The sequence below is a fragment of the Ambystoma mexicanum genome, chromosome 5q, assembly GCF_040938575.1.
Source record: "Ambystoma mexicanum isolate Mex_15411 chromosome 5q, UKY_AmexF1_1, whole genome shotgun sequence".
Classification (NCBI taxonomy): Eukaryota; Metazoa; Chordata; class Amphibia; order Caudata; family Ambystomatidae; genus Ambystoma; species Ambystoma mexicanum.
This window is the reverse complement of record NC_090933.1, coordinates 877,022,955-878,021,034: the sequence shown is the minus strand read 5'-3', so window position 1 is coordinate 878,021,034 and position 998,080 is coordinate 877,022,955. Positions and strand designations below refer to the sequence as shown.

Genomic DNA, 998,080 nt, shown 5'->3' with positions numbered 1-998,080 from the left:
CGTTAGCGCCAGAAAGCCCCACCCTACAGCAAGGTTAAGCAGCACCTCAGGGAGATTGAGTGCAGAGAGTGAGCCCAGAAGGCCATTGAGAGAAGACCTCCCCGAGTAGGAAGGGGCGGAAGGACCTGGGAGCTTAGGCTCAGAGGAACCCAGACCCACCCGGAACAAATGGAAAAGCTGAGAGGTCACAGTACACAGGCAGAGAGGAGAGGAGAGGAGAGGAGAGGCGCAGGGGCAGACAATCCTATAGAGGATCCCCAGAGAGACCTAGCGACTCTTGAGGACAACAATCCAAAGGGCGACACAGAAGGAATATCTACCAGCGGAACTATAGAGTCCCTAGACACAAGTCCCAGCCAGAAAGGGGAGCAGCGCTGAGAGACATGGCAGTTGGCAGCGGGAGAGGCTCCAACTTTGGAAAATTAATTATTGGGGCATAACAACGGGGGCTACCCCCCAAGAATATGCAGGCGAATGTCCAAGCCCAAACTGAGGGCCTCAAAGCAGGCGTGGACGGCAGGGAGTGTGCCGGGAACCCGACCAACCATGTGGGCCTTGAATGAAGGGCGAGAATCGGCCACAGACCCCCCCCCCCCCCGTCGCTGGTGGACCAGAGGGACCCTATGGATTTGGAGACTAGGCCATCCTTAACAAGTCAGGACTTCCACAACGATTTAATGACCCTTCAAACCACTCTCTCAAAGGCCTTTGAAGACCAGTTTCAATTGATGCGTTCTGACTTAACTTGGCCTTGGTGGAAATGAGGCAGGAGGTAGGCCAGCTGGGCGAAAGAACGGACCTACTAGAGAGAAGCCTACAGGATGTCGACAAGGACATCATAGCAACTCGGAAGCTATAGATCGTTTTATTGTGGCCACCCAGAATTTAGAAATAGAAATGGAGGACATGGAAATCTGATCAAGGGGAGTTAACCTACGCATTAAAGACCTCCCAGAAACCGTGGGGGACAGAACTAAAGGGGGTATCCCAGAATATATTTGCAAGCCTGCTAGAAGAGGTAAACCTGGAAAAAATAGAACTGGACCGGATACACAGAACATGCAGACTGGCAAGAGGCTCCAACTCAAGAGCAAGAGATGTTTTTATGCTGGTCACAAAATATGGGCAAAAGGAACAGGTATTAAGGGCTGCTAGGGTAAAAGAGCTAGGGATGCATAACGGCCTCCAGATCTCCCTATTTCAAAACCTGGCTGCTAGCACTTTCCTCAAGAGACTACAGATGGGCCTGGTGGTCAGAGACCTTGCTCGGAGGGGAATCCGATGTAGATGGACCTTTCCGTTTGGCCTGCTTTTTGAATGGGAGGGAGTTTAGAAGAGGATTACTTCACCACAGGAGGGCATTGACCTACTACAGCTGGACGCTACCCTGGACCGGTAAGCAGAGGGCCGCAACCCCAAAACGAGAACCGGCCGAGACCTAGGCCATGGGAATGGTCGACTCAATGGGACAGGCACAGGAGGAGAGCCACACTGCAGGCCCACAACCTAAACTGGGACGAGAGGCTTGGGGCGGAGGACTAGCGCTTGGATGAGGAGACTGAACATCGGAGCCGGAACACACACACGTACAAAGGGGTGGTGGACCATAAGGAGTGATCCCGAGCGGAGGGAGCACAGGAGGACGCTTCATCTTGGTTTCAGTAAGGCCGGGGAGGCCTGAGGTGGGGGGAGCTCCCGATAAACCAGGGAAGGGCATGGAGGGGGTATCCCAAAGTTGGGGACCGGCATCAGGATGGGGGGAGGGGACTGTGGAGTGGGAAAGAGGGGTGGGGTCCACAGGTATAGGGGATGGAGACACAAGGGATAAGAGTACATGGAAGGGGTAGAGAGATGGGAGGCATCAGGGTTCGAAAAAAGAGGTGAAGGGAGGAGAGATGAGACAAGTCAGTATTTGAGCCCAGCTCCTACGCAAGTGGTCAACACATAATGTGAGGGTGTTCTACAGCTCGCTCAAGAGGAAAAAACGGATGCAGTTTGTTAGGTCCTCTGGACCTGATGTCCTGCCAATCCAGGTAACCCATCTCCTAAAGGACCAAATAAGACTAGGATTGCGTGGGTTCACTCAAATTTTCCAGGCATCTGGACCAACTAAGACAGCAGAAGTCGCCTTGGCCATTCGCAATGAGGTCCAATTTAAGGTGAAAGAGATTAAGGCTGATAAAGGAGCTAGATATATATTAGTAAACAGGGACTTAATGGGAACATCACATACAATGGCTTCATTTTATGCACCAAACTCTGGACAGGAAGCATTCCTGAGGGAACGCCTAAATATATTGGTAGAATTCGCGAAGGGGGACACAATGCTAATGGGAGACCTCAGCTTAGCTTGGGAGAAGGCCCGGGATAGGTCTTTGGGGGGTAGACCGCACGAGGGGTGGGGGCAATTGCCTCGGCCAGTTTACAAGAGAGGTTTGAGTCCCTGGGACTACGAGACGTTTGGGGAGGGTCATGGGGGACAAGAGGGCTATACCTTTCTGTCCAGTGTTCGGGACACAATCCCTTATAGATTGGATATGGGTCTCAGCCCTTCTGATGGGGGCAGTCGAGGGAATTGATGTAGGACCCCTGGGGATAGCGCACCACGAGGTGGTATCAATGAAAATCCATCAACCGGGGCATTGGTGGGGGCTCTGGAAATGGAGGTTCCCAAGGGAACTGAAGCGCAAACAGATTGTCAGGGAGGAATTAGGGGATTAGATCGAAGCCTTTTTTGAGCTCAATAGGCGCTCGAACATGGGCGAAGGCATCCCCAGGGATGCTTTTAAAGCATCAATAAGAGGGAAGTGTATAGCAGCAAAGGCACAGAGAGACCAGCACCTGAGGTTAGCAATTAGAAGAAAAGGTCACAGAAGCAGATGGAAGCCGCTGCAACGTGGAAATCAGTTGAGGAGTATAGGCAAGCGGTGGGTCAACTGGGAGTCCTTGGAACAAAAAGAGCAGAAGGGGCACGTCTATTCGTCAGGCAGAAGTATTATGCAAAGGCCAACAAAGCGGATGCACTTATGGCACGCTTACTAAGAGGGGCCACGAGTAGTAGTACATGTGGGGCAATAACTGACATCCATCCTGTTTTACCCAAACTGAGGAAATTCAAGATTGCCTAGCTGATAACTATAAAGACTTGTACTCATCCCAAAATCATCAGGCCCAAATACAGATGGACTTTCTAGAGGGAATTCACCTCCCCTCGGTAGAAGGGTATGACTAGGAATTGTTGGACCGGGAAATCGCAATGGAAGAGGTTTGGAGGGTCGTGGCAGCCCTCCCCTCAAATAAGTCCCCCGGCCCGGGCAGATTTACAGCATCCTTTTATAAGACTTATGCAGGGGAGTTGGTCCCCACCTAACATATCTATACAATCACTTCAGGGACACGGGTAGGATCTCTCCTTCAATGAAGAAAGCTAAATAACTCTCATCCCCAAACCCAATAAGGACCCCACTATATGTACATCATACAGGCCAATAGCCCTGATAAACGTAGATGCTAAGGTATTTACCAAAATCTTGGCTAACAGACTAGAGGGGCTCCTCCCAACTCTCATTCATCCAGACCTCGAGCCTTTATTACATTTGATAAGGGAGGCAGATGGGGTGAGAGGCATACCCTTTTGGGGGTTACAGCACAAAATCGCTGCATTTGATGACATGTTATTGTCACTGACTAGGCTGGAAGACTCACTTAGGGTATGTTGGGAGATACTTGAGAAAATTGGAGAGGCGCCGGGTCTCCGGATCAATCTCACTAAGTCAGAAATGCTTAATCCATCGGTGAGGGGAAGAGAACTGACTGCTTTGAAAGCATCCTAGCCCTTTCAATGGCATCCGAGTGGCATCAAATATCTGGGGGTACGAATTACACCCTCTCTCACGGGATGGTATGCAGCCAACTATCCCATCATGTTGAAGGCAATCCAGAAGGACTTCCAGAAATGGATGAATCTCAAGGTTTCCTCGGTGGGCAGAATGGCAGCTGTCAAAATGGTGACCCTCCCTCGAATATTATATTTATTTCAAGCGATCCTACTGGCCGTCCCGGCCAGCTTCTTTAGAGAGTTGGCAAAAGTGAAAGGTAATTTTGTCTGGGAGGGCAGGAGACCAGGTGACCAAGCGTTAGCAGATTCCAGTTGACATCCCCGAAGAGGGCGGGTGGGACGGCACTTCCCAACTTTCAACTTCATTTGAGGCAGCTCAGCTGCGGATCATGAGTGGTTTACACCCCAACACATATACTTGAGACCTGGGACGGATAACAACCTATTCGTCTCCCTTCTCCCCCATTCTTAATAACCCAGAATTCACTCCGGGAAGGAAGGAGGGGCATTTGGACAGTGGCGGGAAGGTGGGTGTCAGATTATTCGGGATATGTTCACGGGCCCAAACATTAGATCATTTATAGAATGTAAGCAAGACTTTGGAGTAGAGAAAAAAGAGATGATATATTCCTGTTTACGGCATTGGCTCCAGAATAAGGAAATAAATGCAGCAGCCACCCGTCAATTGACCCCATTGGAACAATATCTGACCACCCAAGATGAGTCCAGAGGCCTGGTGTCGAATCTATACAAAATATTGAACAATGCCATCCCTCGGGCGGCATGCCCTTACATAACTCGATAGGAAAAGATCATTGGGAAGGAAATTATTAGGGAAGAATGGGAAAGACTATGGAAGTTGATCCCAAAGGTAGCCAAAGCTGCTCAACTAGAAGAAGCCCGGTACAGGATACTATATGGTTGGCACTACACCGCATCTCGACTGCCAGGCCTCCAGATAAGGCCTTTTTACGCATGAAAATCATGCAAGTACGACAGCTTTATTATTTTCCTGTTTACACTTACATACAGGTTTAGAGCAGAGGGCAGTGCAAAGGTCAGGTTACTTGACAGAAACCAGAAGGCTGCTTTTGATTTTTATCTACATGGATGTAATTGCAAGCCACCTCTGAAACGGAATGTATTTCTCTTAAGTCTTCCAAAAAATAAAACTGCAGACTTTGATAAAAGGAATGTGTTCTTTCCATTCAGCTTCTGCTTTGTTGAGTGTAGATGTTCATGGAGCAAACAGAAGCACTGTGCATATTTACTTTCTTAGTTTTCCATCTTATTAATTATATAAGCCTAAAATTCTAAGTTCCAATTGAGAATTAATATTTTGAAACAAATTATGCTTTTTTCCAGTGAAAGCAAACCAGTATTGCACAATAGTATTTTTCAGAGTTCCGGTGCTGTGTGCATAATCATGCGGAGGCACATCATTTTTACACTTACAATTCAACTTACACTATAATTATAAAAACCGTGTGTTAGAAAGATGACTATGCAGAGTCCAGTTTACATACATTCAACCCAGCCGTCAATGGGGTGCATTACTATAAATGGTCAGTGGTAGCAGAGTCTTTGCTCAAGGGTGAGTGATTGGTGTAATGACAATTACAGGTGTTCTAGCCTCTCAAATTTTCAAGACTACAATTAAAACATCCACCTGACTCTCTAGGAAGTGCAAGCGCTGTTCAAAAACAAACAAATGAAAGTGTCATTGTTAATTGCAATAGAAACTCTGCAAAATGTGTCCCTGTGATAATCCAGATGGTAAACTTTATGTAGCGCTTCATGAATGGGTTGTCCAACATCTAGGTACTGTGATTATTATACCTCAGTCGATACTCAATTAACCGACCTCTGACGGATGTTAGCCAATAAGATAGCTCAGCGAGTTGAGCACTCGTTGCTGCAATCTGTGCGTGATCTGTAGGTTGCAGGTTCGAATCCCGGCAAAGCCAATTCAGCCTTTCATCCTTTTGAGGTCGATACTGACTGGTTTGGTGATAATTGTGATAAATAGGTTCCATGTACAGCGCTTTGCCAAAAGCGCTGTATACATAACCAATTGACCATTAGATTAGATATAGAATTTAGCATGGAGTCCTTGCCTCTCTGCACTGTTGTAGCATAACATTGGCATACCATTAGGTAGTAATAGCTCCAGGAAATGAGGACTTTCATTAAAACATCAAAAGACAATTCTGCTATCGAACCTCAAAACACACAATACAATTCATGTTTGCTTTACTATGTAATTGGCTAGGTTTTTGTGATTTCAACATTTAAATCTATACAGGAGAGATCAAATGGCCAGACTTTACAGAAATAATGAAAGGTGTATTCTGTCAAAATGCAGAAAGCTGCTGCATAGTAATGATTTAAATACGGTTTTTGCACGCGTTGACTGAATGTCACATACATTTTACTCTCTTGCAAAAGAGAAAAATCATTTTTACTCTTAAAATCACATTTACTCTCAGAGTTTAAAAATAGGGAGTAAAATACCTCAAAATCTTATCTGGAGCACTGCCGACTGCATAAGATCTTTGCCGAGACCTTGCCGGAATGCTGGAGGGGCTGTGGCGGGAAGGGCACTGGGTTCCATATCTGGTGGAGATGCCCGAATCGAACCCTTCTGGAAAGAAGTACAGGAGGCACAGGCTTAAGCATTCGGGGAGGCAGCAAAGAGCCCCCCAGAGAGGGTTCTGCTGTGGTTTGAGGGAAGGAGGAATGGAGGGGAGAGTGGGGCCCTAGAGCTTGCACAAAAGCATGAATACTCCTCACATTGGCAGGGATGCTATTAATAGCACAGAGGTGGAAAAGGATCAGGGGTCCCTATTTTTCAATATTGGATACGTAAAATCTGGGACATGGTGGCATTGGAATGGGCTATATATGCTATGAAAAATAATCTCCCTAAATTTACAGAGGACTGGGGGGAGAGCCTGGCATTCTTAAAGGAAGACTATAAAGCCCAATGGTGCCCCCAAAGACTGAATCTCTTGGACGATAAAAGACCCTTCGTGTGTCCCCATATACCTACCTTGAGCAACTGTGCGAACCACCGCGGGGGAGGGACGGAGGGAGTGGGTGGTAGCGATGGGGAGAGGGGCAAGTTAATTTCTCCTCTAAACCAATCACTGTTCTCTAGGTCATACTGCCCCCATCCAATGACGGTCCTCTTCCTAAGCTCTACCCCTGGTGGCCATCTTCAGATTTGTACTGCACGCTTCAGTGTTGGGAGTGCTCTTAGTGCTCTCTGAGCTTTTTCCCCCTAATATTTAGAGTTTTTGGTGAAATTTAAAAGTTTGAACGGCTTTTTATATTTATCGTGCGACCGGAGGTCAACTACCGGCAGCGGGGATCCACTGTCAGTGAAAATCATACAACATCGAGGATCTTTCATCGGATCAGATAAGGCCCAGGCGTGGGCCGACTTCACACCTTTTCAGCATGACCGAAGAGAAGAGATGCCTCTTCAAACACTGCACAAAATGTGGACTAAAGAATGTTTTTGTGAAGGATCGACACCACAAATGTCTTTCCTGCCTGCATCTGGGCCATGATGGGGAGGGATGTAAGGTTTGCCGTGTTTTTTTTCAAAACAGATCAAGAAGGATCGCTAAAGCAGGCTGGCGGCATTAAAATCGGGTAAGGCCTCCGGGCATGGTCATGCTTACCCCAGGACTGGCCGGTCCCACGATCAAACTCCCTCAGAAGAGATTGAGGTCCTTTGATGACGCCCCCCACATCTGCCCGCGGGGGTCCACAAGAAGGCAAGGCTAGGCTGCATGACACTGATCCCACTGTGTTCACCGCCGCTACAGGTTCTGGATCAGGAAGGACACCGTCGCCATCACCGACCACATCCACGGTCAGCGTACCAGTGATGGGCGCCCCCTCTAAGAGAAAGTCTTTTAACTTCGAAACTCTGCTTGCCATTGGCGGACAAGGCGACGAAGGAGAAATCCAAGGTGGGCCCTTCACTGCCTCCATCGGCGTCTCGTAACCTTACTCAAGGCTAATTGCCTCCAACAAAAACTCCTCTCGCACACGGTCAGAGGTAGACCCAACATATTTGTATATAAAGGAGAAGGAGCACAAAATCTTTTTTCCAGATTTTACAATTTCACTGATCTATACCCAAAAAGACATGTGGTTGAAAGCCTCCCTATACTTGTAGTCCTGAAAAAAATAGACCAAGTATGCACACTATGTACACAATACTAAAAATATTTTAATAAAGATTATGAATGAATAAAATACTCATAAAAATGTTCCGAAATGAACATGACCCAACATTTAACACATGGTGAGAACACAATGAAAAACAAATGACCACGAAAATACTTGAACAAAAATAAACAGATTAGTACAACATAAATATCATAATACAATTAATACACTATTTGAGCATGTAACTCAAATGACATAAAATCCCGACATGTTTCAGTTCTTCAAGGCTGTAATTGCATGAACTTTCTTCAGGGGAGAAAAGCACATAATTTCTTGATTGTCGCCATGCAATCCAGGGCCACATGTAGGTTTCCAAATTCGAATCGAGGATTACTCCTAGAACAACAAAAGAAGGGGGCCATCACTAGACACCACTAACCAATATCGTATAGTCAGTACTATGCTCAAATCGTAGCATCACATTACTGTCCCTCTACCCCCAAAAGTGGAGTACCAGAACATGGTCCAAAGATTGTGTTACAACCCTGCCAGCCAAAATATCAAAATGAAATACCTCTTAATAAATATTTGTAGTGCTGATGCCTTCAGTACATCCACAAATAGCTCCAAACTTCCTCAGTCAAGTTTATTTCTGTTTCGTAAAAGCTCTTAAATAGCTCAGTCTCAATTAGATCTGCAAACAAACGCAGAACAACAAAACACGTGTAACGCTCACCTGATTCCCGCAGAGGCGCCGGTCTTGACTGGGTGAATGCCGTATCTTCAAAGGTGATGTGTAACACACGGTTGGCTCTTTGGGCTGGACCTCTGTGCACTGTATGTCTGACTCGAAGAGTAAGATGTCTGCAGATAGAAAATATGGGATTAATGAACTGGGGTTATTGGGTGCCTCTCTCCTCTTCCCTTTCTCTTCTCCTGTAGAACCCCAAAGGTTAACACCCTCACCTTAGGTAAGTGAACGCCGAGCTCTCCATCTGCCTCGGGGCAGGGTGCCGTAACCAGTTTCTTCACTGGATAAGGGTGCAGGCCTCTTGACCTCAGAGGACTGCTGTCCGTCGTTAACTGCACGAACGGTAAGTTCTGGGCACTTCAAATGTCTTAAAAGTCTTTTGTAATGATATCTCTTGTTTTGCAGGGTTCCGGCGATGGCGGGCTGATGAGAGTTGAGGATCGAACCCGCGTGAGGAATAGAAGCGCCTGGAAGCACGTAAGTAAGCGCTTGTAGCCTGCTTCACGATGCGCACTAACTGTCCCTTTTATCTTGCAGGTACAAGTTCGGAGCTTTAGCGAAGCTGAAGGGTGCTGGAATACCCACTGGATTCGGCGTGGGAAGGAGTAATGGCACGTGAGCAATAAAGTTGCCCAATGTCTTTAAACGCACCTTCTTTTGTCTTTCAGATGCGAGATGCAGCGCCGAAGGCCTCCGGAGCGTGCGAAGAGCTGGTAAGTTTTTGTCTTTCAGATGCCGGAATGCAGTGCGAAGACCTCCGGAGCATGCAAAGAGTAGGTAAGCCTTTGTCTTTCAGATGCCGGAATGCAGCGCGAGGCGTTGGTGACAGCCGATGGACCAGGTAAGAGATGCGCTGCCACTGAAGACCGTAGTGCTAACCTGTTCTTTCTTTGTCTTTACAGGTGCTGCTGAAGACTGGATTCCAGGATGGTAAGCCTTTGTTCCCTTAGGCCCAGGATCAGAAGCAGAAGACACGATGAGCGTTCTGCTGCAGAGAATGCAGAATAACGCAAAACAAGATTCATCCATCGGGTGTGGTTTAAATAGCCTCCTGTAGTGCTTAGGTGTCTCCTTCCACAGCCACGCCTAGGTAAGAAAAGAGTTCCTGCTTTCCAGAAGAGTTCCAGTGTTCTGAACCTAGGGAGTGGCTCCTGCCCCACCCAACAGGAAAAGTAGTCCCAAACAGAAGAGGATCAGGGGTTCAACTGGCAGGTAAGTAAGCAGCATGGTCTACTGCAGGTAAGTCCACCCAAGCATTATGAGCCCGGCGCTTCCAGCGCTGGGACTGGGCATCTTTATGAGCCTGGTGCCACTGGCGCCAGGACAGGGTCCAAAAGGTCCCAATTGGGACTGGCTGGCACTCGGAACCGGGGTTATGGGTCTGCTTCCAAGGGAGTCGGGCAAGTCCTGATCTTTTGGAAGCAGAGATCATGACAACACGTTGCCTGTGGGAGTGTGTAACCAAAGGTACAATGGTACAAAACCCATCACCACTCATGGTGACCTACTATTCTCTAACGTCACCCGTGTAACCAGAAAAAAGCCTCATAGGCTGCTACTTCCACACTGCCCTACTAAGTGGTTAAAAGTGTGGCTCACAACCAGTAACAGTGAAACACCCACCTCCAAATACTCAGTGTCAAACTCCTTTCTACCATCACCAAAGTGTACCAGAGAGTCCAAAGGAATACCTCATAAAGGCTTCTAATATCCAAAGACTTCAAAGGGATAACCTGTCCGTCATAGTCCGGTATGTGTAACGTGTTTGTACTTCCTTGATGTAATACAGCTGGAAGTGAAACACACGGGCATGAGAAACTGTCACCACTCAAGATGGACTCGAAGCAAATGCGTGTCGCATCCTCACTTGCTAAAAACACTTTATATTATATAAACACGGCGGTCCATATGCACATTACATGCACGGCAGTGAAAAATCACAGATTAGGGCCAGGAGGAGCTCCGATACATCCAGCATCCACAGCGCGTATAGACTGAGAATGCTATGTGCTTCCCATAGATGTAACGGGAGAAAGCTGTAGGCTCGTGGATAAAAAAAAAGAGGACTGCAACGGCCGAAACTGTGAAGTCTCTGCCATAGTGCACGAAATTACTGAAGGATTGCCTACAATTATGTGGCATCCAGGGAACCACAAAGATGTAATTTACACAGAAAATAGCGCCTATATTAAATGACGCCGTCTGGATAACTAGACCATCGTGGACATGGAAAAAAACTACCCCTACAACGGGCTCCCTTCGGATGTTGGACAAGAAATTTAGGCAGTACCCATTGAAAAAGGTCCTGGATTGCATGTCAGCAAATATGTTGATAAATGCGTTCTATATAAGGGGGTGTGTGTAGAGGGTCACAAACCAATAGTGTGTGACACTCCTGATGATTTCACCCCATGAATGTCTGGTCTGTACCAATGTTATTCTATCTACACATTGCACTTCAAACAGACTAGCAAGGAGCCCATTGGATAACAAGACATGGCATAATATCACCTTTTCATCAGTGTAACACCCGACAGACACAATGCAAACAATTTATATTCAACAAAGGGTGTACTTCAAAAACATGGAGCTACTAACACTATTCTTTACATTGTGCATATACATTACAAATGGTATATTTCACAGGTGTAGATCTACTCGCATTGTTTTCTACATTATGCATGCCTATTACAAATACATCCACAGGAATCTCTTTTCTCGCAGTGAAACAGGATAACACCAGCAACCAAATGTACCAATTTAGACGTGTGTATTGCCACTCAATTTCTTCATTTAAACCAAGGACATGGCTCTGACATTTAAAGATCATTCTTTGCTCAAATAGCACAAGTTTTTGATCAGTATCTAACTTGCCATTGCCCGGTACGTTTTTGAGAATGACCCATCTAAAATCTTCATGAGAATGTTTCATTTGTACCAAATGTCTAACTAAAGGAGCTGTCATTATTTGATTCATGATACAGCTACGATGTTCCACCAACCGAATGCGACATTTCCTGTTGGTCTTCCCAATGTATTGTAAGCCACATGGACATGTGATTAAATAGACCACATTTTCGGTGTTATAATTAGTCATTTCATTCAATACCCATGTGGTAGTTGTGTTTAATATAATTTGTTTACTCTTTAGTGGAGGCACACATTACGCAATGTCCACAGGGAAAATGACCCTTGACAGCAGGAAGGCCCCATAGGATGGTTTGTCTGGGTTCTGCTGTACGTTTGATAGATATATCATTCCTAATGAGCATCTCTCTGATGTTCTGACTTTTTTTTAAGGCAACCAAAGGCGGGGGGGTGGATTTAACATTATGCACTTTTTCCATGCCTTACTAATGATGTCCTTGATTTTATAGGACAGATTAGAGAAGGTATTTACGAATACAATCCGATTCTCATCTCTTTTATTTTTTTCCAGTAAGGCATCACGATTATTGTTATAGGCTCTTTTCGTCTCAACCAGCCAAGAAAACCGCATCATCAACCACATCCTCAACGGCCACGACCTAATCTACAATGACTGCTGTTACCACCCCGTCGACAACTCCATCAACTGTCTCGTCAACAACCAATACTTCTCAAAAGGAGGGCAGACCACGAGGGTGCTGCCCACAGTCGCAGCCACGGCTGCGCCGCGGGTGTCACTACCAGCTTGGCGTGAGGTAACTGCTGCCACTTCGGCAAAGACCCCTCGAAAAGGGGCAGCAGCCGCTTCCCTACAGAAGTGTCTGGAGAGGGGGAAGGAGTAAGGCTCTGAGGGCCCCTAGGGAAGGGCTACAGAACAAGGGGCTGAACCAAGTGTAGCGGGGCACATTTATACTAGCTCCAATGAGGCTGATGACTTTCCCAAGGGCTACTATTCGGACCTCAAAGGGGGCCAGGGACCCTTGTTGGAAGGTGGGTCCCCACAGGATGAACCCTATCATCTACCTCTCCAGAAGAGGCGTACCAGCCTGGAGCCTAGGCCTCTCATTCCGCATACTCCTCAGCCCAGGGATGTTTCGTTGGACATTCTGACCACGCTGGTACCAGAAGTTCAGCAAAGACTGCCGCCCACACCGGGCCCTGCTCCGTCTAGATGTCCTCCAAGACCACTTTCCAGAAGCCCTTCTAGTTGCAAATGCAAGTCAAAGGCTGGTCTAGGGCGCCAAACCAACACCACTGCCACTTCCACCTCGGGATTTGACCCCAACATGAGATCCTGCCACGCACACAGGCACAGATACGGCGGCGACGGACACAGACGAGGCTGATGACTTCGTGCCAGCGGACGGCGAGCCAGCCGGTACGAATGACCCTCACAGGGCCTCTCCGCCGGATGATGTCTGCTCCTTCCACTCAATGATATCCAGGGCCTCTGAACGTTTTCAACTGGTGCCTTGAGGAAACCAAAAAGGAAGGATTCCTTTATCAATGTTTCCAGCCCAGGCGGAGGACCATCATGTCCGTCCCCTTGTTGGACGATATCTGGGATGAAGGCCTAGCACTGCTGAAGAATCTGAACCCTGTCCAAGCGGGAAAGGCTCGAGAAGAAATAGAGAGTCCTGGACTTGGCCCCCAAGTGCCTTCACCTGACTCTGTGGGATCAGCCGTGGCCAGGAAATGCTCTGCAAACCCCTCGTCCATGGTTCCCCAGGACCAGGAGGGGAAGAAGCTTGACACTCTGAGGAAGAGGATTATCTATACGGCTGCCAGCACCATTAAGGCCGCTTACGCCTTGGCCATTTTGTCCTGCTACGACTGGGAGCTCTGGTATAAGCCGGGCCCTATTCTGGACTTCTGTCTGACGACGAGCAGACAGAAGCTCTAGAGCTGTTCCAGGAGGGGGGGGTAGCCTCAGACCACACCATCACAGTGGCATTGAAAATCACAGACACCGAATTCCATCAGATGGGAAACAGAGTGTTTCTTTGTCAACAGGAATGGCTGAAAGCCACCAACTTCAGGCCAGACGTTAAATCTAAGGTGTTGGACATGCTATTCGGCGGGAAAAACCTGTTTGGCAAGTCGGTTGACGAGTGTCTTCAGATCATCAAGACTGACGCATAGACGGCACTTTCGCTGGGTACCGTGCAGCATCATCGATTGTTCTTTTTTTCCTCAAGGGGAAAACCCAGCAGGTCCTCCAAAGGGCTACACCACCGCTTATCAGCAGCCTTCCCGCTCCACGACGCAAGCGGTGTACTGAGGCCGCTCGCAGGCATACAGCAGCAGAGAACAGTGCCGGCATGGCCCGCAGTGCCCCGGCATCAAAACAGGCATGAACCGGCCATGGACTCGGGGGAGAGGTGGGGAGGGGGAGAGGGAAGCCACATGTGCACCCAAGTGGGAGGCAGGCTGGTGAGGTCCTTCACCTCCGATAGATGGGTGCTGGATGCCCTTGGACAGGGGCACACTTTGGAGTTCCAACACAGGTGTCCTTGTATTCCCCCTGTAGCTCAACAAGAACAGCACATGACGTAGCTGCTGCAGGAGGTCAAACCCTTGGACCCTTGTAAAAAAAAAAAAGGATGCGATGGAACCCATTCCCCAGCACCTCCAGGCTGTACTCCTGATACTTTCTGGTCCGAAAGAAGACAGGAGGTTGAAGGCCGATCCTGGACCTGCAACGCCTAAACAAGTACTTGAAGTCCCAGAGGTTCAGGATGGTCATGTTGCAGCACGTGCTTGGCCAACTGAAGGAAGGCGACATCCTGGCGCCTCTGGACCAGGAAGATACTTACTTCCCTGTCCCCATCCATCTAAAGCACTCCCAAGTTCCTGCGGTTCTTGGTCGAGGGGTGACATCATCAGTTCAAGGCACTTCCGTTCTGCCTGAAATCGTCCCAGAGGGTCTTTACGAAGTGCTTGGTTCCAGTGGCTGCACATCTTTGTCTTGAGGGCATCCATGTCTACCCTTACCTGGACGATTGGCTAGTTCGATCCTGCTCCAATGCTCTGGCGAACCAGCACACGGTGAGGACTATGCATTTGCTGACGGATTTGGGATTCTCCATAAATTGTACAAAGTCCTACTTGGAGCCATCGCAGAATGCTCTGTTTCTGGGCACCCGACTCAACACAATGACTAGTCTGGTGGCTCCCTCGGAAGAGAGGGTGGTAGCCATCGTAGGGAAGGTGCAGCGTCTGTCGTTGCTGCGGTCGGCTACTGTGCAAGCTGTCAAGTTGCTGTATGCATTCCTAGTGGAGCCTTATCAAAATAAAAGGGCCTATACTAAAAACAAATATATTCCCAATCCTTACTGCTAATTTACAAATAGTGTGGGGTAATGCTCATGAAACGAAAGAAGTGTTCACAAAATGATATGTCAGGATGTTCGGGCCATTGGCCTCCCTTCCCCACGTTGTCAGTACGGGGCAAGACGGTTTACTCGAGCAAAGCACACGCTCTGACTTCTTTGGCACAAGGATACAGTTCTTTTTCCAGCAACACGGCCTTCTGTGCCCAAGTCTCTTTTCTTATCAAAGTCTGTTGATTCAGAGGGCCTGATGTAAGATACACAGTTTGGTTCTTCTTACAAGTATCCAACTCGTGTGCTTCACCCTGGATCCCCCTCAGCCAGGCTTAGATCCCTGTTATTTTACGATTGTTACTGCGGATCCCCCTCTTCCGGGCTCAGATCCTACTTTTTACAAAGTTCAGAGAATATTTGTTTTCTCGGGTGACTCACGGTTCACCCCAGGAACCCCCTCAGCCGTGCTCAGATCCGTCCTCTTTGCCAATTAGTCTCCCTCAGCCGGGCTTGGAATAATTGTAATTCACCTTGGTTTATTGAAGACTTTCGAATGTGCACAGGGTTTAGCTTGACCCATTGCAGAACCACTATCAACGTATTAATTTCTGCGCCTGGAAGTTTTCTTAAGATAGCATAAAACCTTCCAGTCTGATTAGTTTAGCCGTTATATCAGATAAAGAGTGCTTCATTTGGCGTAGCTCTGTGTGTCCGTTCATGTCCCTTATCAAGTAGATTTAAAATCCTAGTTAACACTGGGAAGCTATAAGTCTGAAGTTCATTAAGAGCATATGACTTAGAGCTTGAAGTGTGCAGTGGGGACACTTTATCCTTCGGACTAGCTTGATGATTGTCCTAAAATCGTCGGATGCGCCGTCTAGATGTGAATGTATCTTTGGGCATGTGCCGGATGCAGGCTGATCTGTAGGAAAGGTGGGAGAACTGGTTGAAGGGCGGTGCATATTACCGACTTGTTCGTTACCGTGCTGCTCGTGTTGTGCGCAGACATGGTTTTTGAAATAGTTGTGTAGGCATACGTCCTCAACCTCAGAGGGGAGGAGAGAGGCGGGAGAGGACGGCCAAGCAAAACTCTAAAGCGCTTACCGCACTCCACCTTTAGTGCTGGTGCTAAAATCGAGACGTCAGATATTTCGTCACCAAATTACCCCAGAAGTGGAGTAAATGAAGCCGATCCTGCGGGATACTCCACAGGAATGTGGGGGTCTGATGTTCTATTCGACGCCCCCCTCCCCCGCAACCATCTATGGTGTGACAAAAGAGTTCAGCAGTTTCAGCAAAGACAGATGGCGGGGCATGAATCTGTGCACAGAGAGGTTGTGGTAATATGTCACTGCTGTAGTTTGGTTCCACAGCATAGATTGCTTGCTATATGATGCAGAATGAGAATCCATCGCTCGTTCATTTAGCATGGGTCCAAGCGGACAGTTATTCGCTATTAGAAAGCTAGATTTTGTTAAACTGAATATGATTTGTTATGGCAATTTGTGAGGGAATATTAGATTTGTTCAGACATTTCCCACTTTTTAGCCTGCCTACCATGGTCAAAAATGAGGTTTATCGTCGGAGTAATCTATCGGGTAGCAGGTTAAAGAAGATGCAGCATCACAATAATATGAAACCTATGTTAATGATTCAATCTTGAAGAGAAAAAAGAGAAGGGGAAAAAAAGACATGTAAGGTATTTTTGTGCTCAAGGAACAGCCCATTTACCACACTTTGAACTGCTTCGCTCAGATGATTGTAGTAAAATCTAGTACACGTGGATGTTCATAAGAGAGTAACAAAAAGAGTTCACAAGCAGGAGTTTGCGTGTGCTCGACGAAACAGCCCAAATGCACACTTTGAACTACTTCACTCTGATGATTGTAATACGGTCTAGTACACGTGGACACTCGTAAAAGAGTAACAGCCAAGGGTTCACAAGCAGGAGTTCACGTGTGCACAAGCTAATACAAGCATACCATAACAAAACTTAAAACAAATAGCATCTATAGAGTGAATTATCACAATACACCAATGAAGTTGGTAATGCACCTCAAAAAAGTACAACCCACAGAGATATGTCCCGCAGGCAGTCAACAGCCTTGCACGTCTCTCAAGCCCATCAGGCACTTCCGAAGGCACTTTTCATGGGCGCGCATTCCCTTTTGTAGGGCAGCAATTTCTAGTGGGCGTGGCTTAATGATGCCGCGTTCCAGTGCATAGGGGAAGTCGATGCAGCAGGGATGGAATAGATGAGTCAGCGGTCCTCCCAGGCTTATCAGGCACTTCCGAAGGCACTTCTCATATTTTTCTCCTTTCATCTGTCTCTTCCTCCTGCACCTCCCACAGCAGACTAACTCTCAACTCTTTCACACACAGATACCTTTTGACTACTTCTTCTGGGTTCTCTTGGGTTTTCTCCAAAGACCAGCTCGTCACCAGTTGTTACATTAATTTAAGAAGGATACTCGGGTAGGCCACATGTGTATTCATCAGGTTACTTTATTTAGGTTACAAGGTTGATCAGGTGACATCAGGTACATAAGGAGATAAGAGGAACAGAGGGGAGCCCACTGGCTCCTACCACCCAGGCTACATCTTCCAACTACCCTGGGTGCAATCACATTCAACCTCAAATCCAAACGCAACGTTGCAAGGTTACAGACTTGGTGAGGGTCCACAGTACAGTGGTCGTGTCCTGGTCACCAGAAGCAATCCTGAGGTCCGTGCTGCGGCTGCAGCACCGAAGAACCGAAAGAAGGTAAACCACGAAATCCTGAAGCCCAACACCTACTTCTGACATAGCACCCGTCGTCACTGAAAGTCATCCACAGCCACAGTCCTATCTTCTTCAGCCAAGCCTCCTCGATGTCCACAGTAAGTTTAATCTTAGCAGGACATCCACAGCCGGAGTGGCAACATGACATCGGAAACCACTGCAACAGACCTGCATTGCTGCCTTTCCTACACTGCTTGGTTCCCTTCTCCTCGACACCAATATCGCAGTGAATCCTTGTTCTGGTGGGTGAGGGGGTCCATTCTTGAGGGGTCTTGTCGAGTAAAGCCAAGAAACACCATCACTTTCTCCAGCATGGGGTCTGGAATGGATTCACATGCTCATGAATATTCCCCGTCGTCAGGCTGGGAATCCTCGGTAAAGAAAAAAACAGTATCAGTTTCGTTTCTGATCTGTCTTTCGTAGTAGTAACCAATCACTGGTCTCTGCGTCATACTGACCACAGCCAATGACTGCCCTCTACCTAAGCACCGCCTCTGGCAGCCATCTTCAGATTTTTACCGCACGTTCATGTGTTGGGATCCTCGTGCTATTGCTCTCGAGCGTTAGTGCTATTTTTTCTTCGTTTTTTTGGTCAAAAGAGCCTCAAGCTCCACCGACTCTCCATCCGATCAACGGGGACCCGTGTCGGATTCGTCTGCGCCCCTCAAGGGTGAAGATTTCGTCGAGCTACGCTTTTGGAGGACTCCAGAAGCTTCTCAGGCCCGGACATGGCCCAGGAGAAGGGAAGCTCGACGCCCGGAAAGCTGTTCAGGGTCTGCCCTGGATGCCAGCTGCAGAACGTCTTTAAGGAGGACGAACTCTCCTTTTGTCTCTACTGCTTACATGAGGACAGGACGCACGTGGAGAAGGACTGTGCGTTTTGCGGCAATATGTCGGAGCGGACCATGAAGGACCGCCATCAATGTCTCGCCAACTGGCTGGAAGGGAAGAGCCCGTCAGGCGAGAAGAAGAGGAAGAAATCCGAGCGGTCTTCTAAGACCTTTGAGGACGCCCCGGCGACGGGGGTCCAACACAAGGCCAAGCACCGCGAGTCCGCTGGCACCGGGAGCGCCGAACGGTCGGGCTCTACGGGCGCCAGGCAGGGCGCACCCTCCCCGGCACCTTCAGCCACGAGCCAATGCTCTGGGTCGGGTAAGAGGAAGGGCGAGCACCCGGCAAAGCTCCTGGAGAGGCCCCGGTCGAGCTCGAAGGCCCCATCGGAGGGGGAGCGAGGCAGTGTCCCCCCCCCCCTCAAGGATAAGGCGGTGAGCGCACCTAAGGTGGTGAAAGCCTTAATCCATCCGGCCAAGCCCTCTATCGATACTGTCGCGGCGACCCTGGCTCAGCCTGTGGAGGCTACACCAGTGGTGGCGACCTCGGGGCTCAGAGTCTCCCTGCCACCTCGGAGGGAGTCCTCTTTTGTGCCCATCGATAGGACCCCCGTGAAATCCCCGGCGGGGAAGAAAAAGGGGGGGCAGGGCGTCGTCGTAGATTCGGCTTCAACCTCGGAGGAAGAGCTGATCGAGGTCTTAAGCCACGGCCTTGGCGTGGAAGAAGACCGGCCCGTCGGGATGGATCCCGACGCAGGTGACGACATTGTCGAGGGTGCCGACGGGGCCCCTGATCGCCCGTCGGATTCTCCTCTGCCAGCGCCGCAAGACAACTCGGCGGCCATTTTGTTGGCTATACAGTCCTTATGCTCAGAGATGAGGACGAGACTGCCGTTGCCGACGGAGGAACCTCTCCCGTCGGGGGATCCTGAGCCGGGACCTTCTGGTGTTCCCCCGCCCAAGAAAAGAAGGATTCACCCTCCACCTCCTTTTCAGCCGTCGCGCACCGTCCAGCCCTCCTCCCCGTCCACCCGAGGGGATGATACGGGGACTGACACGGCAGCGACGGGTACGGACAACGAGGTATACGACGAGGATCTACCGTCGTCACCTCCCACCAGGGCTTCTCCGCCCGACGAGATTGGTTCGTTCCACTCCATGATCGCCAGGGCATCTGAGCTTTTCCAACTCTGCCCTGAGGAGAAGAAAAAGGATTCCTTTATCAACGGCGCAAGGCCAAGAGGAAGACGGTCCTCGCAGTGCCTCTACTGGACGACATTTGGGATGAGGGCCTCGCCCTCCTCAAGAACCCTTCCACTACGCCAGCTAGAAGAGACCGGTACGAGAAGAAGTACCGGGTCCCGGACGCGGCCCCCCTGTGCCTCCGGGCGCAGCCTACCCCAGACTCCGTCGTCTCCGCGGCGGCCAGGAAGAAAGCGGGGGGGGGTGCGGCCTCCACATCGACTTCCCCACCGGACGGCGAGGGAAAGAAATTGGACTCTATGGGACGCAGGGTCATCTCGTCTGCAGCGACGACAATTAAAGCGGCCAACGCCTAGGCTATCGTGGCCCGCTACGACAGGGAGCTATGGTACAAACTGGCTCCCCTGCTGGACTTCCTACCGGACGACAAGAGGGCAGATGCCCTGGAGATCCTACAGGAAGGTGAGGTGGCGTCGGACCACGCCATCACTATTGCGACGGACATCGCCGACACTGGGTTTCACCAGTTGGGCAACGACGTGTGCCTTAGGCGGCGTGGATGGCTCAAGGCTACGGACTTCCGTCAAGACGTACAGACCAGAGTCCTGGACATGCCGTTCGATGGGAACAACCTGTTTGGGAAAACAGTGGACGATTCCCTTCAGGCCATTAAAGCGGACACTGAGACGGCACGGGCCCTTGGGGTTCTGCAGCAACGACGGACGCCCTTTCGGAGCAGCGGAGGCAAGGGCGCCTCCAAGGGTTCTGGCGGCGGTTTCTCCACCTACCGTCAAGCGGCCCGCTCGTCGTCTCAGGAGGCCTACAGAGGACGAGGCAAGTCTGGCGGACCCCGCCGTCGTCGCCAAGGAGGTCAAGGCAGCAAAGCCTCGTCGGACCAGGATTGAACCGACCGTGAGGTCGGGCCCCCACCGAAGCACCCCGGTGGGAGGCCGTCTGGCGAGCTTCGTCAGCGTGTGGGAGTCCATCTCCACCGACCGTTGGGTGCTGGACGCCTTAGCCCGGGGCCACGCGCTCGAGTTTCAAAGAAGGTGCCCGCGCGTCCCCCCCGTGGCCAGGAAAGAGCTTCACGTCCCTCAGCTTCTCCTGGAGGTAAGGGCGATGCTCAGGAAGGGCGCCATCGAACTCGTCCCAAAGAGGCTTCGGGGCTCCGGAGTTTACTCGAGATACTTCCTCGTGAAGAAGAAGACTGGAGGATGGCGCCCCATCCTAGACCTGCGACGTCTGAACAAATTCATCAAGGCGCAGAAGTTCCGGATGGTCACCCTCCAGCACGTCCTGGGTCAGCTGGAGGAAGGAGACTTCCTGTCGTCGTTGGATTTGGAGGATGCCTACTTCCATATTCCCATCCTAAAGGGGCACCGAAAATTCCTCAGGTTTGTGGTCCAAGGGCGTCACTACCAGTTCAAAGCCCTCCCCTTCGGACTACGGTCGGCACCCAGGGTATTCACCAAGTGCCTTGCACCGGTGGCGGCGCAGCTGCGCCGCGAGGGGATCCACGTCTACCCCTACCTGGACGACTGGCTCATCCGAGCCAAGACGAGGGAGCTCGCCGTGGAGCACACGGCAAGGACCGTCCAACTTCTCACGGACCTGGGATTCTCCGTGAACTACGCCAAGTCCCACCTGGTACCCGCGCAAAACGCATTGTTTCTGGGAGCGAAGCTCGACACAGTGTCCCTTCTGGCCTCCCCGTCGGAGGAAAGGACCAGGTCCATCCTGGGCAAGGTACAGCGGATGTTGGCTTCCGACGCGGCCAAGGTGAGGTCCATCAAGTCCCTCCTCGGAATGATGTCTTCTTGCATCTACCTCATTCCCATGTGCAGGCTCCGGATGCGCCCGTTGCAGGAGTTCCTGGACGCGCGCTGGATCCAAACGACGGGCGGCTTCGAGGAGAGGATCACACTCGACGAGAGTTTCCGCCGAGCGGTCCGGTGGTGGGGCACCCGCGCGCATCTGACGGCGGGCATGGACTTCCAGACCCCAGACCACCAGGAGACAGTGACCACGGATGCCTCCCTGGAAGGGTGGGGAGCGCACACTGAAAATCTGCACGCGAGAGGCCTTTGGCTCCCGACGGAGAAGTCCCTCCATATCAACGTCCTGGAGCTCCGTGCAGAGTTCTGGGCCCTCAGGTCCTTCCTTCCGTCCCTCAAGGGCAAGGTGGTGAGGATCTTCACCGACAACACCACCACCATGTTTTACATCAGGAAACAGGGCGGAACCAGGTCCCCAGCACTGTCCAAGGAGGCGCAGGACCTGTGGCATTGGGCCGTCGCCCAAAGGATGTTTCTGGTGCCGTTTCATCTGGCAGGGATAAACACCATCGCTAACTCACTCAGCAGGGTGCTGCGCTCGTGCCACGAGTGGGAACTACGGCAGGATCTAGTGGATCGCCTCTTCTGACGGTGGGGCACACCCCAGATCGACCTGTTCGCGACGGCGACGAACTCCAAGTGCCGGAGGTTCGCCAGCAGGTTTCCCCAGGCGAGGAGCATGGGCGATGCTTTCTCGTTCCCCTGGGAGGGCCTGTTCCTCTACGCGTTCCCTCCTTTGCCACTGCTAATCCGGCTCGTCAACCAGCTCAAGAGGTCACGGTGCAGGATGATCCTCGTCGCACCTGCGTGGCCAAGGCAGATGTGGTTCCTGGACCTTCTGGACTTGTCAGCGTCCCCGCCAATCAAGCTGCCGGTGGACGCGGATCTACTCTCCAGGGAAGGAGGCGCCATCCTCCACCACGACCCGAAATCGCTGAACTTGCAGGCCTGGCTCCTGGAGCGCTAGAGTTTGGAGGATACGACATAACGGCCGACTGCAGAGAGGTTCTTGCAAAGGCCAGGGCGTCCTCGACTCTTAAATGCTACGGACACAAATGGAAGAGGTTCTCTGTCTGGTGCCACGCACAGAAGATTAACCCTCTACGGATTACGGCTCCTCAGGTACTGCCGTACCTGCTGACGCTGGCCAAAGCTGGTCTGGCACACGCGTCCATCAAGATTCATCTGGCTGCGATCTCCCGATACACCAGAACCACGGGGCGGACGTCCTTGTGGTCTCATCGTCTGGTGAAAGAGTTCATGAAGGGACAGTTCAGATTGTTCCCGCCGGTGAAGGCTCCGGCCCCGGCGTGGGAGCTCAACGTGGTGCTGACCAAGCTCATGGGACCTCCGTTCAAGCCTCTGCACTCGGCCCCGTTGAAGTTTCTGTCGTGGAAAACAGCGTTTCTTGTGGCCATCACCTCCGCACGACGGGTGGGAGAGATCCAGGCCCTTTCCGTACTTGACTTTTCACGACACGAGGGTAGTGCTCAGGACGCACCCCTCCTTCATGCCCAAGGTGCCGTCGGACTTCCATCTCAACGAACCCTTGGTGTTGCCTGTGTTCTTCCCGTCGCCTTCGTCGCCGGCTGAGAGGACTTTGCACTCGCTGGATGTGGCTAGAGCGCTGAAGTTCTACGTGGACCGCACGAAGTGTTTTCGGAAGACGTCACAACTCTTTGTGAACTTTGGACCTGTCAATCAGGGGAAGGCTCTTTCGAAGGCTTCCATTTCCAGATGGCTCTCCGGCTGTATCATGTACTGTCATCGGTTGGCAAACCGACCGCTGCCTGGCCGTCCGAGAGCCCATTCCACCAGAGCGATCGCAGCTACCACGGCGTTCCTTTCTGGTGTGCCCCTGCTGGACATATGTAGGGCTGCTACGTGGAGGTCGACGCACACCTTCACGAAATTCTACTGCGTCGATCGGGATTCCAGGGAGGAGTCCAGGGTCGGCCAAGCAGTGCTGCGCAACCTGTTCGCCTAAGGTGAGCCTGGTGAGGAGGTAAGATGCTTAATGTTGAGTTTGATGTGATGCTTAATGTTGAGCCTTTGCCACCTCCCGTGGTTGTGCATGTGTGTACTGCTATGTATTCTTTATTCATGAGCATGTGAATCCATGCCAGACCCCATGCTGGAGAAGGAACAAGTTACTTACCTGTAACTGTTGTTCTCCAGCATGGGTCTGGCATGGATTCACATGCAAACCCTCCCGCCTACCCCTCTGCGGCTCTTCACTTGGTCATACTGCCACTTCACGTGCTTCCAAATCTGAAGATGGCTGCCAGAGGCGGTGCTTAGGTAGAGGGCAGTCATTGGCTGTGGTCAGTATGACGCAGAGACCAGTGATTGGTTACTACTACGAAAGACAGATCAGAAACGAAACTGATACTGGTTTTTTCTTTACCGAGGATTCCCAGCCTGACGACGGGGAATATTCATGAGCATGTGAATCCATGCCAGACCCATGCTGGAGAACAACAGTTACAGGTAAGTAACTTGTTCCTTGCCTTCCAAGGCACCCAAAGTACTGTGACGAGGAAGAACATTTTCCATCCTCAGGATTCATCCAGCGGTCCCAGATTCATCTTGGATCCTGTTCTCCTGTGGCTTCCCAGGTACTTTGGAGTAGTGGGATCTGTAGAAAGTGAAACAGACTATTAATGAACATATTTGGCGATACTGTAATATGAAACAAAGTACACCTTACCTTTTCCTTACAGGTGGCCCAGGTGGGGGGGATCCTCACAGTACAGCATTTTTACACTAAAGAAAGCATTCTGCCTATGTTTTAATTATTACCTGCCTTTCTACAGTAATATTTTATGAAGTTAACCCCTGCCTAATTTGCCTAATAATTTAAATGCTTTTTAATAACTGTCAGCAGTTGGTGCATTATGATTGAATTTAAAGGTAACAGTGGCACCACATAGAAATTTAGTTTTCTAGTACAAAGTGAGTCTTATGTATTTGTATACACCTACCTGACTGTTTATCCTTTATGGTAGTAATTAAAGGACTATGTTATCACCTAACATAGTGTGTGGGTTTCTATTGTGGGGAGCTTGGGGATTCACTGCATTTTAGAACCAGCCTGCATCACCTACCTTGAGTCTCAGCCTGGCTGCTTTCCCAAAGTTACCAATTGAGTGTCTTGGATGGGGTGCTCTGTGCATCTACCCCAACTATATAGTGGGCAGAAGTACAAATACCCCTTTCCAGTCTTTACAGCTTGGCACCTGCAAACCTAGAATGTGGCCATCAGTCATTGCCCACAGAATGAATGTGAGGCGTGCGTGCTATTGGCACAAATGGAAATGTTTCTCACTGTGGTGTGGTTTGCAGGGGATTTCTCCCCTTTGCATAAAAGCTCCTCAAAGTCTGCCATATCTGCTCTCCCTAGCAAAAGCAGGACTTGCCCACACATCTTGAGACTATTTCCTGGTACACTCGGACGCGTGGCAGGCCTTCCTTGTGGTCTAACAGACTTCTTAAAGAGTTCTTAAATGCTCTGTTCAGAGCACTCCCTTCTGTGAAGGCTCCAGCCCATGCGTGGGAGTTTAAGGTAGTTCTGTCAAAATTGATGAGTACTCCTTTTGAACCTCTTTGCAGTGTTCCACTAATGTTTTTGTCATGGAAGACTGCTTTTCTGGTGGCGATCACTTCTACCAGATGTGTTGGTGAGTTACAAGCTCTATCTTGTAAACCACTGTATTTGTCTTTTCATCAGTCCAAGGTGGTGCTACGGACTCATCCATCCTTCAAACCAAAGGTTCCATCAGACTTTCATTTGAATTAACCTTTAGTTAAGCCGTCTTCTTCCCCAATCCTGCTTCTCCCGCAGAACAGGCTTTTTATTCACTGGACGTGTTGCATGCTTTCAAGTTCTACGCTGAATGCACTAAGGCGTTTCGCACGACCTCTCAGTTGTTTGTGACACTTGCACCTGGAGGACAGGGAAGGCCAGCTCCAAGGCTTCCATTTCCAGGTGGCTATCTGGCTGTATCATGCAATGCCATTGACTTGCGAACAGGCCGTTGCCAGGAAGGCCGAGAGCTCATTCCACCAGAGCCATGGCTTCTACTACGGCAATCCTGTCTGGTGTTCCGATGCTGGACATTTGCAGGGCTGCTACGTGGCGGTCGACTCATACCTTCACTAAATCCTACTGCGTCGACAGGGATTCCCGAGGGGAGTCGGCCAGGCAGTGTTTCGCAACCTGTTTGCTTGAGGTGAGTATGTTCCCGAGGTGAGTCCTTGTATTGCTTCTGTAGAGCCTGTGCCACCTCCCTTGGTTGTGTATGTACTGCTGTATAATCATTCTCATAAGCATGTGAAACCATGTAACATCCCATGCTGTAGAAGGAACAAGTTACTCACCTGAAACCTGTCCTCCAGCATGGATATCTTCCATGTATTCACATGCAACCTCCCTCATAACCCTCTATGGCTCTTCATTAGCTCCATATGCCACTTTACATGCGCTTCTAAATCTGAAGATGGCCCCTGGGGGTGGAGCTAAGGAGGACGAATGCCATTGGCTTGGGCAGTATGAATCAAAGTGACAGCAATTGGCTATATAAGCAGCGGGCAATTTTTAGCTTTAAAGCAAAGTTGCTTTAATATTACAGAGGATTCCCAGCCTGATGGGTAAATATTCATGAGCATGTGAATCCATGTAAGATACCCATACTTGAAAACAGGAGTTGCAGGTAAGTAACTTGTTCCTAAACACACATTTTACTTTAAAGTAAATGTCATAATGCCTGTTAGTTTGCCAATGTGCACCAGCTGTCGTAGATGCCAACTCAGTAACAGTCTTCAAAATTATGCCTTTTTAAGGCTTCTATTTGATTCTTGATACATTTTTGTAACTTCCCCCGTGCTTCCCGAACCTTTGTCTACTAGAATGTGGAGGAATGCAGTCTCTCCATTGCAGGTTCACACTAGAATTGTTCGCTTGTTCATGTACTCGGTTAGATTTCCGATCTCAGTCTCCTGCTAAATCCTCATTTTTTTTTTTCAAACTTGTTTTTTATTGACGTTTTGCAGTTAAACATGTAATCAACAGAAACTCAACAGAACACCCCCCCCCCAGATTCCAGGATTCCACTGCTGTCCATTTCCCTCTCTGATGAGCGTCCGCCGGACCCCGCTGAGGTGCAGTTCATAAGTCTTTGGATATATTTGCTCTTGATTGCATCTGCATGGCCTCCTTTTCATAGCTCAGAGTCTTCTTGAGGGTCGATAATTCCCACTAGTGTCATCACTTTAGGGCACCATGCTCTGCACGCGCCCTCCTTAATATATGCCAGAAGGGTCGCCCAGTCTGTTGCAAATTGCATGTGTTGGCCTTGTATTGAATATGAAAGCCATTCCATAGCGACCACTGACCAGATTTTTGCAACCCACTCGTGTTCTTGTGGGGGTCCTTCTTTCTCCACCTTCGCGCCAACACCATTGCCGCAGACATCATCATTATGACATACAGCTTGCGGCCAGCTTTTGAGGGAATGTCAAGCAGGGTTCGGTTCAGTCCTATCATATTGAGCCCCCTATTTCCACTTCCCCCAGATCCGAGGACTCGCTCAATGGCCTGTTGAATCTGACCCCAAAACGTATTCAGTTTCGGACATTCCCACCATATGTGAGCCCATGTACCTGTTCCCCCACACTCCCTCCATCAAGCTTGGGTGGTCTGAGGAAACCTCTTTTTCAGCTTGACCGGGCTGAGATGCCACTGAAACATCAGCCTTAACCAGGTCTCTCGGATCTGGAGGGATTTAGTTAATTTCTGTATCTGGGCCCATAAGTGTTGCCACTCCCGCTCATCAATAGCGGTACATCTGGCTGTTTCCCATTTCTCGATGTATGTTCTAATCGGCGGGATTGCCCCCTCCTTCATGTATTTATATATTTCGGCCATCAGGCCCTTATCCCTCGCATGCGTGTCTAGATATTTTTCAAACTGGGTTGGGGGGCGTGAGCCTGCCTGCTTCATTGTTGGGTGGGATAGCCAATGCCTCAGCTGGATGTAACCGTATCTGTCTCTCCTCCAGGCCGAATTCCATTTTGCATTGTTCAAACTCTTTGACCTTACCAATCGTCAAATATTACCGTTTTGCAGTCTGGGGTAAATTGTGGGTTTTTGAATAAGGAGGTGAAGGGGGGGGGGGGCAAGGAGGTAAGATGCGCCTGTGAGACTGCTGTATCCCATGCTTCCCCTGTAGTCGAGGTGATTTTACTATGGTACGTTTGGGGAGATCTACCTGTCCTTGGTTTCCACAACACTCCCGCCAATTGCTCAGCTACAACCGCCCTATCCATAGGCCTCCATGGTTTATCCCGGTCATCCCTCTGCCAATCCCTAAGAACTCTTATTTGAGCTGCTAAATAATATGCCCTGAAGTGTAAGTAACTCCAATCAAGCAATCCCACTAAGTCAGTGCCTTGTCTGGGATGCCCAAGGGAAGCCCTTATTTATATATTTTTATGGCAAGTTATAATCTGGATGATCCCTTGTAGAACACCCCTCTCTTAGAATCCCCCTGACCCCACTGAGCCAAGAAGTAGATTTGTTTTGCAAATGTAAAAGGTTTATTTGAAAATTAAACAATATATATCTCACACTTTTATAGTAGATTAATATTTGATAGCACACTTGTGAGGATAATAATGATCAACAATGGATAATGTTACAGTGGTACACTCTTTTTGATGGCTTAGAAGTGATATAGAGAGGATAAAATAGCTGAGAATGCTTTTATGGCTTCAAGGACAATGCAATGATGAATGAAAATGCAGTACAGAAAATAAACTTGATATGACATCAATAAAAGACAATGTAATCACTTTTCTTTGACAATTCATCCCCCCCCCCACCCCTTTATGCAAGGTAAGGAGATGAAAAAGGAGAGCATACAGTCCTCAGGAATGCAATCAAATATAATTCAGTTCAGTTCCCCCCCCAGCAAGCTTAGAGGAAAACAGGTAGAAGTTTGAAACACAGGCCCAAAATGCTTTGAATGTGATGACAATGAAGTGAGAAATGTGCTAAAAAGGTTTTTAATTCCCTCTAGTGGTTCAGGGTGGGTGATATCTAGTTTATATTAGTTCAGGCTCACTTTAGCAATGCTCTATGAGTAACTAGCAGGTGAAAACGAATTTTAGCAAAGGAAAGCAAGGAGCTGCTGATTTTTACACGTGGCTGAAATTGTGCAAAATGTCAAATCGCGGCAAATTTAATCGCGCGCGTCGAGCGTAATTACGGAGGCCCTATAAGGAGTAGCAAGTCGGTTCTAGGTTCGTTGGAAAGCCTAGAATCTCGCTCCTAGCACAAACGGTTCCGGAGATACGGACGATTTTGTGAAAGTAGTTTTTCGGATTTGAAATTTTAAAGCTCAGATGACAGTTTTCAGTTTTAAAGATGACAGAATGACACGATTCTAGGAGGCAGTTCTAATAGGCTAAAGTAGTTTGGATTAGATTATTTTAAACTAAGAAATTGGTTTTGCACAGTGAGTACTCACACTATATTTTTGAAATAAGCCGTCAAGTTCTGGTCAGGTTGGACGGAACTTCCGGCGGGTGGTTCTGAACAGCGGTCTGGTCTCTGGTTCTGCTCTCAGCACTGCACAGTTCTGGTCTCTCTGGTCTCTCTGGATCTCTGGTCTCTCTGGATCTCTGGTCTCTGGAGGTTGATGGATTTGAAGTCTGGAGTCTCCCGGCAAAGCGTCCCGCAAGAAAGTGGAAAGTGAATGTTTTGCCTGTCTTTCAGTGGTCCTTTTTATATCTTTAGAAAGTGGGTGTGTGCGTTGGTCATAACTAAACCTGCCCCTCTCACTTATCATTGGCCAATTCCTCCTCTCTCCCTTGATTGGGGGAAGGAAATGGATTGTCATCATGATGAGGTCTGTTTATGGGTCAGAGGATCCTCCCCTGGTCAATTTGCCCACAAATCTATATTTGATTCAAATACATATTTCCCAGATACACAAGTGGTTGACATTACATGTACATATTACAGATGAATTAAGACCGGTCTCTGTTCAAGCCCCATGTTCCTGCGAGCTGGGATTCAGAAATGACAACATTTTGCGCTTTTTGGTCGGTTTACCAATATCGGACATTTACCAAAAATTACACAAATGTGCGCAAGGAGTATGGACATTAATTGATGAAGTGTCAGATTTTTAACTTGCAGACATTTGGAGTAAGACCCTATTTTCCGCTAGCAACCCCCCAGAATACACCACAGGGCCCTAACGCCTCTTAAAACGTGCACAGAAAAATCACAAGAATAATGATATTATTTATATAATTTTGACCAGTCCGCACTATGAGTTATCTATCTTTTTAAAATTATGCCCTGGTCAAAAAAGGGGTGTGGCTTCCCACATCACATGGTGGAATAACTGGTTTATCCACTTCCCCCAAGCTCAGCTGAATCTCACAGGCACTGCCCCTCCCAGTTTCTTCCAAGAGGAAGCCATTTTACGACCACCCCCCAATATAACATTTGCCTGAGCCCAGGACAGGGCTTTGTTCAACTTCCTGCAGTCTGCAGGTACCCCTCCCTTAATTCAATCAGAGAGGTGTGATCTCCTTTTGGTGGGGGCAGCAAGATGCAGCCAGGCCTGGGAAGAGTGGCTGAGCCGGTTTCTCCTGTCGGGGGTAGTTGTCAGGCAGAATTCAGCTAAATGTCACTTTAGTTCCCAGTTTTCTACATTCAAATCCAACTTACATGCAGCTATTTTTTATATATACATTAAATAATTACTTCCTTCAAGTCATTTCAGAATATAGTTTTACATTGTATCCACCTCTTAGCAAGTCTTTCCTTGGCCTGGTTTCGGTTCATTTGTTCAGTTTTACACAAAAGTCTGGTGGTTTTAAAACGCCGGCTTTCTGATAGTGGTGAGCACCAGTACTGCACCCATTTTTGACATTAAGAAAATTAATTCCCCACAGTTCTGGGTTGCTTTTGGCAATCAGCATTGCCATTCCCAATGGTTTCAGGCTACTGTGTGTGTAGCCCAATGGTGGTTTTAGGCAGTGCCCTCCTGTGCTCATAACATAGGCAGAAATGGGTGGCAGCCTATTCATGTTTTCCCTGTGCAATCTCTGGGGAGTTCTGGCCATCATGATGTTTTCCATGCCAGTACTGCACAGTTTTATGGTAGGGCTTGGATGCATGGGTAAAAACATCCCACAGAAGTCAGGCTCTCCCATGCCGCCCCGGGAGGTAGGTGTTCTCATAAGGGCTGCCGCCACTCTGGGGCGCTTAAGGTTGCAGATGAAGTGGGTTGTGGCTTTCTGTAAGGCTTTGAAAAAAGGGTGCGGGACCTCTACTGGGAGGGCTGCAAAATGGTACAGGAGCTGCGGTAGGACCTCCATCTTAAGGACGTTGATCCGCCCCACCCAGGAGATACATAGAGGACCCCAGTCAATCAACTTCGAATAAAGCTTCTTGAGAAGGGGTGGTTAATTTGCCCGGTATAATTCTCCTATGGTTTTGGTGAGGAGGACCCCTAGGTACTTTATGCTCATACTTGCCCACCCGAAAGCATATGTCCCTTTTGATTTATTGCTCTGAGGACGTTTGCAGATTGAGGCTAAAGACCTCTGATTTATTTATTTTTATTTTATTTTTTTGTATTTGTAAAGCGCATGTACAGCCCACAAGCATCGAGGCGCTGTTGCAGCAGTTGCCTTATTTGCACATATTTGTCTTAGTTACGTGAGTATGCTTGGCTCATTGTTACAGTGAGCAGGAGATATGAAGGCGTTATTGCGAATGGAGATCGTCATACAGTAGACATGATTTGGCTCTCGGTTACTGTGAGCAAGATACATTTTAGGTGTACAGAACACCCGTAGGCTGGTATGACAAATCAGCTATATTGAGATCCGCAAATCAAGGTTTTTAGATGAACAGCATTGTTTTGATCGATTTTCTTGAAAGCAAGATGTGATTCAAGTTTTCTGGCTGGGTGAGGGATGGCATTCCAGTGTGAGGCTGCCAGTACCGGAAAGCTGGAGCCTCCTGCTCTCATTCTCTTAGATTTAGGCACAGAAATCATGTTCGTGTAGGCTATTCTGGTAGGTCTGGTGGGTAACTGCTTAACAGCTCTTTGTGCTAAGTATAGGGGTGCGCGGTTGTTGATGCACTTGTGTGTTAGAGAAATGGCTTTAAAGACTATCTTCTCTTTAATGGGTAGCCAGTGAGCTTGCTTTCTGGTCTCTGAAATGTGTTCCCTTTTAGAGATGCCAGTAGCTGCCCTAAGGGCGTTATTCTGGACTATCTGCAGTTTGGAGAGGTTTTTGTTGGAGGTCCCTAGGAAGAGGGCATTACAGTAGTCTAATCTGGATCCGATTATGGCTCTTGCAATGGTGAGGCAGTTGGTCTTTGAGAGATAAGGTCTGGCTGCGTTAATTAGTTTGGAGTGATCCTATTATCAGGAGCTTGGTTTTCTCCCCATTGAGGCATAACCAATTCTCGGCCATCCAGGTTTGGATAGTGGAATAGATGGCCTCGAGGGTGGCCGAATCGGCTCCATAGTCACCTTCGAGTGGGATGAGGACCTGTGTGTCATCAGCATAGTTGGTATATGTGATGCCCAAGGCGTCCAAGATTTGGAACATGGGCCTTGTAAACAGGTTATAGAGGGTGGGAGAAATGCAGGATCCCTGTGGGACTTCACATTTGATGAGGCTTGGGAGGGCACAGGCTGAGTCCGAGAAGACTTTCATAACCCTTTCCTGAAGGAACGAGGTGATCCAAGCAATGGCTGTAGTGGAAAAGTTGGCACTAGTGGAAAAGTAGTGGCAGAGGGTATTATGGTCCACTAGGTCAAATGCTGCTGATAGATCAAGAAGCAGGAGAAGAGCAGGTTTGCCGGCGTCTCTCAGGTCATTCATTTGATTCTTTAGGTCTAGGAGGGCAGTTTCGGTGCCGTGTCCTGGACGGAATCCCGACTGCCTAAGGCCAAGCACATTATTTTCCTCCAAGAACTTTTGGATTTGCAGATAGGCTGCTTTGTCCAGAATTTTTAGAAGGAAGGGGACTGTCGTGATGGGTCTATAGTTTCCTGGGATGGTAGGGTCAAGGGTCGGCTTTTTAAGGAGAGGGCGAACCCATGCTCCCTTGAGACTAGTGGGGACATGGCCGGATTGCAAAGAGGCGTTAATGAACGTTGTGATGAAGGGGGTAAGAGGGAGGGCGCATTCTTTGATAAGTTGACCTGGGCAAGCATCCCCCTTGCAGGATGATGGTTTAATTGAGTTGAGGAGAGTGATAACCTCTTGTTCGCTCATGTCCTTGAACTCAAATAAGGGGGACACAATGCTAGCAGAGGTCCGAGAATGAGATATCTGGTGACTCGGGGCTTGTTGATGGGCTAAGATTTTGTTCTGGAGAATGTTGAGCTTGTCCAACATAGCCATTTGGATTTTGTTGCACCAATCTTCATCCTTTTGGAGTGTTGGTGGGGGGGTAGTGGGAGTTTCCAGCTCCCTGAAAATCGCAAAGATTTCCTTGGTGTCGGATTTTGCATTTTCTATCCTAGAGTTGAAGGAAGAGGCTTTTGCTTTAATAATTGCCGCTTTATATTCTTTGGATATAGCCTTGAAGGTGGACTTGGTGGCGTCATTGGTTTTTGCTTTCCAATGGGAGAGCGCTTTCCTTTTTTGGCTCTGAGGTCGTATAGCTCTTTGGAGAACCAGGTGTTGGAATGCTTGGACCTCTTGGCTTTTTTCAAGGTAAGGGGGGCGATTGCATCCACTGCCTGAGAGATGACCTTTTTAAACACTTCAGCAAGGGTTTCTGGGTCATTGGAGCCAGGGGCCTGGAGGGCCGGAACTAACAGATAGGTTGTAAGCCTTTCTTTAGTTAGTTGCCGGGCACTTCTTGCCATAGCAGCAGGTGGGGGGGTCGGTTTGAGTTGGTCCTTAGAGACCTTAATTTCAAACATGATAGAATGGTGATCAGACCATGGAATGGGAGAAACGTCCATGACTCTGATGGAGCAGTTGTGATGAGCAACCTAGTCGAGGGTGCATCCTTTGCTATGTGTGGGTACTTTGATGGCCTGAGTGAACCCTAGGGTGGATAAGGCTTTGCTAAGGGAGGCTGCCTGGGTATCATTAGGGTCGTTGAAGCCCAGATTGAAGTCTCCTAGGAGAATGGATTGGGGTGTTTTCTTTAAATTGTCTGAGAGAGCATGGATTAGTGAATCTTGGAAGTCTGCCACAGGCCCAGGTGATCTATAGATGATGTGGATTGCAATGGTGGAGTTTGCGGAGACCTTAACTTTGTGAGGAAGGTAGTCACAGTTATGGCTAAGATCCCCTTCTAGTTGTTTTATGGCAATAGAGTTTTTTGCCATTAGGGCTAACCCTCCTCCTTTCTGGAGGGGGCCGTCGTGTCTAAAGATATTGTAGCCTGGGGGAATGGCCAAGCCGAGGGCAGGTCCTGAGGAATCAGAGAGCCAGGTTTCGATAATCATTAGAAGGTCAATGTTGCTGCTTTGGATGAGATCTAGAACATCCAGTGCATGTGCGGGTAGGGAGCGTGCATTGATGAGGGCACATTTGAAGGGAGGAACAGGGGCTGCCCTGTAAGAGGGGCTAGGTATAGAGCTGCTCCCTATAGGGGCAGTGGGCAGGTCAGGCTGTGCAAAGGTACATTCAGGCATAACAACAACACTCCCCGTAGGGGCAGTGGGCATAAGCAGGTCAGGCTGTGCAAAGGTACATTCAGGCATAACAGCAACACTCCCCGTAGGGGCAGTGGGCATAGGCAGGTCAGGCAGTGCAAAGGTACATTCAGGCATAACAACAACACTCCCCGTAGGGGCAGTGGGCATAGACAGGTCAGGCTGTCCAAAGGTACATTCAGGCATAACAGCAACACTCCCCGCAGGGGCAGTGGGCATAGGCAGGTCAGGCTGTGCAAAGGTACATTCAGACATAACAACAACACTCCCCGTAGGGGCAGTGGGCATAGGCAGGTCAGGCTGTGCATAGGTACGATTAATCTAGTCAAGTCAATTGTTTTGCTGGGTAGCACTGAGAGCCAGGTCCTGCAAGGAAAGGCATGCAAGGCAAAGTATTTGTTAGTGTTTACTTTCAGACCGGCTACTTGGCCAAACCTGTTCAGTTCCTTGCATGCCGCTGGTAGGGATATCTCGGGGTGGGTCAGTGTGAGAAGCATGTCGTCCGCAAAAGCGGCCACTTTGTGGACTCGTCCCCCAAATGGAATACCTCTTATGTTCCCGGTCATTTTTCTAGCCTCCAGATGGAGTGCATAGAGCAGTGGGGATAGTGGGCATCCCTGTTTTGTGCCCTTCTCCACCCTCACCGGGGCTTATATTTGACCGTTGATAGCCTGGCGGAGAGTCGGGGTTCGATAACAAGCACCCGCCCGAGCGATGTATTTTGGGCCGAACCCCATCTTAGCCATAGTAGCAAAGAGGAACCCCCATTCCACTCGATCTAAAGCCTTTTCGGCGTTGACCGCTAAAATGAGGGCAGGGATCCCCTTCGGCTGTGTTTTCTCGAGTAGGTGGGTCACTCTCCTGACATTATCCGCCATCTGCCGGCCTTTGATGAAGCCCGCTTGGTCAGAAAATATTAATTTGGGCATGATAGTGTCTATTCTGGTCACCAAAATCTTCATTTGGATCTTAGCATCCACATTTATAAGCGCTATTGGGCGATAGGAGCCACACTCTTCCGGGTCCTTGCCCTCCTTTTGTATGAGGATGACCTTAGCCTCGTCCATAGACCTAGGTAAGCTACAAGAGGAGCCAATGTGATTAGTTTGATGAGGTGGGGGATCAGGAATTGTTTATGGCGCTTATAAAATTCGCCCACGTAGCCGTCTGGGCCAGGAGCTTTATTCAGAGATAGGGAAGATATTGCCTTCCTAACTTCGTCCGTAGTTATGTCTCCTTCCAATTGTTCCCACTCTCCCTGTGACAAGGTCTGAAGGGTCAGCTTATTTAAGTATGACTTTTGTGCGGTCGGGTGTGGCTTGTTTGAGGAGTAAAGAGCGGTGTAGTATCGGTGAAATTCCCTTACTATCTCTGGAATGCTAGTATGTGTCATGCCTCCATCTCTCTTAATTCTTAAAATAGTTTTGTCCCCCTCCTCCTTTCTCAGTAATGTAGATAGCAGGCGATCAGATTTGTTCGCTTTGACATAATACTTTTGGCGCAGGCGGAGAAGATTCCGTTCTGCCGCCCTGGTCTGTATAAGAGTCAGCTGACCTCTCACCATTCGGACCACCCTTGCTAGTGCCGGTGTATTTTTCGTGGCCATTTGCGCCATCGCCTCTTTGAGTTTTTTGCCCAGTTGTTCTTCCTCCAGCCTTAATTCCCTTTCTCTTCTCGCCTTTATTGCAATGATTTTCCCTCTTATCGTGGTTTTTAGGGCATCCCACCATATTTGTGTCGAGGTATCACCCTCAAGATTGTTCTCCGCAAAGTCCTCGAGTTCCTGCTCAATTTCCTTGGTTAAAATAGGGTCTTTGAAAAGCGGGGACGGATATCGCCAGTTCCACAAACTTGGGGCACCCCTGGTCTGGTTATCGTCAAGGTGATGGGGGCATGGTCCGAGATTGCGATGGGTCCCAGTGTGATCTCAGTGGTGTTGCCCAACAGTGAGGAGGACACCCATATATAATAAATTTGTGAGTGGGTCCTATGCGCATGTGAATAGAATGTGTAACCTATCTCACTCCCCTGGGTCTCCCTCCAGGCGTCCACTAAGGCCAGATCCTGGATTTTCTTCTTCAGGTCCCCACAGGGTCCTCCCTGCGGTGCCCACAGTGCTCTACTTCTATCCTTGGAAGGATCCCAAGCGAGGTTGAAGTCCCCTGATAGGACAATGTGGCCCTTGGCGAATTTGCCTAGTCGAGTTGGGCCTTCTGAATGAAGGCATCTTGGCCTGAGTTGGACGCATAGATTGTCGCCATCGTATAGCATTCTCCCCTGCCCTCCATCACCGCCGCCAGATACCTACCCTGGTCATCCATTTGAGATGCCTTGATTTCCATGTCGAACCCATCTCGTAGCGCTATTATCACTCCTCCCTTTTTAGCTGGCTGCGTGGCCTGGAGCAGTCTGGCGTAGCCCCAGATCTTAACTTTATGCCTATCTCGAGTTTGTATGTGGGTCTCTTGTAGGGTGACTGTGTGGTTTTTCTTTTCGGATGTACAACTCCACCTTTTTCCTTTTGACCGGCGAGTTTAGGCCATTCACATTTAGGGACAATATCTTAAACTGTGCCGATATTGACTATTGGTGTGGTATGTGTGGTGTAGTCTGGCCTGCTTGGTTCTGTGTTTGCTTAGGGATCCCGTGATGGCGGCTGAACTGTTCACCTCTGGGGGCCTCTGCCACGTCCCCTTCACCTGGAAATCTGCCCCCTCACCTGTGATCTCCCCAACCCTTCCCCCCTTCAACTTTTCTAGTTTCCCCGTGGGTGGGCTCAGCTGGCCATCTGCCTCCCTCGTTCCTTGTGTATGAGAGCCGTGCCCTATAAACTACCCAAGCCTTGTCAACGCAGGATTTCCCCATCCCATCCCAAGAAGCCCTCCCACTCCCTTCTCTGCAGCAAATATTTGCAAATGCTTCTCTACCCCTACCTCGGTACCTTAGCTTCAGGTAGCAGAGTGTCGGGTGAGCTTTCCGACGACCCATTTTGGCTGTTTGAACGGCTTCTTCCCTGGGGGTTGCGGTCTGTCTTCCGTGAAGCATCCGTCCTTGATCGTTTTGACTTGACTGTAGACCACTCCCAGGGTTTATGCTTGTCGTGTCTGGCAGGAGGGCCTGCGGGGTGTGCTGATGGATGCTCCTCGATTCCCAGCAGATCCAAGCCTTGGTTGCATGTCTCGATCTGTGCTATACTATACTTGATTTGTTTCTCGTGCAGGTATTTCAGGACCGGGCCCATCCGCCTTCTTTTATTCAGAGTTGATTGCGACAAGTCCTGATAAAGAGCTATCTCAGAGCCGTTGTATGATATGTGGCCTGTCTTTCTCGCCATCTCCATTATCTTTTCTTTCGCGGCATAACTATGAAAGGCCACTAAAATAAATAAGGGTAGTGTCCATGCGACGGGCACACTCTGGGAAGCGTTCAAAGTGGTGGTGAGGGGGATAGCCATAGCGAAGTCTAAAGGGTTGCAATGTGGGATTGTAGCAGAACTGCAGGCGATGGAAGTGGAGATAGAAAAAGTAGCAAAAAGGGGAGGGAATACCACAGATACGGAGGTAGTGATTGGTTGCAACAAAAATGTGTGGGGTGCTGGGAGTGATTGGCAACCTAAATTATAGGAAGTACATAGAGAGACAGCACGAAGGGGGTGACAAACCCCGGAGAGTGCTAGCTTCGTTGTACAAAAACGAGACCCCCAGACCCACCATCAGGACGATTGAGAGGGGGATGGGAGCATAGCAGACACCCAGGAAGAGGTTAACCAGGAATTTGTAGAATATTATAGGGCTCTGTATGAAGACCAAGCGGTAAGTAATAGCCAGGAAATAAGGGAAACATTGGAAGATATCGGGTTGCCGCAGATCAGTGCAGAAGAAAGGGAAGAACTAGACTTCCCGATTACACTGGAGGAGGTGGTGAGACAATTACCTACTAGTAAGATCCCGGGAAATTACGGGTTGCCAGGGGAGTTTTATAAAACATATGGGAAAGAGGTTCTCCCCCTGCTTTTAGAGATGCTGAACGAAGCGTACGAGATGGGAAAACTGCCAGAGTCCCTGAGAGAGGCAGTTATAATACCACTCCCCAAACCCAATAAGACAGGTAGCGACTGCGGCTCGTATAGGCCCCTTTCAATGCTAAATCAGGATAGCAAAATATTAACGGCAGTCCTGGCAAACAGATTGAAGAGGGTCCTAGACAAGCTAATACACCCTGACCAGACAGGGTATGTTCCCAACAGGAATATATCGCATAATCTCAGGCGGCTTCACCAAATTATTGAGTACACGAAGGAAGATGAAGAGGAGATTGTGGTAGTGTCGCTGGACGCGATAAAGGTGTTTGACTCGGTCAGATGGCCCTGGCTGCTTGCAGCGCTGAGCGGCTATGGCATAGGACCGGGATACCTTTGGTGGGCCAAGCTCATATATAGTACGCCTTTGGCCAGGGTCAAAACTGGGGCGGTGATATTGCAGAGGTGGCAACTAAGTAGAGGTACTAGGCAGGTATGCCCGTGGTTCCCTATGCTGTATATTCTGTCACTAGAGCCCTTGGCCATATACCTGAGGCAGCAGTATGACGTGATAGGTATCCCCCTGGGAGGTGAACCGCATTTAATCTCCCTGCACGCAGATGATATGTTATTGTACCTACGCTACCCGGAGTCGAACCTCCTATATATACTGGAGGTGATGGAACGATTCGCTGGGCTCTCTGGCATAGCGGTGAACCCGGGAAAGTCCTGTGTGTTCCCATTAGGCAGGTACAGGGGGGTCCCCGCACAACAGCTGCCAATTCTGCAGGTACCGTGGGAGGCTAACACCTTCAGATATCTTGGGATAAACATATACCATACGGTGGAAGCAGAACATGAACATAACACAGAGATCGTGGCTAAGAAAATAGAGAACATCATGAAGTTTGGGTAAATCTCTCCCTGGCAATGATGGGACGGGGGTCAATGCTTAAGATGGTAATATTGCCCAGGTTGTTGCACTGCTTTCCAAACATTCCATATTTGATATGTAGAGGGTTTTTTGCTCAGTGGGACAGTGTATGCAGGGAATCCCTATGGCACGGGACGAGGCACAGAGTGGCTCTATGGAAGCTACAGAATCCATATGACAAGGGGGGCATTCAATTACCGAACTTTGAGGCATACTATACTGCCAGCCAACTGCAATTTGTAGCTAAATGGCTCTCTGATGAGCCGACCTCGGAACTCAGGCTATTCAAAAGGGAAAGCGCCTGGGGATGATGACGCTCGGGTGTGAGATATGATGGAAGGCCTGTCAGTTAATGGGAAACCCATCCCCATGCTCCCCGCCGATCCCACTGGTCGTCGTGGCGGGTAAGGACAGGCAGCTGAGACAGGCTATTAGGAGATATTGGGAAATGGTCGGGGTATCAATAATGGGGGATGTATGGCAGGAAGGGACTTTACAGGACTTTGAAGTACTGGTGGAGGACACAGGGCTGCATGCGGGCCAGTACATTGCGTACCATGGGATGGTACGGTGAATCAGAGAGACCTGGTCAGAGATTGCTCTAGCAGAGGAGCTGGACACCATCATAGACATGATATATGACATAGCGGAAGGAGGACACGAAATATCTAGATTATATGAGATGATAATGACGAAAGTGGGGAAAGAGGTGACGCAACTCAGGCTGGACTGGGAGGAAGATGTGGAGACCCAGATGAGTGATGGGATGTGGGAGCGAGCTCAAGGGTACCCCAAAAAAGTGTCAAACGACAGATTGCAACAGATACAATTGTATGTAACCCACAGGGTGTATATGACACCCCAGAGGATAGCCAAATTCAGGAAAGCAGGGCGCCAAGCATGCCCGAAGTGTAATGAAGGAAACGTCGGAATGACGCACATGTTCTGGTCGTGCCCGTTAATAGAGCAATTCTGGGGTGAAATCGCAAAAAAGATGGATGGCAAAGGAATTAAAATGGGGGTAGACATAGCGTGGGCTTTCCTAATAGGAGGGTTCCCCAGGCCATGTAAACTTCAGCATGTGAGGAAGCTGAAATACCTGGCATATGTCTTGGCAAAAAGAAGAATTGCTATGGGGTGGAAGGCGTGCTATAAACCCAAACTCAAGATATGGTGGAAAGATCTGCAGCAATGGGCAGAGGCAGAGACTGTGGTGTGGCAGGAGGCAGGCGGGGGAGGGGGAGTAGGAAGAAGCGGGCTCTCTGGCGAATTGGAGGCAATTGATAACAGAACTTTTTGGGCCCACGTATGAGGAGTCTAGCAGCCAGGACTCAATGTGCACAGAAGATGAGGAACCCCTAACGCAGGAAGCAGAGGCTGAATAAATAGGGAAGTTGGCTGGGGGGCTGGGGTGGGAGAAGCAGTGGACCGGGATGTAACAATGTATAACTGATTATTAGTCTTTCTTGCACTGTTTGTTTGGTTTGTATTGAGTGTGGAAAAGTTAATAAAATGTTTGTTAAAAAAAAAACTATGAAAGGCCACTAAAACATCTCAAGGCCTGCTCCCTGGCTCTGTCCGAGGCGGTCCCACTCTATGGATTCTGTCAAATTGTAGGTCAAGGCCTGAGCCCGCGTCTAGCAGATCCATGAAGTCCGTTGTGAGGACTTGGGCGAGATCTTGGGACTGGACAGACTCAGGTAGAGCTTTGACTGGGATGTTGATTCTTCGCGAGAGATTCTCCAATTCTTCGGTCTGTAGCTCCAGGTTCTGAGTGGCCTGTGGCATGGTTTCCAAGAGATTCCCTGTTTTCCTTGCGTCCTCTGTCAGCTCCTGGATGGCCCGCTCATTAGTGTCCACCCTTTCTTCCACCTTGCAAATATCTCGCTTAATCTCCCTTATTCCTTCGACTAGTTCTTCCCTCAGCGTGTCCATCTGCTTCTGCGAAGCCGACGTTATTCTGTCCATCGCCTCGCCAAGGAACAGTTTTAAAGCTGAGTAGGTGAGTGGTCTCTCTCGTTGTTCCTGTGTAAGTCGCCCCCACCTGGTGGTCTCCCTCCGATTCAGGGTCCTTGGCCCAGATTTTGGTCAGGGAGCCATCCTGGGTGGTCTTCGCGGTTTTAAGGGCCGGGGACGGGTCTTTTGATCTATTCCTGGACATATTGGGCCACGGTTCAGGGGCCTAGGACCAGTCAAATACCCGACCGCTTAGGTGGTGGTATGTAGGGAGGAGGCAGGATCTCTAGATTAAGTGATGGTGGTTGCTTCTGCTGGAGTCGGTGAGTGCCTCCTCCCCCTCCGGCATCGCTTGGTCATGCTTGGGGGTCAATCCGGTCTCGTACCCTCCTTGCTCCTCGGTGAGGTCAGCAACTGTGACCAGCAGTGCACTCTTTCACGATGTCCTGGTACAAGCTACACTAGGTGCCAGGTCCTGGGGTCCCTTGCGCCTTAGCACCCCATGGAGGGCTAGTGTATCAGCAAGGGTGCGGGGGGGGACCCCTGACAGAGGCAATGCTTCTGCGCGGCCCCTTCCTGCTGCCCGGGCCAGTGTGGGGGGTGTCAAGGTCAGCACTTGGCGCAACACTGATGTCTCTAGGGCCTGGCTCCCTGCGGCCCCACCCAGGCCCAGCGCTGCCTGGGCCACCCGTGTCCCTGACACTCCACCTGAGAGAGGGGCTCTTGGTGGTGCTGCATTGGCGGTGACTCAACCCACTGGGCTCCGGCGGCAGCGCAGACTGGCACCAGGAAACTAAAGTCCTCCTGCCCGGTGTCGGTAGGTCTCCTCGGTCCGTCCGGAGAGTTGATGGTCAAGGGGAGGGGGTAGAGGTCGCCAGTGTTGAACGTCCCCCCCGAAAGACCGAAAGTTCTCGGGCCCCCTCCTCCAGTGCTCCTTTGCAGCTGATGTCACACGGGTGTCCCAGGGGATGTGCGTTAATTCGGTTCATCGAGCCTCTGTGTGCTTGGGGTCAGGCTACGGTTGGAGCTGTCGGGGAAACGGCGGCGCGGGCCCTGGGTTCCTCTGGGCCCCCCCGTTGGTGGTGCCCGCTCAGGCTGTGCTCCCCACAGTCCCCTGACTCGTGGTGAGCGCTGGGTTTGGATGGGGGTTGATGATATGCTCAGCTGCCTGCTGCCTTGCCCAGTGCCCAGGTCTCCATTACTCTTCCTGACCTCTGTGCCACCTAGACTGCCTCAAATTCGAAGTTCCTTTCCTCAACTAAGCTTGTGGAGCTCGCGCTGCACTCTGCTCCTCTTCCAGCATCTCTATGCAGCTTTGCAGCTTCATCAGAATATTGCTGCAGCCCAGACTGGCCACCACTTCGTTCCTCATTCCCCTGCAGGCAAACGCAGTTCCTCTTCAACACGAGACTGTCAATGACTCTCCCAGTGGTCTCCCCCTCCCACAGCTGCTCATACAGTTAGAGAGCTCACCCTGTGGGCCTTGGTCAGAGCTCCTCTGACCCATCTGCGGCTTCGCCAGGCTTCTATGGTCAATGGGCTCTACCTGTGGTGGTCAGAGGAAACCACTACCTGTGTCTGCCTGTGCCCCACCAGCCACAGTGCAATCCGCTCTAGAGTTACCTTGTCTCAACGTAGGATGTTTTTTCGTTGGTTTTTTCGCTGGTTTTTGTATGAAAAAACTCATTGAATGTTTTTTTTGGGGGGGTTCATTGTTCTGCACTTCTGTCAGTGAACTGCTGAGGTGGGGTGGCGAGGCCAGTCTCTTCAGCACTGGTGAGGCTCTGGTAATGGAAACTGTGCATAACGGGCACTCAAATTCTCCCAGTGCAGGATATTATGAAAGATATCAGGGCTTCCTAATGGAGAGAGCGACTACTCCATGTCGCTGCTGGCCACACACCCCTTAAAGCCTCATTAATGAGGCAAAGGTTTTGTTTTGGCTTACACGCTTTCACATGTTTTTCTTACTAAGGCACAGCTACAGTGTATTAAATTACTTAAATTGAACATGGCAAGCATTTAGAGAGGCATAATATAACGTTTTATAGGTTGTTTGCACAATATTGTTTGTATTTGTTTTGGATCATAGCAGTGAACCTGCCTTGATTTCAGCTGTCAGTTTGACAATACTACCTACTTTTAAGCCTCCATGCAAATAGGATTTGTCCTGGGATCTTTTCTGAAACTCTACAACCAACCTAGGAGTGGTGTTCCTGAAAGGTCAGTTCCCAGGAATAGTCTTTGCAGCGTTTGAATCTGTTTTAGATTAACATGTTATGCATTAGCTTCCATCTAGAGCAGAGGTCTGCCACCTAGCATCAGCCATAGCCATCATAGTTAGTGGTGAGGGATCATGGGAGTTATAATGCAAAACAATCATGAGAGCCACAGCTTGCAGACCCCAGATCTAGAGGTCGGTCAACAATATTTCTCTTTGTTTACTACATTGTGAAGAGAGCACCCACACGGGTAAATGGAGTAACTCGATGTCAGTATTCTGCCCATATTTGTCCCATAGTAATACTACCTGGCGTAGATGCCTTCTTCAGAGTCTTCTTTTTCTTTTTATTCATTCATGAGAGGAGCAGTGAGACTGAAAGTTACCGTCTACAGGCAGTATTAGTCAACCTCATCTGTTACCAGAGAATATCATCTTCAATATAAATAGACTGTGGGCTCCAAATAAGTGATTTTCTCTGTCTTTTCAGCGCAGACAGGTGGTACGTAAGAATGCGTGTCATGTTTTTGTGAATGGCCAGGTTCACTTGGTTGCAATATTTTGGGACCACAGATAAAACACCATTACACATTTTTCCCAGTATGTGGTCATCAGTTTCTGTGGATTTTAAAACACTTTGCAACAGTTGCCTCCTATGTGGTTTGACAAAACTGTGCGACTCTTGTTGAAATTTCCAACCCAAACCACAACACAGAAACATGTTGGACAACGTGTGTAAAGAACCTGAGCTATCAACCACCTGTTGGACACCAAAGGTATGAAGCCCAAGAGTGTGCTGCAGGAAGATGAATTGTAAGAACTGATGCTGAAAACAAATCCAACAAAGGAGACTTTGATACCCCAAATACATGTTGGCTACTAAGGTGAGGATAATCGTCCTAAGCGCATAAACTTCCCCTAAGGCTCACACAAGTTAGAGAAATTCAAACAAGAAGCAAAGTACCATCACACGATGCCCCAAGAAATGTGTGTACTCTGGGCCAGGTGGGCAAGAGAGGCTAAAGGAACTCTCATAAGTCTGTGTTTAAGAGCCAGGAAAATTTTTAGAGCTTCATACTTCATAGTCCGAAAAACTAATTTCACGTTAGGCACTGCAGTGCCGAAGGATGGTACACTTCAGACCTGTGTGTGTGTGTGTGTGTGTGTGTGTGTGTGTGTGTGTATATGTATGTATGTTTATTGGGCTGTGATAGCCGCTCCATAGTTAAGGCGTTGGCCTTTCGTCAATCCGTAAATTCTATTGCTACGCTCCTCTCTCCCAAACCCCTGATTGGAAAGTTTGGAAAAGTTATGTTAAAAAATGAAAAAAGTTATTAAGAAAGCAAATAAATGCTGTTTTTGCCGTGCTCCCATTCATTTATGCGAGCAGTTACCGGGGTAATGTGAAAACGAAAAGTGCTCAAAAACCTATTTGTAGGAGGAACAGGATGCACTTGTATTAAGATAGAGATGTAGAGTGGGAAAGAGAATACCATGTGAAATTGGAGAGTTTGGGGCTGGTCTGGGGAGCCAGTTACAGTACCAAGGTTTTCAATTTATCTGGGGAATCTCGCAGGATTCCCGCGGCTACAGCGGAAGGCGTTCTCAGAAAAGAAAATGCATCACACTAACAAAAAGGTGAACTGGGTAATTGGAAACGGCCCAGGAGAGGAAAAAGTAGCTGAGAGGAGTGGGCGGTCCATGGAAAGAGGAGGGGGACACTTAGTGTGTGTCTGCGTGGAAGAGGTTTTGATTTTCAAAGGTTTCCGGTTAATCAGGGGAATATCGCAAGCATGGGCAGTTTATTGCTGCTGTATGCATAGTTCATTCCATTATCGGGGTAAATCCTGCGGGAATTGGGAGAGTGAAAAAAGGGCATTTTCCAGCTACAGTGATTACATCTACTAGACAGGTGGTAATGGGTCTTTGTACCACTGACCATGGCCACAGGCCATGGCTAGTGGGCCACAAAGGAACCTTTTGGTGCAGCAATGTACAGTGACCATGACTGAAGGCCATGGCTAGTGGGCCCCATAGAAACCTATTGGTGTAACATGTATAGTGGCCATGGCCGAGGCTAGTGGGCCCGAAAGAAACCTATTGGTGCAACATGTACAGTGACTACGGCCGCACACCGTCACTATTGGACCCAAAGTAACCTCTTGGTGCAATGTGTTGGCCACTTGTCATAGCAGAAGGCAATGACTATTGGGTCCCAAAGAAACGTATTGGTGCAAAATCTACAGTGGCCACGGTCGAAGGCTATGGCTAGTTGGCCACAAAGAAATGTATTGATGCAAGATTTACAGTGGCCACGACTGCATTTCTTTGGTTGTGTGCCCCAAAGAAACCTATTGGTGTAAAATGTACATTGCCCATGGCCAGTGGGCCCCAAACAAATGTATTAGTGCAACATGTACAGTGGCCACGGCCAGAGGATGCGGCTAGTGGGCCCCAAAGAAACCTATTGGTGCAGCATGTTGGCCACTAATCATAGCCGAAGGCAATGACTACTTGGCCCCAAAGAAACTTATTGGTGCAACATGTACAGTGGGCACAGCCGAAAGCCATGGCCAGTGGGTCACAAAAACATATTTGTGCAACATGTACAGTGGCCACAGTTGAAGACCATGGATAGCGGGCCCCAAAGAAACGATAGTATAACAGAACTCTGGAAATTCTGTGATGCCATCATTGTGGTCATACGCTGCGTAACGGGGCACAAAGTTAAGGTGGACTTGGTTCAAATGGGAGTGGTGAATTTCAAGGGTTTTATTGCAATAAATATGATCACCTTAATTCCCTCTTAACTAAACGTTTTTTTCATGAAATATTGAGTGTTTTGTTATACTATAAACAGCAGAATTAAATGCTGCTTTTGTCTTGAGCACAATATTTACTTTCTTGAAGGGAAGTATTACAGACACACCATTGGCACTGCAATGAGCTCTTGCATGGTCCCTACGTATGTGTAAAGCAAGACCTCCAGACAATAAAAAAACACTGCTCTAAGGAAAAAGGTTTGGTGCACCTCTTTGCAAGGAAAACCAGATTTAGTATGTATACAAAAAGGAAAAAGGTGACATAAGGTCCTGTAGAACCAAACTGACAGAGCTCTCAGTTAGTTCAAAGCAGGTATGAGGTTTTTAAGGAAAGAAATAATCACTCATGATGTGAAGATTATGCAGTGTTAATCCCCCTTTCTCATTGGCTACCACCTATATACATACTATCGGGTGCATGACCAATTGGCCACATCCTACTCTACTTCTGCACACTTATTGCGTGGTTCGTCTATCCTGTCACCTTGGTTCCCAGCTACTGGATTGGCGATTTACCTGCCCCATCAGCCTAGTCACATGGTGTGCACTGTGAGCACACTGAATAACTATGAGGCCAAATTGACCCCTTGAAAAAATAGTGCACTTCTCTGGATACCAGACACGTGGGCACCCCAATCATGCCTCCCCATTGCAGGACTAGGTTTGTTGCCATCACCTCTTGCTCCTCGTATCACAAATCAAGAGATGTTCTGGGGGCTCTGTTGCGCTTGCAGAAGATGGCCGCCTAAGGGAGAGCTCCGAGCTGGGAGGCACTATCTGTTACGCTCACCTGGTATCAATGGAGACGCCACCCAGCCCTGGTTGGATGATTTGCACTCTCGAACCCTCTCCCGGTCCCTTGGTAAGGCCTCTGGTTAAAGATGAGTCTGCAATATAGGAGAGCTGGATTCAATACCAGATTGTCTTTGTTTTCCCACCCCCTTGGCCTCAACTCCTTCCTCCCCCTTGGGCCCTCTCCTCACCTTAATATTGTAGAAGGTGGATTCTCCGTCCCGCTCCTCGTGGCAGGGGCGCGTAGATGTGGGGGACGAGCAGCGACCAAGTTACTTCACTGGTGCAAGCCCCCCTGTGGGAATCCAGGCCTGCTGTGACTCCATAGGTTTGCTGCTTTACAGTCTTTATATGCAGTTCTTATGTTCCTCTTAGTTCAAATAGTGTCTTGCTTCTTTCCTTTTAGGTATGGAAAGGTATTTCGGAGTTGTCATGCAGTTTGAAGATGAGCATGGGCCGGTAGGCGTAAGCATGATGCTGTCCGGTGGGTAATGTGCGATGCGCGGCGCTGTTTCTCCTTTTATATTGCTAACCTGCGTCTTCTCTCCTTGCAGGTTGCCAAGCGCCGTAATGTTCCAGCAATGATACTGACCCGGAGATGACTACCCAGGTAAGAATTGTGTGGCTTTCTTCTTTGGGAAGGAAACGTGAGTAAACGCTTACTAATGCTGTCTTTTTTTCTCCTCTTTCCAGGTTATGGTATTCCAGGATGCATGGGTCCCGGATGATGGAGTTCGTACCTTCAGGTGAGTGGAACTGAAGTCGGCGATGGATTGAAGACAGGATACTGTTCCAGGTAAGTTTCGTAGTGTTCTTTCTCTCTCTGCAGGTCCTTGATTTCAGGTAAGCTGGCATCAAAGAACTGGACACAGTGAGCGTTACACTGCCCACAGCAGAATAACACAAAGCATGTTCTGCTGTTTGGGTGTTGTTTAAATAGTCTCAGGTAAAGTAGTCCAGGTAAAATAGTCTCAGGCCTGCCACACCCAAAGTAGTCCAGGTAAAGTAGTCCCAGGCCTGCCACACCCAAAAGTCTAGACCGCATAGCTCAGTTCCTTGTAACTGAGCTATGTGTATGCCTCCATGTTGGCTGAACCCCCCCCCAAATTAAATAGTCCCAAGTATTAAGGATTTGCAAGGGATAAACGGTGCATTCCGTGAGTACTATAATCAGTTATACACATTGCGGCTGCTGCCGGGCCACGATGCTCTGACACGGTATCTAGACGAGGTTGACCTGGGCTGGTTAGAACGTGAGCAGGGTGGTTTGCTTAACGACCCCATCACAGAGGAGGAAATTCGCAAAGCTATAAAATCTCTCCCTCCTGGGAAGGCTCCTGGGCCGGATGGGACAACGGCTGAATTTTATAAAGATTATGTTGACCTACTGCTTCCCCATCTGCTGAGCATGTACGATAATGCTTTCTCTAGTGGCTCCCTTCCCGAGACCACTAGATCAGCCTTAGTTACTGTGCTATTGAAGCCCGGGTGAGATCCCAGGCAGTTGTCCTCATACCGCCCATTATCACTTATCAATACTGACAATAAAATCCTTGCAAACATTCTTACTTGTCGCATCCTTCCCCACCTGCCAGCGCTGGTCCTCCCGGATCAGGCTGGGTTTGTCCCAGGCCGCTCTACCCAGTGCAACCTGAGGCGCTTGTTCACTTTAATGCACAACATCAACCCAGAGATTCCAATAGCCGTAGTGGCACTGGACGCAGAGAAGGCCTTTGATTCCATCGAACGACCCTTCCTCTTCGAGGTGCTCCGTCATTCCGGATTCGGGTTGCAATACATAAAGTGGATAAAAATACTATATACAGCCCCCAGGGCAGCCATATGCACTAACGGTATAATTTCTGCATATATTCACCCTACACGTGGCACTCGCCAGGGGTGCCCCTTCTCGCCTGTCCAATTTGCTCTCGCTATGGGGCCCTTGGCGTGTCACATTCGGGAACTACATGCACATAGGGGTGTGTTGGTGCACAAGCATCGTGCTGTGATCTCCCTCTATGCTGACGATATCCTCTTGTTTGGTAAACACCCACGGCTGAATTTAACTCCACTGACTGAGGAAGTGGTCCGGTTTGGGGAACTGTCCAGTCTCAGAATCAATTGGTCCAAGTCAGAAGTTCTTCCACTGACTCCTGCTGTGCAGCGGACAGAAGTGGAGGGCGGCTTCTGTTGGTGCCCACAGGGGATACGCTATCTAGGGGTGAGGGTCTCCACCGTACCAGATACCCTGTACAGGGACAACTACATACAAGCTCTGGAGGAGCTGGAGCAGAGGGTTGAGGCATGGATACTACTTCCCTTGTCCCAGGCAGCTTGCATCACATTGGCCAAGATGGTCATACTCCCTAAACTGTTATATATTTTTGATAATGTCCCGTTGTGGCCCCCAGTGCGCTTTTGGATGTGTGTCAGAAAAATGATGACCAAACTTGTTTGGGCAGGTAAACAGCCTAGGGTATCGTACGAGACGCTTACCAGGCCATACGACCAGGGTGGACTAGAGTACCCAGATATGTTTTTATATTACCTCGCAGCAGAAGCACAATACATTGCCGGGTGGTGCTCTCCTGGCCTTGACACTCCTCACACCCATCTCGGGACAGCAGTCACCTTTCCAAACATGCTCTTGGGGTTGCTGTGGGGTTATAGGGATTCGACTCCGAGGGGGGAGGTTAAACCACTAGCTGTGACATGTAAGGCTTGGGATAAATTGTGCTAGTTGCTCGAGTCTTGGCCCCGGAATCAAGCTGCCCTCCCAATGTTTGATATAGTTGGGGTCCCACTCACTCACGAAAGATCCTTTAAGGAGCTCTTTTCGAGGTTGGGGGTACAAACTCTTTCTGATATCGTTCATAATGGTCAGATGGTGCCTTGGGAGGAGCTCAAGACCGGGGGGAGCATAACTCAGTGTCTTCGCTTCATTACTATAGGCTCAGAGGTGAACTTAAAGCTATATGGCCGGAGTTTCCCCGAGCCCCCTCTTCTCACCCAGCCCTGAATTATATTGTTCAACCACAGTCACCCAGCAAACTGGTGTCTACTATTTATAAACTGGTCAGGACTGGGAGGCAATCTGGTAATCACAGGTACAAACATTTATGGGGGATTGCCCTTGGGGGGCCTTTGACCGAGCATCAATGGAAGGCTAGCAGCATGTAGACTCTGCACATATCCCTAAACGGCCGATACAGGCTGACTCATTTCAAATTCATCCACCAGGCATACTACTCTCCCGCCTCCCTCTGTAGGTACTTCCCTGGGAGATCTTCGGCATGCAAGAGGTGTGGCGGCATGGATGCTGACTTCTACCATGTTGCTTGGTCCTGCCTCCGCAGAAGGCCCTTCTGATCCAGCATAGAAGCGGCAATGAGCATGATGCTACCTTCGGTACGCTCTTTTACCCCAGAGTTTTGGTTGCTAGCTCTGACGGGCAGTGACGGCTGCGCAGAAAAGAAATTGAGTATGGCTTCTGTGTTGGCTAGGTATCTTGTTGCCAGGAACTGGGGGAGACCCAAACCGCCTACCTTTTCTAGATGGCAGGGGCTTATGAAGACCGCTGAGCGAAGGGAGACTGAATATGCCTCTACACTCCTCGGGCTCCTGTCGCCCCCTTGACTACTTGCTACCTTTGAGACAATATATGTCTGAAGTGCGCTCACTAGCTCGCTCCTCTACATCTGGTCAGGGGCTTGATCACTAGCACAATCTCATGCTGGGTATGTTAGCCGCTTTGTGGGACTAGGGACTGGAAACTTTTAATTTTACCCTCTCTTATTGTGCACTGATAGCATTACTGAATTATATGGGTATCCATGGTTTCAACGCTCTGGGATGGGTGCGGGAGGTGGGGTAGGAATGAAGGGCTGGAGGTCAGACGGTGGCCTGTTGTTGTTGCTTGTTTGTTGGTTGAAACTTAATAAAGAAAGTTTTTTTTAAAAAACAGTCCCAAGTAAATAGTCCCATTCTAATGTTGGCCTTCATGATGGTTATGAGCCTGACGGCAAAGGCGCCAGGACTGACTCCAAGAGAGTCTTGGATGAGGTTTTAAGGCCTTTGACCTGGCCCTAACTGGAAGGCTGACTTGCCAGTGAGGGCCAGGGGCAAGGGTCATGACAGCACTCACACCCTGCCCCCGCAAGGCCCCTCTCACGGTGGCACTTCTGCCTGGTCCTGGTTTGGCTGGGTAATTCTGATGGAACTTTTTAATTAAGCGAGGTGCATGGATGTATTCATTAGGTTCCCATGATCTGTCTTGAGGGCCATATCCCTTCCAATCAATTAAGTAGTATAGTTTGGATCTGGTGTATTTTGAGTCTAGGATATCCTTTACTTCAAACTCTGGTTCTCTGTCAACTAATACTGGTTTTGGTGGTGGTGTAACCCGAGTACCGGGTTGTACCGGTTTCAGGAGTGATACGTGAAACACAGGATGAATCTGCATAGTGGGTGGTAGGGCTAATTTAACTGCTGCTGGATTTATTATGGATTCAATAGAATAAGGTCCCAGATATCGGGGATGAAGGGTTGAGTCCCTTTTATGGGCACATATTTGATACTAACCAGACCTTGTCTCCAATTTGATAGTCGGGGGCTTTACTACTATGTTGGTCAGCAAATTTCTTTTGTCTGTTCTTGGCTTGGAGTAAATGTTCTGCTGCTTCTTTGAAGGCCTGGGAAATAGCGTATGTAGGGCTTTAACCGCTGGCATTTCCAAAGGGGTTGGGAGATCCAATTCTGAAGTACGTGGATGTCTACCATATATAGTGTAGAAAGGGGTTTGTCCAGTGCTGGTGTGTAAAGAATTATTATAGGCATTTTCAGCTATCCATAATAAGTCCTTCCAATTTCTTTCCACTTGATGTAACATGCAACGTAAGTATTGCTCGAGCGTTTGGTTTGTTCTTTCTGTTTGGCCATCTGTTTGAAAATGGTGACTTGTGGATAGTTGAATGTCAATTTGGGCCATTGAACAGCATTTCCTCCAGAAGTTGGATATGAACTGACTACCTCGATCTGAGATTAAGACCGGTGGAAAGCCATGTAGCCGTACAATTTCCTCCAGGAATACTTGTGCTAAATTGGATGCATTTGGAAGACCCTTAAAGGGAATAAAGTGTGCCATTTTAGAGAACAAGTCTACAACTACTAAGATGGTGTTGAATCCTTGACTGGGAGGTAGATCTGTAATGAAATCAAGGGACAGTGTGTGCCATGGTGCGGGAGGAATTTCCAATGGTTGGAGAAGACCAGCTGGTTTCTGCTTTTGGGACTTGTTTTGTGCACACACCGCAAGATTGGATAAATTGTATGATGTCTTTACGCCATGTGGGCCACCAATAGTTTTGTTTTACTTTATCCTGAGTTTTGGCAATTCCAGGATGACCTTCAATCAGGGAGTCGTGATAACCCGAAATAACCTGCTCTTGTAAATCTTTACTTGGCAAGTATAGACGGTTCCTAAAATATGGTAACTGGTCTTTAATGGTGTAATGTTCTCCTTGAGTACACCACTCTTGTGAGAAAGTGGGATCCATTAAGATTTGGATCTTGTTTTGGAGTTCACCCTATGTCAATGTTGTCGTAAGACCCAGGAGTTTGTCTTCTGGAATGATGGCTACTGGATCTGGAGTTATGTATACCTTTTCATCAACACCCATGTGGGAAAAGGCGTCAGCCTTTCCGTTTCGGACTCCTGGCCAGTAGGTTATCACATAGTCCTATTCAGCGAAGAAAAGAGCCCACCGCAGTTGACTGGATAATTGAGCCTTTGCTGTTTTTAGGTATTGGAGGTTTCGATGATCAGTTATGACCGTGACAGTATGTCTAGCACCAAGGAGATAGTGTCGCCATGCCTTGAAAGCTTATTTTATAGCCAAGAGTTCTTTGTCTGTGATAGCACAGTTGAGTTTGGGAGGTGAGAATTTTCATGACTCGAAGGCCACTGACTGTAACTGGCCAGTTCCTGGGTCCCTTTGCGAGAGAACAGCTCGCAAAGCCATGCTAGAGGCATCTGTTTCAACTATATATGGGAGGTCTGGGCGAGGATGCCGTAGAACTGGAGCAGAAGTGATTTTTTTCTTAAGTTCTTGAAAGGCCTTCTCTGCTTCTTCGGTCCAATGGAACTTTTTATTGTTTTTTCTCAATAGTGATGTAATTGGATGCACTATTTGGGGAAAAATCTGGGATGAATCGGCAGTAAAAGTTTGCAAAGCCCAACATACTCTGGATTCCTTTAAATGAAGTTGGTGACGGCCATTTAAGAATGGCATCTACCTTGTGCCTATCCATTCCGATACCTTTTGGTGGGAGGATAAAACCGAGGAACTCCACTTCGGTGACATGAAAAGAGCATTTTCCGAGTTTAGCATACAGTTTATGTTGGCGGAGTTTAGTAAGGACTGAGCGGACATGCCTGACATGGTCTTCTTTTGTAGCAGAATACACTAAGATGTCATCAATGTAAACCAGGGCGCAAACGTCGATGAACTCCCACAAAATATAATTCATAAAGTACTGCAATGCAGCGGGAGCGTTGCAAAGTCCAAAAGGCATTACCTGGTACTCATACAAGCCATATTTGGTACGAAAGGCAGTTTTCCATTCGTCTCCTTTCTTCACTCGAACAAGATGGTACGCCCCGCCATAAGGTCCAGTTTGGTAAGGATTTGGGCATCTTTGACTTGATCCAATAATGTGGGAATAATGGGCAGTGGATAATGTTTTTTTACTGTGATCTGGTTTAATGCGCGATAGTCGATGCAAGTCCTCAAATCTCCTTCCTTCTTAGGTACGAAGAATAAGGAACTGGCTCCCGGTGATTTAGACGGGCGGATACATCCATTTGCCAGGTACTGATCAAGATAAGATTTCAAATGGAGGTTTTCTGGTTCAGTAAGTGCATAGATTCGGCCACAAGGAATTTGCGCACCAGGTATGAGTTCGATCTGACAATCGTAGGGCCTCTGCGGTGGTAGAGTATTTGTTTGTTCTTTCTGGAACACGTCTTGAAAATCTTGGTATTCATTTGGTAGAGTACTAGTCACACCTAGTACAATTGTCGCCATACTGGGCATAGCAGATGTACATAAGTCTGTTTTCCCCTTTTCTTTGTAATAACTGGTGCAAGCACAATCATCGGAAAAGGCCAACTTCTTGGCACGCCAATCTATTAGAGGGTTGTGAGCTACTAACCAAGGCATCCTTAAGATTAGTCGAAACTGAGGAGCTTTGATGAGATTGAATGCAATAGATTCTCGGTGTCCATCATGGCACAGTAGGGTTAGTGCTGCTGTACATTGGGTTACTGGTCCGGAAGCTCTTTCTGTCCCATCAACAGTAGTAACTTCTTCAGTAGTCGATTTAGAGCATAAGGGAAGCCCCATCTCTGCTGCCAGATCTTGGTCTACATAATTCCCAAATGCTCCGCTGTCTATGTATGCTTCGACAGCATGCATCCGAGACGGTTGTTGGTGATTGATCAAAATTACTGGTAATGCAAAGTGTGAGGTCTGTGGCTCATCCTTCTCGCTCGACAAGCGGACCTCTACGCTTGCCGGGCTTGGTAGTTTTCCGACTCCTTGTTGTTATCTTCCTTCTCTGTGGCTCCAACAGTTCTCCTTGGTGGTTTCACTGAACATTTTTTGAGGAAGTGGCCTGATTTCTCACAATATAAGCATAATTGCTGTTGCCTTCTCTTGTCTCTTTCAGTTTTAGTTAAAGGGGGCCGTACACCTCCGATTTGCATGGCTTCTACCTTGTTTCCCAATGTACGTGGAACATTATCCTTTGACCGAACATACATAGCTCAAGTGTCTAACCTTATCCGGTCCACTTTTCGGTCTTGTAATCTGTGATCTAATTGCACCACAAGGTTGATGAATTCTACAGTCTTTAGGTGGGTTAACCACTTGAGCAAGGACAACCTTTAGTTCCTCTCGTAGGCCCCAATGAAATAGTGTGGTCTTTTTTTCCTCAGGCCACCCAGCTTCAACAATTAGTCTGTTAAATGTTGCTATATATGTAAGCAAGTCTTGACTTCCTTGACGGAGTGACAAAAGTTTATTGTCTAATGCTTGGCCTTGGGTATGATGAGCAAAGAGTTTTTCCATTTCCAAAAAAGCAACCCGCGCTTGGTCGCTAGGAAAAGCCCCAGGTCTGCAAAGGAAATGAATACGACACTGGTTCATGAACGTTGCGTACTTCTTGGGGTCCCTTGTAAATCGTTCAGGTGGAGCTAAAGGAACTGCCCCAGGAAGGGTTATTTGTACTGGATTGGTAGAAGTTGGTACAGGTGCTGGCGGAAAGTTACCAGGCAATGGGGTCTGTCCTGCCTGTGATTGGAGCAATTGTCTACTCATTTCGTTGGTACGATCCTTAGTAACAATCAAATCCCTAAGAGCATTGGTTTCTTGCCTGGCTGAATGTACTTCAGCGCGTAATTGTCCCAACAACTTAACTAACTGGTCAGTCACTGAAGTCTCCATGACGCCCAGGTGGATAATATTATTGATGCTTTGCGTTCTGTTACACTCACCTGGTATCCACGGGGACGCCACCCTGCCCTGGTTGGATGATTTGCACTCTCGAACCCTCTCCTGGTCCCTTGTTAAGGCCTCTGGTTAAAGATGGGTCTGCAATATAGGAGAGCTGGATTCAATACCAGATTGTCTTTGGTTTCCCACCTCCCTTTGCCTCAACTCCTTCCTCCCCCTTGGGCCCTCTCCTCACCTTAATATTGTAGAAGGTGGATTCTCCATCCTGCTCCTCATGGCAGGGGCGCGTAGATGTGGGGGGCGAACCGCGACCAAGTTACTTCACTGGTGCAAGCCCCCCTGTAGGAAACTAGGCCTGCTGCGACTCCGTAGGTTTGCTGCTTTACAGTCTTTATATGCAGTTCTTATGTTCCTCTTAGTTCGAATAATGTCTTGCGTCTTTCCTTTTAGGTATGGAAAGGTATTTTGGAGTTGTCATGCAGTTTGAAGATGAACATGGGCCGGTAGGCGAAAGCGCGGTGTGCGCGATTCTGTCTGTTGAGTAATGCGCGATGCGCTGCGCTGTTTTGCCCTTCATATAGCTAACCTGTGCCTTTTCTCTCCTTGCAAGTTGTGATGTTCCTCGCCGAGCGCCGTAATGTTCCAGCAATGATACTGACCAGGAGATGACTACCCAGGTAAGAATTGTGTGGCTTTCTTCACTCGGAAGGAAATGTGAGTAAACGCTTACTAATGCTGTCTTTCTTTCTCCTCTTTCCAGGTCATGGTATTCCAGGATGCATGCGGTGCCGGATGATGGAGTTCGTTCCTTCAGGTGAGTGCAACTGAAGTCGGCGATGGATTGAAGACAGGATACTGTTCAGGTAAGTTTTGTAGTGTTCTCTCTCTCTCTATGTAGGTCCTTGGTTTCAGGTAAACTGGCATCAAAGAACTGGACACGGTGAGCGTTACGCTGCCCACAGCAGAATAACGCAAAGCATGTTCTGCTGTTTGGGTGTGGTTTAAATAGTCTTGGGTAAAGTAGTCCAGGTAAAATAGTCCCAGGCCTGCCACACTCAAAGTAGTCCAGGTAAAGTAGTCCCAGGCCTGCCACACCCAAAACACTAGACCGCATAGCTCAGTTCCTTGTAACTGAGCTATGTGTGTGCCTCCATGTTGGCTGAACCCCCCCAAGTTAAATAGTCCCAAGTAAATAGTCCCATTCTAATGTTGGTCTTCATGATGGTTATGAGCCTGGCACCAAAGGCGCCAGGACTGACTCCAAGAGAGTCTTTGATGAGGTTTTAAGGCCTTTGACCTGGCCCTAACTGGAAGGCTGCCTTGCCAGTGAGGGCCAGGGGCAAGGGTCATGACAGTATCCTTCTCGAATCCTGCTGTGGTGTGTAATAAACTCCTGCACCAACAACGAGAGTCCGCTACTGGAGACCCGAGCTAGGTTCTGGCTGAGCCTCGGGCTGTGAATCGGCTTCATTCCTGAGATCCAGCCCACATAAATCGGACCGGAGTACTGAATTGACCCGATCCGCCCCTCTCTTCCAGAGGGGACTGCCTCCAACTCAGAGGATCTGGGAACTACTGTGGGGGAGGGGCGCTGGGCCCACTCAGTTGTTGCCTCTCTGCCTCCCTGCTGGAGACCGCCGGGCACGGCAGAGGAGTGGCATCCTCCCCCTATCCATTGTGACTGCGACCACACCGGCTCCTACAGTCGGATCCCGCGATTCGACCTGGACACCGAGCTGGCCCGCTCCGCTGCTTCTCCTGAGGTGGCGTGCTGAGGCGGGGGGCTCCCGCTGCGGCCCCTCGGTTGCTGGCGGACTTGATGGAGACCGTAGCTGCGGGCCCGGCCAGGTGGTGCACCGGGCTTCTGGCAACCATGGTGAGTCCGCGGGGTCTCTGGGACCTTGATCCTCCCCGCCACCCGTGACATCCCACCCATTTTGGTTGTTCCCCTCTCCGGGAACGTGGCTAATTTCACCTGTCTTCACACTCTCCTCCCTCACAAGTCGCCGCACAACGGGGGCTGTGCCTTGACCCAACCCTACACTGCCTAGCGTCCATTTTAACACCAAGGGACCCGTGTTCCCCACAGAACCTGACAAGCGTTGTCGGGGGGGGGGGGGCACGTGGATCTCATGCAGTACGGCAGTAAAAACTAAGTTTCCCTAGTTTTATGGGCATCCTAACATCGGCGTACGAGGGAGACCACACCCACTCTGGTGGCACAATAGCCTTTCATAACCCTCAACCCAGCTTAACTGTTACACTACCTACAAATCCCTACCTCACCATACTGGCCCAGGTGGGGTATGCTGCTGGGTGTCTTTGGTTGCCAGATCCCCTATCTTCACTCACTCATTGGGAGCCCGCTATTCATAGCTCAACAGAGTAGCAACAGTCACGCAGCGTGAGACATCACCTTTCCACAACGCGCGGCACCTAAACTACTTGTATCGCCTACTCTTCCTGCAGCTTGGGAGGCGGGTACTGCCGTATCCAACTGGCGCTCACTGTGGGCACCTGTCTGCTGGCGTTCCAGGGGCACCCTAACTGACTCCCAACTGCCTACACTTCTTCAACTGCCCAGCAACTTCCGAACCACTGGGATTCCCAGCTGCCCTGCTCTTGGACTTAGAGTCTCCCCTTCTACCCCGTCAAGCGCTCCTGAGCCCATAAGGCCACGGCTTGCTCTACTCCACTGCTGGCCATAGATCTCGTGCCCTCATACTTCACTAAGTTGCACCACTTGTCGTTTTCCATCAGAGTGTCTCTTCACCGGACCCCCGGTACATTTGCATAACTGCCACCTGGGCTGGTTCCTCTAGCTCCAGTTCGTGGTTGTTCCTTGGATGTTCCGCGGCCCCGCAACCTACTAGCGGGTGTGAATCCCATAGCTCACTCAAGAACTGCAGGCACCCCGAGCACCCCTATTTGTTCTCCGGACTACTGCCTGTGACCTACCTTCCTTCCTGTATGCCTCAATATCCCCTTTGCCAGCCTAAACCTGCAGGATCACCCCTGGTTGGCACCATGACTAAAGGAGCAGGGAAAAAACAGTGCTCCATTAATATGTTCGCAAAAACACTGTTGAAACCGGCTGAGGGGGCACCGGAGCATGAACTGACCACTTCAAGTCCCCCGGACTCCATAGACTCACAGAAAATGTTGGAATACATCCGCGAGGGCTTTCCCACGCTACATACCAAACTAGATGACATGAATGGCACCTTATCCTCACATCGAGAAGACCGACAGCTGGGTGGCTGAGCTTGAGACGGGGGTGAGTTTCACCGAAGATGACTTGGGATCCCTCTGGGCGGAAGTCTCCTCACTCTGTAGTCGAGTACTCGAGGTGGAGAAAAAGAACGAGGACCTCGAATCGCGTTCGAGACGTAACAATCTCTGCATAATTGGAGTACCAGAGGACGGCTTTAAGGGACCCATGGGGGACTACGTCGAGCACACATTACTAACACTCCTTGACTCCCCAAGGCTCTCTCCGGAGTTCACAATAGAGAGAGCCCACCGTGCCTTAACAAAAAAACCCAGGCTGGGCGCTCCTCCACGCCCCATCATAGCCTGGGTCCTACATCTCTGTGATCGAGACGCCCTCCACAGGGCAGCAAGAGCCAAAGGTGAATTATTCTTGGGGTCCGCCAGGATCCATCTGTACCCTGACTTTTCTGTGGCTGTCCAACAGGAGCGCACAACCTTCCTAGCAGTTAAGAAGAAACTGCGCGACCTGGGGGTCAAATATTCCATGCTGTACCCCATCAAGTTGAGAATCGAACACTCCAACCAGGTGTTGTTCTTCACAATCCTGGAAGAGGCCTCCAAAATTAATTGATGATAATTTACCCGGTTGACCACTCCTTGATACGCCTCTTCATTAGTGTTACGTTTCTCTGTTGAATTCTTACTGGTCGGGACATCTACCTGGCCCAGATGTATAGGAGATCTACTCTCTGTCATGTGCAAATTGTTTAACCTGCCTCAAGGACGTGCTGATCTCCCCTTTATAAGGTCCTACGTATGTTACGCAGGATCTTTTCTCCAGGCCCCATATTTATTCTTAATTGCCCCCCAGTGCGAAGCATCGCCGCCAGGCCAGTTCACAGGCCCCCAGGCGTTGATGCCACTGGTTTGGATTTGGTTATTAGGGTATTGGGTTATCATTCCTCTGTTTGTGGGAGGGGAGGGGTGAGGGTGGGATGGGTTGGGCGTTATGTTAAAAAATGCTTGATCTTCACGAAGGAAGTAGAGCATGAGACAGTGCCAGGTCAGTTTCATACTGGTTGGTGCTTGACTGGTATCTCGGGCTTGGGAGCCCCCATTTCGCTACATGTTAAAGTTTAATGAGTACCTCTACACTGATGGGTGATGACAGTTTAACGTTCATAAGCTGGAATGTGCGGGTGTTGGGTAATTACAAGAAAATGAGACAATTACAACTTCATGCTGAGTGTCATGGCGTTAAAATCCTTTTTCTACAAGAAACGCACGCTTGCACCGAACACTGTGAAAAGTTTGCTAAATTGTGGGTCCCCCAAAGGTACTTCACTAGCAATTCCACCCAAAGCCGGGGAGTTATGATCCTGATCCATAGAAGCCTTAAATTCAGATGCAAGTTCTCACTGGTCAACCCTCAGGGCAGATATGTGATGCTCCAGGGCACCCTGCAAAATAAAGAGGTGGTTCTATTCAATATTTATCGGCCTAATGTTGACGATCCCGAGTGTTACCTACACCTAGTCTCCCTCTTAGACAGCTTCCCTCTGTTACCGATCCTATGGGGTGGCGATTTTAACACAATATTAGAAGTGAACTCAGATAGATCGGGCTCCAGACCCGTCAACTCTCCAAAGCAGCCCACTCCATTTTAACATCACTTCCCCGACTTGTGATCATTGATGTATGGAGACTTATTTACCCGACTCCCATACATACTCCTTCTACTCCTCAGTACACGACTCACACTCGAGGATCGACAGATGGCTCATATCAGATATATTAATAAGGAATGTGTCACACTTGACGATTCTCCCTAGAACCCTCTCTGACCATTCACCGGTGACCATCTCCCTTTGCTGGGGTCAAGATCAAGACCGAATTAGGCATTGGAAAATGAAACCTCACTCCCTGCTTGACACAACCTTCAGTTCCGAACTGGAGACCGCCATTGATGATTTCTTTGAACTCAACATTAATTCGGTATTGTCAAAGGCCACCCTCTGGGAATCATTTTAAGCCTACGTCAGGGGTATTGCTCTATCCAAAGAAAATGGCATCCTGAAAGTGATTCGGGGAAATATCACGAAAAGTGAATCAGCACTTGCCATCCTCGAGTCCCAATACGCACTACATCAGTCCCCCGAAACCCTAGCATCCTTAGGCATGGAACTAGACATGTTTCGCTCCCTTGCGGACCATGAGGTGAAATTCCTTGACAACCCCAGCCTCGCAAGGAAATACAGGGAGGATGAACGCCCAGGTCGTATTCTAGCCAGGCTTCGCCGCCGTGAGTTTGGATCCCCAAATATATCAGCAGTCGAAAGACCCGATGGCACCCTAGCTACACTACCGCAGGACATCAACTCCGAATTCCTGGCCTTCTACAAATCCCTTTATTCAAATGCTGAGAGTGTTCCGACAACAGAGATCGATTCCTAACTAAACAGCCTTCCCCTCTCGGTCCTCTCTCCCGAAACCATTAGTTCTCTTGTGAGGCCGTTCACTACTGAGGAGTTCTCAGAAGCCATCGACTCACTGTCGTCAGGTAAATCCCTGGGCTCAGACAGCCTCCCAATCGAATTTTACAAACATTTCAAATCCCTCCTAATCCCTCATTTGATGGCCCTGTGGGAGGAAGTAGGTGAAGTGGGCAAGCTTCCCCCCTCTCTCCGAGAAGCCATAATAACGGTCTTACTTAAAATCTACGCCAAACTATTAGCTCTATGCCTAGCCTCCTTCATGCTACACATCATCCACCCAGATCAAGCGGGATTTATTCCGGGACGCTCCACCTCTCTGAACTTGAGACGTCTCTTTAACATAATAAGTAGAATTAACCCCAATGTACAAACAGTGGCTGCCATGCTGGATATGCAAAAAGCATTCGACTCCGTGTCATGGAGGTACCTCTGGCGGGTCCTCGAAAAATGTAAATTTTGCCCCAGTTTCCTCTCCTGGGTTAGGCTGCTGTACTCTGATCCGGTGGCTAGGGTCCGCGCTGAGGACAGATGCTCACCCATCTTTCGAATCGCCAGAGGGATGAGACAGGGCTGCCCCTTCTCTCCCTTAATCTTTGCCATAGCGATGGAACCGTTTGCGGACATGATGCATCAATCCCATGTACATAGAGGCCTGCGAACAGCCGGCCAATCGGGCATCATCTCTTCAGATGCCGATGATGCCCTGCTCTACATTCAATCCCCTGCTACCAACCTCGCCCTGATACTGGAAGATGTTGTCGACTTCGGACGCATCTCCGGACTCAGGGTAAACTGCTCCAAATCCACCCTTTTCCCACTTACTGACTGCACACGTCCCCCTCCTGACCTTATGGGGTTCACATGGTCCCAATTGAAATTCTCTTATCTCGGTTTAGAGGTGGCTCGCCGGTCTGAGTTGTTATTCGAGGAGAACTACCAGAAATACCTCACGAACCTTGCGGTAAAGGCATCGGGCTGGGTGAGACTCCAATCTCCCTAGCGGGCAGGATAGGGGTATTAAAGATGGTTGTACTACCCCAACTCCTATATAGGTTCATCAACATCCCCCTGTGGCCGGGTGAGGGCTTCTTTCAAGCATTTACCTGTACCGGCAACACCTTTCTGTGGCACTCAGGCACAGTTCGACTTAAACTAGGGACGTAGACCACCCCCATGGAGTGTGGTGGCTTCAGCGCCCCTGACTTCCTCAGATACTGGTTAGTGGCGCAAGCCCAATTTGCCTCACACTGGTTCAATACATCGGACCCTCCCCCCACGTCAGACTTGAGAGATTGGCAGTCAGTGATCAAGATATCCGCTCCCTAATTCTCACGCCCATGCCGGCTGTCGTACATTCAATTGAACCTGTAGTTTGCACATCACTCGCCCTATCATAAACCTGAAAACTATTAGACACGTCCCATCCTTTCCATGGTGACCTACCACTGTGCAACATGACACAACTAAAGACCATGGGGTTAATTTAAAGGCCAAGAGATCCATCCCCATTCATGACCTAGGTTTGTTTCTAGACTCAAAGAATCTCTAATGTCTGGGTGTTGTAGTACCTTGTGGTCAAAAGAACCTCAAAACAGAGCATTTATTCAAGTACGAGACTATGTAAATATGTACCGAAACTTATTTTAAAAAATTACACAATTTTATTAAGTCACTCAGACAGCATTGTTTGTAAAAAAAACATCATATTACAATTTTAAAATCACTTTAAGAAGAATTGAAGAATATAAAAAATTGATCAGTTATTCGCACATCAGAATAATAAAGTGCATCGCAAAGTTTCTTATAATTCACTTTCAGAAAAATCACTCTATTCTGATATTCTATTACTATGTCAACTACTTAATTGCTGCAGTCAGGTATATGGAGACGACACCCTGTATTCAGGTATTAGTCGCTAACATTACTCATTGGACTTGTTTCGTGAATCCTATTTATTAATACAACTAGGTTCTTGTATTGCTACTTTGCACAAATTCTTAAACACTGTTTGGTTTACAGAGTTATAATACCCAACATGTTTCGTTCTATCTTAATGATTCTAGATTTCATAAGAACTTCTTCAGGGGAAAACTTGACTTAGCAGTTTGTAGATTCTAACGTTCTTTTAAGTCTTGAAAAATTCCAAGATTTATAGGATCTTCTTGACCCCGTAAGAATAAGACTTTTTCTATCGTTCTTCGGTTGAGTAGAAGTGTCTTCTATGTAGACATCCAATTCGTTGTCATAGGGCTCTTTGTTAGCTGAAGGAATAACAATCCTTCATCATGCACAAAGGAAATGTGTGTGCGCTAGTCTGCACGTAGTGGATATGGGATTATTCCGTATTGCCTTAATATCATGGGCTTCTCCGTACTTCACTGGTTTAAATTAGGATAGGCAACGCTGGTATTGCTTGTTTTCTCTCTCGTTGCAGAGCGTCTGGCATGCAAAAGAACAGCGTTCGTCTGTCTCTCCCTACCACTGTGAAACTTCATCCGAGAGGTCCCACGTGTACCACCACCCATCATGCGCCGAAGCAGGCTACAAATTTATCCGGGACGTCTTTGAGCTGGGAAACTTTATTGAATGGCCAGACCTTCCACTTTCCCTGAGACGGAAACCATCTGCATGGCTCCAATACTCGTCTCTCCGGGAAAACCCTTAAAATTAAATACCCCAATTTCCCCACGATACCACCTGACGACCCTGTAGTCGCACAGTTATTCACCTTCAACTCTTCGAGGGGAAAGGTATCTAGACTGCATGCCCTGCTACAAACCAGATCTACCCCCCATTTACTAAACTGAAACAGGCATGGGAAGAAGACCTGGGGTGGAAATGACCGACCGAGCGTTGGACCTTTATGTGTGCACGCACTCATAATGTATCCTTCAACTCCCGTTTCAAGTTAATCCAGTTCAACGTATTGCACAGATACCACTACACCCCGAGCAGACTCCACCATATGTCAAAGGATCACTCCCCAAGATGCCCCAGGTGTAGCTCCGATAATGCTACTTACATCCATATGATTTGGTCCTGTACTCATTTTATGCAGTTCTGGAGGGAGATATGCTCTACCATGTCATATATTTTAGATCAGACTATCACCCTGTCCCCAACACGGTGTCTCTTCCAGGACTTCCCCGAACTGGGCCGCAACTCCAAAAAACTAGCTGGCCTCTGCGTGCTACTCGCAGTGCGCTGCATCCTACTATGCTAGCTCGGCCCGGAGCACCCACACACGCGCAATGGCTCAGGGCGGTTACATGGGCCTCAGATACAGAAGAATCTTGGTCTAATCAGCAGCCAACACGTTCGAGGCCCAGAGACATTTGGTCGAAGATTCGATCCTACATGGCCTCTACATATACTGACTCTGATTTTGAATCTCCCATCTCTCCACACCATATCCCCTAGAAACCGCCTCTTGAACTCATGGTTCCCCAGTGCCTCATTGTTCTGTTGATGGTCCCCATGTTTATAATCATAAAGCATATGTATATTCTGTACCTGTACTGTATGCAATGTATATGATTTTACCTACCTCTAATGGTACTCGCTTCTCTTGGTGTTGTCAAGATAAATAAATAAAAGTTTTTATAAAAAACAAAATCAAGAGATGTTCTGCTCTTCGTTCCCCCATTATTTATTTATTTGTATTTATAAAGAGTACTTGCAGCCCTGGGGCATTGAGGTGTAACATTAGGGTAGCTTGGTTACATGGTGGTACAGCATTGGTTGCATTAGGCGTAGCAATGTTGTAGCAGGTTACAGGAGTAGGAGGCAAAGTAGGTACTCAAAAGTATACAGTGTTGGAGCAGGATACAAGAATGTAAGGCATAGTAAATACATGGCAAAATTGGAAAAAGTTACAGGAATAAGTGAAAAAGTACATATATGGCAGATTCATTGGGGTGTGGGGGGAGCCTGCCAGGCAGTTTGGTGCTTGAAGGGCAATGATGTGTGGGTATTCGGAACATTCAGATAAACAGACTTGTTATCAGTTGCCCACCCCGGTACACCTCCTGGCTCTCTCGAGGACCACATTAATTAACCTGATTTTGATGGATGTAGGTGCCTTATTTTCCAGCCATTTGGCAGTTCAAGTGGGATCGCCATCGTTCCGGGGGCGCTGTGCCCTAAATCTACACCGAGCAGCTCAATAACTTTAACCTGGTTCCCATAGGTTTGTCCTTCAGGACGGGCGCAGCCTTACCCTTGCTCTGCTGTTCACATTCCATTCTGGTTTCTCAGGCCTACAGCTTGATACAATTAAACCATTATCTGTTTGGCATGAATGCCACTATTCTCAGCTTTACTGCTGGGGCTTGGAAAAGGAAGGATGATTCAACCTCTTTGTTGTGCCGCGCTGCTACACGTCGAACAGGGAATGAAAAATGCTCGGCCTCACTTATGGCGATACTTCAGTATTTCCCGCACCCAGGTCCTGAGTCTACATCATCATTGTTACATTTCATATTTAGGGCTTCCTGTTTTAGGGGTATATATTTTTATTTTTTACTTCCGGGGTGTTTTCCAGTGGTTTACATTTTTTCCCAGAATCTGTGTTTATCAGTGTTTTCCTTTTTTCCCCTTTTCATAAAACGGGGAGAACTGTTTTTTCCAGTAAACACAGAAATATGTTTTGAAATTGGTAAGGCAGGCGCTCTGTTACCAGCCATTAGCTTCTCCTCCAAACGCATGCTTTCATGACTCCATCAATCTTCAGGGAGGATGAGTTTCTTTGCTGTTTCAGATGTGTCTTCATTTCTTAGTTAATTTACTCTGAGGATTCTGGTACTTGTATTTTTCGCACTTGATTTTACTGGCAGGTGACTGGAAACAACTCCCTCCATAGCACAAATCCGGGGCGTTGCTAGGGGGGGGGCTAAGGGGGCTATAGCCCCTGATCTTTTGGTTGTAGCCCCCGATAGCATCTCAGTAGCTACAGCCAAAAGACTAGCTAACCCCAAGTCCCAACAGTTCTGACATCAGCTTAGCCCCGGATCTTTTCCAGACCTAGCAACTCCCCTGGCACAAATGTTCCCTTGATGGGGGCAAGGGGAAAGCCATGGTTGTGGCTCTCCACTGTAAGGCATGATGGCCCTGCTGCTACTGCCTTTGAGCCCGGGACTCCTGGAACAATGTTTAGAAATTGGTAAGGCAGGCGCTCTGTTACCAGTCATTAGCTTCTCCTCCAAACGCACGCTTTCATGACTCCATCAATCTTCAGGGAGGCTGAGTTTCTTTGCTGTTTCAGGCGTGTCTTCATTTCTTTTTCAAGTGTGGCATGTTAATTTACTCTGAGGATTCTGTATTTTCGCACTTGATTTTATTGGCAGGTGACTGGAAACAACAGAAATATGTTTTTATTGTTTCATTGCGTGCATAAGTAGGGTAATATCTCTAAGTGCAAGATGTTATAAACTCATGGTAATCCAGTAATATGAAGCATTTCTACAAGTCAAAATGATTGTAATAAACCATGCGAGAAAGGGCACGCGCACATTTTTTGACAGCATTACCTGTCCTATGGCCTTAAAATGGTAGTTCCTGCATATGGCCCACATCACCCACCTGGTTATATTTTTGTCGGGTGATCGATTTGGCCAACCGCATTATAGCAGTGATGGTGTGTGTGGCTGGGGCGGTGGGGGCCTGGATGGGTAAAGCTCCCTCGCGTCACTCAGTAAGTGAACATATCTTAAAGTGAAATATATAAATTTAGTTCAATTGACCTTTCCCCTTAGAACAGGGGTCTGCAATCTGCGGCTCTCTTGATGTTTTGAACTACGACTCCCATTCCCTCACCACTGACTATGCATGCTAGGACTGTTGGGATTGGTAGTCCACAACATTTGGAGAGCCAAAGGTTGCAGACCGCTGCCACAGAAGAAAGTGCACAAGACAAATTAGCATTTGCCTTGCAAAAAAAGAATCAACCTGGAAAAATAATCAGAGGAAGGACAATTTTTAATAACTATGCAGTCAAAGTATAAAAGGTGCCCCCCCCTGTTAAATCCAACAATCTAAATATTGCAAGGAAAGCAAAATCCAAACATGAGACGTGTATCCGACACCTTTTTCTGCAATATGCTATTTGAATTGTGATATGTGAGTCTTTGCCGAAAGGGGTGCTGGGATATTTATGGCACCCCAACAAGAGAATAGGTCAACCTGTATGCCCCTTCCTCTCCCCGACAAGTTCAAAAGGCACCAAAATGTAATAATTTAACTGGTATTGCACACAACATCTGGTGCTACAACATTAATGTAGGTGTGCCATGAAGAAGTGCCAGCCATTAGCAGACACTACGTGAGGGGTGCAGCCTTAATGCAGTGTATACGGACGGCTGTATCCAGTGGCGGACTTAACGGTCGGCAGACAGACAAAAGGCGAGCGGGCCCCTGTGCCCTGCCCCACCCCTTCTCTTCCCAGTCTCTCTGAGACACACGTTGCAGTCAGACCCGAATTTCAGCAGATGGTCACAGCACACTGTAATGGAGGCAATGAATCTACTAATGGGCTTTAAACGCCTGCCGCTCAGTGCACAATGCCCACTATTACTCTGTGTTAATCACCTGGCAGTTGTTCTCTGCAGCTCGGTCCAGGGTGCTCTGACTGGGCAGTTTACTTCTCGCCATATCCCCTCTCCAGAAACGCACGCTCCTCTGCTCTAGCAAGTGTCTAATGTATTATAGTTAAGAAATAATGCAGATTTAAGCAGACCTGAATTCTGCTTGTTGTAATAGTAGTTCAGGTCTGGATGTCTGCGCTCGGGCCTTAAAAATCACAATTTAAATAAAATTAATCATGTGTCCCTAAAGTTCATCTTTGCGCAACACCGCCCACTTTGGGGTCCCACCTCCAGGACCCGCCCACTTGGGGGCCCTCTGTAATTTTTGCCCACGGGTCCCTTTGCCTTAAATCTGCCACTGGCTGTATCTTTGTTGCTCCTCCAGTGCCTAGTCCAGCATTGGTACCAATTGCCTCCTTTCTTTCTGGCACCAAGAGCGTGCAAAACCTTCTGGATGACAGCTGTTCAGCTGGGCAATAACGTTCTGAAAGCAGACTATGGTGATAATCTGATCAGATCTATTCCAACCTTATAACGAAAGAACAAAAGCACACAGACCTGTCAGCATCGTCACAACCAATACTGAACTCTGTAGATGTTAGTCTCTGAAGCAGGCGCAGTAACGTGATGAGCTGTCTTTCTTAGGCTGGGCATTGAACTCACTCGCAGCTGCCGGCACCAGGAATAGTAACCCAATGAGCTGCTGCAGTGAGTATGCCACTTTGACCTGCTGCTGCAGCGGATGAGGGTTGGAACCACCAGGCATGTTCAGTGGGGCTGGGCTCAGTGACCCACAGCAGACACACAGGGCAGGAGCAGTGACTGGCTGTTATGTAATTTAAATGCATCCTCCCTGCTGTTTTAAACATTTTATAATATAAAGTGTGCATGTCTTCTTTTTACCCGCAGGAAAGCCTTTACTCCCATTTTTTTTTTTTACAGCTTGTCTCGGGAACGGCATGCTGCGTTTGAACAGGAGTCTTGTTTTACAAAGAAACGGCATGGAGAGAAATGCTGGCATTGGACTTTTACATTTCCGTCTCCTTCTATCCCTTTTTTTCACGATCCGCATCAGAGAGGACATGCAGTCACAATGTTCTAGCGCGCTCGTTACTAAGCGCTCAGGAAATACATACATTAAGACATACAAATCTTTTATACATGTGCAAACGGAAAATAAAATCTGACCCTGGCACGATGGCATCTAACTAGTGTGCCTTTGATTTAATGTCTGTGTTATCGGTGGTCTCTGTTGTGGCCTTAAAGGACGACAGGAGGCTGTGAGGGGTTCCAACTGTCTTTATTGTAAGACAAACGGGTGGACCTTAAACTGCCTTAACTCGGGACAAACATTTACTCACAGTTCAGTTCAGTTCAGCTTCATGGCTTCCTAGTTAACTCACTGTAGGAAGGGTGTGCACAATGACGGCACGCTGCAAGCTTCTAGGGCCTCCATGTAGCCTCCTGTGGCTGTGGACTTATGCCCTAGACGCTGTGAATGGAGGCTGCTCGAACCTCCTGTTACCGCCTCCTTATCTGGAGCAGCGCTGTGGCATGACCTGCTTGGTCTGCCACTGCATGAGCACTGGCGGGAACGTTTTCCCGCTGAGCGTGGGCTCGCAAGATCACGTTATGCCGAGATATCGCGAGAACATGCTCCCGCGATCACGTGATGTCCCCACCCACCTCCTTTGCTGGGAAAAGGATGGATGGTCATTCCATGACAAAGTCTGCAAACTTGCTGGGCTTCCTTCTCTCTCTCTGAGGTCTGCTTAGATCTGTATCTGGGGCAGGATTGCTGGAGTACTCTTGAGGAGGTGCGGGTGATTCGAGTTCTCCTTGTCTTGTTCTTTGCTGTGCCTCCCTGGGTGTAGCTGGAGAGTTGAGGCTTGAGAACTCGCTGCCGTGGTGTGGCTCCAAGGCACCTCTTTCTGAGGGGCGAGGGTTTTCGAATGTCCCCTGGCGGTCTTGATCTTCTCCGGTATCCCAGTGTGGTTGTTCCCTGTCTTCCTTCCTGCGGTACATGGCCACTCTCTCTAGATTCCATTTCCTTCTGTCGCTGGTGCAAATGTGGTTTGACCCTCTCTCCATGACTTCTATGGGACTGCTGTATTTGGAGCCAGTCGAAGTGTCTTTGTGGGGAAGGCGTATTTTCACCAGGTCACCTCTGTTAACTGCTGTGTATCGAGCAGCTCGACGCAAGTCCCCTTGGGTCTTCATGGCTTCTTTGTTGCGCTGCATGTGAAACGCTACGTCATCCATGTCCACGTCTTCGTCAGCCCTCACTTGATGGAGCCAGGGTGGTACCAGTGAGGATGCTGCCCTTCTCCCCCTCAGCAGATGGAATGGCGAAACACCTGTGACGGCGTTGGGGGTGAGGCGGTGGGCTGCTACAGCTTCCTTGACTGTCTTGTACGGGTCTAGGCCCGAGGCATAAGCCAGTTGTAGCGCCCCTTTGATGAAGCGGTTTGCCCGCTCAACCAGTCCATTGGCCTGTGGATGGTATAGGCTTGCTCTCCGCTGTCGAATGTTGTTGAGCTTGAGAAATTTCTCCATTTCTCGGTAGACTAGCTCGACTCCGTTGTCCGTGACGAGTTCTTCTGGTAGACCTTCCCGCTGGAATATGGCGGTGAGTCCTTCAATGACTGTGCTTGTGGTGATGTCTGAGGTGAAGTCAGCTTCCACCCATTTGGAGAAGTAGTCGACCATGACTATCCCGTATCTCTGTTCTGGGGGCATGTTGTCCAGGGGCCCAATGAAATCCAAACCTAGTTTTCGCCACACCCCTTTGGGGACTTCAGTGGGCAGCATGGGGGCTTGCCTCACAGCTAGGCGCTTGTCACTGTTGGTGCTCTCATGGCACCTTTCGACCATTTGTCTTATGTCCTGGTCCATGCCTGGCCACCAGTAGGTGTCGCGTATCCTGCGTCTGGTCATGTTGCATCCCAGGTGGCCTGAGTGTGCTCTGCACAGTATCACCTTGAGGATTCCGCTGGGCGGGATGATTTGATCGCCTCTGAGGATGAGACCGTTCATGGTGATGATTTCCTCGTTCATTTTCGAGTAGGGACGAAGGCCTTCGGGGATCGCTCTCTCGTTGGGCCATCCTTCACAAACCCAGGTACTAACGTGCCGTAGGGCATCGTCCTGTTTGAACTCCTCCTGCCAGTAGCGCTCACTCAGGTCCATATACTCGCCGTTCCTTAAGTCACTGATGGAGGCTACGACACACTCATCTTCCAAGAATGTGGTACCGAGGGCGCTTTGGTACAGGAGTCTGGACATGCAGTCCGCTTGTGCGTTTTCCAACCCGCAATGTGGGCTATTTCGTATGTATATTCTTGAAGCCTTGCGGCGATCCTGGCCAGCCTCGGGGTGGCAGTCTTGGTGCCGCCCGGGCTCAACATGTGAATGAGGGGTTTGTGGTCGGTAATCAGCTTGAATCTCGTCCCCCATACGTACGATCTGAAGTAGTCGACGGCCCATGCGCATGCCAACATTTCTTTCTCAACCGTGGAGTAATTCTTCTCCGATGATGACAGCACTTTGGATGCAAACGCCACAATATTCTCAGTGTCTCCCTTCTTCTGGGTCAAGGTGGCCCCAGGCCATACGCGCTGGCGTCTGTGGTAATGCAGGTGTCCTATTCAGGGTTGTATGGTTTCAGGCACGGCGCGTATAGAATTCTCTTTTTGATTTCACAGAAAGCTTCGTTCTGTTCCTGGCCCCAAGAGTAGGCTGTCCCCTTCTTCAGGAGCTCCCTCATGGGAGACGTGGTCTCAGAGAATCTGGGGACGAATTTGGCATAGTACTCCGCTAGGCCCAGGAATGAGCGTAACTCCTCTTTGGACATCGGAGCCGGGGCTTCTGTTATGGCCTGCATGAGGTTCTTCTTGGGACTGACGCCGTCACTTGAGATGCAGTACCCAAGGTATTCTAGGTTCACTCCGAAGACGCATTTTTCATGGCGTAGGTGAATGCCCTCCTCTTGAAGCCTGCTCAAGACTGTCCTGAGTGCCTTGTCATGGGTCTCTTTGTCTTTAGCATACAAGAGGATATCATCTTGAAATAAGGAAACGTTTGTGAGTCCTTTAAAGTAAGGAGTTCATCATCCTCTGAAATGCGGATGCTGCCGACGACAACCCAAATGGCATGCAGGTATATTGGAAGGTGCCGAAGGGAGTGATGAACGCTGTAAGGGGGCGAGAGGATTTGTGCAGGGGGATCTGGTGATAGGCATCATGCATGTCCAGCTTAGAGAAGATTGCCGCCTCTTTCATCATGAGGACGATTTCGTTGATGCTGGGGAGTGGAAAGCTATCCGTGATTACCTCTAGATTGAGGCTTCTTAGGTCGATGCAGATCCTGAGGTCGTTGCTGGATTTCTTTTTGACCAAAACTACTGGACTCAGCCACTCTGATGATTCCACGGTCTCGATGGTTCCTTCTTCAACCATCTTCCGAAGGTGGGCATCCAATGCGGGTCTCGCTGTGGCACGTACTGCCCTGACTTTGTGTTTCACCGGGATCGCGTTGGGTTCCAGGCGAATCTTGTGGACAAAGTTTCTCACCTTCCCTGGGTTCTCGGAAAACCGGTTCGGGAACATCTCCTTGAAGTTTTGCGCTGCTCCTGAGGAGACCATGAGTACCTGTTCCGGAGTGCTGGGATCTAGTTTCATGGTGAGTTTGTGTTGATCGTCCCATCCCAGCACGGCTGGGCCTTTGGGTGAGAAATACACTTTGGTGGTGGTAGACCTCCCTTTGAAATCGATTCGGGCTTTGATGTAGCCTAAAAGGTCAACAGTTGCACCACCGAACACCGTCGGTTTTTTCCTGGTCGTTCTGATCTCTACTTTTGCTTGTCCCATCATCTCCTTGTATGTGTTGATGGGGAGGATAGTGAGGTCCGATCCCGAGTCTGCCATGACGCGCGTTTCCATTCCGTCAACTTTAATGGTGCAGTGGGGCTTTTCCCTCCTGGCATGGGGGGCGTTGACCATGACGACCATGGGTCTGTCCTGTAGATCGTCATCATCGCTCGAAGCGCAGTCACCATCGACACGGGAAACAGTTTTCTCCCGCCACGTGCATGCCGGAGCCACGTGACCAATGCATCCGCACTTAGAGCACTCCTTGTTCCTGGCGGGGCAGTCGCGATCATTCGCCATGTGCTTGGTGCTGGCGCATCTATAGCATTTGGGTGCCTCCTTTTGCCTGGGACCTTTGTCTCTGGGGCCGTCGCGGGATTGCTTGTCTCTGCGCCCTCTCCATTGTAGTGCCGCAAGTTCGGGCACGGGCAGGTGACTTCCCGCCTCTTTGCGTCTGCTGGAGGTTTCTTCCTCCGCCCTGACAATTTGGATGGCCTTTTCAAGGGTGACCTCCTTTTCTTGTATGAACTTGTCCTGCACTTTCCTAGAGTTGGTGTGAACGACGAGCATGTTGCAGATGACCTGTTCTCCGTTTTCGCCAAAGGCACAAAGAGAACCCAGCTCCCTCATCCTGGTGATGTAGTCGTCCACGGGTTCGCTCCCTTCTTGTTTGCGGGTGTAGAACCTCAGCCTGTGCAGTACAACGTTCTCCTTATTGGTGAATCTCTTCACAATGCGACGAGTCGCTTCCTTGTAGACGTCATCATCGGCCGCAGGTATTGCCTTCAAACTGGCAAAAATGCGCTGACCTTCAACCCCCAATGCATTTAACAGCATCGCCCTCTTCCTGACGGGGGCATACCGCGTGTCGCCCACTGCTTCCAGATAGGTGGAGAAGAGGGGCTCCCACTGCATCCATGGAATTTCTAGTGTCCCTGGTGAAGGGTGAAAGGCGCCTTGCATGGTGGGCCTGTGGGTATTTAGATATCCTCGTCGCCAGTTATGTTGTGGCCTTAAAGGACGACAGGACGCTGTGAGGGGTTCCAACTGTCTTTATTGTAAGACAAACGGGTGGACCTTAAACTGCCTTAACTCGGGACAAACATTTACTCGCAGTTCGGTTCAGTTCAGCTTCATGGCTTCCCAGTTAACTCACTGTAGGAAGGGTGTGCACAATGATGGCACGCTGAAAGCTTCTAGGGCCCCCATGTAGCCTCCTGTGGCTGTGGACTTATGCCCTAGAAGCTGTGAATGGAGGCTGCTCGAACCTCCTGTTACTTCCTCCTTATCAGGAGCAGCGCTGTGGCATGACCTGCTTGGTCTGCCGCTGCATTAGCACTGGCGGGAACGTTTTCCTGCGGAGCGTGGGCTCGCGAGATCACGTTATGCCGAGATCTCGCGAGAACACGCTGCCGCGATCACGTGATGTCCTCACAGTCTCCTAATGCAGCCGGCGTCTTAGCTGTGCATTTCTCGTGATGAATGGGCCCATTTAAAACTACTAAGAACCTTCTCCTAAACCCTTGAATGCAGCCACCATGTGAACAGCACATGCTAGATTTCCACCCTGCAACCCACACCAGACTTACCCATGGCGCTTGTATCAGGGTCAGCCGACCTGAGGCTAGTCCCTCCCTAAGCGGGAAGCTATTCAGAAACATGGGCTACCCGGATTTCCTGGATTTTACGTAGAACAGTCGGCCCCTGTAATTTTAAATCCTGCCAGGAAAGAAGTTCAGCCTTTGGAAAGGAAATAAGCCCAGCGACGGGGTCAGCCTTGTCCCACCTTGGATCACAGCTCTGCCTGTGGTTGCCATATCAATCAGGCATGTTTACACACCAAGGACAGGCTGCTTATTAAGCCAGGCCTCGGCCATCTGTGAAATACTACTGGGAGAGCGAAGTGAGGCGCAAATACAGATCCTGCCCTGGGGGGGGGGGGCAAAAAGAAATCCACAAGTGCCCTCACCCACCCACCCATAGGCCAAGATACTCCAGGCTTCCCACAAAATAAAAGCATTTTGCAGGATTTCGAAGAACCCTATAAATACACTTGCGCCCATCAATGTCATGTTAACTGATAACATTTGCAGTTCCTGATTGGTGGCAGGGGAGTCAGTGCCCCTCTCGACAGAGAGACACGCAACTCAGGCAATGACACATGCCCCCCGCTGGGCTCCTAATGATCTCTAGTGACCTAATCTGTGCACCGCCCCTGCTGCAAGCTTTACTCTGCCAAGAACAATGGCAGATGGGTCAGCACAGAGATTTGCGCTCACTGAAAACCCGTGTTTTCCGGATTCCCCCAAGGAAGACAACAGCCTCGGGGGTCTTTTAACTTATTTTTTGGATGTTACCGAAAATCGGAAACCCTAATCATATTTCACTATTGCTGCACAATATCACCCATGCCCTATACCTGGGCCTACCCACACTTGTATGACTACTATAAAATAAATGCATTTGTTAGTCCCACTTGCGCTCTCCACGCCCTTGCAGCTGCTCAATTCCGTGTTCTCATGCGCTAATAGGTTCAGATCTTTCGGAGCCTGAATCGCTGGGGAAGGCATGAGAGCTGTAAGTGCATCCCAACATTCCCAACAAAGGGAATCGCCATCACTAGCTAAATTTACCTAGTGCTCTACATAGTTTTCTGGATCCGGTGGAGTTGAGGTTAATGTTCCCGGTGATCTATAGGGTGATCAATTCTCACCATATGTTGTCTATTTGGACTGTCTTTGTGTATACTGGTGTTTTGTGATAGGAGGAGCGCCACCTTCCCTTATCGAAACCACCATCATGGTACTGTTTGGGAGGGTCTTGGTGCCACATCGAAGGACCATCTGGCACGCATACAGAAAATGAACAGCAGGAACACCACGATGGGGATCAATATCTTCACCGCTATTCCTAGCCAAGTTGAGGCCTAAGAAAACATGTCGGTTCATTCATAAGCTTCCACTCCTGCTTTGGTCTCCATGCCGATCTTCAGTTTGTGTAGGGTCCCTATTATGTACGACAAGGACCCATTATCTGCATCATTTGGGGGTAATACATGCAACATGACACCCCGATCATCTTGTACAGGCACTCTTCCATGGCTGTTAATAAGTCCAAGACATACTTATTCTGCAGGGTCACCAGCCATATCGCTCGTAGCTCACTTTTATCGAATTCAGACCCTGTTCTGTGTCATTCGACAACTAGATAATTTCCCACTTTGCTATCTGCAAGCACTTAGCATTGGCTACAGCCACACTACCTTTATGTATTTGTATTTTTAAAGAGCTCACACAGCCCGCGGGCATCAAGGCGCTGTTACAGGAATTTTTTTTTTTTTTAAGTTAATTGTTGTCTTAGTTGCATATTTATAACGCGCTTAAATACCCAGAGGTTTCTAAGCGCGGACCGAACCTGTGTTGCTTCGTGTCGTCTTGCTTCCAAGGCGAACACGTTGCCGCTGAGCTATGCTGCCGGGACGAGTTTTCTGGGTCCGGTGGAGTTGGTGATAATGTTCCTGGGGATCTATAGGGCGATCAATTCTCACCATATGTTGTCTATTTGGAATGTCTCTTTGTTGTCATGATCTCTGCTTCCAAAAGATCAGGACTTGCCCGACTCCCTTGGAAGCAGACCCATAACCCCGGTTCCGAGTGCCAGCCAGTCCCAATTGGGACCTTTTGGACCATGTCCTGGCGCCAGTGGCACCAGGCTCATAAAGATGCCCAGTCCCAGCGCTGGAAGCGCCGGGCTCATAATGCTTGGGTGGACTTACCTGCAGCAGACCATGCTGCTTACTTACCTGCCAGTTGAACCCCTGATCCTCTTCTGTTTGGGACTACTTTTCCTGTTGGGTGGGGCAGGAGCCACTCCCTAGGTTCAGAACACTGGAACTCTTCTGGAAAGCAGGAACTCTTTTCTTACCTAGGCGTGGCTGTGGAAGGAGACACCTAAGCACTACAGGAGGCTTTTTAAACCACACCCGATGGATGAATCTTGCTTTGCGTTATTCTGCATTCTCTGCAGCAGAACGCTCATCGTGTCTTCTACTTCTGATCCTGGGCCTAAGGGAACAAAGGCTTACCATCCTGGAATCCAGTCTTCAGCAGCACCTGTAAAGACAAAGAAAGAACAGGTTAGCACTACGGTCTTCAGTGGCAGCGCATCTCTTACCTGGTCCATCGGCTGTCACCAACGCCTCGCGCTGCATTCCGGCATCTGAAAGACAAAGGCTTACCTACTCTTCGCATGCTCCGGAGGTCTTCGCACTGCATTCCGGCATCTGAAAGACAAAAGCTTACCAGCTCTTTGCACGCTCCGGAGGCCTTCGGCGCTGCATCCCGCATCTGAAAGACAAAAGAAGGTGCGTTTAAAGACATTGGGCAACTTTATTACTCACGTGCCATTACTCCTTCCCACGCCGAATCCAGTGGGTATTCCAGCACCCTTCAGCTTCTCTAAAGCTCCGAACTTGTACCTGCAAGATAAAAGGGACAGTTAGTGCGCATCGTGAAGCAAGCTACAAGCGCTTACTTACGTGCTTCCAGGCGCTTCTATTCCTCACGCGGGTTCGATCCTCAACTCTCATCAGCCCGCCATCCGCCATCGCCGGAACCCTGCAAAACAAGAGATATCATTACAAAAGACTTTTAAGACATTTGAAGTGCCCAGAACTTACCGTTCGTGCAGTTAACGACGGACAGCAGTCCTCTGAGGTGAAGAGGCCTGCACACTTATCCAGTGAAGAAACTGGTTACGGCACCCTGCCCTGAGGCAGATGGAGAGCTCGGCGTTCACTTACCTAAGGTGAGGGTGTTAACCTTTGGGGTTCTACAGGAGAAGAGAAAGGGAAGAGGAGAGAGGCACCCAATAACCCCAGTTCATTAATCCCATATTTTCTATCTGCAGACATCTTACTCTTCGAGTCAGACATGCAGTGCACAGAGGTCCAGCCCAAAGAGCCAACCGTGTGTTACACATCACCTTTGAAGATACGGCATTCACCCAGTCAAGACCGGCGCCTCTGCGGGAATCGGGTGAGCGTTACAGAACGCAAAGCCTACCGCAAAACTCCCACCCAGGCGCTGTGGAAACCTCGGATACCGACCAGCTAGCCCAGTTACTTGGGGAACTAAGAGCAGAAGTGCATGCAGCCCGTCAGGAAACGAATGCTCTAAGAAGGGAACTGATTATTTCCAAGGAGCGAACAGACGATCTCGCTAGAAAATTGCTACAGTCACAAGCCGGACAAACTCCGTTACCCGCATCAGGGGCAAATCTTCCTTCAACATCCTCTACGAACCCAGTGCAGATCAACCTACCTGGGAATGTACCTCTGGCTCCGCCCGAACGATTTTCTGGTGACCCAAAGAGGTTTGCAGTATTTATTAACCAGTGCCGGTTGCACTTCTTATGCCAGCCAGCAGCCTTTCCAACTGATCAAGCTAAGGTAGCTTTCGTGCTTTCGTACCTTAGTGGCAATGCGGCAGACTGGTCGATCCCTCTAGTTAATCAAGATGATCCGGTTCTCCCTGATTTTCAAGCTTTTCACCTCAGTATGGAAAAACTGTTTGCAAGACATTCACAGGGGCAGGCCTTGGACAATGAGCTCCTTTCATTGCGACAGGGTAATCAAGACCTTTTGGCTTATATTGCGTCTTTCAATAGACTGATAGTGGAAACTCGATGGCCTGAGGACAAAAGGATTATGCTGTTTTATAGAGGTCTACGTGGAGAGCTCAAAGATGTGTTAGCCCAAGTAGTGAATCCCCCGCGAGACTGTTCGGACTATATTGACTTAGTCGTTCAAATTGACCACAGACTGCAGAACAGGAAGGCCGATCGTTCCAAGTTTGATGCTCAAGTATTTTCCAAACCACCAACTCCTACCAAAGGAGTAGACTCCGGGGAACCCATGCATATAGGGGGCCTGAAAGGACCACTAACACAAAAGGAGCGGGAAAGGAGAAAACAGCTGCAATTATGCCTCTATTGCGGAAACTCGGGGCACTTTCTTCGAGACTGTCCGGTGAAACCAGCCAAGAAGGCAGTAGGAGCTGCAGTAACCAGGGTCACAAACTCTGAGCAGGGAAACGACCTCGCCCAACAAGAATAGAGGTCCTCTTGCCGAGCGTTAAAACCAGTTCCGTGACCTCACATTTCGTGATACCTATGGTCCTCATTAGCCCTGAACATCCGGATCGATTACATGCGATTGAAGCTTACGTCGACAGCGGTGCCATCGGCAATTATGTGGATCATGAAATGGTTTTGAGGATGAATCTGACTTTGTCCAAAGGCTGTAAAGGACGTCATTACTACGGTGGATGGTACGGAGATAGCCTCCGGACCAGTAAAGCATACCACCCAAGAAGTGACGCTAGTAAGTCAAGATGGACACCATGAGAAGATTGTGTTCGATGTGATCAAGGCCCCTCAGTTCCAGATTATTCTAGGAATTCCTTGGTTAGAGAAGCACAATCCTCAGATCGATTGGCGAGCAAGAACGGTTCAGTTTCCAGAATGTGTCTCTACTTGTCACCCTCGACCTCGTGTTGCACTGGCAGCAATTTCCTCGGAGGCTCCCCAGTTACCTCCTGAATACCTAGAATTCCAAGATGTTTTCCGGAAGGATCAGGCTAACTCTCTACCTCCTCATAGGTCTTATGACTGCCAGATAGACCTGATACCTGGTTCTACTCCTCCTTGTAGTAGAATTTATGCCCTCACCGAGCCTGAGAATCTTCACCTCCGACAATACCTGGATCAATACCTAGCGAATGGGTTTATTCGTCCTTCCAAGTCCCCTGCTTCCTCAGCTTTGTTCTTCGTTCCAAAAAAAGAAGGGGACCTTAGAACTTGTATAGATTATCGCGCCCTGAACCAGATCACCGTTAAGAATAGATATCCGTTACCTTTGATCCCTGAACTCCTGGACCAAGTCAGAAAAGCATGCATATATACAAAGCTGGATCTTAGAGGAGCCTACCACTTGGTACGAGTAAAAGAGGGCGATGAATGGAAGACGGTCTTCCGCACCAAGTATGGGCTATTTGAATATCAGGTCATGCCCTTCGGACTTTGCAATGCCCCGGCCGCCTTTCAATATTTTATGAACAATGTCCTCAGAGAGCTCATAGATGTGTGTGTTGTTGTTTACATTGACGACATCCTCGTTTATTCTTCATCGGAAACTGAACATCGGAAACACGTGAAAATGGTCCTCGAGAGATTGCGTCAACACAAACTTTTCGCTAAGTTGGAAAAATGTGTTTTCAACGTGACTGAAGTTGAATTCTTGGGATTCATATTATCACCTAGCGGAGTGCGTATGGATTCAAAGAAGGTCGATGCAATTCTCAAATGGCCATCCTCCGTAAAAGGTGTTCAAAGCATGTTAGGCTTCGCTAACTTTTACCGCAGGTTTATCCCCGAATTCTCTCGAATAGTCCAGCCCATCACCGCCTTGTTAAAGAAAAACAAACGTTTTGAATGGTCTACCGAGGCGGAACAAGCTTTCCAGAATTTGAAGACTAGATTTATCTCTGCACCGATCTTAAAACATCCTCGCCCAGAACTCCCCTACATCGTTGAAACTGATGCTTCGAGCCTTGCCATGGGGGCAGTTCTATCACAAAAGGACCCAGTAACCAATCAGTTGCATCCCGTGGCATTTTGGTCCCGCAAATTCTCGCCTCCTGAAATCAATTACACTATTACTGATAAGGAACTTCTAGCTATCAAGTCCGCCTTTAAGGCTTGGCGGCATTATCTTCTGGGGGCCCGACACACCGTTACTGTGATTACAGAGCACCGAAACCTGCAATATTTGAAAACCGCAAAAGCTCAATCCTCTAGGCAACTCCGTTGGGCACTATTCTTTGCCGAGTTTGACTTCATAATTACCTATCGACCTGGTACAAAAAACGGTAAAGCTGATGCCCTTTCTCGGATGGGAGTGGAAGAACATTTGATCAATCCTAAACCTGTACCTATCATTCCCGAACAAAGAATTCTAGGTGTAATCGCCACACAATCCATAGAGGAAGTTAAGGATAAAGCCAGGCTACTGGTAACTCCAGCAGACATACAGAATTGGCATCTGCAGGGAAAGGACTTTACAGTGAAGGACAACCTATTATATTTCCAAGAACGGTTATACCTGCCCAGCACAGATTTACAGAAAAAGGTAATCTCTTGTTATCACGATTCTTTAATGGAAGGACATACCGGTATGACCAAGACCTCGGAAAAGATCAAGCGCTACTTCTGGTGGCCGTCTTGGAAAAAAGATATCAGAGACTTTATAATGTCCTGTGGAGTATGCGCCCAAAACAAGAGTCAAAAGGAAAAACCAGCTGGCCTCTTACGCCCTATTGACATCTCGCCTCGCCCTTGGCATACGCTTTCTATGGACTCCATCACCGATCTACCTCCATGCTCCGGATACAATACGATCCTAGTAATCGTGGACCTATTCTCCAAGATGGCGCATTTCATTCCACTCAAAGGCTTACCAACAGCAGCAACTCTGGCCCGAGAATTTCTCGAAAACATCGTCTGACTGCACGGTTTTCCTTCAGTTCTAATTTCGGATCGAGGTAGTCAATTTATTTCTCATTTTTGGCGAAGTTGCTGTCGGTCGGCTCAAATTGATGTGAGACTTTCGACCAGCCACCACCCTCAAACCGACAGACAAACCGAGAGGACCAATCAAACTCTGGAACAGTATTTGCGCTGCATGCTACAACAAACTGAAAAAACTTGGAAAGATATCCTTTGGATAGCCGAATATGCCTACAATAACTCTGTCCACTCGGGAACTGGGAAGACCCCGTTTTTTCTTTTATACGGTAGTCACCCTCGAACCTCGGATTTGGATCCACTCCAAGATCTTGGAACACCAGCAGTAGACCACCTGCATTCTACAATCACCCAAGCCTTTAAGGAAGCCGTTTCTCACCTTCAAAGGGCTAAAGAACAATACAAGAAAGGAGCAGACCAACATCGGAAGGAAGCCCCCCAATATCAAGTAGGAGATCAAGTCTGGTTATCCACCAAATATCTACCTCTAAAAGGACCACGCACATTCAACCCAAGATACCTTGGTCCCTATTCCATCACTACCATAGTAAATCCAGTAGCGGTCAAGTTGGACTTGCCCCCTCACATGAAGATACATCCGGTCTTCCACGTCTCTCTATTAAAACCTGTGCAACCTCAAACCCGACTAACTACATCTCCAAAACCTATTCTAGTTGATGGAGAACTCGAGTTTGAAGTCAAAAGCATCCTGGATTCCAAGATCTCCAAATCTAAACTATTTTACCTGATTGACTGGAAAGGCTACGGTCCCCAAGAAAGATCCTGGGAACCTGCAGAATATGTCCACGCGCCTCGTCTAATCAAAAGATTTCATTGAACATTTCCTAACAAACCCAAACCCCCGGAGAAGCCCGGTTTGGGAGGGGTTCTTGAGGGGGGGTGCTGTCATGATCTCTGCTTCCAAAAGATCAGGACTTGCCCAACTCCCTTGGAAGCAGACCCATAACCCCGGTTCCGAGTGCCAGCCAGTCCCAATTGGGACCTTTTGGACCCTGTCCTGGCGCCAGTGGCACCAGGCTCATAAAGATGCCCAGTCCCAGCGCTGGAAGCGCCGGGCTCATAATGCTTGGGTGGACTTACCTGCAGTAGACCATGCTGCTTACTTACCTGCCAGTTGAACCCCTGATCCTCTTCTGTTTGGGACTACTTTTCCTGTTGGGTGGGGCAGGAGCCACTCCCTAGGTTCAGAACACTGGAACTCTTCTGGAAAGCAGGAACTCTTTTCTTACCTAGGCGTGGCTGTGGAAGGAGACACATAAGCACTACAGGAGGCTATTTAAACCACACCCGATGGATGAATCTTGCTTTGCGTTATTCTGCATTCTCTGCAGCAGAACGCTCATCGTGTCTTCTGCTTCTGATCCTGGGCCTAAGGGAACAAAGGCTTACCATCCTGGAATCCAGTCTTCAGCAGCACCTGTAAAGACAAAGAAAGAACAGGTTAGCACTACGGTCTTCAGTGGCAGCGCATCTCTTACCTGGTCCATCGGCTGTCACCAACGCCTCGCGCTGCATTCCGGCATCTGAAAGACAAAAGCTTACCAGCTCTTCGCACGCTCCGGAGGCCTTCGGCGCTGCATCCCGCATCTGAAAGACAAAAGAAGGTGCGTTTAAAGACATTGGGCAACTTTATTACTCACGTGCCATTGCTCCTTCCCACGCCGAATCCAGTGGGTATTCCAGCACCCTTCAACTTCTCTAAAGCTCCGAACTTGTACCTGCAAGATAAAAGGGACAGTTAGTGCGCATCGTGAAGCAGGCTACAAGCGCTTACTTACGTGCTTCCAGGTGCTTCTATTCCTCACGCGGGTTTGATCCTCAACTCTCATCAGCCCGCCAACCGCCATCGCCGGAACCCTGCAAAACAAGAGATATCATTACAAAAGACTTTTAAGACATTTGAAGTGCCCAGAACTTACCGTTCGTGCAGTTAACGACGGACAGCAGTCCTCTGAGGTCAAGAGGCCTGCACCCTTATCCAGTGAAGAAACTGGTTACGGCACCCTGCCCCGAGGCAGATGGAGAGCTCGGCGTTCACTTAGCTAAGGTGAGGGTGTTAACCTTTGGGGTTCTACAGGAGAAGAGAAAGGGAAGAGGAGAGAGGCACCCAATAACCCTAGTTCATTAATCCCATATTTTCTATCTGCAGACATCTTACTCTTCGAGTCAGACATGCAGTGCACAGAGGTCCAGCCCAAAGAGCCAACCGTGTGTTACACATCACCTTTGAAGATACGGCATTCACCCAGTCAAGACTGGCGCCTCTGCGGGAATCAGGTGAGCGTTACATTTGTGTATACTGGTGTTTTGTAATAGGAGCTGCTCCACCTGCCCTTATCGAAACCATCATCATGGTAACTGACACTAGAAGGGAGGCAAAGAACCCTTCTGTTTTCTTATAGAGCCGATATTTGTCTGGAATTGCTTTCAACAGTTTGGAGGATTCCTCAGACAGATCATTTGATCGATTCTTGTGTATTCTTCTGATTGAGCGCTTCTTTCTTTTCACTTGCGGGGGTGGCTCTGCTCTTGGCGTGTTTACTAGAGACAAGTGTGCATCAAGAACCACTAAGACAGCTGAATGCAGGGTCATTAGTGAGCAGGTGCCGCTCCATGATGGCGGTAGATGCATGTATGTTGGCTGATCGAAACAACCAAAAGATGTCCATATGAGCAGCTGTTCCTTTAAGGTCAGGGATGAACAATGTATTGGTGCACTTGCTGTTTGTTCCTACAGGAACTGTGCCATTTCCTCAAAAGCAAAGCTCATATTCCGCTGCTGCTTGTACCTTCACTGGGGTCTCTCTTGCTTCGATCCATGTTAGCTTTGACACATATGTGCCCCATACAGCAAGACAGCTCTTGTTCACCTTCCATATCACTTCTTCTAGGGTTATTAACATCTTGGCTGGCCTTGACGCATTAGGCATGAGAGAGCAAACAGAACCGCTCCCTTCTGATCTCTCTTTCCCCACTGAGCACATATGACTGTACCATAGATTACTGAATTCGGAATGGTGCACATCAGTCACTGTATCAAACACCACCCCTTTGTATTGGTTGTATTCACTCTGTTGGGAAGGGGGCAGCCCCCCAGGTGCTTTAAAGTAAGACGAGATGGATTCAAGGATCTGTGATGAGCCAGGGAGGAGGGGGAACAGTGAACGCCTTCCCGTCCAGCAGTACCCCATGTTAATGTAACCAATTATAGTTTAACTACATGGTGTGGCCCAAGGCGCAGGTGGCATTGCTATTTTGCATAGATATTAGTAATCCTAGGTAGAAGGGGAAGGCCTGCGCAGTAAATGCGGCATTGCATGCACTAGGCCCGAATCCATGGGGCCACAGAAATCTCCAGTCATATCAGAGCTCCCATGAGGACAGGTCGCAGCCACACCGTCTATTGTTCCAAAAGATTTGCAAAGATTTGTTTTCCACCTGAGATGAATGTGCCCTACATGGCCGTGATCAGAGACTGACGCCTCGTGTGCATGCTATCTCACACTGGCCAAAGCAGGACCTGGCCTTCCCCGGGTCACCAAGAGTTATAGCCAATACAACTGACTCAACCCCAAGATCTCTGAATTCTATGGCACCAGATGCCCTTTGACCACCAACCCCAAAGTAACAAGTCCTGAAAAGGTCAAAGAGGACAGACCGGGCATATCGTTGAAGCGTCAATCATGTGATTTGTATTGCGAGGTGCTGGGAGGGATACATTATAGTTCAAAACCAGTGTGGAGACCTTGGAGCCAGATGGTACGGAGGGAGGGAGTGAAATAAGTGTGTGAAGGTTAGCGCACCCCAGAACTTCCTGTGTGTCCCTCCTATGGCCTGCAAAGTACACCGTATGAGTGATAAAACAAGCTGTATAGTAGGAAAATAATTCATTTGTTTTCTGACCTCCGTTGTGAGAAGACGAGCCCCCGCAGCTCCCACGTGATGCAAGACGGACGGACGCATTTGGTTGGGACCAATAAACTGTCATCCCTTATGGCTAGAGGTAGTATATGTATAGGGTCCATCCAATCAGCCTTGCAGGTTTTTACTGTATGTATTGTGTCAGTTATGACAATGTTTTCCTTTATAAGATTCTGCATGTACTACTTTTCGGCAGAACGTTCTTTGCTGCTGTTCTCATCTGCGTGTGAGATTAAACTTGTTATCCTTACAAGATCGACTTGGGCCTTTCTTCCCCAGCGGGTTGTATTCTCTCTGGTGTGAGCGTTCAGGGGTGTGCCTTTAATTGGTGACCCAACGGGATCCTAGTGCCCCCCCTTACCTGCAGAGGCTTCCAGGCCTTTTCTCCAGAAGGAGCCGAGCCCACCTACAGCGACTGGATCCGAAAAAAAACATGTGTTTCGCGTGGTTTAGGGGTAGCAATTTTAGGAAAGTCCTTTCTGCTCTTTGAAGCGGGGTGCAGCTCCGAGGAGAGTGCAGGCCGGTGTTGGAACCCCATGACGGAGGAGCTACGGTGAGCACGCACATGTGAGTAGACTCTTGTAAGAGATAACAAGTATGGGACAAATGCTTGGGGAAGTGTGAAAGGTGTGGGTACGTGGAGAGCAAGGTCATCATTGTGACGTGGATATGGTCGGGGTTATTTGTTTGTTAAAATGTGTACTCTGAATAGCGTTTCGGTAAAGCATTATAAGGTAAGGCACGGAAAGCCGGTACCGCAAGGCAGTATAGTATTTAAAGGAGGTTTAAGGAAATAAAAAGTAGTGGTCTTGTATAAGAAGTAGGCCTGGAACAAGTAGTGGTTGTAGTTTACCAGGTTATTTTAATTTATGATGGTTGTGTTTTTTGGGTGAAAAACAGGCCCTAGAAGGGGCAGTAATTGTGTGCGTCGCGGTGTGGAGCTGTCCCTTTTTTAAAATGGTGTGTGTGTGCGTATGGAAGGGTGAGAGATTGATTTTCTTTGTTTTTGTTGTTACAAGCAAGCTGCAGCGTTCGAGGCGCGTTGGAGGGATTTTGCGGGGTCAGTAAGAGATATTCGTCACTAGTATGGGGGGAGGAATACCAATGGAGCACATGTACATGGCCCTGCCACTGTATTGTGACAGGGTGGAAAAATACCATAAGCAGTGGGTGGAGGGGGGATGCTCTGCCCATGGCCAGGGCAAGGCCCACACAAGATTATTTTGGAACACATGTCCACATTTTCAGTAGCAAAATATAACGGGAAGCAGCTGCAGAAGAGAAAAGAAATTCTCGATCTTTGGCGTATGTTCGAAGACGCAGCAGATCAAGGGAATGGCGTGGAGGTGCAGAGTCAGAAAGATGGTAAGTGTAGAAAGGGCGAAGAAGGCAGGGCGCCATTGGAGGGTAGGGGATTATATCCCTTGACAACATATCCCGCAGAAGGGTACACTAATCCAAGCTATGTACCTTCTGCAATAGGGACCCCTTCTGCTGTTGTAGGGTCTCCTTCAGTGTCAGTAACACCATAGGCTTCCTCTTCCCCACCCACCTGAAGTACCAGCATCGGCGGGTTACAGATCTAGGGAGTTCGAGGATAGGTTGACAGGATTACTAACAGAACTGAGAAGGATACAGGCATCCCCATGAACTTCGAGGGATAAAAGTGAATCGAGAAAAGACTTAGGAGAATGGAAGTCAGGGGAAGTGCTGCTTAAGATGGATACTGAAGGTATAAGACGTGTAGGTGTTGAGAAAGAAAGGAGCCCGGATCGGTGGATTATCCTGGGAGAGGAGAATAAGGTGTTGGGAGAGAATGTGGAGGAAGGGGATGCTGATATGTTTACTGAGGATCAGAGCGAAGGAGAAGGGATGGGTGAAGAGGCAGCTGCGAATACCCCCAAGGAGGAGGTTTATGGGCGGGGGCAGGTTGAGGAATAGGGTCGGCCAGATGGCGTTGGTAAAGAAAAGAGGAATCATGAAGACGGGTGTGGGAAGTAGGGTAAAGGTGCAAATGCGAAGTTAGGCAAAGATGCAAATGCCCCATATACATAAGGGGGCAGGGAGGACACAGTATGTACCCTGGCCCCAAATGGATAAGAATAATTTAATTAAGGCACTCCTGCAGCTCACAGCAGGGGCAAGCAAGTGGATATACGAATTTGAAAAGCAAACAGAAGGGGTGCACCTGGCAATAGGGGATCTTAAGAGCCTGTTGATTTCTGTAATTGGAGACCATGCTGGGGATGTGTGTGTTAAGGCCGGATTCCCGGGAGTAACCCTGGGGGGCGATACACATGATGGAGCACCATTTAATGGAGATAAGGCAATGGTATGGGACGCACTATGGAGGGCCTTTCCCGGATACCCCAATTTACAGTCTTTGATGCAGTATACCATGGGTGATGATGAGGACCCAGCTAGATTTATTCTTAAAATGCAAGAGAAGTGGAGAGCTGAGACGGGAGGGCTGTGAGATCAATCAATACCATTCTTCTATTTTATTATAAAGAGTGGTTTGCCGAAGGAAGTGAAGAAGGCGCTGGATAAGATTGTGGGTATTGAGGTGAAGAGATGGCCATAAATACTGAGTATAATAGTGCATCATTGTAAAAGGATTAAGGACCTGGAGAGGGAAACGGCACAAAAGCGTCAGGGGGATGAAGTGAAATTGGTGGATACAAAATTGGCAATGATAGCATTTCGGGGGCATGTATCAACGCCAGTGCAGGTAGAAAGAACATAAAGCACCCAGCAATTCGGGAGAGCCACTATTGCGGCGTTCTGGCCCGAATGAGGACAAGGACAGTGGGGTGGGGGCAACAGTACCCTAGCCCACAGTGGCAGCAAGGGCGGTTGTAGTGAGGAAGAGGGGGATTTCGAGGCGCAAGAGGAGGAGGGTTTGGACCCAGGGGAGGTGGGATCAGACAGTCTCAATGTTGGAATTGTTTAAGGTGGGGGCATTTTGCAAGGGAATGCAGGAGCAGGTCTTCAGTAGGGTATTATTATGGGCCACAGCAACATGGCCAAGGATCCCAAGGACTAGGGTACCAGCAACAGGGTCAAGGGTACCAGAATCAAGAGTATCCACAGGGGTAATACCAAACCTATAATCAGCAGCCCCAAGAACCGGACACACAAGCGCGGCACCTGCCACAACAACAGCAGGGTGGTGCTGCCCCGGTAAACAGGGTGCTGGGTGGCACTGCCGCTCCCTTTGGGGGAGCAGCAGTAGTAGAATGTAGCCCCTTTTTGTTCCCCGGAACGAAAATGTATCCTGATTAGGATGGCCCACAGAGAGCACCCGTGTGTCCGGTCTTGTCGACGACTACCCACCCTGAAGAGGAACCTTTGGTGGGGGTGGAGATAGGAAATAAGAAATTCCTATTCATGGTGGACTCTATGCAACTAAATCATGTATCATGGAAGGAAACTTTCCACTATCAGGCAAATATCTTAACATGCAGGGATTCTCTGGGCCTATTGCCAAGGTTCCATACACTGAGGAGCTGGATGTACAGGTGGGAGGGAAGGTACTACGGGCGCGCTTACTATATTCTGAGAGTTCCCCTGTCAATTTACTGGGTAGGGACCTGCTCAGTAAGTTAAATATGACTATATATTTTAGAGATCATGGTGTAGTCTGTTCCACGCCTGGGATGTGCGCCGTGAGGGCAATGTTGATCATACATACAATGACAAAGGGAGGTGGTAGTCCATGGGATTCCCGTAGCCCAGGACATGTTTATCTATAGTATTAAAGTGCTTGTGAAGGCAGTACCCCAGATTGCCAAGCAGTGCTGGTGAAAGCCCATTGATTTTTTTTTCTTCACCCAGCTGTTTCACCCGAGGTGGTGGCAGGAACAATATTATTGCTGGACCTGCAGGGTTTCTTGGTTTTGGACAAAAGTGTTATCCTATTGGGAATGGAAAAGGAGGGTATGAGTGCCGCGCAGTGCTCTGTGTAGATCCAACAGTGCAGCTAAGGGAGATGAAGGATGAGGATAACAACAAAGATGGGGAATAATACTAGAGATTTGCATTCCATATGACATAATGATAGAGTAGATGTAACACCTGTGCGTATAACACCGAAGCCAGGTGCAGTGCTGCCCAGGGTGAGACAATATCCAGTATCAAGAGAGGTGGAGGAGGGCATTAGAAAAACAATACAGGACCTACTGGACCAGGGGATATCGTCATCTACATCCCTGTGTAAAACTGCAATATATCCTGTTAAAAAATCAATGGGGTGGGCAATTGGAGAATGATCCAGGACTTGCACCCCCTAAATTATATGGTGCAGAAAGAGTTTCCAGTAGTTCTGAATCCTGCAACAATGTTATGCAGCATCCCCAAACAAGCCACGTATTTTACTTTAGTGGATTTGAAAAATGCATTCTTCTCGATTCCACTCGATCCGGAGTCGAGGTAGGTCACGGCATTTACGCAGGGCAAGATGTTCGAACACACTAGATTACCCCAGGGTACTGCGAGAGCCCGAGCATATTTAACAGAATACTGCATGCCGATCTAGGGAATATTCAGGTGCCTAGCATGATTATCTAGTACGTGGACGATCTGCTAGTATGTAGTGAGGGCGTACAGCACTGCCGAAGGGACTCCATTGCACTGCTACAATTGCTGGCATGTAAGGGGTACATGGTCGATAAGGCCAAATTAAAATATTGCCAGCAGGAAGTGATCTATTTGTGGCAGTTCCTACCAGCGAATGGGAAGAGGATACTATCCGACAGAGCAGTGTCAGTACGTGCCACCCCCAGACCCACCTCTGTTAAAGAGATGCAGATGTTTCTGGGCTTATGTAATTACTGTAGGGCCTGGATTCTAGATTATGCGGCATGCATGAGACCACTTCTGCAGGCCCTTAGGTAAGCACAAAAGACAAAGGACCACAAGTTATAGTGGACTGCTGAAATGATTAGACAGTTTGACGACTTAAAGGAAGTGATTAGTTCCACGCCCATACTGGCCACCCCGGATTATACACAGGAATTTTATTGGTTTTCACATTCTGATAGTCAATTTATGACAGTGGTGTTTTGACGCAAAAAAGCACTATGGGCCACAAGCCATTGGCCTATTATGGTGGCACTTTGAAGGCAGTGATGCAAGGGCAGTTCGCGTGCGGTTAAGCTTTAGCAGCTGCTGCCTTTGCAATAGAGAAAAGTTCTACAATTGTAATGGGGTTTTCAGTAACGTTGTATGTGGAACATTCTTTGTTTGCTATTCTAGAAAGGTCAAAATCTACCCTGACTATGCAAAGATTGTCAGCAAATGAGATCATCATCTCTAAGCCCCATATTTACGTGATTAGGTGTAAGACAGTGAATTCTGCCACTTTTTTAACAGACATGCATTCTACAGACGACCTGACAGCGCACGACTGTGCCACATATGTGGGGGCACAGGACGACATTCCCAAAGCAAGGGACTGTGCATTGACAGAGGGTAAGATACTTTTTGTTGACTGGTCAACCACACTTGATTAGGAGGGTGGGCAGAGACAGGAGCAGCAGTGGTACGACTTGAGGAAGGGGAGTATGAGACGGTGGTCATGAAAGGGTTACATACACATTATTCTACACAAGGGGCATAACTTGTGGCGCTCATCGAAGCACTGAGAGCGTCACAAGGGTGCCATGTCACAATATATTTTGACTCGGAGTAAGTTACAAAAATGGTACACTCCGGTCTCTCTCGCTGAAAGAGGGGGTTTCGGAGGGCGGATGGATCCCCAGTGCAGCATGCAGCGCTGCTTGACATGTTGATAGAAGCGTTATCGCAGCCATTTGTTGTGCCGGTCGTTAAGTGCGCAGCCATTTCTCCTGGGACAAAAGAAATATTGAGGGGGAACGCAGCCGTCGACGTGGCAGCCAAAATGGTGGCATATTTGCCAAATGAAATACCCATTGAGTACGTTATGACTGCCCCACCAACAAGCGAGCATTCAGTACCTTACACAGCATTGCCCCTTTTCCAGATTATCGAACTTTAAGGAAGGGCATCACCTGAGAGGGAGGAGTTTGTGGTTACAGTGAGGGTGTAGGCAATCTCTGACAGATCTGTTATGGAGGGAGAGGTCTGGGAAGGCTGTAATGCCCCAGGAGCTTCTAGCAGTAGCGTTTGAACAATTACACTATGCGTCTCACAGTTCGAAACAACACATAGCTGCAGGAATACAGGAGGACTGGTTCATAACAAACATCCAGGAAAGCATTGCAGAAATGGTCCTACACTGCACCACAAGTCAAGGTTTTAGTACAGGGATGACACTACAAACGTTATGGGGAACCTTCCTCCGCCCTACTGGGCCGCTCCGTGAATTACACATAGACTACGCTGATATGGGTGAGATTTGTAATGGATCTAGGTACCTCATTGAGGTGTCTGTCCTTTCTCAAGGTGGGTGGAAGCAGGGCTATGTGTGTACCCGGATGCCAAGTGTGCTGCAAGGTTCCTAGTGCAGGAAGTTTTCCTGTGCTGGGGTGTGTGCAAGGTTTTAAGGTCAGATAATGGCACACATTTCTTCAATTTGTTATTCTTTTTTAAAATATGTTTATTTTAAACCAAGGCAGGACGATTTACAAACAACATTGCACAAAGATTTTACACCTTTTGGCAGTTCCCTTTAGCTTATATTCTCCCTCTCCCCTCCCTCCGGTCCCCAGACTCCCTCCTGCTTCTGCACCTCGTGGGACCGTCCGAAGCCCCTGCCCATCAGGCAGGCTCTTGATCCCTCAGAGCCCATCGAGTGTTGAGCGGTTTAAATGTTAAAGCGGGGAATCGCTGGTCGTAGTCCAGCACTGGGGCCCAGACATTATGGAAACGATGCAGGACTCCCGCCCTTGCCACGGTCACTTTTTATGCGATCAGGATGTCCCAAAGTTTACCCCACCAGTGGGACATGCATGGGCCATCCGGGGACTTCCAAAAGCGGGCTAGCACAATTTTGCCAGCCAAGAGCCATTACGTTACTAGCTTCGCTCTCTTTCCGTAGCGGGGGTATACCCCGGGGGTCGGGACCCCCAGAAGGACTGTTTTGGGTTCCAGGGGGAGTGTCATCCCAGTAATTTGTTCGATCGTCGCCAGGCATTGTTCCCAGAATTGCTGGATCTTTGGGCAAGCCCACCACATGTGGAAAAAAGAGCAAGGCTGGGAGCATCCTCTCCAGCAGGAAGGGTCTACCCGTGGGTTCATGTGGTGTAGTCTAAGGGGGAGGTAGTACCATCGCAGCATGAGCTTGTATGCGCACTCTTTGTTGGTCACACAGGTCGATGAGGAGTGGGTACGTGACCAGATGTCCACCCAGGACTGGTCGTCAATCGGGTGACCCAGGTCGGCCTCCCATTGGGCCATGCATCGCGTTCTTGCGCTTAGGAAGTCCCCCAGGAAGCGTCTGTACAGGGTTGAGATCCTGCTCTGGGATGGAAGGTCCTTGAGCGTCAGTTCAAGGGGGGCAAGGGGGCGGGCGGTAGCCCAGAGGGTCCGGGGGTGCGAGCACCAGTGCCGGGGTTGGCAGTACGTAAATCTGTCCCTTTCCTGAAGTTGGAACACCGCCTTACATTGGTCAAAGGTGCGAGGTGTGTTCCCGGCATATAGCTGTTCCAGGGTCCCAAGGCCACCGTTGATTCAGTTCTGGAAGTTTCGGGGGGTTCGACCCCGGCGAGAAGTTTGGGTTATGGAAGATAGGGGAGAGTGGGCTTTGTCCCCTTGGGATTCCTTTTTGTTTCAGGGCCCAGTCCCATGAGTTAAGCAGAAAAGTCTTCCAGTGTTTTCTCAGCGAGGGCTGAATATGTGGGAGGAATCGCAGGGGGAGCGGTAGTTGAGCTTGCTCCAGTCCCATCCATCTAGGGTAGTCTGTGGTGATCTGTCAAGCATGGATGTGTGCTAGCTGTGCTGCTGCCCTATAGGCCCGGAGATCGGGGACCCCGAGTTCCCCCAATCTAGAGTTGCCAAGCAGAGTTTTGTGGGGGATTCTGGCTTTCTTGCCTCTCCATATGAACTTCAGAATTTTCTTCTATAGAACCTGGAGAGCTGGCTTTGGGATGGCCACTGCGAAGGAGGAGCAGGCGTAGAGGAATTTCGGAAGTAGGTTCATTTTTGCAGCTGTGATCCATCCCATTAATGAGATTTCCTGAGTGGACCAGCGCTTCAAGTCTCCCTCCAGTTCTTTGAATAATCTGGGGAAATTTGCCTGGTATGTGTCTCTTGGGTTTGCTGGGATATGGACTCCCAAGTAGGGGATAGCTTGTCTCTTCCATATGATCAGGCATAGCCTGGTTAGTGCCTCTTGTTCCTCCCTGGGGATCCCAATGCCCAGGCCCACTGTGTTCTGATCTTGATGGTCGTGCAGATTATTGTACCTCCGTCCCCAAGTACCACACCGACAGAAAGGATACACTGTCTGTGCAATCTTTGAGGCCACAGGTGTGTTGAGCCGTCAATCAGGTAGCAGGAACACCAGAAGGACCCCTGACCGTTGCAAGGCAATGGTTAATGGTCAAACAGGAGCAGTGCAATTGGTACTGATAACGGGTAACAATCAGAATTAACAAGGCTTACCCTGGAGTGTTGTAAGGGGGTCCTAAACATGGTGAGAGCCACAGATTGTTGATGATAGTGAAAGAGGCGTTCTGCACGGCTCGTAGGTGAGTCACACCTGGGTCTGATGTAGATGGACCAGTAAGGCAAGAAGTTCAAAACCAAGTTCCAGATTCTAGGTTCAGAGAGGATAATCCAAAGGCAGTCCAAGAGAGAGTTCCAAGGTCAAGGAGCCGGGGAAACGAGGTGGAATCCAAGAGACAGAAATCCGAGGGGCAGGCAAGACAAATCCGAAGAACAGTCCGAGGTCATAAACAGGTAAACCAGAGCGCTAAACATTCCTCAAGAGATCAGCTGTGAAGCGCTGTACCCACGTTGCCAAGATGCTTTTAAACTGATTAAGTAGTCACGTGATGTGTCCCATGGACGTGTGAGACGTGACGTGATCATGTGGTCACGGAACGCTGGATGTTCGGGGTTGCCGTGGGAGTCTCCGTGGGCGTGACCAGCCGTGAGTGCACCTCCATGGCAACTGCCAGCGAAACAAAGGACGGTAGACGCCGGGGCTACAGGCTGGTGTCCTCCTATGCCAGGCAAACTGCTGGGTCTTTCTATGTGCCGGGACTGCTCTTGTGGTTAGGTGTGATGTGGGGTGTGTGATCGTGTGATTCTTAATGGGGCGAGCAAGGGGAGACGTGACACACTGACTTAGAGAAGTTGACAGCAAAGCCGGTGACCCTTCCAAAGTTGGCTATTTCCGCCAGGGCATGTTTAGCTGAGGAGTTGGGATCTGAGAGCATCAGAAGAACGTCGTTGGTGTATAATGCAATTTTGTGTTGAGATGGACCTACTTGGGGACCCTTGATGAGCTTGTTCCGTCTAACTCTTTGGGCAAAAGGCTCCATTGTTAGTGCGAAGAGAAGAGGTGATAGTGGGCAGCCCTGTCTTGTCCCACAGGTCATGGGAATCAGGGTTGATAAGGAGCCATTGATCCTCAGGAGGATCTTGGGGGATGTATAGTTGGCCATTACCATAGATTGGAAGGTTGGACCAAAGCCAAAGGCCTCCAGGGTGAGCTTCATGAATAACCAGTCTACCCTGTCGAATGCTTTGGTAGCATCTAGGGCCATCAGTGCAAGTCCCTTGGCGTTTTGGTGGGCGATGTCTACCAGGTTCAGGGTTCTCCTGATATTGTCCCCTGCCGCTCTGTTCAGGATAAAGCCCATTTGGTCATGGTGGATTAAAGTCGGAAGGATGTGCGACAGCCGGTTGGCCAGGATCTTGGAATAAAGGTTAGCATCTATGTTCAACAGGGCAATTGGCCTGTACGAAGCCGGGTCTCTCGGGTCCTTCCCTGGATTAGGGAGGAGGATTGTTGTAGTCTCCCTGCATTGAGGGGGTACCGAGCCAGATTCCGTAAATAATTTGAAGAGTGGGGGGGGGAATCAGTTGGGATTTGAATACTTTGTAAAATCTCGAGGAGAAGCTGTCTGGGCACGGGGCCCATGTTTTGAGGGCTTCAATGGCTTTGTCGACCTCCTCTTCCGTGATCGAAGCTTCTAGGGTCTCTCTCGTTGCGGCGGGCAAGCGTGGCAGGGATGCCCCCCCATAGGTATTCCTCCTGTTTGGACCGGTCCCGTGAAGGTGCAGTCATAACTTGGGTTAGGTGGTCCACTGCCAGCCATTGTTTCTCTGATTCAGAGTAGTGCATCCTCCCTTGTGGGTCGCGGAGCCCCGTGATGGTGTTGGTTTGTCTCGTTTTGGCCAGTTTGGCTACTAGGAGCTTGTTAGCTTTGTTGTTCTTGGCATAGTAGAATTGCCTAGTCTTGGCCATTAGATGCACAGTGTGTTTGGCGTAGTGGGCCTCTAGTTTCTTTCTGGCTGTGCGGAGGGCTCGTTGAGTCCTGGGGGACCACCCCTTCTTTTTCTGGGCCTCCTCTGCTGTTTGTAGTTCCTCTTCGAGGGCTTGCCGGGTTTGTCGATGGTTTTGGTGGAATGCCACCCCTTGCGCTATCAGGGCTCCCCTGATCACTGCTTTCATTGCATCCCAGTTATTTGCAGGGGAAGTGTCAGTGGCAGGGTTTTCTTTGAGGAATTTTTTATTCGTGGTTGCGATCCTGTCCCTAACGAGCATGTCATTGAGTATCAGGTCATAGAGAGACCATCTGCGTGTGGGGTTGGCTCTGGGGTCCTGGGTTCGGAGCTCCATGACTATTGGTGCGTGGTCCGATAGTATTATTGGGCCGATGGAGACTTTGTTGGCATAAGCAAGGGTTTGGGGCGAGGTTAGGTCATCGATCCTCGAGAAGGTCAATGAACATGGGTGAAAAAGGAGAAGTCCCTCTCGGTAGGGTGGAGCACCCGCCACAAGTCCACCACCTCTAGGGTTCAAATTTGTTATAACACGTCACAGCACTACTTGGTATCAAGCATATGGATCTGTTCGATTTATCACCCACAGGCCAATGGTGTTGTGGAGAGAATAAATGGCCTCCTTAAAAGCAAGCTATCCAAACTGTGAACCACGTTGAAGAAAAATTAGGTGCACCATTTCCCCCGGCCCTTTTCAGTCCATGCACGCAGCCAAGCAAAGATCACCATCTGTCACTTCATGAGGTGGTCACTGGCCGGCGTATGCATACTCCCATATCCCCTGCAAGAAGATTCTTCTAATGCACATAGGGCTGCAGTGGTTTTAGGAGAGGAATTCAAAGAATATTTGACTACACTAACTTGGGCCATTAAATGGGTCTCCTGACAGATTGCACCTCCCACGATTGTGACAACAGAGACTCCAGATGCTGAACTTACTACGGTGACAGATCCTGAGCATATAACCACTCAACCACTGCTGCATGGGGACTATATCTATATTCGCAATTTTGTATGCAGATGAAACAACCCTCGGTTCCAGGGACCGTATGAGGTGGTGTTTTGTACTCCCCTCGCAGTTAAAAGTAAAAGAATGACGCTACTGGATTCACCTTTCTGACGTTCGTAGGGCACCTCCAGAGAGCACATTGGTGCATCAGTTATCTTAAAACAAGGGGTAACAGTACTTGTACCCCGACTATCTCACCGGCCTGTCCAGGGGCGATAAGGGTGTGGTGGCACGTCCAAGTGGCAGGCCAAAGCTCAGCTGCTAGCTCCGTATTTTTCTTTTTTCTGGGAGCGCATTTGATTCTTTCTTTCTCTTTTCTCTTCTTTTCTCTTACCCTCTAGTTTCTTCTTCCTATGTGTACAGAGTACATTTTATATGTTTTTCCCTTTTCATTGTCTTGTGTGTCTGTGCTTCTATTTCAGGAAAGAAGATGATGGATGCAACTAATGTACATAGTTTAAGTACGGACTCGAGGCGTAGACACACGAATGAGAGCTTGTGGACATATATCTATTATTGTGGGTCAGTAATTGCTGGAGGACTTTGTGTGATATTACTAGTACTAATGGGAGTGTATTGAGGGGAGGGTATTATAGGGGGTGGTCCTATAAAGGGGGAAAATGGGGGAAATAGGATTGTATATTATCCAAATGGAACGAGACATATAAATGTTAATAATACGAGTGGATTTACATATATCAGTACTATTGTGAACACTAATAATAATGGAAATGAATTTAATGACTCAAATATGCAGGTTACATCAGTGGAAGAAGCACAGAATAGGTTGTTTACAACAAGTAGAGGATTGTCTACCACTATGAAATGGTATGTTATTTCTGGCAGTGCTGCTAAAGCGGCCATCCTTGAGAATGTATATAGAAGAATGAAAAGAGAAGTATGGCAAAAGTATGATGCGTATCAAGGGCTGGGTTTTGATTTGATTGAGGATATTCATCACCCCGAGTTCACAAATTCATGGCACTCTGATATGAGTGGTGTGGGGAGAAACACTGTGAATGGGAGTGGTTATGTGTGTTTACTCATTCCACATGCGTCAGGGGCTCCCAAGGTGTTAGTATCACATGCAGTCCCAATTATAGAGGCACAATGCCTGGTTCATCTTGCACATTGCAGAATAAAAGGAACGTTCCAGGCACATAGTGTGCAACTGCAAATGTAGGGCCCAGATTTTGTAAAAGTGCACCGAAGACCCCAAAAACATTTAGTGAGTGGAGCTACCCTATCTGATCGTGAAAGGGTGGAAACATGTCAATAACTGGCAGGACATCACACTACCTTGCTTGGCAGAGGGGCTGGTAACTTATAGCAAGGAAAGGATAGCACGAATGGTCACCTTCTGTGCTCAAATCTGCACAGAGCATATCACAAGGCTGACATGGATTGCAACAATGTAAAAGATGGTGCGAGTGCACAAGGAAGAAGAATATAGACTCTGTTTCCGCAGCAAAGTTACAGTCTTTGTCAGCACAAACGAACACTGTAAAAAAACTCTCTTGATCACAGACATGAAGAAAGGAATGGCAGCGCTTATGGATTACTACTGGGTCTGCGGCTGACAAACTTACTTTCACCTCCCGTCGTCATGGAGGGGCTGTTGTTCGCTGGCCACATTGCACTCAGCGCTATTAGCTATCCCAGAACAACACCTGAAGGGGGGAGTAACGCCTGCAGAGGTGCCAACAAGTTTCCCCAGAGTGGAAAATGTGCTCTGCTTAACTTTGAATTTAGCTGTACCCAGTGGCCGCATTGTGTTTCACTCTGCTCTGTCTAATTTTTTATTTGTCTGTGCCCAGTGGCTGCACTGTGTTTCATCCTGCTCTGTCAAATTTCGAATCTAGCTGTGCCCAGTGGCTGCATTGTGTTTCACCTTGCTCTGTTTAATTTCAAATTTAGCTGTGCCCGGTAGCTGCATTGTGTTTCACCCTGCTCTGTCTAATTTCGAACTTAGCTGTGCCAAGTGACTGCATTGTGTCTCATTCTGTCCTGCTGTTCCCGTCTTGCTCTGTCTCTTCTGCTTGCACCCTGCCTTGTGTTCTCCCCCGCTGTCTCCACCCCCCCCTTCTGCTCATCTCTCATCCCTCACCCCCCACCCCTCATTCTCCTCTTCTCCCTCCTCCACATCACCCATGGCTTTCTCTATTTCTCCCATCTTCTCCAACTGTTTCACCATCAACTACCCTACCCTTCTCACTAAGTCTGGTAGGAAGAAGTTCAAAAAGGATAACCTGATCTCCAACCCTGGTCTCCCTATCGCTGACACCTACACCAGCACTTCCCCCAGACAGACCCTCACTGACATCCTCTTTGGCATTCCTTCGCAGACCTATGGACTCTTCATATGGTCTCTGTGCTCTCTCCTTTCCTCCCATTAATGGTGGAACCCATTGGTAGGCCCTCCTAGCTTTCTTCCACTCCTCTAAGGTCATCATTAATGTTTACCTTAATGGCACCGTCTTGGTCCAAGGCCCTCAGGCAAACCTCCTCCTCTTTGACAGACGTTTCCCGTGACTTATCAATTTCCTTTCCTTTCCTGCTGTGCCCTCTTGCCTCCACCCTCTGCCACCTCCCTGGTGCCCTCTCTCTCAGCTACCTTGCCCTCTCCTCCTACCTCCTCTGCCCTCCCTCAGGCTCCTTCTTCGCCTCCGCAGGGAGTACCTCTAATTTGTACCCCTCCACGGAAGTCTTTCAAGAATGGCAACCTTCTCCACCTCGCCACTCTTAATTCTCGCTCAGCTGTCAAACACTCGTCTGACATCTACTGGATGAACTCAACCTTGATGTCCTTGGTCTCACTGAGACATGGTTCACAGCAAGCTCTGTCACAAGCTTTGACACTCTCCTTCCTGATGACTCTCTGCGCCCAGATCCAACCATCCCGGTCGGAGTGTAGCCTTGATCTTTCCGGAATAGATCCCTGCCTCTATCATTCCTACGCAGGCCTACTCCTCCTTTGAATGTCTTGTCTGTAGACTTTCTCTCTCTCCTGGCCACTCTCTCACAGTTGCCACCATCTACCGGCCACCTGGCCTCAACCACTCAAATCCTCCTCCTTGGAGACTTTAATATCCATCTGGATGCCTCATGTCCCGCCACGGGACTCTTTTGCGACCTTTGTGACTCTCTCTCTCTCTCTCTATATATATATATATATATATATATATATATATATATATATATATATATATATATATATATATATTCTTCCCTTTGGCCCGACTCACTCTGCTTGGAACACTTTGATGTTCTCATCTCTTCAGACCTCCCCCTCTCCAACCCTCTCACCACTCCTCTCTCTTGGAGTGAGCACTTTCTCCTCTCATCTCATCTCTCTCTCCCTACCCCCTAGGCCAATCCTACCCCCAAACTGCCACCCACCTTGTCAGTCATTCGACCTATGAAGCATGGGTCAGTTGAGGCTTTCACCGCATCTTTCTCTCCCCCTCCTGCACCTCTGGCTGGGCTGACTCACACCCTGACACAGCCCTCTCCATGTTCCATTCTGCTATCTCTGATTCTCTTGATGTACTTCCCCTGTCATGAGGATCCGCTTGAAGCCTAAAATCAAGTGCAACTCCTGGTACGACACTGACCTTGTCACCTTTAAACGCAAATGAAGGCTGGGTGAGAGGAAATGGTTGGCATCTTGTAAATCCTCTGACAAACTGGCCTGCCGCCTGTTCCAAAGGCAATACCAACTCTCTGTCCTTACCAAGAAGAGAGCTCACATCGAAGACCGTGTTTCTGCGGCATCTAACAACTTGGCCGGACTCTTTAAAATCTGAAAGGAACTGGCCAATGCTTCCACAATCTCTACCTTCCCTGCCCCTCTGTATGGCTCTGGCTTCTCACTTCATCTCTAAAACCCAGGACATCATGTCCACCCTCTCTGCTTCTCCTGCTTCTCCATCCACTCTTTCCTTTTCCTCTTGCACCATTACGGCCACCCCCGCTCCCTTCTCTGCATTTCCTGTCTTCTCCCATGGCAAGGTTTCTAGTTAGGTCTGATCTATGAAAACCTCATCTAAGCAGGTTCTTCCCTGTTCTTCCAAAACCATCAAGGATCACATTGACACCCTCGCTCCAGCCTTGGCTGACTTCTGCAACCATACCTTCACCTCTGGACCTTCCACTCCCCCTTCAGCACTCTCTTGTGCACCCTCTCCTCATGAAACCCTCAGCCGACCCCTCCTTTCTGGCTAATTATCCCCGATCTCTATCACTCCTTTCCTGGGCAAACTCCTGGAAAATGTAGCCATCTCCCAGCTTAATGTTCACACTGAATCTGTTGGTTGTCTCCATGACCATCAGTCTGGCTTCAGAGCAGCCAGAAGCATGCAACCTGCTCTCCTGAACATCCGTGAAGACCTGCTCTCCAACCTTGATTCTAACCTCCCCTCCGTCCTCATCCTACTGGATCTCTCTTCTGCCTTTGACACGGTCAACCATGCCATCCTGCTCAACCGGCCAGTGATAATCTGGGTATCACTAATCAGGCTCTGGCTGACTTCTTTCTTCTCTGACTGACCCTCCCAGGTCCAACTTGGGCCCTTCCTCTCCTCTATCTCTCTCCACCTGTGGTGTTCCCCAGGGGGTCTAACCCTTCTCCCTGGTTGTTCAACCAATACATGGCACCTCTCGCCCTCTGCATTGCTGCTCTCTGCTACAACTTCCAGTGCTATGCGGATGACACCCAGCTTGCCTTCAGGCTCCCCTCTGCCGCCTCTTCTCCTTCTCTCATCCCTGACTGTCTGTCTGCAATCTAGGAGTGGTGCACCGCCAATGATCTCTGCCTGAATGCCAGTAAGACAGAGATCCTCCTCATCAGCACACCTGCACGCCCCTTTCCTGCCACTCTCTGGCTGGCCTCCTTTGGCCCTCTTTCTGCTCCCACCTCTGAGGCTAAAAACCTTTGGGTTATCTTTGACTCCACCCTCTCCTTCTCCTCTCACATTTCCGACGTCTCTAAGAAGTCAAACTACCAACTGCACCTCCTCAGAGGTATTCTTCCTTTCAGTGCCTTCCCCCAGAGGCTCACTGTCTCCAGAGCTCTGGTTCTCTCTAGGCTTGACTACTGTAACATAGTCTTTTAAAATCTACCCTCCTCTACTCTCTGTCCTCTGCACCTCATACAGAACCGGACTGTGAGACTTGTCCTTGGCCTAAAGCCCAGGTATGTTATCTCTCCAGCACTGAAATCTCTCCATTAGCTCCCAGTGGCTGCAAGGATAAAATTCATGACCCTTTGCATTGTCCACAAGGCCTTCTGGGACCAAAATACCTCCAGCTGTCTTTTCAGAAGTATTTTCCTTCTGAAGCTCTTCGCTGTTCCACCTCCAACACCCTGAGGGTCAGTCGCTTTTCTGTGCAACGAGCTGGGGGCAGATCTTTCTTCGGCCGGTGCTTCTCTCTGGAACAGTCTCCCTGCCTCTTTGAAACCTGAGCAGAACCATTTCCGGTTCTGGAAGCAGCTCAAGACCTTTCTCTTTGCTGCTGCTTTCTCTCTCCCGCTTCCCCGCTGATCTCCTGTCTGATAATGCACTGGTTATCTGGCTACCCACTTAATCATGGACCCAGGTGCCTGCCCTCCAAGTTGCATGCTTGCACTGCTTCCTGGCAACCCTGAATCTGGGGGCTGTATCTGCATCCTTACAGTCCCCCTACTTGTACTTATCCAACACTTGTTGTCTGCAATCTTTTCCTATGTCTTGATCCTATGTCTCCCATTTCTCCTCATCCCCTTTCCCTAGCACTTTTCCCCTTCCCTCGCCCCCTCACTTGTGTGATCTCAGTGTCACTTGGCCTAGTAAGATCTTTGTCTTGTCCTCCCTTGTTTCCCCCCCTTGCCTCGTCACGCCTTGAAACACTTGTGTATAGACGTGTTGTAAATAAAATATATCATATCATGTAAGAGCTTGGTACCCACACAAGAGCCCCACATCCGGCTCGAAAAAGGACAGGTCCAACAACCGTTGATGATGAAAAGATCAAATTACATATCCAAAGACTCTTCCGTATTGCTTGCTGAAATACCAGAAGAATATAGGCTTTTCAGTTCAGCAGAATATTTTTCACCTTTCTTGCTGGGAGTGCAGGCTGCAGCCAATGTCTAATGCTTGTAAATAGTGAGGTGGGAACTGGTCCAGCTTGCGAACGACACAGAGAATGGGTAAAACGTGATCAAGGTCGAGTTGCAGCCGTTGAGACTTGTGACAATGCAAAATGCTACGTGCTGGACATGTTAACAGGGATGGAGGGTGGGGTTTGCAGAAAATTTGGCGATTCCTGCTGTACATTCATGCCTCCAGAGGACACGGAGAACACATCATTATCTCACATAATTGCAGCTGTCCATGGCCTGGGTGTTCGCATGAAGGAGGAGAGAGTAATTCAGGAGTGGCTGACTATGACATTTAACTGGTCCCTGTCATGGCTAGGAGGGATCGTGAAGATGTTAATGCCCATTCCTGGAGGAGGCAGAGCTTGGGCGCGATCACGTGCCTTATCACGTGACTTTCATCCGGTACAAAGTGCAGCACAAACTAGCCGAGCAGTGTGTGCTCATGCTCCTGAGGAGAAACGGTTTGTGAAAAGAATACTTTCCTACCTGCTGCCTGTAAAACCAGCGCTCCGAGACAGCAAAGAGCTTGTGCAGAACAACGCTCGCTTCCTGGAGGAGGCAGAGCTTGGGCGCGATCACGTGCCTTATCACGTGACTTTCATCCGGTACAAAGTGCAGCACAAACTAGCCGAGCAGTGTGTGCTCATGCTCCTGAGGAGAAACGCTTTGTGAAAAGATTACTTTCCTACCTGCTGCCTGTAAAACCAGCGCTCAGAGACAGCAAAGAGCTAGTGCAGAACAACGCTCGCTTCCTGGAGGAGGCGGAGCTTGGGCATGATCACGTGTCTGATCACGTGACTTTCATCCGGTACAAATTGCAGCATAAACCACCCGAGCGGTGTGTGCTCATGCTCCTGAGGAGAAACGCTTTGTGAAAAGAATACTTTCCTACCTGCTGCCTGTAAAACCAGCGCTAACAATGCTCGCTTCCTGGAGGAAGGCGGAGCTTGGGCGCGATCACGTGCCTTATCACGTGACTTTCATCCGGTACAAAGTGCAGCACAAACCAGCCGAGCGGTGTGCGCTCATGCTCCTGAGGAGAAATGCTTTGTGAAAAGAATACTTTCCTACCTGCTGCCTGTAAAACAAGGGCTCAGAGACAGCAAAGAGCTCGTGCAGAACAATGCTCACTTCCTGGAGGAGGCGGAGCTTGGGCGCGATCACGTGCCTGAGCACGTGACTTTCATCAGGTACAAAGTGCAGCACAAACCAGACGAGCGGTGTGTGCTCATGCTCCTGAGGAGAAACGCTTTGTGAAAATAATACTTTCCTACCTGCTGCCTGTAAAACCAGCGCTCAGAGACAGCAAAGAGCTTGTGCAGAACAACGCTCGCTTCCTGGAGGAGGCGGAGCTTGGGCACGATCACGTGCCTGATCATGTGACTTTCATCCGGTACAAAGTGCAGCACAAACCACCCTTGCGGCATTAAGCCCGGCGGGGTAAAGGGCGCTGGCTGTTGTGCGGCTGTTTGGCGCTGGGGCACATACTATCAAGGTAATAAGGTAACTGTGTGGCAGTTCCCTGATATTTTAAAAAACATCATTAGCAGCTAGTCGTTCCTTATTGCATTAACGCTGCCCCCAATCCAACCACTTTACTTAGTGTTAATCTATTCAACCTAGCCGATTTGATGAAAGTATATTTTCTTCATTGGGCTACTAATGAGACTGCAGAGTTCTCCCTTCTTGGAAGACATGGCTGATCAGGACGGTTCATATCTGGGTGGAGGGGGTGAGGCAGGGCCAATAGCACCCAATACTCCTGCCCCATTACCATCTCAGCCAGCTCTGGTGATTACTCATGCTCTTATCCACACGGATAGACAGCAAATAATGGAGGAAACTGCTCCTTCCTTTCTTATCCAAAAAGGATGGAAGCGAGGGTTGGAATATACAATAACGACAAAGACGATTCAGAGTAGAATAAATGATCACTTCCTCAGGAAAAGAAATAAGAGCACTAATGATTTAGCCGATATAATTGATACTACATGGCAGCCTCCTGATTGTGATCAAGAGGACGAAGAAAGGACTTCTCTCATAGAACAACTCCAGGCTAATCCATTGCCATTGGATAAATATCTGGGAAACAGGATAAGATTGCCCACATCTCAGGATCAACAAGAAGGGCCCACAGTCATGTCAGACTCCCAGTGAAGAAGGTCCTAATGATTGATAATTAATATTTGATGATACCCCGCTATCAGAATCAATTCTGGAAGAATTTAGAAGACTGGCAAATGTAGACATCGATGAAATAGAAGAGATTATCGATAGCCCATTAAAAGCAAATGCCAAAACTTCTCAGGATTCTTCTATTGGCGAAGTAAACCAGAGCCCAAGGGCCCCCCAAAGCCCCAAAGGAAGAAAGCAGAAAAAGGGGGCAGCGCTAAGGATATCATCTCACATATGCAGTCGAAAAAAGCTCATAAAAAAACCAAAGAATCAGAAAAACATAGCCATAAAGAACACAGGGACAAACTCATTCTTGAAAAATTTGGCATTAGCAACTGGTGAGAAATTATCCGAAACCACTGTATCTGCATTTTCAGCCACAGAATCATCTCAGAGATCAAATCCTACTCGATCTACTCCCAGCAAATGCGTCCCTGGGATAAATGGCAAAAAAAAGGTTCCTGTAAGTTATAATGTAGGCCCCAATGGCCCTAAGGCGCAAACTTCAAGTACTGGTATGCAAACCTAACCTACACATTTTCTGATCGCAGCTTCAAATAATCAAAACCAAAAATTGGGGCAAGCAAATATCAAGATTGCCCCAATATGTCTAAGAAATATGTCACAGAAGGGGAAAAAAGACAAGGCCAATTCAGAGATCCCAAAAGAAACCTCAAACATCACGGTCAAATTGGCCCCAATCTTTTTGAAACCAGTGGCAAAATTATTATCCTCAACAGCCACCAGCGTCCCCTTTTATCCCCCTCACATCCAAGAGGAGGTGTTATCAAGGCTTATACCAAGTGAGATTGACTGTCGGAATGGCCTAGGGAAATTTAGAAACCTAGAGCCCGCTCCCCAGGGGGGAGCAAGAGAGGGGCAAGATGGAATCCCTCCTAATACAGCTACAAGAAAAGCGGAACCTGAGATTGACGACGTCACAATCCCGAAGGCTTGATTTAGGCTTCTGAGGCAAAACAAGAATAAATCACTTTGCAGATCAGTGTTATTGTCGGAAATAAAAAAAAAACATAACTTGTTTCTCTTTGCTTCAGAGGATATAAAGTATGTCAAATTTCCGGCAAATGATGACACATTCTATGTGGAGATAGGATTTAAACTCAAGAAAAGCCCAACAGGCCCTCTTCAACAATATAAATGATCTCGCTAGAGAGGGCCTGCTGGTATATGAATCAGGGCAGGAAGGCAGACTTGGAAACCACTCTAGCATAAAATGGACGGGGACAGAGGATGCAGTCAACAATGATGGACCTGCCGGAACATCAAGAGAACAATCAAGCAGCATGGCATCTGGGTTAAATTTAAATGAGAATCTTATAACAAAACTCCCCAAGATTATCTCACAAATCATTTTGAAACTTGGAGAGGAGCAAAATAGTCTTTAGACAAAAGGGTTTAAGACTAGTCTCCTGGAATACGAGAGGTCCTCGTTTCTTGAAAAAGAAGAAATTAAAAGAGGATCTTCTGGAACAAAATGATATCTTGTTATTCCAGGAGACTTGGCTCGTCAACCCTATAGAGATAGAGGGTTTCACAGTTTTAAACCTCCGGTCCTCGCAAAAGTTGAAAGGGAGACCGGCAGGAGGATTATTAATTGTACTCAACAATTCCAGCATTGACGAGATTATACCTCTCTGCAATAATGAGGTGGGTATACAAGCCTGTAAAGTAGAGTTGGAATTGGATGTCCCTCGTTCCACTTTGGTGCTTGTTAACATTTATTGGAACCCTGCCAGTGCAAATCTTCAATATTTTTTAGAAATTTTGCATTCTACTCTTACGGCGGTGAAGATGGACTATGAGGGAGCCCACATCCTACTAGCAGGGGATTTAAATACAGATCATAACCCCGGGAGTGGGAAGTATGGGCAACCTAAGTCGAGTATACTGCAAAAGGGTAAATACTAGAGGGATTTTCTATCATCCTGGGACCTTGAAATGATATATGAAAAGAACAGGGGAGTGGAAAAAGTGGGATCAACTTGGCGTCAAGGGTCTCTTCAATCCACCCTAGATTACATCTTTGTCTCTTCCGGTCTCACAGCTCATCATCCCAGCCTCACTTTAAACTGGGAGGTGGGTAGTGACCATGCAAGTTTGGAACTTCTGTTCCCTGACATACAGAAGCCCCGTAATCAGTATATCTCCCAGGAATTTGAAGGCCTAAAGGGTAAACCGAGAGTCGTCAAATATAAACACAGAGGAAAAAAGCTGAACAAACTCCTTGAAGAAGTTCCATTGTCACTTTGGACCGATGAATTTCACCCGGAGAAATTTGGGAACTTTGTGTGGTCTATTTGTCATCCAACCGAAGTAAAGGCCGCAGGTAAACAAATACATCTTCATCTCTTCGACGAAGAAACACATAATAAGAAGAGAATCCTGCGACAAACATTGCGCTATATAAAAAAAAATGAGGCTGACAACCCTTTCATTTGCAAGCAAAAATTAAGGAAGGTTAAACAAACCTATAGAAATTGGACAAAGAACAATAAACACCAAAAATTGCAAGAAGACGGGGAGAGAATGCTCTATCTTCTCAATGCTAATAACTGTAGAAACTTCTGGGCGGTGCTAAACCAACTTGAGACCGGCCATAACAGCTCCCTTTGCAATCTGGTCCCAGAGCAACAATGGGTAGATTATTTGTCCAAAAACTTTGAATCAACGGGATCCAGAGATTTCATTCTGCCTAATACCAGTTGGTCCCTGACATTCAATGAACAGGACATTGAGGATCTTATAGCTTCTTCCTCTACATCGAAAGTGGCTGGCCTCAATGGACTCACTTATCAGTTGCTAAAAAATCAGCCAAAATTATGGGCAAAGCTACTATATCATCTTTTCCAGGAAATCCTTAAGGATAGGGTCTTCCCCCGCATCGTGGAAGAGTGCATTAGTTATTCCGTTCTTTAGGGGGGGGCGATAGGTTAAGCCCAGCAAGCTATCGTCCTATCGCCCTCCTGGATGTAGATAGCAAACTCTTCATGCGACTGCTGCTGAAAGAACTTACGGCGTGGGTGGATTCCAGGCAGATCCTCTCCAAGCATCAAACGGGTTTTAGGAAAGGACTCTCCACCAGTCTAAACGGGCTCATTCTGAACTTACTCAGTGAAAGATCTAATGAGAAAGAGGGCACCCCGATCTATGGGGCCTGGGTCGACCTGTCCAAAGCATTCAATCTAGTGGACAGATCTCTTCTTTGGCGGAAGCTCCATAGTTGGGGGATTCCAGCTCCCCTCCTGGCTATGCTTATAGAGCTACACAAGAACACCACTGTAAGGTTAAGGATGGATGATCTGGGCCATTTATCTGAGGTAATACGGGTTTTCAAAGGAGTATGGCAAGGATGTTTGGGTGCACCCCTATTTTTCAACTTATTCCCGTCAGATCTTGGAGACTTCCTTGCCTCTTCATCTATGGTCTGTGCTACGATTAACGGGAGGAGATTACATTGGTTGGCCAATGCGGATGATTTAGTCCTGTTGGATGGTTCAGCGATTGGTCTGCAGCAGATTTTTTCCAAATTAAGTGAATATGCCAAATTAAATGGATTTATAATTAATCCGTTGAAGTCCAAGATCCTCATATTCAGACATCCCAAAAAAAACTTGTCCTCCAGGAATTGGATCTTGGATGGCAAAGTAGTCCCTCGTGTTGATGAACTCTCCTATTTGGGCTATGAAATTCTAGCTTCTCCAGCCCTGAATAAGGTGATTACAGTTATTTTTGAAAAAACCTCCAAAACTATCGCGCAGATGAAGAAATTGAATGGAAAATTCTCAATACTTCCACTCATTAAATTCTATATAGGCAAAGCAGTCCCGGTTCTCCTTTATGGCCTGGAAGTAAAGCCTTTACTTTGGAACTATGATTGGAATAAAATCGAGGGTTTCTTGTGGAAAACATCCTTATATCTTCCAATGTGTACCCTACTTGTTAGTCTGAGATTTGAATTGGGTTTGACCTCTTTGGGCTACCGAGCGGATTGGAAACTCTTGTATCTATATAGTAACATAATAACAGCAAGTCAGTCCACCCTTTACTCCAATGTAAACAAACATCTTAAAAAACCAAAGTCGAAGCAACTTCTTGGTCTGAAGAAAAAAGTGGGAGGCATCTTGCTCAGGTTGGATTTAACAACAGAAACCCTTGCTCTAAACCCTATGAAAGTGAAAAAACAACTAGAAATGAGAGATTGGATCCAAACAATCGATGGAGTAAGGAATCTTAATCCACCAAATCTTTTCTTGAAGGTAGACAGAAAGCTTGGCACCCTTCCGCGCTATCTTCAAACATTCCCTGGACAAAGCATAAGAAATAACTTTCTCAGACTTGGATTGGATATAGCTCACACGGGGGAAATTCTGGTCTGAAGACACCAGGGTGATAAAGCAAAAAAACTCTGTAGAAACTGTGATTCTCCAAGTCTACAATCACTCAGACACTTGTTATTGGAGTGCCAAGGCACCTGGGATACAAGACTGTTGTTACTTGGGAGATTTGTAACTAAAGATGAGTTTATCACAGGATTATTTTTGAGATAGACTGATCACCGGTCAAGAAATTATGCTCACGGCTGAAATAGTAAAAGTTTTGGAAACATTTTCCATACTTTTGAACTATTAATCCATTGCACATTTAAATGAGCATAATAGAAGGCCCTGATTGGTCTTCCTTTGTTTCCTCTGGTTCTTGTTTCGGATTATCTTTCGGTGGCTTATTCTTGTTTTATTTTGTATGCATTTATTTTGTTTTCTATCTGTCAGTTTTATATATTGATTCTGGTTTTGTAAAGGTTTTTCATGTAAAACCAAAAACAAACAATAAAAAAAAAAGTTAATGCCCATCATTGTCTTCATCCTAGTCCTTTTCTGTACTTGTCAGCTTGTTCTTCGATGCTGTACTACCGTGGCACCTGATAGTGCAAGAATGATGGTATCAATTGGGGTTCCAAAAACACCTTGCAAAACTAAAATATTAAAGTACAAACTGATTTCCCACTGGGTGGCCTGAAATATGAAATGTTTTTCATTCTGGTATGGATATGAAGTTGATCCTCTATACCACACTATCATTTCCCCACCCCCTGATCCAGAAAATTACACAGCAGTTTGCATGGACCTGGCGGCGGCGGAGGAGGGGATGCATTTATATGACTTGTTCACCTGAAGAGTATGCGCGTAGGAGGGAGAGTTTGCGATCACTGTGTAGGGCTTGGGTGCCAGTAAAGAGGACTCAGCCATATGCGATGCAGAAACTGGGGGAACAGGAGCGCAGAAGCATTCCAGAATTAGTTTCTGTAGAAATAACTAAAAGGGGAATGCTGGGAAGGGGGCAGCCTAGGTACTTTAAAGTATGGTGAGGTGCATTCAAAGCACTGTGATGACCCAGGGAGAGGGGGAACAGTGAGAGGTATGCCTTCCTGTCCAGCAGGACCCCATGTTAATATAACCAATTATTATATAGGCGTGGATGGCTTCGATATTTTGCGTAGATATAATAATCCTAGCTAGAAGGGAAGGCCTGTGTGGTAAATATGGCATTGCATGCACTAGGCCCACAGAAATCTCCAGTCATGCCCAAGCTCCCATGAGGACAGTTAGCACGGCCACCCGCCACACCGTCTATTCATTGTTCCAAAAGTGTTGCAAAGATGTGTTTTTCACCCGAGAGGAATGTGCCCTACAAGGCCATGATCAAAGACCGGAGCCTGGTGTGCATGTTATGTCTCACTGGCCAAAACATGTCCCGGCCATTCCCGGATGACCACGAGTTATAGCCCATATAACTGACTAAACCCTAAGATCCCCGAATTCCATGGCACACAGTGCTCTTTGACCACCAATCCCAAAGTAACAAGTATTGAAATGTTCAAAGAGGATGGACAGGGCATATCGTTGAAGCGACAAATCGTGTGATTTGTATTGCGAGGTGCTGGGAGGGATACATTATAGTTCAAAACGAGGGTGGAGACCTTGGAGCCAGATGGCGTGAGGGAGAGAGTGAAATGTGTGTGTGAGGGTTAGAGTGCCCCAGAACCTCTGCTGTGCCCGTCCTAAGGCCTGCCAGGTGCCCAGTATGAGTGATAAAACAATCTGTATAGTAGGAGGATAATTGACTTGTTTTCTGACCTTCAACGCAAGAAGATGAGCCCCGCAGCAACCTCGTGATTGAAGACGGACAGACTGTGCTGGCACCAATAAACTGCCATCATTTATGGATAGAGGTAGTACATATATAGGGACCATCCAATCAGCCGTGCCGGTTTTTACTGTATGTATTGCGTTAGTTATGACAATGTTTTCCTTTATAAGATTCTGCTTGTACTACTTTTCTGCAGAACGTTATTAGCAGCAGAGTTCTTTGCTGTTGCTCTCATCTGCGTGTGAGATTAAACTTTTATCCTTACAAAATCAACTTCGGTCTTTCTTCCCTAGCAGGTTGTATTCTCTTCGGTGTGAGCGTTCAGGGGCCTGCCTTCACCGCTCTTCTTCAATCTCCTGTCTAATGCATAGTTTTTTTTAACTAGCTATTGTTATCTGTTATTTGAGGGTTTTTTCATGTTAACCACATCATTTTGAAGAATATAATTTTGAAAAATATAATTTTCTACACACCATGTACACTCCCCTTTATATGCCCCACCATATAACCTGACCCAAAGAATATACACAAAATCCTACAACCAAACCTAAACATATATATACAACCTAGACATTATTACACAACGCTTGTGATGGGACAACTGCAGGGGGTGAGAAGAATGAGACAACCACGCAGTGATCAGTGTTTCTCATGCTGTGTACCATTAGAACAAATGTGTAATACCACTCAATAAACATGGTCCTGAAAGGAAAACACATTCTTTACTGAAATTGCTGTCTGCAAAGTGTCAATTGCTGGTACCTAAACAGTTATATGTTCATCCTGACAGTTACTGCAAGTCTGGCAAAGGGGGAGCTGTATGAGATATCTTCCGGAAATCAGAAAGGTGAACCCAATACTGCCACTCCTTTACCTTGACAGCAAACAGGGTGGCATAGACAACAGTAAATGGACCATTGAATGTGGGTTGACACCAACACCGCACAGAGTTTCTGATGTAAATGGTGTCTCCAGGCAGAAGTTGCAGGGGCGATAAGCTTATAACATTGGGCGCTGTGCCGTCTTCCACTTCTTTTTTTTTTTGGTGCTATACTTTGAGAGAGAACTTTTATGCATCTGGTTAACTGACGCAGATAACTTGTTAACTCCTCCATCCAAAATGCCTGCAGCCCTATGAGCATTAGTTGCACTATGCATAGGTGAAAGTGGCATGTCATTCTCTTCACCGTCACAATCTTGTGAGGCGAGAGGTGATGATCTTTACAGGACTGCGTTCTCAAACTGAACAAAGCCAAGGGTAAACAGTCGACCCAATTCTTCTTTAGGGTCACGCACAATTTTGATCATTTCCCCTTGAGTACATTCATCCATTCAACAACTCCATTGGCTTGCGGGTTGTAAATGGAGCACTTGCCATGCCAAATGCCAATGATGCTGCTAGCTCTTTGAATAGCTCGTTAAAGAAGTGAGGCTCTGGGGCGTGGCCTGGAGCGCCATCTATGAGGCTGCTCCATTACTGGCCTCCGTGCAGTGCCAGCCGTTATTTCAATAATAATACTGTTCCCAGGTATGCAGCCGACAGATGAAAGAACTTTTGGAAACCGGAACGCCTAGGGCATGGATGGGAGAAGATTGAGCCCTTAACGCATTCTCACTTGCCTGACTGAAGCCAAAGTCTGATGCGTCCAGCAAAGAAACGCCTCAAAATGGCAGAGAGGCTCCGCGAGACGAGGAGAGGCCTGGACCTAAGCCAGCTGTTTAATCCTGGTTGGGACGTAAGGGAGCAGCTGCTCACAGCTACCACGCTGCTTAGCCGGTCGCTTGCTGCAGCCGGGGCGAGGTAAAGACCCCGTCAACCACCGAGTTCGCCAGTGAAGTCTCTTCATCGCCCCGGCCCCCCGGGTAGAAGCCGTATCTGAATCGAGCAGAGACCCCCGGATTGTCTCGGGGCCTCGGCCCAACAGTGATCTCCATGCCCCTGTGGCGACATCTCCAGCCCCGGCGGGCCTCCAAGCGCCTCCAACAATTCCCCTGTGGTGGCTGCAATATGGCGGGGATCCTTTGGCGACGCGGGCGGAGGTTGAGTTCTCTCCCCCCCGTGTCCCTCGCCACGCGGGTGGTATGCCCCGGCTCCTGGAGGTGTTGGGTGCATCGAGCCTGCTTACCTCAAGCCATCAGATCTCCCGCTCCAACGGGCAGCTGGCCCTTGCTGGGGGCCCCCCTCCCCCATCTACTTGTGCAGGCCTCGCCGCGAACCATCTGTGATGGCCGCCCTGCAGCAAAGGCTCCATGCATTTACATCAGACAGGGAGGAAGTCACCACATCTAACGCCATGTGAAGGTATAGACCCTGACCGCCGAACACTTGGAATGCTAAGAACTGTTGCTCTTTAATCGCCCTACACTCCTGCTCCTTGGCCCATCCAGCTCATCTAAAACAGACAGGGAGGGCCTAGCCCGTTTCAATTCCTCCCTACCTGCCGTTATCCTTTGCAGCCGGCCCCCGCCTGCCATGTGGCGTCAGCTATACATGATTATGCGACAAATACAACGATCCACCTAGGTCGTGGCCCTGGGTCAGGGAACTACCATGTGCTGAAGCACTCTGCCCCCATAAGGTACCATTGGACACAACCAACCTTAAAATTCAGACAGCAAAGCAGCCTTTTCCCTACCCCAGGTGGCCTCGATATGATGGAGAAGGCATAATACCTCTAGGGCAGAGGTGTACTGGGGCTGGGGAGCTGGTGCCTACTTCTACTCTGCTTGGTGTCCACTTCTAGGGGCTCACACCATAGGGGCCAGGAGAACAATCCAATATTTTCCCTCGAAGGCGTCCTCTGCTGCCCCAGCTTACCATATCTCAAAAGGACCACAGTGGTACCCTCCAGAACCCAGCAGAAATGGCTAAACATCTTAAAACCTCTAAGAGCGCTAACATCTCTACCATGCTGCTCCCCGCTGACAAGGAGAAAAAGTTGGAAACGCTAAAATCCCTGCCTCAAACTGCCTCAGAGGGTGCTGGTCAGTTGGCAACCAAGGAGGACATATAAGCCTTTATGTTGGACATCAAAGCAGAAATCCGATCCTGCATGGCGGGAATTCACCACTACGCTTGAACAGACGGAACAGAGCATCACAGAAGTGGAACAGAGGGTAGGAGAGGTGGAAGTCTTAACCCAAGAACATTTGGCGACGTTCTTGGAGGTACAACGCTCTTTCCAGACCCTACTCAACAGAAACAAAATCCTGGAATACAAAGAAGATCTGGAAAACAGGGCTCAGCGGAACAACCTACGGATTCGAGGGGTCCCTTCCTCAGTCCCGGACCGGAACCTGACGGAATATGTAGGAGACCTTTATCAATCCCTTCTGTCACACCTGGATTAAATCTCAACTCATACTGGACCGCACTCATAGACTCCGACCCCAACTGGGAGTAGATTCTGACTCCCCCCCCCCAGATGTCATTACGCTGGTCCATTTCTACACAACCAAGGAGGTTATTATGGTGATAGGTCGCTCCCAAGACGATGTAACCTTCCAAGTGTCCCCCCTTCAGATCTTCCAAGATCTAGCAATGTCAACCATTGAGAAGCCGAGAGTTCTGAGGCCCTTGACGTTATTCCTTTGGGACCAACACATTAGATATCGTTGGCTGTTCCATACTGCTCTTCAATTCTCGTATGAAGGGGTTTCCCGGACGATTGCTCACCTGGAAGACGCTGAGTCGATCCTGCATCCTAATTCGCCTGAAAAGAAGGGTGGCGCCTCCCCTGACTCGGCAGTGGATGGCTCTGGGGAACTCCCCCCGCCCCGCCAAACCAAAGCGCTCGACCTGGACGAAGGTCCAGAAGGGATGAAATGCAAAGTGACTTCCCGCTGCTAGGATCCAACCAACTGAAAACAAACAGTGACCAAAGCCTTGATGTTCACCCCTTTTCAAACTAAAGATCTCAATCTGTCGGTTCAGAGGATGTCGACATGCTCAGGAACACATAATTGCTAATTACCTATGGCGGGCTCCGCACGGCCCATGCCTGACTCCAAGGTAAATATCATCTAAATACCCTTGGAGTGAATCACAGACAGTTTTAGCTCAGTTGGCTGAGGGAAATGCAGACGGAGAAGGGTGGGTCGGCTTCCCATAAATTTAATGTTATGGCTTCATGTTGGAAGCCCAAGTTAAAACCCCGGTTGCACTGTGAAAACAGGAGGACAAAAGACCTGGATGGCGACTGAGACCCACCCGGCCCAGGCCCTGCAACTGCGGAATGTCGATGCTCGGGAGACACCTCCACCACATCAGAAATTGAATTTCATCTCGCTGCACATGAAAGATCTAAACTCCCCCGTCAAACGGAAATTGACACTGAAACGGCTCCAAGATATGGAGGGCTCAGTGGTCTTCCTACAGGAAACACATTTGCAGCCCTCAGATTTGACACTCCTTCGGAAAAGAAATTTCTTGGTCCAGTACTTAGCTTCAAATGGGACCAAAAAAGGGGGTACAGCTATCCTCTTTGCTGGAAATATGCAACCCAGAATACTAGAGACCCTACTGTGCCCAGATGGACGTTTTACGGCAGTCAAGGGCCTTGTCTACGGACAGCTTTATTCTTTCATCTCAGTCTATGCCCCCAATGAAGGACAAGAAGCATTCTATGAGGCACTGGGCGAGACCCTCCTCACCTTCGTTGAAGGCCAAATCATCATAGGAGGAGATTTCAATGGGGTCCCGGACCCTTCATGGGATAGATCGTATCCGCTGACCCCCAGAGACTTTAAGCTTGCCACAAGCCTCCTCCATCTGTTTCAAACTCTGGGGCTAGTGGACACATGGAGAGTGCTTCACCCTGGCAAAAAGGACTTTTCTTTTTTCTCACATGCACACAGGACTTCTTCCCGAATAGATCTTCTGTTGACCTCCCCACAAGTCTTCGCTTTTGTCGACAAAGTGATCATAGGAACTAAGATACTCTCAGACCATGCCCCGATTTCACTGACCCTTCGAGCTCACAACCCTGATCTGCCTCCTCGATGCCGCTGCAACCGCTATGACCCCATTCTAAATGAAATGCCATTAAGAGACTCCATTGCCACAGTGATCAAGAACCTCTTCCAAGAACATCCAACTGAAGATACCTCCCCAGCTAACACGTGGGATGCCATGAAGGCAGTAGTCCGGGGGGGGGGACTGATTGCACACAGAGCGGCATTTCATAAATGTAAACAACGGACCCGCGTGGAACTTGAGGAAGAGGTTCAGAAAGCCGAGGCCCGTCATAAGCAAAAAGGTTGGTCCCCGAGGACTCAGCACGCCCTACAGACAGCCCGGAGGATATTGGAGGCCCATTACACGGAGGAAACAGCACACCTAATGGCTAAATCAAAGCAAGGCTTTTATACTAGGAACAACAAAGCAAACAAGCTCCTGGTGGAGGAATTGGCTAAGGCAAAGTGGAAGAACACCATAGTGGGCCTCCGCAACCCAGAAGGCAAGCTCCAGTACGCTGACCACGATAAGCTTTGATTGGCAGTGTCCCATCTCTCCGAGACAATGTCAGCATCCCCCCCGAGATGAGGCAGAACAACTACGGTACCTGCGAGGTGCCGCACTTCTCCGACTCTAATAATCCGACGGAGAAGGACTGGATACCCCTATCACAGGTGAGGAGGTGGAGGCAGCCATCAAATCCCTAAAGCCCCAGGCCCAGATGGGTTCACAACAAGATTTTATAAAGTGTTTTGCCCTCAATTGGTAGCCCCGCTAACAGCCCTTTTTTACTCATTTGGTGTCTTGGGCTCCATCATCTGTCAATGCAAGGATCCATAACCCTACTGTTGCTTAAACCTGGCAAAGACCCCAGGGAATACAGCTCATACAGACCCATCTCCCTACTAAACATTGATGCTAACATTTATTCGAAAATCTTAGCTTAGCGCAGGTCCTGCCCAAACTGATTAACTTAGATCAAACAGGGTTTATAATTCACAGATCGACTGCAGACAACATTCGTAGAGCCCTGAATTTAGTGGACATTGCAACCCAAGACTCGCACAAATTGGCCCTACTGGCTTTGGACGCATCTAAACCCTTCAATAAAGTGGACTGGACCTTTCTACAACTCACCCTGGAAGTCTTTCACCTTGGCCCGAACTTCTGAAAATTAGTCCTGGCAACCTATCTGTGCCCTGAAACTAATCTCCGGCTTAAATGCAACCTGCATCAGTGCTGGGAGGGTAGCGGGTTTCGCCATCAATTTCGGGAAATCAACCGCCTTGGGGTTAGGCCTTGAATCCGGGGAGCGAGAGATCTTAGAACCCCTATGCCCGATCCAATGGAGCGAGAAATCGATCCCCTACCTGGGGGTCCAGATCCCTGCCTGTCCTAAAGACGTATATTAATTGAACTTCCTCCTGTGCTTTAAAGAGGTAGAGAGGGACCTTGAAAGATGGATCTCACAGGAGATCTCTCTCATTGGGCAGATTACCACCTGCAAAATGAATCTCCTTCCAGGATTCCTTTACACCTACTCCTCCCTCCCCACTACAATCCCGCTGCCCCCTCCTGCGTATGTAGAGGAAAATGCTTTGGTTTATCTGGAAAGGTAGAAAGGCGAGGATATCCCAAAAGGCCATGACGGGCAGTTCCCGATTGGGAGGCTTGGGGGTCCCCGACCTGCATAAATACCACATAGCGTCACAACTGGCGTATATCTAGCCGTGGATATTGACCCCCGGATGTCCGAAATGGGTAGAGCTAGAACAGTCCCGCCTCACACTCCTCCCTTTGTTTTGTTCCACACATTCTGGCCCTGTTGCGGAGAACCTGGACTGGGACCTTGGCTTCCACTAAACACAATTCAATACAATTGAAGTCCCACAGGTTACAGATTCTGTCTCCTTCCCCATTTACGTTAGCACATCATGAGCAGAATCACTTTTATCAATTACAAATTACTTGGACCTTTTGCTTCAGTCCTTACATCTAGCTGAATGTCCCTATACAGAACCACTGGCCCCTGGGATGATGATTCTAGTTATCTCAATGAGGGCAGTGTGAGGAGCTCGCCCTAGCCTAGCTCACTACTTTCCTGCTTCTAAAAGTTGCGCACTGTTGGGCAGTCAGCAATCAACTTTAATGGCGTTGCTGTCCTTCAGTGTGACTTATGTTAAAAAACACCATAGGTCTTCCACTTGTGGTGGAACTGCTCCCCCAGGGTTATTAAAAGTGTGTATGTCCTCTATTCCTGCTCACTTCTATGATTTAGTGGGATAACTATATAAAGCTCACTCGCTATAACTACATACCTCACTAGTTTTAACCGCAAAGGTTTTTCAACCGCAAAAGTTCAAAACCTGGACTACTGGCGAGGATGGCCAACCCCGCTTCTTCGAACAAAGTAAATTAGCCTTCCAATTAACTGAAATGGACAGGTTCTCGTATGCGTAACTTCGTCACTGGTGCTCTCATCCCCAAATCCGACAAGCAGCTACACGCCCCCACGCCCCCACTTGAACATACCCTAAAGGAACTGCCGTTAAGGGGGAAAGCCTCTACTCTTTACAAGCTGTTACAGGAGGATGCGCATACCACCAGAGCCCCCTACATGACACAATGGGAGGCGGACCTGGGTCACCCTCTGGAAGACCAAACATGGGTGGATATATGGTCTAGGACCCACCTCTCCTCCTCCTGCATTACTAATCGGGAATGCGCTCACAAACTGCTCCTGCGATGGTACTATCCTCCAGCTCGCCTACACCACTTTAACCAATCCCTCGATCCCCACTGCTGGCGCAAATGTGGACAGCTCGCATCATATTTCCATATGTGGTGGTCTTGTCCCACCTGCAATCTTATTGGGCCCAATGCATCTCTACGATAGAGGACATCACTCATGTGGTGATCCCCAGGGAGCCGGAAACTATTCTACTAGGCACCCCGGCACCAGAGGCTTACCCAAAACCAGGGAGAACGGCCAACCACCTCACGCAACTTCTACTGACGGGGAAGATCACGATTGCCCGTACCTGGAAGACTATCGAGGGCCCCTCGCTGACTCTCTGGTGGATCAAACTTTGGGACATCTTGGTTGCAGAAAACGTTACGGCAGCCAAGGCAAGCAAGCCTCTTACACCGATTTGTGGACATATGGGCTCTACTCTTAGACTTTGACCGGAACTTCCCGGCGATGATTCATAAACCCCGATCAGCTCGATCGGCCTTACGTTCGGACACTGAACCAACCGCAGACGTTCCCACTCAGCTGGGCCAGGAGGAGGTTTGAACTACGGGCAGTGAGGGGGGTGGGGTGTGGGAAAGGAATCGCAGGCAGCCAGGATTATGCATATTCAGCCTTACTCAACTGTAAGCTAAGGTCATTTTGTGTTGTATACATTCCTGTAATGTCTTCACTTGTGCAACCGGTTTTAATGTAAACATGTAAAAAAAAAAAAAGGGTGGCTCATTGTCAGACTTAAGTACTTCTCACACACTCCAGCGGGGAACACTTCTCCAACTAGAAATGTGGCCGCTGATTTAGCATCTGGATGTGAACATGGCCCTGCCTCAACCCACCAAAGGAACGGGCACACAATAACAATAAGATATGTTATATCCCTCAACCGTGTCAGCAAAGTGTATGTGGATCTCAAGAAATGGCCCACTGAGGCGGGGGAATGTGCCACACAGTATCAACGTGTGCCCCGTGTTGTAAGGGTGACATGTAATAAAATTAGCTACAAAAACATTAAATCTGCCTTTCTTCGTCTTGGGCCGGATCTCCTTAAATTATGGAAACTACTCAAGACTTTCCTCATCGCCTCCTCCTTCTCTCTCTCTCTCTCCCCTGCTAACCACCTCTTTCTGCGCTCTCGGTCTCTCCCCTCCACTTCTGCTCAGTTTCACTGACTGACTGCCTGGTCTACCTTCAAATCCTTACAGGTCCCAAGTTTTTTCACCAATCTCCTGCACTTGCCACAGCACTAGTGCACTTCAGTTACGACCCAAGAGAGTGGTATCTCTCTGCACTGAACTCATGTTTTGATGGCACTGGATGCACTTGGTCCCTATTAAGCACACTTCCTGTTCTGATGCATGATCTGAATGTACCTTGTCTAGTAAGATTGTTGTCTTGTCTTCCCTATGTCTTCCCCTCCCATGCATGGTTGCACTTTGAAACACTTGTGTATAAGCGCATAATACACAATCAATCAATCGTTCCTGCAGGTTCGGAATGAACAAATCCTCCTGGATGACTGCAGCAATATGCTGCTTAGACACGTGCGCTGAGTGATGCAGCTGCTCAAAGGCGACCATTACCAACTCCTGGGGCATCACTACTTTGTCTGTGATGAACTGTCTCCAAATAAGATCGGCAGGTGATTGCATACAACCCTTTTTTTGTCAAAACTCTTTCTCTTCATGGGGTGCCTGTCCCTGCCATTCAATTATTTGGGTGATTGGTACTGCAGTATATGGGACCTCTAATTGCACTTGCAAACTCTCTACTTCTGTGTAGGCTGCAATATATAAATAGAATAGGATAAAAGAAATCACTACACACCAACTCCTGGTTCACTGAAGAACTGCACTCAAAAGAGCAGCTTTAAAAAACTGGCAATCTAACCCATACTGCAGCACCAAAAATGATTTCAATTTAATCTCCAAGCAATACAAAACAGCTATCACTGCTGCCAAAGCCAACGCCTTCAACACACGAATCTCCAATGCCAAATCGCATTCTAAAGAGATCTTCGCCATCTTCAACAAGCTCATCTCCCCCCCAATACACCAGATGAAATAATTAAAGATGGAGCGTGATGTGCCAGCATTCAAACTGCCATGCTACACAAAATTGACCTCCTCCAAAAGAAAATCAAAGACCATTGCAAAGCACTACCTCAACAGACAGGTACCAAGCCTTCTAACGCCTCACCCTCCACCCCCAAGCCCACCATACCTGACTTCTCCTTCAGGGACGTCACTGAGACAGAAGTTGTCAATCTACTAAAAATTCTCAAACCCTCCCCTTGTAAAGGCGATATTTGCCCACCAAAACTCATCAAGGACTGCGCAAACTGCTTTGCGCCACTCTTTACGGCTTTCATTAACGCATCTTTCAAAACAGGCATTATCCCTGCTAGCCTCAAAGAGGCCTGGGTCCGGCCCCTCCTAAAAAAAAAAAACACCCTCGACCCCCTACAACCTAACAACTACAGACCAATTACCACAGTGCCATTCCTCCTGAAACTACTGGACAAAGCCGCACATTGCCAAATCCAGCACTTTCTGGAAACCCACTCCATCCTTCGGTCGAGGCAATCAAGCTTCCGGAAAGGACACGGCACAGAAACAGCTCTGGTGGATCTGAAAAATCAGATCACCCAAATCATGGACAAGGGCAAGCCAGCTCTCCTGCTCCTCCTAGATCTCTCAGCCGCGTTTGATTTAGTTGACCACAAGACCCTCACCTCACACCTCACACACTGCTAACTTTTCCAAAGAATCAGCGCGATGGGTCACCTCCTTCCTAGAAGGTAGAGCCATGAAAGTCTTCTCGGACATAGCCAATGCCACTCCCACGACAATCCACTGTGGGGTCCCTCAAGGATCCTGCACTGCACCCACACTCTACAACCTGTTCACTAAACCCCTTTTTGACAAACTCGACTCATACGGTATTACATACACTAACTGCGCGGACGACACACAAGTACTTCTACCCCTCTCAGGTTCATACCACGATGACGCTAAGGCACTCCACTCGATCTATGCCATCATCCAGGCCTGGATGGCAACAAATGGCCTCTGCCTTAATGTAGACAAGACTGAAATCATGGTATTAGGTCAACAGAGCACCCTAGACAAACTGGACATACTGTACGCTAACTTCTCCATTGACAACTCTATCATCCCCGTCTCCACAGCGGTAAAGACACTGGGAGTATACATAGACTCCTCTCTATCCATGAACAGACAAGTCAGCGCAATCACCTCCTCTTCTGCGCACACCACTGAACTCATAAATGCCATCAAGCCATACCTCTCCAAACCCAACTGCCTCTCCATAGCCAGAGCAACCATTGGAGCCAAAATGGACTATTGCAATGCCCTCCTAGCGGGCACTTCAGCAAAAAACATAAACAGACTCAGAGTCGCACAGAATAATGCTCTCCGGGCCGCCCTTAGCATCCCAAGAAGAGAGCATATCTCCCATGCCAGACTTTCAGCCCAATGGCTCCTGGTCAAAGAACGGATTACACTCATCCTCACCCTCACGCACAAATGCCTCTCCCTCTCCGCCCTGTCCTATCTATCAGAGACCATCTGCAAACCCTCCTCCGCCCGACCCACCAGGATGCAATACACCAACTTACTCTGCATCCCACGCATCAAAAAAGCCAAAGCCGGTGGCCTAAGCTTCCCCTATATTGCAGCCAAGACCTGGAAGACAGAGCGGAACACTTGCTCCCAATTTTTCATAGGAAACTGAAGACCTCTTTCCTTGCTCAATAATTTGTGACCCCCGCCTTGCCATGTAAATACACTGCATTGCTATTTGTACAAATATCATATTGCCATTGTAAATAATGAATTCTTTGTTAATATTGTATTATTATAACTAAGATATGTCTGTAACAAGCGCCACGATGCCCCCGGGCTGACGTGCACTCTACAAATTTGAATAAAAATAAAATAAAATATTTGGCACCAGGAGATACGCTGCTATTTTGGCCGCTTCATCTGCTGCTTCATCTGCCGCTTCATTACCAAGGGAAACTGGGTCTTTATTATAAGTATGGGCTGCGCACATGACCACTGCGACAAGTGTATGCCAGCAGAGAGCATAAATCAACGTGTCTAGTAGGGTCGCATGTTTCACTGGGGATACATCAGCCCTCCTGAACTCACTCCTCTTTCATCAGGATAGCCCTGAATGTACAGTACTGGTGAAATATGCTGAATCAGAGTATATTGTCACTCAGCACCCTGGTGATGGTTCCAGCGCTTCAATTAGGGCAATGAGCTCTGCAGCTTGGGCAGAGTAGTACATGGCCAATCTCTTTTGAACCAATTCCACATACTCTCCATCTACTAGGCGGACCACCACCACCCCGTGTGCATTTTGCCCGTCTCCGCGCTGAACTATCCAAGAAGAACATTTCCAATCCTTAAGAGCACAGTAACTCACCTTAGGTATGTCATCCTCGAGGCCCTCATAGGTAACACAGTCATGCACTTCGTCCACCTCAGTAACTGGTTCAGTGAGAAATGTGGCTGGGTTAACGTTCTTACACCTCACAATGTGAATGGATGGTGTGAGAAACCTGAAGGTGTCTCACTCGCTAGTCACTGGGGATCTGTCATCCAGGTGGTCAGGACAGGACATAGCCATTGCTATTGGATCCAGTCCCTAGGGTTGACCAGTGCGGGAGGATCACCGGATCACCTGGATGAGGGGTCCTCGGGGAGTGGAAGTGGGACACCGACGGGTGAGACTCGGTACCGCCTTCCCTATAACACCTTTTTTCCATTCTACTCCATAGGATATTCAGAGGTTCTACCCCCCTTTTCCAATACAAATACTTTCCTACACTGTGACAGACAACAGACTAACACTCGAGCCGTTTACCTGACATGTCCCTACACAAGGCTCAGGCAAAGTCAGGCAATTGAAAATAACTACGCACACTTAACGGCCCTTTCCCATCCCCACGGGGATGAAAGGCGGAGCACGAGAGCACACTTTGAGCCCGGGCGAAATGGAGGAGAAAGGCAAAGCGACCTGGAGGGCCGATGAGGAGGGAATTGCCCTTGCCCTTTTCAACTCCGACCCGTGAATCCTCCGAAGGGAAATCATAAAACCGGGAAGTCCAGCTGGCATATGGTGTGACAGGTGTCAAAAGGCACACAAGACCCTCCCTTGCTGATAGCCAAAGCTAGGAGAAATGCTTGCTGCTGTGGTGCCGTCCTTGATTCCCGAGACAAGAAACTCCAACAGTTCAGCACAGCCGGTGAGTCGGAGAAGACAGCTAGTAAAACTGAACTGCGCTGGGTCCAAGGTTGCAGGCGGCACCCTTGTTGAACAAAGAACCTGTGTAATTGAACTTTAAAGAAACCCTAGTAAAAGGTCCAAAAGCAGAGTGGTCAGGCGTCGTGGGGGGTGCTCATTCGAAGGACTCTGACTGAAGCCCTTTTGGGTTGTGCTGTTTTGTTGAAACTACAAAGACCAAGAGGACTTAGGAGAGGCTACTATAAAGTGTCAACGTGGTCCTACGAGGGTCGAGCAAAACCCCTCGTACACTCGAAAGTCTTAGACGACATGGGAGAAAATGGATTGAACTGTGAAACTGGTAAATGTGAACCCAACAGAGGGATGCCTGCAGATTGAAGATAAATAATGAAATACCCATGAACATTGTGATGACAAATCTGAACCCGGCTGAGGGTTGTCTACAATGCTGGCAAATGTGAACCCGACCGAGGGATGCCTACGAATTGAGGGTAACTACTGATATACCCGTGAACATTGTGAAAGGCCGTAGTGAACCCAATTGAGGGAGGCTAACGTTGCAAGAAGGATCAGAGCCCGGCTGAGGGAGATCCAAGAGGCAAAGAGCAGTCGCCCAACGTGAAAAGATTGCCAAAGGGTCTTTTGTTTGTTTGTTTTTGGTACAGCTGAAATTCAAAGGCAAGAGACTTTTGCAGGAGAGAGATTTGGCCGCGGAAGGTCTATGCATCGTTGAAAGGAACTGTAACCTCATGCTGGCGAGGCCCAGAAGTGTGCTGTGCTCAAAGGTCCTGCCTTGTCCCATGCTAAAAACATGGGGAAGGGAGAACCAGCCATACCATCAGGGTAGTGGGGGCCGGTTTCTGGCCATGCCTGGGCTGGTTTGGATGTCACTTTGGGGTGGGGTCAAATGACATAACTTCCGGTGATGTCATCAGAGGTCAAGGGTCATGAGGCGAGGGGTGGGCCACTTTGTTTTGGGTGACCAGGCTTATTTCTTGTCGCATGCCGACCCTGCATACCATCCTGACTTATCATTTGGTGAACACTTCTTTCTTTTCTTGAGAACATTATCCCACACTCTTTTGTAACTTAGTTGTAAGGATTGGCAGTAGGTTTTTTGGTATATCCCCTTTTTATTTGACAAGACGCCACTAGAACTGCTTTATTATTATTTGATGGTCATAACTTGCACCCATCTTAGATTTAGGTTTAGATTAGGCATTTTTCTCACCCATTATACAGTTTAATAAACACCCTTGAACTGTGATCACTTGTGTCTGTCTTTACTGTTGCCACCAATGAGTTCCTTACAATGGGCTTGATCAAATCACTTTGTATGCTGAAGTTCACTGTGTATTTGGACCTCTCAAGGATTGAAAATAATGCGTGTTCCACATATAAAGTTGCTCAACACCCCAATATAATGGTGGCAGATTTTTCAATGGTGAAAGCTGCTGCTGCTAAAGCCTGCTCACATGGGAACTGATCTTACAGTCTAATATCCCACTATAATAGGCCAAGAGCGTATGACCCACAGTACTTTCTGTGTCAACAACACAGTCATCATCTATCCATCTGAATGGGAAAACAAATAAAACTGTGTGTAGTGGGGGGTTGCTAAAACAGGGGCATTACTGATAACATCCTTAAGTTCTTGGAAGCATGTGACCATCGCTTCTGTCCAGGTGATGTTTTTTTTTGCCTTTTTGTCCTGTTTCAGTCCTTGTATTAATGTCCTTGTGTATGTGGTGTAGTCAAAGATCCATGCCTTACAATAATTGCACAAGCCTTTGAACTTCTGCATGTCTTTAACTGTCACTGGCTGTGGAGTGCTGCGCACTTGGGTGTAACCTGTTTGGCGTTAACAGAAATCAGTTATCCTTCCTGTTGACAGTGTTGCATTTTGGCCCTGTCGGCCTGGTACCCTTTGTCTGCTAACCATTTCAACAGTTTGATGGAGTCCTCTCTGTATTCCTGTTCACTTGCACTGCATACCAACAAATCATCAACTTATTGAATGATGATGCTGGGCACATGTATGTTCCCTAAGTTGTCATGGAGTACTCTATTAAAATACTGGGGGACTCACAGTAGTCCTGTGGGAGCTGAGCATGCTGGAATCTCATCTGGCAATAGGTGAACGCATTGAGGTACTGGGAATCGGGATGCAATGGGATGGAGAAAGGTGCAGTGAATGACAGTGAAGTGAGTCGCTGTGGTTGGTATGTTACAAATGATTATTGCTCGGTTCGAGACAACCAGAAACTCATCTTGTAAACTCATGTTGTATAGTGTTTAAGGGGTGTAAATCCTGAATCATCCTCCAACTAGACCCTTTTGATTTCTTGACAGGGTATGGCCATGTTACATGGGGATTCTGAGGGCGCTATAATGCCCTGTTGCAGTAATGCTGTTATGGTGTCATATATCCCCTCATCTGCCTCCTTGGACAACGGGTACTGTTTTACTCTTGGTAATATTGCTCCTGGTTTAAGGGTAATGTGCACTGCTGCCACACTCTTTAATAGTCCTATGTCATGGAGATTACTCATCCATAAACAGTCTGAAACCTGTGCTTTGTCGGCATGGGTAAATTATGGGATATTTCCAGCTAGCATAATGGGACATGGGACATGGGACATTGGTTCTTTATTTCACATGGGACTCATACTTCCAATATTACATGGTTGTGACAGGTCAATACACGGGACCGTGCACCACTCTCCTCCTTCCTCATCAGTCCCTATGAACACTATTTTATCTCCTGCAACCACCACTCCTTCAAAATCTAATGTGAGGACTGTCCCTGCTTCATGGTCTTGGGGGCAGGGCTGTCAGAACAAGAACTCAGATGGTGCCCTCCACGGCTTTCCGGTCGCACCTGCCACTGCATTGAGCAACACTGTAACCCCATACATATTTATTATTATTTATTTATAATGTGCCCAAAGCCTGCAGGTATCGGGGCGCAAAATCACGTACATGCTCAATATGAAAATAAGAGACAGGACAGTTGGATCCAATAGAGGAGAGGCCAAGAAGAACTTATTGGGTTACTTAAATAAGAGGGTTTTTAGTGCTTTTCGGAAAAACTTTAAATCCGCCTCTAGTCTAAGCGCAGCAGGCAGAGTGTTTCTGAAATTTGCCACTTTTACTGGAAAGGGTCTTCCTAGGCCTTTTTAGCGTTTGAAGCCGGGGCCAAGCACCTGCAGCTGGTTGGAGGAGTGTAGCGCTCCGGTTGGAATATAGCAGGGAATCCATGATTTTTGGTACGAAGGAGCTGTTCCGAAAACGCATACTTTGAATTGCATGCATTCCTGTATTGGAAGCCAGTGAAGGTCCCTGTGATCTGAGATGTTAACCCCTATTGGGATTTTAAAATTTTTTTTACAACACGCCCCCAGTGTCGTTCTGAAAGATTTGTAATTTTTTCAAGTTGGAAAGGCTGAGATCATCAACATGTTACAGTAATCGAGCCTTGAAAGAATGGTCGCTCAGGCAATAATTGCGTATTTATTTTCTATGATGTAGGGTGGTGGTTTTTAAGCAGGCGAAGGTGGTAATTGCAATTCCGGATCACATGGTTAATATAGGCATCTGCATTCATTGAGGCCTCCAACTGAAAGCCCATGGTTTTGACCTTGCTTTGCACTTGGATGATGCTATTCCCAATTTGGAAGCTTTTATAGTCTGTGCTTGGTTTGGCCAAGGCCTGGCGAGATCCAAAGGAGAGGAGCTCTGTTTTGGTGCCATTCAGGCATAGCCAGTTTTTTTACATCACTACATCAATTCGGTCGTAAACATTGGCTAAAACCGAAGAGTCATGAATGTAGTCACTGCTAATTTCCCAAACTAGCTGGCTATCGTCAGCGTAGTTTTGTGAAAGATACACCCACGCCATCCAGGAGCCTAATGTATAGGTTGAACGGGTGGCGTGGCTAAGTGGCCATGTAGCAGGACGTGATTCCAAGAGCTCCTGCCGATCCGGAATCATCCTGAGCAGAAACTGAGGCTACAGTGTGCGTTTGAGCACATAAACAAATCATCAGACAAATAAAGCGGTCAGGCATAAATGGGAGCGAGCTGAGGGCTGCAGACGAAGGAATTGTGGAATACAGGCTGACAGAAGTTTCGGATCTGACGAGACAAAGAGGCAAGATGGCGGATGCCAAGAGACAAAGTGCTGAGTTGGAACGGGATACTGCAGCACAGTGAAACCGTGTAGAGAAACACCAGTGGAGGACGGCGACGAAACCGGAAACCTTCAATTGGATCCGCAGCAAAAACAGATTCAGCCTGGACAGAGTTTGACGCGCTATACAGAAATAACAGGGTACATGTGGAGTGCTATGTGACAGCTGGGATATTGTCTAAAAACACAGTGGGAGGCGAGCGGCGAACACCCCACACTTGTAAGAGTTCCCAGGGAGACAGCAGAGGTGAAGGCGACTACGGAGGACACACGAATGCCCATTTCCGCGCGGAAATATGTTTCAAGTAAGAGCCGTGTATTAACGTAGCAGCGCTGATAGCAAAGAGGGACGCACCAAACGAATCCACGGACGTGTTGAGAGAGGTGGCAGTGTTTATGGGAGCGGGGACGGATTGAGGGCCAAACGTGAACGGCACTGAATACCGGAATACGGGACAGCAAGAGGCAAGCAAGCTACATCAAAGTGATAACGTCCCTGCAGTAAAGGCAAGGCATATCCTGAAACTGCAGTTACACACCAGCAATCCGATTGCGTACCACATATGAACAGTACCCTGTGACTGTTAAGCCCTCAGAAATACAAACACCGGACACTTATGGAAAGGTATGAGTGAAATGCTCCCATTCAGGTGAGGCAGGCAGTTCGTGGGACATCCACACAGTCAAGCCTGGCGCTGGAGCAGGTGCGCACTTCAAAGCACGTTCACTGGAAAGCCAATGTGACTGCAGTATCGGGCAGCATAAAACACGTGGGTGCGCAGCTGCGCGCACTGGACACCAACAGAAATATACACACCCAATTCAAACAACACAAAAGGCAAGGGCATACAATCAGCGAGCCCAAGGTGCAAAAGGGACACAAGCACACAAACTGAGGAGGCACTGCTGACCGGGGGGCTCTCCCAAGTGACCGAGACCCGCTGCGAGCAGGAACCTAGATTCTGCTCTGGTGGCAAGAAATACACTGCGGCTGCTGCCTGAGATCTGCCCGCTGCTGGTTCCTGAGCCCAGAACATTGTGGCTGCAGAAGTGCTAGAACGAGCACAGCTAGATGTCTGGACACCCAGGGCCAGTAACAGCCTAGCAAGACACTGAAATAAAGTGAGAAGGAAACACCACTGCAATTAACTGGCCCATATCTGTGGCGCTGGGCGGGAAGTAAGGCTACAGAATTGTTGCATAAGGAGCGGTGTTCACGAGAACTCTTACACCACGCTCAACAGTTGGCAAGAGGCTGGTGCACAATAATCCTTGTAGTATGGCCAGGACCATGCTTCCTCTAGGTGAGATCGATGGCCCCAACAGATAAGTGAACGCTGATGAAGCAGATGTGAAACGGACAAGACCTAAGCACTGGTTGCGCCAGCGCATGCAATCGCTGGAAAGCCTGACCCCAGCCATCCTGAACTGAGGCATACAGCGACACCGTGATGGCGTCCAAGCTGCCCAAGACAAAAGGGAAACAACCCACATTGGAGGATTTTGCACGGACCCCACAGCCAACGGAGGGGGCTAGAAGTAAAGAAAGGAACCTACAAATAGACACAACCTCAGCACGCAATGACCAACAGATCCTGGAGGCGATTGCGAACTTGAAAATAACATGGGAAACTAAACTAGAGGCAGCCATGGCCGAACTCAAGGCAACACTGGAACTTAAAGTTGGCGCAGTACAGGTGGATGTCAACCTACTTAGACAGGACATACGAACAATAGCGGAACGCACGGGCGAGCTGGAGAACACAGCTGCATGTGCACCTCACGCGTCGGAAATCCACATACTGATGCAACAAGTAAGCAACCTAGAAAATAGAGCAGAGGAAGCCGAAGGATGCGCCGGAGGAATAACATACGCATTGTGGGGCTCCCAGAAGGAGCGGAAGGACCTAACCCAACGACTGCGTTGAGACTATGTTGCTGCAAGAAATAGGAGGAGGGGCGCTCACCGAAGGGTTCGCGGTGGAGAGAGTACACAGAGCCCTGACAAAGAAACCACCTCTAGGGCGCCTCCTCCCCCGAGACCAATAATTGCCAAAATACTGAATTACCGGGACAGGGAGAAAATCCAGGAATACTTCCGGAAAGGTGGCACAATACAATGGGCATCCACGTCTATTACGGCGTACCCAGACAATACACTTCTGGTGCAGAGATGGTGTCTGAACTATGGAACGGTGAAGAAGAGACTGCGCGAGGCGGGCTACAAATACATGCTGATGTACCGGCGAAACTGAAAGTGTTCCACAAGAACAGGGCTCTGTTCTTCGAGACCCTTGAGGTTGCGACAGAGTGGTTGGATGACCATAATTGTCTGTCGGGAACAGACAGCCAGAAGGAGGGCAGAACAAATAAGTGAAGTAGCGATTCCAGAAGCCGAGGTGCTATATAAACAGTGACATTGGGACTTGAATATAAGATAGGGCAATGTTGATCAGGTAAAAATAAGCTATGTGTTGAGCATGTAGATTTGAGCGGGCATAGTGTAATGGTGCATAATTGCAGGAGACACAATGGACTCACTCTTACACCCCTATAGATAGTTTAGTTGGGTTACCAGTAGTGTGGTAACCCCCTGCTGTGTTCCTAGTACCGGCTTCGCCGAGAACGGACTAAATGCGGGATAGCCTGAGATCCAGGGATGGAGCTGAGCACCAGTTGGGAATGGGAAGGGAGGGGGATGGTAAGGGAGTTGGTGGCTGTGCAGTGATTGTAGTTGGGGAACGAGCTTACGTCCACACGCCGCTGTGCGAGATGCGGGAGACAAAGGGGGAGGGATGTGGGACTGGGTATGGATGAACGATGGGAGACCTTAAGATAGTCACCTGGAATGTCAGTGGGCTCAACAGCTACCTGAAGAGAAATAATATCATGATGTACCTGAGGAGGCAGAAAGTAGATATCACACTACTACAAGAAACCCATCTAACGAAGGCAAAACAAGTTGATAAAGAAGAAATGGAAGGGAACCACTGTGGGGGCAATGTATTCCGCATATGCCAGAGGGGTAATCACCTGGGTGGCACCTCATGTCCCCTTTCAGTTACTGCAATCTGCGGGAGAGTCGGGAGAGTCGGATGGGAGAGTGGTAGCAGTACGGGGACTGATAGACAATAGAGAAGTGTGTATTATTAATACATACGCCCTGAACCAAGATACTGTGGCCCACTTTGAGACCTTTTATAGTAAAATAAGCTCACTCCTGGGCGGTGCGGTCATATGGGGAGGCGACTTTAACTGTACGCTGGATCACAGGATTAATAGGTCAGATGGGAAATTAGACAAACCCACCCCTGCAGCCAAAACCTTGAAGACCCTGTTTAGAGACTTTAAGCTAGAAGACATGTGGAGGCTACACCACCCATATGATAGACAGTACTCGCATTACTCGGCCCCACATCATTTGTACACACGGTTGGATTATATGTTCGACTCCCCGGAGATGATAGGAGAGATAGTGCAGACTGAATATAAGGCGAGAGTCACCTCAGACCACTCACCACTGATCTTAACATGGCAGTATCAGGCCCCTAGAGCCAGGATCCCAACGTGGTGGCTGAGAGCCGAAGCACTGAGAGACTGTGTTTAGAGGGGACCTGAGGAGGGAAATTGTAGAATATTTCAAAAACAACACTGGAAGCGTAAAATCGGCCGGCACCCAATGGGAGGCATTTAAAGTAGTGGGAAGAGGATCAGCGATAGCAACATCCAAAGGGCTACAAGGAGGCATATTGCAAGCGCTGAAGAAGGCAGAGGAGGAAATAGAGGCAGTCATGCGTAGAGGAGATGGCTCCCTGGAAGAGGCTGACACTGTAACCCAGTTACGGCACAAATGCGAAGAGCATTGGGAAAGGCTTTGTAATTTAAATTAAAAGAAATACAGAGAGAGGCAGCACGCTGGTGGGGACAAGCTGGGAAGGTTGTTAGCATGGCTGTATAAAAGCAAGACACCTAGACCAACGATCAGAGCAATACAGGGGGAAAGAGGACAGATACTTGATACCCAGGAGGGAGTGAATGGAGGGTTCCTCGAGTTTTACAAACAATTGTATGGAAATACAGACGGGGGTGAATGGGCGATATAGTGGAAACACTAGGAGACATTGGCCTACCTAAATTAAGTGCTGAGGAGAGGGAGAAAATAAGATGCCCCAATCACACTGGAGGAACTGGAAGCAGTAATAGAGGAATTACCCACCTGTAAGGCCCCGGGGGTGAAAGGACTCCCTAGCGAGTTCTATAAAACATATTAAATGGAAGTGCTTCCCTCGCTATTGGCCATGCTAAACGAAGCTCTTGAAACAGGGATATTGCCAGAATCCCTAAGGGAGGCGATAATCATTCCAATTCTTATAGACCGCTATCCATGCTGAACCAGGACAGCAAGATACTCATGGCGGTGTTGGCAGGGAGATTGAGACAGTTCATAAGCAAACTTATACATCCTGATCAGAGCGGATACGTCCCGCACAGAAGCATATCCGACAACCTTAGAAGGCTCCACCGGGTCATAGAGCAAACAGAAGGAGATGCGCAGGAAGTTGCAATTGTTTCATTGGATGCGGTGAAGGCCTTTGATTCTGTTAAATGGGTATGGCTGATAGCGGCTTTACAAGAATATGGAATAGGGCTCGAGTATATGAAGTGGGTTAAACTATCATATAGCTCACCACTAGCCAGGGTTAAGACGGGAGCAGTTATCTCAGAAAGATGGCAATTTAGCAGAGGTACCAGACAGGGATGCCCTTGGTCCCCGATGCTATATATCCTTGCACTGGAACCCCTAGCGATATACCTAAGACAACAGTACGAGGAGGTTGGGATCTTTACGAAAGCAGGGCCACACCTAATATCATTGTATGTGGATGATATGTTATTATATTTGAGATACCCGGAGGAAACCCTGCAATACATCCTAGAAGTAATGGAGCGATTTGCGTTGCTCTCTGGAATTGCAGTCAATCCCAAAAAGCTGTGTATATTCCCCCTTGGGAGATATAAAGGGATTCTGCGGGAACACCTAACCACTCTACAAGTACCCTTGGAGACCGAAACCTTCAAATACCTGGGGATAGATTTCTATCACAAGGTAGGAGACAAACACAAACATAAGACGGAGAAGGCAGTAACAAACATTGAGAATAGCATGAGATTCTGGGCTAAGCTTCCCTTGGCCATGATAGGGAGAGTGGCTTTGTTGAAAATGGTTGCATTACCGAGGCTGATACACTTTTTTGGAAATATACCATACATGATACCTAAGCGATTCTTTGTTAAACTCCAGAGCATGTGTAGGGGTTTTTTCTGGCACAACACCAGGAACAGAATAGCCCAGTGGAAACTGCAGAATACGTATATGATATGATATGATAAGGCATTTATAACATGCCTATACACAAGTGTTTCGAGGTGCGACGAGGCAAGGGAGGGAGTACAGAGGGAAGACAGACAACGATCTTACTAGGCCAAGTGTCATTCAGATCGCGCAAGTGCATGGGACAAAGGAGGCATAACATTTCCCAATTTTGAGATCTATTACTGGGCCAGCCAGCTACAATATGTGGCCAGGTGGCTAACAGAAGACTCAACATCGGAGGCCAGACTGTTGAGGTTAGAATGCACTCCATTTTTCCTGAAAGAATGGACATGGCTGCCAAAATCAGAGCTAAACGGGTGTCCGAGAATGCTGGAATTGGGATGGCAAATGTGGCAAAAGGCTTGCCAGGCCATGGAGATCCCGGCTCCGTGCTTCCCGTAGATACCGCTAGTAGCACTGACCAAAGGGGATGTGCAATTGAGGAAGACGATACGCAAGCACTGGGAACCGGTGGGTATTGCAACAATGGGAGACATATGGCAAGATGGGAAAATATTGGAATTTAACGCACTGGTAGTGGAAACGGGTCTACATCCAGGGCAATATATTACATACACTAGACTGGTGCGACGGGTGAAATAGTGCTGGAAGACCAACCCGATACAATCTATGACATCGCAGAGGGAGGGCATGAGGTTTCCTGGATCTACAAATTGTTGATGACCATGGTGGGGAAGGAAGTGACCCAGCTAAAATGGGATGGGAAGAGGAAGTGGGAGAAAGCGTGAATGATGGGCTGTGGGAGAGGGCTCAGAGGTACCACAGAAAGGTGTCCAGAAATGCAAGGCTACAACAAATCCAGCTATACATAACTCATAGCGCATACATGACCCCCCAGAGGATGGCCCGATTTAAAATTGCAGAATTACAAACTGGTCCAAAGTGTGGAGAGGTAAATGCTGGGATGAGACACATGTTCTGGGCATGCCTGGAAATTGGCAAATTCTGGGAAGAAGTAGCCCATCGCTTGACAGAGAAGGGGATCACATTAGATGTGGAATCGGTGTGGGCATGTATGGTGGGGGGGTTTCCTAGACCACGCAAGCTAAAGCATGTGAGTAAACTTAAAGGCCTGGCATACATACTTGCCAAGTGCAGAATTGCCATGGGATGGAAAGCATGTAACAGATCAAAGGTAGAGTTCTGGTGGAATGATCTCAAGAAATGGGCTGAGACAGAAACGGCGGTATGGACTGAAGCAGCCAACAGAGGGGTGGGGGAGGAAGAGGCAGATACATTGACGGCCTGGAAGCACTTAGTGGCCACATTGTCTAGGTCCACCCAGGTATGCCCAAGCGAAAATGACATCTCCCAAAACACAGAAGAGGGTACTTCCCTAGTGGATATAATAGCGGAAGGTGAACTGGTGTAGGCTCAAGTTGGGGGGAGGGTAACGGCTAAGGAGCGGTTATGGTTTAATATGACACGGGATAATTAAAAATGTATTGCATGTACCGCTAAGTTTGTTTTCATTTTTCTTTTATGTGCTGATTGTATGTTGTAAAAGTTAATAAAAATTGTTTTAAAAAAAAATGTATAGGTTGAACAAAACAGTCGATAGGCACGCCCCCAGAGGTACACCACAGAGGATAGGTGATGTTGGGGAGGAAGCTGGACCCCACTGAATTTTAAACTCCGATTTGCTAGAAAAGAGCAAAAGCAACCAACGGTCTCTTCAGAACAGTGTCTTAGGTGACGTAGGGAGTGGAGGAGGCAGTTTTGATATTCTAAATCAAAAACTGCTGACAAATCGAGCAGAATCAACAACCCAGCTTTTCCCCCATCGATGATTTTTAACATGCAAGACTGAAGATCTACAAGGGCTGTCTCTGTACTGTATGAGCGCCGAAAGCCTGATCGCCTATTATGGTGGATACCATTAAGTTCCACATAGTTTTGAAGTTGGGAAATGGCAAATTTATGAAGAATCTTAAGAAGGAAAGTACAGTTTGTAATTGGTCTAAGAATGCTTGGTTCTTTTGGATCTAGGCTATGCTTCTTGGGGAGCGGAGTAACTAACTGCCTTGATTGAAACAGGGACCAAACAGTCTTTGAAAGAAGCGTTCACAAATCGGTGTTCACTAATCTGGTCCAGAAAGGGGAAAATCATTATCTGTATTCAAGAATTAGTTTTGGCGGGAGAATGTTTTCCAGACATGAAGTAAAACACATGGAAGATAAAAAACTTTGCATGTCTAATATAGAAATTGCCGACAGTGAAAAAGCGGGTTGTTTATGAGGCCTGGACTTAGGGATCTGGAGGTTATTGGGCATAGTGACAGTGTTAAGAGGGTTTTTGATTTGATCTCTTGTGTTGGTGATTTTAGCCTCAAAAGCGTCCTGGACTGTTAAGCGGTAATCGCTTGTAGGCTGAAAGGTAGTTTGAAGTGCCTTTGGCTTGTCCAATGATTTTAGGATATCAAAAAGATTTCCAGTGCAGTTAGAGGATTGACAGATCATGGTGTTAAAAACATTATTTTTGCTATCCACTATTTTAAGTTTGTATATTTTATCAGCCTCTTTCCAGGCTTTTCTATTTTCCGCCGATTAATATTTTAGCCATCGGGATTCAAGTCTGGGTGCACAGGTACTCCTTGTGTTGCTCCCACACTTCCCAATGCATGCACAATGACCATTGCCCTTACACAGCATATACCTGGGGTCCAACAAACTACACCTTCCTCTGTGAATGATACTGTCATGTTCAATTTACTTAGCAGATCCCTCCCCAACAAATTCACACAGGACGTGGCCGAAAACAACTATGGGGTTCGTACTTCTGTTACCTACATTAATGGTTAATTCGTCTGAAAATGGAATGATTCTGTTGCCCCAGAGAACCCTTTCATGTCCATTACTTCACCCAATAAGGGGAAATGCCCCTCCCTGTTACATGACTTTCTTGCTCTGGTGTATACCATGAAAACAAATTGTTTATGTCCTATCTCCACACCCACCAATAGTTCCTCTTCTGGGCTGGCAGTGAATGACAGGACTGGGCATGCTAATGTTCTAAGTGGGCTGTCCTAATCTGGGTAGGTGTTCATCTGGCAAAATGTAAAGGTGTTCCCACCTACCACACTGGTCACCTGATAATTAGTGACTGTGTCGTGGGGTACCATGTTGGTATTTGGCACCTGAGGCTGTGCTGGATGGGTAGCATAAGCTGGCATACTGTTGGAGGCTGGTGTGGGCATCTGCGAGTACTGGGACTGGGCAGTGGGTGGGGCCATGGGCAGTGCACCATAGGGATCGTTCGGAGGTGCCATGGCGTACTGCTGTGGGTATGGTTCTGGTCCTCCCTGCATGTATGGGGGTATGCGCGGGTCATATGCAGCAGCTGATTTGCTCCTACACTTGAGTGATAAAGGGCCCATCCTCCCACAGGTCCAACACTGCCCCACAGTCCCACACCTTGGGACCATTCCTCCAAATGCTCCTCTGCCCCCCTAAATCCTGCAAATCCCCCTTCCTCTGTGGTACCCTCCATGGGGCCCACCTTGGTTTTGTCCATGATTCCCAGCATTTCAGTCATATCCTCCGCCCCAAGTAGGGGCTGCTCGTACCTCTCCTGGTATTGCCCTCTGCTCTATCTGCCCTTCTTGTTGTGCAGTTACTACCGCTCCCTCCACCGTCAACTATGCTAGCGTCTTCTGTACTAGTTTTGCATCCTATTTTGGTGTTGTCTAAGCCGTTTCCTTTGCCTTCTCTCTCCTTTTACAATGGTGTGCAATTATTGACTGTATTTCCACCCCCCCCCTTTTAATTCAATGCCTACCACCTTATCTAGCACCTTCTGCACTTCCTTGGGGAGGCCTTTCTTTACAATGTAATAGGAAAATACTTTAGACCTGTCCCATGGCTCCCCTGTTTCTACCCGTCACATCTCCTGCGTTTGCAGTACATACTATGCTGGGCCATTATCATCTGGAGATCTAGCATGTCGGGGTATGAACGTCCCAGCACTGCCCAAACTCGGGCTCTACAGTCATTAAAATATGCCCGTTGTGGCTGTCATCCTCTGTCCGTACCCCAGGATACCTTGCCTTGACCCAAATGTCATCTGGTCCCCTACTGCTGCTGCGAATAAACTTTTCATGTCACCCACAGCAATGCTAATTCCGGCGGTTTGTTTCTCAAATGCATATCCATAGTTTCTCAAATGCATAGATCCATTTGCCTGCACCTGCGGTAAGAGACGGTAATGTCTTTATCAATTTATTCCTGTCCATGTTTGGCCAGGGTACATATTGTGCCCTCCTCGACCGTTGTGCAATAATGGGAACTGAGCCCCTATCTGCGTCCCCGCCGTCTTTCCCCCCTCATTTCCCTTTCACGAGCGCCATGCGCCTGGGATGAGTTCTCAACCTGGGCCCCCACAAACTTTCAACCCGCAGCAATATAATGGGTGGGACCTTGTCCTCCCACTGCTCTTGCTCTGTGTCCCACTCTTCCTCTTCTGCAACTGCAGCGATATTGGCATCAGACCGAACTGATCCATACATCAAACTCCCCGCCTGTGGCCTTCCTCTGTGCTGCCCCTCAGAATACTGTCCTTTACTTTCTGTCTCCACATGCACATCCCTTATCGCTGTACTATCAATTCTAAACAAGATGTCCCCTGCTCACCATTCATCCATTCCAATGGGGGCTCTCTGCCCATCTCTCTGTCCAACTTCAACCTGGCTAACTATTCTTCTGTCTCCCTTAAAACCTCCACTAAATGCTTCTGTGTTTGTAGCTCTGGTTCCCTGTGCGCTTGATCTTGAGCGGCTGCATATGCTATGGGGTTCAGGATATTCTCATACAGGACAGGCGCTGAATGAAGATCGGCAGTGGGATGTACAAAGGATTTGTGTACCCTGCCATTGTGTGTGTGGGATAAACACCCTGCTGGGGAAGACTGCAATGTGTGTTCTGTGTTCGGCAGGACGGGGCGCCCCAGGGTATTCTGGACAATGGTTGTGGATGGAGCCGGGACACACGTTCCTGATGTCCCACTCACTGTTTTTGTAAGGTCAAATGAACGTCATCCACCATTCTCCATACTTCTAGAATCTCCTTTCTGTTCTTCAATTCCTTATACTTGGCTGCTAAAAACGTGTACACATGACTGAAGATGAACTTATTGTTTGTTCCCTGTTCCGGCCACGGTTTATACATTTCCCCTCTTGTCTCAGCCACCCACTGCCGATGGTACTTCATAATTGTTTCCTTATACAAAAGGAGGGCCATACACATATAATCCAATTGAGTTGATGCTCCATTTTGATGGTCCCTACTCACCTGTAACATTAATCAACACAAGCCCTGATTCAATGGTGCCTTAACATCCCCACCGTGTTTGTGCCTGTCCTCCCCAATTGTCACTCTACACACTCGCAGCTCATTTCTCTGCACTACCATAATCCACACACTCACACTAACCATACACACCTTACCATCATTCCACAAAATAATATACACCAAAACTGAACCCCACATTGGTCCCTACCAACACAGTAAAACACCAATAAAAACAGAAGAAACTACTATTTGTCCTCACGCCCCTTTATACCGGGTAGAGGGATCCCAGGCCCTCGCAATACACTGGGACTCTATCCTTATTCCTCTTTTTCTCCTTAGTTCTGCAGTGCTGCCTTCTCCCCCCCAATCAGAGAGGGTATTGTTACTGTCTTATCCTTTTACCTCATATAATAAAAGAAAGGTATATAATGCCACATGGTCTTTCCACTCCACATCCACTTCACCATCAACACAGACACACACAGACTCTCTCTCTCTCTCTCTCTCTCTCTCTCTCTCTCTCATACTCTCACTCTCTTACACCCCTTCCCCTTATTGCGCCCGCCCGGCTCCAAAGAACAGACAGGAATTCAGGCAACATGGCTTCTGTAAACCTCTTCAATTTGTGCACACGGGACTGGTCACTGCAGGCGGACGCAGCCCCTCTAGATGCGCGGTCAGGAATTCTCAGTCACCGCAGATGGTCTGGAATCACATCAGGGTTACCAAATCTGTAAGGCAAGACATCCAGACAACTAAACAATAAAAAACACTCCTCTAAGGAAAAAGGCTTGGTGCACCTCTTTGCAAGGAAAACAAGATTTATTTTGTATGCAAAAAGGAAGAAGGGTGATAGAAGGTCCTGCACAACCAATCTGACGCAGGGCTCGCAGTTAGTTCAAAGCAAATACGAGGTTTTTAAGGAAAGAAATCGTCTCTAATGACATGAACAGGGTGTTATTCCCTTACCCTCATTGGCTACCACCTATATACATGCTATAAGTCCCCTATAGTCCCTTGACCGATTGGCCACATCCTACTATACCCCTTCCCTCTAACACATGATTCCCCTATACTGTCCCCTTGGTTCCCAGCTACTGGATTGGCTGGTTACCTAGGATAACTACCCCATTGGCCTAGTCACATCCTGAACAGAAGAAATAAGTAAAATACATTTGTTGCTAAAGATCTTCATTAATGTGAATAAGGCCACAAGCCGAGTATGACATTGCCAAATACTGAAGCAGACCTCAAATCCTTCTTCCCCCTGGTGGGTTTCTAAGTCACTGTGCCCATGAATAAAGTGGGCCTGGTAATACAGAAAATCCCAGTAATTATGCCCAAGGGTCAGGTCAGCTGCAGACGCTTTCTTCTTAAGAGATTCACTGCAAGATGAATAGTTTCGGTTCCATGGAATACTTATGCCATGCTTCAAATGGGGGCAGGTTGAGAGTCCTTTGGATTTTGGTTTCCGGTTCCATTGACCTCCCGGCCTTTTTGCATTGCAATGAAGAAGCTGTCTTTCTGCATCATATGCACATAATTATTGTTTCCTTGGGTTATTTGGAGTCAGAGGGATATTTCTCAACAAAGAGATAACCCTTGGATGAGCCGGCAGCCTATTCCAGACACAAGGAGCCCAACAATTAAACATTGTGCCCCCATATTTCTGAAGTTCTATAAGAGGCTGAAAGAGTTTATTATCTCAGTTGGAACAGAGTAGCCTTCTGCAAAGGGCAGCCTTCAGATGGGCACAAAGATACTGGGGTCCATTCACAGACCTGCATTTTGCTGTTTGACTGGTAACCAGTGAAGTACAACTCTAGCAGCAGTAACATGATCTTTCCTGCCAATACCCTTAACAGCACTTACTGCCCTGTTTTGGATGGTCTGAAGCTTTTACAGGTTGGCGCCAGATGTGCATGCAAGCAAACTATTGCAATAGTCCAGTTTAGAATTAACTAGAGCACAGGCAAGTAGGGATCTGTTATCAGACAAATAAGGTCCGATTTGTCGCAACAATTTTAATACATATGTGCAGGTGGACCTCAGATGGAGTGTGCTTCTGCATGGTTAACTGTTAGTCTAGATGCATGCCTAGCATCTTAACATAGGATGCTACTGGAATGGCACAGTCAGCAATGATAAACTGTTTGTAGCAAGGCTCAAGTTATTTCAGACGGGGGACTGATCCCAGAAATAAGAGCTTTCCATTAAGGGCCAGTGAATTAGCAGCCATCCAAGACTGTATAGTAGCATAGATCTGATTTATAGCCTCAGAATCCCTAGCATCGTCACCCCATGCGTTCGTGGAGGGGTCTGAGTGTCGTCAGCGTAGTTGGTATAAATGACACCCAGTTCATCCAGAAGATCGAACCAGGGATGGGTATAGATGTTATATAGTATAGGAGAGAGGCAGGAGACCTGACTTTGGTGCCATTTTTCCCTCTAGTTCTTTAAGAATCGAAAAGAGTTCCCTTGAACTATATTTAGCGCTTTCAATCCTAACATTTTAATCAGACTATTTTGCTAATAAGATAGCTTGTTTATAACGGATGGCTGCAGCTTTATAATTACATTTGTATCCAGAACTCTGGTTAATGCACCAAGTCCACTCACATGCCCTCTTTGCCTCAACTTAATGTTCTCATCAGAGAACAAGGTGTTCTTTCTTACCTGAGATTTTATTAGATTGAATTTCTCAGGTCCCATAATATTAACATCCACAGTTGTACAATGCTGAAATTGATCAACCAGTTCTTTTACATCAGAGATTGGAATAACGTTGTCTATAATCGGTTTAATAATACCAACAAAGGCCTCTGTGCATACATTTTTTAAGTTCCTCATTTTACACATTCTGGCATTAGCATCCATACGTTTAGGCTTAGAAGGAAGTTATAAATCGAAAGACACAAAATGATGGTCTGACCAAGGACGTGGAGTAACCAGAGGTGAGAAGATTGAGATATTTTGCGTGACGACCCAATCCAGAATATTGCCCTCTTTCTGTGTAGATGAATTCACATGTTGCGTGAAAACCATTGCCCTGAGAGAAGGCATTAAGGAGGTGGCATCCAAGTCAAGGTCATTGATGCCCCATAAGTTAGTCACCAAGGATGAGCATGTGAGAGTTGCAGCTTTAAGTTTATCAGTAAAGGTAAAAATTGTTTCTCGAAATGAGACATTTTTTAGCTGGCCTGTATAGAATAAGAAAGCCAGCAGAGGTAATATAGTCTAGACTCAAATTGATTACAGCATGTTCGCAAGTATCTAATACAGAAGTGCTAACAATCGCAAATACAATGTGTTCCTGTAAATAAGAGCAACCCCGCCCCATTTAGAAGAGGTACAGTCCACCCTGTGAATTTGGTATCCCTCTGGTGTAGCGAGAGCGGCAGCAGGTCAAGCCGCATCATGCAGCCAGGTTTCAGTGACTGCCAATACCTCAACCCCCTCCAAACCTATGCAATCAGCCAGTTCCACAGCATGCTGAACAAGGGACCATGTATTGATAAGTGCAATTTGTAAAAAGTGTGCAACAAAGTGGGCACTTGTGCGCTTGGTATTGTAGACCTAACAGTATCATTAACATAGGCATCAGTAACGGTATTAATGACATTGGCATCAGACAGCGCACAGATACGAATGTGGTCAATACCGCCAGTGCTGGGTTTAGCAAACCTAATATTATTTATCATTAATATTGGTATCAATAACGGTAACTGCATCATCAGTGACATTAAAATCTGACAGCACACAAACACGAGCGTGATCAATAAGGGGCAGCTCCTGCGTATTGTACAGCGATAGATCATGATTAGAGATTAGCTCGTCATTGCCCTGCAAAAGAGGGGCGGTAACTGCCAACGGCTGCAGCCCGCCAAGAGTCTTACATTGAGCAATTATTTCACAGAAGCTCTGGCTACTAATGGGCGGGGGTATCAGTGCTTCCATCTTAGTGGAAGCGTTCAGCTTTGTCCTTGTCTTATCAATTAAAGTGAGGGGATTGGCTACACTCATGTAAGGCATAGGGCACACATGTACAGGTTACAAGCAACACACACTAAGCAAAGAGCAATACAAGGTAGAATATAGTGTCCCCAATGCAAGCACAATAATCAACAATCGGAAAATACATGCATGTCGACAGGGACCAGAAAAGAGGGGTAAGTGTAATACGCAGACATGTCCAGTCGCTAACTGGTACAAACCAGCTTGCTGGTTCTCACGACAAAATACCTTCAACTCTCCCTTCCTAAATATCTTCCTTCTCGAGCACTTTGCTCTTCTGCCTCCAACTCCCTCAGGGTCAGCCGCTTCTCCAAGCAACGAGTTGGGGGGAGATCTCTCTCAGGAGCCTCCCTCTGGAACAGCCTTCCTGCCTCCCTGAAACTTGAGGAGAACCATCTCCGGTTCCGGAAGCACCTCAAAACCTTCCTCTTTGCTTCTGCTTTCTCTCCCCCTCTCCCTTGCTAAATCACTGAAACTGTACTGAATCAGCAACCGGGCCACTCACCAATCTCGGTCCTTGGCCCAGCCACTCTCCTCTGCACTGCCTCCCTTGCAACCCCTGCACTGCGGGACTGTCTCTGTATCCCTACAGCCCCCCTTCCCAGCACTTGTCTGCACTTATCTTGCACTTGCCACCAGCTGGCCCTTATTATTTATCTTGTTCATTACTAACCCTGTACTGCACTTTCCCCTCTCCCTTCCCCCTTGCACTTTTCCCGTCCCCCCTACCCATGCACTTGCGCGATCTGAATGACACCTGGCCTAGTAGGATCGTTGTCTGTCTCCCCTTGTTCCCCCCTCCCTGCCTCGTCGCGCCTTGAAACACTTGTGTATAGGCACGTTACAAATGCCATATCATATCATATCATATATCACGTGCCTCATTAGGTGGCAAATACAGCGCAGAGCACCCTGGGGGATGTAGTCCGTCCAATATCGGGAAAAATGTAAAGGAACAAAGGCCAGCCCCACTAGCATCCACTGCAGACGGCAGCCAAGAGAGCAGTGAAAAAAAGACCACATAACTTCCTAAGTAACAGCAATAGTTTCAATAATGCAAAACAGAGCACAGTTAGTAAAATCAATCAAGTGAAAGTAATTTAATGTGTTGTGTGAATATTTGTTTGGTTTAAAAAAAATGTCAAAATGTTTTTATTTATTTTTGTTTTTAACGTCTACTGCAATTGTGCCACTATTGTTAGTATTTGCATTTTGTCTTATTTACCAACATTTTGTTGTGTTATGTTCTTTGTTTACTAAACTATATATTGGCCATGAATACATGTACTTTGTAAATCTATGATATTGACCTGTTTATACATATTAGTTTAGCTTTAAATCAATAGTTAATTTACTTTTATTATTTAAAAAATGTTCTGTGTGTTTTTGTATTGCACTTTTTGGAGGAATCCTGCTTGTGTATATTATAATTTCAGTTTATTATATATTAATGTTGTATTACAAAAACATTTAATACTTTAGCAGTTATTATAGGTGTGCATTTAATCGACATTTTGATACTTTTACATTGTATACAATAACTTGTTTGTAAGAGTCTAATTATTACTTGATAATGTTGTTATATTATGCCTTTGTGCTAGCGCACGGCATAGTTATGGTTAAGACTGTCAGGTCTAATAATGGGAGGGGGGAGTTCAGAATAATATATGCATGTTTCTTTGGGAATTTAGTCAATTGGGGTTAGACTTTAACTATTCTTTTGCAGAGGGAGAGTTTCCCGAACCATCATGGAGGTGAAGATTCTGGGAGCTGATTGGATAGGATTGAATCCAGTTGCTGATTGGTTGGTTAGAGCTACTTGGAGCTGAATTAAACATTTTTTTTTTTTTTTTACTTTTGTTTATTGGCAGGAGGTTAGGACAGGTACAGCACAGATAGCATGTAAACAAGCAAACAACATAACAGCATGTATACGCATTGCATCACAGCTATTATCAACAGCACATCTTAGAGGGGGTGGACATTGTGGAATAGCACGTATGGGTCGTACATCAGGATGAGTCCGACTGGGCTGGTGAGGGGGCGGAGGTCAACTCGACCTCGTCTTTGTTATTCAGATAACTGCAAAATTCCGACCACACATTTCTAGGGCGGGAAGGCATGGGCAAGGATCCCATGCACTCCTCCTCGCATGTTTGTACCCACGTGAGGGCCCTCAACCACATGCTGAGGGGGGGGGTGGCGCTTCCAGCATTGTAATATACATCTATTGGCAACAATAGCACTTACATTCAAGAATTTTGACCTTTTCCTTACATTTTCTCCAGTCCAAATACCAAACAGCAAGGCTAATGGGTCCATCTCCACTGGGGAGCCAATTATCTCTGAGAGAGCCCCGTCACCTCCACCCAAAACATGTTCAGCACAGCACAGGACCAAAACATATGAACATGATCTGCCTCGTTCAATTTGCATTTCGGGCATGTATGTGCCGAAATGAGCGTGAATTTTGCAACTCTATACGGCGTGTAGTAAAGCCTATTGAGAAGTTTGTATTGTATGCAGCGGAACCTGGAGCTAAGTGAGACCTTGGGCGTGTGTGCACACATTTTGCCCCACATTTCGTCAGTGATCTCTGTTTCGAGCTCCCTGGCCCATGCTTCCCGTGGTTCCGGGGACATATTCTCTAGTTTGCCCATTTGTATTTTGTACAGGGAGGATATTATGCCCCTACAGCCTGTGGAGTTTGCTATGCATTGGAGTTCAGGTGAGTCTGGAGGTTCCTCTGGGAAGGAGGGCCACATTGCCCTTACCGCTGCTCTCAGCCTGTAGTATTGCAACAAGTCAAGCGCAGAGCTGGGGTGGCCGGGGCGCAATGTTCGGGGGGTAATAAATGAACCATCAGGATAAAGATCAGTCAGGGCCCAATATCCCAGGCTTTCCCAACGCTGAGAGAGATGTGGATCCTGTGTAGGGTTGAGGCCGGGAAATTTCCATAAGGGGAGCCACTTATAATATGGACGCTGCTCTTGACTGGAGGGAAGGATATTATTCCATGCCCTGATCGTGGTAGCCTCCGGGTCTAATGGGGCATCCGCACAAAATCCATAGTGTAGTAGTAAGGTCATGATGTGGGTGCCGTCCCCTGCCATTTTCCCAATTTAACAGGTGGGGGCGTATTTGGGTGTGTGTACCAATGGGTAGCATGTTGGGCCTGTGCAGCGTCCCAGTATAAACTTCTTGCGGACCGCCCCTCGGAGTGCCAGAGAAATTGAGCAAACGCTGTGTGCAGCCTCTTAAAATACTGCTTGCCTGGCCACACTGGCACATTCGCAAATATATAGAGAAGCTTGGGGACCGCAATCATTTTTATTAGGGAGAGTCTGCCTGCAAAGGATAGAGGGAGATTGCGCCACTTGAGCATCTTGAATTCGATGAGCTGTGCCATTGTTTCGTAATTGTCTGCCAGCAAGGAAACTTTAGCCAGTGACACCTGCACCCCGAGGTACTTGATTCCGCCCGGGGAACAGCGTAGGGGGAATTCGCAGGACGGTTGCTGGGTTGTTTTAGTGAGAGGGAAGATTTCGGATTTAGAGTAGTTTATGGTGAAGCCCGAGTATGTGCCTATTTTTGTTATGTCTCGAGTGATGGGGTCCAAGTATGTGGAAGGTTGTCTGACGTAGAGGAGTACGTCATCCGCGTACAATGAGATGATTTCCGGTGTATCCTGCAAACGAACGCCCTTACGAGTATGTCAATCCCTGACACGATCGGCCATGGGTTCAATGGCAAGCGCAAAGAGGATGGGGGAGAATGGGCAGCCCTGTCGGGTACCCCTGTGTAATTCAAAGGGGGAGGAGGGGATGGAGTTGACTAGCACCCTTGCCGACGGTCCCGTGTACAACAGCTTTATATAGGAGATCATATTCGGCCCTATTCCCATTTTTTCCAGGACAGCCCATAAATATTGCCATGAAACCATGTCGAACGCCTTTTGGGCGTCTAATGTAACTGCCACTGCGTCCGCATTCGGATCGATTCTAGACAGCACGTTAAATAGACGCCGGATATTAAGTGCCGTAGAGCGACCAGGGACGAATCCGCTTTGGTCGGCATGGACCAAGTGGGGCATGAATGGAAGGAACCTATTGGCAATTACCTTAGCAAAGATCTTCATGTCAGTATTGATGAGGGACAGGGGCCTATAGGAAACACATTTGTCTGGAGGTTTCCCTGGTTTAGGGAGGACGGTGATTAATGCTTCTCTTAAAGAGGGGGGGAGGGTATGTGAACGGAGTGATTCAGTCCAGACCCCATGTAGTATGGGCGCTAATATGGCAATATGCTCTTGATAGAACTCAGATGTGAGCCCATCGGGGCCCAGGGCCTTGCCCTTAGGGAGATCCCAGATCACATGGACTATCTCGTCTAAGGAAAACGGGGCATCAAGAAGTTCTTTGGTGCTTTGAGAGATCAAGGTCATAGGGATGGACTCTAGTAGGTCGTCAAGGTTTCGGGCTGTGTGCGCAGGCTGGGGACCGTATAGGTTGGCGTAAAAGCTGGCGAAAGTGTCAAGGATGGCCTGGTCTGACCAGTGTCTCGACCCCTTCTCATTGATAATACTATCTATCCGGGTCCTACCTCCCTCAGACCGCACCAGTTTAGCCAAGGTCCTGCCCGGCCTATCCCCCTCAACATACCTTCGGGCAGCCGCGGGGCGGGCATAGTATCTCACTTCACTTAGGGCATGTGCTTCAATTGTTCCAGTTCTGTCATAATCTTCGCTAGGGTAGCAGGTGCTGGATTGGAAGCGTACTCTTGTTCTAGGGTTTTAAGCTTGGTTTCGGAGTTATTTATAGCCTGCCTTATGGCTTTGAGGACCCCTGCCTCCCTAGAGATGCACATTCCTCTGATGTAAACTTTGAATGCCTCCCAGCGGGTCCCCTCGGGCGTGTCGGAGGCATTGTTGTTTTCGAAGAACAAGTTTATGTCCGCTAGTATCTCAGCCCTAAAGACGATATCTGATAGGGCGTCAGATTTGAAACGCCAGGCGGGACGGGCCCCAGAGGCATTACCAAGTTGGATCTGCAGCAGCACGGGGGAGTGGTCGGAGAGTGTGCGAGCGAGGATCTTAACATCAGAAACCCTGCCCATCCGGTCGCCCGACAGGAGGAATAGATCTATTCTTGAGGAACTATCATGTACCGTAGAGTAAAAGGTGTAGTCTCTCTCCTGTGGGTGAAGTGTTCTCCAAGCATCGTGTAAATTCAAAGAACCCATGTTAGTTAGAAGCCATTAGGCCGCTGGGGTTATGGGTCTGCGGGCAATGGTTGTTCTGTGCAGGGCCGTATCGAGTATAAGGTTCATGTCTCCACCCCATATAATGGGGACATCTACATATTTCATGAGAAAGGCAGATACTGTATCTATAAATTCGGGGCAATAAATGTTGGAAGCGTACAAATTCACAAGTAGGCATTCTTCGTTAGCTAAGGTACAATGTAGGATCACATATCTGCCTTCTGGATCGATGTGTGAAGTGTGAACCCTACCGATTTGTGGATGAGGGTGAGGACTCCCCTGGACTGAGTGGAGTACTGAGTATAGTATCTGTTGGGGCCCCAGGTCTGTGCAAGGTTTGATGACAAGAGTTTCTTAGTGTGTGTCTCCTGCAATAGGAGAACTTTGACCCCATGCCTCTGTGCATACGGCGTTATCCTACGAGATTTGGTAAAATTGGTCAGCCCCCGTACATTCCACGTCAACACTCTAATAGCCATACTAAAGAGTTAAGGAACATCCCAGATGTGGAATCTCACTTCGAATATCACCAGGAGCGCTGTGTTGAGGCAGACCTGCCACCTTTCAGTACCAGTCAGGACCATCGGCCATTTTGTGTAAAACAAACCCCAACTGTCCCTCCCCCCACCCTCACCGCCCAGTAATGACTAGCAGTGCATTGACAACCACCCTTAAAACAAACTGCGTGCCATCCTCAACTCGGCAGCGCCTGAGAAGTAGCCCAACCGGGGCTTGAACACAAACCCACCGCCGTAAACGGCATTGCAGCTGCAGTGGGAGCTGCTGCTGCCGTCTAGCCCACCAATGTTAAAGCCTTGCATGATAAGACATCATTTACATTTTTCAGCATTGTTTGAGTAGTAAAGTAGAGGTTACAAGAAAAGGATAACCATAGTTTTCAGGATAGCAAGGACGAAATTGGAACTACCACAGGTCAGTGCATGACAGTGTGGCCCAGTTTCCGGAGTGCATGCCCGGAATGTGGCAACAGATACATGGGATACAGGGAGACAACTCCTGCAGGAGATAAGGTACTAGATATGGCGCCAGAGGACCAAGGCAGACCAACAAATGGGATGTCCAGGGGGTGGGCAACAGTACGCCAGGTGAACAGTCTCCTGGTCGCCCCGTCCACCAGAGGCCAGCGAAGGAACCTGGGGGTTACAGCATCAATAGTCGTCCATTGGTTCCTCTGGAGGATTCAACAGTGGGATCTGTGCTTCGATAAACTTAACAGCCTCATCAGGGACCGTAAAGAAATAGCTTTTATTGCGATTAATGAATTTCAGTCGGGCAGGCAAAAGCATAGAATACTCCATTTTTCTATCTCTCAGCATCTTCTTCACCCCGCTAAATCGGCGTCTCTCCATCTGGACTCCCACCGAAAAGTCAGGGAAGATCCTGATGATTTGCGACTCAAGCCTCAGCTCCCCTCTCTCTCTGGCCAAACGGAGTATGTGATTCCTGTCTTTGTAGGTCAGTAATTTCGCAATGATTGGCCTGGGGAAATCGCCTGGTTTAGGCCGGGGTGCCAGATAACGATGCGCTCTTTCAACTGTAAAGAATGGTGAGAGCTCGGGGTTGCCAAGGAGATCTTTGATGAGTTGCTTGACCGCGAGTTCCATGCGTCCCTTCAGTGCAGATTCAGGAACCCCCACTATGCGAATGTTATTTCGCCGTGACCTCGATTCGAGGTCATCATTCTTGGCTTTGACCTGTTTCATGTCGCGGATGAGCTCTGTAACTGTGTTTTGAAGAGTATGAATGTGATCCTCGTTGGTCCCTATCCTTTGCTCCGTCTCCGTGAGCCTGGTCCCATGTTGGTCAATTTGAGCTCATAAAGAGGCTATATTAGCATTGATGTCGTCCAGCTTTTCGTGGAAGGATGCAAAGTTTTTTGCCATGGACTCCATCATGGTGGTTAGGTCCGGTTGCGGGGGGTCCGGCAGTGTCTCGCTGTCCTCCTGTGCTGCCGAGGAGGACGCCAGGTCCGCCCGAGGCGCCACCTTGGCAAACTTGTCCATAGCGACCATCTTGTTAGCACCTCGCGCTCTGTTGACATTACTATGGTGGGGAGTCCCACTCAACCTGGCAGAGTTGGAGGTGGACGGCGGCTGAGGCGTCGCGGGGGAGATGGTGGCAGAGCTGATAGAAGGAACTGAGGGGCCCCAGCGTATTCTGTGTGAGTATTGACTCTCTGGGGTAGGCTTAGGCCCAGGGCGCCGAGCCAACGGCCAGTCGACCCGGGGACCACATACAACCAAGGGAATGACACCGCAATCAATCGCACAATAAGGTGAGTGGGGCGCCTCCCCTTACAATGGCACCCCGAGGTATGTTAGTTCGCTGTAGGAGCCCCGGCATGATGATTTGTGGAGCAAGATGTGGCGGGGGGCGAGGAGGTTGGCGCGCGACCACCACTGCCAGGTAGGCCGCAGCACCAGTGGCAAGGTAAGACGCAGGAGCCACGTTCCGCGGGCAGAAAAGTCAGCCGGGAGCCGAGCTCCTGTGCAGGCAGCCTCACAGTGGGCAATGAGGGCACACAGGACGTGATACTAGCAGCCGGGGGGGTGGGGGCCCGCACCAGGAGGGAGCAGGGGGGATACAGCGCAGCCCCCAGCACCAACCTTGCAGCCTTTAGGGTGGCTAGACCCGCGTGACCTCTGGAGGCTAATGGGCGCAGGTCCGCAGTCGGCAGCAGTCCAGCGGCGTGATCCTCATGGACGAGGGAAGGTGGTAGGAGTCTCTGCACAGGTGCCTCTCGGATGGTGTCACAGGCACCCCCCCCGCCGCGGGGGAGTGACCGCCCGCCAGACGGTCCGGGTACCCGGCCCCCAAGCAGTTGCAAGCACAACCAGCCAGCACGGCCCGCACAGCCCCAAAAGCCGGTCGGGAGGTCCGCGCCCGTATGCGGAGGCAGTGGGCTACAGCCCAGCCCGCAGCGCACGGGGCCGATCAGAGTGCCGCACTGCCACGGCGGCCAGGAGCCAGCAGCGCCGGGGCACCCGCTGCAAGTTAGCGATCCAGGCGGCAAAAAGCCTCGGGGTACAGTCCCCCCGGGCACCAAAGAGGAAGCCAGTCCCGGCAGCAAGGAAGCACCACAGGTGGCCGCGGTACTTCCAGGCAGCGGCGGAGCCGTCGGCCACGAGCAACCGCGGAAGGCCGTGGCGTGGCCCCGCAGGGAGGCCGCACGCAGATGTCAGATGTGCGGGCGCCGGGCACCGATTCAGCCCCAGATTACAGGTACGCGTAGAGGGCGATGCCAGCAACAAGAACATGGTAGTGGCTGTAGCAAGCAGTCCGGATTAGCGCCGATGTTGGAAGGATTCTGGTGGGCCACGACGGAGCTCACAGGCTAAGCGGCCATTTTCCTTGGCTGCTCAACAGCGCCCCCCTCCTGAATTAAACATTTTAAACTGCCTTTCATTGTCCTTCCTTGAACAGGACCTGACAAGGACGAAGTCTGTATGCAGTTTAAAAAAATAACTTTTCTGAATAATTTTCGAACCCTTGCATAGAGAAATCTCAAGATATTCATCAGTAATATTGTGAGGCAGCTGCCTGTGCAATATCAGAGTTGTAGATTAATGCCTTCATAATTTAAAAAATGTTTACTTTGATCGCAATTAGAACAATTTTTAACTTGGGGTTTTCCCATAGGAAAACGAAAGAATTTCAGCACAAATACCTCAAAATTGTCAACTTCGATAGTCAGAATTTTTGGCATGTGCCTAGATATCATCAGGAATTGTTGCACTGAAAAAGAAATTAACTTTTCTGAATAACCTTCAAACTATTCCATTAAACTAATTCGATGCAGCTGCCTGTGCATGTACAATTTCAGAATTGTATATTAACAGCTTCATAGTTTTTAAAATATTTTCTTTCATCATGTTTTGAACAGCTTTGAACATGGGGTTTTTCCATAGGAAAGAAATAATAATTCAGCCCTATTATACGAGACATGCACCTTAGACTAACGTACCTTTGTCAAGTGCACCTATGACAAATACTCGACGAAAGAATACATCTCAACATGCGCTAATACAACACACGCTCGTACAACACAACCTCTTACCACAAGCACATAGTACACAATGTCCAATGACCCATGCTCCTGCAAAATATGCTACGACATGTGCTCCTACGACACGTGCATCTACGACACCCTCTTACCACACACTCCTACAACATGCGCTCCTACGGCACATGGTTCACCACTTAAATAGATGTGGCTCATTAGGAGGAAATGTGAAATGCTGCCAAGGTCACCTGACAAGGGGATTCCCTATATTTTCAATCATTACTTCTAACCAAGAACTCCAGTGGATAAAACTAGAAGATGAAACTTTCATCAAAATCACTTCAACCGTAGCAGCATTTCACATTTCTTCCTGATGAGCCACATCTATTTAAGTGGTGAAACACGTGTAGAGGATAACAATATGAGGACAACCCTAGAGAAGATGACAACGTTATGAGGATCATCGTATAATAACTAATGACAATCCATTTGAATTGCACACTATTTGGAATAAAGGATCAATCGTGTCATCTTTGAACACAACTGACTACTTACTATCTGAAGCATTATTGTTTCATTCTACAAACCACACACCCATGTGGACAAGTTTGTTAGCTGGCGCAGAGATTTGACTCCGTTTTTTCTATAATCATTCTTCGACCATTGGGCAGACACAATTCAAGGGGCCAACTAGCAACAGCTTTGCTATCTACAATATTGAGGTTATTTTTCGCCGCAGGATTGCAATATGTCTGCAACATGTTGTTAATCCTACGACACATGGTCCTAGAACACAGTTACAACACACACTATTACTACACATGCTCCTACGACATACACTCCTATGACATGTGCACCTACGACACGTGCGCCTAGGACACATGCTCCTATGACATACGCTCCTCCAACACAGTCTCCTATGACACACGCTCCCATTGCTCAGTCTCACATGACATGCTCCTCCGACACGTACTCCTATGACATGTGCATCTACACACAACAAACACTCCTACAACAAGCATTACTACTACATATGCTCTTACAAGACATGTTCCTACGAAACGTGCACCCACCACATGTGCACCTATGGAAAACACCACTACAGCAAGTGCTTCTGCGACATGCACTCCTAAAACACATGCTCCTGCAACATGCGCTCTTACAACACACTGTCTTACCACACACTCCTAAGACACATGCTTCCTATGACACACATTCTAATGACGCATGGTCTTACAACACGTTCTCCTACGACACAGGCTCCTACGACAGAGCTCTTCTCACATGAGCTCCTACAAAACACGCTTCTATGATACGCTCTTGCGACATGTGCTCCTGCGACATGTGCTCCTATGACATGTGCTCCTACAACATGGGCTCCTACAACACACCCTCTTATCACAAACTCCTACAACATATGCTCCTACGATACACACTCTTATGACAAGCTCTTAGTACACAAGGTCCTACGATCCACGCTCCTCAGACATATGCTACAGCATGTGCTCGTACAGCACCCTCTAACCACACACTTTTATAACATGCCCTCCTACGACGGATGGTCCTACAACACGCACTCCCACAACAAGTGCTCCTACACCATACACCAATATAACATGCGCTCCTAGGACACATACTCAGATGACAACATGCGCTCCTACGACAAGTGTTCTTAGGCGACATGCTCTTTCTATATTTGATGTATACCAACACTAAATGTGCATCTTTCATACAACTTCTATACTTAATGTACCAACATGCAACGTATGTACATTACACATTCTCAAAATAAAAGTACAGCTTCTATACAATATGTACATAAACATGTAGAGTATGCATGTTACACAGAGTCAGAATGAATGTGTAGCATTTATACAAAATGCACACGTATATGGGGAGTATATAAATTACAAATCAAAATAATTAGGTATTCGTAAAAAAAAAGTTCGAATTATTTGAAAAAATATAATTTACAAAATGGTTAAGGTTAACCCAACAAAAACTTAGTCTACAAACATTAAAATGATAACATTAAGGTAACAACATGATAAACTTTATCAATTAATTAAAAATGTTAACCTCAAATATCATGGTAAACTTAACTTACCCATAAACTTATCAGCACACAATATTATCAAGTAATAATTAGGTATATACAAACAAGTTATTGTATACAATTTAAAAATATTAACATTTAGATTAACTGCACACCTATATTAACTGTTAAAGTATAACATGTATTTGTAATACAACATTACTATATAATAACAAACTGAAATGATAATATTCACTAGCCGGATTCCTCCAAAAAGTGTAATACAAAAATAAAATGCATAGGACATTTTTTAAATAACAAAAGTAAATTAACCATTAATTGAAAGTTACAAAAATATGCATAAACATGTCAATATCATACATTACAATAAAATATCAATTTACAAAGTACATGTAATCATTGCAAATATATAATTTAGTAAATAATGAACATAACATAAAAAGTTAGTAAATAAGACTAAATGTAAATACTAACAAAAGTGGCACAATTGTAATACACGTTAAAAACATAAATAAATAAAAACAGTTGAACATTTTTGTTAAACCAAGCAAATTTTCACACATTACAATACTTTCACTCGATTGATTTACCTAATTTACATTGTATTAGCAACGTATATGTAATCATTGCAAATATATAATTTAGTAAACAATGAACATAACATTAGGACGCTAGGTTGCGCTTCACCAAAATGGCTGCACCATCATGAGCTCTGCGCTGTGACGAAAGGTTTCAGCCCGAATTAGCAGTTTGGTGATAAATTGTTGGCAGAAGAGCTGGTCAGCGGCCTGGGTCTGTGTGCGACGGGCACAGTGTTGATTGAACTCACAGCCGGCCCTGCCAGGTATCTGTAACGCTCACCTGGTATCCACGGGGACATCACTCAGCCTGTTCTGACCTCTTACGACCTCAAACCCTCCCCTGGAGTCTACTCGACTGGGGACTGGGCCTGAAACACAGGATTGGTAGAGTTTAACTCCCTATTGTCTGTGTGTTTGAACCCCTTTTTCCCCGGGGTTCAACCCTTCCCTTTGATCCACAGCTCACCTTGTTTTCTTGGAAAGTGTGCTCTCCATCCTGCTTTCAGCGCAGGGGCGCGTTGATTGATGCGGGCTCGTTGCTGCCTAGTTACTTCACTGGCAAGAGTCCGACAGGTAAGTATAATAAGTCTTTTGAACAGTTCTCTAACTTTGTTCCTTTCCTTCCTTAGATGATGGCAGGCGCCTGGGGATGGCGACGTGCTGCTGAGATGAGTAGCGCTGAAGGTGAGTGAGAGCGCGATGCGACCCTTTCGTATTTGTATTGAACTAAGTTCTTTTTCTGTGTCTTAAGTGCCGCAATGTTTTCAGCGTGGATGCCGGTTCTGAAGAAGAAATGCGGTGAGTAAGCGCGGTATGCAGCACCTCTAGATGTTTCCACGCTAACCTGGAGTGTCTTTTCCCTCATGCAGATGGATGAGAAATTCCGGAGACAGAGTTCCCTCAGAGCGGCTGGGATTCTGGTAAGCGGTTGAAGCTCGTACAGTCTTTAAAAATATACGAAGATTTGCTGAATGCTTACTAATGCCTTTTTTCTGTTCTTTTCCCTTTTCCTTAGGAAGCGGCATGCCGGGATGGGAATGACACTGCCGAAGATGCCCGTAGAACAGAAGAAGCGATGAATGATGTGCCGAAGTGCCGCAAGGTAAGGCTGTTCCTAACGGTGTTCTTGTTCTTGCAGGAGCTGAGCGCAGAAGAAAGATGCAGGCCTACTGGAGACCGATCCGAACACGGTGAGTGTCACGCTGCAGGTGCAGAAAACACAAAGCATGTTTCTCAGCCTGGGCGTGGCTTAAATAGTCTCTGGGTATCCCAGGTGTGTCTGGGCTGAACCACACTCAAAGGACTAGACTGCACATGCAGTTCTGGGAACTGAAATATGTGGGGGCATCCATCTTGTCCCCATCAATGCACTACAAGTCCAATCCCCAATGTTATCCTATGGGAGTGAGTGAGTCTGGTGCCACAAGCGCTAAGTCTGACTCCAAGTGGGTCTTTGGAGGGATGGAGAGGCCCTTGAGGGCCATGTAGGTGGTTGTGGCCTGGCTCCAGCCTGACATCTTGGAGGGCTGGGGACATGAGGGACAGGAATCATGACAGCATTGGAGCTGGGAGCTGTGTTGTCGGGAGCCACCCTGCATGGGAGCTGTGCACTGGATATTCCTAGAGGTGGATGGCGGTGGGAGGACCTGACCAAGGCATGTGGGCCCGGGGGTGGCGCTGGGTGCAGCTTCAACTCTGTGTGCGGCGTCCCACACGTGGCGGGCAGTAAGATTGCTTTTCATAATGGAGGGCACCAAGGAGTTGAGCGTTTAACTGTCGGAGTCTGTCTCAGGTCAGGGTGATCTTGACCTGACAGAGTATACAGTGGAGCAGTGAGTGTGTGCTCCCCACAGGGTAGGAGAATGACCATTGGCATCCCTCTTGAGGTGGTAAAGTCTGGCACGGACATCCGCAAACTGATTTGGTGGGTGCTTCCATATGAGACTTAAATATCATTGCAGGATACTGCCACATGCCATTGCGGGCCGGCACACTGTGAGCGACATCATCTATGGAGTGAATCTGCGTGGACTACTGCCCTACTGTGTGTAAGGGACTTTGGCCCTTTCGAAGGGGGGTAGGCAAGAGTATCCTGGAGTTCAGGCCCCTTCGGTCACGGCTTGGCATTCATGCTGAACGAGTAGATGTGGCGCTTTTGGATAACCTGCTCTCGACTGAGGAGGTGGTGGGAGTCCGTCCATTGTTTCAGAGCGGGAGGCTGCTAATTGTGAGTTGGTGGCTTGGTGTTTGGATACTTTCAGGTGTTGTGAACCCGGATAGGTTGTGCCTGTACGGACTGAGTTTCTGCGATTTAATGGCATCAACGGTGCTCCTTCGATTGGTCTCCCGGCGGGGACTGTGTGCAGTTTCTGGAGGTGGTGTTCTCTTATTCTGAGGGGCTCTTCGAGGCCGCAGAGAGTTGGTGGACATTCAGCTGGCTGGTGGCATAGCTTCAATGGTGAAGGGTGGTAATACGCAAGCGAACCTCTTCTTTGGGAATATGGAGACGCCCAGTAAGACCAGACCAGGGGTGTCAATGGGCCCCCGTGGCCCCCACAAAGACACTGGAGTGGTAGAGGCAGATTTAGCAGCATCTGGTTCCAGGGGAATTGCTCTGCAGACCTCAGTAGACATGACGGCCCTTTATGAACAGATGAAGTCGGCTTTGAATTCATCACCAGAAAGTGGGACAACCTGGTGGATCGAATGCAACAAAGAATTGAGAAGGAGAGTGGGAGGATCTCCTAAACTGAACATTGTATTGGAATGTTGGCGTTTAGAAATGTGTCAACCTATTAGATCATTGTAGCAATAGGTTGCTGGGTTGAAGGCTAGGAATGAGGACCTAGAAGCTTGATCTCAGCATAACAATGTTCCTATACTAGGGATTCCGGAGTCTGTCAAGCCGCACTAATTGGAGGAATTCATAGAGACTCTGCTTAAGGAAGTGTTGGCTGACCTGCCTCTTTCTCAACCATTGTTAGTGGAAAGGGCTCCGCAAGTCCAGAGGCCAGGTCAGGGTCCTAGACCTGTGATTGTCCAGCTCCTCAACTACAGGGACAGAGATGTCATCCCGAGAAAGGAGAGAGAGATGGGGGACCTGCAATACCAGGAGTCTAAGATTTACACCAGCAGTGCAGAAAGCCTGCATCAAATTTGTGGCAGTGAAACATCAGTTATGAGAGCGACGGCTGCAATATGCTGTGCTGTATCCATTTAAGTTAAGGGTTATTCACGACAATAAGACACTTTTTTATGGACCTGGCGGAGGAGCCCCTCCCTAAAGCATAAATCTTCTATACATTTGAGCTCAGCCAGTGTTTTTTTGCTGTGCCATGTCTGGACGACCCTGTTGTGGGGGTATTGATCCTGGGTTTCTGGGTTGGGCTTGAATTTCGTTCTTTAATGCGAGACCAGAGCTACGTAGATGGTAATGATTTAGTATATTCTTGTTCTTCTGTGAGGTTTGGGTGGGTGGAGCACGGGGCCTGGCGTCCTTGGGATGTTTCCCCTTTGTGTTGGGAAGGAGTTGGGTACTGGGAGGGGATTTCCCTCTATGTTCTGAGATGACAGTGTCGATAAGGGGGTGGATGTGGGGGTTGGGTTTGGGCATTTCATGGTTAAACTTGGTTTATATTGGATGTGATATGTAGTGAAGAGTCTGGCACATGTATATCATGTTCAGATGACACCTTTTCTGATGTTGAAATGGCAGGGACTAATAAGGAAGTGATGGGGGTACCAGTTTGTACAATTCTTAGCTGGAATGTGCGTGGCCAGAATAACCCAGCTAAGATGCATAGAGTGATGCAATACTGTGAACGACATAGGGTGAATGTGCTTATGCTTCAAGAAATACATTTTAAGGGGGCACCAAATTAGGTGTTTGCGAGATCTTAGGGGACTGTGAGGGCCTACACTTCCTATTGTAGACTCTCCAAGGGGGTGTCAATTCTGGTCCGCAGATCCCTCAAGTTCAGGGTGCTGAAACACGAGTGACCAGGAAGGGCGGCATGCGATTGTGTCTGGGATGTTGGGACATAGGCTTTTAACTTTTATTAACGTTTATCTCCCGGATCTGGATGACTCAGAGTTTTATCGGATCATGTTCAATGAGTGTCACCAGTACTCCCACACACAGTTGATACTGACTGCTGACCTGAATGTGGTTTTGGTTCCAGAGCTGAATATAACTGGGTGTGGGGAACTGCAGCACTCCCTTGCAGTGTGGGAAATATTGCATGGTATGTCCGAGTTGGGCCTGCATGACATTTGCCGTACAATATACCCGGAAACGTTAAAGTATTCCTTTTACTCTTTGGTACACAATGTATGTTAACGTATAGACTATGTTCTGCTCTCCTCTGCATTAGTACATGTGACAGTTGATAGTTGTCTGTTGCCAAGGAAATTTTGGCATTTTAAAGCGCAAGCTCTACATGACGTGTTGTTTGAGGAGGCTGTTTTAGATATGATCGTATAATTCTTCAGGACAAATTTAGTGCCATCTGTAGGTACGGTTTGGGGGACGTTCGAGGTCTACTTACGGGGCAGGTGCATGGCCCTTGAATACGGGGTGCACTTGGAAGGGAGCTAAAAGAGTTGCAAGCAAATCCAATGGAGCCGAGCGCAGACGAGGTAAGCGCCGCCATCAGGTCAGCATTGGATGTGTTCAAGGTGGAGGCGGACAGGGAGGTGCAGTATTTGACATTTCCCTGCAGAGCTTGTCAATATGGGGGAGGAAAGTAAGCCTGGGCGGCATTTGGCGAATCTTCTAAGAGGTGAATGTAATTCTGGAGATATTGTGGTCATTAAGGATGATAAGAGGCACGTGGTAGCTGACCCCGGACCTATCCTGGGGTTGTTCTGCATATTTTATTAATCCTTATGCAGCGAGAGGGGTGGACAGAGCCCAGAGGCACTTTGTGAGGTTGTTAGTTAAACCCTGCTGCCTGTTCTGGGTGAAGAGGCTCGGATGAGTCTCGAGCCACCAATAACGGTTGACGATATTATGTCTGCAATGAAGGACTTGCCTTCTTCCAAGGCTCCAGGGTCAGACGGAATTTTGGCCAAATTCTACCAGGAATTCGGCCCGATCGTGGCAAATAACTTACTACATGTGTGGCAAGAATTGCTGGTGTTGGGCAGGGTTCCCTCTACTATGAGGGAGGGCATTATATCTTTTCCACTAAAACCAGATTAACACGTCTCGGCGTGCACGTTGTATAGGCCCATTTCTGTGATCAATTTGGACACTAAGAATTTTCCAAATATTCTTGTGGATAGGCTTCTTTCCGTTTTTTCTTCTCTGGTCCATTTCGGCCAATCAGGCTTCATACCGGGGCATTCCAGACTACTTAATTTAAGGTAACATTTTGAAATCCTGGCACAGATAAATCCTAAAGTGCAGGCAGTGGGGGCTCTCCTAGACACGGAGAAGGCTTTTGATTCGGTTTCATGGGAATATTTGTGTGTGGTGTAATGGTTGGACTCCTGCAATATTTTCTGAGGTGCGTCGGGATTCTGTGCACTGATGTCACAGCGTGTATTGGGGTAATTTGGGTCGTTGGTCTGAGGCATTCCCACTGAAGTGTGGGATGAGGCAGCGGTGCCCTCTGTCACCACTTTTTTCACATTTGTTTTTGCGCTTGCTATGGAACCGCTTGTGGACCCTGTTAAGAAAGATTTCTCTTTACTGCACCTTTCCTTCCATTTTAATGGGCCCCCAAACTTTTGCTTTTATTTTGCTGACCTGTACTTTTTACAGTGCAGTGAAGCCTTAAGCTTCACTACACTGATTTTTGCTCATCTGTTATGGGGAAACGGACATGTCCTTCAGGCTGTCAGTATTGGGAAACATTTTTAAAAACATTTTTGTAAAGGATTTATAATATTTAATTTTCTATTTTGATGTAATGAATACTTGTATATGGATTTTTATTCTTTGCAAAGGTTCTGCATGAATTTATTTTTGTACATGAACTAAATGCAAATAAAAAAAAAAGAAACAGACCTGTCCTTCAGGCTGTCAGTACTGGGAAACATTGTTTCCCTTAGTCTAACTACTTTGTTACTACTTTTAGTAACTTGTTATCACTTTTGGTAACTTTTTAATTATTGTAAAATTCATCTTACAATGCAGTACAATGGGGTACACTTTTGTGTTTGCCCTAGACTAACACTCAGAGGATTTTTAGTTACTCTAGGTGTGCTAAATCAACAAGCTGGTGGCAGCAATGACTTTTTACAATTTTTTGGTGCTTTTCATTTTAGCCTTACTGCGTTTACCATGTTTGGCTACTAACTGATCCTAATGGCCAAACATGGCCATGCCACAAGGTTTTTCGCTTGTCGTTTGGCCATCTTGTCCTTTACCCTTCTTCCTGGCCTCTGAGGCCAGGAAAATCCTTATATGGACTTCCAGTGCCATGGGAAAGCAGAGACTTTTGGTGGGCTACTGGCGACCTGTGTGTGTTTGCTGGCAGGATGTGGGCTGGGACTGTCTGGTCCCAATCCACAACCTGGTGTCAGTGGGCCTGAGTGATATGCATGAGTGTTCCTGCCAGTGGTCCTGATTGTATGGTCCTGATTGGACCACTGATGTGGTGTGTGCGGGGCTAGTTCTACTATTGGCTGGTGGGAGTTTCTGCTCTTACCTGGCTTTTGGGATAAGAAGAGGACCCCTGCACCCACTCTAGAGAGATCCTGGAGAAACCTGAAGGAGCCAAGACTCCTGTCCAGCTGTGAGAACCGTGAGGAGACCGGTGACCAGTGGCGGTGGTGACTTTGAAAGCTGATGGGGCGTATATTTCTTGTTTAGAATTTTTGAGCGAACGCAGCGAGTGAGCCCAACTCACCCAAAGTGGGGTGCGGGAGGGTTCTCCCCCATGAGAAATGTTTAGAAAAATGGTTTCCAAAATTTGCAATTTACTGTCCAAACCCACAGAAATATGACTTAAAAAGCATTATGTTTTACATACTAATGGTGGTACATTATTAGTGTGCAAGTGTGATGGTGTATTTTACACACTTGTTACATATAATATGCATAAAGCAATTAATTACATAGATATTCAGTAATGATGGAAAAATATCATTTTGTCGTGCTGACCCTTTTGAAAAAAGTTTCCAAATGGACAATAAGTTTGCTTCTGTTTGACCCATATGCAGGTTTTTTTTCGAATGATGTCTTATGACTTTCCATTTTCACATGCCACTTTCGCAGCTAGCCATACATACAATTTTTTGTCTGTACGGTTCATCTGATTTTCCCCACCACTTTGGTCCCCAAAAACATAGCCTTCTTTTCTCATTTCTTTTTAAAGCTGAGCACCCAACCCTACAAAAGACTCATGCTTGTTCACCTTGCTTGTTGTTCTGAAGAATGGTCACTGCTTTAGTTTCACAATTAACCTGGACTGGTTGGATTTATTCATGCAAGGTGTTTTCGATGGTCTACAAAGAGAAATCGAAAGACTGAGCTGAGAAAGGGCAACATAGCCTCAGAGCAGTATGAAAATGGTTTCAGATGTGAAGGAGAGAGTTAACTGCTTGGAACATTGAAGCTGCACCAACATAGTCTCATTACAATGTGTGAAGAAGTTAGATAACCTGCACACAAGTTAGTTTGTCTTTCCCCCTAAGTCTCTGAGTTACCTGCTCTCCCTACATTTGAAGTGTTATCCCCCTTCCCCACTGAAATGTGTTGTCTTATAACTTAAATGTTATCCTAAACTCCCCCTTGTGCATTTCACAGCTTTGGCTGTAATATTTGTGTATGCACTATCATTGAATAGCATACCTTCACTTAGTAACAGGGAAGATGAGTGCTTGCAGATGATGTATTTTCTTTCCAATATTAATCCACGCACAGTCAGAGTCAGAGTTATGGTTTATAACCGCAACCAGAATTACTGAATTAATATTGGAAAGGCAAGAATGCATTTGTGGCATAAACATCCAGGCCTGGTTATGCCCGAGATTAGCATAAATTCAAGTTGTTTTCCAGCTCCGTGTGTACAAAGTCTGGAACGACGATGACCTTCATGCCTTTGGGAGATGTGGGTCACTCAGCTCAGCCACTATCGAGAACACCAGCTGTCCCACTTTTTCTGGTAGGAATAACAGTCCACGGTATTGACGTGGGTGAAAAGGATTTAAACCTTCCAGGCAATCGGCACAAGTCGATAAAACCATGTTGTGGCTGTGTTTAAACAGCTGTATTAACCGCTGCGTGGCACTATGGCTTAGCACAAAGGATGCGAGCTGTTGTTAGCCGCAAGAAAACACACGTCTGCCGAAACCGCCGTGACACCGCTGAGCAATACCTTTAAGCTAACGCGATTAGCCGCACTTTTGTAAGAACCATGTTAGTATATCCTTCTTGGAAAAGTGCGGCTAATTTGACCCAAACTTCACTTAAGTCACCTTCTACACCGCAAAGGAGACAGTGTGAATGGGAGACCACGGACGCCAAGAACCCTGCTGTGAGGAGCGGGGCCGGCAGCAGTGCATACCTAAGGCAAAATTGTTGGCTTTGTGAATGCTGGTTTTTACCTCTGTGCGTGTGTACAGAGCAGTAACAAACGTACTGGGTACATATAGTGAATTATTTTCCTGCTTTCGCAAACAACTGTTTTTGTCTGTCTCCCAGTAAATGGCATTGGGTTGCCTGACGACACCGTGTCACTGGGAAGCCATCAGCTTTCATTTAACACGCCAATGCATTCCGAGAGTTGTACTCTTTGCTGGTTTCAATTAGATTTGCACACAAGAAAATAAGTAACCCAAGTTTGAGGGAAGCAACGTTCCGATAACATGGAGTCTTCATTCTTCTGATCACCATAAAAAGGAGTGTAAACGAAATTGAGCCTGGTCATCTGCTACAAGACCATACATTAATACAAAATGGCCCTTTCGACATATATTATGTCGTCCTTTCAACCATGACTTTTGTCTCCCTCCCATCATGTTTCCTAACCTGCTTCTACCCCATGAAGTCTAACAAAAAGCAAAACATTTCATTTTAAATGTCCTTAGCACCCAATTACCTCAACTATGTTCTTTGCCGGAGCAGGCTAGCTTTTGCCCTCTTGAGGGGTGAAAGGGGGTGAGCCCTGCATACCCAGGGCAGGGCTCCAGAGGAGGACCAGGCCCAGGCCAGGATTGTCCTGGGCTGGGCCTCTGAGCAACCCCGGAGCCCTGTCCTGGCCGTGAATGAAGGCTCGGCGGGCTGTGGGCGCAAGTGAAGTCCTCTCATGTCGTGCTTATTGAAAATTGACTACTTTAAGTAGTCAATCTTCAATAAGCACGCAACGCGAGCCAACTAAATCGTGAGAAGACTCTTAATGCCTCGGTCTCTGCCTACATGTAATCTCGCACTTTAGTTGTCTCGCCTGCTTTAAGAGGTGAGTTAATTAGAAGTTAAATGACTTACCAGCAGATTTGGTGCGGGTTAGGTAGGTTGCAACGTACGTCATGAAGTGTGGGGCCATGCTGTTGAGGTTCTCGGAGTCACAGCAAGTGAAGAAGTGAGAGAACCCATGACCTGAACCCGCCCAAACTCATGAATGTCATTGGCCGGCAAACAGCCAATGACATTCATTCCATTAAACCTGTAACCTGGTGTTACCCATATCGATCATCCTGGTGCGCTGTTTGCGCACAGCTTGATACTGGCGGGACCATCCTTCTAGCGCCCCGCCAGCCTCCTGGATTGAGGATGATTACGTAGTGTGTGTGGAGCTACGAGCCCCACGCACTTTACAGTTGGGAAAAGCTCCGTAAATCAGGACGCGCCCCTCTGTCACAGGGTGGCACCGTGGCAGGGCCAGCCACATAAAGACTCAATTGCAGAGCGGCAGAGTAATTATTTATTTACACTTAATTAATCTGACGCTCTGCAACATTGATTTGCTGCCACAATCTGTTAATGTTTTTCACTTCTCTATGCAGTATGCTGCACGCTCCTGGGGGCTCTGGGTGTGGGGGCGGTGCCCCCCACCCTATGTAACCGGCCGCCACTGCCTGTTGGCCTAGAAGAGACCTGTCTTGCTATCGATCTTCAGTAGTCATGTGAGCGAGCTGCGACCTGTGGTGTGGAGGGAACATCCATTCCTGACATCTGCTCGGTACCCTATGAAGAAGCCATAAGAAGTGTTGCAGGACTGCCCTGTGGCTAACCAGCTGTGAGTTGGGGATACTGTGCTGCCGACGTTGCCGTTCTGAGTTGAGGCCTGGAACTTGGGAGATCCGCAACTTGTCCTACACGACTTACATCAGTGAAAATTCTGAGTTCTAGCATCAAGGGGACACGAGATAGGAGGGAAAGTCTGACCGGGAAAAGTGAGCCCCTTTGCATCGCTGTGCTGCGGTGACCACTGTCCGAAACAGCTCACCTGAGTCGACTTGAGTCCAGTTCTGAGAGGGGTCCTGCGTCGTATTTTGCTGCATTCTTCCACTAAGAGTCCTTGCAGCAGCCAAAGACGTCGACCGGAGATCTGCTCGAAACTGCAACCCCTGCAAATCAAGGGATGAAGTTGAAGGCAGGAAAAACGACCTCAGATCGTCTTCCATCGGCCTGCCAAGTCCTGTGAAGAATTGGAGTATGGGGGGTGAGTTACAGTGGTTCATACCTGTACCTAAACTCCCTTTAAAGGTTTTGCTAACTTTTATAACACTTTGGCTTTGTCAGTGCTTGTTTGTGCAAGCCTTCTGAAAGTTGGGGACACTTTAGTTGATTAGTATAGCTTGTCCTCTAATCCTTGGAATCATTCACTGGACCCCAGAGACCTTACCTTCATTTTTTTCCAGCATTACAAACTGTGTCAGAACATTTCCTGAATGTTTGGGCATGAGGCCCCAAACAAGTTCGGGAATCATTTTTGAAGCTAGGGCTAATTCTCTGTGCACCTGTAGTGCATAAACTAATCTGTACTTTCCTTTACAGGGGTTGATCTGTATTATGCCCTAGTCTAGTGACTGTATATATGTATTATATGATTAGTGTTGTGTGATACTTCTACCTGATAGTCATTTTTCGTAGTGTTGTTTGGCCATAAATAAATAACTGTATTTTTTATACTTACTGTCTTAAGTGTAATTTGTAATTGCCATTGTGTACTCATTGTGGACCCTTTACAGGCTCACCCCCTCTTGAGACTTCACCTAGACCCCTTGTCACTGCTACATGAACTGGTTTGGCTACGGCTCCCAGAGTTGTCCCTGTCACAATATAGGTTGAGCTTCTATACATCTGTTCCCCAGTCCAGAATATAGAAAATCAGTCCTAACAGGCCCTGTGATCAACTTGCTTACCCTCACAGAAGAGATTGAATGTTTTGGGAGGGTCTCTGGGTTACGCATCAATTGGTCAAAGTATGTCCTTTTCCCGCTGAAGGAGGGGACGCGTAGGCCACATGGCTTGTGTGAATATAAGTGCTAGCAGTAGATGGTTAGGTACCGGGAGTTATGATTAACAGAGACCATCTGTCTCTATTTATACACAATCATGTAATGTACTTGGACCAGTTATCTCAGAAAGTGGAGCATTGGGTTACCCTCCCTTTTACATTGTTGGACAGAATGGCTATAATGAAAATGGTTGTTTTGCCAAGCTTTTACATATTTTTTTTTAACGTTGCAGTTTGGCCTGGTGAGCCATTCTTTAAGATGATTTGGTCGCTTATGATAAAACTTGCTTGCAAAAATATTTGCGCTGGGTTTTGGAGGGGACTCAGCGCGCCAGACCTGGAGATGTACTTTTTGGTTGCCCAAGTTGCATTTGCATCGTACTGGATGCTGGGTTCTCCAGCGTATCCACATGTGAAGGTAGAAAAAGGGGCGGCTCTCCCCTATTCCCTTCAGGGGAACTGATGAGGATGAAAGTGGGTGAGTTGTCGACTTGATCCGGTGGCATGTACTGTCAGTGCCTGAGGGAGATTGATAAGTAGGTTGAAGGTCCAGTTTCCTTATACACATGAGCTGCAGGTATTGGATATCCAGGATATTGCCCCATCTTGCAATGTAGTGGTTGAGGCTTTCTGGTCCGGAAAGGAAGTGAACTATATGTATGATTTCTACCCAGACGGTAAGTTTGTAACAATGGACACGGTACGGGAAAAGATGGGCAATTACTTTTGGCTAGCCTTCTTGTCCTGTTGTATCCCAACTAGATTTTGGTTGTGGACCCCTAATTTCCCGATGGAGATTGTATCTACACCACTTCTGAAATATTTAGAAAATTCAGCAGGGGCAAGAGGTATAGTGTCCAGCTTATATCGTCAAGTGCATGCAGCATAGGACCCCGAAGGAGGATCTCCGATGTAGACGGAAATGGGCAGAGGATATGGATAGAGCTGGATGCGAAAATGTGGAAACATGTGTCGGTATACACGGAGGGTGGCTTTAAATGCCCAATTCAAGTTGATTCAGCATAAGATATTGCACCAAACATATTTAACCCTAAGGCGCCAGAGCAAGTTTGATGGGTCAGTGGACGGTTGCTGCCCACGGTGTATGAGTGCGGAGGCTGTATTTATACATATGATGTGGCTGTGTACTCGCCTAGTGGAGTTCTGTAATCAAATTCTTGGTATGATTTGATAGATGGTTCAAGCGGTAATCCCTAGGGACGTAGTGTGTTGCAAGTATGGATGGTGTCTGGAGTTGAGTAAGAGTGCTTGGATAGTCCTCTCCATTGGTCTACTGTTGGCGAAGAGGCGCATTCATATGTCCTGGAGCAGTTGTGAACCATCGACTGTGAACAGTTGACTGCAGGACTTGACCTAGTGTAACGATGTGGAAATGGAGTTCTGCAGGCTAGCACCAGCCTGCTCTAGGCCTATAGATATATGGGAACCCTTCAGGGACTTCCTCAGGCGTACATAACCACAGGAGGATGAAGAGAGTATAGGCTGAGGGAGCTTGTGGATTGGATTGCTGACATTTTGATGTTTGTAACAAACTGGTGATATGTTCTGTAGATGCTTGTTGCTATTCTTACTATGCTTTTGGGGCAGGGGGTCTGGGGAGGGAACCAGACCTTGTTATTAGTTTTCCCACTGTCATTGTGTTTTATCCAGACTAGAATGTATGCACTGGAGGATAGGTCAGTGGCAATGTGCTCGTCTTAGAAGCAAGAAGAGGTGGAGCAACACAGGTTCGATCCCCAGTCCGCGCTTGGAAACCTCTGGGTATCCAGCGCGTTATAAATAACCTATCATATCACATGCCTCTGATCAAATATTGTTGTACCTGAATTGTTGGTTGTGTCTGATGTGAACCAAATTAAATAAAGATTTTAAAAAACAAAACAATAAACATAGCATACAAATAAATGTTCTAGGGGGCGCGCTAGAGAGGCCGAAGAAAATGGCTGCCTCTCTGTGCAGCTTCAGGCTTAGCGTGATGTTTACACATGTGTGTCCCGCCTCTGCTTAACGAGGGAAGTAGCTAAAGGGATTTGGGGCGTCAGAAACCCCCATAGGAAGCGACTGTGAGGTACTGAGCATGACCCGACACCTGGAAGCCTGGCGATCGGCCTCATGCCTGCTGCGCTCTAGGAGTGCACATTCAGTGCGTGTGAGTGGACCTTGGGCTGACAGTGACAGGGAGACGGTGTGTCCGATGGCTGTGGTGATTGGCTGTGGCCTCCCTGCGATGTCGTTGCCCAGGCACACCTGCTGGAGCGCGGCAGGGATTCTAGAGTGAGGCCTGCTTCGTACGGGATTGTCCCAACATTGGAGGTTGGTGTGTCGGGGAGGGAAATGGCTGACGAGCCGGTGCCTTTGGAGTGGCAGTGAGGCTCATCGAACTGCCAACCCGCCAAGTTAGAAGCGTTGATGGCCCTGCTCTGGTCAGCTGTGGGTCACCCACCCCTCATACTCGAACCCTCCCGTCTGGAGTGGACAATAGAAAAAGTGGGTGAAATGGCTTCAGGTAAGTCTAGTAAAAAGACTAGTCCCAATATAGCTCCCCATTCTTCTTTGCTGTGCTACTTCTCCTTTTTTGTCACAATCCATCGCCTTTGTTGCAGCTCTTCTCCTGTGTCCAGCCCTTCTCCTTCATCCCGACCTGCTCCTCCTTCATTCCAGTACTTTTCCTTGTGCACCCCCCTAAACATGTTCATCCTTCATCACTTTTATTCTTCTCCTCCTTTGTCCTAGTCCACCTTCATCCCTATCCTACTCCTTTGTCTCAGTTGCTCATCACTCTTATTCATCATGCCAGTTTTTATTGTCCTTCATATCAGTCCTCCTTTCTTCTTCCTCCTTCCCCACATTCCTTTTCATTCATCTCATTCCATCTCCTTCACCTTGTTTGTTTGTTTGTTTCTTTATTGATTTATTGTGCGCGCCGGACCCTGAGGTAGTAGGGTGCATGTGACAAGAGGGCTTACAGCTTGGTTACAGAAGTTACAAGTTTACATTAGTTACAAGTTTACAGAGCATGGTAGAACAATTTTCTTGGCTCCGCAGGATGAAAGTTAGGCAATAGAGTACAAGTATAACGGTATGCTGACAAGTCAGAAGGCTGACGTAACATAATAGCAAATCTATATCAGGTACAATACATGCAGTAGGAGCGTGGGGAGGATGCGGGTTACATAGCATTCTCAGTGATCCATTTTATTGTGTTCTTTCTAAATTTGTTGAACGTTAGGTCAGATCTAAGTGCGTGAGGTAGGGAGTTCCACAATTGAGCTGCCCTAACTGGGAAACTGGACCCTCCAATAGTGGACAGTTTAAACCTGGGCACTAGAATGCAGTTGGGGCTGGTTATTCTTGTAGGTCTAGTAGAGTTTTTTCTAGTAAATCGTTCTGTTAGGTAGCTAGGGGCTTTGTCGTTTAAGCATTTGTGGATGAGGGAGGCAGATTTGAGGTTGATTTTTTTTTTGGGCAGAGAGCCATTTATGTTTCCGTCTTATTTCAGAAATATGTGCTCTTCTAGGAATACTTAGGGCCGCTCTAAGTGCATTATTTTGGAGCACTTGTATTCTGTTGATGGTTTGTTTAGATGCCCCTATGTAGAGGGAATTACAATAATCTAATTTTGAGAGGATAAGGGCTCTGGATAGAATTAGGCAACTGTCATAGGATAGGAATTGTTTCCCGGCTCAAATTAATTTACATGTTTAGGCCGTGGATGAGGCCAGTGAGTTTACCTGTTTGGTAAAGGATAAGGTCGAATCGAGATAGAAACCTAGTGTTTTTACTTCTCTGGCGACCTTGATAATGTTCCCATCGATGATGAATGCTGAGTAATTAGGGTTGAGTTTAGAGATGCGAGTAGTGGTGCCCAGGATAATGAGCTCTATTTTGTCATCGTTCAAGCATAGGCCATGGTTGGCCATCCATGCTTGAACGATGCTATAGACTCTGTTCACCAAAGCCAGATCTTCCACATAATCCCCGGTAAGTGGTAGGAGAATCTGGGTATCGCCTGCGTAATTGGTGTAGGTGATACCCAGATTGTCAAGATCGTCAAAGAGTGGCTTGGTGAAGATATTGTAGCGTGTTGGCGAGACAAAAGATCCCTGGGGCACTCCACAGGTGATAGGTATCGGGTCTGCTGCCGCTGTGGGGGAGAACACCCTCATGGTCCTGTCACTAAGGAATTACTGTATCCAGACTATAGCCTCCCCTGAAAAGTGGGCCGCAGAGTCCAAGTGATTGCACAGGACTTTGTGGTCCACCAGGTCAAAGACGGCTGAGAGCTCTAGTAGGAGGAGGAGTGCTAATTTACCCTTGTCTCTGAGTGAGTCTATTTGGGCCTTTAAATCGATAAGGGCAGTCTCTGTGCCATGTTGAGGTTGGAAACCGGATTGGCGGGCGCCAAGGAGATGGTTCACCTCAAGGAAGTTCTGAATTTGGGTATATGCTACCTTATCCAGTATTTTTAATAAGAAAGGCACCGTGGCGATGGGCCTGTAGTTTGTGGGAATGTTAGGGTCCAGTGTTTGTTTTTTCAGAAGGGGGAGTGCCCAGGATTCCTTCAGGTTACGTGGAATTGTGCCAGTAGTGAAGGAGGCATTGATGAGTTTGGTGATGAAGGGAGCTAGATCTCTATCAGCGTCCTTGATCAGTTGTGCTGGGCATTGGTCTCCTTTGCAATTGGATGGTTTAAGTGCAAGAATAGTTTTCTCTACCTCGAGTACTGACACCTTAGAGAAGTTAAATTGGGTGAGTTCTTTGGGTTTAGGTGTAGGTGTTTTGTTTGGGGGAAATTGGGTTTGGGCTGATAGTGTAGCTTTCTTTAGAGCAATTTTATTTTGGAGGTTGTCCACTTTGTTGGTTAGTGCCAGCTGAATGTCTGTGCACCAGGTTTTATCTTTAATAGAGTCATCCTGTACTGCAATAGGGGTTTCCAATTCTTTTAGAATAGAGAAGAGCTCCTTCATACTGGAGTTGGCTTGGGTGATCCTGTTGTTATACGTTTCTTGTTTGGCCAGGATGATATCCTTTTTGTATTCGGTTGAGATATTTATAAGATTGGATTTATTTTCTGCGGTAGGATGTAGGTTCCATACCGTTTCGGGTTTTGTTTTCTGTAGTCTTAGGTTTTTTAGGTGGGGTGTAAACCAGGAGTTGAGATGCTTTTTTGGTTTACTGTTCCTAAGTTTAAGCGGAGCAATGTTGTCGAGAGCATTGGTCATAGCATTGTTGAATTCCTCCACTAGGAGGCCTGGGTCAGTATGGTCTGGTACGGCGTTGAGATTAGGTAGGATATGAGGCAAGATATTGTCCGCTGTGATGTTTTTCTTGTTTCTGGTTAATGTGGGGGGGGGCGTTGGAGCAGTGGAACCTTTGGTATTGATAGTAAAGGAGATTAAGTGGTGGTCAGTCCATATTTGGGGTGTGATGGAAGTAATGGAGATGTTACAGTTGTGACTGGCAATCCAGTCAAGAGTTCTCCCTTTGTTGTGGGTGGACATATTCACTTTCTGCGTGAAACCTAGTTCTGTCAGGATGTTGGCTACGGAGGTGGCCTGGTAATCATTGATATCATTGTACCCTAGGTTAAAATATCCTAGCACTAGAGTTTGTGAGGAGTTTTTTAGCTTCTCAGAGATAACAGTGGTAATATCTTCATTGAAGGTGCTTATTGGGCCTGGGGGTCTGTAGAGGAGATGGATATTTAGTGTTTGAGAGTTGGCGGTGGGTAGTTTGATGGAAAGAGACTCGCAGGATTTAAGGTTAGGTGTAGAGGTGATTCTCATGGAGAGATTGGTTTTGGCGATGATCGCTATTCCTCCACCTTGAGCATCTAGTTGTCAGCTCTAAGGATAGTGTAGTTGTCTGGGACTGCTAACGTTAGTGATGGACCTGCTGCCTCATGGAGCCATGATTCAGTAATGGCGATGAAGTCAAGGTCATTTTCCAGGATAGTGTGTGCTATGTCTGTGGCATGAGCAACTAAGGATCTAGCGTTAATTAATGCGCCTTTAAGGTCAGGTTCTGGCTTTATAGTAGGACGCAGGTTGGCGGTGGTCAGTTGGTTGGTGGTGGGCTTGTTTCTTTTGGGGTGGGGTTTGCGGGTAGGAAGAACGGTAGTTTCCAGAGGTGGGAGTAGTCTCGGTCGAAGGTGATCCAGGTTAATGTTATATTTTATGACCGGTTCGAATATTTTGGGTAGGCGTGCCCGGAGTCTGTGGTTTCTCTGTGCTATATTGCACGGGGATTTGGAGATAGGTTGCATATGAGAGGCTCGTAGGCCCTCTGGGGGCTATAAGGAGGGCATGGAGATGTAGATAGTAGTAATAAATAGAGCTATCAGATTAAAGAATGATAATGGAGAGGCTGGGGTTGACAGGTGAGAGTACATAGTGTTGTGGCTAGTCGAACTGGGGCCTGCTATTGCATGCATCGATCGAATATTAGATAGCATAGGGCTAGATATTCGGCAGAGTAGGCTAGGTATGGGCGAAATAGGCTAAGTGTAACAATCAAGTATTGGGCAACATAGGCTGGTCAAATATTGGGCAAAAGAGGCTATCATCCAATTCCTTCTCCTTCATTCCAGTCCTTCACTTTCTCCTTCCACCAATTTCTTTGACCACTCTTTCATACCAGTATGTCTCCTTCTTCATCTCAGTCCTTCATCCCAGTTCTTCTCTTCTGTCCCAGTCCTCTTCCTTAATTCTAGTTCTTGCCCTTTGTCCTCTTACCAATCCTTCACTTGTATCCCCATCCTTTTCCTTCTGCTGTGTCTCAGTGCTTCCCTCTCTCCTTTGTCATAGTCCTTCTTTCTCCTTCATCCCAGTCCTATTCTCTCTCTCTTTCATCCCAGTCATTCTCTTTTATTCGCCGCAGACCTTTTTACGTTCCATCACATTTTTCTCTCCCCTTCATCCTAGTCTTACTCTCTCTTTCTCCTTCGTCTCAGTCCTTCTCTCTCTCCTTCATCTCAGAACATTTCTCCTTCATCCCAATCCTTATCCTTTGTCCTGTCCTCCTCCTCATTTGGTCCTGTCATCCTTCAGCACAGTGTTTCTTTTCCTTCATCCGAGTCCTCTTTCATCCCAGCCCTTCTCTTTCTACTTCCCTCGTGTCCTTCTACTCCCCATTCCTTCTCCTCATTACTTCTTCCTTTCCTTCCCTTTAATCCCAGTTGTTCTCCTTCATCTCAGTCCTCCTTCTTTATTCTTATTCTTGAACTTATTCTTTATCCTAGTGCATCACCTTCTCCTTAATCCCAGTGCTTTGCCTTCATTTCCATTCCAGTGCTTCACCATCTCCCCAGTGCTTAACCTTCTCCTTCATCCCAGCCCTTGTCTGTCATCCCAGTACTTCTCTTTCGTCCCAGTCGTCTACTTTGTCCAAGTTCTTGTCCTTCGTCTTCTTTCCAGATATTCTCATACCACCCATTAGTTTGCCTTCTCCCTCTGCTTCATCCCAGTCCTACTCTTTCTTCTTCATCTTAGTCATTCCCTCTCTTCTTCATCCCAGTCCTCCTCTCTCTTTTTCTCTCTCTCTCCTTTGTCCCAATCCATCTCCTTCTCCCCAGTCCTCCTTCATCCCGGAATTTCTCTTTTTCCTTTCTACAAGTTGTTCTGCCCATCTCTTCTCCTTCATCCAATTCCTTCTCCTTCATCCCAGTCCTTATCCTTTATCCTAATCCTCCACCTTCCTCCCATTCCTTCACCGTCAAACCAGTCTGTCTCCTCCTTCATCCCAGTCTTCCATCTTATCTTTTTTGTCATTCTCCTTCCTCCCAATTATTCTCGTAGTCTTTCTCCTTCGTTCTAGTCCTTGCACTTCTCCTACATGATATTCCTGCCCATTCATCCCTATCCTCCTTCTGCTTTGTCCCAGTCCTTCCCTGTAGCTTTCATCTCAGTCCTTCTATCGCTACTTTGTCCAGTCCTTCTCTCTCTCTCCTTGGTCCCAGTCCTTCTTACTCTCCATCCTCCCAGTGCTTCTCACTCCCCTTCAGCCTTGTCCTTCTCTTTTGCCAGCATCATAGTCCATCTATCTCCCCTTCATCACACTCCTCCTCTCTCCTTCGTCTCAGTCCTTCTTTCTCTCTCCTTTGCCTCAGTCCTTCTCTCTCTACCCTTCATCGCAGTACTTCTTTCTCCTTCATCCTAATTCCTCTACTTTGTCCTATCCTCCTTCTCATTGGTTCCTGTCCTCCTTCAGCACCGTTTTTCTTTTCCTTCTTCCTGTCCTTCTCCCCATTCCTTTTCCTTTATTCCTTCTCTCCTTTCCTTCTTTCATCCCAGTCATTCTCCTTCATCCAAGTACTTCTTGTTCTTGGACTTATTCATCTTATCGCAGCACCTTCTCCCTTATCCCAGTGCTTTGCCTTCTACTCCATTCCAGTGCTTCACCTTCTCCTGCATTCCAGTCCTCGGCCTTCTCCTTCATCCTAGTCCTTGGCCTTCTCCTTCATCCCAGTCCTTGTCTTTTATCCCACAACTTCTTCATCACAATTCTTCTCCTTGTCCATTTTCTTCCCAGTAATTCATCTACATTCCATTGCTTCTCTTTCACTCCAGTTCCCCTCCCTCTGCTTCATACCAGCGCTACTCTTTCTTCTTTGTCTGTTCTTCCCTCAATCCTTCATCCCAGTCCCTTATTCTCTCCTTTGCCCCAGAACCTCTTTACCCCGAGCCCCTCCCTCTTTTTCCTCCCAGCCCTTATTCTTCCTCCCAAAACTTCTCCCTCATCTCAATCCATCTCCTTTATCTCAGATATTCTCCATCATCCCAGTTTTCTGCTAGGTCCTATTCCTTCTACTTTGCCCCATTTCTTCTCCCTCTGCTTGGTCCCGGAGCTTCTTTCTTCTTCATCCCAGTCGTACCTCTAGTCCTTCATGCCTGTTTCCCCTCATCCAGAGTCTCCTGCCTTCATCCCAATCCTTCTCCTTCATCCCAATCCTTCTCCTTCATCCAAATCCTTCTCCTTTTTCCCATTTCTTCTCCTCCATACCAGTTCTTCTCCTTTATCCCACTTCTTCACCTTTATCCCAGTTCTTCACCTTTATCTCAGTTCTTCTCCTTCATCCTATTTCTTTGCACTTATCCCAGTCGTTCTGGTTGGTCCCATCCGTTCTGCTTTGTCCTACTTCTTCTGCATTGCCCCATTTCTTCTCCATCTGCTTGATCCCAGTGCTTCTTTCTTTTTCATCCCAGTCGTATTTTTGGTCCTTCATCCCAGTTTTCCCCCATCATGATCCTCTCTCCTTCAGCCCTGTCCCTTTCCTTCATCCCAGTTCTTTTCCTTCCACTTCATACATGTCCTTCTCCTTCCACTTCATATAAGTCCTTCTCCTTCTTCATCATCACAAGCCTTCTCCTGTATCTCAGGCCTTCCCATTCTCTTGTTTTCCAGTCCTTCTCATTCTCCTGTTCTCCAGTCCTTCTCATTCTCCTGTTTCCAGTCCTTCTCATTCTCCTGTTTCCCAGTCCTTCCCATTCTCCTGTTTCCCAGTCCTTCCCATTCTCCTGTTTCCCAGTCCTTCTCATTCTGTTTCCCAGTCCTTCCCATTCTCCTGTTTCCCAGTTCTTCTCATTCTCCTGTTTCCCAATTCTTCTCTTTTGTATTAGTTCTTATCCTTCGTCCGTGTCCTTCTCCTTCGTCGCCGTCCTTCTCCTTTATCCAAGTGCCTTTCCTTCACCCCAGTGATTTTCCTTCATTCCAGTTCTTTCCCCTCATCTCATTCCTTCCCCTTCTTTTCCTGTATCTCAGTCTTCCTTATTCTCCTGTTTCACGGGCCTTGTCACTCTCCTATTTCCCAGTCCTTCCCTTTCAACCCAGTCCTTCTCCTTCAGCGCCTAAAAACACTTGTGTACATGTGCGTTATAAATGACATATCATATTAATACTTCTCATTCTCCATCATCCCTGTCCTTCGTTCCTGTCGTTCTTCCTCACTCCAGTGCTTTTCCTTCGTTCCAGTGCTTTTTGTTCATCCCTGGGTGTTTCCTTTGTCCCAGTGCTTTTCCTCTGTGCTGGTGCTTTTCCTTTATCCCAATCCTTCAATTTCATCCCAGTCCTTCCTCTTCGTCCAAGTCCTTCACCCTTCGTCACAATCCTTCTACCTACCTCTACCACAGGATAAAGATCTCTCTCTAGAGTGGCACTGGTAATAAAGGATAATAGGACATTCTATGAGTAGCTAGATGTGTAGAGAGACTTAAAAATATGTGAGGGAGAAAAGAGAGAAGATATAGGTGGATACAGGGTGGTATTGGCTGAGATCCGAGAGTGCAAGAGTATCATTGATGGTGCTGTGGAGGGGGAGGTCAGGTTTACTGCTACACATGATCTACCTATGCAGTTCACCTAAGGCAGGGTTGATCAAGAAGGAGGTCAGGGAAACCTGCAAATTTATATTAAATTCTTTTTTTATTGGTAATATGTAAACATCATTGTACTACTCCATTAAGTAGATCACATCACAAAAATCAAATACAGTACCAAATAACATGTAAAACAATAACCCAAGTGTAACAGAAAACAAAATAAAAACAACAACAGAAAACGAGGCATCTTGGGGTAACATCGTCCAGTAAGTTGGCAGGGGTCAGTTTAGCCCTGCAAGGGAGCACATCACAGGTGGCCCCCACAAGATTAGCTACCATCCAGTCCAATGGAGTCCATAGCCTAACAGAAACGTCAGACATTAGTAAGAAAAACGTTTAAAGATTGGACCTTATGGAAATCCTTTTTTAATGTGTATGGTAATGGGGCGTCAAATGAAGAATGTGGCGATTTGGGTGATCGATTATTAATAATAGTACTTTTTAGTATTCGTAGTCATTTGAGTGTGTGTCGGTGTTTGTTGTGTTTTTTCTCTTGTTTAAATGTGGGGAAAGTAGATCATTTCTTTGTAGGGCTTGTATTGAGCATCATTGCCCCAAAAAGCCTAGTGTATGATAGTTTTGGGGATATGGTCGATGTTTAATGTATGTATTTGATAAGATATGTAGATATTGCTATATGTATCTGCTTTAGATTGATATATGTACTTGTTTGAAACCAATAAATAAAGATGCTAAAGAAAATAAAAAAAACTTTTAAAGCAAAATTTTTGTCACAGTCCAGTATTCACAGGGGTGTATCATCTGACGGGTGGAACATTGCAAGAAGGAGTGCGTTGCATGCCTCAACGTTCTCTGAAGGCTCTCGTTCACCATCTCTCAGGGCCCTATACCAAGCCATTGTCTCTGCTGTACTCCATAGTTCAAAATCTTTAAACCATTCATATTCATATACCATCCATATTCAAAATCTGTCCCCACCCTGCTCCCCCTTTCAGCTCTGGAACTCCAACCATGAGGGTTACCATCACCCACAAGACCTTGGCCAAGCAGATTTTGCTACCCAGGCTGGCCAGGAAAGGTGTGCAGGTCTGCGGCCCTTTCTTTAATTGTAAAAATGCATCTTTTCAGTTTAGTTCCATTCTGCTGTTTTCCAAGCACTTCTAGCGTGTGCACTGTCTGTAGCCCATCTCCCTCCCCGAGGCTGCATTCCCGTTCCGCACTGTTCCTGCTCTGTTCCCCCTTCCCATAGCTGTTGATTGGGCTTTTCAGCTCACGACCTCCATCCACGAGGGATACCATCACCCACAAGATCTGGTCCAAGTAGATGTTGCTCCCCAGGCTGGCCATGAAATGTGTGTGGGTCTGCGACACTTCCCTTAATTGTAAAAATGCATATTTTTCACTGTTGTTCCATTCTGGTGTTTTCCACGCACTGCTGGTGTGCACACTGTAGCCCATGTCCCTCACTGAGGCCGCTTCATGGTTCATCGCTGTTCCTGCCCCACTGCCCCCTCCCAAAGCGGTTGATTGGGCCTTCCAGCTCTCGACCTCCATCCACGAGGGTTACCATCACCCACGAGGCCTGGGCCAAGCAGCTGTAGCTCCTCAAGCTGACAAGGTAAAGTGTGCAGGTCTGTGACCCTTCCTTTAATTGTAAAAATGCATCTTTTTCAGTTTTGTTCTTTTCTGCCGTTTCCCACGCACTTCTAGCGTGCTCACTGTCTGTAGGCCATCTCCCTCCCCGAGACTGCTTCCCTGTTCAGCAGAGTTCCTGCCACACTCCTCCCTCCCATAGTTGTTGATTGGGCCTTTCAGCTGTCGACCTCCATCCACGAGGGTTACCTTCACCCACAAGACATGGGCGAAGCAGATGTAGCTCCCCAAGCTGGCCAGGAAAAGTGTGCAGATCTGAGACCCTTCCTTTAATTGTAAACATGCATCTTTTCCAGTTGTGTTTCTTTCTGCAGTTTTCCACACACCTCTAGTGTGTGCACTGTCTGTAGCCCATCTCCCTTCCCGAGGCTGCTTCCCAGTTCAGCACTGTTCCCACCATGCTCCCCCTACCCATAGCTGTTGATCGAGCCTTCCAGCTCTCGACCTCCATCCACGAGGGTTACCATCACCCACGAGGCCTGGGCCAAGCAGCTGTAGCTCCTCAAGCTGACAAGGTAAAGTGTGCAGGTCTGTGACCCTTCCTTTAATTGTAAAAATGCATCTTTTTCAGTTTTGTTCTTTTCTGCCGTTTCCCACGCACTTCTAGCGTGCTCACTGTCTGTAGGCCATCTCCCTCCCCGAGACTGCTTCCCTGTTCAGCAGAGTTCCTGCCACACTCCTCCCTCCCATAGTTGTTGATTGGGCCTTTCAGCTGTCGACCTCCATCCACGAGGGTTACCTTCACCCACAAGACATGGGCGAAGCAGATGTAGCTCCCCAAGCTGGCCAGGAAAAGTGTGCAGATCTGAGACCCTTCCTTTAATTGTAAACATGCATCTTTTCCAGTTGTGTTTCTTTCTGCAGTTTTCCACGCACCTCTAGTGTGTGCACTGTCTGTAGCCCATCTCCCTTCCCGAGGCTGCTTCCCAGTTCAGCACTGTTCCCACCATGCTTCCCCTACCCATAGCTGTTGATCGAGCCTTTCAGCACTCGACCTCCAGCCACAAGGGTTACCGTCACCCACGAGACCTGGGCCAAGCATATTTAGCTCCCAGGCTGGCCAGCAAAGGTGTGGGGGTCTGCGAACCTCGCTTAAATTGTACAAATGTATATTTTTCAGTTTTGTTCCTTTCTGCTGTTTTCCATGCACTTCTAGTGTGCGCACTATAACCAATCTCCCTCTCCGAGGCCGCTTCCCCATTGAGCGCTGTTCCCGCCCTGCTCCCCCTTCCCATAGCTGTTGATTGGGCCTTTCACCCTTTTTATGACTGACCCCAGGGCTGCCACTGCCCGGGCCGCCCTTCAGCTAAGGGCCCCAAGGCAAAGGGCAGCTTCCCAAGAAGCAGCTCCAGTCTATGTTTGCTCGTGTTCGGCTGAGGAACCTGCTGCAGTCAACCAGCTGCGACCAATAAGGTAAGTGTGGTGTGGGCGGGGAGTACAGCCATGATTGTACCCCATTAAAAACCACACCACTCTGATTACTTATTATAAAGATAGCCTATCTGTCTATGGTATCCATATTTTGCATTTATCCAAATTGTGTACGGCAGCCTCAACTCACACATAGCCGTTTGTGTTAGTCAGCCATATCTTACACTTAGCCTATTTGTGTAAAGCCTCACTTGTCCTATTAGCTAATATAATATGCCTACATGCAGTGAGCCCAACTGCGCTAGCTAGCCATATTCTGCTTTTAGCCTAACTGTGTCAGGTAGCAATTCTCTACTGTTAGCCCAATTGTGTTAGGTAGCCATCGTCTGCTTTTAGCCTAACTATGTCAGGTAGCAATTCTCTACTGTTAGCCCAATTGTGTTAGGTAGCAATTCTCGCTTAGAAAGAATTTGTGAAGATTTGCCATGCGTCACACCTAGATAGATCTCAGAAGATTTGCCACGCGTTACACCTAGATAGATTTATGAAGATTAGCCATGCATCACACCTAGATAGATTTGTGAAGATTAGCCACACATAACACTGGATAGATTTGTGAAGATTAGCCATGAGTTCCACCTAGATAGATTTGAGAGGATTAACCATACGTCGCAGCTAGATACATTTGTGAAGATTAGCCATGTATCACGGCCAGATAGATTTGGGAGGGTTAGCCATGCAGCACATTTAGATAGATTGAGAAGTTCAGCCATGTGTCACATCTAGATAGATTTGTGAAGATTAGCCATGGTGCACTTTTAGATACATATGTTGAAGATTAGCCACGCGCCACACTTAGCCTGTGAAAGTAACCATGCATATCACAATATAGAATCGTGTCGATTAGCCACATAAAAGAACTTGGAGAGTAGCCAATGTACTAACTACCCTGCTCCTGTTCCCTCCAACACACCAACAAACACTATACATGGCCACTGGGCTAGCCTACTATACACTAACACACACCCAACACAAATTACACAAGCTTACAACAACAAACCTGGACACTGCCCCATACCCATACGGACACAACAAGCCAGGGCGTAAAACCTGAAATACCATCCAATCTACACATAAAACACACAGACACACTCCTACATAACAAACAGTAACAAAGAAACAACCCAGGCATGGAACCATACCCGTACAGATACAATAAGCCAGTGCATGCAACCAACCATATGCAAGCCAACCCACACAGAGGCCAGTTTCACCTGGTTCTGGACCTATCTTATCACTCTTCCCTCACTAACCAACCCTGTCCTCTTTCTTGCAGAGGCGTGTGACCGCCTGGAGACTTCCCTTGGGTGGTAGCGGTGCGCAGTATAAATCAACATAACATAAACAGTATTGTGGCCCCTTCTTTAGCTTCCAGGACATTGCTATGCAGCTTTTTGCCAGGACACATGCTAGTTCCATACATTTAATTGCATGCCTAGATTTGTCTGGATTGAGATAAGCGTCCGGCAGGCATTCTATTGGGTGCCACTGATATTGCGTGACCACAGCACTGACACAAGCCAGCTCTACCTGGCGCCAAGAAGCGCGCACCAGCGCAAATTGACAAAACATATGTATGAGGTTCACTTAATCAGCGCCGCACCATGGACAAACAGGAAACACCTTAGAATCAAACCTGACCACTCGACTGGGTGTCATATACGTTCGGTGAAGCACATTAAGTTGTAGGAGACAAAACCTTGCATTGTGCGAAACCCTTTTGACAAAGATTAATGCATTATCCCATTGCCAATCAGTAAGCTCCCTTCTAAAATCCGCCTCCCACTGCACCCTCAGTCTAACGTTCCGGACACTGATCGTGATCAGCAAGCACCTATACAGCCAAGACACCGGGCGCCAGCCATCCTCCAGCTCATACATCAAAGTAAGCAGTTCTATAGATTCTGGTTCTCCAGGCCAAGTTGCCTATTTACTCTTTGCCACCTTTACCAATTTTAAATATCGTAGAAACTGATCTCTGGGTAGACCCTCTTTCTGCTCCAGATCCCCCAAATCTCGGAAAGCCCAATTCTTTTACAAATCTCCCCACGTGGACAGTCCCAGCTCATCCCACCACCTGGCAACCTCCAACTCGCTCACATAAGAGCATGCATCTGCTGTTATGGGGACATGCGGCGAGTAAGGATTTCGTAACTTCAGCACCCTCAGTGCTCTGCTCCACACCAGTCGACCTGACCTAACCAGTAGCGTCAGTTGACCTAGGCAGCAGTCCAAGACCCATAAGGCCTTTTTAATCCCTGCCGGTTGCAATAGTGTCAGCAGCAGCATGGATTCCATTGTCGGCTCATTCGACAGCCAGCTGGCCACATGCTGGAGCTGCACAGACAAGTAGTAGAGTTCTAAACGCGGAAGAGCTTCCTGTCCCATTAGAGATAGTGGTAGTTTGCCCCAAAAGTTCATGGACCTTCTCTAGAGCCCTAACTGTATTTCTGACGTGCATGTCCTCAGGTGTGTGCGCGTTATATGAATACATAAATAGCTGAAAGTGTGTACCTCCCACTTCAACCCCAAATCTGGCAGGTCTCTGACATCATATCCCTGCAGTCTAGCTAAACGAAAGAGGCACGACTTCTACTTGCTGAATGAGATCCCAGACAGCCTAGCAAAGTCATCTAAAACCTCTAGGATGATGGGTAAATCATGGTTCGGCTCACACAGGTACAGGAGAACGTCATCGGTGTAAAGAGATACTAGGTGTCTAGATCCCCCCCCCACCTCTATGCCGGCCTCAGAAAACAAGTAGCAGATACACTGCCAAGGGTTCCAATTCTAATATATAAAGCATGGGTGACAGCGGGCACCCTTGACGAGTCCCCCTCTGTATGTCTCATGAGCCCGACACCAGCCTCCCCGTCTTCACCCTGGCCACCGTTTCTGTATATAGTAGCATGACCCAACAAATAAAGCACTCTCCAATCCCAAAACCCTGTAGCGCAGCGCACATTCATTTCCAATAAACTGTATCGAATGCCTTAGTAGCGTCTAAAGACGTCACTGTGTACGGCACATCCAGGGGGTTAGTCTGGTCAATTGTGTGCCGCAAACAGCAAAGATTCAAGGCATTGCTCCGTCCAGGCACAAATCCTCTTTGATCCTCATATATTAAGGTGCAAATTAACTTCCTTAGCCGCCCAGCCAGCAGCACAGTTAATATTTTTGATATCTTTGTTTAACATTGCCAGAGGTCGGTACGACTCGCAATGTTCCGCAGACTTCCCAGGCTTCGGAATGGGGACCACCAATGTCTCTCGCAAACTGGGTGGGAGCAAGCCTTTTTTCACAGGCTTCCTCATACACTTTCAGTAAAACAGGGGTATGGGTGCGGCCATATGATTTATAAAACTCTGCGGGAGTCCATCGCCCCCAGGCATCTTACCGGTCCATCAAGGACGCAATCACCCCACTTAACTCGTCCTCTGTCAAAGGCATCTCTAGGCCAGCAGCCTGTTCAATAGTGAACCATGGCAACTGGATCTGGGAGAGCGCAACTCTTCCAGGTCAACCGGAGCATGGTGTTTATAGAACGTACTAATGATATTATTTATCGCTGCCTTAGACTGCCATATATAGCAGTGTGATTGCTCAGTCCTGCACAGCCACTCTAATTACCTCCCTGATTTTACCCCGTTATCCCCTCTCCCATGCCTCCGTACATTGGGTCTGCAGTGAGAAAAGGTCAGCCTCTACCGAAGAGCCCTCAAGTTTATCCTCTTCTATGGTGCAAATCCGGTCTTCTAGAGACCCGAAGTCTTCCTGCAATGATCACTTGATTCCCACGCACCAGAAATTACTTCCCCTCTAGTCACCACCTTCAGAGTCTCCCACACAGTACCCCAACTGTCAACACTACCCACGTTAGTTTCCAAGAAGGCCACAACGAAATCTTCTAGTCAGCCTCTGAAAGCGTCATCCCCCTGAAGGTCAGCTGACATGCACCACATAGGATTAGGAGGCCTAGGTGCCCTGTTGTCCCAACATACCATCAGCAGAGAGTGGTCTTAAATAGAGCACCCGATATAGTCTGCACCTGAGGATTCAGCCAAATGCGCAAACCCCACAAACAAATAGTTTATTCTAGTATACAGTCTGTGTGGGTCAGAATAATAGAAATATCCCCTAACTGGCGAGCTCAAGCCCCTCTTGTTTTTTCTAAAAGTTCATTTAGCAACAGCTTAGCAAAGTCCTTTGACTTTCAACAACTTCAGTAGCAACAACTTTGTAAAGTCTTTTAACTTTCCACAACTTCAATAATATACACTTCTTCTAGAAAGACATGAACCACATAGGTGCTGTTTATGCCACATGTATTGCAGACTATGTTGCTCTCCTCCTGAATAATGGATATCAGGAGGACATCTCTTCTGCCACACTTGCTTCCCCACTCTTACATCACTCAAAGTCTGAGAATGGCTTTTAATCGCCCTGGCTCTTCTTGGGTTTAGACAATGCGTGTTTGGGTCTCTCTTAATTTTCGCCTTTTCCTCTTAGTGACAATATGCTTTACAATTGGTCTTCTCAATTACTCTCTGTAGGCTTGAGCAATATTGGCTGCTGTTAATTGTCTTTTCCTATTTTATCAATAGTCGTTTGTCACCTTTAGAATTACAACTACTCCAATGTTCTTATTCTGCCACTTTAGCTGGTAAGCATTCTCTTGTATGCACAGTTATGCCCAATCTGCCACTTCTGCTTTTTAACATTAGTTTGGTATTCAAAACTACTGACACAGGCCAGCAGGCGATCACAGAGCGTTCCGGGGTCAGATTTAACTAGTGAACTCACTGGGTGCTGCCTAGGCGTCCGCTTGCTCCGCTGCCTTCATGTCTTCTGCCTTCATTACTTCCCGCTCCACGGTAGGTTGCTTTCTCTTGCTCTCCACGGCCGGTGCTGGCCAGGGAAAGAGCGATCATCGATCCACAAGTGCTCCGGTGCTCGTCTGCCACCAGAGCACACTTTACCTTGGGGAAAACGTTCTGTATTAAGGCTTTCCACAGTGCAGCCTCTGCACACGAGATCCTCATGGGGAAAGCCTTTATCCTTAACGATTCCCAGTGCGCAATCTCTGCATACCCAGTGCTTAAGTGTTGAGACCCTCACAAACCGACATCTGCTTCCCAATCAGCGGCAGTTCCGGCGTACTGCGGCCCCTCAATATCGGCTGCTGCTGCAACGTGGAGTCATGCAGAGTACTCCACACTCTGCTTCTCCTGCTGCCACAACTACTGCCACTCCTACTACTGCTCGTATTGCTGTTGCTGCTAATGGCCTGCACCACAGGGGGCCCTTTATAGTCCCTAGTCCCTCTCAGGAGTGGGTCATTGAAATCATTAGACTGTATCTTACAGTCCATTGCCTCCAAATCCCTCTTCCTCATCCCAGTACTTTCGGCATTGTGGGACTTGAAGTCCCCAATGTTACAATCAATCTTTTCTTCTACAATCTCCACCTTACAATAAGCCATTAATAGCATAGGGTCTTTGGGAAAGTTTGTAAAGGTATTATCGTATTCCACCTGACCTTTTTCCCCCATGTGATCCTCCCGCAGAACACCACCCCAGAGTGAGGAAGCATCTGCCTTTCCCTGGCCACAAGGTAAGGGTCCTAGCCAGGTTCTCTGTGGGAATCATCTCTGATTCATCACACCACCCACTCCACCAATTCTTCCACACTACAAGATCTATAGTAGTAAGCAAGCTCTGTGTGGTGCAGGGCTATGACAGAGCTGAAGCGATATGGTTGGGCATATCCACAGGTCCAGTGACTGCACTGAGGTCTTTCAGAGCAAACACACCAAAATGATGTCCAGAGAAGGTTTGCTAGGTAGAACTGCAATGAGAGCATTCAGACCCCCGCCCCCTTCAATGTCTAGGGTGAGGGGTAAAAGGGGCACCTCCTTCAGTTTACCTCTTCACACAACTGTGTCAATCACAGGAGTAGCCCCACCTAACTCCCTTCACACCACCTCCAGGTCCAGGCTTAGGCAGATACGTTCATGGGAACTCATCAGCTCCTGTCAACTGTGTGATCGTGGGCAGGAGGGGGGCCGGGATAGGTTAACTCTAAAAGACCCCTTATCAGTAGCTCTGGTCGAACCGAACTCCACCCCAGTGCAGCTCAAATCGTAGCCACCATCCTTCCACTCCACACTACTGCCACCAACTCAGACTCCAACCCTCCAGAGGCACCATAGATTCCACTGAAAGGGGCTCCAGGAATGGCACTGACCCATCCACTCTCTGCCCCGCCACTATAACCACATCAGTTCAAGTTTACTGCACCTCAAGGGTGTTGCCCTTTGCCAGGATCATACCTTGGGAGCTCCTTGGGAGCTCTGAGTCCTAACGCCATCTTGGTGCCCAGCTGGCCACAACCCCAGAATAACTATCTTTTACTTAGGTGTATACAGATCCGGAAAATACCCTTACATTCCCTGTAAAATTGGAAATGGTAGATATTGTACTTGGTGGTCATGATCATATGTTTATCTCTTGCATACTTTGTATTTGAAACTCTATTGCTCGGCTGTTAATTTCGAGAAATTGGAAGAAAAGCGCTCCTCACATTTCGCATTGTTTTAGGAAACTTGTTGTGGTATGCTTTTCGTGAAAGAGCTAAGCCTCACTAGTACTTTATGAAAAAGTGGACAGATTGTTCAGCCTTTTTAGATAACCATTTTTGCTGAAGAGAAATTGCGTTTAAGACTCTTTCTTTTGCTCCTTTGCTCTTTTCTTGCATAATGCATTTTGAAATAGGAAAGTGTGCGTTTTCCCCTGTGAATTTACAGACGTTTGTAAAAAAAAGTCCTTTTAAATGTTATGCATTGTTCTGATAATGTTGTAACGACAAAAATCTAAAAGCATTCTAATAAATGAAGCAGTTTGACCATCTCTGCTTCGTCCGCATTGTGCGTTGACGTGGCTTCCAAATGAGAACAGATCGCCACCATCAAAATGTCTGCAAGTTCATACATGGAGGTAGGTATTTGTCAAACAGGAAGTAGTTAGTGGAATGCAGGTTTTGTTGGTGCAAGAGGAAACCAGTGCTCTTAAATGGAGAACTTGAAAGATCTGCAAACAAACACTTCTCTTTATTAGTACAGATTTATGGAAAACATGGTAAACAATCATAGGTCATTGGCCATGTATGCTACTATTTATTCAGTAAAAGTAAACACATGATCAGAGAATAAGGCTGTGTAAAACAGAATAGCACCACAGGATAATTTTGTTGATGGCCAAACGCCTTTCTTCTGTTGAATGCAAATACATGTATTTCCCCCTGTGGAAGACTCACCAGACCAGTTTTGGCAGTGACAGTTGTATTGCAGCATTTAATTGGGGAACCACTGGAAGAAAATTGGTTTATAGTGACTTTTACGACAGTCAAAGTTTCGAAATACAAAAATCCCCCCCAATCCCCTGTTTTTCTTTTAAAAACACTTATTTTACTATACAAAACTAAACCCTTTAACATTAAAAAAAATGCATTCGAATTTTTTTGGTCAAAACTTTGTATTCGAAAGTTTTGTGTTTATAAACTTTTTTTCGACATTATAACTGGATACGAGAAAATTGAATATGCCCCTAGTTCATGTCCATAACAGCTGCACCATATGAGGCGAATCATTTTCATAGACATATTTACATGATGGGACAAAATACAGACATTCAACAAAAAATGAAATACAGCAAAGTATAAAATGCACAAGATACTGTATCTCAAAATAGCGGCAGGGTGACAATGTATACTGTGCACGCCTTTACAAGGGTCCCAACCACTGTATGAATTATAAAAGATGTTCTTGTAAGAGAGGCGATTGAGAAATATTGTTCAAATCGATAAAGCATCTTTTAAAGGGTGATGGGGAAAAAAGAAAATTATTCAACTGAAAGGCTTTGTAAAGCACATCTAGTTTTCAACCTAGATATCTGCATTTCCACAAAGCAAAATCTAAGAGAGACACTCGAGAGCCCTGAACAATCATTTACGTTTTAGAATTCACAATCTGATTACACATGAAAGCTAATGTGGTACTCCCTGATAGTGCTGCAGTATGGGTTTTCATTGACATTTATTTCCAAATTATACAAGTTCAAATCATGGTCAACTGCAGAATTGTGATAAACCATGCAAAGTGAAACACTGACGGGAATTTACTACAACTATTTCCAAATGCGACAGAGTGTGTGAAACTGTAATGAAAACGAAATATTTGCAACGTAATTAAAATTACTAAACAGTATTGCCATAAAATATTAAAGGTTATGCCATCAGTGGTTTCAATGATGATGTTCGGAGCAATAACATTTGTAAAGTCACATAGTATGCCACCTGAAATTCACTGTGTAGGGTTTAGGTTGTTTTTCGGTTGTGTGCCTACCTGGTGCATTTCACAACTTTTTCATTGATGCCCAGTGTAAGAAGCAGTCCGCCACCAGCAGCACTCCGGATCAACGCTCTTGATCTCTCACCATTGACTATGCTGGCTAGGGCTCATTGGAGCTGTATTCCAAAATATCTCAGAAGCCAAAAGGTTGCAGACCCCGGTGGTAAGCTATACGGCACTTCTAATGCAAACGTATCAGTTTCTTAAATCAAAATGCTAAGGACAATTGAGGGAGATAGGAGTGGGCACTGGTAGGAGGGAAGTGAAGCTTAGGGAGGAAACGGAAAGAAAGAGTTTACAGATCATTTGGCCCAATTTCAACAAGTGGTAGAAAGGATCAAACACAGCAAACAGTGTGACTCCTAAGGAATTGTGACCTAGGATGACAGGCAAAATTGAGGGACAGAATTTGAGCATGGATAAGAATAAAAACTGAAAGGAATGTAACTGAAGCTTTTGGCCATGTGGAGATGGAGGTGGGACACGGGAGGATTATTCAACATGGGTGAAGGGGAAACAGTGAGGTGAGTCGGTCAGAGTGTCGCAGTTTGGGAAGAGAATGCAAAGCAATCTTGCACCCATAATAATTCGAGAGCAAAGTGAGTGAGCAACCCAGTGCATGACGCCGAATGCCTTTTCTCACGATTCGGGAAACCCTTATCTTCTTTTTAACAGACATTGGTATTGTCTTTTTTGGTTCAAATCCAGCAACACCAGTCTAATCTGTAATGCCAATCCTACCAAGGGAGAGAGCGGAAGTGCTGGCATTGTGTTTACATGTGGCCACTGAGCGAAACAAAAAGTAATCTGATTATTGGGAATTTCGATCGTTGAAAAAACGGTGCAGATCAAATTAATAGATGAAAAGAACAATAGAGAACCTAGGTCTTAGAGTAATTTGCAAAATATGATACGGTTTCCTTGCAGACAGAGCATTGGAGGCATGAGCTCAATGCTGAGAAGAAGCTCCACTCTTTGATAGGTTTAGTTAAGCGATAACGCCAAGGTGAGGAGCATTGCTGCCCACTAATGGCTTCGGGCCATAATGTAGTTCCCGGCACAATCGGGCAGTAATGCCTCCCAACAAGGGAGTTTATTTATAATGCGCACCTTCACCAGCAAGGGCATCATGGTGCTAACCACGTGAGATAGGGCAGCAAAGTATCAGACAGAGGGTCTAAAATAGAAAGTCTTCAAAGCACGATGGAAAAGGAGGGACCTGAATGGCCTGTAGGGTCAGAGGAAGAGAGTTCCAGAGCCGGGCAGCCGCCACCGAAAAGGAGCAGCCCCCAGTCTTGGAATGTTTGAAACAGGGAATCTGGATACCAAAAAGGGAGGCTGAGCGAAGAGAGCAAAATGCAACACAGGGACAGCATTGGGCCTGTATGTACTCGGTCCCAGCTCCGAAAAAAGCGCGGTGTACAATGCACAGTGCCTTGATTTTGCCACAGGAAGCTAGTGGAAGCTAGAGAAGCTGATGCCCCGAAAGCAGACCCAGAGGCAAATCTCACTGCCATATTCTGGAGAACCTGCAGGTGACGGAACAGATAGAGGGGCTGCGCCAGATACAAAGTCGAGAGATCCAGAAACCATAGAAGATGCAACCAGAGTGAAGATTTGCCGAACAAAATGAAGCCCTTTGTGCAGAATTTTAAGTTTAAAGTAGACTGACTGGCAGACCGAGCTAACCTTTGGCTCCAAAGACAGAGAAGAGGCCAATATGATTCCAAGGATTTAAGCACCTGTACATGCTTAGGCAGAGGACCAAGGGCCAAGAATCTGCGGCCCACAAGGAGGAACTTGAATCAGGGCCCACCACCAAGACCTTGCTCGTATTGCCATTTAGAAGAAGCCAGTTGTCACTCATCCAGGTACTGACCGTGAGAAGACGCACCTGGCAACGTGAAGCTGTGGCCTGCTGCATAAGAGTTATAGCTATTAATGGCGTGCAGGGAATTGAGGGGCTTGCATTCGCCATAGCTGCTGAGGAGGTCATGGAGCAGCTGGAGGAGAAAAGGAACAATTGGCAAGCAAGCGGGAGAAAGAGGCGGGCGATTGTGGGGACAGACTGAGGAGGTGCAGGGCCAAGGAAGTGGGCAGCGTAAGAAAGATGAGGGGCCGAGTAGACATCCCAGTGAACAGAACAGCAAGGGACCGAATGGCATCATACAGCCGCAAGGCAGACAGAGAGGGAAGCAGCAGGCACTCGATGAGAGTGGAGAGGACGGGTGACCATAGAGGTAGCCAGTATGTCACAGAGGAGACAAGAGCGGGGAAGCCACTGGGAGGCTGATGTTCTTCAGTCACAGGTATTCATTTACATTTAGATATAGGACGACGTTTACCGTTAATTGATTTCAAGAAAAGAGAACTGATACATGTAGTAAAAATTGAAAGTATGTATTTGTTTTCCTTAAGGCACGTTGATGGCACATGATTTTTACCACCCCTCCTCACACATGCATTATTATATCTCATGTTAGATCATCGGCTTCGCTATGCTAAAGTTGTGTAAAGGATAGGCCTTCGTTTTCCATGGCTTAATATAGAATACTGCAATGCGCTGTTGGCAAATGCTGTTAAAGGAAGAATTCAGGATGGTAGCCATAGGTGAAAAGGGTGGACATTTCCACACAAACCAGTGAACTTATGCTGTTCAATAGAACACCTAAGACTCTCACCTCCAAAACAGGAGTTCCACCACAGATGAGGACCACTACACTAGCCTGTGCGACCACAGAAACAAATAAATGATGTGAATACATTTTGATACAGAAATAGGACAACTCACTGGGCAATGAATGTGGGACCATGGAAATGACACATACGTTTAGGGGAGATCAAGGGTAGGGCCAATAGATGACTACTACACTAACCTGTAGAACCATGGAACGTGGACATAGGGCCAATCCAAGCACCTCTGTGGCTCTACACTGTTATATAGGAGTAGGATAAGGGATTATTAATGTCCAGATGCCCACTGCCCTAATCTAAGGATGCATGGGTCTCTAACAGAAAGCATGTAGAGAGGACACCTAGAAATCTAACCGTGATACAGAAACAGTACATAGACGTATGCCACCTGCAGTAACTTGCAAAGATTATATAGGCTTCAAACAGAAATCCTACATCTCAGAGAGATGGCTTCACCTCGGTACAGGAACGCTAGACGGACTGACGGAGGACTCCTGCACTATAGAGAAAAGGGAATTGGTTTTGGGAGGGCACTTGGGTGTTTAATTTCTTCCTGTGAACTGTACAAGCACTGAAAAGATACTGTTTTATTTACGTATAGGCATAGAGTAAGGGGAAGCACCCCTACATCTATGAACTTTAACACAGAATTAGGACAAGACCCTTTGGATGAAGGACCAAACATTTGCTTAAAGATGCAGACTTCCATCAAATGTTGTGTCTGCCATCTTTTAGAAAATCAACAAAACACAATAAAGAAGTTCTTTTAAGATGCCTTGCAATATTTCAGATACTGCAAAATGTTGCTAAATGAACATACATTGTTTATTTGGCAAATACTTCCAGTAGCCTGATGGACATACCAATGGCAGTTTGTGGTATTTGAAGCACACGTGCACCTGTGATTACCCGCAACATACAATGTGTCTGGGATAACTTGCTGCATGCAGTTGGCAGGTGACTGAGCAGCTATGGCCAGACTGCCCCTTTGATGGTGCAGTGTCAGCTGTGTTAATATGATTGGCTCTAGCTGATGCCAAACAGATGAGTTAGGAAATGCCGGGATGCTGCTTCGCCTGCACAATGGAATTAGCCCAGCCAATCGGAATCATTTGCGCCACCATTTCCGCCATGTTTCAGTAGTGCGTCTACAAAGCCAGACAACAGTAAACACAGAGAAAAGAAGCCAGTGAAATTAGGAACACAGATGATTTCTAGACATCATGGTTTGCATACAGACACGGTACCATACCAGTTTCAGAAAATGATTCCAATACATGAAAAAACCTCCGAAATTGATTGCATGTAAACCTTCACAGTAAACTTGAAAAAACCTTAACAAAAATAATAGTATAAGTGTTTTTCTTTTTACAGACAAATCGAACTTATCAAAAATAAGTACATTAATTTAGTTTTGTTAGTGATCAAACGCAAAACTCTTATCCATACAGCATCCACATATTTTTAACAGTTTTCTAACTTTATTTCCTAACTGAAAAGGTCATTTTCTGATGCTTTATTCTTCCTGTGAATTACAAAACCTTACAGTATTCCACTGCGAAAAATCAGGTACCTGTCTCGGATCCCTTTCTCAAGCATAAGTGCTCCACCTGACTAGAATGTTCTATCTGTAAACTAAAGCAAACGCCAATCTGCCGCAGAGGCTGGAAGATCTGGAGTAACAGATGTGTAGACGTAGTACATTGCCGCCCATGCTTCAGCCTTGCACAGATCCACCGTGGTGCAGAGGAAATACTGAATCTGAAGCGGCCCTCAGTGATTACTAATGCTGCTGGAAGAGCAAACCAGCACCAGCAGTCTTCTGCATAGTAAACGTACAGAAACGTTTTCAAAAATAAAAACGTAAGCCATTGAATCCCCTTCACCAGGGAATAAGTCACTTGAGTTATTGGGTAGACTGGCTCCAAGGATCCCATTGCTAAACAAAGAAGAAACCGGCAGTCAGTCCAGTTATGGTTATGGGATGGGCTGCTTCAAGTACCCCACTGCTCAACAAATAATAAACTGGTACTCGGTCCAGTTATGGGTGGACTGGTTTCAGGGACCTCCACTGCTCAACAAAAAAGAAACCGGTTGTCAGTCGAATTATAGGGTAAACTGGTTCCAAGGACCGCACTGCTGAACAAAGAAGAAACATTCAGTAAGCCGAGTTATGGGATGAACTTGTTCCAAGGATCCCACTGCTGTGCAAATAATAAACTGGTACTCAGTCCAGTTATGGGTAAACAGGTTCCATGAACCCCATTGCTCAACAAAGAAGAAACTAGTAATCCAGTCGAGTTATAGGTGGCCTGGTTTCTAGGACCCCACTGCCCAACAAAGAAGAAACCAGTAGTAAGGAGAGTTTTGAGGTGTATTGATTCCAAGGACCACCATGCTTATCAAAGAAGAAACCAGTAATCCAGTCGAGTTTTGGGTGGACTGATTCAAAGGACCCCAGTGCTTAACAATGAAGAAACCAGTAGTCGGTGCAGTTAAGGATTGGACTGGTTCCAAGTTCCCCACTGCTCAACATAGAAGAAACTGGTAGTCACATTTTGTGTGGAACAAAGTAGAAACTGGTAGTAAGTCAAGTTACGGGGTAGACTGCTTCCAAGGACCCTACTGCTAAACAAAGTAGAAACTGGTCGTCAGTCCAGTTATGGAATGGACTGGTTCCAATCACTCCACTGCTAAACAGAGATGACACTTCAGTAAACCAGGTTATGGGATGGACTGGTTCCAATCACTCCACTGCTGAACAGAGATGAAACCTTCAGTAAGCCAGGTTATTGCGTGGTCTGGTTCCAATCACTCCATTGCTTAAAAAAGAAACCTTCAGTAAGCCAGGTTATTGCGTAGATGGGTTCCAATCACCCCACTGCTGAACAGAGAAGACACTTTCAGTAAGCCGGGTTATTGCGTGGACTGGTTCCAATCACTCCACTGCTTAAAGAAGAAACCTTCCTTAAGCCTGGTTATTGCGTGGACTGGTTCCAATCACTCCACTGCTGAACAGAGAAGACACTTTCAGTAAGCCGGGTTATTGCGTGGACTGGTTCCAATCACTCCACTGCTTAAAAAATAAACCTTCATTAAGCCCGGTTATTGCGTGAACTGGTTCCAATCACTCCACTGCTGAACAGAGAAGACACTTTCAGTAAGCCGGGTTATTGCGTGGATTGGTTCCAATCACTCCACTGCTTAAAAAAGAAACCTTCATTAAACCAGGTTATTGCGTGGACTGGTTCCAATCACTCCACTGCTCAACAGAGAAGACACTTTCAGTAAGCCGGGGTATTGCGTGGACTGGTTCCAATCACTCCACTGCTTAAAAAAGAAACCTTCATTAAGCCCGGTTATTGCGTGGACTGGTTCCAATCACTCCACTGCTGAACAGAGAAGACACTTTCAGTAAGCCGGGTTATTGCGTGGACTGGTTCCAATCACTCCACTGCTTAAAAAAGAAACCTTCATTAAGCCAGGTTATTGCGTGGACTGGTTCCAATCACTCCACTGCTGAACAGAGAAGACACCTTCAGTTTTTCGGGTTATGGGATGGACTGGTTCCAATTACTCCACTGCTGAACAGAGATTAAACCTTCAGTAAGCAAGTTTTATTGCGTGGACTGGTTCCAATCACTCCACTGCTGAACAGAGAAGAAACTTCAGTAAGCCGGGTTATGGGATGGACTGGTTCCAATCACTCCACTGCTGAACAGAGAAGAAACCAATAGTAAATGGGGTGGACTTTGTACTTGGTTATTATGCATTATGCTATTTTGTGTATTAGATGAGCCATTTCTGATGTCCTCCGAGTGATGCCGATGTGATAATGGAAGCGAGCACTTGAGAGCAAAGTAAATAAGAAAACTAAATGGATGGACCCACATCTTCTACTGACCTGCTGTGAGCGCTGCATTCCTGCAGAAAATCCAGGTCCTTTGAAACAAGCTCATGCTTCGAGGTCATGAACAAAGCTAGTCAAAGCTCACCAAAAATAACTTCCAAGTCTAGTCCCAATCAACAAAATACCTGGCCTAATAATGCTAGATGAGGCCTTCAGTTTTTAAAAATATACTTTGGTGATGCTGTCAAGTAATATGCTTAATTTATGACAAGGCACCTCTCTGTGTTGACAAACACAGTGAAAATCCATCCATATTTTTGCCACATTGAGGAGGTTGTTTCATAAACTGATGATACAGGCGATATTTAACTTGTGGTCTATGAACCCTTGTCACCTTTCCAGCGTAGCTGAGGGAAAGTACTTGCCTATCAGGGAAGGGATCCTGGAGACCATGCCATGTACGGTCATGTAAGATGCGTGTTCCTAAAGGCTCCCCTACAGTGATGGATGGGTGGTCAGAATCGCCCCTGGACCAGACGGGTACAACATATGAATAACAATGTTACAAACCATTCTTCTGGCTTAAAGCATTATGCGGTCAGATGTGTTTTCAATGGACTCTTGCCCCCTAAGCCTTCATCCAGCCTACTCAAGCGGCTTCTAACAGATCCATTAAGGCCTTCCAGAGATGGCTTGCGGCAGAAGATACCCGGGTTGCTCATCTGAATGGCGGCTGCGATTTTGCCAGCAGAGCTTGGCATGCACCAGAAGAGCAACCTGGCTGTTCTGCTGCAGTCTCACTTCCCAGAGAGCCGAGGAAGGATTTCATGGAATGCGACAAGTGCATCATGTCCACTGTGTATAAACAAAGTGCCATGGCCGGTGGTACCTGGCAGCTGCTCCTCCATGGCGTGTAATGTGGCCTTCTAACCTGTGCTTTCTTCAGTGGAAGCAGGAAGGTGAATTATTTGCAGAGCAGCATAGTGTCTCCAGTGATGCGGTCTCGCTGGAGTAGGCACAGTTGTTGGTCGTTACTGCAGTACGGCTGCATTTTCTGGGGAGCTGGAGCACAGTAAGAGTAACCTGTGGGTTCAGAGCAGCTGTTCATAGTACGGACGGTCACACAGGTGCAGAACAAAGGTTTCGCGCGGGAGCAGTTTATCTGAAATGGCGGTAAGGCTGTATATATCCTGCGGTGCGGCTCAGGCGCTTGACTGTGGGTGCAGTTCCCCAGTGCAGTGATGTATTCCGGGCAAAGGGTCATCTGTAATGTTCTTGATCACGCTGGCGATCACGCTGGGCTTACAACCTGGGCACTAGACCTGCTGGGAACGGGAGAAAACAATCAATGTTACACAGATCGTATACTAATGCAACAAACAGATATTAAGCGATATATGGAAAACATAACATAAGCACTGAAGTGTTTGGACTGCGTGCTGTAAATACAGCCCGCGTATTACTCAGCGCTGGATGCTGTCAGCAGTACGAGTGCACAGTGTCAGACACGTGACATGCCTGCACATCGGTGCTCTACTGCCGGTATGTCTCTGCATCGGCGTACAGCTCATTTTTATATACGTCTTCTGATTATGCATGTTATGGCAGTAGCAGGAACATGCAACTGTTGGCGTTTCCAGTGCTGATTTTTAACAGAAATTCATCGCACGGAACAGATTCAAGACGCACATATTGCTGGCTGAGGGCACGCTTGATTATATGATATGATAGGTTATTTATAACGCGCTTAATACCCAGAGGTTTCTAAGCACGGACCCGGGGATCGAACCTGTGTTGCTGTGTCGTCTTGTTTTCAAGGCAAGCACGTTGCCCCTGAGCTATCCACCCGAGACTAAGAAATGTTTATTACCCAAGGAGTTATTTACAGCTACAATTAAGCCAATTGCCGTATAGAAAGAAGACTGCCTAGAAATAACACTGGCATCCCCTTAAAGCTCGAAACGATACATAGCCGGTATTGACATACATACATGCATGCATACAGGGACATTTCAACTAACCACCTTCTTAAGCTTAAAGTGCCCAGATGCCTAAGGGTTTGGTGTGCTATACAAATGCCAAAATAAAATGAATAATTATTAAGTTATCTATTGATATGTGTCCTTGCATACACAGCCCTTGAGTAGTTGTCATCAATAAGAACTGGCATGTGCCATACATACTCCTTAGTGGTAGTAAAGATTGTTTCCAATTGTCCAATTGGCACTACTCAGAAGGCTAGCACGAATGTACCCCATATGCGATTCTGGTATATTATCTAATGGGCATGAACTGACTTTAAATTCTGTCCTTGTCCACATAGTTAATGGAACGTGTGATAGAGATATACTAAATGATATAATCATTCAGTGATAGTTCACCTGTGTAAATCATGGTGAAACTCCCATTAATAATAAAGAACCATATTGGTCTTTCCAGAAAAATGCAGGCTTCAGTATTCATTTATAGTGATCCACAAATGGGCCATGATCCAAGGTGTATATTACCTTCAAGATTCTCGTGCAGACGCTGTTCGCTTTCAAGGTACGTACCATCTTTGCTTTTTTTAGCCATGGCTATGCGGGCCTCCACAGGAATCTGAGAGATCGGGGCCGCCCTGTGCCCGCACATGGTATATGTAGCCTCCACTGGTTCCCCCACCAAGACCAGCCCCAGGTCCAGTGGTAGCTGTGCGCCAGATATGACCACAATGAGATCCACTACCTCCCGCCAAAAGGCCTGTGCCTTACCACACGATGGCCACACTTGGAAATAGCCTCATTCTGACCACAGTCCACCAACAGCGCAGAGAGATAGCGGCATCTTTCTTATGTACACATGTGGGGAACATATAACACCTATACAGAACCTTGCAAGTGCTTTCTTGGTTGACAACGCATTTTGATGAGGTCGTCGCTCTCTGCCATATCCGACTCCAATTCTCCTTGGGTTATCAGGCACCCCAAATCCCGCTCCCAGCGAATCTAGGCTCCCGGTCAGGCCACTCCAGTAATTTATAGAGCTTATAGATTCTCTTAGATGTACATGCCTCCTCCTGGTTAAGCTTTAGTACCAATAGGGCTCTAGTCCCCACCTTCCTTGTATCGGGATTAGGGATCCAGTGGTGAAGTTGGCAGTATCGAAATCGTTCAGCCACAGGTAGGTGAAATCCGGCCTTACACTCTTCAAACATCATTGGAGCTCCCTCCCGGTAGAGCTGATGTAATCGAGTGAAGCCTCCTCTATACCAGCGTGCAAACGCCCCCCGTCCGTACCCCGGAGTCAATCGTGGGTTACCCAGCACCTGCGAAAGTGGGCCTAGACCACTCTGCTCCCGTCACTGTTTAATCGCTCTGTCCCAGTATACCAGAGAGGTGTTAGTGATAGGCAAAAGGCGGCCCCCAGCCGTTCTATTCAACAACATGTGTGGGAGATCCCGCAGCAATATATCTTTGACGGACTGCTCCATTCCCACCCACTGGGCTCTCCCTCTCCTCCATGTAAAGATGTGTGCCATGTTGGCAGGGCCACATAATTCCAGAGAATGGGAAGCCCCCAGCATCCGCTGTATTTGTTTGCATGCATGAGCTTCCCTCCCTCTGACCCTAGGTCTAGGCCCTCCTCAATACCTTCCGGTGAAGTGTATGCAACAGTGGCAAAGGTACAGGGACAGGAGGAGCAGAGGTGAAAGAATGTAGTCTGGGAACGATATTCATCTTTACCACTGTTCACCGTTTGAGCCAAGAGAATTCTTACGAAGCCAATCGCGATCGGTCCCCCGCCATATCCCTAAACAGAGGCACAAAGTTAGTCTTATATAGAACAGCGAACAAAGGGGTCAATTGTATTCCCATATAATAGAGTTCTTTCTGAACCCACTGGAATTCAAATTCCAGTTTAATGAGAGCCATATTATCGCCAGTCTCAGAGATATTTAGCTCTTTGGACTCCCTCTGTATTGACCGTAAAGCCCAAAGCTTCTCTGAAGTCAGCCAACAGGCCCATGATTGCTCGGAGCATTTCCCGCGTACAGTTCATAAACAGTAGTATATCGTCCACGTAAAAAAAGCAACCTTATGTTCTACTCCGCCTACGATTATCCCCCTGATATGAGGTGTAAGCCTCTAGGGGCTCCATCATGAATGAAAGGGGACAACGGGCATCCTTGACGGGTGCACCTGCGAATGGGGACGGTGAGCAAGTAACAGAAATTGATCGTTATTCTGGTCCGGAGAGATGTATAGCAGGCCATCAGCAGTCCAACAAAACTGCCCTTTTGTAGCGCAAGTCTAATGAACTTCCAATCCACCCTATCAAATGCCTTTTCAGCGTCCAGCGCCAACAAGGTCGTCTGGGTGTTATTTGCCCTCCCAAATTAAATTGTGTTGATGGCCTGCCGGATGTTATCCTGTGCACAGCGCCCGGTTATAAATCCTGTTTGACTAGGGTGAATCAGGGCAGGGAACTCTCGCCCTTCAGCCCACTTCTGCTGATAATGGAGCTTCACAGGGAGTGGCTTCAGGGTAACAGGGGCCAGTTCTGCTTGAATCCTCTGACGCAGCCCTTATATTTGCGGAGTGACAAACTCGACCCAGGGTAAGGATGCAGTGCAACATGCTCCTGTTCGCTACCCCTTAGCAAGATCCTCTCAGAGATTGGCTCCTTAACTGTGTGGCAGGAACCCTGGCGGTAAGGCATTCTTAGATCTGGGGGTATTGTTCTAAAATGGTTCCCTTTTGGTTTGGGTGCAACATCTGTAGTGGCAGGTGAGACATAAGAGTTAATGTAGAAGGTCACAATGATGCCGTACCTTACGGCTCAGATTCACATGAGTGGGATCACGATACCGCTGCTCCTGAGTGGATGGACCCCTGCAAATTGCAAGGCCTGGTGCTGTGAGGGACAATGTACCCTCTCCCACCTCCAGACCTTCCAAATCGCTGCTCCACTCTTAATAGGGCCCAGTGAGTGAGGCCATTTGTTCCAGTGCCCCGCAAACACGTTGAGATCATGAGGGAAAGGTCTGCACTAGTCTACTAGGCCCTCCTGGGCTGGTGATGTTAAATCACGTGCCCGGGGAGGACTCTGCAATGTCACCGGGAGTGCCCCACCCTGAGCAGACCGCAGAATCCTCGATGGTATAGCCAGCATCCACCGGGGGCCTCAATTTACACGGCTACCACCTGGGCGTGCTGCGAGAGGCCACTCCTGACAGTCAGGGGCTTTGATTTTCTGCTTGCAGGGAACCTCTCCACGGGAAGCGCCGACCCGCTGTTGTTGGTGATCATGTGTCTGGCGCAGACGAACCAGGACGGCGATTTTCCACTTCTGTATGGGAAATTAGCAAGCCTCCATGAAGCCTGGTGAATGGGCAGTGTACACCATTTGTTTTCTGATGGTTCTGGACGGTCCCGAGCACCAGGCATTTTCCCCCCCAAACCCCTGGGCCTTCGAATCACAGAGCGATGAGAGACACGTCTGCTCTGGCTCCCGGCTTGGCCACGCCCCTAAAATAAACCGATTAGACCCAGAACAGAATCTCCATGGTGCTCATAGGATTAATTTGAATGTGTATTTATTTGAAGAACTGTCGATCAGACATGGCTTACAATAACACATTTACAGATGGTGGAGGCAGTCAGACAAATGATGCCTGTACAATAGCACAAAGATGAGAACAAGTGGTGAGCAACTTTATGAGGGAGTAAAAAAGTGGGACATATTCCATGGACAAAACAAACCGAAAATAAATATGTGTATAAGAAAACTGGTGATTTACAAAAGGTAACATTAACCACGCGTGAACGTGCTTCAAACTAAAGGGGAGTATTGTATAAATAAACAACATTAATTAAGCGTCACTGGAGCGAGTGTAGTGTCAGATGGGGAGGATGGGCAGTGGGTTCCAGTGGAGCACGGCAAGTAGGGAGCAAGGGTGGAAGCAAGAGTGGCACACAGAGGGCATGGGACAATGAGGTTAAGTGCAAAATTAGTCGGTAAGGAGAAGTGGGAGAGGATCTGGGTAGGTTGTAGAGAGTGCGGGTGGCAAAGCTGAGGACTTTGCCTAGAGGGAGGAAAGTATAGAGAGGAAGGCCAAGGAGTAGGCTTGAGCAGCAATCAAGTTTGCTGAACACGAGGGTGGAGATTACAGTTTTTAGTAGAGTGGTTAGTAAGAAAATGACGAGGCAGGGGGTAGCGATAAATTGTTGAAGTTGGATATCGTTATGAAAGAGGATCCCAATATTGCGAGCCTTGGGCTAGGGGGCACAAAAGTTAGATGGAAAGGAGATAGGAGGCTAGGGATGACATTGGAAGTCGGGAGACAGAGGACTTCTGTTTTAGAAGAGTTCAGCATGTGGCAGCAAGGAGCCATCAGTGGCTAACTGCAGTGAGATAGTTAATAATCCGTTCAGATATGGCTGTGGTGTAGGATGTAAAGGAGAAGAAAATGTGATTGTAATCAGCAAAAAGGACAGAGGTATAGAGGGTGAAGAGCAGAGATCCAACAAATGATTCTTGGGGGATGCCAACAGGGAGCGTGGTGGTACCAGAGGTTTGAGAATTCCAGTTGATTTGTTAAAGGATCAACCTTTTTCCGGTAGGAGGCATTCCAGGCGAGAGCAGATGTGTAGAACCCAAAATCCTGGAGAATGAGGAGGAGAGAGGAGTAGTTGACAAACTCCAAAGCAGCAGAAGGGGAGATAGCTGGTATTGTAGGAACACCATACGGATCACAGAGAGACACATAGACCCTGAGTGGGGGGTCAGGTCTACAAAGATAGTTGGTGCTTTCCTTGGAAATCCATGCCAACCACAGATGATGCAACATCTTCTTGGCAAGAGGAACATCCTCAAGCTGACCTAAAGGATTACTTGGAAGACTGGGTGTAGTGCCTACTACTGGGAAGGAAAGGACATAGTGACCGTGGGGTGTGGCAGAAGCACAGAGGTGCCTGAACACCAAGATTAGCCCACTGAGCCTGAAAAGGAGCCAGAGAGGAGAAAACGACGAGGAACCCTCAGTGAAGGAAACAGTACACCTCAGGGCTGTAGTCCTACAGCAATGGGTCTGAAGTAGATGACTTTGACGTCCCCTATAGCAGCAAGAGCAAGCCAGAGGAGGTACCTAGTCTATGGGATGAGGGGGCCCACTGAGAATCTGTGCCCTCTCCCCAGATACCAGGAGCTCTCCATTCAAAGTAGCATCGTGAGAGAGGAGCAAGAAAAACATTACAAAAGGACGCTCCTGCTATCACCATCTGTACGCCCAGGGTAATGTGCCTGAAGAAACCTTCTGGGTGCTGGTTCAGATCCACTATATGCCTGGAAGGGCGGGTAGGGCACCAAATGTAGGTGGATGAGAGTAGCAATAATGGGTGTGAGGAGAGGAGCAAGGAGGGGTGAGAGTTAGAGGGTGCTGTGGTACATGAAAAGGAAAGGCGAGAGGGACAGTCAAAAGTAGACAAAGAGGGAGGAGAGGAGGAGGTATTGGAGCTGGGGAGGAGAGAAGAGTGCTAAGATCAGGGAAAGGAGAAGAAGGGAGTGACTAAGGGAGAGAACTGACCAGAGTGTATTTTAATGGCACATTAAAAAACGTGATTACTTTTGAAATGATCTGAGGAGTGTAAAGATAGGGAACCCAAAGAAGAATCCTGGGAGGAGCCAGATAGATAAAGCTTTAGCCTTAGGCCCTCACCGCTAGCAAGCAAGTTATTAGATAGTAGCCGTTACCTATCTGTAGTTTACAGTCATCCTGAGGATTAGGAAAGCCTAGGCTACGGTGAAGGGAGCACACGGGTGACACGAGAAAGAGAGAGGAACCGCCCTTAAGGTGTCCCACCTCACCCACCCAGAATACCAGAGCAGCCCATTGTATATATTTAATAAAACCCCTTGAACTGCCTCCCAGTTTCTGTGGATTATTAACGCCATCTATGACAGTACTTGGTGTTGAAACCTATGTGATAGAAAATGTATAAAGGCCTTTTGAACTGTCAGGGAAGGGAGCATTCTCTTCAATTACAGTGGTTTCTCTGTTTGACTTGACTTTTTTTCTCCCACAGCCCTGTGGAATAAAGATTCTCTGAATGTGACCTGATCCAAACAATGTCTGTTTAGTTTACGTGAGAATCACTTTCGTCCTCATTTTCTAAGCAGTAAAATGCACAGAGGAAAACTATTTGTTCTCCCTTTCTATGTCATTTTGTTTTGTATTCCCTGGATGGAGCGGGGCAATCTGCTCTGTGGCTTTTCCTGCTCTGTGTGGGAAATTTGCAATCATCTCTGCCAACTTTGGGAGCGGGCCGCAGAGTGGAGCTGCAGAGTGGTCTGCAGCCTGAGCAGTCAAAGAGTCTGTTTGCCGTGTTTACTAGTGGAAAGGAGGAACTACCAGAACACACTGTTCACAGAGTTTTCTTTCTACAAAAACTCACTGCGGCCGCGGAGCGGGCTGTGGAGTGGAGCTTCAAAGTGGTCTGCAGTCTGAGCAGTCGAAGAGTCTGTTTGCCGTGTTTACTGCTGAAATGGAGGAGCTACCAGAACACACTGTTCACAGTGCTTTATTTCTACAAAAAGTCATTGGAGTGGAGCTGCAGCGTGGTCTACAGTCTGAGCGGTCTGGCGGTCGGCCGAGCCGGTTTAGAGTGACGAGTGCTAAAGGAGACATAACCGCTCCAAGGTAAACTGACATTTCAGCTTACTAATTAGTACACCACCTTCATTTCTCTTCCCCCCCCCCTTTTACTATATTTCCTTTTTCGAACTTTGGATGCCAACTGGACATTTTCTTTAAGCCGTATAATTTACGGAGTGCACTACAGGGGAAATATTCAGAACGATCGGACAAATATCACCAACTGTCCTCTCTGAAAACATTGCCTCTAGGGGCAGGTCTACTTTTCGACCTTATAAATCATGGGGGCGGCAGGTTCTATCCCCCGCAGAGCCTTTTTCCGACAGACACCCAAAGCCGACTAGCTCATGCCTGACAGACTCTTTAAAGATTAACTCAAAAGAAATTAGAGAATCTACTCCAGTTAATCAGATGTTAAAAGATTCTTTGAGTGCAAATCTAAACTACACCGTTACTACTACAACAATGAAAAATACCATCGGAGACCACTTCCCGCTGAGATCATCATGTCAACTTGAAGACACGCATTCTCAACAGCAAGTGAATGAACAAGTAATATTGCAACCTTAAGGGCTGGAGCCAGAACAAACCACCAACAACACTCATACCCTGTGGGGGACTTGGAGGTTGGAGAGAATCCACTCCCTGTAAATTCATCATATGAGCTTAACGCTGTGTCCGAATTGTGGGAAGATATGGAGGGTGAAAAAGGTGTTTTACCATAATCTACACAGATCAATAATTGCTTAACATCTAGGGAGATAGCTCCAGATCCAAATAGAGCACAGGAAGTGGGCCCCTCCAACAATAGTGGCCCTGAACTTTGTGCTGAGTTCCTTGGTAAAAGTCTATGAAAATCTGAAACAAGAAGTCCAACAGCACTCAGGGATTCTACTTGAGTTTACAAAAGATATGGAGACAAAAGAATCAAATATGGTTGCATTAAAATCTGCTGTAAATGAATCAACTGAAGAATCAATGGCAACTTCATCTAATATCAGGGAATCAAATGGAGAAATCTCTAACCAATCAATGGAAGGGGATAAAAGAAGAACTGGCAATTATGAACTCTAGATTGGATCAGAGTTTTACTCCCTGTCTGTACGGAAGCTCTCCGAAGTGCTTGCAACCATTTTGAGAGGACTGCCTGGAAAATAACTTGAATGACACACCTCTGTCAGCTTCTGTTATGGAAGAATTCATACTGCTGGCCCAACTAGTTGAGCAGGAGGAGATCCCCAGAACTATAGGTGAGGAAGCCAGTGTGAATGATACATCATCTCTAAAGGAAAAAGGAGAGAAATGGAGAAAGAAAACAAATGGTAAAACAAAAAAAACAGAGGAAAAGAATGAATAAAGATAAAAAGAGATCTCTTGTAGAGGAAAAGTTGGACCAGACAAAACAAACCAAGAAGAATCAAGGATTAACACAAATTGCTTCATTAAAAATCTGAAGGATGCGAACTCAGAGGAACATAAAACAGAGAAGTAAATATACCGGAAGTGATAAAGGCTACAGTGGGCAGCCAAATGGATATAATTCACCCTCCAAGGAATATAGCACCGATCTTCCTGAAGCTGAAGCAAAAATCTAAACCGAGCTCGCCTGTCATGATCACTGCTTCCAAGGAGCCAGGACCAGCCCAACGTCCTTGGAAGCAGGCCCCTAACCCTAATCCTAGGCACCAGCCAGTGCCCACTGGGACCTTTGGACCTTGTCCTGGCGCCGGTGGCACCAGGCTCATCTAAACCATCGGTCCCGGCACTGGAAGCGCCGGGCTCATAATAGGTGTGAAGATGCTTGGGTGGACTTACCTGCAGCAGACCATGCTGCTTACTTACCAGCCACTTAGAAGCCATCTGTGAACAGGAACTACTTTCTTACCTGGGTGGGGCAGCTCTACTCCCTGGATACAGCACTGGAACTCTTCTGGAAACTGGAACTCTTTTCTTACCTAGGCGGGGCCGTGGAAGAAGACGCCTCATCACTCCAAGGCTATTTAAACCACACCCGATAGATGAAGCGTGCTTCGCGTTATTCTGCATCTGCAGCAGAACGCTCACCGAGTCTGCTCCGGCCTTTCTTCTTCCGATCCTGAACCTGCAAGAATCCTACTTACCATTTCTGCATCCAGACAACATCAGCACCTGCAAAGACAAGAAACAACAGGTTAGCAAGGCGAACTTTACACGCAGTGCTTACTCACCTGATCCATCGGCTGCGGCCGTTTCATCACGCCGCATCTCCACCTGCAAAGACAAAAGCATTGCCATACTTACCGGCACGCTGTGAATTCCGGAATCCTTCATTCTGCATCGCCGCCTGTGAAAACAAAAGCATTGTACTTACTTACTGGCATTCCGCGAACTCTGGCGCTGCTGTCTAGCATCTGAAAGACAAAAAGAGGAGACAAAGACAGGTATTTACTTACGCGCCCTCCGCGCTCGTCGCAATAGAACGCCTGCGGATACTCCGGCGTCTCTTCAGCACGAACAAGGCTGCAAGGAAAAAGACCATTAGAGCGCTTGCCTTACTTACGAAGTTCCAGGCGCTTCACTCCATCTTCCATCTCGAGAGTCCTGCAAGACAAAAGGGGAAAAGTATTATACGAGTCTTATTTGATATTAAAGTGCCACGCACCAAAAGACTATAAAGACTAAAAGGTGTCCAGAAACTCACCGCTCATGCAAATAACGACGGTAATCATCCTCTGAATTCAAGAGGCCTATGTTTCACCAGTGAAGGAACTGGCAACGGCACCCTGCATCAGACGCAGATGGAGAGTCCAGCATTCACCTATTTAAGGGGAGCAAGTTGACCTGGGGGCTCTACGGAAAAGCTGGGAAGAGAGAGAGAGAGAGAGAGAGAGAGACACTCCACAATCCAGATCATTAACTCCCATATTCTTTCACCTGCAGAAACCTCACTCTTCGAGTCCGACACACAGTGCGAAGAGGTTCGACCCCAGAAGCCAATCGAGTCCTGCACATCACTTTTCGAGTCACAGACACCTTCCTGCCAAGACCCGCGCCTCCGTGGGAATCAGGTGAGCATTACATCGCCATTCTGAAAAATTGCCCCTATTTTCTTGAAAGCAAAAATTCAAAAGAGCACCACAGGGAAAAGAAAAAACTCTACAAGATGATTTGAGGGATCAAGTGGGAGACGATCAACAGATTTCCAGGGCTATAGAAAAATATCCTGTGATAAATACAGTAACAGGGCAGAAGTCGATAAAACACGAAAGACTGATCCTGTCTTCAAATTAACTCTGATGATTAAGGCTCCTGTCCATCAGCGGTCAAATAAGAACATCCAGGACGGGACCCTCGGCTTGAAAGTATTTCTGTCAAAAAGGTCAGCTGACAAAACACAACATACGCCTCTAAATCGACCAAGAATCCTAGCAGAGATGAAGTTAATGTCAGAATTGAAGTATCTTTTCACATCGGATATAGATTGAGTGAGTTTTCCAGCCAATCCCAATGCGAATATTGCCAAAGTATCGATGAAGTCAAAATTAGCTTTGGACACAATCATGTGGGCCAAAGAAGAATGGCTGAAGAGGGGTTTCCTAGTATCAAGAGAATGCCCTCAAATACACAAAATATCTGTCAATCCAGCAAATCAAGTGTTAACTCGTCCACAGCCAAATATGGACAGTTCCATCGTGGCTCCATCCAATAAGTGGGAAATGATACCGGAAACTATATCCCAAGTTTTTCTTAAAATGGGTATCCGGGAACCGACACTTTAGTTAATCAAGATATAAGGATCTTATCCTGGAACACAAGAGTATACCATTCTTTCTCTAAGGACACTAGGAAATCTTATATTTTCCAAAACTTTGATCTTATATCGTTCCAGGAAACTTGGTCAAATGAAGATTTGGGTATTGATGGTTTTTCTTTGTATCAACAGCCTGCTAAATTCTGTGGCAGGGCCTGCCCGAGTGGGGGTCTGCTGTTTGCCTGTAAAAATTAGTTTTTCCTAAAAATATTGCTATCAAATGTTACACAGGGCAGAGGCAATTTAATTGGGTCAAACTGGATTATAGTTACTATCTATTGGAATACTCTGATAATTCTGTTAATGAATTTCCTGCAAAATCTCTCAGATCTCCTGGTAGATTACTCTTTACAGTATCCCTCATATGAGTTAATAATAATGGGGGACTTTAATGCCCAATGCATCACTTTGTAGACAAATAGAAATCTATAATTGGGTATACATGGTGTGATTTTATGTCAGAATGGGATTTAAGAATGTTAAACGGCAACGTTGAGGGAGACATCTCCTGTGCCTCTACTTGGTGGGGGGGTCGTCTTTCTCGACAATTGATTATATTTTTGTTACAAAAGGAATTTTTGATAATTGTATAAAATTCACCCTAACAGAGGGAAACTCAAATGATCATGCAATGCTGGAAACTGTTCTCAGGCTTGGAGAAAATTCCTTGGCACCCTGTTACACACAGGAGCTGTCTGTAAATAGAGCTGGTAATCGGTTACAGAGGTTTGAAAGAGGAGGTCAAATTCTCACAAATAATTTGGATAAAGTCATCAAAGATTTATCTGACCAACAATTGATAAAATACTGCAAACCAAGCCCAAGTAACTAATTAAATCTGACTGGGAATAAGAAAGAAAAACAGAGATGAACTCAAGATCTGTGATGGATTGTTTTTTATTTTCTTCTTATTTTGATTTTATAATCAATTTTACTATGTTAAGATTTTATGATTTTGTTCTTTCTTCTGTTTCTGGCTTCTTTTTGATTGTTATAGGAGTTGTTTAATTTCTTTTTTCATTTTTCAAAAATGTTTTGTGTTAAACAAAACATTGCCTTTTGATGGGGCAGAGAGGCTGGGGTCCCTCGGGATTCTGTCTGCCTTTCTGCATATTCAAAGGGAAGGCAGAGTCTTGAGGGATTCATGTAATGCGACTGCATTGATTACCAAGCATCCAAGTGCACGCGTGTAAAAATGGGGAACACCCGGTTTTACGTGCCTTATGCTGCTTCATGTGGTTGAACAGAAATAGGGGAAGTAGTCAGAGACCTGATCCGCACGACTTTTGTTCCAATATTCAGAAAAGGAGCAAGATGATGAAAATATGTTGCTGCTGGAGTCTGTTTTAATAGTATCTTTTGTCTATATGAACATTTCACCATCATCACTAGTCAACTTCCTAGAATGAGTGCAGGTCTAGCTCAAGCAAAGGATAAGGGTGGGACCACACTCGTTAAACCAATAAATATATTGTTCATTAATGCCATGCGTCAAGGCGTCTCCAAGTAACCCGATAACACTGAACCAGGACAAACTAGAAAAAAGAATCTTCTGATGTAACAATTCAACAGAACTGGGGGCAGCAATTTGTAGTAAACACTATTGCAATTTAAACATTGTTAATCCTGTAATCAAAGTTTCATAATCCAAAATTCTTCACATGCATCTCTTTATTGTTGTAAAGCAGCAGTTTTCATTAAAAGACAGCCAAGGCTGTAGCAGATGTGTTTTGGACCAAATGGCCCATCCTCAGGGCTGCCTCCGTCCTTCTAAACACCAAATGCCAGCCCGCCTCCAGGGCCCGTTTATAGGAACCAGTATCCTGCCTTACCTTTCTTCTTCTCCCTCACTTTGACCCTGGATGGTCTACATCTCTTCCCGTGGCCTGGAAGCCCTAGGATCCTTGACCCTGTGATTCTTCAAACGGAAGGTAAGCCCACTGCGCTTTTATTACAATGAACGCTATGCTGGGAGCAACGCGCTCCGAAAATCATTTTCCACACCAAGTGATTTTATTATTCAATGTGAGTCTGCCTGCCACGTTATGCCCAACAGTATTTACCACGTGGGCTTTTTTGTGCATATTACCCATTGCCAGGATTGATGATCAGGCCTTTCAACATGGCCAATCCCTTCCTCGTGGTTCCAGCTGGCCTACCTGTGCTCTGCCTGTTTGCCTGTGATTGGTGCACTTCCCTTACACCTGCACCAATCAGGCGAGCCGGCAAGCGAATGCCAGCCATCCTCCAAGGCCCGTTTGAAAGGCCCCTGTCTGCTCTCCCTGTCCGCTACCTGCTTCCTCTGCCCCCCAGTTGCCTGTGATGCTTGTATGCCGCTTCCTCTGCCCCCCTAATTGCCTGTGATGCTTGTATGCCACTTCCTCTGCCCCCGCCTTGTTACCTGTGATGTTTGTATGCCACTTCCTCCACCCCCGGTTGCCTGTGATGTTTGTATGCCGCTTCCTCTGCTTCACTCCCCCCGGTTTCCTGTGATGCTTGTATGCTGCTTCCTCTGCCCCCCCGGTTGCCTGTGATGCTTGTATTCCGCTTCCTCTGCCCCCTGTTGCCTGCGATGTTTGTATAGCACTTCCTCTGCCCCCCTAGTTGCCTGTGATGTTTGTATGCAGCTTCCTCTGCCCCTCCGGTTGCCTGTGATGTTTGTATGCAGCTTCCTCTGCCCCCCCCTGGTTGCCTGTGATGCTTGTATGCCACTTCCTCTGCCCGCCGGTTGCCTGTGATGTTTGTATGCTGCTCCATATGCCCCCACCCTGGTTACCTGTGATGCCGCTTCCTCTGCCCCCGCCGGTTGCCTGTGATGCTTGTATGCCGCTTCCTCTGCCCGCCCCCCCCCCCGGTTGCCTGTGATGTTTGTATAGTGCTTCCTCTGCCCACCCCCCCCCCTAGTTGCCTGTGATATTTGTATGTCGCTTCCTCTGCCCCCCCGGTTGCCTGTGATGTTTGTATGCCGCTTCCTCTGCCCCCCCGGTTGCCTGTGATGTTTGTATGCCGCCGCTTCCTCTGCCCCCCGGTTGCCTGTGATGCTTGTATGCCATTTCCTCTGCCCCCTCCGGTTGCCTGTGATGTTTGTATGCTGCTCCATCTGCCCCCACCCTGGTTGCCTGTGATGTTTTGTATGCCGCTTCCCCTGCCCCCCCCCAGTTACCTGTGATGTTTTTTATGCTGCTTCCTATGCCCCCCCCAGGTTGTCTGTGATGTTTGTATGCCGCTTTCTCTGCCACCCCCCCCCCCGTTAGGAAAGATTTCTCCATTTATGTGTAATTTTCCCTCCAGTTGTGTACCCCCCAACTTTTTTGCTGCTGTTTAACACCATAGTGTGACTTTAGCAGGAGAGCCCAGCCTTCTTCTGCCCTCCCCTGGGCTTTCGCTCACTTATTATGGGGAAACTGACATGCTCCTAAAACAGTCAGTACTGGGAGACTTTGTTTCCTTAGTCCTTTCCAATGTTGCAACTTTTCTGTAACATGTAATGAGTGTACAATGTACCTTCCAGTACAGTAAGCCTGGGTCTCTTAATCATCTCTAAAGGCCCTAGATACTCTCCAAGGGTTTTTTAGGAGATCGGCAGGTGTGTCACGGACAGGGATGGTGGCAGCTTATCTTCTAATGTATTTTTAACCCTTTCCTGCCAGTTAAACCGTGATTACCGCATTTGGCACGAATAGGTGGCCTGGCTCCAATATGGCCATGCCACAAGGTTCTTTCTCCTGTCCTTTGGCCATCTTGCCCCTTTGCCTTCCCCAGGTCGAGCTGACCCAGATCAGTCCTTATTTGGGCATGCATTTTCCTGCGAAACGCCAAGATTATGCAGGCTTCTGCATGCCTTGTGTGTGTGCCTCCAGGATGTGGGCTGGGGTGTCTGTCTCCAATACACATCCTAGGTGCCATAGAGTCTGGAGTGCTGTGAATGCCTGGGGCCACCGTGGTCCGTGATTGGTCCACGTTTGGTATGCCTGTATGTGAGCAGATCTCCCATTGGGTCCCCTTCATTTTGGCGCGAAGGAGATTCTGGAAAACAGAAACCCCCAAACACCATAATATGTCGATCTCTGGAGTTCTCACTGAACGAAGGATAGGATCCAAGTATCCTGAAGCTAAGAAGCCGAGTCGAGGAACCGCTGGTGACCCTCTGGAAGGTTTGGCACTCTGAGCCCGATGCCGTCCCGTGGGATCCCTCTGCATTTGGTCGTCCTAGAAGGTCTGTGAAGATGCTACGCCCATTGGAATATTGGGACCAACTATTCTCGGCAGCTTCATCAAACCCTGCAAGTAAGCCTTCTCGGAAGTGTCCCTGAGCCTGAGAGGTAATTACCACCGGACTCGTATTACCATTCCGCCTCTGTGATTCCTGGAATTACCGGGGCATTACAACCCCGGTTTTCCAGGAATCACGGAGGCGGAATGGTGTTAATCCCCATTCCCATTGAGTCCTATGGGACTCAATGGGAATGGGGATCATGGAAACACGGGCAGCATCACCTCCCGCCTGCAAGAGTCGGGATCAGGCGGTCCGGAAACAACGGTGGCGGCGGGTTTACCGCCACTGTTATTTCCAGACCGCCTGATTTGTAATGAGGCCCCTAGTCTTGACCGCCGCCAAGCTACCTTGATTGGTTTGGCTTGTCCAGAAGGTTACCCTTTTCCAAGAAACTAGGCTGGCCTTCTGAACCTCAGCCCACCAGGTCAGAGTTCAGAAACCATTTTAACACCCCCCGGTTGCCTGTGATTCTTGTATGCATGTGTCTCTTGCCTTGCTTTATTTCTTTCTATCCTGCCTTCCCATACCCCTTGTTAGCCCTCTTCTTCTGCTCCCCTTACGTCATACCATTGCAGGAGTTTGTCTTGATACACTATTGCTTCTACCATCACTGTCCTGCTGCAAATGCTTGGATTTGACTTTGTGGACTAATTTTACTCATGGTGCTTCACCCGTCTCTATTCTCATGCTTGGCTTTCCCTGCATCTTGATCCTGAATCCTGGCTTGCATTTGCTGTTCCCTGCAAAATCATGTGTTATTACGGACTTCTGCAACTGTATTTGTTTCTCCCCTCTTTCTTCTCCACTCTTTTACACTGATTTACTCTGAGTCTCTCCTCTTCTCCCTTTCTTCCTTTCCCTCTCTCTTCTCCTCGTCCCCTTTCTTTTCTATGCACTTACTCTATCAGAATTGTCCCTGGATCTAGTATGATAGCCTCATTGTCTGTCTCCTCCCCCTCCCTCTTGTTCCTATTCCACCCCCTCCAACACTATCTGAAATGTTGTCAGGCCTAATACATTAGTTGCTTGTTTCGTTTATCTTCTTTTACCTGTTGACCCCCCTCGCCCCCCACCTCTTGTAAAATTCTGGCACTACCTCAATTGTTGTCAGGCATAGTAAGGTAGCCACTTATCTGTCTCATTCTCCTTCCTATCCCCCCTCCCCTCCTTATCATTGTTGAAGCTCTTGCACTACCTGAAAGTCGCCAGGCCGAGTACGGTAGTTAATTTCACATTTTTCTATGTATCAGGGACTTGTAAGAATGTCACTGTATTCTCCCTTGTTCCCTCCCTACCTTGAAGCGCTTTGAAACACATTGTGTATAGGCGCTATACAAATAAACTATCAATCAATCAAATACACTTGTGGACTTCAATGGGCCCTGCTTCAATGGCAAGAGCCCCTCTAGGTAAAGAAGTCGCTGATTCTAGTAGGCTGCTGTTCTTGATGCGTGCTTGATAAGGTTTTTACTCCTTTTTGAGAGGAAGAGCTTTTTTGAAATACTTGCAGAACCACCGATCAATTCATTACCTTTAAGGGTTTTTCTGACTCCAACACAGGTTAAGTATTTCCAACATGTCAATAGAATCAGCAACTTCGGTAGGGTAGAAGCATTCAGCCATCACGCCCAGGCTGAGAGAGCAGCTCTTGGAACGGGGGTCTTGCATGGCTTGGGAACACTTTAATTGTCAATAACACAGGGAGATGAAACAGTACATCACTCTCCTGCAGAGTTAAAAACATGAACCTACATGACGACATCCCAGGTCCCAGAGACGTCTGGAACAATGAGGCTAAGTGGTGGAATCATGGGACCTGAAGAAGATGGACCTCTCTTGCATAGGGAAAGAGGGCGAGAGGGTTTTCCAATTCACTCTCTATCAAAGCGCTCTCAGGAGGTACTAGGACTCACTGATGGGCCAGTTTGAAAAAAGCTGTGTGCCTTCTCCTAAGTGAAGAAATCATTGCTGTGGAGTAGATGGACGAACCAGTGAGCTATCAAAGCAGGAATGTAGATGTGGGTCTCCTTGTCAACGAAATAGATATTTGTTTTTATTTTGTATTAAGTGTACAGGTAAATTATAAACCTTAACACTATTAAAAATCAAGAGATACAATATAGTAAGAGTAAAAGAAAGAAGATGCAAACAAAACAATACATCAAGTAATTCAATTAATATCACTATCTACATACTAAAAATACTAAAATATTGTTACAAAATAAATTCAAAACCAGGAAAGAGATATAAAAGACAACAATTCATCAATTGGAGTTCAGATTGATGTTCAATACCTTGAGAATTTGTTTCCATACCAAGCATTCATTCACCATGACATTTGATTGTGCTGACATCACACTGGGCCAGAATTAATTACACAATATATCCTGCAGACGGCATGTCAAATTGTGATAATGTAAGGCATGAACTGAATATAAGAAAGGTCACTGAGTGATTAAATACCTGGTGGTCACCAACTCGATATGACAAGTTCTAGATTTCCTTTCCAATTCCGGGGTGCAATCTCTAGCGACAATCACCATATGGGAGGGTAACAGATTAAATCAAAGTAACATAATGAACCTTCTATAGTTGTGGTCCACTGTATGTAAGATTTACTCGCTGGGAACAAGATAAAGGAATAAGTGTCTAGAGTATTCAACCAAGGACTTCTTGACAGATAGCTATTCAATATTAGCAGCCAGGTCACAGAAATATGCTTTTCTAATCAACTCAATCTTGGCAATATGACATTCTATAGAAGTACCCACGTCCCATCCAATCTTCTCATGGAAGACTACATATGACTTCCATAAATCCTGTAAAGAATGGTACAAAGGAGCAGACCAATTGCGTACATCAGCTTGCCAGCTCAGGAGCAAGTCACCCTTCTCTGTCAGGATTTTGAACATGAGAAGAATTCTTTTCATCTTAACCATGGTTAGAAGTAACACCAAGCCCTGGCTCCATTCAAATGGCTTCCACGGGCGGCGACTGCGGGATTCCCAGACTACGTCTCCACAGCTTGCCCTCAAGTGGTTTCCGCCAACTAAGATCTTTATCTGGCCAGATTTCTAATCTGTATGTAATACCTGGGACAATACTCATTTTGTAGATATCCGCATACCATTCACTGAAAAAAACTAAACCTTTTACTTGAACAAATGACTTGATTATGTCAAATTTGCTCAAAGCTTTAGGAGCAGTGTGATGCAGGGTGGAGGGAGTGGAAGTTAGTAAAATGCCAAGATAGAGATAAGTGTTCACCACTTCTATGGGCAGACCTTCAAGCTTCCAAATAAAATTCTGAGCAAGGCGTCTGCTGCCAACCACCATGATCTTTGTCTTGGCTGGATTTATTTTAAGGTTGTTCCCGGACTTAGTACTCAGATATAGCCGACAACGAACACTGCAGGCCATGCAGAGTCTTATCAAAGAAAATGGTGTCATCGGTGTATGACAGAACCAAGATATTTTATGGCTCCTGAGCTTAGGAGGGAAGTTGTGAATACCCAAAAAACACTGGTCTCATGTATGCCACATATCTATATTTATAAAAGTGAAAATGTGTGGGTTTGTGGATTGGCAAAACGTTGGTCCTTATACAATTTTACACCGTTTCACCAAGCTACACCTAATTTTGCATAGTTAACTGTTAGGACCCTCCAGGCATTACTGGCTCCATGACATGTGGGCACCCCACCCCATTCCACAGATTTCAGCAAAAGTCCAAATTTGTTTGTGGATTGGCAAAGTGTTGTTCCTTATGCAATTCCACGCTGTTTCACCAATCTGCACCACATTTTGCATAGTTATTTGTTAGGACCCTCCAGGCATTACTGGCTCCATGACATGTGGAACCCCCACCCCTTTCCCTGGAATTCAGCCCAACTCAAAACATTTTTGTGGGTTTGTGTCTTGGCGAAGTGTTGTTCCTTATACAATTCCACATCATTTTCTCCAATCTGCACAAAATGATGCTTAGTCCTTGTTAGGACCCTCCAGACAATACTGGCTACATAACATTTGGACACCACAACCCTTTCCCCAGATGTCAGCACCTTCACACATGAGACGGTTGCCAGAAATCAGCAAAACATGAATGTGGTCATAGAAGGACCAGTCCACAACTCTAGAATGCACGCTTTCTGGGACATTTGCACTGCAACGAACTGTACCACGCCAGGGTGAGGCAACAGGTGGGGAGAGAGCAGAGTAGGTCCCAGTATACAGCAGCACGCCAACTCTCACCCCCCACCCTCCCAACATCTGCTCCAGGGTATGTCAGCCAGCCATATGCGCCCATTCGCAGTGCAGTTTACTTCAGAGTACAAAGCACATCAAGCGATAAGCGAATCGGAATAGCGACCTACAGGATCATTGATTTTCAACAATTGATGAGTGTTGTCTTGTCTGTCAACAGACCCCATTCGGAGAATGGGTACTTTTTGCTAGTAAGTTATAAAGGAGGGTGGCCAAGACGCACCCCTGCTTTAATTCAACAGCAGTGGAGATGTATTTAGTCAGTAACCCCATTTCATTTAATCTAACCTAACTGTCACCTCAGTATTTGTGTAGAAAAGCCTGAGCAAATGTAAAAGCCCTTGGTCAATACCCAACTCAGTAAGCATATCCCACAGCCTGTTCCTGTCAACCCTATCAAATGCATTGTTATAATCGATAAAGGCCATATACAGAGTAAACGTAGAATCCCTTTCACTGGACATCAATCGATATATCGTATAGATGTTATAGGTGGTATTCATTCCCTTTCTGAACCCCGTCTGCTGAGCGGAGAGCAACTCTCTTTCATGAGCCCATTTGGTGACCGCCGCCAGCAAAAGTTTACAAATCAATTTGCCTCAGGCAAATTTACCAATCAGATTTCCATCACTACCAAGATGTGTACGGCCGAAATCAGTTCAAGCAGAAGCAGTATTTATTGATGGTGCTTGCCTCAGACTGTGAAACAAACAACATCCAATGACGCTGCCGCAATATTAGAATGCTAAAATACCATCCTGGTGATTCATGACAATATGCCACTCCCCTTTTTGTAGAGAGGACATTAATTGGGCCAACTTAACCATACTTAACTTTTCTGCAGGAAGGACACGGCTGAACAGGTGATGGTCCAGAACTGCATATTAATCACCCACCCTTTATTTACCACAAACAAATCCGCATGGAAAACCAGCTTCTGCTCCGATTCCAGCACTTGTTATATGGTGCCACTTGATAGGAACCTCGCCGCCAGGAGATCGTCCATAGGTGGTTGTTGGAAAAGAAAGCAGCAAAAGATATACATCAACCAATGTCTGGAAGGTTCTGCTATAATATACAGGGGAACTGCCAACAGGTAGTGGAAGGCATCTGTTCACAAATAGTGCATTTTGATTTTTTCTGGTTTTTGCCAACGTGCCAAAGAACCCCAGCTGAAAGAATGTGTGTCCTCTGGCTGATTTGTCTGTTTCAGCACAAGGGTGTGCTAAGACGTGAAACCATTGCCCTGCAGCTCTAGAAAAAAGCTGGCTAAGGTGGATGTTATTTTCCCACTGGCTTGCCTGTGATCACTGCTTGTGACACGGAAAAGACAACCCTTCTCTGGGTCTCATTAGTAAAATGAAAATCCATACCTCTGTACACACAGGAGGTCGTCAGGTGTTTCAGGGCCACGCTGCAACAACTTCATGTCTTGTCTTTGGAGAGCATTCTTCCAGGCATTCAACTCCTGCTACATCTATAAATTACAACTGGAACGAATAGCGTCTTGGGAGATCCTTTAGGTCTCATTAGGCCTAGGCTAATCATAGTTCCATCCATTGGAGAACAAAACATCTGGATGCAGCTGCGCACTTGCTCTCCCTCTGATGTGTCTTTGCCAGGAAGAGGAATAGGAATGACATTGTGATGAGTTGCGTGAGGGATGAATGGACCGCGATCCAGGTGAAACCATTTGATCCTCTTGATTCATTGCAGGGTGCTGGAAGAACTAGGAAGCTTGGGGGTGGGCATCTGGTTGGCAGCTGCCAGACCAAATCATCTTGCAAATGGCACTTTGAAAATGGTGGGCCTCAAAAATGTCAATATTACTACCGATTCTGAGGTGGAGGCTGCGCTGGTGGATGAAATATGGTTTGGCAAGGACAAGTCTGAATTGTATTTTGAGAGGGTCATGGTTCTGAGTAACGAACCATGGGTTGCAGGGAGTGCAAGTCTATGGGGAGTTTTGTGTGAGGTCACTGTGTAAAACCATGATGGGTCCACAGGCTGGCTCTACTATGTGGCCAATCTCTACTTCATCTTTTGGTCCGGAGACTGAGCTTAGGAGACTTGAGATCTTTTTCTGTATTATAGTCTTCAATGGAGGATGCTTCAAATGGTGCAAAGTGGGGAGGTTGTAGCTGAATTCCAAAGGAATCTAAGTGTGTTTGAAGTATGAAAGTTCCTCGTTTCTTCCCCAGCAACACTTGCTTCTGCTAACAATAGCATATACATATGAAAGGCCTGCCCACGTCGAGACCTTGTGACTTGGGTATTAGGTGTCTTATTCTATGGGTATGGGCTCGGTGTATAGAGACACCAGGACTTCCACTAACCAGTTCCTCAGATGGAATCAAGGGATTGACTAACAGAAAAGGGGCATTTCTGAATGAGAAGTCCATGTTGGGGTGTTTGATGTCTTACGAGGTGTCAATGAACCTATCATCCCATTAGTTGTATATTAAGAATGCTTCTAAACCTCAGCACAAGTGCTCTGGCCCCAGCACGCAACTTTGGCAGCTTGATTTGTGGATCTTGACAATGCCAGTAGGACCCAAAAGCGCCAGGGTCATATCAGGCGTCTCATTCACATTCTTCTTGGAGGCAATATGACATGCCTGGCCTGCACTTAGATAATCCTTACAAGTCGCTGCTGAGCACATAAGCAAAAATTAAAGGCAAAAATCCATGTATTACATCTGTTAATAACTCAGGCGGAGTGGAGGTCAGTGGGCCATTTTTTGGAGCCAACACCAAAACATAAATGGAAGCGTACCAGGAAAAATAAAATGAATACATGTTAGACATAAATGCATCCGAGCATGGAGAGAAAGCCGGCAAGCAAAAGCAAAGAACCTTTCACAATGAAAACTATTTGAACAAATAATACTTTTTTTAAATTTTAAATTATTTAGTTTATACATAAAGTTTTCATTTCTTAAACATTTCATTCATTATAACATTAGCATTTTGTTTTTTTAGTTCGTTGTGATTATTTCCTGGGTTTCTTCTGTTTATGGGATCCTATCTGATGATTCCGGGAGAGGCTGATTTCATGACTTTTTCCCAAAATGATTTAATAATGAATATCGGCTTTTTATCTTGGCCCAGCAGTATTTGTGCCCATCGCTCTTCCGGGGAGTGCTCTTCTTTGCTGATGTTAAAATACGATCTACGTAGGGCTCTGTCTTTCTGTAGTTTCGGACATATCATTATGATGTGGTGTAGAGATTCAATAGTAGCTTTCTCTTCAAAAACCTACATTGTTGTTTTCCTTTATCTTGTTGTTTGATTACCCCCAATCTCGATCTAGTGGGCAGTAGGTTGAGGCGAAGACTCATGTAGAGCGATCTTATTCTTAGATCTGGAAAGATCTTCAGATACAAAGGTAGTTGTGTGATGGCCCTTGATTCTAGATCGCAGTTCAGGTTTCCTTTGCATGTATTGTTCTCCTCAATGGTCTTCAACCAGTCATTCGACCTAAATTTTTTCTTTGCATTTTCAGGCCGGTAAACCAGCATTTCTGCTGATATATCTTCTTGTTCCAGATAGTTCTTCTGTTCTTGGGTCCACTTTAGTAGGGTTTTTGCACTGATTGAATTTGATGTTACTCTCATTATTTCAATTGCTGCAATTTTTTCTTTTGAGATTCTCTTTCGATATAGGCACAGTTTTTTCCAGCTCACTATCGAGTATATGGATTGTAGTCCTAGCTCAAAGCGTATTCGTGCTGTTGGAAAACTCGATGGTAGGTTCAGTATTTTCCTCCAGAAAACTGCTTCTAGTTTGTCCCAGATTGATGGATCTAGTTTTATCAGTGTTTCTGCACCATACACTAACGCTGGGATAACTTTACTTTTGCAGAAGGTCGTTATTGGTGTGAAAGAAAATGTTTCATACTTTTTCTACAGTAGGGCTCCTTGTCTTGCAAACGCATAGGTTTTCTTTAGCATCATCTCAGCCCATTCTTTTTCTTTGTTGTTCTGGTTAATCGTGATCCCCAGATACTTATAGGACTGCACTACTTTTATTTGGTGTCCATTTATCCTTAAGTTTGGGCTCCGTTCTTTAGGTTTGAGCTTCCTTGAGGCCATGATTTTAGTTTAATAATAATACTTTATGTAAGGGGACCTTCCCAAGAAGAGAATTTCCATTTGTTGATGCACTACGACCTGAAGCTATTGAAGTGCATGACGTAACAAAACTGAAAGGAGGGATCAAAACATTAGAAAATAATAATCTTGATTTTTTTTCTGGAACTGGTATAGATCCTCGGTACAGTGAAGCCCGTCAACAAGAGAATTTCCATTCCAATGGAGAATGCTAAATGTTTCCCATCCTTTCAGTGGTGAAAAGAACCAAATAAACCTACTCATGCTGAAAGTCTGGCCTGGGAATGAGCTCTGCATGGGTTTCCACTTGGTCTTGCTGCTACAACAAAAACCCTGGTCTCAACTCCTAAAAGGGAAGAGGGAACTGGGAACATAACAGTACCGTCTTTATACTTTCACGAGCCATCCGTCTAGGAGACATTTGCCTAAACCTAATCACCAGTTAGAGACTTTGGGATCCTCATCAACCCAGAGTTCATGGTGCACCCTGTGGTGAGTCAGAAGAACAACACAGACTTATTGGTGCCATTGTAGTATTTTATTCAATAAAAAGGATAAGGCCTGTCTTTCCCTATCACTATGGGCGTTACCTGCCTATCTTATTAACTAAGGTGCTTGCAAGTCAGTCGAGATTTTCCAAACAAACAAGTCTGCTGTCCAAAAATGACTCTCACTGACCCTACCACTATGCAAACACGAAATTAAGTCAGGAGGATTAATCTTCTCCTGAAGGTACTTCTAGTACCAGTCTTCAATAGGTGATTCAAAAATAGTATTTCAATAGGTTGCTGGTGAATAGTCTCTTGTGACAGTTTCCATTAAACTCTTCAATTGGATTACTTCGCTTCGTGCCTAGAGTTTTATCCCTTAGGAATTCTCTTATTATTCTCTTATTAATCCTTGTTTCTTGGTTCAATTGCCAATTTTCTTTTTGCTCTTTTCCATATATTACTTCTTCTTCAAACTTATTTTGATTTTGTACAGGATGTTGAGTTATCTTCCCCTTTTTCCAGGGTAACTTTATTTCTTATACTTTTTTTGTGGTATTTCACCATTCTTATACCTAAAAGGGACACCAGGGGGAAAAACCAAGGCCAACCGTGGTAAATCAATACATGTCATACATTCAAAAGGCACTGTGTTGTCATAAATTGATACATGGGACAACAATGTCAAATTAAGGAGAGGAAAAATATTAATTTTACTCTCTTATACAAAAAGTATTAATCAATTTTTTCGGGCTCATATTTAGAACTGTTTCAGTTAAAAATATGTTTAATTCGTGCACCCCAATATGATCAGTGTCTAATAAAACAAAACATATTTTAATTAATCAGGGTAAACACTTGATTATTGCACAGAGATAATTCAACAGCGTAAATACAGTAGCTATACATATATTGATGTTCTTTTCATTTCTTAGTCTGAAAGACTAAATATGTCTCATTAATGACTCATGGTAATGCAGCCTTTTAAATTAGGCTGTATTATTAACCCGACATGTTTCGTTCCTTTCTAACTATTTTCTTAATTCAGGGGATTTCTCTTTTGTGAGTTCTTTTCACAACCCACCCTATTGGGTTAGGTCAGACGTATGCCTATATTAGAAGTCACGTTCAAGTTTAATACTGGATTTGTGTCCTTCTATACCTAAAATATGCAGCAGCATCATGTGGCTATAGTTGCTGCCTGTATCGTAAAAACACAAAAGCAGCCCAATTTAGATGCTGTTCTTGTTTTAGAGTTTAATTCTATTAAGGTCCTGAAATGAATACAAAGGTATTTTTGTAAGTGCTTACCTATTATATTACTGTCTAATAGGTAGTCGGGAAAAGTTCATTTTCTCTAGTATCTCATCCTGAGGCGACATAAACATGACGTCCCTTGATTATTGAAACGTATTATCAGCTGTGATAAATTACACTCACTCCCTGAGTTTCTTGATGGATACACTTACTTCTATTAGCCTTGGTTGTTAACTTGGCTTCTAGTTCCAGTGCATTTGATGATTCAGATTGTCAGTATCCTTGGAGCTCCCTTTTGTTTAAGGTTTGTCGTTCTCCTACAGTGGCACAACATTCTTTAATCAGTACACTACTTTGTTCCTAATTCTGTGGGTATATAACTTTGAAGTACTGATATTACTTTAAAAATGCTTACTTACTGAAAGCAGCTTATGACCTGTAATTAAGTGTGCATGCTTCTAAGGAGGACTCAGTTTGAGTGTGTCTACTTGAAAATTGGATGGCTCTAGTTCTGTGAAGACATAAGTAATATTAAGGTCTGACTACCTGCTGTTAAGTATTGTTCATCGCGCGTGTCTAAAAACATCTTGATTAGTGCCTGTTGACTTACTTGAAAACATATCGTGCTGGAGCTTATAGAGTCCTCCTGCTCCTTGCGGTCAATGTTACCGCTCCATAGGCTGTTCGCAACTTCCTTGTTAGTCGCATATTTAAAAGCTTGTCACGTGACTAGTGCAGTGTTGGTGAATGTTCAACTATCGTCTTACATGGCGGCCATCTTGCATTGGTGGACTAAGCTGCCAGACTACATGCTGCATCACCATATTACTGTTACTGTTTTGTTACTGGCGATAAATACAACTTCACAAGTGGTGAATGTTATCCCATACATCATTGCTTAATTTACTGCGCATCATAAACTCTTTAATAAGTTAATGATCGCATAATAAGTAACATTTGTAAAAAAACACAAAGGTGCATGTGAATGATGACTTTTGTTCATAATATGACTTGATTTTATCTGATTGAGTGCTAAAGACTCCACAATCTCTTATTGTATTACCTCTGTGTTCTACATATTGTGCGTAACGACCATGATTAAGTAGCTATCTTATACAGTGAAAATATATATGAATATCTATTCTATTACTAGAGAAGAAGATAGCCTTTTCATATTATAGAAGCTACAGTGTTGAGCAATAACGCTGTATATGTGAATACTTATATAGCGCTCATTTATACTCACTATTGCAGCCTAATTGCTGGTTGTGTTGAATACATCTGCCTCTCTAGTAGCATCTATGAACTCACTCTATCTGTTACGGTCATGACAGTCAATGTTTTTGTTTAATCCGGTTTCATGGCTTTTTGTTAAGAAGATCTGACGCAATTCTTTTTTACTCAATCTCATTTTATGCTCATTTTTGTAATTGCTTAAGTTCATTTTCACAAGCACTGACCACTTGATTTATTCCCATTTATGTCCTGCTGCCATAATGTTCCTACTATAGGGGCTGTCAAAACACAGTTCCTAATGCAGCTCTTGTGCTCGCTAATGCAAGTCTTAATTTTATGCTCTGTTTTACCAATGTAAATCTTCAGGCAAGGGCACCAAATTCAATATACCACCCATGCAGTAGTGCAAATGGTAAAGCGTCTTTGTTGCCAGGGATTGGTTAAACCTATGTCCACTTCCACTGTTCTTATAGTTTGGATATTTAACAATTCAACAGTTTGTTTAGACATTTATTATGCTTGGGTTCCCTTTTGCTCCAGTTCAACTCTATTTCAGTTTTTGTACTGGGACAAGTTAACTGGTTGGAATAATGATTCTTTGGGGTCTTTCAAGGTCTCCTAATTTGCCCATTACCTTCCTGGTGAAAGGAGAATGTCAGTGGGAGCCAACTTCATTGCAGACCCTTGTTCGACGAAAAGACTGCCAGCATCTCTCCTTCGGTGACACTCTCCTCATGGTTTCCACTTTCTTCACAGTAACGCGGCCGTTCACTGTTCAACTGTACCAACTTTGGTTTCCAATTGTCAGTGGTATCGGCGATGTGGTCTGGACACTTGTCCCCACCCTAGGATTCTTATCCCTGGTCTTGCCACAACATTCAGATGGGCTCTTGCTCCCCTGTTTTCTCGGGCTCTCTGCGTGCCTTGCTTTGGCGTAATACATTGCAACGCTGCGCAAGTTTGAAACTCGAAGGTTGTGGCATAGATCTCTCTCTGGTACGGTGTACACAGCTTGGGGAACTCCCCAGATGGCGTATGGGTCTCTCTCTCTTTCTCTCTCTCTCTCTTTCTCTCTCTCTCACACATTTGCGTCACACAGCTCTGGGCTTTTCCCAGCTGACGTGAGGTCTCTGGGTGGCTCTCGTTCTTTTCTCCATGGAGTTATGTTCATCCAGCTCTTCACGGATTGGATCTGGGATTTTAAAGTGATATGTCCTTTTTCTTTCTGACAGTAATATCTGTTATTTTTCTCCTCATCCCACTATGGATGAACCACAGTTTCTGGTATTATGGCTTCCTCGTCACAGTATGGATAATTCACAGTTCCTGGTATTATGGTTTCCTCATCACAGTATATATATTGCCCAGGATTTATTATTGTAGCTTCTACATCCCAGTCTTGATACGTTATGGAATATGGTTTTCTGAAACATCCCATGTAGGCCATAGTATGTATCTCTGGAGGGAATTCCTCACGGGAATGTGAGACTCTCCCCTAAGGGAGAGTCTCTCCCGGTGGGGTTCCCCTTGCCTCTACCCCTAGGGAGGATATGCAGAGTGGGATCACCTCCTTTGCCTCACAGGGGGGTTCCCCCTTGGGGAGAAGAAATGAATTCCCTTGATTCATCACACACTTTCCCCTTATGTCCTTGGCTCCCCCCCTTTTTTTTTAAAGTCCTTTTTTTTCCTGTCATTCGAGCATGTATTTTTGTTTTTTCTGGCTCAAGAACCCTACACTTGCCCCAGTACCAAATGGGAACATCTGAAAATCCAAGGAACGCTTCCCAAGAGTACAAAGGAGAATATTTGGGTGATCTTTCAACAGGAGTATGGTGGGAGAGATTTGAGACTGTGTTATCACCTAAATGCTTGTGATTGGTTTTAAGGTCCCCCTTAGCATTTTCAATCAGCCACTAAATGATGAAATTGTGGGGCGCTGCTACCTAAGATTAGATCGTCTGTTAGGTCTGGGATAACTGCTGCCTCTATCTGTATGGTTTCAGATGGTCACAGGTATTGGGACAAATTGGTATTCTTGGGTGTGTCTGTGAATACATTGGCCCGGGCCTTTTTGGGCTTCTCCCCCTACCGATGATAGTCTCTATGTCATGCTGCGGTCCTGAAAGTGTTGGCATAAGTGGAAGATATCTCATTGATTCCAGTTCACTGTCAGAGTGACGGTCCTCACCCAATATGGCAGCCGCTTTCTATATCACAGCGCACTGCCTTCCACTCAGTGCATTGTATCCGTCTACTTGGAGCCTCGTTGCTGTTACTACGTTCCTTGCTGTCTCATATGCAGATTTGTTTCTCTCTTGCACTCCTGTGCGCTCCCGTTCTCTAGCAGGTAGCTACTTTCTTGTTTTCCTGGCTCTCTTGCCCTTTGCCTTGCACAGGATCTTTCCACCACCTTCAGTTCAGCTTGCCTTCAGTCTATCCTGCCTCTTTCTATTTCCTCTGGAGCTTTGCCTTAGGCTCTCTCCCGCTGTTTTTCTTTCTTTTGCGGGTTGGTCCTTCTATCTTCAGGCGTCCTACCTTGCTGTCTTTCGCAGCGGTATCTTATTCTGTGCCGTGTACTTTCTATCTTACCTGCTCTTTTCCGTTTTCTCCAGAGCTCGCCTTCGGCTATCCAGGTAACTCTGTTCCTCCAGACCGGTTACTTCATTCATCCGTTCCGGCGCTCTAGCCTTCCGTCTTTAGCAACGGTAACTATCAACACTGTTTGCCTTCTTACCATCAGATCCTGTTTAACGCTCTCTGAACTCACTGACCGCCTTTCGGAAAACCCTGAAAACGACCCTGTTCATCTAACAATTACATGGCCTAGCCCTCATAATTGTATTCTATGATGTATTATGTGATATATCTGATCACAGGTCACTGCCTTACTGTAACCCAAGGCACAACCTGCTCACATTGTAACTAAGTCTTCCTTGCAAGTAACAGTGCCACAATGCCCCCGGGCTGCCTGCGCGCTATATAAATTTAATAAATAAATAAATAAATAACGCCCTTGTGTTTATTCTCCCTCTGACTTATTTCCGGCCATTCCACTTACCTGTTACGTTCACCTGTAACACTTCTAACTCCTTTAAGTATCTTCTGTAGCTTCGCCTCATAAGGTCCACAAGAGAGCTTCTTCCCGAGGACTCGTGTCTCTGAAGGATCCAATCCTTTGTTCTTCAGTGCTGCTCGGGTACTCTCTGTTCAGTACCTACACCTACATTACCTACCAATCTTGAGGACATTGGTGTTCCTGCTCATCTATTTGGTGGGGACATTTATTCTTCCAAATTGCACATTCCGGAATTCTACAAGGACTACATCATCGAATCCACCAGGGTTTTTTGGTGCCGGAAAGGATTTTTCCGTGGCTTTGGGCGGGCTCCTGAGAGTTCCCTTTAGAGTGAGTTTCGATCACAGCCCAGGTGGCCTCTGGGGGAGCTCGGCCCTATTTGCACAACAAAAAGCAGAAGACGACCAAGGTGAAGCCAAAGGAAGGAAGACGAACAAGACAAAGGACCTCTGAAAATTTCCGGAACAGCTCATCTGAAGACAGAGGTGAGGAGGGGTCTCGGAGGTTACGCTGGTTCAGGACACTCGGGTGGATGGTTCATTCCTTACTCCCAGGATCTAAACAAACCCAAACCTCCGGATGTTGAAGGGTTGTGGGGACCCGATAAGTGGTCTGGTTTCCTGCATATAGATACTGATTTTTGTCTTTATTCAGGGATCTTCTACCCTTAGAGGCAGAACAGGATGGAGCTTCTCTTTCTAAAGTTGGAAGTAGGGCTGATGTCTGGGCATATGGAGCAGTGGCAAAGGACAGCCTAGGGTTTTCAATATAGGTTGCCCTGATTTTCTTGGGACTCTGTCTGGAGGGTGACGTGGAAGGAGACATAAAATTGAGGAGACAGTATCTCGAAGGGTGTTTGTATTTTCTGCATAAATAGCATGCATGTCCCTCGGTGGGAGATGGTGGTAAAGGTGGTATTAGCCGACACCCCTTGATTTTTCTATCGGGCGTGTAAGTAAGTGGTTCACTATCTCAGGGAATCTCTTGTAGTTCTACCTGCTCCAGCTGCTTGGATATCTCAAACCCTTCGGAACAGTAACATTTTTTCAGTTGTTCATCCACCTCTTCGGTTTCTACAGAAAAACTATTTTGGTGGGGAGACATGAAAGGGTGGACTTGAGACTCTCTGGATTTTCGTTCTCTACTGGCAAGGGGTTTCACTGGGTACTTGGAAATTGGAGGACTCCAAGTTTCTATGAGAGGTGGTACATCCTGCCTTGAGTTGATTATGGTTAGGGTCTATCTCAATCTCTAACCCTATGTGGGTTGAAAGAGATTTCCAGGAGTTTTCCCTAAGAGGCAGACTCCCAGGGTTCTCTATACCTCTCTCTCCATTCTCCCAGTTGGATATATATTTTCAAGGAGGGTCTCATATGAGATATCCCACCAAGTCTCTTCTCTGGATCTGAATGGAGTCATGAGAGTAGTTCAGAAGGATGAATTTCAACTCTCCTTCACAAGGAAAAATAGGTAATACCATCAGACTGACCTTCCGCCAGGTTTTTGTAGGCAGGGTCACATATACTACTGAACCAGGGGGAACGGTTACCCTAAGATCTAGCGAGATCATGATCTTATCTCTCCTGGGTATCCAGTAATCAGTGGGACTGAAGAGTTGATAATTGTTCCCCTCTACCATTTTCCTGACCAGTGGGATGGCCTTGGAAGTTAGGGCCCAACCTCCTTCTGTGGGGATTTGAATGATAATGGAATTCTGGCCATTCAGGATGTTGAGAGCTTAGCTCTGCTGGGGAATGGGTCAACTCCATCACAGATGTTTTTGTTGAAGTTCAGGTCGGTGGATTTTCGTACATGGGCCAACTCTGTATGGGGCTGTCCAGTGTGGGAGTCAGAAGAAGGACACAGACTTATTGGTGCCATTGTAAATGAAGTCTCTCTCGGTGCGGTCCCTCTTGCCTCTAACCCTAGGGAGGCTATTGTAGAGTGGCTTCATCTCAGTAGCCTGATGGGGTTGGGGGGCTCCCCCTAGGGGAGAATGGACGAATTCCCTCGATTTGTCACAACCCACAAATAAACATCTAAGCTTTCTTTTTCCGATTTTGTCTTCTGCCATTCATTCTTGCTTCAGACAAATCAGTATAGGTTGAGATCCTTAGCAACTCTCCCAATGACTATGCCAAGGCCATCCATGCTGCTAGCCACAAAGGCAAATACTAAACAACACAAATTGTTCAGGGCAGACCCAAATACATTATGACTCCAGAAAAATAATTTTGAATGAGTCTTACTAATAGATTAGTTAGAGTATAGACATCACAATTCCATATGTCATAGCAGTGTAAGACATTTACTGACAATGTTGTAAATCAAATGTGTCACAGGAAATAAAAAATGAATAATAAAAACAACAATACAATGTGAGCACAGTACAATTTGACATGTAAAGAAAAATTGCAAGCATAAATTATTGCAAAAGTAGGAGGGTCCTGTTGCATTTATTGGGGACCATAGGTCATTCTATTTGCTGAAGAAACAGCTTAGTAAACAGTAGGAACATACAATGCTGTGTATCAATGTCGACACATTAGTGTTTCGGCCACAAGAAGCAGTTGGAAGATGCTGTTAGTAGGGTGGCCTTCATCAGGACGGGTACCATTGATAGATGTTCTATTAATGAGAATTCCTGTGTGTGTCTGCACATAATCAAGAAATTGTTCTGTGAGTGCCAGAGGAGAGTCTGTATTTGGGTATGTTAAACAACATGATAGCTCTACCTAATTGTTTTTCTGGAGTCATAATGTATTCGGATCTGCCCTGATCAGTTTGTGTTGTTTAGTATTTACCTTTCCACCTGGACATATCAGGGAATTGCCAGGAGCCCTTCAGTTTATACTGTAGCGTACAGCTCTGCGGCTGCGTGGCTTTGTCTCACTTTGAGAAATCATTTATTATTCTCAATAGTGAAAATGGAGAATGTGAATATTGTTACCTACACGGAGGAACACTGTCAAAGACTTTATGGGTGTACTGACCCTACTGGACAATGACCAAGGACTCGTAGCCCGAGGTCTGTCCAAGGATGAACTTGAAAACTTCAATCAAACAAAAGAAGAAGCTTATTAGAACGGAGATGCATGGCAAGTTTATGCTAGAATATTTGAAAGCTGGGATCATTCCAGAAGACCTACAAGTGAAAAATATCCCACAGGTTTTAATTGAAAACCTCAAATTTAAACTTAATTTCAGTGGCGTTAGGAACAAGTGTAGTCGTGACTGTCTCATTCTAGCAATCGACATGGCAGAAGAAGAATGTAAAACACAAGGTAGAAGAACTGGCAGAGATAGAAAAACCCTTTTCTCGAAAGTTTAATCATCCACGATGCAACAAAGAAACTAGAAAAACGTGAAGAAGAAATCGCTAATTTCAAGCTCATTACAGTAGACAAAAAGGTAAAAGAATTTAAGAAAAGATGTACAGAACTATAGCGAACCGCGTACCAGCACTGGCACCCGCGAGCAGAGAATGCTGCATGCACCGGCCCCATTCGCGAATGGGGCTGGTAGATCCGGCTTCCCCATTCCCATTGAACCCTACTGGGATAGGGAGCCCTACTGGGCTCAATGGGAATGGGGAAGAATATTTTCCCGTGCCCAGGAATGGACAGCTACCGGGTCCGGCAAGGCCATAATGACCCGGTAATTGCCCATTCCTCGGTGTCGGAAAAAAAATTATACCGGCGGCAGCCGTGCCTGTATTAGAGGCACAGCTACCACCAGTCTCATAATGAGGCCCATTGTCTTTATACACAGACGTCTTCATAAAACCTTTTGTCACCAAAATGACATAAGACATTAAGGATACTATCGAGACCTTAAACATCTTCGAGAATGTCAGGCTAACAAAAACCTGCATTCTAGCAGCTCTTGATGTTGAGGCTCTGTATACATCAATTTCCCAACGTGAATGTCTAGATGCTCTACGAACTGTTCTTTACACAAGTACTACCAACCCAATGGTTCCAACTGAGTTCATTCTGGAGTGCACCAGGCTGGCCATGACCGAGAATTATTTTCTATTCATGAAACAGATAAACAAACAAAGGGCCTTAGCATGGGGGCTACTTTTGCCACTGATGTAACCAATCTGTACATGGCTCAATACGAAACAGATTACATCTACACCAAATCCAACCCCTTCAAGACTCACATTTTGATCTAGCATCGATACATTGATGATGTGCTCTTAATGTGGACAGGGTCTGCAAATGAACTCATGCCATTCCACACTATTCCACGTTTGGTTAAACTCCTGTAACACACACATTAAGTCACGATCAACTGGAATCAACATTCCATCGATTTTCTGGACCTCCACATCTATAAATCCGGTACTGAACTCAAGACAGCACTGTTCCATAAAAAAACAGACCGAAATAGCTTCCTCCATTTTTCAAGCTACCACAATATAGAATTGAAAAACTATCTTCCTTATGGGCAGTTCCTTAGGATTCGAAGAAACTGTACCGACAAGAACAAGTTCTTACAACATGCAGAAGGTCTCCAAAAGAGACTCATCCAAAGGGGATATCCAAATAAAGCAGTTAAACAGTCCAGAAAAAGAGCAGCCAACATGTGCAGAGAAACATGCCTGATTCCAAAACCAAAGAACCATTAGAAAAATTGATTGGTCTGTGTGACAACATACAGCCCTTTGAGTACCATCATCAAGATTACCATCAACAAAAATTGGAACCTTATAAAGAACCAAGAAACACTCTCTAACCTCCGTGAACACCTAGTCCATGGGTGCACAACACATGGCCCGCGGGCCAGTTGCGGCCCACCATGCTGTTTTTTCCAGCCCGCGAGGCACAAAGACTTTCCTAATGGAGGGCAGCCCGCAAGCAGCATCGGCCGCCCTCCATTAGGAAAGTCTTTGTTGTCTTCCGGGCCGGTCAAAACACTGGCCGTCATTGGCTCAGCACACACGCACCACATCACTCCTACGAGCCACGTAGTGCGTGTGTGCTGCACCAATGGAGTGCCAGCACTACGGCTGGCGTGGCCAGTAAGGCTTGATGCCGGAAGGCATTTCAGCCTTGCTTGCCACGCCAGTCGTAGTACGATTCCACTTACCTCGCCAGCGTTCCAGCTTACCTGCCTTCCAGCACGTCTCCGGTAAGTGGTCTGTGTGTTTGTGTGTCGGGTCTGTTCTGCTGTATGTTTGTGTTGTGTATGTTGAGATAGGGGTCTGGGGGGCGTGTCGGATGTGTATGAATGTTTGTTTTTGTGTGTTGTGTATGTTGAGATGGGGGTGGGGGGGCGTGTCGGATGTGTATGAATGTTTGTTTTTGAGTGTTTGTGTTGTGTATGTTGGGATGGGGGGCGTGTCGGATGTGTATGAATGTTTGTTTTTGAGTGTTTGTGTTGTGTATGTTGAGATGAGGGGGTGGGGGGGCGTGTCGGATGTGTATGAATGTTTGTTTTTGAGTGTTTGTGTTGTGTATGTTGAGATGGGGGTGGGGGGCATGTCGGATGTGTATGAATGTTTGTTTTTGAGTGTTTGTGTTGTGTATGTTGAGATGGGGGGTGGTGGGGCGTGTCGGATGTGTATGAATGTTTGTTTTTGAGTGTTTGTGTTGTGTATGTTGAGATGGGGGGTTGGGGGGGGTGTCAGATGTGCATGAATGTTTGTTTTTGAATGTTCGTGTTGTGTATGTTGAGATGCATGTATGGGTGCATGCTTCAGAGTTTGTGTACTGAGCTGGGGGGGTTGGGTCTGTATGGGTGCATGCTTGAGAGAGTGTGTGCTGAGTTGGGGGGTGGGGGTTCAGGTCTGTATGGGTTCATGGTGTATGCTTGAGAGTGTGTGCTGAGTTGGGGGGTGGGGGGGTTCGGGTCTGTATGGGTGCATGTTTGAGAGTGTGTGTGCTGAGTTGGGGGGTGGGGGGTTCCGGTCTGTATGGGTGCATGTTTGAGAGTGTGCTGATTTGGGGTTGGGGGGTTTGGGTCTGTATGGGTGCATGTTTGAGTGTGTGTGTGCTGAGTTGGGGGGTGGGGGGTTCGGCCTGTATGGGTGCATGGTGTATGCTTGAGAGTGTGTGCTGAGTTGGGGGTGGGGGGTTCGGGTCTGTATGGGTGCATGTTTGAGAGTGTGTGTGCTGAATTGGGGGTTGGGGGGTTCGGGTCTGTATGGGTGCATGCTTGAGTGTGTTTGGGGCATAGTGTTTGGTTGGGGGTGAGGGGGCCATGGGGCATAGTGCTTGGTTGGGGGTGAGGGGGCCATGCGGCATAGTGTTTGTTTGGGGGTGAGGGACAGGGGGCATAGTGTTTGGTTGGGGGTGGGAGCCATGGGGCATAGTGTTTAGTTGGTGGTGAGGGGGTCATGGGGCATAGTGTTTGGTTGGGGGTGAGGGACAGGTGGCATAGTGTTTGCTTGGGGATGTGAGGGACAGGGGGTATAATGTTTGGTTGGGGGTGGGAGCCATGGGGCATAGTGTTTGGTTGGGGGTGAGGGACAGGGGGCATACTGTATGCTTGAGGCGTGGGGGCCATGAGGCATAGTGTTTGGTTGGGGTTGGGAGCCATGGGGCATAGTGTTTAGTTGGGGGTGAGGGGGCCATGGGGCATAGTGTTTGGTTGGGGGTGAGGGACAGGGGGTATAGTGTTTGCTTGGGGGTGAGGGACAGGGGGCATAGTGTTTGGTTGGGGCGGGGAGCCATGGGGCATAGTGTTTGGTTGGGGGTGAGGGGGCCATGGGGGATAGTGTTTGGTTGGGGGTGGGAGCCATGGGGCACAGTGTTTGGTTTGGGGTGAGGGACAGGGGGCATAGTGTTTGCTTGGGGCGTGGGGGCCATGGGGCATCGTGTTTGGTTGGGGGTGGAGCCATGGGGCATAGTGTTTGGTTGGAGGTGAGGGGGCCATGGGGCATAGTTTTTGGTTGGGGGTGGGAGCCATGGGGCAAAGTGTTGCACTCCAAGAGTGAACTCAATAATAAAGCTAAAACAGGCACAGTTAGGAGATGTACATCCTTTGCTTTTTTGAGGAAACCTGACTCAACGAAGGCCATACTCCTCTTGGGCAACCCAAACAGCAAACAGCAGTCCAAAATAACGGAACGTCCTTTCAAGGGTCAATAAAATATATATAATTTAATTAAACAGGCGATACACAATAACTAAATCGAAATAAATGATAACAATGGAAAATGTGTAGTACAAAATGTAAGTTTGAAATGCAATAAAAATCGTTACCCCTCAAAAACATATTCTTTTTCCATGTGTTTAATACAAATTGAGGGTTGAAAAAGCCTCCTGACATGTCCCGCCTACCGCCCCGCCCACTTTTACTTTTCGGCCCCCTATAGCCCTCATGTAAGGTACTTTCGGCCCTCTGTCAAAATCAGTTGTGCACCCCTGGCCTAGTCCATACTTACTTGGAACCAACAAAATCAGCGTCTATTGAAACACTATGGGGTTTGACCCCAGTTCATGGACACCACAAATGTGGCCTGCAATTCACATAAACAAAAAAAACCTTAGAGTATGGCAACATTCGGTGGATCCTTAGAACGCATACCAATTGCAATAGCAGAATGGTGATTTACATCAGAGAGTGCCCATGTGGCCTACTATACGTTGGAAAAACAATACAAGCGGTAAAACAACAGATCTGGTAACACCGGTTCTGCATCCGAAACAAAATACCCGAAAACCCTCTGGTGGAACATTACATTCAGAAGAAACTTTTAGACAAATACCTAAATTGGTATGTTCTACAAATGATGACCCCACAGATAAGAGGGGTGGATGCCAATAAACATCTGACACAACTAGAACAAAGGTGGATACACCGTTTGGACACTGCCAAAAATGGCCTCAACATCACAGTGGAGTGAAACCACTTTATAGTAGCACGATAACATCATGACCACATTTCTGCTCAAGCATATACACTACAAAACACAGAATCACTTCTGGTATAACTGCCTTTTGCAATCTGTTCATTATTTATGACTATGTGCGTCTTAGAAAATTGCTCTTATATATGTGAACAGTTTTGTATTAGCATGATAACACCATAACCACATTTCTGCTCAAGCAAGCACACACTACACAACACAGAATCACATCTGCTATTATTGTTTGTTTATTGCAATCTGTCTATTATGTATGATTATGTGTTTCCAAAAATTACTCTTGGATTTATGAACAGTTGTTTGAATCTACACTGTCACAGCGACATGCCTTGAGCTCTACACAATGTCAATATGCAAATGGCCTTTTGTCCTCCACTCGGCTGGAGCATAAGAGTTTTTTTCGCACACAACTCAAACAATGAAGCCCCAATTCCACTGTGTATCAATTTATTCTATTAGTAAAACTCATTCAAAATTATTTTTCTTGAGTCATAATGTATTCGGTCCACCCTGATCAACTTGTGTTGTTTAGTATTTACCTTTCCACCTGGACAGATCAGGGAATTGCCAGGAGCCCTTTAGTTTATACTGCTAGCAACACTGGCTACATCAGGTGCCTACACAAAATCTAAAGAACTGCAGCCCAGCTAGTAAACTATCTTAAGAAACTGTACCATGGATTGAAATAAAGATTTTCTGAGCAGGAGATACAGCTGCTCCTGGGCATCAGGGATCAGCAAGTAGACTGGCGTTGCCTCTGGAGGCTGAGGGGTAATAACAAGTGAGCTGCATATTTAACTTCTAAATGAGAAGCTAAATATAAGTTTGTGCCCATTATACATGTAAACTATGTTCTCATTATAATTTGGATGTGTTCTAATGCTCTATATACAGATTCCTAAATACTAAGGGCCTGATTCATAGAATTAAGTTGCGCGGAAAAAGGGGCGCTTGCGTGCAAAACATGCGCAAGCGCCCGTTTGTCGATTCATGGAACACAATGCGCTGGGCTAACCCGAGACATGCGCCGAAACCCTACGGGTTCAACACGTCACTGCGGCACCACGAACACCTTGCGCGAGACTCCCAGCGATGGCGCATATCGTCTTGCGCAGTCACCTAAAAAGGGGGGGAGAACATGTGGAATGGGGAACAACAAGCGTAAATGTGGGCGTTATGTGGGAAGTACCACAATAAAATACTTGCAATGTCCACATGCGCGCTAACACGTATTCATGGAATCGAACAGGGCTCACCGGCGTGTGGAAAAAGACACGCAAATCCAGAAACACATCCGCCACGTGAAAGCAGGCGTAAGCATCACTGCGCACAAAAAAAATGCATAAAAAGGGCGTGCAAAAAACCAAAGCACGTATACAGCTACGATGAATGTACCATTTTTCGCAGCAGTGATCGTGGAACACCGCAGAAGGAGGAGGAGGATAGCCAGGGCACGCATTTCTTTACCCAGGACAAGCCTTTTTGGGAGGCCTGATGACCAGGTCTATGGCAGGTATAGATTTCCACCTAATATCATATTAGACCTGGTCACGGAGTAGGAAGATGACCTCACATCACCCACCCTGTGCTCCCAGGCACTGAGCCCCTTGGAAAAGGTGCTCAATGTACTGCATTTTTTGGCCACTGGGTCATTTCAGCGGACAACTGCCATAGTCGGGGGCATTTCACAGCCCACGCAGTCAAGGTGCCTACACCAGGTGTTGGCAATCATGACTGCACGCCCCTCAGTCCGTAGGCACATATACATGCCCAGAACACCCGCAGAAAGGCAGGCTGTGGTCCAGGACCTTTACGGGGTGGCATACTTCCCTAAAGTGCTTGGGTCCATCGATTGCACCCATGTGGCCCTATGTCCACCTAGGGCCACAGAGCACATCTATCGTAATCACAAGCACTGGCATTCCAACAGGTTGTATGTGATGCCAAGGGAATCATTACCTCTGTATATGCAAACTATCCAGGTTCCACTCATGACAGTTTGGAAGTTGGGAGGCATGGCAACACATAGCTTATTGGTGAGTACAAATGGCCCTGCAAATGCATGCATGTCTCACACAGACAAAACCACACCACTGACAACCCATGTCACCTCCACAGGGAACAGTGCCTACCCTCTGAGAAGCTACATGATGATGCCCATACGGAACCCCACCACACCACCTCAGGTAAGATACAACGCAGCCCATATTGCAACTAGGGCCATAGTGGAGCGCACATTCGGAGTGCTAAAGTCACGCTTCCGCTCCCTTGACCACTTTGGTGGTGAGCTACTACATGCACCAGTAGTGTGCAGGATCATTGTGGCAGCATGTGTCCTGCACAACGTTCCAACACGGGGTGGCCTACTGGTGGACATGATGGTGCCCCAACATCCCCAACCACATGCACGGCGGCTGCGCATGGGAGGGCAAAGGGCACGTGGCGAGGCTGCCCGTACCCAGCTTGTGGCATAATGTTTTACTTAAAATGTAACCCTTGCGGAGTGCACACAGCCCAGGCACATTCCAGGTGACAATCGATGATGACAACGGGACAATGATCTGTTCCAACCTCACCACCCTGAAAATGTGTCCTTGGAAGTACCACCTTGTGTGCATCCCTTAGAACTTAAAATAACTAAATCTGGAACACATGGAAGATGGAGTATGCCACTAACACCATGCTAAAGCACACATCTAAATGCCGGTATGTCATCTAAACCCTCCCACACTGCATGTCACCTGGTTGACTCACCATGCCATGGCATGCAATGTCAAAACTGAGAAATAAATGGCCAACACATAACACTACTGTCACAAAGCGCTCAAGGATCAACTTAACTAGTTCAGAAATAACTCACTCTCACACATCTAAACAACAATGTACACATGAACATCAATTGGGCAGTACAACATACCAGAAACACATGACCCAAGAGTGAATCTGTCTGACAGTGACCAATCATAATTGCTTGAAGTGCCACAATGTGTCGTAACTTGAACATGGCACCCTTCTATTGTTTGTGTGGCTCTGCTAACTAAAGGGGGCAGGGAAGGAAGGCAAACAATAATTGAGATAGTCAAGCTAATACATGAAGATGGAACAGGAACAAAGGATGGATCTCAATGTCCAAACAAAAAGGGATGCTAACCACGCACTGGATAAACAATCATGAATCCCACTAGGGGTGTATACACAGGTTGGACTTGAGACTGCCCATAGACATAATGGAAGCCCAATGCCTCGGTGTAAGTTACTTTTACACGCTGCACTCCTTGCAAGGCCATGGAAAGGGGAAGCGGGAGTTGCATATGTGTCTGGTACCTTGGATGCCCTTGGCTGCCACACAAAGCAACACGTCACATAAATGAATCAAAGACAAAAAAACAAGTTAAAAAAATTAAAAATTCCCACGGAGGGTGTGCAAGGTGCATGTCAACACCCACATTTGTGGATGTTGATAAGAAAAAAAGAACACTCCATGGGTTAATGGGCCGCACAGCTAGCATGGATCGGGAGAACTGTTGCTGCTGTTGCCACCCTCTGGTGTAGCATCAGAGTGTGGTAGTGTGGTGTGGTAGCGAGGATCACCACGCATAGCCCTGGCCTGGTCCTCCATGGCAGTGGCCATGTGGGACTGAGGTGATTACACCTGCAACATGATGGCTCGGAGGTCCCCATGCAACACCTCACGGGATGCACGGAGTTCCTCCATGATGGCATGAGTCAATTGTTGTATCTGCTGTTCAGACCGTCTACTGCTGGCTGCCTCGAGTACAGCCAGTGTAGTTCTGAGGGACCTATACTCTAACCTCAGGGCTTCCCTGTGGGCTCGACCCTCTGCAGCTAAGGATGCATGCACAGCCCTCAGTTCTGCCCGTCGGCTCCTGTTTCTGGCCACCATGTTCAGTCTGTGTGAGCGGCATGTGGATGGCAATGCCTGCTGCTGGTGCTCCACCGGGCTCTTTGGGGGGATCATTGAATTGGCCACCCTATCCATGCCCTGAGCCAACATCTCATATGAAGCAACCTGTTGATGTGCAACAGCATACTTGGACTGCTCCACACAGTATCACCAGCTAACACACGGCCACCGCGTTGGCGGACCCCACACCTGCCTGGGCCAAGGGAACCTGGCCCTTGATGTGATGGCACTCTCTGTGGCTGCAGGACTGCATCCCTCCCTCGATCAGCTGGCCCAGGACCAGGAGTCAATACTGTGGAGCATGACCCTGCAGCCGTTAACCACCACAGACGGACGTGCCAACACTGACTGGCCCTCTGAGGGGTTGTCCCTCCCTTCAGACGTTTGGGATACAACTGTACCCACACTCGATGCACTCACCTGTGACAGCACAGAGGAATCAAATTCTGGTTCACCACCAGAGCCATAGGTATCATCAGAGGCAGACTCATACTGAGTCAGGGCTGGGATGGACTGTAGCACCTGTTTGCGGATCAGTATCCTGTTCCTCCTCCACCTCCTCCTCTGTATCCAGTGTCTCATCACCTGTATATGGACAGAAAAATACATGAAGACCCATGTAAATAGCATAGCCCACACACATAGGCATCATAATGTCGTCATGCAACACATTAACCTGCCATTTCACAAACTCCCGCAGGTACGCAGTGTCAATGGAAGTGAAGGGTAGCATGAAAGCAGCCATGGACGTGTGTGGAAGGGCTAAATACCACATGTACTGCATGGGGCATAGCACCTGCTTCACACACAAGCACCTGACTGGCATAGTTCAGTTACCAAAATCACTGATGCAAATACACAGATACCACGTAGCATAGCCATGCCTGATCTGTCAAACTGCATGGGATGGAACCTGCTGACTACTGTCCCAGAGCTATGTACAATGGATGTGACATGACATGTAATTCGCTAACTCAATACACACAAGTGTCACAAGGTGCTACGATGCAAGGGTGGTGGAACAGAGTGAAGCCAGTCACACCCATCCCATGTGGACAGGTCACATTGACATCACACAAGTGAATAGGCACAGTGAAGGTGAGACCTGGGGTTGGAAGTGGGAGTGGGCAGTGTAGTATATGGGAACGGCATCCAAATAAAATACAACTACATAATCAGAAATGAAAATGTGGCGGGCTGGTGGCAGTGGAAGTGCAGAAATCAGGTGTCAATTGCTGCTAGAGTGCAGGGTATGGCAGGGAGGCAGTGCATGGGTTCAACTGGTGACTCAGAGGCCCGTGTTGGAGATCAGAGTTTGGACATGTGACTAGTGCATTCTCTCAGTCATCCAGGACTCCAGCAGGGGAGAGGAGGAGGATAGAAAGCACAACACATGAGGAAGAATCAGAAGTGCCTCCAGACCCGGAGAAGGTTCCACTGAGGCAGGCAGGCTGTACCAGAGGGAGGCCCCAGCCGAAGTTAGACATTAACCACCAACTAATTGCTATGAGAAGTAACTGACGCTGAGGGAGTAGGAAAGGGATGATGAAAGACCATGAGAAGGAAGCAAATTTGGAAGATGGAGTTAAACGAACTGCGGCCCCAGGACCCATAAACCCTTGTGGACAACGCACAGGCATTGGAAATGAACAGTCATAGTCACTGGGAGCCAGTGCTATCATGATAGTCTTAGGGAGATACAATACTGTGTGGACAGCAGATGGCAATGCTGCTCCAGGACGCTGGGTGCTGGGGTCGCCAGCTGCATCTCCTGTTGGGTGGAGGGCATGGCTCTTCCTGCATGGCCCTGGGCACCTTGGCCACCGTGGCAAACTCAGCCACCTCGTCCACCTTTGCCTCCCTTCACACTTGTTGCCCTCCCAGTCATGGCACTGATGGATTAATGCAATGGGAGGTGCAGCTATCAATTGTCCTGAGCAATTTGAGTATGGGGGCAGTGTACGTGATGTTAAACGTACCAGTGTGCTCCAGCAAGGCTCAATGTAACCCCTGGGGAAAAATAAACGGGCCGCGTAATGCACAGACACCCCAAAAATGAAAAATGCATGTATGTGACCCCTCGTTAGCCCACGTGTAAAGGAAAAATGTTGCACAGTACGCTGTGGCAGCCAGCGACACAAAAAAATGCATACGCGAAGGACACGTAGGGTATTATGACCTCGAAAATGGGGGTACACGACACACAGGGGCGCCCACAGCATGCAAAATGCGTATGCAACTCACTGTCAACCTCAAAAGTACACGGGCGTGTGCGCGGAGGCGATCCCCCACCAAAACAAGAAGCTTGCACGGTCGTAGTAGTGAAGAGATTGCGTGGAAACGAAGTCCACACGTCCGTCCTCTATATCTCGCGCAAGCGTGTGATGGTCTCCTACGCACTACTTTATCCCGATCCTGAATGACACGCCCAATGTTCAGCGTGTGTCATGTAATTTACGCGCTTAGGCCCTTTCCTCTGATTCCATGCCGAGGCGTGCTTTCTGCACGTGCTGAGTCACTCTGTTTCCGGCTGCCCACGCGAGTAACACGGAAGAGCCATGCTCCTGCCTACCAGCCTATTTACCTGCCTCCAAGTGCCCCGTGCTGCCTCCTATGAGCCATCTGCTGTTGTCTGCCCACTGTGTGTGCCTGCTGCCAACGTGCCCTGCAATTTTGGTGCCTGCTATACAGCCATTGCCAGTGCTCCTGTTGTCGGACCTGTGACCACATCTGCTGATCCAGAAGACTCCCGACGTGCCAGATCACCACTCCAAAGCCCAGCCCCAGGACCACCTTGCCCACCCACACCTGCCTCGGGGGTTGCCATGTCTGAACCAACATCATCGGAGGCAAGTGGCAACACCCCAGCAACGAGGCAGAGCGCTGTCAACTTCTCAGCCAGGGAAGTTGACATCCTGGTGGAGCAAGTCCTGTGGCATTATGATGCCCTCTTCCACGGACCAAAGCAGGACGGGGAAGATCTGGGTGACATTGTGGGTGCCATCAATGCTGAGGGGTTGGCACCCTGCGACTACCACTATGTCCACAAGTGCTGGGAGGACTACAAAGCCAGGACCCACAACACACTGCCACATGCGGGTCCTGGAGCGGTTCTACCCAGCGCTGCATGCCCAGGTCATGGATTTGCAGCTCCGTCTGGAGTCGACTGGTAAGTGTCCATGTGTTGTTGTCCTCCATGGTGCATGTTCATGTTGATGTATGGTTGGAGTGTGCACCTTGGCCTTATGTCAGGTATGCCTCTTGTACAGAAGTCTGTGTACATGTCCCAGACAGTGCTGCATGTGTGTCCATTGAAGCATGTGTGACATCTACCGTGTTGCTGTTGCAATGTGTGATGCGCGACACCATGTAACGACGTGCACATGGTCGAATACATGTGTGTGGACATGGCCATGTAAGAGTTTTGACACATGGGTGCTGTCGGCAACATCATGGACATGCATGGTGTACATGTGCATGTGTCTGAGAAGTGAGTGCGTGACTGGCCAGCACTCTTGGATGGATTTCACTTGAGCATTTGAATGTGTGATTGACACTTGCTGCCAAGCTGACCTCGAGTGCACTCTGACGTGATAGCTCCATGGCCTGCCTCATGATTGTGAATGACATGTGTATGTCCGATTATACATGTGAGGGGAATGCACAATTTGGAGGTGCTAACAGTGCCTTGTCCAAGGATGTGATTGTCTGTTGTGAATGACAGACATGATTGTGCATGTGTGTTAATGGCACTAACCTGTGTGCTGTGGAGGGTGATGATGGGTATGACCTTTGACAGTGAATGTCATGTACATTTGTTTAGTGCCAAACAGACATATGCTCAGTACCCTGATGCTTGTGTTCTATGTCTCCCTATCCACAGCGAAGTTGGAAGAAGAAGGCTGAGAAGGTGCTGTGGAGCAAGGCAGCAGGGATGCCTCCACCAGGCACAAACGCAAGGCCCAGTCACGCTCCCAGGTCATCTCATCCTCGGGGAGCGAGGAGACTGGTGCAGCGTCCGAGACAAAGGTGTGGTTGCTGAGGGGAGGCCCAAGAGGGTGAAGTTGGTCGTGGGCTCCTCAGCAGTGGGAGGGACAGGTGAGGTAGCACAGGGGCAATCTGATGCGGAAGACGGTGGGGAGGCGTTCAGGTTGGCGGGGATGAAGGATATGATATGGTATGATATGATATGGCATTTGTAACGTGTCTATACACAAGTGTTTGAAGGCATGACAAGGCAAGGGAGGGGGAACAGAGGGAAGGCGGACACTGATCCTACTAGGCCAGGTGTCATTCAGATCGTGCAATTGCATGGGAAGAGGAAGTGGGAAAGTGCGGGGGAGGGGGACAGTGCAGTACATGGGATAAATAAATAACAATAAGTAAAAGTAAGGCCAGCAGGTGGTAAGTGCAGACATCAGGTGACAAGTGCTGGTGGTGGGACTTGTAGAATACAGACAGTCCCCAAGTGTGGGGGTTGCCAGGAAGGCAGTGCAAGTGTGCAACTGGCAGGGTAGAAGACCTAGGCCAGAATTCAGAAAGTGGCCAGGTAACCAGTGCAGTGTCAGATTCGGCTAGGAAGTCAGCAGGGGAGAGGAGGAGAACAAGCAGAAGCAAAGAGAGGTTTTGAGGTACTTCCGGAACCAGAGATGATTCTCCTCAAGTTTCAGGGAGGCAGGGAGGCTGTTTCAGAAGGAGGCCCTAGCAGAAGAAAGAGATCTACCACCAACTTGTTGCTTGGAGAAGCGACTGACCCCGAGGGAGTTGGAGTAGGATGAGCGAAGAGCTTGAGAAGGAAGATATTTAGGAAGAGAGAGTTGAAGGTATTGAGGCCCTAGGCCCCAGAAGACCTTGTGGACAATGCTAAGGAGGCCGTATCAGCCCAGTCCATGGGGCCGGCGGGGGTGATGAGGTGGGTGTGACTGGTGCAGTCCAAACTCAGGGGCCAGAGGCAGTGCAGGTCACTGTGGAGGTGCCTGTGCCTAATCCTTCGCCTGGGACTGCGACTGCGCCTGTATGCACCTGCAGGCATTCCCCAGGCCGGACCCATCAGCCAGTGGTGGATGTTTCCACACAAACAGAGGCACCAATACCTGCAGATGTCGCCATTCGGAACAGGATGGAACCGTTGCTAGCCAATATCATGAGGCATACAGGCACCATTCGTGATGATGTACAGACTTCCAATCGGGGCTTGCACATCACCACGATGAGGTCATGGGCTGGCCACTTCTGCGACCCCCCTCCTCATTTTCCTCCTCTGTGTGCCAGTCATCCTCCCTGCTGCCTTCCGGCCCAGATACCATCAGGGCCCCCTGTGTACCTGTCCCAACCCAGGCGGCAAGTCTGGTGGAGATCTCATCCCTGCCAGAGTCTGGAGTTGAAGTTGGATCAGCCAAGGCGGTCACCACGCAGATTCAGCCGGTGACAGGAGCTGTGGCAATGGAGGGAGAGCAGGCACAAAGGAGCAGGACATGTGCACAACGGCCCCAGGGGGTGTCATCATCCCAGAGGCTGTCCTTAAGGAGCAGGCACCAGGCTATTTGGTAGCAGCAGGCTCGGAGTAGGAGGCTACATTACTCAGGGCATACCAACTCAGGGAGGCAGGTATCGGCCATCAGGCAGGAGGCAAACGGGGACCTTATCCAAAGGATGTCTTCCGTGTTGGAGCGTTTCGGGCAGCAGATCGGGGCAGAGCGGCAGCAGGAACGGGAGACACAACTCACCATGACCAGGGCGGAGAGTTCCCTGCGTCAGGCAGTGAGGCGGGCTGAGATCCTTGAGGAGACTTGCAGGGAGTGGGAGAGCAGCATGTTGGAGTCCCTGCAAAGCCCTGAAGGGGAGAGCAGAGGCCCGCCTAGGGGAGGTGGACGCAGTGTTCGATGATGCCCTGACAAAGACTTTGAGGGAGCATGGTGAGGAGAAGGACTAGCTTGCTGCCATTTTATATAGTTCATTAGGTATATGTTTCATTTCTTTTTTCTTTTTTTGGAGTGTTTGGACTGTGCTCCACTTTTTGTATATAGTTATTTTTTGTGTGTCATTTTGAGGAACACTTTTTCATGGTTTGGGGATGCATTTGGGACATTGGACATGTTAGATTTGTTTTTTTGGCTACTTTTGTGTTCACCATGATGGAATGGATTTCTTTTGAATTGGATTTTATTTCTGATATCCATTTAAGGACATGGACCTAATTTGTGTCTTTTCAGTATTTTGTTGAGGTACAATGGATTTTCAGTTGAACATTGTTACATTTCACGTCCTCTTTTTTCCTCCATGTAAATATGTATGACTTAAATACTGCTTTTTAATATATTTAATATATTTTACTCTAAGTGATGTTTGGTCTTTTATTCTTTTTAAAAAGTTTGACGCTTCCTTACTCTGTTCTGTGTCCCTGATGATGACCAATGTTGTTCATGTGTGTGCACCCTTGCATGCATGTGTCATGTTTGACATTCATTTGCCTGGGGCATGTTCTGGTGTGCATGACCAGTGGATGGGTGTTAAGGTGGAGTTGGAGTGTGCACAGTGTGGTGGCATTTCATTTCACATGTGCAGCATCAATGTGAATTGGTCCTCAGTGTGTTTGGGCGGGTGGTGGGTTGGGTGAGTGATGGGAGTGTGACATTTTTCAATTTTGTGCCAGGATTTGCTTGATGCAGTGTAAGCCACATGTCGTGCTTTGGCCTTCACCAGCATGTCTTTGTGCTAATTTAATTGTCTCTCGTGTAGTTGGACATCCTGCTTTTTTCAATTGGTAAGGTTTTACACACAGACAGACCAATGCTGCAGTATTTGTAGTTAGGGGACGGTATGATTGCCATGTACTGAATCATGATTTGAGTCATTCCTCTGTGCTTGTGCTTTTGGTACTCCGTTGCCCAGATGAAGTCCTGTGTGAATCTGCTATGGTCAGCTGCGTCCCCTCTGTACTTGACAAAAGGTCCCCTCACGCGCCACTTGCACACATGCACTGGCTCAGCGGAATGCCCAATCTTTAGACTGCTTTTATGTATGCCAACAGACAACTACCAACAGCTTGCAACTCCTGACTGCACTTAGGCTTGGAATTGACACGGGCCGGGCAGATTTACTTTGTTGTCATTTTGGGTGTATTTGTTGAGATGTCCTTCAAATGTGCAGAACTGGCACCTCCACAACCCCATTTCATCAATCACCACTTCCCATGCACTGGCACTGTCTCAATGTCACCTGCCCTGACAAGTTTCTTGTGTCTGTCATCACTCTGTTCCCCCTCCCGGTACTCTCTGGCCCTTTGAACACTTTACATGTGCATTCTGAATGACATGTCATTTGATTGTATGTCTTGTCCTTCACACATGGGAAGGTCACTCGTGTGTTTTCATGGGGTTATCGGTTCGGGTGATGTGTGCTCATTGAGGCTCATGCAGTTACATGCCAGGCCAATGTCTTTTGATGTGACACATATCGAGGGTGCTTTGCGCTCTGTCACAGTGTGAGTATTTGTACATGTGGATTGTTGACAATACTTTGTCACATAACAGGCTGTGCCACACATTGACATACACTTGTGTGATGTGTATGTTGGGATATGGTTGCAGTCAGAAATTGCGTGTGATCAGCTGGGACACTGTGGAGCTTGTGAGCCAGGTGTATGGTTCTTTTGGTGTTCGCTGTATATTTGATGAAGAGGAGGTTAAGGGTGGATTCACTACACAGCAAGCAAGTTCCTGAACACGCCATTGATGGAGTGAACGTGTGTCACTATGTCAGCATCCATCAAGCATGTGGTGGCCAGTATGGGGGGGCCTGCCTGCAGGTTGCCGTCACGGGTGATGGGGGCTGGGGTGTCCCATGTGGTGGGGGCTGCCTGCAGGGTGGTGTCATGGGTGATGGGGGCTTGGGTGTCCCATGTGGTGTGGGCTGCCTGCAGGGTGGCATCATGGGTGATGGGGGCTAGGGTGTGGGTGTCTCATATGGAGAGGGCTGCCTGCAGGGTGGCGTCATGGGCGATGGGGGCCGGGGTGTCCAATGTGGAGAGGGCTGCCTGCAGGGTGGCGTCACAGGTGATGGGGGTTTGGGTCTGGGTGTCCCATGTGGAGAGGGCTGCTTGCAGGGTGGTGTCATGGGTGATGGGGGCTGGGGTGTCCCATGTGGAGAGGGCTGCCTGCAGGGTGGCGTCACGGGTGATGGGGGCTGGGGTGTGGGTGTCCCATGTGGAGAGGGCTGCCTGCAAGGTGGCGCCACGAGTGATGGGGCTGGGGTGTGGGTGTCCCATGTGGAGAGGGCTGTCTGCAGGGTGGCGTCAAGGGTGATGGGGGCTGGGGTGTCCCATGTGGAGAGGGCTGCCTGCAGGGTGGCAACATGGGTGATGGGGGCTGCCTGCAGGGGTGCAGAGTGGTGTGCTTCCAGTGCATTTGTGAGGGTGTTGCGTGTTGTTTTGGAGCGATTAGGGTGCAGCGGGGCTACGTGCTGAGATTTCACACGATTTGGCTGGGGTGCGGCTGGGGTACACACTGAGTTTTCACGGGATTTAGCTGGGGTGCTGACGGGGTATGCGCTGAGTTTTCACCTGATTTGGTCAGGTTGCGGACGGGGTACGCACTGAGTTTCGCACGATTTGGCTGGGGGGACTGTATGCTGGTCCAGGGATGGTGCAGGGGCTTGCACCGTGTTGGGTATTTCACTTGCTTTTTACTGCACGTGGGGGGTGTTGAGGGCGTTTCTGGCGCAGCTTGGTGTTCCTTGCGCCACAGCGACTGATGCCTCTGAAAATCCAGGGAAATGCGTGGCGCGCAATTGTTTCTATGCGCCACGGCTGGCGCACGTTCCTTCTCGGCGCGCAGCGCTTGCGCATTTTCCGCAGAGGATTCCATGAATCGGGCCCAAAGTGTCTAATTTTAAGAAAAACGGTTATCGATTACGACTGCTTGTGAATGATCCCAATATTGGGAACGTGGATTGTAAGTATGTTATATGTATTATCAATCATTTTGATCACAAAAATAATTGGATTGAAAAAATATTTGTGTTTTCTGTCTTAATATATCTCACAGGACTTACCGAAATATGGTGTTGGGTATCTGTGAGGGATTCTATCCATCGTCTCTTACTGCATCTCCCGAGTGATATACGGGGGTGAGTTAGAGACTATGCATATTGGAAATGCATTTCTGACAATAACAGTCTATTGTTAAAAAGAAATTGGGATGACACAAGACCCTGATAGGTTTTTATTTTTATTCTTCTGGATGTCTTTTTGACATGTGATTTAGCTTATTGCAGTCTTTGAGAGGCAATACACTTCCACTGTTGCTGCACGTCCTGAAGAAGGTCTTGAGAAGGAAAAGGACATAAATGGTGTCCATTGACCGAAACACGTGTCGACATTACAAAATGTAAAAAATGTTGAGCAACTGAATATGACACTATGATTAGGGACAGGGTCAGATATATGTGAATCAGTGAATAATGTACTATGAAGTGTAACGCTGAATCCTAGTTACACCAGGAAATAGGAAGCCGTGATAGTTTTATGAATGTATTATGAAAGAAGGATGAGAATGTGTGGAAATAAGGTATGACATTTTGTGAATTAGGATGTTTTGAGTAAACATCAATGGTTTTTTGGTATATGTTAGTGTGACATAAAGATGTATGTTTATTGATTTTTGAATTATTAAATAAAATATGAAATATTTATTAAAAGTGTTTATAAGTTCGTGTCATCCCATACCCGCTGGTCCAATCTATATAATTTTCTTGCTTAATTTACCTGAAGGACCAGGGTGCAGGTACCCCCTTTTGTGTTTAGTTAAATTAGCTTAACTGCTACCGCCAAAACGTAATGATGCTCAAAGAGTTGCCTTCACAAAGGTATGGTTGCATGGCACCATTTGGCCTGGGGGTTCAAATGTAGATTTTGGAGTCAGGTAGGAGCTAAATGTTTCCCAACCCTGCATAGAATGTGCCACTTATGAGCCTCCACATGTAAATATTGAGACAGGAAAGCTGTATACCTATTGGTGAACTCATTTTATACACGCATACAAGCAAAAGTCCCTTTGTACTGGAAAATCAAAAAAATACATCCTCAGAAAAGTCTTTTTTCAGCATCATCATTGCCATATGGTCCACAAAAACAGTTTGTTTTTCTGTAGTGCTGGGTCTAATCCGCCATGAAACAATAGTGGCCGACAAAGTTAAACATTTGGATTCTCTGGCAGTCAAATTTCAGTACATGGCCTATACAGTCAAATATTCACGTCTGAGCAGCTACCCATTATGAAGGCATCACAAAGTAGACACAGACGACTGAGGAAAGTTTGGGCTACACATTTTTATCAAAATCACAATAAGGTTTGAAAAAGGCCTAACTTGCCCTATGCTAAGGTGGGATTTCCATTTATACTTACTTATACTTTTGCAGCCTTTTCCAATACTTGTTTTGCCACCATTCACTTGTTAGATTATCAAATCATATGTCAGCTTTGCCACTACTTCAGCCTTCCATTTATACAGTCCCTATTTTCCTTATGGCTCTTGCCAATGCTTGTTTTCCTAAGATTATACAATTCACTGTTCCTTATGGTGCTTGCCAATGCTGGTTTTCTTTAGTTTCCATACTTCACAGTTCCTTTGTATCAGGGAACGATATACACTGCTTTCAAACCAAGTGGCATTTAACTTTCTTTTGGTTCGATATTCAAAAATCAAATCAGTCACATTAAATAAAGCAACTTCAAATGCCCAGTCCATTCTCCTGCTGGGAATTTTGTACCCTGTTCACGGACGTAGTCACACTGTCAAAGTTCACTGCTTTTCTGGCCCTTCCATGGCCTTGTCAGTTTCATTACAGTTCAGTATTCACAAATCGTTACATTAATTTATTTCAGCCTTCAAGTTATCGTAGTTATCAATCATCTGAATTTTAAACTGACCCAGCATTCCGATTGCCTATGCTGTCCTTTGCTCACTCGCGAGCGATACAAACTGCATTCATCACGCGGCTCGCACTGCAGTGTCCCAGAGTCATTCAGCATGCTTTGACTCACTGGGTATGCTGTCTCCGTGTGCTGTCCTCCGCTTCTGCAGGCTCTCTGTGGCTGTAGCTGCTCCTGGCTTGGCACACCTCTCTTCCAGGGTCTACACTGCCTCGGGTTACAAGGGAAGGAGTCCTCCTAACTCCAGGACATCTGCAGGCCAACCCTGCCACCAGAGACATGATGAAGACACCCACCACAATCTGCTTCTGCTGCAACGACTCTGCAGCTCCTTGGCGCTTTGGACACGCGTCTCCCTGCCTTCACCCCTGACTTCTTCTGCGAGCGTTCCACAGGCGAACTCCTCAGCCTCACCTGAGCGTGCCATTTATACCGCCCCTTTGGCCTCAGGTGCAGGCAATATTGTTCAACTGCATAACGGTTTTGGTACTCAGCATCCCTCTTCCTTGTCCCAGTACAAAAGTGGTGTTTGTGCGTGTCCGAGTTAATAAAGGAAGTATGTATGTGTCTATGTTGTCTCTTCCTCGTCTCAGTACCATATTGGTGTGTATTGGGAGATGGTTTTCAGGCAAAAAAGCAAAGGGATTCGTAACACCCCATAAAAGCCTGGGGGACATTTGACTCCTTATAAAAGGGTAATGGGGGATACCGCAGGGATGTCATTTGGGGGTCGCCAAGGTTCGAACCTCTGACCCCTGTGGTCTCTCTTGCTCCCCCTAAAAAACAAAAACAAATATATGTATATATTTGTGTAATTGAAGCTCATGACCTGTGGCCATGTGGCTCTTTGTGTCTGGAATGGCTGGCTTTCTTGATCAGGGGGTTCCACACGTGTAACACTTTGAGCAGTGACCATAAATAAGAAAGAATAGGAATAACAAATAATTTGCCTTTCTGGAATTAAAGGTTTATTTCAGGCACAATTCAGGGGGTGAGTCACTGATTTAGTCTGTTCTTTAACACCTGAAATTCACAATGTAAACAAAAACTTCCAAAAAGCATTTAGAGTAGAATAAGGATCCATTTCGAACTATGTATTTTGCTTTTCGCAAGTTGCAGTGATAGCATGTTTCTTTCTGCCGTTGTCCCTGTTACGATCATCACAAGACATTCCATCTCAGTGTCCTTGGTCACTTGACAAAATCCTTGTGCCTAAAAGCTTATGTACAGTGTCGTCATGTTTGACCAGAGCACATAAAGAGACCCTTGATTTCATTGTGCCACCATTAATGCTTTGTTTTGATGTGTCTATCGTTCCTATCTCCATGACATGCTGTTTAGAAGGCTTGTTTGCATGTATGAGGTAATGAGTGCCCAGAGGACAGGATGCCGTGTGAGTGCTGCTGAGTGCGCTGCTTGCCTACGCTAATCTACATTCTGTAATAGACATTTGTGAACCCTCCCAATGGTATGTATTTTGTCAACCTCTGAAGCCTGAAAAGTAGATCCACGCAGGCGCGACATGCAGATGAACTGGCCTGCTGTTAAATCTCAGTTACAAGTTTAATGGTATCCACTACAGAGTGTAATTTGTTTTCCTACTTTGAGAACATTCAGACATGTAATTGCTCCTTTCACTATAGCCGGTAAGATAGCCATAGCCAGTAAGATAGCTCAGTGGGTTGTGTGCTCGCTGCTGCGATTTGTGTGTGATCTGCAGGTTGCAGGAAAAATCCTGGTAAGGCCAACTCAGCCTTTCATCCTTCTGAGGTTGATTAATGGGTAGCAACACAGGTTGGATGATATTGTATGTATATTTGTTCTATATAAAACACTTAAGCCTAAGTGCTATAAATAAAACATATCATCATTTGGCCATGGACATCTGCTTCCATTCATAGTAATTTGGTAATATGGGCCTATACACACTGATATTAACAATACATATGATGATCCATTCTTGTATGAAATGCATATCCCATTAGTGATATCGTACCCATATTTTTCGTAGTGTACTTAGGAACAATGCTATGTGGTGCCACTTCCTGTTTTGTGAAGGGTCATGTTCCATCGCTTCCCATGATGTGACTTTGGGGTGGGATCAAATGACATCACTTCCTGTGATGATGTCAGAGGTCAAGGGCCATGTGATGTCACTTCTGCTACCCCTGGCATTTTGGTGAAATGACATCCCTGGGATACATGTCTCACCCAAGGGTGCCTCATCCCCATTCCACATGTCTCCTATGCCCAGGTGACCCTCCCTCAAAAATCCACCCCCAGGGTCAGGATCTGAAAACGACCGCCTTTCCCTGGCCACCATTCAGAAATTCATGGTGCTCTCAATAGTGAGAGCTCATACTACATATTCAGATGGCATGAAAACGGGAAACGCAATCAATCTTTGCATCATAGAAGAGTACACTACCATAGAGTCAGTCCACATTGGTTATTAAGACTTAAAGAACTCGGAGGCCACCAGGGGGGGCTGGCAAAATGGTAGCCTGAATGTCGTACTCCATCCCCTGCCCCAGAGTTTTGGGGAGTTACAGCGAAGAGTGAAGCCGAAACCCGTGGAAAAGGGGTTGCAGTGCCCAGGAATGAGAGGGGCATCATCCGCTCCCCTGGCAGTAGCTGGCACCCCCGGGAAGACCGGGAATGGAGCGGCAGAAATGCGCACTGCGTTGGCCGTGGCGGTGAGACCTTAATGTGAAGGAGCAGAGTGATGTCGGCACCCCCCGCTGTCACTAAGTGCTGAGCCCGGGCGGTGAGGTGAGGAGAGAACGACTCGGGACAGTCGTCGCCAACAGCTGCAGTATTTGTCTGCAACGGTGAAGCCCCAGGGAGGAGGAGCCGGCCGCGGGCACCAGCTCTAGGAGGCAACGGGAGCGACAGTCGGTGGACTAAATTGAGGAAAGAAGGTGGTGACCAGCAGCGGAGGACTGGTGAGGCTGCGGGAGCGAAGGGTCCCTTGAGGCCATATCGAGGAGAAGTGGACCGCCCGCAGCACCCCTGGCGGGCACCGGAACGGCATCAGGAGCCTGCCACGGAGGTGAGGATCTCAGGCAAGTGGGCAGCCCCCTCCCCCAGCAATAACTAGGTGGTTGCTTTTGATGCAAGAATGCTCCTCCTAAGATGACACCCCGCTGACACCAGGTACCATTCCCAGTGTCTCACCCAAGGGTGTCTCATCCCCATTCCACATGTCTCTTATGGACGGATAGAGAAGTAGGTGTTTTGAGAAGAGGTCCAGCATGGAAACAAGACCCCCAAAGAGGAGCGGGCAGGGGGAAAAGAAGCACATTTGACCACAAGACCCCCCCAGAGGGGTTGCAGGAGCTCAAGGACATTGTACACATAGCCCTTTCTGGGCCACAAAGGGGAGGGTGCTGCCCCAGCCGAGAACCTGAGGGTGCGCAAGCACCACTGGGATGCCTTGGAAGGGACATTGCTGGGCTGAGTGGAGCGCTGCCTCACCTCGGACAGGCCTTAGAGACCAGGGATGGAGAGTGATACTGCAGACAGGCCAACCCGACAGGGGAGGCGCTCTGGGACACTATAGTAGGAAAGAGTCAAAGACAAGGAGAATGGCATAAAGCCCCACCCAAACTGCCCCTAGGTGGGCCACGGAAGGAAGAGCTGAGGAACAAGGAGCCGGGTCCCTGCCAGGACTCAGCTCAGGCCCGAGGGTCCCCACACTATCCTGATCCCAGTAGGCCCGAGGGGGCCAGAGCACTGGTGGAGGTCCTAGGGAGGTGATAACACGTGCAGTGGGCCCAACTATGATGTATGGATGCAGAGGAGTGGAGGGGCGAGGGGAGTGAAAGAAACCCAGAGATAGGAAGAGGGCTCGTGGAGGGTGTACAGAGACGAGGGCTGGTAATGAGGACAAGGCCAATGAGGAAGTTTGAGAGGCTGACAAGTGACAGACGACGGAGGGCTCTAGGGGGGTGCCCTGCCAAGTGGTAAAGGGTTACGCGGCAGGGGACACCTGCGGAAGATCGAGCGGTGGGGCCGCAAGTGGGTGTCTGGACACAAAGGGGTGTGGGGTCAATGACCTGGAGAGAGAAGCTCTCCCAATACCACAGCCATGTCGGAGTAGAAATGGAGAGGGCAAAGGAAGCTACGGTACCCCTCCTCAGCTCTGCAGAGATAGGGACCATCAAGAGTGACATCCAGATGATCCTGGAAGAGATCTGAGGGATGTAAATGGACATTGGAGCCAAAGTGGTGGGCTTGCCATCGAAAGTGGACATGCTAGAAGAAAGGCTCTAAGGGGTGGAGGCTAATCAGGCTTCCAGTGGCATTCTTGAGGAGCAGATCGAGGTCTGATTTTGGGACATTGAGGGGTGAGAAATGGAGTTGGGCCTCAAAATGGACGACATTGAAAATAGGGAGAGGCAAAACAATCTCTGGTTCTTTGGCCTCAAGGAAAGGGAGGGAGAATCCCCAGCTGGACTTGAGAAGCAAATCCAAGAAATCATTGGGATGGTCCTAGGGTCAAAAGAAGGTACGCATGCGATCCTGTATAGAGTGCACCATGCAGGAGGAGGTAGTAGGGGGCCACACTCTGCCCTGGCAAGGTTGCACTACTACCGGGACAAAGCAGACATCCTGGAGAAAGCCAAACGAATGGGAATCATTGACTATGAGGACTCCAGAGTGGCAATATTCCAGGATATTTCGGCACAGACCCTCTTGAGGCGGAAAAAGTGTGCCCCGCTCACAAACTGGTTACAGGAGAAAGGAGTCCGATATCGGTGGGGATACCCCTTTGCGGTAATATTCGAATGGGAAGGCAAAATATGTCTCCTGGTGTCGGAAGAAGAGATCGAGAGAGCCACAGAAACTCTGGTGGCACCCCGGGGAAAGGGGACCACTCAGGAAGGAGAAGAAGGGACGTTGGAGAGGTGAGAGATTCATGGCCCGCACAGGGAACAAAGGCGTCGAAGAATTCTGGGGGCCAGGAAGTTTCGGAAAAAGAACACTCCCTCTCCCAGAAGGGAAGTGAAATGAGGGACAATGACTACCTGGCACGTGGTTTAATGGCTCTGAGGGGCGAAGGGGTTTGATATTGGGTCCCTACATACCCCGTGCATAACCCCCACAGGAGCAGAGTTTACCTGGAAAGGGGGGGAGGGTATGTGGAGCAAATTGGTTTTGTTTAACAAGGTTGGAGACAACCAGTGTTCGGGGGTAGATTGGATAGTCTTATGGGCATAAGGGGGGAGGGGGGATACGAGAGGGGTAAGTGGGTAGCAGGGGAAAATATTCCTCTCACTATTATGGTATGAACAGGGGGAAGTTGTGTTGTGCTGCAAGGGGGGGCACCGGGGGAGGGTTTGATACAGGAAGGGAACCATGGGCAGAGGTGATGAGAAAGATGACAAACACTGGTATAAGGGCAGTGGATGGCTTTCCCGGTGGTCCGACAGGTGTGACCAACATGTTGGGGGTGCACGGTCGGACGCCTCACTGTGGGGTTGAGAGGGGCTGGGGGAATGTTTTATGCAGCAGGTCGGGGGTAGGAATGAGTTGGGGGTACCTCTTGAGTGATGTTCAAGGGGACAGGAGAAGGGTAAAGAAAGGTGATGGCTGAGATTCGTATAGCCACGTTGAATGTTAAAGGGGTAAATTCTCAAAACAAGAGATCCCTCACAAGCAATATGTTTCGCAAACAGTGCCTGGCGATCCTCTTCCTCCAAGAGACTCACTATAGAAAGAGGCGGAATCGGCTATACAGGTGAAGGAAATTGATAAACTTCTGGGCCACACATAGAGATCGCAAGAAGGAGGGAGTTGGTATTATAATGGGACCAGCCATCAAGATGACAGAGATACAGGTTAAAAGGGGATTTGGAAGCAGATTTCTAGGGATAAAGGGGTTTCATGGGAAGCATGGGTCACTTTGACCACCTTATATGCTCCTAACACGGGACAAATAGGTTTCTACTGGCAGGTCTTTGGGTTCTTGGAGGGCTGGGTAGAGGGGGCCACAGTAGTGGGAGGGGACTTTAACTTGGGGGTGGATCCGATGCTGGACTGGTGGTTGACTAAGGACAAAGGCCTGAGAACGGTAAGCTCAGAGAACACCTACTTCAAGCACCACTTGCAGGACCATTATTGGGCTGTAATATGGCAGTGAGCTACATGTTTATTTCACTCCCACACCACACATATACAAGGATAAACTTGCTCCTGGTCCCGCTGGACCGGGAGGTCGAGATGGTATCAGGTAATATTATCCCCATATATATGGTCGCCGTAAATAATATCGCTGGGAAAAGGTTGCTGCGATATTATATGGGTGACCATATATATGGGGACAGGGGCAAAAGAAAACGGCCATTTTTCGGCGATATTTTTGCATGACGAGATTTTTGTGGCGACATTATTACATGGAACCGTCGAGATGGTGGCACCTAGGGTTGAGGTGATTACCTGGTCCGACCATGAGTAGTGGAGTGGAGGATAAGGATCCCTAAGCGGCAATTCAGCTGGAGGTGCAACAACACTTTAATGAGGAACAGGGTCTTTTGGGACTTTCTGGGGAAAATAGGTACAGGCATACTTTGAGGCTAATGATAATGGGGAGACCAGTATGACGATGGTCTGGGGAAGCTGCCAAAGCTACATTTTGGGGCCTAATCATAGCTGAAAGTGCACGGAAGAAGAGGGAGAAGGAACTGATTGAAGCCAGTCTCAGGGGGGAATTGAAAGTGCTGCAGTCGCAACTCCTAAGTACAGGGGCCGTTAAAGAAGTGCTCCTGGGAGAGATGAGGGACAAGAGGCAGGAGCTACACACAGCATTGAAAAGGGAAGTGGTAAAGAAGATGAGGTTCATGAAACAAAGGCACTATGAAAGGGGAGACAAAGTGGGAACACTTCTGGTAAACAGTGTAAAGGGGTGCAGGGTGGAAAGGAGTAAAGGCGCAATACAGTGGGCAGATGCGAGCAGAGGGACTACAGGACATGAGAAGATGAGATTTCCTCCCGGTTCACAGAATATTACCAGAAACTCTATTCCAGACCAGTGGAGCCCCTGGGGGAAAAACTGAGGGGGTATTTAGCAGATCGTCGGCTCCCCAAGTTAACGGGGGTGGAGAAGAAGTAATGCAGCAATCCAGAGACTGAAGGCAGGGAAGGCCGCAGGGGAAGATGGGTTTACGGCAGACTTCTATAAGCAATACCAGCCCTCACTCGCTACACCACTGGCTAAGTTGTTTAATTCAATAGTGGGGGAAGCTATGATCCCGCCGACATTGCTGCGGGCACTGATCGTGTTCATCCCGAAGCCACGGAAAGACCTGACCAGTTGTGCTTTGTATAGACAGATTTCACTGCTGAATGTCGATGCAAAAATCTTCACTAGGATCCTCATGTTACGTTTGGAATCCTACCTCCCATGACTCATTCACCCAGATCATGCGGTCTTTGTGATGCATAGGCAGGGAGCCGAAAACATGCGCCAGATGCTCCATGTTCTTAATGCCAGGGAGGTGAGGGAGAGTGGGGTCCTGTTGCTGGCCCTCGATACCGAGAAGGCCTTTGACCGGGTGAGTTGGTCATTTATAGGGAGGTCCTAGCAACCATGGGAATGGGCCAGTGGTGGATGGGATGGATGGGGGCCCTATACTCCTGCCCGACGGTGAGGGTAGTGGTTAATGGAAGTATATTGCAGGTTTCCCACTGCCGCGGGGCACGCGGCAGAGGTGCCTCCTGTCCCTGCTAATATATGTAGTGGTCATGGAGCCATGGGCAGCGGTGGTCCAGGAAGACACAGCAGGATAAAGGGGGTCCGGATGGGGGCTATGGAGTGCAAGATCGATTTCTTTGCAGATGATGCCCTGCTTTATATTACAGGGCCGGAGCGATCGGTGCCCCCATCTTGGGGAGCCTGGCGCAATATGGGTAGCTCTCAGGCTTCAAAGTCAATCTGGAAAATTCAGAAGCCTTTAAATGTGGCAGGGCTGTCAGACGCGGAGGGGGGCTACATTGGGAACCTACCGTTTCGGGCCCAGGAGGACTCTTTTAGATTTTTGGGAATCAGGTGATACGGAACTACCCAGTTCTCTTCTCTAGGAATTGACCCCATCTTGTAGAGCGTGGCCCAATATGGGGAGCTCTCTGGCTTCATAGTCAATCTGGAAAAATTGGTAGCCTTTAAGGTGTCGAGGCTGTCAGAGGTGGAGGTGCACTACATTGGGAACCTACCGTTTCGGGACCAGGAGGACTCTTTTAGATTTTTGGGAATCTAGGTGATACGGGCTCTACGCAGAGCTCTACTATAGGAATTTCCTCCCGCTGTGGGCGACGGAAAGGAAGGACATTGAGAGGTGGGCTAGACTGAGGATCTCATGCATGGCGCGCCTGAACGCTATTAAAATGGTGGTATTGCCTAAGTTCCTGGGTTTTTTTTCCAGATGATGCCGGTCATGATCACGCAGACCTTCTTCGCCGAGGTGAAGAAGGCAGACTAAAATTTCTATGGGCGGGAGCAAAGCAGAGGGTGGCCAGCAGGCCACTAACCCTACCAACGGAAGAGGGGGGGGGGCGATTCCCAGACCTAGACACCTACAACAAAGCAGTCCAGCGGGTAGATCACCTGAACCCGCTTTCTGAAAAACAGTGGTTTCCAATGGACAATGTGATACTGGCTCCTGTTTCACTGGGAGAATGGTTGTGGGTGCCCAAAGCCTGTATCCCGCGAAGGGTGCTGCTTCACCCAGTGTGGGAAGTCCTGTGGGCCATGTGGTGGGAAGACGGAGGGAGAAACAGGTGGCTGACCTCCTGGCCTTGCCCATTGAATTGTATATGGGCCCCCCCCCTGAGAGTCGAGAACCATTGGCGCTCCAACTCTGGTATGAGGGCAGGCTTTCTAGAGCTGGACAAATGTGGGACAGGGGAACATTTCTCCCGCTGAATAGGTTGGAAGAGGTTCTGAATGTGGGGAGATTGTCACCCTTTCAATACCTGCAGTTGAAGGGAGTGCCAACAGACCTGGGGAGAGCTATTGAGGATGTATTCTGGACACAGATCTGTAGAGGGGTTGTACGGTCAACGATCTCCCTGCAATACAGACATCAAGCAATACAATTGATACACAGGTGGCACTACCCTCCAGCTAGGATAGCATGGATGCGTAATGGGTATGACCCACCCTGTTGGAAGTGTAAAAAGGCGAAGAGTGACTACATACACATGTGGTGGGGTTGCCCCAGAGTACAGGCATACTGGAGGTAGGAGCTCTCATGGATTAAGGTGGTGGACAGACTCCAAAGGGAACTTTCCCCGTGGCTCCTTCTTTTTGGAGTGTGGGTGGAAGAGGAGGAGGAGGTTGAAGGTAGACATATGCTGCAAATCATGTTGGTCTCCGCCAGATGTTGTCTTGCCCAACTATAGAAGAATTCTCACATGCCAGAGGAAAGGGAATGGGTAGCAAAGATACGAGCGATCTATGATATGGAATACCTTACTCATGTCTTGGATGAGTCCCTGTCGAATATATTGAGGGCTTATGGCTTCCCTTCTTTGAGAAATACGGGCACTAAGAGAGGGCATGACAGGGATTATACCATGTCCGGCCTGATTCCGCAGAGGTCTGGGAGGAAGGAAGTACATGAACAAGCTGTGGCCCTGAAATAGTCCAGCGAAGCACCTACGCGCCTAGACCACCGGTCAGGTAGACTGTGGAGTGCAGAATTAACATGGATCTGTGGGCTTGGGAACAGTTTTTCTACCTCAAGTCTTAACTTTGTGAACTCAATGAGGGCTGGCAGCATGGGGTGTTAAAGGGGGAGCTGAAATGGAAGTGGTGAGAAGGGCTAGGGAAGAGGCGGTGGGGGTTTGAATCCCCTTTGTTGTTTAGATTGGAGGAGGAGGTGTAATGACGGTTTGTAACAGTTATGTGAAAAGGCTAATAAAGTTCAATTTGGAAAAGAATTAAAGAACTCCAAAAACCTTAATGTATGGCTCTTGGCGAGGGGTAGGGGCATACTACCATTTCAAGCCAAGAATTTGAAAGCATCCCTTGGTTTGAAGGGTTGCTTTTTTGCTCAGATGTGTAACTTTGAAAAACCTTGGACAAATCTTCGGCAACCAGTTCACTGAACTTGGCTTTTTATATTTCTAAATAAATAGAGTTCGGAAAATGTTAAATGGTACATTCCCAAGGAATACTTAAGGAAGATGCAACTGCCGCCTGGCGCAAACCCAGTCCAAATTCCACTGCTGTACTGAGTGCTAAGAAAGATTTCACATTTCAGAGTGTGGACTATTTAGGAAACACGTTTGCCTATTAATATTGCAGGAACATTATGGAATCCTTCCAGAATCTTTGCATGTGGCCATAACCACACATCTTAATTCATTAACAGCACAACCCTGACTGAGATGATATACCTGTGTATTTGTTTTCTCTTAAATGACTGTAACCTCTCTGGGCTTGCGTTTAAGGCTCTCCAGCCGCGTTAGTGGTCGGATGTTTGACGTTGGCTTCTTGTTCCCATCTGCACTGCTTATTCTGCATTCTTTCTGTAGACTCTTCAGAAGCTCCATCAATTCCTGCTTCTCTAGATCGGCCTGCTCAAGATCTTGCCGATGCTGCCTTTCTGCCGCCATCAAGGAGTGCACATCGGACATCATCCGTGACATCTGGCCCTGAAAAGTGGGGACCAAAAGTAAATAACATTGCTTTCAATAGAACAGAGAATGGTTTCCTAGGACTGCCTCCTGCACAACAGAAGGTTATGCCAAATCAAATGTTGACAATTGCACAGACCACCCACCTTGAGTATTATTAATTCCCATCCAGTGCCCCACTGCAGATTAGATCAAGCATTCAGCACAGTAGCTGCATTTATTTCACAAATAGGTCACAACCAAACACAAAGCTGCATCCATTTCCAGTTACTGAGGACTAACAAATTTCAATGGGAGGGGCTTCTGTGACAATTCTGATATTTAGTTTGAAGCTCTGCCTATGAATTTGTTTCTGAAGCTCTAAAGATGTATTTCAATACTTGGACATCAAGCCTGGTGGACATTATAGTCCACAGAATATACGTTCTCACGTTGATGTGGGCTCTGGGAGGATAGCTCAGAGGCAACGTGCTAACCTTGGAATCAAGACAACATGGAGCAACACGAGTTCGATGCCCGGGTCCGCGCTTAGAAACCTACGAGTATTAAGCGCGTTATAAATAACCTATCATATCATGTACTACTTTCCTAACTCCTCAAGATGGCATGGCCCAGTGTGAAATTATCATGAAGGAGAGGAAGAAAGCAGGATACAACACTATTGAGTCTGATGCAACTATTATTGCACAATCACTTTATCACATACAGCCTCTATCAGCAAAAAAGGCCCACATCTATAACTGAAAGGGCACAATATGTTGTTGTTTGGGAGAACAGAGGTGGTTTCACTGTTTTTCCTCAATAACTTAATCTGCACTGGTGAAGAATGCCAATGTGTTGGTGTCTTCTCACTACTCTGCGTTCATACTTGTAATGGGAGTGTACAGCAAATGTTATCCAGCATAGTGACGAGCACTAACTGCACAAAACCAAGGGATAGGTTTGACTGGACTCAAAGGATGAGATTGAGAAGAGTATAAAGGCAGGGGTACTTTCTCCAGGCCTTTCACTTCTCTTAGACCTCAGTCCTCCCCACTCTGCTTAAGACTGGCACTACCTCCATGCCCAGTTAAACAGTCACTCACTGTATGTGGAATTTTAAGTGACCCACACTTCTTTTTTCGATTGGTGTCTTCCTTGATTTGTGGCCAATGCCATCACAGTCACACTTTGCTACACCTGGGCTATCCTACCTGGTATTCCCGCCTGGTAAACTTAAGTCTTCTGACGGGGGAAGGTGTCCGGCAACGCTTCAGGAAATTGTACCTCAGGGAATTTCGGTTTCCTCCTCTGCTTTAAGCTTTACCAACTTGTTCCAAGTTGGTGCAAGGGCTAAGGTCTTGTGCCCTTTTTTTCTACTCTAGCCTTGCCTCTTGCAGCAGTCTCTTCTCCATCTGCCTGTAAGTTTTCTTAATTCTGGCTGGGCCCTTTGGTTAGTCTTATTTCTGTTCCTCCTATGCGAGAATTTATTTTATTTAAATATTTTATATTAAGGGAGCCTAACTTCTTGGTGCACAACATACGGCCGCAGCCCTTCACATCGTGATTTATAGCCCTCCAGGCCAGTGGAGTTCAAGAACAATGTGCAGCCCTTTTCTGGTCATTTCCTCTCTTAATGTTAGAGAGAAAATTAAGCAACACAGAAATAACACAAAAGAAAATCACCAAACCAAGTGCTTCATCACTGAAGCCATTACTCAAATTACACCATGAAAAAGAAACGAGGCCTTGCATTTTGGACTAACAGTGAATGTGTAGTGTTTGGCAAATGGACTTACATAAATTGACAATTTCATAAACTGCAAAGGCTTTTTCCAAACATTTTTAAAATCTCCTAAAGCAAACCCAAAATAAAACACAATCACAGTTAGGAGATCAGTACACCTTAGGAGTTATTTTGTCAGCATCCTTCTTTTGTTAATCACAGGCCTAAAGTACTTTCCTCTAGCAAACATTGTTCTCATTATGTTCCTATGAAATATCACAGGATTTTCTCAGAAAATCAAGAAATAGAAAAATAAAGTCAATAAATACATTTCAGAATGTGCCTTTCCTTTCACTTCATTTGAAATTTTTTCTGGCGTAGAAAGCCTGGAGGACCCCCATAGGCAGTTCGGCCCACCACAGAATGCTTGCAAATTACATCCGGCCCTCCTGCAAAGCCAGTTGTGCACCCTTGCCCTAGGGCATCGGAGCGCAGAACAACAAAATAAACAAATATGAAACATTTGTAGTCAAAACACACAATTATTTTGGCAACAGGATGGTCTTAAGGCCTTTATGAAAGAGTTGCAGAGATAGAGCCAAGTGCAAGATGGGGGGCAGTGAATTGCTAAATGTAGGTAAAGCCACACAGAGTTTATTTAGAGGTTTGGGTTTTCAGCACTTTCGTAAAATGAAGAAGTAAAATATATTTGCTGTGTTTCAATCTAGAAACACCTGCCATTTAAGGTTTTTCATTTAGGTAAGGTGGTTGGCATAAAATAAGAGCCTTATAGGCAATGCAGTGCTATATAAAAAGAATCTGAGCTTCTAATGGCAACCAATAGTAGTTATGCCAAGATTAGTGTAACATGGTTGTAATTCTGCTTCACAGCCACAAGTCTAACAGCTTCATACAAGGAGTACTTAAGAATATGAAGAGTACCATTAGATTCTTCTAAGAGACTGGCATTCCCTGGCCCGTCAAAATGGAAGAGAACTGGCAATTGAGGGACTTAATGAAAAAACTCAGCTGGGATAAAAGGCTTCATATTTGTAAAAGAGAATATTGTAAATAATGTGTCTGTGCTCTTTTTTAAAAAAGAATATGGGTTTATAGTGAAAGTTTATCCTCCAAAAAGAAGCTAAGAGATTTTACAACTAAAAGGATTGGTAGGTATAATTCCGTCTTTAGCAAGTTGGGATAGCCCAAAAGAAACTTGAGATTCTTTGCTGGGAACTGTAGACAAAATAAATTCTGTTTTTGGGCAGAATCCAACAATCTATTTCAGGCAAACAGTCTGCTAAATTATTAATGTTATTGGCTTAAAAGATCAAAAGATGTAGTTGGAGATCAGTGGCGTATTGATGGACTTTGAACCCAAACATATGAACAACATCACCCAATGTTTTAACAAGCATTAAATAAAATTGGTGACAAAATGGAGCTCTGTGGGACACACATGTCACTCGTACACTGTATGATTTGATGTATTTGACCTGCACTGTTTAAAAGCGGGACGATGGGTAAGAGATTAAGCAAGTTAGTGCTGAACCTTCAAGGCCCATTCGGGCACAGAAAATATTTCTGTGGTGGCACAATTAACCATATCAAAGGCTGATGATTAAACACACAGCACAAGTAGACAGGTGTCACCAACATCATTAATAGGAAGGATTGTGTCGAAGATCTAAAGTGTAACCGTTTAATTGTTCTAAAGTTTACAACATACTGATCAATAGGGGTGTAAAAGTGGATGTTTGTCAATTTGATTTGCTAACTGAGTAGCTACTGCTTTCTCAAGAATTTTACTCAGTAATGGAAGGCTGGTATTAGGAGGGTAGCTGTTCAGAATGTCTAGGGCCAAAGAGGGCATTTTCAAAAGCAGAGAATCAAGTCCAGCCTTGCGTTGAACTGGAAAAAATCCCTTGGGTCCATTATACGTAAACCAGAGAGTTTAACAAAGAGCAGAGGGTGAAAGATGTTGCGACAGCTTGGCCAAAGGAAAATCACCAGCATAAAATGTAAGCGTTAATGAATCAATAACAGCAGATAATTCCATTGGGGAAAGGTTTGAAAAGAGTGCTAAAGAAGAATTACATAGATGGGCTTCCAACATTTGTTATCACACTTAAACATCATCACGTCACTGGACTAACAGTGAAGAAAATAAATGCGAAGAATCCAGAACCAGCGAAAGAGAAAGAAGCTGATATGTAGCTTTTCCTTTTAGCACGTCTTTTCAAAAGAGACACTCTTCCTTGTGAATTAGAATACATGATAAAAAATATATACCTCTATTTATTCATTGAGCCTTTGTGCATTTAGTTAGTGGCACAACATGATAGTGATACTCGATAATTAAAAATACAAATGTACATTTAGAAATCTCTTGTATCTTCCAATGTGAAAAGATAGTTCCTTAACCAACTGAATAATGAAAAAACACTTAAACGCTATATACAACAAAACAACAGTACATCACATATATAGAATCAAACACATTTTTGCTTTAGTTTTTATTAACACATTGTATATTGAACTAATGTGGGAGTTCTGTCCATTTATTCAGACTATGCAAACAGCGATTCCAACAGTGGATTGCTACTTGTCTAAGCTGACTGAAGATTAAATCAAGTTGCAGGTCTATGTCAAGAATCAATAAAATGTCATTGTTTTGGGGGCATGGTATTGTTTTGTGCCAGACCCCATTGCACGGCGATGGCTGCTAGCCTATCGGTCTGTTTAGTAAGACGGTAGCGGTCTATGGCTTGACCGTTGCCTTCTTCAGGACGCTGTTCAATTTCTTTGGGGCTGCATAGAGACAAATTTTGATAGGTATGTTTCTATAAAAAAATTGAATTCGATATATTGTCAAAAGGTGGGAATGGTTAAGATGGAGAAGCATACTGACCTCTAGTGCTATTTAATCTTAAGGGGACAAAATGGTAAGCCTCATCAGGTGTCTGGATCCGGTGGACAATTATGTATGTAGCAGGCAATACCTACATGTAGAACAAAATGTGACATGCATGTGTCTATGTATGCAGAAAGAGTCAATACGGGTGGTTTCTTAGGGCCATAATGGCAAAACGGTTCAGCCACTTAATATTGGCGTCTTTCCCGTGTTAGGTCTTGAAGGCGGTGTGGGTTACAGCAGTTCTTCAAGGGGATCTTTCACCTCTGTAGTGTTTGGAGCTCCAGGAGGTGGCTCAGCCCGCAAAGCGTGCCATATCTTTATACACATGTGGAGGACATAAGTGTTATGTATGATTAGTGTTCTTCCAGGCCATAAGAGATCTTTAAGAAAAGATTGTCTCTTGGCGCGAGACGGCATCTGTCTGTGTCTCTGCTCTGATGCCGTCTAGCATGTGGGGCTGTGTCAAAGACAGAAATAGATAGAGCATGTGGTAATGCCTTAATGAAAATATGTGGGGCTGTCTCATTGTGCTATGTGCAACGATGTATACTGGAGGGGTAGGATCCGCTTACCACAGAATAGCTAACTACGTCTGTGATCAGTTGATAAGTCCTACGGCGCCCGTGGATTAGTCAGGCTGAAAGAGGGAATGCGGTGTGCGTCCGAGTATATACGTGTCTGTTTATCAGGCACCAAATAGCACCAAATAGTTGCCAAGGTAGCTGCATGGGGGCCTGGGGTTGCCTGTCCTCACTGATTGGTTGTCCATGCATGCAGCATAGCTGCGTCGTGGCGCCGTGGCCGAGGTGTCTATGCAGAGGTAAGTCTCAGTTTGTGGGTTGCTTGGTAAGTTCTGTCGGCGTCTCTGGGCGTGAACGAGCATGCGTCAAGCGTAATTACAGAGTGGCTGTCCTCTGTTGTGCCAGGTCGAGCTCCATGCTTTTTACATCGTTGGGCCCACAGGATTATAAACTGGGCCTAGGGGGTATATCCATGTCTGACAGCATTGTGAATTTTTGGATTTGTCTTAATGAGGGCATTTCCATGGTTATCGGGCTCAGATACATGGGTTCAGCCCTTTGTTATAATAAACTGTCCTTTAGCAGTCAAAAAATGTCATAGGTGCCTCTCTGCGAGAACGAACACGAACATAGCATTTCGGTGCTGGACTGCTCAGGTGGGCGGGACAGAGACTGATATGCAAATTGATATTACTGCTTTGTGAAAGGTACAGTGAGCTAAAACATGTGGCTGCAGAATGAGTAAATTTCCACAGAACAAGTAATATTGCTGTGTTCTTTCTTGCAGAGGGGTGCCCTGACCTCTTTTTGTATGCCCTTTAGCAGGACAGGTGTTGACAATGCGTGCCATCACTTGTGCAGTCATATTACATTATGTGCTTTACTGAGGCATTCCCTTAGCGTGTTCAATTTGTGAATCCCCACCCTATTTATGTTTAAGTGATGCATTTGTGTTGGGTGTGTTGTTAAACACCTCAAGTACCCACCAGGGTATATCATCCTGTGAGTGATGGTGGTGTACGAAGTGGGGGACCATCAGGGCTGTCAATGTCCTGCACCCAATCCTAGATCAGTGCTCCACAATCTTTTTGTGGACTGGCCTAGTTGTTTGGCCCACATACCTAAGACCACATGGGCATTGCATTTTACAGTTTGAAAGATGATTGAAATGCCAAGTCCTGCCCCTGATGTAAAACTTTGCATTTTGCTTGTAAATCTGCATACACTGCATGTGCCACATGGAAAATGCCCTATTATTGGTCTCATATTCCACAATGTGCTCCTGGTGCTAGGGCTGCGGAAGCATGTGTTGGTTAAGTAGTCTTTCAAATTCTTAAATCTTTTCAATGGCATCAAGGGAAAAGGTTAGTTAGGTAGGGCAGTCTGAACCAGTGGCCAGAAGTTTTTGATCGTGGCCTTGATTTTTGTGGCATGGTGATTGTAAGTATGTACACATACTAGTCTGTCTTCTGGTGGTTCTTGCACTTTTGGTGTGAGCAAAACCTCTCGCGGGGTACATCTGGCTTGCTTGCGTGCATGTTTTACAGCTTGCTTGGGGTATGCCTTGGCTCTTAGTCTGTCATCAAGTTTGTACGCTTGTTCTTGATAATAATCTGCTATTATAGAGCAGTTCCGCTGTATGCGTAGATACCGGCCATAAAATAAATTGTTCCTCAGGGTGGTGGGATGGTGGCTTGAGTAGTGTAGCAGTGTGTTAAGATATGTGCTTGTTTTATACACTGTACACTGTAGGGTATTGTGATTGGACCATATTGTTAGATCGAGAAGATTTATTGTCTCTAACTGAATGTTAGAGTTCCTGGTATTTAGCCATTGTAGGAATTCCTCAAGGTTCTCTGGGGATCCATGCCATATGAAGATCACATCATCGATATATTTTTTCCACTCATATCTTGTCATAGCATGGGTTGGTAGGGTTCATGATATGCAGTCTTTCAAATTGGGCCATGTATATGATTGCTAGGTTAGGTGCAAAAGCAGCACCCATTGCTGTCCCTCTTGTTTGAAGGTAGAAGGTTTTGTCAAACATGAAGACATTCGTGGTTACGGCCATGGTGTGTAGCTCTATGATAAAGTCAGTGGGGACTTGGATATCCTGGGTGTTTAGTTCTTACCAGGTTACTCACCGTAGTGACCACCTTACTCCTAGTCCATAGTCCCCTTTCCTCCATACTTGTGGGACATCTCTCCGTCCTGTGGGACGGGACCGGAGCACTCTGTAAAAAGCATCCACATTTTTTTCAAAAATGTGTCCCTCCTCTCTTTCCTGCACGGGGCCCGGCACGCGGCCGTAACCCCGCCCACCTTGGCTCCACCCCGCGCATCGCCCATCAGTCCTTTTCTATCGCTGGGTCAAAGACCCATTAGCAATAACAGAGGAACGTTATTAGAGGGGATGGCGGGCGGGCGTATGGAGGAAAGGGGACTATGGACTAGGAGTAAGGTGGTCACTACGGTGAATAACCTGGTAATACTCCTACATCCCGTCCCCTTTCCTCCATACTTGTGGGAGATTCCCAAACACTCCTTACAGGAACTACGGGTGGATGGAGATACCCTTTACTGAAACAGGTTCTGCAGCAGAGCCTGACCAAACTAAACGTCAGCTCAAGAGCTCATGTCGAGAAATAATGTTTACAGAACGCAGATGGGGAGGCCCAAGTAGCTGCCCTAGCGATGGACTCCCAGGGAACATATTGCTGAAAAGCAACTGTGGCTGCCTTGCCCCGCACCAGGTGTGCATGGATACCTTTAGGAGGTTTCAGCCCTTGGACGGTGAAAGACTCCGTGATGCAGGTGGCAATCCACCTGGAAATAGTTGCTTTAGACGCCGGCTTGCCCTGAGGGTTACCGAAGGTCACAAAAAGTTGAGAAGAACTCCTAAGCTCGGAAGTCCTGTCCAGGTAGAATTAAAGAGCTCTTCGGACATCAAGACAGTGTAGAACTCTTTCAGCCTCTGAGGCCAGGTTCGGAAAAAAGACCGGATGGGAGATCGACTGATTCAGATGGAATTCGGTCACTACCTTCGGTAGGAAAGCCGGGTTTGTCCGAAGGACTACCTTGTCCTTGTGAAAGACCAAGAAAGAATGCTCCACCGACAATGCCTGGAGCTCACTCACTCTCCTTGCTGACGTAACGCTGACCAGAAAGGACACTTTCCAACACAAGTACATGAGGTCTACCATAGCCATTGGTTCAAAGGGTTTATGGCACAGCGCCGTCAGGACTACATTTAGGTCCCATGGTGGGTGCGGATTACGAACCGGAGGGTAGAGGCGTGCCAAGCCAGCAAAATGCCTCTTCACCACTGGGTTAGTTAGAGAATAAGAACAAAGGTCTGTAGAAAGGTAAGCAGAAACCGCTGAGAGATAAGTCCTGCATGACAGAACATGAACCCCTGACTCTGCTAGAGAGGCACGAAGGACAGCACCGTGTTAATCGTGGCCACCCTCGGATCCAACTTCTTCTCCAAACACCAATGACAGAACCTGAGCCATTTACTCCTGTATTGAGATCTGGTCAAGGGTTTCCTGGCTGCCTGGATAATGCGCATGTTATCCGCAGACAAACTCAAATGCTCTAAAGACTTGAACTCAGGCACCATGCCGCCAAGCTGAGCGATTGTGGGGAGGGGTGCCACATCTTTTGTTCCCCCTGTTGAAGAAGATCAGGAGTTACTGGTAACCTGATCGGCGGAGACACTGACAGGTGTTGAAGTTCTGAGAACCAAAACCTGGCCGGCCACCACGGGGCTATCAGTAGAAGGGAACAGTTCACAGAGTTCTTCAACTTCCAAATTGCACGGTGAACTAGAGGCAGAGGCGGGAAGGCGTAAGCTCTCATGTTGTGCCATGGAATCTCGAGAGCATCCCTCAGAGAGGAGGCTCCCATGCCCCCTCCGGAGGCATACTGAGGAAGTTTCTTGTTCACCGCCATGGCGAAGAGGTCCACCTCCGGTGTGCCCCAACGCGAGAAAATCCACGATAGGACACTCTGCCTTCAACTCCCACTCGTAGCTGACCACTGTCCGCCGGCTGAGGGCATCCGCTGTGACATTCAGCTGGCCCGGATGTGCACTGCAAGCAGCCAGACACACGAGGATACCCTGGAGATGAAGATAGGCCGCAATCACCGACATCATCTTCGTGAAGACACGCGGTGCCGAGCTGAGGCCAAAAGGAAGCACCCGAAACTGGAAGTGCTCCTCTACCAAAGAGAAGCGGAGGTATCTCCTTTGTGGATTCCAAATCAGGATATGCATGTACGCATCCTGAAGATCCACCACGCTGAGCCAATCGCCCATCTGCAAAGAGGAGCGAATCTGGCCGGGCGTGATCATCTTGAATTTCTCTTGGGGTAGGAGAATATTGAACTGGGAAAGGTCTAGTATGGTGCGCAGGCCAGCCTGGTTGGTTTTGGGCACCGTAAACAGCCAGGAGTAGAAGCCCTCCCCTCGCTCCCCAAGAGGACCGGGTTCCACAGCTCTGAGGTCCAGAAGTTTCTGAACCTCGGCCTTGAGGGAGGGTGAGCCCGACAGCTGAAAAGGAGGGTTGAGGGGTGGGGTAGGGGGTAAAGGTAAGCGGAAGCCCGCTCGAGCGACTGACAAGACCCATCTGTCTTCTGTGATGGTCTGCCACGCCTCCCAATGAGGCGCAATGCGTCCTCCCACCGGGGTCTCGTGCGAGCGCGGAAAACCCTCATTTGGCAGGCTTATCGGTGGCGGTGCCACCTGAACCTGATGAGGAGGCTGAGGAGCGGGAGAAAAAACGCATACGCTGTTGTCTACGGCGTTTATTCCCCTCAGGAGTATCCACTCTGTGAGATTTGCGGTCGAGGAAGCCCTTAAAACCAGAGGAAGGTCAACTTTGCGACAACGGTCTCTGGGATTTGAAAGGAGCTTTAATCAGAACAGACAATGATTTAGCCGTCTGAGTGCTATCCTTGGTTTTGGTGAGCTCTACATCAGTAGAAGAATGAAAAAGCTCCTTACCATCGAATGGAAGGTCCAACACCTTGTCTTGCACTTCCTTAGAAAATTTAGTGGCATGCAGCCATGCCTGCCGTGAGGTATCAACCCCAAGCATCAGGCCCGGAGCCGAGGTGTCTACGTGATGAGCCGCAGCTTCCAGGAGATCCTGGGCCAAGACCCTGACATCGGAAAGGCCTCCTTCGAAATCTTCCAGCTTCTCGACCGGTTTATGCTCCTCAAACTCCGACAGACCTTTCCACATCCGCATGTTAGCTCCTGCCAATATCAATTTGGCGTTGGCCTGCCTGAGCTGCAAGGCCGAGTTGGCGAAGATTTTCCTCCCGAGGGAGTCGAGGAGCTTGTCCTCCTTTCCCAGAACCTGAGTAGCCGTCGTGGAAGAGGATGCTGCAGGCCTGGACTGCAAAGTGGCCGCAGCCACCACTGTGGAGGAGGGAGGCGGACAAGACGACAGGGCCACCTCTTCCGAAGAATGCAGCCTGTACCTCACGTCAATCTTTTTATTGACAAAAAGTCCCGAGTGTGGCTTTTCCCAGACTCTTCGGACCTCGGCCAGAACGTCCTTCTGCAGGAACAGGCCGGTACGCTCCAAAGGAGACAGGGTGAATGCCCCAGAAAGCATGCCCTCCTGTGGAGCGGGTGCCTCGGGCACCGGAACATCTAATAAACTCATCATGTCCAGTACCCGGTCATGAAAGGCTCTGATAGAGCGGGTAAGGTCCTCGTTGCCCTGATCGCCTTGAGGGTCATCTGACAGGTCAGGATCCTGCTGAGCCGTGTCAGGCACTGCTTTGTCCACTGGGGACAATGGAGGCAAAGGCGGGAGAGCAGGGGGGGCACCACGGGCAAGGGTGCGCCGGCGGAACCACTGGATGAACAGGAGGGGCCGGTGGACATATCTCCTTGAAAAGCCCTTTGAAATATTCCCTCATGGGGTCGGTGCGCATAAGCGCTTGAAATTTACCGAAAAAGGCATCCTCAGGAGATGTTTCTGGACCTGAGGAGGCCTCTCATGAGGTAGACAAATCCAGGGACGTAACGGGGAAGGGTACCACACCGGCCCCTCCACCGACGTATCCACATAAATCAAAGGTGCCGCCCCCGCAGGCGAAGCAAACATTGTGCGGAAGAGGCATCCGGGCGTTCCAATCATAAACCGGACGGTAAGGATGCGCACAACGGACCTTAGGTTCACCCAAGAGACCGAGCCCTACACCAGATGCCGATAGCATAGTTGTAGGGGTAGCACCTAAAATGGGCGCCGTGGTCGTGGCGGGAACGGGCGCCATTTTGTCCTCATCTGAGGGGAACTGCGGCACGTGAGGAAGTGAGGCAGGCGTCCCCGTCGATGGATCAGGGGTCTTATTCTTAGCCTTAACATAAGGAACCTCGGCCGAGCCGGTACTATGAGGCCTGGAATGTTTTTGTGACATACCAACTGCCAACTGAGCCTTCGAAGGAAGGACCTCGGCACTGCCGGTAAAAAGAAGAACTTTGCTTCTTGTGTTACCACAAGAGCGGGAACGTGCGCTTTCACCGACAAAGCCTTGACCGGCCTCTCAGAACTGTTGGTAGCTTTAGCCTCTGTACGAGGGACCTCGGACCCAGGCCCGGTAACAGCCTTTTCTGCGCGGGCCTCGAACATCCGTTCGGTAACTACAAGCCCAGCCAATGCCTCGGGGCGCACCCCAGTTTCGTTTTTGAGGGAAGCCGACAGAGAGGCCTCAGAGCGAACTCCGGTACCCCACGACTCAGTAGAACTGGGTCTACAAACAGCCCCCACAGGAGGGGCCTCGGAGCGTACTCCGGTGTTCACATGCCCCTTACGGAGACCCTCAGAGAAAACTCTGGTAGAATTATTAGGCCCAACGGGCACCTCAGGGCGAACCCTGGTAACGGAGCGATCAACGCCCCTCCCGGACCAAGAGGAACCCGGGAAGGTATCTACGTGCTTTTGAAAAACAAACTTTCCCCATTGTGCAGAGGCTGCTTTTTGTGTACCCGGCATTGCGAGCTACATTGGGCTCTTGCCGGCTTCGCTCACGCAACATCGCGCTTCCTGGAGGAGGTGGGGCGAGAGTGACACGTGCCCAGATCACGTGACTGTGGGCCTCTTCAAAGGAGGAAGGCTACCACCCTTGCGGCGTTAAGCCCGTCAGGGGTAAAGCCCAGGGACTGTTGAGCGACTGTTTGGCGCACTGGGGTCGCACCAAAAAAGTAAATAAATTCAGGGTTTATCACTCACTATCGCCACAAAATCTTACATATTACATCTGTAATGAGATTACGGAGCTCACCTTTTGAGGAAGAGATGAACGTCCAAGATGGGTCATATCTGGAGGCAGGGATGGAGCCTGGCAAGGGGGTTTCTAATGGTTCTGGCCTAGCCCCAGCACAGGTGGTTTCAATCAATACCCATGTTTTGAGCCATATAGACAAACAGCAAACCCCTGAGGGGAGGTTTCCTAACCTCCTCATTCAGAAAAGTTGGAAACCAGGGTTGGAGTATACTCTGACAACTGAAATAATCCAGACAAGAATCAATGATCACTTCCTTAGGAAAAGGAACAAGAGTGCTAATGATCTGGTCGACATTATCGACACCACCTGGTAGCTACCAGTTCACAATCATACCATTTTGGCCAGCACAACCCCTATAGAGGGCTCACAAATAAACTCAATATCCACAGACATTATTCAAGAAAATATGGTGAGTTCACCTATCCACCGAGACCAACAAGAAGAGCTAATAGCCAGCCCTCCAGAAGGGTCCCCTCCAACTCCCGAAAGTACATTGGCAGCCTTGAGTTATGTACTTAATTCCTTGGTCTCAGTATTCGAACTCTTAAAAACAGAAGTACAAACACAAGCAGGCCTTCTTTTGGAAATGTCACATGAAATCACTAAAAACGAATCAGCTATGGTAGCCGTAAATAACATCATGAATACTATTTTGATTCCAATCCTAAAAGAAACACAAATGGAGGGAGTTAAACAAGGGCTGGACATCGCCCAAATTCAAAACCTATTAAAAGAGGGGGCAAAAGGCAATGCCACAACCCATGAGCTTCTAAAGGAACTTGCTTAGGAAATTCAAAATCTCCAAAATTAGAACGAGATTTTGAACGAAGAGGGGGCTAAGGATTTTTTTGATGATACCCCGCTCTCGGATTCAATACTGGAAGAGTTTCGAAGGCTGGCAAATGTCGACATCGACGTGATTGAAGAAATCGGTGATAGCACTCAAAATGCTCATAAAGAAAGCCTAAAAGAAAACTCGACTGGTAGTTCAGGTCAGAGCTCTGACGCACCACAGAAATTTAAGAGTAAAAAGTGGCAGAAAAGGAATAAAGGGGTCAAACCAAAAGAGACTACTTTCTACACACAATTAGATAAGACCATGAAGAAACCAAAAAACCAGAAAAATAAGGCTAAAAGAAAACCAGGGAAAAACACATTCTTGAAAATTCTGACTACTCCCTCAGCTGAAAAGGCAGCTGACCCTACTGCAATTGCATCCCCAGTCATCAATCCTTCACAGACATCAAATCCAAACGATTCCCTGGCCATCAAGTGTGCCATCAAAAAAGGCATGTTCAATAGGCACGGAGGGTCCCAGTGACACCAAAGCTTAAACCTCGAACTTTGGTATGCAAACGGATCCTATAATTTTGCCACCTGCAGCTCCCAACAACCAAAACGGAAAATTGGCTCATACACATATCAAGATTGCCCCAATATTTTTGAAACAAAACGTACACAAGGGGCAAACAAAGGAAGCCAATATGAGCCCAGACAAGTTGCCATAAAAATGGCCCCAATCTTCTTAAAACCGCTAGGGAAAACTGTCTCTACATTACTACTAATCAACACATCTCCCGCGTCAGCTACCGAAGACGAGATGCCACTAAGTTCCATACTCAGTGAAGTTGACTGTCGGAATGGGTCTGGGAAATCCAAAAATCTTGAAATATGTCCTCAGTATGGAGGAAGAGAGAAACCTGAACAAAATCAGCATAACCTTGCTACAAGAAAAGAGGAAACCGTGACATCAAACTTTACAATTCCAAAAATATGGCTCAGACTTGAGAAACAGAATAAAAAGAAATCACTCTGTAGATCTGTCCTACTTTCGGGAATCAAAAAAAACTATAACCTGTTTCTTTTTGCCTCAGAGGACATCGAGTACCTTACTTTTCCGATTAGCGAAGACAAATTCTTCGTAGAGATAGCTCTTACTTCCAGAAAGGCACAACAGGCACTTATCATCAACAAAGATGACTTGGCCAAAGAAGGTCTTTGGGTATACGAATCAGAAGAGGAAGGCAGGGGCGGAAACCATTCGGGGTTAAAACGGTCAGGAGTGGAGCACGCACTTACTACCATGTGCTCCGCCGGAACGGCTACAGGGCCCCAAAGTAATGCATCACAGTACAAAACCTCAAGGCCTCACAAAACCCAAAGGGAAGACCAGCAGGAGGTCTGATAATAGCAACTAAAAATTCCAACGTCAAAGTTATTGTTCTGCTATGTAACAACATGGTGGGTATCCAGGCTTGTAAAGCAGAGATAAGGCAGAATGATTGTCGGTTCACTCTCATTCTGGTAAACATCTATTGGAACCCAGCCAGCTCGAAACTTCAAGACTTCATAGATACCCTTCATGAATTATTCTCTACGGCTAAGACTAACTACGAGGGAGCGCAGATCATTGTTGCGGGGGATCTGAATACAGACATATTAACCCAGGAAATAGGAGAATGGCCAAATCAAACAAAGCACCACACAGAAAGGCAAACAATAGTGGGACTTTTTTCAGTCATGGGATCTCGACATGATAATTGAAAAAAATAGGATTGTGGGAATGGCCGGACCAACATGGCACCAAGGGATGCTGCAGTCAACTCTAGACTACTTTTTCATTTCATCATCCCTCACCCTACACTGCCCTTGCCTTACCCTAGACTGGGAGGGGGGGAGTGATCACGCCAGGTTGGAACTCTCCTTCTCCGAAATTCAGAGTCCTTCCAATACCCACACTGTACAAGAATTGGAAGGCTCAAAGGGAAAATTGAAAGTAGTTAAATACAAACATGGAGGGAAAAAATTGAATGATCTTTTAGCAGCAGTCCACCCCGAAACATGGGCTGAAGAGATCCATCCAGAAAAATTTGGAAAGTTTGTGTGGTCCATTTGCCATCCAAGTGAAGTAAAAATCGTGGGTAAACAGATACATCTTCATAATTTTGACGAGGAAACTTTCAACAAGAAAAGAACCCTGCGACAAACACTCAGAATAGAGCAGAAGACCCTCTCGGATGTATGCAAAAGCTTAAAAAGACCAAACAAATCTACCGAAATTGGTCTAAAAATCACAAACATCAAAAACTCCAAGAAGATGGGGAGAGAATGCTTTCTCTTCTCAGTGCAAACAATTGCAGAAACTTTTGGGCGGCACTAAACCAACTTGAAACCGGCCAAAACAGTTCCCTTTGCAATCTAGTCCTGGAGCACAAGTGGGTAGACTATTTGTCCAAAAACTTTGAAGCAACTGGCTCCAGAGACTTTACCCCCCGCAACATCATATGGTCCCTGGCATTCACTGAAGAAGAAATTGAAGATCTTATAACTTCATCCTCTACCTCAAAGGCGGCAGGTCCTAATGACCTCACTTACCAGGTGTTAAAAAATCAGCCAAAATTATGGGCAAAGTTATTATTTCATCTCTACCAAAGAATTCTAAAGGAAAAAATCTTCCCACCATCATGGAAGAACGCACTTATTATTCCATTCTTTAAGGGGGGTGATAGGCTAAATCCAACATGTTATCGACCCATCGCCCTCTTGGATATAGATAGCAAAATATTCATGAGACTATTACTGAGAGAACTTTCCCAATGGGTGGACTCAAAACAGATTCTCCCCCCGCACCAAACAGGCTTTAGGAAGGGCCTTTCCACCAGCCTTAACGGTCTCATCCTGAACCTGCTGAGCGAAAGTTCAAATGAGAAAGAAGACTCTCCGCTGTATGGGGCCTGGGTTGACCTGTCCAAGGCATTTGACCTCGTGGACAGATCCCTCCTTTGGCAGAAACTTCATAACTGGGGATACCTGCTCCCCTCCTGGCCATGCTCATAGAGCTTCACAAGAACACCACGATTAGGGTGAGGCTGGATGATCTTGCTAACCTATCAGAAATAATCTAGGTCCTTAAAGGGGTACGACAAGGATGTTTGGGTGCACATTATTCTTCAATTTATTTCTATTGGACATTGGAGATTTTCTGGCTTCGGCGTCGCTAATCTGCCCTAGGAGCAATGGTAGCAGACTCCATTGGCTAGCCTACGCGGACGACCTAGTGCTCTTGGACGGTTCAGCACTAGGGTTGCAGCATCTTCTGACCAAACTCAACGAATACGCCAAACTAAATGGTCTGATAATTAATCCATCAAAATCTAAGATCCTGATCTTTAAACATCCGAAAAAAAAGGTGGCCTCAAGGAACTGGGTCCTGGACAGTAAGGCAATCCCTCGTGTGGACAAGCTCATATATCTGGAATATGAAATCCTAGCTCATCCAACCTCAAACAAGTTGATACCATCTATCCTTGGAAAGACATCAAAAATCATTGCACAAATGAAAAACCTGAATGGAAAATTCTGCAAATTCTCATTATCTCCACTCAAGAAGTTCTACATAGGCAAAGCAGTTCCGGTCCTCCTCTACGGCCTTGAGGCGAAGCCTTTGCTGTGGAACTACGACTGGAGCAAAATTGAGGGTCTCTTGTGGAAATCATCTATTCACCTCCCAATGTGCACTCCCTCTGTTAGCCTGAGATTTGAATTGGGTCTGACTTCTTTGAGTTGCCGTGCAGAGTGGAAACTTCTGTCCCTTTATCGTAACATAATTACAGCCAGTAGGTCCACTCTCTTTTTTGACGTAAATCAACACCTAAAAAAAGCAAAATCAAAGCAACTTCTTGGTCTAGAAAAAAAAATTGGACACATTCTGCACAGGCTGGAACTAACAACAGAAATCCTTGTGCAAAACCCCTTGAAAGTAAAAAAAAAACTAGAAATGGTTGACTGGATCCAAACAATCGCAGGAGTCAGAAGTCTTAAACCACCAAACCTCTTCCTGACAGTGGACAGGAAACTCGGCACCATGCCACGTTATCTTATAAAGTTCCCTGATCAAAGAATAAGAAACTAATTTCTCAGACTCAGATTGAATTTAGCCCACACGGGCGAAATCTTGGCTCAAAGAAACCAGGGAGAGAAGGCTCTAAGATTTTGTAAAGTCTGCGACTCTCCAAATTTGCAATCACTCAAACATCTACTGCTGGAGTGCGAAGGCACATGGGCCATAAGAGCGTCATCACTGAGGAGATTCGTAACCAGAGAGGAGAGCTTAGTCCAAGATGCGTTCTGGAATAGACTGATCTCCGGCCAGGAAATTATGCTCACTGCTGCGATAGTGAAAGTTTCGTAGAAACTTACCATACTAATGAATTACCAAAAGACAGCTTATGCCAGTGAGCTCCCTGGTTAATGTGAACCGGTCCATTCAGTTATTCCCTGGTTTCTGAGATCGTAATTTGAAATTTTATTCTGAGTCTGTAATTGACCATCTTTTGTGCTGTTAAGTATGAATGTATATCTGGTTCTTGTATGATTTGAATTTTGACCATAGTTTTTGTAAAGGTTTTCTTGCAAAACCAAAAACAAATAAATAAAAAAAAGAAGGTATCCCCCGATCGGGGTGATCTGAAAAGTAAAGAACTTACCGGGCGTTTTTTCTTCTCGTCAATGAACGCCTGAAAATGCAAAGGAGGAGTTTGTCGCAACACCTCCTCCCAAGGCTCCAACCGACGTTGAAGTGCCCGGACCGAAAGGGAGTCACAGTAAAAACAGGAGTCCCAACGCTGTTCCGGACCAAACACTCTAAACAAAGAGATCCGCCCTCGCGAAGCGACAGTGACACGATGAACAATCTGGAAAGTCTAATTTGAAAGACATACCTGTTGGCAGGTATGAATGTGAGTGTTGCCCTCTCTTGGTTGGTCTGATTATTTCAGGCTGTGGGTTTTTGTTTCTGTATTTGAGTACTTCCTGTAGCATACATTTTCAAGAAGCCAGGATCTCTCTTGGGGTTTGGTTGTCCTCCCGTGTGAATGTTGATTTTGTCCGGTGTCTTCATGTGGTCCTGATTCTGTCGGTCTTGAAAAAATATTTGTAGTCTTATACTTCTGAAAAATCTTCGTATTTCCAGTTCAAGGTTGAACCAGTCAATTGTGTGTGTGGGTACAAAGGACATCCCCTTGCTCAAAAGTGATATCTCATCATTACTCAGATCTGTGGATGTCAGATTGAACACTGGGAGGGTTCATTGTACATCCCCCATCTCCTTTGTTGTTGGCATCGCTGTGATCATTGTTATCTATGGCCTTGGAGGTATCTGTTGTTGCCAAAGTTTTCTGCACACCAGAACTCTCTGGGGTCCTCCTGTCCTAAACAAGGCCTCATTCTGCCTATGGATTGTTCATAAGTTCCTGTGTAATACTGCCTTCATTCCCTGATTTAAAAGCGTGCTAAGCAGTGACAGCATGTGCTGTAAATAGAGGGAATGTTTTGTAGTGGAATCCGGTAGTGTTTACATTGAATTTATACCGAGGTTCTATGCAACATCTTTAATGACCGTTCAAGGCAACTCCTGGAGAAGTCAGCCGTGGGGTACGATGCATTAAACCTACCTCCACATCTTGGCGACCGGATCTTTCTTGGTGGCCTCCACACATTGGTGACGTGCTGAGGCACCCCATGGAGCGAAGCAGACTCCACCATGTGCCAGGAGAATGCAGCACCATTCCCACTGACAGCAGACGTTGCAGAGCCGTGTGGTGGTGCAGACCCAGTACCCTGGCAGAGTCAGCATGGGGCAGATGGGTGCATGCAGGCTGAAGGTATGTGCAGGGAACGCAAATACCTGGCGGGAGGCTGCATTGAGGTTGGGGACAGGCGCAAGGAGCACTGTGCAACCTGACACAAGAGCAACAAGCACAGAAAATAAGTGGACAGTACCTTGTGCCGTTGCATGATGTGCGCGGCTTAAGGAAAAAGAAAAGAAAAGCGGGTAGAATAGAGACGAGAGACACTCATAAGCAGAGCACTGGCACCACCCACTGGGCACTTAAGATAAGATAACAGGCCCAATAAAATAAAGGAAAAGTGAGAAAAGCCCAGCAGGAGCAAGGATAAATACACAGATGCAGAGCACACATGCAAAACCACCCCCATGTTTCCTGACCAGCCCAGGGGAGCCACCAATATGTCCAGAATTGTGGCTAGACTCATTCAGAGAATACCTTCGAGCAGCAGGTGTAACCTTTACGATGATGAAGGAGCCTTATTGAAAAGGCCTGGACACTGAAGGATTGCGCCCCTTTATGCATCTGCCCGGTGAAGACGTCATCGGTACAGGCTGAGGGTGAAGGAGGAGTCAATGGTTATGAGACAGCCTTGAAGAAGTTTACTAGCCAGTTTGGAAAGAAGTTGAATGTTGTTCTTGAACGATATAATTTTTTCTCCAGGATACAAAGGGTGGACAAGTCCATGGACAGTTATGTCACTGCCTTGAGGACACTGATAGCCACATGCAATTTCACCAGGGTAATAGATGAGTACATCAGAGATTGAATAATGATGGTACTTGCAACACGAAGATAAGGGAAAGACTATGGATAGAAAAAGCTCAGACACTGGAGAAAGCCTTGGAGTTGGCAAGAGCGATCAAGAAGTCAACGAAGAGCATACAAGAAGTAGCTCACAAAGACACACAAGTAATTGGGGAGACGGTACAAGCTATATATCCAAACAAAAGAATAGACACCAACACGTTTCCAGGAATAGGATTGAGAGCCATACAAATTCAAGTGGAAAGGCAAGGCCTACTTGTAGCAAGTGAGGATGGAGCAGTCACAGATCTAGGGCTAAAGAATGCCCAGCCTTGGGAGTAGAGTGCAGGCATTGCAGAATAACAGGACATTTTGCGCGACAGTGCAGATCGAACAGCAGCAACAGAGCGAAAGCTCGGCAACAGGGAAAGGACTACAACTTATAGAGCTGGGGTTAACATGATAGAGGATCAAGAACGTTGCAGAGTACCGAATATGGAAGAAAGAGTGTTGTTGCACATTCAAGATTCAAGGGAAAAAGAAAGGTGTGCCATCGCACAGTGGTTGGAGTGGACATGGAAAGGATGGTGGATTCTGGTTCCCCCTAAACCATGATATCCTCAGAACTTCATGAAAGAAGTTTCAAAACATCTGTAAACACTCTCCCATCTGATAAAAATCCAAGAGCATATGGGCAACTCTCCATCACAGTGTTACGAATGGGCTTGAATTTAATATAAAGACCTAGAAGCCGAGTGTAAACTATATGTCGCATATAAAGGTGCCAGTGTCCTAAATTGGGATGGACAAGCAGCACTGGAAATACAAAAATGCCCATGGAGAGAGGTACCCATTCGGTGTGTAGATGTTAAAGCACAAATGTTGATCGAGAATCTCAAGAGTGACATATTCTGTGGTTTTCATTGATAAGCTGCACATGTTAACGGGATTTGCTCACATGATAATATTAAAAAAAGAGGGGCGATGCCCAAAGCCCACCAAGTGAGAAATGTTCCATATTATCCAGAGAGGCACTTAAAGCGGAGTTGGACAGACTAGTTATTTTCAGGGTGACCTATTAATATGGTGAACTACTGAATTGGAACATGATCAGAGGGTGCATTAAGTGTTAAGAGTACTACAAGAAAAAGGTTTGATGGTGAAAATGTCTAAATGTCAAGCGAAGATGCAAAGTGTCCCATATTTGGGGCATATTATTGCTAGCCATGGAATCAAATCTAGGGAGGATTTAGTGAGGGTCATGAAACAGACACATGCACCTGAATAAAAGGGACAGTTGAGGTTATTCCCAGGAATTGCTGAATACTATGTAAAATGTATCCCGAGGTATGCAGAAAAAATGATCCACATGAGGGAACTAGTTAAGAAAAAATTTGTTTTTGAGTAGTCTGGGAAGTGTCAACAGGAATTTGATATTGTAAAGCGAAATGTAGATGATGCTCCGTCTTTGTCCACAATTGATCTTAGAGCAAACACTGTGCTAACTATAGAAGCCAGTGTAGTGGATATCAGAGCTGTGCTAGCTGAAATGAAAGGAAGGGGTATATAAAGCAATAGCTTTGGCATCAAGAGGTGTGAGAGACTCTGAGACAAGATATTCTGTAATAGAAATGGACGCATTGGCTATATTTTGTGCATCCAAGCATTTTTGTAATCTTTTGTGGGGTTTACCCTATGTAGTAAGGACATACCACAAACCGCTTGTTTTAACCAATCCTATATGACACTGAGCGGGTTCAGTGTCACGTAGGATTGCCGGATAAATGGTGGATTTAAAAGACTAACATTTTGTAGTGGAGTACATGCCTGGTCAAAGAAACGCTGTGGCTGCCTGTATATCTGGAATACCTGTGCAGGAAAGTAAAACGCAAATTGAAGGGAGGCGCAAGTAGCATGTATGATACTGGCAGTAGGTAAGAGAGAATGGTGGGAGGAAATTGAAAGACCCAGAACTGGGATGGATTCGTAAGGATTTAGAGGAAGGGTGGACCAAAATAGAGGACTGTGTCAAGAGTAAGAAATGCACATTAGTCTGGGATGAGTTGGCAGAGGGCCTTTGGGGAGTGATGAGAGGGGACAGGTCAATACCTCCCATACCTGTAAGGAGTAGATAAGTTTCGCTTGCAAATGAAGGACATTTAGGAAGGACTCTTACCAAGAAAAGACCAAGAGTGTCATACTGATGGCAGCCCATGGACAGCAATGTGGAACTGTTGGTTATGGATTGTGTACCATGTGTTGAAAGTGAGAAAAGTCAGGTGGTGAGGGCATAACATACACATCCTATTTCAGTACTGGATAAAGGGGTTCATTATGAGTTTGGCGGTATATGTTAAAAGTGGAGGTAACGGAATTACCGCCACTTTTACCATACTGCCGAATTATGTGTCAGCAGTAATACCGTCAGCAGTAATACTGTTGTATCTGACAGTATTACGGCTGAATAGTCATTTTCAGCAGTAATATCACCAGATGGTATTACCGTTACTGACAGTGGGGTGCATGCACTCCCACCAAGTCATAATACAGCAGCAATTCCACCGGATATCACGGCAGTAAAGGTATCACTGAGACAGAATTACTGCCTATTTAGCATCCAACTCGTGCTGAGACCCAGAGTCTGGTGTAAAGTAGCATTAGACATTTTGGGCCCATTTGAAGTTTTGGGAGAACATGCCAGATATCTTCTAGCGTTGGTGGATTATACATCGAGGTGGATAGAGGTTGGTTCTGTACAATCAGTCATTTCGAGGTTATAGATTTTCTGCAAATGATTTTCGATAGGGAAGGAGTACCGGAGAGCGTGGTTACCGATAATGTTGTGCAATTTGTATCATGGGTGATGTCAGAATGTGTAAAGAAGAGGGAGATTGAACATCATACAACTGCATTATATAACCCTAGTGCAAATGGTTTGGTTAAGAGATCTGACGGATCGCAGGAATGTGTCCTTCTCCTCAAGGGGAGCCCCCCCCCAACCTGTGAGGTTAGAGAGAGGAGCCAGGCTCCCCCTTTGGTGACAATGATTCCCATTCCTGTGAGCAATTCCCTAAAACACATCCCAAGAACACCTCTTTGAAAATACCTTATAAAGATTGGTATGAAGAAAAGATCAGTATGAGAGGGCGCTCGAGAGTCCAGCCAAGATGTCCAGCCAAGATGGCCACTCTGGAGTGAGCTACCAACCCTCATAAATCCAGAGAAATATCCTGATATCGGCCACAACATTTATGTGATCACGAAGGTGATCTATTGCTGAACACCCCGAGAGACTGGTGGGGTGCATTTTGATGTGCGTGAAAGTGGGGATCCAAAAGCAGATTCAGGGCAGTACAGACAGAGGAGAAAGGAGGAGCGGGGGAGGCTCCTGTGGTGCAGACCTCGCTGCAGGGTTTTATAACTGCAGGACCCGCCGTTGAGGTGAGGCGGTCCGATTGAAGAGACTAACCGGAGTGAGCCCTGGCAGGGGAAGACCTAGGCCTGCGGCTATAGCAGGACACCAGATCCTGGAAAGGCCTGCACAGCGAACTGCGGTGGACATAGAGGTTGGCAGGCTGCTGAGAGGCAGATAAAAAAACGCAGAGGCGGAGCGGGCCTGCAGTGGTGTGGGTTTGCACCAGGAGCCTATGCCGCCCTCCTTATAGACACAGAGCCCAAATTAATGGATGTCCGCGCTGATCAAAAGTGATGGGAGGATAGCTAGGTCGCACAGGTCGGCTTGGCCCTATGCCTAATAAGGTGGCCCTTGTGTTGGGGCACAGTACATACTACTGGACACGTGATTTTGGGATAAGTCCATACCATTGAAGACCTCCGGTCGCTGCGCTCTGTGGCTGGCAGGTCATTGGTGGGGTGCTGGGCAAGACGAGCAGCTCGGATTGACAGGGGCGGCTGCATCACATGCCATATCTGTGGCACTGGATTTCAATAACATGACAGGAAAGAAGCCACTGCTGTGGTTTACAAGGAAGTGAATGCCCCTGCCCCTCGGCGCTGAGCGGGTGGCCATAATATTTTGCAGTGATCGTCCGATAAACTGGAGGAGCAGACTTACCTGAACACCTAGCACCAGCACATTTGAGCCTTCTACATGGCCAGCCATACCAAATACCTCCCTGGGGGATAGCGGTTACAGTCAGTACTATCTTCCAAGTTGGAAGTGAAACTCTGACTGCCCCTCCGAACGTTAATGTATTCAGTGTTTTGAAGAACACGAGTTGGGTCATAACACACCGAAGTGCCTGCAACAAGCCTCATAGGTGGGTGGAGGCAAAGAAGGAACGTGAGCTCCACGCTTGAGAACAAAAAGGCTCAGAAACACAGACCAGAACTGGAAGTCGAGGGTGGGACCAGTGTCACACTAGTGTGTGTGTGCGCTTTGTGACTGGAATTAAGGCAGTATAAGTGGGTTGACCAAGGAGGGGTACCCTTAGGTTGGAGGGGTCCAATATTCAGCCCTTTATGGTGTGTGATCAAGCTAGGTTGTCCATATATACGGCCACCCCTGGGTAAAAGCCTGTGGTTCTGAGAGGTGACATACCCTTAGGTGACTGGGACACTCAAGACTGAAAACGGAGGCTGAATCCTGCAGGATACTTACTACCTGGGTATCACTATGGACCACAATGGGGGGAAGACAGACAAACACCAAACCCAACTTCCAATCGAGACTCTGGCCCAAGGCAAGAAGGGGAAAGGGGTGGATCTGACCCCCACGGATAGCCAAGCAGTTCAACCCGAGAATGCACTGAGCACATACATGATATCAAAGAGATGTTTACGCAGTTGAAGGCTGGCATACAAACCTTGGATAACAAACTCGACACACTAACTTGCAAGGTGGATCACATGAAGGTCAGACTAAAAAAACACAGAGACAGACTGGATGAAGTAGAAACTAGACTGTCCACTGTAGAAGGAATTGTCAGACAAGCAGGAAGATTTGGAATCTAGATCACAGAGGAACAACTTGAAAATAGGGGGGATTAGCCATAAAGCTCAATGGCTGTTCTAAGCTCACCATCTCCCTGTTTTTGAGGTTCCCGTTCCCTCTCATGCTTGGCCTGCCTATACAGACTCACCTCCATCCAGTCATTGAAATCACTGCCAGGCGGGAATCCATTTCTGTAGTCATTTCTTCTTCAAAGAGGAGGGCAATTATGTTACGCACCACACGGGTCAGCTCCCTCTCCGTCTCCCCCTCCGTCTCCGGGACCCCAAAGATCCTGAGGTTGTTTCTCCGCTCCCTGTTCTCGAAGTCGTCCATCTGTCTTGACCTCTCCTCCTCCCTTTTTTCCAGGGCAGCTAGCCTCATGTTTACCTCTACTTCCAGGGTGGCCGCTGAAGATTGGTTGGATTCGACCTGAAGGAGTCTGTCCTCAACTTTATCGACCCGGTGGTTCATTTTTTCAAACTTTTGGGCAATGTCCGCCCGCATATCTCGGATCTCTTGCAATATGGAGGCGAAGCCCCGCTCCATTGCGGCCGTGGAGAGTGCAGGAGGTTCCAGATGGGCCATTCCCTCACCGTGGGGTGGTCCTGTAACGGGGGGGTCCGGGTCTCGGTACCGATATTTTTGCAGGTTCTGCTGCCAGTCCATTAGGTTGACCCCCCGGCACCTCGATTTTATTTTTAGAAAGTTAATTTCCCTCTAGTGTGGGGGAGGGGTGCTATTGCCTCCGCGGGGTGGTATGCTGTCTTCTTTTCGTTGGGGGGTCTCTCCTGGCAAGGTATACCCTCCTCACCCCTTCCGAGCGGTCTTACTGGTCCTTGATTGATGCCCCCCAGGCGGGCACTCGCCCCACCAGCCTCGGGCAGGGGCCTCACACCCAGGGTGGCCACCGCTTTACCACCGCAATACCTCCAGTACTCCTCGATTGTATTTTTGCAAAAAGATACTTCCCCTCTGGAATGGGTGAGGGGTGCTTTTGCCTCTGCAGGGTGGTGTGGTGATGTTATTTCGTTGGGGGCCTCTCCTGGGGGGTTACACCTTCCCCCACCCCTCCTGGGTGTTCAAGTTGCTCCTTGAGAGTTGCCCCCGGGCGGGCACACGCCCCGCCTGCCCACAGCGGGGGCCACACACCCGGGGGGGGCGATAGCGGGTCCTGCAGTGCCCCTTAGGCGCCCACTGGAGTGGGGGGGGAGGGGCGCTTTGTGCGACCACGAGGCGGCGGGTCGCAGCCCTCAATGGGACGGCGTGGGCCTCTGGTGTCCTGCCCGCGGCCCGCGCAGGGTCCCACTGGCGGTGAAAAAAGGGGGGGGGCTTCAAAACGGGCCCGGCCGCCCCCCTCCGTGTCTCGTACCTGTCAGGCCGCGGCTCCCCGAGCGGCCTCGCGGCTTCCCTCGGCGCCCCTGTTGAGGCGGGGGGGCCACTCCGGGGGCCGCTCCAGGCGGGAGTCCCCTGGAGCCCATGCCCATGAATAAAGAATACATAGCAGTACACACATGCACAACCACGGGAGGTGGCAAAGGCTCAACATTAAGCAGTACATCAAACTCAACATTAAGCATCTTACCTCCTCACCAGGCTCACCTCAGGCGAACAGGTTGCGCAGCACTGCTTGGCCGACCCTGGACTCCTCCCTGGAATCCCGATCGACGCAGTAGAATTTCGTGAAGGTGTGCGTCGACCTCCACGTAGCAGCCCTGCATATGTCCAGCAGGGGCACACCAGAAAGGAACGCCGTGGTAGCTGCGATCGCTCTGGTGGAATGGGCTCTCGGACGGCCAGGCAGCGGTCGGTTTGCCAACCGATGACAGTACATGATACAGCCGGAGAGCCATCTGGAAATGGAAGCCTTCGGGAGCGCCTTCCCCTGATTGACAGGTCCAAAGTTCACAAAGAGTTGTGACGTCTTCCGAAAAAACTTTGTGCGGTCCACGTAGAACTTCAGCGCTCTAGCCACATCCAGCGAGTGCAAAGTCCTCTCAGCCGGCGACGAAGGCGACGGGAAGAACACAGGCAACACCAAGGGTTCGTTGAGATGGAAGTCCGACGGTACCTTGGGCATGAAGGAGGGGTGCGTCCTGAGCACTACCCTTGTGTCGTGAAAAGTCAAGTACGGGGCCTTGCAGGAAAGGGCCTGGATCTCTCCCACCCGTCGTGCGGAGGTGATGGCCACAAGAAACGCTGTTTTCCACGACAGAAACTTCAACGGGGCCGAGTGCAGAGTCTCGAACGGAGGTCCCATGAGCTTGGTCAGCACCACGTTGAGCTCCCACGCCGGGGCCGGAGCCTTCACCGGCGGGAACGATCTGAACAGTCCCTTCATGAACTCTTTCACCAGACGATGAGACCACAAGGACGTCCGGCCCGTGGTTCTGGTGTATCGGGAGATCGCAGCAAGATGAATCTTGATGGACGCGTGTGCCAGTCCAGCTTTGGCCAGCGTCAGCAGGTACGGCAGTACCTGGGGAGCCGTAATCCGTAGAGGGTTAATCTTCTGTGCGTGGCACCAGACAGAGAACCTCTTCCATTTGTGTCCGTAGCATTTAAGAGTCGAGGACGCCCTGGCCTTTGCAAGAACCTCTCTGCAGTCGGCCGGTATGTCGTATCCTCCAAACTCTAGCGCTGCAGGAGCCAGGCCTGCAAGTTCAGCGATTTTGGGTCGTGGTGGAGGATGGCGCCTCCTTCCCTGGAGAGTAGATCCGCGTCCCCCGGCAGCTTGATTGGCGGGGACGCTGACAAGTCCAGAAGGTCCGGGAACCATATCTGCCTCGGCCACGCAGGTGCGACGAGGATCATCCTGCACCGTGACCTCTTGAGCTGGTTAACGAGCCGGATTAGCAGTGGCAAAGGAGGGAACGCGTAGAGGAACAGGCCCTCCCAGGGGAACGAGAAAGCATCGCCCATGCTCCTCGCCTGGGGAAACCTGCTGGCGAACCTCCGGCACTTGGAGTTCGTCGCCGTCGCGAACAGGTCGATCTGGGGTGTGCCCCACCGTCGGAAGAGGCGATCCACTAGATCCTGCCGTAGTTCCCACTCGTGGCACGAGCGCAGCTCCCTGCTGAGTGAGTCGGCGATGGTGTTTTTTATCCCTGCCAGATGAAACGGCACCAGAAACATCCTTTGGGCGACGGCCCAATGCCACAGGTCCTGCGCCTCCTTGGACAGCGCTGGGGACCTGGTTCCGCCCTGTTTCCTGATGTAAAACATGGTGGTGGTGTTGTCGGTGAAGATCCTCACCACCTTGCCCTTGAGGGACGGAAGGAAGAACCTGAGGGCCCAGAACACTGCACGGAGCTCCAGGACGTTGATATGGAGGGACTTCTCCGTCGGGAGCCAAAAGCCTCTCGCGTGCAGATTTTCGGTGTGCGCTCCCCACCCTTCCAGGGAGGCATCCGTGGTCACTGTCTCCTGGTGGTCTGGGGTCTGGAAGTCCATGCCCGCCGTCAGATGCGCGCGGTTGCCCCACCACCGGACCGCTCGGCGGAAACTCTCGTCGAGTGTGATCCTCTCCTCGAAGCCGCCCGTCGTTTGGATCCAGCGCGCGTCCAGGAACTCCTGCAACGGGCGCATCCGGAGCCTGCACATGGGAATGAGGTAGATGCAAGAAGACATCATTCCGAGGAGGGACTTGATGGACCTCACCTTGGCCGCGTCGGAAACCAACATCCGCTGCACCTTGCCCAGGATGGACCTGGTCCTTTCCTCCGACGGGGAGGCCAGAAGGGACACTGTGTCGAGCTTCGCTCCCAGAAACAGTGCGTTTTGCGCGGGTACCAGGTGGGACTTGGCGTAGTTCACAGAGAAACCCAGGTCCGTGAGAAGTTGGACGGTCCTTGCCGTGTGCTCCACGGCGAGCTCCCTCGTCTTGGCTCGGATGAGCCAGTCGTCCAGGTAGGGGTAGACGTGGATCCCCTCGCGGCGCAGCTGCGCCGCCACCGGTGCAAGGCACTTGGTGAATACCCTGGGTGCCGACCGTAGTCCGAAGGGGAGGACTTTGAACTGGTAGTGACGCCCTTGGACCACAAACCTGAGGAATTTTCGGTGCCCCTTTAGGATGGGAATATGGAAGTAGGCATCCTCCAAATCCAACGACGACAGGAAGTCTCCTTCCTCCAGCTGCCCCAGGATGTGCTGGAGGGTGACCATCCGGAACTTCTGCGCCTTGATGAACTTGTTCAGACGTCGCAGGTCTAGGATGGGGCGCCATCCTCCCGTCTTCTTCTTCACGAGGAAGTATCTTGAGTAAACTCCGGAGCCCCGAAGCCTCTTTGGGACGAGTTCGATGGCGCCCTTCCTGAGCATCGCCTTTACCTCCAGGAGAAGCTGAGGGACGTGAAGCTCTTTCCTGGCCACGGGGGGGACGCGCGGGCACCTTCTTTGAAACTCGAGCGCGTGGCCCCAGGCTAAGGCGTCCAGCACCCAACGGTCGGTGGAGATGGACTCCCACACGCTGACGAAGCTCGCCAGCCGGCCTCCCACCGGGGTGCTTCGGTGGGGGCCCGACCCCACGGCCGGTTCAATCCTGTTTCGATGAGGCTTTGCCGCCTTGACCTCCTTGGCGACGACGGCGGGGTCCACCAGACTTGCCTCGTCCTCTGTAGGCCTCCTGAGACGACGAGCGGGCCGCTTGACGGTAGGTGGAGAAACCGCCGCCGGAACCTTTGGAGGCGCCCTTGCCTCCGCTGCTCCGAAAGGGCGTCCGTCGTTGCTGCAGAACCCCAAGGGCCCGGGCCGTCTCAGTGTCCGCTTTAATGGCCTGAAGGGAATCGTCCACTGTTTTCCCAAACAGGTTGTTCCCATCGAACGGCATGTCCATGACTCTGGTCTGTACGTCTTGACGGAAGTCCGTAGCCTTGAGCCATCCACGCCGCCTAAGGCACACGCTGTTGCCCAACTGGCGAAACCCAGTGTCGGCGATGTCCGTCGCAATAGTGATGGCGTGGTCCGACGCCACCTCACCTTCCTGTAGGATCTCCAGGGCATCCGCCCTCTTGTCGTCCGGTAGGAAGTCCAGCAGGGGAGCCAGTTTGTACCATAGCTCCCTGTCGTAGCGGGCCACGATAGCCAAGGCGTTGGCCGCTTTAATCGTCGTCGCTGCAGACGAGATGACCCTGCGTCCCATAGCGTCCAATTTCTTTCCCTCGCCGTCCGGTGGGGAAGTCGATGTGGAGGCCGCACCCCCCCCCCCGCTTTCTTCCTGGCCGCCGCGGAGACGACGGAGTCCGGGGTAGGCTGCGCCCGGAGGCACAGGGGGGCCGCGTCCGGGACCCGGTACTTCTTCTCGTACCGGTCTCTTCTAGCTGGCGTCGTGGAAGGGTTCTTGAGGAGGGCGAGGCCCTCATCCCAAATGTCGTCCAGTAGAGGCACCGCGAGGACCGTCTTCCTCTTGGCCTCGCGCCGTTGATAAAGGAATCCTTCCTTTTTCTTCTCCTCAGGGCAGAGTTGGAAAAGCTCGGATGCCCTGGCGATCATGGAGTGGAACGATCCAATCTCGTCGGGCGGAGAAGCCCTGGTGGGAGGTGACGACGGTAGATCCTCGTCGTATACCTCGTCGTCCGTACCCGTCGCTGCCGTGTCAGTCCCCGTATCATCCCCTCGGGTGGACGGGGAGGAGGGCTGGACGGGGCGCGACGGCTGAAAAGGAGGTGGAGGGTGAATCCTTCTTTTCTTGGGAGGGGGAACACCAGAAGGTCCCGGTTCAGGATCCCCCGACGGGAGAGGTTCCTCCGTCGGCAACGGTAGTCTCGTCCTTATTTAATTTATTTAACATTTATATAGCGCTCACACAGCCCACAGGCATCGAGGCGCTGTTACAGGAATTGTTTGTTTTTCTTAGTTGTGTAATTGTGTTGTTTTTTTTGTCTTAGTTACGTATTTATAACGCGCTTAAACTCCCAGAGGTTTCTAAGCGCGCACCCGGGGATCGAACCCGTTGTTGCTTCGTGTCGTCTTGCTTCCAAGACGCGCACGCTGCCGCTGAGCTATCCTCCCGGGACATCTTATCTCTGAGCATAAGGACTGTATAGCCAACAAAATGGCCGCCGAGTTGTCTTGCGGCGCTGGCAGAGGGGAATCCGACGGGCGATCAGGGGCCCCGTCGGCACCCTCGACGATGTCGTCGTCACCTGCGTCGGGAACCATCCCGACGGGCCGGTCTTCTTCCACGCCAAGGCCGTGGCTTAAGACCTCGATCAGCTCTTCCTCCGAGGTTGAGGCCGAATCTACGACGACGCCCTTCCCCCCCTTTTTCTTCCCCGCCGGGGATTTCACGGGGGTCCTATCGATGGGCACAAAAGAGGACTCCCTCCGAGGTGGCAGGGAGACTCTGAGCCCCGAGGTCGCCACCACTGGTGTAGCCTCCACAGGCTGAGCCAGGGCTGCCGCGACAGTATCGATAGAGGGCTTGGCCGGATGGATTAAGGCCTTCACCACCTTAGGTGCGCTCACCGCCTTATCCTTGAGGCGGGGGACACTGCCTCGCTCCCCCTCCGATGGGGCCTTCGAGCTCGACCGGGGCCTCTCCAGAAGCTTCGCCGGGTGCTCGCCTTTCCTCTTACCCGACCCAGAGCGTTGGCTCGTGGCTGATGGTGCCGGGGAGGGTGCGCCCTGCCTGGCGCCCGTAGAGCCCGACCGTTCGGCGCTCCCGTTGCCAGCGGACTCGCGGTGCTTGGCCTTGTGTTGGACCCCCGTCGCCGGGGCGTCCTCAAAGGTCTTAGAAGACCGCTCGGATTTCTTCCTCTTCTTCTCGCCTGACGGGCTCTTCCCTTCCAGCCAGTTGGCGAGACGTTGATGGCGGTCCTTCATGGTCCGCTCCGACATATTGCCGCAAAACGCACAGTCCTTCTCCACGTGCGTCTTGTCCTCATGTAAGCAGTAGAGACAAAAGGAGTGTTCGTCCTCCTTAAAGACGTTCTGCAGCTGGCATCCAGGGCAGATCCTGAACAGCTTTCCGGGCGTCGAGCTTCCCTTCTCCTGGGCCATGTCCGGGCCTGAGAAGCTTCTGGAGTCCTCCAAAAGCGTAGCTCGACGAAATCTTCACCCTTGAGGGGCGCAGACGAATCCGACACGGGTCCCCGTTGATCGGATGGAGAGTCGGTGGAGCTTGAGGCTCTTTTGACCGAAAAAACGACGTTTTTGAGAAAAAACGTGAAAAAATAGCACTAACGCTCGAGAGCAATAGCACGAGGATCCCAACACATGAACGTGCAGTAAAAATCTGAAGATGGCTGCCAGAGGCGGTGCTTAGGTAGAGGGCAGTCATTGGCTGTGGTCAGTATGACGCAGAGACCAGTGATTGGTTATTACTACGAAAGACAGATCAGAAACAAAACTGATACTGGTTTTTTCTTTACCGAGGATTCCCAGCCTGACGACGAAAATATTCATGAGCATGTGAATCCATGCCAGACCCCATGCTGGAGAAACTGGACCTTTTGTTTGTGCAGGAAACACACTGGGCAAGGGGAAAGGAGCCCAGGCTGCGGGGGGGGGGGGAATCGAGGAGGTCTTTCATGCGTCCCATAGGACCAAAAAGAGAGGGGTGGCCATCTTGGTAGCTAGAGATGCAGGGTTTGAGAAGGAAGATATCCTAAAAGACCCGGAGGGAAGATACCTGTTGGTCAGGGGCACCCTACGGGGCTCCCCCCTCACTCTGGCTGTAGTGTATGGCCCCAATGAAGGACAGGCCCTATTTTGGGAAACTGTGAGAGATAGGATCAGATTATTTGTGCAAGGCCCGCTAGTGGTAGGGGGAGACTTCAACATGGTCCTTGACCCGACTATGGATAGGAGAAGGGTAGACCCCCTCACTCCCAGAACTGCAGATGAAGCCATGGCAAAATCTTTCCAGAGGGTAAACGAGGAACTGGGCCTAACTGACACAATTCCTCTTCCCAGAGGGGGAATCCCTTCCTTCACCTATTATTCAGCCATACACAACTCCTTCTCCCGAATAGACTACGTCCTGGTAGAGGAGACACTCAGTCCATATGTGTCAGGCTACAGAATAGACCCTGTACCCTGGTCAGACCATGATTTGGTTAAAGTTACAATTGCGTTGGGGTGGTGTAGGGAGCGCAGAGGGCGTTGGAAGTGCAACAATGCTCTGTTAAAGGATGGGGCCCTCTTTCAGGAGGTCTTGGACTCCATAACAGAGTTCTTTGACCTAAACGACAACGGGGAGGTCGCCACTCACACGCTCTGGGATGCCTTCAAGGCGACCCTGCGAGGGGTCCTCATAAAACTGGGGGCCCAGAAGAAAAGGGAGAGGGAGATACAGGAGAAGGCCCTGAGAGATAGGATATCCCGCCTCCAACCGGCGAGCTCTCCGGGGCGCCCATTAGAGGGTGACCGGGTGGCCGCCCTCGAAGAGTGTAGGCTACAGCTTAAAGATCTGCTCCTACATAAAACAGAAAGGTGCCTCCAACTAACTAAACAAAAATACTATGAGAAGGGGGACAGGGCGGACCGGATCCTAGCCTGGAAGTTGAGGGAGGTCCAGAGGAATAGAAGGGTGAGGGAGGTGAGGGACGCTCAGGGGCGCCTTGGCAACGACTCCCCCCATATCGGTGAGGCTTTCCGCCAATATTACACAGCCCTCTATTCCTCAGAATATGATGGAGATGATGGACAGATAGAAACCTTCCTTGACTCAATACAGATTCCATCCCTCTCAAGGGAAATGGCAGAAGGGATAGAGGGCCCGGTCACTGAGGATGAGGTGGACAAGGTGATCTCTGGAATGAAGGTGGGAAACTCCCCCGGGGAGGATGGCTTCACAGTTTTCTTTTACTAAAAGTTCCGGTCCTCTTTGATCCCATACTTGGTGCGGTTCTTTAACGAAGTGCTGGACGGGGGCATACTCCCCGAGTCTATGATGGGAGCCGTGATAGCAGTCCTGCCCAAGGAGGGGAAGGACCCCTCGGAATGCTCCTCCTATCGGCCCATATCATTGTTAAATGTTGATGTGAAGATCCTGGCCAAGGTGGTGGGGAAAAGGCTGGAAGGCATAATGCCGAAGTTAATCCACGGGGATCAGGTGGGCTTCATAAGCGGGAGGCAGGGCTCGGATAACATCCGCAAGACCCTAGACCTGCTCCACTTTGCCCAAACATCGGAACTTGACGCTTGTGTCCTCTCACTGGACTCGGAGAAGGCCTTCGACCGGGTCGAGTGGCGTTATATGGAGCTTCTCCTTCAAAGAATGGGCTTTGGGACCCACATCATGAGATGGGTAACTGCACTCTATAGAGCCCCCACAGCGAGGGTACAGGTAAACGGGACACTGTCTGGGTCATTCCCCCTCTCCCGAGGGACAAGGCAGGGGTGTCCACTCTCCCCCCTGATCTATGTCCTCACCATGGAGGCCCTGGCAATTGCGGTCAGAGCGCACCCGGGCATTAGGGGAATAAGAAGGGGAGAGATCGAGTTCAAGCTTTCCCTGTTTGCGGATGACATTTTGGCCTACCTAGTGGATCCGGGCTCTTCCCTCCCCCCCTCCTGGCCCTGGTGTCAGCATTTGGTCGATTCTCGGGCCTAAAAATAAACACTGCAAAATCAGTCCTGCTCCCAATGCGAATAATAGACCCGGTACTCGACCCCCTGAATAGGTTCCACAGGATCAAGGTGGAGAAGGTCGCTATACGGTACTTGGGGGTTCTCCTCACCAGAGATATGTCGAATCTGGGCTCCGCCAACTATGGTCCCATGAAGACGGAGATCACTGCAGACTTGAGGAGATGGGGTAAAATGATCCTCTCGTGGTATGGCCGAATGACGGCCGTCAAAATGAATGTCCTGCCACGACTCCTGTACCTATTCACAGCACTCCCGACCAGGGTCCCGGCACAGAACTTCAAAGACCTACAATCGGGGGTCCGTGACTTTGTGTGGCAAGGCAAGACCCCGAGAACTGGAAGGGCCGTCCTGACCCTACATAGGGAGGAGGGGGGATTTGGGCTGCCAGACTTTCATCTCTACTTCTGTGCTGCCCAACTGCGTGTTCTTCTGGAACACATGAAGGAGGGGCTGAGAACGTACTGGTCCTACCTGGAGGATATGGATGCCCATCCCCACAAAGTCCGCGACCTCCTGTGGACGCCTTGCAGGGAAATCCCAAGGCGCTTACGGGCTCACCCGACCCTGGGAGTCCTATGGGACATTTGGAAGGAAGGCCCTCAGACCGCTCACCTCACCACATGGCCGTCTCCAATGTCATCTCTCTGGGGACACCCCATCAACCTGGGAGGAAGAGGGTTCAGGCACTCCCAGATCTGGTCAGACAAGGGGATGGAATGGGTGGGGCAGATGTTCAGGGACGGTGAATTCTTACCCTATGAGGAGCTCAGGGAGGCACTGGGTCGTGACTCAATATCTATCTTTGAATACCTCCGCCTGAAGGGCATCCACTGTGACCCATCATGGGGCACCAATCTGCGAAGACAGTTGACCCCCTTTGAGAAGCTCCTCGATTTGGCGGCCTCCAGGAAGGGGGCGGTCTCAAGTTTGTACAGGGTCCTAAACACGTACAACCTTCAAGGCAGGAGGAGTTTTCGCTTGTTCTGGGAAGGCCTGGCAGGTGCCGAAATCTCTGATGATGATTGGGCCAGGATATTTAAAATTGCATTTCACGGAAATCTTTTCACTGCTGACATGGAGCATAACTTTAAGATACTGCAGGGATGGCACAGAGACCCCGCAAAATTGTCCAAAATGTTTCCGGGAGTGTCGTCAAGGTGCCCGAGAGGGTGTGGGGAGACGGGGACCAGAAGCCACATGTGGTGGCACTGTTCAAAGGTTCAAACATATTGGGAGCAAGTGAGGGACTGGATGGAGAAAGTGACCGAGGTCCGTATACCACTTAATCCCCTGACAATGCTGCTGGGCCTCCCCCCAGAGGACACAGAGGTGCACCGATACCCTAGGATGTGGGAAACTATGTTAAGGGCTGGAAGAGTGGCTTTGGCCCAAAAATGGAAAAGTCCGGAGGCCCCCTCGAAGGAGGACTGGCTGAAAAAGGTCAAAAATATGTTTTTGATGGACAAATTGACAGCCATGGTAAACAACAATACTAGCTCATTCCTCACGGACTGGTCGGGTGTCCAGCAATCCTGGGGATGGGACGTGCACTGAACCCACCGAAAGGCCCCCCACCCTGGAGACGACGGGATTGACTCTTTCTTGCAGGTCAGCCAAATTTGGGACCCTAGGATCTGGGGAATGGCAGAAGCCAGCCAACTGATGTCGTGGTTATGCATCGCAACAACTCTGTGACAAGGGAGACGGAGGCATCTCCGTGAGTCTCCCAAGAAGAGCACTCTGAATTGGACACGGGGAAGGGGGGGGGAATCCAGGGGTGGGGCGGGTGGGTGGGGGGGAGGGAGGGGGTTCCACTGTTCTTTTTCCTGGTTTGTTTGTAAAATTTAAAATGCCAATAAAAACGGAAGTTTAAAAAAAAAAAAGTTCGAGGCCCTTTGAGCAGTAGATGTCTGGTAGCTAACCACAGTTGATCCCCAATCTGATACGGAGGTGCTTCACTCCGATGTAGGTCAGCATTCTCCTTGTATTTTCTCTTGGCTTGTTGTAAATGCGTGGTTGCCTCTTTGAAGGCTCGGGTAATGGTAGAATGCAGATGTTCTACTGCGGGCACTCCGAGGTTCTGAGGTGAGTCGAGGTTTGAGGTTCGAGGGTGATGTCCAAACAAGGTATAAAAAGGACTATGGCCAGTTCCAGAGTGTACCGAATTATTATATGCGTATTCGGCTATCCAAAGAATGTCTTTCCAGTTGCTTTCAGATTGCTGTAACATACACCGTAAGTACTGCTCAAGGGTCTGATTTGTCCTCTCGGTCTGACCATCGGTCTGAGGGTGGTGACTGGTCGATAATCTTACGTCGATTTGTGCCATTTGACAACATTTGCGCCAGAAGTGGGAAATGAATTGGCTTCCCCGGTCAGAGATTAGTATAGATGGGAATCCATGTAGCCGAACAATATTTTCGAGGAATTCTTTGGCTAGGACAGAAGCTGAAGGTAAACCTTTCAAAGGAATGAAGTGGGCCATTTTGGAAAACAAATCCACAATTACCAGAATGGTATTGTATCCCGAACAAGGAGGCAAGTCCGTAATAAAATCCATTGATAGGGTGTGCCAGGGTGCTGGCGGTATGTCTAGAGGTTGAAGGAGACCGGCTGGTCTTTTCTTTTGACCTTTATTTTGGGCGCAAACACCACAGGACATCACAAAAGATTTAACATCTTTTCGCCAAGAGGGCCACCAGAATTGTCGTTTCACCTTTTCCATTGTCTTGGCCATACCGGGGTGTCCCTCTATTAATGTATCATGATAACCTGAAATAACTAGTTCGTGTAAATCCTTGTGCGGCAGGAATAAGCGTCCTTGGTAATAAGGTAAACCATTATCTATGGTAAAGTCTGATCCCTTTTGTATCCAATCCTGTAGGACTGTAGGGTCCAGAAGTTGTTTCACTCTGACTTGAATGTCTTCAAGCGTCTGTAACGAAGTCATGCCTAGAATTCTCTGTTCGGGAATTATTGGTACTGGTTCTGAGTTTGTATCAGATTCTCCCATTCCAATTCGGGATAAGGCGTCTGCTTTGCCGTTATTGCAGCCAGGTCGATAGGTAATCACGAAATCAAATTCAGCGAAAAACAAAGCCCATCGGAGCTGCCGTGATGACTGAGAAATACTGTAAATTCCGGTGATCACCGTGATGGTATGTCGAGCGCCAAGCAGGTAATGCCGCCATGCTTTAAAAGCGGACTTTATGGCTAACAGTTCTTTGTCAGTGATTGCGTAATTAATCTCTGGTGCCGAGAATTTTTTGGACCAAAATGCTACGGGATGCAGTTGGTTGGTTTCAGGATCTCTTTGAGACAGAACTGCTCCCATGGCTAGGCTGGATGCGTCATTTTCGACGACATACGGGAGATCTGGACGTGGGTGTTTCAATATAGGTGCGGAGGTAAACTTAGCTTTTAAATCCTGGAAGGCCTGCTCGGCTTCTTCAGACCATTCAAAACGTTTATTTTTCCTCAAGAGTGCAGTAATGGGTTGTACTATGCGTGAAAATTCCGGGATAAACCTGCAATAGAAATTGGCAAAGCCGAGCATGCTTTGAACCCCTTTTACAGAGCTAGGTGATGGCCATTTGAGGATGGCATCCACTTTTCTTGAGTCCATTCGGACTCCTTTGGGTGTCAGGATGAAACCGAGAAACTCAACTTCTGTGGTATGGAAAACACATTTCTCCAGTTTAGCAAATAGTTTGTGTTGGCGCAGTTTTTCCAGAACTGCCCTAATGTGTTTTCTGTGATCAGATTCCGAAGAGGAGCACACTAGAATGTCATCGATATAGACGACAACACAAACATCGATGAGTTCCCGAAGGACATCATTCATGAAGATTTGGAAGGCAGCAGGCGCATTGCACAACCCGAAAGGCATTACCTGGTATTCGAATAATCCATATTTTGTACGGAAGGCTGTTTTCCATTCATCGCCTTCTTTTACTCGCACCAGATGATATGCCCCCCAGAGATCTAACTTGGTGTATATGCAAGCGTCCTTCACCTGGTCAAGGAGTTCAGGAATCAGAGGCAGAGGATAACGGTTTTTTAACCGTTATCTGGTTCAATGCGCGGTAATCGATACAAGTTCTAAGGTCGGCTTCTTTTTTAGGCACGAAGAACAAAGCCGAGGATGCCGGGGACTTTGACGGGCGAATGAAACCATTGGCGAGGTATTGATCCAAATATTGTCTCAAATGCAGGTTCTCAGGTTCGGTAAGGGCATAAATCCTGCTACAAGGGGGTTGTGCACCGGGAACCAGATCGATTTGGCAATCGTACGATCGGTGAGGAGGTAACGTGTTGGCCTGTTCCTTTTGGAAGACGTCCTGAAAGTCCTGGTATTCCAGAGGTAATTGCATGGAGGCAGAGGTTACAGATGCTAGATTAATCTTCAGGTTTTCTGGGTAGCATGTTTGTGCACAATCCGGGAAGGTTATTCTCTTAGCTCGCCAATCAATTCGAGGATTATGTGTCTCTAACCAAGGAATTCCAAGAATAACCTGAAACTGTGGAGCCTTGATTACATCAAACACAACTGCCTCCCGATGGCCGTCAGGACCAATAAGAGTCACCCCAGTAGTGGAATGTGTTACCGGTCCAGAGGCAATTTCAGTTCCATCGACTGTGGTGATGACATCTTTGCTGGTTTTAGGACGGAGAGGGAGGTTAATCCTAGAGGCCAATTCACGATCCACATAGTTTCCAATAGACCCACTATCGATGTATGCCTTTATTGCATGCAACCGCTTAGGCTTTTCTGGATCTACGAGAACCATTGGCACAATGAAATGCGAGGTCTGAGAGTTAGTTTTCAAGCTCGGCAAGCGGACCCCTACGCTTGTCGGGCTGAGTCGTTTCCTGAAACAGAGTCTTCATGGTTTTTATCAGCGGCTCCTACCGCTTTTCGGGGCGGTTTTGCCAGGCAATCTCGTAGAAAGTGTCCAGAGTTCCCACAATAAAGACATAATTTTAACTGCCGCCTCCTATCACGTTCCTTTTGAGTTAAGGGTTCTTTAACCCCTCCAATTTGCATAGGCTCAGAGACATCGACTCCCTTGGGGTTAGCGTGGGTCTTGACCAACACCCGGGTATCAAACCTGGACCGATCTGTTTTTCTGTTTTGAAGTCTGTGATCCAATTGGACCACTAAGTCTATATATTCTGTGCATTCTTGGGGCAGATTTACAACTTGGGCCAAGACATCTTTAAGTTCTCTGCGTAGACCTCGATAAAATAACGTGACTCTTTTATCCTCTGGCCATCCCGTTTCCACAATTAGTCTATTAAAGGTTGCAATATAGGATAGGAGGTCCTGATTGCCCTGTCGCAGGGATAGAAGTTCTTCATCCAGAGCCTGCCCCTGAGAGTGTCGAGCAAATAACCTTTCCATGCTTGCTTGAAATCCTTGAAAATCACAGAGAATCGGGTCACCTTGAGTAACCAGTGGAACTGACCAATCAGCAGAGCAGCCGCTGAGATATGACAATACAAAGGCTACTTTGGTCTGATCATTAGGGAAGGCCCCAGGTCTGCATAGGAAGTGCAAACGACACTGATTCATGAATACGGCGAATCATTTGGGGTCCCCAGCAAAGCGTTCAGGTGGGGCCAGCGGCATGTTTCCAGGTAGATTAATCTGCACAGGGTTACTGGGAACCACAGGAGCGGGATTCCCTCCGGAACAGGGTAGAGGAGTTTGTCCAGCTTGACCTTGCAAAAGCTGTCTGGCCAGGTCATCAGTTCTTTCCTTTGATATTATTAATTCCCTCTTGAGGGCATTAGTCTCTTGACGAGCGGCATATACTTCGGCCCGTAATTCCCCCAGTAATTGGGCCAACTGATCAGTCTCAGAAGTTTCCATAGCGCCTGGGTGGGAATTTGTAGGAAGGCTTCGCGTTCTGTAACGCTCACCTGACTCCCTCGGGGGCGCTGGCCTGGTTCACGCTGCTGTGACCTCGTCTAAGGTGATGCGCAGGGTTCGGAAGACGGACTGGACCGGGCCCCAGATCTGGCTTGTCTGACTCGCAGAAGTATCCTTCTGTAGGTGAGAATAGGGGGTTAACTGTCTGCGGGGTAATGCAATCGGCCTCCCACTTACCCCTCTCACCCTCCTCAAAACCCTTCTGTGCTTCCCCGTAGCGTCTCACCTTAGGGTCTGGAAGGACGAGCTCTCCATCCTGCTTCTGATGCAGGGGCGCGTTGGTATCCAGTTACGTCACTGGATTTTCGGATGGGTGAGAACCAAACTTGCTTGGCTTCCAGGTAAGTTTTTCTATAAGTGGTTCCCCTTGTGTCCATGCATTAATGTTCTAATGCTAGTGTCTTTTTCCCCATAGGGGCCGGGCTACAGAATGCCGGGGAACAGGCACCGACCCGAGGTGAGCGGTGAAATCCTTGTGGAAATCAGGTAAGTCTTTAATGAGTGTTTTGGTAATGTCTTTTCATTCACTCATTAACGCTGATGTCTTTTTCCCCTTAGGGGCCGGGGTCCGAAAATGCCTGGATGCGGCGCGGACCCGAAATGAAAAGGGAATGACCCAACAGGTAAGTCTTGACATGGAGTTTTAGCTTCCCTTTTCCCTTCTTTCTCTCACCTTTCTTCTTGTCTTTTTCTTCCTAGGCGCGGGGGCGCGACTGCGAATCCGGATGGTCGCTGCTGAACATGGAGGCACCCTGTAAAGGTGAGTAGAATGCGGCGCTGCAGCGATCGATGCGATGTGCTTTTAAAAATAAATGTCTTCCTTTTCAGGATTGTCGGCGAAATGTCTCTGGGATGCAGATTTAGCAGGTGAGGCCTTTTCCTTCTTCTGTTCTATTGTTCCCTTCCTTTGCAGGTGATTCAGGATGCTGGCAGGTGTGGCAGAAGTCAAGATGCAGGAGCAGACACGGTGAGCATCCAGCTGCTAGATGCAGAACAACGCGAAGCACGTGTGGCTGTTCGGGTGTGGTTTAAATAGCCTTGGAAGAAGTTCCTAGAATGTGTCCTTCCTCCAATCAGGTATGTATCCTTCCCCGACCACGCCCGGGTGGTAAATGAGTCCCACAGGTAAAGTAGTTCCTTTCAGGCCTCAAGGAGGCCGGGGTTCTGCAGCAATGTCTGCATCAGGTAAGTGCACCTAAACACTTTCATAATGAGCATGGCGCCTATGGCGCCAGGACTGACGTTTTCTATGAGCTGTCCAAAGGGCCCCTATAAGGGGTTGCTGGGACCTTCCCCGGGGACTTGATGTCCGCTTTCGGAGACGCAGGGCCTGAGCCGGCTCCCCGAGAGCGGGCATCGTGACACTTGTTGACTGTTGAGGAGGCCCGCAAGAAGAGGGAACGTATGGTCATAGAGAAAGGGATAAGGGGAAAAATAGGAGCCCTGGAAAGGCTTGCTCAGCCATCACCCACAGATAGGGAGGGCCGTATTTTGGAAGCGAGGGGCCGGAGAGAGGAGTTAACATTGCTGGAAGATGGGAAGATAGTCTGTAATCTGTAGTTTCTTAAACAGAAATTTTATGAGAAAGGAGATAAGGCTGATGCTCTTCTGGCCGCAAGAATGCAGGGGCAACGGGCGGAGGGATGGGCCATGGAGGTGTAGGGAAGGGGGGACAAGAGATGGCACGGTGGAAGGGATCCAGGAGGTATTTGCCTCATTCTACGAGGTTCTATAAAAGGAGTGAAGGAAAGGCATCCATGGGGGAGGTTAATGAATATCTTCTATATCGGGGGTTGAATCGGGGGCCATGGATGCCCCAATTACAGGTGAGGAAATTTAGAACACTATAGGGCGCCTCTGCCCTGGGAAGGCACTGGGAGATGGCAGTTTCACCCCAGGATTCTATAAAACCTTGTCAGCGGTCCTGCTTCCCTTCTTGATATTACTCTTTAATGATATTATGGAGACAGGGAGAGTACCGGATTGCTTTGTTCAGGCCCTCATTACAGTGATACCTAAGGAGGCACAAGAGACCCTAGGCCCTGTGAATCCCATCGCACAATTTCACTTCTAAATATAGACACCAAGATCTATGCTAGGGTCCTGGCGGCAAGGTTGGAGGTTCATTTCCGAAATTGGTTAAATCCGACCAAGTGGGATTTATAGGTGGGTGTAAGGGAGCAGTCACCACGAGAAAGACACTGCATTTGATAAATGAGGCAGTAGTGATGCAGGGTGACCCCACTCTTCTCTTTATGGATGAGAAGGCTTTTGACAGGGTGGAGTAGGATATCCTAGAGGCGGTCCTCACTAAAATAGGGCTTGGCAAGAGATTTCTTCATGATATCATGCCGAATTACTGCGTATCGGTGAATGGGGGATACTCGAGGTGGTTTAACCTGGGTCAGGGGATGAGGCAGGGCTGCCCGCTTTCCCCTGCTCTTTTTGTGCTCTCACTGGAACCCCTTGCTCATAGACTGAGATGGGACCCACGGGTGGAGGGGTTTGTGGTTGGCGGTAAGTCTTACAAATTGGGCCTGTATGAAGACGTCATGCTCCTCCATGTGGTGAATCCGCTGACCTCTGTGCCGGCTGCAGTAGATGTGATTGAAGAATATGGTCTTATGGCAGGGTTCAAAATAAAACACAGGCAAATCGGTCCTTTTCCCATTGCATAAAAGCAGGGAACAGAGAGGAGGGGCGATTCTCATTCCTGGGCATGAAAGCTAGCATGGGGACATTGTGGTACCTGGGCATTAACGTCACAAGAGAATTAAAGGGTCTCTATGAGGCAAATCTCCCCCCCCCCCCGATGACTTGAGTGGAGAAAGATTTAGGAAAATGGAATAGGCTGTCCTTCTCCTGGATGAGATGACTGAACGTGATTAAAATGGTGGATCTCCCCAAGATTCTTTATCTGTTCCAGATGCTCCCAATACATATCCCAGACCCCTACTTCAAAGAAACCGGGAGTACTCTCTCACGATTCCTCTGTCATGGGAAGAAACCCAGGGTCTCTAAAGCGGCACTGAGTCTTTCAAAGGACATTGTGGGGTGAGGGTGGGGACACTCCCGGACATAGAATTGTATTATAAAGCCACTAAGTTTAGGATCCTAATCCCACATCTCAGACGGCGGGAAGATTTGCAATGGGTGGGCCTTGACAACTACCACTTATGGCTGGCGACATTTGGGGAATGGATGTGGGTTCTTAGGTCGAAGCTACCGCATAGGATAAGGGGACACCCCATTTTGGGCACTATTTGGAGCATTTGGCGACAGGAATCAGGATTGGGTGGCGTTACAGCTTGGCCACCTCCACTGGGTCATCTTTGGGTGCCAGGGATCAGGGACCCTATTCCGAACCCAGAGAGGTTCCAAGCTTGGTATGAAGCGGGTCTGGAAAGGGTTGGACAATTGTGGAGGGACGGCAGATTCATTACAATACAGTAGTTGGAAGAGGCATTGGGACTGGGCATGCGCTCCATCTTCTCATACCTACAGTTGAACAGGGTGATGATGAGGGAGGCCTGGAAAGAGAAATTACAGAGGAAGCTTACACTCTTCGAGAAGATTTTAGACTCCTCGGTCTGGTTCCAAGGGGCTAATTGGTGCATTATACAGGGCACTAGTGGAGACGAGAAGGGGATCCCCAGACAGACTGAGACAGCAATGGGAGGGAGATCTGGGGTTGGAACTTTCCCCCGGACTTGGCAGAGGATGTGCAGGGGTGCCTCAAAGGCATCAATTTCCTGCCAGTACAAACTACATGCAATAAATTGTTGCACAGGTGGCAGTATGGCCCGGTTAGGCTTTCCAAGATGTTCCAATGTGCTAGCATGAGTGTGGATCGAGAGCCGATTACTGCCATATGTGGTGGGGATGCAAGGTGGTCCAGTCCTACTGGGATGAGGTCCTTGGTTGGATCAGGGACCAGGATGGGATCACGAAGGGGAAACACTGATGCTGATATTGTTTGGCCTGCAAGAGCACGAAGGAGAATACATAAGGTTGCCGGAAATGGTCCATGGTTTGCTCCGGGCTACGAGGGCGTGTTTGGCTGCATACTGGAAAAGGGAGCCGCCCACTGGAAAGAAAGGTTGGGTCATCACGGCCCGAAACGTATACTGGATGGAACATTTAACAGCGGCCATTCACTGTGATGCTGGGTCTGTTGAAATGGATTGGTGGGATTTCTGTCAAAAATACATCCAAGAGAACTGAGGAGTACCTGCCTCATATGTTAGTGGGGGGTGGTGGGAGCCACAAAGTATGACATTCCCAATCTCGAGGCAAACATACACAGACTGGAATTGACACCTGCCCAGGAGACTAAGGATCCCTCCAGAAGTGTAACAATCTAAAGGTGAACATGGGAGAGACGTTCTTTTGTTAGGTTGACTAGGGAGGGGGGGCTTTAGGAGTGGAAGGGGTGCAGGGGAGGTATAGGCTAAAGGATGCATTTGCCTAGATTGGTCTTTTTGTATCTGTTGTAATGCTGTTGATCCGGGTATATGGATCTAATGTTTCATATGTGAACTGTGATCCTCATAAAAATGTAATAAAGCTGAAATTGAAAAAAACAAAAAGATGCAGCTTATGGAAAGGGTATTGTTTTTTGGGGCCCTAGTCGTGGAACCGTCCTTGCTGGGCTCTGTTGTTTGCAAAGCTCTTTTTTTCCTCGTTGATTCATGCAAAGTCACAGGGTAAGTGTTCTGAGGTGAAGCCCACACCTGCTTTGTCTGTATGATCAAGAAATATCCTGGATACCTCGCGGTTTTATTTGTTTAAGCCAATAATTGGATTTGCCACACCGTTTATTTGGTGAAAAAGTGCAAATAGCAATCTAGTTCTCTATTATTAACAGTTTGCACATGGGCTTGTGGTCCCAGTTGAGGTCAGCTGACACGTGTTTCGACCCGTGAGTCTTTATCAAGACTGATACATGTTAACAATAATATTTGACATATATGTGAATGCAGTAATGGTTTTGGCACTAGTGACATTTTGTGGTGTGCATAAGTGATTGTATAGCATATTCATCAATATGGTGACAATACAACATTATAACATATTTACATACATTACCATAGATTGGTACAACCAATGTGTTGTATAGTTCATGGTAGTCAGGAGGAAGAAGAGTGAGAGAAAGAGATTTGTCATTTTAGGTGGATGCCCACATATGGAAGATTGCTTGTAATGAGAGAAACAAATATATGGGGTAAGCTTACCTAATTAAGTAAGCGAAAATTGTCCCCTATGGGGTCCAGGGATGGTAGACGTAGTCCGTCTTGTCTGTTGACAGCTGGGCTCCTAGGTGGGTCCTGTGGATGGGTACATGCTTATGAGGATTCTAGGTACATGTTACCTAAAGGCTAAGTATAACCCTTTAGGGGTCGGTGAAGGGATCACCATGTGGCCCTTAGGGCAGCGACCATGGGTTGCCCGTTCGCGCATTAGGGTGAGCTTGTGATGCTATGATAATGGGGTGCGCGAGGGAGTGGAGGAAGGGGAGTGAACGTCCCTGTGGAGGTGGCGGCGAGTGCTGTACGGGCAATCCGTTGTGCTGTGGGTAAATGCGAGAGTAATTCCGGAAATGCCCTGTGCGTGTGGGCCGTGTTGGGTATCATACAAGTTGCGAGTTAGAATGTGTTTAGAAGGCGACCTCAGGGTCTAGGTTTGTAAAGCTGTGATATGAGGTGAGTAAGGGAATGGGGGAAGTGGAGTGAACGTCCCTGTGAGAGGGACTAGACAACACAGAGGCACTAGACACATTAGAGTGGATAGAGATGCAAATGACGAAACAGGCAGCCAATGTGATCATTTGGCCTAAACATTTTAATGTGGTGTTAAGTCTGGGCGGGATAGAACAGAGGACGACACACACAGACCAATCTTTAAAACTACACACAAATTACAGCTGCTCTGCTTGGTATATGAATTATGTGATGTGTGGAGAGAGAGACATCGAGACGATCAGGGTATCACATTCCGTTCTGGGGTTCAACAATCAGACTCACTTATTGGCTACGTCCTTGTCTCAAATAAGGAGGGTGGCTGGGTCACCAACTGCGATATATTGGCACGCACATTGACGGAACATGCCCCGGTGAGTGGGCGCTTAGTCGTGCTGGGGAAATTAATGAATAGATCAGGCTGATTATATTAAAGTAATAGTCTGTCAGATCCTGTATTTTGAGCATCTATACCCGAGTGTATTCACAACTTTCTGGGGGATAATGAGGGTACAGTTTCCTCGTGTTACGGGAGGCCTTTAAGTGGATAATAAGAGGAGAATGTATAGCTAACAGTGCAGAATACTGAAAGCTATTAGATGTGAATTGGAGAGCAGCGAGGTGACCCTTAGGTACCTAGAAGCTGATTGAGACGGTCTCAATGATCCCACAAAGCAGGCTCAGATACATCAAGAGTTGGGGAACTTTAATGAGGCAGCTCAGAGAGAGGTTAAGTTCCTGAATAGACAAGTAACTGTCTGCAGGTATGGCGAGGGACAAAACCCTGGTAGGTTATTGGCACGGGTGGCAAGAGTCGAAAACCCCAAAACACATATAACTGCTTTAAAAGACGAAGCAGGCGAGGTTAAATACACTGATATTGAAATTGTCTCAGTATTGGGGGACTTCTACATGTATTTGTATTCGTCACATATGGATGCTCTGCAGGATCTCCTTAACAGATTTCTGGATCAAATAGCATTATATTGGTTTACCCAGGAGCAAAGGGAATGGCTCAGCAGTCATCTCACACTGCAAGAAGTTCAACGGGCGATTCAAGCATTACCACCAGGGAAAGCACAGAGACCAGATGGCTTTACTGCTGATTTCTATAAAGCTTATTCAGCAAGTTTGGCTCTGTATCTTTTGAAGGTATATTAACGAGCCCTGGCCGATGCTACATTGCCAGAGTCAATGAGAGAGGCAGTGGTCACAGTGCTACTGAAACATGGAAAGGAAGCCACAGAGTGCTTGTTTTATCGACCGATTTCCCTTATTAACATAGATAATAAGATCTTGGCCAGGATTCTCGCTTCAAGATTGGCACAATTAATAGGTTTGTTATCATTCGTATCGCTTTTATACACTTCGCCAGTGGCACAAATCAGGTATCACGACCAGTTCTAATGGGCAGAGGTACAAGGCAGGGGTACCCCCTGTCCTCTCTTTTATGTGCTTTGGCAATTGAGCTGCTGGCTAAATTAATCTAAGAATTACATATGCTCAGGGGGATACAGTTATACTTGCATAAAATGGTCATATCGCTCTATGCGGACAATATGGTTTAATATGTAAAGGACCCAACAGTTAATCTGAAGCCCCTAATGTTGGATGTCCTAGATTTTGGAAGTTTTTTGGGTCTTAAAATGAACCCCAAAAAGTCGGCTCTATTTCCAGTTACTAACCAACAAGGGAATATCCAGACGGATTGGGGTTCCAGTGGCACATGACCAGTACGAAATATCTAGAAATAGAATTGACTGGGGCACATTAGATCCTTTGGAAAGGAAATTTATAGTACAGCACTTGAGCAAGCAAGGTGTGTAGCTGATCGATGGATGAAGCTACCGCATTTGATATATATGGAAGTATCTTGCCCAGATTTTTGTATATTTACCATAATGTTCCCCTTTTACTTTCGAGATACTTCTTTAGGGAGTTGAAAACTATAATAACTACGTTCATCTGGGCTGGTAAGCAACTAGGATTGCAGTGGGAGTAGTTGATTGCCCTGCTGTAAAGGGGACATGGGGGGCTGGCAATTCCTGACTTTGGGTCCTATTATTTAGTGGTGCAAGCCTCATTCTTGTCATATCGGTTTGCTCCTAATCCAGATAAATCTCATGTGCAAATTGATAGGGCTTTGGCAGCGCCGTAACTGGTGAGAGCGGTGGTCTTAATGGCTCCTCGCTGTTCGGTCAGTACGAAAAATATTGTGGAGTGCACATGTATAGCGTGGCTACAGAGAGAACAAAAACCGGGCGCAGAATTCTTGTATTCCCCCCACCTCCCTCTGATAGCGATCACTGGGGTACTGCACACTAGTGAAAAGGGTTACACACAATGCATGAAGAGACTGTACCTCCTGCGATTCCAGGATCTCTTTCCCCAAGAATCCTTTATTCCCTTGGACAAGTTTAAAGAACAGGGAGGCACGTCATTTCTGGACATATTTCTATATTTTAGACTCAGAAACACATTAAAGGAATTATTTACAACCTTCCCTAAACCACTGGATATTGCGCCGCTTCTCCATGGCGCAATAGTGGCAGAGGGTACTGGGAAATTGGCCTCTAGGCTATATGAGAAAATTATAGAAAAGAAAGGGAATGGTCAGAGGCTGCACATGTGAAGTGGGAAGATTCACTGGGCTGTCCGATTCCTGAGGAGGTGTCATGATCTCTGCTTCCAAAAGGTCAGGGTTTTCCCAACTCCCTTGGAAGCAGATTCATAACCCAGGTTCCGAGTGCCAACCAGTCCCAATTGGGACCTTTTGGACCCAGTCCTGGCGCCAGTGGCACCAGGCTCATAAATATGCCCACTCCCAGCGCTGGAAGCGCCGGGCTCATAATGCTTGGGTGGACTTACCTGCAGCAGACCATGCTGCTTACTTGCCTGCCAGTTGAGCCTCTGATCCTCTTCTGTTTGGAACTACTTTTCCTGTTGGGTGGGGCAGGAGCCACTCCCTAGGTTCAGAACACTGGAACTCTTCTGGAAAGCAGGAACTCTTTTCTTACCTAGGCGTGGCTGTGGAAGGAGACACCTAAGCACTACAGGAGGCTATTTAAACCACACCCGATGGATGAATCTTGCTTTGTGTTATTCTGCATCCTCTGCAGCAGAACGCTCATCGTGTCTTCTGCATCTGATCCTGGGCCTAAGGAAAAAGGCTTACCATCCTGAATCCAGTCTTCAGCAACACCTATAAAGACAAGAAAGAACAGGTTAGCATTACGGTCTTCAGTGACAGCTCTTCACTTACCTGGGCCATCGGCTGTCACCAACGCCTCGCGCTGCATTCTGAAAGACAAAGGCTTACCTACTCTTCGTGCGCTCCGGAGGTCTTCACACTGCATTCCGGCATCTGAAAGACAAAAGCTTACCAACTCTTCGCACGCTCCGGCGGCCTTCGGCGCTGCATCCCGCATCTGAAAGACAAAACAAGGTGCGTTTAAAGACATTGGGGAACTTTAATACTCACGTGCCATTGCTCCTTTCCACATCTAACCCAGTGGGTATTCCGGCACCCTGCAGCCGCTCCGAACTTGTACCTGCAAAATAAAAAGACAGTTAGAGCGCATCGTGAAGCAGGCAACAAGCGCTTACTTACGTGCTTCCAGGCGCTTCTATTCATCACACGGGCTCCATCTTCAACTCACTTCAGCCCGTCATCCACCATCGCCGGAACCCTGCAAAACAAGAGACATCATTACTAAAGACTTTAACGACATTAGAATTACTCGAAACTTACCGTTCGTGCAGTAAACGACGGACAGCAGTCCTCTGAAGTCAAGAGGCCTGCTCCCCTTATCCAGTGAAGAAACTGGTTACAGCACCCTGCCCCGAGGCAGATGGAGAGCACGGCGTTCACTTACCTAAGACATCTTACCCTTCGAGTCAAACATACAGTGCACAGAGGTCCAGCCCAAAGAGCCAGCCGTGTGTTACACATCACCTTTGAAGATACGGTATACGCCCAGTCAAGACCGGCGCCTCTACGGGAATCAGGTGAGCGTTACAGAACACAAAGCCTACCACAAAACTCCCGTCCAGGCGCTATGGAAACCTCGGATACCGACCAACTAGCCCAGTTACTTGGGGAACTAAGGGCAGAAGTGCATGCAGCCCGTCAGGAAACGAACGCTCTAAGAAGGGAACTGATTATTTCCAAGGAGCGAACAGATGATCTCGCTAGACAATTGCTACAGTCACAAGCCGGACAGACCCCGTTACCCGCATCTGGGGGAAATCTTCCTTCTACATCCTCTATGAATCCAGTGCAGATCAACCTACCTGGGAATGTGCCTCTGGCTCCGCCCGAACGATTTTCTGGTGACCCAAAGAGGTTTGCAGTATTTATCAATCAGTGCCGGTTGCATTTCTTATGCCGGCCAGCAGCCTTTCCAACTGATCAAGCTAAAGTAGCTTTCGTGCTTTCGTACCTTAGTGGCAATGCGGCAGACTGGTCGATCCCTCTAGTAAATCACGATGATCCGGTCCTCCATGATTTTCAAGCTTTTCAGCTCAGTATGGAAAAACTGTTCGCAAGACATTCACAGGGGCAGGCCTTGGACAATGAGCTTCTTTCGTTGCGACAAGGTAATCAAGACCTTTTGGCTTATATTGCGTCTTTCAACAGACTGATAGTGGAAACTCAATGGCCTGAGGACAAAAAGATTACGCTGTTTTATAGAGGTCTACGTGGAGAGCTCAAAGATGTGTTAGCCCAAGTAGTGAATCCCCCACAAGATTGTTCGGACTATATAGACTTAGTCGTTCAAATAGATCACAGACTGCAGAACAGGAAGGCCGATCGTTCCAAGTTTGATGCTCGAGTATTTTCCAAACCGCCAACTCCTTCCAAAGGAGTAGACTCCGGGGAACCCATGCAAATAGGGGGTCTGAAAGGTCCTCTAACACAAAAGGAGCGGGAAAGGAGAAAACAGTTGTGATTATGCCTCTATTGCGGAAACTCAGGGCACTTTCTTCGAGACTGTCCGGTGAAACCTGCTAAGAAGGCAGTAGGAGCTGCAGTTACCAAAGTTACAAACTCTGAGCAGGGAAACGACCTCGCCCGACAAGAATAGAGGTCCTCTTGCCGAGCGTGAAAACCAGTTCCGTGACCTCGCATTTCGTGATACCTATGGTCCTCATTAGCCCTGATAATCCGGATCGATTACATGCAATTGAAGCTTACGTCGACAGCGGTGCCATCGGCAATTATGTGGATCATGAAATGGTTTTGAGGATGAATCTAACTCTTTGTCCCAAGGCTGTAAAGGACGTCATTACTACGGTGGATGGTACGGAGATAGCCTCCGGGCCAGTAACGCATACCACTCAAGAAGTGACGCTAATAAGTCAAGATGGACACCATGAGAAGATCGTGTTCGATGTGATCAAGGCCCCTCAGTTTCAGATTATTCTAGGAATACCTTGGTTAGAGAAACACAATCCTCTGATCGATTGGCGAGCAAGAACGGTCCAGTTTCCAGAATGTGTCTCTACTTGTCACCCTCCACCTGGTGTTGCACTGGCAGCAATTTCTTCAGAGACTCCCCAGTTACCTCCCGAATACCTAGAATACCAAGATGTTTTCCGGAAGGATCAGGCTAACTCTCTACCTCCTCATAGGTCTTATGACTGCCAGATAGACCTGATACCTGGATCTACTCCTCCTTGTAGTAGAATTTATGCCCTCACCGAGCCTGAGAACCTTCACCTTCGACAATACCTGGATCAATACCTGGCAAATGGGTTTATTCGTCCTTCCAAGTCCCCTGCTTCTTCAGCTTTGTTCTTCGTTCCAAAAAAGGAAGGAGACCTTAGAACTTGTATAGATTATCGCTCCCTGAACCAGATCACCGTTAAGAATAGATATCCGTTACCTTTGATCCCTGAACTCCTGGACCAAGTCAGAAAAGCATGCATATATACAAAGCTGGATCTTAGAGGAGCTTACCACTTGGTACGAGTAAAAGAGGGCGATGAGTGGAAGACGGCCTTCCGCACCAAGTATGGGCTATTTGAATATCAGGTCATGCCCTTCGGACTTTGCAATGCCCCGGCCGCCTTTCAATATTTTATGAACGATGTCCTCAGAGAGCTCATAGATGTGTGTGTTGTTGTTTACATTGACGACATCCTCGTTTATTCTTCATCGGAATCTGAACATCGGAAACACGTGAAAATGGTCCTCGAAAGGCTGCGTCAACACAAACTTTTCGCTAAGTTGGAAAAATGTGTTTTCAACGTGACTGAAGTTGAATTCTTGGGATTCATATTATCACCTGGCGGAGTGCGTATGGATTCAAAGAAGGTCGATGCAGTTCTCAAATGGCCATCACCATCCTCTGTAAAACGTGTGCAAAGCATGTTAGGCTTCGCTAACTTTTACCGCAGGTTTATCCCCGAATTCTCTCGAATAGTCCAGCCCATCACTGCCTTGTTAAAGAAAAACAAACGTTTTGAATGGTCTACCGAGGCGGAACAAGCTTTCCAGGATTTGAAGACTAAATTTATCTCTGCACCAATCTTAAAACACCCTCGCCCCGAACTCCCCTACATCGTGGAAACTGATGCTTCAAGCCTTGCCATGGGGGCAGTTCTATCACAAAAGGACCCGGTAACCAATCAGTTGCATCCCGTGGCATTTTGGTCCCGCAAATTCTCGCCTCCTGAAATCAATTACACGATTACTGACAAGGAACTTCTGGCTATCAAGTCTGCCTTTAAGGCTTGGTGGCATTATCTGCTGGGGGCCCGACACACCGTTACTGTGATTACGGATCACCGAAACCTGCATTATTTGAAAACCGCAAAAGCCCAATCCTCTAGACAACTCCGTTGGGCATTATTCTTTGCCGAGTTTGACTTCATAATTACCTATCGACCTGGTACAAAAAACGGTAAAGCTGATGCCCTTTCTCGGATGGGAGTGGAAGAACACTTGATCAACCCTAAACCTGTATCAATCATTCCCGAACAAAGAATTCTGGGTGTAATCGCCACACAATCCATAGAGGAAGTTAAGGATAAAGCCAGGCAACTTGTCACTCCAGCAGACATACAGAATTGGCATCTGCAAGGAAAGGACTTTGCAGTAAAGGACAACTTATTGTATTTCCAAGAACGATTATACCTACCCAGCACAGATTTACAGAAAGAAGTAATCTCTTGTTATCACGATTCTTTAATGGAAGGACAACCCGGTATAGCCAAGACCTCAGAAAAGATCAAGCGCTACTTCTGGTGGCCGTCTTGGAAAAAAGATATCAGAGACTTTATAATGTCCTGTGGAGTATGCGCCCAAAACAAGAGTCAAAAGGAAAGACCAGCAGGCCTCTTACGCCCTATTGACATCCCACCTCGCCCTTGGCATACGCTTTCTATGGACTTCATCACCGATCTACCTCCATGCTCCGGATACAATACGATTCTAGTAGTCGTGGACTTATTCTCCAAGATGGCGCATTTCATTCCGCTCAAAGGCTTGCCAACAGCAGCAACTCTGGCCCGAGAATTTCTCGAAAACATCGTCCGACTGCACGGTTTTCCTTCGGTTCTAATTTCGGATCGAGGTAGTCAATTTATTTCTCATTTTTGGCGAAGTTGCTGTCGGTCGGCTCAAATTGATGTGAGACTATCGACCAGTCACCACCCTCAGACCGACGGACAAACCGAGAGGACCAATCAAACTCTGGAACAGTATTTACGCTGCATGCTGCAACAAACTGAAAAAACTTGGAAAGACATCCTTTGGATAGCCGAATATGCCTACAATAACTCTGTCCATTCGGGAACTGGGAAAACCCCGTTTTTTCTTTTGTACGGCAGTCACCCTCGAACCTCGGAGTTGGATCCCCTCCAAGATCTTGAAACACCAGCAGTAGACTACCTGCATTCTACAATCACCCAAGCCTTTAAGGAAGCTGTTTCTCACCTTCAAAGGGCTAAAGAACAATACAAGAAAGGAGCAGATCAACATCGGAAGGAAGCCCCTCAATATCGAGTAGGGGATCAAGTCTGGTTATCCACCAAATATCTACCTCTAAAAGGGCCACGCACATTCAACCCAAGATACCTTGGTCCCTATTCCATCACTACCATAGTAAACCCAGTAGCGGTCAAGTTGGACTTGCCCCCGCACATGAAGATACATCCGGTCTTCCACGTCTCTCTATTAAAACCCGTGCAACCTCAAACCCGACTAACTAAATCTCCAAAACCTATCCTAGTTGATGGGGGACTCGAGTTTGAAGTCAAAAGCATTCTGGACTCTAAGATCTCCAAATCTAAACTATTTTACCTAATTGACTGGAAAGGCTACGGCCCCCAAGAGAGATCCTGGGAACCTGCTGAATGTGTCCACGCTCCTCGCCTAATCAAAATATTTCACCGAACATTTCCTGACAAGCCAAAACCCCCGGAGAAGCCCGGTTTGGGAGGGGCCTTGAGGGGGGGTACTGTCATGATCTCTGCTTCCAAAAGGTCAGGGTTTTCCCAACTCCCTTGGAAGCAGATTCATAACCCAGGTTCCGAGTGCCAACCAGTCCCAATTGGGACCTTTTGGACCCAGTCCTGGCGCCAGTGGCACCAGGCTCATAAATATGCCCACTCCCAGCGCTGGAAGCGCCGGGCTCATAATGCTTGGGTGGACTTACCTGCAGCAGACCATGCTGCTTACTTGCCTGCCAGTTGAGCCTCTGATCCTCTTCTGTTTGGAACTACTTTTCCTGTTGGGTGGGGCAGGAGCCACTCCCTAGGTTCAGAACACTGGAACTCTTCTGGAAAGCAGGAACTCTTTTCTTACCCAGGCGTGGCTGTGGAAGGAGACACCTAAGCACTACAGGAGGCTATTTAAACCACACCCGATGGATGAATCTTGCTTTGTGTTATTCTGCATCCTCTGCAGCAGAACGCTCATCGTGTCTTCTGCATCTGATCCTGGGCCTAAGGAAAAAGGCTTACCATCCTGAATCCAGTCTTCAGCAACACCTATAAAGACAAGAAAGAACAGGTTAGCATTACGGTCTTCAGTGACAGCTCTTCACTTACCTGGGCCATCGGCTGTCACCAACGCCTCGCGCTGCATTCTGAAAGACAAAGGCTTACCTACTCTTCGTGCGCTCCGGAGGTCTTCACACTGCATTCCGGCATCTGAAAGACAAAAGCTTACCAACTCTTCGCACGCTCCGGCGGCCTTCGGCGCTGCATCCCGCATCTGAAAGACAAAACAAGGTGCGTTTAAAGACATTGGGGAACTTTAATACTCACGTGCCATTACTCCTTTCCACATCTAACCCAGTGGGTATTCCGGCACCCTGCAGCCGCTCCGAACTTGTACCTGCAAAATAAAAAGACAGTTAGAGCGCATTGTGAAGCAGGCAACAAGCGCTTACTTACGTGCTTCCAGGCGCTTCTATTCATCACACGGGCTCCATCTTCAACTCACTTCAGCCCGTCATCCACCATCGCCGGAACCCTGCAAAACAAGAGACATCATTACTAAAGACTTTAAAGACATTAGAATTACTCGAAACTTACCGTTCGTGCAGTAAACGACGGACAGCAGTCCTCTGAAGTCAAGAGGCCTGCTCCCCTTATCCATTGAAGAAACTGGTTACAGCACCCTGCCGCGAGGCAGATGGAGAGCACGGCGTTCACTTACCTAAGACGTCTTACCCTTCGAGTCAAACATACAGTGCACAGAGGTCCAGCCCAAAGAGCCAGCCGTGTGTTACACATCACCTTTGAAGATACGGTATACGCCCAGTCAAGACCGGCGCCTCTACGGGAATCAGGTGAGCGTTACAGGAGGAATGGCATTACTGTTGTGCGCAGAATAGGAAAATAACTCTCAATAGTCAATACAAATGATTAATTTTAAATACTTGGACCAAACTTACCACACTACAGGTACTCTCCACGGTTTATTTCCAGACAGGTCTGAAGAGTTTCGAGATGTGCGCATTCTCCAGCCACCTTTTTGCATTCGGCATGGCACTGTCCGCCAGTCATGGGTTTTTGAAATTAGGGGTTTCAGATGTTGGGAGGAATAGTCAGAGGGAGGATAGAACCTCACCATTAGTGGATCTCTTGGGGTACAGGAAGAACATATCTGGGCATGTGCAATTCTTGGCAGGGTTGGTGTTGGCACTGACAAAGCAGCGAGTGTCAATGGCATGGGGGAGAGGCTCTCCACCTATAGGTTCTCAATGTATGAAAGATATAATGTACTGCCACGATATAGAATCAGACTACAGACTCATAGCCCACCAGAGCGCCCTCATAAGATGTATTTGATAAGGAAATCACAGCAAACTTCTTTTTTTAAAACTCTTTTTATTGATGTTTCGTAAACAAAACAAAATCAACAAGTTAAAGAATACAGGCGGCAATACAGTCCCCAACCCCCCCCGCCACGCCCCGCAGCACCATAATACAGACCATAAACAAGAGGACAAAAGGGGGAAAAACGGGAGACATCAATGTCTGCACCTATGCATCAGAGAGAGTTCCAGATTCCACAGAGGCGTCACTCCTGGTCGATAATAAATAGGCCACATAGGGTCCCCAAATGTTCTTCGACCTTGATGCTGGATGCATAATGGCTCCGAATTCAGACTCGGTGTCATCGCAATACAAACTTTCAACCTTCCATTGTTTGAATTCAGGAGGGTGTCCCCTCCTCCACATTATGGTCACCGTCCTCTCCGCCAGCAGCAGCAATAGCCCCAAGAACCATCTGACAAGCTTAGGCAGAACGTGCATGTAACCCAATAAAGCCACCAAGGGGGGTGGTACCACCAGTTCTCCAGCTAGCCTCCCAACTTTGTCAAAGACTTGTGACCAGAACGATTGTATACATGGATAGAGCCATGCTAGGTGCAATAAAGTAGCTGTTCAGTCACTGCACCTCTGAGAAGAGTCTGGTGCCTCAGCGACAAAGCCGTGGATATCCACTGGAGTCCTGTAGTACTGGTGGATGAATTAGAATTGTATTAGCTTAAAATGACCATTGACTGCGATCTTCCATGTCTGTGCACAGCAATACCACCAGGTTTCATCCTCCCATTTCCCTCTGGAATCCCCTGCCGACCCCGCCATCTTATCTATTATGTTGGCATATAGCCGGGAGACCAATTTAGTTAGATTCCCCGAGCTGATCACTTCATGCCCGACAGGCACGATAGGGGGCTCCACGGGGAAGTCAGCAAGCCTGTTTTTCAGATCAGTGCACAGCCTGAATTATATAAATATGTCAAGCGCAGACAACCCCGCCCCCCTCGCCTTGAATTCTTCCAGTGTCATGAATTTTCCTGCGGGAAGAGATCCCGCCAGCACAAGAGACTCAATCTTTCCCTACATTGTGTGAAAGCTCTCTCCCCATTGGTGGAATTACTGGCACAAATTTGATGGGAAGGAGTGGGAAGTATAGGACCTCGCCTCATCCTCCCCTCAATGCGCCACCACGCCCGCATGTGAGCTCGACCATATTGCGTTTTCCCTACCTGCACACTGTGGCGAGGTGAGGATTACAGCCCTCAGAAGTAATGGTGCGAGAATCACCCTCTCGATCTGGATGTGCGCTCTATCGGGGTCTGGGTCTTACCAATACGCCAAAAATGACACATGTGCTGCCACCCAATAGTATTCAAGATCAGGGAGTGCAATGTCCCCTCTATCCAGCAGAGCCACCAGCTTGTTCCACCACACCTGCGCATGTTTCCCCTGCCACACAAACTTTGTTATGGTGTCCTTCAGTGTTTTAAAGAAAGCGGAGGAGACCACTTTGGGCACATTGAGGAAAGTGCACAACAATCTGGGCAGGATACCCATTTTCATTAATGCTATCCTACGATATAGGGACAGTGGCAGGTTCATCCATCTCCGAAGAGCCCTCTCGGTTTATCCAATTTCGATCCATAGTTTCCCCGATAGAGAACCTCAGGGGATCTCACCAAGTTCACCCCAAGGTATTGGGTAAAGTCAGTATGCCATTGGAAATTAAACTCATCAGAGAACCTTTCAGTACCGTCAGTTACTGGGAACAGAACTGATTTTACTGGGTTAACCTTGAGCCCCGAAATGCGCTCAAACTCCAAGATATCAGCCGTGAACGGTGCAAACTTTGCTTTGGGGTCACTTAAGAACAGAATCAGATGATCAGCATAGAGTGAGATCACCAGTTTGTGACTAAATAACGTCACCCCTTTGTCAATTTGTTTGGCTCGAACTAGCTCTGCAAGCGGTTCCAACGCCAGCGCAAACAGAAGGGGGGAAAGCGGGTACCCCTACCCATTGTGAGAAACCTGAAGATACTCTCACATCTACTCCCCATGGATCTTCTGTTCAGGTGGCCAGGGAAGGGCCATCGCTTTTGGCTCCCGATCCTTGTGGTGGACAAGTGAGGGAGGATCCTCTGGGCGGAGGGTCCTTGGGGATTGCAGAGAGGGTAGCTGAAGCCGAGACATGGTATCCCCCTTCACTAACACTGACCTACCTGACCCTCCCTCAGCCTTCATGGGATAGTGTCAATATTATCCCATCATTCCTTGAAGTTTCCCACCAAGTACTGAGAAGAGGAAGAGGCAGCTAAGAGTAGTGCACACTTCCTATTAAAATCCCCCACTCTAGTACTAGGACGAAGAAGAGGGGCCTGGAGGTATCCAGTAATGAAGATCAGGCATGTCATACTAACAGGCTTTTATACAAGGACAGGCAATAGAGTTTAACTCACTTCACCTGCAGCCTGTTAAGAATAGAAAAGAGTATAAAAGGTGGAGCCCAAAAGCTTACAGAGAGCAGCAGAAGGGAGAGAGAGAATCCGCCATCCTGGAGGACCAGGAAGCTGAGGCGCTGCCAACGATCCCGGGAGTCCTGCCAGTGGGACTGGGCAGGACCGGGGACCCATGCATGGGAAGGCAGGCGTTGCCAAATAGCAGAGTTGGAGCAGAGCACAGAAGCAGTAGTGTGCGTGGCAAAGTGCCTGGCGGGTTGGTTTCCAGTTCGGGAGGGCTGCCGCGAGGAGCTGCGAAGAACCAGTAAGTGTCAGAAGACACTGTGGAGACTGGAGCGCTCTGAGGGACTGAAAATAAGTAACAGTCCACGACAGAAAGTTGACTCTGCATCTATTGAATACCGAACTGAAAGAAAGGCACTATTTAAGGAGCATAAGTTAATGCTGCATATATAGAATACTGGACTTAAATAAAGCTGCTATTTGACTAAACTACACACTGCCAGTAAAACGCAATATGAATACAATAGAAGAGTTGTTTTGAGCAACACTAAGCAACAGCTTTAAGGCGATTTATGGTTGCGTGAGCTGTGATGGGTGGACTGTGCGGTCTGACAACTGCGCCCAGACCAGAAAGTCTCCTAATGTGAACGTTAGAACACTAAGCAACAAGCTAAGGACAAAGTATAGGGTTACGGGTTGTGTGACCTATGATGGGTAGACTGTGTGGTTTAACTGCTGCACCTAGGAAACCCTGAATGGTGAATAAGCTGCAAAGAATTGTGAGACAATGTGAATGCTCAGGTGAACTTTGAACAGATGAAACAATGTGAATGCTCTGATTAAGTCTTGGGGAAGGGAACAACGAAAGAAAAAGCAACCAAAGAACGTTATCTTGTTGAAAGGAGTCTCAGGACCTCTGTTTTGTGTGAACTGTGCTATATTTGAACTTGGGGAAGGGAAGCCCAAGTTCGTTTGGTGTGAATTGTGATGCACTCTAACTTGAAGAAGGTAATTTCAGAACTTGACCAAACTCTATTAAAGTGAACTTATATTGGAACTGTACTGAATGTGAAATAGGGAACTCAAGAAGAACCGAAGCTGCAAGTAGCTTAATCTTTCCTTTTTAACACTTATATTTTGCTGAGAAGATTCCCCCATCACGTTTAGTTATAGTTGTGAGGACAAGCATAGGTTTTGATGCAGGCAGATTCTTATTTTCTTTTGGTAGGGAAAATCCCATCATAGCATAGGGCAAGTTAGGCATTACACCATCCTGATTATTAATAAACTGTTGCTTAGGACTGTATATCGGTTGTCTGTGTCATCTCTCTTAATACCATGCCTGTCTCACACCATCTTAATGGGATCTGATACCCTGACATTTACCCCTAGATGCACCACAGGGCTCTCGTACAACAACAGGGAAACCAGATTTACAAACCTCTCTCCCATCCGCCTCAAAAAAGAAAAAGCCATTCGAGTCAAATGCCTTCTCTGCGTCGAGGAGGGCTACCACCACTTGAGATTGCTGCTCGAAGACCAAGAGAAAACCAAATACTCTGCAAAGCCTATATGATGTGGATCTACCTGGTATAAATCCTGCCTGATCTCCTAGAACACACTGTCATTATTGGAGCAAGCCTGCTAGCAAACGCTCTGGCAAGGATTTTATTGTCTAAATTTATCAGGGAAATCCGTTGGTATGATGCACAGCTCTCAGCGCTCTTCCTGTGTTTCAGCAATAGAGTAACTAATGCTTTGCGCATAGACGCAGGCAGGGAGCCCTCCTGTAGCGACTGCCGATACATGTTGAGCATATGGGGAACCAGGAGTGGCGCATATGCTTTTTAAAAGTCAGCAAACTCGTCCAGGCCAGCAGCCTTTCCCGCAGGGAGAGTGTCAAGAATCCTACTCCTGTGCGAGTAGCTGGGGCATATACTGTTGCCAAACTGCCTAACAGACATAAATGCCTTTATTTCAGGGCCCTCCTGTGTCCAAAGTGCAGGCAAATGACTTGGGACCAGCCCTTCTGGCATAGAAGTCCTCAAACACTTGAAAACAAACAGAAGACTACATTTCCCAGACGCCCCGCGCGACCGCGAGCTTCTGGGAAGCTTTGGGACCACGCCCGCTCAATCGCGCATGCGCGCAGAACCCACACGGATCCCCGCTTGCGCTACAGACTCTCCGCCAGAGAAGACGTGTCTCCGCGGGCTCCTGCAGGCTAATGTCAGTGGGGCCATTCCCCGCCTGCGAACACTGCAGGCCCCGCTGCTTGCTTGAGATAAGTGCTTTCACTCATTGGTTGGGAACGAGGGCGTGTGGGGAGTTTTTGTGCTACTAACCCGCTCCGACTCGGGGCCTTGAAACACCGCGGATTGGGCTCCGGCACCGGCACCATTAACCCTTGGTTGGCAGACTTGCATGCCGGACTCCAATATTGTAGTGAACCGAGGCACCCGGCATCGTTAACCCTTGCTTGGCAGAGCTGCATGCTGGATTCTATGTTGTAGCGAACCGGCACCATTAACCCTTGATTCTTAAAGTTGCACGCCGCATGCTATGTCTAACGCTGTTAAGCACCAAGCTCATAGGTGTTTTATTTCTTGTAGTGGCAGAACGCCGACTACGCGGCCTCGTTAAGGAACATTGGAGTGATCGGTCCATGACAGAATCCCGTACTTCTGAAGCTAAGTGCTTAAACCTTTTGTGTGGTCAAAATGCTCTCGTGTTAATGTTTTGGGGGCATTTACCTGTGTATCTGAATCCATAGGAGCTCTCTGAGTAACGCGCTATGGTAAAATCTATGAATCTATGAATGTATGAATGTGATATGGTATTGTCTAATGCATCCAAGCCTAGAGAAGTAATCTGGGTGTTGGAATTGGTAAGCACGAGAAAGTGCAAGGTGCATGAGTCTGGCAGTATCTGAGAGTCCACGGATAGCCCAGGAGGGCTGAACATTATTTTCCCTGAACTTCCCCAACCCTATCCAAAACCTCTCCCTTTCCCTCAACCCGGTTTACCTAATACCCCCTACCCATCCAAACCAGCGGACCCTAACCCTCTTTCCCTGGCGGGTCGCGGATGCCTGAGTGCTGAATATCTCAGGCGCCAAGACCCAACGGGGAGGCAGGTGTACGTGCTACCTCCACGCAAGACAACGTTCCTGACAGGAGCGCAAGCCCAAGTATTGCCAAGCGCCTGGGTAGCACGTCGCCATGGAGGAGATTTTAAATGCCTTACGTGATTTAAAACACGAATTGCAAACTACTCGGCATGATTATGCGAACTTGGCGGGTCAGGTCCAAGCCCTTACGGTGCAAGCCAATGCCCAAGCTATTCCGTTGCCTCCGGACCCAACTCCACCTGCCCCAGTCCAGGTATCGGTGACCACGGAAGCCCCTATTCCCTTGTCAGCCCCCAAAAGGTATCATGGGGATCCACATAAATTCAATCAGTTCATCATGCAATGCCAGTTGCATTTTATTACTAAGCCAAATGTCTTTCGTACCTCCCAGGCTCGTTCGGCTTTTGTGATCTCTTACCTTGGGGGGGACGCTGCATCTTGGGCTACACCGTTAGTGTCTAAGGACGATGAGCTTTTATACCAATGGGACATGTTCCTTGAGGAGTTTGGGAAGATTTTCAATCGTAGGGCGCCGACTCTGATTAAAGATCGAGAGCTTCTTACCTTGCGTCAAGGAGGCAGGGACTTAGTTTCTTATGTCACTACGTTTAATAGGTTGGCAGTAGAAACGGATTGGCCCCAAGAGAAACGCCTGGCCTTATTCTACCAAGGGTTGCGGGACGAAACTAAGGACCTCATAGCACAGGTTGATCCCCAACCAGAAACGTGTTCAGCAATGATTGACTTAGCCTTACGGTTAGACCAAAGGCAGAGTGACAGGAAACTAGACAGGAAGAAATGGGAGGCAAGGCCCCTACTACGACTAGATCAACAGGTCAAAAATACCAGAGTAGAGAAACCCTCCGAAGAACCTATGCAGGTAGGAACAGTGCGAGGCCCTCTCAGTAAGGAAGAAAAAGACAAGAGACGTCGTGAGAGGCTCTGGGCCTCATTACGACCCTGGCGGTAAGCGCCCGTCATTAACGCCATGGCGTAATGAGCGTTTACGCCGTGGGACGATGGCGTAAAGAGCGCCACATCACGACCCATCGCGCACGAGCATTACGCCATGGCGGTAATGCAAATAACGCCATGGCGGAAAAGGCCCCTACCGCCATCGCTAAGCGAGCAAGGTGCCCATCCGCCAGCGTAAGTAGCGGCCACCGTAATTTACGGCCAGCGTAATTTACGGCCACCGTAATTTACGGTGGCCGTAAAAGGCCAAACCGGAAATAGCGTCATCGCGCCGGAACGGGAAGCAGCCTGTCGGCCATCTTTAAAAACACAATCCATCGCCATCCTACCAAACAACACCAGACCCAACCCTGACACCTGTCCCGACAAAACACCCACCCACCCAAGTTCCCGAAAATGCCGAAATGCGTGAAAAAGGCCTGTGACCGCCTGCGCCAGGAGCGATTCAGCCGGGAGGAACTCTGCATGCTAGCGGAGACCCTGCAGGACAACGCAGGTGTTGTTTTCTCCCCTGAAATGAGCCGGACAGCAATCGGGAAGAAGAAGGCCATCTGGGCCCTGGTGGCTGAGCGCGTCAGCGCGGTGGGGACCGTACCCCGCACCCCACAGCAGTGCCGGAAACGCTGGGATGACCTGCGCATACGGGTCAGAGCCGTCATCTCGGCAAACCGCAACCTTGCCCAGGGAACCGGTGGAGGGTCAGAATCCCCCCTGAAACTCCAACCGTGGGAGGAGATCTGTGCTGCCACCATCGGCATGGAATCCATCGAAGGCGTTGGAGGGATGGAAAGGGGAGCCCCGACATCAGGCGATGAAGGTAGGTGCCTCATACAAGACACAGCAGTCCAATCATGTGTAGCACAAGGTTGCCCTAGAGTGTAAATGCAACACAAATCAATACTGCCCATAGCCACATGCGAGCACCACCCTGCATACACTGCTGGCACCCGCATACCTGCATCCACATGCCACACCAAAAGGAGACAACCTGCATGGCACTGCCTGAAATCTGCCTCATCCACTGGCCAAAATAATGTCAACCATTGTCATTCAAAAGTCCGTATACCCATCAATAACGCCCTCCCACCTTTGCTCCACCACAGGCACAGAATCACACCCAGAGGACCAGGAGACCCCTGCGCCGAAGAGGGCGAAGTCCACCAACAACCTCCCTGCACCCTCAACCTCAGCTGCAGTGAGGCAGACCCCACGACAAGCAGGTCCCACTGCAGGCATACCGGAGGTCCCACCGGCAAGCACCCCTGTTGGCAGCAGGCCAGCAGCTGCTGCTCCACCTCCACCGACATTGCCTGCCACAGAAGGCAGGGGGTCAGCGGCCAGCAGCAACATCGGGGAGACAGCTGCAACAGCTGCATGTTCTGACTCGGACATGGAGCAGGAGGTCAGAAGCCCCACTGACCAACTACATTCCCCCTGTTTCTCAGACGCCAGCCCCCATGAGGGCGACACACAGGGGCGCACTGAGGCAGAGGAGTGGCCTTCCACCCCATGCCCTGTCCACACTCCACAGGAGGGGACCAGCCCCTCCATCACTCCACCTGCACTGGCCATGGGCCAGCACGGCCAGCCGTCCCTCGAGGACATCACTCAACGGCAGCATCAACTGTCCGCAATGCTGGATGAGCATGCAGCGGAATGTGTGGGGGCTAGGTGTAGCATTGAACAGGCCACGGAGACACTAAGGGCGGAAGTGGCGCAGAGCACAGCCACCCTCAGGGATGCCATGCAGGCCATGTCCAGGGACATCTGTGCAGAACTTGCGGCCTTGCGTCGTGCGGTCATTGGCCTCACCCACACACGACAGGACGTGCATGCACAGGAGCAGCCAGGGACATCCTCCACTGCCAGTTCTGCGCAGAGCAGCCCCGTGCGCCGTTCCGGACGCAACCTGCGCTCCACAGCCAGGGGTGCCCCGGGTGCCGGGAGAGGGGGCTTGTGACGGCCTGTGGACACTGTCACAGGCATCTGTTGACAGCTACTTGGGGTGTGTTGGGGTGTGCAGGGGGGAGGGGGGAGGTGGGAGGGGGTGTGTTGGGGTGTGCAGGGGGGAGGTGGGAGGTGGGAGGGGGTGTGTTGGGGTGTGCAGGGGGGAGGTGGGAGGTGGGAGGGGGTGTGTTGGGGTGTGCAGGGGGGAGGGGGGAGGTGGGAGGGGGTGTGTTGGGGTGTGCAGGGGGGAGGGGGGAGGGGGTGTGACACGACAGTTCATGGTTCCAATACACTTTTTTCTTTCAAAAAAAGGAAATGTGTGGACATTTTCATTGCGTATGTGTGCTTTATTGGTGTACAGTCCACAGTGTGCATGCCCCAGAGACACACAGTGCCCCAAGTGCAGTCTCCATGCGATGAACACCAGCCGTGTGTGCTAGAAGCAGTGGTTGATGATACTTTGGCGCATGGCACGCCCCTCCTGTACATCGCCTCCTCCATGTGGTGGCGCCCCATCTGCACCCTCCTCATCCTCATCCTCATCGTCAGGTGGTTGCAGTTCTGCGTCAGGGGGCAGGGGCACATTCCGTCTGACGCACATATTGTGCAGCATGACACATGCCATGACGATCTTTGCCACCTTCTCATGGCCATACAGGAGTGCCCCACCAGACCTGCTGAGGCTTCGGAACCGTGCCTTCAGGAGGCCGAATGTCTGCTCTATGACCACACGAGTACGTGTATGTGCACGGTTGAAGTCCTCCTCGTGCTGGTTCTGCGGGTTCCGGACTGGCGTGAGGAGCCACCTCTTCAGGGGGTAGGCTGCATCACCTGTATGTAGGCGAGAATGTATGTGTCAGTCATGTTGTCTGATCAGGAACATGATGTTCCACCATGGCTGGCATGGAACTGTTACCTTGGCTCACTTCTACATGCACTAATTGATTCACACTATGCAACCAGTATATGCTCATTGCTGCCATGGCCTGTTTTGCATGCCATCACCCTATGTATGCAGAGGGGTTTTGTGCATTGTGAGTGCCCTTCCTCTGTATCCGTTCTCTGTGTTACTCACAGGCCAGTGGAGTATGCATCATCCCCCCCCCCCTTTCTGCCAGGTGGAGTATGCATCATCCCCCCCCCCCTTTCTGCCAGGTGGAGTATGCATCATCCCCCCCCCCTTTCTGCCAGGTGGATGGAGTATGCATCATCCCCCCCCCCTTTCTGCCAGGTGGAGTATGCATCATCCCCCCCCCCTTTCTGCCAGGTGGAGTATGCATCATCCCCCCCCCCCCCTTTCTGCCAGGTGGAGTATGCACTGGTACGTCATTCCCATGCCCACTTCCATGACATAGCACTCACCGAGTAGCCAGGATCTTGGGCCTGCATGTCGCTCCATGTAGCGTGGTATTGTGGAGTTCCTCAGGATCATGGAATCATGGGTTGATCCGGGGAATCGGGCACAACAATGTGTGATGATCTTGTTGGAGTCACAGACCATTTGCACGTTGATAGAGTGGAACTGTTTCCGGTTGCGGTACGGTACCTCCATGGCACGTGGAACCACCAATTCCACATGGGTGCAGTCGATGGCACCAATGCAACCGGGTATGCTGGCTAGTGCATGGAAACCCACTTTGGTGTTTGCAATCTCCTGGGCAGTCCGTGGTAATGAGATGTGGTCGTCTGTGTGCTTGAGGAGGGCATCGAGCACTTGGATGAGTGTTCGTGAGAATAATGGTTGTGAAATGCCATGCAGGTGCCCCACTGTGTGCTGGTAGGTGCCTGTGGCCAGGAAGTGGAGTACAGCCACTACCTTCAGTAGGGGGGGGGATGGCGGTTGGACTTTCTATCATGCTGACGATGTCGTCGTGTATCATGTCTACGATGGCGGTGATGGTGTCCCGGTCCAAACGGTACAGGGTGTGGATCTGCTCAGCTGTGAGGTTGTTTGGATTGGCTCTGATGCGTGGGATTGGGGGCTGCCTGCGTGGTGGCACTGGCTGTGCTGGTGGGGCTTGCTGGGCCTGCCTTGCCCTCCTTCTCCTCCTGCGTCTCCTCTGTGCTGCCTGTTGTTGTTGTTGTTGTTGCTGTTGTAGTAGCACATGCATTGCTATCAGGTCCTCCAGCCCCAACATTGCTAGTCGTATTGGCATCATTGTGGAGTGTGACTGGGTGTGGGTAGGGGTGGGGTGTGCTCTTTTTGTACTCCCCTGAGTCTGTATTGCCTTCACCTGTGCTGTTTCTGTGCACCTGTGGCAGCTGCATTCACTTGAATTGGCCCTTTACGGTTGGTTCGCGATGGCGTTATTTGCACCATGGCGCTAAGGTACTTTGCGGCCTCGGTGATGGCGTTAGGTGCATGTCCGCTTGGGTCGGCATTTGCGTGCCTTTCCGCCATGGCGCTAAGTACGGTGTGGGCGGTCGCGTGCGCGCACCCTTAGCGCAGTTAGCGGCAGCGTTAACTACGATGCCGCTATTGGCATCGTAGTTTACGGTCAGGAGTCATGATCGGACCTGGCGGAAAACGATGGCGGTAAGCATTTACCGCCATCGTTTGTCACTTAGCGCCAGGGTCGTAATGAGGCCCTCTGTCTTTACTGTGGAAAGGGAGGACATTTTGTTCGAGATTGCACCAGCAAGCCTAAGGGAGAGCAGTCGGGAAACGAAAAAGCTCGCCTGTAAGGGTGGCCCCGGCGAGCCAATCTGAAGACACCCCTAAGGTTCTCGCTAATATTCAGCAATCAAAATTCACACATGTAACAGTTTCCGGGCACATTAGTTGGGAAGATCAGCGTATACCAGTTAAGCTGATGATAGACTCAGGAGCTACCGGGAACTTCATTGACACAACCTTGGCACATCAATTAGGTATTCCTCTAACCCTTAAGAAGCATGAGGAAGAAGTGAAATCCGTAGATGGATCACCCCTAATCTCAGGTCGCATAACTCAGCAAACCAGGTGGTTACATTTGGAATGCGATACGCAGCATCATGAGGACATCAGGTTCGATGTCATCGCAGCACCCCAATTTGGAATGATTCTAGGGTTACCTTGGTTGGGTACCCATAATCCAGACGTAGACTGGGTTCAAGCGTCATTGTGTTTCTCGTCAAGCCACTGCCTTAAGACCTGTCTGCATGTTGGTAAGGTGTCAACGAAGGAAGAACAAGTAATAGGAAGTACCGAAACTACGTTACCCGCAGTGTACGAGAACTATAGGGATGTATTCAGTAAAACCGCTGCCGAGACCTTGCCGCCCCACCGAACCTTCGACTGCAGGATCGACCTAGAACCTGGTGCATCCATGCCTTGCAGCAGAATATATGCTCTAACAGAAGCAGAAAATGAACACTTAAAAGCCTACATCGAAACTAACCTAGCCAATGGGTTTATACGCCATTCTAAGTCACCTGTCTCGTCCCCCTTATTCTTCGTCCCACAAAAGACCGGGAACTTGAGGACATGCATTGACTACAGAGCCATAAACCGTATAACCATAAAGAACAGGTACCCCCTGCCGTTAATATCCACTCTGTTGGATCAGGTGCGAGACGCTAAGATATTCACCAAACTAGACTTACGAGGAGCCTACCATCTAGTGCGGGTGCGTGAGGGTGACGAATGGAAGACTGCTTTTCGGACCAAGTTTGGCCTTTACGAGTATCAAGTCATGCCATTCGGGCTCTGCAACGCACCGGCCGCTTTCCAGCACTTCCTGGATGAAGTTTTGCGGGGGTATCTAGACGTTTTTACCATGGTGTATATCGAGGACATCCTTATTTATTCGCACAACCTGGAGGAACATCAAAAACATGTGGAAGCAGTCCTACAACGCCTAAGGGAACACCAACTCTACGCAAAACTAGAAAAGTGCGAATTTCATCAGTCTACTATAGAGTTCTTAGGTTTTGTTTTATCCCCAGACGGCATCACCATGGACAATAAGAAGGTGAAGGCCATCCTGGAGTGGCCTTCTCCTACGTCAGTGAAGGAAGTTCAAACGGTGTTAGGCTTTGCCAACTTTTATCGACGGTTTATTAATGGGTTTGCAAAGATGGTGCAACCTATTACCCGTCTACTCAAAAAGGGAATCACGTTCCTTTGGGATGCAGCTGCAGAGACCGGTTTCCAAGCCCTGAAAAACGCATTTGCTTCGGCCCCAGTGTTGCTTCACCCAGACCCCGATCGCCCCTACATAGTAGAAACTGATGCCTCCAGCTATGCGCTGGGGGCAATTCTGTCACAAAGGGACAATTGAGGTCAACTACATCCGGTTGCATACTATTGGCGCTCGCTACTTCCTGCAGAGCGTAACTATGTGATAGCAGACCGGGAACTTCTTGCAATTAAGGTGGCCTTCGATGTGTGGCGTCACTACTTGATGGGTGCTCGTCACACTATCACCATATTAACGGATCATAGGAATTTACAATTCCTGAAATCAGCCAAGGCCCTAAGCCCCCGACAACTACGTTGGGCGATGCTATTTGCTGAGTACGATTTTATAGTGACTTATCGTCCTGGAACTGAAAATAAGAAAGCCGATATCCTATCTCGCTAACCCGAACCAGATCCTAAAACACTTAAGGAGGAGGAACCAAGGCCCATCGTGCCTTCCGCCCGCATCATAGGCAGCGTCACCGTGGATGATATATTCAATGACATTAGGAATGCAATGACTGCTCAGGAACTAGCACGATGGAATGACCCTAAGAATTCACGAACCATCAAAGAAGGACTTCCTTTCCAAGGAGCGACTTTATATTTACCTACCACAGCCATACAACTGCAAGCTATTAAATGGTGTCATGATTCGCCATATGTGGGACACCCGGGGGTTGCGAAAACCTGCGAATTATTGAGGCGTCATTTCTGGTGGCCTAAGCTACGACGAGACGTCCAGCGGTATGTACTAAATTGTGAATGTTGCTTAAGGAACAAAGCGGACCATCAAAGACCTGCCGGAATGCTGCAACCACTACCGACACCACCAACGCCCTGGCATACTGTTTCCTTGGATTTGATTGTGGACTTACCCGCTAGCCATGGCCTCACCACAATTATAGTAGTAGTAGACTCTTTCAGCAAGCTGGCTCATTTCATACCTTGTAAGGGGGTTCCTACGGCCAAAGAATTAGTCAAGCTTTTCCTCCAAAACATTGTAAGGTTACATGGCATCCCTCATTGTATGGTATCTGATCGGGGTTCTCAGTTTACGTCTCGTTTCTGGCGGGCTTTCTGTACATCAACTGGTATTGACATGAGATTGTCTACCAGTTACCCCCCAGAAACAGACGGACAGACTGAACGAGTCAACCAAACACTCGAACAGTATTTACGATGCATGACCTATGATAATAATGCTTCTTGGGCTGATACTCTCTGGTTGGCAGAATTGGCTTATAATAATGCTGTACATTCATCTACCAAAATAACACCCTTTTATGGTACTTATGGTTATCACCCACGATTCCAACCTGTTCCCCATGGGGCTGTTGACATGGTACCTGCGGCTCAAACACACAGAGAACACTTAGTAAAGATTTGGAAAAATATCCTTATGAATTTAAACAAAGCAAAACTAGCATACAAAGCGTCTGCTGATAAGAAAAGACGACCAGGCCCCCAGTACAGAATTGGTGATAAGGTCTGGTTGGCTACACGGAATCTCCACTTACATGGTCCCAAGAAGTTTCAGCCAAGATTTATAGGCCCATTCTTGGTAGAGAAAGTCATAAACCCAGTAGCCATCCGCCTAACTTTACCACCGCAGATGCGTATACACCCAGTGTTTCATGTGTCTCTCATAAAGGCGGCACCCGCGTCCATTCACCTGAAGAGACCTCCCCCCATCGACGTACAGGGAAACCCAGAATATGAGATACAGTCTATTTTGGATTCACGTATACAACATGGGGTACTACAATATTTAATAGATTGGCTGGGGTATGGGCCCGAGGAACGATCTTGGGAGCCAGCGACCAATGTCCATGCCTCTCGTTTGGTTCGACGGTTTCATGTCAACAACCCTGCCAAACCGGGACCTGTTGGGAGGGGGAGTACTGTCAAGAATCCTACTCCTGTGCGAGTAGCTGGGGCATATACTGTTGCCAAACTGCCTAACAGACATAAATGCCTTTATTTCAGGGCCCGCCTGTGTCCAAAGTGCAGGCAAATGACTTGGGACCAGCCCTTCTGGCATAGAAGTCCTCAAACACCTGAAAACAAACAGAAGACTACATTTCCCAGAGGCCCCGCGCGACCGCGAGCCTCTGGGAAGCTTTGGGACCACGCCCGCTCAATCGCGCATGCGCGCAGAACCCACACGGATCCCCGCTTGCGCTACAGACTCTCCACCAGAGAAGACGTGTCTCCGCGGGCTCCTGCAGGCTGCTGTCAGCGGGGCCATTCCCCGCCTGCGAACACTGCAGGCCCCGCTGCTTGCTTGAGATAAGTGCTTTCACTCATTGGTTGGGAACGAGGGCGTGTGGGGAGTTTTTGTGCTACTAACCCGCTCCGACTCGGGGCCTTGAAACACCGCGGATTGGGCTCCGGCACCGGCACCATTAACCCTTGGTTGGCAGACTTGCATGCCGGACTCCAATATTGTAGTGAACCGAGGCACCCGGCATCGTTATCCCTTGCTCGGCAGAGCTGCATGCTGGATTCTATGTTGTAGCGAACCGGCACCATTAACCCTTGATTCTTAAAGTTGCACGCCGCATGCTATGTCTAACGCTGTTAAGCACCAAGCTCATAGGTGTTTTATTTCTTGTAGTGGCAGAACGCCGACTACGCGGCCTCGTTAAGGAACATTGGAGTGATCGGTCCATGACAGAATCCCGTACTTCTGAAGCTAAGTGCTTAAACCTTTTGTGTGGTCAAAATGCTCTCGTGTTAATGTTTTGGGGGCATTTACCTGTGTATCTGAATCCATAGGAGCTCTCTGAGTAACGCGCTATGGTAAAATCTATGAATCTATGAATGTATGAATGTGATATGGTATTGTCTAATGCATCCAAGCCTAGAGAAGTAATCTGGGTGTTGGAATTGGTAAGCATGAGAAAGTGCAAGGTGCATGAGTCTGGCAGTATCTGAGAGTCCACGGATAGCCCAGGAGGGCTGAACATTATTTTCCCTGAACTTCCCCAACCCTATCCAAAACCTCTCCCTTTCCCTCAACCCGGTTTACCTAATACCCCCTACCCATCCAAACCAGCGGACCCTAACCCTCTTTCCCCGGCGGGTCGCGGATGCCTGAGTGCTGAATATCTCAGGCGCCAAGACCCAACGGGGAGGCAGGTGTACGTGCTACCTCCGCGCAAGACAACGTTCCTGACAGAGAGTTTTTAAAAAATATATATATATATATTTTTTTAAAACTTTATTTATTGATGGTCATGACAGTTACAGGTTACACATTCCAACAAGTTCATATCAATTTACTTCCACAAAGCTTGTATATATATTAACTATTACACATATAGTACAGATTCAGTGGAGGATTCAATCTTCGACAGCATATTACATAAGTACAATCTAAATGGTGCCCAGATATCCTTGGGGCGGCTGGTCTTGGATACCGTTAACACATATTGTTCCTCACTTTCATTTTCAGATGACAGTTCCCTTAAAAAAAAAATGTTTTTGGAGCCCATGAGTTTTTCCAGTTTAATAGAATACATGTTTTGGCTATTACACAGGACATATTAAAGAGTCTTCTAGTAGTTTCCGATACCTTCCCAAGATCTCCATCTCTCTGGGGAGAGGGAAGCTGGGATCTGTGTTATTTCCTCCACCACGCCCAAAAACAGGTACCCCCTGCCGTTAATATCCACTCTGTTGGATCAGGTGCGAGACGCTAAGATATTCACCAAACTAGACTTACGAGGAGCCTACCATCTAGTGCGGGTGCGTGAGGGTGACAAATGGAAGACTGCTTTTCGGACCAAGTTTGGCCTTTACGAGTATCAAGTCATGCCATTCGGGCTCTGCAACGCACCGGCCGCTTTCCAGCACTTCCTGGATGAAGTTTTGCGGGGGTATCTAGACGTTTTTACCATGGTGTATATCGACGACATCCTTATTTATTCGCACAACCTGGAGGAACATCAAAAACATGTGGAAGCAGTCCTACAACGCCTAAGGGAACACCAACTCTACGCAAAACTAGAAAAGTGCGAATTTCATCAGTCTACTATAGAGTTCTTAGGTTTTGTTTTATCCCCAGACGGCATCACCATGGACAATAAGAAGGTGAAGGCCATCCTGGAGTGGCCTTCTCCTACGTCGGTGAAGGAAGTTCAAACGGTGTTAGGCTTTGCCAACTTTTATCGACGGTTTATTAATGGGTTTGCAAAGATGGTGCAACCTATTACCCGTCTACTCAAAAAGGGAATCACGTTCCTTTGGGATGCAGCTGCAGAGATCGGTTTCCAAGCCCTGAAAAACGCATTTGCTTCGGCCCCAGTGTTGCTTCACCCAGACCCCGATCGCCCCTACATAGTAGAAACTGATGCCTCCAGCTATGCGCTGGGGGCAATTCTGTCACAAAGGGACAATTGAGGTCAACTACATCCGGTTGCATACTATTGGCGCTCGCTACTTCCTGCAGAGCGTAACTATGTGATAGCAGACCGGGAACTTCTTGCAATTAAGGTGGCCTTCGATGAGTGGCGTCACTACTTGATGGGTGCTCGTCACACTATCACCATATTAACGGATCATAGGAATTTACAATTCCTGAAATCAGCCAAGGCCCTAAGCCCCCGACAACTACGTTGGGCGATGCTATTTGCTGAGTACGATTTTATAGTGACTTATCGTCCTGGAACTGAAAATAAGAAAGCCGATATCCTATCTCGCTACCCCGAACCAGATCCTAAAACACTTAAGGAGGAGGAACCAAGGCCCATCGTGCCTTCCGCCCGCATCATAGGCAGCGTCACCGTGGATGATATATTCAATGACATTAGGAATGCAATGACTGCTCAGGAACTAGCACGATGGAATGACCCTAAGAATTCACGAACCATCAAAGAAGGACTTCCTTTCCAAGGAGCGACTTTATATTTACCTACCACAGCCATACAACTGCAAGCTATTAAATGGTGTCATGATTCGCCATATGTGGGACACCCGGGGGTTGCGAAAACCTGCGAATTATTGAGGCGTCATTTCTGGTGGCCTAAGCTACGACGAGACGTCCAGCGGTATGTACTAAATTGTGAATGTTGCTTAAGGAACAAAGCGGACCATCAAAGACCTACCGGAATGCTGCAACCACTACCGACACCACCAACGCCCTGGCATACTGTTTCCTTGGATTTGATTGTGGACTTACCCGCTAGCCATGGCCTCACCACAATTATAGTAGTAGTAGACTCTTTCAGCAAGCTGGCTCATTTCATACCTTGTAAGGGGGTTCCTACGGCCAAAGAATTAGTCGAGCTTTTCCTCCAAAACATTGTAAGGTTACATGGCATCCCTCATTGTATGGTATCTGATCGGGGTTCTCAGTTTACGTCTCGTTTCTGGCGGGCTTTCTGTACATCAACTGGTATTGACATGAGATTGTCTACCAGTTACCACCCAGAAACAGACGGACAGACTGAACGAGTCAACCAAACACTCGAACAGTATTTACGATGCATGACCTATGATAATAATGCTTCTTGGGCTGATACTCTCTGGTTGGCAGAATTGGCTTATAATAATGCTGTACATTCATCTACCAAAATAACACACTTTTATGGTACTTATGGTTATCACCCACGATTCCAACCTGTTCCCCATGGGGCTGTTGACATGGTACCTGCGGCTCAAACACACAGAGAACACTTAGTAAAGATTTGGAAAAATATCCTTTTGAATTTAAACAAAGCAAAACTAGCATACAAAGCGTCTGCTGATAAGAAAAGACGACCAGGCCCCCAGTACAGAATTGGTGATAAGGTCTGGTTGGCTACACGGAATCTCCACTTACATGGTCCCAAGAAGTTTCAGCCAAGATTTATAGGCCCATTCTTGGTAGAGAAAGTCATAAACCCAGTAGCCATCCGCCTAACTTTACCACCGCAGATGCGTATACACCCAGTGTTTCATGTGTCTCTCATAAAGGCGGCACCCGCGTCCATTCACCTGAAGAGACCTCCCCCCATCGACGTACAGGGAAACCCAGAATATGAGATACAGTCTATTTTGGATTCACGTATACAACATGGGGTACTACAATATTTAATAGATTGGCTGGGGTATGGGCCCGAGGAACGATCTTGGGAGCCAGCGACCAATGTCCATGCCTCTCGTTTGGTTCGACGGTTTCATGTCAACAACCCTGCCAAACCGGGACCTGTTGGGAGGGGGAGTACTGTCAAGAATCCTACTCCTGTGCGAGTAGCTGGGGCATATACTGTTGCCAAACTGCCTAACAGACATAAATGCCTTTATTTCAGGGCCCGCCTGTGTCCAAAGTGCAGGCAAATGACTTGGGACCAGCCCTTCTGGCATAGAAGTCCTCAAACACCTGAAAACAAACAGAAGACTACATTTCCCAGAGGCCCCGCGCGACCGCGAGCCTCTGGGAAGCTTTGGGACCACGCCCGCTCAATCGCGCATGCGCGCAGAACCCACACGGATCCCCGCTTGCGCTACAGACTCTCCGCCAGAGAAGACGTGTCTCCGCGGGCTCCTGCAGGCTGCTGTCAGCGGGGCCATTCCCCGCCTGCGAACACTGCAGGCCCCGCTGCTTGCTTGAGATAAGTGCTTTCACTCATTGGTTGGGAACGAGGGCGTGTGGGGAGTTTTTGTGCTACTAACCCACTCCGACTCGGGGCCTTGAAACACAGCGGATTGGGCTCCAGCACCGGCACCATTAACCCTTGGTTGGCAGACTTGCATGCCGGACTCCAATATTGTAGTGAACCGAGGCACCCGGCATCGTTACCCCTTGCTCGGCAGAGCTGCATGCTGGATTCTATGTTGTAGCGAACCGGCACCATTAACCCTTGATTCTTAAAGTTGCACGCCGCATGCTATGTCTAACGCTGTTAAGCACCAAGCTCATAGGTGTTTTATTTCTTGTAGTGGCAGAACGCCGACTACGCGGCCTCGTTAAGGAACATTGGAGTGATCGGTCCATGACAGAATCCCGTACTTCTGAAGCTAAGTGCTTAAACCTTTTGTGTGGTCAAAATGCTCTCGTGTTAATGTTTTGGGGGCATTTACCTGTGTATCTGAATCCATAGGAGCTCTCTGAGTAACGCGCTATGGTAAAATCTATGAATCTATGAATGTATGAATGTGATATGGTATTGTCTAATGCATCCAAGCCTAGAGAAGTAATCTGGGTGTTGGAATTGGTAAGCACGAGAAAGTGCAAGGTGCATGAGTCTGGCAGTATCTGAGAGTCCACGGATAGCCCAGGAGGGCTGAACATTATTTTCCCTGAAATTCCCCAACCCTATCCAAAACCTCTCCCTTTCCCTCAACCCGGTTTACCTAATACCCCCTACCCATCCAAACCAGCGGACCCTAACCCTCTTTCCCCGGCGGGTCGCGGATGCCTGAGTGCTGAATATCTCAGGCGCCAAGACCCAACGGGGAGGCAGGTGTACGTGCTACCTCCGCGCAAGACAACGTTCCTGACAGAGAGTTTTTAAAAAATATATATATTTTTTTTTCTTAAACTTTATTTATTGATGGTCATGACAGTTACAGGTTACACATTCCAACAAGTTCATATCAATTTACTTCCACAAAGCTTGTATATATATTAACTATTACACATATAGTACAGATTCAGTGGAGGATTCAATCTTCGACAGCATATTACATAAGTACAATCTAAATGGTGCCCAGATATCCTTGGGGCGGCTGGTCTTGGATACCGTTAACACATATTGTTCCTCACTTTCATTTTCAGATGACAGTTCCCTTAAAAAAAAATTGTTTTTGGAGCCCATGAGTTTTTCCAGTTTAATAGAATACATGTTTTAGCTATTACACAGGACATATTAAAGAGTCTTCTAGTAGTTTCCGATACCTTCCCAAGATCTCCATCTCTGTGGGGAGAGGGAAGCTGGGATCTGTGTTATTTCCTCCACCACGCCCGCTACTTCCCTCCAAAATTCGGAAATCACTGGGCACTGAAGTCTATTCAAAATCTTAAACTGGATTAGGTGGAGTCCTGCATTAAGTGACACGGATTTAGTGAGCTGACAGTACTTTAGCCATTTCTCCTCCGTTATTGTTACCCCTAGGTCCTCCTCCCATTTGGCTTTAGTGTCATTCAACGTCAGGGTGTGAGTTTGTATTAAAGAATATAATACAGAGACTCCATGTCTTTTCCCAGATGTGACTGCTTGTAGACATGCATGTGAGGGGGGGTCCATCAGGGAATAGAGGCCATCTATCATTGAACGCAGCTCTCATGCGATGATATTGGAGTACCTTTAGTGGTCCGCCACCAATCGTGTTCCTAAAATAGGCCATAGTGACAAACTTCCCATTAGGGAACATGTCACGCATCATAATCCCCTTATTAGGGTCCCAGGTTTTTGAAGTGTCTCATCAAATGTGGGGGAAATGTCAGGGAAGTTCCATAGCGGGACATCTGGATCATATGGCATTACTATCTGCAGTCTACTGTAAATTGCCTTCCAGGCCTGAACTGTTATGCTTACTGGGTAGAACTGGCAGCAATCTTTATGGGAAGAACTAAACAGGACTGATCTAGATCCAGCGGGGACGCTGCATATCGTTCTATGGGTATGTGAGGGGAGGAGTCTGACGGATTGTACGAGTGCTTAACAAATTGAGCCTGTGCTACCAAATAGTACAGTTCAAAATCCAGAGCTGCAAGGCTCCTAGTACTGTAAGGTTCCGTCAATTTCTCCCACTTCATACGAGCTGTCTTCCCACCCCACACAAAGCCAGAGACCATGAACCGTATTTTCACAAAAAAAAGTCTGCCTGACAATATGGGTAACCACAGGGAGATTTTAATGGCCTCATGCAACTCCTGTTCAGTCAGCGATCTGTTCAACCACTCTCTTTCCTCCTGTGCTACCCAAGACAACCCAACTTTATCCAAATATTCCTCTAATGCAGACGGCCACACATTGGTCTAGGGAGAATATAATGCCTCACAGTAGTTAACCAGTGCCCCCATTATATATTCGTCGGTCTGCAGCAGCCCCCCACCCAGAGATTCTATTGCCACAATGTGTGACCTAGCAGTCTCAAATTTTATTATGCGCACCTGTCTGCTGGCCTTCACCATACCTTTGCACTGCCGTGCAACGGTTGAGAAAAATCACCTCCCTCTCTGTGGCGTCCCTGAATACCCCCACTTCCTCTCGAAAACAAGCCTGGTGCCTGGTGTCAGTGAGGAACCCCGACCCTGCCTCCAGGCCTCTCATCCGAGCCTCACTCGTCTCCAGCTCCCCGCAAATCCCTCTGAGAATCCATGCCTCCTTGAAAAATCATATCCCTCGAATTACACATTTAAAGGCCTCCCAGAGTATGGAGTGGGATGCCACAGAACCTTTGTTCTCCTGAAAGAAGTGAATTATACCCTCTCGCACCGTCTCGTGAAATACCGAATCCTGCAGACTTTAACCAAGTCCTACCCCCTTGCCACTTCCCTGGAATACTGAATGTCGCAACTAGTGGCCTGTGATCTGAGAGTGTGTGCACCAGGATACTACAATCAGTAACCCAGCCAGAGGCCCTCAAGGAAACCAAGAAGCAGTCAAGCCTTGATGTCGATGCATGCACTGAAGACCTGAATGTGTACCCATTGTCATGTCTATCGCACTCCCTCCACACATCCACAAGACCCTCATAGTCACAGACCTGTTGTAGTTTAAATGTGGCCTTCGCTATCCCCGTGCTGGAATACCAACGTCTCAAGTGAGTGTTGGGGCTGTAAATTTCTGCCCTTGAATCAGCCCCATAAGAATCAAGGCCCTCCTTTCGGTGTCCCACATGACACCCTAGCATCTGAACCCCAGTGTGCTCTTTATGGCTATGCAGACCCCTCCCCCCCCCCGAGAGTAGCTAGAGTAAGAGGAGGAATATCTATAGCAGCCCCATGACCTTGCAAGTCCAGACGTCTCCTGCAAGAATGCGATGGCCACCTGGTGCCTCTGCATATACAACAGAACCTATCTCACTTTAGGGGGCCTATTCAGACCTCAAACATTCCAGGTCATGCAGGTAACACCTTTGCTAGCTATGCCGGGCTAGCAAAAACATCCAGGGAACCGGTGCTGTGCTGCGGCCCAATCCTCCCTGTGAACCAATTCTACCCCGCAGATCATAGGTCTTCCCAACTCTGTTATGCCTCCCCCGGTCTGACCCCTGGTTTGGGAAGTTGGCGTAGCAATCCGGACCCATCAGCCTGGTCCCCCTGCCTCCCACCTGTACAGTGTAGCTCATACCCTCTGCAGGGGCTGAGCGCACTGCTCCCCACAACCCTTGATTACGCCTCATCACCCCAGATGCCGCCCCTCCTGAATAATTGAGACCGAAGGAGTGTATGCGGTCAGAAACCAACTAACAACGACCAGATAACCAACTCGAACTATCCCTCCACCACCGGCAATCCCATTCTGCCAGTTAAACCTGCCAGATACATCCCAACAGCCATAGTATGTGTGCCTCTCGAGGCGCAGCTACCTCTACCCACCACAGCAACTATTCTAGGAAGCCAGGGTAAAACACCCCTGCACATTACCCGAAACCTTAATATATGAGAGTGCCAGTGTTGCTAAGGAGGCCTTGTCTGGATCCTTTGCCGGAGGCCTAGTCAGACCAGATCTGTTCTTCGATGCCCTAGCGCCATTGCCCAGGGTGTCCAGAAATACACTTGCCTCTTCAGGAGACTGAAAGAAGGCGGCGTTGCCATTATGCTCAACTTGCAGGCGCGCTGGAAATAGCCTGGCATATGTGAACCCATTTGACTGCAGCCTCTTCACCTCTATGAATCTTTTCCTTGACGCCTGCACTCTGTTGGAAAAATCTGGGAAGAGCCGGATCTGGTCGCCCTTGTAGAGGAGAGAGCCAAGCTCCCGAGAGCGATACAGTGCCAATTCTCTGTCACGATAATTGAGAAGCCTGGGGATGATGGGTCTTGGTGGTGCCCCAGGCACTGGTGGGCGTCCACCCGGGATACGGTGCACCCTTTCGACCACAAACGCTGTCGAGAAGCCAGCCTCACCAAGAACCTCCTTCAGCAGCAGTCTTCGGGGAGTGGAACACCGGATGGTGAGATGTGGTATCCCCTTCCCTGTGACACCTTTACCCCATCCTACCGGGTAGGATATTTAGGAACTCCCACCCCCTTTTACAACAAAACCACTTTCTCACGGACAGCCCGCTATGAAGGGAAACAGACTAACACCTGAGACGTATACCTGACGTGTCCCAATACAATGGTTGGCAATTATTGACCATCACACACACACCTGACTTCCATTAAGCGTCCCCACACAGATAAAAGGCGGAGCACGAGAGCACACTCTAAGTGAGGCAAGCACACGAGCAAACAGCAGTTCCAAGATGGCAGTTTAACGAGAGAAGAAAGAAGGCAAAACAAAAGGGGATTGTAAGGAGGGAAGTACCCTTGACCTTTTCAACAAGGAACCGTTACTTTTCTGAAACCTCCAGAATAGAAAGCGCAAGACCAGGAAACCAGGCTGAAGAATCCTGCATTGTGTGTTGGAGGTACTCGGGGCCCTTCCACGTCAATAATCAAGGTGGGGAGAAATGCCAGCCACTGTGGATTTGTCCTTGTCTCCAAAGAACAAAGCAACATCAGTAAAATCAACACAGCCGGTGAGTTGGGGAGACCGATACAAGACCGTCTGTGTTGAAGCCAAGGTTGCTAGCAGCAACATTGTATGGCGAGCGCTGGAACAAACATTGTTAAAACACGTCTGATAAAGGACGCAAGTAAAAGTGAACTGCTGATGAGTGGTTGAACTTTTCAAGCAAGATACAATACCTATGACAGAGTGGTCTGGCACCGCGTAGGGGCTCAATCGCAAGTCTCAGTAAGCTATCCAGCTGAGAAATGGCAAAGTGAAAGTGAGAAAGATCAAATCAAAAAGAGAGCGAGTAATTGTGAATCGAAGTGGTCCTGTGACGGGTTGAGCAAAATCATGAGCACAATCGAAAGTCTTCGATTTTTCAGTAACAAAAGCTTGGAAAAGTAGATGAAGTTGGTTCGATCCCGGCGGAGGGAGATCAATTGAAAGCTCTGTGTTAAAGTGAGTCTGAGCCCGGCAGAGGGGGAGCCGGGGTGAACTGAAAATCACCCAAGAAATTGTGCATGTGAAATCCTAAAATGAAGGGAACTTTGGTGTTTGTTTGTCGCATCAGGCCCTGTGAAACAAGAGACTTTGAATGGCAAAGAGACTTTAGCACAGAAGGCCCTGATGCTGAGGTTTTGAACTGCATCCTCGTGCCAGAGTGTGTACTAAGCTCAAGTGTGCCGCCTTGTCCCGTGCTGAAAACGTGGGCAAGGGAAGTCAACGGCTTGAATATCCTGACATATCATTTCTTGAACATTTTTCTTTTTGTATGACATTGTTTCCCACACTATTTTGTATTTAGAAGTAAGGATTGGCAATAGGTTTATTAGTATAGGCCTTTTTATTTTGACACACTCGACTAGGACTGTGTTATTATTTGATGGTCGTAGCGCTTGCTCCCATCATTAGATTTAGGATTAGATAGGCATTTATCAAACCCAATTGAAGTTCAATAAACACCCTTGAACTGTGATCACTTGTGTCTGTCTTACTGTTTGATACCATGACTTCCTTACATAAGAGAGTCCAATTTATTGTCTAGCGAATTGATTCCTGTTTGTAGCTGTGTCAGCATGCCTTTTATGTCACGGAGTGTGTCCAAGGAGGTCTCCACCTGTTGGTCTGTTGCCTTCTCCAAGTCTTGGGAACCTCGCAAAGTGGATTTCGACTGCGAGAGAGTAGCATAAGGGAGCTTGGTTTGGGTCTTGTCACTCTTCCCCATCTTGCCACACGTTGCTGCAGGTGCCAGGGAGCCACACAGATAGCTTATTCATCCCCGGACCAATCACTCACCATGTAGCCCACTGCAGCAATGAGCAGATTCTTCCTGTGACCAACAGAGGCCTCTGGCAGGTGGCAGCCCCAGCTATGATTTCTCTTAGCCCGGCGGCTAGCACACTATGTCAGGCCAGGGTCCTCTGCTCACAGATGACAGTGCCTGCCTGGAGGTTTTCTCCCTCTGCAGACTCCCCAGTTAGCCGGAGCGAGCCCTATTTCAGGACAGAAGGTGCATACATTCCAGGTGCACCATTAACAGCAGTGCCAAGTATTATACAGCAGGCCTCAGTTATTTCAAGGGAAAGCCGGGTCACTCCGGACAGATCTTAAACACTGGAGGACCGCAGCCCCTGTGCCACACCATATGCCTCCAGCAACTCCAGGTCTTCAATGCGCTCCCGCCGCCCCGTTCCTGTGTACCTAGTGTTATCCTCCGTGGCCCAGCAGAGCCCCAGAGTGTAATTAGGCCAGGAGGGGAGAAGAATAACAGTCACCAGCCACCTGGGACTCTGCCACCCCAATACCCCTGCACCAGTATTACAAAAACATGACAGAGCACAGTTATGCCCCCCGAACAACCGGGCCTCTTATTCTCACCACTGGCAGCTCCAGCTTACTGTCCGTGTCACCCTGGTGTCAGTGCAGGCAGCGCACTGCAAGGCGTGGGTGACAGCTCAATCTCGCAGTGTGGTTGCCTCCAAGTCGCTGGGTCCTCTGATGTCCTTGAGGGCTGGATGACAAGCACCAGTCTCAGTGCCCCTGGGCAATGATGTATGCCCGTTCAGGGCCTCGGTGTGGTGCAGTAAGCTATTTGTTGCGGGCAGATGGCTCTCGCAACAGGCCACTGTCAGTTCTCTCCCTATCCATGACACAGCAAGATCGCCGGTCCAGGTATGCCTGCACCACTCCCCCAGCAGGGGCAGGTCCAGATCCCCACAGGTGTTATGGCGGTGCACAGCTACTGATGGTCTGAACGACAGGGCCCTGTTGCAAGAGGCCATGGCTCCTCTGCCTTTTTCAGCACAGCTCTGAATATGCAGCGGCCCAAGCCGGCCCTGCAGAGACCACGTCTCAAGGCCTCCCGTTTGTCACACCAGTCTCCTCAGCGCTGCAGTCACCTCTGGTCCAGCTGGGCCCTGGCATTTCTCACACCAGGCACTTGTGCAGCACTCAGTTGGCTTTGTAGGGTGAGATTACCTTGATGCCACAGGATTTTAACCAGATTAATTTTGTGTGACCTGGGAGTTCAGTTCAGAGCGGCCATCTTTGCACGGCTCTCAAGCGCACCCCCAATCACAGGGAATTACTTATTACTCTGATTTAGATATTAATAATGGGTGAACAAAGTGTGAACCATCATAATGTTTTGCTGGAACATTTTTTATTAACCCGAATGACTGGAAATGTCTATGTTTGTAATTGTAAAAAATAATAGATAGAATTTATTAAAAAAATGAAAAGATCAGTTTGTGTTACAGAAGGGTTTGAAATTGAGAGGTGCTGGGGGCTATTTAGCGCCTGCTTGTAGCTTACAAGAGCCTGGTTAGCTTGACATCAACCACTGCCAGGAGTCACTTTTGGCTCCCCAGGCCAAGAGACGGCAAACAAACAAACCTATTTGAACTTAACTCTGTTTATTTGGAACACATTATACATAAACAATATGACACATTTATACGACATTTAAAGCATGATGGGTTAAATAAGGGACAATGTGATAAGTTTGCATCTCATGCGTAAGTTAGATTTGCGGAACGCTATGTACTAGCTCCTGGTTCTCCAGTGGTAACTCCTGGTCACTGGTTAATGCTGAATACCCAGGAGATGGTTTTAGCTCCTGCTTATCCAATCTCAATTTCGGTCCCTGCACGGTCATCAGGAATCTGTAAATATTTCTTTAAATGAAGAAGCCCAAGTGACTGGGTCAAAGAAGAGGATATGGATGGAGGGAGAAAAAACACCTGACGCAGAGAGAGAGATGTACTTACATGTGTTGGTAAATCCCACCGCTACATGAAAGGTGAGAGGGGAGGAGACTGGAAGCAGAACACCTCTGAGGTACAAATGGGTTTATTTGACACTTATATAGCATACAAAACCCAGAGGTATCTAGACGCTTTAACTTAAGAATACGGTTACAGTAAGTGCTTCAGGTTACAGAAAAGGAAGCGTAAGAGGTGAATTACATCATGGAACGTGCAAAAGGTAATACATCATACGCCAAGTGCAAAGGCGAAGAACATATTGATCACATCCATTGGGCCTGACCGATCCGATGGAGATCTGATGCGGAAGAGAAGCTGGACGTGCAGCTTCCTGTAACCAGAGAGGAGCGAGGAACTGAGTTAGACATGCTGCGTCTTGACAGCGGGAGAATGAAGGAAAGAAAATCGGACGTGTGGCACACCGAAGCGCTGAGAGAGGAAGAGAGAAAGAGAGATAGCGAGCGAGCGCAAAAGAGAGAGACGGAAAGTGGTTGCATGACCACAACAAGCCTGGGGTGGACCGGGGTCCTCTAAACAATGCCGACACCACTCCACAACAAAGGACGCATAACGTAACAGTATTTAAGATATCGCACAGCCATCCAGGACAACGACAAGAAGAGAGAACCAACCCAGAGCGAATGAAAGCCCCATTGACATTATACCTACAAACAGGTAATAGGGAAAACGGGAGACCTGTGAGGGGGGAAGAAGAATCAATGCAGGACCAATCATACTTGTGCCAGTGAAGTCCAATAGATTGTAATATTAAAGCCCAGAGGAGTGAGCGAGAATAATTATGGGACCAATAATACCCATTGAAGTTCAAGAGACTGTAATGTTAAAATCCAGAGGTGTTAACACTGGAATTCGTTATGGGACCAATCCGACTAGTGCCAATGTAGAAAAGGAGAGCACAACACGGAAACCTAAAGAAGTAAAAGAGAATCGTTATTGGAATACTCTTTGTCGTATCAGTCAAAGTCAACAACAAATCTCTCGGTGAAGAGAACCAAGAAGAAGGGAATAAATTAACTAAGAACACTTAAAAGAGAGAAGTCAAACCATTGAATTAGTTGTATGAACTAATCAAAACAGTCACTAGAGACTATCTGAAAATGAAGTATTGAATAAAGTTTGTGGAAAGGAAAATCCAGGAGAAGGGAGCCATTCTCCTGTCCTTAGTTATTATTTTAGTGGTAGGGCCTGTTGAGGTTAGTTTGGATGGTGGACAGATTCTGATAAGACATTCATTGACTACTGACGAGAAATGTAGCTAGTTCTTTTAGGTAGGGACACCTTATAGTATAAGGAGAGATAGGCATTGTTTTCCTTTGATTAACAAAGAAGATAGTGAAATGTCTTATCAGAGTCTGCGTCTTTCTTCTGACCCGCCACATATGGTGCAAGAAGTGGGATCGGTATCAAGTGATAAAGGTTGGGGACTCGTACAATTCACCAAGCTAAGTAGCAAGGCCAAAGCCCCTACTGTGGCTATAGCACAATCAGTCAGATTTGACCTACAAGGTACTACTGAGATAGGAATCCCATCCGGTGAAAGATGCCTAATCCCCACTGGTCTAACTCTAGCCCCTCCAAAAGGGACATACCGAAGACTAGCCTCAAAGTATGGCCTAGCTTGGTGACATGAGTTAGATGTAATGGCAGGGACTATCGGTCCCGATTATAGGGTGATGTTAAAGTCCTACTACATAATCACAGGAATAATCCATATACCGTGAAGCAAGGGAAAAAGATAGCACAAGGGATACTGGAAAAGCATTGTTCCCAATACCCTGAGAGGTAATAACCCAAGGTGAAAGAGACAGAGGCTCGCAGGGCTTTGGGGAAGCAGACCTTCCCAGAAAGGGGAAACCCTGCATGAGGTGGAAGAGGTTTATCGCCTTCCGGATCTAGCATTTGCCCAAAAGAATGAACCGATCCTTACAGAAGCCTTTGCCAAAATAGTTACAGAAGAAGAAGGACGAAACTAGTCTGGTCCCTTCTTTTTAAAGGAAGGGTTATTATATTGGGGCAACACAACGTCACAAGGAGTCCCTCATGCCCAGATAGGGGTCCCGAGAAGTCATTGAAAGGTGGTGTTAAAACTGGCCCACTCCCATTTCACTGCAGCCCATCAAGGAGTTGGATAATACCAAAATTCTATTGGTGCGGGGTATTTGCAGATGTGAAGAACTTCGTATTAACATGTGAAATCTGTCGAAAGACAGCCAATATCCCAGTGCCCATAGCTCCCCTCCAACCCCTCCCCATTATTGATGTCCCGTTTTCAAGGATAGCCCCGATATTGTGGGACCAGTACAAACATCCAAATTGGGAAATTGTTTCATTCTAGGCATAGTGAACTACACCACACGTTACCCAGAAGCTTTCCCGTTGCAGAATAACACCATGCAACAAATATTAAAGCATTTAGTACCTTTAGTTTCACAAGTAGGGTTTCCAAAAGAGATCATCACAGATCAGGGTACAACCTTTATGTCCCACTTAATGCATGAGATGAAAGAAATGTTCAACATTAAAACACTGAGATGCTTTAGTTGAATGTTTCAATCAGACACTGAAGAGGATACTACGTACATTTTTGGAGGCTGATGGAAAAACTGGGTCTCGATTATCCCCTAGGCCTTATTTGACACCAGGAAAACACCTCAAGCCTCTCTGGGATATTCCCCTGTTACGCTCACCTGGTATCCACAGGGACGCCAACCAGCCGGGTTACTTGCTGGTATGCTTCTCAGCTTTGCCCTGATGTGGTCTGCGGGGAAGGTTCTGCCTGAAAATACAGGAGGACTGTGTTCAAGACTGACCGACTGGGGTAAGTATCCTCCCTCCACCCACGTATGATTTCAGTCCCTCTGGCGCCCTCTCCTCACCTTGTGGTAGAATTAGGGTTTGCTCTCCGTCCTGCCTTCTTTGCAGGGGCGCGTTGTCTTTCATGGGCGAGTGCGGTCCAGTTACTTCACTGACGCCGGCCCATCTGATATTGTTCAGGTAGGTCTTATTGCTGTTCTTTAGTTTTGTTGCTATCCTGCACGCCTTTCTTTGTTTAAAATGTCTCTTTTTTCACCCTTAGGTATGCACAGCTTCAGCGTGGCAAACTGGCATGGTTGAGCCCCGCTGGTAAATGATGGCGCATTAAGAGCGCTATGATGCGGTAGGTAGCCATGAGGGCTTTTGAAGAGGATGCCAGGCTCTAGAGACCCGAGTCCCAATGGGTTTGCCAGAGGGGTTTTTGGGCGAGGGTCGTGACATCCCCATTTGAACTCCTATATAAGACATCTTAGATATGTTGAGGGAGACTTGGGAAGAAAGAGAAGAGGCCATCCTACCAATTTCTCAAAACGCTCAGAAACTACAATCTCATATGGCAATAGTGAGAGAAATTGTACGGAAACATCTGGGGTAGGCCCAAGATAATAAACAAGCTAATTATGATAGAAATTCCATTCCCCGTACATTCTCGGTAGGACAGTCACTCCTTGTTCTCTTACCCCCCTCCGAGAACAAGATGGCATCCAAATGGTTTGGACCCTATTAAATATTTCAACAGGGGGGCGTGGCTGCGTGGCTTGGCACCAAGGCTGGTGGCATGGCTCAATAGAAACTACCACCTCATACCAGCCACCAATGGCATTTTCACCGGCCTGACTCTGCAGGAAAGTCTACCGAGCTACATATGAAGTGAGGAAGGGGCAGAGTGCTAAATTCCAAAAATGCAGAGCGCATCCTTCAACGGGCTGAGACCGTGGGCGATCGAGAAGGAAGGAAGATGGTGGCCGCAGCGTCCAGGAGCTTCTTGAGCATTGCGATGGGAGGAGCTGCAGCGAACAGAAGGGCTCCTGCTTTCCATTGATTCTGAGCTGCATTAAGAGTTCAGATAAAAGCTACCTCCCAATGATCTGCAGAGCCAATAATCATGGTCCGGGGCTCTAACAACTCAGATGGGATCATGACTACAACATATAAGCGTACCTCACATTGAACAGCCCTTGTGGATCGGGACGACAGCTCCGCCTTAGGCTGGTGTTGACAACATGCAAGTAACTAATGGGGGAGCAGGAGGGGCACGGTTCCAACTATCTTTAACCATGGTCAAAGCAGTTCCTACAGCTGGAGCCACAGGGTGATACGCAGCGGACCCCTCTCCCCAGCGGACCGCTCAAAGACAGTGTACTTCTCGCTCGACGCCTATGGGCCCCCCGTCAACACCAAGATGAAGTAAACATACGCAGAGGTCCTGCGGAGCTGACGACTCTGCCCCATTCAATAGGCAGCACGAACCAGACTGCGGCGCAGTCCCTGTCTCCTCTCAATCCATGGGCTGGGACTGGCAGGAGGAGCACTGAGCAATCAAAGCAGTCTCTTGAAAGGGCCCAATTAAAGTGCCAAGGATGGTGAGGCTGAGAACCCCCCTTTCCCCCTCTCCTCTTTAAAGTTCATTCAAATCTGACTGCCAGGCAATAAACTACGTATACCAACCCTGTACTGCAACACCATATTAGCCTGGCCGACGCAGGGGGGAGACACAAAATTCCCTCAAGAATCAACCGCATCCACTCTCAGGGCTATTTTAACAGAACCGCACAAATCTCAACAAAGACTGGGGCACACAACTTCCATTAACCTGCTGCATTCACTCACAGCTCGGCAGGAATCTACGCTATTGCCAACCCTGCTCTCCAACACTGCCATAATTGTTCCAGTCTGGCCGACTCAGTGGGGGGGTCCGATTTACCCCTAAGGTACAACTGCATTCACAAACATTGCTGCCCATCCTGAATTGCACTAGCCTCAACAAGAAGCATGGATGCAGATCTCCACCTAACTGTTTTCATTCGCTGAACCCTATGACACTTTGGGGTGCTGGGGGAACTAGGCGCCCTGTTCGCCATCAGAACAACAGGACTGGAACTGGAGCAGGCTCAGAAGGCCCATAAGTAGTCAGTCTGCAGAAGGCCAATTATCAAAGGAGGAGTGAGAGTGTGAACCCCCTGCACTCTTGTGCATACCCCGAGGACCGGTATCAGAGGGCAGCTATGAAGGTCAAAGCTTTAGAAACCGGCTCTATATAGCTCCTAGTGCCTCACGTCAGCGACAAAAGCCAAGCCAATTCCATGACGACTCCAGGGAGCTCACTGAAGAAGTTAAGTGCTCCCACTGCACTACACTCAGAGTCGGGTCCCTTTGAAGTGCTATACACGAAGGAGTAAGAGCAAGGAAACCCTAGACTCCAGAGAAAACGGGGCGAAGCATGGGGAAAAGTGGGAAAAACTCCAAGCAGGTGTCTACTAGTTCTGTCCCTTGTGTATTTCGGACATCTCCACACTACTGAACCAACCCAATCCTGAAAAAGTGAAAAAGGGCGACCAAGCAGAATCACAACTCGCGGAACAATCAGCGGATCAAACAGCTCCCCACTCCCGCAATCTGTGATGAAATCAGACCTGCAGGACTTGCTAGCAGCCATGACAAAATAATTTCAAAAGGGGACTGAGGAAGTCATGAGCAAGTTATCTACTCTGGACAAACGGATGACGGCGGTTGAAAGTAGAACAACTAATATTGAGAATAACCTCTGCGAACAATCATTTGAAAATGAAGAAAGCAGGGACAGGATTGCCGCCCTAGAGGCTAGATGCAAGGCACTGGAAACTAAACAAGAGGATGCCGAAAACCGATCAAGACGAAATAACATCCGTCTACAGGGAATCCCTGCCGCGGTTGCTGATGCAGACCTAGAGAGCTACATGAAAGACCTATTCAGATGTATTATTACGCTACCGGATGATGCCTCACTCGAAATAGACAGAGTTCACCGCACCAGGCTCCACCAAACTTTCTTTACTCCTCCTGATTTATTAGCAAGAATGCACTTTTTTAAGGTGAAGGAGGAAATAATGCGGGAATCCAGGAACTCTAAAGACATTAAGTTTAGAGGTGCGACCATACTAATATATCAGGACCTGGCTAACACCACACTCTTCAAGAGAAAGGTGCTGAAACATCTTACTGAAAGGTTGAGAGAAAAGAAGGTTCCTTACCCCTCGGGCTTCTCATCTTCACTAAATTTCACCTGGGCAGGCAATCTAAGATAAATACTCTCATTAAAAGAAGCAGAGAAGTTCCTGGAGACAGGAGCAGAAAGTGGAGAATTTGAGAGAGAATCAGCCTCCTAAGAACTGACAGAAAAACCAACTAGGGACGCCTGGACGAGAGTGAACAGGAGACGCTGCATTCGGGGCCCTCTCTGGAAAAACAACAAGAACCGAGACTGAATGAGAAACAATAATTACAAATGACAAGTCTAGATCCCCCCCCAGGGCTCCTGCTGGACGGAAACCACTTGGAAGCAGCTAAGAGCAAAATGGAAGTAGACTCTTTGCCCTGCAACAGCAACACCCGGAGGGGCTGGTCTGCTCATGATCACGGCAGTAAAACATCAGCCTTGCCCCAGATCTGGGTCCCTAAGGTACAAAAATGACAGTAAACATCAACCCGGAAATTTGGGGAAAATAACTTTTCTTCCCAATGGAGTTATGCCGTTTAATCTACATTAGGCCCTGTTGGCCTTCAGTTTAGTCGGTGGTGGGTTTGAGCCGGATACTCCGTTGGTCGAGGGCTGCAGTCAACCATGACTATTGTTGGGCGAGGGTGCAGGGGGGTGGGAGGGTTAGAAGGGCGCAAGGGGGGATATTCCATGCAGGAGGACTCAGGTGATTAAATGGAACAAAACATCAACGCACAATAACTCAGACACACACACACATACACACGACCAAAGCATAATTGCCCCACCACATGGGGGTGTCCGCATTGACACAGTTAGAAGCACACACATCAATTGGGATCATGGGGGCTAACTGTGAACGCGAAGTACGTATGATCACATATGGAACATTCAGGGACTTAACTTCCTGGGCAAAAGGAGGTCAGTAGAACGGAGGTTATGCCAACTCTCAGGCGACATTGTATGCCTCCAGGAGACCCATCTTCTTCAAGCTGATGAACACCAAATTAAATTTAATAGGTTCAAGAAATCTTACTTTGCCACTTGGGGGGGATTGGTGGGGGGGGTCAAGGGTGGAGTGGCCACTTATTGAAAACATTCCCTTAACCCTGATCATGGTAAAAAGAGATACTCCGGGCAGATTTATTCTTGTTAAGGGCCATTTCCTGGAGAAACAACTCACCATAGCAGCCATCTATTGCCAAAACAACACACACGGGAGATTCCTGCTTGATCTAATCCCAACAATCTTAGCTTTCACAGAAGGCCGCCTCCTAATTGGCGGGGACTTCAATGTAGTCCCACACCCGCAAGTGGATAAATCACTTCCCCCTACTAGAGCGGATTTCTACCGGTCACTGTGACTAGCGGAATTTCTCAGGGAAAATGAGACTATAGATATTTGGCGGTTAGCTAATAAGGGGGCATCTGATTTCACCTTCTACTCGAATGCTCACAAAGGCTTCTCTAGAATAGACTTAATCTTGATGCCAAGTGTTCTTTACCCCTGCCTGGAAAAGGTACAAATTCACACAAGACTTCTGTCGGACCCTGCCCCGGTCACAGCAGATCTCTGTATACAGGGTTCCCCAGCCCCTCCCCCCCACAAAAAAATATTGGAAACTCCAGGAGAAGTTGGCGAGACCCTTACTCACTATTTCCAGGAGAACACAACTAGGGAGTCCCCCATAGCCAAGATTTGGGATGCCATGAAACCGGTAATACGGGGGGGGCATTGATTAGTGCAGTAGCGGAGCAAAGGAGGGTCTCACGACTCTAGGGTTCCAAACTTGAAGTGGCAGTGGCGGATCTAGAAATAAGTTATAAAAAATCAGCAAACTAGGAAAGGGGAGAGGGACCTCAGGAAAGCCAAGATGGCCCTGGAAATGCACTGGCCAGATATGTCAGCCAGGGCCCTGGCATACACAAAGCAATAATATTACGTTCATGGGAACAAAGCTAATCGCATCTTAGCGTAAAAAACTAAAAAAAGTGCACAACAGAAATAACATCTTAAAGCTTAAGGGGGAGGACAGTAACGGATAATAATGGAAATCATGGTAGAGCACCACAGAGAAATCATGGTGGGAACCCCTATAACACCCGAAAGGCAGGTGCATTATTTACACTTCATCAGCAACCCTTCCCACCAAGCCTGTCTGACTCCCTTAGAATTGCCGATCTCAGTGGAGGAAACTGCAGATGCAATTAAAACCCTGAAAAACTCAGCCCCCGGCCCCGATGGACTCACAGCCAAATGTTTTAAGACATACTCGCATATCCTTTCCCTGCAACTCATAGCCTTATACAACCCGTTCCTCACTACAAAGAGAATCCCTCCTTCCATGGCAGAATCACTAACTATACTCACCCCATCATAAAATTAGCCCCCACTTGGGAGGCAGGGTCATTTGGGGAGGGGACTTTAATTGCACGTTGCACCCCAGAATGGACAGATCAGATACCAAATTAGACAAACCCACCCCTGCGGCGAGAATATTACAGGCCCTGTTGAGAGATTTCGGGCTAGTAGATATTTGGAGGCAGCAACACCCAAATGACAGACACTATTCGCACTGTGCTGCCCCACACAATCTGTATACGAGACTGGATTATATGTTCACCACACTGGAACTTGTGGGGGAAATGACCGGCTCAGAATACAAGGCGCACATATTATCGGACCATTCCCCTCTGGTCCTGGCCTGGCGACACTAGCCTCCCAGAGCCAGAATTCCCATGTGGAGGCTTAGGGCAGAAGCGTTGAAGGACACGGCTTTCCGAGAGGACCTCAGGGAGGAAATAATTGGGTATTTTGACAATAACACGGGGAGCGTCGAGTCTGAGGGAACCCTTTGGGAGGCCTTCAAGGTTGTAGTTAGAGGGACAGTCATATCCAAATCTAGAGGGCTCCAAGGGGGGATAGAGAGAGAGCTGCAGGAGACTGATTGGAAACTAGAAGAAATTATGCAGAAGAAGAGCCCCTCACAAGAGGACGCTGAACAGGAGGGCCAGTTACGACAGGTGCGCATGGGACACTGGGAGAGGCTTTGCAATCTGAACTACAAAAAATATGTTGAGAGGCAGCACGCAGAGGGAGATAAACCGGGGAGGCTGCTCGCATGGCTATATAAGAATGAGACACTGAGGCCAGCAATCAGGGAGATACGGGGGGAAGAGGGCCAGGTCTGGAACACCCAGGAGGGAGTGAACGAGGGATTCCATAGATTCTATAAACGTTTGTATGAAGATGCAGGAGAGACCACAGCGCAGGAAATACAGGAAACTCTGGAAGACATGGGTCTGCCAAAACTGAGTGAGGAAGAAAAGGAGAACCTGGATGCCCCCATAACCCTAGAGGAATTAGAGACGGTGGTGTTACACTTGCCCACATGCAAGGCCCCGGGGACGGATGGCCTCCCTAACGAATTCTACAAAACATATAGGCTGGAGCTGCTGCCGGAATCCCTAAGAGAGGCAATAATCATCCCGCTCATTAAACCCGACAAGCCAAGCACGGATTGTGGGTCATACAGACCCCTGTCCATGTTAAACCAGGAAAGCAAAATCCTAACAGTGCTCGCAAACCGATTGAAAAAGGTGATTACCAAACTCATACACCCTGACCAAATGGGTTACGTCCCAGGCAGGAACATAACGAATAACCACAGGAGGATGGACCATGTCAGAACAGGCTAAGAATGACCCTGGTGAAATAGCGATAGTCTCACTGGATGCAGTGAAGGAATTCGACTCGGTAAGGTGGCCATGGATGCTGGTGGCCCTGAAGGAGTATGGGATGGGACGAGGGTACCTGGGCTGGGTAAAAATGGTGTACAGCTCCCCAATAGCCAGGGTAAAAACTCGGGCGATAATATCGGACAAATGGCAGCTCGGCAGAGGCACGAGAGGGGATGCCCATGGTCCCCGATGCTGTACATCCTGGCTCTGGAACCATTAGCAATCTGCCTAAGACAGCAATACGAGGAAATAGGGGTACACACCAAAGGGGGACCACACTTGATATCGTTATACACGGACGATATACTGTTGTATCACCGCTTCCCGAGGAGAACTTGCAATATGTCCTAGAGGTGATGGAGAACTATGCCACCCTCTCGGGCATAGCAGTAAGCCCAGAAAAGTCATGCATGTTCCCCGTGGGCAGGTACACGGGAGCCCCACAGGGTAATCTGCCCATTTTGCGGATACCATGGCAGACCAGAACATTCCGCTACTTGGGGGTAAATATATATCACACGATTGCAGATGAGCACAAACATAACACAGATAGGGCGGCGGAGAGCATTAAGAACAGCATGGTGGGGAGGGCGGCCCTGCTCAAGATGGTGGTCCTACCCAGGCTGTTACACTATTTTGCAACTATCCCGAGTATGCTGCCCAAACGCTTCTTCACCAAACTCCAGAGCCTGTGTCGAGGCTTCCTATGGCATAACTCTCGGAACAGAATAGCCCTATGGAAATTGCAGACTATGTACGATAGAGAGGGCATCAATTTGCAGAACTTTGAAATTTATCATCTGGCAGGGCTGTTACAATATGTTGTTAAATGGCTGTCGGAGGAAGAGACAGCGGAATCTAGACTACTCAGGGGCGAATGCAAATCTTACTTCCTGAAAGAACTCATATGGCTACCAAAATCAGAGCTACTGGGGCGCCCGGGATTGCTGGTGCTGGGCTGGGAGACGTGACGCAAGGCGTGCCGGATGGTTCGTACCCCGGCCCCTAGCTCCCCGCAGGTGCCATTGGTGGCGCTACGCGGAGCGGACGAGCAACTAAGGAGAGGGATCTGAAAATACTGGGAACCGGTGGGCCTGGCGACCCTAGGAGATTTATAGCAAGAGGAGAAGGCACTGGATTTTCATGCCATAGTGGAGGATACGAGAGTACATAGTGGGCGATACATCACGTACACCAGAATCATTAAAAGGGTAATGGAAACAAGGTCCGAGGCAGCACGAGCGGAGCCACCGGACGCTGCCGTAGAGACGATGTGTGACATCTCGGTGGGAGGGCACGAAATATCCCAGATATATGAAGTAATGATGTCCAGAATGAGCAAGGAGCTGCCCCAGTTGAGAAAAGAGTGGGAGGAAGAGGCGGGAGAACGCATGCTAGACGGACAGTGGGAGAGAGCCCAGAGATACCACATAAAGGTGTCCAGAAATGCAAGGCTGCAACAGATGCAGTTGTATGTCACCCACAGGGCATACATGACTCCCCAAAGGATAGCTAGATTTGGGGGCCAAGGGGTACAAAAATGCCCCTAGTGTGGGGAGGTGGATGCGGAGATGATCCATATGTTCTGGGCCTGCCCGGAGGTAGGGAGATTTTGGGGGGAGGTCGAGCTACGACTTTCTGAGAGGGGGATAAAATTAGAGGTGGAATCTGTATGGGCATGCATGTTGGGGGGTTTTGCTAGACCACAGAACTTAAAACATGTCTGGAAACTCAAGGACCTAGCATACATCCTGGCCAAGAGGAGAATAGCAATGGGATGGAAACGGGCTCATAGACCCAGATTGGAAGTGTGGTGGAATGACCTCCTGAAATGGGCGGATGCTGAGACCATGGCGTGTTACGAGGCTGTCAGCAGGGGAGGGGAATAGGAAGTGTGCCCACTTATAGCCTGGAGGCAAATGGTTGCCACACTGACGGGATCTTCCAGCGTCGAATCCAATGGAAGTGACGCAATCGAGAATGACGAGGGGGACTAGCCCCCGGATTAGAAACATCTGAAGTGATGAGGAAAGCTCGAGTTCATGGGGAGGGAGGGGGGAGGACTGTAATAAGTATTATGAAACAATTGCCATGTTGGAATAATTGCAACAGTCAGAGGTGTTGGTTATGTTTTGTGTGTTGAGAAAGCCAATAAAATATTTAAAAGAAAATTTAAAAAACTACTCACCCCCAAACCAGGTAAAGACCCAGAGCTATGCACCTCCTATAGGCCAATCACATTGATGAATAATGACGGAAAGATATTCTCCAAGATAATGGCTACTAGGTTGAGGAACGTCCTAACAAAATTAATAGATCCAGACCAGACAGGCTTTATCCCTGGCAGAAGCACCCATGATAATATTAGACAGACAATTGATCTGATAGAATCCACCACCAGGAAAGGGGAGAAACTAGCAGTTATTTCCCTAGATGCCCATAAAGCATTTGACCTACTGGATTGGGGATACATTAGGGAAACACTTTCTCTCTTTGGCATCGGACCTAACTTTGTTACTTGGGCAATGGCCAATTACCATAATCCTTCCACACAATTAAGAATTAACGGCACAAGATCAGACAAGATATACATAACCAAAGGCACGCGACAAGGTTGCCCACTTTCCCAGCTAATATTTGCCTTATCGATGGTGCTGTTCACCCTTAAACTCCAACAAAACTTGATCATAAAGGGCCTCCTAGTGGGTAAGCAGGAATACAAAACAGCCATGTACGTGGATGATGTCCTCCTCAGAATAACGCAAATAGACAAATCTATGGGTTCCCTATGGCAAGAAATCGAGGCCTTTGGAGAGGTCTCCCGATTCAGAGTAAATTACTCTAGCGATTAATATCTCACGCAAACAGAGAAAATATCTCGCCCCTACTATCCCCATCCCATGGGCAGAATCCTATTGGGTACTTAGGAGTACAGATTCCCTGGAAATTTGAACAAATATATCAATGCAACTTCCCTCCACTGTTCAAGGAGCTACAAAAAGACCTAGAGCAGTGGCAGAAACAGGAAATATCTTGGCTAGGGAGGATAACAGCGGTAAAAATGAATATTGTCCCACGGGTGATATATCACTGTGCAGCTCTCCTAGTAACATCCCAGAGGGAGACCTATCAAAATAACAGAAAAGCATATTGAAATTAATCTGGGCAGGGAAAAAAATGCATATTGCTAAACAAATCATGCTCCGCTGCAGGGGTCTGGGTGGCCTGGGGATCCCAGGCATGGCCAGATATCGCCGAGCTACTCAGCTCTCACATGGATTTGCCTGGGAAACCAGGGTAGACCAGCCCTACCAGAAGCAAATTGAGGAAGCATGGTCTTTACGGCCACTTTCCTCTCTCCCACACATAGTGCCTCCTCGGAATCCTACAAACTCAGGGCCCCTCACAGCCACAAAAAATACAGTATCAAACTGGAGAATTGCAGCGCGCCAGTGGGGTTGCACAGGCACGCTTGGTCCCCTCACACCGATCTGGAGTAATCCTGACTTTACCCCAGGCATTCCCTCCAATATCTTTATGGCCTTGAGAGTGGGAGGCTTGAGGAGGATTGGAGACTTCCTGCATAATGGTAATCCCCTCACATTTGTAGAGTGTAAAACAGAATTTGAAATTCCGGAATCTGAGTGCAATTAAGACACTGGATATCACAAGGAGTAATTAAGGGAAAGGTGGGAGAGAACTGACCGCGTTGGAGAGGACCTTAACTGCAACAGCGCCCAGGGGTAAAATCTCCACTCTATACCGATTACTAGATAATACAGATCCTTCCAGGAAGGAAAAGTATATGCTGAGTTGGGAAAAAGACCTGGGGCGCACACTAGAATTAGAAGACTGGGGCAGAATATGAGCAAGACTGCATAACAGTACCAAATGCATTAAAACAGAGAGGGGAGATATAAAGTATGTTATCGGTACTACATAACTTCAGAGCTGCTAAACAAAAGCAACCCAGCTATCCCCTCTGGCTTTTGGAGAGGATGCACAGATACTAGTTCCCTGTTTCCTCTCCTGTGGGACTGCCCAAAAGCTAGAGAGTTTTGGCAGGTGGTGTTGGAACAAATTGAACTGATCACGGAACTGGAAATCCCATGGGACCCAGGGATAGTATTGCTGGGCGACACCGGGGAGGGTGCATTCCCTTTAACAGGCCAGATAGCGAGACTATTCACCCACCTCCTCGCTGCAGCTAAGATCTCTACAGCACGGTTGTGGAAACACCCGGAAGGCCCATCATTGCCTATTTGGTGGACAAAATGCTGGGACATTGTAGTCTCGGAGAAGATCACCACTATGCGCTTGGGAAATATGGATAGCTTTCAGAACACTTGGGCCCCCTTTATGGATTACGCAGAGAAATACCCAGGAATGGGTCCTCCCATGACCCGTTGGCTCACATAGATCCTAAGACTAAAGGGAGCAATAGAGGCTCTCAGAAACTCCACAATAGCAGCCAGTGAGCTCACCCTGGAGAGGAAGACCTGGATGCTTATTAATGATCCCCTGTGTATGTGGTAATTCTATGGCGACAATGCTCTTATGTGATGTTGATGTACCTTTTCCTGAAAATAATGAATAAAATATCTTGTTGAAAAACAAAATATTTCAACAGGTGGGTCCCGTGAACTATTTGATATCTCAACCAGACAGGAAACAGAAACCCTAATTATACCACGTCAATCTACTGAAGGAGAGGAGGGTAGATCAGAGGGAAGACACTACTGTTACCATGTCGACTCTTCTTATAGACCCTGAGAGAGAAAATACATTAGTTTCCCCCGACCTGTCCCCTTCACAACAGGCAGAAATCAGGGATTTATTGATTCAATTCCCTGAGGTATTCGCAGACCAACCAGGTAGGGTTTCTACCGTTTTCCATTGTATCAGAACACCACCCGGAAAAACGATTAATTTGAAAACTTATTGAATCCACAAAGCCAGGAAGAAAATAATTGAAAAGGAAGTCAAAGGAATGTTTAAAGCAGATATTATTGGGCCATAGGAAAGTCCCTGATCCTCTCCCACTTTGTTGGTTGCAAAGCTAGATCAATCATGAAGGTTTTGCACTGATTTCAGAAAGCTTGACTCTATATCTGTATTTGATCATTACCCGATGCCACGGATCAATTAACTAATTGGAAACTGGGCTCAGCTAATTATATATCCACCACAGACTTAACTAAAGCCTATTGGCAGGCCCCATTGAACCAACCAGATCGAGAGAAAACAGCCTTTGCAATACCTCAAGGCCTGTTTCAGTTTAAGTTTTTACCTTATGGTCTTCATGGTGCACCTGCCACCTTCCAACACCTTATGGACAAAATACTGAGAGCATATGCAGCCTTCTGTGGGGAGTATTTGGATGACATTGTGATACACAGAAAAAGTTGGCCCAACCATATATACCATGTATATGAGATTACCCGAGCTTTGAGGACATATGGATTAACTGCCAACCCCCGAAAATGTCACCTTTCACAGTTGGCAGTTAAATACCTCGGCTTCTTCGTAGGGAACTAATCGAACCACAAAATGAAAAAAATCAAAGCTGTCCAACAAACACCGACATGAAGATCAAGAGGGAACGTTGTGATTTTTTAGGGTTACCTTGTTACACCTTAGGTTTATTCCAAACTACTCCGGTATAGCCGCTAATCTTACAGATAAACTGAAGAATGCCCAGTGTGGCAGATCAGAAGGGTGGAGACTTGTGTCTTCCATTTTAAAACTGTATTTATCAAATGAAAAGATGCAAACTCCTACATTTCTCTAAACTAAGGGTTTTGCCTACCTAACACAAACTAACTGGGGTGCTCGTCAGTCGTCGGTGACCCCAAAAGGAAGAACTGTCCTCTGTCCAAAACTAACCTGTTCCTACCACTGTCAAAACCAAATAAGGCACAGGAGAATTACTCCCTTCACCTGTTGTCTGCTTGTCAGCACATTCACTTTAGTAACATATTCGTAGGTAATTAGTTTGTACAGTTCAGGAATGGGGCACTTCAATCCCTCTATCATGTCCTTGGCACGTTGGTTCCCCTTTCTGAGGTTATTCTTCTGTCCCTCCTTGTTTAGCACACTTGCCCCTTTTTCTCTATACACAGTCCAGTCTTTTCCCAGGCTGGGCCAGATAGAAGCATTCTCAAAAGTATTTTTACTTTCCTCCAACACTTGATAGTTACTGGGACGAGTATGAGGGTTCCAGTAGTGATTCTCACTTCTCTCCACCTCTTCAGGCTTACTGGGATGAGTATGAATGTTCCAGTAATTATTCTCACTTCTCTCCACCTCTTTACTCTTTATGGGATGATTCTGAATGAACCAGTAATGATCCTCTTTGTTCTCTATTGTTCTTTCTTTATTAGTTCAGGTATCAGGGTTCAAATAATGATTCTCAGCTTTCTCCGTAATTCCGTCTTAAATGAGATAAGTATGAGTGTTTTCATATAACTTCCCACTCTTCTTTGGTAATCTTAACTTCAGGTCCTCAATGGGATGAGTATGCTTCTTCCATTCATTATATTCGGTATCCCTCCCGGGTCTCCCGCCTTCCCCATTATCTCTTTCTTTCTCTTGGGGTTAGCATCACTGGCCTGCCTTCAGGACGGGATCCTTTCCTTCAGTCGTCAGGTCGGCGTCTTGGTTCTCAGTTTCTCTCTCTCTTGATGTACCCGCTCCGTGTTGTGAAGGAGTCTGTGGTCTCGGCATCAGTGTTGGACTCAACAGTCCACTGCCACACGGTCATACCACGACCTAGGCTTTGGTTGATAGCCTGAGGCTTCCTTCCCTCAGCTTCAGGTTTCTCTCATGTCAGCTTTACATGCCAGCTTCCTTCCAAGCTTGGAAGATGTGTGTCCCAGTCCCTCTCAGCTATCCTCGCCCAGCTGATTGGAAACTTCTCGGCTTCTCTTTTTTCAGGTTTCTTACGTGTCAGCTTTACACGCCAGATCCCTTCCGGAAGCTGCATGTCCCAGTCTCTCTCAGCTCTCCTTGCACAGCTGATTCAAAACTAACTCTCAGACTTCTCTTTCTTCAAACAGGACTCCTCCTCCTGGATTTATGACGCGTTGCTGGGTCTTCCCCGGTGCAATGTCAAAGTCCTTCTTCGCTGTTTCCTTAGTAATCTGTCTTGCTCGCACAATCTTCTTCTCAGTATCACTTAAATATTGTCTCACATGTTAGTTTAATGTTTCTACACCAAAATAATAAACATTAGCATGTTCCTCATGTCTTCTTCTGGTAGGAGCTGTTAGTGGTGGATTGTAGGTGAGTGACTTAGCAAGTGCCTCTTCGGAATAGGAGTCCGTGTCGTGAAGGGGCAGTCTTTCCTGGTGAGGTCCTACTTGGCTCTCCCCCTAGAGAGCGTATCACGTAGCAGGCTCACCGCCCTACCCTCACAGTGAAAGACTCCACACTGGGGCGAAATGAATGACTCATGCGATTTATCACACCAGCCTCAAATTCCTATGGAGTAAAGAAGATCAAGCGAGTTTCGATGTGTTAAAGACCATCCTTTGTAACGAACCAGTCTTGAAGATGCCAGACTTCAATAGAGACTTCATTCCTCAGACAGACGCTTCCAAAACAGGATTGGGAGCCACACTCTCCCAGGAACACAATGGCATAGAACACCCATTCTTATATGCTAGTATGAAACATATTCTTAGGGAACAATCTTGTGCGACTGTTGAATTTTAGGTTTTGGTCATCAAGTGGGCCGTCAACCATTTAAGATACTATTAAACTGGCAGAAAATGTAGACTTCTTACGGATCACTCCCCTTAACATGGATGAATTTAAGGAAAGACACTAACGCCTGAATAATTAGGTGGTTTTTGGATTTGCAACCATTTTGCTTTACAGTTGAACATCGAAAGGGGCAAGAACAAGGGAATGTAGACTTCCTAAATCGGTTTCCAATGAATGGAGAGTTGAGCCCAAGAATTAAGGGGAAAGGTATGTGATTAATTGCTGGAATTTGTCTTTTCTCCTCAAGGGGGAGCCCCTCCCCTGTGAGGCTAGGGCGGGGATCCCGCTCCGCAACACCCTCCCTAGGGGTCGAGGCAAGTGGGACCTCACCAGGAGAGACTCCCCCTTTGGGGACAAGGACTCCCGTTCCTGTGAGGAACTCCCTAAAACACATCCCAAGAACACTGCTTTGAAAATACCTTATGAAGATAGGTATGAAGAAAAGATCAGTATGTGTTACTGTTATCCGGAAACTGTAAATGTTTATTTGAATGAAGAAGCCCATGTAACTGGGTCAAACAAGAGGATATGGAGGCAAGGAGAGAATCCACCTGATGCAGAGAGAGAGAGACAAGTGCGCTGGGGGGCGATAGGGGAGGAGATTGGAAGCAGGAGAAAACCTGCGACTTACAAACTGGTTGGAGATCCGTTGCGGAAGAGTAGCTGGACGTGCAGCATCCTGTAATCAGTGAGGAACGAGGAACTGAGTTAGACGTGCTGCGTCTTGACACCGGGAGACCGAAGGACAGAAAGTCGGATGTGTGGCGTCCCAAAGTGCAAAGTGTTGAGAGCGAGACGGAAAGTGGTGGTGTGACCACAATGAGCGTGTGGTGGACCGGGGTCCGCTTAACAAGGCCGACACCACTCCACAACAAAGGACACAGAACATAAAAGTATTGAAGATACCGCATGGCCATCCAGGAGAACGACAAGAAGAGAGACATGACCCCAAGCGAATGAAAGCCTGGTGACGTAATCCCTACAAACAGCAGGCAATAGGGAAAACGGGAGACCCGGGAGGGGGAAGAAGAATCATTACAGGACAAATCATACTCATCCTAGTGAAGTCCAAGAGACTAATCTTAAAGCCCAGATGATTGAACGAGAATCATTATGGGACCAATCATACTCATCCCAGTGAAGTGAAAGAGACTGTAATATTAAAGCCCAGAGGAGTGAACCAGAATCATTACAGTAACCATCATACTCATCCCAGTGAAGCCCAAGGGACTGTAATATTAAAGCCCAGAGGAGTGAATGAGAATCGTTACGGGACCAATGATACTCATCACAGTAAAGTCCAAGAGACTGTAAGATTAAAATCTAGAGGAGTTAACACTGGACTTTGTTATAGGGCCAATCCTACTAGTCCTGATGTAGAAATGTAGAGCACAATACTGAAACCTAAAGAAGTAAAAGAGACTCATTATTGGAATAGTCTTTGTCGTCTCAGTCAAAGTCAACAAAGAATCTCTCGATGGAGAGAAGCAAGAGGAAGGGAATAAAGTAACTAAGAACACTTTTGAAAGAGAGAAGGCAAACCATATTAAAGTATTGAAGGAGTTGCATGAACTGATCAAGAGAGTCACCAGAGATTATCTGAAAATCAAGTTTGTGGAAAGCTAAATCCCAGGACATTGAGTCATTCTCCTGTCGTTAGTTGTAGTTTTAGTGGTAGAGCCAGTTGAGGTTAGTTTGGATGGTGGACAGATTCTGTTACGGCATTCACTGATGACTGACGAGGTCCTTAGCTAGTTTTATTAGGCAAGGACGCCTTATGGTATAGGGAGAGGCATTTTCTTCCCTTTGATTAATAAAGAAGATTGTGAAATATCTAATTGTAGTCTGCGTCCTCCTTCTGACCCTCCAATGCGCACAAACAGGTTAATCAAGGAAGTAATATAGTTGGCGCTAGATGACAGATAGGACTGGACAATAGTATTTGCGGATGCTGTTAAGGCTCAGAGACACACCTAATAATCTTACTGGTTGTTAAATTCTTTAGCTGATGAGAGGCAGGAAGCCTGGGAGTAAGTTAAGGCCTCTTTGGCTTGGTGGGGGAGCGCAGTCTAATGTAGATTTAGGCAAAATTGTGCAAAGAACAAGAGAAAGACGAGGAGTTTTGGCAGAAAGGTACCACGGAAAATGTGAGAAGGAATGCCAAGTTCAAATCGGAGATGTAGTAAGAGTTAGGAGTCCTCAGTTTGTGAGGGAGAGTTTGCCAGTATTCTGAGCACCTTTGAAGGTTATAGGGATGGGACCAGGATATGTCAAATTGAGCGACAGGACTGTGTGGAGCATTAGAAGAATTGCTATTCAAGATTCCTAAGGTGCATGGTGGGTTGATGATGTTCCAAGTGTCAACTTAAAGCAGCAAAATAACATTGTCGCAAAACATGCTGTGGATGGGGTGGTAAGAGAAAACTTAGGAAGCCATGCGTATAAAGTACAGAAGGGAGGGTGAAGTGGGTGCATGCCCAACCAAGATAGACCCGGTGAAAATATGGAGATGGAAATGTTTAATGAGGAACACGAGGTGGTGCAAAATACTGGAAACATGGGAATAGGAAATGCTGAAAACATGGAAGCATCAAATGTTATCGGTGAAGAGAATATTGGGGAGGTGAAGGGAATCAGGTGTGCAAACAGGGTCAAACAGTTCCCCAAGAGATTTAGCGATGATGTTTGTGTTTAATATTTATAGTAGGAAATATTATTTCTTTTATTTATTTTGTTGTTATTCCATTTGTTCAGATAATAAAACAAGGGAGGGGGTGGGGGGGTGTTGTAGTGCAATACAGTAGTAAGTGTTTACGAAGTTTTACCACGGTTCTATGGAACATCTCTAACGTTCAGGAATGATCAATCATGGCCAGTCCTGCAGAAGTCAGCCGTGGGGTGCCACGCAATGTACCGACCTCCACATCTTGGTGTCCTGGTCTTTCTTGGTGGCCTTCAACAGCCTAGTGGGAAAAAACTTTAAAATGATTCCTTCTGAACGGTATCGATTTTTCGAACAAAGAATACATTGATTTGATTACATTTATCTTCAGATTAGCACAGACTGGGGGCTGGGAGTTTATTCAGGCAGAAAAGTACCAGGTTGCAAAGATCTTGAGACTGAGAAGACACATTTGAGATCTTTGTGGTATAAAAAACGAGATTTAACAGATTAAATAATTTTTTCCACTCAATTTGAGATGCACATAGTAGGAAAAGGAGCTATTAGAATGGTCTTGTTTCCATTGGCTTTGCATCCACCTCCCACCTTAAGCCTTTGATTTGTCCCTTTATTTGTTGTCCCTGTCTTCCCTTCCACCTCTCTTCCTTCTCCTCTTCTTATCTCTCTTATTCAGCTCCCTTCTCCTTTCCACCTCACCTCTCTCCTTTCTTCCCCTCCCCTCTTGTTCTCCCCTTTCTCCTTATCCTCCCTGACTCCTCCCTCCTCCAACTCCTCCTTCTTTTACCTCCTCTGCAACCCCCCTTCTCTTTTATCTTTTCTTCACCTGTCCTTGAACCTCCAACGCTCTCTTCTCCTCTCACTCTTGTCACAACCTACTGTCTGCTTTCTCTCCTCTCCAACTCTCTCCACTCCTCCTACACTGCACTCTCTCGTCTCTTCACTTCCTCTGCCCTCTGCTACCTTTTACTATTCACCTCCTCACCACTTGACAATGCTCCACTTTGGCCCTGCACCTTCGCACTCTGACTCCTAATTCCCACATCACCCCTCTGCTATGTTTCTCTTTTATAGCTAAGTAAGCCTGAGATTGGGCAACTTTGTGATCAATGTCACGCTGTTTGAGAGGCACAAGTCTGTCAGTGGATTGGATGAGATCTGGGTGAACAACCAGTTTCCCAGCTAGCTTGTGTTGTAAAGCAGACTGACCAATGCTCTGCTCCCTCACATTACAAAGTGTGTGGGACAGTGGGACATGCTCATGCAATTCTATCAGAATGCTTCCAGGTCTTCATTTAGGAATCTCTCTAGATATGATCTCCAACTCTCTACTGGTACTTGTAGGCTACTGCAAACTGGTAGGAGCAAGGCCCATGGGATTCTTTGTGAGCGCTGCTCTCAACCCCTTCTGTTTTTGACTCGCTACTGATGCAGTGCAGCCCAAGGTACGGGTCTGCAAGCGGCTTGATTCTTGTTCATGCCACGTACACATTCATCCTTCCGCATATGATTCCCAGGTAGTAAGTGTGTTCAGGTTAGTAGGGATTCTTTTGCACATGGGCTTAGGGAGGGGATGTTGGACCTTGAGTGTAACCCTTTATAACACCTGTCGGGCCTGCATCACAATGCGGGTAGTGGTCCCTGGCCGCCAAGGTTACCCCACTCCCATCCCCTTGCCTCTTACATGCGACTTGCCACTCAGGTATATGTGGCTGTAGTTTAACTACCATGAAAGGGGGCAGAGTGGCTAGCTAATGCAGGCACTTGCATTCCAAGCACAAGATTTAAAAATGGATTTGACAATTGACCTGTAGCCGGAGATGTGCACAAACAAGGGGAGAGACAAAGGCTCTCTTCCAAAGGCCAATAAAAGTTATAGAACCACATGTTATGGCTAGTAAATTTAATCCAGTCACCAGATCATGAGGGATCACACACTGGTTTGATGTTCCTCAACAGGGACAATAGACAGGAGATGCCATAGTTGCTGACACTTAAGGAAGACTTTATATGCATTGAAGCTGAGATTGAACTGCCATAGGTCCCCAAGATGTTTCACTTTGTCAGCCAGTGTTGTATTATGGTTGACAGAACAATTGGTACAAATGCACACTGAGGCCTTTGGAGAACAGGGCATGACCCAAGAGGCAAGACTTCTATCTTTGAGGACATTAATTTAAGGCTGCCCTTCCCCATCACTTGTCCTACTGCTTGAGGATTACCTGTCACTCCAGAGATTTGTGTGAGAGTCACTGACCTGTAGACAGATATGTGTGCCATAGGTATAGGGGTGATATTGATGTTTTGTGGAGCTAACAAGATCCAAGAGGTGTAGCAAATACATGTTGAAGAGCACAGGGGATAAACTAGAACCCCACAGGGCCAACCCAGCCTATTCTATTAGGTTAAACTGAAAGATACCCATCTCCCACCTCTGCTCTCAACCTGTAAGAAATTAACAGCACTGATCCTAATGGGATTCCCCATGCACCTAGGACGAGCAATCTCGTCATTGGCACTTAAGGGGTTAACTGGGGTGACAGTGCTAAGCCAGTCTATTAACGGAGAGTGATCGAAAGAGACAGATTCTGGAGTATAGTTCAGCATGAAAAACAAAGACAATGCAGCTCTGTCTGCCTGCACCAGGCGGATGACATCTCTGCTACTGCAGAACCGTACACCAGACAGATGAGTGTCAAGGAGCACATCCTCTTCTATAAAATCCTGAATTCTGTCAGCAATACACTTCACAGGATCCTCAAATGCTAAAGAAGACTGGCAACATGATGAAAATAATAAGGAACCATGGGGCTGAAGGGAGTAATGAGTAATGAATGCCTGTTTCAGTTCTTTATACACATCCCCAGAGCAAAGAGATAGATCAATGAATTGGGTGAACAATGGGTCTTCAGGGTCTTTGAACGCAAGAACAGAGATGGCATTATCAGGGCTATGGCTGTAGCCAGAAGTGAAACTTCAAAAAAAGTTGTACAGCCTCATGTTATTGAGGCCAGAATGACCAGCAGAGGAGACCCGGAGCTCATCCATCATAGTGGTCTACGTTCTCCAGGAAATCTGGGCCGTCCCCCTGTTTTTTGTGGCATTATACACCGTAGGCAGAAGATGCCTTGAATCACCATCGTCTGAGCATCTGGAAACATCGTGGCTGTCTTTAATGGGATCCCTAAGGATTCCACATGCTTTTTTGCTTAGTGAAAAAAATAGATGCAACACCAAGGGATCTCCGCCTCTTTGCTCGCATCAAAATGTGATGCAATTAGGGACACTGTTTATTTCCCTGCACGAAGTAGGAAAACACATAGCATAGATTTCCCGCTCTGTGAACCAATTAATTTAGGAAACCCAATGCAAAATGGCCCACAGCTAAAGAAACATGCAGGCAGCTTGTCTTCTCAAGCTTTCCACTCTTAGGCAATTTTCTGGCCACTACAAAATGAAGGACTCGAGTGTCAACCTCCTTTGTAACGAGACTCAGATAGAAATGGTGTTGTGGGCCCAAACATTTTACTTTGCTAAACTGCATACCAGACTGGCATAACTTTTATTACTTCATAAGGTCATGCATTTAGGAGTAAATAACTCTCACACTTTGGATTGAATTACATGTTACCGTACACAGTAAAAATGAGGTCACTCTTAGAATAAATTCACAGATCTACAAACAATTCCCAATTGGTAAAAGACCTACAAACCCAAGTCCAAATGTGCACATATCACACGTCCAGCATTTCCTCAGAAAACAAAATGTATTGAAATGTGTGCAATACAAATAGGTCTTACATTATCCTACTCCAACATTAATGCGCTAATATTTGAAAAAGTTCAATCCAAATGCTTCAGCACTGAAGGATGCCACTGTAAATGTAATATCCACGTTAGGTCATTGTTGGCTTAATCTTTCATCTCTAATGTCCAGTGTGAGAAACCTGAAGGCATCCTCACTTCTACTCCCCCGGGATTCACCTCTCAGATGGCTAGGGAAATGCCATTGCTTTTGGATCCCCACCCTGGGGGTGGATATGCGAGGGAGGATCACCTGGGTGAAGGGACCTTAGGAAGTGGGGAGATGATGTGTTTGAGTGAGACATGGTATCTCCCTTTCCTTGTCAGAATAAACGTTACCCTCCCCCTACCTTTGTAGGCTATTGTCAATCATTCCCTCTTTCAAACACACAAAACATCCCACAACCATTTCCCTTTAAGACTCGGCCGACGCAACTGGGCGTGATGCACACTCCCATTCATTCACACCACTTTGGTACTGAGACGAGGAAGAGGACTGTAGAGGAGTACTATTGCAAGAGTCAGGCATATCTAGCTAATACACTTGATTATGGTCAGGCAACTGAAAATAAGGATTTGCACCTGCAACCATTTAACAGGCTACAGGTACATAAAAGGAGAGACTGCCAGAGAGACTGCACTCTATGGTCCAAACAAAGACCAAGGCTAATTTCTCTGCAACCTTCTCCGGACCATCACCGCCTTCTCCACCGGACACTTGATAATCGGGGATGACTTTAACCTCTCCCCAGATCCGAATATGGATAAGACGCTTCCAGCCTCTAGGGAAGACTTCAGCAGATCCCTAGCCTTAGCCGAATTCCTCCGGGAAACCGAAACCATAGACATCTGGAGACTGCGCAAAAAGGGAGAAAGGGACTATTCCTTCTTCTCGCATGTCCACAGTGGGTATTCATTGATTGACCTCCTATTAGTCGCCAGCGCCATCGCTCCCTGCGTGGAAGAAACCCAAATTGGGCACATTGCGATCTCAGACCATGCGCCGGTCATGATGACACTGCTCCTCCACGGAGCGCCGGAACCTGTCCAGCGACAATGGAAACTGCAGGACTATGTTTTAGCCGACGTAGCGGCTAGTTCCGACCTCGCCGAGGTGATCCAAAACTACTTTGCGGAGAATACAACCCCAGACTCCTCGACGGCGACAGTGTGGGACGCCATGAAACCGGTGATCCGAGGGATGGCAATGGAAACCACAGGCAGACTCAGGTGGCAAAATCTGCTGAAGCAACGAAAACTGGAGGAGCGGCTAGTGGAACTGGAAAACAAGCTTAAACAATGCTACACGAAAGCAACGAATCGTGAGCTAAAAAAAGCAAAAAGGGAGCTGGAGATGCACCTAGCAGACCGGGCCGCCAGAACACTAACCTATACGAAACAGTTCTACTATCTTAATAGCAACAAAGCGAACCGGCTCCTAGCTCACAAACTGAAAAAACTCCAAACCAGGAACCATATCCAAGCTCTGCTGGACAAAAATGGCTCCCTACACCACCTAGACCTGGAAAAGCTCGAGATAATGGTCCAACATCACAAGGAAATCATGGCGGGACCTCCAACCCCAGGCCCCTCCATCGCCCAGTTCTTAGCCTCAATCCTAAAGCCGCAACCATCTCCCCTAATGCCCGACCTGGAGGGCCCAATATCAGTGATAGAAGTCAGCAAAACAATCTGCCAGCTGAAAAATACCACACCTGGGCCAGACGGGCTGACCACGAAATTCTATAAGAAGTTTGCTCACCTGCTAGCCCCCGACCTAGCAAGTCTATACAATTCATCCCTATCCACCGGCTCTACTACTGCATCCATGAATGAGTCCATAACAGTGTTAACCCAAAACCGGGGAAAGATCGAATGCAATGCGCATCATACAGGCCCATAACCCTCCTAAACAACGATGCAAAGATATTCGCCAAAATCCTGGAGAACAGGCTGGCCCCGCTCCTCCCAGGGATGATCCACCCGGACCAAGCAGGCTTCATTCCGGGACGGGGAACCCAGGACAATATCCACAGAACTATCAACATCATAGACTCAGCAAATAGGATGGGCTTAAAGATGACAGTCCTCTCCCTTGATGCGCACAAGGCTTTCGACATAGTGGATTGGGGGTACTTGAAGGAAATCTTAAGACATTTCGGCTTCGGCCCAAACTTCGCAAAGTGGGTCCTAGCCATTTACCAAAGTCCCCACACGAGATTGCGACTCAATGGAGCCAAATCCGACAAAATTAAAATAACCAGAGGCACGAGACAGGGATGCCCACTCTCCCCCTTTATCTTTGCCCTATCAATGGAGCCATTCTCGGAAAGGATCCACCTGAACCCATCAATACACGGGCTCACGGTCAAAGAGGAGTCATACAAAATAGCATTATGTGCAGACGACGTGCTGCTCACGCTCACTCGAACAACGGAATCCATAAGAGCCTTATGGCAATCCCTCGAAGAATTCCGAGCAGCCTCGGGGTTCACAGTAAATTTCCACAAATCCGTGGCCATGGGCATCAACATCCCAAAGAAGATTAAAACCACACTGGAAGGTGAGCTCCAAATCCCCTGGGCAAAGGGCAGTATCAGCTACCTGGGAGTCCAGATCCCCAACAAAACCGAGAAGGTGTATAAATCCAACTTCCCGGCACTCTTTAAAGAACTGAAAAGAGACATGAGGCGCTGGAGAGACCAGGAGATCTCTTGGTTTGGCCGGATCACAGCGATAAAAATGAACCTAACACCACGGCTGCTATATTTTGCTCAAGCTCTGCCAGTGGCGATCCGAGAGAAGGCCCTGCGTAAGCTGCAGGGGGAGGTGCTGATTCTTGTCATGGAAGGAAGGAAGTCAAGAATCCCAAAACGCATCATGCTCCGGAGTGCTGCGCTGGGGGGTGTGGGGGTCCCAGACGTGGCGAGGTACTGCCTATCAGCCCAGCTGGCCCCGGCATTCTCCTGGAGGCTCCAAACCAACCGCCCCCGGTTGCTGCAGCTTGAAGAAGACTGGAGCAAAACCCCGATCGAACAGCTGCCCCACAGCAAAGATGCCAAGGTGCCCCAAGACGAGGGCCCATTACCATCAACCAGGAACACGGTAGCCAGCTGGAGAAAGGCAGCCGCCTATGGAAATGCAGGAGCACAATGGGACCCCTTACTCCGGTCTGGGACAACCCAGACTTCTCCCCGGGAATCGCACCAAACCAGTTCGGGGCATGTAGAGCCGGGGGCCTGGAGACCTTAGCAAACCTCTTCGAGAGCGGCCGCCCACTAGACTTCGAGGAGTGCAAAACAAAGTTCAAGATCCCGGAAACAGAAAGGTTTCGTTACACACAACTGAGGCACTGGATGTCAAACGAGCAAGTCAGGAAGCATGGCAGCAGAGAGTTATCGGCACTAGAGCACACTCTGTCTGCAAGTCCCCCGAAAGGGAAAATCTCCACCCTGTACAAAATTCTGGACAGGACTGATCCCTCGATAAGAGAGCCCTATATGCTTAAATGGGAAGAAGACATCGGTAGACCGATTGAACCCGAGGAATGGCAGCACATCTGGTCTCGTGCACAAAAGAGCTTGAAGTGTGTGACTAATAAAGAAAGTGCGTTTAAAGTTTGCTACAGGTGGTACCGTAACCCCAAAATTCTAAACAAATGCAATGCAGCCATCCCCGCCCAGTGCTGGAGGGGATGCCCGGACTGAGGAACCCTGTTCCACCTCCTTTGGACCTGCCCGAAAGCCACCCAATTCTGGAGAAAGGTCCTGGACCAGATCAGGAGAATTAATGGACTCTCCATACCATGGGACCCAGGAATCGTGCTGCTGGGGGCGACCGGAGATGGCCAATTCCCCCTGTCAGGCGCCATGGCGGATCTCTGCTACCATCTCCTCACTGCCGCTAAAGTTTCCATCGCCAGACTTTGGAAAAATCCGGAGGGCCCATCTACGCAAATGTGGCGGGCCAAATGCTGGGACATTGTGGCAGCTGAGAAAGTCAGTTATTAGACTTGGCAACAAGCCCAAATTTGAACGTACTTGGGCCCCCTTTCTAGACTTCGTGCAGCAATTCCCTGGTTTGGCGAGACAGCCCCCGACGCTGCGCTGGATGGAAACCCAGGACTGAAAGGAAGGGAACAGAAGTGAGGGCCGAGAAGTGGTAAAGACCCCTGAACACCCCCAAGTCACCAAAGATTAAACAGACTGGGGTCACGAATTTAGCAGAGTCTCTATAGAGAGAATCCATCCTACACCCAGCTACAAAGTAATTTCGAAACCTCGTTGATTCGCCAACGCTGAATAAAGCAGTCTTCCCCCTATCACTCCCAGACATCCCCCCCCCCTAGTTGTTAGGACTGGTACTCTGATGAAATCTCATGATTTACGATAGCTGTCATGTTTTGTGATGTTTTTGTTCTGTTGCCTTTTCTTCTCTTAAACATTATAACAAGCGGAAACCCATGCAATGTTCGTAACTTGTATAGCTGGTTATGTCAAAACAATAAAAATAATGTTGGAAAAAAAAAGAAAGAGGAGTTGGCACAGCAAGTGGAACTCAAAAATAGGGATCTTGAACTCAAAGACAAGAACACTGAATGTCAACGAATCCAGCTAGAGAAAGCTTAAGCGGAGACTTCAGCGAAACCAGTTGAGAGTGTCAGGTCCCCAGCAACCAAGTTTATGAAAGGTTTGGTTGGTGTGTATGCGGAGGGTTCTGATATCCTCCAATGTATTGAAGCGTTTGAAATGGCTTGTACAATTCACGATGTTGATAAGAGAGATTGGGCTAAGTGTTTGTTAAGCAGAGTGCCTCAAACTGGGTATGACTGTATTCTGAAAGTTTGGCAAAACGCCTACCCAATATCTTAAACGGTTCAGGGATTTTAAGAAACAACAGAATGTGTCTTGGATTGGCTAGGTGAGTGCTGCGCACATGAACATGATGGGGTGGATTGATGGTTACAAAGTGAAAACGTTTGTTGAATTGTCTCACCTCTTGTTTTTTGAGCATTTTTCGGAAGCCTGTTCACCAGAGATGCGTCAGTATGTTGCTGACCAGAACATTTTGGACCCCTTTAAGCTAGCTAGTTTGGCTGACAAGTGGGTCTCCCACCGGGTGTCCCATAAGGACTCCAGTGGGAAGGACAAGGACAAAGAAAAGGGGGCCTCTCAGAAAGCTGAGGAGTCCCAAAAGCAATCACAGTCGGGTAAACCAAAACCTTCCTCTCCGAAGACCCAAAAACCTAGTGGGGATAAGTCTGATGTGGGTGGGAGTAAGAGTAGTGGTCCACCTGCTGCAACGCAGGGTCCCAGTGGTTCCAGTACCGTACCCCGCACTCCCGGCACATGTTGGGATTGTGGGGCTCTGGATCACCGAAGGGGTGACCCCAAGTGTAAGGGTAGGCACTTGGAGTCCAGGCTGTCAGCCTGACCTATCCCGACTCCGTACCTGAGGTGGAGGCCACCGTCCTCCCCTCCTCTACTGGGATCACCTTCGGTGCTCCCGTAGAGATTTCCTTAGATTAGATTTCCCTTTGGGCTTGGGACCAGTACGCAGAAGTACTGGCGACTATCCCGCAAAACACTCGTAGGTTTTTGAGAAGTGTCCTCCTGAATGGCCAGCCTTCTACTGGTTTGAGAGACACTGGGGCAAGCATGACAGTGGTGGACAGGACCCTGCTCAAGCCAGAGGACTATGTAGGTGCTCCTCTGAGAACCACCAGGTTAGCTGGTGGGCCTCCCAAATTATCGCCTGTAGCCTTAGTCAACATTACGATGGGAGACAAGACAGCAAAGCTTCCGGTCCTGGTTCAGGACAACGTGCCTACGAATATTTTGTTGGTAAGCGATTTTGGTCAAATTGGGGATGATCAGGGATGGTCTACTCATGGCTGCTGTGGCAGTCACCCGATCGCAGGTCACACAGGGTCCGGCTGCGAGCCCGGTATCCTTGCCAACGGGGAAACCCAAGGCACGAAAGAAACAGAGGAGTAAGAAGGCCGCCCCTGTGTAGGGAGCCCCTACTCCTCCCGCTGTTCCGACAGCACCCATTGGGATCCATGCCCCGGACGGGCTGGGTCCAGTACTAAATCCCGTCTCAACTCCTCTGGGAGACGGGAGACGAGACAGAAGACTTTGCTGTGGGAGAGGCTCTTAACCTGGATGATCATCCCGACCTTCAATGCTTGTTGGCCGAAGGGGGACCCTCCCGGGCGGACTTCTTTAAGGAACAGAGAGAGTGTCACTCTCTCGAGGGTCTGAGGACACAGGCCCTGTCCCAGGCACAGGCAGAAGTGCCTAGGACATTTCGGATTTATTGGGAGGGTGAGCTCCTTGTTAGTGAGCCCACTAAGCCTGAACCTGGTGCCCTCAAGAGGTTGGTGGTACCCCAGGTCTACCGGCCCTTCCTGCTGCAGTTGGCGCATGAGGTGCCCTTGGCTGGTCATCTTGGTACCAAGAAGACTAAGCAGAGGCTCTCTGCCCATTTCTACTGGCCACGGATGGGAGTAGAAGTGGAGTCCCACTGCAGGACCTGCCCAACTTGTCAGTTGTCTGGCAAGACTGGAGGCAGAGTCATCGCCCCACTGCAACCGTTGCCAGTGGTGGGCACACTGTTTGAGAGGGTTGGCATCGACATCATCGGTCCCCTTGACCCTCCCACATCGGGTGGACATCGGTTCATCCTAGTTTTGGTAGATCATGCCACCAGGTACCCTGAGGCTATACCCCTGCCGACGGTTACAGCCAAGGTGGTTGCCAGGGCTCTCCTGGGCAGATCCAACTTCATGTCGAGTTACATGAAAACCATGTGGAAAGAATGCGGGGTAACTTACAAATTCTCCACCTCTTACCACCCCAAGACCAACGGTTTGGTTGAAAGATTTAACAAAACTCTCAAAGACATGTTAGGTGCTTTGAAAGAGCCACTCAGGAAGAAGTGGTATCTTCTTCTGCCATGCCTGCTGTTTCCTTACAGAGAGGTACCTCAAGAGGGTGTTGGTTTCAGCCCCTTTGAGTTACTCTTTGGACATCCCGTGAGGGGGCCCCTCGCCTTGATCCAAGAAGGTTGGGAGGCCACCCCTCCAGGTCCCGCCAAGCAAGTGGGGGACTATGTGTTAGGCCTCAGACGGAGGATGACACAGATGATGGGTCAGGCAACAGCGAATCTTAAGACCAGCCAGGAATTGAATAAGTACCGGCATGACCTTAAAGCATCGCAAGTGGATTGGACTCCGGGACAGGAGGTCCTCGTGATGGAGCCTACCAAGCCTCGGGCTTTGGCGGATAAATGGACTGGACCCTTCAGGATAATCTCCAAGATGGGCGAGGTCAATTATCTGGTTGACGTGGGAGCCGCTGAGGTAGCCCCTCAGATATTCCATGTTAACAGGCTCAAGCCTTTCCACAGGCGGGCCGAAGTCTCATGTCTCTTGCTAGCTTCCGGGCAAGAAGAGGATGAGAGTGAGTCCCTTCCTGATTTGCTGCATAGCAACCCTCAGGATGTCTCAGTGGAGGGAGTGCATCTCTCTCCCAATCTAACAACAGAGTAGCAGAAGGCCTGCCGGGCTTTGCTCCGGCAGTACGCCTCTCTGTTCTCACTGACACCAGGCCTTACACCGTGGTGTAGGCACGAGATTGACACTGGTGATAGTGTGCCTGTCAAAAGCAGGTGCTACCGTATGTCAGATACCGTCAAGAACCACATCCAGGCTGAGGTCACCAAGATGTTGGATCTGGTTGTTATTGAACCCTCAGCCAGTCCCTGGTCCAGTTCCGTGGTCCTTGTCCCCAAGGCAAGTTCCCAGGCAGGACCAAGGATTGGAGGTTCTGTGTGGACTACCGAGGAGTCAATGCCGTCACCAAAACTGACGCGCACCCTTTGCCCCTGGCGGATGAGCTCGTGGACACCATAGGTGCTGCCAAATTTGGGAGCACCTTCGACCTTACCTCAGGCTATTGGCAAATAGCTCTGGCGGACCATGCCAAGGAAAAGACGGCGTTCTCAACACCAGAGGGGCTCTACCAGTTTAGAGTCATGCCTTTCGGGCTGAAGAACGCCCCTGCCACTTTTCAGAGATTAGTCCACCATGCGCTCAGTGAGCTGGAAGCCTTTTGCGTGACGTACTTAGACGACATTGCCGTCTACAGTTCCACCAGGGAAGAGCATCTGACTCATCTGGATAAAGTGTTGCAGGCGTTAAAAAGGGCTAACCTCATTATCAAGGCCACCAAGTGCCAGATAGCTCAGGGGAAAGTCACCTATCTTGGTCATGAGGTAGGAGGGTGTCAAATCCAACGTCTCCCTAGTGAAGTACAGGATGTACATGACTGGGAGACTCCCACTACTCAAACCCAGGGGAGAGCCTTTCTGGGCCTCACTGGGTATTATCGCAATTTCATGGCAGACTATGGAACCATAGCTGCACCCCTGACAGCGTTGACTTCTGCCAAACAACCTCGGAAGGTTAATTGGACTGAAGACTGTCAGAGGGCTTTTGATGGCCTGAAAGGAAGTCTGTGTCTGGCACCCGTGCTGTGTGCGCCTGATTATAGCAAGCCCTTTATCGTTCAAACTGACGCCTGCAACACCGGAATTGGAGCTTTGTCCCAGTTAGATGACAAAGGAAGAGAACATCCGATCATATTCATCAGTAGACAACTTAAGGGTAGGGAACGTAGGTTGGCTACTGTTGAAAAGGAATGTTTTAGTATTGTTTGGAGCCTTAGACGTTTTAGACCCTACCTTACTGGGTCTACCCTCATGGTCCAAACCGATCATAAGCCCCTGAAGTGGCTTATGCAGATGAAGGGTGAAAACCCGAAACTGCTCAGGTGGTCCATTAGTCTACAAAGACTAGAATTTACCATTGAGCACAGACCAGGGAAGAGTCACGATAACGCAGATGGCCTTTCCAGAAGGTATGTTGACCGTCTGGATGAGGGTGTCTATCCCGCGGGAGATTAGGCACCCTCCACCTCAGTCTGGGGGGGCGAGTGTGATGCTGGAAATGCATTGGAGGGACAGGGCCTCCGTATCCTTGTCCTTTACTGCTTTTTATCGTGTGTTCTGTTGTGTTTCCGCGCAGGAGTTCATGTGGGACTCCTGGCGGTGCAGCTCTCTCCTTTTGGTTTGGTGAACAGACCTGTGGGATACCCTTATGGCACCCATGGGTAGGGGTACAACCCTGTGCCCCTAGTGTATGTTTTTGGGCACCTGTGTGTGACCCACACAGCAGGGTACAGGCTGGTGGCAGCTCCGTGCTGAAATGACTGGTGCCCTGAGCATCCTCCATTTTGGGATGCCCAGGCCCTGTCATTGGAATTGGTAGATTCCTGATGGAGACAAAACGGCCCCCATGGCCTCTTGCCTTCCATCAACGGTTACCCTGATCTTCCCGAAGTGCCGGGAAGCCCTGCCTCTGTCCCTTCCCCCTGACTGTCTGTTGGGTGGAAGTTCCGTATATGGTAGTGTGGAGAAGTGCCGACCAGACTGGCTGGAGCCTTCTCTACGACCGTATGTTGCAGGTACACCTGTGGGTGGGACCTGGGTGAATGGAGTGTGTGACGAATATACATTCTATGTTGTGACTGTCTAGTATCTGGTCTTTGACACAATGGTTGAGAAAGCCCTGCCCGAAACCGATATGAATGCAGCTTTGAGTGTTGAATGGCTCGGTACTTGTCCCAATACACATAACTTGTTGTGAGTGTCTGGAGAGAAGTGAATGGCCTGAATACCTTGTGTGCCTGATTGGCTGCCTGCCTGCATGAATGCCCGTAGTCGTGATTGGATGCTTGAGTGCGACCCAGCGGAATGAATGGGAGATCAACAGTATATCTGGGGACCTCTCACTGCTGGGAATCGTGTTCAGAAGCTGAAGTCCACTACGACGAGTAACTGGAGTGAAGCCTAACCTTGAGCCCTGCTGGACGAGAAGAATTGCTGTTGCTCTCCTTCGCAATCTGAAAGCTGCTGTGCTTCAAGAACTGACCCAGAGAGGACCTGGTAAGGCGCCCTCTTCCCGAGCCACGAGGGACCATCGTGCACAGCAGATCTTTGCCTAAGCTCCCTGGTAGACAGACCTTCGACAGGCTGCCGACCCGATACGGGGACTGCTGCGGAACTCCAAGGAGAAGCACCCGGACTGTTGTCCGCCACTGTCGCCGACCGCCGTTGCCGACCGGAGCCGCCGTGCTCCCGTTGCCTAAGAACTTCATTGATCCAAGGATGCTCTCGTCCGCATCGTCGCCGCTGTATCCTGCTGGAGAAGGCCTGACCGTCGACGCGCCGAGGAGCATCCACCGGTGGGTTTCCCGCCACCCAAAGACCACAGAGACGCCAATGACTCGACACCCTTGCTGGGCCACAGTTCTTCAAATCTTTGCGGTCCAGAACTATCGACGCCGAGGTGCCCCGCACGCCTCTACCTGGCACGACGTTTATGCTTCCCCGTCAACGACCGCCGCTAGGAACGACGCGGCCACTTCACCGTCGTAGCTCGACCTGTTCTCCGTCGGACGTTCGACGACCCGTGACTCCTGCCTGAAAGGGAGGACACTCAAGAAGGGTTGTCGATTTCCCCGACGCGGAACGCTACAACACCAAGGTACTTTGGGGTTGCAAAACTATTGGGAAGTCTAAGGGTGAACAATATATGGACTGGGCTTGTATCTTTCTTCTACAGGTTGCCCAGGTGGGGGGATCTCCACACAGAACTGTGTCTAGGTAACGGGGCCAGTACTCTGCCTATTGTTCAACCATCTTGCTTTCCTTCCTCTCTCTACTGCTGGTTTCCTCTTTATTTTGATCTGTGTGTCACTCTGACCGTATGCACTTTAGTAATATCTAATAACGTTAGTGGTACCACTTTAGAATTGTACATATTTACCATTGTTGATTTTCGGAGTACAAAGTGAGTTATCGTGATCGTGTATATATGACTTTGAATATTAATTATATAAAGTCTGTGTTTTAACCGATACAGTGTGTGGACATTCCTTCGTGGGTGCTTGGGGACTACACTGTACTTAAGAACCAGCTCGCATCACCTCCTGAGAAGCTAGGCCTTGATTGCTCGTTCATTGCTACCGTAATAGAGAATCTTGGCAGGGGTCTCTGTTCCTCCCCTCTACCATATAGAGAGCGGAAGTGCGGACCTCCCCTCTGGTCTTTACACCTATGTACTGCACTGCCCCCTACGGATCCCCCCTTGCGTGATCTTAATTTCACCTTGCTTACTAAGATCGCTGTCTCTGTCTTTCCTCTGCTCCCCCTCCCTTGTCTCGCCGCCCCTTGAAACACTTGTGTATAGGCGCGTTATAAATGCCATATCATATCATAACCATTTACAGGTGGGGTTCCGTCCTGGCACTAGCACTGTGGACCAATGTCTTAGAGTATAGGAATTCTGGCCAAATATGTCACAATACAGCATTCAAGGATATATGTGGTCTTTGTGGACCTTGGCACACCCTTTGACAGCGTCTCTCGCAATAAACCTTGGGCAATACTGAGAGGCAAGGGCACCCCATAGCAACTTTTGCTTAACATCCAATCATAATACTGTAATAATAGAGCTTCTGTAAAGTGGGGGTTGGATGGGGAGACTACAGAGTACTTTGCAGTAGAAAGAGGGGTGCGGCAGGGGTGTGTGCATGCCCCGCTCTTATTCTGCCTATATATAAATGCAACAATAGAGGAGCTAATGGCGAGTAGTATGGATACTCCAAAGCTTGGGCCTGATACACTTCCAGCACTCCTCTATGCTGACGACACGGCATTGTTATCTACTACACACGGTGGATGTAAGACACAGTCTGAAAATATGTAAACAAAAATGTCAGGATCTGTCACTGACATTAAATATTGAAAAACAAAGGTCATGGTCTTTAGTAGAAAGAGGCAGAAATAGATCAAAATGAAAGTGCTGGTAGATAGCCATGAGTTAGAACAGGTGCCCTACTACGACTATTTGAGTTTAAGATTTCCGGAGGATCTCTCATGGTCTGCTCACTTTCTTAAGGCTACAACAACACTACAGAAATACAGTGGGGGAATTTGAAGTTTTTTTAACAGACTAGGAAGGGGTGCTATCTCTCTGGCCATTAAACTGTATCAGGAACAAGGTAGGGCAGCTGCAATGTACAGTGCACAACTGTGGGGTTATTGCCCCCTAACTGAGCTGTGTGTAGCGTATAATAACTTCCTACGCGCGCGGAGTCTGCTGCAGAGTCTTTTGGTTGCGGTTGTGAGAAGACTCTACAGTTTTTGCTCCTGTACCTGTGAGGACCTGCTTCCTGTCCTCTTTTTGTTTCAACTGGTGCCTTTAAAATACCCAGAAAGCCGCGGAGTCTGTTGCAGAGTCTTGTGGTTGCGGTTGTGAGAAGACTCTACAGTTTTTGCTCCTGTACCTGTGAGGACCTGCTTCCTGTCCTCTTTTTGTTTCAACTGGTGCCTTTAAATTACCCAGAAAGCCGCGGAGCGGCCGCAGAATCTGCTGCAGAGTCTTTTGGTCTTTAGGCTCTGCAGGCTCAGCGGCGCCTCCCAATACCTCCCTTCCGGCTTCTTGGATTCCAGATTGACTGCTTCTTATCACAAGCTGATTGTATTGCATTGTTGGCTGCCACTCTTCGACAATCCTAGGTGAAAGACACCCCCCCCCCTCGGGGGTAACTCCCCCTTCTGGACTCCGAGAAAACCCACAAAGCCCCCTCTCTCTCCCCTCCCTCCTCTCTGATCTCTCTTCACCCCTTCAGAAGTTACGTTCTCATTCAACATTGGCACGGACCCCCACACTCACCCTCTCCACTACTTGTGATCTTCGCAGATTTTCTACATTGCTTTCGGCTCTCTGGACTCCATCCCCCCTCTGTCCGCGCTCCACTGACCCGGCGTTCCGGCCTGCTGGTTCTTGGCGCCCGCGGCCCCGCGGTTCTTCGGCGTTTGTTCGCCTGCGGATCCGGACTCTTCTGCCTGCGCGGCTCCGGCGCGGCACGGCGCTTCAGCTTCCTCGCTTCTGGCGCCCGCAGCATTGCTGCTCTGTCGCATCCTCTCGGCAGTTCATCTGATCCCTTTCCGCGTCTGCCCGCGCTGCTCCAGTTCAGCGCTCCAGCGTGGGGACTCCTGGCACCCGCAGCCTCACGGCTACTCCCCGCGTCTGACTCCATGCTGGTGAAGCTCCAAAGAAAACAGCGAACCCGCGCCAGCACTGCGTCGGCTTAGCGCTTCAGCTCAGCGTTCACTGGCGGTCATCAAGGCCCACAGCCCCACTGTCTCTACGTGCTTCTACGTGTCTGCCCCTAGCAGACAATCAGCCCACGCTCCCCCTCACCGCCACGGACCAGAACCTGACTTTCCACCTACAATTCCAGCCAACATTGACACAAAAACATTTTAAGCTAAACTTCTTTTAATTAAAAAAAAGAAAAAAGAAAAAAAAAAAACTTCTTTCTTATGGAATAAAAGGAAAGAAATAACAAAAGACTCTCTGCTCTAAGGAATTCATTGGACCACCCCTCTATTGCGGCCTCAAGTCTGAAAAACGCTCCCACCAAGGACATAACAGTCCTGATCCAAAACCCTGAACATCCAACAACCCTCTCCTCCCTGATACCTACCCAAAGGTCTCACCCTGTTGACCTGAAACAGAGAAAACTCAGATCCACACGCCAACAGAAAAAGAAGATCTTCATTTTCTTCAACAATAAAGAGAGCAAAAGAACTCCCGACCTAGATACCGAACGTCAGCCTAATTTTAACCAGTGTAACAAACTGGGAATATTAAATCCCGATGATGGACTAAATGGGACAATGGGGTAGAGCTCATTAATTTGATACTATCACTGATCAGGAGACCGAAAGGGCCAGCCCCTTGGATCTTGAATACTACAACAGTTAAATTGCATTTTCAACCACTGCAGGAGACCGAAAAGAAAACATCCTTGACCCCTCTCGCTGACGAGGAGACCGAAAGGGTTTGTCCCTTGGATCCTGAACAGTACAACATCTTAACCATATTTTCAACTACTACAGGAGACCGAAAGGAACACAACCTCGGCTCTTCTCACTGAACAGGAGACCGAAAGGGTCCGTCCCTTGGATCCTAAATAGTACAACATTTTAACCGTACTTTCAACTACTGCAGAAGACCGAAAGGAACATATCCTTGGCTCTCTTCACTGAACAGGAGACAGAAAGGGTTCGACCCTTGGATCCTGAACGTAACACCATCTAAACTCTACTCTAAACTACTGCTCGCAGACCAAAAGGAACCCATTCTTGGAGCCCAAAGCACTCTGACCACACCAGTAATCAGAGGACTGAAAGGGCTCGCCTACCAGAACCCAAACTCTACAGAAATAAAACCTTACCTGTAAAAACGCATAGGAAACCGAAAGGACAAGCTCCTTGGATCCTAGACGAACACACAGTGACTCAATAACGATGACAACAATCCGTACCACTAAACAACACTCCATTCAACGTCCAAAAACAAGACAAACAACTAAACTAGCGACTGCTAGTACCATGGAGCAAGACTTATCACAGCTAACAATGGAGCAATCCTTTAAAAAAGCATCAATCCATAAAGGAAACCAAAAAGCTTTCGCACTGGACCCTCAATCCAAACAAGAATCTCAGTCCATCATAGAACACAAACCAGAAAATGACAACTCCACTCAGGAAACTCTCCGACTAGCACTTGAGACACAAATTACAGCAGTTAATCACCAACTCAACTCACATGAGCTGCTACCTCTAGAAATCAAAGCACAAGTCCACAATTCATGCTTTGAAACCCAACAAGACACTGTACCCGCGGCACCCTTGTGCACCTCGCGACCTCAACTTGAATGTCAAGAAGACGACCCTTCTGGCGACCCTAACAGAAAAGAGCGATATACAAATCATAATCTCCTCAGTAACTCAAAAAGTCAAGAAGACAACCCTTCTGGCGACCCTAACAGAAAAGAGCGATATACAAATCATAATCTCCTTAGTAACTCGACACAAGATGAACTGCCAAATTCCATGATCAACAATAAAGAGTCTATAAGATCGACAGGTGAACAGATTCAAGCAAGCGCACTAACTGAACAAGCTCCTGAAACCAGTGTCATGCCACATGAATCTATCAGTAAACAAAAAGCAAAAGACAAACCTAATCACAACGGTGACAAAGATACCCCACATCACCAATTGGGACAAGATTTAAACACCCGATCATCAGTACCAACAACATCTCAACATACGAAAAAAGAAAAAGCAAGACTTTCACGACTCGCGTGGCTTCAGACCCACAACTCCGTCAAATCCACACTTTCAGCGGATCATACAACCTTTAAATCAAGAACTAAAGTAGCAAGATTATCAATGGACATTACTGAAATTGAGTCACTAATGACAACCATAGAAAAAAGAAAAGAAATATTCGGAAATATAACAGAAGCAAATCAAATTCAACTAACATCAACACCGTGCTTTCTCCATGACACTCAAAACAAACCGGTGAAAAGAGAACCGCAATCTGATCTTGATGAAGGGAAAAAGGCCTCAACATGTTTCAACTACGACTCAGACGAATCCTATTACACCCCAGAGCCCACAACTAAGAACCCAAAACCAGGCAATCTTCAACAAAAAAACGCAAATAAAACGCACAATCATGATCACCCTGAAGAAAACGCAAATCAAAGGATTCCTACAACAATGTTAGACTTACAAAATATGCTCATTGCAACACTTTTTCAATCAATGATTCCTTTCCTGAAATTACACGAAGCTATAAAAGACACCATGAAGGATCAAGCAACTCTCCTAGCACGAATTCATTCGAAACAGATCGATATGGAACATTTTGTCTCGACAGTTGAATCCCGTCTGACAATTGAATCGGAGGAAACACATCGATGGCAACAAAGACTAGCAGAAATGGCAAGGGGCGACTGCCAAGAGAAAACAAAACTTACAGCAGAACTAGTACAGATGCTCAAAGAACACCATCAGCAACAATCGAACAGACCAAATGACCAAAGAACCTCGAGCCCTCCTCCTCCAAATCTACCACAACATCCAACGGAGACAATCTTGAGTGGTACACAGCGGATAACGAAAGAATCGGGCCAAAACATCACCACCCAAAAGCCAGAGACAATCAACTCAAACATTCTATCAGAGAAACCAACCGAACCCTTCCAGATTTTCACAAAGGAAAAAACAACAAATGATACAAAACCCACACAACAAAAAAATATCAAAAAACGACAGACGGGTTCGCGAGCCTTTCTAAGAACTGTAAATCAGAACACTCAACCTCCTCAATCATCAAAGACCAAAACCACAACCCGTACAATACCACCTTCCACCAGTACACAGAGAGACCAAGACCCCCTAACGGAGACACATCTTCAAATACCGCAAATGATCCCACCACAATTACTGATTGATGAAGAACTGCTTAACCTAACCACCCACGAAGAACAAGCATCAGAAAACAACCAACATTCATTACAATCAATAAACCAGGCGGGCATCATAATAATTGATGAATATTCCTCAGCTTATGATCATCAGACAAATAAAAATCAAGATAAAACGACAGAACTCTTTGTAGAAGAAATCTCAGCTATAGCGATGGAAAACGACCCAATAGACGAAACAAGAGACGAATCCTATGATCTAGTCTCATCGGCCTCGCTAACAAGAACACCAGACGATTCCATTGAACAGAGTCGGATCCTCCCAATATTTGTCAATCCATTACGACAGAATGAAGTATGTGAAATTCACATTGAAAATGAAACCAAAAGACTGGAACCGATAATTCTAAACAGAACCAACTTACTACGTCTCTTTGGTGTAATACCTCGCCTGAATAAACTTACATCAAAAGACATCGATCGCATAACTTTCAAAGATGACCTTAACTTGGATAAGATTGTCATAGAAATACCGGATCCTAAGAATCAAGAACTCATTTTATCAATGCGAGCCCAACTACACAAACTTGGATTCATATGCTGGGCAGGCATCAACATACACAAGGCTCCCCAATAAACCGAAGTATAAAGCGACCACAAAGAGTCAGAGAAAGATCAATAATCAAATAAAATCATACAAGGAAAAGCAGACACCTGATTATACTAGCGATGACAGATGCCTAAGTCACTTGCCACAAACACGCCAGTCACGCAGAAACGATCAACCAAGTAGAAGAAGCTACGACTCTGAGACTTCCTTTACAGACACCGCATCGATGGAAGACTCAACACGAACACGCCAACCCCACAGAGATGTACAACCGATCAGAAGAATTTACGAGCCTGAATCCACCTTTGCAGAAATCGTATCGACAGAAGACTCAATGATGACCAACTCATAACAATCAATTAATCCCAAGTTCACGTGGTCTCTATGCTCGTGGAACACTAGAGGGAACCTACACCTTTTTACAAATCCATCTACTGAACTAGAACAATATCAAATTATATGCCTTCAAGAAACCTGGCTCAGCGACTCACCGGCATGTGATGGTTTTATCACCTTTCTCAACCCAGCCATCGTTCAAAAACAAGGAAGACCCGCATCTGGGTTACTCACTTTAATCAAGATAAACCCATGCAGTACAGTAACAATCTCTGAGAACATAAACCCTTGGACCCAACTTATCACACTAACCTCCACAAAGATTGACAAAAAAGGAGAAAGTAAAAACGACTTAATAATCCTAATTGTAAACCTCTACTGGAACCCAGCAGCAATAACAACGGATGCCTTCCTAGATGGAGTGTTCCTCTCAATTGACAAAGCTACAACAAAATATCAGACATTGGAAATAATAATCTGTGGCGACCTGAATATTAAGTTATACAACAAGAATGGCTGTCTTGAAACCAACTCAGAACTCTCTCCAAATGCAAGGAGATGGATAAAAGAAACCATGACACGAAATTTAATACTTCTGAATCATGCAAGCACCTCTACACCCTACACTCCAACATGGAGTAGAGGTTCATCCCACGCAATTATTGATTACATATTTCTATCTGAAAGCCTACATCAATCAGTCACAAAAGTACAAACGGTACACACCGACAGGAGTGATCATAATCAACTCACTGTCCACTCTCAACCTTCTTACAACAAAGAGACCCAGCAATATCAAATCTGCTAGAATTAAATGGTACAACATCAAGATTAAGGATCCCACAACCAATCATAGCCACTTTACCGAAGAAATTCCAAGACGCCAACCTGACAGACTCTGCAAAACTTAACTATGAATGGATTTTAGTTCCTTTCCGACAAACCACTAAAAACCGTCTTCATAAAGACCACCATCATTCATATAATCAAGAAATTGCTGAAAGGAAAAAATCCCTAAATCGAACAATACGACAACTAAAGAAAACCTCAACTGCAGAGAACATTAACCAGATCAAATCAATGAAACAGAAGTACTCCAATTGGATGAAAGCTCAAAAAAGCGCCATTCAACAAGCTGACGCAGAAAACATATTGAAACTCCACAAGACTCACAATACCAGAGAGCTCTGGAATTTGCTCAACGAAAACCATCAAAAACAACATAAACTCACAGCCAATGTAGCACAAGAAACTTGGATAACTCACTTTGCCACCATCTACGCATCACGTAGAACAGATCTACAGAACTCACTGCCTGCAATAGAACCAACATGGAAAGTACATGCGGAATTCGAAGACTTCATTCAACTGATCAAAAAGCTTGACAACTCCAGAGCACCAGGCCCTGACGGTCTATCTAATGCTGTCATTAAACAAGACCCGATTGCCTGGGCGAACTTCTTGTGTCACATCACAACTTTGATCAATACACTACACCGAATACCAAACTCATGGAGATCAGCAATAATTGTACCAATCTACAAGCAAGGATCAAGAGAAGATCCCCAAAACTTCCGTCCGATTGCCCTCCTCGATCCACTAGGAAAATTATTTGCAGCAGTACTACTAAAACAACTAACCACGATGGCCACAAAAAACAACAAATTCTCGACTAGGCAAACAGGTTTTACAGCTAACGTTGGAACAAACCTTAATCTGATACTATTGCAATTAATCAAGCATTAAGCTATCAATTCCAACTCTAAAGTATATGCAGCATTCATTGACCTAAAGATGGCCTTCGATGCAATTTCACGCGAAAAACTATGGTTGAAACTTAGAGCATGGAATTGTCCACCGAACATTCTTGAACCGATTATTCTACTGTACTCAAAAACCACTATAAAAGTAAGACTATCAAAACAAGGAGCCACAACATCTGCCATATCAACAGCAAACGGTCTAAAACAAGGTTGTCCTCTGGCAGCAACACTTTACAATCTGTTCACTGCTGACATCGAAGAGCACCTAACATCCAATAAAACCAAACCTCCAAAAATCAATGCGATTCCAGTTCCGGCTATGGCATATGCAGACGATATCGTCCTACTAGATAAAACACCAACTGGACTACAAGCCACGCTGACAGCCCTGAGCCAATATATGGGAACAAACGTATTAACGATTAATACTGGAAAAACTAAGACAATGACCCTCACCAAACCATACGGAAAAAAATCATACCAACCAAGCTTTATGATCAACGCCTCCAAAATTGAAAATGTGACATCCTTTAAATACCTTGGCATCCCAATAAATCAATCGAAAGCAGAAGATCAATGGATAGACAAAATTGACCAAACAGCTCAAACTATATCAAGGCAAGGCTGTATACTTCACAGAAAATATGGCAAGTTCTCTTTCAAGCCCATTATTGCCTATTACAGACAGAAGTACATCCCAATCTTAACATATGGAACAGAAGCAATGCTGAATGCCTGCAAAATCAACTGGAAGAAATATGAATTAATCTTCTGGCGTAAAATCCTCCGACTTCCACAAACATACCCAATGCCAAGAATACGCTATGAAATGGCAACTCAGTCAATCGAATCCTTTGTACAATGGAAAAGATTAGACATCTTCCGCAAAATACTGACAGACGAAAAAACTCCAGCAATCCAAATTCTACGAGCTAAAAAAAACACCTTCAATACCACAATACTTCAAAAATGGAAATCTTCAATGAGAAATGAAATAGAGATCGAAGACATTACAGAAGAACTTCTCACGCTCCGCCCACAACATGCAAAAATGAAACTTCTGCACAATGATTGGATAAAGACCATTCAAAAAAAAATACTTACAAACAGAATCTCCAATGTACAAATGATAATAGGAAAATGCACGAACCACCAGCCTACTTGCAAATCTTCCCAGACCAAACCATTCGAACAACGTTCTTAAAAGTACGTCTGAACATTCTTCCCACAAAATCATACTTATCTACAACAAGACAGATTGATGCTGGAAACAACTACTGTAGGTTCTGCAAAGATCAAAAAATCGCTGAAACCATCTTTCACCTAGTCATGGAATGCAAAGAACTCTCCCCACAACGTAAACAATTTGGAACGTTTTTTCAACTTTCATCCAAACAAATGTCCACGGAAGAAAGGTGGGCCGCCCTTCTCAGTGGCCATAATAATAAGTACACCTACACAATTGTTCTCTTTCTAAGCGCTATATTGGAACTAAACAAAAAAACAATCACCGACTCTAAACCCTAAAGCATTAAACTCAAAGACTAACAAACTTTCTGTAAATGATGAAAAAGTTTCCAAACAAACTAAATCATCATAAAAAATAAAAAAAATAAAAAAATAATAATAACTTCCTACGGAACGTACTCATGCAGCCGAATGGAGCCCCAATGGCAAGCTTGAGATGGAAAACTGGCCTCCACCTGTTAAATAAAGTAATTGCTACCAAGCCATTGCTCTATTGAGGTAGGCTTTGGAGTGTTCCTGAACTGGCAAAATATAGGGAGGCTTTGAGTAGTCTGTTACTGGTGCCTGGGGCTAGGTCATTAGCCTGGCCTAAATTTGTTAAAAAGGGCTGCGAAGAAGTGGGTGGATGGACCACTGGTATAACCCGGAAGGCATAACATTGAGTGCTAAAGCCAATGCTAAATCTATTTGTCAAGAGGTAATCCTGGGTAAAATGCAAACAACCTGAACAGAGTTGAAAACAGGAGCCCCCTATGTTATGCTAAATGCGGTTGAAGGAATTGAAGCATATTTGGACTGTATAACCCCTGCGTATGCCCGGATGCTGTTTGTCCAGCTGCACATTAACACCCTGAGGGTAGCTGAGTTTACTGCGAGCTGGACAGCAGCGAGGGAAAAGCATTGTAGGATGTGTGGTAACACAGTGGAAACATTGAAGCATTTACTTTTGTTTTGCCGAGGGTATGACAGGCTGAGGAGGTATTATTTATTGCCAATATTCTGATTAAAGGAGATTAGGACAACAGAACTGGCAATAACTTTCTGTAAGAGTACCATAGATGTTGTTGGGGCTCCGCTTCTCACTGAAGCGTCCCCTGGGTAGGCCCTTGCCTGCGCAGCACTGACACGCAGGACCCGGGGTGTGCTGCAGTGGTTGCAGGTGATGTATGATGTAATTTATGTACGCGTCCGCTATGGACGGTTGAGACGCTGTCGTGGACATGGGATGCCGGGAGAGGTAATCTGCCGGGTTCTCCTCCTTCCCTGGGCGGTGCTGTATTTGGAATCTGTAATCCTGTAGGTGTAGGCCCCATCTGGCTATTCTCGGCGGCATCCTGGCCTTCGGGCTCCTGTATATGGTGAGCAGCGTCTGGTGGTCGGTGATGATGGTAAATTCCTTGCCAAATAGGAAGAGATGAAAGTATTTGCAGGCCCAGACGACCGCGAGGCTCTCTTTTTCTGCTTGCGAGTATGCCTGTTCCGTGGTTGTCAGGCTCCGGCTGGCATATGCTACTACATGTGTGATGTGTGGCTCCCTGGGGTCTTTCTGGGTCAGTATGGCGCCGAGTCCCACCGGGCTGGCATCCACGATTAATTCAGTGTCGCGGCTGGCATCAAAGTATGCCATGTCTTCGGCCTGTGCGATGCCCTTCCTTATTGCTTCGAACGCTGCTTGACACTCTTTTGACCATATGAATGGTGTGTCCTTCCGGGTGAGTAGGCGCAAGGGGTTACTGACTGTGGCGTAGTCTTTCAGGTATCTGGAGCAGTAGCTGGCCAGTCCTAGAAATGACCTTAGGTCTGTGGTGTTCACGGGGGGTGTGGCTGAGTTGAGGGCCTCTACTTTTTCCGGGTCGGGTCTCATGCCTTTATCCGAGAAGATGTGCCCGAAGAATCTCAGAGATCCTTTCGAGAACTCACACTTGGATTTGTTCAAGGTTAGCCCTGCATCGTCCAGCGCTTGGCATACCCTGTGCAGTGCCAGGTCGTGTTCTTCCTGTGATTTTCCGTAGACCAGGACGTCGTCCGAATAGTTCAGGCAGTTGGGGACGTGTCTGATCACCTTGTGAATTTCCTCCTGAAAGATCTCAGCGGCAGAGGATATGCCGAAGCTGAGTCTTTTATATTGAAACAGACCGAGATGGGTGACGAATGTGGTGATGTAGCGGGATTCCGGTGCAATTTCGATTTGGTGGTATCCTTTCGTAAGGTCTAACTTGGAGAAAACTCTCGCCCCGTGAAGAAGATGGATCATGTCAGTGATCCTGGGTGCCTGATGCCTCTCCCTTTCAATGGCTGTGTTGGCTCTGCGCATGTCTACGCATAAACGTATGGATCCTTCTGGTGATTTCTTGGGGACGGGGAAAATGGGTGATACCCATGGCGTCGGGCCCGACAGAGGTTCTATGACGTTCATTTCGATGAGCTTGTCCAGTTCTTCTTTCACCTGTCTCTGGATATTGAATGGAATACCTCGATAGTGTTGGGCCACTGGTTTGACCTGAGGATTGATGTGGAGGTGTACTTTCCTGTTTCGCAGTTTGCCTAGGCCAGTGAAGAGCTTTGGGAATGAGTTTTCGATTGCATCCGGTTTGGCAAAGTACTTGTGGGCCATCAGCTGGTATAAGATGTGCACTAGTCCCATGTCTACCGCCGTCCGGAAGCTCAAAATGCATCCGCTATTAGCTTCGGTGTCCACGATGTATAGCGGGACCTTTGCAGAGTGCCCTTTATGTGTGCACCAGGCTGTGATCATGCCTTTGCATGGCAGGGGTGTCGTGGAGCCATAGGGATATATGTCTACTGTGGCTTTTCTAATCTTGGGCTGTGTCGCTAGGGACTGATATGCTCTTTCACTGATGATGTTGACCATCGCTCCTGTGTCTACGAGAAATTGTAGTGGGGTGTCGTTTACTTGAAGTGTCAATATGGGGATGTGTTGGGTGGCCGCTGTGTTGTCCTGTAGGGCCCACACGTATCTTTTCCTCCTTTGATCCTCCTCTGATGACAGGGTGTCGCTGCTAGTGGGGGACCTGGTCTCAACATACCTTACAAAACGCTGTCTGTGTGATCGTCTCGTGTCCCCTGACGAGCATTTATCTTCGCGCGTGTATCGGCTTCTGCGGTCGCTGTCTTCTATTCTGGCGTGCCTTCTTTCGTTGTCCACCGCGGGTCTGGGTGGACTCTGGCGGGTGTGCCGACGCCTGTCTTGGTAGCGATGTTTAGGTGGTGTGTGTTTTGGGGCGTTTTTGCACATGGCCCTGTAGTGGTCCATTCCCCCACATGCGGCGCACTTTTGTCCTACACGCGGGGCATTCCCCTGTGTGTGGGTATTCGTATCCGCATTTAAAACATGTGGCTTCGAGATGTTTGTTGCCTTGATTGGGGTGGGTATACAGCTTGTTGATCGACTCAGTGTTCTCACTGTGTTGATGTATGGACACTTTTCCTAGACTGTCCAGTTGAGAGTCTACAGCTGCTTTCATGCAGGCCAGCGCTAGAATTTCTTCCAGGGATCTTTGTTTCTGTAGGAGCTGCTTGCGAAATGGCTGCGAGAGGCAACCAGCGATTACTTGTGACCTGAGTGCCTCTTCGTTGGAATATCTGTGGAATTCACAATGTTTCAGTTTGATGCGGAGGCGCATCACGAAATTGTCTATCGACTCCCCTTTTTCTTGTCTTGTTGTGTGGAACATGTGGCGTTCATAGTCGACGTTCGTATGTGGCGCGAAATATTCAGACAGTTTGGCGTGTAATTCCCCGTATGTGACTGTTTCTACGTTCAGCAGCTCCCCCGCAATGTCTCTGACCGCCGGTCCCACTGCCATAAACAGTGTGTTTTTCAGTCTTGTGTCATCCGTCAATCCTATGGCGCCCGTGTAGAATTTGAAGTCCCGGAGCCATATGTTCCATCTGGGCCCTAGATTAGATGTGTCTCTAATCTCAAAAGGGTTGGGCATGTGCATGACTTGAGATGCTCCTCCCTCCTGGTGTGCATGTTGGCTGTTATCCTGCGCTGTATCAGCATTTCCAGACGCCGTTGCCGCCATTCCCGCCCCTCCCGAGGAGGTTGCTGGCGTGCTCGGTGTGTCCGACATGGTTGCGGTGCTGTGGTGAGCCCGTGTGCCAGTGAGTGACTATGGCGTTTGTGACTGGGCTTGGGCAGAACAGCGTTTGCTTCTTTGCTGCATGTGGGGCGGAGTGTTCGCTCTAGCAACGCTCCTGCTGCGTGTGGAGGGACTTCTTTCTTCACTCTCCCCTTTTTGGCGCGGCTTCGGTTCCCAGAGCCCGCCCGGCCTCACATCGCTCTTGGGAGAGGGGGGTCGTGTTCCACGAAGTGGAGCGAGAGGATGGACTCCTCCGAGCGCTTTCCCCCGTTCGCCGGGCTCACCGGGCGTGCATGCACTCCCTCGCGTGACAGAGAGGTGAGCGTGGGGTGCCCGTGTGTTCTTCCCGGGCCCTTGTGACGCGGGAGGCGGGGCCGCACAGAATCACCTGCCGTGCCCGAGGTGTGCCGACGCGCTGTACTGCTCGACCGCAGACCTCGGCACGGCGCCAGCGGGAGTCCGTGCCCGCTCGTCGCCAGTGTTGGGGCTCCGCTTCTCACTGAAGCGTCCCCTGCGTAGGCCCTTGCCTGCGCAGCACAGACACGCGGGAGCCGGGGTGTGCTGCAACCTTCTTTATTAAATACATCGGCGGAACTGCCGAAACCTTCCCTGTCCCTCCCCCTTCCCCTGGCATCATGTCCGAGCCGTCATGTCCTTTGGGCCTCAACGGAGGCCCGCCCACACAACGATGTGGGCAACCTGACAGATGTGAGCCTGATTTATGTTATTGTAAAATATATACATAGGGCATGGTTGTATAGTGCTAAGTATATTTGATCTAACTGTTTGGGAATTTTATGAATTTTATATGTATTTTTAGAGTGTATTATCGACAGGTATTTGTAATAGTTTCTGTGGTTGAATGTTTTTATGTTTTGTTAAAATGCTTTTATGGTTGTCATACCGAATAAAGCTATGTACAACAAACCATTTTTAAAATTATGATACACATAATATAGAAAAAATAGTTATTTTAAAAACCAAATCAAATAACATATACAGGTACTAAATTGCAAACAAGCTTGCCAATATAATATCTAACTACAACTCTAAAGGTGGGAAGTGTGACGGGGTAATTAATCCTACTTATCCAGTGAATGCAGATAGGTTAAGGTGCAAATGGCAGCTGCTACCCATCCAATATATCTTCAGATATGGAGTAATTACCTTTTTTTTCCATATAACTTTTTATTACCATTTTCACCGTTTTTCCAAAACAATGAACCTCCCACATCCCCAGAAGTCCCATCATGAACGGAGAAAATCCCTTTCGGCTTTCTTTAATATTTGGATTCATATAGTCTTGTAGCTTGGTTTTTATTCCACCAGACCCAATAGTCTCTGTTTTTTCAGGCACCATTTTCCCCCTGGCCCTTTTTGAAGGAAACACAGGGTTCGGGACCAGTCATCCAGAAATCCTTGGTGATCCCCTTGTAACGAATAGGTGGCCCACTCCAGTACTGCAAAGTTCCAGACTCTTCCCACCCATTCATGCTTCATGAGGGGGAGCTTTGATTTCCATTTTTGCCCCAGCCCCAGTGCCCCCGCCATCATCAGTATCACGTATATCTTTCGGTCTGTTTTAGTGGGCAGATCTTTCAGTTGCCCCCGTAACCCCAATATAGACAAGCCTCTATTACCTACTACCATCAGACTTAAAACCTATCCTAATGCTTCGCCTATTATCCTCCAGTAATCCTGAATATGGGGGCAATCCCACCAAATATGGTTCCAGGTTCCCACCATTCCACATTGTCTCCAACAAAGGTTAGACACTGAGGGGTAGAATTTATGTAATTTTTTTGGGGTCAAGTGCCATTGTCCATGTTTCCTGGATTTGCAACGATTGTGTTAACTTTGGAATATTAGCCCACAGTTGCTCCCAATTTAGTTACCTCTATCTCTTGACCCGTTACCCCTTCCCAGTCTGTCATGTATCTTCTTTCCCCCGGTTCTTCACCCTGTTTGATAAATGAATAAATTGCGCCCACTAAGTGTTTATCTCTGGTGTCCGAAACCAGGTACTTCTCAAAAGGGGTTAGGCTACGCGTCGCTGCCTCCTTCATGGGTGATTGCATTAACCAATGCATTATCAGAAAGTATCTAAACCTCTCCTTTTCCACCAGACCAAAATCCACCTTTCATTGGGGGAATGTTTTGATGGTTGGGCCTACAAACATATCCCAAATCTTTAGACAGCCTAGGTTATGGATTTTTTCAACCCATTTATATGGAAACATTTCCTTGAGTCCTTCCACAATTTCGAACGGGATTGTAAGGTTCAATAGTTCCATTTTTTGGGGATTTATTTTTAGGCCTGCTACTGTCCCAAACCGTATTATCTCCCCCGCCATTGCCTTAATGGAGTCCATCAATGTCAACAGCATATCGTCAGTGGAAAAGCTGCTATTTTATGGCCCCAGCCCTCAAATGGTATCCCTACAATTTACCCATTCAGTCTTATTGCCTCCAGAAGTGGCTCCAGATAGATTGCATACAGCAAGGGTGAGAGAGGGCAACCGTGCTTCGTTCACCTCTGAACCTTGATGGGTTCCGATAGTTGGCCATTCCATTTATTGCTAGCCTTAAGGATGGATTTTGATAGTTGGCTCTGATTTTTGTTTAGGAACTTCTCTCCAAACCCCATTCGCTTCATTACAGTAAACAGGAACCGCCACTCCACCCTATCAAAGGCCTTTTCTGCATCTAAAGAGATTAAAATTGCTGGGAAACTTTTTTGTTGACCTTTTCTATGAGCTGAGCTATCCTTCTCATGTTATTGCTCGCCTGCTTGCCCCTAATGAACACTGACTGATCTGAGTTCATTATATTTGGGAGGATATGATCTTGGCAGTTGGCCAGGGCCTTCGTAAAAATCTTGGCTTCCGCGTTAATTAAGGCTATCGGTCAATACGAACCGCATGCGGTCGGGTCCTTACCTTCTTTGGGGAGGAGGACAAATTTCGCCTCTTCCGTAGTCTCTGTAATTTTTCCTTTATTCCCCATTTCGTTAAGGAGAGGGACCAAATGTGGGATTAATGTTTCTCTAAAAGATCTATAAAATTCTGCACTAAAGCCATCTGGGACGGGGGACTTGTTAGTAGGTAGGTTCATAAGGACCCTCCTCACCTTGTTCTGTGTAATTTCCCCATCTAAGGCTTCTCTTATCTGGACTGTTATTTGAACCAGGTCTCTTGCTCCTACTTATTCTTGTAGAGATTGCTCTAAGGGATTTGCAGAGCTGTATAGCTCTGCGTAGAATTTCAAAAACACCCATGCTATATCTTTGGTCTCTGCTCTGGTGCCCCTGCCTTTCCACCTTTATTTCTATAATAGTTTTTGCCTTTTCCTCCTTTGTCAGCAGTCTGGCCAAAGGTCTGTCTGACTTATTGGTCTTGATTTAGTATTTCTGCTTTAGGAACAACAGCGATTTTGCTGCTGCCTTTGCCTGTATGAGCTCCAATTGGCATTTTATAGCTCTATACTCCTTCCTTGGTTCCCCATTCGTTCACCCTCCCATTTTGGGCATTATCCTCTTTAATTTTTCCTCTAAATCTCTCTCTATCAACCTTAGCTCCCTATCTTTGCAGGCCTTAATTGTGATGATTTTCCTCCTGATTGTGGCCTTGAAAGTATCCCACCTCGTTAGCATTGATGTATTCTCCTTGTTATTTTCTTCGAAGAAAACCTCTATTTCGCCGTTCTGCTCTTTCCTCAGAACCTCATCCCTAAATAGATGCCCTGGATATCTCCATTTCCAAAGACCTTGGGGGGCCTATTCTCCTACTTATTTTCAGTATAAAGGGTACGTGATCTGACAAAGTTATTGCCCCCACCTCGACAGCCTTTACCCTTCCCAGGAGTTTCTGAGAAGCCCGTAGGTAATCTATGCGGGATGAAGAACGTGAGAGAAGAATGTAAATCCTTATCCACTACCTTTTCCCTCCATATGTTCACTAGCGCAATCTCTCGACTTTCTTCAGTAATTCCTTTGACTGGTTCCTCTGGGCGTTTCTAGTTTTCGTGGACCTATCCTTTTTCGGAGTAATTACTTTTACCTTTACGTGATACCATGAATTCAATTTACTGACAGATGATCTTAGATCTGCACACCAACAGGGCGGGCGAACTACTTTGAACCGGGATAAAAAGGCGGTAGACTCCTTGCCCATAGACTCGAGACTGAGGAGAGCAGTAGGGTCATCACGCCTAATGAGACAGCAAGGTCACCCTAATGATGACCCCAGGAAGAATCAATGGGGAGTTTGGGAAGTTCTATGAAAACCTATATAGCTCTGATGCCAAGTACAATTTTATGGACATAGAAACTCTCCCGTCTCAAGTTGATCTGCCCAAACTCACAGATGAGACTGCATATATTTTAGAGAGCGCAATCTCTGTGGAAGAAATTTGCTCACCCATTTTATGTCTGCACACGAATAAAACATTTGGCATGGACGCGAACTACTAAAAGAAATTCTACCATTTCCTTTCTGGCTACGTTATAAAGCTCCTCCATGAACTGTTTAGTGAATCCTTTGAATCAGGCTTTTTTACCGAACTCCTTAGGCATGCCTTAATTAAATACCGTCCTGTTGAATAAAGACAAACACCAAAACACTACACCGGCTACAGATCTATTAGTTTGATCAACACTAACTGTAAGATCTCAGCCACGGTATTGTCAAAGAGACTACAAAAAGTGATACCCCTGCTGATTCATGAAAACCAGACTGGCTTTGTTCCATGAAGACATGTTGGGGAGAATATGAGGAAACTGCTGTTGACCTTGTAAGAAGGACAAGGACAGCGTGCCTCCAATCTGGTGGCCGCCGTTACTCTTGATGCACAGAAAGAATTTCAGAGGATTCAAAACAATGGCATTCATATCCACAGTTAACCTTGCGTGGAGTTCACAATTGGACGGGTGATCGCTAGACCAGTAGTCCTCTGCATTTGGCAAAGGGTGGAATCATACTAGGTTTAAGGTTCATCGCCAAATACCGTCCTATTGAATAAAGACAAACACCAAAACACTACACCGGCTACAGATCTATTAGTTTGATCAACACTAACTGTAAGATCTCAGCCACGGTCTTGTCGAAGAGACTACAAAAAGTGATACCCCTGCTGATTCATGAAAACCAGACTGGCTTTGTTCCATGAAGACATGTTGGGGAGAATATGAGGAAACTGCTGTTGACCTTGTAACAAGGACAAGGACAGCGTGCCTCCAATCTGGTGGCCGCCGTTACTCTTGATGCACAGAAAGAATTTCAGAGGATTAAATGGGGATATCTCTTTATGACCCTGAAGATACTGGGTTTTGGACCAAGGTTTTTACAATGGGTGAAGCGTCTTTATGTAAACTATTCAGCCAGTGTTCTCACCAACAGACTAATTTCTAGAAAGTTTAGCCTTCAGATTGGTACTCGACAAGGCAGTCTATCCCCTATTATTCATTGTTGCAATGGAACACCTGGCTTTATGCTGGCTTTATGCTGCGGAAAGATGGACTAATCAAAAAAGAGAAAACCGTGACCCACATTATTTAATAATAAAGTGCAGATGGTACAGGTCACCCCCGGACTCAACCTACAAGAAGACAAAATATTGGCCTGTATCTTTTTGGTCTTTCACAAAAGTTGGAGTCCTACACAGTTTTTAATACATCATGTTTTTTTAAATAAACAATAGAACATTTATTCATAAATATTTGAACACTTTAAAAAGAAAAAGTACAACCAAATTTCATCAGTTCTCTCAAGTTGGACATTTCTCATTGAGTAACCGTATTGTACTGGATTATTAGTTGAAGTTGCCACAATTCATCATTTTCCTCCATGAACATTTAATTCAAAAACACTTGCACACAATCGTGAGTTTTCCCACAGCCCACAAAGATAATTAACATGCAACTACCAGAGGATTATTTATACAATACCATTAAGTGCATTTTCATCAAGGTTTCAGACTCCAACCAAATACTAAAGCCTATTGACATGAATACTTTAATCCTGAAAGCACGTCTCGATCCGTGCAGTTTTGCCCAACATGCCATGTTTCTGTTCCTAAGGCCATGAATGCGGAACATTAATCAGGTGCCACTTGGTACATGGAGGGACTGTGTTGAAAAAACAATGGCATTCATATCCACAGTTAACCTTGCGTGGAGTTCACAATTGGACGGGTGATCGCTAGACCAGTAGTCCTCTGCATTTGGCAAAGGGTGGAATCATACTAGGTTTAAGGTTCATCGCCAAATACTTTGGCATTTATTTACCAGAAGATGGCTTGTGTGGTGCAATAAACATCTTGGAAGAACCCACCATATTGATGCTCTAAGATTGGGTTTGCACTCTCTCATGAACTCCATGAAAAGTTTACTGTGGATATGAAAACAATCGTTTTTTTTTTAACATAGTCTCTCCATGTACCAAGTGGCCCTTGAAGAATGTTCTGCATTTCCTGTAGGGAAAAGTCAACAGCATGAAAGCGCCCAGAATCAACTACATTCTTTCAATGCTCCCCCTTAGCCGCAGAAATGTAATTTCAAGGAAATTGATGCTACGATGCAAACCACCAAGATTAGCGCTTTGGAAACTGCAACTGCCGACTCGAGCAGGGGGTATCAACGTCCCCAATTTCTCAAACTACCATTTTGCGTCCTCTGTGAGGCATATCCAAAGAATGGCTAAGCCTGATGCTGGTGTATGGACAGAAGCCGAACCGAGCTACATAGCTGGAGCCTAGAGCATAAATAACCACCAACTCCAGAAATATACCAGAAAAGAGTTTTCACAGAGTCTTCACGAGACAGCTGGTGTTTATCTCATAGACTTGATGCAGACACTTATGTTTTCCTAAAGGCACCACTATGGTCAAACCCAGATTCAAGTTTCAGGGCAAGAGCATATTTTAGCCCAATTGCTATCTGGGTGGCATCCGCTATGTCAAATCTATTCGAAGATGGGAGGTGGATCCCATATAGCAAACTCTGTTGGCAATATGATCTACAAGAATTGACCTATACACAATATCGGCAACTGAGAGGAATTCCAACTGAGAAAATGGGAAGTACACCTTGCTCAAGTCCCCAAATGAAGCTTGGTCACAAATGGAACTGTTAATGGCCCTCCAGCAGCCACATTTTATAGAATTCTGACCACAAAAGGCAAAGACGACACAGAAATCCTTTTGGGCTTGAGAATTAGGAGACAACCTGGGGCTCGGGGGTTGGAGGACAGTTAGCAATAATAATGCAATAATGTGCAGCCAACATCACTTGACTGCAGCTTGAGAGCCTGTTACATTAAGCTGCTGTACCGGTCAGACATACTGGACACTGTAGCAAGTGCATAGAAGGAACCTGTGCAACAGTGATTAATGATGGAAATGTCAGAAGAATAGAGGAACACTGAGCCATGTGGTAGGGTTCAGCCACAAGAACAACGTGGTTTGGAAAGGGGTATCTGCGAGAATTAATTTAGTGCTGGAAACTGATGGGCCAATGTAGACTTCCCGGTTTGTCTTGGCTGATGAAAAAATATTTAAAGACCTACCAAAACAAACAAAGCTTGGCTATTCAGGAGATGTATGCTGGCAAAGAACATTATTCTATGTGCCTGGAAGTCAACAAGTTGCTTAAGAATCAAAAAGTGGGGTGATGATCTACTAACTCTGTTAACCTCTGAGAGGGTCATCTACAATAATAGAGGAGACCTGGATACTTTTCTGGGATATCTGGGGCCCATTCTTAGAGTCCTATGGCTGAATGGGGTTCAGCCTGAAATGATATCCCTCTATACGGATGACGCAATGTTCTATATACGGGAACCCCAGCTACACTTAGCCCCAATTATGCACAACATTATCGCCTTTTGGGATGTGTCGGGCCTCTGTGTCAACTATACTGAGTCAGAAATCTTCCCATTGACTCATGGCACAACAGAGACACATGATCTAATAGGGTTCTCCTGGGCACCTGAGGAGGTTAGATATTTAGGGGTCAAAGTGACTAGAGATCACAATACTTTAATGAGCCGCAACTATAATGATGGTGGCGGGCGCGGGGGGAGGAGGGAGTTTGCAGCTCCTGACTTCTGGAGATATTGGGTGGTGGCCCAGGCACAGTATGCAGCCTTCTGGTTTCACAGACGATAACCGTTACCCACGTGTTCAAATTGAGAGAAATTCATATGTGGAGTGTTACGCTCATCTGGTCTCTGCAGAGGCATTGGGGCACGGTCGCAGACCTCCCAGCGATGAAACTCCTCTTGTCTGTTCCTCCCTCTGCGTCTGTGTGGAGAACTGCAGTGATGAGCAGTGCGGTTCCTGCGTGAATATAGGGGGGGGCTGTATGAGTATGCAGCCTGTGGTCCCTGACCCCTTCTTCAGACCTCTTCTCCCTGGATGTGCTTCCCTGGGGTTGCACTACTCTTGATGCTCACCTGCTGAATGATGATGATGAGCTCTCCTTCCTGCAGCTTCTGGCAGGGGCGCTTGTTGAAGGGAACCGAGTTCCTTCACTGGTCCCTTGTCGTGGAAGTCCAGGCCAGCTGCGACTAGTCCACTTCTCTTGTAGGTAAGGGTTTCCCTTGTTTCCACTTGCCTGCTTGTCTTCCGACAGTTGTAATTGTATTTGTAAAGTTTGTTCTCTGTCCTTTGTATGTAATGTTTCTTTTCTCTGCTCTCTCCCCTTCCAGGTGGTGTAGCGGTGCCTGCGGTAGAAGAAGCAGAGCCGGCGGTACGGAGGAGCGGGGCTGAGATGGTCCGACCGCTGGTAAGTAGCCTTTAATGGTGCCTTAGGAGGCGCGTTGTGTTTTAAATGCGGCGCAACCCTGGGTTGGGTGTTTTTGGGAGTTCTAACCTTGTTGTGTCTTCTTTTCTCGTTTCAGGACTTCGGCTTCGTGGGACAAAGAGCGCAGGTGTTGTGGCGTCGATTCGGGATCTGCCAAGAAAATGGAGCGTTGCCGTGAGATTCGAACCAGGGTCCAGATAAGGATGCTGTTGTTGCAGGAACACGAGGTAAGTAGCTGGTCCAGGCAGCGGTGAGAATCATGTTGCATGGAGGTGCAAAGAAACGCAAAGCGTTTGCTTGAGGGATCGGTGGCTTTATATAGTCTTGTACCCGGCCAGGCCCAGTAGCTCTGGCTGGCCTGCAGCCATGCCCTGCCACGCCCGATGAGTCAGCACCTGAAGACCAGGCCTAGGGAGCCACGCTCAATGAGTCAGCACATGGGGATGTTCTCTGGAATAAAGGCTTTCTTGTAAAATAAAAGTACTCCAACACTGAAGTAAAATAAAAGCACTCATGCACTGAAATAAAGTGTTCCTGCTCACATCTCTATATGAGCCTTGCGCCAGGACTGAGTCCAGCCAGTGCCCCTGTGTTTATGAGTCCCAAAGGGACATAAATTAATCAAGTGACCGATTGCCCACTTCACTAGATGGTGTGGTTTTTGTGTTCTGGGGCCCGTGGCTATGACAGCACTCCCCATCAAAGCACCTCGCAAGGGGGGGTCCCCCCGGCCCTGGTTTATTGGGGTTATTGCAGTGGAACTGCCTGATTAATAGTGGAGCTTGGACATGTTCACTGGGTGTCATGATCACTGCTTCCAAGGGGCTAGGACCAGCCCAACGTCCTTGGAAGCAGGCCTCTAACCTTCATCCTAGGCACCAGCCGGTCCCCATTGGGACCTTTTGGACCTTGTCCTGGCGCCGGTGGCACCAGGCTCATCAAAATCACTGGTCCCGGCACTGGAAGCGCCGGGCTCATAACATGTATAAAGATGCTTGGGTGGACTTACCTGCAGCAGACCATGCTGCTTACTTACCAGCCATATGGGAATCCTCTACGAGCCGGGACTAGTTTCTTACCTGGGTGGGGCAGGCTCCACTCCCTGGATACAACACTGGAACTCTTCTAGAACAGGAACTCTTTTCTTTCCTGGGCGAGGCAGTGGAGGAAGACGCCTCATCACTCCAAGGCTATTTAAACCACACCCGATTGATGCAACGTGCTTCGCGTTATTCTGCATCTGCAGCAGAACGCTCACCGTGTCGGTTCCAGTCTTCATTCTTCCGATCCTGAACCTGTGAGAACAAAAGCTTACCTTTCTTGTATCCAGCCTTCAGAAGCACCTGCAAAGACAAAGAAACAACAGGTTAGCACAGCAACCTTCACTCGCAGCGCTTTCCTCACCTGATCCATCGGCAGTTACCAACTCTTCGCGCTGCTCCTCCGCCATTATAAAAGCCTGTGAAGACAAAAGCATAATTATTCCTGTGGGGAATTTACTTACCAGCACCCCTCGAATTCCGGTTTTCTTCAACGCTGCATTCCTGCACCTGAAAGAGAAAAGGAGAGACATTAGGCAGGCTATTTACTCACGCGCCATCGCGCCCTCCACAATTAGGCGCCTGCAAATACCCCGCCGTTTCTCTTCAGCATCCGAACTCATACCTGCAAAAGAAAAGAGACAGTTGGAGTGCATTTCGAAAGCAGGCAACATGCACTTACTTACGCACTCCCAAGCGCTTAATTCCTATGCGCTGGCTCGAACTCCGGCTCTCTTCAAACCACCATCTTCCGTCTCAAGAGCCCTGCAAGACAAAAGGCACCATTTGAAAAGAACATTATACAGAGCCTTATTCCATACTAACGTGCCCACGCACCTAAAGACTGTAAGGACATTCAAGGTGCCCGGAAACTCACCGTTCGTGCAGTTAACGAAGGTTAGCAATCCTCTGAAGTCAAGAGGCCTACGTTTCAACCCAGTGAAGGAACTGGTAACGGCAACCTGCACCAGACGCAGATGGAGAGTCCAGCATTCACCTATCTAAGGTGAGCACGTTGACCTTGGGACTCCACGGAAAAGTGAGAGGGGGAGAGAGAGAGACACCCGACAATCCCAGGTCATTAACCCCATATGCATAACTGCTGCTGTCTCCTTTTATCCCTTTCCGCTTTAGTCAAGGGGGATCTGACCCCCCCGATTTGCATTGGTTCTTCTGAACCTTCCATTGTTCGGGTAGTATTGTCCTTTGAACGCACATACATCGGGCGAGGGTCCGGTATGGTTCGATCTGCTCTTCGGTCCTGCAACCTATGATACAGTTGAACAACAAGGTCAATGAATTCTGAGCAGTCTTTCGGGGGTTCAATGCTTGTGCGAGAACATCCTTGAGCTCCCCCAGCAACCCCCGATGAAATAACGTGGTTCTCTTCTCCACTGGCCATTTTGCTTCAACTACGAGTCTATTGAACGTGGCTATGTATGTTAATAGGTCTTGATTCCCTTGACGTAGGGACAGAAGTTCGTTGTCTAATGCCTGCCCATGAGTACGACGGGCGAACAGCTTTTCCATCCATGTGATAGCACAAAAGCGACCCGTGATTGGTCATTCGGAAAGGCCCCTGGCCTACAAAGGAAGTGCAGCCGGCACTGGTTCATGAACGTTGCAAACCTCTTGGGATCCCCCGTAAATCGTTCGGGCGGGGCCAAGGGAACTGCCCCAGGAAGGGTTATCTGAATGGGATTGGCTAATGGTTCTGGCATCGAGGGCACGCTTCCCGGCAATGGTGCATGCCCTGCTTGTGACTGGAGAAGTTGCCGGCTAAAATCATCAGTGTGTTCTTTGGCTACTATCAGCTCTCTCCTCAGGGTGTTGGTCTCCTGCCTGGCTGCATGTACTTCGGAATGTAGCTGCCCCAACATGTGGGCTAACTGGTCGGTTTCTGACGTTTCCATGACGCCCAGGTGGATTTTGATGTGAGGCTTTGCATTCTGTAACGCTCACCTGGTATCCACGGGGACGTCACTCAGCCTGTTCTGACCTCTTACGACATTGAACCCTTCCCTGGAGGCTACTCGACTGGAGACTGGGCCTGAAACACAGGATTGGTAGAGTTTAACTCCCTATTGTCTCTGTGTGCTTGAACCCCTTCTTCCCCGGGGTCCAACCCTTCCCTTTGATCCACAGCTCACCTTGTTTTCTTGGATAGTGTGCTCTCCCTCTGCTTTTAGCGCAGGGGCGCATTGATTTATGCAGGCTCGTTGCTGCCTAGTTACTTCACTGGCAAAAGTCTGACAGGTAAGTATAATGAGTCTTTTGAACAGTTTTCTAACTTCGTTCCTTTCGTTCCTTAGATGATGGCCGGTGTCCGGGGATGGCAGCGTGTTGCTGAGATGAGTAGCGCTGAAGGGGAGTGAGAGCACGATGCGCGATGCACCCCTTTCGTATTTGTATTGAACTGAGTACTTTTTCTTGTCTTTTAGGCGCCGCAACGTTTTCAGCGTGGATGCCGGTTATGAAGAAAAAATGCGGTGAGTAAGCGCGGTATGCGGCGCCTCTAGATGTTTCCACGCTAACCTGGACTGTCTTTTCCCTCTTGCAGATGGATGAGAAGTTCCGGAGACAGAGTTCCCCCAGAGAGGCTGGGATTCAGGTAAGCGTTTGAAGCTCGTACAGTCTTTAAAAATAAGCGAAGATTTGCAGAATGCTTACTAATGCCTTTTTTCTGTTCTTTTCCTTTTTCCTTAGGAAGCGGCGTGCCGGGATGGGAATGACACCGCCGAAGATGCCCGCAGAACAGAAGGAGCGATGAAGAATGATGGGTAGAAGCGCCGCAAGGTAAGGCTGTTCCTAACGGTGTTCTTGTTCTTGCAGGAGCTGAGCGCAGAAGAAAGATGCAGGCGTACTGGAGACCGATCCGAACACAGTGAGTGTCATCCTGCAGGTGCAGAAAACGCAAAGCATGTTTCTCAGCCTGGGCGTGGCTTAAATAGTCTCTAGGTATCCCAGGTGTCTCTGGGCTGAAACACACCCAAAAGACTAGACTGCACATGCAGTTCTGGGAACCGAAATATGTGGGGGCATACATCTTGTCCCCATCAATGCACTACAAGTCCAATCCCCAATGTTATCCTATGGGAGTGAGCGAGTCTGGTGCCACATACGCCAAGTCTGACTCCAAGTGGGTCTTTGGAGGGATGGAGAGGCCCTTGAGGGCCATGTAGGTGATCATGGCCTGGCTCCAGCCTGACATCTTGGAGGGCTGGGGACATGAAGGGCAGGAATCATGACAGCACCTGGTCTCAATGGTTTTAGGAGGGAGACAAGAAACACCGGGTGGATCCGCATGTGGGCCGGTAATTCTAATTTCATGGCCACAGGTTTGATCACAGCTTTAATGGAATAGGGTCCTAGGTACCTGGGATGGAAGATTTGTGGCCCCTTCAGAGAAATGTTTTTGGAAGCTAACCAAACCTTGTCCCCGACCTGATAATTTGGAGCCTCCTTTCGTTGTCTGTCTGCAAACTGTTTCTGCTTTTCTTTGGCTCTGGTCAAATGTTCTGCTGCCTGCTTAAGGACTCGAGTGATGGTTTCATGTAAGGTTATTAACGCTAGCATCTCCAGTGCTTCAAGCAAATCAAAGACAGATGTTTGTGGATGTCGACCATATACTGTGTAAAAGGGCGTTTGTCCTGTACTGGTGTGGATGAAATTGTTGTATGCATATTCGGCCAACCAGAGTATGTCCTTCCAGGTGTCTTTGGTTTGTTGTAACATGCACCTTAAGTACTGCTCTAGAGTTTGATTGGTCCATTCGGTCTGGCCATCGGTTTGGGCATGATGACTTGTGGACAATCGAAGGTCGATTTTGGGGATTCTGCAACATCTCCTCCAGAGAGCTGAGACAAACTGAGTTCCGCGGTCTGATTTCAATATTGATGGGAATCCGTGTAGTCGGACAATTTGTTCCAAAAAGACGGTGGCCAGAGTAGAGGCCGTCAGGAGCCCTTTTAGAGGAATGAAATGGGCCATCTGAGAGAACAGATCCACAATGGTGTTGTATCCGCTGCACGTGGGAAGATCAGTAATAAAATCCATAGACCGCGTATGCCAAGGCGCCGGGGACACCATCAAAGGATGTACAAGGCCTGCAGGACTTTGTTTTTGATACTTGCGTTGAGCGCAAACACCACAGGTCGCGATGAACTGGGCAATATCTTTTCGCCAAGTGGGGCACCAGTAATTTTTCTTTCTCTTTGCTTGAGTTTTACAATTCCTGGATGTCCTTCTATTAAAGTCATTTTCCGCAAAAAAGAGAGCCCAACGGAGTTGATGTGATGATTGTGCTTTTGCGGTTTTCAGATATTGTAGGTTACGATGGTCCGTAAGGACGGTGACTGTGTGCCTGGCTCCAAGAAGGTAATGCCTCCATGCCTTGAATGATGCTTTTATTCCTAACCGTTCTTTATCTGTGATCGCATAGTTCAATTCAGGAGCAGAGAATTTACGAGACCAGAAAGCCCCGGGATGTAATTGTCCTGTTTCGGGATCTCGCTGAGACAAAACCGCTCCCATTGCTACGTTGGAAGCATCGGTTTTGACGACGTATGGCAATTCGGGTCAGAGATGCTGTAAAATGGGTGCTTATGGGAATGCTCGTTTTAGGGTCTTGAAGGCTTCCTCTGCTTCTGTGGTCCACTGAAATCGTTTGTTCTTTGGCAGCAGGGATGTGATGGGGTGAACAATCTGGGAGAATCCTGGGATGAACCGACGATAAAAATTGGCGAACCCGAGCACACTTTGTACACCTTTTGTAGAAGTTGGTGAGGGCCATTGGAGGATGGTATCTACTTTGTGCCTGTCCATGTGTACCTCTCGCGGTGTGAGTATAAACAAGAGGAATTCAACCTCTGTCACGTGAAAGAAGCATTTCTCCAACTTGGCATACAGCCGATGTTGTCGAAGTCTTTCTAAAACAGCCCGGACATGTCTGACATGATCCTCCTTGGTGGTTGAGTAAATGAGAACGTTGTCGATATAGACGGGTGCGCACACGTCCAATAGTTCACAGAGCACGCCGTTCATAAAATATTTGAACGCTGTGGGGGCATTACATATCCCAAAGGGCATAACCTGATATTCGTGAAGGCCATATTTTGTGCGAAAGGCTGTGTTTCACTGATCCCCCTTTTTGACTCTTACCAGATGGTAGCCCCCCCCGTAATTACAATTTGGTATAAATTTGCGCGTATTTTACTTGATCCAGAAGTTCTGGAATGAGTGGCAATGGGTACCGGTTTTTTACCTTGATCTGATTGAGGGCTCTGTAGTCAATGCAAGTTCTCAGGTCTCTCTCCTTCTTAGGCACGGAAAATAAGGCAGAGGAAGCAGGGGATTTTGACGGGCGAATGAAGCCAGGCTAAATAATCATCCAAGTATGGTCTTAAATGTTGGTTTTCTTGCTCCGTTACGGTGTAAATCCGACTGCAAGGAATTGGGCTCCCGGTACAAGATCAATTTGGCAGTCGTACGTTCTGTGCAGGGGTAAGGTATTCACTTGCTCCATTTTAAAATACATCTTGGTAATCCAGGTATTCAGAGGGTAAAGAACTGGTGAGACCGAATACGATTCCTTTCTTTGAACTTGGTTTAGTGTGATCTTTCACTAAGCATTCTTTGTTGAAACAGGTGTTAGCACAGTCTGGGCGAAAGGCAGAACTCTTTTACGCCAGTCGATCTTGGGATTATGGGTTTCCAGCCAAGGCATCCCTAATATCATTTGGAACTGAGGAGCGCCAATGAGATTGAAGGTGATGTCCTCTTGGTGACCTCCCTGACACAGAAGCGTAACTTTTTCGGTATAATGCGTCACTGGGCCAGATGATAACTGAGATCCATCAACCGCTGTAACATTTTCCGATCTCTGCTTCTGTCGGAGAGGAAGACCTATCCGGATAGACAAATCTTGGTCAATGTAATTGTATCCCAGCTCTCCCTAGAGCAAATGCTGCTATTGTGCGACAGTGGGCTCAGGATGGGTTTATCTTGCTGGGAGATATTTATGTATCTGGAAGAACAAGTTACTTTCTTAACTGGTAACGTTCTTTCGATGGGATGGTCCGACGACGTATTCCATATCTATGACAGGTAATGGCCACAGCTGTGCTGCTTCGGAAAATCTTCGGCGTCTGTGTCCTGCGTCGATGATGTCGATGCGCCATCCCCGAGGACCTCCTCCGATGGCCGACGTCACCCGATGTGATAAGTAGGACGCACGACACCCGTAGCCTCAGTTGTAGTTTTTTTCCCCAGAACGGGTGCCACCAGTTTTCTGCCAGTCAGACACACAAGGCCTTGCGGGATGCAAGCTGCAATCGCAAAAGAAATTCTGCAGCGGGGAAGGTAGGGAGGGAGCGATATGGAATACGTCGTCGGACCATCCCATCGAAAGAACGTTACCAGGTAAGAAAGTAACTTGTTCTTCAAGGGGATTGGGCCCTCCGACGTATTCCATATCTATGACAGACTCCCAAAGCAGTACCAAGCAAGGAGGTGGGAAAAGAATTTAGAACACAAATTTAGCATGCCCAATCAAATTGCGGAATAAAGGACTGCCTTGCCAAAGGCCAGATCCTGCCCTCGGATGGAATCGAGGGAGTAGTGGCGTACAAAAGTATGTACTGAACCCCAGGTGGCTGCATCACAGATGTGACGAATAGGAACACCCTTCTGCAGGGCAGTAGACGCAGCCACTCCCCTGGTAGAATGGGCCCGCAAGCCAGCCGGAGGGTCCTTACCCGCCAAGTGGTAACACTCGGAGATAGCTAAAATAATCCAACGAGACAAAGTCTGTTTCGTCACAGCTTGTCCCAAACGCTTTCCAGCGTAACCAATGAAAAGTTGATGGTCCACTCTGACCCGGGACATGCGCGAAATATAAAAGCTCAACGCTCTCCTAGGATCTAGCCTATGGAGCCTCTCCTCTTCCTTACCAGGATGTGGAGGAGGATAGAACGCCGGAAGAACAACCTTCTGGCTCAAATGAAATTCCGAAACCACCTTCGGAAGAAAGGAAGGACGAACTCTAAGGACAACCCTGTCCTTATGAAACACAGTGAAGGGTGGCTTAACTGAAAGTGCCTGTAACTCACTCACTCTGCGAGCGGAAGTAACCGCAACCAAAAACACAGTTTTCAGAGTTAACAGTCTCAAAGGGCAAGAATGCAAAGGCTCAAACGGAGCACCCATAAGAAACTTAAGAACAAGGTTCAAATCCCAAACCGGGCACCAGAAAAGGTGACGGAGGAAACACATTAGTGAGCCCTTTCAAAAACGGAGAAATTAAAGGAATCTTAAAATAGGAACATTCTTCAGACGAGCGCTTAAAGATGGACAGCGCCGCCAGGTAACCTTTAATGGTCCCCACTTGCAAGCCCCTGTGGGCCAAAGAAAGCAAAAAAGACAGAACCATAGGAATGTCACACTCAAAAGGATCCACATTCTTAACTCTGCACCAGTCGCAGAACTTTCTCCAACGGCAACGGTACAGAGACTTTGTTGCAACACCTCCATCACATCTTCAGGGAGGTCCCAATCCTTATAGCTCAACCTTTCAGAAGCCAAGCGTGAAGGTTGAGGGATCTGACCTCTGGATGGAGAACCTGACCCCCCTCCTGTGAGAGCAGATCGTCTCGGTAGGGAAGACGACGTGGAGGGCAGATGGACAAGTCGAGAAGGTCCGGGTACCACGTCCTCCGGGCCCACGCCGGAGCAATGAGGATCATCCGGGAACCTCTACAGTACTTGTGGGATGACGGGGACTGGAGGAAACGCGTACAGCAGTGGGAATGACCACTCCACCACGAACGCGTCTCCTAAGGCTCCTTTTGGAGGAAATTCCAGCGAGCAGAACCTTTCGCACTTCCGGTTGACACTGGAGGCAAAGAGATCCACTTGAGGGGTCCCCCAAAGGGCGAAGATCTCCAGGAGAATCTCCTGTGCCAGCTCCCACTTGTGAGTGATCGCGCTCTGCCTGCTCAGAGCGTCCGCCGTCTCGTTGTCGTCTCCGGCCAGATGAACAGCCGAGATCAAAACTTCCTGCTGGATGGCCCAGAACTCGAGCTGCATCGCCTCCCTGCACAGAGGAAGTGACCCTGCCCCCCCTTTTGTTGAGGTAGTGCATGGCCACTGTGTTGTCCGTTAGAATCAGGACACTCTTCCCTTGCACAGTCAGCAGAAAAGCCTTCAGGGCAAGCCTGACGGCCCTCAGCTCCAACAGATTGATATGGAGTCTGGACTCCGACGGAGACCGACGACCGCTGACTGTCAACTCGTTGGCATGAGCTCCCCATCCCGTGAGGGATGCGTCCGTCACGATCGTCACCTCCGGCCAAGGCAGCCAAAATGGGGCCCCCTTCATCAGATTGCCTTTGACGGCCCACCACAGAAGGTCCTGGGCCACCAAGGGCGGCACCTGAACAGGGTCCGACAGCCTGCCGGAGGACTCAGACCACTGGAGCTTGAGTGCCCACTGCAAAGATCTCATCCGCAGACGAGCCTCTGGCACCAGAAGAATGCAGAATGCCATGAGGCCGAGCAGTCTCAAGAACTCGGACGCTGGGAGATTCTGGGCAAATTGAAACTTGTGCACCATCTGCTGAATGTGAAGAGCCCTCACCTGGGGAGGAAAACACTGCCCCAGGGATGTGTCGAGCACTGCTCCGATGTACTGGAGCCGCTGTGTTGGTGTCAAATGGGACTTCCTTAAATTGAGGGAGAAGCCCAGCTTGTGAAGGGAGTGGCAGGTGACGGACAGATGATCCAGGACTTGCTCGGGAGAGCTCCCCCTGATCAACCAATCGTCCAGGTAGGGGTAGACGTGAATCCCCCCTTTCCTGAGATGCGCTGCCACCACCACCATGAGCTTGTTGAAAACCCTCCGGGCGGAGGTCAAACCGAACGGCAGGACCCGAAACTGAAAGTGCGAGTCGCCAACCACGAACCTCAGGTACTTTTTGTGCTTGGGATGGATCGGCACATGGAAGTAAGCATCCTTGAGGTCGAGAGACACCAACCAATCCTGAAGTTGAAGGGCCTGGAGGACTTGAGAGAGAGTAACCATCTTGAACTTGTCCTTCCTGAGGAGTTTGTTCAAACCGCGCAAGTCCATGATGGGTCTCAATCCCCCGTCTTTCTTCTAAATCAAAAAATAAGGGGAATACCATCCCTTGTTCCTCTCCGCTACAGGCACCAGTTCTATGGCGCCTTTCTCCAGCAGGGCTTGAATTTCCTGCCCAAGGAGTGGATCAGGACTCTTCAAAGAGAGGTTCCCAGGTTGATTGTTGTGAGGCCTCTGCCGAAAGGGAAGACAGTAGCCGTGGGTTATGATCTCCAGAACCCACACATCTGAAGTAATGGCACGCCACTCTACAAGATGCTGCGCCAACCTTCCCCCAACCGGCGAACCATGGGACCTGGCCTCATGACTGAGTGGTAGCGGCTGCGGCGTTGCCTGAGGGCAAAGAGGCAACTGCCCGAGTGGCCTTGGCACCTCGAGTACCCTGTTTTCGACCTCTGGCACTCTTACGGTGGCCTCTTTGACTGCTAGCTCCTCTCGCTTTACTGAAGGATAATAGTGAAAGGAACCTCCCCTCCATTGTTGTCCCCTAGGACGAAAAGGCAGAGGTTGTCGAACTGCAGCGCCCAACGACTTTGCTGCAGCTTTGGAGGTCTGCAACCTATCAAGGCTCTCGTCAGCCTTGCTGCCAAAAAGATGTTCACCGTCAAAGGGCATGTTGAGGAGCCGGGACTGCACATCAGGAGCGAACCCAGACTTCCGCAACTAAGCAAACCTGCGTATTACGGTGCTCGCCGCCATGGACCGGCTGACACAATCTGCCATGTCCAAACCCGACTGAACGGCCTCACACATGGCATCCTTGCCATCCTGAACCATAGCAAGGAAACCATCCCATTCGTCCCCTTCGGGAATATGTTCAGCCGCTAATGCAACACAGTTCCACAGAGTGTGTGTGAAACGAGACAAGCCACATATGGAGTTGGCCGCCTGAAGCGCCATACCCCCTGAAGAAAACACTTTCTTCGCCCTGCTGTCAAAACGTTTGTCGTCCCTATCCGGAGGGATGGTAGGATACGACGCCTGCTTTGCCGGGCCGTAGCCGCCTGCACCACCAAACTCTCCGGAGTGGGGTGCCTGGACAAGTAGCAGGAGTCGCTACTGGCTGGACGGTATTTTCACGACAAAGACTTGCCCCCTGCCGGGAGACTCTCCGGAGCAGTCCAAGCCGCTGCCACCCTTCTCTGCAGAGCCATATGAAATGGCAGTACCGGGTCAGTGGGGGGACCAAGATCAAGGATGTCCGTGAGATCATCCTGAACGAACTCCCCTGGGGGGAGCCGAACATCCCAAGTACTCGGTGACCCGAGACATAAGGCTCCGGTATGAAGAATAGGCATGAGTGCCATGCTCCGGCCTACAAAACTCCACCTCCGGAGAGGTGTCCAGTCCACTGGCATCATGCAGTGACTGCCTGATGTCATCAAACTGGCTATGGCCCGGGAGCAGCTCATCTGGTACCGTAACCGGAACCAAGCCTTCATCAGAGCCTTCATCACCCTCTGAAATGTACTCCAGGTGGTGAGAGGAAGACACCTGGGGACCAAAGCTATGCCTGACCTTAGCCAGAGCCTTTCTAGGGGCTAACCCCGTGCCACGGGGCCCCTCCGACACCACCGCCTTGAAAGGCGTCGAGGGCGAGCGAATCAGCGTCGAGGTCAGCTGCAGCGCCACCAGCATCAACGGCGTCGACACACGCCTCGAAGCCGGAGCTCCGAGCATGTCTCTCGACGACCTAGGCACCGACAGCGTCGACGACCCTCTCAGAGGCGGAGCCTCGAGAGAAATCGTCGACGACCTCGGCGCCACAGGCGTCAAAGTCGTCTTCGAAGACGGCACAGGATCACGCGGTCTTGAGCGCTTCGAGAACGGCTACCCTTGTCCGAGCGTGACCTTTCCCGCGAGCCGTGCCGACTACCCGAGCCCGAAGGCGTACGAGCAGTGTCTCTCGACCGGTGCCGACCGAACCCACTCGGAGGCGCGGAAGGACCGGTGCCCTGCGATTCAAGAATTGCTAACATCTGCTTCCCGAAGGAAGCCCATTCCTCCGGTGTCGCTTGCATGGTGGTATAAGCGACCCGCTGACGGGCGGAGTCCTCGGAAGAGGACGGGGAAGGCGACCGATGCCAACGCTTCCTGGAATGCCTCGAAGAGCTGGAGGAGTGGCGAGACCGACTCCTGGAAGGAGACCCACTGGATTTCCGACGATGACGCAGAGAGTCGCCTCACGAGTCATCCGTCGAAAGCCCCGTAGACCTCGACTTCCGGGGCTTAGACACCCAACCTACCGACAGCTTCTTCTTGCGTTCCCGCAAGGCCTTGGCCGTGAGCGATTGGCAGTCGACACAGTCGTCTGTATCGTGGGCCTCCCCGAGGCACCAGAGGCAGGCGTCGTGCGAGTCCGACATCTTGGACCCACAGTCCCTGCATTTCTTGAAGCCCGGACGCGGGGTTGAAGACGAAGTAGACATCGCCACGAACAGGTCTTCACAAAAACCGAACAGGTTCAACGAACCGAGAAGAATACAGCAAACTCCAAAGAGTCGAGGCGTACCGAGATTCACGAAGCGAACACGTTCGCAGAAAAAACGGAACTGAGGCTATGGGCGTCGTGCGTCCTACTTATCACATCGGGTGACGTCCGCTGTCGGAGGAGGTCCTCGGGGACGGCGCATCGACGTCATCGATGCAGGACGCAGACGCCGAAGATTTTCCGAAGCAGCACAGCTGTGGACATTACCTGTCATAGATATGGAATACGTCGGAGGACCCAATCCCCCTCGAAATGTTATTACTGCACAAGTGGACTTATGCAGCGGCAGTCTATGCATTGGCTCCAGTACCGTGGACTGTGTAGAGCATTCAAGGGGATATGGGCGGACTTCCCAGTTATTCCGCCTAACGACTCTATGATTGACTTCATTATGAAGGCTCACGAGACCCGGGGTATAGTATAAACACTATATAGGTTGTTACAGAACCCCAGAGGGGGCCCCCACTAAGGTGGGCTCTAAATGGGCACAGGATTTGAACATGAACATCACGGATGAGATATGGGAAGATGGTATCTGGTCAATGCATCGAGTGCCAAACCGTCAAATGCCATTCCATTGAAATAAATGCATTGACAAAAAAAGCATTGAATGCATTTTTTTCAATGCTAAAGGGTTTAGTTGAATATTTTTGGGTTTTAAGGGTTAAAAAGGGGGGGTTGGGATGAACCCCCCCATTACATTTTTTTTTCAATAAATGCATTCGATGCTTTTTTTGTCAATGCATTTCTTTTCAATGGTATGGAATTTAACGGTTTGGGGGTCGCTGCAATGAATATGAACCGAGAAGATGTGTGCATGCAAACCCATAGGGTTTCCTTTAATTCTAGATTTAGCCTGATTCAACTTAAAGTACTCCACAGATAACACTGTACCCCAGCCAGACTAAAGCAATTCTATCAATCGACATATGTGCCCTATATGTGGCCTGGATGAAGCTGGGTTCCTGCACATGATATGGGGTTGCCCAAGGATAGATGGTTTCTTAGGGATGTATGTACAGCTCTCTCGGATATGTTTGATTGTGTACTTGATCCTACACCGATGAAAGGCTTATTTCACAGATTTCAGGATTTGGGGGATCGTTTTAGCAGACTTGCTGGTCTATGTATGTTATTAGTGATGAGATGCATACTGTTAAAGTGGCTTAAACCCATCAGACCGATGGTCAAGCAATGGTTGTGTGCAATTACCTGGGCCTCGGACACTGAAGATCAATGGTCCAGCATCCAACCGTTGGGGAACCGCCCTGGTGATATTTGGCAACCCTTTAAGTCCTACCTGTTGAGAACTCATTTCGTTTTTTTAAAACATATTTTTATTTGCATTTTGTTAAACATAACAATTAGGGACAAATAGTATCTTGAATGAATCAAATCTTTAGTGTCATAACAGGCCAACAAAATAAACATTAGAAAGGGGGGTATACAGGGAGGGCTACCAGACAAACAGGTTGGCTAATAACACCGGGTAGGGAAGAGAAAAAATTAAAATAAAAAATAAACGAGGAAAAGGAAAACACTGACCAACCAATTACGCTGTTGTAGTACGGGCTCACCTCAATCTCTGCCCGCATTGTCTCTTATACGGGTATAGGTACAAGTCTCTGGATCTATGTTGTCCATTTGGCAAGATGAAAAGTGAGATGTATTGATTATCTGGGGCTCATGGGGGTTTATCATCCGAGGGGTACAATGCAGAGTTAACCAGAGACTTCCATGCCTCGAAAAGGAGGCCCGCTTCCCCACCATGCACATCAATGGCCCGACCCCGTGCCGTTGTTTCGGTAGTGCTCCAGCATTGCATTTCTTTCAACCACACCTCAAACCCTGGCCCCTTATTTGACTTCCAAGTCATAGCAATACATCTCTTATCCAAAATGCAGGCCAGATCCATAAATCTGGAAATGGGTTTATATTTACCGGCCCTGGTGCAAGTCCCCAAAATGTATTCTTGCGGGGTCCATTGGTATCGGGTTATTCCAGTAGTTACACAGGTAAGTTTAATCACATTCCAGAACCCTTGCACATGCACGCACTCCCAAAACATATGCATCATATGTCTGCTCTGCCGCACCTAGGGCAGTTAGACATTGCATCATTGTTAAACTTAGCAATTCTAGCCGGTGTCAAATATGTGTGGTGCAGAACATTAATCTAAAGGAGTCTGAACCTTGCATTGCTTGAAACATGTTTACCGTGGCCGAGCACCCATTGCCATTGCTTGTCTGTGAAGGCTGTACCCAGGTTTGTCTCCCAACTGGTTCTAAATTGTGTGTGCTCTATAAGCGTGCCATCAATGAGGGCTTTGTACAATCGGGACACTGGTCTCCAGCCACTTTCCAGCTCATACATAAGCAACAGGAGTGCATTTGTTTGGGGATCTCTCGGCCAGTCTGGCCAGGCGTGCTTGGCGAATTTGGTGAAATTTATCTCAAGAATTGCCCCCTACGGAGACCCTCCCTCTGGACAAGGTCTGAAAATTCCCTATAGGTACCGCCCTCATACTAATCACCCAATGTTACAATGCCCACTTCTTCCCAGTGTCACGCAATCTTAATTTCATCTGGATCCCTTTTGTCAACAATCAATGTAGGTCTGTGCGGTGAGTAGGGATGTGGGATTTTCAGGATTTTCAATGTCCGATGCAAGATTTTCCTACCCACTGATAATAACAGCGGCTGTGTGCATTGCGTGCAGGGCGGGTGCCAAAGTGTTTCTTGTAACCGCACTGGACGAATCGGGCTCTCAAGCAGGGTGTGTTCCACATTGTGTTCATCAGCCAACCATTTGGTGAGAAAACTGAGTTGCGCTGCTAAATAGTAGAATTCTAGCCTAGGCAGTTGAACCCCACCATGTTCAAATGGAAGTGTCAATATATTTATGGCCAATCTGTGTCTTTTGGGGCCCCATAAAAAATCCCTCAGTAACGCTTCCAGCTCTCGGAAAAAGGGGACCTTGATGTAATAAGTGACATTAGTGAAACCATTTAGCAGCCTTGGTAGTATAATCTTCTTTGTAACGGCCACCCTGCCCATGAGCAAGAGGGGGAGGCGAGACCAAAACGCCATTGATTTTTTAACTCCTTCTACTTTCTGCAGTGTGTTCAGTATGTGTGTCCGTTCTGGAGTATGCACCACTTGTATACCAAGGTACCTAAGGCAATCGTGCTCCCATTTCAATCCCCAGTCTAGCGTGGAGGTTAGCCTGACATCAGCTCTGCAAGAGGAAAAATACATGACTTGTGTCTGTTAAATGTGATCCCGACAGACTGGCAAAATTATATAATATTTTCAGTAGGAGGGGCAGGTTGTGTTTTGGTTGTGTTTTGGTTGGCAGAGGTAAAGCAAAACGTCATCCACACACAATAAGTGAGTGGTATTTCCAATACGTATCCCGGCTTCCAGATATTCCTGCCTGAGATACGCTACAATGGGTTCGAGTGCTAATATGTATAACATCGGCGAGAGGGGGCACCACTGTCGTGTCCCCCTCTGTATGTCCCATTGTTTGGATATGTGCCGCCCTGTTCTGACTCTAGCAGTAGGAGCGGTATGGAGAATCCTAAACAACCTCTGGAAATGCTCCCCAAATCGAAAGGCCTTCAATGCTGCTTCCATCCCCTCCCAATAAACAGAATCAAAAGCCTTCACGGCGTCGAGTGAGGCCACTACATACTGCCCAGAACTTTTGTTTGTCTGTTCAATAATATGTTGTAGCATGCGCAAGTTAAAGGTGGTACTGTGACCAGACACATAGCCAGTTTGATCTGGATGTATCAACGTCGCAATACAATTCCGAAGACGGGATGCAAGCATAGCTGTCAGTAGCTTAACATCAGAGTTCAGCATAGCTAATGGCCTATACAAATCACATGTGTCCGCCGACTTTCCAGGTTTGACCATTGGTACGACCCACGTTTCCCGCATTGAGTCTGGGAGTGTCCCGGTCTCAAAGGCCTCCTCAGAGACCTTCAGGAGTGTTTGTGCCAGCTCTCCCCTGTATGTCTTATAGAACTCGGCCGGGAGGCCATCGCTTCCCGGCGCTTTGCCCGCAGCGGATGTAGCTATCGCTCCCTTCAGGTCTTGTAAAGTAAACAGTTGGTCTAGCAGGTCGCGCTGACCACTAGTGAGTGAGGGGAGCATGATTTTAGTGAAGATGTTTGATAGTCTTTCCGCTGAATTGTGTGAGCTATGACTGTAGAGTGTTGCATAGTAAGTGGCAAATATGTCATTAACACTGGATAGCGCCCTCCAGGGTTCCCCACATTCATCTCTCCAAAGTGTGATCTGTGTTTTGGGGTGTTCCTTCCAGCATAGCCACGCTAGGAGCTTTCCTGACCTGTCTCCCTCTGCATGCATGCACGCTGTTTTAGTGGCATAATCAAACATTGACAGCCGCTCCCAAGTGGCCTGGCAATTTGGTAATGCCTCCCGAAGGGGGCGTTCCACCGCCTGTTCTATCGGCAGCTTAACTTCCAGATCTCGTACTCTACTGTCATGCACCTCCAATTGTGTGTTAAGCTGTCTCCGAACACCCCCTGCTCTAGCGATGACCTCCCACCTGGTGACCACCTTCAAAGTTTCCCAGACCGTCACCCACCTACTGACACTGCCAATGTTCTTCTCAAGGTATAAGGACAGGGCATCTCGGAGTTGTTCATGAAAGGCCACATCTTGTAGAGTGTCTGTGTGTAGGCGCCATGTAGGCACCGGGGTTCGCGGTCTTCTACAATCCCATACCACTACAAGTGGTGAGTGGTCCAAAACCACATTGCCCATGTAGTCAGCACTAGTAAGGTGCGGCAACTGTTCAACCCCTACAAAGATATAATCCAGTTGTGTATGGAGATTGTGCAGTGGGGAATAGTAACAGTATTCAGTCTGATCTGGGTGTATCTCCCGCCATACATCTGCGAGAGCTAATTCAGTTAAAGCAGTGTTAAGCGCTGTACCCGCTGTGGCAGTCCCAGGCCTAGGTGGATTGGATATATCTTGCATGTTGTCCCGTACACAATTAAAATCTCCACTCCATATGAAGAAAGTGTCCTTATGAGATGCAACACATTCAGTTAGGCTTTGGACATATGATGGTATGGCATGATTCGGAAAATAAGAGTTGACTATAACCACCTCTACCCTTTCAATATACCCTTTTAGGATAACATAACGGCCATCAACATTGCTATCCCTGCTTAAATACTGAAATGGGAGTGTGCTGCTAATCCACGTGAGAACTCCCCGTGCACATTTAGAAAAAGGGGCCCCATATACTGCCCCACCCCAATACTTCACCACTGACTCCTGCTCTTTGGTCGTCAAGTGCGTCTCCTGTAGCAAAGCAACCAAGATTTTTTTACACTGGAGATAGGACTTAACTCTGTTTCTCCTCATGTATGTGCCAAGGCCCCTCACAATCCATGTGATGATGTTAACCTGCGTCATACTGTCGTGTGTACTGTGTTGTTAGAGTGCCCCAGAGACCAGCGTGCCGGCAGCTAAATACGTGTGCAAACACAGACAGTGAGAAACCCTCCTCGGACCACACATTCACCCGTATGTCTACAAATTTCAAGTAGCATGAGGAGTAATCCCCTGATGTTGAGAACTCATGATGGCGATATTCCTATGTAATATGCTTTTGCTGAGGGTTGTATCGTTAATGAAACCACTTCATGTTACCTGTGTCAGATGCTCCTGTTAATCCTTATACACTTGCACATCTTTTTGCAGTTTATATCTGTGGTCTACTACCCACCAGACTGGAATAAATTCTGATAGGCTGGTGATACTGTTTGTGTATACTTTGATATCAAGCGCTTAATAAAGAAACAATTTTTTTAAAAGTCGACAATCAAGGTCTCCCACCATTTCATGCTCCTGCTGCTTGCTTTCTCATGAGTTCGTAGATGACCCAGCTCATCGTAGGATTTTTAATTTCTTGTCCCCTTATCCAAAGAGGTCAATGCCACTTGGTTCCTGCTATAAATGTACTCTTTGACGAGAGCAGGTTTTAAACTCATATGCTATTCTTGCCATGAGACACTTACACTGGTCGTCAATAAAGAAAATTGAAAGTGAAAAAAAAGAAAATCTATTGCGATTTTGACTAATTCAGGTAGTCGGAGCATTATGACTACTTTCCACAGGATCGCAGTCTGATTAATTTTGAATTTTACTTTGTATGAGAGATGGGATTTTGATTCACATGTACTTTGTTATGTTATAGTTTTTTGTAGCAAAGTACAGTGCAAACGACACCCTGAGGCAAGACTGAGATCATAAGAGTCAAGAGAGAAAGAAAACTAATAAAGTAGAGTTTTCAGAGCCTTCCTGAATTGTAAGTGACCAGACACCGAATGGAGGGCGGCCAGGAGAGCATTCCACAAAGTGGCAGCTTTGACCGAAAAAGGTCAGTCTCCAGTTCTCGATCGACGGAGCCTAGAGATAGTCAGAAGAGAGCAGTGCACAGAGCGTAGCGTGCGGGCAGGAACATAGGGTCGAAATGTCTGCTGCAGGTTCTCCGGGACAGCAGCACAAAAGGCCCTGTGCACCAAGCATAAAGATTTAAAGTGCACACACCTTGCCACAGGCAGCCAGTGAACGGAATGGAGAACTGGCAAAATATGCTCCCGATAGGGAGTACCAGTGGCCAGACGGGCAGCAGAATTTTAAAAGAACCTGCAGACGCTTTATCAATAGTCTAACTGAGCCAAGTATAAAGAATTACAGTACTCAATCCTGCTGAGAACCAGAGCAGAGACCACTGGGGCTCGCAGGTAAAGAGGAATACATTGCAAGAACTTTCTAAGTATTTTCAATTGAAATTGAAAACTTAAGTGATACTAATTGCCTGTTTGTTGCCATAATCTTGTGGTTTATCCAACTTCGTACCAATATCATTGCTTACTGCCAGAATCTAACATGGCCCTAGTTTCTTGTTGTCCTACCTCGATTGCTATGTTGAAGGTCTGGCTTAAGCTGTTTCAAGGACAAAGATTACATAAAGATTCTGCTCCCAAAGACCATGGTTCCAGTCCTATACCCCACCAAGAGTATTCCTGGAAACGTCCTCACTTCCATTCCAAATTGAACATGTTTCATGCGTAGTTTCATAATAAGAGGCATATCTCTTCTCATACTAAAGCTCAAATATTTTTGGACATTATTGATACATCCCTATTAGAAAGATATCCATAGGTGATTTTGCTGCATGTGGCCCAGGTCTCTGCAAATGTAACATCTCACAGTTCCCAGTATTTGTAAAAAAGTGGCCACAGTTAGTCTTCTTGAGATATAGAAGATTCCTTTACAAATCTTTCTTTCTCCAACAATCAGTCTATGGTTTTCCCATCTGAAAACATGACTGGGCCCACAGTTTTTCCATAATAAGTGTGTGAACACAATTTTCAGAATCTTTTATCAGTATTCCAGCTATATGTATCTATTATAGACTGCAAAGTTTTACATCCCTGGAAAAATGTAGAGTGAAATTGGATTCCAAAGTCAATTTTTTAGGCTTATTAGCTTTGAACCCTGGGGACGGGATTGAACAAAACAATTCAAAAAGGTATATGTGATGAAGTGCATTCTATACAATTTAGTCGGAACACCCAAATAAATAAAGCTCGATCAGAGTTATTTTGCAAGTTTTAGTAAAGTTCCATTGGGAGAATAAAGTTATGGTGGTGCGATCCCAGGGCAAACCCTGCAAAATCAATGTTGGCTCCCATGGATGGAACAGCACAAAGCATTTCAAATGTATGTGTACTGTCTGGTATGCGTTTGTCCTGGACAATCTCTGGTTGACTGAACTTTAGCAGATTGGATGCAGGAAAAGGCTCATGCAACAGAGAGAAGAAGAAGAACCCGAAGAACACTGTTGTGCAGGAGCGAGTAGTAGGACAGTGGAAAATCCATATAGAGATTAGCCAAAGACAAGGTGGGGAAAAACATTTGTAACATCTCAACAAAACTACTCAGTCCAATACCACCAAACAAATCTGAACACAACTTATAAAATAGAAATTTTAATGTCTATGAACTACAATCACTTTCATCGTGCCTATCACATGTATAATATAGCCCAATCAGAATATTCCTGGAATGTTTTATGAAATTCTATCTAGGGGAGGCAAAGTTATACATAGGGATAGTCCAAATAACATCACATTCAAATTCCCAGAGTTTTTGTTTTGCCAAAGTGGAGCAGAGAAAATGTTGTACAGATGACAAAAATGGATGAGAAGTTTGTATCTAGCCAAAATTATAAACATTTACTTGGTTTGGGAGGAAATCCATTCAGAGGTTTTTTTTAAAAGCCCATAAAATATCAATATTGAGTACAGTAAAGGCATATGATGCTGCAGTGCATGTTCTAGACAAAATGACTGCCCTAGGAGCACAGTGGATATTTGTACTGCCTAGGTTATGGCCAGAGGACATACTGTAGTGCTGAGGCCATGCCCTATGTGTATTCCTGGGACTGATACTGTGACTGGGACTTTAGCGCAGGCCATGCCCCAGGGTCATACACGAAGTATAGAATCAGGCAAGTACACATATACACATATAGTCAATGAAAAGCTTCGGTTGAAATGATGCAACAAAATGCTTGAAATTCGTCTAGTGTTGGCAACTTCGCCACCTAAACTCTAAGCCACATCCCTGCAGCCCATGAGCACACTGAGGACTTCACTAATAACATTACATATTACATAATCAATGTATCTTGTTAAGAGCCAATACCCCCAGAGGTTTTCACAGTGCACATCTAATGAATGCGCCGTTTTGCTTATGGGAAAATTAATGGGCTCAGTGCAAACAACTTTTATTTCAACATGTACTTGAACTGGTGGGCTAAATCACTGCAAATGTTCTTATTTGGAGAAGTCCCTGACAGGCAATTGTTTTGAAAAATGCCAGTCACATATGTACAAGAAGTCAAAGGTTATTAGCATTAGGATGTTCCCAAAAGTCAACGATTAATAGGTTTCACTTTTATTATAAGGTGATGACCAACGCCCTATACCTTACCTTAAGTTCGTCAATTTCATTCTGAAGAAGACTTTCTTTCTGGACCATATGTCTCCGTTGTGAGTCCAGTCTTGACTCCATCTCGTGTTTTGATTCTTCTACTCTGCATATCATCTCTGACCTAGAGCAACAGGAGAACCAATTTTGTTCACTCTTCAAATCTTTTAAAGATTTTCTGCAAGTGAATTGTAGTACAGTGGGCAACTTTCAGGTACAGTTATACCGTGTGTCTTGGGGAGTGGTAGACTAAACAGTAAAGACAGTAGAGGTCAATGCCCAAACCAGTACATTCAGATAAAAAACAAATCAATAAAAGATACATTAAAGTTAGGTCAAAAGTGGATGATTTGCAAGGAGATAAAAAGCCCACAATAGATGAGTTTGAGTTCCAGGAAAATGAGGGATGCTTCAGTGTTATGAAGAACTTGAATGCAAATTCAAACAGGCTCTCTTACAGTTTGTCTCTCTCCACGTTTCACCATGGCTGGATACCATGATTCCAAATGATGCCACGCTTAACAGCAAAGTAAATAACTCAAACATGTACATAACAAAACTCAAGCATCACTAGTTCTCAAGAATGAAAGTCGTTTCTGAAAATACGTCTTGTAGCATTTCAACCAGAAACTCCCTGGTTAATCTGAGAGCCATGGAATGGGTGGAAACGGGGCTATTTAGTGGATCTCTGGTTAATCAGCAAATAACAATATCCTAAGTTCTCCCTATATAAAAGCACTAAAACCTTTTCAAATTTTGGCTTCAAATCCCTTGTTGGATGAATAGATGCATGAGAGGCTGAGTGATGTTTGGGTTCTGGTACAGTCTGTAGTGGACAAGACCGAAAGGAAGATTGGCTGAATCTAAAGCAAAGGATTTGGATAGTATTTTACCTCATTCACTTGTGTGGTGTTTTTCTTCAAATACTATGAAACTATGTACCTTCAAAATGCAGGTAGTTACCTTCTCGCCTAGGAGACAGCACTGATAGATGATGCAGATTTCTTCCCAAACTTTGACTCAATATTGGAACTGCATAGGTGAAGACGCGAAAACGTTCTACTTTCATCAGAAAAATGCAACCTTACTACATTGAAACAATGTACAGTAAATAACTCCACAAATAAGAAATATGGAGTCTGTGAAATGCAAAGCAGCATTACATCTAATCAGTAATAACACCGTTCTCTGCAAATAGTGGTGTGAAGAATACGGGAAATCCAAAAGAACCAGCACCAGTTCTTACATTACCTGGAAAACATTCAGTTTTAACAAGCTCACCTTTAATTTCATAAATCAAAGAGCCGTGTGTTTTAAAATGAAGCATCATAATGTGCAAGGCATGCCAACTTATAGTGCATTTTATTCAGAGTTTGTGAAATGTTTACCATAGAATTCATGCATTATAAATATATAATATAGAATCTTATTGTAGATATATTAAGTGTTATAGTTCTATGTGAGACTTAAAACAGGGAATACATTACTGCTTGAATCTGCATTGACAGAACAGTGTTCTAATGTTGCTTTGCCAATGCTAGTATTGCTGATGATTCCAGGGAACCTGACAACAATCTTGTTTCTGGTTTATCCCAGCATATATTTCTGATGGGGGGAAGGGTTCAAGTCCCGGGAGATTAGCTTTGCAATCCAGATATAAACAGACGTATTTATCTTGCACCAAAGAAACACGTTACATTCCATATTATAAAGACACATCTGTTCAAGGCCTCCGGTTAATGAGATGCCCCACTTACATGGGCTCATCTCAAGCGTATTATTCTTAGAAAAATAAATTTAAATACATTCCAACTATGCCTCAAACACAGTTCTCTCGAGAGATATAATGTAATCTGATCCCATTATATGGGGCTCTGCTCGCTGGGCCCAGAGCTTCAAATGCAGCTAATTACACTTAGAGTGTTACCTTTGTCACCAACTACACAATCAAATTCATCGAAGGTCAAGTTAATTACAGAACCAACAAAGGAGCCTCTGTCAGCCAACCATATAAATCAATGACTGAAGGTTTCACAAAGAAGCATCTGAGAGCTGTTCATGAAGTTTATTGTGCTGACCCCAACAGAAATATAATGGGTCATTTGAATTACCATTATTTAGGCATTTAAACACAATTTTATGACATAGGTCCCAATGATATGACCTAGAACAAAAGAGAACATTGTTTTGAAACTGTGAGACTCTACTCTACAAAATTACTCTACTCTGGAATCTGTAGATGTATTAATAATTGATAAAATTATAAATCATGAAGGTCATGGGAGTCTATAAATCTGTACTTCATTAATGTATCATGTTACTATGAAGAGTTATAGAAGAGATACAATTTTAAGTTCAGAATTACTCACAACACACCCCTATCATGTTCAGAAACACCATGATCACCATGTGAAATTAAGGGGTATATTCTGTTGGTGTGCTAGCCTGTTTATCATGCCATTGGAATGACTTAAGCAATCAGAAACTGTGAGATCGCAATGCCATAGTATATGAATAGTATACCTTATATAAGCAGAAACATAAAGGGAAATTGAGGGGAAGACCTAGGATCCTGAAAGTTGCCAAAAGGGGAATGCGTGTGACAAATGGATGAGTGCTAAGCTTGGATAATATCTGGAGTTGGAGAGGCTTTATCCATGAAGAAGCCTGAAGCAGATTTTACTTACGGCGGACCTTGTTTCCTAGAGGGAAGAAGTAGCCAGAAGGGGGCTGGATGACGGAGAGATTGATGAAAACTCTTGAGGGTCTTTGCCTGCTCTGTGCCTTAAAGTGTTATTCAAAGGTGAGTAGGAAAATTCCCAAATGTAGCTAGATATAGGCCCTCTAGCACTGTTTCTCTGCTGAGATGCAGGAATGGGTGGGGATAGCCCTATAGGGAGAGGCTCATTCAAAATAGAATGCTTTACTATTTAAGTGTGAAGTGCAACATTACTTTCTCACTATTTTTAAAGCCAAATGAAACTTGATTTATTGTTGAACACTGCAATTTCCTGGGCATAGCAAGCATTAGCTGATAAACTATCATCAACAACAAAATGAGAACAAGATATTGTAGAATGTTAGTGTGAAATGTATCCTGCTTTCGCTGTATTCAAAGTCGAGTGAGGTTACATTTAAATAAGAACAAATTTTATTTGGCCTTTGCTTTGCTGTGTGCATAGTGTAAAACAGATAGCATTTCCCTCCCACCAAAGAGACTGTAGCATTTGGTAAGTCATAGCTAAATAACTGCACCCTACAGTTTTCACTGATGTAGTTTGACACTGGACTTGTGAAATGGTGTGTAACGCCTGCATGTCCATGACTGATTGAAAGCTTGTGACCCGCAAAAGCATAGTGTGGTGCATCAGAAGAAGTACTCAGGCCTTCCATTTTGAATAAATCTTTATTGAAAGAAAATATGAAAAGGCCCGACTTACCCTACGCTGCGGTAGTTCCCTGCCTAACCAAACTAACTAGGGTGCCTGTCAACGAGTCCCAAAGGAAAGATCTGTCCAATCCAAAACTAACCTATGCTGACCCTACCACTATAAGAATAACTAAGGCACAGGAGAATGACTCTCTCCTCCCGTGCATGTGTTTCTGCACCGGTTCACTTTAGCAAAGTAGTTGAAGGTACTTCCCGGAGACTACTTTGAGGGGCTGGGCTCTCATAGACATTCCCAATATTCCATTTGCCACGGTGGACTCCCTAAGCTCGATTTGTATTGAGTCAACACCACTTTCTCCAAGATGATGAAACCTTGTACAACTTAGTAGATCCTTGTGTATTACTGATATACTGCCAAGCACTGCACGGAACAAATGAATGCTTTCATTAACAAGGACATCCCTAGTGTGAGGGTGATTTCCTAGCAGTTTTGGGACCTTGTCTAAAAGGCATATCTCTTCTCATACTAAAGCTCAAATATTTTTGGACATTATTGATACATCCCTATTAGAAAGATATCCATAGGTGATTTTGCTGCATGTGGCCCAGGTCTCTGCAAATGTAACATCTCACAGTTCCCAGTATTTGTAAAAAAGTGGCCATAGTTAGTCTTCTTCAGATATAGAAGATTCCTTTACAAATCTTTCTTTCTCCAACAATCAGTCTATGGTTTTCCCATCTGAAAACATGACTGGGCCCACAGTTTTTCCATAATAAGTATGTGAACACAATTTTCAGAATCTTTTATCAGTAATCTGGGACCTTGTCTAAAAATAGCACTCTCCCCGTGCATCCCCCATCCACCTTGCTTCCTTTCTTGTCCTGCCCAACCCGTGTGCATGGTCCGGTATAGTCATAAGGGGAAGGTTTCATTTCCATGTGGTTGACCCTTGTGGTTGGTTTACCGGCCTTACAAACAACGCTGGGTATGGGATCTACCCGCCATGCAGACATCGGGAGGGGTGGGGGAGCTATGGGAGTCTATATGCTTTGGTTAGGTACAGGGGGCCTGCATTAAATAAAGACTGGGACCCTTTTCCAGGCAAATCATACTTGGGCCCGGAACTGGCCCTGTTTTCCAGAGTGAGCCCTATGCCAGTCACATTCGTAAAACCTGTGCCGATGCAAGCATCACCACTGTGGCTGGTTGCAACATCCGACAAATGTAGTCTTCCCGCAGCACCCTCCATACTACTTGACACCTTCATTTCAGAACCTCCCCTTTCATGGGTTTCAAGTAGGGACACAAGTAATTTCTTTACCTCAGCTAACTGAGCTGCAGTGGCACCCACCAGCCCCAGCAGACCCCTTGCTAGCCTGGTCAGGGTGATGTGTTGCAGGGGTACCTAGGTTGGCCAATGGGAAAGGTGGTTTGCTACCTGGTTTGAGCTGGAGCAGTACCATCTTTCCTCTCTGTAGGGCAGCCATTACATTCCCCTGCCCCATTTTCCAGACAGAATCAGGGCTGTTTGGAACTCGGTCTGAGGTGCAAATTGCATGCTTTCAGTCCAGTCCCTAGAGTCTTTCTTTCGGCTGTCGCTGGACAACATCATCCCCACCACCACATTCCCTGTGATCCATAAAATTTGGCAGAGTTCAAAGAATTCAGACCAGAGGAGGCCAACATGAGCACTGCTGCAGTCTTGGGAGGATAACTCAGTGGCAACATGCTCGCCTTTGAAGCAAGATGACACGGAGGAACACAGGTTCGATCACCGGGTCCGCGCTTAGAAACCTCTGGGTATTAAGCACGTTATAAATAACCTATCATATATCATCCTCCCCTCGCTAGTTGGAGATGCTAAAATGGCAGGGGTGACGGCCTTGGAAGGCATGTCCTTTAACAAGGTCTGAGCAGGAGGACAGATGTCGGCCATCACAATGTCCTGAGCCTCACATGGGAGAGTTCATCAGGGGCGGACATGATCTTATCTGTTGTGACAACTGATAGAACATCTGTGTCCCGACACATGGGGCTACTGCAAATAACACTGTTCTTGCCCCCAATATGTGGATCATCTTTAGCAGTATTAACATTGGCTTTAACTATCCCACTTCGAGGGTCCAGTCCAGGGTCCAGATCATTAAAAGTGTGTACAATACCAAGTAACTGGGCGCTTTGAAACAGAATGTCACCAATGATATTTGTGAAGTCATCTTTGATGTCCTGGGTGTTAGTCTTAGCAGTGCATGGTGGTGGCGCGAGTTATGGTTGCATAGCTTACCATAACTGTTGAAGTTCTGAGTTTTTCGGTTTTACTTGTAACCATAACATCCTGTACCAATGTTATTTTATTGAATTTCATAGGTTTTTATTAGTGCAACCTAACCATATTGTCCCTTTAACAATGTTTTTTCAGTGCAACTTAACCATAATGTCCCTTTAGCAACGTTTTGTCAGTTGACTTCATAGGTTTTTATTAGTGCAACTTAACCATAACATCCCTTTAACCATATTTTTCAGTGAATTTCATGGGGTTTTACCAGAGCATGCTAATTTCCTACAACTTACTAATATCATACTTACCCCAATATAGCAACATTTTTGTCCAATTTACAAAGTTTCACCATAAAGCTCTGCCATTTCCCACCTTCTAGAATCATTTTTAACACTTATATACACATTTTTGCAGCTTTTCCCACTGTTTTTGTGTTTGTTGACGTTCGCGAATGTCTGACATCATTGCAGACTTTTCGGACAGTGTCATGTGACCGCAGGCGCGCGTGTGGCATAATGAACGCATCCGCTCTTCGTGATCAGGTCCGTGCTTCGCAGACAGTTCAGAACTGCACTTTCTACTGATCTAGGAACTTTCAAGCTCAAGATTTTCCCCTTGCACAGCTCCTACACCTAGTCTTACTCATTATCCAATAACAACATAGTAAAGCAAACATGCTTCCAAGAATATTAGCAAAACTGCTTTTTATCTAAAAAATGGCATCAGCTATTGCCATCCCTTCTCCCAAGAGCCACCACCACCAGCTGGAGGACATGCACAACAAAAAAGTGCAGTGTTTCCAAAGACAATGAAGAGGACCAAGAAGATGAGGTAGCGGAAATGCCTACCTCTAGCACCATGAGAATCATGGGTGTGGCAGTTATTTACCTCTGTTGGGAATGTACCAAACGCTAAAGCTACCAAAGTGAAATGCACTGAGTGGAACGTTGTACTCAGTCGCAGACTACCTGGACAGTACTCTTACGGGACAACCTCCATGCGCTGCCACACCCAATCCAACCACTGCAATGATCTCAGAAAGGCTGTTCCTTGCTTATCAAGTGGTAGGCTGTCTTCCGCCACCTTATCTTCCTCAACCAATACTTTAACCACACAGCCTACTTCTGTGGGAAACACAATCCCACCAGATACCTTGCAAGCAATAAAAGAGGTTGTGATCCATATCTTTCGAAGACAACATGTTCTGTATATACTGCAACACACCACTATGTAGGGGGGGAGCAATTTCAAAGTTCTTTTGAAGCTGTAATAAAGGAGCCTGACAAACACTGCCCCCTACCTTAGATGTAACACAGGCGCAACATCTTCCCCTGCCCACCTGCCCCTCCATTCCATATTAGTGCTTGGTGCCTCTTCCCTCATTTCCCTCCCCACCTTATGCCCTAACCTGTCCTGTAAAACAAAATAACCAAAAAACATCAATAAAAGGTTCCTTTTGGAACCACCTTTCACAGTTAAAAAATAGAACTAAAAAAATAAATCTTATAGACGCCATCTACTTTACATTTCTCAGTAATGTACATAGACTCAATAAGATTTTCCAACATTCCATTAGCATTTTGTGTTATAATGTGGCGTTCATCCCCCGTTCCAGGTAGAACGGGGGATAACGCCCGCCAGCCCACATTATCGGCCCAAGCGAAGCGAGGGCTGATAACAATGGCTCTGGACCATTATCCCCCGTTCCAGCCCCTGTAATGGGGGGTGAAGGACATTAGCACCCCAGGTTGCTAAAGCCGTAAACCGGGGTGCTAAACAAAAAATATATTTTTCTTCCTACACCGAGACGCACACAGCGTCCCTCTGTAGGAAGGAAAATCCTTTTCCAAGATGGCCGTCATGGAAAGGGAAGGCGGGGCTCCGTACAGAGCCCCTCTTCCCTTTCCATGGCAGACTGCAGAAGGCGAAGAGAGAACCCTATGACCGTTTTCCCACAAGCGCATTTTCTTTCCCTTCAGTCCCTCTGCCAGACATTAGTCCTGGTTACGAGAGACTTACCCAGAGTCTTTAGCTCACTATCTTTCACAAAAGAGAAATATCCTAAACATATCAGTCTTTGTTCTGCCCTGGGGCAGTCCAGCACCAAAATGCTAGGCAATTATCCTCTGAACAAGAGTACCAACAGCAACCCCAGACACGTGTTTCGGTCTGGTTGGACCTCATCAGTAGGGTGGAGCTCACCTTAGAGAGGCACAGCTCGATCCTACTGACTGACAAAGTTATAAGCCATCTAAACATTTTGAGACCCCCTCTAATTTAGCCCCTACTTGCAAATATACCACAAAACTTAGAAAAACATTGATATCTAGATCTAAAATCTTTTTGCAAACATTTGTGCATTTTCGTCAAATGGCACAACATTTATAAGCCCTTACATTATTTTGTGACCCTCCCCCCCTAATTTTGTTCCCTCTTGACAAAACAGCACCACACTTTCCAAACCCATTCGGATTCAGGTCTAGAATGGAATTCCAAACTTTGATTTTGATGCAGTTTCATTGAGTGGCGCCAAAGTTATAAGCCATCCAAAAACTGCTTTTCACCAACCCTGCAATGCACAAATAAGCATAGATGCCCCCAACATTACAGGGCTCACCCCGAACTGTTCGCGGATATGGGAGAAGGAAAACTCCTGTTTTTTTTGGATTTTTAAGGCCATATCCCATCTCATCTTCATCATCCCTCACCTCCCCAAAGATTGTTTGATAAATTAACAAGTGCAATGTTGTGTTTTTCAATATGCTTTTACCACAATGTTCGCGGACACCGGCACCTGTCCGCGAATCCAACATGGCCACGTTTCCAAAAAACTGTCACACTGCATGCTTTTCACCATCCAATCAGCGGGTGCGTCCGTTATCCGCGGACCTCACGGCAGCCCCTGGGCCAATCAGAGGCCTGTCCGCAGACCGAACCCAGATATCACTAATTTGATTTTATCTACCTTTTGGTCATTTAAAAAAAAAAATACTGGTTGGATTTACGCCAAATGTACACCAAGCCACTGCTCCTGCCGCAAATTTGGTGAAAATCCATCCAGCGGTTTGGGCTGTAGGTGTGAGCAAAATTTGGTCCCATTGCGTCTATGGGAAAAACCACACATTTTGGGATCTCTCCTATAACTCTGCCCCCTTGACGAAACCTCACCAAATTTTGTAGGATCGATCTGACAGGGCCATAAAGTTTCATGAGGATTCATCCAGGGAGGGTGAAGTTATAAGCCGCCTTCCTATGGCTTGAGCAAATTAATCATAACTAAAGTCCCTGTAAAATATATATATTCAAGGCAAAAACTTTAGTATCTAGCAAGATTAAAAGTCCTTCACAAAAACCGTGCCCTGTTCTTCGACCTCCCAGAAGAAGCACATGAGTGGATGAACAGAGAAAGAATCAGCCCTCTCACAGATAGCGGCACCACCCCGAATTAAAGTTGTGACTTTCCAATTGCAGTAGCACACACAATCTATAGACAGTGACGCGGTCTCAACGCCACCTGATCAAAATAGGAACATCTCTGACTCTGCCTTAACCGTCAACCCCAGGACAAGCGGGTTGTCGGCTGCACAGTCTACCTCCCAGGTTTGCAGTCAGTACATTGCTTATGCTAAAGAGCAGGACCCACTCGAAGCACGCTCCTATGTCACCTGCACGTGAGGGCCTGATCCCGGGCTGCTGTCTACTAACCCTCAAAGGTTCTTTTACTGGGTCACTTGTTTTTGCGCCTATCCGCTGCGCGATAGCCCCCAGAAAGCATACTGAGAGCTGTAGTGAAACGCAGACACGCCTGTGCATAGACAACAATGCTGGGCGATTGTTATCAGTTAATGAAGTTAAGGGCGTTATTGAGCACCCCGTTTTGCCTGCATCAGTGGATATCCTACTAAACTGTCCAACACTCCTTGCCCTTCGCTCAGAATACACTCAAGGGAATAGGCCTGCGGGCCCCTCATATGGAACTTGGTGATCAAACAAAAAATGCTACGTACATATATCCATGATTAAGAGTTGGCATGAAGTAAGTTACTGGACCAACATACAAGACCCTACCAAAACAAATTGCCTAAATGGCCAACAACTTGAGACTGCTTACCTGGAATGTCTGTGGATTGATCATCTACGTGAAAAGGAAGAGAGTCTACGCGTACCTCCGAAGACATAAAATAGACATTGGCCTACTACAAGAGACACACCTCACGGCTGACAAACAAGAGTTCATTTTGTTTTTTTTAAAACTATTTTTATTAACGTAACTGTAACAACAACCAATCAACATAATAACAAACCCAACAGTGCACGTCATGTAAGTTCAAGCATCATATGCAATCACAAAGTGTCCACTGTCTCCCCATTACCCCCCCCCTAACTCGAACCTACTCCACTACACCATCTTTCAGTATTTCATCTGGTGGTACCTCCTCCTCTGTACCCCCGGAGGAATCATGTTCACTCAAGCAGGCCTTGGTGGACCCAGACAGTGTGGCCACTAAGTGTCTCCAGGCCATCAAAGTTTCCGCTACCTCTTCTCTCCCTCTACTGACTGCTTCGTTCCATACATCCGTTTCCATTTCTGCCCATTTCTGGAGGTCATACCACCATACATCTACCTTTTGGTCTATTGTTTGCTTTCCAACCCATGGCAATTCTGTGCTTGGCCAGTATACAGGTCAAGTCCTTGAGTTTACTCACCATGCATGCCCACACAGATTCCACATCTAATCTGATCCCTTTCTCGGGTAAACGTGGGCTACTTCTCCCCAGAATTTTCCAATTTCCGGGCATGCCCAGAACATATGTATCATCCCTGCATTCACTTCCCCACATTTGGGACATGTTTGTATTCCTGCGTTCTTGAATCGAGCAATCCTCTGAAGGGTCATGTAAGCCCTGTGAGTAATATATAGCTGGATCCGCTGCAGCCTTGTATTCCTGGCCACTGTTTTGTGGAATCTCTGAACCCTCACCCACAACCCATCATTCATAGGTTCTCCAACTTCTTCCCAGTCCCGTCTCAGGTGGGTCACCTCCTTTCCCACCCTGGACATCAACAGTTCATAAATTCGAGAAACCTTGTGCCCCCCCTCTGAGATATAGTAAATTGTTTCTATGGTCGTGTCGGGTTGACCTTCTATCACTATTTCTGACCACATCTCTTTCACCCACTGCAGTAATCTGGTGTAACTGAAATATTATCCAGAGTGTAGACCCGTTTCCTCTACCAATGCATCAAATTCCAATACCTTCTCGTCATGCCATATATCTCCCAGCGTTGAAATGCCCATTGGTTCCCAATGCTTACAAATTATCTTCCTCAATTGTTTGTCCACTCCGGTCAATGCCACTAGCGGCACTTGCGGGGAACACAGGGTTGGGTTCTCCATGGCCTGACAAGCCTTCCGCCAAATTTTCCATCCCAGTTCAAGCATCCTCGTGCCTCCTTCTAGTTTTGATTTCGGCAGCCATATCCATTCTTTAAAAAAAAACGGAACACATTTAGACCTCAACAATCTAAACTCCGATGTCGAGTCTTCCATTAACCACCTAGCCACATATTGTAGTTGATTGGCCAGAGAATAAACCTCAATGTTCTTGTTTTCTTGCGCAATGCCCTTGGGTTCTGACTAGATACGTTATGGCAAGTCTGATCTAGACACAACGAGTTAATGTGTCCTAGCGTCTTATGTTGATGTAATCACCTATGGTAAAACAAATGGACATCATTGGCAAATGTTTTTTTTTAAGTGGAATACTTAGCTATATTCACAATGACAATACTGACAAGTCATTAATAAGGCACTTACAAGGCTACTATAATTTCACTTACCTGTCCTGTTCCCACTTTCTTTGTTTCTTCCTCCCTTCCCCCGCTTTGTCTCCCAAACAGAAAATGGCAGAACTTGGTGGACTGCAAAAGCTAAAAACTGTCGAGTTTCTTTCATAAATCTTATCAGTGCTTGAACTAATTATACTGCCAATGGAAAAACGAGTACAAATAGGCCCTGAGGACGACTCTAGAAGGTCGAAACATGTGTTGGCAAACGTTCCCTAATGTGGCAGTTGTGAATAACTCATATGTGGTACAACACTTTCTTTGTGGAAATTAGTACTTTGGAGAACTGTAATTACATGAGCAAATACAAGATGTGGGTATGAATTCATTGAATATAACAAATAACTTTACTTTATGAACACCACACACTGATGTTACCAATTGTGTTACCTAGAGGATGATGCACATGTTTGGCATGATTGCCTGGGTACAGAGTTTGTTTTTTGGCTTTTTCTGTTTGTCTTTGACATATCTAAATAAACACATTACTACAAATTGACCAAGACACTCGTTCTGACCTTCACTTCTGTAAGCTTGTGCAACTAGTGAGGACCATCCCTTGACAAATATTATCAGCATACATTCATATTAGAAGTGACCCTCCTGTCGTGTAGATCCCCACCTCCTCGTATTGTTGCCTCAGATATATCGCTAAGGGGTCTAGTGCTAGGATAAACAGCAATGGGGACCAAGGGCATCCCTTTCTAGTGCCCCTACTGAGTTGCCACCTCTCTGAGATGATTGCTCCTGTCTTCACTCTAGCTAGTAGCTTACTCTACAGAAGTTTCACCCACCTCAAATACCCAGGCCCAATTCCATATTCTTTTCGGGCTACCATCAGCCAAGGCCATCTGACAGAATCAAAGGCCTTCACTGCATCTAAAGCAATAATTCGACCTCGTGCGGGTCCCTTTCCGTTTGCTCTATGACATGGTCGAGCCTTCTGAGATTGTCGGATATGCTTCTACGCGGAACATATATGGTTTGGTCAGGATGTATAAGTTTTTTATTAACCTGTCTCAGCCTATTTGCCAACACTGCCGTGAGTATTTTGCTGTCCTGGTTCAGCATGGATAGCGGTCTGTACGAGCCGCAGTCCATGCTCGACTTGTTAGGGTTAAGAAGCGGAATAATGATCGCCTCCCTCAGGGATTCCGGCAGTATCCCTATTTCTAGCACTTCATTCAATATTGCCAGCAACGGGGGGAGAACTTCCGTATTATATGTTTTGTAGAACTCACTAGGGAGTCCGTCCACTCCCGGGGCCTGGCTAGTAGGTGATAGCTTGATCACTGCTTCCAGTTTCTCCAACGTGATTGGGGCATCTAGGTTCTCCCTTTCTTCAGTCCCTAATTTAGGTAAGGCGATATCCTCCAGTGTTTCAACCATCTCACGCAATTCACCCCCTTTGACGTCTCCATACAGTTGTTGGTAGAACTCAAGAAACCCACCGTTCACACCCTGTTACGTATCCAGTATTTGTCCTTTCTCTCCGTTGCTCTGATAGTTGATCTGGGTGTCTCATTTTTATATAACCATGCTAGCAATCTCCCAGGCTTGTCCCCTCCAGCATGCTGCCTCTCTATGTATTTCTTATAGTTCAGGTTGCATAATCTCTCCCAGTGCCCTCTGCACTCTTGCTGCAATTGACTTATGGTCTCGGCATCCTCAAAGGAGTTCTCTCCTCTACTCATAATTTCCTCAAGTTTCGCCTCTGCCTTTTGTAGCTCCTGTGTGATAGCTCCTTGCAGACCCTTGGATTTAGATATAGCTGCTCCTCTCACCACCACCTTAAACGCCTCCCATAGAGTGCCAGCCGATTCTACGCTTCCAGTGTTATTTTCAAAGTATTCTACTATTTCTTTTCTCAAGTCTCCCCTAAACACTGTGGCTTTAAATGCTTCGGCTCTAAGCTGCCACGTTGGGATCCTGGCTCTAGGAGGCAAATATTGCCATGTTAAGATCAGTGGCGAGTGGTCTGAGAGGACCCTCGCTTTGTATTCTGACCGCACTAGCTCTCCTGCCAGCTCAAGAGTAGCAAACATATAGTCTAGCCGTGTGTATAAGTTTTGTGGGGCCGAGTAATGAGAATAATGTCTTTCTTGTGGGTGGTGTAGCCTCCATACATCCTCCAGACAAAAGTCTCTCAACAGGGTCATCAGGGTTTTGGCTGCAGGGGTAGGTTTATCTATATTATCTATCCACCCTGGGGTCCAGTGTGCAACTAAAGTCTCCTCCCCATATAATTGCACCTCTGAGGTACGGGAAAACTTTGCTGTATAAGGTCTTGTAATAGGCCACAGTATCTTGGTTCGGGGAGTATGTGTTAATGATACACAGCTCCCTATTTTCCATCAATCCCTGTATCGCCACCATCCTCCCACCTGACTCAACGGTTGACTGTAATAGCTGGAAGGGGACATGTGGTGCTATCCAAGTGATTACCCCTCTGGCGTATGCCGAATACATTGCTCCAATGGTGGTCCTCTTCCATATCCTCTTTATCACCTCTTGTTTTTCTTTCTTGAGGTGAGTTTCTTGTAGTAGGGCGATATCTTTTCTCTGCCTCCTTAGATACATCATGATCTTATTCCTCTTCAAATAACTATTGAGCCCCCTGACATTCCAGGTTGCTATCTTAAGGTCTCCCATCTCTCATCCATACCCAGTCCCGCCTCTATCCTCCCTTTTCTTCCGCTCCATGCGCAGTAACACGTGGGTGTAACCTCTTTCCCTAACTGTTTTCACTGCAAACCCCCTAACTCCCCTCCAACCCACCCGACCCAACTCAAACACGAACTCCCCAACTACCAACCCCCTTCCTCCCCTCTCCCACCCCAACTGATGCCCAGCTCCATCCCTGGATCTCAGGCTTCCCCACATCTAGCCCTTTCTTGGTTACTACCAGTACTCGGGACACTGCATGGGGTATCACCCTACTGGTGATCCAACTAATATAACTACTGGGGATAAAGTTGTGCTCCTCTTGCATCTCCCGAATTAATATTATAGTATGCCACACTCGCTCGTCCCATGTGAATTGCTCAAATGTATATCCTAGTCCAACAAGTCCACATGATGAGTATGCAAAATGGCCAGTATCTACACCTTGCTGACACGCCCAACGCACCCCCACTAATTGTTCCCGCTACATTAGCATCTATCTAAGCAACCAGTAGGGAGACGCAGGTTCACTTATCCTGTCGCCCCGATCTGGGCCATCTGCATCCATCGGACAGCCATGGGCGTCCAACCAAATCCAAATCGCAGCCTCCTCTGGTGTAAAATAAAAACGCCCTGCCCTTGTGTAGGACCTTGAGTTTCGCAGGATACAAAAGCATGTATCTGAACCCAGATGCTCTCAGTCGTCTTTTCACAGCCAAGTAGTTGAAGTGTTGCCTCTGTACCAGCATGGTGCAGTCTGGATACACTGTGACAGTTGCTGATGCTCGGTCTATCGTTCTGCCCTTGCGAAAAAATTCCAGGTTTTTTCCCTGTCCCTGTAGTTCAATATTTTGGCAATAATAGCTTGGGGAGGAGTACCTGGCTAGGGTTTCCTGGTCTGGGCTCTGTGCGCCCTTTCAACCGCTAACCCTTGGGTGAGCACCCTGGCACCTATTTCTTGGATCAGCATGTTCTCCACGTAATTCGTCGGGTCTGAGCCCTCTTCCCCTCAGGTAGCCCCACCACACGGATGTTGTTGCGTCTTGCTCGCCCTTCCGCCTCTTCTGCCCAGTTTTCCAAGTGGAGCACCTCCTTGGCGTTGGCTGTGCTGACATCTGTATTGGTTTTCACTGCGCTTTTCAGACCACTTGTGCGTTCCGCCAGCACTCTCACATCCTGTCGTAAGAGGTTTACGTCCACACCAACCGTGTCGATTTTGAGTTCCAGCGCCGCCTTCAGTTCCGCTATGGCTGTATCAATCTTGATCCCCCATGAGGATTTCAGCTCCGTTATGGCATCCAGGATCACACTATTGTTTCACATTGAGGCTGACGCCCCATACGTGTCATTTTTAGCCTGTGTGGACAGGCTCGGGGATTGTGGTATTTTGGTGAAAATGTCCATCATAGACTGTTTCACTTTGACTTTGCCACTTTTGAGCGCCAGTACTCTCTCTGTCCGTCGGGCCGGAATGTCTACTTCACAAAGTCATGTGGTGCCAAATGTAGCAACAGTTTGCAGTCTTAGGCACCAGCTCCCTCTTAACGGTTGTCCGAAGCCCCCAGATGACACAACTTCATTTGTTCTCTTTCACTGCAGTAGATAATTACTTCACGGGCGGAATGTCTACATCACCCGTCTGTAGACTTACTTTGGCTTTGTGCACCCACTGATCCTGTTCCGTTTATTCCTTAGCGGGCGTCCTCAGTGTTCCTCAGTCCTTTCAACATCCTTTGTTTGTTGTCAACAGGGCGTTCCGCCTGTAACCATCTCCTGTATGCTCCCCTGCTTCAGCTACTTTGCGTGCTCAATGTGACCCGTTATGTGCATTAATTAGGTTAGGTCGTTTTTGTAGGGGTGCTCCTGCACACTACTTCATTACCGCCAGCCAGAGGGAGCTCTCCCTTTAAGGTGTGTACCCCCGAGCAATAAGCGGGTAATGTTGTTTGGGCTTCCTCTCCAGCTTCTCACCCCACATGAGGTTTAAGTTTAATTATATTGTCTTTCACTCTGCCACTACATTCAGGGCCATCCAGCCCACGGTATCACTTATGCACCAGGATCACGAGGGGTGCGTCTCTCACAGGGCAGTCACCTTCCTGTGTGTGGGCCCCACAGTGTTATGTGAATGTGCAATCATGCGCAATATGTGAGCGCAAGATTACTCTCTGCAATCATTGTAGCCTTTCCTCGCAAGCCTCTTCTGTGTGGCAGGATCTAACTGACCCGCCGTGCCTGAGCGTGAAACAATGTATCACACGCTGTAGCGCTTGTTCCTCCAGCAGTTCAGTTAAACTTCGGGCTCCAATCTACTTGTGTGCCACTGATGCCGCGGCCGCACAGGGAGACTTAATAGCCGTCTCCTTCTCGTCAGCTGGGGAGCAGCCACGGCTGAACAAAGCCTCCTGCGTGCAAACACGTCCTGTGACGGGAACAAAGGGGAAGCCCTTTTCGTTTGCGTGTTACAGCCCCATATTCAATTACAATCCGCACTGGGGTGCCGTCTCATAAACACTGCTGTTGCAGGGCATGCATCAGATGTTTCCCAGAGATAGTATGGGTGCTTTCAAACATGTCGGCAGCAATTTCTTTCCGTGTCGCTACAGGAGCCCGTCTAATCACTACGCGTTCTGGCATGAAGGGGCTGCCTCCATAATCATATCGACTTCGGTGTTGGGGCCCGGTACTGGATCTTCCCACTGCTCCTCCCAGAGCTTACATGGTGCGTAGTCTCTCACCAGCATGTACAGTTGCAGCCTCCTGCCATTATGAGGGGTTTGCAACAGTTCGCAGCCGTAGTCCGCTCCGGACGCGCTCTGTCGTCTCCCAAGTCGTTCCTTTGTCCTCTGTTGTTACAGGGGTGCCATTTAAGTGCCTCATATCAGAGCTTCTTCTGGGCAATTTCTTACGATAGTTGCAGTTCTGCCTCACTGTTCTGCATCAGAGTATGCTCAGCGTGCGCACCTCATGTTCCCACAGCAGCAGTTAAGTTTATATTCCACAGGCCTCAGATTTTGCGGGTGCCCATGCAGGATAATTGTAGGATCATCAGGAGCAGCATAGAAACATGACCTAGTCCATGGCTCCTTAGCCACGCCCCCCAAACAAGAATTAATTGCCAGGAAACGGGGCGGGCGGACTGTGGGCTCCCCATTTTCATCGTATACCCGTGGGGTGTTGATTTGGATTGCCTTTTAAAGTAATCCAGTATAAATCAGTAGACGAAGGCAAAGCGGTGCTGGTACGGGGGCTCCTGGAAAATGTGGACACTTGTATAATTAATACGTATGCCCCCAACCATGACACAGCCACCTTTTCTCAAACACTTTACCCACACCTTGGGCCATACCTGGAGGGAAAGATTATATGCGGAGGAGACCTCATTTGTGTTATAAACCTGCAAATGGATAGGTCAGACACAAAGTTCAATAGACCCACCCCGTCAGCCCGGTCATTGCCAGCACTTCTGTCAACCTTCGAGCTATTAGACATACGGTGCACGCTCCACCCGAATTCCAGACATTACTCGCACTTTTCTGCACCTCATGCCGTCCAAACCAGACTTGATTATTATTTTGTTGGAAAAGACCTGGCCCCTGAAATCATAGACGCTGAACACAAGTGCTCGGTTTTGTCAGACCACAACCCCCTCATGCTGAAGTAGCAATACATACCTTCTAGACCCCCAATTCCAACATGGAGACTCTCCCCCTTTTTTGAGGTCATATTCAAGACAGTATCACAGAATACTTCACACATAACTCTGGCAGTGTCACTAGAGCTGGCACCCTCTAGGTGTCTCTAAAAGCGGGCATTAGAGGTGCAGCTATAGCCAAATCAGGTGGTATACTAACCTAAGTAGAAAACTTACCTCCATAGAGGAGGCACTACAAAAGCTTGCACAGTCAGGAGACTGGGTACGCCAATGAGACAGCATTTTGCAAAAAAATGCACAGAATGCTGGGGAAGATTAGGCATGCATAGCTACACCAAACATATTGAAAGACAGCACGTTGAAGGCGACAAACCTGGCCGACTACTGGCATGGCTATACAAAAAAGAGGAACAACGTACACCTATATACGCGATACATACACAGCAAGGCAATACATGCTCCACCCAAGAGGGTATTAGTACGGTTTTTCAGGAATACTATCACAACCTATATTGCGCCGGACCTACGCCCCCAAGTGTACATACACAGGAAATACTAGAAGAGATACAACTTCCCCAACTTAATGATCTAGCCGTCAATGACCTGGACGCTCCTATTACTTTAGAAGAACCATCCGACATAATCCGGTCACTGCCATCAGGGAAAACTCCTGGCTCTGACGGCCTGCTCGGCGAGTTTTATAAAGAATTTGCAGAGGACCTTGCACCCTACTTCCTGAATACACTCACGAAATGGATATCCTCCCTCCTAGCCTTACAGAATCAATAATCATACCTCTACTTAGGCCACCCAAATCGCCACTGGAGTGTAGCTCATACAGGCCCATACCCATGCAAAACCAGACAGCAAAATTCTAACAGCTTTGCTAGCTAATAGGTTGAAAAAGATCATCCATTTCTTCGTGCACCCCGATCAAACATTATATGTGTCTGGTAGACATATGTCTTCAAACCTAAGGCGCCTGCACCCCGTAATCGACCGAACCGCAAAATTGGACACTCCCTGTGCGATAGCTTTGTTGTATTGTATAAAAGCATTCGACTCCATTAAATGGGAATGGCTATATGACACGTTGCGCCGGTTCGGTTTTGGGCAGACGTTTATTACCTGGGTGAGACTAATATACACCAAGCCAATGGCAAGAGTTAAAACAGGCAAACACTTCTCATGTGCATGGGAGCTGGAGAGAGGTATGAGACAAGTCTGCCCACTATCCCTGCTGCTCTATATTTTAGCAATGGACGCGATAGCAGCATACTTGCGGGCAGAATACATAAGTGCAGGTATACTCATTGATGGGACACCTCATGTAATCTCAATGTATGCAGACGATACATTGCTTTTTGTGCAAAACCCAAAAGATAACCTACCTGGAATGTATTATGGAAACCCGGGGGCTCTTTGCACAGCACTATAGATAAATCGTCCCTTTTCCCACTTGCAAGCCTAGACAAAACCCACCTTAACAGACTACCTGTTTTAGCTTTGCAGTGGAGCACTGACACTTTCAGATACCAAGGCATCAACATACATCACGACCCTGTCATAGAATACGCTACCAATACTCTAAAAGCTCTAGATTGCATAAAAAGCTCAATGAAGTTCTGAACCAGACTAACCCTCTCACTAATGGGCAGAGTCGCACTATTGAAAATGGTGGCGCTCCCCAGGCTCCTACATCGTTTTGTGAACGTCCCGTTTAATATACCGAAAACCTCCTTCAAGACCTTAGATTATCTATGCAGGGAATTCCTATGGCGTAACGGCAGATGCAGAATAGCATTATCCTCTCTACAAAGGCCCTACAACAAGGGCGGCATCAAGGCTCCACACTTTGAGTCATACCATATTGCAGGACAGCTGCAGTTTGTGATGGGTTGGCTAGCAGATAAGCCCACTGCAGACATCAAGCTGCTTCAGCCCCCAACACCTGATCACTTTCTCAAGGAGCTCTTGTGGCACAAGAAGCCTCGGCCCCAGGGGTGTTGCTGGGTCTACAAAAGATCTGGGGCTATGCTATTGTCTGGACTGTCAGAACTCAGGGCTAGATAGCTATTTGGTTGTAACCCCTGAGCTTCTATCCGGGGCTACAACCAAAAGACCCAGGGCTATAGCCCCCTTAGCCCCCCTTAGCAATGCCTCTGCTCGGCCCACTCTAAACCCACACCTGGTATCGCTGGGCATCCAAATATGGGACAGGGCTCTCACATTGATATGAGTGACAGACCCATTTTCAGTGCAGATACCTCTAGCCTCTCTTGTTCCATTAGAATCCCAGGCTCGGCTGGGCATAGGCACATAATGGGAAACTCACGTCGTCGCCACTATAGAGGATACCCTTCAACGAACTACAAACAATACTGGCATACCCCATGGCCAGTATTGGTTGCATCGCACCATTCTGAACATAATATTCCGCAGATGGCCAACATATATCCCACTCACGGGCGATTACCTAGCAGACACCAATACCCTCACCACTATCTATTCTACCATCCAATCATGGATGGCAGAGAACTGGCTCTGCCTCAATAGTGAAAAAACTGAACTCCTCCTCATAGGGTCACCCTTCACAATGGGCAACCTCAGAGATCAGTACGCCTCCTTCACCATTGATAACATTCCTATCAAGGTCTCCAACCATGTGAAGACACTCTGAATCTACCTGGACTCCGACCTGTCCATGGACAGACAGGTCAATGCTATCGCCGCCTCCTCAGCCTACTACTCCAAAATCCTCAAAGCCGCCAGGCCCTTCCTGTCCCGCCATAACTGCCTCACCATTGCCAGGGCAATTATCGGGTTGAGGCTAGACTACTGCAATGCCCTTCTCGTTGGGACCTCCAACAAAAACCTGGCTAAATTGCAGCTAGTTCCAAACCGTGCATTGAGGGCAGCCATAGGTACCGCAAGAAGAGATCATATCTCCGAAATCAGAGGGCAAGCACACTGGCTCCCTGTCAAAGAGAGAATTGTCTTCAAAATTCTTGCCCTCACCGACAAATGCCTTCATGAACTTGCCCCTCCCTACCTGACAAACAGAATTATCAAGCACACTGCCATTAGACCCTTAAGATCATGCTATGCCAACAGGATTGTCACACCCACAACGCGAAAGGTGCGCGCTGGTGGCTCCAGCTTCCCCACCCAAGCAGGCACGCACTGGAACGCACTGCCACCTCACTTAAGACTTATTGAGTCACACCTAACCTTTAGCAAGGCTATCAAAACCAGGCTCTTTGTCTGAACTGCCTCTTCCTTCACTATGAATCGGTATCAGTCATTTCCTGCATATGTGCTTGTTACTGTGTAACCATGAGACGATTGGGCACCTGCCTGTAAATCATAAGTCCGTTCATCTCCTTTAACAGCGCCTCGATGCCTTATGGGCTGCAAGCGCGCTTGACAAATGCAAAAAAATAAATTAAATAAATAAATATAGCGAAACAATGGAAACACATTCGGTAGTTAACACCCTGTATGACATAGCAGGAGGTGGCCACGCAATATCAAGGTTATATGACTTTCTATTGACTAGCGGGCACCCTGGAGCTTCAGCGATTAAGAGGAAATGTGAAGAGGACCTAGGCGCCCCTTTCCGGGACACAGACTGGACGAAGATAATGAAGTATCATAACAAAGTATCTCGCAACGCCAGATTGCAACTGATCCAGCTGTTGGTTATCCATAGGGATTATCCAGCCCCAGTTTCTCTCGGGCTGCCACACAACAGTGCCCCAGAAGCGATGCCACAGATGCTGGTTTACTACACATGTTCCGGCCATGTCCAACTATCGTGATATATTGGGTGAAGTAGAGGTTAGACTGAGGAAAGCAGGCCCGATTACAAACCAGCTATCGCCTTCTGCTTGCTTACTAGGATGCTTCAGGCGGCCCAAAACCACATGTTATGCATCTAAAATGAAAGATCTAGCATATATACTCGCCAAACGCAGAATAGCAATGTCATGGAAATCTCCACACGGCGCCAACATAACGGATTGGTGGCGTGAGCTTAAAAAGTGGTCGGCAGCTGAAACAGCTGCTTGGAGGAGTGCAGTACACTTGAGCTTCCTGGACACCAACGAAGATATTACACTATGGACCATGCTAACCCAATCATTATTTGCTCCAGAAGCAGATGGCCCGCAGCCAACCGATACTCTGCAACCACCAACATAGACAACCCAACACAAATAATCACCATACACATAGACCAGATGTCCACACTACAGCCAACTCAAGATGGGGGGGATACGGGTTGGGGAAGGGGGTAAGTTGGGTATGGGCTATTGTTTAACAATGGACCCCGTTGGGTTACGCAAACACGATCTTCAAAATGCTAATTGTAACTTTCCATGCTGAATGGTTGTAATGTTAATGAAAACACAGTAAAACCAATAAAAAGAATTAAAAAATAAAAATGGTTATATAGTTCTCTTCTATCAAACATACTGCGATGTGTACAATTGTTTTGTGCCCTATTACATTTGTTAACCATTTTTAAATTATGCACTTTACATTGTAGATTTTTACTTTGTTGCAATAAAACCCCTCAGAGTCATCTGTGTTATGAGGTGTATGCATTTAAGATGACAAGCCATGCACGTCATGGCATTGTATGAATAAATATAGGTCACGCTACATGAGAGAGATGAGAGCACGAGCAGATTCAGATGCTCAAGGAAGTCTGTCTCTCGCATGTTCATTTGGGGCCTTGTATCACACAATCATTATCAAAGGTAAGGAGCACTAATAGCACATGACCCTTGACACAGAACTCTTTATTCCTGCAAGGAGTGTCAAGGCCACCGAACCCGCAGAAGTTTGCTTTCACCGCGGAAAAGCGTCACGAGTGTTGAGGCCAGGAAGCGGATGGTATGCAGAATGGTGCATGCCACGCACCCTAAATTCAATGATGCACACTACGGATGTCTCCCGGGAGAAACTCCTGTTGGTCGTGCAGACAATACAGAGAATAAACAATGGGGTAGGTCTGCCCCAAGGTTGTGGCTCCGTGGGGAGTGCTTGTGCACTTTGTAGTGTCTATCCACAGTGATCTAGCACATGGGTGTTCAACCACAATATTGGAATAGACAGTTACCAGCCTCGGCACGCATGCATGGTTATCACCTTGTTTCAAAGACTTTGATCTGCCTCTGGCCATGTGAAGCACCACACCACAGTCTTCTTGAGGCTGCATCCCTGCTGGATTTTAATGGACCCTGGGCTGATTCGTTAGTACAATATTGAGCTGGTGAAGAGGATGGCCGATGAGGCAGGAGGTGTTCCAGGCCCAACAATGCTTCCTAGGCAACACTGAAACTGAGCTGGCGATTTTGAAACGTGGCCTCTCCTTTGTCCCTACACAGACCCCGAGTGCTATGCACCTTACTAATGAGGTCCAACAATTCCTCTGTAAGATTAGGCCTAGAGCCTTTTTTTCTGACAAAGAAAACACTTCTGAACTCAACAAGTCAGGGCTGGCCAGACCTTCTTCTTTCACTCATAATAGAGCGGAACTTCCTGCCAAAGTTCTTGTTTTTGAAAAAATTGTGCTTAAAGAACTAGCTAAATGTCTTGAGCTTCCCAGGAATAACATAAGGCCTAATGTACAACTAGCTTAATTCCACGCCATTGAATCTCTTTCACAAGATCCCTCCATTGTGATTAAGAGTGCCGATAAAGGCGGCGGTATAGTTGTTTGGGATTCAGGGTCATATGATCAAGAGGTTATTTGACTTCTTAACATTCCAGGTCATTATCAAAAAATCAGTGGCGATCCAACTGCTTTGATTAAAAAGAAGATCGTTAGCCTCTCTGAAAAAGCACTTGAAGAGGGAATATTATCTAAAAAAGAATTTGAGTTTATTAATTCCTCAGAGGAAAGAACTCCTCTTTTTTATATTATCCCTAAAATCCATAAAAATTAATCTAACCCGCCTGGTCGCCCAATAGTCTCGGGGTGCGGCTCTATTTTAGAGCCGTTATCCAAATATATAGACGTATTTATCAAACCCTTGGCGATGGCGACCCCTACATTTCTGTTAGATTCTAGAGATGTTATCAATTTGGTAGAAGGCCTCCCGTTTGATGCCTCTAAACAGATCTTGGTGGCCTTAGATATAGAGGCTCTTTATACCAATATTCCCCAAGATAAGGCAATCCAGTGCCTGCAAGCCATGTTAGAACGTCGACCACCTGTACATATGGTACCTACTAACTTTTTGACCACATTCATAGAATTGGTTCTCTCCAACAGCTTCTTTAAGTTTAAAGATGAGTTTTTTGTACAGACCAAAGGTACGTCAATGGGCTGTGCTTTTGCCCCCAATCTAGCTATTATTTTCATGGCCCTGTTCGAAGAGAATTTCGTCCTGAATGACAGTAATCCCTACATTACTAACATCAAGTTATACCGTCGGTATATTGACGAAATCTTACTGTTATGGGAGGGTGATATTGCCACACTTGAACTTTTTGTTCAGTGGCTTAATCAAGTAGATATTAACATCAAATTTACCTTAGAACACTCAACCTCTCATATCGCGTTCCTCAATCTATCCATTTACAACGAGGATGGGTTTCTGCAGACTGAGCTCTACAGAAAACCCACAGAAAGGAACATGGCGCTACAATTTAAAAGCCAACATCCCAAAAGTCTTTTACGCAATCTCCCTTATGAGATGTTTCTACGGTTACGCCGCAGTTGTTCCAACCTCACACAATTTAATACTCATGCGCACGTATTACAAGCTAGATTGGCAGACCGGGGATACCCGCATAAACTTATCAAACACTCAAGAAAAAGAGCGCAATATACCAATCGGGATGCCCTTCTTAGACCCAAAAACAAAACTGTCGATAAAGAACAGTTAGTTTGTGTGTCTACTTTTTGTCAACACAGTGAGACAATCAAAGCTATTGTTTTGAAAAATTGGAGGATCCTTAATTCCACTGATCTCCATTGTTACGCTCACCTGGTATCCACGGGGACGCAACCCAGTCCTGGTTGGATGATTTGCACTCTCGAACCCTCTCCCGGTCCCTTGGTAAGGCCTCTGGTTAAAGATGGGTCTGCAATATAGGAGAGCTGGATTCAATACCAGATTGTCTTTATGTTTTCCACCTCCCTTGGCCTCAACTCCTTCCTCCCCCTTGGGCCTTCCCCTCACCTTAATATTGTAATAGGTGGATTCTCCGTCCTGCTCCTCGTGGCAGGGGCGCGTAGATGTGGGGGGCAAGCCGCGACTAAGTTACTTCACTGGTGCAAGCCACCTTTGGTAATCCAGGCCTGCTGCGAATCCGTAGGTTCGCTGCTTTACAGTCTTTATATGCAGTTCTTATGTTCCTCTTAGTTCGGATAATAATGTCTTGCTTCTTTCCTTTTAGGTATGGAAACGTATTTTGGTGTTGTCATGCCGTTTGAAGATGCGCATGGGCCGGTAGGCGAAAGCGCGGTGTGCGCGATGCTGTCCGGTGAGTAATGCGCGATGCGCAGCGCTGTTTCGCCTTTTATATGGCTAACCTGTGTCTTTTCTCTCCTTGCAGGTCGCGATGTTCCTCGCCGAGCGCTGTGATGTTCCAGCAATGATATTGACCAGGAGATGACTACCCAGGTAAGAATTGTTTGGCTTTCTTCGTTCGGGAGGAAACGTGAGTAAACGCTTATTAATGCTGTCTTCCTTCCTCCTCTTTCCAGGTTATGGTATTCCAGGATGCATGTGGTGCCGGATGATGGAGTTCATACCTTCAGGTGAGTGGAACTGAAGTCGGCGATGGATTGAAGACAGGATACTATTCCAGGTAAGTTTTGTAGTGTTCTTTCTCTCTCTGCAGGTCCTTGGTTTCAGGTAAGCTGGCATCAAGAACTGGACACAGTGAGCGTTACGCTGCCCACAGCAGAATAACACGAAGCGTGTTCTGCTGTTTGGGTGTGGTTTAAATAGTCTCAGGTAAAGTAGTCCAGGTAAAATAGTACCTGGCCTGCCACACCCAAAGTAGTCCAGGGAAAGTAGTCCCAGTCCTGCCACACCCAAAAGACTAGACCCCATAGCTCAGTACCTTGTAACTGAGTTATGTGTGTGCCTCCATGTTGGCTGAACCCACCCAAATTAAATAGTCCCAAGTAAATAGTCCCATTCTAATGTTGGTCTTCATGATGGTTATGAGCCTGGCGCCAAAGGTGCCTGGACTGATTCCAAGAGAGTCTTGGATAAGGTTTTAAGGCCTTTGACCTGGCCCTAACTGGAAGGCAGATTTACCAGTGAGGGCCAGGGTTGAAGGTCATGACATCCATTTAGAGAAACCTTTATTTGCTTTTAAAAAAAAGCAAAAAGTTAGGGCAGAAACTCACTCGGGCCACTAGACTCCCCGTTCGCACTAATCAGATTAGAGATATTAACCTTAACCAGGTTAAAGGCCATTAGAGGTTCCATGCACTTCGTGCGTAGCTTGTACATTTTCTAAAAAAACGACTGACTTTTCTTACAATGGCAGGTCTTGGGCACTACGCACATTTACTACTTGCAAAAGTAAGAATGTAATTTATGCCATCCAGTGCCCGTGCCAGCTTTTGTATGTAGGTAAAACTTCTAGGGAAGTTCACTTACACATTAATGAGCATCGGTCCAAAATCAGAACACACAATTTATCGGCTCCACTAGTGATTTATTGTGTTGAAATGGTACACAACCCAGATACTTTAATCTGGTTTTGTTTAGAAAAATGTTTTGCCAACAACACAATTCAACTGGATAATAAATTGTCCTATAAGGAACACACTGGAGTCGTGGGCCTCCGCGTTTTTCAATTTTCAATTTTCCCTGTATGGGTATGACGTTTGTCCAGTATTCTAGCTCAAGTTACACAACCTTTTTTCTATATTAGATCACTGTGGCCAGTTGTTGTCAATTTTTTTGCTGGCTCCTGTGTTTATATATACCATTTATATCAGTCTCTGTCTTCTATAGTAATTTTATGGTAGCCTGGACGGCTTGAGCGAGCGGCCGTCAGTGCCTCTGTCTATTTTTGGTTTATTGACATTATTTTCACCAGAGTATTCCTGCTTTAGTCATTGTGCGGCAGCTTCGGAATTGCTTTGAGACACTGGGACTTTCTAACTTCTCAGGGTCATTCTGAAGCACTTCAGAACCTATTTATAAATTGTTGGTCTGTATACCGCGCCTAAGCTGGACTACGGCTCCCAGAATGCATCTGGTGTTCAGTCGTTAGCCCTTCATTTACTCATGCTGTTCTTTTAGTGTTATGGTTATTTCTTTGTTTCATTTTTGAATTTATTTTCTAATCAGCTGCGGCGATATTCTTCTTTGCATTATTCCATTCTAATATGGGCTGGAACATTTGTGCTTTGTCTTGGTAATTGGGTTCTTTTGTTCTGCAGCACATACAGACATGCGCAGTCAGACATCTCTCCTGCCTTTAAAAAGGCTTTGGTGCACCATTGTTTCTAGCAAGCCGTTCCGTGTAGGTACCTACACGCATGAGTAGCGTTCAGAATTCCATTCTATTCTGGGACGAAAAGACTGCCATCTGCTCTCCTTCGGCGCCTGACTAATGTCACAATACGGCAACCGTTTGGCAGGTAAGCTTGCGGGCAGTCTCCTCGCTTTGCAAATATCTCTTTAGCCATAGTCCTGTTTATAATTAACTTTGAGGCGCGGCCCTCTATACTGTTGCATCTTGCCTTTGAGCTCACTTTCACACCGAGACTGTGTGAGCAGCTCTAATTGATTGATTGTGCATGCCGCATCTCTACATTTAAACACTTCGTGGCTCCCACAGTTCGGCACGGCTGCACGCAGATGTTCCCCTATTTCATTGAGGCATTTTAGATACACATAATGTGGTACTTTTACATTCGGGTTAGCCGTGGGTCAGTTCTTGCCACTTAATATTATAATGGAGTTTCTTTGCGGTTGTTTCAGCGTTCCGCAGATGGTGTTGATTGTTCAGGCTAAGTTGTGCTGCCTCCTCAATCGTCCAACATATGCAGTTCTGGATTTCCCTAGATTGCATTGGGTGCCCTCCAGGTGAGCTACCATCCCCGCCTTAGATATAGGCATTCCTCTCTGAACCCAGGTTCCCACTTACCTAACCTAGTGCATTTTGGTTCTGCTTTAGGTTATGTTTGAGTTTTGAATTCTTTGGTGTGACTGGCCGTACTACACTGCATTGGTGGTTACAGCAGCTCGGTTCTTACCAGGTTAGTGTACAACAAGCGCTGTTCAGATATAGACACTGTTATTGGTCAGGCTCTTCTTATTTATAGATATATAATATTATATATATATTTTCTAGTGGCTGCTTCACCATGGTTCTGAAGGTCCTTTTTTCACGCTGCACGGTTCTCTTTTGGGAGTCACTCACCCACTTGTTCTGGTATACAAATCTGTTGTAGTGGGACCCCTATGTGCTACATTTTTATTATGGTATATATGGTCCTAAATTGCTTTTAATAATTTGTGCTGCTAGCAGCAGTCCTTTTCTTTCTTTTTTAATTATGTGTTGCAGACAGTCGGCAAAGATTTGGTCTTTTCATGTAGTATTTTATAGCCGTGTTCTTGTGTGTTCCTTTACAGAATGGTAACATCCACCTCCTGAGGAAGACGTTGTGTTTACTACCACTACACGTCGAAACCGGTCGAGAGATAAACTCTACAGGGATGCGATCTTTGCACTTGTTCCTCTGATCCATCCTGACAATAGATTATCCATGAATGATGTCTATTGTTTGTAAACATTACAATTATGTGTGTCATTATGGGGACAAGCTATGAATTCCTTTTCCCCACATGTTTTTAGTATGTTTCTTGTGTCTTTTAGCATTTTGGATGTGTGTCACGGTATGATGAGTTGTGTGAGAATGAATGCACCATGAATGGCTAGTATGAGTGATGATGTTTTAGCTGACTTTTGTCATATTGTTGCTGCTGTGTTGCTATATTAAAGTGATCAGTGTATAATTATTTGTGATTTATTCACCAGTTTTCAATTTTTGTATCACCTTAAATACATTTTGATACATTATTTCTAATAATATCCTTCTCTGGACACATCTTTTCTGGTTTTTTGATGCTATTATAATACTCTGGTCCAGAGGCTAGAGTCACCCTGCTCTTTGCAGTTTTTGTCCTAGGCAACAATGACCATTAGCTCATTTGACATCTTGGGAGCACAGTCCAGCCAAGGACCAAGGTGGGCTCTATGGGTGAAACGCCTTGAAATATATTTTGACGCCACAGGTGAGCTAAATGACAGTGCTAAGAACCCTACCCTTCTATACTTGGCTGGTTCCACTGTGCACAGAATTGTCAAGACTCTGAAACCTGTGAATAATTCTAATACTGCTGCTACGACAGCCCTAAGCAACTATTTCAGCCCAATGGTCAATGCAGACTATGAATCATTTTTAGTATGTGATACCAAATAGAAAGAGGATGAGACACTCAATACCTTCCATGCAAGACTTAGGTACCTTATTTTCACATGTATGCTCCTGAATGAGGAAGTCTAAAGATGGGCCCAGTTGATCCAATGCAGTTTCTTAGTAAAACTCAGAAAATAAATATTGCAGGAACCGGGCATCACGAGTTGGTGGAAGTGAGGGTGTCACAAATGGATTCTACCTTAAAAGCAATCAATCTTGAAGAGACGTTTGTTGTTAATAGAAATCCATCAAAATCATTCCTGACAGAAAAATCAACTGAGTCGACTGGTGTCTGCCATTATTGCAGCGATACCTGTGGTAGATGTGAGCGTATAAATCATTTTGCAAAGGCATGCAGAGCTCAACTGCCACCACTGCCATCACAGAGTAAAGGCAAACAACGGCAATAGTTCATGAGAAGAAGACAAAAGGTGGCTCAAGGTGATCCATCGATAACGGGGTGTGACACAAAAGGTGTGGATGCAGAAGATGGAGATGCGCTTTCTTGAGAGTTCCAACTGTGGGCAGAAACGCAAACACCAGCCCAGATGTGTGGTACACATACAAAGTACGAATACTCCTGTTCTGATCGATACGGGTGCATGGGTTAATGTGATGGCTGTATCTCACTATAAAAATCTGCGTAAGCCCTCCCCACTTCTGCGTACTCAAGTGTGCATTTTCACCTTTGGAGGGGTGAAGCCAATTCCTCTGGAAGGAGTGTTTGTGAAGACAGTTATGCATGGATCTCAGCAAATACAAGCAACATTGTATGTGACTTTGGTGAGTGAGGACACTCTGCATGGATGTGCTGTGGCTGAGGTGTTACAGATTCTGAATTTTGCTTTTGGAGTTTATGTGGAGGATGTTCACTCCCTAATTGAAAGGCTCAGTTCAATCTTTGAAGGGGTAACTGATTCGCTTACACATTAATGACACCGTCCAACCCATCACCCTGAAATACCACAAAGTGCCATTTCACCTCAGAAGTAAAGTGGAAGAGGAGCTTGACACTGAGCGTGTGGAAGGACCCACTCTGTGGGTCTCCCCAATAGTGGTGGCCCGGGAACCGAAACAAACGAACTCCGTTGTTCCAGCGCTCCATTTCTCAAGCGCTGGAACTGGTGGGCACGCTGCCATTGACATGTTCCATCACTCTGCTGCAATGTTTCCTTGCGCCGTCTAGTCAATTTCAATATGGCCACCACCATCTTATGAGTCCCACATACCCTGCAGCCAGCACGTTGGAAGCAGCTCTTTTCTTTCCCTTCCCGGGTCAGACGCTAGTTTTTTTCCTTTTGCTCCTCCGCTTCTACTTTGCTTCCTACCTGCCTCCTGCCACTGCACTACTCAGCCCTCGCATTCCGTGCCTGCTTGCCCGGCCCTGCTCTCCATTCCTTCCTGGCGCTCTCTGATGCTCCTGGTCCTGCTCTCCGTCTTTGCTTGGAACTTCCTTTAACCTGCAATCCTTGTTGATCCCTACCTCCACCTTACCTTGTGATTCTTGCTCGGATTCCGTCTTGAAAACCTGCAGTTGCTTATCTATTTGTGGACTTCTGTTTCAATCTGGCTCATTGTAAACCTGCATTTGGTCCACGTTTTTTTTTCCATCAATCCAGAAATACTGAAGGGGTTTTTCTTCCCTATGGCTTTTCCCCTTTTTTCCTGGGCTGTTGCCGGTAGGGGTTAGCCACTCCGTCCTACTGTATTATACTCCTTCAGACCCTATCTCTTTGAGAAGAAGAGCTCTTCCTGAAGCAAGAAATTGGATCCTGCTGCAGAGCCATCGGATTCAGACCTCGCAACATCTTCCTCGGGTGAAAGTGAGGTGGAAAAGACAGGTATTTCTGAAACTGTGTCAATGTGAGGCTACTGAATACATTTATCTGAAGAGCAAGAGATATAATGCCCAGAATTGTTAACATTGTATCTGATTTACAAGGTGCTGTGCTCTTTTTGAAGCTTGATTTAAGGCAGGATGTTAGTCCTGAATCAATCTTCTAGATACATTACCACTTTTATCACCCATAAAGGGGTGTAGCGCTGCAAGCGACTACGTTTCTGTGTCTCCTCAGCAGCTGAGGTTTTTCGACATGCCATCAGGGGAGTCCTGGCTCCATGCAGTGCTAAATATCAGTGGTGGCATACTGGTGTTTGTCAAAACAAAAGAGGAATGTCTTGATGCTTGGAAAAAGTCTTGGGGAGGATAAAAGGGATGGGGCTGACGCTCCAAAATGAAAAATGCATATTCCTTCCAAAGAAATTGAAATTCTTTGTGTACATTTTCCAAGAAGATGGCATATCGACTGATACAAAAAAAAGGGCAGAATATCCAAGAGGCTCAGGCTGTCACTAATGTGCCTGAAATCAGGAGCTTTCTTGGAATGGTCACATCAAGACCTTAGCAAATCTGTCGGAACCTCTCAGACACCTAAGAAACACACTCGTTAACAGTGGACTCCGCTTGAAGAGACCGTGTTCATGAACATCAAGGCTGCTCTCACATCAGACACCACCATGGCTTTCTTCGATCCGTAAAGGCATTTGGAGCTGGTGGTCGATGCAAGTCCACTTGTTCTAGGAGCTGTTCTATTAGAAGTTGACTTGAATGGTGACATGGGACCAGTGGAATATACCAGCAGGGTGTTATCGGGCACTGAGCAATGCTACTCACAGATTGAACGTGAAGAGTTGTCAGTTCTGTGGGTCGGTCACCATTACCACTTGTTCATCCATGGGAAGCCCACAGTAGTGGACGCAAAGCATAACGCTTTGCTACCAATCTTGTCAGGAGAGTCTTTGGGGACCCCTGCAAGAATAAAAAAATGGTGGCTTGCCCTGAAAGACTATAACGTGACACTTTCCTACCACCCTGGTGGTGACAATCCGACTGACTATTTGTTGATACACCTGCTTCCTCACAGTTCAGGTATGCAATTGGAGGAACAGCACACAGAAAATTATATTTTTTGGTCGCAGAGAATGCCATTCCCAAAACCATTTCAGTAGAAGAGATTGCAACGGCCTCAAGAGACGATGAATGCTTGCAAATCATGGGATAAGCTATAATGAATGGGGATGGGAAACGGGTCCTTCACCACATGGACAAGATGACGCAAGAGGCCAAACCAAAATGCATGCTTGAAAGGTTATGGAAGGTAAAACACGAGCTGACATTTGCAACTGATGGTCTGCTGCTCGAGGATAGTGATTCCTGCAAAGCTAATTCCTAAAGTTGTAGGGCTAGCTCACTATTGACACCAGGGTGAGGGGAAAACATAGGCCCGACTCAGACAAAATGTTTGGTTTCGAAGATTGGAAGAAAAACTAGACCAATATGTTAAGTACTGCCTTTGGAGTAAGGAGGCTTCCCCAAAATTGAGGGCTCCTACATTTCAGCCAATATCCAGATGCTGCAAACCGTGGAAAAAGGTAGGCAATGATTTTGGATTGAGTGTTTAGGAACACTTTCTGGTCATGATTGACCAGTGGTCATGATATCCTGAGGTAGAACTTGTATAATCTACAGCTGCAGCAGGTGTAATACCAATAGTAGAGAAAGTGTTTGTGACGCATGGCTATCCGACGGACATATACTCTGATAAAGGCACGCTGTTTCAAGGGGACACACTGCGTCAATTTATGGAAGAACAAGGGATCTGCGACAGAAAGATTACCCCTATATGGCCAAGCAAGAGCTAACAGTGATGCTGAGCGATTCATACACACTTTGAACAAAGTCTTGACAATTGCTCATGGTCATGGTACAAGCCTGGACTGTGCTCTGTATCAAATCCTGCAAGTTTATTGTTTGATACCTCATTCTTCCACAGCGGTTGCGCAGGCTGAGGCACTATTTGGACAGTGCCCCAGAGGTCACATGCATCATCATGATTCTCGTGAGCCTATAAAAAATGACAATGACACAGTGAGAAATGAAAGGCTGAGAATCAATGAAAGCAGACGGCGAGGATTAAGCAATCAAGAATTAGTAATTGTTGGTACTGTACTGGTGAGAACAAGCAGTTGAGCCTTACGAATGAGCCTCGTCCATTTTCTGTCGCCAAAAAAGGATCAATATTAAAGGTATATCCAATGGCCAAGAAATTGTAACAAGAAACTCTAGTTTCTTCAAGAAGGTTTGCTATTCTGCCACTGAACCTGCTGATGGTGTTGTATCAGTGGGTGATACTGATGAGGCACGGATTCCTATTGATAGATGTCAGGAAGGATTGCTATCCGAAAGTGTGGCTGATGCTAGGGAACAGGAATGTGCTGAGACGTGGGTGCCAGCCGATACAGGTGGAGACTTGCATATTGTGGCCAGCCCTGCACGTCAATATCTGCAAAGGATATCCAGGCAGTAGCCAATGAATTTGGAAGTTTATGTTTTGAACACCTAGTAGTAATCATAACATAACAATACAGTGTTCCACGTTATGAAATGATGTTGATTTGTTACATAAGGTAGTATCTGTATTGTTGTTATTATGATAACGTAGGAATGTTTTGAGGCCTGTGCCTTTAAAATGACTAGCCATGCATGCCATGGTGTATGAATAAATACGGGTTGCGCTACGGGAGAGAAAGAGGAGGGCACGAGCAGATGCTGATGCTCAAGCAAGTCTATCTCTTGTGTGTTCATCTGGGGCCTGGTATCACAGAATCATTATCAGGTGTAAGGAGAACTAATAGCCCATGCCCCTTGACCCGTAAAAAACTGTAGCTTCTTACCAACACTATACTACTGCCAAAGTATAGACCTTGCCTCATTTTTCCTCTTTAAACCAATTTCTAGCTTCTGTGGTCAGACACTGCTCTGCCCGCTACCCTGCAAAACTGCACTTTGCCTCTGCCCAGCATGCTGTATGTGAAGGGGCAGCTTTGGGGTCAAAGGCAAGGGGCTAGCCAAGAGATCCGGATACATCGCAGGGAGAGGGACATACGATTCTGTTTGGGTCGGACAGGTGTTTTTACTTGCAGGCAGTGGTGATGAAGTTTCTGGTGCCTCAGAAGGGCTCGGCCATGATATGAGCATGATGGGATGTAAGCAACAAGTTACTTACCTGTAACTGTTGTTCTCCAGCATGGGTCTGGCATGGATTCACATGCTCATGAATATTCCCCGTCGTCAGGCTGGGAATCCTCGGTAAAGAAAAAACCAGTATCAGTTTCGTTTCTGATCTGTCTTTCGTAGTAACAACCAATCACTGGTCTCTGCGTCATACTGACCACAGCCAATGACTGCCCTCTACCTAAGCACCGCCTCTGGCAGCCATCTTCAGATTTGGAAGCACGTGAAGTGGCAGTATGACCAAGTGAAGAGCCGCAGAGGGGTAGGCGGGAGGGTTCGCATGTGAATCCATGCCAGACCCATGCTGGAGAACAACAGTTACAGGTAAGTAACTTGTTCCTTCTCCAGCATGGGGTCTGGCATGGATTCACATGCTCATGAATAAAGAATACATAGCAGTACACACATGCACAACCACGGGAGGTGGCAACGGCTCAACATTAAGCAGTACATCAAACTCAACAATAAGCATCTTACCTCCTCACCAGGCTCACCTCAGGCGAACAGGTTGCGCAGCACTGCTTGGCCGACCCTGGACTCCTCCCTGGAATCCCGATCGACGCAGTAGAATTTCATGAAGGTGTGCGTCGACCTCCACGTAGCAGCCCTGCATATGTCCAGCAGGGGCACACCAGAAAGGAACGCCGTGGTAGCTGCGATCGCTCTGGTGGAATGGGCTCTCGGACGGCCAGGCAGCGGTCGGTTTGCCAACCGATGACAGTACATGATACAGCCGGAGAGCCATCTGGAAATGGAAGCCTTCGAGAGAGCCTTCCCCTGATTGACAGGTCCAAAGTTCACAAAGAGTTGTGACGTCTTCCGAAAACACTTCGTGCGGTCCACGTAGAACTTCAGCGCTCTAGCCACATCCAGCGAGTGCAAAGTCCTCTCAGCCGGCGACGAAGGCGACGGGAAGAACACAGGCAACACCAAGGGTTCGTTGAGATGGAAGTCCGACGGTACCTTGGGCATGAAGGAGGGGTGCGTCCTGAGCACTACCCTCGTGTCGTGAAAAGTCAAGTACGGGGCCTTGCATGAAAGGGCCTGGATCTCTCCCACCCGTCGTGCGGAGGTGATGGCCACTAGAAACGCTGCTTTCCACGACAGAAACTTCAACGGGGCCGAGTGCAGAGGCTCGAACGGAGGTCCCATGAGCTTGGTCAGCACCACGTTGAGCTCCCACGCCGGGGCCGGAGCCTTCACCGGCGGGAACTATCTGAACAGTCCCTTCATGAACTCTTTCACCAGACGATGAGACCACAAGGACGTCCGGCCCGTGGTTCTGGTGTATCGGGAGATCGCAGCAAGATGAATCTTGATGGACGCGTGTGCCAGTCCAGCTTTGGCCAGCGTCAGCAGGTACGGCAGCACCTGGGGAGCCGTAATCCGTAGAGGGTTAATCTTCTGTGCGTGGCACCAGACAGAGAACCTCTTCCATTTGTGTCCGTAGCATTTAAGAGTCGAGGACGCCCTGGCCTTTGCAAGAACCTCTCTGCAGTCGGCCGGTATGTCGTATCCTCCAAACTCTAGCGCTGCAGGAGCCAGGCCTGCAAGTTCAGCGATTTCGGGTCGTGGTGGAGGATGGCGCCTCCTTCCCTGGAGAGAAGATCTGCGTCCACCGGCAGCTTGATTGGCGGGGACGCTGACAAGTCCAGAAGGTCCGGGAACCATATCTGCCTCGGCCACGCAGGTGCGACGAGGATCATCCTGCACCGTGACCTCTTGAGCTGGTTGACGAGCCGGATTAGCAGTGGCAAAGGAGGGAATGCGTAGAGGAACAGGCCCTCCCAGGGGAACGAGAAGGCATCGCCCATGCTCCTCGCCTGGGGAAACCTGCTGGCGAACCTCCGGCACTTGGAGTTCGTCGCCGTCGCGAACAGGTCGATCTGGGGTGTGCCCCACCGTCGGAAGAGGCGATCCACTAGATCCTGCCGTAGTTCCCACTCGTGGCACGAGCGCAGCTCCCTGCTGAGTGAGTCGGCGATGGTGTTTTTTATCCCTGCCAGATGAAACGGCACTAGAAACATCCTTTGGGCGACGGCCCAATGCCACAGGTCCTGCGCCTCCTTGGACAGCGCTGGGGACCTGGTTCCGCCCTGTTTCCTGATGTAAAACATGGTGGTGGTGTTGTCGGTGAAGATCCTCACCACCTTGCCCTTGAGGGACGGAAGGAAGGACCTGAGGGCCCAGAACACTGCACGGAGCTCCAGGACGTTGATATGGAGGGACTTCTCCGTCGGGAGCCAAAGGCCTCTCGCGTGCAGTTTTTCGGTGTGCGCTCCCCACCCTTCCAGGGAGGCATCGGTGGTCACTGTCTCCTGGTGGTCTGGGGTCTGGAAGTCCATGCCCGCCGTCAGATGCGTGCGGTTGCCCCACCACCGGACCGCTCGGCGGAAACTCTCGTCGAGTGTGATCCTCTCCTCGAAGCTGCCCGTCGTTTGGATCCAGCGCGCGTCCAGGAACTCCTGCAACGGGCGCATCCGGAGCCTGCACATGGGAATGAGGTAGATGCAGGAAGACATCATTCCGAGGAGGGACTTGATGGACCTCACCTTGGCCGCGTCGGAAACCAACATCCGCTGTACCTTGCCCAGGATGGACCTGGTCCTTTCCTCCGACGGGGAGGCCAGAAGAGACACTGTGTCGAGCTTCGCTCCCAGAAACAGTGCGTTTTGCGCGGGTACCAGGTGAGACTTGGCGTAGTTCACGGAGAATCCCAGGTCCGTGAGAAGTCGGACGGTCCTTGCCGTGTGATCCAGGGCGAGCTCCCTCGTCTTGGCTCGGATGAGCCAGTCGTCCAGGTAGGGGTAGATGTGGATCCCCTCGCGGCGCAGCTGCGCCGCCACCGGTGCAAGGCACTTGGTGAATACCCTGGGGGCCGACCGTAGTCCGAAGGGGAGGGCTTTGAACTGGTAGTGACGCCCTTGGACCACAAACCTGAGGAATTTTCGGTGCCCCTTTAGGATGGGAATATGGAAGTAGGCATCCTCCAAATCCAACGACGACAGGAAGTCTCCTTCCTCCAGCTGACCCAGGACGTGCTGGAGGGTGACCATCCGGAACTTTTGCGCCTTGATGAACTTGTTCAGACGTCGCAGGTCCAGGATGGGGCGCCATCTCCCCGTCTTCTTCTTCACGAGGAAGTATCTCGAGTAAACTCCAGAGCCCCGAAGTCTCTTTGGGACGAGTTCGATGGCGCCCTTCCTCAGCATCGCCTTTACCTCCAGGAGAAGTTGAGGGACGTGAAGTTCTTTCCTGGCCACGGGGGGGACGCGCGGACACCTTCTTTGAAACTCGAGCGCGTGGCCCCGGGCCAAGGCATCCAGCACCCAACGGTCGGTGGAGATGGACTCCCACACGCTGACGAAGCTCGCCAGCCGGCCTCCCACCGGGGTGCTTCGGTGGGGGCCCGACCCCACGGTCGGTTCAATCCTGCTTCGACGAGGCTTTGCCGCCTTGACCTCCTTGGCGACGACGGCGGGGTCCGCCAGACTTGCCTCGTCCTCTGTAGGCCTCCTGAGCCGACGAGCGGGCCGCTTGACGGTAGGTGGAGAAACCGCCGCCTGAACTTTTGGAGGCGCCCTTGCCTCCGCTGCTCCGAAAGGGCGTCCGTCGTTGTTGCAGAACTCCAAGGGCCCGGGCCGTCTCGGTGTCCGCTTTAATGGCCTGAAGGGAATCGTCCACTGTTTTCCCAAACAGGTTGTTCCCATCGAAGGGCATGTCCAGGACTCTGGTCTGAACGTCTTGACGGAAGTCCGTAGCCTTGAGCCATCCACGCCGCCTAAGGCAAACGCCGTTGCCCAACTGGCGGAACCCAGTGTCGGCGATGTCCGTCGCAACGGTAATGGCGTGGTCCGAAGCCACCTCACCTTCCTGCAGGATCTCCAGGGCCTCTGCCCTCTTGTCGTCCGGCAAGAAGTCCAGTAGGGGAGCCAGTTTGTACCAGAGCTCCCTGTCGTAGCGGGCCACGATAGCCAAGGCGTTGGCCGCTTTAATCGTCGTCGCCGCAGACGAGATGACTCTGCGTCCCATAGCGTCCAATTTCTTTCCCTCGCCGTCCGGTGGGGAAGTCGATGTGGAGGCCGCACCCCCCCCCCCCGCTTTTTTCCTGGCCGCCGCGGAGACGACGGAGTCCGGGGTAGGCTGCGCCCGGAGGCACAGGGGGGCCGTGTCCGGGACCCGGTACTTCTTCTCGTACCGGTCTCTTCTAGCTGGCGTCGTGGAAGGGTTCTTGAGGAGGGTGAGGCCCTCATCCCAAATGTCGTCCAATAGAGGCACTGAGAGGACCGTCTTCCTCTTGGCCTCGCGCCGCTGATAAAGGAAACCTTCCTTCTTCTTCTCCTCAGGGCAGAGTTGGAAAAGCTCGGATGCCCTGGTGATCATGGAGTGGAACGATCCAATCTCGTCGGGCGGAGAAGCCCTGGTGGGAGGCGACGACGGTACATCCTCGTCGTATACCTCATCGTCCGTACCCGTCGCTGCCGTGTCAGTCCCCGTATCATCCCCTCGGGTGGACGGGGAGGAGGGCTGGAAGGGGCGCGACGGCTGAAAAGGAGGCGGAGGGTGGATCCTTCTTTTCTTGGTAGGGGGAACACCAGAAGGTCCCGGTTCTGGGTCCCCCGACGGGAGAGGTTCCGTCGGCAACGGTAGTCTCGTCCTTATCTCTGAGCATAAGGACTGTATAGCCAACAAAATGGCCGCCGAGTTGTCTCGCGGCGCTGGCAGAGGGGAATCCGACGGGCGATCAGGGGCCCCGTCGGTACCCTCGATGATGTCGTCGTCACCTGCGTCGGGATCCATCCCGACGGGCCGGTCTTCTTCCACGCCGAGGCCGTGGCTTAAGACTTCGACCAGCTCCTCCTCCGAGGTTGAGGCCGAATCTACGACGCCCTGCCTCCCCTTTTTCTTCCCCACGGGGGATTTCACGGGGGTCCTATCGATGGGCACAAAAGAGGACTCCCTCCGAGGTGGCAGGGAGACTCTGAGCCCCGAGGTCGCCACCACTGGTGTAGCCCCCACAGGCTGAGCCAGGGCCGCCGCGACAGTTTCGATAGAGGGCTTGGCCGGATGGATTAAGGCCTTCACCACCTTAGGTGCGCTCACCGCCTTATCGTTGAGGGGGGGACACTGCCTCGCTCCCCCTCCGATGGGGCCTTCGAGCTCGACCGGGGCCTCTCCAGGAGCTTCGCCGGGTGCTCGGCCTTCCTCTTACCCGACCCAGAGCGTTGGCTCGTGGTTGATGGTGCCGGGGAGGGTGCGCCCTGCCTGGCGCCCGTAGAGCCCGACCGTTCGGCGCTCCCAGTGCCAGCGGACTCGCGGTGCTTTGCCTTGTGTTGGACCCCCGTCGCCGGGGCGTCCTCAAAGGTCTTAGAAGACCGCTCGGATTTCTTCCTCTTCTTCTCGCCTGACGGGCTCTTCCCTTCCAGCCAGTTGGCGAGACGTTGATGGCGGTCCTTCATGGTCCGCTCCGACATGTTGCCGCAAAACGCACAGTCCTTCTCCACGTGCGTCTTGTCCTCATGTAAGCAGTAGAGACAAAGGGAGTGTTCGTCCTCCTTAAAGACGTTCTGCAGCTGGCATCCAGGGCAGACCCTGAACAGCTTTCCGGGCGTCGAGCATCCCTTCTCCTGGGCCATGTCCTCCAAAAGCGTAGCTCGACGAAATCTTCACCCTTGAGGGGCGCAGACGAATCCGACACGGGTCCCCGTTGATCGGATGGAGAGTCGGTGGAGCTTGAGGCTCTTTTGACCGAAAAAACGAAGTTTTTGAGAAAAAAACGTGAAAAAATAGCACTAACGCTCGAGAGCAATAGCACGAGGATCCCAACACATGAACGTGCGGTAAAAATCTGAAGATGGCTGCCAGAGGCTGTGCTTAGGTAGAGGGCAGTCATTGGCTGTGGTCAGTATGACGCAGAGACCAGTGATTGGTTGTTACTACGAAAGACAGATCAGAAACGAAACTGATACTGGTTTTTTCTTTACCGAGGATTCCCAGCCTGACGACGGGGAATATTCATGAGCATGTGAATCCATGCCAGACCCCATGCTGGAGAAACATGCAGCCATTTTCTTGTTCTGTTTTTCTTCCACCATTTTGTGTGAACTGTATTCACCTATTGCCTTTTTGAAAAGTGTTCAATAACAGTTGCAAACATTTAAAAAGTGAGTGCATGCCTGCAATTAGATTGCAAAGAGCAGAAGTACAAGAACTCACAAAGCGATACATTTATGAAAACTAAACTCATTTCTTACCTGCAGTGTAGACTTCTTTCACTTTGCTGCCGCTGCTACGTGAGGAGCAAGGATTGTTTCTACAGTACCTATTGGAGCTACTGGAGCTACGCAAGTCCCACCTACAACTTTTTCTACTTATCAGGTACTACCCGCAAAGCGGGCCACAAAGTGTTCAGTCTGCAGTCTGCAGTCTGCGGTGTGGCCGGAGGGTGTTGGGTACAACTCTATACTGTAGTGGTTGAGTTGGAGCATATTCCCACAAGCGGATATTTAACATCTCGCATCTAATTGAATTAGGTTTCCCAGAGACTGCAGGGATTTTTCATTCCTCTGACCTGGGTTATTGACCAGCAGCGCACACTGCCTGCTATGCGATGTAAGCCGTCAACGATTTGCTTGCCATAACGGAGTGATTTACTAACTGCTCTACTCACACGATAAGCCAGAATGGAGTGTGAACTACTGCTCTACTCACACAATAAATGTTGAATCACTCTACCGACACTGTACCTTAAAGATTGTGGGAGATCTTTGTTTCCTTTGTCCTATGTTGGGGCTGACCACCAGCAAACATGAGATCGGGCCTTCAAAGCCAGTCCCGCTATGAAACTCATTCAGGCCACGAAACCTTACTGGGACCTGTGGAACTCCAGGAAGTAGTTTTGTCCACAAGTTGCATTACCCAGGCTCCTCAGGCCCCAAAGGTGTCTACATCATTATGCAGGTTTTCGCCTCCTTTCACTAGGTGCCTGGGAAGGTGACTGGGGAGGATTTGTCTTGCAAATTTACAGCGCAAGTGGTACCCCAACTGATCCTAAACCTGGATGATCAGTTTAATCCACTCAAGTTGATACATACAGATACAGCTAATTCCGACTCAGCTCAATCTGGAACATGTGGGAATATTATTAGAAAACCAGCTGCTGTCTTCAAAACCCTAAAAACGAACTTAGCTTTCTCGCCTATTGCTGGTCAAGGTTTTTTGGACCATTACTTTGTGAAAGCGACTACCACGAGCACGGAACTTAAATCCGTGCCTCTCGTAAGACGAAAGGCAATGCTGGGTCACTCAGTGATGAAGGTGCATGACAATCCTGCTGGGCATAAAGATCTTATGGACCTCAGCATTTTTGACTTTGCAGGTTGTGGAAAATAATGCTCTACAGGGGTCCGTGCTGTTCGATAATGCGGGCAGTGTCATCCAACAAACGAGTGATGCGTCTTTGGCTAACTCCCCATCGGATCTTACCAATAAAATTGATAAATACTCAATAACAATCAAACCAGATGGCCATGCCCGAGCAGAATCATCAACTGAGGCAGGTGACCACTATTAAAATGCTCCAATGCACCATACTTTAAGGGAAGTTGATGAAAGAATTCACCTTACCCATCGAACAGTCTCTGCCTTAAATATGGTGAGCTCCTTTGTATCATTGTGTGATAACATTTGGAGCAAGTTGAAAACTACAAACTCCCCGATATCCGAAGTGAACGGCAAATTGGATTTTATTGGGTCTGAGCTGCGCTTCCACACAATAGGTTCTGGTTCGGGACTGTTGGAAGCGGTTCCTGGGCATCTTAATATGAAACCTACAGATGCAGATGAAATAATTGATATCTCTAATACACCGAACTCACCTGCTACGGAATTGGTTACAGCTATCTCCAGTGATCTACAGCCAAAGCAGTGCTATTCCTCAGACCAACTACCAAGGTCAGGCAGCTCCATTACTACCAAGGATGTTCCATCGATACATCTGACAGTGGAGCCATTGATGCCCCCTAGAGAGCATGAGGGCCCAAGGACTTTTGCAGAGGAGTCTCAGACCAACAAATTGGCCCATGGGAAGTTACCTAAAAATGTAAAGAAAAAGACTATGCATCGAACGAGTCAGCAAAGTAGTTTAGGACTCCTCTACAAACAATTTTTTCATTCAAGCATGCCTCAGTTCCTGGAAGAGGGAACCCCTTTGGAACTGGTAACAGCAAAGCCTTCTATGACCGACTCTATTGAACAGACCCACTTTGTTCCTTTGGACCTTTTCGTACCTGCTTGTATGACTATTCCCAATGGGGTATTAAATTCATTTCAGATGAGTGGTGTCGGGGGCTGTCCATCCCTGGTAGCCCAACCTCAAATCTGATCATGCACACTCTTTTTTTTTTAAAACATGTTTTTATTGCATTTCATTAACAACACCATTTGGACCAAACATTTCCGTGACAGTCCCCCCCCTCCCTCCCTCCCTCTCCCCCCCTACCCCACTCTGGAAGGTCTCTGTGTGCTTGGCTATCCAAGTGTCCAAGTCCATTGCTTTCTATGTGAACATGTCCAAAATCCTGATTTTGTGCGGGCACCATTGTTCCATGTAGTCGCCCTGTAGATAGTCTAGGGCAACTCCCCAATCTGTCCTAAATCTCTGGCGATCACCTTGAGTGTTGTAGGTGATGCGTTCCATCGCTATATGTGTCCATATCCTTTGTAACCATTCGATCACTGTTGCGGGGGTCCTCTGTTTCCACTTTTGGGCAATGGCCAACCAGGCCGCTATTAGCAGGATCATGAAGTTGTGTTTCTGTGTCATTATCATGGTTTTGTCCCTGGGGTTCCAGAGGCCGCACAACCACACCTCATCCCCTAGGTCTCCCGCTCCGGCAAACATTGAGCTCATTTGAGTTTTGACATCAGTCTAGAATTTCTGGATAGCCGGGCAGTCCCACCAGCTGTGTCTGCAGTCCCCTTCAGCACCACACTCTCCCAAGCACTTGTTAGGAGTGGATTTGTACATTGTGTGTAGTCTTTCTGGGGTGTAGTGCCATTGTAAAAGGATTTCCGTCCACATCTCTCTCGTCTGTACAGCCCTCGTCATTTTGGGGATTGGCCACCAAATGTGTTCCCATTGGCTTTTTGGAATTTCGCCCCCGAGCGTGGTTTCCCACCTTTTCATGTATAGCCATTTGATCTCATCAGATTGGGCGTTAAGAAATGTATAAGTGTAAGAGTCATAATGTATGTTTCAAATGGGGTCAGTTTTCTTGTCGCTGCATATTTGATCTGTGGGGAGCTGAGCCAGTGGTATTGTTGCTTGTACTTGTATCTGTCGTTGTTGGTGAGGCTGAATTGTACTGTACAATCTTCAAAGGATCTAATCTGATGGGTTTGGTACAGATCACCAATCTTCGTGCCTCTTCCCACTTTCGAAATGCGCCATTCTCCATACCCGGTTGGAACTCTTGGTTTTTAAACAAGGTCAGGATGGGAGTCAGAGTCTTTTTGTGGGTAGCGCTGTTCCATATATATCGTTAACGCTGCTTTCAGGACCTCGCTAACTTGTACGTTCGGGTGCCTGTACTCTTTTTTTTATCCAGAGCATATGGCGGAGTCGGGTCGTGGCCACCGCTCTGTCTTATGCCATCCACAGCTTCTGTGAGGAGTCCAGTATCCACTCTTTCAAGACCCATAGTTGAGCTGCCTCGTAATATTTGTGGAAGTGGGGGAGGGCGCAGCCTCCATTCATTCTATGGGCCGTAAGGACTGCGCTGGACACTCTGGGGGTCTTCTACCGCCAGACATACAAGATTATTGTTTTGGGTCATTTATTTAAATAGGTGGCCGGGACTTTAATCGGCAGCACCTGGAATAGGTAGACGATTCTAGGCAGTATTGTCATCTTTATTGTCGTGATCCAGCCCCACCATGATGTTGATAGGGGGTTCCACTTCTCTATATACTTCTTGATTTTTTCTTGTTGTTGGTGATAGTTCTCTTCATATAGTTTTTCTATGCGGTTGGCCAGAGTGACTCCCAGGTATTTGACCCCGCTCGTTGCCACCCTCAGTTGGAGAGCCGAAGCTTGCCTGTGGATAGCCTCCTTGTGTCCCGGCAATATAAGAACTTTTTGTCTGTTTATTTTTTGCCCTGAGATGGTTCCATAGGCCTCTACCTCCTGAAGGAGGGGCGGTAATGACTTCACCGGGTCTCCCAGGGCCACCAGCATATTATCTGCATATGCTGCCACTTTGTGGGAGGTACCCCCCATGTCAATGCCTTTTATATCTGGTCTGTCCCTTATTCGCGACAGGAGGGGTTCAAGGAATATCGCGTACAGGAGTGGCGAGAGAGGACATCCCCGTTTTGTCCCCCTCTCTACCCGGACCTTGTCTGAGAGCTCTCCATTTACAACGATCATTGTGCTGGGAGTGCTGTAGTTTGCCCGTATCATGTTTATGAAGTCCTCCCCCATGCCCATCTTTCCCAAGATATGAAATAACAGTGGCCACTCCATGCGGTCGAACGCTTTTTCTGTGTCAAGCGCCAATAGGACTGCTGGTGTGTGTGTAATTCCTACTTTCTTGATCAGGTGTGTTATTCTCCTGATATTATCGTGGGTCTGTCTGTGGGGAAAAAGCCTGATTGGTCCTGGTGAATCAGTGTCGGGAGTACCTTCGAGAGACGGTTTGCGAGTATTTTGGTGAACAACTTGCATCTAAGTTTATTAGCACAATCGGCGGTACGAGCTGGGATGTGTTGGATCTTTCCCTTGCTTAGGGAACACCACTATTTTGGCCTCATTCATGGATTGTGTGATGGTGCCCTTTTCTTTAAAAGTATTGAAGAGTTCAGTAAGTATGGGGGCTAAGTCATCTTTATATAGTTTGTAGAATTGTGCAGTGTAGCCGTCCAGGCCTGAGGCTTTGTTGTTGGGGAGTCCCGGATTGCCCCGATTACTACTTCTTCTATGATTGGGCTGTCCAGCTGAAGTTTTGCTTCGTTGGAGATTATAGGAAGGGTGATCCCGTCCAGATATGTGTCTTGCGCTCCTTCATTGGGACGGTCTGAGGTGTATAAACGTTGATAGAAGTCCTTGAAGATGTTCCCGATATCCGTCGTCTGTGACTTGATTTTCCCTTGCTCGTCCTTCAATGCTTTAACCGACTGTTTCTGTTGCTTCTCTTTTAACTGCTTGGCTAGGGGTCTGTCGGCTGTGTTCACTTTTATATAGTACCAGTGCTTCAGGTGTAGAAGGCTCTTCTCCGCTCGTTTGGTGCGGATGGACACCAACTGCCCCTGACTATGCCTTAAGGCTCTCTTCAGCTTGGTTGACTGTTTTTGGGCCAACTCTGCCTGGATAGCTACTAGCTTGCCTTCCAGCTCCTCTTCTCAACGGCAATTTTATCTGTCTCGCTGTGCTTTGAGTGCGATGAAATTCCCTCTGGTTACTGCTTTGAAGGCCTCCCATAAGGTTATCCTAGACATCTCCGGGGAGTTGTTTCTTGCAAAATATTCTGCTATGTGTTCTTTGATTGTGTTTCCTGTGACGGGGTCCAGCATTATTTCCGCTGGAATTTTCCAGCTCCATAAGCCGACCGACGGCAAGACAGGTTGATGTCTGCCCAAAGTGGGGCATGATCAGAGAGAGAGAGGTTGCTCCTATCTCTGCCTGCTCGATCTTCCCGAGGAGACCCGTGGAGACCCAGAGATAATCGATTCTGGATCTGGAGTTGTGAACATGTGAGAAGTGCGTAAAACCCTGGGTCTGGCCCCAAACCTCTCTCCAAACATCTTCCAATGCTAGATTTCCCATTTGTAGTCTTAGGGCCTTCAATGGTGTTCCCCGGCCCAGTAGTCTGGAGCTTGGGCGATCTAGATTAGGATCCCATGCAATGTTAAGGTCCCCCTCCAGCACCACTTCCGCCTTAGTAAATGTTTCTAATTTGTCGACACTGTCTCTGATAAAGCTATCCTGGCCCGTGTTCGGGGCGTAGATAAATGTCAGTGTTAGGGGGTACCCTTTGATGTGTGTGTTTAGGAATAGATCTCCCCTGCTTATCTGCTTGGATGTTGTGGATTTGCGGGTGTAACGATTTGTGAAATGCGATCATGACGCCAACTCTTTTCTCCTGCTCGTTGGCTTGATCGATTTGATTGGACCCTTTCAGTCGGAGTCTCCCGCTGTCCTGCCTTTTTATACGGGTTTCCTGGAGCATTATGATATTGTATTTTCCTTTTTGTAGAAAGTGCTCCACCTTTTTCCTTTTTACCAGGGAGTTCAATCCTCGGACGTTGTAGGTTAAGATTTTTAGCCCCATCCTTTCCTGGTGTGGGTATTCATTAACGGCGGAAGATAGTCACTTGTATGCTGGTTGTGTTTCCATCCATCCCCCCCGGCCCCAACTTCCCCCCTTTCCCAATCTTCGCAACCCCCGACTAGCGAAAGTTTCCTCCAAACCCCATAACTGCCCTGAGGAGGGCCCTGGGACCTATGACCGCTCAGGCGTAGAGCCATTCGCGCCATGCCATCTAAAGACTCAGGGAACACTTTGTGGGGAGTACTAAACCCCACTCGGATTACAATCCGACACCTGGGATGGTCCCTCCCCCCTCCACCACCTGAATGTGGATTCCAGTGCCTGTGGAGGCTATACCGGTCGGGGTTGTGGACGCTGGCTATACGCAGGATCTGATCAGATGCATGGGAATTTCTTGGGTCTCATATGCATTGTTTCTTTTTGCTAGGGCGCATGGACCACCTGTTGATCGTCTTCCAGCAGGTGCATTCCCTCTTCACATGTTGTTATTCTTTGTTGTTTCCCCTCCCATGAGAAGAGAAGACCGAATGGGAAGCTCCACTGTACCTGAAGTGTTTGGCCGCATTTCTCACCGTTTCTGCAGAGTCACCAGGGCCAGATCTTGATAGAGTTGTATGTTCACTCCATTCATTCTGATATGGTCTATTGTCCTTGCTTTGCGTAGGATCTGTTCTTTTTGCGTGTAGGACGTGAGGGCCACTAGCACGTCACGGGGACGGGAGCCTGGTTTGTCTGTCCTCCGCGGTCCTACTCTATGGATCCTATCTATTGGGACGTCCGCATCCTCTTCCGATGCCAGAATGTCTTTGAGGACTTGTTGTACCGCCTCTTTCAGGTCCTTGTCTTCTACGGATTCCACCATGTTTTTTATTCGGAAGTTCGACCTCCGGGAGCGGTTTTCTAAGTCCTTGCATTGCAGTTCGAGGTTGTGGGCCAGACGGACCAGATGTTCCTGGTTCTCTGCACTTTGCTGTGTTTCTTCCTCCATGTTTTGCACTATTTTCTCCAGGGTATCGGTTCTTTCCCCCAGGTTCACCACCTCTGCTTTTAGCTCCTGAACTGCCGTTTTTATTTCATTTTTCATTGTTTCGAATTGGGTGTTCATGGAAGCCATAAATTGTGCCTGGAATTCCCTGAACCATGCTTTCATGTTCTCTTTCATGGCCATTGCTGCGTTTGCGGTATCAGAGTCTATCCTTGGGGGACGTTCAGCCTTGCATTCTCACCTTAGTCTGTGTTGTGGGGTCTGTTCCCCAGAGTTGTGTCAGGCTTGGTTCCTGTCTTGGTTGTGGGATCTGCGCCACCACATGCTGTTGTTTCCCCCTTGTTTTTGACATATGTGCCTTCCTTCAGTGACCCGCTATCTTCTGGGGGGTGCTGCAGGCCCACCCTCGTTGTGGTATGCTGTGGGCGCGTGAGTAATCTGTTTGGGTTGCTGGTGGGGCGGCTGGTGATGAGGGGGCAGCTTCCCCGAGGGGGTCTGTTTTTTTGGGTATGTCTGCATTGTCTGATTCACTGCAGTTTATTAGTTTGTTGGTTCAGGCCTGGCGCCCGTTCTGGTGTGTATCTGACGCCTTGACGCTGGTTGGTTTGCAGGTTTCCCTTCCCTGGTTTCGCGGCTGGTTCTCCCCCTGGTTCTTGGGATCTCATATGCTTTCTGGCCTTAAGTGGAGCTGAGATTATGCCTTTCTGGCGCTTGGCCACGGAGCATCCGTTATTTGGGCTGCTTTTGAGGCCGGTGTTCAGTGGCAGGGCTGTGTCTTGGGTTTCCCAGTGCACTGGAATGTCTCTCCAATTGCTTTGCACCCCGGCTGTCGGGATGTCTGGTGGGCCTCAGGCATTTGGTGTGCTGTGCGCAACTGTCCCCGCCCCACCCCACCAGGCCCACGCCAGAGTATTGGTTGTGGGCCTCCCACCGCGCTGAGCTCCTCACCTCAAAGGCCGTCCGAGTCCTCTTGGCTTTCTGTGTTCGCACGGGGGGTGGCCGGGTCTCCCCCTTCTCCCTCCACTTGCGGGTGTTGGGCCTGCTGTCTCTGGATTCTGTCTCTGCCGCTGCTGGCGGCATCATGGAAATGGAGCGAAGTCTCCACTCCTCCTTGGCCCCCTGTCTATCTCGAAGGGTAGGGTGGTGGGGAGTGCGGGGGCCGGCGCGGCAGGCCTCCACTGTCCACGTTTGACTCTGGGCTGGTCCGCCCAGAGTCCGCCCGGGGGGGGTGGTCCTATTGCCGGAGTGGTGGCTATTGGTAAGGCTCTGCTTCACCCCCTCCTGCTGGGCTGTTCACCTGCAGCGCGGGCGCATACTGCCGTGTCTGCCTTACGGAGCGCTGGATAGCGGGCCGGCGCTGCTTCGCCCCCTCCAGCTGCTACTCTCACCGGTACCGCAGGCTGTACTTCCACATTTTCCTCCTGGTGTGCTGGCTGACGGTGTGGCTCTGCTTCGCCCCCACCTGTTGGTGCGCTGCCTGCTTCGCGAGCCTGTTCATCCACCATGGTTCTTCGTGGAGCGGACGGCCCACTCCTCTTGGGGTGGAGTGAGATGCTTTTCCGTGCCGGGGCTTCGTGGACCGGCTCACTTCCCAGAGGTTTCTGAAAGGTTTCTTCCTCAGTCTTCGTGGGGGTTGTGGTTTGCATGGCGGTTGGGCCCACGATCCCAGTCTGCAATCGTGGACCCTCCCCCACTCTGCGCATGGTAGCTCGTCCCTGCGATGCATCAGGGGTTTATCACCAGCCCTGCACTGGGGTGGTCTTGTTACTCGTCTGCCACACTCCCCTGCATGGTTGTACTGTTTCTGGGCTGAGAATTCGCTTTATTGTTTTCCTTTAATATTGCAGCTCGGGAGGGGAGACGGAGCTCTGCTCACGCATGTCTTCCCCTCATGGCCGCCATCTTGGAATCATCCTGCGCACTGTTAGTGGGGGCCAATGCGAGGTGTGCTATCAGCGAGGTTCCGCCCTTGTTACCCACTCAACTGGTAATCCAGCCCTCTACTCAATTTCCCATTGTTTGTAATCAGGTGGCCAAACCCTACGTGAGTGGCTATCAAACTGAGTGTGGTGGAGGGAATCTGGTGGACAGACGGGAAGCACTGCTGCAGTCGATTTGTTATCCGATCAGTGGTCTGAGACAGGATGTATCCCAACCACCTATTCCGGATCCTTGTTGTAGGGTCTTAGACTGTGGCACGGGGGTGGTGTGAGACCAAATACTAAGAAATCTGCCATCTAACCTCTATCCGTCACTGGCGGCTGGTGTGGGTCAACTTCTGGAATTATTGCATGTACCGACTACACAACCGCTCTTGGATTCTTATCCAAGACGAGTTGATTCACATCGGCCTAAATCTTACAGTATCTTGCAGCATGCAAGAGGGAATGATGCCTCAGGGGATAAATCCAACATTAGCCCAGGGGGTGGATGACGGAATCATTGTGGGCAAAGGGGAGCTCAGACTTAAAATGAAGAGTGCTCTGGGCCCTAACTTTCCAGTCTGCCTAAATCGAACAACTATTCTACAGATCTTTGCTGAAATTCCGGCTTTGGGACTTCTCTGTTCATCTGATATTGGTAGAGTGGCCTTCCCAGATAGAAATCATCCTAGTATTATTATCATCTACTTTAATTCACCTTTGCTGAAGGAGCTTGTCCTTTCCCAAAGATCTGGTTTACAGGCTTTGGGCTTTGAGATATGCCCAATTGTTCTGGAGGATGGTGGACCCTTAGGCTCTCTTGGAGGGTTGCATATTGTGGTCCGCCCCTACAGTGAGGGCACCAGAAGAGTGGGTAAGGCTGATGAACAGGCAGATGGGGTGTATATCGATTGGAATGCGGTTACATCAACACTCTGGTGAATAAAACCAGTCCCATAAACCACTGACAGCACTGGGTACGAGGAGGAGAGAGATCTCACTATGCCTTAAATCTCGGAACACCCGTGGGGGCCGACACCTTTTCACTAACCCAGTTGCTATTACTATTCTTAAAGAGGCAAATTGCATACTGCTACAAGAGACTTGGTTGCCTAGAGACCCAGTGCTGGATGGCTACCAAGTATTTATTCAAATGGCAAAGGCCAGTAAGGGTGGGAGAGCCTCTGCAGGGTTATTAATTGCAGTGGACTCAGTCTTAGGTATGACTGCTGTCCCTATTGCTGATCTTCCGTTTGGTGCTTTGGGGGTAGCTCTCTGCTCTGCAGATAGAGCACTGAATCTACTGCTAGTAAACATATAGTGGCATAAGGGAATTGCTGAGCTTACTAATTTTATGAAGATTGTTTGTGATTGGATTGGGATCTGTGTGATCAGTCATCGGATAGGATCCCGCAGAGCTCTAACTGCCAAGATGGTAGAGGCTGGTGCCTTGCTTTGGGGGTGCTTGGGCTGCAGCCCCTGATGGGCAATTTACCTAGTCAATCTAATGACACAGAAATGCATACATGGCACAGAGTAATTCTTCCATGCTGGACTACATTTTTGCTGATGAGTGCATGACAACTGCGGTTCTTCATATTCAGTACTAAGGAATGATTGGAGTGACCATGCCATTATTGGGGGAGACTTTGCTAACGCGTTGATTACGCGTTGATTACCAGAGAGTATACCCAATTGTTGCAGTTGAGTTCTACTTATTCAGGAAATTCAATCCGATGGTCGGACTCAAACATTGAAATCTTCAATCAATTTTGAAGTCCACAACATTGGAGTGGAAAATGCATAACTTCAATGTGAATGAGTCTCAGAGCTTTATTCTAGAACTGGTAACGAGGGTTCAATCTCGCCGTGGTTTTAAGCCAGTTAGATCATTTAGGCCACCACACTGCTATAATGAGGACCTTTCTGCAGCTAAATCTACCATAAGGAGGGAGATTAGTACAATTAGGGGGGCTAGTGATGACGCTATGGTAAAATCTAGCCTATTAAAGAAGATCAAGCAGAAATATAAAAATTACTGCAAATCGATTAAAGCAATGTTATTGCAGCGTAATGCCAAGAACATGCTTGGGCTGTTGTAAAATCCTATGTGGGGGCATTCTGGTAATTAATTAATGACCAAGATCCACATTTTGTCATATCCCAATTAAACTCTGTTCCGGAGTCGGGAATGGTCTGCTTCTTTGAAAATTTGCTTGGATCAACTTCCAGCAATATTGATGATGACCCAGGGCCTAGCCTGCCCAATACCAACCCCATTTGGCAGCCGGTTCTTGATATTAAAACTATATATCTTCTTTTAAAAAGATGTAAAAAAATCTCAGGCCCATAGCCCGAATGGTTTAACCAACAATATCTTTAAGGTTGACCAAACTAATTTGGCAAATTGGCTGTACATACAATTTGGCAGTATCATCCACACGGAGTTTTACCAGCCTCATGGACTACTGCACATGTAGTACCAATTTCCAAATGTGGTAGTGGGTCTGAGCCCAAAATGTATTGGCTGATTTCCTTTATCAATGCGGACTGTAAGATCTTCTCTGCCTTCCTTCTGATTCATTTGGAACAATGGGCTTCTACCACTCATGGGTTAAACAAACTGCAGACGGGTTTCCGCAAGGGGCATTCAACCAACCTAAATGGCCTTGTAGTAAAGTGCATTCAAGAATCAGCTTGGTCGTCGCCCGAGGGCTGCAACTATATGGCCTCAGTCGATTTATCGGCTGCATTCGACTGTGTTGACATGAATCGGCAATGGTCGAAGTTGGCCGGTTGGGGTATGCCTGTGGAAATTTTGCGGCTGGTTAATGGTGTTTATGAGAATTGTGGAATCCAGGTTCGGTTAAAACAACAGGGTGATCTCTCAAGGAAAATATGTTTGTATCGAGTTCTTAGGCAGGGCTCCGTGCTGACCGCCTGGCCCTTTAATCAATACATGTCTGATGTTGCCGATTGCTTGGGTGAAGGGGGTCTCATTGCTCCAAAGGTCGGCCTGTCTAAGATCTCATGGTTGGCATATGCCGACGACTTTTTGATATTTGATAAAGCCAGGGTTGGTCTGCAAAGACTGTTGAAGTTATTTGTAATTTATGCCATGGACAATGGGCTTATAATTAACCCTAGAAAGACAAAAATTTGGGCATTTTCAAAGAGAAGGCAGAATAGTAGTAATACCTCCTGGTCTGTTGAAGGGGTTAACATTCAAAACAGTCTTAGTGTTGTATATCTGGAGTTTCATTTTGGGGCGCATGTAGGCATAAGAAATATCACTGAAATCTTCTTGCAAAAGGCAGCTCAGCTACAGTGCCAGATTATTAAAATTGATCGGAAATTTGGCAGATTCTCACTCAGATCGGAACTCATGTTTTATGAAGGGAAAATTGTCCCAAAAGTAATATATGGCCTGGAGCTTTATAGCGATGCCATATTTAAACTACTCGACAGAATCGAGGGTAAGATGTGGCGAAAGATCTTGTGTATCCCTAATGCAATAACTCTAGCGGCCATTAGGTTTGAACTTGGGGTGGCATCTTTAACGGCCCGTGTTGAGTGGTGGTTGCTGACGTTATACTCACAATTAGTTTCACCAATTGCAGATTCCTTATATGAAAACTTAGGTGATTCCCTCAAGTGTAAACACGCCTCTCAGGTGAATTCCAAATATTTGGTTCAACTGCGGTTGAGATGTGAAGCTATTCTTATAAGATTTGGCCTGGAATTGGAGACACTAATTAATAACCCGATGAAGGTTAAAAGGGGTCTGTTTGATCTCGATTGGGCCATAACAACTGATGTAGTCCACTCTTTTTCATCTATGAGACATCTACCTCATGAGCATAAATGCTGGGGACCTTTATCAACACTGCTTTACCAATTCCCTAACCAACATCATAGGGGCCTTCGACTTACGGTTACGGTGGAACTTGCTCCCTACAAAGGCGATCCTGCTTAGGAGAAGCTTAATCAACGAGGCTGAGAGTGTAAATAGATTCTGTTATTCTGGTCTGGAATCAATAAAGTATTTGGTACTTGATTGTGCTGCATTGACTCCTTGTAGGACCAAATACATGCCGCCTCTTTTGAAGTATCGATTAGGATGTATAGATGAAAATGTATGGAAACGATCCCTAACCATCCAAAATGCTCATGAAGGCCTCGCTCTCTCTGGCTTTATCAAAAGCCTTAATCTGTTGTAATATTAGTGTGTTAACATTATTGGATATCAAGTCTGACATGTTTTGTTATTAGGCTGTATCTCTGTGGACTCCTACCTTGATTTTGAGTAATTGAAAAGATATGTAATGAAATTCCCTTTTGCTCTATTTATACTCTTTTTACTCTCACTCTTAATTAGTTTAGTAGTGGATATGCTTTATGTAAAATGGTGTACATTTCCTATTGATTTGTCTATTGATTCTTTTGTATGCCTATTTGTGATGGTTTGTTTTGTAAAGGTTTCATTTAAACCAAATACAATAAAAAAATGTTAAAAAACAAATTTCTTTCTTAAAAAATGGTGGACTTGCCTAGTTATCTACAAATGTTATCCAGAATGCAGGTGAAATTAAAACAATTAGAAATACATATGCCATCATTCACTGTCCGTTGCTGTAATATAGATGTATTTGCCCCTTACAGTTTGAGCACGCGCAATTCTCATTGCTTGCCTGAGAACCATGCACCACTCAAGAGTTAAGAATCTAGCCAAGCCTCACCTTTGTCTTGTATTTCCCTATCCTCATCAGTCTTTTGGAATGGGAACATAGATCTGATACAGCAAACTCATACATCACTGAAAAGCAGCAACATATTGTGTTCAGTGACTAATCAACTCACTGCCTCCAAACAAGTACAAATGCAGACTATGCACGTTGATAGTACAGAAGTTGAAAAGGAAACATATGTTTGTCCCTTGTGAGGAGCCAGGAATGAGACGCGGGCACAGAGGGCTCATCGTTTTGGCTATAAACCTTTATTCAAAATCAAAAGGGTTGGGCAAATGCCTTACTATCTAGGAAAGCTCCTAGAAGCGATTTCCCCACCTCAACCAAAAAATTAAGGGGTCTGTCCGTTGTCAAGATGTCCAAAGTAAAAGTATGACATGTGTCCAAAATCCTATTCTGGCCAGGTATACAAATGTTCAAATTCAACGAAAAGATCTAACTCCAACCAAAAGTTCCAAGTGGAAAATGTTCATAGTGCCAGGCAATGACTCCCTTCCCAGGTTCCTATTACCAATATGCAAGTTTCTTGTAGCCCAAGAGGATGGCATCTCCCTCTTGGTGCATACATAGTTCTCAGGGAAATAGTTCCCTTTCCCATATTCCTTTTTGCAGGTAATGTTCAAAACAAACAATCATGTTTCAAATAGTTCAAGATCCTAGGGCATGTGACTTCCTAAAGATTCTCCTGTAATTTAACACACACTTAATTTGGCCTGGTATATTCTTCTGTCAGAGAACAGAAATGTGTGTAGAGGTGCACACCTGAAGATAGTTGATTTTAGCAGATTATAGGAAAATTGTATTAACGAGAATCAAGTTTATTAAGGTGCTCCCGGTCAAACCCTCGCTTACCGGAAGGGGTGGAAACAATCAGTTACTACAACAAGATTTATTGGATTGATCGACTTGACTCAATGTCCCCACGTGGGATGAACGTTGATTGAGACTTAACTTGTCATTTATGTTTCAAGTATCACTTTAGTTTTATTCTTTATCTCTTTACTTCTGAGCTCAATGTTTTTCTGAATTAGTCTGTTTCTCTTAATTCTTGTGAATACAGCACCTTTCGTTTTCCTATTTGTATCCATCATGAGGCTATTCTTGGCAGCACCCCCATAAATCATGGAGTTCACTGCCGACATCCAAATGGGCTGAGTCATGATCTGTTTATTTAACACTTTCATGTGCTGGTTATTTCATCTAGCGAATACTTTTAGAGTCTGTAAAGTGTAACAGATGGAAATAATTTAGTGTTTGTTTTTCACTTTGTTCATATGCTTTGATTTTCTGTGTTACAATGTTATTTAAGAATTTTGCATGTGCATTGCACATTGCTTTGACACTTAGGAAGTTTCATTAGAATTGGCATTCCTATTGAGCCTGATTTGGAGGATTGGTGTAGTACAGTGGAAAAGTGTGTTCTAGCAAGGGCTTCATTTTTGTGTTTATTGCCACCGTTTTCATTGGATTTAATAGAGGTTGCTCTGCTGTTTGGCATTTCTCATCAAAAAAACACTTCTGGTGTTAAATCAGTAAATATGTTTGGCATCGTTTTAAAATATTTTAAGTGTATGCATGTGTGCGACTGTGTGTGAATGCATGCATGAAAGGCCACATTCACTTGTTAGTCACAGCAAGCAAGCAAGAAACTGCTGGAAGCGTGGTCTGAACGTTACTTTTACTACCCCGTCCCTTGTACTGAGCAGGTAAAATTCATACAGATAGGGGGATGAAAATCTACCAGCAATTCTTTGATGGACTTTTATATAATTTTAATGGGACATTAGCAGTCCTTCCCCCATCAGGACTAGCTATTATCTTTTTAAACGAGACCAGGTCAACATTTACAAACATTGCTGTATATATTTTTAGTAGGGTTGACTGTACTAGTACTTCTCATCAACTCTGCTATATATTTAAGCACAGTACCCTAGCTGCTCAGCAGAGCTGCCATATGCGACAATGTGAACTATTCACAACAGGGCTAAAGCACATTTAGTGGCTTAGTGGCATCTTAATCAGATTTCTTAGCAAGACTGCTACGTATTGGAACAGTACCTAGATTTTTCAACAGTGGTTTTGTATTGACGCAGTACTAACATGTGTTTGTAGTTTCAGTATGTAGCTAAAGCACTGAAGAGAAACAGTATCTAAGCTCTCCATTCTCTTGAGATGGTAGCATGCACACTGGTGTACAGTGTGAGAAAAATTACATTGCTGTGGTATGCTTCAAGCCATCCTTCTCTCACTATTGTGCTTTTCCTAACTTCTGATTCTCCCATGTTTGACTATTGGGTGACGCTGCCGATCTATAGTACCTCTATAAATCTCCTGCTTCATGTGTAGGATAGTTCACTGAAGGAGGCATGGAGCTTGTGACAAGCCAATTATGTCAGGTGAGCCATGCATGGGACGGCCAAACCCTACAACCCTTTCAAACAAGCTAGTTTCCTGATTAAGCCTGTCAGGAAACTTAGTTCAGTGGGTTGATAAACCTGCCGCACAGATCAATGTTTCACCTGAGAGTTCCAAACTTCCCAATAGATCAGTAAGCTCATGCATCTCCATGCCGTCATATGTGAAAGATGGAGATGAAAGTTTTGAATTGTAGCAGAACTGACTTCGCTTTCCAGAGGTAAAGGTTTGATGGACCAGAACTCACATCTCATCAGTTCTGCCATACTTGGTATTCAGTGCAGGTAAAGCATTTGCATGGAAACAAGTTCAGCATCTGCTGATAGGAAATTCTAAATCTGCAATTTCCAGCCTAACTTCAGAAAAAACGTTTGCATACATTTAAAAAGAACCACCCCTAATTTTAAAACTGAACTATATTTATAGAAGGAAATTGCCTTTTCAGCCTGTATCAATTCTCATTGCTATGCAAAATTCAAAATTAAAAAGGAGTGGAAGAGCAATTACGAACCTAGGAGTCACAAGACAAAAAAGGGCTGAAGTTGGGGCAGACAGAACTGAGAACGAAATGGAAAGGAGAGAGAGCCAGAGTAAAACAATGTGAGAGAAAACGGAGGAATTACAGATATCCCTTACCTGATGAAGGGCTCTTTAGCCCAAAACACGTCATACAAAATATAAGAAGACACTATGGGACACACCAACTTGTCCTGATTTATCAACCTTCACAACATAGATATCTGTTTGTATTAGTTATTCAACCCTGAATGTGATTTTTTAATGTACTATGTCATAGCACACTGACCAAGTACGCTTATGAAACTATGATGCATATGTTGTGCAAACTTTGTTAACCTTCATGCTTATTAATGAAATCGGTTGGCAATCTCTATATGTTTAAATTGATTATCTTATTACTGTGTTTTTCAAATACTCACCTATGATTAAAATATTGCACGTTGTCAAACATCTTTGATTTAGATTAAATGGAATTAGGCAACATTGCCATAAAGTGTGCCAAGGTCTTGCCCCTCAAGTCTCGAGGGGCCTCCTTTTCTTGTTTATATTCTTCTGTTGGGACTTCCTTATGGTCTTTTACACATTTATCTTCACCTGGAATACTCTCCTGCCAGGACTTACAAACCACAACTTTGTTGCACTTCTCTTCACCTGGTGTACACTCGTGCCAGGACTTTCATATCATAATTTTATTACAATTCTCTTTTACTCATGAAACAATGCCTGCCTCATGTTGGTGCATCATTTCTTGAATGTTCTCTCCTTTGTATATAGAGCTTTTGTCGCTCTCTCAAGTTCACCTTTATTCAGCATTGTCTTTCTGTCCCTTTAAGATGCGGATTCAGCGACTCATTTGTGGAATAGCTTATGGGTCTTTTAGCTTCTTCACATGCTTCACTTCACTCACTCGTTGTACATCTTTTATATTTATTAGCTTCTTCACATATTTCACTTTGTTTACTGATAGCTATTTCGAAGCAGCGCACACTTTCAGGCAAAGGGGTAACCTTCTCTGCTTCACTCGCTTTACGGGTGCTCCAATTGTGTCTTGTGCCTTGCTGCTTCTGTTCTCGTCAGATTGTGGGCTTGCCATGTGACTTATCATCCGCTGCACCTCTGCCCTGTCTGTCTTTGGTTTCTGCTGCCCTTCCCTCTTGGGCAACACGTCCTCTGTATTTGGTTCCTTGTCCTGCTGGGCAAATTAGCTTTGGCACGGTTTCCTGTGGCGTCTTCTCCCCAACGTTCCAGCCAGTGCACGTGCAGGTAACCGCGCAGCTCAGCATCTGCAGCTTTCTCTCATTGCTGTCGGCTGTTTGGGTTTTCAATCTCCCGGTCTGATTAAACATTTCCAAAGACTAGACGGCAGCATAGGCTTCCCGGCCTTAGTGATCTTTACTCTTCTTTGTCTCTGCCTCATGTCAGTAGTTGATGGATGATTCTTTATGTGTTGTTGAGGAAGCTGGTATGGGATTCTTTCAGGAGTAATCATTCCTGCTGCCTACCGCTTCCTCGTTGTAGTAATTAATGTATTGCTCTGGTTACAATGTCAGGGAATATTAATACTGGATTCAGTACATGGATGAGGATGAGTGGTGCAATAAGCCATTAAGGCCTGAGGAATGGGGGGAACATCCCCAAGAAGGAACAGGGTTATGTGACTGTTCCCAATGGCATCCTCCCTTCTCCCAGGGGGTGGTCACCCCCCAGATGATCCTCAGATAGCGGCTGCCGTCCCATGGCCACATAGGGAGAGACTACCTCAGGGAAAGGAGTGAGGACATCATTAGATTCATCACATCCTATATGCATAAACAGTACCTCTAAAGTATAGACATGGTACCATGTACATCAAAGGGTAAGAGAATTGCAGAAAAATGCTGGGACAAGCTGATTATTTGGATACATTTCCAATGCAGTTCTATATCATAATTTTTCCATTTTCGAGTGCAGAGAAACCAGCAACCACAGCAATATTTCAGCATCTTGCATCACTAAAAACAGGCAGCCCAATAGGTTTACAGTACCTCTTGCGTTGATAATACACAATTTACCGTTGATAATACACAATTTACCAACCATTTTATTATCAGTGCACAAAGAAAGATGTTGCTACACTCCAGAAGGACAGCCTATACCCTCCTGAAGCCCATTGGCCTCAATTTCGACTTTTCAATTGGGAAATTAGCGGGAGGGTGAGGAATAAAGGAGTGGTTTTGAAGCACTTGTATGGCTGCAGCATAGTAATTCTAGAATTAACTCTACCAGACTTAGCTTAGGTGGTGTAGTTGTGTGCGTGCGTTTGAGAGGGGTGGGGGGTTTGGGGTGTGGGGCAGAGGTTGCATGTGTCTGTTAGAGGCCCGTGGGCTTGAAAAAGCAAAAGTAATCAATGTAGGGCAAAAGCAAGAGTATGTAGGTGTGCTGCATTGTTCGAGATATGTGAGGATTGTGAAGGCATCATGAAGCAAGACATAGACAACAGATTCAAAGTTTAAACTAAACTGGTTTATTAAATCAAATGTCAGGATGGCAGAAGGCCTAACTTGCCCTATGCTAAGGTGGGATTTCCCTACCTGAACGAAACTAAGGAAAGTCTGATTAAAAAAATTCAAATTAAAACTATGTCTGTGTCCAATACCTGTGCTTGCCCTCACGACTACAGCTAAACAATGTGTAGGGATGTTAATAATCAAAGTAATAGTGTTCAACATAAAGTTCTGAGCTTCGCCTAGCTCTTATCTTCATCTTCATCTCCACTTCCCCAAGTTCAAGAAAGTTCCACAAATGTCTCACGATTACCTTGTTCAAGTTCAGACAGTTCCACACAATCCTCGGGATTCCCCTCCGACAAGTTCCAAGTAACAGCGTTCAAAAGAAAGGGGTCTTGAGGCTGCATCCTCAAGACATCGTTTTGCAGTTCATCAAGTCTCAGGGTTCCCTTCCCCAAGACTTCAACGTAGCAACCAATGTTTGTTTCAGTCTTTCAAAATGTAACTTAATTCTAGGTTCTCTCTCCTGGTTTGCGTCATCAGTTCACTTACAGTGCTCCTTCTTGGTAAATTCCACACTGTCTTTTGGCTTTCACAATGTAGGGCTCACATCTCTAGGCGCAGTTGTCAGACCACACGGTCCACCCACCACAGGTCACACAACCCGGAACCCTAGTTCTTCAGTATTTACACCTGCGTACAGATTCACTTTCACTTGGCTTTTCTTTGTTGGCCTCTTGGCTTTATATACATGTTCATACTCTCCAGGCTTCTCTGTGTCAGCCTCTTGGCCTGGCCATTATGTGTCACACACCTCTTTGCCAGTCTTTGGCCTTGCAACACTGTATTCTTTCATAAGATACACTTTGGGGCGGTCTCATTCATGCCCAACTTTTGGTGCATTCTTTTACATTTGCTCTTTTCCCCATAGGTTGCTTTTACATGGGCACTCTTCCTTTTGACTTTCGTTAGCCATTTACTTTGCCCGTAACATTGTATTTCAACTCAATATGCAATATGTTTAACTTTAGGTGTTTAGTCAATTCAGTATTCAATATGCATAATTTAGCGTGCCGTCAAACTTTCGCCCAGTTCGCTATCCAATATGCATAGTTCAGCTTTGGTTTTTGACTTTCATTCAGTTCGGTATTCAATGTGCATAGTTCAGCTTTCATGCATACAGCGCTTCATTATTCCTGCACAGCCAGCCTGCAGTGCCCTGGCTTTTGAGTGGCTCTCCCTAAAACTCACTGGTCTTTGACATTCCACTCTGGCAGCTCTTGTGGCTCTCTTTCGGCTTCTCCGGCTGGCGCTCCAGCCTCAGCAAGCCCTGCTCGCACACCGGTTGCTTCTGTGAGGAGGTGGACAGCGTCCTCCGTCTCTCCTGCTGACTCACAGCCCCAGCTGTTTGGTCTCTGCCACGGAGGCTTCCCCACCTGTGTTAGCCTCCCGGCCCAATTCGTCTTGGGCTTCACAGGTCCTAGGGGAGGTCGGCCGGCGTCCTGGCTCCTCCTCAGGTCCCACCACGGCTGCCTACTTGCGGAAAGGGTCCTGTGGTTTCTCCTACACAAGCCTCCCTGTTGCTCTCTTCCGCTGGTCTCCATTTATAAACCTGCAACCACTTGACAAGTTGCAGGTGTGTATACCCAATTGGGTCTGTCTGGCTCACATTAAAGGGACATGCCTGAACTTGCAAATAATCTGCAGGTATCTTCTTGGTCCGAGTATTAGAGCGGTTAAAAGAGGTCTTAGTGTTCATTACTCTTAGTCGCCCCCTTCTCGTGTCAGTACTATCAAAGGTGGGGAAATGAGGGGAGATGTTCTACAATAGCCCACAAAGGCCGGGGGAGGGGTAGGTTGGTCATCAATAGGGAAAGGGGAAACCATGTCTCTCCTGTGGGCACCCCACTCCCAATCCCCAAGGACCATCCACCCAGGAGATCCTCCGTTGCTTCTCCACCCCCAGGGCCAGGGTTCAAAAGCAATGGCCCTTCCCTGGCCACCTGAGAAGAGGTTGCAGGGGCGGTAGGAGTGAGAATGCCCTCAGGTTTTTCACAGGACACATACAAAAAAGGAGAGCCATGGAATCCAGACATCACCAGTGATAACCATGCAGACCACTTCAGAGGTGGTGTGCTCGACAGTGTTAGAGTTGGGCTGACTAAACACATAAATGAAAGAGATCAAAGTATGCTTGAAAGACATCAAAAGTCGGGACTGTCCTGGATGTATTGAAGCATGAATAACATAACCTGGTCGGAGGGATCATGTTTTGTTTTAAGCCTATGCAACACCGAAGACGTATATATGAAAGTTATGGAAGAAATAGGGGTGCATTGAAACCCAATTTCTTGATGGATAAGCGCCTTACAAATGCACAATAAATAAATAAATAAATAAATGACTAAATCACATCCATAGGCATGGCTCTGGGTAACCCTCCAAATCATTGTTTTTCAGTCTGCCATAAAATGACAGCAGGGGAATCACCATATGCAAATCAGGCTTGATCTCCAAGCCAAAAGGGGATGTTCGGCCTGGACTGCTTTGTAACATGCCTCTGCATGAGACCACAAGCAACCCCAGACAGGTTTCTGAATGTGCATGATCAGCGAGTTGTAAAGTATGTGTCCAGGCACAGAAGGCTTTTTTCAGCCAATCCAGGTCCACCAAAATCCTTCAGAAACCATGCACGAAAGTGAGTGACCATGCCAGTTAGCATAGTTCTGAGCCTCTAGATATCAACCGGGGCCAGGTAGGAACCGGAGAGATAGATGAACAAGGAAATGGGCTATGGAGATATCACAGACGGTCTGTGAGGCATAGTGTAGACTGCAGGGCTTGGCATGGAGAATTCATGCCCAGGGACTCTGAGATGGGTCAAGCTTTGATTTTCATGTAGGACTCCTTATGAGTTCAAGGGTCAGTTTCCAGACTGACTCAAAAGGTCCCTCCCTGTTAGTTTGGCGATGGGCTAGGCATGTGTTTGGCTATTGGGTGTATTACTGTGTTTCCTCGATCGCTGCCACTTACCCCCTCCCCCATCTCGTGATGCTCCCACTCGTAGTCCTAAGAAGTGGCTGGGGCTGCCACACTAGCTGGTGGGAGTGGGATCCGATAGCACCTCTTCGTGCACCGAAATACTCCCAGAGAATAAGGAAGGCTGACCCACACCCTTTGGAGTTGCAGAAGCACTGTGGTCCAATATATTTCAAAGTTATTTCCGGACCTTCTTTAGACGCATGATGCAAAGCCCTGCTCTTGTTCCGTTTGTTATTGTTGAGTGTTGCATCAAAGTGATTGGTGCGGAGCAGTTATTTCCACTGTCATTCAATGCCTTCATTTAGCAGCTTTCCCAGGGAAGTGTGGTCCACTGGTCCTGGATGACCACTGCCCGCGTGCTGTTGTCAAGTAGTATTATTCAATTAGCAGATGGCCAGAAGCTGAACATTCTTCCATCGGACGCAGTGCATCAAACGAAACAGTCCTGTTGTAGTAGAGCGGAGGAACACAAAACGGGCTTTCATTGCATTTATGAATGGAAAACGATTGTAATGCGCTGCAAACAGTGCAGGCCATAGGATTCTGCATTCCTCTCGGCAGGACAGGTTCACCCAGTCGCAGGAAGTGCCCAGGCAATAACCTAAGCATGTTTTGGTCACAAAGGCTTCATCATAATAGAAGTAATGACAGTGACGACGGAGAAAACCAAAAAATGGAGGAGGCACCCCGATAACCCGGGCGGTGTCCACCTCCGAGTATCCCTCCCCCTCCTCAGGACGGAGGGGAGGTACCCGCCAAAGCGCGGCAAAATGGGGGAAAGCCCACGAACAGACCGCACGGCAAAAGGAGAAAAAAGCCTAAGAAGGGCTACAACAATGGAATGGGGCGGGGCTATCCCCCTTTATAGCAAGCGGGGTCCCCAGTGCACTGCAGGCAGCATCCAGCCTTGGCAGTGGGATACCCGCCTGCCAACTGAGGACTTCGTTTTTCGAGTGGCTGTGACCAGGCGAGGAGGTTCGTGTTACCCCAGTGAAGGAAGAGGTCCGGTATGGAAAGTTCCAGATGTTCCAGAGAAGGTGTTGCCCAGTTCACGGGAGAGGGAGACGGAGATGGCGCAGCTTGAACAAAGAAAGAGGTAAATGGCTGGGCACTGAGTGGTTGCGGTTCGTGCAGCTTAATCCCACGGAGGGCGGACGTGGGATAATTAAGGAGACGTGCAGGCAGGACGGTCTCGGCAGTCAGTTACTGCTATACTCCCCAGGGAACTGGGGTGGGGAGGATGTCGGAAGCGAGAAACGGTGTTCTTTTAAAGGCGAAAGCAGGTTTGAATCTGTGGCTTCCTTTCCTCACATGCGGGTCCAGGAAGATTAGGAAGCGGCACGGAGAAAAGGCGCAAGCCGTTCAGTTGCATAAAGTGATTTAAAAGTAGATATGTTGGCTGTAAGTGTAGACGGTATGCAGAGGCATTTAGCGAGCGTCCGGGGAAGCAATGCAGTTAAGGTTACTGTTGGGGGGTTAAGATGCACGCCTCGTGGTTAATTGTTTCAAATGTTTGCATTGAAGAATGTCTAAGTAAAGTCAAGGAATGTGAATTCAGCATGCTGGGTGATTCGAAGGTATGCGGTTATGGCCGGCTGGGTTACGTGCATCGGTCTGGACGCAGGGAGTCGCAGTAATTTAAGGATGTGCTGGCTAGGGCTGCTTTGCCCCGCGGGTAGGCAGCCACAAAGGGGATGTGGGCCACAAGGGTGATAAAGGGGCAACAGGAAGATAGTCGTCCATGTGCAGTTACCAGCATGCTTGTATACACCAGGGCGCGAGGCGTGCAAATATGATGCATTTGCTGGGGGGTGTTTCCCATGCACGGGGTGCAAGGCGCATGCAACGGGCAAGCTAACAGAACGCACCTATAAAAAAGGTGTTCCTGGTGCACTTTTTTATGGTGATTTAGCCTAAAGGCTTAGAGCGGTGCATCCGTTGTGCTGGTTTATGATTAAGGTCGATAAGGGATTAGGTGGTTCCCGAATTTTTTGCACAGCACATTAAGAAACCCATAGGGCATTTGTAAAACGCCTATACACAAGTGTTTAATGGCGCACGCTTTTAGGATGATTTAGCTTACTGGTGTAGGCCGGTGCATCCATTGTGCAGGTATATGCTTAAGGTCGCCAAGTGAGTAGGCCGTTTCTCAATGTCACATTTCGCACATTAATAGTAGCTGCAGCAGATCTTGTGGTGTAAGTTGCATATTGCACCTTTGGTTGTCGGACTAGGGGTACTGATCGTATACCCACTCTGGTCACACAATGGGGGAAATGTTGCAGTTGCAATCGGGGTGTCCACACCAGGAACAGGGAGGTGATTGTTGTTGGCATAGCAGTGTGAAGGTTGGCCGATGAGGGTTTTAAAACTGCAGTCAAACTTTATAAAGAGGTGGAGGATAGCTTTGGGGACAAAGTGCTCGCCTTGGAAGGGCGACGGTACCAAGCACTCCAGGTTCGGTCCACGCTCAGAAACCCCCGGGGTATTAAGCGCGTTGTAAACAAACTATCATATGTCATACACAAATATTGGGGGGTCTAGAAATGCGGCCAGGTATCCTTACAAAGCGGTTGTGCTGTGTTGTATTTGTGGTCAGCTTGTTGGTTGCATGCACGGTTATGGGCGTCATGAAGGTGACAATGAGATTAAGCTTCTATGGTATGTGCAGCTAGTAGTTTTGACCAGTTTTTAGTGCATGAAGGTGCCCGCGGTGGTTCGAGTGCATGGGATGCGGTTCTGGGTTCGTAATGTGAATGGTACAAGGGAAATAAAAACATTTAAAGTAAGTTCAAGGACTTACTAAATTGACGGAACAGGCATCATGCAGGGTGATCTTTCGAATGGGGGTCATGTTCTGATTGTCACCTTGGATGTGATTTCAATGGAGGGGAGACCCGTGGTGCAAAGATTGATTAAAGCCTGGTAGAAGGTTGATTCTAAATCATAGACCGCATACGAGGAGGTATGTAGCGGTTTCAGGTGTAACAAGGCGGTATGGTTGTGACGGCTTTTTCAGTTGCACGCCATGGGGTTAGAGGTTATGTATTTACGAATGGATGGTAGTTAAAATAGTGCAAGTAGGATCCAAACTATTGGAGCAGTCAGCGGCCTGTGTGAATAACAATCAAAGGGGTTTTATGCAGCAACCCGATTTGTATTTCGGAGAGCATAGCCGGCTTTGTCCCAGGCATCGGCCGGAGGGGAGGTAGTATCATGGATTTAAGAAGAGTGCGCTAGGGCTTGGTGGCTACGTGGGTAGGCAACACTAGGGTATGGTGCATTGCAAAGGTGTTATAATAGGAAATGGAAATCAGAGAGCCATGTGTGGTGCTACATGCCTTAGGCAACATGGTGCGAGGCGGGCACAAAGAAGGCATGGGCTTGGGGGATGTTTCTCAGACAACAGAATAATGTTAACAAGCCAAGGAGTAGTAGGTTTCTTGAGTTAGCGCTGCACGTGATTTGAGGCACCCCGAGACACAGGGATTTCACGGCATAGGTTGCAAGGGTGAGGTAACTTACTAGTTGAGGCAATGCATCCATTTGGCTGGTTTAAGCTCGGGTCTTTTGATGGTTTGCAGACGCAGGCGCAAAAGTAATTTAAGAGGTGTCCAGGGCCTAGGGCAAAGTCAAGCCAGTGTGGTTCTGGACTGGGAGGCATGCTTCAGTGATGAATGGACTGGGTAGGGGGAGTGTGGTGTGACGGGGCTGGCAGGGGCTCACGTGGATGTCACAGGGAGTAAGCTCGGCACCGGTGGCTCGAGTAATGGGGCACTACTTCTGGGAGGCAGGAGACATTATTACGGGCGAGATGGTTAAGAGCAGGGTGTTGGGCTCCAGTGCCCAAAAAGAGGACAACACGCAGCCATCAGGGTTTCTGTTCGCAGCTGGTTGAGGTGCTTAGTAAAAGATGATGGTAGATCGCTCTGCGAAGGTGGAGTTACCACTATTTCTTACACAATTTGAAGGTATGGAGGGATTCATTGACCCGAAGTGTTGGTATAAAGGGTATATAAACGTGCAGGCCGTGGCTCTGTGCCTTGTTGTCTGCTGACCATTAAAGGGGGCTTGGAGAATAATCAACTACAACAGGTTCGCTGGTTCAACATCCCGCAAGGAAGGTTTGAAGGGGCAGTAAGGCAGGTAGAAAATGGGCAGTTAATTAGATGTCAATTAACAGTGCGCGGGCGCCGTGCACGATGATGAGCATTATGTTACACGCGCAGTGATGGGTTTAGTGCAGCGTGATGGCCAGGGTCAACGTATTCAAGGCTGGAAGACATTGATAGAGAGTCATTGCTTGCAAGTGTGCACGGCGGGGGCACGGGCAGCAGTGCTCATGGTTGGAATTGGAGTTACTTATCAGTACCGTACGTTGCTGAGCGTAGCATGGGAAAGGTACAAAGCAGGCAGTTACCGGCAAGAATATACGCCAGCTGGCAGCATGTTTCATTTACGATCGGACTGTGGGCGGATGGTAACAACATAGCATCAGGGGGACACGTTTAAGTGTGGGTCGCTTTTAGTACGTGGTTAACGGGTTAAGTGTTGAGCAACAGAACAGGTATAAAAGCAATGGCGGTTTCTTAGGTGGAACTACAGTGTCAATTCAAGGCTGGTAAAGCAGCAGGCAGCTTCAGATGACAGAGCCTAAGGGTCGTGCATGGTAGGGGCTGTTTGCAGGTAACTCGCAAGGGCAGGCACTGGTGGGGCTCGGGCAGAGGGCTGTCGGTAAGGGTGCGTAGCAATATATGTGATGGGAATTAGTATGGGACAAAAGAATTTGATATTGGTACCGGGATTAATTCTAGCAACAATGCTAGCACCGGCACGACAGGTAGATACTAGGCAGGCTGGGAGCGGTACTGGGCATTCAAACAGGTGGTATTGACGGCAAGTCAGCAGGAGATACCAGTGAGGGCCTTTGTGGATTGAGGCTGGCATGAGGGTAAAGCTAGGTCAGGGATGACTTACCATTGGGCGGCCATCGCCCATTATTACAAACAAGAAGGGAAAGGTGACCCTACAAAGGAGCACTGCATTGTGATGGCCATGAAAGGTTGGGCCAAGCAAAGAATACCTGAAAGCGACGAAAGAAGGCCCATAGGCATAGTCAAGCTTCAAAAGATAGTAGCATGCTTGGAGATAGTGTGCCACGGGGGTTTTAGAAGGGGCAGTTTTTTGGGGCCTACAGGGTTAGGGAACCGGTACCAGAAAACTATGATACCAAGGGGAGGGGCTTACGGCAGTTACAAGATGTGCATTGTTCAGGGAACAGCTGGTGTTATGGGTAAAAAGATCAAAAATTGACCAGGAAGGCAAAGGGTGCACAGTGACCCTCCAACCCACCAGTGGCAGCGCAGTATGCCCAGTCAGGGCAGTGGCAGGCTCATTCGCCATGACGGGGCAGCTCTAAGCTGCTTCCAATTCGGAAGGGTTTTGGAAATGGTTCTGGAGAATATTGGGGAGACAAGGGGAGTGTTCGGGACACACTCATTCCAGATTGGGGCAGCCACGTCAGCAGCATCCAGGGGCATGGGGGAAGGACCAATCATGCAGACTGGTAGATGGAGGTCTGGGGGTTGTAAGAGTTATATCAGGCCTGAAAAAGTATAAAGTGAACATGCCACCTTCTCTCCCCACCAGCAGCAGCCCGGAGGAGAAAGATCGGTCTGGGTAGTAGGACACTCTTTTGTGTCGAGGGCTGGTGCAAGCTGGACGGCGGAGCAGGAGGAATGGACAGACGGCAAATTCCAAATTGGGTGGCACTGGGTGCCAGGGATGAAGTGGGCACCGCTGCTGGGGCAGGTGCACAGATCGCTAGGGAAGCAGCAGAAGCCGGAGGTATTGGGCATATACTTGAGAGGTAACGATCTGACAAGCCTGGGTAGGGGGGCTCTAATGCTGGAAATGATGGGCCCTCTATAGGAGCTGGCAGGTCAAGTGGGAGAAACAGAAAGCATTTGGTCAGAGATAACCCCAAGGCCAGAATGAAGGGGTGCAGACAATCACGGAGAGGTCCAGATGAAAGCTAAAGGATGCAATGGCAAAATTCTGCAGGGGCAGGGGCTCTGGCCAGATCAGGCACGGCTTGATTAATTTAAATTTCCCAGAGTATTTTCTGAAAGAGGGGGTACATTTGTCACCACTGGGGTTGGAGCTATTCTTCGGGAACCATTGCTCAGAAATCCTAGAAATGTAAGGAAGGCAGCAGGGGGGAGCCACGCTGGGCGGTAACCTCATCTGTGGCGTGGCGGTGTTTGGGCAACCAAACACAAGAGACAGACTCCGGATGAGCCAGGTGAAAGCTGGGAGGGTCTTCGCTCTTCCCAGACCAACGCCCCTTGGGAGCCTAAACGGCAGGGGTGTCTGGGGGAACAACAAGGGCTCAGCTTCCCCCAAGGAAGCGGCACTCTCCCCGCCCACGAACACCTGCATGGGCAGGCGAGGCTCAGGTGCAAAGGGTTGGGAGAGTTGGGCCTATGATGGACTTTTGGAAGGAAAGGGGGAAGCAGGTTTTTGGACACGGAGCAGTCGCCGCATCTTCTGAATTATTTCCACGAATGTGTGCAGTGTGTTTTATGATATTGTGAAAATAAATCACAATTTATGCCAAAAAACAAGACTCATGTGACACTTTTCTGTGGGAAAAAGAGGAATGAGTTATTGCTATGTAATGGGTCCAAAATGGACGGATGCCCGGGTTATGACAGTGACGACGGACGAACCTAAAAATGGACGAGTCACCCCGATAACCTGGGCGGTGTCCTCCTCCGAGTATCCCTCCCCCTACTCAGGACGGAGGGGAGGTACCCGCCGAAGCGCGGCAAAATGGAGGAAAGCCCACAAAACAGACTGCGTGGCAAAAGGAGAAAAAAGCCCACGAAGGGCTACAACAATGGAAAGGGGCGGGACTATCCCCCTTTATAGCAAGCAGGGTCCCCACTGCAGGCAGCATCCAGCCTTGGCAGTGGGATGCCCGCCTGCCAACTGAGGACTTTGTTTTTACACCCACCCACCCTACAAACAGGACAAGCAAGGAGGCCTGATCGTCGACGTCGCAGGATGACGGGCGGTGTGGCAGTGTTTGGGCAACCAAACACAAGAGACAGACTCCGGATGAGCCAGGAGAAAGCTGGGAGGGTCTTCGCTCTTCCCAGACCAACGCCGCTTGGGAGCCTAAACGGCAGGGGTGTCTGGGGGAACAACAAGGACTCAGCTTCCCCCAAGGAAGCAGCACTCTCCCCGCCCACGAACACCTGCATGGGCAGGCGAGGCTCAGGCGCAAAGGGTTGGGAGAGTTGGGCCTATGATGGACTTTTAGCGTGGAGTACATTACAGCAAATTAGTGGTACACACACATTGTGGGAAATATATGTAAGCATTCTTAAAGGTGTTGTCAATAGTTCGCAGCATCTATTAGCTATTTTAGCATGTCACTAAAATATCAGCCATATTTATTTAATTATGCACATTACAACATTTGTTTCAAAACTTGTTCTCGAAGACTTAACATCACTATTTCACCTGAGTAGTTCCAGTTCTGTCCTCAGTTCCGCTATGCAATTGTGCTGCAAATCCTCTGCGCTGAGAATGGCAAGACCACAGCCGTTTGGACATTCACGGCTCCTATGCTCACACACTGCCAAGTGGGCTTCCAAATGACGCCGCTCCACCAGAATTGGGCAACCTGATTAAAGAACATGAAAGCCAGCATACAAGAGTCACCAGTGAGCATTTATCACGCGTGTAAATAGTAGCATTGGTTGCCTTCTTAGACAGCGAGGAGCTACTAGCGGATATGTAACGAAGTTGAACGCTGGGTGGCGTAAGGGGGAGGAATAAATTAGTAACTTGTTTTGTGCTCGCCAATAGACATGGAAAGTAAAGATTACAACCCAAATATTTCAATTTAAACATTCAATTCCAATAAGCCTGAACATACATATCTTCTGTCCCTTTTTAGAATGTCAGAAATATGCAATTCCAAATCACACATTTTAAGGTAATACTTCATATGTAGATGTTTCATAAACACAAAAGGAAGGCTTTCTGAAAAACAGAAGAACGACTTTCTCGTCCCTGTTTATACTCCACACAGGGTCACCTTATTTGGATAATCCTGGCTACAGTGCCCAAAATCATATTTTATGGTAACTGGTACAGATTTAGCTCTTTAGTAATGATCCGTAACTTATGTATCCAGTAGCTTTCATTTTTGTCCAAAACACAGCTTCCAATTGCTCGCTCTTGGGTACTTTCCGCATCTTAAAATCAAGAGGCGCTTACTTTTTTTGGCATCATTTTCTTAATTTACTTCATTAATTAGATTTATGCTTTTGTGTCCATGGACGTCATTTGGGGGTATAGCTATGGATACCAGATGCTACCCCAGGCAATATCTTTGGTACCGCCTCTGCGACCTCTGGACTAACAGCCCTCACACTTGGATGTCAAAGAGTGATTTATTGCACAGTGAAAAAACACTGTTGTCTGATATAAATCAGTGTTTACAGCACTCTGACTATGTTTAGTCCCATTCACGTTTAGAAAAGCAAGTGCGTTTTGTCTATTTCCATAAGGACGCTATACAATCTCCACAATAACACTTGAAATTGCATCTTCGGAAATAATATTGCATGGGAAGCTGTATTCCCATACGCCTCCCACTCTCCCAGCCCTCCCTGATTGGTGGTGTGCCTTCCTGGGCCAAGCTAGGCAGCCTAGCAGTTCACCGTGCTCGCCACTTCCATCTAGGGCTGAACGGGTGACTGCAGGCTCCAAACTCCAGGTATACAGCCCCTCCGTGGGCCGGGTGTAATTTCAAACGCTTTGTTCTAGTTCCTTTCGCCCTCGTTGTGTGCTCCCCTGCCCCCACTCCCCTTCCGTGTTCTTTCTGCTTGTCCACTCCCTCCCTCCCACCTCCCACTCTCCCCCCCTCCATGATTGGTGGGTTCCCGTCCCCCCTCCTCATTACCGTTGCTACCAGGGCAGCCCCTGCCCGGCAGCTCCACAGCTAAGGCCCCCTTATGCAAAGGGCGGCTCCCACGGTTGAGGCTCCTGTGATGTCTGCAGGTGTCCGCAGGGGAGCCAGTTGCCAGTCAGTCTCCACTGGTTAGTCCCACTAGCCTCCCTGCCTACCCTACCTTCAGACTCTTATACACAGCTGTGCTGTCCCCCGTGTTGTTGTAATACACATTGTATCAGTATTTAAAATTTTGAACTGTGAAAAACGAGGCCTTTTTCTCCCCTTTCAGGATTCTCAAACTTAGGTGGCTTCTCCACATATTGTTGTAATGCGCACTGTATCAATATTTAAAATTATGCGCTGTGAAAAACTAGGCCCTTTTTCTCCCCTTTCAGGATTCTCAAACTTAGGTGGCTTCTCCACATGTTGTTGTAATATGCACTGTATCAGTATTTAAAATTTTGTGCTGTGAAAAACTAGGCCTTTTTCTCCCCTTTCAGGATTCTCAAACTCAGGTGGCTTCTCACCGGTTCTTAAGTTGAGCATTGCGAGCTCTTAACCCTGAGAGTCTGTCCTATTGCGCAACCTGATTGCAGCAAGCTATCTTGTCTGCCTACTCTTGCCAGTGCCTCCTCCTCTCCCACCTACTCTATGGTGCTCTCTGTCTCTCCTATATTCTCTAACTGCTTCTCTACTGACTATCCTGCTCTCCTCACTAAATCTGGTAGGAAGAGGTTTAAAAAGGACATCCTGGTCTCTAACCAAGGCCTCCCTATCGCTGACACCTACACCCGTGCCTCCTCAGAGGAAACTCTCCCTGAAATCTTCTTTGTCGTGCCTTCACCTGACTTATGGACCCTTCATATGGTCTCTGTGCTCTCTCCTTTCTCCTCTTCTCCCATTAATGGTGGCACCCGTTGGGACGTCCGCCTGGCCTCCTTCCACTCCTCTAAGGTCATCATTAATGTTTACTCCAATGGGGCCGTCTTGGTCCAAGGCCCTCAGGCCAACCTTCACCTCTTTGATAGACGCTTCCTGCGCCTCATCAAATTCCTTTCTTCTCCGGCTGTCCCCTCTCCCCTTCCCTCAGCTACCTTGCCTTCCCCCTCCCTCTACGCCCCCTCTCGGCCTCCTTCTACACCTCCGCAGGGCGTACCTCTGATCTGTACCCCTCCCCGGAAGTCCTTCAAGGATGGCAACCTTCTCCACATTGCCACTCTTAACTTTCGCTCTGCTGTCAAACACTCCTCTGATATCTGCCGCCTTCTTGAAGAACTTGAACTTGATGTCACCCCTCCCCGGAAGTCCTTCAAGGATGGCAACCTTCTCCACATTGCCACTCTTAACTTTCGCTCTGCTATCAAACACTCCTCTGATATCTGCCGCCTTCTTGAAGAACTTGAACTTGATGTCCTTGGTCTCACTGAGACATGGTTCACGGCCAGCTCTGTCACCAGCTTTGACACGTTCCTACCTGACGGCTACAAGATCCTCTCCGTGCCCAGGCTCAACTGCTCTGGTGGGGGTGTAGCCCTTATATTCCCTGAGTGGATTCCTGCCTCTGTCCCTCCTACGCAGACCTACTCCTCTTTTGAATGCCTCGTCTGCCGGCTCTCTCTCTCCCCTAGCCATTCCCTTACTGTGGCTACTATCTATCGGCCACCTGGTCAGATGTCTTCCTTCCTCTCTGAGTAGGCGGACCTCTCCTCCTCAATCCTGGCCTCAACGACTGAACTCCTCCTTCTTGGAGACTTCAACATCCACCTGGATGCCTCCTGTCCCCCCTCTGGACTCTTCCGCGACCTCTGCGACTCTCTCGCACTCACCATTCTCCCCTCTGGCCGACTCATTCTGCAGGGCACACTCTCGATGTTCTGATCTCCTCTGACCTTCCCCTCTCTGTCCCTCTCTCCACTCCTCTTTCCTGGAGTGATAACTTTCTCCTATCCTTCCAACTCACCCTCCCTATCCCTCAGGCCAAGCCACCTCCATCACTGCCACCCACCTTCTCAGTCATCCGAGCCAAAAAGCGAGTGTCAGTTGAGGATTTCACCGTCACCTTCTCACCTCCTCACCTCCTCCTCCCCCTTTGGCTGACTCTCACCCTGACACAGCCCTCTCCATTCTCCACTCTTCTATATCTGATACTCTTGATATCCTTGCCCCTGTCATGAGAATCTGCCTGAAGCCCAAAGCCAAGTGTAACTCCTGGTATGACTCAGATCTCGTCGCCCTAAAATGCAAATGCAGGGTGGCCGAGAGGAAATGGCGTGCTTCATGTTCATCCTCTGACAAACTGGCCTGCCACCTGCTGCAAAGGCAATACCTGCTATCTGTCCTCACCAAGAAGAGAGCTAATATCCAAGCCTGCATCTCTGTGGCATCTAACAACTCGGCTGAACTCTTTAAAATCTGCAAGGAACTGACCAATCCTGCCGCAGTCTCTACTTCTCCTGTACGTTCCCAGGCCCTCTGCATGGCACTGGCTTCTCACTTCATTTAAAAAACTCAGGACATCCTGTCCTCACTCTCCTCCTATCGCCTCCCTCCCTCCATTCCCTGCTCTTCCTCTGGCCCCTCTGCAGCCACCCCCCTCCTTCTCTGCCTTTCCCCTTTTCTCTTCAGACAAGGTTTCTTGACAAGTCTGATCTATGAAAGTCTCGTCGAAACAGGTTCACACCTGTTCCTCCAAAACTATCAAGGACCACATCGACTCCCTGGCTCCTGCCCTGGCTGATTTCTGCAATCACTCCTTCACCACCGGAGTCTTCCCATTCCCCCTGAAGCACTCCCTTGTGCACCCTCTTCTTAAGAAACCCTCTGCCGACCCCTCATGCCCAGTTAACTATCGCCCAATCTCCATCACTCCCTTCCTGGGCAAGCTCCTGGAGAAACTGGCCATCTCCCAGCTTAATCTCCACAATGAATCTGTTGGTTGTCTTCATGACCATCAGTCTGGCTTCAGAGCTGCCAGAAGCACGGAAACTGCTCTCATGAACATCTGTGAAGACCTGCTCTCCACCCTTGACTCCAACACCGTGTGTGCCCCCATCTTGCTTGATCTCTCTTCTGCCTTTGACACTGTCAACCATGCCATCCTTCTCAATCGTCTCCGTGATACCTTGGATATCATCGGACAGGCTCTGGCGTTGCTGACTTCTTTCCTCTCTGACCGACCCTCCCAGGTCCAACTTGGGTCCTTCCTCTCCGATATCTTTTTCTCTACCTGTGGTGTCCCCCAGGGATCTAATCTCTCTCCCTGGCTGTTCAATCAATACCTGGCACTCCTTGCCCACTGCATCGCCGCTCTCTGCCCCACTTTTCAGTGCTATGCGGATGATACCCAGCTCATTTACAGGCTACCCTCGGCCTCCTCTTCTCTTTCCCTCATCTCTGACTGTCTGTCTGCTATCCAGGAGTGGTGTGCCGCCAACGACCTCTGGCTTAATGCCAGCAAGACTGAGATTCTACTCATCGGCACACCCACTCTCTCCTTCCCTGCAGCTCTCTGGCTGGCCTCTCTTGGCCCTCTTCCTGCTCCCACCTTCAAGGCTAAAAACCTCGGGGTCATCTTCGACTCCACACTCTCCTTCTCTCCTCACATCTCTGACATCTCTAAGAAGTCACACTACCAGCTGCACCTCCTCAGAGGTATTATTCCTTTCTTCTCCTTCCCCCAGAAGCTCACTGTCTCCAGAGCCCTGCTTCTCTCTAGGCTGGACTATTGTAACAGCCTCTATCTAAATTTGCCTGCCTCTACTCTCCACCCTCTAGGACTGAAAGACTCAAGCCCAGGGATCATATCTCTCCAGGACTGAAATCGCTGTACTGGCTCCCAGTGGCTTCGAGGATTAAGTTCAAAACCCTCTGCATTGTCCACAAGGCCTTCTGGGGCCTGGAGCCGCAATACCTTCAACTCTCTCTTCCCAAATATCTTCCTTCTCGAGCACTTCGCTCATCCACCTCCAACTCCCTCAAGGTCAGTCGCTTCTCCAAGCAACGAGTTGGTGGTAGATCTCTCTCTTCGGCAGGGGCCTCCCTCTGGAACAGCCTTCCTGCCTACCTGAAACTGGAGAAGAACCATCTCCGGTTCCGGAAGCACCTCAAAACCTTCCTCTTTGCTTCTGCTTTCTCTCCCCCTCTCCCCTGCTGAATTCCTGTCTGAAACGGCACTGGTTACCTGGCCATCCTTTCTGATCTCGGACCCAGGCCCCGCCAATTGCACACATGCACTGCCTCCCTGGCAACCCCCGCACTTGGGGACAGTTTTTCTGTATACCTACAGTCCCCTTTCAGCACTTATGTCTGCTCTTACCTTGCACTTGCCACCATCTGGCCGTTTTTAATTTTTCTTATTTATTCTACTATCCCATGTACTGCACTTCCCCTTTCCCTTCCCCCACACACTTTTCCCTTTCCCCATTCCCATGCACTTACGCGATCTGAATGACACCTAGCCTAGTAAGATCGTTTTCTGTCTTCCCTCTGTTCCCCCTCCCTTGCCTCGCCGCGCCTTGAAACACTTGTGTATGGGTGTGTTATAAATGCCATATCATACAACTCCTTCTAACCATGTCTGATCATTGGAGTGAGGAGAGCCAGGGAAGCCTAGGCGAAGACACAGAGCAACCTAGCGCTCAGTTTGAAAAAGGTGCTAGGCAGTTTCTTGGGCAGTAGAAATGGTGCCTCAGAGTCATGCAGAGACACAAATAGGTGCACTACTCATGTCACGATATCTGGACCATGAGTCTGGTTAATGATGACTGTCTAATCATACTCCTCTGGTCTTAGTACTACGCGTTTCGGGCCAGTTGCCCTTCTTCAGGTATTAGATATCGTTGATTTCCTACAATTTAAAATTAAATTGTATCAGTATTTTTTCAATCATCACTCTAATTGTTGTAAAGATAAAAGAAATAAGAATTTATCAAAGTTCCATAGACTAACCTGTGTCTTCTACAATCATCAATTGGATGTTTCTGCTGTTGTATGTCGGGTGCCTAGTTGGCCACCCTAGAAACAAATCAAAATAGTAGAATTATGTTTTAACCTCAGGGTTTCATGTTTGACACTGATGTATTGACTGCACCTAATGGCGGACCTGAGGCGGGACATCACGCTGAATTCAGCGTGATGTCCCGCTCAGGTCTGCCATTAGGTACAGGTAAATTGTAGGAAATCAACGATATCTAATACCTGAAGAAGGGCAACTGGCTCGAAACGCGTAGTACTAAGACCAGAGGAGTATGATTAGACAGACTCATGGTCCAGATATCGTGACATGATATGAAATTTTATTTAGGAGTTGCTTGTTAATTACAATTTCTGGAAACACATTAATCTATTTGGGTTGCTGCGTAACACTGTGAATGTGAACAGTTTTCATTATTTGAATTTGTTTTAAATGAATTATAAACTTGTGTAAGATTTTATGAGTTAAAGACTATTAACAATGTTGATGCTAAATACATCTGATTTGAAATTATAAATCTATATGGTTATGATTTATGTGTCTGACATTTGAATAACATTCAACGACATTAGCAATATGTAGTTTGCAGTTTTTACTGCATGAGTAGTGCACCTATTTGTGTCTCGGCGTCACTCTGAGGCACCATTTCTTCTTCTTTATGTTTGTCAGATCTGGTAGCACAGACCCAATAGGTAAGCACCTAGAATCACTTAATTACCTATTTAATTTCCTTAATAGAATTACTTTGAATTGTGACACACGAGTGCACCTCTACAACCAATTCTTGTCAGTTTCTTGGGCAGTGGCAGAAGGGGTGAGACCCGTTCAGGAGACACTAACCACCCTGGCGAGCTTCCTGTGGAAACATGTCAAGGGTACCCAGTTTTAAAAAGTTAAACATGTCTGGCAAGGCCCCCTAAGATGAGGGGAGTCAACAGGGGAGCACCAGGACCCGGAAGAGAAAAGGCTCTTCTACTCCCCCGGGTCAAAAGTATGGGGATATACAGAAAGCCCGAGTGGGTCCTGACACGTTTGCGAAGCTCAGCAAGGCTTTCCAGCAACGTGCAGCCATGTTGAGCCTCCTTGCCCCATCCCAGTGGAAGATAATATGGGCGACTTCTCAGGGGTCATAGATGAGAAAACCCCGGATACCGACATATCCTCACAGGACAGGGAACAAAGCCCTGAAGGAGAACCGGAACCCACCCAGGGGCTTAAAAGAGCCAGGAAAGAAAAGAACATCGATATACTGGATTCAGAAATCTCTGACATCTTCAACCCGGACGATATTCGCAATCCCCGATCCTCAGACTGGCAGCCCTCACCTAGGGTGGCATTGTACATGTCGCAGAAGATACGAAAACCTCTCAACAAGGAGACAATAATGTGCATGAAGGCTGAGTGTCCACGGCCTGACCTAACAGGGAAGGTGGACGATGCACCAGACTTGGTACCGCAGAGGATAACGTTTATAACGAAAACATCAAAAGACCTGGGAAAAGGGATGGGTAGGTTCTGGAAGAGCTGCCAGGAGAAACTGCTAGACCTCACTGGATTGATCGCAAAGATCATGGATCTGGTGGAGCGAGCCAGAGACATGGCGAGGCCGTGGATCCAGATACCTTAGAAAACTGGGCTCAGCGAGCGGTTTATTTGTTAGGAAACGCAAATTGTGCGATTTCCTCTGAGAGACGTAGAGGACTACTCGTTTAGATCGACTCTAAATTGAGCAATCTCGCATCCTACAAAGCGGGTGACGCAGCATACGTGCTACTCTTCGGAAAGGCATTTGGCAACTATGCATCGTTGGAGAAAGCCCAAGCCTCCATAAAGAAGATTTTCCCCAGGCAGAATATTTGGTGGGACCGGTCACTATAGGGGTCACCCAACCGGTAGATACACCTCTTCTCGGAGACCTCAAGGCGCCAGAGTCCAGTATTGGGAATCCCGGCAGTAAGATTCCTTTTTTCCAACTCGGGTAAGGAACTACAGAGGGCGCAGAGAAAGAGGTTCCATCAGAGCTCAAGGCATCACCACAGGTGAGTGCGAACCCCATAGTGTACTCCCCAGTGGTAGGGAGGGCATATCAACTGTTATCAGGCTGGCATGAGCTATCCAGCGATGTGTGGGTCCTGCAGACAGTTCAGGGGTTTCACTTAGAATTACTACAAGAGCCCATGCAGACTCAAGCGCTCACTCACATACACATGTCCTGAAGAGAGAGAGATCTGCTAGACAGCAAAATAGCGCAACTACATGCAAAAGGGACCATAAAACTGTTCAGGTGCCGCCATCCGAATTTTCCAGCAAGAGACTGGACTTCCAGGGGTTTAAAGTAGACATGAAGAGAGCGACGCTGGAGCTTCCAGCGAGGAAAGTGAGTGATATCAATAAAGAGATCAGGGCACGTCTCAGGAAGGCAGTAATCTCTCTGCAGACTCTAACAAGGATAGTGGGTCTGTTAGCGTCCTCAAATCACTATTCCCTGGCAACCGCCGTTACAGGGCCCTGCAAAGATTAAAAATCAAACATTTGCAGCAATGTCTCAGGCATCATCAGGCGTTTCCCATACATCAGGAATCGACAACAGAGCTGCACTGGTGGCAGAAGCATGGAACGGTCGCCCTATCTTCGGGGACAGGCTGGACCTAGTTATAGAATCATATGACAGCCAAGCACGCTGGCGCCTGGTGCGATACTGTAGAGAAAGGGGGCAAATGGGCTCCTGAAGAGTTATCGCTACATATAAAGGGGGTCATCAGAAGTTGGGCGGAGTGGTAAAAAAGCGGCAGTAACGGTATTACTGCCACATTACCGCTATGAGTTTGGGCAGAAAGGGGGAGGTTTACCTCCAGCTTTTTGCTGGAGGTAAAAACCTCCCCTTTCTGCCCATTTGTGGCACTATTACCGCCGCGCAAATTGATCTGCAGTAATAGCGCCCGCAATGTCCCATTGGGTCCTCTGGACCCAATGGGAATGGGGACTTACCGGCCCCTCCCTACCCCCGCAACTCGAGATCCGGTGCTAATAGTGCCGGCCAAGTTGCAGTAAGGCAATTTGCACTGGTGGTATCCCAGCGGAATTACCAGCGGGATACCGTCAGACTTGTGATAGAGCCCAAACTGTCTAGAACTATTAGCTGGGACATGGTTGACTGCTGCATTCCACTGAAAATGAACAATATCTCAGCAGTTCATTACATAAACCATGTAGGAGGCATGAGATCCAGACTACTGGCGGAACTGGCAAAAGATATTTGGCATTACTGCCATCAGGCTGGGATCTCGATCACAGCAGATTACCTACCGAGAGTTCTCAACATAGTAGCGGACTGGAATCCTGAATATCTGACAGACTCCAGCGACTGGAAGCTCGACAGGGGAGATTTCCAGCAGCTGAACCAGCTGTTGAGTCCGATACACATAGACCTCTTTGCCTACAGACTGAACTTGCAATTTCTTCAGCTGAAGGCTAGATCAAACAGCGGTACGGACAGACACATTTCTGCACAGCTGGAACAGATGCTTAAATTATGCTGTTCCCGCCTTCATAACTCTGAGCAGAGTTCTGGCGAAAATGTGCAGAGAAAAAGCAGAAGTGGTGGTGGTGGTACATCTGTGGACATCTCAAGCCTGGTTTCCAGTTCTGATGGAACTTTGTGGATTTTCCGAGGATTCTTCCACAGAGACAAGACCTGCTCATGGACCCAGCTGGTACGTGTCACCCTCTGAGAGTGAAGAAATGCACCCGGCCGCTTGTAGCTTGAAGCGTGATGAGAGTAGATGGGCTATGCCTGGCATTTTGGGCTAAGCTGCCCAGCTTATCAATGATTCGGGGGCATCCGATACCTGCAGTAGCTATGACGTGGTGTGGAGCAAGTGGGAAGACTGGTGTAGGGGACGAAGTCTTCATCCTATTTCTGCCCCTATTGCGACTGTCCTCAATTTCCTAGCCTTTCTCCTGGACGGAGGGAAAACTTTCAGGACATTAGGTGTCTACAGATCCGCAATATCCGCAGGGCATGCCGCAATCACTGGTCGAAGTGAGCGGGAGTGGTTGGGAGCGGTGCTCCTCTACTTTTTGAAATTACGTTTTACTGTTCCTATACTTTTATTTTTGAAAAGAAGCTGTTTTGGAATGGCTTTTAAAAAAAATAAGAGTGTAGGAGCAGGTGCGTTTGTTTGGGGGTTTGGATTGTGCATGGGAGTTGCGCAGCGATAGGGTTTGTGGGGAGCTGGGCAAGGCCAGCAGGGAACATAATTCCACTTCTTCGAATGGATTGTGTCCTCCCACGTATTCGTCATCTTAGATATCTTGACTTCCAGCTTTGCTGCTTTGGACATTTTTATTCACCAGAGGGCGCTGAGTTCGAGGCCGCAGAGTCGTAGTCCCTCGAGCATCGACATCATCCGCTGTATAAAGGGCTCGAGCCACGCCCCCGTTACCTCAGTTCCGTTTTTCCGAGCAACTGCTTCGTGTCACGAAACGGTGCATCAGGTTTTTTCTCGACGATGTGTTCGTCATCTACTCCCACCACACCCAAGACAGGGTTAAAAAAATGTGAGAAGTGTGGTAGGAAAATGTCAATAACCGACCCCCATCAGAATTGACTCTGGTGTCTCAGCCCAGATCATCGGGTTGACGAGTGCGGCTCCTGTCAGGCCACGTCCAATAAGGCTCTAAGGGAACGGAGAGGTAAGCTGGTGGTGGGGGAGGAAACCTACAAGCCTTTAAAAGACAAAAAGATTCAGGAGAATTGAGTCGAAAATCTCGACATGGGTCGAGATCGAAGAGTCGCTCGAGGAAATCCTCCTTGTCTTCATCTAAGAAGTCAAAAAAGCAACGTCACAGGTCTTCTTCCTCCTCTGAGAGGAGAGTGACTTATCCATTCAAGCACGATTCTCCTGATAAATGGGAGGCCTTTAGGGCTTCGATGTTTAAAATATTCGAGAAAGCAGCCTATACCCCCTCGAAGATGTCACGTGGAGATCATGCTCCTGCCCACTTTAAAAGTGACAGAGGGAGATCAAAGACTAAACATGCAAGAGCCGAAAAAGAGTCGAGAGTGTCATCAGGGGAAAGTTCTCCGACACCTCGTACTAAGGCAAAACCTCTGGTGCATAAATCGGTGGTAGCGTAATCGACATCCACATCAAAGTCGAAACTCGACTCGATATAGTCGACTACTACAGCGTCGAAACCGCCTACGAAAGTGGCGTCAACACCCTTGACTGTATCGAAGCCTTCTTCGACAGTATCGAAGCCTCCTTCGAAAACATTGAAGCCAGCGTCTTCTTTACCAACGCCTTTATCAAGGCATTCTTTGATCCCGATACCCAAGTCGATACCACCCCCTTTACCTGAAAAAGTTTTCCATCCTCAACCCAGACAGGAATTTTTCAGATCCATGTCATCCATCTTTGAAGAACAATCCTCTGATGAGGATGTTTCTTCAGCTGGAGTTAGGTTTGGAGCCAGAGAGGTTCCTGAAGAGCTAGTGGACCCGAATACCACGATAACAGATCTCTTTGACTGTCTCCAAAATGCCAGTGGCCTAGACAGTTCTCATGAAGTGGAATTTGAGAGACCAGACCCTACAGATCATGCAGATCCTAGTTATAGAAATCTCATGGGAAGGGTCATTGATTTCATAGGTTGGAAGGCAGCTTCCCCAAATTTCGACCAGGATGATATGACAGACATCCTGAGTAAGGCTCTTCTAAAAGATCCTGTCCTTCCTTTCCATAAGGCACTACAAAAAAGGGTGATGGTAAATTGTAATACTCCCGATTCGGTCTCAGCAGTAAAAAAAAAAATTTGTAGCAAAATACAGGACATCTTTATCAGATCCGGAATACCCATCTAAGCATCCCTCCCCTGAAAGTCTAGTGATACAAGCTGCAAACTCCACTAGGCAATCAGCTTTCCCCTCAAACCAGACAGGGATGATAAAAAAGTTGATGCTTGGGCCCGTAAGGTTTTTTCTTCCGGAAGCATGGCCCTTAAATCGACTAATTTAACTTGCACTTTAGCAAGATTTACATACACCCTGTGGGACTGTATGACATCAGCGGCTGAACACATCCTAGAAGGTGAGGAACGGGTTGGTTTCCTGGCGATAGTAAAAGATGGGAAAGAGGCTATGGAGGAATGCCTTCAGTCAGGACTGGACACTGCTGACAGTGTAAGCAGGTCCATGGCATCTAGCACGGTCCTATGCAGATTTGCATGGCTGAGGAAATCTGGCTTTACACTGGATGTGCAGTCTAGATTACTAAATATCCCTTTGACAGCTTGAGGCTGTTTGGCAGCAAGGCAGACGAGAGCTTGGAGAAGCTGCAGACTTCGAAAGCGGCAGCGAAATCACTCAGCGCCGCTATAAAACAGTCTCAACAACACTCCTACGCAGGCTCATCTTCCTGGCGGAGTCACCCCTTTCGTTTCTACTCCCCTTTTGGAAGAGGGACAGGGCAAGCCAGTCAAAGAGGCCAACAGAGAAAACCCTTTCCTTTCGTAGTGGAAAAGGGAGAGGTGCTAGATCAGCCCCAGCAGCGGCTACTACCTCCTCAGCCACTGCTGCAGCCGCTGCAAAGCCACTTTGAGGTCTTCACCCACAAGACCCCGGTGGGAGGCAGAATCACTCGGTATCTGACCGAATAGCGGGGCATTATGTCAGATGCCTGGGGCTGTTACTGCCTTCCTTTTCATGTTTTCATCAGAGACCTAAAAATCATCTACCGGGCGCCAACTATGTAAAAATTCCAGACCCGCTCCTTGTGCAGGAGATTTCAACCCTGCTGGAGAAAGGTGCAATAGAACATGTACCAGTAGCGTTAAAGAACAAGGGTTGGTACTCCCCTTATTTTCTCATCCTCAAAAAAGGACGGAGGATTGAGACCCATCTTGGACTTAAGAAATTTGAACAAATTCCTCAGGAAGGACAAGTTCAAGAGCGTGACCCTTTCTCAGATCCTTCAGGCTCTTCAGCTTCAGGACTGGCTGGTTTCATTGGACCTTCAGAATGCTTACTTTCATGTGCCAATCCATCTCAAGCACAGAAAGTACCTGAGGTTCGCAGTTGGCTGTTCTCGTTATCAGTTTCGGTTTCTACCATTTGGGCTGACCTCCACCCCGAGGGTTTTCACCAAGTTGATGGCGGTAGTGGCAGCGAGTATCAGGAAAAGGGGAATTCACGTCTACCCTTATCTGGACGATTGGCTAATCAGGGCAAGCTCACCCGAACGAGCCCAAGAACATCTGGCCATGACCTGCCACTTCTTACACAGACTGGGCTTCTCCCTCAATTACAAGAAGTCACAAATGATTCCAAGCCAAAGACTCCAGTTCATCGGAGCAGTCCTGGATACTTCCTCAGGGAAAGCCTTGCCTCCCGAGGAGAGAGCTCACCACATTCTGCAGATGGTAACAAAGTTTCAAAATGACCAACATCTGCCGGCATTCGATTTTCTAAGGTTGCAAGGCCTTATGGCATCCTGCATTTTTCTGGTGTCAGAGGCCAGATTGAGGATGAGATCCCTTCAATGGGCCCTCAGGACTCAATGGTCCCAATTTTCCAGGGAGATGTCAGATCTTCAGAAAGTCCCGGCCAGAGTGGCTCAAGATCTTCTATGTGGACTTGCAAGGAAAATATCCTCAAGGGAGAACATTTTTGGCAACCATGGCCGGAGATAACGATAGTGACGGACGCCTCACTCACGGGGTGGGGAGCCCACACCAACGATCTGACAATCAGCGGTCGTTGGTCTCCATCGGAGTCCAAACTACACATCAACCATTTGGAGCTGAGGGCAATCAGACTAGCGCTGAAGGCTTTTCTGCCCTCTGTACAGGGAAAGAATGTCCTGATAATGACGGACAACACAGTGGCCATGTACTACCTCAACAAAAGAGGAGGCGTAGGATCACTCCCACTGTGCAGAGAGGCGATGCAGCTCTGGTTCTGGGCAATGCAAGAAGGAATCTCTCTATCAGCAGTACACCTAGCCGGAGAGCTGAACACGGCGGCGGATGCTCTCAGCAGGCAGAGCACAGTCTCCCACGAGTGGGAACTAGCTCAGGAAGTCCTTCAAGAGATCTTCGCCCTTTGGGGAACCCCTTAAGTGGATCTGTTCGCGACTGGTGCCAACCGGAAGTGCGAACTGTACTGTTCAAGGGAATTTCCCCCAATAGGAGCTCTAGGGGATGCGTTCGTGGTGGACTGGGTATTTCCAATCCTATATGCGTTTCCTCCAGTCCCCGCGATTCCTCATGTAATCAGGAGGTTGAGAAAGGTCAGGAAAATCATGATCCTAATTGCCCCGGATTGGGCCAGGAGGACGTGGTACCCGGACCTTCTGGACATGTCCATCTGCCCTCCAATATGTCTTCCACAAAGAGAGGATCTTCTCTCGTAAGAGGAAGGTCGGGTTCTCCATCCAGAGGTCAAGACACTCAGTCTTAACGAATGGTTTCTGAGAGGCTGACTTATAAGGATTGGGACCTCCTGGATGACGTAATGAAGATCCTCCTTTCTGAAAGGTGGCCAGCAACAAACTCCTTTGAATTTAGTCTTAACATTTCTCATGTGTGCCCCTTTCGAACCTTTATATTCTTGCCCATTAAGACTCCTCACTCTAAAAACAATTTTGTTAGTGGCTATAACATCAGCCCGCAGGGTAAGTGAGTTGCAGACGCTTTCTTGTAAACCTCCTCACACTGTTTTCCATAGGGACAAAGTTATTCTAAAAGTCAAACCATCTTTCTTGACTAAGATAATCTCTGATTTCCATCTGTCACAGAAAATCACCTTACCTTCTTTCTACCCTCCTCCTCACGCTAGTAAGGTAGAGGAAAGAATGCACAGACTGGACCCAAAAAGGGTTCTCAGTTTCTACATTTCCAGATTGGCAAATCTTCGACAATGTGACCAACTATTTGTTGAGTATACTGGACACAAATTGGGCATTGGAGTGTCTAAACAAACTCTATCCAGATGGATAATTCTAGCAATCTCGGAGTGCTATAAATTGGCTGGAAAAGAGCCTCTGGATGGGTTAAGGGCTCATTCAACCAGGGGTATGGCAACTTCCACGGCTCTTCGGAGGGGTGTCCCAGTGCAGGATATTTGTGCTGGGCCACCTGGTCGTCAATGCACACCTTTGTAAAGGATTACTGCTTGGACTCTACTTCATATCAAGGAGGACTCGTTGCAAAAGCTGTCCTTCATTCAATCCATGATTGAATTTTCTGGTACTCCCTCCTCCAAATTCTTACTGCTTTGGGAGCCTATCTAAGATGAGGAATACGTGGGAGGACACAATCCATTCGAAGAACAAGTTACTTACCAACTGTAATGTTCTTTCGATTGGATGTTCTTCCCACGTATTCCTCATCGACCCTCCCAATTTACCCCTCCGTACAGTTTGCACCAGTTGCACTCGAACTTCCTAAGAGCCTGAGGACTTAAAAGCCTGATCAACTGATGTGACCGTGAACACCGTAAAAACAGAACTGAGGTAACAGGCGCAGCTCAAGCCCTTTAAACAGCAGGTGACTTTGATGCCCGACGGCAGCCCTCGAGTGACTATGACTCCGCGGCCTCGAATACAGCGCCCTCTTGTGAAAAAAAATTCTGAAGCAGCAAAGCTGGGAGACAAGATATCTAAGATGAGGAATACGTGGGAGGAACATCCAATCAAAAGAATGTTACAGTTGGTAAGTAACTTCTTCTTTTTGTACACTTAGACCAGTGGCCGCAATAGATGGCGCACCGGTAGGCGACCATCCGGCCATAGTCGGACTCATGAGAGGAGTGAAGCTTAGAGCTCCCCCTCTCCCAAGACATGCATGCCTGTGGGACTTGAACGTCGTTTTGCAATTTCTGGTGAGTTGGCCAGTGAATAAATACCTGTTGGTCACACCACTTTCAGGGAAGCTGGCTATGCTGCTTTGCCTAGTCTCATGCAGCAGAGTATCTGACGTGTAGTCTTTAAAGATAGATAGGAAGATATACGGTCCAGACGAAGTTACCTTTACCATAGCTAAGAGAACAAAAACAAACTCCCCTTCAATTTTGTACCCTTACTTGCCAACGCAACCTCAGTTGTATGTTGCATCCTGCATTAGGGAGTACGACCTCAGGACAGCTGATCTTATACCCCCAGGATTCGCACAGCAGCTTATTGCATGTAGGAAACCTTATAAAGCGGTGGCCTCCACCAAGATAGCTAGATGGGTGCGCAGAATTATGAATCAAGCAGGTATCGACTTGTACAAGCTTGGGGCGGACTCGGGGGCAATGGCTTATAAAGCATTCAGTATAGGGTTACCGCTAGCAGACATTCTGCGAGCTGCAGATTGAACAAATGACAGCACATTCATGAAATTCTATTTCAAGTCAGCAGCGTCAGTGGCAGCTGCCGTCATGCAGAGCTTTGAACAAGCATAATGCTCGCCTCCGGTCTTGACATAGAATGAAGATTACCCCAGGTTGCAGCACAGGGAGTATTGATTCTATTAAAGACATGGGGCAAGCATTATCTCCACCCAGATGATATGCGCAGTTCGTGTTGCTTCATATTATGTTGTATTTCTTGCATCTCTATGGTGTGCATGCTCCTGCCCTGGCATTATCATTTTGTTTTGCTCTCAGCAGATGAGCCCAAGAACAGCTGAAGGTGAAAAGCCCAGAAGGCAGGGGTAGTGGAAGAGCCTCGCATAGCGTGGCCTAAGTTTCCATTCGTTCTGTTCAGACTGAGAGACCGACTCTGGTTGGCAGATGTCTCTGAGTTGTTTTCAGGAGACTGATATTACGTGGGACCGTTCAGAGCATCCAAAGAAGAGGAAGGGACCTAGACAGGAAGTGAGGTGAAGGTCCCATGGACAGGAAGTCAGTCTTAAGAACTACTGGACTGAGAGACTGTCGGGGGGGGGGGTTGTAGTTTTTTCTACAACAAAAAAAAGAAATTTCTGTTTTAAAAAGTTGAAGTTGTTGATTAGTTTGAGATTACTTTAATAGAATCAAGACTCCCTGTGCTGTAAACTGGGGTAATCTTCGTTGTTTTACCCAACTGCTAGCAAATTTCAAAAACTATTTATTTTATATTTTCATATCTCATGTCTGCTTTATTAGACACAGACAAAATGGGATAAGATATGATGTGATGAGGTATTTATAACGTGCCTGTAAGCAAGTGTTACTAGGCGTGACAAGACAAGGTAGCAAGAAAAAGGGAGGACGAAACAAACAATCTTACTAGGGACTTGTGTCATTCAGATCGTGCAAGTGCAGGGCGGCTGGGGGAAAAAGAGAAGTGCCAGGGGGAGGGAAATGGGGAAAGGCGTTCAGGGCAGCATTGCTCCGAGTAAGTGCAACCGGAGGAGCCACCTCTGAAGGAGGCAGGGAATTGTAGGGTTACAGATTCAACCTCTAAGTGTGCGGATGATTGGAGATGTGATCTATGGGGTAAATTGGACACAGTAAAATAGGCAAAGGTTCTGACCTCTCCATGTGACCAGCATGTGTGAACCTCGGAAAATCACTTTACCTTATAGCGCATAATTTTCCCTAAATTCTCAAATTGAAAACACCAAAAATGATCCAATTTTGTTGGCACTATAATGTAAAAACAAGCAAAAAAATGCACCTAGAATTTCAGGTTTTACCTGGCACGCGATGACAGTACTTGGGCAACTGAGTCTGCATGTGGCAATGATCACAGCAGTAAGGCTTGTGATGCTGAAGCTGCCGTATGATGGGTGTTTGAGGTTTAACCTGGCAAGAGATGGCACTATAGGGCATATGAGGTTGCACTTAGCATGCTCTAGCAGTGCCTGGCATGTGAAGTGATATTTAGCATATTATGGTTACACTTGGTATGTGAGGATTTAACAGTTATAATATGCTAGTGACTGGTGTAAGGGTGCACAAGCAGGAGACAGACAAAGGAAAGTCATGTTTGTTGGCATAAACTTGTATTTAATGAAAATAAAGAGGGGTTCCCTGCCTCAAACAAAACTACGGAAACTGTCAGAATGTCCAAGAAATAAAACACCCTTCATGCTGTGTCAAATCCTATTTCCAACCCTTACTCTTCTAACTAAACTAACTAATACGCCAATGTTATTGTTCCAGGAGAATGGCTCCCCTCTTCTGGACGATGACTCACAGTTCTTGGGCTTCGAGAAATTCTTTGCTGAGGTTTTGGTTCCCTTCTCCAGGATATGAGTCTTTTCATCAAAAAGCGCAAATCAAAGGTCTCAAATAGTGCAAAGCAAAGTTCAACAGTGAAAAACACAAAGTTCCAAACAAGTGCAAAACAAAGTTCCAACTTCTGTCGTTCACCAGAGTTCAAGAGAACCTCTCCTTTCTCTTGATGCTAGACAGGACTCACAAGTACGAGGGGGAATGAGTCCCTTCCCCTGGCATCTCACGTGTTCCACAATGTTAAGAGGATGATCCTCCTCTCTTGGTCTTTCACAAGGTTTCCAAAGCACACCCAATGTATATGCTTCTCTTCCCTGGTCTTCTCAAGCTTCACAATATTAAGAGGAACGCTTCTCTCCCAGTGTTCTGGCAAAACCCTGGTTCACTCTCCTGCCAGGTCTTGCTCTGTCTCAGGCTTCACAATACCAGGAGAACATCCCCACTCTTGGCTTTTCTCACAAAGTTCGAGCAAAACCATGGTTCACTATCCTACCAGGTCTTGCTCTTCAAAACGCATCTTCAAATAAACAGGTATGGATCCCAGACCCTGATTTCCCCTCTCTGGGAATCTGGCAGCCCTGGAGAACCAACCTCCCAGGTACTGCCACGAGGTAGATGCATCTGAATATAATTTGGTTCCTCATCTGGGTCCCAGACCCTTATTTCCCTTCTCTGGGAATCAAGCAGACCTAGTGTACTAACCTCTCAGGTACTGCCACTCAATTTCACATGTGTGTCCCAGACTCTTACTTTCTTATCTCTTCACCTCTCGGGATCCCCAACAGCCTTTCCGGTCCTCCAGCTCTCTGCTGGGTGCTCACCGGTCTCTCGTGGCTGTCCTTGGAGCTCTTCTCCCGTTCTCTGCGTCTCTCACAGGTTACAGGGTCTGCAGCAGCTCTGCAGCAGTTCCCCGTCTTTCTGTAGGAAAACTGGTCTGCAACTCCTTCTCGTACAGCAGAGCGTCCCTGTTCCTTGAGGGAGGGTTTCACGTTGCTTCCACCAGTAAGGAACTCTCCAGCTTCTTCCAGCTCTCTGTACTTAGTCGGCTCGCAAAGTTTCCCCCTCTCTCTGGTAGTCAAACCGGTCCACAGCCCCTAGGTGCCAGATAGTCGTTCTCATGTAAAGGGGTTCCCCCTAGTGCACGGGTGCACAATTTACGGCCCGCGTGCCAGTTGCGGCACACCACGATGTTTTGTCTGGCCTGCCAGCAACAAAGACTTTCCTAATGGAGGGCGGCCCACGGCCTGGCCCTCTTTGGCTCAGGGCACACGCACATGCACCACGTAGCTCCTACGAGCCATGTAGTGTGTGTGTGCTGCACCAATGGAGGACCAGCACTATGGCTGGCGTGGTCAGTAAGGCTTGATGCCGGAAGGCATTTCAGCCTTGCCACGCCAACCGTAGTACCAGAGACCTCATCAGCGTTCCAGCTAGCCTGCCTTGCAGCACTTCTGGTAAGTACATATTTGAGGGGGTGGGGGTGTGTGTGTGTGTGTGTGTGTGTTTGTTTTCGGGTCTTTGTCCGGCCAATATATTTGTGTGTCGGGTCTGTCTTGCCTGTATGTTTGTGTGTGTGGGGTGGGGGGGGCCTTCGGGTCTGCCTGAGTGTTTGTTTTTGAGTGATAGTGCAATGTATGTTGTGATGCAGGGGTGGGGGTTTTCGGGTCTGCCTGAGTGTTTGTTTTTGTGTGAAAGTGCAGTGTATGTTGAGATGTGGGGGTGGGAGGGTGTCGGGTCTGCCTGAGTGTTTGTTTTTGAGTGATAGTGCAATGTATGTTGAGATTCGGGGGTCGGGGGTGTCGGGTCTGCCTGAGTGTTTGTTTTTGTGTGAAAGCACAATGTATGTTGAGATGCGGGTGGGTGGGTGTCGGGTCTGCCTGAGTGTTTGTTTTTGTGTGAAAGTGCAGTGTATGTTGAGATGCGGGGTGGGGGTGTGGGTCTGTATGGGTGCATGGTGTATGCTTGTGATTTTGTATGGTGAGTTGAGGGGTGGGGTCTGTATGTGTAACGCTTACCTGAACTCTGCGGGAACACCACAAGGACTTTTCTTAGAGAGCGATGCTGCTTCTAATTAGAGGCCTTCCTATTGCAATGGAATTCCTGTTAAAAAACAGAAGGCTCCTCTTAGAACAAGGATTCAATTTTTTTCAGGGGAAAACAATGGGCACTGACTCAATGTGAAAATATATGATTAATGTTCTTCCTATTTACCTTCTGTTTTTTAATGGTGAGCTCTCCATCCTGCATCTGCGCAGGGGCGCTTGTTCTGAAGAATGGGCAATGAAGAAACTAAAAGTTCATGTGTAGTAGTGATGGTAATAATGGAACTGGCACAAGGAATACTGAAAATACTGTGGAGAGTAAAACTTGAGTAGTATGACAAGATGGTAATCTACCCTGAGGACACGAAATAAAGGAGCCCCAACAGTAATGAAGCACCACCTAGTACTACACAGGTCACAAACAATACCCTGAAGAAAATGCCCAATTTTATGTAAATGCTACTTGACAATGTGAAAAGGTTAGAAAGCAGAACCTTATTTCTCTCTACCCAATGTTCCTGAATGAATTCTAATACGGAGGATAAGACGGAGGAATGCTAACAACAACTTCTGAGAGAAGGTTCAGGAATCAGGTTGCAAGCGCATAATGCATGTAACAGAGTTCAACAAACGGAGCTAAATGCCTACTCTGCAATATTTGCGCTCTCGTACTAACATCACACCATACTGTTACATATGCCACCTCAGAGCGTAAGACAGTTTTTGCTGGGCTGCCAAATGTACGAATATACTTGCTGTGAAATAAGTGCTGTGACTGAAATTAGCTCTGTATGCTGCAACGCACTTCATCGACCACCTGGAGCAATGCCGTGGCAACGATGACAGGAAACAGCTGACTGACAAAAACCCCTGACCAAAACACTGGGAACTGAAAACTAACTAGGACGCCTGAAGTAAACTAACAAGAAAGGGAACAATACAAAGACTTGGATACTGTGGAACTGTGGAAAGAATATAGCTGCTAATCTCCTGACAGAGCGGACCGCGATAAGCGTTAACTGCCGGTGCAGAAAAAACGCGAAGCGCAGAGCACTCGAGGGGCGGGGCTTAAGTAGGGAAAGAGTGGAGATGACTAGACCTACACTGTAACCTCTGGGAATTAGGAGGCGGCCATGTTAGGAAGTCAGGAAGTGACTCCTCGCTTGATTAATCATTATTGAGTCTGCCCTTAATCCAGGAATGATATGCCCCGGACCAGGTTTTCTTGGAATGGCAATTGGGAGTTTTGACTGTGATCATGACAGTATGAGTGCATGGTGTATGCTTGTGAGTTTGTGTGCTGAGTTGAGGGGTCGGGGGTTTGGGTCTGTATGGGTGCATAGTGTATTGGTGTATGCTTGTGAATTTGTATGCTGAGTTGTGGGTTGGTGGGCTCAGGTTTGTATGGGTGCATGGTGTATGCTTGAGAGTTTGTATGCTGAGTTGGGGGTTTGGGTCTGTACGGGTGCATAGTGTATTGGTGTATGCTTGTGAGTTTGTGTGCTGGGGTGGGGGTTCGGGTCTGTATGGGTGCATGGTGTATACATGTGAGTTTGTGTGCTGAGGTGGGGTGTTCAGGTCTGTACGGGTACATAGTGTAACGGTGTATGCTTGTGAGTTTTAGTGCTGAGATGTGGGGTGGGGGTTCGGGTCTGTATGGGTGAATGGTGTATGCTTGTGAGTTTGTGTGCTGAGTTGGGGGGTTGGGGTGGTTCAGATCTGTATGGGTGCATAGTGTATTGGTATATGCTTGTGAGTTTGTATGCTGAGTTGGGGGTTAGGGGGATCAGGTTTGTATGGGTGCATGGTGTATGCTTGTGAGTTTCTATGCTGAGTTGGGGGTGGGTTCGGTCTGTATGGGTGCATGGTGTATGCTTGTTAGTCTGTATGCAGGGGTAGGGGTGGGGAGGTTGGGGTTGGTTTGGGTATGTATGCATGGTGCATGCTTGGTGCCATGGGGCATAGTGTTTGGTTGAGGGGTGGGAGCCATGGGGCATAGTGTTTGGTTGAGGGGTGGGGGCCATGGGGCATAGTGTTTGGTTGGAGAGTGGGGGCCATGGGGCATAGTGTTAGGTTGGGGAGTGGGGGCAATGGGGCATAGTGTTTGGTTGGGGGTGGGAGCCATGGGGCATAGTGTTTGGTTGAGGGGTGTGTCAGTCCAGAAAAAGTAGACACCCCTCGATCGTAAGGCAATGTATTTTGTTGGCCGAAGACCAACTGCCTCATGTGTTTAGTATTAGAAATATATGGCCATAAGCTTGACTAAAGTGCAGCCATTTTAAAGGTGATTGAAATCGCCATTTTGTTTTCTCTAACGTTGTTTTTTGCTTTCTGTTAAAACTGCTTTGCTGAAATATTATTCTGCTCCACTGGTGCATAACGCAAGGCCGCGAGAGGCATGTTGAAACATAACTCAGTAACCCAGACAGAAATGCCCGGTCTCCTCCCTCGCATATCCCTGGAAGTAAGCAGCAAAGTATTCTAATCAGTCCACAGGTGCCAGTTAGTCTCGAAAACACAGTAGAAATGCTAGAAGCGAACATTAAATGACTTGAATTATGCTCTTCTTTGCGGCCCCCCTTTCCTGAGCCCTGTAGAGCAAGTTGACCCCCAGTACACGAATAGAAACTAGGAGATAGCAAGGCCTGGGATGTGTCTCTCCCCTGCACGCAGCTTGCTTGCAAGAACAGAAGCATTGTGCTCTTTTAAACAAAGACTTGTGTCTGTAGGCTCGCGAAAATTGCAAACTGTTGCTAAATGAATGTTCGAAGGTGTCATACTCGTCACCATTGTCAATCATCGTGCCCAATTCAAAGGAAATGTATTAGGGGCGGTATTGGATGTGTCACTACTGATTACAAGATGCTTGATTTGTAACAGTTGGGGGCCATGGGGCATAGTGTTTGGTTGGGGGCGTGGGGGCCATGGGGCATAGTGTTGCACTCCAAGAGTGAACCCAATAATAAAGCTAAAACAGGCACAGTTGGGAGATGTTCATCCTTTGATTTTTGTGAAAACCTGACTCAACGAAGGCCATACTCCTCTAGGGCAACCCAAACAGCAAAGTATAGCAGTCCAAAATAACGGAATGTCCAACCAAGGGTAAAAGAAAATATATAATTTAATTAAACAGACGATATGCAATAACTAAATAGAAATAAATGATAACGATAGAAAATGTGTAGTACAAAATGTAAGTTTGAAATACAAATAAAAATCGTTACACCTCAAAAACGTATTCTTTTTCCATGTGTTTAATAAAAATTGGGGGTTGAAAAAGCCACCTGCCCCGACGCACCTACCGACCCACCCACATTTACTTTTCGGCCCACTATAGCCATCATGTAAGGTACTTTCACCCCTCTGTCAAAATCAGTTGTGCACCCCTGCCCTAGTGAGAAGGGGACGACATCTACCTATTCGTCACACTGGCCATATGAGGCTGTACTGGCATAAGAAAGCAGTGCTCATGGCCTATGATGGCTCTTCTGGGTTTGCCACAGAATATCATGACTGTGCCCATTACGATTTGGGCTAGCACCGCAGTTAATAACTGGACATAAATTGTCTTTTGTCTGTTTTAGTACTTTTTGCCATTTCTTTCTTTTTTTTAAACGCTGTCTTTATTGGTACACTTAAGCAAAACATGGCACAGATACAGTATGATAACATAGTTGACATACAGGTCAGAGCTGGTAACATTTACATGTAGATCTTGTCAGGTACAACATGAAGAAAAAAAAACACCCAAAAAAAGGTAAATACACAAAAGGAGAAAAAGGGGAAGACGAGGGAACATCTATGGAACCAATGCATCAGACTCTGACGAGAGGGGCCGAGCCTCCAGGGCTAGTGATCACAAAAGTTGTGAAGCCACAGGTGAGTCAGGTGCTGGGTTTGTATGTAGGAGGCACGTCCTGAGCGGAGCCCATATGTCAATGGGACAGGATTGGGGTGGTTTCGTATATGTCATTTGGGCACACTAGATCCTTTAACCAGTGATTTTTGTTGAGGGAATGTGTGCTAGCCCATCGCAGTAAGATACAGTGTTTAGCCAAAAGGAGACAGAGACGTGCAAATGTACTAGCCCACAGTTCTCTAGTAGAACTAGCCAACCGTATTACTGCCGCTTACTACTTCCAGCCTATTGTATCCAATTAATCTCAAGACTAACTGTCACTCTGACATGGCATAGAGTACTCTCGCCTGACTTAGGCAGTTTTAAAGTGCAGACTACAACACTGTACATCTGCCCCTTCGTTGAGCACACAGACATGCTTGGCTTGCTATTTACCATCATGTTCTCATTTTGTATTATGCCAGATTGTGTACCCTGCTCAGGCAGTCCCTACATCACGCATGGAAACAGCCTCTCTAAACTAATTTGCCTCCGGCACCATCCCATCCCCTGTCCCAGACTGTTCCTACCCACTATACCTCCATTCTTGCCTACACAAAACAATGTCAATACCCCAAGCACCGCTGAAAGACTGAAGATAGCACCGCCTACCAAGCTCACATCCATGATAGGCCAGAATCATTACGCAAACAATTTAACAGAGTCGAATACCTATCCGATTCAGGGTACCATTAGACTACATATACTAAGATCACGTACCAACGCTACCACCATTAATTATAACTCAGCCGGCATCCTGCCCAAACAACCTAAGACCAGCCCACCGCCCATCAACAAACAAGTCAAGACTCCTTCGGAAGTCATCGATAAACACCCCACTATTGCTGTAGATGATCAAACCCCTATCACCACTCTAGAGCCACCCACAGATCCTTCTTGTAACATTAAAGGTGCCCTCATCAATGCCCGTTCACTAGGAGCACACGCCATCGAAATCCATGACTTCATTATCGAACAACAGTCAGTTGGACTTACTGGTAGTTACAGAGACCTGGCTGCACCAAGAATCTGGACCCCTACTAGCTCTGGCCATCCCACCAGATTATAACATCATCAGGACTGATAGCACTAATGCACAAGGAGGTGGTGTAGCCATAATAGCCAAATCCGAGCTGCAAATCAGATCATGCCCTATCGAAGAACTAGTAGGTTATGAACTACTTTTTAGCCAAACTCGCCACTGACCAGAAAATCACATTTAACTTTGTGGTCATTTACAGATCACCCAATAGCAATACCCATTCAGACCTAGACATAGCATTGTTGCTAGCTCCTTTCATTAAACCCAATACCAAATGCATTATCCTTGGCGATATCAATCTAGGTTTCAATAATAAGCAGGATACTAAAGCAGAAGCCCTACACACTTCACTCAAAGACATGAACTTCACTGAACTGGTGAATGCCCCCACTCATATCAAAGGTCGTACATTGAATTGGATACTAATGCTCAATTCCAAAATATCCATCGAGTCGATCATACCCCTTGATTGGACCGACCACTATAGCATACATTTCTACCGTACTAGAAAGGACACAAGTCCCTTAATAACCAAAGTAACAGATACTTACGAAACAAACAAGAAAACTAACAGCCGAGAATCTAGTCCCTATTATAACCAATGCACTGTCCTCCAATATGGTCATTTCTAATAACTCCAGTCTCCTGGCTGAGGCTTACCACAAGTGCCTTACCTCTACTATTGACACAGTAGCACCGTTAACAACCAAAACCCGACGTGCTACTAAACGTAAGAGTTTGTGGTTCAATGAGGAACTAGTCACGCTAAGACGAACTAAAACAGCGCTTGAACACATTAACAAAAAATCACCTACCACAGACTCTGCCAACGCTTTTAAAATTGCCAACAAAAATTACAAAACCGCTTTTATCACCCATAAAGCTATGGCATATAACACTCGCATTAGCAACGCCACCTCCAACTCCAAAGAGCTCTTCTCCATTCTTAAGGAATTGGAAAATCCTATTCCAGTTACTACTCCCACCAACACCAGCAAGGAATGGTGCACTACCATCCAAAATGCGTTAGCCTCCAAAATTGAACTACTTCAAAAGAAAATCCTCACAAAAAGAAAAATCCTAGCTGAAAAAAATGTAACTAGTACTAGTCTCAATAAAATTAAAGACAAGGTGAACCTACAATTCCAAGTGATCCAAGTCACAGTGGCAGACACTATTGCTAAACTAAAAGCCTCCAATTGCAAATGGGACAACTTCCCAGCCCATTTAGTTAACCTCTGCGCCCCCACCCCCCCTCGTCACCCCACCTTTACTAATTTTGTGAATGCTTCATTCAACACCAACACAATCCCGGCAAGTATAAAAGAAGCGTGGGTGACCCCACTGCTAAATAAAAACATCCCTTGATGAAACAGTACCCACCAACTACCGACCTATAACCACGGTACCGTTTCTGCTTAAAATTATTGAAAAAATAGCCTAGAATCAAATTCAAGCCTATCTTGAACAAAATCGGCTCCTTGGAGATGGACAATCTGGATTCAGGCCCAACCACAGCACAGAAACGGCTCTCTTGGACTTGAAAATCCAGATAGATACCATTAGGTACTCAGGTAAACTCTCCATTCTATTGCTGTTAGATATATCCGCAGCATTTGACTTACTGGAAAATGATAAACTATGTGCTACTCTGGCAAATGACTTCTGCTTCTCTAAAGATGCCACCCTCTGGGTGAAACCATTTCGAGCCGAACGCACCTCCAGAGTAAGCATTGGTAAAGAGGCTGCCGATCCTATACCAATCCCCATTGGGGTAACCCAAGGGTCCTGTCTCTCGCCCACCTTATACAACGCCTACGCTAAGCTTCTTTTCTCGGCCTTGGACGCCATGGGTGTCATCTACACCAACTTTGCAGGTGACACCTGGATCCTCATACCGATTCCAGGGGATTATGCCCAGGATATGAAAATCATTAACAAGATTCATGCAATAATCCAAAAATGGATGGCTTTGAATAGCCTCTGCCTCAATGATGAGAACAGAATTCTCATTGTGGGCTCCCAAAGTAAAATCAGTGCTCTCCATTCAGATTACTCAACTATCAACATAGATGGTTCTCTGATCCCAGTATCAAAACAGGTCAAAGCCCTATGTAAACGCTCTATCATCGTCTACATCCTACACTTCCAAATTGATTGCCCTGAGCAGACAGTACCTCATGCCCACTAACTCTGTTACCCTAGCCAGAGCATTAATACTATCTAAGTTGGACGACTGCAATGTACTCCTAATAGGTACCTCTAATTCCAACCTAGGGAAACTACAACTAATGCAAAATAAAACCCTACGAGCAGCATTAGGAATCAGAAAGTCCGACCATATCTCCAACATCAGGAGGGAGACTCACCGGCTACCTATTAAGGAGAGAATACTATTAAAATCACTGTGTATTACTCACAAATGCCTTACAAACAAAGCCCCCACTTATTTAAATAACTCAATAAGCAAAAAAGCATTGAAAAGAACCCTCAGATCCAACCATAAGTCGCTCCTTGGTGTCCCCTGCTTCAAATGTTCAAGAGCAGGAGGCAGCAGTTTCTTAGTCATGGCCCCGAAACTCTGAAATGATCTCCCACTCAACATCAACAACAAAGACTCATTCCTTTGTTTCGAAAAATTGTTAAAAAACTGGCATTTCAACCAATATTAGTCACCCATACACAAACTGATATATCCACCCACCATAGGCCATTATCCATGCCATTATCCATGCCTCCTTAGGGTAGACTGCTACTAGTAACTGTAAATAATGTAAGTGACCATGAAATGTATTACCCCATGCAACTTGTTGTAATGTTGTTTTTTTGAGGTATTTGGAATCTTGTTCATTGTATTATAAGATGTCTGCAACAACGCGTGATACCCGAGGGTCTGGGTGTTTAACAAATGTAATAAATAAATAAATAAATAAAGAGGGATAGGAGATGTGAAAAAGGCACGTCAGGGGGACAGGGTCAATAGTTTTACAAATCATTTCAGATAACATTGCACATACATAATTCCAGAATGGTGAAATTTGGGGACATTCCCACAACATGTAAAAATACCTGGCATTAGGGAACAGACAGCGTGTGCATGCTCCGGTACCTTCCTTAGAGAACGGATATAGTCGACCAGGGGTATAGTGAAAGCAACGTAGCACCTTTCGGTGAATTAGTCTAAATCGGGAGTTACATGAAACCTTGTTTGTTTGTGCACACATATCAGACCATAGGTCATCATTTAGTTCTAATTGGAGGTCTGTAGCCCATTTGGATTGTGTGTTGCAAAGTGGTATGGGAGCCTGAGACTGGATCAGGAGATATATCGAGGACACATGCCTGCAGCAGTTGCCCGGAGTCACCAAGTAGCCCAGTAAAGAATTATTTACAGGTATGGTTGGGAAGCTATCCCACAGTCTCTTACAGGCTTTGTGGAAACCAGCATTTTGCAGCCACTGCGAGGATCTGCCATGGGTCAGTAATGGCACATCAGCGGCCTGTATGATATTACTCTCCATGAACAATGACCCCAAAGTATTAAATCCCTGTTGTTTCCAACCCCTGCAGGAGCCCAGATCAACACTCTGGAAAGAGGGAACGCAGTTGCAAAGGGGGAAATTCTTGTGGAACGGAACAGTGACGTCTATCTATTTCCAGATTCTATGCCAGGCCCACGCCCTGACGCTGGCAGGGTCAAGGCCACCATTGCTCGCCTCCCCGCCCAGGAGTATCAGAGACCGGAGATCGCCATCTCAAATTGAGAGTTTCTCAAGCTGTACATGGAGGGAGGAGGGTCTTCCATGAACCAGGAAACCGCAAACTGTGCCTGCGCAGCCAGCCAGTACAATCAGAAATTAGGTGCAGCAAAGTCCTCTGTTAGGCAGAATTATATGCAGTACCCTTTGGGAACACCACACACAATTAAGATTACAAGTGAGAGTACAATTTCACCTTTGGTACAAGCCTGTACTACACAGTTAAAGTGGTAGCAGTAGCGGAGCAGCCAGACTTATCTCAAGAGTAAGTGAGCAGTATCAAATAGTTACACAAAGGACAGCAATTACTATGATTCAGGCAAACACTGACTCAAGGTTTTCAAGTAAAAGAATATACATTTATTTCACTCTTCAGTTGTATAACATTACACTATTATAAGCAGTTTAAAAATCACTCTCTTAATATACCACACCACTTATCTTCAATTCCAGACAAGTTAAGCTCACAAAATGAAGTGGCAGCAAAATGGCACTCCAGCAATTTAAAAGGGAGAGAAAGACAAAGTTATTAGAAATTAAATCAAACCAACAGGTAAGTACTCAGGGCAGTTGAACAAGAGGAGCTACAGTGATGAGATCAGTTAGAACAGGCTTAGGGCCAAAGTCAATAGGTCAAAAGTCTTTTGCTCAAGATCACACAGTTCAGGGTAGTTTGCGGCAATGTTTGTGGCACGGTTTCCGGACGACGTTGGTTGAAAGAAAAGTTAGTTCAAAGAGAAGAGAAGGACAAGCCTTCGGATTGGAGAAAGATTTCAAACACTTTCACCACGGCTGAACGAAACGGACAACCGGATTTGCACAGTAACTTAAAACGGAGAGGAAGCTGTAGCTGAGGCGGACGTTCTTGGTAGTTCCTGCAGGCTCACGGTTCCTGAAGTGACTGTCGGACTGACAAGAAGTAGGAAGACTGGAGGGTCCTGCACTACCCAGGGAAGAAACCAGCAGCAGAGCAAAGCAACAAATAAAAGGTGCGCTCCTTAAAACCCAAGCAGGGTCTGAACTTCCTGGCTATCCGGCCACTGTAGCTCTGTACAGCAAATTCGACCAGAGGAGGGGTCCTGGCTTGTAGTTTGGGCAAACTTGTTGGTCCCACCACTTCAAGGGAAGAAGTTTCCTGGTGGATCTTCTCTGTCGTTGGATTCTCAAGATTCAGACCTCCAGCAGGGCTTCACCGGGCGGTTCAGTCGTTGTAGGGGTCCTCTTCTGCCAGTTCCTTGTTGGTTCTTTCGTTCCAGTGGCGACTCTGCCTTTCCAGTACCAGGGACCTGCTTTTTATGCAGTTGTCCCCATTCATACAGCCTGGCTGTCAATCACACAGCAGGGTGGCTGTCCTGGCAAGGACAGTCCCCTCAGCCAATCAAACAGGAGTGCGACTTGGGTTACCAAGGGAACCCATGGCATGGGTCCGAAGATCCCTCCCTCACATCCTGCCTACCTAAACTTTCAGGCGCCTTAAGCAGGGCTTCTGTGCAGAATCCCGTGGAAAGACAGCGAACAAAGGAATCATCCCCGGTTTAGCGCGCAGACAAAAACAGGAGAAAGACTTTAACAAAAAGAAATGGCGAATAAACCCAGCCGGAGCCAAGATAAAATGTATTTGGTCAAGCGGGTTTATGTTCGAGGCTAATATAATAACCTAAAACATTACCATATTTATATAAAATAATCACGGTAGAAAAGTTGGGGTAGTTACCACTGCCACCAGCCAAGTCTTCATGTAAAGGGAGCAAAACAATGCTCCAAGAGACACAGACAAAAAGGGATAAGAGTTAACCCTTTCCAATACTCCATCTAAAATGGGGTGTACTGGGTCTGTGGTTTAAAGTGACTAAAATAAAATTAATGGCGACTTTACCTTTTCTGGGGGACAGTAGTCAGCCCCAGAAAAATTGAGTCAGGGGGAAGTCTAAAAGACAACCCTGTGTCACTGCCCTGAAGGTGCTGTGTAACACACATGAAACATTTGAGGCCCTGGAGTAGGTGAGGCCCCAGTGCTCAAGATCACACAAAAAGTAGAAATACACACAGCAAAACACATGTAAGAGTGGGAAAAAGGCTCACACTCTTACCAGGTGAAAAAAAATAAACCATGGAAATCCAGCAAAGCTGCTGAGGGACTCATTATGTAAGGGGAATCGGCCATTTATGAGAATTCTCCCTAACACTCCCCCCACCCACCACTAAGGGACAGGAGGATTTAATCCACTCCTGGATGAATCTCTACCTCTATAAACATCCTAGAGAGACCATCAGCATTTTGGTGGTGACATCCTTCTCTGTGCTCAATGGTAAAATCCAACCCTTGCAGGCAGATTGACCATCTTAGAAGTTTTGGGTTCTCCCCTTACATTTGCATTAACCATCTCAAGGGTTGGTGGTCTGTCTGAATCACAAAGGTAGGTAACCTCTTCAGAGACCACACAATGGCAAAACATTCATGCTTTATGGTTGCCAAACTTGTTTCTGGTTCCTTCAGTGTCCTACTGATGAAGCAAATGGGGAGCTCCCTACCTTTCTCATCCAGTTGATTAAGGACTGCACCTATACCTATATTGGACGCATCTGTCTGCACAATGAAGGGTTGGTGATAATCAGGCGCTCTTAGGACTGGAGCTTGACAAAGGGCTTTCTTCAGGTTTTCAAAGGCTTGATTGCACTCCTCATTCCATCTAACATTTTTAGGGAATTTTGTAGAGGAGATCACATTCAAGGGAGAAGCTTTGGACCCATAGTTCTCTATGAAATTCCTTTAGTACCCAGTGAGACCTAGGAAAGCTCTCACTTGGGTTTGAGTAGTAGGAGTGGCCCAGTTTTGCACAGCTTGTACTTTGCTGGGCAATGGCCTTATCTCACCTCCTCCTACCTCATGACCAAGGTAGACCACTTTACTCTGACCAATTTGACATTTGCTTGCCTTTATGGTCAGATGGGCCTGCTCAAGAGCCTGCAAAACATATCCCAGGTGATCAATATGTTCTTTCCATGTAGGGCTGAACACTGCAATGTCATCCAAGTATGCCATGCAGAAGTCCTCCATCCCATTCAGAACTTGATTAACCATCCTTTGAAATGTAGCAGGTGCAGTCTTTAGTACAAAAGGCATAACCTTAAACTGGTAGAGGCCTGCTGGGGTAGAAAATGAAGTTTTCTCCTTGGCATGGTCTGTCAGAACTAATTGCCAATAGCCTGAGGTTAGATCAAATGTACTGAGGTACTTGGCGGAACCAAGTCTATCCACCAGTTCATCTCTCCTTGGCAAAGGATGGGCATCAGTCTTAGTGACTGCATTTAGAGCTCTATAGTCCAAACATAATCTCAACTCCTTGGATCCTGCCTTTGGTACTAGAACAACTGGACTAGACCATGGACTTGTAGATGGCTCTATAACCCTGAGATCAAGCATTGTGTCGACCACTCCTTTGATGTGGGATCTCACATGCTCTGACATTCTGTAAACTCTGCTTTTCACAGGTAAACAGTCATCAGTGAGAATATCATGCTGGCCCCAAGGGGTCAAGCCTGGTGATAGTGAAAACAGGGAGGCAAACTGATTCAACAGAACTTTGCACTCCTCCTATTGTTCAGAAGTCAGCTGAGAAGAGAGATTAACTCATATCTGTTCATCTAAGGGTTGGCCTCTGAGGAGGTCAGGTAGAGGTTCACTCTCCTCTTCCTCTTGAGCTGAAGCTAGAAGCAAAGCTCCCACTTCTGGTCTCGAGACGTAAGCCTTTAAACGGTTGGTGTGAAAGACTCTGGGAGCCTCCTTAGGTTTGCCTAAGTCCACCAAATAGTTCACCTCTCCAACTTTGCCCACAACCTTGAAGGGTCCTATACATTTGTCCTGCAAGGCCCTCTGCCTTGTTGACACCATAACTAATACCAGCTGGTCTTGAGTAAACTCAACCATGTTGGCCTACTGGTCATGCCAATATTTGACCAGAGCCTGACCTGCTTTCAAGTTATCACTTGCTTCTGCCATCATGTGTGACATTCTCCTCCGTAGACCTATCACATAGTCAGTCACTCTGACTGGCTTGGGGGAAGGAGCACTCTCCAACCCTTCCTTGATCAGGGCCAATGGACCTCTAACTGGATGATCATAGAGAAGTTCAAATGGACTGTAACCAACTCCATCCCGAGGGACTTCTCCATATGTAAAGAGAAGGCATGGCAGTAGAAGGTCCCACTTTTTCTTAAGGGGTTCCTCTAAAGCACCTTTCATGCTCTTCATAGTATGATTAAACCTATCTACCAGTCCATTTGTCTGTGGATGGTAGGCTGTAGAGAACTTGTAAGTGACACCACAGTTTTTCCACATGGCCTGCATTTAGTGGGACATAAAACTGGATCCCCTGTCGGATATCACTTCCTTAGGAAACCCTACTCTGGTAAAAATATCAAGTAGAGCCTTAGCCACAGCCTGAGCCGTAACAGTTATCATAGGTATGGCTTCTGGGTATCTTGTAGCATGGTCTACTACAACCAGGATAAACCTGTTCCCTGAAGATGTGGGAGGGTCAAGGGGACCGACAATGTCAATTATCACCCTCTCAAAAGGAACTCCCACCACTGGGAGAGGCACCAAGGGTGTCACATTCTTTGCTCCACTCTTGCCAGAGGTTTGGCAAGTGTGACAGCTCGTACAGAATTTGTCAACTTCTGCACCCATCTTAGGCCAGGAGAAGTAGAGAGAGAGCCTTTCCTTGGTCGCCTTGAAACTCAAGTGACCAACCAAAGGTATCTCATGGGCTAACTGTAGGAACTGGAGCCTGCTAGCAAGGGGAACTACAATTATTTTGTAGTCCTCTGGGATTGACTCAGTTGGTTCACTGTAGAAGAGGCCATCTTCCCAGCTTAACCTGTGCTTCCCAACTTCTTGCCCATCAAGGTGGTTAGCAGCCTGTTGTCGAAGACCTTCAAGAGTAGGACACTCTCTCTGTCCTTTGCTTAAGTCTGCCCTGTTGGGTCCACCTTCTGCCAGTAAAGACTGCAGCTTAGGATGGTCAAGAGGGTCAAGTTATCCAACTAAGACAATGTCTTCTTCCAGATCTGACTCTTCAGATGCTGGCTCAACCACACAAGGTTGCACCTCACACTCTGCCTCAGCAGGTGGAGAAGTCACAGGTGTGACTTTGGACAATCTTGGGGATGTCCTTGTGACAATCTTGGGGATGTCCTTGTAGGTAGCACAGTGGTGCTGCCTGCCTTTTTTCTGGAGGTCTTGGGTTTCCCCTTTGCCTCATTCTTCCTAGAAATAGCAGTGAGCAACTCCTGTGGAGTGGGAGTGATAGTTTCCTCTCTCAACTCCTCTGGAGAGCCTCTCAAGGTTCTCTCCGTTGCAGACCTAGTGAGCTCCTGTTTCCTTTTAGTGGGAGGCCTGGGGGGTGCTTGACACAACTCCAAGAGTTTTCAGGTTATTACCCAACAGGACTCTCCCAGGTACTTCACTCTGCACACTAACAGGTATTTTGACAGTCATATCATTACACTGGATGAGAGCTGGTAACTGGGGAAGCATTTGCACAGGGCCTCCAGCTAACTTGGTGAGGCGTTTGGGTGCCTTAGCAATATCCTCCACCTTGAAAAATGATTCATCCACCACAGTTATGCTGGCTCCAGTGTCTCTGGTGGCAGAGGTTTCCCGACCATTCACAAGAACACTATCTTTATAATACTCTTTAGTTATCTGGGATGGAATTATAGACATCTAAATTATGTCGTTCCCATAAGCCCAGGGACACTAAAGAAACACTAGCTGAGACTCTCATGGGTTCATCAGCCAGTAGGTGAAAGTTTCCACTTGCCATAGGTACTTCTTCCTCTGGGGAGAGACAGTGTGGACCCCTGAAGGTTTACCCTTACATCTGGGATCCCCTTTCACATGGTCCGGTGACCCACAAACATAACATTTCCCAAATGTTTTGATGAATGGGGGTTTGTTCTGACCTCCATCTGGTTTGGGTCCAGATGGTGCACTAGCCTGATTTGGTTTCCTGTCACGGCACTTGCTCCCAGACAGGGGAAGAAGACCAACCTGCCCCAGGTACTAGCACCCATGGGGACCTTTAAGGCCCCACAGGACTACCCGAGGGCTTCCTGGACTCAGTCCTGGCGCCGTTGGTGCCAGGCTAATACTGCCCTCTCAAGCTAAACAGTCTGCAGGAGAAGAGGGACCATGTGCAGCCTAGTCTGAGGCATACTGGAGGGACTACTTTACCTGGAACTACATTGCAAGGGTGTGGTTGGAAGGACTATATTTTAGGCTATTTAAACCACACCCTTGGAACAGAACACGCTTTCCGTTATTCTGCACTCCTGCATCGTAACGCTCACTGTGTCTGCAAGCTCCGTCCTGGTCATCGTGATCTGTGCCTGCAAGGGAAGAGAGAGTAGAGAATAGAACAAGACCCTTACCCGAGTCTCCATCTCGATTGTCCGCGAGCTTCCGCATCTGCAGAAATGGAACACCAGGTTAACCGCGCAGAGTAAAGAACCACTTTAAAGACATTGAGCATTGCGCAGCGTGATACTCACCTGAATGCTGTTCGTTCTTGGGATCCAACGAGGCACAGGCACGCGATCGCTGCTCCGGAGCTGCCGCACCTGCTGAATAGAAAAGAAAACATCAGGTGCACTACGCCTCTTTAAAGACATCCAATCTCACGCAGCATAAATACTCAACTGAAGCTGCATTCGCTTGCAGTTTCACAAGTCACCTTCACACGGTCTTTGCTCCGGAGGCACCGCACCTGCAGAATAGAAAAGGCACAGCAGATTAGTTGCACAGAAGAACAATATTGCATGTTTGGACATTATCGCGTTGCGCAGTATAGAAACTTACCTTGGCATTCTACTCACCATTTCCGGAGAGGAGTCGCTTTTCATCCCAAAGGGGAATCTGCAAAGAAAAGGCACAGGAGTGAACTTTTGGCAACTTGAACGCTAAAGCAATCCATACTATCGAGTATTGGCATAAAGACTTACCTCAGAGTACTCGTTGTCTGGAACTCTACAATAAATCTACAGGATCAGTGAAGTTAACTGGATCCCTGAATCTCGACGCACCCCTGCATACAGTCGCAGGATGGAGAGCCCGCCATTCATAACATTAAGGTGAGACATAGTAGAAGGGTGCACAAGGAGGTCACGCGAGGTGGAAGTCGGTCCTCCTCCTTACGGCTAGTTAACATATCATTTTAACATTTTAGGCAAATCTTCCTTTGTGCCAAAAAGACGAAACTGAGTGGGCAGGTGCAGTCATTCATCACTTTGCTACGAGTCACACTGGTGGAGACCGCTGCAGTCCAGCTTCGTTCGGCGCCCCTGTGGAGACCAGGTGAGCATAACAGAACGCAAAGCCTCTACACAAACCTCTACCCGGGCACCATGGAAACCTCAGAGACTGACCAATTAGCCCAGCCACTGGGGGAACTCAGAGCTGAGGTGCATTCAGCTCGACAAGAAACCAATGCTCTAAGAAGAGAACTGATTGTGGCAAAAGAGCGTACGGACAACCTCGCCAGACATCTACTCCAATCCCAAGCTGGCCACACGCCGTTACCTGGATTGGGGCACCAGCCCCAACTCAGTCAAGCAACCCAGTGCAGGTGGTTCTACCGGGAGCAATACCTTTGGCTCCACCAGAACGCTTTGCGGGAGACCCTAAACCGTTCGCAGTTTTTATGAACCAGTGCCGCCTACACTTCCTATGTAGGCCTGGAGCTTTTTCGAATGATCAATCAAAAGTGGCCTTTGTACTGTCATACCTCAGTGGCAGTGCTGCAGATTGGTCTATACCACTAGTTAATCAAGATGACGAGACTTCCAGGGATTTCAGCAGAAAATGGAGAAGTTGTTCGCCCGACATTCCCAAGGCCAAGCTTTAGATAGCGAACTTCTGTCCCTACGCCAAGGGAATAAGGATCTGTTAACTTATATTGCAACCTTCAATAGATTGGTGGTGGAAACCAGCTGGCCCAAAGACAAAAGAACTATGTTATTTCATCGTGAGGTGAGTTAAAAAACGTTTTGGCGCAAGTGGTCAACCCACCTCAAGACTGTGCTGTGTACATTGACCTGGTGGTTCAGCTGGACCACAGAATACAGAACCGGAAGGCTGACCGAGCTAGATTTGAGAATCGGTGTTGGTGCGACCAAGAGACAACATCTCCAAAAGCACAGAAACTTCCGATCCCATGCAAATTGGAGGCGTTCAGGGGCCGTTATCCAAAACAGAAAGAGACAAGAGAAGGCAGCAGCAATTGTGCTTATATTACGGAACAGCTAGCTATTTTTTACGAGACTGTCCTGTGAAACCACCCAAGAAGGCAGTTGGGGTCGCTGACAAGATCGGTGCTGAATCAGAGCCGGAAAACTACCCCGCCCGACAAGCGTAGAGGACCGCTTGTCGAGCGAGAAGAAGGACTCCCAGACCTCGAACCTAGCTTTACCAATGATCCTTATTAGTCACCAGCAACCGTCTTGCATGCATGCGGTCAGAGCTTACATCGACAGCGGAGCCATAGGGAACTATATGGATTGGGAATTGGCTACAAGGATGAATCTTTCTCTTTGCGAAAAGACCACAACTTATTTAGTGACCACCGTTGACGGAACGGAGATCGCTTCTGGTCCTGTAACTCACTCAACGACGGAGATGACACTGTTGGGCCAAGATGGGCATCGAGAAACCATTGTGTTCGACTTAATCAAGGCTCCACAATTCCAAATAATTCTGGGAATGCCGTGGTTAGAAACGCACAATCCTTGCATAAACTAGCGTGATAAGAGAGTGACCTTCTCAGAATGTGCTCATACTTGTTATCCGGAAGAATCCCCGATCAAGAAAATTGCAACAGTCATGAGTCCGACAAATCTGCTACCTCAGGAATACCAGGATTTTCAGGATGTTTTCCAGAAAGACCAAGCTAACACTTAACCACCTCATAGAACATATGATTGCCAGATCGATCTTATACCTGGCGCTCAAATTCCATGCAGTAGAATCTACGCCCTTACTGAACCCGAGGATCTTCATCTAAATCAATACTTAGATCAGTACCTGGCTAACGGCTTCATTCGCGCGTCCAAGTCCCCAGCGGCCTCGCCCTTATTCTTCGTCCCTAAAAAGGAAGGAGATCTAAGAACTTGTATCGACTACCGCGCATTAAACCATGTAACAGTAAAAAACCGGTACCCCCTGCCTTTAATCCCGGAACTTCTGGACCAAGTAAAGGATGCTCGTATTTACACTAAGTTGGATCTCAGAGGGGCGTACCATCTTGTACGAGTCAAAAAGGGGGATGAATGGAAGACCGCCTTCCCTACCAAGTACGGGCTATTTGAATATCAGGTGATGCCCTTTGGGCTTTGTAACACCCCGGCAGCGCTTCAATATTTTATGAACGATGTCCTTCGTGAGCTAATTGATGTCTGTGTCATCGTGTACATTGACGACATCCTGGTGTACTCATCTTCTGAACAAGACCATGTGAAGCACGTTTGTGCTGTACTTGAAAAACTTTGGCAACATAAATTGTATGGCAAATTGGAAAACTGTTTCTTTCACACTACCAAGGTCGAGTTTCTTAGGTTTGTCCTGACCCCATGTGGTGTTCGGATGGATTCGCAGAAAGTAGATGCCATCCTCAAGTGGCCCTCCCCAACTTCAATCAAAGGAGTTCAGAGCATGCTTGGATTTGTGAACTTCTACCACAGATTCATTACAGACTTTCCACGTTTGGTACATCCCATCACATCTTTATTACGGAAGAACAAATGTTTTCAGTGGTCGGATGAAGCAGAAAGGGCCTTCCAAGACCTAAAACGAAAATTCACCTCAGCCCCAGTTTTAAAACATCCACGCCCAGATCTCCCGTACATGGTAGAAACTGATGCTTCCAGTTTGGCAATGGGGGCGGTCCTTTCTCAAAAAGACCCTGAGACAGGTCAACTCCACCCAGTGACCTTTTGGTCACGAAAGTTCTCAGCACCTGAATTAAATTATGCCGTCACTGATAAGGAGCTTCTAGCCATCAAGGCACCATTCAAGGCTTGGCGACACTATCTCCTCGGAGCCAGACACATCATTACGGTAATTACGGATCATAGGAACTTACAATATCTAAAGACGGCCAAGGCCCAGTCATTTCGTCAACTCAGATGGGCGTTATTTTTCGCGGAATACGATTTTGTAATTACCTACCGACCCGGTTGTCGAAAACGGCAAGGCAGATGCTATATCCGCATAGGGATGGAAGAAGCATACTCAAATCCGGACCCAGTGCCCATAATCCCTGGAGGGAGAATTCTGGGGATAACTATCTTGCTGACCCTGGACGACATCCACAAGGACATTTTGCATCACCTCGATTCCACAGCCTTACAAGATTGGTCGAATAAAAGCAAATATCATTCAATCACCAATCATTTACCTTACTTCCAAGGACGCCTTTACTTACCTAGTAAGGAACTGCAGAAACAGGTTATCCCCAATTACCATGAATCCTTAGTAGAAGGCCACCCTGGAATTGCAAAAACCGAAGCCAAGGTCAAGAGAAATTTCTGGTGGCCCACATGAAGATCCCTCCCTCACATCCTGCCTACCTAGACTTTCAGGCGCCTTAAGAAGGGCTTCTTTGAAGAAACCTGTGGAAATACAGCGAACAAAGTAATCATCCCTGGTTTGGCGCGCAGAGAAAAACAAGAGAAAGACTTTAACAAAAAGAAATGGCGAATAAACCCAGCCGGAGCCAAAATAAAATGTATTTGGTCAAGCGGGTTTATGTTCGAGGCTAATATAATAGCATAAAACATTACCATGTTTATATAAGATAATCCCGGTAGAAAAGGTAGGGTAGTTACCACTGCCACCAGCCAAGTCTTAATGTAAAGGGAGCGAAACAATGCTCCAAGAGACACAGACAAAAAGGGATAAGAGTTAACCCTTTCCAATACTCCATGTAAGATGGGGTGTACTGGGTCTGTGGTTTAAAGTGACTAAAATAAAGTTAATGGCAACTTTACCTTTTCTTGGGGACAGTAGTCAGCCCCAGAAAAATTGAGTCAGGGGGAAGTCTAAAAGACAACCCCATGTCACTGTACTGAAGGTGCTGTGTAACACACATGAAAAATATGAGGCCCTGGAGTAGGTGAGGCTCCAGTGCTCAAGACCACAAAAATGTAGAAATACACACAGCAAAACACCTGGTAAGAGTGGGAAAAAGCCTCACACTCTTACCAGGTGAAAAAAATAAACCCTGGAAATCCAGCAAAGCTGCTGAGGGACCCATTAGGTAAGGGAAATCAGCCATTTATGAAAATTCACCCTAACACCCTCCCATCATATGGCTGTGTAAGTGTTTCCCATTTCAACCGCACAGTGCCAGAATGCCATAAAAATCTACAGATTACACTATAACTCCCTCCCAGGCCATAGTGGGACGTTCAAAAACAGATATAGGAGTTTGGGGAGTATGGACATTTTCAGGAGTGCTATTCTGCCGGCGATTGTAATGGGTAGGTGGGTTCAGCATGCAAGCTTAGTACATAATTCAGACCCTCCAGTTTATAGCGATTTTGCGATCCCGCAAAATGCTGTGAAAACGGCTGTTTTGCGCAAAATGCTGCAAAAATGGCAGTTCAGCACAAAATGCTGCAAAAAACGGGAGTTTTGTGCAAAAACTACTTTTTAAAAAAAATAAAAATGTAATCTGTAAAAAATACTGTTAAAAAAAATACTCAGGGTGGCAGGTTCTCAAAACTTTTTTTTACGCTAAAAATGAAATGTGCTAATACATCTCATCACTTGTGCCCAAAAAAAGAGCAGCCCAATCCACAAGGGACACCGAATGGGCACATTTCATATTTGCGCCCATTCAGATGGCCTTTTTCACCTCCTTGAGCAAACCAGGGGGTGTTTCTGCCAATTCAAAAGCGCATCCCACATTTCCAAGCAAAATGCACTTTTAAAAGTGCAGAAATTGTAGGCAACCCTATGCGCACTGGATGTGGGGGTGCCACTGCATGACAAGGTCTTTCCTGACCATGTCATGCATTTCTTTTAAAGGTATGAACCACTGCTGTGTCGCTTGCATTTCAGTTCCTCAAACCGGATAAAAATATGTTTTTTGGGCCGCATTTTACAGTGGCAGGACCCCGAAGGGCCTGTCCCTGTGAAAGGCGCTGGGAGCTTGCAGAACACTGTCGGGCGAGCGCTTCTATTTAAGGTACTACCCATTTTGACCCACAAAAATCGATTGAATGGTACATTTTGACCTATTTCCGCCAGGACCATTCAATCAATTTTTATAAATACCGAACATGTGTTGCGGGGGTTTCACCCGCTCCCCATGTACAGTATTTGTGGGCTTGGGGATTGCAGGGGTGTCCCCAGCTTCCTCAAAATTGGTGGCAGGTAACTGGAAAAAAAAGAAAATGACTACAAAGGGACCCTGCTAAGTCGGATCCGACCCCCGTTAGAGAGACGGATCCGACACCGCCGGTTTGCAGGGGAAGCGGCAGCGACCAAGCAGTTAAGTAGGGGAGCGAGCGAGTGGGTGGTGGTGAAAGGTACATTTTGGGTTGTTTGGCTGAAGTGCAAATCAATTTGTGGCGAAATTGACTACGGTCAATTCCGCCACAAATAATTACACTTCGGTCAAACAATCCAGAACCCTATTCAAGGCAGCTGGCAAGCGCACAATTTGCGCTACAGCTCAAGCCAGTGGAAATACGCCGGTGCCCTGCTCATTTCCAAAAATGGGTTGCCTAAAAATAGCATATCCTCAGCTCTATTTTTAAATGCCCCATTTTTTGAGGATCTAGGTCAAAATCTACATTTAAAAAAAATACTTTCACACTATGAGAGGGAAAGGAGAGAGAGGGAGAGAGGGATGGGTGAGATGTAAAGTGATAGGCAAGAAAGCAGAGGGAGAGCAGTGGGTCAGAGGAGGAAGCAGTGCACAAGAGAGCAGAGGAAGCAGTGATGCAGTGGGACAGAATTCTGAGAGCGAGCAGAGGTACAGAAAGTAGAGGGAGCGTGTGGTCAGTGAGCCAGAAAGCAGAGAGGAAGCGGTTGGCCGTAAAGAGGCAGCGAGATGCAGATTGTAAAAAAGGATGAGGGAAGAGTGCGATAGAATGGGAGAAAGGATGCAAGATGCAGAAGCAGCACAAAAGAATGAAGGGCTGTATATTGCGGGAGGAATTAAGAGTGTAAGGTGTGGTTTGGGAGTATGATTTGGAGTGGGGCTGGGGAGTGCAAATTGTGACTTGACAGTGACATAGCACGTGAGTATTTGTATGACAGAGAGGTTCAGGAATGCAAGTTGTGATGGGGAGTTGGTGAGATGTGTGATGTGTGTTGGTGAGAGTTGTGTGGTTGTTTGGGGGTTTGGAGAACGTAGAAGGGGAATATTTTCAGCATTACAACTGATAATCAAGAATTTAGTTAATACTATTGAATAGGCATGCACATTAAACTAAAAATGTAGCCAAATCAACCACTGTTCTGCCAAGCCAGAGACATCTGGGACTCTTCCTATTAGATTAATACAAAAGATACATAATAATGATACCCTGGCTCTCTTGTAGCCTTGCACTCTGCCTCTTTCCTGCAATGTGGAAATCTTACACCCTCCAGTTAATAAAAAATGTCCTGCAAAAAGCCCGCAATAAAGATTTGTGCCGCAATATTTACCATTTCATGCCGCAAAATTTGGCATTTCACGCCGCAAAATCCTTGAAGGTCTGATAATTGCATCATATACGTTGTGTAGTCGTGGTTGTGTAACGCGAGACGGTTGTGTGCGACTGTCACCCATAAATACCGAATAGTTTCAGGAGCCCATCTGAAGCCGTGGAAATCTTGAGGATGGTTAGTGTCAGTGAGGGGGAAGAGCTCTGATTTGGAGCAGTTTACACGGAGGCCCGATAGTTCCCCAAAGTACGAGATGTCTTGCATAATAGGCGCCAAGTATTTCTGTGGGCCGCAGACGTACAGTAAAGGGTTATCCCTGTAGAGCGAGATTATTTGTGAGTCTCTCACCATTCTGACCCCCCGGTGCCTGTTTCGTAGTCGTATCATATATGCCAGAGGTTCGATGACAATAGCAAATATCAGAGGAGACAGGGGGCAACCCTGGCTAGTGCCTCTGTTGATCATGAACTATAGAGAGAGCAGGCCATTAGCACATACCATGGCCACTGGTGATGCATGAAGGAGGGAGAGAGCATCTAGGAATCCGTGGCCGAAGCTGCACCCCGATAATACAGCATACATGAATCGCCAGGAGACAGAGTCGAATGCCTTTTGGATATCTATGGTAGCAGCTACAGCCTGGACCCCGGTTTCTATTTGTGCTAGGACGTTAAACAGGTGTCGTAGATTTAGTGCTGTGGACCTGCCCGGGATAAAACCGGATTGATCTGGATGAATGATGTGTGGCATGGCTGACTTCAGTCGAGTAGCAAGTATTGTGGCAAACACTTTCACATTAGTGTTAATTAGGGAGAGGGGGGGCGGTAGGATCTGCATTGGTCAGCAGGTTTCTCTGGTTTCAGTAGGACCATGATGACCGCCTCTAACATGGTGGGTGGGAGCAACCCAGTCTTGAGCGACTCCTGCCACACTTGTAAAAGATAGGGGGCAAGGATCTCGTTGTAATGTTTATATAATTTGACGGTGAGGCCATCAGATCCGAGAGCTTTCCAGGAAGGTAAATGGTCGATAGCTTGGGTGAGATCATAGAGGGAAACTGGGAGGTCTAGCTGAGCTTTAGTGTCCTGGAAGAGTTAACTTAGTGGGAGAGTATTAAGAAACAAGTCCATCTCCTCTATTGTGCATGAGTCTTTATTTTTGTAGAGGTCAGTGTAAACGTTTGTGAATACCCTGTGAATACCCTGTTAATGGCAGCAGGAGTGGGTTCATGGTTGCCGGAAGCATCAGTAGAGATACATCCGCAGCCATTTTCTTGACAGGCAATGCGAGCCAGTAATTTGCCTGGTCTGTCGCCCTCCTCATATCTTCTAGCTGCCGTTGGGACGTCGAAGAAATGTACTTCACGGTCTGCACTAATTCTGAAGGAGTCAATGGCCTCTTTGATTTGGGTTAGGGTGGCCGAAGGGAGATCCGCCGTCAGTCCCTGCTTCAGTTCCCTAAACTTATCTTCGCACTGTCGAATATTATGCCTTATTGTTTTAAGGACACTGAACTCAGAGGCCAGTGCTATTCCTCTAATATAGACCTTAAATGTTTCCCACAATGTACCGGGTGAAGAAATGGATCCCTCATTCTCTTCAAAGAACAGACGTACATGTTTATCAATATTGGACGCAAATACAGCATCCTGTAGTGCTAGAGACTTAAATCTCCAGGTGTTGCGATGCCTAGAAAGTGACAGTAATGTCAGAGAGATGACGACTGGTGAGTGATCTGAGTAGGTGCGTGGTAACATACACGTTTCCACAACGCCTCCGAGGAGCGTCTCTGAGATGAGCTACAATTCGATGCGGGAGGAGGAGTCATGGACAGAGGAATAGAAAGAGTAGGATTGTTTCTCTGCATGTAATGTCCTCCAAGCATCTACCAGCTTCAGTGACTGCATGCCCTCCTTGAAAATGGTAGCTGCACGTGTAAGTACTCTCTGTGCGTGGGTGGATCTTTCACAGCATGGGTCCAGGATAGTATTAAAGTCTCCAACCCATAGTATAGGGACCAGTGGATACCATTCAAGCTCATCAATTATTTCATTGTAGAATTGGGGGTCTTCGAGATTGGGGCTGTATACTTTCATCCATATCAACCCTCTACCTGCTAGAGAACCATACACCAGAATGTATCCGCCCAAAGGGTCTACTTTTGTATATTTACACTGGAATGGGAGGGATTTGTGCACCAGGGTCATTACCCCTCTAGATTGTGAGGAGTAAGATGTATAAAAGCGATGTGCGACCCAGTTTTTAGAGAACCCCTCGCAGGTTGCAGCAAGGGCATGGGTCTCCTGCAGGAACAGGATTTTAGCCTTATGTCTGTCCACGTAAAGGTGTATCCTATGCAGTTTAAGGGGGTTGCCCAAGCACCGTACATTCCAACTAAGGAGGGTTAGATCCCCCATCATGGTATGACACTAGTAATGGCTTCACCCACAAGGGTTTGAACTGACCCGCAAGCCAACTCAGTGTTTCATTAGGTGCCCATATCTTACTTATCTGGGTGTATGATGTGTACCAAGCGTTTTTGTTTTTTTATTGAACAACCCCAACTCTCCCCCTCACCACCCACCCACACAGCCCGAGATGAGGTGATGTAGCCCCGTATAGAACACCCACAACAATAAACGCAACCTTGCATTGGGAGGCTGATGCACGGGCCAACCAGGGCCATCATTAGACTTCGATACAGTAGAAATAAGGATATGTACCAACAGGGTATCCCACCGTGCATCTCGAAATAGCAGAATAATTACCACCACCTCACCACACCGAAGTGAGGAAGTTGCTTTCAAAAGGTTTGAGAGGTGGAGTAATAGGAGAATAAGGTGATAGCTTCGGCTACTCAGGGAGATCCCTGCGAGAGTGCTAGGTTGAGAGTGGACAACCAACATGGAAAGGTACAAGAATTGAGTTTCGCCCCAGTCTAGGGTGTTGGCACTGACTCATCCAGAAACTTCATAGCATCGTCAGGTACAGTGAAGAAGAAAGTTTTGTTACTCCATTCGACCTGCAGTTTGGCGGGGTATTGCATAGCATACTTTATGTTGTTTTTGTAACGCTCACCTGATTCCCGTAGAGGCGCCGGTCTTGACTGGGCGTATACCGTATCTTCAAAGGTGATGTGTAACACACGGCTGGCTCTTTGGGCTGGACCTCTGTGCACTGTATGTTTGACTCGAAGGGTAAGATGTCTGCAGATAGAAAATATGGGATTAAGGAACTGGGTTATTGAATGTCTCTCTCTTCTTCCCTTTCTCTTCTCCTGTAGAACCCCAAAGGTTAACGCTCTCACCTTAGGTAAGGGAACGCTGTGCTCTCCATCTGCCTCGGGGCAGGGTGCTGTAACCAGTTTCTTCACTGGATAAGGGGAGCAGGCCTCTTGACTTCAGAGGACTGCTGTCCGTCGTTTACTGCACGAACGGTAAGTTTTGAGTAATTCTAATGTCTTTAAAGTCTTTAGTAATGATGTTTCTTGTTTTGCAGGGTTCCGGCGATGGCGGATGACGGGCTGAAGTGAGTTGAAGATGGAGCCCGTGTGATGAATAGAAGCGCCTGGAAGCACGTAAGTAAGCGCTTGTTGCCTGCTTCACGATGCGCTCTAACTGTCTTTTTATTTTGCAGGTACAAGTTCGGAGCGGCTGCAGGGTGCCGGAATACCCACTGGGTTAGATGTGGAAAGGAGTAATGGCACATGAGTATTAAAGTTCCCCAATGTCTTTAAACGCACCTTGTTTTGTCTTTCAGATGCGGGATGCAGCGCCGAAGGCCTCCGGAGCGTGCGAAGAGTTGGTAAGCTTTTGTCTTTCAGATGCCGGAATGCAGTGTGAAGACCTCCGGAGCGCACGAAGAGTAGGTAAGCCTTTGTCTTTCAGATGCCGGAATGCAGCGCGAGGCGTTGGTGACAGCCGATGGACCAGGTAAGTGAAGAGCTGTCACTGAAGACCGTAATGCTAACCTGTTCTTTCTTGTCTTTATAGGTGTTGCTGAAGACTGGATTCAGGATGGTAAGCCTTTTTCCTTAGGCCCAGGATCAGATGCAGAAGACACGATGAGCGTTCTGCTGCAGAGGATGCAGAATAACGCAAAGCAAGATTCATCCATCGGGTGTGGTTTAAATAGCCTCCTGTAGTGCTTAGGTGTCTCCTTCCACAGCCACGCCTAGGTAAGAAAAGAGTTCCTGCCTACCAGAAGAGTTCCAGTGTTCTGAATCTAGGGAGTGGCTCCTGCCCCACCCAACAGGAAAAGTAGTTCCAAACAGAAGAGGATCAGAGGCTCAACTGGCAGGCAAGTAAGCAGCATGGTCTGCTGCAGGTAAGTCCACCCAAGCATTATGAGCCCGGCGCTTCCAGCGATGGGACGGGGCATATTTATGAGCCTGGTGCCACTGGCGCCAGGACTGGGTCCAAAAGTACCCAATTGGGACTGGTTGGCACTCGGAACCTGGGTTATGGATCTGCTTCCAAGGGAGTTGGGAAAATCCTGACCTTTTGGAAGCAGAGATCATGACAATACCCCCCCTCAAGGCCCCTCCCAAACCGGGCTTCTCCGGGGGTTTTGGCTTGTCAGGAAATGTTCGGTGAAATCTTTTGATTAGGCGAGGAGCGTGGACATATTCAGCAGGTTCCCAGGATCTCTCTTGGGGGCCGTAGCCTTTCCAGTCAATTAGGTAAAATAGTTTAGATTTGGAGATCTTGGAGTCCAGAATGCTTTTGACTTCAAAATCGAGTTCTCCATCAACTAGGATAGGTTTTGGAGATTTAGTTAGTCGGGTTTGAGGTTGCACGGGTTTTAATAGAGAGACGTGGAAGACCGGATGTATCTTCATGTGCGGGGGCAAGTCCAACTTGACCGCTACTGGGTTTACTATGGTAGTGATGGAATAGGGACCAAGGTATCTTGGGTTGAATGTGCGTGGCCCTTTTAGAGGTAGATATTTGGTGGATAACCAGACTTGATCCCCTACTTGATATTGAGGGGCTTCCTTCCGATGTTGATCTGCTCCTTTCTTGTATTGTTCTTTAGCCCTTTGAAGGTGAGAAACAGCTTCCTTAAAGGCTTGGGTGATTGTAGAATGCAGGTAGTCTACTGCTGGTGTTTCAAGATCTTGGAGGGGATCCAACTCCGAGGTTCGAGGGTGACTGCCGTACAAAAGAAAAAACGGGGTTTTCCCAGTTCCCGAATGGACAGAGTTATTGTAGGCATATTCAGCTATCCAAAGGATGTCTTTCCAAGTTTTTTCAGTTTGTTGCAGTATAGCGTAAATACTGTTCCAGAGTTTGATTGGTCCTCTCGGTTTGGCCGTCGGTCTGAGGGTGGTGACTGGTCGATAGTCTCACATCAATTTGAGCTGACCGACAGCAACTTCGCCAAAAATGAGAAATAAATTGACTACCTCGATCCGAAATTAGAACCGAAGGAAAACCGTGCAGTCGGACGATGTTTTCGAGAAATTCTCGGGCCAGAGTTGCTGCTGTTGGCAAGCCTTTGAGCGGAATGAAATGCGCCATCTTGGAGAATAAGTCCACGATTACTAGAATCGTATTGTATCCGGAGCATGGAGGTAGATCGGTGATGAAGTCCATAGAAAGCGTATGCCAAGGGCGAGGTGGGATGTCAATAGGGCGTAAGAGGCCTGCTGGTCTTTCCTTTTGACTCTTGTTTTGGGCGCATACTCCACAGGACATTATAAAGTCTCTGATATCTTTTTTCCAAGACGGCCACCAGAAGTAGCGCTTGATCTTTTCTGAGGTCTTGGCCATACCGGGATGTCCTTCCATTAAAGAATCGTGATAACAAGAGATTACTTTTTTCTGTAAATCTTGCTGGGTAGGTATAATCGTTCTTGGAAATACAATAAGTTGTCCTTTACTGCAAAGTCCTTTCCCTGCAGATGCCAATTCTGTATGTCTGCTGGAGTTACAAGTTGCCTGGCTTTATCCTTAACTTCCTCTATGGATTCTGTGGCGATTACACCCAGAATTCTTTGTTCGGGAATGATTGGTACAGGTTTAGGGTTGATCAAGTGTTCTTCCACTCCCATCCGAGAAAGGGCATCAGCTTTACCGTTTTTTGTACCAGGTCGATAGGTAATTATGAAGTCAAACTCGGCAAAGAATAATGCCCAACGGAGTTGTATAGAGGATTGGGCTTTTACGGTTTTCAAATATTGCAGGTTTCGGTGATCCGTAATCACAGTAACGGTGTGTCGGGCCCCCAGCAGATAATGCCGCCAAGCCTTAAAGGCAGACTTGATAGCCAGAAGTTCCTTGTCAGTAATCGTGTAATTGATTTCAGGAGGCGAGAATTTGCGGGACCAAAATGCCACGGGATGCAACTGATTGGTTACCGGGTCCTTTTGTGATAGAACTGCCCCCATGGCAAGGCTTGAAGCATCAGTTTCCACGATGTAGGGGAGTTCGGGGCGAGGGTGTTTTAAGATTGGTGCAGAGATAAATTTAGTCTTCAAATCCTGGAAAGCTTGTTCCGCCTCGGTAGACCATTCAAAACGTTTGTTTTTCTTTAACAAGGCAGTGATGGGCTGGACTATTCGAGAGAATTCGGGGATAAACCTGCGGTAAAAGTTAGCGAAGCCTAACATGCTTTGCACACCTTTTACGGAGGATGGTGATGGCCATTTGAGAACTGCATCGACCTTCTTTGAATCCATACGCACTCCGCCAGGTGATAATATGAATCCCAAGAATTCAACTTCAGTCACGTTGAAAACACATTTTTCCAACTTAGCGAAAAGTTTGTGTTGACGCAATCTTTCAAGGACCATTTTCACGTGTTTCCGATGTTCAGATTCCGATGAAGAATAAACGAGGATGTCGTCAATGTAAACAACAACACACATATCTATGAGCTCTCTGAGGACATCGTTCATAAAATATTGAAAGGCGGCCGGGGCATTGCAAAGTCCGAAGGGCATGACCTGATATTCAAATAGCCCATACTTGGTGCGGAAGGCCGTCTTCCATTCATCGCCCTCTTTTACTCGTACCAAGTGGTAAGCTCCTCTAAGATCCAGCTTTGTATATATGCATGCTTTTCTGACTTGGTCCAGGAGTTCAGGAATCAAAGGTAACGGATATCTATTCTTAACGGTGATCTGGTTCAGGGAGCGATAATCTATACAAGTTCTAAGGTCTCCTTCCTTTTTTGGAACGAAGAACAAAGCTGAAGAAGCAGGGGACTTGGAAGGACGAAAAAACCCATTTGCCAGGTATTGATCCAGGTATTGTCGAAGGTGAAGGTTCTCAGGCTCGGTGAGGGCATAAATTCTACTACAAGGAGGAGTAGATCCAGGTATCAGGTCTATCTGGCAGTCATAAGACCTATGAGGCGGTAGAGAGTTAGCCTGATCCTTCCGGAAAACATCTTGGTATTCTAGGTATTCGGGAGGTAACTGGGGAGTCTCTGAAGAAATTGCTGCCAGTGCAACACCAGGTGGAGGGTGACAAGTAGAGACACATTCTGGAAACAGGACCGTTCTTGCTCGCCAATCGATCAGAGGATTGTGTTTCTCTAACCAAGGTATTCCTAGAATAATCTGAAACTGAGGGGCCTTGATCACATCGAACACGATCTTCTCATGGTGTCCATCTTGACTTACTAGCGTCACCTCTTGAGTGGTATGCGTTACTGGCCCGGAGGCTATCTCCGTACCATCCACCGTAGTAATGACGTCCTTTACAGCCTTGGGACAAAGAGTTAGATTCATCCTCAAAACCATTTCATGATCCACATAATTGCCGATGTCACCGCTGTCGACGTAAGCTTCAATTGCATGTAATCGATCCGGATTATCAGGGCTAATGAGGACCATAGGTATCACGAAATGCGAGGTCACGGAACTGGTTTTCACGCTCGGCAAGAGGACCTCTATTCTTGTCGGGCGAGGTCGTTTCCCTGCTCAGAGTTTGTAACTTTGGTAACTGCAGCTCCTACTGCCTTCTTGGCAGGTTTCACCGGACAGTCTCGAAGAAAGTGCCCTGAGTTTCCGCAATAGAGGCATAATTGCAACTGTTTTCTCCTTTCCCGCTCCTTTTGTGTTAGAGGACCTTTCAGACCCCCTATTTGCATGGGTTCCCCGGAGTCTACTCCTTTGGAAGGAGTTGGTGGTTTGGAAAATACTCGAGCATCAAACTTGGAACGATCGGCCTTCTTGTTCTGCAGTCTGTGATCTATTTGAACGACTAAGTCTATATAGTCCGAACAATCTTGTGGGGGATTCACTACTTGGGCTAACACATCTTTGAGCTCTCCACGTAGACCTCTATAAAACAGCGCAATCCTTTTGTCCTCAGGCCATTGAGTTTCCACTATCAGTCTGTTGAAAGACGCAATATAAGCCAAAAGGTCTTGATTACCTTGTCGCAACGAAAGAAGCTCATTGTCCAAGGCCTGCCCCTGTGAATGTCTTGCGAACAGTTTTTCCATACTGAGCTGAAAAGCTTGAAAATCCTGGAGGACCGGATCATCTTGATTTACTAGAGGGATCGACCAGTCTGCCGCATTGCCACTAAGGTACGAAAGCACGAAAGCTACTTTAGCTTCATCAGTTGAAAAGGCTGCTGGCCGGCATAAGAAATGCAACCGGCACTGATTGATAAATACTGCAAACCTCTTTGGGTCACCAGAAAATCGTTCGGGCGGAGCCAGAGGTACATTCCCAGGTAGGTTGATCTGCACTGGATTCATAGAGGATGTAGAAGGAAGATTTCCCCCAGATGCGGGTAACGGGGTCTGTCCGGCTTGTGACTGTAGCAATTGTCTAGCGAGATCATCTGTTCGCTCCTTGGAAATAATCAGTTCCCTTCTTAGAGCGTTCGTTTCCTGACGGGCTGCATGCACTTCTGCCCTTAGTTCCCCAAGTAACTGGGCTAGCTGGTTGGTATCCGAGGTTTCCATAGCGCCTGGACGGGAGTTTTGTGGTAGGCTTTGCGTTCTGTAACGCTCACCTGATTCCCGTAGAGGCGCCGGTCTTGACTGGGCGTATACCGTATCTTCAAAGGTGATGTGTAACACACGGCTGGCTCTTTGGGCTGGACCTCTGTGCACTGCATGTTTGACTCGAAGGGTAAGATGTCTGCAGATAGAAAATATGGGATTAAGGAACTGGGTTATTGAATGTCTCTCTCTTCTTCCCTTTCTCTTCTCCTGTAGAACCCCAAAGGTTAACGCTCTCACCTTAGGTAAGTGAACGCTGTGCTCTCCATCTGCCTCGGGGCAGGGTGCTGTAACCAGTTTCTTCACTGGATAAGGGGAGCAGGCCTCTTGACTTCAGAGGACTGCTGTCCGTCGTTTACTGCACGAACGGTAAGTTTTGAGTAATTCTAATGTCTTTAAAGTCTTTAGTAATGATGTTTCTTGTTTTGCAGGGTTCCGGCGATGGCGGATGACGGGCTGAAGTGAGTTGAAGATGGAGCCCGTGTGATGAATAGAAGCGCCTGGAAGCACGTAAGTAAGCGCTTGTTGCCTGCTTCACGATGCGCTCTAACTGTCTTTTTATTTTGCAGGTACAAGTTCGGAGCGGCTGCAGGGTGCCGGAATACCCACTGGGTTAGATGTGGAAAGGAGTAATGGCACGTGAGTATTAAAGTTCCCCAATGTCTTTAAACGCACCTTGTTTTGTCTTTCAGATGCGGGATGCAGCGCCGAAGGCCTCCGGAGCGTGCGAAGAGTTGGTAAGCTTTTGTCTTTCAGATGCCGGAATGCAGTGTGAAGACCTCCGGAGCGCACGAAGAGTAGGTAAGCCTTTGTCTTTCAGATGCCGGAATGCAGCGCGAGGCGTTGGTGACAGCCGATGGACCAGGTAAGTGAAGAGCTGTCACTGAAGACCGTAATGCTAACCTGTTCTTTCTTGTCTTTATAGGTGTTGCTGAAGACTGGATTCAGGAAGGTAAGCCTTTTTCCTTAGGCCCAGGATCAGATGCAGAAGACACGATGAGCGTTCTGCTGCAGAGGATGCAGAATAACGCAAAGCAAGATTCATCCATCGGGTGTGGTTTAAATAGCCTCCTGTAGTGCATAGGTGTCTCCTTCCACAGCCACGCCTAGGTAAGAAAAGAGTTCCTGCTTTCCAGAAGAGTTCCAGTGTTCTGAATCTAGGGAGTGGCTCCTGCCCCACCCAACAGGAAAAGTAGTTCCAAACAGAAGAGGATCAGAGGCTCAACTGGCAGGCAAGTAAGCAGCATGGTCTGCTGCAGGTAAGTCCACCCAAGCATTATGAGCCCGGCGCTTCCAGCGCTGGGACTGGGCATATTTATGAGCCTGGTGCCACTGGCGCCAGGACTGGGTCCAAAAGGTCCCAATTGGGACTGGTTGGCACTCGGAACCTGGGTTATGGATCTGCTTCCAAGGGAGTTGGGAAAGCCCTGACCTTTTGGAAGCAGAGATCATGACAGTTTTCGCATAGCCGTCTCTTCACCACTAGGAAAGTCTTCCTCTCCTGCTGAACGGCCACTGAGATGTCCGGGTAGATATGTATCCTGGAGGATCCCAGCATAAGGTTGCTCTGCTCCCCAGCTGCTCGAAGAATTGCATCTCGATCATGGTAATTGAGTATATGAGCAATGTTAGCCGACGTGGGGGCTCTGGGCTTGGGTTTAGGAGCGAGTGATCTGTGAGCTTGTTCGACGCAAATTGTGGGGACAATGAAGGGTTTCCTAGAAGCTGTAATAGGGTGGATTCAATCCATTGTTTGAGGGAGGATTCAGAGTTGCTCTCCGGGACGAATGTTGTTGCGGGGGGGGGACGCGATTCCGGATCATCATTCTTTTTCTCCACCTGGAGTACCCGCCTGGAGAGTGTAGCTAGTTCAGCTCTCATGGTTGACATGTCATCTTCCACCATTCTTCGTGGAGGCCTTCGCCTCGGCCTCCTTCAGATGTAGATCTGTTTTATCAATACATGTTTTGATGGAATCAATGGTGCTGGTCATGTTGTCCAGCTTACTGTCTACCTTAGCGAATCCCTCTTGCATACACACCATCATCCGCTGTGTCTCGGTAAGCTCCATCTCAATAGGTTCTGGTTCCGTATCAGCTGGCATCCCGTCGAAAGGTGAGGGTTTAGGAGTCGATTTGGTATAGTGGCTCATCGAGCGCTGGTTTTTGGACTCCCCCTTGGTCATCATGTGCAGAAGGAAGGTGATGCACTGAAGGTAGCAAGCGGTCAGTGAGACTCTACAGCGCAAATGTGTGTCAAGCACTGTGGTTCGTGGGCCAGGCAGGAGCCAGTGAGGATGTAGGGGAGTAGGACAGTAGACCCCCGGAACAGGCACCAGACAATGTTGTCAGTGGCTGCAATCAGTGCCAGGTGGTCAGCCCGGCCCACCCGCGGTCGGCGGCGGTCAGCCAAATGTGCGGCAACCCAGGATGTTCGAGGCCCTGACAGGGTTTGGCCACCGAAGTGTGTTCAATTTGTGCAGGAACTAGGATGGGTGGTCTGAGGTTCAACATTGCTCCAGTATAGTTGCAGGCAAGGGTACTTGGCCTGTCAGCAGGGGTTTAGGGCCAATGCTACTGAAGTGATCACAGAGTGGTTCACCCTTTTACAGCAGTGACGCGGCCTCCCTGCAGTCCGATGCTGTTGAAGTGGTCTGAGAAGGACAGAGGGTATGGCAGTAAATCACAGGCAGCAGCGTAGCATAGTCTCTCTGGGAAAGGGCTATGGCATCATAAGACTACAGCAATCTCGCTCCAACTGCACGGCAGGAGAGGCAGGAAAGGGCGTCCCGCGCAGGGCCTCACCTCTGGTGTAAACAGTTGTCCTTACTCTTTCCGCGGGCGGTCCGGGCTGAGTGCATGATGGGTGGAGGCGAGAGGAAGAGTGGGTCGGGTACACCGCACCTAGGCGGGGAGTGTACACCGCACCTAGGCGGGGAGTCCACCAACCCTCCGGCCCCCTGAGGTATGCTTCGACTAAGCTCCGGCCCGCACCCGTGGCTCCGACAGCACAGGCAGAGCAGGATCTCTGGTGTTTGCCGTCCCTCACTCGCCGCCTGAATCACGGTGGTCCACTCCGAGGCACACAGCGCCCCAGAAATGGCAGGAGAGGATCTCCTGGCAACACAAGATCTTAAGAATACTCCGGGCTCAAACCTGCAGTGCGGGCGCCAACAGCGCAGGCAGCCGAGCCAAGCAGGGTCTCCGGCGTTCGCCATCCCTCATTTGCCACCCGAACCACGGCGGTCTGTTCACAGGCACCCGGCGCCCTAGAAATGCAGGTTCAATCAGAAGCCCAGGGTATTGGGATTGCTCCGGCAGTCCACCGGTGTAACAGCAGCTGCTGGAAGAGGATATACCCGTCTTCAAATGGCACTGGGAGCGGGAGTTCTAGGAGAGAGTCACCATCTTTGACGCCGTGCACCAGCACCCCCCTTTTTGCCATTTTATTAACTGTACACTTATTGTAGGATTTTCTTTAACTTTTGTAATGTCACTTCCAGGGATGTTTCTATTGCCATATTGACGAAGAACCTGAGGTACCTAGTGTTAACTGTCCGGGCCCCGAGTTTGCGAGGGCCTTTAATGAGGGTCCCGGGACATTACCACCTGATATGGCACAGGTGCCTCGTCATTATAGCCATTAGCACCCATGTAGTTTAATACGCAGGTGCTAATGGTGTTTCATTCACACAAAAGAAAAAATGACTTATCTTTCGATGCTGTGCATCGTCGTAGTTTTCAAGTCGGTTTTTCATGGAAAACGGATTTGGGTGACTACGACGCTGCGCAGCACTGAAAGGGACCTTTCTGTTTTTTTATTCAACACTCTTAGGACTTGCGTAGGAAACTACACAGGTGCTAAGAGGTAAGGGTGAGTGCAGAAGGGAAAAAGAAGCACGGAAGAGACACTGACCAGTAGCACTCAGGCTGCTTGAAACGCAGGCTTATACCAGATAATCCAGCCTGCGTTCTGAGCATCATTTTAGGGTGCTAATAGGGTAAACGGTCATATGGTGAGGTTTTCCAGGCCAAAGATCACGTGATGTCACTTGCTGCAATGCCATTGGGTCCATGCTATCACTTCAGCTACGCCTGACATTTTGGTGAATTGACGTCACCCTTTTTGTCCCTGTGTTTTTTCCTCAAATATGCCTGTTTTGCTACAGATGGTTTTAGATCAGCGTCCAAAGGTTGCCTCTAATGCCCAGTGGATCCTTACTGATTTTCAGTATTAATTTACTGCTAATATGGAATTCTACATCTTGTGAAGTGGTGTAAATAGTACATTGAATGGTTTCATCTCAAATTTCAGGAACCCACAATACATACATTCATATACAGACCTCACATTCATACAGCAGTCATTTCAGCAATTAATTTAAGGAATATCAAAGATTCTTTTAATTGATTGCTGAAATAGTGGGTAAACCCTTTATCAAACTGCCCTCCATTTTGAAACAAGAGTGGTTCATTGCGTTACAAAGATTGTAATTGTATATTAATTGATTAATATATATGATATCTGTGGAATTTAGTTTATTATATAAGTTGTTGCCGTCAGCGACTATCAAATAGTGTCAACGTATGTGGATGATATCCTCCTTTACCTCAATAACCCTAGAGTGAACCTTCCCTCCATTCGGGAAGTGGTGGCCAATTGTGATAAATTGTCGGGTATCCAGATAAATTTCGCTAGATCGTATCCGTTTCCCTTGAGAGGGCTGGACAATTGTGAGAAACTGCCAGTGGAAATGCTGCCGCTGTGCTGGGTGAAGGCTTCCTTTAAATATTTGGAAATAGGGATATATCATGAGCCACAAGATAAATAACGTGGATAGAATAGTGCAGTCGCTGGCGCTTCAGAGACAATTGCCCCTTTCCTTTCTGGGTAGAGTTGTGCTGGTAAAAATTGTTCTTCTGCCCCGTATGTTGTACTACTACAGTGTGGCGTTTCAGGTTCCCCCTTAGCCATTTTGTGCTGCTGCATAGCTCAGTCAGAGATTGGTTATGGGCAAATTCTAGGAGGAGGGTGGCTCTGCAAACGTTACACACGCCCTGGGTAAAGGAAGTACTTTGACGGATTTTGAACTCCATTTTCTTGCCAAGCAATTGCAATTTGTGGCACAACGGTTAGCTGATCAACTGAATGCAGAGATGTGCTTCATTCCATCTTTAATCAGGCTGTATTCCATGAAAACAATTATTTGTGTGTAGTTTAAAAGGGCTGCACTCGGTTAGATTTGGGGTTGGTGATAAGGAATAGTGTTGGAAACAGGCACCAAAAAACCTTACTCGCCCAATATTCCATTCACGCATGTCATACAAAGGATGGATGTAAGCGTGAGGCCAAGGACCAAGATTAAAAGATGGGAGGAAAATGGAATAGCAGTATGGGGGGGCGGATGTTTTTAAAAATGGAACATTGCAGCCTTTCAGTGACCTAAAAGGCAGATATGATCGGCCAACGGGTCTGTTTTTAACTTATGCAGGGGTGACGAATATTGGTAGAACGCAATGGCCATCTTTGCCTTCTGAACAGAGACGGATGAACTGATGAACTGCTGTCCACGCTTTATAGCGTAAGAAACTGAAGAGCAGGGAAACCTACTCTCTGGATTTAGGAGCTACAAATGTTTTGGGGACACAATTTACAAAAGTAGAAAAGTTATTTATTTAATTATTAAGAATATTGAGTAAATCAAGAACAAATCAAAAGACCTTAATTCAATGCAGGAAAACGAAAATAATATTTTATAAAAAATTAATACTCACATTCATACTGGCCAATGTGCCACGTCTAAACAAGCATATCCATATCTGTATACAAACACGCTGTTAAATGACTAATTGTAAAACGATCACATAATTATTGATAATTTTTTGAAAAGTTATATTTTCTCTCCTGGAATGGATATTAATTCATTTTGGTTGTCTCATTTACAGGCATTTTAACAGGACCTTTATAGCATAACAGATGAATCTGAGGCAATATTGCACTTGACCAGGACATGACTGTTTTATTGAGTAAGGGGGATCTTCTGATTAAAGATAGCTGAGAGACAGATTTAAACTTCTAAATTAACAAGGATACCTGGAAGAGAGTGCCATTTTACCCAAAACAGGTTTCGCGGAATGCCAGTGTCAAACTGTCACAGTATAATCTAGTTCACAGGGTTTATCTGAACCCTGTGCGGATTGCTGCAATATTTCCAAATCAAACCACAAGAGAAGGAAGGGTTGTCCCAGGTCTTCTGCGATTGCACGGTGGTGCAGGTGTTCTAGACGGCTATTTATACAAAGTTACATGATATGACCAGAAGAACCTATTTGTACCTGCCGCAGTTATGCCTGTTGGGAATGTATCCTTGCTAGGGCCCGAAATCCTTCAGTCATGAATTAAAACGTGTACATCTACCATATGTGTTGGCGAAACGCGGCATTGCCCTGGCATGAAAATCTAAGGCGGGTCCTAAGATAGTGAAGTGGCTTTCAGACCTAACGAGATGGTCGTTGGCTGAGACTGCAGTATGTGGTTATAGATGAGATTGTTTTCTGGAAAGGTGTTTTCCTGTACACAATGGTGGGGTTCTTTATTGTCTGAGGTGACCTCAGTGATCTGTGGAATTAGGCATTACTGGTTTGGTGACGGGTGGGATGGGTGATAGTTCAGGACCGACAATTGTAGGGTGGGAACTGAATGGTTTTCAGTTGTGCAGATGCTACGCGTATATGGGAGGATTGATTGTGTACCACCGACTGGCGTTATGTTGAAATTTAAATAACTAATAAGGTTTTTGCTATTGGACCATTGACTGCTTTATGGATGTTCTACATCTCTATCTTCTTGTGATCATTTGAAGATAATGTGATTAATATTAAGTAATTGAAAATTTCAGAGAAACCATTGATAAACATTTTCCTGAGATCGATTGTCTTTTTAATAGATCAGCTATCACGGTAAATTGTAATGTATCTGTTAAGAGGAGTTGAGAAATAAATATACTTGGACTTTTTCTAGGGAGCTTACTTTTATATATTCTTTGGATGGGCAGTGGTACCCAAATTAATGTTATAGATTGCTGTTTTGTGTGTTCACAGTAGAGTCTTCCAGAATAAAGCCAACTGTTTCTGGCTCTTTGCAATTATGCTTTCATAATTCCCTTGTTTTTAACACTGTGTGCACACAGTGTCAAGCATACTGAAATCCTACATATACTTTAAAAGAAAGAGGCTCCAAAAGGCATATTATATGAGGGTACACCTGTGTAGCTTAAACTCACCAGAATTAGAGCAAGAAATCCGACTGTATTCACATTCTCGCTCATGTCGGTCTATAGATTCTAAAGAACATATCATTTCACAGCCATCCTCCCTATTTCTGCACTGGATCTGAAGTCGATTGAGATCATTGCGCATATACCTATGAACAGACAAAACAAAACATGACATGCATGACTTAATTGTATGTGAGTATATATCTACTTTCAATGATTATGAAGGTTTTATTTTGACATTTTCTTCAAATATTCTGTCTCAGTTCAGAGGACTGGGGGCCTTTTCAACCAAAGTTCTGTCATTGTGTACTTGTTTACATGCTCCATTTTGGACTATGGGAACAAACTCTACTTTGGATTACCTTTATCAAATATCAACAGACAAAGTGATTAAAACACAAGAATCCAGCTCCTCCTAAATCAGTGTGAACTTAACCACATATCCTCCTGCCCTCACTTCTCCCCACTGCCTGCCTTCAAACCTTACTGGCCATTTTCCGCCTCCTCCTTACTACATGAAATCATTCCTTGAAATAAGACCTGATCTTCTGTAGGGGGCACAGCTGGCCCCTTGCAGAATGTCCACTTACACACATTGGCACAAATATAATGATCACTGCATACTTTTTGTTCTATTACCACACCAAAGAGGAGAGCACTGTGTGTGCTACCTGGGGCAGTTGCTACACACAGTTCACTACTTGGAAGAGAAATCATCGGCCTGCATACTGCTCAGATTTTGGCCTAATTCACAAGGAGCCCTATTCCAAGGAAACAATGAAGACAATGACATTTTTGGTGCTCTTAAATGTGGCCTCTGAAAGCCATCTGAAAGGTTTGTGATGGGCAATGAGCCCATGCAGTACACTGATTCTCCCAGTAATGAAACCAGGTAGAGATCCACTTATTATTTTGTTTAGGAGGAGAGGGCTCTGCATTCAATGTTTTTATCCACTTTCCCACTAATTCCAGACCCTGCAACAATTCTCTCATGTATTCCTGAAGCCTGATAACCCTTTCCTAGCTATCCTGTGCTACCTGAGGCTGGCGGTCTGAGTCCCAATTACACCAGGCTCCTCCATCTGGCCGCGGGTCCTTCTATGGGCTCCTCCTCCATGCAGCAGGTCACATGACTGGAGTAATGTGACCAATCACTTCAGGACAGGATTTATTCGCTCCATCCGGAGCCTGCTAATACTTACCCTGACGTCTTGTTTTGCCTGAGGCTGGTGGTCTGAGCCTACATTACACCGGGCTCCTCCATCTGACCACCTCCAACTGAGTGCGGGGCCTCCTGTGGGCCCCCCCAGGACCCTCCCACCCTCAACCATGTAGCAAGTCAGGTGACCGGAGTCACGGGACATATTAATCCTATATTATCTTTTCTAAGGGTGCTGGATCAAAGAGCCCTTTCTTTCCTATGTCTCTTGTTTGTGACTGGCTTGAGGCATGTAGTTATCTGGTTGGTTGGTTCTTTCCCCATCTCTTCTAGCACCACAATGTCTCTCCTATCACTTGCAACGCACCATCTGAGTGACCGATGTCGATGGCCCTCTATTTCCTGGGCTTTGTGCATTGATTCTATCCTCTCCCACTGGCACCTTCTCATTTGTTCTTACTGTTTCTTTATTTGCTTCTCTTGCCCTCCCCCATTTTCATACATTTTCCTTATGTCTACACCAATTCCAGTTTCTCAACCTAGCTGTGAGTCTCTCCATTGCTATCATTTCCCAAACCTTTTTTATCCAGTTATTTATCGACAAACCCTCTTGTTTGCCCCACATATGTATCATTGCTGGCTTTGACGCTAAGATTAGTTTGTGGACAAGCGATCCAAATTGACCCCACCCTTATTTTCCTTCTCGGGTTTAGTGTATAAACAATTCCTTTTGCTCTTTTAATTAGAGACCTATCTCTTGTCAGAATGATTTAAGATGTGGGCAGTCACACCAGATACATCTTAATATTCCCTTTTCGCAACATTTCCTCCAGCACAGTCTCCTCTTTCGGGGGTCATGGCATGTAACATGTCCGTGGTATAATTCCTTCTATGTAAGATGTTTATTTGTGTCTCAGTGTGTTGAATACATATAGAGCCTTTCTATGTCACTGTTTTTATTTTATCCCACGTTTCTTCTGTTATTATGACGTTTAGTTCATCGTTAGTTTTGCTATGGGTCCTTTCATGCTTGTAGTCTCTTGGATGCATTTTCCTAGAGCAGTTAGTTGTCTCGTGGCTTCTCTTTTAGTAAGAGCCCAGTGTCAATTGCTGGTACTTAAACCTCTCATTTTCTCCTATTCCAAAGTCTTGTTTACATTGCATGAACTACTTTATCTCACCATTTGCAAATGAATCTTCCAGTTCCCTACAGCCACTCTTATAGCATTTTTCAAACTTTATCTTGAGGCGTAAAGACGGTATTCACATGTATTGGTGTAAAGTAGGAGGGAAACAATGTTAGTTTTGATCTATGGTTAACTATGTCCCATGCTTCCATAGTCCCTCTCGTGATTTTATTTATACACATTATATATATATTGCCACATATATTCCGTGAAAACCTTTAGTTAAGAGAGAGTTAAGGTGATCAGATTTAACACAACAAAACCGTTGATATTCAGCAGATGTGGAAAATGAGGACCATCTTAACTCAGCGTCCCCCCAATGTAGAGCCCATGAGCACATACATAATATAGGAAGCTGGATTTACAGTGACATACAAAATTACATCATGGGGGACATACACGGGGGGACACAGAGTTAAGATGGTTATCGCTTACCAGATCCCACATTTGATTTGCATCAAAACTGATCACCTTAACTCTCTCTTAACTAACGTTTTTTCACTGAAATTCAAGGGTTTTGTTATGCTATAGTTTCTTGGGGGCCCACTAGCCGCGGCTGACATGTTACACCAATAATTTGTTCCCAAAGACCCATTGCTCCCTGTCTAGTAGTTGTGATGTTCGCAGGTGTAAAATTATTTTCTCCACTCCCTATTCCTGTGGAAGTGTAGCATTGTGCCGATTCTTCCAATAATGGGAAAAAAGGTCCAATATTGCTGCAGTAATCTTGCGACATTCCCCTGGCATACCACCAATAAGCCAAAAAATGTAAAAGTCTTCCCCATCCTCACAGGCACTCACCATGTGGCCCTGTTCTCTTTTCTTGGTCCCCCACTTCCCTGAATAGCTTTTTTCCTCCCTAGCCCTTTCGCATTTCCCCCCATCACTCTTCGGTTGGCTGACGGTTTACAGACACGTCTTGCAGCGTTGATGCAGAAATCTCGCGAGATTCCTCCAGTTTCCTCCCTGATAAGCCGAACATGTTCTACCCATAACTGGCTCCCCAGACCGCCCACACCTCCTCTAAATGGCTTATTTGAGTACTTTTCATTTTCAGCTTCCACAGCACTATTGCGGGAATCCCTTGCATCGAGCCAAAAGAAAAATGGCAACTTTTCATTTCTGAAAAGCCTCTCTGCTGCAAAGCATCATGGGAGATATATAACAGCTTTTGGGAGCAGGTGATACCCCCTTATCCATCAAATATTTAAAAAACTACTGGACAGACGTACCCAAAACCATTCAAGGACATTAAGTCACTGCTTTGTGTCCAAGTTGTTTCTGATTTGGTCCAAATCTGCCCAATGTTTTTTGTGTTATGGCTGTTTAAAATTGTAAATTCTTCTCTATGGGAAAAAAGAATGGGAGTATGCAGAAAACCCGTTTTTTTGTTTTCTTAATAATGTTTTCATTTTATATGAATCTTTCCCAAAATGTCCAGTTTGAGGGGGGCCCGTGAGAATATGTTTTTGGGAAACTTTCATCCAAATCCGTTCTGCGAGTCAAATGTTATTAGCAAAAGAATCTTGGGAAAGGTCTATGTAGACAGGATTCACCCGAACTATAGAGTGGCAATGACACACTAGACTACAACTCTTGCTCTGTGTTCTTTCCTCAGCCAGGGTTGTTTGCATGAAAAATGGCCAGAAACTGCTTGTTCAATAAATACCCAGTGTTTTTCAAATTCGGTCTGCATCCATTCTGTCACCAGTGTAATCTGGGATACAAAATAATACCTAAAGATATCTAGGCAAGCAAGACCAGCTTTTCTTTTGGGTGCCATTAGTCATTTCTTTACTAATTCTAGGTTTGAATCTGGGCCAGATGAAGGACATCAGATTTGCCTGGATTTCTAAGTTTGTCCTTTGGTTTTCTGATCAGGATGTTTTGAAATCAGTAGAGCAATCTAGGCAAGTGGGAAGGGAGGAAGCCAGATTGAAAAGCAGGAATAAGAGAATGTTGGTTGAGGTAAACAACCACCTGAGAATAAAGCACACGCTCCAGAATTCTAGAATTAAATGAGAGAAAAGAAATAGGGTGATGATGAGCAGGGAGGGAAGGGTTAAGATATGGATTCTTTAGAATAGGACAAATAGTGGCATGTCAGAGGGGAAAACAAAGGTAAAGAGGAAGATATTAAAACGCACAGTTGGGAGATCAAGGAAATGGGTGAAAATCTTTAGGGGTAAGAGGCGAAGGAAGATGATGCAGAGATGAAGTGGTCAGTTTGGCCTGAGAGCGAAAGAACGCAGTGCCAGTTTTGGTACAAGGTGTGAAAGAGAGAAGGAATCAGGAGGAAGGATGGGTGCCAGAGAAGAAACAGAGAAAGATGAAAGGAAAGAGGAACTAAGAACCTTTAACTAATAATTGACAACATCTAACATTGAGCGACTGGATAGTAAGAACGATCTGGTGTAGGACGAGAAAGAAGCAAGAACAGGCGGCAAGGGTGAGGAGCAAAATAATGAATAAGATCTGAGAACTATAAAAGAATCATAAGTAGAATGAAGAGTGGAAAGAGCATCAAGATCAACTGGGGACTACAATTCCTTCCTGCAAAGCTCTGCACATTGGAGGGAGGATTGAAGAGAGGGGAGTTCAGTATTAAGCCAAAGTTGAAGAGGCTTACATGAGGGATGAAAGTAGCAAGGTAGAGCTGATCTAAAGTAGAAAGAAGAGTAGAGTTGAGGGGGAAAAAAGAACACTGAAAGCTGAGAAGAGGGGGAATTCAGATGTAGAAAGAGAAGACATGAACAGAGGAGAATCAAAGGATCTGAGATCCTTACAGAAAGTTAGGAAAAGTAGGAGGGTAAATGAAAAAGAGCATAAGAAATAATCAGTGACGTAAACTCGGGTAAAGGTCATTAAATCAAGGGAGGGACCAGATGAATGGCAAGGCAAAGAAGAATATTCATAAAGAGGATAGGACTGAAGTAATGGATGAAAAAAATGAAGATGTGGAAGTGGGGTAGAGTGGTGAAAATTAAAGTCTGTGAGAGGTTTGAATAGTCCAAACAATAGGGCACAGCAATTTAGGGAGGGAAATGCAGAGATAATAGCATTACAAGAGACCCACTTGAAGATAACTGACCAAATAAGATTATGCCATAAGCAATGTCCTATTCAGTTTCACGATAGCGACAGGGCCAACAAGGCTGGGGAAGATCTGATGTTTCATAAGAGATTAAAATACACCATAGGGGGCGCTAGAGGGCCAACCAAGATGGCGGCTCCTCTGTGAGCTCCCAAGGGACTCCTAATTAATCCTGGACAATCACTGCAATCCTGACATGAAGTCAGTTCTCCTTCATCAAAAAGAATGTGGCAAAGGATGTAGCATCAGCTACCCCAGAATTGCTGAGAAAATTGCCCTGGGGGATCCAGAACGCTGTGTGGGTTAAGTCGCGGGAGGCGTCCTCGCAACGGCCCGTTCCCACAAGGCCCTGACAAGCTTCCCCTGAGGCACAGAGCGCTGCTGGGATAGACCCCGGCCCACTGGCAACAAGAGCGGGGACCGAGAGGCGGGCGCAAGCTCACAGCATCAACAGTTGAAATGGGGTGGCGGGCGGGGCTCGCGCCCTCGAGGCCTCCCCAGACTGAGCAGGCCGGTGTCACTGAAGTGCGACCGCTGCAGGGCCGTGGAGAGAGGAGTGCCGGTTCCGGCCGTGGAGGCTGGCCCCATCTCGGGCTGCACCGGGGAGGTGTGGAGTGCGGCGGCTGGGCGTGGGACGGCACAGATAGCGCAGTAGAAGCGGGAGGAATACGTTCGGCCGCTACGGCGGACCTGCAGGTGGAGGGCGGAGACGAGTGACCTACCTGCGCTGTCTTTCTCCTCGCATCAAGGTGTCCAGGCTAGACAGCAGGCAAACCCCCAACAAAGGGGTGCAGAGCGCCACGGGGCGAGGCCCACCTCCCCAATACCTGGGCACGTAGCCGAGAGGAGCATCTTGCCTGGAGGCAGGAGGCAGCTGGGCACAGGCCTGGGGATCGGAGCCGGCTACCACAGCAAGCGAATCACAGGCAGAGCAACGGCCCATCCCCGTCGCGACCGAACCTTCCAGCTGCATAGATTCCCTGGCCGCACAGGCACACATACTATCCTCCCTGCCCTCTCTAAACACAGCACTGATTTCTGAGAGTCGGAAATCAACATAAAGAAGGGGACACATGCAATAAAAGGAAACAGTGCATTTCCAGCGCCAAGTGGGCAACCACAGGGTTCAACAAATAAACCCCAACAGAGCAAGGACTACCATATTCTCCAGTGGTTTTCATAACACTGGCACAGCTCAGCCAGCACCCGCCCTGCACACCGCCGGCATACAAGCTAAGAGACCCTAGCAACTACCCACTTGGAACTCGCTGGCGCGGGCCCCACGGAGCACCTGCGGGTGCGCTCCAACCCACGCCAAGATTAGCTCCCATTGCCACGTAAAAGCCAACCTACAAAAGTATTCGAATCCACAACAGACCTGGGTCTGCAACTACAGAATAGCCACAGAGCTGACAGGCGCCCGCCTGCTGGAGCAAGAACAAGACGGGGAGCGACCCCCCCTGTCGCCCTAAACAAGAAGCAGCTCTCAGGGATCCTGGGGACACCACCAGTCAAAACATCAGCATGGGCCCCTGTGCTAGCGGAACCGTCGGCGGTGGTGCACGACCCAGACCCCCCCGCCAGAACTGCGTTACCAACCAGCTTTGCTTCAAACACAGCATACTAACAAGAGGCCCACCTGCATGCGACTCCTCCCAGCACCGGAGGGCCCGCCAACTTGCCTGGACCGGGCCTGACCCACGTTAGCCCACTTGATTCGCCAGTGCGTGGAGACCTCCTGACAAACACCAAAATGGGCAAACCGGACAAATCGTAGTGGAAGCTCAACTTCGATGCTGGACCCTCATCCAAAACCCCAAGACAAGAAAATCGCCGGGCTCCTCACAAAACCTGAGGACCTGGAAGAAGACCACCCACAGCAGCTAGATAGCCGTGAGATCCTACTAGACTGTCATGATCTCTGCTTCCAAAAGATCAGGACTTGCCCGACTCCCTTGGAAGCAGACCCATAACCCCGGTTCCGAGTGCCAACCAGTCCCAATTGGGACCTTTTGGACCCTGTCCTGGCGCCAGTGGCACCAGGCTCATAAAGATGCCCAGTCCCAGCGCTGGAAGCGCCGGGCTCATAATGCTTGGGTGGACTTACCTGCAGCAGACCATGCTGCTTACTTACCTGCCAGTTGAACCCCTGATCCTCTTCTGTTTGGGACTACTTTTCCTGTTGGGTGGGGCAGGAGCCACTCCCTAGGTTCAGAACACTGGAACTCTTCTGGAAAGCAGAAACTCTTTTCTTAGGCGTGGCTGTGGAAGGAGACACCTAAGCACTACAGGAGGCTATTTAAACCACACCCGATGGATGAATCTTGCTTTGCGTTATTCTGCATTCTCTGCAGCAGAACGCTCATCGTGTCTTCTGCTTCTGATCCTGGGCCTAAGGGAACAAAGGCTTACCATCCTGAATCCAGTCTTCAGCAGCACCTGTAAAGACAAAGAAAGAACAGGTTAGCACTACGGTCTTCAGTGGCAGCGCATCTCTTACCTGGTCCATCGGCTGTCACCAACGCCTCGCGCTGCATTCCGGCATCTGAAAGACAAAGGCTTACCTACTCTTCGCATGCTCCGGAGGTCTTCGCACTGCATTCCGGCATCTGAAAGACAAAAGCTTACCAGCTCTTTGCACGCTCCGGAGGCCTTCGGCGCTGCATCCCGCATCTGAAAGACAAAAGAAGGTGCGTTTAAAGACATTGGGCAACTTTATTACTCACGTGCCATTACTCCTTCCCACGCCGAATCCAGTGGGTATTCCAGCACCCTTCAGCTTCTCTAAAGCTTCGAACTTGTACCTGCAAGATAAAAGGGACAGTTAGTGAGCATCGTGAAGCAGGCTACAAGCGCTTACTTACGTGCTTCCAGGCGCTTCTATTCCTCACGCGGGTTCGATCCTCAACTCACATCAGCCCGCCATCCGCCATCGCCGGAACCCTGCAAAACAAGAGATATCATTACAAAAGACTTTTAAGACATTTGAAGTGCCCAGAACTTACCGTTCGTGCAGTTAACGACGGACAGCAGTCCTCTGAGGTCAAGAGGCCTGCACCCTTATCCAGTGAAGAAACTGGTTACGGCACCCTGCCCCGAGGCAGATGGAGAGCTCGGCGTTCACTTACCTAAGGTGAGGGTGTTAACCTTTGGGGTTCTACAGGAGAAGAGAAAGGGAAGAGGAGAGAGGCACCCAATAAACCCAGTTCATTAATCCCATATTTTCTATCTGCAGACATCTTACTCTTCGAGTCAGACATACAGTGCACAGAGGTCCAGCCCAAAGAGCCAACCGTGTGTTACACATCACCTTTGAAGATACGGCATTCACCCAGTCAATACCGGCGCCTCTGCGGGAATCAGGTGAGCGTTACAGAACGCAAAGCCTATCGCAAAACTCCCACCCAGGCGCTATGGAAACCTCGGATACCGACCAGCTAGCCCAGTTACTTGGGGAACTAAGAGCAGAAGTGCATGCAGCCCGTCAGGAAACGAATGCTCTAAGAAGGGAACTGATTATTTCCAAGGAGCGAACAGACGATCTCGCTAGACAATTGCTACAGTCACAAGCCGGACAAACTCCGTTACCCGCATTAGGGGCAAATCTTCCTTCAACATCCTCTACGAACCCAGTGCAGATCAACCTACCTGGGAATGTACCTCTGGCTCCGCCCGAACGATTTTCTGGTGACCCAAAGAGGTTTGCAGTATTTATTAATCAGTGCCGGTTGCACTTCTTATGCCGGCCAGCAGCCTTTCCAACTGATCAAGCTAAGGTAGCTTTCGTGCTTTCGTACCTTAGTGGCAATGCGGCAGACTGGTCGATCCCTCTAGTTAATCAAGATGATCCGGTTCTCCATGATTTTCGAGCTTTTCAGCTCAGTATGGAAAAACTGTTTGCAAGACATTCACAGGGGCAGGCCTTGGACAATGAGCTCCTTTCATTGCGACAGGGTAATCAAGACCTTTTGGCTTATATTGCGTCTTTCAACAGACTGATAGTGGAAACTCGATGGCCTGAGGACAAAAGGATTACGCTGTTTTATAGAGGTCTACGTGGAGAGCTCAAAGATGTGTTAGCCCAAGTAGTGAATCCCCCGCAAGACTGTTCGGACTATATTGACTTAGTCGTTCAAATTGATCACAGACTGCAGAACAGGAAGGCCGATCGTTCCAAGTTTGATGCTCGAGTACTTTCCAAACCACCAACTCCTTCCAAAGGAGTAGACTCCGGGGAACCCATGCAAATAGGGGGCCTGAAAGGACCACTAACACAAAAGGAGCGGGAAAGGAGAAAACAGCTGCAATTATGCCTCTATTGCGGAAACTCGGGGCACTTTCTTCGAGACTGTCTGGTGAAACCAGCCAAGAAGGCAGTAGGAGCTGCAGTTACCAGGGTCACAAACTCTGAGCAGGGAAACGACCTCGCCCGACAAGAATAGAGGTCCTCTTGCCGAGCGTTAAAACCAGTTACGTGACCTCGCATTTCGTGATACCTATGGTCCTCATTAGCCCTGAACATCTGGATCGATTACATGCGATTGAAGCTTACGTCGACAGCGGTGCCATCGGCAATTATGTGGATCATGAAATGGTTTTGAGGATGAATCTGACTCTTTGTCCAAAGGCTGTAAAGGACGTCATTACTACGGTGGATGGTACGGAGATAGCCTCCGGACCAGTAATGCATACCACCCAAGAAGTGACGCTAGTAAGTCAAGATGGACACCATGAGAAGATCGTGTTCGATGTGATCAAGGCCCCCCAGTTCCAGATTATTCTAGGAATTCCTTGGTTAGAGAAGCACAATCCTCAGATCGATTGGCGAGCAAGAACGGTTCAGTTTCCAGAATGTGTCTCCACTTGTCACCCTCGACCTGGTGTTGCACTGGCAGCAATTTCCTCGGAGGCTCCTCAGTTACCTCCTGAATACCTAGAATTCCAAGATGTTTTCCGGAAGGATCAGGCTAACTCTCTACCTCCTCATAGGTCTTATGACTGCCAGATAGACCTGATACCTGGATCTACTCCTCCTTGTAGTAGAATTTATGCCCTCACCGAGCCTGAGAATCTTCACCTCCGACAATACCTGGATCAATACCTAGCGAATGGGTTTATTCGTCCATCCAAGTCCCCTGCTTCCTCAGCTTTGTTCTTCGTTCCAAAAAAAGAAGGGGACCTTAGAACTTGTATAGATTATCGCGCCCTGAACCAGATCACCGTTAAGAATAGATATCCGTTACCTTTGATCCCTGAACTCCTGGACCAAGTCAGAAAAGCATGCATATATACAAAGCTGGATCTTAGAGGAGCCTACCACTTGGTACGAGTAAAAGAGGGCGATGAATGGAAGACGGCCTTCCGCACCAAGTATGGGCTATTTGAATATCAGGTCATGCCCTTCGGACTTTACAATGCCCCGGCCGCCTTTCAATATTTTATGAACGATGTCCTCAGAGAGCTCATAGATGTGTGTGTTGTTGTTTACATTGACGACATCCTCGTTTATTCTTCATCGGAAACTGAACATCGGAAACACGTGAAAATGGTCCTCGAGAGATTGCGTCAACACAAACTTTTCGCTAAGTTGGAAAAATGTGTTTTCAACGTGACTGAAGTTGAATTCTTGGGATTCATATTATCACCTAGCGGAGTACGTATGGATTCAAAGAAGGTCGATGCAATTCTCAAATGGCCATCGCCATCCTCCGTAAAAGGTGTTCAAAGCATGTTAGGCTTCGCTAACTTTTACCGCAGGTTTATCCCCGAATTCTCTCGAATAGTCCAGCCCATCACCGCCTTGTTAAAGAAAAACAAACGTTTTGAATGGTCTACCGAGGCGGAACAAGCTTTCCAGAATTTGAAGACTAGATTTATCTCTGCACCGATCTTAAAACATCCTCGCCCAGAACTCCCCTACATCGTTGAAACTGATGCTTCGAGCCTTGCCATGGGGGCAGTTCTATCACAAAAGGACCCAGTAACCAATCAGTTGCATCCCGTGGCATTTTGGTCCCGCAAATTCTCGCCTCCTGAAATCAATTACACTATTACTGATAAGGAACTTCTAGCTATCAAGTCCGCCTTTAAGGCTTGGCGGCATTATCTTCTGGGGGCCCGACACACCGTTACTGTGATTACAGATCACCGAAACCTGCAATATTTGAAAACCGCAAAAGCTCAATCCTCTAGGCAACTCCGTTGGGCACTATTCTTTGCCGAGTTTGACTTCATAATTACCTATCGACCTGGTACAAAAAACGGTAAAGCTGATGCCCTTTCTCGGATGGGAGTGGAAGAACATTTGATCAATCCTAAACCTGTACCTATCATTCCCGAACAAAGAATTCTAGGTGTAATCGCCACACAATCCATAGAGGAAGTTAAGGATCAAGCCAGGCTACTGGTAACTCCAGCAGACATACAGAATTGGCATCTGCAGGGAAAGGACTTTACGGTGAAGGACAACCTATTATATTTCCAAGAACGGTTATACCTGCCCAGCACAGATTTACAGAAAAAGGTAATCTCTTGTTATCACGATTCTTTAATGGAAGGACATCCCGGTATGACCAAGACCTCGGAAAAGATCAAGCGCTACTTCTGGTGGCCGTCTTGGAAAAAAGATATCAGAGACTTTATAATGTCCTGTGGAGTATGCGCCCAAAACAAGAGTCAAAAGGAAAAACCAGCCGGCCTCTCACGCCCTATTGACATCCCGCCTCGCCCTTGGCATAAGCTTTCTATGGACTTCATCACCGATCTACCTCCATGCTCCGGATACAATACGATCCTAGTAATCGTGGACCTATTCTCCAAGATGGCGCATTTCATTCCACTCAAAGGCTTACCAACAGCAGCAACTCTGGCCCGAGAATTTCTCGAAAACATCGTCCGACTGCACGGTTTTCCTTCAGTTCTAATTTCGGATCGAGGTAGTCAATTTATTTCTCATTTTTGGCGAAGTTGCTGTCGGTCGGCTCAAATTGATGTGAGACTTTCGACCAGCCACCACCACCCTCAAACCGACGGACAAACCGAGAGGACCAATCAAACTCTGGAACAGTATTTGCGCTGCATGCTACAACAAACTGAAAAAACTTGGAAAGATATCCTTTGGATAGCCGAATATGCCTACAATAACTCTGTCCACTCGGGAACTGGGAAGACCCCGTTTTTTCTTTTATACGGTAGTCACCCTCGAACCTCGGAGTTGGATCCACTCCAAGATCTTGGAACACCAGCAGTAGACCACCTGCATTCTACAATCACCCAAGCCTTTAAGGAAACCGTTTCTCACCTTCAAAGGGCTAAAGAACAATACAAGAAAGGAGCAGACCAACATCGGAAGGAAGCCCCCCAATATCAAGTAGGAGATCAAGTCTGGTTATCCACCAAATATCTACCTCTAAAAGGACCACGCACATTCAACCCAAGATACCTTGGTCCCTATTCCATCACTACCATAGTAAATCCAGTAGCGGTCAAGTTGGACTTGCCCCCTCACATGAAGATACATCCGGTATTCCACGTCTCTCTATTAAAACCCGTGCAACCTCAAACCCGACTAACTACATCTCCAAAACATATTCTAGTTGATGGAGAACTCGAGTTTGAAGTCAAAAGCATCCTGGATTCCAAGATCTCCAAATCTAAACTATTTTACCTGATTGACTGGAAAGGCTACGGTCCCCAAGAAAGATCCTGGGAACCTGCAGAATATGTCCACGCGCCTCGTCTAATCAAAAGATTTCATCGAACATTTCCTAACAAGCCCAAACCCCCGGAGAAGCCCGGTTTGGGAGGGGCCTTGAGGGGGGGGGGGTGCTGTCATGATCTCTGCTTCCAAAAGATCAGGACTTGCCCGACTCCCTTGGAAGCAGACCCATAACCCCGGTTCCGAGTGCCAGCCAGTCCCAATTGGGACCTTTTGGACCCTGTCCTGGCGCCAGTGGCACCAGGCTCATAAAGATGCCCAGTCCCAGCGCTGGAAGCGCCGGGCTCATAATGCTTGGGTGGACTTACCTGCAGAAGACCATGCTGCTTACTTACCTGCCAGTTGAACCCCTGATCCTCTTCTGTTTGGGACTACTTTTCCTGTTGGGTGGGGCAGGAGCCACTCCCTAGGTTCAGAACACTGGAACTCTTCTGGAAAGCAGAAACTCTTTCCTTAGGCGTGGCTGTGGAAGGAGACACCTAAGCACTACAGGAGGCTATTTAAACCACACCCGATGGATGAATCTTGCTTTGCGTTATTCTGCATTCTCTGCAGCAGAACGCTCATCGTGTCTTCTGCTTCTTATCCTGGGCCTAAGGGAACAAAGGCTTACCATCCTGGAATCCAGTCTTCAGCAGCACCTGTAAAGACAAAGAAAGAACAGGTTAGCACTACGGTCTTCAGTGGCAGCGTATCTCTTACCTGGTCCATCGGCTGTCACCAACGCCTCGCGCTGCATTCCGGCATCTGAAAGACAAAGGCTTACCTACTCTTCGCATGCTCCGGAGGTCTTCGCACTGCATTCCGGCATCTGAAAGACAAAAGCTTACCAGCTCTTCGCACGCTCCGGAGGCCTTCGGCGCTGCATCCCGCATCTGAAAGACAAAAGAAGGTGCGTTTAAAGACATTGGGCAACTTTATTACTCACGTGCCATTACTCCTTCCCACGCCGAATCCAGTGGGTATTCCAGCCCCCTTCAGCTTCTCTAAAGCTCCGAACTTGTACCTGCAAGATAAAAGGGACAGTTAGTGCGCATCGTGAAGCAGGCTACAAGCGCTTACTTACGTGCTTCCAGGCGCTTCTATTCCTCACGCGGGTTCGATCCTCAACTCACATCAGCCCGCCATCCGCCATCGCCGGAACCCTGCAAAACAAGAGATATCATTACAAAAGACTTTTAAGACATTTGAAGTGCCCAGAACTTACCGTTCGTGCAGTTAACGACGGACAGCAGTCCTCTGAGGTCAAGAGGCCTGCACCCTTATCCAGTGAAGAAACTGGTTACGGCACCCTGCCCCGAGGCAGATGGAGAGCTCGGCGTTCACTTACCTAAGGTGAGGGTGTTAACCTTTGGGGTTCTACAGGAGAAGAGAAAGGGAAGAGGAGAGAGGCACCCAATAAACCCAGTTCATTAATCCCATATTTTCTATCTGCAGACATCTTACTCTTCGAGTCAGACATACAGTGCACAGAGGTCCAGCCCAAAGAGCCAACCGTGTGTTACACATCACCTTTGAAGATACGGCATTCACCCAGTCAAGACCGGCTCCTCTGCGGGAATCAGGTGAGCGTTACAGAGACCTAAAAACACGGATTGGGAACCTTGTCAGCAAAATTGACTCGCTGTCGTCCAAAGTAGACTAACTTCAACATCGCTTGGACAAGCACAAAGACAGATTAGATAACGCCGAACAGAGAATTTCAGATCTGGACGACGGCGCAACATCACTAACGCTGAGGGTGTCATCACTAGAAAGTCGATATACAGATCCCTCCTAGCTGACACGCCACCAGAAAATCCACGCACGAAAGAGAGGTGGGAAGAGGCCCTGCAGACTTTCAGCCGACTTCCTACACCTTGCCTGGAGCTGCCCGGCACTAACCACCTTCTGGTCGCAAGTCCTCCGAGAGACAGAGGCAATAATCGGAGAAGAACTACAACCCGTCCCCACAATAGCGTTTCTTGGAATGACAAAACAACTGTCACCCTCCGTAAGGAAACTGGCAAAAGTCCTAGCATGTAGGAGAGTAGCCATGGCCTGGGGGCAGGGCCCCGCGCCCACATTTACAAAATGGCAGAAAGACGTACTCTACTGTCAGGACGTAGAGACTGAGTTTATAAAAACATTAGCCCTAGACGCGCGCCCCCCCAGACATCTGGGGACCCTATGTCACACACCTGATGAACAGCAAGGGAGACTCTTCATCCTCCACATCCCCGAGTCAATCAGCAAGCTGAGGGACACCAACGAACTAGTACAGAGAGAGAAGGAACCAAGCAAACTGCACAGGGCATGGGAAAAAGAACGCAATAAACACATGTGGCCACAGGTGGGTGGGAGGGGGAGGGAGGTTGGGGCAGGACACGGTCGGATGAACTGGGGCAAGTTGATAGTCCAACGGTTGGGTGGATCAAGTGCTGATTTGTTTTTGTTTTCTGTTCTCCTTTTTTGTTCTTTGGCTTGAAAATTATAAATAAAGTTTAAACAAAAATAAAACATAGCTTCCCATTCTATTGAAACTGCCCCCATTAGTTTGACTCATTTGCTTCTCGCTGGCTGTCGCACAACGTTTCCCTCAGTCCATGTTCAGCTACTTTTGACACTATCAATCATCCTGCTCCTACTCCTACATCCACTTTTACTACTATTTCTACTTTGGGTTTCTTTGGCTCTGTCTTAATTATCTATTTGATTGTACTTTCTCTAGTTCCTCAGCTGGAAAGCACTCATCCACCTTCCCTTTATAGATGCTGTTCCTTAGGGTTCCGTTCTTGAACCCCTTATTTTCTCTCTCCAATCTATTCCTCTTTCTTCTAATATCACTTCATATGGTCTTTCCTCTCATTTTTGTCGTCAGTCACAGCTAATGTCCCTCAAAGGTTTACTACTCCCCCGATAAAAGAATATGTGTGGCCAAAAACCCATTCAAATGACTAACCGGTCTTCTTACTGTCCAACTCATTTATTACAGAAAGAGAACTGCATCAAAGAGTAATCCAGTGGAAGCTTGTTATAAAGGGGAGTCTCACACGCTTAAAGATGGCAGACACTCTTTATTCAGGATACAGATTCAAGTAATGGGTAAGCAGGCCCCCAGCTTCACACCCCCTCTTCTCTCCTCCAACATCCAGTTCCAACTGAACTCCCATAACAGTCCCCCAAAAGACAAACTTCTATTCTGTGGCATGCTGGAGTAAGGAGTTGGATAAGGGGGTATCATTTTCACTAGAATCTTATTTAACTAATAATGAAAAAGGCCTGTTTCTCCCGCTCTCTAAAGGGCTTTCCCTACCCAAGTAAAGAATAAATTGGGTGCGCGTCATAAGGGTAGTTGTCAAACTTAAAGTATCTGTCCTCTATCCAAACTAGCCTACTCTAGCCTTACCACTAACAAAAGACATTAACAAATGGTTCTAGGAGAATGACTCCCTTCTCCTGGTTCAATGGGATGAGCCCTGTGAGCGTGTTTCTCTCAGTCTTTGATAACAGTTCAAGTTCTGTGCTTGTAGCCAATACCAGGAGAATGACTCCCTTCTTGTTCAACTGCAATCTTTTCCTGGTCAACTTGCTCAGCCTCCAGACTACAGTTTGGTAACCTTTTGCCATAGTTTCTGATTCAACAATGATGTGGATAACCAGGAGAATGACTCCCTTTTCCTGGTCCAGCCGTTTGTTATCTTTGGATAACTTCCTGCAACAGTTTTTATCAACTTTGGCAATTCTTCCCAGGCTTTTCTCAGGGCATGCCTAAAAGGTATACACGCCTTCTGTTTCCTATAAACAGTTAATCCTGTCCTTTCTTTACCTTCCTCTTGTCGGTGAGTACAAGGGGAATCGTTCCCAAAGTGTCCTTGTTTCCGTCTTAGACTCTGACAAAGGAGAATGTTCTTGTGGCACTCTTTAGTTTTAGTGTTCCTCTTGAGGATAGAGTGTTGAGGGAGACTACTCCCAATATGTTCTTCTCTTTAAGTTTCGTTGACACAACTGAGACAAGGAAGATCACTTGTGATATAATGTTCACACTTGGTACTTTTATCACAACTCTGGATACGAGGGAGGTTACTCCTGAGGCTTTCTTTCCATTCAATACTCTTGGAACAACTACTAAGACGAGGGATATGACTCCTGATGTCTTCTTCCCATTTGGTAATCTTGGCACAATTACTGAGATGAGGGAGATTACTCCCAATACCTTCATTAATTCGGCACCCTTCCCCAAACCCCTACCGGGTCTCCCATGACTCCTGTTACCTCTTCTCTCATGGGGGCACATCCCCAGTTCTTTCTGGGGTGTTGGGTTGTTGCGTTCTCACTGAACACTCTACTTGCTTCTCCTTCTGCTCCCTGCCGCCATGCTTCGTCTCTGCTGGGTCTCCGGCCAGGTAGTGTTGCGCAGTTAATGGACCACTCGGTCCACCTCCTCCAGGTCACACCACTGTTGGTCGAGTCCCAGCTTCCAGTTAGGCGTGTTCTGCATCGGCCTGTGAAGGACTCCTGCACCCTGCTGTCAGCGTCATCCTGACTGGAGGTTTGCTTCTCCAGCGTAACTTTTTGCTTCCAAGTTTAGAACTTCCCAGGTCTGCCAGGCTTCACGCCTGCTTCGGCTCTTAGTGAGTCCTTTCTCCATTTTTATGTCAAACATCTGGGTCCTCCCCAGCGGAGTATCATGGTCCCTTGGTTGTGTTCATTGTGTATTCTTCATGGCTCCTCTGATCAATCCTTACAGGAAGGAAGGGAGGACAATAACATACAATAGTGTTTTCAGATTGTCTCTCAGCAGACTTCATGGTTTCAAGGGTAAGAGGATTAGGAAGTTCCATCACAGAACGGGAGTCCTTATCCCCTTGAGGGGAGACTCTCCCTGTGAGGTTCCACTTTCCGCCACCCCTAGGGGGAATGTTGCATAGCAGGCTCAACTCCCTAGCCTCCACCCTTGGGAGAAGTGACGTGATCCCATGGATCTTTACAATTCTAGAATCTAGAACCCACATCAACTATATACATGTTTACAAGGTCTCCAGGTTGGAGTGGTCTAAAGCCAAACACACACTCAATGTATAACATACAACTATAATATAGTAGCATATAACATATCTCCCCACTTTCATGTCCACCCTGCACAACTGAGGCTTCCTTCCTTCCTTCCTTCCTTCCTTCCTTCCTTCCTTCCTTCCTTCCTTCCTTCCTTCCTTCCTTCCTTCCTTCCTTCCTTCCTTCCTTCCTTCCTTCCTTCCTTCCTTCCTTCCTAGAGTTATTCCACAGCCTACCATCTTCCAGCAACACAGCATCATCCAAAACCCTCTCAATGTGTATGGAACCCCAAAACCTACTACTCTCTTTTTTTGAGGAGGCTGGGTTTCTTCACATGCACGCTTTACCTTCGGATACTCCACATCTTCTCACACTCTTGCATTTATCGAATCTGTTCTTCATACCTTTAGCCCTGTTCTCAACAACCTCTCTAAATCTCTGTTCATTCCACTCCACATAGCCTGACATTCCCAGCCATGGCAGACAAACCAAAGTATGCCCCTTTCTTCTCCTAAGCACTTTAAAGGGTACTGGCCCTGTTGTGGCATGGAGCGTCCACTTGTATGCACAAACTCTCCTCCTCACCAAGTCCTCCCAACACATTCCCGCCGTGGATCACAAGAACCTGCATCAGAGTATGATTAAACCTCTCGACAGCACCATTGATCTTGGGATGTTATAATAATGATTTGCAATGTGCAACCCCTATTCCATTCTGAATTTACTCCATCATTCTGGAAGTCAGTTGTTCTCCATTGTCTGTCTGAATTATTCTTGGGTAGCCCTCTCTCTGGAACACACCATCCAAAAACCTAATCACAGCAATTGTGTCCGCTTCTAGTACTATCTCTGCTACAACCCATTTAGAGTAGAGATCAATTAACACTATTATATATTTTCTCTTTCCCCCTTCACCCCAAATGGGCACAGGAATATCCAAAACAACATTTTCCCACAGCATGGTTGGCAGCTCCAACAGCCTCAGAGGCTGGCTAGAATTCCTTAGCATCTTGTCAGCTTCTCCACATAGCACACACTCCTTTGCACACACTCCTTTATCATTTGCTTGACCTGTGTGTCTAGGCCTGGCCACCAATAATCTGCACTGAGTCTCCCCTTTGTTTTGTTCATACCCAAGTAGCCTTTATGTCCTGCCTCCACCAGTCTTCTCCTCATTGCCTGCGGCAGGGAAGTAAAGCACTGGGTTTATTCATTTCCCCAGATGCAAGCAAGAGGAAATGGTCCAGGGGAAATCCCTGCACTCAAAAACAGAAGTCCAGAAATGTGACAAAGCTTTCTGTTTATTAAAAGGTTTTAAAACAGGGATGAAGAAGTGGATATCACACGATTTCCAATGCTCTCTCACTGGTAACAAGCATGCCATGGAGTTTTTGAGGCACGTTGATGTCAAAAACAAATGATAAATTTCACAAACCTAAGGTGGGATGGGATTGGTTAGTGGGGTAAACTACATATAGCATCTATAAGGTTACATGTCTTTATAGTGACCCATTCTATGTAGAATGCTCATATATCAAAACTTTTATAAAGAAAAACTGTTTTTGGGGGGGTACCAAATCCCTGTTTCCCACCCCTAAAAATCTACCCCAACCGTTTCCCCACTAGATTGAACCCTTTACCCCACACCCCACATACATTTTCGGTATATTTTTGATATAATAGATTTTTTATATGTGTATGTCTACATAACATTTTTGTTATAAAGACTGTATACCATCTATACAAGGTTAGTGTTCTTATTGGATATACCTTAGCTGGTGGCTCCACCTGTGACCACCTACTAAATGTTGCAAATACAGGCATGTCAGGCTGGCACATTTCTATTGGTTCTTGCAACGAAGTGTGAACTAGCGTGGACTGTGCGTAGGGATTGGCTAGTCTGGGAAAGAAACCAGCACATGAGCACAATGGGAGGTGGGGAGAATGGCACCAGAATGCCGCCTGTTTCAATGAGGCTACCACTATCTGCTCCCCTGGACACAAGCAAGGACTTTCTAGTTTTCAACTTCAAACTGTATTACTTTTGTATCATGCCTTTAGTTTGGTGGGGACAACGGTCTCTGTCTGACTCGAATGAATAGGCCTTGTCTTCCAGGTTAAGATCACGTGTGCAGGGACCACAAACTTAATTTTCCTGCTGACATTTATGAGGATTTTCAGCTTTTACACAAGCGGCTGTCCTATTTCTTCTGATGATTTGCAACTTTCCCTTCCTCTGCGTCCTTGGCAAGAATATGCACAATGTCTGCACTGACAGTCTGGTCTGCATTTCCCAGTGAAACCACTGTGTCAGGCATCTTCCTGTGTTCTTGAGCCTCATCAGTGCCTTCCATTCATTTCAATGCGGCTGTGGCTTCTATCTTGATTTATATGGCCACTCATGTTAGTTACATTCTGCATCAAGCAAACAGTTCTATGTATTCTTGTGTGATTGGCAGTTCTGCATAAGAGAGATAAGGCATATGTGATCTCTATCTCAGTGATTATAAGCATGTGCTTCGTGTCTAAGAGCAGTGTAGCCCATGTGTCTGTGTAGCTTTGTGCAGGGATACATGTTCCGTCACTAATTTGCTTCTTGGTTCTAACCCCCTCTCAATGAGCATGCGTTTCAAATATTCAATAGATTGCTGCCTGAATGTACACGTTTCCTTTTGAACAGTGTCTGATAATGCGGCTAATACCTTTGCTAGTCGCATGTCATGTTGGCGCACATCCTTCGCTGTCACTGGGATGCCATCCTGGAAGTACATCACCCATCCATCCCCTGCAGCATGCGATGCATGGCCCTTTGAACAAAAGCTGCTGCTGATAACAAACTGAATGGCATTCTCTTGCACATAAAAGTTCCTTTTGGTGTTACAAATGCAGTAAGGTCTTGGAAATGTCCTTGCTTTTACAATCCAATTTGGCCTTAAATAAAACCATTATGTTAAGGTGTGAACCCCCATATGCATTTTCTCTAATCAGGTGATTTTGTAGTTTTGTTCCTGTGAATTCCTCCTCCCACACCTGGCTGTCCACAATCGTGAAGCCCAAACCCGTATCGAATAACATTGAAACTGCAGCCCCATTCACTAAGACAACTACATGAGGTTTCTCACCCATCTTCCCTTTGTACCAACCTGACTTATAGACCAGCATACACCATCAGCTTGCTCATCATTAGCATTTGGAAATGTACCACTTCTAGAAAGGTTTTGACAACATCTGGCAAAATGTCCTTGTTTCCTGCACTTGTGGCAAGTGCCTTGAGACAAGGAGATGCTGCATTGCTTGCAAAATGAAAACGTACTTCTGCACCGGAAGCATCTTTTTACATCAAGCGCCTTTCCCTTGTGGCCCTCTGGACCGGTGTCGGCTGCCTTCATTTTGAGAGTTTCTTTCTTTGTGTTGATCCCTTTCCCGTGAGTATTCTTCTTATGGTCCACCTTGCCTGTAACCACAGCACATATTTTATATCTCACTCAATGCTTTTTCTTCCAGTTCCTTGAAACATGCGCGCATAAGTTCCATTTTCGTTTCCAAGTCTAGTACCTCAGCTATGGTGGGGGGTCACCCTTGGTCCAAATCTCCTCCCTTATTTCATGTTCCTTGACGTTTTACATAAATTGGTCCCTCAAGCGCTCATCATAGGACAACCCAAAGTTTCACTTGTTAGTAAGTTCTCTTAAAGTTGTAATAAAATCATCTATAGATTCGCCTGTTGCTTGCTCTCGTATTCCAAAGTAACAACGTTCTATTATGATGCTAGACTTTTTTTCAAAGTGTATGTCCATTTTCCTTTAAATCATCTCATAGTGGTGTAGGAGCTCATCACTGACCCCTTCATTCCCTTCCAGTAGCGTTCTGCCCTGGTGCGGTTCTGTCAGACCTTTTAAACTGTGTCAATCCTCAAAGCCCAAGCAGTGGATGAGGAGAGCTCACTGGTGGTCCATGCTGTTCAAGGGTCTGTGTATGGGCAGCACATAGTACTGGAAATCTTTTTTCCAGATGTCCCACTTTATAGCTGGTGTCCTGGGGTTTGTCAAGAAAGCAGGCGGTAAATTGCTCTTTCTGTAAGTGGAAAGCTGTTGTGCATAGTTTTTCCTACCTATATAATTTTATTCTCTTGCAGGCAAAGAGGCCCTATGTGTCACGCCCCTTAGGAAGCGCTGGTCCCTCTGGCATCGTTGGACTTGGAGAATGGCGGCGTCCATCTTTATTCCCAAGATGGCAGTTTGATCTGCCTGCTGAAGTCTAGCTGTCCAACTCCCCAATGGTAGTTTGGCTCCTCCCTCTCTACCGAACACGGCATATCTGGATCTCTTAGCATTGGGCGGATGCGTTGCTACTCTTTCAAGTAAACGCTGCTTCTCATTGACTCCCAGTCCCAGACCTGAAAACGTGCAGACTTCACGATCGGAACAAACCCTTACCTTTACGTGGACTTCTTCAGGGTTTCCTCAGCCTTTCAAATCCGATCATTCCTTGGCAACCTTTGAGCCATCTCTTGCTCTCAGAACTCCCAGCAAGCACCTGATAACTCTTCCGATCCACAGTTCAGAAGCAATCCCACTTCTCACTGCAGGTACATCCTCGCCGATATACTTACCCATATTATGCACTCTCATAGTCCCTTCTAACTTGTACAATCTTGGTAGTTCTTCTTCCCAGAGTCCGAGTTCTTGATCCACGTGTTATGCTACACCACGGTCTGCTATAAAGGGTAAAACTCATCTTTACATCCCTCCTTTCATAAACCTTGTTTATACACTATTGTTACTTATTGTGTCTTTTATCACCTATCTGATTAGACCTTACGGTTGAACAAGTTTGTGAAGCAGTGGAGCCTAGAAAGACACCCGAAGCAGACGAATCCACAGACTACGCAGGGTTTTATTCCCCACAAGGGTTCCCCTGGGGTCTTTCTCTCCATCTGAGGTGTTTCTATCACGGAGGGAGAGGGAGAGTCTATAGGAATCTCTATAGCATCGTCTATTCCGACCTACGTGCAAAAACGGGCTCCAGAGTACTATTCTTTCGGTGAGTCCTTGCAAAAGGTTCTATCCGTGTCACATGCTATTTTCTAATGTGTTAGATCAAAATAAGTTTTACACTATGAGCTTTACCAGTAGAAATTTGACCGATGCCCCACACAGTAGTTTAGATTTTACAGTAGACTGCTTCCTACCAGTTATACTATATATACAAAGTTAGCCATGGTCTTTGTGGTCCTTCTTGCTCATTTCTCGTGGTGAAAACAGGTATGTTGGCTGTTTTGCATACTCAAGCTACGACTAAGAGCTCACGAAGGCTTCCCATCTAGATATATGCAACTAAAATACACAGTGTTATGTGCTAGTCTTTGCTCTATTGAAACCTTGAGCCATTGATTTTCTCAAAACTCTATGGCTAGTAACTTTTCCGCACATGACAAATCACTATGAAATGTTCCAAATAATTTCTCAGGGCCAGAGGCAAAAAACCTGTAATGCTTGGTCAAACGGTTTAAAGGTTATAATGTGTCAAAAAAGATATGCTTTTGACTTTTCGCTTTGGTTTTCACCTAGGGCAAATGCACAATGTTTGCTCACCACCACAGGCCATAAACGTAGCAATCACCATAGTGCAATCAGCAGGTCAAATAGTAAATTGCAACAAATAGTAAATTGCAACAACTAGCATTCCTGTCAGGCACCTATTCAAAATGTTTGTTATAACTTCCTCTGAGACCAAACGTCTATCAGAAGCATCAGATCACAATATTGATTCCCACTTTACTAAGAATGTACCCTTTCAAGCGCTGGTAGCAACACGTATTTCCGCTGCAAATGTACTGTCTTTGTCGGACTCGATTGTATTTTCAAGGTACCTTCTCAATTCTTGCATTGTGTTTAGGATGACATATCACAGGCAATATAACACTATAGGCTTCCTCTTGCATATTACAATAGGCTACATCTACCATCCAGTTATCTAATATACGTGATGGCCACCTGACCCAACCCATTGCAATACTGTGTCTAGCTAAAATAGATGCAACAGATGCAAATCTCAGTTTCACTATGGATTTTTCTTTAAACAAACTTAGCAGCCATATTTGAGGTTTCAGTGGTTTCAGAATTTCCAAAACCTTGTCCCTCACACAGACCCTCAACTAGTCCCAAAACCCATGTATGGGCTGACAGCTAGAGGCTAAATGTAAAGATTTAACCTGACCTTGTCCTCAATTTGTCATTCATCTCGACTTCTGGAAAAATGTGAGACGTTGTTGCGGTGTGCGATAAAGTAAATCAACTTGCACTTCTAATTGAGAGAAACCGGTTTAGTTTGAGCACAGCTTCTAGGCCAATCTCCTCTGCAAGTACCTCTCCTAATGCTAAATCCCATCTAGCTTGTGCAGCCACTGCCGGTTTACCTCGATATGCCATTCCTGCCTTACAGCAGCCTGAAACAAAGTGGCCAGTTCAAGGAAATGCAAAAAGTTTTTTTCATATGTATGATGTGGGAGCCACCTTAGGGTAGTTTGCAAAGGGAGATTTGAGTGCTTACTGTAATCTAAAATATAAAAACATCACAAGCCCATTACCCTCATCTTTTCCCCTCAATTGAATGATCATGATAAAGATACCATTCACAAACTGATCTCCCAATAATCAAACATTAAGCTTCTAGAAATGTATTAAGTGCTGTTTATCAAATGTGATCAGCAGGACTGGTATATTGTACACAGGCACCTTAGACGTAAAAACCAATTCATCCCCATTTCAGAATACCAATAATAATAGTTAAAATGGGCTTTTATATCACACTTCATGCGGAAGTCCAGCCTCGAAGCGTGGGACCGGTATCAAACCCACGCTGCTCAGTGTCATCTTGCTTCCAAGACAAGTGCATTGCCTCTGAGCTATTACAGAAGAAGATCAGACAGGGTGCAGTAACCCGTCCTCCTCAAGACTGTTTGGGGCAGCCAAGAAGTTCAGTAAAAATAATTCTCAACATTATCACTTATTTTGTCATCTCTACCCCACAAAAGTGGTGTCAGAAGTGGGATAGAGAAAGTGATGGAAGGACTCCTCAAAGTCGTATCAGATGGGCAACAACTGTTACAACCATCTGCAAAGCCAACAGGCTCAAGCGGACCGACATGCATTCCAACAATCCTTACAGATACAAGGAAACCAACAAACCATAGCCCAAGAGAAACAACAGGAGACCATCCTACAGCGCACTAATTTGGTCACATCAGCCAGAGGACATCCCGTGGCGCCCTCTTCTGTTTTGCAGAAATCTCAAGAAGGCAATGATCCTGCATTTTCTTTACAAACTTTGAGAGGATTGCTTGCAATGCACAAAGGTCCTCCAGGTAGATGGGGAATGTACGTGGCTCCCCTGCTTTTGGGCCCATGCAAGAGACTTACTAAGCAACCACCCCCACAGGAGGTACCCCATACATTGACATTAAAAGGGCCATATGGGAGAGGCTGGGCTTAGATGAAGAAGCCTATGGGCAAACGTTCCGCAAGACCCGGCTGGCCCCTGGAGAGACCCAGAGACAACTATATTATCGCGTCATAAACATGGCTGAGAAATGGTTGCAACCCACCACCAACTCCTTGGCATGCTTGATTGAGAAAATCATCCTAGAACAGTTCTTTGAGGCTTTACTGGCTCCCACACAACGCTGGGTCAGATAGGCCCAGCCTCGCTGAAGCCATTAATATATAGCTTCAACATATCAAAATGCAGGCTACGATAGGCTCCCCATGAGAGGTACCTCTGCCTGATAGATATGTGACCTGCTGATTCCTTTCGATTCCAGGGGAGACCATTACTTACCAAGGGACAAACTTCATGACAACGATAATGAAACAGGTTTGTCAGCCACCTCAAATAAAGGGGATCAGAACGTGTGTCTATCATCCACAAACTGAAGCAGAAGCTACAACAAAACAATAACACATTCTAAGACGAGCAACTGGGCCATTAGCAAACAAATGGGAAAAAGCCTTACCACTGGTCTTAATGGTTCTAAGAGACACCCTACAAACCTCAACCGGGTTTTCCCCATTTGAACTGCTGTTTGGAAGAGAGCCATGTACTCTACTGGACATTGCACGTTAGGAATGGGTACAGGCAGAAGAGCAACCATTGACTGAATATGTAAATGAGCTAACAGAACAACTAAGAGTCTTAAGGGAAGAGGCAGAACAAAACCTGGGTCAAGCGCAGAGAAAACAAGAAGTCCAATATAACAGGAAAATCCAACAAGAACTTTCAATCCAGGAGACAATGTACTGGTCTTGCTGCCCACTGGTGATAACAGAATGGTGGCACAATGGAGAGGACCATATACGATAAAGGAAATCCTGGGCCCAGTGAAATACCAGATAGCACAACCAGATAGGAAGCGACCAGAAGAAAACTATCATGTTAATCTACTAAACGAATGGAAGGAAACAGAACTGATGGTGTCTCTCATCACCATGGAGCAGACTGAACCTTCATAGCTGTTCCCATCGATGGAGCAGGTTGGATTCCAAGAGGTATCAAAGAGCCCAAGAACAAGAGCAAGAAGCAACTGCCTGATTTAGGGCTTCCAACATGTATTTTCAGCAATTTCACTAACAATGACTCTAACGGAGCAAGCCATACAAACAGTGCCAGAGAAGGTTGTGTGCCTGCATCCATACCGAATACCAGAGTCAATACAGAACCTGGTAAAGGACAAAGTTATTGAAATTATCAAATTAGATGTCATTGAACCACCCCGAAGTTCACAGTTCTCACCTATTGTGTTAGTGCCCAAACCAGATGGGTCCACTCAATTCTGTATGGATTTCCGACAATTGAATAAGGTATCAAACTACGAGGCATACCCAGTGCTGAACTTTGATGAGCTAATCGTGAAACCCAGCTCGGCCAAATAGCTGAGTACAATAAGGTTACTGGCAAATTCCCTTAAGAGATCAAGACAAGGTAAAAACAGCCTTTTCTAGCCCAAATGGATTGTATCATTTTAAGGTGTTACTGTTTGGACTTGATGTGTCACCAGCAACGTTCCAACAACTTATGGATTCAGTATTACACCCCATGAACATAACGCAACTGCATATCCTGATGATATCCTAGTGTTCAGTAAAACCTGGGAAGAACACCAGAGTCATTAGACGATGGTAATCGACAGTCTTTAGCAAGCTGGGATACAGATCAACGCTAAATAAACAGTGTTGTGTACCTCTCAAACAAAGTATTTGGGATACGAAGTAGGACATGGAGAAATCTGACCACAGATCGACACGATCAGAGTAATCCAGAAAATACCTGTCCATAAAAGTAAAAGGCACATCAGGGATTTTCTGGGATTTGTAGGATATTACAGGCGATTTATACTGCTGTTTTTGACTATTGTTACGCCTCTCACAGAAGCCCTTAAATCCACATAGAAGGGAGACCTGACCCGTGACATGCAAGCACATGAAGCTTTCTGGAAGTTGAAGGAAGTCATCACCCAGCGGCCGGCGCTAATATGTTTCCACTTCAACCTTCTGTTTACAGATGGAAATGTCTGGTTCTGGGCTGGGAGCTGTCCGGCCACAAGGCACTGAATTGGACCTTCGGCCTGTGTGCTTCATAAACCATAAACTACTTCCCCACAAGGTTTCTTAATCCACGGTTGAGAAGGGATGTTTGGGAATCAAAAGGGCTGTCGAATCCCTGAGATTTTAACTACTGGGCCGTCACTTCACACTGTATACAGACCATGCTCCTATGCAGTGGTTGGCCATGAACAAGGACTCCAACCATCGGGTCCTGGGGTGATTCCTGGCTCTTCAACTATACTCTTTCCTAACTTTGCATAGGCTGGCTGCTTTTCAGGTCATAGTGGACTACGTCAATACCGGACCCCTGCCCAAATAGCACAGGTATGGTGGTGGGGATAGGTGAGATTAACAGTGTCTGAAATGGGGAACCGGAGGAGGGAACGGTGCGGCAATGAGGCAGCACAGCAGGACAGGACAATCTAAGCACGATTGCGGAGTCCCAGGCTTCATATACTGGCAGCTGCAGCAGCTGGACGGGATGGTCCGAGAGTGGGTGCAGAGTCACTCAGTCATACACTGGAAGCAGGGCAGCTGCGGCAGGGAGGAAACTGGCAGCCAACGGTGCCCCACAGATGTGCCCGGCATCAAGGACAGATGGAGGCGGAATCCATCATAGATCACCATCAGCGACTGAAGAGAATGGGCTAACAGGGCCCAACGAAGGTTGGGGTAGCAGCAACCACAGCGGCATCCATTTTGGAGATGGTTCCTGGAGAGACGAGGGAGGGATTCAAGCCTCCTTGCGAAAGTCAGCAAATGGTACATCAGGGATGGCGACCTGGAAACCAGAAAGGGGGGGCCGGAGCACAGCCTACAGACCCAGCCTAATTGGACAAAATTGTCCTTGCCCAGATTGGCGCACACTAACAGTCAACAGTATAAAACTGACTTAATTAACCCCGTTGGTTATTCTGGCCTCCTCTCTTGCAGTGGAAAAACAGACCCAGAGAAGAGTGCTCTGTAAAGTTGGCATACTGAAACTGAGAAACAGAGAAAAAAGGGTGACCTTACAGAAGATCAGACAGGATTGTATTTATTTTTTATTTATTGGTCATTTGTAATGCACTTATACACAAGTGTTTCAAGGAGCAACAAGGCAGAGGGGTGGGTGAACAGGGGAGACAAAAGGTAGCGATCTTACTAGGCCTTGTGACATTCAGATCGTGCAACTGCAGTAACAAGAAATGCAGGGGAGGAAGGGAATTGGGGGAAGTGCAGGAACAGGGCAGAAGGGCCCGTGAGAAGGAGAGTGCCAGGGGAGGCCAAGTGGACAAGGCCAGGGGAAGCAGAGAGAGGGTAGGGGAAGGGGGACCACAAGCTAAGTGCGAGTAAGGGGGCTGGAATGGCTCCAAGGCCAGCCAGACAAGTGCAGGTGGGGGGCCAGTAAGGGCAAGTGCAAGATTAAGAGGTGGGTGGGGGTTGGCCAGGGGAGACCAAGTGGAGGGGTTGACTGGACAAGGGGGGTGGGGCTGGTGCCCTGTATGACTCTGAAGGTGCCAGGCCCAGTCTAGGGCAGAAGGGGTCAATAGCAGGGAAGGGGGAGAGGGAAGGAAGAAGAGAAAAGGAAGGTCTTTAGGAGCTTCTGGAACTTAAGGAGATCAGGCTCAAGTCTGAGAGGAGGAGGGAGGCCATTCCAGAGTGAGGCGCCAGTGAAGGAGAGAGATCTACCCTCCATTCTCTGCTTGGAAAAGCATCTGATCTGGTCTGTTAGAGCTAGATAACCGAAGGGCTCTAGCAGGGAGGTATTTCAGGAGAAAGAGTTGGGTGTAGTGGGGTCCCAGGCCCCATAAAGCCTTGTGGATGATGCAGAGGGCCTTGAACTTAATCCTTGCAGCAACTGGGAGCCAGTGGAGAGATTTAGGGGCTGAAGAGATGCAGTCCCTGGGCTTGAGGCCAAAGGTAAGTCTTGCAGTCCTATTCTGGATTAGTTGAAGGGGGTGAAGGGAGGAGTTAGGCAGATTGAGGAAGAGGCTGTTGCAGTAGTCCCGTCTGGAAAGAACCAGAGCTCGGGAGACATTGAGTGTCTGGGGGGATGTGAGGAAAGGGAGAATGACTCTGGAGAGGTTCAGTTGAAAGTGGGCCTTCCTGAAAAGGTCTGAGATATGAGGGGAGAAGGAGAGAGAGGAGTCAAAGATGACACCAATATTTTTTGCTTCACAGGAGGGCGAGAGGATGTTACGCTCACCTGGTCTCTGCTGAGGTGTTGGGGCACAGCTGCAGCCCTCCCTGAACTCAAATCACCCCCTTCAGGCCTCTCCCTCAGTAGAAAAGCTGTGAGCGGTGGTACGTTGTGATACTGCTCCTGCGTGGAGATAAGAGTGTGTGAGTGTGCCAATCTGTGATTGTTGTACCTCTCGAATCCTTCACCCCAAAGAACGGTTTCTTGAGCATAAACCGGCCCATAAAGCTCACCTGTGAATTATGGAAGATAAGCTCTCTGTCCTGCTACTTCTGGCAGGGGCGCATCTAATGGGATCTAGTTCCTTTACTGATCCCTGATAAGGATTAGTCCAGTCCAGCTGCGACTATGCTTCTCCTTATGATTGGTAAGTCTTTCTTGAGCTCTGGTGATGCTTTTTGTTCTCTTTAATGTCTGTATATGTTGCTCCTATTTATGCCCGCAATAATGTCTCTCTTCTGTTTTCTTCCCTTAGATGGAAATGCGGCCTCAATGCAGCTGTGAGACGCGAGACGCGGCCGGATGGAAGATGGATGCTACCGCAATGTTCAACAGCAGGTAAGTTATGGTTTAAGGAAAAGTGCTAAGTATGGCGAAGCGCAACCTTAAACTGACTATTTTTTTGGATGTCTAACCTTGTCTTCTGTTTTTCCTTGCAGGGGCTGCTGTCGACGATGGAGCGTGTCGTGCTGCGGTGCCAAGATGAAGATTTTGGCGTTCCAGAAAGTGTAAAGATGAATACTTGGTTCGCCGAAGAGATGTACAGGTAAGAACAGCTTCCCCCAGTTGGTAAGTATGCTGGCAGGAAGCAGGATGTCCAGGAAGCAGGATCTTCAAAGGTAAGTCTGACCTCAGGCGACGATGAGCATTACGTTGCTTGCAAGTGCAGAATAACGTGAAGTGTCTATCTTGAGGATCGGGGCAGCTTATATAGCTGAGATTGTAGGCACGCCCATTATTGCCGGCTTACCAGCCACACCCTGCCACTCCTAGATAGTGAGCACGTGCCATTAGCAGCCAAACCCAAGAATACACTTGGGGCTGCTTAATGGATGGAATGTTCAAGGTTAATGCATCCTGCTTAATGGATGGAATGTTCAAGGTTAATGCATCTGAAGTGCTATGTCCATAATAAAAGCTTTTTGGTGTTAAATGGATATTCTTGTTTACTTTTGTTCATGAGCCTGGTGCCAAAGGCGCCAGGACAGTGTCCACCCAGGTCTCCTGTGCATGCGACCCCTGCAGGCCTGTGCCCCTGACTTCATGACCATGACAGAGGAGGAGGCCCATGGAGGGGGCCAGAGTGTGAGAGGGAAAGTGGGAGCAGGTGTCCCAATGAGAAGGATCTCTGTCTTACTGGCATTAAGGCAGAGATCATTGGTAGTGCACCATGCCTGAATAGCAGAAAGGCATTCAGGAATGAGTGAGGAAGGGGAGGAGGCAGAGGAGGGTAGCTTGAAGGAGAACTGCGTGTCATCTGCATAACACTGAAGTTAGGAGAGAAGGTGGAGATAAAATGGGTTAGAGTGGCCAGGTAGATATTGAAGAGCCAGGGTGAGAGGATAGAGCCCTGAGTGACACCACAGGTGGAGAGTGAAATGGTGGAGAGAAAAGGGCCCAGTTGAACCTGGGAAGGTCAGTCCGAGAGGAAGGAGATCAACCAATCCAGAGCCAGGTCCATTATGCCAAGGGTGTTACAGAGTCGATTTATCAGGATGGCATGATTGACCATACTGAAGGCAGAGGAACCGTCAAGAAGGATGACAACGGAAGGAGAGCGATTAGTGACCAAGTCTTCATGGGTGTTCAGGAGAGCAGTTCTGGCAGACCTGAAGCCAAAATGATGGTCCTGGAGGCAACCAACAGATCAATGTGGTGGATAAGCTGGGAGATGGGCAGCGTCTCCAAGAGTTTGCCCAAGAAGGGGTAATGGAGATGGGGTGGTAGTTAGCAGTACAGGAAGGTTCCGCAGATAGTTTGTTTAAGAGAGCGGAGTGCTTGAGGAGTGGGGGGAAGGATCCAGTGGCAAAGGAGTGATTGCAGAAATCGGCCAAGGCTGGAGCAAGGGAGACAATGTTGTAATTGAAAGTTCTGGAGGAGCAGGGGAGCACCTGTATGGATGAGACTTTTATAGAACCTACTTATCTAGAAACCTCATCAGGTGTTATGGAATAAAAAGAGGGGAGTAGAAAGGGGGAAGAGGGAGGGCAAGGGAGACCAGAGAGAAGGTGAGGGAGAGGTGTGGATTAGAGGAGAGGAAGGAGAGGACGTCCTGAGTTTTGGACATGAAGTGAGAGGCCATAGAAGTACAGAGGGCCAGGGAGGGCAGGGGAGAAGTGGAGACTGCAATAGGGTTGGCGAGTTCCTTGCAGATTTTAAAAACATCTGCTGTGTTGTTTGAGGCTGCGGAAATGTGGGCTTGGATATAGGCTCTCTTCTTGGAACAGATGGAGAGTCTGTATTGCCTTTGGAGCAATCAGCAGGCCAGTTTGTCAGAGGATGTGCTTCAAGCCTGCCACTTCTGCTCAGCCGCTCTGCACTTGCGTTTCAGAGTGGCCAGGTTGGAGTCATACCAGGAGTTACACCTACAGGCACGTTTCATGTGGATCCTCGTGGCAAGGATGTCCAGAGTGTTGGAACTGGAGAGTTGAATGTTAGTGAGGGCTGTGCTAGGGTAAGAGTCCATGGCAGGAGTACAGACCCAGCCTAATTGGACAAAATTGTCCTTGCCCAGATTGGCGCACACTAACAGTCAACAGTATAAAACTGACTTAATTAACCCCGTTGGTTATTCTGGCCTCCTCTCTTGCAGTGGAAAAACAGACCCAGAGAAGAGTGCTCTGTAAAGTTGGCATACTGAAACTGAGAAACAGAGAAAAAAGGGTGACCTTACAGAAGATCAGACAGGATTGTATTTATTTTTTATTTATTGGTCATTTGTAATGCACTTATACACAAGTGTTTCAAGGAGCAACAAGGCAGAGGGGTGGGTGAACAGGGGAGACAAAAGGTAGCGATCTTACTAGGCCTTGTGACATTCAGATCGTGCAACTGCAGTAACAAGAAATGCAGGGGAGGAAGGGAATTGGGGGAAGTGCAGGAACAGGGCAGAAGGGCACGTGAGAAGGAGAGTGCCAGGGGAGGCCAAGTGGACAAGGCCAGGGGAAGCAGAGAGAAGGTAGGGGAAGGGGGACCACAAGCTAAGTGCGAGTAAGGGGGCTGGAATGGCTCCAAGGCCAGCCAGACAAGTGCAGGTGGGGGGCCAGTAAGGGCAAGTGCAAGATTAAGAGGTGGGTGGGGGTTGGCCAGGGGAGACCAAGTGGAGGGGTTGACTGGACAAGGGGGGTGGGGCTGGTGCCCTGTATGACTCTGAAGGTGCCAGGCCCAGTCTAGGGCAGAAGGGGTCAATAGCAGGGAAGGGGGAGAGGGAAGGAAGAAGAGAAAAGGAAGGTCTTTAGGAGCTTCTGGAACTTAAGGAGATCAGGCTCAAGTCTGAGAGGAGGAGGGAGGCCATTCCAGAGTGAGGCGCCAGTGAAGGAGAGAGATCTACCCTCCATTCTCTGCTTGGAAAAGCATCTGATCTGGTCTGTTAGAGCTAGATAACCGAAGGGCTCTAGCAGGGAGGTATTTCAGGAGAAAGAGTTGGGTGTAGTGGGGTCCCAGGCCCCATAAAGCCTTGTGGATGATGCAGAGGGCCTTGAACTTAATCCTTGCAGCAACTGGGAGCCAGTGGAGAGATTTAGGGGCTGAAGAGATGCAGTCCCTGGGCTTGAGGCCAAAGGTAAGTCTTGCAGTCCTATTCTGGATTAGTTGAAGGGGGTGAAGGGAGGAGTTAGGCAGATTGAGGAAGAGGCTGTTGCAGTAGTCCCGTCTGGAAAGAACCAGAGCTCGGGAGACATTGAGTGTCTGGGGGGATGTGAGGAAAGGGAGAATGACTCTGGAGAGGTTCAGTTGAAAGTGGGCCTTCCTGAAAAGGTCTGAGATATGAGGGGAGAAGGAGAGAGAGGAGTCAAAGATGACACCAATATTTTTTGCTTCACAGGAGGGCGAGAGGATGTTACGCTCACCTGGTCTCTGCTGAGGTGTTGGGGCACAGCTGCAGCCCTCCCTGAACTCAAATCACCCCCTTCAGGCCTCTCCCTCAGTAGAAAAGCTGTGAGCGGTGGTACGTGGTGATACTGCTCCTGCGTGGAGATAAGAGTGTGTGAGTGTGCCAATCTGTGATTGTTGTACCTCTCGAATCCTTCACCCCAAAGAACGGTTTCTTGAGCATAAACCGGCCCATAAAGCTCACCTGTGAATTATGGAAGATAAGCTCTCTGTCCTGCTACTTCTGGCAGGGGCGCATCTAATGGGATCTAGTTCCTTTACTGATCCCTGATAAGGATTAGTCCAGTCCAGCTGCGACTATGCTTCTCCTTATGATTGGTAAGTCTTTCTTGAGCTCTGGTGATGCTTTTTGTTCTCTTTAATGTCTGTATATGTTGCTCCTATTTATGCCCGCAATAATGTCTCTCTTCTGTTTTCTTCCCTTAGATGGAAATGCGGCCTCAATGCAGCTGTGAGACGCGAGACGCGGCCGGATGGAAGATGGATGCTACCGCAATGTTCAACAGCAGGTAAGTTATGGTTCAAGGAAAAGTGCTAAGTATGGCGAAGCGCAACCTTAAACTGACTATTTTTTTGGATGTCTAACCTTGTCTTCTGTTTTTCCTTGCAGGGGCTGCTGTCGACGATGGAGCGTGTCGTGCTGCGGTGCCAAGATGAAGATTTTGGCGTTCCAGAAAGTGTAAAGATGAATACTTGGTTCGCCGAAGAGATGTACAGGTAAGAACAGCTTCCCCCAGTTGGTAAGTATGCTGGCAGGAAGCAGGATGTCCAGGAAGCAGGATCTTCAAAGGTAAGTCTGACCTCAGGCGACGATGAGCATTACGTTGCTTGCAAGTGCAGAATAACGTGAAGTGTCTATCTTGAGGATCGGGGCAGCTTATATAGCTGAGATTGTAGGCACGCCCATTATTGCCGGCTTACCAGCCACACCCTGCCACTCCTAGATAGTGAGCACGTGCCATTAGCAGCCAAACCCAAGAATACACTTGGGGCTGCTTAATGGATGGAATGTTCAAGGTTAATGCATCCTGCTTAATGGATGGAATGTTCAAGGTTAATGCATCTGAAGTGCTATGTCCATAATAAAAGCTTTTTGGTGTTAAATGGATATTCTTGTTTACTTTTGTTCATGAGCCTGGTGCCAAAGGCGCCAGGACAGTGTCCACCCAGGTCTCCTGTGCATGCGACCCCTGCAGGCCTGTGCCCCTGACTTCATGACCATGACAGAGGAGGAGGCCCATGGAGGGGGCCAGAGTGTGAGAGGGAAAGTGGGAGCAGGTGTCCCAATGAGAAGGATCTCTGTCTTACTGGCATTAAGGCAGAGATCATTGGTAGTGCACCATGCCTGAATAGCAGAAAGGCATTCAGGAATGAGTGAGGAAGGGGAGGAGGCAGAGGAGGGTAGCTTGAAGGAGAACTGCGTGTCATCTGCATAACACTGAAGTTAGGAGAGAAGGTGGAGATAAAATGGGTTAGAGTGGCCAGGTAGATATTGAAGAGCCAGGGTGAGAGGATAGAGCCCTGAGTGACACCACAGGTGGAGAGTGAAATGGTGGAGAGAAAAGGGCCCAGTTGAACCTGGGAAGGTCAGTCCGAGAGGAAGGAGATCAACCAATCCAGAGCCAGGTCCATTATGCCAAGGGTGTTACAGAGTCGATTTATCAGGATGGCATGATTGACCATACTGAAGGCAGAGGAACCGTCAAGAAGGATGACAACGGAAGGAGAGCGATTAGTGACCAAGTCTTCATGGGTGTTCAGGAGAGCAGTTCTGGCAGACCTGAAGCCAAAATGATGGTCCTGGAGGCAACCAACAGATCAATGTGGTGGATAAGCTGGGAGATGGGCAGCGTCTCCAAGAGTTTGCCCAAGAAGGGGTAATGGAGATGGGGTGGTAGTTAGCAGTACAGGAAGGTTCCGCAGATAGTTTGTTTAAGAGAGCGGAGTGCTTGAGGAGTGGGGGGAAGGATCCAGTGGCAAAGGAGTGATTGCAGAAATCGGCCAAGGCTGGAGCAAGGGAGACAATGTTGTAATTGAAAGTTCTGGAGGAGCAGGGGAGCACCTGTATGGATGAGACTTTTATAGAACCTACTTATCTAGAAACCTCATCAGGTGTTATGGAATAAAAAGAGGGGAGTAGAAAGGGGGAAGAGGGAGGGCAAGGGAGACCAGAGAGAAGGTGAGGGAGAGGTGTGGATTAGAGGAGAGAAAGGAGAGGACGTCCTGAGTTTTGGACATGAAGTGAGAGGCCATAGAAGTACAGAGGGCCAGGGAGGGCAGGGGAGAAGTGGAGACTGCAATAGGGTTGGCGAGTTCCTTGCAGATTTTAAAAACATCTGCTGTGTTGTTTGAGGCTGCGGAAATGTGGGCTTGGATGTAGGCTCTCTTCTTGGAACAGATGGAGAGTCTGTATTGCCTTTGGAGCAATCAGCAGGCCAGTTTGTCAGAGGATGTGCTTCAAGCCTGCCACTTCTGCTCAGCCGCTCTGCACTTGCGTTTCAGAGTGGCCAGGTTGGAGTCATACCAGGAGTTACACCTACAGGCACGTTTCATGTGGATCCTCGTGGCAAGGATGTCCAGAGTGTTGGAACTGGAGAGTTGAATGTTAGTGAGGGCTGTGCTAGGGTAAGAGTCCATGGCAGGAGTAGGAGGGGAGAGAAGGAGCCGGCAAAAGCACCAACTGACATTTTCTTCATCAGTCGAATTAAGCAGAAGGAGGCTGTCAGTGCGGGTGGATGCTAAGCCGGGGGCCAAAGAGGTCCAGGTGAGAGGACAGGAGCGCATGACCATACCAGAAGAGAGGAGTAATGAGAGGATTTGAAACAGGGAAGTCTGAGGAGATGAGAGCACCCAAGGTGTCCGGCAGAGTGTGTTGGACCAGAGAGTAGAATGGAGAGTGAATGAGATTCACAGAGGTTGCGGAAATTGGCCAGCAGCTGCATTAGGGGAGTCAAGGTGAATATTGAAGTCTGCGAGGAAAAGAAGCTTGGAGAAGGAGGTCAGGAGAGAAGGGGTGAGGTCAGCCCATTCAGCCCTGTCTCGAGCGATAACTCAGCGGCAACATGCTCGCCTTGGAAACAAGACAACACGGAGCAACACAGGTTCGATCCCAGGGTCCGCGCTTAGAAACCTCTCGGTATTAAGCGCGTTATAAATAACCTATCATATCATATCATATGAGAGAGGAAGAGGGAGACCTGGCACATAGCCTATAGATGGTGGCCAGAGTTAGAGAGATGCCAGTGGAGACGTCAAGACTGCAGACAAGACATTCAAAAGAGGAGTAGGCCTGAGTGGGTATGATGGTAGCAAGGACCCACTCAGGATAGATCAAGGCCATTCCGCCCCTGGGCCGGTTAGGCTTTACTTTAGAGTGGATCTTGTAACCCTCAGGGAGGAGATTGTCAAAACTCGTGACAGAGCTGGCAGTGAACCATGTCTCGGTGAGAGCGAGGACATCTAGGTCGAGGTACTCAAGGAGGTGGCAGATGTCAGAAGAGTGTTTGACAGCAGAGCAAGAGTTGAGGGTAGCTAAGTGGAGCATGTTGCCACTTTTGAAGGTCTTCCGTGGAGGGGTACACCCGGGAGGTGGCATAGGAGCCAGAGGGATGACAGAAGGAGGAGTGGCAGGAGAGGGGAAGAAGTTGATGAGAGACAGGAGATGCCTATCGAGAAGGAAGAGGTTGAGCTGAGAGCCCTGGGCCATGCCAGTGCCATTTAAATAGACATTAATGATGACCATAGAGGACAGGAAGGATGCCAAGAGTACCTCCCAGAGGGTGCCACTATTAATGGGAAAGGAAGAGAAAGGGGAGAGCGTGGAGACCAAGTGTGGAATCCAAGGTTCAGAGAAGGAACAACAAAGAGAATGTCGGTGACAGTCTGCCAGGAAGAAGCATTGAATAGGTGTCGGCGATGGGGAGGCCTGTTACGCTCACCTGGCTCCCACAGGGGCATCGATCGGACCCGGACAGCTGCGACCTCCTCCAACGTGAAGCGTAGTGCAGAGATGACAGACTGGACTGGACCGCCTAACCTCGTCTGCTTGACCCGTAGAAGTATTCTCCTGCAAGTGGAGAAAGGGATTTAGCCACCCGTGGATTCTAGTAATGGCACCCCACTGTTCTCCCCACTAATCACCATCAATATTCATTTTCAGTGAGCTCACCTTATGTTTGTAAATGATGAGCTCTCCATCCTGCGCGGAATGCAGGGACGCGTAGATACCAGTTACTTCACTGGTTTGAAGGCATTGGAAGAGTTTCGGATGAATATTGACTCAGAGGTTCCAGCTGAGAACCCATAAGTATAAAGTTCAAAGAGTTCAATATGTCCGATGTTCACTCTTGTACATTCCTTTCTTGTGTTGCAGCTGAGACCAAGGGAAGATTGTCTTGTGGCAGCTGATGGTGTTCAGGTAAGAGTCTGTGTTACCCAACACTGTCGGGCAAAAGATGCGTGTGTTTAAATTGCTTGTTTTTCTCTCCTTACAGGTGCGGCGTAAGAAGTTGCGGTTTGTTACAGAATAATGCCTCCGGTTGTTAATCAGGTAAGTCTATGGTGGGAGGTTGTATATGTTGGCTTTTTCGGCTCACCTTATGTTTCTTTTGTCCCCTAGATGGTGGAATTTGGCGGAGAAAATGATGGAGGCTGCGCCGGATCGAAAAATGCTATGAGGACTGGTGAGTATGGCGCAGCGCTGCAGCTGGCGATGCGACGCGTGTAGAATAATGTCCTTTTCAAGTTCGAAGATGTGATGGATCCGGAATTCAGGTAAGGATTGAAATAATATCTGTTTTCTAACCTTTCCTTCTTCTTTCTTCTATTGCTAGGAGCTATGGATTCGAGACAGGCGTGGCTGAAGACTGGATGCTGACTGCAGGCACGGTGAGCGTTAGGCTGCTGGATGCAGAATAACGTGAAGCATGTGTTGCTGTTCGGGCGTGGTTTAAATAGCCTCCAAAGTAGTTCCAGGTAAGAAGTCCCTAGAACCACACCCGAGTAAAAAATAGTCCCTGTAGTAAAATAGTCCCATCCAGGCCTCACGTTTGCTTGGATTCATTTGCAGCATGGTCTGCATGAGGTAAGTAAAGACTATGAGCCTGGCGCCTATGGCGCCAGGACTGATTTCTATTATGAGCCTGGTGCCTAAGGTGCCAGGATTGAACCCAGACAGCCCCCAGCCTGGGCTACTGGGGTTTTATTAAATATCTGGATGCCTGCTCCCGGGGCTGATGGGCTTGATCCGGATGCCCGCGGGTAGGCATCATGACAGCTCTTGGTTGGAGTCCAGAAGGTCCTATTTGAACTTTATCCTTCCAGACTTAGACAGAGGGATAGGATATGTGATAGAATAGCAATTAGGGAAGGTAGGGAACATTGAGAGCACCACTGTGGAGAAAGCAGAGAGAAGGCAGAGAGGGGGCAGGGGGTGGACTACAAAGCACAACCCAAATACACACAGCAATGCAACAATCAAACACAGTGAGAAAGGAAGAGGCCTTGGAAACAACATACAGCAGAAAAACTATTGTACAACAAGCATATTTGAAATTGACAGATAAATGGGAAAAGCATAACAATTAAACAGAACCAGCACAATTAAAACAAGCAGATTTGAATTTCCCAGAAAAAAATGAAAAAAGCATACAAATAAACAGAGCCAGCAGTTGTAAGAACATGCGTTTTGAGTTTCCCAGAGAAGAGAAGAGGGAAAAGACCAACTTTAAGCACAGCAGCAATATCAAAATGCACACAGATCCGAACTATTCTGAAAACAGTAACACGTTACAGCCAATATAAGGAAGGTGAGAGGCGATTGGGGAGTGCAGGCAGAAGAGTCCATGATACAGATTAGGGTAGAGGCCTGGTAAGACATTGCAGGACAAGTCAATAACACAATGGAGGACAGTAGAGTATGGTCTGTATGCAGAAAGACAATAAAGATATATTCGACCAGTGTGCAGAAGCGAAGATAGGCATCCAAAGTGCTGAAAGGTGAAACTCCAAGTGAGCACAAAAGGAAGCATAGGAGTGAGGAACAGGAAACTGAAAGCCGCGAAAGACGGCGAAGACAGGGAGAGTTGGCGGCAATGACCCAGACTCAGCTGCAAGGCAGAGGGCATGAGAGGCCCTATTGGGGGTGGGGGCATCGCTGTGAAGGGGAGTCAGTCAGCAATGAGGCGGGCCTGGGCAATGCTCACGGGTGATAATGAAGTGGGCGAGTAGGGACTTACCAGCTGTACGTGGCGTGCAGGGAATAGGCGAGGAATGTAGAAGTTAGGATCAGCGAAGGAAAGGAGAGGGCTCTCCAGAGCCTGGACAGGCCCAGACAGGGTCCACCCAGGCCCTTATAGGTGGCCCTTTGAGGATGCAGTAACCCATCCTCCTCGAGACTGTTTGGGCAGCCAAGAAGTTCAATAAAAATTATTCTGAACATTATACAGTTTGCTGTCATCTCTACCCCACAAAGGGCCACAACCATCTTAATAATCAATATTCTTCCCATCATAGAAAAAGGGTGGGATCCACATCTCTAGTATGTCCAGAGGGTTAACAAATCTCAGAGAGGCGTGTTTGCACCTTCGGGGTTACAATAATCCTCAAAAATGTAATTTCTCCAGCACACTATCTGAAGCCCAACTATTAGTCCACCCTTCATGTTCTCTCAGTTAACAGCCTCGGATCTGACTTACAACCATCAGCGCAGACAGAGTACTGGCAAGCGGAAGCCCATTAGGGTGCTCTTTTGTGGTGACAATGCCACTGACAACCCTATTTATCAACACCATAGTCATGCAAGAGCTAAATAATAACTTAATCATTGCTATGAACTGCAGCCCTATGCTGCATCGCTGCAACACTTCGAACAGAAGGGCCATTGAACTGATTCAACTGTGTTTTCGGCATCTAGCGTTGCCCCTAACGTGGGTGTGATTGGTTTCATGTTATGAAGAACAAACAATCTACCCAAACTGCAAGTTACCTTCCCTGATCAAGCATTATCAAAAATGGTACATGTTCTATTATGCGACTAGCTTTTACTTTAGCTAAAATCTTACTGTCTGCATTTAGGAATGTCAATGGTTTATGTGATGAAAAGCTTTCTCAGAGAGCTTATTTGGCTTAAACAAGCCCTTGATCATGGCCGTTTTTTGGTCTCTGGCAATTACCCATCTTCTTCAGAAGTCTCATATGTATCCATGAAAACCGAGGCCAACTCTTCAATCTATTATTTAATGGTATTCAGTGTATTATTAGTGGGCAGGGATTTTACCACCTCCATTAGCTCTGCTTTCTTTATTGGTGCATTAAGCATCATGCCCATTTCTTGTTCCAACCTTGCTAGTGTAATTGTACCTAGTGTGTGGAACCTGAGAGCGTCCTCACTTCTTTGCCCCCTGGATCCTCCTCTCAGGTGGCCTGGGAAAGGCCATCGCTTTTGGATCTGACCCTTAGGGTGGATATGCGAGAGAGGATCAACTGAGTGGAGGGAACTTGGGGAGTGGGGAGAGGATGTCCTTCCGTGAAACATGGTATCCCACTTTCCCTTTTCAGAATGAACCCTCTATCCCTCAAGCCTTTGTAGGCTACTGTCAGCACTTTTCCCTTTCTTTTCTTCCAAATTCTCCCCCAAAACATCACCTTAATACTGGGACGAGGAAGAGACCAACTAGGAGGGCAGATCCTCATTTGGGTAAGACCAATATAAATCAGTCTTATATTGTTAATACAGCCACACATCAGTCAAGTACCAAGACGAGGAGGAGACAACACAGAGTTATGCAAACATCCTTTAATTCGAACCTCTCCAAACACCACTTTGGTACTGAAACGAGGAAGAGCGCTATGGAGGATTTCAGTTGAAACAACCAGGCATGTCCAGCTAATAGGTTTCATCATGGTCAGGCAATTGAACTCCATGACCCACACCTGCAGTCATTTAACAATCTCAATGTGTATAAAAATGCTGGCCGCTCAGCACAAGGAAAGAGACGGACTGGAGAGAAAGAAGCGGGCTGAAGAGCTGGAGCAGGCTGGAGCGGAACGGACTGAGAGGAGCCGTGTCGAGCAGGAGTAAGAGAGAGAAGCTGAAGCTGGCCGTGAGAGGGACTGGAAGTCCTGCTGGCCTACTTGATAGGTGCACACAGCAGGACCTGTGGGGCACCAATGCCTTTCTGTCACTGCAGGACTACAGGAGCGAGTGGTGCTCTTTGTAGCTGCTGCAAGGGAAGAGCAGGGCTACTTCCCACAGGAATCCAGGAGAGCGAGCAGTGCTCACTGTGACTGCCGTGAGGGAAGAGCGTAGCTATTAGAAGCCAGCAAGTAGAGTGGAAAGTGGAAAGAAACCCAAGGGAGCAGCCGTATGCAACCAGTAAGTGAAAACAGGAAAACACTCATACCTGGGCGCTCCAGAGACTGGAAACAAGCACTTTTGAATGCCGAGCAAACAAAGTTATTATAACCACTTTTGAATGCCGAAATAAGTGCCTTTGAATACCCAACAAGCTGAAGGTTGTTATAAGCACTTTTGAATGCTGAAACAAGTCATTCTGAATACCGAACGAACACAGAAAACAACAAGTTATGAGCACTTGTGAATGAAGTGAAAGCCAGGTGGTGCAGATAGCAGAAAACACGTAATGAACTGTGTGAGACACAAGTGTTGGCAAAGCCAAAATAATACCAAGAAGGGCATAACATAAGAAACTAAGTATTGGTCAAATCTAAAGTATTTCATGGAACTGCAGGTTAAGAAGAAAACTGGGTTGGCAAGAACCAGAAGAATACAGAAAGTGTAACAAAGTGCATGATGGCCAACAAGCCACGGTATAGTGTTGGGGCTTAAGCAGAAACCTGTATTGGCAAGACCCAGAGGGATACAGAAAGTGTAACAAAGTGCATGATGGCCAACAAGCCACGATAAAGTGTTAGAAGAGTGTGACACTGATGGAAAACAACTAAATTTGCTGTCAAAGGAAGACTGAGCAGACACAAATGTGTATCGGTTGCGTGACTTGTGATGGGTGGACCGTGTGGTTCGACAAATGCGCACAGACGGAGTGCCCCTCTTTATGGAAAGAGCCAATGAAAGTAAACATAAAGAAGCTTGTGTTTTTGCAACAGCCGCTTATGTGACGTTGAAGTCAAGAAACAGACTTAACTATGTGAACCAGTGAAATGTATTAATGACAAAAAAGATGGGAAGATTTGAACTGTGTTGTTTTGGAAACCCGGGAAGATTATTATTTTTTTTTAAACTTGTTTTTATTGATTTACAATATAAACATTATGCGGGTTCATAACATCAACCCCCATCTGTGCCTCCCACCCCACCCGCCCCCTCTCAGGAAGAGTAGCTCATTGTTCTTTTAGTTCTCGGGACTGATTATGAGGAAAATATGTCTGTAAGTTTAATGTTGTGCGGGCACCATTGATCCATATAGTCCGATTGCAGGTATTCTAAACCCTCCCCCCCCCATTCCTTCATGAAGGATCCGCTCGAGCCCTGTAGTTGGTGCATTATCTTTTCCATGGCCATTTGTGACCAGATCTTCTGCAGCCATGTGAATATTAGTGGTGGGACGCGCTACTTCCAGTTCTGTGATATTGTTGCCCAGGCCGCAATCACCAGGCCCATGAAACTGCGCCATTGCACTTTACTGTATCTCTTGGCCTGTTGCTCTTTCCATCCACCCAACCACACTTTCTCTCCCAGCTGGTCCGCCTCAGGGAACATCTTTTTCATTTCCGATATCATTTCTTTCCAGATTCCTTTCACCCCATGACAGTCCCACCAAATATGCCTCCAAGTGCCGGCTTCTGGGCAGCCCATCCAGCAGCGGTCTGACAAATGCGGGTACATGGTGTTGAGCCTTTCTGGTGTGTAGTGCCATTGGGTGACTATTTTTATCCACATTTCCCTGGTCTGCACTGCTCGTGTTAATTTAGGGATATCCGCCTAAAGCGCCTGCCACTGGTGTCTTGGAATTTCTTCCCCTAATGTTCTTTCCCATCGTTTCATGTAGGCCCATTTTATTTTCTCGTCTTGTGTATTGATAACATTGTAGAGTGCGGAGACTAGTTTCTTGTCACCTGAGTTAGTTGGGAGGAATTTTTCGAAAGCGGTCAGTTCCCTGGTGGTCGCCCGTGCAATTTCTGGCGTTGATATCCAGTGCCTGAGTTGTTTGTATTTGTACCTATCCGCTGTAGTGAGATTCCACAACGTTTTGCATTCTGTGAATGTTCTCACTTTGTTGTCATGAAACATATCCCCTATTTTCCTACATCCTGCGTCTTCCCATTTCTCGAAGGCACCCTGCTTTTGTCCGGGTGGGAATTGGGGGTTCCTACATATTGGCGTGAATGGGGCTGTCACCGTGGTCATGGTGCCCTTTCTAGTATGTTCGTCCCAGGTGTTCTGTGTGGTTTTCATGATCTCACTAATGCGGAGATTTGGATGTCTGTGTTGCTTGAGTTTCCATAACACACCCTCTAGTGGGGTTCTCGCTACCGCCCTGTCTTGGGTTACCCAGATTGTTCGTTGGTCCTCCCCCAACCATTCTTTCAGCACCCACAGTTGCGCCGCTTGGTAGTAATTTTTGAAGTGAGGAAGTGAAAGTCCCCCTCTCTGGCATGTGTCGTGAGGACGGATCTTGCAACCCTCGGGAGTTTCCTGTTCCAGATATATGACGAAACAGACTTATATAGTGCCTTGAAGAACGAGTTAGGGATTGATATCGGGAGAGCGTGGAAGTAGTACAACAATTTGGGGAGAGTGTTCATTTTCACCGATTGAATTCTTCCCCACCATGAAATCTTTAGCAGACACCATCTTTCTAGGTCTTTTTTCACTCTTGCAAGTAGTGGGGGGTAGTTCCATTTGTATACAGAGTTCACCCTGTGTGTGATTGTGATCCCCAGATATTTGATTCCTTCTTCTGCTATTTTCAGGCCTAACAGACCCGCCGCCCTCTCCAGAGCCCTCCTTGTCCCCTTCTAAGTGCAGGATTTCCGATTTATTCCTATTTATTTTTAGGCCAGAGATTTCCCCAAATGCCTCCAGCACTTGCAGTGTATATGGCAGCGTCTTCCCCGGGTCCTCGAGTGCCAGTAGCATATCGTCTGCATAGACAATTACTTTATGCTGTATGCCTGCCATTTCTATCCCCTTGATGTGGATATCTTCCCTTATTTTGATTAGTAGTGGTTCCAGAAAAATAGCATAAAGGAGGGGGGATAGTGGGCAGCCTTGTTTAGTTCCCCTGGTGATCGGTACCCTTTCCGTGACTTCCCCATTTACCGCTATTCTTATCGAGGGGGAGTTGTAGTTGGCCTTGACCATGTTTATGTAGTGGTTTCCGAATCCCATGTGTTCCAGGGTTTTAAAGAGAATAGACCATTCCACCCAGTCAAAAGTCTTTTCGGCATCAAGTAACAGTAGAATTTCTGGCGTGTGTAATGCATGTTCTTTCTATTAGATGAATTACCCTTCTAAGGTTGTTGTGAGTTTGCCTGCCCGGGATAAAGCCTGATTGATCGGGGTTTATTAGAGAGGGGAGTAATGGGGAAAGCCTAGCAGCCAGAATTTTCGTGTAGATCTTAGAGTCCAGGTTTATCAGTGCTATGGGTCTATATGAGCCGGGGAGGGGGGGTCCTTACCCGGTTTGTGGAACACCAGGACCTTTGCTTCATTCATGGATGGAGTAACATTTGCGCTTTCCTTGAAAGTGTTGAGCAGTCTCGTTAGAATTGGGGTGAGGATGTCCGCATATTTTTTATTGAAGGGGGCCCTGAAGCCGTCCGGACCAGGCGCCTTGTTATTTGGTAGATCTGCTATTGCTTTTTCACTTCTTCCTCCGTGATCTGGGTATCCAGTACGAGTTTGGCTTCTTCAGAAATTTTTGGTATGGGGGGAGACTGTAAGAAGCCATCTTGTGCATCCTCGTTTGGGTGCTCTGTTGCGTATAATTTTTGGTAGAATGCTTTGAATGCCTCCCCAATGAAATGTCCTTGGAGCGTGTAAGGGTCTCTCCCTGTGTGTTTTTGATGTTTAGGATGGTCATAGATTTTTGCTTTGCAGATAGCTGCCTTGCTAGATATCTGTCCGCTTTGTTGGCTTGTATGTAATATCTTTGCCTTAGGTATAGGAGGGATTTCTCTGCTTGTTAGTTACAGAGGAGTTCTAGTTGTCCCTGCGTGTGTCTGAGCGCCTTCTTGAGTTTTCTGGTGGGATGAGTCAATAGATCCTCACGGATGTCTGTCAGTTTCTTTTCGAGCTCTCCTTCCCAAGCACACCTCTGTTTGTCCTTGGAGGCCTTCAAGGCGATCATATGTCCCCTGAGTACTGCCTTGAACGCCTCCCATACTGTTCCCATTGGGACGTCCCCCGTATCGTTTTGCTTGAAGTATTCAACTATTTTGTCCTTTACTGCCTCTCCCGTGACCGGGTCCATAAGGAGGTCCTGCGGAAGCTTCCAGCGCCAGAGCCCCCCTTCTTTCCCTGGGGTCAGTATGTCTAACCATAGCGGGGCGTGATCTGACAGTGAAATAGGACCTAGTTCTACCCCCTGGACCTTGCCTAACAGCCCTACCGACAACCAGAAGTAGTCGATTCTCGACATCGTATTATGTATGTGTGATTAGTATGTGAAGCCGTTGTTTTGACCTTTCAGCTCCCTCCATGCGTCACAGAGCGCCATTTGATCCATCCTTTGTTTGAGATGGCTGGAAGGAGCGCCCTGGTTTTGGGGGCCCCCCACGCTCCTATCTAACTGCGGTTGCCTTGCCATGTTCAGATCGCCCCCCAATATTATTTCTCCCTTCGCAAACCCCTCTAATCTCCCCATTGTGTCCAGCAGGAATCCATCTTGGCCCGTGTTCGGTGCATATATTGATGCTAGTGTTAGCTTGATGCTGTCTAGCTTGATATTGGCGAATACAAATCTCCCGTCCTTGTCGGTCTGCTTGTCTAAGAGAGTTGCTTCCATACCCCCCTTTATTTGCTATCATTAACCCCGCTCTTTTCCCCTCCGCATTAGATTGTACCAATACGTTGTATCCTCTAAGACATATCCTCCCCTTATCCTGTGCTTTAATGTGTGTTTCCTGAAGCAGCAGAATGTCAGCCTTCTCCGTCCTAATCATATTCTCTATTTTTGTCCTCTTCACGGGGGAGTTCAGGCCCCTTACATTTAGTGTTAGTATTATGGTTTTACCCGTGTTGCCGGCCCAGATTGGATGCTGTTTGTGCCCGGGTGCTGAGGTCCCTTCTCTCTTCCAGTGATACCCACCCTCCCCTCCCCGAACTCCCTAACTCCCCCCCAACATTTCAACGATAACCCAACTTTGAGCCCGAGGAGGGCCCAGGTCCCTATGGTAGCTATGGCGTTGCGCCTATCACTCCTTGCCCTCTGTGTACTCGGGTCGAGCTTTGCGGGGAGTCCTAAACCCTGCATCTTCCACAGACCTTACTGTGTGTTCGTTCCAGATCCCCGGCCGGGCCGTGGAAGGAATTGTCTCTGATCCCGTTCCATGAGTTCTATGAGTGCTTCTCCAGGTTCAGTGGCTGGTGTCTGTTCCTTATCATCACCATACTTTGGCGTGTGTCCTATTCCACTGTAGCCCGCTTGGTGCCCCCCTTTTCAATTCATCTCATTCTCTGCCAAACCTCCACCCACCCTCTCGGTCTTTTTGGCATGTCTCCCCTTGCCTTTGTATTCCTGCATTCTGCTTCCTCTGGATGAATGTCCATTATATGGAGTCACTCTTCACATATTGTCACCCTCCTTTGCTTTCCCTCCCACTCGAATAGCAAGCCGAATGGAAAAGTCCACTTGTACCTTATTTCTTTTGTGACCAGTTCCCTGATCAGTGGGGCCATTTCTCTCCTTTTTAGAAGTGTCACTGCTGCCAGGTCTTGGTACAACTGGATGTTCACCCCGTTCATCCTTATTTGGTCCAGCGGCCTCGTTCTCCTTAGTATGTTCTCTTTCTGTGAGTATGAGGATAGAGCTACTAGCACGTCCCTGGGTCTTTCCCCGGGGGCGCCTGTGCGTTTCGCACCCACTCTATGTACTCGGTCTATTCCTATGACATCCACTTCGTGTGCCTCAATTATGTCTCTAAACACTTCCTGTACCGCATTCTTGAGATCTCTCTCCAACACTGTCTTGGGCATATTTTTAATGCGGATGTTAGATCTGCGGGACCTATTTTCCAGGTCTTCACATTGGATTTCCAAGTTGTGGGTTAATCGCACTAATTGTTCTTGACTGTAGTGCTTCATCTTCCACATTTTGTACGATCTTTTCCAAGGTATCTGTCCTCTCTTCTAATTTGGCTACATCTATTTTTATCTCGTGGACTGCTTGCTTCATGTCGTTTCTCAGTGTGGCAAATTGGTCTTGTACCGTCGACATTAATTTGTCCTGCAGTTCCACGAACCAGGCGTGCATGTCTTCCTTTGACGGGGGTTGATTGCCTGGCTTGGGAGGGATGGCATCTGCTGTGGGGTCATCCTGTGCCCTTCCCCTTGTGGTCACCGGGGTGTCTGATGCCCACATTTGTAGAATGGTTGAATCTTGTTTGGCCGCTTGTGGGTTCGATTGGGATGTGCCCCCTTTACCCTTTGCTTTGGACTTTGCCCCCTAGTGGTAGTCTTTTTGTAGAAAAGGGGTGTAAGCACTGTGCCTTCGTGGCGTTGCCTCTGCGACACACTTTTTATCTTGGAGGAGGGTGCCTGCTTGAAATTACTTCTTTTTTTTGGATTCGCTGTATTAGTCCTTTAATGGGCCAGGTTCCTTCCCACCTCTTAAGGATTTCCGGTTTATGGGCCTCTTTGATGGCAGTGGGCGAGAGTTTAGACAAGTTCCCCCACTCCTGCTCTCACTGCCCTTCCCCCACTATAAAGTTCCATATGCAGAGTGGAATGGGGTGTCTACCCCCAGCTGGTTCTGGGCCTGCCTGGCCTACTGTGTCCTCTTGCAGTGGGAAGGGTGGGGGGGGTCAGAAGGAGGCCTCTCACCTGCAGCTCCTCGTGAGCCTCTGGTTGCTGTCGTTGTGCTCTCTCCTGCTCCAGGGTCGTGACCAGCCCCTTTCGCCTGTTGCTTTCCGCCTCGTTCTCTGGCTACCATGGCACCAGAGCGCGGACGGAGTCCTCCCCGCCCCTGCTCGAGATCAGCTGGGGTTCTTCTCGTTGGCTGCCGCGTCGTTTGGGGTCCCGGGACGGGTTCCCTGTGCATGCGACTTCTCCTCTCCACACCGCGGTGCAATCCGCACCTCAGCCGGTGGGGGAGGGGCAGGGGATCTCCCGGTTTTGAAGTGCGGCTTCGTCAGCCCGCCCGCTGTCAGCCGGTCTTGCGCGGGTTTTCCCCACTGTTCGCTGTCACAATGATGTGCCATCTGCTCCTGTGTCCTGGTGGGCCACGTCCCCTGCTCCCGTGGACCCTGCTGCGGCCTCCCTCTTTTCCCGGCCGCAACGCGTACTGGCGAGTTGCTGCTCTGGCGGGGGGAGGGGTGTTTCTCTCCGTTGGCGCTGCGTTGGACTGCTTCACAGGGGCACCCACTCGTATCCTGAGGTGCCGGGTGGTCAGGGGGGCATACGAGAGCCGTGTTACATGTCAGGAACTCACGGACCGGTGCTTTTTGAAGTGCTTTATTTCGGCCCGGCAGGAGCGAGACTCACACACGTCTCCCTGAGTTGGCGGCCATCTTGGAAGGAAACCCGGGAAGATTTTAACTTGTGTTGTTATGGAAAAGCTGGAAGATGTGAACTTGTGTTGTTTTAAAAAGCTGGAAGATTTGAACTCTTGGGGAAGGGAACCCAATACATTGTGAACTGTTTTGAACTAGCGGAAGTGGGAGCTTATTGCAAGCCAAGAGCTGGAAGAAGCTTGAAACTTTATTTTGAACACTGTTTTGATGCTGACCTCCCTACACACTGCATACAGTTAGTTGTGAGTGCAAGTATAGGTTTTGGACACAGACAGACTTTGGATTCAGACTGCCTGACACAGATTATCCTTAATTGTGTTTGGGTAGGGAAATCTCACCTTAGCATAGGGCAAGTTAGGCCTTACTCCATCCTGCCTTTTAGGTTAATAAAGCCTTTTGAAAACCGGTCTTGAACCTGTTTTCTGTATCTCCTTCATGACGCCTTCACACTAGATACTGCTTTACATTAGCCACTGTACGCTTTAACCTAGATGCATACAGGTCTCTATAAAATGTTTAAAATATAGCATTTATTGCCATGTCCTTTATATGCCCAGCACCATTTTAGCCCCATAGTGCTCTATGTTGGTGTGAAATCTTCCTTGTTCGATTGTCCACACCAGTTTCGTCCCTGGTTTATCATCTTCCCTATATCTCCTTGCTGTTACATTACCATCTATAAATGATGACAGCGGATTACAGGTCGCATGCCAAACCCATAAGCCGACGAAAGCATGAATACCGGCGCAGCGGATGACAGGTCACATGCCAAGCCCAGAAGCCGACGAAAGCACGAATACTGGCACAGCAGAGGCACAGCGGATGACAGGTCGCACTCCAAGCCCGGAAGCTGACGAAAATACGAATACCAACACAGAGGAGTTACAGCGGATGACAGGTCACATGCCAAGCCCAGAAGCGGACAAAAACTGAAGCAGAGAGACACAAGAGACACTTGCAGCACCCGTTAAGCCCAGGGGAACGGAAAGGGTTACCAGGTTGCCTAAGAATGTGTGCTGCTGTCATGGCCACTGGTTAAGGGCCATTACCTCCATGCCCAGCAGGGTCCAAATGGATCCAGTTCTGGCGCCTTTGGCGCCAAGCTCATTTAAAAGTGTTCTCTGCACATAGTGTGCCTAAGGCACGTGTATCCAGGCCGGGCGCGGCCCTCTAAAGACATTGGAAGCACGTGCAGAAGTCAGAGGGAGTGGTAAGGTGGGGCCACAAGGTGGGGCCTAAAGGGAGTGGCTGGGCCCAGGCTATATAAGCCCGCCCCATCCGTATGCTGGCGCTTCGCGTTAGTCTGCTGGAACAGCATGATGCTTACTGCCGTCTACAGTTCCTTACCTGTTTCCATTTCATCACGCTTATCTTTTGTCTCCGGAATTCCATCCTGTAGCTACCACGCACACCTTACCTGAGACCAGCCATGCCATTGCTCGAAGTACTGCTACCCGATCTAAATCTGCAGCTACCGCGCGCATCTTACCTAAGGCCAGCCACGCCATTGCTCGAAGCACTGCTACCCGATCCAACTCTGCAGCTACCGTGCGAATCTTACATGGGGTCAGCCACACCACGTCATCAAAGCATAACTACCCGATGCCAAGTCTGCAGTCATCGCGCGCATCTTACCTGTCTCAGCTGAACCAACTCTTGCAGCTCCTTGCACCCTTCCCTGCCCCGAACGTCCGACAACACGGGAATCTTCTTCCGGTTCAACATCCTCGCAGATTTCACCATCTGGCAGCCGACAGGTGTTCGGAACACCACTCGCCATCAAGCATTGTCTGGTTGAACCTGCAAGGAAGACAGAAAACACAAGGTTAGCAACTGCATAAACTGTTAATTATCAGGCCGCGCAACTCACAATCTTGCGCTTCATCCGGAAACCCAACTTACCTACTATTGGGCTCTTCTGGATCCCCTTGGCATTGTAAAGAACCATCTTGCTTCACCACGTCTCTGCGGGCCATCTTCATACCTAAAAGGGAAAGAAAGGACATTACAAAGTTATGGACAATAATCATTGGGGAAAAAATCAACACAAAGATTATGGACAATAATCATTGTTACCAAAAACGTACCTCCATTGGGGGATTGGTCGCAGCCGGTCTGGACTATCACACACAAGGACCAGTAATGCAACTTGGTCCATCTACGGCACCCCTGCTGAGAGAAAGCAGGACGGAGAGCTCATCCTTAAAAAACAACAGGTGAGGACATATGGGAAAACGCATGCTCACAACATTCTGGCACAAAGGGTCCGAGGGGAATCACCATTCCACCACAGCATTCTCATTGCCTCTTAACTTCTTCCAGGGGATAACAAGCAACTCGAGCAGTTCATTCTACCACAGTCGAGGGAAGAGCCCGAAACAGAGGAGTCTAGTCCATGGAGGGCTCCAACCGTGCACCAACACCCTCGCAGAGACCAGGTGAGCGTAACAGCTGCTTGAAAATAGCTATCAGTAAACCAAATAAGATATGTGAAGAAGTTAAACAATATAAAAGCCATACCACGAGTGAACAGAGCGAAGTATGAGAAGAAGCCATGAGACCCATAAGTTATTCTATGAATGGGTTGTTGAACCCAAAACTTAAAAGGACAGAAACAGAAAGCCAAGCCAAAGTGCATAAACTTTAGAAAGGGGCAAAATCACTACATGTGAAGGAGAGAACCATACAAGAAGTAATCCGCTAACATTGTTTCATGGGTGCAAGAGAATTGTAATAAAGTTGTGCTATAAAGGTGCTGGCAGGAGAGTATACCAGGTGAAGAGAAATGTGTAAAAGGCTGTAAAGAAGTCCTGACAGAAGAATATGCCAGGCAAATCAAGTGTGTGTTAAGGTCAGGAGAGTCTTTAAGGAAGTCGCATGCCTAAGAATCTTGGAACTATTTTGAATTCTTTGTTTTGAACTTACTTGGAGAAGGAGCTTGGGCAAAGGAGCTATTTTTCCCAAGAACTGTGTGTGTGCAAAGAGGGAGAAGCCATCCTCTTGGGCTACAAGAAACGTGCATATTGATAACAGGAATCTGGGGAAGGGCGTCATTCCCTGGGGCTGTGAACATTGTCAACATGGAGCTTTTTGTTCAAGTTACAACTTTTCATTTGTATGAATTCCAGAGAGAATATCTTTTACACCTTAAAGTTACTTTGTAGAGTGTGAGGGCCAGAATGGGATTTCGGACACAGGACATACTTTTTTACTTTGGACATGTTGACATTGGATAGACCCCTTAGTTTTTGGTTGAGGTAGGGAAATACTTCCTAGGATAGGGATAGTAAGGCATATCCCACCCCGTTTTTATTTAAAATAAAAGTATTTAGCCAAAACTATGAATCCTCTGTGTACGCATCTCATTCCTGGCTCCTCACATCTTCTATACAATTTTCCATGTACCCTTAATATGTGTAGATTCTTGCAGGTCCAATAGCCTTTTTCGTTTCTGCCTGTAGTTTATTTAGGTCTCTCCACAACTGCTTTGCTGTAACTTTCACTGTTCCTATCCTGGTCTCTGCTCCTGCCATTCCCCTGCACAATGTTTAATAAACGTTATGTATCAACATTTCAAGTTTTTGCCTCATTCCAACAAAGTTTGTTTTAAGTTAGCCATATCACGACTGTGTTCTGCGATTCTTTTTTTTTTATTTGTTTTATTGGTCAAACACAAAAAATGTCAACTTTTAACATACAAACTTTACAATGTCTTTAACCCACTTCAGACTCTTAAATGTCCTCCTGATCGGTCCGTCCCCTGCTAGACTGGACGCTGTTCTCTAAGAGCGATGAAAAAATCTGTTCCGCCAATTTTAGGGCGTCCACTGTCTGGCCAAATTTATGTAACGTCATTAGGCGTTTCCACCATTTCTCCTCAGTTGCAGGGTCCAGTAGGGCATGAGTGGTCTTCAAATAGAAGCACCTTAGTTTTTGAAATCTCGAGCAAGTGAGAGTCAAATGTCTTGTGGTTTTCAGGGTTTCAGGGATCCTGCAGAAACGACAACATGCATCTTGCATTATAATCTGTTTTCTTAGGTACTGCACTTCTCTTGATGGCAGTAGGTTTAGTCTGCAGCGCATCAATAGATTCCTGTAGTGAGATGATGGAAACCTTGTAAGGTACGGGGGGGATTTAATTTTTTCCTTTTCCAAATGATGTTATGATATTAAATATTTTGTGCCTTCTGCAGGTCTGTTTCGGCCCAGTCCTTCTCCCGTAAAAGTTTCTTAGCCTTATCCGGATGATCTTTCAATGTCTCTATTGAGATGTTGTTCTGTTGTAATAAGTCATTGCATTTCTGTTTCCAAATACAAAGAAATTTCCCACCCTTGTTGTTGTTCCTTGAGTTTACCAAAATCTCAAAGGGAATTGGGGGATTATCCAAAAGGCATTTACACTGAGATGGTTTTCCATAAGACTATCGAGACCATAGATTACAGTCTCAATTCATGTCTAATTGTTTCCACTTTTAGACAGCTTGGATGTTTAAGGATTTTCCGCCAGAAAAAGGCCTCGAATTTCCCCCATTCTGCCCAGGATAAGTTTAGACAGGACAGAACCTTTTGCTTGTAGAAGGAGATAATCGGAATCATGGAGTAGGTGCAGTATCTCTGATGTAGAGCTCTCCCCTGGTTCGTTAGTTTAGTTTTTCTAGTCGTTCCCTGATAAAGTTTATTTGTGCCCGCTCATTGATGTTTTTATTAATTTTGACCCCCAGGTATGTTATAGTATCCACTGTTATCAATACCTGTTTATCGATTCGCCACATGAAGGTGGACTTTTTCTTCCAGGCACCAAGGGCAGATTGCATTACCAGGATAATCGACTTAACTACACTGATTTTCATTCTATTTTGATCGAGATAATCCTTGAATTCCACTATTCGTCGTTGCAGCCCTATTGCCGTTTGGTCAATAAAGACAACATCATTTGCGTAGAGAATTCAGGGGAGTTCAGTCCCTTTGAGCTTCGGTGGAAATGTTCGTATTTTATCCTGGGAAGCTTTTATATCAGCCAGATACAAGGCAAATAGAAAAGGAGCTAACGCACAGCCCTTTTTGATGCCCTTAAACGTCAGGATTTTCTCTGTTGTATCCCCTCCCTTTGAGACAATTATTTTAATTGTTGTATTGGAATAAAGCTCTTTTATTGCTTCCAAAAGGTCTTTGCAGCAGTGCCATTTTTCCAATTTGGCCCATAAGTATTCTCTATTGACTGCATCAAAGGCCTGTCCGAGGTCTATAAATCCTAGGTAGATATTCCCTTTTGATTCAAGTGCTTGTAGTTTCAACAGGTTTAATAGAAACAGATTCAGTGAGGTGCCCACCCCGGTCATAAAAGCTGTCTGGCGTTTGTCCAGGATTTCGGCCATGATAGCCCAGTTTTTCAGGTCTCTCAGCAGAATCGAGGAGAAAATCTTTCCTATAGAATCTAAGAGGGCAATAGGCCTGTAGTTCCTAGGGTTAGTAAGGTCTCCTTTCTTGAAGATCGGAACTATCAGGGCTTCCGTCCAAGATTGCGGGATCGATCTAGTTGTGTAATCTGCTAGAAAAGAGTCAAGATGAAGTCCGTCCATGCCTCTCCGTTTTCTTTTAGCATGTAATTAGAGATGCCATCGGAGCCGGCCGCTCTAGAAGAGTTCAGCTGTTTGATTTGATGTAATATGTCTTCCCTATCAAACTCAATAAGCCCGGGTGATGATTTGGCCTTTTTTGTGGAGGTTTGATGGTCTCTTCTGCTTTAAACAAAACCGTGGAGTGCTTCACCAAATCTTCCTTTGAGACTTGGTTTGTAGTTAGGGCAGGTTGGAAATCTTTGCCTTTATTTATAATTTCCCAAAGGGATCTTGTATTACCAGTACTAATCGCGGCTAACATATGTTCTGCATCTGCCTGTGCTCTCCATATCTTCGAGGATTTAAGCCAGTTTTTATACTGCTGTTTACATTGCTTTGTTCTTGCCTCGCTGTCAGGCGAGTTTCTTTTATGGATTCTTCTGAGATCAGCACAATACTCCCTTATCCTTTTGACAAGGTCCATGTTATAGGCGTGTTTTCTTACAGTTGCTGTGATAGTATTCGTATGTCTCTTTAGTTCAAATTCCTTCAACAGCCATCTGTATTCCAATACGTTTGTTGACCTTTTGATGTTATCGTCTAGCTGAGCCGCTAATTTAGGAATGGCTACTTTGATCCCGAGTCTATTCCTGCCCCAAGTTAATTCTATTGGGCATGAGTTTTTTGGTGCGTCTCTTTGGATTTCCACCGGAGTTCCACTTCCAATAGTGCATGATCACTGGTCAGCTTTTTTTTTTACGGTAAATGATTCGATCCACTTGAAAATCAGTAGTCCAAGCAGGCGCTACTTTGATTACAAAACCAAGTATCTGCACCCGGAATGTCGCCCTCAGTCCGCCCATTTAGCATTACCATTTCTCTGATGTTCATTTCCGTGATGTATCTATTTTCCCAGGGTTCCAAATGTACTCTGTGCTTCAGTTGGCCTTTTTGTCCAGGAACTTCAGGTTCAGATCGCCGCAAATTAGGATAAACTGGTTTTGATCTTTGAGCATGCACTCATCAATGCATTCCATGATGTCTGAAAGGTATTTTTCAGTTTCGCGTTCTTGACTGCTCCGATATGTGTTAATTAAGAGGAGTCTGATCTCCTAGCTCCCTCTATTTTTTACCAATTTCAACACCTGAACGTATGGATTGAGTATTTGATGGTCCCGAACCTGCAAGTCACTGTCATCTTTAATTAAGGTCAAGAGCCCAGCGCGAGGCCTTACCAAAGGTCCTTTCAATGCAGCGTTGATGAAACTTTGATATCCCTCGCATTACGGACTTGTTCTCAGCCAAGTCTCCTGCAGGCATATAATTTCAAACTCACTCAAGAAGTCACATTCCCTGAAAAATAAGTCCCCAAAACCCTGAGTATTCCATGAGACCAGACAGGGTCTTATTTCTGGTCCCTCCTGCGTGCACTATTGCTTCTTTTTTTCTCCATGTGATGTCCGGCTTTACAGACCTTTTATTTTCTCTTACTTGTTTGGTATCTCTGGTTCCCAGACTATTCCCTTTAGATCTTGAATTATCGACAGTAAACATTAACTTAGTCAGGGTTCTGTCAGCAGGTTTAAAATGAGCATCTCTCTGGGCGTGATTGCCAGATCTAGCACTGCAGGCTTCTTCACTACTTTGGATTTTACTAGACTGGGGGTTTGGAGGTGGCCTAGGCCGGTACTTTGGTGGATTATCGGCCGATGATTGGGTTTTATAGGTATGCCGGTCTTGCTTCGATCTAGAGGTTTCCCTCTTCTGGCGTCTTCCCTCATCAGCCTCCAAGATATTAAGCTTGAAGCCTAGGTCCCGCATCTTTTTCTTTATTGTCAACACCATATCCATTACTTTCTGAGATCTTAGATGAATGGTGATAAGATCCATTGTGCGTTCATCTGTAAATTCAATGATTGCTATATCATCAGGTACTAAGTTCCCTGATGAAATCAATTGGTTAAGCAAAGTTAGTGTGTTTTTCCTATTCAGGAGGATCTTCTTGTTGTCATGTGTGGTCCTTTCTAATTTTACTTGAAAGGTTTTTACAGTCTTTTCCCTTGAAGAGTCCGTTTGGGCCGGTCGATCTCCGTCCCTTTTTTCCTCTGAATGTCCTTTTCTTTCCCCTTCTCGTGGATACTGGTCGACCTGAGGGCTGGTTTCCCCTCATGTCGTCTTTGTTGTCTTCGATGCTCTAGACATCTTAACAGATCCTGGGTTTTTATATGTGAATGTGACTCAGCTTCCATCCGATGAGATGGCCTTTCTTTCTCAGCTTGATGTTTAGTTCGCAACAATCTTTTGTCCTCTAATTCCCGAAGGAGGTCATTCAGTTTTCCCTCCTTCGTCTGCGATCTTTTGCCCTGTACTTGTTTGTTACAATCGGGCCTTCTTTTCTTTTTCTTTTCTGCTGTAATTCTTGCCTTGCTCAGTCTTTCCTTGTTATACAGAAGGTTTGAACATTTGTCTATTACTTGCCAGTCAGTCAGGCTGATGTTCTCCCAAGATTCCTCCTCATGATTGTTTTGGATTATTTCAATCAAGTCGCTTAGACAACCCGAAGAATCCAGGCACACTATCGATCCTTGATCATGTTCGGATCCCCTCCGTTGGACTGAGTCCATTAAGGGGTGGTCATGGGTTTTTTGATTAAATTTTGTTTCTCGTCGCAGCTTTTTTGCTGGGGGTATCCATTCATCCCTGGGCAGTGTTTGTATGTTCCTTAAGAAAGCTCGAGAACCGTTTGCTTTACGTTTAGTTGCTTGTTTTTTTGTTTTCTTTTGGGAAGGCAATGGGAGAGCTTGTGTTGTAATACATTCAGGAGTCATTATTGCAGTCTGATTCGTTTGATTTGGGTCTTGGAACATCGAATAGTTTGATTTTACCTCCTTTACACCCGGTTTAGCATTACATGCTTCCTTGGTGTTCTCAGAGCTGGCTTGGCCTTTGCCCAGAATCAAAGGGCCCCTAGTTTGTTTCGGGGGCTATATTTGGAGCTGGAGATTTAAGTGAAGGTTTCCCGTGTTGGTCAGCTTACGGGCTCACACAGAGGGAGGCCTTTATCTCTGTGAATTTCCTGATCCATTTATGATCTTCCAGGATGGCCTCCATGAGTAGCTGTTTGTCATTTGAGTGCTGACGGGCCAAGTCGCATAGGTGATTTTGCCATTCGCAAGAGTTATCTGATTCCTTCTCACGTCTTGCGTCTAGTTTGTTCACAAAACTGACCAGTTCATTTACCTGCTCCCTCACAATCAACTTTGATGCATGGACCGAGTTCATTGAGTCATTAATGGTCTCAAAGTTTTAGAAATGGAGCGATTGCGATGTTGAGACGCAGCCATAACTACATTTTGGGTATGGATAAAGTCATCCATCCTTCCTTTGCTACAGAGTTCACTGATTTTCGTCATGGAGGGTTTGTCAGTCATAATCCAGGGAGCTTCTTTTTCCCGTAAGGGCGCAAGCTCGCTTACGGGTCCATCCACTTTCTCCCTTCAATGTCTGGGCAGCTTTCCTCTTGGGTCATTACAGTCGAGGATTGGAGGTTTGTTGGCAATTCTCCATCGAGGGCCGCAATTTTGTCCATGATGAAGGAGAAACTTCTCCTTTTTTCCATCATGATTCTCCCTGTGAGGTTCAAGATATCTTGGATCGATTTATTAGCCAGACATGCTGACGGTAAAGGTGTTCCTAGCCCGGGGGGCCCTTTGGGGAGGAAGGGGGTGAGGATACCACTGCTATTGAAGCCAGTATCTCTATGTTAGATGTATAGCGGGGACCCTTCTAAAGCTCGTCCTCAGGTTTACCATGTTGAGCATTGGGCAGCTCCGATGCGGTCTTAAATATCTCCTTTGTCCGATCAATACACGGGAGGGATTTAGGGGAACACACAAGTTTTCCCAAATGTCCTCCTCCCTTTCAAAGCCCTGATTGGTTCCCAAGTAGTCATTACTCTTTTCCTCAATGATGCTTTCGTCGCAATGGCCCTCTTGATCCTGTTGAGCATTCAGCTTCTGCTGACAGGCTTCTAATTGCACTCCTTCCAAAGCAGGGAGAGTCTGTGGCAGCAGATACCCCACTACCACTGATTTGTGCAGACTTTCCTCCTCTTCTGAAATCAGTGAATCCTGTGTTGCCTCATGTTAGTTTATAGTTTGTGGCGGTATGAGAGAATGGGGATCGCTGGTAACAGTTGGATGAGTCACCCCTGCAAGACGAACTTTCAAGATTGAAGATTCCACACCCGCAAGATCATTCAGGGGCTTTCTTGACTGATCCAGGGGTCTTAAGTTTCTGCCCCACTCCTTGGTTGGACACCATTGTTGCAGTCAATATTAAGGGTACCCCCTGGGGCATGCTGCCCTCCTTAGCCACCGGAGTATCCAGTGGTGAGAGCTTAGCCAATTCCATGACCACGATCGAAGCCCTATGCCTTTCTTCTTTCTCAAGGAGTTTACTAGAAAAGCGGAGGCGGGATTGTCTCAGGGACAAGGAGGTTTTCACTTTCGGCCGTGAAGCTGGCGACAGCTTGGTCTGAGGAGCGGTGCAGGAGACAAGACGCTGCCTTACCTGTTGTTGGGTCGTAATTCTGGCCTCGGCCTCTGGAGTCGTCGAGTTGCTCATCACAGACCCGCTTGATCATGTAGTGCAGCTCCTCTAGATGGTGATGTCAGAGCAAGATGGAGAAGAAAAAGCTCTTACTAGCCTTAGCCAGCGCCCCCGGCAACACCGTCAACACCACTTGAGCACCACTTCTGCTCCGCTGATGCAGGAGTGGGCGCTTTTTTGTGCTGATTTGGCTTGCCTCTGGCTCTTCCTCCTCTGCCTTAAAGGAGACTCCACCAGTTCCACAGCCAAAAACGTCTGTAAAAACAATGTCAATTATCTGACTTTTAAATATTGCAAAAGGTTGAAGCAGCAGCAAGGGTCCTTCTCCGTCACCTTCAACACCACTTGCGCACCACTTATTCCCATCCTTGTTCTTCAGATTGTGATGCCTCCTCCCTTGTAAGTAGTTTTGTTGTTTCTGTGATTGTTTCTGTGAATGTTGCGCAAACGAGTCAAGTTTTTTTTACATTTACCATTATTTAATACCACTGCGCATTAACCTCATCTGACGTTTGTGTCTATGGACCAGTTTTGTCTCAGTCTCTGCCATAACTGTAACTCATATGCCCGTTGTCTTGCTTTATATTTAATGGACAGTGCCATACTTTCATACCTTAACCAGGCCGGCGAACACTATCTCCTTCCAACTGTCAGCTCCACAAAGCTGGGGAGTAGTTACAGATAAATTACTTGTATCTTTTGTTCGAGCTCCTGCATATGTTATTTCACTGCTACTCTTACTGTGCACCTTTTCACCATGCTCAGACCTTCACATGTTGTCTCTTCGCTCCGTGAGGCATGCCAGCGGCGCCCCCGACATGCAAGGTCCTCAGTGCTCTACAAATTTGTTTTTTAACTCACTGCCTCACTTCATTGGCACGCGGCCACAGTACCCTGTAACAATGTACTGTGCTCGGTTCTCACCTTCTCCTTGATAAGAACTTCCATGAGGGAGCATGTCTCACTCGCCCTTCCTGCACCTTAAGATACTTGGTTACCAGTAATGTAAATTTACTAAACTACCAGGGGTAGCAGAAGTGACATCAAACACTCAATGACACCATGTGCAGTGGCATCACATGACCATTTGACCTTCATGGTATCACCACAAGCCATGTTATGATGCCTTCGACTCCAATGACATTGCATACTGTGACCTCACAGTTATAAACAAACGCTGCAATTTGTATAAACTTGATTAAAACATTTTGTTTTTACTAAAGCACACAAAAGATTATTCTGGTTATCAACTCTATATCAACTATAGGGCTGCTGTGACATGTCAGAGGTGCAGCCGTTATTTGTCACTGGCACACAGCCCAAGGCACTGTCTTCACATGCCAATACAAACTAAAATAAGCAGTCACTGCCATTGCATGCCAGCTGTAGTCCCACTTGCCAGGAATAGTCCTTCTAAGCAAAGTACAGCTTCACATTCTGAGGTGCTGCCATCATAATGGAAGAGCAGATTCAAATGCCCAAAGATTGATATCTTATGCCTATTAATGCACTCATGCCAAGTACAGTCTCACATGCCCATGTACTACCATCATATGCCAAATGCACATAGAAAACCCCAGATAATGCTATTCTCTGTCTCATAATTCAAATCTAGCCATCATATGCATGGTATAACTGTAGATGTCCTGGTGCACAAGTCAGGAAATGGCCCTTCAGTCAGGTTATGTTATCATATTCTAGGTACAGTTTAAAAGCTTCAGGTGCTGAAATCATGTTCCACGTACAGACTTATAAACACTGTGATAAAATCCTCTGCCTCGTCCTGGGGACGACCAAGTTGGCGACTCAGAGGGCAGAGCGCTGCCCGAGCCAGGAGATGTTGGTCACAGGGGTGGTCTGGGGAGGATTCCCAGGTTACCCGCCTTGGTCCCCATCAAAGGGCGGCAGACAGTCACAGTGCTACTATGCAGGGCAGTCCCATTGACCCTCTCCAAAGGTCCCATAGCTTTGGGAAAGAGAGTCCTTGTACATTGGACTCTTTCCCCTGCATCCCAAATGACACAGCCTAAAGCTCTTTTTAAGCTGACCCAAAACCATGAAGAGGGACGGGAAATGTTTTATCACATCTAAAGTCAATTGAATTCACCTAGTAAAAAGTTGCAAACTTGCAGTTCTTTCACACCGGTATCAGCGAAGTTATTTTCGGGGTCCGGGAAGATGCCAAAGATGCCCAAAGAGTTACGGAGAAATGTGCATGCTTTGCTACTGTCTTGCACGTTTCTGTTTCTCTGGCTGCACATTCTCTGCGTATGATGCACAGCTACCCATTCATTGTCTCCAGGCCAAACGTTTACTTGCTATGGGTACAATGCTACCAATTTCCCACAAACTAACATTTTTTGCGCCTTCAGAGAATTTAGAAATGTTACCAGACATTTTTCCAGCCTGTAATACAGATGTGAAAAGAACAGAAAAACAGCATCCTGCGCAGGTAGCTGCAAAAAGGTTCTAGAAAGTCAGAGTGAAATCCAAGATGGAGGATAGGCAAATTAAGGCATAGTCCAGCCCCATAACATCAAGGTGAGGTCAGGTGTACACAGGGGCAGAAGCTAATCCCAGCCCTGGTCCAATCACGAGAAACCCGTTCAGCCACTACCCAACAGTTCAAACCAAGGAGAGTAGATACTATATAACCCAGATGCCAGTCTGCCAGTGTGGGTTTGACAGTGTCATGAGACTGGAAAGAGCAGAGACAACAGTGGAGAGCAGGAGGAGGTGGTGAGAGCTTAAGAGACTGAGGAAGGAGCGGAGCTGGTGGTAATATCAAGGGTGCAGGAGGAGATGGCAAAACCAAGGGTCAGAGAAGATGTGGTAACAATAGGTAGAGCAGGTGAAAATGAGGAGGAGGTGGCAGGATCAAAGGGGCAGGAGGAGGCCCTGAGACCCAAGAGAAAAGAAAAGAGAATGCCAAGTTTGTGAAAGGTTTACTATAAACTAATGCACAATTTTAAAAAAATTAACATCCGAGACCAGAAGTGACACAAGGAAAGTAGTAATATCAGGTGGCAGAAGTGGTATGGACTTAGTGAAGGTGCACACAACTGGAGAAGAGGGTGGTGGTACAGAGGGAAGGGGCAGCAGTGAGGGAAAAATTTGAGATTGGATGGGCTAACGCTCAGACGAGAAGGTGCTACCAACTGGCTGGTGGTCAAGGTAGACCAGTTGGTGACAGCAAGAGAGGAGGAGGGGGTGAAGAAGACGCAGAAGAGCAGGAAGCAAGAACATCAAGTAGCAAAGGAGGGACCAAGGAAAAGCCAGAGTGCAGTCTGCTAAACAAAGGGAGTAGGTGGTTCTGGTGGTCCAGGACAGCCTAGATAGAACCAGGCAGTAGGAGGAACAATGTGACTGGGCCGGCCAGGTTATCCTGAGATCTGAGAGGCAACGAGAAAAGCAGTATGGATCCTGTGTAAGGTAGATCCCCCAGAGACAACTCTCCAGCTCTCCCTGCTGGTTACTTCCACTGAACCATCTGCTGGAATGACAGTGTGCCCTATTACATCTTGGGGTATGGGATCCCAGAAAGCTCATAACTAGATTAACAGCAGAAAAAGGTATTGGGAAACTCTATAGCCTGCAACTCTCAGCAAGGGGTGATGAAACCTCTGTGGCATATGTAAGGACTGGGACAGCCAATCCAGAGGACAGGAAGGCCTGAAAGTCTGAGAAGACCAGAGAGGACACTGTAGGGTCTATCAGGAGGAAGGAACACAGCTACATCAATGAGAAGAACCATCCATACTTCTTGGTCCCAGGCAAACATGTGATAACATCCCTTGCCACCACAACAACTGAATGCGAAGTAGTGCTACCATGAGCAAAGATATCCTCGCCCCTCGGCATGTCAAGCAGTGCCCAGAAATATGAAGTGTTATACAAAAGTGTAAATACCAATTGAACATAGAGGCACTAATGAAGTTGAACAACCAAGGATGCAGATTAGCATATATCACAATTCACAGAGTAGCAATGTTGCGTAAAGACTGCATTTTTTAAAGTGTTCCCTCCATTTAAACACAAATGAAAACATGGACTTTGCTAATGACTAATCTGATGCTTCATTGTTTATTGGTCAGCACAACATTTCTTTGTATTTTTTTTTAACTTTATTTATTAATTGTTGGTGGTACATGTCGCCTCCTCAACATAACATTCCATACAATTCAACAATTTGGTTATTAAATATCGAAACAAAGTAAAAACATATGGGGGGTAATTCATAGAATTTAGCGCACAAGTGGCGCACGCGGCTGGCGCACAGTGTGCGTGTGCGAATCCCTGCGCCAGCCGCGTGTGCTAAAATCCATTTCCGCGCACAGCGTATTCATGGATTCCAGCTACCAAAACCAGCCGTGGTGCACAGTGGCGCAGCGACCCTGCAGCAGCGCCAGTTACGCCACCAAGAACGCCTCTCGCGCAGGGAAAAGCCTTCAAAATCCCCAATCCAGCGCAAAGGGCTGCGCTAACCCTGTACCAGCACGGCAAGCGGGCTACATGTATCACTGGGGTGCGCGGGAAGTACCTCACGTCATTTCAGCTGGGTACGTGTATTTCAGGGGTGCGCTGGAAGTTCCACACGCGATTCCATCCGGGTACGTGTACATCAGGGGTGCGCGGGAAGTTTCACATGTGAATTCACAGGGTACGTGTATATCAGGGGTGCGCGGGAAGTTCCACACGCGAATGTCCTGGCTACGTGTATTTCGGGGTGCGCGGGAAGTTTCACATGCGATATCAGCAGGGTACGTGTATTCCAGGGGTGCGCTGGAAGTTCCACACGCGAATGTCCTGGCTACGTGTATCTTGGGGTGCGCGGGAAGTTTCACACGTGAATTCAGCAGGGTACGTGTATATCAGGGGTGCGCGGGAAGTTCCACACGCGAATGTCCTGGCTACATGTATTTCGGGGTGCGCGGGAAGTTTCACACGCGATATCAGCAGGGTACGTGTATTCCAGGGGTGCGCTGGAAGTTCCACACGCGAATGTCCTGGCTACGTGTATCTTGGGGTGCATGGGAAGTTTCACACGTGAATTCAGCAGGGTACGTGTATATCAGGGGTGCGCGGGAAGTTCCACACGCAAATGTCCTGGCTATGTGTATTTCGGGGTGCGCGGGAAGTTTCACACGTGATATCAGCAGGGTATGTGTATTTCAGGGGTGCGCTGGAAGTTCCACACGCAAATGTCCTGGTTACGTGTATCTTGGGGTGCGCGGGAAGTTTCACACGTGAATTCAGCAGGGTACGTGTATATCAGGGGTGCGCGGGAAGTTCCACACGCAAATGTCCTGGCTACGTGTATTTCGGGGTGCGCAGGAAGTTTCACACGCGATATCTGCAGGGTACGTTTATTCCAGGGGTGCGCTGGAAGTATCGCACGCGATTCCATCAGAGTACGTGTATTCCAGGGGTGCGCCGGAAGTATCACACGCAAAAACAGCAGGGTACGTGTATTCCAGGGGTGCACGGGAAGTATCACACGCAAAATCAGCAGGGTACGTGTATTTCAGGGGTGCGCGGAAAGTATCACATGCAATTCCATCAGGGTACATGTATTACAGGGGTGCGCGGGGAGCACCACATGTGAATTGCACGTGTGGGCCCCTCACAGGTGTTCCCTCTACACCCTCCACGGCCCCTGCAGGTGGCCCACACCAAAGGGGCCTACCCTGCACATGTCCTGCAGACACCCCATCCACCATGGCCATGCCCCCCAGCCAACCCACATGTCACCTTGCACTACTGCCCACCAACGCATGTCCCCCTGCACCCCCAGCCACCAGGGGCAGCCTCCACAAGGCCCCCACCCATGTCTCCCACCACCCCCACCCCCCAGCAGTGCAGGGGCAGCCTCCACCAGGCCCCCACTCATGTCTCCCATCACCCCCACCCCCCAGCAGTGCCTCCACCAGGCCCCCACCCATGTCTATCACCACCCCCACCCACCAGCAGTGCAGGGGCAGCTTCCACCAGGCCCCCACCCATGTCTACCACCACCCCCACCCCCCAGCAGTGCAGGGGCAGCCTCCACCAGGCCCCCACTCATGTCTCTCATCACCCCCACCCCCCAGCAGTGCAGGGGCAGCCTCCACCAGGCCCCCACCCATGTCTACCACCACCACCACCCACCAGCAGTGCAGGGGCAGGCTCCACCAGGCCCCCACTCATGTTTCCCATCACCCCCACCCCCCAGCCACCAGGGGCAGCCTCCACCAGGCCCCCACTCATGTCCCCTATCACCCCCACCCCCCAGCAGTGCAGGGGCAGCCTCCACCAGGCCCCCACCCATGTCTACCACCACCCCCACCCCCCAGCAGTGCAGGGGCAGCCTCCACCAGGCCCCCACTCATGTCTCCCATCTCCCCCATCCCCCAGCAGTGCAGGGGCAGCCTTCACCAGGCCCCCACCCATGTCTACCACCACCCCCACCCCCCAGCACTGTGGGGCACCTGCCAGCAGGCCCCAACTCATGTCCAACTCATGTTCCCCTGCACCCCCACCCCCCAGCACTGTGGTGCACCCTGCACCAGGCCCCCACCCGTGTCTACCACCACCCCCACCCCCCAGCACTGTGGCGCACCTGCCAGCAGGCCCCCACTCATGTTCAACTCATGTTCCCCTGCACCCCCACCCCCCAGCACTGTGGTGCACCCTCCACCAGGCCCCCACCCATTTCTCCCATCACCCCCACCCCCCAGCAGTGCAGGGGCAGCCTCCACCAGGCCCCCACCCATGTCTCCCATCACCCCCACCCCCCAGCCACCAGGGGCAGCCTCCACCAGGCCCCCACTCATGTTCCCTATCACCCCCGCCCCCCAGCAGTGCAGGGGCAGCCTCCACCAGGCCCCCACCCATGTCTACCACCACCCCCACCCCCCAGCACTGTGGGGCACCTGCCAGCAGGCCCCAACTCATGTCCAACTCATGTTCCCTGCACCCCCAACCCCCAGCACTGTGGTGCACCCTCCACCAGGCCCCCACCCATGTCTCCCATCACCCCCACCCCCCAGCAGTGCAGGGGCAGCCTCCACCAGGCCGCCACCCATGTCTCCCATCACCCCCACCCCCCAGCCACCAGGGGCAGCCTCCACCAGGCCCCCACTCATGTCCCCTATCACCCCCACCCCCCAGCAGTGCAGGGGCAGCCTCCACCAGGCCCCCACCCATGTCTACCACCACCCCCACCCCCAGCAGTGCAGGGGCAGCCTCCACCAGGCCCCCACTCATGTCTCCCATCACCCCCACCCCCAGCAGTGCAGGGGCAGCCTCCACCAGGCCCCCACTCATGTCTCCCATCACCCCCACCCCCCAGCAGTGCAGGGGCAGCCTCCACCAGGCCCCCACCCATGTCTACCACCACCCCCACACCCCAGCAGTGCAGGGGCAGCCTCCACCAGGCCCCCACTCATGTCTCCCATCACCCCCACCCCCCAGCAGTGCAGGGGCAGCCTCCACCAGGCCCCCACCCATGTCTACCACCACCCCCACCCCCCAGCAGTGCAGGGGCAGCCTCCACCAGGCCCCCACCCATGTCTACCACCACCCCACCCCCCAGCACTGTGGGGCACCTGACAGCAGGCCCCCACTCATGTCCAACTCATGTTCCCCTGCACCCCCACCCCCCAGCACTGTGGGGCACCTGCCAGCAGGCCCCAACTCATGTCCAACTCATGTTCCCCTGCAACCCCCACCCCCCAGCACTGTGGTGCACCCTCCACCAGGCCCCCACCCATGTCTACCACCACCCCATGCCCCCAGCACTGTGGGGCACCTGCCAGCAGGCCCCCACTCATGTCCAACTCATGTTCCCCTGCACCCCCACCCCCCAGCACTGTGGTGCACCCTCCACCAGGCCCCCACCCATGTCTCCCATCACCCCCACCCCCCAGCCACCAGGGGCAGCCTCCACCAGGCCCCCACCCATGTCTACCACCACCCCCACCCCCCAGCAGTGCCGGGGCAGCCTCCACCAGGCCCCCACTCATGTCCCCTATCACCCCCACCCCCCAGCAGTGCAGGGGCAGCCTCCACCAGGCCCCCATTCATGTCTCCCATCACCCCCACCCCCCAGCACTGTGGTGCACCCTCCACCAGGCCCCAAGTCATGTTCCCCAGCCAACATGTCATCACAATCTAGATCCCTGGTCCCTATGGTCAGCCTCCAAATGCAAAACACCCACCCGAGTATTGCATCCACCCACTTAGAAATGGCAATAACATGATAGAACACCAATTGCAAGTTTGGAAACAAACACATGCCCCTCACATACACCCAATGGGCGTCAGTGAATCTCAAAACCCATATCATGATATGCATGAAACCAATGAGATGATACTACACATTGAAGTCTGATCAAAAAATATGTATTAAAGGAAACATAAATTGAATCGAAAATAAACAAACAGAAATTGGAATGTAAATAAATGAAAAGAAGCATGTGAAAAAAAGCAAAACCAAAAATCATAATCCAAAGGAATGGTGTCCAAAGTCACAGTCCACAAAAGAAAATCCAATGGAAAATTATAATTGAAAGCCATTGCTCCATGGGTAAATTGTAAAATAAAAAGAAAATCCAACAGTGAACTATGTACAGATGAACAAGCCAGGGTCCATTATCCCAACCAAAGAAATGTAAACCTATCTAACAACACTAACTAATAAAAAAAAAACTATATACAAAAATGTGGCCCATTGTCCGAAAGGTCCAAAAAAAATTCAAAAACAAAGGAAACCTAACACTAACTATAGAACTATGTACAAGGGCAGCGGGCTAGTCTGACGGCTCACTTTTGGATGTCCCGGGCCAGGGCATCATCGAACTCCTGCTCAATGTCCCGGAGGCGGTCCTCCTCCATGGCCCCGAGGGTCCGCAGGGCCGTCGACGTGTCCACCTCCAACCCCCTGCGGATTGCCTCGAGGCCCTCAGCTCGCCTCAGGGCCCTCTGCATGGAGTTCTCCGCCCTGACCATCGTGAGCCGTGCCTCTTCTGCCCACTGCCGCTCCGCATCTATGGCGTGGCCCAACCGCTGCCACACGGAAGACACTTTCTGTCCTGGGTCCTCCTGCCCTCCGGCCGATGCCTGCCCCTCCAATGTCGAAGGCCCCGAGCCTTCATGGCTCCCACCACGTTGCTGCTGCTGCTGTGCCTCTGCCCATGCACTGCCTCCTGCTGCCTGCACATCCTCCGCTGGCTGGGGTGCAGTCGTTGATGTGGCCACCCCTGCTGGACGTCCGACTCCCGACTGTGGCAGGGATGCCTCCTCCACCAGCCTGGCCGCACCGTCAGAGGCAGCTCCACAGGGCACCGTGACTGATGGGTGGGAAGATGGCACGGAGGACGACTGGCGCATAGGGGGTTCATTTGAGGAGGGGGTCGCAGCAAGCCCCATCAAACGGAGGAATCCGGCCTGGGTGACCTGTCCCAGTAGGCCGACGCGGTCAACGAGCCATTCGAGATGACGTGCAGTCTCCTCATGAAAAGACTGCAGGTCACTTCGCATGGCCCGTTGACGCAACGCCACACCAGTCAGGACAGGCTCAACCCGGACCCGGATAGCCACGTCCGCAGGCAGAGGAAGGCCAGTTGTCGTGAGCTCATCCCCTGCCTGAAAACGGGTCTGGACGTAGGCATCCCTGCTGGTGCAAGATGATGCAGGGACAGGATCAGGGACAGGATTGCACACAGGCACCTCCGCGGCAGCCTGTGCTGCCTCCTGTCCCTGGTCCTGCACTGCACCACTAGCACCAGTGGAATCCCCACCTCCAGACCCCGTCTCTGTTGCTTGCACTGCCTCCTCCTCCACCAAACCCCCCACCAACCTGGATGACTCTGTGCCATCTTCTCCCGTTGGGCCCTGTGGGGTCCCAGCTGACCCTTCTGCTGCCGAGGAGTCCAACTTCAACCTCCGCCTCTTGGACCTCCCCCCGGCAGCTGTGGCCTGGGACGCGGCACCAGACTCCTCACTCCCCGACGAGATCACAACATGGGAGGGGAGCCGGGCCTTGCGTCTCCGGTTGGCGGTGGGATCCCCGCCGCTGTGCTCCACAGCACCTTCTCCGCCCTCTTCATCAGTTGACGCTGCAGACAGGGAGAAATAAAACACAGGCATCAGGGCACTGTACAATGGACACATACACACATGACAGTTGTACATGAGTGGCATTGGCAAACCTCAGACATGTCATCACAATCCCCAACACACATGTCATTTCAACTCGCACACATGAGCCATACCACAGCCATATCGCAACTGCCAGCACCATCCATAAACATACAACAGCATGAGCAGGCAAAGCTGAGCCAGACATCACATGCAACACAGGAAGTGCACTACACATGTACACACACCACCACACTTGCATGCATGTGTACACCTCTGCCAAGTGTCGCAGTGTTCAGATGGGCATCCATGTCACATCTGCCAATCAGGCTTCCACATCCCGCTGTCATATGCATCCATTGTGCAATACTGTTGCACCCTTGTCAAATACACACAAATGCACATGTACACAGTGCTGATACATAGAGCTGAAAACAACATACATGCGTGACATCAAGAACATGTCTACTTACATACGCATTCATCCAAACATGTGTGCCCACACAACTGCATTTGGCATGCAAGCCTACACACACAAGCACCATTCATGTCTCACACATTACAGCCCTCGCATGTGTTAGCCTCACGGCCCTGTACACCCCCACCCATACTCGACCCCATACAAACAGATGTGCAACCTGCACACTACTGAAACATCACCACACGCACAGCTCACAATCATGATGCATGTACACCTACCGCTCGACTCCAGACGGGTCTGCCTCTCAAGGACCTGGACGTGGAGCGCTGGGGATATGCGTTCCAGGACTCTCATCTGATCTTCCACAAGTGGCCCCGGCGCCCCTTAGCATCCGCTGCCTTCAAGAGGCGCCGGGCCTTGTTCAGGGTCCTGGACCTGAAGTCCTCCCAGCGCTTCTTGACATGTTGTAAGTCGCGGACTGCCACCCCCTCCGCGTTGATGGCAGTCACGATGTCAGTGCAGATCCGAGTCCGACCTTCCTTGTCGGCGCGGGAACTTCCGAAGAGGGCATCATAATGCCCCAGGACTTGCTCCACCAGGACACCAACTTCCCTGGCACTGAAGCTGGTGCCCCTCTGCCTCTCTGGCCGGGGGTTGTCAGTGGTGCCAGATGTTGCAGTGCCCGACATGACAACCCCAGAGGCAGGAGTGGGTGGGCAACTGGGTCCTGGGGCTGGGCTGTGGAGCGATGGAATCCCAGTCGGGAGTCTTCGGTTCCAGCAGGGGTGGTCACAGCAACAGCACCCCTGGCTGATGTGCAGGCAGCAAATGGCAGGGCACGTGGGCAGCAGGCAGTCAGGCAGCAGCAGATGGCAGGTGGGAGCGTGCTCGGGGCTCTGGGGGGCAGTAATTCGGCCTTCTGGGCATGAGTGTGGTCTTCCGTGTGCTTACGCGTGGCCAGCTTGATAAGGAGTGATTTGGCACGTGAAAATTCTGCACGTCAGCGTGTAATTCGAGGAAAAGCCCTTAGAGCGTAAGCGCGTCTGCACGCATATGCAATTTCATTGGACAGAAGGCCCCTCAAGCGCAAGCGCCCCTGTGACGTGACGCGCACAGGCGTGCATGGGCATTTCAGCGCACGTGAAAAACTGCATGTCCGCGTGTAATCCTAGGAAAGGGCCCATGCGCGTAAATGACGTGACGCGTGCAGGCGTTTCCCTCAGCACGGGTTAAAGGTGAGCGGGCCCAGCAGTTCGCTGTACGTGCCTTTCGTGGAGACCGACGTGTGTTGCTGCTTCCTGTTGTTTCGCGCGCCATCACAACTTCACAGCTATCAAGGACGTATCTCTTCTTTTGGCGGGGGTATTGGCTACGCGTGTTTTTCTGCATCACGCTAGTCAGACGGTGAGTCGCACATGCTCTTTTTCCCACTGTGGGTGCCCCTGTGTATCGCACCCATTTTCGATGTCATAGTAGCCTGCGTGTCCCACGCGTAAGCGTTATTCGTGTTACTGGGTGCCACCGCGTACTGCGGGAGGTTGAATCCGCGCACGTAGGATGCAGGGTTGCGTGCACGGTTTTACTGCAGTTTTGGGGTGCCTGAGCGTTGCGTGACCCGTCACTACATCACCGGGGTCACATACAGCCTTGCAGGTGCAGGGGGGCTTTTAACATCTTGCTTCCCACCCCCTTCACCCCAATTGCCCAGGTCAATTGTGGTGTACACCTCCCATTGGCACCACTCCATCTGTGCCGGCACTACTACATCTGTGCCATGGTTGGGAGGCCACCAAAGGTGGGGGGCGCCTCAGCTGGGCGTCCTCCTCGTGGCGGGCGTGGTCGGGGACATTGCCGTGGTGACCAGGGAGTAGGGGGACTCCAGGGTGTCCAGGGCGGCCACAGAGGGGGAAGAGGCAGGGGTGCGCCACTTGAGCACAATGTTGTGCCATGTGTCGGTGCAGTCATGCCACCACCCCCTGTGGTTCCGGGGGATGCAGCTTCTGCATCTGGCACTGGTGCCCGTGTGACCCGGCAGTCCGTTCCATCGACTGCCACGGGCCCAAGGGTAGTGGTAGCTGCAGGTGGAGCCGTGGACACCGCCACCCAGGCTCAAGGTCTGCCAGCGCAGGCTGCGTTGGCACTTGAGGAGCCCTTGGTAGATCTCCAACAGGCCAGGAGGGAAACCATAGGGGCAGGCCGGGCTGCTCAGACCAAGACACGTGTCCCTGGAGCAGTCATGTCATCTGCTGCCCCGAACAGCCGGGTGTTGGCAAGTGCAGGGGCAGATGCACCCAACAACACCCCGGTTGTGAGTCTGCCAACCAGGACCGTTGCGGTCAATGACCCTGCCACACCTGATGTTGCTGCGCAGGGTCCATTAGTGGGCACCCAGCTGCCACTGACACAAGTCAGGCCTTTGGTCGTCCCTCCACCTGCCACTCCCTTGGCTCAATCCACCGAACCCACTGGCCATACTGGTCAGGGCGGCATTAGCCAGCCAGGGTCTGCGCCACAGTCCAAGAGGAGGAAGGTTGCACCTGCAGCACAGGCTGGGACCCCACACACAGCCACGACCTCCTGCATGTCGAGGAAGAAGCCTTTCTGCAAGCAGGAACTGGACTTCCTCGTGGACTACGTGCGGGGCCACAGCCGTGACATATTAGTGGGTGCCAATAGTCAGACTACGGCTGCCCAACGTGACACCCACTGGAAGCATGTTGTGGAACATGTCAGTTCATTCGGCCATGAGGTGCACACGGCGCAAGAGTGCAAAAAGCGTTGGAATGACATCAAACGCAGCACTAAGGCTAAGCGTGCCTCTAATTACAACTTGACTCTGGTGACTGGCGGTGGGCCTGCACCAGAGGAGGAAGAGCTCACTCCGCATTACGCACTCGTTGAGGAGTTCATACCACCTGAATTGGTCGAAGGAGTGGGAGAGATGCTGGACTTTGATGCCCAGTCCAGTGAGTGTTGATGCGTGTTTGTTGAGGACGTGTGTGTTTCACTTGTGGGATGTGTTCTCCTCTGCCTGCATGCGGGGACTCCATGTAGGCATGCTCCCTTGCCCCTCCTCCGCCACTCTGCACCCCAGTTCCACCTTTGCACTGGTGTTCTTCAATCTTGCCAATGTGTACTTTCTTGTTCATGCGTCCTGTGTAGATGCTAACTTCCACCGTAGAATCTGCCAGACATATGCTGTGTGGTACAGCCTTAGTACTTGATGCAGGGTATCTCACTTGTACTGTGCATAGGTCAGATGTCCCGCACGGACATGAGTGCCCATTCATGCTCCATGTGCATTGCACGCATGCCCCTATGTGTCCTTGACTGGATGATCACTGTAATACAAGTCCTTGGTTACATACATTGCCTGCCATCTAATCAGCCTTCCCATGTCAACTGTGGCTCAGTCCTGCGTTGCACACATGTTTAGGGTCTGACAATCTGTGTGGCTCACAGGCCTCAGCCTGTTCAATGGATAATGACTTTGTCCAACTGTTGTTGTGTCTTCTTCACACATGGCCGGAATTCAGAGTTTTCATCATGTGTCCTGCTTACTGTCCCAGCATCATTTGCAGTGTTGTCACTTGAATCACATTAAGCTGTCGATGCCAGTCAACACTGCCTGTCAATACACAGGTGTATGGTCAGCCTTTTGATACCATGCTAGGCATCCCTGCTTTGGTACTGGGGTGGAGGGGTGCTTGGCTTCTAGATATGGTACACATTGAATGCACAATGCACGTGTTGTCTGAATTTGACAGTGCACTGCCTTCACATTTCCTGGCACACACCATGGAGTCCTTGTACATGTAGGTAGTGAGTGGCGTACACATTAACTGCACTGCATAGACCCACTTCCATGGAAACTGCCACCTTTCAACAGGTCTGATCACAGAAGCAATTCAAAGTTGACCCAGCATGCATGCCAGGTCATATGTTGTGTGTCACATGTCTGCCGGATGCCTTTGCTGTCGGTGTGTGTGTGTGTTGTGTGCTTCTGACATGTGTAGTGACCTTTTTTTCTATTTTTCAGGTGATGACGCAATGGAGGCGGAGGATGGTGTTGTCATGCCAGACACAGGGTTGTTACCACTACATCAACCCGGCACTAGTGGGGGTCGTGGGGTGGTAGGCCACGAAAACCCCCAAGTGCTACAGTCCATCTTGTCTCTGGCTGTCTATGAGTCCAGCCTTGATGACGACTCTGACGTCCATGTTGAGTTGGATGAGCAAGTCCATGTGTCAGGGGTGAGTGATTCTGATGTGGACACTCCTCTGTCTGCGACACCTGCACTGAGGGATCAGACAGTCTTGGTTCCTCTGCCCGTGGTGGATCAGGACGCAGGTTCACCCTCCACACCAGTCACTGATGTGCCTGGGACATCACGTCGACGGGGGCATGTAGTTGTGCAGCTGTGGGCGGTTCCAACACAGCGAGGACCCCCGGTCCTTGGGTCCCGCAGGGGTCAAGCCTGGCAACGCGGTCGCCACGCGCATCCACAGTATACTGAGTGGGAGCAAGACATGACTGCCAATTCAGAACGGCAGGGGGCAGCAATGGAGAACATCGCTGAGAGCATGGAGCGTGTGGCCCGATCTGTGCTCCCCCCTGCTAGGCAGGTGCTTCTCCAGCAGCAGGCAGCACGGTCCACGGCCCGCTCGCTCAGGCTGGGCATGGCGGCCTCAGACAGGGCACGCCAGGCTGAAATGTCGTCTCTGCGTCAAGCAATTGCTGCTCACCCAGAGGCGCACATGGATGCCCTGAGGGAGGAGTATGCTTTCCTTAGATCCACTCTGGGTGTCCTTATGATGTCCCAGAGGCAGCAGGCAGAGGAGAGGTTTGCACAGCTTGAGCGTACCATCTCGGCTGAGCTACAGGCTTGCCGGGAGGTGCAGCGGTTGTCCAGCCAGGCTTTGCAGGAGGAACTCTGTGTTACACGTGCTACCTTGCAAGAGGAAGCACGTGTATCACGTGAGGTTCTGCATGCAGACCTACGTCACATCGCCACACAGAACCAGGCTCACCCATCCGGCAGACTTGCTGCCGACGAGGGGCAAGCTGCGGCTAGGCGTGGCCAGGCTACTGTGCCACGTCCTCCTTTACAGGATGAGCCAGACTCAGACGACCATCTATCTCCCACATAGGTCGGGCTGTGCAGGCGTTGAGCCCATGGAGGTTTTTTTTTTGGCTCAGCATCATCGCATGTGGATGTTGAGCAGCACCCTGTACCTCCCCCCTCCTGGGTGCCTCCCCTCCCCCCCCCGGGTCGTATGTGGCCATTTTTGATTTTTCTTTTAGTTTAGTTAGTTAAGTTTCTGTTTGATAGTTAGTTTAATTAGGTAATGTAGGTTTTCCATAGTTAGTGTAATTAGTTAATATAGTTTAAAATTGCTTGTCTATTGTGCTTTCATGTGACGGTGCGGTGCTTTGTGGCTTTTGAAGGCATCCACTGTCTGTTCCAGCTGGGCCCTTCAGGCTTGTCTTGTATATGTGTTTGCTGCTTGGGGTCCTTGACTCACATATGCCACTCCTGCCTCCCTTATCCATGGGCTCGCAAGGATGGTTCGGTGTCACAACCTTTTACACAAGGGCTTTGGACTGTCATATCTGTGGCATATCTGGTGCTGTGTGACTTGTGTTTACACCCCTAGTGGGGATGATTTTGGTGTTATTGTCCACTGTTCAGCTTTTGCTAGATGGGGTGTTTCATAATTAATGTGTACATTCATTGCTATGCATTGTGTAGTATGTTTCTTATCTTTACTGTACACGTGCTTGTTGCAATTCATGCTGTAGATAGTGTTACACACTTTGGATGTGAAAGACGGACTGATGGTGTGATTTATGATGTGACTCTCTGACATGGTCAAGTAATGAGATGCCTGAAGAGACACACACAGATGACTTTGAAGCATTAATCATGTGTTTCATGCCCTTTCTGCAGGGGAATGAGCCTCCAGAGCACCTTTGCCAGCAGACATGGCCCATTGGACGACGGAATTCTGGACACGTTTGTTGGTGCCCACATGCACATGTGTGCACAAGCAGAGGCACAGGGATTGCAGACCTACATCCTAGAACTGCTGACGTGCTCCAAGGAACTCCAGGCAAGGTGAGCAGTACAGGGGGGCCACAACACAGCAAAGCTTGCAAAAGGCGAGTTGCACATGCAGGCTTAGTCACAGCACTGAGGGTGAGCTTGGACGAATATTGGTGTTGAAGCACACAATGCAGCTCAGATGTGTTGGTGGACTGATGGCTGTTGATTGTAAGGTTGTCTGGGACACCTGCAGGGGCAGTGGAACATACCCTCCGGTACACCAAGGTCCATCGAGGCACTTGTATCAACCATGTAGCCTTCCGAGACATGGAAAGGGGCAGCTCACAGGGACATACAGCAAGGGACATACTCGGGTGCAGTGCATTTCATTTCCATGTACATTATGATAAATGCACTGCCAACTTTGTTTCGGTCATGGTGGCACACAACTTGCTCTGAAGTCATGGCTTGCTATATGGGTATGTCTGCTTACCAAGGGAACATTGCATGTTGTGTGAATTGTGACACATTGGTGTTCCATTTGCCACGCACCCACAGGCGGCTGACTTACTGCATTGATTGTGTATGACCCATCACAGGGGTAATGTTATACAAGGGTACGAAGCATCTACACCAGATTGTCTGTTTGTAGAGTAGTTTGTTGCTATGGGGCATGTTTGGTGGTGTGTTTTTGTGTAATTGGCACATACAGGTTGTTGACTGTGGCTCTCTTTGCAGCATTGCAGTGCTCCTGTAACCGGACCTGAGAGTGCGCAGGCAGGAGGCCAGCACTCAAAACCAGAGCTAAGTGTCTTGTTGTTTTTCTTTCAAACTGCTCTGCATAGGCTTGCTGGGGGGTGCACTAATGCATGGATGTATGTGTAATTCAATTTTGTATGTTTTTTCCCCCTAATCACCCGGAATCCTATGCAATTTTGAACCCTGTACCCTCTACCCGGTGTTCCTGCTTCCCGTACCTATCCAAGCAATGTTCCCTAACCCTCTTTCCCCGCTGGGGTTGCGGATGCCTGTGTAAGCCCCAAACTTGCAGGCGCCAAAACCCTAGAGGGGGTGGTTGGTTTGTGCCACTACAGAAGGCCATGACAATGATGTCCAAGTTTGTTTGGATTGTGTATGTGTTCATGCAGGTAGTACATTTTCGTGCATTCCCTACTTTCATGTGTCATTCCTCCTCCCCTCTCCTGCCACTCATTCCAGTTATCCAGTATGCCAACACCTGTCCCGACTGCATATCCCTGAACCTCCTTCCCCACCAGGGTCTCAGGGGCCTCTGTGAGTTTGACCTTGCAGGTACCCGGGACACGGTGGGGGTGGTTGTTTCGTGACACTCCCGCGCCTGTACACGGGACCTTTGACAGTACACATCCGTTCATGGTGCATCATTCTATGTTATGTACCGCACATGGTTCACATCCTGTTGTGACATTGTTTTACTGTGCTACCTTGGTTGTTGCATCATTGTGGTAGTACTTGGCCTTTGTGAGGTACTGCTACGTCAAGTCATCTACTGGAGGGTGTTCTGGTTCGTTTTTATGCCTTGGATTTTGTGATTTTGGAAATGAGTGTGGATTCTGAGGGTGCAGGGACCTTTTTACACACAAGGTGGGAGATGGTGACGAAGGGTAAAGGTGATCCTGTGGCCAGGTGGAATTGAGGGTTGAAGGCTCCATGACCCAGGTGCAGTTGTTCAGTGGGTCATGGTCATTTGTGAGGGAGGGGGGGTTGTTGTTGATAGTTGCCTTGCCCTGCAGTGTGATGGGAACCCTGACATTGTAATGGTGGTATCCTATGTACATGTTGTGTTCTGCTGATCAATGCCTGTTCATGTGTTGTGTTTACCTTTCAGGTGCAAGGGGATAGTTGTGGTTTGACATGCTGGGGTGTACCCATGGTGAATGTTCACATGTGATGTGTAGAGAACACTGATGCTCACTTGATTGCACATGCATATGTTGAGTGCATGTCCTTGCTGACCCACACACTTGCACTCTGATGCACTACTTGTACTACCACCCTTGCATATCCACGTGTACACTGTTTGCCTTCTGGTGCCCACTGTGTCCCTGCAGCACATGTTCTGTGACCAATTATGGATCCTGTACATGCCTAATTTGCTTTTTGATGTGGTCTGTCGCTTAGATGTGATGCTCAGGGTCTGCATCACACACAATGGCTGTTCACTGTGCTGTGCGCTGAGCAGTGTGTTGCAGGAGTAGGACACAGCACACAGAAGCTGCAGTGTTGATTTTGCAATGCACAATGTGCATGTAGACAGGCATTCAATGTTATGTTACGTCTACAACTCTTGTAATGCATTTGGAAATGACTTATTTTGGGTGGGAGGTTGTTGGTCAGTCATTTCATCTGATTCCAGGTCAGGCATCATTGTCTGATGCCACTGTACATTTTGGACATGGCAATGTGTACCTTATTGTTACTGTGTTGGTGTATGGGTATTGCTTGCCATGTCATGTTGTGGTTTGGGAGGGTTTGAGTGACATAACAGTGATGGCCATGGCCTGTTTTGCAGGTGTGTGTGATTCACACCTTGCATGTCAGGGTCATCCGCTTCTCAAAGCAACTAGCTGGGGGTAGATCTCTCTCCGCGGCAGGGCCCTCCCTCTGGAACAGCCTTCCTGCCTCACTGGAACTTGAAGAGAACCATCTCTGGTTCGGGAAGCACCTCAAGACCTTCCTCTTTGCTTCTGCTTTCTCTCTGCCTCTCCCTTGCAAAATTATTCACTGGAACTGCACTGGATCTGCAACTGGGCCACTCTCACCGACCTCGGTCCCTGGCCCAGCCTCTCTCCACTTGCACTGCCTCCCTGGCAGCCCCTGCACTGCGGTACTGTCTCTCTATCCCTACAGCCCCCCCTTCCCAGCACTTGTCTGCACTTACCTTTGCAGTTGCCACCAGCTGGCCTATGTATTTGTTTTTTGGTCTACTTACCCTGTACTGCACTCCCCAGCTCCCCTTCCCCTTGCACTTTTCCCTTCCCCCTACCCCTGCACTTGCACAATCTAAATGACACCTGGCCTAGTAGTACCGTTGTCTGTCTTCCCTTGTTCCGCCCTCCCTGCCTCATCGCACATTGAAATACTTGTGTATAGGCCATATCATGTCATGTCATATGTGTGCCTTTTGGTCACACAGGATAGCTTGTGTTTAAGTAGCTAGGGATGCAGACAATGTGGCACTTCCATGGCAACTATCTCAGGATGGTAGGGTTGTGACAGTTGACTGTCTCTTTGTCATCATCGATTGTCACCTGGTATGTGCCAGGCCTGTGTGCACTCCGCAGGGGTGGGAGTTTAGGTGAAAAATGTGGCCACGAGCTGGGTCCGGGCTTCCTCGCCACGTGCCCTGTCCACTCCCATGGGCAGCGCCTGTGCCTGTGGTTGGGGATGTGGGGGCACCACCATGTCCACCGGGACGCCCTGCCGTGTTGCAACATTGTGCAGGACACATGCTGCCACAATGATCCTGCACACTACTGGTGGTGCATAGAGTAGCTGTCCGCCAGAGCGGTCACAGATTTTCGGCGCACGTTTGTTCCATGAATCGGCCCCATAGAGTCTACACAGTCAATACATTTCCAGGTCCAGCCGGGCTGTTACCAGCCGACCCCAATTCGCACAGGTATACGCTGAACGGAGCCAAGATGACTTTATGCTTGCAAGACCTCGGGAGTGACATTACATACTGTTCCTCACATTCATTGACATATGATAGTTCTTTAAGAAAGTGATTTGCGCGTGGTGCGTGTGTACTCTTCCATTGCTATAATATACATTTTTTAGCCACTATGCATGCTACATTAAATAGACGTCTGGTCACTTCCGAGGTCTTCCCAATGTCTCCGAATAGGTATTTTTGGGGCCTTAGGTCTGCTGGGATTTGTGTAATTTCTACTAGGATGGAAGCCACTTCACCCCAGAACCTGTGTATGGGTGGGCAGCTCCAATACATATGGAATGAGTCGGCATGTTCGCTCCCACATTTCTGGCAAATGTCAGAACCATCTCGTGTGAATTTAGCTATCTTCTCGGGTGTGTAGTGCAACTTATTTAATACCTTAAATTGGGTCTGGCAGAGGCCTGCATTAATGGAAACCCTTTTGGTTAGATCACAGTATCTTTCCCATGCCTTTTCTGAAATGGTGGTTCCTAGATCAGCCTCCTATGAGATTTTAATCTTGTTTGAACATTTCTTTGTATTTTAAAAAAGTACCTGTGCGAGTATATGTAATGTTGTTGAAATAGAACAACATGCAATGTTGCTGAACTCGCCCCAGTCCCTTTTCCTAGTTCCAGTCCCTCTCCCATGTCCCAGTTATGCTTCCTTATCTTCTTCCACTTCCCAGTCCCTCCTCTTCCTCGCTCCATTCCCTCTCCTCTCCCTCATTCCAACCGCCCATCCTCATTGAGTTACAAATTGGGGCCATGATGTGTAAGGAAAGTGGCCACTGGTCAAGGCCAATGACCCACAGACCCAAATTAGTGGAAAACCCCATTGGTGTGTTGCCTAACAACACACTAATAATATTGTATAGGACATCCCTTATGATAGCAGAAGAAAAAATGTACTACCAAAGGCTAGAGCATAACAAAACCCATGAAATTCAGTGAAAAAACCTTAGTTTAATGGATATTTAGGTGCCAGTTTAATTACCAAAACCCAGAAAATGTGGCAGATTTGCAAGAAATATGCTCTAATCCTCGCATCACAACAACACTTGGAAGTACATGTGACAAATCTGAGGATGTCGTCCCTTCTCCCGGAGGGGGATAATTTCCCATTGGGCCAAGGCGGTACGTCCACAGTACAATTTCCCCCCTGGGGGTGGTGCACCAAAGGAGGATCACATGGGCAGGGAATCCCCTATGAGACTGGGGACGATCATCACCAGAGAACGTGGTATCTCCCCGCTTCACTATGTCAAACTCCCCTCCCAAGACATCCTGCCCCCTCCCTGGATAGGGCTAATATGTTTTGCCGTCAAGTTAGCCAAACTAATTTACCTAACAACGATGAAAGATCGGACCATCCAAAGTACTATCCATGTAGCTTTAAAGTTGATGCTGTGATGAAGAAGATGCCCAGGAGTACAAGGATTACTCACATGAAGCCGAGCAAGCAGTATAGTTGTCGGAGTCCAGCGATTGACTCAAAGAAATGCATCACTCCGACGCATGAGTTTCAAAGAGAGCCAGAGTCAAACTGAGGCTGTGGTAAAGCTGCCCCCCCGAAGATGAATAGCGAGAGACGTACCCGGACGCAAGGCAAAGAGCAGGGAGCACAGAACGTGCAACCAGAGGAGAGGTAAGTCTCAGTCGGCAGGGACGCTGCAGACATCGCTGGACTCCAGAACGTTATCGGAGCCTCCAGGAACGGTGCAGCTGCCAGTAAACCATGCGTACCGCCAAGCAGGATACAATAGGTATGCGGGTTGCCTGGGAGCCATGAGAGGTCCGGGGAAGCATCAGGGTGAGCTAAGGAACAGGAGAAAGAGGGTCTGGGACCCTATAACCAAGGAGAAAGAGTTGTATACTTGGCAGGAGAGTGAACCAAGTATATACAACGCAAAAGGTGCAGGTCTGGGACCCGCACCCAAGAGAAAGAGGGTCTGGGACCCAAAAGAAACAGAGGGTCTGGGACCCAGAAGAAAATAAGAGACAGTTGTATATTTGGCAGGTGAGTGAACTAAATTAATACAACGCAACAGTGCAAGTCTGTTACCTGCACCTAAAAGCAAGAGGTTCAGGGACCATGAAGAAAGAGAGGATCTGGGACCCTATTACCAAGGAGAGAGAGTTGTATACTTGGCAGGAGAGTGAACCAAGAAGATACAATGCAACCTTGTGTCTTGGACTCGCACCCACATGTGAAGACAAAGTTTGAAGTGAAGTGAGTCTGGGCCCCAGAAAGGAGAAAAGAGACATTACAAGAGAAAACACTTGCTTGGCAGAGAAGCATGCTAAGCTGTTAGGATACAGGAACTGTGAGGTTAAGCAACAGTTCCTTGTGAGTTGTCCAGAGACTTAATAGAAGGATAAGTCTAGGGAAAAGGAGAACAACTCTAGCATTTGGAATCCTGTATTTTGGAATATTATTTTGCATCATTTTATTACCAGCGAGACTTGGAACATTTCTGTTTGAGAGCACAAAAAACACGTTCTACTTTAAGAAACGGCCATCCTCGCACAGTTATATTATATTGTTAGTGTTAGGGACAGTAGTAGATTTTTGGACACAACAGTGACAGACTTTTTAGTTTCGGACTTCCTGACAATTTAACTAGTTTCCTTTGAGGCAGGGAAACCCCTCTTAGATTTAGGGATAGAGAGGCATTTATCCAACCCTCTTATTATTAAAGTCTTTATAAAAAATCCTGCCACCATTGTATCCGAGCCTTACAACTGCACCCTTACATACATGTTGGTGTGAAAAATCTCATGAACGTGAGAAACATTCTAGAACTGCACAATTGGGATATGCCACCATACATGAAATAAACCCTGTGGGTCTGCATGCATAGCTAATTGAATTCAGAAAACTATTTTCCATCCACCTAAAAATCATGAAAGAATGTTTTTTTAAAAGAAAGTTTGGTTTAATGTGTTTAAAACACCATAAATAACGACATACATTTTTAGTGACACCCAACTAACAAAATAATTTCGAATTTTTTATTTGGGGGTGTCCTCCCCCAAACACCTCGTTTCCCCCACTTTAGTAACCCCCTGAATCCCCCCACCCTTTTTTATCCCTTACCCCACCCCCACATATACTTTTATTAAAAATGTTGCATTTGTTTCGTTGTTCAGGTGTCACTGAAAAGGTTTGTCGTTATTTATGTTTCGTTATTAACACTGTATACTGAAAGTTCAAGGTCCAGATAACCAACAATTTCGTATACACCAGAACTAACACACGTTTAAGTAGAAGAGTAGATTGTCTCTAGTATCATAATGTTTTTCCGGACTGATAAAATGTAATTCTAACACTATGGACATCTATTATTCAGTGCAGCGCTGTGCTTCCAATAACTACTGTATGGACCTTTGCATGTGTGACTGCATCCGCATAGACTACCTTTCAACATAGCCTCAGGGCCATATTTACAACACTACATATAGATTTAGTTTCTAGCAAAGTAGACTGGGATTTCATGCCAAAAGTATTAATTTAAGGACACATCATAATTTAAATCGTATATAAATTAAGTGGTTGTAACTCTTGTTTAGATATACTCATCTGTCAGTATGTGACTCGCTTGTACCAGAAAAGGATTCATGAACAATTATGCTATTATGAAGTATAAAGTGGTCAATTTTGTGAGGAGCCAGGAATGAGACGCGGACACAGAGGACTCATGGTGTGGGTTATAAACTTTTATTCAAAACAATAAAGGGGAAGGAAAATTCCTCACTATCCCTAATCTAGAAAGTATTTCCCTACCTCAACCAAAAACTAATGGGCCTGTCCTTTGTCAAGATGCCCAAAGCAAAATACGTCCTGTGTCCGAAATCCTATTCTGGCCCTCACATTCTAAAGGTGCAAAGGATGTTGGTTTTGGATCTCAAGGTGCACAAATGTTAGACTTCAAACACAAAGATGAAAGAATCCAACCGAATGTTTCAAGTGGACAATGTTCACTGTTCCAGGGGATGGCTCCCATCCCCAGGTTTCACAACAACAACATGTTCCAACAGAGAATAATCAAACTCCTTCACAGTACCGCAGACTAACTCCCTTCGCCAGATTTCTCCTTATGTTTCAAACAATTCAAAATCATAAGGGTATGTGAGCTCCTATGGATTCTCTTCTTTACTAGGTAAGCCTCTGCACGTTACTCTTGTCTCTTTTCCACGAGGCGGTGAACAATTTCAGGTCACCCGTTAACCCTTCTGATTTCCCTGGGATTACTGAGTGCTTGTAGTGTCCTTCACGCTTCTCTGCTTTGATTTTCTTCTGGTTGCTGGCCACCGTGTCTTTTGGTTCCCGCTGCCTTGGGTTCTCGTGTGGTGAGCCTTCTACAATCCGGTTTCCTCTTCTGCCACCTAGATCAGCTGGGACACTGTCTCCCATGGCATCCACCTCCGTGTACTGGTCGGTATCCATGTCGGTCGGCGTGCAGCCCCGCGTCTGCAGCTCACTTCTCTGGCTGTCAGTGCGCTGCTTTTAAAGTTCCCAGATCCGGTCTTAGTAATCTTTATTGTTCTTTCCCTTTTTTTTGTCTCAGTGGTTACCATATCTTTCTCTCTGTGATGTTGTGGAGGCTGGCCTGACATTTTATTGGGAATAATCATTACTGCTCCTTGCCTCTTCCTCGTCTCAGTAGGTGATGTCTTGGCCTTTGTGTCAGGTTGGCGAACACTAAGAGTAGGCCTGGCAAGGATTTGAGGAAGAGTGTTACAGCATGCCATTAAGGCATGCAGTATGGAGGGAACATCTGCAAAAGGGAATGGGGGGTATGTGACTTTCCCCAATGATGTGATATCATTCCCTCAAAGATCGCCTCCCTCCAGGTGATTCCAGGATAAGGTAGCGGCTGACGTCACCTGGCCACATAGGGAGAGGCTACCTCAGGGAAAGAAGGGATGACATCATCAGATTCATCACAATGTGTAATAAAGACTTAAAAGTGATGTTACTCTTTGTTCTTACATTTCTGTATTTCCTTACATTCATATTTAAAAATGGCATCTCTCACTGTCAGATGAAATATGTTCCATCAGTGATGTCACTGAGGATTTCATAAGTCATGATTTTTGTTACTGTAATCAATGATATTATATGTGATGTCATCAGTGTGCCCTACTTTCCAGTGATGTCACTGATGTTGCCATAAGTGGTGTCATATTTGATGCCATCTGTGATGGGCCACGCAATGGGTGGCTCCGAGTTAAAGTGGCTTAGCCTGTGTGAGGAGAGTGGTGCTAATGAAAGATGTACTGCTTCTTTCCCTGTGGAGTTGGGGGTGCGCCAGGGTTGAGTCCTGCCCCCCCTGCTCTTCTGTTTATACATCAACGGCTTGTATGACCATCTGCTAACTTCCACACCAGATGTCCCTAGGCTGGCAGTCTGCCTCTGCTGCTCTTGGTGTACGCAAACGATACAGTCCTAATGACGCATATCCCCAGAGCACTGCAGAGGCTTCTACTTGACTACACCTGGTTCATGGACGCAATACAGGTAGTGGAGACAATGTCCGGTCTTCCAATTTCAGCCACCAACTTTGGTGTATATTTAGAACTAGGCTTCATATGTATTAGTGAAACAATATCAGCACATCATTTTGTTGGCTTAGACTCTGGAGTGAAGCCAAGGCAGCTCTGACCCAGGAGTTAATCAGATATCTGATCATCAAAGATCCCAATGGGAGAATCCCCTAGTTGAGATATGGCAAGGCAAAACTCGCAGAAGTTAAGAACTGTTGGTGAAATTCGAATCATGTTATCAAGGGTCCATTTGTATATTCAGGAGCAAAGAGTCCTGTGAGATTCTGAAACCCCAGAAAAGGAGGGCTTGTAGTTATCGTGGCACCTGGCCTACAGAGCTACCTGCTATGGGCCTAGACCCCTTCCCAGCGAATACTCATAACTAAGGCATGTTTTGACTTTGTCGTCTTACGAGCTGTGGTGGCAGCATGGTCGAGAGCCACGACCAATCAATCGTGCCCTTTCTGCAATGCACTCAGGGAGGATCTGTCCTATCTTCTATTTTGTTGCCTGGCATATACACGAATGAGAGGGCAAATACTCAAACCATTGTTACGAGAGATGGGGTTTGTTCAGTATCGACCTGCATTGACCTACCTGTTGTGGATGGAGTCACTCCGCGTTGGGTGGGCACTTCTATCTTTCCTGATGTAAGCACTGTTCACCAGGAAGCATCTAATGTAATCCTTATGAGTGGGCTCTGAATATTTGTAGTTCAACTGTATGGATTTTAGCTTGTGTGCCAACGTTTTTATGTCGTACATTGTTACTTTTGTACTGTTTTAATGGAACCTGTGGTGTGATTCGGAAATAAACATATGAGTGAGTATTCATATTTAAAAATGGTATCTCTTAATTTCAGATGAAATATGTTCTACCAGTGATGTCACTGATGATTTCATAAGTCATGATTTCTTGATTCAATGTCATAAAAATGAATAATGAATGAAATTATAACAAAATATAAATACAACATTTTGGGGGGGATTCCCATCCGGTCCCACCCGGGCCCACCCCAAATGCCCCGTTTCCCCTGCTATAAATACACCCTAAAGACATCCCCACAAGATTTAACGCTTTTTGTTTCGTTACAAATGTGATTTGTTATGTATTTTCCGTTATAAACACTGTATACCGATTTCTTTTAATGTCATCAGTGATAACATCTATGATGTCATCAGTGTGCCCTACTTTCCAGTGATGTCACTGATGATGCCATGCGTGTTATCATATTTGATGCCATCTGTGATGGTGTCTGTGCACTCATGGGCCCCACCATGGGTGGCGTGGCTCAGAGTTAAAATGGCTTCCCAAAACTCCAGAAAATCACATAGAATACATACAATCTAGGAAGACCCCATGCTATTCAGTGGACTACTGGATGCCCCTGAATTAGCTGAGAGGAGAAGAGAGCTCTGCCTAATCCTGGCTGAAATCCCTGGTGTGGACTCCTAAAGCTCCGTCTCTCTTCGAGCAGAGGAGACTTGTTCTAGAGAATTTCTTCCCTTACTCCAGTAGGAACAGTTTGATTGTACTCCTCTGCTTCCCTGAAGCTCCTCGACCATGAGATTCACCAATACAGAAGTGGGATCCCTTGCCACACTGCTTTAGAAGGACAGCGCTGTCGTGCTTAGGTGGTGCTTCATCCGAGGACTCGTCAGGCAAGAATTATACAGGATACTTCCTCCCAGATATTTTCCTTTGTCATGCCTACTGCACTGATGTCCTGACCATAGCCATCTTGGTACTGCTGCCGAGCCTGGACCCACAACTTGAAAAGTGCAAATTGGAGGTCTTCCACCTTCATTTCCATCATTGTCCCCATTTAATGTCAGAGGGTCTGCCCACAGTCCTTGTTGCTTAGAGACCTCACCACCACCATCTAAGAGCAAGCTCATATTGCTGAAACATAGGTACCACGCGAAAAGCAAAGGAGAGCATAGCAATAGCCTAGGTTTGTGATGCTTAACTACAGCCCCAAAACATAGTTGTGGGAAGCTTTGCCTAAAAGAGATTTCCCTCACCATCCATACACAACCCTTTATGTTTTAAACGGATGATTATGACAGCAAGGCAAGGAGACACGGGCGTGCACTTCGACTATGATTACTCATTCAGTGCAAAGTGGTTACTGCAGGTGGTGGAAGGGAGAAGCTATTGGAAGACATAAGGGTGTCTTAAACACCCAGGGTTCTCAGCACAGGGACTGTTCTGAAAATATTCTGCCCTCAAATGGCAGAATGTTTAAGCACACCTGCAGCCGGGGCAGCATGGAATACAGTCTATGTAAAGTGAGGATGAGGACATTTATAGAATGGCAAACCAAATCAAATTGTCTCTAGGGCTTTTCCTTGTTAACAACAGAGCCAAAGAGAACAGTTAAATAGTTGTTAGGGAGGAATGTTATAATAAATGCCAATGTGTTTCAAACATTCTTTAGACAACAGTAGCCACCTCTTTCCCAGATATCATTATTGGAGTTCAGGTATGTGGCAGAGACCTTCATCAATCATTACATATAGAAATGTGTCAACATACCTGTACAGAGGTCGGAGTTCACCAGTGTCAAGTGTTTGCCTATCTTCAGGACAGTTTGGATGATGTACCAGCCATCCCTGTATGCATGAAGCGCAGAAGGCATGTTCACAAGGAGCTTGAAGGGGATCTTCTAACACATCTCGGCAAATGCAGCACAATAGTCCTTCGTTGACGTAGCCAACAAACCGCTCAATATCGTAACCCATTCTACGGACGGACTTTCCAGCAATGATACATCAGGAAGAGTGTTCAGTAAGCAGAATGAAAGCCAAGGTTTGGTCTAGAAGAAACAAAAATTGACAGTGGTTATTCCATCATTAGGTTACCAAATGATTTGTTGGTAATATGTTTGGACCGCTCTTGTCAGTTCGACAGATGCCTTGATGGAAAGGGTTGAATAGGTAAAGTAAACATGGATTCCAGAATAAAACATACACATGATTTACAAAAATGTACCGCAGATACGTGATTTATTAGCCAATACGTACGATGTATGAAGGTAAAATAAAATAGTATTACACTGGTGCATGGTCGAAAATGGAATACAACTTTAAAGCACATTTGCTATCAGAATAAAAAAGGAAACTCTGAGCCGAATCACGGACTCCTCCACCTCATAACAGAATGCACATCACCAGAGCTTTAAGTGGGCCTGGCATAACTGGGGTGAAGCCCTGGCAGTCTCCTAATCCAGGGCGCTGTTGGGACTTCCTGTCAAGCATAACCAGCCCAGATATGTCATCCTTAGTCTGAAAGCGTGCTTCAGGATACAAGGTAAGCAAGAGGGCCTGAGTTATTGATTTACAAGCTCCCCTCCAAGCAGAATAGCCTAAGCCTCTCATCCATCAGCTGAAACTGTTCAATGAGTATATATGTATTGTGAAAATCACCAGGAAACCACATTTGTGCGATTTGTCCCCCTCCCAGTTCTCATATTTATTTATTTGTTTTTTATAACGTGCCTAATATCGTACCAGAGGTCAGTTAAGCGTGGATCCGGGATTCGAACCTCTGTTGCTCTGCATGGTCTTGCTTCCAAGACCAGTGCGCTGCACCTGTGCTATCCTCCGTAGGTGATTTAGTTACAACATGAGGGCGATTTACTTACTGATTCAATTGTTTATATACTGATTGAGAGAGTCATTCATTTAGAAACCTCAGAAAAATGAATTTCCAATATGCAGACTGGGTGCAAACAATACCATCTGAGGGTCTCATGGTGTATTGTTTGGTTCAGGTGGTGTCTCCTTTAGGCCACACCTATCACTTTTTAGGCAAAGCCCAACATTCAGGCCCCCATCCCCGCTGCTGGAGCCCGCCCTCGATTTTGTACACCCACTTAATAAAAAGGAGTCCAGAGTAATGTATGCTTTTCTACAGAGACTCGAAAAAGAGGTGAGGCTAAGATAGATGAAAATAAAAAATAAAAGCATGTATCCCTACCTATCTACCCCAATGCCAAGTTGGTGGTGTGATGCCCACGTAATAGATTGAGAGAAATAAGAAAAAGCATGTCTCCACAAGCCCCACCTCTAAGCAAAACGCCCTTATATCCCAATCATGGCTTATCTTGGGAGCCGAGGAGAGTGGATGTAGAAGCGCTCATCTCCCTGCAGACCTGCTGATACAGACTAGATTATGCCTGCCAGATACTATTTCAAAATAGTATCCTTATGGCTATAGTGGCCTTTATACTCTCCCTAACCTGCACCTTACAATACAGTGACTGGTGGCTTCTTTTATACGAGGTTGGTCAAGTTTCACCTGATGAAAATGACATCCAATAACCTCGATACTACCTATCCAAACTACCGTAGTATCATAGGTCCCAGAGTATTTGCTACATACCCCTGCACTACTATTGCCAGAAACCTAAAACTCTGTGCCAGACTTTCTAAATTGCACGAACCCCTCACGAGATCCCTACCCCCTATTAACAAGAGGACAACCTGTCCCTCTGGCGTGAAGCCTTTGAACGCCAACAAACCTAACTCTGCCTCCTATGCCAATGCCATTCAGCATAAGATACCTAAACCCAGGTTAATTGACCAGCACACACTTAGCCCTTTTCAGGGTACAGCCAAAACAGAGGCACTCTCCCTTAAAGGAGCACTCCTGAACGTGAGATTACTCGTTGCCCATGACACAGACATTTCCGACCTAATATTGGAAAATAATTTGGACTTCCTCGCCATCACTGAGTCCTGGCTGCACAATGCTGCAGGACCCTCACTTATGTTAGCCATCCCAGATGGCTATACGATATCTAGGCAAGACAGAGATGGAACTCGAGGCAGAGGTATCGCCATTATATCTAGAGTAAGTCTCTCATTGAGACTAACCCCCCACCCCACACAAACTTTGCAATCTTGTGAAATCCTTACGGCTAGACTCCCATTATCCAACTCCCAGTCACTCAACATCCATTTAATCTACAGACCACCTGGTCCTCTTGGGACATTCGAGGAGGATATGTACAGTATACTAACCAACAACCTTAAAATAACTACCCAATTACTACTTCTAGGTGATTTTAACCTAGGCTTCAATGACCCGGGAGACAAGCATGCCCATGAAATAGCCAACATTATTACTGCACTAGGACTGTCACAAAAAACAACAAACCTACCCATATCAAAGGGAGAACCTTAGATTGGGTAGCCGACTATAATTGCACCGCCACCATCACTTCCATCTCGCCGTTAGCGTGGACAGATCACTCACTTGTGTCCTTCACACTATCAACCACCAGATCACCTCCCATGGCCGCCCAAACTGTCCCACCTTGCCCAACTAGAAATAAAAAGAATATCACTATGGACAAAGTGATCCCTGCCATTCTCCCCACACTAAACTAACTGCCTGACAACCTAGACCCGACACCTTGCTCCATGAATATAATAAAATTATGCTCACCACATTGGATAAGATCTAACCTCTCAAACTGAGACCAAGTAAACCTAAAGCCCACCTAAACAAGTGGTTTACTCCACAACTAAAGGACCTACGTCTCCTAAAAAGAAAATGTGAATCTAACTTCAGACTATGCCCGTCCATTGAAAACAAAGTCAGTCTAGCTACAATTTCCACGCAATATAAAAATGAAATCTGCCTGGCCAAACAAAACTCCTATAACTAATGCATTGCCAACTCCAATTCAAGTATGAGGGAACTATTTACCATACTAAAAGAACTAGAGTCTCTGATCCCCATACCTCACATCTGCATCAAAAACAAAACCTGGTGTTCAGATATTCAAAACGCCAATAAAATGAAGACTCTCCAAAATAAAATAAACAATAAAAAAGACTCTTAATATACAGTACCCCCCTAATACTCCTGGTCCCTGGTCCCAGCGACATACCAACGTCCAAGGTCACTAGATTCTGTTTCACTAAAACTTCCATCTTAGAGGTAGAGAAAGTTATCTTATCTCTTAAACCATCTAACTGCAAAGGTGACCCCTGCCCAGCTCAAATTATAAAAGATGCCGCCAGAGACTCGTCCCCATTTATATCTAAACTGATTAATGCCTCTTTCACTTCTGACACCATGCCCTCCAACTTAAAACAGTCATGGGTACTCCCTCTCCTAAAGAAAAAAACCCCTAGACCCACTCATTCCCACCAACTACCGACCCATCACGACGGTACCTTTCCTTCTCAAAATACTGGATAAGGTTGCATACATACAGATCCAAACATTTTTTGAATCACACAAGCTCACACAGGCTATGCCTAAATGATGAGAAGACAGAGTTGATAATCCTGGGCACCCATTCCAACATTAACAAATTAGACCATGAATACTCAGTATTTACCATAGATGGAAATGTCATTAAAGTAACTAAGGAGGTAAAAACCCTTGGCTTTTACCTTGATTCGACCATGTCTTTTGACAAACAAGTGAAATCACTGGCTTCCACTACTGCTTACACTTGTAAGTTTATCAGGGCAGGTAAACCATTCCTCTCAAACAATAACTGCATGATCTTAGCCAGAGCACTAGTACTATTGAGGTTAGATTATTGTAATGCTCTATATAGTGGTGCCAATAAAGCTATCATCCAGGGGTTACAAACTCTTCAAAACAATGCCTTAAGATCTGCACTAGGCATTAATAAAAGAGAACACATCTTCGCTACTAGAAGGCAATATAAAGGGCTCTCCACCCACAATAAAATCTTGCTAAAAACGGTCTCTTTGACCCATAAAGCGTTAAACAATGCTGCCCCAATCTACCTCTCAGACAGATTAAATAGAAGAATGACCATTAGGCAGACAAGAGCTGGTAATGCCAACTGCCTCGTGGTGCCGAGATTCAGACTTACCAAGATTGGAGCTAATAGCTTCCCTGTGAAGGCTGCTAAACCCTGGAATTCCCTGCCACATGAGCTCAGAGGAGACCAGCCACACTTACACTTTAGAAAAAACGATATCAACCTGCTCAACTCCACTGACCACTAGTTTGCTCTTCTTCTATTCACACAGCCCTAGCTCTCCTTAAAATACACTGTTTTCCAAGACCTGAATCGTATATATATGTACACTTGTCTTTATTTCACTTTATATTCATTCCTGTAATTATTTTGTATACTTTGTTTTGATTGTAATAACATGACCTACTTGTAACCTTGTAAGCTGTGCATCTCCCTACTGCGGCGCCCTGTCACCCTTGCGTTTCGTGCGCATTAGAAATAAATAAACAAACAAACAGATGCCACTCGTGGCGCCCCCATAGGAAGCCTGATGGTGGTGGATATTGAGTGAAGATTTGGCAGAACTTTGGCGATGATCCTTAACCGGCAAAGGCTTAAATGAGGTTGCAGTACTGATTTGGCCGAGTGAGGAAAGATGGCCCACGGGAATTGGAGATCAGAAGCCTGAGAACTTGGGCCTAAGCGGAGGGGGCGATCCTGAATGTTTGCGGCCAACTCCTGGATGGAACTTTGAGGTGCAGGAGATTTTCGGTTGTTATACAGCCAGTTGAGAAAATTTGATTGATTGGTGACGGGAGCACAGTGACTTGACAGATGTGGTGCAAAAGGCCCAGTGTGATCGCGTGGAATCCTGTGGCCTATTTAGGTGGAACAACGATCCTGGGCACTGCTTGCCACAGTTAGGGCAGAGACAACTCTGCAGCTGAACGTAGGCCTGCACACACAGTGTGGGCAAAGGGTAGTGTGGCGTGGTGGAGTAAGGAGTCAGACAAAGGGGTGACATGTTTCAACCAAGTTTTATCTAAGAAACAAATAAATTAACCTACCTCTCTGTATCTCTAAAAGGGTTATCCCCGCCTAAACCAACATCAAGATGGTTGCGTGTCATCAGGATGTTTGTCCAAATAAAAGTATCCGTCCTGTGTGCAAAAACCTACTCTAAACCTACCACTAAGCTACAACAGAGTTCTGCATTCAAATGAAAATAGTACCAGGAGAATGACTCCCTTCTCCTGTAATATGGCAAGGTAACCTGTTAGTACTCTGCAGGTTTCTTTGGCTCTTCTTCATCTGGGTCGTATTAATTTGTGGATCAAGAACTGAAGAGACATTACCATAACAGACTGTCATGTTATCAGGGATTTAGTATGGGGACTTAGTCCCAAGGGAAAAGGGGTTGGGAGTTCCTTCACAGAATGGGAGGCCTTATCCCCATGAGGTCCCGCTTTCCACCACCCCTAGGGGAACGTTTGGGTAGCAGCATCACTTCCCTAGCTTCACAGGAAAGGTCTCCCCCTGCGGAGAAGTGAAGAGATCCCACGAATCATCACAGTAGACAGGGTGCGTCTCTGCTCATTATGGCGACACTGTGCCCATGAGGATACACTAGCTGTACTGTGGAGGCCCACCACTGTAATGCACTCTTTGGCCATCAGTGTCAGAACCCATAGGAATAATCAGTTTGCACCATAAGCAAACGAGAATGGATCGATTTACGCAACGGGGACTCCACTCCAAGAAACAACCTTCACCGCAGCGGAACCAAAAACAGGACGGACCTATGATCGACCACTCTCCACACACGGGATCGGATCAGGCAGTGTTGGTGGCAATAGCAGTTTTGTGCACCTCATTAGAATCTAAAGTGGATGAGGAACGGATTGATGCATCACTCCTACGGTAGGATCTACGTAATTTATCAGACATAGTGACTGAACATGGTCGTACCTGTGCGCCATAGGCCATTGGGCAAGTGGTGCTTTACAAAAATTCAAATGAATAAATAAATAAATACCATTGCGGACCTGTTGGCGACTACCTCTACCCTGCAAGCCCAGTCTAAGGATCTTCAAGATCATGTCAAGCATTTGAAATTTAGGTTGGAATAAGCAGAATGTAGGGCCAGGAGGAATAACATTCATATCATAGGCCTGCCAGAGGGGGAGGAGGGAAATAACCCCACATATTATGTGGATAAAATGTTTCCACAGGAGGTGCATGGATTTGTGGTGGAAAGAGCGCACAGAGCTCTGGTCAGGAGGCCACTGCCAGGTGAACCCCTGAGAGTGGTTATTGGTTATTGCCAAATGCCAAAATCATGAACTACAAGGATAGAGAAATGATACTTCAATATGCGAGGGAAGGTGGAAGCATATGTGAAGTACAAGTACAATCCCAAAGCAGAGCCTATGAAAGGATGTTCTCCATGTGGCATATATGCAGAGCATGCTCCTGTTTCCGGCAGAATTTAAGGTGATACATGACGACAAGCTGTTTATTTTGTAATCCCCCAGGTAAGGCTTTGGCATGGCTGCAGCAACAGGGATTGGCAAACAATCTGGAGGCTGTCTAAGAGGAACTAGTCGAAGAAGCTCTCTTGAAGTAAAATCGACAGATAAACTTTCGGACCCTGCCGAGAACGAAACTATGTGGTCATCCTTGGAGAGCCAAAACACGAGATCAAGGGCAGTTGGAAGAGTACCGTACTTTGATGGCAGGAAATGGCATGAGGGAAGGAGTCCCCCGAAATTGAACACAAGTACTTGAAGACTACTGATTTATATTTGTATACAGTGGTTTGTAAAAATTCCATGTTTGGAGCTCAGGGGTGCGATTAACGGATACTTAGGGGTTGATGTGTTGAGACATTATGAGACGGATTTGTTGAAATGGACAGATGTTGGGCGGTGAATAAGCAACGTTCCGTCGGAACTGACTACGCCCTAGAGGTGCCCCGATCTGTGGCTTATAACAAGCAGGTGGAAGGTATTGGAGTGGGTTTGAATTAACGTTCCCTCATCAAGACCTCAGGCTGGTCTCAAACAAATAATAGACCTACCACTTAATACAGATTTTTTTACATGTATAAAAAATAGAAGCGGGTACACCAAAATATCCACCTGACCCAATTCTGCTCTTGAGAAATTGGATTTTTGACCCCCATCTTGGGCAGGGTTTTTTTGTAATTGTGATTAAGACGAAACCATTGCTTCAGACATCAATTTTGGATATCTTTATAGTTTTTCGTACGGTCAAGTCTGATATAATTGTGAATACGAAAAGTGTGCCAATTTCAGACTCCTCCTGCAGCGCATGCATTTTCCAACACACCTGAAATATATTAGAATGGCATTAGGATGACTAACGCTTCAAGGGTCCTTTTTTCAGGTGTGCAGCGTTCACCTTGCTCTGCAGAACCGGGAAGAAAGTAGAGAGCTTGCAGAGCTTAGGAGCCTAGGAACGAGCCTAAAAGAAACCCTGGATACCTCCGAGTTTTGGACTGAGATGCGCTGTCGCTGCAGCTGTCAGTGCATCACCTGCCCTTCTTTCTGTGGATCTGGGCATAGGTGAATCGACTTGACTCGGCAGCCCCGTGTATACAGTGAGTCTCTTGCTTTGGCAGCTTGAGCAGCGCGGCAGAGCAGCGCTTAGGCCTGTCCTGAGGATGTGAATCCAGGTAACCAGGCAATTAGTCAACCAATCAAGCAACCGGTCAACATGGAGTGCGGCTGCCCCAGTTGCCGCAGGGGGGTTGACCCTCTCAAAATCCCCCCCCTGCTTCTAACCTGGTTACATTGCAGCCCTCTGTATTTCTGTCATTGATCCTTCCCTATAGTGTTAGCTCCTGTGGTTAGCTAGTGCAGTACTCAAAAATATGCCAGCAGCTAGCTGAAAATACTCATTGCTCAGTAAAGACCGAACAGCCTGAGGATATGCATTATCAATGACTCGTAACTTAAAAAGGAAAGAATTCACAAAAATAAATAACCCTACAAAAGCCCTTTTACTGGGCACCATGGATACTATCTGAAAGGTGAATGGTCTAGAAGACAGTGATAGAGGGAAAACTACAGCCTTCTTAAAACCGACCACAAGAACTCATTAAACAAATGTCATTAAACAAATGTCAACATCGAGGCACTCCCCTCTCTAATTTGTCCTGATGCACTGATTAATGAAGAGCAAATTGTCTTGGACTTCTCACTCGAAAAGCCAATCGATAACAACTCTTTGCTGAATATGGTCCTGAGCTTGCAAAAAGTATTTAATGTGGATAGTAAGGTGGTAATGGCTCTAGAGAACAATTCTTTGTGTACGGAAAAAACTTTAATTACCGCTACAGACTTGTCTAAAACACCAGAGTTAACCCAAATTGCAGCAAACGTTTTTACTTCATCTCCTCGACATCAAACAAGCTTCATGGACTCGGATGCATCTAATTTGGGCTCAAGCTTGGAAGTACTTTTTACTATATGCATTGTTTTACATAAAGACCAGCAGGTGATCAAACAGGGACTGTCTAGTTTAGTGGATGTGGATCTCTCCCCCACATGATATTTTTTAACTACTGAAGGAAATGAGAACTAGCATCACGGGGAAGTGTTTTGAATCCTTTGGTTATTATAATACCTGACTCAGGTTTAGTACAAACCACATGTTCACCGCGTTTAAATCAACCCAAAGTGAGGATTAGTGAAAAGGTTGGTATTACTCATGTTCAAGCTGTGATAAACACCAGTCAGGAGGCCTCTACATCAGGCTAAGGTGGACTAACAATTCTCCCCAAAAAAAATTAAACACCAAAAAGGAAGCACTAAGTAAATACAAATGGGAAAATGGCTGGAAAAACCTGTATCAAAGCCTCAGTAGTGGCACAAGCACTAGGTACATCATTTCCGAAAAATATGGTTTGTATTGAAACAGAAAAGGGCTTTGAAATGATTCAGACCATTACCGAGAAACAAAGTACTATCGTCGAGAAAAACACCAAGTGTCATCCCTGGTTCATGGGTAAAAAATAATAATGTTGAGAGCGCTGTACCTCTGATTAAAACCTTATAAATATTTACTGCCGAGAGTTCAAGCAGTCAATCTGCAGGATTGACAGAAGAGGCAGAAACATGTAGTTCCAAGAAACAAATGGTAGCTTCTTATTCTTCAAGTAGTAAAGTAAATGAAGTTGCAAATGCAATTTCAGATCGAAATGAGGCCAAACAAAATGAACATAAGCGTTTGGAAAGTAAGACCTTGGTCGACTTTTAAACTATTCTGAACAAGCCTGGTGAAGTTACTTAAAAAAAAAAAAAAGATCACAGACGCATGTGCCATGGCAGCAAGAGCATACTTGAATAGAACTAATGTACTGTAGCTCATACATCATGCTCCATATATGACGGCGATAACTACCCATGATCTCACCATGGTAGAAATACCAAGTGTGTCTTGGGAGGCAAATTGGTCAGTAATGCACGCTGTTTCTCCCATCATTACTGAGATTATCATGTCCCAAGCTACATATTTCTTAGATGTGCGACATAAGTTTGAGAAATGTGTTGAGATTACACGAAAGGTCAATATATCAGGGAACTCAGAGTTCTAATGATCTTCTGACACCAGGTACCATTAAAGAAATTGTTACCAAGATATGCACTGCTTTATACTCTAATGTAATGTAATGTAACAGAACTTGTAGAGCATGAACTAAGGCCGAAGGGCATCTAGGTGCTAAAGCTCCAAAACGGGAGTAAGGGGGATCCTACTTCCCAGAATGGAAGATATTCCTCTGTTACACATAGTGAAAGTGGAAGCAGTTACCATAGAGTAGGGGAACAGATCTAAAAGGAGTGGCCCCCGCTCAGCCACGATGGTACCTAGGCTAATGCTAATCATGTGACAAAACTAAATGTTCTGGACACTGACATTTTAGAATTTGATGATGCGGCATGACCAAAAGATGTAAATGCAGATTACCTGATCATCAGATCATAGAACACGCAAACGTTTCAATTATTTTCGTCATAATTTGCAAGGCTTACAATATTTATTAACTTCGGATGTATTTATTTTACAGGAGACCTGGCTGTTGAAATCATTTTATTTAGATGTTTGTTTTACTTTACAAAAGGTGGCACAGCAAAAATTGAAAGCTAGACTGTATGGTGGATTCATTATTGGGTTCCTTTATTGATGGCAGGTTGCTATTAATGTCTGTATAGAAATGATGGGATTAACAGAAGAGCGCCACACGATAAGGAGGAAGGGGGGTGATGTATGGCCACAGAAGGCAGGCCCTGCTCATCCTGATTTGTAGATGGGACTTAAAATAAAATATATGTGACATTAGTCTTGTGTTATAACTGTGACATATGGACTTTGCGCCCTCATTGTGTTGTTCAGTTAAGCAATCCTAGATAGCCGGTGCATCAAGATAATGAAGATGTGTAACTATGTTGTAACAACATTAAGCAGCTGTACGTGTTTTGTATCTCCCCCGCCATGTTATCTGTCTACTATGCAACTTGGTGGCTGTGTGGGACGACATTTTAAGGGCCGCTGATTAAGGCGTTTTGAGCATGTTGATCATGCTCAATTTATCTGCGATTTTGGTCAATTGCTGACTAGACTCTCTGAGGTTGTTCAGGTCTTGGAGGGTGCACTGAAGCGGTTCTCCTCCTTTTTAGAAAACAGGACTCGAACTTAGAGGCTTTTATTCTGATGACCTCCCGGTTCTATGTGGAGTACCACAGGGATTGTCGCTGTCCTCGATACTGTTCAATGTCTATCTCAGACCATTGATGGATATTTTTTCTAGGTTCAAATTGAACTATCACTCTTACGCGGATGACAAGCAAATTCATGTCAGATTAGAATCTGCACCGGAAGCTACAGAATGTATTTTAGCCTGTGCCAGTGTTATTAAATGTTGGAGGATTGAGAGTAAACTCCAGCTTAATCCCACCAAATCCGAGGTCAAAGTGTTTGGCCCAAAACATCTTCTTAGGAACTACCATGCTACTACCTCTTGTCCTGCCATTTTTGATGCGGCCACATCTTTCTCATGCAAGGTCAAAAACCTTGGCTGCATATTGCAAGCATCTTTGGGCTGTAAAGCCAATGTTTCAGAGGTTATTAAATCTGTCTTTTATTAACCTAGGCTTCTAAATTCCATCCTGCCATTCATTTCCGAACCATACTGACAGACTTGACTATTGCAGCACTCTTCTTCTTGGAGCCCCACAGAGCAAATTACAACGGCTCTAGGTGGCCCAGAATGCCGCTGTCAGACTGGTATAGAATCTGCCAAAAAAGGTCCCCATTTCGATGGATTGGAGGAGATTGCACTGGTTGCCTGTTCGGAAAAGAATTGAATTTAGACTACTGTGTCTTATACACAAGTGTATTCAAGGAATGGGACCTAGGTACTTGGTTTCAAAAATCAAGCTCTACCAGCCGTCACAAGGTTTGCGCTCATCTGGCAAAAATGGGTTGGTTGTTCCTTCTTCTCATTGCGTCTCCCAGGGTGATTGCAGTTGCTTCATCAGTGGCCCCTGTCTTTGGAATGCAATTCCAGTTGAATTGCAGAACATTTGTTCTATTGCTCTTTTCCGGAAAAACCTGAAAACGTACCTGTTCCAATGATTTTTTGTCTCTGTGGTTACGTTTGAAGTGGGCAAAGAATTTAACATTGGTGCCTAGATGCAGGTTCCTGCTTTATTACGGAAGGATAGCGCATTGTATATCCTAAATCAAATCAACTTGGATCACTGTGTCCCACATTTGTTTTGAGACCATGAGTAATCAGGAGGGAATTGCACCTGAGCCCTTCGCTCGCTGTTGGTCCATGATAACTCATGACACATTTATTAGAGACTATAGCTTCTGTAAACACGGGCCACTCCACAAACCAGTTGTGGCCCATGATCAAGCGCGACTGGAAGGGGCCAGTGAGATAGCGTCACAACAGGTTGGCTCCATAGGGGCACCCGTGCTGCAGGATTCCTGCATGGTGTGATACATCTCTTATCCAGATCCTACATGAGAACTTTATTCAAGAGTACTGTAGATAAGAATACTCTTTTAGGATCCTTTGGGGTAATTTAGATTTGCTGTGGAGCCCCTGAGCAGATTTGTGTATTTGTTTACTTTAGCTGCGTTTGCACAGTGATGATTTTGTCACGGCACGTGATGACATTCTCATATGTATTTATATGCAGTGGCCATTTTGGTTTCACCTTGCGGCCCGGTTTCAGACCTGGCAGGTTGCCCTAAGCCTTGGCAGGCAGGTAGGTGACTGGACCCATGTTCTTGGCCGGCTTCCCGCAGTACATTAATCATGCAAATAGTTTCATGCCTGCAAAACTGGAGACAAACAACGACTGGATATCACTCAACAGAGGCAAGGTGCGCCCGCCATGCTGCGAAGGGGCGGGTAAAGAGCCCAGGAAATGTGGCGTGATTATAAGATTACTCAGGCCCGCATACCTCGGGAGCAGCAATACAGAGGGGGTATTCATTTCACCAAACCGCTCTAGTAAATGGGTCGAGCCTGCCCTGTGCGCTAGACTAGACCCGGCCCAGCTGTTGCGGGGGCGGGAGAGGGCGCTGTGCTCTTAGGGATGGGTACATGGAGGGACGGGCACTGTGTGAGTTCAGGAGAGCTTGCGTGCTCTGGCATAACAAACACACTCCCTTGTTACTTTTATGGACTTCATTGATTCACGGTGTGTCACCCTTCTCAACTCTCATGCTGGACTTCCTTTGCATCTTGTACTCATGGTGGCCCTGAATCATGCTGTTCCATCTTCATCTTGTATCCTGGCTTGCAACATTATGTGTTACTACTGACTTCTGCAATTGTATTCGCTCTCCTCTCTTGCTTCTCCACTCTTTTTGACTGCTTACTCTCTGTTCTCTCCTCCCCTCCCGCTTTTCCTATCTCCTCCCCTCGTCCCCTTACTTTCTTCTATGCACTTACTCTATCAGAATTGTCCCTGGACCTACTATGGTAGCAACCTCGTCTGTCGCTCCCCTACCCCTTTACTCTTTCCCCCCCTCCCTCCAGCACTATCTGAAACGTTGTCAGGTATGTACGATAGTCACTTGTTTTGTTCCTCCCCTCCCTTTCTGCACCCCTCTCCCTCACCTTTTGTTTTCCTCCAGCTCTACCAGAAATGTTGTCAGGCCTAGTACGGTAGTCGCCTGTCTGTTTCCATTTCCTTCCCACTCTCCCCCTCCCTTATCTATGTCTTAGCTCTTGCACTATCTGAAATGTCATCAGGCCGAGTACGATAGTTAATTTCACATCCTTCCTGTTCATGGCCTGTAAGAATGTCGTTGTATTTTTCCTTGTTCCCTTCCTTGTCTTGAAGTGCCTTGAAACACATTGTGTATAGGCGCTATATAAATAAACTATCATATCATATCATAACATGTTATTCTGATGCATTCATTTTTCAGAACTACAGACTTGGAAGAGGCATTAAAGTTATAACAGCATGGTATTGAGTTACTTTGCAGGTTTTCTCAGCACCATTCGGCTCATTTGAGAATCTTTCTGCAAATATAGAAAGAAAGGTTTCCAGGCAGTATTTGGAATATATGTTTGGAATAGAGGAGTACTACCCTGACTTCCAAAGTAAGTTCAAATTTTTTCAGATATATAGACATGTGTTTCCATTTGTTATATCATTTACCAATTTATGATTGAGAGACATAGTGCATGAAGAAAGAGCAAGCTCCTGCTAGGCTTAGTGGTAAGATTAAAGATCATGGACGTCATTTGGGGTTCGACAGAGGTCGCAAGTGCGACCTCTGAGGTCTCCCATGCGACCTCTGTGGTCTCCCTTGCGACCTCTAAAAAAAAGAAAATACTTTAAAAGAGGAACAATAAGAACATGAGGGCCACAAGTCTAACACTCAGCACTGAACCTAAATAAGAAAGAATAGGAATGCCAAAAAATGTGTCTTTCTGGAATTCTATACAATAATTGCTAGACTCATTAAAGGTTTATTTCAGGCACACTTCAGGGAATGAGTCACTGATTCAGTCTGTTCTCAAACGCCTCAACTCAGCCTTTCATCCTTCTGAGGTCGATAAATGGGTAACAACACAGGTTTGGTGATATTGGGTGTATATTTCTTCTATGTAAAGCGCTTAAGCTTAAGTGCTATATAATAACACATCATTATCATTTGGTCATGGACGTCTGCTTGCAATCACAGTAATTTGGTAATATGGGGCTATACACACTGATCTTAACGATACATATGGCGATCCATTCAGTTATGAAATGTACATCACATTATAGTGATATCGTAACCATATTTTTCGTAGTGTACAATGTTATGTGATGCCACTTCCTGTTTTGTCGACGGGTGAAAGGTCGTGTTCCATCGCTTCCCCCGATATCACTTTGGGGTGGGGTCAAATGACATCACTTCCTGTGATGTCATCAGGGGGTCAAGGGTCGTGTGATGTCACTTCCGCTACCCCTGGCATTTTGGTGCAATGACGTCCCTGTTGAAGATTATATGTGAGATATAGGGATAGTAGGCCTTATATGAACCACAACTGTTAAGGTTGTTTTTTTCTTCGAGGATAGCGAGCAGAGGATAGGCTGACACTTTCCAAGTCAGGAAGTCACCAAAATAAGTGGTTGCAGGTGGTCCTTAGAAGTTAGTTTGGCAATACCACTCAGGTATATCATTTTGAATTATGTCTGATAACCTTTGGGTGAAGGGCTAAATGTTAGGTCTAGTAGTAAGACTAGTAGTATTCATTTCCCCCCAGCCGATCCTTCTATTTCCGCCCATGCGAGAAATCTAGGAATCTACTTTGACTCTTCCCTGTCCTTCACTTACCACATTTCCCTCACTACTCGCTCTTTTCGCTATCACCTCTTTAATATCCCTAAAGTCTGTTCTTCTCTTACTTTCCATGCTACTAAACTCTTAGGGCCTCATTACACGGTAGACGGTAAGGGTTTACCGGTACCGGTAAATCCTTACCGTCTTACTACGAGGTCCCTTTGCGGGTTGGGGAATTTAACGCCTGCTTTTTGCAGGCGTTAAAAACCAACCCGCAAAGGGACCCAGGGAGCTAATTACGGTACCGCAATTTGCGGTGCCGTAATTAGCGCCTTCCCCATTCCCATCATGCCCTATGGGGCAAAAATGGGAATGGGGAAGGGCAATGGTGGAAGGGGGAATTACCGCCCCGCCAACCTTGGAATGGGGCGGTATTTCCCCTTTCCACCAAGGCGGTGCCGGTATTTTACCGGCATGAACCATGGCGCTGATAGCGCCATGGTTCTCCCCCTACCGTGTAATGAGGCCCTTGATCTCTTCCCTCATCTTTTCTCGCCTCTTCTACTGCTGTTCTATCTTTTTCGGTCTCCCCTCTTCCCATCTTGCCCCCCTTTAAATCCCTTTACCACTCTGCCGTCCATACCCTCTGTCTTCTCTCTCCCTATGATTCCATCTCCAATTCACTTTCCAACCTAGGCTGGCTTCCCTTCCACTCCCAACTTAAATACCACTTCCTTTGTCTCGTTTTTAAATCTCTTCATGACCTTGCCCCTCCTTACCTCTCCTCTCTTCTCTCTTTCTATGCCCCCTCTCGCTCTCTAACCTCTGCTGATCACTTTTTACTCTCTGTCCCCCCCCTGTGCCTCCTCTCGTTTGCGCTCCTTCCAACTCCTTGCCCCCCTACATTGGAACTAGCTCCCTTTCTCTGTCTGCTCCATCTCCACCTATTCCACCTTCCGTTCCTCCTTAAAAACACTCCTTCACCCCCCCTGACTTCTCTCCCCTTCCTCCTCTTCTTTCTCCTCCCCACTCCATCTTCCTGTTCTTTTATCTCTTCCTGTCTTCCCCATTTGACTTCCACCCTCCCTTCTACTCCCTCTCCCCTTTCCCTTTCCTGCTTCCCATACCTCTCCCCTTCTCTTCCTTCTCAAATGCAAATAGTTCTACATGCTGTTTTTCTGATTTGAATCATATATATTTTATTGTTTCTATGTTCCATGTTTAATGTATTTTGGTTGTTATGCTGTAAAGTGCTTTGGTGTAAAGCACTATATAAATAATAAAAATAAAAAATACAAATACAAATAACAGTGTATTAAAGGTGTGTATTTATCCCTGTAGGGATCCTCAGGAAGACCAGGGTGATAGAGGGTTGAAATCAATCGCCAGCCAGTACATGATACACACAAGCAGAATAATTGTGCCCCTGATGAATGTCTGGGAGATTTAAGCCTCAAAAGGAAAGAAACTTGTACAAGATAGGCTCTTAGTACGGGGTGCAAAAATGTGTTTACCAAATTCATGCTAATGTAAACCAGGTCATTGCGATATTGACAATGTTGTTGGTCGGTGTAACTTTATATACAATTTGATTTGTGTACCAGAGTGTTGGTTTTATGCTTGGATTTTCATGTTTTAGGGTATCATTATTGTGTGTAGAGAAAGAAAGTTGTTTTGCTACATTTTGTAATAAAATTGAGAAGTATTTTTTATACATGTCATAACATCTGTGTTGAATGGTAGGTCTATTATTTGTTTGAGATGAACATGCGGTCTTGATGAGGGAAGATTAATTCACACCCAATGCAATACCTTCCTTTTGTTTATTCAGTACATATTTCTCCCACGAAGTAGGAAGGCGTATACCCCCAATGTGGGATCAGCCAATATGATATTGGTGTCATAATATGCAGGGGCAGTTGTGCATACGTTGCTGTCTACCAGTGAGAAGGCCTGATGCTAGGGCCCCTGGCCCGGGTGGGCAGGTGGGGAGCACATGAGTCTTGAGACTTTCTGACACTTGAATGGCCATTTGCCATTAGGTTTCTGTTGGGTTATTTTGATGTTGTTTTTTGTAAAGTGGTTATGTTACACATACTGTCAACCAGAAAGTGGAAGTTGTGAATGAGGCGTCCTACTGGGGGATTTCATATGATTGGCTGAGAGATGCATGGGAAGGGTAACAGGGGTTTAAATAAAATTCTATGTGCTTTGGATAAGCTTGGATGGACCCTTGACTATTGAAGTGCGGGGGACTAAACTATTATATTACAATGGCGTTGCCGGTTAAGTGCATGACCTGTAATGTAAGGGGCTTGAACGATTTTGCCAAAAGATGCAGGGTGGGCAATTTTTTGAGGAACAATCTGTTGGGTATAGCATTCCTTCAGGAGACACATCTGCTTCAGAATAAACTTCACAAAATACTATAGGAAGAGGGGGGGCCTGGCCAGTAGCTCCGCCAATTTTACATATGCTAAAGGCATTCTAATATGGGTGTCAAAGGAGATCCCCTTCAGGGTCACAAAGATACACACAGACCCGGAAGGGAGCTACATTATAGTTTATGGCAGTTTGGAAGGCAAGGAAATGTGTCTTATTAACGCCTAGGCCCCCAGTTGCACAATGCCGATTTCTTCCCTCACACTGTTAACCAAATGGTGACACGCAGACAAGCAATCTGGCTAAAGGGAAGTGACTCTAACTGTACATTAGACCCCGTTCTGGGCAGGTTGTCTGATCTGACACTAGTTCTAGGGCTTCTCTATCATTATTTGAGTCTTTGGAGAATTGGGGCTAATACAATTGTGGAGGTTGGAATATCTAGATACTTTGGGATATTTCTTTTATTCACATCCGCATGGGAAATATACTAGATTGGACCACTTCTTTGAAGGTAAAGATCACGTTAAAATCTGCTGGGGTATGAAATATTTGGGGAGAACTTTGTCTGACTATTCACACCTAATAATGTGGCTACAATTTCGGGTACATTGGAATAGAATACCCACATGGAGATTACGAGCAGAAGGGCTTAGGGATCCAGCCTACAGAGACATGTTGGGGGTACAAATTGCTGAACATTTTTAGGTGAATAAGGGCTCTGTTGATAATGCATATTTCAAATGGGATGCCTTAAAAGTGATTAGATGGTTGTGCATGCCTTCTACGCACAGGGCGAGAGCGGCGCTGGGGAAGACTCTGGAAGGCACTTAAAAGACATTGCGGAAATGGAAAATGGACCACATGGTCCCATGGGAAGGGAAGGAGAATTTCAGGAGTTGAGGTCTAGATGCATGCTGACATGGGAGGCACTGGGCAATTATGATTACAGTACATATGTTAGTGACCTGCACAGGGAAGTGAACAAGTCAGGTGGAGTTTTGGCATGGCTGGTGAATAAGGAGAAGCGGACATGCACAGACCTCTTGATTCGTACCCCGGATAGACGGGTGGTGGACAGACAGACAGATATTAATGACTTGTTTGTATTATATTATGAAGTGATGTATAGTGAGAGCACGCCAAGTATGAGATCTGAAATTTTAGATATGTTGGCATTAATAGATATGCCTAAATTGAGTGCTGGGGTCTCAACTGAGCTGGAGGAACATATAATGTTGCAAGAACTAAATTATGTTATCCAGAGTCTACCAGGGGGGTAGGATGCCAGGGCCAGATGGGTTTCCAGGATACTTTAAGAGTACAGTGAAGAACTTAGCGCCAGGCTACTGAAGGTTTTCCAACATGCTTTTGATAAGGGTCTGTTACTCCAATCAATGAGTGAGAAACTGATCATTACCATACCGAAACCGGCAAAGAATGTAATACGATGGGACCATGCCGTCTGCTGTCGTTATTGAACTCTGATGTTAAATTTCAGAAGTACAGAGATAGGTAATAGGCTGCAGCTGGTTGTCACAAGACTGGTGCATCATGATCAGGTGGGATTTATGCCAGGGGAGAAACACCTCTCATAATTTAAGACATCTTCACCATGTAATAGCGCAAACATTGGATGATGCACAGCCTAGTGATGTGTTATCATTAGATGCTGAAATAGCTTTTGAATCAGTGAGGTGGGAATGGGTGAGGGCAGTATTGGACAAATTTAATGTCGGACCAGTGCTAACTCACTGGATTAAACTGCTGTATACCCCCATAACAGCCAGAGTAAAGATGGGAAAATTGGTATCTGAATCGTGGGCAATAGAGAAGGGGGCAAGACAATGATGCCCCTTGTCACTGATTCTGTTTGTTATGATACTGGAACCTCTGGCATGTGTGCCAAGGCGAGCTGTGGAGGAAGCAGGAATACGAGTGGGCGGGACAACGCATGTGATTTCATTTAATGCAGAAGAAAGGTTGCTCTCTACCCCGAAATTAAATGTTCTCATTGTAATGGAGATGTTAGAATCATTTGGTAGATTATCGGGAATCCTTGTGAATAAAAATAAATCTTGTATATACCCGCTGGCAACACTGGTTGCTTCTCTGTGGTATGATTTGCCGCAAATGCCGGTGCAATGGGCGATGGATGGCTTCACCAATCTGGGCATTAAGATCAGGTGGAATTTCCAGGGCACAGCTAGGGAGGACACTGTACGAGCCATTGAGATTATTGAGAAGGTGGACATTTTCTGGAATACACTGCCGCTGTTCTTGATGGTCAAGATCACGCTTGCAAAGGTGATTAACTTACCTCGCGTGTTGTATTCTTTTAGTAACGTGCCATATAATGCCCAAGAAGTACGTTCCAGAAATTAAACGCGAGATACTGTGAATAAAAGGAAGTACAAGAGTGGCATTGACCACATTACAAGATACTTTTCAGAATGGAGGACTATTAGTGCAGGACTTTGAAATAGATTGCATGGCTGCCCAGCTGCAATTTGTGGCACAATGGCTGTCAGATGAGGTAACTCCTAAATCACGACTTTTAACAGGCTCTGTTAGCCCCTGTGTGCTTATAGAAATACTGTGGCAAGAAGCGATGGGTATGGGACAGGGCATGTAAAATAGTATTCAAACACCCTCGTACTCGCCTATTATCCCTTTCAGTATGAGCACGGATCACCGGAACGCACCGGATAAGAAGATGTTGTAGAAATGGGAAAAAGGAGGATTGATGGTATGGGGAGATCTATTTGCTAAGGGACAATTAATGCTGCATTTTTACCTTTTTGACATTTGAATAGTTGGGTGGTTGATAAGGGAAGGTTTCTTGGTTATGCTGGACTCACAGGGAGAGCACATAAGGTTTGCCTGAGTGTGATAAATCCTGTAAAGTCATCACTGATGCCCAGCCAAAGATATCCTCCCATGTGGCCAAGGGATGGCAGTCCCTACCTGATCCAGACCCTGGGGGTGGTATTATGAGGCAGGATTACATGGGACCAGATGGCTGTCAGGGAGATGTTGTGACCCCATCAGGAGAGATGCAGTACCCTTCTCTAAATCATGAGGAGGACCCTATGATTCCCAAATTCCTAATTGCATGTTGTCACTTTACAAGTCCCTCCCATTGTAGGACCCAAAGAACCAATTCTGCAAAAAACTCTAGGCTGAATAACATTCACACCTCAGGTACACATGAGTCACATTTAACACCTTTTGTTTCTGATGGTTTGGATTTAAACAGAAATCAAAAACAATACAACTTTAAAAAGCACAATAATCCTATAGATTTCAACTCCCATAAAACCTCAGGTTCTGAGACGAGAAAGGAGTTACTGTGGATTAAAAGAAACACCAAGCTAAATGTGCAGACTGTTTGTTGTGATGGGAATCAGCTGTGCAAGACATTTAAAAATGGTGTGCTTCTCCAAGTCGGACGTGAAGGTGGAGATAAGAAATGCAGAGCGGTGAAGCAGAACCGAAGCCAGACACCCAAGAGTAGACTATGCTGAAGGAGGCAGGCACTTCCTACCAGAAAGGAGAGAGGCCGACAGAAGCACAGCAGGTATTGCAGGAGGACTGCTGGGGTACCAACAGGCGTACGGACAACTGGAAACTTGTTTTGAATATCAACCAAGTAATATAGAAAGAGAATTTACACAAGTCTCTATATATGAGATGTCAATATGGGGAAATCTGGAGTAAAAGTTGTCATAAGCAATTGTACACTAATAAAGAAGTTGAAAGGCACGATCTGTACAAGTCTTCATATATGAAATGTCAAAATGGGGAAGATTGGAACAAGTATTGCTACACGCCAATGAATGCTAACAATGAAGTTAACAAACAAAACTTGAGCAAGTCCCCATATATGAAATGTCAATATGGGGTAAGTTGGAACAAGTAATACCTGGAGCCAATAAAGTATGAACAGTGAAAGAGAACAATTGTGCTATACTTAAAGAGAAAGATAAATGAAAGATAAAAAAGACCTGGTGAAGGAAGTACATAAGGCAATGAGCCTTTGGGGAAAAGATACCGGGCAGGAGAGTATACCAAGGGATCTTCAAAGCCCACAGGGACATTCCTGGCAGGGGAGTACGCCAGGTAATCCATCTAAAGTATGTGAAAGGAAAAGACATTGTGAAAAGGTTCCTGGCAGGAGAGTATACCAGGAGACCATGGAGACCATTCTTAAGAAAGTGTTGTATAAAAGAGACTTTTCTACTACTTTTAAGGAACCATTGTTTGGAATGGACATGTTTCTCATCATCCTTAAGAAAGTGTTAAAACATAATTACTTAAATTGCTGTTGAAAAAACACTTTTGCCATCCTTTAAAACACCATTGCTTGGAAAAGACACCTTTGCTAATCCTTAAGAAAGTTATGTGAAAGAGACATTTCTACTAATCTTAAAGAAACATTGTTTGAACAGGACATTTTCAATCGCCTACCTCAGACAGTTCAGGGGAAGGGACTCAGCCCCCAGATGCAATGATGATTTTGTTGGATGTACATGCTCAGTTTTTGCACACTTTTTGCTGGGTCTAAGGCAGAGACATTTACCTTGCACCTTTGTTGTTCATTTTTAGTGTGAGGGTCAGATACATTTAGACACAAGGACAGATTGCCTAATTTTAACGACGCGACACTTCCTTAGTTGATTTCCTAGGCAGGGAAACTCTCTTTAGGATAGGGACAGAAAGGCCTTTATTCAAACCCTTTTATTTTAATAAAATGTCTAATGTTAAAAACATTACAACTTTGCGTCCGCCTCTCATTTATGACCTCTCACACGAGCTTGCCGGAGGAAGCAGAGCATAGTCATTTGTTGGAGTGACTCTATGGTATGGAATATGGGAGGAGGCCGGTCTCCACGATTTATATGGTCATGGTGGGAAATAAGAAAAGCTGGTAGTTAGAACCAGGGGAGATTGGGAAACTGACTTGGGAACACCTCTGGAGGATACCCAATGGGAGAAAATATATCTATATACTAAAATGGTGTCAAGGAATGTGCAACTGAAATTGATACAATATTAATGTATTACACAGGGCATAGCTGACACCGATAAGACTTCATAAAATGAAACCGTTGTAATGAATCAAGGGTATTCGGCAGGGACGTCATTTGGGGGTCACCAGAAGTCGCAAGAGCGACCTCTGCCGTTTCCCCAGTGACCGCTGGTATAATTCTGCGACCTCTGGCCTGGCCTGGAGGCTGGAGCTTGCATTTTTTTATAAATAGTTTGCTACACATTATTTATAAAAAAAACGAGCAAGCTCCTGACGCCCATGACCCCAGCCCTGGCCAGAGGAAGCAGAGATCCGTGCACGCAGCGGGCCTGGACGAGGTTTCACAACACATCAAGGTTTTGGACTTAAAACAAGTAAAGTAACATTACGTTGCCTGCCGCCAGCGGACCGGGATGGATGGATGCATTCATATGCACACAGTGACATCAGAAACATTCATCAAAGAAAGTGTGAACACTTAGTTGCTAAGTGTTCACTTTTCTTTGATGAATGCATTAGCACCAAGAAAAGCATGAGGCAGTGCCCGCCCATTAGGCCTTGACATCCGCCAGCTTGACGCCGGCCAGAACACAACAGCGGCTGCCTGCAGTGCAAACCCAGGAGTCAGTCCTGCCCCCGCTCGAGTCACGTGCACTCTCTCATTAAGAACAAGTGGGGGGTGGAGGGTTGGGTCACGGGTGGGTCAACTCGTGAGATGCCTGCAGTGAAAGAGATAGCTGAAGCAGCGAGCCGGAGGCCTGGGCTTCGAATTTGCTGGCAGAAAGACGCCAGGCTCTCGGATTACGTTCCTAGCAGTTCCTGTCGCGCTGGAGCAGGTACTTTATTCCACTAACCTTTTCGGTAGGAGTGAAGGAGATGTTTCCAATACTTTAAAAAAAACACAGCTCATTGTAATTCTGCTAAATGCGATGTGGTAATTATTTGAAAGTATAAGGCGTTTTATTGTGACATCACAGAAGTAGGACAATGGGCGGGGGGAGCGTTCTCGCTTCTCGGCACTCCGAATTATAATTTATGGTTAAACATCCCGTTGATGAGGAAATGCTTTTTACAACTGCAACGCATAGGGCCTGTGTGCGTGTTATCTTATGGAAAACAAAACATTTCTTCTTGGTGCTTCTTTTGTCAGTGCGGGGATACTATAACGACCAACAAAAGGCAAGCTTCCTTAGTAAGAGAAATGGGTGCAGCTGTGTCACGAAAACACGTGTGAAACGATATTTCAACAGAAACAAAATGTTATTGCAGTCACGAAATGTCCCGTCCCATGGTATGTGTGCACCTCTGGAGGAAAATCATAAAATTGTCCTTCTTAGCATCCAATAACAATGTGGTGTATATCATGTGCAAAGAAAATGTGTCATTTATTACACAGGGGGTTCTGTTTCTCTTTCTAAGCGTTCCCAAGTTTGGCATGCAATGAAACCATGGCACCCAGGATTTCCCCCAGATCACTTAATTTGTCCAAATGCAGGGGCAGGGGGTTAGCACTACACTCTCGCCAGTGGTTCCTCACTGCAACAGTAGCTTTCTGTCTTGGTGCCGTGCGCTGATCCTGTTTAAAGCTCCTTTGGCTTTGGCTCAAGGAGGGGGCGTTTAATATTAAGTTTTGGCTCTTACATGATAAGTTTCACTAAGAGTTGCAGGGTTCAGCATGAGTTCTCCCTTTCGCAGCGATTTGTTTTGGCTGTTGTGTACTCGCAAAAAGGCACTGCAGTGTTTAGACCAAGCAGTGTTTTACTGCTTCTGCAGACATTTCAGCGTACATTTGGTCTTCTCCCTCCATCATTGTCCCCATCCTTGGGTTCTCTGACCCTGTAACCACTTTAGCGGTCCTACATATGTTCCCCTTTGGGTTTGCCATTTGGCAGCAGCCCCCTCTCTCTCAGAGATTCTTGCACTGCACCACCATTCTCTCTCTTTGGTCGAGTTTGCCACTGTTCTCCTTCGGCCTCGGATTTTCTCTAGTTATCACCGCTTACAGCTCGAGCGCTTCTGCGCAGCGTCTTTTGGCATTTTTAGTTTGGGCCTTTCCGTGGCACTAAGCGGCACCTATAAGCCGAAATGATTGCTTTAGAGTACAGATTAGGAGAAATGGCATATGAGGAGGGACACAATGCGTGTAGGTGTTTGGCTATTTGCCCACCCATTCATTGCCCATAGCCGTGCTAATCTCTATAACCATCCCAACCCAGTTACTGCCCCTCCTCACCCAGGACACCTTCTCATGGAAACTCTTTGAGCTCGCTTTAATCAAGCCGTACCATCAAACGTTGTTATCAAAGTCTTCTGAGGTTTAATGACTTCATTTGAGTTCTAGTCGCGCTACCGGTGTAATAAAAATGTCTTAACCAGGTCTTACATTGACAACGGAACCACAGTTCTTCTGTGCAGATGTTAGGTTCTGTGCTTGACGTTGCAACAGACTTCTGCAGCAGGTGCAGCAACTCTATTAGCTATCTTACTAGCATGGAACATTGTGACCGCCGGGTTAGAAGCATAGCCCTGTTGGAGGCACTTTAACTCCATGGTCATAATAACAGGGATTGTAGTTTTGATTTGTATAGTTGTTCTAAATGAAGTGTTTAAGCTTAAGTGCTATATATCAAAACATCATTATCGTTTGGCCTTGGACGTCTGCTTGCATTCACAGTGATTTGGTAATATGGGCCAATACGCACTGATATTAACGATACATATGGTGATCCATTCTTGTATGAAATGTACATCAATTTACAGAGTTATTTTGACCATATTGTTCGTAGTGTACTTAGAAATAATGATATGTGATGCCACTTCATGTGATGTCACATGGGGTGTGGTCACGTGACATCACTTCCTGTGGTGTCACTCTTAGGGGCGTGGCATTGTGATGTCACTTCCGCGACCCCTGGCATTTTGGTGAAATGACGTCCCTGGTATTCGGCCCTTCTCCTCAAGGGTTAGCCAACCCTTTGAGGCTACGGAGGTGAGTCAATTCTGCAAAACCCTCCATAGGGGTCTCGGTAAGTGGGACCTCACTGGGAGTGACTCCCCCTTAGGGGACAAGGACTCCCATGTGAGGAACTACATGGCTCCACCACACTATGAGCCTATATGGGACTGCCTACTGGGAAGAAGAATGCAACATCCGTATATATGTGGCCACAGGCAATGCTGGAGCAACACTAACAGAGAACGTTGAAAAAGATGTCTCTTTAAAAGTCTTGTACTTAACGTGTAGAACCTGATAGTATGGAGAAGCCTGGTCTGTTATCATTATGGAATCATTACTCATTGTTATGGAATCATTACCCATTATTACCCATTTAGGGATTAGTTATCCATCATTCATTCTGATTAGTACTGATTAGTAGTTACATGAACTAGTGACATCATTATTGTGCCACTTTGTATGCATTTGCAATTTGAAATAGAATGAGGCCTGTTATATTTGAAGTGCCATGTAGAGCCATGTAGAGACACGTTATACATGTAGAGATATGTTATGTATTATGTATGCATTGTAGAGAGACACACATTGAGTGTGCACTTAGAATATGCATGAAGTTTGCACTATAGATAGCGCTTGGGTTTGTGAGTGAGAGAGTAAGCACTAGAGAAAGAATGAGGCCTATGGCATTATAAAGCCATTCTGAATGGAAACACAGAGAAGCGCCGCAGAGTGCGGGAAGAAGTTGTTATGAGTTAGTGTGAGGAAAGGAATGTAAACAGTTTCTTGGCAGGAAGGTCGTAACTTTGCCCAAGAAACGAATGAGACGGCCTGGCTTATCAGGATCTTGGAGTCCTTGTGTTCGCAGACAGCAGAGACAGAGAAGGTGGGGGCCAGGCAGCAGGGAGTGCTTTTGCATGGAGAGGAGAGATGGTCTGCTCTCTGAGGAGAGAGGGATTACAATGGAGTGAATGGAGAAATATGAGAGATGGTAGGATGGTACCGCAGTCAGAAGGAGATAGGATATAGATAGGCCGAAATGTCATATTGACAAAGAACACGCAGTGACTGAAAAAGTAAAGTACATGCAACACAGACATTTAGGCACTGCTCAAATATAGAATTGCTGACATTGACAGAGAGGCATTTTAGCTTAGAGAGAGACTTGTAACCATGGAGAAAGTGTGACGTGAATTTACATTATAACTGGAACCCTGAAATTGAAGTAGAGAGAGACGTCTGGTTGGCATGAGATCGAGAGGCTAATGAAAGGAAGGTGCCATTGAGAGAGAGGCGTTTGGTGTGGGATTGATGCAGCCTTGGCAGACCAGCTTGGGAGAGATCGATGAGCTTGGCAGAGGCTTGAGGAAGTTCGAGTGACCAGACTTGGCAAAGGGAGCTGGAGAGGGGAGAGATGGGGCACATTCGAGATGAGACCAAGGGACGCTTGCACATGCAAATGGGAAGTATGGTTTATGGCCTAAACTGATTGATTAGGGCAGACACTCACACAGAGCTTTGGGTTTGGAGAAGGGGAAATCTGACAGGGATTGTCTTAGAGAGAGAGAGAGTGAGGAATGGTGTGGATTGGAGAGGAATGCTGAATGCGGACACTTGCCATATGTATATTGCATTAGACTTGATAGATCCAGCTAATCACAGGCTTGCATTAGAAGCGTTTAATGCTTACAGTCATTACACTGCATGGTAGATTTGCACCAAAAGTATAAAAGGTGCAAATTCGAAGTTTGCATTATAGTATTGTTTGCATCATGCCTTGCTGTGCATGAATAAATGTATTCTATTGTTATAATTGAAACTGACTTGTGTGCTTTCATTTCGTGTCCATTGTGCATTTTATTTAGTTTTGTGTCTATTCTTATGGTTATGGCAATAGCTTATGTTTGTGTGTCCATAGCATAGTAACTTAAGAGTAACACAGTGCGCAAAGGCCCTGAGATACAAGAGCAAGGGGGGGCATAGTGATCCACACCCCCTTGGAGTTTGTCTAAGACTGATGCATGGTCGCCCACTAGGGGTAGGCCAGAGGTTTATTTGCAGGACGTTCTCACAAACTGAGACGAGTAGAGGAGAAGAGAGAGTATTGGACACAGGGGAAGCCCCTTGATGTGATCGCACCAAGGCGAGGTGGTGACGAGACAAGCCGCGGAGCCCACGACTTTCGAACCAGAGAGGATTGCTGAAGTGAGGCCCCGAGAGGCGGGCGAGCAAGACACCGGGGAAATCGCTAACCGAGAGAGAAGTGGTGTCCAGGACCTGGTGGTGGCGTGACCACGAGCGAATCGTGGTGGTTAAAGAGCCCACACAAGTAGGCCAAGTGCATCAATGCTTGGAGCGTACAGAGCTCCCTGTCGTCCATGTCCCTGGGAGGCAGCAGCCCGGGGGGAAGCCGTGAACAGGACACCAACAAAAGCAGAGAGAGAAGAAACTGTGCACAGAGAAGGCTACCCAAGTGTAACGCTTACCTCTGGTGCCCTGCAGGAGTGCCTGGTCCGGACTGTCAGTGTTTGGTATTTGACTCTGTACTGCTTATTCCAAACCACTCTCTCCTCTCTGTTACACTGAAGGCTATTGCCCAGTGGACAGTATAGTCGAGAGTGACTTGGTATGGCTCCCAGGATGTGGAGATGGCTGTGAGACTCTCTCTCTGGATGAACCTCAGGATGAACAATGAATTGGGTAAGCAACTATGCACCTACTCTCCCACCCACTTCCTGTGTTGTCTCCACAGGGTGAGCTGATTGGCAATGCTAGACTACTGTTCACCTTAATGTTAATTATGTGTGCAGGACGTTGAACAGGCTTTGTTCTCCAGTTACCTCAATGGGTTTGGTGGCCCAGACCAGCTGCGGCGCACATGATGCCTGAAGGTAAGTGTTCTTGTTGTCGTAATGTCCTCTGTGCATTGCAAAATGTCCTCTTTAATGACTTTTCTGTGCTCTTAACAATAATATGTCTCTTCTAGGCAATTAGCAAGAAAGCTTGTTTTATGAGATTCTGAGCGTGCTATATTCGGTGCACACGTGTCTTGAACGTGCTTTCCTTTGTCTTTCAGCTTCTACAGCTCTACAGCATTGTATGCAAGAGCGATGTCTCAGATGATGTTCCCGTTACGTGGAACGCTTGAAATGTAGTCCGGCTCCACGGGATAGCTGCTAAAAGGTAACTGACCTTGTAAGAGTGAAGCGGAGGCAATGCAGTGAGCTCCGATTAAACTTGTAATGTCTTTTATCTTGCAGGAGCTGCGATGGAAGCAGGAAGCCTCCGATGTCTCGGTAAGTCCAAGTGCAGAGACAATGGTGAGTCTCTGAAGCTGAGGGGAAAGCGGAAAGCCTCAGAATGTCCAGGAGTTCCAAACACGACAGCAGTGAATATTCAGAAGACCGCTGGTTTCAGGTAAGTAGGGTGCAGATTAAACGGGAGCCGGTTCACATGGAGAAATCCAACAGGAAGGCAAGCGTTCGCTGCCTGCATGTCCCAGCCAGAGAAAGCGCAAAGTGCTGGGTGTGACCCAGGGCGGGGCTTATTTAGCCCCGGGCTACTCCCAGCACCACTAGACCACCAAGAATCTTCATAGAATGGATTTCCAGGGGCCATCTTGGTTTCAGCTAGGCATCCTACTCAGGGGGCAATCTTGGTGGAGGCTTTTACTGTTGTTTGGCTGCCAATGTGTGCAAGTTGCAGCCTACACCAGCCAGAAACCCTTATAGTCTAGGCCTTACCCACAGTATGTGCCTGCGCCTCGCTAGGAGTCATGGAGTCCTGGAGTCATGACACTGAGTGAGTGCTGGGCCCTGCAACGTTCCCATAGTCACCTGAAGGTACCGGGGAACACAGGAAAAGCAGGGGAAGGAACATATTGTGAGACAGGCATGGTATCAAGAGAGACACAGACTCAAAAGTATTTGTTGTAAAACCTTTATTCACCAAGGTTGTTGGATTGGTGGAATGCCTGACTGGCCCCAACTCTAAAGGGATGGTCCCCTTAACTGATGTTTGGAATGGCCGTTGTCATCAAATAGTCCAAATCAAAAGTCTGTCTGTGTCTAAACCTATGCTTGCCCTCACGCTTTACAAAAGTGTGATAGGAAGTCTTTTTGGTTTAGTGGTTTAGTGGTTCAACAGAAATGGCTAAACCAGAGTTAGATTCAAGTGGGCTTCTCACCAGGTGCAATATGGTCCAAGTTTCACTGAACAGAGGTGTTCGAAAGAGCTTCTCCACAGGGCCCTTACAGTGAATTCCAATAGCTTCGATGTCTTTGAGTTCCTTGGGGTTCCCTTCCCCAAGCTTCAACTTGTTCACTTTACTTTCCTCAATGGGCCTCTTAGGGTTTCCTTGCCCAAGCTCAGACCTCTTCCAGCTTTCAACACAAAACACAAAGTCTACTTGTCTCAACAGGCCTCTCAGGGTTCCTTCCCCAAGCTCAGGCCTCTTCCAGCTTTCAAAACACAAAGCAATATGTATAACAGTTCCTTTTTATTCTCGCAGGGCACCCTTCCTCAAGCTTAAGCCCCTCTAGTTCCAAACACCAACTCAGTTTTACAGGATGTGCTTTTTTTATATCTATCTTCTTTCTTACATGCCATCCTCTCATGGGGTTGAATCAGAGGCTATTGAAAAGGCCAGGCTCTTTCCTTTTCCTCAACACAACCGCTCTGACCCTCTTGCCCCCTCTTTATTTTCATGTGCTCCTTTCCCTTTGTCGTGCACACTTGCAATGTCCTTTACTCTTTTTCTTTCTCACGCCTCTTGCATGTTTTTTCCATTCTATCACGCACCCCTGTGCTTGTTTCTGTCTTTCCGGGTCACTCGCACCCTGTTACTATGTAACGCGCTCTTCACAACCCGGCTCTGCAATACTTTCAGACTCACCTGGCTGACTTCTGCACTTTGGCTCCATAGCGCACTTCATTCCGATGTCAGGGTCTCACTGCCTGCCCCTCTGACAAGCCCCTCAGCTCCCTTATGCGGACACTTCTTGGCTCCCTGGAGACACGGCTCCCTCGCCACGCTTCTGCTCTTTCACACTGCAGTTTCTCAGTGCCGCAGCTTCCTGGTCTCTGGCCTCCGGTCCTGGGCAGCTCTGGCATCCTGGTTCTCCTCTCAACTCGCTCTCCTGCTTGCTCTCCTACTCGCTAATACATCTGTGTCAGACAACACCTTTTATAGTGAAAAGACCAGTCAAGTGGAGTCAGGTGTGAATAGTTAATATCAAATGCCTGACCCTGCCTGACTATTAGGAAGACAATGTGAGTTATTTCTATGGTAGGTTCCCGTTGTTTTCCCATGTTATTCCTATGGGTAATCTTTACTGATCTTAGTTGCCTCTCCCTCGTCTCAGTATTTGTTTAAAATTGGGAGGGGTAGATGGGGTGAGTTTGAAAATACCCCATGGAAGCTGGGGGAGAGGGCTGTAATGGGATCAGAAATTAGATTGATGGTTAAGTCCATTCATTAGAATACTATTAGGAGATCGAGAACAGAGATAGGAACATCTTCTAGGCTTGTTTTTATTTAATGAGATAGCTTCCCCTTGTGGTAGAGTATTCCATCTCTCTGATGGTTTATTGTACAGGCATGGGTCTTGATATTATTCCGTGGTCTAGATGGGTAGCAGATGAATGGATATCAATATCACTGTGCTATCTCTGTTGTGCGTCATCTTTCTTCTCACCCGATCTCATGTACTTAACTCCTTTCTTCCTCTTACTTGGACAATGAACAATGAGTCTTGAAGAAGGAGGCGTGGCCAGCAGCCATAGTGTAGGTCGGCTTGCCCTGTAGCACCTGCCTGATCTGTTAATAATCTGATCCAGAAGGCCATAAAATCAATGGAAAATCACCCAAAACAGTACAGAAGCTGAGTGAACATCTGTGGACTTAGCCGGGATATCCCTGCGACTCTGTAAAATTGCAGCTTCAGAAGATAGGAGGTCTGAAAGCATAGATGCAGCTCCGCAGTGTACAGAGATATACGGAGCAGAGGTGTGGAAACATCTGCACCTCCCGACCTGCTCCTTGTTTCCTGTGAAGCCGTCGGAGCACTGAGCATCAGCCCGGTGACAGCACACACCAGAGATGACACCCGAGGCACGAGAGGAACCTGACTTTGAGGTGAGGAGCAGGCGCTGCGTCCCTCAACCGCCCTCCCCTCTCGGAGGTGTACACAGCCCAAGCAGGAACGCAGACACCAGCGCCCAGGCCAAATAGAAAGTGGTAGCATGGACAGTTGCTCGTCAGTGCTGGAAGAAATACACAAGAAAATGCCCCCACTGAGCCCATTTATAATAAGCACATGACGATGGACGGCGGAAGGTGCCACCAAAGAGGGACACAGGATATAACACGCACCGCATCCGCTACATGAAGTGGAGAGAATAGCCCTTCAAAAAAACTCAGGTCCCATATATAAACCCTCTTCCCCCATTCAGGAAAACCTAATTAGCCGGCCACAAAATGGAATAAAACGATAAAGCTGTCACTACTCAGTTGCAGTGAACGGGAGGGATTGAAAAAAAGACAGAACACTTCTTGCCTAACGCACCAGTTTGGAGTCTGGAAGCCGGGGAACACGCCAAGAACCACCACGCCCACCCCCCCAATCTGGGGCACATTAAAGAACATGAACACAAGAGTGCTAAAATCCCAAGGTACGTTTTAATACTACAGGCTGCAATAGGCAAGGGGGGGCTGCCTAGAAATCCACCGACATCGGAGTGTGAGACTCAGGACTCACACAAAAGGACGCAAGAACGCCAGAGCACTAAAACCCGGGTGAAAGTTCCTACACTTCAAGCTGCAACAGACAAAAGGTGCCGACTAGTACCCGACTAGCACCGGAGCTGGTGACTCTGAGCTCATTCAATTACATGAGAGAGTTCATGACCCCCATCGGACACTATCGATTGACCACACTCAGTTCAAGTAATTGGAGAACGGAAATCCTCAGCTTGGAAAGCCCAACTCCGACCCATCTGACCTAACCGAGCTATACCACATGAGGGGCATATGTAAGGGGACTTCCCCAAAGACAGACTATCTTCACTTACTGCACGTGACGCCAGTGGAAACCCCCAACCAACAGAACATCCCCACTGTACCACGTGCCATTCACAGAAACGACAAGCCATTGCTGCAAACGGCACACAAAGGCTGCACGTCATAGGGTAACTTAGAAGTACAAACGCTTGTAGTGGTATAACCGCGCATTACCTCAGGCAAAAAAAATAAAAAAACAGAGACAACCTCATATGAATAGCAAGGGAGAATCCAGAACTACGTGAGGACTGGGAACAGCACTGCACGCAAACACTCACAAATTGAGCCCCAAAAACCCTCCACATCCAGATGCCTCTCAAACCAACAAAAATGAAAGGAAAGAAAACCACCATTGACAATTACACTACATCTCAAACACAAGGGCCCTCAGATAACAAAGATGTGTTGATGCAAGATACAGAAAGAGAATCCATAGAAACACAGAGTTAGATCCTCTTGGCCATAGCTGAACTGTAGCATGGACGTTGGGCTCCTACATCAGGATCAGAACACTGGCTGAGAGAACCACAAATATCGAAACAAAGCTCAGTAAAAACACCAAAGAGATCCGGGAAAAACACTTACACATTCACATACTACAACAGAAGGTTACAATACTAGAGCAGAAGAGGCGGAAGGGAGTGCCTGCAGAAATCAGAATCTAGAATCCTCGGCTTACCGGAGGGCAAAGAAGGAACAGACTCCACAACATATGTGAAAACATGTTCTTACAGGAAATAGGGCCAGGCAACCTTACTCAGGGATTTACAGTTGATTTACAGTTGATTTAGAGTTGATAGGGCACATCAGGCCTGACTAAGAAGCCACCTACGTGAGCCCCGCCAAGGCCAATAATAGCAAAAATATAAAATAACAAAGATAGAGAAAAAAATATTGTCCTTCTTGAGAACAGGTGGCACCCTACAAAGAGCATCAGCACGTCTAGCAGTTTATTCACTACTATACCATGCATGTGCAGAGACGCAGAGCACAATTCGGGTTCGCAAAAGAAAGATTCAGGAAAGCAGGCTTGAAGTACATGCTGATATAACCAGCCCGTCTGAAGATCCAATATAAAAACCGCTCACTATTTTTCGAACTCCCTGAAGAAGCACATGCGTGGAAGGACTCAGAAAGAGTGGGACCCACCACAATACAACACTCAAACTACTACACCAACAATGATAGACAGAACAAGAATGGCAGGTCCACTATGCCGCAAACACAGAATGAAATGATGTGCAGCATGTTCAAGTCATGGAGTAGCGCAAAGACAAAACAGAAGGGGCAAGGACAAATCTGAAGTGGATCACATAAGTCACATAAGAAACACTTCTCCTATTCGACCGGATATCTTCTTGGGATCATCTCCGCCCAACCGATGGCAGGACTAAATCCACGTAACAAACCATAGTACCATGTGGAGGGCAGCCGTCCCCAGGCAGCTGTCACCTTGCTCTCACCTTTCTTTTTCTAGGTTCAATTCTGCGAGCCTACCCACTGCGCATTCGATTCTCGGTCCCAAGACCGTGAGCAGGAGCGAGAGGCAGACACACCTGAGCATGTAATATCTAGCTGGGTGATTGTTTCAAGTTGGGATAGGGTTAATGGACCAATGTTTGCCTACACAAAACTTCATAAACAAGGGTGACCGTATGAGAGAGAACAAGGCTCCTCATATAATAGACAACAAGTGCAAGCAAACTGTAAACAGACGGCCACTACCAGAGATTGGCCGAGACGCCACTATTAGATGCAATAAGCACTGCCTTATAACAGTATACCACACCTCATGGCAGACAAAATCAAACTGGTGTCCTAGAACATCCGGGGTCTTAACAGTAACATTAAGATAAACAGAGTGTACACATATTTGCGCACACATAAGGTGGACATAGCATTACTGCAAGAAACCCACCTGACAGCAGACAGGCAGAACACGATTAGTAAGAAGTGGGGTGGACAAATAGTAAACTCCACATACTCAGCCTACGCCAGAGGGGTTTTAATTTGGATAGCAGCCTCAGTGCCCTTCAGAATAACCCAACCCAAAACAGACAATGAAGGCAGAATGGCACTCATTTACGGGTACTTGGAAAACGTAGAAATTTGTGTGATAAACACATATGCCCCTAATCTTAACATAGCTTTGTTTTTTCAAACACTACATCCCAGACTCAGCCCCTGCACTCTGATCTGTGGCGGCGACTTTAACTGCACACTAAATCCGTTACTAGACAGATCAGATAATATGCTCCAGACACCGGTTCCCCCTGCTAGGGCCTTACAAACACTCTTAGATTTGTTTGCGCTGTTAGACATCTGGAGGTCACTGCACCAAGACACAAGACACTACTCACACTTTGCAGCCCCACAAACAGTCTACACTAGACTAGACTACTTCTTTGTTGGGAAAGAAACAGTGAATGACTATATCACGGCTGAATACAAAAGTTGGGTTCTCTCAAACCATGCCCCACTCCACCTCACCTGGCAACACACACAACCTAGGCCTCCTGTCCCAACATGGAAATTAAGAAGTGAAGCACTGCAGGACATACTCTTTAGAGACCACGTTAAAGACAACATCACAGCATATTTTACAGAGAACACAGGGAGCGTACCCAGAGCAGGAACCCTATCTGAGGCATTTAAGGTGGTTATTAGAGGAGTGGCAATAGCTAAGTCAGGGGGTACCCAGGCAAGCATTATCCCAGAGCTCACCTCGATGGAAAAAAAACTAGAAGATATTGAGCATAACTCCACGAACCAACAAGACATTATCACAAAAGGGATCGCACTGAAACAGAAATGCCTGAGTTGCTGGGACAGATTGGGAAGCACAATTACTCCAGATACATAGAATAACAGCATGCAGAGGGAGACAACCCCGGCAGGCTCCTAGCCTGGCTGGGCAAAAAGGGTGGAAAACGAGATCTGATATACACCATTCATAACACTTCAGGCACTGCATGTAACACACAAGACGGAATCAACAAAGCCATCCACAAATGTTATCGCTCCCTATACCAAGACGACACTCACACTCCTCTAATCGATACAGAGGAAGCACTAGACCAAATCAATCTCCCTAGTCTAGATGTCGCAGCAGCAGATAGCCTGAATGCCCCCCAACACCTTGGAAGAACTGCAGCAGACAATACGATTGTTGCCCACAGGCAAAATCCCCTGCTCAGATGGCCTGCCAAGTGCGTTTTACAAAGAATTTGTAACAGACCTAGCCCCCCCTCTTTTAGACATGTATAATGAAGCCTTTCAGATGGGAATCTTACCCCCTAGCTTAAGCGAATCAACAATCATACCCCTGCTTCCACCAAAAAATCACCAACTAATTGTGGATCCTATAGACCACTATCCTTACTAAACCAAGATAGTAAGATACTTACGGCACTACTGGCCAACTGGCTTAAAACGTTTATTAACACCTTAATACACCCCGACCAAACAGGCTATGTGACAGGAAGAAATATATCCTGGAACCTGCAGTGCCTATACCATATTATAGATAGCACTAGATCCCTAAACACACATTGTGCGATAGCCGCTCTCAATGCCATTAGGGTGTTCGATTCCAGCAAATGGGAATGGCTTTATCCACACAGCAGCGATTCGGCATACGACAAGAATACATACGATGGGTACAACTAATATACACAAAGCCTGTTGCCAGAGTTAAAAGTGGAAGACATTTTCCGAAAACTGGGAACTAGCAAAAGGCACACAACAAGGCTGCCCACTTTCACCACTACTTTACATACTGGCAGCAGAACTGATTAAAGCGTACCTCAGGCAAGAGTACTTCGAGGCTGCATAAACATAGGAGGGACACGCCACCTAATATCGATGTATGCGGATGATACATTATTATATTTACAAAACCCTGAAGACAATCTCCAGTTCATACTAGACGACCTAACACAGTTCGCAAAACTCTCTGGAATTTAGATTAGCATTGAAAAAGCGTGCCTATTCCCGTTAGCAGGGCTGGCCAATAAACAGCAAGAAAGACTACCGATATTGACACTACAGTGGAAACTAGACCCATTTAAGTATTTAGGAATTTATATATTTCAAGACCCCGAAACAAAACACAAAGCTAACACACTGAAGGCCCTGGGAAACATACAAAACTCTATTAAGTTTTGGGCGCAATTTAAAGTGGTGGTCCTGCCAAGGCTATTACATTACTTTGTGAACATCCCGTACAATATACCAAAATCCTTTTTCAGAACATTGGACACCCTGTGTAGAGAGTTCCTATAAAAGAATAAAAGGAGCAGAATAGTATTGTCCACTCTTCAAAAATAACATGAGGAAGGTGGAATCAGAGTTCCACCATACGAGTTGTACTTCCTTGCTGCGCAGCTACAGTTTGTGATGGGCTGGCTAACTGACGAACCGACTTTAGACACCTCTATGCTCCAACCTATGATACCACATTACTACTTGCGAGAGTTGGTGTTGATCAAGCTACCTCGGGATAGCCCATACCCACACTTTACTTTACTTTATTAAATTTGTATCGGGGTCACATAGACCCATAGGCTTTAGGACGCAGACCGACTCACAACAAAAAACACAAAAGGGTGCAACCTCAGTAAAAATAAAGGAGAGAACGGTGCAGTAATCAGAATCCGTGAAAGAGATCTAAGCACAGTGACATTGGGTATACAGCTATGGGCCAGAGCATGCAAGCTAGTAAACATAACAACCCCATTTTCCACTCTGATTCCCCTAATATCCATGGCACCAGATAGGCCCCAAACTAGACTACATATACGTACATATACGTACACACTGTGAGACATGCGAGGTTGCCACGATAGGCCATGTAATACACAAAAACTCCTTTATACCCTTCCAAGAACTCAAAGATAATACGGGTCTGCATCAGGGCCAGTTCTTACAGTACCACACAATCACACAGGCTATAGCACAGAGATGGCCAACATATGGTGAAGTACGCGACACAAACTCGACTATCGACCTCATGTATGTAGCAGAAGGCGGGCACGTACTATCAAGGATATACAAATTGCTCCTAACAGCAGAGTTTTTCTCGGAACTAGCAGTTAAAAATTAATGGGAAACAGAAATAGGCGCCCCCTTCATAGATTCGGATTGGTCAAAAGCACTACATTATCATAGAAAGGTGTCCAGAAAGGCTAAATTACAACTTATCCAATTGTTCATAACACACACAGGGCGTATGACACCTCTGAGGATCTCAGGATTCCCCAGAGCACCTGAACAGCGTTGTCCCAGGTGCAACACTAAAGAAGCGGGTATGCTACACATGTTTTGGTCCTGCCCGAGCTTACGGGGTTACTGGACAGAGATTGCAACTAGAATGAATAAAGGGGGGCTAGAGCTCAATGTACAATCCCCAGCTGCGGGTCTGTTGGGTATTTTCACACGTCCAAAAAACTCCTGCCATATGTACAAGATGAAGGACCTAGCGTATACTCTGGCCAAATGTAGAATTGCCATGTCCTGAAAATCCCCAGCGGGGCCTAGACTAGAAGACTGGTGGAAAGACCTACATAAATGGGCCCTGGCTGAATTAGCGGTATCGCAAAGAGCAGCACACAATGCACAGTCCCAAACCACTGATGTCATAACGGCCTGGAACACACTGACGCAAATCTTATTCACATCAGAGCAGTCAGATTCTGTGCCAACAAGCCGTCTGTTCTACCACTTACACGATAGGTACTTCACAGACATCCATAGGTCTGGTCTACACCCATAATCCAGCTGTAAGAGATCTAGGCAAACTCAGAGGAGGGAGGGGACGGAGGTGGAAGAGGGGGTGGGAAAAGGGAAGGGGAAGTTCGTACGTTTTGTTTGAACTGTTATACCTACAACTGTAAGATTTCTCTTGTACGTCCACGCGGTCACGTTCTGCCTACTGAGCGGGTCATTGTTGTAACAAGGATGAAAATAAAATGGTATAAAATCAATATTGTTTTATTTATTTTTAAACAATGGTTCTTGAAGAAGGAAACACACTGTTAGGGTCAAGAGTTATTAAAGGGTTTATTCTCCCTAGCCGTCTAGGATAATTTATCTTCCCTTTCTGTGAGAGAAGGTCAAGGGGTAGGATGGGTTTCGGGTGACAATATCCCATGAACAACAAGGGTTGGTAGGATGAAATTGGCAAGGAACAGGGGGATACCATGTCTCGCCTTTGGATGCCCTCCTTGCAGTCCCTGAAGACCCCCTGTCAGGTGATCCTCCTTCGCTGGTACGCCCCCAGGGTTGGGATCCAAGAGCGATGGCCCTTCCCTGGCCACCTGAGCAATGGATTCCCGGGGACTACTTGTGAGAACACCCTCCGGGTTTCTCACAATATGAAGAGTACAACTCATCTTGGTAATAAAGACATTTACAGCCAATAACCAGCAACCCTGTGAGGGGAATAAAGTGCATGACGAATATTACTCTTCCCAATCCCAAAGAGGAGACACAAGGACCAAAGTTATTTAAATGACAATGTGAAGAGACAGTAGAGCGACTATCAAATAACCCCAAGAGGGTAATAAAGAGAGACTGGAGACAATTACCCTGTGAGGAAGGGACACAGGCCCTCATCACGAGTTTGGCGGTAACCCTTAAATCCGGCGGTCGCGCTATTACTCTCAGATTTAAGGGTCCGCTAAATCAGGGCTGCAGCGGATTTCTCCCCAGTTCTGAGCTGGGGGGAAATCCGCCGAAAATTCGCGCTCATACGCGGGAAATCCGCCGGCGGTATGAGCGCGAAAATTCCCCATTGAGCCCAATGGGGAATGGGGCATTCCCGAATGGGCTCAGTGGGGAATGGGGAATTCCATTACTGCCAAACCCGTGATCCGGGGGGTTTGGCGGTAGGGCAGATAGCGCCGGCGCTATTAGCGCCAGCGTTACCGCCCAACTCGTGATGAGGCCCACAGTCTCAAAAGCCGAGAAGAAGACTGGAGAAAGCACGATTCAAAGCTGTGTCTTAAGAAATATGGCATATAAGTGCCAAGAGAGTTTGAGAATAGAAGATAACGCACTAAAGAAAGATCCCAGGAGGAGCTGCGCTAGATGGCTGCTCTCTCCTAGAGCTCCCGCAACCTGAGCCGTTTGTGGTCTGATATATGGTTGAAAACGTAGGCCCTCCTACATACCTAGGTGCCAAGTCATCACATTCTTGTCATCTGCTCATATTGCTTCTACTTGCGCTCATGTGTATATTTGTACATTATCATGTATAGTTATGCTTTTACCTTGACTGTGTGTATGTACATATTGTTGTTGTCCTAACCAAGCTTCGCATATCCATGTAACTGTTGTGCCCTGTTACCCTAGGGTATGCCGGCGCATTGCAAATAATAAAGAAACAAACATATGCAGTCCCATGCCTTACTGAAGGCTGCTGAGGTGGTCTACATGTGCCGTTCTGCCGGGAGTTCCCCTCCCGACCTGGCTGTGTCACTGTGCGCCTGAGATCTGACAGCCGAGGTTTTCGCGGCAAGTGAGGGACGTAGTACACCCAGAGGACCGCACCTCCAGACTACCCGAGGACTCTGTTGGCAGCAGAGTGCAACCCGGAAGCCTGCTACACATCATCGGGGATCGAAAAGACATTGGTCCCCTCCTTGAGGTTCGGTGTCTTCTCCCCCCGGCTGCGGCGCTTGGAGTGAAATCGCCACAGGACCGTCCAGCCAGATTTCATGCGCCTGCCTCGTGGCATAGGGGACGACCGTGCTCAGTGCCTGAGGTGAGGCACTGGGGGGGGGAGCCCCCCTCTCCAGTCGTGCTGCCTAAACGGGGCCGCCTCAAATCACGGCACCATAGTCCCTCTCTCGGGGTGTTGCAGCCTGTATTACTGCATTACTCCTGCCATATACATAACTCTCCTTCATGGGCTGGAGCGGACATTCCTCCTTGGGCCACTTCAACGGCGGCGAGGAGACGTCATTTGGGGGTCGGGGTCTCTCTTGCGACCTCTAAAAAAAAAACCTTTTTTTTTAATTTTTTTTATTGCAATGCAAGCTCCTGTGCTGTGGCCAGCACCATGTGGCTCTTTACTGCTGAAGTGGCTGGCTTTCTTGTTCAGGCCCTTTAATAAAAGAGGAAAAATAAGAACATGAGGGCCACAAGTCTAACACTTTCAGCACTGAACCTAAATAAGAAAGAATAGGAATGCCAAAAAATGTGTCTTTCTGGAATTCTATACAATAATTGCTAGACTCATTAAAGGTTTATTTCAGGCACACTTCAGGGGGTGAGTCACTGATTTAGTCTGTTCTTAAACGCTTCAACTCAGCCTTTCATACTTCTGAGGTCGATAAATGAGTAGCAACACAGGTTGGGTGATAATTGGTGTACATTGTTTCTATATAAAGCGCTTAAGTGTAAGTGTTATATAATAACACATCATTATCATTTGGTCTTGGACGTCTGCTTGCAATCACAGTAATTTGGTAATATGGGCCTGTACACACTGATCTTAATGATACAAATGGCGATCCATTCAGTTATGAAATGTACATCACATTATAGTGATATCGTAACCATATTTTTCGTAGTGTACAATGCTATTTGATGCCACTTCCTGTTTTGTCAACGGGTGAAAGGTCGTGTTCCATCGCTTCCCGCGATATCACTTTGGGGTGGGGTCAAATGACATCACTTCCTGTGATGTCATCAGGGGGTCAAGGGTCGTGTGATGTCACTTCCGCTACCCCTTGCATTTTGGTGAAATGTCGTCCCTGGAGATGGTGGGTGGCCAAGCTGCTGCTTTAGTGGTTTAAAACTCTCCAGATAACAGGCCCTTTCACGCGATCTGCTACCTTCATTAATTTCAGGTATCCTAACCTGCAAGGCACCGGCGCCCATATTTTAGCTACCCTTGTCTCTCCATCTACCTACTTCAAATCCAACATGAATCCGGTGCATACTGACAACTAAACGCTATAAGGGTTCCGGATACCCGTGTACATTGCGTCTCCTTCTGCCCAGTGTCGCCCAAGGGCGGGCTGGGACAACCTACCCTGCGCAAACCGTAAATACAACTGGGATTGCCTGGAGTGCCGGAGCGGACAAACCTGTTGGGCCCCTTCAGCAGGGGTGCGAGAGTGGGTGGCGGTACTCCAACTCTATCTGGTAAAAATTTCTTTTTATCACTCCCTTCCAGGTGATCCACTGCAGGCATACATTTCAGGTATCCTGACCTGAAAGGCCCTGGCGCCCACATTGGAGCTATCCAGCGCTGGCTGTAATCACAACTGAGAGTGTTTGGTGTCATTCATTCTGGTCCTCTGACCCACTATCCGGTGCCTTGTTCGGCCCCCACCCGGCTGCCATATTGTATTGCGTGGTGCAAATTGCATAGTGGAGGAGCACTGACTGCGGAGCCTGCTACCTTTCAGACACCACCCCTCCACTCCCCTGCATAATCTGCTCTACCGCACAGGATGACCAAAGGGGGGTCCAAAAACCAACGATCAATGAGCCACTATACCAAGTCTGCGCCCAGGCCCTCCATTTCGGACGGGGTGCCCGCCATGGCGGATTCTGCACCAGTCATGATCGAACGCACCGAGATCCAGTGTATGATGACGTGCATGCAGGAGGGATTCGCTAAGGTCCATAGTAATCTAGACAATATGACCAGCACCATTGACTCCATCAAAACACGCATTAATAAAACTGATCTACGCCTGTCAGAAGTCGAAACAAGGGTGGGAATGGTAAAAGATGACATGTCATCCATGAGGGCTGAACTGGCTACACTAGCCAGTCAGGTACTGCAGGTGGAGAAAAAGAATGATGATCTGGAATCACGCTCTTGCCATGACAATCTTTGCATTATCGGAGCCCAAGAGTGCAATACCGAACCCTCCCTCGAACAATGGATAGAGTCCACCCTGCTGCCACTTCTGGGGAGCCCCGCATTGTCACCACAATTCACTGTTGAGCGAGCCCACAAATCCCCAGCTCTTGAACCCAAACCTGGAGGCCCCCCGTGGCCTATCATCACCCACATACTCAGCTACCTTGACTGGGGTGCAATTCTTCGGCCGGCTTGGGAGCGAAGCGACCTTGTGCTGGGTTCCACCAGGGTACACATATACCCGGTTTTCTTAGTGGCCGTCCAACAGGAGAGGAAGTCCTTTCTTTGCAGTGAAGAAGCGACTATGTGAAAATAAAGTGCACTATGCTGTACCGCGCCAAATTGCGGGTTGAATGGAGAAACAAAACGTTCTTCTTCACTATACCAGACAAAGCCATGAAGTTTTTGTACAAATACCTGCCGACACCTTAGACATGGTCTGCGCAGCTCAAATATTGTACCTTTCCATGGTGACTATCTACATCTAACCAGACACTCTCGCGAGACCCTGCTGAGTAGCCAAACTTGTCACCCTGTACTACTACTACTACGTCACCACCCAAATCACTTAACTGCATCCCTTCTAATTTGCTACAATGTGTTGGGCGAAGGCCACACCACCAATTTGAAATGTATTGTACAATAGCTTGCTGGTACATATCAATTTTTCTACCATGCCTAAGTCCAAAGACGGCCCGGGTGAGCCTGTGCATTAGCCTCCCAATGCAAAGTTGGGGGTGTTACTTACGGGGCTACATTGCCCCATTTCAGGGGGTGGTGCGGGTGGGGACATGGGTGGGGGGAGTTTTTATTTTTTATAAATGATAAAAGCACTTGGTACACTCCATACACATGGTCTGGTAAGATGTGGGCACTAAGAGGAGCACAGAATCGTTATGCTGGTTGGTTCAAAACATTGTGGGCAATGCTAATACATGATTCATACCGAATGGGGGATTTAACCCTCCTTAGTTGGAATGTACGGGGCTTGGGGAACCTCATTAAGTGTCATAAGATACAGCTTTCTGTGGACAGACACAGGGCCAAAATTATTTTCCTGCAAGAGACCCATGCCATCTCTACAACCTGTGAGGGGTTTGCTAAAAACTGGGGAACTCACCGCTTTTACACAACTTACTCTTCGCAGCCTAGAGGCATCATGATCCTGGTGCATAAGTCCCTTCCATTGCAATGTAAATACGTGAAAGCAGACCCTCTGGGTAGGTATATCCTGGTATACGGTTCTATTGCGGAGAGGGAGCTGGCACTAATGAATGTATACAGCCCCAAAGTGGACAAACACTAATTCTACAAAGATGTAATTGGTGAACTTGACTGGTATCCACTCATTCCTGTGATATGGGGCGGGGACTTTAACACCATCCTACATCCACGCGTGGACAGGTCCACCCACACTCAGAGAGCTCTTAAACGCACAGTTACCACCATCAAAGAGGGAATGCAGTCACTGAAACTTGTAGATGTTTGGAGGACATTACATGCAGAGGAACAGTCTTACTTCTTTTACTCATCTCTCCAGGACTCCTCCTCCCGCATCAACTTGTGACTCATTTCGGAGACACTCTTTGGGGGTGTTGTAGAAACATACATGCTGCTTCGCACCTACTCACATCACGTCCCAGTTGTTATCTCCCTAACACTACCGTCATTTTCTAGACAACGGAATACCTGGAGATATAAAACACTAGCTCTGCAGGATACTGTGTTTGCTTCTACTATAAACAGGGCTCTCTTCTCAGCAGTTAAGGCTCTCTCCTCTTCTGAGAAATTGGCTCCTAATGTTACTCCTACCCAGGAGCTAGGTGATGCTCTGTCGCAATATTTTATTATGAAGTTTGATACTATTCGACAAAACATCTCTATGACAGTTACTGCGGCCCCACCCGCCGCAAAAACTCTACCTAACCTGTGACTTTTACTCACTCTGTAACGACGAGCTGGTCAACCTTACCCAGGTTTTCCGAAGAGACAGTATTGGCGGGTATTCAAAAAACTAAATCCTGCTCCCCTTCTGATGCCATCCCTTTACGGGTTGTGAAAGAGATCTCCTCAGACCTCCTTTCTGAGATTACGGCGGCCATTAACGACTCATGTCAGACTGGGCTGGTTCCACAGGAATTGAAGGCAGCCAGGGTGATCCCCCTTCTGAAGAAGCAATCCCTGAACCCCACTGTTCTCTATAATGTCCGTCCCATCTCACTTCTTCCTCTCTTATCTAAACTTCTTGAGTCACTGTTGTCACTCTTGCCCTCTACATTTCTTCAATCTTCCCATCTTCTGGATCCTGCTCATTCTGGTTTTTCGACCTGGTAGGGGCACTGAGAGTGTTCTGGTCGCTGTCCAGGATGATATGGCCAGTCTGGTGGACGCAGGTGGAGTGGGGGCCCAGATCCTGTCAGATCTATCAGCGGCATTCGACATGGTCGACCACTCCATTCTGCTGTCCTGCCTTGCCCCGTTGGGAATATCGTGGCAAGTAGTGGCCTGGTTCACTTCATTCCTGGTTGATCTTACACAGAGCCTCTCTATGCCCCCCCTTTCTCTCTGTTCCTTATCATTAATTTGTGGAGTGCCACAAGGCGTCTCCCTGTCTCCAATCCTATTTAACATCTATATTTGGGCCCTTTTATGTTTGATCTGCTCTTTCGGCATCAGATGCTACTCATACGCCGATGATCCTCAGATCCTGATCCGATTAGATCTTGATCAGGCTGAGGTGTCTTTGTGCCTGCAAGAGTATCTGGCGGCCGTGGGAGAGTGGATGAACTGCAACTGGCTCAAATTGAACAACGACAAAACTGAGGTGATGGTGGTGGCTGCCCTCCTGATCTCACACTCTGGTTGTCCTCCTTTTGGCCCTCATCTTTGGGTCCTCTCCCTGTGCCGGTAGGCAAGGTGAAAAATCTGGGGGTAGTCCCAGATTTCTGCATCACTATCTATGGATAAGCAAGTCACAGCGGTATATCAAGCTGGCCACTTCCAGCAAAAAATCCTAAAGAAGGTACTCTCCATGATTCCTGCCCCACTGTGTCCTCCAGTGGTGGCAGCCATGGTGTTATCTCGGCTAGACTACTGCAAATCCCTGTATCTGGCACAACTGAAGAGCCTGATTCAGCGGCTGCAACGATTGCAAAATCTAGCTGCGCGTGTGGCAACTGGCACGCCCTATGGAGCGCATATTTCTCCTGTGCTTCGAGCCCTACATTGGCTCCCGATGACCCAGCGGGTCAACTTTAAAGCACTGTGTATAGTTCACTGTGCCCTCCATGATCAGGGCGCCGAATACCTCCAAGCTAAGTTAGCCTGTTACCACCCTAGCCATAGCCTGTGCTCCACCTCGGCTGATCGGCTGGTGGCACCTGCCTACAAACGGGTATGGGTTGGAGGCCGGGCGTTCTCCGTAGCCACTGCAGTTCTATGGAACAACCTTCCACTAGTCATCAAGAAAACATCTAATTATTTAGCCTTTAGAAAGGCTGTTAAAACATACTTATTCTAGGCAGAGTTACGCTTTAGCTTCGGCTGCGGCCTCCTTCCCTCAGCGCTAAGATAACCCAGGGTGACCGTGCGCTCTAGAAGTAATACTAACATAACATACCGTGCGATATTTTTGAGGAAAATGTGGATTCTGTGTCTTCACCCGGTACACTATGGGAAACATTTAAAGTCTACATTAGAGGAATAGCATTGTCCTCGGAGTTCAGTGTTCTCAAAACTATCCGACACAGTATACGACAGTGTGAAGATAAACTTGGAGAACTCAAACGTGGCCTGTCTACTGACCCCCCCTTTGGCCATGCTAACACAAATTAAAGAGGCCATTGACTCCTTTAGAGCAAGCGCTGAGCGTGAGGAAGCTCTTTGACGTGCCAACGGCCGCTAGACGATGTGGTAAGGGTGATAGACCAGGCAAATTAGTGGCTTCTATAGTGCGCCACGAATACTGACCTATACACAAAAAAAGATACATGCACGGTGGAGGAGATGGACTAGTTTCTCAACACTATGCCGCTTAGTCAACTTTCCCAAGAAACTAGGGACCAACTGGACCTCCCGGTTTCCCTCACTGACATCACTCATGCTATTGACCAATTACCCACTGGGAAAGCACCAGGCTCCAACGGCTCACGGCCGAACTATATAAACAATACAAGGACATCCTTGCCCCTTCACCTGTTACAGGTATGGCAGGAATCGCTTAGGTCCCGATCACTCCCAGCCACCATGTGGGAGGCGGTCATCATGGTCCTCTTAAAACCAGAGAAACCCGCAGACCAATGCGGATACTACCGCCCACTCGTCCTAATTAATACTGACGTGAAGGTGTTTGCCAAAATCCTTGCCACCTGGCTAATGCCAATCATGGCACATATCATTCATCCGGATCAATCAGGATTCATCCCGGGCAGGTCCACGGCACTAAACCCAAGATGCTTATTTAACATCCTAACACAAATAGATCCTGGGGTCCGGGCTGTGGCTGCTGCCCTGGATATCCAAAAGTCATTTGACTGTGTGGCTTGGCAGTTCATGTACGCTCTACTGTCTGGATGCGGCTTTGGCCAGGGATTTCTGGACGCTCTCTCCCTTCTCTATGCATCACCGGTGGCCAGGATTAATACTAATGGACTACTTTCCCCATAGTTTGGGATTGGCAAGGGCACTTGCCAGGGGTTTCCCTTGTCCCCCCTGATATTTGCTATTGTCATAGGACCTCTGGCAGACATGATACGCCTTAGACAAGGACATGGGGGGGATTAGAATGGTGGGCGACCCACAGATAGTCTCGCTCTACGCGGATGACGCCCTGCTGTACATTTGCGACGCTCAGAAGCGCTTACCGTCTATCATGCAGGACATCTCAAGCTTTGGGGAGATTTCTGGCCTATGAGTAAACTGCAAAAAATCAGAGCTATTCCCCCTCACTGACGCCACTAGTCCACCTAGGGATCTTAAGGGGTTTAGATGGGCACCAGAAACCATTTGATATCTGGCACTGTCATAAGGATCTGCTTGAAGCCCAAAGCCAAGTGCAACTCCTGGTATGACTCAGACCTCGTCACCCTTAAATGCAAGTGTAGGGTGGCTGTGAGGAAATGGCTGTTATCTTGTGCATCCTCTGACAAACTGGCCTGCCGCCTTCTCCAAAGCAATAACGGCTCTCTGTCATCACTAAGAAGAGAGCTCACATCCAAGCACCCATCTCTGCAGCATCTAACAACTCTGACAAACTCTTTAAAATCGGCAAAGAGCTGGCCAATCCTGCTACAGTCTCTACCTCTCCTGTCCCCTCCCAGGCCCTGTGTATGGGCCTGGCTTCTCATTTGATCTCTAAAACCCAGAATGTCCTGTCCACCCTCTCATTCTCTCCCCCTTCTCCCTCTACTCTCTCCTCTACCTCTGGCCCCCCTGCGGCCACATCTCCTTCTTTCTTCTCTGCCTTTCCTCTGTTCACCCCTGACAAGGTTTCTAGACAAGTCTGATCTATGAAAGTCTCGTCAAAACAGGTTTGCGCTGTTCTTCCAAAACCATCAAGGACCACATTGACACCCTCGCTCCAGCCTTGGCCGACTTCTGCAATCACTCTTTCACCACTGGAAGCTTCCCTTCCCCCCTCAAGAACTCTCTTGTGCACTCTCTTCTCGAGAAACCCTCAGCCGTCCCCTCCTGTCCGGTTAACTATCACCCGATCTCCATCACTCCTTTCCTGGGCAAATTCTTGGAAAAGCTAGTCATCTCCCAGCTTAACTTCACACTGAATCTGTTGGTTGTCTCCATGACCATCAGTCTGGCTTCAGAGCAGCCACAAGCACGGAAACTGCTCTCCTGAATATCCATGTAGACCTGCTCTCTAACCTTGATGATAATCACCCCTCTGTCCTCATCTTACTCACTCTCTCTTTTGCTTTTGACACAGTCAACCATGTCATCCTGCTCAACCGGCTCTGTGGTAACCTGGGTATCACTGATCATGACTGGCCTGGCTGACCTCTTTCCTCTAAGACCGATCCTCCCAGGTCCAACTTGGGTCTTTCCTCTCCTTTATATCACTGTCTACCTGTGGTGTTGCCCAGGGGTCTAACCTTTCTCCCTGGCTGTTCAACCAATACCTGGCACCTCTAACCCACCGCATTGTTGCTCTCTGCTCCAACTTCCAGTGCTATGCGGATGACACTCAGCTCATTTTCAGACTCCCCACTGCCGCCTCTTCTCCCTCTCTCATCTCGGATTGTCTGCCTGCAATCCAGGAGTGGTGTGCTGCCAATGATCTCTGCCTTAATGTCAGTAAGACGGCAATCCTCCTCATCGGCACACCTGCACCTTCCTTTTCTGTCACTCTCTGGCCGGCTTCCCTTGGCCCCCTTTGCTCCCACCTGTGAGGCTAAGAACCTCTGGGCCATCTTCGACTCCACACTTTCCTTCTCTCCTCGCATCTCTGATGTCTCTAAGAAGTCACACTACCAACTGCACCTCCTCACAGGTATTCTTTCTTTCCTCATCTTCCCCCAGAAGGTCACTGTCTCCAGAGCTCTGGTTCTCTCTAGGCTTGGCTACTGCAACAGCTAATTTTTAAATCTGCCTGCCGCTACTCTCTGCCCTCTACAACTCATCCAGAACAGGACTGCGAGACTTGTCCTTGGCTTCAAGCCCAGGGATCGTATCTCTCCAGCCCTGACATCTCTCCATTGGCTCCCAGTGGCTGCAAGGATCAATTTCAAGACCCTCTGCATCGTCCACAAGGCCTTCTGGGGCCTTGGACCGCAATACCTCCAACTATCTCTTTGGAAATATCTTCCTACTCAAGCTCTTCGCTCCTCCACCGCCCTAAGGGTCAGTCGCTTCTCCAAGCAACACATTGGGGGTAGATCTCTTTGGCTGGTGACTCCTCTGGAACAGCCTCCCTGCCTCGCTGAAACTTGAACAGAACCATCTCCGGTTCCAGAAGCACCTCATCAAGACCTTCCTCTTTGCTTCTGTATTTTCCCTCTTCCTCTCCCCTGCTAATCTGTCTGCAACTGCACCAGTCACCTGGCAACCTTCTGAATTTGGGCTCAGTTCCCTGCCGGCCTAGTTGCACACCCACACTGCCTTCTGGAAACCCCTGCACTTGGGCCTGTATCTGCAATCCTATAGTCCCCTTACCTGCACTTACTGGACACCTGCTGTCTGCAATTTAAGCCTCACACTTGCCACCTGCTTGCCACCTGCTGGGCGCACTACTTCTTTTTGATCCCTTGTATGGCACTCACCCATCCTTCCCTTCCCCCTTTCCCCCCCACCCTCTGTTCCTCTTCCCTTGCCTCGTCGCGCCTTGAAACACTTGTGTATAGGCACATTATAAATGCCATACCATATCATATCTCCCTGCGCCAGGGCCGCTGCTAATAGGGTGACCTCTCCAGTTTATGATTGCTAGTTGGTTGAGTTTTGATCCCCAATTTTCTTGTTGGTATTTTTGCGTTTTCAAAGATGAATTGCTTGACAGGGTCAGCACTGTAATGATTGACAAGTTGGCTGTTTTAATATGAATCCTCATGGTTGGAACCATGTTGCCTGTTCATTTCCCATTCTATTGGTACATAGGACATCATCCTGCTCTGACGGTTAATAGGGCACCATATTTTATTTTGCCAAATATAATCGTCTCATTAAATAGGATTGCAAAGTTGGTTTCAAACCGTAAAGCCCCCGGAAACAATGTGCGTCACATCCCTCCCGGTGAAACTGTATCCTCGCCTCTACATCTTCAATGGCTTTTCATGTTAATAGCTCCAATATCAACTGTTAAAATGTCGGGGCTAGGTAGGGGCAGAGGGGAAAGGGAGGCTGAAGCTCCTTGTATACGAACGGCATATGGAAGGCTCCCCTACCCGTTTCCAGTTCACATGGACCTTTCCGGTGCCGAACCCTTACTTATGAGCAAATCAAAATTAAGCGGCTTAGAATGCTAGTACACCACACACGAAGCAATTTTGTTGCTAGTGTGCATACGCAGTGCAAACCACCCCGGCTTCCGAGAGGTTGCCTTGCATATTTGCTGGTCTTCCTCCACCAAAGAGCCATTTGCTGACTCTACTTTTGAAAATACAAGGGCCCCCTCAAAAATCACAAAGTATCTCGACTGAAGTTAGTGCTCAACTCTGCACGTGTGTGCACACTTTACCAACTGAAAGGTTGTTGGTGCAGAATTCCCAACATTGTCGGACCTTGAGGGCTGCAGAAACCCTCGATGGAGTAAAACCCCAACTGCAGTAGCAGTAGGGATGGAAGAGATGTAGGGAGAGCTAGATGTGAGACCTGTCAGCACTCGGATGGCCAGCAGATCGGAGGGGCCGCGTGGAATGTGGCTGAGCATCTAACCACTAGTGCATCATATCGCTTGATTTTAGAGGCTAGCGAGCGCTCGGTCGATTGATTGAACAGGAATCCTAACAAAATCAGCACAGGGGAGGGACAAGGAAAACAACCTCTCTTTCCATATCCAAATCATAACCGATGTGCCCTCTCCTCTCCTCATCTCCATGTTTGGCTTTCACCAGCAGTCTAGTTTATAGAGATGTCTTGAAAAGTACATAAATCATATGTAAACCAATCGGACACATATATAAATCCTTAGAGAAATAAGATAATCAACATATGAAAAGTGATCGTGCAAGACACAGCCCCGCAATACAAATTGATAAAACAAGAAACAGCTGCCGGAAAAAGCAAAATGCTCTCAACCTGGGCGCTCAAGAAGAAAACCCAACTGGAGCAAACTGGCTGCAACCAGGAGGATCTTATCCAAAACCCAACACGAGTCAAGAAAAAACGAAACGAACTCGGCTGGATAGAAACACAAGATATGGCCGCCTCAAACAAACTCCTGGCCCACCTCCCAATCCAACTCAAAAAATTCAACGAAATCGACCAAGTGTTTACATGCTTTCCTGACAAACGCAGAAGGCAGACTTTCCTAAGGGCCAGGCTCAATCTTCTGCATACCAACGAAATCAGAGCTTTAAGAGGTCTATCTACATCTAACACCTGCCGACTATGTAAGAATATCTCTGAAATCGAATCAGTAAAAGACCTTTTTATGACGTGCCCAGAAACAGCCACCCTAAGAAATGCATACTTACACCTCTCCTTGCATCATTCGTACTGAGAGAGGAGGACGTCTGGTGGTCCCGTCTGCTAAGTGGAAGAAAAACCCGCTGGACGATAGCAGTCACAAAAATCTTGGAAGCGGCCCTAGCAGACTGCTTGAAGGAAGAAAACTCCACATCTTAAAGAAACTTACAGCAAGAACCAAGAACAACAACTAAGAGAACACACATTTTGTAAAATAAATAAATTTTGATAAAACACAAAACAAATGACTAAAAAATAATCAACAAGAGTACAAGTGTGGCGTAATTCACCCAATATTGAAAGGAAGACTACACATTCCAGAGTGCAATTTGGGACAGGGTTTTAAAAAATAAATGTTTAAAAAAGGGCTGCGGGTTTTGTAAAGACACTTCAAGGCTCGCATAAAAAAAGAAATGCATTTTTCATAAATGGTGTGAGGGAAATGTCACATTCTACAGAAAAAACACTTTCTGGTGTGTCAAATGAGAATACATGAAAGTAAGGGAGGTAGTTTCACTTTTTGTGGGATTTATTTTGTCTTGGTAAAGGGCATAGATTTAAGCAGGTAACTGGTGCTTTTTTGGGAACTTTTTGGATATGAGGGTCACTTTTGGGGCTGTGATCACCGAGTCGTTATGATGGTACTAAAATGAACCAACACTTCTAAATAGTTTCCACTTTGAAGTATTCCATGATAACACAGAGAGCGCTAAAAAGTAACGCATCTTTGATGGGCCATCGTCTATTGAGCGGTTTGGGAGGGGAGGTCGGGTGGGGTAGGAGGAGGTATTTGTCTCCAGAGCATCCGAGCCGAGGGGATTGGGAGGTGAACCGCAATGCCTCGCTGGGACACACAGGAAAACAGCCCCGTGACTGGAATAGTGCACAGCCCCTTCACAATGCAAACAATATCACTTGCTAAACAGGTGTGTTATACACTTGGCATAGGCAAGCCACCTGGTCCTCGCAGGCCTCCACAACTGCTGGACCCTGAGCGATGGCACAGGCTGCCCATGCCCCGAGATGGTCCTGTTGCAGGGCAGGCTGAAGATGTGTGCTAGCCCATTTCAAAATGATGTTTGAGGGCCCCTTTCTTTCCCAAGGCTGGGAAACCCCATCTGAGGCAGCTGGAAGGCACAGATTAAGGTGGATGGAGAGATGTGCACACAAGCAATCCCCACCGGCGGGGAGTGGCCAAATCCCACTCCCCGCCTCCCCCCCCCCCGCTTCTCAGACAGTAGGGGGGGGGGGTAGCTGCAGATTATCACATGAGATACAGGTGTATTGGCCTCTACACAGAAGAATAACATGCCAGCCAGTGGGAGCTAAAACCCTAAATGACCAGTGATTTACAGTTAGCGAGGTGCTAATGTAGCAAGACCCTGAGTAGAAAGGCAACGAAGCGATGAGCGCTGTCGCGGCCTGAGGTATCAGAAAAGGCTGCCTGTGACATTCGCGCTGCTGCAATGCACGCATTTTATAATTCATTAAATAAGTATTTTGCTTACTGATAATACTGCCAACATGGAGGGTAGGAGCCTGGGGCCCTCGTGAGGCCCGTGGCCCATTTCAACTGAAAAGGTTGAAAGGCCCTGGTTCCACTATCCCACGTGACATGGAACAGCAGAGAAAGTAATGTTTTAACAAAAAACAAAAACAATGAATGCTCTCATGTCCAAAATCGTGGGTTTAGCTGTCTCTCCAATGTTATTTCAAAGAGCGATTCTTAATGTGACAGCAATTGGAAAGACAAAATTACATCAACACTCTAGGTTGGTGATAAACACACACACATTTAATTGCAATAAACGGTGTTACTTTAGCCTCACCTCTTTTCCCCTTCCTCCGCACTCTCATGCTCGTTTTCTTTCTCGTCTGGCCATGGGTTTCAGCCACTGCTTGTGGATGAGAAGGTAACACGGGAACCGATTGGTATTTTATTACCTCGGTTCTCCAACCCCCGCCAATAAGGCAATGCCCCACCCTGCTTAGAGCCCACGGGGACTTGCCTCTCGGGAAGACAAGATGATCCTAGTGACAAGACGGTCTCCATGCTGCGGGCTCACATAGGCAGGACGCTCCCGAGCCACAAAGCATGAATAATTGACAGCCGCCCTCCCAGAGCGGCCTTTCAGAAGGGCCGGAGCTTCCGGACACCGAGGCATTCAGCAAAGCTGCACCGCCTGCCATAAACCCAGGAACAAGAGGCGGACTCTTTGTTTGATCCACATTGTGTCCAACGACTAATACCAGTGGTGTACAGCGGAGGGCAAGGTCACTGTGCAGCAGCGGGAATAGCGAGTGCTGCTACTGAGGACATCAGAGCACAGAAAGGGCTCAGAAAACCAGCTCACTACTCCCAGGAGACGATATTTACAGGCCAGCGGATGCTCTAGCCTTGACTACCAACAGCCTAATTGCTTTGGAGAAAACAGAATTCCCATGTCCACACCACGCTTTATTGCAAACCTTTTACACATATTTCGTGTTTAAAAAGGGGGTGCTCTCCAATCGGCCGTGTTTAAATAGGGGGGTGGTCTCCAATCGGCCGAAACAAATATAATTATTACATTCAGGCTCGGATTAGCCATTTAGGTGAAAAATGGAATGCCTAAACCAAAAACGCAGAATGGGCCACTGTTTTGGCCAATGTGGACCAGATTGATGAGTTAATTCACTATGCAGCTTGCAGTTTTGACCATTGTTGCTGAATAAATATTGCACAATTTGCATCACACTTTATCCCAAAACTCTCCCCTAGTTGTTGTTCAAACACTGTCACAAAAGGAATGAATTGGCATTTGCAACTGTGGGCCCCTTTTTCATTGGTGCCCGAGACTATTTCAGTCCGACCCTGATTACATTGAGTACTTACTGGTTACTAGCTGCCCGGTCCTGCAACCTCATACACGAGGAATACCTTTCCATGCTATGCATGGAAGGGAAACCGTGCACCTGCCACAGAATTGGAAAGAAGCTGGAGCCCTTTCGCAGTCGCATTCTGGCGCCAACAGAACAAGCCACAGGACACCGATCTGCCTGCGTCATTGCATAACAAGTAGTCCCTGGTGATGAAAAGGACGAAGTGCACGTCTGAATCTGCCATTAAAGTCGGTGTAAGCTGGTGTGCGAAGAGTCGCGTTCTGGTGAGCACCACCCTTTTTTTTAAAGGACTGCCAGAGCGATATATGGCAGCCCGCGAATCAGTGTTTGGTCCGATTGAGACCTATTCCGGAACTGAATTTGCAAACACTGTTGCATTCACCGAACTGGTTGTATTTGGCTGCTTGAATGATAAAGGCTCCCTTTTAACAGTACATTTTCTGATGTCAAACTGTCCACCGTGCTGCGCGCTGGTGTCCAATGCCCACCCTTTGCTGCTAAAACACTCACAGTCCTGTGCTGTTGCATCTACAGCACATTTCAATATAGTGCAAACACACAGAAATATCATAGAATTAACTTTCATTACCACCACAAATAGTGACCCCGGTCCTTGTGTTAGGTGATTTATCTCACTGTCTTCCCCTGTTTTTGGTCTGATCACCATCTGATATCCTTTCACGTTAACATCCCAGGGTCTCCTGCCCGGCTTAATTCTAATCCTAGACCAGTTATTCATACCAGGAACTGGAAAAAAGTCTCTCTGGAAAAACAATCTTTTTAGCTTAGTGCTCAATTGGGCTCACTAGATAATTTTGAGAGGGCAGATGTACTAGCCTGCCACCTCACTACCACTATAAAGCATTATTAATGCTTTATTAATGATAGGACTCTCCAAGCTAAGTCCAATTCTAAAGAATTATTTGCCATTCTTAATGAATTTAAGAATAAGCCTCGTGCAGCCCCAGGTCCAGTAAAGAATGACGATTGGTGTCAAAATATTCATAATGCTTTTACCAATAAAGGTTATATCTCATCAGAATGCTATTCAGTCAGCCAAGATCTCTTTTAACTATGCTAAAGAGCCACTTTCGGTCTCTTCTGAACCAATCTCTTCCACAATTGCCGAGTCTCCCATTTTTGCCTTCTCCCCTTGCACTGAGACTTCTGTTGGTGCCACATCTGTCCTTCATAACTTTTTATCAGATGGATCGACGTACTCCATCCTTGGGTTACCAAATTTGTCAATCTTTTATTTGCAAAGGGATCTGTCCCCCCTCCTCGCAAAGAGGCTTGTATCACCCCTCTCTTAAAGACGGATGGTCTTGACACCCTGGTGACAGAAACTATTACCCATTACCAATGTCACGTTTTTACTTAAGATTCTCGATAAGTTAGCCTACTAACAATTTCAGTGTTTCCTGAAACAGAAGGACATCCTGGGGACTCACCAATCTGGCTTTAGGTCCCATCATGGCACAGAGAAGGCCATGCTTGATCTCAAGGCCAATTTACTTAACATTGTGGACCAGGGCCAACCAGCAATTCTGATGCTCTTGGACCTCTCTTCCGCCTTTGATCTTGTGGATCTTGCCATTCTGGTGGAACGATTACAATCTCTAGTGGGCTGTTTCAGTCTGGCCTCTCGTTGGATTTCTTCTTTTCTTGGTCCATGATCGGCTCGAGTTTTTAGTGGGGATACCCAGTCTAGGCCCGCTCCCATATCATGTGGTGTTCCTCAGGGGCTGTGTATTTCACCTTCCCTGTTTAACGTTTACATTATTCCCGTTCTGAGATTGTTGGACGACCTGGGTGTCCAGTATACAAACTACGCTGATGACACTCAGGTCGTTATGAAACTCATTGGGCCAGTATACTGCGGACCTAGCCGATCTCAATAAAGTGTACAGTGCTATCCATGAGTGGATGGCCTTTAACTCTCTAGCACTAAACACAAAAAAGACTGAACTTCTCAATGTGGCTACTGCCCCAAAGCTTAAAACCTTGCCCCGGGACTATGACAACTCGCAAAAGAATACTGCCATCCTTGCCACGGCTCTCATAAACTCTCGACTGAATTTTTGTGTTTTTTTGGATTATTGTAATAGTCTCCTGAGTGGCTGCACGCACTATTCTATCCTCTCTGACATGGCGCGGTTCGTGCTATTACTGGTCTCTCTAAACGTGCTCATGTTACAGCCACAACACCAGACTTATATTGGCTGCCTGTTAAACACAGAGTGACTCATAAGCGCCTCACCTTGACTCGTAATGTATTCTGAACACGGCTCCCAAATATCTCTATGCTCGCCTTCGACACTATACCCCTTCGTGTACCCTCCAATCCAAGAACCAACAGAGACTTGTACAGCCTGGTTCAGATTGGCAAAAGCAGGTGACCGTAGCTTTGATGTACTATGCCCCACCGTGTGGCATTTACTCCCGATTACTCTCTGAACCATTAATACGACCACTGATTTAAAAAAAGGGCTGAAGACTCTACTTTTTAACCGTTCGCCTGACTAAGTGTCGGGCTAAATGATGTCTACCCCCATGCAACCGTGACCTGAACTCTGTGTCACGTTTCTGAGTCCACTCTGTCTTCTGTCTTTGTGTGCGCTCTGAGGCCTGCGGGCACGTGGCGCGGTATATAAAAATTTGAATAAATTAAAGGCACCTGGAAAAAAATCTTTCACAGCATGGCCTGGCCCAACTGAACATAAGCTTTCGAAATTGCCCATTAAGAGTTTGGTAGTGCAGTAAAAAAAAGTAGCGGTAAAGGAATTTGGCTGTCTTTCTCGAACTCATAATGAGGCTCTGACTGTTTACACAAACTGTGCAGCTCTGTGTTGACTGCGTGACAGCCGAAGTAACTGCTTTGCAGATGAAAACTCACAGATTGTTCTTTTGGGAAGCATCTGATGCTTCCATGGCCCTAAAGGTGACGGGGCAGAAGGGACTGGTGCCACTTGTGATGAAATGCATTGTAATGTAACTTCATCTGCCATCTTGTTACTGAAAAGCTTCCATCTTTTGTCACTCACTCTGTTTTTGTTTCTGTTAAATATTTTCTCTGCTCCGCAGCTCTCCCCCTCCTTTCCATTCTGCTTCTTGCTGGTCAACATGACACCTTATCTGTTTTCCGTGTGCAGGCCGGAAGGCCGCATTCAATTGCTATTATAGCAATGTCCTGGAAAATCATCCTGTGTTCTCTGTGCACATTGTATTACCTTGAAAAGCAATTGCGAGATAGTGTACATTCAGATCTGATGTCTTGGCAACTTATGATACTGTGATGTATTGTCTGGAAGTGCTGCAAGGTTCGGCATCCCACTCTCACTTGGAAACTGCCCCCTGTGTGTGGGTCTGTCCTTTTGCACAGTGTGCCCCTAAATCCTTCTCACCTTGAAGAGAAGGGCAGCCTAAGAGAAGGCTGAGGAAAGAACATGGGTTCCTCAAGGGTGGACGTCGGATGATGAATACTCTTATTCATAGAATAATGCTCCATTAATACAGGACACTACCAACCAGACAGGGGAAAAGTAGAGCTTTCTTCTCAGGGATAAGGCCTTCGTGTAATAAGGCTTAAGAGGCAGAAAAGAAGGCTGCGTTCTAGGACACTAGTTTTATTTTGTTGAGGGCTACATGAGTCAACACTGAAAAGGACAATATTGAAATCCCAAACGCGCTGCATGGGGTCCCCAAACTCGAGACTGAGCAGGTCCAACATCAAAATGGTTTTGACAGCCTCTGTGCAGATGGACCTTTAATCACCTTAACCCAAACAGGTCCACCACTTAAGAAGTGAGTACACGGTTGTGCATAAAACAAGTTTATTGTACAATTATCTGGGGAGACGTTAGATGGTGTTGCAGGACCAAACTAATCAAAGTCTCAACAAACCACATCAGATGACATCTTATATACATTTTTGCAACAGTTAAAACACTCCCAGATACCTTATTGCAATCCACTCCCCAGATATGATTGGACAAGAACCTCAGCATAGAAACCCTTTCTATTCCCAATTCCTACTTTTTCATTGGCCAGTTTTATCTTAATTGTCATCTTCAGATCATATATAGAACACACCTCTTCTTTGGATTCATCCATAGTAGGTCATGACATCAGCACATGGGTAAACATTGGTATTGTGACATAATTCATTACTAGCAATAACTGGCCTAAGCTCTTTAGCTTTAACTTTTAATTTGCACGTGTTGACATAAATATTTCAAACGATATGTGGAAGGCTAGGTAAATAATTTCTCTTTAAGTTAGCAATACTTTCTCATTCCCCAGGTCACTGTTCGATTGAAACTTTCCAATCTACAAGACTGCCACTTTATCTCACAATTGAAATTCCTAGGTAGCCTTGGGCACTGGCTTACCCCACGTTTTACTGCTGACCAAAAATAAATCACAAAACTCCTTCTATTATGCCTTCAGGAGATGACATCTTATCAGACCATAAAAACGGTAGCTATTTTCTACAGCTGTGTAGACCGCAAAGGTTTGTGAAGTTACGTATTCACCTATCCACTGGCTCCTAAAGCCCCACAGAACCCATTTCAAAGTACACTTTGCAAAACAGCCCTTCGACTACTGTGTTTTGATGCATTTGTGAAAAGCCCACTATATTGAGATTCATGAATTCCCCATGTATTTGTATTACTAAGCATGTATGTGTTTACATTTGGTGGGTTTGACATTTTATCTTTCTACACGTGTGCAAGCTAATATGTATCAATTTCTAGATAAACAGTAACACTAAAGTAACATATTCCATTCATAATTAACTACACTTTGATAAATATGAAAATGCAACCTCGCGCCCAGTTTGCCACCACGCCCAGTTATTAATACAGTACGCACAACATGAACCCCTTGTAATCATGGGGGCCCTTCCGGACCACCCCAACACCTCATTTGGAAAAGCAAGGCAAAAATGCAGGAGTTCCTTCATGTGTCTGACAATTACAGACATTCAGGTACAAAACTCCACTCCACATGAAAACTAGATACGTAAAAGTGAGACCAACACGTTGCACAAGAAGCAGCCTTTGGTGGATCGATTTATCCAAGGGATACTGGCAAAAAAGGCATCCCCTCACTTTAAAGTGGCTAATGGACATTTTATTTACTAATGTACCACAAAAAAAGCATAGCGTTTTTCGCAACCTACACTGTGTAGAGGCCTTGGAAGTCCACAAAGAAATTTTGCGGACTGCACAGATTACCACATTCTACCATTTAATGGTCTAAATCCAGATTTCCCAATTTAAATAGAACATTATATTTGATTTGCCACTACAAGAGCTGAGTGTGCATGTTGTCTTTGCTGGGCAGGTTCATATATGTGCCTGGCACTGGTTCAGGACACCCTTCCCTTTCAGCTGGATTATCTTTCTCACCTCATACAAGCAGAGAGTCCTGCTTCACGCCTCTAGTGGTTTAAAAGACGGAGTTTCCTGCAGTCCTCTATATAATGACTAGAGGTTTCATGCAATGTAATACTATTCATAATTGTTAGAGTTAATAATCAAATAAAAGTTAGTATTTCCATGTTTACTATACAAGTTTGCTTTGATAATTTTTTTCTTTTTTCCATGCACACTTTTTGATCAATAGATTGTGGGTATTCCTTGGTAATCATATTTAGACAATTCAAATGCAATATGGGACACCATTGACTTGGATTCGAACTCTATTGTAATAATGAAATACTCTCAATAAAAAACAATCGCTAAAAATTTTCCCATCTTAAAAAGGCACGATTTGGTGTGCATTCTTTCATAATTAACAAAATATGAGTTTCTCTTTTGGTTCTAAGGGACTTCAACCCCAAATATCTATTAAATGAGATCTCACTGGTTTCATATTTCCTACCACAGTTTCAAGCATATTGAAAATCCCCTTGTAGATTCCAAAAAAACAATAGGACAAAGAAAAAGTTTGCAAAAGAGTGTCCACATCTCCGGTGCTGGGGTGAGGCTGGGTGCTGAAGCACTTTAAGTATATTTTTAAATTACATTCATCCCATGCCGCAGCGCATGTGTCCCTGCTCCCCTTGTCCTGGTGCTTCAGTGTTTCTCCTTCCCTCCCTCCCACTGCGCATCCCATTAGTCACTGGCCCGTTGCTAGTGAGGGTCTCCAGATCTCATAGCCCCCAGCACCATTCCACATCTCTGGTGCTGGGTGTGATGCTGGGTGCTGAGGCATTGTAAGTACATTTTTCTAAGTAAAATTTTCCCACACCAAAGCGCGTGTTTCCCTGCTGCCCCTCCCCTTGTCCTGGTGCTTCTGTGCTTCCCCTGCCCTCCTGCCTCCCTCCCACTGCGCATCTCATTAGCAAACCTCTCGGCAGAGGACCTGAGGCTAAGGACATTTCCAGTGGATGCAGATCCTGATGGTGTCCGCCGGGGAAGGCTGCAGCCGTCAGCCTGCTGCAACTGATGAGGTGGGTGCGGTCAGGGGGGCACTATTCACTGCACCCCATTTAAACCGTCGCACCTTCTTCCTTAATCACTCCTACATTGTTTGCGCACCACACAACAGCACCCAAGGAAATTGTATTGTTAGCATCCCCTCTCATTTCACCTGATAATCGCATTCTCAAGCATGGTTGTTGTGTTTGAAAACGATGCCTTTTTCCCTCTTTTAGGAAAGTTGAATCTGGGTGTTTTGCATTGCTGCTGTGTTTGAAAACTAGACGGTTTCCCCTATTTTTAAAAGTTGACTCTGGTTCTGCATTATGGTAACTGTGGTATTGTTAACTGTGTCCCATTAGGCTCTCTCCCTCCTCTCCAGGTTCCCCAACCCGTCGGAGTACCTTGTACTGCTCAGTTAACCGGTCTGCTCCTTCTTCATGTTCCCTACTGTGTGAACCCCACTCATACTGCACTGCCTGGGCTAAGTGGCGCTGGGCTGTCCCTCCTGACTCCTCGCTCCATCCTCCTACTTCCTCCTCACACCCTCTATGGTGCTGCCATTTTGATGGGCGTCTCCAGCATCTTATCAACTTCCTTCCTTATCCTGCTGCTCCTCCCCGCACCTCTCGGGCTCCTCTGCCACCTCCTTCCTCCACCACCTCTCTGGTACCTTCCTCCCGCTTCTTCTCTGCCCACTCTCGGGCCCCTCCACCTCCTCCACTGGGTGTACCTGAAGCTTGTAACCCCCCACCCCAGGAAGTCATTCAAATGTGGCAACCTGCTCCACGTGGTATGAGCCAAAATGACTGCAACAAAAGTTCCGACCTATACAAAAAGCTCGTAAATGCATGCCACCAAAGGTTCGAACATCAAAAGTTCGAACCTTTGGTGGCATGCATTTTAGGTAGGTAAAAAAAAAGCTCTACAGTATATTGAGTGGGGGTTGCGAGGGACACCTCCCCAGCTCACCTGAGGAATAAAAAACGGGGGCAGCAGGGATGTCCCCCCCAACACCCCGCTGACTATACTAAACAGTATAGTGAGCGCGGGTTGTGGGGGGAAACCCCTGCAGCTACCTGAAAAAAAAGAAAAAAGAAAAAGGACCCTGCGGCGCCGGTTCCCGATCACCAAAGTGAAAGGGAACTGGTGCTGAAGGGACACAGTGCGTCTTGAAAGGTAAGTAGGGTGTGCGTGAGGGTATGTTGGGGGTGTGGGTGGAGGGTGTTTAAATGTATGTTCGCATGTGAAATGTATGAACCTTTTGTGGTGCATACATTGCTCATGCAAACTTTTCCATTGCTGGCTTGTCTGCGACAGAAAAATCAAGCAGATCACTCCATGTCGCTACTCTCAACGCTCGCTCTGTGATCAAGTACTCCTCTGGCATCTGTCAGCTCCTCAAAGAACTTGGGCTGGATGTCCTCGCTCTCACTGGGACATGGTTCATGGCCAGCTCTGTCATGAGTTTTGACACTCTCCTCCCTGATGGCTAAAAGATCATCTCTGAGTCCCAAACCAACCGACCCAGAGGGGGAGTAGCTCTGATTTTTCCAGAGTGGATCCCTGCTTCTGTCATTCCTATGCAGGCCTACCCCTTTGAAGGCCTGGTCTGCAGGCTCTCCATCTCTCCCAGCCTGTGGCCACCATCTACAGGCCACCTGGACAGGTTGCCCTATTCCTCTCAGAGGGGGCTGACCTCTCCTCTTCATATATATATATATATATATATGTCATGATGCCTACCCCCGGGGATTCAGATCAAGTCCAGCAGCCCCGGAAGCAGGCATCAAGTTATTCCAAGCAAGCCCAACAACCCCTGCTAGGGGCCATTTGGGTGCAGTCCTGGCATCTATGGCACCAGGCTCATATGGAGAGTCAGTCCTGGCGCCATAGGTGCCAGGCTCATAGATTATAATTTACCTGATGCAGAACATGCTGCAAGAGATCCAAGCCAAAAGAGGCTTGGAGGGGACTACTTTACCTTGGGACTATTTTTTGCTCGGGTGGGTTCGGGGAGGAACACTTACCTGGGACTACTTTGGAGGCTATTTAAAACACACCCAAAGAGCAGCACACGCATCGCGTTATTCTGAATCCAGCAGCGTAATGCTCACCGTGCCTGCAAATCTGCATCCAGTCTTCTGCCACGCCCGCCTCGAGTCTGGAGCTCCTAGAAAAAGGGAGAAAGAAGGAGAAAGGTTAGAACAAGAGCAATACCTTTGATCCTTACCTGAATTCCCGATCCACCGCGCCTTCGAGCTGGAAGAAAGAAGTTATTTTATGCGCGTCGCCTCGCCTGCTGCATCGCCGCACTGAACTCACCGGCCTTCGCAGCATCTTCACTATCAACTGCATCCTTCTGCATGTTCCTGTCGCACTCCAGCACCTAAGGGAAACACAAGAACAGCAAGGTGAGCCAAGGGAATAAATAGAGGCAATATTAGTTACCCCCATAGACTTACCTGATTTTACCACCGGGGGTACTATTCCTCTTCACGGGTCGGCGCAGCCTCCACCACATCTTCGCCGTACCCCGGCCCCTAAGGGGAACAAAAGGACAGCAAGGTGAAACAAAGGGACAAACAAGGGGAAACCTCCTCACCACAATAGACTTACCTAATTTTACCGCCGGAGGCATTATTCCCCGAGACTACATACTTTCTCTCAGCACTTGAATAAGAGAGAAAGCAACAGGTTACATACCGACATTAGTTTATCGAACTGTGTTGGATAATACAAATCCTTACCTGAATGTTACCGGTTGCCACGAGGAACTCTTCGCTAGGGTCAAGCTGCAACCTGCATGGAATCGGACAAGAGTGAAAGTCAAACATTTGAACTCTTACGAACTATATACTTACGGCGTCTTGCCAGAAATCTCAGAGTCAATATTGTTCTGGAACTCACCAATTCCTTCGAACCAGTGAAGCAACTGGTTATCTATGCGCCCCTGCGCTCAATGCAGGATGGAGAGCTCATCTTTCCAAACCATCAGGTGAGACTATAAGAGGGGATCTTAAAGGTGATCAGTGGGGAGAACAGCGGGGGTGGGGGGTTTATGCTCAACTCCACGGGTGGCTGATTCCCTTTCTCCATTGGCAGAAGAATACTCCTACGGGCCAAGCAAACAAAGTTAGGTGGGCCAGTCCAGTCCGTCATCTCGGCACTACCCGTCACATTGGTGGAGACCGCAGCTGTCGAGTTCAGATCGACGCCCCTGTGGGAGCCAGGTGAGCGTAACATATATATATATCTCACTCTCTCGCTCTCTCTCCTCTCTCTATCTCTCTCCATTCTACTCTCTGATCCAACACACTCTGTCAGACACACCTTGCATGTTCTCATCTCCTCAGACATCCCCCTCTCTAGCCCTCTCACCACTCCTCTCTTTTGGACTGACCACTTTCTGCTTTCCTCTCCCCTGAAGGTCTCAGTCCCTCAGACAAATCCCACCCCAGCACTGCCATCTACCTTCTTGGTCATTCGGCCCATAACGTGCGTTTTATTGGTGGCCTTTGCTGCTACCTTCTCTGCTCCCCCTACTGCTGCGACTGACTCACACTCTGACACTGCCCTCTCTAACTTGCATCTCTCTATCTCCAACACTCTGGACATCCTTTACCCTGTCATGAGAATCCACCTGACGCCTACCTCTAAGTGCAATTCTTGGTATGACGCTGACCTCTCCATCCTGAAACGCAAGTGCTGGGAGGCTGAGAGGAAGTGGAGGGCTTCGAACACATCCTCTGACAAACTGACCTGCTGCCTGGTCCAAAGGCAATACAGACTCTCTGTCCTGTCCAAGAATAGAGTTCACATCCAAGCCCCCGTCTCTGCGACCTCTAACAACACGGCCAAACTCATTAAAATCTGCAAGGAGATGACCAATCCTGCTGCAGTCTCCACCTCTCCTCTTCCCTCCAAGACTCTGTACGACTCTGGCTGCTCACTTCACCACTAAAACTCAGGACATCCTATCCTCGCTCCCCTCTTCCTCTCCTTCTACATCTTTTGACCCCCTTCTGGCCACCTCGCCTTCTCCTCCTTCTTTCTCCTCTTTCTCTCTGACAATACCTGATGAGGTTTGTAGAGAAGTCCGATCTATGAAAGTGTCATCCAAACAGGTGCGCCCCTGCTCCTCTAGAAGGATCAAGCACCTCATTGACACCCTCGCTCCAGCCTTGTCCGATTTCTGCAATCACTCTTTCGCCACTGGATCTTTCCCCTCTCTCCTCAAGCACTCCCTTGTGCACCCCCTCCTCAAAAAGCCTTCTGCCGATCCAACCTGTCCGGCAAACTATCACACAATCTCTATCACTCCTTTCCTGGGCAAACTCCTGGAAAAGCTGGCCATCTCTGAGCTTACTATCCATATTGAATCTGTTGGTTGTCTCCATGACCATCAGTCTGGCTTCCGAACAGCCAGAGGCACGGAACCTGCTCCCTTGAACACCCGTGAAGATCTGCTCTCTAATCTTGACTTCAGCCTCCCGTCTGTCCTCATCCTCCTCAACCTTTCCTCTGCCTTTGACACTGTCAACCACACCATCCTGATCAATCGACTCTGTGAGAACCTGGGCATCATGAATCAGGCCTTGGAATAGTTGACCTCCTTCTTCTTGGACCGGCCCTCCAGGTCCAACTTGGGTCCTTTCTCTCCACCACCTCCCTATCCACATGTGGTGTTCCCCAGGACGCTAAACTCTCTCCCTGGCTCTTTAATGTCGACTTGGCCGCTTTAGCCCATCTGATCTCTACTTTCTCCTCCAACATTCAGTATATTGCGGATGACACCCAGCTCTCTTTTAGGCTCCCCTCAGCTTGGCTTCTCTCTCGCGCATTCCTGACTGTCTATCCGCGATCCAGGATTGGTGCGCCTCCAACGATCTCTACCTTAATGCAAGTAAAACGGAGTTCCTTCTTGTTGGGACCCCTGCTCTTACTTTTCCCCCTCTCACTCTGGCTGCCTCACTGGGCCCTCTTCCTTCGCGTTCCTGTGAGGCTTAAAACCTTAGTGTCATCTTTGACTCCACTCTCTCCTTCGCCCCCCACATCGTAGACCCTGCAAAGAAGTCCCACTACCAGCTGCACCTCCCCAGAACTATTCTTTATATGATATATGATAAGTCATTTAGAACGCGCCTGTACACAAGTGTTTCTAGGCACGAGTTTCCCTTTCCCACTTTCCCCCCCACTTTCCCCCAGAAGCTCATTGTCTACAAAGCTCTGGTTCTCTCTAGGCTGGACTACTGCAACAGCCTCTTTCTCAGTCTTTCTTCCTCTACTCTCCACCCTCTGCAACTAATTTAGAACAGGACTGTGTGACTTATCCTTGGCCTCAAGGTCAGGGACCGTATCGCTCCAGCACTGAAATCTCTCCACTGGCTCACTGTGGCTTCAAGCATCAAGTTCAAGAACATCTGCATCGTCCACAAAGCTTTCTGGGGCTTGGGCCCGCACTACATGTCTTGGGAGGAAAGCTCAGGGGCAACGTGCTCATCTTGGAAGTAAAATGACACAAAGCAACACAGGTTCGATCCCCAGGCCCATGCTTAGAAACCTCTGGGTATTAAGTGCGTTATAAATAACCCATTACAATTACATCCAACTCTCTCTTCCAAAATACCTTCCTTTTCGAACACTTCTCTCAACTACCTCCAACCCTCTGAGGATCAGAGGCTTCGCTAAGCAGAGAGTGGGGGGTAGATCTCTCTCTTCTGCAGGCGCCTCCCTGTGGAATGGCCTTCCTGACCCTTTCAAACGTGAGCCAGCTCAAACGTGAGCCAGACCACCTGAAGTTCCGGAAGCAGCTCAAGACCTTCCTATTCTCTTCTGCTTTCTCCCTCTCCCACCCCTGCTGACCTACCTGTCTGCCACACGGACTGGTTGCCTGGCTACCCTCTGACCCCAACGGGTACCAGGCTCCTCCATGATCAGTCTCTCCCGCACTGCCTCCGGGCCACTGCGCACTTAGGGGCTGTAACTGCAACCTCTACAGTCCCCTGCCTCCCTGCACTTACCCACAGCCGCGCTGCCCTGGTTGCACTTGCTGAGGGACATACATTGGGGAAGGGTCATTATCCCAAGCGATAATGACCTCTCCTAAGGTCTGTGAGACTATTAGCACATGGTGATAGCAGCAATACAGGTTTCTGAGTTTTGTTGGTGAAGTAATCCACTTTAACTTTAAGAGTGAGTACACTAAATAGGAAAACTGAGTTAGTAAATTAAATGTGGTATTATTTTGTACTATTTAAATAACATGGCAGTCTTCATAAATTAAGCATTTTAATTGCAACCTGGTTGAACTGGAACAGGTTTACCATGAGCATGCAATAGGTGTCATGAAGACTAGTAGTTACCGATTGCACTCTAACCATTTTAATTAGCTGAACGGGTCATCAATTACGATCTCCATGCGCTGGAGAGATGCGGTGTCCCCTTCCCTGTAACACCTTGACCCCATCCTACCAAGTAGGATATTTAGGAACTCTACCCCCCACCCTTTTACAACACAAACACTTTCACAAGGACAGCCCGCGATGAGGGAAAACAGACCAACACGCGAGGCGTATACCAGACGTGTCCCAATACAATGGTCAGGCGAGGCCAGGCAATAATTGACCATCACACACACCTGACTTCCATTAAGATTCTCCACATGGATAAAAGGTGGAGCACGAGAGCACACTCTGAGCGAGGCAAGGCACACGAGGAAACAGCAGTTCTGAGATGGCAGTTTAACGAGAGAAGAAAGACGTCAAAACAGAAGGGGATCGCAAGGAGAGAAGTTCCTTTGACCTTTTCGACAAGGAACCGTTACTTTCTTTAAACCTTGATAAAAGAAAGTGTAAGACCAGGAAACCAGGCTGAAGAATCCTGCATTGTGGGTGGTAGGTACCCAGGGTCCTCCCGCTTCAATAATCAAGGCAGAAGAAGCACCAGCTGCCGTGGTACTGTCCTTGACTACAAGAAAAAAGCAGCATCAGTTAAATCAACACAGACGGTGAGTTGGAGAGACTGATACAAGACTGGTCTGTGCTGAAGCCAAGGTTGCAAGCGGCAACATTGTATGGCGAGCACTGGAACGAACATTGTTAAAACGCATGTGATGAAGGACACGAGTAAAGTTTACCTGCTGATGAGTGATTGAACTTATAACGCAAGATACATTACCATTGACAAGAGTGGTCCGGCACCGTGTGGGTGCTCACCGAAAGTCTCTGTAAAGTATCCAGATGAGAATTGCCAAAGTGAATGTAAGAAAGAGAGCAAATCAAGAAGAGAGCGAGTAATTGTGAATCAAAGTGGTCCTGCAACGGGTTGAGCAAAATCCTGTGCACAGTTGAAAGTCTTTGATTTCTGAGGTAAAGTAAGCTTGAAAAAGTAGGGAAAGTTTGTCCGAGCACGGCGGAGGGAGATCATTTGAAAGCTTTGTGTTAAAGTGGGTGTGAGACCAGGGTGAACAGTGAATCATCCAAGGAGGTTTTGTGTTAAAGTGGGTCTGAGCCTGGCAGAGGGAGACCCAGGGGTGAAAAGAAAAACACCCAAGAAGTTGTATATGAGAATCCTGAAGAGAAAGGAACTTTTGAATGTTTGATTGTCTCGCGGGCCCTCTGAAGTAAGAGACTTTGATTGGCAAAGAGACTTTGGCACATAAGGCCCTGATACTGAGGTTTGAACTGCATCCTTGTGCTAGAGTTGCCAGAGACTGTGCTAAGCTTGAATGTGTCGCTCTGTCCCATCCTGAAAATGTGGGGAAGGGAAGCCAATGGCTTGAATAACCCACATATCGTTTCTTGAACACTTTTCTTTTGCATCACATTGTTTCCCACACTATTTGTATTTACAAGTAAGGATTGGCAATAGGTTTATTAGTATAGGCCCAATTAGTTTGATAGACTCAACTAGGACTGCATCATTATTATTTGACGGCCGTAGCTTGCTCCCATCTTTAGATTTAGGATTAGATCGGCATTTTTCAAACCTAATTGAAGTTCAATAAACACCCTTGAACTGTGATCACTTGTGTCTGTTTTACTGTTTGATACCATGCCTTCCTTACACTGCTGATGATGATTGTAGTGTCGGAAAACGGCTGACAGAGTTACGTTGATCGATGCCAGTGCAGCTTGATACTGCACGTCCATAGCGTACTGAGGTGCTTTCCTCTCAGCAGCCCGTAGCCCTGTTGGAAACTACCTGCTGTTGCTGTCCGCGTCTCGTACCTTCTGTGACTATTGCCGAAGACAAAGGACTGGTGGAGGTATATACAGAGAGTGGAGCAGGCGGTCGCCAAGAGAGGGGGAACAGCTCCTGTGTCTCCTTTGCCCCATTCCGAGTCTGGTGGACCACGTGGGACGCTAGAGGCTCATGGTAAAGGTTACATTTGTATGGTGTCGCTGATCGGAGAGGAGAGACTAGCTGGGGAGCTAGTTACAAGCAGTGAGATACATATCCTAACGCACATCTTTTGGCTTATTACATTAGCCAGCTCCTAGTGTGTTTACATCCACTACTTAAAAGTTTATTAAAGTTCTAGAGTGCGCGCGCAGTGACTCTGTATCCCCATATTAGGGGCCCTATTAGCTGCCTGCACCCTGCAAAGACACCTACCTTTGGTGTATTGCAGTATTGGGGACATAGGTGCTTATTTCAAGTAGCACCCCTGTAGTGCCCACATAGAGGCATAATTTTACTTCCTAGCACTGGGAAAATATCAATCTACTGCACTTAACTGAAGGCCGCTGAAGGCAGCTGGTCTTGAGCCATGAGGTAATTTATTGGGTTGGTTGAGACAGCCTATACCGCTGATTGGTATATGTTGGATTGAAACTAAATTAACAGACACACACATTAGATTGTGAGTGTACTTTTGGAAAACGCCTTCCACAAATACATTTAAATAATACTCACATCCTAATGCCTAGAAGGGAAGGCCCTAGACTCAAGAAAAAAAGCATCCAAACATTTTTCCCCTCGCATTTATCCCCTACGTAGCCTGGCTGAATGTAACCGGCCCATGGTTAAAAGTGGTCTGATTCTCTCCAAACCCTGTCGACAACATGTGTCAAGGGTTCCCACTCACGACATGTGTGACACAAATATTGGAAACCCAAGAGTGATGCTCTGAGGGTGAGACCCATTTACTTGAAGTACACAGGGCGAGCACGGAACGTGTAGATGCCAGTAAAAACCAGACCATCGTAAGGTGCACACGATCTGCAGATATAATACCATGGGAACAGGAAAGACCACCGATCTCTCCCCAATTTGTTCCTTAGCAAAACCTGTATGTCCGCCTGTAGTGGCCAGCTCGCCTAACTTGATGGTCAGCATCGACAATAATAATTCTTTGTTGAATATGTGCCTGAATCTTAGACGTGCATGACTGTCAGAAAGGCCTATAACAATGAACGCGCTATATTATCTCCCCCTACGAACTTGTCTGCAACACCTGATCTTGAAGATATAGTGAATAGGCACGTGCCTGATGCAGTTGATTCAAACCTTGATAGTTCAGCAACAACTACCCAGGACGATGACAGCATTGATGACTCCAATTTTAGGCCATGCCTGAATACCATAGCAATTATACAATGGATGCTATTTTTGGCCTTGTTCTATGCTCGCCAACAGTGAGCAATTAAGTTGATACTCGCCAGCTTAGTGGATGAGATACTATTTAATAGTGTGGCTGAAAGGGCCTGCCATGGGAAAATAGTGGACGTGGCTATTGGAGAAGACATGGGCAAGGATTCATCGATTGAGTTTAGTATGCTCAATACTCTGCCCTCCATTACTGATAATTCAACACCTTTGCCGGAAACGTATGAAAGCAAGGAAATGCACAAAGAGCCAGCCATTCATCCTGAAATTGCTATTGCTTCGCCTCCAAGCAGCCAGTCAAAAATGGCTAGGAAAAGGAAGAGAAAAGCAAAGCTATATCGCAGCCCCAACGGGTCAACGCAGTCCCTGCCAAAGCAGATTCTAATGCATCCTCATTGGCAGTGATCACCAATGTACCCAAGTTTGTGTCATCAGCGAATAATACAAAAGTAAATCATGGACACGTAAGTAATAAACCTAAATAGCGTGGGTGGTGGTTTGGCACTTTGGATAAATGGCTGCAATTTCCTGAGGAAGGCACACTATCCCCTGGGAGTGATTCCATCTGTGCAAGGGGGCAGAAGTTAGTCTATGGAAGTCTCTCAAATAAAAGCTGATGGGGTACTCAGTGTAGGCTAAATTTGCCTGTTGAACCCCCTCCGACCATTGTAGATAAATCGGCTGTGAGGGCAGCACCTTTGACAGAGAGTAGCATGGCCCACACACCAACCAATCAAAATCAGACACTTGTAGAGCAGCCTGGCTCTTCTAATCAAGTGTGATGACTGGACAGTTATTGTACAGGGAATTGACCATACAACCAGCAGGGAGATAAACTACCTAAATCGTCATTACGCTATCCACGTTGTGTGTACATTCAGGAAATTGAGCCTAACAACCATAGCCCATTTCTAAACAGAAAATGTAATGACATTGTTCAAACAGATTGAAGAGCTTTCCATTATCACGCCTCAAGACATCAAAAGGGTGGAACTGCCCACCTTTCACAGCCACACTAACTGGGTAATGATTAGATTTGTCAGCTAAATGGTTGCTGAAAGACATGTCATTTGTTGACGAATTCCACACTATGGGCTATTATGTTCAGCTGTATTATGGCTTAGCCAATGAGGAGCGCTTTAGATCCCCTCTGTACACCATGGAGGGTAAAGTTATGGGCAAACCTACTTGGGGAAAAAAGCGGTCGGGAAAACAAGCCCTACAGCCCCAAATGAACCAGGAATCCCAACTCAACGGGTATTGGAGACCATCTGTTGAGGAATAAGCATATTGACCATCGATACAGACTGCATCGTGCTCGATTCTATCATGGAACACAAGGGAATTTAGATAATTTACCTCACAGAGAGCCGGCCATGTTTCTCTAACGCAGAGATGTATCTCTTGCAAGAAACTTGGTTGATGACGACTCTAATGATGGACGGTTATTGCACATTTTTACAACTAGCAATTAGAGCCCAGAAGGGAAGACCCAAGGGATGCTTATGCACTGGCCTCTGCCTTGGCTATGAGGCAGTAGCCTACAGCTCAGGAGTTCAGTGTGTGAATGGACTAACAGCTGAAATAAAAAAATGTCCTTAACAGGAACCATAGCACTTTGATCCCCCAGATGGATCGCAAAGAGATTTACCTTTGAAATGGGTGTTGGAGCTGCTGTATAGGTGAAAGTTAACCAATCCTAAGGGAAACATAATTATAGCCGGTGACTTTAATGCACTATGTACACATTTAGAAAACTGAGCAATAACTGATGAACAATTGAGATCATTAACTGAACACACTCTAGCACTAATACAGAAGGGCCTGAGCTGGTCGGAAGCACTGCTTGAATTTGACCTCATACCTTTGTTGCCTTGTAAGAACGAATCAATGTTGGAGGTTGTTGCACTAGTGCCTCATGCTTGGATTATATCTTTGTAATTTATATGCTGCACTGTATAAAATTTAAGTATGAAGTTGAATTTTCATTACTCAGTGATCATGCAATGCTGAAGGTTATGTTCCAAGTGTATAATGGGAAGGACAGGAAGTTAGAACTAGGCAAAGTGTTAGTCAATGTTCAGGGCAACAGAATAGTATGGTCAGAGGCTTCGTTTAAAAAGGACACACAAATACATTGCACACATAGTTTGTCCTCCAGAAGATGTACTTAAGTAATGTTAAGGATAAATTATTTTGTATTAATAAAGCCTATGCTTTATATGGCAGGGAAAACATTTGTCATCATAAAATCCACATAGAAAAGCGCTAGTTTTGCAGGAAAGTGAAGGCCATCAAGAATAGCAAGAATTTGCCTTATCAAGAAAAAAAATGTTGATTGGCATGGCGAGTACTAAACATAAAAATTGGCTACATAGCCACAAACCCAGCCTTGAATTCATACACACGATTCTCGGAAATGTGGGTACCTATTTCGAACATATTTGGCAGCAACAGTCCCTAAGGAAGTTTGTGCCACTGCAGAAGCAGACTTAGGAGGTACATGTGAGTGGTCTTTGCTGGGACCATACTAACGCGAAACAAGAATCCTCCTTTGCAAACACGGGTGGACTGGCCTTGATCATCGAATTCAAGGCTATATTGGATATTTTGGCAAGCTAAAACCATCCAAGGCCCCTAGACCGGACGGTTTGGCCAATGTTGTATTGAAATTCAATCCCCAGTTTTGGGCTCGAATACTGCATGAAATGTACACTAAAATATGCACTTTTGGTATTCTTCCCCCTAGTTGGAAAAATTCAATGTTGGTCCCAATCCACAAAAGTGGGTCCCGTACAGATCCCAATAAATATAGATTACTAGCTATGCTAGACGCAAATACTACAATTTTTGCGCCAATATTACTAAAACTGCTGAACAAGTGGTCTACTGACAATCAGCTGCTTAAACCCCATCAACTAGGTTTCAGCTAACAGCTGAGGTATTAAATGGGTTGGACGGAAACTGTTACTCATGTTTTGTCGATTATACGACAGCATTTGATTGTGTTGATTGGCAAATCCTATGGTCCAAACTGGAAAGATGGGGCATTGATAAACCTTTATTGTACTTCATAAAGGCTCTTTACACTGACACAACAGTTACCGTTAGAATTTCGCAAGAGAGGGACATTACTTCCAACATACAGGGATCTGGGGTATGAAGCAGGGGTGTATTATGGCACCCCTGCTGTTCAACCTATATGACATGATATGATAAGCCATTTATAACGTGCCTGCATAAAAGTGTACATGGGGAAACTACTGGCAGGCCATGAACCTTCCTACCTACGATTGATGGGGTTGAGGTGCTGTGGACTATGTATGCGGATGATACGGTTTTACGTGACCACACACCCCTAGGCTTGCAAAGAGTTATTGACAGGTTGGCGCAATTTGTACAAGACAATCGACTACAAATCAACTATACAAAGACCAAGGTCAGGCACATACGGGGGAAAGGTCATCCCTTAACCAGTTTTAATTGGTATATTAATGGTATCAGATTGGAGTTGGTAAAAACGTACGTTTACCATGGCTTATCCTTTGTTATTGCACCCCCATCTGCTAAATACTATGCATATATTAAAACTAAAGCACTGCGTTGATGGCTGGTATTGAGGGCTTTATTAAAAGAGTGGGTGGAAACTTAATACATGGACCTATCGAAGTATGTACCAAAGCAATAGTTCCTCGTATTCTATATGGTATCGTCACAATTCCACAAAAATACTTGGACGTCATTTGAGGTTCGCCAGGGGTCGCAATTGTGACCCCTGTGGTCTCCCTTGCTACCTCTAAAAATAATTTGAAAAACACGTTTTATTTTTATGGAAGCCATGTGGCTCTTTGTTTCTGGGGTGGCTGGCTTTCTTGTTCAGGCCTCTTGAAAAAAAGACAGGGGGTTCCACAAGTGTAACACTTTGAGCAGTGACCCTAAATAAGAAAGAATAGGAATAACAAATAGTCTTTCTGGAATTCTATACAATAGTTGCTAGACTAATTAAAGGTTTATTTTAGGCACACTTCAGGGGGTGAGTCACTGATATAGTCTGATTTAGTCTGCTCTTTACCTCAAATTCACAATGCAGACAAAAACTATATGTATTTTGCTTTCCGGAGGTTGCAGTTAAAGCATGTTCTTTTCTGGCTTTGTCTCTGTCTGATCAACACAAGACATTCCACCTCGGTGTCCTTGGTCACATGACAAAGTCCTTGTGCCTAAAAACATGTGTACTGTGTAGAAATGTTTGACCATAGTACATCAAGTGGCCCTTGATTTCATTGTGCCACAATGGATGCTTTGTTGTACTGTGTCTATCTTTCCTATCTCCCTGGCATGCTATTCAGTATGTTTGTTTGCATGTATGAGGTAACGAGTGCCCAGAATACAGGATGCTGTGTGAGTGCGCTGCTTTCCCCGCGCTACTCTAAATTCCTTAATACATAGTTATGAACTCTTCCAATGGTATGTATTTTGCCAACCAACAGGCTTAACATGTGGCCAGCTTTGCGCCAGACCTGCAGATGAACTGGCCTGCTGTTAAATCTCAGTTACCAGTGTAATGGTATCCACTACAGAGTGCAATTTGCTTTCTGACCTTGAGAAGATACAGAAACGTAATTGCTAATTTTACTATAGCCAGTAAGATAGCTATAGCCGGTAAGATAGCTCAGTGGGTTGAGCGCTTGCTGCTGAGATGTGTGTGTGATCTGCAGGTTGCATGTTTGAATCCCGGGAAGGCCATCTCAACCTTTCGTTCTTGTGAGGTCTATTAATGAGTACCAACACAGGTTGAGTGATATTGTATGTATATTTGTTCTATATAAAGTGCTAAAGCATAAGTGCTATATAACAACACATCATTATCAATTTGCCTTGGACATCTGCTTGCATTCACAGTAATTTAGTAGTATGGGCCTATACAAACTGATATTAACAATACATATGGTGATTCATTCTCGTATGAAATGTATATCACATTACAGTGATATTGTAACCATATTTATCGTAGTGCATTTAGGAACAAAGCTATGTGATGCCACTTCCTGTTTTGTCAAGAGGTGAAAGGTTGTGCTCCATCGCTTCCTGTGATGTCACTTTGGGTTGGAGTCAAAAAAATGTAATTTGTTACCACCCTCCTTGCTCATCAAAAGTATTCTCAGATGATTTGGAAGAGTACTTGGCCTACGAAGGACTTCATTTTAAACACTTTCTACTTTTGAGTGATCTGAATTTTTGGATGGACTACTTAGATAATCATGATGCCAGTAAACTTAACGAGCTGTTAACTTGTCATTATCTCTGTTCTTGGACCAATATGTCAACAGATCTAACAAGGTGATGCTTGAAACATATACAAAGCTTTGGGCAATGTGACCATTTTTACCGAATTCATTCTACCCACCCAGGAAATAGTTAAGGAGTCCCACCTAGCCAATTGAGTTTTGATTCCTTTTAAGATTGGGGGATAGTTAGCTTCATATAACCCACCAATTGTAGGAGTTATACACACTGCTAACAATTTAATCCCTGCTTGGGCCCAACCAAATTGAGTATGTGACCGTAACACCTGAACTTCCATGGGAGGCAGGGATACATTTAGAATTTCCGATTTGGAGTGATTTATTTTTAAACCTGCTACCTTTCAAAATGTCATGAATTCTCGGGCCGCCACTAGGGTCGGAGACCAACAGAAGCATATCGTCTCCATAAACCATCATTTTATGCGGGATTCCCCATAAATCAATTCCACTAATGTCATTTGTGTGTATAACCCTGGCATGTAATGGTTCCAATGAAGTGAGTACAATAATGGCGAAAGAGGGCACCCTTGTTTGGTCCCCCGCTGAAGTGAAATAAGAAGAGATAGGTGACCCATTTATTAACAATCTCGCGATTGGTTGTTTATAATTGGCCTTGATTTTGTCAATACATTTTGAACCAAACCCCATCTTTGCCAAGGTAAGAAAGAAAAATGACCACTCTATGGGATCAAAAGCTTTCTCTGCATATACAGATAAAACGACTGCCGGGATCTTGTTCTTCTCTATTCATAAGGAAAACATGCCATATTCTATAATGTTGTTGTGTGTCTGACGTTGTTTAATAAAGCCGGACTGGTCTGGGTGAATTAGCGATGGGAGAAGATCCTCTGGCCTATTGGCCAGCACTTTAGAATAGATTTTGGCATCTAAATGTTTTAATGCAATAGGACGATAAGACCCACAACTACACAGGTTTTTACCTGGTTTAGGGAATAACAATATTTTTGCCTCATCCATTGTAGGGGTAACCAGTGCAAATTAATTATATAATCGGGTCAATTTGGAAGCCAGTTCATTCCGGTATGTTTTTTAAACAATGCTGGTTATCCATCTGGGCCGGGTGCTTTATTTAATGGAAGATCCCTGATAACCCAGAGAACTTCCTCGTGCGTGATTTCCAGCACAAGCTGCTCTGCCCCTGTGGAGGTTACACTAGGTAGTGTGACTGTCCGGAGATATTCTAATTGAGAATGCTCATCTGGGAGTTCTGACCGATAAAGATCCGAATGTAACTGGGCAAGAATGTGCAAAGTTTCTGAAATCATATCACCAGAGGGAAGACGGATCTGCTGTATAACGTGATGCTTCTCGCGGACAGAGTTTTAGTAGCTAGCAATCAATCTGCCATGTTGGCTTTAATATAATATTTATGTTTGAGGAAGAGCAAAGATTTCTCTGCCTTCTTAGTTTGATAAAGATTATGCCTGCCCGCTGCAGCCCCAAATGCTTTTTGTATAGTCGGACCAGTATTGGTTTCTAGACTTTTTATCACCCGTGTAAGTTCCGCTTCGAGTTCTTTTTCGAGAGCCGCTCTCTGCTTACGTCTTGCTGCCGCTTCAGCAATCAGGGTAACATGCAGGGTTGCCTTAAAGGCATCCCATAGTACATTAAGGGTAATCTCCGCTTTCTGGTTTAACTCGAAATACTCCTGAATGTGCACTGCAAATGTATCCCTAATAACATGGTCTTGTAACAATTCGGAAGGAAATCTCCAGGCCCAAAGATGCTGAGTGACTTTAGCTACCTGTAAGTCTATCGAAATTGGTGCATTGTCCGATACTGTAATTGTGTGGGTCGTAATTTGGGTGATACTACCTACTAGCGATATAGAGACCCAGGCATAATCAATGCATGAGAACGGTGCACATGTGAATAAAATGTATTATCCACACATCTACCAGTGAGAGTCGTTAAAAATGTTGCTTTAGATTCACAGAAGGCGGGGGTTGGGCATATCGTGTTGTTATACTGCGGTCTCTAGTGGGATCCCACGCCAAATTGAAGTCCCCCAAAAGACTCCAAATGTCCCAAAGTAGTTTTCAAAAAGCCTTCTTGGCCTGCATTGGGGGCACATATCGTTGCTACCATCAGTGTAAGCGAGCCAAGATCCAGAATCGTGAAAAAATATCTTCCATCCTTATGACTTTTGGTGTGTAAAACCTTAACCTGAGTGCCCGTACCTGATTGCTATAAGTACTCCTGATACCTTCCCTCCTGCATTTGCTTGTAAAATATTAGGGTATTGTCACAGACAAAGCTTATTTCTGCCCGAACAGCAAATATGGGTTTCTTAAAGCGCCACCAAATCCAGTTGGTAGGGCTTCAAGAGAGCTTCTAATTTCTTGCATTTTAGTGGTGTGTTGAGCCCCCTAATGTTCATCGATAAGAACTTGAATTACTTATTTTGCATCCGCCTTCCCTTATGGCTGCAAATCTGCTTGCATTTCTACTGACACATTTTGAAACGAGCCATGCACAGCTGGTTCCCCTCCCCCTTGTTCCCCCTTCCCTTCGCCTTTCTAACCCACTCCCCCTAGCCTCCCCTATGCCCCCCCAAAAAGTCCCCCGCAGTGAATCACAGAACATACTGTTACCCAGGGCACAACCTCTGGCTGTGAGACACCAACTAATCCAGGGCAAAGTGGTGCGGGGTATCCTAACACCACCATCTGTTACTTGAACAGATGTGTTCCAAGATGTGGCGCTCTGTCTCTAATGTGTTGAGTTATGCCTTCACGTATCCTGACTGTGTCCAAGTCTATGTCCTCAAAATGTCTGTTATTTAAATGACAGAGAAGTTGGATCTCTAAGGCGGGTCCGCCACTCTTCTCTTTTCAAATCTTTGTGCTTCAATCTGCAGCGCTCTGGAAAAAACTATTCCCATGATCTGGGCTCTTTATACTGTTTGCAGAGGTCAAGGGACGCAGCCTCAGCTCCCTCTGCCGACCCCGCAACTTCCTCCTCCTCTATTTTAAGCAATGCCATCTCCGACTCACTTGAGGTAATTCTATGTTGTTTGCCCTCCAGAGTAAAAACCAGCGCAAACAGAAAGGACCATCTATAACGCAGGCCTCGTTTTTGAAGAATTATGACCACTACCTGCAGGTCTCTCAGTTTTTGCAAAGTCACCAGTGATACATCTGGATTTCTGCCCTGTTATACTTTATCGATGCCGCAGTTCTGGCTGCTCGTAGTATCTGCTCCTTTTGCGGGTATAATACACATGCCACCAACATATCTTGAGGGCGAGTTCCCGGTTCTGTCCTCTTTGGTCCCGTCCTATGGACCCGATCTAACGGAATGTTAGATTTTTTAAGATCTGATGGCAGCTGAAGAAGACACTGTGTTATAGCCGCTGTGATCCAGAACCGTCTCCGGAAGATTTTTCATTCTGATGTTAGAGCACCTGGATCGATTCTCTAAGTCTTTATATTGAATTTCTAAGTTGTGCATCATCCTTGACAGTTCTTCCATGGTGACATCCACTTGTCTGCTGTCATCTGCTAGTTCTTGAATTGCGTGCTCATTTGTGGTGACACGCTCACCCAGCGAGGACATTTATTAACTAAAATCTGCAAGGGAGTGCCTGATTTCCGAGGTGAACGTGGTAAACTGTTGTTGGAAAGACGCCGCAAATTTGTCTTGAAAATCTTGAAAACTCTTGGTGAGATCTTCTTTGGAAGCAGCCATTTCAGAGTCTTTTATATGCAATGCCAATGGATGCTGCGGCAGAGATGGAGCCAAGGACGCAAGTGCATCCAAGTCCCTTGCCCAGAGTTTATCCAGTGTATTGGACAGTTTTTAGTGTGGCTGTGTTTGCTCAATTGGAGTCTGTTTCTTCCTGCATCTTGGCATGTGCTTAATGTTGTGAATCAGACAAGGATACCCTGCTCAAACTGCAGGCCTTCCGTTGGGGCACTTGTGCATAGATTGAAAACTGTATTCCAATTCCGACAGATGTGCCCTGATGAAATAGTGCAGTATGCCTGTCAGCCCAGTTCTTTAGCATCCGGCACGTAGCTAAGTACTTCATGGGGAAGTAACAGCTAACTCCTAGGGAATTGTTACAGACCTGGTGCGCTCCCAGCTTTTAGGAAAACACTGAGTTACACACCCACAAGCCACTGCTCGTTTTCCGAAATTGCTAGCAGATATCCCCAGTTTATGGTTGCACTGGAAACCTCTCAGCACGCTTTTGGTAAAGTGCCACTGCCCACTCCTTGCCAACACTTGCGTGCGTCCCCCACTGTCACCTGTGGCGCGGTCCATCCATTACATACGACTTTGGGAGACTGTATTGTCTATTGGCTATTGCCTCCTGCTCCAGTCAGAGGCATCCCACCTTGGGGATTTTAGCGCTTTGCTGCTTTTCAGAAGGCTCTTACACATCCAGACCTCTCCTGGTTCAGCACGCCTCCGCGCCATCAGCGGACCTCCCACGGGCCTTCCTACATTACAAACTCCACATGGGAGCCTTCCTCCAGCATATGGCCACCCGAAGGGGAGCCAACATCAAGCTCTGTGGACACCGGAGTGAGAGGGACACATCCCGGATCCACTACACTGGTCGCCAAGCCCCACCTTCAAGCTAAGCCCATTCAAAAGTCTTTGCGGCTGCGCTGGCATATGCAGGTTGCCCCAAATCTTCTAGAGGGCTTCAGGCCGATGAAAGATTGCAGTCAGGGTCATGATAGCTTACTATGGAGAGCCATAAACATGGTTTTCCCCCTCCCCCTATCAAGGGTAATATTTGTGCTTTGGAGGAGAGTTGGTTCCTAGTCACCTGCATTGATAAAATTGTGCGACTACATGTACCAGAATCCATAGAGACTTTAATGAGAATTAACCAGACACACCTGAAAAGGAAAATAGCCTCCCTGATGATTGACAAAGTCAAGAAAACGTTTGGAGGAGAAGACTAACTGTTGCTTTAGCAGGTAAATCTGACTGGGAACCAGAGTGCGCGCCTCATCTCCATTTTCTATGCTATTATTACACAATCAACTGAAAGCAAACAGAAAATGACACTGAATAAAAGGGTCGGAGTGCAAAGTTGGAGTCTAAGTCAAGAAACCACTTATTTGGCTGAATATTGAACTACTCAAGGAAACCTGGAAGTTCCTGGTTGCGTGACCTGTAATGGGTGGATCGTGTGATCCTATAACTACGCCCAGACCAGAGAACTATTACCTGTCGAATTGAAACCTGCTGAACGTGAATGCAAGGTTCCTGGTTGTGTGATCTGCGATGGGTGGACCGTGTGGTCTAACAACTGCGCCAAGACCAGAGAACCATATCTGACAACAAGGATGTTTGCTGTTGTGTTGAAGAGGAAAGCTACCATTGGTGCATATAAGGTTTGGTAAGGTGAACCCTGAAGTGTTAAGGCCTTGTTGAAATGTCTTCTAGAGAACCAAGCCTCAAGATACTTCTTTTTGTGTCATTCTTTAACATTGACCTTGTTGAAGGGCATCCTGAGACGTGTTGCCCTGGAACTATACTGAACTTAGGGAAGGGCATCCTGACCTGCATAAAACAATGGAACTTTTTGATTTCAAGTCCACCAGAAGGTACATTGAACACCATAACAAACCTATTAACATTTGGGAACAAGAAGCTGAAGAATAAGCCAGAGCTGGAACTAGCTCAGAACTTTCTGTTTAGAACACTGTTTAGTTTATGGCTGATATTCCAACACATTGCTTTGTTTTAGTTGTGAGGATTAGCATAGGTTTTTAACACAGACAGACTTTTCAGTTGAACTTTCTGACTAGGACTTTCCTTTGTTTTTTTAGGTAGGGAAATCCCACCTTAGTATAGGGTAAGTTAGGCCTTAATCCATCCTGACCCTTTCTTTAATAAAAAATGTTGTTATACCTTGAATCTGTTGTCCGTTTCTCCTTCCATGATGCCATCTTCACAGCTCTCAGCCCCTGTAGCTCTGTATCTCTGACCGTAGTCTACTCTAGATTAATCCCCTCTCAGTTTTTTTCCTCGCCCCCCTGTGCTATAAGGAGTCCCACCACTGTGGCTTTGGCCTTCTCCCACACTGTATTCAGGTGTACTTCCCCCGTGGCATTGGTTTCGAATGAAATGCGGATCTCCTTCCCACGAATCCCTAAAAAACAGGTCTCTAAGGAGTACATTGTTGCAGCATCAACCGGGGGTAGCTAGTCTTCTCTTGTCGATCAACCAAACTGAGGTGGCCATCTTGTGGACAGACCATGTAACTGTCTCCACCCTGGGAGATGCCACGTCACTCTCCTGTTACTGTGGCACTAATAGGCGATCTATTCTGGTGTACATGTTGTGTGATAGCGAGAAAAAGTTATATCCACCCGCTTGAAGAAACCTTCACCTCCAAACATCCATCCAGTAATGGTCCTCCAAAAATCCCTGTTGTCCTTCTCTATTGTCCTCTCCCCCCTCCCCTTGCAGACCACCAGTCCACCCTGGGATCAGCAATCATATTAAACCCCCCATCTAGTAGTGTAGGCTCTTCTCCCCAATCCTCGAGCACCTTGAACACTTTCTTTAAGATTGGGAGTTGGCCTGTGTTTGGGGCATATCATGTGGCCAGCGTAATCACTACTCCATCCACGCGCCTCTTGATCGCAAGAAACCTCCCCTAAAAACCCTCTTAACCAGCCCTGAACCAGTTTTAGTTCAAAAGACTTTGCTAGGACAATTCCGGCCCAGAACATTTGTCCTACTTCCCTATTCCTCAGTGGAATCTTTTGCCCTGCTTAAAGTGATTTTCCTGCAAAAATAATAAAGGCAAACAAAGTTTTCAGAACATGTTATACATTTATTGGCCCCTTGTTGCAGTAGTGTTGAGCCCCTTAACATTTAAGGTAGCTACTTTCAGTTCCCCCGCACCCTTGGCTTGCAAAATTCCTTTTCCTCACCCGCCCTCAGCAGACTCAGAACCAGATCTTTGAGATAAACGCGTTTGCATGAGAAACCTCCCTCCCCCTCACCCTAGGTGGTGAGGAGTCTGACGTCCAGCCGTTCCTCTCAGTTCTAGATGGTAAGAACATCCCCACTTCCTTTCATTCAGTACTAGGAATTCCCCCAAGTCTGAGCTTCTTCTATCATCTGGGGGGAGTTGTGGGGGGGGGTTGGGGACCCGAGACTTTCTGTGTCGTCTGGAGCTTCCTTCCCGTCTGCGACCCTTTGGTTGTGCAAATGTGCTCTTGAAACGCAGCTGGCGTTGACTGTCCCGTTCTGGCAGAGACCTTTCTTTCTGCAGCTTTGGAGGAGTTTGCCAGCATCTTCACCTTAGTTTACTGCATAGTGCTCTCCACTATGCTCGAAGGACAGTACAAAGAGGAACGTCCTGCAATATCGCACTCCATTTCCTTGGAGCCCCCTCGTCAGGGGTCTGCACTTCCGTCTTTGATCGAGAGTATACAAGGAGAGATCTTGGAAGATTTTAACTGAGGTACCGTCCCATCCTATCATGCCTACTTCTCTGGCCTTCTGTAGTAATTCTTCTTTGTCCCTGTAGTAATGGCACTTAGCCACTAACGATCGTGGCCCTGCTCTGGATCCAGCACCTCTATGGACCCTGTCAAACCTGATTTCTCTTTCATGTGTCGGACCCAGCAGCTTATGCAACACTCTTCCCAGTAGGTGCTCCAAATCTTGGGATGATTCAGTGTCCTTGCCTGGTAGCCCCCATATTCTCAGGAGGTTAGTTCTCCTCGCTCTATTCTTAATATCGTCCAGCTTGCACCTGGCTTGCCTTTTCTTTATTTTCTAGCTCCTTCAGTCTCGACTCTACAATAACCACCGAGCACTGATTGTGCTCTAGTGCTTCAACTCGGTCTTCTACTTTCGTGATATGATCAGTTAGAGCTCCCATTGACACTTGCACCTCTGCTCTGAATGCTTTCATTTCCAGTAACACGGCATGGATATCTTGTTGTATGCTTCCAAAGCCCCCCAATGTCCTTTGTGCCGTCTTTGGCCTTTTCCAATCCTCTCTCCCATGGATTAATTGTCCCAGTATCTCTTGCCGCCCCTCCTACCAGGAGTTGCCATATCTCAGAGCTCTTAAAAACGTGGTACCGTCTCTGGATTCACCTACTGCCGCGGTTCCTTAGTTGTGTGCCAAGCTCACCTCTCACCACGTTCAGCAGGGCGGCACTCCGCCTCTACTGCTAGTTTGGGGCTCATGTACTCAACACTATAGACTGCTTCAGTACTCAACAATTAGCGTGCTTACGCATTTCTTTTTAGGAGACCTTGTTGTATTCAAAGGCCTTCATCATGTCTGTAAAAGGACACACTGCACACCGCCACATTTATAGTGACCATCATGGGGTGGTAAGCTCCATGAACCTATTAAGGATTCTGCTTTTTGTTTGAGGATAGGTTTTCTCTCCAATTTTAAATGCAAAAAGACTTTTCTTGGGGGTACCGTCTTGTTTTATTAAGTGCCAGCTTCTTCTTATGAGTTTCTGCATTGTAGAGCTCACTGTGTTGAATGTAGTCAGTCACATCCAATCCCATGGTTGACATGCAGTTTTATTAAGACACATCTCTCAATGCATTTACCACTCATTTCCTCACTTGTTTTACTATTTTGCAAGGATGACCTCTAGAACAAGTCACCTTTGTAAGTTTGTGACATGTATGTTGTGACAGAGATTTGACTCCGTCTAGAGGACATGGGGACCCCCACCAACCTGGTGCAGGAGGTCTACCAGTGTACTCGCCAGAGCTAGTCTTGACTAAGACAGGGCTAGGGAGTTGCGAGGGCCTCAGTCTCTGTCCCTTCTACCCGTGCCAGGCTAAATGTGGAAAGTACCACTTCTCCTTGCCCCATAGCTGCAGTGCAATGTGTTGGACAGTGTTTTTCTTTTTCTAGCTACGAAAAGTCTTTGGGGTACACAGCTCACCAGTTAGAGCGCCGGCGGCGAGCAGAGAACCACATGAGTCAGACCGGCAATGTTGACGCTTCAGTGAACACAGAAACAAAGATTATAATTGTAGCAGGCTGTCATTACGGAGAGCCGGGGAACTCGCCTATGAAAAGGGGGCAGGGCTTAAAGCCGGTTTTATGTTCTCTGATGTTTGTAACCCAGCCCATTGAAAAAGCGAAGATAGAAATTTGCCTGGGAACCAGCGCCCTTGGATGACCAGCCATGCAGGGTGGGGGGACGAAAAAAGGGGACAGAAAAGACATGGCAGTGTGTGCTGTTCATGTGAAGGCAATAAGGAGGAGGTGGACTGAGAGACTAGGCCGATGAACAACGGTACTGCACAGTGTGGAGGAAGATTGTGGAGAGCATGTGCAAATGGAGGTATTGGCTGGTGAGAAAAAGTGGTATTCGGGTGGGAGTGCGTGCATGGAGGGGAGCGTGAGTGAGTGAGACTAAGAGGTAGCCTAGGAGTGAAAGTGGGGCTTAGTAAGGAAGGTGATTAAGGGGGAGAGACAGTGAGAGAAAGAGGGGTGGAGCAGAGTTTACTGGGGAGTGTAGTATAGTGGAGAGTAGTGGAGCAAAGAGTGGAGAGTAGTAGAGACCATTGGAAGGACAGAGAGAAGAGGAGAGAGGGACACAAAGGGGAGAGGGGGGGAGAGAAGGGAGTAGAGTAGAAGGAAGGGAGAGGAAGGAAAGAACACCAGGGAAAGGAATACACAAGCATAAGAGATTAAGATTGAGGGAGACCTAGGTAATTGGAAGGCACCACTTCTTGATCTTGATAACATTCTTATCATGAGACCCAGGTTAGGATCCACCAACATTGATCCCGGAGGAAGTGAGAGATAAGACAGTTGCCATTAGGCCCTCGGGTTATCGATCTCTAGTGAACATCTTAGATGGTTTATGGACAGCTGAGTTAGGGAGGGCCTTGCCCACACAAGACGAGAGGGGCCCCCTTTAGTGAGACCCTTTTCAAGAATTATAATTACAATCCTTGAATAGTCTTTGAGAGTTGATATTTTCTTGAGGCCATCTGTGACAATGTCGAAACCAGATTTTATTTTTAAAGCTTCGTCTCACCTGCAGAAATTGCCCATAGGACAAATTGGCCATAAACCACTGTTGGTGATACTCGAATGTAGGAGCAAGGAGGTTTTGTTGTTAGGTTTCCTATAAAATTCAGTATACACACCCCATTTCTTTCCATTCTAATAATCAAATCCTAAAAGGATGACATTTTATTGTTTAAAGACACAGTGAACATTAGGTTCTCAACTACTGTATTCATCCAAATGAATGAGTACCCCTACATCGCCTTGTCAGATGAGAAAATGTGTCAAATTTGTAACATTTTCAGGCATAGAGGTTACTCAAGACAGGATTTGGACCTCCATAAATAAAAGGCCTTCTCAAAATGAGCCATGTGTAACTTTCCCACAATTATGGCAAAGATTGCCCCAGGCTACGTTTGGGGCAAAGATAGCCCCCATGATTGTACTATTGGTTTGTACACTTTGACTAGAATCACTTTTTCCATAGGTGCCAATTATTCTCAACGTTCGAGGAATAATGTCAGAATTTCATGTGGTACTTCACACGTGTTAAAAAACCTGAAATTACTTTGAATCAAGCTTCTTAGGGAAATAAGTATATAGTGCTTCCACATCAACGCTCACCAAAAGGTCACTCTCTGCTGAAATCTGCAGTTCTCTGATGAATATGATTTTATTTTGCAATGCTTTAAGTATGGTCACATTTTACCCACAAAGGGTAATACAATATAGTCAACAGATGTGGGAAAATATACTTCAACCGAGTTTGTGGCTGACACAATTGGTCTGCCAGGAGGATATTCTATATTCTTATGAACATTTGGCAAGATATAAAAGGTCAGTGTCTTGGGGTCATCTTGGCATAGATAGTCACGTTCACATATACTGATCCACCCCTTATTTAAAGCTTCTTGTGTAAGGGCCTTTATCTCTTGCACCATTGTCTTGGTGGGGTTAGTGCCAGATTTAGCAGTTATTGTTACCCAGCAGGTGCAAGGCCTCAGCCAGAGTCATAATCTTTGGCATTTAGGACAGGGTGCAAAATGTGCACTCGTCACTAGCCATTGCCTAGTGATAATTGATTCTTGGCCAGTAAGAAATGGTGTAGAATTGGGGTGGCAAGTGACTTTTTATGGCTGGCTGGCTAGTAGCTTACAACTTGAAATTATTACCCCAGATTTAGGAGGACAATACTTCCTTCTCTTACTGGCTGGTTTGATTGTTAATTCTGTGTCCTCTAAGAGACCTCAAACCACTTCTTTTCATCTTCAGTAAAATTATCCATAAGTTGCTGACTTTTCTTACCGGTTTCTTGTACCCCCGCCTCCTTTACTACTGTATTCTAAAACGGTATGTACCACTGTGCAATGGATTGTGGGGGAGGATTACATGGACTTTGTTTTTAATGTTTTTGCATCTGTCTCTGGTATATAGTCCGATTTGCCAAGGTGGTATTTAAGTAAATTGACCAGAAAATATTTCTCAAATGTATTTCAATTTTAAACAGGTCTATAATCTTTGTAGGTACCAATCTTAGGCCTTTATTAAAAACATGGTGTCTTTTGGGGACATGTGTGGACAGGTTAAAGATTGGTGCTTTCAGCTCCGTTGATCATGCTGTTATCTCCACACTCTTGTTCCGAGACCTTGTCCCAGGTTTAGGTATCTGCCTTAGCTGCTGCTTCCTTTTCCTCCCCCTTGAAAAATACTGTTGCTGTGGATAGTGTACAATTGATGTGGATGGTGCCTCCTCTTCTAAATTCCATATATATCAGACACACTACATACAACTCCCCTTTCGCTATGGTGCGCATCATCTTGCCAGGTGGCTTGACACTTCTTTTGTGTCCTTAAGCACAGCGATGTGCAAGTGCACCCCCTTCTCACCAATGGGCCATTCAATGCTTGCGAAGCAAGATGCCCTCCGCCTGCCATGGACCTTTGGGCATGCCTGGGCTATTGTGCTCCAAGCAAAGGAGAATCTAGGCATTCCACAACATCAGCAGACCCAGGAGCACTTTTTCAGCTCTGCACTAAGGTTGACCTCTGCCTGCTCTCTGGGTACTCCATAACGCATTGGTCAAACTATAAGGTTGCAGGTTACTCAGTCGAATAGGGATACTATCCTACCCCAGATTCATTACATGTAACGCAAAAACATGTAGACAGCAGCTAGACCTTTCTTGAGCCACAAACAGGCTCAAGTATATCGTGCCACGTCTTTGCCTAATTGATGATAGTAAGGATACAGCGCCTGGCTTGCCCTTAGTAATTCGTCCAGGAGGGTAGTGCATGGTTTCCTTCTTCAAGGGGAATAGTCTCCGAGTTAATTTACAAGGAACACAGGGACCCACTCACTTCAAAGGGGTACAAGGCTCATGAGTAAAGAGTAGGGTGGATTTTGGGGCAGGAATACCGCCAGAGGTAAATACCGCCTCTACTACGGATATTCCTCAAAATCCACCCAATTCGGAATGTATCACCGAAAAAGTGGCAATGTTATTGGTATTGCTGGAATACTGCCGGCTTTGTTTAAATAATAAAAATATGTATTTCTTAGCTGTTTTTATCCATTTCCAGCATCATATTGATGGTGATGGAAATGGATAATGTACCTTAGTAATACATACCCCTATTGTACATTTTTTTAAAATGCTCATATGGGCCAAATATGCCCTTTTATGAATTAAATGGTTAAGGTGGTGAGGGTGGGGATTAGCGAGATCTATCTTTCCCTCTTTAAAATGGATTAATGTGAAAAAAAGACAAAAAAGGGGTTCACTGTCCCTGCTGCACAGTGAAAAAGATGTAAAACCACTTTTGGGGTCAATTTACAATGGAGGTAAACATTTGTGGATTTCCATCTCTTAATTCCCCCAGAGGATGGTTTAACAAAGAATGCAGAGGTACCAAGGCCAAACAAACTACTTGCATGCTTAAAAAAAAACCTTTAACATCTAAAGCAGAGTTGGTCACTGCTAGGGCTACATATAAAATAACACTAGCATTACAGAAAACAGAGCTAGACAAAGCCATGTGGTATGACCTGCTTGTGGCCTCCTCCGAAAAATACTAAAACGTTTTGGGAACTAGTCGCAAAGGGGCCCTTATAGAAACGGAATATGGCAGACTTGGAAACTAAAGTAGAAGACAGTACATCGGTAGATAATTTCTTTACATTAAATAGTGATCTTGGGAAAGTGGACACTGAATTGATGCTCGTGTCCCCACCCAGTATAGGCGACTGTCAACAGGCTGACTATACACCCATAGTGTTTTCGCTTGAAGATGTAATTAAGGCTATCACAATGTAGGCACATAACCGTTCCCCGGGTATGGACGGACTTCCAGCAGATTTTTTCCAGAATCTCATTGATTTATGGGCACCTCTGTTTACGGTTGTTTTTAATTGTATTTTAATAACAGGTACAATCCCCGCCTCTTGGAAACTTGCCATTATCTTTCCAATTTTTCAGAAAGGTGATAGAGAGAGTCCATCAGCCTATAGTCCCATATCTCTGCTGAATACAGGATTTAAGATATTTGTAAGAGCATTGTTAGGAAAACTGGACAAATGGGTGGTGGAAAATAATATTAACTGAAATCCAGCTGGGGTTACTTTTTGGACTGGGGACTAGTGAACAAGCCTTAAACCTTTATCTAATAGCCACACACATGAAAAAAGGAGCCAATTTATTTGGCTTTTATGGACCCGAGCATCGCCTTTGATAAAGTTAAAAGACTGAAACTAGGGCAGGTGCTCAGGTCGATGGGCTATCCAGGGGATATATTGAAGAGCTTAAACATTATTCATTCTGATAACAAAGCCTGCATACGAAATGGCGATCATGGAATATCCCATCATTTGATACAGGAGCAAGACAGTACTGAAACAATGGGGTCCATACTGCTATAGATTCAATTAACAATTAGTTCAAGTAACAAGTTATTTGTCAGGGTGTACCACAAGGGTATCACTCAATTTTTAGGCTGTGGCAGACTCTGAAAGCAATCAGGGTAGTCTCATATTTGAAAAACAGTAAAAATATTTATTTAGCAAAAAAATATGTATGTAGATAGTACATGAACAACTAAACATAAAGCAATGTGACAAACATATAAATGCATTTAGTTGAAAACACAAGAACACAGATATAAGTTTTTCTTCATGCATTCTCCGTGACCTTGAAAAACTCAAAGCTAAGCACAAGCCCATCAGACACAATCTTCCCATGTCAGAAAATCAAGCTCTGATTGAATTATCTAAGAATCCCTCCATCGTTATCAAACCAGCCGATAAGGGTGGCGGGATTGTTGTGATGTCCAAAACACAATATTTAGTCATGATGGATGATCTATTACAAGATCAAGCCAGTTACAAAAAACTTAGAAAAGACCCCACAGGCGACATCAGAACTGAAATTGAGAGTACAGTAAAATTTGCTCATGATTGTGAATGGATCACAGACAAGGAATCCAAATTTCTAACCACTAGTCAAAATCGCATACCGACCATGTATGCACTCCCTAAGATACATAAAAACTTGGAAAAACCTCCAGGGAGACCAATTGCCTCCGGTTGCGAGTCTATATTAGAACCCCTGTGTAAATTCATCGATATTTTTTTGAAACCGATTAGTGTTAAAACAGAAACTTATCTTAGGGATACTACCCATACTATTACAACTTTTGAGAACCTTGACTTTGACCGATCAACTCAGATACTGGTTACAATGGATATTCAATCCCTATACACCAGTATACCTCAAGACCAAGCAATTGATTGTATGCGAGAACTCCTCCTGGAGCATGACACTCAGGACCGGGTCTCGCACAACTTCATCTTGGAACTTATGACCATAGCACTCAACAGAAACTATTTCGAATTTAATGGTCAATTCTATTTGCAGACAAGAGGCACGGCAATGGGGGCTGCATTTGCGCCCAGCCTAGCGATTCTTTTCATGTTCAAATTTAAATTACAACACATTCTATCTCATACTTACCCTTTCCGTTACCACATAACAAAGTGGAAAAGGTACATTGATGACATCATCTTCATTTGGAATGGACGTAAACCTGATTTGGTACTTTTTCTAAACTGGTTGAACAATGTGGATACCAAGATTACATTTACAATGGAATTCAGCAGCACACAAATTGCATTTCTAGACCTGGTCATCAAAGAGGAATCAGGGAAACTGATATGTTCTCTGTATCGAAAAACCACTGCCCGCAACACTTTGTTACATTATTCCAGCAATCACCCACGTCATCTTTGCGAGAACCTACCGTACGCACAGTTTCTCCGCATTTGGAGGAACTGTTCAAATTTGAATGACTTCTATGAACAATCTGAAGATTTAAGCACTCGCTTAATTGAGAGGGGCTACCCCAAAAAGACTGATCAATAAAGCTCTAAAAAGGGCACGCTTTACAGACAGGGACATACTGCTTGCCCTAAACCCAATCTTGATTCCCAATCTGGCACTGACAGCACTAAGATGACGTGCATCATAACCCATGGGCCACAAACCTTTGCGATCAAAAAAATGATCTCTAAATATTGGCCAATTGTCAAACTTAGCTTGCCCGCCGCACCATTACCAAGGTTTGCATTGACAAGGGCCAAAAACATCCGCGACAAACTTGTTCACTCCAATTTCAAGAAGGATCCTCCGAGGCTAGGCCTTTGGGACCTCAGAACAACTACTGGCCATTTCCCGTGCGGATCCTATTCTGTCTTCCAATTTACTAAAAAACTCAAGGAGTTCAAAATCGGGCCAAAAACTTGGACCCTATCATCTATGACAAACTGCAAAACCAAACAAGCAGTGTACTGCATTCAATGTCCTTGTGGGCTTCGATATGTTGGACAAACTTCTCGACCAGTTCACATTAGGATTTCGGAACACCGGTCAAGAATCCGGTGCCGGACAGAATCCGCACCCCTTGTAAGTCATTACATTGAACTACAACATCTGCCAATGACATTCTTTGGTGGATTTTAGAGGTAGTCAAAAATACTCCCAATGTGTCCGGCTGTCTTCTTCAGAAGGAGGCACGTTGGATTCACCGTTTATCCACTCATACCAACGGGCTGAATGAGGATTTCTTTCCCATATCCTGAGCATCTTTTTCTGCTCCTCATCTCAACGTTGATTTGTACTTCATACTTGAGCTTGCTACTTGCTTAGTGAACACTGCCCAGTCCAAATTAATATGTGTTTTGAGTTTCCTTACATTTTGCACCCGCCCAGTGTTCCATTTGCTCGCCTACCTTTTTGTGTGAAGTGAACTTTTTCATTCATTCAGCATTTCATGATTCACTTTTACCGCCAGCCTCTTCTGTGGCTTGGCGTTTCATTTTATCACATCACCGCACCCGTGACTGAGGAGCGGCGTTTGAGTAGCCTTACAGGGGCTGGGCTGCCCATTATCCAATTAGATGTATTGGATTAGGAGGCACGTCGACCTCCAACCAATCCAGTCCCTCTCCAGACGGGACCCAATAGGAGGCGGCCTTTCAAACCAACGCCCTCTCCTTAGGCTTCTCGTTCTGTGACTTGAAAGCACACGCATTCGAGCGTCTTGCAGCGTCGGACGGAGCTAGCAACCAGTGAACCGGCAGCCGGCAGTCGTCACTCGTGGTAAGGAAAACTGGCTTCCCACTCTAAGACCGACATTAGCCTTGTCCCGCATTGCCGGTCTCCTATTTTCCTCATATTTATTTCCTGTTTATTTCCGCCACAATCCTTTGTTGCATGACGCAGATTTCGGGCAGCACCATTTATTTACGCCTCCATTCGCCTCTTTCTTTTCCTTTTTTCCAGAGACAGCAATTGTCGCTCTCTCACCTTCCCCTTTGAAGGCAAGAGGTTGTCTGCCCTACGCAGCCAGCACCACAGCTAATCCTTAGCTGGGTCTATCTTCATCCTCCAAGGTAGGCGTACGCTAATTTTCACTGGGTTACAAAGCACCCACGTGCTTTCAAATATCAAAATCATGCATATTCATATACATTTGATTATCTTTAGGTCCATCCCTTGATGTTAACCACAGGCCCTAGGACTCATCCCAGGTGCACCACAGAACGCTACATTAGGAGCACATTCCTTCCAGCGTTCCCAACAAGCATTTATTGACAGGTAGCTTTTTAAAACAATTTTTAATAACACACCATCTCTAGCATTATTTGTGCACCTCTGTCTCTCTAAAAAAAAATGTTAGTTTAACTTTTTTGGAGAGTGTGTTTCTTCCAATGTGACCCCTTCTCTGATGATGTAGTCCTGCCGTGGGTCACCCCGCTTTCACCCACCCAGACGCTCTGCACCGGGCTCTCCGGCCAACTACACGCCTGGCTATCTCTACTCACCCACAGTTAATTCACTTGGTAATTCTTGTGCCTTTGGGCGTTTGACTTTCTCTTTAAGCAATCTAGGCAGTTACTCAGAAAGGGATCATCTCTTTCATATCATTTACTTTGTTTATGTCTACTTCCCCACAGGGTCCAGTTGTTGTGTGGTATTCCGCCCTGAGGAAGGCAACTTTAACTATGTCATGGAACTATTGGCCAGACCGGTGGCATTTTTGCTGAAACGTGGTTTAACAATGGCAATTTAAATTTGCTGTTTATGTCATTAAGTAATTTTTGACACGCACACGTAGGCAGACCTGTCAACAAATCATAGGACATAGAACAATTCCAATTCTGCCAATTCTTTGAAAAACAACTTGTGCAGTAGCTAAATACAAGCCATAAATAGGAATGTTGGCTTAGGTTTAGGTCACCATTCAGCATTGGCAGTCTGTTGTCCAGTTTCTTTCAGTATTTTCTTTTGTTTATTCTGTCTAAAAGTTTGAAGAAAAACTTATATCTGTGTTCTTGTGTTTTCAACTAAATGCATTTATATGTTTGTCACATTGCTTTATGTTTAATTGTTCATGTACTATCTACATACATATTTTTTTGCTAAATAAATATTTTTACTGTTTTTCAAATATGAGACTACCCTGATTGCTTTCAGAGTCTGCCACAGCCTAAAAATTGCGTGATACCCTTGTGGTACACCCTGACAAATAACTTGTTACTTGAACTAATTGTTAATTGAATCTATAGCAGTATGGACCCCATTGTTTCAGTATAGTCCTTAGTCCCTCTCCTTACTGCTTACGGGATAATTCCCCCCTTTTCTCTGTGTTAGTATATGCCAGCAACAGGAGTAAGACAGGGCTGTGTGCTTGCACCATTTTTATTCTCAATATATACATGGCTTGTAAAATTAGGTGCCGATGTCCCGAAGATTGGCAGCAAGATATTACCAGTATTAGCTTATGCAGAGGGCACAGTCCTTATACCACCCCAAAAACTCTGCAATCTCTGATCACAGAATACACACGTTTTAGGAATAATCTCGAATTGACGGTAATCACTTCAAAATCTGCTGTTTTAGTTTGTACCCCAAAAAGAATAATTGACCATAAGAATAAAAATGTACAGTAATAATGTTCTTAAACCACAGCTAAGAGAAGTTGATTATCTGGGAATCCGTTTTTACCATGAATTTATCACATCATGGACACATAAATAAACAGGCCCAAAAAATGAAACAGGCAATGAGGGGTAGTTTGACAATGTATGTCTATGTGTAGGGACCAGCCCTTAAATATGATCCTCGAGGTATACAAGGCCAGTCCAAATCAGTTACTAAATATGGGACTACTCTATGGAGTTTTACAAATGCGTCTCCATTACAAATTGTGGAAAACAATTTTTTAAGGAAATGTGTGGTTTTGCCCAGATCTGCATGTGAATATGTTATACATCTGGTGCTGGGCCACCATATTTGGAGGATGAGTGGTCTCTGGAGCCTGTATTCCATTGGCTACGAATATGGCCTAACCGTGCAGCAGGTTTAACCCATTGTGAGCATTTTGTCATAAACCCTTTTTTTATCAATCCCATGGCTACATTTTGTCAAAGGCTTTATTGAAAATTAATGACACTGTACACTTTTATACTCCTTTTATGTTAAACCAGACCATGCACAAAGACTATAAAAATATGTCTGAAATAACTGGGAAATTACAGAGAGGGAAATTAACTTTTAAAACCTTTTGATCTTAGATTTATTTTATTTTTGGACAATGGAATACAGGATTATCTCGTATGGAATGATACATCGAATGACCGTTGTATCGTGACAAGGGCACGTTTTAATTGTATCCCATTACCATTACGAGAAATAACTGATGTATGCACAGGTTCCCCGAAGAAAAAAACGTGTAACTTTGCACTGCCCCTTGTGAAGATCTTTTGCAGTGTATATTCCTTTGTCAAGCTTATGACATCAGGAAAATATAATGCTCTTGGTTTTAAGGGTTCAGGATTTGTACAATGTCGCCAGCTCTTTGTTTTTCATTAAGAGCTAATTCTGGTTATATAGGATGGGCCTTATTATTGTATCTGCATCAAGCACTAAATGTTAAAAAGAAGTACTTGCAATTTTAAATTTGCTATTTTATATTTATCTTTTTCTTTAGTTATTCATCTGCATTGCTGTAGTTATGATTATGAATTGTATTGTACCTTTTTTATGGAACTTGTTTTTTCCGGAATAAACATATGATGATGATTGAATTCCCCCACCGGTATTTCACTCAAGGTACTTCCCTGCAAAAATCTCAATTTGGAGAAATGGTGATATTTGACAAATATTGCAGTTTTTTACATCGTTACTACCCAACTTGCTATGACCCTGCTCACTTCTAAGGGACAGTCTCCTTCTCATTAAGACATATAGTGCCCAGCTCACTATTAAGGGATATTGGGGCCTTCTCAATACTGCCAGACTCTGTTAAACTAATGCAGCCTCTCCAGCCGAAGTCACCAGGTAATGCTACTCTCCCCCAAAGGCCCAAACGATAGGTCCAGCTTTACCCCTGCCTGGCCCTACCAGGCCACGGGCGACCTGGAGCGACCTACAAGCTGCCCTACCAACTACTCACAGCATGTCACCACCAGCTATAAACACACACTCACCCTAAAAATGTCAAACACACTCACTGACTCACATGATATGATATGATATGGCATTTATAACGCGCCTATACACAAGTGTTTCAAGGCGCAAGGAGGCAAGGGAGGGAGAACAGAGGGAAGACAGACAACGATCTTAATAGACCAGGTGACATTGAGATTGCGCAAGTGCAGGGGAGGGAGAAACAGAAAATGCAACGGGAAGTGGCGGGGGGCAGTGCAGTACATAGGATCATCAGCAATAATAAATAGAATAAATAAAACAATAGGTCAAAGGTGCGGCCAGCTTGTGGCAAGTGCAGGGGTAAGTCCTGACATCAAGTGTCAAGTTTCAAGGGCTGGTGGGGGCTGTAGGGATACAGAAACAGCCCCCAAGTGTAGGTGTTGCCCAGGAGGCAGTCCAGGTGTGCAGCTGGCGGAAGAGTTGACCTGGGCCCGAGATCAGAGGGTAGCCAGGTGACCAATGCAGTTTCAGTCAGGAGTTCCACCGTGGGAGAGGAAGAGAGAAAGTAAAAGCAAAGAGTAAGGTCTTGAGGTGCTTCCGGAACCAGAGATGGTTCTCCTCAAGTTTCAGGGAGGCAGGAAGGTTGTTCCCGAGTGAGGCCCCAGCCGAAGAAATGAGATCTACCACCAACTCATCGATTGAAGGAGCGACTGACCCTGAGGGAGTTGTAAGCGGATGAGTGAAGCGCTCGAGAGACGATATTTAGGAAGAGATAGTTGAAGGAATTGAGGCCCCAGAAGGGGCAATGGAAAGGGTTTTTAACTTAATCTTCGTAGCCACTCGGAGCCAGTGCAGAGATTTCAGTCCTGGAGAGATATGATCCCGGGCTTGAGGCCAAGGACAGGTCTTGCAGTATTTTACTGATGATAAGTAGAAACCATTTTGTGACAATGTATTTTTTAATATGTTTGTTTGGTTTGCTTGTACCATATACCATTTTCAGTTCTGAGTCTATTTTAATGTTTTAAATATAACATTTGCTATGCTGTTTTATCAAGAGGATATGTAACATGATGAAATGTGTAAATTGTTTTACTTTGATGTTCTGTAAAGGTTTTTTAAACTATAAACAATTACAAGAAAAACTATCAGCTCAGGCGTGCTGCTCTCGATCAAAATTGCCTTAACCTCCACAGCCACCCTTACGATCCACTTAATTTACAGACCCACAGCTCTCCGTTGAGGAAGACACTGTGCAACTCCTCTCCACCAACACAAAGCCCTCCTCCAAAATCATGCTCTTGGGAGATGTCAACTTAGCCCTAAATGATCCATCTGCTCCCCATGTACATGCCCTAGCCAACACCATTGAACAGGCTTCTCCCACCGGATCTCAAGCCCCACCCATGATAAAGACTGCACACTAGATTGGATAGCAGACCTCAACTGCAACACCAACATACTAGCTAACGATCCTTGTCTATGGTCAGACCACAATGTTATCACCTTCAATATTAATGAGACAGTTCACTCTGAGCAGCAGCACCGGCTTCCCTCTCGAGAAACACACGTAACCTATCTCCAGCCAACCTACTCCCCCTGTTGCTACCCCTAACAGCCCATTCACACGCAAACACTGACCCCACCTCCATGGCCAAGCTATACAACCAACCCTTCCTCAAAGTCATCAACAAGGTAGCACCTTTGTGCAACCGCAAACCCCAAGCAAGTGCCAACCTTAATTCTTGGTATACCCCCAGTCCCAAAACCGTACGTTCCTCAAAAAGAGCAGCAGAGAAAAACACCTTCAGACGAGAACAAACAGCACTTCACAGCCCTTTCCAAAAAGTACAAACAAGCTATTCTGTAAACTAAAAGCGCCACATATAACGGGAGAATTGACAAAGCAAGCTTCGGCACAAGAGAGCTCTTTGCTATCTTACACAAGCTTGAAACACCAGCTTCCTCACCAGATAATTGCACCAAAGATCTTAGCTGGTGCAAGAACATTCAAAACGCATTCCTGGATAAAATGTCCCTACTTCAAACTAAAATCAATTTTTTAAAAAAAAGCTCTCACCAACTGACCAGACCCTGAACCACCCTGAGCCAGAGTCCCCCCCATCACCACGGCTTGGTTCGAATTAACCACGGTCATGACCACTGAAACACCCAAAATTATTAAAGGCTTGAAACTTCCAAATTCAAAGGAGACATGTCCAGCCACCTTTATAAAAGGATTGTGCTGAAGAGCTTGCCCCGCTCATCAAAGCGCTAATCCATAATTCCTTCTCAACTGGCAATTTCCCAGAGAATCTAAAAGAAGCCTGGAACTCCCCCTCCTCAAGAAGCCTACACTAGACGCCAACATTCCTACCAACTACTGCCCCATCACGACCGTACCGTTCTACCTCAAAAAGCTTCAGAGTAGCCTATCTGCAAATCCAAAACTATCTGGAAACCCACAATCTCCTTGGCCTCCACCAATCAGGCTTCCGCCCCGGTCACAGAACGGAATCCGCCCTCCTGGACTTAAAAATACAAATGGATGAAATCAAAGACAATGGCATCATGCCCATCCTCCTCCTACTTGACCTCTCAGAGGCCTTTGACTTGGTCAATCACAAAATCCTCTGCCAACACCTCTCCTCAGATGCCCATTTCTTGGCCAAAGCCATTGCTTGGATAGAGTTCTTCCCATTTCACCGCACAATGAGAGTATGCTCTACCTCAGCGGCTGCCCCCTTGCCCCAGTCACCTGTGGAGAGCCACAAGGCTCATGTGTCTCACCGACCCTATACAATATCTTTACCAAACCCCTTTTTGACCTCCTTGATGACCTGGATGTCACCTCCACCAACTATGCAGATGACACCCAAATCCTTCTACCCATCACAGGCAACTATGACACTGACTCCAACGCCGCACTAAGCAAATTATACCAAACCATTCAGGCCTGGATGGCACAACACGGACTATGCCTAAACAACGAGAAAACCGAACTAATCCTTATTGGCCCACAATCTCAGCTAAACACACTCAATGACTCATACAAATCCTTTTCCATCGACGAGAACACCATCACTGTTGCATAAGAGGTAAAAACCCAGGAAGTATACTTAGACTCCACTTTATCACTAACTAGACAGCTAAACACTATTGCATCAGCAGCAGCATACATTGCAAAATTGATCAATGCCTGCAGGCCATTCCTATCCACTCATCAGCTACAAAGAGCTAAATTGTCCTCTTTTTAGGGGCTGTGTGGATGAGGACTAAAACATACAATATGCAAAGTATACCACAAGAACAGCTTCCTCCCTTCAGGCTTTTGGGTTGTTCCAAATATCCACCTGACACTTTCACAAACACATATTCAACATTAATTGAAAATGTCTGCTATGAGGATGCGAATAGGACCGACACTGTATACATCATTTGATGTATTATCGAACAAATATGGTGAGCTTAGCCCTAGGCAAATTAGATCCAGCCACACCTCCTGGCTACGAGATAGAGGAGTGCCATGTGGCTCTTTGGCTCGTATAACAACTAGGGTGCATAAAAATGCAGCTTTTTTGCAGCATAAATAATAAATAATAAAGAATAACTCACCCCAAATAGGGTGCCCGCTAATATGAGTCAGTGGCTGTATGTAAAAATACAGATTAGCCCGCATGACTGGTGGGCTTATGTAAAATCTCATTCTAAGACGGCGCCCGCCATTATGAATCTTTGATTGACACATTGACTCTCCTCGAAAGGGAGTAGAAAGACACACGATTAATTGACTGAATAATCTGTTTTCATTGTTTGACAATATAAACTTTCTTTTGTCATGCATACATACCAGAATGGAACAATATTTGGGTTTTAGACACACATTAGATTAGTGAAATATGTTTAGATTTTTAAGTACACATTTGTCATTTACTGTTTTATAAAGATTAAAATATGTATTTTTCTTTAATCCATGTATCTCCATCTCAATTAATGTTGAATATGTGTTTGTTAAAGTGTCAGGTGGATATTTGGAACAACCCAAAAGCCTGAAGGGAGGAAGCTGTTATTGTGGTATATTGTGCATATTGTACATTTCTATCCACTGACAGTTGCATCACATTTGCTAGAGCCCTCATACTATCCAGGATTGACTATTGCAACTCCCTCTTTGCATGCACCAATGCCCGCAATATAAAAAAAAATGACAGATCATCCAGAATAATGCCGTAAGAGCAGTGTTAAACATCTGCAGAAACTACCACATTTCCACAGCCAGACATAACATCCACTGGTCCAAGAACGCATCATGTTCAAAACGCTCTCACTGACTGACAAATGTATCTCAAACACTGCCCCAACCTACCTGTTTAGAAAAATGTCCAAGGCCCGATCCTCCAGGCCTACCCGGGGTGCCTACTCGCACTTACTCGACATTCCCAGACACAGGCGCCAGAAGGCAGAGGGCAGCAGCTTCCCTGTGATCGCAGCCAAACACTGGCATGCTCCTTCTTGCCCTAAGATCTCATGACTCCTTCTGGTCCTTTCGCAAAGGCCTCAGAACCTGGCTATTTTCCCAAGACCTCAAAAATTAACTGAACTGCCAAACCCGACAAACACTTGTCACTGCCACCGCCACCCGTATCAGAAACTTAGATCTATGCACCATGTATGTATGTATGTCTGTACCATTTAAATGCTTGTAACCAGTGTAACCTTTACTTGTAAACTAATGCACCAGCTACGTCTATAACCTTGTTGTAACCAGGTGCAACCATTGCCCTCATGTAAACTAGCGCCCTGGTGCCCCTGGGTTCAGTGCGCTTTATAAATGGCAAAATAAACGAGATCTAGTGCCACTTTTACTTGTAAGTGGTGCTTGTCCTTACAGATTGCTCAGACCTTCCATCTCTGTAGGTCTTTCAGAATCGGCAGCTTGGCCACGCTTGTCCACACTTCATCTGGGGTTTGGATGCTGGCATCTCTGCTGTGGCACATCTGTGGGCTCTGCCTCAGAGTCTTGACCCTTCTACTGGGCACCTACAGCAAGGCTCCTCCTGATTCTACGGCGAGGCGTATACGTACCGTGGTCTACGCAAAATGCTCTTAATTGTGACTCATTTCTGCACAAAATGCCAGGCTGCCAGTGATGTATGGGAACTGTAGTCATGCAATTATTTGAACAGCGACACGCCTGAACCTAGAGAAATACTTGGTAACCCTGAGCAACTGGGAGCCATTAACAGGTATCCCTATAAAACTGCCCTCTAAGTGCACCGCGTGCTCAAACAGACTCTCGAACAGAGCTTTTGGACCCTGGCTTCCAGAGTCATAACAATGGGGAAAGCATTTAGCAATCGTGGCAGTACAAGAGCAATCCTCGCATTGCCTTTCCTAGAAGCAAACTACCTTTCATTTTGGACGGCGGTGACCACGGTGGTTCAAAAAGAGGGGAAGCCACGACTTAAATGCCAAAACTGGTTTCCAGCACAACCTCGGCGGTACCAGTCACATACGAATGGAATGCCTGACAAACATATACCGACTGGCTAGCAACACACTGCGATTGGCACTTCTAAAATGCCCTTATCCGTCAAACCCGATGCCCCGCACCCTGTTATCTTCTAGCACTTGCACGATCCGAATGCACCGTGCCGCAGAATGTCTCTCTGTTCTACCTTGTCTTCTCCCCTTTTGCGCTGGTAAAACGGCAGAATCGCCGCCAGGCCTATTTGCTGTGTCTCAAATGTTAAACGTATTTTAGCACTTACTCTGCCTGTGCAGACTATTTTCGTCTCAGAATTTCAAGGGCTCTGAGCGACTGTTCTTTTTCCCCTTGTTCCCACCCTCCTTGAGCGCTTTGAAACCCTTTCCTATGTATAGGCGCTATATAAATAAACAATACAATAGGCCCCTCATCCACATCGAATGTGTAGGGACCACTTTAGAGGCCCACATTTTGAGGCTACACCACTGCATAAAAGCCAAATTGACAAATCTGCCTTTCAGTGCGAGGATTCTTATCCAAATCGCCAAGTAACAATCTGGTGGGCTGAGGCGGTACAGCAATACCTGAAGTTTTGGCAATGGTGTCTGCAACTTTTAACCAATGAGAGGAGAGTACCTGGCAGCTCCACAGCAAATTAAACAGGCATTAGCAAAGCCAACAGTTTTAGGCATGAGCTACCCAATAATTGCACTATCTGGCCATAAGATGTCAACAGCTGGCAAATGGTGCGAGTACTTGGTCATATGAGGTCAGTGCCTGCAAATGCCTACCAAATACATACACAAGCCAAAAATGCTGGCTTTGCCAATGCTTGGTTTTAACACAACTTCAGCACAAGGAACATAGAAGAGGACACACATATTGCTTCTAAATCATGTGGCTAAAGGCACGTTTGGTTAAAACGTCTTTATTACGTCATGCCTTGTCATTCACAAAAACACTCCCTGTACACCAAGATGGAGGAATAATGCAAAATATTTGGAGATATTGGGGTATCTGTTCACCTCTGGGCAGATGGTAAGGGACCAATACAAGGCTGAAATGTTTCTAGACTGAACTAAACCCTACCAGCCTCACAGAACTGCAGCTATTTATGCGATTCATCCATTTGTAACTGCATTTCCTAATGATTTCTCTCGACCGCAACGGCCCTTAAATCAGTTGACTCAGAAGTCTGCCCTATCGATCTATAATATTGCCATGCCAGAAGCATTCTGCTAACTCAAAGAAGCCTCGTTTCTAGCCTTTGTCCAATCTGACATATGCAATACTTTCTTTTTTTTTTTAAAACGGACGCTTCTAGTGGTACTGTAGGAGCGGAACTGTCTCAGAAAGGAGAAGGCCGCTTACTACAGCAGGTGGCATACCACTCACACAAGATCAATCCTTCAGAGTAACGGCACTATCAGCAAACTGCAACTTTTGGCCATTAAGGCTGACTTTACACAATGCAGTACAGGACCCTTGCATCTGCTGGAAGTTATTAATGACTACAAACAATTGTTCATCATTAAGATAACACGATGCCCTAGTCCTCAACGTGCAGTGCCCACAGGATGCCGCTCTTCGCCTGATTGAATTACACTCTGCCTCATTGTCCTCTTGCTATGGGGTGGACGCTGTGTGTGGGCTTTGTGCCTGGATTGCGCCCTTGCAATGAGCTACGGGTCGGACCTTTTGTGGCATGCAGAGGCTCATGGCAGGAGGTGGTGCCGCCAGGTGGAATGCTGTCCGTGTTGTTGTCACTTTCACTTGGGCTGGGCCTCTTTGACTACTCACTAAGGTATAGATGGGTGTAGTTTGAGTGTTATTCCTTCATGGTCCACATCTTGCTGGCCCTTTGTCTAGTAGGCAGTAGTCTCTGAGTTGGTACACAAAGTGTGATGTTTACCTTCTCAGTTGGTCCTTCCAGCTCTTGGTGACGAGTGGTACCTTAGCACTGTGGTGGTGTCCTCATGCTGGTTTCTGTCTGGGATTTTCCATTTGTGGTGTTGCTTCTAAGCTTACTTTGCCCTTGTGGGCATTCAGTATTTCTGTCCTCGCTCATGGTGCAAGTCCAAGGCATAAATTCATTTTCAAAAATTGATTAGCAGATTTTGCTAATGACATTTTTTTTTATTAGCAAATGAACTAATTTGATTAGCAATTTTGTACGAATATTGGATGTCACCAGAATTAGTTGTACCCCAAGATATAGAATTAGCAAGAATGCAGAAATGATTTCTATGTACCTCTGAAGTATAACATCAGTTCAATATCTGTAAAATGTAAAGGTTCGCTGCATGAATGTGGCCAAACAAATAAAGCTCTAAAAACATTTTTCAGTTCAAGGATGTGTGACTGGGTCATGCAGTCAGTGTTGCAGCACAGTGCTGCGTCCTTCATATTGTTAACAAGACAACAATTAAAGACTTAGGGCCTCCTCACAACTTTGGCGGTAACCCTTAAATCCGGCGGTCACGCTATTACCGCCGGATTTAAGGGTCCGCCAAATCAGGACTTCGGCGAATTTCGCCCCAGCTCTTGGCTGAGGGGAAATCTGCAGAAAATTCGAGCTATTACCGCCAGCGGGAAATCCGCCGGCGGTAAGAGCGCAAATTTTCCCCATTGAGCCCAATTGGGAATGGGGCATTCCCGAATGGGCTCAACGGGGAATGAGGAATTACATTACTGCCGAACTCGTGATCTGGGCTATTAGCGCCAGGGAGTTTGGCGGTAGGGCTAATACCGCCGGCGGTACCGCCAAAGTCGTGATCTGGCCCTTAGTGTCTGCATGCAATTTTTATTTTACTATTACAGGTACCTGGGTACGATGTTCAGCAACAACAGAAACGAGCAACCTATGCTAGACCTACTGTCCAACAAACAGAAAACTTTACTAAATCAACTGATTATAGTGGACAAAAAATTTGGACGGTTCTCAATAAAAGCGGCGACAAATTTTTACAAGATGAAAGTGGTGCCAGCACTCACTTATGGGACAGCTGCATTCTTTGGTATTCCTGATTCAACATGGCCCAAATTGGAAGGCGCACTCTGGAAAAAAGTGCTCCGTTTACCACCCTCAATTCCAATAGCCTTGATAAGAAGGGAATTGGGCCTCACTTCTCTACTAGGAATAGTATCCATCAACACCTTGATGTTCTATAGAGAAGTCAGATTATCGGTGGAGAAAATATATGCACTGATTCGAGAGGAAATTGGAAAAGGGTCTAACAAAACTCTCAAAACCTGGTGGGAAAAAAATCAAAAGCTTCTTGTTACAATTGGAAGCTCAGACGCTGAGCTTTTGGCAAACCCGAAGAGAACGGCAAAAAAACTCAAAGATCTAGATTGGTGTGAGACCCAACAAACATCAGCAAACTACAAATCAGTAGCCCACTTGCCGGCGTTTGCCCAAAAATTGAATGAACCTATCGGCTACCTACTTCAGGTACCTGGGTACGATGTTCAGCAACAACAGAAACGAGCAACCTATGCTAGACCTACTGTCCAACAAACAGAAAACTTTACTAAATCAACTGATTATAGTGGACAAAAAATTTGGACGGTTCTCAATAAAAGCGGCGACAAATTTTTACAAGATGAAAGTGGTGCCAGCACTCACTTATGGGACAGCTGCATTCTTTGGTATTCCTGATTCAACATGGCCCAAATTGGAAGGCGCACTCTGGAAAAAAGTGCTCCGTTTACCACCCTCAATTCCAATAGCCTTGATAAGAAGGGAATTGGGCCTCACTTCTCTACTAGGAATAGTATCCATCAACACCTTGATGTTCTATAGAGAAGTCAGATTATCGGTGGAGAAAATATATGCACTGATTCGAGAGGAAATTGGAAAAGGGTCTAACAAAACTCTCAAAACCTGGTGGGAAAAAAATCAAAAGCTTCTTGTTACAATTGGAAGCTCAGACGCTGAGCTTTTGGCAAACCCGAAGAGAACGGCAAAAAAACTCAAAGATCTAGATTGGTGTGAGACCCAACAAACATCAGCAAACTACAAATCAGTAGCCCACTTGCCGGCGTTTGCCCAAAAATTGAATGAACCTATCGGCTACCTACTTCAATTTCCGAATAAGACCCACCGAGCCACCTTCCTAAGAGCAAGATTAAACATTCTAAAGACCAACGAGATATTGAAAATTAGAGGAAAATCCAAATCCGATGGCTGTAGATTCTGCCGGAATCCCGAGCTAAAGGAAAGTCTAAGACACCTGATCATCCACTGCCCAGGGACTGCCAGCGAACGGAAAACCCACCTGGACCACCTTTACTCAAATTTTTCAAAGATGGACGAGGACTATTGGTGGGCGCACTTGATGAACGGGCTAAGTCGCAGACCGGTCATCGCGGTGGTAAACTTTATACACAGTCTGAAGTTGGACGCCATAGGGGAAGGTTCAGAGAGCCCTTAAAAGACTTAGCCCGTTTTTGTGATGAGAATCACTCCACTTTTGTGATGAGAATCACTCCACTTTTGTAAAAACTGCTAACAACAGTTAAACACAAAAAAAAAAAAAAAAAAAAAATTTTACTATCAAGTTAACTGTTAACTGTTTAGCTTTGCTAAATAGTCTCCCGTTTCCTCTTGCTTCCAAGCACTATTCTGATTCAAGTGCTAACATGATGATCCCAAATCTATTAATTGCAAGTCGTAGTTGCTACTGACAGGAAAGAACAAATGATTTAGCCTTCTGCAGGCTTCATCAGTGCAGAACTGCATGCTAGCAAAGGGCTCTGGGACAAATATTTTGCCCACCAAATGCACACAGCCCTGCAATTTTAATACAGCCTGGTCAGAACAGCTAATATTCGTTAAATTGTGATTGAAATAAGGCTTTCTGCAAGCACAGGCAGTGCTTTTAGTGCAGGGCTCAGCTCAAGCAAGTGGCTGGTATTAATATTTCTCCCACCCAAATGGGATATTTTTAGAATAAAAAGTTGGGGTAGGCTTTGCTTACCTCTCAGGCCCGTTGATATCAAATGGGAAGGTCCTCTCTGCCTAATCTTCCTCTACACTGCTGACCAATTCCTACTAAATAGGCAAAAAACAACTCATTTACCGGCTACACACAACAATGCACACTCACTCTGGGGGGGTCCACGAGAATCGACAGCAGAACAAATGCCAGCGCAGCCACTTGCCAACACCCAGCCCAGCAATCGGGGACAGCGTTGGGGCCTTTTGCCTTTACAAACAAAAGAGGCCTCGAGCCTCTGGGGGGGGGGGGGTAGGGTCCAACAACTGCCCCCATGTTTCCAGTTCACAAAGCACAGCAAAGAAAGTCAAAGTCACAGTTTTCGTTCTGGGACTTTTAATATGCGCTTTGCAGTGCTCACATTAAAGTTATGGCCAGTGTAAAGCTTCCTACTGGCTCTGGCTGCCTGCCTCGTGATAAATTCAGCAGCTAACCCCCATGCACCACTGCAGGCTGCTCGGAATGGCTTATATAGGGCAATAGTCCAATGGCTTAACCAAGAACTCAAAATGCTTGTGGGGGCCCATTTATTGGGTCAAAGTGAGCCACCTTTTTCGCCAAAGTGGACAAGTTTGATGAGTTACTGGAGCCCAGTCACTCAAACTGGCCCTAATGGTTAATAGTTTTGAACAGTTTTGCTGAATTAAAATGTACAATTTGCCTCACCTCCCCCTTGGGTTATTCAAACAATGTCACAAAAGGAATTAATTCACTGTGGAGCACTTTTCAGTTGGTGCCCGAGACAATTGTATGCCCCAGTCCGACCCTGCCCCACTGTTTCCACCATCAGCAGTAGGGAGGCCGGGGGCTCACATCTTCACCCGGGACTGATGCTGCTTATTGTGGGTGCTGGGGGTTAGAGAGTGGCTGAACGGGCGGGAGAAATATTATTGGCAGCCACGCTCTAACAGCCGGCACCCGCCATAATAACGAGGCCTGCTGACCGCAGAAGACCTTTTGAAAGGCCTTCTATGAGCAGCAGGCTGGGTCTTACTCGCCAAAGGTCATCCTGTGCCCCCCCCCTTGAATACCCTGTACCTAAGGCGAGCAGTGACCATGTTCTCTGTTCGTGGTGTTATTCATAGCTCTCAACCATTTGTCTCGCAAAGGCGGGTGAAATCACCCGATTTTGTTTTTGCCGGGTGAGACGCCCATTGGAATGAATGGGAGTGCAGGAGGCTTGGCGGGTGAGTCAGACCTTTGCAAGGCGGGTGACACCCGCCAAAAGCGGGTGAGTTGAGAGCTATGTGTTATTTGTGACATTCACTGAGGACAATGTCTGCCTATCACATGGCAATACTCCTTTTGTCTCAAAGCTAGTAGTGATCGAGCAGCTTGCAGCCCCTCCCATCCAAATGTAGCCAGAAAACCTCTAATGATGGGCCATATTAGTCACTGAATAGTGTTGTGCCTGCATTCTGATGGCAGGGGAGCTGCAGTGGGGTGTGGGTAGTTCTGGTGTACACAAAAGCCTATCTGCAGGAGTGCTTGTGATGTCACACATTCATAGGCAGCCCCCCTACTTTTTTCTTTGGCCCCCTCTGTGCCCCTCCTAAATTTGATTCCTGCCTACGCCACTGAGTGTTACCCAGTCTAAAGAAAATAATAAAGCTGCCTGCTGCTCGTTTCTACGAGCAGCAAGCTGCATTATTACAGCGGGTGCTGGGTGTTAGAAAGCAGCTGCTCTCTAACACCCAGCACCCGCCATAATAACGCAGCCTGCTGATCGCAGAAGACCTTTTGAAAGACCTTCTACGAGTAGCAGGCTGCGTTATTACGGCGCGTGCTGGTGTTAGCAAGTGGCTGAGAATAATATTTCTCCCACCGGAGAAATATTGTCATCAGCCACTTACACCCAGCACCCAACAGATTAATCAAAAGGGCCCGGCTCCCCCACCCAAACCTCCCTAGCACTCAGTGACACCCTCGGCCTCCTTACCTCTTTAAAGTTGAAGCCAGAGTGTGAGGGGGGCGGGGATCCTCCTCTCCCGTCGGGATGACGCCGCATCCGGGCTTGGCTCATAACATTGATACAATGTTTTGAGCCCAGCCCGGGTGCTTCTGCCTCGACTGCAGTGCACGCTGTGCACAGAGGCAGGCAGTAAAGTAAAGGCACAATATTTTTTTGTTTTTTTTGTTGTGGAAAGGAAATCATATCGCAGTAACTGCGACATGACTGTTAAACTACACAGCAAACCGGCATTGTTATATCGCAAATAGCAATGCGATACTGCTTATTTTATGCCTTGAAGTATGTTATGGTGTGTAGTATTGGGGCTGGTGTTATTTGGATGTCCTGGTGTCCAAATTCTACTTTCAGGTCGAAAGTTGTCGAGAGGGAGAAGTGTGTTAGTCTGTGTCTGTGTGAGAGTACGTGTGGTATGAGTGTCAATGATGCCCTGCACACCAGTATTGGCTTATGTAACTGCTGCTGGAGATGTCATGGTTGTGAAGCATGTATGTGGAATGTTACAACTCTGGTGTACCAAGGGTGACCATTGGTCAGTTGCGTGGGTGGGAGAGTATTAGTGTGTGTGTACTCTAAGAACCGTGAGACTGAAATTTGTACTCTGTCAATAACGTAACATTTTCATGTCTGCATGAAGGTGGTTGTTGGATCTACAGCGTAACCTCGCTCTAAAAATTATCCTCATCAGGCTTTTAGCTATAGCTCTTTCTCTAGGTCTGATCTCTGCTGGTGTTCCATATAGCCCTCAGCAGGCCTTCCGATTTCTCTTCTTCTCTGGTCATACTCCTTGCCTTGGGCTCCCTCTTTCTTCTTTCTGCCATCTGCTCTGTAGCCCAGTCTGCGCTGAACGCTAAAGCCACCTGAGCTCTTTAATAGTCCCTTTGATTGCCAAATAATAGCCAGGGTTGTTTTTTCTCTGTTCTCTGATAGGTTTCTATGATTTCTCTGTCAGGTATCGTTTTCTCTTTATTTTAGTTGGGCTTCCCATGTATGCCAGTTTACTAACTCCCCTTTAGTAACTGGTACTTGTTAAAGGCAGCACAGCGACGGCCGAGAGTTTAATAACACTAATAGTTTGGTGATTTATATAGCACTTCATGATGGATTCCTCCAATTTTTAAGTGTTGTAATAATCCATGTCTTTATTTGTATTCACGCGTGATACTCAATTCAATTAGGCACGGTACCCTTCATTACTCCGACTCTTCCACGTCACAGTGATTACTAATTTAGGCTCTTACAACCGAGTGGCAGGTGGGGCTGCTTCCTCCTCCTTTCCTGGTATAAGGGAGGAGCCCACCCAGCACACTTTCTGTATGCTGGCAACTCTATCGTGCCATGGCTCCCATTGTAAGGAGTGGGTGGGTTGTAATGATTGACAAAGAGGAGTAGAACTATGAGTGATGACGTTTACTTTACATAATAAGGGTCTTTCCCAGGCATCTGTCTTCCTCGTCCCAGTAATTTCTAATTGAGGTGTAACCAAACCTTTGGGCAGTGTCGCGACATATACTCTGCAAACTCAGCCATAGACGCAGCACATGTTTTGATTGTATGTTCACCATCATACAGAGTCAAACCGCTACTGAGTCCAGCACCCTCCCTACCGAATGCACAGTCAACAGACCCCATAATGTTGACAATTTAGTGAGAGATAAATTAATAAGGAGTGGCCCAGGTAGCAGCACTGCACATTTGTGGAAGAGGAACCCCATGCAACTTCACCCAAGATTCGGCCATGGCCCTTGTTGACCTGGTGTTGGAAGTGGAACTTCCGTCCCATACTATCCTACCATTATGGTGTCTTTATCCACTGGCTAAGCCACATCGCCTTCCTCCTCAGTCTTGATGTTGCATAAATGGATTTCCTGACTGTTTCTGCGTGTCTGAGATACAACAGCACTGCAATCTAAACATTGAGGAGATGACCGGAGCAGGAAAATAGAGGGGAAGAATGAATTCCTGAAAATGATGAAAGGCCAAGAAGACCTTGGGCTTAATCCTTGGACCAAGCCTCAGAACAATTGCTGCTGTCTTACTAGTCAGATAGGGATCCCACACAGTAATGCTCCCAACTTGCCTATGTGACGAGCTGAAGTTGTTGCCACCACAAAGAGGGTTTTTAGAGCAATCAACTAAAGGTCGATGGTTTCCATCAATTCAAAGGGTTCTGCCAGCAGCACCCCACGCACTAATGGCAGGTTCCAAGGAGGAATCAGGGATCTAGGAGAGCTCTAGAAAGATGGAAACTCCTGAGCAACCTTTTGACCGATTCGGAAACTTCCCTGACTCCTTCTCATGGTTTCCAGAATGCCTGGATGAAATCACACACATTTTTTTTAATGTAGATGCTGAACGACCAATATTAAACCCATCATTATGGGACTGCAGAACGTGGGTAGTGGATTCTTGGAAGTGATCAACAGAGCTCTGACAACAACCGTCTGAGAACACTGACCAATTTTCTGAACAAGCTTGAGAGTAGATGGATGCCTGGAGCTCTGAAAGGAGAGGAAGGGAGAGAGAGAATACCTCAGAAATGCCCTGTTTCTGCAGCTCAAATGCTATGCCCTGACCAGAGCTCCTTCTGCTTGCACCCTTTGGTCCTTCGCAGAAAGACCAGGCTTGGGAGAGGACCCCGTCTCACCCTTTTTGTTGACATATGAAAATGAAACGTAGTTATCTGAATTTGCCAGAGCGAATGACCCTGCAAAGAAATATGAAAAAAACTGCAGATTGCCAATAGCTCCCTCCAGTCCAATGAAATGGACTGTTTCTGTGCCATCCACCACCCCTGGACTTATGGATCTTGTTGACTGCCCCAGCCCGGGGGAATTGGCATCGGTGGTCATTACCTTGGAAGCAGGAGATTGGAAAGGTACTCCCTTCAACAAATTGACCATGCTCGTCCACTACTAAAGCAACTGGCTCACTTCCTGGGAAAAGGGGATTATATGATTAAGCTCTTTTGATTTGGTATCCAAGTGGACACAGAGGTGCTCCCATGGTGGGCAGAGATCGATTCTCGCCTAAGTGACAGTGGCAAATGCAACTGGCATGTGGCCCAGTGCTCTGACCCACTGGCGTGCTGTTGCCTCCTGCTGCAGAATTATCGCCAGCAACGTTGGCAGCCACATCTCTATCTACTGAAAGAAAGACTTTGCCACTGCCATGGAAAACCAAACTCGTATGAAGACCAGATAATGGGTAAGTGGCAGCTCAGACTTGCCCCAACTTATTGTTCGGCTGTGGGAGGTGAAGATTGTGCATACCCTATCGATTGGGTGCTGAAGCGGGATGGGTGATGACGTCGTTACTAGCCAGTTACTGACATATGGAAAAACATTATGGCCTCCTTGTGCAAGTGCCCCCCCATTAATAGTGGTGTTGCCAAAAAGAAAAACGCAGACATTTCCTATACCTTCAATTAATAGGAATCCGCAGGTTGGCATTCACAAACTCCACAGCTGCTGGATGATCTCCTTGTGTCACAAGGGGAATCATATGCTGTATGTTATCCATCTTTAAATGTCTTGCCATGATGAATGAGATCAGGTACTGCATGGCCCGCAAAGTTTTCTGCACCAGGAAAATTATTGGTGTGCTCTCTTCCTTATTAACATTTCCATCTCCTAGGGCTGTTATCGCACAGTGGATTCCACTGTCATGGAGTGGCCACCACTACTTAGCCAGTATTTTTTGAGAATTCCAGCTTGTACCCTAGAGACATAATCTGCTTTACCCAGGAAACCTTGACGAACATGTTGTGTGTGTCAGCAAAGTGGATCAGCCAGGCACTCACTGAAATGTATAACCTTAGACCGCGATAGTCAGGAGTGAGAATTTGATTTTTGGCTCCTTACGGGATAGCAGTTGAGGCCGGGAGAGATTTCTTCTGTCCTTTCATGACTACATTCTTCTGCGAGAGGGGTTTGAAGACAGTCATTTTAGCAGCTGAACTGGGGATATGCTAAGAGTTGTCCCTCAAAGGCTGGGCTAGCTTCCCCTACTTGTACATCTTGCGGGCCTTGTCCACCAGCTATCACACATTCACAAGACCTTGACTCCCTTGAAAGGAATATGCAGAGCACGCTTTTCTGCCTGTGCAGAGTATGTGTGCTACTCTCTAATGTGAACCCGATGCCATCAAAAGACAGATCCAATAAAAACTCTGAGTACCTCTGAATTGTCTCTAATAGCTTGGGACATTCCTCACCCTTTTACCAAGCTTTGACAAGTGCCTGTATGTTATGCAGCAGAGATTTGGCTGTACAAGCTACATATGCACTGGCTTGTAGATCCAGGTGGGACCACGCATAGGCTTTTTTCAGTTAAACTTTTTGACTGTACGGTCTCTAAGGGTATCTTCTTCACCTGCCCTCAAAGGGACAGAGCTGTAAGGCTAGACAACACTGAGTCCACTCCCAAAGCATCTGGAAATCCGTCTTCATGCCCCACCAGAGGATAAAGTTTAGACATGAATCTAGGGACTGATCTTGTCCAGTTCTTTCCACTCATTAAATGTTGCTTCCTCCACATCATGATGTAACGGCAGGTCTTTTTGGGGGTTGGCCTCATTTTTTCTCAGCCAGGAGGCCACCTCGAGTTTGACAATGGTGGGATTTCCAGCCCCAGATTCCATAACACACAAGCACACATTGCCTGTACCCAGTCTGGTAGATTCCTGGCCCACCTGTGCCTCCTTTTCCCTGTATGCTTGTCCTTGTTAGCCATAGGAGAAATGCAGTGAACTCTCAAAAAGCCAGAAGAGTGCACTACCACTTACCTGATTGTTGGACTGCCGGCAAATGGAGGGCCAGGGTGATCGCCCCACCTGCTGTCCTGGGCACATGCGCGATAACCCATTCCTAAGCCATCCTGAAGCTGAGGAGCCTTTGTTCGTCATGGAACACCCCACTTCTTTTGATCTCGTCAGTGAAAGAAAAGTTCCCGACTTGTGACACATTTCTTGTTTCTTCCCAAGTTTCCTGCTGCCAGGACAACAGGGGACACATTTGCAAAGGCACCAAGTCTCTCGTTGCCAGGTAGGAGAGGCTTCTAAGACAATGGGGAAACTTCTGTCTCCTTGTTCTGAGCCTCGCTGGGGCCAACATCCTGTTCCTGTTACGATCCATGCCCCTGACCCCCTCAGATACAACAGCCCCCTGGCAGCAGTGGGGCTAAAGCCCTTCACACTGGCCCCAAGGGCCTTAAAACTCCATCAGAAACATACATGGAGTCAGTCTTGGCACCTTTGGCGCCAGGCTCATTAGCAGGAATAAAGCAATACCAGGTTTGGAGCTTAACCCAACATGGAGGCCTATTACACAGCTCAGTTCTTTAGAACCAAGCCATGCGGTCTAGTGTTTTGGGTGTGACTGGGCCTGGAACTACTTGGCCTGGAACTACTTTACTTGGGCTATTTAAACCACACCCAAACAGCAGAACATGCTTCGCGTTATTCTGCACTCCTGCAGCGTAACGCTCACTGGCCCTCATTACGACCCTGGCGGAAATCGAAAAACGATGGCGGAAATGCAATACCGCCATCGAATAGCGCTCGGTGCGATTATGACCCGTCACCGCAAAGTACGATGCCATTAGCGACACCGCAGTGAACGCCAACGCTAACTGCACCAAGTACGCGCGCGCGCGCGCCATGCCAAACCGCAATTACCACCATGGCGCAACGGTACGCGAATTCTGACCCCAGCGGACATGCACCTAACGCCATCAAGCACGGCGGAAAGTACCATTCCGCCATGGTGAGAAGTACGGCATCGCGAACCAACCGTAAACGGCCCTACTGAGTGCCTGTACACCGCTCCCTGGCCACATTGTACAACTCCCCGTAGGTGCAATGAAGCCACACAATGCAACCAGTGAAATGTACAAGTCATCCATGCCTGCCAACGAACAAATGAATCTCAAGAGGGGCCAATGGAAGCTGCAGGGCACAGATGGCACGAATACAGAAGCCACACAAATGGACATGACCTCAGTCTCCCTCCAAGAAACGCACGCAAACACAGGCACCTGTGACCAGCCATATTCTGATAATCACATCATACCACCAATCCAACTGGCTGACCGGCATCTGTTACACAAAAGCCATTCCCCCGCCCCTGAGCATCACATCACCAAAACAGTCACATTGGCAGCCCTCATCCCTGACCTCACTGGGCTTCGTAGGCAAACGCGCCCAGCACAGTACCACGCAACTATACTCCGAAGCTGGAACCCAATGCAGATCTCCTCACAATACATCGCTCCCCAAATAGGAATATGACACATCACCTGCAAAGAAGAACGCTAAACGGTTCATATCAGAATAGGAATAAATGCACAACAAATTCACCAAGCCCATACAGCCATCAGGCCATGAACTCCAAAATACATTTCACCATTGTGGGCTGCATCCGCAATAAATGACCAGCTACTTCTTGTGTGACGCCCTGTACCCTCATGGCACACAGGGGCTACATTCTCGTACGAAAAGGCAACATGGAAGCGCCTCGACCCGCAGGGCCGTCCCAATAGGGAGGCACTAGTCCAGCTGAAAGGCCGAAATGTTGCTCCTAGCCACTAGTACAGCGTAAGGGCATGTGGCCCATTGGCGATCGTCCCATAAGATCGTAATGCTGCTCCACTGATTAACACGAAGCAGCAGGTGTCGGGAGTAAAATCCATCTGCAGGAGTGGCATACAGATGGCAGTGGTAAAAGGGGAGGAGATACGTGTCACCCAAACGAAATGAAAAAGAATAGTATGGCCATCAGAACTACATTTGAATTACCCACTTCAATGATCACACCAAATCCACAGCCATATGCATGCTAGCCCACTCCAAAGGATCATCACCAACCAAAAACCACTAGCGAATCATAACTATCTATATCGAGGTGAAAACACTATCACAAACGCCTGCTTCCATACTCACATGACATGTGAAACTTCCATTGAGTCTGTGCGTAATGCAGCCTGCAAAATCCACTGTGCCCCAGCCCGTAATTCCAGTGTTGTGAAGCAACATGTAATTGGGAACGTCCGGCCTTATCGCCCACTTCGCTATTGCGCATCCCATACTATTGATATCAATCATTGCATCCTCGCCATGGCCTCTGTCCCAAGGACATTGAACAATAGAACGTTATATTCGCAGTCAGACCTGTGGCCATCTCCTCGCCGCTAGCTGAAAACCGAAAGCGGCGTCCTTCGAATTCCTCATTTGCAACATCACGTCGAAAAGGCATCTGTGGCCGCTTGAAATCACAAATTAATCCATCTAGTGCGGCTGTGTGTGAAAATGGCAACTGGCTACACTCACAAATGGGACGCCCCGCCCGTCGGTGAACCGCGGTACAGAGCTGCATGAGGGTCCACCGTTAATCGAGTACTACATTCCACTGACCCTTCACAAGTTTGTTCCCGACAGCGAATATAGTATGTGAAACAATGGGAGCATAGCAGAATTAACATATGAAGCGATATCTCACTGCCATCGGGATGAAATACATGATTGTAATAGCAAGATGCCATGCGTCGATTTGCAGCGTTGTGTGCGGGACGTGCTCGCCCAAAGGGGATTGCAGCTTGCACAGGTGGAATGAATCACCACAGGTGGAGGCTATACAGCTTGGAAACACATAAATTGCACACCCAAACCCCTCCCACAACCACACCCACTCCAAAATGCTGCCGGCAGGACTTGCGATGTTGGCCCTGGGGGACCTGATAGCACTGCAAGTACTCCAACTTCAAGAAGAAGACGAACACCAATTACTACAACAACCGGCCGCACAGAGGAGACGCAGGAGGAGGAGGATGGCAAGGCAGGGCCAGCAAGGCCCACCAGCACAGCCACTACCACCACGCAGGCAGCCCGCAATCCCACGCCTCCGAGCACATCCGTTCAACCTCACTGATGAGCAGATCCACACCCTCTACCGTTTGGACCGGGACACCATAACCGCCATTGTGGACATGACACACGCTGACCTTGTCAGCATGATAGATAGCCCAACCGCCATCCCACCCCTACTGAAGGTGGTGTCTGTACTCCACTTCCTGGCCACAGGCACCTACCAGCACACAGTCGGACAGTTGCATGGCATATCACAGCCACTGTTCTCACGGACACTATTGCAAGTGCTCGATGCCCTCCTGAAGCACGCAGACGACTACATCTCTCTACCACGCTCGGAGCAGGAAATTACCAACACAAAAGTGGGATTCCATGCACTTGCCGGCATACCGGGTTGCATTGGTGCCATCGACTGCACCCATGTGGAATTGGTTGTCCCACATGCCATGGAGGCCCAGTACCGCAACCGAAAACAATATCATTCTCTTAATGTACAAATGGTGTGTGACTAAAACGGGATCATTACACATTGTTGTGCCCGATTTCCTGGATCAACCCATGATTCCATGGTCTTACGGAACTCTACAATACCACGCTACATGGAGCGACATGCAGGGAACAGATCCTGGCTACTCGGTGAGTCTCATTTCATGCATGATAATGTGGGGTATGTGATGCGGCAATGACCTGCCAGGAAGGGGGGGGGGTGCTTACGTAGCAATGTCATTCCTCTAACATACTTTATTGTCCACATACAGGTGATGCCGGGTATCCACTGAAGAGATGGCTCCTTACACCACTCCGGAACCCACAGGACCAGCATGAGGAGGACTACAACCATGCCCACTCACGTACCCGTGTAGTCATAGAACAGGCATTCGGCCTACTGAAGGCTCGTTTCAGCTGCCTCAGCAGGTCTGGCGGGGCACTCCTGTACCGCCATGAGAAGGTTGCTAAAATGGTCATGGCATGTGTCATGCTACACAACATGTGCATACGTAGAAATGTGCCCATGCCCCCTGACGCAGAACTGCAACCACCAGAATATGGTCATGATGTGGGTGGGGATGTGGCAGAACCTGAAGGAGTCCGCGAGGCACAGGAGGGCCGTGAAATTCGTCAGATTATCATAGATTCATGCTTCTAGCACTCACGCCTGGTGGTTGATACATGGACACGGGAGTTGTGGCACTGTGTGTGTCTGGAACATGCACAATATGGACTGTACGCCTATGATGGCCTCGTACACAAAGATCAATGTCCACACATCTCATTGGATGATTGTGAAATGTTTATAGCATATGTGAAATTGTGTTACACACCCCATCGACCCGCCACCCAAGTAAGCACAACACACCCCCTCCACCCTCCTACCTCCCCCCCCGAACACCAGTGTCCAAAGATGCTCATTGTCAGTAGGCAGTCGCTATTGCAAGCCCCCTCTGCGGGTATCAGGGGCACCCCTGCCTGTGGAGCGCAGGTTCATCCCAGATCTACGTTGGGGGCTGCCCTGGACGGAACTTGCAACGGATGATGTCTCTGCCTGCTCACGTCCATGCATGTCCCTAAGGGTTTGTGAGAGCTCAGTGAGCACACGGCGCACAGCGGCAAGTTCAGCACATACGTCTTTGGACGTCACATGCAGTTCCCCCCTCAGGCTCTCGGTGCTTCTCTCCATTTGTACTCTCAGGCTCTCGGTGCTTCTCTCCATTTGTACTCTCAGGCTCTCGGTGCTTCTCTCCATTTGTTCTCTCAGGCTCTCGGTGCTTCTCTCTATTTCTGCCCTTAGTGTCTCTGTACATGTTTCTATGGCTGCCTTGGTACCCCCACATTCATCAGCATGCTCCTTGAGGAGCGTGGCCAGTTGCTGCTGTTGCTCGATCACCTGGTCGAGGGACTGTTGCCTCTGCTGGGCCATGGCCATTTGCGGTGGTGTCACAGAGGGGCTGATCACCTCATGTTGCCTTGACACAGGGCTTGTGGGGGATGGCCAGTCGTCGTCTTGTGAGTGCCCCTGCGTGGTATCCTCATGTTGTACGGGATGAAACAAACAGGGGGATTGAGACAGGTCATGGATGGATCGTACATCGACATCACCGTTTTCTGTGTCGGAGCATGCTGCCATTAATGCAGTGTCACCTATGGTGCTGCTGCCACCAGAAGCAGTGCCTTCTGTGGCATCCATTGGGGGGCCTGTGGTGGTGGTGGTGTTGTGGCCATGCTGGCTGCTGGGGTGCCTGTTGAAGTCCCCTCCTGTGTGCTGCCACTTGATTTGTGCTGCAGCCGAGTCTTGATGCGTGCAGCTGAGGTGGAGGGTCTTTGGCCGTTGGTCTTGGCCCTCTTTGCAGGTGTGCTGGTAGGGGTGTCCTGGAGCTCGTCGTTTGAATCGGACCCTGTGGTGGAGTAAAGGAGGGCGAGCGTTATTAATGGGTCTGTGGAAATTGGAATGGCAATGTATCACATGCATTGGGGTGGTACCTGAGGGTGATTTGGGTCAGGGCCTTGGAGGTAGTTTCATTTTTGTGTGGATTGAGGGTGCAGTTGTATTGCAGCCTGCAGTTAGGGGGTGCCTGCTGCACGTGTAGAGGGTGTTTTTAGGAATTTTAATTATTTATTTATTTAATTTGACTTTTAATGTCCGCTATCAGGCCAATGTAAGTGGACGTTCTCCTGGACATGTGTTTCTGTTGCACTGTGTGGACACATGGTACTTCACATGATTGGACATTGTGGTTTTAGCATAGTTTTATTTGGGCCACCTACCTGATTCTTCGGATGTCTGCACTCCTTTCTCCATCCCTCCGACTCCCTCTATGGTCTCCATTCCAATGGTGGAGGCACAGATTTCTTCCCAGGGGGTCAGCTTGATGGGTGATTCCGATCCTCCCCCGGTAGCTGTGGCAATGTTTCGGTTGGCAGAAAGTATGCTACGGACGCGGATCCGCAGGTCGTCCCATCACTTTCTGCATTGCTGTGGGTTGCGGGGTGCGGTCCCCACCGCACTTACCCGCTGTGCCACCAGGGCCCATATGGCCTTCTTGTTCGCAAGTGCCGTCCTGGTCATTTGCGTCGAGAAGACGACGGCAGCATTCTCCTGGAGGGTCTCTGTGAGCACCGTGAGTTCCTCACGTGAGAAGTGGACCTGCCGCTTGCGGTCGCACGCTTTTTTCGCTACTTTTCCCATTGTTTTGGTTTCACTAGGGTGGATGTCGGGTTGGGATGTCTCTCAGGGTAGTATTTTTAATGGTTGTGTGAATGTTCTGATTTTATAGGTGTACGGCGTGCTGTTTCCCGTTCCGGGACCATGTTTTTGCTTCCGTTTCCGTATATTTACGGTCACCGTATTTTCCGATTGCCGCTCTTTGCGGTGACCGCTATGTCCGGTGGCGGTATTGCACCTAGGTCGCCGTACGACGGCGGTGAGGGGCGTTTTGGGGACATTTCCGCCATCGCGGACTTTGCACTTCCGCCATGGCGTGGTGCTCGTGCCCGATGGGTCGGAATGAGCCGCACTTTGCTCCGTCGTGCAATGGCGGAAACGCTATTTACGCTATGGCGGTCCGGTCGGTCGATTTCCGCAAGGGTCGTAATGAGGGCCACTGTGTCCAGCTCCTGCTTATCTTCTTCTCTGGCAGTCCGATCCTGAAGCCTTAGATCCGGATTCCATTAATAACGTGGAAGAACAAAACCAGCATTAGCGAGCAAGAACACTTACCTGTGAAGTAACGGGCCTTGAATCCATCCTGCGCTTTGCTTCTCTGGAGTTCGCAGCAACCTGCAAAGGTAAAGAAACAAGGACATCATTAATAACAATTCTTACCTGGGCAAGCAGCGAGTCCTGGCAGCACCCTGCGCTTCTCTTACCTCGCCCATCTCTGAGTGTCACCGCAACCTGCAAGGGAGAAGGAACAAGGTCAGCATTAACAAAGCACTTACCTGGGCAAGCAGCGCTTCCATCGCTCATCACTCCAGAACATCACTGCAACCTGTACAAAGAAGAGAACACAGGTTAGCAATGAACACCAATAAACAGTGCAGCACTCCGCGCATCAATAACTCACCGTGGTCATCGCCATCGGCACAGCAACTCCGAGATCGCAACCATCCTTGTGAAAACAAAAAGAGACATTGTTAGGGAACAGTGTAGTGGAGCAAGACGCCGGGAAGACAGAGAAAACAGAGGGAAAGAAAGAGACAGAATAAAGACGGAAAAGACATTATAACTCACCTGGAAGACAGCAAGCAGAGTCGGAGTCACAGCCGGTCTGGACCCGACATAAGGGCACACGGACCAGTAAAGCAACTAGGTCCACGGAACGCCCGCACCAACCACACGCCCCTGCACAGAGACACAGGACGGAGAGTTCAACGCACAAAAACCTAAGGTGAGCAATAACCCCAAGGGAGGGGATTTGGACCAGAGGGAGGTGGGTGTCCACCCATCACAGAACCAGTATCTTAACCCTCCATTCTCCTGTTATAGGCGCTACCCAAAGTCTGGCACATAACCAAGCAGAGAGGGATCCGGGATAGCGCTTAGTATCGTGTGGCGCCCCCGTGGATACCAGGTGAGTGCAACAGTTCATTGGAAGGAACCCTTCCAATGAACTGTTATGCGAGGTGAGAAGAGGAGGGACGAGCCTCATCTGGCACACGGACATAAGAACTAAAGACTTTGGTAAGTGTTCTCGGTTCTCGGGGTCTTGGATATGCCTCAATTAGTAATATTGTGGCACCCATCATTTAAAAGGTTACATGTTTGCCGGATTGTATGCTGGTTTTGGTATGGCTCTTAGGTTGTAAATAGACAAAAACATAAATGTTTTATGTGGTGTGATGCGGTAGGAATAAGAGACGGACACAAAGGTGGCATGTTGATTATTAAAGACTTTAATTCTCAAAATAAAAGGGGGGGAGAGTTGAAGGAAATCCTAACTTTACCTTCTTCTAAGAGGGGCTTCCCTGCCTCCACAAAACTAATTCATGAAGCTGTCGGTATCAGAATGTCCAAATCAAAGTTCACCGCCATGTGTCAAAATCCTAACCTATCCCTCACAGCTAAACAAGAAAAGGTGAAAAGGGGAAAATGTCTCTTGACTGCCGACCTGCAGCCTGACCTTGTAGACAAAACACAAAAGTTCTAAAAAGGTGCAAGTAAATCAAAAGCTCCACCAGATTCAAGAGGTTGACTCCCTTTCCCCATAGTCTTTCCAAGATTATTCAAGTTTGTTTCTATATTTTCAATGGACAATATGGGGCCCTGTCATTTTCTTGACCAGCCTATCTCCCAGGCCTGATGGCGAGGGGGGGGTAGCTAGGATATTTCTTCTCAAGGTCATTGAAGGGTCCCTGCTCCTCTGTGAGCAGACCCTGTTTTCAGATGTTATGTCAAAGAAGAGACATCTGATTCTTTCTTGTAGACTAGGTTAGGGTTCCTCAACCCAATCTGAGTAGGTCAGGTCCCCAGATATCAAGATGTGGAAAAATGGCCTGGCTGTCTCACCCAAGTTTTATCTCTGCCCGTCGTATTGTTTCAGGTCCCAGACCCTCGCCTTGGTACTCCTCTTTGTTTCGCTCTTCTGCCAAGTAGAGAATCCAAGGGTTTCTTTCACAGTGTTCTCTTTCTTGGGTTTCACTTTGACCCACAGCCTTGGTATACTCTCCGGCCAAGTGTATTCTGATGCTAACCTTTCTCTAGGTTATTCCCAATGTTCTCTTGCTTTCAATTCTCTTCTTCCCACAGCCCTAGTTTACTCTCATGCCAAGGTCTGTGTGTATCCCTTCTGTCTGCCAGTCAGGATATGTTCTTCTGATGTGGGTCCCAGACGCCTTTCTCTTTGTCACTGTTTCCCGGTGAGTATTTCTCCTTTACTTTGTTTCCTGTCCCACACACTATGTGGGTCTCCTCAACTGCCAGACTAGCCACTCTCATATCTGTAGGGCCTTGGCTGTCTTTCTCCAACAGTTTATGGGTCTCCCAGTGGCTTCACTGGTCTTTCTGTAGCAGTGGGACCTCACACAGACTCTCACAGGCTTCCCCTGCAGTCTGCCGGTGCTTTGTGGACAACGCAGTAGCTCCGGATCCCAGCAGGTAGGTGTTCTCCTCTTCGGTTTGTGCTTCCCACTTCCTGTACCTTGCGTGGGTCTTCTTCACTCTGGAACACCGTTGGATTCTCTTCCCCATATGTCTGTGTGTCTGCAGGGCTCCTGCCACACTCTTGGTCTGCATCGAGCTGAGAAGGTAGACGACCTTGTTCGGTTCCCTCGCTGTCTTTTAATGACAGACTGCCAATCACGTTACTGCAAAGGCTAGAGCGTAGGCCGGCGTTCAGGCTGGTGATCCTCATTACACGTTGCATCTTCCTCGTCCAAGTGGTTTCTCTTTTAGATGTCTTGCCAAAGCACATGGGGATATTAGCTATTGGGGAATGGAAGGAGCTTTGAGGGAAGGTGGGTGGGCCAATGGGACACGGCTGGTGTGAATGGGACTGTCTAGTGAGGGAAATGGGCAGTGTGACAAATCCTTGGATGTCGTGCCTTCTCCTCTAGGGGGAGCCCCTTCCCATGAGGCCAGGGAGGTGAGGCTGCTACCCGATAGTCCCCCTGGGGTGGTACTCAGCAGGAGAATCGCATGGGGAGGGATCCCCCACTATGGGACATGGGACTACTCTTTGGGGAGAACGCAGTATGACCGCACTACATCACCATCTCCCTGCTCCACACAGGATTCAGTAATCCCAGATACTTCATGTACCTCTGCAGAGTAGATGTTCGCCCTCCTTGAGAAGTACTAGGATGAGGAAGAGTAGGGACTTCCTATGTGGGGCATACACCGAAAATTAGACTAAGAAGAGCATCAGTAACCCAGTGGAGGACGAGAACATGCATACTGAGACAAGGAAAATCCACAGAGCAATACCGAGTGCCCCGCAAAACCAACATGAGCGGTCTAGACAATTTGGAATAAGTACTGGAACGAGGAAGCAATGCGAAAGCATGAAGAGCCCTCCTAGAAACCGTAGTGATTCCTGAAATCCTTTTGGTTGTGAGACAGGCATGGTGTCAAGAGGGACACAGACACAAAGGAGAATAGTTTGAAAACATTTATTAAAAGTCTTAGGGTTGATGAAATGCCTAACTTGCCCGAAGTCTAATGGGGATTTTCCCTCAACTGATGCTTCTAAAGGGAGTCGAGGTCCGTAAATCCCAAAACAAAAGTCTGTCTGTGTCAAACACATGCTTGCCCTCACTCTTGAAACAAATGTTGTGCTGGGTATTCTTAAAATAAAAATGGCGGTTCAAAAACAAGGTGTAAAACAAGGCTGGATTCAGGTGGCCTTATCGTTGAGGTCAGTTCTGTCAGCTCAAAGCTTAAACGGTGCCCTTGGAATCTTTCAGGCCAGGCTTGTGCATGCAAAACAGAACAGTTTACAAAAGGTTCCCAAGGCAAAATAAGGTAACTCCAAAGAGGTGCCTTAGGCTCTTTCAGACACTATCCTTTATTTTTTTTAAAACATATGTTTCTTTGTATTTTTACAACATTCTCACTGTTAACTCCCCCCCTCTATGGTTCACGCAGTGACTTCGCCAACATAGTCTTGTGAGCGCTCTTGTAACCCTCCATTCCGGGGGTTCGGTCCTGTTCACACATGGGTTCACCTTAAGTCCAGTATCCTCAAGTTCTGTGGTTACCATTGTTGCATATATTAGCTTTTTAGGTAGGCCAAAATCTCACCCCAATATCCCCAAAACCTGTCTGCATCCCCTTGTATTCGGTATGTGGTCCATTCCATTGCCACAACATCCCAAAGATTATGTATCCATTCCGTCACTGTGGGAGGGTCCCTTTGTTTCCAGTTCTTAGCTATCACCAGCCACACTGTTATCAAAAGCATCATCAGGGCTCTCTTTTGGGGTTTCAAAATTGTGTATAGTTCCGGGTCTAGCAGCCCGCATAAGTTCTCCTCAAGGGAAATTACATGCAATTCAGGCATCATATGTGTTATCTGACCATTCACCACCTCCCAGAATTTCTTTATCTTGGGGGAAGTCTCAGCATATGTGCCTCCTGTGCGCCAATCCCTTGTAGCCCTCCTCTAACAATCCTGGGAAACCTTTTTGTACATTTTGTGCAGTTTACTGGGTGTATGGTGCCATTGTAGCATTATCTTACACCAGGCCTCCCGTAGTTGTATGGACCTGGTCAACTTCGGGATGCTTCTCCATAGCCCTTCCCACTGTTCCCGTGGAACATCCATTCCTGTTGTTCTCTCCCAAGATGCCTGGTATGGCCAATCCTCCTGAGCTGCGTATCCCAGAAGGATAGAGTATATGCTTGAGGTCGAACTCTTGTCGCCTGAGTGTGTGGTTATATATCTTTCAAATTCCGTCAGCTATCTGGTTGCTGCACTTCGTATCTCTGACTGTCTTAACCAGTGTCTAAGCTGTGTATATTCATATCTGTCCGTTGCATTCACTCCTATATGGGCTCTACACTCTTCAAACATTGCTACCTCACCTTCCCACACCATGTCCTAGATCTTAGTTCTACCCCGTTTTTGCCATTGGCTAAATTTGTCCTTTCCCATCTCGGGGGTGAAGCTTGGGTTCCCGAACAAAAGGGTGAATGGGGAGGGGCATGTTGAGAGGTGACCCCTTTTCAGCCATCTATCCCATATGTCACAAGTTATTCGGAGGACTGTGCTGCGTCTGGCGCTTTGGGGCCTATCTTTCCCTGATACCCATAATAACCCTGCCTGCAGGCAGCGAGCCACTGCCCTGTCCATCCGGTCCAAATCATTTCCATGCTTTCCATAAACCACTCCCGCACCACTCTCAGTTGGGCCGCTTCATAATATCTATGTAGATTTGGTAATCCCAACCTGCCTTTTAATCTTTAAGTCATGAGCAAATCCAAGTGACCCTGGGGCATTTATTCTTCCAGATGAATTTCGATATCATTGTATTCAGTGTCTTAAAGACTGTCTGCGGGATTGCAATCAGTGTCTGAAATGTGTATGAGAGTCAGGGTAAGGTCACCATTTTGACGGCCGTTATGCGCCCCAGCCAGAAGATACGGAGGGGGTCCATCTCAAAAAGTCTTGTCAGACTTTCCTTATTAACTCCGGACAGTTGGCCTTATAAAGAGTCGATATCTTAATAGTAAGTTCTACCGCTAGGTATGATATACTACCCACAGCTGTTCTGAAGGGGGAGCACCTAAGCATGGCTGTCGATTGTTCTCTTGTTAGGCCCAGTTCCAAGACTTCTGACTTGTTCCTATTTATTTTGAGCCCCGAGATCTTTTCTTGGTCCCCCAGTGTTGCTGAAAAGGCCGGGATTGATGTTTCTGGAGTTACTAATGTCATCAGCATGTCTTCTGCATATGCTGCGGTGTTATGTGTTTCCCCCACAAAGGGGGGGAACTGTTATGTTCTAGTCTAGTCTAATGGAGGCTAGGATTGGTTCCAGGAAGATTGCATATAGACCGTGTAAGGACCATGCTCAATTTGTATGCTGTCCGATTTATGTGTGTTGATGGATAGCCTCATTGATGGGTCTTTGTAATTTGCTTCAACCATTTGGATAAAATTTGGCCCAAGCCCCATATGTTTCATTACCTGGAACAGGTACGGCCATTCCACCCTGTCAAAAGCCTTTTTGGCATCTAAGGATATCAGGACTGCCGGGGTCTGCTTCACTTCTGCCTTCTCTATCAGATGTATGACCTTTCTTGTGTTATTCCAGGTCTGCCTCCCTGAGATGAAGCATGGCTGATCTTTGTCTATCACCATTGGCAGAACGTTCTTTAATCTTGCAGCCAGGAGTCCTGTGTATATTTTGGCATCTAAGGTCAGCAGCGCCTTGGGTCGATATGAGCCGCAGCATGTTAGGTCTTTATTTGGTTTCCCAAAAAGGACCACCTTCACTTCTGACATGGAGCATGTCATTCCCCCCATTTGCCGGAAGGAATTACATAACTTAATAAGGACTGGCGTAAGGTCTTTACTTAACTTCTTATAAAGCAGTGCGGGAGATCCGTCTGGGCACAGCACTTTCTTGCTGGGGAGACGTTTAATCATTTGTTCTACCTCTTCCTCTGACATTTCCTTTTCGAGAGATTCCCTGTCTTCCTGGGTCACCTTAGGCATCTGTACCCTATCTAAGTAGTCCTGTATGGTCTTAGCTCTGGTCTCTCTAAAGAGCAAAGCTGCTTATAATAGGTCGACAAGAAATCTATGATGTCCCTGAACTCTGTGGAGACAGTGCCGTCCGCCAGCTTGATTCCATCTATGTTGCGCTTACTATTCTGTTGTTTCAATAGTCTCGCTAACATTTTATCTGCCTTGTTTGCCCTGACATAATATTGCTGTTTCAGCTTAAGGAGTAATTTCTCTGCCCTGCCCGTTTGCAGTAGTTCCGATTATCTCATGCTATTGTTTAACCTGCCGTAGTTCCCCCTGTTCTTTTTCTCCCGCTAGTTACTTTTGAGCCTCTTCCAATTCGGACTCCATGGCCTTTTCTGATCTATCCTTCTCCTTTATCTTTTGCAAATTTAGAGAAATTATTTCCCCCCTGAGTAGAGCCTTAAATGCGTCCCATACTACGTCTAGGGGAGCCCCCTATGCCCCTTCTGTGCCATTCACTTCAAAGGGTTCCATGTAATAAAGTCACCGCGAATATGGCAGCTATAAAAAAGAAAAGCGGCAAAAAGGCTATAGTGTGGCCCCCGCAATCCATGTAATGGATGCAGGGAAACCTCTGCAACCCCTGGATCCATTATACCACACAAATGGAGCGGAGGACACCCACGCAACGCCCCTCCCTTTGTGTGGTATAATGCAAACACTATTACCGGGTCACACCACAGCCTTTTTGCAGCGATTTTTTGTAAAAATTGCCATTTTTCGCCAACCAAATTGCTGGATACCATTCAAAGTAGGTTCTGACTTTGTCTCTCACTGATTCTTGCAATACTGTGTCCTGTAATACTTCCCTGGGCATCTTCCATGACCAGACAAAGCTTCTCTGTGTCCCACCTCTCAAATTCACCCATATGGGGCGTGATCAGACAGGGAGATAGGGTCTACCTTGATTTCCATCAGTGTCCCAAGTACCCCCGGTGTTCCCCATGCATCGTCGATCCTAGAGAAAGTTTGATGAACGTGGGAGAAGCATGTGCACCCTGCCGCATCACATTTTGTAGCTCTCTTCAGAGAGCTTGTCCCTTAGGGCGCTGGACGGGGTAGAAGCCCTTCTGGTTGCTTGTCCACTCCTATCTTTGTCCGGGTCCCAGGCTGAGTTGAAGTCCCCAGGCAAGAGAATCTCCCCCCTCTGCGAAGCCTTGCAATTTCCCCAGGACCTGATATAAGAATGCCTCCTGTCCTGTGTTTGAGTCATATATAGTGCGAATTGTGAGAACCCTGCCTCCCAGGCTGATTTGGATGAATATGTACCTGCTGTTAGGGTCGCCCATGGTATGGATTATCTTTGCTCAAAGTGTACTTCTGAGGCATATCAGGATCCCAGCGGTTTTATTCCTAGCAGTGGCCTGGTAGATTTGAGTGAACTGGTGTATGCGTAATCTAGGACTGTCACCCCTTTTAATATGTGTCTCTTGTAGGAGGAGAAGGACGTCGGCAGCCCCCCTTTTTATTTGTGCTTCCAGCTTCTTCCGTTTCCTTGGGGTGTTCAGGCCCCTTATGTTATGCAAGAGGATTCTTAATGGTTTATCCCCTACCATGATGCTGTCTTTTTTGGGCCCTTACCCTCGGTTTTACAAACTCTTGAATCCTGCCACTGCGCTCCCCAGTATTGACAGCCACCCACCCCCCTCCCTGCCCCTTTTAACAACGGATCCCCTTGCCCCCTCCGGTCTAGGTACAGTATCTTGCGATTCATCCCAAGGATCTTAGGAACTGGCACCCCGTTTTCTCCTGGAAACTATGGGTCCTTGAACCATCTAACAATTCCAGCTGGTGCCCCAATTCTTGCCCCTGTCCGGCCAAACTTGCCAGCTGTATCCTCTCATACCACACCTCTCCCGGTGTCCTGGTTGTGGTTGACTCCCACCTTGCTGTGTGTGTATCCCCCGTACCTTTGATGTGTCACTCATTATGGTCCCCTCTCTGATTTGTGAACAGGCCTTTTATCTTGTTTCCTCTTCTCCCCATTGTTGTCGACCAGCCCCATGGCCTGCTCCTCGGGTGGCAGCCCCGCCTATTCTCACTGAAGGATTCTGCAACCTCATCTAACCCCAAGATTGAAAGACCTTTGGAGCATGTGGTGGCCCGTTGTTGCTTCCCTTCCCAGGAGAACAGTAGGTCAAAGGGAAATGCCCATATGTAAGGAGTTTTGTTGTCTATGAGCGCCTTAGTCACTGGGCCCATTGCCCTGCTCTTCTGTAGCATGGACGCTGCCAGGTCGTGATACAGGAGGACGTGTGATCCGTTTATGGTAGGGGATGTCTGTCCTCTGGCCACTTGGAGGATCCTTTCCTTCTCTTCGCAAGAGGCCAGTACTGCCAGCATGTCTCTTGGTCTATGTCCAGGGCCCCAACTTCTGGGGGCGACCCCGTCGATTTGAATGTCCCCCGGACAGAGTCCGTTCGAATATCCCCGGAGCGGAGTCCGTCAGGAGGGACGCAAAGCATTGTTGCACTATTGGCTTCAGGTCGGCGTCTACGTGATCACAGCCAGGCCTTTTACTCTTATGTGTGACCTCCTTGAGCAGTTTTCAAGGTCCTCCGCTTGGATTTTTAAATTGTGCGTTGCTGTGGCTATTTGTTCCAATAAGTCTGCGTTTTGCTGAACCTCCTCTGACAATTCTGACATGTCCACACCACCTTCCAGCGCGTTGATTTCTTCCCTGACCTCTTTCAGGGAGCTTTTTAGTTTGTCATTCAAATTTGTCATTTGGGCCTGAAAGGTCGCCGTTAACCTCTCCTCCATGCCCTTCAGGCAGTCTTTATGGTCTTCTTTGCTGACTACCATGTCGCAGTCTTCCTGTGGGCCCTCTCTTCTCTTCCCTTCTGCTGCTGGCGTGGCTCACTTGATGTGTTCTCCTCTGTATGTTGCCTCCAGCACTGTTCCAATTGCCCCCTTTTTGTGTTCCTATGCGCTCCCTGTAGCACTGGGGTCTGTTTCCCTTTGCCTCTTGGCATCTGAGATGGGTGGTGTGGCCTCTTGGGCACTCTGCCAACACACTGTATGACCTTCGGCCCTCCTGGGGTATTTACTTTTGCTTCTGACCTCCTTTTGTACTCGTGCGGGGGCTACTCTGCTGACCGGGTATATTCACTGCTGACTGCGGTGTTGGGAGTCCCCTTTGCTTTTATACTGTAGTTTCCTTGACCCCTTCCATGGTCTCGGTGGGGCTTGTGGCTCCTCTGCTGTCTCCCAGGCTATCTCGGGCACCCCTGGGCATGGGGGCGCCCCTCTGTGTCTCCTTCGTCCGGGTTGCAGCTGGGGCTGAACTGATCATGTGCCTCTCTGTCCCCCTGTCACTTCCTGCCTGGCACCATGGGCCATTCCCTTTGTGGCACTGAACAGCGGGTGCCCCGCACCAACAGGTTGCTCTCGGTATTGTGCTGTTCAGCGAGGGTTGTGGGTGCCATGCTTGGTTGGCGTGCTGCTGGGGCCTGGTTCTGCTCTCCCCCACCTCTCCCTCCAGACTTCCCAGCCTCACTACCCTGCTAGCGTCCACGCCACCTTTGTGCTTCCCTTGGGCCCTGGACGGCGCTCCTGCCTTACTTGGCCAGCTATGGTGCCATCTGTGGCCGCTGCATCTCCTGCTTCTCAACTCTGTTCGAGGCCCTTCAGGCGCTCTCATTTACATTCCAAGCTGTATCAGGGACCTGCCGCCGGCTCCAATGTCACTTAGACGGTCAGACTCGCGTTGCCGCCCCTCACAGCAGCGCGGGTGGCTCCTCTGCCACCAGCAGTGTTCCTCTCTGAGTGTTGGTGGGGAAGGGTGGCGTGGCATGCTCATCCGCCCCCCCCACCCCTCAGTGCGCAAGATCTTGTGGCAATCCAATGCCAGCTTCAGCATTTCCCCCTTTGCCTTTCCCCAGCTCGGATTAATGCTCAGGGTGAGATTCCGCTGCCTGCCTGTTTCCAACTATTGGCAACTCCGTTTCACCTCGGGCAGAGATGTAAGGATTGAATTTCTTTGTTACAGCTGGTTAATTGCCACCTACAGTAGACCCGGACCGCAGAGGAGTGTGACTTCACACTCTAGTGGCTATCTTGGAATCCACTATCCTCAATTTGGACATAAACCAACTTAGAAAAGTTCTTAAATTCTCTTGGGGATCCCTTCTCCAAGCTTTGCCAAACCAACATTTCAACTCAGGCCTCTCAGGGATCCTTTTCTCAAGCTTCTTAAAGTTCACAATGCGCGTATGCCCCTCTGGTTCAAAAAGATTCACAATTCCTTTCAGGCCTCTCAGGGTTCCATTCCCCAAGCCTAGGCCCCTCCAAGGTTCACAAAACACAAAAGTACACCTCTAAAAGTACAGTTCCTTCTTTTTGGTTTAGAACAGCCTTTCTTTCACTTTGGGGATTTCGTTCCCACTTCACCCTTAGTGTAGCGCCACCTTTTTCACCTTCACCCAAGTGGCGCTGTTCACCTCCTCCTTTTTAACAACGGGGCAATATCAGACGAGAACGCTGGTCTTTACTCCTCCCCATGCGCGACCACTCTGATACACAGCCCCCTCTCCTTATATTGTTTATCTTGCTTTAACATGGGACTTATCTTTCCCCCATTTCACTGGCACCCCCTGCCTTTCCGTGACACTTGCAATCTTCTTTTCTTACCTCTTGCTTTCTTCTCATGCTGTTTGCACACTGTTACTTTCTGGCCTCTTACTTTCTTTGCCGCCTGCACAGTGTCACTTTCTTGTCTCATTACTCGTGCCACTTGCACAGTTTAATTTTTTCCCTTTTTTCCTCCAGTGCCGCTCGCACGTTTAAAACCTTTACTCGCAACCACTTGTTTCTTCCTTTTCTTTACAACTTGAAACAATTTCTCCTTCTATCCTTTTGCACCGCTCACGCAATTCTGTTTTTTTTCTCTTGCTGTCATGCGCTTGCACACTTCTTGCTTTAATTAACGCTCTCGCTCCAGCCTCACACACGCGTACCGGTTTTCTCACTGTCATAGAAACTCACTGGTTAGCACAGCGCTGACGGGAGGCCTGATGGCTTCAGTATCAAGGTCAGGGTCTCACCACCTGATCCCCAGGTACACCTGGGACCTGGACACCTCGCAGGGGAACAAGCAATTGCCTGGACATGAACAACAGGATGCAGAAAAGCCCAATCTGGCTCCCTGGAGACACGGCTCCCTCGCCATGCTGCAACCTCTTAGACACACCGGGTCAGCATCTCAGCATCTCACTCTCCTCTGTTTCCTTTGGGGTCCTCCAGCTGCAGCCTCCTGTAGTTCAGCTTCTATGTTCTATTCAGCACACACAGCTCACTCTGAATCTCTAGCAGAAACTGGCTCAGGACTGAGAAGGGATCTCCTGCTGTACTCAGCCACACAGCCTCTCTTCTGCTCTCCCAACTGCTGATCCCTGCACAGCTGAGTACTCCACCTTTTATACACCTGAGCCCTATGAAGGGGTTTCAGGTGTGAGTCCTTGGCCTCCCTTGCCTGACTCCAATGAGTCCAATGAATGGCACATGCCTGACCCTTAGGTTTCCTTTACTCCCTTTCAGTACTGGTGTGGTGTGCAGGTGTGTATAATTGCTGTCAAGTGCCTGACTCTGCCTGACCTCATTAAAGGGACATGCTAGTGGTGTAGTGTAGTAGGCCTCTCCATTCATCGTCCTCCTCACAGAACTTTTCCCATAGGTAATCTTTCTAAATCTCGGTCGCCTCTTCCTCGTCCCAGTGTATGTTACAAATGGGGAGGGGGAAACGGCACAAGTCTGTAAATATCCCATAAAGGCTGAGGGAGAGTAGGGTGATGGATAATTGGGAATGGGGAATACTGTGTCTTACCCTCAGTCATCCTCTTCCCACTCCACAAGGAGGTGATCCTCCCTCGCTTGTCCACCCTCAGGGTCGGGATCCAAACGCGACGGACCTTCTCTGGCCACCTGAGGAAAGGACACAGAGGGAGAAAATGAGAGGACGCTGTAACGCTCACCTGATTCCCACGGAGGCGCTGGTCCCGGCTGAACTGTTATAGTCTCTTCAATTGAAAAGCGTAGAGCTCGGATGACTCTCTGGACTGGGCTTCCTCTTATTGACCGTAAGGGTAAGGTTTCTGCAGGTGGAAGAAAAAAGGGTTAATGACCGTTTGGCTGGACTTCCTCCTCACTAATCACCAACTCTCCGAAAGTCCAATGTCCTGGTGTGTTCTCATCTTAGGCGTATAAATGCTGGGCTCTCCATCCTGCGACTTATGCAGGGGTGCGTGGGTTCCAGTTACGTCACTGGAGGTCCTCAAAGTCTTTTGTGGCCTTAGAAGTGACACAGGTGCTGAGATGCCAAAAGGTGATGCCGCCGTTACTGCACGAGCGGATGCCAGTAGGTATAAAGAGTTTATAGTCTTGAAGAGATGGGCACCTTTAATGAAGTCTTTGCATTGTCTTTTTCAGGTGCCTGGATGCTGAGGGCGTGGTCACTGAGAGCGCGACACGTGCGGTTGTACGTAGGTATGGGAATTTCAATGACACCTCGATAATGTCCCTTGTTCTCTGTTTTCAGGTCTTGAGATGTTGCGGGCGTTGTTCGTCCGTTGCCGTTGCACGTGCGAAGTACGTGAGTATAATGATCTGTGACCTTATTATAGCACCTCTAACAATGTTCTTTTCTTATTTGCAGGAGTCGGGACCTTGCGGGCGTTTTCCCAGTCGCGGATGCACGTGGGGAAACACGTAAGTGTTATGCTTTCTTGCAGTCTTTAATGGCACTTAAATAATGTCTTTTCTTGTTTTCAGGTGCCGGGCTGCTGCGGTTGAAGAGATCGTAATACGCGCACAAAAGCAGGTAAGAAAAGTAAATGCGCCCGCCTTCACCCGATTCCTACTTAACAATGTTCTTTGTCTTTACAGGTGCCGTTAGGCTGCTGAAGAGAAGGCCGCGAAGAATCCGTGAAAGCCCAGATGGATCAGGTAAGCGAGCGCGGCTGCGAACGTGTTGCAACTTGCTAACCTTACGTTTCTTTTGCTTGCAGGTTCTGCCGGTGTCTGGATTCCTGGATGGTAAGTATAGTTCTCGTGTCTTTCTTCCACAGGTTGCTGAGCTGAAGCTGGAGATGTCACTGGAATGCTGGAGCTGACTCGGTGAGCGTCCTGCTGCAGATGCAGAATAACGCGAAGCACGTTTTCCCAATCGGGTGTGGTTTAAATAGTGTTGGAGTGATTGGGTGTCTTCTTCCTCAGCCTCGCCCAGGTAAAAGAGTTCCTGTGTTCCAGAGCTAAGGAGTGGCACCAGCCCCACCCAGGTAAGAAAGTAGTCCCAGTTCAGGGAATAGTTCCTCCCAGCAGAAGGCTGTGGACTTCATCCTGCCAGCATTTGCAAAGGTGAGTATGCAGCATGGTCTGCTACAGGTAGGTCCACCCAAGCACCTTTGCAAGAATTATGAGCCCGGCGCCCCTGGCGCCAGGACTGAGGTTCCTTATGAGCCTGACATGGTCCAAAGGGCCTCAATAGGGGTTTGCTGGAGCCGGGGACGAGGGTCGTGAGCCTGCTTCCGGGGATGCTGGGCTTGACTTGGCTTCTCGGGAGCAGTGCTCATGACAGCACCCCCCCTCAAGGCCCCTCCCAAATTTGTCTTCCCCAGAGGTTTTGGCCTATTGGGAAAAGTTCGGTGGAATTTTCTGACTAGACGAGGAGCATGGACGTGGTCAGAGGGTTCCCATGATCGTTCTTGAGGTCCGTAACCCTTCCAGTCGATCAGATAGTATAATTTTGACTTGATGATCTTGGAGCCCAGGATGTTTTTTAACCTCAAATTCAGGTTCTCCATTTACTTGAATAAGCTCTGGAGGTTTATTCAGTCTGGTTCCAGGTTGCATAGGTTTTAGTAGAGATACGTGAAACACCGGATGTATTTTCATGTGGGATGGCAAACCCAATTTGACAGCCACTGGGTTTATTATGGCTGTAATTGGATATAGTCCCAGATATTTTGGGTTGAAGGTGTGAGGTCCTTTAAGTGATAAATGTTTGGTGGATAACCAAACTTGATCTCCAACCTGGTATTGAGGGGCGTCTCTTCGGTGTTGGTCTGCTCCCCTTTTGTACCGTTCTTTAGCCTGTTGTAGGTGGATTGTCGCTTCTTTGAAAGCTTGAGTGATAGCATTGTGAAGTTGATCCACGGCAGGCGTTCCAAGATCTTGGGGCGGGTCGAGATTGGAGGTTCGAGGATGAATCTCATATAAAATGTAAAAGGGACTTTTTCCGGTTCCTGAATGGATCGAGTTATTGTAAGCATATTCGGCTATCCAAAGGATATCTTTCCAATTACTTTCCGACTGCTGTAGCATACAACGTAAATATTGTTCCAGAGTTTGGTTTGTCCTCTCAGTTTGTCCGTCGGTCTGGGGATGATGGCTGGTTGAAAGTCTCACATCGATTTGAGCTAAACGACAGCAACTTTGCCAAAAGTGAGAGATAAACTGGCTCCCCCTATCTGAGATCAAAACCGAAGGGAAGCCGTACAATCTTACAATATTTTCAAGGAATTCCCGTGCTAGAACTGAAGCTGAAGGTAAGCCCTTTAGTGGAACGAAGTGGGCCATTTTAGAAAACAAATCTACAATTACTAGAATAGTGTTGTATCCGGAATAGGAGGGTAAATCGGTGATGAAGTCCATGGAGAGAGTATGCCAGGGATGTGGCGGGATGTCTAGCGGATGCAGGAGACCCGCTGGTCTTTCCTTCTGACCTTTGTTTTGGACACACACACCACAGGACATCACAAACTCCTTTATGTCTTTTCTCCATGACGGCCACCAGAAGTGTCTCTTGACTTTTTCCGAGGTTTTGGCAATGCCTGGGTGGCCCTCCATCAAGGAATCATGGTAGCAAGAGATTACCTGTTTTTGTAAATCGGCATGTGGTAGGAATAGTCGTCCCTGAAAATAAGGCAGGTCTTTTGTTATGATGAAGTCCTTTCCCTTCAGTTGCCAGTTTTGTAAATCCGAAGGGGTCACAAGTTGTTTAACTTTTGCTTCGATATCTTCGATGGATTGTGAAGAAATCAGGCCCAGGATTCTCTGTTCTGGAATTATTGGCACAGGTTCAGGATTGACAATATTATCTCCCATTCCAATCCGGGAAAGGGCATCCGCTTTGCCATTTTTGTTGCCGGGGCAATAAGTAATTACAAAGTCAAATTCGGCAAAGAAAAGTGCCCAGCGAAGCTGTCTGGAGGACTGAGCTTTGGCGGTTTTCAGTTATTGCAGGTTTCGATGATCAGTGATTACCGTGACAGTGTGTTTGGCTCCAAGGAGATAGTGCCGCCAGGCCTTGAAAGCGGACTTAATTGCTAAAAGCTTTTTATCTGTGATGGTGTAGTTAATTTCAGGCGCCGAGAACTTGCGAGACCAGAATGCCACGGGGTGCAATTGGTTAGTTTCCGGATCTCTCTGTGATAGAACCGCCCCCATTGCTAAGCTGGAGGCGTCGGTCTCAACGATGTAAGGGAGGTCTGGGCGTGGGTGTTTCAGTATGGGTGCTGAGGTGAACTTGGCTTTTAGTTCTTGAAAGGCCTGTTCTGCTTCTGTTGACCACTCGAAACGTTTGTTTTTTCTTAAGAAGGTGGTGATGGGCTGCACCACGTGAAAACTCTGGAATAAACCTGCGGTAAAAGTTGGCGAAACCTAACATGCTTTGGACACCTTTCACGGAAGTAGGTGATGGCCACTTGATGATAGCGTCCACCTTTCTCGAGTCCATGTGGACTCCTTTAGGTGTCAGAATAAAGCCTAGAAATTCGACCTCTGTGACGTGAAAAACACATTTTTCGAGCTTAGCAAAAAGCTTATGTTGGCGGAGTTTTTCAAGGACGGCTCTAACATGTTTCCGATGATCTGCTTCTGAAGATGAGTACACAAGGATGTCATCTATGTAGACGACTACGCAAACATCTATGAGTTCTCTGAGGACATCATTCATAAAATACTGAAAGGCAGCTGGTGCATTGCATAGTCCGAAGGGCATCACTTGGTATTCAAATAGTCCATACTTGGTGCGAAATGCTGTCTTCCATTCGTCGCCTTCTTTAATCCGTACCAAGTGGTAGGCTCCCCGGAGATCTAGCTTTGTATAAATGCAGGCGTTCTTAACTTGGTCAAGGAGTTCCGGGATCAGAGATAGGGGGTATCTGTTCTTTACCGTTATCTGGTTCAGGGCACGATAATCAATACAGGTTCTAAGGTCACCTTCTTTTTTAGGTACGAAGAACAGAGCCGAGGATGCAGGAGACTTTGATGGGCGGATAAATCCATTGGCCAGGTACTGGTCCAGATACTGTCGTAAATGAAGATTTTCAGGCTTGGTAAGGGCGTAAATTCTACTACAAGGGGGAGTGGCTCCGGGTATCAGGTCTATTTGACAGTCGTAAGATCTGTGGGGAGGCAGGGTATTAGCCTGTTCCTTCTGAAAGACATCTTGGAATTCTTGATACTCTGGAGGCAATTGCGGTCCTTCGGATGTTGCTACCGCTAGGCCAATACTGGGTCGAGGATAACAAGTAGGTGCACACTCTGGGAACTGTATCGTCTTTGCTCGCCAATCAATTTGAGGATTGTGTTTCTCCAACCAAGGGATCCCCAGAATTATTTGGAACTGAGGGGCCTTGATCACATCGAACACGATTACCTCCCGATGTCCATCTTGGCCTAATAACGTCACTTCTGTGGTGGTATGGGTTACCGGTCCGGAGGCTATTTCCGTACCATCCACTGTGGTAATGACGTCTTTAATTACCTTAGGACAAAGGGGTAGGTTCATCCTGGAAGCCATCTCGCGGTCTACATAATTTCCAATCGCTCCGTTATCAATGTATGCTTTAATGGCATGCAAACGATCCGGTCGTTCTGGATTTATGAGGACCATTGACATTATGAAGTGCGAGGTCAAAGAACTGGTTTTTACGCTCGGCAAGCGGACCTCTACACTTGTCGGGCGAGGTTGTTTCCCGGCTCGGGCTTTTCGGAATTCTTATCAGAAGCTCCCACTGTCTTCTTCGGAGGTTTCACCGGGCAATCTTGGAGGAAATGTCCTGAATTTCCACAATAGAGACATAGCTGCAATTGTCGTCTCCTGTCGTGTTCTTTCTGGGTTAGGGGACCCTTTACGACCCCTATTTGCATAGGTTCTACGGCTTCAACTCCTTTGGTGTGAGTTAGTGGCTTAGAGAATACTAGAGTTTCAAACCTGGAGCGGTCTACCTTTCTGTTTTGCAGTCTGTGATCCAATTGGACCACTAAATCAATGTACTCTGAACAATCTTGAGGGGGATTCATGACCTGGGCTAGGACGTCTTTGAGTTCGCCACGCAAACCCCTGTGGAAAAGCGTGATCCTCTTGTCCTCGGGCCATCTGGTTTCTACGATTAGTCTGTTAAATGCCGCAATATAAGCCAGAAGATCCTGATTGCCCTGCCGTAGGGAATGGAGTTCGTTGTCCAGGGCCTGCCCCTGGGAATGTCTTGCGAAAAGTCTTTCCATATTGGCCTGGAAGGCCTGGAAATTGCGAAGAATCGGGTCATCCTGTGTAACCAGAGGGATCGACCAATCAGCGGCGCTGCCGCTAAAATACGAAAGCACAAAGGCTACTTTAGTCTGATCAGTCGGAAAAGCAGCTGGTCTACAAAGAAAGTGCAATCGGCACTGATTTATGAACACCGCAAACCTCTTAGGGTCACCAGAGAAGTGTTCGGGCGGAGCCAAAGGCACATTTCCTGGCAGATTGATTTGAACAGGATTGGCTGAAGACGCCGGGGTATAGGTCCCTCCTGAATTAGGTAGAGGGGTTTGCCCCGCTTGTGTTTGTAATAACTGTCTGGCGAGGTCATCAGTTCGTTCTTTGGACATAATCAATTCCCTCCTCAGGGGATTCGTTTCCTGGCGGGCAGCTTACTTCAGCTCTTAATTCCCCTAGTAACTGGGCCAGTTGATCAGTGTCGGAAGTTTCCATAGCGCCTGGGTAGGAGGTTATTGGAGGGCTTTGCGTTTTGTAACGCTCACCTGATTCCCACGGAGGCGCTGGTCCCAACTGAACTGTTATAGTCTCTTCAATTGAGAAGCGTAGAGCTCGGATGACTCTCTGGACTGGGCTTCCTCTTATTGACCGTCTGGCTTGCAGGGTAAGGTTTCTGCAGGCGGAAGAAAAAAGGGTTAATGACCGTTTGGCTGGACTTCCTCCTCACTAATCACCAACTCTCCGAAAGTCCAATGTCCTGGTGTGTTCTCATCTTAGGCGTATAAATGCTAGGCTCTCCATCCTGCGACTTATGCAGGGGTGCGTGGGTTCCAGTTACGTCACTGGAGGTCCTCAAAGTCTTTTGTGGCCTTAGAAGTGACACAGGTGCTGAGATGCCAAAAGGTGATGCCGCCGTTACTGCACGAGCGGATGCCAGTAGGTATAAAGAGTTTATAGTCTTGAAGAGATGGGCACCTTTAATGAAGTCTTTGCATTGTCTTTTTCAGGTGCCTGGATGCTGAGGGCGTGGTCACTGAGAGCGCGACACGTGCGGTTGTACGTAGGTATGGGAATTTCAATGACACCTCGATAATGTCCCTTGTTCTCTGTTGTCAGGTCTTGAGATGTTGCGGGCGTTGTTCGTCCGTTGCCGTTGGACGTGCGAAGTACGTGAGTATAATGATCTGTGACCTTATTATAGCACCTCTAACAATGTTCTTTTCTTATTTGCAGGAGTCGGGACCTTGCGGGCGTTTTCCCAGTCGCGGATGCACGTGGGGAAACACGTAAGTGTTATGCTTTCTTGCAGTCTTTAATGGCACTTAAATAATGTCTTTTCTTGTTTTCAGGTGCCGGGCTGCTGCGGTTGAAGAGATCGTAATACGCGCACAAAAGCAGGTAAGAAAAGTAAATGCGCCCGCCTTCACCCGATTCCTACTTAACAATGTTCTTTGTCTTTACAGGTGCCGTTAGGCTGCTGAAGAGAAGGCCGCGAAGAATCCGTGAAAGCCCAGATGGATCAGGTAAGCGAGCACGGCTGCGAACGTGTTGCAACTTGCTAACCTTACGTTTCTTTTGCTTGCAGGTTCTGCCGGTGTCTGGATTCCTGGATGGTAAGTATAGTTCTCGTGTCTTTCTTCCACAGGTTGCTGAGCTGAAGCTGGAGATGTCACTGGAATGCTGGAGCTGACTCGGTGAGCGTCCTGCTGCAGATGCAGAATAACGCGAAGCACGTTTTCCCAATCGGGTGTGGTTTAAATAGTGTTGGAGTGATTGGGTGTCTTCTTCCTCAGCCTCGCCCAGGTAAAAGAGTTCCTGTGTTCCAGAGCTAAGGAGTGGCACCAGCCCCACCCAGGTAAGAAAGTAGTCCCAGTTCAGGGAATAGTTCCTCCCAGCAGAAGGCTGTGGACTTCATCCTGCCAGCATTTGCAAAGGTGAGTATGCAGCATGGTCTGCTACAGGTAGGTCCACCCAAGCACCTTTGCAAGAATTATGAGCCCGGCGCCCCTGGCGCCATGACTGAGGTTCCTTATGAGCCTGGCGCCAGAGGCGCCAGGACATGGTCCAAAGGGCCTCAATAGGGGTTTGCTGGAGCCGGGGACGAGGGTCGTGAGCCTGCTTCCGGGGATGCTGGGCTTGACTTGGCTTCTCGGGAGCAGTGCTCATGACAGCACCCCCCCTCAAGGCCCCTCCCAAATTTGTCTTCCCCGGAGGTTTTGGCCTATTGGGAAAAGTTCGGTGGAATTTTCTGACTAGATGAGGAGCATGGACGTGGTCAGAGGGTTCCCATGATCGTTCTTGAGGTCCGTAACCCTTCCAGTCGATCAGATAGTATAATTTTGACTTGATGATCTTGGAGCCCAGGATGTTTTTAACCTCAAATTCAGGTTCTCCATTTACTTGAATAAGCTCTGGAGGTTTATTCAGTCTGGTTCCAGGTTGCATAGGTTTTAGTAGAGATACTTGAAACACCGGATGTATTTTCATGTGGGATGGCAAACCCAATTTGACAGCCACTGGGTTTATTATGGCTGTAATTGGATATAGTCCCAGATATTTTGGGTTGAAGGTGTGAGGTCCTTTAAGTGATAAATGTTTGGTGGATAACCAAACTTGATCTCCAACCTGGTATTGAGGGGCGTCTCTTCGGTGTTGGTCTGCTCCCCTTTTGTACCGTTCTTTAGCCTGTTGTAGGTGGATTGTCGCTTCTTTGAAAGCTTGAGTGATAGCATTGTGAAGTTGATCCACGGCAGGCGTTCCAAGATCTTGGGGCGGGTCGAGATTGGAGGTTCGAGGATAAATCTCATATAAAATGTAAAAGGGACTTTTTCCGGTTCCTGAATGGATCGAGTTATTGTAAGCATATTCGGCTATCCAAAGGATATCTTTCCAATTACTTTCCGACTGCTGTAGCATACAACGTAAATATTGTTCCAGAGTTTGGTTTGTCCTCTCAGTTTGTCCGTCGGTCTGGGGATGATGGCTGGTTGAAAGTCTCACATCGATTTGAGCTAAACGACAGCAACTTTGCCAAAAGTGAGAGATAAACTGGCTCCCCCTATCTGAGATCAAAACCGAAGGGAAGCCGTACAATCTTACAATATTTTCAAGGAATTCCCGTGCTTGAACTGAAGCTGAAGGTAAGCCCTTTAGTGGAACGAAGTGGGCCATTTTAGAAAACAAATCTACAATTACTAGAATAGTGTTGTATCCGGAACAGGAGGGTAAATCGGTGATGAAGTCCATGGAGAGAGTATGCCAGGGATGTGGCGGGATGTCTAGCGGATGCAGGAGACCCGCTGGTCTTTCCTTCTGACCTTTGTTTTGGACACACACACCACAGGACATCACAAACTCCTTTATGTCTTTTCTCCATGACGGCCACCAGAAGTGTCTCTTGACTTTTTCCAAGGTTTTGGCAATGCCTGGGTGGCCCTCCATCAAGGAATCATGGTAGCAAGAGATTACCTGTTTTTGTAAATCGGCATGTGGTAGGAATAGTCGTCCCTGAAAATAAGGCAGGTCTTTTGTTATGATGAAGTCCTTTCCCTTCAGTTGCCAGTTTTGTAAATCCGAAGGGGTCACAAGTTGTTTAACTTTTGCTTCGATATCTTCGATGGATTGTGAAGAAATCAGGCCCAGGATTCTCTGTTCTGGAATTATTGGCACAGGTTCAGGATTGACAATATTATCTCCCATTCCAATCCGGGAAAGGGCATCCGCTTTGCCATTTTTGTTGCCGGGGCGATAAGTAATTACAAAGTCAAATTCGGCAAAGAAAAGTGCCCAGCGAAGCTGTCTGGAGGACTGAGCTTTGGCGGTTTTCAGTTATTGCAGGTTTCGATGATCAGTGATTACCGTGACAGTGTGTTTGGCTCCAAGGAGATAGTGCCGCCAGGCCTTGAAAGCGGACTTAATTGCTAAAAGCTTTTTATCTGTGATGGTGTAGTTAATTTCAGGCGCCGAGAACTTGCGAGACCAGAATGCCACGGGGTGCAATTGGTTAGTTTCCGGATCTCTCTGTGATAGAACCGCCCCCATTGCTAAGCTGGAGGCGTCGGTCTCAACGATGTAAGGGAGGTCTGGGCGTGGGTGTTTCAGTATGGGTGCTGAGGTGAACTTGGCTTTTAGTTCTTGAAAGGACTGTTCTGCTTCTGTTGACCACTCGAAACGTTTGTTTTTTCTTAAGAAGGTGGTGATGGGCTGCACCACGTGAAAACTCTGGAATAAACCTGCGGTAAAAGTTGGCGAAACCTAACATGCTTTGGACACCTTTCACGGAAGTAGGTGATGGCCACTTGATGATAGCGTCCACCTTTCTCGAGTCCATGTGGACTCCTTTAGGTGTCAGAATAAAGCCTAGAAATTCGACCTCTGTGACGTGAAAAACACATTTTTCGAGCTTAGCAAAAAGCTTATATTGGCGGAGTTTTTCAAGGACGGCTCTAACATGTTTCCGATGATCTGCTTCTGAAGATGAGTACACAAGGATGTCATCTATGTAGACGACTACGCAAACATCTATGAGTTCTCTGAGGACATCATTCATAAAATACTGAAAGGCGGCTGGTGCATTGCATAGTCCGAAGGGCATCACTTGGTATTCAAATAGTCCATACTTGGTGCGAAATGCTGTCTTCCATTCGTCGCCTTCTTTAATCCGTACCAAGTGGTAGGCTCCCCGGAGATCTAGCTTTGTATAAATGCAGGCGTTCTTAACTTGGTCAAGGAGTTCCGGGATCAGAGATAGGGGGTATCTGTTCTTTACCGTTATCTGGTTCAGGGCACGATAATCAATACAGGTTCTAAGGTCACCTTCTTTTTTAGGTACGAAGAACAGAGCCGAGGATGCAGGAGACTTTGATGGGCGGATAAATCCATTGGCCAGGTACTGGTCCAGATACTGTCGTAAATGAAGATTTTCAGGCTTGGTAAGGGCGTAAATTCTACTACAAGGGGGAGTGGCTCCGGGTATCAGGTCTATTTGACAGTCGTAAGATCTGTGGGGAGGCAGGGTATTAGCCTGTTCCTTCTGAAAGACATCTTGGAATTCTTGATACTCTGGAGGCAATTGCGGTCCTTCGGATGTTGCTACCGCTTGGCCAATACTGGGTCGAGGATAACAAGTAGGTGCACACTCTGGGAACTGTATCGTCTTTGCTCGCCAATCAATTTGAGGATTGTGTTTCTCCAACCAAGGGATCCCCAGAATTATTTGGAACTGAGGGGCCTTGATCACATCGAACACGATTACCTCCCGATGTCCATCTTGGCCTAATAATGTCACTTCTGTGGTGGTATGGGTTACCGGTCCGGAGGCTATTTCCGTACCATCCACTGTGGTAATGACGTCTTTAATTACCTTAGGACAAAGGGGTAGGATCATCCTGGAAGCCATCTCGCGGTCTACATAATTTCCAATCGCTCCGCTATCAATGTATGCTTTAATGGCATGCAAACGATCCGGTCGTTCTGGATTTATGAGGACCATTGACATTATGAAGTGCGAGGTCAAAGAACTGGTTTTTACGCTCGGCAAGCGGACCTCTACACTTGTCGGGCGAGGTTGTTTCCCGGCTCGGGCTTTTCGGAATTCTTATCAGAAGCTCCCACTGTCTTCTTCGGAGGTTTCACCGGGCAATCTTGGAGGAAATGTCCTGAATTTCCACAATAGAGACATAGCTGCAATTGTCGTCTCCTGTCGTGTTCTTTCTGGGTTAGGGGACCCTTTACGACCCCTATTTGCATAGGTTCTACGGCTTCAACTCCTTTGGTGTGAGTTAGTGGCTTAGAGAATACTAGAGTTTCGAACCTGGAGCGGTCTACCTTTCTGTTTTGCAGTCTGTGATCCAATTGGACCACTAAATCAATGTACTCTGAACAATCTTGAGGGGGATTCATGACCTGGGCTAGGACGTCTTTGAGTTCGCCACGCAAACCCCTGTGGAAAAGCGTGATCCTCTTGTCCTCGGGCCATCTGGTTTCTACGATTAGTCTGTTAAATGCCGCAATATAAGCCAGAAGATCCTGATTGCCCTGCCGTAAGGAATGGAGTTCGTTGTCCAGGGCCTGCCCCTGGGAATGTCTTGCGAAAAGTCTTTCCATATTGGCCTGGAAGGCCTGGAAATTGCGAAGAATCGGGTCATCCTGTGTAACCAGAGGGATCGACCAATCAGCGGCGCTGCCGCTAAGATACGAAAGCACAAAGGCTACTTTAGTCTGATCAGTCGGAAAAGCAGCTGGTCTACAAAGAAAGTGCAATCGGCACTGATTTATGAACACCGCAAACCTCTTAGGGTCACCAGAGAAGTGTTCGGGCGGAGCCAAAGGCACATTTCCGGGCAGATTGATTTGAACAGGATTGGCTGAAGACGCCGGGGTATAGGTCCCTCCTGAATTAGGTAGAGGGGTTTGCCCCGCTTGTGTTTGTAATAACTGTCTGGCGAGGTCATCAGTTCGTTCTTTGGACATAATCAATTCCCTCCTCAGGGGATTCGTTTCCTGGCGGGCAGCTTACTTCAACTCTTAATTCCCCTAGTAACTGGGCCAGTTGATCAGTGTCGGAAGTTTCCATAGCGCCTGGGTAGGAGGTTATTGGAGGGCTTTGCGTTCTGTAACGCTCACCTGATTCCCACGGAGGCGCTGGTCCCAACTGAACTGTTATAGTCTCTTCAATTGAGAAGCGTAGAGCTCGGATGACTCTCTGGACTGGGCTTCCTCTTATTGACCGTCTGGCTTGCAGGGTAAGGTTTCTGCAGGCGGAAGAAAAAAGGGTTAATGACCGTTTGGCTGGACTTCCTCCTCACTAATCGCCAACTCTCCGAAAGTCCAATGTCCTGGTGAGCTCTCACCTTAGGCGTATAAATGCTGGGCTCTCCATCCTGCGACTTATGCAGGGGTGCGTGGGTTCCAGTTACGTCACTGGAGGTCCTCAAAGTCTTTTGTGGCCTTAGAAGTGACACAGGTGCTGAGATGCCAAAAGGTGATGCCGCCGTTACTGCACGAGCGGATGCCAGTAGGTATAAAGAGTTTATAGTCTTGAAGAGATGGGCACATTTAATGAAGTCTTTGCATTGTCTTTTTCAGGTGCCTGGATGCTGAGGGCGTGGTCACTGAGAGCGCGACACGTGCGGTTGTACGTAGGTATGGGAACTTCAATGACACCTCGATAATGTCCCTTGTTCTTTGTTTTCAGGTCTTGAGATGTTGCAGGCGTTGTTCGTCCGTTGCAGTTGCACGTGCGAAGTACATGAGTATAATGATCTGTGACCTTATTATAGCACCTCTTAAAATGTTCTTTTCTTATTTGCAGGAGTCGGGACCTTGCGGGCGTTTTCCCAGTCGCGGATGCACGTGTGGAAACATGTTAGTGTTAGGCTTTCTTGCAGTCTTTAATGGCACTTAAATAATGTCTTTTCTTGTTTTCAGGTGCCGGGCTGCTGCGGTTGAAGAGATCGTAATACGCGCACAAAAGCAGGTAAGAAAAGTAAATGCGGCCGCCTTCACCCGATTCCTACTTAACAATGTTCTTTGTCTTTACAGGTGCCGTTAGGCTGCTGAAGAGAAGGCTGCAAAGAATCTGTGAAAACCCAGATGGATCAGGTAAGCGAGCGCGGCTGCGAACGTGTTGCAACTTGCTAACCTTACGTTTCTTTTGCTTGCAGGTTCTGCCGGTGTCTGGATTCCTGGATGGTAAGTATAGTTCTCGTGTCTTTCTTCCACAGGTTGCTGAGCTGAAGCTGGAGATGTCACTGGAATGCTGGAGCTGACTCGGTGAGCGTCCTGCTGCAGATGCAGAATAACGCGAAGCACGTTTTCCCAATCGGGTGTGGTTTAAATAGTGTTGGAGTGATTGGGTGTCTTCTTCCTCAGCCTCGCCCAGGTAAAAGAGTTCCTGTGTTCCAGAGCTAAGGAGTGGCACCAGCCCCACCCAGGTAAGAAAGTAGTCCCAGTTCAGGGAATAGTTCCTCCCAGCAGAAGGCTGTGGACTTCATCCTGCCAGCATTTGCAAAGGTGAGTATGCAGCATGGTCTGCTACAGGTAGTTCCACCCAAGCACCTTTGCAAGAATTATGAGCCCGGCGCCCCTGGCGCCAGGACTGAGGTTCCTTATGAGCCTGGCGCCAGAGGCGCCAGGACATGGTCCAAAGGGCCCCAATAGGGGTTTGCTGGAGCCGGGGACGAGGCTCGTGAGCCTGCTTCCGGGGATGCTGGGCTTGACTTGGCTTCTCGGGAGCAGTGCTCATGACAGACGCCTTCAGGTTTCTCATATGGTCTAAAGACATTCAAAATAGAAGAGGGAAAAAATGAAGTAGAAAACAGTCCTCGATGCACGGCAGCCCAGGAGCAGAGCAGCATGAGAACCGGAGTAGCCTGCAAGGAAGAAGGGAGCCACATAAAACGCTGTCCAGAGGACGTGGTCGGTCTGTGGCCTCAGAAGAGAGGTGGACAATGGGAATCCCTTCCTCATTGGTGGGGAGGTACACCTCAAGGCTGTTGGAGACAGGTTAATCCGCAGATGAAGAACAGCGAGAGCAAGCACCCATGTAGAATGAAGACAGACGAACAACGGGATGCCACAAACAGAGTTGGGAGATCTGGAGCCGGTCCAAAGGACCAAAAAGCAAGCTGGCGGATAGAAGCTCCAAGCGCCCCCTGAACCCTGGGAAGCATGTGGGGAAGAGACTGTGTTGCCAGGAGGAGAGTGGAGGCTGCGCAGCTGCCATAGTCCGGAAGAAGCCCACGAGTGCCACAGTAGTCCCCCAGCTGACTGCAAGCATCCAGGAGGAGTCGTAAACCTACGCAGAGCATGCTCTTAGGTATGCAGGTTGCTTGACCGCAAGTGGCAAGATAAAATTGGCAGGAGAAGACTATATAGTGTCTGGGACCCTGAAAGCTGTCAAGAAACGTTATCATACGTTTTGCAAAAGGTAAGTACTTGGCAGAAGAGTAAATCAAGTATATCAAGAAGGAAGAGAAAACCAGAAATAGGAGGGGAGGAATTGCGAGTCTGGGATCGGCACCCATGAGAAAAAATCATCATCATTGATCTTCATAGTCACAGTAGCTGGCAGGATAGTGAACCAGGTTGGCTGGGTGAGAAAGGCCAGGGGAAGGGAGACATTCTCCCTGATGCTGCGAACACGTGAAAAGACAGGAAAGGGGAGGCATTCTTTTGACAGTGCAAGAAGCTAAGAGAGAACCTGGGTAAAGGAGTCAGACCCTGTGGTGTGTTTGTGAACCTTGTGAAATGCCAAGAGAAGGGAAGCATTCTCTTGGCAGTGCAACGAAGCTAGAAGAGAATCAGGGCACGGCAGGGGAGTCATACCCCCTGGTGCATTTGTGAACACTGTGAAATGCCAAGAGAAGGGAGGCATTCTCTGGGCTGTGCAAAGAAGCTAAGCGAGAACCAGAGGAAGGGAGTCATACCCATTGGTACATTTGTGAACATTGTAAAAAGCCAAGAGAAGGGAGGCATTATCTTGCCAGTGCAAGGAGCTGAGAGAGAACCAGGGGAAGGATGTCATACCGCTAGGTGTTGTTATTGCACCAAAACGAATCTAAATGGATCAGCATCATGGATACATGTTTCACCATTACTCTTCACTGTTAATGGAAAGCAGTGAACCGTGGTCGATAAAGCAGATGAAAAGGGATGTCGGTTGCGTGACCTGAGATAGGTGGACCATGTGGTCAGTCTACTGCGCCTAGAGTGAGAGAACCCCTGCATGAAAGTGATACTGATCAATCACAGCCAAAAAAGGAACATCGGTTGATAGGTGGACCGTGCTGTCTGTCAACTGCACCTAGACCGAGTGCTCTACATCAAAAAGTAGCTGAAAGAAGAAGGCAAGAGTGTTGATGTCAGGAGGAGCATGTCACTGAAAATGTACAGAAAAAGATCTGTGTCATTACTAACGTGGATTGGCGAAAAAGGGCAAGTAACCCTGGTATGAAGGTTGGGAAGGATCCCAATCCTTGGTGAACAGTTTTGTTTTGAACTTTATTTTTTCTTAAACTCAAGGAATGGAACCCAAAGCTTTTGTGGTGCTGTCTTAACTTTGGGGAAGGGAACCCTGTGACTTTGTGGAACTGTCTTGAACTTGGGGAAGGGAACCCCGAGAGACTTTGTGAAATTCTATTGAACTTGGGAATTTGCAAATTGCAATCTTTAGATTTCATGAGCCAAAAGAGAGATTTCTTTCTACAAAAGCAAATGAAAGTTTAAATTAGTTTCAAAACTTTTATTTTTGTGGGTCATATATTCTCAAAACCTGCATCCAAATGTTGTTTGTCATACATTAACTTACTCTTTTTCTTATATAGTTCCTTATATGGTGCCAAAACCTTTCCTTCAAAGTTCCTTATTTAAACTTGTCAAACTTCAGGTTTTTGGCTCACATGTTCCCAAATCATATTTCACATTTTTATAGTCATATGTTTCCAATGATCAGACAATTCCAAAACGTGTTTTGAGTTCCATTATCATTCCATTATCACAAACAAATTGGGGATGGGGAGCTTGAAAGTAAGGCAGGAGCTGGAAGAAGCTCAGAACTTATTTGGAACACTATTTCTTTTATTATTGCCATCCCTACACATTGTTTAGCTTTAGTTGTGAGGGCAAGTATAGATTTTGAACACACACAGACTTAAGTTGAACTTCCTGACTCAGACTGTCCTTAGTTTTGTTAGCTAGGGAAATCCCACCTTAGCATAGGGCAGGTTAGGCCTTCAACCATCCAGACATTTAAGTACATCAAACCTTTCTGTTTGAATTATGAGTCTGTGTCTATGTCTTGCTTCAGGATGCCTTTTGTAAGGAACTCACGGTGGCAACAGTAAAGACAGACACAAGTGATCACAGTTCAAAGGTGTTTATAATAGGTGAGATAAACGCCTAATCTAAATGTAAGACGGGAGCAAGCTACAAACATCAAATAATAATAATACTGTTCAAGTGGAATCTAGTCCAATAAAAAGAGCCTATACTAAAAAAAAAAAACTACTGCCAATCCTTACCACTATGCTACAAAATAGTGTGGGATAATGTTCACAAGAAATGAAAGAAGTGTTCACAAAATGATAAGTCAGGATGGTATAGCTGGTTTCTCCCTTCCCCAAGTTTTTAGTATGGGACAAGATGGGACTCCTGAGAACAGCACACTCCTACGCTTCTCCAGCGTGAAGTTACAGTTCCTTTCAACAATATCAGGACCTTCTGGGGCCAAGGTTCTTTTATGCAAAGTCTCTTGCCTCAGAGGGCCTGATGGACCATAAACAACAAACAAAAGGTTCCTTCGCTAATCATTTACGCTGGGCGATTACTCTTCACCCTCTGGATCCCCCTCAGCCAGGCTCGGATCCTTCTTTCAACAATAGCCTCCCTCAGTCGGTTCACTACGGCCTTCCTTTCAAAATATCACCATCTGTAATATTCGAGAGTCTCAATGTCTTTTTAAACAAACAATCATTCACTGTGGACATCCCCTCGGTCGAGTTCACTCCTGTCGACACAATGTTCACTGGTGTATTATGATTCACCCGATTCACAGGCATCCCTCAGCGAGTTCACATTTACCAGATACACTGTTCACTTTGCTTTATCACAATGCAGGATTCACTTCCCTTAGGTTTCCTCTTGGCATTCCTCAGTTGGGTTCACATAGCCATTCTAACACAGTACATCAGAGAGCAGGGTTCCCTTCCTCTAGTTTTCTCATGGCATCCCTCCGTCGGGTTCACACTTGCCACAGTCTGGGTTTCGGCCCCCAGTCAGTCTTCACATAGTTCTATTCACACGATGTTCTCGGGGGTGTTACTGGTCACCCTAATTAGTAGGCATCCCTCATTCGGGTTCACATTTTGCCCCAGTAGCACAGTTCACTTTGTCTCCTCAGCGTGCCAAAGACCTTTGAGTGTACATGGGGTTTTGCTTGACCCTCGCATGACCACTTTGACACCTCACACTGGTCTCTCCTTGGGCCTCTTGGTATTTGGAGTTTCAACAAAGGGGACCAGCCAGAGTCCCTTGAATGAATGCTGACGCAGCACCAGACCACTAAGCAGCTGGTCCTTCACTGGGTTTTCTTCTAAGTTCATAAACACACAAGTTCTTTGTTCATGTAATGTTGCCTTTTTGTAACGCTCACCTGACTCCCACAGAGGCGCTGGCCTGGTTTGCGATGTTGTGACCTCGTCTAAGGTGATGCGCAGGGGTCGGAAGACGGACTGGACCGGGCCCCAAATCTGGCTTGTCTGACTCGCAGAGGTATCCTTTTGTAGGTGAAAATAGGGGGTTAACTGTCTGCGGGGTAATGCAATCGGCCTCCCACTTACCCCTCTCACCCTCCTCAAAACCCTTCTGTGCTTCCCCGTAGCGTCTCACCTTAGGGTCTGGAAGGACGAGCTCTCCATCCTGCTTCTGATGCAGGGGCGCGTTGGTATCCAGTTACTTCACTGGATTTTCGGATTGGTGGTTTCTGATGCGGGGGCGCGTTGGTATCCAGTTACTTCACTGGATTTTCGGATTGGTGAGAACCAAACTTGCTTGGCTTCCAGGTAAGTTTTTGATAAGTGGTTCCCCTTGTGTCCATGTATTAATGTTCTAATGCTAGTGTCTTTTTCCCCATAGGGGCCGGGGTACGGAATGCCGGGGAACAGGCACCGACCCGAGATGAGAGGTGAAATCCTTGTGGAAATCAGGTAAGTCTTTGATGAGCGTCTTGGTAATGTCTTTTCATTCGCTCATTAACGCTGATGTCTTTTTCCCCTTAGGGGCCGGGGTCCGAAAATGCCTGGATGCGGCGCGGACCCGAAATGAAAAGGGAATGACCCAGCAGGTAAGTCTTAACATGGAGATTTAGCTTCCCTTTTCCCTTCTTTCTCTCACCTTCGTTATTGTCTTTTTCTCCTAGGCGCTGGGGCACGACTGCGGATCCGGATGGTCGCTGCAGAACATGGAAGCGCCCTGTAAGGTGAGTAGAATGAGGCGCTGCAGCGATCGATACGATGTGCTTTTAAAAATAAATGTCTTCCTTTTCAGGATCGTCGGCGAAATGTCTCTGGGATGCAGATTTAGCAGGTAAGGCCTTTTCCTTCTTCTGTTCTCTTGTTCCCTTCCTTTGCAGGTGATTCAGGATGCTGGCAGGTGTGGCAGAAGTCAGGATGCAGGAGCAGACACGGTGAGCGTCCAGCTGCTAGATGCAGAACGACGCGAAGCACGTGTGGCTGATCGGGTGTGGTTTAAATAGCCTTGGAAGAAGTTCCTAGAATGTGTCCTTCCTCCAATCAGGTATGTATCCTTCCCCGACCACGCCCGGGTGGTAAATGAGTCCCACAGGTAAAGTAGTTCCTTTCAGGCCTCAAGGAGGCCGGGGTTCTGCAGCATGGTCTGCATCAGGTAAGTGCACCCAAACACTTTCATAATGAGCCTGGCGCCTATGGCGCCAGGACTGATGTTTTCTATGAGCCTGGCGCCATAGGCGCCAGGACGCTGTCCAAAGGGCCCCTATAAGGGGTTGCTGGGACCTTCCCCGGGGGCTTGATGTCCGCTTTCGGGGACGCAGGGCCTGAGCCGGCTCCCCGGGAGCGGGCATCGTGACACTTTTGCAACCTTGGGCTCCAAACCTTCCGGTTTACTATCAGCTCTCTCCGACTCATTGGCAGTGCAGAACTTTTTGCCATTTCTTGCCTCTCGAGTCAAGGACGGTACCACGGTAGCAAGCGCGTCTCCCCACCTGGGCTTTCAGTGCAGTGCGGGGGGGCTTTGTGCACTGTTGGCATCCGTTACACCACACGCCAGCTGTAGTTCCCGGTTTTATGGTTCCTTTCACTGAGGTTTCGCAAGTCTGGGTTTTAAGGGTAAGGGCACTTCCCTCCTTGTCGTCCTTTCAGGTCTTGCTGTCTTTCTCCTCTGTTTGAACTGCCGTCCTGGAATAGCTGCTTCCTCATACGGTTGGCCTCGCTCAAAGTGTGCTCTCGTGCTCTGCCTTTTATTCCTGTGGGGAACGGAAAGGGCCTGACCCTTGTGTTGAGGCATGTCAGGTAAACGGCTCGTCTGTCATGGTGTGAGAAAGTATTTGTGTCGGAAAGGCGGGGGGGTAGAGTTTCTAAGTATCCTACTGGGTAGGATAGGGAAAAGGTGTCAAACAGAATTATATTCTTCATCCTGGGGGGTTGGAGAATTCGGAAACGTGAGATTTGTAAGGTTTGTGAAATGAATAGCGGGGTGGTGTTTGTTTAAAGCAGACTAGGAATTTGTGATATAATAATCAGAGGGATGTGGAGGAGAATGACTAGGAGTACGTGAGTAGGTAACAGGAAGACAGGGATTCTGGAAGATGTAGTTTACGAGGTTTGAGTTCCTAATAGGTTTACCCGATGCGGATGGGTTGTTGGATTTGGGTAAGAGAGATTCATTGGGTGGAAGGCAGGTAGATAGATTTGGAACAGCCTACAAAAGCTTCAGGGACTTCGTCCCCCTCACCTTCTTCCCGGTATAATAATGCGTCTCTCCTGGGGGATTCCCCTGGGCATAACCGTGGGCTCCCCTACCCTGGTGATCCTCCCTCGTTCACCCCCAGGTTTGGGATCTGAGAGCGCTAGCCCTGTCCTGGCCACCTGAATAAGGGATTATCGACTTTGGATACCCTCAGGTTTCTCACACTTCACAGGTGTTGCTCGTACTCTGCAATTTTGTCCCCAGGCAGTTGGTGAAGTGGTTAATCAACTGGGTCAGGCAGCTGATTCTTCGCAGTGTGTTTTGTACACTGGGGGGAGGGGCCTGACTGTGTTGGTTGGCGGCGAGAGAATTGCTTTCACTTGCATGGTGCTCTGTCACCTGTATTTGCTGGCAGTTATTTTGACTTGGAGTAAGCTGCTGACTCTTGGTCTTTTTTGCTGCTGCTGTGATCTGCTGCTGTCCTGTTTGCTGCTGAGGGTGGGGGTTGCTGCTGTCCTATTGGTGTCCTGTGAGGGCTAGTAACTGCCATGGCTCCTAGTAAGATGGTTACCAAACAGAAGCTCGAGTCTTCGGGAGAGGACATGGTAAATTCTCTCTCTTCTATGCCTGGTAGGGATACGTGCCTCTCATGAAAGCATAGGAAGGCGCCTAAGGTTTCCGAGGAGCAGTTGGCCTGAATTTGCCGGGAGGCCTTGATAAAGGAGGCATGCCAACAGAAGAAGTCTCAGATGTCCCCGGAACTAGTGCCGCTTCGGCCTCGTCCGCAGAGGGACGGCCTTCCTCCTTCTTTGATGAGGAGCCCTATGATGCCGAGGAGGTGATGGAGGAAGTATCTGGACAAGGAGGCGTTGGCAACGATGCTGGGCCAGGTGGCTGACTACATGGGCTTTAAGCAGGCTCTCTCGGTTGCGGCTGACGTTTGTGGGGCCTGTCCTTCTCGAATGTTTAAGCATACAATGAAGGTAGGGCTGCATTTGCTCGCTGAGGTTAAAGGAGGAGGTTCTGAAAGACTGGCAAGGAGCTCGAGAAGGTGGCAATGCCTCACTTTATGTCCAAATTCTATTCCTTGCAGAGGGAGGAGAATGTGTTGCCTCAGTCTCTGCAGGTGATTACTCTTCTGTTGAATCTAGTGGGTTGCTCTTTAAAGGCAGCGGAGGAAGCAGCTGTTAACGAGAAAAGCTGATTCTGCTTTACAAAGATCCTACGCTTGGGTGCACTTGGTAATTCGGAGGCCACTTACACCTCCTACACAGCTGAGATGGTGCTGGGTGGTTTTGAACAGTTGGCGCTGCTTGTTAAGGAAGGTGCTGACTGTGCGGCACAGTTGCAGGATATACAATCTCAGGTGAAACTGCTCTTGGATCCTTCTTAGGATGGGGTCGCTGTTGCAGCAGTGACCATGGGGGCTGTAGTGTCTGGATGCTGTAACTTGCACCTCCAGTACTGGCATTCGGATGGGCATCAAAAGCTTGCACCACTGAAGATCTCCTTTGTTGGGAAAATGCTGTTTAGCAACTCTTTAGAGGACAGGGTTCATCACATGTTTAAAGCTGACAAACACAATGACAAGCTCTGCAGGGGATCGGATGCTAAGTTCCAGTAGTAGGGAGTATGAGGGAGAGGGGCGCAGGACATTTCATGGCCACCCAATGCTGAAGGGGGGCTATCGCAAGCCCTGGGCGAGAAGTTGTCTGAAAACACATCACAAAACTGGCAAGGCTTTCTCCCCTGCGACATTGCAGAAGTCCTGATGCCAAGTATATGGGGGCCATGTCCTCTGGCATTTGGGTGAACCAGATTGTTTAGTGGGGATAGAAGAACAAGTTACTTCTTACCTGGTAACGTTCTTTCGATGGGATGTTCCTCCGACGTATTCCTTATCTTTATAGATCATCTCCAGCTTGCTGGGCTCGGAATTTTTTTTTCAGTAGAGGGCGCTGCGCGTCGATGTCCCTCGAGCCGATGTCCCTCGACAGCATCCGTATCGGCGCCGACGTCATCATGTGTATAAATAGACTCGCGCAGCATCCGTTGCTCAGTTCCGTTTTGACGTTAACAGTTGTTTTACATTAATTGGTTAGTGACCCAGATGGAGCGTAAGCTGTAACCACAAGGGAAGTTTTACTGAGGGGATGGATGGGAGGGGTGATAAGGAATACGTCGGAGGAACATCCCATCGAAAGAACGTTACCAGATAAGAAGTAACTTGTTCTTTGAAGGGATTGTGTCCTCCGACGTATTCCTTATCTTGATAGACTCCCCTAGCAGTGGTGTGTAACTGGAGGTGGGAGTAAAATTGCCATATTTCCCTTCAAGAATGAACAGAGTGCAACACAGCTTTGCCAAATCTAGTCTCTTGACTAGAGGAGGAATCCAGGTTGTAAAATCTTGTGAAGGTATGTGCAGACGACCATGTGGCAGCCGCACATATGTCTCAAATCGGTACCCCTCTTTGGAGGGCCGAAGAGGCTGCGATACCCCTGGTTGAATGAGCCCTAAGATTTTGAGGAGGCTCTTTCCCTGCCAGTTTGTAACATTCCAGAATGGCTAAAATAATCCATCTGGAAATGGTCTGTTTTGTTATCGGTAATCCCAATTTGTGCCCTGAGTAACCTACAAACAGTTGGTCTGCTTGCCTAATCCTAGCAAGTCTGATGATGTAAAAGCTCAAAGCCCGCCTTGGGTCCAGCCTATGCAGCCTTTCTTCCTCTTTCCCCGGATGGGGAGGGGGATAAAATGAAGGTAAGGTAATCCTCTGAGTGATGTGGAATTCAGAAACCACCTTTGGGAGAAAATTAGGCTTCACTTGTAGGACAACTTTGTATTTATGAAAAATTGTATGAGGGGGTTTACAAGATAGAGCTTGTAATTCGCTCACCCTCCTAGCAGATATCAATGCCACTAATAAGACAGTTTTAAGGGTGAGAAACCTTAGTGAAAAAGAGTGGAATGGTTCAAAAGGAGCACCCATTTGGAAATTTAAGACTAAATTTAAGTCCCATAATGGAACTTGGAATGGTCTTGGAGGATAGACATTGGTTAATCCCTTCAGAAATTTTATTACTAAGGGTAACTTGAAATACGATGGTTCCTCTGCAGTGCGCTTGAAGATCGATAGCGCTGCGAGATAGCCCTTGATAGTGCCAACCTGAAAGGCCCGAATTAGCCAAATAGAGTAGAAAACATAACACTGTTGGTGTACCACATGAAAAGGGGTCGATATTCTTTTCTCTACACCAGCTGCAAAATGTGTTCCAACAGCAGCGGTATAAAGTCTTTGTTGCTGGCCTTCTTGCCGAAAGAAACACCTCCATGACGTCACCTGCGAGGTCCCAATCCTTGTATCTCAACCTTTCAGATACCAAGCGTGAAGGTTGAGGGTTCTGATGTCTGGATGGAGAACCTGACCTCCCTTCTGCGAGAGAAGATTCTCCTTGAGTGGAAGACAAATTGGAGGGCAGATGGACATATCCAGTCGGTCCGGGTACCACGTTCTCCTGGCCCAGTCCGGGGCAATTAGGATCATGGCTTTCCGGAACCTTCTCAATCATTTGAGGAATGACAGGGACTGGAGGAAACGCGTACAGAAGTGGAAACTCCCGGTCCACGCGTCCCCTAGAGCTCCTCTCGGGGGAAATTCCCTTGAACAAAACTGATCGCACTTCCTCTTGATGCTGGTGGCGAACAGATCCACTTGAGGGGTTCTGCAAAGGGTGAAGATCTGTTGAAGGACTTCCTGAGCTAGTTCCCACTCGTGGGAGACTGTATTCTGCCTGCTCAGAGCATCCGCTGTCAAGTTTTTCTCTCCGGCTAAGTGAACTGCCAATAGAGAGATTTCTTCTTGGATTGCCCAAAACCAGAGCTGCATCGCCTCTCTGCACAGAGGCAGTAATCCTACGCCTCCTCTTTTGTTGAGGTAGTGCATGGCCACTGTGTTGTCCGTCATTATCAGGACATTTTTCCCCTGTACAGCTGGCAGAAAAGCCTTCAGCGCTAGTCTGATTGCTCTCAGCTCTAACAGGTTGATATGTAGTCTGGACTCCGATGGAGACCAACGACCGCTGATGGTCAAGTCGTTGGCATGGGCTCCCCAGCCTGTGAGTGAGGCATCTGTGACTACTGTTCTCTCCGGCTATGGTTGCCAAAACAGTTCTCCTTTCAAGATGTTCTTCTGGCAGGCCCACCAATGAAGGTCTCGAGCCACCTTGTCCGGAACCTGAAGGAGATCTGTCATTCTCCCTGAGAATTGCGACCACTGAGTTCTTAGTGCCCACTGAAGAGATCTCATTCTCAGGCGAGCCTCCGGCACAAGGAAGATGCATGATGCCATGAGGCCTAGCAACCTCAAAAAGTCGAAGGCTGGGAGACGTTGGGCATTTTGAAACTTGGTGACCATCTGCAGAATATCTTGAGCCCTCACCTCTGGTGGTGAGGCTTTTCCCAGGGAAGTGTCCAGGACCTCTCCAATGAACTGGAGTCTCTGTGATGGTATCATCTTTGACTTCTTTAAATTGAGGCAGAAGCCCAGTTTGTGAAGGAAGTGGCTGACATAATCTAGCTGGATCTGAGCTTGTTCCGGAGATACAGCTCTGATCAGCCAATCGTCCAGGTAGGGATAGACGTGAATCCCTTCCCTCCTTCGACTTGCAGCCACTACCGACATTAGCTTGGTGAAAACCCTCGGGTGGAGGTCAGCCCAAATGGCAGAACTCGCAATTGATAATGAGAGTCGCCAATTGTGAACCTCAGGTATTTCCTGTGTTTGAGATGGATTGGCACATGGAAATAAGCATCCTGAAGGTCCAGAGATACCAGCCAGTCCTGGAGCTGGAGGGCCTGAAGGATCTGAGAAAGAGTTACCATCTTGAACTTGTCCTTCCTGAGGAACTTGTTCAATTCTCATAAGTCCAAGATAGGTCTCAGTCCTCCGTCCTTCTTCGGTATTAGGAAGTAGGGGAGTACCAGCCGTTGTTCCTCTCCTCTACAGGTACCAGTTCTATGGCACCTTTCTCTAGCAGGTCTACAATTTCCTGCAAGAGGAGCGGATCTGGAACTTTCCGAGAGCTGTTCCCCGGTGGATGACTCTGAGGAATGCGTAGAAAAGGCATGCAGTAGCCTTGGGCAACTGTCTCCAATGCCCAAGCATCTGACGTAATAGCCTGCCATTCCGTCAGATGTTGAGTTAGCCTGCCCCCTACTGGTGTCTTGTGAGGAGAGTCCTCAGAGTGATTTAGAGGCAGCTGATGCAGGTGCAGAGGGTAAAGAGGCACCTGCTGCTGCTGCTGCGGCTTTTGTATTTTTACCCCGTCCATCTCAGGTGAATCTTTTTTGACCTCTTTGAACCGACTGTCCTCTGCCTTTTCCGAATGCGGAATAAAAAGCGAAAGGACTTACCTCTCCAAGAGGTTCCTGAGGGGCGATATGGCGTTTGATGGATTGCAGCTCCCAGGGATTTTGCTGCTGCTTTGTATGTCTGTAACTTTTCTAGGCTGTCATCCGCCTTCTTACCAAACAAAGAAGAGCCGTCAAAGGGCATATTTAAAAGTCTGGCTTGTACATCTGGAGCAAACCCAGACTTTCGCAACCACGCAAATCTGCGGGTTGTAGTACTTGCCGCCATGGCCCTACTGATGCTGTCAGCAGAATCAATGCCAGTTTGAAGGGATTCGCACATTGCGTCTTTACCATCCTTAATGATGTTTAGAAACGCTTCCCTTTCTTCTCCCTCTGGGAGGCAGTCAGCCGCTGATGAAGCACACTCCCAAAGTGTATGGCTGAACCTTGCGAGCGTACAAGTAGCGTTAATAGATTTCAACACCATGCTACATGCAGAAAAAACGTTCTTAGCCATAGAGTCGTATCTTTTGTCATCCCTGTCCTGTGGAACAGTAGGGTATGCCAATCTACTGCCTGATGCAGTTGCTGCTTGAACAACCAGACTCTCTGGAGTTGGATGTTTAGACAAAAATTCAGGGTCCGTAGTACATACCCTATATTTGGCTGATAACTTTTTGTTAACCGCCGGGATAACCTCAGGAGTTTCCCAGTTAGCCAATATTTTTCTTTGTAATGCAGCGTGAAATGGAACCACAGGATCTTTCTGTGGGCCTTTAACTGAAATGTCTGTAAGGTCATCCTGTTGGAATGCAGGTGAAGGTGTAGACCAACCCATGAATTCTATAATTCTTGCCATTAAAATTCTGTAAGGGGTCTCAGCATGTTCCCCTGGGTCTGGTTTGGCAAATTCTATTTCTGGGGAAGTATCTAACCCACTTGCCTCATGTAAGGATTCTCGAAGGTCCTTCAACCTATTTTCCTCAGAGGTAAATTCCTCTGGTTCTGGTGTTGCAGATCTCTGCAACCCAAAGGGTCTTTCTTGATCCGAATCCTCCCCTTCCTCATAAATTGAAGACAAAGGTCTGAAAGGATCAGACCTTGGAAATGGCATTTCCAGAGCAGAAGGGGCTAAATTTGTCATAATTGGTTGGGAAAACGTCGACGTCGTCGACGCGGATGTTAAAGGCTTCGAAAACACAGAAAAAGGCGTCGAGAAGATTGGAAGAGGCCTCGAAGAACTCGAGAGGATCGGGACCCTACTTGAGGTTGTCGATGACCTCGAAGTCATGACGGAGGCCCTGGATATGACCACTGGCGGTGAGGTAGTGACGGCCGTGGGTTTGTTCTTTTTCGGCATCGACGTCGGCATTGAAGACGGCGTCGATTCGATCGACCTATGCGTCGATGAGCCCTTCGATAATGGCGTCGATGACGCAGATTTATGCGTCAAAGGGACCTTTGACGATGGCGTCGATGGCACAGTGCCTTTGATCGACGGTTTGTGACGCTCTCGAGTAGTTCTTTCGCCGGGTGCAACGACTCGCAGCGTTTACATTTTTCAGGTCTTTCACCCAGGGTATCACCCTCAGCTGTCTTCGAGGGGGTTGTGGCCGCTTTCTCGAAGACGCTAAGCATCCTTTTACGGAATTCCTCCCACTCAGCCTGAGAGCTATGTTTTGTGGGGCAGGTGACTCTTTCCGGAGAAACAGAAGAAGAAGACGAGGAAGGGGATCTTTGACGTCTCTTACTTGAATGCTTGGATCTCGAAGAGTGGTGGGAACTGCTTCGAGACCTAGAACGAGAATGTTTCCTGTGTTGGCGAGGAGACGAATGTCTCGACTCTGCCGAGGAAACTTTCGAAGGAGTTTTAACTGTCTTACCTCTCTCAAGCTTCCCCTTACGCTCCTTCAAGGCTTTCGCCGTCATGGACATGCAGTCCTCGCACTCCGAACATTGGTGCTCCGATCCCAGGCACCACAAACAGATCCTCTTTCCACAGTCTTGAAATTTTTTGAAGCCGGACCGTGGAGTCGTCGATTCGGATGAGGAAGCCATCGAGTAAGAGTTGGTATTCTCGAGGAATAATGAAGAATATATTCTCTGACTAACGAACTGAGCAACGCGATTCCGAGGCCCACGAAGCGCGGAAAAACGAACTGAGCAACGGACGCTGCGCGAGTCTATTTATACGCATGATGATGTTGGCGCCGATACGGAAGCTGTCGAGGGACATCGGCTCAAGGGAAATCGATGCGCAGCGCCCTCTACTGAAAAAAAATTCCAAGGCCAGCAAGCTGGAGATGATCTATCAAGATAAGGAATACGTCGGAGGACACAATCCCTTCGAAGATTGAGTTTGCCTCTTCTCCCTTGTGCTCAGGGGTGTTGGTGACCCCTGGAAAGCCGAGAATGCACTGGTCATGACATAACGGATTCTAGACTTATGGATGAAAGCAATATTTCTGCTCTGTCATCTTTGTGGTTCTGTAACCAAATGCCAAGTTCAGGTTGGTGATGGACTTGAAGAGATTGAATGTGTGTGTTGTGACGATTCATGGGATCACGTCACTTCTCCCCATGGGGAGCCCTTCCATACATGCCAACATTCAGATGCACCTGGAAGGAAGATTTCCACACGGAAATCGGGAGACACATATTTCCCCATAGGAATGCTTTGAGGCTACAGTTATTTTAGGTGGGAGACTGTGAAAAATAGCAATATTTTTCACCTAAAAATCATGAGTCTCCCGCCTAAATCGGGAGGGTTGGCATGTATGCCCTTCGCTGTGAGGCTCAGGAGGTGGGCCTGCTACGCAACATTTCCCCTAGGGGTGGCAGAAAGCAGGACCTCACAGAGAGAGACTCCCCTCATGGGGACAACGACTTGCGTTCTGTGATGGACCTCCCTAACCCTTTTGCCCTTGAATCTATGATACCCATAAAGTTTGCTGAAAGCACTACTGTATGCTATTGCAATACAGGTCTAGTGGCCAGAGCCATGCAGCGAGGACTTGCCTGGCGTGAACTCTTACCCTGATCCTGATGATGATGATCTTGCTTGCGGTATAAAATTCATATTATTGACTTGGAACTCCTTTTTTCTGTCAACTACAGCTCATAGCCACATCAGCAGTGTCTGCCTGATGTGAATCGCTGCATAAGAAGCGGAGAACGATCTGGGTTTCCCCCAGCGATCCCGCTGGATTCAAAATGGCGGCTGTATTGGTAGATGTGGCCAACAACTAACAGGCCCAGCTGAAGGGCTCGAGAAGGCACTCTCTCCCTGCACGACAGCTTGCAGAGAATTGCATGGCCTGGGGGGGTGAGCGGGCGGGTGGCAGGCACCCTGTGACTAACAGCGGATGATATGGCGGGGTGGCGGGATCTGTGCACTGCCGCACTGCATGACTGCCTGAGGCAAACTGCCACTCCGGTCTGAGGTGCTGAGCTTGCTGGGGGCTGGTGTGCCTTTACCCAGCTCGGCACTGTACCGGGCATGATCTCTGGCACACTCAAGGAACTCCTCCTGAGAGGACGCGACTGGCTGCATGATACCTCTGTAGGGTGATCGGCCCCTCAGCTGCATTGAAGAGCTCTGGCGGAGGAGGTTCGATAGCAGATCGGCTGGACGTTGTGAGGTGCTGGCAGTGCAATACATACTACTAGGCTTGCAGCTGAGACTCTGGCTATTTCATATAGCAGCAGTCCTATATGACAGCATGTCAATCTGGAAAAATGAATACCCTTCATTTGGATGATAGACGTATCTTGATGGCCGAAGGCCAACCGTCTTATGCACAGAATTATAGAAATACAGACTGCTATGCTTGACCAACAAGCGGCCATTTTAAACTTAGCAAGAATCGCCATTTTACTTGTTAACCATTGCTCATTGTTTTCTGTCTAAACTGCTTTTGCAGCTTGCAATTCCTGCGAATTCTGCTTACTCTGCTCAACTGTTAACATTGTTGTCTGAATATGAAAGGGCAAGGCCGCGGGACTGAGGAGTTTGTTGAAACTCCTCATGAGCAGCCCAGAAAGGAATGCCCACGCTCCCTCTCTGTAGCCTTGAGGGAGAGCTGCAGGCCATTTAATCATTTTACAGCTGACAGCCAGTCTCGTAGTGTGGTAGAATATGTTAGAATAAAGCAGCTAAAGGCTTGAATTATGCTCTTCTTACGGCCCCCCCTCACAAAACCCTTTAGAGCTTGTCGGCTCCCAGGACACGAATAGCACCTCATAGATAGCAAAGCTTGGAATGTGACTCTTCCCCCGTGTGCAGCTTGCTTCCAAGAACAGAAGCACCGTGTTCTGTTCAACAACTAGAAGATGCCTAACAGCTTTCTAAATTGTATATGTTACTAGAATAGACATCGAAAGTGTCATAATTGTCATACTCGTCGGAAATGTCCATCATCATCCCGAGTTCAAAGAAACTCAATAAAAGGCGGGTGTTAAATATGACATAGCTGATTGTATGATATGCATTTTGTATATATGTAACTGATGTACGTAATTCGCTCTCTTGCATCCCTCGAGGTCTAGAGAATACACGTAACGGGGCGTGAGACCACAGTTGGCCAATTGGGACTATTTTGCTTGCAATAAACCCTAGCATTGGGAATTTGAACCTCGTGTCTGGCGCATCCTTTCGTGTATGGTTATTGCCTTGTTTCCATATCGCGAGGGACCCCTAACGGCCCCTTTCAAGATGGCGCCCGATTAGGGACCCTCCCTCACTTGCCCCTTCGTAGACGTTGTAACGGAGTAGAGGCGGAAGAACGGCGAGGACGGGACGATCGAGCCGGGATCAAGAGGTGTACGGGGAGCGCTGTAGAAGTGAGGAGAGATTCCTTCGCAGATCTGCACACATCTGATCCCTGATCGACGTACCGGGCCAGAGGGCAAAGGAGGCGAGGGTCCCAAAACGAGGCAGAAACCAGAGAAGCACAGACACGACGTTGGGAGAGGTTGCATCAGGACACAGGCGACTTGTTTTATCAGGTGAGTCATTCCCCGATTCAAACGAAACCCTGATTATTGGTAGAGTGTTGATTTTGCAAAGTCAAACATCCAGAGTAAGGTTGGTTAACCAAAGGGAAGGTTAAAAACATGCCTGGAGTACTGTCCACTTTAGCGGGGCTTTTCCGCTGCGGTAAACAGTCCTTGGAAAATGGCCAAAGTGCACCGCCTGGGGGAACGCCGGCTTATGACATGTATGCAAAATATGGTGTGGGTGCGATAATATTTTGTGAAATTTGACGTAGGCAAACTAGAAAGCAACAGGACCATCAGTGGCCGATTAATGGTAGCTTTGAGATTTCGAGGATATATAACTTAGAAAGGGTGTTGATAAGGAAAAAAGCGCGAACCGCAGCTTTTGAGACTATCAAAGATTGGAGGAGGGAAGCAATGCTCCGACTTAGGAGTAGAGAGAAGCATGCGCGTAGGCACAAATCGAAGCTTGAGGTAGCAGAAGAAAAGGAGGAGGAGGAGCTGACGGCAAGTCTAAGACGGGAAGGGAGACGTGAGCAAATGAACATAGAAGGAATATACCTGCAGCGGGAAATACACATAGCAGACAAATTAATGGAACATTTGTTAACACATACGGGTCGAGGCCCAAAACCAGGATCGGAACAAAACACGCCAGTAGTGACTGCACAGGCCCAACTAGTAGCTCTCATACCCCCTTCCGCAGCCCAAGCACTTCCCCTCACGCAAGCATTAACCCACGCCCCACCGACAGCTCGAGCCTTCCCACAAGCGCAGACCGCAGACGCGCAATTTCCCAGCACCCAGGAAGGCCCTTCACAGATGCCACCTGTGTCACTTGTCCCATCCGCACCTCCCGCTCCAGAGACACATTCAGCACCACCCGATCCGCCCCTCCCGAAGTCAAAATTGAGACCGGGGAGGCGAGAGGCGGGGCTGAAGGAACAGGATTTGGACGGGTAACTCGCAGCGCGATCAGCAAAGAAAGAAAGGTTGAATTACAGCAAGAGGCAGAAATGTACATAGAAGGAAATGATGGGACGGCAGCGGTGGCCTCATTGTATGGGTACCGAAGAAGCAACGAGAGACAGGTAGTGTTGGAATACATGGGGACATTTTTGGTGGGAGAATGGAAAAAGTTACTTGAGAAATTACCGCCACAACGATTGTTAGATTTGAACCAATTAGCATGTTGTAGAATAAAAGATGAAGAAGTAAAGGAACATGTGAATGGACTTTTTGATCTTAAAAATGAGTTGGATAATGATTATGCTGAAATGTTTGCTGCACCTGGGCACAGGGGTTGGGATATTAGAAGAGATGGGAGAGGGACGGCAGAACCATACATACAGCGGAGACATTCAAAGTCATCTGTACAGAGGGGCGACAAGCTGAAAGTATGTATACGGGAAGCGATAAAGTGGATGTCGAATCCTAGTATCCCAACAATGGTCATACATGACATATTTGACGAATATTCCATGCCAATGAAAAGAAAGGCACTGCAATCGATGGCTGAACATTTAATAGACAAGGATATAAAACACAATAAAGCTAGCCCACCTGAGATACTAGCGGTATACAAGAGAGCATTCAAGCGAAGTACAGGAGAAACGGGCCTATCACTGGACTTAGGAATACTATTGAACCTAAGAGAAGGGGGAGGGATCGTGAGTGGGGCATTTCCAATGAGAGAGGTTCCGCCCACGTTTGTACCAAAAGTAGAGGTCCCTGCGACGGGAACAGTAGGAGCGCAGGTAACACCAGCCCATTTCACCGCCCAGTATGTGCATGTCCCCTTTTCCAGGCAAGATGTGAATACTATAAAACAGACGATTCCCGATATAAGAAAGAATCCAGCAGGTTTCTACAAGGAAGTAGAGTCAACCCTGACATCAGCAGTGGTTACTATGAGCGATATAGATTTGATTTTCCCAGTCATTTTGCCAGCAGATATATGGAAACAGATAAGGACAGTAGATGACGTGGGGGCTTTTGGCGCCACATGGGCGGAGTTACTATTGGAGGACAAAAATAAAAAAGTAGGGGAAAATCCGGGAACCCGCATGGCAGATCTACCAGAACGGATAATGCGGAGATTGAGAGAAATAATTCCAGAAAGAAGGATTCAGTGGGACAAATTAACTACATGTGTACAGGGCAAGGATGAGCCAGTAACGGATTATTTCAATAGATTTGAAGGAGTATTCACAGACTTCAGTGGGCAGGATGTGAGCACAGAGTCAGGGAAAAGGCTATTTGTTGATAAATATGTGAGGGGACTAATATTACCAATTCAAGATATGCTAATGGCGTCGGAAAGCGCCTGGGCAGCAAAACCGGTGAGTGAGATATTACACATAGCCCAATATTATGAGAACAGGGTAAATGTGGCGAAAGAAAGAGAGATGAAGGATAGAGTAAATTTAAAAACGAGGGTGTTACTGCAGCAGGTAATTGGATACAATCGAGGTAGAGGAAATGCACAAGGCAGGGGAAATTTGAATAATATGCACGGGGTGTCACTGGGATTAAATCAATGTGCGTACTGTAAAGAGGAAGGACACTGGCGAGCGCAATGCCCGCACCTACAGAATAGAGGCAGGTTTGGCCAGAGAAGGCCTCATAGAGGACATCAGGGGTTAAATGGCCCAAGCAGAAATAGCATGCAGCAGCAGCAGGGATATACCAATGGAGGTAATCAAAACCAATCCTATGGTCAAAACCAAGCTCAACAGAACCAGGCATTGAACCAAAGTGTTCCGAACCAAAATCAGGGTGGGCAGGGCCAACAAAGAAATGATCAGAGTGGAGGACACCGAGGGGGAAATGGGAATATTTTTTATACAGAGCCAAACACGTATTATAGCAGCAGCGGTGACTACACATCGGACGATGTGTTATTTTCGCAATAGGACAGCCCACGGCAGGGGTCGGAACCAATGTCTATTCCCGTGAATCAGAGAGGACCCTACGTAGAAATGAGAGTCGGGAATAAGGAGCACCGTTTCCTTGTAGATACAGGGGCACAAAAGTGTTCGATAGACCACCACTTGGTTCCGGAGATCCCACTGTCGGGGCAAGAGAGTGTTTCTGTAAGGTTCGCAGGTACACCAGTAATTAACTCTGTGTCCGAAGCTGTCCCAATTACAATAGGACAATTTACGGAACAGTGTCCATTTCTTCTGACAAAAAATTGTGGGGAGAACTTTCTAGGATTAAACTTGTTGAGAAAATTGGGGGCAGTTATACATTGTACGGCAGATAGGGTGTTCCTCACGATTTGGCCTCACGATGCACCGGTGACGGAATTTATGTCAAAAGCGTTACCAGAAGAGCTAAGTAGAGTACCAACCTGTCTGTGGGCAATGCATGATAACGATGTAGGATGCTTGAAAATAGAGCCAGCAAAAATAACTTTGAAAGAAGGTGTTACATTACCACAAATTCCCCAGTATAAAATTTCTGTTGAAGGTGAGAAGGGATTAAAGAGTATTGTTACTGACCTGGTGAGATTGGGGGTGGTTGAAGAAATTGCAGGTAGCACGTGCAACAGCCCGATTCTTCCAGTTTACAAGAAAGAAGTACCATATTGTTTCATAATTGATCTGTCACAACAATACTGACAATGATACCGGCCACTGCAGAATACTTTAGTGTAGTTGATTTGAAGAACGCGTTCTTTAGCATTCCAGTGGATAAAAGCAGTAGATATCTGTTTGCGTTCACTCTAGGAGGTCGATCATTCACATTCACACGCATTCCACAAGGATACACAGAAAGCCCGAGCATTTACAGGAGGGCACTAAAGGAACAGCTAGATATTCTAGAACTACCAACAGGTTGCGCACTCTTGCAGTACATAGATGACTTGTTACTAGCTGCTGACACAAAAGAGATCTGCAAAGAAAGTACCATATTACTATTGACACACCTAGCGACCCATGGTCACAAGGCAAGTTTGAAGAAATTCCAGTATAATCAAAAGGAGGTGTCTTATTTGGGTTACCTACTTTCGAAAGAAGGGAGAAGATTAACACCAGAACGCATAGAAAGTATTTCTAGTATGCCTATTCCAAAAACTCAAAAAGGAGTGAGAGCTGTAATAGGCATGGCCTCTTATTGTCGGCAGTGGATCAGTAATTTTGCGTTGATTGTGAAGCCGATGATAAAATTAACTAAAAAGGATGCAGTGATGCCTTTACAGTGGGATGAGGAATGTCAGAAAGCGTTTGAACAATTGAAAGTTGCATTATGTTCCGCGCCAGTTTTAGGCACACCAAACTACAAGAAAATATTTAGACTGTTTGTGAGCGAGAGTGAAGGATGTGCATTGGCGGTTTTGACACAGGAACAAGGTGGAAGAAATAGGCCGTGCGGCTATTATTCTTCCACGCTGGACCCTGTAGCGCGCGCACTACCACGATGTTTGCGATCTGTTGCAGTGGCTGCTGCGTCAGTGAAACAAACGGAAGGAATGGTATTGGGGCATACTTTAATTCTGATGGTGCCACATGCCATAGACGTTCTATTAAACAGAACACAGACGCAACACCTCACCTCTGCTAGACTAACAAGATATGAGCTCATCTTGTTTGCACCCCACATCCAAATTATGAGGTGTAGCGCATTGATTCCTGCAGAATTAATGCCACTGCCCATAGCAGTAATTGGTGACAACAAATCACCACCCCATGTTTGTTTAATGGTCACTGAAGAAGAGACAAAGGGAAGAGTTGATTTGAGTGACACCCCACAAAAAGAGCCGGATGGGGAGTTGTTTTGTGACGGCTCTTGTTTTAAATTACCTGATGGCACATCAACTGCCGCATATGCAATTACTATCCTAGAGAGTGTTGTAGAAAGCAGAAGAATCCCCCACAATTCGGCACAAGCCGCAGAAATAATAGCACTGACCCGAGCCTGTGAACTCTCTGAAAATTTGAATGTAAACATATATACTGACAGTCAGTACGCATTCGGGGTGGTTCACAACTTTGGTCGACTCTGGGCTGAGAGGGGTTTCATGACATCACATGGGGCCAGGATTCAGCATGGGCCTTTGATTGTACGATTGTTGTCTGCACTCACGTTTGCAAAGCGCCTAGCTATAGTAAAATGCGAGGCGCATAAAAAAGAAACATGTAAAGTGGGAGAGAGAAACGCATTTGCAGACAGGATTGCGAAACAAACAGCCACTGATTTGGGAAATAAAATGATGACAGTACAGACTGAGGAAGCACCTTGTATGATAGAGAATGGAGTTGCCACAGTCAAAGAAATGCAGGCTGAGGCCACGACCGAAGAGATTCAGGGGTGGGCTGAGGGCTCTGCTGAGTTACATTTGGAAGGATGTTGGGTGGACAAAGAGACCAAGAAATGGATGTTGCCAAATTGTTACGTAACCGCAATGGTTACAATGGCGCATAGCCCTACCCACATTTGCGCGAAGAAGATGGTACAGCATTTATCCACAGTATGGAAAAATGAGCACATAAAAAAGAATGCAGAAAGGCTAGTGCAGAATTGTATTACGTGCTTGTAACACAATGTAGGGAAGGGAACCGTGACTCCAGTAGGTAGTTTTGGCCCACCCTCTATGCCATTCGAGGTGATCCATTTTGATTTCATAGAAATGGAAAGGTGCCAGAACTACAAATATGTGTTAGTGGTGATTTGTGCATTTAGCAGGTGGGTGGAGGCATATCCTTTAAAAGACTGTACTGCCATGTCAACGGCAAAAGTAATGTTGAAGGAGTATTTCTCCCGGTTCGGGCTGCTCCGTGTCCTGTGGTCAGATAACGGCCCACACTTTGTGGGCGCAGTAGTACTACAGATCTGTGCAGGTCTGCAGATTGACAAGCGATTCCACAGCTCCAGGCATTCGAGTTCCGCCGGACTTGTTGAGAGACATAACGGTATCTTAAAGTCAAAGATAGCTAAAATCTGTGCTGGGAGCAAGTTGAGTTGGGTGGATGCATTACCCCTAGCGCTATTGTGCATGCGCACGTCTGTGCAGGCTAAAACTGGGCTCCCCCCCTATGAAAGTATAATGGGGAGACCGGCAAATGTATGGTGCGCACCGCAGCCCAAAAGATTATGTGAGGTCGAGCATCCTGTGTTAAGCACGTACTGTTGCCTTTTAATGCAGAAGTTGCGTTTGATTCATCAGCAGGTGCAGGTGGCGTTACCAGTGCGATACACCGGACCAGGACACGCGCTGGAGCCTGGAAGCTGGGTCCTGATTAAAAACTTTGAGCGGAAGACAGCATTAGCACCCAGGTGGCGCGGCCCCTACCAAGAACTTTTGGCGACACAGACGGCCATTCGAGTGGACGGTCGCAAGGCATGGATCCATGCGACACATGCCAAAAGATTCCCAGGACTGCTGACAACTTCCGACGACTAGAGAGAGGAAACGGTCTCGGAAACGAAAGAAACTGTTGCCGAAATAACAGAGACACTGATGAAACAAAAACAGTAAAACAATTCATGGCTGTTGGCATTAATGATGAAGATGATGCTTATGATAGCATGAAAGGTTCAGACATAGATACCCCAGACTTATCCTCATCAGAGGAGGATACAATGGATGAATAAGACGTTTGGCATACAGCCAAAAGGAGGGTTTGTCAATCTGGAAAAATGAATACCCTTCATTTGGATGATAGACGTATCTTGATGGCTGAAGGCCAACCGTCTTATGCACAGAATTATAGAAATACAGACTGCTATGCTTGACCAACAAGCGGCCATTTTAAACGTAGCAAGAATCGCCATTTTGCTTGTTAACCATTGCTCATTGCTTTCTGTCTAAACTGCTTTTGCAACTTGCAATTCTTGCGAATTCTGCTTACTCTGCTCAACTGTTAACATTGTTGTCTGAATATGAAAGGGCAAGGCCGTGGGACTGAGTAGTTCGTTGAAACTCCTCATGAGCAGCCCAGAAAGGAATGCCCAAGCTCCCTCTCTGTAGCCTTGAGGGAGAGCTGCATGGCATTTAATCATTTCACAGCTGCTAGCCAGTCTCGTACTGTGGTAGAATATGTTAGAATAAAGCAGCTAAAGGCTTGAATTATGCTCTTCTTACGGCCCCCCCTCACAAAACCCTTTTGAGCGTGTCGGCCCCCAGGACACGAATAGCACCTCATAGAGAGCAAAGCTTGGAATGTGACTCTTCCCCCGTGTGCAGCTTGCTTCCAAGAACAGAAGCACTGTGTTCTCTTCAACAACTAGAAGATGCCTCCGCACTTTCTAAATTGCACATTGTTACTAGAATAGACATCGAAAGTGTCATAATTGTCATACTCGTCGGAAATGTCCATCATCATCCCGAGTTCAAAGAAACTCAATAAAAGGCGGGTGTTAAACATGACTTAGCTGATTGTATGATATGCATTTTGTATATATGTAACTGATGTACGTAATTCGCTCTCTTGCGTCCCTCGAGGTCTAGAGAACACACGTCGCGGGGCGTGAGACCACAGTTGGCCAATTGGGACTATTTTGCTTGCAATAAACCCTAGCATTGGGAATTTGAACCTCGATCTGGCGCATCCTTTCGTGTATGGTTATTGCCTTGTTTCCATATCGCGAGGGACCCCTATGGGCCCCTTTCAAGGTGGTGCCCGAATAGGGACCCTCCCCCACTTGCCCCTTCGTAGACGTTGTAACGGAGTAGAGGCGGAAGAACGGCGAGGACAGGCCGATCGAGCCGGGATCAAGAGGTGTACAGGGAGCCCTGTAGAAGTGAGGAGAGATTCCTTCGCAGATCTGCACACATCTGATCCCTGATCGACGTACCGGGCCAGAGGGCAAAGGAGGCGAGGGTCCCAAAACGAGGCAGAAGCCAGAGAAGCGCAGACACGACGTTGGGAGAGGTTGCGTCAGGACACAGGCGACTTGTTTTAACAGGTGAGTCATTCCCCGATTCAAACGAAACCCTGATTATTGGTAGAGTGTTGATTTTGCAAATTCAAACATCCAGAGTCAGGTTGGTTAACCAAGGGGAAGGTTAAAAACATGCCTGGAGTACTGTCCACTTTAGCGGGGCTTTTCCGCTGCGGTAGACAGTCCTTGGAAAATGGCCAAAGTGCACCGCGTGGGGGAACGGCGGCTTATGACATGTATGCAAAATATGGTGTGGGTGCGATAATATTTTGTGAAATTTGGCATAGGCAAACTAGAAAGCAACAGGACCATCAGTGGCCGATTAATGGTAGCTTCGAGATTGCGAGGATAGATAACTTAGAAAGGGTGTTGATAAGGGAAAAAGCGCGACCCGCAGCTTTTGAGACTATCAAAGATTGGAGGAGGGAAGCAATGCTCTGACTTAGGAGTAGAGAGAAGCATGCGCGTAGGCACAAATCGAAGCTTGAGGTAGCAGAAGAAAAGGAGGAGGAGGAGTGGACGGCAAGTCTAAGACGGGAAGGGAGACGTGAGCAAATGAACATAGAAGGAATATACCCGCAGCGGGAACTACACATAGCCGACGAATTAATGGAACATTTGTTAACCCATACGGGTCGAGGCCCAAAACTAGGATCGGAACCAAACAAGCCAGTAGTGACTGCGCAGGCCCAACCAGTAGCTCTCATACCCCCTCCCGCAGCCCAAGCACTTGCCCTCACTCAAGCATTAACCCACGCCCCACCCACAGATCGAGCCCTCCCACAAGCACAGACCGCAGATGCGCAATTTCCCAACACCCAGGAAGGCCCTTCACAGATGCCACCTGTGTCACTTGTCCCATCCGCACCTCCCACTCCAGAGACAGATTCAGCACCATCCGCCCCTCCCGAAGTTGAAATTGAGACCGGGGAGGTGAGAGGTGGGGCTGAAGGAACAGGATTTGGACGGGTAACTCACAGCGCGATCAGCAAAGAAAGAAAGGTTGAATTACAGCAAGAGGCAGAAATGTACATAGAAGGAAATGATGGGACGGCAGCATTGGCCTCATTATATGGGTACCGAAGAAGCAACGAGAGACAGGTAGTGTTGGAATACATGGGGAAATTTTTGGTGGGACAATGGAAAAAGTTACTGGAGAAATTACCGCCACAACAATTGTTAGATTTGAACCAATTAGCATGTTGTAGAATAAAAGATGAAGAAGTAAAGGAACATGTGAATGGACTTTTTGATCTTAAAAATGAGTTGGATAATGATTATGCTGAAATGTTTGCTGTACCTGGGCACAGGGGTTGGGATATTAGAAGAGATGGGAGAGGGACGGTAGAACCATACATACAGCGGAGACATTCAATGTCATCTGTACAGAGGGGCGACAAGCTGAAAGTATGTATACGGGAAGCGATAAAGTGGATGTCGAATCCGAGTATCCCAACAATGGTCATACATGACATATTTGACGAATATTCCATGCCAATGAAAAGAAAGGCACTGCAATCGATGGCTGGACATTTAATAGACAAGGATATAAAAAACAATAAGGCTAGCCCACCTGAGATACTAGCGGTATACAAGAGAGCATTCGAGCGAAGTACAGGAGAAACTGGCCTATCACTGGATTTAGGAATACTATTGAACCTAAGAGAAGGGGGAGGGATCGTGAGTGGGGCATTTCCAATGAGAGAGGTTCCGCCCACGTTTGTACCAAAAGTAGAGGTACCTGCGACGGGAACAGTAGGAACGCAGGTAACACCAGCCCATTTCACCGCCCAGTATGTGCATGTCCCCTTTTCCAGGCAAGAGGTGAATACTATAAAACAGACAATTCCCGATATAAGAAAGAATCCAGCAGGTTTCTACAAGGAAGTAGAGTCAACCCTGAGATCAGCAGTGCTTACTATGAGCGATATAGATTTGATTTTCCCAGTCATTTTGCCAGCAGATATATGGAAACAGATAAGGACAGTAGATGACGTGGGGGCTTTTGGCGCCACATGGGCGGAGTTACCATTGGAGGACAAAAATAAAAAAGTAGGCGAAAATCCAGGAACCCGCATGGCAGATCTACCAGAACGGATAATGCGGAGATTGAGAGAAATAATTCCAGAAAGAAGGATTCAGTGGGACAAATTAACTACATGTGTACAGGGCAAGGATGAGCCAGTAACGGATTATTTCAATAGCGTTGAAGGAGTATTCACAGACTTCAGTGGGCAGGATGTGAGCACAGAGTCGGGGAAAAGGCTATTTGTTGATAAATATGTGAGGGGACTAATATTACCAATTCAAGATATGCTAATGGCGTCGGAAAGTGCCTGGGCAGCAAAACCGGTGAGTGAGATATTACACATAGCCCAATATTACGAGAACAGGGTAAATGTGGCGAAAGAAAGAGAGATGAAGGATAGAGTAAATTTAAAAACGAGGGTGTTACTGCAGCAGGTAATTGGATACAATAGAGGTAGAGGAAATGCACAAGGCAAGGGAAATTTGAATAATATGCACGGGGTGTCACTGGGATTAAATCAATGTGCGTACTGTAAAGAGGAAGGACACTGGCGAGCGCAATGCCCGCACCTACAGAATAGAGGTGGGTTTGGCCAGAGAAGGCCTCATAGAGGACATCAGGGGTCAAATGGCCCAAGCAGAAATAGCATGTAGCAGCAGCAGGGATATACCAATGGAGGTAATCAAAACCAATCCTATGGGCAAAACCAAGCTCAACAGAACCAGGCATTGAACCAAAGTGTTCCGAACCAAAATCAGGGCGGGCAGGGCCAACAAAGAAATGATCAGAGTGGAGGACACCGAGGGGGAAATGGGAATATTTTTGATACACAGCCAAACACGTATTATAGCAGCAGCGGTGACTACACATCGGACGATGTGTTATTTTCGCAATAGGACAGCCCACGGCAGGGGTCGGAACCAATGTCTATTCCCGTGAATCAGAGAGGACCCTACGTAGAAATGAGAGTCGGGAATAAGGAGCACCGTTTCCTTGTAGATACAGGGGCACAAAAGTGTTCGATAGACCACCACTTTGTTCCGGAGATCCCACTGTCGGGGCAAAAGAGTGTTTCTGTAGGGTTCGCAGGTACACCAGTAATTAACCCTGTGTCCGAAGCTGTCCCAATTACAATAGGACCATTTATAGAACAGTGTCCATTTCTTCTGACAGAAAACTGTGGGGAGAACTTGCTAGGATTAAACTTGTTGAGAAAATTGGGGGCAGTTATACATTGTACGGCAGATGAGGTGTTCCTCACGATTTGGCCTCACGATGCACCGGTGATGGAATTTATATCAAAAGCGTTACCAGAAGAGCTAAGTAGAGTACCAACCTGTCTGTGGGCAATGCATGATAACGATGTAGTATACTTGAAAATAGAGCCAGTAAAAATAACTTTGAAAGAAGGTGTTACATTACCACGAATTCCCCAGTATAAAATTTCTGTTGAAGGTGAGAAGGGATTAAAGAGTATTGTTACTGACCTGGTGAGATTGGGGGTGGTTGAAGAAATTGCAGGTAGCACGTGCAACAGCCCGATTCTTCCAGTTTACAAGAAAGGAGGCAATGAAGTACCATATTGTTTCATAATTGATCTGTCACAACAATACTGACAATGATACCGGCCACTGCAGAATACTTTAGTGTAGTTGATTTGAAGAACGCGTTCTTTAGCATTCCAGTGGATAAAAGCAGTAGATATCTGTTTGCGTTCACTCTACGAGGTCCATCATTCACATTCACACGCATTCCACAAGGATACACAGAAAGCCCGAGCATTTACAGCAGGGCACTAAAGGAACAGCTAGATATGCTAGAACTACCAACAGGTTGCACACTCTTGCAGTACATAGATGACTTGTTACTAGCTGCTGACACAAAAGAGATCTGCAAAGAAAGTACTATATTACTATTGACACACCTAGCGACCCATGGTCACAAGGCAAGTTTGAAGAAATTCCAGTATAATCAAAAGAATGTGGGCCTCATTACGACCCAGGCGGTAAGTTACCGCCTGGGCCGTGACTTTACCACCATGGCGTAAACTACATTTACGCCATGGTGGTTGGTGGACTTACCGCCCCATTCCGACCTTGGCGGGGCGGTAAGTCCCCAATCCCCATTTACCCTTCCCCATTCCCATTTTTGCCCCATAGGGCATAATGGGAGTGGGGAAGGCGTTAATTACGCCACCGTAAATTACGGTGGCGTAATTAACTCCATGGTCCCTTAGCGCCATGGATTTTAACACCTGCTAAAAGCAGGTGTTAAATCCGCCATGGCGCTAAGGGACCTCGTACTCAGGCGGTAAGGGTCGGCGCTGTTTACGCTGCCGTAAACCCCTTACCGCCTGGGTCGTAATGAGGCCCTGTGTCTTATTTGAGTTACCTACTTTCGAAAGAAGGGAGAAGATTAACACCAGAACGCATAGAAAATATTTCTAGTATGCCTATTCCAAAAACTCAAAAAGAAGTGAGAGCTGTAATAGGCATGGCCTCTTATTGTCAGCAGTGGATCAGTAATTTTGCGTTGATTGTGAAGCCGATGATAAAATTAACTAAAAAGGATGCAGTGATGCCTTTACAGTGGGATGAGGAATGTCAGAAAGCGTTTGAACAATTGAAAGTTGCATTATGTTCTGCGCCAGTTTTAGGCGCACCAAACTACAAGAAAATATTTAGACTATTTGTGAGCGAGAGTGAAGGATGTGCATTGGCGGTTTTGACACAGGAAAAAGGTGGAAGAAATAGGCCGTGCGGCTATAATTCTTCCGCGCTGGACCCTGTAGCGCATGCACTACCACGATGTTTGCAATCTGTTACAGCAGCTGCTGCGTGAAACAAACGGAAGGAATGGTATTGGGGCATACTTTAATTCTGATGGTGCCACATGCCATAGAAGTTCTATTAAACAGAACACAGACGCAACACCTCACCTCTGCTAGACTAACAAGATATGAGCTCATCTTGTTTGCACCCCACATCCAGATTATGAGGTGTAGCGCATTGAATCCTGCAGAATTAATGCCACTGCTCATAGCAGAAATTGGTGACAACGAATCACCACCCCATGATTGTTTAATGGTCATTGAAGAAGAGAAAAAGGGAAGAGTTGATTTGAGCGACACCCCACAAAAAGAGCCGGATGGGGATTTGTTTTGTGACGGCTCTTGTTTTAAATTACCTGATGGCACATCAACTGCCGCATATGCAATTACTACCCTAGAGAGTGTTGTAGAAAGCAGAAGAATCCCCTACAATTCGGCACAAGCCGCAGAAATAATAGCATTGACCAGAGCCTGTGAACTCTCTGAAAATTTGAATGTAAACATATATACTGACAGTCAGTACGCATTCAGGGTGGTTCACAACTTTGGTCGACTCTGGGCTGAGAGGGGTTTCTTGACATCACATGGGGCCAGGATTCAGCATGGGCCTTTGATTGTACGATTGTTGTCTGCACTCACGTTTCCAAAGCGCCTAGCTATAGTAAAATGCGAGGCGCATAAAAAAGTAACATGTAAAGTGGGAGAGGGAAACGCATTTGCAGACAGGATTGCGAAACAAACAGCCACTGATTTGGGAAATACAATGATGACAGTACAGACTGAGGAAGTACCTTGTATGATAGAGAATGGAGTTGCCACAGTCAAAGAAATGCAGGCTGAGGCCACGACCGAAGAGATTCAGGGGTGGGCTGAGGGCTCTGCTGAGTTAGATTTGGAAGGATGTTGGTGGACAAAGAGACCAAGAACTGGATGTTGCCAAATTGTTACGTAACTGCAATGGTTACAATGGCGCATAGCCCTACCCACATTTGCGAAGATGGTACAGCATTTATCCACAGTATGGAAAAATGAGCACATAAAAAAGAATGCAGAAAGGCTAGTGCAGAATTGTATTACGTGCCTGCAACACAATGTAGGGAAGGGAACCGTGACTCCAGTAGGTAGTTTTGGCCCACCCTCTATGCCATTCGAGGTGATCCATTTTGATTTCATAGAACTACAAATATGTGTTAGTGGTGATTTGTGCATTTAGCAAGTGGGTGGAGGCAAATCCTTTAAAAGACTGTACTGCCATGTCAACGGCAAAAGTAATGTTGAAGGAGTATTTCTCCCGGTTCGGGCTGCCCCGTGTCCTGTGGTCAGATAACGGCCCACACTTTGTGGGCGCAGTAGTACTACAGATCTGTGCAGGTCTGCAGATTGACAGGCCATTCCACAGCTCCAGGCATCCGAGTTCCACCGGACTTGTTGAGAGACATAACGGTATCTTAAAGTCAAAGATAGCTAAAATCTGTGCTGGGAGCAAGTTGAGTTGGGTGGATGCATTACCCCTAGCGCTATTGTGCATGCACACGAATGTGCAGGCTAAAACTGGGCTCTCCCCTATGAAATTATAATGGGGAGACCGGCAAATGTATGGTGCGCACCGCAGCCCAAAAGATTATGTGAGGTCGAGCATCCTGTGTTAAGCACGTACTGTGGCCTTTTAATGCAGAAGTTGCGTTTGATTCATCAGCAGGTGCAGGAGGCGTTACCAGTGCGATACACCAGACCGGGGCACGCGCTGGAGCCTGGAAGCTGGGTCCTGATTAAAAACTTTGAGCGGGAGACAGCATTAGCACCCAGGTGGCGCGGCCCCTACCAAGTACTTTTGGCGACACAGACGGCCATTCGAGTGGACAGTCGCAAGGCATGGATCCATGCGACACATGCCAAAAGATTCCCAGGACTGCTGACAACCTCCGACGACCAGAGAGAGGAAACGGTCTCGGAAACGAAAAAGAAACTGTTGCCAGTCCACTGCTACAGCATCAGCCTGAGCGAGAATTGAAAGTTGAAACAAAGCCTGAGCGAGAAGTGAAAGTTGAAACAAAGCCTAAGTGAGAAGTGAAACTCGAAACAGAGCCTGAGGAGGCTGCCAGGAAGGGGAAAGGGCGAAAAGTGCCCCAACGTTGCTCAGCAGAAACAACATCACTGCCGAGCGACACAAACTCTGCATTGCAAACACGAGCAGAAACAACGCGTGTACCCCTTTGGCGCCCACCAGCTTCTGCAAACGCACCAAGGCCAGAGAAAGAAACTACATCATTGTCACGACGCTCATCGCTACCCATCATTGTGCCGCAGGCTGACATAGAGCCTGATACTGGAAGTGCAACTGCACTATTCACGGATCATACAATACCAGGAGTGAAACGGTATAATTTGCGGCCTCGACAGGCAAAGTGATCCACAGATCTTTGGTGCTTTTCTTTTGCCTTTGGTTCCACTCACGGACGGAGTAGGAACCAGGGGCGTAGAGGAGAGAAGTGTGAGAGCTGTGCAAGTCGGACAATTCAAGACTCACGGCTCCTCGGTGCGCTTATAATAAAGTACATGTGTCAGGAGCCAGAGCAGGACAAGCTGGACGCACATAAGTATTAAGGCTGATAGAGTACATGTGTCCTAAGCCAGAGCGGGACAAGCTGGATGCACATAGTACTCTGTCAATAAAGAACTGTTCAGAAATCGTCTAAGCAGTGGGAGAAAGAATAAATAATCTTGCTCGGAGGGGATGAGTGATCTAGGCTGTGAAAGGGTTGGCAGAATTGAACTGTGACATTTTCATTGACCTTGTGGCATCAAAAGCGAGAGACATTTGCGACGAACTTTGCCAGCAAGAAGAAGGACGATGAAGAACAAATCAAGACCGGTTTCAGCCTCCTCCTGCACCCCTGCTGAAAAGATGATAGTTTTAGAGACTGTAAATTTAGGGAAAAAGCATGGTAAAAGGAATAAGGTACTGATTTGGACATTGGTCCTGTGTTCTCTAAGTATGGTAGTACCAACAATAATAGCTATAACACTATGGTTCCTGGAGTCCGCGCACCCATTAGAAACACTTTTGCCAAAAGCAGCTACTGAAAGCCCGGTTCATGTAATCAATGGTACTTTGTCTCCAATGGAAGAAAGACATAGAGAAGGATATGGCAACAATACATTGTTGCTCATCATGAACATGACCCATGCGGTTTTAAAGAAAAAAGATTGCTGGGTTTGTACCCATTTACCACAGCACGGTGGGAAAGGGATAGGCTGGTATGTACAAGCGTTATCATTGGTTTATTCATGTGAAGTATCGTTGAGTGCAATGTTCCTTGGGAAATGGAACAAGAGTAATACGGGTCAGCTAGATGAGACCAATATGAATGAATTTGAGGAAGTGATCATGAAACCTGTGGGTTTTTCCATATTCCACAAACCTCGCGTGTTTTCACCAGATCCCATGAGGAAAAATACACGAAATACAACAAGACTAGATAGATTACATAGGCAGAATAGACCGACCCCGCCAGCAGAAGAAACATCAGTAATGACATTTCGAATGAGGGATGAATGGAATAAAGATGTTGTCCCACCTGCCTATACAGTGGATTACAGCCCCAAAACTGCTCCCCTATGTTTAAAGAAAAAAGGTTCCTATAAAGTAGGAACGTTTAGCAGCTGCCTGAACACAGTGGTTTTAAAGCACGAAATAGAACCCGTGTACGTAGGGGACCCTGTTTACTTTACATGTGGGGAAAAGCATATACATGGTTACCTAGAAACTGAGGAGGTACGTGTTACTTGGGTCTACTATTCCCAGGAGTGTTCCTCTTAGAAACTGCAGAAGTAGTGAGGCAATTAAAAGGTAGAACCCGAAGGAGTAGTGAAGATTGAATGATAGCAATGGATGTAGCCAAATCCTTTAATTCTTGGCCTAAATAGAAAACTCCTATAACATAAGGAAACAGTCCAAAATACTAAAAAATACAATAGATACAACAACGGATATCTTATACAACATGACGTTGGAAGAAAAAGGAATTAGGCTAATGGCACTACAAAACAGAATGGCTCTTGATATAATATTAGCTGATCGTGGTGGAAATTGCAAACTCGTAAAAACTGCATGCTGTGTGTTTATAGATGATTACTCCCCTACGATATTTAAAACAATCCGGAAATTACATGTCCTAAGTTCCACACTCTCTACTGAAGAAGGGGATTGGGGGATAGGATCCTGGTTTTGGGGACTATTGCGGTCCTGGGGATGGAAGCTAATTTCGATACTAGTGGTGGTACTTGGTATATTCATAACATGTTGCATACAATGCCTACCAATAGTTTGCACTGAGATAACTGAGGGATGTACTAAGGGATGTATATCATATAGCTAAGTGTGTATTTACTCGTGTAGGTATATCCTAGATATGTGAGGACAGCTTGGTTTTTTATTTTTACACCATCACAAAACATTACCAAAGAATCTTGTTTTAAAGATTTCACACCAGTATGAAAAATCACAGTTTTGTTTGGATTTACCATCAGTTTCCTTTCTTGTATAAAATTTACAAATGTGTTCATCATCCTCTGTAGACCTACTTTCGTGCCATCAAATAACAAGAAGTCGTCTGCATGTGCTATCCATTTTATGGTGAGCTTGCCTATCTTTTGTGAGACCAGGCCACTCACATCCATAATTTTTCCTATCTGAGAGACATAGAGATTGAATAAAGTTGCTGATAGTCTACAACCCTGTCTTAAGCCATTATTTGCTTTTATTTGTTCTGATAATTTGCCTCTATTATTTAAGCGCACTTTCAGTACCGTATCAGAATATAGCATAATTATTAGTTCTAGTAGGCCTTTTTCCATTCCCAGGCTATCCAGGGTTCTCCATAACATTCCTCTATCTACTTTATCAAACGCCATGGAGAGGTCCATTGATGCTATGTACAGTGCATGATTATATTTTACTTTGGCCTTAGCTTGTAGACTGGCTACTATCAGGCCTCCTATTTCAGTTCCCATGGCTTGTCTAAAACCTATTTGTCGCGGATCTAGTATATTGTTATTCTCGATCCAGATATTGATTTCTTCCAATGCCATAGATGTGAACATTTTTGATTCCACATCTGATATCATTATAGGTCGATAGTTTAGAGGGCTTAAACAATTTCCCTTTTTAAAAATTAAGATTACATATGCCATCTTCCAGGAGGTTGGGATTTGTTTGGTTTCTATAATCTCTTTAAACAAGCAATTTAGAATGTTAGCCCATAAATCAATATTATATTTTAAGGTGATATTGGATAAATTATTTGGGCCCGGAGTGGTTGAGGATTTAACTTTTTTTATATACATCGCAATCTTCTTTACAGAGATATCCAAATACCAGGTCTGATTACAATTATAGTTATCCATCATTTGAACCTCTGCGCTCGTATATAAGTCTTCAAAATAGGTTACCCATACGTCTCCTGCAATCGGGTTTAAAGAAAGTTGCATTTGCGTAGTTTCAGTCCCATTAATCAATGACCAAGTTTCCCTTGTATTGCAATCCTTCATGGCTGCCAACATGGCTTTGCCGTCTTTTTGTGCCATGTGTGAGCGATGTGATATTATTCAATTTTTGTATATCTGTTTGCATTGCTTAATTTTTTGGGTGATTTCATCTGTGTTACACTTTAATTTTTTTAGGCTACGCACCTCTTTACGCAATTGCGCCTTTCTTTTTTTGATATCAATATCAAAGTAATGAGCATTTTTGGTTACAGGTATTTGGTCATATGTTTTCTTTACATTACATGTCTCCAGTGTTTCTTGTATATAATCTTTAAAAACCCCACCAGAGTAAGTAGACATTTTCCATTCCATCGGGAAAGACATATAATCCTGTATTAACAAAAAGTTTACCTTTTCGAGGTTATTTGGTGTCCATTTTACTCTGTTACCTGCTGTATTTTTTTCTATATGCATATCCCAATCTTCTCCATTCACATTTTTTTTGTTCCAAGGCATCTGTATTGATATCATTGCATGATCACTTTCCTTACAGGTTTGCACTTTCATATCACAGTTATTTACAAAAAAGTGATTACTGGCTATTATGTAATCTAAAATAGAGCTCAGTCCTCTAGCTTTCCAGGTTGGCTGTGCGTTATGTATAAGTTGCAAGCCCCAACTCGATGCAAAATCAATCCAGAGACTGCCTCTATATCGTTTACTGAGGGCTGCTACCGAGTTGGGGTTTATAGATGTAAGTGTCCATGTGGTATCTGAATGTCCTAAGTCACAATCTGCATTCAAATCACCTGCCAGTACAAGCGCACCCATAGGGTAGAGCTCTAACCAGGCCGTGATTCTATCATTTAACAACTCCAAGACCTCAATCAGCTGATCATTTGAGTGGCTGGCTACATTCCAATATATGTTTACTATCAAGATATCTATTTCCATTTGAATTGCTTGTATTTTAAATGTGCCAATTATTATGCTTTCTGATATTTGTTGATTAGTTATCATAGTAATATTAGTATCCGATTTGTACGCCAAGATCAATCCCCCACTAGGTCGACCTATTGTTCCTTTGATCCCTTTACAGTTGATAATTCCGTACCCATCCCACAGCAAGTTGTTAGTTGCCCATGTTTCCTGTAATAACAAAAAGTCAAATTCTTCCAGTTGACTCACAATATTTTTATTTGCCACAATATGTGAGTATCCCCTTGTGTTCCAGGAAACTAAACTAAATGGGGTCCTTTTGTCAAAGTGATATTTTTGCTGATTTCAGATTCTCTATGGAGTCTCGCAGCGATATGGCAAGTGACCTCCATTCCTGCATGTCAATCAATTGAGACCTAGCAATGTCTGTTACTGTGCTATCTTGCATCTTTGTCGATAGTGATTGTATTCCGAGGCTGTCGGTGCCGTATCCAGCTGCTTCTTGTATGCTAAACTCTTGTTTTCTTAAACCATCATCCCCTTGTGTACATTCTTGATACTTTTGTACGTCAAAACCCCTTTTCTGTAGAGCACCCGCCTCCTTCAGTATTAGAGCTCTCACTAGTGGAGATCTTATGATTAATCTGACATAATCATACCTTTCGTTGTGTATGAAATCCACAAGCTGGATATCTGAAGTTGTCATCAGACTTAATTCTGGTATCTCCCCAAATAAAGATAGCAGGTAAGATCTATTGAGAGATCGTGGGCCACCCTCGTCAAACACATAATAAATTACTATACTCGGTTCATTTGAAAAAGCCCGTCTTTTTAAATTTGGTATGGATGATATCTTATACTCTTTATTCCAATGATTCGAGTCATGTGTGGCACCTGATAACAACCCCTCCTTTTTATAGTCTAAATACTGATGATTCATGTTATTAAGCTGTGGATCTTTATCTTGCATTAGAACATCAGTTTTTAGTAATTGACGATTAGATTCATTAAGTTTTTGATGTATTAATTCCTCCACCAATGTACTTAAGTCTGTTTTATTTAATTGGATGGCTTTATTTGTATCAAGGGTAACCTTCGCTGAATCAGTGTCTATCTTTTTCTGTAATTTTATCAATCTCGCTTGTTTTTGAGTGATCGAATTAATCTCACCTATTGCTCCATCTTCGGGGGGGGTAAATTACTTCCATTCCTTTTTTGAGCATTTCCCTTTGGCAAAATGTTTGAGACATGCAGCAAGCTATTTGGATCTTGATATTTTTGTTTCAATAAGTTTTCTATTATCAAACTTATTGCATCGCTGCTTAGTTGCGTATCTTTCAACGTATGCTCCTTGGGGTCATCTAAAGGTACCTTTAGTTGTTTAATTTCTTGTGACTCCTTCGGGTGAGCTAATGAGGCTAATATCTCTTTCGATTCTTGCAGTGTATTGGGGTTCAATAATGGCTTGCTGGCTAACAACTCAGGATTATTCATTAACACAGGTGTATTAGGCCTCGATGGAGCATCTGGGTTTTTAAATATGTCGAAGATATCTTGGAGTCCTCTCTCTACGGCTCTAAGATTACTATCAATCCTTTCCGATGTTACTTTATTTTTCAGAACCTCTGAGAGCAAGGAAGATCCTTCACTGTAACTAGATTCAGCAATACCATCATTTCCAGTGTTGCTGTCAATCTCTATTTCTTTGACTATCTTATTCTTTGTTTTGTCACTGGGTGTATTTTTTTCCTGATCTTTCTTACTTTTGTCTGTTGCCTGACAATCAGGCCATGCCTTACATATGTCCACATGTCTCAAGAATTTTCTTAAGGATGTGTTGTTTGCATTCGCAATTTTGGCCTGTTTTTTCCTTTGCTTTTTTTCTTTCCTTTTGGAAGTTTTTTCTACAAACAGAGTTGTCATCATCACTTATTTCAGTCACAGTGGTAGGATTGTTACTAACCGCTTCTATCGATTCGCTGGTTTCTATCACAATTACCTCTGTGTTGGGCTCTGATGTCTTGCCATTGTCTTCATTTTGCAAGGGTATCTTAATAGTCGATACATTAGATTTTGTCACCTTACGATTTGTTTCATTACCATTATTGAGTTCTCTGTCTATGCCGTCAATTCCAGTATATACTTCTATATTGATAGACATCGAATTTTGCGTTTTATCTGTTACCTCACGTCGTGCCTTGTTCATTAATTCGTTGATGAAGTCTGGTAATGCCATAAATGCCATTACCATTTCTTTTAAGAGATTTGTTTGGGATTTTAATTCAGCTAGTATTAATACTTGCGTTTCGTTACTTGTGGTCTGATTTGTGTCAGTATGGTTCGCTTTCTCTAATTCATCTAACATATTTTTATCTATGTGTTGTGACAACTCCAACAAGGAACTATCAATTGTATGAAAAACTTGGGGTGTATCAACATACTCCCTATTTCCATTAGCCACTTTTTCAATATTATTTCCCGGGTCAACGTTCTGTTGAAAGCTATTTGTATCACCATCTTCTACAAACAATGATTGCAAACTTTCAATTAGTTCAGTGTTAGTTCCCAGCTCTTGGGCTGGTCTATCCATTCTTTGCTCTAAAGAACACTGAATTGCGCATTCAATAAGATCCTCAGTTAAGTACGGTGTGCCTAAGTAACTCGCAGCAGCAGCACGGGCTACACTCATCCTAGTGGTCATTTGCTTTGTAGGCGGCGCTATTGTTAAATGTTGCTTACTTATCACAGCTTTTTTTACACTCATTTTTGTCTCAACACCACTTCTTAAGCCACTTCTTACATTCAGCTAGGCAGTGGCTATCACTATGTTTGTACTTAAATAGAGAACTAGCATTCAAAACTCTAAAGTTTCTTACCTAACCCACAGCCCCACAGGCTAAACAGGCGAAACAGGCCACTTGAGAGGCCACTTGCTGAGGCGCGCGCACTGATGGCGCGCGGCCTCGTATTTTTATCGTGTCCTCCCCTTCTGTGGGTGTGGCCTATAATAACAGATAAGTATCTATGTTATTATTATAAATATATTCTTTATATACATAGAAAAGGTTTTCTTAATATATAATCACCAAGTTCTTGTCACGTGATTGCACAAACGTAGCACAAACGTAGTATTCTATCTTCCTGCACGTAGCTGCTGAAAACAAAGAAACAATCGTGCAGAGAATTGAGTAGAGATCCCAGGCGAAACAGGCCACTTGAGAGGCCACTTGCTGAGGCGCGCGTGCTGATGGTGCGCGGCCTCGTATTTTTATGGTGTCCTCCCCTTCTGTGGGCGTGGCCAAGTTCTTGTCACGTGATTGCACAAACGTAGCACAAACGTAGTATTCTATCTTCCTGCACGTAGCTGCGGAAAACAAAGAAACAATCGTGCAGAGAGTTGAGTAGAGATCCCAGGCGAAACAGGCCACTTGAGAGGCCACTTGCTGAGGCGCGCGAATATTATTCTCCTGTGAAATCTACAATCCATTCACAAGAGATGTCCGATTTGTCTCAAGCGATTAATTTGCTTCGCAATTCTGGAAGGTGTCAGCCGTAGCAAGTTGCTAAAGCCAGTGTTCGAAGATCATTATCTGATGTTGCCCCTAAGGCCTCACAGGCAATTCCACTGTCTTCTCCACTAGGTTCCTTGTTTAAATGTACTCCAAACTTCTTACTGTTCCTGAACACAGTCGCCGCTTTTATTGCCAGATGCTTTATTTTACGTCCCATTAATCTCCATAAACTCGTTGGTTGTCATTGCATTAAGCAAACTTTATCAGCTGCAACCTGAAGACATCTTCATCATTACATACTTCTTCTTTCTTTCTTTAAAATCCCTGGATGTACCCAGGAGTCCCCTTTAGGCTACTTGATGTGGATACTGACAGGGAAGGTAGATATGTAATTGTGCATGGCTATCTGTATTCTCAAGAAATATGCATTGTGAATTCTTACTGCACTAATCATGTTGTTCCGGCCTTTCTTGGCTCACTGAGTGGTAAATTGGCCCATAGAAGGAATTCCCTTTTTCTTTGGGGGTGGGGGATTTTAATTGCCTTATGGATCCGACGCTGGACAGATCAGACTCCAGATGTGCAGATTGAGGAGTGCATCTGCATTCTTAAATAATATGATGACAGAAATATCACTGGTTGATATTTGGAGGGGAATACTCATCTTACTCAGCTACCCATAATTTGTATACCAGAATTGATTACTTCTTTACTGGGTCTGAACATCTTGCAAATTTCTCTAGTGCGGAATAGCTGGGGCGTACCACATCGGATCACTCCTCGCTGGTAGTGTGCTGGAACATTCAGGGACCAAGATCACCTATCCCAACCTGGTGCATGCCAGCAGGAACACTAAATGATGAGACATTCAGCGGTCAATTGGGGGACACCCTTATTGTTTTCCTTGAAAATAATGTTGGTAGTGTGAGTGCTGGAGAGTGTTGTGGGAGGCGCTCAGAGGGAAAATAATAGATAAGGCTGGGGGATAAAGAAAACGCTGAGAAACACCCTGGGGACTCTGGAGGACACAATTCGGGACATCGGGCCCAGTGCACGGAGGCATGGGAGAGGCTTTGAGACTTTGACTATGCAACTTATACAGATCGTATGCACAAGGAAGGTGATACATCCGGAAACTACTGCCATCGCTATATAGGGACGAACAACCACGGCGGTCTATCGTGCTGATCCAGGATGCATGTGGAGAGTCTTGACAATCACAAGTGGAAATTAATAGCATTTTTAGCACATTCTACAACACACTGTATAAACATGAGACACAAGTGACCTCTGAAGATTTGAACTGTGCATTCTCTCAGATTCAATTACCCTAGCTGACTGCTGAACAGGCAGCCTCTTTGGATTTCCCGCTGACGGAGGAGGAAATGACAGATGTGATTGTGTCACTGTCTAATTGGAATACCCTTGGCAGCGATGGACTCCCTGCAGAGTTCTACAAAGGCCATGCCCGACTCTGGCCCCCACTTTTTTACGTGTATATGTGGAGGCATATGAGCGTGGTTTTCTCCCTCCTAGCATGTGTGAGACATGCATAATCCCATTACCTAAACCTGGGGAGCCCCCAGACAAATGTGACTCATATCCTACCCTCGCTATGCTGAATCAAGATGTGAAAATATTGATTGCGCTAGTAGAAAGTAGGATCCAAAAGGTTGTATGTTTATTATTACATGAGGACCAGACGGGATTCATCCCTGGGAGGAGCACATCCATGAATCTTCACCACCTGCAACATGTGATATATCTCACTAACTCCTCTAGTGCCCCATGTGCGGTGGCATCACTTGATGCTATAAAGGCCTTTGACTCAGTGTTCTCGGAGTGGGTGTGGGTGGCGTAACAGAGATTTGGTATAGGTGAAAGCTATATACGCTGGGTCAAATTGCAGTATACACAACCAATGGCTGGGAGACCGATATGAGAGGCATCGGATATACAAAGGGGTAAGCGTTAGAGATGTCCGCTGTCGCCCATGCTGCATCTATTGGCACTAGAGCCACTACCGGTTTTCCTTCGTCGAGAATTTTCTGCAGCCGGGATTGCTCTGGGTGGAACTATTCAAATTATTTCTTTATGCACGGCCAATATCCTCTGCAAACCAGAATATAACTTACCCATCATCCTAGACACCTTGGACGTCGATGGTAGATTATCTAGGATCACCTTCAGTAGGCAGAAATCTTGTCTCTTTCAGTTGTCGGGGCTGCGACGATGTGATGTATGTGATCTGCCTGATCTGGGGATTCACTGGGAGACCATCTTGTTTAAATATCTGGGAGTTCATACAGCACATGCACCCGAAGATATGCATATTAAGAACACAGTCAGGACATTGGAAGGGGTGAAACGGTCACTGTTATTCTGGGGTAAGCGGCTGCTATCCTTACTGGGTAGAATCTCTGTGGTAAAGATGATAGCACTACCACACTTTATTTCTTTGCCAATGTGCACTACCTCATTGCAAGAAGTTTATTTCGCCAACTGGAAGCATTAGTACAGGAGTTTCTTTGGTGGCAGAGACGCCACAGGATCTTTCTAGAGACCCTAAGCATGGCATATGAGGACGGGGGCGCGCAACTACTGTGGCTAGAGTTTTATTATTTAGCGGTGCAACTCCAATACGTAGTGTGTTGGCTATCAGATGGACCTAATACAGACACCAGGCTACTCTGTACTGTGCTGCCTCTGGCAGTACTGAAGGAGACTCTATGGGTGGCAGAATGTTGCATAGGTCATTTGTCCCCACTGCTCACACTTGGACGACAAATATGGGCGAGAACGCAGAAAATATTGAAACTCCATAGCCCCTATTCTCCTTATATGCCGTTAGTGGTGGACACATGTTCGGTAGGGAATGAGATAGCGACAACTAGGATTTGGGAGGCAGTTGGGCTTGCTACATGGGGAGATGTGTATAGAGATAGTAGATGCAGGGACCTGGAGGAGAGGGCCTGTCCAGGCGTCAGTTTCTACTTTATCGAAGGCTATTGTCTCTGGCAAAGAGGTAGACGGGCTGGCCAGAGGAGCCAAAATCCAATACACTATTCATGTTATTATATGAATTGGAAGATGGCTGGCGCCTAGTGTCCGACTGTATAAAAGCTCACAGGAACACATAGTCTACGGAATGGGTGCCTGAAATTGCAATGGGAAACTGATCTGGAAATGCAATTATGTGATGCTAAATGGGATATGGCCCTGATTTTTACCAAAAAGGTTTCCCATAATAAGAAATTGTGTTTATTTCAGCTGAACGTACTCCATAGAACATACATGACACCTGAGCGAATGGCTAGATTTAACCCTGATGTATCTTCTAGTTGCCAATGGTGTCATGTTGATTCTGCCGACATTATTCATATGTTTTGGTATTGCACAGAGGTGAGAACTTTTTGGCAGTAGATATAAAAACATGTGAAGAGTCTGGGGTAGTATGTAATAAATGAGACCCTGCGGAATGCCTACTCTGGATTTATCCTAGGCCGGAAAAACAGAAACATGTGTTCAAACCGATGGACCTAGTATGTATCCTTGCCAAGAGACACATAGCTATGGCTTGGAAACAAAAAGGGGGCCCACAGCTCTCCCTGTGGTTCAAGGATTTTCTGAGATGGAGTGGAGCGGAGACCACTGCTTGGCAGAGGGTTCAGAAAATGAGGCTTGGAGAGTCAACAGACAACATGGAGGCATGGGAGGCCCTTCTTCTGGCATTGACTTGTCCATCTGATGACAGACCCCCGTGAATATTGGTCTCTATAAATATTATTTATTGATTGCAAGTTTCCCTGAACATGTAAATGGTCAAGATACCCTGTTGGAGCCCACTCATCCCCAGACATTTTGACCAAACTGGCAGCCTGGCCTGGCCCTTGAAGGGAGATCGGCGCGGAGGTGGCTTCTCGCTGTGCCCCTCTCATCCCCCTCTCTTCCCCTTTCCCCCTCCTGCGCCCAATCGGCTGATACTGGCATTGTAAACTAAGTCGTTCATCCTTACTGAGGTTGTCAGTCTGATGGTTTTGTTTAGTTATCATGTCCAGCAAATGTTTGATCACTGTGTTTTCAAAGGTAGGATTTCCTCTACCTCCGTGAGACGCAGTTTGAGAGCATCACCATTCAACTAAGGGTTCCCGGATAATACAGGGGCTACTATTCATTTAGAGAGAGCTTCTTGCAACACGCAGGTAAGCTGTTCTAGCCCTCGTAGACATACCAGGTCATGAGATACTGGACATATTGGAGATAAAGTGGAGATATATAAATCCTGATGTATATACTAAATTGATTTATAGCCACAGGCGTAAGAGGCACAAAGCTGAACGGTACTAGTGGTCTGACTACTACCACAAATAGCCTAAGACTCATTGATACGTCTTATTATAGTTACATGTCACACTTCCAGCCTAGTTCTAGTATATACGTACATATCTGTCCTTTCATTTATAGACACAGAAATACATTTGATTGTTTAAAGAACTGGTTACGTCTTGATGAAGGCTGCAACTGACAGGAGCAACAGCTAATGCTCTATAGATGGTCGAAACACACTGTGTCGTCTTCCTAAGAAGCAATGACAACTCTGCAAATAAAAGGGTAGGTCATATGAGAAAAGGACTAGCGAGTCAGGGGCTTTTTTTTTTTTTACACTTTATACATATATGTGGGATGTAGGTTTGTGTATGTCTTATGTTGAAAACCAAGGGTTTCTGTGTCTGGAAAATGTAATAGACCTAGAGCTGTTGTATAATATGTTGACATTTTGTCTGTGGATATTTTTACATTACATTTTTTTTACTTTTAATACATTGATAAAATTATATATTTTTTTGAGAAACAACTACGAGCGTATTGAACAGTTTCAGTTGGTTATGTGTCACATGGAGAACTGGATTACTTGTTTTTGTATATGTTGATCATAGCCTGGAAGATTAAGGCCTACCAGGCACCCTGGGTGTTGTGAGAAACCTAAAGGTGCTCTCCTGAGTAGGACCCAGGAATCCCTTATGCAGGTGGCCAGGACACAGCCATCGCTATGGGATCCAGTTCCTGGGGGTGGACCGGTGGGCGCGGATCACATGTGTAGGGGGACCCGGGGTCGTGCTCGGGAAAATAGCTCAGTTAAGACGCGGTATGACATAGGGGAAGAAGACAAGGAAGACCAAGTCCATGAGGTTTTTAAAGGCAACTCTAGATCTACCTCCCTTCCACCCAATGAATCTCCCTTCCCTAAATCCCGCAACCCGTCTACATCTAGTAAACCTATTAGGTATCCAAACCCTTTCGGCCGTGGGAAACTACATCTTCCAGAATCCCTGTCTTCCTGTTGTCTACCCGAGCACTCGCAGTCATTCTTCTCAACATCCCTCTGATCATTATCTCCCAAACTCCCATTCTGCTTTATCCAAACCCTACCATTCCCACAATTCCCCTTGTTCATTTCAAGATAATAATCCTGGGCATTCCTGCTTGTTTCACAAACCCTACCCCGTAGGATATGTGGAAAATATACCACCCCCCTCTTTTGATACAAACACTTTGTAACACTGTGACAGGCAGCAGACTAAAACCAAAACTGTTTACCTGACATGTCCCTGACACAAGGATCAGGCAAATTGAGGCAATTAACAATAACCACGCACACCTGACGTCCCTTTACCTTCCTTACAGGGATAAAAGGCGGAGCACGAAAACACACAACGAGCGAGGCCAAATGCATGAAGAAGCAGCTAATCCAGGACGGTAGTTTAAATGGAGACGCAAAGTGACAAAACCTGAAAGGACGACAAGGAAGGAGATGCCCTTACCCTTTTCAACCCAGACCCGCAAAGCCTCCGAAAGAGAAAACATAAGACCGGGATGTATAGCTGGCGTGTGGAGTTGCAGATGTCAACGGTCCACGGGGGTCCTCCGCATTCATAATTCAGGCAGGGAGGCATGATGGCTAACGTGATACCATCCTTGACTCCAGAGGCGGCACAAGCCAACGGGTACCGTACAGCCAGTGAGTCAGGAAGAGCTGATAGTGAACCAAACTGTGTTGAGCCCAAGGCTGCAATCAGCAATATAGTATGAACGCAGGGAACTGATGAACAAAGAACTTGTGTGTTTGTGAACTTTAAAAAAAGCCCAGTTAAAGTGCAGGTGCAGAGGGGTCCGGCACCACTTGGGCGCTCATTCGAAAGACTCTGACCGGGACCTGTTTTTAAAACTGCAAATACCAGAATGCCCTAAGGAAAGGGTTGGGTGAGACGTCAGAGTGGTCCTACAAGGGTTACGTCAAATCCTTTGTACAATTGAAAGTCTCTGACCCGTTGCTAGAGGAAAGCTAGGGGAAGGAACCCTGCTTTCCAATAACATTGTGAACTGTGGAAAAAGGCAAGTGTGAAGCAGACAGAGGGATGCCGAAAGAAAGGTAGGAGAAGGGAACCCACACTTTCTAATGAAAATTGAGCAAATCATGACCTGTGTGAAAGGCGGATATGTGAACCCGACGGAGGGATGCCAAGGGGAAAGCTAATGAAAGTGAATCCTGCAATGAGATAAAGCAGAGTAAAATATATATTGGGCAAATGTGAACCCAACAGAGGGATGCCTGCGAGTTGGGGTGAAAAGTAATACACCCAGAAACATTGTGTCGACAAGAGTAAATCCAGTTAAGAATTGTCCACAGTGGTGTTTGTTTAAAAAGACATTAAAACTATTACGAACTGTGTTGGAAAGACCGTAGTGAACCCGAAAGGGGGGGGACTATTTTGCAAGGAGAATCCAAGCCCAGCGAAGGGAGACCCTAAGGACGATGAGCAAGTGCCCAGGTGTAAGACCACCTAAGGAAATGTGTTTGTTTGTTGTTTTGAACCGGCTGCCCTTCTAAGGCAAGAGACTTTTTCAGGAAAGATAGTTAGCCTCTGAAGGTTTTGATATAGTTGAATTGGAACAGTGAACCTCGTGCTAACGAGGCCAAGGAGTGTGCTGTGCTTGAGAGTCCCGCCTTGTCCCGTGCTTCAAGCGTGGGCAGGGGAGACCCAGCCATACCATCCTGACTTGTTATTCTGTGAACACTTCTTTCGTTTCTGGTGAACATTATCTCACACTCTCTTTGTAATTTAGAAGTAAGGATTCGCAATATTTCTTTTTTAGTATAGGCCCATTTATTTGACAAGACACCACTAGGACTGCCTTATTATTATTTGATGGTCTGAAGGATAGCTCAGGGGCAACGCGCTTGCCTTAGAAGCAAGACAACGAGGAGCAACACTTGTTCGATCCCCAGGTCTGCGCTTAGAAACGTCTGGGTATTAAACGCGTTATAAATAACCAATTACAATTACATTGGAGTAGCTTGCTCCCATCTTAGATTTAAGTTTAGATTAGGCATGTATCTCACCCATTATAAAGTTCAATAAACACCTTTGAACTGTGATCACGTGTGTCTGTCTTTACTGTTGCCACCATGAATTCCTTACAGTTTATAGATGCTATTGTAATACTCCTTCCTCTCTTCCTGTAAAATATTGATACCACTAAGATCAGGAATTCTAAAATGGACATACAGTCTGCTCTCAAGTCATCTTCGAGGAAAACTGTGAAGAAGATTAATGGAGTTATACAAACTACTCCTTTGGCAAGAACAGGAGGTATTGCGAAGAGCTGGCCCCAATGGACACAAACAAAAGTACTGTGACACTCCAGTGGGGAGGAACGAGCCGAATGGAAAAAAATATGAAGCCTGGCAGATCAGGGAAGTTCAAACCTGGAAACAAGAAGCAACGTCAGTGAAGCAAATCTCCAGTCGGGATGTCGCTGGCAGAGGATTTCAGGAGTCTCTTGCAGGCCAAGCCAGAGCAGGCCTGACTGGAATCTAGAAACCGACCGACGATGGCATGATCTTGAGGAGGTGGACTGAAGCCTCCATTACTGTGCTGATACCATCTGGCCGGGGACCCCATGGAGCCAAAGCACGGCAGCGGGAAGTGGAAAGAGAAACAGAGAGAAAGGTCCATGGGAACGCATCGACCCAACACACCAGGAAGAACTGGCAACCTCAGTCTAACAAAGAAGAGATAACGAGAGTCATGGGAGACCCGGGGTAGTGGATTGGGGGATGGAGCTGACGTTGACATTAGGAGTAAACTCCCTCGTCTCAGTAACTGTATCAAGAGTATTGAATAGGAAGAAAGCACGAGGTGAAATCTGCCTTGTCTCAGTAATCGTCTCAGAAGTACCGAATGGGAAGAAGACATTGGGAGTGATCTGCCTCGTCTCGGTAATTGTATGAAGAGTATTGAAAGGAAAGAAAGTGTGAGGGGTCACAAATGAAAGCCAGACACAAAGTTGTCATGTTTTTAGTTAAAGACTTTTATTAACATAAACGGTTTGGGAAAATGCCTAATCGACCCTCCTCTAAAGGAATTTCCCTACCAAGGATCGATCTTTGTCAGGATGTCAGTAACCAAAACCGTCCTTGTGTCCAAACATTCTATCCTGACCCTCACACTACAAACTAAATAATAAGGTGAGAAGGGAAATGCCTTTAACCTGGTATTTGCAAAAAGTGTTCATAAATGAGAATATAACGGCTCCAACATAAAGGTTCTCCAAGGTAACAAAACCTTGGCTCCAGAGGGTGGTTCCCTTCTCCTAGATTCTTCACTGGTATGGCATGTTTCTTGGTATAACAGTTATTTGTGCCTTTCCTTGTCCCATAACAATCCTGTTAAGTAAAAAGCTGTTTAGCCTTGTCATTTCCTTCTTTTAAAAAACTCCTTCTTTGCTCAATCAAACATTGTCCTTTCTTGCGTCTTCTCAGTAGGTTTGCAGTTGCCTGGTATACTTCCCTGCCAGGAACTCCTATGCACTTTCAACTGCCGGTATACTTCCCTGCCAGGATTTCTCATGTACTTGTAGCTGCCTGGTTTACTCGCCTGCCAGGACTTATTTCCATATGTTTGTAATAGTTTCTCTTTACATTCACAATTGTATATCTCTTCCTTAGTTTGGTATATCTAGTTGTTTCAATGTTCACTTTCAGTATTCCCCATATTCCCCATATTGGCATTCAATGCACTCCTATATTGTTAGGGGTCATATTTGTGTTATGCCTTTTTGACTCACAATCTTCTTAACGTGTTGGTCTCTGCAGCTTTGCAATGTTCAAACTGCATCTGGCGCAGTCGCCGAAATGCCCCGGTGTCTCCACTACACTTGGGCAGACTAGAATTAGAATTGGGAATTAGAAGTGAATTAGAAGTGAAAAAGGTTTTCTTGGAGCTTTTACTTTTAGGACCATGAATGGGAGTTTGGCCCAGAGGGTGTTGGGAAAAGGTTTCTCTATTTTTACTAAAGGGAGGAACAGACGTATGGCAATAGGCCATTAGGGTATTGAGTATCAGGGGTCTTTTTCGGGGGCAAATGGGGGATACAATGCCTCATCCAATGAAGCCATGACATCTCCCCGGTGGTGGTCGCCTCCTTTGTGATCCTCCTTCATTTAGCTGGCCCCAGGGTTAGGATTAGGATCAGGTAACGGCTGCCATCCCTGGTCCACATGGGAGGAGGTTACCACCGGGGGATCCGTGATGACTTCATTAGATTCATCACAAAAGCCTCAGAGGTAATCTTTCTCGTCTTAAGAGTTGGGATAGAAGTATCAAGTGTGAAGATTATATCATCAGTAATCTTCCTAGTCTCAGTTGTGCCAAAGAGACTGAAAAGGAAGAACATATCGGGATTACTCTCCCTTGACACTCTATAATCCAAAGAAACATTCAGGCTAGAGAGTGCCACTAGTGGAAGCTGCACAGTATTACAGATGTTGTTTTCGAAACTCGAAAAGGGACGTCGTCAGGGCATGCCAGTAATACTATCCCTAGTGTGACTTCCACTAGACCTATGGCGCTTCACGCGTTGAGGTCCCTCAGATTGTTTTTTTCCGCCATCATTGTCGGTCGTTCAAAGCTGAGTTCCTTCTGGCTATCGCCATTACTTATCAAAAATATGAATTCTAGTATACTCTTACTGTCCCTTGTTAGCCGTTACCCTGCAAGACCTTCGGCAATGGCTTTGAGGATTACCTTCATCGATGACGGCTCAACTCGTCTCGAAAAACTTTTTCAGATGGCCTCGGAAGGCTGCTCCAGGCCTCGGCCCTCACAGTAGGGAGAGTGGGGGGTGGTTAATTTCATAGTTTTCCCTAAATTCCCCCTTTTCCCACCTTATTCGCCAAGCTGCCTTCCCCATATACTATAGAGAATACACCATTTAAGTTTTCCCCATCTTGCAACTGTACATTTCCCTGGAGAGACTTGCAACGGGTGTGCAATCTTTGTCTCCCAAGGGACCATAACGAAGGCCACTGCAAATCTTGAAAGCTCTTCAAGCCCAAGACTCTTAAGGACTGCAAGACAAAGCGTTGGGCCCACCACGCCATGCAGGCCGCGGCCACCATGGACATTGATGGTGCTTCCAGTGACGGCAGCATCAGCGTCTTTAATGACGCTGAGGGCAAACAGGATCCATTAGATGCCCGCGTACAAGCACCCGACTACATCAGGGAGGCCGCGGCTCTGCTACAGGGACGACACCTGGCGGCACTGGCACGATCCAACAGCATCACACTAAACACACATCCCACGACCAAAGGTCGACCTCAATGCCAGTAGGAAGGCCACAAACAACGTCAAAGGGGAGGTCTGACAGTTCCCGGTCCTCTGGGCCTTCGCGCTTGCCTCACGACAGGCCCCCGAAATCAACAAAGGTCGGTTCTGATGCTGTGTCTAAAACCTCTAAGTACACACATGCCGACGAGTGAGCGTCGAAAGAAGGCTTTGAAGGCCCACACGCATGCCGATAAACAACAGTCAAAAGACGCGTCGAAGGCCCCTGCAAAGCCCTCTCAGAGCTCAAAAATGAGTGAGCTCATTACAAAAAACACATCCTGGACATGTTACTAAAGAGACGGTTAAGTCCTCAAAGTCACACAAGGAGGGCTCTAGGTTAGTGACTGTTACCCAGGGTGAGGGGACCATGTTAGGGGCTATGAAGCACAAGAAGCACCCTGCACCTGAGCCAGCACCCACCCCTCCTGCCCCATCTGCTATCCCAAGTGCTTCCCAATGGTCTGCAGAAGAAATTGATAGGGTCATGAGACGCATGTCTTCATTAGCCAATTTCTTTGATAACCACCCTGATGTTTTAGAGAACCTTCAAGGCACGCCACGTAGCGAGCCAGCTAGTGGGGGTGCCACTTACACAGACCCCAAGCAAGAGAGCCCGCACAGACACCGTACAACCACCCACCCCTCAGCAGGACCCAGGGCAGCTTGCTTACTATTACTCCACTCAGGACTTCCAGAGCACTGGAGACTACTCCGAAACTGAAGACCAAGGGGATGGGAGAGGTAGACCAGTTTTATGACAAGGAGGAGGATGTCTACGTCATACAGTCACCCGATTATGCAGACCCACCGGTGGCAGACTCACCGGTCGACAATCAGATTCAATACAATGATATGCTCCTGAAAGCAGCAGAGCATTTCAAGATAGATACTCAGGAGACCCAGGTAGACAAGGATTTTGCCGATGACATTTTGGGAGATAAAAAATCTGCTACCCAATATATTCCAACCCTCCAATCTGTACAGAGGAGAATTCAACCCTCCCTGGTGACTCCAAATTAACACGGGCGGTGAACCCACGCATTGAAAAGACCTTCCGCCCAGCTCCCTCTGACCCCCTTTAAATTAGGGGTCAATTAAAACCAGATGAATTGGTGGTTGCAACCACTAGAAAAAGTACGGGGACACCTCTCGCCTCTTCAGAAGCACCCCCGGATAAAGAAAGCAAAAACATTTATACTTTTGGTAGGAAAGTAGCGTCTTCGGCAGCTTACCAGGTGAGAATCACCAATAACACCACTTTACTAGCCAGCTACAGCTGCTAGAAGTGGGATAAATTGGCCGAGCAGATAGCTTCAGCTCCAGAGCCCCTTAAGTCACAACTCTCTTGCACCATTGCAGAAGGTAAAGCTGTTGCAAACTGCATTCTTAAGAACAATCTAGATGCAGCAGACAATGCGGGGAGGATAATAGCTGAGGCCACGCTAATCAAACACCACACGTGGCTGCGCCAGTCCGGGTTTAAGCTCGAGACACAGGCTGCTCTTCTTAACATGCCGATAAAACCTAATGTCCTGTTCGGCAAGACAGTGGAAGATGCCCTCAAGAACGCCAGTGAAGAGTATGATACTCTGAAGTCACTAGGGCAGCTTACTAATAAACCCTCCGGACAAAGAGGGGGTTAAATTGTTTGCCGCTTTAGGGACAAAAACTCACAATGTGGGTCCGGGTAAAACCAGGTTCAGAGCTTGTCCTGGGGCTCACCTCAAGGCAGTCTTCCCAAGGGTTTCAAAGAGGCCAGAGAAGATCTTGCAGCAGTGGTAGATCCTCTTCTTCCAGAGCCAGCTCAACGGCCCCCAAACAATGACCACCTGCAACAGGTTCTCTCCCATGCCACTCCAGTAGGAGACCGCATATCATATTTTACCCACGTATGGGAGGGAATCACCTCAGACAAGTGGGCACTTTCTACCGTGGCACACGGTTATTGTATAGAACTGCTACAGAAACCCGCCAACCATCCACCGAGACAAAGTACCACCTCCAAGGAAGAACATTGCATCCTATTGGAAGAGGTGACAGTGCTGCTCTTAAAGGATGCTGTAGAAGTTGTCCTGGCGAACTAGGTAAACAAGGATATCTATTCAAAGTACTTCCTTGTACCAAAAAAAAAACCTCATGATGCGCTCTGTCTTAGATCTGCACCCTGCAAACACCTATGTCAAGTCACAGAAATTCTGCATGACAACGCTACAGGAAGTAATCCCACTGCTAAAGCGGGGGGACTACATTGCAACCTTGGATATGAATACTTTCATATTTCAATGTTCCCAGCGCACAGAAAAATCTGGCGTTTCAAGATAGCAAACCAGCACTATCAATTCAAGGTGCTACCCTTTGGCATAGCATCCGTTCCAAGGGTATTCACCAAGGTACTGGCGGTGGTGGTGGCGCACCTACGCAGGGAGTCAATCCCAGTGTACCCTTATCTGGAACGACAGGCTGATCACAGGGGAAAATGGCCTAATTTGCAAGCAAAATATAAAGAAAACAACGTAAAAGTCAAACTTTGCACCAGACAATACCACATGTGTGTATAGGTGCTATCACAAAAAACTATCAATATCAATATTAATTAGGAGCTGTCATAAAAACAGAGGAGGGTCTAGTCTTTCCTTCAAAGGAAACAGTACAGAACATACTGCTGCAGATACCTCAATATCTAGCTGGTCGCCAGATAACTGTACGCAAAGCAATGTGCTTGCTCGGGATGATGGCATCATGCATTTACCTGGTCCCACACGCACGACTGCACGTGCGCCCAATACAGGAGTGGTTGGTGAAACAGTTGTCTCAGGCAAGCAGTCAGTGGGACAATCTAGTGGTCGTTTCGCCAACCCTAGTGCAAGCTCCACGCTGGTGGACAAAGGAGTATCTACTGAAGTGAAAACCCTTCCACGAACCAACGGTGCAGGCGGTTGTTACAACAGACGCATCTCTCACCGGGTGGGGGGCCCCCATCACCGCCATCTCACAGCGCATGGTCTGTGGACACAAATCACAGCACAGACCCACATCAATCTGCTGGAACTTCTGGCACTGCTCAAAGCGCTACAGGCCTTCGAAGCACAACTGACAAATCAATCAGTACAAATTCTCACAAGCAAGGGGGGCTCACATTCTCCAAATCTGTCCAAACTAGAACAGAAAATATGGAAGTGGACACTCAAGCGGGGCATGTTCCTAACACCTCAAAATGTACCTGGGGAACTCAATACTCTGGCGAACTCACTTAGCAGAGATCCTATACCAGAAGAGCACAAGTGGCAGCTCGACAATAACATTGTAGATTACATTTGTACTCATTGGGGCTACCCCTTGCTAGACTTGTTTGCAACAAAAGAAAACAAACAATGCCCAGACTTCGCATCCAGGTTTCCCCAACACAGCTCCAAGGGGGAACACCCTGTGGATGAGCTGTTCATGGGAATTTGCCTATGCTTTTCCCCCAACTCCACTAATGAGCAAAGTGGTGAACAAGATTCACAAGGAACAGATGACATTAATGCTAGTTGCTCCTATGTGGGCGAGACAACCCTGGTATTCACATCTGCGCAAACTGGCGATGTGTGACCCGTTCAAACTCCTGTGCCCATTCAACATGCTCACTCAGCACGGGAAGACAAGATTACACCCTCAACCTCAGTCTATGAACTTGGCAGCATGGCTCCTGAAGTCATAGGGTTTGGTCATCTAAATGTCCTGGTGTATGGAAATCCTCAAGGAGGCACGTAAACCAAACACCAGACACTGTTATTTTAACAAGTGGAAGAGATTTGTAATTTTCGTGCCAGTCAAAACAAATAAACCCAAAATGAATGTACTCCATCACATATTCTTCATTACATGTTTCATTTACTAGACTCAGGGCTAGTATTTAACTCAATCAAAGTTCATCTAGCGGCTCTATCTGCATACACCACTTCTCAGAGTAAGGTGTCATGGTGGAAAATCCTGGTCATTAAGGCATTCATGGAGGGAGTAAAGAGACTCCATCCTCCTATTTCAAACCCGCCGCCAGGCTGGGACCTCAATGTAGTACTTGCTAAACTCATGGGCCCCCCTTTCAGCCTATGCTTAAGTCAAGCCTTAAACACCTACATATAAAACGTCTTTCTTTGTAGCTATCACCTCCATAAGGAGAGTCAGTGAATTGCAAGCATTGTCAGAGCAAAACTGTTTCTTTGTTATCCACAAAGACAAATTGGTATTAAGAACACACCCTAGGTTTTCACCTAAATTCATTTCAAAGATCCATGTTAATCAGGCCATTGATCTACCAGCAATTTTAAAGTCCAACAAGCTCAGCTGAGAGAAAACTCCATACACTGGATGCAAGGAGGTCAGTCCTTTACTATGTAAACAAGACCAGACAGCTAAGGAAAACAGATCAACTGTTTGTCCCAGTAGCCCCAGGCAGGGAAGGAGACTGCGTTTCCAAAAACGTAATCTCCAGATGGATAGTCAGATGCATACAGCTCTACTACTCTTTATCAAGCAAAACACTTCCTTTCACACCAAGGGGCCCACTCCACCAGTGGTACAGGAGCGACCTTGGCTTTTATTGCAAACATCCCAGTGGACGCCATTTGCAAAGCAGCTACATGGAGCTCTATCCACACTTTTACTCCGCATAACTCCATTTACACTCAGTCTAAAGCAGATTCCCAGGTGGGACAAGCGGTGCTAAAACATCTTTGTACTGCTGTATCTTATCACAACCCACCACCTTCTCCAAACACTGCTCACTAATCTATTCATAGCATGTGATCTAAGCAGATTCCACAAGCCTCTGAAAGGATAATTTTCTCACCGTAATCGTATTTCTGATGTTTGTATCTGCTTAGATTCATATGCGCCCACCCTTCCTCCCCTTGGAGTAGAAGGTGCATGGATGTTTTCTGGGCTTCTCTAATACATAATCTGCTTTACTACACCTGTACTCACACTACACTTCATGCACCCTCATGTCCGAAAAAAACAATCTGAGGGACCTCGACGCGTGAAGCACCATGGGTACAGTGGACGTCACACTAGGGATAGTATTACTGGCACGCCCTGTCGACGTCCCTTTTTCGAGTTTCGAAAACAACAACTATAATACTCTGCAGCTTCGACTAGATGTCGGCCTATGCATAGCATATGAATCTAAGCAAATACAAGCATCAGAAATACGATTATGGTGAGTAATGTATCCCATATATGGAGCCTGGCTGGGGGAACCTGGACGCGAAGTCTGGGCATTGCCGGTTTTCGCTTGTGGCGAATAAGTCTATAGTTGGGAAACCCCATTGAGAGAAGAGGTATTCTACGACTCCTTCGTGTAGATGCCACTCGTGTTCCTCTGGTAGGGCATCTCTGCTCAACGAGTCTGCTAGAGCGTTGAGTTCCCCTGGAACATGTTGTGATGACGGTAACATTTTCCGTCTGAGTGCCCATCTCCAGTTTATTTGTGCAGGTCTGGACAGATTTGGAGAACGTGTACCCCCCTGCTTGTTGATATAAAACATCGCTGTAGTGCTGTCTGTTAGGATCTGCACTGACCGGTTTGTTAAATGAGGTTCGAATGCCTGAAGGGCTTTGAATACTGCCAGAAGTTCCAGCACACTGATGTGGTTCTGAGCTGCAGTGTGAGACAACAGACCCTGAGCTGTGTGGTGAAAGTAGCGAGCCCCCCGTCCTGCCATTGAGGCGTCTGTTGGGACCACTGCCTGTATCTCTGAGTCGTAGAAAGGTTTTCCTTTCATTAGGTTTTCTCTTGTCCACCAGCAAAGATTTTGTACCAGTGTTGGCTAAACAACCACTACATCGTCCCGCTGACCGCTTGCCTGACAACACTGTTTCGCCAACCACTCCTGTATGGGTCGTAGGCGCGTGCGAGGAGCCAGATAAATGCAAGATGCCATCATGCCTATTAAAAGCATTGCTTTGCGCACCCTTATCTGGCGGCCGGCCTGATAATGTGGTATTTGCAGTAACACATTTTTTACTTTTTCCTCTGAGGGAAAGACCAATCCTTCCTCTGTTTTTAGGACAGCTCCTAGGAACTGCTTTGAAGTGCTTGGCACTAGGCTTGATTTTTTCTCGTTGATGGAGAAGCCCAATTGAAAGAGGAGGTTGATTGTTCTTTGGATGTTTTGTCTGCAAATCAGAGGTGATTCCCCTGTTATGAGCCAGTTGTCCATGTAAGGGTACACTGGGATTGCCTCCCTGCGCAGGTGCGCTGCCACCATCGACAGTACCTTTGTGAAAACCCTTGGGGCCGAGGCTATTCCAAAGGGCAGCACTTTGAATTGGTAGTGCTTCTTCGCTATCTTGAAACGCAAGAATCTTCTGTGCGCTGGGAACATTAAACTATGAAAATAGGCATCTTTCATATACAGTGTTGCCTTTAATCCCCCTTTTTTAGTAGCGGGATTACCTCTTGTTGCGTAGTCATGCAGAACTTTTGTGGCTTGACATACTTGTTTGCAGGGCGTAAATCTAATACAGGGCGCATTGTTATATCTTTCTTTGGCAAAAGGAAGTAAGTTGAATAAATACCCCTGTTTACCTGGTTGGCCGGGACCACTTCTATGGCGTCCTTTAATAGAAGTGTAGTTATCTCTTCTAGAAAGCAAAGGTTTTAGATAGAAGTGCACACCTATGGTAAGTAAGTTTAGTAAAGAAATTTGAGGATTATTTTAGATAAATGTTAAGGTGCTGGGGAGGAACTGGGGTCATGGCACATGACCCCGACAATAAACAATAAAAAGAAAGAGGATTCAACTTGGGAACCCTCCCGTCCCCTGCACACTTTCAAATGTTTGGATTAATCCAATACAGTTGTTCAAAATGAGTTATAGGCATTGCACATATTTTTGTTTCTAACAAATATGGCCAGACACAGAAGTGTGAGATGAACAAATATATATTTATAGCCAAGCTATATTATTTTCAGCAAGAATTATAGTTCAGAGAGAAATGATTTACAGTGCATAGAAACAAAATGGAATCAATAGATGAAGCTCAAATTGAGGAAAAATGGAGTCCAAATTAAATAGCGACGCGTTTCGAGGAAGTTCTCCTCTTCTTCATAAGGCCAAACTTGGACTCTTAATGTAAAAGGAAAAACACAAATTCAGTAAAGAAAATATTGTAGGCACAATTCATGGATTGTTCATAACACATTCAATTTTACAATTTAGAAAATTTGGTGACGTTAGTTGTAACATGTCATAATATGCGTTGTAATACATGCAACATTATAAGGTGAATTATATGGTCCATGTTTGAGAGAGAAACTGAAGGTCAATTAATACACCCCTTCCTGTAAAATAGACAGTAAAACGTGCAACATATTATAGTTCAGTGGAATGATCCCTCTAATGGGACCTATCAAGTGGATGGTGAAACATAAGCTAAAGTGAATATATAGGGAAAAAAAAGCCAGTAGTTCCTAAGCTCTATCGATCTAGTGGGGAAGAAATGCGAAAGTCGTTACCTTTGTGTGTAGAAAGTGTCGGAAACAAAGAATCCGACGAAGCAGGAAAAATAAGTAAACAGACTGTCTTTGTGTATCAGTTAGTTCCTATAGACATGGCCAATTCCCAAAAAGATACTAGAAATCTGTAAATAACAGAGCCTGATCAATGTCAAGCTCATTGTTTAAAAGTAACGGACATTAGTATGAAATATATAAAAATCGAATAACATACCTAGATAGAATGTGGATGGTGGTAAATAATCAATAGAAGAGCCCACATAAAGTGTGGACCTCAATATCCCGCTGTCGCTGCAGAAGTGCCTCAGAATGTAGGAGTTCTGTCACGCAAATAAACAAGCTGAACAGGAATGGAGTCTTGATTAGTATAAAAAACTCAGCAATCTAAAGTGGAGTAGTGAAAACGTAACGTGATGTTTAATAAAGGCAAACTGAAATGTTCAAAATTACCATGATTAGGATGTGCACAAGGCACAATTCTTGAAGCTGATGTGAAACTGATGTCAAGATTGTGCGGCCAGTCTACAGCTGAAGAATCCGGCACTAAGGAAAAAAGAATAATGAGACTAAGGAACTTTATCCCTGGTCCCTAGATAGACAAATGCTAATGCATTAGCGCTTACCTGGAGCCTAGGGGGACAATCCTGAACAGGGTCTGTTCAGCCGAGCAGCTTGTTGTTTACAAACCATGGAAACATCATGTGACCATGGAGATAAATAGAGGACTAGAGTTATAGATAAAGAAGAGGGACTAAGGAGTAATCAGGCCGAAAGATCGGCCATCTTGAAAAGAGGTTATATGTTGTGATAGAGTATGGACCTCTAGATATTCAATAAACTAGAAGTCATTTGAATCAAGAAGCGCAAAAGTGCGAAATGAGATCGATTGATACAAAAAATTCATGCAGTGCAGATACCTAGTGTAAAATGTAAATCGGGCATTACAAATACTAGTCCGCACATAGTAGAACGGGGAGAGGAAAGCTAAGAAAAATAGTTTACCGTGTGAAATAGAATTGAAATAACAATGAGAAAAAGGTTGTAAATTGGACAGAACGCTCTGATCTAAGAGGGGGAAAAATAAATATAATTATCAAATCATCAGCAAGGTCAATGAATGACTGTGTGTAACCTCTCAGTCTATAATAGGTGTATAAACTAACCCTAGATCTCTCTTTTTCACATGGCAGACATAGTACAATGTGACAGTCTCAGTTGGGTAAACGCATTTAATTTACAGAAGTTCAAAATTAAATGTAATAAGTTTAACAGAAATTACATAAATAAGAGTAAATAATAAGAACAATTTTTACATTGAATTTACAGGCAATGGTTTTTATGGCAACCATCTATTAGTCTCAACAAAGTAGTGCCTTAGATCACAGTCAGACACTGGAATAGTAATGTCACTTTCAAGTTTATGTTGTTGAAGATCAAGCATTCCTTATTGACAAATTCAAATCACAAAAAACTGTTCAATGTGAAATCTTCATTTAAACCCCAGGGCTGTAAAGAGCTTAACTCGTCAATCCAATACGCCTCTCTTTGTAGTAAGAGTAACTGGTAGTCACCTCCTCTTGTAGGTCGTTTGACAACTTCTAGCACCTGGTATTTTAATTGGGCAATTGAATGTTTCTGCATGTTGAAGTGGCAGGCTACCGGTGAGTATTGGTTATTACATTTTATGTTCCACTTGTGTTCAGACAGTCTTGATTTGACAGGTCTTTTGGTCTGTCCTACATACACTTTGCCACAAGGGCACTTCAACATATATATGACACCTGATGTCAGACACGTGAAGTAGTCTCTTAATTTGATTTTTTTACCATTCCTGGGGTGAGTCACTACATTACCTTTGATTGTGTTATTACAGTGTATACACCCTAAACAAGGGAAGGTGCCTAGTTTTTTGGTGGCTAGGAAAAGTTGTTTCTCCTTTGGTACTCTTTCAGCTTTTACCAGCTTGTCTTTTATATTTTTACCCCTTTTAAAACACATCAGAGGTGTGGGGAGCAATTCTAATAGAGTTTGATCATTGTGAAGGATATTCCAGTGTTTCTTTATACTTTTTGTGATCTGAAAACTCTATCTTGAGAATTTTGATATGTATAGAAGTGGGGTATCTTTAACAACAGATTTAGGTTTCAATAAATCTGTACGAGAGATCTCTGAAGCTCTATCTTTGGCAATTTCCAAAGTTTCCGGTGGGTAGCGTCTGTTCTGAAATTTATCAACAAGATTTGTGCATTCCTTATCTAGAACTTCTGGGTCAGAAATTATTATTTTCAAGCGTAAAATTTGACTATATGGTAGACTTTGGAGCATCGCCCTCGGGTGGAAGCTAAAATAGTGAAGCAAATTGTTAACATCAGTCGGTTTATGGTATACAGACATAGCAATCTTATTGTTAACAATGCTCAAGTTAACGTCGAGAAAATGTAGATAAGGGTTACCAATCTGAATAGTACATTTGATCCTGGGGTGCACTGAATTAAGGTATTCAAAACACTGATCTAGGTCATCTCGTGTGCCACACCAAATGCAGAAAATGTCATCAATAAACCTCTTCCAGGTTAAAATGTATGCTGCCCATGTGGGGTGTTCCAGTACATGCTGACTTTTGAACTGAAACATAAAAGTATTAGCGTACACGGGCGCCATCGATGATCCCATCGAGGTACCCGATGTTTGTAAAAAGTATTTGCCCTGATGTCTAAAATAGCTATTGTAAAGGATTAAGTTGAGTAGCTCCAGAATGAACTGAGGATTACCTTTCACACCTGAATTGTTAAGTAGCAACCATTCAACAGAATCTATACCTTCAATATGGGGTATTGAGGTATATAAACTACATACATCAAGGCTGAATAGTATTCAGTCTTCACTGATAGCTGAGAAATCTTTAAGTCCATTAGGAAAGTCTGTTATGGCCTTTAGGTATGTGGATGATGCCTGTATAAGTGGTTGTAGTAATCGGTCAATGTAGACTGCCAGTGGGTCGAAGACACTCTCTGTCCCAGCAACAATCGGTCTGAGGGGTGGATTTTGTTTATCTTTGTGAATTTTTGGGAGCCTATAGAAGACTGATGTATTCGGATGGGAATTAGTGAGATATTGATGTGTTTTATCATTAATCCATTTGTTCTCTTTGGCTTTTAACAGAGTATTGTTAATCAGTTCTCTGATTTCTGGTAGCGGGTCCCTTTCTAATATAACATAGGTGTCTGTGTAGTTATCTCTTCTAGAAAGATCCGCTGATGTTCTTTTGAGTGGATTTTCTCTTGTGGGGGTGGTTGTGAGGACATTGGAGTAGTTCTATACAGTAGCCCCCTGCTACCGTGCACAGCCCCCATCTGTATGAGGTGATTCCCTCCCATGCGTGGGTGAAGTTGGAAATGCGTCCTCCTACTGGAGAAGCATGGGAGGGCACCTGGAGCGGAATGTCACTTGCTTTGAGGTGTAGTGCCACCTCGAGCCGGGCCTCTGCCCCGACCACAACCTCTGCGTTGTCCTCTGGGATAGCCTTGCAAGGCTTGTCCTTGATTACTTCCCCAGGAGGAGCCTTGGGCCTGATTGTAGCTGGATCCTCGTTGAGAATTTTGGCCCTGAAAACGGCAAAACTTTCCGTTACCTCTCTGACTAGTAGGCTTTTTAGTGAGTTGACCTAAAGATTTTAGAGTGTCATACTCATCCTTTGATGTTTTAAGTACATCTTCCATGGCCTTACCGAAGAGCACGTTAGGTTCCACTGGCATGTTTATTAGAGTGACCTGTGTTTCCGGCCTAAAGCCTGACTGGCGCATCTATGCATGCCTTTTTTTTAACTGTCGTCTCCGCAATGATTCTTCCGGCATTGTCCGCCGCATCAAAATTTGATTTAAGGAGACAGGTAGGTACGGCCCTTCCATCTGCTGCCACCTGAGCTAGTTGGGATCTGAGTGGTTCCGGGGCAGATGAAAGTAAAGCAGAAATATCTTTCCACTTATGGCAGTTATAACTAGCAAAGAGGGTTGTGTTGTTGGCTATCCTCATTTGATAGGCCGCAGTGGAGGCGACCTTTCTGCCCATGGCACAGATCTTTTTGCTTTCTTTATCAGGTGGAGCCTCTAAGGAAGCAAGGGGTGTGCCTGCTCTCTTTCTAGTTGTGGTGACAACTAAGGAGTTTGGTTTTAGTTGGCCTCCAATACATAAAGGGTGTGAGGGGGCAGGCCTGAATAATTTCTCCACACGTGGGTTAACAGCCTGTGTGAGATTGGGTGCTTCTAAGGTTGGCTGTATTCTGCGTTGCACTGATTTTAGTAGCAGGATAAAACTGACCCACTGTCTTTTTGTCTCCCAGGATTTGTTCTGCAAAGTCTCTATCCTCCTGTACCTCCTGTGTGTTAATGTGGAAGTGTTCTGCCGCCTTGGCTAATACTTCATTGAGGAGGGGTTGATTATCCACATGGGAATCGACAACTGGAGTTTCTTGATTAAGAGGGGAGTCTATGGAGTACATGTTAGCCTCCTGGTCTGCTTCTGGGTGCTCCTCATCCCCATAATAAGGTTCAAATGTATCCTCCTCAATAAGTTGAGGGACAGATGCCTCCACAAAGGAGAGATCTTTTTGGTCTAATTCAGGGTCATAGATATCTATAACTGTACTTTGTAAGGGAACATTAGAGCAAGACCTCTTAGACGGGGGTTGAGTAGGTAAGGCAGAGGCTTGAGAGCCAGAAGGGGCTGTGGTGGGAGTAGTGGAGTGGAAACTCTGAAAGTAATCTGGGTTTCTCTCGTAACAATTGGCCATAAAGGTAATTCTTCGCATTACTCTGTCAATATCTTGGGAAGACCATTCCTTGGAACTTGGGATCCCGACAGATTGAGGGGTAAGTCCTAAATCCTCCTTAGTGGGAGGTATTACTTAGGCCTAGAATCCTTAGGTTTTTCTATGGGCTTGGACAATGTAGGCTTTTCCTTTTACAGTTTCTTTTCTCTAGGAGGGCTCTTGTCCCTATGAGGGGTCTTAGAGGTCTTTTTGTGATGTTTCCCCACACCCTGGAACCCAGAGGAGTGTTTTACAGACTTATTGGGGCCTGCTGCCTTATCCGACGTTGAACGTCAAATTTCGGATGTGAGTGCCGAGGCGTCATCCACGGACGATTGACCTTCGGAGGGAGTGCGGCGATCTTGATCGAGATTGCCCAAAGGACCGGGACTCGGCGGACCTTTCTCTGGGTGTCGAACGTTGTCGAGTACTTGATTCATGTGTCGAGTCTCGACTAGGGCTTATGTGCTTGGTGGTGTGTGTTTTTGTAGCGCTGCCGCCGCCGGGTGTAGTCCCCACAACACGGCCACCGGCCTGTCGTATGGGGTTGAGGGTCTGCGCTTCAGTAGCAGAAGCTACTCCGTCGCTGTCCGAAAGTACGGCGTGGCTGCCATCGCTAAAGGTTCCCTCTAGTTCTTGGGGATGTGACTCCTGATGAACGGTGAGTTCTGGTGTCATGAATTTTGCATGGCATATTCTTTATTTCATTGCTGAATTAATGCAATTATTTCTGGCTCAATAGCTCATTCTGTTTATGGGGACAACAGCCCTCACCATATGCTGCGGCTCTAATGAGGTCTCCCAGGAATCTCTCCTCCCTTTCCATGAGGAGGCACATTTCTTCCCGTTTTGCCCTGAGGGGATCATGCCAGGGGGCAATCAAGTGACCCATGTTGTGTTTCCAGGTCCTTAATTTCCAGCTCTTTACTGGAGATCAACCTATGGATTTCCTTCTGTACCCCTTCCTCTCTAGAAATGCAACACCCCCTAATGAACACTTTGAAAGATTCCCACACTATTCTGCTAGCAGGGACAGACCCCACATTTGTTTCAAAAAAGGTTTTTATATCCAGCCTAATGTCCTCACGGAAAGGGGCGTCTTCCATGAAGGTTGTGGAGGACATGAAAAAAGGTTTCTTACTGGGGAATGATCTGAAAGAGCGTGACAGAATCAGAGCGTCAGTGACAACCTGGAGCAAGTTTGATGTAACCATGACAGAGTCAATCCTTGATGGACTACTGTGAATCCCTGAAAAAAGGAATATTCCCTGGAAGTGAGGTGTGGGGTGCAGTACTCAAGATCTTGCATTTCATCGCCGCCTTGGGTAGTGTGGTTTATTATGTCCTAGATCTGTCTAAGTTCAGTGACAGGGCCATGTTAAAATCGCCAGCCCATATAATTTCGTATTTCGAATATCTATGTAAGTGGTTGGAAAGAAATCAGGGGAATCTGCATTTGGCGGTGTATATGTTTATAATGAGAATCCGAAGACCTAGCACCTCCCCCGACGGAAGTAAGAAACAACGCTCTCCATCACTAATCTGTTCATGCAGTTTGAATGTCAAGGAACAATGTATATATGTAGCAACCCCCCGTGAGTGTGTGGAAAATGAGGAGCAGTATCTATGTACACCCCATCCCATCCCGGCATATTGCGGAGCACACCATTTGCGGCCAAATGTGTTTCTTGTAGACACATAATATTCACCCCATGATTCTTGGCGTAGTTGGCTATTAGTCGAGATTTTTATGATTTGTGTATCCCCATACATTCCATGACAATAGTGAGATCTTTCACCCATTTTCACCCCTTGTGAAGACATCGTGACCTAGCAACCAACCAACAAATCCATTCATTGCACCGCCATAGGAATTGATCGCTGGCTGAAAGTTTAGCAAGTTCATGTATTTTCAAGATTGTGATTAAGCAGATTGATGCAGTAATATTTCCATCCCCTACCCTTCTCAACCCCCTGAACTCCCCAAACCCCTTTACCACCCACGCCAGAAACAAAAACCTACCGACATTCTCCCCCACCCATTAAAATTAAACAACAATAACCCACAACACCCGCAGTGGCTGCGGGAAACCGGGACGCCGCAGGCGACAACAGACTCCAGAAGGCCTTAGGCTCACACCACAAAACATTAGCCTACCTGTGAAAAGGTACAACCCTTGATGCAAAGTATACACAGACCCCCAGCAGCAGCGAAGCAGGGCATCAAACAAGTTACTTAACAACTGGTAACGTTCTTTCGACTGGATGTTCCTCCAACGTATTCCACATCTTTGACATGTAATGTCCACAGCTGTGCTACTTTGAAAAATTTTCGGCAGAGGGCGTCCTGCGTCAATGGCGTTGGGTCGATGTCCCTTGAAGGCCTCCGTTGAGGGCGACGTCACCGGATATTATAAATAGGACGCACGGCGCCCGTATCCTCAGTTTATGTTTTTTCCTCCATAACGTGTGACATGCTCGTCCACAATGTTTGCTTGACTGCACATAGCCTTGAGGGAACGCAAGCTGCAATAGCATAGGAAATTATCCAGAGGTGCAGGCTGGGAGGGCGATGTGGAATACGTTGGAGGAACATCCAGTCGAAAGAACGTTACCAGTTGGTAAGTAACTTGTTCTTCGAATGGATTGTGTCCTCCAACATATTCCACATCTTTGACAGATTCCCAAAGCAGTACCAGAAAATGGAGGAGGGAGACGAATTTGGAATACCCAATCAGATGGCAGAGTAAAGAACCGCTTTACCAAAGACCATATCTTGACCATGGAGCGTATACAGGGAGTAATGTTTGACAAAGGTGTGGATAGAAGCCCATGTCGGTGTGTCTCAAATATTCCTAATAGGAACTCCCCGCTGCAGGGCTGTGGAAGTAGCCACGCCTCTAGTGGAATGAGCTCGCAAACTTTTCAGGAGGGTCCTTGCCCGCCAATCTGTAACATTCAGTAATTGTGAGGATAATCAACCTGGACAAGATCTGTTTGGTAACAGCCTGGCCCAATCAGTGTCCAGTGTACCCCACAAAGAGTTGATCGTCCACTCTGACCCTGGACATCCTAGAGATATAAAAGCTCAGAGCTCTCCTAGCGTCCAACCTATGGAGACACTCCTCTTCCTTACCAGGATGAGGATAGAAAGCAGGAAGTACCACATTCTGGCTTAAATGAAACTCAAGACACTACCTTAGGTAGAAAGGAAGGACACACCCTCAGTACAACCCTATCCTTGTGGAACACAGTAAAGGGTGGCTTAGATGAAAGTGCCTGCAATTCACTCACTCTGCGAGCGGATGTTACCGCAACCAAGAAAACCATCTTGAAAGACAACAGTCTCAAAGGACAAGAGTGCAAAGGTTCAAATGGAGCACCCTTCAGGAATTTCAAGACTAAATTCAGATCCCAAACCGGCACCTGAAACGGGGACGGCGGGAACACATTAGTGAGCCCTTTTAGAAATTGGGAAATCGAAGGAATCTTAAAATAAGAACATTCTTCAGCCGAGCGCTTGGAGATAGACAGCGCTGCCAGGTAACGTTTAATGGTACCTACTTGAAGGCCCCTGTGGGCTAAAGAAAGCAAGAAAGACAGAACCATGGGGATGGAACACTGAAAAGGATCAACATTGTGTCCTCTGCACCAGTCGCAAAACTTACACCAATGGCAACGGTACAGGGATTTGGTTGCCGGCTGCCTGGCCGAAAGCAACGCCTCCATCACGTCATCCCAGAGGTCCCAATCCCTATATCTCAACCTTTCAGATACCAAGCGTGAAGGTTGAGAGTCTTGACCTCTGGATGGAGAAACCCTGACTCCCCCCTCGCGCAAGAGAAGATCCTCTCGGTGGGGAAGACGGCGTGGAGGGCAAATGGACATTTCTAGAAGGTCCGGGAACCACACTCTCCTGGCCCAATCCGGAGCAATAAGGATCATGTGGGATCCAAACCTCTGCAACCTCCTTAAAACTTGAGGAATGTCGGGGACCGGAGGAAACCCGTACAGAAGTGGGAATGATGAAGCCACGATAAATGCGTCTCCTAAGGCTCCTCTCGGAGGAAATTCCCTTGAGCAAAATCTCTCGCACTTCCGGTTGGCACTGGTCGCGAAGAGGTCCACTTGCGGAGTTCCCCAAAGGGGGATGATCTCCAGAAGGACTTCCTGAGCCAACTCCCACTCATGAGAGACCGAGCTCTGTCTGCTCAGAGCGTCCGCCGGCACATTCTCCTTTCCGGCCAGATGTACTGCTGAGAGTGATATTCCTTGCTATATTACCCAGAGCTGCATCGCCTCTCTGCACAATGGGAGTGACCCTACACCCCTTTTTTGTTGAGGTAAAGCATGGCCACTGTGTTGTCCGTCATGATCAGGACACTCCCCCGCACAGACGGCAAAAAAGCCTTCAGGGCCATCCTGATAGCCCTCAGCTCTAACAAGTTGATGTGGAGTTTGGACTCCGACGGAGACCAACGACCGCTGGCGGTCAGATCATCGGTATGAGCTCTGCATCCTGCTAGGGAAGCGTCCGTCACTACTGTCACCTGCAGGCATGGTTGCCAAAACGGCTCTCCTTCAACAGATTCCCATCGTTGGCCCACCACCGAAGATCCTGCGAGACCGAGAGTGGAATCTGAATGGGATCCGACATCTTGCCTGAGAATTGTGACCACTGCATCTTGAGGACCCATTGAAGGGATCTCATCCTCTGGCACCAGAGAAATGCAGGATGCCATTAGGCCGAGCAACCTTAAGAATTTGAAAGCCGGGAGACGCTGGGCATGTTGAAATGTGTCCACCATCTACACAATGTGATGAGCCCTCACCTTGGGAGGTGAGCACTTTCCGAAGGATGTGTCCAACACAGCCCAATGTACTGGAGCTGTTGGGAAGGTATCAGATGTGACTTCCTGAAATTTAGGGAGAAGCCCAGCTTGCTCGGGAGAACACGCACGGATCAGCCAGTCGTCCAGGTAGGGGTAGACGTGAATCCCCCCCCTCGACTGAGATACGCTGCCACCACCACCATTAGCTTGGTGAAGACCCTCGGGCGGAGGTCAATACGAATGGCAGAACCCAAAACTGAAAATGCGATCTGCCAGCCGCAAACCACAGGTACTTTCTGTGCTTTGGATGAATCGGCACATGAAAGTAAGCATCCTGTAGGTCCAGAGACACCAACCAATCCTGAAGTTGAAGGGCCTGGAGGACCTGAGAAAGAGTGACCATCTTGAACTTGTCCTTCCTGAGGAGTTTGTTCAACCAACGCAAGTCCAAGATGGGTCTCAATCCCCCGTCTTTCTTTGAAATCAAAATATTTGGGGAATACCATCCCTTGTTCCTCTCCGCTACAGGCACCAGTTCTATAGCGCTTTTCTCCAGCAGGGTCAAGATTTCCTGCACAAGGAGCGGATCCGGAAGCTTCAAGGAGACAGTCCCCGGTAGATTGTTGTGAGGCAGCTTTAGGAAGGGAAGGCAGTAGCCATGGGCTATTGTATCTAGAACCCACGCATCCAAAGTAATAGCTTGCCATTCTTCGAGATGCTGAGGCAGTCTGCCCCCAACCGACGAACAATGGAACATTGCCTCATAATTGTTTTGGAGCGGATGCACCAACGCCTGAACGCAAAGAGGCAGCTGCCTGAGCAGCTTTGGAGCCTCTATTTCCCCGACCACCACGGGTACTTTTACATTGACCCCTTTGACTGGCGACTCCTCGCGTCCTGCCAAAAAAGGATTAGTAATGAAAGGAACCTCCCCTACACTGCTGTCCCCTAGGACGAAAAGGCGGAGGTTGATGCACAGCTGCGCTCAAAGATTTAGCAGCAGCTTTGGAGGTCTGCAACCTCTCAAGTCTCTTGTCAGCCTTACTGCCGAACAAATGCGAGCCATCAAAGGGCATGTTCAGAAGACGGGCTTGTACATCCGAAGCAAAACCCGACTTCCGCAACCACGCAAACCTGTGCATAACGGTGCTCGCAGCCATGGACCGGCTAACACTGTCGGCCGTGTCCAATCCCGACTGAAGGGATTCACACATGGCATCCTTGCCATCTTGCACGAGAGCAAGCAACCCATCCTTTTCTTCCCCCTCGGGAATATGCTCAGCCGCTAGAGAAACACATACCACAGAGTGTGTGAAAATCTTGCCAAGGCACAAGTGGAGTTGGCTGACTTCAGCGCCATACTCCCCGCAGAAAACACCTTGCGTGCCCAACCATTGAAGCGTTTGTCGTCCCTGTCAGGGGGGATGGTAGGGTACGCTGCGAGCCTCGAGGTGGCCGTAGCCGCCTGAACCACCAAACTCTCAGGAGTGGGTTGAGAGGAAAGGTAGCTGGGGTCGCTACTGCAAGGGCGGTATTTTTTAGTTAATGACTTGTTAACTGCCGGAAGAGATTCCGGGGTTGGCCAAACAGCCGCCACCCTTTTCTGCAAAGTCAAAAGAAAAGGCAACACTGGGTCAGTGGACGGACCTTGATCCAAAATATCAGTCAAGTCATCCTGAACAAATGCCTCCGGTGGACTAGACCAACCAAGATACTCAGTAACCCTAGTCATCAGTTTCCTATAAGAGGACTCAGCATGCGCCCCTGGCTCAGGCCTGCCAAACTCCACCTCAGGAGATGTGTCCAAGCCACTGGCATCATGGAGTGATTGCCGCAACTCTTCCAACGGACTGTCCCCTAAAAAGACAGGAGTCACATCAGGCTCAACAGGGTTAAATTCCAAATCTGACCTCTCCTCATCCTCAGATATTATCCAGAGGGAGAAAGAACTCCTACATAGGGACAGAAAAGGGTCTGGAATCCTTAACAGGCCTCACAGACTTGGAATTAGCCTTCCTTGGAGGATCCACAGTGCCAGGGACCTCCATCTGCAAATTCCGGCCAAAAGGCTCAGAAGGCATTGAGGGCGCCGACGGCTTCGGCATCGACAACAGCGCCGAGTGCTGGTGTGAAGGCAAAGCCTCGACATCCGTATCCGACAGACACGGAGCCGATGGAGTCGATGCCAACCTCAAGCCATTACCAGATTTCTACGGTTTCGCTGGGGACAAAGACCAAGGTCCTCATTACACGTTGTGCGGTAAAAACCTCCAATTACTGGCATGGCGCTCTTAACGTGTCCGCCCTCGCAAGAGGGCGCTAATAGCGTACCATTAAGAGTACGTGGACATGAGCATAGCGCCATGCCGGTAATGACCCTACCACCATGCCGCTAAAGACCCCAAAAAGTCACTTACCGCCCTTGACGAAAGTGCAGATAGCACCTCCGCCCTCACGCTGCATGCAAATAGCGGTCACCGCTATTAGCGTTGACCGTTAAATTGCAGAACCGGAAATAGCGTCATCGCACAGGAACGGGAAAGAGCACGGCGGCCATCTTTAAAAACACAATCCATTGCCATCCTCTGCCCCCTGGACCTGTTTGGAGTAGGTTGCAGTTGCAAATCATCAGGGACACCCTCAACATGCCCAAGGCATTGAAAAAAGCACCGACAGGCAGCGCAAAGAAAAATTTACATCAGAGGAGCTGATCATGCTGACCCAGACCCTGGCTGACAATGCCGCAGTTGTCTTTGCCAACGACATGCGGCGGGAGACACTTATAAAAACAAAAGGCCATCTGGGATGAAGTTGCTGTAAAAGTTAGTGCAGTGGGCACCACCACCCGCAATGTGCGTGAGTGCAGGAAAAGGTGGGACGACCTCAGACTGCGGGTGAGGAGCATCCTTGCCGAAAACCACAGAATAGCCACTGCAGGTGGATCCGGTTCACCCATTGAGCTAAAGGAATGGGAGGAGACCTATGCGAACCTAATCGGAGTGGAATGCATTGAGGGAGTCAGCACTTTGGAGTATGGCGTGGCAACCACTTCAGATGGAGGTGAGTGTACACATGACAGGATGCTATGTTAATGTACTGGTCCCCCAAATGTGAGCCCAGAATCATCTCATGGATGGACAAACATCCACACATCCACCATCCCTGCCCATGTCAGTGTCAGTGTCAGACCCAAACACACACACATGCACACATCACCAGAGACAAGTGCCAAACACAACCATGCATGGGTGAGGCACTGAACTGACACATCACCTGCATCCCCAACAATGAAGTCCCAATGGCCACAGCTGCATTATTGATCTATGCTGCATAAAGTACATAGAAACGTAACCAATGCCATCCCCCTTTTTGTCCCTGACAGGTTCACATACAGACGGTGAGGATGCCGGAAATGCATCCCAGGCACCCCCTGCAAGTAAGAGACCAAGGGCACAGGACTCTGAGGACACCCCCACGACATCAAGGGGCAAGGGGGGAAGCTTCCACATGATGAGTGTAAAGCATCGGAGGAGTGCCACTGCCAGGATAAAAGTAGCCACACCACTAACTACATCCCCACCACCAGAGGGGAACCCACAACCGCCAATCCCAGCCACGGAGGGCCCACCATCAGCTGCGCCAAGCTCCGCAGGAGAGGCAGCAGCCACTGCCCCACTATCTGATGTTGAGGACACAACAAATGTCACAATGGAGAAGCACATCCCAACCCCCCCTGCAACCCCTGAGCCATCACCACTCCAGACACCTGGGTCTGATGCCACTGGCAAGGACAACATTCTAGGCTCAATGTCCCCCATGGTGGCTTCACCTGCTGACATGGATGCATCTGAGGGCACAGCAGCCACTCCACCAGCACCCAGCACTGCCCTCGACCTGGCCACCATCAGCCAGTGTCAACAGGAACTAACTGTGCTGGTTGGCCAGCATGTGGAGGAGGCTGCCCATCTCAGGGAGGAGATTGTGGTGACGGCAAGGCACTCCACGGAGAGGATGGAGGCCTGTACAGACAGGCTGTGTGAGGAGATAGGCAGACTCAGGGAGGTCCTCACTCGAATAGCAGACACAATGGACCGCCACTTCACACCACCAGGACAGTCAGCCACGTCGCCATCCGCCGGTTCAACGCAGACAAGCCCCCTCCGCCGCTCCACACGCACCACCAGGCGCATGTCTAGCCAGCCTCCAAATGCTGGCGCAGACAATGGCCAATAGGGAGTTTATGGCGAAGCTTCTGCGTGCATGGCCCGACGCAAACATAGTGACAGACACATGAGGAACTGTTGTGGGGGGTGGGGGAAAGGGTGTTATGGGTCTGTTGTGGGATGTGGGTGGAAGGGTGTTATGGGTCTTTTGTGGGGGTTGGGTGGAAGGGTGTTTTGGGTCTGTTGTGGGGGGTGGGTGGAAGGGTGTTATGGGTCTGTTGTGGGGGGTGGGTGGAAGGGTGTTATGGGTCTGTTGTGGGGGGTGGGTAGAAGGGTGTTATGGGTCTCTTGTGGGGGGTGGGTGGAAGGGTGGTGGGATGTTTGGGGACATGCACTTTTTCATCTTTCCGTTACTTAATACACTGGTGTCTGATCAAAACACAGGCTTGGACATCTTCATTGTGTTTGTGTACTTTATTGGCGACAGGGTCCATTGCGTGCTTCCAAACATACACCAGTGCATTCATACCCATATCCATGTGACAGTAAAAAACCATGTTACTCAGAATATTTGGTTGATCAGATGTCTCACAGCACGTCCCTCTTGACCATCCCCTCTTGCATGTCCTGCATCCCCTTCACCTCCGTCCTCATCACCATCATCATCCTCATCAGGTGCTTCCATTTCAACGTCAGGGGGCAGTGGCACATTCCGTCTGATACACATATTGTGCAGCATGACACATGCCATGGTGATCTTGGCCACCTTCTCATGGCCGTACAAGAGAGCGCCACCCGACCTGCGTATGCACCTAAACCGTGTCTTCAAAAGGCCAAATGTCTGCTCAATCATGACACGGGTATGGGTATGTGCACGATTGTAGTCCTCTTCGTGCATGTTATCTTGTTGGCGTCACATACCATTTGGACATTGATGGAGTGGAATTGCTTCCTGTTTCGGTACACTACTTCATTGTGATGTGGGACCACCAATTCCACATGGGTACAGTCGATTGCCCCGATGCAACTTGGGATGCATGCCAGTGCATAGAAGCCAACTTTGGTGTTTGCAAGCTCCTGGGCAGTCCGTGGCATGAATATGTGTTCAGGTGCATGCTTCAGGAGGGCATTGAGTACCTGGATCAGCGTGCGTGAGAATACTGGTTGTGAGATGCCATGCATCTGCCCCACCGTATGCTGGTAAGTGCCTGTGGCCAGGAAGTGGAGCACAGTCACCACCTTGAGTAGAGGGGGGATGGCAGTTCGGATGTCAATGAGGCTCACAATGTCGTTGTGTATCATGTCTACAATGCTGGTTATGGTATCCCGGTCCAGACGGTACAGGGTGTGTATCTGCTCCGGGGTTAGGTTAAATGGATTGGCTCTGATCCTGGGGATTGGTGGGTGCCTCTGTGGTATGATTAGGTGCCGTGGTGGTGCTTGCTGTGCCTGTCTTGCCCTCCTCCTCCTCCACCTCCTGCGTCCCCTCTGTGCTGCCTGCTGCTGCTGCGCTGCGATCATGTCCTCCAGCCCATGTAATGCTGCTAGTATTGGAACCATCTTGGTGTGGGAAGGGGTGTGATGTGCTCCTTTTGTGCTGCCTGAGTCTGCATTGCCTCCACCTGTGCTGATTGTGTCCACCTGTGGCAGGTGGGAACACTGCTCAGTTCTCTTAACGGGTGGTTCGCGATGGCGGTATTAGCGCCATGGTGGTAAGGGGTTTTGGGTGCTTTTCCATGCCGCTATTGGCACGTCTGCCTGGCTTGTGATGATGTGCTAATAGCGGCATGGCGTAAATTACAGACTCGAGGGTCGCGCACCCGCTGACTGGCCGCTATTAGTGGCACCGTACTTAGCGGTGCCGCAAATAGCAGCGAGCCAGGTCATAATACAGATGGGGATTTAACGTTAACAGTATTCCATTACCGGTAACGTTAAGTCCCTACTGCCTACCGTGTAATGAGGCCCCAAGACCTCGATGCAGCACGTCTCTCTCCCGAACGGGACCTCGACGGTTCCCGATGAGTATCGTGCCGAGGACCCGGACCCGAAGGTGAACAAGCCACAGACCGAGACTGTTCCCTGCCAGCTTCTACCGAAGGTGTGGACGGAACTGTGCCCTGGGATTGAAAATTGCCAGCATCTGCCCCCTGAAGGCTGCCCATTCCTCCGGAGTCGAGGACTTAGAGGGACAAGCCACTTTCCTCATGGAGGAGGACGGGGAAGGCGACCAATGATGGCGCTTCCGGGAATGCTGAGATGAGGAGGACGAATGGCAGGAACCACTCTGGGACTGAAATCCCTGGGACTCCTTCCGATGAGGAGAGTCGCCCCTTAAATCGTCAGTGGACATCCCTTTTGCAGATTTACGGGACTTAGTGGGTTTAGAACCCCTACCTACCTGTAACTTCCCCTTACGCTCCTGCAAGGCCTTAGCAGTAGCGATTGGTATTTCGAACAGCCGTCGGTATCATGACTCTCGCCCAGACACCACAAACAAATGTGGTGCAAGTCCGTAATCGACATTTTAGACTTGTGGTCCCGGCAAGTCCTAAAGCCAGACCGCTATGTCGGAGGGGTCGAAGAAGAAGAAGACATTCATGAGGAATACACAAGGCACGCTGAGTTCACGAAGCAAACAGGTTTGCGGAAAAAACGAAACTGAGGCTACGGGTGCCGTGCATCCTATTTATAACATCCGGTGACGTCGCCCTCAACGGAGGCCTTCGAGGGACATCGACACAACGCCATTGACGCAGGACGCCCTCTGCCGAAAAATGTCTGAAGTAGCACAGGTGTGGACATTACATGTCAAAGATGTGGAATACGTTGGAGGACACAATCCATTCGAAAGGGTAGTTTCAAGAGCCACAGAGTACTTTCTGCACGCGGCCTACTAGTACTAGTATGAATGGTCCCGGGAGCTACTAGAGCCGGGAAGTTCCATTGCAAAAACATCTGCAGCTTCGGGAGCAGTGAAGAAAATTGCTTTGCCCTTGTGAGTCACTCGCAGTTTGGCAGGATATAACATTGCATCCTTTTCATCTCAAAGAGCTTTTGAATGCTTGAAAGGTTTTCCTTTGTTCCTGAAATTGGGGGCTGAAGTCTGGAAATAGACTGATTATTGCTGAGCCCCAACGTAGCTCACCCCTCTCTCTGGCCATTCTGAGTAGCACGTCTGTGTCGCGGTAATTAAAATATGTGGTATTATAGGACGTTCGGTTGCACCCAGTGGGTGTCTAGGAGCTAGGGAGCTGTGTGCCCGTTCCACAAGGAACATCTTAGATAATGGGGGGGGGGGGTCCACCACGATCTCCAATAGCAATTTTTCAATTAACTGTTCCATGTGCTTGATGGAGGTAGACTCGGGGCACCCCATGGATGCCAACGTTATTGCGTCTAGATCTCCCCTCAAGGTCATAACTTTTAGCCGCAATTTTCTTTACAGTTTGTTGCAGGAGGGAGACCTCACGATGCAGGACTGAAACCTTGTCTTCGCCCTCACTGATTCTATTCTCGACCTTGGTCATACGGCCACATAGTTTATCGATGTGCACTGCAGAGTTATCAACTTTTCTGGTAAGGGCATCGATTTTGTGCCAAGTGTATCTGTACTGTTTTTGAGAGCCAGCAAGGTCTGATTAAGGACTGCCACATTAAGTTGGGAGGGGCCCCAAGTCTGCAGGATGAGAAGGTGTTGAGACATCTGATCTGCCAAACTGGTCCATTTTGGCTTGCTTCTTGGGGTTCCCCATTCCAAACCCCAGCACGGGATGTAAGGGCCTTAAAGGTGTATTGAAAATAGCTAGAGGCACGGTCCGCACCGTGCACACTGGGACTGGAAATGCCAAGAAGTGATGCCTCAGTGCGCAAGGCACATAGGAAGTACAATTCGGGAGGGTCTCCGCTATCCCTTCACTTTGCCAACAGTATTTGATTTGGTACAGTATCTATATTGCCCCACACACAACACACAAGGCAAGTGCCCCTCCTGCACCTCACCCCCGCATGCAATACAAGCGCAATCTGGGGTCGCAAGGCACAACCCTCGCCCCCCAATGGGCGCACAGGCCTTCCAGAGGACACTTTCCCGGGGTGGGAGGAAGGCCACACCAGCTGAGACCACCAAAGCATGGCACCAAAGATCCAAATTCACCCCTCAGGGCTAGCACGTAGGACCAAATGTTGTTAAAGTGCACTCTGCGTGCATGATGTACCGTGTACCTTGACCAGCTCTGCTGCAGGGGGGCCCAGTCCACAATGCGGCTATTTCATGGGAGTTGAGGGTGACTCCTCAGTACAAGGGTACGGTCAGGAGACAGCAGGCCACACCCGGGCCGTTCCGGACACTGCATTCTTCTCGACACAGGTCAAAAAAGGATTCCGGCGGGCCCGAGATGTAGGATCTTGGTGCCTCCCCAGAATGCATCGGACACACCCCATCTGGGCAGCAGGGCAATCCAACTTAGCAGCAAATGGGAGATGTCCGTCGCTAGGTCAATGTCGGCTGCACCTTCAGTTCCACGGCTCTGTCTGCAGCTGCCGGGTCCGAAAGTCATTGGAATTTAGGTGTATAGCAGCTCCAGAGCATGTGCTCAAATAATCTTGCCGTGAAAAGAGTTGCACCAATCTGGAAGGTGAGGATATCCTGCAGGATGTGTGAGCCGAGCCAGAGCGATCTAAGGCTGCGGCCATCTTTGTTGTCACACACCAGCACCCCCCCCCCCCCAGAGTGTTACATAAGCCTGAAATTAAGTGCAACGGTTGATCAAAACTGTTGCAGGAAACTATCCAAAGTTATCCAATAGCTAAACCAGGAGACAGGAGTCATCCTCTTGGTTCCTTCACCTAAATTGTTGAATCAGAAACTAAGTCATTAAGGTTACTAAACAGCAGCTTAGAGGCTGACAAAGTCGACCAGGAGGAGATAGCAGTTGCTGAACTGTGGGACCAGGAGAAAGGAGTCATTCTCCTGGTATTCTCTACAAATGAGGAACATGAACTATTATTAGAGACTAATAGAAATACGCCTCTAGGGCTGATCTCATTGCACCAGGGAAAGGGAGCCATTCTACTGGCGTTTATGTTACTGTCTTTTGTAACTGGTAGACCTAGAGTAGGTTAGTTTGGACAGAGGACAGACATTTTAAGTTTGACAACCACTCTGACGACGAGTACCCAAATTCTTCTTTAGTTTGGTAGGGAAAACCCTTTACAGATAGGGGAAGATAGGCCTTTTTCATTATTACTTGAATAAAGATTGTTGTACACATGCCACCCATCTTACTCCAGAACGCCACAGTGTGCGTAATCTGCACTTCAAGATGTAGATACTACAGAAGATAGTTCCCTTGATTGAAGATTCTTACTTTCTGACGTCCCTGCCCTGAACCTTCAGGATGCTTACTTTCATGTGTCAATTCAAGGGTCGCATCAGAAATACCTGAGGTTTCTATTCTAGTTGGCATTGTCAGGCCAGGGCTCTACGTTCAGCCTCACACTGCTCTGAAGGTTTTTACGAAGGTGATGGGCCCAGTGGTGGCACGCTTGTATGCCGGGGTTGGGGGGGGTGCAGGTGTTTCCTTACCTAGGGGATTGGCTGCTCAAGGCATCCTACAGTGAACGATCATAGGGATCACATGCATGGATGCTGCTGTAGCAGGTGGTGTTTCAAAGGGCTGCCAGGATCTTCAGTGTATTGGGGCCTGATTTATAACAGTGTAGAGAAGGGTGTTTCTTCTGTTGGATTGGGTAGCCTGCTTTCAGAGTATTTTGAAGGGGCCTGCTTTCCAGGGTTTGGGCATCTGCCAGGGAAGTGCTCAGGGTGGAGGGACAATTGGCAGGCAGTGCGTTTCTGGTTCTGTGGGAGAGGCTGAACTGCGGCTGTTGATGTCTTACTTGCACTGCTGCTGGAGGACGGACGCAAGCTTATGAGACCAGAATTGCCATCACTCCAGAGCCGAGGGACCGGATTCAGTGGTGGATGAACAGAGGCAATCTTCTGCAAGGTTTCCACTGCCTCAACCCTTGCCAACTGATGAAAGGCGACTCAGGTGGGGGGCAGTGTTGGGGAACCAGAGAGCCCAAGGGCATTGGATGGCCATGCGGGCCTCTCATTCCTCCAATGGGAGATCCTGATGAAGATTTTCCGGGCTTTTCGAGTGTTCTCTACCTTTATCCTGGGCTCCGATGTGGAGGAACAACACATCTGCAATTGCTTATGTGAACCGCCAAGGATGGACACGGTCCTGACAGCTAGAGTTGATGGCATTCAAATTGGGCTGCTGGGAGGAGCACAACCTGCTTTCTCTGAAGCCTATGCACATCAGGGGAGTGAACAATGTCCAAGCTCACAGTATGAGCAGGGTCTTCCCTTCCTCCGATTGGGTGATTCTCCTTATTTGCATGAGATTCCGTGTGCCTCTCCTAGGGAGGCTCCGCTGCCCTGGTTCAGCTCTAGGTTTCCTTGTCCAGTGGAGTGGATGCCATGACTGTGTCCTGGCCAGTGAGGCTGGTCTGTGCCTTTCTCCCGTTTCCTCTGCTTTTCTGAGGTGGGGCCTCAAAAGTAAGTAAGGTGTGAAGTGACTCGCATAGTGAAGAGCAGTCTGCAGGAGTCTGCCATGCAGCTGTTTATTTTGCCCTGAGGTCCTTCACTTTTGGTATACTGAGGGCAAACCCTCACCTTGATGGATTTGAACAGGGGATGCGTTCAAAGCAGCTTGCACAAAGTGAAGAGCAGTCTGCAGGACACAAAGGATGAAAACACAAAGGTAGACCCAAGATAAATAGAGAGAGAGATAAACGCTAGCTTTTCTTTAAGTGTACGTGCCCATCTAAATGTTCAGCATGTCTTACAATTTGAGAAGCAAGTCATGCGTAGGTGAACCGATAATTAACATGAGCTTGAATAATATAGAAACATCAAAGCTTAACCTATTGGATAAGGTGAAGAGAACAGCTTTTTTTCCCAAGGTACTAGTCAAGATACGGGACGCTGCATAAGAGGCGATTCTAGTGGCTCCAGCATGGCTGAGACGCTCCTGGTATCCTCCTCTGATCAACCTGGCGGTACCTTCGGGTTGGTTTCTGCAATCTCCTCCGTGCCCTCTCAGGAAGGTTTTGAGGTTTCTGGCCTTCGGAGTGATGTGTTAGCGGGTCTCGGGAATGAGAGGCAGAGGTCACGTAAGCAGGGTTTGACTCTGCAACGTGCCCCGGAAGTACAAATGTCCAGGAAGCCTTCTACTCTGAAGGTATATGATAAGCATTGGTTAAACTTTACGCTGTTGTCTGCTGAGAAGTGTGTGCAGAGTCTGATTGCTCCATGCCAATGATTCTACAGTTTTTGCAACAATGTTGGCATAAGGGCCTTGCTGCGTCCTCTTTACATGCTCAATGGGCAGAGATTCGGGCTTTTCAGAACCTTGGGTTTAGAATACAGGCTGTGTACCACTGGTGGCTTGGTTGCTGAAAGGTTACTTGCCCGCCAGGCCCATGGTGTATGCAGGGGGACTATCATAGGATCTTCTTTTGGTGTTACATGCTTTGCAGGACTTGTCTTTAGAACCAGTGGAGTCGGTGCACCTTACATTTCTGACTTGGAAGTCTGTGTTTCTAGTGGCTATTACATCTGCTAACAGATTAGGGGATAGTGGGGTGCTGCTTTTTTCTGACTGGACCCACAGGAATAGGGTCGATTTGCGTATCCTCCAGTGTGATCTGGGATTTTTTACAAAGATGCTCTCTAAATTTCACCAGGCATAGGACTTTGTTCTGCTGTCTTCCCTCCCCCCCCCAAACCAGCATCTCATGAGGAGGAGCAGTGGCGCAAATTGGATGTCAAGATGCATAGCTCTCAACCATTTGGGTCGCAAAGGCGGGTGAAAACAGCCGATTTTAGTTTTAGCGGGTGAGACGCCCATTGAAATGAATGGGCCTGCTGGAGTCTTGGCGGGTGAGTCAGCTGTTTACAAGGCGGGTGACACCCGCCAAAAGCGTTAGAGTTGAGAGCTATGCAAGAGGTCTGTTTTGACTTATCTGGATAGGACCGCTTCTCATTGGCAATCGTACAGTTTGTTTGTTATGTTTGGGGGTTCCAGACCTGGCATGAGGGCATCAGTCCCTACTATTAGCTGATGGATTCAGTAAGCAATATGTTTTTATTAATGGTTGACTTGTCATATTTTCATCGCTATATCTGGTTTGTCTGTGGCAGAGTGAAAAAGAAGGCCATGCTCTGTTAGGGGGTCTGGGACTGTAAGTACTGTGACAGACTAGGAATAATAAGCTCAGAACATTAGCCTCTCTGAGAAAAATTGCATTTAGAAGTTGTGCATCAATAGCCTATGTGTGTATTTAGAAGCTGTGCCCAATAGACTCTCTGAGAAAAGTTGCATTTAGAAGTGTGCCCAATAGCCTCCCTGAGAAAAGTTGCATTTAGAAGTGTACCCAATAGCCTACGTGTGTGCCAATAGCCTCTCTGAGAAAGGTGGCATTTAGAAGCTGTGCCCAATAGCCTCTCTGAGAAAAGTTGCATTTAGAAGTGTACCCAATAGCCTATGTGTGTATTTAGAAGTTGTGCCCAATAGCTTCTCTGAGAAAGGTTGCATTTAGAAGTTGTGCCCAATAGCCTCTCTGAGAAAGGTTGCATTTAGAAGTGTACCCAATTGCATTTAGAGGTTGTGCCCAATAGCCTCTCTGAGAAAAGTTGCTTTTAAAAGTGTACCCAATAGCCTATGTGTGTAGTTAGAAGCTAGGCCCAATAGCCTCTCTGAGGAAAGTTGAATTTAGAAGTGTTCCCAATAGCCTATATGTGTATTTAGAAGTTGTGCCCAATAGCCTCTGTGAGGAAAGTTGCATTTAGAAGTTGTGCCCAATAGCCTCTGTGAGAAAAGTTGCATTTAGAAGTGTGCCCAATAGCCTATGTGAGAAAAGTTGCATTTAGAAGTGTGCCCAATAGCCTCTCTGAGGAAAGTTCCATTTAGAAGTGTACCCAATAGCCTATGTGTGTATTTAGAAGTTGTGCCCAATAGCATCTCTGAGAAAAGCTGCATTTAGAAGTCGTGCCCAATAGTCTCTGTGAGAAAAGCTGCATTTAGAAGTGTGCCCAATAGCCTCTCTGAGAAAAGTTGCATTTAGAAGTGTACCCAATAGCCTATGTGGGTATTTGGAAGTTGTGCCCAATAGCCTCTCTGACAAAAGTTGCATTTATAAGTTGTGCCCAATAGCCTCTCTGAGAAAAGTTGCATTTAGAAGTGTACCCAATTGCATTTAGAAGTTGCGCCCAATAGCCTCTCTGAGAAAAGTTGCTTTTAGAAGTGTACCCAATAGCCTATGTGTGTGGTTAGAAGCTAGGCCCAATAGCCTCTCTGAGAAAAGCTGAATCTAGAAGTGTTCCCAATAGCCTATGTGCGTATTTAGAAGTTGTGCCCGAATAGCCTCTCTGAGGAAAGTTGAATTTAGAAGTTGTGCCCAATAGCCTCTCTGAGAAATGTTTCATTTAGAAGGTGTGCCCAATTGCCTCTCTGAGAAAAACTGCATTTAGAAGTGTACCCAATAGCCTCTCTGAGAAAAGTTCCATTTAGAAGTTGTGCCCAATAGCCTCTCTGAGAAAGGTTGCATTTGAAGTTGTCCCCAATAGCCTCTCTGAGAAAAGTTACATTTAGAAGTGTACTCAATAGCCTATGTGTGTATTTAGAAGTTGTGCCCAATAGCCTCTCTGAGAAAAGTTGCATTTAGAAGTTGTGCCCAATAGCCTCTCTGAGAAAGTTGAATTTAGAAGTGTGCCCAATAGCCTCTCTGAGAAAAGTTGCTTTTAGAAGTGTACCCAATAGCCAATGTGTGTAGTTAGAAGCTAGGCATAAAAGCCTCTCTGAGAAAAGTTGAATCTAGAAGTTGTGCCCAATAGCCTCTCTGAGAAATGTTTCATTTAGAAGTTGCCCCCAATAGCCTCTCTGAGAAAAACTGCATTTAGAAGTGTATCCAATAGCCTCTCCGAGATAAGTTCCATTTAGAAGGTGTACCCAATAGCCTCTCTGAGAAAAGTTGCATTTGAAGTTGTCCCCAATAGCCTCTCTGAGAAAAGTTGCATTTAGAAGTGTACCCAATAGCCTAAGTGTGTATTTAGAAGTTGTGCGCAATAGCCTCTCTGAGAAAAGTTGCATTTAGAAGTGTACCCAATAGCCTACGTTTGTTTTTAGAAGTTGTGCACTATAGCCTCTCTGAGAAAGTTGAATTTAGAAGTGTGCCCAATAGCCTCCCTGAGAAAAGTTGCATTTAGAAGTGTACCCAATAGCCTATGTGTGTATTTAGAAGTTAGGCCCAATAGCCTCTCTGAGGAAAGTTGCATTTAGAAGTTTACCCAATAGCCTATGTGTGTATTTAGAAGTTAGGCCCAAAAGCCTCTCTGAGAAAATTGCACTTAGAAGTGTGCCCAATATCCTAATAGTCGAATATCATCTGTATAATGTAGAATCTAGTACTGTGCCTAATAGTCTAAAATCCCTTAAAAGTGTACCTAATAGCGTGGTCCCACTGAATTTAAAACTACAATCAGAAAGCCCTCCTAAACTCCACCTAAAAGTCCAACTAAAACCATACCTGGAGTATTGCTACATTCAACTTCTCCTTAAATAGCTTACCCATATTCCAGCTTGGAATATGGGTAAGAAGAATGCCAACCTACTAGAAGAAACTCTACCAACTGCATAACTGTGCTGTAGCTACAACTAAATAGACTGCCTAACTAGCATAGCCTAGGGTCTAGCTACACCTCAAGATGGCCTAACATCTATAAACTAGTACAACCCTGAAATCAGGACTACTCACAGCCAGTGATATTGCCAAACTTATAAAGTCCAATAAACTTAAGTTTCAATTGAGACCACTCCTAACAGCTCGTACTAAGCATGAGTGCACCCACTCCAACAGAGTCTGTTGGAAACGACTACCGTGGACTGCCCTCACTTCCCGGTGTGCCTTCTGCCCCATACCACCCTTCCCAAATCACCCCACCCTCCTTTGCACTCCCTACCATTCAACTCTCCAAACACCAAGCCAGAGGGGCACGATGGCGAGCCAACCACCTTAAGACCACTCCTCCCCTGAACCCCACCACCGGCCAGCCCACGTTATCCACGCCCTCCCCCCTCACTATCTTAGCAGGCACACCTTGCCCTGCAAGCATCCACCCCCCGCCTTGCCCACAAACCCCCAGCACCTTCCCCCCCGAACACACAATTTCCCATCCTTAAAAACTGCACGCCTAGCACTAGCAAGAACCGAAGCAGCATCCCTCTCCCCCTCTGACCCCTCTTCCCTCTCTCACACTCTAATCGCAACAAGGAAACTAAAGAGGAATCGCACCTGGTCCCCCTCAATCTCTCAGCACTCCTCGCCTCCCCTGTCCCGACCCACCTCCACTTTCCTCCAATTACCTCCATCCCCCGTAGCTTCGCCTTTCCTGAAACCCCTCTCCCTCGACTTTTCATCAACTGTAATGGAAACTCCTAACCGCCCACATCCCACCTTCAAATCCCCCGAGCCAAAACCGATCATCCGAACACACGCAGCCACCCAATCCTGCCCGAAGCCCACCAATCCTTCTGCCCGCCCACTCTTCCCACCAATCATCTCCCACCCCCTCCCTCTCCAGCTTCCTCCCTCCCTCCCTCTCCAACTTCCTCTTCCTCCGCCTCCACCTCCTTCCGCCCCAGCCCCGAGACCAACCTCGCCTGCCGATGTGAACTGCATCCTATTTAATGCCCGATCCGTAGCAAAAAACAGAGTCTCCATCTTTGACCTCCTCACCTCTGACAATCCAGACCTGGCTTTCATCACCGAAACTTGGTTCTCTGACGATTTCGCACCAATCGCCAGTGAACCCCCCCCCCTGACTACTCCCTCATCCCACTGAACCGTCCCTCTAGAGGAGGGGGAGTCGCATTTGTCTACAAGTCTTTCTTCCACGCCTCAATCATCGACAACCAACCTTCCATTCCTTCCTGCGAATCACTCCTCGTTAAACTATCCCTCTCCCCGTCACTCTCGCACAGCTTCCTAATAATCTACAGGCCCCCAGGCTACGATAGACAATTCGCAAACAACCTCTGGGACTCAATCGCCACCCTTCAACTAAACCACCCCAACCTCACCCTTCTTGAAGACTTCAACATTTGGCTCGACATCCTCACCAACCCTATGACACACTCTCTGGTTGACGGTTTAGACGCAATTAACCTCCAACCCCACATAAATGGCCCGACTCACTATAAAGGACACACTCTTGATGCTATCTTTAGCTCCAACACCCGGATTCATTTAAACCCCCCCACCCTCATCATCTGGTCCAATCACTTAATTCTCTCTTTCGCCATTCACTCACCCTACCCCACTCCTGCACTCGAATCTGAACCACCAAATCTACGCAAATGCTGGAAAAAACTAATAATCGTCCCGGACCTAGCCGACGCACTCCTCCAATCTCCACCACCTACCTGCCAGCTGACTAAACAACTAACCCCCGATGCCTTTGACTTATGGGTCAACGCATCTCTGATTCCGCTCACACCCCCTTGTAAACCATCATCCCGCCGTGGCCTTTTCCCCAGGTGGTTCACTCCTAGTTGAAGACCACTAAACAACTATATAAATACGTAGAACACAAATGGCAGAAAGACAAAACCAAGGAGAACAGGGCCATCTTGGCCCGACACCTCTATCAGTACAAGGCCGAAATCCGGAAAGCAAAAAAAGCCCACTACAACTCCCGAATCGTAAACTGCAAAAACCCAAGCAAGGAACTCCACAAAATCATCTCTGAGTTCACCAAACCGGCTTGCACCACGACCATCCCGACCCCTTCACAATCACTGTGTGACTCACTCTCCCTCCACTTTTACACCACGGCTCTCGAAAGAACAAACACTCTAGCCACCAAACTGGCTCTCTCACATCCACCAGGCAATACTCCCCCCTTAGCAGCCAACCCCCCACCTGCGACCACCACACAACCAATGTTCGAATCCTTTAGTCCAATATCACCAGAGCAATTTCTCAAACTTCTATCTGCCCGAAAAACCATCTGGCTCCACGCTGGACCCTTGCCCGGCCACAACCCTCAAAGAAATTTTCGCTTCCATCTACGCAAGATCCATCATAAATGCCTCCCTTTCCTCTGGTATCTTTCCGGATGCATTCAAAACGGTTCATGTCAAACCACTAATTAAAAAACCTTCTCTCGACCCTCTCCAGCCCAAAAACTACCGCCCCATCTCAAACACCAGATTCCTTGCAAAACTCATTGACCGAACCGCCTACTCCCAACTAAATGCCTTTGTCGAAGCCAACAATCTCCTAGACCCTGCACAATCAGGTTTCGGAGCCTGTCACGGAACCGAAACCACCCTAACCTCAATCTGGGATGACCTTAAAATGACGGCAGACACCGCGGGAGGCGCGGCACTAATCCTACTTGACCTATCCGCCGCCTTTGACACAATCAATCACTCAATCCTCCTAGACCGCCTCCACTCCCTAGGAATTTGAGGAACCGCTCTCAGATGCATAGCTTCGTTCCTCAAAGATAGGTACCAAATAACGATACTCTCCACCTATACCTCCCAAGCCCGACCAGTCGACACTGGAGTCCCACAAGGAGCATGCCTATCTGCACTCCTGTTCAATCTCTACTTGATCACCCTCCTTCCAATAGTTCGTTCACACAACATCCTGTGTTACAACTACGCCGACGACACTCAACTAATTCTAAAACTAATGAACCCAAATCCCAACTCCCGACTTGACCTGGCCTCCTGCCTCCTCGAGATAGAACTCTGGATGACCCAAAGCCACCTCTTGCTAAACCTCTCCAAAACTGAAATCATGGTATGTGGCAACCTCAAGCTTCTTCCACAACCACTACCCTGGCCACCCGCCATGGGCAGCTCACCAACCCCCTGCAAATCAGTGAAAAATCTTGGATGCATCCTGGACTCTGACATAACACTCTCGCGCCAAGTCAACAATGTCTCAAAATCCTGCCACTACCACCTTAAAATCCTTAGGCGCATCTTTCCATACCTCTCCTTTCCTAACAGACTCTCCGCGGTCCAATCAATCGTTATGTCAAGACTGGACTATGCAAACCCCCTATACCTCGGACTCCACGCGTACCAACTGAATAATCTCCAAAGGGCACAAAACGCGGCAGCCAAATTGCTGCTTGCGCTCGGCCCAAGAGACCACATCTCCCCAGCCCTTAAGACGCTGCACTGGCTTCCAGTAGCCCGAAGGGTGACTTTCAAAACCTTATGCATCTCCCATCGAGCACTGCATAAAACCGGACCTCAATATCTTCAAAACAAACTAAAACCCTATCACCCCCCACGCACCCTAAGATCAAGATCAGTCGGCCTCCTAGTCATACCTAAGACAAACTCAGTCAGATTAGGCGGATCATCATACTCAGCCTTGGCCCCCACCCTGTGGAACTCACTCCCACCCCACATCCACCAAACTGAGGATTTAATATCCTTCCGCAAACTGCTGAAAACCTGGCTCTTCCCCTAAAACCAACCGTTAACCAAACTAACCCAAACAGACAAACAGTATTGCAAGGACACGAACCCATCAAACTACCTGAGGTGAGAAATGGACAGCTGATAACCCCGAGTATAAACTAGAAAGACAAACAGAATTAAACGAGTAAAGTAGATCAAAACAGTGAAGTGGATGATAAGAATAAATCATATGGAAACAGTAAGGAGATGTAAACTGCTGAAAACGCACATAATGCACGAGAAGGGAACGAAGTGAATAGCATCAATGAAATAGTTAGAATGGATGAAGCGTGTGAACAGATGAATGCACTGAGTGAAAGAATGCATGAGTGGAAGAACAGATGACTATATAGATTGAATAAGTGTGTAAATCGAATAAGTAAGTACATCTGATAAGTATAGAATGGACGAACATGTTAAGCGGCCGAGTGTGTAGAGTGGTTGAGTGTAAACAGTTGGATGCACTAAGTGGAAGAATGCATGAGTGGAGGAACAGATGACTATATAGATTGAATAAGTGTGTAAATCGGATGAGTAAGTACATCGGATACGTGTATAGAATGGACGAACATGTTCAGCGGCCGAGTGTGTAGAGTGGTTGAGTGTAAACAGTTGAATGCACTAAGTGGAAGAATGCATGAGTGGAGGAACAGATGACTACATAGATCGAATGAGTGTGTAAATCGAGTGTGTATGTAGATCGGATGAAGGTATAGAATAGTGGGGGAGCGTGTAGAGTGGGGGGCGTGTAGAGTGGGGGAGCATGTAGAGTGTATGAGGTTAGAGAGCGGATGAGGTTAGAGAGCGGATGAGGCTAGAGAGCGGATGAGGTTAGAGAGCGGATGAGAACAAATGAATTTATAGAACAGGATTACTGCGTACTAACAAATGACTCTAAGGGGCTGATGAGTGCTTACTAATGTTGAATGCGAGGAAAGCATGAGTGCATAGAGGGGATGAGTGTGCAGAGCTGGTGAGTGCAGAGAGCTGGTGAGTGTCGGGAGTGGGTGAATGCAGGGAGCGGGTGACTGCGCACGGTGGGTGAATGCAAGTACAGGCACAGACAGGGTGATGCGAAGAGCAGACAGGAGTGCATGCGTGGGGCAGTCAGGAGCGCGCAGGGCAGACTGGAATGGATGAGTGCGTCGAGCAGACCGGAGTGTGTAGCACTGACGGGGACGCATGGAATGAATAAAAGTCCATAGAACGGACTGGAGCGCATAGAACTGCGCGACGTACATAGTATGGTCTGGAATGCAGAGAACGTATGAAAGAGCATGTAACCCATCATATCACACCCCACGCTTCCTCTCTTCTTTACACCACCACTCAACTAGAACACAGAGATACTATGACACCATTTGGTATAACTGTTCTCATACCAACACCTCCCGCTCACTCCCCATCACTCTAAGTAAACACTGCTGGTTACACACCCCACAGCCAGGCGTTCTCCTCAGGCCTAACGCAGCCACAGTCGGTCTGGATAAATCCTGCCAGAACTAACACATACCCCTGATCTCAACCACCACACCTACCGCTAAGAAGCAGCTATTTAACGAATACCGCACCAGCTGCACACATACCCTGTGCGCACATGCGCCGTTGACTCTCCCTACTCTCTCTACTGACCCGAACTTCGATTCCCAAGGGCGTTTAACCTACCAGCGCCTTCAGACCATACCAATGGTATATAAGGCGCTATATAAGTGCAAAATAACATAACATAACATACTTCACAGGTCTTCTGTGCTCCCTTCTCGGACGATCTTGCTTCCTGCCACCTGTGTCCTGTGCGTGACTCGCTTCATGGGATGTTTCCGACGCCTCTCTTTCTGTCTCTGTCACGCCCCTTCGGAGACGCTGGGCTTTGTGGCATCGATGGACCATAGGACGGCGGGTGTCAGCCATTTCTACTACCAAGATGGCCGCCGTAACTGGAGTTGCGAGTCTAGCCTCAGCACACCTTGATTTCCCGGAAGTACTGCCTCCCTACCCGAGGGTGGGTATATCAGTCCCGGAGATCAACACGGCGTTGCGTTGATACTCCTCATTAACAACGCTACGTAAGTTCGTTCCTAGGTCTTAAAATTTGACTTGCGAAATACTGTCTTCAACTTCTAAACTTCCTGTTTTCCAATTCTAGCGTCTCTCCAACTACCTCTTTGTTTTCCGAGTTCGCGGTCTCCTCCTCTTCATCAACCAAGTTTGCCATCCGGTCCCATTCCGGACCGTGTAACAGGCACATCACGCACCGGCATTTCAAACACACTGGCAAGACTCTGCACCATCAAAACAGATCTTAGCTCCGCCTCGATTGCTTCTCAGAGGTTTTCGGAAGATTCTGACTACCATCATCTTCCCCCTATTGTTCCGGTTTAAGGGTAATCCAGATTCCTCTTACATTACATTCTATCCCTCTGTTACACTCTGATACTTACCAGTCTCTTTCTTCTTCTCAAAGACGAACGCCCTCCTGACTTCGCCGAAATCCCCGACTGCAACGGAGGACAACACACCGCTACCTTCGGAACAGGGTTTTCTTCCCCAGAGGGTTTCCCTGGGACTTCTTCTTCTACCTGGTTTATCCGGGAGGGGGAAGAGGTACTTGGGAGGCTTTCATTATCTTCTCTCCATTTGGAACAAGAAGAGCTTTCCACTACCGAAAGGGGGTCTGTCGGAGGAAGAGGTAACGGTGAGTCCTTGGGATAACCTGCCAATTGATTGATTGGATATGCATATAACTTGTCTCATTTATTAATTTATGACAGTTAGCAACGCCCAAAAAATATAAAGTATATCTGAGCGGGTTGTCTCAGGGATTCAGGGTTACTAAGAAACATGGACGCCTCACAACAACAGCAATTAGTCACTGCAGTACAGGCTCTGACAGATGAAGTGCATTCTTTAAAACAAGAGAATGCTTACCTCCGACAACAGGCAGGCAGAGTCCCTAGCTGGTCCGAAGTGCCTCCTGGCCCTATCCCAGGTGGTTTATACGATGGTAATCCTCATAAACTCAAGACTTTTATCGAGGCTTGTACCGTTCAGTTCTCTTTCAAGACAGCTTTTTTTCAAAGCGACCGTGATAAGGTAGGACACATGATTGCAAACTTGACGGGGTCCGCGTTAGCATGGGCCACGCCTCTTGTTACTACCAATAATGTCTTATTAGATTCTTATCCTGCCTTTTTGAATAGTCTTCGAGCCATGTTCAGCCGTCAGGAGATCACGATTTCAGCCCAAGAGCAGTTATTAGATTACAAACAAGGATCTCAAGATCTATTGTCTTATATCACCAATTTTAAGCAGTTAGCAGCTGGTACGTCATGGGCGGACGATGCTCTAATCACAATATTCCGCAGAGGATTAAACGAAGAGCTAAAGGATGAGATCTCCCGAGTACCCAGACCTCCGAATTTGGCAGAGATGATCACCATGGTTATGCAGATGGATTACCGACTGCAAGAAAGAGTGAAGGAACGTCGTCGTGGCCGCTCCATGAGACCACCTATGACATACCCTCCTAGTGTAGGAAGATCACTAACAGATGAACCTATGCAGATAGGGACTACCAGAGGTCGCCTTACTCCAGAGGAGCGTCATAGACGTCGAGTCAAGGGCCTGTGTATGTATTGTGGTTCCAAAGAACACGCAATTCGAGATTGTCCTCTCATCCAAGCCAAAAGTCAGGGAAACGCCATCTCCCAACCGCCAGGGGAACCGCGGCTAGGGAGTCAGTAAACGGTTCCTCATCTTATCTGATACCTTCCCAAGTTACGGAGATCCCCGATCTTACTATGTTGGCCTTACATGTCCAGATCAAATGAGGAGATACAGACCCCATTCCGGTCACGGCCTTAATAGATTGTGGGGCCGCAGGGAACTTTGTTGATACCCTCTGGAAGACCGCTCATAATATACCATGTTCAGTCAAGACCTTGGCAGTCCCAGTTGAGTCCGTGGATGGTAGTCCGTTAACATCAGGTCCCATAAAGGAACAAACTATACCTTTGCGGATGAATATCTCCTCCCATCAAGAATCCATTATCTTTGATGTAATCCGTACAGCCCACTATCCAGTTATTCTAGGACTACCCTGGCTTCGTGCTCATAACCCATACATCAATTGGAAGGCGGGCACGGTTTTTCTGGGATCTGAACATTGTTTGACGCACTGTCTTTCGGACGGTGCGGTTGGGTTTCGTCCCACTATCTCCATGTTGGAAAATCCGGGTTCCATCTCTGTATTGAACCATATCCAGGAATTACCCATTGAATACAAACAGTATCAGACAGTGTTCTCCGAATCTCAATATGCTGAACTACCCCCACATCGGAGAGATGACTGCGCCCTGGAACTAGTTCCAGATGCACCGATTCCTTTCGGTCGCATGTATGTCCTATCTGGACGGGAACGTGAAGTTCTTAAAGAATATCTTCAAAAGAATCTTTGCAATGGACTTATTCAAGAATCCACCTCACCAGCGGGGGCTTCTTTGTTCTTCATCCCAAAGAAAGACTCTACGGAACTCAGACCGTGTATAGATTACCGAGGCTTAAATAAGATCACCATCCCGGATCGCTATCCTATGCCTCTCATCCCAGATATACTAGAAGCCGTTAAAGGAGCTACCATCTTTACAAAACTGGACCTCCGCGGGGCTTATCATCTCATTCGTATACGAGCTGGCGATGAATGGAAGACAGCTTTCCGTACTCCATTGGGACACTATGAATATAAAGTAATGCCTTTCGGCCTATCCAACGCCCCCGCAGTCTTCCAACGCTTTATGGACCACCTCTTCTCAGACATTCTTCTTCACACAGTTATTGTCTATTTAGATGATATTCTGGTCTTTTCTTCATCACCATCAGAACACTGTCAGCACGTGAAAGAAGTACTACGGAGACTATTCAACAACCACCTTTATTGCAAACTAGAGAAATGTGAGTTTCACAGAAACCAGGTTGCCTACCTAGGGTACATAATCTCTGCAAATGGGGTATCCATGGACCCTAAAAAAGTATCAGCTATTACAGATTGGCCTATACCATTCTGCATTAAGGATCTGCAGAGATTTCTGGGGTTTTCCAATTTCTACAGACGTTTCATCCCACACTATTCGCAAGAGATACTTCCGCTGACGGCACTTCTTAAAAAGAATGTAAAATTCCTTTGGTCCGGGGAGGCACATATTGCCTTTGAGAACCTGAAGAAACATTTTCTCACAGGACCCATACTGATTACTCCAGATCAAACCAAGAAGTTCATTGTGGAATCGGATGCGTCTCATCAGGCCCTTGGGGCCGTTTTGCTTCAAGAAAACGAACAAGGAATAGAATGTCCTATAGCTTATCTTTCTAAAACACTGTCTCCCTCTGAAATCAATTATTCAGTGCTGGAAAAAGAACTATTAGCTATAAAAAAGGCATTCGAAGAGTGGAGACATCTTCTCCTGGGGGCAAGACACCCAGTTGAGGTCAGGACTGATCACAGTAATTTACGCGTCCTACAGTATGCTCAGACCCGAAATAGCAGGCAGGCACGTTGGGCACACTTCTTTTCACCGTATGAGATTGTTTTCACCTTCATTCCCGGGAGAGTCAATCTCAAGGCTGATGCATTGTCCAGAAAGGATTATACCTCTTCTACGCCTTTTCGATCGGAACCTCTGTTTCCCAGAGCCACATTCGTGCAAGTAGTTACCACGTTTTTACAGAACGCGGCTAACTCCACTTTGCAATTTATTCAGTTGAATCCACAGTTACTGGCGACCTGGAAACTCAACTTGGTCCAAGGATGTGCTTATAAGGACAAGAAGCTCTTCCTCCCTTCGAGTGAGCTACAAAAGACAGTTCTAAATCTCTGTCACGATACCTAGCGGGTCACCGAGGTGTGGCTAATACTAAAGAGTTGATCCAACGTAACTTCTGGTGGCCGGAAATGACTCAAGACATCATAGACTATGTGTCCGCTTGTGCTATCTGTTTGCAGTCAAAATGCCCTCGAAACGCCCCTTCAGGACTCCTCTCAGTAATGCCGATCCCGGACCGTCCTTGGCAAATGATTTCCACTGATTTCATAGTTGATTTGCCACCATCAGACGGTTGTACAGTAATCATGGTCACAATCGATTATTTCACAAAATTGGCACATTTCGTTCCACTTCCGCGGATTCCCACCGCAGCTCAGATGGCAAGAGTTTTTCTTTCACGGATTTTTTCCCTTCATGGATTACCTGAGACCATTGTTTCTGATCGAGGTTCTCAATATACCTCTCGCTATTGGCAGCAAGTCTGCAAGAGTTTGCATATCTCCCGGGCATTGAGTTCAGGTTTCCATCTGCAGACAAATGGTCAGACGGAACGCCTAAATCAGACCCTTGAGGGATATTTGCGTTGTTACATCTCCTCCTCACAAGATAACTGGTGTTCCTTGTTGCCTTTGGCTGAATTCGCGTATAATAACTCTCGACATTCAGCCTTGGGATTCAGCCCTTTTTTTTGCTCCTACGGATACCATCCTCAGTGTTTTCCCAGCGGACCGGTCTCCACTTCAAAATTTCCCGATGTGGATCTTCTCGTTGATGCCATCCAGATGGGACATCGAACAGCCAAGACCTCTCTTCGGGAGGCCCAGATCCGGGTCAAACGCTCTGCTGACAGACATCGTACTCCGGCTCCGCGGTTGGTACCAGGAGACTTGGTTTGGTTGGCATCTCGATTTCTGCCTCGTCATCTAGTACCATCCAAATTGTCCCCGAAATATTTCGGCCCTTTCTGCGTTTTGAAGCGTATAGGGTCATCAGCTTTCAAGCTCAATCTCCCTTCATCCTGGTCCAGGATTCATCCTGTGTTTCATGTATCGCAGTTGAAGAAAGACGTGGCGGATCGTTTCTCCCGTGCACGGAAAGGATTACCCTCTCCTGTCATCACCCCGACAGGTCCCGAGTATGAAGTGGCGGGAATTTGCGATTCGCGCATTTTCCGGGGTCATCTACAGTTCTTGATTGACTGGAAGGGTTATTCTCCGGCGGATCGCTCTTGGGAACCGGCATCGGCGGTTCATGCTCCTACTTTGGTCCGCCGGTTTTTTTTGTCCCATCCGTCCAAACCGGGAGGCCCGGGGCATTTGAGGGGGCATACTGTCACGCCCCTTCGGAGACGCTGGGCTTTGTGGCATCGATGGACCATAGGACGGCGGGTGTCAGCCATTTCTACTACCAAGATGGCCGCCGTAACTGGAGTTGCGAGTCTAGCCTCAGCACACCTTGATTTCCCGGAAGTACTGCCTCCCTACCCGAGGGTGGGTATATCAGTCCCGGAGATCAACACGGCGTTGCGTTGCTACTCCTCATTAACAACGCTACGTAAGTTCGTTCCTAGGTCTTAAAATTTGACTTGCGAAATACTGTCTTCAACTTCTAAACTTCCTGTTTTTCAATTCTAGCGTCTCTCCAACTACCTCTTTGTTTTCCGAGTTCGCGGTCTCCTCCTCTTCATCAACCAAGTTTGCCATCCGGTCCCATTCCGGACCGTGTAACAGGCACATCACGCACCGGCATTTCAAACACACTGGCAAGACTCTGCACCATCAAAACAGATCTTAGCTCCGCCTCGATTGCTTCTCAGAGGTTTTCGGAAGATTCTGACTACCATCATCTTCCCCCTATTGTTCCGGTTTAAGGGTAATCCAGATTCCTCTTACATTACATTCTATCCCTCTGTTACACTCTGATACTTACCAGTCTCTTTCTTCTTCTCAAAGACGAACGCCCTCCTGACTTCGCCGAAATCCCCGACTGCAACGGAGGACAACACACCGCTACCTTCGGAACAGGGTTTTCTTCCCCAGAGGGTTTCCCTGGGACTTCTTCTTCTACCTGGTTTATCCGGGAGGGGGAAGAGGTACTTGGGAGGCTTTCATTATCTTCTCTCCATTTGGAACAAGAAGAGCTTTCCACTACCGAAAGGGGGTCTGTCGGAGGAAGAGGTAACGGTGAGTCCTTGGGATAACCTGCCAATTGATTGATTGGATATGCATATAACTTGTCTCATTTATTAATTTATGACAGTCTCTCCCTCTGTGATTTCTCTCGTGGACTTCTAGTTCTCGCTCTCTTGTGGCATCTATGTTAGGTTTTTTACAATTGGTGAGTTCCTCTTGGGTTCTTTCCGCTTTGTGATGCTTCTCAAACATTGCCACACGCTCCATGTTCCATGTGCAGCCATCCTCTGTGCGAACATGATTAGTCCCTCTGTGGATGACTTTTATTGGTTGACTGAACTTCGAATCTGTCATTTGGTCCTAGCTCGGTAGTCGTATTTTGATCCAATCACTTTCCTTGACTTCGCAGCCTTGGGTTGTTCTTCTCTGATCAGTCCATCTCTTCATGCATGCTTTGCTGTTTTCCAGCCTCCACACTACTTCAGCCATGTCTACTTTATCATCTTCCCTTACGCTGGTCAACCATGGTGGTACCAGTGTGGATGATGCTCTCCTCCCACTCAGCATGCGAAACAGTGAAATTTGGGTGATGCCTTTGGGAGTTAATCTGTGGGCCGAAACAGCCTCCTTACCCGCTAGGCATCAATCTCTTTGGATTGAGGGGATCCATACCGGAAGCGATTACTAACTGGATGGCTCCTTTGATGCACCTATTCGCCCTCTCAACTAGTCCATTCACTTGGGGATGGTACAGCCCGGCCTTCCTCTGTTTTATGTTGTGTTTGTGCAGGAATTGCTCCATTTCCCGTGACACGAGCTGTACTCCATTGTCCATGACTAAATCTTTGGGGAGACCTTCCCTCTGAAAAATGGATGTGACAGTGACTGCGGTAAAGTTGGAGACAAATTCTGCTTCTACCCATTTCAACAGGTAGTCTACCAGTACTAGGCCATACTGATGCTCGGGAGCCATTGCCTCCAAAGGGCCTATAAAATCCAACCCCACCTTCTGTCACACTGCTTCTGGGATCTCTGTGGGAATCATCGGGGCGTGTCTGGTCTTCAAGCGTTTTTCACTGTTGAGATACTCATGGCATCTCTCAATCATGGAGCTTATTTCCTGGTCCATGACAGGCCACCAGTACGCCTCTCTCCCCCTACGCTGTGTCATGGTGTTTCCTAAATACCCTGAGTGGGCCCTGCACAGGATGACCTTTTTCATTACCACCGGGGGTATAACTTTATCTCTCTTAATGAGCAATCCTTCCACCTATGAAATTTCTTCCGTCACTTTCCAATATGGCCTCATGCCATCTGGTATGGCCCTTTCTTCTGGCCATCCATTCCTAACCCACTGTCTAAGTCTCACCATGGTGGGGTTTTTACTGTCCTCTTTGTTCCAATGTCCTTCTCTTAATTCTAGGAATTCTGTGCCCCTGAGGTCTTGGATTGACGCTACAATGCATTCATCTTGCAGGAACGTGGTGGCCTTCTCTTTGTTCCCAGGTAACCTTGACATGCAGTCCGCCTGGGCATATCTCCACCCCGCTATGTAGGTAATTTCAAATGTGTATTCCTGAAGTTTGACCATGACGCGTGTCAACCGGGATGTAGACGATTTTGTCCCACCTGGACTGAGCCTTTGAATGAAAGGCTTATGGTCGGTGACCAGTTTGAACTTGGTGCCCCATACATAAGTCCTGAAATGCTCAACAGCCCATGCGCAGGCTAACATCTCTTTCTCCACTGTGGAGTTATTCTTCTCAGCCATGGACATGGCTTTAGAGGCGAATGCCACAACTTGTTCAGTGTCCCCTTTCTTCTGGGTCAGAACGGCACCTAGCCCGCGCGCACTGGCATCCGTGGTGATGACTGTATCCCATGCTGGATTGAATGGCTGTAGGCACGGTGCTTCCACTATCCGTCCTTTTATATTTTCTATGGCCTCCTTCTGGGTGTCAGATCCCTTAGCTTGGTCCTCCCCGGACACCCCACTCTCCTCCTCCTCCTCACCTGAAAGACTGGAATTCGGTCAGCTCTGGAACAGAGGGCGCCGGGATCGGTAGCCCTTTTTTTAATGAAGTAAAGGTCTACCCCGGGAGGAAGCCACAGTGAATGCTTTCTCAATGGCAAACATGTGACTCCTCTTCCAGGATCGACTGTTGGGGAAAAAAGCACTCTAAGGCATAAAAAACCCCTTTGGACTGCAGACTGATGAATACGGCTTCTGCAAGCAGCTCCACGTCGTAGGATCCTCAGGTAGGTGGGCCCCGCTGGTGTCAAGACGAAAGGAGAACGAGAACCCTTCGGATGGCAGAAGTAAACCGGTATTAGGGGGTCAGAGGGAGCAAGAAGGCTGAAGGGTGGTGCGAAGAAGAGGAAAGGAAGAGGTAAGCACAGCAGGCGAGTGGGGAAAGCCAATAAGGAACCGCTGAGCAAGAAGGCAGTATAAATGGAGGTCCAGCCGGCTCCAAACGAGAGAGGGAGAAGGCAGCGCGAGTGAGAGAGAGAGAGAGAGTGCCGGCGCGGGAGCCGGAAGCAGCAGGAGCAGCGGCCAGGAAACAAAAGTAGAATAAAGGTTACAAAAACTAGGAACAGAGCGAGAACTGGCGCGGCAGACCGAAATGTTGTGGAATCAGACCACAATGGTTGCAACGCGTTGGCTGCTGGAGAGGGCGGAGCTAAGTACCTCCAGCAGCTGCTGTTACAAACAACTAGACCGCTGCGGTGCGCTGGACAGTAGCGTGGTGGAACAGCCTAATGTCCGCCCAAGCGCATCCATGGCCACAGGCGCCACGGAGAGGGGCGCATGACACTGGGCCTCCAGCAATGTAAACTCTGTGCCTTTTTTCAGTAGGTTTCTCAGCGGCGTCGTGATTTCTGAAAAAATTGGGGATGAATTTGGCATAATATTCTGCGAGTCCCAGAAACTACTGCACTTCTTTCTTGTTGACAGTAGCTTGCACAAGGTTTTGTTTGGGGCTTATACCCCGGGAAGAAATCTTGTAGCCCAAATATTGAACCTCTTGTGCCCTTAGGACGCACTTTTCGTATCTCAACTTGACTCTGGTATCCTGTAATTTGGTGAGTACTCTTGAGATTGACGTCATGAGTGTGTTCGTCCGCGGCATAGACCAGTATATCGTCATGGAAGTGGGACACGTCTCCTATGTCACGTAGTAGTAAGTCCATCATGCACTGAAATGCTGAAGCTGCGGACGACAAAACGAAAGGCATCTTAGTGAATTGATACGTGCCAAACGGGGTGATAAACACTGAGTGGCTTGGATTCTTTGTGCAGGTGAATTTGATGAAATGCATCCCTCATATCCAGCTTGGAGAACACTCTGGAATCCAAAGACCACTCAGCCCTTAGACTAGTAGGACCAACTAGCCTTGACGCCTTCTCAAGTATCTTGCCCTTCTGAGCCTTTGGAAGTGTGGTCTGACAAGCTTTCTCATGGGCTACCTCGCTAGAAGCATTGCTGTTCCGTATTCAAGACTGGCACATCATTGGCCACCAGCTTGTGCCACAAGCGCTTCCTCACTGAATTTTAGTGTCCTGCATCAAGGGATCCCGTCATGGAGCATCTTCTGTGACCGCGACTGGAAGGATGCCTGTCGTTGCCTGTGTGGGGAGAGACCATCGCTGAAACTCCCCTCCCTACAACCTGTGGGGTATTCTGAAGAGGCCTGCAATAGTGGTTCTTGCATTTCTTCATCGACAGAGGTTGCATCTTGCAGCTAACCCCTACTGGAAGAATCCTTGAACCTGCAACTCCTGGGCACCTCTCATTGGAACCAACGAAGGAAGATCAAGCTCCCAGCAACCGCCAGACGATCCACAAAGTCATCTGGGAAAACACGAGTCAGGGGTAAGTAAACACAGTGTATCTGTCCTCTTGCCCCCTGTCCTCCATAGGATAACATTGGGAACACGTTCCTTTGTCTTCTTATTCCATTACACTCACCTTTTGCTCGTCAAACCTAGGTTGAGCATCCTGCCCCTGGGTTAGGCTTGGATCTGGAATACAAGGAAACATTTACTTACCTTTAGTAAAATAGTTTAAGAAAAATAGTTTAAGAATTATTAAACTATCACCAACACAAGCCTATTGAAACTTACCTATTGGTGCCTGAGACGCCATTCTGGTGAGAAACATTGTGGCTCCTGTAACTTATTGGAACAAGACCCTATTCATCTTAGGGTTTGAACTTCTTAAGATTGGTCATTGTCTTGTGATCTGGTTCCATCATTGACTGCATCTTAAATACTAACCTGCTTTTACAAAGTTATTTGATGTATATTTGAACCTATGGTGAATATATATATTTGTATCATAGACAGTGTTGTACGATAATGCTACCGGTTAGATTCATTGTTCAGTGCATTCAGAAGGCCTGTAATAACTAACTGTATTTTTATATATGACTGCCTAAATTGAATTATTGTGTGCCATAATGGGTGGACTCATTGAGGGCCAGTTGTCCCACTCACACTCTCCTGAGAATAAGCTTTGACTGCTCTCCATTGCTACCTTGATCTGTTTTTGGCTAACCCCTCAGAGTACCCTGTTCACTATAACTAGAGTTCACAGTCTGTTGACATGACAAGTTGTTTACCTCTGAAGAGATTAAAAGTCAGGCCAGGATAGAAAAAGAATGGAGTTCCAATGGAACTATAGAGGAAAACAATTTCTTCAATATCTTTAAAATGTTTACAATCAATACCAAACAGAAATTATCTAATATTGGGCCTCATTGTGACTTTGCCGGTATCCTGGCGGTAAATCCATCAGGATACCAGCAAATGGTAATACTGTTACAGGCACTTGGACTGGCGGCATTACCGCCGGATTATGAGTGCCTGCAATGATTGTAAATCCCCATTCCATGGAGTCCCATTGGACTTCATGGAGGCATTTGCCGGTATTACCAGCACCAGTTATACTGGTGCTGGTAATACCAGTGATTTTTGCCAGTGAGGGGCCTGATTTACCTCAAGCTCTTAGCTGGAGGTAAATCGGACCCCTCACTGCTCAACTTGTAGTTGGCCGGTGCTGTAACGTGCTGGTAGCCGTTAATACTGGCATGTTATTACCGCGCTGGCCAATTTATATTGAGCCCCGTTGCCTTTTTGCCTGTTTTCCAAGTGGGTTTTCCAACATCATCACCTCTAGCTCTACCATTTACCATAATTAGATTGTGGCAGGGCATGAATCTTAAACAGGTTAAGCCTTGCTTGTTTCCTACTTTGGATGCAAGTTTTGCTTCTCGAATCATCTCTGGTATGAAGTGCTAAATAATATATTGTCATAAGGGTCTACACAATGTGCGGTTATGTCGCCACCTATGATCGTTATTGATTCACGTATCTCCTCTTGTTTCATTTCTAATATTTCCTCAATGGTGTCTCAGATGTTACTCATAAGTTCCACCTCGAGGGCTATAAACATTTGTTACTAAAATTAGAGTTGTATATTTGCTCTGACCCTTACAGCCAAAGCATGCGGAGATGAATTAACAAAATGTTCAATTTTTTGTTTCTTACTTATACCTATTATCAGCCGCTCCCCATCGGCCGATTGCTTTTCTTTTCTGGATTTATCAACCTGCTATAACCGTCTAGGTCAGTGGTCTTCAAAACTTTTTTTGCCTGCGCCCCCCCCTGAGCAAAATGTGGGCAGGCTAGGCCCCCCCAAAAATGCCAAATGGACAGTATATATTGAGTGCCGTCATAGTACCTTACTCCAGTATAGTCCCTGGGCTCCCCCACATGCTCCCATCACAGTCTCTGGACTCCCTAATATCACTTCTACCAAGTCCCTGGGCTCTCCCCACCCCATCACACGCTCTGGGCTCTCCCCACCCTACTCCCGCCACTATCCCATGGTTCCCACCCATCCTGCTCTCACCACAGTCCCTGGGCCCCCCCCATCCTGTTCACAACACAGTCCGAGGACCAGTGGCAGCTGGTGAATTTTTTAAGTGGAGGGGCATAACTATTTCCCCAAAAATGCCATAGCGACCGAGCGCAATGAGGGAGCCCGAACTAATCAAGGGGGTTTCCCCCCCGTGAATTGTGTTTAAAATAATGGGTTAAAATGTTGCATTGTAGAGCATACTTTCAACAAAAAAAATGGGTTAATAGCCAAACAGTGTGCAATTGGTGCTGGGGGCCCAGGGGGCAGGCATGACAAAAGATATCATGTGTGTATGCAAGGTGCTGGGGTACCAAGGGGGAAAGCATGGTATTTGTGACTGGACGGCTATGATAGAAATCCAGTAAAAAAATACCATCCCTGTCCCCTGAGTGCCACAGCACCTCAGAAGGAGAGCTGATTTTGGCAGGTTGTCAGGGGGATTGTGCAGCAAAGGCATTTAGGCATTTTTAAAATGTTTTTGCTGTACAACCCTCCTTCCCCCCCTCTATCCACCACTTGCCAAAATCAGCTCAACGGACCAGAATAAACGAACACATTCATACAGCAATCACTCTATCATTCACAGAAGCATCCATCACCATACACTCACTCCTAACACAAGGATACATGCATCCATACACGTGTTTAAATAAATTAAAAAAATCAACATAAACGTACCTTCTGCATTGGCCTTTGTGTGGGTGCTGAAATGCCCTGCTCCAGGCTGCTCTGCCCGTATATGCGAGGAGGCGCAGGAGCTCCCCCTTGTACATAGAGACATGCAGTGCCCCAGCCAGCATTTCCAATGAGCTATGCAATGCTGGCAAAGCAAAACGCCCCCGCCTAGCATGGCTCAGTGAGCATGTGCGGCTGGGGAACTGAACTGAACTGTGAAAGGGAAATAGTGTTTCCCTTTGACATTTCAGCCAGCCCAGGAGCACTCCCCTCAGCTGGAAAAAGCAGCTGAGGGAGTGCTCATTGTTTCACTTGGCTGGCTCCTTAGCTCCTCCATAATGGGTGAGGGGGCCACTGGGTGGGCGCCCCCTCGCCATTGTGGCTGAGCCGCCAGGCTCGGACTGGCCTATAGGGAAATAGGGCAATGCCTGTACCAAAAATGCAAAATGCTACTGTGGGCCAGTCAAAATGGGCCACCTTTTTGGCCAATGTGGGCCAGTGTGATGAGTTACTTCACTATGCAGTTAGTAATTTTGACCACTTGAATAAATCGTCTTTAAATATCACAATTTACTTACGTTTTCAACACAAAGCACCCACACTTTGGTACTATTCAAACAGTCAGAATGAATATCCATTTTCAACTGCGGGCCACTTTTTCATTGGTGCCTGAGACCGTTTAATGCTTCAGCCCGAACATGTGAGCCGGCCAAACCCATTTCTTCCAATCGTAAAAAACAAAATTACAAAAAATCATTTTTTTTGTTTGTTTTTTTAACATTTCATGCTGGGCTCTCACGGCCCGCTAGGTCCCCCAAGGGATGTGACTGCGGCCCTCTGCGGGGGCGCGCCCCGCAGTTTGAATTTTGAATACCGCTGGTCTAGGTGAACCGTAACACTCAACCAACAGTCTTGTTAGAGAAATGCATTAGAACTACAACATTTTTTGATGGAATCGCCTTTCCTACTAAGTGTCTGAAGCCTATTGTGTTCCATGATAAAATACAAATCTTTTTAATTTCTGTGCTATTGTCTCATTTTGTAAATTGACTGAAGAGCGCTGGTAACCATGCCTAGTCAGTCCCTTTTCCTCCTGGCACTCAATCTGCTCTTTTAGTCTTTCCTCAAACCTTCTACCTTCCTCTGTGCAAGTCACGCTTAATTTCGTACAGGAATGAAACTGTATGAGAGGTTATGAATGTCACTATTTCCGATGATTTACAATGGATGTACACATTTTTAGGAGCTTCCTCTTCCTTCAATTCCACATTTTCCACTTTGTGTTTATTAAGCAATTCAAAATCCAACAATCACAAACAGTACACACTAATAATGCAATGCATTCCCAACTCCCCACACCTCTGCCCCCCACCCCCCAAAACCCCTCCTCCAACCACGAACTACATAGGGTTCAATGAGCAAAACACAAAAAGTTGCAAAAAGGGTAGAGCAAAGGAGTTGCACAATTAGGACTTTCCCACAACCAATATCCCTTGGTAAGGACCCTGGGAAACAGCCTTCTGAATGAGGCACATTGAACCACAGACCACCCCCCGCGCCCTTGAGTCCAAAGCATGTTTCGAATATATTAGAGCCGTAGGGCTTCACATTTCTCACATAACAGCACAGACATCCATTCCTGTAAAAAAGAGGACATAGTGTCATTGGCCATTGCCGCAAGTTTATCATACGTAAAGATTGTCAAAAGTTTATTTAGCCACTCCTTTCTCGTTGGAGTCTGAGAACTTTTCCAGTTCTGTGCTAGGGCCAACCTACCTGCCCTCAACGTAGCACATGTCACTGTAGAGAATGGCACCACCCCACTCTCAGGCTTGGGGACATCTAGGAGGATCTCCATCGGATGTAGGGAGGGACTTGTTCCCAAATATCATTAATCCAGCTGAGCAGCTCCGCCCAAAATGTCTCAATAATTGGACACTCCCACCACATGTGGAACCATGTACCCTGGCCAGAGCAAGCCCTGGGACACATGGGAGAAACATAGGGAAACATCTTGGACAGTGCGGCGGGGGCGGGTGCCAGGAATGTAGAATCTTAAAGTTATGCTCCATGGCTGCAGTTTACAGCCGCCCTTTGTAGAAAAACACGCTCCCAAGTATACTCATCGAGGGCTCCTCCGAACCTCTTCTCCCATCACCTGTTTAAAGGCTTGTCTGCCCTCTAAGTCTGCGGTAATGAGAACATTATACATTTTAGAGAGAGATCCCTTCCTGGATCTGGCCTCCACAAAGATCCTCTCAAAGGGAGTTAGAGGACGAGAGAGGGGGACCACCAAATCCTTTTGAGTTAAAAATACCCTTGATTCGTAGATAATCGAAAATTGAGAATGCCTTCTCCGGGATAACCTCCAAAACTTGGGCGTAGTCAATAAAGCATCCCTGATTAAACAATTGCACAGCCCTCTCCAGCCCCCGGTCCGACCACCCCTGAGTCCCTCGAAATTCTCTAGTCCCCAGGTTTAACGGGGGGCCCCACAAGGACGACAATGGGGAGGGCCACGAAGAAAGGAACCTGTTAACTCTATTGGGCTTCCACAGTGCCCATAGAGCTGAAAGGATTGGATGTGACTTGGCCGTCACAGGTAACGCGCCTGAAGGGGTCCAGAGCAGGTCCCTAACCTTATAAGGGTGAACCTGCACATCCTCTACGTATGTCCAATACGTTCTAAGGTCATCCCTGAGGTGTTCCAACATGACCTGTAGTTGAGCTGCCTTGTAGTACTGTTTACAGTCGGGAAAGCCAAAACCTCCATACGCCTTTGGAAGAGTCAAGGTGTTGTATCTCACTCTGGCCCGCTTACCTCTCAAGACTAAGCGTAAAAGGCGCAGACGGAGAGAGTCAAAGAAAGAGTTTGGTATGGTGGAAGGGAGAGATGAAAAAAGATAGAGAAGCCGAGGAAGGACATTCATTTTCACAGAGGTCATACTGCCAACCCAAGAAAGGGTGAGTGGGGCCCATCTATCCAAATTCCAGAAGATCTGGGTCTGCAGGGGGAGATAGTTCAGCTTGTAGATCTTCCCCAGATCACTAGGGATATTAGTTCCCAGGTATTTAGTACTAACACTCTCAACCCTCCTTCCCAGAACTTCTGTCATTACGCCAAACTCCCCGTCCACCCTACCCATCGGCATAATTCAGGACTTAGACACATTCATCTTTAGCCCCGAGAACCCCCCAAAACACAGAGTCAAATCTAGCAACCACGGGAGGGATTCGCGAAGCCTAGTTAGGTACACCAAGGTATCATCTGCAAAGAGAGACAGCTTGAATTCACAATCCCCACACCGTATCCCTGTGATCCCCATGTCACCTCTAATCGCAGTGGCAAATGGCTCCATTGCCAGAGCATACAAACAGGGGAGTTGCTAGGTCTGGAAAAGACCCGGGGCTACACTGATGTCAGAACTGTTGGGACTGGGGGCTAGTCAGTCTTTTGGCTGTAGCTCCTGAGATTCTATCCGGGGCTACAACCAAAAGATCAGGGGCTATAGCCCCCTTAGCCCCCCCCCTAGCAACGCCCCTGCATACAAAAGGGGGGAAAGAGGGCATCCCTGGCGAGTTCCTCTAGATAGCGTAAAGCTCTGAGATGTACTACCGTTAACTAACACCCGTGCCTTGGGACCATTGTACAGGGCCGAGACCCACCCACCAAAACAGTCCACCAAACCCCATTTTACAGAGCACTTTTCCCATATATGGCCACTCCACGCGATCAAAGGACTTTTCGGAGTCCAGCGAGAGGAGGTAAGCCTCAGACTCTCACAAGGACACCTCATGCATAAGGCCCAACGTTTTCTGGATGTTATCAGAGCCTTGACGCCCTGGGATGAAGCCGACCTGGTCCCCATGGACCAACGAAGGGAGGAACCTGGAGAGCCTAGTCGCCAAAATCTTGGCTAATACCTTAACATCAGTGTTGAGGAGGGATATCGGTCTGTACGACTGACATAGGGAGGGGTCTTTCCCTTCTTTCGGGATGACCACAATTAGAGCTGACATCATGGAGGGGGGGAGGCAACCCGCATCCAGGGCCGCATTAAATACCTTCGCCAAGAATGGTGCCAGCACGGATCGGAATAACTTGAAGAATCGGACAGTGAACCCATCATCTCCCAGAGCTGCGCCACTCTTCAGGGACGTGATCGTTTCAATCACCTCCTGAGAAGAGATGGGAAGCTCCAGGGAGGCCGAACTCTCTTGAGTAAGATGTGGAATTGGGAGAGAGTCAAAGAATCGGTCCACCTCAGCCCCGTCCCCGGTATATTCAGAGGCATAGAGATTTCCATAATAATGCCTAAACTGCTCCACTATTTGCTTATCTCCAAGAAGCCTTTCACCCTCTCGATTGGAAAGAAAGTTGACTCGCCTACTTTTACGTAGCTCCCTCAGCCTCCAGGCCAAAAGCTTGTCCGCTTTCTCACCCTTCTCCATATAGCGCTGTTTTAAAAACGCAAGTTTTCTCTCAGTCTGGCCTACAAGGAGGGCGGACAACCTCGCCCTGAGATTTTGGAGTTTCTCACGCTTGCCTGGACCCATCTGTGACTTCAACTTACCCCCCGGTTGAATGGCAAAAATCTGCTCCCTCAACTTAAACTCTTCTCTAGTCCTTTCTTTCTTCCTCCTCGCTCCCATCTCTATCAGGATACCTCTCATCGTGGTCTTGAATGCATCCCACACATTTTTAAGTTCCACTTCCCCATTGTCGTTCAAGGAAAAGAATTCAGTGATAGAGGCCAATAGGGATTTCCTCATCTCCCCATCCATTAGCAGGGAATCATTACACACCCATCTTGATTTACCTCGGGCCAACAGTGGAACACCCAATGTTACTCTCACAAGATCGTGGTCGGACCAGGGGACGACCTCCACTTTAAATTCAGAGATGTAGTCACAGATGGAAGAGTCTAAAAGCACATAGTTAATCCTGGAGACGGATTGGTGCACCGCAGAATAATAAGTGTAAAGGGACTCATGATTACACCCAACGGGGTGCGCATCAACTAGACCCAGCTCCTAATTAACTCGGTGGAATACCTCTGCACATTTTGACTGGGACCTGAGATCTGGACAGAGTTTGGAGGATTTTCTGTCTTTGCTAGGATCCAGGACCATATTAAAGTCTCCCCCAACCACCAAAGCACCCACTGCAAATTCTCTAATGTTGCCCCCCATCACCTGCCAAAAAGTGTTCTTCCCTTCATTCGGTGCATACACCCCCACAAAGGTGAAGTTTCGCCCCTTCACATCTCCCTTAACCATGATGAAGCGCCCTTCTGGGTCAACTCTATGGGCCCTCTGGGAAAAATGCGCCTTAGGAGACACCAAAAGGACAACCCCTCGCTTTTCCGACCCATATGAGGATCGGAACACCTGTTGGACAGTCTTGGACCTTAGAGCAGGCTCTTTCCCACTTACCTAGTGAGATTCCTGCACAAAGAGAAAGTGGAGTTTAAGTCTTACGAATTCCCTCAACACCAAAGACCTCTTGGTCGGTGAATTTAATCCCCGTCCGTTCAGGGATCCCACCAACAGGCACTGAATCGAATCACCCATTAGAAAAGTCAGATAGCTCGATCACCCCCCAAGGGGGACCTTCTCGCCACCCTGGCTCCATACCCATTGTGCGCATAAGAAAACCAAAGAAGAAGCCATTGAACCATGTGAAACTAGCAGCTCTACACCCCCCCTCCCCAACACATCCAACCCTCCTCCCCACCCCCCAACTAGTGAGCGCCTGTAAGGATTTCGACATCCAACTGCCGAATCCCCAGCCCACCCTGGATCGCCCCCACCTGGACGGAAACCCCCTCATAACAAACCAGTGTTCTGAGCCCCCCCTCCAATAAAGGTACCTACAAATGAAAATATTAACAGAGTTTTAACGGATATGCAATCATTAATTCCAAGAAACCCCCCCCCCCATCAGCCAAGTACCAAGGACATGCCATCGCCCCTCTCGGATAGATCCCCGTCCCTGCCTCAAGAGGTTGACTGTTTCGGGGAGGGCGGATTCATCTTTCTATACTTCCTATGCCCTCGGACCCGTCGCCTCCCAGAGGCCTCTGAAGGACCACTTTGAGGGTTACTCTCCAAGCCCTTCCTCGACAGATCATGCCCCACAGGTGGTTCACTGTGCAGCTCCCCCATCACTCTCTGTATGTCTGCTTCAGAGGAAAGGGAGTACTCTTCACCATTAAATTCAAAAGAGAGCGAGAACGGGTGGCCCCACCTGTAGCGCACCCCCTTAGCTTGCAACCATGTCGTCAACGGCCTGCAAAGTCTCCGGCGGGCCAGCGTAAGGGCGGAGAGGTCCCGATATATAAAAGTCTTAGCTCCATTCCACTCGGTGGGACCACTTCGACGAGCCAACTCCAATATCTTGGTCTTCTCCCCAAAGTAGTGAAACTTGACCAGGACTGAGCGGGGACCTCCAGCCCTCCCCCCGCTCTGTTAGCCCTGTCAATGGTGGGGACGCTGGTATTTTCCCCACCAAACAGGGCGCTGACAATTTCCTTGATCTTTCTGATAATATCCACATGCGTCTCCCCCTCCTGCTCCGGAATACCAAAAAATCTCAAGTTAGAGCGGCATTCCCGATTCTCCAAATCGTCTAGCTTGAGCATGATCTTCTCCTCCCTCCTCTCTAAATCCGCCAGACGCATATCAAACCGGGTCTCAAAAAGGTTGGCTGAAGATTGGTTTGCTTCCAGTGCCTGAACACGGTCCTCCACATCAACCACCTTTTTATCAAGGGAGTCAAGCCTCCTCCCTATGTCAGCTCTAAATCCTCGAATCTCCTCAAGTAGCGCCGCCATGTTCCGATTCATTGACATTGTGTCTGCTGTCTCACACTGACTGGCCTCCTGCATGGCAAAATCTCCCTCTAGCCGCTGGGGCGACCTTCTAAACCGTTGCAGAGCCTGCACTCCACGCATCAACAACCGTACTCTGTGACCACCCAGACTGCGTGGCCTCCGGGGCGGAAGTAGTGTGCGGCCCCCCTCTCTTCTCCAGCTCCCTGAGAGCCCTGCACTCCCCCGGTCAGTCCCACTGTGGATCCCAAGTTAAGGAGCTGACTTCCGCCCCCTGTCTCCAGCGGCACTCCTATACAAAAAAGACACAGGGTGGGGCAGCTGTGGAACAGCTCAATTCCCTCCTCCCCTTAGTACCGAACAGGGGACTGCTCCAGTGGAGTGAGAGAGTTACAAAGGCCCCTTATGCTGTTGTCAGGACGCCATCCATGCAGGGGGACCAACCAGCAATGTCCCTGCAGAAACCCCCAAGGCAGGGGCAAGTCAACTGTGGGGGGAGTTAGGAAAGTACAACAAAAAAGGCCCACCCTCGGATCCTGAGTCACAGGTGATGGGGACCCCCGACCCTCACCAGGAAGCCTGGGAATCAAAAACCCCCCAGAAGCAGCTGCAACCAGGCACCAGAAGAAGAAAGAGGTCGCAGGAATCTGGGTCCCAATGCAGGACGGCGGGATGCAGTGGGAAGCTTCCCCAGGTCAGGGGTCCAAGTCAGCAGGGGAGGAGGGGCTGAAAGCGCTCCCCACCGCACACGACAGCAGGCAGAGGACTCACCCGTCCTCCGGGTCCCACGACGCTGTCGCAGCCAAGCACCAGCTTCCCGGGAAGACAGGAGGACAGAGAACACCTCCCGGTCGCCGCTCCCAGCACAGGCTCCCGGCTCCCCCGTCCCCCGCAGCGAGTATCCAGCTGCGGGCCAGGACATTCTGGCTTCACACCTCCTCCAACGGGCTCTAACGGCCACCCCCTCCAATGGGCGGCCGCTCCTCTCCAGGCTCACCAGGCAGTGTGGCCTCGGAGCGGGGGGCCGCCAGGCCACACAGGATTTCTCGCCTCGGGGCACCTCAGGACCGCTTAGGTGGCCCGCAGGGCCACCAGCTCTGCACAAGAAACGTGGGCACTCCACAGGCCTCCGCCCCTCCCCCACCGTTCGCAGGACCAGTGGCGAACGGTTCCCTCCGCGGGCCTGCCCACCAGGCCTCGATCGCCGCAAACGAAGCGGGCTGCAAGTGGTTCCTTCTCGGCACTCCCGAGGACCGGGGTTTCACTCTCCAGACTCCCTGCAGCGTCGGACAGCGCCGGGGGGGCAAGTTTCCGCACACACCGGGCTGGGGGGGCTCAAATTCAAAATATTACCCACCCAGGTGAGGAGATTGGCTGAGAGACTTCAGCTCATCTCAGCGCCCCCTGGTGGCTCCCCCAATTCCACATTTTCAATATCGTTTGAGCCTAGAACCCTTAGTTCAGGTATCAGGGCGAATAAAGATTATGGCCCTTATTACGACCCTGCCGGTCCGGAAAGAACGGTGGTGGTAAATCCGCCACCACCGTTCTTTCCGGACTCGCTGCTTAAGAGTCCTGCAGGCGGGAGGTGTCACTCCCGCCAGGTCTGGCCTGGCGGGTTTAACACCACCCGCCTGCAGGCGGACATGGAAACACCGGCTCTGTCATAGATGGAGCCGGTGTTTCCATGGTCCCCGGCCCCATGGAGTCCTATGGGACTCCATGGGAATGGGGATTTACCGATTTCCGCCTCCAGAATGTAATGCCCCAGTGATTTCAGCAATCATGGAGGTGGAATGGTAATACGAATTTGGCGGTAACCTGCCGGAATTTCCTGCATGGTTACCGCCGGACTCGTAATGAGGCCCAATATTTTTGGCCTGTTCAGAGAGGTTGCGTCCTATGAGACCAAAATTACTTAAATCATAAAATGGAATTGTCTTTGGTATCTTGATCATTCACATCCATGTTCACTGTCTATTGACATGACATGTTATTTGTTTAATTCTGAAGAGATTAATAGTCAGGCTAGGATGGAAAAAGAGCAAAGAGAATGGAGTTCCATTGGAAACTATGGAGGGAAACAATGGTCATCAACGACTCAGAGTATAGTGACAACGCTTCCTTAGAAATTATCTTTGAGATGAAAACAAAAGTAGAAGGAAGGGCCATGCTAGGAAAGACAGATCAATAGACAGGGCAATTGCACAAGATGGACATATTAAATTATAAGGAAGCAAGGCACACAGAGGAAATAAGAAATTGGCTAGTTCCCCATATTAATGTTTGCGGTAATAAACGCAATAAATGTATAAAAAGGGAAAAAGAGACTTTATGATGTAAAGATAGCAAGGTAAAAACGCAAGTTTAGAAAAGATATTTGTTATTCAGGTCACTGCTGGCCCCACACCTGGTGAAGGTATTCAACACATGCCTACAAGGGGAGGCCCTACAACCCACGATGTTGCTAGCAATGACTGTAACGATACCTAAGGAAGGGAAGGATCCCGACAGATGCTCTTCCTACCGACCAATCTCTCTCCTAAACAGGGATGTAAAGATCCTCGCAAAGGTATTGGGAACAAGATTGGAAGTGGAATTGCCACTATTAGTACATGGAGACAAGGTGGGCTTTATAAGAGGGAGACACAGGTCGGACAACATCCGGAAAACAATTAACCTGATCCACGCTTCCCAAATGAGGGGCCAGGATGCCTGTTCAACAGGGTCGAATGGCCCTTCATGATTCAGGGTCTGACGAGAATGGGGCTGGGGACAAACTTTTTTAGATGGGTGACAGAACTATACAATAAACCCATGGCCTGGGTTAAGTGAACGGGGTCTCACAGAGACTTTCGTGCTAACAAGATGCACAAGACAGGGCTGTGCCCTCTCTCCATTGCTTTAAGCCCTAGTGATGGAGCCACTGGCAATTGCGATTCAGACAAATGGGCAAATTAAGGGCATAGTAGGGGGGAGAGATTGAGTGAAAACTCTTGCTCTTTGCATATAATACATTGCCCTACCTCACTAATACACAGCACTCCCTCCCAGCACTCATAACTCAGATTTCGGAGTGTGGCCCCCTCTCGGGGCTCAAGATCAATGAAGGGAAATCCTGTATATTGCCTATACTCAAGCAGAGCCCCCTCCTCGATTCGAAAAGGAGATACCAGGGCATGAGGGTTGACAGAAAAAGCATAAAATACCTGGGCATTCAGCTGACTAGGAAACTAAATGAGATTATTACAGCTAATTATTACCCCCTCAGAGCTCTACTGAGAGCTGACCTGAGAGATGGAACCCCCTCATACTGACCTGGTACGGTAGAATGACTTCAATAAAGATGAACATGCTCCCCAGGACGCTGTATCTGTTTGCAGCTATCCCAAGGCAGCTTCTGGAGAAGTTCATCCTAGAAGTCACAGGGGAACTCCAAAGATGTATATGGAGACATAAGACACCTAGGGTTAAAATGGCCACCCTGACACTCCCACGGGTTAAGGGGGGGGGATTTGGGTTCCCGGATATCCACCTGTATTATAAAGGCAGCCCAATTTAGGGTGATGCTCGAACACATGAGGGATGACCTGAGGACCTATTGGACTTACCTGGAAGACCTGGTGGCACAACCGTTGAAAGTGCAGGACTACCTATGATCCCAAATCAGATCCATTCCGGAAGGGCTGAGATCCCACCCCACTCTGGGGGTTTTTTGGTCAATCTGGCATGAATCCAAGGGCACCGATTGTCTTACGACATGGCCCTCTCCATTGTCCTACGTGTGGGGGCCCCCCATTTGATTCTGGACACCAGGGTCTGTCCTTCTCACAGAAATGGTCAGATATGGGCCTGGAACGGGTAGGACAGCTATTTAAGGAAGGGGTCTTTCTGGACTTGGTAACCGCCCGGGAGGTCTTGGGGAGGGATACTATTTCAGTGTTCGAATATCTCCGCATCAAAGGTAAATTAACGGACCCAAAGTGGGGAAGATCAGTAGGGAGAGAGTTTTTTAGTTTTCTTTTACTTCTTTTTATTGGCATTTAAAACATAACAGGCACCATGTGCCAACAATCCCAACATCCCTCCTCCCTTCCCCCGATACTATTCCCCATTTTAGATATTGCATATTGTCTATCATGTCTTTAGTTGTGCGTGTATCAGAAAGCATTATTTCCAGTTCAGTCTATTTGATGAAAGGGTGCTGGTAGTGCCTCATCTAGGCACGTTTATGCAGATCAATCATGTCTAACTCATCCCATCGTTTCGTGGTTTCAACTAAGGCGTGACAGGATTCTCATCGGCGGCATCCGTTTGGCCTATTAGAAAGTGCGTGTAAGCATCCCACATTCCTCAACCACCACATCTGTTACAAGTCATTGACCCCCAGCCTCTTTCCATATCATTACAATATAGGACATCTGCCTTCCATTGAGAGAATTGTGGGCTTTGTTCCCCCTTCGACCCCATGGCTATCCGTCTCTTGGACAATATCAGGAGCAGCCCAACAAGTTTTTGAGTGTGTTTAGGCACCGTTTTAGTGTACCCCAGCAGAGCCATTAGGGGGTCTGGGTCTATACCACTGACCGTCTGGAATACCTGATGCCAGTAGTGTCGGGCATCCCTAGGCCATATGGAGGAATTCCGCAGGTATACTGCTGCATCTAGCGCACCTGCCTGAGGTGGCTGGGAAATGTTCCTTCAGTTTAGCCGGTGTGTGATAAAAAATTGGTGGAATCAGTTTAAACCTTGCATTGATAGCCCCTTTCTTGGTCATCTCGCAGCAGTATTTCCACATTTCTCCCAAAATATCCTGTCCAAAGGGCCTCTCCCATTTCCTCTGTGGCAAGGTCCTCACCGCCTCCCCAGAACTCCTGCACATAGTGTACAATCCTGAAATTACCCTGCTACCCAGACCTTCCTGGAGCAGTCTATCTAGTATGCGGGAATCCTGTCGTTGCTCTGGAAACATTGTGAACAGTTGAACAGTTGAACAGTTGATGCAGGGTTACCTTCAATCTGTAGTACAGGAATATATCCAAAACCGATAATTCCCCCATCTCCCTCAGCATATCTAAGGTTATAAAATTCCCCAAAGTGTGTCACCCCCAATCTCTGATTTCAGGTCTCGGAAGTATTCCTTCGGAACTGTTATTGGTGCGTCCAAAAAGACATACAGAAACCTAGGGAGTAAGGTCATTTTAACAACAGCTATCCGGCAATATAGGTTTAGAGGACTTTTCCTCCATCTAGCCATGGCCCCCTTCGCTTGCTCCAGGATCCTCACGTAATTGCTACTATACACCACTTTGTTATCCCTAGCTATATTGATCCACAGGTATCAGGTTTGGCCCATTTGCCATTGGAACCCCCACCTGTCCTGGTATCGCTCAACCCCCTCTGTTAATGGGAAAAGGACTGAGTTAGAAGCATTCACTTTTAGCCCTAATAATGGCCCAAATTGCTGCACGTCCCTCATAAAAGGGTCTAGATTAGTACTGGGATCTGTGATAAACAGCACCATATTGTCCGCATGTAATGACATCACCACATTGTGGGTATGCAGCCGAACTCCACTATGTAGGTGCAGTCCTCTTATTCTCTCTGCCAGTGGCTCAATCGCCAGGGCAAACAGTAATGGTGAGAATGGGCACCCCTGTCGTGTCCCTCTTTCCAATACTAAAGTCAGTGTTAACTGACCATTCACCCTTATTTTGGCCACCGGTTGCGTGTATAGTAGTGAGACCATGGCTATATATTGCTCCCCCATCGCCATGGCCCGCAATACAGAGAAGAGAAATGGCCACTCCACCAAATTAAATGATTTAGTGGCGTCACGTAGGCAAGCCACTATTGGGTCTTCTTGTCGCACTGCTGCAATCAGCCGAACATTCTCCTGAGCCATTCGATGTGGCGCGTCCTGGGATAAATCCTGCCTGGTCCGCCCTTACCATCCAAGGCATCATGGGCGATAGCCGGGATGCTAGAATTCCTGCTAAGATCTTATTGTCTATGTTGATAAGCGATATCAGACGGTAGGAGGAGCAATCATTACCAGACTTATCCGGCTTTAATAGCACCACTACCATTGCCTCCCTCAAGGAGTCAGGTAGATGCCCTTCCTTCAGGCTGCACTGAAACATTTCTAGCAGGTGGGGGGCAAGGCTGCCAGCATAATGCCTGTAGAACTCGGCTGTGAACTCATCGGGTCCCCGTGATTTCGATGGCACTCAACACTTCTGCCAATGTCAATGGGCGATTTAGCTGTTCCCTCTGACCGTCTGTGCACCAATGTAGAGCTACGTGATTTAGATACATGTCTATTTTCACCTGGGAGGCCCGTGTCTGGGAAGAGTATAGTTGGCTATAGAACCCAAAGAACCGCTGTACTCTCTTTGTCCTCAAATTGGTCTACCCCTCGCTCATCCGTTATCGCTGAGATTCTGCCTTTAAGGTCATCCATCTTTGTTGCCCTTGCCAGTGTTCTCCCTGGGGCCTGTCCCTCCCTGTATTGGCATATCGCTGCCAGGCCCCCAATGTATTTAACCTCCCTGAGCGCTAATGTCTGGAAATCTTGCAGTTGTTTCAGGATCTCAGCTTGTTCTTGATTTGATGGAGTGGGGGCGGCTGTCTGGATTACTCTTATACTGATTCTTTATCAGCTAGTTCCCTTCTAATTTGTCTTAGTATGCCCGCTTCCTTAGATATGCAGTCCCCTCTGATCACGCACTTGAAGCATTCCCAGAGAGTCCCTACCGATTCCACTGACCATTCATTAAATTCAAAAAAGTTATCTATGGCTGTCGTCAGGCCCTCCCGGAATACTGTGTCTGTGAGACCTTCGCTTTTGAAGTGCCAGGGAAGTTTCCCTTTCAGCTGGACTGAGATTTCAATGACCAGCAGTACTGGGGTGTGATCTGACAGGGTGCGGGCAAGAATTTTCGCCTCCCTCACCTGTTCCAATAGTGACTGTGACACCAAAAAGAAGTCCAGGCGTGATGCCGAATTATGGGACGCCAAGTGGCACGTGTATTGCCGCTCAGTCCGGTTCCTGACCCTCCAAACGTCCTCGACCTCCCATGTGAGAACCATGCCCAGTATCTTGCTTGTCCCTCTTCCCCCGGTCCGGTGGACAGTCCCCGTTCGATCGCATGTGGGGTTCATGACTGCATTGAAGTCCTCAGCCCAAATTATCTCCCCTGCTGGCTGCCTCCCCAACTGCTGATCTATCCAGTCCAATGTATCTACCCTGTCCTGTTTTGGACCATAATAGTTAACTAGTGTGTATAATTTGCCCTTGACCACAAGATCCTTGCCCTCCCTGTCCTTGACAACATTGGTCTGGCGGGAACCAATAGAATTATGTATAAGGGTGCCTACACCCTGTCTATGTGAGGAGTATGATAAACAATATCTATATGTAGCCCTGTTATTTCCTGAGTGGATTCCTGCCACTATCATTCCTACTCAGATTTACTCCTCTTTCGAATGCCTTGTCTGCAGGCTCTCTCTCTCTCCTAGCCACTCTCTTACTGTTGCTACTCTCTACTGGCCCCCTGGTCAATTCACCTCTTTTCTCTGCCAGTGGGCTGAACTCTCCTCCTCCCTCCTGGCCTCAACCACTCAACTCCTCCTCCTTGGTGACCTCAACATCCATCTCGATTCTTCCTGTTCCTCATCTGTGCTCTTTCGCAACCTCTGCAATTCCCACTCCCTCTCTATCCTCCCCTCTGGCCCGACACACTCTGCAGGACACACACTTGATATCTTGATCTCCTCTGGCCTCCCCCTCTCTATCCCCCTGACCACTCCTCTCTCCTGGAGTGACCACTGCCTCCTCTCCTCTCATCTCTCCCTCTCTTCCCCCCAAGCCAGGCCTAACCCAACATTGCCACCTACCTTCTCGGACATCTGGCCCATGAAGCTTGTGTCAGTTGAGGCTTTTGCTGCCACCTTCTCACCCTCCCTCCTCCTCTGGCTGACTCACACTCAGACTTAGCCCTTTCCCTGCTATACTCTTCTATTACTGATACTCTTGATGCTCTTACCCCTGTCATGAGGATCCGTTTGTGAAATTGCTGGTATGACTCCGCCCTATTTACACAAACGTAAGTGTAGGGCGGCTGAGAGGTAATGAAGGGCTTCTTTTTCATCCGCTGACAAACTGGCCTGTTGCCTGCTCCAATGGCAAAACCGATTCTCTGTCCTCACCAAGAAGAGAGTCCACATTCAAGTCTGAGTCTCTGCGGCATCTAACAACTCGGCCAAACTCTTTAAAATCTGCAAGGAGCTGGCCAACCCTGCTGCAGTCTCTACCCCTCCTCTTGCCTCCCAAGCTCTTTGCAATGCCCTTGCCTCTCATTTTATGTGAAAAGAAACCAGGACATCCTGTCCACCCTCTCCTCCTCTACCCCTCCTCTCCCTTCTCCGTCTGTGCTTGCTGACCCTCCTTCAACCGCCCCCCACCCTCTTACTCATCCTTTCCTCTTTTTTCCCCTGATGAGGTTGCTAGACAAGTCCGATCTATGAAAGCCTTGTCAAAAAAGGTTCATCCCTGTTCCTCTAAAACCATTAAGGATCACATTGATACCCTCGCTCCGGCCCTTGCCGATTTTTGCAACCTCTCCTTTGCCTCAGGATCCTTCCCCTCTCCTCTGTAGCACTCCCTTGTGCATCCTCTTCTCAAGAAACCCACAGCGGATCCTTCTTGCCCGGCTAACTATCGCCCAATCTCCATTACTCCCTTTCTGGGTAAACCCCTGGAAAAACTGGCCATCTCTCAGCTTAACCTTCATTCCGATTCTGTTGGCTCTCTCCATGACCACTGGTCTGGCTTTCGAGCTGCCAGAAGCACGGAAACTGCTCTCCTGAACATCCGTGAAGATCTGCTCTCCACATTCCCTCTGTCCTCATCCTACTTGATCTCCCTTCTGCCTTTGACATGTTCAATCATATCACCCTGCTCAACCGTCGCTGTGATAACCTGGGTATCACCGATCAGGCTCTGGCCTGGCTGACCTCTTTCCTCTCTGACCGACCCTCCCAGGTCCAACTTCGGTCGTTCCTATCATCCATCTCCCTCTCAACATGTGGTGTTCCCCAGGGGTCTAACCTCTCACCCTGGCTTTTCAACCAATACCTGGAAACCCTCGCCCACTGAATTGCCATTTTCTGCTCAAATTTCCAGTGCTACGCTGACGACACGCAACTCATTTTCAGGCTACCCTCGGCCACCTCCTCTCCTTCTCTCATCTCTGATTGCCTAACCGCCATTCAAGATTGGTGTGCCGCCAATGATCTTTGTCTAAATGCCAACAAGACTGAGACCCTCCTCATCGGTACACCTTCACCATCCTTTCCCCTCACTCTCTGGCCAGCCTCCCTTGGCCCTCCTCCTACCCCTACCTTTCTCAGTACTGTGCACCTGGCCACCCTCTGTCCTCCGGGCCCAGGTACCTGTTCACCCTGCCACCCTCCTGCACTGCCTCTGGTCCACCCCTTGCACTGGGGTCTGTATCTGTACCCATACAGTCCCCCACCCTCTTACTTTTCTTTCTGCACATATCAGACATTCCCTGTCTGCTGCCTTAAACACAGCACTTGCCACGTGCTGGCTGCATTACCACCGTTTATTGCCTTGATTATTTATTTATTTGCATTTATCCATTATTTATCTGTTCCTCCTCTGCTCCGCACTTTCCACTTCTCCCACCTTCCATGCACTTTTCGCCTTTCCCTTTTCCTTTAAGATCGTTGTTTTGTTTTCCCCTGTTCCCCTCCCTTGCCTTGTCGCGCTCTAAAACACTTGTGTACGAGCGCAATATAAATAAAATATCATATCATATCATTTCATATCATATGGCATCCCCAGCTTTTACCAAATTCAGACTCTGCCTCCAGTGTTAAATGTGTCTCCTGCAAGAAAGCAATCCCGACCGGATGCCGCTGCATGTACAGCAGAACCTTCCGACACTTTGACCGACAGTTCAATCCTCTCACGTTACAGGTAACAAAGCTAAGTGTTGCCATTGCCCTTAGTTAGGATGCGAGTTTCACCAGAGATCCGATCTTTTGGATATGCTGTCCACCTCATTTTCTTTCGTTCGCACCATATAAGCTCCGACCAATACATAAGCGGTGTGGTATTCATACCGTACTTACCCTCTCCCCCACTGACAACCGAAATTCGCCAGTGACCTGCAAACCCACTCCCCCCCTCTGCCAGCTTTTGGCCATCAGCCCCACCACACCATTTATCTGCCCCCCTGCTGATTACCCCAACTCATCAGCTTTCTTCCGACCCCATCCATAACCATAACTTGTGCTTCCGTTTCAGGGTTAGCTATGAGACCAGCCCTCAACTCCACCCATACGGGTGCATGGTTTCCCTACTTACGGAGCGCTCCAGCCTCTTTTCCTTTGCTGATGGGGAGCAGGTGTAAGTAGATCTAGGTCAGCGGCCTAAGGCCTGCCCACCTGATGCCTTCCTGGTTGCCACTCTTTTTCCTACTTAAGGAGCCCTCCAGCCTCTTTTCCTTTGCTGATGGGGAGCAGGTGCAAGTGTAACTAAGTCACCTAGCCCAGGCCCCACCCACCTGGTGCCTTCCAGGTTGCTGATCTTGTCCCCACTTAGCAATCTCCGCCCACCTGCCGCCTTCCTGGTTGCCGCTCTTTTCCCTACCCAAGGAGCCCTCCAGCCTCTTTTCCTTTGCTGATGGGGAGCAGGTGCAAGTGGATCTAGGTCACCTGGCCTAAGCCCCGCCCACCTGGTGCCTTCCAGGTAGCCGCTCTTTTCCCCACTTAGCAAGCCCCGCCCACCTGGTGGCTTCCAGGTTGCTGCTCTTTTCCCCACTTAGCAAGCCCCGCCCACCTGGTGCCTTCCTGGTTGCCGCTCTTTTCCCTACTTAAGGAGCCCTCCAGCCTCTTTTCCTTTGCTGATGGGGAGCAGGTGCAAGTGGATCTAGGTGTCATGCCCTGGAACAAGTGGCGTATCTGAGACCACTGGAAAGGGGCCCGCCATTAGTTGTTCCAGCACATTGTTCACGCAACTCGCATTGCCGGTCTAGTGTTGTAGTCGCGTCCGTACCGGAAGTATTTAGCCTTCCTCTTCCGATCTGCGGACGCGTTGCAACGTTAGGCTTCCCTGTGTTGCTTTCGCTCCATGAGTTTTTCTCTTGCGGTTTCCGCCCGCTTCCCTGTCTTCAGCTGCCTTTGTTTTCTCTCACCTTCCTTGCCTGCTGTTTACCGCCGGCAGGATCCCTCCTCCTTTGTTTTTTCTCCAGCCTTCCTGTTTTGCTCTCTGCCAGTCCATCTCCTTTCTTTCCATTCTAGTTTGCCTCTCGTACTGACCGTGCTTCTCCCGGTATCCTTCTTTCTCCGTTGCTCGATTCATTTTCCCGATATCCTCCTGCTTTGGTGCACTCATCTTGTCATTAGAGCCTCCGAACTTACCTGCTTCCATTGGTTCAATCTCCTACTGCCATCCATACCTGTGTTGGGGGTTTTTATGCCTCAGGCTTTTTCCCCATAACAGACGGTGACAGGGATTCGTCCACAGCTCATGATTCTGGTGGCACTGTGGCGTCCTTCCGTGGCCGTCCTTACTTCTAAAAAAAAAGGAGAAACCAACCTTGAGGGGAAAGAAGAGGAGAGATAAGCCGAAGTTTAAAGGTGAGGAGGAAGGGTAAGTAGGGGAGACGGAGTTTACATCAGAGGAAGAGGACATTACCGAAACTTGTGATACTTGGTCACCTGGCCTAAGCTCCACCCACCTGGTGCATTCGAGCTGCTCTGTTCCCCACTTAGCAAGCCCCGCCCGCCTTGTGCCTTCTTGGTTGCCGCTCTTTTCCCTACTTAAGGAGCCCTCCAGCCTCTTTTTCTTTGCTCACGGGGAGCAGGTGCAAGTGGATTTAGGTCACCTGGCCTAAGCCCCAGCCACCTGGTGCCTTCCAGGTTGCCGCTCTTTTCCCTACTTAGCAAGCCCCGCCCAACCGGTGCCTTCCAGGTTGCCGCTCCTTTCCCCTACTTAAGGAGCCCTCCAGCCTCTTTTCCTTTGCTGATGGGGAGCAGATGCAAGTGGATCTAGGTCACCTGGCCTAAGCTCCACCCACCTGGTGCCTTCCAGGTTGCTGCTCTTTTCCCCCCCATTTAGCAAGCCTCGCCCACCCATTGACTTCCTGGTTGCAGCTCTTTTCCCTACTCAAGGAGCCCTCCAGCCTCTTTTTCTTTGCTGATGGGGAGCAGCTGCACGTGGATGTAGGTCACCTGGCCTAAGCTCCACCCACCTGGTGCCTTCCAGGTTGCCGCTTCTTTCCCTACTTATGGAGCCCTCCTGCCTCTTCTCCTTTGCTGATGGGGAGCAGATGCAAGTGGATCTAGATCACCTGACCTAAGCTCCACACACCTGGTGCCTTCCAGGCTGCTGCTCTTTTCCCCCCATTTAGCAAGCCTCGCCCACCCATTGACTTCCTGGTTGTAGCTCTTTTCCCTACTCAATGAGCCCTCCAGCCTCTTTTCCTTGCTGATGGGGAGCAGATGCAAGTGGATCTAGGTCACCTGGCCCAAGCTCCACCCACCTGGTGACTTCCAGGTTGCCGCTCTTTTCCCCCACATTTAGCAAGCCTCGCCCACCCATTGCCTTCCTGGTTGCAGCTCTTTTCCCTACCCAAGGAGCCCTCCAGCCTCTTTTTCGTTGCTGATGGGGAGCAGCTGCAAGTGGATCTAGGTCACCTGGCCTATGACCCGCCCACCTGGTGCCTTCCAGGTAGCCGCTCTTTTCCCCACCTAGCAAAACCCGCCCACCTGGTGCCTTCCTGATTGCCGCTCTTTTCCCTACTTACGGAGCCCTCCAGCCTCTTTTGCTTTGCTGATGGGGAGCAGGTGCTAGTGGATCTAGGTCACATGGCATAAGCCCCGCCCACCTGGTACCTTCCAGGTTGCCTCTCTTTTCCCCACTTAGCAAGCCCCGCCCACCTGGTGGCTTCCTTGTTGCCGCTCTTTTCCCTACTTAAGGAGCCCTCCACCCTCTTTTCTTTTGCTGATAGGGAGCAGGTGCAAGTGGATCTAGGTCAGCGGCGTAAGCTCCGCCCACCTGGTGCCTTCCAGGTTGCCGCTCTTTCCCCCCCATTTAGCAAGCCTCGCCCACCCATTGCCTTCCTGGTTGCAGCTCTTTTCCCTACTCAAGGAGCCCTCCAGCCTCTTTTTCTTTGCTGATGGGGAGCAGCTGCACGTGGATCTAGGTCACCTGGCCTAAGCTCCACCCACCTGGTGCCTTCCAGGTTGCCGCTCCTTTCCCTACTTATGGAGCCCTCCAGCCTCTTCTCCTTTGCTGATGGGGAGCAGATGCAAGTGGATCTAGATCACCTGACCTAAGCTCCACACACCTGGTGCCTTCCAGGCTGCCGCTCTTTTCCCCCCATTTAGCAAGCCTCGTCCACCCATTGCCTTCCTGGTTGCCGCTCTTTTCCCTACTTACTGAGCCCTCCAGCCTCTTTTCCTTTGCTGATGGGGAGCAGGTGCAAGTGGATCTAGGTCACATGGCCTAAGCCCCGCCCACCTGGTACCTTCCAGGTTGCCGCTCTTTTCCCCACTTAGCAAGCCCCGCCCACCTGGTGGCTTCCTTGTTGCCGCTCTTTTCCCTACTTAAGGAGCCCTCCAGCCTCTTTTCCTTTGCTGATGGGGAGCAGGTGCAAGTGGATCTAGGTCACATGGCCTAAGCCCCGCCCACCTGGTGCCTTCCAGGTTGCCGCTCTTTCCCCCCCATTTAGCAAGCCTCGCCCACCCATTGCCTTCCTGGTTGCAGCTCTTTTCCCTACTCAACAAGCCCTCCAGCCTCTTTTCCTTTGCTGATGGGGAGCAGCTGTAAGTGGATCTAGGTCACCTGGCCTATGCCCCGCCCACCTGGTGCCTTCCAGTAAGCCGCTATTTTCCCCACCTAGCAAGCCCCACCCACCTGGTGCCTTCCTGATTGCCGCTCTTTCCCTACTTACGGAGCCCTCCAGCCTCTTTTCCTTTGCTGATGGGGAGCAGGTGTAAGTGGATCTAGGTCACCAGGAGTCTGTCCTGATACATTCTCGTTTCACCATCACTGTCTTGTGGCCAATGTTCAATTTGACTTTTATGGACTTCATTGATTCACGGTGCGCCACCTTTTCTCAACTCTCATGCTGGACTTCCTTTGCATTTTGTACTCATGGTGGCCCCGAATCATGCTGTTCCCATCTTTATCTTGTATCTTATCTTGCAACATTAGGCGTTACTACTGACTTCTGCAATTGTATTCGCTCTCCCCTCTTGCTTCTCCACTCTTTTTGACTGCTTACTCTCTGTTCTCTCTTCCTCTCCCTTTCTCCATTTTCCTATCTCCTCCCCTTACTTTCTTCTATGCACTTACTCTTTCAAAATTGTCCCTGGGCCTAGTATGATAACAACCTCGTCTGTCTCCTCTCCCCCCCATACTTGTTGCCCCCACCCCCTTCCAACACTATCTGAAATGTCGTCAGGCCTAGTAAGATAGTCGCTTGTTTTGTTCCACCCTTCCCTTTCTGCACCCCTCTCCGTCACCTTTTGTTTTCTCCGGCTCTACCAGAAATGTCGTCAGGCCTAGTATAGTAGTTGCCTGTCTGCTTCCATTTCCTTCCCACTCTCCCCCTCCCTTCCTTATCTATGTCTTAGCTCTTGCACTATCTGAAATGTCGTCAGGCCGAGTACAATAGTTAATTTCACATTTTTACTGTTCATAGCCTGTAAGAATGTCATTGTATTTTCCCTTGTTCCCTCCCTTGCCTTGAAGTTCTTTGAAACACATTGTGTAAAGGCGCTATATAAACTATTATATCATATCATGGTTGCCCCAACACCTGTAAGTGTGTGCCCAATCCGACTTGAGTGTTCTGTGTTGATAAAGGATATGCTTCATCTGGCGTGAGTTCATCCACTGTTCCCTCATGGTCGAGGGTTCCTTGGGAGCGTTTCTAGGAATGCAGTGGCTTCATCAGGAGTTTGGAAGAAGGGTGCTTGTCCCTCATACTTGATGCGCAGTTTAGCCGGAAACAGCATAGCCTAGTGGATGCGTAAGTATGGTTTCCCTCCTCTGCCGTGCTCAACACAGTGTATAACAATAAGATTTAATAAAATAGAGTTGACCCAGATATTTGCTTCTGAGTCAGTGTTTGTTTTAATTGAATAATATTTACTTTGCAAGATATCTCAAACTCAAAGATGTCTGACTTTGATATCAAAATTAATATTCCTCACATGGGGTTGAGAACATACATACATGTGTTCTTGACACAATAACTTCATTGACTGATCAGCAACAGAAAAGCACATGCCATATATCAAAAGCAAACAAAGGACCACATTTGGTTCAAAACTTGAAAACTCTATACTGTCTGCCAATCTTAGAAACAATTGATAGTCTATACTCTCTGCCGACACGTGTTTCAACCCATTGGGGTCGTCATCAGGGCTGTAATTAATGCACAATTTTCATTATGTTCACTCCTGTATTAAGCTCAAGAGAAGTCATGGATTATGTGTCCCTTCTGGAGGCCTCTTTGTCTGAGAAGTCCGAAAAAAGTTTGATTGTGTCTCCTTTGTATGTCACTGTTCCTTTCTCTCAAGCCTTGCGGGGGTCAACATCTCTGTCCCGGTAATTCAACAGTAGGGAGAGAGTTAACGGCAATGGAAAAGGTAATTGACCTATCCAACACAAGAAAGGGTATCCTATCCAAGCTGTGTAATATGAATGAGACGTGTTTATGAGACAGACAAACATTCCAGAGGTATTGGGTAGACCTAGCAGCGAAGAGATCTCAGAGGAGGCCTGGGCTCTAATTTACAAAATCACCTTTCAGGGGGGCCTGTTCACCTCCACAATAGAGAATAACTTTAAAATGCTGATGGGATGGCACAAGGATGTTTGCGGGATCCTCCCCCATGTACTCAGGGGGTGTGGACAGCGGAGGTCCCTGGCCCACATGTGGTGATGGTGTCCCAAGGTGCAAGTGTTTTGAAGGAGTTGCTGAGGTGACTGGAAGAGATCACAGGAATTCAGTTGGGCCTATACCCGTTACAGATTCTTTTGGGGATCCCACCGAAGGACAGGGATGAATACAGGCTCTCCAAGATGTGAGAAGAACTGTTGAGAGCAGGGCGTTTGGCCTTAGAATGTGTGGGGGTGTTGGGCAGGGGGGGAGGCCAAGCCCCCTAATAAGTAATGTGGTTCGTTACTAAAATCATTATTTTTGAAATGTCTTGTTCTCATAATAAATGCCAATAAAATTGAGTTTAAAAAATAAAAAGGTGATTGTACCTTGATGAAGCAAAGAGATCATAATTGGGCAAATATAAGGTGTCTGTTTAAAAAAAATAGAAACTACAATAACTGGATAAAAAAAATCATTAAAAGAAATTAATAAATAAAAACAAATATTTGACTAGTATGGTTAATTGGCAGATAATGATGAAAGTAATAGCTACGAAAGATTGCCAAAAAGTCTGAAGCCTCGTAAATAAAATGACTGTCTCAGAAAAGCTTCAGACAAACATAAGAGAAGAAGAAATTTGGATTGAATACATAAAATAAATCTTTTATAAAGGAGCTTGAGGGCTGTTATATTGCTCCAAAGGAACATTTTTAAACTGATCACTATGAATAGGAAGATCTACAAAGAATTTAAAAAATGTAAAGAATTTGGGTGCCCCAGGTCAAAATGGGTTATCGAATCTAGTACTGAAAGCAAATACTTGCACATGGGTACAGATTTTACTAAAATATTTCAAAGTAACAACTGAATGCAACAAAATACCTCATACGTGGAACCGTCCCTATTTATCTCAGTATATTCGACAGGATGTAGGGAAAATCCAGGTAATTACAGACCTTTGGCATTATTAGATACTCTGAATAAAATCTTTGCTGCAATTTTAACGAAAGAACTAACGAATTGGGCACAGAGTAAGAACCGGTTAAGCCAACTACAGACAGGTTTTCCTAAAAATTGCTCTACCGTGCACAATATATTAGTATTAAAGGCTTTGGTGGGTCATGCAACAACAAAACAAGGTCTAGGGCCACCTTTATATGGTTACATATGATAATATCCCTGCAGAAATTTCGCCATCCAAGAATGTGGCGATATTACCATATGGAACCTCTGGGGGACACCCCTGCAACCCCCATATTTTGCAAACCCCGTTCCCATTTACCCCATATATTATTCCCATAAATAATGTCACCTATGTCGTTTCCCGGCTACTATATGTATGATACCCTTTATATGTGGCCTACGTAGACTAAGAATGGGGCATACCATCAGGATCATTAACTATGTTGTCTCAGTTATACACAGATACAGGTGTAAATATCAGGTTGGATAAACCATCAAAACTAACACTGGGCTTAAACAAGGTTGCGTATTGGTGCCACTGCTCTTCAACCTATTAGTAGCAGATATGCCCAAGACTCTGCAAAATGTGCATATTTGTGTGCTAATTTTGGAAAGAGGCATATGAAAATTATGCATATGACATCATCTTACTGGATAGAACCCCAAATGGCCTCCAAAGGTCACTAAATACAGTGGCGTAATATTCTTCTGATAACGGCATGGTAATTAATTTTTTAAAACCCCTAAGATTATGGGCCTGATTCACTGAAAGATTTTCTATGGGATTGCGCCATTATAAAACCCTTCTGCGAATCATGCCCTAAGTTCTTTGGCACAAAAAGGAAAGCATCTAATAAATCGTGGATTGTGGACAATAATAAAATACAGATGGTGTCCGAATACATATATTTAGGGGCATATATCACGATAAAAAAACTTTAAAAAAAAAATAAGTACTGATGTCCTTTATCAGTACATAAATTTGTAAGTTCTGAGGAAATTTGGTGCAATTATGACATTCATCAAGAGTTATTCAGGATATAGTCTGAAGGACTTTAATCTATAAACAAACACTGGTTCCATGTATCTTCTATGGTTTCAAATGTTACAATAGTTCCAAAGATAAACTAGACGTTTAGTAGGAAAAACCTCTGTGGTGGCTTTTAGGTCTGCCTAATTATACTCCAGTATACACTTTACAAATGGAACTAGGCCTGCTGTCTCTGCATACGATGCTAAATATAAGAGGCACATTTTATCTAAAAATCATGAACAAAAAATGTAGTATAAATGTATGTATTTCAAGCGTGATGATTAACCAAACATCCTCAGGTCAATTTAACATATTTGCGGACAAGATACAGTGGAAAGTTAATTGGAGTTTGGCTTTTTGCACCTTAAAGAAACAATTATCAAAGGGAAAGACTGCGAGAGGTGCAATAACTTATTATCCCTAAAAGGTAATAAGAATGCCCAAGAATAAATAGATTTTACCTATTTAAGGGAATGTCCGCAACCATACTTTGAAGTGTGCTAGTACGTGGATCAGGAGGCATTCTATATCAAGACCGGAGGCTTGGATTATGCTTAACTCTACTCTTTACTTCTCGAGCAGCCTCAATAAAACTGTATAACAACACAAAAGCAAGTAAAACTACAACATCCAGAGGAGGCAAACGGTTTTTGTAGTTTATTTAATTTATTTGTAGTGTGCGTAGACAAGGCCCGTAGGCATAATAGTGCAATGACAGAAAAAAAGGACAAGAACAAAAAGCGGGGAGGAGATCACCGAAAAAGAACAGTTTTAAGGTCATTTTTGAATATCCCAAAACTTGTGCAAGCTCTTAGATCGGGAGGCAAGTCGCTCCACTGTCTTGGTGCCATGTGGGGGAATGAACTCCTAGCTACAACTGCCAGCTTAGCCTTGGGGTGAGCAGCAGGTTGGTGTTATTAGACCAAAGGACTCTCCTTGTCGGCAGCCGTACTAGTCTATCTGCAAGGTAGCTGGGCCTTTCCCCGTGAAGACATTAATATGTGATACAGAGAGTCCGGTATGTCACTCCCCTCTCCACCGGAAGCCAATGAAGAGCCCTCCTGGCATTGGAGACGTGATCAGATTTCTTCATGCCTTCCACCCCTCTCACAGCATTGTTTTGAACGACCTGAAGGTGGGCCAACTCACCCTTACAGGTGCCCTGGAGCAGACTTGCACAGTAGTCTCTGCGGGCTCGAATAATTGCCCTTGCAATGGTAGCACAATTAGATCTGTTGAGAAAAAGTCTGTTTTGTTCCAGTAGTTTTAAATAGTAGGCTGAGCTGGCGACAAGGCTGCTAATATGTGCTTTCATAGAAAGTTCCTGGTCAAAGACAACTTTAGGGAGGGTTTTAATCAAGCAGCTTGAGATGTTAAAGGATACATATTCAATCCCAAGTTTACTTAACTGGGCGACTGTGCCGGCTATCAACAGTTCTGTTTTGTTTGTGTTAAGTGCAAGACCATTGACCCCCATCCAGGACTCAATCCAATTATAGATGTAATTAACCGTGATGGTATCTTTGGTATGGTTCCCGGAGAGGCTGATCAGGCGGTGTAGTTCACATACAGGGTGCCATCTTCCGCCAGCATTTCAAAGAGGGGGAGGGTATAGATGGTAAAGAGCATGGGTGAAATGCACGCCCCGCATGGGACTAGGTAGCTATTGGCCATGGCATAGTTGTGAAAAACCTTGGCTAGCCAACCTGAGAGGAAGAAGTTGACCCAAATAGCTGCCTCAGGGAAGAAGGCTGTATCACAGAGCCTCTGCACCAGTATTCCATGATCTACCACATCAAAAGCTGAATCCCGATCAAGCAGCATTAGCATAACCGTGCTGCCTTTATCAAAGTCATGTAGGATATTGGACTTGAGGTCCAACAAGGTGGACTCAGTACCATGGGCCTTCCTAAAGGCGGATTGTTTGTGCCCCAGGAGATTGTGGGATTGTGGGATTCCAGAAATTCTTGGATCTGTATGTGAGCCACCTTATCCAGGATTTTTAACAAACAGGATATTGATAATGGGGCGATAGTTCTCAGGTAAAGCTGGGTCTAGAGATGGTTTCTTTAGCAGTGACGAGATCCATGCCTGCTTAATGAGGCTGGGAACATTATTCTCTTGAAAGCAGCAGTTTATAAACTTAGTAATCAGAGGTAAGGGTTGTGCTGCACAAGCCTTGATAGCCACCACTGGGCAGATGTCACCCTTACAGGCGGTTGGTTTAAGGCTGGACAGTGTCAAAGAGATCTCCGATTCCGTTACTTCCTTAAAAAGAAAGGTGGAAACATGCCTCAATAAAACGGCTTTGGCGCATCAGTTGGTAGTAGCAGCAGGGGGCAGAGTATGTGGAAGTCGCACAACAGGACAGAGTTCTGACGCTCTCCTGCACACTTCCATACGCCTCCAGTGAAACACTGACAGCGAGACAGAGCTCCGGTCACAGCAGGGCCCATTGCGGGATTGAATAAGGCACTGTCCGCCTTAGCCAACTACTGTGGTTCCCAGTCACAGCTGGGGACAGACCTGGCATCGGAGTGCGGCAAAAAGCGCACCGGCTTTGTCAGCACTACAGCAACACCCGGTGGCCAGAGAGATCTGTCATGACTCGGTGGGCCTGCCCACTCTGGAGATCGTGGTCGCAGCAACACCGCCTTACGGCGCCCATTTTTCCTTCAAACATGGCGCTGGCATCTTTTCCAGCCGCATAGCGGTCTAGTCTCCTGGATCACGCCTTTGTCACTGCAGATAGGCGCCGGACTCGAAATCAGCTGTGCGTCTCAATGCTCGCTCTCTGAGCTCAGCGTGTCGTTGTCCGTGTTCTGACCTCCACGGCTTCCTCTCTTCTTTCCTTTTCTCTTACCTGTTCATTGTTCTAATCCTCACCCTTCCAGGCTTCCGGCGCATTACCTCTGCGTCTTACTGGTTTTCGCTCCTGGTCCTTCCAGGATTCCTTCCCGGATTGAATTGCCTGAACTACTATATGAGCGGTACCTCAGGTACCTGTCAGCCCAGTCTTGGCTGACAGGGCGGCGTCAGGAGACGTGCGCCCTTATCTCGGAGATACCCGCACCAAGAAGAAAGAACAGCTCCCTCGGACAAAGAAAAAGAACTCCAAGTCTTCACAGGTGAGCCCGGGTAGGAAACGTGACAAGATCAGAGGAGTAGCCTCATATTAAGAGGGCAGAAAGCTTGTGCCCAGTGTAGCCTCAGTCCACAGAACCACCATAGGTCAGAGCACAGACGAACTCAGTCCCAAGTAAAGCACATACATTGCAACAGCTGCCCAGACCTGACGTGGTAATTTGACGGGGGCAGGCCCAGGTACACCTGCAAATATCCAGTCCCCATTGTTAGTATTGCCAGCCTGTTATCACAATGAGCTGGCGAGAGCATAGCTCCACGGAGGAGTCAGATGAGCTGCACTCCAGCCATAGGATGCACCCTTCTATGGGGCGCGTGGTGCAGCAGAGCATCTGCGCTGGCTTGGGGCCGCTAAGCAATCAGCTGAGCATGATGGAAGATGTTCTGTCCTTCTCGCAAGGCATGCAGGAGCTGAGGGGGTACAACGCCAGAGACCCTGCTATAGATGGCAGGGAAGGGGGAAGGCGTCAAATCTGCAGGGCCAAGTGCACCCAGACCCCACCAGGCTCACCGTGCAGTAAGCGCAGCAGTAGTAAAAGAGCAAGGCCGTGGGACAGCAAGGCCAGGCTCGTAGAAGGGATACCTCCTCCTCAGGTGATCAAGACGAGGACAGCTGGGCAGATCCCTCCGAGATGAGCATGCCAGAGAGGGAAGAATCATCCTCAGGCACGGGTAGACCACGCAAAGTGGCAAAGAAAAGGAAGAGACTCAGGGAAGAAGACCAGGATGTGTTTGACCCAGACAGTCTCATTCACCCAAGATCATCTGAGTGGGAGCCACCAAAAAAGATTGCTGCCTATCTGGTGAAATGCCTGCGCACACCCCTGGCCTCATCTTCCTGACAAAGTGGCAGCGACCCTGGACATTGATAAGCGCATGCTCACTTTTAGGGATCACTACAGGAAAGATGTGGGGAAAAATCTATCAATAGATCCGATCCTGGAGGCCAGGCCAGGACAAAATGTTGGACTTGGTCAGACCACTTACAAAGATTTGGCATCTGGTGGAGGAAGCCAAGCAGCAGCAGCAAGCCTTCGACCGCGACATCCTGCTATTGTGGCTTCTAGGGAATTGCGTTGTGGCTACCGAATGTAGGAGATCTATCTTAGTCAAGATTGATTTGAAGCTGGGGGAGCTTGCTTCGTCAAAAGCGGCATGAGCCACAAAAGGGAAGCTAGTTGGAGACACTTTCATAAAAGACATGAGCAAGTTTTCTGATATGTATGCTGCACTAGATAAGGCGCAAGCTTCCTTAAAGATTGTGTTCGGTAGATGAGTTTTTCGAAGGGCTGGCAGAGGCTGGGGTCCCTTGACCATCCGCTCCTTTGGCTACAAGGCCCCTTCTGACAGAACAGGATGACTGCAAGCCTAATCCCTTCTTCCCGTCCTCGGGGAGAGGCAGGGGAAGAGGCTGGAGGCACAGCAGGAAGCAGCAACCTGCTAACCCAGGTGAGAGTCCTGCCTGCGCTGCAAGCAATCAGGCATGAATATCCCTCTGTGGGGGGCAAGGCTGGCGCAGTGAGATGGCTGGGTATCACCAAAGACGCATGGGTATTACAAGCAGCATGTGGGTTCTGTTTAGAATTTTATCAGCAGCCTGTGCAAGTGCAGCTGCCCAAACCCATAGTGTTCTCTGCAGAAGACGAGCGCCTGCTAGGGGCAGAAATCGTGCAACTGCAGCGCAAAAGAGAGATTGCGCCGGTGGAAGGTGGCCCAAGTTCTTTCTTTAGCAACATGTTTCTTTTAAAACAGAAAAGCAAACTGCGACCAGTGATAAACCTCAGAGTGTTGAATGCTTTTCTAGTGTCTCATCACTTCAAAATGGATGGCATCCACCTCCTGCAAGACATCCTTCAGACAGGAGAATGGCAAGGGAGGATAGATCTGAAGGATGCTTATCTCGCAGTGCCCATTACGCAGCAGTGTCGCTGCTTCATGCAGTTCCTTTGGCAGGGCCAGAGATGGGAGTTCACCTGCCTACCCTTCGGCCTAGCATCAGCACCATGGTGCTTCACCAAAATGATGAAACCGTTGGTCACCAAGCCGAGAGAACAGGGCATCCGGCTCATTATCTATCAGGATGACGTGTGTCTAATGTGTCAGGACAAGCAGTTGTTACATGAGTAGGTAGTGTAGACAGTCAAGTTACTGCAGGTTCCTTATCAATTGGGAGAAGTCGGACATCAATTCATCCCAAATGATGTCATTCTTGGGCTCTATCGTGGATTCGGCGCAAGAGACCCTCAGTTTACCCCCCGGCAAAAGTCAATACGATCAGGAAAGAGCTCAGGCATTCATGTTGAAGGATCGGGTCTCGCTAAGGGAATTGGCGAGGCTAGTAGGGCGCCTCAGTAGTGAGTTCAGGCGATCTTTCCCGGCCCTCTCCGCTACCGGGCACTTCAATGCCTCAAGATCCAGCATCTCCAGAAGGGCCTCTAGTACGAGCAGAGAGTCCCACCCTCCCCATAAGCAAGGATGGAATTGTTCTGGTGGTTTCACCACATGGAGACTTGGATGGGGAGAGTGATTTTCAGGATCTCCCCGAATATAGAAGTTGGGGCTGGGGAGCTTGATGCAGGGAGAGGACGACCGGGGGAAGGTGGTCCGAGCAGGAGCCCAGTCTGAATATCAACTGCCTCGAGTTACTGGCAGGCGCTTTCGTGGTAAAGTGTTGGACACAGGAGAAGGCGCAATGCTGCATACTGCTCAAGATGGACAATGTATCTGCGGTCCGATATGTCAATCGGCTAGGGGGGACAAAGTCCAGAATGCTATCTGAGCTAGCAAAAGATTTCTGGTACTTGTGCCTGCGAAACAGCATCAGTGTGACGGCAGAGTATCTCCCGGGGCTACAGAATCAGGTAGCCGACTGGAATTCAAGGTACCTAAGAGATGCCTGCGACTGGCAGCTGAATCCATCGGTGTTCCTCGAGATAATGGCTCAGCGGGGCTCCTGTTGGACGGACTTCTTCACAACCAGGCTAAACAGGCAACTTCAGCGCTTCTACAGATGGAGGCCGGACCCCGAGGCGGCTGCGACAGACGCCTTTCTCCAGGCATGCGGTCCAAGGACGGAGTACGCATTTCTGCCATTTGTCACGATAGAGGAGATGCTAGCTCAAGTGAGGAGGCAGAAAGCGAGCTGGTGCTGGTCACTCCAGACTGGAAAGGACAAGCCTTGTTTCCAAGCCTGCTAGAAATGTCATGCAAGCTTCCCATTCTACTGCCTCGAGATCTGTCCATCCTGCGGGTCCTCCATCCTGCGGGGCCCAGCTTGAGGCATCCACTGGTTCAGACGGACAGGTTGAGTCTAATAGCGTGCACGATTTCCGGAGTCCCGGTTCTCTGCAAAGCATTTCATGAGAGTTCTGAGCAGTTTATCAGTGAGTCCTAGGCCCCAGGGACCAAGAAGGCTTACAAGGCCGCCTGGGGAAGATGGTGCAGCTGGTGCCTCGCTAGGGACGTGCAGCCCGCTGGAGCAGGTATAGTCCACATAGTGAACTTCCTGGCTGCGCTAGCGGCACAGGGCAAAGCTTACTGGATGGTTAACACAGCAGGCTCGGCCATAGCATCGGGGCACAGTCGTGCAGAAGGTCTCTCGGGTGGGGAGCATCCATTGTTGTGCTGCTAAAAGGGGTAAGGCTCTTGAAGCCTCCAGCACCAAAGTATTCCCAGTTATGGGATGTTAATGTGGCTCTCAGGTTATTTCAATCCTGGCCGGACAATGAGGCATTGTCCCATAAGGCACTCTCAGCTACGCTCCCAACACTGCTTTGCCTCATTTCGTGCAAGAGGACGTCAGACGTTATGCTGTTAGAGGTCAGTAACGAGTCATTTTCACCTTCCGGGTAACCTCTTTTACGTTACCAAGAAAACGAAAGCAGGGATTATATCAGTGACGTATCTGACTTTTCCAGAGCAGCCAAAGTTGTGTCCTGTCAAATGCCTGGCAGCCTATGAAGCGATGACAGAGAAGCAGAGGCCGCCGGAGCAGTCCCGGCTATTATTAGCCTTACGGAAACAATTCAAGGCAGAATCCCCGGCTACGCTAGTGTTGGGATGGAAATGAACCTATCCCACCCCCCTAGGCACTTTAGGGTAAGGCAAGCCCTATTGGGAGACCTCTGATAGCTCCGGGAGGAGGCCTAATGATCCCCACACAATCACAATACTATAAGCAATATAGATGCTTAAAACGTAGTGCCCGCATACAAACAGATGTGATTTTGTAGCTATGGCAGAAGCGTAGTGCCTGCACGGTTATGAAGCACTCAGTGTATTAGACACAAGCCACAAACTTGATGAGGAAATCTGAATAGGCCAAAGCGCTGATGCGAGAAGCCTGCGCTGCAAAGCTCCACAGAAGCCCCTTTTGTTCTAAAATTGTTGCCAATATGTTGTTACAGGAAAGAAACGCATATTCCTGTGTGGTTTTATAGGAGCCGTCTTTGTAGAATTCCTGTCTGCTCTTTGGAGCGGGGCGCGGCTCCAAGGAGGGTTCAGGCTGGTATCATTGGGAACCCCGTGACAGAGGAGTTTGGGTGAACACCCACATGTGAGTATACCCTTGCAAGTGATAACAAGTACTGGACGAGTATATGGGAAGGTGTGAGAGTTGTGAATATGTGCAAAGTGAGGTTGTTAGTGTGGAATGCTTTTGGTTTGAGTTGTTTTCATTATTACGTTTTTAAGGAGAATATTAAGGAAAGGAAAATGGAATGGTAGGAAGCATTCCCGAGAGAGGAGAGAAGGTGGTATCACGTGCATTGTGTAATGGAGGAAAAAGGAAAGAAATAGGAGCCTTGCATAATTAGTGGGTTCGGGAATAGTAGTTGCTCTTATTTTAGCTAGTGTTTGTTTTCTTATTGTATAAGGTGGAGGCCCGCAGAGGGGCGTTCTTGTAATTAGTGGTATATGTTGAGTGCGTGAAGTGTGAGAGTGGGGATAGGGGAATGGTATTTTGATTTTATTTTGACGAGAGAGAGGGGATGAAGGATTGACTTTTTTTTTATTGCAGTGAGCAATGCTCACTAGCAAAGGCATAAGGACAGGGAGGCGCAGGGACCATAATAATGGGAGATGGGGAAACACCCATAGAATATATGTGTAAGGCCTTGCCACTATACCAGGACAAGATTGAGAAATATCACAAGCAATGGGTGACGGAGACAGGGGCGCGGGGAGGTGCCTACCCCACTCGTGGCCAGGCTCCCATAATAAGAATATCACAGAACATGTCGCCACATTTTTGACAGCCACATTACAAAACAGTTACAAAATCGGAAGGAAATATTAGACCTTTGTAAAATGTTTGAAGACACGGAAGATCTTGAGGGAGGGAGAGCACATTGTGATACCATAGGAGGGTGGGGTACCAACGGATGGAAAGCAGGAGACTTTTTATTCAGGATAGATAACACAGCTATAAAAAAAACAGCATATCGAGACGGAAGAACAAAGGGACGAGAGGGCGGACAGTTTGATAAAAGCACACCCACCCCTGACGCCGGGTGTGGGCAAGTGGATTTACACATTTGAAAAGAAGACCGCCGGGGGGCCCTTGGCGGACGGCGACATAAAAATATTATTGGTAGCGACTATTGGAGACCAACCTGGGGATGTGTGGGTGAAAGCAGGGTATCCGGGAGTGACTTTGGGGAATGATGCACATGATGGAGCATCGTTCAACAAGGTTTGAGCAAAAGTACGGGACGGGCTCTGGCGGGCATTCCCTGACACTCCAGACTTAGCCTATAATGCAATGTACCATGGGCGATGATGAAGACCCCTCCCAGTTCATTCTTAGAATTTGAGAGCTGTGGAGAGCTGAGACAGGTAACTCGTGGGACCAGTCGATACCCCTTTTCTACTTTATCGTTAAAAAGGGCCTACCCAAAGAGGTGCAAAAAGGGTGCCCCAAAATACAAAGCTTAACAGTACACCGCTGCAGAAGAATAAAGGAGCGTGACAAAGAATTTGCTCTAGTGCAAACATATTAGCTAAGGTCACTTTGGAAGTGTCCGTATCGACGCCAGTACAAACAGAAGCGGCAGAAAGCACCCAAAACTTCACCAACACTCAAATAGCTGCCGTGTGGTTGGAAGGAGGGCAAGGACAGTGGGGCAGGAATACGCAGTACCCTGGCCCATAGTGGCAACAAGGAGGACAGCTGTGAGGAAGAGGTGGGTTTCTGAGGCTCGAGGGGAGGGGCCTTTGGAGGAATGGGGCACAGAGGGGGAGGAATGGGGCCATCACAGCGTGGGAAGTGCAGGTATTTCTCAAGGGAGTGTAGGGGCAGACAAGGAATGGGGTACAACTACTGCCAGCCAGATTGCAGCCCGCCACCCCAGGGGCCCCCCTTAGATGATGCCCAGAATGACCTCCATATCCCACGAAATACACCAGGCCTACAGGCATTTGCGCCTGCATATCCCAGGCCCATCCGTGCAACAACAGCAAGCGATGCAACAATATACACCCCAGAATGCATGTCAATATGCAGGTGGCACAAAACTATTCAATGGAGCGCCAAATGGTATGGCCGCCCCGTTTCAAGGTGAAGCCGTGGGGGAAACCCCTTCTCATTTCCCTGAACAAATACATACCCTTACTAGGACAGCCCACAGAGAACTCTTGCGTGTCCGGGCCTGTCAATGACGCTTAACCCTGAAGAGGAACCCTTGGTGGGGGCAGAGATAGGAAATAAGTAATTCATTTGTATGGTTGATTCAGGCACTGGGAAATCATGCTTCAGTGAAGGTGGCCTCACATTATCGGGGAAAACTCTCGACACGCGAGGCTTCTCTGGGACTATTTCTACAGTTCCATACACTAAAGATTTGGATGTAAAAGTGGGAGTGAGAAAGGTGCATCCCCTGTGAGATCATGGTACCATACAGAAGGGTGCAGTGCCCCCTGATGGACATTGTGGCACTGCCCCGCTTCATTGAGGCAGACCTAGAATATGTACCCATTTACATAAACAATAGGGGAGCCCTGTGTGCAAGCGTGAGACAGGGCAAATTATACTCAATATCCAAACAAAGAGGTACCCACGCTTATGACAAACATTGCTCTTGTCATTAATTTTAATTATTTTTGAAAGAAGAAAAAATGTGCTCCTAGAGTCACATAAAACCAAAGAAAAACATCCTTAGGGTGCAAGCTTAATTTAATATCAAGAGAAAGTGTTTACTTGTTTAAATTCTTTGAACTTGTAAATCTTTTTTACATAAACCTGATAGAAATATTGAAAAAAGAAAAAACATAAGACAAAACATTCACAATATATACATGAAGCATAAAAGAACAAAAGCAGACCATCCTTATAGAACAATAGAAATGTGTTTTGCCAGATTAGTTGGATAGCACTGCAGGAAGCGGATTGCTGCTGCAGTAAAAAACTACCAGGATGTATTAAAAATTACCCTGGTAGGTTGGTAAAGCGTATCAACATGATTAATAAATAAGCACGACTTTTGTTATCTGCCTACGTGTAAGAGAAATCAGAAGACAGTTAGCAATGCTGTTCCTTAAGAAAAGGAGCCACGCATGGAGACGCGTTTCGGCGTGCCAGTATTCGTGGCATCCGTAGTTGAGCCTTCCTCAGGGCAGGTTTGGTGGGTCACCGTGTAGTGGGCAGAAGATAGAACAATATTGAACTAAAGGCACACACTACTGGACGTGTTCGGAGGTTAAAAACGAAATCATGCTGCTGATCCAAATTGGGGTCCACAGACTACTCACCCTGCATGGACATCAGGCACAGGAGGAGTCTGTGGTGCTTTTCCCAGAAAACTCGGGATTCCTACAGTACTCGGACTGACATCGGTTATTTTTGACCAGCAGTGTGTCATGGCAAGCGCTCTAACTCACTGTGGAGAAAAAAGAGGAAGAAAAAATCCATGTTGTAAGCAGGATTGTTGCTGGCACAGATTACAGGAAACAATATATGCAACAGTGTTGAGAAACATGATCAAACTGTAATACCTGTGCTGGTAAGAGCATGGCAAAATTGATTGCAGAGTTGTCTAAGATGATTAGTGGTCAAAGGTGTGTATCCAAAGGAGCTCAGCACGGAAAGGATTTCAAAGCCGCAAATGAGAGTTTACACTGACATTTAGGCAGATCGGGGCTGCTGACAAAGGGATGAGAGGGGAATGGGTTACCTCCTCAAATTAATGTTGTATATAACATGAGCGCATTGGAAGGGTCATGGTGAGCACATACCTACTTGTGCATGTACCGGGAACGTGCAGGTTGAGACTTGAAGCGCGCTCAGCATAGTTTGGGTAGATCGGCATGCATTTTCAAAAAGTTGCATGGCATCAGGTCCTCACAGCATTCAGGTGCTGTTTTAAGAGAAAGCGCATTGAGAGCGTAGATTTTACTCAAAGGTTTCTAAAAAGCAGTTGTGGACCACCAACCCACATGATGTTAGCCTTAGGCCCACTAAACATAACACTAAAGGCAGGAGCAGTACTACCCCAGGTGAAGCAGTGCCCACTATCAAGAGAAGCAGAGGAGGGAATTAGGGACACGATATAGGCCGTACTGAACTGAGGGATAATAGTGCCATCCACGTCCCCATACAACACAGTGATCTACCCTGTCAAAAAGGCAACAGGGAGCAATTGGAGAATGATCCATGATTTACGCCCCATCAATGATGTGGTCCAGAAAGAATTTCCTGTGGTGCCGAAACCCGCCACTATTTTATGCAGTATCCCCGAGGAGGCAACCTACTTTACAGAGGTGGATTTGAAAAACACCTTCTTCTCAATAACTTGTAGCCCGACTCATAGTATCTTACAGCATTTACGCATGGCGGAAAGCTCTACGAACACACTAGTTTGCCCTAGGGGTACTGCGAGAGCCCAATAATTTTCAACAGAATATTGCATGCTGGCTTAGGGAACATTCAGGTGCCCAGCACGATCATCCAGCACGTGGACGATTTGCTTGTTTGTAGCAACAATCAGCAGAAAAGCCGAAGAGACTCTATCACACTCCTATAACTCCTGGCTCGCAAGGGGTACAAGGTTGACAAGGCCAAACTACCGTACTGCCAGCAGGAAGTGCTGTACTTAGGTCAGTTAATATCAGCAAACAGCAAAACAATCATACCAGACAGAGCGGCATCTGTGCGGCCACCCCCTAGACCTGTAACAGTGAAGGACATGCAGAAATTCCTAAAGTTGTGCAATTACTGCAGAGCGCAGATTCTAAACTATGCAGCGTACACCAGGCCGCTCCTGCAGGGCCCCAAAGAAGCACACAAAGGCAATCACAAGCTCAAAAGCACAGCAGACATGATACAACATTTCAATGATTGAAGGAAGTGATATCCACAGCTCCAGTGCTTGCCACCCCAGACTATATGCAGGAATTCTACATATTTTCACATTCCAACGCAAACTTATGACCGCCGTGTTGACCCAAAAGAGTACACTGGGCCACAAGCCATTGGCCTATTACAGTGGTACACTCGACTCAGTTATGCAAGGGCAATTCGCTTGCGAACAAACACTTGCTGCAATTGTGTTCGGGAAAATTTCCGCAATCGTAATGGGATGCACAGTATCTTTGTATGTGGAACATTCAGTATTCGCCATTTTGGAAAAATCAAATTCTACCCTAACCACACAGAGAGCATTAGCATATGAGATTATCCTCTCAAGCACCCCCTCTTTTTTTACCAAAACGTGTACAGACAAAGACTTGTAGTGGCGGTCGTTAAGTGCGCCGCCCATACCAATAACTCAGACAAACTTCACTGGGGAACGGCGGCCTAGCTCCCGGTACCCATCCTTGCCGAGTACGTTGTCACCACGCCCACAACTAATCAACAGAACACTCCATATACAGCACTACCTAATGCCCAGCTCATCGAACTGCAAGGCAGGGTGCCAAAGGAGGAGAAACAATTATGGGTAGGCAGAGGGTGCAAACTGTCTCCAACCGATTTGAGGAGCTATTAGCACTAGCATTCGAACAACACCACCACCCCTCCCACATCTCAAAGCAGCACATTGCTGTTGGCATACAGGAAGATTGGTTTGTACCCAATCATCAGGAGCACCTCACGAACATGATCATACACTGCACCACATGTCAAACATTCAGTACATGTATGACGCTCTGAACAGTACAAGGCATGTTGCGCGCCCTATTAGGTAGTTCTGCGAGCTACACATAGACTACGCCGCCATGGGAGAAAGGTGCAATGGGTCCCAATATCTAATTGTTGTGGTCTGCCCATTTTCACGGTGGGTTGAAACAGGACATTGTGCACACCCGGATGCCAAATGTGCCGCGAAATTTCTCATCTGTGATGTCTTCCCTCGGTGAGGTGTGTGTGATTTGCGGAGGTCCGATAACGGCACCCTTTTTTTCAATGAGCTCTTCAAAGAAACCATGGCATTATTTGGCATTAAACACTGGAGGTATTCAATTTATCACCCGCAGGCCAAAAACGTTGTGGAGAGGATCAACGTCCCTCTTAACAGCAAAATATCTAATCTTTGCACAACATTGAAAAAGAACTGGGTGCATTGCTTACCCTTGGCCTTCTTCAGTTTATGCACACAATGCAGCAAGAACCATCATCTGTCACCCCACGCAGGAGGGCATTAGATGCCCATAGGGCAGCAATGGACTTAGGTGAGAATTTAAAGAATACCTGACAACACTTACCGGTGCAATTAAATGCATCTCTCAACAGATTACACCGCCCCGACAAGAGGGCACTGAAGACACTGCAAACAAAACAACGACACCCTCCCTGCCCGCTGCTGCCTGGAGAATTAATTTACGTGAGAAGCTTTGTCAGAAAGTGGAACAACCCCAGATTTCATGGCCCCTACGAAGTTATATTCTCTACCCCCTACACCGTAACGGTGAATGAGCTCTGCTATTGGGTACATCTTTCAGATGTACGTAGGGTACCCCCAAACAGTACACAGCCACCCTGAGGCCTCAGGTCCCTGCTTCCCTGCCTCAGTTCCAACAAAAATGTGAGCCAGTTCAGATAGGAAAACAAACCAGTACAAGAAATGTTTAGCCCATAGAGTAATTAAAAACACACAAACCTTGCATCAAATTACATTTTTTACAAAATGGCTCTCTCTTCCTCTGTCTCTCTCTCTCTCTCTCTCTCTCTCTCTCTCTCTCTCTCTCTCTCTCTCTCTCTCACCACGACCCCTTCTCTTTCTCTTTTCCCTCCTTCCTTATCCCCAATTTCTCTTTCCCTTCTTTTGTGTGCATTATTTTTCCTTTCAGGAAGAAGACAATGGAACCGGCCACATCGGAAACATCTTTATATATTTGGAAAAATGTTAGATATTAACCTGTCTCCACATTTTCCTATTTATACACGTGTGGTTTACATTTTAGTGCCGGACTGTTTCTCTCAGGGATCTATTGGGGAGCATCTTTTATAAGGGGAGATCATATAAAAGAGGGGGGAGGAGGGAGTACATATGTAAATATCACCAACATCATTGTAAATATATATGATAATAGTAATAAGAATTATAAGTCATAGCAGACCAACATGTACACCTATGCATATTAGCAAGAGAATGAGCATAATAATAGAACATTTGTTTCCATTTATTTTCAAACATATCGCTCATAACATAGGCATTTATGATGATATTAGCAGTAGAGATGTTGTTAGTGAACTCCTGGGCCCACAAGAAAACAACAAGCACGAAGGGCAAAATATGACGCATACCACGGCCTACGCCTGGATGCGATAGAGGATGTACGCCACCCAGAAATGATGAATAGCTAGTACACAGATTTGAGTGCGGTAGGGAGACAAACAGCAAATGGTAGCTGTGATGTCTGTTCTCTGATCCTGCACGCTCAGGGGAACCCAAGGTATTAGTACCCCAAGAAGTACCAATTATAGAGGCACAGTGCCTGGTTCATTTTCTGCTATGTAGAGTTAAAGGCACCTTCGAGGCACACAGAGTACGACTAGAACTCATTGATCCAGATCCTCTGCAATGTAACAACAACCGGAGATACATTAAATGCCTGCAGCAACCATGTTTAGTTATTCAAGGACTGTATAAACAGCAAGTGGCAAGAAGTTGTCTGGCAGAAGGACTCTTAGGATACAAAGAGTAACTCCTGGCTCGAGTGAAAGCAACCTGCGCAAATATTTGGACAGAGCACATCGTATAATGGACATGGATTGCAGCGATAGAAAGGCTAGTGAAGGGGCACAGAGAAGAAACATATGAACTTTGCTTCCACAGTGAACAAACTATCTTTCTAGGCTCAAATAAAAATTGCAACAGGATCCTTCTGATCCCAAACCTAAAGAAGGGCGTAGCAGCTGTGGGTCTGTGGTCAACAAGCATACTTATGATATGGCATTTATAACTTGCCTATACACAAGTGTTTCAAGGCGCAACGAGGCAAAGGAGGGGGAACAGAGGGAAGACAGAGACAACAATCTTACTAGGCCAGGTGACATTGAGATTGCGCAAGTGCAGGGGAGGAGGAAAGGGATAAAGTGCGGGGGGAAAGGGGAAGTTCAGTACAAGGATAACAGTAAAATAAATAAAGACAATAAATAAAAGGTGCGGCCAGCTGGTGGCAAGGGAAGAGTAAAGGCAGACATCAGATGCCAAGTGCTGGTAGGGGGCTGCAGGGATACAGAAACAGTCCCTGAGTGCAAGGGTTGCCAGGGGCGCAGAGCAGGTGTGCAACTGGCTGGGTTGGGGCCTGGGCCTGAGATCAGAGAGTAGCCAGATAACCAGTGCAATTTCAGTTTCAGCCAGGAGAAGCAAAGAGGGAGGTCTTGAGGTGCATCCGGAACCAGAGGTGGTTCTCCTCAAGTTTCAGAGAGGCAGGGAAGCTGTTCCAGAGGGAGGCCCCAGCAGAAGAAAGAGATCTACCAACAACTCATTGCTTGGAGAAGCGACTGACCCTGATGGAGTTGGAGGCGGATGAGCGTAGAGCTTGAGAAGGAAGATATTTAGGAAGAGAGAGTTGAAGGTATTGAAGCCCCAGCCCCCAGAAGGCCTTGTGGACAATACAGAGGGTTTTGAACTTAATCCTAGCCGCCATTGGGAGCCAGTGCAGAGATTTTAGTCCTGGAAAGATACGATCCCTGGGCTTGAGGACAAGGACAAGTCTTGCAGTCCTGTTTTGGATGAGTTGCAGAGGGCCGTGACAAGAGGCAGGCAGATTTAGAAAAAAGCTGTTGCAGTAGTCCTGCCTAGAGAGAACCAGAGCTCTAGAGACAGTGAGCTTCTAGGGGAAGGGGAGGAAAGGAAGAATACCTCTGAGGAGGTGCAGCTAGTAGTGTGACTTATTAGAGGTGGCAGAGATGTGAGGAGAGAAGGAGAGTGTGGAGTTGAAGATGACCCTGAGGTTTTTAGCCTCACAGGTGGGAGCAGGAAGAGGGCCAAGAGAAGCCGGCCAGAGAGTGACAGGAAAGGATGGAGCAGGTGTGCCGATGAGGAGAATCTCGGTCCTACTGGCAGAGATCATTGGCAGCACAACACTCCTAGATAGCAGACAAACAGTCAGAGATGAGAGAAGGAGAAGAGGTGGCGGAAGGAAGCCTGCAAATGAGTTGAGTGTCATCCTCATATCACTGAAAGTTGGGGCAGAGAGCGGCAATGCAGTGGGCAAGAAGTGCCAGGTATTGGTTGAATAAGCAGGGAGAGAGGTTAGACCCCCTGGGGAACACCACAGGTAGAGGTTGAGAAGGATGGCATGGTTGACTGTGTCAAAGGCAGAAGAGAGATCAAGTAGGATGAGGACACAGTGGGTGTTGGAATCAAGGTTGGAGAGCAGGTCTTCACGGATGTTCAGGAGAGCAGTTTCCATGCTTCTGGCAGCTCTGAAGCCAGACTGATGGTCATGGAGACAGGCAACAGATTCAGTGTGAAGATTAAGCTGGGAGATGGCCGGCTTTTCCAGGAGTTTGCCCAGGAAAGGACTGATGGAGATTGGGCGATAGTGTGCCAGGCAGGAAGGGTCGGCAGAGGGTTTCTTAAGAAAAGGTTGCTTAAGGGAGTGCTTCAAGGGCAGAGCAGGAGCCAGGGTGTCAATGTGGTCCTTGATGGTTTTGGAGGAACAGGGGTGATCCTGTTTTGACAAGACTTTCATAGATCGAACTTGTCTAGAAACCTTGTCTGTGGAGAACTGGGGAAAGGCAGAGAAGGAGGGAGGTGAGGTGGCTGAAGAAGGGCCAGAGGAAGAGCAGGAAGTAGGGGGAGGAGAAGGAGAGGAAGAGAGAGAGAACAGGATGACCTGAGTTTTAGAGATGAAATGAAAAGCCAGGGCCGTGCAGAGGGGCAGGGAGGGGACAGGAGAGGTAGCGACTGCAACAGGATTGGCACGCTACTTGCCGATTTTAAAGAGCTCGGCTGAGTTGTTAAATGCCGCAGAGACACAGGCTTGATGTGAGCTCTCTTCTTGGTGCGGACAGAGAGCCGGTATTGCCTTTTGAGCAGTCGGCAGGCCAGTTTGTCAGAGGATGTACCAGAAGCACAATATTTCCTCTCAGCCATCCTGTACTTGCGTTTAAGGGTGACGAGGTCAGAGTCGTACCAAGAGTTGCACTTGGCTTTGCGCTTCAAGCGGATCTTCATGACAGGGGCAAGAACATCAAGAGTATCAGATATAGCAGAGTGGAGCATGGAAAGGGCTGTCTCAGGGTGTGAGTCAGCCAATGGGGAAGAGGGGTGAGAAAGTGGCGGCGGAATGCTTCATGGGTCAGTTAACCAAGAAGGTAGGTGGCAGTGCTGGAGTTGCCTTGGCCTGAGGGGTGGTGAGGGTGAGCTGGGAGGAAAAGAGAAATTGATCACTCCAGGAGAGAGAGGAGGGGTGAGAGGGATCGAAAGGGGAAGGTCTGAAGAGATCAGAACATGCAGAGTGAGCCAGGCCAGAGGGGAGAATAGAGAGTGAGAGAGAGTCGCAGAGGTCGCGCAAGAGTCCAGAGGAAGGACAGGAAGCATGAGAGAGGGAGAGAGAGAGAGAGAGAGAGCCTGCAGACGAGGCATTCAAATGATGAGTAGGCCTGCGTTCCTACACATCATGACAGAGGCAGGAATCCACTCAGGGAAGATCAGAGCTACACCCCCTCCGGAACGGTTGGATCGGGGCACTGAGAGGATCTTGTAGCCATCAGGGAGGAGAGTGTCAAAGCTTGTGACGGAGCTGGCCGTGAACCATGTCTTAGTGAGACTGAGGACATCAAAGTCAAGTTCCTCCAGGAGGCGGCAGATGTCAGAGGAGTGTTTGACAGCTGAGCGAGAGTTGAGAGTGGCAATATGGAGAAGGTTGCCGTCCTTGAAAGACATCCCGGGGGGGGCACAAATCAGAGGTACGCCCTGCAGAGATGTAGAAGAAGCCAGAGGGGGCAGAAGAGGAAGGAGGAGCGGGCAATGTAGCCAAGGAGGAGACAGCAGGGGGAGGAGAGGAAGCCATGGAGGGGAGAGAGGGGACAGCAGGAGATGAAAGGAAATTGATGAGGCGCAGGAAGCATCTATCAAAGAGGAGAAGGTTGGCTTGAGGGCCTTGGACCAAGATGGTACCATTCAAGTAAACACTAATGATGACCTTAGAGGAGTGGAAGGAGGCCAGGAGGGCCTGCCACCTGGTGGCACCATTAATGGGAGAAGAAGAGAAAGGAGAGAGTACAGAGACCATATGTAGAGACCATAGGTCTGGCGAAGGAACAACAAAGAGGATGTCAGTGAGGGTTTGCCTGGAGGAAGCACTGGCATAGGTATCAGCGATAGGGAGGCCTGGGTTGGAAACCAGGATATCTTTAAACTTCTTCCTACCAGATTTAGTGAGGAGAGCAGGATAGTCGATAGAGAAGCAGTTAGAAAAGATAGGAGAGACAGAAACCAACATAGAGTAGGTAGGAAGAGGAGAGAAGAGGGAGGGTGTGGGAGGAGATTGGGGAGAGGAAGGACAAAGGGTGGGGCGCAAGGAGACAAGACAGAGAGGGACGAGACAAGTAGACAATTGGACAGGATGATAGGAGGTTAGATAATGGTAGAAAGGTTTGCTAGATGAATGCTTTGCTAGGAGGCAAAACCACAGAACCACACTACTTTCACAATTCAATTTAAATACCGGAGAAAAACACACCTAAGTCTGCGAGTCCTGCATAGTGGGGAAAAGACCTAGGTTTCACAATGCAATTTTAAATACTTTCACAATGCAATTCAATACTGGAGAAAAACACACCAAGTCTGAGAGTCTGCTATGTGGCCAGGTTTTCAGGGTACAGTGAAGGCTCTATTCCTAACCTGGGCCACTCCTACCTTACGTAGTCGTTGCTGGTTGACGGCTGGCAACAGGCTTCCCCTGCTGACACATGCAGACACGATATGGAGCTGCCTCTGTAGGAGCTGCCCTTTGCCTTGGGGCCCTTGGCTGCAGGGGCTGCCGGGCAGAGGGCTGCCCTGGGAAGCTCAGTACGAGCAGCTATCAAGCCTATCAGGGTGGGGGGTGGGCTGGGAGGCGGTAGGAGGGAGGGGAGCGATCAGGAAGATGGATGGGAAACAAGGAGAGGACGCCGGGGCCAGGGGTGGGCTCACAAATTTACAATTTACAAAAATCATGGCCCAGGAGGGTTTGAAGGAGCCACACTCACCTGGGGTATGCCTGGGTGAAAAGGGGCACAGCGAGTGGTGCCGGCAACTAGGCCAGGCAGCAGGATCACAACCAGCCAATTACAGAGGGGGTAGGCTGGGAGGCGGGAGGAGGGAAGGAAGTGATCGGGAAGAGGGACAGGGAACAAGGAGAGGACACCAGGGCTGGGGCTCACAAAGTTAAAATTTGCAAAAATCAAGGCACAGGAGGGTCTGAAGAAGCCACACTCACCTGGGCTTGCCTGGGTGAAAAGGGGTACGGCGAGTGGTGCCAGCAATTTACACCTCCTGCCATCATGGAGGGGCTACTGTTTGCTGGCCACGCTGCACTCAGTGCTATTAGTAATCCCATTAGTAATCCCAGATTAGTAATCCCAGAAGACGACCTCCAAGGGGAGGGCCAATACCTGACACGGCCCAACTGTTTCTCCTGCATACGAGGAACAGAATCCAGTGCCACCGCCAGAGTTTCGCATCCTCCCCGAAAAAGGGCAGTACGAGACACTGCAGAGGAAAATGAGATCAAACTATCTATCCAAAAACTTAGCCACATTGATTGGGGAAATTCCTGACAAATACAGATTGTTCAGCTCGGTGGAAACATTCTTCTCCTCGCTCTTGCTACCCGGCGTACAGGCAGCAGCTCATGCAAAATGGCTACAGATCGTACGCTGGGAGCTGGTCCAGTTGGCAAATGACACAAAACACGGATTCAATGTCATAAACCTCAAGCTACGCACCCTAGGGCTGATGATGATGCAGAAAAGGTACGTCCTCAACATGTTGACGGCAATGGAAGGAGTGTGTGGAAAAAAAATAGGGGATTTGTTTTGCACATTCATGCCTCCCGAAAATGTGGAGAATGGGTCATTGTCCCACATAATTGCAGCCATACATGGTCTGGGGGTGTGCATGAAGAAAAAAGGTGGAATAGAAGGGAATGATTGGTTTGACATCGCATTCGATTGGGCCCCGTCCTGGCTAGGAGCCATTGTGAAGATGCTGGTACCTGCCATTGTGTTTATTTTGGTCATCTTCTGCACCTGCCACATGGGACTCCGGTGTTGTGCCAAAGTAGTGCCTAGGAGCGCAATGATGATGGGTCAATTGGGGTTTCAAAAGTGCCTCGCAATACAAACGATAGTGAAATACAAACTGACCATGTGACCTCAAATGCTTCCTATTCCCTATGGAGACAAAGTAGATCGCTTATATCACACCACCATTGTCCCACCCCCTTTACCCTGAAACTTATGAGCAAGTATAGGTAGATTTGGTGGGAGATGGAGGATGCATTTATATGACATGTATGCCTGAAGAATATGCACAATCAGGAGAGGGTTTGTGGTCAGTGAGCAGGACGCAGATTCCCATCAAAGGAACCATACTATATGAGGGAGCAGTAAGAAGCGACAAACACATGCATGGTGGGTTTCGTTACTGTTGAAGTAACGAAAGGGGGGAATGTTGGGAAGGGAATTAATGTATCCCACCCCCTATGTGCTTTAGGGTAAGGCAAGCCCTAGTGGGAGACCTCTAATAGCCCAGGGGCGACAGGGGTTACCTAAGGGTCCCCACACGATCACAATACTATAAGCAACATAGACGCTTAAGCGTAATGCGGGCATACAAACAGATGCCATTTTGTAGCTATGGCAGACGCATAGGGCCTGCCACAGCCATGAAGCACTCAGTGTATTAGACACAGGCCGCAAACTTGACGAGGAAATCTGAATAGGCCCAAGCGCTGAAAAGAGAGGCCTGCGCTGCAAACCTGCACAGAAGCCCCTTTTGTTCTAAAATTGTTGCCAATATGTTGTTCCAGGAAAGAATGTGCCCTGTAAGGCCATGAGACAGTACCAGGCACCTTTATGTATGTGTTATAACACACAGGCCAAAGCAGGCCTCCGACCCGCACTCAACCAACCATGAGTTATAGCCCCTGTAACTGTCCCCGTCCTAAGACCCCTGAATTCCAAGATACCAGTTGACTCCAGACCACCGACCATAAACCAATCCACCCCAAAAGATCTAAGAGTATGATTGTTCACCTTTATTCTCACAATTGCATGATTTGTAATAAAAGGTACAGGGAGGGATGAGTTATAGTTCATAGCGAGGGTGGAAGACTTGGAAGCCAAAAGATGCGATCGGATGAGTGAAATGTGTGTGTATGTGGGTTAGTGTGACCTCGAGACTCCCCCAGTGTCAGCCTTTTGAGCATGCCAGGTGCACTGTATAATGATAGAGGAGCACTATTTTTCACATGTAGCCAATTGCTCTTTTGGCCTTGGTTCCTTGGAGATGATGGGCCCAGCACACCCCATGTGATGGAAGACGGACTGGGCTGAGACCAATGACCTGGCACTCCCTATGGAGCAGGCCACCCATGTATAGGGTCGCACCAACCAGCCGCGCAGGTTTTTACCATATGTAATAATGTCACTGCTGATGATGTGCCCCCTTTAAAGCTTCTGCTTGAACCCTTTTTCCTCAGAATGTTCCTGGGCAGTAGAGTTCTTTGCTGGCCCACATTTCTTTGTGCAATTAAAACTTGTTTTCCTTGTAAAAGTTTCTTGGGCCTTTTTCCCTAGCGAGTTGTAATTTTTCTGGTGTGAGCGTTTTATCAGAAGATAGCTAGTGATCCATCTGCTGACATAAAAAGAAAAATTCGAACTTTAAGTAAGAAAGCTATGGAGGAAGACGATTTGTCACAAAAAGAATGTGTCTTTATCATCAATCAGTAAGAAGAACGTATTCCCCTCTTCTACATAATTACTAAAATTCACAAGGACACCCGTCATCCGCCTGGACGTCCCATTGTATCAGGATGTGGGCCAATCCTTGAGCCTTGGTCACAATATATATATATGTTATCATTAAACTTTAGCAATGACAACTCCTACCTTTCTATTGGACTCATGAAATGTCATCACTAGAATTGAAGGTGCTTGTTTTACTCATCCACTCAAATCCTGGTCACTTTGGACATTGAGGCTTTGTATACCAACATCCCGCAAGACAAAGCAGTCCAAGGTCTTGAGATCATGTTGAACAGGCGACCCACACCACATAAAGTTCCAACAGCATTCTTGACTGCCTGTGCCTCACTGAACTCTTTTGTAGGTTGGCTCAATTTGGTGAACCCTAACCTGCGTATTACTTATGAATATCCTGCCGTAAGAATTCCATTTTTGGATTTATCAATTTTTGACGATACAGGTAATCTTTAGGTAGAACTGTTCAGAAAAACAACTGAAAGAAACACAACCTTACATTTCAAAAGCCAACATCCTAAAAGTCTCCTCGAGAACCTACCCTACGAGATGTTTTTACGATTATGTCGTTATTGTACTGACATTGTGAGATTCAACATACATGCAGACATTTTACAAAACTAGACTGCACAACGGGGGTATCAGAAAAAACTCATTAAATGCTGCAGGAATAGAGTGAGATACACCAATCGGGACAGCTTATTGTTTCCAAAAATTAAACCTGACTTAGGCGATCGCTTGGTCTGTGCATCCACTTTTTGCCAACACAGTGAAGCCATCAAGGGCTCCATTCTAAAGAATTGGAGAATCCTAAATATATCAGATGTGAAATTGGAGAAACCATTCTATGACAATACTGGAGGCGAGCATTATGCTTCATCTTCATTTAATTATACTCTTCAGCAGTTCAACAAAACACATATAAACCATGAAAAATATAAAACAACATTTCTTTTTTTTTTTTTTTCAAACTACAACATCCATGAGTCTCTGTAGTCCATGCCCTTTCCACCAGTCACAACCCACTTCCTGTGCCTGGACTCCTCCTCTTCTTTTACTGCTCTTCAAGCAGATAAGTACCATTTCTTCCCTCTCCGCATTTCAGTGAATGTATTGACTGGGTTTGAGTGGGAGATTAATATTAAGACTGGTCACGGTATTGTGTGTGAGAGAGAGGAGCCGCTTATACAGCGTATAAAAAAAAAAAAATATATATATATATATATATAAAATGGTATTATATATATAATAATAATAGTGATTTTACTAAGGTTATGCGCGGGGTTCTTTTGATCAGGCGACCCGTTAGCATAGCAGTTTAGGCGCACGTTCGTAACGGCGCGAGGATTACGCGGGAGAACCCCCGAAGTTTTCTGTCAGGCAGGTGTTTTGTTCGCGAGGCTGACGGCCCCGTGTCGTAAGCCCGGCACGCCAGGGGTTCAGCCAGCCTCGCGAAACACGCAGCACAGGCCGCGCTGCATCCGCGAGCTGGCCCCCACCTTCGCGTAGGCGGAGCCGGCTTCCGCGAGACGCGTAGGGCGGCCAGAGTGCTCCTCAGGCAGCAGCCCCCACCCGCGGGTGGGCGGGGCTACCGTGAGCCGAGTGGAGTCCCCATCGCTCTTAAGGGTTGGCCCCCACCCGCGGGTGGGAGGAGTTAGTCGCGTCTTACACGCGTTCAGGACGCCACTTTCATGCGACATTTTCTACGAGGCACACCGGCACCAGTACGCTCGTAGGAGCACGAGTTTCTGATTGATCTCAATTAAGTGACCTTTTTGTTCACAATACAGGGGTCTTCACGGTCGCGAGCGCTGTGTTCCGAGGGAACACTTAGAGGACTGCAGTCCACGTGATAAGGAGCTGCAGGAGACAAGAGCCTGCAGGGCTCATACTCTGCTATATAGCAGTAGATTGGCGCAACAGAGAAGAGGGCTTTCAGGAGCCACAAAAAACTGATTACAGTGAAGGTGCAGCCACTGAAAAAGAGAAAAGAGAGTACAAAGAGTAAAACGACTTTACTGACTCTGAATCATCAAGAAATGGCAGTGGGCGTGCCAAGACACCTGGCTCAGGTAATTTAGGCACACAGCACATTAGAGATGTCTGAATTCGAGTGGTGCGAGGAGGAGTCTCAGGACCTCGCTGCCAGCTTTAAGCAAGTGCTGGGAAGCTCCCTTGTTGATGCAGTGCAGAGGGCGCTAGACCCTTACAGGAGAGGTTGGAGACACTGGAAGCTATGCTTTCACAGCCTAGTAGCAGCACCAAAGACTAGAAGAGCACGCCCACGGATCCCTTGAAGGAGGGACACAAGGAGAGTACACTAGCCCTCAAGAGGAAATCCTCTGATGACCCCCAGGGCTCTTTGGAAGGGGCAGCAGGGAAGGCCCCAGAGGTGCCTGAAGCGTTTGCGAAGCTTAAAGAGGCGTATCTGCAACGGCAGGCAGTGCCACACCTCATGACTCCCTCTCCAGGGGATGAGAATACTGGAGAAGACCCTGGCTCGGAAGATGAGCAGGTTGACGATCAGGCCTCACAGGAAGACGAAGAGGTCGAGGATGAGGACTGGGCGAAACCCAGTGGGGGAAAAAGACCGCAAAAGGAGAAACATCTCCTGGAGCCGCAGGATGATATGTTCGACCCAGATAGCATACGGAATCCGAGGTCCACCGAGTGGCAACCATCCCCCCGAGAAGCACAATACATGGCAGCAAGACTTCATAAGCCTTTAGACAAGGAGGTGAGACAACGACTACGGGCTGAGTGTCCGCTCCCAGACCTTCCGGGAAAAGTAGCGGAAGCCCCCGAGCTCGATCCGAAGATGCTGACATTCGTGTCAAAAACAAGTAAAGATCCCCGCAAAGGCATTGATAGATCCTGGAAAAGCTTCCAGGAAAAAGTATTAGACTTGGCAGGCCCTCTCGCAAAAATCATGGACCTGGCAGAGAGGGCAAAGGACATGGGGGAAGAAGTCGACCCTGAGGTTCTCGCGGGATGGGTGCAGAGAGCAGTTTGCCTGCTCGGGAACGCAAATTGTGCCATTGCCTCTGAGAGAAGGAAGGGCCTCTTACTCAAAATAGATTCAAAGCTCAGCGACCTCTCATCGTATGAAGCGGGAGAAGGAGCCCAGGGCCTCCTGTTTGGAGAGACCTTTGGGAAGGAGATGGGCCGTTTCATTGGGACATACGCTTCTCTCGAGAAGGCCCAGGCGTCATCCGCAAAATATTCCCGAGTAGGGTTTTTGGAGGGACCGGCCGCTACAGAGGTCGTGCAGCCGGTCGCAGTCAAGAAGGGAGAAGACCTCAGAACCCCAGAGCACAATACTGGGAGAACAAGAGCCAGGATACATTCTTCCCGTCCAGAGGGAGATTCCCAAGAGGCCGCAGTTCCAGAGGATCAGGACGAGGTCAAGGATTTACGCCAGGTGAGAGCGGCTCAGTATCCTCCGGTAGGTGGGAGGACGCGCATGTTTTTAGAGCGTTGGCGTGAGCTTTCAAGCGATTCTTGGATATTGCAGACCGTCAGAGGTCTGCGACTAGATTTCATAGAGAGCCCAGTTCAGCCGAACAGACCGCAGAGTCAGAGACTAGCGCAAGCGGAACAAGCACTTCTAGACAGCGAGATATCGCAGTTAGTTCACAAGCAGGCGATAGAGAGATGCGAGACGTCACCCAGGTTTGTGAGCAATATGTTCCTGGTGCACAGGAAAGAAAAGGTGCGCCCAGTTATAAATCTCAAAGAGCTGAACGGTTGGGTCATATATCGCCACTTCAAGATGGAGGGCATACACCAGCTCAGAGACTCCCTAAGAGAAGCAGACTGGCTGACGCGTTTAGATCTGAAGGACGCGTATCTCACGGTCCCCGTACTCAAGGAGTACAGACCATACCTAGCATTCCGTTGGCACGGTCAGTTCTGGCAATTCAAGACAATGCCATTCGGACTGGCTTCAGCTCCCTGGGCATTTACGAAGCTGATGAAACCAGTAGCGGCAGCGATCACGGAGAGGGCCATCAGATTGATCATCTGTCTGGACGGCCTCTTACTACTAGCGGAAGATCGAGAAGTGCTAATATACCAAACGAGATGGGTACAAGACCTTCTGGTCTCGCTTGGATTTCTAGTGAACATAGAGATATCCGATACCATACCAGCTCAGAGGTTAGACTTTCTGGGGTTTGTGCTAGACACAAAGAAAGCGACTCTGGAGTTGCCAGCTCGAAAGCTAAAAGATATAAAGTGGGAGATCAGATTATGTCTAGAGAAACGACGGATATCCCTCAGGGCATTGGCGAGGATAGTTGGGCTATTAGCAGAATCTATTCAGGCCATATTCCCGGGGCCCCTGCACTACCTGGCCCTGCAGAGACTGAAGATAAAACATCTACAACAGGGTCTGAAGTATCAGCAGCAGGTACCTCTAGATCAAGACACCATTACGGAACTAGAGTGGTGGTTAAAGAATATGGACGCTTGGAATGGGCGAGCCATATTCGGAGACAAGCCGGATCTGATAATAGAATCAGACGCCAGCCGGAAGGGTTGGGGAGCCAGATGTGGGACCTTACAGACCGGGGCAAATGGAGCGAAGAGGAGCTCCGTCTTCACATAAACTGTCTGGACTCCTGGCAGGATCTTTCGCAATCAAGGCCTTCACAAGAGGAAGAGTGAAATCCTGTGTGCTGCTGAAGATGGACAACATTTTAGTGGTACGGTACATAAATCACTTAGGCGGCACGAGGTCCAAGATGCTAGCAGAGCTAGCGAAGGATTTCTGGCACTTTTGCCTTCAGTCAGAGACGTCAGTGACAGTGGAGTACCTGCCAGGCGCACTGAACGTGGTAGCAGACTGGAACTCTCGCTACCTGACAGACTCCAGCGATTGGAGACTAGACCCAGCAGTGTTCCAGAAGCTGGACAGGAGATGGGGACCATTGCGTATGGACCTTTTCGCCTCTCGGCTCAACGCTCAGACGAGCCTCTATTACAGTTGGAGGCTGGATCCGAGAGCCCAAGGAACAGATGCTTTTCTGCAGGAGTGGGCAGGAGGCCCGCATTACGCTTTTCCTCCCTTTGCGATGTTGAGCAGAGTTCTAGCGAAATGTCGGAGGGAGAAAGCGGAACTGGTGTTAGTAGCACCCTTGTGGAAGTCACAAGTGTGGTTTCCAACGCTAATGGAAGTAGTAGCGGACGTACCCAGAGTCCTCCCCGAAGGAGAGCGACTGATCACGGACCCAGCTGGGTCGTGTCATCCTCTGAGAGCGAGAGGGACACTCCCGCTAGTCGCGTGCAGGATATCAGGAGACGCTGGGCCCTGCCGGGAATTTCGGCGGAAGCTGCTCAGCTTATCGCAAAATCCTGGGCTCCTTCCATTAGGAGGAGCTACGACGCAGCTTGGGCAAAATGGACAAGCTGGTGCAAGAACAGAGGTGTTCATCCCATTTCAGCATCTGTAGTGGAAATTCTGAATTTCTTAGCAAACCTATTGCAGAACGGTAGAGCTTTCCGTACGATAGGAGTATACAGAACAGCTATAGCAGCGGGACATATGCCAATAGAAGGGGTACCAGCAGGAGAGCATCCAGCAGTAGTGAGACTCATCAGAGGGGTGAAATTCAGAGTGCCACCAGTGCCCAGATATAATACGACATGGGACGTGGCGACAGTATTACGATTATTATCAGATTGGCCAGCAAACAAATACCTTTCCCTTAAACAGCTATCAGGTAAACTAGCTATGCTATTATGTCTGATTTCATGCAAACGAGTGTCAGACGTTAAAGCTCTAGAGATTAACAGACGGTCCTTCTGACCGGAAGGAGTCACATTCTCCATAGCCAGGAGAACTAAGACGGGCACATCCACAGTGCATTATTCTTATTTTCCGAACAATTCTAAATGGTGCGTGGCACGATGTATTAAAGAATACGAGAACAGAACAGCAGAGAATAGAGCAGCTAATGCTACTCAGTTGTTAATAGCACGTAGGAAACCCTATCACGCAGTGGCATCAGCTACCATAGCTAGATGGGTAAAAGAGGTCATGCATGCAGCAGGTGTGAATGTAGACACGTATGGAGCGCATTCAGTGAGAGGAGCAATGGCATCGTCAGCCGCGAGAGCAGGAGTGCCCTTGAGTGAGATAATGCTAGCAGCAGACTGGTCAAGCGATCGTACATTTAAAGAGTTTTACTTTAAGCCAGCGGAGAGTTTGGCTAGTACGGTGTTGGGGAAGCTTTGAACAAGCATAATGCTCGCCTCCAGTCTTGTCATAGAATGTAGATTACCCCTGCTATCTGCGCAGGGAGTATTAATTCTATTAAAGACTAAGGAGGCGAGCATTAAATTCCCACCCGAGTGATGTACTGTATATAAAATGTTGATGCATTATATGAGTAAGTACACTACATACGCACCACCCTAAGATTTCCTATTATGTTTTTCATAGGGGAAGATCAGAAGAATAGTTGAAGACAGTGTCGTAGCTGAAAGTATCAGGAGGCCGGGAGTTCACCGGCAGTTGAGTTTAAAGTTCAGAGGAGCCTTCGCACCATTGGCAAGGATCAGTTATTGGACATGAGAGACTATCCGAGCGAGTAAAAGCAGAGGAGGAGTCCAGGCACAGGAAGTGGGTTGTGACTGGTGGAAAGGGCATGGACTACAGAGACTCATGGATGTTGTAGTTTGAAAAGAAAAAAAAAAAGAAATGTTTTATATTTTTCATGGTTTATATGTGTTTTGTTGAACTGCTGAAGAGTAGAATTAAATGAAGATGAAGCATAATGCTCGCCTCCTTATTCTTTAATAGAATTAATACTCCCTGCGCAGATAGCAGGGGTAATCTACATTGTTTGCATTTAAAAGAAACAAAAATGTAAACCAAATACTGACCAGAGCAAGTCACACACCGACTAAACTAATTACCATCCAGAGTGTCCATTGACCCTGTTAGTGGGCCATTATCCCTGCATTTCATGTGTAGCATGTAAATATTCCAGAAAGACATTAAGTTTCAATCATGTGGCAGGTCTTGGAATTTGCGTACATTTACTACTTGCAAAAGCAAGAATGTAATTTATGCCATACAATGTGCCTGTAAAAAAACTGTACATTTGGAAGAATTCGAGGGAGGTTCACCTGAGGATCAATGAACATCGGTCCAAAATTCGCAATTGCACGTTCAATGCTCCATTGGTTTTACATTATTTAGAAATGGGACACTACCTGGAAGACCTCACCTGGTTTTGCATAGAAATAATTCATGATTCCAACAGTATTCAGGAGGCCAACAAATTATCCTACAAAGAGCAGCTATGGATATTTAATCTAAAAACCTTCGAGAGAGGATTTTACTCTATGGAACAATGGGATTTTAAATCATGAGGGCCCTCTGTGTCCAGCAATGACTAATCCCCCACACTAACGTGAGATGGGGGTTTAGATTCTATTAAAGACAAGGAGGCGATTATTATGCATTACAATCTTTACTCTGAAACCACAGCAGCAAAGAAAAAACTTTTACAAACAAAAAAGTTTCAACAACAGAACTAGATAAAGTTCAATGTCAATGCATGGGGAACTCCCCAAACCATCATGGAGGATAGGTCATACCCTGCAGGGGACCAATGAGCAGGGACCCTCCTTTATATATGTCCATTACTCTAACGCCAACCCCTCTTTCTGCAGCTGACTTGCACCAGACGCCCAATGGAACGGTTGAACTGCGTAGCGCAGAGAAAAAGGATCCAGCGAAACCGGAGATCTCAACCTTTCCGCAGCCTGAAGCAATGAAGAAGTTCTTCTGGATAGGACTTCTCACCCGAAATCATGCACTCCAGAACTTGTAACTGCGATCCACACTCCTGAGCAGAACCTCAACTCGTACCTGTAAGAACAACAAGCAAGAAGGGTGGGTGGTTGGGAAGAACAACAAACCAAAGAATGTACTCACTTGAACCACCTGTGTACATGCGTATCACAATTGTCATATCATATCATATCCAGGGTGGGTGGGAGGGATAATAATCGCCTCCTTGTCTTTAATAGAATCTAAACCCCCATCTCACGTTAGTGTGGGGGATTAGTCATTCTATGACAAGACAGGAGGCTCATATTATGCAAGTTCAAAGCCCTTGCATCTCATTAGTACGTACAAAATGATCCAATATAATAGATAATATAATAAAATAATAGGAAAGGAAACATTTTTTAAATGCTTTCATTAAATCAATCTGTTGACCAATCAGAGAATTGCCCAAGACTAGGTTGCCCGAAAAGCTGTCTTATAAGGCAAAGTCAAATCCACTGCAAGAAAAACAGGAATGTGCCAAATCCAGCGTTCCTTACAGGCCACCAAAACCAACTTGTTAAAAGAGGGGAAAACATTGAACAAAGTTTTCCTATACTAATAGGTTAGGACAAAACCATCTGAAATAAACACCTATGTTGTTCAATCAAATATTCAAAACACTTAAATTCGTACCATTTTTGGGGACCTAGAAAGCAAACCAATGAAAACAAACACCTAGCTCTCCTGGAGATAAAGAAAAGTACCCCATAGGGGTGAAAGTCTTATAGGTTCCATCCCCTGCATTAAAGGAATATATCGCATTAGAAACAGGGCATGTCACAGAACTACACTGGGGAACCAAGAGGGAAAGACAAATCTTCAAAAGGGTAAAATGGGAGTAAAAAATCATTTTTATAAATTTTGTAATAGGACAATCCATCCTGAGCGGAGCTGAAAAGCAATAGAATTAATCTACAATTGTCTTCAGACATATGTGTATACTAAGGAGGGAAGTCTTCTGGAGGCAGAAGCAGAATGGAAGAGAGGGCCCCACCTGAGAAGCTAAACCCGTCAAACCGCCAACACGGAGACCCTCAGACCTCCCGAACTCTTGAAGAAGGACTCTGCTACCATGACAAAAGGCAGATATTATAAACCTGATCCTTAAGAGGCCAAACTTGGCAAGAAGAAAAAAATGTATCCGACATCCAATCACTACCATTATAGTGATATCTAAACTCCTTTGTAGGTATGCCCGGTGCTTGAACCTTGATCCCTCCTCCCTGGTGATAAATCCCCTAGCGGATCAAAAGTAACCGAAGGAGGACACCAAATTTCCAAAATCTTAGCAAGACTCTAAACTGCAAAGAACTGATCACTAAATGGTTAAACTGAAGGTGTACACCAGAAGAGGTCCAACCTATATTTCAGCCAATTTGCAGATCTTTGAAGCTCACAGCACCCTGAGCTGGCACCTTACCGCAAACAAACTCTTGTGAAAACCCCAAAGGTCCACCTGCCATGCAGGTGACTATGATAATCAAGTCATCAACCAAATATATATCCCAGCACTCTGGTAATCGTAGCGGCAGACACTGTCTGAAAGTTAATGTATAGACTCTGGAACGCATCGTGATAGAGGGTCATAACGTGGATGGGGGATAGTATCACTCCCAGACCCCTCTATCCCACCAAGGGATATTGAGCCTTCCCAAAAGAGGAGAAACCTCCCCCACTTATCCAAAGGAAAAACCTTGCAATCCAGAAAGAAAACTACCCTGAGGACCACATTAAAGCCCCGCTTTACACCGTTAAGAGAAATAAATACCCACTAGCGCCTCTAACCAATCCCCTGACTGGACAGACTCCAGTTAACTTATTGAAATACCAGAGATTAGCACAAAGGAAAGTAACAGACGGGAGGGAAATGCTCAGTGCGAGTCTGCACTGGTCACCCGCCAGAACTCCTGTAAAAAGGAAAAAACTGAACCATTGGATACTCCCAGAGGTGTAATATTATGATGCAATCTCCCCCAAGGATGGCAGGAAGGGGAATGAGGGGGAAAGAACTCTGGATAATTATCAATGCCCTGTAAATGCAAGGTTGAGAAGAAATCTGGGACCACTGTCCCCTCAAACCCTGAGGTCTGAGTCACTGTATTCATGTGAGGCTGACTGGCCACTAAGGGAATCAGGGGAAGGAAAAACTAAGCACATTGTCCATAGCAAAACAGTACTTATACAGTACTACGAACCCTCAGGTATATGAGTGGTGCTTAACACTACTACGAGCGTTGTGTGGTGTGAGGTGTTCACTTATCGATCTGAGCAGGATAAAAGACTGATGTAGACCTTTCCAAAATTAGGAACCTGTATCAGAACGGTCAGCACGGATATGAAAACAGCACTCTAAAGAGGTTAAGCAACGCTCATGAGGGTACAGAAGCCTGCGTGTACTCCTCGAGCAGAGGAGAAGTTGCAACACACTGTTAGACGGTTAGCTGAACCATAGGCCAAGCTTTGGGAGGAAAAACATGAGGCAGGCGCCAGCAAGTTATTATTTGGCAACTCGTCTAACTGATACCATCAAGTGTTTCCAAACACTCCATCCAAGTAAAACATGGTTGCTCAACTTGTCATGTAAAAAACTGAACGGTTACCCTCGAGCTGACCCTGTCTCCACCAGAAACCAAAAGAATAAGGAATGTCCAATGGGACAAAAGTAGGGGAGAACAAACGTCCCCACTAAAGAGAGCCTTAAGCCCTACAGACCTCAATAGAGGCATAACGCATCATCTTTATTCTTCCTCATGTTGAGAGAAAATACTGTAGCTTAATCAGCACTGGTATTGGGTGGAGCAATTGAGGTCGGGAATCAAAACCTAAGGAAAGGACTGAGTTGTCCTGAAACTAACTAAGGTAAAGGGTGACAGAATTTTTAACTAAAAGATGAATGATAACACCAGAGAGATGGTTAGAGAGGAAGGTACAACCCCATATGGGTCTGTTTACAACCACTTCCACACTCTTTTCTTTAAAGCACTTAATAAATAAAGAATATATAATATATGAAATATATATAAAATATCCAAAGAAGAGGGGTTACGCCCTCACAGGGGACCGAATCCCCGGCCCTTATATAAGCTGATACTCACTGAGCTTTCTGGGCCACTGACAATTCTGAAAAAACGCAAATGTGTTCCAGTCAACACTTAAACATATTGTTTATCAAAGCGTACACTGAGCAAGTGCACCTCAACTGCTCACCCCAGCAGGGTGAGGCAACCAATAGTACACGAGGGAGCACCTCGCAGTAGGAACAAGGCGAAGCCTGAAACCGAGCAGGTTACTGCACGCCTACAAGACCAAACAATGGCGTCAGCCATATGCAGCACCTAAACAAAGCTGCCGACCTTAAGGAAGGAATACACTGAGCAAGTGCACCTCCAACTGCTCGCCCGAGCAGGGCGTGATAATCAGCAATACACGAGGGGGTAACCTCGCATTAGAACTCAGGCAGAGCCTGAAACCGAGCAGGTTATGGTGCATGCCAGTTAAGGTAATTACCCAAGTTGCCCACTTTAAGGGAGGAAACACTGAGCAAGTGTACCTCAACTGCTCACCCTAGCAGGGTGTGGACACAGCCGTATACAAGGGGACCCCTCGCAGAAACCCCAGGCAACCTTGCCACCGAGCAGGTGACTGCACCTTTCCAGGGAAGATAACCCAAACAAAAGAAAACTGTCAGGTTGAAGGTAGGATACACTGAGCAAGTGCACCTCCAACTGCTCGCCCGAGCAGGGTGTGATAATCAGCATTACACGAGGGGGTAACCTCGCAATAGAATCAGGCTGAACCTGAAACCGAACTTATGGCACCTACAGTGAAGGCAAAGCACATAACTTAAGAAATAAGTAAATGAATAAATAAACAAAGAAAATAAAATAAAACTGCAGACTGGCAGTGCATCGGGCTCTTGCGCTGGATGGTCAGACTTTGACCTAACAAACCCACAGTCTATCAGTAAACATTCTTTCTTTCCAGCACTAAAGGTAAGGAAATGTGTTGTGTCACCAGGGATACGAAATTACAAACATTTAACAAAACCACATTTTTACTATTAAAATGTTTGTGCTATAATCTTTCTGAAGAAGTCATGAACCAACCAAATGCCCATTAGGAAATCCCTGCTCAACTGAGCAAAAAAGGTGACAATCAAATACCTCCACTGTAAAATACAATTATTTAAAATATAACAATTAAAATATCTAATCTTAAAATATACAAATAAACATGCGCTGGTCGGCCGCGAACCCGCTGCAGCTCTATATTTGAGCTAACTTGGCTCAGTACTGAAACAGAGGCTTTTGTTACAAACATAAGCCACAGGGGCAGGCCGAACCCAAAGCCTGCAGCACCTGGAATCCCCAGGTGACCATAAATCTGTCAAGGGGCAGGAATTCAAACAGGCGAAATGAAGAGGGAACAGTGTAAACAACACTGCTCTCGCGCACGCCGGGAGCGAGTTGATTAATGCACTAGAAACACCTGCGTTTACTAGCGCGAGAAATTTTTAAAGAAGAAATAAATTAGAGAGCTCCCTCGAACTCACAACCTCATGGACTGTAGTCCGAAATTCAACCATTGCACCACTGCTTCAGCTGAAACAGGAAGTATGAGCATAATACATATTTTCTTTTTGAAAGACACCAAAATGAAACCACCGGCCACACGCGGCTATCCAGATACATTGTATCAAATACACAAATTCCTTTATAATAAAAGGTAATTAACACATATTTACCATATATGCCATATTCAAACTAATAAAGCCTACTACTGACAAACAATGTAAGACACAACTGAAAGGGGTGACTTAGCTCTGTGGTGTCAGCAGCAAAGAAAGAGGGGTTGGCGTTAGAGTAATGGACATATATAAAGGAGGGTCCCTGCTCATTGGTCCCCTGCAGGGTATGACCTATCCTCCATGATGGTTTGGGGAGTTCCCCATGCATTGACATTGAACTTTATCTAGTTCTGTTGTTGAAACTTTTTTGTTTGTAAAAGTTTTTTCTTTGCTGCTGTGGTTTCAGAGTAAATATTGTAATGCATAATATGAGCCTCCTGTCTTGTCATAGAATCAGCTGCTACAGTCCCTTAATAATGGTGGGCTCTTAGAAAACATCTAACAAATTGGCTTATTAGCCTGAACCACCACTATAAGAGGGATGGCCGAAATTATCTAACCTTCCACCTGGTTCCACCCTGTATAGCCCATATTGTGCTTTTTGAATCATGTTGACCTATATTAGTGATATGCTTCATACCAGTGCACTAATATATGTCCCAATTTGGGGTTGCGATCTGATTTGGCTTGTGCACACTAATCTAATAGACAATATATCCCCGAGCAGTTTTCATAAATGAAACCCAGGTGCGGACATAGCTGTGTTCCTGTATTCAAATTGAAACGGATTTGTGAACTTAGCTGAAGAAGTGCTGTGCATGTTTATATAACTTTTACTTGCCACAGAGGCGTTCCGTCAATATGACCCCGCACACTTGCACACGTCATCGAGCACATGACCCTCCCAAGCAACTCTTATAGCCAGGTGTTGTTTTACTTCCGGGTTAGGATTTTTGCCCGATGCCGCAGCTATATGTTGACAACTGCCTGATTAACTCCAGGTACGCATCCGCCTGGTACTGCTGACTTTTTCTCTTTTATTCTACTACTAAGAACGCAGATATTTCGGGTCCCCGTGTAACCCATGCGTTGAAGAGAGCCATGTGGGTTTGCTGTGCATTGATTTTTCCATCTTCGGACGCATAACGAATCCTTTATTTATTTTGCGATACGTAACTTTACATGTGTTGGTCGCCCGATCATGAGTATGTGCTAACCCTGCCCTATTTTGGTGGTTTTAGGAGAATTGAGGTTCATCTTTGACCCCTCCATCTGCGTTGTGTTCGCTCAAAAGGATGACAGCGGCAGTGATATCTGACAAACCAATCAACTAAAGTAGGCCACAGGGAATGCGTTTGCAATTGCTTGCCGAATTTTGTTGTGATTCATTTTTATACGCATAGCCTAATCAAAGTAATTGTATTCTCCCAGTATTAGACCTGTCTTCTTGCGCAATTCTCAGTGCGTAGTGAGCTGTGGTCTTTTGAAGTCTAGCAGCTGTAGAGCAGCCCTTAGGTGAATTTTTCACAGGCATGCCTCTTGTAAGGCTGGATTGATTACGCGAAGATACTGCCAAACAATACAGGTCGTTCTTTCCCTTTGTGTCGCTTCCTCACAGGGTTGGTCTTACCCCATTCTGTACCACTATTGATTTGCTGAAGGCATAGGGATGTTGGGCACCAAGTCACTGTGGGATTACCTAGCAGTCACAGAGGTTTCTCCAGCATGGGGTATTTCACTATGGTAATATTTGTCACCCATGTATGTGAATTCTATGTCAACACCGGAGGCTCGGATTATGCTTAACTCTTCATCTTTACTGTCAGCAGCAAAGAAAAAACAACCTGAACAATAGCATACAAAAACCAAGAAAAAACTACAATAACCATGAGGTTTTTCGGATTTTGTAGTCCATCCCTATAGGTCCTTAAACTGACCACGTGTTCCCCAACAACCAATAAACATGTAACAGTCCTCTCAAAACTCTTGTCCTTCCTTTATTCTCCCTCTTTCTTTGCTGCTCGGCAGCGAGTTAAGTACCCTTTTTTCTTATTACATATGAAAACGTGTGTGTGTATTGAGAGTGTGTTTAAACAATACGTTAGTAATTATCGTGCCTGCGGGCGGAGCATATCCGCTATATTCACGGTTTACTGAAGTTGCGGGCGCGATGGGGCTGGGGCACGGGCGACCGCAACTTCGCAAACCCGTCAGAGAGGGCACTGAGGTACGGAAGAAGGAGCGCGACGGGACCGCGTAGTTCCGGCGCTCACTTCTTCCGTGCCGAGTTATATTGAGAGGAGTTAGTGTCGGTGATCGATCATTCAATTCTTTTCGAATCACAATTGGATTCAATATCATTACGCACCGTTCATGAGAACGTAGCGTAACGGCCTGTGTGTCAGGAACACTATAGCACCCCTGCAGGCAATCGGTGATACTGCAGTCATACGGGCACAGTCCCAGGTAAAACCTATTATTGATATAACATACCTGTATATATATTATATACTCAGAACCAGGAAATTAAATTTATATTTTCTTTTGAACATATTTTACTCTCTGTACTGAGAGAGTGTTAATCCCTGGTATAAAATTTTAACATTATTTACTACTATTTGCTTTCCCCGGGGCCTGAGAATAATGAGTTCCTCCAGTGATGAGGGGAAGGCTAGTGTTAGCCAAAAGAGGAGCCACATGGCCATGACAGACGTCCTACACAAAGCCCTGGGGGCTTCATTGGGACATGATCCTCAGCAGAGAGCGCTGATGGAGGATTGGCTCCGTTTTTCTCAGGGCCGGGAGGAGGTCAAGAGTTTGAAAGCTCAAATGAAATCCAAAGGGGGCAGTAAAGCAGCCCATAGGGCGGAGGAAGCCCACACCCCCCCGGGCACTCCACCAGAGAAAGGTGGAAAGAGGAAAAGAAAAGGTAAAGCGGTGCCTAGCAGGGGACGAGAATCATCTCATACCTCAGATGAGAGTGAGAAAGAGTGGGAGGAGGAGTACCCTGAAGAGGAGGAAGTGCTATCGATATCCTCTTCAGGTGAAGAAAGCCATGAGGCGATAAAGAAAAGGAAAAATGAGGAGACTGAGGGGGACGGTGCGGATGATGAAGATTTCGATCCGGAGGCACTGATTCATCCCAGATCGTCAGAATGGGAACCCCCCAAAAGAATTTCATCATATTTAAAGAAACGCCTGAGGGCGCCGCTAGCCAAAGAGGCTAGAAGCAAAATGAGGGCAGAATGCCCAAGACCACTCCTCCCTGAAGGGGTAGCTGATACGCCAGTGATTGACGAAAAAATGATTACCTTTATGGGTAAATTCACAAAAGATGTGAGGAAAGGACTTGATAGATCCTGGCGATCCTGTCAGGACAAGATGCTTGATGTGACGGGACCCCTCACTAAGATCCTCCAGATGGGTGAGGACGCGAAAACAAAAGGGGAACCGATAGACCCGACAATCCTCATAGGTTGGGCCCAAAGAGCGATATGCATGTTGGGCAATGCTAATCATGCCATAACCACCGAAAGGAGGAGATAGTTGTTGGTCAAGATCGACCCTAAATTGAGTGAGTTAGCATCTTCTGACTCAGCTTCGTCAGCTAAAGGGAAGCTATTTGGAGACTCCTTCATCAAGGAGCTCACCAGATTTGTGAACTCCTATGCAGCCTTGGATAAGGCGCAAGCATCGTTGAAGAGAGTTTTTGGGAGACAGGTTTTTGGACGGGCCAGCAGAGATAGGGGTCGCTCGCTGGCCGGTACCATTTCAACCGATCCTTTCAAGATAGAACCAATTGGCGCTCAAGAAGAGCGCAGACAAACGCCTTTTTTCCCAATCGAGGAGTAGAGGAAGAGGCAGAATCTGGCGAGGGGAGCGTCAGCAAAATAACACAGGTGAGATTGCCTTATACAAGTACAGTGACCCCAGAGGTAGGGGGGAGGACCGCTCAATTTTTGAAAAATTGGTTAGACATTTCAGGGGATCCCTGGGTGATTCAGACTGTTCAAGGTTTTTATATAGATTTTATAGAAACTCCTTATCAGAGGGAACCGCCAAGAAGTTTAGAGATGAACAGCGAAGACAAGGCCTTACTGGAGAAAGAGTTACAGGCTTTACGAATCAAACGGGCTATTCGACCCGCGACGGTTCAGGTAGGAGGTTACATAAGCAATATGTTCATAGTAAAAGTAAGACACAAGACAAGACCAATCATAAATCTGAGAGGCCTAAACGGTTATGTGGTATACAGACATTTCAAGATGGAAGGGATACATCTGTTGAGCGATACTCTTATTCAGGGAGATTGGTTGGCCAGAATAGATTTGAAAGATGCTTACCTGACCATTCCCATCGCAGAAGAACACTGCACATTTCTAAGGTTCTTCTGGGAAGGAACGATTTGGGAATTTCGATGTCTACCCTTCGGCCTGGCATCAGCACGGTGGTGTTTCACAAAGATGTTGAAACCCGTGGTGTCTCATCTCAGAGCTCAGGGGATAAGACTGATAATCTATCTAGACGACATTTGCCTGATGTGTCAAGAGAAGGGATTGTTGATAGAACAGATTCAGATAACTATAGAGGTTTTAGAGAATCTGGGTTTCCTAATAAATTGGGAAAAGTCCAATATAATCCCTGTACAGTCAATAGAATTTCTGGGTTTCATCGTGGACTCGTTACAGGGAACTCTCAGTTTACCTATTGTCAAGGTGAACGACATCAAGAAACAACTGAGACATACTCTAGCGAGAGGCGAGATGTCGTTGAGGGACATAGCGCGATTGGTGGGCCGACTAGCGGCATCAATTCAAGCGATTTTCCCAGGGCCTCTGCATTACAGGGCACTCCAGAGGTTGAAGATATCTCACCTCAGGAGGGGCGTTTCTTACGAATCAAGAGTGAATATTTCACAGGATGTGAGAGAGGAGCTAGAATGGTGGCTCCTTCATATGGATGCATGGAACGGGAGAGCCATATTTGGTTCATCCCCGGACCTCATTATCGAGTCCGACGCCAGCAGATGGGGCTGGGGAGCCAGATGTGGGAACGTGTCCACAGGTGGCAGGTGGTCGGACCAGGAGACGAGACTCCACATAAACTGCCTGGAGTTGTTGGCAGGGTCCTTTGCAGTGAGATGCTGGACTCAGGAGAAAGCACATTGTTGCGTCATTCTGAAGATGGACAATGTCTCCGCAGTCAGGTACATCAACAGACTGGGGGGGACGAGGTCCAAGTTATTGGCGGAATTGGCAAAAGAATTTTGGGAACTCTGTCTAGAGAGGAGAGTTTCGGTGACGGCGGAGTATCTGCCGGGACAGATGAACGAGGTGGCCGATTGGAACTCGAGATACCTCAGAGACGCCAGCGATTGGAAGCTGGACAAGGTAGTGTTCCAAGAAATTATGACACGGTGGGGTCCTTGTCAGATCAATCTGTTTGCTTCGAGGTTGAACAGACAACTTCCTCGGTTCTTCAGCTGGAGGCCGGATCCGGAAGCGGAAGCGACAGACGCCTTCCTACAACCCTGGGAACATCAGAGAAATTATGCGTTCCCTCCTTTTTCAATGATAGCGAGAACGCTAGCACAGGTGAGACGTCAAAAAGCATCCATAATTCTAATCACGCCAGACTGGAAGGGACAGGCGTGGTTTCCCAGTTTGTTAGAACTGACATACCACAACCCAGTACTTCTACCAGACACAGAATTTATCATTCGAGATCCCAGAGGGGGCAGTCATCCACTGGTGAGGTCAGGAGGACTCAAGTTAGTGGCTTGGGCGATTCCAGGAGATCTTGGGCTAGGCCAGGTTTATCGCATGAAGCTGAAAACATCATTAATGAATCATGGGCCCCAGGGACTCACAAAGCTTATAGATCAGCATGGGATAAATGGTATAGCTGGTGTATGGAAAGGGATATTCATCCCGATAGAGCAGATGTGGTACATGTAACCAATTTTTTAGCTCAGATGGCTGCGCAGGGCATGGCTTACAGAACGATCAATACAGCCAGGTCAGCAATATCTGCGGGACACCCTAGAGTAGAGGGTAGAGCGATTGGAGAACACCCGTTGATTTGTAGATTGTTAAGGGGAATAAAGATGTTGAGACCACCTAGTGTTAAATATAACCAGTTGTGGGATGTAGATAAAGTTTTGAAACTGTTTTTATCTTGGCCAGATAATCAAGACTTATCCCGGAAAGCGATTTCTGGCAAATTATCTATGCTTTTATGTCTGTTGGCATTTAAGAGATCTTCTGATGTGAGAGTGTTAGAGATTGACAGGAAGAGTATATCTCTGAATGGAGTGACTTTTCTTATAATGAAAAGGACCAAAACAGGTTTGAGATCTATTTCCTATGAATCTTTTCCGGAACAACCAAAATTGTGTCCATTCAGGTGTATAGACGTTTACGAGGATATGACGAGGGATGTTAGACCTCCAGGTGTGTCGCAACTGTTGATAGCAATTTGCAAACCCTATAAAGCAGTGGTACCGGCCACTATCGCTAGATGGCTTAGATGGGTGATGGTTCAAGCGGGCATAGACGTTGAGAGATATGGCGCCCATTCAGCTAGAGGAGCGATGGCGACTAAAGCTTATAACATAGGAGCTAGGATAGAAGATATTATGAGAGCTGCAGATTGGTTGAATGAGTCGACATTTAAAACTTTCTATTTTAAACCCATGGAAAGTGCATCATCGTTGGTGGTAAGTAAGCTTTGAACAAGCATAATCCGAGCCTCCGGTCTTGACATAGAATTCAGATTTTCCACACATTCGTTACAGAAAGTCATAATTCTATTAAAGACATGGGGGCGAAGGATTATCCCACCCTACCAATCGTATGAGATGTAATTGATATGTATCATGTTGTGTTTGCATATGTACTGTTTATGACCAAATATTTCATGATTGATAATATTGCTTGATGAGACGGTAGTAATGTTCTGATGCATACAATTGCCCACCCTTAATTTTGGTCTATAGTCACCTGTTACCTGATTTATTTTGTAGGAGGAGCGACGGATAACAAACAAACCGGAGTTTGATGCAAGACATGGATAAAGTTGAAGATGTACTGAACACAACCTCGCAGGATCAAAGAAAGAGGGAGAATAAAGGAAGGACAAGAGTTTTGAGAGGACTGTTATATGTTTATTGGTTGTTGGGGAACACGTGGTCAGTTTAAGGACCTATAGGGATGGACTACAAAATCCGAAAAACCTCATGGTTATTGTAGTTTTTTCTTGGTTTTTGTATGCTATTGTTCAGGTTGTTTTTTCTTTGCTGCTGACAGTAAAGATGAAGAGTTAAGCATAATCCTTCGCCTCCTTGTCTTTAATAGAATTATGACTTTCTGTAACAAATGTGTGGAAAATCTGAATTTATAGTACTGCCATAAAGCCATTACAGGCAGCATCAAATGTCCAATCACATTTGACTTATGTGGCCATATATATTTTGTTGTTGTAGAATGTCTTTTAACCCCATGATGAAGACGTCTTGAAACACCTTCACGTCGTAACTGGTCAGTCCTGTCTGAGTCTTGGAGATGTTACTATATTGGATAACAACTCAGATTTATTTCAAGACAGAGGAAAAGCAAAAAAAGGAAGAAAAAAAACATACTAATTGTGGATTATTGTTTTTATCAAGATGAATTGTTTTGTATATGTAGTTTTATTCAATGTATTGTGCAAATTTGAATGTTGAACTGTATATGAATGAGTGCATAAGGATAGATTGTTTGGTTGATGGGTGTCAATGAGTTGTCACCTTTTCTCTTATATCTGGTCACAGTCGTGATTTCACCTGTATTGAATTACTGCTTTTTAGATTAATTGATGATTTTTTCTTGGGTCTAATGATTCTGAATCAAATTAATAAAATATTATTTTTAATTCGTTTTTATTGGTTTTTCAAGATAATAGCACAAACAGTTGCCCCTACCCTTACCCCAAGCCCCTCCCGACCCTCACCTGAATGCACAGGAATACACAGTACCATCAACCTAGAGAGAGAAAACAATACAGAAATTAATTCTTCCAGCAGCTACGTTTTCGCTCAACATTTCAGGCAATGCCCAGCAGGCGCAATCTTTGGGGACAGTACTAAATGTTAAAATCTTTATATAAAAACTTGGGAACAACGTTCCACTCTTCTGCGAACATGGCAATGTCCCCCTGTAAAGAATATGTCATCCATTAAAGTGAGAAAACGTTCCACACTTTTGCAAGCCAGTCAACTAATTGAGGTGGTTCTTTTCGTTTTCAGTTCTGGGCGATTACAAGCAGTGCTGCTAATTGCAAGCTTTTTGGACTGCTTTCAGTCAAAGTCTAAAATCATCACCAATCAGAAGTAACAAGGAGGTGCGTAAGGTAAAAGGAGTTCAAACAGAAAAGATTTCATAAATACATGATTTCACATCTCCTTAATATTGGACTTAGCCCGGGCAAGTCCAGCATACATGTACCCAATCCCCAACTTGCCTGCATTCCCTCCAGCATTGGTCAGGTATGGTAGGTTTCATTAACGCTAGTCAAGCTGGAGTATAATTCCACTGCACCATAAATTTGATCCAGAATTCTTTTATCTGAATTGATCTAATAAGTTTGGGGATCGAACGCCAGAGTGTCTCCCAATCCTGATCTGTGATTAGTTCACCTAAAGTAGTTTGCCAACATGTTTCATAACTTATTTTCGTTTTAGGTGAGCCGTCCCCCAGTATTCTATAGAGATTGGATATTAAAGCCTTATGGCTGGGTTTAAATGTCACATAATGTTCAAATGGTGACAATGAACTAGTGGCCGCAACATTAATCGGGGAGCTAAGATCCAGTGCCGCACCTGGAAGTATTGGAACCTAGATCTTTCCTGAAGTCCCAATTCCTGTTTACATTGCAAGAATGGTTTCACCATGTCTCCCTCAAACATGTCTCTCAGCTTCAAACAGCCAGCCTCCTTCCATACCCTAAATGTGTTTGTTTCTAACCCGGGGGTAAATTATGGTTAAAAGAAGAGAGGGGTGAGTGGTGATGGATAAGTTGTTATTGCATGTTTTTTGATTGCTTCATCCCAGGTATTTTCAACTCTGTGCATAATTTCACTCAAGTATATGTTCATTGGGCGATCCGCTCTTGGCATCCATAGAATCTCATTTAATCGGGGGCCACCCAAGGCCCTTTCCATTTGTGCCCACCTTTTCTTGGCTGAGTTCAGGGACCATTCTTTTATGACTCTAATTTGTGCCGCCCGAAAAAATATCAGAACATTTGGGAGCCCCATCCCACCCTTATCCGCGGGCAGCACCAAAGTGGTGAGAGCGATTCGGGGGGTCTTGTTTTGCCGCATAAAGGTTGAAATGGACTTATGTATATTGCGGAAGAAGGATAAAGGGACTTTAATGGGCAGTGCATGAAATTTTAAAAAAGTACTCTGGGGAGGGTTACAATTTTCACCGAATTTATACGGCCCAACCAAGATATAGTAAGCGGAGCCCACTTCTTTAATTGCAATTCTATATGCCTTAACAGAGGGGGTAGTTTGCTGTGTATGATCCTGCCAGGGTAGACGTGATCTTAATCCCCAGCAAAGTAATATGCTCTTGTGCCCATCCAAGCCGTGTCTGTGACTGCAAGAGAGCAACGTCACTGGGTGGTAAAGACAAAGTCAGAATCTCTGACTTTTGAATATTAATTTTCAACCCAGCAACTGTGCCAAATTCCGTAAAGTCTTGTATGGATTTGGGTATTGTTTTAGACAGATCTGTGGCAATAAGCAGCATATCATCAGCATAAGCCAATATTTTATGTTGGGTACCGCCAAATTTAACACTTTTAATACTCTCCAATTGTCGAATTCTGGCTAGTAATGGTTCCAGATGAACCGCGTACAACATTGGAGAAAGAGGGAACCTTTTGTTTCGTATCGCGTTACAGCATGATAGGAAGAGACAAATTACCATTTATCAATGTTCTCGCAGAAAGGTTTTGATAGTTTTCTCTAACCCATTTTACATAATTGGGACCAAATCCCATTTTCTCGAGTGTTAAAAAGAGAAAAGACCACTCCACGCGGTCAAATGCTTTTTCAGCATGAGAGCTACAGGGATCTGTTGTTTCTCTACCTTCTCCAGTATATGACATACTCTGCGTATATTGTCATGTGTTTGCCTAGATTTAATAAAGCCTGTCTGGTCATTGTGTATTAACAATGGTAAGATATCTACTATACGGTTGGCCAGTATTTTAGTAAACATTTTTGCATCCAGGTTGATTAGTGTGATGGGGCAATAAGATCCACAATTTGTTGGGTCTTTGCCTGGTTTTGGAAATGATACCATTTTAGCTTCTTCCATGGAGGCCGATATTTTCCCTGCATGTAAAAAGGAATTAAACAATTTGTTAAGAATGGGAGATAAAATGCTGCTATATGTTTTATAGAACCTGGCTGGAAATCCGTCCGGACCAGGTGACTTATTCAGTGGAATGACGCGAAGCACTTCATCGCTTGTAATATATTTTTCTAAAATGTGACTGTTTGTGTGAGTTTAGGGAGATCTATTAATTTTAAATACTACGTTTGTCTGGAGGTGTCTGGCATATCAGATTTATATAGGTTACAATAGAATACTTGGAATTGCATTAAGATTGTGGTTGTTTAGGAAGTCATCTCCCTCTGTGGCAATTTTATTTGCTGAATGATTCGAGAGGCTATTTTTTGACGGAGTTTAGCTGCCAATAGACGGTCCATTTAGTTGGCTCTTATAAAGTACCTCTGTTTAAGGAACAACATAGTTTTTTCAGCTTTTTTTCCTGAGGTGAAGATTTAATTTGCCTGCTGCTGCTCAGAATGCCTTCTGCAGTACCGGGCCTGTATTTGTTACAATTTTTTCCACTTGTGATAACTCTAACTCTAGTTCTATTTCAAGGGCCATTTGTTGTTTTCGTCTTTTGGCCTGGGCTGCTATTAGAATTCCCCTTATGGTGGCCTTGAAAGCGTCCCAAATCGTACTAATTGGAATCTCCCCACACATATTTGAGTGAAAATATTCAGCGATGTGTGTCCCTATGTCATTTCTAACTGCCAGGTCTTGCAGAAGCACCAGTGGAAATTTCCAGGACCACAGCTGCGATTTCATGAGTGGGATATCCAATACTACCGTGATTGGTGCCTGGTCTGAAAGGGTGATGGATGAGTAGTAATTTGTAATATATGTCCCAGCAATGCGGCAGAGGCCCAGATATAATCAATTTGGGAAAAAGATCTGTGGACATGTGAGTAAAAGGAGTAGGCACTTTTCCTCCCCTGTCAATGAAAGCCAGACGTCCACGAGCAATAGATTTTTGAATATTCCTAGTACTCTACATGAAGGAGTGAGTGAAGCGTATTGTGTAAGCCTGCTTCTGTCTCGACCAGGGTCCCATATTAAATTAAAATCCCCCATGATTAACAATTCACCTTCCATAAATACCTCCAGTAAGCCCCGCACCTGTTTCAAAAAACCATCCTGGCCAAAGTTAAGAACATATACTGTTATTTTGATGCTAGGTGTTCTGAGGATGGCAAATACATATCTGCTCTCCTTGTGTTTTTGTGTGCGGAGCAACTGGAGGCCTGAGCCTTCCTTGAATGCGATTAAAACACCTGCAGTTTTGTTCGTAGCACACACTTGAATCATGGTGGGATAGTACCTGAGGCAGAGTTTGGTCCTGTCTATTTTAAATATATGGGTTTCTTGAAGTGCCATCAAGTACGGTTGATGTCGCCTCAAGAAAGACTCCACCTTTGTACGTTTTTGGGGCTTATTTAGGTCCCTAACATTCCATGACAAGCTCTTGAATTATACCTTACATGTGAGAAGCAGCAGAGCGCCACGGAAGATTAACACATTGCCGTTGATGCCAATCAAAACTTGACATTCTTTTACATTACAGGTGAGGATCTTTCCCATTATAACCTCCTAACCCCAACTTTCTCTCTATAACCCCCAAAAGAAACCCCCTGGTGTCAACCACGGTTCCTAATGATTTCCAGAGCAACAAACCCCAACTGTGGGTCAACTGTATTCCCAGGGCAATGTGCGGGGTAACCTAGCACCCCCCAACTGTTACACGAACAGATAAAATCCAAGATGTTATGTTCCGTCTCTTCCTCCTAGTTTACTGATTATGCCATGATAGTTGCCGTTTCCACTGGTTATCCTCTTAAGGGACATTACTCGTATGGTTTCGGAGTTGGTCCCCTGAGGCGAGCCTTCCAGTCCTTTTGTAGATACCCTTTTGTCTCTTCCCTCGACGCGAAGACGACAGCCATTCCCAGGGCTTGGATTGTTGAATCTGACGGTCAACCGCAGAAGTAGATGGATCTTCCGGCTGTTCTTCTTCAGTCTGTAACAGCATCATGCCAGCCTCCCGAGTGGTGATCCGATGTTGCATGCCGTCAAGTGAAAGAAAGCAATCCAAAACAAAAGGTACAATTATATTTGATCCCACGTGTTTGCAACGTTTTAACCACAGAGTGCATTTTGCGCCTTTTCTGAAGTGTGGTCTGAGAGGGATCTTGGTAGAGTTGTATCTCTGTCCAATTATATGTAATTGAAGATTGCTCCCGGGCCTGTTTTAAGATCTGTTCCTTCTGTGTATATGAATAACATGCTGCCTGGAAGTCACGTGGGCACGCTCCTGGATCATTCCTTTTCGGACCAGTTCTATGTCGGCGATCCAACAGAATTATAGGAGCTTCTGCGTCTGAAATAAAGTCTGCAAAAATGTGGAGTACCGCGTCTCTCAATTCCAAGTCCAAAACCGATTCCGGTACATTTCTTATCCGCATATTGGAACGTCGGGATCTATTCTCTAAGTCTTCACAGTGCAGTTCAAGGTTATGCGTCACCCTAGCAAGCTCTTCTAATGTGATATCAGATTGTCTGCCCTCCTGAGTCAAGTCCTGGATTGCCCGTTCTTGTTATCTGTCCGCTCGCCTAGGGTATCTATGTCTTTGTCAAAATCCTATAGAGTTTGCCTGATTTCTGTTGTGAATGATGTCAACTGTGATTGAAATAATGCTGAAAATGTGTCTTGGAAAGCTTGTAGCAAAGTCTTCTTTGGATGCTGCCATGCCATAGTTGACTCAGGAGAACAAAGCTCTTTGTTAAGAGGAGGAAGCCCGCCTTCAGCTGTTAGATCCATAGCGCGGTGCAGTGCCTCCCAGAGCTTCCTGTGCGGAATCTGTTTAGTTTGGCTATTAGACGCACTGCCGGTGGACCCCTGTTGGGATTGTTTCTTTTTTCCACTCGGCAGAAGATGATCCTATAGCTCAAAGTTTGCGCGTACGAATGGGGAGTGCTGTTGCGTGTCCATAAAAAGAAAAGGATTAGATAAGGAAGCCAGTTAAGGGACCTCGCCTTCACCCCCAGAGCCGCAAACAAACAAGTCTGCGTTGCAGACTGATGTCACCTTGCGTGCCGGGGAGGTTCTGTAGAGCTTATGAGTCTTAATATAATGGGGATATGCCGCTAATGGATGAAATTTGGTGCTGACCCATATAATGCTCCTGGTTGTCCCCAAATTCAAGTATTCTAGATGTCTTATTGTTGCCAGTGGCGCTGCAACATACCTTTCCCTCTTAGCGTTGCACTGTTAATGGTCTCTGTCCCACCTTTTATCCTTATGTGTACTGCAATGGGGCATGGTGGAGCTATTATTGACTTCTGTCCCTCCTTTGTTTCAAACGTTACCTGTAGTGTGGTTCAGAAACGTTGTCCAGAGCGCTACCCGGACAACCTGCCCCATGTCACTTTACTAGGAAAGGTTATGCAGCAACTGTCTTGCAACCAGCAGGGGAAAGGCGCAATGTACTACCTTTGCTGCGAGGCTGCTGTGCACGGTAATTGAGCATGCCCTCCAAGACCCCCTTGTCCATAACGATATGCACCGCAGAGCTTCAACACTCATTAGGGATCCGAACCTGCCTGCACCGCACCCTCCTCTGGTCACGACACGCCACACCACACCCGCTCCACCTTCAGTCCACACATGTTGCTCATTAGCTGTGTGAGGCGCCGAACCCTGCTTTTCAGCGCAGCAACATTAAAATGAGCCCCGCCGAATGCCGGTATCAAGGTGTCGCGAGTCCACTACAAATCAACCCCTGGCGAGCACAGGGCAGGGGCAGGGCCACACCTCATATCAGGAAGCAAGAGACAGAGAGCTCCACACACACACACACGTCTTCAGGACACGGTGGCCATCTTGGATCTCCGAAATAAATATTTTTGATACCTTTATAAAATTATGTCCTCTGGAAACTCCTTTCAGTAAACCGTCACTTGGTGATTCTCCACTCCAGAGAGTAGAGATCTTCTGCTCTTTCAGCATAAAAGTGAGCGTTTAGGGGCCTGCATTCACTAGCCAGATTTGTTGGTGCATGCATCAAGTAGGCATCAATACCGAAGTTTACCGAGTTCACTCGGCTCGATGCGCGATGGCTTCCAAGGCCTTCAGTGTATGGGCTCACCTGGAAGACTTCATGAAGGCGGCCGACTGGTCTAATGAATCAATTTTTAAGACCTTTTATTTCAGGCCGACTGAGCAAGTGTCGACGTTGGTGGTTAGTAAGCTTTAAAGGAGCATAATCCGAGCCTCCGGTCTTGACACAGAATTCAGGGCCCAGGGTTAGGCGAATGCTAAGGGGAGGCCATATATTGCGATTGCCCGCCCTCTGGTTAACCTTCATTTAGTGTTGGTACATTCTTTGTGTCTCCATGCAGGTACAGCGATCAAGCCGGGCTTGTGAAGCAGCAGGATAGTGTTTGTTGGATGCGAGAGCGCTTACCGGTTGGGGCGCCAGTTCCGTTTACATATGCAGTAAAAGAAAGAGGAGGAAGTTCAGTCAGTTAAGGGTGGTCTAGACTTCAGTGGAACAGGATTGGAGAGTCGTGTCACATGGACTTTAACAACCTATCAAATTTAAACTACAAAAACGTTTTGTGTCCTCTGGATGTTGTAGTTGTACTTGCTTTTGTGTTTATAGTTTTATTGAGGCTGCTCGAGAAGTAAAGAGTAGAGCTTGTCATGTTGAGGTATCCATGGACACGGGAGGCGGGAGGCCGGGGGAACGAAGTGATGGGGTAAAGGGAAGTTACGAGAAGGGGGCAGGGTCAGGGAAGGGTTGTACGCGTTTTCATTAAAGATAGATGTGCCTATATGATGAGCAAGAGCTCCGTGTCCGCTTGTTCTTTATGTGCGTCACAGTGAGAAAGAGGTATACCCACAACATAACACTGGCGACGGAGGTGGGCAACACTGCAGTCGACGTGGCACGAGCAACGGAGACGCTGTGAGCGCCACCTGGAGGCACTGCTCCTTAATACCCATGCGATTGTGCGTCACAGCGAAGCGCGCAGCAGGTTGCTGAAGCACCAGGAGGGGCTACTTCGCCTGCCCAAGGAAGGAAAAGGGCAGCCCGGGCCACAGCGGTGAGTGATACGGAAGCTCTGGAACAGCAGCGCTCTCACCCCGGGCCGCAGCTGTGCGTACAGTCAGTCGCATGACTGATTACAGTGGTCTAGACCCTGTGCGGCTACAGAGGGTCGGGTCACACGCTGTGCACAGCAGACAAGGCTCACGTCTGCAGGAGCCTTGGGGAAACAGGCCCCACCACCTCTCTGCCACAAAAGGTGGATGGTGCTCGTGCCTAATAAGGCGGCCATCACTACAGCACGCCCAAGACACGCCTGGTATAAGTGGATGGTGCTTGTGCCTGGGGAAGGTGGCCATCCTAGCAGTCCAGCAGCTTGCAGGCCCAAGAGTCATCCTGTGTCCTCACAGTGGCCACAAGGAAGATACCAGTGGAGTAGACACCCCGCGGACAAAGTCATCTTGCAAACAAAATGTCTGGACAGGATGATAACCAAGGGACACAGGCCCAAGGTCAAGGACTGCCTGCACAAGGTCTGCAGGCCCCGTACAGACTGCCTGACACACTGGCAACCCAGATGCCAGGCGTCTTTGACGTCACAGACACTAGCAACAAATGGATAAGGGACTTTGACCTATACATGGGGGCCACAGGGCCCATAGCAGATGCACAACAAATATGCCTTCTGAAACTGGTGGTGGGCTCCGCCACACGCAACATCATCGACGAGATGCCTCCCGATTCTATCGTCTCTATCCAGGACTTAAGACGCCTTAGCAGCATACTTCACCCCACACACCGATGTGGATTATGAGCGCCACCTATTTCACAGCACCAAACAGACTAAGGGGGAAACAATGGACACCTATGTGGTGCGCCTACGCACAAAAATTAAGCATTGTGACTTTGCCAATTACTCCAACACTGAGGCACTACGATCGCAAATCATTGCAGGGTGTGAGTCACAAACATTTAGGCGGAAACTACTACAGAAAGCACGCACGCTGGACTAGATACTAGTACTGGCCAGGGCGGAGAGAGCCGCCGACCATCAGGTTGAGAGTTTCAGCACGCCAGCCGAGAACATACATAGACTCCAACTAGAGAGGAGGTCCGAGGAGCTATTCTGCTACAAATGCGGATTTGAATACCCCCACAATGGCATCTGCCGAGCCATTGGACAACGCTGTGCCACATGCAGGGAGGAAGGTCACTTCAAAGCTGTATGCAGGCTCGCCCGGAGAAGGGAAGAGACAGAACCAGGGAGACACCACCGAGACCCAAGGTGAGAACGAACCCTTGACCGGCAACCCATCCCAGCACCACCTCCCAGAAGCAACCGAGCCAGGTACAAATGGAACAAAGGGAAAGACACTCAGTAGAGGAGAATCAAAGAAGGTAGAGAAGAGAACGGAGAAGATATGTCATGCGCTCAAGGCTGGAGCGCAAATCAAGATGCCACGTGCGCTACCTAGTGGAACAATCAATGTCCGACTCAGACCCCAGTTCATCAAGAAGCGACCACAGGAAGAAAGCGTACATATAAATACTGGGCAATCCCACCGCCCTGGCGCACAGTGCCACTCTGATCATCAAACTGAACGAACAGCCAACCGAATTCCTCATCGGTACAGAGACCACAATGAACGTGGTCAGCGAAAGAAGAGCTACCACAAAGGCCGAAACTGAACCCTGAAACAGTGGACATATACGCCTATGGTGCCAAAGCACCACTCAAATGCCTAGGACAGTTTGACGGCCTCTGCCGATACAAAGGACATGAGAAGAAAATACCAATTCACGTCTGGGTGACCGAAACAGACAGCTGGTGTGTCCTTAGCTTCATGGCACTTATCCACATCTTGTATAACATCATGGTCCATAAGTAAATTGACCGGTCGAGATGATCAATAACCTCTATCCCCGGATCTTCAAAGGCATCAGAAAACTTAAAAACAGGCAGTTAAGACTCCACATAGATGAATCCATACACCCCATAGCCAACACTACAGGGGGATCCCCATCAACATCCAGAAAAAGGTGGAGGATGAGTTGCACAAATTACTACTAAAACAAGACCTAATAGAGCCTGCCATAGGCCCCACCACCGGGGTGTCCCCGATAGTGGCGGTCCCCAAGAAAGGATTGGAAGCGATTCGGCTATGTGTGGACATGAGGTGACCGAATCAAGCCATACAGCGGGAGAGACTCTTGGCTCTGTGCATAACAGACATGATCCATCTATTAAATGGAGCCAAGGTGTTCTCCAAACTGGACCTGCAAAAGGGATACCATCAGCTCATGCTGAGCCCTAATAGTAGAAATATCAACACTTTTGTTACTCACTTGGGGCTTTTCCGCTACAAGAGGCAGAGTTTTGGTGTGTCCTCGGCAGCAGAAATATTTCAGGCTGTGGTGCACGATGTTATCAAGCACATACCGAACTGTCTCAATTACAGCGACGGCATCTTGGTTTTCGGCACGGATGTCAACAAACATGACGAAGCACTGATGAAGGTTTGCAAAGCATTAGAGGCAGCCAATCTCAAGCTAAACCACGACAAGTGCAAGTTTCGAAAGAGCATGCTATGTTTCTTCTGCCATTTTCTCAGAGACTGGCATGACACCGGATACAGAAAAGGTGGCCGCTCTGAACAAAACCTCAGCCCCGGCAAAATTGTCAGAGCTGCGCTCTTTCCTGGGGCTAGCCAGCTACTGCACACGCTACATCAAGGACTTTGCCACTGTGAGTGAGCTACTAAGGCTACTGACCAAGCAGGATGCCACATTCCTCTGGAATGACAAGTGCCAGAAGGCCTTCGAAACCATCCACGAGAGGGTCGCCAAGGCGGAAAACATGTCCTATTATGAACCCAGCCGCAAGACGGAGCTAACAGTGGACGCAAGCCCAGTGGGACTGGGAGCCATACTGGCTGAAGTGGATCCAGGAGATCCCTCTCAGACCCACATTGTCGCGTACGCCAGCCGGAGCCTCTCGCCCACCGAGCTGGCCTAATCGCAGGCGGAAAAAGACGGTCTTGCCGTGGTATGGGCGTGCAAGCATTTCCACCTTTTCCTACATGGCAAGCCCCTGTGAAGCACTCCTTTGTGCATCCTCTTCTCAAGAAACCCACAGCTGATCCTTCTTGTCCAGCTAACTATCGCCCAATTTCCATTACTCCCTTTCTTGGCAAACTCCTGGAAAGGTTGGCCATCTCTCAGCTTAACCTTCATTCCAATTCAGTTGGCTGTCTCCATGACCACCAGTCTGGCTTCAGAGCTGCCAGAAGCACGGTAACTGCTCTCCTGAACATCCGTGAAGATCTGCTCTCCAACCTTGACTCTAACATTCCCTCTGTCCTCATCCTCCTCGATCTCTCTTCTGCCTTCGACATGGTTAACCATACCATCCTGCTCAACCGTCTCCGTGAAAATCTGGGTATCACTGATCAGGCTCTGGCCTGGCTGACCCCTTTCCTCTCAGATCGACCCTCCCATGTCCAACTTGGGTCCTTCCTTTCATCTATCTTCCTCTCTACCTGTGGTGTTCCCCAGGGGTCTAACCTCTCGCCATGACTTTTCAATCAATACCTGGCAACTCTCGCCCACTGCATTGCCACTTTCTGCTCAAATTTCCCGTGCTACGCTGACGACACTCAACTCATTTTCAGGCTGCCCTATGTCACCTCCTCTCCCTCTCTCATCTCTGATTGCCTAACTGCCATTCAAGATTGGTGTTCCGCCAATGATCTTTGTCTGAATGCCAGCAAGACGGAGATCCTCCTCATCGGCACACCTTCACCATCCTTTCCCCTCACTCTCTGGCCAGCCTCCCTTGGCCCACCTCCTACCCCCACCTGCGAGGCTAAGAACCTCAGGGTCATCTTTGACTCCACCCTTTCCTTCTCTGCCCACATCTCTGAGGTATCTAAAAAGTCAAATTTCCGACTGCACCTCCTCAGAGGTACTCTGCCTTTCCTCTCCTTCCCCCAGAAGCTCATGGTATCCCAAGCTCTGGTTCTCTCTAGCTTGGACTATTGTAATGGCCTCTTTCTAAATCTACCTGCCTCTACTCTCCGTCCTCTGCAACTAATCCAGAACAGGACTGTGAGACTTGTCCTTGGCCTCAAGCCCTGGGATCGTATCTCTCCAGCTCTGAACTCTCTCCACTGGCTCCCAGTGAATGCAAGGATTAAATTCAAAACCCTCTGCATTGTCCACAAGGCTTTCTGGGGCCTGGGTCCAAAATACCTTCAGCTATCCCTCTGCAAATACCTCCCCTCTCGAGCTCTTCGCTTCTCTATCTCCAACTCCCTCAGGGTCAGTCGTTTTTCAAAGAAACGAGCTGGGGGTAGATCTCTGTCTTCGGCTGGGGCCTCCCTCTGGAACAGCCTCCCTGTCAATCTAAAACTTAAGAGAACCATCTCCGGTTCTGGAAGCACCAGAAGACCTTCCTCTTTTCTTCTGCCTTCGCTCCCCCACTCCCCTGCTGATCTGTTCTCTCTTGGCACTGTGCACCTGGCCACCCTCTGTCCTTCGGGCCCAGGTACCTGCTCACCCTGCCACCCTCCCGCACTGCCTCCGGGCCACCCCTTGCACTGCGGTTTGTATCTGTACCCATACAGCCACCCCGTTTTTCTTCCTGCACTTATCAGACCTACCCTGTCTGCTGCCTTGAACCTAGCACTTGCAAATTGCTGGCTGCATTACCACTGTTTGTTGCCTTTATTATTTATTTATTGTTATTTATCTGGTTTTCTTTTGCTTCGCACTTTCCATTTCTCCCTCTTTCCATGCACTTTTCCTCTCCCACTCTCCCATGCACTTGCACGTTCTCAATGTCACTGGGCCTAGTAAGATCGCTGTTTTGTTCTCCCCTGTTCCCCTCCCTTGCCTTGTCGTGCTCTGAAACACTTGTGTACGAGCGCGATAGAAATAAAATATCAATCAATCAATCAATTCAGGGTAATAACCGATCACCAAGCACTACTTTTTCTATGTGGCAACCCGCAAGCGAAGATGCCACCCCGCATAGCCCGATGGGGGCTACGATTGCAGGACTACTCCTTCGAGATCATTCACCAGCCGGGAAAAGAAGAAAATCCAGCAGACTTTCTCTCCAGAAGGCCCATGGGCGAGTGCACGCCAGAACCATCCATGGCGGACAGGTACCTCTGGTATCTCATACATCAAGCCACCCTGGAGGGAATCGACACGGAAAGGATAGCTTGTGAAACGTAAAATGATACCTCCTGCAAAATCATATGGGAAGGACTCGACTCTGGCATGTGGAGAAGGGCCAGAGAGAGAGGGCGAGTAGCTGGGGACCCCGTACACAAAGAAGTAGAAAGGCTATTGTAGGTGAAGGACGAACTGACGCTCTCAGACGATCAACTCCTCTTGAAGAGCTGCAAGTTGGTAATCGCATCATCTCTGAGGAAGAAAGTCATTGAACTAGCCCATGAAAACCACAGGAGAATTGTAGTGACGAAGCGCATGCCTCTCCAGAAAGTCTGGTTTCCCCTCATAGACTTCATGGTAGCGGAAGCCCTGAAATCATGTCCCACATGTAGCCTCATCACCCCTAACAGGCACTCGGAGCCCCTGAACATGTCTGAGCTACCCGAAGGAATCTGGCAGGCTGTGGCGGCTGACTTCTTTGGGCCTATCGAAGGAGGGAAGTACGTACTAGCAGTAATGGACAAATACTCCAGATATCCGGAGGCCCAGCTAATATCATCAACGGCGGCCTAACATGTAATATGATATGATATGATCGTTTATTTATATAGCGCCTATACACAATATGTTTCAAACCGCTTCAAGGCAAGGAAGGGAACAAGGGAAAATACAACAACATTCTTACAGGCCATGAACAGTAAGGATGTGAAATTAACTATCATACTTGGCCTGACGACATCAGATAGTGCAAGTGCTAAGACATAGATAAGGAAGGGAGGGGGGGAGTGGGAAGGAAATCGAAACAGACAGGCGACTACCGTACTAGGCCTGACGACATTTCTGGTAGAGCCGGAGGAAAACAAAAGGTGAGGGAGAGGGGTGCAGAAAGGGAGGGGAGGAACAAAACAAGTGACTATCGTACTAGGCCTGACAACGTTTCAGATAGTGCTGGAGAGAGGGGGGTAACAGTAAGGGGATAGGGGAGCGACAGACGAGGTTGCTATCATAGTAGGTCCAGGCACAATTCTGATATAGTAAGTGCATAGAAGAAAGTAAGGGGAGGAGGGGAGGAGATTGGAAAAGGGAGAGGGGAGGGGAGGAGAGAACAGAGAGTAAGCAGTCAAAAAGAGTGGAGAAGCAAGAGAGGAGAGCAAATACAATTGCAGAAGTCAGTAGTAACACATAATGTTGCAAGCCAGGATACAAGATGAAGATGGAACAGCATGATTCAGGGCCACCATGAGTACAAGATGCGAAGGAAGTCCAGCATGAGAGTTGAGAAAGGGTGACGCACTGTGAATCAATGAAGTCCATAAAAGTAAAATCCAGCATTGACCACAAGACGGTGATGGTGAAACCAGAATGTATCAGGACAGATTCCTGTGTGCAGGAAGGGGGGTGCACAAGGGAACAACATGGGGGGACCAGAGAGGGTGGGGCTGGCCTGTTGGGACAGAGGGTGTAAACATATGTTGGTGCAAGCTTACCTGCTGTCTTAGCAGGTGGCCGGACCTTAGATCCTCCTGGTCCGAACAGGTTGAAACAGCAATAGCACTTTTCTTTGACTGCCCTTCACTTTGGACGCCCGGGCGAAAGACGCCGTTCATCTAAGAGTTAAGAGCAGGAAGGAAGAGGCAGGGCTAAGAAGGTGGGTGGGGCTTAGGCCAGGTGACCTAGATCCACTTACAACTGCTCCCCAGCTGCAAAGGAAAAGAGGCTGGAGGGCTCCTTAAGTAGGGAAAAGAGCGGCAAGCAGGAAGGCACCAGGTGGGCGGGGCTTGCTAAGTGGTGAAAAGGAGAGGCAAGCATGAAGGCACCAGGTGGGCGGGGCTTGCTAAGTGGTGAAAAGGAGTGGCAAGCAGTAAGGCACCAGGTGGGCGGGGCTTGCTAAGTGGTGAAAAGGAGCGGCAACCAGGAAGGCACCAGGTGGGTGGGGCTTAGGCCAGGTGACCTAGATCCACTTACACCTGCTCCCCAGCTCCAAAGGAAAAGAGGCTGGAGGGCTCCTTAAGTAGGAAACAGAGTGGCAAGCAGGAAGGCACCAGGTGGGCAGGGCTTACTAAGTGGTGAAAAGGAGCGGCAAGCAGGAAGGCACCAGGTGGGCGGGGCTTGCTAAGTGGTGAAAAGGAGTGGCAAGCAGGAAGGCACCAGGTGGGTGGGGCTTGCTAAGTGGTGAAAAGGAGTGGCAAGCAGGAAGGCACCAGGTGGGTGGGGCTTGCTAAGTGGTGAAAAGGAGCGGCAATCAGGAAGGCACCAGGTGGGCGGGGCTTAGACCAGGTGACCTAGATCCACTTACACCTGCTCCCCAGGTGCAAAGGAAAAGAGGCTGGAGGGCTCCTTAAATAGGGAAAAGAGCGGCAAGCAGGAAGGCACCAGGTGGGCAGGCCTTGCTAAGTGGTGAAAAGGAGCGGTAAGCAGGAAGGCACCAGGTGGGCAGGGCTTGCTAAGTGGTGAAAAAGAGTGGCAAGCAGGAAGGCACCAGGTGGGCGGGGCTTCCTAAGTGGTGAAAAGGAGTGGCAAGCAGGAAGGTGCCAGGTGGGCAGGGCATGCTAAGTGGTGAAAAGGAGCGGCAACCAGGAAGGCACCAGGTGGGCGGGGCTTAGGCCAGGTGACCTAGAACCACTTACACCTGCTCTGGATCGCACCTTCAACGCCTATGGGATCCCAAAGGTACTCAAAACGGACAATGGACATCAGTTTGCGGACTACATGGGGTTTCATCACCAGAAGGTCACTCCCTTATGGCTGTAAGCGAATGGCATGATAGAGCGCTTCATTGCCAATCTAAAGAGAGCGCTACAAATAGCCAATCTCACCGGGCAGCCATATGAGCAGGTTCTACATCAAGTATGAGGGATTACAGGGGAACTCCTCAAGTGGTGAAAAGGAGTGGCAAGCAGGAAGGCACCAGGTGGGCGGGGCTTGCTAAGTGGTGAAAAGGAGCGGCAACCAGGAAGGCACCAGGTGGGCGGGGCTTTCTAAGTGGTGAAAAGGAGTGGAAAGCAGGAAGGCAGCAGGTGGGCGGGGCTTGCTAAGTGGTGAAAAGGAGTGACAAGCAGGAAGGCACCAGGTGGGCGGGCTTGCTAAGTGGTGAAAAGGAGCGGCAACCAGGAAGGCACCAGGTGGGCGGGGCTTTCTAAGTGGTGAAAAGGAGTGGAAAGCAGGAAGGCAGCAGGTGGGCGGGGCTTGCTAAGTGGTGAAAAGGAGTGACAAGCAGGAAGGCACCAGGTGGGCGGGCTTGCTAAGTGGTGAAAAGGAGCGGCAACCAGGAAGGCACCAGGTGGGCGGGGCTTTGGCCAGGTGACCTAGATCCACTTACACCTGCTCTGGATCGCATCTTCAACGCCTATGGGATCCCAAAGGTACTCAAAACGGACAATGGACATCAGTTTCCGGACTACATGGGGTTTCATCACCAGAAAGTCACTCCGTTATGGCTGTAAGCGAATGGCATGATAGAGCGCTTCATGGCTATCTAAAGAGAGCGCTACAAATAGCCAAGCTCACCGGGCAGCCATATGAGCAGGTTCTACATCAAGTAATGAGGGATTACAGGGGAACTCCTCATAGCACCATGGGAAGAACTCCAGCTGAGGTGATGTTTGGGAGGGACATTCAAACGAGAATTCCTGAAGCCAAGAGGTTAGACAACCAACCTGACCTGGATCGAGAGGTGAGGGAGCGGGACTGCACTGCCAAGGAACGCATGAAGGCATACGCAGATATGCACAGAGGGGCTTGCGTGCCCCAGATAGAGGTGGGTGATGTGGTAGCAGTCAAGCACCCACAGACTCATAAGCACACCTCTATCTTTCATGAGGAACCCTTGCTCGCCACTGCCAAGAAAGGATCCATGGTCAACGCGCACAGTATTGAAGGGTCCATCACCCGAAGCTCATCCCACTTTAAGGGAATTCCATCTCTTGGGTCAAGGCGATTAAGTGGGCGAGTGATTATCCCCATTGATTACGCCTCAGATGATATGTATCAAGGAGATCACGAGGACTCGGAGGAGTCTGACCACGAAAGACACATGAACGGCAGCACTGGAGGCAGCACTCCAGAACCCAGCAGCTCCCGTCCCCAGCAAGCTCGGAACAAGCCTCGCCGCCTGATTGAAGAGATGGGCTAACACTGCACCCTAGACGTCCACCCGTTGTGAAGGTCTAGTAACTGTTTAAAATTGGGGGAGATGTCATGTTGACGTATCCATGGACACGGGAGGCGGGGGGGGAACGGAAGTGATGGGTAAAGGGAACTTACGAGAAGGGGGGTGGGGTCAGGGCAGGGTTGTACGAGTTTTGATTAATGATAGGTGTGCCTGCAAGAGCTCCGTGTCCACTCGTTCTTTATGTGTGACACAGTGAGAAAGAGGTTTATCCACACCATAACAGAGCTGAGCATATTTTTAATAGAATTATGACTTTCTGTTTTGTTAGTATGGAAAAAATGCATTGAATAATGTAATGAAATACATTTTAAATGTGCAACTTCTGAATTAGAAGTAGGTTTTTATAAGTGTAGGAAGTTAGTGCTTATAACTGTAACACAGTGTCATTAATAAATACATAATAATGTTTAAAAATTAAGTACGGTGACGAGGAAGAGTAGAACTAGGAGTAATGAGGGATCGTGGAACGTACACTAGGCATGATATCGCCTGTCCTAGTTTTTGCCTCGAAAAGACCCTCTCTCACAAACAACAAGGTTGGTAACATCTGTCTGTCCCCTCTTCAAAACAGTTTAAAAGACCCACTAAGGGTGCGACCTGCTGACAGAAAAGCAATGCAGCCAACGCTTACCTTACTGAGTGTAACATGCATAAAAAATGTTAGGGCTCACTGACAATCAGCTCCTGCTTTGAATAAACGGGTATCAGCTGTGCTGCTGCATTCATTAGTTAATTCTGTTTTTTATCTTATACAGATTCTAATAGGAACTATACACAGAAGCTTGAAAAGAACTGCGACTATTGGGACAAAAGAAGGACTAGCCAAGCAGCCTCCCACCGCCCGTTACATCCCGGGGGCGATATCGCGACAAGCTGTTAGGTAGTACATGATATTGATCAGGTTAGAACTAGAATCGCTACAAATAATTAAATGAAATGTGCATGTTGATATTGTGTCCTACAGGATAGTTTCTAAAATATTTAATAAATTCATCTGTCATTTAACAGTAACTTATTTGGCTCACAATATCGAACCGGCTATGTGATGAAAAACATGTCAAAAGGGTCTAAGTTCCTTTGCAACACACTCGCATTGTAGGAGTTTGTGTCATTGAATTTCAACTATCATTATCCTAAAATGTCTGCCTCGATTTCGTAGATGTTATCTCGTCTTCTATGTAATCAGTCCTTCTATTATATCCCACATTAGAGAACCTGTGAATACGGTTGATACTAGTTTCCATCCGAGAAACGGACCATCGGTTGTTAGGGCCATTTCTCAGATGGGAAATAGCTGCTTCAGTGTGAGTGGGCTAGTTCCCATTAGAGAAATGGCCCTTTTTGCCCTCTAGTGGCCAAGTCCTGCATAATAATGGGAACTAGCCCACTCACACAGAGAAGGCTAGTTCCCATTAGAGAAACGGCCCTTCGACCTGCAGAGGCAGAAAGGTCCTCTCGTCTAATGGGAACTAGCCCATTCACACTGAAGCAACTATTTCCCATTAGTGAAACGGCCCTTCGACCTGCAGAGGCAGAAAGGTCCTCTCGTCTAATGGGAACTAGCCCATTCACACTGAAGCAGCTATTTCCCATTAGAGAAACGGCCCTGTCCTGCATAATAATGGAAACTAGCCCGCTTATACTGAGAAGGCTAGTTCCCCATTTAGAAACGGCCATTTTGCCCCTAGTGGCCAAGTTCTGCATAATAATGGGAACTAGCCTACTCAAACTGAGAAGTCTAGTTCCCATTAGAGTGGCCCTTTTTGCTCCCCTAGTGGCCAAGTCCTGCATAATAATGGGAACTAGCCTACTCACACTGAGAAGGCTATTTCCCATTAGAGAAACGGCCCTTCGACCTGCAGAGGCAGAAAGGTCCTCTCGTGTAATGGGAACTAGCCCATACACACTGAAGCAGCTATTTCCCATTAGAGGAACGGCCCTCCAACCTGGAAAGGCAATAAGGTCCTCTCGTCTAATGGGAACTAGCCCACTCACACTGAAGCAGCTATTTCCCATTAGAGAAATGGCCCTCCGACCTGCAGAGGCAGAAAGGTCCTCTCGTCTAATGGGAACTAGCCCATTCACACTGAAGCAGCTATTTCCCATTAGAGAAACGGCCATCCGACCTGGAAAGGCAGAAAGGTCCTCTCGTCTAATGGGAACTAGCCCATTCACACTGAAGCAGCTATTTCCCATTAGAGGAACGGCCCTCCGACCTGGAAAGGCAAAAAGGTCCTCTCGTCTAATGGGAACTAGCCCACTCACACTGAAGCAGCTATTTCCCATTAGAGAAACAGCCCTCCGACCTGCAGAGGCAGAAAGGTCCTCTCGTCTAATGGGAACTAGCCCATTCACACTGAAGCAGCTATTTCCCATTAGAGAAACGGCCCTCCGACCTGGAAAGGCAGAAAGGTCCTCTCATCTAATGGGAACTAGCCAATTCACACTGAAGCAGCTATTTCCCATTAGAGAAACGGCCCTCCGACCTGCAAAGGCAGAAAGGTCCTCTCATCTAATGGGAACTAGCCTACTCACACTGAGAAGGCTAGTTCCCATTAGAGAAAGGGCCCTTTTTGCTCCTCTAGTAGCCAAGTCCTGCATAATAATGGGAACTAGCCTACTCACACTGAGAAGGCTATTTCCCATTAGAGAAATGGCCCTCCGACCTAGAAAGGCAAAAAGGTCCTCTCCTCTAATGGGAACTAGCCCACTCACACTGAAGCAGCTATTTCCCATTAGAGAAACGGCCCTGTGGCCTGGAAAGGATAAAAGGTCTTCTCGTCTAATGGGAACTAGCCCACTCACACTGAAGCAGCTATTTCCCATTAGAGAAACGCCCCTCTGACTTTTCTGCCTCTCCAGGTCGGAGGGCCGTTTCTCTAATGGGAAATAGCTGCTTAAGTGTGAGTGAGCTGGTTCCCATTAGACGAGGGGACCTCTTGTTCTCCTGTTGATCATCAACTTGTTATTTTATATGTATTGTATCACCTATTGTAAGCGACCACTGTCTTTCTGTAATAGCCTGTGTCAGGCATTGTAACTAAGTTTCGAGTCCTCTTGTATTGCTGCGCCCAGATGCCCACGGGCTTGGAGCGCATTACCAAATAAATAAACAAACAAACAAACTTGTGCAGAATGTACTCTTTCTGATAATGTTCAAAACAACACTTTATAGCCAACCCTCACAGTGCTGTAACAAACTCCTCAGTGGTCTCACAATATTTCTGTGGTCTGTTGGCAAATTGATAACAAGCAAAAATGTTATTCCCCTTCACCTCGTAATGCTTGTCCATCTTGGCTATGCATATATAAAACTGGTTGCCCATCTTGATGCATTCAGCTAGTTTTAAGAAATTGTTGTCCAGCCCGACCTTGACAATGAAACAGTGCCTCTTTCTTTTTACTCAAATAATTAGGACCATATACTGCCAACATATACTTCTGGAATCTTTCTTTCCATTTAATAACCTAGGAATAACCCAGTGCCTGGTATATTTGCCATAATCATTAAATTAGTTTCTGTTGCTTCCCTATTTTCGTGCTCTTGGTATTTGTCACCTTGTTCACAGGGACAAATGTCTGTAATCTCCCTTTTAAGGTGCAATGAAAAAAACCCTTTCAGAGTAACAGCCAATTGAGCTACTGTATTCTCTCTTCTTTATGTGTGCAAGTAATTCTTTCAGTCACTACACTGCATGTGGGACGGGCACAGCACGGAGCACAGGGCCCGCAGTGAAGGACTTCAGCTTGTCACTTAGATAAGCAACAGACATGTCAACTCCTTATCATGTCTAAAATGACCAGGTAACAACTTGCAACACCGGACAATGCGTCCTTGGATCACGTGTTCTGTCGTGTGCATGCACGGCTATGCTGCTAGGGTGCTTCCTCTGTCCTCAGAGGCTCACGCACAGCCCAGATACACCCCAATACATGCCTGAAGAGTGAGCCACTATTCGACTGTGCAACTAACCCTGTACCTGCTCAGCCAGGGCAACCACAATCTATGGCAAGTGCAGGCTCTTTATCATTGCTGCAACTCATCACCAGTTAAGGAAGTGAACCAGAACATAGCCAGTATGTGTGACTTAATTTCTCTTAAGTTCATCTTTATGCTGTAACAACTCTCTCTGTCCTCACCTTTACACCAACCACCATACAACTTGCCTTGCATTCTCTACTAGTGTTCTCTGTTCGCATTCCACACCCATAACATTCCCCCTGCTGACATTCCTAACACCGTAAGGAGTCCCCCTTTCCTCTAGAGGACTTTATTCCCATGGACACTTTCCGTATTCTAATATTACTCAACTAGTGTTGTATTGCCAAGTGTGAATTCAGTTAGTCCCCCTCTAGTGCTCTATACGAGCATGGGTTGACCCTCCTAGGATTGATGACGCATTGGCCCTATGAGGCATGAAGATTTGTTTGCTCTCCTTGCCAGAAACACAATTTGTCTGTCCTGGGCTTGAAGCAAAGATAGGTCCTTCCAGGGGCCAGAAACTGATGATGTGATGCATTGGCAGGGCCAGAAACCGAAGAGAGGCCCACTCAGCTTGATGTTGAGAGTTAAGTTGGTTTACCCAGGGTACTGCACTCGTCCTAGTCTTTCCACTACCCCTCCCTACTTTTGACAGGCTAGTTATTAGGTTAAGATGTACAACCGGGCACCAGCCAGCATACTTCTTAATGGACACAGGCCTTCTTCCACAGCATTTACCTTATTTTCAGGGTCCACCTTCTGCACTTCTTCCTTCCTCCACCATCCTTTTCTTCCTCAGTACCTCTCCCAAAATGTTCCTCTATTGGTGGCCCTCATCTTCCTACACCGATTTTGTCTGTACCTTTTAAACTGTTCTCCAAGTAATTTCCTCCTTTTTCTTGTTTCACCTTCCATCTATCCTTTTCCCCCTTGCTAGTTTTCCCCCCTTCACACTTCTCTCTCCTTTCCCCTCATTTGATGCATCTTCACCATCCTCTCCCATCCACCTCAAGTCTTAGTCTCCTTCCACCCCCTTCGCCTTCCTTCTTCCTCTTTTACTCTGCTCTTTACTGCAACACTTGTTTGCAAACTCCCATACCAGGCCTTCTACTAAAGCCTCCCTGTTTAGTCCTGCCCCTTTTGATACTGGAAAAGGAAGCGCGTTAATGAATGTGCCCAAGTCCTTGTGTGTACGTGACAAAGTGATTGGCTTTCTGAGTAACTCACCATCTTCAGATCTAGCGATTTGTATCAGTTATTGTCAGCTACCAGCTTGAAGTCAAGTAGTGCTGTCATGGTAGCTGCCTGACCCCCCACCATGGTGCCTCCTGCAGGCAGCTGCACAATAACTCTGCCAACCTTGAACCTCATCTGCCAACTTCATTGCATACCCAAGCTCAAGTAGGTCTTTTCCACAATCTGTGTATTCACATGTATTTTTAGTGGGATCAAAGACAATACCCTCAGATCTTTTGGCCTTCTAATGCAGAGTTGTTCATTCTTCAAATTCCTACCAGGTCTTGAATTACAGACTGGTACCTGGCAAAGGATAAGGTGGACAGGGTAGACGCCTTGTATGCTGGCTATTAACTTTCTGACGGTACAGCACCCCCCCCATGGTCTCGTAGCTCCATTCCTATGTGTCCACCTAGAAACAGGGTCAAAGTGCTCTCCTTTTTTTTATGCCGTCACTCAGCTCATTGTTGTACTCAATATGTAATTCTTTTCATTGACAGTTTCATATTTTCAGTCATGTATATTCCATGAAAGTATTTATATTGTTAAAGTAGGCCTTATTTTCATTTATTTCATTTATTATATTACTAGAGTTATGTTCATGGTTTAAGATTTATTATAACCATTTAATTGGACCAAAGTGACCATAGCCGTTGGCATAATTATGGATCTATGTGTTCAAATTGAACCTGAACTAGTTTAATTTTTTCCAAATGTTTTGGACCGAAGTTTTTTTAATGTCAGATTTTGGGGTAGGTCGTTACGCCACCATCTTACACAATCCAATATGGCCTGACCCCAACCCACCATCTACCTTCGGTGGTTTAAAAAATGTAAAGAAAATGAGGGGAAGGGGCAGGGGATTTTAACCAGTTGGGAGGCGAAGTGGAGGTCAGTCGACCAAAATCCATAAACCTATAATTATACGGTTAAATTGTGTTATGGTCACTAATAGTCTTAATAAAAATCGGCCCCTAGGAAGGGGCACATGTGTTTTTACTGGGGTGTGAGGGTCACTAGACCACCAGGGATGGCTTGAAAGGGGGCGGTGATCAGAGTGTGATAGTTATGATTTGTTTTTGCCGGGCTGAACATAGGTAATGAATGTTTTTTGTTTTGTTTGCAGGTTTCTTTACGCAAGGAGCTCCAATGTTATGCGAGTAGTTTTTTTTATTCTATGGGATTGGGCACTCTGGGAGGGATTTTGGTGGGCTGGGACACAAAGTCAGGGTCAGGCCACAAATTCCCCCCATGCCAGCAAAACATTGGTATTTCCCTGGGAGCGGCTGTCTCCCATGTGGGTTGACTGACCCTGCCAGGGCTCCCCAGAACTACAGCTGGACTTGGGGACAGTCAACCCACATCGGAGACAGCCACCCAAGGCCAGGGGCATCACCCCCACCTTCCTGGAGCTCTGGCTGGCCTGCATTACAGCTTCTCCCTCCGGGAAAGGAAAGGGACCCTGCCAGGGCTCCCTGGGACAGCCGCTGTGCTCGAGGACGGTAGACCCACATGGGAAACGAATGCCTAAGGCCAGGGACAGGACCCCCAACCGTGCTGGAGCTCTGGCTGGGTTTGGTTACAGCTTCACCCTCTGGGAAGGACGTGGACCCTGCCGAGGCTCCCTGGAACCCCTGCTGGGTTTGTGGACAGTCAAACCACACGAGGGACAGCCACCCAAAGCCAGGGACAGCACCCCTGACCATCCTGGAGCCATGGGTTGACCTGCAGTATACAATTTCTCTCCTTGAAGGGAACCCTGCCGGGCCCCCTTCGGCTGCCACTGCACTTGGGGATGGTGGACTCACATGGGAGACAGATGCCAAAGGCTGGGGACATCACCTCCAGTCGTCCTGGAGTTTTGGCTGGGCTGCATTGCAGCTTTTCCCTTCAAGGAGGTATTGGCACACTGCCAGGGCTCCCTGGTGGGGGAAAGCTGTAACAGAAGCCAGCCAGAGCTCCAAGATGGTTGGAGGTGATGTCCCCGGCCTTCGGCGGCTGTCTCCCATGTGGGTTGAACGTCCCACAGTTCAGCAGCGGTTCCAGGAAGAGTCCCACTCCCTTAGGGAAGGGGACCCTGTCAGGGCTCCCTGGGACAGCCGCTGCACTTTGGAGATAGTCACTCCATATGGGAGACAGCTGCCCAAGACCAGGAACATTACCCCCAACTATCCTGGAGCTCTGGCTGGCCTGTTACAGCTTTCTCCTTTGGGAAAGGTCGGGGACCCTGCCAGGGCTCCCTGGGAGTGCAGCTGCGCTTGGGGATGGTGGACCCACATGGTAGAGTCGTCCAAGGCCAATCACCCCCGACCATCCTGGAGCTCTGGCTAGGCAGCATTACAGAATTCCCCCTCAGGGAACAGATGGAGAGCCTGCTGGTGCTCCTCGAGACTGCCGTTGGACTTGGGGACGGTCAACACTTTCTTTTTCACCCAGGTAAGTACACCCACACATGAGGTACTGTTTTCATCCAGACACCTGTGGGAAGGTAGGACACGTGTTGTTGGTGGTATGTTTCAGTAGTTTCCAGGTTGGAAATGTCTGAAAATTGTGTTTTTTCCCCCTAAATTTCAGACTTTGCCAGGCTTTTGGGCAATAAACTCTAGGGCAATTTCAGACCTCTGTGGGTTCCTACGGGAGTCTGCTTTCCTGAAACACTTGGGTTACCAGTGGTTTAGCCTTTTCCATTTGCACCCAGGTAGGTGCACTCACACATTAGGTACAGTTTTCATCGGAAAACATGTGGGAATGTAGGACATTTGTTACTTCTCTTGGTTTTCATAACATTTTCATACATTTGCTACTGCACTTTGTTACACAACCCTTTCATTTCCCAAATATTAACTACATGTATTTGCTGATTTAGGCAATGTATGCTTTTGTAACCTGCTCAAGTCACCTACCCTTCATAAGGTCTGCCTGTGCTCTATCAAAAATGGTATGCTTGCCTTTCCTCACATTTATTTTCCTTATTTACACATGCTAAGTATGTCTGTTTAGGCCGTCAGCATACAATTCCTTTGTACCATGGCTCAGTTTGTGGCTTGTCTTATTGCTTGTTTTGTGAAACAATACAAAGAATATGCAATTTCCTAACTGGAAAAGTCAGGGGAATGTAGCAGGACATTGCTTTCCTCAATATTCACAGAAGCCATTACCTTACAGGTCCAACCATGTCCAGCACATACCTTTTTTAAACTGTTATTTTGTAAACCTTTCCCCAAACTATGGGCATTTTCCCAACATAGATGTAGCCTGACCTGCACTAATCACCCTTTCCTAAACTTGGAATTTGGTCTACTTTTCAGAAATGTATGCCTTGGTCTTCCCTTTGAGCTTTCCTACCCCCCTCTTTCATTCTGTCCACGCATGGACTATTGGGGGGGAAAAAAAGGGGTAAACTCGCATAGATCTCAGATGGTAACTTTATAAAAATGTATTTTTTTTTGGTTTCCACTCAACCTGTTCTTGAAAGCCTGGAAAATGGCAAATTCAGCACAGCAAACCATTTCTTCCTAGCTCTTACAAGGAAACAACCACAGGCTTCTTTGTACATCATTTTATTGGAATTTTCTGATAAAACACAAACTTGCTCCCTTTTTGGTTATTTTCTCTAAACTAGTATTCCTAGGTGACGTTATGACCACCTACATGTGGGAAGAAAGGGGGCCAAATGTGGGTGAGATATCACATGTAACATAAAAAGTTACAGACAATAGACAATTGGGTAATTAAAGTGTTTTTATTATGCCAAGTGGTTACACTGTAAAGCAACAAATAATACATATACATGTGTAAACCAAAGATCAAATTGGTGGAGCCATATGGAGTGAACCTGCTTTACCTGGGGGGATTGGAAGAAAAAGAAGCTGAACAGTGAAACATTTATGGAAAAACAGTTCTCATAACTGCACGTGCAAGAATTGGATATCAGAAAAAGTAAACTTTATTACTGCAAATGTTCACAATCTTTTGTCACAATATTTCCTGTAAGGGCTCAACAGATATCACGACTTCACACCTTCAGCAGGGGCATGCTGATACACAGTGCCGGAGGTTTGTGACGCAATTATCGATCTATACATTATTTGCTTTTCATAATGGTGCTTTTGCGTGAACAAGTACAGGTAAACTATAGATAACTAAAGATCTCAGAAAGAACATTTCCAAGCTAACAATGTCATAAAAAATATGGATTTATAGGACAGCGAGTTAAAATAATATGAAAAGCAACTTGCACTGCCTAAAATTAAAAATGCAATTAGACTGGAATGAACTCAGAAACACTTGACACTTTTCTCAAGCACACCTGGCACTTTTTGAATCCGTTATACTCTTTGCACTTTAGTCTGGCATTTCCAATAGTTACGATTTGCCTTGAAGTAATATGGTTCTGCTTTGACTTTATGATGCATTTTGCACACAACACTTTTATATGGATGTACAATGGATTTATATGTACAAGGCAGTTTTGTCAGTATTTAACATCAGGCATTTACCAAGCGGAGAGGCCGAGCAGGAATGTACAAACAGAATTTGGCCTGTAGGTATTCTGCCCCCGTTCCATAAAAGGCATGATGAACTACACATTAGGCCTTGACCTGAATGGGCTTGGCCATGGGTAGCCAATGAAGATGGTGCACAAAGGGAGTAATGTGAGCCCAACTATGTGTGTAAGTGGCTACTCTGGCTGCAGAGTTCTGCAGGACCTGAAGGTGCCTTAAGAAGTAGACGGTTTGTGCCAGAAATAGGGCATTGCATTGGTCCATGGAGGACATAACAAGTAAGGACACCACAGGGGGCACATATCTGAGAAAGGAGTAAACAAAGAACCTTACTATGGGGTTTTCAGTTGAAGATAGCCCCTTTGACATACTGGACTTATCAGAGATTCCGCAGACAAAAAAAGACAATATATTTACCCCCTAAAGATGGCCAAAAAGAGGAGGTCTAAAAGGCATAGGAAGGAGGGCCCAACACCAACACCTCAATTGTTTCCCCTGAAACAGCTATTACACATCCATGCACCCACAGCTTCGAGACAGGCCCTTAACCTGGTTGCTGTCTCGACAAGAGAGATCTAAATGGAACAGGATCTGTGTCATCTGTTAAGAATAACATTGGAAGCCGTGAGAGCAGATAACCTTGGTAAGAGGTTTCACGTACATGTTAAACAAAACCTGGAAGATGGAGGAAACCTGAGGGACTCCACATCTCAAGGCAGACGGCACAGAGTGAAAAGGGGGGATGGATATCGACTGTTCGGTTATAGAGAAACAAAGAAAATCAGGAAATAACAGCACCAGAAAGGCCAGCCCAGATGACCATGGTCAACAGTATCAAAGGCGGCAGATAAGTCAAGTAATAAGCACCGACGCTGCCCAAGTTGTGCAGCCAAGCCACATCGTCAACGTTGGAGACCAGCACCCCCTGTGTGCCATGTCCTGGATGAAAAATTGATTGAGAAGTGAGGAAGAAGAAAGATTACTCAAGGAAGGGCAGATGAAGGCTTCAAGAAGCTTCATAAGAAGATTCCAAGATGGCCCCTGTGACCACTCCACCATGAGGAGCGTGCTCCTCCCCGGCCACCCGAAAAAGGAGCAATAAGTAGCGTTAAAAACAAGACCCTAGGGCAGCAAAAGCAAAGGGGATGACCCGCGGACTGAGTGGTCCCCAAGAAAGCTTTTGGGGGCAGAGTGAGCGGACCCGAGGCTGCCAGCAGCTATGCCTGTGTGGGGACTGGCAGTCGAGCAGGAGGAGATCAGAGAGAACCCACGTGGGTGGTGCAGAAGATGCAAGGTGCCCATTCAGTCACAGCAACATAGGCGAGACTGGGAGTGTGAGCGGACCACCGCGGATCCCCAGCGGCCGACCTGGGGGAGGCAAAGCTGCCGGACCAGCGCTCCCGCCGGGACGCAATGGCGCAAGCACCGCAGTGCGGAAATCCAGCAGAGCCGGCGCAGCACGGACACCCAGCTACAAATGCGAGGGAGCGGTTAGTGTTCCCCTGAAATCCTGTGCCTGCCTCTGCCCCATACATCAAGCCCGGCTCCACGTGGCACAGGGCCTCCACAAGCCACGCGGCGCAGGGCCCCCATGAGCTGTGATGCACCCCAGCTGGCGGAGGGTAAGCAGGCATAATTAAGGGAGTTGGCAGCCATGAAGCAGGCACACGCAAGACGCTCCCCTCCCAAACAATGGACATGGAGGTTTATGAAAGCATCTGCCCCAGCGCACCATAACCTACACTTGGAAGGGGACTCCCTATGGCAGGAGACCCGCAGCATACCCGGACCCGGGCAAAGGCCCAAGCCCATACCATTCAGCAACATCAGAGGCAAACTGCAGTAATATAAGGGTGACAGCACTAAGCCTCCTGCAGCACCCCCCGCTAATGGTCAGGGAAGGAACCCGGGGGAGGGGTGGGCGGCGCATTCTCCCAACCCCCAACATTTGACTCTGCAGGAGAGCGCTGCTTCGCTCCACCGCCCACCCTTATGAAAACTAGCCCTGCCATGCAAGATTAACCAAGAAGGAACCTCCAGGGGAGCAATAGCGTAGTTAGAGGCTCACGAGCGGTGGGAGCCCAGGGGCACCCCAGGAAGAAATTCAAGAAGCTCCTGGGCTTCTTGCCCAGTGTGACGCCGCGACCTTGACCACTTTCACCTTTGAGCGTACTAACCCCACGGCCCCCAGGGGGCAACCAACCCAGGCTCTAAAGGGGAGCTAGACCCTCACTGCACACAGGGGGGAGAGAGAAGCATCCCCTTCATACGGAATAACTGGCCAATACCACAGGCTCAAGAGGAACCTCAGAGGCTTGGGAAGAAGCCCCCTACAGTAAGGTGCAGGCAGGCACTCGCCATCACAAGGCAATGTTGCACAACAAGCCCAAGGAGGCCAAAAAGGGCCCCTCAAGGGCCAAGATCTCAAGAAAATAGGAAGGGACCCTCCAACAGCTATGGAGAAATGAGGGGGAAGCCCCGGAGGAAGAGGATCCAGCGGTGACAGGGAGACAGCAGAGGAACCCCTGACGCTGACACAGGGGCAAGAGGTCACGAGTAAGGTGCTGCAACAGTGCTTTAAGGCATTCAGTGACCAAATGATGGCTACCCTTCAGACACAATTAAACCTAATACGCACAGAACTTGCACAATCGCTGCAGGAAATCGAAGGCGACAGTTGAATTGATACAAATGAAAACGCCATTCAAGAACTCAAACACCCGGAAGATAGATGTATTAGCAAAGCAGCAGGCGGTAGCGACACACAACATGGAGCTCCAAGCCAAGGACTTGGAGAACCACTTGCGAAGGTCCAACATCAGGGTGAAGGGGCTGCCAGAAAGTGTGAGCGATGCCGACCTCAGGGAAACAATGCAGCACATGTTCAAAGATTTGCTGCACATGGCTGGGGGAGAAATTCTCATAGATAGAATTCACTGCGTGGGTCCGCAGCGAGAAGAACCCGGGCCAGGCCAAGAGAAGTGGTGATGGCTTTACAGCAATACGACCAAAACGAATTGATCCTCCAAGCAGCGAGGAAAGCAACCCTGATAAAGGTGAACAGCGCCATCATAGAACTTTTCCAGGACCTAGCCAAATCCATACTAACAATGAGGAGGCAAATGGGCCCAGTGACCAAAGCCCTTACCAAAGCCCAGATAAGATCCAGGTGGACATTCCCCTTTGGAATGGTCTTGAAGTGGGAAGGGCGCCAACACCACATCACTACGTTGGATGAGGGGCCCAGGTTCCTGAATATTGAAGAAGGGGATGCAGGGGGAGGAAATAATAGGAGGCCAGAACATGAAGGCCACCAAGAGAAGCCATGGGAGTGGAGGAGAGTTGAGAGGTCAAAGACAAGACGCAAACAATTGCGGGGCCCAGGTGGGCAGCAACCCGAAGCCCCAGGCTGAATAGACTGTCCACTTAACAGCAGCAGTGGGTTAAGACCTGATGGGTTTACAAGGGGAATGTCAGCCTAAGGGTCAGCTCCGGGAGACGGGTGGGTGACGGATCTTGGAAACAGGGGAGAGCAGCGGAATGGCTGTCCCTGCACAGTTATTCTCCGGGATGGGAACGAGATCCGGCAACCTAGGACGACGTTACGGCCTGGGGAAGTTGAGCCAAGGCCAGCCGGAGGGGGCGATGTTACAGCCTGGGGAAGTTTAGCCGAGTCCAGCCGGAGGTGGCGAGAGGCAAGGTAGGGTGGGGTGGGGGGCTTAAATCGAGGGGGATTGCTTCGACACGGTTACTCTCAGGGCATAACGAGGTATGGGTAGCGGGAAAAGGGATCCAAATACTAAAGCTCAATGTTAGAGGACTTAACACACCGACTAAAGAGACGGAAAGTGGAGAACCACCACCAGCATACCAAGCCCGACATTGTGACGCTCCAGGAGACCCATATCAGTAAGCAAGACAGACACAGAATGAAGTTGAGAGGGTACACCCAGGTTCTGCAGGCCAATGACAAGAGCAAAGCATGAGAGGTCCTCATAGTATTTAGACATCTACCTGACGTCGAAATAATAGGCACAAAGGCCAACAAGGAAGGTAGATTCCTCTTCGTCCAGCTACAATGGGGGGGCTTTCACAATCACCACAGTGTACGCCCCCTACTCAGGGCAGGACAGATACTTGCAGGGGGTTTTGGAGATGCTAAACCAGTTAACAACGGCCAGCTAATACTGACAGGGGATTTTAACTTGGCGTGGCGTCCATCCACGGACAGACGCATGGACAGGACACCCACATCTAAAGGCCCATATAGTAAACTACAGGCTAGCATAACAGAATGGCATTGGAAGATACATGGCATTAACTAAAAGGGGACTCTCAGGGGTATACTTACTACTCACATGTGCACCGATCATTCTCAAGAATTGATTACATATGGGTTTCGGTGACACTGCTTGGCCAAGTACGGATCATAGAAAGGGAACCCATAGCCATGCCCGACCACACTCCCCTGCAGGAATCCAATGGAAGAAAGGGGGGGCGGGTCTCTGGAAGTGGCGTTCCCCCTGCTATCTGCTGAGAGATGAAGTCATTTGCGATGAGATGCACAAGTCCATCCGCAACTTCTTTGGGGGAAAATAAGACCCTGGACGTGCAAGAACATGTAGTATGGGACGCCTTTAAGGCAACCATGCGGGGGATGCTCATAGCAAAGCAGGCATCTCGAGCCAAACAGGAGAAGGCCCTCCAGGTGGACCTAGAACAGTGCTTAAAAGGGGGTAATGGAGAGAATGGAGACCGATACAGGGGTAATGATCAGGAGGGAGTATAGGCATATCAAAGGGCAAATCAATATCCTTCTAGCTAAATAAGCAGTAACAATCGTTCCAATTCTTGAGACAGAAGTATTACCTCCAGGCAAACAAGACAGGCCGCCTCTTAGCCAGGTAGGTTAAGCAGAAGGAGGTGGCAGGTACAATATGCCACATTCAGATGGTGGAGGGACAGGAAACCACACGTACAGAAGAGATCCTGCTGGCGTTCACAGAGTTCTATACGAGCCTCTACTCTACGGAGGCACCAGAGAGTGACCTTCAAAAGGCCGCCTTAAAATCTTGCTGGCTAAAAAGATTAGAACAGAGCCAGCGTGACGCTTTAGAAGGGACGATTACCTAAGACGAGGTGCGCGCAGCGATCCAATCGCTACAACCAAATAAAGCCCCAGGCCCGGATGTGTTTGCGGGAGAATAGGGACTGCTATGCTGAACTGCAGCACTGGCTCTCTTCTCAAGATATGAAACAATCCACTACCAGAGAATTCACTCCTCTAGAAAGGTACTTGCTAACACATTTTGGTGATAGACGAATGATTAGTAAAATTTACAAATTATTCACAATGCCAGAGGCACAGGTCCAGTGGACCTGTGTGAAACAATCTCTGAAGAACAGTGGTGGGAAGTGTGGCAGCGAATCCCCAAATTGATGAGGGATGCAGATCAGTGAAATGTACACCGGGATACTGGTGCAGTGGCAGCTAATACCGAAGAAGCTACATAAAATATACCCCTCAGTATCACAGATGTGTTGGCGTGGCTGCAAAGAAGTAGGCACGTGGCTCCATGTCTGGTGGTCCTGCCCCATCCTTAAACTGTTCTGGGAAGTGGTCAACAAAGAAATGAAAGCATCTTTGGTCCCCAAATACGGAGAGAACATGGAGAAGCTATGCTGAGCATGAGTGACGTGCTGAACACACTCCTGACTAAACCACAGAGGAAAGCATATGGTCTTAGCGTGGTGGCCCTCTCCCTAATTGTGCAAAAGTGGAAACAAACCACTATCCCCAGCGAACAGGAATGGATAGCAAAAATGTGACATTACACTTCACTGGAATGGGTAACATACACTAGAAAGGGGGGTTACGCTAAATTCAAGAAGGGGTGGGACACTGTCCTGAACTTCCTGCACAAAGACCACCGTGAACAATGGTGTCCTCAGAGAGTAAGTTTATTAGATATACTATAGACTACGTCCCGTTATACCCTGTACATTCGCCTCAGAAGACATGCAGCGCAGTGATCTATAGGGAGAGGGGGGGCATGGGGACAGGGGAGGTCGTCGGGAAGGGGTTTGTTAATGTTAAAAACTTTAAAATGGCAATACAAATAATGTAAAAAAACCTCATATGAAATTGATGAAGCAAAATGGGATGAAAATTTGCTACGACAAGAGGCCAGGGAGGAGGCAGTGCCCGCGGCGATACAGCTCAGCGCCCTGTCTAGCTTTCCCACTTGTGAGTCGGCCGAGACCATCAGTGTTTTGAAAACGAAACAAAAAAACAAAAATCCAAGATCTCAGCCCGGGAAGCCCGCCCGCCGCCTGCAGCAGCACAGCTTCCCATGGGGACAGAGGCAGGCCGCACCGCCGCCGGTCCACCCGGCCCGATCCCGCTCATCCTTCCCCGACCCCCTCCGCCGCTCCCCTTTCAGGGGCCGGACGGAGAGGCGGGCCAGAGACAGCACATGCAAGGGGGGGGGGGGGGGGGACGGGGAGGGAGAAAAATCGCTATAGTCTTCAAATCCCAGCCCGGCTGCATGGAGCTGATCTCCAAGTACCTGGGCAACAGGGAAGGTCGCCTGCTGTGCCGGCGGCCCTGGCCATTCATGGGAGCCGGAACCCCAACGCCCACATGCACCATGGCTCAGGGCTGGGCTTCCCTCTGCTCCCGGCTGCTCCCACTTGTGACTTTGCTGCCGACCGGGATGCGCTCACCAACGCCCGCCTGCTGGCGTTTCAGGATGGAGGAGCGTGCCCCTGCGGCTCAGGGGCCAGCTTGGTGAGGAGCCGCTAAGGGCTGCCTCTCTCCGGTGGGGGGACGTCCCCGGCAGGCTAACCCAACCCATACGACTTATACTTCCCTTGATAGTCTTCTCGCCGCAGCGCCAGGGCCGTTGCCGACCCCGGCGGGCCGATCCAAGGACCTCACTAAACCATCCTATCGGTAGTAGCGACGGGCAGTGTGTACAAAGGGCAGGGACTTAATCAATGCAAGTTTATGACCCGCACTTACTGGAAATAACTTGTTCATGGGAAATCATTTCAATCCCCAATCCCTATCACAAACGGGGTTCAGCGGGTTAGCTGCACCTGTCTGCGAAGGGTAGACAAACGATGATCGGTTCAGTGTAGCGCGCGTGCAGCCCCGGACATCTAAGTCCATCACAGACCTGTTATTGATCAATCTAGAGTGAAACGCCACTAGTCCCTCTAAGAAGTTGAACGCTGACCGCTAGGGGGAGGGCAGTGGGGGGTTGCATAACTAGTTAGCATGGAGGAGTCTCGTTCGTTATCGGAATTAACCAGACAAATCGCTCCACCAGCTATGAACAGCCATGCACCACCACCCACAGAATCGAGAAAGAACTATCAATCTGTCAATCCTTTCCGTGTCCGGGCCGGGTGAGGTTTCCTGGTGGTGCCCTTTCATCAATTCCTTTAAGTTTCAGCTTTACAACCATACTCTCCCGGAACCCAAAGAAGCTGCTCAGCGGGTCATGGGAAAAATGCAGCCAGATCGCTAGTCTGCATAGTTTATGGTCGGAGCTACAATGGATCTTCGAACCTCAGACTTTCGTTCTTGATTAATGAAAACATTCTTGGCTAATGCTTTTGCTTTGGTTCGTCCTGCGCCGGTCCAAGAATTTCACCTGTAGTGGCACAATACAAGTGCCCCAGGCTGTCTCACAGCCCCAGTTCTGAAAACCAACAAAATAGAACCAGAGTCCTATTCCATTATTCCTAGCTGAAGTATTCAGGCGACCAGCCTATTTTGAACACTTACGTTATTTCAAAGTAAATGCTTCGGAATCCCCAGGACACTCAGACCGCCAGCTGGATCCCAAGATCCAACTATGAGTTTTTTAACTGCAGCAACTTTAATATATTTTATTGGAGCTGGAATTACCGTGGCTGCTGGCCCTCCAATGGGTACTCGTTAAAGGATTTAAAGTGTACTCATTCCAATTACAGTACCTTGAAAGAGCCCTGTATTGTTATTTTTCATCACTACCTCCCGTAGTCGAGAGTGGGTAAATTGCGCGCCTGCTGCCTTCCGTTTCTAAGGCTCCCTCTCCAGAATTGAACATTGATTCCCATTACCCGTGGTCACCATGGTAGGGCCAGAATTACCATTGAAAGTTTACAGGGCACACATCCGAATGCATCGTCGTCGTCATGGGGACGTGCGATCAGCCCAAGTTTATCTAGCGTCACCAAAGGGGCCGGCGAGCCGGTCTGATAAATGCACGCATCCTGGAAGGCCTGCGCTCGTCGGCATGTATTAGCTTTAGAATTACCACAGTTATCCAAGTAACAGATGGGGCGATCAAAGGAACCATAACTGATTTAATGAGCCATTCGCAGTTTCACTGTACCGGCCGTGCGTACTTACACGTGCATGGCTTAATCTTTGAGACAAGCATATGCTACTGGCAGGATCAACCAGGTAGCCACACTTGCTGGAGAGCGGCAATGGGGGGGGGGGGGGGGGCGCACGCCCGCTTCAGAGCCGACCTTCGCACCCCCTTGGTCTATATGCAGGACCAGAGCGTCAAAGAGCGTCCCCCAGCGCGTGCGGTTTGGTTGGACAGGTCTGTCACACGGGTGCCGGCGGCACGGCCAGCCCTGCCACGTGGTGGGTGGGAGGGACAAGGCCAGGCTCAGGCACAACTTGAAGCGGTAGTGGGTTTGGCGACAGGGGGTCAGCACCCCACGGAAGGTGCGTTCCGAACTGCTGCAGAAACATGCTTGGTGGAGGAGGGGCCGCATTGTGGCTTGCAGGGGGACCCCAACCACTCTGATCTGACCAGTTGCGAGATGCCAGGCTGCTCTGACCACTGGGGAGCTGCCGGGCTGCTCAGACTTTGCTCTGCTCAGTGGGGAGAGCCGCCCACATGAGGGGGCCCTCCCCGAGGGGAGCATACCATTCCCACTGTCCCAAGGCAGGTGGAAGCAAATTGCTTGAAACAGCCGAGGCTGGCCAAGCAGTCCAACCCTAGACGGACCAAGTGCAGAAAATCGATCCCATGGAGTGCTCAGAAGAGTGCCTCCAGCAGGACAGTCTCTGCTGGAGGTGCGGTAGTTTCGCCACAGACCCCGGGTCGGGCAGCGAGAACGAAGAGGAGCATAGACAGGTCCCCCTCACCGAGTCTATTAGTAATCCGGAGGAAGGTGACTAAGCTTTCTTGTAATTTGTGTACCCAGAGTCACAGAGTTGGACCTCTCGGCAAAAACGTCCGGGCTCCTTATAGACCCAACTGGAGAACATTTTTGAATTGACCTCCATTAGGACTTCCAGAGCAGTCCGGCCATCTTGTCCTTGCAGTCATTTCTATTGCCAACGACCAGATGGCTGGGCTAGGAGAGCGGCCATCTGGTAGGGCAATGCATTCCAATGGGCCTGGATGGGAGGGGCCTTTGGCCCCACCCCTGACAAAGGATCGGCAGGTCCCCAAGGGCATGGGCCAGCACCAATGTCATCCTCGAGGTCTGGCCAGGACACCTTGGAGCTTTTCCCCCCTCCACATAAGAGGTTTCTCGGCCGCCTTGGAGCTTATCCCTCCGGTGAGGGACAGTCGACCCACACGTGAGATAGGCGCCCAAGGCCGGGGGGGAAGCACTCTCCTGGAGCTCTGGCCAGGCCCCCCCTTTGAGCTTCTCCCACCACATTAGAGCCTTTCTGTCCGGGACTAACCCACAAACACTTTGGAACTCAAGGCCAGCAATTGTGAGTGCATTTACACCAACATGGAGGAAAGGGACCTGCTAAAGGTCTTGGACTTGACCCTTGGCTGTGGTTCCTAGGTAGGGACAGTGGGAATCTAGTTCATCCATTCATGCGCGTCACTTATTAGATGACAAGGCATTTGGCTACCTTAAGAGAGTCATAGTTACTCTCGCCTTTACCTGCGCTTCATTGAATTTCTTCACTTTGACATTCAGAGCACTGGGCAGACATCACATTGCGTCAACACCCACCTCAGGCCTTCGCAATGCTTCATTTTAAATAAACAGTCGGATTCTCCTGGTCTACACCATTTCTAAGTTAGCTGCTAGGCATTAGCCTAGGCAGAACGTCAGGCCCGAACCCTGGGCGGTGAACGGAGAGAGGTGACCACTGCAGATGTGGCGATCCATAGAGTCGGTGCCGCCCCGGGGGGGGAGGGGAATGAGAAACCTCCTCCAGCCACGGCGCACGGCCTGCCCCGCTACCCAGCCCGACCGACCCAGCCCTCCGAGCCAATCCTTATCGCGAAGTTACAGATCTGACTTGCCAAATTCCCTTACTTACATTGTTCCAACATGCCAGAGGCTGTTCACCATGGAGACCTGCTGCGGATATGGGTACGGCCCAGCACGAGATTTACACCATCTCCCCCAGATTTTCAAGGACCAGCGAGAGGCCACCGCACGCCGCCGGAACCGCGATGCTTTCCAAGGCTCGGGCCCCCCTCTCCGGGTGAACCCATTCCAGGGTGCTCTGCCCTTCACAAAGAAAAGAGAACCCCCCTTAGCGGATTCCGACTTCCATATATCAAACAACACCTTTACTGGGGTCTGATGGGCATCGGACTCGGGCGCCTTAACTCGGCATTCGGTTCATCCTGCAGCGCCAGTTCTGCTTAACAAAGTTGCCCACTGGGCACTTGCATTCAATGCCTGACTCCACGCCAGCGAGACGGGCTTTGTAAACATTAGGTTGATATCATTTTTGCCCATAGAGCTCTAATCATTCCCTTTACCAGGTAAAATTGTGGTTTCCGTGTGCCAGCTATCCTGAGGGGAAACTCCAGAGGGAACCAGCTCCTAGATGGTTCAATTAGTCTTTTGCCTCTATTCCCAGGTCAGACGACCGATTTACACATCAGGACCGCTAGGGACCTCCACCAGGCCTAGACAACCATCTTTCGGGTCCTATCACAGATGCTCATGCTCCATCTCCCTGAGAGCGGGCGAGACGGGTCAGTGGTGGGCCCACCGCGACAGGATCCCACTGGAGTCGGCACACGCTGGCCATCACCTTCTTTGCACTACAGGGTTTCATTCGGCCCTCCAACTTGTGCACATGTTAAGACTCCTCAGACCCCTGGCACCCTTTGTGGGGCTCCCCACCCAGCGGCACAACGTGGTCGGGGCGCACTGAGGACAGTCCACCACAGTTGCATCGGGAGCCCTGTCTCCCGTCGCCGCACCAGCGACACCCAAAGGGGCCAGGACGGTTGCCAGAGAAGGGCACAGCAGCGGTCAATCTCCCTCAGCCCAGCAAAACTGCTGTCAGGGGGCTGTAACACTCTCTGCCGGAGCAGAGAGCCACCTGCCCCCTGGGGCCTTCCCAGCCAGTCGTGGTGCACCGCCACAGAGGAAATGCGCTCTGTAGAGGACAGGTCTGCCCGGGCCACTGTCCTGCAATGGCATCCACCGTTCCAGGCGACCGACCTGCCTGCCATGTTGAATCCTGTGGGTGGACAGCACAGAGCCCACCAGTTTACATCTCTACGTTTTCACAACCTCTTGAACTCTCTCTTCAAAGTTCTTATCAACTTTCCCTTACGGTACTTGTTAACCATCTATCTCGCGCACGTGTTTAGCCTTAGATGGAGTTTACCACAGGCTTTGGGATGCATTCCCAAGCAACCCGACTCCAAAAAGACCTGATCCCAGCATGCCAAAGTCAGCTACCGGCCTAACACCGTCCGCGGGGGTGAGACTCGATCAGAAGGACTTGAGTCCCCTGAGCGATGCCGGGGAGTCGATCTTCTGTACACCACATTTCCCACACCTCCCGTTGAATGGGGATTCGGTGCTGGGCTCTTCCCTTTTACTGAGGGAATCCTGGTTAGTTTCTTTTCCTCCGCTTAGTAATAAATTCAGCAGGTCACCACATCTGATCTGAGGCTGTAGTCGGGGGGGGGGGGGGGGAGCACAAAGCTCAGGGCAGCTGGCCTCAGGCCTGTACAGGGGGAGCGGGGGGGTACTCCGCCAGTAGTCGCTGGACACCAAAGACAGCCACACACAGCATGGCCAGGTGCAGGAGAGGCAGTCTGTGGCGAGACAGCCCAGCGCCCTGTCCAGCTCAGCTGAGACCATTGTGGTTTAACCTCGATGCCCGTTGTGTAAGCCTGCTGCGCCATGGCTCAGGACTCGCGCCATGGCTCAGGGCTCACGCCTGTTGTGCTGGGCCCCTGTCTGCCTGGGGAAGCGCCCTTCGAGAGAAGTCAGGTTTCCCTCGGCTCCATGCTGCCCCCATTCGTGGCTTCCCTGCTGACCGGGGTGCGCGCACCAATGCCCACCCACTGGCTGATCAGAAAGTGTAGTGCATGGCCCCGGCCAGCGCAGCGGCCTGCTTGGTGACGAGAGGGGGCCACACAGGGCTTCCTTTCTGGTGCATGGTTGGGGACATCCCCAGCAGGTTAACCCAACCCTGCCAGGTGTCCCCATCCATCTGCTGGGTTGCGGTCCCCCCAATGGTGGAAGGGAATACCCCTTGTTGCCTACGTACCCCAGACCTCTCTGCGAGAGGTGCCCCGGGATGTGTGAGTGCATGCCTGGGATGCAACCGAGGTAGGGCCGCGGCTCTACCTCCGGCTGCTCCGCTGTTCATGTTCCTTCATGCCCCCATTCACAAGCAGATACCCCAGCCCTACATGCCCCATTTCTCCTTCCAAACACATTTTCAAGATTCAAATGCCACCTCCCTCCTTACCCACATGCCACCATCCCTCCCTACGAACCCAGACACCAACATCCGTCCCTCCATACCTACACCAAGAAGCTCCACATCTCAGAGCCACACCCATATGCTTCACCCTCTACCTCCAGACTCATATTCAGATGGCACCATCCACCCTCTCTCTATACCCACACCCGATTACCCCATCCCTTCAACATACACATGCTCCCACCCCTCCCATAAACCAACATCCTTCAATCTAGACATACATACCCCATCCCTCTATTCAAACCCAGATGCCCCCCTTCCTTCCCAACAGAGTGCTCCAGCCCTCACTCAGACCCAAATGCTCCATCATTCCCTGACATGCCCCCATCATATGCCCTGTCCCGTCATTCCAGATCAACAATGCCCCCTTCCGATCCAGACTCCACCAAGATACCCACTCCCTTCAAGACCCATACAATGATACCTCAACCTCCCTCCTCACAGCAAGATGCCCCATCCCTCCCATGACCAATGAGCACCCATCCCTCCCTCTAGACCCACACCAAAGTGTCCTATGTCGCCCGTCACACCCACAACAATGTCCTCATCCCTCACGACCCATACCCATATGCCCCATCCCTCCCTCCAGATACACACCATGTCCCTATCCCTCCCTCTAGACCTGCACCACTGTGCCCCTATCCCTCCCTCCAGACTTGCACCACTGTGTCCCTATCCCTCCCTCCAGACCCGCACCACTACGCCCCTTCCCTCCCTCCAGACTCGCACAACTACGCCCCTTCCCTCCCTCCAGACTTGCACCACTGTGTCCCTTTCCCTCCCTTCCCATAGTTCCCTCCAGATCCACACCACTTTATGCCAACCCTCCCTCTTGGCCCTCACCACTGTACGCCACCCTCCCTCCAGACCCACATCAGTGTCCTTAGCCCACCCTCCAGACCCACACCACTGTGTCCCTACCGCTCCCTCTAGACACGCACCAGTGTGTCCCTATCCCTCCCTCCAGACACACAACACTGTGTCCCTATGCCTCTCTCCAGACCTGCACCACTGTGTCCCTATGCCTCCCTCCAGACATGCACCACTGTGTCCCTATCCCTCCCTCCAGACCGACACCACTGTGTCCCTATGCCTCTCTTCAGACCCACACCATGTCCCTATGCCTCCCTCCAGACACGCACCAATGTGTCCCTATCCCTCGTTCCAGACCCACACCAGTGTCCCTATGCCTCCCTCCCCACACCACTGTGCCCCTATCCCTCCCTCCCCACTGTGTCCCTATCCCTCCTTACACCACTGTGTCCCTATCCCTCCTTACACCACTGTGTCCCCATCCCTCCCTCCAGACCCACCCCACTGTTTCCCTATTCCTCCCTCCAGACCCACACAACTGTGTCCCTTTCTCTCCCTCCAGACCCACACCAATGTTTCCCTATCCCTCCCTCCAGACCCACACAACTGTGTCCCTAGCTCTCCCTCCAGACCCACACCACTGTCTCCAACCCTCCCTCCAGACCCACACCAGTGTCCCCAACCCTCCTTCCAGACCCACACCATGTCCCTATCCCTCCCTCCAGACCCACCAATGTGCCCCAAACCTGTCCCTAGACCTGCACTACTGCGCCCCAACCCTCCCTGTCCCCAGACCCGCACCACTGTGCCCCAAGCCTCCCTGAGGTAAGTAACTTTGAACGGGTAGCTAGGCGGAATCTTTCACGCTTTTGGCTTTGTTTTATTTCTCATTTTCAAGATTAGGTCAAACATCTATATAGATTTACCTATATGTTGGGACCTTGTAGTACTGCCACTTAAGACTATACAACAGACACACAGATCCTGTTTGGACTGATGCAAGTTCAGTTTTTTCATGAACTTTCAGATTACGCTTCATGACTTGATTCCATACAGCGCAGTGTTGCATTGTATGTATGTGATACTTTGGGACATTACAGATGTCTTACTAGTTTGTTGTACTTTCTATTGCCCCACAGACTTTGCCTATCCTTTAATGACATTTGGAGATTCACCCTTCTGGGGAACCTTTCGACATCCGATTCTGTACATGTAGTTGAGGTCGTTCTACACATTAAGGAATCATCTGTTGATGGTTCTTGATTGACAGATCTGGGCTTGATCAATGGTGAGCATAATGACAACTATGATGTCGGTTCTATCCTTCTTCTTTGGGTGCAGTGCAGGATCTTCCTTTATTTATTTTTATGGTACCACTGCATCACTCATTCGTTTCTTTCACTTTAATTCTCAATTTCTTTTAATTTATCTTTAACATATGGGCAGTCCCATTTTTGGGCTCCTCTTTTCTATACATATGTATTTTTTTTGTATGTTTATTTCATTAGAGTTATATTTATCTATTTTTCTACTTCTGGTTTTCCCTTTGGCCGCTTGTATCTTGCTCGAATCTGTTAACCAGAGAAATTCATGACCAATTTGTGGCCTTCTTTTCTCTCATTTTTTACAGATCTAATTCAATTGTGATTTGTTTTGATGTGGCCGGATCGCTATTTCCTGGACTTTTTTGTCAGGCTTCTGGGCCCCCCCCCCAAAGGGTCTGAGATCATGGTAATTAGATTTTTTCCCCTACTAGCCACTATACACGTCCCAACCCAGTGTTGGGGACCGGGTCCTTCATCGGGATCCTCAGATCACTTGTTTTTATGGTCATTATGTATGAATGATTGTGCGGCCTATATGAACGGCTGCTTTGATGTTAGCATTACTATTTTCTTGTTTCTTTTTCTTTATTTCACTGTTTGGAGAACATACATTTTTAGCGTCTCTTTTTAATCTATAACATTTGTGTAGGTAATTTCAAGACACAGATGAATCTTCATGAATGTTTATACGGGAATGCTACGTCCTGACGAAGATGGACATCATCTGTAATCCAGCTAGATGTGTTTTCCATCGAAACTACCTGGTTTAAGGCGCCATGCTCACGATACTGTTTTACTTATTTGTGGTTTATTTTGCATGTCACCTTAGTAGTTGACGTATAGCATCCCACGTTAGACTTTTTAGAGTATGGGTTTATGAATATCATTTTTGTGAAGACCTTTCAGTTTCTTGTTTATTGTAATGTTTAAACTGCTAGATTCGGAACAAACGACTTTTTTTGCTGCCACTATCAGGATTTAATCCATCTTCGAATTCATTTCGAAACCATCCTGACTATATTCGGTTGACTAGGATTTTTTCCACCCGAGGGATTCCCTTCTCTCGAGTGGATTTTATCCTTCGACATTGACTTGGACTTATTTTGGACGATGGTGATTATTACCCAGCTTGTAATTGGGCAGCAAGTTCCCAGCAGCTCTATTGTGATATTAGCATTTTTCTTCACATTTTGCACTTTATTCATGTTGTATAACTGTATGTCCTATATTTATACTTACTCTTATATGAGCTCTGATCTATTTAATAATCATTTTAATGTTTCTAATTAAATAAAAATAAATACATTTTTCAAAAAAACGTGTCTATGTATTACGTGTAGTGATCTGAGGGGTTGATTGAGGGACCGCCCCGAATACTGGTGGGATTGTGTCGTTTATAGTGGACTTGTTTATATCCGCTGGCTTGATTTCTGTGCCTTGTTTCTGGTTGTTTCCCCTCTTGCCAGCGATGTAGGGGGAACCCATCTATTGTATTGCTATCCTCCCTCCAGACCCACACCAATGTGCCCCATCCCGCCAGACCCACACCAATGTCCCCCTCTGCATCCATTCAGACCCCACCAAGATGCCCCATCCGTCCCTCTAGACTCACACCACTGTGTCCCTATCCCTCCCTCCAGGCCCACGCCACTGTGTCCCCATCGTTCCCTCCAGACCCACACCATTTTATGCCAACCCGCCCTCTTGACCCTCACCACTGTACGCCACCCTCCCTCCAGACCCACACCATGGTGTCCCCATCCCACCCTCCAGACCTACACCGGTGTCCCTACCCCTCCCTCCAGAAACGCACCACTGTGTCCCTATCCCTCCCTCCAGACACACAACACTGTGTCCCTCTGCCTCTCTCCAGACCTGCACCACTGTGTCCCTATGACTCCCTCCAGACATGCACCACTGTGTCCCTATCCCTCCCTCCAGACCGACACCACTGTGTCCCTATCCCTCCCTCCAGACACGCAGCAATGTGTCCCTATCCCTCGCTCCAGACCCACACCAGTATCCCTATGCCTCCCTTCCTCCCCACACCACTGTGCCCCTATCCCTCCTTACACCACTGTGCCCCCATCCCTCCTTACACCACTGTGTCCCCATCCCTCCTTACACCACTGTGTCCCCATCCCTCCTTACACCACTGTGTCCCCATCCCTCCCTCCAGACCCACATCACTGTTTCCCTATTCCTCCCTCCAGACCCACACAACTGTGTCCCCATCTGTCTCTCCAGACCCACACCACTGTGTCCTCAACCCTCCCCTCAGACGCACCCCTAGACCCGCACTACTGCGGCCCAACCGACCCTGTTCCCAGACCTGCACCACTGTGCCCC

At 47.5% G+C, this 998,080-nt stretch overlaps 1 protein-coding gene across 3 annotated transcripts; it reads right to left on the bottom strand.

Annotated features, from left to right (window-relative positions):
- Window positions 1–186,998: 186,998 nt before the first annotated feature.
- On the bottom strand, window positions 186,999–693,806 carry LOC138497732 (RING finger protein 151-like). 3 transcript variants are annotated; one of them, XM_069621367.1, is made up of 7 exons: window positions 693,628–693,806; window positions 640,329–640,608; window positions 551,996–552,135; window positions 492,673–492,835; window positions 422,319–422,439; window positions 259,127–259,384; window positions 186,999–196,185 (listed from the first exon to the last, which is right to left on the bottom strand). In XM_069621367.1, the coding sequence occupies exons 2-6, from the start codon at window positions 640,532–640,534 to the stop codon at window positions 259,145–259,147; spliced, it is 870 nt and encodes a 289-aa protein (XP_069477468.1). In that variant the 5' UTR covers window positions 640,535–640,608; window positions 693,628–693,806; the 3' UTR covers window positions 186,999–196,185; window positions 259,127–259,144. The 3 variants fall into 3 exon arrangements, with proteins under 3 accessions (XP_069477468.1, XP_069477469.1, XP_069477470.1); XM_069621368.1 differs by having other exon boundaries at window positions 186,999–192,158; XM_069621369.1 differs by having other exon boundaries at window positions 186,999–187,275.
- Between the last annotated feature and the right edge of the window lie 304,274 nt (window positions 693,807–998,080).

Excerpts from the sequence above, each read along its gene's own strand:
- LOC138497732 (XM_069621367.1), bottom strand. The coding sequence starts at position 640,534 with ATGGGTTACGATATTGAGCGGTTTGTTGGCTACGTCAACGAAGGACTA. Across the intron at positions 422,440-492,672 it reads ACAGAACTGGAACTACTCAG|GTCAGAGATGATATGCAGAG; the intron begins GTGAAATAGTGA and ends CTGTTGCTCTAG. Across the intron at positions 259,385-422,318 it reads ATGAAATTGACGAACTTAAG|GGCCAGATGTCACGGATGAT; the intron begins GTAAGGTATAGG and ends CCCACTTTTCAG.